The sequence below is a fragment of the Taudactylus pleione genome, unplaced genomic scaffold (assembly GCF_031769625.1).
Source record: "Taudactylus pleione unplaced genomic scaffold, aTauple2 ptg000396l, whole genome shotgun sequence".
Lineage (NCBI taxonomy): Eukaryota > Metazoa > Chordata > Amphibia > Anura > Myobatrachidae > Taudactylus > Taudactylus pleione.
The window spans coordinates 2,893,287-4,046,719 of record NW_028284797.1 but is presented as its reverse complement, the minus strand read 5'-3'; the positions used below and the strand labels follow the sequence as shown (position 1 = coordinate 4,046,719).

At 42.8% G+C, this 1,153,433-nt stretch overlaps 3 protein-coding genes and 1 long non-coding RNA gene across 8 annotated transcripts; 1 reads left to right on the top strand and 3 right to left on the bottom strand.

Moving 5' to 3' along the window:
• Window positions 1–296,502: 296,502 nt before the first annotated feature.
• On the bottom strand, window positions 296,503–311,265 carry LOC148506781 (uncharacterized). The gene is made up of 4 exons (XR_015869737.1): window positions 311,205–311,265; window positions 308,704–308,797; window positions 301,426–301,558; window positions 296,503–296,577 (listed from the first exon to the last, which is right to left on the bottom strand). It is a non-coding gene; the product is annotated as an uncharacterized LOC148506781 (long non-coding RNA).
• A 65,284-nt stretch (window positions 311,266–376,549) lies between these two features.
• On the top strand, window positions 376,550–426,112 carry LOC148506780 (uncharacterized). The gene is made up of 4 exons (XM_088446297.1): window positions 376,550–376,606; window positions 402,255–402,775; window positions 422,264–422,431; window positions 425,748–426,112. The coding sequence occupies exons 2-4, from the start codon at window positions 402,283–402,285 to the stop codon at window positions 425,963–425,965; spliced, it is 879 nt and encodes a 292-aa protein (XP_088302423.1). The 5' UTR covers window positions 376,550–376,606; window positions 402,255–402,282; the 3' UTR covers window positions 425,966–426,112.
• Window positions 426,113–465,382: 39,270 nt separating this feature from the next.
• On the bottom strand, window positions 465,383–936,359 carry SYCP1 (synaptonemal complex protein 1). Its single transcript, XM_088446296.1, has 34 exons — window positions 936,245–936,359; window positions 919,289–919,406; window positions 897,373–897,430; window positions 878,583–878,629; window positions 872,467–872,631; window positions 815,814–815,881; window positions 802,584–802,657; window positions 785,425–785,483; window positions 785,206–785,275; window positions 734,916–734,989; window positions 729,413–729,521; window positions 702,713–702,807; window positions 697,714–697,889; window positions 661,975–662,042; window positions 658,396–658,457; window positions 632,027–632,143; window positions 623,369–623,473; window positions 623,183–623,286; window positions 614,941–615,058; window positions 612,202–612,276; window positions 605,707–605,778; window positions 596,128–596,190; window positions 595,589–595,651; window positions 591,667–591,729; window positions 587,721–587,783; window positions 580,563–580,679; window positions 558,981–559,091; window positions 527,763–527,855; window positions 525,060–525,134; window positions 519,411–519,467; window positions 519,086–519,277; window positions 508,162–508,308; window positions 491,313–491,399; window positions 465,383–465,526 (listed from the first exon to the last, which is right to left on the bottom strand). Exons 2-34 carry the CDS (start codon window positions 919,394–919,396, stop codon window positions 465,383–465,385), a joined length of 3,099 nt encoding a protein of 1,032 aa, XP_088302422.1. The 5' UTR covers window positions 919,397–919,406; window positions 936,245–936,359.
• A 35,877-nt stretch (window positions 936,360–972,236) lies between these two features.
• LOC148506778 (bile acid receptor-like) lies at window positions 972,237–1,153,155 on the bottom strand. 5 transcript variants are annotated; one of them, XM_088446291.1, is made up of 11 exons: window positions 1,153,102–1,153,155; window positions 1,026,505–1,026,634; window positions 1,021,304–1,021,663; window positions 1,009,444–1,009,584; window positions 1,006,110–1,006,267; window positions 998,995–999,099; window positions 988,750–988,849; window positions 984,171–984,299; window positions 978,014–978,130; window positions 972,709–972,822; window positions 972,237–972,559 (listed from the first exon to the last, which is right to left on the bottom strand). In XM_088446291.1, the coding sequence occupies exons 2-11, from the start codon at window positions 1,026,596–1,026,598 to the stop codon at window positions 972,321–972,323; spliced, it is 1,557 nt and encodes a 518-aa protein (XP_088302417.1). In that variant the 5' UTR covers window positions 1,026,599–1,026,634; window positions 1,153,102–1,153,155; the 3' UTR covers window positions 972,237–972,320. The 5 variants fall into 5 exon arrangements, with proteins under 5 accessions (XP_088302417.1, XP_088302420.1, XP_088302418.1 ...); XM_088446294.1 differs by lacking the exon at window positions 1,153,102–1,153,155 and adding an exon at window positions 1,122,017–1,122,067 and having other exon boundaries at window positions 1,006,110–1,006,249; XM_088446292.1 differs by lacking the exon at window positions 1,153,102–1,153,155 and adding an exon at window positions 1,084,542–1,084,578.
• Between the last annotated feature and the right edge of the window lie 278 nt (window positions 1,153,156–1,153,433).

Sequence of the window (1,153,433 nt, the reverse complement as noted above, 5' to 3'; positions counted from 1 at the left end):
TTATTACACTGTACAACAAATTAATACTTTTAATTTGTAGATGGTGTATGACCACCGTGTTAGACCATACAGCGTTGTGTTTTTGATGTTCAAATCCAATGTAATATCAATATATCAGATCATAGCATTCATAAACAACATCAAAAAAGAAAAGGAATTATGTATCCATCAAATCAGTCAGTCAAAGAATGATTCTTGTATGCACGACACCCTATGGAGTCTTACAGTGCTAAATTAGTAATGCTTGAATACAATACGACTTCCATGTGTCACTCCATAACTGTCCTAAGTGATTTAAAAATCGCAAAAAAGAAGGGACTATGGGCCTGATTCAGACCCACTCGCGAGCGGCTGTCCGCTCGCAAGTGGGTCGATGTTCTGGACTGAGCATGCGCACGACGGAGGGAGCTCCGTCGTGCGCATGCGCCAGACGCGACGAGCGAAGGAAAGTCCTTCACTCGTTGTGTCTGATCAAAGGGGGCGTGCTGTCGATGTTGATTGACAGCACGCCCCCTTTGGTGGGCGTGCCGGGGGCGTGCCTCCCTGACGGGGGCGTTCCCACGGGAACGCCTCCTGTCAGAAGCCGGCCCACTGACATCACTAGTGATGTCAGTGGGAGTGATTTTGGCTCTGATAGAGCCAAAATCACTCCGGAGCTTGCGGTTGAAAACCTCAACCGCAGGCTCCGGCTCGCAATTTCGATGGTCGCGATGGTCACGACCATCGCGGCCATCACAATGCACGCTCGTATAGCCTGTGGGTGGTGACCCACAGCTATACGAGCGTCCAGGAGGACGCTCCATTTTCATGGAGCCCGGCCCTCATTCAGAGCGTGCGCTCTGCTCAGAGCGTACGGCTCTGAATGAGGTCCTATATTCCTCAAACCAATTGTTCAATGTAGATCCTAGAGCTTAGCAGTATCCAAGCCATTCATCATGAAGGAAGAGCTTGGTTTTTATATCCCTGCAGGATGTATTTTGTATAGGGTACCGGGAATCTGTTTACCGGATCTGTGAGAATATACAAGAAAGGGGATGTGTCCAAGTCAGCTATGCATTGAAAAAGACTCGTGCAGGGTAGAAACGTGTTGGCAGCTGACTTGGAAACAGAGATTCTGGCACCATTTGCCATCAGGGTTGCACAAGATAAAGAGAACTCAGCAGACAGGTGGCAGCTGTCTGCTGGATACCGGAGCAGCTGAGACCAATACAGTCAGATTGTCATACACAGCGCATGAGCTGTGGGTGAGAGCCGCAAGCTAAGATTCAGGAGCTCGTCGGAAAGTGTGGGGAGAGGCAGATAGGTCCCAGGTGAGAGCCGAGCCCTTAATATAATCTATTGCCCAGAAGATTTACCTACCTGGTACTATCAGGTCATATAGGATTTCTTCTGTGGACACACTCTCACCATCACAGACGGAGCTTATTACGCTGCTGATTGCTGGGTCCCTGCAGGTCCGGTAAGCTATTCCAATATTTTGTGCACGGAGCAAACATCATCGAATGGCATAAGTGTGAAGGAGATTTACCTTTTTTCAAGAAGATTGGTCTGGAACTTTGTTTTTGTTTTTTATTGTGTTTTTTTGCATGTTTATTAAAAGTATTTTTTTGGAGATTATCGAGACTTTCATCTTCATTCCTTGGTTGACTACAACATTATTGGAGATTATCAAGACTTTTATATTCATTGCTTGGTTAATTACAACAATCTAATATGCCCTTTAGGATCTACATTGAACAATTGGATTAAGGAATATAGGGCCTGATTCAGAGCCGGATGCTATCAGCCATTTGCTCGTACGCATTTGATTGTTTTAAACCATGCATGCGTCCAGTTCTCATTGCGCATGTGCGGCCGGAACATTGCGGTCATTTTTCGTTTGCTCTACACAGCGAACAGGAAGTGATCTATGTAATTTGATTGACAGAATGTTCCGTTTATGGGTGGTAACGGGGCTGGAGATGAGAAAACGCAGTCGTGTCCAGCCGTTTTTTTGGCATACATGTATTATTTTGTGCGAACGTCCTATTTGGACATTTTTTTGGATACGTCACTGTGTGATCCAGTTTCCATTATGACTGCTCATTCAGGTTGTGGTAGGGTATTGGATCTTGCAAAGATGATGGTCTCTTAGTAGCTCCCTTAGCGAATCAATGTTTTGCTATTCTCCTTTACAAGGCACAACACCAATCACCTAATAATTGGATCACTTGCAAGAAGGTGATTTGCAATGGCCATGATATATATATATATCATGGCCATTGCATATATATATAGCTAAATGTGGAACGCATGTTGTGTTCCTATTTGTTTGTTTTTAGAAATCACAGCAATCACAAAAATGTTTTAATAAAGGTAAAAATGTTAGATGTTTTTCCTGTATTCCGTACGCATGTTGTTGTCAGATATTTTTATGGTTTTAAAAAGCCCAACACCTTGGATTTTTTTTTTTTTTTTAAAAAGCCCAACACATTTCTATTTATTTTTTAAAAAGCCCAAAACCTTTTTTTTATTTTTTAAAAAGCCCAACACCTTTGTTTAAAAATTTTAAAAAGCCCAACACCTTGTTTTAAAATTTTTAAAAAGCCCAAAACCTTTTTTTTATTTTTTAAAAAGCCCAACACCTTTGTTTAAAAATTTTAAAAAGCCCAACACCTTGTTTTAAAATTTTTAAAAAGCCCAACACCTTTTTTTAATTTTTGTTTTTAACATTTTTGTTAAAATCCAGAAAGACAATCCGCTACTAATTGCTTGGCTTGTGTTATTGTTTACTTACCTGTTACCTTTTGTTTTTTTAACTGAAACATTTTTTTAAATATATGACCTTTGTTAAGTATTTAATTATGTTTGTTATAGTCCCTTTTAGCCATTTGAGAATGAATTAGACAATTTTTTGGGGGTTATTGTTTTTTATTTGTAAATAAATAAATGTTCACATTTTTGGCAAAGATTAGGGTAATTTTATCGTCCAAATATTTTTTATGGGACTTCAAATATATAAAGTAATGAAAAAAAAAAACAATTCACAAGAAAGGAGAGGGAGGTTTTGAGGTGCAAAAATATGGGGCAATCACAGAGATGGAATGTGGGGAAATTTGCCAGTGCTGTCAATGCCTTCTCCCCCGCTTGGCTTGATGTTGGAGGGAGCATGACTTTGTCCATCTGGTTGAACCCCTTGCCTGGCCAGAGGTAGCTGGTGTTTCCTCTGGCCTAGGCATAGGGCTAGGCACATTTGGAGGGTTGGCTGATGTGCCAGAGGTGGAGGGGACTGATGTTCCGGCAGGAAGGGAGGCTGGCTCCAACATGCGCAGGCAGACGAGCTGCTCCAGGGCATTAGCTATTCTGACATTGACCTGCAGCGTTTTCCTCCAGGGCGTCCGCCACCCATAGCAGATTGGCGTCCATCCTCATCAGAATCTCTGTGTTTTTATCCGTTTTCTCATTGAGATCTGAGAGAAGGGCCACTGCCTGTGAGGGGGAAGGCCCTGTACTGTCCGCCACAGGGTCCCCAGATGGAAAAACTGCTTCCTCCCCTGCGGAGCCAGCAGATCTACTGCAGCCAAAACTCAGTTCTGGAGCACACTCGTCCTCTTCTGTGCCTTTGTGAAAAAGAGAGATCATACAAATATTAGTACATTTTTAAGTTTTCCCAAAAAAAAAATGAAACAGTTTTATCTCAATGACCTGCGGGAACATGTGGAGCCGTAAAGTCTAGCATGTCTGTGTCCATGTTGGACACACCAAACACCTCCTCTTCCTGCACACACCCCTGTGCCAGCTCCTCCAAATCGGTCAGCTCCAGTGACACGGGTTGGCCCACCATCTGTCCCCCCTGCATGCCTAGCCCTATTGGCCAACTTTTGCTTTAGCCGATATTTGAAGTCACTCCATCTGTTGGTAAAAAAGTAATTATAGATTTGAAATGTTCCTCAACATTTTGGGACTTAGGTGAGAGCATTTACGTACCGGCGTTTGACCTCTTTGGTTGAACGTACAAAGTCACCAACCCCATTGACAGCACTGGCTATGTCCTCCCACAGTTTCCATCTCTGGCTTGCACCCATATTTCGTGGCACCTGTGCTAGGTTGTCAATACAGTTTTGCACCAAAACCTCCATCTCTTTCTTGTGAATTGCGGCTGCATTTTTCTTTTAGGCCTGGGCTGGGTACTAGGCCCCGCAGACTCCTCATTGTCAGTCTCCAGACCTTCAAAAAATATATATATTTTTTTTATTTTCTCCTTTTTTTATTTTTTTGGGTTGCTAACTTTCATTTTGGAGCTACTTACTTTGTTATCCAGGATTTTGGCTTTGCTGCTGTTCCGTGGACATGATTCAATCCTTGAATTGAGCAGACCCATTGTGTGCTCTCGTGACGTTTTTATAGATGCATGTGCATTATACGGGCGCATCTATTGAGCATCATTGATTTGAGTGGGAAAGTTAGGTCTATTTAAGGCTCTTTTGTGGCCTTGTTTCGGGGTGGGTTGATAGAAGTGGTTGGTGGATGTTCTAGGTGCTGAGTTGTTGTTTGTGAAGGTGTTTGGATTTGCTGAGAGGTGTTGAGTGGTTTTGGTTTTTTTCGCATTTTTGCGTTTTTGTAATAAGCCTTTTTTTTGTTTTGAGGTAAGTTTGGTGGTTAGTTTTTTTGCTTTTTTTATTTTTTAAATTTTTTTTTTTTTTTTTTTTTTTAATTTTTATTTTAGTGGGTTTTTTTTTACATTTTATCTCCTTTCGTCTTGTGGACTGCATTTCGAGTTTTGGGATCGTCTTTGTACGGTAAGTGTTTATTGAGATAGATTAGTCCCTGTTTTTAACATTTATCATGTTTTTTTAAGGGATCTCATTATGCATTTTTTTGTTTGTTTGCCCAAATGATTATTTTGCCATGAAAAATGCAAAATGTTTGGCGTATATTTTGCCATGAAAAATGCGAAATGTTTGGCGTATATTTTGCCATGAAAAATGCGAAATGTTTGGTTTATATTTTGCCATGAAAAATGCGAAATGTTTGGCGTATATTTTGCCCAGCTCCTGTCTGTGGCATTAGCGTACCATTTAGCGGTATTTTTTGTACTCTATAGCGTATATTTTGCACAGCTCCTGTCTGTGGCGTTAGCGTACATTGGATTAATCGAATAAAATCAGACACTAACAACATCTGTTTAGTGCATGCATTCTTTATATTTTTGCCTTAGGCTGTCTTTATTTTTTGGGGTTTTTTTGAGTTTTTATTTATGTTAAATCTAATTCATAGGTTTTCGTCAAGATGTCACTACCTAACCCTGTAAGATTCTTCTTAATGTGTCAAAAAGATAAGTATATTTTCTTATTTTAACATTTTTGAAAAATAACTACATTGTCTAACATTTCAGATTGATGTTGGGAGAATTATAGTGGCAATGGTCCACGACCCCGACCAACCTGAACATCCTCCTAGGCGTAGGCATCGTAGGCGTGCAAGGCCCCAGATATTTAGAACACGTGTCACCCTTTTTGGAATGCCTGATGATGTGGTTTTACGGCGGTATCACCTACCACCCCAAATCATCATAGACACTCTTTCATTAATAGATAGTGATCTTGAAAGGCAAATTAACAATCCAACAGCAATACCACCACTTACGCAGTTAATGTCGGAGTTACATTTTTGCACCTCAGGACCCTTCCAGACCACAGTTGGGATTGTTGCAGGCATTTTCCAATCCTCCTTTTCAAGGATCCTGAGGGAAGTCATGGATTTACTGTTTAAGCACCTACATCATTTTATTAATATGCCATTGGATATGGGTTCCCTTAATGTGGTGAAGCAGAATTTTTACCAAATTGCAGGCTTCCTACACATCATAGGGGTTGTGGATGGCGCTCAAATACCACTTCAGCCTCCAGCAGTGCTGGAGGCCATATTTAGGAACTGCAAGCATTTCCATTCGATGAATATAATAGTGGTATGTGATGCCTCACTCCAGATCCTGTCCCTGAATGCCAAATTTCCAGGAAGTGCACATGATTCATTTGTCATCTGGCAATCAGGGCTTTGGCACAAATTAAATAACCTACAAGCTGGTGACGCATGGCTTCTGGGTAAGTGGTACCCCTAAATTTTAAACCAAACACTGTTGACTTAGAAATGGTACTGAATGATTTTTTTTTCACAGGAGACAGTGGTTACCCTTGCACGCCCTGGCTGCTCACTACTTATTTGGTTCCCACACCAGGGCCACAAACTCAATATAATTCCACACTTACAACACTCCACCTCCTGCCTGGTGGCAGTATCGGCCTTTTAAAAGGCCGATTTCTATGCCTCCACCGCTCTGGTGGTGACCTCATGTATTTGCCTGTGTGGGATATTTCACAACATCGCCATAAGGAGTGGTGTCCAAATGCAGCCAGAGGATGCCTTGCCTGAGGATGGCCCCCCCAAGGTTGGTCGGAGGAGAGTGTCAGGGGGGCCATACGTGATGATGTCATTTCCCGCTTTTTCAGGTATTTGAATTTCCTTGGTTTTACATTTGTTGACATTGTGAAGACTGAAAATTATGTGTGTTTACTATACTATGTTTCGAATTTTAACCTTTTTTTTGCAAAATCCAAATAACAACCTCCTTACTTCCTGAAAATGCTCACCTGTGACATTAATGACTCCAAAATGACCATCTTCAAGCAGTTCTTGATTTTTTTTCCATTCTTTGTGTATATTTGCTTTTCATTGTGAAATATTGTATAATAAACTACTTTTAAAAAAAAAATAATTTAACCAGAAAAACCAGCAAATGGACAGTAACTTTTAACTTAATTTACAAGTGTGTTTTGAAAAAATTTAGCTTTTTTTGGCAAAACAATTTTAAATACAACATAACAATTAACAACATGTTTGCATAGTTGGGCCTACCTTTTTTATTATTTTTTAAATTATTATGGGAGTTGCAAGGATATTTTTGAATAACTTAAATAATTACATAAGGGATTTTTTTAAAAACATTATGGAGTTAATGTCAATTGGACCAATTCTTGGAATGTGCAAATATGTCTTTAAAGTCTGGGAAACCACTTTTTTTTTAAGTTTTACTTTTAAAGAATACTTACTCCAAAAATTTCGTATGCCACATTGTTTGCATTTTCATATGCAAAATCCATAAACCAAAATGTTTACAGCAAAACATTTTTTTAAAAATGACCTTGTGAGCTAATTTTGGAGTCAATAAATGAGATTGGTTTAAACAAACAGCTTTTATAAACAAAATAAAATAACATAATAAATTAATGTTGCAAAACTAAAATCAAATGGTCCATTGCGACCAGCAGCTGGACCAAATGTCCCCTCATTGCCATTATTTAGCCCAAATTGGCTTGATCCCGCATCCTTGGGTCTGTAGAAAGACAAATATGAGTTTCAACTAAATGTTAATTTTTTTAAAAATACATACAAGAAAAACAGGATTATTTACAGTTAAATAAAGTTTACATACCATGCTAATTTTCTGGCAAAACTATAATGGTAACATAAATTTGACTAAATTACCAATTGGCACCAAAACAAAACAAAAAAAACATGAACATGAGAATAGTGGTTTGAACAATCTCTTTTTTTGATCTTAATTAATCCTTACACCATTTGTATATTGATTTTAGCGTAGAAATTTATTCAAAAACAATGAAACTTGGATTTGGCTCTGGCATATGTGGTTATTGTAATGTTTATTTTGTTTAGAAACATAAATAAATTGGTCAAAATTTTAGGTTAAAAAAAAACCCCAAAATTGACAAAGAAATATAAAAGCATTTAAAAAAAAAGCAAATTTTTTAGAAAAATACCACCAAAAAGAAACAAAAAAAAATGGACTGCCCTTAGATTGTAAGCAGGGATACAACAGTGTATGCATATAAGGCACATTTTTATACAATAATTGCAAACAACCCCAAAAAATACCTGCAGGTTCAGGGCCAGGTTGGCCCAGATCCTCTTCCTCTGAAGTGGGCCAGTGGATGTGTGAAGACGGGGGCGAAATGTCCAGGGGGGATAAAGGGGAGGGGTTGGATTCAGGAATGGGTCCATCAGGGGAGGGTGTGGGAATGTGGATGGGTAGGACAGGGGAGGGAGGGGTGATTTGGATTTGGGGAGCAGGAGAGGGAGGGGAAATAGGGATGTCCAGGCTCAGGGGAGGGTGGAGAAACTTGGGAGGAGTGGGCAGGGGAGGAGATGGTGGGAGTTGGGGAGAGGGGTCGGGCAGGCCTCTGTCTATGTCTCTGGATCCGCTCCTGACCTAAATGATGTATAGTTTGTAATATTAGCAAATATGTATACCCAAAAACATTTTTAATGTAAAACTTTAACCAAAAAGAAAATATTAATCGTAAAAAAAACAATAACAAGGTCTCATTTAGCCCCCAAAAAATGCATACTGCACACATGCACACGCATTAATGCAAATTTACATTAGCAAAGACAAACAGTATCAACAGATTGTCATAGATATATAAACATTCAAATATCCACTTGCGCCGACGGATCCTCATCCGAAGATGGGCAAGCAGGTGTGGGGACCAGCGTCGTAAATCCGACCACCGGCGTTCTAATTGGCCAATGGTCCGACAAAATTCCATGGCCCGCAGCCTGCGCCGCACCTCCGCGTACGCCCGGCGCTTGCATAGGTTGGTGATGGGGGGCGGCATGTCAGTAATTTGCCGATCGATCACTTCAGTGAGCACCAGCAGCTCAACCCGTGTAAAAGCACTGGCTCTCATGATGGCAATGTTTGTTTTTTTTACACAAATCAGTTTTATTACAGGGACCCCTAAATTTTGATTGGCTAATGTACTTTCATAAATAACATGAAGAATTCTATTGGTTAATGTGTGAGTCATGTGAACAACCCCTAAAAATATATTGTGACATATGATTGGCTTGCTGCATTTGGATGCGTTAGCAACAAGCTGGTAAAAAAACACTTACAAAGTAATAAACCAAAATAAAAGCTATTAAAAAAGCAAACAAAATGCCTTTGGATTGAAAAAAAACAAGTTTGCCGTTAAAAGCGGACAGATTCTACGGTCCAAAATGAACACAAAACAAACAATAAAGTTTATTGACATTCAAAAAAAAACAAAATTGAAAGCTTTCGACCAATTAAGTAAATTAAGGTAATGATTGGCACCAATCGATTCACGGATGTTTGACGAAGGAAAAACAAGGCAATCGACAAATGACAGGCCTACTTCCGGTAGTACTTGTGCGAGCGAACAATTCTTCCAAAAACGAGTAGTGCGTTTGCTATTTCGGACGCTCGTTAGCTAGAGGAGGGGTTGTGGAAATATGGGGCGGAAGACTCGCTACGAGCGACCACACGTGTGAGCGCTTGGTTTGACATTTGGATGGACGTACCTCCTGCGGGCGAACGGCTTATAGCGTCCAGCTCTGAATCAGGCCCATAGTCCCTTCTTTTTTGCGATTTTTAAATCACTTAGGACAGTTATGGAGTGACACATGGAAGTCGTATTGTATTCAAGCATTACTAATTTAGCACTGTAAGACTCCATAGGGTGTCGTGCATACAAGAATCATTCTTTGACTGACTGATTTGATGGATACATAATTCCTTTTCTTTTTTAATGTTGTTTATGAATGCTATGATGTGATATATTGATATTACATTGGATTTGAACATCAAAAACACAGCGCTGTATGGTCTAACACGGTGGTCATACACCATCTACATATTGGTTATATTTGGCATCTAGCTGTTGGGTGCAAGTGTTGGGTGCGGCAGCAGTGTGAAGCGCTCTGTTAGAAACTCTTTGTATATTTTATATAATACTTTTAATTTGTTTCCTTTCTAAAAATAGTCATACATTACTAATTTGAGGTCAAGAAAAAACAAAATGATTTCAGAATGTTTTTACTAGCTCTATTTTTTGAGCTACACTACTTGCACTATACTGTATGTACATTAGTAATATAGTCATAGTGAAAAGCTATTTTAAAATAATCTGATATTTTCTTGATAGAAAATAGATAACAGTTGATTTAATTCAATCAATCACAAATAAGAAAACAAAACGAAACAAACATACAGCATGCGAAAGTACTATCTAATATAGTGGCCTATTGATGGGGGTGCTTTCTCTTTGCTTGTCGCTTGTACTCCTCCTCTGGGGCATCACTTGTCACTGTCCAACAGCAGTGATTAACCTACCCTGATATCTTTGTTCCATTGCTGAAATGTCTTGGTGGAATCGCTCACTATGCTTGTTACTCAGTGCACCACAATTATCTTGTGTGGGTAATCCCGTGAATCGCATATATTTGAATAGGGGAGGGGAGAAATTACAGATTCATTTAATTGGGTAATTCATTAGGCCCCGCCCACTCTGCGCAGAATGCAGATTGCTGGTAAGATTCACTCCATTCTGCCCACTTCATTAGGACTACCCCTATATCGTCATAAATGGGCTATATCTCGGAACTCAGAGCTAAATGAGAGCTTTAAATGTCATATTCATTCTTTGCATGCTGAAATCAATTAGAAGTAACTACTTTCACATTGGAAACATTTTCATTGTTGTGCAGTGTTATTTATTTATGATTCACTATTTTTTATCCATTCATTTTTCTTTTATCTATAATGTATTTTTGCAATGTATATATTTATATCCAATACAACCTTTTTATATGAATTATAGGTATAATATTCTCAGAAGTTTATATTTATTTCTACATTTTTATTTATCTATTTATCTGAATGATCTTCTTTGATACTTATATTCATATTTATTATATATGTATTTATTTATTTTCTGTGTTCTATGTTTTTAATGGATAATTAACCTTCCTAGAGATGTGTGTTTAATTGGTCTGAAGCTGGAGCCTGGAGTTTAACCTATGCCTATTAAGCCCAATTATACTATTAACTCTTTACCATTCGCCAGTCGGTGTCTTAAAAGAGAAACACCCATTACATACCATTATTGTTTTTGAGGAAATGGCATACTGCTGAGAAATGCGTCAAGTGACACACACTCCTTTGTTACTCACCACGTGTGGCAGCATTGACCCACCTTACCGCTTTACACTGCTTTCGGTCACTGTGTGTCCCATCTGGAGAAGACATGCCAATATGGCGTCTGACAGAGGTCCAGTGGACACCCAATTTATTCGGATCCATGTGCTTCGGACGCTCCCCACCAGAGAGATGGGGTCACTCCAGAGGAGATAGCCTGTCAGGAATCTCCCTCACAACCAGGTCCAGGCCACTCTCTGGTTGCAATGTACCAAGGGTCAGACTGGGGCATGAAGAGACAACTGGGAAAATGCAGTGATAGGGGCCCATACTTAGGGGTGTGGGCTGCCAGCACAGAGGAGGCCTCCACAGAGACTTGGCTAACCATTAGAGTGTGCGTAGTCAGGGCCCCTTTAAAATTGATAATGTACCAGATTAATAACAGCAATGCATTGTAGAAAATACACCATAGTCCTTTGCAGTATAGTACATGTATACCATATAATTCAAGTGCACAGTCTGAAACCTGATCTCTAGAGAAGGGGGTGGGGCCAGGCAGTGGGGCCCACCGGGGGTTTTCCCAGTATCCCTGTGGGCCAGTCCAACTCTGAAGGTACCTTACCCAGACGTGTCACACCACGGACATCAAGTGAGTTCATTCTGTATCCCTCATTACCATTACTATTATGACTTTACTGAGAGGATCTCGTCTGTTTATTAATGGTCTGGGAGTTGTAATTACAGGTGTGTCAGTGTAAAATGGATACATACATTTCATTTACTACACTCAGTGCCTTGGATCATACCTGGGTATAGCAAGTGGTTACACTTTCCAAAGTTCCATTTATGAGACTCCATGATACTTTGTATCCCCCTTTACCCAATTGTTTCTTAACAGGCTTTTAATGTGATTGCATATTTTTAATGTCATTTTTTATTACCTTCCTAAGGATTTGATCCCTGGCTTATGCGGCTGCTTGGTACTGGCTCATTTTCTGACCTCACATATCCATGTTTGTATATACTTTATTAATTTATTGTGTATTGTTTATTTCTGAAATTGACTCCTATGGTTTATTATTTATTTATTATCATTAAATAGTTTTTATTATTACATTATATCCTGCTAGTATTAAAGTACTGTGCTTCTTCTTTTCTTTTTCTTTCCACTAGGGTTACTATGTGAGGTTCAGCACCTCTTTAGAAGCAGCGGTCCTGCAGGAATTTCCCATGATTTATTTATTATTTATTTAATATCCTGGCACCCATACCACTTGGTGCCCTTCATCTTCTCTTTTTCTTCAATGTTTATGTCACACATATACATACATAGCATTTGGCTATACCTGTTAATTATTGAATTGAGGTGTTTCAATCAGACCTGTTGCCACAGGTGTATAAAATCAAGCACCTAGCCATGCAGTCTTCATTTGGAAACATTTGTGAAACAAAATGGGTTGTTCTGAAGAGCTCAGTAACTTCAAGTGTGGTACTGTAGTTGGATGCCACCTTTGCAATAAGATGGTTTGTGGAATTTCACCCCTGCAGGATATTCCACGGTCAACAGTAAGTGATATTACTAGAAAGTGGAAGCATTTAGGAGCAACAGCAACTCCGCCATGAATTGGAAGACCACATAAAATCACAGAGTGGGGTCAACAGCTGCTAAGGTGCATGATGCATAAAAGTAGGCAACACTCTGCTGATTCCATAGCTGAAGAGTTCCAAACTTCCACTGGTATTAATTTAAGCACAAAAACTGTGCAGCGGGAGATTAATGGAATAGGTTTCCATTGATAAGCAGCTGCATTCAAGCCTCACATCACCAAGTCCAATGCCAAGCATCGGATGGACTGGAGTAAAGCACACAGACTGGAGCAGTGGAAACGTGTTCTGTGGAGTGACGAATCATGCTTTTCTGTTTGGCAGTCAGATGGGGGAGTCTGGGTTTGGCAGATGCAAGGAGAACGTTACCTGCCTGACTGCATTATGCCAACTGTGAAGTTTGGTGGAGGAGGGATAATCATATGGGGCTGTTTGTCAGGGTTTGGGCTATACCCCTTATCTTCAGTGAAGGGCAATCTTTATTTTTTTTGCAAATTATTTTTATTGAATACCAAGACAATATACAGTCAGCACAGTGTATCCCTTCAGTAAAATGGATAGCATATACACTAAACCACAAATAGATCATCACAATCAATTGGTATTATTGGAAATACACAAAACCAAAATATAAAATAAAATAAACACAGGGAAAAGAAAAAAAAGGGGGGTAAAGAGAAAAAAACCCCTCTATACCAGGGAAATGAATAATAGGGAGAAAGAAGATTTCTACCATATACTAGTAGGGAGAAAAGCCTACAACTAAAACCGTTTCTCATACTAGCTGCCAACCATTCTGGTATCTCCACGAGCTCTACCCTCATTTCTACACAGTGACTTATAGTGGTCTGATTCCTTATGTCATCCATGGGTACCATATGGTTGTAAAGTCTTGGCAATAGTTTGATAAGGACAGTATAAGGTCATCCATAGACATACAGTGATCTGAACGAGCAAACCATTCAGTCATAGTGGGTATAGAAACCGATCTCCTGTGTACTGTGCCTTTAAGGCACTTAAGATATGTCTAAGTAGTGTCTTTTCATACTGTGCCTAAGGTCTCCGAAGGAGACTTAGCAACCAAAAACTTGGGCACGAGGGCAAATATTCCTGGAGAATAAGACTACCTGTTTCTATCACCCTGTTCCAGAAGAGCTAAAGCAGGGGCCAATCCCACCAAATATGCAAAGGTGTTCCCAACCCCCTGTTGCACCTCCAACACATGTTTGGGACTCCTGGGTACATTTTAGCGAGTAGGCTAGGGCATCGGTACCAGTGGGAGAGGACTTTATAATGTGTTTCCATCACCAGCATATTTGAGGAGCTAGAAAATGTATTTCTAAAAATCTCTGGTCAGTCATCATCTCCCAGCAGACCTTGCAGATCCCACTCCCAGTTATGAGTGAATTTAGGCCTAGTAGAAAAGGTATGGTCCACCAAGATCTTGTAGATAGAGGACAAAGGATGGGAGGGGTACGATTGAGAGGTACACATGTTTTCAAAAGGAGTAGCTCCCCGATGATAACCCGTGAGGGGGCCTAGGCTCTGTAAAAAGTGCTTGATCTGAAGAAATCTCCAAATCTCTTTATTTGGTAAGTCCCAATTAGCTTGAATCAAAGGGAAACTGAGCATGCTTGATGCATCCACTAGTTGGCTTACCTTAGAAATCCCAGACACCAGCCACGCCTGGAATGTGTTACTTGGTACTCCCAGAGGGAAACTATGATTTCCAAATAAAGGGGTGAGAGGTGAGGGGGTTGGTTAAAGAAGTGGTTGCGAACATAAGTGCTGCCAGCAAGAAACAGTAGGGCCTAAAATGGGGTGGGATAAGTATGGAAAGTGAGACCCAGGGCAGCTCTAGACCAGAAGCAGGTAGAGATGCAGTCTCAATAGCAATCCACTGTTTTCTATCCAAGGACCTGCTCCATTCCATGATTCTTGTAAGTAAAACTGCATGGTAATATGAGGGAAAGTGGGGCAATTGGTGGCCACCCCTGAGCTTATTTCTATACAATATGTCATGCTTAAAGCGAGGCCTATGACCTGCCAAGATAAAGTCTCTGGCTATACGATGAAGTGCAGTAAACCAAGAGTGGGGGATCGCAAAAGGGAGGGTTTGCAGGAGATATAGCACCTTAGGAAGTACATTAATTTTGATAACAGCTATCCTCCCCATCCAGGAAATCTTCTTATTACACCAGGTAAGAAGATTTGCTCGAAGTTTGGCTAGTAATGGGGAAAAATTAGAATGAAAAATCTGGGAAAGATCTCTATGCAACATTACTCTGAGGTATCTAATTTGTGTCGGATGCCACAAAAATTGGGAAGCAGATTTCATGTCTCGGAGGCCAGTTTGATCCATTGTGAGGTTAAGAGCCATTGACCTATATAAATTGACCTTAAAGTTTGATAGAGTTCCAAAATGCCCAAACTCAGCCAACAAACTGGGGACAGATGTCAGAAGATTTGTCAATATAGCGAGAAGGTTATCTGCTAACAGAGCTATTTTATGTTCCTTCACACCCACAGTCATCTCAGCAATCTGATTGTTCTGTCGAATGGCCCTTGCCAAGGCCTCCATACATAGCACAAATACCAATTGGGATAAAGCACAACCCTGACGAGTGGCATTCAAAATCTGGATAGGCACAGAGAGGTCCACATTAATCTTCACATGAGCTGAGGGGGTGGAATAGAGAGCCCAGATTCTCTGGAATGCTACCGGACCAATGCCCAAGTGTTCCATCATACCTAATATGAAGTCCCAGTCCACCCTGTCAAAAGCCTTCTCAGTGTCTGTTGAGAGAAGAATGGCAGGGATCTTCCAACAGGAGGCTTCGTGAATTAAATCTAAGACCTTTGTGGTATTTTCCCTGGATTTGCGGCCATGGACAAATCCCACCTGGTCTGAATGAATAGGTCCGGGAAGGAGCAACTTGAAACGATTGGCCATTAATTTAGCAAAAAGCTTCAAATCAACATTCAACAAGAAAATGGGCCTATAGCTGTAACATAAGGCCGGGACCTTCCCTTCTTTAGGGATTACCAAAATATGGGCCAGGAGAGACTGAAAAGAAAAAAACAAAATATCTGAAACTGCATTAAAGGCCCTAAGCAATAGGGGTGATAAAACTGCACGAAAATGTATTTAAAGTATACAACTGGGAGTAGTAGGACTGAAAGCCATGGCTATATCTTTCGCAGAACTACAAATGGATCCAGAAAGTGACTTCACTTGGGCAATATATGTAACAGCACCTTGGGTGCGCAATGCTTTAGCTAACATCCTGCCTGGTTTATTGCCCCAAAGAAAATAGCGTTTATGGGCATTTAGTTTGATAATGTCTGTCATGAGAGTATTTAGGGCCTGATTCAGACCCACTCGCAAGCGGCTGTCTGCTCGCAAGTGGGTCGATGGTGTGCACTGAGCATGCGCACGACGGAGGGAGCTCCGTCGTGCGCATGCGCCAGACGCGACGAGTGAAGGAAAGTCCTTCGCTCGTGTGTCTGATCAAAGGGGGCGTGCTGTCGATGTTGATTGACAGCATGCCCCCCTTGGTAGGCGTGCCGGGGGCGTGCCTCCCTGATGGGGGCGTTCCCACGGGAACGCCTCCCATCAGAAGCCGGCCCACTGACATCACTAGTGATGTCAGTGGGAGTGATTTTGGCTCTGATAGAGCCAAAATCACTCCGGAGCTTGCGGGTTGAAAACCTCAACCGCAGGCTCCGGCTCGCAGTTTCGATGGTCGCGATGGTCAAGACCATCGCGGCCATCAAACTGCACGCTCGTATAGCTTGTGGGTGGTGACCCACAGCTATACGAGCGTCCAGGAGGACGCTCCATTTTCATGGAGGGCGGCCCTCATTCAGAGCATGCGCTCTGCTCAGAGCGTACAGCTCTGAATGAGGGCCTTAGTTCCTTGTGAGCATCTATAGGAGATTGGAGAGTATTAGTGGAAAGTGATGACTTGTTTTAAAGTTCCAAGGTTTGTATCGTCTGTAATAAGGTACCCCTGGCCGCCAGACTCTGTTTTTCTAAACATGCACCTATTTGTATGTTTCCCCCTTATAACACACTTATGCGCCTCCCAGACTGTGACTGTAGGTGTGTCAGGGATATCATTTATATTAATATAATCATCAATTGCTTCCTTAATTTGTTGTCTGCAATATGGGTCTTGAAGTATCAGCTTGTTTAGCCTCCAAATATAAAATTTAGAATTAGTAGTCGGTATATCAATTTTAAGCGAAATGGGGCATGATCTGACCAAGAAATATGACCTATTGAGGAAGAAACAGCCAGCTGAAGAAATCTATGGGAAATAAAAAGATAGTCTAGTCTTGTATATACCTTGTGGGGGTGCGAGAAAAAGGAATAGTCTCATGTAGAGGGGTGTTGAATGCGCCAGACGTCAACCAATTGGTGTTCATGAAAAGATTTCTTAACCTTAGAGTGATATTTATCTGAGTATTTAGGCGCTGGGTTAGAGGAGTCAAAAAAGGCTTCTAGCAACCAGTTTAGATCACCGCCAAAGATAAATATACCTTCGGCATGCTCCTGGACCAAATTGAGCACCCTGTCAAAAAAGGCTGGTTGAGCAGTATTTGGGGCATATATTAATGAAAGTAAATACCTTGTTAGATATTTTACAATTGAGTAAGAGGGCCCAACCTGGAATCAGATGGTGACAAACAGCATCAGTTACAGAGAGATGCTTAGCTAGCAGAATTGCTACACCCAAAGTTTTACCAACCTGGTTATTAGCGAAATATCCACTAGGGAAGTCTCTGTTACGGAGAGACGGAGCTGCGCCTACCTTAAAATGCATTTGTGAACGGCAATCTTAATGTTCCGGTATACCAAGACATTTTGGACAATGCTATGCTTTCAACTTTGTGGCAACAGTTTGGGGAAGGCCCTTTTCTATTCCAACATGACTGTGCCCCAGTGCACAAAGCAAGGACTATAAAAATATATTCTGATCAGTTCGGTGTGGAATAACTTGACGGGCCTGCATGAGGCCCTGACCTCAACCCCATTACACACCTTTGGGACGAACTGGAACGGAAATTGCGAGCCAGGCCTTCTCGTTAAACATCAGTACCAGACCTCATAAATGCTCTACAGAATGAATGGGCACAAATTCTCACAGAAACACTCCAAAATCTTGTGGAAAGCATTCAAAAAAGAGTGGGACCAACTACATATTAAAGTATATGCATTTGAATACAATGTCATTCCAGTCCCTGTTGGTGTAATGGTCATGCAATATATATATACATGTATATATAATATATATATATATATATATATATATATATATATATACATACACACATTATAAATACACACAATGCCAAGTTAGTTAAGATCATAATCTTTATAGATCAATTTAACATATTATCATGTGAGGCAAAAAATCCCATTGGTGTTATACAGCAATTGAACAGAAATATGTTTTTTTACTACAGTAGTAGAATTTCTCTAATAAAAAATGTAGATTTATTTAACCAACATGTTCAATAATAGTCTTAAGCGCATCAAGCAATCCTCTCTCATCTCTTATTTCTTCATTGTCAGTGAGTTCCTGTTGTATCTCCCTTTCCTCAATCTCATCCTGGCTTTCAATGCCCCTATACCAAAGAAACAAAAGTCATTATCAGCAAGTACAGTTTTAGTAAAATCAAAATGTAAACCATGGCCAGTGATATACAGTATATTTAATTATGGGCAGCATGTCAGACTCATTTTTGGTGAATTGTTACTTGTATATTGGAAGTAACATTTGATTATTTGAAATGACAAATAATGTTTCATGGAACTTGAATTGATAACTGATGAATGAAGAAAAGCAGTTTAATTTGATAAACACAATTGATCTTTGCTAAACAATAATTGTTTTTTAGGGGGTGATTCTGAGTCACATGCAGGCCGATATTAGATGCAGAGGAAATGTTCAACAATGTGTCATTCTTGCAAAACATATTTTAAACAGATTCATTTGGTCACCCTTATTCCAGTTACCCTAATACTTATATAACAAATTAAAAATGATAATTTTGTGGGAATATCCTGAGGAAACTAAACGTATTGTTTTATTTTGCAATTGATTCATTTATACAGTACTAAGCATTGGACACCTGCCAATTAGTCAGCATTGGTGAAGCTAATACTGGTATAAACCCTACAGCCTCTGCAAACAACTGGTTCATCTATATAGCCAATCCCAAACAGATACTAGATGTAATCCTTGACAAGAGTGACCAATTTGGATCAATGTAAGTTTTTCTAATTACATAGACACTGCTATGGAATCAAGTAACATCACACAGACCACATGCAAAAAACAAAAACATTTTACAGTACCTGGATAAAACAAATCATAATATATCTGGGTATATGCTATCCTAAATAGGTAGTTAATTACAACATATCTCAATGTCTCCCTATGATTTATTAACAGTTTCTCAGAGAGAAATATCAGACATTTATACCCTTGCTACCTGCATTGCTAGTGAGAGAGAAGACACATCACACTCCACATGGCAGTACACCTACACTTACTGTTACTGATTACAAGTGAGGAACTAGTTGGCAGGATGGCCACCCACTGCATTCATCTTCTTAGCCACAAAGTCCTGACCTTTCAATGCTTTATCACCTGCAAGTTTGCAGATTTACACCATGCTGGGACATTTGTGATTTCTGAATGTTTTATGTTTCTATATTTTAATAAATTTAGTTGTTGCTATAGATATTAAACCTATTTTAATCTTATACCCCTTTTCCACCTAAATTCCGGGTCTGACCCGGAGTTGGTACAAAGTCCCTATCCGGATCAGACCAGCAATTTCGCCGGCGCCGACTCTGGATATTCCCGAGTCGGCGCCGCTCACACCGGAGTCGGGTTTGCATAGACCCAGCTTTTCCAGAGTGAAAGTGGTCAATTGGAGATGACGTCATCTCCAAGCGCCACTGAAGCCAGACCAATCGGCTGGTTAGCAGAGCACACCAGGTCATCGTGACCCGGAGTGCGCTGTTCTCACAGCAGGGTTTCACGGGCTAAGCCCGTGTTAAACCCTGCTAGTTTCCTTGTTTGGATTGCCGGATCACTCGACCCGGTGATCCAACCCTCTCCCCTTTTACACCAGGCACCTGCCCAGGTTGACCCTTCATTAACCCGGGTTTTAGCTCTGGTGTAAAAGGGGTATTATTGGTCTCCTGTAATCAATTAATTGTTACAAACCTAAATATGATTTTTTTTCCATTGATTATTTATTATTAGTTCTCTCAATTAGTTTTATTTGTGTAAATCATCTCAAATATCTAATTCAATAAGCCTTCAATTAAATCAATCCTTGGTGACACTTACAACTCTTATAAATCTGATAAAAATTATATTATTTACAGATATACTTCACATATTTAAATGACTTCCAAAACTTCTTTCTAACTAAAATGAAGATGATGGTCCTGCAAAACTCTAAGTTGGAAGGAAGTATTAACTTCCCTTATATTAAGCTTTAACTCCTGACCACTTTATGCAGATATATCCTAGATTGTCAAGGGATAAATATAAAGGGACCAAAGCTTGAGAATATACTGTATGAGACCAATATGCAGCAGATCTAATGGAGAATGGGTAAACTCCTTCAGGAACCAAACAAATGAAAAAGGGAAGAGCGCTGGCATACAGGGCTGGATATTGTGTGAAATATCAAAACCACAACGTAACCACTCTGCTACTGTAGCCAGGAGAGCTTTACCTGACCGGATTGCATTTCATGCATTAGTGCCACCCCTCTGTTTGTATAGAGGAATCCCATTCCTGATCTGGACCTCTGTTGAGTGATGTTGTGGCTTGTGATCACCATCATCACTCCCAAAATTGCACCCCTGACTGTCGTGCGAATAGAACTCTGGGGCATATGCGCCTATACTAAAAGTGCTAGCGGGGGAACATAGTCCCCCCCAGCACAAATATAGTTATTTCAGCATGTGCAGAGTTCAGCTACAACAGTGGGATTGGTTATCTCTTTATAGAAAAAACATAAAATGTACAGTATTCAAAAGAGACCATTTTTTGAGATGTGGGAGCGCTATACACATGAACTCCCCAATTATATTACATGCCAAGTTTGCTTCCAAAACACAAAAAATAGTATGAGACCAGATATTTACTTGATTTTCTATATTAAAGATTCACAAATATCATTTATTTTAGTAGCATCAGGAGCATCATTTTTTACCATAGTAACTCATCTGAAATCGTCTGTTAATCTGTGAGGTCATATTGAAAAATTTGTAAACTTGTTTTTACCTTTCACTCCTTGTTTTCTACCCCTTTCACCCTCTGTCCCCCTCACATATTTTATACTGCAAACACTTCTTAAAATGTAACCTAAAATCAGGCTTGATTGACACTTAGAGGGGTATTCAATACGAAAGGTTAACATCCCTGGCGAAGTTAACGTTTCATATCGGAGTTTTTTTCTGCGTAAAGGTATGGTGCGCGCTCAAGCTTATCCCCGTATTCAAAATAAAATTAACGAAAACGGGAAAGTCCGAAGTTGGATTTGTGTAAAGTTATGAATTTTTCCTTAAAATAATTGTAAGACCTCCTAAAGTTGTAAAAACATGGGGGAACAGTATGGGTATCCCCGTTTTAGCCTTTAATTGAAAGTCGGGGAATTAAATAGCCGCAGCAGGTGTTTTTTTTCCGACATTGAAGAAGTGATGCAGAAGAGCACTTAGGTTATTTTTTTCGTTTTTTAAGTGGTCCCATCAAATTTGGGGTACATGAAAATGGGTACTAGCATATCTTGGTGTCCCTAAAGTAATTTTTAAAAAATTCTGCATTTGTGCACCTGCCGCTATAATTCTATTCTAGAAAACACCTGCCGCATACTTGCAGAATAGCCCTGAACCTATTTTCCTATTGTTTAACAATTTTTTCCCACTTTTTTTTTTGCACCCCAATTTTTAAATTAATTTTTTGGCGTGTCCCTATTTTTAAAAAAAAAAATTTTTTACACAGTTTTTTTTGAAATGTCAATCTCAGGGGTGCAGGCTATTTTTTTTAAGCCTGCACCCCTAAACCATAATTCTGCACTTTTTTTTGACACCTATTCAATTGCGAAAAGTTATCACTGTTTTTTATCAAAGACTTTTCAAAACTGCGATGTCTTTCAAATTGAATTCGGTGTAAAACTAAAACAAGTGATATTAATGCAAAAATGTTAAAAAGTGCGATATTAACGCAAAAAACGATGTTATCGTACCCATGTTGAATACCCCTATTAGCTCTTTCAATGATTTTTACTCCATATATTAAATAAATGACATTCTGTTAATCCCAAATTATAAATGGACGTTTGTAAATTGTACTGTTACCCCATCACTTTTTTCTTTCTATATCCCAGATTCAAGTTAAATGAAAAAAAAGGTGATTGGCGGTTTTAGGGTTTGCATTCTTCAAGTGACACCTATAACAAACTAAACAATCACCTTACAGACACAGACACCTAAAAAGTGCAAATTAGTACATTAGTCACTATCTACTCTGTACCCACTAGCTAAACCTTTTAGTGGATTTCACCAAAAGTAGTTGTATCACATAATACCAAAGGATTTGACTAATGTAATAATAGTGCTGTAATAAAAAGTAACGTACTCAACAAAATTAACAGAGTTAAAATTAAAACAAGACCAATAAAAAACACAAATATGAAACTTTGTTCAAAAATATGACAACTTCTCTGCTTTACCAAAGTGCACAAGGCAGATGAGGGCCACAGCAGTCACCAGTATTACCAATTTGGGATTCATTTTGAGATTTGAAAAATCTGTTTAAGAAAATGTGTTACCATTACTTTGTACATGTAAACATAATTTACAAGTTATTTGATCATGTCTTACATTTATGAATCCACATTTGTGGACTTTTAAATTTGGAAAATAGGTATAGAAACCAATACTTGCATACACTATCTAGATAAACATTGTCTACATATATCATCTAACATGTACCTTTATCAGCAGATTTTCAAAATGTAGAAGGTGTGACTACACAATCCTCTATATCTATTTTCTACCATCAAATGACCTGGACAGTGTCAGTGGCACTTATTAATATGGAGTGATAGACACATCATTTAATTCAAACCTACAATCGGGATGCCGGGCGCCGGTTTCCCGGTGTCGGGGAAATGCGGGCGTCTACATCTAGACGCCCGGCATTTCACCCTTGCCGGGAAATGACAGTCTGGAAACCGGCTGCCGGTATTTAGGCAGTCGGCTTCCCGATTGCCTCCCCCGCCACTCAGACCACCATCCTGAAGAGGAGATTATTATTTGTTACAGTGCACCACTGTATGTGCCATGTTGTGGGGGGAAGAAATAATCATCCGAAGTCACTCATCAGGGTAGGTCCTGGCAGTGACAAGCCTGTGAGAGACAGCCAACCAGACCAGCTGTAACACTGCCTGTTCTGGTGGCAACAAACTTTAAATGTACATATATTATTAAAAAATTATGTTTGCATTTAGCAGAGTTGTGAGCTATGCTCTAACATGAAAGTTTATCAGGTCTCCTGCAAGAAGCATGTTCTTCAATCCACTTGTAAGGTTGCTATCAATTTATTTGTATATAGTACAGTCACCTACTGTACTTACCTGGCTACTCTAGTCATGCATGTATCAAATATTAAACTTCCATGTACTTAAGCTTTTGAGGCAGTGGCAGAAGTGCCTCATGTCACAGCATGCCAGAGACCAGAACTCATTTAGTGGGTCTGTTGGTGCTCGTCTCCTGAGGCATTGGAGGGCTAGTGCTGGCCAACAGCCACCATGGAGAAGGTCTCTCTAGCTGCTGCCCGACCACCAGAGTATCCTCCTTGCTGCTGCTGATCTGCTCCTGGCAGCACTTGCAGGTGGCTGTGGCTGCCATAGGAATGCACATACCACAGTGCCTCAGATTTAAAGGGCCAGACATGCCAAATATGATGTCATGTTTGGCTCCAGATTCAAACTTCCCTCCTTATAAGGAAGTCTGTGCGCACTGTCCAAGTAACTTCATACATCTACTCCAGCATCTGGTCAGTTCTGGATCCCAGTGTAATTTCCAGTGTACTGATCTGGTATGTCTGACAATTCTCTTCTCTGCTCCCTTGGTACTGTTTTTAGTAATCTCCTGGGTCTGGCTTCAGCTATTTCTCTGACCTGATTCTACACATTCTCTTGTGCTGCAATGCTCACCTGGTTCTGGCCCATTCCTGTTGACTAACCTCTAGTTTGCCCTACAGCGAACAGTCTCATAGCCTATCTCCGTTCCTTCACTCTGCCAGCCCATATATAGAAACCCAGTCAGAATGCTGCAAACTGCATATAGGGTGCAATAAAGCATAAACTCCCTTGTGGGGGTACCTGGTGAAGGCCACCAGTACATTAGACTCCATGCCTCTTGGTATTTACCAACAAGAAAGTTCTGAAACTTGATAGCCTCCCATTAATTGCATCAATTCTATACCCCTTTCTGTATTATTTTGTGTTCATTTACCCTTTGTATTCAGCAGACCTGTTTTCAATAGATTTTATTTGTCATTAATTGTGATTACAATACCCACCATCAGGTGCTAATCCAGTGGGACTCTAATCGAGAAAGGGGTACAAAGCTCCAGATTGATCTAGATAGATTGTCTATCAAATGATTCTGATAGAGCTTTTATCTTTCAAATGATTATACATATTACCAAGATCAGGGTCTTTACATTTATTAAGATCTTATTATTTAAATGGGATCAGTCACCAAAATTTTATAATATATATATATATATATATATATATATATATACACACACACATATATATAAGTTTTACTAAGGACTACATCGGTAATACTGGTGAACAATTCTGTCCCAAGGGTTTTGTGGGTGCTCTAAATATACTTTTTTTATGAATTATTAAAATAAGCCATTTAATTTTCTTATAAAGCATAGGGCTCTTTTCATCATCACTTCATTTCTACAAAAGCAGGAGAAATCTAACATTTTTATGGCCATTCATCAAAGGGGTAATGCAGGAGGTATCACAGATATCTCCTGTTTACCAGAATGGCCCATTGACCCCATACACTAGTATGGGGACAGAATTCATCTAGCTCCAATAAATACAATACTTTGGGAGCTTGATTGCGGGAGCATTTGCCATCTTCCCACTATGTGAAGGAGTACTAGGTAGTGAAAAGGGATCATTTTGGATCCCTCCGCCGCTGTCCGGCTCCTCATGCCAGACTCTTGTGCACATGCGTGACCTGTAGGACACGCATGCGCATTAGTTTCACTGCTTCAAAAGGAGCAGAGAAGCACCTCAGCGAGACTACTGATTTTCGGATCAGTTTTTACCGTGTCAGAGCAATGATGAATTGCGCCAGCACTCTCGTTGAGAAGAAACATAATTATCCAGGTTCGGCCCCCGATACTTGACATATTGAATAGACCCCTGTGTTCTTTTCTGTTCGTTTACTTTCCTTATTTAGAATAATCTTGGGATAAAAAAAATTTATATTACAGTATATCTAGAATTTATAGAACTGATAATGTTTTTAGTAAAGGTTTAGTATCAGAAATAAAAGTGAAATATCTGAGATCTTGCTAGGATTGTAGGTACTGTTGTTCTTTATTTGAGTGGGAAAGTAGGGATAAGAAAAATCAATATATTAAGAAGTGGAAAAAACTTACCTCACTTTTTCCAGGCAAGAAGAATGTTGTGAACAGTTCACTTGTTGACCCTGATAAACTTGGGGTCTGTATGCAGCGGACCCCCCTCTGCTGCACACCTTACCTTTTGTGACAGAAAGCAGGTCCCTCCTCCTACATGGCGCTATCTTCTCAGTGAAATTACCGAACATGGTGCATGCGCAAAAAAAAAAAGACCAAAGTCTCTGGCACAGTGCAAGAGTCTTTCCTTTCACTGTGCGGCACCATCTTCCTTAAGATGTTGCTCAGAAAATGGTGCTGCATAGGAAGAGGGACTTGCTTGCAGGCACAAGGTAAGTGTAAAGTAGCTGCAGGGTGTGCAGTGTAGGGGCTCATGTGCACTGCACACCCTGCACCCATTATAAAATATATTTATGACTTATGGGGGGCATCCACTAGACGATTTTATCCCTGTCCAACCTCTTAACGATTTTCCCTTGAAGTTTCCCTTGAAATATGATCTTCCACTCTGAACAATTTGCAAAAGATTTGCAAACGATTTGCAAAAGATCTAACAATAAACTATGTTGTTTTAATCTGTGATTGAGAGCTTTCAGCTATAGTGGGCAGATAGTGGTTCATCGTTTGATCGTTCAGCGTGAATGATGTGTAAACGATGTGTAAACGATTTGTAGGCAAACAAGTGAAATTGACCTGCATGTTCAGTCAATGGAGGAGACGATCAAACGACCAGCGGGAGCGCGCGCATCGTACATCGTTAGAAACAATTACTGCACGATTTGCAAACGATGTTCAAACGATGTTTGAACGATTATCGAACGATTATCGAACGATTTTATCATTATCGTTCAATCGTTCAACTTTATCGTCTAGTGGATACCCCCCTTTAGGCTCAGTTATTTTCATCCTTGGGAAACAATTTTTTTCCCCAAGTGTAATTTGAAACTATTTTCTCAACAACAACAAAAATATATTAAAAAATACAGTTTCAACTTACAGAGTAGATATCACATGATTTTTATTAAATCTAATTATTTACTAGCCAACTTTTCACAATAGTGCGGTCATCTTTGTGTAAGAAAAGAAAATAGAAGTAAATAAAAGTAAATATTTAATCAGAGTAATACTATAAAATGTATTGCATATGGAGCAGAACTTGAGCATAGCATACAGAGCACCAGCTGGTGATGTATGTGGGTAGCATTATGCTCTTGCAGGATGTTTATTGAAGCTAATTGCAGGGTCTCTCTGGATCTCTGTGGAACATGTCTGTTTTCCACAGTGGTGCTCTAACACAGCGAATAGATGGCACCTTGTATGTGCAGAAGACCAAACAGTGGCCATCTGCGGCTGTGCAATCAGAACAGCTCAATGGGTCTGGAATCTAGGCTATAAATGGAGAAGCCCACTCCTCCCTGGTCAAATAAGCCAGAAACCTATCAGTTTTATCAGATTCCAAGTAATGACTATGCTTTACAAACGTATATTTATCAAGAAGGAAGTAAGAAAACAAATTGGCAGCCTCCATATAGGAGATCCATGTACAGAGCCATAACTAGACTTTGGTGCCCTGTGCCAGAGAGAGAGCATTGGAGCCACCCCCCCATATTTAAATTAGGACATAAGATAGTTAACCTAAACAAGGGCCATGGCCTCATGGGGAAGGGCCAGGGAAGAGATAGGGAAGGCCAGGTGATGCTGGGGATAAAAGAAGAGGAAGCTACAAGTGATAATGATAATAAACAGGAAAATTGTCAGGCCCAAACAGTGCCCCCTGCCCTGTGGTGCCCTGTGCCATGGCACTGGTCGCACTACCCTAGTTACGGCCCAGTCCATGTATCTGGGAGCTTATCTGCTGAGCAAGCATTTTACAACAGGTTTCCAAGTCAACTTCCCTCTGCCTATGGAATTTTCTAATGCTTATCGGTTATGGCCCTCCCAATCAAGGAGCCCACACTGCAACCTTAACCCCATACCACAGAATATTAAGGACGACTGAAATAGTTATTAGGAAGAAATAATCATTCCATTGGGTCTATTCCTCTGCCAATGTGTGGAAATTGCACTACTTTGTGATTAACATTGCAATTACCCACCCCTCCATTTTAATTACTAACAATGGCCCTCATTCAGAGCCACTCGCTAGCGGCAGTACGCTCGTTCCGAGCGATGTTCGCACATCTGCGCATGCGTACGGTTTTTAGTACGCATGCGCGAACCAGTCAGTGCGGCCGAAAATCGTTGGTACGCAATATAGCGAGGGCCTGCTATTTTGAGTGACAGAATGAGGCGTATGTGGGTGGTAACAGGGGAAGGTGCTTGAAAACGGGGAGTGGAGATCCGAACGCAGGCGTGCTTAAAGGTTCTAACGGGCGTTTTAAGGGAGTGCATAATTAATACAGCAGCGTCATTGACCACGTCACTTGGTTTTTTTTAACTCAGAACTGCTCGCAAAATAGCGGTTGAAAACACCAACCACAAGAATAGCGAGCAGTTCATACGCTGTACGATGTACTCGATTAATCTAATAAATAGCGGACATGACGTATGGTGAGTGCGGCCAGGGGGCGTTTTTATCACTCGTTCAGACTCAGAGGTGGGAACAGACTGCAATTTGCGAACGGATCATTTGAATAGCCACCCCTTGTTTTTGAACGAACGACCACAAATAGCGAACGGCTCTGAATCAGGCCCAATGACACTGTCACTCAGTGTTACTCTGACCCCCCCTCCCCCTCCATATCATTTTTATTGTTAACAAAGATAAGTTCACTTCACTGTTATATTACCTCCTCTATAAGTAATTAACATAATGCTGATATGAGCGGATAAGAGAATAAGTGTCCCTTCTACTAACAATACAATGAACCCTATAGCCCTGTGACTCACACCCCTCCATGCACACACACATGCACACACTCTCATCTACCCTAAAACACCAGCTCTTGAAGCCAGTGAAGGATCATACTTATTATTATTAGTGTTAACTTCTTAACTTCAAACTCTCCTGTCCTATGTGCCCTGTATCTTCTTTACAGTGCTGGTGACTGCTCGCTTCCAGGTTCTCTACACTGACTTCTACAAATGCTGCAGTGCCACTACACTGTGTGGATCTCAAAGTTGCCCATGATTGGTCAGGCTATGCACCAATAGGGAGGGTTGGCACACATGCAAGTCCTGGCACACTAGGTTGAAGTCTCATTCTCTCCTTCATCACCCTACTCCTACTCTCGCACTTCAGCCTCTCCTCTTCTTCATTACCCTGCTCCATACTAGCCTAACTTTTTATTTCTCTTCCCAGGAGAAGCCCAGGTAAGAGAAGCAGGAGGGTGGTGATTGGGGCGGGACCTGGTAATTTGCATCATTAAGCCACGCCCCCACACACTAATTTGCTGCAATTGTCTTAAATTTAAATAGGGGGCTGGGCCAAATGACATGATTCATGAAGAATTGCGTAATTAAGCCCTGCCCCTTGCATGGACACCCGCAAAATTCTCCTCATTCTGCCTACTTCACTAGAAAGTGGGCAGAATGTGGGAGAAATCCCGGGATGCAATCGGGAAACCGGCTGACATGAGCCCGACAGCCGGCTTCCCGACTGCTTCAACCCGGCCTGAGTTAAATGACAGGCGTCTATGTCTAGACGCCTGTCATTTTCCCGATGCCGGGAGACAGGCGCCCCGCATGCCGATCGAAGGGATGCCAGGCACCGTGAGCTGACAGCCGCAGGGGGGGATTAGGTTTAGTGCACACAGGGGGGACTTAGAGTTAGGTACCCCCCCCAGGAGGGTTAGAGTCAGGCAGCAGGGAGTGGGGGGATTCGGGTTAGGCACTTACAGGGGGGATTAGGCTTAGGCACTTGGGGAGGAGGTTAGGGTTAGGCACCCCTAAGGAGGGTTAGGGTTAGTGGGGTTATGTTAGTTATTACTTACCTGAGGATGATCGAGATTTCCAGCGCTGTCGGGCTGCCGCTGCCAGGATCTGTTCATCTGTCGGGCTGCCGCTGCCGGAATCAAACCATGCGGCCGGTGGTATTTTATACCGATTCCAAAATCCCTACCTTTCTGGGGGTGCGGGGGGGTGCTCCTTCACTTACTCCAGCGCCTTTGCTCCTCTAACCTGCTCCTTCCCTCACTCTTCAGCCCTTCCTCTCCTCCATTACCCTGCTCCTTGCCTCACACTCCAGCACCTCTTCTCCTTTACCCTGCTCCTTCACTCACTCCAGCGCTCCTTCTCCTCATCTGTTAAAGGGTGGTGTAACCCCCAAAGTGCACTCCAAACAAAATAAAAAAATATTTTCTGTGTTTGTGAATTGTGTGCACTGTGGCTGCACGTGTATCAATAAAGGAGCAGCGCCAAGCGTGTGCCTGTGTCCCATAAGTAAATGGCTGGCTGGCTTGTCCATTAAAGGGTGCAATAACCCCCAAAGTGCACTCCAAACAAAATAAAAAATGATTTTTTGTGTTTGTGAATTGTGTGCACAGTAGCTGCACAAGCATCAACAAAGTAGCGCCAAGCGTGCGCCTGTGTCATAAGTAAAGGGCCGGCTGGCTTTGCTGTTAAAGGGTGGTGTAACCCCCAAAGTGCACTCCAACAAAAATAAAATATTTTCTTATGTGTTTGTGAATTGTGTGCACTGTACATGCATCCTCAAAGCAGCAGCACCAAGCGTGCGCCTGTCTGTTAAAGGGTGGTGTAACCCCCAAAGTGTACTTCAACAAAAAATAAAAAATTCTTCTTTTTTTTCTGACTTTGTGAATTGTGTGCACTGTAGCTGCACATGCATCAACAAAGGAGCAGTGCCAAGCGTGCGCCTGTGTCCCATAAGTAAAGAGCCGGCTGGCTCATTTCTTAAAGGGTGGTGTAACCCACAAAGTGCACTAGTCTCCAACAAAAATAAAAAAATATTTTCTGTGTTTGTGTGCGCCTTACCCGCATGTATATATCAATATAACATAAATGGAGGACCAAACTTTCTCCGATAAAAATAAAATAGGGAAAGATCAAGAATCAGTTCCTCCTAGTGCTGTTGCTGCTGCCACTAGTCATGACATAGACAATAACATGCCATCAACATCGTCTGCCAAGACCAATGCCCAATGTCACAGTAGAGGGCACATACAATCCCAAATGACAAAGTTCAGGAAAATGACCTTAAAAAAAAACATTTAAATCATCTGAGGAGAAATGCAAACTTGCCAATATGCCATTTACGACACGGAGTGCAAGGAATGGCTAAGGTTTCCCTATGTTCATGACTAGTGGTTCAGCTTCACATGACGATGGAAGCTCTCCTCCCACTAATTAAAATCAAACGAGTTAAGCTGGCAAAAGCACAGAGAAGAACTGTGCGTTCTAAGAAGATATCACAAATCCTCAAGGAGAGTCCAAGTGTGGTGGCGGTTGCAATGCCTGACCTTCCCAGCACTGGATGGAAAGAGGTGGCTCTTTCCACCATTTGCACGCCCCCTGCAAGTGCTGAAAGGAGCACCCACAGTCACTTGCTGAAATGCAAATTGAAGATGTCACTGTTGAAGTACAACAGGATGAGGATACTGGTGTAGCTGGCGCTGAGGAGGAAGTTGGCAAGGAGGATTCTGATGGTGATGTGGTTTGTTTAAATCAGGCTCCGGGGGAGACAGTTGTTGTCCGTAGGATGAAAAAGCCCATCACGGTCATGCCTGGGCAGAAGACCAAACATTCCACCTCTTTGGTCTGGCAATATTTCTATCCATATCCGGACAACAACTGTCTTGCCATATGTAAAGGTGAAATAAGTAGGGGTAGGGATGTTGACCACCTAGGAACATCCTCCCTTATACGGCACCTGCAGCGTGTTCATAAAAAGTTCCTGTCAAGTTCAGAAACTTTGGCTATGACCGTAAGCAGTCCAGGGACACCTAAATCCTGTTGTCCTGTTGTATCCAAGCGCCTGCAAACCACACCGTCAACTCCCTCCTCATCAATTTCCTCCTTAGTCAGGATTGGAATTAGTCCTGCAGGCCATGTCACTGGCATGACTGACTCTCCTATCCGGGATTCCTCCGGTGGATCCTGCATTGCTACGCCTACTGGTGCTGCTGTTGCTGCTTGGAGTCATTCATCATCCCAGAGAGGAAGCAGGAACACCACTACTTTTACTAAACAATTGACCCTCCAACAGTCCTTAGCAAGGAGGATGAAGTACGACAGCAGTCATCCTGATGCAAGACGTATAACTGAGGCCTTGACTGCTATGTTGGTGTTAGACGTGCGTCCGGTATCCGCCATTAGTGCAGTGGGATTTAGACAATTGATGAAGGTCTAGATTCCACTTCACCATGCAGGCGATACCGAGACTGTACAGAAACATCAGAAAAAGTGTCCTCAGTGTCCTGAAAAATGCGGTTGTACCCAATGTCCACTTAACCACGGACATGTGGACAAGTGGAACAGGGCAGACTAAGGACTATATGACTGACAGCCCACTACTGGGTAGATGTATCACCTTACGCAGCAACAACAGCAGTGTCACCAGTAGCAGCATCTCAGAAACGCCAGCTTGTTCCAAGGCAGGCTACGCTGTGTATCACCGGTTTCAGTAAGAGGCACACTGCCGACAACCTCTTAGAGAAACTGAGGGAAATCATCGCCCAGTGGCTTACCCCACTTAGACTCTCCTGGGTATTTGTGATATCTGACAATGCCACCAATATTGTGCGGGCATTACATCTGGGCAAATTCCAACACATCCCATGTTTTGCTCACACAATAAACTTGGTGGTGCAGAATTTTCTGAAAAGCGACAGGGGCGTGCAGGAGATGCTTTGGGTGGCGCAAAAAATTTCTGGCCACTTTTGCCATTCAGCGACTGTGTGCCAAAGACTGGAGTGCCAGCAAACACTCTTGAACCTGCCCCACCATCACCTGAAGCAAGAGGTTGTGACGCGGTGGAACTCAACCCTCTATATGCTTCAGAGGATGGAGGAGCAGCAAAAGGCCATTCAAGCCTATACATCCACCTATGACATAGGCAAAGGAGGGGGTATGCACCTGACTCAAGCGCAGTGGAGAATGATTTCTGTTTTGTGCAAGGTTCTCCAGCCCTTCGAACTTGCCACACATGAAGTCAGTTCAGACACTGCCAGCTTGAGTCAGGTCATTCCCCTCATCAGGCTTTTGCAGAAGCAGCTGGAGAAAGTGAAGGAGGAGCTAAGATGGAGCGATTCTGCTTGGCATGTGGAACTTGTGGATGAAGCACTTCACTTGCTTTGCCAGGATTCCAGGGTGGTCAATCTGTTGAAATCAGACCACTACATTTTGGCCACCGTGCACGATCCTAGGTTTAAAGCCTATGTGGTGTCTCTATTTCCGGCCGACACAAGCCTGCAGAGGTGCAAAGACCTGCTGGTGAAAACACTGTCAGCTGAAGCGGAATGTGACACGTCAACAGCTCCTTCTTAATTTTCTCCCGCAACTGGGGCTGCCAGGAAAAAACGTAGGTATCCTAAGCAACCCGCTGTAGGGTTGATGTAGGGCAGGCAGGACCAAGTTTGGACATCTGGTCTGGACTGAAGGACCTGGCAACAATTTCTGACATGTCTACTGTCACTGCATATGATACTGTCACCATTGACAGAATGGTGGAGGATTACATCGGTGACAGCATCCAAGTAGGCATGTCAGAGAAGTCCGTACCTGTACTGGCAGGAAAAAGAGGCAATTTGGAGGCCCCTGTACAAACTGGCTCTATTTTACCTGAGTTGCCCCCCCCTCCAGTGTGTACTCCAAAAGATTGTTTAGTGCAGCCGGGAACCTTGTCAGCGAAAGGCGTAGGAGGTTGCTTCCACAAAATGTGGAGAAGATGATGTTCATAAAAATGAATTATCAACTCTTCCAGGGAGGCCAGCCTCCAGAACGTACAGAGGGACCTGTGGTGGTGGATTCCAGCGGGGACGAGTTAATACTCTGTGAGGATGAGGATGTACACAACACTGAAGAGGGTGAGGAATCGGTGGATGAGGAGGATGAGGACGACATCTTGCCTCCGTAGAGCCAGTCTGTGCAGGGACAGATTAATTGCCAGCTTGTTTTGTGGGGGCCCAAACGAAGCAATCATTTCAGCCACAGTCATGTGGCAGACCCTGGCGCTGAAATGATTGGTTTGTTAAAGTGTGCATGTCCTGTTTATACAACATAAGGGTGGGTGGGAGGGCCCAAGGACAAATCCATCTTGCACCTCTTTTTTTTCTTTGAATTATGTACTGTTTGGGGCCTAGTTTTTCAAACTGCCATCCTGTCTGCCACTGCAGTGTCACTCCTAGATGGGCCACGTGTTTGTGCCGCCCACTCGTGTCGCTTAGCATAGTCATCCATCTACCTCGTTGCAACCTTTTGGACATAAAAACAATATTGTGAGGTGTGAGGTGTTCAGAATAGACTGGAAATGAGTGGAAATTAAGGTTTTTGAGGTTAATAATAGCATAGGAGCAGAAAAATCAACACATTCTGTGATTTTAGCTGTTTTTATGCTTTTTTAAAAAAAAATACAGATCCAAAACACAAAACCCAGAACCCAAAACACCGAAGGGTGGTTTTGGCAAAACCAATACAGATCCAAAACACGAAGAAAGATCCAGATCCAAAACCAAAACTCAAAACACGAAAAGTGGCCGGTGTACACCCCTAGAATGAACCCCCCGACCAACAACAGTAGGAGAACCCATCAGTGGGTCACATAATTAAACATGAATTTAAAATTACCAGAATCAGGTCAGCTCTGCCACCCAGAGGTAGGGGACCCACAGCATATCACAGAAAGTAAAAAAACTAAAAGTTTTCATTTAACCCCTTGGTTCCTAATGTCCCCAAGTGATAAATCCAGTGAGATTTGCATTGTAATAGTTTAAGAGAGTGATTGCCACCCCTTCATTTTGCAGGGACATGATCAATTATAATGTACCTTAATGCCAACAAGTTGTGGCCAGTCTGCACAAAGTGACGTGCCACAGGTTGATCTTCCATAAGTCATATAAAACCTTCTTTGGTACCTGACCATATCAGGAAAAGATAATCAATATATCCAGCATAAAATACAATCTAATCTGATACCACATCACTAGAGAAAAAAAAAATTATTTCTCCACCTTTAACATATATGCATTGGCGTAATGGACATAATTCTGTGTTAGAATCATGTTTAGCAAATATTAAATTAAATCAATATCAGGGCACTGATGGAAAGAGTTGTTAGTAATTAGTTTACGAACAGCCTCAATTCCATCATTGTTGGGAATATATAGGTTGGATACATCAACACTACATAACCAACAATTAGATGGAATCCTACCCAATGCCTCCAATCTATTCAAGAAAGTTGTGGTATCAAATAGAAACCTGGGGTGACCTAAAACACATGGTTGGATTAGTGAGTCTAGGTACACAGAGACGAGTTGAAACAATAACCCCTGGGTCAAAATAATTGGACAACAGGGAGGGTTGTCAAGATGCTTGTGCACCTTAGGTAATGTGTACAGAACTGGTATCACAGGATATTTAAAGACCAAGGCTGAACAAAAGTCATTAGAAGTTAACCCATTAGATGCAGCAGATTATAAGCATGCAGATAAATCTTACTGAAAATAGCAGTGGAATCAGAAGCAAGCAATTTGTACACTGAACATCACTAAGCTGTCGTTAAATCTCAGCCTTGTAGCATGATAAGTATTGGAGTACTATTCACCCACCCTTATCCACAGGCCGCATTATGATATCAGCATAGGACGACAAATACTTAAAAATTTTAAACTCTAAGGTAGATATATTATTATATATTGCAGTTAGATATGTTCTATTTTACCAAATTATTAGCCTCTTTCTCAAGCATATTGTTAAACATTTTAATTGATATATTAGTAGAGTTAGGTTCGAAAGTGGATCTTCCAAAAAGCTTCACGTGATGAGGAATTTCCAATGAAGATTGAGAAGTTGGCATCATCTTGGATTTATTGAAATTTTCTTGAAGTGTAAGTTGCCACTGCAGCCTAAATCTCTCAATCTCCCATTCCATACCCTTAAAATGTGTGGAAGTAATGAAGGATAGAACCCTTGGTAGAACCTTCATCTCTAATTTAGTTAATGAATGTGTAGAGAGATTGAACAATAGCATCTATCCTCTGGAGGGGTGGTCATCCTCTTCTTGCTTTCTATGGGTTTAATGGTATAGTACTGTCCTATTTGGGTGTGGCTGACTGGTCACTATCGGCTATATCACCTTTGGCAGCACACAACAGGAGTTGTAAGTCTGGTGCGGCGGTAGTGAGAGACATGTATATGCAAATTGCTTTTTTTCACTGCCCAATAACCTCACCCAAATAGGACAGCACTATATCATTAAATCCATAGAGAGCAAGCAGCGTGCTCAAAGTGCTTCCTAAATTGAGATCTATAGAAATCCCTGGACATGTCTGTGATTTAAGCACTGATTTATTTGACATATACATGACTATACATACAAACAAGTGCTTGCTTATCTTTACACTTCAGTGTTCTATACAGAACATTACTGTCTTTATGTACTGTGATAAAGTTAACTGAGAAAGGCTATTTCACTATGTGTCATGTATTTAATGGAAAACTGCTCCAGTAAGATGCCTCAAGTTTAAAAGGAAGATACACTTTGCACTGGATACAATTTTCTGCTGATTGGTACAGATCAACAAGCGTGGTGCTAATACTTTGGTTACAAATCTCCACTGGTCGATACAAATTATGTTCCTCTGGATATAACTATTAGACAACATGTTTTGAACTATCATTAATTCTTATTTTTATTGACACTGATATATATGTTTTTATATCTGGATCCAGAACTCTTTATTGGGAGAATGTTTTAGTATATTATGTATGCATTATATTGAAAATTATATATTTTTCTTTCTTTTGTTGAAATATATATGTATACCTCTTTTATGATTAAATATAATTAATTTGACAGTGACTCAAAATACTTTATTTTTCTATTATTTTGTGGGTTGATATAATTCCCACTATTATTTTCAGGGCATCAGTCTGAATATTTCCTGCTATTTTTCCTTACATCTTCATTCGAGGGTGGTGGCACCAGATTTTTTATTAATTCTCAAACTTTAGTCCACTGCTCTTTAACCACTTAACTGACAAATTTATATACAAATCACACAGTGTGTGAGTGTGTATATATATGTATATATATATATATAAATAATATATATAATATACATACACATACATCTAGGGCTTTGCGTTTATACGTGGGGTGGGGCTTGCAAACATGGAGGAGGGAGAGGAGGGGTTGGCTCTTTGGCCAGTGGCTGCTCCCTCTACTATTTGCATCTGCTGACAGGATGGTGGGGTGGGGGCAGAGAAAAGGTCAGCGCTGATAGCGCTACCTTCTGTTTGCCCGGCGGCTACTTTGACTAGTTTGCAGCCGCCAGGCTGATAGCGCTGTCCTTCTCTGCCCGGCGGCTGCTCTGCCATCAGCCGCCTAGCTGCTGCTAGCTCCGGAGGAGGGAGAGAAGGACAGCGCTATCAGCGCTGCCTTCTCTGCCCTGTCAGCAGCCGCCGGGCTGCTGTTGGGAGTGGGTGCGCTTTCGTTGGGCTGTCCGATCACTGCAAGCAATGATCGGCCGGCCCACGGGGAGGGACAGTGTGCAGAGGGACTAGGAGGTCCCTCTGTGATTGGCGGCTGCTAGAAAATTATTTTCCAGCAGCCGCCCACAGAGCTTTCCTGACTGGTCGTATCAGATACGACCATGTCAGGGAAAGCCCAGTCTGGTATGGTCGTGTCTGATACGACCATGCCAGGCAAGTGGTTAAACTTCACTTTATTATTTTGATCTACCACTTAATAAGGCACATGTAACTTAGATTTTCTTGAACATCCACTTTTTGGACCTTGAAATTATGATTAACAATTCCAACATGTTCCACTAGCACAGGTTGAAGTTCCCTCTCCACAGAGGTCTTTATTTTCAGATCCAGTTTAGCAGGTTTACTTGCTGTAAACTTTGTACTGTGAGACAACATCACTTGCTCACAGGAAAATTCAGCTGCATTGCATGTTCATCCTGGTTGCATGAAGGCCCTGTTTCACATACATGAATATTACACTTAACAAGACTGTCAGTATTAACATTTTTTAAGGTTCTGCTTTCCTCAGCAAAATGGTGTGATTGGGTCACATTCATATTACTTTGAACACATGGCAACAAAAGAGTCTCATCCTTTGAATCCATCACTATCTATGTATACTTCTGTACATCCTGTACCTTTGACTCACAGGTCATATAGTCACCTTCTGTATTTGTCAGTTCTTTAACATCAACTTTAGACACAGTTTAGTTATCTCGAACTGTAGCTCTTTGTGTGGACTTCACATCGTCAACTATCTCTGTAGACTGAAAGTTACTATAAGGTATCTCATCCACTTTTACATGACAGAATTTTAGGGAATTTCCCAACTTCGATATGTTTGTTTCTTCTTGTACACTGGTATTGTTAATGAAGACATCTTAATGGTCCCACTGCTGCTGGAAGACATCATTCTGGAACATCTTCCTTTGTTCTTGCAATTCACTGTTGGTCTGCTGTCCACCACACAAGACACTTGGCACTGGTTGCATATCACTCTTCATGCCAGCCTTTTTAGGATCAATCTGTAATACTTGCTGCTTGTGTTTATGTACTTCTGTCACACTAGGTACAGTGAAGACATCAAACACTATTTTGTGTCAAGAATCCAACTTCAGAATGTCATTCAACTTATTTTCCTCATATGATTTTCCCACTACCACATGGAACTTTTTCTGAGTTGCAGACAGCTGCTCTTCCAGCTGGGCATTTTCACTATGGCACTTTCCAATTTGCTCTCTGACTACAGAAGATTGCTCTCCACAATTCAAATGCAGCAAGTCTCAACTTTTGTACAGCTATTTCAGACTCTGCCACGTTTAATTCACATTGCAACGCCAGTTCTATAGTATTCCTTTCAATTTGGAATTTTTGCAACTGGTTATGTGTACTTAGCAGACATTTTTCAAGGTTCTCACTCTCTTCTTGCAATTTCCAAGCCACACCATGTGCCTGGTTACATTTATCCTCCTAAGATTCACTTTGCTATGCTGCTTAATGCAGACTTTCCTCCGTAAAGAAATTCCTATCTGTCAGACATTCTGAAACTGCTCTGGCTGCAGCCAAATTGGATTGGAGTGTCTGTATTTGCTCCATAAAGCTTGCCTCAAGACAGACAACCTCTGAGTCCTTTGTACCATGCTCTTTCTGCAGAATCTAAAGACATTTCTCCCTGTCTTCCAAACATTCATGGAGTTTCTCAGACAGAGAATTTCTTTCTAACTCATACTCTGCAAGTCTAACTTTTGTAGAGACTACTAAAAAGTATTTTTCTTCTAACAGCAAAGTTAGATCCTCCACTTTTTCTTGTGTGTGATCTGTGTCAATCAGGTGTCCTTTGACACATTATTTTAATTTTTCCACTTTCTGCTGAAGTACCACACAATTTTGATGCAATTCAGCCATGTCTTGCTCTAATACTTAATTATTTGCTAGCAGCACATCATTCTAATACTTTATCATAAACTTTATTGTTTCAGCCTCTGCAAAGGGCTCAGACATAACCACTAATTTGAGGTCTGTCTCTTTAAGAGCGTTAAGTATTTTTGTTTCCTCCTGTATAATGCTATTTTCAAAGGGGACAACTCACTCTGGAATGTCTTTTCAATTTGCACATGCAAAAGCTTCTCTTTTGTAGCGTAAAAGCATAACAATATTTCACGCCAAAATTCACAAAGTCGTCAAATTTTTCTATGCTGATAGTCTTCTCTTGATGGACCTTGCACCATAAACTGACCACACACACTAATATTTATACTCTGCTTTGCCAATTTAAATGTCTCTTTCTCTGGAACATTACTTGGAGCCCCAGTATTTTGAAAAGAGTTACCACAGAGGATTTTAAACAACATTAAATTACATAAGATACTAGCTTTACTTTCAGATTGGATACTCCAGTCCTGGATTTGCAAATCTCCATTTTGAATAACTGTAGATTACCTGCCTTTACTCTGAGCTTGATTCAGTTTCCCCAAATTCATCTCCACTCAGCATAAACACAGAAACAGCTTTTGTTTTCTATATATCACACTTGACTTTCCATTGTATTTACAGCACAAAATAACACAGCACCTGCTTTAAATTCTGTGGAACTATAATGTCCAGCAATCAACATAGCACTTGCTTTTTTTTTAAAAAGAATTGTCCAGACCACATAATTAGACATTCCAGGGGGAATTAATTGTTTCCATCAGGGCATCTTTTTTCTCTGCCCTGTATTCTTTGCTGCCATCATGGCTAATCATCCAGCTTGTCAGGTCCTGATTCAAATGTTTTGTTGTCAGTTTTATGTGGGTATGTATAATTGGGCGGGAAGAAGTGCACATCACCACCCACCAGACTGGATTTACCCCACCATGAGCCGCAATGTGGATGCACTGCTATGTTGCTGCTCTCCTCCCCTCCATGCCTATCCATGAGCGGAGCTTCCCCATTGTCCCAGGTGTCCTGTGCATGCTCCCCAATGACTGTCAGCTGTGCCGGCCAGTCCACCAGCTGGCTGTGATAGCAATGTGTCCAGTGAAAGCAGTGAATCACAGAAGGGGCGGGACCAAGGTGGCTGCTACTGTTGCTTAACACTTAGCAGCACCTTGTGGTACAGAGGATCCCAGAGGTAGAGAGATCCAGGCTTCAGCATGGTTAGGAGGTAGGCTGAGTGTGCTTGAGAGGTGTGGGGTGGATTTGTTTCCTCCTTTAGACCATGCATGGTGCACTGGAAGAGGGGCATCGTGATGCCTTCCAGAGTAATTGTGTGTGTGATGCACATGCTGTAAGTAATGGGACATGTATGCCTGTATAATATAGTGCAGATCTGCCTGTACCATCTGGAGGGATATACATATACACACACACGCATACACACATATATATATATATATAACAAGTAGTATATATCTGCACTCACATCATCATTAGATCAAGAAATGGTAAATAGGGGTGCTCCTTTTAAGGTCCCGACCAGAACATTCATATAATCCAATACCACACACAATAGGAAGTGGAATAAGGGCACTCACCACATGTAGAACGATCAGCTTGTTTAATAGAGCCAATAAGTCAATTTACAAGGTTGCTCCATAGGAAAAAGTTACCGATGTTTCAGTCTGCACAGAGACCATTATCAAGGTACAGCAATCCGGAAAAAGTACATCAGCATAGATCTAAACGGGTCACATTTCCATGATGTGCTGAATTGGTTCCTATTTGTGGTGACCCGTTTGGATCTATGCTGATGTACTTTTTCCGGATTGCTGTACCTTGATAATGGTCTCTGCAGACCGAAACGTTGGTAACTTTCTCCTATGGAGCAACCATGTAAAATTGATTTATTGGCTCTATTAAACAAGCTGATCGTTCTACATGTGGTGAGTGCCCTTATACCACTTCCTATTGTGTGTGGTATTGGATTATATATATATATATATATATATATATATATATATATATATTGTGACACAGTTAGGTTAGGGGGTCCCTCTCCTGGGTAGAGGACTCCTTCCTTACACACACACACAGCAGCAGGGAAGCAGCACACCAGTCGGGATGCAAGTACAAGCTGGTCGGCGCCAGTCTTTATTGTACAATGTCAGAAATAACACAAAGAAAACATAAACGTAAATCCTAGCCCTGTTGGGGCACTAACTTCACAGGTAGTTCCCTCACTACCAGAACCTGGCAGGGCCTAATGCCCTCGCCAGCAACAAAGCACAGCACAGTACTCACAGGTTTTCCAAGTGTCTCTGAGCAAACTCCCTGTCTGCTCTCCCAGGTGAGACAATCAGCCCTCAACACACTAGGCTTATATTGGCCACTCTCAGGTGGAAAACTAACAAGCCTGATACTAGGCTGCGAGAACCAAAACCTGGAGTGGCCGTGGGTGGAGCCCTCCCTCTCCTCTCACCCACAACCCCCAGGTCCCAAACCGGCTTTTCAAAAAGCCGAAACTCAAGCCTGCTACACTGCAGACTTTCTCCTGGGGGTTTAAAATACATAGGACAGGAATCAGGGATAAATGTCCTTGCCACAGACCACTTTACCAGTGATCCTATCACATATCCCCCCCCTTTGTTTCGACCTATGGGGTGGAACAACTGAAGCCCCCAAACAATGAACGCATGACAACGCGTCTGCTTTAAACAACAGGCCCCCTGGCCTGTGTTCCACCAAAAATGTAAAAGTTTGTAACGCCCACTTTATGGCCAATGCCTCCTTCTCCACTGTGGCACCGTGTAGGCATCGAATTTTGAAACACTGTTCAACTTTCGGAAGTCTTAGCAGAAATGCACACTCCCGTCGGGCTTTGGAATCAACACAATGGGACTTGACCATTCACTATGTGATACTTCAATAACCCCTAACTCTAGCATATTTTTAATTTCTTTCGACACCGATGCTCTTGGTGCTTCTGGTAACCTATAGGGCTTTAGATTAACTTTAACCCCTGGGTCAGTGATGATGTCATATTAACGACCAAGGTTTTCCCAGGTACGTCAGAGAACAACACCCTATTTCTAACCAGAAACTCCTTGACTTCTTGTTGTTGAATTGCCGACAGGGTTTTTGCCACTGTCACTTCGGGAACTAAGGGCCCTGGTTTTACTAAAGGGGCTCAGAGGGCTGACAGTACCGTTCTATCTTTCCAGGGCTTTAACTGATTTATATGGTATATCTGTTCCTTCTTTCTTTTCCCCAGCTGGTAAACTTTGTAATTGACCTGTCCCACTCTTTCTAAGATTTCAAAGGGGCCTTGCCATTTAGCCAAAAGTTTATTTTCCACAGTGGGAACCAACACTAACACTCTGTCCCCAGGAGCAAAGCTGCGTAACTGAGCATTGCGGTTGTATACCCTCTGCTGTGCTTGTTGAGCCTGTTTCAGGTGCTCTCTCACTATTGGCACCTCTACAATAGGCAATGGAACTAGTGGACCCTTAAAACGTTGTCTGGGAGCATGATACTGACACTCAGGGTAAGATAAATCTTGACACATTGCCATGTGGGGATAGGACAAAGGACTATCAGGGTCTACGGGTTTACCATCAACTACCTTTACATTCTTCCTGGCTTTTACCAAAGTAGGGTCTTTCAACTGCTCCACGGCAAAGACCTCTCTTCTGACCTCTAAATCAGGCAGACGATCAACTGGCCCAACAACACTTCCCACCTCAATGGGAGGCACATCAGTTGGCGGGCCACCATCACGCTCCGCATTCTCTAGTTCGCCAATCATAGTAGAAAAAGGGAATAACTCTGACTCAGAAGAAACTCCCTCCTCCACTATATCGACAACCTTCTCAAGTGGACCGGGGTTGTTCACTTCTGGAACAAAACAGCTTTCCCACAATTTCCAGAAGTGAGCAAAGTCTCTCCCCAATATTGCATCGTACATCAGACCAGGCACCAAACCCACAGAAACTATAGCAGAGCCACATGGTGTCTCGATGTACACCTCGGCAGTAACATAATATTGATTATCCCCATGTGTGCAGGTCACATCAACAGTTTTCCCCTTATGCCTCAAGGGGTTCACCAGCTCAGCTTTTATAAGTGTCACCAAGCTACCAGAGTCTAACAGTGCCTCTACTAGTTTGCCATCTACAGTGAGTACACACATGTGCTTATCAGTCTCAGCCTGCCGGTCAGCCGTACAGGCTGTCTGTGCAAAGAAAGACCCCCTGCGGTAGACATGAGCAGTATCACATTGCATAGGTTCAGTTGTAAGTGAACAATTAGCGGAAATATGGCCGAAGTCACCACACCGGAAACACTGAATCATATTAATGTCTAGTCGTTTACGGGGCAAGAACCTTCCTGGCCTGGCAGGCCTGTCTCCAGGGTCTACACCCTCAGTCTTAGGTACATCCCACCGCCCAGCACCCTTCTCCCCTGGAACAGTCTTACCAGTGTCTGTTCGCCGGTGCGCCATTGGGGCTTGGTGGGGCATACTCCTCAGCTCCTCAGCCACCACGTACCTCTCCACTAGCTCGACCAACTGGTCCGCGGTCTTAGGGTCTGCATGGCTCACCCACTTGCGCAGAGTCAGGGGTAATGATCGCAGGTACCGGTCCATCATGACCCTTTCCACGATCTGTGGTCCCGTCAGCGTCTTGGGCTGTAGCTATTTTGAGGACAGATGGACGAGGTCATGCATCTGTGAATGTGGAGGCTTGTCCATATGGAACTCCCAGCGGTGGACCCATTGGGCACGAACAAAGGTGGTGACTCCCAAGCGAGTTAGGATCTCCTGTTTTAGTTTTTTATAGTCCTTGGCATCAGCCAGGCATAAGTCGAAATAGGCCTTTTGTGGCTCCCCAGACAAAAAATGTGCCACCAGACTTGCCCTCTGCTCCTGGGGTCAACTCTCCCTTTCGGCCGTTCTTTCAAATGCGGCGAGATAGGCCTCCACATCATTGCCCAAAGTCATCTTTTGGAGGAAGTGACTGGCTCGTACGGAGTGAGTGGTGGTGGGAGGACCCGTATTAACATCTCTGGGCCGGGCGACCAGGTGCTGTACCACCTCTTTTATGGCCTGGCTGTTTTCCGCGATGGCGACCTGTTGCTGCCTCTGGGCTGTCTCCAAGGCCAACAGTTGCACCCTGGTGGATTCCTGCTGAGCCCTGGTAGATTCCTGCTGAGCCCAGGTAGCTTCCTGCTGAAGTTTGTTAGTCTCCTGCTGAGCTGCTGTAGCTTGGAGCAAGGCCTTAATAAGGTCCTCCATTTTGTCCTGGGGTGTAGGTTGGAAGCTGAACCTTGCCTCTCTGAGCATTGGCTGATGCCTCCTCTATGGGACTCCAAGGACACAGTGTTATTTCCACACTCACCAATTGGGTGTCTGTCCCTTTAATTTTTAAATGGAAAGTTTTCCTCTCGCTGCAACTTCAGTGTGTGTGGTTGCCCGCATTCTCCACCATATTGTGACACAGTTAGGTTAGGGGGTCCCTCTCCTGGGTAGAGGACTCCTTCCTTACACACACACACAGCAGCAGGGAAGCAGCACACCAGTCTGGATGCAAGTACAAGCTGGTCGGCGCCAGTCTTTATTGAACAATGTCAGAAATAACACAAAGAAAACATAAACGTAAATCCTAGCCCTGTCGGGGCACTAACTTCACAGGTAGTTCCCTCACTACCAGAACCTGGCAGGGCCTAATGCCCTCGCCAGCAACAAAGCACAGCACAGTACTCACAGGTTTTCCAAGTGTCTCTGAGCAACCTCCCTGTCTGCTCTCCCAGGTGAGACAATCAGCCCTCAACACACTAGGCTTATATTGGCCACTCTCAGGTGGAAAACTAACAAGCCTGATACCAGGCTGCGAGAACCAAAACCTGGAGTGGCCGTGGGTGGAGCCCTCCCTCTCCTCTCACCCACAACCCCCAGGTCCCAAACCGGCTTTTCAAAAAGCCGAAACTCAAGCCTGCTACACTGCTGACTTTCTCCTGGGGATTTTAAACACATAGGACAGGAATCTGGGATAAATGTCCCTGCCACAGACCACTTTACCAGTGATCCTATCACAATATATATATGTAAAGTGAAAGAGTCAGTATAATACCACATGAAGTAAATGTGGAATATCTGGATATCCCAGGTTTGGCAGAGCAAATGCATTAGAAATGTGATGAGAATGTCCAGTTCAGGTGTTGCCTCAATCAGAGTCTGGAAAGGCAGCTAGATATAGACACCTGTTTGAGGCTGGTTTATGAACTGCAGAAACATTGGGGAAACTGATCCTGGCAGTGAGATAGTCGCCCAGGTTATAGGCCCGGTGGTGACTAGTGTTAGGGATCCTGGACATGCGAGTCCACTGAAGAAAATCTTGCTGTTTGGAAGACTTTGTGTAACATCTTGCCTGTGTAGGCTGCCTGTGGTGAGCAATAAAGCTACTAATGGATTTCTCTCGGACTATGTGATTCTTGAACCTCTATACCTCTATACACTCCTGACTATACCTTCTAATATTCTGCCTATAAACCTCTAAGGTTGACGATATTTGCGTACGCAGTCATACATTAAATAAAGACTTTAGACCTTGAACCTGTGTTTCCAAAGCACAAAGTATTATTCAACTAAAAGTACAGTCAGTTACACGCTATGATCTAAGTACAATTTAGTGCAAAGAAATTATACAGACTCAAGTATAGTTATACATAAGCATGCGCTCTGGACCAGATACTGGCATCAGCAAGAAACCTCCGTCAATCAGCATTCAGCAAGAAGACTTCCGACTGGGGTCACAACACACACATTTATACCCTCACAGAAACAGACAACTAAAGAGGCTTGTCGCTGATGCCATTGGTTCCCAAGGAGGATGCATCTGTTACAGAGCATTTAACAGGTTGATTCAAATAGACAGTCCAGCCTCCGACAGCTGGTTGCCTCTGTTTGACACCTCATGCAAATCTAAACAGTTGGTCATATAATGTACATTTCGGTGCTTTAAGTCTCTGCGGTCCATAAGTTGCGAATGCATATTACGATCTTCACACCGATGATACCGGGAAGCTGTTGAGAGGGTGCAGATCAGTATAATACCAAGCACGGCATACTTATCATGTATTAAACCTGAGCTACTAAATAACCTTTATTTCACAGCAATTCTAATAAATGGACAAACTTGAATCTTATACTTTAAAGCTTATGGAACCTTTTATGTAAATATGTTATGTGTAAGTATGTGGGGTTTGATAGAAAGACGCTAGTTAACTTGGGGCAGATGCGTGCGCATGAGGCTAATAAACAGCATTTTCATAGAGGATCTTATGCATTCACTAATATGCGACTAGTTAACAGCACAATTGTGCGTTTTTATGTGTGTACAAGAGATGGTGAAAGATGCAATCCATGATGCTAATAGTAACATCGCCATATGTACTTAAGTGTGAGTTTAGCTAAAATGGCGCTGGGCGGCCATTCGCAAAATGGCATCTTGCGATCTAATTTTCAAGATGGCATCTAGTGGCCAGTCGCAAGATGGCATCGTTACGATCTAATTTTAAGCTGATCTTGTCTCAGCCAATTATCCAGCTTCGACAATATATAATTTATATATATCTGCACTATACTATACACACATATCATCCAGTGCGAGTAAAACTTGGAAGCCAGTTGTCTCACTAATTAACTGAGTGGCTTTATGCACATCACCAGGTATCATATTTCGTTTGCCTCTGTGTTCATACTGCGTGTGAAGATATGGTGATGGTGTGTTTTTATGGATACCAAGCATTTCAACATGTGTGAGGGTCATAACTTCTGGGACTACTCTTCCCAGGTAACACAAACCTTCGGAACTCGGGGTGAGCCTAAAATGTCTCCCACTAGATTTAATTGAGCGTAACAGATCATGGTTTATGGACTCATTATCAGCTCTCTGTGAGAAGGTCATCATCTGATTATTCCCCATCACACTCCAACTCCCGAGTTTATTGGGGTTGGTTACGTTTAAACACAAAAGTGATCTATCTACTTGGAATTGATAGAGTTTGAAATGAGGTGGTTTGGATGAGAGGAATTTTCCATCCAATGTTTTCCCTTTTTGTAATTCTAAAATTTCCGTGATATTCAGTGGAAATGGCACCAACCCTACGTTATGCTGTCCCTGTGGCACATGTGAACACACCCAGCAATCAGTTTGATTTAATACTTTGCCTACCATGCTATGATAATCCTCTAAAGGATACCCACCCCAGTACGGTTATATTTAGGCTGGCACCGTTGAATACAGTTCTCATCAACTAGGGACCCACAAAGCTCACAAATACAGGATTCTTCAGACGATAAACCTCCACACCGTCCCTGAGTATCTGGAATTACAGCTCTCTTAACAATAACAGTAGTAAAATTGGTCAGACACTCCCCTGATTGGCATTATGCTCCTCCTGACTCCACTCCATCAGCACTGCCATCAGCTCCCATCTCCTCAATTGGTCCCCCGTCACAAACCAGATATCCTCGAACCAACCAGAATGGTGAAAACTCTGGAAAAAAATATGAAAATGAACACATCAGTCCAGTCCATTGTCACAACAAAGACCTGCAAATTTCTTTTAGTTCAGGTATCTCTCTACGACTTTTTCAATCCTCCCGGAACAAGCTCGCGATAGACAGGTCCACGTTATCAGCCTTGTCTCTGACTTTTTTCTCCACCGGTTGATTGACCATTTTGCAGTGAGTGGAATGGACCCAGGTATCTCTCACAGCCACCTTCAAAAATGTAGTACTTATCAGCAGCACCTGGTATGGACCTTCCCACTGATCAGTCAAGAAACCTGAATGCAAGAAATTTCTGATCATCACATATTCTCCTGGTTCAACATCATGACAGTTAGTTTCAGATATATCATTGGACAACAATTTCAGTTTCTGCTGCTGTTGTTTTAACTGCTTACTTATTGATATAAGATACCTTACAGTTACCTCGTTGTTACCCTTCAAGTCTTCCTACAGAATTATAATAAAATAAGGTTGTCTACTGAACAGTATTTCAAAGGGGGACAGATTTAGAGGAGGTCTAGGAGTGGTCCTTATACTATGCAGAACCAATGGTAATGCTTCTGGCCATCCTAGTCCAGTCTCTGCCATGATTTTACTTAAATTATTTTTAATAGTCCCATTCATCCTCTCTACCTTGGCGCTGGCTTGCGGTCAGTAGGGGGTGTGAAGCAGGCTATTAATACCCATCTGGTTACACATATTTTGAAAAATATCACCTGTGAAATGAGTACCCCTGTCACTCTCGATGATTTTAGGGATACCGTACCTGCATACAAATTCCTGAACTATTTTCTTGGCAGTAAATGCAGCAGTATTAGTGGCTGCTGGGTAGGCCTCAACCCAGTTGGAAAATACATCAGTGCACACTAATACATACTTAAGATTCCTACAGGGTGGTAATTGGATTAAATCAATTTGTATTACCTGGAAAGGTCCATCAGTTGGTGGAATGTGGGATGGTTTAGTAGGGATCGCTTTCCCTATGTTCTTCCTCAACCAGGTCAGACAGGAAATAGCTCTCTTTTCTGCTTGGGAAGAAAAACCTGGTGCACACCAGTATGCCCTTACCACCTTGCTTTCCCAGATGAGTCAGACTGTGGGCTGCCTCCGCCAGGCTGGGGTAATATGCTTTGGGGGCTACTGGCTTACCTTGTCCATCCCTCCAGAGCCCAGAGGACTCTTGCCCACATCCCTTGAACTTCCAGATGGACTTTTCCTTGATTGAACACAAATTTTGCATCTCAATTACTTTCAGCATGTCAATTGTTTGAAAAGACAATTTGCTCAGTTGGAGAAAACATTTTTAACCCTGCTGCCCATTTTGCAGCTTCATCAGCTCTGTTGTTTCCCTGTGACTCTGGATCATCCTCAAATGTATGGGCTTTGCATTTAATTACTGCCACTGTTTTGGGCAGTTGAATTGCTTTTAATAATAGTTTTATGTGTCTGGAGTGTGCAACTGGTGTGCCTGCTGCTGTCATAAAATTTCTCAGATGCCATAGAGCCCCGAAATCATGCACCACCCCGAACGCATACCTAGAGTCAGTGTAAATGTTAGCAGACTTGCCTGCTGCCAGTTCACACGCTCTTGTTAGTGCTACTAACTCTGTCACCTGGGCTGAGTGAGGAGGACCAAGAGGTTCAGCTTCTATGATGTCTGTGTCATTTACAACAGCATAACCTGTACATAACTCCCCTGTGTCTGTTTGTCTATGACAACTCCCATCCATGTAAAAAGTCACATCTACATTCTCTAAAAGGTGTGTCACATATGTCAGGTCTAGCAGTAAAGGTCTGATTCAGATATTCCATACAATCATGTGCATCATTATGTCTGCTGAACTCACCTCCCACCAGCAACTCGTCTCCTTCCACCCTTTGTACATCATGTTGTACATATACCGTGTTTCCCCGATAATAAGACCTACCCCAAAAATAAGCCCTAACCTTACTTTTGTAACCCGTTCCAAATTAAGCCCTACCCCGAAAATAAGACCTACCAAAATCCCATTTTGAGCTGGGAATGCTTCAGAGGCCAGCGTTCCCAGTCATGCTGTGCGCGGGTGACGTCATGACGTCACCCGTGCGCTGAGGATCCTGTGCAACTGTGCCGGCTGGATCATGTTAGATCCAGTCAGCGTGCAAGTGAGAGGGACATCCCGGACAGCGGCGAGTCAGGTAAGTACTGTAGTGGTGGGTGGGGGATCAATTAGAGGTGGGCTTGCACTGCAATAAGGGAGGCTGCATAAGGGACAGGGGGGGCTACAGGGGGGGCCTGCATAAGCAACATTTCTAAAAGGGGGCCTGAAAGGGGGGGGCCTGCATAAAGGGCACTTCTGCAAGAGGGCCTGCATAAGGGGCACTGCAGTCACTGCTAATTAAAATAAGACCTACCCCAAAAATAAGCCCTATGGTGTTTTTTGGAACAAAAAAAAAAATAAGACTGTCTTATTATCGGGGAAACACGGTAGTAAATACATTGCTGGATTCAGCGTGCTGCAACATTTAACAGTGATGTTTGCAGGTGCAATTAGAGCTAGTTCCCATTTGGTAAAACTAGCTGAAGAAACATGTCTGGTTTGGGCAGAGTTCAGCAAAGCAGATACAGCGTGGGGAGTGTGGACAATCATATCATGGCCCAATACTACGTCCTCACTTTTACTCACCAATAGAGCAGTAGCTGCTACACTTCTCAAACAGGTGGGGAGTGACTTTGCCACAGTGTCCAATTGGGCACTGTAGTATGCTACGGGTCTACGGGCATCACCATGTTTTTGTGTGAGGACACCTGCAGGACAACCATCAGCTTCCGTACAATACAAATCAAAAGGTTTTTCATAGTCCCAATGCAGGTGCTTTTGTCAGACTATCCTTAAGATTAAGGAAAGCCTGCTCTGATTCCTCTGTGTGTATGACACGATCGGGCTTTGAGGAAGAGACTAAGGGCCTGATTCAGAGCCGCTCGTAATCGGCCGCTCGTTCACTCCAAGCGATGTTCGCACATCTGTGCATGCGTATGGGTTGTAATGCGCATGCGCCAGCAAGTCAGTGCAGTCAGAAATCGTGTGCTTGCAAAATAGCGAATGCCTGCTAATTTGAGTGACAGAATGAGGTGTTTGTGGGTGGTAACAGGGTGCTTGAAAATGGGGAGTGGAGATCCGAACGCAGGCATGCCAAACGGTCAAAATGGGCATTTTAAGGGTGTGCATAATTAACAAAGCAGCGTCATCAACCACGTCACTTGGTTGTCTTTTAGCCTGAACTGCTTGCATGATTGCGGTAGGAAAATGCTACCACAAGAATAGCGAGCAGTTCATATGCCTTTTGATCTACTCAATTAATCGAATAAATAGCGGAGATGATGTATGATGCGAGCGGCCAAGGGGCGTCTTTACAAAATAGTTAGCGCATGTTTCGGACGCTCGCTCAGACATAGAGGCGTCAACAGACCGCAAAGAGCAAGCGCTCAATTTAAATATCCGGCCCCTTTTTCTGAATGAGCGTCCACAAATAGCGTCCAGCTCTGAATCAGGCCCTAAGTCCTGTAAAGGCAAGGCCAAAACAGAAAAACCTGGGATCCACATTCTACAGTATCCACACATTCCCAAGAAGTTACAAATTTGCTGCTGGTTCTGTGGCAGTGTCATGTTCTGTATGGCCTGGATTCTGTCATTTGTGAGATGTCATAACCCCTGAGTTAGCAATGTCCCAAATATTTTACTCTGGCTTGACACGGCTGTAGTTTGTCCTTAGCAAGCTTGTGTCCTGTATGCGAGAGATGAAGCAACAAAAGTTTAGTATCATTCAAACATGACATAAATGAATCAGAACATAGCAATAAATTGTCCACATATTGAATTGGAACAGATCCATTGGCAGGTTGAAAAGATTGTAAACAGTCATGCAAGGCCTGGGAGAAGATACTGGGGCTGTCTATGAAACCTTGGGGAAACCGTGTCCATGTATATTGTACACCTCTGTATGTGAATGCGAATAAATACTGACAGAGGGTGGAGAGGCACAGAGAAGAAAGCAGAACAGAGGTCAATGACAGTGAAATGGGTTGCATTTGGTGGGATCTGCATTAGAATGACAGCTGGATTTCTCTACTACCTTATTAACACCTGTAAGGTCTTGTACCAGCCTATAACCCCTCCCACCACTCTTCTTCACTGGAAAGATGGGACTGTTGGCTACACTAGCTGTACGAACTAAAATTCCCTGTTGCAATAATCGCTCAATTATTGGAAAAATCCCTAATTCTACCTCCTGTTTTAGTGGGTACTGGGGAATTTTTGAAGCTTGCCTACTGCCTTTTAAATTTACCATTACGGGGCTTATGTTTGCCATTAATCCAGTGTCCTGTCCATCCTTAGTCCAAAGGGAATCTGGAATTTGGGACAAAATTTGATCTACCTGAGATGGATTTTCATTTAAACTGGTAGAGTGATACATTGTCCTTTGGGGAGTGTCCAACATATCCCACATCTCATTCGCAACTCTCTCTGGGATATCTAGAAATACACCATCAGGGTTGCAATATATGACACATCCCATCTTACATAACAGATCTCTACCCAGCAGGTTAGTAGGAGCCGCTGCAGCCAGAAGGAAAGAATGCCTGGTATGCAATGGCCCGATAGTAACCTCTGTGGACTTTGTTAAAGGATAATGTTGCACTTTACCTGTTACACCCATTGTTGGCACTGTCTCGTTGGTCACCTTTAAATTAACAGGAGATTTAATCACTGACCTGGTCGCCCCCATGTCTACAAGAAAAGGATATTTAGTACCAGCTACATCAACCATCATGACCGGTTCTTCCCTAGTACTTCCCGTTAACCTGACTATCTGTAGACTACCGGTATGACCTGACCCCTAGCATTGGCTACCATTCTCCAATAAAGCATTAATGGCCACAATTGGAGCTGGTGCCTGTTGGACATTTGCTGGTCTCTGTGCATATCCTTTATGGGGATATCCAGGTACTCTCTGGTTTGGGAGTCCTACCCTTTTTACCAGAGAGTTTCTATTTAAATGTCCTGTTTGTTTACAATTAAAACATGCTCGTGGATCAGATGAAGACATGGATTGTTGTGAGATTTGAGCAGGGGGGAAAGGTGGTGGATATGGGTAGGGATATGGAGGATATGGGTATTGTGGGGGGCATGAAGTTTGTGGGTAGTAGGGGACCTGTGGTTGTGTAGGGTATGTGGGATAGAGCTGTGTTTGCTGTTGCATGGGATTAGTGAGGGCGTATAACTGTTCAGGTGTAAGTGTGTGTGTGGGTGCAAGTGTGTCTGCTGGCTGTGATGTTACCGTCATTCCTTCCAGAGCTTGGATACTGACAGCCATTAGTTTTTTGCTCTGGGTCTCTCTCTTTGAGATGTTTTTATCATGCTCTATGAGGGTATCTATTGTGAGTCCCCTCCAGCCAGGCTGTGAGGTCTGGACCAGGGTCTTTAGGTTCTCTTTAAGACCATCCATAAGTATGGTGACTATCATTCCCCTGTGGTGAGTGCTCTCTTTAATATTCCCTAACCCAGTGTACTGGGTGATAGCCTGCAGAGCCCAGTTGCAATAATCTTCTGCAGATTCACTCTCCTTTGGTATTATGGTGAAAATTTTGTTCCAGTTAACTTCTACTGGAAAATATATACCCAATTGAGTTACAATGCGGGAAATGTTACCTTGGTTTACTTGGTCTGTTAATGGGACCGTCACCATCCAATACACAATCCGTGATAAATTTTGTCACATTGATATTGCGTGGTAGACAGGCCCTTAACACCACACGCCAATCTTTATTAGTTGGCTCATGAGAACTACCCAAATTCCTCAAAAATGTTTGACATTTGGCTAGTTCCTTTGGGATTGGGGAAATAATTTATGATGGAATTTAGTTCTGCTCTTGTCGAAGGACAATGCATTACCACTTCCCTCGTGGACACTATACCGTTCGCATCTGCATTTCCATTCGGAACCGTTATTGTCAGAATGGGATGCAGACTGGCAGCGCTGCTACCTTTGACCTTGTTACCTGGCTGGGGGTTTAATCTGTTGCTGCTAAGTATGGTATTAACAACTTCCTCTATGGGTGCAGGGGGTGTTAGCACTTCCCTTGCTGTTACCGATGGAGATGGCAGCACCACTCATGATTGTCGTGGTGCAGCATGGGAAATGGCAGACATTACAATAGTCTCATCATCCAGATCAAGAACATTTTCTTTATGGTTGCTTAAGAGAGGGTACAAATTGCTTGTTACATTTTTATAGGTTTTTTCGATAACTGTACTTGCACCCCTATCCACATAAGGTGGCGGTGGTGTGCGTGAACTACTGGCAATACCTTCCGCAATGCTACCTTGCTGCATGTGCACGCTATTTTGCGGCTCGCACGCATTACAGTCCAGCACTGCGGTGCATTTTCTGGCAAAGCGTTCGCGACGCTAGTTTGTGTCGCTTGCACATTTTTAAGCCACACATCCCCTTCATGCTGCCACAATTGTAAACATTCATAATATTTTACCTTCTTACCTCGAGACCGCATCAGACTGATATGGTCCCGGACATTATTCAATACATCTTTATCAAAACTATAAATTCTGGGAAATGGTCTAGCACTCTTCATCGTTATCTTAAACCATACATCACAATACCTTATTGCATAAATACCGTACTTTGTATGCATAATACGACGGGCCGATCCAAGCGGTACTTCCATTAGCAGCACATCATTGTCTAACATCTCTATTGTTTGCGTGGCTCCCATCTTGAGACAACTCTGTTTTTCAATAAAGTTTTAAGCTGGTTAAAGACAGTCAAGATACTTTCACTTACCTGTGTACGCCTTTGAAAAAGGGTGTATCCACCAAACCCTATGAAGGACCTCTAGATGCCTTCACTCACCTATGGAAGGAAGATGCTCCCATACAATAAATCCCTTTTTGACTACATTTCAACTGCTAGGGGGCAGCAAAGTACCCTTTTTGTTCCAGTTGTTTTTGTCCACCCGCTCACCAGCTCACAATCACAATCTAACCAAGATTATGCGGTTCAAATTTAATGGTCAAATAAGCCTAACAGATCACACACATTGATTACTGAACACTATAATCACGCTGGGAGCCGAACCCTAACAAAAATAACAAACCATACACCTGCTCTGTGTAAAAGTAAAGAGTATGCTGCTACCAAGTCACTAGGCCACCTTCCTGCGCCTAGCACTTAAGGATCCTATGACACCTTTAACATTTAGGTCCCGTGTTACGCCCTAAACAAAACACTCACAGTTACACACTTTTTTCCTGTGCAGAAAAATACACCTTAACCCAGTTATTGGCAACAATTGAAAAATTTAAACCTCAACGGCTTTGTTTAATCACATGGCAGCACAACCGGAAATATGTATACGCTATTGTGCAACTAGTTGCATACACAATAATGCGACTACTACACAACCGTATGACTTACCCTTAGCTGCGTACGCAAAAATGCATCTTTACCGTGCATGCAAAACTGGAACTCAGCCACGTGTGCAATACTGCGGCGCCCCCTTTTAACGTAAAATACTATCAACAAGGGAAAACAACTTTTTCCTCTCTTGTCCCTGGATTCTAGTCAGCGTACCTTGATTCACATGATAACGGATAGCAATCTCTCAGCACCGAGTGGTTGCAGGGAAAACTGCGTGTGGCCACTATCCACCCTTTGGTGAGATATCGATAACCATATTTTATCGTGTGAGCAGGTTGGTGACCTCACATTACGAGCCCCCAACTAACAATACTGACTTTGAACCTCTATACACTCCTGCCTATACCTTCTAATATCCTGCCTATAAACCTCTAAGGTTGACACTATTTGCGTACACAGTCATACATTAAATAAAGACTTTAGACCTTGAACCTTTGTTTCCAAAGCACAAAGTATTATTCAAGTAAAAGTACAGTCAGTTACACACTATGATCTAAGTACATTTTAGAGCAAAGAAATTATACAGACCCAAGTACAGTTATACAAAATTCTTTTGATGCAAGGAGCAAAAAAAGAAAAAGACAAATATGCCTTTGTGGGGGCACTCTTATGCAGAAGTTAAGAATCGTGATGTATACAATAGTAAAGTGAAAATAAAACTTAACATTTAATGATTTGCTTATTAAAAGGAATTCCCATCTGAGGGTGAAAATATATATCAATGAATAGATATCGATAAATAGAAGGTCAACACATATACATAAATCAATAAATATCACAGAACATTATGAATATATGAAATATCCTGCTGTATGTTACGGTGACCTTATGATTGATCTAAAATGATATTAGATGTACATAAATGGCAAAAAATATATCAATAATAGACCCCGAAGGAAGGAAAACATAATTTCATGTAGAAAACATTATATATAATATAATATATATCCTTCTGGGGTAAAAACCCAATCCAGATTAGAAATATTATATGAAATCATACAGCCTCCAATTTTATACACATGTAGATGACAACGATAATGGTTATTAGGAAAAAATCTCCTTATCGTTGTCATCTACATGTATATATAATTTAAGTCTCTGCGGTCCATAAGTTGCGAATGCAAGTTGCGATCTTCACACCGATGATACCGGGAAGCTGTTGAGAGGGTGCAGATCAGTATAATACCAAGCACGGCATACTTATCATGTATTAAACCTGCGCTACTAAATAACCTTTATTTCACAGCAATTCTCATAAATGGACAAACTTGAATCTTATACTTTAAAGCTTATGGAACCTTTTATGTAAATATGTTATGTGTAAGTATGCGGGGTTTGATAGAAAGACGCTAGTTAACTTGGGGCAGATGCGTGCGCATGAGGCTAATAAACAGCATTTTCATAGAGGATCTTATGCATTCACTAATATGCGACTAGTTAACAGCACAATTGTGCGTATTTATGTGTGTACAAGAGATGGTGAAAGATGCAATCCATGATGCTAATAGTAACATCGCCATATGTACTTAAGTGTGAGTTTAGCTAAAATGGCGCTGGGCGGCCATTCGCAAAATGGCATCTTGCGATCTAATTTTCAAGATGGCGTCTTGTGGCCAGTCGCAAGATGGCATCGTTACGATCTAATTTTAAGCTGATCTTGTCTCAGCCAATTATCCAGCTTTGACAATATATAATTTATATATATCTGCACTATACTATACACACATACATATATGTCCCATTACTGTTGACAGACCTACAGTATGTGCAATATTTAGTACAAAGTTGTCTACAATATGCACTATATATATATATATATATATATATACACACACACACATACTAATATATATATATATATATATAAATAGATAGATAGATAGATAGATAGATAGATAGATAAAGTCCAACCTGTTCGGCACTCTGGACAAATAGAGATATGAGGGGTGCCCTCCTTAAGATAAATAGGCCAAACTTTTCCTCTAGTGATGCGCGGCAGCACCACAAAATTAAGGAAAAAGAGGCAGCATGCCCAGGTTGAGTGCAATGTCATCAGTACAGATATGGTCAATATTTCAAGGTCCTGGACGATCGCTGGGTGCTATTCAATTGATGCCGATTATCATGCTGATCATGCCCATAGAGGTCAGATTTAGCCACAGAAAATGGCTTCCCCCGACCAAAGTGCTGGGCACGATCGTGAAAAGTGCCAATTGGGCACTTTTCACCCATTGCAGCTCACCCTTTTGTGTCTGGGCATCTTATTTCTACACCCTGCATTCTTCGACATCATCGCGGCTAATCATCCGGCTGGTCAGGTCCTGATTCAAATGTTTTGTTGTCACTTTTGTGTCTGCGGCGATGTGTGCTTCTTCCCGCATAGTGGTTCTTCCTGCCCTGAGCTGTGTGAGCGTCCAGCCCAGACTGCATGCCTGAGTGAGATGTCTGCATACAGGAGTCCAGTGAGGGAGTTTGTAAATAGCACATTTCAGCACATATTACTCACCACATATAATCAAACACCTCTACATTCACATGTCTACACTTGCACACACCCATTTCTTTAATTTTGCTTTGTTAAATAGATAATATAGCCATATCTTTGTTGAGCATTTGATTTTTTTCTTAGTGTATAGTTTTATTTCATAGTAAAGGTTAGATTGAGATTTGTTAGAATAGTAAATACTATACTTTCACATAGATTGTTATATAGCACATAAGTTAGTATAGTTTATTCGCTAGAAAATGGTAGTTTAGCATGGACTAGATTATTTAGTTAAGTAAAGTGGTAAATTTAATTCAGTTTTCTATTGTTTAGGATAAAGTTTTGGTTGTATTTCGGTTGAAATAAACTAAATATGTATTTAAAATCTAAAGGTTTTTTTTGGTCATACTGTACATCTAGCTTTTATAGTAGTTCTTGTTGATGTCATATTTTATTACATAGGAGTAAGTAGTAAATTCACATAGTTCATAGTAAATTTAGCGATATTTGATTATTATTGCATAGTGTATCTTTTGCTACTGTTAGGTTATAATTATCTATTTAACTAAAACACTATCTAAGCAGATTAGCCTGTAGTATAATAAAAAAAGAATGGAAGGGCAGCATAGGGAGGGTGTCTCAACAGGAATGAGTGATGAAGGTCAACAGTCAATGACTGACCAAGAATCTTGGCATCAGCAACTACTGGCTAAAGAACCCAGGCCATTTCAGCAACGGGAAAAGGAACTAATGACTCTTGGACCACCAAAACTAGACTGCAGGCCCCGCCAAGCTCCAAAAGAGTCTTATCAACAAGGTACAATGGAGAAAGACACAAAGGGACACAATAGAGTTGGTAAAGATCCCTCGGCTTGTGGATCAACCAATAGAGGGCCATATTCAATTAGACATAAAAAGCCGAGATTTGCAAAAACATATCGCTGATTGTGACTTTTCACCTGTTGGAAATTAATCTGCATATTAAATTCCAAATACTTTCGCGTACGCGGAAAGTCAATCAATGTAATAGGCAAAACAGATTCGTCTCTGAATAGCAGGAGAAAAGAAGTGCAACATTTTTATTTTGGAGTGCAAAGGTAAGGAAACTACTCAGAACCATTGGGACAGCCCCCCAAAGGACAACTACATCAAAAAATTCCATGAAAAACTTAACATCCCCCAAAAAAGTACTTTTATTTTGCCGGCAAAAAAGCACAAAGTGGGGGGACAAATTGATTGAAAAACTAGCAAAATAAAGTTCTCAGGGTGCTCTAAGAAGGGGCCAAGTGTTTTTGTGATTACAGGTGCTTTTATGATGGTGGAATTTCACTTTTATTAAAACTTTACTTTAGAGACATCAAAAGATGCTTGCACCCATTTTCAGGTACCCCAAATTTGCCAGGACTACTTTTTTTTTTCTCTGAAAAATACTGCTTTATGCCATTCTACACCACTTGTGCAAAGACTCTAATTAGAGGCAATTGTACCAACTTAAGTACCCCAAACAGTTTAATTAGGACTAATCGGGCACTACTACATTGATCCCCAATGCTTATGCATCTTTTTGGGGGATTCAGGCTGATTTCCCCAATTCTGACACCACTATCCGCCCATTTTGACTTCACTTGTCACTGTTTTCTTGTCTTTTGGAATTGACTATGGTGAATAGCGGGGACGCACATGATAAGTTTCCTTGGACAAAAGACATGATGTAGGCGAAAAGTCCGGCAGGCAGAACTTAATTGCGGTGCAAAACTAATTGAATACCACCCATAGACTATAAGAGGACAAAAGGAGGAGCAGCTGGAAAGTATCACCGGACTAGTAGACCTGCGGGTAAAGAATTCAGGACGCATCTACCACAAAAAACAAACCCAAGGACCTGTGTCCATGGGTACAAAGAGTCAAGACAATGAGGGCTGTTTAAGAGGGTTGCCATAATCCATTGGCCAGAGGTGTTGGTCCCGAGGGAAGTTGCACAGGTGGCTAAAAAACTTAAAGCATTGCCCTATGGCAATGAAAGATGGCAAAACACATTAGTTGACAGATCAAGAAGCAAGTCCTCATTGCCTGGTGGATAAAAACACCAGGCACCAAGTTCCATTTCAAAAAGAGCTTGGTACTTGCAAGAAAATAACCACTCAAAAAGGTTTGGAAGATAAAGAGCCCAGGACCTATGGATCAGCAGAGAAAGAGCCCCCACAATGAGGATCAGAGAAAGCCATGATCTATGGACCATCTGAATCCACGCCAGAAACATCACGGGAAATAGACTTTGGTATGGTCATGTCACACGACTCTCCTGTTCCATCGCCAGATTCAGACCCTATACAATTAATGTCTCCAAAAACACACCACAGACCCACCCCCAAACTGTGAGGGAGAAGCAAGTCCTTTACTATTAACATATTAATTTGAACATTATGAAAGAACAAGTAACTTTCGTCTTGTGGCTGGTAATTTTTTTACAATTATTTTTTTAATTACAGATTTTTTTCAGCTTATTGGTGACAATTAAAATGTTTGCCGCTCCATCTGAGCATGATAGGCACCGGCATTTCTGCTTGCACACAGAGGATGCGAGCAAAAATGAGTGAGAATACCATGGTTTGGCTGTGCTAACCTCAGTTAGGGCATCCTAACCAGAACTTTAGAGGGGTTTAGTCATTTTAAACATCTAAACCCAGTCTAATAGGGTGTGAAGAGGGCAATAATGAAGGAGTGGTCAGAACAATTGAAATGCAAAACTGAATGCTCATTAATTGTCGCTGCCCAGGGAACATTTTAATTGCATGCAAAATTAACTATAATTAATTTGTTTTGGTTGCATTTGTTTTTTTTTTATAGCATTATGAATCTAAAGGAACATCTCCAACTCCTGAGCATGGACAATGTAAGTAGATATTAGTAATTTCAACATCTTAACATAATTGTAAAAAACAGGATGCGCATCTGTTTTCTAGCTTGGTGTGGCTCTAGCAGTTGCTTGGCTGGCACTTTAGTCTGAAAATGTTGGTTTTAGTGAATAAACACCTAGCTTTAGTCCTGAGAACCAGCATTGTCTGATTTAATTGCTTCCAGACCAAGTAAACATCAAATTATATAGTTTTGGAAACTCCCTCTTGGGTTATGCACCATTGGGCTGAAACAACATCCTATAATATAATGTGTTCTGAGTCCTACTCCAATCTCCTAATAAATAAATTGTACATCTCTATTTGTAGATGAGATAATGATTAGTAAATTATATTTATTGGCAATAATATAATATGATCCTTTGAAATAGGTTTAACTAAAAAATATAGATTTATGTGTGGGAAAAATAATTGCACTTATTTTGTTTTGAAAGAAATATATTTCATAGCACTTTTTGAATTAATTTTAGTATGTGGTCTTTTTAAAAATACAAAAATGTATTATCTTTCACATGTATGATTTATTGCATTTTAATTAGTTAAGCCTAATTTTTTTTAAGCTACATCAAGAGATGATGCTTCTCACTCAAGTCTGCTTGGCAATGTTTTAGAAATAGCAGAACAATCTGGTAAATAGCGACAAAAAAAAATTTAATTTAATATAAAGTCTAAAATAATTACTATATCAGGTGTCAATAAAACCAATGTTATGTAAAAAAATTAAATCTAATAAATAAACATGATTAAAAAAATAAAAAAGACCTATTTTTTTAATTTACCAGGTTTCGAGGATGATCTTTCCAGGTTTGGGAATGCAGAAGCAGACAACATTGCAGGTTTGACAATTTTTCAGTATAAAAAAGTATTTATTAAATTAGGCACAAAATACATTTTAGTATGACAACTACCTGGGAGGCTTTATTGAAGTAAATAGTGGCATTATGGGGGCAGCTGGTAAACTCCAAGTTAAGCGCAAAATTTTTAAATATTTAAGTTGCAATAGTTTTACCAATTGTATGGCTTGTCTGTGGGGGATCTTAAAAAAAAAAACTTGTTTTAGAAAAATTAAAAAGGTTCAAGCCTCATTTGTAAAATAAATGTGGGATGTATAACAAAAGAAAATAGTTTCCTCTTTGTAACTTAAGGATGGTCATGTAGAAATCACCTTTTACATTACTTTGTGTTATTCAATTCTGTGGTAATTAAATAGTGCAGGAAGGTAGCTTCTGGCACTATTCAAATCAGAGATTAGTCTAACTAATGTTTTTTCCTCGCACTGTCCTCTTTTAAGTAGGACCGTGATTACTTAAAAAAAAATATCTGATCCAAACATTAATTTTGAAACACACAACTTCAATTCAGGAGAATTGTAACACAATGAAAATATTGAATAAAAAAATCTATATTTAGGACAGTAACTTGTTTCAGATTAAAGAAGAAGATTGAATATTACAGAAAGAATAACAGAAAACAAATACTACTAAAAAGGACATCTAATTCAACAACAATTTATTAAACAAAACATATGAAGATTAGGGATGTCCTATTCTATTAATTTGCTACGTCAACTTTTTTTACATAATATATATTAATGTTAAGATTGAGGTCCACATTAAATATTATGACTATGTTTTATAAAAATGTTATTGTTTTAAGTGACAAAAGGTTTTTCACAAATTGTACTGTAAAAAATATTTAACACAGCATTTGTTATAAATGTGAAATAGTAAAAAAAAATACATTTTTAAAATAATTCAACTTAGAGGCTTATATAGAAAGATTTTTTTAATATAAAATTATGCATAAACTGCAATGATTAATAAATTTGTTGATAGAGGCTATCCCCTAAATGAATTAATTCAAGCAAAGAACAAGGCCCTGTCTATTAATCGCAAAGATTTATTAAATCCATAATTTAAACCCTCTGACAAAAATGTAATCACTTGGGTTAACAAATATAGTACTAGTAGTAGGAGAAGTAACAAAAAAGCAAATCAACTATGGCCTTTGAGCCAATCTGACCCAGAATTATCATCATTGGCTAACACCAGAATTCATCTTTGCTATACAAGGGGCCGCAACCTTAGAGATCTTAGAAAAACCTGTGATGTCAGTTTTTACTAAGGTCACTCCTACTCATTTTCTGCACTGCAAAAATGGTTGTTTTAAATGTACAGGGTGTTTAACCTGTCAGGACATGATCATGGGCGACAGTTTTCTGCATCCATATTCTGGCAAGAAACTTAGGATTTATAATGCCCTTACCTGCAGTTCAAAGTTTGCTGTGTACCTTCTGTCTTACCCATGTGGGTTGCACTAAGTGGTCAAGACAGAGAGGCAATTCAAAGAGCGCATGGCCCAACACCGCTCTGCGATTAGGGCAGCTATTGCCACAGGTTCCAGTGAACAACCTGTGGCTCGCCACTTTTCTCAGGCAAAACTTTTGATGGCCACAATGCGCTATTGTATTATTGATCAGGTTCCTTTGTCACTATGGGGTGGCAACAGACCTAAGCGATTGTTACAACTTGAATCCAGATGGTTCTTTTTGCTATATTTGACAGCACCTAGAGGTTTGGAGTGAGCTGTTTTTTGTAGATCTAACTGTATGAGTCCGATTATTGATTTGTATCATTCTGTGCAGATTATTGTCTTCCTTTTCTGTTATTACATTCTTTTTTTGTATGTAGACTAAGATGAGCTTTGATTGTTTTATCTAATCACATGTTTCACATTATGGGCTGATCATTTCATGATTAACATTCAATTTATGCTGGTTTTTGATAGTCCTTGGGTGACATTTTTGCTATCACTCTTTCTATATGGTAGTGTTAGCAAGATTTAGCTAATTTAACATTTCAGGATATGCATTTCTTACAAGAGAGTGAGAGAGAGAGACATATTATATATATATATATATATATATATATATATATATATATATATATATATATGATCCGGCTCTCCACATAACAAATCACTGCTGCCAACGGTGCCTTCACTATAACATTAAATAGTCAGTAAAATGGTGTGGCACTTATCTGAAAAAAAATCACTCCACGCATTTGAAATGTCATCAATGTTTCAGTGCTTTATTTGCACTATCTTCAGGATGTAAAAGATAATAAGAAACACACCTTACCTTTAAAGACTTCACCCCTAAGTGTATTAATACTCACATAATTAGATAACGGCTCAAAATTACAGCGAGGGAGGATTCTTTTCAATTGTGGAGGAATTTCAGAAGGAGTTGATGGTTTAGCAGGTGGCTTATTATAAAAAAATTCCTAAGTAATCAAATTGCAATTTACAAACGTGATCTATTAAAATATAAAAAGGAAAAACGTGACAAGGTGGAGGCTGATTATGCTCACAGTGTTTATCAATGGCTATCTAGCGGTGGTTCAAACATCAAAAAACATTTTTTAGACGACATCATCCAAAATACACTGCAAACACTGAGTCTTCAGCAGAAGGTCCAAGTACCTCAAGTGACATGGTGCAATCAACCAGTAGGAGGCTCCCTTTAGGGACACGTACCCGGTCAAAAAATACCAGAGGGGAGTTGCATATACCAGACGAGGGGTCAGTCAAAGAGGAAGGGCACATGGAAGAAAGCCACCTCTCCCCAAGAGGAAATAGTTTTTTAATTTATCCTCTGTCGAACTGACCAAGGCGGAGCTGAGTGTACTCAATAAAGGACTTCTGTACCTAATGTACCCTTCCAGGAACTGCAGTGGCAGATTGAGAAGAACCAATTGAATCAACTTCTAAGACTGAAGGAATTTTTTTATAATAAGCCACCTGCTAAACCATCAACTCCTTCAATTCCTCCACAATTGAAAAAAATCCTCCATCGCTCTAATTTTGAGCCATTATCTAATAATGCGAGTATTAAAACATTTATTCGGATGCTTGAGGACGAGTCTAATGCCATCAGCAAATTGCCACCCCTTGTACATCCTAATTTGTCACCTGATCAAAGAAGGGCTATTAAGTCATTTGCCGATAACTCTAATTTAATTATAAGACCAGCTGATAAGGGGGGCGCAATTGTTTTGCAAGTTATTTGTGATTATAGAACAGAAGCCTTGCGTCAACTGAGCAACACTAGCACATATTGTGCATTACAGGGTGACCCTACTTCTACTTTTAAAAAGTTACTTTCCAATATGTTGACTTTAGCACTTGATGCAGAAACTATCGAGAGAGAACTGTTTGATGCATTAATTCCAGATTTCCCATTAATAACTCTTTTTTAAACACTCCCAAAAGTGCATAAAGGTATAAATCCCCCTCCAGGTCGCCCGATTATTGCAGATAGAGGCTCGCTTATCCAACCATGCTCAATTTTTTGGATGCTATTTTGCAGCCATTAGTTCAACAACAAAGGGACTTTCTGCTAGACACCACAATGTTCCTGGATAAATTAAGGGATGTGACAAATGCACCCATTCCGTCTGCAGTCTCATGTTTACATTGTCTCCATGGAGATGGGTCTCTTGCTGATCACATGGACGTCATCGACCTAGGATGCTGGATGGGTGTGTGTCCTGGCTCTGGCATGGTCTCACTTAGGGGTGAAGTCTTTAAAGGTAAATTTGTGTTTCTTATTATCTTTTACTTCCTGAAGATAGTGTGAATAAAGCACTGAAACGCTGATGACATTTTAGATGCGTGGAGTGATTTTTTTCATGAGTGCCACACCATTTTACTGACTAATATATAAATATATATAGGCAAATATATTTGACTAAATAAATAAGAGGCGGATCTCCACCTGGCACAAACTGGCCTGAGGTAGAACCATTCTCCCTTAATTGACAAAGCCCTATCCCCTCCCTAAGATGATGGCCCGGTCCCCCCCCAAGGGGAGTGCCCAACTCACCGCTATCAAAAGGCAAATGCTACCCAGGCACTCTTATGCTAAAATAGGCCGCCTAGGAGCACTGCTTCCCGCCATGCTGCACCTCCACCTGTTGGAAGGAAAAAATTTTAAATTGCACAGTCCAACAACATTTTCAATAATTGCATACAAAACACTTAGATGGGTGGGTGGGGTTTCAAAACAGGAAATAAGGAAGATGTCTCCTCTTCCAGACTATTTATAATGAATAGTAGTGGCCTTGCACCTTATTTCTGCCATAGGCTAATATTTTGATGAACACCTTCCTGGGTACACCCCCTCCTCTCCTTTAACCCCTGGTGAACTAGCAATATTCCATCACTAAAGGAGGATGCTTATCTTTCCTCAAACTTATCAAGTATTCGGATCTATTTAGGCACCCATTCTTTGAATCTTACATTATGCTAATTCACTCACTTAAATATTAACTAGAAATAACAACACAGACATCTATTTGGAATTATAGACGACACAGCTGAAATGTATTGATCAATTTGTAATTAGAAAGATGGTGGCAGTAAAAAAGCAGTGCTCCAAGGACACAGCCTGGCAAATATATTTGACTTAACAAATAAGAGGCGGATCCCTGCCCAGTGCAAACTGGCCTGAGGTAGAACCATTCTCCCTTAATTGGCATAGCCTGACCTCTCCCTAAGATGATGGCCCGGTCCACCCCAGGGGGAATGACCAACTCACTGCTATCAAAAGGCAAATGCTACCCAGGCACTCTTACACAATAATAGGCCGCCTAGGAGCACTGCTTCCCATCAAAGCTTGGCTCAAAGATCTGAGCCCCGCCACCCATCAGGAAATAACCACACTCCAAGGAAGACTGCAATGTTTTGAATAAAACACTCTAGACCTGTGCCCGTGAGGTGTACCTCATCAGGCCTATAAAAACTCTTATCCTTGTAAGACAAATCGAAGCTGCCTATATAACACGCCTGCATATTAGTGACCGGACTAGATATTACCGGCAGCCTACCCTACTGCTGGCCATCTCTAGTAGACTATTTTCAGGTCCTTCTTAATAGCAAGCATAAGTGCAATGCAATTGCAAGCACCCAGATCATTGTCCCCAAAAAATATCACCAATTGGGGTCTCAGATCCAACTTCTGCATTCGATAAACTTCTAATAAAGGCCACCCCAGGGAATGCCCCTAACACCGAATCACTGATTCTTATTAGTACCCAATAAATGTGCCACCTGAATTACTAAAGGATGCGCATTAGCCCAATAGATATATGAATGTCCCACGAACAACACCTGACAGAAGGAATTTCTAATAACCTGCAAAAAGGGGTTAATCACACCTGGATAGGGTAATACAATTCACAGAAAAAAGCCTAGCCAGGGGAAGGATACAACAGTTGGGTGACCCATCTAAGAGGTGAAAAACAGCAAACCTCATTGAGGATAAATCTGAAAAGCCCTTCAAAATCCATAGTGCAGTAGACATTATGTCCCTGGGTTTCCAAACAAACTCACAAGAAGCGCTGATAACTATGCAATTTATCGCCATGCAACTAATTCTTGTAGGCTGATGACTACTATCAACCTAAATATTTTAAGGAGTCAACGGAAGCAATTGCAATGCAGACTGCCACCCAAATCCTGAAAAATGTGTGCTAAACTGATCTAGCGGCAAATCTGAAGCAATCAAATAGTTGTGAAAGACCCTTGTAAAGTGAACCTAGATAATGTTGTCTGAGTGGCATGAAGGAGCCAGCATGCGCTGTCTGGGGGCCATACCCTATTAAAAGTACGGAGGTCCATCGCCCTTTAGCAATCAGTTTATCTATGAATACGACATGACTACAGGTTATACTGAAAACTTAATTCTCAAACAAACCACCCATTGATGTCTAACTCATCTTAGTTGATAACAACCCACCACTTTAGGATCCCTAAATAAGCTAACCAAAATGCCAAATTAAAGAGTTGCGCCTCTTAATTAACTGATGCGGAACCCAAACCTGTAATTATCGGCTCCTTTAAAATAGCTCAATAGGTCTTCACAAAATCACTTAGAATGGGGCACTCCACTCCTGACCGACATAACAGGAAACTTTGTGAAAGAAAAACGCTAGACCAAGCTGCCAATGTGGATGCTCCGAAATGACTTTGCTCATGCTATTTATAATGATTCCAACAGGTATGTATGGAATGGCGAACCTCCCCTTGCACTTGTAACCAAGAAAACTTTGCAAAAACATTACAAACCGTCAACTAAAATCCTCAGGGTACGCAAAGCCAATTACATCAAAACTACTTAAATTCCAGCATGACAGCCAGCCGATATTAATAGGACCAGGGTAAGCTGTGTATCTCAGCAAAAAAGGGGAGAAGGCCAGCACCCAAAACCCAATCCATGGACAACGAGACAAGGACATCTGCAATACCATACTCCACTCTCAGAACGTGACGTGCCTTAATGCTCTTGTGCAAACACCCAAAAAAAAGGTGAAAAATGCCTAAGCAAACTCATAATTGAAGTTTGTATTGATAGCAAGACCTACAACTAAAATTTCAATGCATAACATAATCTTCCTGCTGCCGAGTCTGGTAGCCCAGATTTCGACTGCAACCATGATTGTAAAAACTCAAAATAACAGCATACTGTCAGTTAACTCTTGCCGCATCCATGAAACTGGCCAAGTTCTCGCATACAGCTGCCCTTCAAGAACTCTCCTAAAACTCCAGAACTAGATGCATCCTTAAACAACTGAAACCCATAATTGTCCACCCGAGCAGGTAGCCAATTCTAACTCCGTTGAAATCCGGAAACCTTACCCACCAAACTTGCAGATCCTTCCACCAGTCCTGAGACAAGCGATAATGGCAAGATATTGTATGCTGGCTATGAAGAGGTCCAAGCAACGAAATTTCTTGCCTGTGGGTACTCCTCTACAATCAAAATTCATGGCCTATATGCGATGGCAAATGCTTTAGTGACCTTCCCCAATAATTCTGTAATTCACTAAATTTAACCGAATACAAACACTAAAGACCTAGCAAAGTGTCTATATCTTTCCCCAGATAGGACAAACATGTAACAGAGACCTCAGTTTAGTCGCGAGAAACTGGTATTCCTAGAATCGATAAACGCATGCAAAGAAAAAATAAATCCTTGCAAGATAAAACCACCAATTGGCCCCACTATCAATAAAGCAACCAAAAATGTGAGCCACCCCCCGTGACATGCAAAAGTGAGCTGCAAAAGATGACAAAAGGAAAAGTAAACAGAACAAGCTGTTGGAAAAAGTTTATCTACAGCCTAAGGGCCTGATTTAGACCCACTCGCAAGTGCACAGTGCTCGCAAGCGAGTCGATGGTCCCCCATTGCGCATGCGCTGCCTTCGGTGTGTGTGGCTGCTCCGTCGCTATGGGTCTCAGTACAAGACGGGGCAGTTGTCAATGTTGATTGACAGCTCACCCCGTTTTGTAGGCGGGGAGGCTGCACAAATGCATGCGTTCCCTTAGGAATGCCTGGCATTTGTCAGTAGTGGACTTCCTGCTCTATTTGAGCACGGAGTCCAGTCAGGCTAGCAAGAGCTGAAACCCTACCACAGGGTCTCCTCACAAGCCCGATGGTTGTGATAATCTTGACAGGCTCCAGGCCACTCACAAAAGCTGTGGGTTGTCACCCACAGTTTAGCGAGCGGCCTGAAGAAAATAAAAAAATGCCCTGATTCAGAGCAAGAGCTCGCTAGCAGCGAGCGGCTCTGAACAGGCCCTAAGTTCCAGCGACACAAATTCCATAACGCAGAAAAGATATGGAGTGAAAGCTGCAATAAATGAAAATGTATTTGAAATCCACTTTAGCCATGGGGAGCCCGCTCGCCAAAACTTTTCACCCTCTCCAATTTCTGCTTAAAAAATTGGTACAGCTCTTTGTAAACTGCCGAATCTAAACGTGTCATTGACAGATCACTGATCCGGGTAGGAAAGATGCTGGATAAATCTAAACTTGGCCATCACCCTCTTATGTACAAACCCCAAAGGTAAGGTACAAAACCCCTTCCCATGGAAAGATGAGAAATTGCCACACATGTGCCCTAATCTAAACTCCTGTTCCCATTTACTCCTAATGACTTCCAGGTGATTGCGAATAGATTGAAGGTTCAGTTTGGAAAACAACGCATATATTGTGCATTAAGAGCAAAGGAAAACCCAAATTAAAAACCCTCCAATACTATGTAATACCCCTTCTCTGCTCATTTTGATATCCCCTTGACCCGCTCCTGCACTGCCAATGCGGCTATATTACTGGCCCATGGCTGTCCGTCACCTCACAGCATGCAGTATTCAATGCACCTATGCCCGACTCCCTGCTGCACTGTGCATTATTGAACTCATAGCCCTCACCGCACCTGGCTCTTGAGGTACTTGTACAGGCTGGATATTGTTGCCTCCAGGCTATCACGGAACCCATAAGTATAACAGGACTGCCGAGTAACCTTCAACCAAATAACTCCACATCCTTGAATCACGAACTAAAACACTGCTTAACCTTACGGTTTCTTCCTGAAAAAACTGCATGTACTTCAGCACATTCATGATTTCCCCAGCCGGGTTCTCCAGTAAAACTCACCATAAATACAAACCAGCCAGTAAACCAAATCAGGTATGAAATTATGGTAACCGACCACAAAATGTTAATGAGGCATTCGCCCAAAACAAATGCTGAGAGAATATTTAAACTCCACATAGATAGGACCTTGTTGGGATTTGAACCCAAGCCCTCTGTACTGTGAGGTAGGAATGCTAACCACTATGCCAATCATGCGGCCAGTTTATGCCTTTTAGCATCTGCCATACTGGCAAACATGCCCACAAACTTGCCTTTCTTAATCCGTTCCCTGATACCAGAGAACATGGGAGCATACAAACTCCACACAGATGGGGCCAAGGATGGAAATTAACCCTCAAAGTCTGCCCTGAGAGGCAGTAACAGTAACCACTACACCTTCTGTGCTGCAATAACTTTACCTCACAACACCTAAGTATAGCTGCATTTGTACAATGGACCCCATCCACCACAGCAAACAGGACCCTAGTTGCTAATATAGTACCAGATCTCTTTGGGCATTTATGTTTTCCCTTAATAGTTTGTGCAAACACCCTCTGAACTGAATTGGGCCTACGGTGTATCTGGTAGAATTGCTATACACAGCGAAGAAAAGTAAAATGCTGCACAAAAAGAAAACATGCTCATGTGATCTAGTGGAGGAAGGCCCGACCTTGACAGACTGACAATTAATCCTTGTCCCTCGCTGCATGGTGTGCCCACCACGACTTGACTCACCTTCTGAATACCCTAGACAGCCAAAGACATGTCCTGCGGAACCCTGTAAGACCCAGAGACGGCAACGTGAGGACTTGAAATAAAACACGTAAGGTGGCAGTATGGGGCGTGACCTCTTCCAGATGATCAGGATGGTGAAAGGTTGAAGCTGGTTTGGAAGTAGTGGGGGGTGTATATGACAACACTGGAAAGTAGAGCAGCTGTAATTGATGAAAAACTGGAGGCTGAATGTAAAATAGGGACAGTCAGGGAAAAACCTAGTGACATGAAATGCAAGGAGGGGGGGCAAGTAAAAGGGGGGTGATGCTGCAAGGTTTCTGCAACACAGGGGAACAACCATTGTGCAGCAATGGGTGGGGCTGGCAATGGATGTGTGGGTGCATTCAGGGAGCAATGAATTACACAGATAAGAATCAGCTCCCGGCACACCACTGGTGCTGCATAACAATGGGGAGATAAAACCCTGGGGAGCTAACACTACCCTGCATGCTGAGTGGGTAGAGAACAGTGTTTGCCATTATGATTATGCCATATGCCTTGGTGCTGGCTGGGGGCTAAAATGGCCACCAGGGAATAGTGGGTGGGGTCAGCCGGTGGTGTGTAGCATGCGGGGCCTAAGCTGGAGGGAGATGCACAGCCCACTGGGGGGGTCAAGAGACTTGTGGAGCACCCCCATGAGCTGGGCTGAGGGTGGATGGAGGACTCTGTGCATGCTGGAAGGAGGGAGGAGAGGAATCGCAGGCCACCAGGTGCTGCATGGCACGCCTGGGGCAGTGCACCTGCCTGGCAGGAAGTGAAGGTGCAGACCATAGGTGAGGGAGGAGAGGAATCGTGGGCTGCCCCTTGTTTTTGCCAAAGGCTACTATTTTGATGGACACCTTCCTGGATATGCCCCTTCCTCTCCTTTAACCCCTGGTGAACTAGCAATATATCATCACTAAACAGGGTGCTTATCTTACCTCAAACTTATTCATGTATTTGGATCTATAAATATATAATATATATTTATACCAACACATCTGGAAATAGGGCCTGGGCCTGGATGAGTTATGCATTAGGCATAGCAGTCTGCTGCCTAATATTCAGAGGTACAGGGACAAATTCAATTAGCCACTGAACTTACCATGTGGCTGCAGCTCTTTCCTGAGTAAGTCTCAGAGAGTGGAATTAATGTTGATTTTTCCTTGCAGCCTCAGGAGCTGCGAGGAAAAAAAAATCTGTTAAGTGCACCCTCTGGGACTTACCACATGGAGTAATACCATAGCTGTGAGCACTTAACCCAAAGGTTACAGATAAGCACACATTTGCCACTGGATTACCAAGCATGGAAATTGCCAATGACTGAATAGCTCTCGGTGTTAAACACGAAGGTTGAGGGTGCTGGGGTTGAAGGTGGTAGTATCGGCAGGGCATAGGAGCCCCCAGACACATCAATGTACAGGGCACCAAGATTTATTTTTCCAATGCTGTGCACAGGCCTCCCCCAGAGATTACACTGCCCCCTCACAGATCAAACTGCCCCCAAACACAGCCTTCTCCTTCAGAGACCACACTGTCCCCAAGTCACAGATCAAACAGGATTCCTTATAGATCACACAGCCCCTAACGTCACAGATCATGCTCCTCCACACAAAGCCCCCCTCAGCAATAACACTGCCTCCACCCACAGGCCACCTCTCAGAGATCACACTGCCCACCCACCCCTCACAGATCACACTGCTCCCATGTCACAGATCAAACAAGCCCCCTCACAGTTCTCACTCCCTCACCTAACAGCCCCTCTGCCCCCTCAAAGATATCACACCCTCACCTCACAGATCAAATTGCCACACATTCCCACCTATCGAAAAGCAGTGCACTTAACTGCTTATCTTGGACAGACCTAATTTCATCCCAGCATCCTCCTCTGTCCGCAACATGCATGCTGGCTCCACCTTCTAGATCAGTCTGATCATGACATGATCAAAGACTGGCAGGGAAGGAAATGGCCAAGAGGGCAGACATACATGTTGGGCAGCAACCCCCCAGCTCCCCCCTTCCCCCGATCAGGGTCTACGAAGCCCAGCCCCCTGATGATGGTCCACAAAAGGGGCATGGCCTGAAACCAGTGGGGCACACCGGGGATTTACCCGGCTCCCCAGTGGCCCAGTCCGAGCCTGAGTCCCAATCCAGGATTTGGTTCTACTTAGTACCCCCAAATTCAGGTGTGTTTGGTTTTAGCTTAACTGAACTGCTCATCTCAACTTTAATATCAGTCTCACAATTAGGAGGACACAGCCTCCAAGATGCAGCTGCTTGGATAAATCTTTCTACTAATTTTAAATATAGTGTTATAACTTTCCAGCACCTGATGGGGATTTATCCATATTTTCATCTTGTGCCTACGTAAGTACCCATAAAGAAAAATGGGATTTGATAAATTAGATCATTTTTATAAGATATAAGGGTTAGAAAATGTGTAATTAGGGAGAGGTCCATACTTGGCTTACACACCCAGCAGTTATCTCACTGCAAATTAAAATTATTTTTTTCCATCTTTATGGTTTTAGATGTCACTTCTTATTTTAAATTATGTATTTAGTACTTTTGAAGTTACACTTTTGCAGAAAAGTTAAATTCTTGGTAGTAACCAAATGTACACCTTGGAAAGTAATATAAATCTACATTGTACAGTGTTTTAGAAGCACTGAGAAGTATAGTTATTGACTTGTGTTTTGCAAAAGTGGTTATAGGTTAGACTTATAAAATATATTTTACTCTTCTAGAAGCCTACACATCATAATTTTTATATGTCCAATTGTAGGAGAACTGGAGCTTCAGATACATTAAATCCTGTGCGAACAGTATGGAGCTCCTGTTCTCTCTATAAAATTATCATTCACATGTTTGTATCACATTGTTGCTGTCATGCCAGCTGCTTGTGACTTGTATGTCATGCATATGTCAAATGATTAATAGCTAGTAAAATATACAAAGCTGATGCAATTAATATTTAGCACCCTTGAAGAAAGAAGTTAGAGACAATGGCCCTCATTCAGAGCCGCTCGCTAGCGGCCGTACGCTCGTTCCGAGCGATGTTCGCACATCTGCGCATGCATACGGTTTTTAGTACGCATGTGCGAACCAGTCAGTGCGGCCGAAAATCGTTTGTACGCTATATAGCGAGTGCCTGCTATTTTGAGTGACAGAATGAGACGTATGTGGGTGGTAACTGGGGAAGGTGCTTGAAAACGGGGGAGTGGAATTCGAACGCAGGCGTGCTTAAAGGTCAAAACGGGCGTTTTAAGGGAGTGCATAATTAATACAGCAGCGTCATTGACCACGTCACTTGGTTTTTTTAAACTCAGAACTGCTCACAAAATAGCGGTTGAAAAAACCAACCACAAGAATAGCGAGCAGTTCATACGCTGGTCGATGTACTCGATTAATCTAATAAATAGCGGACATGACGTATGGTGCGAGCGGCCAGGGGGCGTTTTTAACAAATAAACGAGCGTATGTTTTGCACGCTCGTTCAGACTTAGAGGTGTGAACAGACTGCAATTTGCGAATGGATCATTTGAATAGCCACCCCTTGTTTTTGAACGAACGACCGCAAATAGCGAACGGCTCTGAATCAGGCCCAATGTCAACCAGAAAAAAGTTGAGTAAATTTAGCTCATGTTCTTGGTTTTCTTTATATTTTATGTAGTTACTACACTTTGGCTACTACAGTAGACTTGGCTATAGTCATAGAAGATTGTATTTTCTTGCTATACTGTATTTGACAGTTTTTGAATAAAAGAAGAGATACAGTATTACCATATTTTACCAAAATAATGTAATGTCATACACATATTCTTAAAAGAAAATTTTGCTTAACAACATCAAGTAATAAAAAGCTATCCAAGTGTAACTCACAACTTAGCAAACATCTTATCAATTGCTTCTTTCAGTTCCCTTTTATCTCTTATTTTTTCATTGTTAGTGAGGTCCTGTTGTATCTGCCTTTCCTCAATCTCATCCTGGCTTTCATCACCCCTACACCAAAGACAAAAGTTATTGTCAGCAAGTACAGTACTAGTAAAATAGTCTAGAAAAAAAAAAACATAATTCAAGATATTTTATAATCTAAAATAGTTTAATGCTAGATATTGGATATGGGTGAACCAAGATGGTCGCCGCTATAGATGGTGTATAAAGAAGGATGATTTAATGCAGGAGGCTTAAGATGGCCGATGCAATCAGTATTATGGGTGTATAAAGATGGCTACAGCAAACTCAAAATGAGGCTTGGAGGCAATCTAAAGATGGCCAACCAGAGTCTATTTATGGATGGCACCCAAAGTGAGGCTTGGAGCGCATAGTGTGGATGGTGCATGCACAACTGGCCAATAATGGTGGACCGACTCCTGCTATAAATACAAGGTCTGTGGGGATGGAGGTTATATCTGAGGAAGCCGCTGATGTTATATAGAGGTGAAGAAATGTGTTATCCATCACACCAATCACTCTGAGAAGGCTATACCTTCAGGTTGATAGCAAGTGACTGGACACAGATGAAAAGCTTACACATACTGCATTGTTTTCTCCAATTTTGGCTAGATACTTAGTAAAATACCAGCATCAGCAAGTACAAAGTGATTAGCTTACTTTCTGGGGACCAGGACTGGTACATGCAGCTATTATAAAGACCCTACCAGAGACTATTTAATTGAACACAGTGTTCATAAAATAACATATTATATGACTAACAAGTTGTGAAAATGACACTACTAGCATCGATACTAAGTGACTGTTTGCAAGGTATTTTTTTTACTAATAAGGCCTTATAAATGTTTTTTCTAACTAGCATGCTTTCAAATTCAAACTTTGGAAACAACAAACAATTGCTTAAGTGAGGAATTAATTGGCGGTTATATACTGAAACCAAAATCCATAACTAAGAAGTTGTGAAAATGAATTACCAATCAGCAGGTGGCTGCAGTGACTGCCAGAAAGTATCGGCTTCCAAAGTGTATGTTTTGAAATAAGCTCTTAAAAGTAGTATTTGTTGAAAAGGTCTTTCAAATTACAATTAAATGTATTGGATTTGGAATAGTGTACTATTAATGGAATGGGTATGAAGTCCCAGTGGCCGAATAGCCGCCGGTTCATATCCTGACACCAGCAGCTCGAAGAGAGAAGATCCCAACAGGGCAGGTTAGTACTCTATCCCTACTCCCCACCCCCCTAACCCTAGTCTCACAACCCCCATTAAGTAATTCTAATTACTAATTCTATTACTGCTAGTTATTAAGCATTGTGGTTTTTATGTTTTTTTATATAAAGGGTATTACATTTTAATAAATTGAATAATTCAAATGCCGACTAATTGAATAGCGCTTTCTTATATGAATGTTCTTCATTAAGATTTTTTGGACTAATACAAAAGGGACAATACGCTTTGGAAAGCTGCAATTTGATTAGTAAATATTGTCCCGAGTTAGACTAGTGCCCTAATATCTTTTTTCAGTGTTTGAGCTGTCATACTTGGTTCTTCTTGCAAATGTCTGTTTCATAGTCAATCATAGTCAATTGTAGTTTGAAAATATTCATCTCTTTGGTCCTCTTCATAATGAAGATTCACCCCCACCAGCAGTAGCCCTAATGCGCAAGAATTCTAATTAGAATTTGTGGATAGGGGACAAAAAAAAATCAGTTAACCTTTGCAAATCGGAAAAAGGAACACAACCTCTGATTATTAATGTAGAGGTGATAACTAAAGTGTTTGATGTGGAGATTTCAGGTGCCGAGATCTATCCAGACTGCTGCTAGCTGATGCTGGACTGCTTGGTATTTTACAAGATTTTTTAAATTTTAATAGATAACTTGCATGAACTCAAATGATGTAACAGGGAGGAGGTGCATAGATGGTTAATTTCACTTCTAATTACTTTGGCATCACAAATGGCGAAGATGCCTTGATAAATGTTGACAGAATTTTTGAAAAAAAATATTTCACAAGAATGAGGTGGCTTTTTTGGTCTCATGCCTAGGCATGACAATGTCCTTTGTATTACACGCAATGACTGCTGCCACTAGTGACTGACCTTGACAAAAACATTGTCCTCCTAAATTTGATCAAATTATTTTTATCCAACACATTCATCATCAACATCCTCATTAGCATCAGATACTGAAATATTCCCCTTATCCTATTGCACTTCCACAGTAGCATCCTGAATTTTTAGGTCATCATTACTTTTACTACTACTCATCCTTACATTTGCAGGTGTTTAGAAATGGAGGAAGGAGGCTTTTCTATGATTACAGTTTCAGAATTCTCAGAATCACACACACAGCACTCGTGGACACCCATAGACTCTCCCAGGGATCTATGAAGTTTGTGAACACAGTTTTATTTTCAGCCCTTCCACTCTGTGTACTGATTTGCCTGTACTAAAGGTGACATATCTAGATTTAGAACAAGGTGTTGCATGCAAGATTACATAATATGTCTAAGGCCCAGGCATTCACAATATGCATTCTAGTGCATGAAACAGTAGTAGCAGGACTCCAACTTACAAATAAAGACTGAGCTTTTGCTAGCCACTGCCTGTGGTGTATGGAATGTTGGGAATTTTACTTCATAGTTAGAGGTGATGTTCAATTGTGCTCTTTTCACCTTCTTTCCCACCTAGATGTTACAGAAGTACTATGACTGGCAGCACTAGAACTGAGTTGCTTCTGCTCTTCTACAGACTAATCCATGATTGATTTTATTTATTACATCAGGACAGGAGTAAAGCTACTGTAGTTGAACTTAACTGCCACCACACCAATCTTCCATATATAAGTATACTCATCACCCACACTATAGGCCTCTAGAGACCTTCCTCCATTTAGTACTTAGGGAATAAAATAAGTGTTAGCTATTATTTTGCCATGTTACTACTCTTCTTTAAACAAAATATAGAATCAAATTTCACCAGCAACAACCAGCTTATCTGCATGTGCCCTGCTGACCCTTTCTGGACAGGAAGTTTAGGAAGGATGATAAGGAAAAAGAAGACATAGCAAACTATGGGATGCCATTCATCAAGATCTGCTCCACCCCAATTGGTGTTTGGACGAGATTGGCTGCCATACTGGTAGTGGAAAAGCACAATTCTCCATGTTCTCAATAGTAATAATTCACTTTGTGTCTGATATATAAATAGAGAAAGCCATAGATCACATCATCAATGGAGGTTTAGGGACAGAAGGGGAGCAGGCAATAGTCCATGGCTCTGGTTGTGCTAAATACAGGAGACAAATAATGTAGGGGTCCCCCATATGAGGCAAAACCCACACAGAACTAGTCCTGGTTGCCAAAATACAGGGGACAAATGACATAGGGGTCCTATGTATTAAGCACAACTAGCACTAAGTTCTGCGCTGGTCGTGGTTCTGAAAATACAGGGTAAAAAATGTCTAGGGTCCCCCTGTATTAACCAGAACTGGACTTTTTCTAGTGGGGGAGTAATGCCACAGTCGGGATAGACATATCACCATGTCCCCCAGCTGATGCATCACCACTGACCACTAGTCAACCCAGGCTTGGAATCCCTGGGGAATTGGGTACCCTCCATAAAGAGATCCCCCTCTCTAGGGCACCCCAGGCCTGGACTGGTAGCTAGGGGCTATCCCCGACACCCCTGGCTGGTGGGTGCCGGATTGATAGTGTAGTGTTGTGCATATGAACATTAAAATATTGTCTTTTGTATTAGTACTACAGGTCCCAGCAAGCCTCCCCTGCATGCTGGTACTTTGATAACAAGTACCAAAAAGCAGGTAATTAAGGACCCACTGGTACCTATAGTACCCCTGTAAAAGAAAGATTAAAGTAAAACAAGAACACCGATTGTTTTAATAATTTATTTTCCTGCACCTTCACCTAGGGGGCAGCAGCCTGTAAGCTCTTTCATTACTGCTGCCTACCCCATTACTTCCACTGCATCTTCACCTGGAGGGCATCGCCCATCCAGAACTTCCCTGGCATCTTCTTTCTTTGGCAGGTCTTCTCTGCTGCCTCCCCACTGATGGACTTCCATTCTATGTCTTCACACTGGCTTATATAAGCCAAACAAGAGTGCAGGGCGATGACATGGCTGGTGGCTCCTGACTGTTACTGTTCAGTCAGGAGCCGGTTAGTGCTGTATGTGGTCCTGCACATTGAGTTCTAACATAAGTGTATGTAGCGGGTGACTGACTTCCCTCGATGCTGTGGAGAACAGCGCCAGGATGAAGGAGAGTATAGAATCTTTTTTGCAGGGCCAGTCATTATGGATTCTACATTGGAGAAGAGGACATATTGGCTGGTAAAGGTAAGCATGTGTAAGCGGGTAGGGGTATGAAATAGTTTTACTAGGCAACGTGTGCATGTTGTGTCTTTATTTAACTATCTATTACAGTGGGGATGTGGGTACCGGCCATCTGCTGGCACTTGTAGTTCCACAAGTGCCAAAGAGCAGGCATGCTGACCCGCTGTAAAATACAATAGTTTTATTCTATTTTTCACTTTATTACCACTGTACCCAATGTTCCAGGGGTGTGGGGAAAAGCCCCAGACTTCAGACCAATCCTGGGGTTTCAGGAGGGGACCCCATCTTGGGGGCATCCCCGCTTCCCCTGAGATCCCCAGCTTGGTTTGAGCAGCTTGGGATGATAATGCTTTTGCCACAGAGCCCCGGTAATAGGGTCTCTGGGCTGTGGCATTACAGCCTGGCCATTTTGGGTACAGTGCTGGTTTAAATTATAGGGGGACACCTACGCAATTTTTTTCCCCCTATAACTAAAACCAGGACTGGCTGGCAAGTCCGGGGCTGGTTAAGCTTTAGGGGGGGACCCTATCTCATCTTTTTAGCTAACATTTAACTCATTTTTGATCACCACAGAACACAAGCAGCCTTTACATATCCCACTGATATGTGTAGGCTGCATGCTCTGGAGAGTTTTGCAGAGAGAAGACACTTCAATCTTGGGTGAGTAATCTCCTGCAAAATGTGCCTCTCGGGGGAGATATCTCATTCTGCTTCACCATCGGACATCTCAATCTCAGCTAAACTTACTTCTTGGTAAATTTGAGAGTTTCAGTACACTCAAATCACTCGACTTGTGGCAAAGCTAATCTGGTTTAAAAAAAGTAAACTTGTCCAGATTCGATTCTTAGTAAATTTACCCCCTAGAGTAACTGAATAACCAATTAGTTGAATACAAAAAGATGATGAATGCCTACAATTAGAAGCCATTGCACTTACCAAACTTGCAAGGAATGAAAGCTCAATAGTTCACACTAAACAGTCCAAAATACTAAGAGAGACTAGGTCAGTGTTGGCTAACCTTGACACTCCTGCTGTTGTGGAACTATATATCCCAGCATGCCCTGCCACAGTTTTAGCATGCCCTAATAGCAAAACTGTAGCAGTGCATGCTGGGTTATGTAGTTCCATAACAGCTGGAGTGTCAAGGTTAGCCAACACTGGACTAGGTAAAAACAATAAAAACAAGATTAAAACATTTCGATTAACCACACCAGGATCCAAATATATATATATATATATATATATATATATATATTAAATAAAAACTACTCAAAAAAGAAAAAACCCTTGACCAATACGAAATAAAGACAGAAATAGAAAACCAGTCTAAAAAAAAAAAATACTCAATTTAACATCAACAATCAATAAAACAAGCATATAAAAAAACAAAAAAACAAAAACAAAGAAACAGAACCACCAACACAGGACCAGCAGCAACTCAACCTTTTCTACTAATAGGATAGAAGAAGACACTGATTGCGAACTACTAACTAGACTCTCAGTAGACACAGGTCTACAAACATTCAGAGATATTTCCAATTCCTCCAACTTAGAGAGGACTCACAACAAGAATGGGGTACAGTTTTTTAAAGGTATGGGTGCAGGCATGTTGGCCTGTCAAAAGACATACACCCCACAAAATGAAAACTGGAAAACACAGAAGGGGATGCAGAGGAGGAAAAGACTCCAATAATGAAAAAAAAGCCAACACAACACAGATACAATACAAAAAAAAAATGGGATCTTCAACCTGAGCACCAACACCAATTGAAAATATATTAATATATATATATATATATATATATATATAACCTCTTAAACACCTAGGCCCTGATTCAGAGCTGGATGCTCTGACCAGAGCGCTCGCTCTGAATCAGGGCCCACCTCCATAATTATGGAGCGTCCTCCTGGACGCTCATATAGCTGTGGGTCACCACCCACAGCATATACGAGTGTGCAGGTTGATGGTCGCGATGGTCTTGACCATCGTGACCATCGCCACTGTGTGCCGAAGCCTGCGGTTGAGTTTCTGATAGAGCCAAAATCACTCCCACTGACATCACTAGTGATGTCAGTGGGGCCGGCTTCTGACGGTAGGTGTTCCCTTGGGAACGCCCCCGTCTGGGAGGCACGACCCCGGCATGCCCACCAAAGGGGGCGTGCTGTCAATCAACATCGACAGCACGCCCCCTTTGATCAGACACAACGAGCGAAGGAAAGTCCTTCGCTCGTCGCGTCTCGCGCATGCGCACGACGGAGCCCCCTCTGTCGTGCGCATGCGCAGTGCACACCATCGACACACTTGCGAGCGGACAGCCGCTCGCGAGTGGGTCTGAATCAGGCCCCTTGTCCCCCCCTGCGGAAATCTCTATGGAGAATTTTTTTTTTGGTGCCCTTATAATATACTGTATATATAGTCCATAGACAAAAAAAAAAAAACCTTACAGTTTCACATGTCCCATTAAGGCTGCTTAGACATGATCTGAAAATTCACAAAACCTATTGATTTTCTGCCACTCAAACTTCAAAAAGCAATGAAATTATTATCATTAAAGCTGACGCATTAATGGACGTGTTCCTTGCACAATACAGATATGTATATTACACAACAACAAGGAATTGAATCCGCACTAGAAAAAATATATTGGTCTATATCTATACAGATGAGCCTATAATTGGCACATAAATATTTGTTACACAAAAACCAACTCAGAGTATTCCATATACAGAAAACCTGTATTAAATGAAGTGTTGGTGGCGCTTCCTCTGAGTCAGAATACACAAAATTTATACAAAGAGGAGAGAAAGCAGACTCTTTTTATTGGGCATTCTTATTGATTTGTATGATTCAGCTAAAATATAACCTTTATTAATGTTAATAATTATGCTCGGGGTATACACAGCAAAATTTTTTGTTAAAAAAACATCAGATCCACAAATATCACTTGACATGAGTTTAGTTTCTCTCATAAATAATGTGGCTACCCAATTCTGCCACTCCTACTAATCATCAAATATATACAGTAGGTAGGACATGCAAGCAACAGCGAATTTTGAGTTCCACATAAATGCAACCACATGTAATAAATTGCGTATTAATTGCAAAATATGAAAACTCAAAAGAAAAAATCTTTAGTGCAAAACCCTTCAGTTCAGCACTAAATCATATAGGCCAACAGAGCAGGTCTGATTTAGATCATATCCCAAAACCATGTAATGGACACATAGTTCCAACCCAGTTTATCACATTCATTAAATATACCCTGTGACTTTTTATACTTGTGACATGTACTACTTGTGCTGGTAACTGAATAACTAGTGTTCTCAGTATATTATAATAGGATTAAATCCTGTTTATAGTAACGCAATTGCCACATCCATATATCCATTATAAACATGAGCTGTGGTGTTAGATCTCTGATACTGGTGTCATATGTATCAATTTATACAGAGAAAGCATGTGTTTGTGCATCACTATCTTCCAACTACTGTCCATATATCAATTGCCACAATATTATTAGTAAGTGAATAAAGGAAAAAGGAAATAACCTCCACTCATGACATCTGATCTAATCTCAGCATGCCCGTAGATATAAACATGTCAGAATAGAACACATCAAACCACACATGCTAATGAGTGCTCTAGTTGAGATAGGACTCTCAGAGCTCTCAGTTCCTGTATCACATGAGATTAATGCTCGTTTAGTGAGTGTAGGTATTGGAACAAATGCATATCACCATCTAATAAGTCGCAGTGTCTGCAGGGCTGGTTACCATGTCATCTGGTCCCGGCTAAGGTAAGTGGAAGCTGATTGTTTCGCCTGAGCAGCTTGCTCGCTTCCTCACCAGTGAGTACCCAAAGCAAAGTACCCTCCTTATACAAGGGAATTTATCAAACAGGAATCCGACTAATAATTAGCATCAATTTAGGCACTTAAGTGTGGCTATTCTTTTTAATTATAGGGTCACTGTAACTTAATCATATTGTCCCATTCACTGTAAATATCCAAAATAGCCCAACATCAGACCCATAATATGGTGCATATTACTGAACATTAACCATATAACAACAAAAAATCTAATAGCAGTTGTCAAATCTCCTCACTAGCTATGGCCAGTGAATTAGTCCTTTATTGGTCACCCTCAGAGTCTTGTTTGCTAAAGGCTACATATAATCATGTGTGTAGAGAAGAAGACACGGGATACAACTGTATGCACCACAAGCATCTCCATATCTCTGCTTTATTTTAACAGAACAGCACACATTTATAAGTTTCGTCTAACACATCTGGCATTCACTATCTGCAGTGAGACTATAGTTATGTTTAAACATTGGAATCGCATACCTTACCATATATGTACATATGCTTTTCTGTGCACATATGACAGGGTCTGTACAATGAATTAACTCCATCCTGTCCTGTGCACCCACCCTCCATGCATACATGGCATACAAAATGGATTTTTATTCCAAAATGGCTTCTACACAGTCAATTACAGAATCAATCAATTACTCAGTACATCAGATAACATGGCCCTGCAAGGTCTATTAAAATGTGTAGGAGAGGGATACATATGTAAAAATGGCCAGTAATACAGCAATGTGTTATCATTAGAGCGCCTATGGGTCATAACTAGACAAAAACATATAAATTATACATTTCATGGAGATTTAGTACACTTGTGGGAAATCACATATAAATACAAATACCATGTCCTAAAGCACAAATTCAATGTTAAAGAAATTACAATTTCACTAATATGATGTGATTCATGATTACAGCGAGCACTAATCAGGTCTCCACCATGCTTCCTCATCTGGGTGCATTCACATGCCAGTGGTCAGGATTAGTCTTGGTTCAATATGGCATGTAGCATGGATTGTCTGATGTTTCGAAAAATTTGCTAACAGGCACTGAATAGTGCAGATTCTATAGAAGTCATATGGGTTATCTGGATAAATAGATATCAAATGCAAATTCCATATGTAATCAATCTTTATAAATCTATAGTGAAAAATAAACCACTTTTACATACATTTATTATAGAGCTTCCTAGTTTGTTATTGAAAGGGAGAACAGAAGGGAGAGATAGGGGTTTGAATTACCCAATGTATAGCTATTTTTAAGGAAACAGGGATATAAGATGTTAATATCCAAAATTATCCAAGCACCAGACCCATCATAGGGTGCATATTGCTGAACATTAACCATGTTAAAACAACAGAAGTTAGCTGCAAAATCTAATAGCAGTCAATTACAGGATCAATCAATTACTCAGTACATCGGATAACATGGCCATGCAAGGTCTAATAGAAATGTATGGGAGAGGAATACATATATCAAAAGTGGCCAGTCATGCAACACTGTTTTATCATCAGAGCATCCATGGGTCATAAATAGACAAAAACATAGATATTATAAATGTCATATTATGTTACCTGCAGTACTAGTACATTTGTAAAAAATCAAATATATATACCAATGCCATATCTTAGGACACAGGATTACAAAATCATGCTATAGCTGTTAAAGAGTTTACATTGCCACTAATATGATGTGATTTGTGATTACAGCGAACACTGACCAGGTCCCCATCTGGGTGCATTGGCATGCCAGTGGTCAGGATTAGTCATGGGACAATATAGCATGTAGCATGGGTTGTATAATGACCCAAAATCTGCTAACAGACACTGAATGGTGCAGACTCTATACCAGTCATGTGGGTTATCCAGATAAATAGCTAGACATCAAATACAAATTCCATATGTGAAGTCCATAGCGAAAATTAGCCACTCTACACACATTTGTTATAGAGCTTAATGGTTTATTATTAAAAAGATAAAATAAAGATAGGGTTATTGATTACCCACTATATAGCTATTTATTTAGGGAAACAGGGATATGAGATGTTATTTAGGGATAGAGCAAGTTCAGTGGACTAGAGGATACAATGGTAGTCATAAGAATATGCTATAATTGATATTCTCGTTAAGTCTTTTGGGTGCTAAAGCCCCAAGTCTGAATGTCCATTGACTTTCATGCCTGAGCAACTCTTTTGTTAGGTCACCACCTCTAATGCCCATCTTTATCTCCTGAAGACCACAGGCCATCATGCCTTTCAAGTCGCCTTGGTGTTGATAGTGGAAATGTTTGGCTACTACTGTTAGTTGTTTCATTTTTCTCAAGTCATTAGCAGCATTCCTGACATTCCTTGCATGTTCCAGGATCCATTGCTTCAGCATCCTGGTGGTCATGCCGACATATTTTACACCACAATCACAGAATATGCAAAAAATTACTCCTTTTGTTCTGCAGTTGATGTAATCTTTAATCTTGATTAGAGTGTCAAATCTGTCCAAAACTGCCTTCTTCGTCATGAATTGGCAACAGTGGCAGGATCCACATGGAAACGATCCCATAATCCATGGGGGTCTTAGTATAGTTCTTGTGTAGTGACTTTGTGTAAGTTGATCCCTTAGATTTGGGCTGCATCTTCAACTCATAAAGACTTTGCCCCCCAGAACATGAGAAATGTCTTCATCTAGGAGCAGTACATGCCAATGTTTCTGAATGATAGTCTGAATGGATATCTATTCTTGGCAAAAGTTGCCGGCAATCCTAATTGTTCCTGTATCTCTCTCCATTTTCTTCTTTGTATCCTGGAATACAAGTGATTCTCTTTGGGGCCTCATCACAGCTGTTTTTGCTTTCTTAATCGAATTGTGACTGCAGCCTCGTTCTCTTAATCTGTGCGTCAGTTTTTCACACTGTAGTTTGAAAAGGATGTCCTCCGAGCAATTACGTCTCAAGTGTAAGAATTCACCTTTTGGAATATTCTCCACGGTAGGAGGAAAGTGTGAGCTAGTTTGATAAAGCAAGGTGTTTGTTGCTTTACTTTTATGGAATAGTTCAGTTTCCTGCCAACTTCTACTACCTTTGTAAATCCTTAGGTTAAGGAATGAGATGCTGTTGTCACTGATCTCCTTGGTGAGTCTTAAATTCAGTGTATTATCATTCAATTGCTCAATGAATTTCAACAGGAGTTCTTTACTGTCTTCCCAGATGATCAAGATATCATCTATGTATCTATACCATCCAATTATGTGTTTAGTGAATTCATCATTTTCTTCACGTAACACATACTCCCGCTCCCAGCAGCCTAGATATAAATTGGCATAGGTGGGAGTGCAGGCTGCTCAAATAGCAGTTCCCCTCACCTGGCGGAAAAATTTGTCATCGAACGTCAACAGATTGTGGTTTAATATGAATTGTAGTAATTCCAGTAAAAAGTCCTGAAATTGGTTGTAATCCTCCATACTCAGAAAGTACTCTACAGCTCTTAACCCCCTTTCATGGTCAAAACTGGTGTATAGTGCCTCTATGTCAAGGCTGACTAGAACTTGTCCTTCTTCCAGTCTGACATCATGCAGTTTCTTTAGTATATCTGTTGTGTCCCGAACAAAGGAGGGTAACTCCAGCACAAAATGTCTCAGATGTAAATCAATGAATGTGCTGGCCTTGTCCATTAGACTTCCTATCCCAAAGATTATTGGTCTCCCTGGGGGAGAGAGTGGGTTCTTGTGTATCTTGGGTAGTAGGTAGAAAGTTGGGATCCTGGGATGTTCAGTCCATAGGTATTCCCACACTTGCTTAGTAGTAGTACTCTCAGATCTAGCTTGATCCAGAATCCTCTTGTAGATGCTTTTAAAGATAGAAGGATCTGTTGGTAACAATCTCATTTAGCAATTGTCGATTAGCTTCCTTGACATACATTGCCTTGGACCAGATTACCACGTATCCCCCTTTGTCGGAGGATTTATTCACTACATCTTGCCAACTCTGTATGTTCTGGAGGGCTTTTCTTTCTTCTTTGTCAAGTTGTAATTGATCTTATAGCTGTTTCTGTTCTCATGATATTTGTCCAGATCCTGTGATACTAAGTGTGTGAATACATTAATCTCTGGGCATATTTGTTCAGGTGGAAAGAAGGTTGACTTATTCTTCACCATGGGTATCTTCCTTATAATTGTTTCAGGGTAGTTAGATTCATCCCATACATTTCTATTAGACCTTGCATGGCCATGTTATCCGATGTACTGAGTAATTGATTGATCCTGTAATTGACTGCATTTAGATTTTTCAGCTAACTTCTGTTGTTTTAACATGGTTAATGTTCAGCAATATGCACCCTATGATGGGTCTGGTGCTGGGCTAATTTTGGATATTAATATATTATATCCCTGTTTCCTTAAAATAGCTATAAATTGGGTAATTCAAACCCCTGTCTTTCCCTTCTGTTCTCCCTTTCAATAACAAACTAGGAAGCTCTATAATAAATGTATGTAAAAGTGGTTTATTTTTTGCTATAGATTTATAAAGATTGATTACATATGGAATTTGCATTTGATATCAATTTATCCAGATAACCCATATGACTTCTATAGAATCTGCACTATTCAGTGCCTGTTAGCAGATTTTGGGTCATCAGACAATCCATGCTACATGCCATATTGAACCAAGACTAATCCTGACCACTGGCATGTGAATGCACCAACATGAGGAAGCATGGTGGAGACCTGATTAGTGCTCGCTGTAATCATGAATCACATCATATTAGTGAAATTGTAATTTCTTTAACATTGAATTTGTGCTTTAGGACATGGTATTTGTATTTATATGTGATTTCCCACAAGTACTAAATCTCCATGAAATGTATAATTTATATGTTTTTGTCTAGTTATGACCCATAGGCGCTCTAATGATAACACATTGCTGTATTACTGGCCATTTTTACATATGTATCCCTCTCCCAAACAATTTATTATACCTTGCAGGGCCATGTTATCTGATGTACTGAGTAATTGATTTATTCTGTAATTGACTGCTATTAGATTTTTGCAGCTAACTTCCTTTGTTGTTATATGGTTAATGTTCAGCAATATGCACTCTATTATGGGTCTGATGCTGAGCTATTTGGGATATTTACAGTCAATGGGTTGATATAATTAAGTTACAGTGACCCTATAATTATCAAGAATAGCCACACTTAACTGCCTAAATTGATGCTAATTATTAATCGGATTCCTGTTTGATAGATTCTCTTATATAAGGAGAATACTTTGCTTTGGCTACTCACTGGTGAGGAAGTGAGCAAGCTGCTCAGGTGAAACAATCATCTTCCATTTACCTTACCCGGGACCAGCTGACACAGGAACCAGCCCTGCAGACACTGCGACATAGATGGTGATATGCATCATTATCGTCCAGAAAGACGAAGGCCCACAAATAGATTTAGGGTTTTAAATTACCAGAATTTTTTAGACAGGAGTTGGAAAAGGAACAGGAAACCCTAAATAAAAGCAGAAATAAAAAGAAAAATAATCACAAAAGGGGATCCAGGGGTAAGGGGGTCAATAAAAAGAGTTTACAAAAGGGAGAATCAAACAGACTGTGAAAATCAAGTAGAGACTAAAATTTACAATCTCAGCACACATATTGTAGGATGAGAATTTTGCCCTACAAAAGGGATTAAAATTTGCTCTGGCCTCAAAGCTAAATAAATTTGAAACTTATGTTGACCTTCAAAAGTTTATAAGAAAAATCTCTCTAAAAATATATTTCCTCAATCAAAAAGGAGCAGAAAACAGTAAAAGGGAAATATTCAAACCCAAATCAAACTTCAATCCTACATACAATCGAAGATGCTTTATTGAAAGTTTCCACAAAGCCATTTGTGAGGAACTAGATGAAATTAAACCTGTACGGAATAAGATTAAGAACAATATGAATAAGAAAGCAAGGGAAGCAGTCAAAAACCTACAGAATAATGAGATGTTCATGATCAAACCAGCTGACAAAGGGGGGAGCAATGTCATTATGGACACTAATAAATATGAAAAAGAAATCCTACACCAATTAAATGACAGAACGACATATAAACCATTAAAAACGAACCCCAGTGATCGGATTGAGAAAGATTTGGTTAGGTTACTAGAAAGATATAAAGAAGACAATACTATTACGGAAAATGAAGTTAAGTATACTATAAAGGACAATCCTTCTTTTCCAGTCTTCTATGTGCTACCAAAAATCCACAAAAGTTTAGTTGACCCCCAGGAAGACCCATAGTTGCCGGCACAGAGTCAGTGACCTCTAACCTATCACACTTCATGGATTTTCATCTGCAACCTGAAGTTATTACATTAAAATCATATATTAAGGATACCACAGATATTCTGACCAAAATGAAGGATTTACAATGGCAAGATGACTACATTCTAGTGACAGCAGACGTAAGTAGTCTCTACAGCATTATTGAACACACAAAGGGTGTAGAAGCCACACGATTCTTTTTAAACCAAAGTGATTTTAGTGAGAGAAAAATTGATTTCATTTTAGATAGTATTTATTTTATTTTAAATAACAATTTTTTCTGGCACCTTTTAGGAACAGAAAAGGGGGACTGCTATGGGAACTTATTTCGCTCCTTCATACACAAATCTTTTCATGGCTCTATGGGAAGAAGAACACATATGGACTAATAATGAATATAAAGACAATATTAAATTATGGTATAGATTCATAGACGATATTATATTTATTTGGAAAGGGGAGGAAGAAGTTTTAAAAAGTTTTTGTGAGACCTTAAATCAAAATGATTTTAATATTCAGCTTTTATTCAATTACAGCAAAACAGACATTGTGTTTTTAGATCTTAATATTTATATCAAGGAAAATTGCTTACATACTAAAAATCATACTAAACCTATGGATAGCAATGCCTATATAAATATGAAGAGTAACCATCACCCAGTCTGGCTAAAGAATATACCAAGAGGCCAAATTAGAAGAATAAGATGAAACTGTACAGAAAACAAGTATTTTCAGAACAGGTGGAGGTCCTACAAAACAAATTTTTGGCTAAAGGGTACTCTAGAAAAGAATTAGATATTCCCATTAAAGAAATGGAACAGGTTAATAGAGCTTCACTGTTGATATGCAAAACTAAAAATAAGGATGGAAATAAATTAGATATACCATTAATCACTACCTTCAATGGACAATATAAATCAGTGGAAAAATTGATTAAGAAATACTAGTATCTTTTACAAAAAGACCCAATTTTAAAACCTTTTATGCCAGACAAACCCTCATTTGTATATAGAAAAGCTGACAACTTAAAAAATAGATTGGTAAAAAGTGCAGTTCCATTGAAAAGGACTAATAGAATTAACTCCAAAGAATTTTATCGATGCGGGTTGTGCCAGATGTGTAAAAATCATGCAAAACAACTGAATAAACTTGAAAAATATAATTCAAAAACCACAGGGGTATCATATGATATTATGCAGTTCATCACTTTTAACAGCACAAACTGTATATATTTGATTGAATACAAATGTGGTCTCCAATACATAGGACGCACCACTCGTTCCCTGAAGGAAAGATGGTCAGAGCACATGAGAAATATAAAGATGGGGTATGACAAACATTCAGTGTCCAATAATTTTAAAGAACACCACAACAGCTCCATTAAGGGATCAATAGAGTGACAGGGATAAAAATAGTGAAAAAAAACTGGAGAATTGAAATGAAATGAAGATAATTTTTGAAATAGGGACCCTTCACCCCAAAGGGATGAATATGGACTTTGAGCTAAAATGGTTTTTAGAAGAATACTGCAGAGAGGAGTTTCCACTTTGATTTTTACCAAATTATTGTTTTTATTATATTTCAGTAACAGAGGTTTTTTTTAGTATTTTAACCTGTTTCCGTATATATTCACTCTGTTTTACTTCATATGGTTTTAGTCAGCTCCTCTTATTTTAAGGTCATTTGTATGTTTATATACATCTATGCATTTTTTGCAATCTCCATTCTTTTAAGTTATTGATTTTATCCTATTTCAGTAACAAAAGGTGTTTTAATATTCCTATTTATTTATTCCATTTTATTTATATGATTTTATTGTCGTTTATATGTTTATATATGTCTATGCAATTTTTTGTAATTGTGATTCCCATCTGATCCAGTTTTTAACACAAAATCCATAAGAATGATGACAATATATGATATTATATACTAGTTGATGTCACAGTTGGGGCTAGTGAGTTACCTGTATCAGGCAATGAACTGGAATCACTGGAGGCCGGCTGGATTCATGGGTAACATGAATAGCTCTTTTATTAGAAGAAGTGGGTAGCAGTGAGAACTGCCTTTGGTGATGAGTGACTGGAACTGGAAACTTGAGATGTTGGAATGAGACCCGAAGGAACTTGGAGGGACTGGACTGGGACCAGCAGGTAGGCTGACTGAGCTGGTTGGGGTACCAGTAGATGAGCTTGCAGATGGATGGTAGCATGGAAGCTACTTGGTGCAGCGAATGAGCCGTGAGGAGAGTGGACTTGGAGGAACCGGACTGGGACCAGCAGGAAGGCTGACTGAGCTGGTCGGGTTACTAGAAGATGGGCTTGCAGATGGATGGTGGTGTAGAAGCTACTTGTGGCTTGGGAAGCCATGGGTAGATGTTGGTAGCTGGGTGGCTACGTGGAGCGGCTGGATAGCTGGATAGCCATGGGTAGACGTTGGTAGCTGGGTGGCTACATAGAGTGGCTTGGGAGCCGTTAGTGAGAGATGGTAGCATGGAAGCTACTTGGAGCATCCTGGGAGCCATAGGTGAGAGATGCTGATAGCTGGGTAGCTATGTGGAGTGGCTGGATAGCCGTGGGTAGGCGCTGCTGGCTGGGTGGCTACATGGAGCGGCTGGATAGCCGTGGGTAGATGCTGGTAGCTGGGTGGCTACTTGGAGAGGCTGGATAGCTGTGGGTAGACGCTGGTAGCTGGGTGGCTACGTGGAGTGGCTGAATTGCTGTGGGTAGATGCTGGTAGCTGGGTGGCTATGTGGAGTGGCTGGATAGCCGTGGGTAGATGCTGGTAGCTGGGTGGCTACGTGGAGTGGCTGGATAGCTGTGGGTAGATGCTGGTAGCTGGGTGGCTATGTGGAGTGGCTGGATAGCCGTGGGTAGATGCTGGTAGCTGGGTGGCTACGTGGAGCGGCTGGATAGCTGTGGGTAGATGCTGGTAACTGGGTGGCTACGTGGAGCGGCTAGATAGCAGTGGGCAGATGCTGGTAGCTGGGTGGCTACGTGGAGCATCTTGGGAGCTGTTGGTGAGAGATGGTAGCATAGAAGCTACTTGGAGTGGCCTGGGAGCCGTAGGTGAGAGATGGTAGCATGGAAGCTACTAGGTGCGGCCTGGGAGCTGTGTGGAGAAGCTGGTAGCATGGAAGCTACTTGGAGCGGCCTGGGAGCCATAGGTGAGAGATGGTAGCGTGGAAGCTACTTGTGCGGCCTGGGAGCCGTGGGTGAGAAATGGTAGCGTGGATAGCTGAACGCAGCAGGCTTACGGATAGCACTGGTCTAGGAACCAGCAGGAGCCTGGGACATACTGGTACACAGAGGTACAGCTATAGCACAAGTAGTACACCACGGAACATAACAAGATGTTCAAGCAGAGAGTGCTATTAGAGGAGGATCTATATACCTAGAGTCTGGCAGCGATTGGTGGACACAGACAGGTGGTCTGGCAGTGGCATTCTGAGTGGAGCAAGGCACAACATGCAGAGGGAGTAATCATCTCTGCAGCCCTTGAGAATCAGGACCACATCTGTGATTCCAATTAAGACTAGCAATGCTCACAGACAGAGCAGGGTCCAGGTGATAATCAGTTTGGGTAGGACAGCAGTCTGCACACACAGATATGTCACAGCCAGCATGATTCAGCCAGAGCAGATGTCCCAGGAGAATTACAAACACAGATCCATGGAGCAGCTGGCAGAGGTAAGTCACAAAAGGTAAAAACTAGCCAGGATTGTGACAGTTGATATGTCCCATTTGAGATTAAAGGACTGTGTTTCATGTGACTGTCATTGTGAAATGCAGAATTATTCATATTTCCAAAATAGTATGAACTTCCAGTGGAAATTACCAGAAGTCTCTGCGCTCCAAGCTATCAGCAGAGTGAAGCACAGCCCACAAGCAATTAAAACCAGAGGCCAGGGCAGTACAGCTACATCCGGAATTGTATGCACTCCACATGGACAAGCTGTGGAGTGCAGCTTGGCCATATTGATGATAACTTCTGGTGTCCGACGCCGGAAACGCATGCATTCCACACGGAGACTGCATTGGAACGCACGCTGATTTACCTATAAGGCAATGGATGGAAGTGTATGCGCTCCAAACAGATAAACAGATAGACTGTGGAGTGCAGCGGGCAACCTAGGATGACCACTTTTGGGATTCAATGCTGGAAATGTTTTGCGTTCCATGTGGAGATCGCGGTGGAACATAAGCTGGTTTTTTTATCAATATCTTAAAAACGGAGATCTTGGGATTCACAAAAAGCAGGCACTGACACTGTATAAAGTACCTGTCTGTATGATAATTAAGGAACAAGCATTATCCCCATTAACCCAATACTAAATGTTTAGACCAATCATATTGTGGGAGGGGGGATATAAAGAAGGATATCTGGTCTAGCTGAACACACCTTGAGAAAGGCTGAAACGTGTTGGTGGATATTGGAGGAACAGCTGTCCCAGACCCGAGCAGAGAGGGTGGATTCTTGAGCCCAGGAGGTAACCTGTAATTACTACTAATATGCTTTATGGTGTTATTAAACACCTGGATGTCTGGTACACAGCCTCTACATTATTTTAAACACATTGTCACTATAATAAAACGTTATTACACTATTGCGGTCCCTCTCTTGTCATCCATATCTGTTTTTGAGGAACAAGAGGCATGCCAGGGTGTTTTGAAGAAGTTAGCAAGTGACCAGTGTGTTGTGTGAAGCAGACCACTGTATTTTTTTAAGAAGAGGACACATATGTGTACTGTTTTAACCCAGATGAACCAATACAGTAATATTTAATATATGGATTTTTTTATGTTGACTTAATGGTAAATTCCAATATATCACTATTGGAGAGTAATTCCCCATTGAGGTTTATGCGCAAGGTTTACCTTTGTTTTTATTTGGTGATATGCATTTGTTCCAATGCCTACACCCACTAAACGAGCATTAACCTCATGTGATACAGGAAATGAGAGCTCTGAGAGTCCTATCTCAATTAGAGCACCCATTAGCATGTGTGGTTTGATGTGTTGTATTCTGACATTATGTTTATATCTACGGCCATGCTGAGACTAGATCAGATGTCATGAGAGTGGAGGTTGTTAATACCTTTCTCCTGTAGTCACTTACTAATGATATTGTGGCAATTGATATATGGACAGTAGTTGGAAGATTTAACAGTGATGCACAAACACATGCTTTCTCTGTATAAATTGATACATATGACACCGGTACTCAGAGATCTAACACCGCAGCTCATGTTTATAATGGATACATGGATGTGGTAATTGTGTTACTAAAAACAGGATTTAATCTTATGATAATATTCTGAGAACACTAGTTATTCAGTTACCAGCACAAGTGGTACATGTCACAAGTATAAAAAGTCACATGGTATATTTAATGAATGTGATAAACTGGGTTGGAACTACGTGTTCATTACATGGTTTTGGGATATGATATAAATCAGACCTGCTCTGTTGGCCTATATGATTTAGTGCTGAACTGAAGGGTTTTGCACTAAAGGTTTTTTCTTTTGAGTTTTTTTATTTTGCAATTAGTTTGCAATTTATTACATGTGGGTGCATTTATCTGGAACTCAAATTCGCTGTTGCTTGCATGTCCTACCTACTGTATATATTTGATGATTAGTAGGAGTGGCAGAATTGAGTAGCCACATTATATATGAGAGAAACTAAACTCATTTCAAGTGATATTTGCGGATCTGATATTTTTTTAACAAAAAAATTTGCTGTGTATACCCTGAGCATAATTATTAACATAGTTTGTCTAATTAATTTTTGACTTATTCATTTTAACTAATACATTACTAAAGGTTATATTTTAGCTGAATCATACAAATCAATAAGAGTGCCCCACAAAAAAGAGTCTGCTTTCTCTCCTCTTTGTACAATACAGAAATGGTATGCCATCACACCCTGTGGTTAACTGCAGATTCAGCACTTTCACAGAATGAGATTGCTGTCACTCACAAAATGGTGGAGCTGCTAATTCACAGAATTGTGTGCTCATTGGAATACACAAATGCAGTCTATGCAACTGAGGTCAAAGCAGAAAATAGAACTGTGCAGATGGGATAAAAGTGGTGTGGATGGGGGGATGTGACACAGCAGCATGGATAGGTGAGACACAAAGGCATGTAGAGGATGGAAGGTTAAGCAGTACAGAGGGTGGGGCAGCCAAAGTAATGCAGATGGGTGGAAAACAGTGGTGCAGATAGGGGGAAACAGAGTGGCATAGATTGGGGGGACAGCAATGTGGATGGGGAAAGAGAGTGGCATGGACATGGGAAGACATAGCATTGCAGATGGGTAAAGACAGATTGGTGCAGATAAGGCAATACAGACTAGCACAAATAGGAGAAAACACAACAGTAGGGATTGGGGAAGACAGATTAGTGTGGATGGGTAGGAAGACAGAGTAGTGTGGGTGGGGGAAGGAGACAGAGTTGCACAGTTGGGGGGGGACAGAGTGGTGCAGATGGAGGAAGAAACAGTACCACAGAGGAAAGGAAGACATCAGCATGGCTTAGGAGAAGGCAGTGGTGCAGAAGGAAACAGAGTGGCATGGATGCAGGGCAGTGCAGATGGAGAAAGACAGATTGGTGCAGATGAGAGAACAGACTACCATAGTTCAGAGAACACACAGCAGTAGGTATTGGGAAGACATATTGGTGTGGATGGGGAGGAAGCCAGAGTGGTGTGGGTGGTGGGGGGAGACATAGTTGCACGGTTGGGAGACCAGAGTAATGCAGATGGAGCAAGAAAGAGTGCCACAGATGAGAGAAAGACAGCAACGTGGCTGTGGAGAAGGCACAGAAGCAGGGCAGTGCGGCTGGGGAAAAACATTGGTCCGTATGAGGGAACACAGACTATCACAGTTGGGAGACCACACAGCAGTAGGGATTGGGGAATATATAGCAGCATGGAGACATATAGGGGAAGAAAGTGTAAATGCATAGACTGAGTATGATATTTTTAAAAATAAGGGAGCTGAATGTGTATTGTAAATTAGATAAATGTATGCAGTGAGAAGGATGTTGGAAGCCAGTGAGATTGTTTTGGTGATCAAATGGGAAAATTGTGGGCACTGAGTGGGATGTGGGAGCCACATAACTACTCAAACCTCAGTTGCATAGACTGCATGTGTGTAGTGTGTATTCCAAAGAGCACACAATTCTGTGAATTAGCAGCTCCACCATTTTGTGAGTGACAGCAATCTCATTCTGTGAGAGTGTTGAATCTGCAGTTAACCACAGGGTGTCATGGCATACCATATCTGTATTGCACAAGGAACACATCCATTAAGGCATCAGCCTTAATGATTGTAATTTCATTGCTTTTTGAAGTTTGAGTGCCAGAAAATCAGTAGGTTTTGTGAATTTTCAGATCATGTCTAAGCAGCCTCAATGGGACATGTGAAACTGTAAGGTTTTTTATCTATGGAATTTCATAGCTTTTTTCAAATGTGTTAACTATCAGGGTTTAGATGAGCAAACCAGGCCACCTGCAGGAGATAAGGACAACAAAATGGTACACTAACACAGGTGGAAGAGAGGAAGGTACACACGAGGTTGGTTCAGAGTGCAAGACAGCTGTAGGTGTGTGGGGTAGCGGCAGCAGCAGTGGTGCAGAGCAGTGGCAGCGGTGCAGTACAAAGGGGGCATCAGTGGGCGACAGAGCGCCCACTGGTAGTGCGTATGCACGTGAGAAAATCAAATCAATAAGTCACAGATGCATGAATGCAGCAGTGAGAACCATCTACACATCTGTTAAAAATTAAATGTGTAAAAACTTTGGAGCCCCAGTACTGGTTGTGCAACATACAGGAGACAAACGACATAGGGGTTCCCCATTTGAAGCACGACCAGCACCAAGCTTTTGAGAGCCAGTCCTGGTTGTCAAAATATGGGGGGCAAATGATGTAGGGGTCCCCCATATTCAGTGCAACCAGCACTGGGCGCTGAGCTGGTCCTGGTTCTGGAAATAAAGGGGGGTGAAAATGCATAGGGCCCCCCTGTATTTCCCAGAAGCAGCACTGTGTGGTGGCTGCTGGGTTGATTTGTGTTGTGTGGTGCATATGAATATATAAATATTGTCTTTTGCAGTAGTACTACAGGTCCCAGCAGGCATCCCCTGCATACTGGAACTTGGAGAACCACAACCATCTATAGTACCCCAGCAAAAGAAATATTAAAATAAAACAGATAAACACTGTTTTTTTAAATATTTTATTTAGAGGGACCTTCACCTGGAGGGCAGCAGCCTTAAGCTCTTTTACATGGCTTCCGCTCCCCCAGAACTTCTATGGCGTCTTCACCTGGAGGGCGATGGCCTTCAAGCTCTTTCTCCTGGCCGTCACCCATCCAGGGCTTCCGCGGCATCTTCTGTCTTCTGTCTTCAACAGCTCTTTTCTGCTGCCTCCCAGCTGCTGACTGAGTGCACTGCAACTCGCACTGGCAGTATTTAAGCCAGCCGAGGGGGTGGGGTGATGTCATTGAATTTCAAAAATGGTGCTGAGGTGCCATTTTTGAAAAGAGCATGCTCAGTTCTCACCTTTGAATTCAATGGTGAGAACCACTCATTGGCTGAGAGGTGGAAGGCTCGCCTCTCTCAGCCAATGAGCGCTCCGCACCAGGATTTCTGGACTGAAATCCTGCAGCAGAGCTGTCATTCGGGTAGTAGAGTCGTTAGAGGATACTACTAATGTCTGTGGGCTCGGGTAAACCAGCAGCATGCCCGTAATGCCCCGCATGCTGATACTTGTGGTTCTCCAAGTACCAGCATGTGGGGAGGCTTGCTGGGAACTGTAGTCCCACAGCAAAAGACAATATTTTTAATTTAATTGCACCACACTTTACATAATCAACCCAGCATCCAGGGGTGCCGGGGATAGCCCCGGACTATCAGCCTGGGCCTGGGGTACCCTGGAAAGGGGTACTTCTTTATTAGGGGGTCCCCAACTCCCCAGGGATCCCCAGTCTAGGCTGACTAGTGGTCAGGGGAGCCCGGTAAAAGGGCTCCCTTGGCTGTGGCATCACCCCCTGCTTGAAAGAGTCCAGTGCGGGTTCTGGGAAATACAGGGGGGGACCCTATGCATTTTTTGCCCCTGTATTTCCAGAAACAGGACCAACTCAGAGCCCAGTGTTGGTTGCGCTAAATATGGAGGACTACTACGTCCTTTGCCCCTCATATTTTGGCAAACAGGACTGATTTAAAAAAGCCTGGTGCTGGTTGTGCTTCATATATGGGACCCCTACATCGTTTGTCCCCTGGATTTAGCACAACCAGTACTGGGGCTCCATAGCCCGGGGCTGGTTGTTTTTTGGGGAGGGGGCCACACCATTTTTTTTTACACTGTTTTTATTTTTAAACAAAGAAGCACAGACGGGTCTCACTGACTACATCTGTGTGCTGCTACCTCACTCGGGTCCTAATGCCTACACCACCACTGCCGCACCACCACCGCTAACGCTCGCTACCATCCCCAGTTCCTGGCCACAGCTAATGCCCGCTAGCCCCTATCCCCTCTCCCCCACATCCCAGCCACAGCAAATGCCTGCTTCCTGCCCCCTGGTCCCGGCCCCTGCTACTGCCCACAAACAACGGCCATCTTGCTGCACCCAAGTGAAGCCACTATGACTACACCTGCTGGAGGCTCCAACTGAGGCTGCACAGCAAGTTGAAAAGTCCTTTCTCTACAATTGCACATTCGTGAGGTAATAGTTTAAAAACTGTAACTTTTGAATTTACCTGAACCCCAAAAGCATGTACCCTGGCACAATATCTACCTAATAAAGCAAACAAAGTCTAAATTCGCCACCTACCCTGAGTTTTGCCTTCCCAAAAAAAAACATAGACCAGTAATTCCCAACCTTGGTCCTCAAGGCACACCAATAGTCCTGGTTTTAGTGATATCCATGCTTAAGCACAGATGGTTAAATCAAAATAACTGAGGTACTAATTAAGTCACCTGTGCTTAAGTATGGCTATCTTTAAAACCTCGACTGTTAGTGTGCCTTGAGGACCGTGGTAGGAAACCCCTGCCATAGACTATAGCAGAAAAGTGATCCTAACTAAGAATGACAGAAAAATGTGACTGTTGGAGATTTAGATAACTCCCAAATATTCATTTGTTATGTTTATGCCCTGAAATTTGGCATGCAGCACCATGCAAAAGTTCAACCTGCCCCTACCAAATTTCAACTCGGTACCTCCTATAGCTTTTGAGGTGTAGCCCCTTAAACACCCTGACCCCCCCTTCGGAATTCTCTATGTAGAAATCCATTTTTTTAGATGCAGCTTTAATATTAGTGCACGACTGTGCCTGTATAAAATATATATATATATATATATATATATACACATACAGAAGTGCGCAGCTAGTTTGTTGCTCCATATGCTATGAAGCGCGCCACGCATGGTGCGCCACACACCACACAATGAGTCATGCCACACAGAAAGTTTAGTAATGTAGCATAGCATAACGCTGGAAAAAATTCATAACGTGTAATACAACTTTTTGCCCACCAGGTGTCACTTTTCCTAAACTACATAGTGCATGCGTCTGATTTCCAATGCATGTTCCGTATCACCGACCCGATGATTGGCTGACAGAAGTGGTGATTTGGTACACTATACAGTATTACAGCGTTTTCCACATGGAATCAGGAATGTATAATAAAGCGGTAGAAGAATGTCTAATAAAGTTTGAAATCATTAAGCTCTGTATTACACACTAACTGTGCAGTTGAAATTGCACACTTGCGCCAATGTAAGTACTGTCGGCACTGTCCCAGAGTAAGACATTGTAGTGATTTCATTACTTTACAAACTACAGAAATGTTATTATGGGTGAAGCATGTGGCCTAGTGGTCTAATGCTTAGTCTCACTGCTTTTCCCATCTTCTAGTCCCGTGGGTTTGAGACCTTTAAAATATAGTTTTTTTATTATTATTATTATTATTTTTAAAATCTTCACTTACAATATTCAGTATTCAATACAGTACATGTGGAGCACATGCCCAGTGCTTCGGGAGTCAAACACAGCGAAAGTGGGATTTTTGATACATACTGTACCTTAGAGTGCAAACTTGCGTCATTGTCGGCGCTGTCCCAGACTTGGACACTATAGTGATTTCTCATAACCAGCAACTGGTAGTGGACTCTGTTTGTATTACAAACTGACTGTGCATTTAAAATGCAGAATTGCGTCAATTGTGGCTCTGTACCAGCCTTGGACACTACAGTGATTTCTCATGAACAGTAACTGGTAGTGGGCTCTGTTTGAGAGAGATGTTTCTGCATTACAAACTGACTGTGCGATTAAAGCGCAAACTTGTATCAATGTCAGCAAGGTTGGCTGTCAGCCGCCTCTGAAGGGTTACAAATGGGATCTCTGGCACATGCCCAGTGGAGGGGTTACAATGACAATAGAATCTGTGGTGCATGCCCAGTGGAGCCAAGTTATACACCATGTAGCACTATGCCATGGTGTATGGAAGATCATCATGGCACATGCCCAGTTGTCTGCATTCCTACAGTATGCTGTTAAATTTTCCCACTTGCACCACTCTGTACTGTCCCAGACTTGTACACAATAGTCATTTCATGACTTCAGAAACTGCTACAGTAGTGGGCTCTGTTTGAGAGGGAAGTCTCTGTATTACAAAGTGACTGTGCGTTAAAAGTGCAAACTTGCATCAATGTCGATGCTGTCCCAGACTTGGACACTTTAGAGATTTTATGAGTTCAGTAACTGGTAATGGGCTCTGTTTGAGAGAGAGGTCTCTGCATTACAAACTGACTGTGCGTTTAAACCACAAACTTGCATCAATGTTGATTCTGTCCCAGACTTGGACACTTTAGTGATTTTATGAGTTCAATTAACTGGTAGTGGGCTCTGTTTGAGAGAGAGTTCTCTGCATTACAAACTGACTGTGCGATCAAAGTGCAAACTTGCATCAATGCCAGCAAGGTTGGCTGTCAGCCAGCTCCAAAGTGGGATCTCTGGTCCATGCACAGTGGAGGGGTTACAATGATAATGGAATCTGTGGCGCATGCCCAGTGGAGCCAAGGCATATGCCATGTAGCGCTATGCCATGGCGTATGGAAGATCATCACTGTGCATGCCCAGTTGTCTGCATTCCTACAGTATGCTGTTGAATTTTTATACTTGTGCCACACTGCGCTGTCCCAGACTTGTACACAATAGTCATTTCATGACTTCAGAAACTGCTACAGTAGTGGGCTCTGTTTGAGAGGGAAGTCTCTGTATTATAAACTGACTGTGCATTTAAAGTGCAAACTTGTGTCAATGTCGTTGCTGTTCCAGACATGGACACTTTAGTGATTTTATGAGTTCAGTAACTGGTAGTGGGTTCTGTTTGAGAGAGAGGTCTCTGTATATATTAAAAACTGATGGTGCGGTTGAATTTGCACTCTTGCGCCACTCTCTACACTGTCCCAGACTTGGACACAATAGTGATTTCATGACTGCAGAAACTGGTAGAGAGTGGGCTCTGTATAAGAGAGAGGTCTCTGTATTACAAACTGAAAAGTGGCACAAGAGTGCAATTTCAACCGCACCATCACTTTTTAATATACAGTACAGATACATTCATAGTGGCATACTATTTATCCTAACAGATGGGGATGGTGTCCTTGGCAATGGTCACTATTCGTATCCTTTTCAGGACACAAGAGCAAAGCTGACTGCTTATAGTAAATGGATTAACAAAGCATCCTTTATTATGGTAATGAGAGGCTCTTGCTTGCATTGTGGGAAGGGGCCTGATGCACTGTGTGTGACTCCCAATGCACTGGGCATGCGCCATAAATCCCATTTGTAACCCCTCAGAGCTGGCTGACAGCCATCACAGCACCAACCATGCTGACATTGATGCAAGTTTAAATGCACAGTAGGTTTGTAATGCAGAGACCTCTCTCTCATACAGAGCCCACTACTAGTTACTGGTTATGAGAAATCAATATAGTGTCCAAGGCTGGAACAGCATCGACATTGACGCAAGTTTGCAGATTAAATGCACAGTCAGTTTGTAATATAGAGAACTCTCTATCATATAGAGGCCATTAGCAGTTTCTGTACTCATGAAATCAGTATAGTGTCCAAGTCTAGGACAGCATCGATATTGATGCTATTTTGCGCTTTAAACACAGTCAGTTTGTAATGCAGAGACCTCTCTTTCAAACAGAACCACTACCAGTTAGTGAACTCTTAAAATCACTATAGTATCCAAGTCTAGAACAGCATCAAAACTGATGCTATTTTGCACTTTAAACACACAGTCAGTTTGTAATACAGAGACTTCTCTCTCAAACAGATCCCACTACCAGTTACTGGTCATGAGAAATCACTATAGACTCCAAGGCTGGAACAGCATCGACAATGATGCAAGTTTGCACTTTAAAAGCACAGTCAGTTTGTAATACAGAGACTTCCCTCTCAAACAGAGCCCACTACTGTAGCAGTTTCTGAAGTCATGAAATGACTTGTGTACAAGTCTGGACAGCGCAGAATAGCGCAAGTGTGAAGATTCAACAGCATACTATAGTAATACAGACAACTGGGTGTGCGCAGTTGGGTATCTTCCATATGCCATGGCATAGCACTACATGGCATATGGCTTGACTCCACTGGGCATGCGCCACAGATCCCATTGTAACTTCTCCACTGGGCATCTGCAAGAAATCCCATTGCAACCCCTCAGAGCTGACAGCCACCACAGCGCAGATATTGACGCAAGTTTGTACTTTTTAAATGCACAATCAGTTTGTAATGTCTTACTTTTAAGCAGACTTTTAAACAACAATACTACTACAGTAGTTTCACTATAGTGTCCAGAGCCGACAGTGCCAAAAAAAACCTATTCTTTTCAAGGGCTCGAACCCGGGACCAGCATTGTTGCAAAGCGATCACCTAACCACTAGCCCACAAGCTAGCTGTATATTAAGAACTGCACATAGCGGGCTCATCTTTGTGCACTCCACCCACCTTCTGCTGTTTTTAATAATAAAAAAAGTCTTCCTTTTGAAATATTGTACACAGTACCTCACCATTAGAGAATAATTCAACCCATCTCAGTGAAAGCTGTGCCTGCATCTTATTAATCTACAGTATTAGTTATACCATGATAACAACTTGGGCAAATTCACTACTGTACAGTTACTGTATTTACAATATGTGTACTGATTTGCATCCCGTTCTAAGAGCTTACTGTACAGTATGTACTGTATGTGATATTAAAAATATTGGTTGTGTGAATATGCAAATACTGTACAGTGCATGACTGTGATATCCATTCAACTTAACAGTATGGTATTCAGTACAAATTACAACAGTGGAGCGCTAGCCACCCATCGGTTAAGCGCTGTATTACATGCCATAGCGTATCCTTAGTTGAAGAATACCACGGTACATCACAAGTCCAGCCATCACATAACGTTCCATGGTTTGACTCAGAGGCCTGAACGCCACGGCATGAGCAACAAACTAGCTGGGCACATCTGTATACTGCAATTTCTGCATAATTTTATGTATAATTCCTATGTACTAATAGCATAATGAAAGAGATTTAACAGAAATCTCCGGCAAAGTGCTAATTAGTGCTACAGATTGCAGACCCCATATCAATGGGGGCTACAATCTGACCCCTATGTACTAAACTCCTAAAAACAAAGCTTTTCAGAGTTTAGCCTGGGTAGTTTAAACCAACTACTATTTGCCTATGGGGCAGGAGTGAGGAGATTTTTCAATCTCTCCACCACAAACCCCAGTCAGTTCCTGAAGCAGACACTGAGCATGTGCAGTGTCAGCTTCCCCTGGGGAAGTCTTTCACCTCAGTGAAAGACTTCTCCGAAATGATGGGGATATAACTCATGGGACTGCGGTTACAGCAACCACTCTCCATGCAAGTTCCCAGTGGTACATAGCTGGGATATATTCATTAAAATTTAAATATCACCAGCGAGTTGGACCGTTAATATCCGCTGTAGTAATGCAATTATTAATACATAGACCCCTTAGTCTTTAAAGTCGAGTTATAATGAGTTTGAATATTTTCAACATCATGGATAAAGGTATTAGGTCCACATATTTTGTAAACAGTGATTTCACAAAAACTTCTAATTACATTGGTTAAATTAAATGGATCCATGTATTTTCTATTGTCAATACCCAGGCCTTGACAGATGGGGTCATCCTTGCAGAGCAGTAACCTCACCTAAAAGGCAGTGAACAAAATAAAAAAAGAAAAAGGTATAAGAACAAAGCACATGACAGTTATTCATCTAGACCAGTGGTTCTCAAACTCACACAGGTCACGTGTTCTAGTTCACCTGCAAGTGTATTAATTTTCATTACTAGCTTGACACATTATGGGCAGAATGCAATTGTTTCGCCCACCCTACATGCTCAACAGGAGCTATTCAATTGTTGCTCCTGTTGGGCGGGATCAAGTGCCGGTGCAGGCACTGCATCTTGCACCCCCAGATGGGTGTGAGCTGAAATTAATTAAAAGTGACCTGTTTGGGTGCACAAACGGTACTTTTCATAATCGCACCCAGCAGTTTGGTTGGGTGTAGCCATTTTACCTGGCTAAACCTGACCTCATTGAGCGCGATTGACGTGAAGATCGGTAACAATTGAATATTGCCACATGATCTCCCGTCACTTTAGATGAGAGGTCCGGCACGATAAAACAATTGAATTCAACCCATTTTAAAAGATCCACAGGTGGTGCTAATTATGAGGAAACTTTATTTACAAGTCTATGCTTTTTTACAGTTTTACCATGGCCAAATAAAAAAACATGGAGCTCCGCTTTACTATTTGGGCATGATAAAACTGTAGGAAAGCATGGACTTTTAAATCAACAACAGAATGGAGTTCTGTTTACTAGCAAAGCACAATAGAGAGAGTGTAACTCATCCAAATGAAGAGAGGCTAATATGCTGCCTTGCAGCTGTTATGGAAATGCACATCCTAGCAGACCTAGCCACAGTTTGACTACTTGGCCATGTGAAAACTGTTTAAAGTAATGCTCTGATTTTGTAATTGAACAGCTGACGGTCCGCTTAATGCCCACCCATAAGTCAAAACTCTTTATAAATGTAAACTTACCGTGGTAAAATGGCTGAACTTTAAGGGGCTGTTTTCCACTAGAAACTGAAGTCCACCTCACTATGTTCCCCTTTGCTGAGGTGCCGGCCCAACCTCAAAAAGCCATCCATCCATCCATCCTGCATAGGATAACAAATAAGACAACAGGTGAAGGCATGGAGCATTCTGCAAAAGGGTTGGAAATGTAATGATGGCACTCAGGATGCTAGCCCTCAAAATCTCAATGCTGACATCCTGACAATTCAGATAACTTCACCTATAAGTAGGTATTCTAAACAACCTCCCCATCTCCCTAACCCTACATCCTTGGTGCAAAACCTCTCCACACCGCACCCCCATTGCCTAAACCTTGCCTGTCCATTCCTACACCCTAAACCTAACCGTCCTTCTAATGTCTAACACATAATCTTTCCCCGAACCCATATACTTTCCTTTGGTAATCCAGTGCAAGTATTCTAAGATCCAGGAATCCCTTTTATCTGAACATTATATGCAACCCCCCTCCCCCCAAAATTGTGTCCCTAAGCTGTTGGGGTCTCTCTGCAGCCCAAAATTTCCATACATAAGACTGGCTGGACATGCAGGGCTGTGTAATTGCCACTACAGATTGCAGAAAAGACCCGGTTACAATGTTACACACTCCAGAAAAAAAAAACATAATAAACTTACCCAAGTTTGTGGATTTGGCAGACCGTCCAATTGCGGTGTGTATAGGGGCAGGCCTTGACAGACCGAATCATGCTTGCAGAGTGGGCACCTCACTTAAAAGGCAGGGAATGAGAGAGAGACAAAATAAGCACCAAGGCCAAAATATGAGAAAATTAACTAGATGCAGGATGTCCACTAAGCGTCCCCCAGGTATTGTGGAACTACACATCTCATCTTTGCTATTTGCTCATGTGAAAACTTTTGTAAAGCATGCTTGCCCTTGCATTTCTACAACTTCGGAAGGATGGCTTATTAGCAATGCCCAATAGAGAGAGAGATTTAGATAGACCCTTTGTAAATTGCTACTCACTATGGTAAATAATCTTGTACATCTAAGGGATGTTTTCCAACATAAACCTCCAGGTCCAGTTCACTCTGGTTCCTTTTGCTGTGTCCCAAGCAAGACCTCACCAAGCTGGCTGTCCATCCATTCCCCTTGCATGGGGTTAAAACAGAAGGGAAGAGAACTGGACAAGGCATGGTGCACTCCTCAAATTTGTATCATCAAACTGTTGGGGTTCTCAGCCCCCTGCGTTTCCATCCTTAAGAATTTCTGGATATGCAGGGCTTCGAAATTACCACTAAAGATTGCAGACAGGGCCCGGTTACAATGTTACACACTCCCTTAAAAAAACAACATAATAAACTTACCAAAATTTGTGTATTTTGCAAATTTATTGCCCAGGTGCATACCGCCCTCCTGACTATCTGATTGCGATGTGTATAGGGGCTGGCCTTGACAGACGGGATTATACTTGTAGAGCGGGAACCTGTCGAAGCCAGATGGTTGGCTGAGACCTTAATTGTAAAATCAAAATCTGCACAACGCCATTTTGTGAATGGCTACACGACTCCATTTTGCGAATGGCTACACAGTGCTATTTTGCGTTTCTCACACAGTATCAATATATGCGACGCTAGGTTGTTATTTAGCATTGTGCATATCCCATGGAATAGAACACTGATAAAAGTCCTGATTAAAACAATATGTACATTTATTAATACACATAATATGAACAACCCCGCAAAGTACGTACCATGGTGTACTCCACAAACACGTAGACGCACAATGCATACTAGCGTCTTTTCTTAATATCTCCACAATGACACATTGCATACTTACACAAAAAGTTCCCTAGCATTAAGGTTAATATTAAAGGTTTTATTCATCATCAAGTCTATTGTGAAATACATATATTTGGTATCTAAGGTTTAGTACATGATAAGCAGACCATGTTTGGTGCTATCCTAAACCACAGTTTATTTGCAGATTTCCGGAAGGAGATCGCAACATGCATCTGCAAGTTATGGATCATAAGAGAGATAGGCATTGAAATGTACTCTGTAATGTAATGTTTATTAGACAGTTTAGACTTGTTCTTCAGCAGAAAAATGCACACAAAGAGCCGTTGGAGGGCTTAACTACTACAATTACAAACTGACCTATGAACTGTATCGTAACAGAAGAACCAGGAGGAAGAACCAATGGGATTATGCCAACTCATTCTATTGTATTGCCTATATCTGTGAGGGTATATATGCAAGCTCTCTATTTCTAGTAGCTAGTCATCATCTTCTGGCTGTTGGCAGAGGCTTCATCGTTGATTCCAGGAAATCTGGATCCAGAGTGCTTGCATATGTAACGACTGTACCTTAATGTATGTATAACCTTTTGCGCTAAATTGTGTTTAGATCAAGGTGTGTAACTGAATGCTTTTATGTGAATAATAACTTTTTGTGCTTTGGAACCACACTCAAAGTCTGGAAAGCAATTATTTCTTGTGCGACTTCCGACGCTAAATAGTGACTTTAGTGTATAAAGATTATTAGGAATTCATTGTTGGGGGCTCGTAGAGTGAATTCACCCTACCACAATTCACATGGTAACACACGTTTATCGGTCTCTCACCAAAGGGTGGACGGTGCCATACGCAGGAAAGAACACACTGCCTTCGAAAACCTGCTACCACTTGATGCTGAGAGACCGCTATCCATTATTGTGTGAGTTCAAGGAGCGCTGATTAGAATCCAGGGACAAGGAAGGAAAAGTTTGTTTTCTTTCATTGTTAAAGTTTTGTGTTAGGGATGTAAGTCGCACAATAGCATATGCATATTTCCTGTATTGCTGCCACGTGTTCAAATGGTCATTGTATGTATAGCGTGATTGCATGTTAAACCTCTGAATTGCACTGCTATATTAAGGAAAAAGGTTTTATTTGTTTTCTGTCAGAAAATGTGTGTGTAATTGAAATGTGTGATTGTAAAGTGGAGGCTACTGTCTGTTAAGCCTAGGTTGAAAGTCGGTAGGTGCCTGATGGGGCCATACAAACTACTGGGCCAGTGTACAAAGCAGGTACATTGTGGTTACTGAGAAACTAAGGGGTTTCTTGGTCCAACACCCATTAATCGCAAAGTCTATTGATCAGTTAGGGTCTTGAACCGATTGAACCGCATGGTTATATGAACCGTGATTGTGAAGTGGATTGTTGTGGGAGTGAAACTGCTGGCAAGATTAGGAGTTATTGGAACTCCTAGATGCTACCAGCTGGGAGTAAACTCAAAGTAGGAAGCAAGTGGTGAAGCTTGGAGATAAATTCACCACAAGTAAAATAATTCGCTAGGTGGTTATTTTACTCCTCGTTTATGCACACTGACCATATCGGCTAGCGGGAAAGTGGTGCATGGCGGGAAGAAGCGAGTGGCTGAAGCTTGGTTTGAATTCGCCGCAGGTAGAATCATTTACAATAGGTGGTTATTCTGCTCCTCATTGTGCAAGCCGACTGTAACGCCCATCGGGCCAACTATGCATAACGGGAGGGAGTGTGTGAACATAGCTCTTTTAAAATCGTTCACCAATCAAAATTCTCTAAAAATTGCTGTGTTTTCTCAGATGGGTGCAATGCAATCTCTAGTAATGGTCGATGATGTGCTGCTGGTGGAAGGGCCGCTTGGGTTTGCCAGGTATGTCATGTTTAAAAAGTATGGTGCATACGCTACAGCGTACTTTGACATATGGGTCAAGATGACCAAGGAATGTAGAAAACCTTTTCCTAAGATTGGTAGCTTTGATTTGGAGGTTCTGAATAATGTTAGAGAGAGTATATGCTTAGTGAAATCTCTAAAGAAAAGGATAAAGTTTAATGATTGCTTAAAGTTGTGGCAGCACGAGGGAAATATGTGGCTAAGTGGTGTGCACGTGACGCAAACTAGTGTTGCGCTCACGACACAAGGGAAAGCGCATGCAACACTAAATAGCATTGTGTGCGTGCCGCAAAGTAGCGTGCACGCACGGCAAAGTAGTGTTGCCGAAGGTAATGTTAGTAGAGCACGCGCACCACCACCGCCCTATGCGGATGGAGGTGAAGGTACAGTCGATCTCAAAAATCATAAAAATTTAATAAGTAACTTGTACCCTCTCCTAAGTAACTATAAGGAACATGTTTATGATGCAGATGATGAACCTGTTGTAATATCAGGTCTTTCCCATGTTGCACAAATGTTAAATTTGCCATCACAGCAAGCACAGGTAGCTGCCCCACTAGTACCAGAAATTGAGGTAGCCCTACCAGTGCAGGAAGTATTAACACCCATTATACCAGTAGCGGAGGTTGTTAATACAATACGTAGTAGTAGTAGGCTGAACCCTCCACCAGGTAATCTGGCCAAAGGAAGCAGTGAGGCAGGCATCCATCACGTCCAGACAATAACTGTTCCCAATGGGAATCCAGATCCGCATGGTGTAGTGGCCACAAGGAATGTAGCAATGCATTGTCCATGGACAAGAGCAGAGCTAAATTCCATAATGACAGATTTCCCTGAAACTAGGAAAAAACTAGCAAAGTGCCAGAGATTTGTAAAGGATTTAGGTAATGCTCATGAGCCAACCAACAAAGATTGGCGAGTGGTATTACGGGCATGTCTTCCACACAATACCGAAGTAAAAAAAGTTTATCACAGCCTGTGTGTTGGATGGAGATAGTCCCATCACTGATGAAGGTAATTATAGCCCACATTGTCACCCAGTTGACCGTATATATTTCCCAGTAGTATTTAACTGGAGTAAGGTTTTTACAATTAGCAGAAAGAGTGAGTCTGCAGCAGATTATTTCACCAGAGCACTGCAGACTATTACACAATACACAGGTATAGAGGATATAAAAGACAACACACACCACAGGGAAATGACAATCACGGTGCTTATGGATGGTCTTAAAGACGCTCTAAAGGCCAGGGTTCAGACCTCGCTTCCTGGTTGGAGGGGAGTTACGGTAGACACACTCAGGGAATCTACTATTGAACATGATAAAAACATCCTTAGGAAGAGAGAAATGCAGAGCGAGAAACTAATGGCTATTAGTATTCAAGCTTTGGAAGGAAAGCAAATATCACCGCAGCACTCTTATCACACACAGCCACAATATGCTCATCCCATACAACTTCCAAACCCTTATCCCCATACACAACCACAATCTTTTCACACTCCCCAACCCACACAACAACAACCTTTCAATACACATCAACCACGAAGGTATTAAAGATGTAACAAGGAGGGGCACATAAGTAGGTTTTGTAAAGCTAGACAGTGGGAACCCCCAAACCAGAGAAAACTGAGATACCCACAAAAGGGACACCCACCACAGTCAGGGCAATTCCAGCCATCACCTGCTCACATCGTAGCAGTGAATGCTTTGCTGGAAGAAGATAGTCAGCTCTAGGGGTGAGGTCACACCTGTAGTCTACAGCCAGTAAGGTTAACTGGGGATACTAGGGAAGAACCTGTAATGATAATTGATGTAGCTGGCACCAAACATTATTTTCTTGTAGACACAGGGGCGACCAGATCAGTGATAAAATCCTCATCCAATTTACAGGTGACCAGTAAAACAGTACCAGCAATGGGTGAAATGGGTAAAGTGCAACATTATTCTTTAACCAAATCTGCAGAGGTTACTATCGGTCCATTGCACACCAGACATTCCTTTTTCCTGGCAGCAGCAGCCCCTACTAACCTACTGGGAAGGGAATTGTTATGTAAAATGGGATGTGTCAATTATTGTACCCCTGATGGTATATTTTTAGATATCCCAGAGAGAGTTGCACACAAGGTGAGGGATATATTGGACACTCCCCAAAGGTTAATGTTTCACTCTACTGTTTCAGATAAAAATCCATCTCTGGTAGAGCAGATGTTATCTCAAATATCAGGTTCACTTTGGACCAAAGATGGACACTGGATTGATGGCAAATGTAGCTCACATAATGGTAAATCTAAAAAGTGCTAGGCAAGCTCCAAAAATTCCCCAGTACCAGTTAAAACCAGAAGTAGATATAGGGGTTTATCCCATAATTGAGCGGTTATTGCAACAGGGAATTTTAGTCCATACTGCAAGTGTAGCCAATAGTCAAATTTTTCCAGTAAAGAAGGCTGGGGGAGGGGCTACAGATTAGTACAGGACCTTAGAGGGGTTAATAAGGTAGTTGAGAGCCAATTTCCCGTAGAGCCAAATCCAGCTGTCATTCTCATGCAGATTCCACCATCTTACTGTCATTGACCTCTGTTCTGCCTCCTTCTGTGTCCCTCTTCATCCTGATTGTCAGTACCTATTTGCTTTTACATACAGGGGGTACAATACACATGGACACGATTGCCCCAGGGCTTTATAGACAGCCCCAGTATCTTCTTCCAATCCTTACATGACTGTTTGAAATCTTTTCAACCTGCCAATGCATCTGTTCTAATCCAATATGTAGACAATTTATTGTTGTGTTCTGATTCATTTATGTCATGTTTAAATGATACTAAACTTTTATTGCTTCATCTCTGGCAAACAGGGCACAAGGTTGCTAAGGACAAATTACAGCCATGCCAGGCTAAGGTTAAATACTTGGGACACTGCCTAACCCAGGGGCTATGACATTTGACTACTGCCCAAATCCAGGCCATACAGACCATGACTCTGCTGCGAAACCAACAGCAAATCTTTACCTTCTTGAGAATGTGTGGATACTGCAGAATGTGGATCCCAGGTTTTTCTATTTTGGCTTTGCCATTGCAGCATTTAGTCTCTTCCTCAAAGCCCGATCGTGTAGTACACACAGAGGAGACAGAGCAGGCTTTCCATAACCTTAAGGACAGTCTGACAAGAGCACCTGCATCGGGAATACCTGATTATGAAAAACCTTTTTGAATTATATTGTACGGAAGCTGATAGATGCACAGCAGGTGTCCTCACCCAAAAACATGGTGATTCTAGCAGACCTGTAGCATCCTACAGTGCACAACTGATCACTGTGGCAAGATCACTCTCAATTTGTTTAAGAAGTGTTGCTGCAACTGCTCATTTGGTAAACAAGAGCGAAGACATAGTGTTAGGGCATGATACAACTGTCTATACACCCCATGCAGTATCTGCCTTGTTGAATTCAGCCCAAACCAGACATGTCTCCTCAGCTATATTCACAAAATGGGAACTAGCTCTGATAGCACCTGCAAACATCACCATTAAGCGGTGCAGTACGTTAAATCCAGCACATATTTACCATATGTGCCTCGGGATGCACAAAGGGTGGAGAGAGGTGAGTTGCTGATTGAAGATGAGTTTTGCAGGGGTACTGACAAAAATTACTGTTTGGATTATTTGAATCAAACCTTTAAAGCTAGGCCTGACATACGTGATACACCTTTAGAACTTGGAGATTTGATGTTTTACACAGATGGGAGTTTCATAGACAAACTGTCACAGGAGAGTTATGCACAGGTTATGCTGTTGTAAATGATGAGGACATCATAGAAGCCAAACCCCTTGGCCCACCTCACTCGGCCCAAGTGGCGGAGTTAGTGGCTCTAAGAAGAGCATGTGAATTAGCAGAAGGCAAATCTGCTAATATCTATACTGACTCTAGGTATGCCTTCTGGGTAGTACATGATTTCAATGCTCTATGGTGTCTGAGAAATTTTATGACAGCAGCAGGTACACCAGTCGCACACTCAAAACATATAAAAGGACTATTGACAGCAATTCAAATGCCTAAGGCTGTGGCCATCATTAAGTGTAAAGCCCATACATGAGAAGATGATCACTGGGAAATTATAGAGAAGATGAAGCTGCCAAGTGGGCAGCAGGGTTGAAAATGAATATAAAAATTGATCAGATGATGGTTTTTCAAACTATTGATATGCAGAAGTTAATTGAGATGCAAAATTTGTGTTCCATTCAGGAAAAGGCAGTCTGGAGATCCAAGGGATGTAGGCAGGAGTCCTCTGGACTCTGGAGAGATGGATAAGGTAAGCCGGTGGCACCCAAGGCATACTACCCAAGCTTGGCTGAGGCAGCGCATGGTCTGACTCACCTGGGAAAGCAAGGTATGTGCAAGTTGGTCAGGGCATACTGGTGTGCACCAGGTTTCTCTTCCCAAGCCCAAAAGAGAGCAATGTCCTGTTTGACATGCTTGAGGAAGAACGTTGGAAAAACAATACCAACCAAGCCATCCCACATCCCTCTGACAGACGGACCTTTTCAGGTAATACAAATTGATTTAATCCAATTACCACCCTGCAGGAACCTCAAGTATGTATTAGTTTGTACAGATGTATTTTATAACTGGGTTGAGGCATACCCAGCTGCCACTAATACTGCTGTGTTCACTGCTAAAAATATTGTACAGGAGTTTGTATGCAGATACGGTATCCCTAGAATTATTGAAAGTGATAGGGGTACTCATTTCACAGGTGATGTCTTCCAGAACATGTGTAAGTTGATGGGTATTAATAGTAAACTTCACACCCCTTACCGACCACAGGCCAGTGCCGAGGTTTCTTACTATTAAGAATAAATTGAGTAAGATCATGGCAGAAAATGGATTGGGATGGCCAGAAGTATTACTGCGAGTCCTAAACAGCATCAGGACAACTCATAGGCCCCCTCTTTATCTATCCCCTTTGAAATACTGTTTGGTAGGCAACCTCATTTGATTGTAAGTCCACAGGAAGATTTGAACAGTAACAATGAGGTTGCTGTGAAGTATCTTTTAACAAATGAGTAAACAGTTGAAACAGCAGCAGCAGAAACTGAAATTGTTGTCACCTGGTATGCCAGAAACAAACTGTCATGATGTCAAACCTGGAGAATTTGTTATGATCAGAAATTTCTTATGTTAAGGTTGTCTGACAGATCAGTGGGAAGGTCTGTATCAAGTGTTGCTGACGAGTACAACTTCCTCGAAAGTAGCAGAGAGAGATACCTTGGTCCATTCCACTCACTGCAGAAAGGTCAACCAACCAGTGGAGATACAAGGCAGAGTCGAGGCAGATAACGTAGACCTGTCAATCGCGAGCTTGTTCTGAGAGCGTTAAAGACTGCAGTGAGATAATCTGAGCTAGGGCAATTTGCAGCCCACTGTTGCAACAATGGAGTCGCGGGCTGGGTTTGTGTTCTTATTTTCTTCCAGAGTTCTCATGATCTTTGTTTGGTTCAGGATGTCCTGTTTCTGTAATGGTGGGCAGATGATGGAGGGAAAGGTCGATGGTGATATTGATGGAGTGGAGTCAGAAAAAGGAGTGCTAAACCAATCGGGGGAGTATCTGACCAAACCCAGTACAGTAATTGCTAAGAGATCTGTTATTTCGGAAACTCGGAGACAGTGTGAAGGTCTATCATCTGAGGACTATTGTATTTGTCAGTTTTGTGGGTCCCTAGTCGATGAGAGATGCATCCAGCGGTGTCAGCCTAAGTATAACCCATATTGGGGTGGGTATCCTTTAGAGGATTATCATACCATGGTGGGCAAAGTTTTAAACCAAACTGATTGTTGGGTGTGCTCTCATGTGCCACAGGGACAGCATAATGTAGCGTTAGTGCCATTCCCATTGAATGTCTCTGAGGTTTTAGCATTGCAACGAGGGGATGCACTGGATGGAAAATTTCTTATGTCCAAACCACCCCATTTTAAGCTCCACCAGTACCAAGTAGATAGATCACTTTTATGTTTGAACATCACCAACTCCAACAAACCAGGAAGTTGGGAGGTGACTGGGAATAACCAGACGATTACCTTCTCACTAAGAGCTGATAATGAATCTATTAATTTTGAACTTTTGCGCTCCATTAGACTAGTTGGGAAACATTTCTGGTATAAATATACACTTAGTTTCACCAAGCAAATGGTTGGTAGGGTACCAGAAGGGTACTGTGCCAAGGTTATAAAACCAGAAACTTGTATGAGTCAAATGGGAGAACCTGAGATAGGATCACTTGCTGGGGAAATGTGTTTGACGATTATGATGCATTCTATTCCTTACGTTCTCCCTGATGATGTGTATTTATATGTGGAAGGAAGGTGTATAAGTGGCTCTCTCTGAGTTCAGAAGGTTTATGCTACTTAGGAAGAGTAGTTCCAGAAGTTATGACCATTACACATGGTGAAATGCTTGGTATCCATAAAGACACACCATCTCCATTATACACATTATGAACATCGTGACAAGAGAAACATGATACCTGGTGACATACATACAGCTACAAAGTTGATTAGTGAAACAACTGGTTTCCAAATTTTGGTAGCATTAGATCCTACCAGGATCGCTTGGGGTGCTTTAAATTTTAGATATATCCAAGGTCTTGCTAAATTAATAGATAATATCACCAAGATGTTTGATGACACATTCAGGTATACTGGTAGAGAATTGCAAGCTTATAAGAAAGAACTTGTGCAGCATAGGCTATTGTTAAATTATTTAACAGCTGTCACTGGAGGGTACTGTGTAACTTTGGCCACCCAATTTGGTGTCAAGTGCTGCACGTAAATCACAAATAACACTAGTGATCCCAGGGAGGTGATAGACCAGAAGATGGATGAAATTCTGCAGTTAAAATGAGAATTTTGGAAGAACCATAATGCTTCAGTGGCTGAAGTAGAGGAAAAGGTAGAAGAGAGGTTCACTTGGTTGAACCCTGTGAAATGGTTCTCCAGTCTCGGAGAATGGGTCCAGGAACTGGTTGCTTCTGTGAGTAAGCTCCTGATCCTTATACTGATTGTCATCTTAGTAATTGGCTTATATGTCAGGTGTGTTCCTAATGTATTGAAGTGTGGAAAATGTACAAGGGCGAACCAAGAAACCAAGATGATGGTGGTGAGCAATGATATTATGGATACCAAGGTCAAGGAAGAACTGTATTACAACCCTGAATTAGAATGTACCATCAGATGATGTATAGATTTAGCCATGCATGAAATGTATTATTAAATGTTATTTTAAACATCCTAAATAATGTAAGTCCCTATCCCCTTCAAGACTTCCTTTACAGGTTAAGTGCATCCCCACATCTTTCCAATGATCTTCCAAGATCTTGTGTGCATATAAGGGTAGTTTTATGTCCGTCCCAGAGACACATTATTGATGGTTTAATGACCACTTTGTTTTATCCCATAATATAACATTAAATAATATTTCATAGTGTAAGACTAAAAATAAATTTAAGACCAGAGTGTGATAGCGTGTTGTTTATTATCAAAGAGTGGACTGTCGAAGCCGGAAGGTTGGCTGAGACCTAAATTGTAAAATCAAAATTTGCGAATGACTACACGACTCCATTTTGTGACTGGCTACACAGCGCTATTTTGCGTTTCCCACACAGTATCAATATATGCGACGCTAGGTTGTTATTTAGTGTCGTGCGACTCCCACGCAATAGAACACTATAGTCCTGATTAAAACAATACGTACATTTATTAATACACATAATATGAACAGCCCCGCAAAGCACGTACCATGGTGTACTCCACAAACACGTAGACGCACAATGCATACTAGCATCTTTTCTTAATATCTCCACACTGACACATTGCATACTTACTCAAAAGGTTCCCTAACATTAAGGTTAATATTAAAGGTTTTATTCATCATCAAGTCTATTGTGAAATACATATATTTGGTATCTAAGGTTTAGTACATGATAAGCAGACCATGTTTGGTGCTATCCTAAACCACTGTTTATTTGCAGATTTCTGGTTCCATCAGCAAGGAGATTGCAATATGCGTCTGCAAGTTATGGATCATAAGAGAGATAGGCATTGAAATGTACTCTGTAATGTAATGTTTATTACCCAGTTTAGACTTGTTCTTCGGCGGGTAAATGCACACAAAGAGCCATTGGAGGGCTGAACTATTACAAATACAAACTGACCTATGAACTGTATCATAACAGAAGAACCAGGAGGAAGAACCAATGGGATTATGCCAACTCATTCTATTGTATTGCCTATCGCTGTAAGGGTATATATGCAAGCTCTCTGTTTCTGGTAGCTAGTCATCATCTTCTTGCTGTTGGCGGAGGCTTCATCATTGATGCTGTGAAATCTGGATCCAGAACGCTTGCGTATGTAACGACTGTACCTTAATGTATGTATAACCTTTTGCGCTTAATTGCGTTTAGATCAAGGCATGTAACTGAATGCTTTAATGTGAATAATAACTTTTTTGTGCTTTGGAACCACACTCAAAGTCTGGAAAGCAATTAGTTCTTGTGCGACTTGCGACGCTAAATAGCGACTTTAGGGTATAAAGATTATTAGGAATTCATAAACCTCACATACTGTATAAGGCATGGAACGAAAGTGAGACAGAATAAGCACAAAGCACAATAGAAAATCAGCTAGACCTTAGTAATTTGTCGCTCACCATACTAAAATTCCTATACTTCTAAGGTCTCTTTTCTTCCTGAATCCTCTAGGTCAAGTTCACTCGGGTCCCTAAGGCACCTAGATGTCTGTCCATCTATCTGACCTGCATATAATAAAAAAAAGAAGAAGAAAAACAACAGATCATGGCTTGCTCATCCTCCACATTGTTGTGTCCAGAATAAGCTGTGGTCAATCGCTGCAAAGTTAGTCGATCCATAAGAGAGGCTGAACAAAAAAAACCTTCACATTATAACACTATTAACCCCACAAATACTTAACTTTTCCATCTGCCAGGAAATGTTTATGAATTTTCCAAATGTACAGGATGCCAATGGAGCACTTTTTCTGTGCTAGCTAGGAAATGTAACTAAGTACTAGGTGAAAATAGTGATATTTAAAACATAAACCAATATATTCTACTGTACATCTACCATATCTAGATAAGAAGCAACCAAAGCAACATTCCTAAATACTGTAGGCTAGGGACTGAATCACCCTTAAATGACTAGTCAAAAAAAATGATCTACCATTCCCCCCCAAAAAATATGCAAAGAAATACAATAATAGGGCCAATTCCATTGGAGTTGATTAGTGCCAGGAGGGAGCTTGATAACAGGGCTTATCAGGTTTTGTGAAAATTAAAATAATATGAATAAAAAAAACACATAATAACATTGCAAAATACTTACTGAGGACTTATGTGAACATAAATATTTCTCTAAGATACGGGAAATACATCTTTAACATGATAACTTTAAACTTCTCAACGATATCAAACTGTAAACTGGAACTTTGAAGGAATGAAGACAGAACTTTTTTCCCAAAAAAGATAGGTGATGTCCTCAGAAAATGAATAAAAATAATAATTAAATATATGAAATATTGCTACTAAGTTGGCGCAATTCAAATGTTACCTAGCCAGAGATAATTAAAGAGTACACGTTTGAAATTAAATAGTTTTGGTTCTCATTATCATTGTCATCTTCACGACCTATTAGACTGGGTTTAGCTGTGTAAAATGGATAAAACCTTCTAAAGTTCTGTAACCACCAGCTTCTCACGCATTTTTGCTTGCACCTTCCTGTGTTTGCAAGCAGAAATGCAGGCAAAGGTGGCTATCATGCTCAGACAGAGTGACAATTGATTGGATACATTGGGCATCTTTAAAAAATATCTTCCGGCCAAACATTTGATTCACCCCAATTATGAGTGCATTCAATTAAAAAAAAAACAAGCAAAAAATTATGTGATGACATCCTGTCTTGCCTGAGGGCCATGCTCCAAAGGCTTATTCGCTGCAGAAAGGAGGTTATGATCCAGAGAAATCTCTAGATCTATTTCCATGTCCAAGTGACTTGCAAGACATATATTGTGCAATACACTACACGCAATTATGATGTCACAAACTTTGGAGACATAGTACAACAGGGCACCACCTTATCTATCTAGACATCTAAACCGGCTCTTCAAAAGACCAAAAGTTAATTCAATAACATCTCTGGTCCAAACATGTGCTGCCTGGTACCTCTTTTTTTGCAGCAGTAAGCGGTTCTGCGAGGGGAGTCAGTAGCCAAGGGAGTCAAGGACCAAGGTCCTTGTTTGTAATATTTTCCTATCATGAATATATGTTTTATTTCCTAAATAATTTTTTGTCTCATATACATATCATCCAATGGCTTTGAGATTGCAATTGGGTGTAGTTTAATCAGTAAGGTTGGTTCATATATATTTGTTATTGACTAGGTATGTGGAAGACAATTCTTTGTCTATAGGAGGCTAGGATCCATATGTATGCTTTATAAGTATGTTATAGTGAGCAATAGCAGTGACATGTATAGTTATGTTTATATTTATATATGTATATATTGCATCTGTTTGCAGGGCTGTATTAAGGCTTGTGGGGGCCCTGGGGCAACTAAGTTGTGAGGGCCCCATCGGTAAAATTGCTATGACCTCACGCGACTACTATGCCCCTTGTCTCCGGACTCTCCACTGACCTGGAAGGATAGCAGTATACTACTTCATGTCCGCAACACTGCTGGGAACCGACTCCCAGCAGCATAGCGTACATGACCTAGTACACTGCTAGTGGCAAATGTAGGATTTTGAGTGGGGATGTTAGAGAGAGAGAGAGGGGGCAGGCAGACAGAGAGGGAAGGGAGTGAGATATAGGGCAGAAGTTTCTAAGCATTGCATTCACGATGTAGTACATTCCAGCTGTCTTCAGGTACATACCGCAATTGATTACCACGATACATACCTAGAATATCGCAAATGACAGCTCTTCTGATAAGAACTGTCCTTTGCAATGGGTCTGAACAGAGGGACTTCTGGGTTTAACATGCAGAGGTCCCTCTGGCATCCTTCTGTGCATGCAGAGTGGCCCGGAATGTTTGTGGCAGTGTGGGGGACCACAATGTGTAAGGGCCCCTGTACAACCCCCCCGGTCTGCCCTGCCTATAATCCAGCCTGTCTGTTTGGATTTTGATGTGACATTTACTACATGCATTTATTTTCTGATATTTCATTGAGCTATATATTTAAGACCTATTATGGTAGTTATGTGGATATAGTAGCTTTTAATATGACATTATTGTGATTATGTGTTGATCTTTAGTTACCATACTGGCGTCATGCAGCATGCGCTGCCGGTCCAGGTGTGAGGTGGCGCTTCCGCTGTAGGCGTTCACAGTATGCACGGGTGATGCTCTATTTAAAATATGTATTTTTACTTTATCTTTTAACCAGAAGACAGCGTAGGTTGTAGAGGCACTGAAACGTTGTTACCTGTATGGAATACTATTAAAGATTGTGTTTGATGTTCTTGAGTGCCGCGTCCCCTGGTGTTTTATATATATATATATATAAATATAATTCCAGGAATGGACAGCACTCCCTAACGTCTATATCTCAATGCCAGGTGCCTTCCCAAGTAACCCGGTAACACAGGTACAACATAAGCAGTGAAATGGGCGGCACTCCAGTCAATAAATTCCTCCACACATGGCAGTAATGTTCAACGTTTCAAGGGTACTTTATTCCCTCGTCATCAGGATAAAAAAATCCTGACAAGAGAATAAATTACCCTCGAAACGTTGAACATCACTGCCGTGTGTGGAGGAATTTATTGACCGGAGTGCCGCCCATTTCACTGCTTATATATATATATATATATATATATATATATAGAACACTGATGGCCCGGCACTCTGTTAGCCCCAATCAGGGTAAATACCATGCTCCAGGTGCCCTCAAAGGTAGAGCTTACTCCCCTTGATATATAGCAATAGAATAGCGGCACTCAGGAGACTCCTTAATGCGGTGAAAAAGTGTCTTTAATTCGACATTTTGGGGTACGGTGACCCTGTCTTCAGGAACACACACAGAATAAACAGTTACTTAAATACCTTAGCAGGTGCTCAACGTGGTGTCATATATAGTTTTTTATTGTTATTATTTATTTAATTTTTTTTATTATAATTATTTATGTGTTTTTTATTTTATTTTCCTTCTAGCACCTTGAACCTGTCACAATTCTTTCCTGTCTGGGTGTCCCTTTCTGCTCTGCTGCTTCTACCACACAAATCTGCTTAATCTCTGCAGTTTTTTACATCATGCTGAGTGTGATAGAAGCACTAGAAGAGAGACACCACAGGCAGGATAGAGTACATTCATTGTGACAGGTGCATGGTGCAAAAATTTTATTATACTATATTTTATATATATATGTAACTATACATACTAAATTAAATAAGAAAAAAAGAACATTTACACAACAACCATCCGTGAGGAAAGAAAACGCATTCCTGAAACCTTCTGGAGATTGATGATTACTGAAGTACAAAGGAATCGTGAGTTTACCCAGGAAAGGAGACATTCACTTTCATTATGCGATTTTTGCCATCACATAGCATTTGTACATTACTGAAGTGGAAGTATTTCCAATTGCAAAATAATTCTTCTACTCTAGCAGGTGCTTTTAGTGCAATGTTGGTACAATTAATTGCTTCAAGCACATTGGAAAAATGCGCTACAGTAAAAAAAATCAGATTTTACTGTACGCCATTCCACTTCACTCTGGGGAAACTTAATAGAATTCCTTGAGCAAAGATGTATAGCCTTCAGAATTTTAAAGAGGGAACGGGAAAATGTGGGTTGGGACTAACATGCTATCAGAGCCAACATCGGCTGAAATGTGCCAGATGCCAGAAAATGTAAAACCCCATGTAACTTTGCAAGTCTAGGGACCGCTCTATGGCTGGGGTATGTTGGCTCCAAATCCTTTTTAATAAGACTATGCAGAGAATAAATGGCGGATGAGGACAGGTGATAAAATTTTATCCCAGAAAAAAAAGAGATTTTCCCCCCAGCACACTGCAGCAAAAACAATACTTAAATCTTACATGATAATAGCGATTCAGAGGTATTAGTTACATACATTTGCAAATATATGAATAAGCGCCAGGCCAATCGTCAAGGCTCCTCTATACTGGCGTCCCTAGCATTAAGGGGTTCACGTCCGAGGAGCAAGGCACCCCAAAAAAATTCCAACCAAGGGCCATCCCCAGGGCATCACATGAAAAAGGGTAAAAGGTGATAGTGAAGTATAAAGAAAAGATATGTAAGTATACATCAATAAGTGTTAATGAAATGAGAAAGAATTAAAATGACATAAATAATATACAAACAAATAGAAAAGTGATAAAAGTATTCTATGTGAATTAAGTGGTGATGCCATGAGAAAGGCCCAGTCAGAACCCCCCCCCCGGGGGCCCCACTCCCAAATGCTCACCCCAAAATAATTATTGCTACATAATAGTAGTACCCACTCTGGGTCATATAATTACAATTGATGTACTGCATGATAACAGTACATATAAAAGATGAGAGCTAACTTACCTTGGAGGTACCCCAAAAAACCTCCACATGGCACTATCAGCATCAGCACATCCTCCTAATGCTGACTGCCTTCATGCCTCTCCAAACTTGCAAAAAAAATGGTAGTTGCTCAGATCAGCTTAATTGCATAACACAGGTGCTTGTAAAGTGCGGGGTTTACTCTGAACTAGGGGTGTGCACCGGCCACTTTTCGTGTTTTGGTATTGGATCTGGATCTTTCTTCGTGTTTTGGATCTGGATTGGTTTTGCCAAAACCACCCTTCCGTGTTTTGGGTTCTGGGTTTTGTGTTTTGGATCTGTATTTTTTTGAAAAAAAGCATAAAAACAGCTAAAATCACAGAATTTGTAGGTTTTTCTGCTCCTATGCTATTATTAACCTCAATAACCTTAATTTCCACTCATTTCCAGTCTATTCTGAACACCTCACACCTCACAATAGTGTTTTTATGTCCAAAAGGTTGCACCGAGGTAGCTGGATGACTATGCTAAGCGACACGAGTGGGCGGCACAAACACGTGACCCATCTAGGCGTGAAACTGCAGTGGCAGACAGGATGGCAGTTTGAAAAACTAGGCCCCAAACTGTACATAATGCAAAGAAAAAAAAGAGGCGCAAGATGGAATTGTCCTCGGGCCCTCCCACCCACCCTTATGTTGTATAAACAGGACATGCACACTTTAACAAACCAATCATTTCAGCGCCAGGGTCTGCCACACAACTGTGGCTGAAATGATTGGTTCGTTTGGGCCCCCACAAAACAAGCTGGCAATTAATCTGTCCCTGCACAAACTGGCTCTACGGAGGCAAGATGTCATCCTCATCCTCCTCATCCACCGATTCCTCACCCTCTTCAGTGTGTACATCCTCATCCTCACAGAGTATTAATTCATCCCTGCTGGAACCACAGGTCCCTCTGTACGTTCTGGAGGCTGGTCTCCCTGGAAGAGTTGATAATTCATTTTATGAACATCATCTTCTCCACATTTTGTGGAAGCAACCTCCTACGCCTTTCGCTGACAAGGTTCCCGGCTGCACTAAACACTCTTTCAGAGTACACACTGGAGGGGGGGCAACTCAGGTAAAATAGAGCCAGTTTGTACAGGGACCTCCAAATTGCTTCTTTTTCCTGCCAGTACAGGTACGGACTGTCTAACATGCCTACTTGGATGCTGTCACCGATGTAATCCTTTAACAGACAGACGCACGCTTGTCGCTGCTGCTTTGAGGATGCAAGTGCGGCTACAGCCCACACAATTCACAAAGACAGAAAAAAAAAAAGAATATTTTTATTGTTCGTGTAGCACACTTTGAGGGTGTCACCACCCTTTAACAGACAGACGCATGCTTGTCGCTGCTGCTTTAAGGATGCAGGTGCGGCTACAGCCCACACATTTCACAAAGACCGAAAAAAAAAGAACAATATTTTAATTGCTTGTGTAGCACACTTTGAGGGTGTCACCACCCTTTAACAGACAGACGCATGCTTGTTGCTGCTGCTTTAAGGATGCAGGTGCGGCTACAGCCCACACAATTCACAAAGACAGAAAAAAGAAGAATATTTTTATTGTTTGTGTAGCACACTTTGAGGGTGTCACCAACCTTTAACAGACAGACGCACGCTTGTCGCTGCTGCTTTGAGGATGCAAGTGCGGCTACATCGCACACAAGTCACAAACACATTAAAAAATAGTTTTTTATTTTTTGGAGCACTTTGAGAGTTACACCACCCTTTAACAGACAGACGCACGCTTGTCGCTGCTGCTTTAAGGATGCAGGTGCGGCTACAGCCCACACATTTCACAAAGACCGAAAAAAAAGAACAATATTTTAATTGTTTGTGTAGCACACTTTGAGGGTGTCACCACCCTTTAACAGACAGACGCACGCTTGTCGCTGCTGCTTTAAGGATGCAGGTGCGGCTACAGCCCACACAATACACAAAGACAGAAAAAAGAAGAAGAATATTTTTATTGTTTGTGTAGCACACTTTGAGGGTGTCACCACCCTTTAACAGACAGACGCACGCTTGTCGCTGCTGCTTTGAGGATGCAAGTGGAATCTAGACGGGATTTGGAACCGAGGACACACTACCTCCATCAATTGTCTAAATCCCACTGCACTAATGGCGGATACCGGACGCACGTCTAACACCAACATAGCAGTCAAGGCCTCAGTTATACGTTTTGCTTCAGGATGACTGCTGTCGTACTTCATCCTCATCGCTAGGGACTGTTGGAAGGTCAATTGTTTAGTAAAAGTAGTGATGTTCCTACTTCCTCTCTGGGATGATGAACAACTCCCAGCAGCAGCAACAGCACTAGGAGGAAGTGATTCTTGATCTTTCCCTATTTTATTTTTATCGGAGAAAGATTGGTCCTCCATTTATGTTATATTGATATATACGTGTGGCTAAAGCGCACACAAACACAGAAAATATTTTTTTATTTTTGCTGGAGAGTAGTGCACTTTGTGGGTTACACCACCCTTTAAGAAATGAGCCAGCCGGCTCTTTACTTATGGGACACAGGCGCACGCTTGGCGCTGCTCCTTTGTTGATGCACGTGCAGCCACAGTGCACACAAGTCACAAACACAGAAAATATATATTTTTTTGTTTTGGAGTGTACTTTGGGGGTTACAGAACCCTTTAACGGTCAAGCCAGCCGGTCCTTTACTTATGACACAGGCGCACGTTTGGCACTACTTTGTTGATGCACGTGCGGCTACTGCGCACACAATTCACAAACACAGAAAATATTTTTTTTTTGGTTTGGACTGGAGTGTACTTTTGGGGGTTACAGCACCCTTAATGGTCAAGCCAGCTGGCCCTTTACTTATGACACAGGCGCACGCTTGGCACTACTTTGTTGATGCACGTGCGGCTACTGCGCACACAATTCACAAACACAGAAAATATTTTTTTTTTGGTTTGGACTGGAGTGTACTTTGGGGATTACAGCACCCTTTAACGGTCAAGCCAGCCGGCCCTTTACTTATGACACAGGCGCACGCTTGACACTACTTTGTTGATGCACGTGCGGCTACTGCGCACACAATTCACAAACTCAGAAAATAATTTTTTTTTTGGTTTGGACTGGAGTGTACTTTCGGGGGTTACAGCACCCATAATGGTCAAGCCAGCCGGCCCTTTACTTATGACACAGGCGCACACTTGGCACTACTTTGTTGATGCACGTGCGGCTACTGCGCACACAACTCACAAACACAGAAAATAATTTTTTTTTTGGTTTGGACTGGAGTGTACTTTCGGGGGTTACAGCACCCTTAACGGTCAAGCCAGCCGGCCCTTTACTTATGACACAGGCGCACGCTTGGGACTACTTTGTTGATGCACGTGCGGCTACTGCGCACACAATTCACAAACACAGAAAATAATAATTTTTTTGGTTTGGACTGGAGTGTACTTTGGGGGTTACAGCACCCTTTAACGGTCAAGCCAGCTGGCCCTTTACTTATGACACAGGCGCACGCTTGGCACTACTTTGTTGATGCACGTGCGGCTACTGCGCACACAATTCACAACCACAGAAAATAATTTTTTTTTTGGTTTGGACTGGAGTGTACTTTTGGGGGTTACAGCACCCTTAACGGTCAAGCCAGCCGGCCCTTTACTTATGACACAGGCGCACGCTTGGCACTACTTTGTTGATGCACGTGCGGCTACTGCGCACACAATTCACAAACACAGAAAATAATTTTTTTTTTTGGTTTGGACTGGAGTGTACTTTCGGGGGTTACTGCACCCTTTAACGGTCAAGCCAGCCGGCCCTTTACTTATGACACAGGCGCACGCTTGGCACTACTTTGTTGATGCACGTGCGGCTACTGCGCACACAATTCACAAACACAGAAAATAATTTTTTTGGGGGTTTGGACTGGAGTGTACTTTGGGGGTTACAGCACCCTTTAACGGTCAAGCCAGCCGGCCCTTTACTTATGACACAGGCGCACGCTTGGCACTTCTTTGTTGATGCACGTGCGGCTACTGCGCACACAATTCACAAACACAGAAAATAATTTTTTTTTGGTTTGGACTGGAGTGTACTTTGGGGGTTACAGCATCCTTTAACGGTCAAGCCAGCTGGCCCTTTACTTATGACACAGGCACACGCTTGGCACTACTTTGTTGATGCACGTGCGGCTACTGCGCACACAATTCACAAACACAGAAAATAATTATTTTTTTGGTTTGGACTGGAGTGTACTTTGGGGGTTACAGCATCCTTTAACGGTCAAGCCAGCTGGCCCTTTACTTATGACACAGGCACACGCTTGGCACTACTTTGTTGATGCACGTGCGGCTACTGCGCACACAATTCACAAACACAGAAAATATATTATTTTTTTAGCACTTGGGGGGAGCACCCCTGATGGACAGAGCACCCCCTGGACAACACTACAGCACCCCTTTAGGACTGGGACTCTGCACAGGACTTTGGAGTGGACACAGCCCCTATGAAGAACTGACTGCACAACATAGTCCAGCCAGCCCCTATGGACTTTGAAGTAGTGGACACAGCCCCTATTAACAACAGCAGCACAGCACAACACAGCCAGCCCCTATGGACTTTGAAGTAGTGGACAACAGCAGCACTACACTACACTACACTACACAGCCCTAACTCCCACCCTCCCTCTTCACTGTCCACAGCCGAGTGAGAAAATGGCACCGACGCGGGTACCTTATATAGCATCCAAAACCCGCGAGACTCGGAAGGCGGGATGATGACATTTTGCCTCGATTTCAGATCCGAGTCAGGCGGGAAAAGTCGAGCCTGACTCGGATCGGACTCGGATCGGGGGGGCCCGGGGGCTTCGGATTTCAGATATCCGAACCCGCTCACCCCTACTCTGAACACAGAAAAAAAGAGATTTTCCCCCCAGCACACTGCAGCAAAAACAATACTTAAATCCTACATGATAATAGTGATTCAGAGGTATTAGTTACATACATTTGCAAATATATGAATAAGCGCCAGGCCAATCGTCAAGGCTCCTCTATACTGGTGTCCCTAGCATTAAGGGTTCACATATGAAAACCAAGGTACCCAAAAAAAATTCCAACCAAGGGCCATCCCCAGGGCATCACATGAAAAAGGGAAAAAGGTGATAGTGAAGTATAAAGAAAAGATGTGTAAGTATAAATCAATAAGTGTTAATGAAATGAGAAAGAATTAAAATGACATAAATAATATACAAACAAATAGAAAAGTGATAAAAGTATTCTATGTGAATTAAGTGGTGATGCCATGAGAAAGGCCCAGTCAGAAACCCCCCCCCCCCGGGGGCCCCACTCCCAAACGCTCACCCCAAAATAATTATTGCTACATAATAGTAGTACCCACTCTGGGTCATATAATTACAATTGATGTACTGCATGATAACAGTATATATAAAAGCTGAGAGCTAACTTACCTTGGAGGTACCCCAAAAAACCTCCATATGGCACTATCAGCATCAGCACATCCTCCTAATGCTGACTGCCTTCATGCCTCTCCAAACTTGCAAAAAAAATGGTAGTTGCTCAGATCAGCTTAATTGCATAACACAGGTGCTTGTAAAGGGCGGGGTTTACTCTGAACACAGAAAAAAAAGAGATTTTCCCCCCAGCACACTGCAGCAAAAACAATACTTAAATCCTACATGATAATAGCGATTCAGAGGTATTAGTTACATACATTTGCAAATATATGAATAAGCGCCAGGCCAATCGTCAAGGCTCCTCTATACTGGCGTCCCTAGCATTAAGGGTTCACGTCCGAGAAGCAAGGCACCCCAAAAAATTCCAACCAAGGGCCATCCCCAGGGCATCACACGAAAAAGGGAAAAAGGTGATAGTGAAGTATAAAGAAAAGATGTGTAAGTATAAATCAATAAGTGTTAATGAAATGAGATAGTATGGATTGGGTCATTTCCAGGTTTAATTCACTCAAACCAGTTTAATCATCAGTTTGAACAGCAACATTTTATCTGGACATTTTTAGAAAATCATTTCTACTCTTCTCAAGACATGCTGCAAGCATGACACTCCATACTGTGTCTGGAAATGGCTTCAGTTTACAGAATGATTAGTGATGGCCAAGAAATATATAAGAAAAAAAATTAATAAGTATACACCTTTAGGACCAGTCTTGAATCCTGATATGATTTTATCAATCCTGTCTTCTTCAATCTCTTCTATAATCCAAAGGTGCAGAGAATAGCAGCTGTATCTCCCTCCACACACAAGCTACTGCACAAGCTCCCTCCTCACAGCTGCAGTTCCTTGTAAGAAGATTCAGGAGGATGAGTTTCTTGAACAAACAGGATTGAACCAACTCAAAAGAGGGGAATGAAGGAGCCCCAAAAAATCATTTTATTGAAATATTTGATAAAATAATTTACATTAAAGCTTAAAAATAAAATACCAGTTAATTATTAATAATATTCTAGTATTAAAATAATATTTATTCAAAATTCATCCCCCTAGGGGTGGTGAGAACTGAAAGGTGATAAAGTGAAAAATAGGTTGACCAATATTTTTTATCACGCCTAAATTACAACAATTGAATAACCCTGGCCATGTTACATATAGGTTGGAATTTAGGTGTGATAAATCACAATAATCACGACCAAAAATGTTCAATTGAATAGCGACTACATTTTTTCACTACTATACACATTTATCACAGGAAAAACATAGTGATAAAACAATTGAATTCTTGCAGTGCAGTCTTTTGGAACATTGATTTTTTTGTACTCAATAGGAGAATCCATTATCCCTTTTTATTTATTTCTGTCATCTCCTTATTTTTATTACAAATGTGCCTTTTTTCTATTAATGTGTTATTATTTATGATATTTTCCTTTGTTTATAATACATGTATTATATTCCAAGTAGGTAGCTTTACGAATTAGCTAAACCTTTATATGCACTAGGGCTACTTTATTTCCCATTGCATATATTCCTTGTATTCTATTGAATAATGATGCAAAATAACTTTCTTAGAAAGTATTACTTAATCTGGGAAGGTGTGTAATATATTTTAGATATTTTGAGTAAATATCATCACAATTAAGCCATGTTTCTTTACTTCTATGCAGCTATATCTATTATTTTTATTATTTTAATATGCTTCCCATATTATAATGAATAATTGCATTAAATATTTTCTTTACCAATAATCTTTCATTTATAGACTTGTTCAGGTTTTATGCTGACACCTTTATATAGGTCTCAATTACATGGGTATATAAATCTATGATTGACTATTATATATTGTTTAATACTAATTTACATTTTATATTTTGTATTTATTTATTAAGTTTTATATAAATAACTGTAGCTAACTCTGCCTTAGTACCAAGACTGGTGTTTTTATACATGGATTAACAAGACATATATCTATTTGTAACCCTGGTTAAGGGTTGCAGAGATATTTATTTTATATATATATATATATATATATATATATATATATATATATAATATGTCCAAAAATCAGCTGGCACTTCCACAAATAGTCACAATATGCCCAGGTGCCTTCTGTGTGTAACCATATACACCAAACATATGCTCCAACCAAGTCAGCGGCACTCACAGGACTTCAAACCACAGGCACAGAAACAGACAAATCTCAGGTGCACAACTCCAAATTATTGATAATATATAAATGCAATAAAATTTTGTAATCAATAGAGGTTTTTAGCATAATCATGGCCAAGGTTATGAGCCTACCCACCATATCTAGGTAACCTGTTTAGGGTAGGTCTATTGATTGCAAAATTTTATTGCATTTATATATTATCAATAAGTTGGAGTTGTGCACCTGAGATTTGTCTGTTTCTGTGCCTGCAATTAGTCTCATTAGGTAGCACCTACCATTATATATATTCAGTTTGTGCAGTCCAGGAATCTTTCCCATATCCTCATCATCCTTGTTGTTATCACCAACTACTTAAATATCCTCCTCATCCAATTCCACAGAGGCATCCTCAATTTCTATGTCAGCATGTTGACTTGTGCTGCTCATCACCACATTTGAGGAGGGCACACAAATGGTGGAAGGAGGACCCAAAAAGTCATGCTCACACATGGCAACCATGGATACACTTGGACTCTCCTCAGGGATTTGTGATTTATTGGAGCACACAGTTGGTACGGATGTCATACTCATCTTATCAATTTACATTTTTTTGGTACCTCTACTACAAGCAGAGGGGCTGAAATCATCACTAGAACCACTAGTTATAAAGAATAAAGGCCAAGGCCTTATCCTTCCTTGCCACTTAATGTAGTGAATGGCATATTGCCAATTTTTTGTTTCTCTAAAACTGACTTTGCTTTACTTTTTTATTCTTTAATAGGGTAAAAGTAGTTTTTTTTACCCTGACTTTTTGACCAGAATTAAGCCCTAGTACATCGGCCTTCATAGATGACGTTGACGGCCTTGCATCGTCATCATGACTGCTGCCAGCAGCTACAAGACTGGTATGTGGACCCTGCTCTCCTGTCATGTGACTGTCCTCCATACTCACTGTGGTCTTACAGCAGTGTCACCAAGCAATTATAGTGTAGCTAACTTGCGGCTAACGCACACAACCACACACACACAGAAAAACTTTTTATTTGAACACTGGTGTTGTGGCAGGCTAACATGTACACACAAAAAGTAGTTTTCATTTAAACAATGGTAGTGTGCGGCAGACTAACACGCACACAAAAAAATATTTTTATTTTAACACTGGTGGTGTGGCAGGCTAACACACACATACAAAAATTGTTTTTATTTGAACACTGGTGGTGTGGCAGGTTAACACGCACACACAAAAAAAAATTATTTTATTTTTTTCAAACTGGGGGATGAAGAGCACCTCTGAACGAGGCAGCAGCCCCTTGATAAATGACACACAGGCAGCACAGCACCCCAGAAACAGAAATAAAATCAACAATACTTTATTTTTTTTCACACTGGGGGTTAATAGCACCGCTGATGGACAGAGCACCCCCTCGACAACACAGTAGCACAGCCAGCCCCTATAGACAACAGCCAGCACCTATGGAGTGGACAGGACAGCAGCCAACCAGCCCCAGTATATAACTATATATGGATACTATTGACAACAGTCAGACCCTATGAAGTGGACAGGAGAACAGCAATCCAGCCCCAATATATAACTTACTATATATGGATTGGAAATTATGGACAACACCAGCCCCTATGGAATGGACAGGAGAACAGCACGCCAGCCCCAATATATAACTTACTATATATGGATTGGAAATTCTGAACAACAGCCAGCCCCTATGGAGTGGAAAGGACAAAAGCAAGCCAGCCCCAGTATATGGACAACAGCCAGCCCCGCCCCATATGGACATAAGCAGCCAGCCCCTGACACAACAGTAGCCTAGCCAGCCCCTATGCACATATCTACATAATAAGCAGCCAGTCCCTGACACAACAGTAGCCAGCCCCTATGCACAGCAGAACAGCATGCACAACTCCCAGCTTTCTCAGCACAGCTCCCAGCTCCCTCCCTCTTCAATCTCCACAGCCAGAATGAAAAATGGCGGTGAGCGCGGGACCTTTTATAGAATCCAAAACCCACAAGAATCTGACAGCGGGATGATGATCTTTTGTCTTGTTTTCAGATCCGAGTCAGTTGGGAAAACCTGAGCTGACTCGGATCCCCTAAATTTGGGTGGGTTCGGATCTCTGAAATCTGAACCCGCTTATCTCTAGAAGGAAAAAATAGTAGTGAATATGTTGTGAATTCTGTAGTACATATACAAGAGGAAGACCAATATTGAATCACATAACCTTTACTACACACATTGTATTATTTAGTTTGTCATAATAAGTCCTATGTTTTCTTCTTGGTACAGTAGTGCTATATTAAACAACTAAACTGCAATGCCATTAATAATCAAAGATAACATATGAGGAACATTGTTTAAACATTGGCCTGGCTTGGTTGCAACAGATGCAATTATGACAAGTCAGGTTTTCTTGTACACTGTTGCATCTGATGCAACCGTATCAGAAATTCTCACCAGTAATCTTTTGGCAGCTGCCAGGCTCACATTGCTTTGGTAACCTCTAAAGCTTTGCTCTCCTCCTCCTCCTCCTCACCCACAGATTCAGTGATAAGTGATCACATGCAGCAGCCTGAGCTAATGGATCTCAGAGCATCACTCTCTCCTCCAGCCACAGGTGTCGGTGATCATGACAACATCCTGAGAGTGTGTATACTATACACTTGCCGATGCCGGCACCCATGAGAGAAATAGAGAAACACAGTATATAAAAAAAAACCTTTTCTGTTCTATGTTCTGTCAGACATGACATAAATGTCTTCATCCTTCATGCTGATTGTCTGCATCTATTTCATTCTGTGAATGCTTTGTATTAATAAGGAATACAGGGCCTGATTCAGAGCCGCTCGTAAGCGGCCGCCCATTCGCTCCAAGCGATGTTCGCACATCTGCGCATGCATATGGGTCGTAATGTGCATGCGCCTACCAGTCAGTGCGGTCGGAAATCGTGTGCTCGCAAAATAGCGAATGCCTGCTAATTTGAGTGACAGGATGAGGCATTTGTGGGTGGTAACAGGGGAAGGTGCTTGAAAACGGGGAGTGGAGATCCGAACGCAGGCGTGCCAAACGGTCAAAACGGCCGTTTTAAGGGTGTTACATAATTAACAAAGCAGCGTCATCGACCACGTCAGTTGGTTGTCTTTTAGTCTGAACTGCTCGCATGGTTGCGGTAGGAAAATGCTACCACAAGAATAGCGAGCAGTTCATACGCCTTTCGATGTACTCGATTAATGTAACAAATAGTGGAGATGAAGTATGATGCGAGCGGCCATGGGGCGTCTTTACAAAATAGCGAGCTCATGTTTCAGATGCTCGCTCAGACATAGAGGCGTCAACAAACCGCAATGAGCGAGCGCTCAATTTAAATAGCCAGCCCCTTTTCTGAACGAGCATCCGCAAATAGCGTCCAGCTCTGAATCAGGCCCACAGCTAGCTACATAAAAATCTCTCACTCTTCATTACCAGTTAATAAAGTTTATTTTAGGTTTTAGAGGAATTATCAAGATATATATATATATATATATATATATATATACACTGTATGTATTTTTCAGCTTGCAGTAAATTGTTAGATTTTAATTACAGTAACTACCCACCAAAGAATCTTCTCTCTTAATTTCTTCATCAGCACTGTCATGGGCCTCATCATCATTATCATAGTTTTCATAACTTTCTAAATGAACATATTAAAGTTGAATGAAAATAAAACATGCTGGAGAGAGCACTCAGTTCTGTCTCTCCTGAACTAGGACCAGGAGCTGCCACCTGAGATGTGACCTGCAACTTGGTATCTGCGCATGTGCGGCTTCAGGTGCAGTTTCCTGCTCCTCAGCATCCTGTGTTTCAGATATGCCACAGAGTGTCCTCCCATTGCTGAATATTACTTATAACCTGCTTTCACCATTGTATAACTTCAGTATATGTGTACACCATTGGCACACTACAGATGCAAGCACAACTCTGTAAAGTCTAGGCCGCAACTAGATATCTGTGCATCTTGTTCTGCTGTATATTACTGTTAAACCTGTGTTATCCTGCTACCTTTTTTTACTGGTCAATAAACCATTCCCTGGCAAAGTTTATCTGACCTCCATGACCTCCGCTGGCACATACTGCCACCATAGGATCTGACAATAAAACACACATTCTTTTATCTAAACATTCTCTTATTCGCATTCTAACAAATTGTTTGTAATCTTTAAGACCTCTGGATTTCTATTATAATGTAGTATTTAGGGCCGGATTAAGAGGGAGGGCAGCAGAGATGGTCATACCTGGGCCCCCACATATGGAGGGGCCCCCACTAGCAGCGGTGCAGCCTGCACCCACCGCTAGAGTGGTGTAGACCGCAGTGAGCGCGGTCCACACTACACACACAGTGACAAACATACTGCCGCCGGCCGCAGTTGTGTGTTTGTTATAGCAGCCGATGAGAGTCTCACAGACTCTCATTGGCTGCTGTATCAACGGAGGGAGCCGGCAGGAGCTCACTCATGAACTCCACCTTCCAGCTCCCCCCGCAGCGTGTGATGATGGGAGAGACATCATGATGGTGACATCTCTCCCATAGTGCAGTGGAAGAGCCGGTACTCTTAGCGGACAGCAGTAGTCGTGTCAGGAGCGGGGATTCAGGTAAGTTGTGATTTTTTTTTGTGTGTGTAAGGGGCACTGCATAGGGGGGGCGATACAGGGGACACTGCATTGGGAGGACCGCTACAGGGGGCACTGCATTGGGAGGGCCGCTACAGGGGGTACTGCATAGGGGGGGGGCAGCTACAGGGGATACTGTATAGGGGGGCTGCTACAGGGGTCACTGTATTGGGGCTGCTTCATGGGGCTTTTTGATAACTCTAACCTTTGCATCAGAATCTGTCTTCTCTACTGAGGCCCATGTGACCACTACTCATGTAGTTTGTGTGAAATCTTTGCTTAGTGACAATGGTGAAAAAATTTTACTACCTGTGCTTTTAGAACACCCCAGATATTATACATTGTCAGGCCATTTTCCTACCTGCTCCTTGATTCCTGACAGTGGAATCCCAGCAAGAGATTTAACATAGGTGTTGAAATACTGGAATGCCGTGGATGCCAGCCTGAACAAAGGTAAGTCCGAAGCACCCTTAGCATTCACCGTGAAGGGAGGGTTGGAATAAGGGACTGTAGCGTGTTTAGGTTTGGGGGTAAGATAAGGGTTGGGCACAGGCACCACCAGGGGGAGGTTAGGTTTAGGCACCCTGCTGGGAGGGTTAGGTTTAGGGACCCCTGGGGGGAGTTTAGGGTTAGGTACTAGGTGGGAGGTTAGGTTTAGTCACAACTAAGGGAGGGTTAGGGGGGAAACAGGTGAGGGTTAGGATACTTACCTGCCCCAGTCGGGATCTCCTCCTGTTGGGCATCCGCCCCCGGCATGTCAATCAAATTCCCAATAGACAATTATTAAATTCAGCTGTTCATTACAGGTTCCAGTGCCTTTGGTGATATGGGTCCTAGCTACAAATGCAGACCCCACAATCTCAGATCTACTGAAGTTTACTCTGTAATATATTGTGGTTGCTGAATATTGTGAATATCCATTCACATTGACTCTACTTTGATCCATGAATTGTGGACTTAGCTAACATTCCAACTGCAACTGTTAACACCATGTTGTTTTGGCTTACTAGAAGGTAAACTTTTGTAGAGCTTGTTCTTTCTTTCTGAACTCTCGGTCAGGGCCACAGTAACAATGGGGTGGGTGGAGCTACAGCTCCACCCTCAGCAACTTTGCAAAGTGAGAGAGCTCTTCCTGTAGAGATGCAGACTAGGCAAAGCTGCCTGCATCAGGTAACATGCATCACCAAAGATCCTTCTCACAGGTCAGTGCATACTTGCTGACTACTGGGGGCAGCCAGGTCAGCAAGGCAGGCAGGGCTGGATTAAGAACTGTGGGGGCCCCTGGGCACCAAATGTGTGGGGGCCCATATATATATATATATGTATATATTAGGGGTGTGCACTGGCTACTTTTCGTGTTTTGTGTTTTGGTTTTGGATCTGGATCTTTCTTCGTGCTTTGGATCTGGATTGGTTTTGCCAAAACCACCCTTCCGTGTTTTGGGTTCTGGGTTTTGTGTTTTGGATCTGTATTTTTTTTTTTAAAAAAGCATAAAAACAGCTAAAATCACAGAATTTGTAGGTTTTTCTGCTCCTATGCTATTATTAACCTCAATAACCTTAATTTCCACTCATTTCCAGTCTATTCTAAACACCTCACAATAGTGTTTTTATGTCCAAAAGGTTGCACCGAGGTAGCTGGATGACTATACTAAGCGACACGAGTGGGCGGCACAAACACGTGACCCATCTAGGCATGAAACTGCAGTGGCAGACAGGATGGCAGTTTGAAAAACTAGGCCCCAAACTGTACATAATGCAAAGATAAAAAAGAGACGCAAGATGGAATTGTCCTTGGGCCCTCCCACCCACCCTTATGTTGTATAAACAGGACATGCACACTTTAACAAACCAATCATTTCAGCGCCAGGGTCTGCCACACAACTGTGGCTGAAATGATTGGTTCATTTGGGCCCCCACAAAACAAGCTGGCAATTAATCTGTCCCTGCACAAACTGGCACTACGGAGGCAAGATGTCATCCTCATCCTCCTCATCCACCGATTCCTCACCCTCTTCAGTGTGTACATCCTCATCCTCACAGAGTATTAATTCGTCCCCGCTGGAACCACAGGTCCCTCTGTACGTTCTGGAGGCTGGTCTCCCTGGAAGAGTTGATAATTCATTTTATGAACATCATCTTCTCCACATTTTGTGGAAGCAACCTCCTACGCCTTTCGCTGACAAGGTTCCCGGCTGCACTAAACACTCTTTCAGAGTACACACTGGAGGGGGGGCAACTCAGGTAAAATAGAGCCAGTTTGTACAGGGACCTCCAAATTGCTTCTTTTTCCTGCCAGTACAGGTACGGACTGTCTGACATGCCTACTTGGATGCTGTCACCGATGTAATCCTTTAACAGACAGACACATGCTTGTCGCTGCTGCTTTGAGGATGCAAGTGCGGCTACAGCCCACACAATTCACAAAGACAGAAAAAAAAAAAGAATATTTTTATTGTTGTGGAGCGCACTTTGAGGGTTACACCACCCTTTAACAGACAGACGCACGCTTGTCGCTGCTGCTTTGAGGATGCAAGTGCGGCTACAGCCCACACAATTCACAAAGACAGAAAAAAGAAGAAGAATATTTTTATTGTTTGTGTAGCACACTTTGAGGGTGTCACCACCCTTTAACAGACAGACGCACGCTTGTCGCTGCTGCTTTAAGGATGCAGGTGCGGCTACAGCCCACACATTTCACAAAGACCGAAAAAAAAAGAACAATATTTTTATTGTTTGTGTAGCACACTTTGAGGGTGTCACCACCCTTTAACAGACAGACGCACGCTTGTCGCTGCTGCTTTAAGGATGCAGGTGCGGCTACAGCCCACACAATTCACAAAGACAGAAAAAAGAAGAAGAATATTTTTATTGTTTGTGTAGCACACTTTAAGGGTGTCACCACCCTTTAACAGACAGATGCACGCTTGTCGCTGCTGCTTTGAGGATGCAGGTGGAATCTAGATGGGATTTGGAACCGGGGACACACTACCTCCATCAATTGTCTAAATCCCACTGCACTAATGGCGGATACCGGACGCATGTCTAACACCAACATAGCAGTCAAGGCCTCAGTTATACGTTTTGCTTCAGGATGACTGCTGTCATACTTCATCCTCATTGCTAGGGACTGTTGGAGGGTCAATTGTTTAGTAAAAGTAGTGATGTTCCTACTTCCTCTCTGGGATGATGAACAACTCCCAGCAGCAGCAATAGCACTAGGAGGAAGTGGTTCTTGATCTTTCCCTATTTTATTTTTATCGGAGAAAGTTTGGTCCTCCATTTATGTTATATTGATATATACGTGCGGCTAAAGCGCACACAAACACAGAAAATATTTTTTTATTTTTGCTGGAGAGTAGTGCACTTTGTGGGTTACACCACCCTTTAAGAAATGAGCCAGCCGGCTCTTTACTTATGGGACACAGGCGCACGCTTGGCGCTGCTCCTTTGTTGATGCACGTGCAGCCACAGTGCACACAAGTCACAAACACAGAAAATAAATTTTTTTTTGGTTTGGACTGGAGTGTACTTTCGGGGGTTACAGCACCCTTTAACGGTCAAGCCAGCTGGCCCTTTACTTATGACACAGGCGCACGCTTGGCACTACTTTGTTGATGCACGTGCGGCTACTGCGCACACAATTCACAAACACAGAAAATTATTTTTTTTTTAGCACTTGGGGGGAGCACCCCTGATGGACAGAGCACCCCCTGGACAACACTACAGCACCCCTTTAGGACTGGGACACTGCACAGGACTTTGGAGTGGACTTTGAAGTAGTGGACAACAGCAGCACAGCGCAGCACAGCACAACACTACTCTGCACTACACTACACTACACAGCCCAGCCAGCCCTAACTCCCTCCCTCCCTCTTCACTGTCCACAGCCGAGTGAGAAAATGGCGCTGACGCGGGTACCTTATATAGGTTCCAAAACCCGCGAGACTCGGAAGGCGGGATGATGACGTTTTGCCTCGATTTCAGATCCGAGTCAGGCGGGAAAAGTCGAGCCTGACTCGGATCTGCCTCGGATCGGGGGGGCTCGGGGGGGTACGGATTTCAGAAATCCGAACCCGCTCACCCCTAGTATATATATATATATATACACACACATATATAGACACACACACATATATATATATATATAGTCCTGCTGGCGGCACTCCGTTAAAAACTGAACACACAAGTCAGTGCATGGACAGTAACTTTTCAGCGCTTTATTCTGCGCTTTTGTCAAGCCAAAGGAGCATAAAAAACATGTAACACTTACCACATATAAATAGACAATGATCCACATACCCGTCGGCGGTGCTGGTTCCCGGCTCTGAAACCAGAAATGATGTCACCTCACACCGGTTACCATAGAAACCCGAAATGTGAGCAAAACAAAATTGTACACAACAAAATACATAAAAAATTCAATACACATACATATTATCTAATCTTCTTTTGTTCTTGGTTTCATATGCCCATAAGGAACCTTCTTGTAGGTAGATTATTACAACTACTTTGTTTCATTGTGACGAGTGTTAGCTTTCAGTGTTCATTGTTCATGCCTTTGTCTGTACCTTTAGTGTGTTAAGTCTTATCCAAATTAATATCCTCATTGGCCGAGGTAATTCCAGTATCATTATTATCAGTAGTATTGCTCATTCTTTATGTATGTACTATTAGCTTTGTTGTCAATTCAGTGACCTACAGCTCTACATATTTATACGGTTTAATGCAGTCACAATATATATGTGTATTGATGTTTTTATGTATTTTGTTGTGTATAATTTTGTTTTCCTCACATTTCTTGTTTCTATGGTAACCGGGTGAGGTGATGTCGTTTCCTGTCTCTGGGGCTTCCGGCTTTGTAGCCGGGAACCGGGCCGCAGACGGGTATGTGGATCATTGTCTATTTATATGTGGTAAGTGTTACATGTTTTTTATACTTTTTTGGCTTGACAAAAGCGCAAAATAAATCACTGAAATGTTGCTATCCATGCACTGACTTGTGTGTTCAATGTTTTACGGAGTGCCGCCCGCAGGACTATATTTACAGCTTACCTTTTATCCATGAGGCAAGACTGAGGAAGACACTTTGCAAGTATTCATGATATCTTTTGAGTGCCGGATTATGGATTTCTATATATAGTATATCTATGTAACACAGTCTGCCAGCACTCTCTAACTAATGTACAACTTGCTCCGATGCACCAAATAGTCATGCAATGTAGTCAAACCAAATGAAGGGCACTCAGAGTCGAGAAAGAAGTAATAATACGTATGTATTAAGAAAGTTCAAACGTTTTCAGGGACACAGTCCCGTCATCAGGAAATACACATACCATGTGTATTTCCTGATGACGGGGCTGTGTCCCTGAAAACGTTTGAACTTTCTTAATACATATGGATTATTACTTCTTTGTTGACTCTGAGTGCCCTTCATTTGGTTTGACTATATATATATATATATGTATATATATATCCCATGTCTCCTGCTCAATGGAACAAGAATAAGCGGCACTCATCCGGACTTGGTGAAAAAAATAGAAGGTTTTAATCCAGCATGAACCAACGTTTCAAGGTCCCAATGGCCTTTTTCTCAAGCACACCAAGTCCGGAAGAGTGCCGCTTATTCTTGCTCCATTGAGCAAAAGACATGGGATATACAGAATTTTAGCTGGCACCACGGCGTTTTATATCTATATTGAGTGCCCGTCTACATGTATCTATGTATATATATATATATATAAATATGCAATATACATATATATATATATATATATATACACACTGTGATAGAAGCACTGGTAAAGTGGTCAATGGCAGGTATGTTTGTCCTAGGTTTTTGGCCTATGTGTTCTAAAAAACCCCAGCAGAAGTCTGTTTTGTAAACAGACCAGAGTATCGGCTTTTGGAAAAGCTGGTTTGGGTCTTGGGGGTGTGGATGTGAGGAGAGGCAGGGCTCCATCCACAGGCCACTCCAGGTTTTGAGCCTTTCAGCCTGGTAGCAGGCTCATCAGGGCTTACACCTTGAACTTGCTGATTTAAGCTGTGTTCAGTTGTAGCTGAGTGTCTCATACCTGGGAGAGCAGGCCGTAGGTTAGCTTGCTCTGAGACACTGTTGGCTGTAAACCAGAAGGTACTGTGCATGGGGATTTTGTTTAGTGTTCTGTTAGATAGGGAACATGCTGTCTAGTTAGTGCCCAGCCATGTTAGGGTATATTTTATGTTTTGTTTATTTGATTGATGAAGTTGCACAATAAAAACTGGCACCGTCCAGCTTGCACGAAAATCCATGACTGGAGTTTCCTGGCTGCCGTGTGTAAGGTGGTGTCCATCTACCCCAGAAGAGGGACCCACTACCCCAACCTTATCACAATTGGTGGAGAATTCGTGCAATCACACACTGAAATTGCAGCAAGAAAAAAAAGTTTCCTTTAAAACTTAAAGGAACAGACATGAAGTTGTGGAATCCATGAGGGTGGCATCAGCAGATGCTCAGAGAGGCCAGGTTCTGCTTTCAGCCTACCCCAAAAGACAACATGGAGGACATTGTAATGGCCTTGCTCCAAGCTACGGCAGCTCAGCAGGAAATGAACAAAATTCAGAAAGAAGCTAACAGGGCTCAGCAGGAAGCTACCAGAGCAGGGATCTACCCAAGTGCAACTATTGGCCTTGGAGGCAGCCAAGAGGCAACAACAAGTCACCAATGAGGAAACCCACCAGGCCATAGCAGAAAACAGCCAGGCCATAAAAGAGGTGGTACAACAGCTTGTTGTCCGGTCTGGAGATGCTTCCCCTGCTCTTCTAACTAACACTCACACCAAACGGGCCAGTCACTTTCTGCAAAAGTTGACCCAGTGTGATGATGTGGAGGCATACCTTACGGCCTTTGAAATAACCTCTGAAAGAGAGAAGTGGCCTAAAGAGCAGTGGGCAAGTCTTGTGGCACCCTTCCTGTCTGGAGAACCACAAAAGGCCTACTATGATTTATGCACGTATGATGCCAAAGACTATGCAAAGATAAAACAGGAGATCCTAACCCACTGGGGAGTCACCTCATTTGTTCGAGCCCAAAGAGTCCACTGCTGGGAGTTCCAAATGGAAAAACCTCCACGCTAACAGATGCATGACCTCGTCCATCTAACCTCAAAATGGCTGCAGTCCGAGGCGCTGACAGGACCACAGATTGTGGAAAGGGTCATGATGGACCGTTATCTGTGGTCACTACCTGTGTCTCTGCGCAAGTGGGTGAGCCATGCAGACCCTAAGTCCACAGACCAGCTAGTTGAACTGGTGGAGAGGTATGTGGTGGCTGAGGAGCTGATGATTGTGCCCCTCCGAGCCTCGATGGTGCATCGGTGAACTCCCATTGGCACTGGTAAGACTGTTCCAGGGGAGAAGGGTGCTGGGCAATGGAATGTACCTAAGACTGAGGGTGAGGAATCTGGAGACAGGGCAGCCAGGCCAGGAAGGTTCCTTCTAAGTAAAAGATTATAATATGGTTTAGTGTTTCCAATGTGGTGGCTTCGGCCATATTGCAGTTAATTGTCCACTTACCTCTGTACCTATGCAATGGGATACTGCTCATGTATACCGCAGGGGGTCTTTCTTTGCACAGCCAGCCTGTACTGCCGACCAGCGGGCTGAGACTGATAAGCACATGTGTGTACTTACTGTAGAAGGCAACCGTGTAGAGGCTGTGTTAGATTCTGGTAGCCTGGTGACACTTGTGAAAGCAGAGCTGGTGAACCCCTTCAAACATAAGGGGAAAACTGTTAGTGTGACCTGCATACATGGGGACACTTGCTATTATGTTACTGCAGAAGTGAACATCGAGACATCATGTGGCTCCATGATAGTTTCTGTGGGTTTGGTACATGGCTTAATGTATGATGCAATATTGGGGAGAGACTTTGCTCACTTCTGGAAGTTGTGGGAAAGCCGATTTTGCACAGAGGTAAATATCAGCCTGACTCATTTGAGAATGTTACTGGCATAGTAGCAGAGTCAGAGATGTTCCCATTTCTAGTATGGTTGGCGAACTAGAGAATGCGGAGCGTGATGTGGCTCACCAAGTGATGTGCCTCCCACTGAGGTGGGTAGTGTTGTTGAGCCAGTTGATCATCTGCCTGATTTAGAGGTCAGAAGAGAGGTCTTTGCCGTGGATCAGTTAAATGACCCTACTCTGGTAAAAGCCAGGGAGAATGTCAAGGTGATCAATGAAAAACCCGTAGACCCCAATAGTCCTTTGTCATATCCTCACATGGCAATATGTCAGGATTTGTTGTATCAGATGACTAAAAAGGGGGAAGATTATGTGGAACAATTAATAATACCCAAAGTATACAGAAGAACAGTGTTAGATCTGGCCCATGGTCATATATAAAGGCCGGCCATCTAGGGGTAGAGTAAACCACTGAGCGATTTGTGCAGAGGTTTTTTTGGCCCGGGGTCCATAAAGAGGTATCTGAATATTGTGTATCCTGCCCTGAATGTCAGTATCATGTCCAAGGCCACATTTCAAAAGTTCCCTGGTTCCTTTACCCATTATTGAGGTTCCATTTGAAAGAATAGCTATGGATTTGGTTGGGCCCTTAATGAAATCTGCCTGGGGCTATCAATATATTCTGGTGATAATGGATTACGCTACAAGGTACCCAGAAGCGATACCATTACCCAACCAAGACCATTGCTAGAGAATTAGTTCATGTCTTTAGCAGGTTGGGTATACCTAAGCAGATCCTGACTGACCAAGGTACCCCATTTATGTAAAAGTCATGAAGGAGTTATGCCGCCTGTTTAAAATTGACCAATTAAGAACCTCTGTGTACCATCCCCAGACCGATTGGTTAGTGGAGAGGTTTAATAAAACTTTAAAACACATGCTAAGGAAAGTAGTGGACAAAAATGGTAGAGATTGGGATTACTTGTAACCTTATTTGTTGTTGGCCATAAGAGAGGTTCTCCAATCCGCCACAGGGTTTTCCCCTTTTGATTTATTGTACGGGAGATATCCAAGGGGGTTACTTGACATTGCCAAAGAGACATGGGAGGGGCAGTCCAGTCCGTATAAAACAGTTATTGAGCATGTCTCTCAAATGCAAGAAAGAATTGCTGCTGTGGTGCCGATAGTAAGAGAGCACTTGGAACAGGCCCAACAGGCATAGCAGAGGGTATACAACCACAATGCTTGCTAACGCAACTTTGCTCCTGGGGACAGAGTGTTGGTGTTGGTTCCCACAGTAGAAAGTAAACTTTTGGCTAAATGGCAAGGACCCTTTGAAATCTTAGAAAAAGTGGGGCAGGTCAATTATAGAGTTTACCAGCCAGGGAAAAGAAAGCCAGAACAGATATACCATGTAAATCTTATAAAACCCTGGAAGGATAGAGCAGCACTGTCAGCCGTCCAAGCCCCTCCAGTAAATCCTGGACCTATGGTACCCGAAGTGACAGTGGCAAAAACCCTGTCAGCCAGTCAACAGCAGGAAGTTAAGGAATTTCTGTTCATAAATAGGGTGCTGTTTTCTGACCTACCAGGGAAAACCACGGTCATTAAACATAACAATCACTGACCCAGGGGTTAAGGTTAACCTAAGGCCCTATAGATTCGAAGGAAAATAAAAAAATGTTAGAGTTGGGTGTAATTGAAGAATCGCATAGTGAGTGGTCAAGTCCCATTGTGCTCATTCCAAGACCCGACGGGAGTGTGCGATTCTGCAATGACTTCCGGAAATTGAACAGTGTGTCAAAGTTTGGGCGAACTAATTGAAAGGCTGGGGACAGCCAGATATTTAACTACTCTTGACTTAACCAAAGGGTATTGGCAAGAGCCATTAACTGAGAACGCCAAAGAAAAGACAGCTTTTCTGCACCAGAGGGGTTGTTTCAATACAATGTTGCCCATTGGGCTACATGGGGCACCTGCTACCTTTCAAAGAATGATGGATTGGAATCTAATGCCCCATAGACAGTATGCTGCTGCTTATCTGGATGATGTGGTCATTCAAAGTCCTGATTGGCAGTCTCACTTGCCCAGAGTACAAGCAGTGTTGGACTCCATCTATAAGGCAGGTTTGACAGCCAACCCAAAAAAGAGTTGTCTGCGGATGGAAGAAGTAAAGTATCTAGGGTACACCATTGGCAGAAGTTTGATAAAGCCACAGCTCAATAAGATTGAGGCAATACAAAACTGGCCACAACCCCTGAATAAGAAGCAGGTGAGAGCCTTCATAGGGATCACTGGGTATTATAGGAGGTTTTTACCCAATTTTGCCACCATTGCAGTCCCACTGACTGACCTTACCAAAGGCAAACAGAAAGTCATAGTGGAATGGGGTCCTGAAGCAGAGAAGGCTTTCCAGGAGTTAAAAATAGCATTATGTACCCAACCAGTTCTGATGACCCCTGATTTTGACAGAGAGTTTATTGCACAAACCATTGCGTCAGATGTAAGCATCGGAGCAGTCCTGTCCCAAAGCAAAGAGGGTGAAGAACACCTGATTTTCTTCTTAAGCCGGAAATTAAATGTACATGAAAGAAACTATGCTACAGTCGAGAAAGAAGCATTGGCCATAAAGTGGGCGTTAGAGACTCTCAGGTACTACTTGGTGGGAAGGAAGTTCAGATTGATCACTGACCATGCCCCTCTGAAGTGCATGTCAGAAAACAAGGACAGTAATGTGAAAATAACGAGATGGTTCTTGGCATTACAAACCTTTAAATTTACAGTATAACACAGGCCAGGATGCCAGTTGGCCAATGCAGATGCTTTGTCCATTGTTTGGGGGCTGCAGTTGTTCCACCCCACAGGTCAAAACATAGGGGGGGATATGTGATAAAAGCACTGGTAAGGTGGTCAATGGCAGGTATGTTTGTCCTAGGTTTTTGGCCTATGTGTTCTAAAAATCCCCAGGAGAAGTCTGTTTTGTAAACAGACCAGAGTATCAGCTTTTGGAAAAGCTAGTTTGGCTCCTGGGGGTGTGGATGTGAGGAGAGAGAGGGCTCCATCCACAGGCCACTCCAGTTTTTGGGCCTTTCAGCCTGGTAGCAGGCTCATCAGGGCTTACACCTGGAACTGACTGATTTAAGCTGTGTTCAGTTGTAGTTGAGTGTCTCATACCTGGGAGAGAAGGCCGCAGGTTAGCTTGCTCTGAGACACTGTTGGCTGTAAAAAAGAAGGTACTGTGGATGGGGATTTTGTTTAGTGTTCTGGTACATAGGGAACGTGCTGTCTAGTTAGTGCCCAGCCGGGCTAGGGTTTATTTTGTTTTGTTTATTTGATTGATGAAATTGCACAATAAAAAATGGCACCATCCAGCTTTCATGAAAATCCATGACTGGAGTGCTGTTTCCTGGCTGCTGTGTGTAAAGTGGTGTCCATCTACCCCAGGAGAGGGACCCGCTATCCAGACCTTATCACAACATACACACCTACTCATTACTTACTGATCAGAGGCAGCAAAAGGCATGTTGGCAAGCAGCAGCATCAGAAGGAGGAGGAGCCAAATACCAGGGGAAGTGCTTAATTGCGGGCTGCTGCAGTCAGCTCCGATGAAAACAAACAAACAGTGTTTTGGGGCCCCCTATGTGTGGGTGCCCTGGGACAACCACCCCTGTCACCCTCCCTTTATTCCGACACTGAAGGCAGGTGTCTTGGGGTGGCAGAAGTGGACAGTGGGGGCATGATGGAGTGATCATTTTATTATGTCCACACCCCCAGGTCCATCAACAGCTCTGCCGGGGCTCAGTACTGGGAGGGGGTATGGCCCACTCAGGGAGGTGTGGCCATACCTCCTTACGGAAAAATATAATATATGTGTGGCCACGTGCATCACACAAGGGGGCACCAGTTTAGCAGGCGAGTGTGTATATATACAGTATAGTGTATTCACAGTTATGCACAATATCTAGTCATTTACATGGTTTAGGCAGGTAGCAAATCAGTTCTTTAAAATGAGCCTGTCCTTTAGGATACAATGCAGCCAATTAGATCTTGCTGTGTCAGACCTCATCAAGATGCCAATGAGATGCCTCACTATGGTGCAGCCATCTCCTGTTGTGCCAGCAGGTCACTGGTGAGGAATGGTGCTGTGCTGCCAGGATGAACCCCAATACGTCCCACTAAAGCCGAGTGGAGGTAAGCCTGTTGGACCAATAGTTGTCTACCCTTGCCATATTCAGTGGGGATGGGAGACAATTGAATTCTCCCTGCTTGCCCCAGACTCTGTAAAGCAAGTCTACTTTGTCATTCCCCTTTGTAATTCTCATTAGCGCCAAGCGTGCACCTGTGTCATAAGTAAAGGGCCGGCTGGCTCATCTGTTGAAGGGTGGTGTAACCCCCAAAGTGCCGGAATAAAATAAAATAATTTTTTTTGGTGTGTTTGTGTGTGCCTTAGCCACACGCATATCAATATCACATAAATGGAGGGCAAAAATTTGTCCCATAAAAATAAAATAGGGAAAGATCAAGAACCACTTCCTCCTAGTGCTGAAGCTGCTGCCACTAGTCATGACATAGATGATGAAATGCCATCAACGTTGTCTGCCAAGGCCGATGCCCAAGACATAGTATAGGGCATATAAAATCCCATATGCCAAAGTTCAGGAAAATTACCATAAAAAAAAATTTTAAGTCATCTGAGGAGAAATGTAAACTTGCCAATATACCATTTATGACATGGAGTGGAAAGGAATGGCTAAGGTCCTTCCATATGTTCATGAGTAGTGGTTCAGCTTCACATGATGATGGAAGCCCTCCTCCTGCTAGAAATATTAAATGAGTTAAGCTGGCAAAAGCACAGCAAAGAGCTATGCGTTCTAAGAAGATATCGCAAATCCCCAAGGACAGTCCATGTGTGGCGGCAGTTGCAATGCCTGACCTTCCCAACACTGGACGGGAAGAGGTGGCTCCTTCCACCATTTGCACTCCCTCTGCAAGTGCTGGAAGGAGCACCCACAGCCAGTTGCTGATATTCAAATTGAAGATGTCACTGTTGAATTACATCAGGATGAGGATATTGGTGTAGCTGGTGCTGTCGAGGAAGTTGATGAGGAGGATTCTGATGGTGATATGGTTTGTTTAAATCAGCTCACTGGGGGTGACAGTTGTTGTCCGTGGGATGAAAAAGCCCATCGTCATGCCTGGGAAGAAGACCAAACATTCCACTTCTTTGGTCTGGAAATATTTAAGTTCAAATCCGGACAACAACTGTCTTGCCATATGTTGCATATGTAAAGGTGTAATAAGTAGGCGTGAGGATGTTAACCACCTAGGAACATCCTCCCTTATACGTCAACTGCAGCGTATTCATAAAGTGTTACTGACAAGTTCAGAAACTATGGCTAAGACCATAAGCTATCCAGGGACACCTAAATCCCTTTGTCCTGTTGTATACATGCGCCTGCAAACCACACCATCAACTCCCTGCTCATCAATTTCCTCCTCAGTCAGGATTGGAAGTAGTCCTGCAGGCCATGTCACTGGCATGACTGACTCCTCTCCTATCTGGGATTCCGAAAGAGTTTTTAGTGCAGCCGGGAACCTTGTCAGCAAAAGGTGTAGCAGGTGAACTATCAATTCTTCCAGGTAGACTAGCCTCCAGAAAGTACAGAGGGACTTGTGGTGGTGGATTCCAGCAGGGACGATTTAATACTCTGTGAGGATGTATACAACACTGAAGAGGGTGAGGAATCGGTGGATGAGGAGGATGAGGACAACATCTTGCCTCTGTAGAGCCAGTTTGTGCAGGGACAGATTAATTGCCATCTTGTTTTGTGGGGGCCCAAATGAACCAATCATTTCAGCCACAGTTGTGTGGCAGACCCTGGTGCTGAAATGATTGGTTTGTTAAATTGTGTATGTCCTGTTTATTCAACTTAAGGGTGGGTGGGGGGGCCCAAGAACAATTCCATCTTGCATCTCTTTTTTTTCTTTGCAGTATATTCTCTTTGGGGCCTAGTTTTTCAAACTGCCATCCTGTCTGCCACTGCAGTGCCACTCCTAGATGGGCCATGTGTTTGTGCTGCCCACTTGTGTATCTTAGCATAGTCATCCAGCTACCTCGGTGCAACCTTTTTGCCTAAAAACAATATTGTGAGGTGTGAGGTGTTCAAAATACACTGGAAATGAGTGGAAATTAATGTTATTGAGGTTAGTAATAGCGTTGGAACAAAAAAAAACTAATTCTGTGATTTTAGCTGTTTTTATGCTTTTTTCCAAAAAAATAGAGATCCAAAACACAAAACCCAGAACCCAAAACACGGAATGGTGGTTTTGGCAAAACCAATCCAGATCCAAAACACGCAGAAAGATCCAGATCCAAAACCAAAACAAAAAACACGAAAAGTGGCCGATGCACACTCCTAGTATGTATGTATGTATTTATAGATAGATAGATAATGTTTGTGTGTGTGTGTGTGTGTGTGTGTACTTCCTATAAGCGATGAGGGGACAGAGATTTAGGTGGTTGATGGTAGGCAGTAGCTATGCCCTCCATGGTGCTAGCCACACCCCACAGTACAGACCCCACCCCCTGTGTATACCACACCCCCATATCCGAATTCCCACCCCTTGCAGCATCACACAATAGGCCCTTCAGAAATTTCAGCTCCAGGCCCATCTGCACCTTAATCTGGCACTGCTCTCGGTTGTGACCTTGGTACTGTCTGGGCTGCTGCTATACATTAGATCAATCTTTACTTTTATTTTTTTTGGAAAAAAAAAATTGTGTCTGGTTCCAAAAGAATAATCCCAGAATTGCTGCCAAGGGGAAAAATGCAGCTTTTAAAGATATTTCCAGTTGGCAAATACAAATAAAATAATTCTCTGGCACTGACTAAGGATCAATGTGTGTAGTACATTTATTGAGAATAAAGATATCCAAACCTTATGTCTTATGGTTACATTTCTTTTACTCCCTATTTAATAATCTAAAGTTATAAACAAACAAATATCGAAATGCAGACTGCCATCTTCCCGACTGTCCAATCCCAGCATGGAACTAACGATAGGTGTCGAAATCCCAACACCTATCATTATCCACCTGCTGAAATCCCGATGCCCAGCATACCGAACGAAGATAAGCTGGGCATTGGGATCTCTTAGCAGTGGTAGGAGGGTAGGTTTAGGGACTCCCGGGGGGACTTAGGGTTAGGCTAGGGGAAGGGGGGGTTAGGGTTAGGCACCCCCAGGGGGAGGTTAGGGTTAGGCACCATGCTGGGATGGTTAGGTTTAGGGTGCGGGGAGGGGGGAGTTAGGTTTTGCACCCCTGGGGGGAGGTTAGGCACTAGGGGGAGGTTAGGGTTGGACACCCTTAAGAGAGTGTCAGGGTTAGGGGGGAAAGGGGTAGGGATAGCCTTCTTACTGTACTTCTGCAGTTGGGATCTTCACCCATCAGGCTGCCGGCATTGGGATTTCAACCACTAGCCTCATGTCCTGCGGACATACATACCGATTCCAGACTGTGATACAGTATATGCCACTGCAGTACTTTAACTTTTTTTGTAATCTCCTCACTGTCTGGACTCCTGCCATATAAAGGATCAAACTCTGCTTTTGATGCTTCTTTCAAAGTGCTTTTGATTACTGACATTTACCAGATATAGTACATTGTGAATACCTACCCTGAGTAGCATTGTTGTGACCATTTCCTATCAACCTACCAGGCATCTCTTCTGAAGGGATCTGTTAGTGAGCCACTTAATCCCAAGTCCATAACTGTTACTTAAGCTTTTCCTGTATTATTAAGAAATGGGATACTGGGACTCTTGGTGGAGAACATAGTTGTTATTAAGTTAAGATATAGCTGCTTTAGTGTAATTGGTTTTCTGGCGGTGAATTAGCATCAAAAGGAATTGCAAAGCTGCAGGCAGGCAGCTTTGCAATTCCTTCCTTGGAAATATGCAAATGCAGCAGGTGGTGTATGACATTTGTGATCCCTAGCACCCAAAGTGGCAGGCTGAGATCACCATCAGTAGTTGATGGTCGTGTTGGTGGATGGTGCCGGGCCACTGGCCAGCTAAGTAAGCCTCAGATTACTCAGGCAGACTGTCTTGGGAGGCCAGGAAACTCTATCCGTCGATGCAGTCCCTGGCCTTGCCACTCCCGATATATGGTGGACACGCTCCTGTTTATGGGAAAATCAGACGACCCCCACCACCGCTCTTCCCCTTAAATGACTCTGCCTGTAAGTCAGGAAAAGGCATCAGAGGGACTGCATGTAATTATGCAGGACCCCTTTCTGCACACTCAGATAATGTGTCTTGTGCATGTGCAGATTCCCTATAATCAGGATTCTGTATTCATCAGTGACTTGTGTGCAATGCTGAATCAGCCCCTGTTTCTCCTTTGAGGACTATCTGGCAGTGAGAATTTACCAGCTGAAATCCAATAAGAACTATTTGCTGCTGACACTTATAAGAGCTATTTCAGATTTATACTAACTCATACCTCAACTACATTTCAGGACATTATCAATTGGACATTTTTCTTGCTGCCACTGTCACATGGATGATCATTGCTGTGCTTTGGTCCTTGGTTTCTGGTACTCTCCTTAGGACTGGACCCTGCATACCAATGCTGTACACTCAACTGGATGTCAAGTGGCAATTCCACAGTGGGTCTTGTATGCTTCCTAGAGGTATATATGTGGTGCTGCAATTGCTAATAGTAGTGGTTTGACCATTTTCTTCCAGACTCAACTACTTATCACCTCCCTGTTTCTCCCTGACTTCCCTCCCACTCTTATGCCTTCCCTTACCCCTTTTTTTTCTTGATTCATTTATCCCTTATTCATTTAAACTTTTCAGTCTTTGTACTAAACTATAGCTCTGTTTAGTTAATTTCTGTTTTAAATTAATCTTGCATGAAAGATTATTTGTATTATCCACTGAGGATTATCAAGATTCACTTTTTTAAATAAAATGGATTTTGGGGATCCTTGAACATTGTCTCTCTTCCCAAGTCCAACGTATCTTGAATTACATCAAACAAAAATCCTACAGGTAGGAAAGTTTGGCAACTATGGGGCCTATGTATTAATAATCGCGGTACTGCTGCAATTATTTACGGTCCAACTTGCTCTGAATATTTTCAATTTGAATAAAAATATCCCGGCTATGTATTACCGGGAACTCGCATGGACAGCGACTGCTGTCCCCCCCAAGTTATAATCCCTGCATTTCGGAGAAGTCTTTCACTGAAGTGAAAGACTTCCCTGGGAGAAGCTGACATTCCGCATGTGCAAAGTGTCAGCTTCCGGGGTCGGACAGGGGCTGTGAGAGAGAGATTGAAAGATCTCTCTCCTGCCCCTGGAGACCCCGTAGACAAACAGCAGATGTGCTAAATGCTGAAAAGCTCCACATTTTGGAGTTTAGTAAATACTGTAGTGGTCAGATCATAGTTCTCATTGATAATAATGGGGATTGCGATCTGAAGTGCTAATTAGCACTTTGCATTAGATTTATGTGAAATCTCCTGCATTGTGCTATTAGTACACAGGATCGATACATAAAATGATGCAAAAACTGCAGTTTCTGCATAATTTTATGTAAAAAATGGCTTGATACATAGGGGTATATTTACAAAGGTGCAGGTTTTTAGAAGTGGTTTTGTTGCCCATAGCAACCAATCAGATTCTACTTAACATTTATCTAGTACCTTCTAGAAGGTAATTCTGATTGGTTGCTATGGGCAACAAAACCACTTCTAAAAACCTGCATCTTAGTAAATATACCCCCATAGGCCTCTATGTCTTAACCTTGGTCGAAAACATCCATAAATGGTAGATATTAAACATCACATTACTAATCATATATTAATTAAAACTCCTGATATACATGTCCAATCCCATGCATATTATTCAGATTAATACATTCTCAAACGCTATAAGAAGCCACCTTGCTCATATTACTCAAGCTAATTTAGATATTTTAAACCAGGAGATCACAATAGGGAAATTTCAGCCACAATATATATCATGTGAACTTGTATATCTCTTATTCCTGGTGGCCTTACTAGGAAATATTTGAAGTCCTATTGTTCCATTAATAACCTACTTTGTTATAATGTTTCTAGCAAATTCATAGGAAAAAATGCATACCCTTCTTTAAATGTGGCCTACACCACATTTATACTTATACAAAATAAAGATCAACAATTCATGGACTGTTATGATCCCATACCCACTGAATACAAAGTTGAAACTTTTGGCCAAAAACATGGTGGATCAATAGCAATCTATCCTTCCACAACTTCTCACTAAGCATCAACTGGGATTAAAGCATCTGTGAGTTCATATAACTATTTTCATCATAATAGCTTCCACATTCGTATAACCTAATAAGTCTGAGCACTCAAAAATCATGTGATGTGGTTCTGTAGCCACACCTGTTAGTGGCCTTAGAACATAGATGATTTGACCCAAATGTGTCCATCTTATTCAATATCTTTATACCAACCTGTCCACATTTCCTGTTATTAATGGTGCAAAGTGTATTAAAGTAGAAATTGTCACTTGAATGAGACAGTGTTGTTTAGGGCCACTCCCCTTGTTTTTAATCTTGTGATTGACCTCTTTGATCTTTTACAGTCCTGGCATACAGTTTAGTTTATTAGGGTGGGTATACAAAACTATCAACTTTTGCTGATGATGTCCTTCTGTGTATAGCTAATCCCCAGGACTCCCTTCAAGTGAGTCTGGAGAAAATTGCAGATTATTGTGAAATTTCTGGATTTTCTTTAGACATGTCCAAATCATAGGCATGGGACACTGGAGTGAGAAAGATGCTCAGCACAGCCAAGATGCTTAGCATGATGTCACGCCAAAAGGGGTTATTGACTTGAGCAACAGTGTATGAGGACACATCTGTATATGAGAGTTCAACTGAACATGGTGATGGTTCCCGCGGTCAAACTACGAAAATGTTGTATTTTCGGAGCTTGAGGAATTTAGGTCCCATACTATTGTATTGGGACAGAGGGCCAGATCGGATATAAAAGGTAAGCAGGAGATATCCATAGCATCTCCTGCTCTATCTTATTAACAAATGGCCCTGACACTTAATTTCAACAAATGTAGAGGAAATGTTAATTTTCACCTGCTTTTGTAGAAATTAAGTGATGATGAAAACACCCTTTTGTGAGATCATTTTAATTGAAAAGAGGAACATTCGTTTTTGATTTTTTCTTTAGTATTTTCAAACTCTTTAAATAATAATCACGCTTTGTAATGAATTTGCACTCACACTATTTATAGATTTATTTGATCATGGAAAATATTCATACCAGCGATAATGCTGGTGGTACTTGCTCAAAAGCCTTTGTCATTCTCTGGTGTGGAAATAAATTGTATTTTACATACAGAAAGTCTTGATACCAGTGATACCTTATCTAACAGACATCTAGAACAAGAAATTCTGAGACTTGAGAAAAGAGCAACAGACTTTTATTTGTATCTCACATTCTATCACAAAGCTAAAAGAATACAGAGAGATTTCAGAATCCATAAAATTATTGTTGGAAATGGATTTTGATTTGAAATAAATATTAATTTGAATTGTGTTAGTGCTAGAAGAAGCCACTTGTGAGGTTAATAAGATCAATGCGAAGATTGCTGCTTTGAAACAATAAATCAGTCACAAAGGGTCTGAATTTCTCTCAGTTTATTGTCTTGCTAAAATTGATATTCAGATCAAAAAAGACCGGTCTTCCAGTGCTGTATGTCTGGGTGATCTGGCAATATGTAGTCATGCATTGGGGAAGGGCCCCGAATGACCAGCAATGTGGTGTTTTCTTACTTCTGTCTGTCAGTATCACCGAGAAGTTGAGCATCACTTTGTTCTAATATGTAGTCTCTCCTTCATTCCCATCTAGAGATCTTCCAGCAACACTGGAGTCTGGACACTGTTTCACATCAGGCATGCATGTATCTGACTGCAGCCTTGCTAGCCAGCAGCAGCAGGTAATAATTTTTATTTTTATATAACAAAAGTCATTTATGTGAGGATCTGTGAGGTTGGCATTTTGGGGAGGAGGGGTGGTACAGTAGTTGGAAGTTTTGCCTAGACTGCTAAGACACCTTGCACTGGTCTAGAGTCTTGTGATAAAAGTGCCATAAGCTATCTTTATTATGAATGCAGCAGCGTTATTATTATTAGTATAATTAACAATTAATTATATAGCGTCAGCATACATTGCACTGCTTAACAAATGAGAATAAAACAAATAGAACATTAATTAAACAAGAGTGGAGAATAACAGACAGACAAAGAGGTAAGAGGTCCCTGCTCACAAAATTACCATCTATAGGGAAATAGCCATTTCATACACAAGGATAAGTGCTATATATTGAAGATTGGTCAAGCCAGATTGCATAGGTCCTTGCTATGGGATGTGTGAGCGTAAAAAGAGAACATATGTAAAGTTATACGTGGGTTGTGTAGAGTGGAGGTAATTAGTAGAATATGTTTAACTGCAGTAAACTGAATTTAATTAACAAATATGAAGTGACATTGTTTGATATTGTTTAATAAATAAGTTAACTTACTCTTCTTCTGCATTTCCAAGCTGTGCAAAGCAGAGAAGGGTCACAGCTGTCATCATAATTACCAATTTTGGATTCATCTTGGGCTTCTGAAAATCTACTAATAACACATGTTGCAATCACTTTGTACATGAGGATATAATTTACAAACTTTTTTATCAAGTCCTAATAGGACAATTCTGCCTTTGTGGACTTTTTTACTTTGATGTGAAAAACACTTATATACAGTACACTGTCTAACGTAACTTTTTCAGCAGATTACATAAGTTACTTGTAACATTATCTGGCCAATGTCAGAGGTTTGGCATGATTAAACCTATTTTGTATTTTGTATTTGGTATGTTAATACATTTTAATACATTTTAACTTATCCTGTAGTGGCCATGGGCAGAATCATTGAAAATGTTATTTTCTTCTTATATTTCACTGTTTTCTATAAAAGAAGAGATATCACACCAAAATAAAACCATATATATTGATATAAAACTTACTCAAGAACACCAAAAAGTAAAAAATATTCAAAGTGTAACACACACATTGTAAAATAAGAATACATCTAGTTGTAACAAGTTAACATTTAGTTTTTTGTATTTGTTCCTGTTTTCTATGTGCATTACATGTAACATAGAATTCACTCCAATGTTCTTCCAAAGTATAGTCACATAAAAAGTGTTAATGACCTTGTTCTGCTTCGCACATATAATAAATTGCCTAGGCATTTCAATATATAAATGACACTAAAAAGTTGCAATTAATACATTCTCAAATTTTGAAGCTTCATTCTCCATGAATAAATTTTGTCCTCCTGTTCACAATAAATTTCCAAATGGTACATTGTGTACCTCCACATTTATAGCACCCATCATGTCTACGGGGCAGCCAAACCCCTTATTTATTTTACTCATAACTCAAATTGTCGCTGAGTTTATTTTGGCACTTTTCAGATGGTTACATTCCAACAACAACAAAAGTAATTATTTATGTAGTACCATAAGACTTGCATTTCCTAAAAATAAAATGAATATGCTTATTTATCCTTACAAGACAAAAGTAGTCTAATCAAAATGGCCAAAAAGAGCTTTTGCTGAAATTGCATGAAAAGGAAATGTGTGCAGTTTTTAGAGATGTGTGTAGACCCTAATGTTTCACTTTGGTTTTAATTCAACATTGTGTTTTGATTTTGGTTTTGTGTTTTTGCAAAACCACCCTCAAATGTTTTGGTTCGGTTTTGAATTCCTTTAAAATCAATAAAAAATCAATAAGAATAGCTAAAATCATGTAATTTGGACCTGTCTACATGCAATTCAAAATCCGAGTTTGGTTTTCAAATCCGAGTTCTGAACTTACAGCAGACCCAAGTCAGGACTCAGTACCCCAAAGTTATTGTGAACTGGGACTCAATTTGACTTGTAACACCTAAATTTGAGTGTGTTCATATTTCAGGCAAACCAAACCACATATATCTAATGGTTTTAGAAATATGGTTTCTGCATTAATTTGCCTTTCCAAAATAGCAAAATTCTACATGCAGGTTTTTATAATAAAATCTGCGCTTGAAAATGATAATTTTTTATTTATTTCAATTAAATGCATACAATGTGTAGGAATAATATGCTAGCTCTACAAGGCATACCATTTTGAAAAAACTTATTACACCAAACAAGGGAACCCCTGAGTTTATTGATGAGAAGATGTGAGAGATCTGGGACACTTGGAAGAGTGTCTTAGGTTGTGGGCCAAGCACCAAATCAAATTATTTATGGTCAATGTAATGTAAATGAGTGGACAAACAGAAGAGTAAACCTGTCCACCACCACATAACTGAACCTAAGGATGACAGTCATGCACAATTTACTTCACTTTACTAGCACAACACATCAGTCACAACGTGTGCAGTTCCTCTCTCCTGTCTGGGGTATCGCTCTCTGCTCTGGTTTTTCTAGCACACTCTTCTAATGCAGCAAACTGCTGAGATACAGGCCAAAGTGTGCTAGAATCACAAGAGCATAGAGAGACACCCCAGGCATGAAAGAGGAACTGCACAGGTTGTGACAGGTGCAGGGTGCTAGAATGAAGACTACTCTACTAAAAAAAAAAAATTTCTCAGTAACAAACGTTTGGCTTAGGGGTGACATGAAAACAATTCTGATATTTTAGGGTGCCTAAAACATAAACTTTTAGGGTGCCTAAATCAGAACTTTCAAAAAAGTTTGGGAACCACTGGCATAGGGTCTTATGCATGGATATAACCAGAAAAAACTACTAAGAGTGCTCAATGTTTGAAATGAGAGTGCCCCTGAATGTGGAGGTGATAGATTTTGGGAAATCATAAATATTAAGTGACCTATCCCACCTGTCCTTCTAGGATTTCTGCAGTGCATGTTGGAATTGTCTAGTGATTATAGGTAATCTCCAGACAGTTACAACATATGGGTCACATCTTTTGAAAAAGAGATTCCCCTCTTTCTTTTAAGGGTGAATTTATTGAAGCCAGAATGGGAGATATATTTCTTGTTCCCAGGACTTCAAAATTATTTCTGCAGTACAGTGGTGTTTTATTGTAATCACACATGGGGCCAAATGTAATAGGGTGAGAGTTTAGAAAATGTGAGAGTTTTCTCACACTTTTTAAACTTGGCCAATGTAATAGAGTCCAAAAAAAAAACAACAGAGCAAACTCGCATGTTTTTTAGACTAAAAAAACTCTCAATTTAAAATCTCATTCAGATGTTTCCCATTTTGAAGATAAAACTCCACCACATTTTCTAAACTCCCACCCTATTACATTTAGCCCATGGTCATCAATGAATAACTTTTTTAATATAGTGGTATGCTTTATTATGTGAATACCATGATGGTGTAGACAAAGCACTTTTAATGCTGTATCCCTTATTTGTTAGATTTAAACAAATTCTGCAATATTTATACTAAGAGATGTGGGGCCAAATGTAATAGGGTGAGAGTTTAGAAAATGTGAGAGTTTAGCAGTAAACTCTCACATTGGTTGAGTTTTATCTTCAAAGTGGGAAAACATCTGAATGAGATTTTAAATTGTGAGAGTTTTTTAAGTCTAACAAAACCTGCAAGTTCACTCTGTTACTTTGTTTTTGGACTCTATTACATTGGCAAAGTTTAAAAAGTGTCAGAAACTCTCACTTTTCTAAACTCTCACCCTATTACATTTGGCCCCGTGGGGTTTGATGACATCTGTGTGGGTCTGATGTGATCTTGTCATTAAACCCCACCCCAACTGGCCACTAGAGACATCAACTGTAAGGGAGGACTTTTAGGTAAGTCTCCCCCCAACCTCTGTTTTAACATAAGTTGTGTTAAGTTGAGTTCTGCTCTTAGCAGTGTAGGGGTTAAATAACTGGTCACTTTTATATTTTTATTACAACCTCTCTAACTGATAAGTTTCAAAATATATTGTAAGACTATTTTTTAAAGTTGTATCTTGTTGAAGAAATAGTTTTCTAAAATGTTTAATTTCATGTGAACATCTGATATACTTTGACACAAATGTTAAATTAAAATCAGCTGTAGAATCTTTAGGTTATTCAACATTTTACCTGAGTAGTTGTGTCAACGTATAACAGATGCTCATGTGAATATAAAACTATTATATACTGTACACTTCTCTATTTTAAAGAAGGTGCTTCTCTAATATCAGTTTCACCATTAGGAGGACACAACCTCCAAGGTACAGCTGCTTGGGTAAATCATAATGTCTATTACTTAATTCTACTAATTATCAATTCATTGTTATAACTTCCCAGTTGGGGATTTATCTATATTTTCTACTTCTAATTGTGTCTACATAAGCACCCACATAGAAAAATGTGACTTGTTTTGGTGGATAAAATTATTTAAGTTTGATAAAGGGGTAGCAAAGCTGTAATTAGGAGGCATGTCATAATTGGTTTACACACCAGCAGTTATCTCCCTAAAAAATAACATTATTTTCTTCCATTTTTAAGGTTTTAGAGGTCACATCTCATTTTACACATTTTATTTGATGCATTTAGAATGTTAAAGTCACACTTTTGCAAAAAAGTGCATTTCTTGGTAATAACCTTATTTTAACCACTGTAATATAAATAATCTACATTGTGCAGCATTTTAGAAGAACTCAGAAAGTGTAATTAATGTCTTGTGTTGTCTTAAAGTGGTTGTAAGTTGGACTTAGAACTGATATTTCAATAACTCAGCATATATACTACCTGACCAATTACGTGAGAGCTGGAGCTTCAGAGATATTAAATCCTGTGAAAACAGGATGTAGCTCCTGTTCTCAATATAATATGATTATTCACAATGTTGGTGTCATGCCAGCTGCTTGTGATTTCTATGTCATGTTTATGCCAAATGGCCAATGGTTGATACAATATACAAAGCTGATGTAATGAATATTTAGCACTCTTGGAGGAAAAAAGTCAGAGACAATATCAACAAGGACAAATGTTGAGTACATTTGGCTCATGTTATTGCTACTCTTTTATTTGATGTAAAATGTAAAGAATCGGTGGAAAATCCAAAGTAATATACAGAACACCATGACTGGAGTAGAAATACTGAGCAGGCTGAACTGCGTAATTGCTACAATGCAGAATTTGCAGAGTTAACCCACAACAGGTCTCTTATACCCCTTTTACATCGGAGCTAAAACCCAGGTTTTTGAAGGGTTAACCCGGGGAGCTCCCTGGTGTAAAAGGGGAGAGAGTTGGATCGCCGGGTCGAGAGACCCGGTGATCCAATATTTTCACCACTATTTATATATATTTATATATATATATATTCTTTGTTTCTTTGCTGGCAAATATCTTGCCAGCAAAGCTCTCGAGGTAAAGCTGCCAAATCTTGCGTAGTTATTTAGTATCGAAAAAGTAAGCTATTAGACCACATAGTGACAAAGCTACAGAATGACAAATCTTATATATAAAACTCATTGATCTGCTTGTTTGTTCAGATATGCATTCAGGGTTGACACCTCTGCAAGGTGGTCCAATTGGATCCTGGCCAGGTTTTAGGGGGTTTAGTGTCCCATTTGGACCTCCCGTTAATGTATGCTGGGTAGAACTTTGACCTGTGGAGCCTGTTCCGAGCCTTTGTCTGGATGAATTTGGATGAAAATTTCACAGAGTGGTAACATTGGATCTCAGAAGACATACTAGGGGGTTGAGCTCCCGGTCAGTCTACCCGGGGATGCTGGGTATAACCTGGGGAGCCTGTTCTGGGCCTTCAACTGAATGGATTTGGATGAAAACTTCACATAGGGGTGGCAATTGGTCTGGGTTGGCTAATGGAGTGTTTGGGGCCCTGGTCAGACCTCACAGTGGAGTGCACCAGGCAGAATTTTGACCCAGGGAGCCTGTTCTTAGCCTTCAACTGGATGGATGTGGATGACATCACATAATAAAACTTAATATCTTGAAGATATACCCTTGCACCGATTGGGAAGAAACCAACATGAGTTGGTCCAGTTAGATCCTGGCCAGGTTTTAGGGGGGTTAAGGTCCTGGTCGGACCTGCCATTGGTGTACGCTGGGCAGAACTTTGACTCGGGGAGCCTGTTCTGAGCCTTCCACTGGATGGATTTGGTTGAAAACTTCACAGAGTGGTATCATTGGATCCCAGAAGATTTACTAGGGGGTTAAGGTCCTGGTTGGACCACACGTTGGTGTACGCTGGGCAGAACTTTGACCCGGGGAGCCTGTTCTGGGCATTCCACTGAATGAATTTGGATGAACTTTACAAAGGGATGGCAATTGGTCTGGGATACCTAATGGAGTGGTTGGGCTCCCAGTCAGACCTCACGGCGGAGTGCGCAAGATAGAATTTTAACCCAGGAAGCATGTTCTGGGCCTTCCACTGGATGGATTGGATGACATCACATTATCAAACTTAATTACTTGCCGATTTAAACCTGTGCAATGCCGGGTACTTCAACTAGTATCAAAATAAAGTTATACTATTATTCTAAGCAAAGGTAAAAAACCTTTGCTTAAGAACACAAAAAAATATTTACTCCAAAGCACTTCAAAGGGAGTTCCACACATACAAGTCTTAATAACCTTGTTGTTTTTCCCACATATAATAAATTCAATGCATTTCAATAAATAAATGACACATTTTTTAACATCAATGCCTTTTATTAGCAAATAGCAAAAAAGATTTTTGCGGTACTGAAAAAGAAAATGGGGAAGGAATATATGGGGAATAATAAATAAAAATGCATCAAAAATTATAACCACATATGTATATATGAAATGACAAAAACAATATAACTTTTAGGAGCATCGCTTTCATTCAGGCTAAAAGGACAAGGATCAGTTAAGCGAGGCTTGTGAAGATTCTGGGCACCCTCACCCTCTGTGAATAGTTCATGCTAGGAAAATTATTTCATAATTAGTGAGGAACCATGGCTAAATATGGTATGAAGACAGTCTCCAATTTGAAAGTGAAACTAAACCTTGAGGCACACTTTAAGCAGTGGAGTAGGAACTGGGTCTTTCCATTACTGGGCAATAGCTGCCTGTGCAGCTAAAAAAATGTGGCACATGTTTATGAATAGAGAGGACTTGAGTACAGTAAAGGTGAAATAGGGCAGATCAGGAGCAGGGGTCAAATCTACTGTAGTTGCAACACTTTATGAACCAATCCATACAACTCAGGCCAGAAACTATGGAGGAGGGGCAAGAACAAAAAACATGGAAGATATGCCCAACTTTCCCACAATTTCTCCAAGATTTCTTAGAATATGAGGGCCACATAGTATGCGAGTAACTTGGTGAAAAGTAAACCCTATAGAGCCATTTAATATACATTTCAGAGTGATTTAGGCATCTAGAAATATGGTAAGATATAGAGTAAATTAATTGTCACTGGGCATTAGAAATAACATGTTCCAAGCCAAGATTCCATTGGGACTGGGAAGGAGAATGGACCAGGAGACTCAACTGAAAGAAATAATGGTACCAGTAGGATAAATCACCCTTCCTACTACCCAATGTAAGACAGGTATATAAACCCTGGGGAGGTAAGCATATTGGACTGTGTGAGCAGGCAACAATTTAATCAAATGGCTAATTTGGTAAGAGGTAAACAAATCACAAAATGTTATTGAATAGCAGAGAAACTCAATGCAAAAAAGTTGCCAAGGGGAAAGATAAAGGTCAGGGATTAACCACTTAACTGACATAGTCGCATGGGATGCGAACTCAACCAATTGTGCTTCAGCTGACAAGGTGCAACCGCACCACCCTGCTGTGTTTTGAAGAGGAAATCCATTCTACACATGTGCAGAATGGATCTATTCTGACTCCCTGGACTCTCCTGTGGACCCGTCAATTTTGACCGGTTTCGTCAGTTAAGTAGTTAATTTGGACAGTGTCAATATAGAAATATTAGCAGTGGGAAGAGTAACGTCTCTGTTTTGAGAGATCAGTCTATCCCAAACCTATAATGAGGCTCTCATGGATGAGATTTTGGAAAGATTGCAAGGACACAGGTTTTAAGTATCCACAAGATGTCCACCAATGGAAATCCCAACACAAGCCGCTTCTGTCACGCCTGTGGGTTGGTTTGGGCTGGAACAGGCATGGGAGGCTGAAGAGGAGACTTGGGTGGTGTGAATAAACCTGGGTGGCTTGAGCCAGGATTTCCTCATGTATAGCTGTGAGGAGGTAGAGGAGCTGCAGAGGATGATGGGCCTGAAGGCGAGAACAAGAATGGAATATATGATTAAACAGTAGGTTGGAATAAAAACTTGAGATGATAATACTGAATGTATGAGCAGAATTGGATTGGAAGCAATGATGCTGGATTGAAAGCTGGATCGGTTTGAGACCGATATTGATGATTTGAAGAACTTGAGGGTTTTGAATCCCATGTTGAAGAATTGAACAAATTGATCAGCTTGAGACCAATGTTGAAGAATTGAAGAACTTAATTGATATGAGTCGATATTAATGAATTGATAAACTTGATTGGTTGGGATCAATGTTGATGAATTGAAGAACTTTATTGGTAAGAGTATGATGTTGATGAATTGATGGACTTGATAGGTTGAGTTAGGTGTAGATGAATTGAGAAACTTAATTGATAAGAGTCTGATATTGATGAATTGAATAACTTACTTAATATGAGTAAAATGTTGGAAGCATTAGATAAAACCGATGGTTGGAGGTAAACTGATGGCGGCTGTAAGAACAAGTTTTGGTGTTAAAAACCATCATCTCCATGCTCAGTAATGGGACACTGATTGGACGGGGCAGGAACAGCACAGACAGACCTCAGCACCAGCCAGGAATGACTTGCAGCATGAGCAGACCTCTGTGCCATCCTCGACAGCCATCGGAGCAGAAAGAAAGTGGTTTAAATAGTCCAGAGCATGACAGCTGCCTACAGAGCCACCCAGCATTAACCACAGGGGTTAAGCCCAGTCCCGAAACTGAGCAAGGAGGAAAGCTTCCTGGTATCTAGCAATTTCAGAAAGAGCTAAAACCCCTTTTTTCTTAGAGAAAACCATTCTAAAAAAAGCAATGATCGAGGACCTGTTCTTCCAAACATATTAAGACAGAAAAGCCTTTCACTTATCCATGTATTTCCTAGGTATATATATGGAATTGTGCAAAAAATATACATGAGTTGGGAAGTAACAACATTTTCACATTTTAGTGATGGATGCCAGTTGGGTCAGAAGGACCATGGGATTAATATCAAAAACCATAGTAAGAGATAGAGGGATCTAAATACCCAAGTAGAGGAGTGAGGATGACTGTCAGTTATAAATAAACTCAGCATGAAGATGGAGTATAGTGGCTTCTGAAATAATAATGTCTAAAGCCTCAGACTTGGAGGCATTCAATTTGTAATGAGAATTTTTACTATAAATTCCATGCTCATTCGTGATGCAGAAATGATGTCAATCAAGTTAAAGATCCTGCAAATATTATATGATGCTTGTCCATATGTTATGAACTGCACTTGGTTGAAATGCTCTACAGAGGGAAGGAGGGGGCTAAGACAGTGTCACAAGCTGTCATAGCATCTTGTTGGACTTCAGTGCACCAGGCAGCTCTCGTGCGCTTGTTGCTACAACCAGCCAAGTACACATCAGCCCTCAAGGCTGCAACCAGCCAAGTACACATCAGCCCTCAAGGCTGCAACCAGCCAAGTACACATCAGCCCTCAAGGTTGCAACCAGCCAGGTACACATCAGCCCTCAAAGCTGAAACCAGCCAAATAAACATCAGCCCTTAAGACTGCAATCAGCCAAGTATACTTCAGCTCTCAAGGCTGCAACCAGCCAAGTACACATCACCCCTCAAGGCTGCAACCAGCCAAGTACATCAGCTCTCAAGGCTGTCACCAGCCAAGGTCATATCAGCCATCCAGGCTACCATGTGGCCAAGGTCGCACAATTAGCCAGCTCTCATCCAGTGTCCTGGGGTTCTACTGCTGCTACTGTGTGAATCTTCCCAGGGATTCATAACAGACAGTTAATAATAAATTTAGCATAGATCTTGACATTACTATTCTAAAGTGCAATGGGGAGGTAATTCTTACAGTGTGCTGAATTTTTCCCAAGCTTAGGAATAGTTATAAGTTTAGTTGTGCCTCCATCATTTCAGGATGGAATGCACCAGAGCCAGCAACCTCATTAAACAGTGAAGTAACACAACTAACCACAGAATAAAATATAAGACAAAGCCTGTTGATAGCTTCCTGAGTATGAGCCATGAGTAACTTTTGTATTTGACACCTAATAGAGGAGAGTTCCTTACATAACAATTTAGAGTCTCTCTAAGTTGGGCCTCCAAATCTAATTGCAATTGAGTATTTTTATGTTTAAAGTGAGCTCCCATCTGAATAGCTGCACTCCTAATCATTACCTTAAGGGCACACCAAAAAATATAAATTAGAGATGAGCACCAACTCCTGTGTTTTGATTTTGGTTCTAGTTCTAATTCATTGTGGTGTTTTGGTTTTGCAGAATACCACCCTCACATGTTATTGGTTTTGATATTGGATCTGTATTTTTTTTTTAAATTATAAAAAGCTATAATCACATAATTTGGGGCTTCTTTTGTTCCTACAGTATTATTAACCTAAATAATAATTTCCAGTCATTAATGACCACCTCACAGCTCACAATATTGTTTTCATTTTTCACCTACAGTATATAGGCCAAAAGCTGCAGCGAGTTGGCTGGCTAAACTAAGCAACAGAGCAGTGGCACAAATGCACAGAATCTTAAAAGAATATGGGACATCTATGAAACATTTCCACATAGCAGTGTCAGACAGGTTGGCAGTTTAATAAACTATAAAAATGTTTGTCGTCTATGCAAAGAAACAGTCATCAATGTACCAAACAGCACATATTGCAAAGAAAAGAGGTGCAAGATGGATTTATCCTTGAGCCCTACCACCCACCTTTATGTTGTATATTAAAAAGGACATGCACCGTATAACAAACCAATCACTTCAGTGACAGGGACTGCCACTTTTGTGGTTAAAGTGATTGATTGTTTGCACCCTACAAAACAAGCAACCAACGGGAAGCTAATAGTGTTGTTAATGATGGGCTTAAGGCAGCTAATAGTGTTGTTGTTAATGATGGGCTCAATACAACTAAGCTAACAGTGCTGTCAATGATCTCTACAGTGGCAAGATGTCATCATCATTATCATCCTCCAAACCACCATTACAGAAGTCTCTGTACTTCGACTTAATAGCCAGTAAAAGTTCACATTCCTCATGGAATTTAAAGTAAATTTTGATGAACATCATCATTTCCACATTTGGAGGAAGTAGCCTCTTACACTGGCCACTGACAAGGTTCCTGGCTGTGCTGAAAACTCTTTCTGACTACACATTGGGGGGTGGACAGCTTAAGTAAAGCAAAGCCAGTTTGTAAAAGGGCCTCTAAATTGCCTTTTTTCCTCCCAGTAGTCCAATGTACTGTCTGACAAGTCTGTTTGTACACTGTCATTAAAATAATCATCCATCATTCCATGGATGGTGACCATATCAGATTGTGGTATGGCCGAAGTGTCACTAATTTTGGGCAACACTTTTAGATCTGACCAGATGTCAAAATGTTGTGTTGATTTATCTATATTACCAGTGGGTCTCTTGGGAAAGCTTAATTTTTTTCCTGGCAGCCACAGTTGCTAGAGAAACTGAAGGAGGAGATGTCATCATGTTACATGCCACTTGAGCTGACAACTTGCTCACCAGGAGCTGTTTGCAACTCTTAAGATTTGTGTCAGTTGGAAAGAAAGACATGACATACAAATTAAACCTAGGATCAAGAACGGTCAACAAAATGTAGTGATCCAATTTCAAGATTCTGATAACTCTTGGATCCTGGTGAAGTGAATAAAGGGCTTCATCTACAAGTCCATCATATATTTGGCAAAATCGCTTCATTTTATCTCCTCCTTTAGTTTCTCAAGCTGCTTTGTCAAAAGTCTAATTAGGGGAATCACCTGACTCACGCTAGCAGAGTCTTAACTCACTTCGCATGTGAGTATTTTCAATAGTTTCAGCACCTTGCACAACACAGAAAGTATTCTCCACTGTGCTGGACTAAGATACATTCCCCCACCTCTCCCTGTGTCATGGCTTGTCATATAGGTGTGGATGGCTTGTTGCTGTTCCTCCATTCGCTGAAGCATATAAAGAATTCCACCTTCTAACTACCTCTTGCATCATTTGGTGGCATGGTAAATTGAACTTTTCTTGCAACTGCTGCAATCTTCTATATGCAGTTACTGAATGGCGAAAATGTCCTGAAATTTTGCATGATACAGACAGCATCTCCTGCATGCCCCTGACATTTTAAAAAAAATTCTGCACCACCAAGTTGTGTGAGAAAAACATGGGATGTGTTGGAATTCACCGAGCTGTAATGCTCTCACAATATTTGTGGCATTATCAGAAATGATAAATCCTGAGGATAGTCCAAGCAGGGTAAGCCATTTTGATATGACATCCATAAATTTTTCAAACAGGTTGACACACGTATACCTCATAGTAAAGCCTGTGATACAGAGAGTACTGTAGCCTGCCTGGGAATGAGCTGGTGTTTTATGCTACCTACTGCTGCTACTAAAGGCGCTATACCTACCCAGTCTGCTGTCACAGTCATGTAATTTTTCATTTGCCCAATATTGCTTGCCTACATATTTGTGGTTAAGTAGACAGTGGGTACAATATCATTTTGTAGGCCAAGAATTAGATATTTTTAATGTCCTGGTACAGACGAGGTTCTGGTAAAACAGAACTGAGATGGAATTTGGTAGTGGGGATAGAGGACCTCAATTAACTGTCTAATACCAGATGCATTAATTGCAGACATTATTAGCATAGCCGTCATGGCTTCAGTAATCCGCTGTGCAACTGGATGACAGGAGTCATATTTGCTTCCTCTTGCAAAGGATTGTTTAACAGTCAATTGTTTCTTGAAACTATTGCCAGCAGCAGCAGAATGCCTAGCTCTCAAGGATTCTTCTAAGGAATCCTTAATAGGGGAGGACTCAGTTATCCTTAAAAAATTTGATGCAGGACTAGCTATGATCATTATTGAGATTAATGATGAAGATGTTGGCAGTGGAGATTGCAGCTGCTGGGATCTAGCTGAGAGATGAGAGCTAACTGATGCTGGATGACATGTTCTTATTACTTTAGCAGCATTTTCAGATTTTGCCAAAAACATTTCAAGAACGTGCTGCAAATGACATTACAGGGAGAATGTTTCTAGATGGTTAGCACCCATACCTCTACTTACTTTGGCTTTACAAGCGCTACAACAACTGTTGTCAGAATTTAGGTAAAAATAATTCCACACATAAGAGGTGCAATTTTTCATCTTATGCCCAGGCATGACAATGGGATTTTTCTTATTATGGGCAAAACCTGCTTCCAATGGTGCCTCACTTACATAAACAACATTCTCATCATCAACATCCTCATTAATCACATCAGGTACACAAATATCCTCCTCATTTTGTTGCACGTCCTCGGTAGCATCCTCAATTTCTATCACACTAAATGTAGAGTTTTACTGCGCTCCTTAGAATATGTGTAAATTACGTCAATGGCTGCATACCATAATAAGAGGATCAAATGTCACCCCAGTTTTCATTTCTTAACTAGTTGTGTTATAGCACATTAAATTATAACCTTTTCATGTGCTACAGTAGGTCTAGCTACTGCAACATGCTCTGCCTTTTGTTGGTGTAACTCCACCTACCATCACTTGTTGCTTTAGCCTGGCCTCTCACCAATGTCTCCAGGTATAGTGAAATTCTAATACCACCTACTTTGGTGTTGGCTCCACCTATAGTTGATTGGGTGCCACCCACATGGGGCCAATTCAATACATTTTTCCAGGGCCACTTTTAGTCCTCAATTTGCCGCTGGCTCTAGGGATATTGGGGCTATTGATGGAGAATATTGTTGCTATTAGGACAATATATAGCTGCTGTATTGTGATTTGTCTCTGGCTCTTTTGAGGACTATCTAAGTTTCATACTCCATGAGAATTTACCAGCTGAAACCCAATGAGAACTATTTGCTCCTGACACTTATGGAAGCTGTTTCAGCTTTACAGGATGCTTCCTCACACTTCAACTGCATTCCAGGATTTATCAATTTGAACTTTTCTTGTTGCCACTGTTACATAGATGCTGATTGCTGTGCTTTGGTCCTTGATTTTTGGAACACTCCCTAGAGCAGGACCCAGCATACCCACACTGTCCATTCATCTTGGTGTCAAGTGGAAATTCCACAGTGGATATTGTATGATTCTTCCAGGACACAGAGATCTGTCTGAGTAGACAGATCTTCGTGGTGCTGCAATGACTAATACTGTAACAGTGGTTTGATATCTTCATATATATCCAGACTCCTCTATTTTTCTCTCTCCTAATTTACCTAATCCTACTTCCCTAATTTTCCCCATTTCCTGTCCTCCCTCAAATTGTATCACTTCTCTATTTGTCCCTGACTTTCCTCCCACTCTTATGTCTTCCACTGCCCCTATTTTCTTGCTTTCCTTGCCTTAATTCAGTCATTGTACACAACTTTAGCTTAGTTTAATTAATATATTTAATTAATCACAAATGGAGTATTTTTCATATTATTCACTGAGGATCAGGGACGGACTGGGGCTGCTGAGCAGCACTGGCAGTACCCCACAAAAGGGGCATGACATCACCTCAAAAGGGGTGTGGCATCACCTCTTGGGGCATGCCGCGAGTCATGGGGGCCTGACCTTGCAGCACACCCTCATCTTTCAGTATCCCGGCTGAGCAGAGTGCCTGGAGGCAGAGCTGCTCAGCTATGGTTCAACGCTGGACCGGCCCACTTGACCATCGGCCCTTCTGGCATTTTCCCTGCTGAGGATTATTAAGATAGAAAAATTCTATTTTAAAAAAAAGAAAATGGTAAAGTGAGGATTTTAGAGAGTCTTTTATTTGGAAAAGTGCCAAAATGAAGATTTCATATTGTTCAGATCCCTCCAAATTTATGTACAAGCCAGATAACTCCATGAAAGCTTTCTCTTGTCATATGTACTGTAACTTGAATTATAGTTGGGGACATAAGACTTAGATATCTTTGGCAACTATGGGCCTGATTCACTGTTGAAACTCATCTTTGACCGTTCCCGATCTGCGCATGCACAGGATTTGTTGTACACAAATGCAGATCAGTGTCTGTGATGGTGATGGTGGTCGCAGTGCCCCCCAAGCCGCAGCCCGCAGCAGTGGCTCACAGAAGCTGGCAGGAGATGTCTATTTACACAAGATTCATCCTGCAGCATTAGCATATTATTGCACAGCTTCTGTGTACAAAATTGCAGCAGCTTGTCAATAACGTACAACTCTAGTTCAGGCTCTATGTTTCAGCCTTAGTCAAAAACATCCCAAAATGGTAATGATTAAACATCACATTAGTAATCAAATATTAACAAAAACTCCTAATATACATGTTCAATCCCATGCATATTACTCAGATTAACACATTTTAAAATGCTATTTGAGGCCATCTTCCTCTGATTAATCAAGATAAATTGGATATTTTAAACCAGGAGATCACACTACAGGAAATTGTCCCAACAATAGTTAGCCTGCGAACTGGTAGATCTCCTGTTCCTGTCAACCTTACTGAGAAATATTGTGCCTCTTCCACCATAAGGTTAATCTCATTAACTAGTGCAAGTGCCTTTCAAAAAGGAATATACCCTATAATGTCAAATCCTGGACATTGAAACTATTTATTACCATTCTCTTGTTGTTTTTTTATTGGGCCCTATTAGGATACAGTGTTCCTCTATTATAAAAATAATTCTGGTTTGTCTGCAGATATTTCTGTTATATAGATACAGTATTAATTGCAGATTAAGCTCTGCAGAATTAAATATCTTGGAATTTTATCAACAACACTGTAGTGTGTCTGCATATTCATTACAGTTTTAATATTTATTACAGTTTCTTTAAGCACTAAACCGACATCAATGTCCATCAATTTGCAATTAGCAGCAAATCAACATTTATTAAATCCATTGGAGTCTGCCATTAACTGTTTATGGCCTTTTCATGACTCTGTATCATATATCGAGCTCCGAGACCCTGCTACCTGACCCAGCGCTGCTGCTTTGCCTCTTGGAGGGTCTCCATTGGTCACAATGAGCTCCATGACATTTGTGTTTGCTTAGATTCTTAATGTTTGGTGCCTTATTCCTGGTCCCAGTGTTGCATGGGCGTTACCATTTTAGTTATAGTCAGCTGACTCCAGATTTTCCAATCAGAAACTGCTTTCCTTCCAGCTGACCATTGCAGTCAATATGGATCCTTGGTGTCCTATATAAACTCCTCAGGTGCAGCAGTACATTGTCAGAACAACTTTACTTTTAACCAGTTACTTGGCTCCAGTCTCAGCAGCTTCCTAGCTTTCTGAACTCCTTGTGCAAATTCAGTACTATTTAGCAGCTTTTAGCTACTTTACTCCTTGTATGAGTCCAGTGCTACTCAGTAGCCATCTGTAAAACCTCAGCATACCATTTTCTGAGCACTCCCTTTAGGGAACACCTGTGCAGCAATCAGTAAGCACCAGCACCTCATCCATAGTGTGCTCTCTCCAAAGAACACTAGAGCTTCTGTGCAGTATTTTGGAAGAGCCAGCATCTCTCCAGTCAAGCACTCTTTCCTAAATTATACCTGTGCAGCTATGCAGCATCCAGCTAACACTAGCGATTCACCTGTTGTGTGTTTCCACTATATGATCTACTCTACAGCATGTATACCAGCTCACCACCTCCTGTATACACTTCTCAGTTCCACAGTTCCAGCAGGTGTCAGCTTCCCTTCTGTGAATCCCCACCACAGCCTTATCACTGTATTTTTCAGAAAAATACAGTGACAAGGGTCCGCGCATGCACCGACAGGTTGCCGCGACACCCCACTCATGGCCGGCCCTTCCCCCCTGATGACCCCTGCGACACCCCCCATGAACCCCCCTTAATTTTACTTAAATACGGTCAGGTCATTGCTTGTCTGGTGATGTCCTCCCTCCGGAGCTTCGGTCAGCTGGCCTCCCATCCTGCACTGAGACCGAGTCAGCTGTTTAATGCAGCAGCTGACCAGGGTCACAGTGCAGGAGCTGGGAGACCAGCTGACCGGAGGGAGGACATCACTAGATGTCCTCCCTCCGGAGCTTCAGTCAGCTGGTCTCCCATCCTGCACTGAGACCGAGTCAGCTGTTTAATGCAGCAGCTGACCAGGGTCACAGTGCAGGAGCTGGGAGACCAGCTGACCGGCCCTTGACTTAGGTAAGTTTATTTGGGGATTTTTACAATTTTTTATTTTAGCAGTGATCAGCTTGTGGTCTGTTTAGACCAAACAGATGATCACTGGAGCCCAGCTCCTGGCTCTGCTCTGCCTGTCAGAGTGGAGCAGGAGTTGGGGAACTGGGTGAAACCCTGGATAACGCCATCTCCAGGTGGCATTATTATCACAGGGCTTCCCCAGTATTTTTTCACATTTTATTTTTAGTAAATCTCAGGCAGATAGCATTTCCCATAATTGTAATGGGAAATGCAATCTACTAATGCTATCTGCTTACTAAAAATATGGTATGATTAGGGCTTGGAGTAGAATTTTACAAATTCTACTTCAATTGCCCTGTAGTAAATGTAGGTGATACTAAAATAATGTGAAAAGGGTGCGAAAAGACCCTTTTTCACTTTGTTTTAGTAAAAATAATGTTAATAAATAGCCCTTAGTGTGATGTTTATTTCATGTAAGAGTACAGCCTATCTCAAAATATGATTTTTCTTTAATCACATATTCCTGTAATCATGTTTTATCTTAGGATGCAAGATCTTAACATTGTGGGCTAGGTTGCGGGTTCTTAAAAGGTGTGAGTATAGCGCTATACTTGCACTTTTTTAGAACTCACCCAATGTAATGGGATGAGAGAACATGCAAACTCACATGTTACTCGCATTTCCACAGCTCGCACTGCCGAAACTCGCATCTAGATGTTTTCCCATGGAAAACATACAACTTGGCCATTGTAATAGAGTGCACGTTTTCAACTTGCACAATACTAAACCTTACAGAAATAATAGACCTTCTTCAGGCTAGCAAGTACAGCAGAAGCCTTCACAGATCAGTGAAATAGTGAAGGCTTCCATGTGAAAAAAGCTTTAAAAGTGTTAAAATAAAAAATGTCCATGTCTATGGCACTACACCCACGCTAGAAAGAGTCCGGTGCTTGTTGTGGCTAGTATGGAGATCCTTACTCATTTTGTTTCCCATATTTCCACAACCAGGGCTGGCTCTCTGGGCCTGGTGCTGGTTGATGGAAATATGGGGGACCCCTACATCTTTTTCCCCCATATTTTCATAACTAGGCATGGCTGAAAAAGCCCAGTGCTGGTTGTGCTTTTACGGGGGACCCCACATAATTTTTTACAAAATGATACTTACCATTTTACTAGCTTTTTTCACACAGAAGCCTTCATGGAACTCACAGATCTGATTTCCATGCCAAGGTAATATCATCACATTCCAACATCAATACCAATGATTTATTATGCGTTAACCAAACAAATTATACCTTGGGTTTTTTCAAAAGACTGTATTTTCAGAAAATATTTTACTTATTCTAACACATCAAAATTTTGTTTTACCCAAATGGCCAAAAAAGTGTTTTTTTTTTTCATTTAATTTTTTAAAAAAAGGAGCCAAAAGTAAACAAGATTTTTTTTATCATCTTATAAACACCACAAATAAATACTTTGTGGTTTATGTTTCAGCAATAATCCACCTTTCCCAAATAGTAAAAAGCAGGATTCTATGTGTAGGTTTTGACAAGAAAATCTGCACTTGAAATGAAAATGCGTTTTTTTTTTCTAATTTTTGCTGCTTCAATTTAAAATATGTAGGAAGAATATGGTAGCCTAGTCTATAAAATAGACAATCTATCGGATCACTTGTTTTTTGACACAAGAATAGGGATATATGGGCTTTAGATCCCTGATTTGTGGAACATTTAATTTTTTTGTATAATGTTTGAGTTATTGTCTGGTGGTCATCAGACAATAACTACTAAGGGGGCACATTGTTTTAAAGAGGAGACTCCTCTATTTCAAGATGGAGTGCACAATGTGTGTGCAGGCCAGTATGGGGGAGATAAGGCACAATGGGCCTCATTCAGAGGTGGTCGTTAGATGCAAGCGGTCGCACTGAATCAGGGTGGCCGCTTGCATCCTGAACGGCTGCCTCCTTGTCGATCGTTAAGCTGTGGGTTAACACCCACATATTCCTGTAATCATGTTTTATCTTAGGATGCAAGAACTTAACATTGTGGGCTAGGTTGCGGGTTCTTAAAACGACCGACATGGGTGATGGTCGCGATGGTACAGACCATCGCAACCATCAGGGCTTACGATCAGACCCTAGGGTAGGGTTTGGGCACTCGTAACCCCCAGGGAGCTTCCTGCTCTGTTCGAGCAGGAAGTTCCCCACTGACATCAGCAATGATGTCAATGGGGCCGCCCCCAAACGACAAGCATTCTGACTGGAACGCCTCCGTTTGGCCGGGCACGCCCCCGGCCTGCCCAGCAAATGGAGTGAGCTGTCACTCAACATTGACAGCATGCCCCGTCTGCTACGAGACCCCTAATGATGGAGCACCTGTCGTTAGCTTGGTCTCGCGCATGCGCACAATGGAGCTGGCACCATTGTGCGCATGCGCTGTGTGGCAACATCGAGTCAGTTGTGAGTGTTCAGTGCTCACGACCGACTCTGAATGAGCTCCAATGTGTCACCCTCCTATCTATGGAAAACTATTTTTTTCTATAGAGCAGGATGATATTATCTGGTGATCACAGGTGCTCACCAGACAATAAATATGTAGTAGCTAGAGGCACTTAAAGGGAAGCCCTCTTATTCAATATTTCACTTCACACAGCTGTAAATTATGGTGGCAAACCAAAAAGAGAAAACAATTAATTATAAAATCAGCACTGTGAAAATGAAAAACATGTACTCACAAATTAATAAAAATGTATTTTAATAAAACATATCAGTAAACAATCCTATGACAAACAGAACATGCATAAAGTTATATCAATTATATATAAATAAATATATATAATTATATATAAATGTAGAGTGAAGACCAATTTTTATTCTGGGGGCTAAGCGAACATTCTGCTAATTTAGTGCGTTCCTTGCAAGGTGATCACATTTCTCTGTGTTTTATATATTACTAGCTGGAGTACCCGGTGTTGCCCGGGATTTTAAGAATGTTTGTTTCTCCTTCATCTACTAGGGGACACTGGAGTCTCAGTACAGTGGGTATAGATGTGGGATAACCGGGAGCTGGCACTTTAATACATTTGAATAGTAGCTAGCTCCTCCCCCTCTATACCCCCCTACAGGTCAGTCTTAATTTTGTGCCAAGGGAGCCAGTCACATACAAGAGCTCTCTACTAAAAAAATCAATGGATCCTCAATCAGCATGAGGATAAGACATGCAACTCACTGCCCCTGCCTGTCTGCTGCCGAGAGACCTCACTGCTGCTGCTTGCAGCTGGCACTGGGGTCTTCAGCTACAGAGACCACTGTCTCTGGGGGGTAGCCAGATGCAGCATTCGTCGTGCCCCCCATTAGGAAGCCTGTCACCAGCAGCATTTGGCAGCAGAAGATGATCTGGAGGAAATGACAGGCGGGCATTAAAAGCACTAAGCAGCAGCACTGAAAGGTGCCAGAACGGAGGGGTCAGAGATTAACACGCAGTTCTGCTCCTGCCTCTCAGTAGCCCCAGGGCTACCAGAAGGAGGCTGGTGGCGATTTTACAAACCCAAGGCTGCTGACACACTCAGAGAAAGAGACCTGTCTGCCAGATTGTGCCTGCACAGTGGGGATAGACTTGTGAAGACCAGGTCGGACTGTGTTTACACAGTGATTACATTATATTGTGTTAATAGCGCTGGTCTCTGAAGCAGTGCTGGTTGGGTGGGGTTGATAGCATAATCTCCCTCTATGCCCTTATCTCTTCTTCAAACAGTCTCTCTGTGTGTTTGTCTGTATTACTACTTTTCTCTGTGTGTCTGTGTACAGTGAAGTGGTAGAATGACATCTAAGGGATCTAAGGCTGCACAAAAAACTTTCTCCTTCTCCTGTAAGAAATGTGCAGAGAAGTTTACACAGGGACTATCATCCAGTTCCCTGTTGTGTGAGAAGTGTGTTTCAGAGACACAGACTGCAGCATCCTTACAAAATTCATGGACTGATCAAATTACATCAGTTATGTCTCAAATATCTTCAGTGCTAGAAGCTTCTATCAGGGAGAGAGAGGTTGAAAGATCTCAAAGGTCTGCCTTCTCTGAACCAGACTGGGTGTGGTCTTTACCCAAGTCTGTGGAAGTGCTCACAAGGGTTATGTCAGCCCAGGTTCCTCCCGTGGCATCGTCCTCTAGTGTCCCTGCCATGAGACTAATACTGAATTTTCTTATTTGGGATGATCTGGAAGAGGACAACATGCCTGATACGGAGGAAGTGGAGGTAAACAACCCTATAGGGGAACATGCACCAAGGAGGCAGAGCCTGTATATCAGGGGGTAGAGGCGCTGATTGCAACGATACACCAGGTGTTACATGTTGACAGGGATCCAGTAGAGGTTAGGCCGTCTATCTTTAAAAAAAAGCAAAGACTGACAGCCTCCTTTCCAGTGTCTGAGGAATTGTACAAGATCCTTACCTCAGTGTGGAAACACCATGATAAAAAGTTTCAGATTTCTAGAAAGCTTTTATCATACTATCCCTTTCCTGCAGAAAGCAAGTATTTATGCAAAACACCTCCTTCAGTGGAACCTTCAGTGTCACGTCTGTCAAAAAAGGCAGTGCTCCCTGTTCCAGGGGCAGTGTCTTTAAAGGAGCCTTCTGACAGGAAGTTAGAAACTACCTTGAAGTCAATGTACACTATAGCAGGGGTGTCTCTTCAACCCGCATTAGTCAGCTGTTGGGTCAAGAAGGTGGTGAAAGCATGGGTTACACAGCTCGCTGAGGGCCTTAAGACTGGGGCTCCAGCGTAGGATATGGTTCCTCTAGCGGAACAAATTGCAGAGTCTGCTGCTTTTCTTGGAGAGGCTTCTAAGGATATTTGTAGTCTTTCCTCTAGATCCTTGGCATTGGCTGTCTCGGCTCACAGAGCCCTGTGACTGCAACAATGGCAGGTGGATGCGGAATCCAAGAGAGCCGTGGAAGCGCTTCCATTCACAGGAGAAGCTCTGTTTGGAACAGAACTGGATTAGTGGATATCTCAAGCCACAGGTGGTAAGTCCAACTATGTCCCATCTGCTGCTCCTCCCCCCAGGAAGCCCTTTGCCGGACTTTCCTTTTGGTCCTTTAATATTCCAAGGAGATTCAGGGTCATGGCAGAGGTGCTCCTGCTATCTCCTCCCAGCAGGATAAGGCTTCAGTTAAGCCTCCAGCATGATGCGCTCCCTTCTATCCTTGGGGACCCCAGAGTGGGAGCTTGCCTTTGCAATTTCAAAGAAGTTTGGATCAAGTCTTGCCAGGATGCATGGGTCTGGGACATCAATATTCAGGGATTGAAGCTGGATTTTTAGATCCAACCTCCTCCTCATTTTTTGACAACTATTTTGTTGGCATCTGCAGATAAACGGGTTGTTATACAGGAGGCAATAGAAAAGCTACTGTCTTCTCGAGTAATAGTGCATGTCCCTATCCACCAGCAGGGTCAAGGCTTTTATTCCAGCTTTTGTGGTTCCCAAGCTGGATGGCTCGGTGAGACCCATTCTGAACTTGAAACATCTCGATCCTTATTTGCGGACTTTCAAGTTCAAGCTGGAGTCTCTGCAATCCATCATTGCAGAGCTAGAGAGGGGCGAGTTTCTCATATACTTAGACATAAAGGATGCTCATCTCCATATACCCATTTGACCTCCTCATCAGGCATTCCTTCGGTTCACAGTATGGGCCTCTAATTTTCAATTCCAGGCCTTACCTTTCAGTCTTTCATCAGCACCAAGAGTGTTCACAAAGGTCATGGCAGTAATGATGGCCCTTCTTTGGATACAAGGGGCTACTATCGTCCCTTACTTGGATGACCTACTCTTCAAGGCTCCGTCAGTCTCTCAATTACTGCAGGACCTCCGGGTAACACAGAGTCTGCTGTTGCAACACGGATGGATCCTGAACTACCAAAAATCTCATCTGCAGCCTACACATCAACTGCCTTTCCTATGGATGATTTTGGACACAGTAGAGCAGAAGGTATTTCTTCCACAGGAAAAAGTCACCTCCATCCAACACATGCTGCGATTGATACTGCGTCATTGCAGGGTGTTAGTGAACCTGTGTATTCACCTTCTGGGAAAGATGGTTGCATCCTTCAAGTCCATCCAATACGGGAGGTTCCATGCCCATCCATTCAAACTGTACCTCCTCTCTCAGTGGTCAGGGTCCCACCTCTTCCTTCTCCAGTGAGTTCAACTGTCACCCAGGACTTGGACATCTCTCCTTTGGTGGCTGCATCCCTCTCACCTATTGGCAGGCAAGAGGTTTGCATTGTGGGAATGGATTCTCCTCACTACAGATGCTAGTCTGAGAGGATGGGGGCAGTTACTCAGGGAAGCCACTTTCATGGTCGCTGGACTTGGCTGGAGGCAGTACTTCCCATAAACATTCTGGAACTAAGGGCCATGTTCTATGCTCTTCAGGTGGCACATCCTCTGTTGAAGGGTCAGGCCATCAGAGTGCAATATGACAATGCCATGGCTGTAGCTGGCATACATCAACAAACAAGGCAGTACCAAGAGGCTGTCCGCCATGAGGGAGGTAAGCCACATTCTTCTCTGGGCAGAGGAATATGCTGTAGCTATATAAGCAATTTTCATACCAGGGGTAGAAAATTGGGAGGCTGATTACCTCAGTCAACAGAACATTCATCCTGGAGAGTGGATGCTCAATCCACAGATCTTCCAACAACTGATTCAGCATTGGCGTCTCCCTCAGGTAGATCTAATAGCGTCGAGATGGAAACATCAACTGCCACGTTACTGCTCCAGGACAAGAGATCCACAGGCAGTGGCGGTGGATGCTTTAACAGCTCCTTGGTGGTTTCAGTTTGTCTACCTGTTTCCACCACTCCCACTCCTTCCTCATCTACTGCAAAGAAGCAACGAGAAAGGGTAAAGGTTCTGTTGGTGGCTCCAAGCGGATCACTATGAAGTGTCAGGTGAAAAATAGAGTTAATAAAGATCATTACCTTACCCCAGAACTTTGCGATCTTACGGCATGTCCAGAAATTATGAAAAAACGTAGCATTCGGGCGCCTACATTTTAAGCAATCACTGGTCTCTCCTTGCACCATAAAGATCCTGCAAGCTTGCGAGATATATGTTCTATTAATAGTTTTGATGTGAACCTCTTGTAGCCAGGAGCTGCACAAAAATTTAAGAGTAGCATCATAAGTATGCAACAAGCAGTCCATGGAAGTGACAGTAGTCAGGTCTCTGCTCAGGATAAAAATGTATGTTTCCATACATTGTCATGCGAACTCCCCACCAGATCTGTGGTGTTACTTAGTGGTCTATTTACTAAGCAGTGAGCAGTGTTAGGAGAAGTGAAAAGTGAAGAGTGAAAAATGATAAAGTGCCAGCCAATCAGCTCCCAACTGCCATTTTTCAAACACAGCCTGTGAGATGGCAGTTAGGAGCTGATTGGCTGGCATCTTATCACTTTTCACTCTTCACTTTTCACTTCTCCTAACACTGCTTAGTAAATAGACCCCTTAGTCTTATAAGGGTGTAGCACAATGAAGGATAGGAGACTGTGCAGAGGGTCAGGCGAATTGGAGGAATAGATGGGAAGTTAAGAGAACGAGCATAATGAGTGGCTTGAAGGTACATATAGAATTGTCTGTGAAGAATATGGGCATCAGTATGGAGGGTAGAGAAGATGGAATAACTCCTCCTGGGTCGAAAATGTTCTTAATTAAGGCAATACCATTTTGTTTCTGCAGGCAAAAGCCAGAGTTATCCAGTTCTGGTGGGAACATAGGATTACCAGTAAAAGGGATATACTTTGAGGTGGTATAGAGTCTAGATAGTTTGGAGCAAATAGCTTTCCAGGCCAAATAAGTCGCATGAAATAAGACATTTTGAAATATGTGAGTTGGGACAGATTTTCTAGGAGTATGCAACAAAGCAGCAGCTGAGTAAGGTAAAAACATAGCTACCTCAGTAGGTGCATGGGTATATGTTTCCTTGTTCAACAACGAATCACCAATATACCTGAAATGCACCACCTTAGTAAATGTGAGAATATCGGGGAGCCCCAGCCCTCCATGAGATCTATGAAGTAGTAACTTGGTCACTGCCAACCGGGGCCTGCCATCTCTCCACAGAAATTTTGTAAAGAGATTGGTGCAGGTTTTTATATCTGCTAGTGAAATGCTAATCGGGAGCATTTGTATAGAGTAAGATAATTTGGGAAAAGCTACACTTTTAAGTAATGTGATTCTACTAAGTGTGGACAGGGTAAGCATCTTCCATGCATCCAGCAATTTAGTCAGTCAGGCAATAATAGGAGTATAATTAAGACGATATAGGGAGGAGATAACCACAGGAATATTAATACCTAAGTATCTGAAATGGGAGAATGTAACACGAAAATATTGATAGGCAGGCTCCCTCAAATCTGCTGCTATGATATTCACAAGAGACATCAATTCTGATTTGTGTACATTGATTTTATACCCTGCAAATGATCCAAACTGGGCTAACAGAGAAATAATAATTGGTATACACAAAGCGGGGTTGGAAACAAACAGGATCATGTCATCTGCAAATAGTGACAATTTAAGCTCGCCGAACCAATACATATACCTGTAAAGCTATGCAACTGATGTAGCTCTACAGCCAATGGTTGCAGGGCTATCGCAAATAAAAGGGGAGACATAGTACAACCCTGATGAGTGCCTCTGTGTACATAGAAGGAAACCGATAGGAAGCCATTGCTGGATACCTGGGTGGAAGGGGCAGTGTATAAATCTTTCAATAAGGAAATAAATTTAGTAGGAAAACTACATTTCATTAAAGTATAGTACAGGTGATCCCAGATGACTAAGTCAAATGCTTTCTCCACATCCATGGAAATAATAACCTGTGGGCAAGACGAGACCATGGTGGACTTTAGCACAGAAACCACTTTGCAAATATTCACAGTGGAGTAGTGACCCCAGATAAATCCTGTAGGATCTGAACCAATAACATCAGGTAATAAAAGTTTCATCCTATTAGAGATAATTTTCATGAATAGTTTATAGTCCACATCTAGCAAGGATATAGGCCTATAGGAAGCAGGCAGTATGACATCTCTACCGTGCTTGGGCAGAGCCCTAAGTATAGCAGAGTTAAAATGTAAAGGTATACAGTTATCAGAAAGAGTAGCATTATAAAATGATACCAAGGGAGAGCATACATGGGAGGAAAGTATTTTAAAGAATTCCCCCGAGTATTCATCTGGACCGGGAGCTTTAAGTGCCTTTAAACCTTTAATACCATTGGAAACCTCATCCTGGATGTTGGGAACAGTAAGGAATTCTGCTTGCTCAAAGGAAAGGGTCTGCAAAACTAGTTTATCCCAGAAGTCCTGCTTCTGAGCTTGATCTATCACAGGATTGGAATATAAATGAGTATAAAATACCCCAAAGGAATTAACAATGTCCTTCCCCTTTCTGGACACAGCAGCCTCCCTGACTTATTGCCATGCTTATAAAAGTGGCAGCAGTTCCGAAAGGTCTGGCGAGCAGCAGCCTAATCCAGAACCGCACTGAAGTGCACCTTAGCCCGTGCATAAGCCTCACGAGTGGTGGGGTTAGAATCAAGTTTTAATACTCTGAATGATTCAGTCAGTTCTGCCTGGGCCTTTAAGTACAATTTGGAATGATCTTTCCTATATTTAGACATGTAGGTGATTATTTCTCCCCTAAGAACAGTTTTAGCGATTTGGCAGTATAAAGCCAGGTTATCTATATGATTGGCATTATTCGTTGCATATTCACACCATTTTGTTTCCAGCATATTACGAAACATAACTGAGTTGGCTAGGTAGGATAGAAATCTTCAAGGCTTATAGGAACCCGTATCTACCAAAGGAGTCAGCAAGAACCAAATCAGTGCATGATTGGATAATCCGATGGGCTCTATACCTGTAGTCTATACAGGACAGTGTGGCGTGGGCAGCGGACAAACAAGTAAATTCTCTATTGGTAGGGTGGAGTACTCGCCACACATCTATCAGGCATAATTCCGATGCCAGGGAAGGGAGGCCTAAGGATGGGGCAGTATAGTGTCTGGAAGGAGGCTGCTTTCTATCCATGTAAGGGGAGAAAACCATGTTAAAGTCTCCACTAAATAAAAGTGAGTAGTCCATATAATGACATAATTTACCCAATAGAACCTGAAAAAAACATCTGGAGTACTGATTGGGAGCGTACAAATTACATATGGCAAACCTCTCACCTGCTATACTAACATCAGTGATTGTATAGCTCCCCGGTGGGTGTGAGTAGGAAAAGTGAATTTGTGAGGCTAATTGTTTCCTAATCAGGGTAACCACACCACTTTTCTTAGAGTTATAAGAAGCTGAGGCTAATACAGAAAATCCCATGGTAAGTTTTATAATTTCAGGAGGTAGAAATTAGTTTCTTGTAACATGACCACATTAATATGCAATTTGCAAATATATGCCAAGAGACATTCACGTTTTATGGGGGAGTTAATACCCCCCATATTCCAGGAACAAAATTTGAGATGTCATAAAGCAACCTTAAGCATAGAAAAAAAAGAGGGACAATGCAATTAATAAACAATAATATGTAAATTGTAAACAGTAGCATAAGTTCATCCCAGATGACTGGAGGCAAGTTATAATTTGGTGCCCCTCCCATCACCAGGGCCATTTTAATGTATGGGCTCACTGGGCATCTGCCCAGGGCCCAATGATTCTAGGGGCCTTCGAGCAGGGATAGACTGGGCTGGGGGAGAATCTGCATAGAGTGTGCAGCCGCTTGCTCTGAGCATAGGGCAGTACTTTTGAGAGGTAAAGAAAAATGCTCTTAGGCCACTCTGCACCCAGCCCCCTTTCTCTAAGGGGGCCTCCATACTTTAATCACAGCTCCAGTGCAGAGCAGGAACTACATTGTGAGCTGGAGAAGAGAAGAGGGAGGTGGAGTCTATAATACTTGCTTTATATCATTTTTTATGTTTAAACATTGATATTGTTGAAAGTACCCATAAATCTAAATGTTTAATCAGTGCATTGCTTTGCCCAGGGCCTACAATGCTGTTATGACAGCCCTGCCCATCACAGCCATTTACACTGTAATGTAGCAATTTGCATGCAGACAGGATACAGATAGATGAAGGTGGCAGCTGATGGTCTGACATGGAGCTTACCACTAGTGTATGGTGACTTCTCAGGTGCCGGTAATGGGTGCCATGTATTGGGCAGCCGTGATGGTACACTCCTGGTACTTAGTAACAGCCCTAAGTGTATGTGAATATGTTGTGGACAATGGAGGAAATGCCCCTTCAGAGCTGGAGTTCAGCGGCAGGTGCCTCCATTGTCTCCCATAGTTCTTCCCCTGTATGTAAATATGTACCAATGGTTCATACAGCCACAGGCTATGAAACATGACATATTGCTGATAAGATAACCATTTGGAAATAATAAAAACTCTAGAGACTCTCCGACGATGTTGGGATAGGAAATGGAAGTACAAAGTATTAATGATAAAAAAAAATACATGGAAAAAAATAATTAATCAAACCAGGGCAAGGAACATGAGTCCTTGCAAGCCATCAGGCCGAAAATCAGAACTTCCCAGTGTACATAAGGAATATATCAGTAAACACTAATAGGAGAGCAGTGAATAAGGCTCCAGGAAGCCGTAACTAAATCTGAGCGGTCCACCCATATGCATAAACATAAACCAGCCATCAACATAAACAATGTGGGTGGAACAATGTGCAAACATATCAACAGGACAGTCACCACCACCAGCGACAATAATATAACATAACAAATTATAAGGCATAAATAATTCAAGTAATTGAAACAATTACATAAAAAAATAATCCCATACAAAGATCAATAAATCGGGAACAACCTATATAGAAAGAGGTCTAAACCTCCGTAATAATAGGCAATATAAAAAGGGAGAGGATAATGAAACTTATAGAACCTATATGTCAGCCCTGAGAGTCCATATGGGAGCAAGATGAGTCATCAGCCGCCGTTTGTCTCCTCATGAAGAAATGCAGCAGCGTCCTCTGGGGAGGAAAAGTCCATGGAGGAGTCCCCAGTAAATATATGTAGGTGAGCCGGGAACAGCATGGAAAAGCAGAGGTTGTCCTTAAGCAGGTTAGCACACACCTGATTAAAAGCTTTGTGGGCTCTCGTGTCCTCTGCCGAATAGTCCTGGACTATGAAGCTCTCGCGCCCATCCCAAGTAAGCACACGATGCATTCTGGAAGCTCACCATATTGTCTCACAGTGGAGAAAATTCAGACAGTGAAAGATGGTCACTCAGGGGCAGGCCTACGATTTGCCTCTCAGTGGGCCAATATGGTGAGTACGTTCTAACACAATGTAGCCACAGGAGTTCCATATATCAAGCAAATCCAGCAGGTGGTCGTGAGAAAACGAGTAAGTGTGTCACCTTTAAATGACTCCTGGAGGCTGACTATGTACAAATTATTTCTCCATGAGCAGTTTTCCAAATCATCAAACTTGTTAAGAATTTGATAATGTTCTTTCTGTAAGGCATCATGTTGTTGCTTTAGTATAAAATCATCATGGAAAACCTCCCCCACCTTAGTTTCATTAGATTGCACCGTCTGTGTAAGCTACAGTATATTGTGATTAGCTTTCTGGAATGCTTGCTTAAAAGACTCAGCTTGTTCCTGCATCAGTGGAGCCATGGTCATTTTAATAGCTTGAACTATGTCAGCATAAGTGGCTAAAGCATGAGGGGGGTTTCTATTACTTTAGCAGCAGTCTGTGAGGAAGAGGGAGAGGCAGAGGTGGCTGGGTATTGTGACTGGGTGTAAGTTGTGGCCATCTTGGACTCTTCCCTCACCTTTTCTTGCTACTGGTGCTGCTGTTTAGGGGTCATGAGAGGTGTAAAAATGTCTCCATGCACAGCCAAAATGTTCCTCACAATAGCGGTGGTGAAATCCTGACTTTTCAGACCCTCAGGAGGTCTGGGAGCAGTGTAAAAGCTGCAGCTGTAAGAGAGCTGTATCAGACTGCAGCCATCTCTCACAGGGGTGGAGCCGGAAGTCCTAAAATACATTTTTATTAATTTGCGGGTAAATTTTATTCATTTTCAAAGCGCTGACAATAGCCGAAAAGAAGGCCACATTATTTATAAGAGGGAACTCCCCTCTTTCATTTGTGAGCAAACCCCACATTTATAGGCGTGATAGGGCATGTGGTGCCAGGGGCATAATTATAATGGGTGCAGGGTGTGTGGTGCACACGGGCCCCTGGGTCAAGGGGGGGCCTGCACTGCACACCTTGTACCCAAATTATACTTACCCCTCCAGAGTCCCACGTTGGCGCCGGTGTCAGCACTGTAAAAATGCCTGGAAAATTGCTGCTGCGGACATTTTCCCAGTGACCTGCGCATGCACTATAGACTCTGGGCACACTCTAGTGCCCAGAGTCTATCATTGCGGCGCTGCGCCGAGTGCGCTGCTGGACATTTGACTGAGAAGAGGGGGCCCATGACGGAGACTGCACACGGGCCCCCTCCTCTCTGGAATCGCCCCTGCATGGTGCCCTTCCACCCATATATGCAAAATGTATTTTTTCCTAGTGCAAGGTAATATTGTCTGGTGGACACAGGTGATCATCAGACAATAGCTACAAGGGGCACCCTCCACTTTTCAAATATGGGTAATACCACACAAATGCAGCTGTCATTATGGAGTTATACAGCACACAGGGGCAGATGTATGAAGCTCTGGAAACTGATAAAGTAGACAGTGATAAATGATCAGCCACTCAGCTCCTAACTGTCAAGTTACAGGCTGTGTTTGAAAAATGACAGTTGGGAGTTTATTGGTTGGTCGTTTATCACTTTCTACTTTATCAGTTTCCAGAGCTTAATTTATCTGCCCCATAGTGTACTCCCCTCATATACAGAAAACATATTTTTTTTGTGGCAGGTAATATTGCCTAGAGATCACTTCATCACCAGACATTAAGTACTAAGAGGCCCCAATATTTTAAAGAGGGGACCCCTCTTCTAAAGTGGGTGCTCCAATGTAGATTACCAAAATATGGACTTACTTATACAATGTTGTAACCCATATTATTGATAAGAATGAACCAATCATTTACTACCTATAAACATACTGTATAACTGTTGTGATACTTGGGGTTAATTAGCTTGGTAGACTGGGGTCATTGGTGCAGTGAGTAGGTGCAGAATTAGAGTCCACACGTAGCATTCCAGTTAAATAAACATAAGTGATGCTTTACTTCCAGCATGTGAAATCAGGAAACAGAAAAATAATAAACAAACCTAGCCCTTGTTTAGGGCACTAGCTCACTTCTTGAACCCTCTCTACAGAAGCAGCTAATCTGCATGAAAGTCTCTCACAGTCTCTGAGATTTGTGGTCCTTCCTGCCACATGCAGGACTGGACACTAGCCTCCTGGCCTGGTATAGCTTTCTCAGCTTGTTGGCTGCCGCCTCTCACAAGGACAGTGTCAGAGGTATATGGATCTGCCTGCCTCTTTGCAGGTATGATCCTGACCACCTGGTCTGCTTCACTCACACTGCAGCCCCACCTGGACTGTCTGGCTGTGTCCACCAGCAGCCTCACCTGGGCTCTGGTCATACGGCAGCCATTATACATCTTCCCACAATGCTTTTCTAGTCTGTGCGGGCAGATCTCCACTGCCCCACACAGAATCTGCTGCTTACCAGTGCCACCTATGGTAAATACTAGAGACTCTAGTCGATATGTATTTTCCATGTGCATCTGGTAAAAATCAGAAGTACACTAGCACAGTAAGTATAATGTCAGAAGTGATATGTACCGTATATGCTACAGTATGTGCATCCAGTTAAACCAGAAGTACACTAGTGTGCTGTTTCAGTCCAGCGGCTAGAAGTCGCCCAGTGTTACAGACACTTCCAGCTTCATGAAGTTATCTCAATCATTAAGCAATTGATAGAGGTATAAATAAGAGACCCAATGAATCCCTAAGTCAATCCCTTGATGAAGTCCTAGGAATAAGACAAAAGGCATTGGGACTGTACATTTTATTATCAGGACATTACTTCTTGGATGTTATTTACCATTTTGTTAACCTTTTATAAGACTTGCTTTTAAAACTACTTATTCACCATTCTGGAGCCAGTGTTTTGTGTACACCTTTTTGTGGGCACACCTACGGTGATACATCTTTATATCACAAGAAACACTGTGTTGCTGGCCCACTTAACTTCTCTTAAGGGGGAATTGCCATTTTAAGAACAGCCCTCCACACTGTTGAACTTCATGTGGTAGTCTGCCTGCCTTCCTTCCCATCTACATTTCTATTTTATGACCACCTGCTGGATCAACATACCTTTCCAGTTTTGGAATATTCTGTTTTCCCTAATCTAAGTTAACTACAATATAATGTGAATCTTTGTGGACCTCAGGTCTCAAATGCTTTCTGTTATGATAATTAAGGATCTTCTGCAATAACTCTCACATACATAGCTCTCCTAGATCCTCCCCGCCATTATAATTTTTATTGACGTATTACATGTTATGGCTAAATTTGTGATGCCTCCTGCTCCTGCCAAGACGCAATGCACCAAGGCACAATGTAGAAAAGGCTAATGCACAGTACAAAAAGAGATGGCTCATACTTCTCATAATGATGCCCCTATGGACTGTAATGTAGGCACATCTGCCCTTCCTTTTAACGTGACATCAAGCTCCATTTTATGCTAATATGGTAGCAGCAATTCAACACATCATGGTCCCATTAATGCAGACTCAGGCATCATCTTTCACTACAGCAATTAAAAAACTGAAAGACCAACTCTTACAGAGTGAAAGTAAATGTACATAGGCTTGGAGAGCATATGCAGGACATCACTGCAGCAGCAAGTTTCATCTTTACAACGTCAGCATCTCTAGATGATCAACAAAATTGATGATTTAGAAAACTGCTCGAGGAAACTATCAGGTACCTGAATTTCATTAAAGAACCTTGCCTAGGACCTTCCTAACCTGCTTAACATTATCCAAGACTTATGTAACTGTGAATTTGAATGTCCCCTCCATGGACGTAGCAGTGTTTTTTAAGTGCATCAATTACTCCTACAAAGTCATTTTTTGGTCTGCAGCACATACATTTAGGGGGTATCCAATTAGCAGCGCTAAAGTAGCGCTGTTAATTGATCACAGCAGGGTTATCCTATTAGCCCTGAAGTGCCGCACGACGTCGGTACTTATCGTGGATATTTTTCGGGACCTGATGTGTTCCGAAAAATAATGCACGATAAGTGCCATTTTATTACCCAAAAAAAGGCCAAAACAAATAGGTCTGCGAGCTTATCGTGGACCCTGTGTGTTTTCTCTTGAGATATATCCTATTATTTAGTTAAAAAAATGGGGATAATCAGCAAAATAATCTGTTTTTTTACCGATCATGGGGATCCATTAGCACCCGAACAGTGGGCCTGATTCAGACCCGGTCGCAAGCGGTGAGCACTCGCAACCGGGTCAATGGTGGCCCACAGCACATGCGCACAACAGAGCCGGCTCCGTCGTGCACATGCATGAGACCTGGCTAGCGACAGCCAATCTTTCGCTCCGGGCCTCGCACCAAAGGGGGCGAGTTGTTGATGATGAGTGACAGCTTGCCCCGTTTTGTGTGCGGGCTGGGAGGGTGGCTGCCCAAATGGAGGCGTTCCCGAGGGAATGCTTGCCATTTGGGGGCGGCCCCACTGACATCAAGAGTCACTGTTAGAGCCGAAAGCTCTCTGGGGCTTGCGATGAACAAGACCCTACCACAAGGGTCTTGTTGCAAGCCCGGTGGTCACGATGGTCTTGACCATCATCATGGCCGCTCGCTATAGCTGTGGGTGGTCACAGCTATACGAGCGGCCAGGAGGCCGCTCCTAAAAAAAACAGCCCCCGCCCTGATTCAGAGCGAGCACTCACTTTTTGCGAGAACCTCTGAATCAGGCCATGTGTTCGGGGATCATTGGATACTGCCCTTAGAAAGATACCTTGTTTGGATGCCAAAAGGATGATCTTCTTTTAATCCAGGAATACTCTGTGGAGGTGACCGAAGCACTAAAGGAGTAGTTCCCACTTTGTACCTGTTTGATGCAGAATGGCCATTAGTTTGTCCTTTTTCATCCTGCTTGCCTTAGAGTGTATGCTAGAATTTGGGGATTTCACTACTGTAGCTGATCCTCATGATTTCCTGACCGAGGAGGCCAAGGCATGTACCATCTCATCTTTGGACTCATCAATGAGATGGAAGAGCACTTTTAGGGTCTGATTCTGAGTCACACAGTTCTCTGTTCATGGATACAAATGGTGAGTTTATGAATAGAGTGCATATATAGATGCGAATCTACATACTGTATGTCTTATTCTGAGTCATACATAACTTAGCCGGATCTGTCTTTCTGTGAAATAGGGCGTTTTGGGCATGAACTGGGCAGTGACAATATGATTTTATCAACAAATTGGAAAACAAATTGTGCTGTCAACAGAACAATCCTTTCTAAGTACCAAGTTGTAACGTGAAGCGAAATTAAACAAATCACATGTTAGTGTAATGCTGTTTAGATAGAAAACAGGTTCTTAAAGAAGTGTCACTCACATAGCAAAACTTATCTGCATGTCCATAGCGGTTGCTTTGTGTCAGGACTTGATGGATTTATGTTCCTTATGTTCTGTCAAAGCCGGATAATTGGCTGAGACAGGATCGGTTTAAAATTAGATCTGCACGACGCCATTTTTGCGAATGGCAATGAGACGCCATTTTGCGACTGGCCGCCCAGCACCATTTTAGTGAAACTCGCCATTATAAGTACATACGGCGATGCTATTATTAGCACCATGCAATCGCATATCTCATCATACCCCATATACACATTAAATATGCACAGTTGCACTGTTAACACAATGCACATTAGCGAATGCATAATACCCCACATGCGAATGCTGTTTATTAACTTCATGCATCTGCCCCAAGTTAAAAGTCCTCACTACATAAATACAGAAGCGCCCTTTTTCCCAAACCCTCATACTTACACACTGCACACTTACATAAAAGGTTCCATAGTTTCAAAGTGTAATATTTAAGGTTTATTCATTTATTACTAAAGTTGTGAAATAAAGACTATTTGGTATCTAAGGTTTAGTACATGATAAGCGGACCATGTTTGGTGGTGTACTGATCTACTTTGTCTCAACAGCTTTCCGGTGTCATCGGTGAGAAGATCGCAACATGCGCCCGCAACTTATGAACTGTAGAGAGTTAAAACACTAAAATATACTATGTAATGTTAGCAGCTTAGATTTGCATGCAGCGGGAAAAAGGAGACAAAAGGCAGTTGGAGGCTGACCTGTGTCCATTTGAAGTGACCTGTTAAATGTCCTGTTACAGAAGACCAAGAAACTGTTGAATGCTACTCCAATTAGATTGTGATTGCCTGTTTGCATTTTGTACAGAGGGTATATCAATATCACCATATAATATAGAATATATTAAGACTAAAATATATTAAAAACAAATCCTTATACAACTAGAACCAAATAAATAAATAGGTGTGTAATCACATCCCAGAGTCAGGTCCCAGAACAAGTTTACATAGAAACCAGCATATCAATAGATGGCTAACTGAAACTACAACCTAATTAGCATTTGTACACCAGTGGCCTGCTCTCACACTGTTGGGACAGGAGTTTCAAGGTGGGGGTTTGGGAGGCCCTTTTTATGGAAATGGCCTCACAGGTGAGGGGAGGAGTATGGCATTCACACTGGGGACACTCCCAGAGAAAATAGGCTGAGAACACACATGCTGGCAGACACACTTGAAGCAGTAAATTGAGAAAGAGAGGTCTTCCTCTCACAAGACAGCCAAAAATGGGACTTTGCACTCCTGGAATATGGCTCAGTATATTGTTGTTAAACTGTACAGAAGTTAGTCTATTTGGATCTCTGTAGCTAGTTGTGTGTTAATCTGTAATGTAGCTTATAAAGATTGCATGTAACAAGTTTGTAGTTAAAGGAATTCATAAGTCTGTGTTAGCATACAGTGGATGATATAGTGTGATCAAGCCTGTAAGATCAGCATGCAGGAAAGTGATTGTTTATGGAGTTTTTTGTAGTATGTGAAACAGAACTATGGTATTTGTAATGATTGGTGCTGGTTGATATAATTGTTTGAGATATGCTGGTGAGCTGTGTTAGTGCCTGTAACCAAGTACTTGATTCATTGGAATGGTGAATTACTAGTAGTGTGATCATGACTATAAGATTGGCATAGGTTTGGTGTTATTTCAGTGTTATGATAGAATTGTGTCCTGTGATTACTGGTATTTTGGCTACTATATGGTGTTTACTATCTGAAAAAGTTTGCATAGTATCATGAATGTAATCCTAGGCTGGTATCAGTGTTATATCATGGAAGTTTAGTTAATAACAGCTTTGAATGGTATAAGTAATAACCGTGTGTAAGGTAGTCTGCAATTTTGTTAAAGATGGCTGCCAGCAAGTGGGTTAGACAATGGCATTACATGTGATACTCCCCTCCCCCCACTGAAACATGTGCTACAACATAATGTGAGTTCTCTTACTTTCAAAATGGAGTGTATTATATGAGTTTTCAAAATGGAGTTTGTCTAAAGACCATGCGGTTTGGACAATAGAGCATGTCATTCCCAACCCCCCCTCACACACACACACACCCCCACAAACACCCTCATCAGCCAACTTGGACATGTGCTCTCAGCAGACATCTCTCTCTTTCTCTCTCTCTCTCTCTCATTGTATGGTTGTATTTTGAAGTTTAATCACTGTTTTATGCATATGTATATCAATTGTACCCAGTCATTGTATACATTTTTTTGCGCTTATTGTATTTAGATCACAGCATGTAACCTACTATTTTTATGTTGAATAATAACCTTTGTGCATTGGAAACACATTTCAAAGTCTGAAGGCATTTATTTACTGTATGACTGAATACACAAATAGCGAAAAGGTATAGGCAGGAGAGTATAGAGGTTTAAATCCAGTATCGTTAGTTCCCCTGATGTGTGCACAGAAAATAAGAGGAACTACAGTATTGGTGTAATAAAGCAGACAATTTTAACTAATATATATATATATATATATATATACATACAGTCAGGTCCATAAATATTGGGACATTGACAGAATTTTCATATTTTGTCCTCTATTCACCACCACAATGGCTTTGAAATGAAACAAACAAGATGTGATTTAACTGCAGACTTTCAGATTTAATTTGAGGGCAATTACATCCAAATCAGGTGAATGGTGTAGGAATTACAACGGTTTCTATATGTGCCTCCCACTTTTTAAGGGGCCAAAAGTAATGGGACAAATTAAACAATCCTAAATCTAACTTTCACTTTTTAATACTTTGTTGCAAATCCTTTGCAGGCAATTACAGCCTGAAGTCTGGAATGCATAGACATCACCAGAGGCTGGGTTTCATCCCTGGTGATGCTCTGCCAGACCTCTACTGCAAATGTATTCAGTTCCTGCTTGTTCTTGGGGCATTATCCCTTCAGTTTTGTCTTCATCAAGTGACATGCATGCTCAATCGGATTCAGGTCAGGGGATTGACTTGGCCATTGCATAACATTCCACTTTTTAGCCTTAAAAAACTCTTTGGTTGCTTTTGCAGTATGCTTCATGTCATTGTCCATCTGCACTGTGAAGCGCTGTCCAATGAGTTCTGAAGCATTTGACTGAATATGAGCATATAATATTGCCTGAAACACTTCAGAATTCATTCTGCTGCTTTTGTCAGCAGTCACATCATCAATAAATACAAGGGAACCAGTTCCATTGGCAGCCATACATGCCCATGCCATAACACTATCACCACCATGCTTCACTGATGAGGTGGCATGTTTTGGATCATGAGCAGTTCCTTCTCTTCTCTTCCCATCACTCTGGTACAAGTTGATCTTTGTCTCATCTGTCAATACGATGTTGTTCCAGAACTGTAATGGCTTTTTTAGATGTTGTTTGGCAAATTCTAATCTGGGCTTCCTGTTTTTGTGGCTCACCAATGGTTTGCATCTTGAGGTGAACCCTCTATATTCACTCTTGTGAAGTCTTCTCTTGATTGTTGACTTTGAGACATATACACCTACCTCCTGGAGAGTGTTCTTGATTTGGCCAACTGTTGTGAAGGGGTTTTTCTTCACCAGGGAAATAATTCTTCTGTCATCCACCACAGTTGCTTTCCATGGTCTTCCGGGTCTTTTGGTGTTGCTGAGCTCTCCGGTACGTTCTTTCTTTTTAAGCATGTTCCAAACAGTTGATTTGGCCACAACTAATGTTTTTGCTATCTCTCTGATGGGTTTGTTTTGATTTTTCAGCCTAATGATGGCTTGCTTCACTGACAGTGACAGCTCTGTGGATCTCATATTGAGAGTCAACAGCAACTGATTCCAAATGCAAATGTCACACCTAGAATCAACTCCAGACCTTTTACCTGCTTAAATGATAATGAAATAATGAGGGAATAGCCCACACCTGTCCATGAAATAGCTTTTGAGTTGATAGTCCCATTACTTTTGGCCCCTTAAAAAGTGGGAGGCACATATAGAAACCATTCACCTGATTTAGATGTAATTACCCTCAAATTAAATCTGAAAGTCTGCAGTTAAAGCACATCTTGTTTGTTTAATTTCAAAGCCATTGTGGTGGTGAATAGAGGCCAAAATATGAAAATTCTGTCAATGTCCCAATATTTATGCACCTGATTGTACATAGAAATGTGAACATCCTTGATTAAATTGTGAAGAGTGCTAAATTGTTTAAAATTTTAAATGTAAAAATAAGTGCATATAAAGGTTGCAAAATGTAGATTTCAGAAATGTGTTAAAATATTTCAGATTAATCCTACGTGTGGGGACACCCATACATTGTATTATTGTAGTTAAGTTTTAAAAAAAATTGGTTTTGAATCAGATTCTGACGTTTTGCTATTGTATGTCTGAAAATCTCCCTTTAAGACATTCTGAAGGGAGGGGGAGAGTTTTCAGCAGTTTGTGCAGAAAATAATGAGCTTGCAATGTAGAAGACCTTCAGAATGAAAATGTCTGATGATTTAAACATAAAATATACATAAATTAAGGTGTATATTCAAAGACATTTAAATATGATAATGAAATATTCAAAGTTTTGAAACTATGACATAATTGTTCACAAAAAAGGCTCAGTGCAAAATCTCCGTGTATGCTGAGTTTTATCATTCCACAAGCCAGGAAGCAAATCACAATTGTGTGTACTTTAATATGAGCATTTGTTTGGTTGCAAAAGGTGTTTTTTTTTATTTTTTTGCTATTGACCTATTGTTTTAGTGATACTACATAAATATGTATGAGTGTTGTATGGTTATGGTATTACGGGGACAATGTAAGTAATGCTGTCCACCTTCTCCTTAATCCTGTATAAGGATTTATTAAGCTATTGTTATTTACATATATGTTATCCACAATTAATAAGTTGGATTATAGCATTGAAGTGTTTACAACAAGTGTTGAAATGTAACAATTATTGAGAAGGTAACATTAATGACATAAGGATTGTCCTCATCTCAGTAAACCTATGTGTACGTGTATTAGAATAAAACGCGCATAGCCAAACAATCATAGGAAGATACTGTAGCCCTCAGAATCATCTACCTCTCAATATGACCAGTCATAGAGTCCTGCAATATATTGTACCCATCTAGGGCTGCTAAGAATGTTATTCAGTTCAAATTTATGACCAGCATTAAATGCTACAATAACATACAAAGATGGGGAAGCGATTTTAGCTTCCAAACCAAGACTTCTTAGAAGAATAGCCTTTGTTAAAAGTAACGCGCATCAAGAGATCTCATTAATGTTGTCAACACTGAAAATCTATACTGAAATGAGATGTTTGCTAAAGTCCCTGATATGTTATGGGCACAAAGTAAAATAAATATAAAGCTACTGCTTAAAGATCAGCTCAAGTAACCAAATAGGCAGAAGGTTACATGAAAGTAGGGGTACAGTATTTAGGGAATGCCGTTCCAGTTGAAACTTGCGTTTGTTCCTTTTTAAACGGAACACCCCAAATACAAACGGATTGCCCTCCTTTAAGATAATTCATGATTTAAGAGAGATTAATAAAAGCTTACAGTTGTAATAGATAATGATATCTAATCTGCACACCTTGTTGAATGACATACCACCCACCTCATAGTGTTTACTGCCTTTAGTCCCTAATAAAAGAAGCAGTATGTTTAGTCTAAATTGCTACAAGTCTTAATGTTGAAGGAATTGGCTGTTTGTCAATGCAATCATAATCGTTATACGATATGTGGATGATTTGGTGTTGATTCAGAGCAAAATTGTTTGCATGAAACAATAGTATTACTGAGTATTCTGCATAGGCAAAACAAAATTATAATGTATTTAAAGATAAAATTGCAATCCATACAGACAAAAAGTTTATTTTTTGGGACATCGTATATCAGTATTATTCAGAAAGCAGATGTCCTAACAGCTTAAAGCTTTTTTGGGCTTATTTGCATATTGTAAGGAATGAATACTTTGTGAACAAATTGTAACTTTTGTATAATGCAGATAAGGCATTGATACCACAGAATCGCCTTACACTAGCATATAAATATATTGAAGTAGAACAAGTTATTGTGAATGCATCAGCATTGGTTTTACCTGATTATAGTAAGCCATTTATACTATTTAGTCATGTGTCTAATGCACATGGTCAGGGGGTACTTGAATAATCACATGGAAACTCTTGTCAACTAGACATTGTTAAGTGCTGACAGTGTTAGGACACCACTTAACTCTTATAGTATCACAAGTGAGTTATAAAATCCTGAGTAGAGCTTAAAAAAAGCATTTATCTCTTGTTAAGCTTACAAAATATGAAGTAGCTTTGTTGTACAAGTTATATTACTCTTAAAGATACAATGTTGAAACCCTGCATCATCAATTTCTTTTGCATGTTTCAAAAGATGGGAGAGTATAGTGATAATATACAAGTAAATAGTGTCAGTGTCAAGGAGGACACTGCAAATATACAAACTTTTTATTTTCCTGATCATGATTGTATTGAACTAATGAAGTAGGAATCATTGCCCTTATTTAACTATTCAAATGTTTCTTTTAAAGATAGAGTTCCATACACAAGATATGATGGCTACGTCAGAGCACTATCTAACTGCATTCCAGTTATCCCAAAGGCTTTTAGTGATAAAAATGAGAGTACACTTGAGAGACTACACCTGAAGCTGAAGACAATAGACTGGTAGACCAGGCCACACGTGCTGCTGCCATACGTCACTGCTCCCAAGGGCAACCCTCTTATGTGGTAGATCCTGCCCCCAAGATTGACTTCAGTACCCTCACAAAGCTCCAGGTACAAGCTCCAGAGGCTGAGAAAAGCAAAGCTAGGAGCTAAAGATAAATGGTGAGTGGGGGGAAAGGCAACATTTAGGTCTACCAAAAACACTTTACCCAGTTATGACCCAGATAATACATGGTGAAGTGCACGTGGGGAAGGATACAATGGTGGCTATCACCAATCGTAATTGGATAGCTCCGGGTTTTACACAGACAGCACAGGCCTTTGAAATAAGGTGTCTAATATGTGCATTGGACAATCCGGATAATACTGTCCCAACCCCTTTGAAAAGTACTCCCCAGACTCAGTGTTCCTTACAAAGGATACAAATTAATTTTATACCACTGCCCAAATGTTCCGAATGTGATGTCCTCTTGTATGAGCCTCATCAGTCATTAGCCTGGAGGGTAGATGCAAAGACAATGGCCAAAGGTAATTAAGATAATTAAGAAAACTATTTTCTACAGTGTATTAAGAAAACCATAATTAAGGTCAACTGCAGATATGGTGTACTATGTATCAATCTTACAGAAACAATTAACTAAAATACATAGTCAGGTGTTTTCTTCTCTTCCAGTCCTTTATCTTGATACAGGTAACCACTGTTTACAACCAGGAGATTGGATAATAATTTGGAAATATACCAGGAAGGCTATTGAGCCCAGATTTGAAAGTTTATTCCAAATCCTGATGAGTACATTTGTTTCAGTGAAAATTCATGGGAGGGACACCTGAATATATGTCTCTGATTGCAGTCTTCTTCCAAGGGGAGTTGGAGTAATTTGATATTATGAATACATACATGGTCCTAGGCCCCAAGCCTGACAAAGGCTTGTGGAAATGTATATTTTGCTTTGCTTTGTTATAAGTTTTATTTTAGCATTAAAACTTTAAGTTGTTATCACGAGTGTTAAGCTGAATAACTGCATATATAGTTTTATACAAAGAGATAAAGCAGTAACAGTATCTAGACTCAATGTATAGTATGTTTACAATATAGAAGCTTTAAGCCAAATTGAGTGTTGCAAATGAACTGCAATTTAAAGTAAAGGTTATAGGACAGTCTAGACTGACCCTTGAGTACCTTACGGTTGCTTAATAAGATATGTGTCTTATAGTGAGACTAACCTGCTATAATGTATATAGTTGATAACTTTTCTGACCTGATACATGGACATGTGAAAAAAATCAAGAAACTGAAAGACCAGTCCAGGAAAATACATAATAATCTAGAGTATGATCTTGAAGATATTAAATGGTTTTCCTAATTAAACCCAGTTAGATGGTTTAATGAATTTACTAGATGGATATCAGGAACTCTTTAACTTATTGATAAAGGTTTAGCTTTGTTTGTAATCATTTAGATTGCTATAAAATTTGCTAGTTTTCTGATTAAGAAGTTATTTACACTTAACTGTTATTTCTCCAAGGAAAATACACTAAAGGCCTTGATGATGACTCAAGTCAATGATAACATTTGTGCCTAAGACAACATTCCAAGTTGTACCATTTGTGGAACCAGCCTCATTGAGGATGACAAGCAAACATGTGGACAATGCAAGACTATCATCTTTTCCCTGAATATTAATGACAGGATGGACTGAATAAGAGATAATTAGAGACTGAGGACCGTGGACTTGCTTTACGGGGAATGGAACAATGCATAATCCTATGTATAGGTTCCTGTAGATGGGAATTGTGCATAAATGTGCCTATACTTAGTATAGCAAGATCATATTCCTTTTAGGAAGATAGCATAGGGTAAAGTTATGAATAAAAGATGGGAAAATTATAAATCTGTTATTGGTTAGCATAGAAGGAATGGAATCTGGGGAAAGCTTCTGCACCAGTAAATATTTATTTAGAAATAAGTGTGAAACCCCAATATGAAGAGTAATAAATTCAATATTTATGCGATGTCTGGGGCATGCTGCCAAGGACAAGATACAACATGTAAGAAAAATAAAAAAGAAGACAGAAATGTCCCTTGGTTGGCGCACTGACAAAAAATTTAATAAAATTTAACTTTTATTAAACAATATTAAAATTGTATATATAATAATCTCTCCAGTGAAATATAAAAATGAAAAACGTCTCAGTGTGTTAATTATTGAAATGAATAGTGTTATTGGTACACCTGCACGTGTAATGGTGACACAAAAATGGATATTAATAAATAGAAAATCTCTCACAAATAAGTCATAGAATATATGCAAATCCAAAAATAGCAAATCAAAAAATGCATTTAATTGGGACCAATTATATGTGGCATGCTATAACATCCCTAAAAGTGGGATAATATTCTGCAATGTCCACTGCATGTCAGAATTGCCATGATATGCATGTGAGAAGTGGCCGCAATATACTCATATACCTAGATTGCCACCTGTAACTGAAATGCACATGGAATCTAATACATTTAAACAAGGGTTGACTTAACTGCTGCAAAGCCAACAAATAACTTTTAACATCTAAGGGGCTGGAATTATATTCCGTAAAGTCTGACTAATATACTTGTAATCAGTCAATTGGCTCAATTAATATAGATTTCATATCACAAATGTCATATAGGAATAGGAGATTGATATATTATCACCTTATCCCCTCATGTTATTCTACCATGTTTTTGGACATAATTGGCTATTCGTTAGGCTGCAGATAAACATGCACATGTGCTGTCTGCAGTGTATTCAGCAAATCTCTGGAAAGAAAGCCAAATCTTCAGATATACAATGTTGCAGTGTCACAGTGTCTTGTTATAATGTTAGCAGCACATGTAGCCATTTAAATCATAAGGGTATTTGCATTAGCTTTGACAATAAGAAAACCCATGCCCAAATTAGGGAGTATCTGGGAAAGAAGCTAAATTTGAACAGCACACATGGTGTGTATAAATGATTCTAAGCTTGCTGCTGTTCATGCAGCTATAAATAAACAGGATCTAACATGAATAGCTGGTAACTTAGTGAGTCTAGAAACAGCTCTAATCAGTCACATGGTATACACTATCTGAGCCTTACACTAGCTCACTAATGATGGTTGAATTCAGCAGTATAAGTTATATGAGTATTAGGTTTGACTTAATTGATATAATATATATGAGCATTACATCAGCTCAATAGAGATAAGTGTCTCATATACACAGCGCATATATCAGGTGAGTACTGAGTGAAGTATTATCTTCTTTTTATATCACATCACATCACTACAGAGGTTTGAGCAGTAACATATCTGCTCATGCAGCAGTAAAATCCCTGCTGCTGCCAACGTACGTTTCACAAATGAGAGTTTTTTCAAGGCAACCAGAGCATGTTCTGTAATTAATCTTTATTAGGAGAGGCAGCCTATCATAGCATCCCTCTGTGATCACATGTTATCCTGAGCCTATGATAAATGCAAGGGCACACAAGCCAATCATATCTTGCATAATAGGTCACATGTATTTAAACAGCCAATTAAATCATTTATAGTCCAAAAGTAAAGAAATACAGAGATAGATACAAGAAGAGAGAGAAAGAAGAGAGATGAAAATCATGGAACTGGAACCAGTATAAGATGAGAGATGCAATCTCCGTCATGGATTATAAAAACACAGTTAAAGATTGTAATTGTTACATATAATACAAATGCTTAGATGATAAATTCATATACCTATATATTATATAAGAAACTAAGGTAAGTAATATAAAAAGTGTGTATATATGCAAATTGCATAGAGCATCCATCCTATGTGTACACTATATATGAAAAATAAAAATAAAAATATATAAATAAAATAAGATATATTTAATAAAAAATATATAAAAAAGTGCTAATGCCAAATCATACTAGTATATATGTAATCCATGTGTATATTATTACAACACTGAATAATAATAAATACATATAATAAAGAGAGGGCAAAGAAACACTTATTTTATTTAGTGATATGTGAGCTAATAAGAAAAGTGTGTGCAAAATATTATAATAATAAAAAAGAAAAATGTGATAAAGTGCGAAAGTGCCGACAATGTGAAATGAAGATGAAGATGAAAAATCCTCAAATAAATCGTGCCAAAATAAAACACATGTGAGATGAAAAAATTATGAAATATAATGGTGAAAGTGCATAAATGTGTTAAAAATCATAGATATATGTGAATACTATGAAATGCATTTCAGTGAAAATATTAGGTGAAAAAGAAAAAAAGAATGTGTATCCTTGTCCTATAATATAAATTTCCCAAAATAATTAATAACCAAAAATTATTTATATAGCTATGTGATAATTAGAGAAATGGTAAATAACTATTCCATTCATTTAAACCATTGGGATGCATGCTTTTGTTTAAAAAAATCATTTTTGTCTCATATTTTAACAGTTCATTATCCAAATCTCCTCCTCTTCTTCCCAGTTGAATCTGTTTCATACCAAATGCTCGTAAGCCTTTCGGACTTCCTTCATGAAACTTCAAAAAATTATAGGCTACAGGAGATAATGTCTTGAACTTAAGTTTGTCACTGCTGGCATTTTTAATGCTATTAACATGTTCAAGAAGTCTAATTTTAAATGGTCTTATGGTCTTACCAATATATTTCTTGCCACATGGGCATATTAGTTGGTATACTAACCCGGAGGAATTGCAATTGATGTAATTATCAATTTTCCACTTGTATCCAAAATAGTCCAAAAATTGCTTGGTAGGTGCCAGGAACTCTTTAACTTATTGATAAAGGTTTAGCTTTGTTTGTAATCATTTAGATTGCTATAAAATTTGCTAGTTTTCTGATTAAGAAGTTATTTACACTTAACTGTTATTTCTCCAAGGAAAATACACTAAAGGCCTTGATGATGACTCAAGTCAATGATAACATTTGTGCCTAAGACAACATTCCAAGTTGTACCATTTGTGGAACCAGCCTCATTGAGGATGACAAGCAAACATGTGGACAATGCAAGACTATCATCTTTTCCGTGAATATTAATGACAGGATGGACTGAATAAGAGATAATTAGAGACTGAGGACCGTGGACTTGCTTTACGGGGAATGGAACAATGCATAATCCTATGTATAGGTTCCTGTAGATGGGAATTGTGCATAAATGTGCCTATACTTAGTATAGCAAGATCATATTCCTTTTAGGAAGATAGTATAGGGTAAAGTTATGAATAAAAGATGGGAAAATTATAAATCTGTTATTGGGCTGTCCACATAAGACTCCTTCTTGTCACAAGATGGTGTGTGCCTTTAAATGTGCATTCATAGCTTTAAATGTGTGATATTTCAAAGAATGATTTCTGCAGAGCTTTGAGCTAATAAACCTTGACTTCAGCAGATGTGTCCTACTTCTAAGATAACCATGAATAAGACTAGTATCCCTAACCCCCTAATACTTCCATGTATGTATTCTAAGACAAGGGATAATGAGGAACTGCCAATACTAGCCTTGTAGAATAAAGAATGCCTGCATTCTTTCCTGTAATTCAATCGCTTTGTAGATACGCCTATAAAGTGTATGCTTTTCTGTCACTAAAGTTAGATGAATCTTGAACACAAAATTGGTAGCATGTTGATTCCATCTCCGGAGTATACTCTGAAATTCAAGAGTCTGACATACACTAATGAACTTAGGCTGGTGATTAATTACTATAGATTGATTGAGATCTATCAATGATTAATTAAAAAAAATAATCAAATAAACAAAAAGCACTGGTCCACGGCACTCATCATTCCTAGATTTGGGGTGCATCATGGTATGTGACCACATTGTTTAAATGGAAATCACATGGGCTCTGCACTCACCATAATAACAACAATAATAATAATAATAATAATAATAATAATAATAAACAGTGGGGTTTTGGTTCATGAATTGATCAATGCATTTAAGTTAGCAGCCCCCGACAAAAAACCCATTATTTATATATTATTGTGAGTGATTTAATTAACAGAAAAGTCAGCACTCACCAATGTTAAATTACTCACAATAATACATAAATAATGTGGTTTTGGTTCATGGATTGATCAATGCATTTAAGCCTGAAGCCCACATCACGGGACCTGCGAGCTGCATCACTGGGAACGCTGGACTCTGAAGCGATCAGAGGCTTCTGATTACTTCAGAGACCACTGTTACCAGCCTGTGCTGCCCAATCAAAGCTGTGCACCGATCATGGCAGGGATGTGGGCCACCTATAGCTGCCCAATTGGAGCTTAGCGGGCCAACGTAGGGACCGGCCCAGCGGGGACTGGACCGGGGGGGCAGATGGCACCCTGCCCCCAGCCCAGATGCCACTGATGTTCTGTATTGTGCATTCCCTTCTCTGTATCCCAATCCCACTGTGCTCCACATCCCGCATTGTGATTTAACTTCATCACGCACTGTGCTCCCCCATCCCTCATCTCACCCACACTGTGCTTCCCCTTCTCTCATCTCACCCACACTGTGCTCCCCCTTCCCTCATCTCACTCACACTGTGCTCCAACTTCCCTAATCTCACCCACACTGTGCTACCCCTTCCCTCATCTCACCCACACTGTGCTACCCCTTCTCTCATCTCACCCACACTGTGCTCCCCATTCCTTCATCTCACCCACACTGTGATCCCCCTTCCTTCATCTCACCCACACTGTGCTTCCCCTTCCCTAATCTCACCCACACTGTGCTCCCACTTCCCTCATCTCACCCACACTGTGCTCCCCCTTCCCTCATCTCACCCACACTGTGCTCCCCCTTCCCTCATCTCACCCACACTGTGCTCCCACTTCCCTCATCTCACCCACACTGTGCTACCCCTTCCCTCATCTCATCCATACTGTGCTCCCCCTTCCTTCATCTCACCCACACTGTGCTCCCTCTTCCCTCAACTCACCCACAACGTGCTCCCCCTTCCCTAATCTCATGCACTGTGCTCCCTCTTCCCTCATCTCACCCACACTGTGCACCCCCTTCCCTCATCTCACCCACACTGTGCTCCCACTTCCCTCATCTCACCCACAATGTGCTCCCCAATCCCTCATCTCACCCACAATGTGCTCCCCAATCCCTCATCTCACCCACACTGTGCTCACCCTTCCCTCATCTCACCCACACTGTGCTCACCCTTCCCTCATCTCACCCACACTGTGCTCACCCTTCCCTCATCTTACCCACACTGTGCTCACCCTTCCCTCATCTCACCCACACTGTGCTTACCCTTCCCTCATCTCACCCACACTGTGCTTCCCTTCCCTCATCTCACCCACACTGTGCTTCCCTTCCCTCATCTCACCCACACTGTGCTCCCCCTTCCCTCATCTCACCCACACTGTGCCTACCCTTCCCTCATCTCACCCACACTATGCTCCCCCGTCCCTCATCTCACCCATACTGTGCTCCCCCTTCCCTCATCTCACCCACACTGTGCTCCCCCTTCCCTCATCTCACCCACACTGTGCTCCCACTTCCCTCATCTCACCCACACTGTGCTACCCCTTCCCTCATCTCATCCATACTGTGCTCCCCCTTCCTTCATCTCACCCACACTGTGCTCCCTCTTCCCTCAACTCACCCACAACGTGCTCCCCCTTCCCTAATCTCACCCACTGTGCTACACATCCCCTCATCTCACCCACACTGTGCTCCCTCTTCCCTCATCTCACCCACTGTGCTCACCCTTCCCTCATCTCACCAACAATGTGCTCCCCCTTCCCTCATCTCACCCACTGTGCTCCACCTCCCCTCATCCCAACCACTGTGCCTACCCTTCCCTCATCTCACCCACACTGTGCTCCCCCTTCCCTCATCTCACCCACAATGTGCTCCCCCTTCCCTCAACTTACCCACACTGTGCTCCCTCTTCCCTCATCTCACCCACACTGTGCTCCCCCTTCCCTCATCTCACCCACTGTGCTCCACCTCCCCTCATTCCACCCACTGTGCCTACCCTTCCCTCATCTCACCCACACTGTGCTCCCATTTCCCTCATCTCAACCACACAGTGCTCCCCCCTTCCCTCATCTCATCTACACTGTGCTTCCCCTTCCCTCAACTCACACACACTGTGCTTTCCCTTCCCTCATCTCACAAACACTGTGCTCCATTTCCCTCATCTCACCAAAACTGTGCTCCCCCTTCCCTCATTTCACCCACACTGTGCTCCCCTTCCCTCATCTCACCCACTGTGCCTACCCTTCCCTCATCTCACCCACACAATGCTCTCCCTTCCCTCATCTCACCCACTGTGCTCCCCCTTCCCTCATCTCACTCACACTGTGCCTTCCCTTCCCTCAGTGATCATAGAAGACTAAAGCTCAGCTTACTTCAGACTCCTCAGATCACTGGCTTAATTATCTGAGGAGTCATCAAGCCCCCACCCCAGTGCTGCAGGCATGCAGCTGCTCAGCTTCTCCAGGGCAATGGCAGCTGGTCTTGCAAGTATGTACTGCGTGCCACTGCAGACAGCTGACGGGCCCCCCAGAGCTAAATTGTACTGGCCCGAGGGCAGATGGCACTTGGCCCCCAGTCCACTCTGGTGGTAGTAGTGGGTAGCTGGAGGCAGAGTATGCTGGTAGGAGTGGGCCCCAGCTGGGCCTGTAACTTTTTTCATGGGGATAGTAGGGTAGCTAGCAAGTAGGCCCCCCAAGTATTGTCTGCGGCATAGGTAAATGGAGCGGGAGTGCGGCCCTAGGCTGGGTCTGTCACTACCTTATATTGTGCAGTGACAAGGAGGTAGTAGTCAGTGGGCCTCCCAAGTGTCCGGGCCCGGGACTCCAGTCCCATCAGTCCCTCCCTGATGGCGAACCTGGCACTGAGGACAAATGACAGACAAGAAGATGGAAACAGCATTATATAGAGTTGAACAGGTCATCAATCACATGTGGCGGCAGTGCAAAGCAAAACTGAGAAAAAGGACAGCTGCAGCCTGAACTGTAGAAAGCAAAATAATGACCATTATTATTAAAAATACTCAAACCACCAAGAAATTGTTTATATATAAACCTAGACAGCAACCATGATTTATTTATTGATTAACATATTTATATAGTGCATATAAGGCCTGATTCAGACACGCTCGCTAAGCCGCGGACCCACATTTTGGGCGATAGTACCGCCTGTTTGCGTATGCGTCAATATGCGCATGCGTGAGTCACTCAGTGCAATCGGGTATCGTGCGCTCGTAGTACACAGACTGGACGCTGTTTTGAGTGACAGATTGTGCCGTTTGTGGGTGGTAACAGGGGAAGGTGCTTGAGAATGGGGGAGTGGTGCTGTGAACGCAGGCTTGTCTGGTCGTCAAAACTGAGTTTTATGGGTGTGCATAATTAGCAAAGATGCTTCATTGAACACATCACTTGGTTGTTTTTCAGCCTGCAGTGATCGTAGTGCTTGCGGCGGGGTATTTTCTACCTCAAGCACTGCGTGCAGCTCCGATGGGTCTCGATGGTTCCGATTGTCCATACACTTCCTGGAGATGATGTGTGATAAAAGAGAAAAGTGGGCATCTTTATACCGTGCGTTCGCTCTGCCATCGCTCTCTAAGACATAGAGGGCGTCCATTCACTAGAGAGTGCGATCGCGGCATTTGCATACCTGGCCTCTTTTAGCTGCGTGAAAGCGCAGCTTAGCATCCGGGTCTGAATGAGCTCCATATTCCACAGTGCTGCACAGAAAAAATTCAATCATTCACATCAATCCTTGTCCCATTGGAGCTTATAGTCTATATTCCCTTAAATAGGAAAGAAGAAAGAAAACTCTCCTTTTTGGGGGGCACTCTAATATACAATGTGTGTATCAAAACTCCATAAAATCTAATAAATAACTTTTATTGGTTATGCATTAAATATATGTTTGCAGGTATAGACCCGCTGAAACCCAAACGATCTTACTGCCAAAAAGGCAGCAGTAATATAAGTAAATGAAAAAAAGCAGACAAACAAACACGCAAGTAGACAATACAAGGACACAAAACATAAAACTGATTGCAATATCACAAGTATTGTGAAGCCAAGTGAAATATTACAAAAATTCCAAAGAAAATTTTTTATATCAATGGTGATAAAATTATCACCCTTAGTGGTCAAGTGATCTGATAATATTGTAATAGCACAATAGCTAGTCTAAGAGACATGCAGCAAGCATCACTAACATCGGATAGGCTCTAGTCAATAAATGTACATACATATATAGACCTTTAAAAATAGATTTTTGCGGTATATGTACAAACCACGGTATATGTCCTATACAAAGGGACCAGTTTGAAATACCAACATCATCTGGAATGTATCCATATATAAATAAATAACTCAGGTCTTTGAGGGCCGATCCTTCATCAGCTGCCTCAAGGGTTACCCCAGGTACAAGTAGACAGAGCAGTATAGACAAATAGTATGTGAAGTTAGACTACTCCCTTATGTGGGTTTATCTAATCAGCAGCTGCTGCATGTCATTATAATTATAATATATCAGTGAATGACACTTGAGCATACTGTATAGCTATCCCAGAGGTGTGAATAAGTACAATGAGCATCTACTTTCAGACCTGACTCAAAAGACGGTCCTGGTGTATATATAGTGCAAGAGCCTCTTATGGCCAGACTCCAATGAGAGTGCCCATGGAAGTAAATAGACAATTGTATATAATAAGTTTAATGAAATAATAAAGCATGAAATCGGATTATATGCTGCTGCCAGTCACATACCATAGGGCAGTCACCACTTTTTACATGTTGTCATTATGGGGTATTGTGTGTAGAATTTTGAGGACAAAAATGAATTTATTCCATTTTGAAATAAGGCTGTAACATAACAAAATGTGGAAAAAGTGAAGCGTTGTGAATACTTTCCGGATGCACTGTACTAATTTTGGCCTCTGGGCCTTTCTGTCTGGGGGATTTCTGGTGTGAGGGTGTGTTTTAGTACAACCCAAAGAAAGGAATAGCCCTTGGAATATTGATTTACAGGCATCCTACTTCATATTGAGGAGTCCTGGTGATTATCCCATAAAAGGAAGACATCATCTGAATTTGTCCCATTAAAAGGAGGAATTTTATTCTATCCTAAAAAAACAAAAAAGAACTATTGTTTTCTCACAGTTTCGCATTTGGGTGTCTGTAGGATGGTCTAATTTGTAACTAAATAATTTTTTGGAGCACTCTTTCTATCTTCGTGTCTGTATTTATTTGTTGGGCATCAGAAAATGGGGTGTCCATTGGGAGGTGCTGCTCTTATATGATAGTATATTATTGCTGATATAATAACATTTGGTGTTTAGATTTAGTGCAATATAAGAGCATTGTTTTACAATTCTATTTCTCTTACTGCAGCTAGCTATAATGCCTGTCTCTAGAGAGCCATCCATGAGATTGCAGAAATGTAGGTCATTATTCTTAGATGAGGATCAGATTCTGGAGTTAGATGATAATTAAGACTATACTAATTATCTTTCCAGTATGGAAAAACTAGCCAATAAAGAGTTAAAAGGCTGGTATGATATTTTAACTCTAGAAAAGTATCTAGAAGTAGGTCGCATACTGAGAGGTTTGCGATTATCAAAGACTCCAACCTTTGGTACCCAAGATGAGACTTTTTTTTACCAGTTGGTAACATTCTCTAGATGAATATCCAGCCAAATTATTGAGCCTTATCATCTCAGAAAAAAAGAAGGCGTTGATAAGAATATAGGATGATATGAGTAAACTAGATAAGTTAGTAACCAGGTTGCAAAAAAATGAGGACTTTAAGAATGATGTAGATAATATCCATGACAAGTTAGACAGGCTGGAGAATGACATAATAGCCACAAAGCAAAGAAAGTTCATAAGAGATAAAAGAGATTATGCCAATAGGAAGGTATATAATTGGGCATCATCTAGTAAATATGAACATGGTAATCCTCCAGTTTCGTTCAATAGATCAAATGATATGGGTAATAATTGAGAACAGTACCCACAATGACATTCATGATATTGACATACTGTAGGTTAGAATGGCAACAAATCAAAATGAGACCTAGCCAAAATTCTTCAAATCAATCTCCGAGGTTTAGGCCGGGAGAGGGAATCAATCCCTAGATATAATAATAGATTTTAAGTTCTGAGGTCCCCATCCCCTAGAGAACTTCATCTGCATTTTTTAGAAGGGAGGAAGGAAGTTCAACTCCCACATACACAAAGGAGAGAGGAACTTTTCATGAGACTAGAATCCCCCAAGGTATCAAAAGGGGTTTAAAAATAGGAGCAGAGGAAAAAGGGGAAGGGGGAAATTCTCCCAAAAGAAGACGGCCAATCTTTAGCTACAGGAGAATGTTCAACAGGGGTTATCAAAATATACAAAAATGAACTTTCCTCCCCACAGTCTATGTTACTTGAGAAGGGACTTAAGTTTGCAGTGGACCTGCATATTAATAAGTTTAATCTATTTGTTGATCTAAATAAATTTGTGTGCAACTTGACTGTCCAAAGACATTTCCTAAAAAAACTTGTTCCCAAATTGGATCACAAACCGAAACCATTGGTTTCTGTTCCATCAAAATTTTTTCCAGTGGAGTCTAGGGTTATCTTGATATTTTATATGAAAATGTAAGAGATGATTTAAAAAAATTAGAGTACATAATGACAAATTTAAAGGAAATTTAAAACCTATGGAGAAACAGGCAGTTGGACAGCTTAAAAAAAATAGTAACCTAATTATAAAAATGTCTGATAAAGGGGGTGCAGTTGTCCTGCGAGACCGTGATGCTTATTTAAAGGAAGCTTACAACATTTTAAATGACAATTTGACTTACAAAAGATTGGCCAATAACCCTACAATAGAATATCAGGTAGAACTTTATTTGTTCCTAACAGCTGCCCTTAAAATAGGGCTCATTTGTAGGGAGGGATTCGATTACATGTATATTAAAAACCCCAGAACCCCACTATTTTATCATATCCCTAAGGTTCGTAACAATAAACAAACTCCCCCAGGACTGCCGATTATATCAGGCGTAGAATCCATCACTTCAAATCTATTCCACTTTTTAGATTTTAGATCTCAGACTGCAACCTTATGTAAAGAGTTTGAAATCTTATTTGAAGGACTCCACTAGCCTTTTAAGACTTACTAAGGATATAAAATGGTCATCTAACTATTTGTGGGTAGAGGCAGTTGAAAGAATCCTTTCCAACTCTTCTGATGTTCAGAATGATGAAAAGAGTTCATCATAAAGAGCATAAAGTTCATTTTAGAGCATAATTTTTTTTAATTCGAGGATGAATTATTTTTACAAAAGCAGGGTACTGCATTGGGCACCAAATTTGCCCCACCCATCATATGCCAATATATTAATGGGTCAGTGGGGGGAGCAATATATTCATAATTCTATTTTGGAATCTGAGAATATAATTTTATTCCATAGATATGTTGATTATCTGATATTTATTTTGGATGGAGATTTTGAAAGTGTGGAACGATTCATTTCCTACATAAATATAAGTGAATATAATTTAAAACTGACTTTTAAACAAAACACTAGAGTTACTTGACTATTTAGATGTGGTGCTTGAGGATGAACCAGATCAAATTATTAGAACTAAGACTCACTTTAAAGAAGTAGATGCAAACAGTTTTATCCCATCATCCAGCTGTCACTTCCCCCCCTGGATCAAGAATCTACCTTACGCACAGTTTTTGAGGTTAAGTGTAGTGAGGCTAACTGTAGTGAGGAGGAAGAGTTCTGGCAACAGTCAGGAATGTTAATAGATAGCTTTTCAGAAAGGAGGCTATGATAAGGATAAAACTAGAGAAGCATTCATCAGAGCATCGCAACATGATAGGAATTCCCTTTTGGAAGAGACAATTAGTGAACGTAGTGAAAAGAATTTTAGAAGCAGACCCTTTTTTACACAGTTTAATAGGGAGAAGAGGATGATCAACAACGTTTTGGAAGATCATTGGAATATCTTATTAAAAGATTCTAGGTCCTAGCCTTCTGCCTAAACCCCAATTGGTTTTCAGGAGAGCGACCAACATGAAAAGTATCTTGGCCCCAAGTAAACTTAAGTCCTTTAGGGACGTTAATAAAACCAATCAAGCCCATACAGGATTCTTAAGTAAAAGAAAAGGTTGCTTTCCATGTAGGAAATGTATTTGTTGCAAATACATTGATAAAACACTGTTCTCATGGACTAGTGAGGAAGGTAGAAAATATGACATTAAAGACATGATTACCTGTGATACAGAATTTGTAATTTATAGGATTCTCTGTAACTGTGGTAAGGCCTATGTAGGTAAAACCAAGAGAAGCTTAAAGATCAATTTTCAGGAACATCTGCGGAATATCAGAAATAAGGTGAATACACATAGCTTACCGCAACATTTTCAGGAAGTACATAAGTCAGATGTAAAAAATCGGACCTTTACAACATTAGAACATATCCGAGTTAATTTAAGAGGAGGGAGCCGTGAGTTAGAGTTGTCCAAAAAAAGAATCCTTTTGGATTTAAACTTTAGATAGTCTTCATCCAAGGGGTTTCAATGAAAATATTGATATACAGTAGTGTCCTTCCTCTAAACTATCTTCAGTATTAAATTTCACTTAGCATCTTTTCACTCTCATGGTTAGTTGTACTGACGTGTATTTTTGAAATGTTAAAAGAGCTTTCAATTTTGTTATTTAAAAAAATGTTTTTGTGTATTTTGTAAGGCAATTGGTCTGTGTAACAACCTTATTATGTAATTAGAATCAAAACATCTATATATTTTTTCTCACTATTTAAGAGCAAAATATTTACATGTATCCAAAGGGAATATACATTTGAACAGAAATAGGGTATTTATTTTGGTTTATGAAATATTAATATAGGTGGGGGTTGCAAATTAGCCCAATTGACATGTGTTTAATGAAGGTTAGGGAGTCATAAGTTAAAGTTATTATTTACAAATAGAATTTAGTTAATACAAAAATATTAGGGGAACACAGGTTTAAATTTACCATGTATTATTAAATTAGCGTTATTGGTTCTACATTGTGGTACTTATTGAACAGTAAAGGTTAATAGGAGTGGACAGTTAGGAGTTAAAGATTATAGAGCAATTTTATCTAGATGTACAGTACCTGGTGTAATGGGTACATCTGGATAAACCTGGATTAACAGGTATTAGTTAAAACACTATATTAGGTGAAAAGGTTTTGTCGAGGTAAACCTTGTTCAATGGTTATATCTGCTTAAACCTGATTGGGTAGGGGTTTAATGAAGTACGTTTTTAGAAAAGATAACAACATTATAGTCAATTGAGGTGGGTGGAGTGCACACTTTTGGAATGTTAATGTGTGCATACTATAATGCGGCACCAATTTTATTTTTTGTTAACTATGTTGAATACAAACCCATTTTTTATAGGAGCAAAGCGCGGACATGTGATCAGGCTTACTCTAAAAGTCTGTTGTGTCACATGACATGTGGGGTACAAACACATGCATAGCGTGGAACGCAAGTGCACACCCAAGTATTTATGGATGATTACATGAAACGTGGAATGCAGACACATGTACAGCATGGTATGCAAGCCCACACCCAGGCACACACAGGAGATGGTGAGATACACCAAGGGGATGTAAGTACTAACTACTGGTCTCTTAGGGTAATGAGGTGTGTAATGCATCCGTATGCAGACTTAAGAACTTTAGATGCCAGTTAGGACGGTGTCTTTAATCACTGTTCAACATCAGTTTTCTACAGTGGATCGCAAACATAGCCATTAGTTGCCATGGTGATCAGTGGGGTGTACTGGTGAGGGACACGACAAGGATTATGGGTACTCTATCGCGTACCTGGAAGTGCCATAAAAAAGGATTAATAAGACATTAAATAGCAAACTGTTAGTTTTTTAAAAAGGGCCTTGAAGTTAGAGTGCAGGAGAAAAAGTTTGGGACTACAGTTAATATACATAGGCAACATATGGGAGCTAATTGGAGATTGAGTTCCACTAATGACAGGAAATTATGTCATTGTCTAGGAGGGAATAAAAAGCAGCTCAGGTTAGAAGCACAGTATGCCCATTTCACTACTGAGGTTTCCATGCTACCAGCTCTACTGTGAAAGTAAGTTATCTGATGCTGAAACTTTTATATATGTCCTAATGAATTTATGATGGTTAAATTATTCATATAGACCATGGCAACTTAAAATATGGATTGTAAATTAGCTAGTATGTTATATAACCACTGTGATTTTTTTATCTATTTGGCTTATATATATGTCTGTATAACTATTGTAACATTTTGATATTGATAACACTATTGTGAAGATATTGGTCTGAATAATAGCAATTTTTTTAGGCATTGATTTGTATGCATTGATCTATGTATTTAAATAACTAATTGTGAACTGAAATTTTTATTGAAACAATCTCGTGACATTAAGTGGAAACTATTGCGAGTGTATATCAGTAAGCTCATTATGACCTTACATCTGTTCCCCTCCAATTGCAGTCATTGGTAGTGGACTAATAACACTATGGGCTAATTTATTGAATGAGAGTTTGTTTTGTTTTATATGGGAGAAATGATTGAAATTGATTGAAATATGAAACTTCATTCTTAATATTATTAATATATATTGGTAGTCTGTTCTTTCAAATCTGGTTTACTGAATGTTAATTTCATTATGAAATTAATATAGGTTTCAACTTGGGAAATTTTATGAAATTTTATGAGATTGGTGTTCAGGTGTGAACTTGAATATTATCATACTGTCCAACAAAGTGTGGTATGTATATTTACATCTATATATAATGATCCAATGGGACATTTTTTACATAATACTATGAAAACATTATTATGTATTTTACATCTTTTTACACAATAGTATGGAAACATTATTGTGTACCTTACATCATTAGTCACCCATTTATTTTATTTTAATTTAAAGATTTATCCCTGATGAAGTCCTTATAAGGATGAAACATGTTGAGTCACATGGTTGGTTGCATTGTCTCTAATCCCAAAAGGGAAGATATCAAGTATAAGATGATTTTGTATGTTTTAAAAAATGTATGTACAAATAAATACTTTTAATCTTACAAATTTTGGCATCTGGGCCTTTCTGTCTGGGTGATTTCTGGTGAGGGTGTGTTTTAGTACAACCCAAAGAAAGGAATAGTCCCTTGGAATATTGACTTACAGGCATCCTTCTTCATATTGAGGAGTCCTGGTGGTTATCCCATGAAAGGAAGACATCATCTGAATCTGTCCCATCTGTCCTAAAAAAATCAAAAAGAACTATTGTTTTCTCACAGTTGCCCATTTGGGTGTCTGTAGGATGGTCCAATTTGTAACTAAATAATTTTTTGGAGCGCCCTTTCTATCTTCATGTCTATATATATATATATATACTGTATATATATATATATATATATATATATACATACAGTGGGGGCAGCACAGACAGTGTAATGGTTAGTGTTACTGCCTCACAGCACTGAGGTCGTGGGTTCAATTCCCACCTCACCCCTAACTGTGCGGAGTTTGTATATTCTCCCTGTGCTTGCGTGGGTTTCCTCTGGGTACTCCGGTTTCCTCACACACTCTAAAAATATACAGGTATATATTGGCTCCAAACATAAAAAAAAAAAATAACCCTAGTGTGTCTGTGTGTGAGCATGTGATAGGGAACATAGATTGTAAGCTCCACTGGGGCAGGGACTGATGTGAATGGCAAACTATTCTCTGTTAAGCGCTGCAGAATATGTGTGCGCTATATAAATAACTGGTAATAAATAAAATAAATATATATATATATATACATATATATATATATATATATATATATATAATTATATAATTATATATATATATATATATATATATATATGAAACTACAACAATAATTGGCTTTGCTCACAGCACTCAAACATCTGCGTTGCCAGTGGTATGTGACCACGCCATTTAAATAACAAAATCTTAAATACTCTGCACTCACCATTATATTCCAAACTGTACCAGGGAATGTTAGTTACAAAGTACAAAGTATTGCAATAGTTTGTCAAGCTGGAATTGTAAGTACAGTTTGGAATATAATGGTGAGTGCTGAGTTTGTATGATTTTTTTATTTAAATGGTGTGGTCACATACCACTGGCACTGCAGATATGAGCCAGACAGGCCGGCACTCCAACTGTAAAACTGTACTTGCCCAGGTGCCCTCCAGGCTCCATGTTCCAAGCCCAATTTGTAGATGCAATGAACGGCGGCACTCACGGGTCATGCAATGCAGTAAATAAGAATCAAATATTCAACCTTTGGTATTCTTGAAAAAGGTTGAATAACCGAAACGTTGAATTTACATTTGATTCTTATTTACTGCATTGCATGACCCGTGAGTGCCGTGAGTGCCACCGTTCATTGCATTGTATTTATCCAGCAAACGCAGCCACAGCAATTTTCTTCTACTTGTACAGTTATGTTTAATTTCTTTTTAGTAGTGATATTTGTACAACTACTGTATACTGCACCAATGTTACTGAGAAATGATAACAAATAAATTACAAAGCTATTACCTGCGCCTTTGATTGTCATAATTGTATATTTTTGTTTAACCCTGAAATATTTCTCTTTCAATCTTCTGGTGTTGTCTAAATTTTCCCTGCTGTATTTTTACAATATTTTTTTAATCATCTGGCATATTCTAGAATCCTCTTCTGCCTGTATGCTGATTGATTGCATCTACAGTATTTCAGTGGTTCCCAAACTTTCATGAATAACAGCGCACTAGAGTATCAGCTTTTATTTTGTACAGCACCCCTAGGCCAAAAGTTTCTTATGGAGAAATTTTGCAAAACGTATTACATTAAATAAATTGTGCTTAACTGTCATCCCTAGGTTCAGTTATGTGGTGTTGGACAGGGTTGCACTTCTGTTTGTCTATATATTTTCTGATTGGTGGCCACCAGCACTGATTTTGCCTATAACATTGACCATAAATAATTTTATTTGGCCCTGGGCCACCAATCCGTGGTACCCCTGCAAGTTTCCAGGGTGCCACAGCACTCATTTTGTGAACCACTGATCTATTTAATTTGGTGGATGTGTTGGATAAAAATAAGAAATACATACAATCTAATGAAAAATAGATGCAGTCCCTCAAAGCCAATGAATAAAGTAGCTTTTAATAAGTGAGGAAATGGATATAATGAAGAACTGCATACATGGTGGTAGACATAAATTTAAAATTTTATTACAGTATAAATTAAAATCACATAATAACTACAGAACACATTATGCCAGTTTAGTAATGATCATGTAATTTTTTAATTGATAAATTTGCCATATAACATTGCACATCAATTATCAAGACAAATATATATTTCTATTAAAATGTTGAATGTCATGACTTATAACAGCAACGTCAGTGAGGTCATCATCAACATATTGTGTCTCCAATCCCGCGATGTCATTTAAATTTCATTTCCTCTACACCAATGAGAAAAAAAATATTGTTAGCAAATACAGTATTAGCCAATCTAAATGTAGACATTTGTCAGAAGGAGAATAGTATTCTGTGAAGTGTATCTAAAACTAGAAAGCAAAATTTGATCAGTGACGAGATCAGACTATAAAAAATAACTAACAACTGGTAAAGAAATCTGCTTCAATCACCCATTCTGAGGGGAAGATGTACTAAGCTCTGCAAAGTGATAATATGGAGAGTGATAAACTAGCAACCAATCACCTCCTAACTGTAATTTTTCAATCATTGGGCCCCATTTATTAACGAAAATTAATACCAGTGGCATTTTTCATTAGTATTTATCAATAATTACCCCTCCGGCGTGGTCCAGCTAAGTCCACCTCTAACACTGCCAGTGACGGTCTCCTGTGTAATGCGCATACATGACGGTCAGTACCAGGAAGGCTTCGCTGAAGCCAGAAGTGCACTGTTGGGCCATTACCATCAAAGGGGACTGCATCATTCTCACCATCTTAGAATGGTGAGAACGATGCTGTGACAGTGGTAATCTTAGATTGTTGAATCCAGAAAGGATGACATAACCCCTTTAGTGAGCCCCAAAGGGGTTATTCTTTGTTATTAAATGGGGCCCATAGTATGTAACATGACAGGAGCTGAGTGGCTGGTAGTTTATCACTCTCCAATTCATCACTTTTCAGAGCTTAGTACAGTACATCTCCCCCTTAATAGCTAAAGCAGCCCTCATAGGTTTCTATGGAGGCTACTATAAAGCAGAATTTACAAAAGCTTGGTCCTGGTAGCTAATGTTTTCTTTAGATAGTTGTCGAAGCTGGTTTAGTGGCGAATGGCAACCAGACTCCATCTTAAAAATAAGTACCTGCACGATGCCATCTTGCGAATGGCGACAAGACTCCATCTTAGAAATAGGTCACACAGCGCCATTTTGTCCAAACTACATAGTACACAAAGCACAACGCTAAATTGCTAATAAATAGCAACTTGTCAAAACTACATAGTACACTAAACACAATGCCAAATTGCTAATAAATAGCAATTTGTCAAAACTTCATTGTACACAAAACACAACGCTAAATTGTTAATAAGTAGCACGTCCAGCTTTTTAACAATCTTCCCCAAACACATACCGACGGTGTTTAACATACATAAAAATGACTTTCCAACACATTAAAATCACCATGAACTTAAATAATAATCAGTGCAAAATAGTAGCAAATTAGTGGTGTTTTTCCTGCATTCACATTAACACATACGCAATGTTAAACAGTGCACAACGCAAAATAGCTAATTATTAGCACGTTCAGCTTTTTAACGATCCCTACACAACCAATACCGATTTAGTCCCATACACTCAGATATACCTTTCCAGCTTAGTGCTGCTCGCTAAGTACCCCACAGACCCCCAGACACACAATGCTATTTAGTGTCGTTCTCCCTTGCATACATACACTTAAAGCAATAGTTCCATAGCGCAAAAGGGTTATTATTACATGATTCATTCACAATGCCAGCGTGTAAAGATATGACTGTTTACTGCATCTAAGGTTTAATACGTTATAAGTAAGCCGTGTTTGGTGTTATACTGATCTGCACTTTCTCAACAGCTTCCCGGTATCATCGATGTGAAGATCGCAACATGCATTCTCAACTTATGGACCATAGAGGCTTAAAGAACCAACAGCCTAGATTTGCATGAGGCGGGAAAACGGAGGCAACAAGCTGTTAGAGGCTGTTCTGTGTCCATTTGAATCAACCTGTTAAATGTCCTATAACAAACGCACCGTGATGGAGAACCAATGGTTCTATTGTGTTGTCTGTTTCTGTAAGGGTATAAATGTGTGTGTTGTGACCCCAGTCTGGAGTCTTCTTGCTGATTGCTGAGTGACAGAGGTTTCTTGCTGATGCCGGTATCTGGTCCAGAGAGCGTGCGTATGTATAACTGTATCTTGGGTCTGTATAATTGCTGTGCGCTAAATTGTACTTAGATCACAGCGTGTAACTGACTGTACTTTACTTGAACAATACTTTGTGCTTTGGAAACACATGTTGAAGGTCTAAAGTCTTTATTTTACTGTATGACTGCGTACGCAAATAGCGTCAATATCAGAAGGTATAGGCAGGCTTTTAGAAGGTATAGACAGGAGCGCATAGAGGTTTTAATTCAGTATCCTTATAGTGTAAGCCATTGTAGACTATGGGCTGCACCCTGCAACATTTACTGAGAAAGGGATCCGTAGGATGTCTCCCTAGCAATTGGCAATAAGCAATGACAAGTCCCAATAATACATCAATTTGTCCCTCAGTCTCAAGCACCAGAGTGCTGGTTACAAGTGCATTACAGATCACTAGGTTTTGGTGACAGCAGATAAGTCTCTAATGTCAAATACAAATATTTTACTGTGGCTTATGGAGGAATATACCAGATATATTTCTATATATTTACTCATAAAATGAAAGCACAAAACACACACATACCCTTTTTTCTAACCGTCCTCTAATGTACTCGCTAACAAAATGATTATCTACATAAATACAGTATTTGTATATTATTAGTAAAATATACTATACACTAAGTGTAAAATACTGTTATACCTAGAGAGCAGGTAGAGTTTTACATATATTTAAAAAAATTATTTAAATTCGCATTATTTAATATCTGTGAACCTAATGCTTGACCACAGCATTCTATTCCAAAGTCTCACAGATATCTATGTAACATAACACTCCTAACCTAAGTATAAGGGGAGACTAACACCATGGATACCCTGACACTTGATACTGTAAATTGAATAAAAAGTTACAGGATCAGCAAAACAAATAGAAGGTATTAACATTGTTAAAACACAGAATGACATAGTAGATCCAAGTCTTTATTAAGTATTGAGAACCTCTTAATAACTAATACTCAAAAGAATCCAATAAAGTATTTTTATTTAAGATCATGCACCCAAAAATTTGGTGTTTCCCTTTCTAATGATCAAAAAAAGGAAGTCTTTGAATCCTATATATGATGGACGGTAAAAATCAATATAAATTTAATAAACAAATAATAAAATGTATCTAACACATTGCACAATAAAAGTATATCACAAAGTGTATTATATTAAGAATAAATTCCGATAATATTCCACTTGGAAGCTCATATATTAGTCAATAATAGGATTGAGGGCTCCTTCCACATATTCCCAGATGAAAAACAATTTAGCAGCAAGAAAACTTTACCAATATTGGCTGAATTGAATACTCATCTCCCAGAGGAAGACCCCAAGGGGTAGAAACGCGCACAATCCTATCCAGATCCTATTCATCTCTACATCCATTTAACTTGCTATTCTACCCCTGAGTTGTTACATCACAGCGCTAATCTCCCACCAGCCTGCCTCAGACGGAAACAGTCACGTGTCAACATCACCTGATGCGGAAGTAACAGCACGAGGACGGAGACGCCAGCCATACAGCCAGAGAACATCCAGCAGGAACCGCGGACAAAGAGGACAGGTTCATGAGGATCCAGCCACGCCAGGTGGCAAGTGAGAGGTAAGGCGTTTGAAGTGGAGGGGTCGGCTTGGCCGGGACCGGCCTTCTCCTCCCCACAGACGGCAGCGACAGGCTACACACTGTGACTCCGGCATTTCCTCTCTCACCAGAGGACGCCTGGGTCCGGATCTAGCTCTGACCTACTGGTCCAGACGCCTAGCTCCATGACCCCAGTGGTCTCCCACCTGCACTGAAGACCACCCGGGCACCAACCCATCGAGCCACCAAGTGACTATATTTGACTTAGACAATAGCGGGATGCCGCATTGTCCACCCAAGACAGTCCCATCCACACCCACCTACCGTTTTCCTTGTGGTCAGTAAGCCCAGCCACAGGCCATGCACCCCATACCCACTCAGGGGGAGGTTAATAGTCAAGCTCCACATTTTCATGCATGCTATTTAGAAGTATCCAATACAATAAAGTATCTATCTATTTTTTACCTTTACATACACCTGATTCTCATTCATTCAACCGGGAGGTTTAGTGCGCTGGATATATTGTGTTTGTGTTTACCTATTACTGAGGGAGGATAGACACCCCCCTCATTCAGCAGCACATCCCACCTCACAGCTGTATCTCCAGTGTGCAGTGTTTCACTTGTTCTATAATGGCTGAATTGAGCTGTCAGGGCGTCCTCTGGCATCCAGCAATCCAGCAATGGCGCTGTATGGCTGGAGCACAAGTGCAAGGGAACAACCGAAGCTGCAGAAGAAATGATGTATGGGATGGTGGGAGTCCAAATATAAATCCAATAAGCAAGAGTCCAAGTGGTGAAGGATATCTCTCAACGCGTTTCAATGATCAATGGCCGCTCAGCTTCCTCATCAATCCTATTATTGACAAATATATGAGCTTCCAAGTGGAATATTATCGGAATTTATTCTTAATATAATACACTTTGTGATATACTTTTATTGTGGAGTGTGTTAGATACATTTTATTTTTTGTTTATTAAATTTATATTGATTTTTACCGTCCATCATATGTAATTTTTATTAGGGAAGCACTGGTTTTTTTCCGTTTGTGTTTTTTCCATATATATTGGGACTGACAATCCCCTAACCAGCAGCTCTCATTTCTAGCGCGTCCTAATTTTCTGCTTTGAATCCTATATAAAATATAATTTTTTTCTATCACACAGGGACCTTTTAAGAACAGAAAGAGGTTCCAATTTTCTGTAGTACATTCAACATACTTTACATTTTTACCAAAGTTAGGGCTTTTTATTGTAACCGCTTCAAATGACAAAATTTTTTGGGCCACACATGAAAAAGTTGTGGACCCTAATTTAGATCAATAGATGAGTATATTTGTCATACTAGTATATGCTAGGTAACCTGCACACAGAAGGAAGTATGAAAGTGGGCATGCTGCTTACTTGCAGAAGTGTCCAAACTCTGTAAGAGTCAATCTGTGAAAAAGGTAAGTAAGGGCTCTACCTGTACAATGACTATGTGTGTACCAATGATAAATAGTAATGAAGTAAGATTGAAATCTGTAGTAGATATACAAGAGGAAAATCAATGTTGAATCACATAACCTTTACTATACACCGTGTATTCAATTGTAGCACAGAAGCTATGAATTACCATATTTGTCATACAACATCTACTGAATTGTGTTACAGATTTATGTTTAGGGGTAAATTTACTAAAGTGAGAGTTTTTAGAAGAGTTTTAAAAGTGATGTTGCCCATAGCAACCAATCAGCTTCTAGCTATTATCTTCTAGAAGGTGCTAGTTAAATGTTAAGTAGAATCTGATTGGTTGCTATGGGCAACATCACTTTTAAAACTCACTTCTAAAAACTCTCACTTTAGTAAATGTACCCCTTAGTTTCTTCGTGGTACACTATTGCTACAGTATATTAAACACCTACAGTAAGCTGCACCACCATTACTGATCATTGAAAAAATAGGAGGGAAATGGTTTAACCATTTGCCTGGCTTGGTTGCAAAAGATGTGACCACGACAAGCCAGGTTTTCATTGGCACTTTTGCATAAGCATTAGAAATTCCCACCTGCAGCTGAAGGAAGGTAACCTTCTGGCAACTGCTTGGCTCGCATCACTTAGGAGACCCCTGCTGCTATGGAAACCCTTGTTAACCTCCGCCTCCTCACCCACATATACAGCGATCAGCAGGGCCATAACTAGGGTGGTGTGACATGTGCCACTGTATAGGGCACTGCAGGGTAGGGGTGCTGTTCGGTGCTGCCTGTCAATTCTCTGTTTATAAGCATTCCACTAAAAGCATACTCTCCTAGCCACCCCTATCTTCTCCCCGGCTGGTTGCCTCTTCATCTGGTCACCTCCCCCCAAGCACCTTCAGTCATAACCTCTTTTACTTAGCCTGCACATTTCAAAATAATGTCATATCCAGGACTTGAACAGATCATCTCTTATATGGCAGTCAGACACCTTACACATGGAGCTATCTGCTCCTGTAGTGGAATCCTGCGAATTCTAACTATATGAGACACAATATACTTTTGTAAAAAAATAATCAACATTGCAGCTGGGTAAATCTATGTAGTGTATGGCTTCAGGAGAATGGATGAGTTGCTCCACACTATATACATCAGTCTAGTTGCAATGGTTTTAAACTGAAAGGCTTCCATTGCATGACCATATAGCTCCATGTATAAGGCGTCTGACTGCAATGTGGGAGGTGATGACTTCAAGTCCCGGGTATGACAGTATTGAGAACTGTGTGTGTTAAATAAATGAATTTGTAACTAAAGGTGCACATATGTTTACAGGAGCCTTCCTGCCTGTCAATGTGAGAGTTCAAGTTCTGGGTATTACTGCAAAAAAATGTGTGATTTAAAATAAAGGATAATGTAACTGAATAAGAAGGAGCTCTCAAGTTAAGTGCATGAATGTAGTATTAGAGCATTTGTGTCCAAATCCATTTTCTTGTATGTTTTCACAAAACCTTGGTGGATCCTCCTGGCAGACCCATCATATCTGCCAGAAGCTCCATTCTACAACCCTTAGTTGTATTTGTTTAGAGTATTTTATAAAAGTTTTACCTTTAAAACCTGGTTATTTGAAGGACACAGGAGATTTTTGGATAAGACTTTTTTCTTGGTGATCTGCCAGATGATGCTTTATCAGTTTCTCTTGATGTGTCATCTCTTTACACTATTATACCACATGAGGCAGAAATAGCATCTGTACATAAATTCATGTCAGATATAGCTTGTACGGGGATTCCAGTTGAATTTTACTTGCATCTACTTGATCTGGTACTTAATCCCCATTGTACTTGAAGGGATTATTATTATTATTTACACTTAGTGGGAACCGCTATGGGGGGTCAAACCTTGCACCCACATATGCAAACATCTTCATGCAAGATTATGAAGCAACACAAACAATATCCTATTACCGTATATAGGAAGTAAATTACAAAGATTACATTGACAAAAAAAAATTATTTGGAGCAACACTTAGGGTAAACTTACTGAGATGGTAACTGAATGAAATGCTTTAGACTCTTCAGTAAGGTTCACTCACACATTTAGCTGTGTTTCTCTTAACTTTTTGGATCTTACGGTTTTCCATGATGGAACATGATTTGGTTAAAGTGCTGGTGATTGGTCCTTATTGATTAGACAGTATCCATTGATCATATCCAGGAGCAGAAATAGTGTACCTTGCCAGAATATGAATATATTGGAATACTGAGGTCCTGTACTGGAAGTGACCTGGTGACTCCTCCCTGGGATTTTATATGGATATACATGCCAATTCCTGCTTGTAGGTGGATAGTTTAATGCATTGGGTGGTGGATACATTGCTACAACCTAAGTGGGATTATGGGTGGCAGATTGCCTGTTATAAAAGCAAAGTGACGTCATAAGCGTTCCAGGTGGAACACAGAAGTGATTTTTTTGGAGCCGCATTCAGTGGCTGTCCCAGCTAGTTATGGAGCCAGAGGAGCATGGTAAGTTTATACTTATTTTTGGCTGCGCTCATAAACAAATCCTGCAGGTGCAGCTTCACCAGCGTTCTCCTAACTCTAGAGCTGGTGAGTATTGTGTATAATTATTGTGTATCATCACTGCAGCCATTTGATTCACACTGTATTTGGCAGTGACACCTGGATAACAGTGGTACAAAGGGATCAATATCGCTTCATCATTGTACGGGACAAATCAAATTCATCATGCCCTTTACAAATGAGGTCACACCCCTTTTTTGGATCACCTTATGTCTTATTTGAAAAATGGGGGGGACACAAATGCTCTTTCTGGCCCAGGGCAAAATGTCTATTTACTGCTGGGTTGACCCATGATCATCTACGGCAGATCTCACAGATCTCAGGACATCACTCTCTCCTCTGGCCACAGATGTCAGCAATCATGACAAAATCTTGACAGGATTGCCCACACATGGCTGCAGGAAGTAAATCTTCCTGCAGCCTGGGCTTACTGAAGCTGTGCCTCCCCCAGTCAGCAGTGATGGGCGAATTCACTATTGCCCACCCCCTGTGGCTTGTTGTTCTTCTTGCAGCTCTGTGAAGTCCTGTGAGGAGTGTAAGGAAAAAACACAGTATACTGTATAAAAAAAACTTTCCTGTGCTGTGTTCTGGTACCAGGACTGGTGCATTTGCACAAGTGGCAGTGGCATAACAACCAGTCTCTAGGGACTGCATGCCCCTAGAAGCAGTGTAGGGCTGCCTGAAAGGCAAAGCAGCGGCTTCCACTGGAAGCTGTTCTCTGCTAATCACAGCCCAGACTGGCAGTCCCAAGGGGAGAAACACCTCCCCCCTGGGGCTGCCTGTTCTGTGTGTGACTGGAAGGTAGCACTTCAAATGGGAAGCCACTGCCAGTCATAGTGTAGCCAGTGCAGGCATGATCTGCATTCTGCAACTGACTCACTGAAGTGGTGGATTTTATTGGGGGGCTGCAGCCCTGCAGACCCTGGGTAAAATCCGCCACTGCATATAACTGAAGAACATAATTTACCACTTTAGTAATGATCATATTTGTGATTTTTTTTTTAATGGAAACATTTACCATAAAATAAAATTAGGTTTTAAAGGAATTATCAAGATATACAGTATGTATTTCTCATCTTACAGTAAATTGTTATATTGTTATATTATAATTAACTACCCACCACAGGATATTCTTGACCCTCACTAGTGTCATCTGCCTCATCATCATCATCATTATCATCATCATCATCATCATAACTTTGTTCTGCATCCTCTTCTTCCTCCTCAGCCTCGCTTTTGTTTTGTTCATCCCTGAAAGGAAAATCATTTAGTCTCAGTATATACAGTATTAGCAAATCAAAATGTCAACCATCGCTTGTATTTGTAATTAACATTTGATCAGGTAAAATAACAAATTATGTTATGTGAATTGATGACTCATGGAAAAAAACTTAATTTGATACATGAAAAGAAAATGAATAAATTAATTCAAGTTATTGAAAAAGTTAAAGTTGAATGAAAAAACATGTTAGAGAAAGCACTCAGTGCTGTCTCTCCTCTCTGTTTAGCCACCAGGCACTAGGACCCAGAGCTGCTGCCAGAAATATGACCTCCGACTTGGTAGCTACGCATGTGCTGTTCCACATGAGGCTCCCCGCTCCTCAGCACCCTGTGTATCAGACATGCCCCTGATGAGACCTATACTATATCACCACTGCTGAGAATGACCTATATCCTGTTGCCACCACTGTATAACTGCAGTATAATGTATGTGTGTATACCATAGGCACACTACAGATTCAACTAAAGAAAATTACTTAAACCTCCAAGACTTAAGTAAGAACTGGAACTTATGAGCAGGGCCACTGCCCACAGCTGGTGGACCGGCAGATAGCCATGGAAAAGCAGCAGCGCCAGCGGCACTTCAAACTTGGTGTTGGCCGCGAGCTTACTGGAGCTCGCAGACCAGCTGCCAAACAGGAGCCACCTCTGTGGCCGCTCCTTATTGGCTGCTTGTCCATGAGCTCTGATTGGTTCACGGCTGGTGCCAGGTTTGAAGTGTCGCTCCTGCTTCTCCATGGCTGTCTGCTGGTCTGCCAGCTGCAATCAGCTGGTGGGTGGTAGTCTGGAACCAATCCACACCACTGCTACATAGGCCCCTCTCTGTCCTGGCCTGAGACTCCAGTCCCAGCAATCCCCCCCTGATGGCGGCCCTCTGTCCAGTCATATTAATGTTAAGAGGAATTTCCACAATGGATCTTTTATTCTTCCTCCAGGACCCTACAGTACATCTGTCTGTGTAGACAGTTCTGTGTGGTGCGGCAATGGCTAATAATAGTGGTTAGACTATCTACTTCCAGACTCTACTTCTTTTAACTCTCTCTCTTATAATGGTCAATTCAATTGTTTGCACCAGGAGCTGTCAGGGTAGGAAGCCCAACGGAACAATTCAATTGTTGCTGCATTTTGGCTAGAACTGCCACCAGCACTGGCATTTTTGTCACCCCCTCCTGAGGAGGTTAGCAGAAATGTGCAAACAATCCATGGTTTGGGTGCCCAATCAGATTCTACTTAACATTTATCTAGCACCTTCTAGAAGATAATAGCTAGAATCTGATTAGAAGCTATGGGCAACAACTCCACTTCTACAAACATGTACTTTAGTAAATATACTCCAAAACTCAAAACCACTTATTATATTGTAGCATGGATGATTCATTGATGCTATTATTTTAGCAGCATGAGGAGCCAGGCTCAAGCATCATACCTTATTGGCTCTTATCACATCCTCCTGCAAGGACCTATAAAGCTTGGCTAATCCACTCCTCTATTTTTCCCCATTTTTACTCTCTTTCAGGTTATATCATAACTCCATCCCTACTTGAAATGTTCCCCAAAATCACGCTTGAGATAAAGCAGGTTGTTTCAATCATGTTTATTCCATGTCAAACTGTTAAAATAAGCTTATAGATTGCATTGTTTTTGCCTATATGTCATTGTTATATTTAGTAGAAGTTCATAAGTACTTATAAAACCTTTTGGTCAATTTTACCAAAAATAGCTGTAATTATCACATTATACAAAGGAGCAGCATAAATTCAATATTATACTCTTGTTAGGGCCAGTGATACCATTAGGCAGCTGAATGTGGCATGGGCACCTGAGGGGGCATCACTATAGCTGCCAAGAACCATAATATCGAGTAGATCTTATAAGCCAAGACTGTAAACATGACACAAAAAAGCCCTCAATAGGTGCTAAAATAATCTATTAAATGTATATAAATTGCCTGCAGCTGTGAGAAGGTTTGTAAAGCCTCCTAACTGAATCTCCAAAGGTATTGTAAATCATTCTTTAATAAGACTGCATTCTTTAATAAGACTGTAAACATGTCTGGTACATTTAGCAGCCACAGCAGAGACAATTCCCTTCACTTTGTGCATGTTGGGCACTCCCTCCCCAGGACCCTGACACCAATGTACTACTGTCCTTAAGTCCATTTTCCTTCCCCTCTCCAAGTGCCTTTTTGACTCCCTTTTTCTTCCTACTTCTCTGCTCCTAAATATGACTGTCCTTCTCCCCTGCTTGTAGTTCTGTGGGGTGAATATGAGGAGACTACAGAGACCAGAGCCTCCTTCAAGCAGAGAAAAGTTTCTATGGAGAAATAGGTAATTGCCAATGTTATCTGGGGGTTGGGGTGTATTAATGTTAGCTGGGATGGTGGGTTGTGTAGTAATGTTATGTGCTGGTGGGGGTTATTAAGATTATTGAGCACTAATGTTCTCTAGAGGGGTCATTAAAGTATTTTAGAGGATGTGTAATGTTATGTGTGTTTTGTGGGAGCTGACAAATGGGATGTGTTCACATTTTCCATACCCAAACAGAGTACTTGAAACATTTATCAATGAATATGAGCAGTGATATTTTATAGATACTGCAGTTTGCACTCCTTTATCAAGCTACATCATTGTACCAGTAGGGGTTAATAACAGTGGTACATGTATCTTGCCACATATAGACCATCTGTGTAAGCCTCTGTGTGTTTTTATATTATCCATACTAAGGGCCTTGAAAAATGCTGTTGAACAGAATATTTTGTGTCAACATACTATAAAAACAAGTTAAACTGTCTGGTCATGTAGTGACATGCATAGAAAAGTTATTATTGAGCTTAAAGTGCTTAATATGCAGAATACTAGTTTTATCATGACAACGGGTGTCTGGCCTTGGCATTTGGTTTACAGTATATAGACAAGCAGAAGAGCAAATATATTATTCTTTCTCTATATTCATAATTGGGGAAAGACTGTCCTCTGCAGCTAAATAAAGTAGGAAACAAATTTATGTATTCTATAGCTTGTACTTATTAATTTTGAAAGTTACCACTTTCTTCACTGCCCCTAATAACTGTTAATTAAAACATTTTATGACAAGACATGGTAGCCCTAGTGCCTGGAGCCAAGCTGATGGCATCCACTCTCCATGTTCCTCAATCTGGGTGTCTAACTTATTTAGGTAAAAGGGGCTCCCGAAGAATCATTTAAGCTGATAGCTATGAACTGCATTGAAGCTGACTGTAGCTAAGTATATAAACTGGATCTGTTTATTATCTTATAACTTTGTGCTAATGTCTTGCTCAATTATGTGTTATTTTCATTGATATACTGTGTTATAAGAGTCACACTGGGGACATATCATGTTCCAGTATTCATTTGCCTCTAATTATTGAATATCAAAAATGAATATGCCAAATCCCAGTGATAGGATACCCACCAAAAACACACAAACAAATATACACACAAAACATTTATTAAAAATATAATAATTATATAAAAAATTTTGTAGATTTATAAAGGAAAGTGGTATCTCTGAAACATAACTGCTGAGCCCAATATATGTTTAAGAGATCTAAAAATAAGTCCCTAGAGTGCCTACTTTCTTGTATTTATATCCATCATTACAATGTTATTGATGTCTGAAACTGTGTTTGGAGTGCCGTTCTTTTCTCCATCTTTGTATTACAACTACACTGACAAATAGAGTGTGGATATTTGGATTGAGATTTTTTTTTGGCTTTTTACTTTAGTATTTTCCAACTGTTTATATAAAAAACAATTTTTTTTAATGAATTTGCACTGACACCATTTTTAGAATAACAGTATTTGATTATGGAAAATGTTGTTAACACAGATGGTGCTGGTGGTAATTACTCAGAAACCTTTGGGCTCTATTTATCAATATATTTTTTACTAAAATAATGTGAAAAGGGCTGTTTTCACACCCTTTCACATTATATTAGTTTCATTGAAATGTATTAAAGGGCAATTGGAGTTGTTTTTGTGAAATACTACCCCACACCCTTTATTTTGCATTTCTTTAGCAATATCTTTAGAACTTTACTAAGGGGGAATTGTGAAAAATTATCGGGTAGGACCCCTGCTATAACATCACCATCTGGAGATGGCAATAAGCAGGGTTCCCCCAGATTCCCGACTCCTGCTCCGCTCGACAGGCATAGTAGAGTCGGGAGCCGGCCCCCTGTGATCAACTTTGTTATCTAGACCACAAGCTAATTACTGTAAAACAAATATGGTTAAAAGAAAACCAAAGCAAACACTTACCTGCAGCTGGGGGTCCGCTGATTAGTGATCTCTCTCCTTCGATCAGCTTGTCGCTAGGGCCCATGCACTATGACCCCATTCAGCTGTGCTGTAAACCGGCATTTCAGTTTGCAGCACAGCTGACCAGGTTCACAGACCAGGAGCCCAAGCGACCAGCTGACCGGAGAAGAGAGCTCACCAATCACCAAGGTAAGGGGTCACAGGGCGATCATGGGGGGAAGGGGGTAGCACTAGCTGACATCGGCGCCTGCGGCACTCTCACTGCATTTTTTAGCAAAAAATACAGTGATAATTGTGCACTGAGGATTTGCAGAGACAGAGCTTTCTTGCAGGCTCTGTCCTTGCTTGAGAATATTGATACATTCTCATGATAATTCCTAAATTCGCAATGCAAATTTAGGTGAAGTTTTCTCACTACAATCCGCATTTGAAATGCGGATTGTAGTAATTAGGGGCCTTTGTCATTCTCTGATGTGGAAATAAATTGCATTTTATGTACTGAAGGTCTCAGTGATACCGGTGATACCTTATCAAACAAACATCTAGAACAAGAACTTCTGAGACTGAAGAAAAGAACAACAGACTTTTATTTGTATCTAACTTACTATCACAAAGCTAGAAGAATACAGAGAGGTTTCAGAATCCATAACACATCAACATGTGAGGTTAATAAGATTAATGAGAAGATTGCTGCTTTTAAACACTAAATCAGTCACATAGAGTCTGAATCTCTCTCAGTTTATTGTTTTGCTAAAATTGATATTCAGATCAATAAAGACCGGTCTTCCAGTGCTGTATGTCTGGGTGATCTGGCAATACCAATTCATGCATGTGGGGAAGGGCCCCGAATGACCAGCAATGTGGTGTTTTCTTACTTCTGTCTGTCAGTATCGCCAAGAAGTTGAGCATCACTTTGTCCTAATGTGTAGTCTCTCCCTCACTCCCATCTACAGATCTTCCAGCAACACTGGAATCTGGACAGTGTTTCACATTAGACATTCATGTATATGACTGCAGCCTTGCTAGCCAGCACTATGTAAGATTTATTACTTTATATAACAAAAGCCATGTATGTGAGGATCTGTGAGGCTGGTATTTGGGGGAGATGGGGCGATACAGTAGGTTGAAGTTTTTCCTCTAGTGCCGGGACACCTTGCACAGAGTCTTGTGATAAAAGTGCCATAAGCTATCTTTAGCATGATCACAGCTGTGCCATTATTATTATTATTATTATTATTATTATTATTTCCTTATACAGCACCAGCATATTTTTTCTGTGCTTTATTTTTGAGAGTGAAATATTAATAGAACAATAATTAAACAAGACTGGGGAATAACAGACAGACAAAGAGGCAAAAGGACCCTGCACACAACATTACCATCTATAGGGAAATACATATACAAGGATAAGTGCTACATATTGCATATTGGTCAAACCAGATTGCATAAGTTCTTGTTGGGCTTATGATCCAGTCACACGGCAGTGCTGGCCTGGGGTGAGACAGATGTGTGAGCGTAGAAAGAGAACATATGTAAAGTTATGTGTGGGCTGTATAGATGGGATGTAATTAGTAGGATATGTTAATTGAGTTTAACTGAAGTGAACTAAATTTAAATAACAGATATTAAATTCTATTGTTTAATAAATAAGTTAACTTACTCTTCTTCTGCATTCCCAAGCTGTGCAAAGCAGAGGAGGGCCACAGCTGTCATCAGAATTATCAGTTTTGGATTCATCTTGGGCTTCTGTAAATCTATTAATAACACATGTTGCAATTACTTTGTACAAGAGGATATCATTTATACACTTTTTTATCAAGTCCTAATAGGACAAATCTGCCTTTGTGAACTTTTTTTTACTGTGATGTGAAAAACACTTATATACTGTACAGTACACTGTCTAACGTAAGCTTTTCAGCAAATTACATGTTACATGTTACATTATCTGGCCAATGTCAGAGGTTTGTCATGATTCAAGCTATTTTATTCAAATCTACTGACCAGGGCTGGACTGCCCATCTGGCAGTACTGGCAAATGCCAGAAGGCCCGATAGCCAGATGGGCAGGTCCGGGGGCCCTGGTAGCAGCATTGTTGATTTTGATTGTTGATCTTGCACCAGGCCGCCAGCTGATTACAGTTTGTGCATCAGCATGAAACCACATCAGTGGCAGCGATGTGCTTTGTAAAGTGATGAAGGGAGACTACTGTACAGTGTAATGTGTCTAAGGGGCACTACTGTGTGGTATAATTCGAATTGGGGGTACTATTGTGTGGTCATGCCACTTTCCAGCATACCAAACCTGTTTTTTTGTCTCTCCATGCTTCATTTGTGGATGGGGGCACCAATGTTCTTTAAGTACACAGGGCACCAAAATGTGTAGTAATAGCTCTGCTTTGGAATGCACAGATTTGTCCTTCTCTGTGCTCAGCACCCCTGCCCTAAAAAATTCCTACAGTGATAACTATCTAATCCTCTACAATTGCTAAGCTAGGGCTTGGTCAATTGGGAAAATGTCTCCCCTTTTCTCTGTGTGTGATCTACACCAATGTAGTGCCAGGTTTTCCTAACCGAACCAACCAAATACCAAATGTCTGACTATGGCACATGTTTGAGTCACCTTCAGGATGTGCTCTGGTGTGTGTATTTTAATATAGAGAATGATTTATACTTGTATGTTCTTCTAATATGAATTATATTTGTAAGAGCATAGACTAAGAAGTGGGAGGTGTCAGGAATAGTAAGGGGAGGAGTCTATGCCAGGAGCCAGGTGCTGATGTGAGGTGAGGCCTATGTGCTCTAAATACCAGGGCCTATTTTTAGTCACAATTCATCCCTGCTACTGACAGCATGTTTGTAGGGGAAAAGGAGACAGAGAATTGCATACACCTTGCAAATATAAAATGTAGCATCTTGAACAAAAATAATATCTAGATACACTGTGCTAGAGAATAAATCTAAGGAGTGGATATAGGTCATTTTATTTAATCTGTTCAAAATATTTCTATTTAAAAGGAATCAGTCTCATATTGATAAACCTACACAGATAACTTGAAGCCATTTTTCCTCATACTTTACTACTAATTTCTGTGTAACAGAGGGGAGCCCCATGAGTACAGGTGTGCACTAGTAGACTAGAGAACGAGAGGCTAGGTGACTGTAAAGTAAAACTGTTGAGTGGGGAAGGAATTCTGTGAGATATGCTAAAATCTGCAGGCTCCCAGGGCATTCAGGGCTATGTGCACAGTGAAGTGACATCATACTGTATATGACAGAAATCCCACTGAGCTCACTGATCATTTCATCTGTCAAGAGATGGCAGCCAGTCCATGGATCCTTTGGGATTGCAAGTGGAAACCTGCAATCCTGACGGACCACACAGCTGCGTATCTTAGTGGCTCTTGCACGTAATCAAAAGTGTTCAATCATATTTATTGCAATTGGGGAAATGCAGTAATGTTGGGTTCCCTGATCTGCTGACTTTTAAAACCAATTATTAAATTCTTTATGTGAATTTGTAATAATTCAGTTCTTTCTGCATATCACCCACCCTACCTCATATTCCTGTCTTCTTTAGTGGATCACTAACACATTGTCTACGGATATTCTGTAACATTGCTGTGCTATGCATTAAATCACTAATTATTACAGCTCTATTTTTTTTATTACAGATCTGATTATTGTCTCAGATTAATGTTTAGACTTGTATTGTGCATGATTGTGTATTGCTCATTCATTGGGTGTCTTTCTTTTGTCTTTCCTTTCATTTCTTCCATGACTATAACTTATTTTCTTTCTATCCAATACAGAACTTTTATTCAGAGTTAATTGGTATTCTTATGAACATTATAATTTATTTTGTTTAGTGATCAATTGTTGCAGTAATTTTAGGAATATTTTGCTTTACAGCAATCACTCTAGTTTACAATAGTCTGCACAGTATTTCTACTCCTGTCATGGAGTTCAGTATATTGTATTGAAACGTTAACCAATCCTTACATTTATATGTATTTCAGAAACTAGGATAATGGTCAGTATTAAAAGTGATTGAGTCTAATCAGAAAAGGTGTTATCTCCAGAACTACAAGTACTTCATTATATTCAACATGTTCTAATAAAAATATAAAACATAACATTTATACTAGAATTAACTATTTTTCACTATATAAGTTACTTACACAGAGTACAGCAGCAAGAACATACTTACAAACTTACTCAACTTTTGTCCTTGTTGGTGTTAGCTCAAGCTTTTCTCTCCAGTAGTGCTGTATGCTTATTATTTGGGCTTTTTATATTGTTGAGGTAAGATAGAATATCAGGCATTGGCTTTTAACATACACATGACATGCAAGTCACAAGCAGCTGGCATGACACCAACAATATGACTCTAGCATGTGAGTAATCATGTTACAGAGAGAACAGGACCTGCATCCTGTTGTCACAGGATATCCTATTCTAAAGCTTCAGTTCTCCTGCAACTGGACAGACATATCATATGTAGTGAAGGTTTATTAAAAAGTTAAACATCACGTCAAAGTCCAGCCTACAACCTATTCATTTAAACTTTTTTTAGCTTTTCTTCAGAAAAACAGCTCCGTTTAGCTTCATTTTATTACACTGGTTGAAGTGTGTCTAAAAATAAATTTTTCATCAAAGTGCAACTTTGCCAATTACATATCTGATTTGTAAAGGACATCTCATTTTCCATACAGGGCTGTGTAAGATTGTCAGTGGGTGCCCTTGGCATTTCCAACTCTTCAAGTGCCCCACATCTCTTTTGGGCTGTCTGCCCCCATGCTTCTTGTCTTAGCAGATGTGATAGAGGATGTGGTGCATTTTCTACTCCCATCAGACTAGAAATACAGGTCTATGCAGTGACATCATTGGCCAGTGGTACAATCCCAGCCCAACACTAACATGGATGAGCAGCATATGGCAGGTCTACGGGTTAGAAGCTACCAGATGCTTCTCGTCTATGTTATTGTAACACCTGCTCACCTGTGATGGTTCTTGGTGAGTAGCTACTTTGTTCTACACAGAACTCTGTTCAGAAGTGTTCTTGTCTTAGTGCAGTGCCTCCATCCGAGCTATACTGTATGGTCTTCACAGGTCCCACCATGGGTAACCTGGGAGAAGCCCTTAAACTTAAAATAAGAGTTAGTTGGTGACACACAAATTAATTTAATAACTTAACTTAATACAATGGAGGGATAAATAGAAATGCCCACTTATGGGCAAATTGTTTACATTTTATTAAAATGGTATGGTGAAGGAAGCATTCTCTATACAATGTTTAATAAGAATACAATACCAGTTATATATGTAGTAAAAATAAACAATACATTTAATGTATCTATAGAAGTTCTTAGTAAAAACAACAAGATACCCTTTCTGTTGTATTATGTAATTTCTATATCTCTCATCCCCACTATACCATTACTTTATTACACACTTCCCAAACCCTAATTGTTTGCCCTTACAGCTCACTCCTAACACCTAATGCCAGTTATAATTCCCCAATCCTTTCATGCACTCCACAACCTCTTTTCAAAATCTTATTTATTATAAAAAAAATTGACCATGCTTAGGATCCTGAACCTATAGACAGTCAAACAAACAATTGACAATGTGTCTCTGATGATAAAAGACACATTTTGGGGCAGCTGACATTGGTGTGCAAGATGGCTACTATTTGTGATGGATATCCTCACCCATTCACAAAGATTACTTGGCTATTTGCTCCAATATAAGTGTTTTGCTATAAGTGACAGTTTATTGGGGATATTTTATATCACCCTTTTTGCATTAGTGTTAGCAGACCTTCCTGAATTACCTATGAAAGCCTATAGTGTGGATATAATAAGTCTCTTTCATGCAGAGGTGTAATATACTGTAAGCGGAATAGTGGACCATTGTGCTACATAAACTTCCAAAGCTGAAGATTCTTAATTTTCTCTGGAATATTACTGAACAGGAATACTGGATCAATGTTTCAGATAAATGTCTTTGAAATGGTCTTAGACTATATCATATGTTGTCCTTCTCTCTCTCTCACTGATACAGCAGTAGGAACACTGAGCCGCTGTATCAGTCTGGGTCTGGTGATCTGTTTGACTTAGCTAATAACTGTACCAGCTTATAAGTGCAGTCTCCTGTAGAAATATCTCTGCTGCTCTAAGGCCTCCAAAATTGTAGACAGCTTCCTCACTGCAGAGTATCAGTAACTTGTTGCTAGAAAGGAGATTCTATAACTGTTGTCACTCTGCCTGCTGCTTAGATTATATCCTAAAGTCCAAACTCTTTACCTACTCCTTGCAGGCTGACAACTTTCCATCCATGTCTCCATTAGGGATGGCCATTTGAGGGTTAACCATCGATGGTCTTCATCAACGGTATCATTGGTGCTTACTATCAATAGCATGAAATGGGTAACCATAGATGGTTTCACCCATTGATGGGCATCCCTGCTCTGTGACGTGGGCTAATCAAAGAAGGGGGCAGGGCTGGTTGTATGTTGCTGGGGTGTAAATTCCATGCTGCATGTGCTGGATAATAAAAAAAATTACTGCCCTCCCTATCTTTGATGGTGAAGAACCACTGAATCTTTACCATTTAAGGCAAGACTGACGTTACTTATAAAGGGTTTGTTGCTTATGTCCTTCAACCCAGGACTCCTTTCATTTATACTAATACAAATCTTCTCTAACCACGTCTGGGGCAATGATTACTGGTAATTGGAAATATTCTTCTACATTGTAAATGCTCTACATGGGCTTGTGATTTCTGTCATAACATTGGTCATTGAGAACCTCATGGCCACCATTCAAGAGATGATAATATTTATTACATAGCAACTGTGGTTGAATTGTATATCTGTATTGTGGCTTTAGAAAGCTTATATCTTTGCAACTGGTAGCCTGTCCCTTTTTATTTGCTATGTTAATACAGTTTAAATGACTTTTACTGTAGTAACTATAGTCAGAATCATTGAAAATTGTATTTTCTTCTTATATTTCATTGTTTTCTTTAAAAGAAGAGGTGCAATATCACATAATTACACCAAATTAAAGCCATGCATATCTTGAAATAAAACTTGCCCAAGCACACCAAGAAGTAATAAATATTCAAAATGCAACACAATCATTGTAAAATAAGAAAGCATCTAGTTGTAATAAGTTAACATTTAGTTTTTTTTTATTTTTTCCTGTTGTCTATCTGCATTACATGTAACATAGTATTCATTCCAATGTTTTTCCAAAGGATAGTCACATAAAAATCTTATACATTACCTATGCATTTCAATATATCAATTACACAATATAAGGTGCAATTAATGCATTCTCAAACCTTGAAGCTTCATTCTTCATACAAAAATTCTGCTCTTCTGTTCATATTAAATCTCCAACTGGTGCATTGTGTACCTCCACACTTATAGCACCCATCATGTCTACACGGCAGCCAAACCTATTATTTATTTTTCTCATACCTCAAATTGCTGCTGAGTGTATTTTGGCACTTATTGGCTGGTCACATTCCAACATAAAAGTCTGTAATTATTTACGTAGTACCCATAAGACAAAGATAGTGTACTCAAAATGGCCAAAAATGGCCTTTGCTTGAATCTGCAGGAAAAGAAATGTGTGTAGTTATACAAATAATATGGTTCTTGTTTCAGCATTTATCTTTCCAAAACTGCAAAGTTCTACATGTAGGTTTTCATAAGAAAATCTGCACTTGAAAATGATGATACTTTTTTTACTTGTTTCAATTAAATGCATACAATGGGCAAAATTTACCAAGCGGTGGGTTCTAAACCTTGGTGGTCTGGCAGTGGTGCGGTGGCGGTTTTGCTATCTGCAGATTTACTAAGGCCAAAACCACTGAAAAAATGCTGTCAAAGCATACTTTAGAATAGAATAGAACAGAATTGAATATCAAAGCACCATAAAAGTTTAGACCATAAAAAGAATTGAATAAAATAGATACCCTGGATTTATAAAGCAGGGGTTTTGAAAAGAACCATGAAACTGGCAGCAAATGTACCAAAAAAATGTACTATCCTTAGACAGGTGTAATTGCTGAAACAGCAGGTAAATTAATTTTCACAGGCAACAATTGATTGACAGGATTATCATACAATTGGACTATGGAGGATTATAATGATTTTGGACTGAAGTTTAGCTGAAATACACAAACAAATGAAAATATGAAACAAAAAAATAAAACACAAACATAAAAAAATCATACACAAGACTTAAAAAAACAGACTATATGGGAAACACAGCTCAAACAAACAAATACAGAACAAGAAAAAAGACAACTTCAAAAAAAATCACTACAATTACTGTAGCAATCACTTTATGCTATATCTTTCGCCTTATACTTTCCTACAACTCTCCTTCACCACTTACACTCCTAATAAACCCACAAAGTGAGAGTAGCTGGCTGTCTGTGTCTATGATGTCAGGTGAATGTTGTTTCTGCAAAGGCACCATTAAATGAATATGAATAGAATGACATCTAATCCACTGTGGTCTGTTTCTATGATATGACAAACAGGGGAAGTCAGCAGATGTAGCCACTGACCCAGAACCAGGAACTAGTGATGAGACAACTTATACTGGCAATGTGCTAGGGAATTTGAGAACCTTAAATAGGGTGCGCCAAATGTGGATTGACAGGAAAGGTCATGTGGAATGTCAGGTCTGGGAATTGAGCAACTATATGTGTTGAGACACAATATGGCAGCACCCCAGCCATGCTTTGTCTTAGGAAATGATGTTACCTGGAATCTGGACTGCAGGTGAATGCCATGAGGAATAGTGACAGCATTGGGTGAGGTAAGTGGGTTTGAAGAACAGCAACGTGACAGCACAGCCCCTTTTTGCCACTGAGCCCTGGACAGCTTTTAGGTTTGGAAGGAAAGACTTTATGGAATATCTTGATGAGAGCAGAAGCATGAACATCCATGGCATTTATCCAGGCACATTCCATACCTCTTCCAATCAATGAGATATTGCAGTTGACCTAGATGACAACTGGACTTCTTGATGTCATATTCCACACCACATTGAGTTTGAACTTTAGGTGCTTTGAATATACCAGAGTGGAATCTGTTGATAATGAGGGGTTTGAGCAGAGATATGTACAGTAAAAGGTGTTTGGAACCCTTAAATATGGTGGCAACTGAAACTTGTATGCCAATGGATTAATGGCTTGTAAAATGTTATATGATCTGAAAAAACAGGGCATAAATTTCATCGAAGGAACCTGTAGTATTACATTTTGAGTGGAGAGCCATACCTGATACGCTGATTTCAACAGAGGTATAGCCAGATGTTTTCTGTCTGAACATATTATGTACTGAACAGAATATTGTAAAAGGGCCAAATAAACCTTTTCCTAATTAGCAAACCCATGAAGGTCTGCTTCAGAAGTTGGATTGGCCACTGTAGAAAGTGAAGAGAAATCCAGAACCCTTGGATGTAGACTGTATACAGTATAAAATGGAGATGCTGTGGAGAAGTGTGATAATGATTATTGTGAGCAAACTCTGCCCAGACGAGCCATCTAGAGAACATAAAACATATAAACATAGGAATGTTTCCAAATCCTTATTTGCTCTTTCGGTCTGTCCATTAGTTTGAGCATGGTACACTGAAGAGAATTTGAGCTTGACTTGTAATGCAGTACAGAGGGATCACCAGAATTTTGACAAAAACTGAATTCCACAATTAGAGATGATCTCCTCCAGACAACTGTGTAACCAAAATATTTCCTTGATGAAAATTTGAGATAGACCAGAAGCTGACAGAAGACCAGTTAATGGTGTGAAATGTGCCACTTTAGAAAAACAGTCCACTACTACCCAAATAGTATTGTAGTTATTGGAGGAAGGTAATTCCTTACCAAAATGCATGGATATATGGGTCCATGGTACTGATGGAACAGGTAGTGCAGTCCAGCAGGAGCATTTCTTGAGACCATACTTGGGATAGGCTGAAACATATTCTTTCACATCTTTTTTTAAAGTTGGCCACCATTTTTTTTGCTAGATTAATTCTAGAGCCTTAGCTATCTCTTATGTCCAGTAAAGAGTGATGCGTGACACCAGTGAAGAAGCTTTTTATGAAGATTTTCAGAAGCAAAGGTCTTGCCCATAAAAGGAGTAGATAAAACGGATATGGAACATGGATTGATAATAAGACAATCCCCTGAAATTACTGGGTATTACTAGAGCATCAGCTTTATGATTAATACTCCCTAGATGGAAGTTCAAATGAAATTCAAATCTGGAGAAGAAAAGTGACTACCAGCCTTGTCAAGGAAAATAAACAAAGGAAAAGGGAAATGGGAAGAGAGGGACGCAGCACAGGGAGTGGAAATTATACTCTAAAATGCTGGAGAAGAAGTAATAGTATACACTAGTATTGACAAGGCCCTAAATCAAATGTTGGACAGAGGTGCTCCCAAGGAGTTTGGTATCGATGGACTAAAGAGAAGAAGAAAAACGTAACTCCCATAAAAGGGGCACACTCTGTCGCAAGAAATTAAAAAATAACTTTAGGGGCATATTCAATAGGCTGCGAGAAAAGCCAAAAACCCGCACCTGCGAGGTATTTCCTGCAGGTGCGGGTTTTTTGCTATTCTATTAGGTGCATGTTATTTTTAAAAACACACGCCGGGAGGTTTATTTTTGCGCACCTCCTGAGCAAGCGTGATTTTTCCAGAAATCAATGTTCTTAGGAAAAAATCATGTGTACTTGCTCTGACAACCCCCCCTCCCCAAAGTACTAATTAAGCAATTGGAATTATCCAATTAGCTTAATTAGTCCTTAATTACTCACCTTCCGAAGCGCTGTCTTCTCATCTTCTGCATCCAGCGTCGGGAGCCGGCTCTTTTGGTGCAGCGGTGAGTATGTCAGTGTGTGTGCTGTATGTAAGTGTGTATGAGTGACTGTGTGGTGTGTGTGTGTGAGTGAGTGCATGAGTGTGTGTGTGACCCCCTGTGCGGAGTGTGTGGCCCCCCCGGAATGGGCGCTGGGAGAACTACATCTCCCAGCAGCCCTTGCTCCTCCTATCAGCCCCCGGGACTCCCAGCAGCCCCCTCTCCAGTAAGAAGAGAGAGGGGAGGCCGCCGGGAGCCGCGGAGACCCGGACAGGTAAGTGAATTATTATTTTTTTTCTTAAATTTACACGGCGCGTGGTTTTCAGTGATGAAAACCCTGCGCCCACTGTTTTTTGAATTGAATCCCGCGGGTATCGGGAGCGCGCATACCCGCGGGATTTTGAAATTGGCCACGAGGGGCGCAAGGTTTTTTCCTCGCAAAACCTCGCGGCCAATTGAATATACCCCTTAATGTTTTAAATCTAAAAAAATATATGAAGTAGGGCAAAATTAAGCTAATAATACAAAATATATACAGGTCCTTGAAAAATATATGTCTGTCAAAATGAATTAAGTATCATAGAATCATTGGAATTATTTAACATATACTGTACATGGAAATAAGTAAAGGAAAATGACAATGTTGTCAAAGAGGTATGTCAAACAACAAGGGGTGTAAGAGTAACTGTGCTAATGCCCTATTGATAAAAAATGTGTGATTCATTCATCATAACCCCAAGGTTTGTCAATTCAATCTAAAGTGCTAAATGCAAACACACCAGTCAGAAAAATCTATCTATTCACAGTATAAAAGATTGTCAAATCCAATCTAAAGTGCTAAGTGCAAATATATGAATCAGAAAACATAAAGAGTTTGTCTATTCATGACATAAAAATTGACAGGTAATAAATTAATCACATGCAGTGTCCACTATTCACAGTATAAAGGATTGTCAAATCCAATCTAAAGTGCTGAGCGCAAATATATAAATCAGAAAATATGAAGAGCTTGTCTATTCATGACATAAAAAATTGACAGATAATAAATTGATCACATGCAGTGTCCAATGAATCTTATTGAAATTTTCAATTTTGTAAATGATATTGTGATAATACATCAAAGGCGAAAAAAAAATATATATATATATTATACTGACACAGTTGTCATAAATTCATAAATAAGTGAGTCATTGTATCAATCAGAATTTAGTACAATGTAGCAGCAGCACCACGAATCCCATAACTCATAAATTGCAGCAAGTAAATTGAGGCATCCCTCAGTAGGCAGTTAGTCCATTAATAATGTCCCCTTAGATAAATGCTAGACGATGGAAAATTAAGTGCCTGTGTACTTAACAGAACAAGGATCTACTTTTGCCAGTCTTACTGATGTATTGGACTGGAAATGAGAGTCCTTGTCCCGTGGCACAGTGAAAGAAAACAAGGTACTTTCTCTGCTGTCAGCACTGGCAGTGCATGCACCCTGTTACTGCAGCATTGCAGGGTGAAAAGCAAGGGCAGCAGCTGATGAGAGTCTAGTAGAAAGGAGAAAGTAGAAGATATCTGTCAGCAAGAAGTGGGGAAGAGGTATGCTGCCTGGATTGGAGATTGTGGTGCAGGGATTCACCAAGCGCTCAGGGACTCCTGTGTAGACATAGCCAGACGTGCGTTTCGCCTAGGAGGCTTTTTCAAGGAGGCTCACATGGTATAGAGAAAGCAGGAAGTAAATACACCTGGCTGTTCATTCATTGGACACAAACCCCTGATTTACAGGATAATACCTCAATGTGGTCCCAGTCCATTGCCAAGGTGTGACACCTATAGCAGGACCAATGAGGGGACAAAAAACTGGGGGTTTATGCAAATGAATAAATACAAATGATCGCAGACTGTCATAGCTCCCATTCATACTAAAAATATAATGGTACTGTTATTGAATTCAGAATTATAAATGACAGGGTAATTAATGACAGATATTAAATGCAGCTCAAAAGAAAGAATATGCATATTAGCTCATAAATATGATATGAACAAGGAATTAAAAAAATTCATATAATAGAGTCAAATTAATAAGATATATCAAAAAAATCTCCTCATACTACATATTAGGGTTAAGCATTCCAATACGTGCTCCATGTAAAAGCGATCGACTTAACAATCGTAACAACCGTGGAATGTTAATAGTGTTGGCACACATATAATTGATATTTGAGTAAGATACCAATGATAGAATAAATTGGTAAATGAAGGTACAATAGTCACACATATATAATAGATATTTGAGTAAGATACCAATGATAGAATAAATTGGTAAATGAAGGTACAATAGTCACCATATTTGTGTATATATAAATGCACACATGTGTATATGAACATCCAAACGTTCATACACACATATATTCATCATTGGTGTGTTAACTCATATGTGAATAGTCCCAAAGTGTGATAAAATGAAAATAATAATGTAATATATTGTAATGATGTAATGTGCCCTGTAGATAATAAAATGTGATATGTGATAGCTTATGTATAATAATTAATGCATGAAAATAAAATCAAAGTGAAAGAAACAGTGTAAAAGTATAAATGAATGAATCAAAGGGGCAAAAAAAAGATTATTACGGTGATTGTATGATTGTGTGATAATTATTAGTGTTAATTGAAAAAGTGATGAAAATAATTATACAAATAGTCTAATCAATGTCGAAGTTAGAAATATTAAATACATAATAAATCTTATGCATTGACTGGCATATTCTCACAGAATATGTGACAGCTAGTCTCAGGGGAGTTGTCTGTAGCCATAAAATCTGATAGCTCAACAAAGGTTTTTTCCTTTGCTTATGTGGAGTGTAAGCATCAACAATTGAGATTTGTTTAGTGGTTCAATATGTTGTAAGTTCCTTTGAACAATAGACTAGTTAACATACAATTGCTAAGAGACTTCTGACTCTGCATTTATCATCACCCCTCTTCTGACTCACACTGGACAATGGACATGTCAGTTTATGATTGCCAGGGGTACAATGCTTTGAACCTGATTAGAGCTGTAAGCATACACCTATGCTTACCATTATCTGTGTGCATTTTTAAGTGATCTAAGCAGTAAAAACCTGTTTCTTATACAATGATCTAAACCAGGGGTGGGGAACATTTTTTCTGCTGAGGGCCATTTTGATATATATATTATTTGTAGGCCTGATGCAGACCACGCCCCCTCTCCCCATGATGGTACAAGGGGCGGCACCAAAATCACTGGTGATTACAGCAATGCCCGGAGTATCCTGAGGATGCTCTGGGGAGCTGTAAGGGCAGCTGTGTGACTGAATCATTCTAAGGACACTATAGGCAGCATTGCTTCATAGATTCTGGGTGCAGTGTGCCATTATAGGCAAAGCTCCGAGGACCAGACCAAATGGCCCCCGGGCCTGAAGTTGCCCATCCCTGATCTAAACAGTCAACACACACAGTGTATTCAAACCTATTTGGTCTGTTCTCACTTTGAAATATATAGTATAGATCAGACATTTATGTTAGAATTCATAGTGACAAGTCCAAGGTATTATTACACACATAGTATACAACCAGCAATTTATGCCAAAATGCAAATATATATTGAAGAAAATAAAACCGGCTATACACATATTAACATAGTGTTTGGGGTCATAATGTGCATAATTGTGTTAGCAATAATCTGGTGTTTGTGACTAGATTGTTGCACATTGCAGCAAGCAGATATTAGCAATGCCGGAGTTATGTTTAAAAATAGCACATAACAATGGTTGAATTGAGCTAGCTTTTTGGAGGGGCCCTAGAGGGAAATTCCTGTCATAGCATCCTGAAGCCTAGGCATCCCCCACTGTTTGAACCAGCCAATAACCCCCAGTGAACTGGAGACGTCCCGCCACTGGACCAATGGAAGGAGACACAACTTGCCATTATACACACCCATAATTTAACTGTATAAGAATGGGCTCCACCTCATCCAGAGAGCAGTAGCTGTATTCTACCAGTCATCTGGTGATGACTGCACTCTGGATCCGGGGATGCACATGCGAACGTATGTATACTGGTTTGTAACTTTGACCTCTTTTCTTGAACTATATTGTACCACTGTATAACTTGTAATAATAATGTCATATATACTTTAGATACAATATTACTTTTGTGCATTGGACCACAGTATGTGTGTGTGTGTTCACTTGCTTTCACATAAAGTTATTCTGCTGTGATATATATTGCACTATAATTCACATTGTATTTTGATATGAAGATAGCAATTATTATGCATACTGTTCGTGTTACAATATAGGAAGGTATTGCATATGCATCACATGTTGTGTACACTGTTCATCCTCATTTGCGTATCGCCATACGCCAGGTGCGTCCTCTTGGTGCCAACAGCTGTAGAGAGATTTAAAATGGGATTTCACATCAGTGATAAGTGCTATTTATTCATTGTAATTAGTGTTATTCAAAAAACAAATAATACGAATGGAAAAAAGATATATCGCTTTAGCATAAGTGTATGAAGAAGATAATATATAAGATAAAGAAACGAGCAAGGAAGGTAATATGTAAAGTATATTTATTTATTCAAAAAAGGGCTATAGGTAATGATCTCATGTAGGCCATTGTGGGTTCACTGTACCCACCTTGAATGTCCACTCACATTCTTTCTTGAGTAATTCATTAGTGATGTCCCCACCTCTAATATCTAATTGTAACAATTCTAAACCAAACGCTCGGAAATCTTTCCACGAGCTATCATGCTGAGCCAAAAAGTGCCTCGCCACAGACATAATTTTCTTCTTTTTGACAAGATCTGATGCTGCGTGTTTAATATTCCCTATGTGTTCAAGTAACCATTGTTTTAATGGGTGAGTGGTCATGCCAATATACCTCTTAGGGCAAGTGCATTCTAGGCAATACACAACTTCTTGACTACTGCAGTTTATAAATTGATGTATTTTGTGATTTGTACCAAATCGTCAATGATTGTATGATTTTTTTATCATAGCAGGACATGCCTTGCAATGTTCACATGGGTATGAACCACAAATCACAGAATCTTTTTTTTGGTTTTGGAAAAGTGGCTATGTACCATCACATCCTTAAGGTTTTTAGCTCTCCTCCAACTCATTTGTACCTTTGCTTCCAAATGTTGTTGTAAATCATCATCCAATAGAAGCACATGCCAATGTCTCTGTATAATATTAGTTAAATATTCCCATTCCTGGCAAAAATTACCTATGAATCTCAATTTGTCTTGTTTGACCTGATCTTCAGAGACACTCTTTGTATTTTGGAGACCATATACTTAGCACTTTTGACCATTTTTTTTACTGTAGCCTTTCTGTATGAGTCTATTCATCAGATCATCACATTGAGTTTTGAAAGTTTTCTCATCTGAACAGTTTCTGCGTAATCACAAAAATTCGCCCTCAGGGATGTTGCAAATAGTTGGTTGGAAATGGTGACTCTTGTGATGTAGAAGACTGTTTGTTGCAGTAAGTTTTTTATGCAGGTCAGATATCAAATTACCAGAATCATCAATGGTAAACTTGAAAGGTCTAAAAATTTAATGGTCTTGGGATGTATCTCAAAAGTGAATTTGAGATTCAGCAAATTATCATTGAGCTTCATCATTAAGTCATGAAATTTTTCCATCGTGCTGGTCCATATCACAAAAATATCGTCAATATATCTGACCCACATGGGAGCATGCCTGGTGTATTCTTAGTTCTCTTCATTGAATACATGATGATGCTCCCGCCACCCTAAAAAAGATTAGCGTAGGTGGGAGCACAGGTAGCTCCCATGGCTGTTCCCCTTGTTTGAACAAAATTTGTTATTAAATACAAAATAGTTGTTATTCAAAACAATTGACAGGAGTTCCACAACAAAGTCATTAAAGTCAGAATAGCCTTCCGTATTTAGAAAAAAACTGATAGCCTGAATGTCTTGTGAATGATGGATGCTAGTGTACAATGATTCAATGTCAATACTAGCCAAAAAGTGATCTTTTTCTAGTGTAATAACATGTATCCATCTAAGGAAGTCAGAAGTGTCCTGGGCATAGGAGGTAAGAGTTGTCACATGAAGTTGCAAATGTGTGTCCACAAAAATGCTGGCTTGCTATGATAATCCTCCTATCCCATACACAATAGGTCTCCCAGGTGGTTGCACTCTGTTTTCGTGTATTTTTGGTAGAAGATAATAGTGGGAATTTTAGGGTGTACAACCTGGAGAAATTGATGCTCACTTTTTGTGATAATACCATTGGCCTTAGCTTCCTCAATTATTCTGTTGAATTGAGTCAGCAAATTCTGTGTTGGATTGCACATGATTTCACAATAACATCATTTGTCATCTAGTTGTCAGTGGGCCTCTTTGAGGAACATGTCTGTAGGCCAAATTACTATATTCCCACCCTTGTCTGATGCTTTGATCATTCCTCCTGGCCATGCATTGATTTCTATCAAGGCTATCAGTTCCTCCTGATTTAAGTTGCAATGTCCTTTTCAGTCAGATCTAGCAGCAGTTTTCTTAATCAATTTGTCCATGTCTTTTGATACCAGATCCATAAAGATGCAAACTGTAGGACAGATGTTCTCCTGTGGATAAAAGGAAGATTTCCTTTTGCAGGTTGGTCAGCTATATGTAATGGAATCTGTTGTTGTCTGGGATTGGGTATCCTCACACAGATCCTCTAAGATTCTTAATACTGCTTGTTCTTCTTCTGACCATATTGGGGAAGAGATAGAAGCATCCACCAGATGTCTGGTAGATTTTAATGGACTCTACCGCAGAAGGGTATCCCAAAACACTGGGCGATAACATAGTATCTATTTCATATGTGTGTGATAAATTATCCAAGACAGAATCAGTAATGGGTCTATCCTTTTTATTTATTGCAAAGAACTTTTTTAGAAGTAACTTTCTTCCAAAAATATTTAGGTCTTTTTCCCATTTAAACTTGTTGAAATTGGTAGTGGGAGAGTATGTAAGACCCTTTTGAAGTACAGAGATATGGTCATCTGATAGTTGAATGTTAGAGAGATTTGTGATCTGTAATTTGTTATCTGAGTTTATTTCCTTCGATTGGTCCATTGGGACTGTCACTGAGGCATTGGGGTTTCCCATAGTCATTCTTTCCCTGTTCTTCTTCCACTCATTGTGCGTTTCATTTTGGTGTTCTGTACCAAGTCCCTGGTCCTCGGAGGTTCTCTAAAAAAGAGGAGGTGCCAGGGCCAGTTGTGAGGGAGTCAATTTCTTCCATCCCAGATGATTCGGCCTCCAAGGATGTATACTGATACTTATAGGGTTTTTAGAGGGTTCTCTATTAATCTTATGACTCCACCTAAAAATGTGGCCACTTGCAAAATCCCATTTGTCACGAACAAATTTCATTTTTTTCCATTCAATGATTGTCTCCTCATATTCCTGTAATTTATCCTTTGCTTTAGCAAAGCATTTTTGGAAGCATAGATCCTTTAACCAGGTTTCTAATCTTTTCCCCAGAAGCTCAATCTCCTTATCACAGTTCTCCAGAATCAATGTATTATGTATAGTAAGAATGGCCATTAGGTCATGTGAACATTTAAATAGACATGCTTCCCAATCATTCTGTAAATTGCTATTCGCTAGCAGGAAGGCTGGGAAAACTTTCGGCCTTAGCCCTGTGGGAGTAATTTTTTGTTTAAGGTAATTTTCAATTGTTACCAAATCCCAGTGAACCCTTGTTCTTTTTTGTAAATTTTGTTTTAATAGATTGAAATCCTGTTCACATGAAATACTGGGTACTGTATCATTGACTCTATCAGGAAAACTATCATCCAATTCTTCCATTGTATGACATTTATTGATTAATTCACTCCTCAAATTGAAACTTGCCATAAATCAATAAGCTATAAAAATATAGTAGGTCTATCCTGTATAGAGTATTTCTCCCGTGCTAGCACGTGCCAGAAAAAAAATCACGTGAAAATAAACAAAGGAAAAGGGGAATGGGAAGAGAGAGACGCAGCACAGGGAGTGGAAATTATACTCTAAAATGGTGGAGAAAAAGTAATAGTATACACTAGTATTGACAATGCCCTAAATCAAATGTTGGACAGAGGTGATCCCAAGGAGTCTGGTATAAATGGACAAAAGAGAAGAAGAAAAAAGTAACTCCCATAAAAGGGGCACACTGTCACAAGAAATTAAAAATTAACTTTTAATATTTTAAATCTAAAAAAATATATGAAGTAGGGCAAAATTAAGTTAATACAAAATATGTACAGATCCTTGAAAAATATATGTCTATCAAAATGAATGAAGTATCATAGAATCATTGGAATTATTCAACGTATACACGGAAATAAGTAAAGGAAAATGACAATGTTGTCAAAAAGATATGTCAAACAAGGGGTGTAAGAGTAACTGTGCTAATGCCCTATTGATAAAAAATGTGTGATTCATTCATCATAACCCCAAGGTTTGTCAATTTAATCTAAAGTGCTAAATGCAAACTCAGCAGTCAGAAAAAAATATCTAATCACAGTATAAAGGATTGTCAAATCCAATCTAAAGTGCTAAGTGCAAATATATGAATCAGAAAACAAAGAGTTTGTCTATTCATGACATAAAAATTGACAGGTAATAAATTAATCACATGCAGTGTCCGCTATTTACAGTATAAAGGATAAAGGATTGTCAAGTCCAATCTAAAGTGTTGAGTGCAAATATATAATTCAGAAAACATGAAGAGTTTGTCTTATTGATATTTTCACTTTTATAAATGATATTGTGTTAATACATCAAAGGCGAGATATATATATATATATATATATATATACACATTTAGATAAATCCTCTTATTTAAAGGAGACTTATAGACAGTTGTCAGATAGTCATTGCTATCAAAAATTAACTCATGATCCTACCACTGGCTATAAGAATGAAATTGACAACATTATTCAATTGGGTTTAAATAAGTCTTGGATTGATGAGAATATAGCAGGTTTTTTGATCCAACAATATCCTATAGTTCCGTATATGTATATATTGCCAAACATACACAAGACTTTGCATAATCCCCCTGGACAACTGATTATATCATCCAGGGGGTCGCTATGTCAAACATTATCTCAATATGTTGATTTCCTGCTTCAACAAGTTGTGCAGAATACAGATTTTTATCTTAAAGATAAGATAGACTCAATAAGTTAAATAAATTGCCTCCTCCAACTTCGGATTACATATTAGTCACACTAGACATAGTATATTTATATACTAGCATACCCCATAATATGGGGTTAGTGGCTTTAAGACAATTGGTTACATCTAATCCACTTTATGTGGGTCCACCTGTTGATTTTTTACTTTTAATAATTGATGTGATCTTACATAAAAATTATTTTGTATTTAACAATACTTTTTTCTTACAATGCCATGGTACAGTGATGGGGTCGAATATGGCCCCTTCATATGTGAACATATTTATGCATTTGTTTGCAAAATAACATATCATGTTCCACCCATTATCACATTTTTTGTGAGATACATCGAGGATGTTTTCCTTGTTTGGACTGGTGGTCAAGAGCAGCTACTCAATTTTTTGATGAATTAAACAGTGTCAGTGATGATATTAATATTACATTGAACTTTAGTAACAAACAGATCAATTATTTAGATGTTACAGTTAAGATTTGTCTGGACAGTTTGTTACGATAGTCTATACTAAATCCACTGTTAAAAATACCCTGCTGGCAGCTGACAGTTTTCATCCAGCACCTTTAAAGAGGGGATTACCATACTCCCAGATGATCTGAGTAACGAGAATCATCTCAGATCGGTCCAAATTACCTCACGCCTTGACTGATATGGGGAATAAATTTTTACTATGTGGATATGATAAAACAGACATACAGAAGGCAATTACTAAATGTCTAAAATTGTACAGGCAAGAATTGTTAACAAAAGAACAAGCAAATGAGAAAATAGAGAGATTTATTTTTTCAAGTACTTTCTCAATCGGGTCACATATTATCAAACGTGCGTTCAAACAACATTGCATATCATCCAAGCGGATCCAGTTTTGGGAGTTTTGAGTCATGAACTGCCATTATTCTGCTTTAAATGCAGTAATAACATCAAGGATGAAATTACATCTTCCAACATTGGAATAATGACTCAACAGAACTGGCTATCCTTAAAATCTGGCTCTTTCCACTGTGGTGGATGTATAAATGCCGCTTTATGCTTATAGGGGACAAATTTTGTGACCCTTTATCTGGACATTCTTTTACCATCAAACACCGCCTGACTTGTGAAAGCAAATATGTTGTCTATGCAATCATTTGTCCATGTAAACAGATCTATATCAGCAAAACCATAAGAATGCTCTACATAGATCATCAATTAAAAAGGCCTTTACAGTCTGCGATGTCAATACCCCTCCAGTAGCAAGACATTTTGTGGAAAAAGGACACAGCATGCTTGATTTCAAAGTTATCCCCATCGATCATATTGCCCCTCTTAAATGTGGAGGCAACCAAGAAAAATTATTGCTTCAAACAGAAGCAAGCTGGATTTATGATCTCAACTGTCTGGCACCAGCAGGGTTAAATGAAGAACTTAATTTGACATGTTTCTTTAAATTATTGTCTGTGGTTTTTTGCTTTTTATTAATTTCCTTATACTACTTTTTCTTATGGTTTTGTGGTTCACTTTATATCTATTATGTTTCTTTTTTGTATATTTTTTGTTCTCTTTGTGTAGTTTCAATGGATCTTTAAACTCACATGATTTTAAGATTTTTCTACATTCACTCGCCTGTTCTTCATTCATTTAAATATAATGTTTTTTTACCTGGGTCTTGTTACCCAGTTCATTGGCTATTAGTGTTGTTGGTTAATGTACAATTTTCTTGCAAACCAGCAGCCACTATTTGACTTCTGGCTGCTGGAACACAAATTTTCCTATAAGCAATGTCCATGACACGCATGCATCACTTCCGGGACTTCCGGTTGGTGGGATGCTGTGGACACAAGGTAATATGGAAACTCGATGACAGGTGAGTACTGTTTCTAATCAAAGCTGCACATTGAGTGGGCTTTTTTGCCCTTTATATATGTTTTATAACATCTGCAAGTTGACATTTCCATGAGAAAAAGCCACATAGATGGAGTTGAGAGTCTTTTCCATACTGGTTTTAAAATTGTTCCTACACCTACTGATGAAACATCCACCACAAGGAAGAACTGTTTTGCAGTGTCTGGCTAACTCAGCACAAGTGCCGTGATGAAAGCCTGTTTGAGTAGCTGAAAGGCTATTTAAGCTCCTCTGACTAAAGGGTCTGGATTAGCCCCTTTATGAGTGAGGGTGGTAAGAGGTGTTACACAAGGTCTTAAATTAATTTCCTGTAATAACTGGCAAACCAAGAAAGCATTTAATACATTTCAGGGTAGCAGACTGTGCCCAATTTAGGATAACTTGGACTTTCAAAGGATCTATCTCTAGACCCAGATATGAAATAGCCGAGGAAAAGGTACTGAGGTGACCTAAAACCTACATTTCTCTAATTTGCAAAACAGCTTGTTTACTTGAAGATGCTCAAATAAATTTTTGACTTGAGTATGATGAGTTTGTCAATCTGGAGTGAAAATTAAAACAACAAAAAGAAATATAAGACCTGCGCATAGTAAATTTGCAATAAACAGAGTTATCTCATAAATAGAATTGATTTAATAAACAGAAGATAAAAGATAACCAAATAGATAACATACAATCTAGAATAAAATTATATAGACATCTCAGAAAGGTATGAAGCAATAGAAAATAAAAAAATAAAATCTACCAGCAGTCTGCTAAAGCAGAGATATCCTTTAAAAAAATTTCAAGTACTCAAGAGTCAAAAATTAGCAGGGTGTCAATGTCCCATCAGCGACATTGGTATAAATATATTCCAGTGAATCTGGACTGAAGTGTAATTGGATTAAATCTGTGAATATAAATGAAAAAGTCTCTCTATTAGCAGCAAATGGCAATAGGTATACAGGTCCTCTGTAAGATTCCAGTGTTAACAGGCAGGCTTGTCAAAGCCAGTAATTAGAGACTCACAGATTTTTCCCCTGTCCGTCTGTCTCTAGAGTCCTGCTCACCGAATTGAGCAATCCAGTGTTAATTGTAGCAGGGAGGGAGAGCCCGTTGATGTGAGCAAAGGTGTATAGCATGTCCATCCAAGCGTCCTCAGATACTGTGCTAGGCAATATCTCCACCGGTGGCTGTGGTGCAGTTAACGGGATCAGGCAAGAGATGAAAAGAAGGTTCCGTTCTCCAGTAGGTATAGTAATCAGGTAGTGGAGCCCTTAATGTGTTTCGTCGTGTTCACATGACTTTCTCAAAAGGTGTGGCTCCAGACCTGTACCCTTTATATATGCTCCAATGTGCCTTAGCAAGTGTTTAATTGATTACACCATAATGATGTAAATTAGTACAGTTTTGAACAGCAGTATGAGTTAGCTCTATGTTAATTCATGAATTGAAAAAATAAATAAATAAATAATCATATATTTGGTAGCTATAGCAAGCAGTGGTAATTATGAAATGAATATATGTATTGGATCTTCTTCTCAGCTTAGCATTCTGACTTATTAATACAGTGTATTGTAAGCATCGTAAGAGAGTCCTAATGAGATACCTTTAATAATATGCATTTGAAAGGGATATATAATAGAAAACCCTAAATAAGTGTGTGAATACATTCGTCAGTCTATTAATAAAGTTTATCTTGTTGATATAGAGAAACATAAAAAAATGAATAAACTATGCAAATTGCTTTTCAGAATTAATATGGGTGATTAGATTTTAATATAAGCAGATCTCTGGATAATCCCCGATTAACTCCTACAATAAAAATACAGATATCCCAAAAGACGTATGCAGAAAATGGACACACTTCAATTATGTAGTGAAAATGGGTCAAATAAAAAAGTAAAACTAAATATACAGACAAGTATTACTTTAATACCTACACAGGGAGGATATGTATAGGGAATAATACATATACATAATCTATTGTTACCACAATAACAATATCCAGAGAAGACAGATAAAAATAAATAAAAATAGTAAAAATAAAATAAAAGCAGAGTACCGGATGACCAAGTTATATGACCCTTAAAATAATGCGTATATAATTAAACCTGTATGTCTAATCGCATGGAAACCTTATTCACTTTAGGAGATAAGCTAATTAGGCAAAATAGAAATAACTGTCTCCATCAGCTACATAACCAACTGTATTCCCTTAAAGAAATATCTACAGATAAAGGGCCTGATTCTGACCCGGTCGCAAGCGCTGTGTGCTCGCAACCAGGTCGATGGTGGGCCAGTGAGCACACACATGACGGAGCCGGCTCCGTCATGCACATGCGCAAGACCCGGCTAGCAACAGGCAATCCGATGCTCCAGGTCTCGCACCAAAGGGAGCTAGCTGTCAATGTTGAGTGACAGCTCGCCCCCTTTGGTGGCGGGTCAGGGGAGTGGCTGCCCAAACGGAGGTGTTCCCATGTGAACGCCTACCCTTTGGGGGTGAACCCCACTGACATCACGAGTGATGTCAGTGGAGAGATTTCGGCTCTGTTAGAGCCTAAAATCTCTCTGGGGCTTGTGGCCATGAGACCCTACCAGAAGGGTCTCGTTGCTAGCCCAATGGTCATGATGGTCTTGACCATCACGACCATCATCATGGCCGCTTACAATAGCTGTGGGTGGTCACCCACAGCTATGCGAGTGGCCAGGAGGCCGTTCAAAAAAAACAAAAGCCCGGCCCTGATTCAGAGCGAGTGCTCTGTCAGAGCATCCGGCTCTGAATCAGGGCCAAAGTACACACATCTTATATGTAAGATATAAACTCACATATCCAAAGGCTACTATAGAGTCTGGAGATATAAATCGCATGTCAGCTAATTGTCAAACCGCATGGAGACCATTTAAAGGAAGCCTATGGTATAAAGGCTTCCCTATCATGAGGAACAACATGAATAAAAACATAAATAAAAACAGAAAAGACTGGACAGAAGTCGTAGACAAAACTTTCATTCTTATGTGGTGGAAAAGGTAAAGCTCCCTAAGCAAACCAAATCTTGTAAAGTTACAGGTTTGATAGACCTGTACTCTAAAATCTAATAATAGTACCCAAGAGACAGAGATCAAAAAGGGAAGGTAAAATGGGGGGGATGGAGCACAGGTCTGGATTATGGATCAAATTCTATACATTCATTGAGCCCCTCGGGAATGAGGGTCCTTAATTTGTGTGTCCAGAAATTCTCCCTAGTACATAATCTTCTGAACCTATCACCTCCTCGATGAGTGGGCTGGATCCATTCAATCCCTATAAGTGAGAGTTCATGTGGATTTTTTCCATGCTATACCACAATATGTTTAGAGAGGTCATGTGCACAGTATCCATTTATGATATTTCTTCTGTGTTCAAGGAATCTCACTTTTAAGCATCATGAAGTTCTACCTACTGTACATACATCAATTTGCCCTTGCAAATCAACACGTATTTAATGTATGTAGATTTGCAATTTATGAATGACTGTATCTCAAAAGACTCATCACCCCCAGATGTGTGGAAAGAGTGTATATTGTTCCTGATGAAGGAACAGGTGATGCAATTTGAAGAGCCACACACTCGCAAGCCCCAGGGAGCTTTCTACTCTGATGGAGCAGGAAGCTCCCCACTGACATCACTGATGATGTCAGTGCGACCACCCCCAAACGGTAGGCATTCCTTAAGGAATGCCTCAGTTTTGGAAACCACCCCCCTTGGCCCGCCTACAAAAAGGAGTGAGCTGTCGATCAACATCAACAGCCGCCCCTTTTGCAGCGAGCTCCAGAGTGAGAGAGTTTCTCTCTCGCTCCGGGGCTTGCGCACGCTCAGTGCGGCTGCTGCGCATGTGCAGGGCTACCCATCGACCCAGTTGTGAGCACATCGGTGCTTGCGACCGAGTCTGAATGACCCCCACTGTCTGTTTGATGATTGCTATGATTCCTCATTATGATGTTTTTAATTTTCCTGGATGCGACATTGTATTGGGAAATAAAAAAGGGCTGATCTAAATCAATATTAGGGATTTTCTGTTTGTAGGTTAGTAAGTCTTCCCTATTGAGATTTCTAGTTTCTTCAAGTGCTGATTCAAGTAGATGCTCAGGATATCCTTTAATCATGAAACTTTCTATTAATTCTTTAACCTGTTCTTAAAAAAAATCCTTATTGGAACAATTTATATGGATTCATTTTAGTTGGCCTTGAGGAATATTGTTTACCTACGGTTTATAGTGGGAACTGTCAAAATGTAGGAAACTGAAATTATCTACTTCCTTCCTAAATGTTTTGGAAACAGCTGTATTATTTTCAATGGACAAGGATATATCCAAAAAGGAGATACTATTGTTATGTATACAGCCAGTGAATTTCAAACTAAAATCATTTGTGTTAAGTGTATTAGTGAATTGTGAACAAAAATTGTGTGTATCCCATCAAAAATAAAAAACAAATCATCAATATATCGGCCATAGAGGATGAGGTCCGTGCCCAAGTCCTGCCCCCAAATGTGCGTGTCCTCTGATGCGCCCATATATATTTTGGCGAAACTAGATGTGAACCTCATCATCTTGGCCATCCCAAGGGTCTGTAAGTAATAAACGTGATTAAAAATAAAATAATTGTGTGATAAAATAAATGAAATAGAATCCAAAATAAAGCTACGCAGCCCCTCAAACATATTATCAGAATTTCTCAGGTGGTTCTCATTTGCTTTAATACCTTTGCCGTGTGGAATATTAGAGTAAAGAGCTTGCACATCGCTCGTAACAAAAAATATGTATCTTTCCACTCTATTTGGGATATAAAATTCAAAAAGGTGGTGGTATCTTTAATATGTGAACTATGAGAGCGTAGGGTTGTAGAAAGTGATCAACAAAATGTGATAAATTAGCAGTGAGGGACAGAACACCAGAAATAATGGGGTGCCCTGGAGGTGTAGTGAATGATTTATGAATTTTAGGGAGGTGATAATAGGTGGGAGTGACAGGGTGTTTAGGAATTAAGTATTGGAATGCACTAGAAGTAATTACACCATTAGTTTTGGCCTTTTCTACCAGATATTTTAATTTAAGAGAATTTTCTACAGTTGGATCCTTTCTAAGTATCTTATACATGGTTGAGTCATTTAATTGTCTCATAGCTTCTAGAATATACTCATGGGTGTCCCATGTCATGATACCTCCTCCCTTGTATGAAGGCTTTATGACAAGGGAGGGGTCAGGTGCCAGGCTCCTGAGTGCCTGTCTTTCACTCAGAGTCAAATTATTCTTATATTTGAAGCATTTTTGTTCTTTTTTACATAGGGAGTTAAACTCATCCAAGGTTTTTTAATAGAAAATATTTATTTGATTGCTTCTATATTGGGAAGGGAAAAAGTTAGATTTAACTTTAAACTTTGTCCTACTCTTCCGGGACCTATTGATATCAAATAGTCTCACATGGCTCATTGGGGCAGTGTCTTCTGACTGTAGGGATTCTAGAATATCTAAAGCTTCTATGTCATTGTCATCTAGGATGATATTACTCCCTTCTATACCTTTACTTTTTAATGCCTTCATGGCAAAATACATTTTCCTTGTATGGCTTCTTATATATTGATTCAATTCTACTAACAAGTGAAAGAAATTGGGAGAATGTGAAGGGGCAAATTTGAGTCCATTGTCTAATAGACTAATGTCATGTACAATGAGTTGTTTAGAAGAGAGATTATATATCAGTGTTGGCTAACCTTGACACTCCAGCTGTTATAGAACTACATAACCCAGCATGCACTGCTACAGTTTTGCTATTAGGGCATGCTAAAACTGTGGCAGGGCATGCTGGGATATATAGTTCCACAACAGCTGGAGTGTCAAGGTTAGCTAACACTGTTATATATGTTATTTCCTTTTAAATCCTTGCGTCTTTTCTTTTTCTGTACTCCAAAGCCTCCTCTACATCCTTTATACTTCGTTCTCTTCTTAGCTTTGGAGTTTCTACTTTTAGAGTTTTGTATTGATTTCTCTGTTAGGTATGGAGGATTGTATCTCATAGGTCCTTCCTATAAAAAAGGGGAATGTCCCTGTGTTTTGGGAAGATTGTTTCTTCAGCATATATCTTAGGTCTGACATTCTATTGTGGCAAGGGTCATTTTTTCTGAGTACCCAATATTTAAACAGAGAGATATAGAGATCAGTCAGAAAATAGAAGCCTTTGAAAAATAAATTATTGAGGGTTAGAATAGTAAATTTATTTGGGATCTGGATGATAACTGTAGGGATAAAGTAAGAACTTATAATAAAAAAACCCTTAGCAGGTCAGAATGGAAGAATAAGAGTGTTAATTATTACCATCAGCAATCCGACTATAATTATCAGCGCGCATATAAAAAGCGGACAGCAGGATTTGTTAAGTCCTCTTATAGATGGGACAGATACACAAATAATAGGGACTTTAACAATAAATCAGGAATGAGAACAGACAAGCAATCACCTGACAAGATAGAAATAATATATCGGAGACAAAATGAAGATCATATTAAAAGACCCTTGCCACAACAGGATGTCAGACCTAAGATATATGCTCAAGAAAGTCAAAACAATCCTCCCAAAACACAGGGACATTCCCCTTTTTTAGAGGAAGGACCTATGAGATCCAGTCCTCCATACCTAACACAGGAATCGATACGAAACTCTAAGAGTAGAAACTCCAAAGCAAAGAAGAGAACCAAGTATAGAGGATATAGAGGAGGCTTTGGAGTACAGAAAAAGAAAAGATGCAAGGATTTAAAAGAAAATAACATGTATAATCTCTCTTCTAAACAACTCAGTGTACATGACATTAGCCTATTAGACAAAGGACTCAAAATTGCCCCTTCACAATCTCCCAATTTCTTTCACTTGTTCTTAGAATTGAATCGATATATAAGAAGCCTTAAAAAGAAAAGGTATTTTGCCATGAAGGCATTAAAAAGTAAAGGTATAGAAGAGAGTAATATCATCCTAGATGACAATGATATAGAAGCTCTAGATATTCTAGAATCCCTACACTCAGAAGACACTCCCTCAATGAGCCATGTGAGATTATTTGATATTGATAGGTCCCGGGAAAGTAGGAAAAAGTTTAAAGTTAAATCTAACTTTTTCCCTTCCCAATATAGAAGCAATCAAATAAATATTTTCTATAATAAAACCTTGGATGAGTTTAACTCCCTATGTAGAAAAGAACAAAAACACTTCAAATATAAGAATAATTTGACTCTGAGTGAAAGACAGGCACTCAGGAGCCTGGCACATGACCCTTCCCTTGTCATAATGCCTGCATACAAGGGAGGAGGTGTCATGATATAGGACACCCATGAGTATATTCTAGAAGCTATGAGACAATTAAATGACTCAACCATGTATAAGATACTTAGAAAGGATCCAACTGTAGAAAATTCTCTTAAATTAAAATATCTGGTAGAAAAGGCCAAAACTAATGGTGTAATTACTTCTAGTGCATTCCAATACTTAATTCCTAAACACCCTGTCACTCCCACCTATTATCACCTCCCTAAAATTCATAAATCATTCACTACACCTCCAGGGCACCCCATTATTTCTGGTGTTCTGTCCCTCACTGCTAATTTATCACATTGTGTTAATCACTTTCTACAACCCTATGCCGCCTCTCAAAGTTCACATATTAAAGATACCACCACCATTTTGACTCTTATATCCCAAATAGAGTGGAAAGATGCATATTTTTTGTCATGAGCGATGTGCAAGCTCTTTACTCTAATATTCCACACAGTAAAGGTATTGAAGCAATTGAGAACTGCCTGAGAAATTCTGATAATATGTCCGAGGGTCTGCGTAGCTTTATTTTAGATTTTATTTCATTTATTTTGTCACACAATTATTTTATTTTTAATCATGTTTATTACTTACAGACCCTTAGGATGGCCATGAGGACGAGGTTCGCACCTAGTTTCGCCAACATATATATGGGTGCATTTGAGGACACGGACATTTGGGGGTGGGATTTGGGCATGGACCTTGTCCTCAATGGCCGATATGTAGATGATTTGTTTTTTATTTTTGATGGGGTACACACAATTTTTGGTCACAATTCACTAATACACTTAACACAAATGATTTTAGTTTGAAATTCACTAGCTGTATACATAACAAGAGAATCTCCTTTTTGGATAGATCCTTGTCCATTGAAAATCATACAATTGTCTCCAAAACGTTTAGGAAGGAAGTAGATAATTTCAGTTTCCTACATTTTGACAGTTCCCACTATAAACCATGGGTAAACAATATTTCCCGAGGCCAACTAAGACGAATCCATAGAAATTGTTCCAATAAGGATTTTTTTTAAGAACAGGCGAAAGAATTAATAGAAAGTTTCATGATTAAAGGATATCCTGAGCATCTACTTGAATCACCACTTGAAGAAACTAGAAATCTCAATAGGGAAGACTTACTAACCTATAAACAGAAAATCCCTAATATTGATTTAGATCAGCCTTTTTTTATTTCCCAATACAATGTCACATCCAGGAAAATTAAAAACATCATAACTAGGAATCATAGCAATCTTCAAACAGACAGTATCCTTAACACATGTGTTTCAAAGAAACATTTAGTCCTTTTTAAAAATCAGATAATCTTAAAGATCATTTAACACAGAGTATATTTATAGACAAAACTAAGATTAAATCTCCTTCTTTGGTTCCCCATTTGTCCTGGATGCCTAGTAAAGTCAAGGGATGCTATAAATGTGGCTCTTCAAATTGCATCACCTGTTCCTTCATCAGGAACAATGTACACTCTTTCCACACATCTGGGGTGATGAGTCTTTTGAGATACAGTCATTCATAAATTGCAAATCTTCAAACGTTATATACGTGTTGATTTACAAGTGCAAATTGATGTATGTACAGTAGGTAGAACTTCATGATGCTTAAAAGTGAGATTCCTTGAACACAGAAGAAATATCATAAAGAGATACTGTGCACATGGCCTCTCTAAACATATTGTGGAACAGCATGGAAAAAATCCACATGAACACTCACTTATAGGGATTGAATGGATCAAGCCCATTCATCGAGGAGGTGATAGGTTCAGAAGATTATGTACTAGGGAGAATTTCTGGATACACAAATTAAGGACCCTCATTCCCGAGGGGCTCAATGAATGTATAGAATTTGATCCATAATCCAGACCTGTGCTCCATCCCCCCATCTTACCTTCCCTTTTTGATCTCTGTCTCTTGGGTACTATTATTAGATTTTAGAGCACAGGTCTATCAGACCTGTAAATTTACAAGATTTGGTTTGCTTAGGGAGCTTTACCTTTTCCACCAGGTAAGCTTGAAAGTTTTGTCTACAACTTCTGTCCAGTCTTTTCTGTTTTTATTTATGTTTTTATTCATGTTGTTCCTCATGATAGGGAAGTGTTTATACCATAGGCTTCCTTTAAATGGTCTCCAAGCAGTTTAATAATTAACTGACATGCTGGTGAAGTGAATCAAGGGCTTGATCTACCAGTCCGACATACCTTGCTCAATTGCTCCGTTTCAGTTCCTCCTTCAGTTTCTCCAGCTGTTTTTGCAAAAGTATGATGAGTGGAATGACCTGACTCAAGCTGGCAGTGTCTGAACTAACTTCACATTTGGCAAGTTCAAAGGGTTTGAGAGCCTTGCATAAAACTGAAACTATTCTCCACTGTGCCTGAGTTAGGTGCATTCCCCCTCCACGGCCTGTGTCATAGGCCATTGTATAGCCCTGGATGGCCTTTTGCTGTTCCTCCATCTGCTGAAGCATACAGATGGTAGAATTCTACCGAGTTACTACCTCTTGCTTCAGCTGATGGCAGGGCATATTTAGCAGTACCTGCTGGTCATGCAATCTTCGACAAGCTTTTGCCGAATGTCGAAAATGTCTGGATATTTTGCGGGCAACCGAGAGCATCTCCTGCATGCCACTGTCATTTTTAAAAAATGTTGCACCACCAAATTAATTGTGTGAACAAAACATGGGATGTGTTGGAATATGCCCACATGTAATGCTCTCAAAATATTGGTGGTATTGTCCGAAATCACAAATCCCGAGGAGAGTCCAAGTGGGGTAAGCCATTTAGCATTGATTTCCCTGAGTTTTTCTAAGATGTTCTCAGCAGTATGCCTCTTAGTTAAACCAGTTATACAAAGAGTAGCCTGCGTCTGTATTAGCTGTCTTTTGGTAGATGTTGCTGCTGCTGTTGATGTTGTATGCAATACACCTACCCAGTGGGCTGTCACAGTCATGTAATCCTTAGTTTGCCCTGTCCCATTTGTCCACATATCAGTGGTCAAGTAGACAGTGGGTATAATGGCATTTCTGGGGACATTAATAAGGTTTTTTTTAATGTCCTTGTACAGAATTGGAATTGCTGTTCTAGCGAAGTGGAATCTAGAAGGGATCTGGTAGCAAAGACACAGGACCTCAATTAACTGTTGAAAACCCACTGCAGTAATGGCAGATACTGGACGCACATCTAATACCAGCATAGCTGTTATGGCGTCAGTAATCCGCTATGCAACTGGGTGATTGCTGTCATATTTGTTGCCCTTGCAAATGATTGTTTGACAGTTTATCGTTTTTTGGAGGATATACTACAAGTAGACTTCCTCCTGGTCCCCTTCTGGGATGAAGATCCACTCATAGCAACAGCAGCAGAAGCAACAGGTGTAGTCATCAAGGATTCTTCTGAGGAATCACGGATAGGAGAGGAGTCAATCATGCTTTGAATAACAACATTGGATGCAGCAGGACTACTTCCGATGACGAATGAGGATGTTGATAATGCAGGTGTTGGTGTTGGAGATTGAAGGCACTTGGATCCCACAGAGAGCGAGCAGGTAGTTCACTGGACTTGTTACATTTTGAGTTTTGGAACTTGGTGACATACACTATGATATTTGATGAATGTGCTCTAAGTGACATAAAAAGGAGGAGGTTCCTAGTTGGTTTAGGTCCCTCCCTCTACTCACTCTTGCTTGGCAATGGTTACATATGGCTTGACAACTGTTGTCCTGATTGGGGTTTGAAATAATTCCACACGTGAGAAGTGGATTTATTTGTCTTTTGCCCTGGCATGACAACAATGGGCTTTGGCTTTTTCAATCCATGGGCAACAGCTTTTGCCTTACTTACACAAAGGACATCCTCGGCATCAACATCCTCATCACCAACATCTTCATCATCAACATCCTCATCACCAACATCTTCATCATCAACATCCTCATCATCCTTAGCCCCTTCAGCTACCAAAATATCCTCCTCCTCCATGTGCAATTCCACAGAAGCATCCTCACTGACTACATCTGCAAGATGTTGACTGCCCTTCCCACAACTCATTGTCTTTTCCTCTTAAGTTTAAACTAACCTTTCCATAAATGTTATATTACTGTCACCCTTGTATCCAGGCAATCTGTGTCACCCCTGTCTGTCTGCCCCCTCCCCTTAGAATGTAAGCTCTCACGAGCAGGGCCCTCTTCCCTCATCTTAATTATTATTTAATATACAACAGTACCCTACCCTTGGTTGCCGACACCATGCTGCTTATCTAAGTGTTATGCAGATACATGTATTGATCATGTATCTGTCCTGCATTGTTTGTACTGTTAACAACTGTTGTGTACTCATTTGTCTATGTACATTGTAAGGCGCTGCGGAACCCTTGTGGCGCCATATAAATAAAGAATAAAAATAATAATAATTTAAAGAGGGCACACAAATGTTGTAACTTGGAGGATCCTCCAGTACATTAGTAGTTTGGTCTGACTCACACATGGCAACCGCGGACACACTTGCACTCTCCTCTGGGATATGTGATTTTGATTTCTCAGGGCACACAGTTGGTTTTTTCCAGAGCTGTCTTATTCTTCTTAACAATTTTCAATTTTTTAATGGTACCACTACTACTACAAGCAGAAGGGCTATTAGAACCAGCAGTCATCATAAATAAAGGCCAAGGCCTTATCCTATTCCTTGCCACTTTGTGTAGTGAATGGCATATTGTCAATATTTTGTTTATCTAAAGGCAACTTGCCTTTCGATTTTTTTTCTTTACTACAGTAAAAGTAGCTTTACTATATCCATGGCGTGACTTAAGCCCTGGGGCATGGGACTTCATAGAGGACAAGGAGGTTGATGGACTTGCATTATCATGATGACTGCTGGCGGCAGTTACGACATGTGGTTCTTGATCTTGCTTTCCTGTCATGTGACAGCCCTCCTTACTTTCTGTGGTCTTAAAGCTGTGTCACAAGCACCAAAAGTGTAGACAAGGTGCGGTTACAAAATTCACACACATGCAGTCATACGCACACAGAAAAAAAAAAAAAAAAGACACTATTTGTTTTATTTATTTTTTGGGTCCACAACTTGGGTCCAGAGCACCGACTGATGATGACTGGAGTCGGGCAGCACTAGGTTGCAAATTGCATAGCTGGCTGTATCTTGTGCGGCTAAGCCTAACATGCACACACACACAGAACAAAATTAGAGCAAAAGAAATACACTATTTGTTTTATCTTTTCTTCGGTTCCACAACTTGGGCCCAGAGCACCGATTGATGACGACTGGAGTCGGGCAGTACTACGTTGCTGCTGTATCATGTGCGGCTAAGCCTAACATACACACACACAGAGAAAACAAATTGACAAAAAAAGACACTATTTCTTTTTTTTTTTTTTCGGGTCCACAACTTGGGCCCACGGCACTGATTGATGACGTCTGGATTCGGGCAGCACTAGGTAGCAACTAGCATTGCTGGCTGTATCTTGTGTGGCTAAGCTTAACACGCACACACACACATAACAAAATTAGAGCAAAAAAACAATACACTATTTGTTTTATTTTATTTTTGGGTCCACAACTTGGGCCCTGAGCACAGATTGATGATGACTGGAGTTGGGCAGCACTAGGTTTCTGGCTGTATCTTGTGCGGTTAAGCCTAACACACAAAAAAATAAAAAGACAATATATTTTTTGGGGGGAGGTCCAGAACTTGGGCCCAGATGGACACAGCAAACAGCACAGCACCAGCCAAGATGGATCAACACCAGCCCAGATGGACACAGCAGACAACACAGCACCAGCCCAGATGGATCAGCAACAGCCCAGATGGACACGGCAGACAGCACAGCAGTGACAGCACCACATGGATCAGCAGTGCACCAGCCGAGGACACAGCAGACAGCACAGCACCAGCAGCAGCACCACTCACAGCCCTACACTACCCACCCTCCCTGTTCAGTCTCCACAGCCGGAGTGAAATCACTTCCACCGCGTGGTCCCTTATATACAACATAGATCATAGAGACGAAAGCTTGTGAGCCACAAGATTTACGACTCTAAGGTTTTGGCTCGGCTTGAGATCCAGCAGAGGAAATGAACGCAAGTTCGGTCTCGCCTCGGATCGCAAAATTCGGGTGGGTTCAGATTAGGGGTGAGCGGGTTCGGATTTCTGAAATCCGAACCCCCCCGAACCCCCCCGATCCGAGTCTGATCCGAGTCAGGCTCGACTTTTCCCGCCTGACTCGGATCTGAAATCGAGGCAAAACGTCATCATCCCGCCTTCCGAGTCTCGCGGGTTTTGGATCCTATATAAGGTACCCGCGTCGGCGCCATTTTCTCACTCGGCTGTGGACAGTGAAGAGGGAGGGTGGGAGTTAGGGCTGTGTAGTGTAGTGTAGTGTAGTGCTGCTGTTGTCCACTACTTCAAAGTCCATAGGGGCTGGCTGTGTTGTGCTGTGCTGCTGTTGTTAATAGGGGCTGTGTCCACTACTTCAAAGTCCATAGGGGCTGGCTGGACTGTGTTGTGCAGTCAGTTCTCCATAGGGGCTGTGTCCACTCCAAAGTCCTGTGCAGTGTCCCAGTCCTAAAGGAGTGCTGTAGTGTTGTCCAGGGGGTGCTCTGTCCATCAGGGGTGCTCCCCCCAAGTGCTAAAAAAATAATATATTTTCTGTGTTTGTGAATTGTGTGCGCAGTAGCCGCACGTGCATCAACAAAGTAGTGCCAAGCGTGCGCCTGTGTCATAAGTAAAGGGCCGGCTGGCTTGACCGTTAAGGGTGCTGTAACCCCCGAAAGTACACTCCAGTCCAAACCAAAAAAAAAATTATTTTCTGTGTTTGTGAATTGTGTGCGCAGTAGCCGCACGTGCATCAACAAAGTAGTGCCAAGCGTGCGCCTGTGTCATAAGTAAAGGGCCGGCTGGCTTGACCGTTAAGGGTGCTGTAACCCCCGAAAGTACACTCCAGTCCAAACAAAAAAAAAAATTATTTTCTGTGTTTGTGAATTGTGTGCGCAGTAGCCGCACGTGCATCAACAAAGTAGTGCCAAGCGTGCGCCTGTGTCATAAGTAAAGGGCCGGCTGGCTTGACCGTTAAGGGTGCTGTAACCCCCGAAAGTACACTCCAGTCCAAACCAAAAAAAAAATTATTTTCTGTGTTTGTGAATTGTGTGCGCAGTAGCCGCACGTGCATCAACAAAGTAGTGCCAAGCGTGCGCCTGTGTCATAAGTAAAGGGCCGGCTGGCTTGACCGTTAAAGGGTGCTGTAACCCCCAAAGTACACTCCAGTCCAAACCAAAAAAAAAATTATTTTCTGTGTTTGTGAATTGTGTGCGCAGTAGCCGCACGTGCATCAACAAAGTAGTGCCAAGCGTGCGCCTGTGTCATAAGTAAAGGGCCGGCTGGCTTGACCGTTAAAGGGTGCTGTAACCCCCAAAGTACACTCCAGTCCAAACCAAAAAAAAAATTATTTTCTGTTTGTGAATTGTGTGCGCAGTAGCCGCACGTGCATCAACAAAGTAGTGCCAAGCGTGCGCCTGTGTCATAAGTAAAGGGCCGACTGGCTTGACCGTTAAGGGTGCTGTAACCCCCGAAAGTACACTCCAGTCCAAACCAAAAAAAAAATTATTTTCTGTGTTTGTGAATTGTGTGCGCAGTAGCCGCACGTGCATCAACAAAGTAGTGCCAAGCGTGCGCCTGTGTCATAAGTAAAGGGCCGGCTGGCTTGACCATTAAAGGGTGCTGTAACCCCCGAAAGTACACTCCAGTCCAAACCAAAAAAAAAATTATTTTCTGTGTTTGTGAATTGTGTGCGCAGTAGCCGCACGTGCATCAACAAAGTAGTGCCAAGCGTGCGCCTGTGTCATAAGTAAAGGGCCGGCTGGCTTGACCGTTAAAGGGTGCTGTAACCCCCAAAGTACACTCCAGTCCAAACCAAAAAAAAAAATTATTTTCTGTGTTTGTGAATTGTGTGCGCAGTAGCCGCACGTGCATCAACAAAGTAGTGCCAAGCGTGCGCCTGTGTCATAAGTAAAGGGCCGGCTGGCTTGACCGTTAAGGGTGCTGTAACCCCCGAAAGTACACTCCAGTCCAAACCAAAAAAAAAATTATTTTCTGTGTTTGTGAATTGTGTGCGCAGTAGCCGCACGTGCATCAACAAAGTAGTGCCAAGCGTGCGCCTGTGTCATAAGTAAAGGGCCGGCTGCCTTGACCATTAAAGGGTGCTGTAACCCCCGAAAGTACACTCCAGTCCAAACCAAAAAAAAAATTATTTTCTGTGTTTGTGAATTGTGTGCGCAGTAGCCGCACGTGCATCAACAAAGTAGTGCCAAGCGTGCGCCTGTGTCATAAGTAAAGGGCCGGCTGGCTTGACCGTTAAGGGTGCTGTAACCCCCGAAAGTACACTCCAGTCCAAACCAAAAAAAAAATTATTTTCTGTGTTTGTGAATTGTGTGCGCAGTAGCCGCACGTGCATCAACAAAGTAGTGCCAAGCGTGCGCCTGTGTCATAAGTAAAGGGCCGGCTGGCTTGACCATTAAAGGGTGCTGTAACCCCCAAAGTACACTCCAGTCCAAACCAAAAAAAAAATTATTTTCTGTGTTTGTGAATTGTGTGCGCAGTAGCCGCACGTGCATCAACAAAGTAGTGCCAAGCGTGCGCCTGTGTCATAAGTAAAGGGCCGGCTGGCTTGACCGTTAAGGGTGCTGTAACCCCCAAAAGTACACTCCAGTCCAAACCAAAAAAAAAATTATTTTCTGTGTTTGTGAATTGTGTGCGCAGTAGCCGCACGTGCATCAACAAAGTAGTGCCAAGCGTGCGCCTGTGTCATAAGTAAAGGGCCGGCTGGCTTGACCGTTAAGGGTGCTGTAACCCCCGAAAGTACACTCCAGTCCAAACCAAAAAAAAAAATATTTTCTGTGTTTGTGAATTGTGTGCGCAGTAGCCGCACGTGCATCAACAAAGTAGTGCCAAGCGTGCGCCTGTGTCATAAGTAAAGGGCCGGCTGGCTTGACCGTTAAGGGTGCTGTAACCCCCGAAAGTACACTCCAGTCCAAACCAAAAAAAAAATTATTTTCTGTGTTTGTGAATTGTGTGCGCAGTAGCCGCACGTGCATCAACAAAGTAGTGCCAAGCGTGCGCCTGTGTCATAAGTAAAGGGCCGGCTGGCTTGACCGTTAAGGGTGCTGTAACCCCCGAAAGTACACTCCAGTCCAAACCAAAAAAAAAATTATTTTCTGTGTTTGTGAATTGTGTGCGCAGTAGCCGCACGTGCATCAACAAAGTAGTGCCAAGAGTGCGCCTGTGTCATAAGTAAAGGGCCGGCTGGCTTGACCGTTAAAGGGTGCTGTAACCCCCAAAGTACACTCCAGTCCAAACCAAAAAAAAAATTATTTTCTGTGTTTGTGAATTGTGTGCGCAGTAGCCGCACATGCATCAACAAAGTAGTGCCAAGAGTGCGCCTGTGTCATAAGTAAAGGGCCGGCTGGCTTGACCGTTAAAGGGTGCTGTAACCCCCGAAAGTACACTCCAGTCCAAACCAAAAAAAAAATTATTTTCTGTGTTTGTGAATTGTGTGCGCAGTAGCCGCACGTGCATCAACAAAGTAGTGCCAAGAGTGCGCCTGTGTCATAAGTAAAGGGCCGGCTGGCTTGACCGTTAAAGGGTGCTGTAACCCCCAAAGTACACTCCAGTCCAAAAAAAAAAAAAAAATATTTTCTGTGTTTGTGAATTGTGTGCGCAGTAGCCGCACGTGCATCAACAAAGTAGTGCCAAGAGTGCGCCTGTGTCATAAGTAAAGGGCCGGCTGGCTTGACCGTTAAAGGGTGCTGTAACCCCCAAAGTACACTCCAGTCCAAACCAAAAAAAAAATTATTTTCTGTGTTTGTGAATTGTGTGCGCAGTAGCCGCACGTGCATCAACAAAGTAGTGCCAAGCGTGCGCCTGTGTCATAAGTAAAGGGCCGGCTGGCTTGACCGTTAAAGGGTGCTGTAACCCCTGAAAGTACACTCCAGTCCAAACCAAAAAAAAAATTATTTTCTGTGTTTAGCCGCACGTATATATCAAATCGATATAACATAAATGGAGGACCAAACTTTCTCCGATAAAAATAAAATAGAGAAAGATCAAGAACCACTTCCTCCTAGTGCTGAAGCTGCTGCCACTAGTCATGACATAGACGATAACATGCCATCAACGTCGTCTGCCAAGGCCGATGCCCAATGTCATAGTAGAGGGCACATACAATCCCAAATGGCAAAGTTCAGGAAAATGACCTTGAAAAAGACATTTAAATCAGCTGAAGAGAAACGTAAACTTGCCAATATGCCATTTACGACACGGAGTGGCAAGGAACGGTTAAGGTCGATCCCTAGTATGTTCATGACTAGTGGTTCAGCTTCACATGACGATGGAAGCCCTCCTCCCACTAAAAAAATCAAAAGAGTTAAGCTGGCAAAAGCACAGCGAAGAACTGTGCTTTCAAGAAGATATCACAAATCCCCAAGGAGAGTCCAAGTGTGGTGGTGGTTGCGATGCCTGACCTTCCCAGCACTGGACGGGAAGAGGTGGCTCTTTCCACCATTTGCACGCCCCCTGCAAGTGCTGAAAGGAGCACCCACAGTCCACTTGCTGATATGCAAATTGAAGATGTCACTGTTGAAGTACAACAGGATGAGGATACTGGTGTAGCTGGCGCTGAGGAGGAAGTTGGCGAGGAGGATTCTGATGGTGATGTGGTTTGTTTAAATCAGGCTCCGGGGGAGACAGTTGTTGTCCGTGGGATGAAAAAGCCCATCACGGTCATGCCTGGGCAGAAGACCAAACATTCCACCTCTTTGGTCTGGCAATATTTCTATCCAAATCCGGACAACAACTGTCTTGCCATATGTACCATATGTAAAGGTGAAATAAGTAGGGGTAGGGACGTCAACCACCTAGGAACATCCTCCCTTATACGGCACCTGCAGCGCGTTCATAAAAAGTTACTGTCAAGTTCAGAAACTTTGGCTAAGACCGTAAGCAGTCCAGGGACACCTAAATCCCGTTGTCCTGTTGTATCCAAGCGCCTGCAAACCACACCGTCAACTCCCTCCTCGTCAATTTCCTCCTTAGTCAGGATCGGAAGTAGTCCTGCAGGCCATGTCACTGGCATGACTGACTCTCCTATCCGGGATTCCTCTGGAGGATCCTGCATTGCTACGCCTACTGCTGCCGCTGCTGCTGTTGCTGCTGCTGGGAGTCGTTCATCATCCCAGAGAGGAAGTAGGAACACCACTACTTTTACTAAACAATTGACCCTCCAACAGTCCTTAGCGAGGAGGATGAAGTACGACAGCAGTCATCCTGAAGCAAAACGTATAACTGAGGCCTTGACTGCTATGTTGGTGTTAGACGTGCGTCCGGTATCCGCCATTAGTGCAGTGGGATTTAGACAATTGATGGAGGTAGTGTGTCCCCGGTTCCAAATCCCGTCTAGATTCCACTTCACTAGGCAGGCGATACCGAGACTGTACAGAAACGTCAGAAAAAGTGTCCTCAGTGTCCTGAAAAATGCCGTTGTACACAATGTCCACTTAACCACGGACATGTGGACAAGTGGAACAGGGCAGACTAAGGACTATATGACTGTGACAGCCCACTGGGTAGATGTATCACCTTACGCAGCAACAGCAGCAGCGTCACCAGTAGCAGCATCTCAGAAACGCCAGCTCGTTACAAGGCAGGCTACGCTGTGTATCACCAGTTTCAGTAAGAGGCACACCGCCGACAACCTCTTAGAGAAACTGAGGGAAATCATCGCCCAGTGGCTTACCCCACTTAGACTCTCCTGGGGATTTGTGATATCTGACAACGCCACCAATATTGTGCGGGCATTACATCTGGGCAAATTCCAGCACGTCCCATGTTTTGCTCACACAATAAACTTGGTGGTGCAGAATTTTCTGAAAAGCGACAGGGGCGTGCAGGAGACGCTTTGGGTGGCCCGAAAAATTTCTGGCCACTTTCGCCATTCAGCGACTGCGTGCCGAAGACTGGAGCGGCAGCAAACACTCTTGAACCTACCCCGCCATCACCTGAAGCAAGAGGTTGTGACGCGGTGGAACTCAACCCTCTATATGCTTCAGAGGATGGAGGAGCAGCAAAAGGCCATACAAGCCTATACATCCACCTATGACATAGGCAAAGGAGGGGGTATGCACCTGACTCAAGCACAGTGGAGAATGATTTCCGTGTTGTGCAAGGTTCTCCAGCCCTTCGAACTTGCCACACGTGAAGTCAGTTCAGACACAGCCAGCTTGAGTCAGGTCATTCCCCTCATCAGGCTTTTGCAGAAGCAGCTGGAGAAAGTGAAGGAGGAGCTAAGATGGAGCGATTCCGCTCGGCATGTGGGACTTGTGGATGAAGCCCTTCATTCGCTTTGCCAGGATTCCAGGGTGGTCAATCTGTTGAAATCAGACCACTACATTTTGGCCACCATGCTTGATCCTAGGTTTAAAGCCTATGTGGTGTCTCTCTTTCCGGCCGACACAAGCCTGCAGAGGTGCAAAGACCTGCTGGTGAACACACTGTCAGCTGAAGCGGAACGTGACACGTCAACGGCTCCTTCTTCATTTTCTCCCGCAACTGGGGCTGCCAGGAAAAAACTTAGGTATCCTAAGCAACCCGCTGGCGGTGATGCAGGGCAGGCAGGACCAAGTTTGGACATCTGGTCCGGACTGAAGGACCTGGCAACAATTTCTGACATGTCTACTGTCACTGCATATGATACTGTCACCATTGACAGAATGGTGGAGGATTACATCGGTGACAGCATCCAAGTAGGCATGTCAGACAGTCCATACCTGTACTGGCAGGAAAAAGAGGCAATTTGGAGGCCCCTGTACAAGCTGGCTCTATTTTACCTGAGTTGCCCCCCCTCCAGTGTGTATTCCGAAAGAGTGTTTAGTGCAGCCGGGAACCTTGTCAGCGAAAGGCGTAGGAGGTTGCTTCCACAGAATGTGGAGAAGATGATGTTCATCAAAATGAATTATCAGCTCTTCCAGGGAGACCAGCCTCCAGAAGGTACAGAGGGACCTGTGGTGGTGGATTCAAGTGGGGACGAGTTAATACTTTGTGAGGATGAGGATGTACACACTGAAGAGGGTGAGGAATCGGTGGATGAGGAGGATGAGGATGACATCTTGCCTCCGTAGAGCCAGTTTGTGCAGGGACACATTAATTGCCAGCTTGTTTTGTGGGGGCCCAAACGAACCAATCATTTCAGCCACAGTTGTGTGGCAGACCCTGGCGCTGAAATGATTGATTTGTTAAAGTGTGCATGTCCTGTTTATACAACATAAGGGTGGGTGGGAGGGCCCAAGGACAATTCCATCTTGCACTTCTTTTTTTTCTTTGCATTATGTACAGTTTGGGGCCTAGTTTTTCTAACTGCCATCCTGTCTGCCACTGCAGTGTCACTCCTAGATGGGTCACGTGTTTGTGCCGCCCACTCGTGTCGCTTAGCATAGTCATCCAGCTACCTCGGTGCAACCTTTTGGACATGAAAACACTATTGTGAGGTGTGAGGTGTTCAGAATAGACTGGAAATGAGTGGAAATTAAGGTTATTGAGGTTAATAATAGCATAGGAGCAGAGAAACCAACAAATTCTGTGATTTTAGCTGTTTTTATGCTTTTTTTAAAAAAAATACAGATCCAAAACACAAAACCCAGAACCCAAAACACGGAAGGGTGGTTTTGGCAAAACCAATCCAGATCCAAAACACGAAGAAAGATCCAGATCCAAAACCAAAACACAAAACACAAAAAGTGGCCGGTGCACACCCCTAGTTCAGATCTCTGAGATCCAAACCCGCTCATCTCTAATAACAACAATAATAATAATAGTAATAAACAGTGAGGTTTTGGTTGATGAATTGATCAATGCATTTAAGCTTGCAGTCCCCAACAAGGTACCCCACTTTACTGCAAGTTCCTACTCTATTGCTCAGAATTATAACATGGAAATAGCTATCACATTAGTGTTAAACTCCGGGTATGCTATCAAGGTTTAAAGCTCACAGCAACTTTGCTTTTAAACATGAGACAGTCACCTAGCACACCTGCTGCAAAGCACCTAGGAGAACAGCTGACACAAGTTAGATTAAACAGGTTAAAAGGGGTGCATGAGAAAATGTGATCACAAAATGATTAATGAAAAAAATTAATCAAATAAACAAAAAGCACTGGTCCACGGCACTTACCATTCCTAGATTTGGGGTGCAACATGGTATGTGACCACATTGTTTAAAATAGAAATTACAGGGGCTCTGCCCTCACCATAATAACAACAACAACAACAATAATAATAATAATAATAATAATAATAAAAATAATAATAATAAACAGTGGTGTTTTGGTTCATGAATTGATCTGCATTTAAGCTTGCAACCCCCTACAAAAAAAACATTATTTATGTATAATTGTGAGTGATTTATTTAACAACAGAAAACTCAGCACTCATCTAGTTAAATCACTCACAATAATACATAAATCATGGGGTTTTGGTTCATGGATTCATCAATGCACTTAAGCCTGCAGCTCACATCACGGGACGCCATTTCTCTGCAGGTCCTACACTATCTGTCATACTTATGGAAACCTGGTAGCTGCTATCACAGAGTTTAAACTGAAAACATGTTAACTGGTTTAAAGCTCACCTGCCAACTAACTTATGGCTTATAAAGACAAGACAGTCACCAAACATAGCTTCTATCATACTACCAAAAAAGCAGCTGACACAGGTATAATATAAATGAGCTTGCACAGGGGTGCATGAGAAAGCTATGGTCACAAAAAGGCTAATTAAAAAATAACAAAAAGGCTAATTAAAAAAACAAATAAACAAAGTCAGAAATCCACTGCACTCACCACTCCCAGATTTGGGGTACAAACCTGCACTCGCCATTACCAGGACTGGGGTGCAATTGGCTTCTGACCCCATTGCTTAAATAAATAACAACAGAAAAGTTAGCACTCACCATTATTAAATCACTCACAATAATATATAAATAATGGGGTTTTGGTTCATGGATTGATCAATGTATTTAAGCCTGCAGCCCACATCACAGGACCTGCGCGCTGCATCACTGGGAATGCTGGCCTCTGAAGTGATCAGAGGCTTCTGATCACTTCAGAGACCACTGTTGCCAGCCTGTCCTGCCCAATCAAAGCTGTGCTCTGATCGTGGCAGGGATGTGGGCCGACTATAGCTGCCCAATCGGAGCTTAGCAGGCCAACGTAGGGACTGGGCGAGGGGGCAGATGGCATCCTGTGCCCTCTGTCAGTCCGCCACTGATATTTTGTATTGTGCATACCATTCTCTGTATCCCACTGTGCTCCACATCCCGCATTGTGCTTATTTTCCTTCATCCTGCACTGTGCTCACCCTTCCCTCATCTCACCCACATTGTGCTCCCCCTTCCCTCATCTCACCCACACTGTGCCCCCCCTTCCCTCATCTCACCCACACTGTGCTCCCACTTCCCTCATCTCACCCACACTGTGCTCACCCTTCCCTCATCTCACCCACACTGTGCTCACCCTTCCCTCATCTCACCCACACTGTGCTCACCCTTCCCTCATCTCACCCACACTGTGCTCACCCTTCCCTCATCTTACCCACACTGTGCTCACCCTTCCCTCATCTCACCCACACTGTGCTTACCCTTCCCTCATCTCACCCACACTGTGCTTCCCCTTCCCTCATCTCACCCACACTGTGCTTCCCTTCCCTCATCTCACCCACACTGTGCTTCCCTTCCCTCATCTCACCCACACTGTGCTCCCCCTTCCCTCATCTCACCCACACTGTGCCTACCCTTCCCTCATCTCACCCACACTGTGCTCCCCCTTCCCTCACCTCACCCACACTGTGCTCCCCCTTCCCTCATCTCACCCACACTGTGCTTCCCTTCCCTCATCTCACCCACACTGTGCTCCCCCTTCCCTCATCTCACCCACACTGTGCTCCCCTGTCCCTCATCTCACCAACACTGTGCTTCCCCTTCCCTCATCTCACCCACACTGTGCTCACCCTTCCCTCATCTCACCCACACTGTGCTTCCCCTTCCCTCATCTCACCCACACTGTGCTCACCCTTCCCTCATCTCACCCACACTGTGCCTACCATTCCCTCATCTCACCCACACTGTGCTTCCCCTTCCCTCATCTCACCCACACTGTGCTTCCCTTCCCTCATCTCACCCACACTGTGCTCACCCTTCCCTCATCTCACCCACACTGTGCTCCCCCTTCCCTCATCTCACCCACACTGTGCTCCCCCTTCCCTCATCTCACCCACACTGTGCCTACCCTTCCCTCTCACCCACACTGTGCTCCCCCTTCCCTCATCTCACCCACACTGTGCCTACCCTTCCCTCATCTCACCCACATTGTGCTTCCCTTCCCTCATCTCACCCACACTGTGCTCCCCATTCCCTCATCTCACCCACACTGTGCTTCCCTTCCCTCATCTCACCCACACTGTGCTCTCCCTTCCCTCATCTCACCCACACTGTGCCTCCCCTTCCCTCAGTGATCAGAGAAGACTAAAGCAGAAAGCTCAGCTTACTTCAGACTCCTAGGATCTGTGGCTTAATTATCCGAGGAGTCATCAGGCAGCTGAGCTCCGCTCCCACCCCAGTGCTGCAGGCATGCAGCTGCTCAGCTTCTCCAGGGCAATGGCAGCAGAAAATGCAGATGCCGGCCATTTGCCTATACTCCAGGCTGGTCCTGCAAGTATGTGCTGCATGCGGCTACAGACAGCTGGCAGGCCCCCCAGAGCTAAATCATACTGGCCCGAGTGCAGATGGACCCCGGCCCCCAGTCCACCCAACTTCTGGTGGTAGTAGTGGGTAGCTGGAGGCAGAGCATGCTGGTAGAAGTGGGACCCGGCTGGGCCTGTAACTTTTTTCATGGGGATAGTAGGGTAACTAGCAAGTAGGTCCCCCGAGTATTTGTCTGTGGCGTAGGTAAACAGAGTGGGAGGGCGGCCCTAGGCTGGGTCTGTCACTACCTTATATTGTGCAGTGGCAAGGAGGTAGTAGTCGGTGGGCCCCCCAAGTGTCCAGGCCAGGACTCCAGTCCCATTAGTCCCTCCCTGATGGCGAGCCTGGCACTGAGGACAAATGGCAGACAAGAAGATGGAAATAGCATTATATAGATTTGAACAGGTCATCAATCACATGTGGCAGCAGTGCAAAGCAAAACTGAGGAAAAGGACAACTGCAGCCTGAATTGTAGAAAGCAAAATAATGACCATTATTATTAAAAATACATCAAACCACCAAGAAATTGTATTTATATATAAACCTAGACAGCAACCATGATTTATTTATTGATTAACATATTTATATAGCACATATAGGGCCTGATTCAGACCCGCTCGCTAAGCCGCGGATGCACGCTTTGGGCAAAAGCCACACCCGTTTGCGCATGCGTATGCATCAATATGCGCATGCATGAGTCACTCAGTGCGATTGGGTATCGTGCGCTCATAGTACACAGACTGGACGCTATTTTGAGTGACAGATTGCGCCGTTTGTGGGTGGTAACAGGGGAAGGTGCTTGCGAACAGGGGAGTGGTGCTGTGAACGCAGGCGTGTCTGGGCGTTAAAATGGAGTTTTATGGGTGTGCATAATTAGCAAAGATGCTTCATTGAACACATCACTTAGTTGTTTTTCAGCCTGCAGTGATCGCAGTGCTTGCAGTGGGGTAAGATCTACCTCAGGCGCTGTGTGCAGCTCCGATGGCTCTCGATGGTTCCGATTGTCCATACACTTCCTGGAGATCAGGTGTGTTAAGAGAGAAAAGTAGGTATCTTTATACTGGCATGCGTTTGCTCTGCCATCGCTCTCTAAGACATAGAGGGTGTCCATTCACCGGAGTGCGGTCGCGGCATTTGCATACCCGGCACTTTTAGCTGCATGGAAGCGTAGCTTAGCATCCGGGTCTGAATGAGCTCCATATTCCACAGTGCTGCACAGAAAAAATTCAGTCATTCACATCAATCCTAGTCCCAGTGGAGCTTACATTCTATATTCCCTACCACATATGCACACATACACATTATGGCTATTTTTTTGTCAGACGTTCAGAATACTGACAGCAGCATCCCGACAGCCAGAATCCCGACACCCATAGTAAGTGACAGTAAGTAATTTTCTAACCCCTACCCTAAACCATCCTTCCTTAGTGCCTTACCCTTACCTTTACCCCCCTAGTGCCTAAACCTAACCTTTCCCTCCCCGCACCCTAATGCTAACCCCCCCAGTGCCTAAACCTAACCTTCCCCTCCCTGCACCCTAACCCTCCCTCCCCAGTGCCTAACCCTAACCCTCCCCCTAGTACCTAACACTAACCCCGCTAGCTAACGCTACCCTCCCCCTGTACCCCAATACTTACCATTGGGATGCCGACGGTCAGGATACTGGTGCCGGAATTCCGACCTGTCAGGATTTTGGTGCTGGTAGCCAGACCGTTGGCATCCCGCATGCCAGGATGCCAACTACATACCTAGTTTTTGTTGTTTTCTCTTGGTGCCTCAGTTCCACGCACAGACCAATGATAAAATTAATGATTGACCACCTTTTGTCACTGGTGTATTTGTGCATTGCCTGTGGTAGGGAAATTAGATTGTAAGCTCCAATGGAGCAGGGAGTGGCATGTCTGAATAAAGTTCTGTGATTGTACAGTACTGTGGAATATGTTGTTGATTTATGGATAAAGAAAAATAGTAGTAATAATAATAATGATAGTAATGTACAGTAGTACAATTTAATAGTTTTTTTTCTGATCTGCACAGTAAATCTATACTACATAGTAGAGCAAAGTATGCTTGTAAATATTCGTAAACAGAATTCAGTGGGCAACAGGGAATCATTTATCACACATTTGTCTCTTTAAGGACAGTTATTTAGTTTATAAATAGCACTTAGTGTCATCCACAAATTAGAGATGATAGTCCCACCTGTCATGCCTATTATTTCAAGGCCATTAGGATGACAATAAACCAAGCAAGACTTTCTTTACTTGGGGCCTGATTCACTAAGGATCGCAATATTGCATATGCATGCAGTTCATCTGCAAAAGCAAGCCACTCCACTGCGATCGCAATGCAAACTCAGCACTACATAAGGACGCCTACACCAGTGGCGTAACTAGGGCAGGGCAAGCAGGGTGCGTGCCCTGGGCGCCGTGGGACCGGCATCGCAGGGGGGCACCGCCGGCCCCGGTACCGGCCCACCCTAGTTAGCCAGTGTAGCGCCGACCGCAGTGAGTGCGGTCAGCACTACACATTTACACAGGACCAGCGCTAGGCTTCCAGCACCGTTCCTGTGCTGCATAGCTGAGCCCCTTCCCTCCCCCTGAGCGCTTTCCCAATAGCGCCAGGAGGAGGGTGGCAGGTGGGCTCAGACTGTGCACAACACACACATCGCCGCCAGCACTGGCATGATGTGTGTGTTAATCAGCAGCCAATGAGAGTCAGACAGACTCTCATTGGCTGCTGCTGCTGCACAAATATCACTGCCAAGCGGCAGCGATGTGTGTGTAAATCAGCAGCCAATGAGAGTCAGATAGACTCTCATTGACTGCTCCGCGCCCACTGCAAGAGCCGGGTTTCCGTCCGGCTCCTGCAGTGGTAATGGGAGAAACGTCATGATGTCATGACGTCTCTCCCATAATGCAGAGCGGCCCGGCCTGGGAGGATGGACGTGCAGATGGCGACGGGAGCAGGAGCATGGATACAGGTAAGTATTTTTCTTTTGTTTCATTTTAGTGTGTATTTCGGGAGGGCGCGCTCTATTACAAAGAAGGGGACTACTACTGGGGGCACTACTGGGGGGGATACTACTGTGGGCACTGCTTCAGGTGGGGGGGACCAGTACTGGGGACTACTACTGGGTGGGGGATACTACTGGGGGCACTGCTTCAGGGGGGAGACCACTACTGGGGACAACTACTGGGGGGATACTACTGGGGCACTGCCTCGGGGGGGGCACTACTAGGGGGATACTACTGGGGGGATACTACTGAGGGCACTGCTTCAGGGGGGGACCACTACTGGGGGGGATACTACTGTGGGCACTGCATCATGGGGGACCACTACTGGGGACTACCACTGGGGGGGATACTACTGTGGGCACTGCATCATGGGGGACCACTACTGGGGACTACCACTGGGGGGGGATACTACTGTGGGCACTGCATTGTGGGGGACCACTACTGGGGACTACTACAGGGGGCACTGCATCAAGGGGGACTCCTACTGGGGGAACTATATAAAGGGCACTGTATAGGAGGGACTACTACTGGGGGCACTATATAAGGGGCTCACTACTGGGGGCACTGCACAGGGGGGTCCTCTACAGGGGGCACTGAAAAGGGAGAACAACTACAGGGGGCACTGCATAAGGGGGACAACTACTGGGGGCACTGTATAAGGGGCCCTGTGTATGGGGGATCACTACTGGGGGCCTGCATATGAGGGATCACTACTGGGGGCACTGTATAAGGGGAACTAATGGGGGGGTGCATAAGGGGGACCACTACAGGGGGCACTGTGTAAGGGGCACTGCATATGGGGGACCTCTACTTGGGGCCTATATAAGGGGAACTAATCGGGGCCTGCATAAGGGGGACCACTACAAGGGGCACTGCATAGGGGGGACTGTATAAGTGGCACTGCATTAAGGTGCAAATGTTAAGAAATGTTCCCAGTGACAAGAAAGGGGTGTGTCATGTTGACATACCCCATTTTTCAGTGGCCACGCCCATTTTTCCACGCGTGTGCGCCTGTGGCACGTGCACATAGAGGGGGTGGCTCCATTTTCAAATTTGCCCTGGGCTCCAAATACCCAAATATCCTAGTTACGTCACTGACCCACACATCCATAATACTTAGCAGAATAGCAAAACCATCGGTACAATCGAGTACCATCATATCCATACGTACACTTGCACAAGCCCTGACCTTACTCAGCAATTGCTAACAGCCATGCACGATATGAGACCTCAGGCTCTGTAGGCTGTCGCAGTATATAATTTATGCACTCCCCTGAAATTGCATGTGAACGCACTGGCACGCCTGTGTTCGGCCAACCACCCCCATCACCACCCACAAATGGCACTTCCTGTCAATCACTCTGACATGGGTCTGCATAGCCTCTGCGATCTCAGTTCCGATCGCAGTGGCCGGCTCGCGCACTGTGATGCATACGCATGCGTAGAACGCAACAATCAGCCAACTGTGTGTGTTTCAGCAACGTGATCCAAGCTGAATCAGGTCCTTTGTCCTCTAATGCTATAATGTACTAGATGGGATAATCGTGGGAATAAAGAATTGAGTTATCTTTATTAAATGCTGACCTATATACGGTTGGAAAAAATTCTGAACAGAATAATGTGAGAATGCAACAATGGAAAACAAAATATGGGACATTGCTAAATATAAAAAGGAAAGAACAGTGGTTTCAATGCTTTATTAATGATCTTAGAAATCATTATCTAACTATTTTTAAATATCCAGGTGTATGCATGATACAGACAATGGGTTGATTGTAGACTGTCAATTCAGAAGGCAAAACTTGCACCCAAAACAAATTACTACAGAGAATTATATTGCACATGCTACTGTATCTACCACTCATATGCTAACCCACCAAACAACAGGTCCCAAATGTACTAAAAGAAACAGGACAATATGTACTTTGCCGAGTACATGGCTGATGAGCACAGAAGGTATGCAGCACATGTATTGCTGAGTACATGGCTGATGAGCACAGAAGGTATGCAGCACATGTATTGCCGAGTACATGGCTGTTGAGCACAGATGGTATGCAGCACATGTATTGCCGAGTACATGGCTGATGAGCACAGAAGGTATGCAGCACATGTATTGCCGAGTACATGGCTGATGAGCACAGAAGGTATGCAGCACATGTATTGCCGAGTACATGGCTGTTGAGCACAGAAGGTATGCAGCACATGTATTGCCGAGTACATGGCTGATGAGCACAGAAGGTATGCAGCACATGTATTGCCGAGTACATGGCTGATGAGCACAGAAGGTTAGCAGCACATGTATTGCCGAGTACATGGCTGATGAGCACAGAAGGTATGCAGCACATGTATTGCCGAGTACATGGCTGATGAGCACAGAAGGTATGCAGCACATGTATTGCCGAGTACATGGCTGTTGAGCACAGAAGGTATGCAGCACATGTATTGCCGAGTACATGGCTGATGAGCACAGAAGGTATGCAGCACATGTATTGCCGAGTACATGGCTGATGAGCACAGAAGGTTAGCAGCACATGTATTGCCGAGTACATGGCTGATGAGCACAGAAGGTATGCAGCACATGTATTGCCGAGTACATGGCTGATGAGCACAGATGGTATGCAGCACATGTATTGCCGAGTACATGGCTGATGAGCACAGAAGGTATGCAGCACAGGATCCAATGTTTCATTAGCATTGCTAGGTTTCTCCCCTGATATTTTCCCCTGCTTTTCCAATGTTTTTTTTTATTTATTTTTTGTGACAGTGTGTGGTGCTGTCACTGCTTTGGACTGCCATTGGCTCGCTCCTTGTTTTATAGTCAATCACAACTTGAGAAGAGAGTATAAAACACAATGACTGGGCTACTGCTGCTGTTGCGTGCATGATACTGCTAGGTGTGGTGGTGGCTGACAGAGTGAAAGACACTCTGATCAGCCAATCAGCTGCAGCACATAGGACAGTCCGACCCCTGGCTCACTGTCACTGGTGCTATTCTCAATTAACACTGGTTGGGTGCTGGGGTGTCTGGCTGCTGCAGCTCTTCTTGGTAAGCAACAGTGAGCTGTTTCAATTAAGTTTTATTAGTTAATGCATCACATCTTATGTCTTCAATAACAAGTTTGATTTACCACAAAACATGTTTTACTTCTAAAAATGCTTACATCCTTATAATTTTTGCACCATTTGTATGTAAGTATATATATGTACATGTGTATATATTTATATATATATATACAGTGCATCCGGAAAGTATTCACAATGCTTCACTTTTTCCACATTTTGTTATGTTACAGCCTTATGCCAAAATGGAATAAATAAATTTTTGTCCTCAAAATTCTACACACCATGGGCCTAATTCAGAGCCGCTCGCAAGTGGCTAGATGTTTGGGCCCTGCGCATGCGCCTCGTCCAATGTGTGCATGCGTGAGCCCCAATGAGTGACTGAGCTTCAGTCGCTGCAGGGCTCACTACAAGACTGGGCGGCTGTCGATGGTGAATGACAGCTCACCCCGTTGTGTAGGTGGGTAGAGGGGGTGGCTGCACAAACACAGGCATTCTATTAGAGCTGGGAGTCCACTCAGGCTTGCGGCAGCCGAGACCCTACCCCAGGGTCTCGTCGCAAGCACGATGGTCATGATAATTGTGATGGTCTCCAGCCCGCTCGCACAAGCTGTGCATGGACACCCACAGCTTTTCGAGCGACCTTGGGGGAAAAAAAACGTCCACAGACCCCGCGAGCTGCCTGCGGCAGCGAGCGGGTCTGAATCAGGGCCCATATCCCATAATGACAACGTGTAAAAAGTTTTTTAGAGATTTTTGCAAATTTAATAAAAAAAAACACTAAGAAATCACATGTATATAATTATTCACAGCCTTTACCTGTGGTAAATTCAGTTGATTGGACATGATTTTGAAAGGCATACACCTGTCTATATAAGGTCCCACACTTGACAGTGCATGTCAGAGCACAAACCAAGCATGAAGTCCAAGGAATTGTCTGTAGATCTCCGAGACAGGATTGTCTCAAGGCACAAATCTGGGGAAGGGTACAGAAAAATATATGCTGCTTTGAAGGTCCCAATGAGCATAGTGGCCTCCATAATCCATAAATGGAAAAAGTTTGGAACCACCAGGACTATTCCTACAGTTGGCCAGGCGTCTAAACTGAGCGATCGAGGGAGAAGGGCCCTAGTCAGGGAGGTGACCAAAAACCCAATGGTCACTCTGTCAGAGCTACAGCATTCCTCTGTGCTGAGGAAAACCTTCCAGAAGAACAACCATCTCTGCAGCAATCCATCAATCAGGCCTGTATGGTAGAGTGGCCAGACGGAAGCACATGGTAGCCCACCTGAAGTTTGCCTAAATGCACCTGAAGAACTCTCAGACCATGAGAGACAAAGATTGAACTCTTTGCAGTGAATGCTAGGCATTATAGAAGCAGACCCTTTACAACACAGTTCAATAGGGAGAAGAGGAGGATCAACAAAGTTTTGGAAGATAATTGGAATATCTTATTAAAAGATCCGATTCTAGGTCCTAACCTTCCTCCTTAACCCCAATTGGTTTTCAGGAGAGCGACCAACATGAAAAGTATCCTGGCCCCAAGTAAACTTAAGTCCTTTAGGGATGTTAATAAAACCAATCAAGCCCATACAGGATTCTTAAGTAAAAAGAAAAGGTTTCTTTCCATGTAGGAAATGTATTTGTTGCAAATACATGGATAAAACAGCGTTTTCATGGACTAGTGAGGAAGGTAGAAAATATGACATTAAAGACGTGATTACCTGTGATACAGAATTTGTAATTTATAGGATTCTCTGTAGCTGTGGTAAGGCCTATGTAGGTAAAACCAAGAGAAGCTTAAAGATCCATATTCAGCAACATCTGAGGAACATCAGAAATAAAGTAAATACACATAGCTTACCGCAACATTTTCAGGAAGTACATCAGTCAGATGTAAAAAATCGGACCTTTACAACATTAGAACATATCTGAGTTAATTTAAGAGGAGAGAGCCGTGAGTTACAGTTGTCCAAAAAAGAATCCTTTTGGATTTAAACTCAAAGGGGTTTGAATGAAAATATTGATATACAGTAGTGTCCTTCCTCTAAAATGTCTTCAGTATTAAATTTCACTTAGCATCTTTTCACTCTCATGGTTAGTTGTACTTACCTGTATTTTTTGTATTGTTAAAAGAGCTTTCAATTTTGTTATTTAAAAAAATGTTTTTGTGTATTTTGTAAGGCTATTGGTCTATGTAACGAATTAACAACCTTATTACATAATTAGTATCAAAACATCTATATATTATTTCTCACTATTTAAGAGCAAAATATTTATATGTATCCAAAGGGAATATACATTTCAACGGAATTAGGGTATTTATTTTGGTGCATGAAATATTAATATAGGTGGGAGTTGCAAATTAGCCCAATTGACATGTATTTAATGAAGGTTAGGGAGTCACAAGTTCAAATTATTATTTACAAATAGAATTTAGTTAATACATAAATATTAGGGGAACACAGGTTTACATTTACCACATATTATTAAATTAGCGTAATTGGTTCTACATTGTGGTACTTATTGAACAGTAAAGGTTAATAGGAGTGGACAGTCAGGAGTTAAAGATTATAGAGCAATTTTATCTAGATTTACCTTGTGTAATGGGTACATCTGGATAAACCTGGATTAACGGGTATTAGTTAAAACACTATATTAGGTTTTGTCGAGATAACCCTTGTTCAATGGTTATATCTGCTTAAACCTGATTAGGTAGGGGTTTAATGAAGTACGTTTTTAGAAAATATAACAACATTATAGTCAATTGAGGTGGGTGGAGTGCACACTTATGGAATGTTAATGTGTGCATACTATAATGGGGCACTAATTTTATTTTTTGTTAAATATATTGAATACAAACTAATTTTTCTGTTGTGTCACATGACATGTGGGGTACAAACACATGCATAGCGTGGAACGCAAGCGCACACTCAAGTATTTACGGATGATTACATGACACATGGAATGCAGACACGTGTACAGCATGGTATGCAAGCCCGCACCCAGGCACACACAGGAGATGATGAGATACACCGAGGGGATGTAAGTACTAACTACTGGTCTCTTAGGGTGATGAGGTGTGGAATGCATCCACATGCAGACTTAAGAACTTTAGATGCCAGTTAGGGTGGTGTCTTTAATCGCTGGTAAACATCGGTTTTCTATAGTGGAGCGCAAACATAGCCATTAGTTGCCATGGTGATCAGTGGGGTGTACTGGGGAGGGACATGACAAGGATTATGGGTACTCTATCCCGTACCTGGAAGTGCCATAAAAAAGATTTAATAAGACAATAAATAGCAAACTCAGGGGCAAATGCAGGATTTCTAGAGGGGGGTTTCCAAATGCCTGATTTTAGAGTGAGTGTGGCCTGTCCATGAAGATGGCAGAATTAGTACTTAACCAGCTTTAATAAGCATCATACGAAGTATATTGTGTGTCATAATTCCAGCATATACAGGACCAGAGATAACAGTAAGCCATTAGATGCGGCAGTAGGTCTATCATGTCTGAGCTGAATGTTTTTATTTTAGATGTAGGCACCATTCCAGAGCATGGGAGCAAGTCCGGGAGTCTAGGAGCAGCAGAAGAACCTACCACTGCCCTGGACATATATGTACATATCGGGCTCTATAGCAGCACATCCCTAACAGTGCATGTTCTCCAGATCTCCTAGTTGGTGCACAGGTCATTTATTACTGACTGATACATGTTAAAAGATCTACAGGTGGTGATAATTATTTCATTTGTGGTACTGAGAAGACCATGCAGCACTAGTAAAATTCTATTACATTACTATGTCTATTGTGGTCATGGTGTGGGCTGAGGAGGGGGTTTTCAGGGAGACGGAAATCCCCCCGCGTTTGCCTATGAAACTGTTAGTTTTTTTTAAAAAGGGCCTTGAAGTTATCTGATGCTAAAACTTTTATATATGTCCTAATGAATTTATGATGGTTAAATTCTTCATATAGACCATGGCTATTTAACATATGGATTGTAAATGAGCTAGTATGGTTATATAACCACTGTGATTTTTTTATCTATTTGGATTATATGTATAGCTGTATAACTATTGTAACATTCTGATTATATGTATGTCGGTATAACTATTGTAAAATTCTGATATTGATAATACTATTGTGAAGATATTGGTCTGAATAATAGCAATTTTTTAGGCATTGATTTGTATGCCTTGATGTGTGTATTTAAATTACTAATTGTGAACTGAAGTTTTTATTGAAGCAGTCCCGTGACATTAAGTGGAAACTATTGAGAGTGTTTATTAGTAAGCTCATTATGACCTTACATCTGTTCCCCTCCAATTGCAGTCATTGGTAGTGGACTAATATCACTATGGGTTAATTTATCGAATGAGAGTTTGTCTTGTTTTATATGGAAGAATTGATTGAAATTGATTGAAATATGAAGCTTCATTCTTAAGATTATTAATATATATTGGTAGTCTGTTCTTTCAAATCTGGTTTACTGAATGTTAATTTAGTTATGAAATTAATATAGGTTTCAACTTGGGAAATTTTATGAAATTTTACGAGATTGGTGTTCAGGTGTGAATTTGAATATTATCATACTGTCCAACAAAGTGTGGTATGTATATTTATGTTTATATATAAATTAATTGATCCAATGGGACATTTTTTACATAATACTATGAAAACATTATTATGTATTTTACATCTTTTTACACAATAGTATGGAAACATTATTGTGTACCTTATATCATTAGACACCCATTTATTTTATTTTAATTGAAAGATTTACCCCTGATGAATTCCTTATAAGGACAAAACATGTTGAGTCACATGGTTGGTTGAATTTTCTCTAAACCCTGTGGGTGAGCATTCACCAAAAGGGAAGAAGTGTAAGCTGATTTTATATGTTTTAAAACATTTATGTACAAATAAATACTTTAAATCCTATAAATTTTGGCCTCTGGGCCTTTCTGTCTGGGTGATTTCTGGTGTGAGGGTGTGTTTTAGTACAATCCAAAGAAAGGAATAGTCCCTTGGAATATTTATCTACAGGCATCCTTTATATTGAGGAGTCCTGGTGGTTATCCCACGAAAGGAAGACATCATCTGAATCTGTCCCATTAAAAGGAAAAATTTTATTCTATCCTAAAAAAAATCAAAAAGAACTATTGTTTTACCATAGTTGCCCATTTGGGTGTCTGTAGGATGGTCCAATTTGTAACTAAATAATTTTTTGGAGCACCCTTTCTATCTTCGTGTCTATATATATATATATATTTATATATATATATAGTAGAGGAGGAAGGTGCGGCACTCTGGCATATAAAGAAATGGCAACACGCAGTGGTTGTTTTTCAACGTTTCAGTTCACTTGGAACTTTTTTCAAGATAACTCCTTAAAAATAATTATTTTATTTATGATAAAAAAAAATTTCTTCAAACCAAGGGTTTCGCGATGGGCTCGAGCGCAGCACCGGTTTATGCGAACATAGTTATGGTTGAAGTGGAGAGAGAATTGTTTTTTGGTAACACACAGATGTCCAGTAAAATTCTCCTCTACTCACGATTTATCGATGACCTACTACTATTTTGGTGTGGAGAAGCGTCTGAGCTGCAATCGATGTTGGAGAATCACAACAAGAGCATTTCACCTATTAAATTCACATTTGATATGAGTCAACAGACCATAAATTTCCTAGATGTTAAAATCATTGTTGAAAACCAACTAATAACTACTACAGTTTACTCTAAACCCACAGATAGAAATACGCTTTTACAGGCTCAGAGCTGTCATCCTAAAAATCTTTTACGGGGTTTACCTTACTTCCAAATGATAAGGATAAGACGCATAAATAATGACCCAGAGAGAGCCCTAGTCCAATTAAATGAGCTTATAGAAAAATTCTCTTCCAGAGGATACTCACGTAAATCTCTAGAATTAACTAAAGATAGGGTTATGCAGTTGGATAGAGATCAGTTGCTAATTAGGAAAGAAAAAAATACGACCACTATAGAAAAATTTCCCTGGGTTAATAGGTTTAATGTAGCATCCCCAGTAATTAATAAAATTTCAAAAAAACATTGGCCTATCATAGAATCAGATAAGAATCTTTACCTTAAGAATAGCCAGCTGATGCCTTGTTACTCACGAGGGCGTAATTTACGTGACCTTTTGGTCAAAACGGATATTTCTAAAATAAATAAAATTCCCACTAACAGATCCTTTTTACAGAAAAAAGTGGGTTGCATTAAATGTACATGCACAACATGCCAATTCCTCATACCTGGAGATTCCTTTGCACACCCACATAGTGGCAAAGGAATTTCTATTAGATTTCTATTGAGTTGCAATACCAACTTTGTGGTATACCAAATTATCTGTCCTTGCGGTCTTACCTACATTGGTAAGACCGAAAGAAAATTTAAGGAGCGCATGGTGGTGCATCGGTCCGCCATCCGCCAAGCTCTTGAGGTGGGATCTAGTGAACAGCCGGTGGCACGGCATTTTGCCATGTGTAATCATCCGGTAGCCAGCATTCGCTACCGTAAGATTGATCACATCCCTCCTCTTCTACGTGGTGGTGATCAGGCCACCAAATTACTGCAGTGCGAGGCTCGTTGGATCGCTCGTTTGGATGTAGTACACCCCCGGGGGCTAAATGAAAATATTTCATATACATGCTTCTTGTGAGGTGGCCATCTTTATAGGAGAGCAGTAGTCCCCCCTTTTAGGAATATCGATTTGGGATCCCTATGGTAGGATATATATATACTAGACATTTGTGTGGTTTCTATAGCCCTGAATATGTATTTATTATAGTGATATAATCTAGGTCCACATCGGTTGCAGTTTTTTGCAACGATGATATTTAATGGTGGTCTTAGTAGTAACAAAGGGTTGTAACAAGATGTCCTTCTAACAACAGTGCTGAACATGAATTAATTGCGATGTATTTCGATCTATATGTTTTTTAAAATATTTATGTAATTGTTGTGATGGGTAACCATGGTTATGGGGTTACTGATGGGGTCGTCACTATCCCACGTAGCGCGATGACGTCATCTATTGGCGCCGCCGGGCGGGTGTGCAGTCCCAGTTCCGGCTGAGAGGCATTTCACGAGGTGTGGCTTCTTCTTTTTAAGGTATGTTTGTATCATTAAATTGTTATCTTGAAAAAAGTTCCAAGTGAACTGAAACGTTGAAAAACAACCACTGCGTGTTGCCATTTCTTTATATGCCAGAGTGCCGCACCTTCCCCCTCTACAATTGCCTTATCGTGAGGGCACCGGCAGCAGCTATCTACACGTTATTTGGAGTGCCAGTCCTTTCCACTTGTATATATATATATATATATATATATATATACTGTGTGTATATATATATATATATATATATATATATATATATATAAACAACAATAATTGGCTTTGCCCACAGCACTCAAACATCTGCGTTGCAGTGGTATGTGACCACGCCATTTAAATAAAAAATTCATACATACTCAGCATTCACCATTATATTCCAAACTGTACCAGGAAAAGTTTGTTACAAAGTATTGCAATAGTTTGTCAAGCTGGAATTATAAGTAAAGTTTGGAATATAATGGTGTGTGCTGAGTTTGTATGATTTTTTTATTTAAATGGTGTGGTCACATACCACTGGTACCGCAGATGTTTGAGTGCCATGAGCAAAGCCAATTGTTTATGTAACAGTTTTGTGGTCACACTTGCACTTGCACCTCATGCTCTTATATGTAAGTCCAATTTTGTCAGCATATACCACAGGTGTCATTAGTTAGTATGCTTGAGCGTGGTTCTGTCTATTTAAGCCAGTGAGCCAGCATCTAAACCTATTGGAAAAGCATAATGTGTATTTAAATCTATGTGATACCTAGAGCCAAGTGCTCATATTTTTGAAAGTCACCGTAGGGACTGACCAGAATGGGAAGACCATGATGTGGTTGGTCAGCTTGAAAAAGTATTGCAATACTTTGGAACTAACATGCCCTGGAATAATAAATACAGTTTGGAATATAATGGTGAGTGCCGAGTTTGTATGATTTTTTTATATTTTATATATATATATATATATATATATAAATATAAAAATTTGAAGAATACAGCACTCACATCCCTTAGTATAGTCATTCAGCAGGGTGCTCCACTAGGGAGAAAGGCCAAACAGGTACTCCAATAAATATCCAAGAAGGCTAAATAAATAGCCAAATGAGGGCACTCACCGCACTAAAGAATAATGATTCAATCGGATTTATTCAAATAATGATATTCGACGTTTCGACCCCTAAGGGTCATTATAAAGACACATCAGCAATGACAGATATCCAGCATGTTGACAAAAGGCATACTGGTTATACCACATGAGCTCACTTATAAAGCTAGGATGATCAGCATTAGTTCAATTACACTAATTATAATAAAATTCACATGAAGTACTGCATCACACTCTACAGCAATGTAGACACACACACGTTAGCTGAGAGGGCAGGAACACAGAACAGCTCCCCATTGGCTTAATGAACGCTGTCGCAATAGCAGCTAATGACACACCACGTGTAATACTACAAAGGTGCATCGTTAGATCAAACACCAAACCCGGAAGTGTCCGCCCATGTCAGACACTCATCATTATGGCTGTGTAACTAGGCAACAGTCAAGCTTGCGGGTCAAGCGGCTTGAATGTGTGTCACATCTCCGGAAGTGTCCGCACGCGCTGTAGCCACGCTCATATAGTACTACCACTTGGCAATACATCTTGGTAGCCAATCGGATAACAGCACATTCATGACAATCATCTTCATAGAGCTGTAGTTAAATAAACTGCAAGGCTAGCGAATCAGGCAACTTACATAGGTATCGCATTGCCAAAACTATCAGCGCACACTGAGGCTCAATCAGTGTAATACTGTTGCTAAGCAACATATCAAACTGGCCAAACAAGCGACTGCCAAACCTAAAAATATGGTGTCCTGCCATCTAGTTATTCAGGGAACATTGCGATAAACCATAATATATCATAAATATTTTTCTACACAGCAGCTGCATAATTAAACTATTGATCCATGAGACCAGACTTAAGGGGCTCATATAGTGTGTACCATAGTTTTCACAAACACAATATTATAAAATACAACATAATATTAAACACCAATATAGTGAACAAAAGAAAATATACACTGAAGTGAAAATAATAAAAAATAAAAAAAATAATAATAAAGAAATCCACACTATATAAGACATACAAGAAAGAAAATATCAAAACAAATATAGCTTAATAGCATAACCAAAATTAAAATTAATATCAGCATAACAAAAAAATGCCATAAATACATTGTGTTCCATATTAGTATTCAATATAGGTATACTGGCAAGAAGGCAATAAAGGCTTCAGGAAAAAACATCATTTTAGGAATATTTTCAATGGATTATTCTCATTTAAACCGCAGGGAACTGTCGTGTTCAGATTATAAATCCATCGTGCTTCCCGTTTTCGAAGTATTAATTCCCGATCACCACCTCTGATCAATTTTGGGACATGGGCAATTAGCATGCATCGCAAGGACGAGACCTGATGTCCAAGGTTCAAAACATGTATAGCAACTGGTTTATCACTTGTTCTAGACTCTAGGGCAACTCGAATGGAAGTCCAATGATTGGACATCCTTTCTCGAAAGGGCCTATATTCCAATATAATATAGACCACACGGACATGTGAGGAAGTACACTACATGGTCCATTGTACAAAGGAGTTTATGTCTAATTTTAATCTTTTTCCCACTGTGTGGATGGGGAAACGTATCACCACTTATCATTGCCCGACAAGTGATGCAAGAACCACAGTTAAAACATCCAGCCTTCGTGATGTTAAGCCAGGACCTGGTCATCATTTGTGGTTGCATCATAGGGCACATCAAAATTTGCCTTAGATTGGGCCCCCTTCTGTAGGCTTCCATTGGAGGTGGACATTTCATCATCTTTAGTGCTGGATCAGTAGTGACCAAAGGCCAGTATTTCCTATAAATCTGTCCAGAGGCTGACGATAGATGATCGAAAGTGGTAACATGTACCAATCGGTCAGGATTCTTCGTCACATGGCATTGAAAATCGTCAATAAGCCTTTTTAATACACCGATTGATCGTTTTTGGTGAGTACCCTCATTCGAGAAAACGCAGCCTCATTTCCTCAACTTGTTGTTTTGCTTTAGCATCTGAGGAGTTAATCTGCAATACTCGCAAAAACTGCAACACAGGAAGACTCTCTCATGGGATGTTGACTATTAGTCCTTAGAATTGTGTTTCGATCAGTCATTTTTCTAAACAGTGTAAAACCAAGTTGGTCATTGCCCTTGAATATCAATACGTCCAAAAAATCAATAGAATGCATGTCAATATTGGAAGTAAACTTGACTGGTTCTGCCAAAGAATTGAGATGTTCTATCATTAAATCAAATTCAGACCTAGTGCCAGACCAAATGATAAAGATATCATCGATAAATCATAAATATTTAACCAATTTATCACTAAAACAATTGATGATATATTTCTCTTCAAAAGCCGCCATGTATAAATTAGCGTAAGAAGGTGCTAAATTAGAACCCATGGCTGTGCCGGTTACTTGGGCGTAATAATCGGACCCATACATAAAGTAATTTTGTCCAAGAATCAGCTCAATCAATGAGATCAAAAATTCAATAGGTGGTTTAGTTTGTTTTGCTAATACCAAATAGTCACGGGCTATATTAATACTATGTCTGTGTGGAATTATAGTATATAGTGACTGTACATCTAAGGTTGCAAGCCACATATGGGGTGCAATCGATGTCACTGTTTTCACCTTTTCAAGAATTTCCGAGGTGTCTCGGATGTAGCTGCCAACATTTTTCACAAGAGGCTGGAAGAACTGATCAACAAATAATGCCAAGGGTTGTAATAATGAGCCCCTCACTGAGATAACAGGGTGACCCATGGGGTCCTCCAGCCTCTTGTGAATCTTTGGCAGTGTATATAAAATGGGTGTGATGGGGTGATCCACCCTCAGCAAATCAGCAGTCTTGTTATCAATCCACTCACCCGTGACACCCATCTCAATCAGAGCATCAATCTTGGATTTAATAAATTTAGTAGGATTAGAATCCAATTTGATGTAGGTCTTATTATCAGAAAGTTGACGCTGTATTTCATGATTATGTTGACACCAATCCAGTATAACCACTGCCCCACCTTTATTGGCAGGGCGTATTGTAATCAACTCATTGTTACGTAAAGACGTCAATGCCTTCTTTTGTGCAATAGTCAGATTATAATACTTAGGCTTTGAAGTATGTAATTTTTACATATCACACTCAGTCATTCTACCAAATGATTTAATACTATGATTATAAGAAAATGGGTCAAACGTACTCGATTTTATTCATTTATTCATAGCACCATCAAAACCACGTAAGCGCAGTTTTCGATTAAATCGGTAATTATCAATGACCCAATCAAAAGAATTATGAGTGGTAGTGGGAATAAATGATAAACCAAGGGCCAGGACAGATTTTTCGTCTTCAGTGATTTTATGTGTAGACAGATTAAATACTAACTCAGAATTTTGGGCTTTCTGCCCCTTTGTTTTGTACTGCCCCCACCCCTCCTCTGGTGATTCCTGATCCTCCTCCTCTTTGAAAAGGTGGGTATGTGGGGGGTCTGTGTTCTAAAAACACACATCTCGTATCATCAGATGTTTGACCCTCAGATGATTATGGTGCAGATGATAAATTGGTACGAAATGATCGATTATATCTACGCGATCTGAGTGGACGATGACCTCGATAATCACGCTGTCACCAACTAGCCAGCGGTACACAGTATGTTTTGTATAATCAGACTTAACAGTCTCTAGCTTCTTTCTTTTGAATTGTAATAATTCCTGATGGTAAGACTCAATTTGATGTTTGATCTTCTCAATCAATGTTTCAGTCTTATCACTTATTAGTTTTTTATAGTATTGGCCTCTGAAAGTTTCAATATCTATGCATAATTTTTTAAGTTCACTGCTTACCTCCTCAACTACTAAAAGGATGAGGTCAGCAGAGCACTTATTAAGGACCCCACACCACTTAGCACAAAAGGCTGGATTTGTCCTACCTATCGTTGGAACATTATGGATGAGAGTATTGCGGATTAACTCCTCAGATGTTAAAGCAAAACAACAAGTTGAGGAAATGAGGCTGCATTTTCTCGAACGAGGGTACTCGTCAAAAACTATCAATCGGTGTATTAAAAAGGCTTATTGACGATTTTCAATGTCATCGGTCTCTAATCGTGTGACGAAGAATCCAGACCGGTTGGTATATGTTACCACTTTCGATCATCTATCGTCAGCCTCTGGACAGATTTATAGGAAATACTGGCCTTTGGTCACTACTGATCCAGCACTAAAGATGATGAAATGTCCACCTCCAATGGAAGCCTACAGAAGGGGGCCCAATCTAAGGCAAATTTTGATGCGCCCTATGATGCAACCACAAATGATGACCAGGTCCTGGCTTAACATCATGAAGGCTGGATGTTTTAAATGTGGTTCTTGCATCACTTGTCGGGCAATGATAAGTGGTGATACGTTTCCCCATCCACACAGTGGGAAAAAGATTAAAATTAGACATAAACTCCTTTGTACAATGGACCATGTAGTGTACTTCCTCACATGTCCGTGTGGCCTATATTATATTGGAATGACCACCAGGCCCTTTCGAGAAAGGATGGCCAATCATCGGACTTCCATTCGAGTTGCCCTAGAGTCTAGAACAAGTGATAAACCAGTTACTATACATGTTTTGAACCTTGGACATCAGGTCTCGTCCTTGCGATGCATGCTAATTGACCATGTCCCAAAATTGATCAGAGGTGGTGATCGGGAATTAATACTTCGAAAATGGGAAGCACGATGGGTTTCTAATCTGAACATGACAGTTCCCTGCGGTTTAAATGAGAATAATCCATTGAAAATATTCCTAAAATGATGTTTTTTCCTGAAGCCTTTATTGCCTTCTTGCCAGTATACCTATATTGAATAATAATATGGAACACAAAGTATTTATGGCATTTTTTTGTTATGCTGATTTTAATTTTAATTTTGGTTATGCTATTAAGCTATATTTGTTTTGATATTTTCTTTCTTGTATGTCTTATATAGTGTGGATTTCTTTATTATTATTATTTTTTGTATTTTTTTTTTTATTATTTTCACTTCAGTGTATATTTTCTTTTGTTCACTATATTGGTGTTTAATATTATGTTGTATTTTATAATATTGTGTTGAAACGCAGGTTTGTGAAAACTATGGTACACACTATATGAGTCCCTTAAGTCTGGTCTCATGGATCAATAGTTTAATTATGCAGCTGCTGTGTAGAAAAATATTTATGATATATTATGGTTTATCGCAATGTTCCCTGAATAACTAGATGGCAGGACACCATATTTTTAGGTTTGGCAGTCGCTTGTTTGGCCAGTTTGATATGTCAACAGTATTACACTGATTGAGCCTCAGTGTGCGCTGATAGCTTTGGCAATGCGATACCTATGTAAGTTGTCTGATTCACTAGCCTTACAGTTTATTTAACTACAGCTCTATGAAGATGATTGTCATGGATGTGCTGTTATCCAATTGGCTACCAAGATGTATTGCCAAGTGGTAGTACTATATGAGCGTGGCTACAGCGCGTGCGGACACTTCCGGAGATGTGACACACATTCAAGCCGCTTGACCCGCAAGCTTGACTGTTGCCTAATTACACAGCCATAATGATGAGTGTCTGACATGGGCGGACACTTCCGGGTTTGGTGTTTGATCTAACGATGCAGCTTTGTAGTATTACACGTGGTGTGTCATTAGCTGCTATTGTGACAGCGTTCATTAAGCCAATGGGGAGGTGTTCTGTGTTCCTGCCCTCTCAGCTAACGTGTGTGTGTCTACATTGCTGTAGAGTGTGATGCAGTACTTCAGGTGAATTTAATTATAATTAGTGTAATTGAACTAATGCTGATCCTCCAGGCTTTATAAGTGAGCTCATGGGGTATAACCAGTATTCCTTTTGTCAACATGCTGGATATCTGTCATTGCTGATGTGTCTTGATAATGACCCTTAGGGGTCGAAACGTCGACTATATTGATGGTGGAGTATCATTATTTGAATAAATCCGATTGAATCATTATTCTTTAGTGCAGTGAGTGCCCCCATTTGGCTATTTATTTAGCCTTCTTGGATATATATATATATATATATGTATATATATGTTATATTCTTTTAAGATGGTTTTGGTGTATTTATCCAGCAAGCGCAGCAACAGCATTTTTCTTCTGCTTGTACAGTTATGTTTAATTTCTTTTTAGTAGTGATATTTGTACAAGTACTGTATACTGCACCAATGTTACTGAGCAGTGATAACTAATAAATAACAAAGCTATTACCTGCGCCTTTGATTGTCATAATTGTATATTTTTGTTTATCCCTGAAATATTTCTCTTTCAACCTTCTGGTGTTGTCTAAATTTTCCCTGCTGTATTTTTACAATATTTTTGTAATCATCTGGCATATTCTAGAATCCTCTTCTGCCTGTATGCTGATTTTCTGCATCTACAGTATTTCAGTGGTTCCCAAACTTTCATGAATAACAGCGCACTAGAGTATCAGCTTTTATTTTGTACAGCACCCCTAGGCCAAAAGTTTCTTATGGAGAAATGTAGCAAAACGTATTACATTAAGTAAATTGTGCTTAACTGTCATCCCTAGGTTCAGTTATGTGGTGTTGGTCAGGGTTGCACTTCTGCTTGTCTATATATTTTCTGATTGGCGGCCACCAGCACTGATTTTGCCTATAACATTGACCATAAATAATTTGATTTGGTCCTGAACCACCAATCCGTGGTACCCCTGCTAGTTCCAGGGTGCCACAGCACTCATTTTGTGAACCACTGATCTATTTAGTTTGGTGGATGTGTTGGATAAAAATAAGAAATACATACAATCTAATGAAAAATAGATGCAGTCCCTCAAAGCAAATAAATAAAGTAGCTTTTAATAAGTGAGGAAATGGATACATTGAAGAACTGCATACATGGTTGTAGACATAAAGTTAAAATTCAATTACAGGATAAATTAAAATAACATAACTACAGAACACATTATGCCAGTTTAGTAATGATCATGTAATTTTTTAATTGATAAATTTGCCATATAACATTGCACATCAATTATCAAGACAAATATGTATTAATATTAAAATGTTGAATGTCAGCAACGTCAGTGAGGTCATCATCAACATATTGTGTATCCCATCCCGCGATGTCATTTAGATTTCATTTCCTCTACACCAATGAGAAAAAAGTTATTGTTAGCAAATACAGTATTAGCCAATCTAAATGTAGACATTAGTCAAAAGTAGAATAGTATTCTGTGAAGTGTATCTTGTATTTAAAACTAGTAAGCAAATTTTGATCAGTGATGAGTTCAGACTATAAAAAATAACTAACAACTGGTAAAGAAATCTGCTTCAATCACCCATTCTGAGGGGAAGATGTACTAAGCTCTGCAAAGTGATAATTTGGAGAGTGATAGACTAGCAACCAATCAGCTAACTGTCATTTTTCAATCATTGGGCCCCATTTATTAATGAACATGAATAGCAGTTGCATTTTTCATTAGTATTTATCAATAATTACCCCTCCGGCGTGGTCCAGCTAAGTCCACCTCTAATACTGCCAGCGACGGTCTCCTGTGTAATGCGCATGCGTGATGGTAAGTACCAGGAAGGCTTCGCTGAAGCCAGAAGGGCAGCGCCGAGTCCCCATTACCATCGAAGGAGACCGCATCATTCTCGCCATCTTAAAATGGTGAGAACGATGCTGTGACAAACAGCGGTAATCTTAGATTACCGCTGTTTGTTGAATCCGGAAAGGATGACATAACCCCTTTAGCGAGCGCTAAAGGGGTTATTCATTGTTAATAAATGGGGCCCATAATATGCAACATGACAGTTAGGAGCTTTCCAGAGCTTAGTACAGTACATCTCCCCCTTAATAGCTAAAGCAGCCCTCATAGGTTACTATGGAGGCTACTATAATGTAGAATTTACCAAGCTTGGTCCTGGTAGCTAATGTTATCTTCAGATAGTGTTAGCCATTGTAGCCTATGGGCTCAGCTGCACTCTGCAACATTTACCGATATAGGGATCCATAGGATCTCTCCCCAGCAATGAGCAATAAGGAATAAGTCCCAATAATAAATCAATTTGTCCCTCAGTCTCATGCACCAGAGTGCTGGTTACAAGTGCATTACAGATCACTAGGTTTTGGTGACAGCAGATCAGTCTCTAATGTCAAATACAAGTCATTTCCTTTTCTTATGGAGGAATATACCAGATATATTTCTATATATTTATTCATAAAATGAAAGCACAAAACACACACATACCCTTTTATCTAACCTTCCTCTAATTTACTTGCTAACAAAATGATTGTCTACATACATACAGTATTTTTATATTCTTAGTAAAATATACTATACACTAAGTGTAAAATACTGTTATAACTAGAGGGCAGGTAGAGTCTTACATAAATTTCAATAAATTATTCAAATTTGCATTATTTAACATGTGAACCTATCCATGCAATATAACACACCTAACCTAAGTATAAAGGGAGACTAACACCATGGATACCCTGACACTTGATACTGTAAATTGAATAAAAAGTTACAGGATCAGCAAAACAAATAGAATGTATTAACATTGTTAAAACACAGCATAACATCATAGTAGATCCAAGTCTTTATTAAGTATTGAGAACCTCTTAATAACTAACACTCAAAAGAATCCAATAAAGTATTTTTATTTAAGATCATGCACCCAAAAATGTGGTGTTTCCCTTTCTAATGATCAAGAAAAGGAAATCTTTGAATCCTATACAAAATATAATTTTTTTTCTATCACACAGGGACCTTTTAAGAACAGAAAGAGGTTCCAATTTTCTGTAGTACATTCAACATATTTTACATTTTTACCAAAGTTAGGGCTTTTTATTGTAACCGCTTCAAAAGACAACTTTTTTTGGTCCACACATGAAAGGTTGTGGACCCTAATTTAGATCAATAGATGAGTATATTTGTCATACTAGTATATGCTAGGTAACCTGCACACAGAAGGAAGTATGAAAGTGGGCATGCTGCTTACTTGCAGAAGCGTCCAATCTCTGTAAGAGTCAATCTGTGAAGAAGGTAAGTAAGGGCTCTACCTGTATGGTGACTATATGTGTACCAATGATAAATAGTAATGAAGTAAGTGTGAACTCTGTAGTAGATATACAAGAGGAAAACCAATGTTGAATAACATAACCTTTACTATACACTATGTATTAAATTGTAGCACAGAAACTATGAATTACCATGTTTGTCATACGAAGTCTACTGAATTTTGTTACAGATTTATGTTTAGGGGTAAATTTACTAAAGTGAGAGTTTTTAGAAGTGAGTTTTAAAAGTGATGTTGCCCATAGCAACCAATCAGATTCTAGCTATTCTAGAAGGTGCTAGTTAAATGTTAAGTAGAATCTGATTGGTTGCTATGAGCAACATCACTTTTAAAACTCACATCTAAAAACTCTCACTTTAGTAAATGTACCCCTTAGTTTCTTATTGGTACACTATTGCTACAGTATATTAAACACCTACAGTAAGCTGCACCACCATTACTGATCATTGCTAACATAGGAGGGACATGGTTTAACCATTTGCCTGGCTTGGTTGCAAAAGATGTGACCACGACAAGCCAGGTTTCATTGGCACTTTTGCATAAGCATTAGAAATTCCCACCTGCAGCTGATGGAAGGTAACCTTCTGGCAGCTGTTTGGCTCACATCACTTCGGAGACTCCTGCTGCTATGGAAACCCTTGTTAACCTCCGCCTCATCACACACATATACAGCGATCGGCTGGGCCGTAACTAGGGTGGTGCGATAGTGTGCCACTGTACAGGGCATTGCAGGGCAGGGGTGCTGTTCGGTGCTGCCTGTCAATTCTCTGTTTATAAGCATTCCACTAAAAGCTTGCTCTCCTAGCCACCCCCATCTTCTCCCCGGCTCGTTGCCTCTTCATCTGGTCACCTCCCCCCAAGCACCTTCAGTCACAACCTATTTTATTTAGCCTGCACATTTCAAAATAATGTCACATCCAGGACTTGAACAGATCATCTCTTATATGGCAGTCAGACACCTTACACATGGAGCTATCTGCTCCTGTAGTGGAATCCTGCAAAATCTAACTATATGAGACACAATATACTTTTGTAAAAATTAATCAACATTGCAGCTGGGCAGATCTATGTAGTGTATGGCTTCAGGGGAATGGATGAGTTGCTGCACACTACATACATCAGTCTAGTTGCAATGGTTTTAAACTGAAAGGCTTCCATTGCATGATCATATAGCTCCATGTATAAGGTGTCTGACTGCAATGTGGGAGGTGATGACTTCAAGTCCCGGGTATGACAGTATTGAGAACTGTGTGTGTTAAATAAATGAATTTGTAACTAAAGGTGCACATATGTTTACAGGAGCCTTCCTGCCTGTCAATGTGAGAGTTCAAGTCCTGGGTATTACTGCAAAAAAATGTGTGATTTAAAATAAAGGATAATGTAACTGAATAACAAGGAGCTCTCATGTTAAGTGCATGAATGTAGTATTAGAGCATTGGTGTCCAAATCCATTTTCTTGTATGTGTACACAAAACCTTGGTGGATCCTCCTGGCAGACCCATCATATCTGCCAGAAGTTCCATTCTACAGCCCTTAGCTGTATTTGTTTATAGTATTTTACAAAAGTTGTGCCTTTAAAATTTGGTTATTTGAAGGACACGGGAGATTTTTTTGGATAAGATTTTTTTCTTGGTGATCTACCAGATGATGCTTTATCACATGGAACATGGAAGTTATTTTCTTGGCACCATTCAGCTGTCCCAGCTTTTTATGGAGCCAGAGGAGCATAGTAAGTTTATACTTATTTTTGGCTGTTCTGATAAACAAATCCTGCTGCAGATGCAGCTTCACCAGCGTTCTCCTAAATCTAGAGCTGGTGAGTATTGTGTATAATTATTGTGTATCATCACTGCAGCCATTGGATTCACTCTGTATTTGGCAGTGACACCTGGATAACAGTGGTACAACAGGATCAATATCGCTTCATCATCGTACGGCACAAATCAGATTCATCATGCCCTTTACAAATGAGGTCACACCCCTTTTTTGGATGCCCGCCTTATGATCTATTTGAAAAATGGGGGGGACACAAATGCTCTTTCTGGCCCAGGGCAAAATGTCTATTTACTGCTGGGTTGACCCATGATCATCTACGGCAGATCTCACAGATCTCAGGACATCACTCTCTCCTCTGGCCACAGATGTCAGCAATCATGACAAAGTCTTGACAGGATTGCCCACACATGGCTGCAGGAAGTAAATCTTCCTGCAGCCTGGGCTTACTGAAACTGTGACGCCCCCAGTCAGCAGTGATGGGCGAATTCACTATTGCCTACCCCCTGTGGCTTGTTGTTCTTCTTGAGGGTCTGTGAAGTCCTGTGAGGAGTGTAAGGAAAAAACATAGTATACTGTATAAAAAAAACTTTTCTGTGCTGTGTTCTGGTACCAGGACTGGTGCATTTGCACAAGTGGCAGTGGCATAACAACCGGTCTCTAGGGACTGCATGCCCCTAGAAGCAGTGTAGGGCTGCCTGAAAGGCAAAGCAGCGGCTTCCACTGGAAGCTGCTCTCTGCTAAACACAGCCCAGACTGGCAGTCCCAAGGGGAGAAAACACATCCCCCTGGGGCTGCCTGTTCTATGTGTGACTGGCAGGTAGCACTTCAAATAGGAAGCCACTGCCAGTCACAGCGTAGCCAGTGCAGGCATGATCTGCATTCTGCAACTGACTCACTGAAGTGGTGGATTTTATTGGGGGGCTGCAGCCCTGCAGACCTTGGGTAAAATCCACCACTGCATTTAACTGTAGAACATATTATACCAGTTTAGTAATGATCATATTTGTGATTATTTTTTTTTTTAATGGAAACATTTACCATAAAATAAAATTAGGTTTTAAAAGAATTATCAAACTATACAGTATGTATTTCTCATCTTACAGTAAATTGTTATATATAATTAACTACCCACCACAGAATATTCTTCACCCTCACTAGTGTCATTTGCCTCATAATCATCATCATTATCATCATCAGCATCATCATCATAACTTTCGCCTGCATCCTCATCCTCCTCCTCAGCATCGTTTTTGTTTTGTTCATACCTGCAAGGAAAATAATTTAGTCTCAGTATATACAGTATTAGCAAATCAAAATGTCAAACATCACTTGTATTTGTAATTAACATTTGATCAGGTAATATAACAAATTATGTTATGTGAATTGACGACTGATGGAAAAAAAAAAATTGATACATGAAAAGAAAGTGAATAAATTAATTTAAGTTATTGAAAAAGTTATAGTTGAATGAAAAAACATGTTAGAGAAAGCAATCAGTGCTGTCTCTCCTCTCTGTTTATCCACCAGGCACTAGGACCCAGAGCTGCTGCCGGAAATATGACCTCCGACTTGGTAACTGCGCATGTGCTGTTCAAAATGAGGCTTTCCGCACCTGAGCGCCCTGTGTATCAGACATGCCCCTGATGAGATGATACTATATTACCACTGCTGAGAATGACCTATATCCTGCTGTCACCACTGTATAACTGCAGTATAATGTATGTGTGTATACCATAGGCACACTACAGATTCAACTAGAGAAAATTACTTAAACCTCCAAGACTTAAGTTACAAATTTGATGTTATACAGTTGTCTACTCTAGATATCCAGGTACCATTAATCATATTAAAACTCAATAAAAGTGAGTGTAATCTAATCACTCATTGGGCTTATCATTGAGACAAATAACATTATCTTTTAAAACTATTTCCAGGCCTTATAAATTCTCAAGCCGCCGTCTCTTTAAATCAGAAAAAATACCTTGAAATAACAAACACATTTTCGACAACTTCCATGAAGCAATATATGAAAGCATTAATGTTATCCTCCAAGCTTCACAGCATAGGACTGTACGATGCACTACATTTAGTAACCACAACACATGCTGTAAGCGTTGCTTATGGGATTGCCCATATACAAAATCCATTAAAATATGTTATAGGATCAGCATTTCTTTGGGAACTCAAGTCCATCTCCATATATCAGACCTCAATCTATTTAGGAACACAATATTTTTGCCTGGATAGCTTTTACCTTTGCACCAGAATTTGCCTTCTCTATTGAGGCCCATGGGACCATCATCCTTGCAGAATATATGCAAAATCATTGCTTGGTGGCAACAACAAAAAAACTTTACTACCTGTGGTTTTAGAACACCCCAGATATTGAAAAGAGCCTATTTTATATTGTCAGGCCGGATTTCTACTGCTGACACTATGGGAGCTGCTTCAGCTTTATGCTCCCTCATACTTCAGCTGCATTCCAGGATGTTATCAACTTGAACCTTTACTTGCTGCCATTGTTATAAGAAATCTTGCTGCTGTGCATTGGAGCTTGATTTCTGGCACTTTCCCTAGGCTCATACTGTCCACTCAAGGCTGCCATCAGAAATTGTGGGGCCTGGGTCTGAAAAAATAGGCATGCCCCCCCCCCTCCGGTTAGCTCACGGTGTTGGCCGTGAGCTGACCGGAGCTCGCGGACCGGCTGCCAAACAGGAGCCACCTCTATGGCCGTGACTGATTAGCTGCTGGTCCATGAGCTCTGATTGGTTCATGGCTGGTGCCCAGTTTGAAGTGCCACTGCTGCTTCTCCATGGCTGTCTGCTGGTCTTCCAGCTGCAATCAGCTGGTGGGCGGTAGTCCAGAACCAATCCACACCACTGCCACACAGGCCCTTCTCTGTCCGGGCCTGGGACTCCAGTCCCGGCAATCCCCCCTGATGGGGGCCCTCTGTCCAGTCATATTAATGTTAAGAGGAATTTCCACAGTGGATCTTGTATCCTTCCTCCAAGACCCTTCAGTACAGCTGTCTGAGTAGACAGTTCTCTGTGGTGCAGCAAATGACTAATAGTAGTGGTTAGACTATCTACTTCCAGACTCTACTACTTTTCACTCTCTCTCTTATAGGGGTCAATTCAATTGTTTGCACCAGCAGATGTCGGTATCAGAAGCCCAACAGAACAATGAAATTGTTGCTCCATTTGGGCGAGAACTGCCACCAGCACTGCCATTTTTGCCACCCCCTCCTGAGGAGTGGAGCAGAAAAGTGCAAACAATCCAAGGTTTGGGTGCCCAATCAGATTCTACTTAACATTTATCTAGAAGATAATAGCTAGAATCTGACTGGTTGCTATGGGCAACAACTCCACTTCTACAAACACATACTTAAGTAAATATACCCCAAAACTCAAAATATTATGACACAATCACCACTTATTATATTGTAGCATGGATGATTCATTGATGCTATTATTTTAGCAGCATGAGGAGTCAGGCTAGAGCATCATACCTTATTGGTCTTATCACATCCTCCTGCAAGGACCTATAAAGCTTGGCTAATCCACTTCTCTGTTTCCCCATTTTTAGCCTCGTTCAGGTAATATCATATCTCCATCCCTACTTGAAATGTTCCCCAAAATCACGCTTGAGATAAAGCAGAGTATTTCAATCATGTTTATTCCATGTCAAACTGTTAAAAGAAGCTTATAGATTGCATTGTTTTTGCCTACATGTCATTGTTATATTTAATAGAAGTTCACAAGTACTTATAAAACCTTTTGGTCAATTTCACCAAAAATAGCTATAATTATCACATTATACCAAGGAGCAGCACCATAAAAATATTAGACTCTTGTTAGGGCCAGTGCTACCATTAGGCAGTTGAATGTGGCATGGGCACCTGAGGGGGCGTCACTGAAGCTGCCCAGAACCATAATATCGAGTAGATCTTATAAGCCAAGACTGTAAACATGACACAAAAAAGCCCTCAATAGGTGCTAAAAGAATCTATTAAATGTATATAACTTGCCTGCAGCTGTGAGAAGGTTTGTAAAGCCTCCTAACTGAATCTCCAAAGGTATTGTAAAAGTGCATTCTTTAATAAGACTGTAAACATGTGTGGTACATTTAGCAGCCACAGCAGAGACAATTCCCTTCACTTTGTGCATGTTGGGCACTCCCTCCCCAGGACCCTGACACCAATGTACTACTGTCCTTAAGTCCTTTTTCCTTCCCCTCTCCAAGTGCCTTTTTGAGTCCCTTTTTCTTCCTACTTCTCTGCTCCTAAAATATTGCTGTCCTTCTCCCCTGCTTGTAGTTCTGTGGGGTGAATATGAGGAGACTACAGAGACCAGAGCCTCCTTCAAGCATAGAAAAGTGTCTGTGGAGAAATAGGTAACTGTCAATGTTATCTGGGGGTTGGGGTGTATTAATGTTAGCTGGGATGGTGGGTTGTGTAGTAATGTTATGTGGGGGTGGGGGGTTTATTAACATCATTGAGCACTAATGTTCTCTAGAGGGGTCATTAAAGTATTTTTGAGGATGTGTAACGTTATGTGTGTTTTGTGAGAGCTGACAAAGGGGATGTGTCCACATTTTCCAAACCCATACAGAGTACTTGAAACATATATTAATGTATGTGAGCAGTGATATTTTATAGATACTGCAGTCTGCACTCCTTTATCAAGCTACATCATTGTACCAGTAGGGGTTAATAACAGTGGTACATGTATCTTGCCACATATAGACCATCTGTGTAAGCCTCTGTGTGTTTTCATATTATCTAAGCTAAGGACCTTGAAAAATGCTGTTGAACAGAATATTTTGTGCCAACATACTATAATAACAAGTTAAACTGTCTGGTCATGTAGTGACATGCATAGAAAAGTTATTATTGAGCTTAAAGTGCTTAATACACAGAATACTAGTTTTATCATGACAACAGTTGTCTGGCCTTTGTGTTTGGTTTACAGTATATACACAAGCAGGAGAGCAAATATATTATTCTTTCTCTATATTCATAATCAGGGAAAGACTGTCCTCTGCAGCTGTATAAAGTAGGAAACAAATGTATGTATTCTAAAGCTTGTACTTATTAATTTTGAAAGTTACCAATTTCTTCACTGCCCCTAATAACTGTTAATTAAAAAAAATTATGACAAGACATGGTAGCCCTTGTACCTGAAGCCAAGCTGATGGCATCCACTCTCCATGTTCCTCAATCTGGGTGTCTAACTTATTTAGGTAAAAGGAGCTCCCGAGGAATCATTTAAGCTGATGGCTATGAACTGCACTGGAAGTTGACTGTAGCTAAGTGTATATTTTAATAAACTAGATCTGTTTATTATCTTATATTTTTGTGCTAATGTCTTACTCAATTATGTGTTATTTTCATTGATATACTGTGTTATAAGAGTCACACTGGGGATATATCATGTCCCAGTATTAATTTGCCCCTAATTATTTAATATCAAAAACGAATGTGCCAAAACCCACTGATAGGATGCCCACCAAAAACACACAAACAAATATACACAGAAAACATTTATTAAAAATATAATAATTATATAAAATATAAAAAAGTGGGCGGTAGTCCAGAACCAATCCAACTGCTGAGCCCGATATATGTTTAAGAGATCTAAAAATAAGTCCCTAGAGTACCTACTTTCTTGTATTTATATCCATCATTACAATGTCATTGATGTCTGACACTGTTTATATGTGTTTGGAGTGCTGTTCTTTTCTCCATATTTGTATTACAACTACACTGACAAATAGGGGTATATTCAATTACCCGCAGGACTTCTCCCGCAAGTAATTTGTGCTCGAAAGTCCCGCGGCACAGGGTAAAGCTATTCAATAAAATAGCTTTTTCCCCGCGCCAGTAAATGTGCTCTCGCTCGCGGAAACACACTGTTTCCGCTAGAAGTGCGGAAACAGTGTGTTATTCTGTCGCGTGCGAGGCCGACAAGGGTGGCTTCGTGCAGCTGTTACCTCGCACCTACATGAGGTGCGAGGTAAAGCACTACAGCGGGGGACTCGTGCGCGGGGTCTCGTGGACACTCGCGCGTGGAATCCCCATTAATTGACTCACCACCAGCGCGACAATTAGTCGCGGGGTAAACCCCGTGGCTAATTGTATATAACCCATAGAGTGTGGTAATTTGGATTGAGATGTTTTTTTTTGGCTTTTTACTTTAGTATTTTCCAACTGTTTATATAAAAATCACGTATTTTTAATGAATTTGCACTGACACCATTTATAGATTTACAGTATTTGATTATGGAAAATGTTGTTAACACAGATGGTGCTGGTGGTAATTACTCAGAAACCTTTGGGCTCTATTTATCAATATATTTTTTACTAAAATAATGTGAAAAGGGCTGTTTTCACACCCTTTCACATTATTTTAGTTTCACTGAAATTAATTAAAGGGCAATTGGAGTTGTTTTCGTGAAATACTGCTCCACATCCTTTATTTTGCATTTCTTTAGCAATTTCCTTAGAAATTTACTAAGGGAGAATTGTGAAAAATTACCGTTTGGGAGCCATGCTATAAAATCACCATCTGGAGATGGCATTAAGCAGGGTTCCCCCCGATTCCCGACTTCTGCTCCGCTCTGACAGGCAGAGCAGAGTCGAGAGCCGGCCCCCTGTGATCAGCTTTGTTGTCTAGACCACAAGCTGATTACTGTAAAAAAATATGGTTAAAAGAAAAACCAAAGCAAACATTTACCTGCAGCTGGGGGTCTGCTGTTCAGTGATCGCTCTCCTCCGATCAGCTGGTCGCCAGGGCCCATGCACTATGACCCCAGTCAGCTGTGCTATAAACCGGCATTTCAGTTTACAGCACAGCTGACCAGGTTCACAGACCAGTAGCTCCAGCGACCAGCTGACTGCAGGAGAGAGCTCACCGATCACCGAGGTAAGTGTCAGCTGCAAGGAGTGGGGGGTGGCGGGGCAATCGTGGGGGGAAGGGGGTAGCACTAGCCGGCATCGGCGCCTGTGCGGAGGCACTCTCACTGCATTTTTTGGCAAAAAATACAGCGATAATTGTGCGGTGAGGATTTGCAGAGACAGAGCTTTCTTGCAAGCTTTGTCCCTGCTTGACAATATTGATACATTCTCATGATTATTCCTAAATTCGCAATGCAAATTTAGGTGAGGTTATCACACTACAATCCGCATTTGAAATGTGGATTGTAGTAATTAGGGGCCTTTGTCATTCTCTGATTTGGAAATAAATTGCATTTTATGTACTGAAGGTCTCAGTGATACCGTTGATACCTTATCTAACAGACATCTAGAACAAGAACTTGTGAGACTTAAGAAAAGAGCAACAGACTTTTATTTGTATCTAACTTACTATCGCAAAGCTAGAAGAATACAGAGAGGATTCAGAATCCATAACACATCAACAATTCGAATGTTGAATCTTTATTTTTGTTGGAAAATGGATTTGAATTTAAATAAATATTAATTTGAATTGTGTTAGTGATAGAATAATCCACTTGTGAGGTTAATGAGATCAATGAGAAGATTGCTGCTTTGAAACACTAAATCAGTCACACAGAGTCCGAATCTCTCTCAGTTTATTGTCTTGCTAAAATTGATATTCAGATCAATAAAGACGGTCTTCCAGTGCTGTATGTCTGGGTGATCTGGCAATAAGTAATAATACAGGTGCAGAAAGACCCCAAATGACCAGCAATGTGGTGTTTCCTTACTTATATCTGTCAGTATCGCAGAGAAATTAAGCATCACTTTGTTCTAATATGTAGTCTTTCCCTCACTCCCATCTAGAGATCTTCCAGAAACACTGGATTCTGGACAGTGTTTCACATCAGACATTCATGTATATGACTGCAGCCTTGCGAGCCAGCCATGTAAGATTTATTACTTTTATATAACAAAAGCCAATTTATGTGAGGATCTGTGAGTTTGGTATTTGGGGGAGGAGGGGCGATACAGTAGGTTGTAGTTTTTCCTCGAGTGGCGGGACACCTTGCACAGAGACTTGTGATAAAAGTGCTTTACATTTGAGAATGAAATATTAATAGAACAGTAATTAAACAAGACTGGGGGATAACAGACAGACAAAGAGGCAAAAGGACCCTGCACACAACATTACCATCTATAGGGAAATACATATACAAGGATAAGTGCTACATATTGCATATTGGTCAAACCAGATTGCATAAGTTCTTGTTGGGCTTATGATCCAGTCACATGGCAGTGCTGGCCTGGGGTCAGAGGGATGTGTGAGCGTACAAAGAGAACATATGTAAAGTTATGTGTGGGCTGTGTAGATGGGATGTAATTAGTAGAATATGTTATTTAAGTTTAACTGAAGTGAACTAAATTTAAATAACAGACATTAAATTCTATTGTTTAATAAATAAGTCCACTTACTCTTCTTCTGCATTCCCAAGCTGTGCAAAGCAGAGGAGGGCCACAGCTGTCATCAGAATTATCAGTTTTGGATTCATCTTGGGCTTCTCTAAATCTATTAATAACACATGTTGCAATCACTTTGTACAAGAGGATATCATTTATACACTTGTTTATCAAGTCCTAATAGGACAAATCTGCCTTTGTGGACTTTTTTTTTACAGTGATGTGAAACACACTTATATACAGTACACTGTCTAACGTAACTTTTTCAGCAGACTACATGCTACATGTTACATTATCTGGCCAATGTCAGAGGTTTGGCATGATTCAAGCTATTTTATTCAAATCTACTGACCAGAGCTGGACTGCCCATCTGGCAGTACTGGCAAATGCCAGAAGGGCCGATAGCCAGATGGGCAGGTCGGGGGCCCTGGTAGCAGCATTGTTGATTTTGTGCCAGGCCGCCAGCTGATTACAGTTTGCGCATCAGCATGAAACCACAGCAGCGGCAGCGATGTGCGGTGTAAAGTGATGAAGGGAGACTGCTGTACTGTGTAATGTGTCTAAGGGGCACTACTGTGTGGTATAATTTGAATTGGGGGTACTATTGTGTGGTCATGCCCCTTTCCAGCAAACAAAACCTGTTTTTTTCGTCTCTCCCTGCTTCATTTGTGGATGGGGGCATCAAAATGTGTAGTAACGACTCTGCTTTGGTATGTCCTTCTCTGTGCTCAGCACCCCCTGCCCTAAAAAATTCCTACAGTGAACACTATCTAATCCTCTACAATTGCTAAGCTAGGGCTTGGTCAATTAGAAAATGCCTTCCCTTATCCTTGTGTGTGACTTACACCAATGTAGTGCCAGGTTTACCTAACCGAACCAACCAAATACCAAATTTGTGACTATGGCACATGTTTGAGTCACCTGCAGGATGTGCTCTGGTGTGTGTATTTTAATACAGAGAATGATTTATACTTGTATGTTGTTCTAATATGAATTATATTTGTAAGAACATAGACTAAGAAGTGGGAGGAGTCAGGAATAGTAAGGGGAGGAGTCTATGCCAGGAGCCAGATGCTGATGTGAGGTGAGGCCTATGTGCTCTAAATACCAGGGCCTATTTTTAGTCACAATCCATCCCTGTTACTGACAGCATCTTTGTATGGGAAAAGGAGACAGAGAATTGCATACACCTTGCAAATAGAAAATGTAGCATCAGCAATGAAAATAATATCTAGATACACTGTGCTAGAGAGTAAATCTAAGGAGTGGATATAGGTCATTTTATTTAAATCTGTTCAAAAATCTTTCTATTTAAAAGGAATCAGTCTCCTATTGCTAAACCTACACAGATAACTTGAAGCCATTTTTCCTCATACTTTACTACTAATTTCTGTGTAACAGAGGTGAGCCCCATGAGTACAGGTGTGCACTAGTAGACTAGAGAACGAGAGGCTAGGTGACTGTAAAGTAAAACTGTTGAGTGGGGAAGGAATTCTGTGAGATATGCTAAAATCTGCAGGCTCCCAGGGCATTCAGGGCTATGTGCACAGTGAAGTGACATCATACTGTATATGACAGAAATCCCACTGAGCTCACTGATCATTTCATCTGACAAGAGATGGCAGCCAGTCCATGGATCCTTTGGGTCTGCAAGTGGAAACCTGCAATCCTGACGGACCACACAGCTGCGTATCTTAGTGGCTCTTGCACGTAATCAAAAGTGTTCAATCATATTTATTGCAATTGGGGAAATGCAGTAATGTTGGGTTCCCTGATCTGCAGACTTTTAAAACCAATTATTAAATTCTTTATGTGAATTTGTAATAATTCAGTTCTTTCTGCATATCACCCACCCTACCTTATATTCCTGTCTTCTTCAGTGGATCACTAACACATTGTCTACGGATATTCTGTAACATTGCTGTACTATGCATTAAATCACTAATTATTTCAGCTCTATTTTTTATTACAGATCTGATTATTGTCTCAGATTAATGTTTAGCCTTGTATTGTGCATGATTGTGTATTGCCCATTCATTGTGTGTCTTTCTTTTGTTTTTCCTTTCATTTCTTCCTTTTCTTCAATTACTATAACTTATTTTCTTTCTATCCAATACAGAACTTTTATTCAGAGTTAATTGGTATTCTTATGAACATTCTAATTTATTTTGTTTAGTGACCAATTGTTGCAGTAATTTTAGGAATATTTTGCTTTACAGCAATCACTCTAGTTTACAATAGTCTGCACAGTATTTCTACTCCTGTCATGGAGTTCAGTATATTGTATTGAGACATTAACCAATCCTTACATTTATATGTATTTCAGAAACTAGGATAATGGTCAGTATTAAAAGTGATTGAGTCTAATCAGAAAAGTAGTATCTCCAGAACTACAAGTACTTCATTATATTCAACATGTTCTAATAAAAATATAAAATATAACATTTATATAGTGAAAAATAGTTAATTCTAGTATAAGTTACTTACACAGAGTACAGTAGCAAGAACATACTTACAAACTTACTCAACTTTTGTCCTTGTTGGTGTTAGCTCAAGCTTTTCTCTCCAGTAGTGCTGTATGCTTATTATTTGGGCTTTTTATATTGTAGAGGTAAGATAGAATATCAGGCATTGGCATTTAACATACACATGACATGCAAGTCACAAGCAGCTGGCATGACACCAACAATATGACTCTAGCATGTGAGTAATCATGTTACAAAGAGAACAGGACCTGCATCCTGTTCTCACAGGATATACTATTCTAAAGCTTCAGTTCTCCTGCAACTGGAAAGACATATCATATGTAGTGAAGGTTTCTTAAAAAGTTAAACATCACGTCAAAGTCCAACCTACAACCTATTAATTTTAGCTTTTCTTCTGAAAACAGCTCCGTTTAGCTTAATTTTATTACACTGGTTGAAGTGTTTCTAAAAATAAATAAAGTACAACTTTGCCAATTACATATCTGTTTTGCAAAGGCCATAACATTTTCCATACAGGGCTGTGTAAGATTGTCAGTGGGTGCCCTTGGCATTTCCAACTCTTCATGTGCCCCACATCTCTTTTGGGCTGTCTGCCCCCATGCTTCTTGTCTTAGCAGATGTGATAGAGGTTGTGGTGTATTTTCTGCTCCCATCAGACTAGAAATACGGGTCTGTGCAGTGACATCATTGGCCAGTGGTACAAATCCAGGCCAACACTAACATGGATGAGCAACATAGACGAGAAGCAGATCTATGGGTTAGAAGCTACCAGATGCTTTTTGTCTATGTTATTGTAACACCTGCTCACCTGTGATGGTTCTTGGTGAGTAGCTACTTTGTTCTACACAGAACTCTGTTCAGAAGTTTTCTTGTCCTAGTGCAGTGCCTCCATCCGAGCCATACTGTATGGTCTTCACAGGTTCCACCATGGGTAACCTGGGAGAAGCCTTTAAACTAAAAATAAGAGTTAGTTGGTGACACACAAATTAATTTTATAACTAAACTCAATACAATGGAGGGATAAATAGAAATGCCCACTTATGGGCAAATTGTTTACATTTTATTAAAATGGTATGGTGAAGGAATCATTCTCTATACAATGTTTATATAAGAATACAATACCAGTTATATCTGTAGTAAAAATAAACAATACATTAAAATGTATCTATAGAAGTTCTTAGTAAAAACAACAAGATACCCTTTCTGTTGTATTATCTAATTTCTATATCTCTCATCCCCACTATACCACTACTTCATTACACACTTCCCAAACCCTAATTGTTTGCCCTTACAGCTCACTCCTGACACCTGATGCCAGTTAGAATTCCCCAATCCTCATTCCCCCTTTAATGCACTCCACAACCTCTTTTCAAAACCTTATTTACTATAAAAAATTGACCATGCTTAGGATCCTAAACCTATAGACAGTCAAACAAACAATTGACAATGTGTCTCTGATGATAAAAGACACATTTTGGGGCAGCTGACATTTGTGTGCAAGATGGCTGCTATTTGTGCTGGATATCCTCACCCATTCACAAAGATTATTTGGCTATTTGCTCCAATATAAGTGTTTTGCTATAAGTGGCAGTTTATAGGGGATATTTTATATCACCCTTTTTGCATTAGTGTTAGCAGACCTTCCTGAATAACCTATGAATGCCCACAGTGTGGATATAATAAGTATCTTTCATGCAGAGGTGTAATATACTGTAAGCGGAATAGTGGACCATTGTGCTACATAAACTTCCAAAGCTGAATATTCTAAAATAATTTTCTCTGGAATATTACTGAGCAGGAATACTGGATCAATGTTTCAGATAAATGTCTTTGAAATAGTCTTAGACTATATCATATGTTGTTCTTCTCTCTCTCACTGACACAGTAGGAACACTGAGCCACTGTATCAGTCTGGGTCTGGTGATCTGTTTGACTTAGCTAATAACTGTATCAGCGTATAAGTGCAGTCTCCTGTAGAAATATCTCTGCTGCTCTGAGGCCTCCAAAATTGTAGACAGCTTTCCTCACTGCAGAATATCAGCAACTTGCTGCTAGATATGAGATACTGTAACTGCTGTCACTCTGCCTGCTGCTTAGATTATATCCTAAAGTCCAAACTCTTTCACTACACCTTGCAGGCTGACAAACTTTCCATCCATGTCTCCATTAGGGGTGGCCATTTGAGGGTTAACCATCGATGGTCTTCATCAACGGTATCACTGGTGCTTACTATCAATAGCATGAAATGGGTAACCATAGATGGTTTCACCCATTGATGGGCATCCCTGCTCTGTGACGTGGGCTAATCAAAGAAGGGGGCAGGGCTTTGTTGTATGTCGGGGGGGTGTCAATTCCATGCTCCATGTGCTGGATAATAAAAAAAATTGCTGCCCTCCCTATCTTTGATGGTGAAGAACCATTGAATCTTTACCATTTAAGGAAAGACTGACGTTACTTATAAAGGGTTTGTTGCTTATGTCTTCTTCAGCCTTCAACCCAGGACTCCTTTCATTTATAGTAATACAATTCTTCTCTAACCACATCTGGGACAATGATTCCTGGTAATTGGAAATATTCTTCTACATTGTAAATGCTTTACATGGGCTTGTGATTCCTGTCATAACATTGTTCATTGAGGACCTCATGGCCACCATTCAAGAGATTATAATATTTATTACATAGCAACTGTGATTGAATTGTATATTTGTATTGTGGCTTTAGAAAGCTTATATCTTTGCAGCTGGTAGCCTGTCCCTTTCTATTTGCTATGTTAATACAGTTTAAATGACTTTTACTGTAGTAACCATGATCAGAATCATTGAAAATTGTATTTTCTTCTTATATTTCATTGTTTTCTATAAAAGAAGAGGTGCAACATCACATAATTACACCAAAATAAAGCCATGCATATCTTGAAATAAAACTTGCCCAAACACACCAAGCAGTAAAAATTATTCCAAATGCAACACAATCATTGTAAAAGAAGAATGCATCTAGTTGTAATAAGTTAACATTTAGTTTTTTTGATTTGTTCCTGTTTTCTATCTGCATTACATGTAACATAGTATTCATTCCAATGTTTTTCCAAAGGATAGTCACATAAAAATCTTATACATTACCTATGCATTTCAATATATCAATTACACAATATAAGGTGCAGTTAATACATTCTCAAACCTTGAAGCTTCATTCTTCATAAAAAAAATTATTCTCTTCTGTTCATAATAAATCTCCAACTGGTGCATTGTGTACCTCCACACTTATAGCACCCATCATGTCTACAGGGCAGCCAAACCCCTTATTTATTTTTCTCATACCTCAAATTGCTGCTGAGTTTATTTTGGCACTTAATGGCTGGTCACATTTCAACATAAAAATCTGTAATTATTTACGTAGTATCCATAAGACAAAGATAGTGTACTCAAAATGGCCAAAAATGGCTTTTGCTTGAAATTGCAGGAAAAGGAAATGTGTGTAGTTTTAGAAATAATATGGTTCTTGTTTCAGCATTTATCTTTCCAAAACTGCAAAGTTCTACATGTAGGTTTTCATAAGAAAATCTGCACTTGACAATGATGATACTTTTTTTTACTTGTTTCAATTAAATGCATACAATGGGAAAAATTTACCAAGCGGCGGGTCTGGCAGTGGTGTGGAGGTGGTTTTGCTATCTGCAGATTTACTAAGGCCAAAACCACTGAAAAAATGCTGTCAAGGCACACTTTAGAATAGAACAGAACAGAATTGAATATCAAAGCACCATCAAAGTTTTAGACCTTAAAAATAAAAAAATAAAATAGATACCCTGGATTTATACAGCAGGGGTTTTGAAAAGCACCATGAAATTGGCAGCAAACCTACCAAAAAAATGTACTATCCTTAGACAGGTGTAATTGCTGAAACAGCAGGTAAATGAATTCATTTTCACAGGCAACAATTGATTGACAGGATCATCATCCAATTGGACTATGGAGGATTATGATGATTTTGGACTGGAGTTTAGCAGAAATACACAAACAAATGAAAATATGAAACAAAAAAATAAAACAAACATAAAAAAATCATACACAAGACTTAAAAAAACAGACTATGTGGAAAAAAAAGCTCAAACAAATACAGAACAAGAAAAAAGACAACTTCTAAAAAAAATAACTACAGTTACTGTAGCAATCACTTTATATCATTCTCCTTATTCTTTCCTACAACTTTCTCCTTCACCACTTACACTCCTCATAAACCCACAAAGTGAGAGTAGCCGGCTTTCTGTGTGTATGATGTCAGGTGAATGTTGTTTCTGGAAAGCCACCATTAAATGAATATGAATAGAATGACATCTAATCCACTGTGGTCTGTTTCTATGATAATGACAAACAGGGGAAGTCAGCAGATGGAGCCACTGACCCAGAACCAGGAACTAGTGGTGAGACAAGTTATACTGGCAATGTGCTAGTGAACTTGAGAACCTTAAAAAGGGTGCTCCAAATGTGGATTGGCAGGAAAGGTCATGTGAAATGTTGGGTCTGGGAATGAATCAACTAGATGTGATGAGACACAATATGGCAGCACTCCAGCCACGCTTTGTCTTAGGAAATTATGTTACCCGGAATCTGGACTGCAGGTGAATGCCATGAGGAATAGTGACAGCATTGGGTACGGTAAGTGGGTTTGAAGAACAGCAACGTGACAGCACAGCCCCTTTTTGCCGTTGAGCCCTGGACAGCTTTTAGGTTTGGAAGGAAAGACTTTATGGAATATCTTGATGAGAGCAGAAAAACAGAAGAATGAACATCCCCGGCATTTATCCAGACACATTCCTCCAGTCCATACCTCTTCCAATCAATGAGATATTGCAGTTGACCTAGATGACAACTGGACTTCTTGATGTCATATTCCACACCACGTTGAGTTTGAACTTTAGGTGCTTTGAATATGCCAGAGTGGAACCTGTTGATAATGAGGTGGTTGAGCAGAGATATGTAAAATGTGTTTGGAACCCATAAATATGGTGGCAACTGAAGCTTGTATGCAAATGTATTAATGACTTGCTAAATGTTATATGGTCTGATAAAACAGGGTGCAAATTTCATCAAAAGAACCCGTAGTCTGAGTGGAGAGCCATACCCAATATCCTGATTTCAGTAGAGGTATAGCCAAAAGTTTTCTGTCTGTACATATTTTGTAATGAACAGAAGATTTTAAAAGGGCCAAGTGAACCTTTTTCTAATTAGCAAACCTATGAAGTGCTGCTTCAGAAGTTGGATTGGCCACTGTGGGAAGTGAAGAGAAATCCAGAACCCTTGGATGTAGACTGTATACAGTATAAAATGGAGATGCTGTTCAGAATTGTTATAATGATTATTCTGAGCAAACTCTGCCCATGGAAGTAATTCAGACCAGTCATCTTGAGAACATAAAACATATAAACATGGGAACATTTCCAAATCCTTATTTGCTCTTTCAGTCTGTCCATTAGTTTGATCATGGTACACTGAAGAGAATTTGAGCTTGACTTGTAATGCAGTACAGAGGGACCACCAGAATTTTGACACAAACTGAACTCCACGATTAGAGATGATCTCCTCCAGAAACCTGTGTAACCAAAATATTTCCTTGATGAAAATTTGAGATAGATCAGAAGCTGACAGAAGACCAGTTAATTGTGTGAAATGTGCCATTTTAGAAAAACAATCCACTACTATCCAGATAGTATTGTAGCTATTGGAGGAAGCTAGTTCCTTACCAAAATGCATGGATATATGGGTCCATGGTACTGATTGAACAGGTAATGAAAACAGCAGTCCAGCAGTAGCCTGTCTTGAGACCATAATTGGGATAGGCTGTTACATATTCTTTCACATCTTTATTTAAAATATGCCACCAATTATTTTGCTGCAGTAATTCTAGAGCCTTAGCTATCTCTTATGTCCTGTAAAGAGTGATGTGTGACACCAGTGAAGAAGCTTTTTATGAAGATTTTCTGAAGCAAAAGTGTTGCCCATGAAAGGAGTAGATAAAATGTATATGGAACATCGATTGATAATGTGACGATCCTCCGAAATGACTGGGCATTACGAGAGCATCAGCTTTTTGATCATTACTCCCTGGACAGAAGTTCTAATGAAATTCAAATCTGGAGAAGAAAAGTGACTAACAGGCTTGTCTAGAATTCGGACACTGAGCAAATTTTAGATACAGAAGATTTTTTGTGGTCGGTAAAGATGATATTTGGAAATTTGTCTCCTTCCAAGAGATGTCTCCATTCTTCAAGGGCTAATTTCATAGCCAAAAGTTGCTTTTTTGCCAATGGCATTATCAACCTCTGCAGGTTGAAATTTCCATGAGAAGAAGCCACATAGATGAAGCTGAGAATCTTTCCATACTGGGTTTAAAATTGTTCCTACACCTACTGATGAAACATCCATCACAAGGAAGAATTGTTTTGCAGTGTCTGGCTGACTAAGTATAGGTGCCATGATGAAATCCTGTTTGAGTAGCTGACAGGCTATTTAAGCTCCTCTGACCAGGGGGCTGGATTAGCCCCATTATGATTGAGGGTGGTTAGAGGTGTTACGCAAGGTCTCAAATTAATTTCCTGTAATAACTGGCAAACTAAGAAAGCATTGAATACCTTTAAGGGTAGCAGACTATGGCCAATTTAGGTATAGCTTGAACTTTCAAAGAATCTATCTCCAGACCCAGATATGAAAGCCCAGTAAAGGTACTGAGGTGACCGAAACCCTCAATTTCTCTAATTTGCAAAACAGCTTGTTTACACTGCCAAAACCTGTAACACTAGAAGGTGTGTGGTGCTTTATGTACCTTATGTTAATCTGGTGAAGAACAGGATACACTCTATTACATGTGTTCTCTTCAGGTAGTATCGGTAATGGAAGCTGGATGTCTGTATGTAGCACAGCTGAAATAGCAAGTTGGAGCTTAGCTGAAGTAACAGCACACAGTAGTGTAGTTAGGAAGTTGCGCTGAATTAGCAGACAATAGTAGCTGTTTGCAGGAATATACTGGTGAAGGGAACCAGTAAGTTTGCAGGTTGGTAGGTGCAAGAAATTCCAGGATGTTAGTACAAGCTATAATACATATGTAATGCGCCAAGGCTTCCAGTTGATCTAGATGGATGCAGGCAAGAGCACACTGGTGCATGGTAAGGCTGTGCACCATGGGAGAGCACTATCACAGTGTGAAGAGATATGTAGGGATGCTGGATACACTCAGAGAGTGACAGATAGGTGAGTCAGAAGATGGAGCCACTGACTTGGAACCAGGAGGTGGTGAGACAAGTTGTACTAGCAATGTTCTAGTGAACTTGGGGAACTTAAATAGGGCACTCCAAATGCAGATTGGCTGGAAAGGTCATGTGTATTGTTGGAGTCTGGGAATGGAGGTCATGTGGATGTTGGGGTCTGGGAATGGAGTAACAGGATCATGTTATGAGATACAATATGGCGGCACCCTAGCAGTATCGGACACCTGTCAGAATCCCGGTGCCAACATCCCTATCGCCAGTATTCTGATGGTAAGCACTGGGGTTAGGGAGAGGGTTAGAAGTTAGCTTTAGGCACTAGGGGGAGAGTTAGGGTTGGCCACTAAGGAGGAGGGTTAGGTTTAGGAACTATGGGGGGAGGGTTAGGTTTAGGCAGTTGGGAGGGAGGGTTAGGGGTAGGGAGAGGGAGAGGTTTAGGATACTGACTGAAAAGTGTCGGTTTCCTACCCCTCTCAGGATGCCAGCATCTGGATTCTGACTGCCGGGATCCTGAGCGCCGGCATCCTGTACCCAACCCACCTGGAGTCCATGTTTGGAAGGACAAGTGGAATCTGGACTGTGGGAGCATGCCATGAGTAATAATGACAACATCAGGTGAAGTAAGCGAGTCTGGAGAACAGCAAAGTAACAATAACAATAGTAATTGCAGAGATCTCAGTACATATATTTGCAAACATATGGTTAATCCACCAGACATGCCAAAGCATATCTACTTTTGGTGGTCCTAATGCTACATGATAATAGCACCCACTTTGGGTCATACTGTACATTTATGCATTTACACGCACCTTTAATGTAGTTGTGTATTGATTTGAACAACCACCATCTTGTGTATTACTGTTCTGAGAGGTCTTGTAGTGCCATATTGGAGGTGCCTGGGGTGCCCCAAGGTGAGTTAGCTCTCTAATTAGAAATATATCAATATATGTGCTATTATCATGTAGCATAATAAAATGCATAAATATATGTTTTGGTTTTGACTTTGAATCTGTATTTTAAAAAAAAATACATCTATTATGACGACATTTTGACCTGTTAGCATGCAATGCAAAACCCGAGTTCGGTTTTTAAATCCAAGTTCTGAACCGCAGGAAAATCCGAACTGAGGACTTGCTCAGACTCGGTACCCCAAAGTGATTCTGAACTCGGTTCAACACGGAACCCCTAAACTCAGTTGTTGTCAGTTCTCTGAGAACCGGTCCTGCACATCTCTAAAAATAACATTATTTTTCTTCCACTTTTAAAGTTTTAGAGATCAAAACTCATTCTGCACACTTCATATGATGCATTGGTACATTGAAGTTACTTTTGCAAAAAGTGCATTTTTTGTCTGTAACCAAGTGTTCGCCTTTACCAGTATAATAAAATGAATCTACATTGTACAGCATTTTAGAAGAACTAAGATGTTTAATTAATTACTTGTATTGTCCTAAAGTGGTTGTAGGTTGGACTTGGAAGTGATATTTCTCATTGCAAGAAGCCAACACAGCGTATGCCCTCTCTGTCCAATTGCAGGAGAACTGGAGCTGATGAAATCCTGTGAGAAAAGGATAGAGCTCCTGTTCTTTCTATAATATGATAACTCACATGCATGTGTCACATTGTTGGTGTCATACCAGCTGCTTGTGACTTGTATGTCATGTTTATGCCAAATGGCCAATGGCTGATAAACATCTACAATATACAAAGCTTTTGTATGTGTAATGAATATTTGGCACTCTTGGAGAAAGAAGTTAGAGACAATGGGGCTAAGGTATCAAAAAATGTGAAAAGATCCTGTTTCTTTTCGCCAGACATCATGTATTTATCATCATCTTTTCGCTTTTTTATCGTCATATGTATCATGTATTTTTGCCAAAAATGGAAACGTGATAAACCCCCTGAATTGTGATAATTTTCGCATTTTAGTTTTCGAATTAGATAATGGGAAAACAACTGCATAAATGATTTTTTTCATATTCCGATAAAAAAATTAACAACTGTACATGCTCTGTTTCAGTTTTGGACATGCACAGTGAATGGTGGGCGGCGTTCTGCATGAGTGACAAGCGGAATTCTACTGGTTCCCAAAATAAAGGAATCCCTTGATACTAGATTTCCCCTCCCCTTTAGTTTCTCCTGATTTTCCCTACAAAAACTTCTGCATTTCTTCTATGGGTCATTATATATATATATATATATATATATATATATATATATATATATATATTTTTTTTTAATATATATATACAAAATTGACCCTATAACGCACGTACACTGGTTCAGCTGCACCAATTAGGTGGACCTCTGCTAGTAGAGAACCTAAAAATAGAAATGGAAGAGAAGGGGTACCTTTGGTGTGCTTCAACTTTGAGTATTAATTGAATAGAAGAAATTCCCACCACCTAGGGGGATTTATTGCAATATTAGCTGTTGGTCAAACACAACTTTCTAGTTACTCTTCAAATCATCATAAGTTTATGTTTTGGATATTATTCATAAAATAAAAGCCCATAATTCTTATACCTGAATATTTTATTCTTGGTATATCGACAGAGGTATAAATATAAACAATTTACAATACAAATCACATAAATAGCATAAAACAACTTTTAGTAAACCTGCCCCAGTACAGAAGGATAGATGTTATCTGCCACCTACACCCTTACAGGTGTGAGCTCTTAGGTGGACCTCTTATGTGGTAGGTGCAGGTTTTTCAAGGGCCTACGCATTTCATCCACCTACGGGACTTCATCAGGGGTAAACACTAAAATGGAACTGGTCGGAATAAACACTTGATGATATGGAACTGGTTAGAACCCTCAGTGGTATAAGCTTATTTTCTGTCCCTTAATAGGGAGAAATTCCTAGAAAGGCTTTTAAAAGCCAAGTAGTTCTTATAATGATTTTACTGGAATGATTAGATGGATGTTTCTCAACCAATAAATGTAACCAGATTCCTTAATAGCAATTTAAATATGAAGATGCATCATATACTCCCAATGTGTAAAAACGATGAAACCCAGTGCCAAGCAAGTGGTAAAACTCTATTCAGTCCAATGACGTGTATGTCGCCCTCTGTTAGCAGTAAAATCTTTTACTGCTAACAGAGGGAGACATACACTTCTGTACAATGCAGAATTGACAGTGTTAACCAACAACAGGCATACCGTTTTAATAAAATAAATGATGTTGGTTATAAAAATACCAATTAAAACACAGTTAATTATCTAGAAGAAATGTGCAGGGTCAAGATGGATCTCACAAAAAGATAGATATAAATACAATGAATGTTGTATGGGGCAGGCTATAGTTAGGTATGGATATAATCTGGGCAAGCCTGAAACATGCACAATACAAGAGATAATTCAGAGCTGTAATATAGAACAGAAAATCAATTGGTTTAAGTGATGATGATAATACTAGTTTCAGAGCAATTAAGTTTCATTTTATTATCTGTATCAGTATGGCTTTAAAAAATAAATGTCTTAGCAGCTGGCAGCGTATACCATTTCTCTTTGGTGAGTTATTACACTTTTGCTACTACTGTAGCCATGGCTGGAATCATAGAGCATTGTATTTAAACTCCCTAATGGTTGATATGTACATTATACCTTAAAGATTATCACGACTAAAAGTTATCCACAGAGTTGGATTTAAAAGTAAAGGTCAAATTTTATTTGACATCAAATTATTAATATTAATTAAATATCTAAATATTTGAACAAGGAGAGCACACTCATCTAACTTGTATAACGAATAAAAACAAACTACCATTCTTTCCACCAAAGCGAGGCCACTCAAGTCGCAGCCCACCACCAAACAAACGAAACCAACTCCACAATCACAAACAAAGACTCTACAAACAGAAGCAAACCGGCTTCCAACAGATGTACACAGTCAGACCTAAACAAATGCACATCTTTAAACCTAATTGCACTATGAACCACAACTCTGCCACCCACTGGCAACAGAAAATGAGCCACCGCACTGTTCACTTTCTGCCGATCGTCCTCCATCACTATACCTGGTTTGCTGGATCACCAATCATGTTGAGGAATCATCGCAGACCAAACTAATGTACAAAGTGGGCACTCGATGCAACAGCTCCAAATCATGCACAATAGCCCACCTAAGATCTACAGACATACGTTTTCCGAGATCATTCCCACCCAAGTGTACAATCAACATCTTAGGCCAACCAAACATTCGCACTGCATACACCATGTGCCCTTTCAATTCATGCCTTAGCATTCCTCTAAAACCTAACCAGCTAACACTATGCGCCAAAGCAAAAGAGCTCACATCATGTGCAGTGACTGACTTGGCAGCCCAATAAATTAATGCATGGCCAATGATCCAGACTGGCCTGTCATCGTACAATCCTGTAAGAAACATAATAAAGTTTATTTAGAAAGATGTTAAAAAACCCACAACTCCCAAACCACACCATCAACATATGTAAACCTTATACATGACAACATAAACTACAATAACGATGTTAGTGACAAACACAATCACCAAGAACCAGGCTGGAGGTAAAAAACAAAAATCTACTAGGATTTTTTCTATACTTTTATGGGGAATCTATTTGTTGCCTCCGTAGAAAAAAATAAAAATCCCTCCAAAACCCTGAGAGCAAGTAGTCTAAACCTCTGGTTAGCATGCCAAAAAAGCGGTAGCAAGCATCTTGCCTGGATGCACATAATGGCGAAATGCCCCTGATTTCCACCTGCCCAAATCTCTGACTGTGAAAATCCAAAAGTCACAGCAGACATGGCAGCCCCAATTCAGAACGAATAAGTGAGTGCCATATTCGTGCAAAGGGAGACCGAGAGCTGCAATGCACCAGTGCAATACCTGCCCGAATTGATACTTAGTAACTGGTACCCCATCCTTGTGCACCAGCCATGCTCCCCCAAACCCGGGACGCTGACAAAAGTATGCATGCACCAAATACACTGGGCAGATATGGTTGTCCTGACACTTCTATAAAGAGAGCCAACGACCCTGCCCAACCTGGTCGGTCTTGGATCGACGTATCTTGCGTATAGGGTATCATTGTCACACAATACGTCCCGATGAAGCAGAGCTGATGCTGCAGCATATGCGGGCGCCACTAAATCACTAACCTGAAATGCGCCATGAAACGCCATTGCAAAATCCAATTTAAGCAGACAAACTTCAAATTGTGAGAAGCACACACCTTCAACTGTTGTCAGTAGATGTGGCAGCAAACTAATATTGATTGGCCGACGGCGATCCTCCCCCACCGGCCTAGTCCACACCCAACCCTTAAGCACCTTAGCTACTAAAAAAAGCTCTGAGTGGGGTCGGGCTGACCCAGCAGGCTAGAGAAAAATGCCACCCTCGCTAACCATTTATGCACGGATGACAATGAACGACGTGCCACAAAATACTACCAGATAAAAGAGGGCATCAACTGATACTGACTCTTACTTGTATTCCCAGGAGAAAGACAATATTGCTCCCACTCACGCCAAGAAGCTTCATATGAACGCAAAGTCCCTGGAGCCACAGATATCCTTGCTAGTTCCTTGAGTCCAGCATGATGACCTGCCAGACATAATCAGGACAATTATTACCAAGGAGAGCTGCCCACGGCGCCAGCTCCCAAAATTTGTTCCAATTAAACCTAGAAAGGGAATCTGCAACTGCTTTATCGACTCCAGGGACATGCTTACACAATGTTACACAGTAAACAATGCAACAATAATCTAGCAAGAAAATGTAAAACTGGAAGGGAGGATAACCGCTGAAGGTTGATAGCCTCGACTACCCTCAGGTTGTCGCACCAGAATACTATACTAGAGTTGCACAGGTGCTCCCCCAAAATTTCTACAGCCATTATGAATGGGAAAAGCTTGAACAGAAGCCAATTCCTGGTTAAACCTTCCCCAATCCAAGACAACTGCCATGGCACCATGCACCATGACCCATCTAGATAAGCCTCGAAAAACCGGACAACTCGGCAGCATCAGTAAATAACTGTAACTCCCAATTATTGCGCACTAGCTGAGGCCAAATGGTAACTCCATTAAAATCTGATAGAAAAATGGGACCAAAACCCACAGGTCCTGCTTTATCTCCGTGGATAGACACAAGAAATTATGCAGTTTATGCAAACCTGCTGTGGCCTTTTCTAAGTTTTGCCAAAAAACTTTACCCATAGGAATAACCCTACAGGTGAAGTTAAATAGCCCCAAGAGAGACTGCACTTGCTGCAGCATCACCTTCTCAGCCAGCAGCCCAGACGCAATAGCTGCTTGCAGTTTATGAACTTTATCATCCGAAAGCCGTCAGCAACCCATAGCGGGATCTATTTCTATACCCAGGAAGGAAAGGCATTTGAATGGGCCCTCTGTTTTGTCATGAGCAATGGGAACACCTAGCTCTGCAAATAAAGCCTGCACCAAAAAAAGCAAATGCACACACCGAGGGGAGTCTGCCGGACCGATACAGAGGAAATTGTCCAAGTAATGAACCAGACCCACTTCCCCCATGCCGGCAGAAACACACCAGTGTAGGAATGTGCTAAAATGTTCAAAATAGGTACAGGAGATGGAGCATCCCATAGGCAAACACTTGTCTATGAAATAATCCCCGTGCAACTGAAAACCCATAAAACAGAAAGAGTCAAGATGCAGAGGCAACAGGCGGAAAGCCGACTCAATATTGATTTTTGCAAGTAAAGCCGCGACACCGAAATATCGAACCGATGGCATCATCAAAAGACTGATACCTGACACTAGCCAGTTCCCCTGGGATGGCGTCAATGACCGAGCTTCCGCAAGGAAAAGAAAGATATTGAATCAACCAGTGTTTACCCTGCGCCTTCTTTGGAAGGACACTGATCGGAGAAAGCACAAGGTCCACAACAGGAGGCAAAGTGAAAGGGCAAGACATTGGGCCTGATTCAGAGCCGCTCGTAAGCGGCCGCTCGTTCGCTCCAAGCGATGTTTGCCCAACTGCGCATGTATACGGATCGTAATACGCATGCGCGAACCAGTCAGTGTGGTCGAAATTCATGTGCTCGCAAAATAGCGAATGCCTGAAAATTTGAGTGACAGAAAGAGGCGTATGTGGGTGGTAACAGGGGAAGGTGCTTGAAAACGGGGAGTGGAGATCCGAACGCAGGCGTGCTTAAAGGTCAAAACGGGCGTTTTATGGGTGTGCATAATTAAAACAGCAGCGTCATTGACCACGTTACTGGGTTATTTTTTAGCCAGAACTGCTCGCAAGATTGTGGTAGGAAAAACCAACCACAAGAATAGCGAGCAGCTCATACCCTGGTCGATGTACTCAATTAATCTAATAAATAGCGGACGTGACGTAGGATGCGAGCGGCCGGGGGGCGTATTTTTCCAAAAAACGACCGCAAGTTTGGTTCGCTCGTTCAGACCTAGAGGCGTGAACAGACCGCAAAGAGCGAACGGTTCATTTGAATAGCCACCTCTATTTTCTGGACGAGCAAGCGCTAATTGCGTCCGGCTCTGAATCAGGCCCTTTGTCCCCAACTCAACCTCCTTAAAAACTTTCTCCCAAACCACGTGAGGAAGTTCAAATGCAGACCGCAAATTTCGAGGGGTACCTGACAGTAAGTGACCTCTTATGGGGAGATGAAATCCTTCGAACAAACCAGAGCACAAAATGCTCTGGTTTTTCGGAAGGTTTTTTGTTTTTTGCCTCGCTGCTATTCGGGTATAATGCTAGCCACTTTAACAAAGTTGCAATGTGAATTGGGGACCGCGCCTTACATAGCTCTACACATGCTGGCTGGCTGGCCAGAAGGGGTGGCTTCAGATGCCCTATTACAATCTTTAGTTGGATGCTGTCCTCTGCAATGGAGGCAAGCATGACAAATTCGATACAGCGTACCAAGGCCCTGATGCAGACCCGCTCACTGCCGCAGGCAGCTCGCAGGGTCTGTGGGAGTTTTTTTTTTTCTCCAGGCCACTTGCAAGGCTGTGGGTGTCCACCCACAGCTTGTGTGGGCGGGCTGGAGACTGTCATGATTATCGCAACCATTGGGCTTGCGATGAGACCCTGGAGTAGGGTCTCGGCTGTCGCAAGCCTGAGTGGACTCCCTGCTCTAATAGAGCAGGAAGTCCACTACTGACATCATAGTGATGTCAGTAACACCAGGCGTTCCTATGGAATGCCTGCATTTGTTCAGCCACCCCCCCTACCCACCTACAAATTGGGGAGAGCTGTCACTCACCATCGACAACTGCCCTGTCTTGAAGCTCAGTCACTCATCGGGGCTCGCACAAGCACATGCCGGACGCAGAGCATGCACAGTTCTCAAACATCGATCCGGTGTGCGCTTGCGAGCGGCGGTGTGCGCTTGCGAGCGGCTCTGAATTAGGCGAGCGGTGTGCGCTTGCGAGCGGCTCTGAATTAGGCCCCAAGTCTGCAGAAAGACCCACTGAGGCACAACATCGACCCTGCCCCCCCACTTACATGCTGCTACCATCGGCGTGGATCCTGACAATGGCTGAGTAACCTCAAGCCAAACTGCAACATCCTTGCACCCAAAATCTATGATGGCAAATCCTGATTGTTTCTTTCAGAATTCTACATCATACATGTGCCACATGGGCCCTTTAGTAAGGCAAGACATGCCATGAATGATGTGCAAATATTTAAGCATGTTCGGGTGCTCTGCTGGCCTAGTGTCTAAATAGCAAGCAAAATACATATACATCCCTGCCAGTATAAGACCGGAAAGCTTCCTCCCTAATGCTCCCTTTTCTCTTGGTGGCTCTAAACTCCTTCTTGGACTTAGACGTGTGTGTGACTACATGCACGTATTTTCCTTTAGTAATACCTACGGTCACAGACACACCTGTGCAAGCCACGCAATATGGCTGTAGTGTCGCAATGTACAATACCACTTTTAGGCTGTGTATCGGCCTCTTACTCGCTAGACAAGTCGGAACTGAACCGATGCGACCTGCGAGACCTACGCCGAGACTTACATCTTGCTCGCTTAGCCCATTTAGGCGCCACCGCAGACAAAGAGGAATCATCGTCAGAAGATGTGGAGGAAGAGGAACTAGTTGCCTTTGCCGTGGCTGCCCCCACTGCTGACTTACTTGAATTTCCAGGTGGATCACAGCCCACCTGCAGCACCGCATCAGAAATCTGGCCAGTTGATGACATAGCAACCGGAACACCTGTATGGGAAAGAGGAATAACAGGAACAAAATCCATTGCCACATTCATTGTTGTAGAAGTAGAAACTAACGGTGCAGCACCAGGGCTTGAACCACCTTGCAAACCTAAAGCACACAGAAGCTGCCCCATCAGGGGGGCCAAAGCTTCCTGTAAATGTGCAGATGACTGCACCATCATGGAGGAACCCGGTGCTGACGTGGATTGCGCCGCCAACAAAGGTGTCAAAGCACCTGCCAAAGCTACTAATGCATTAGCAGCCACTAATGGATCCGTGGTTGCCGCAGGTAGGGGAGGTGGCAGCATAGGAGGGACCATCGTATGCGTGGCACCTTGGAGTACAGGGGGTGGTGGTAAACTGCTGCACTACAGATGCAGTATTACCTAGTGAAAGCCACCTAGTAAAAATGTGTGAATTATGCAAGTGCACCTGCCACACATGTAGCGCTAACGGAGGGGTGTAGGTATGTCCCAATGCCAAGTGCCCCTCACCAAACACAGCACCTCCCTCGCTATACAATGGGGCAGTGTTAGCCCTCCAGCTGTGAAGAGACATCGCCCCCCCCAGGTAAAGCAGCAGCAGGCTGCACCTGCAACACAGAGCCAGCCTGACCTGCAGGTTGCCCAACAGGAACCTAAAAAGTTGCCCTACTCCCCCTCTCTGTCCTGGAGCTCCTTGGAACCAGGATGGCTGTGCGCATAAGCAATGCCCCCTGGCCCAAAACGCTGCTGACCCCAGCCGGAGTAAGCAGTGACCAAAGCTCCAGCAACAAGCCCTGCACCATCAGCGGGGACAAACGGAAGTACCGCCGACCCCACCGCCACTACGATGTCATGTGCCCCTGGAGACATGCCCACTGCAGCCACATGGGCCACGTCTCTCAGCATTATGCGGCGTGACAGGGCCCGTCAATGCTGCATAACACCGCTCGGGAGAAAGGGCTGCTGAAGCAGCCTCTAACCCCAGGATTGGTAAATTCCCGATTTTAAAAGTGAAAAAAACGGCCATTTTTGATTGATCCTATCCGAGTTGAAAAACGGGACAAATAGGGACCAACAAAAATCTTAGTAAATTTACCCCTAAATGTTTAAATAAAGAAAAGGAAAAAAGTATTACAGAATGAAATAGTAGACTAGGAGACAAGAGGAGAGAGAAAAAAACTGACAGGAGTTAGAAAAGAGAAATAAAGAGCAAGAAAGGACAGTATTATGCAGTGATTTATACAATCAAAAATACACATATTCCTGGGCTGGAAATTTCCAGAATCAAAGAGGCTGACTCTTTGGTGATCAATCCTAATATATCAGCAAGGCCACACACCTCAAGATCACTATAGGCTAAATCTAAATGTCTGATACTAACATACCATAACTCTTAAAGGTATACTGCTACCATAAACCACAGGGTTTAAATTGGCTCAGTCAGATTGCAGCTAATTCTTCCTATATTTGAGTGTTTTTCCAATAAAAGAAGAGATGCAGTTTTACAATATTATACCTAAATAAAGTCATACACATATTAAGAAAATTAAAAAAAAATTTGCTTGAGAACACCAAGAACAAGTATTTTAAGTCTAACTCACACATTCCTTTAAGTACAGGTTGAGTCTCCCATATCCAAATATTCAGAAAAATGGAATATTCCGAAATATGGAATTATTTTGACATGACTGAGATAATGAAACCTTTGATTTTTGATGGTTCAATGTACAAAAACTTTGTCTAAGGCACAAAATTATTAAAAATATTGTATAAAATTACTTTCAGGCTGTATGTATAAGGTGTATATGAAACATAAATGAATTTCATTTCTGTACACAAACTTTGCTCAAGCCACAAAATTATTGAATATATTGTATAAAATAACCTGCAGGCTATGTGTATAAGGTGTATATAACACATAAATGCTCTCTATGTGTATATTTGGGTCCCATTCCCAAGATATCTCATTATGGTATGCAAATATTCCAAAATATGGAATATTCCTTTATCCAAAATACCCCTGGTCCAAAGCATTTTGGATTTGGGAGACCTGTACTTCTAAAAAATCTCCACATATAAATGTCATTATAGCCACTCTGTGTTTCCCACATACTATAGAATAAATGTAATGCATTTTAATATATAAATGACAATTTATTTTTTTACATCAATGGTTTTTATTAGCAATTAGTAAAAACAAAAATGCTTGGGATAAAGAAAGGAAAAAAGGAGTAAGGGACATATGGGAGATCCAATAAACATAAAACAATAATGAAAAAGAAAGAACAATAAAAATGCAGCAATAAAAAACATAAGCACATATATATGACATTATAATTTTAAGGAGCATCGCTTTCATTCAGGTTAAAAGGACCAGGATCGGTCAAATGCGGCTTGTGAATCTAATGGGCAGTGTACCCTATTCCCTCTATGACCAAATCATGCCAGACAAACTTCATAATTGGTGACATAGGTAGTCTCCATTTTGAAATGAAACTGAACTTTGAGACACACTTTAAGCAGTGGTCTAGGCACTGGGGGCCTGATCCAGCAAGGATTGCAGTAGCAAAGACGCACGCAATCGGTCGATTAATTACCATTACGCATGCGTATGATTTGCAGTGCATGTGTGCGAACTAGCAATTGCGATGGGAAATGTGTTTGCAGAGGCTATGCAGACTCAGAGCACACTGATTGACAGGAAGTGTCGTTTGTGAGTGGTGATGGGGGTGGTGGTCAGGCGAGTGGGCAGGTGTGCCAGTGCATTGCAATGCCATTGCATGTGCGTGCATAAATTATTCACTGCAATATCATACGCAGCATGAGGCCTCATAGCGTGTGCTGATGTTAGCATTTCCTGAGTGAGGTCTGATCTGCCTTACCTGTGCGTATGGGTCCTATGTTACCAATTATTTTGCTATATTGCCCAAGTATACAGATGTGTGTAAGGGGAAGTGGCCGTCCTTATGGTAAGCTGTGTTTGCAATGCGATTGCAAACATTTGCATTTCACAGCTAATATTAGCAACTGTGGTGCATGTGTTCTAGCAGAATAGCGATCCTTGCTGTATCAGGCCCTGGGTCTTTTCATTACTGGGCTATAGCTGACTGTGCAGCTATAAAGATGTGGCCAAACACATATATGTTATAGGAGAGAACTTGAAAATGGCAAAGTTAAAGTAGGGGAGATTCAGGAGCAGGAGTCAAATCTAGTTGTAACACTTTATGATTCAACCTATAAACCTCAGTCCCGAAACTTCAGGAGGTGGATGGAGAGGCAACATCAAAAAACATGAAAGATATGACCAACTTCCCCATAGTTTCTCAAACTCAAAGTTGCCAAGATGAAGATGCAGGTCAGGGATTAATCTTGAAAATTGCCAAAGAAGAAATATTAATTGTGGAAATGGTAATGTCTGAGAGATCAGCCTATCCTAGACCTGTAGTGAGGCTCTCATGGAAGAGAGGGTGGAAAGATGGCAAGGATGCAGAAAATTAGGTATCCAGAAGAGGTCCATCAGTGGGATGCCCACACAGGCTGCAGTATCCTGAGCCACCCAGCATTTAAACACAGGGGGGCGAGCCCAGGCAAAGAGACAGGCTTCCTGTTATCTAATAAGGTCAGAAAATACTAAAACCCTTTGTTTCTTGGGGACCTAGTTATCAAGATTTTTTTCATAAAATTATGTATAAACTGCAGTTTTTGCATAATGTTATGGTTTGTTGCTATGTACTAATAGCACAATGCAGGAAAATTCACAGAAATCTCAGGCAGATGCTAATTAGCACTGCAGATCACAGTCCCCATTATTATCAATAGGGACTACGATCTAACTCCTATGTACCAAACTCCGAAAAGGGAACTGCTTTAAGGCTATGGAGGCTTAGTTGCAGGTGAGAGATCTTATGATCTCTCCTGCAACCTCTGGCCAGTGGTGGATATTGACACTGTGCTTATGTGCAGTGTCAGATTCCCCCAAGGGAGACTTTCACAAGTGTGTCGGATTCTACAAAATGCCAGGGATGTAACCTGCAGGGACAGCGATTAATACAACCGCTGTCCCTGGGAGTTTCCCTTAGTACATAGCAGGTATATTTTCATTACAAAGGGAATCTGAATACCCAAGTGGAGGAGTGAGGATAACTGTCAATTGTAATTAAACTCAAAACGAAGATGGAGCATAGTGACTTCTGAAACATTAATGGCTAATTCATTAGACTTGGAGGCGTTCAATTTATAATAAGAAGCACTACTTTAACTATCCAATAAGTCATGTAAGTAGGATATTGAGGTCAGTGGCTCCATGACAAAGTGGAGAACATTATCAGCAAAGAGATAGAGTTTACGGGTAGTATCCCCATTTATCATTCCTAGGAACTCCGTTGTCCCGGGGAGTCTAGCCATCAGGGCTTCCATCACTAAAACAAATATAATGGAGTCCCATTAGTTATCGGGAATGCATTACACAGGAACTCATTACTAAATGTATGAGCAGAGGGAACAGTATACAAGGCCAATATAGAGCTAAGGATTTGGTCACAAAAGCCAAACCTGAAGAGTACAGCCCACATATACCGCCAGTGAAGTATTTAAAAAAAGTAACTTTTTCCACAAAGAAAACCATGCTCCTCATTAAAAATAATCTATCTCAATCAATTTAAAGACCCTGCACATATTATCTGATGCTTGTTTGGCTGATGTGAACCCCACTTTTTTGGAATGAACTGAAGAGGGGAGGAAGGGGCTAAGATGGTTAGCTATCAATTTAACATAGACCTTGACATCACCATTCAAAAGTTCAATGGAGAGGTAATTCTTACAGTGTGCTGGATCTTTTCCAGGCTTAGAAATAGTTATACTTTGTGCCTCCAGAATTTCAGGAGGGAATGCACTGTGACCTTATAACTGTAAATAATGAAATAAGGGTGCAGGGCCGGCTCCAAGTGTTGGCGCAACCTGTGCTGAGAGGGACTCTGACGCCCCCTCACCCTGTGCGGGTCTCTAACACGCATGTCCAAAAAGAGGTATGGCCTAATTACCATAGACCACACCTCCTAAGTGCTGCTAATTGGGGGCGTGCCTGTACTACATGCCTCCCATTTAACATCAGCCTGGGGGCGAGTCCAGCAGTCCTTCAGTAGCTGGGCTGCCCCCAGACATCTCACTGCACTGAATGGATGCAATGCGCATGTACCGTGGCACAACTGCAACTGTGGGAGTGCCCAATCTCCCAACCACCAGCGGGACACTTCAGCCCGCGGGTGGAACAGCGGGGCAGTGCCTGAAAATGGGACTGTCCCACTGAAAATCACGATCGTTGGGAGGGGTGTGCCCTCTATGTTCTGCACTGATCGGACGTGCCTCGAGCCGGCCCTGTAAGGGTGGGAACCAACCGATCCCTCTAGAAGATTGCAGAATGCAAGGATGGGTCCAGCCACTGAATTAGGAACTGAATCAGCAGACAATGGGATCTATTATAAGGTGACATAATCCAATATAAGTAGCTACCATGTAACTTTCTGAAGTTCCATGAACACTTTGATAAAAAAAGGAAACCTGATTAGTCACAATAGAGAGCCTCCAGAAGACCGGTCAATTTAAAATAATAGCCAGATTTATTCTCTAATATAGAATGTAATATGAAAGACAGATGAACACTATATAGAATAGCCACCTTGTTAGGTTTAAATGGGCCATTCGCAAAATAACCCTGCGGACTCCTATGATTATAAAAGTCTGGATGGCCCAAAGAGGAAAAATGCTAATCTACATTTATTAAGGTAGTTTAACCACTTAACATTCAGAAAAAAAATCCTAACTATCTAGATAGAAACAAAGAATTGCAGTAAACATGCTAATATTATCTCAGTACAATAAGAATAAAAACAAAAATCTGACAAAAAATACATCATTTCAAAACCCATATGAAGAACTTGGGGAAAGGAGGGAGAACAGGTAAAAAAAAAAAAAAAAAAAAGAGAAAGGGGTAAAAAAACAAAATGATTCGATACATTGGGCTAGAGTATTTATATCAGGGAACCGGAAAATGCAGTAAAGCATGAAAGAGCAGTGGTCTCTGGCATTGTCTCCTCTCTACTACAAATGCTGGGCTGGCCAGGCAACAGGGCATAAGGGCCGTAACTAGGGTGGTGCGACCTGTGCCATGGCACAGGGTACCGCAGGGCAGGGGCCGCTATTTGGGCCTTTCCATTTTCTGTTTATTATCATTCTTACCTCTTCTTTTATCCCCAGCATCTCCTATCTCTTTCCTGGCCCTTCCCCATGACACTATGGCCTTTTTTGGGTGCACATCTTATGTCCCTATTTAAAAAATAGGGGGGGCGCCAAAGCTTTTTCTGGCACAGGGCACCAAAAAGTCTAGTTACGGCTCTGCAGGGCATACAATGAGTACATCAGTCCAGTGTCCTGAGGTTTATAGGGGCAAAGAATCAAAATCATTAGGGGCTTCGGCACCAACCATGGCCACCTAAATTTGATTTACAGAGACCCCCAGTTACCTGTGCAGACATCATCTGGTGCTGCGCATACACTATAGCAATAAGTGATTCCACAGCATCATTACGCGTGATGCTGCTCCTGCACTCCTGTTCCTGCCTCCTGCTCCCTGTTGCCATGGCCAGCTAGGAGGACCAGGAGAAGAAGAGATGGGTGGGAGCAAGCAAAATTGCAGCACAACCTGCAAATACAAACAACAAGCTGTAGCAACCCCATATGCTCGGCTGCACAGCTGCTCCACTGACTGGGACTGCAGACAACTTCTTCATCTGTAAGGCAACTGCCTTTTTTTCATGCAGGGGAGGGAGCTGGGGTCAATGGTGAGGATTGAGTGGAGATCAAGGGGACGAGGCCAGAGTCATCAGTGTACCAGACCCCAAGATTTCTGTTGCCGTCCCTGATGCTGGGTACTAAGATTTAGTGTCAGAGGGAGGCACGACCTCCAACTTGATTATGTTGCCACTGGGCTGTTGCTCATGTGCACCTGACACTCCTCTTTACTGTGTAGAGTGAGTTTCACAGTATTGCGGGGATGAAAATTTCACTGTAGGTAGTAGAAAGACTTTAGAGTTCTTGGGAGGCATGCTGAAATGGAGGAGAAAAAATAAAATCAATACACCACCACTAATGCACAAAAAAACAGGACCACACAGTCAAACAAAAGTTCTTCGTCCACAACACTAAAAAAACAAGAGGCAGAGAGAATAGTAGAGTTCTGTATTGTTAGAGGAGACATCATATATCAGATTGTCATCTAGAGCAAACTTGGTCGGCAGTCAGAGAGAATAGGCAAACGAGTTGCAGCAGGAGGAAATGCAGAGAGGCAACCACTATGGAGCAGATACCCAAAACACATGGGGACAGAGGGCCTGATTCAGAGCCGCTCGTAAGTGACCGATCGTTCGCTCCGAGCAATGTTCGCACATCTGCGCATGCATATGGGTTGTAATGCGCATGCGCCAACCAGTCATTGCGGTCGGATAACGTGCGCTCGCAAAACAGCGAGGGCCTGCTAATTTGAGTGACAGAATGAGGCGTTTGTGGGTGGTAACAGGGGAAGGTGCTTGAAAACGGGGAGTGGAGATCTGAATGCAGTCGTGCCAAAAGGTCAAAACGGGCATTTAATGGGTGTGCATAATTAACAAAGCAGCGTCATTGACCACGTCACTTGGTTGTCTTTTAGTCTGAACTGCCCACAGTGATTGCGGGAAGTAAAACCTACCACAAGCACTGGGAGCAGTTCAGACGCCTTTCGATGTACTCGATTAATCTAATAAATAGCAGAGATGACGTATGATGCGAACGGCCAGGGGGCGTCTTTACAAAATAGCGAGCGCATGTTTCGTTTGCTCGCTCAGACATAGAGGCTTCAACAGACCACAAAGATCGAACGCTCAATTTAAATAGTCGGCCCCTTTTTCTGAACGACCATTCGCAAATAGCGTCCGGCTCTGAATCAGGCCCAGAATCCGCTGTTCAGAGACAAGAGGACAATAGAGGGCCATGACATCCAACTGCTCCAAACAACAGTGAATGGGCAAAACAACATCAGTGTAGCAGGAGCTCCTAAGCTACACGTCTGGTCAAGATGGCTTCTAGGCCACACTCACTATTGAATTCAAATTTACAAAGCTGCAATTAATACATCCTCAAACATTGTAGCTCCATTCTCAATAAATACTGCCTGTTCACAATAAATTTCCAAATGGTAAATTGTGCACCACCCCACTTATAACACCCATCAGGCCTACTGGGTACCTCCTCATTGTTTTTGTCCTCATATCTCAAATTGCTAATCTTTAAATATTTGTGCACAGTTTTTTTATTATTATTATTATTATTATTATTATTATTATTTTAACTACAATCTTGGGATTAGACAGAGAACTGATCTAAAAGGTGGACATTGTAGAAGAAAAGAGAAGTTTGTTTTTATAATTATTTCACATCAAAGTCAGTTATACTTAGATACAAATGCTAAATGAATAATCAGATTCTTTACAATATTCAGTTGTTTTCTAAAGCATTTGTATCTAAGTATAATGGATGTTCATGTGAAATTAAAAATATTATAAATATTATAATACAAATTTCACTATTCTTAAATAAAATCTAGCTTTAGGATCAGTTTAATCTTCCTAGATATACTTCTTGGATAAATCAATGTATCAATTTATTAATTCTAGTTGATTATATTTCCTAGTGCCAGTTGGAGATTTATATATATTTTCTTCATTCAATTTTGTTAATTTATGTAGCTACATACAAAATTAAGACATTGTTTCGAGCAATATGATTATTTAAGTAAGATGAAGGGGTGTCAAAGGTGTAATTAAGGAGAGTTCCATAATTGGTTTACACACCCAGCTGTTATCTTCCAGTAAAATAACATTAATTTTCTTCCACCTTTTAAGGTTTTAGATATCTAAGGTTTTCATATCTTTGAAACTTCAGTTCTCCTGCAATTGGGCAGAAAATGTTATTACACTGGTATAGGTGTACACGTGGCTATTACAGAAGAACTGAGAAGTGTAATTAATGGCTTGTGTTGTCCTAAAGTGGCTGTACTCTGTGTTGAACTTAGAAGTGATATTTCTCACTTCAAAAAGCCTACACAGAGTAACCTATATCTGACCAATTATAGGAGAGCAGGAGCTTCACTGATATGAAATCCTGTGAGAACAGGATGGAGCTCCTGTTCTTTCTATAATATGATTACTCACATGCTTGTGTCACATTGTTGGTGTCATACCAGCTCCTTGTGACTTGCATGACAAAGAGCCAATGGCTGAAAAACTCCCATCTCTTCAATATAAACAGCTGATATAATGAATATTTAGCACTCTTGGAGAAAGACGTTAGAATTATTGTCAACAAGGACAGAAGTTGAGTAACTTGCTTTGCATTTGTTATACTTTTCTGATTAAAGTCAATCAATTCTAAGTTCTAATGCTGTCCATAATTTAATTTCTACAATAGGTATAAAACATAAGGGAGAAAAGAAAGGAATGGGAAAGTAGAACGTGGCCAGGCAGAGGTGCCTGTGCCAGACTAATGAACAAAAAAAAGAGGGACCAGAGCCTATGGATTGGTGGAGAGAGAGCAGGGCTGGAAAATCAAAGGAAGAGTCAACTGCTGCAAGAGCCGCAAATCAAGACTACAGCTTGCAGCAGGGAGAAAGCCATAGTGCAGCTGAAGAAAAAAAAAGTGGTGAGTGGAGGCGGTGAAGGTTGGGACAGTGGACATACAGGGTAGATAGGCAACAAAGCAGGTACAGTAAGAGAAGGAAAAGGGGTAAGTAGTTGCAGAGAGCAGGGAGGAGGTGATAGAGGGTGAAAATAAATAAAAAGAAAAAAAACACACGAAATCACCACATGTAGAGACACAGCAGCCACAGTTGCAATTACAGTCCCTCTTTTATTGTACACAACATAATGTCCCTCTGCAAATTGGACCTTGTATCCCTTCTCCAATACACTGATGGCAATCAGATTGGTTCCTAGATCTAACACAAACAGTACATCTTCAATTTCAGTGACAACTGTTTTGCCCTTGACCCTCAAACGCACAGTAATTGTCCTGACTTCTGAGGCATTTAGGACTTTATCTCCTATTTCCTTGCTGTGTTCAAAAACACATAACTTTATGTGACTTAAACCAACTCTTATTACAGCTGATATTCCTTGTGGCTCCTGAGTCCATGTACCAGCAATATTTGCAGTGACTGTTAGCTACAGTTAATGCTGACTCATTCTTTCTATCATGCTTGCAAGGTGAAGTACAACTTGGTTCACTTGTGTTATTACTGTCTGATCTATCTTCTGTAAGCCCTTGTGTAAGCCCTTTAGAGTCACAATGACAAGCTTTTCATACCAATAACAGCCCCCTGTTGTTCCCTTAGAGCTGTACACGCTCACCGGTACTTAGGTCACTGCCTGGTCTTATGTTCTGAGGTGAAGTGGAGTGGCAAAGCTGCAGGCTGAGGTAGCTACTAAACTGAAACACTGGAACAAGAAGTCTGCAGGGTCTGGGCAGATATTATGGCTGGCAAAGATTCCTCATGAGCACGAACAAGAACCAGGGTCTACACACAAGGTATAAACCGTAACCAGTTGGGAGGAACTGGCCTGGCTGACTTATAACAGGCAGCATCACCAATCAGCAGCAGCCTGAGAATGAGAGCATCAAGATTACTAATAGAGAACAGCTGTAGTGCTGCACATGCCCCTGGCAGATTTAACAGAGGGCAGAGGCCCCAGCAGTCCCTGTGACCATCTGGCATCCTGGTCCCCCCAGCAACCACAAGCTCCATCCCAGCCTGGCATCCCCATTGCCTTTTGATCAGTGGGACTTGCAGCTGGAAGATGTGGAGTCCTGGTTGCTTGGCAACAACTGGGACACGAGAAGGAACAAGCCAGGGTGATGTACCCCCCCTTGAGTAGAGTTTATGGAACACCTAGAACCTGGATTATCTGGGAATTCCTTGAAGAAGGATCTTTTAAGTTCTGTTACATGCAGAAATCTTTCAGGAACCTATGCTCTCTCTTCTGGACCTTATCCATTTCAATGGAACAAAAAGTGTACTTTTCATACAAATTTAGGGCCTGATTCAGACTTGGGAATAGAGAGAGATATCTCTCTCAACTGATCATCTTGGTGAAACCATGCTGCACTGCAGGTGGGGAAGATTTAAAATGTGCTGAGAGATTTAGATTTGGGAGGAGTGTTTCCAAACTGACATCTAAATTGTAGAGTAATAATAAAGCTGTGCAGTATTTGTGGGCTACATGAAAAAGCAGCCAGTATTTATCCACATGTAAAAAATGTATGTATTTACACCCCTTGCATTGCAGTATGGTTTGTTCAGGTTCACAGTTGAGAGAGATATCTCACTTTATTCCCAAGTCTGAATCAGGCCCTTAGAGCCCAACATTTTCTCAACAACATATTCAGAATGGCCTTGGACTACAACTGGAGAAGATCTCCTAGGGCATCAGACTCAACTTCTGTGAGTGATAACCATACCTTATTGGCTACTTAAACTTTATAAGGTTTCCAATGCTTATCAGCAGTGCTTTAAGTGGTCCTAGAGAAGTGATGGAACTCACTGCCCCTTAGTGCTTTTCAATAAAGGGACAGCGCGCGCCTGAGGCGTGCGCTGGAAAAAAGGGATGTGGTCTCAAATGAAAAGGGTGTGGTCACACAATACTATTCCCAATTCAAATTACGCCACATAGTAGTGTCCCTTATTCATGTATGACACACACCAGTGCCCCTTTTACACAAAGCTCACATTTGTGCCCCTTTTACATAATGTCCACAGTAGTAGTGCCCCTTACACATAATGCCCACTAAAGTGGTTCCCCTTACGCAATGCCCACTGTAGTGGTGCCCTTATGCAGTTCCCCCAGTAGTGGTAGTGCCACTTATGTAATGTCCACTGTAGTGGTGCCCCTTATGCAATGCCCACTGTAGTGGTATCCCTTATGCAGTTCCCCCAGTAGTGGTAGTGTCCCTTATGCAGTGCCCACAGTGGTAGTGCCCCTTATGCAGAGCCCACCATAGTGGTGCTACTTATGCAGTGCACTCAGTAGTGGTGCCTCTTATGCAGTGCCCCTAGGAGTGGTGCCCCTAATGCAGTGCACTCTATGCAATGTCCCTTTAGTAATCCCCCTGTAATAGTAATGCCCCCAATAGTAGTGCTGCCTGAGTAATGCCCACAATAGTAATGTCCCCTGAGTAATGCCCCCAGTAGTAATGCCCCCAATAGTAGTGCCACCTGAGTTATGCCCCCAGTAGTAGTGCCCTCTGAGTTATGCCCCCAGTAGTAGTGCCCCCTGAGTAATGCCCCCAGTAGTAGTGCCCCCTGAGTAATGTCCCTAGGATTAGTGCCTCCTGTAGTAGTGCTCCCAGTAGTAATGCCCCCAATAGTGAAGCCACTTACATTAAAAAAAAAAAATACATCCCTTAAGCTCCACTGCCACGTCCACTGCAATCTGGTCTGCCTGGCTGCTCCTCTGAACTATGGGAGAGACATGATGATGCCTCTCCCATAGTGCACTGCACACTGTGGGAGCCGGAAGCCGAAGCTCAGATGTGAGCTCCAGCCTCCGGTTGCCATTGGCGCAGAGAGGAGGGAGCCAGGTGCCCACTGGTAACAAAATATCATCGGGTACCCGGCAAATGGACCCTTCCTGCGGCGCCGGGCTGAGGTGGGTCGGAGGAGGCAGAACTGGTTCCATCTCCAAATAGAAGTCACGGAACGCAGTTCCTCCCCATTCCGGCCAACTTTAACCCCTGCTTATCAGCAACAGGTTTGAGTTGAAAGAAGCTTTCTGAAGAGCATGACGACCCTTCTTGATGGCCTTGAAATGGGATACTGAGGTGGGTGTATCAAAAACTCCTAGTCTGGGCTTGAAAGAATTAGCCATGGGATGATATCCAGTCAAACACATGAAAGGAGACGTTGTAGAAGATAAATGACAAGAGTTGTTATATGCAAATTCTACCAGCAGTTGATGTTCAGCCCAGTCTGTCATGACCACACACAGGAAACTTCAGAAAGAGGACTGGAAGTCAGAGTTCTAGGCTGTGGAGTGACAGCAGATGAGGAGAAAGTAAGTAAGTCTTCCTCCTTAGCTAGATCCAGGTGTTGGCAAGGCCAGACAAGAGATACAGAGTCTAAATCACTGGTGGTTTTCACCAGTGGCCCCTCCAATTGGGATTTGGGCTTTGTGGCACCCAGTGAGCAGGTTGCAGCCCTCTAGTCAGGTACCCAGAAACTAGCAATGAAACAAGGTGGCAGGGTAGAGATAGATAACTACCCACACTGGAAAATAACTTGTAGAGAATACACTGGTGAAGATTGACTCATAGAGGGTACACTGGAGGATGGCACATAAAGTGTATCACTGGAGAATGTCATGTAGAAGATACAATGGAGACTAGTATGTACAGGGTTCACTGGAGAATTACACGTAGGGAATACATGGGAGAATTGCACATATAAGGTTCACTGGAGAATGGCACATGGAAACTTCACTAGAGAATAACTCATAGAGGATACAGTGATTAATGTCACATAGGCAATGCACTGGAGGATTATTTGTAGGGAATACACTGGAGATTTGCACATAAAGGGTTCACTGGAGAATGACACGTAGAAGATTCATGCAGAATAGGGTACTGAGTGTACTTGTATCCAGAAACAGGATAGGGTACTGGGGCACTTGGAATCCAGATGCAGGTACTGAGTTAGTTCACAGGAGACCAGCAAGAAGATAGTAAAAATATAACACTAGGGATTAGTGTGTGAGCTGAATAACAAGGGATCAGCATGTGAGCTGAAATAATATAACACTAGGAATCAGCATGTGAGCTGAGTAATATACACAAGGGTTCAGCATAAAGAGCTGAAATAATATAACACTAGGGATCAGCATGTGAGCTGAATAATATAACACAAGGGATCAGCGTGAGAGCTGAATAATATAGAACACGAGGAATCAGCATGAGAGCTGAAATATATAACACAAGGGATCAGGGTGATAGCTGAAATATATAACACTAGAAATCAGCATGAGATCTGAACACCAGAAATCAGCATGAGAGCTAAACGAGCACACTTGAGATCCTAAGGCAGAGAAGCACCAGAAAATATCTCAGCATGGAGCCTGGAACAATGATATGGCCACAATCACTGGAGAGTGAACAAAGATGAACATGCCCCTTACTGTTACCTGGAGTTCTGCTTTATACCCTTAAGTAGCCAACCATTAAAGGAGAGAATTAGCTGAGAGCTGACAAGGCTACCACTGGATGAGGGACTAGTCAGGTGATAGGGATCAACATGGCTGCACCCATGACCACCACACAGGACCAGGATGCACACATGGAAGTCCTAGCAGACCCCAGGGAGAATACTCAGCATGCCACTCACCACTGAACCCGGCGTCTGACCATCAGGAAGATCAGGGGGAGCCGGCAGAATTGTAAGTAGTGGCCTATCCCTGGCCGCATCCTGACACAGTCTTTGTGTTACTTAGAATTATAACAGTAGAGGTATTGCTCAAGAGACTGATTAACACATTCCATCTGCCCTTTAGACTGTGGGAGATATCCAGTAGAGAGGCTGATGTTGATGTACAAGGTGGAGCAGAATGACTTCCAGAAGCGGGTAATGAACTGGGTACCTCTATCTGAAATTATGTCTTGTGGTAAACCATGCAATCTAAAATTATGTTGGACAAACAGTGATGCCAGTTCCTTTGCATTGAGAAGTTTGGGTAATGAAACAAAAAAACTATTTGACTAAAATAGTCAATCACTGTCCAGATGGTGGTACATTTGGAGGATATTGAAAGGTCCACAATAAAATTCATGGAGATATGTGACTATGGTTTATTTACAGAAAGAGGCAAAAAATGACCAGCCGTTGATACACGAGGAGTCTTGCTCCTAGCACAAGTTTCACAGGTTTGTACAAATTTCTTGATATCTTGAGTAATTGAACACCATCAAACAGAACAAAACAACAACTCAAGGGTCTTGGAGATACCTGGATGTCCCAAAATCTTATTGGTATGCAAATTGGTCATTACCAAATTTTTCAGGAATTAATAGAAGTTTTGAAGGCATTTATGAGGGTGCTTGAGTCTGCAGGGATCGAATTTGTACAGCTAAATTCTGGGCAAGACTGGCATGAATGTACAAGGAATAATAGAAATTTTGGAGGATACAGACTGTTGACTGTTGTATAGTCAACAGTCTACTAGATAAGGCATCAGCCTTCACATTCTTAGATCCGTGTCTAAATAAATTAAGGAAATTAAAATGAGTGAAAAATAATGTCCAATGTCTTCAATTTAGCCTCTTTGTGGATTCAATGTAAGATAAGTGTTTGTGATCCATATATACAGTGATCGTATGCAACCAGTGTGTCCAGTCTTCGAAAGTCCACTTTATGGCCAGAAGTTCCAGATTTTCAATGTCATAGTTAATTTCAGCTGGAGAAAACTTCCAAGAGAAGAATGCGCATGGATGTAACTTATTATCCTTTAGATCCCTCTGAGACAGTAATGCCCAAACTCCTACCATCAGAGACATCCACTTTAAGCACAAATGGGAGATCCATATAAGGGTGGTGAAGGACTGGTGCCATCATAAAAGCTTTTATTAAGGCTTCAAAGACCTGGATAGCTTGAGCCGACCAGTGGGAAGTATCTGTTCCTTTCTCAGTTCAACTATAGGAGCTACTATAGTGAAGAAAGACTGAATGAACCTCTGGTAATAATTTGCAAATCCTAGAAAGCACTGTAAAGCTTTTAAGGTGAAAGGATGGATCCAATCAAGAACAGTTAGTACTTTACTAGGATCCATTGAGAACCCATTTGGGGTAATAATATATCCCATAAAAGAGATCCTGTCAACTTGGAATTCACATTTCTCCAGTTTTGCATAGAGCTGATATACTCGAAGCTTTGGAGTACCTGCTTGACACGATGGCAGTGCTGTGAATAAATCAAAATATTGTTCAGGTATATGATGGTAAACTTTCCAAGAAAATCCCAGAGGACATTGCTTATGAAGTCTTAAAAGATGACAGGGGCATTGGACAATCCAAAGGGCATGACAAGGTACTCATAGTGCCCTGATAGTGTATTAAACGCCATTCCACTTGTCTTCTTTAATTCATACCAAATTATAGACTCCTTGCAAAGTTGATTTTAGAAAAGAAATTTCCTCTCTTAATTGGTCAAACAACACAGAGATTAGGGACAGTGGGTATGAATTCTTGACTGTTACTTTATTAAGACCCCTATAATCAATGTACAGGCAAAGCGAGCCATCCTTCTTCTCGACAAAAAGAAACCTGCCCCCACAGGTGATTTGGAGGGCAACTAAATCCTTTGGAGAGGTTTTCCTGGATGTAGTTTTCCATAGCTTCAGTGTCTGGAATTGAGATATAATATTCCTTTAGGAAGTTTGGCACCAGGAAACAAGTTAATAGAAGAGTCTTATTGATGATGCAGAGGTAGAGATTCTGCCTTTTTTTAGAAAAAACATCATGGAAGGCATGATATGGAGCCGGTAGCTCAGCTGGAATGGATTGCAGAACACGAACGGGAAGAGAAAGACATTTGGCGATACATTTGGCTCCCCAACGGACTATCTCACTAGAACTCCAGAAAGGATTGTGACTCATTAAAAGGATAAATCCTCTGAATATAGGGCACCAATGGTTACAAGAAGAGGTGGCATTTGGAAATTCACTTGCCCATTTAAAAGGGGTCTCCCACCAAGACCGTAAATGCAAAACAGGACATGCTAATTCTTCATCTTGAATTCCTAAGGATTGGCAGAAGGCTATGTCCATGGAATTTTCAGCTGCTCCGCTGTCTAGAAAGCTGAAGTCCCAGTCTCCTGACCACACTGATTAGGATGGAAGTTAAAACTGAATTCTTGAGAGACATGGTTAATGTGCCTAAATTAGTTTCTCCTTTTTTTCTAGGCCTGGTCTTTTCCCACTTTCTGAGGGCAGGAGTATGCCAGGTGTCCTTTACTGCCCACTTCCAGAGCTTTTCCTCAGCAGACAATGGAAATGCCCCAATTTGATGGGCCCTACTGGCTCTATGATTAGTTCAGAAAATACCATTAGAGGGGGCAATTGTGGTAGATCCTTTTTCAACCTCTGCTCTCTAATGTGTCTGTTGATCATAATAGCCAACTGCATAAGGCTGTCTAACGCATCTGGCGCAGGGTAGTGTACAAGAAAATCTTTAATCTACTCGGTGAGACCCAGGCAAAATTGGCTCTGTTTAGTAGGGTCGTTCCAGCTGCTATCATTGGCCCATCTTCGTATCTCCATGCAGTGCTCTTCAGCGGAGTGCTGCCCCTGTTTGAGTGAGCATAGATGAGCTTCTGTTGAAGCTGCCCTGTCCGAATCATTGTACAATACTCCAAGAGTAGACAGACTGAAAAGCTGGGTATTCAGATTGCAAGCCAAAAGCCCAGGTCTTGTTGGTCACCTTGCAGGAGAGAGATAATAATCCCTGGAGCTCCAAACCTGATGACAAGAGTCTAAGCTTGAAGTATAGTTTGCAACTTCTCAGAAATCAAGGAACTTCCGATCCCTTGAAAACAAATTCACTCACAGCACCTTGAGCAATTGAGGCTGACCGAACATCCTCAACCCAAAGGGATAATTCTTGCAATTTCTTGGTCAGTCCTTGAATTCGGAGGGTTATGACTTGAGAAGGATTCAGAGATGATGGATACATCCAGAAACATTTTATCACTGGCCATGTGTGTATATAGAATATTGCACACAGCAGAGTGCCAAAATCAAAGCTCCTCAGTATGTAATATGATATAAAATATTTCCTTTTCACTTCTTTCTCAATTACTTCATTATCCTTTTCTAGCTCCTTTTGTTTTATTTCTTCACTTCCCCATCTGTTCATCTTCCTGCAGGTTTCTTCCAATCCTCCTCACAGCTCCATCTTTTCCTCATATGCAGCAAGAAAAACAGGGCAAGCTTGAACCTAATTTATGGGTAAGTGTATATAGATTATAGCACCCCTAAGTGGACCCCTATTTCAACTCCCTTATTGCCTCCCCTCCAAAAGCACACAGAGTCACTCACAGCACACAAACTGACCCAGTTACTTCCCACCTAACAGCACTCACTGACTCTGCTCACAGAACCACTTGCTGCCCCTTTCACAGCATCTTATATTGCGCCTTTCACTGCCCACCTCACAGTACCAAATACTGCCCCTTCATTACCCACCTCACAGCACCCCTCTTAATATAGCACAGCCCCCCTATCCTCTCACAGCACACCACACCCATCACAGGACATCACCCCTTACCCATCACAGTGCAGCACCCGTCTTGGTACAGCATCTCTATTCCTTCACAGCACCCCTCTCCCCTCACAGCATCCCTGTCCCCTCACAGCATAGCATCCATCACAGTACGGCACCCCCTCACATATCACAGTACAACACCCCTCTCAGTAAAGCACCCCTCTCAGCACAGCAACCCTCTCTCCTCTCAGCACAGCACCCCTCACAGCATAACACTCTTCACCCATCACATCACCCCTCTCAGCACAGAACTCGTCTCCACATAGTACCTTTCTCCCCTCACAGCACTGCACCACTTTCTCCACTCAGCACCCCTCTCCCCTCACAGTAGTCCTCTCAGCAAAGCACTTCTCACCAATAACAGCACAACACCCCTCTAAGCACTGTACACCTCTCCACATGGCACCCCTCTCAGCACAGCATCCCTCTCAGCACAGCACCTCTCTCCCCCAAAGCATATGGGAGCAAATGACAATCGAACATTTGCTTACAAACACTAAAAAACAGAAGAAAAAGCATGTTCAGCCAAAATGGTTAAATAAAACAAATTTAGCCAATTTGAAAAATCATTTTTGTCAGTTTTCCAGTGTTTAAAACCATATCATTGCTTGTCATTTGCTCCCATACATTACCAGATTTTCATTCCAACCAGCCAGATTGGACAGATATCTGACAGATAATTGTATGCCCAGTATTAGGTTCGGTCCAGGCTGATTGCTTCCAGCTGGGAAGTCTCTATGAACATGCAGTAAGCTGCTTATAGCGGTAATTCTCATAGGTTGGTCTCCTTTGCTCACACGGTATTGTCTCTGACTTCTGTTATAGGGCAGTCAGCCAATTTATGCCTTGCCGGGGATGGTTTCTTGTGGAAGTCGTGCCATCCAGTCCCTGTTCCTGTATCTGCTGTTTGGTATTCCTGGTTCCTGTCCTGGCTCTGCCTTGCATTACCTGTACCTGTTGCAAGTATACCTGGAACATTCATTGTGCTGCAAATCCACTCTGGAAGTCATTGGTATTGTGTACTTTTGTTATTCCATCCTCCAATATATGTACATATCTCTATTATACTCTGTAAAACACACGCTGGTTAATATATTGCTATTCCATTATACATCATATGTTATGCTGCAATTCCATACTGCCAGCTGCATGTGTATTTGACTTTATTGCTATACCATCTTGCAATATATCTATTGTTTGTGATTGCCACTAATTAATGTAGTTGTGTTTATATGCAATTGTTTCTCTTTCATCCACTAGGGGATACTGGAGGTGCTTACGCTGGGGTATAGAGGTGTGGATAACTGGAGCTGGCATTTTAAATAATTTAGAAGTGTGAAGTTCCTTTCCCCCTGCTGTGCTCCAGCAATACATTTATTTTATTTTATTAGTTTTATTATTTTATAGCATCTCTTATAACACCTTGTAGGTACCCTTCGCCACCTCTCTAAAGGTGGGGTCCAGGTACCTGGCGCCCTGTCCTTAATAGAAGGCAGGAAGGAGTGCACAGTGCTTATACTAAAAGCACTGACAGCTCCTTACCGCCACAGCACTTTTCTAACTTGAGAAGAGAGTGCTGAAGACTGCTGCAGAGAGACTTCTACGGTGACACGCAGTGAGTAACCAGCTGTGTATCCCCCGGCTCCCACCCCTGCCGCTGCCCAGCGTTATTACAGCACTTAGTGTATAAGTGCCTGTGCTGGGTGGCTAATGCAAAGCGCTACAGAGCAGCTTCCTGTTTCTCCCTCTCCCCGCTGTTACACGTGGTGTGGCGTGGGGGGGGGGGGTTATGGCCACAGATAGCAGCCATCTTTAGCAGCCCTTAGGGCATGAAGAAGGGGGCAGAGCTTAGGCAGCGCGGGTCTCTCTCCTCTATGTGGCAAGCGGCTGTGTATACAACGTGGCTGCTGTTTTTTGCTACACATGCACAGGAGGTTTGCAGTGCAGACACAGAAGGCTGGATTCCTCTGCTGCCATCCCTGTGCTGCAGTACATTTACATCACCTTACTACATGCCTGGTAAAGAGGCTGTAAGTAACTGGGGTGTAAGTGCAGAGGAATCTGATCTGTGGGAAGGGGGTATATCCTCCTCCTCTGTGTCTCAAACCAGCCTTCTTTGTAATTTCTTTGTAATTTCTGTGTCTTTTCTGTTTGTGCTGTGTTCCTCTGGGTGACTGTGTGTACCATGTCCAACAGAACCAAGGCTTCTCAAAAGCTGTTTGTCTTTTCCAAGTGTAACAACAAACAGACCAAGCCGCATGCCACTGGGTCAACGTTATGTGGTGCTTCTATAACAATGGATTCACATATGGCTATTACTGACTCACCTGCTCCTTCATGGGCCGCAGGCATGGTAGGAGTTATAGAAAAAAAGGGATTTTCCCTCCAGCACACTGCAGCAAAATCAACAAAAATACTTGAATCCTACATGATAATAGAAATTCAGAGGTGTTGGTTTACATACATTTGCAAATATATGAATAAGCGCTGGGCCAACGTCAAGGCTCCTCTATACCAGCGTCCCTAACATTATGGGGTTCACGTCCGAGATGCAGGGAACCCCAAAAGAATCCAGCCAAGGACTATCCCCAGGGCATCACACAAAAAATGGAAAAAAGGTGAAAGTGAAGTGTAAAGTATAGTTGTGTAACGATAAATCAATAAGTGTTAATGGTAAGGGGTTAAAATTACATAAATAATAGACAAACAAATAGAAAGGTTATAAAAAAATATCTATGTGAATTAAGTGGTGATGCCCTGAAAAAAGGCCCAGCCAGAGCAACTTCGGGGGCCCCACGCCCAAACGCTCACCCCAAAATAATAGTTGCTACCTAATAGTAGCACCCACTCTGGGTCATATAATTACAAATTAATGTACTGCATAATAATGGTAGGAGTTATGTCAGACTTAGCATCAGAGTTAGCTGAGGCATGCAAGTCTCAACCTCCTTGGGTGGCTGGGTTAACCAAGTCTCTAGACACCCTGGTACAGGTTATGGGTACAGTGATATCTTCACCCTCCACTTCCTACCAAAGGCCAACACAAAAGCGTACTCTAACCACTGTTCTCCAGTCAGAAGAGTCGGACGAAGAATTCCTTGCCACAGAGGATACCGAAGAGGGGGAATTGGAGGAAGTTTTACAGGACAGCACCCCTCAAGAGTTAGAGTCTGCCTCTCCTGGGGTGGAATCTCTAATGTTGGCGGTCATAAATGTCCTTAATTTACCTGAGGATATAGGACCTCATTCAGAGTCGGTCATTGCGGCCGCACGGTCATAAGGTAAAATGGGCCGGATATGCAAATGATGCACTCGCAAGTTGCGTCGTTAAGATGGGATCGTTAGCTGGATGAGCAAGGGGAGGATGCGGCCGGAAGACTAAAAAATACCCCCTTCTCATTCGCATTACACGTCATCTCCAGGCATATAAGGATTAATCGAGACCATCGGAAACCATCGGAGCTGGTCGTAGAGCTTAAGGTTGACCATACCCTCTCTTAAGTACTACGATCATGTCAGTGTAAAAACCTCCCATGTCACGTGTGCTATGCACTCCCATAAAATGCCGTTTGCATAGTCAGGCACGCCTGCGTTCGGATCTCCACTCTCCCATTCACAAGCACCTTCCCCTGTTACCACCCACAAATGCCTCATCCTGTCACTCAAACTAACGACCTGGCCAAGTTCAAGGAGAGAGATATTTTCGATCGTAACAGCTAGTTTTGCGCACGCGCATTGCGAGTTTTACGCATGTGCAGTTTAGCGAACATCGGTGGCGTACGACCGTGTGGCCGCAACGACCGACTCTGAATGAGGTCCATAGTTCCTGCATCCCAAGAGCGTGAATTATTTCAAGAACAACCTAAGAGCTCAACTGTTTTTCCATTCTCACAACAACTTCAACAGCAGCTCTCAGTGGCCTGGAAACAGCCAAAAATCAGTCAGTAATACTGTCAGCGGTATTCATCCCGGATGTGGACAACTGGGAAGCAGATTACCTAAGTCGCCAGGACATCCATCCCAGGGAATGGAAGCTTCATCCAGACTTGTTCAACGTGCTGATTCATCGATGGGGGTGTCCTTGGGTGGACCTCATGGCATCATGATTGAATCACCAGCTCCCAGTATACGTGTCAAGAACTCGGGATCCACAGGCAGAGGCAGTCGACGCTCTGATAATTCCGTAGATCTACGACTTAGTTTACCTTTTTCCTCTGATTCCTCCTCTTCCTCGTCTTCTCAAAAGAATAAAATGCGAGTCAGCCTCTGTCATTCTAGTGGCTCCAAACTGGCCTTGGAGAAGTTGGTTATTGGACCTTTGGTTCCTATTGGTAGATGACCCATGGCCCCTTCCTCTGCAGCCGGATCTTCTACAGCAGGGTCCTTTCATCCACCCCAACTTAGCGCAGCTGCATTTAACGGGTGGCTCTTGAAACCAATATCTTAAGACGTAGAGGTATCCCAGATTCGGTTATTCCCACCATGATGCAGGCCAGGAAGCCAGTTTCGGCTGCGCTTGATCATAATATAGGTCATTCTTATATCTCGCGGTGTTCCAGTTGGGGTCTTCCATCTAGGATTTTTCATTTGTCCCGGTTTTTGCTTTTACTCCAGATGGGATTGGATTCTTGCCTTCGCCTTGGAAGGTGCAGGTCTCTGTCCATTCCATTTTCTTTCAATGCAAATTGGCCCTCATTCCGGAGGTGCAGACATTTCTTCAGGGGGTCTTGCATGTGCAGCCTCCTTTAGTACCTCTGGTAGCTCCTTGGGACTTGAACTTAGTGCTTCTGTTCCTTCAGTCGGCTATGTTCGAACCTTTGAAAGAGGTTGATCTTAAGTACTTGTCTTGGAAGATGGTCATCCTTCTGGCTCTAGCTTCGGCTCGTAGAGTTTTTGAATTGGGTGCTCTGTCCTGTAAGCCACCTTATCTTGTGTTTCATGCTGATAGAGCGGAACTCTGGACGGTAGCCGCCTTCCTTCCCAAGGTTGTGTCGGCTTTCCATATCAACCAGCCTATTGTGGTTCCATCATTGGTGGAGGACTCGGGTGATTCTTCTACCTTGGATGTGGTTAGAGCTCTTCACATCTTTGTTGCCAGGACAGCGTCCCTCCGTAAGTCAGAGTCACTTTTTGTCCTCTATGATACTGTTCGGAGGGTTGGCTAGCATCTAAGCAGACGTTGGCACGTTGGATTAGGCTGACTATTCATCAGGCTTATGTTAGTGCTGACCATCGGCCTCCTTCGTCCATTTTGGCTCATTCCATACATTCTGTGGGTGCGTCATGGGCGGCCAGTAGGAGTGCCTCCATGTCACAATTGTGCCATGCAGCCACTTTCTCTTCTGTACACATGTTTGTAAAATTTTACAGATTTGACACGTTTGCTGCTTTGGCATCACTTTTGGCCGTCTTGTTCTATAGGTTCCGCAGAGCAATCCCGCCCATGGGGGAAACTTTGGGACGTCCCCAGCATAAGCAACCTCCAGTGTCCCCTAGTGGATGAATGAAAAAAATGGGATTTTGGTACCTACTGGTAAATGCTTTTCTCTGATTCCACAGGGGACACTGGACGGTCCAACTCAGCGCTCTCTGCCTGCCTGTTAGGTTTGTTCCGTATGTTGTATGTTTTGATTATTGTGTGTTCTTCTCTCCCTTTTAATCCACTTGTTCTCCATCTCCTCTCCGTCTTTTCTAAACTGAGGGCTGATGGGACATAGGGGGGAGGAGCTTCACACTTCTAAATTATTTAAAGTGCCAGCTCCAGTTATCCACACCCATACCCCAGCGTAAGCAACCTCCAGTATCCCCTGTGGAATCAGAGAAAAGGATTTACTGGTAGGTACCAAAATCCCATTTTCTGTTATTATCTGCAGTACATGCTGCTCTGTGGTAATTACCCTGCGATAAATTACCTTTGTACTACTACTCCAGTTTTATCTTGCAAACTCCCGCTGTTTGTACAGTATAAACACCTATTGTCCAGCGGTTAAGACCTGGTGGCCTCGTTGTACTCTATGGGAACAATAGGCAAATTTTATAGGCAAAAGCCCTTCCTAGAGTAGAGTAACTCTAGGGGACTTATGCAAATATAGAGGAGATTCATTACAGTTAGTAGAGAAGTTTGGTGAGTGTTTCTGTGATTTATAAAAGTTGTCTGGTAGTCTGGTCTTATTTAAAAGTGTGTTACCTTTTTTGTCTGTTATATGTTGATTTTGTTTTGTCAGTGTTTATTGGTGTGTGCCTGTGTAGTGTTAGTGTAGGATTTATTTTTCAGTGTTTTTTGTCTGTCTACTTTGTATTAAATATTCATTGTGTAGATGGAGGGTGAGCGGAGAAGGGCTCGAGAGGAGGACAGGGATGGTGAGAGACAGGAGCCTGCACAGGAGGAGGAGCAGGACTAGAGTTAGAGGAGGAGAGGGAGGCAGACAAAATTAAATCTGGGTATAATGTCCACTTCAGTTACGCCAAAAATGTTGTGCTGATCAATGCCATTCTCCCCAATTTTGATCAGTTGTTTAGGAGGCAGGCCGCATGCACCTACTCCATGCGCAAGCAGCAATTGTGGTGTGCAGCAGTCGAGGCAGTCAATGTCGTGGTGCATTTTAAGCATTCAGTGTGTCAAATGGTTTTTGGATATCAAAAGGAAAGTAAAGACAGCTCTGGAATGTTAGGCAGCAAATCAAACTGGAGGTGCCTCCTGAGGTAAATTAACTTTATTTTGAGGAGCCAATCTGGAGGATTATGTCAGAAGATATACAGTCAGGTGCATAAATATTGGGATATTGACAGAATTTTCATATTTTGGCCTCTATTCACCACCACAATGGCTTTGAAATGAAACAAACAAGATGTGCTTTAACTGCAGACTTTCAGATTTAATTTGAGGGTAATTACATCCAAATCAGGTGAACGGTGTAGGAATTACAACGGTTTCTATATGTGCCTCCCACTTTTTAAGGGGCCAAAAGTAATGGGACAAACTAAACAATCCTAAATCTAATTTTAAAGCACATCTTGTTTGTTTCATTTCAAAGCCATTGTGGTGGTGAATAGAGGCCAAAATATGAAAATTCTGTCAATGTCCCAATATTTATGGACCTGACTGTAGTCCCAGCCTGGTGGGTGTTTTTTTAAATGTTAACATACTACACTATGTTACTCCTACACTACGTCACTACTTAACTGTTTACTCATTTAGTAGGTGTCTTTGTAAATTCTTTAAAATGAACGTCTTGCCCAATGTTTGAATCTAAATTTTTTAAGAACACCCTAATGTTCAAATCCTGTTTGATTTGATTTCAGGTCAGCATAGGAGAGCAGTGCCAGCCAGGGACAAATTATCAGACAACGATGAAGTGCTAGGTATATTTTATTTTTTTAACAAAATGCACCAAAAATATCCCATATACTACATATCACATTTTTGTTTTCAAAAAAAGGTCCATCAGGGTTCAAGAGTATTCAGACCAGTAAGCCCACAGCACCAACAATAGCAGCAAGAGCGGCAGCGGGAGAGGCACCATTAAAGCCAGTAAACGCTTGTGATCCAGCTCCCCAACAGGTAAATTATTTGCATTTGTATTGAGTTAATCCACACTTACCTCCACACAAATGTGTTATAACAATACACATGCAAATTAACTTTGGCGCACTTTATAAATAATATATCAAGTGATTGTGTTGCTAAAATCTGACATTGAATTTTGTTGTTCTTTAACAAACATGAATACCTGTGTATTTAATCTGCAAAAACAGATATTCCTGTTGTGGATGAAGATGCCCCAGATATAGAAACTGCAATTGTTGGCGATGATCCAGATGAAATGGTGACTCTGGATTTAGTGGCTATCCTCCCAACACATCAATATGATACACACAAGTCTGCCGAGGTCCCCCGCCAACACCCACACCACCAACAGGAGATGCTGCTGTGGTTGTCCTTGAGGCCATCACAGGATTTGAACAAACTCAGGTGAATATAATGAGCACTCTGAAATTGCAAAATAGTCAAATGATCAGACAATTATGCAGAGTCAATAATCTTAACAGTGATTAGTACAAACTGCCTTGGCCTGACAACATCCTTAATTAGACAGCAAGAATTGGTTACATCACAATTTATCCATATGCAACAACTACAAATAACTGTAACACATACATTATATGAGGCCCAAACAAATGTAATTTGCAAATTAAGCACATATATTTTCTCCTCAGGTGCACAATTGTTGTTATGCTTATTATAAAGAGGAGGATTGTCCTCAGTAAGCAGCACAATTACTGTACACAAAGCAAGCCAATGTTGGCAAGGAGGAAACATGGGAGCTCATTCAGAGCCGCTCGCGAGCGCTGTGCGCTTGCAAGCGACCCGATGTTTGTGCACTGTGCATCCGCCACATTGTGCGTGCTCGAGCCCCGCTGAGCGACTGAAGTTCAGTCGCTATGGGGCTCGCAACAATATGGGGCGGCTGTCTATGGTGAGTGACAGCTCACCTCGTGGGCATGTAGGGGGGGTGACTGGACAAACGCAGGCGTTCCCTTAGGAATGCCTGGCGTTTGTTGGGCAGGCAAACTGACATCACTACTGATGTCAGCAGTGGACTTCCTGCTCTATTAGAGCAGGAAATCCACTCGGCCTTGCGGCAGCCTAGACCCTACTGCAGGGTCTCATCGCAAGGCCGATGGTTGCGATTATCGCGATGGTCTCCTGGCCACTCGCACAAGCTGTGGGTGGTCTCTCACAGAGTTGTGAGTGGCCAGAGAAAAAAAAAAAAACACCCACAGACCCAGAGAGCGGCCAGCGGCTGCAAGCGGGTCTGAATCAGGGCCATAGGTCCAAACCTTGACAACCCATCCCTTGCCACACTTCTTAAAATGATAAAATAATGGCCTATTAGTAGCTGTGCTAAAGTGGTTTTTTAAAGCATATGTTCTGTTTTTTGGAGGAAATATGTTGTTACTGGGGTATATTGATTTGGGACATAGGCCCTGATTCAGACCCACTCGCGAGCGGCTGTCCGCTCACAAGTGGGTCGATGTTCTGCACTGAGCATGCGCACGACGGAGGGAGCTCCGTCGTGCGCATGCGCCAGACGCGACGAGCGAAGGAAAGTCCTTCGCTCGTTGTGTCTGATCAAAGGGGGCGTGCTGTCGATGTTGTTTGACAGCACGCCCCCTTTGGTGGGCATGCCGGGGGCCGGCCCACTGACATCACTAGTGATGTCAGTGGAAGTGATTTTGACTCTGATAGAGCCGAAATCACTCCGGGGCTTGCGGTTGAAAACCTCAACCGCAGGCTCCGGCTCGCAGTTTCGATGGTCGCGATGGACAAGACCATCGCGGCCATCAAACTGCACGCTCGTATAGGCTGTGGGTGGTGACCCACAGCTATACGAGCGTCCAGGAGGACGCTCCATTTTTATGGAGGGCGGCCCTCATTCAGAGCGTGCGCTCTGCTCAGAGCGTACGGCTCTGAATGAGGGCCATTGTTTTACACAATAAGCTTAGAGTGGCAGAGAAAAACATTATTTTGCTAATTTTTCTGTGTGCTACATACTCTACCATATAAGGTGACATAATGTTTTAGTTATTTTTTCAACCCCCAAAAGAAAAGTATATTTTCATGTGAAAAAGTTAATAAGTTCTTACTACAGTAACCTTCCTTCCAGTGTCTGTCTTTACAGAGTCTCTTGATGATAACAAGCAGGGCTGTTAAGAGCCGGACTGGGCCCCATTACTATCGGGAGTGTGGCCTAATTGTGGGAGGTGTGGCCAAACCCCCTTTGAAACAAAAAATCTGTTTGCATTGCTGCCTGGGTAATTAATACCCGATCCACTTTCCTTGCACCCCTGGTAACAAGACCTACCTGCTCACTGTTCATCACATGATCTGAGGGGTGCATTGCTGAGGATATAGGCATTGTGGCACAAGCAAGAACAGCCAGTTACAACACTAGTTTTTTGTTTTGCATCACAGACCACCTGCACATTAATGAATTGGTGTATGTTTATATAAAGGTGTGCTCTATTCCTTGGTGGTCTCAACTCTATGTGTATGCAGTCTATAGCATATAGGATATTGGGCATGCCTTCAAATCTAGAAAATAACCCTATCTTCATGCCACTGTGAAATCTGGCTGGGAAAGCAGATGTAGGTATAGGAAATGGTGAATAGGGCTGCCATGATCTGGGAAAGATGACAGCTACAAATGTGCTGTGGTATGCTCAACACTCTACATTTGACTGACTGGAAGCCAGTGGCAAAAAAATGCAGAACACACATCAGCTTGTGCAGGCCTGAATTGGCATTTGACGGAGCTGAGGGCCTGATTCAGAGCCGGACGCTCTGACAGAGCGTTCACTCTGAATCAGGGCCAGCCTTCTGTTTTTTTAGAGCGCCTCCTGGCCGCTCGCATAGCTGTGGAAGACCACCCACAGCTATAGCGAGCGGCCAGGAGGATGGTCGCGATGGTCAAGACCATGACGACCATCGTGCTTGCGACAAGACCCTTGTGGTAGGGTCTCGTTGCCGCAAGCCCCAGAGTACTTTCGGGTCTAACAGAGCCGAAAGCACTCCCACTGACATCACTTGTGATGTCAGTGGGGTTGGCCCCAGATGGTAGGCATTCCCATGGGAACGCCTCTGTCTGGGCAGCCAAGCCCCCGGCCCGCCCACCAAAGGGGGCGTGCTGTCACTCAACATCGACAGCATGCCCCCTTTGGTACGAGACCCGGAGCGGCGAATTGCCCGTCGCTATCCGGGTCTCGCGCATGCGCACGATGGAGCCGGCTCCATCGTGCGCATGTGCAATGGGCCACCATCGACCCGCTTGCAAGCGCATAGCGCTCACGAGCGGGTCTGAATCAGGCCCAGAGTCTTAACGAGGCTAAATAAGGCTAAATAAGTTGGTACAGTTGAGGTAGAACATCTGTATGACCTCGCCATCAGACAGTGAGTTGAGATTCAACTATTTCCTTGCTCTGTCCCCTCTTCTAATTGATGTAGGTATATTATCAATTATCTTATATTTTAAGCTGGCTATGGTATGTCCAAATAATTTAAAAAGTTTTGCTACTTCCAGTGCTGAGCATATTGTTCAGCGGAAAAGCCATCTGCTACTTGAATGACCTTGTGGTCTATACCACATAATAGAGGACACAAGAGCACATTATGATGTATACAATGAATCTGTAAGAACATGTATGGAAAATGTTACCTGTGTTGGATATGGAAAATGTTACCTGTGTAAGGGTGTTTAAGAGTCAGCCCTTGGACAATATAATTACATGTAATGCAATTTAGTTATTTGTATAACATCGGCGATCTCTATAATTAATTGTCCTGTTGTTTTATACCAAACTGGGTAATGTCCATGTGGACTAATCTCTAGGATTGTGACCTCTTCTAAAGCACGCAATGGGCCTTTTCTTATTTAGGCCTGGTAAATCTTTGTCACTGCTTATTATTGGCCACAGGGCTTTGGTGGCATGTTGCACCACAGGGCTCCCTAAACTGTATATACAGTACTCATCCAGTGAATCACTTCTCCATGTTCTGATTTTATCTGGGATGCAAGTAATAGTTCTATTGAGATATTCATATCATCCTTTTTTTGTTGCCCCAATTATTTACCAGAATAATTTGTTTGTCTAAAATATTTTGCTACTTTATCTAATTGAGCAGACAGTTTAGAAGGCTCACTAGTAATATTAGCCATCCTAAGCATCTGAAACATAGGATGGCCTCTCTTCAGTGCCGAGGGATGATGGCTTTCCACTCGCAACAAAGTGTTGTGGTCTGTTGACTCTTGGAACACTGATGTCATAATGCGATTTTTTTTATCAATTTTATATTGACATCCAAGTAATTGATACTATACTTACTGTAAGAATAAGTGAATCTTAATGGTGGATTCATTCTGATTAACTTTTGCCATACAATTCACAAATGATGTTTTACTACCATGCCAAAAGATTAGCAGATCATCTACGTGTCTTAGTTAAATAAACAGGTTATCAGGACGAGCGTAGAGCATGAGCAGCAGCTTCAGCAGTCACGGAGAGCTGCTTCAGGACAACTAAGTCAAGCATCAGAGTGAGGAGTGTAATAAATGGTCTAACACAGCCCTGCATTACAGTTGTACACTTCAGCGACAGCCCAAATAAAGTGCTAGGCTCAGAAGAAAGTGAGCAGGATAACTAACCATTATAGTGGCATGGAGGGAGGATTAAGTTACATATTTTCATAAAAGAAGACTTCTGGAGGATCTACTAAAGAAAGCTTGATGAGCTTCTTGATTTTCTCCTGCCTCTAAGTAGGGTACGCACCCATTTGTTTTATACCATCTCTAATGGTTTCCATAAGATACACCAGGGAACGCTACATGGAGGGAGGATAAAAGATACACAGATAAGTATTCCCCCACTTACTTATATGTGAGTTGGGATACGTTGTCTATATGTGTGACGGATTACCTCTGTGATATTGGAAATTATCTCTTTAAGAATTATACCTAAAAGAGACTTTGGCCCTCATTCAGAGCCACTCGCTAGCGGCAGTACGCTCGTTCCGAGCGATGTTCGCACATCTGCGCATGCGTACGGTTTTTAGTACGCATGCGTGAACCAGTCAGTGCGGCCGAAAAACATTTGTACGCAATATAGCGAGTGCCTGCTATTTTGAGTGACAGAATGAGGCGTATGTGGGTGGTAACAGGGGAAGGTGCTTGAAAACGGGGAGTGGAGATCCGTTCGCAGGCGTGCTTAAAGGTCAAAACGGGCGTTTTATGGGTGTGCATAATTAATATAGCAGCGTCAATGACCACGTCACTTGGTTTTTTTTAACTCAGAACTGCTCGCAAAATAGCGGTTGAAAAAACCATCCCCAAGAATAGCGAGCAGTTCATATCCTGTTCGATGTACTCGATTAATCTAATAAATAGCGGACATGACGTATGGTGCGAGCGGCCAGGGGGGCGTTTTTAAGAAATAAAAGAGCGTATGTTTTGCTCGCTCGTTCAGACTTAGAGGTGTGAACAGACTGCAATGTGCGAACGGATCATTTGCATAGCCACCCCTTGTTTTTGAACGAACGAACGCAAATAGCGAACGGCTCTGAATGAGGGCCTTTGTTTCTTATTTTTCTTATGTCTTTTGGGGACACATAATACGGAGGAGCCTAGAGGAACTTAATTACCTATGAAGAAGGATATCTAATACCGAACTAAAAGGAGGAAATAAGTAGTTCTTATTTGACATTATCTTTTTATTTTATATCTAGCACCATCTCATGTTCAGAGTATTTTTGTTTTACAGGTTATCAGCAGCACTAGGCCTTCAAAAAGTACTGACGTCTCATATGCAAACATAAAAATATTTGTGTAAAATGGGACCAGATTGGACCCCATCACACATCCAGAGACCTGCAGAAAAAAAATTCTGTGATGGAGGAAACAATTTTTGGTTTTCAGCCAATAAAGATCTGGTGGCATTTAGTATGGCAGAATGTGGAATGGAAGTATATACATTTTTAACAATCATAGTACACAGTAATAAATCCGACAGCAAGTTCCCAAAATCTTTGAACATTTTTAGCAGGGAACTGGTGTTCATCAAATAGGCAACTAGTAATTGGGAGATCGGCTGATACAGTGATCTCCCTGGCTGATATAATAGGTCTGCCAGAAGGGTTTTCATTGCCTTCATGAAATTTTTACATACTGTATAATACAGGAACTATTACATTTTTGAATAAGTAATTCTACTACATTTTTCAGCAATATTCCCTCGATGCCTTATGGCATTCTGTAATATAGTATCAAGTTCTTTCTTGAATGATATTGTGGTGTAGCTACTCAATCTCTGATATGTGTTAGTATACATCACATTTGAAGTACAGCTTTGTGATAGAAATGTATGGAAAATATATTGATCTTGTTATGTATGTTGCTGCGTAACTTGAATAACTTCTTTTAATCTCAGTTTTCTGAGATGTGAATCTTTTTTGAATTGTAGAGAATTAAAAGTATTAATGATATGACATTCAATCATTTGTTCAAAATTTAAATTTCTATGGAGGAGAAACTTCAAAATGAGGGATTTAAAATTAGATTAACTTTTTTCCTCTTGCTCTTGTGGATCCTCTCTTCTTCGCCCCCTGGGTTAGGGCTGCAAAAACAAAAACAAAATATACAAATATATATATATATATATATATAGGGATGCAGTCAGGAAGCCGACGGTCGAAATGCCAGCTGCCGGCTTCCCGACTGTCAAATCCCGGCAGTGTACTAATGACAGGCTTGGAAATCCCGACACCTGTCATTATACCTATGCCAGGAGCCTGACATCTGGCATACTGAATGAAGGTAAACCGGGCGGCGGGCGCGGACAGCAGCGGGGGGAGGGTTAGGTTAGGGGCTCCCTGGGGGGACTTAGGGTTAGGCACCCCACTGGGAGGGTTAAGGTTAGGCTAGGGGAAGAGGTGGTTAGGGATAGGCACCCCCCTCGGGAGACTTAGGTTTAGGCAGTGGGGATGGGGGGGTTAGGTTTAGGCACTTACGGGGGGGTTGGGGTTAGGCACTGGGGGGGAGGTTAGGGTTAGGTACCCCTAATGGAGGGTTAGGGTTAGGAGGGGAGAAGATTAGGGTTAGGCAGTGTACTTACCCATCGGGATTTAGATGCCTGACGGTCTTCTGCTGTTGGGACTGTTGGGTCATCCATATAGATCTCTCTCTAATATATATATATATATATATATATATATATATATATATATATATATATTACAAATATATATATATATATATATATATTTGTAATATGTATAAATGTTATAAATGTCTAAATGTTATAAATGTCTCAGCTGCATGACATGTCGATATATAGAAGTAGGGAATTACATCTCACATCCGCATTCGGGTAAAAAGATTTTTATCAAATCTGTTCTTACATGTACCAGATCCTTTGTTATTTATACCATACACTGCCCATGCGGATTGATCTACAGATATATCGGTCTGTAGATCAATCTACAGACCATTTTGTGAACGCATGGCCCAACATCGCTCAGCTATTAGACTGGCATTAAATGGGAGAGAGATTGACCAACCGGTAGCTCAACACCTCTGTGAAAAAACGCATACCCTTAGTTATAAAGCGGTGGATCACATCCCTCCACTGTAAAGAGATGGAAATAGAGATAAACTATTATTACAATGGGAGGCAAAATGGATTCATCGGATGAACTGTGTTGCTCCTCATGGATTTAATTAAAATTTATCCTTATCTTGTTTTTTATGATTGTAGTCAAAATGACCACTTATGCTTTATTAAGTTTTTCTTGAGTTTTCTGTGTATCTTTTTTGCTTATTTTATTTATTCTTGTGTTTTTTTCCTTTTTTCACTGTTTTGTTTATTTAACCTGTGGCCACCTGATGTGTATGTTGCCCATGTACTTATGTACATTGTTTCTACTTTAACATTAGATCTTATACTCTTGCCTTTTAGCTACTTGATACTTAATTACTCATGCTGCCAGTCCTTCATTGATTTCCAGATTAGTAGGACAGAACATTTTTCCCGCAGTTGTGCATTGCATTGCCTTGATTTTCTATGATCTTTTTCTACCACTGCGAGGTTAGTATTGATATTTGGCAGGTTTGTTGATTCCAGTGGTAACAGTAGTATCTTGTTTTTATATTAGGTATTTTTTTGTGGTGTGGGTTTTGTCACTATGGCAACCAGTGTGCAGGCCGGGTCTGAGAGGACGAATCCTGCTGTGACACTGTGTGATGTAGGGATTGGTATGGAATGCCACCGGACGCATGTTATATTTACTAACCTAACCCTCCCTTAGGGGTGCCTAACCCTAATCTCCCCCCCCCAAGTGCCCAACCCAAACCCCCCTGTAAGTGGAAAGGGGGCCCTAGACTGCACACCCTGGATATGTATATATACTGGGAGGTGCTACCTGTGGAGAATATAGTTGCAAACATACAAAAAAGAATTACAGATGCACAACTCCAACATTACTCATTATACTGTATATAATAATACAGTTTGCAATAGAAGTGCCTAAACCTAACACCCCCTTCCCTGCAGCCTAACCCTAAGTCTCCCAGGGGGGTGCCTAACCCTAACCTCCCCCTGGGGGTACCTAACCCTAGCCTTCCCTTCCCTTAGCCTAACCGTAGCCCTCCCAGGAGGCAGCCTAACCCTAAGTCCCCCCCGGGAGCCCCTAACCTAACCCATCCCCCCCGTGGCTGTCCGCACCCGACTTACCTTTGATTGGTGTGTCGGGCTCCCACCATAGGTAAAATGACAGGCGTCGGGATCTCAACACCTGTCATTAAACCCCTGCCAGGATTAGACAGTCGGGATACCGACCATCGGCATTTGGACCATCGGCATGCCAACTGCCACCCATGATGATGTCACCCCCACCCATCCTGCTGTCCATGCCAGCTGCACAACGCGTAGCACTTGGGTGAGTGTTCATTTTTGTATATATGTGTATGTGTACTTTGTCTACTTGGTCCCTGTGGAAAATCTCTAATAAATGAGATTGAAACATCGGAATTAAGTTGACCTAGTGTTACAATTTACAATTTATTCAAGTCCTGTGAATGCCACCATTCCTATCTACATACATACATACATGTATAGTAATGATGAATGGCGGCACTCATGGGTCTTGTAAAGTAAGGATACACTGACAACTTTGTCACTCTTGCTCTTGATAAAAGTCTCTTTGACTGAAACATCGAACAAGAGTGACAAGGGCCCTCATTCAGAGCCACTCGCAAACAGCAATTCGCTCGTTGCGTTCCGATGTTGACTAACCGCGCATGCGTCGGTGTAACACTGCGCATGTGCGTACGGCAGATTGCGAGCTTTTTTGGTCTCGTTCGTCAAATAGCGTACAGGAAGTGACATGTCAAATGTGATTGACAGAACAGGGCGTTTTTGGGTGTTGACGGGGTGGAGATGGAAAAACGCAGGCGTGGCGAGGCGTTTTTGGGGCGTACATACATTAGCAGATGCGAGAGTAAAATGTGCTCGGACCGACTCATACGTCACTGGATGATCCTCTTTCCCTTCAAAATGCTCGCACAGCTTAGGGTCTGGATTACTCAACCACATTGGCGATGGCCTTCTCCTCCGTCCCGGGACTCCACGATGTTGTTGCGATTAATCGCGGGTGGTCTGAAAAGCAATTACCGGCTTGGTATGTGTTTTGAAATCAGTTTTTTGGGATAGCACAAAACCGTACGCAGGTGGAAATCAGAGCTGCTAATGTCAGGATGACACAATCAATTTGCGTACATTTGTGGGGGTTTATTTTGGCCTCAATTTGGTGGTTAGGGCCTATTGTAACAATAATGTCATCATGTTTTAATTTTCTCACCTTTTTATTTTTGCCTGTTGAATTTGCCTCGTTATGTGAATTTTTAAACGTTCCTTAAAGAGCCCTTTTTTAAAAAAAATTGTTTTGGTTTTTTAAACGTTCCTTAAAGAGCCCTTTTTTTAAAAAAATAGTTTTGGTTTTTTTTGCAAGTTTTTGCCTTTTGTCCAGGATTAAATGTAACCCATTTGTACAATAATGTCACAATACAATGTCAGATTTTTGGCGTCAATTTATTGGTCAAACCAAAACTAAAATAATAAAAAATTTGGGGACATCTTTTTTTGGCAAAGATCATTCCCAAAATCAAACAAATTGGCCCAACATAACTGTAGACATAAACGTACAACAAAAAATTAAAAACATTTCACAAGAAAGGAGAGGGAAGTTTTGACCAGAAAGGAATATGAGCCAAGCACAGAAGGAGTGTGGGAAAAGTCGCCATTGCTGTCACCATTTTTTCACCCGTTTGGATGGGGGAGGGAGGGCGCCAGACCGGGTCCGGGATGTCATCGGGCTGGCCTGTCCAGAGGCAGATGTTGTGGCCTCTGGACTAGGCACAGGGCTAGGCACATTTGGAGGATTGGCTGATGTTGTGCCAGAGGTGGAGGATCCTGATGTTCCGGCAGGAAGGGAGATCGGCTCCACCATGTGCTGGCAAACGAGCTGCTCCAGGGCATTGGCGATGCGGATGTTGGCCCTGGTATTTTCCGCCAGGGCCTGACCAATGGTCACGTTGGCCGCAGCATTTTGCTCCAGGGCCTCAGCCACCCGTTGCAGACTGGCGTCCATCCTCTGCAGAATCTCCGTATGGAAATCCGATTTGAAATTGAGTTCTGTGAGGAGGGACACTGCCTGCGAGGAGGATTGCCCTGGACTGGCTTCTGCAGGGTCCTCAGCCGGATGTACTGGTTCCTCCCCTGCCGAGCCAGCAGAAATTCGGCGGCCAAGGCTCCCCTCTGGAGCAGACTCATCCGCCTGTGTCTCTGTTAGGAAAAATGAGAAAAGACTCACATTAGAATCTACATATTGGCCCACTAACATTTCAGAGTTGGTGACATCAAAAGATTTACCTGGGACAACATGAGGAGCCGCAAAGTCTGGCATGTCCGTATCCATGTTGGACACGCCAAACACCTCCACAGACTGCACACACCCCTGTGCCAGCTCTTCTAAATCAGTCAACTCCAATGACACAGGGGTGGGACCCCCACCTGTCCCCCTTGCATGCCTAGCCCTGTCCGCGAGTTTTTACTTTAGGCGATATTTGAAGTCGGCCCATCTGTGGGAAAAAATGGAAGCCATTATCCTTTTGTTTAAAATGGTGTTTGTTTTTAGGGGGGGCAAGTGTTTACTTACCGCCGTTTGACATCCCGGGCTAGACGGACATAATCACCCACCCTATTGACAGCAATGGCTACCTCTTCCCACATTCTCCACTTCTGGCTTAGACTCATATTCCTGTCTGCCTGTGGCAGGATGTCCACACACTTCTGAATCAAAACCTCCATCTCCTTTCTTGTGAAATGTGGCTGCCTTTTTTTTTTGCAGCTTTGGCCGGAATACTGGGCCCAGCAGCCTCTTCCATGTCATCCTCCTCACCTATTTGTGTAAATATTCAGATTTCTCAAATTCACAACTTGCCCAATCTTATGTTTCAAATTAATCATTGATACAAAATGCATGAAAGACTTACCGCCTGACTCTTGGGCATTGTTTCCCTGGTCTGTCGCCATGTCTGAGGTCCAAACAAGAAATACACCAGAATTTAAATGTGTTTTCGTGACGTATTTATACATGCGTCCTTATTTTGCGGCCGCATCATTGATTGTGCGTTCCTATGATCCCTCCTTAATTTGTGCGGGAAACGAAACACTATTTATGGCTTGGTGTGTCTCGAGTCGAGGTGGCGTTTTTGGATTGTTGGAGGTTACCTTGGTTGGAGTTTCTTGTTTGCGGATAAAGGAGTTGGCGTTTGGAGTTTATTTTGTTTGCTAGATTTGCGTTTTTATTTTCCGTTCTCTTTTTTGGTATATTTTTTTTTGGCCTCGTTTCTTGATTTGGTAAGTTTTGTGAAGTCTAACTTTGGTTCAATTGGTGTCTCATTGTGTTTCTTCTTGTTTTTAATTTTTGGATCCATAATTTCATATCTTTTAGCTTTTTATTAATTTCGGACCCAAAGACCTTTTGATTTGGAATCTTATATATTTGCTCTTGGTAAGTCCATTTTTTATCTTGTATTTGTGAACTAATTAGCGCATTTTTCTCTGTTTTTATAGTGACTTGTATTTGCGAACTAATTAGCGCATTTTTACTACTTACTATTGTGACTTGTATTTCCAAACTAATTAGCGCATTTTTACTACTTACTATTGTGACTTGTATTTGCAAACTAATTAGCGCATTTTTACTACTTACTATTGTGACTTGTATTTGCGAACTAATTAGCGCATTTTTCTCAGTTTATTTATTAACTTGTATTTGCGAACTAATTAGCGCATTTTTAAATGCTTATTAATCCTGTAAAATCTTTTGTGGTTGCCCTTTCGCTTTTTTGGCTTACATGTCAACCCATTTTGATGTACTGTGTGCAATATCGTTTTGCTCTTTGGCCAAATGTGTGTTTCGCATATTTTAAGTTTTGTCTAGCACAAAATTTAGAAACATAAATGCACAGACTAAAATTTGTCAAATTATTTTTGTGATTAATTTCAGTTTGGACGTATCATGACAATACCCTGGCATGTAAGCAGCAATGGATGGTATCATCAAGCTAAGTTGTTCTTAATTTTCTTATGGGGTGGGTCCAAAGCCTTACATTCCAATCTTGCCATTTCAGGTTGATCTTGGGCGGATTGTTCTGGCCATGCTCCCGGAAGCCGACCAACCTCAATCTCGTCCCAGGCGTAGGCATCGTAGACATGCAAGGCCCCAGATATTTCGAACACGTGTCACCCTTTTTGGAATGCCCGATGATGAGGTTTTAAGACGCTACCGTCTTCCTCCCAAAATCATCATAGACACTCTCTCATTAATAGAGAGTGATCTTGAGCGGCAAATTGACAGTCCAACAGCAATACCACCACTTACGCAAATTATGGCGGTGTTACATTTCTGTGCCTCAGGATCGTTTCAAACAACGGTGGGAATAGTGGCGGGCATCTCACAATCCTCCTTTTCCCGGATCCTGAGGGTAGTGATGGAGGCACTTTTCAAGCACCTCCATCATTTTATTCAAATGCCTTTGGATATGGGTGCCCTTAGTGTGGCCAAGGCCAATTTTTACCAAATAGCTGGCTTCCCACACATCATAGGGGTTGTGGATGGTACTCACATACCACTTCAGCCTCCAGCACGGCTGGAGGCCATATTTCGAAACAGGAAACACTATCACTCCCTGAATGTAATGGTGGTATGTGATGCCTCCCTCCAGATCCTGTCCCTGAATGCAAAATTACCAGGAAGTGCACATGACTCCTTCGTCATCCGGCAATCAGGGATATGGCACAAATTAACCAACCTCCAAGCTGGTGATGCGTGGCTTCTGGGTAAGTGTAGACCTTTAGTACATAACAATGTTAAGCTTGATACACAGTGATCCTGATGTTGTCTATTCTTTTTCACAGGAGACAGTGGATACCCTTGCATGCCCTGGCTGCTCACTCCTTATTTGGCTCCCACACCAGGTCCACAAAGTGAGTTTAATACCGCACTTACAGCCACCAGGCAAGTGGTGGAGCGCTGTATCGGCCTTTTAAAAGGCCGATTCAGATGCCTCCACCGCTCTGGTGGCGAGCTCATGTATTTGCCGGATATGGTTTCGAAAATTGTGGTCCTGTGTGGGATCTTTCACAACATCGCCATAAGTAGTGGTGTTCCAATGCAGCCAGAGGATGCCTTACCTGAGGATGGCCCCCCCGAGGTTGGTCGGAGGTCAGTATGTGGGGGGGCCATACGCGATGATGTGGTGGCCCGATATTTTAGGTAATTATTGACCAAACAACAGTGTGTATACCCAATGTGTTACGGTTTTTTAGCGTTCATCTTTTTTGATATTAATTCTTGCACCATCTTCTGTTTGTTTGCATAATCTTTGGCACTCCCACGATGACTACTTCCTGCTACCCTTCAAAAACCTTTATGTGGAAACTTCGGGAATATATTCTGACACCAATATTGCAACGCCATATTTTTGAAATCATGTGGGCATGGACCTTCGTCAACCAGTTCTTGATTTGTTGTGTGTTTGTTTCGTGTTTTTGGTATGTGGTGTATTTCTGATTATCACTGTGTGTTTTGTTTGTGAGTGACCACTTTGTATTTTGATTTCTGTTGTGAATAAATATTTGGAGAGTGTAATTTGTTTCCTTTTTGGGCACGTTAGAAGCAAGTGTAAACAAACTCCCAAACGTTAATTTTACCTAAGGGGTAACCCAGTAATGAAGCAAGTGGAGCTAAAATGTAATATGTTTTCGGGGTACTAACCAACACAACAAGGAATCCTGTACAATCAGTTGCCTTCGTAAGATTGTCCTAAGCAGTTTGGCCACCAAATAAGAACCTGAAAATGGTGTAAACTATCATGTTGACCACCACAAAAAAGGAAAATGACATTGGTACTGGGAGGTGTTTCTTGTGCCTGTTTGCATTCAAAATACAACACACAATCTGTAGTGAGATTCTGTGGCAATCCTTGCTTGAAGAGTCTACTTATGTCAGTGTAAAGAATCTTGGATTTACTCCAAACGCATGAGACAGAGCTTGATTTAAAACTGATTTATTATGAAACAATTAGAAAATAAAAAAAAATAAAAACTAATTCCTAAGGAGGACCAACAGATGGTCAAGGCCCTGCATAAGCCCGGTGACCTGCTCCCGCATACGGCCCACACAATTAAATATTTCTTCCCGACGCCTCTGTTCCTCTGTGGGTGACAAAAGTTTGGGGATTAATAAATCGATAATGAAGCAACATTCTAAAAAAACACAAAACAAGCAAACCAAAACTTACAAGCTTGTGGGCCAAAAAAACATTACACGGATAAAACCCAGCACCCCAAAATGTCGTAGGCCAAAAATATAAGGGCCCTAAAAAAAGGCACACAGGTGTGATATGTGTATGGTGACATCAGCAGGAACAGGTAAAGACAACCCCCAAAAATACCCTAAGGCGACAGAAAGGCAAAAAAAATGGGGACGACACATGATTACATACAAACAGTTTGTGGTGTCCAAAATAAAATTTAAAAACATACCGTTCTCAAAAACGACAGAGCCAGAAGCCACTCCCTGGACCACCTCGGAGGTGGCTACATTCCCCAAACCTAGGGGCAAGGTGTTTGAGGAATCCTGGGAGGGGGTATTTGGAGGAGGGACGGATGGAGGAGAGGGGGAATTGGGCTGGAGGGGAAGTAGGCCTGAAATTTCGGCCACAGGGTCTGGGGAGGAGGGGGTAATTGACGAATTGGGGGTTGGAGAGAGGGGCCGGGACCGGCGTCTTGTCTGGCGATGCCGCCGTAGTGTTTGCTGTGCCCCTAAAAAATGAAAAAAATATTGTGGTTAGTTTCAACAGGAATCCAAAAAAAAAAAAAAAATGACTAAATAGGACAGATATGAAAACATGCACATGCAGATATGACTACAATGACTCAATAGGACAGACATGAAAACATGCACATGCAGATATGACTACAATGACTCAATAGGACAGACATGAAAACATGCACATGCAGATATGACTACAATGACTCAATAGGACAGACATGAAAACATGCACATGCAGATATGACTACAATGACTCAATAGGACAGACATGAAAACATGCACATGCAGATATGACTACAATGACTCAATAGGACAGACATGAAAACATGCACATGCAGATATGACTACAATGACTCAATAGGACAGACATGAAAACATGCACACGCAGTTAGGGCCCACAAGATAAACTTGAAAACCACAGTCCAGAACACTTACTTTCCGCAATCTGCATGCGAAAGCATGCCAGCAAGCGGGGCGTCCGCCGGTGCAGGTCCGACCACCTGCGCTCCAGCTGGCCAATATGTCGGCGTGAGCCGAAGGAGCGCAGGCATCGACGTCCCTCCGCATATGCGGAACGCTTTCGCCTATTGGAGATGGGTGGAGGCTGACTGGTGATCCGCCTGTCCATCACCTCCGTCAGCACCAGCAGTTCGCGCCTGGTGAATGCGGCGGATCTCATGATGGCAATGGTGTTTTTTTGGCAAAATATTTTTAATAAAGCACCCCAAAAAAATTTGATTGGCTAATGTATTTGGGAAATTAACAGGACAAATTCTATTGGTTAGTGTATGAGTCATGTGTTCGACAGGGCCACAAATCTCTTGAGAGTTATGATAGGCTTGATGCAGTGACATGCGTAAGCAAATTTAAATAAAGAAATGAACCACAGAAAAATTGTGGGGAGACAAACAAATAGAACAATTGTTTAATTGGGGCTAACATGTCTTTTGAACAATAAAAGCGAAGGTTTCAGCCGTACGTATTCTGCGAGCAAATACAAACACGGACAAGATTAAAGTTTATTGCATTGTGTTGAAAAAAAAAAAAACAATTAAGCTAATTGATACATTGATTGACATGATACGATTGAGGGAGGTAGGCAGAATAAAGGAGCAGGTAATCGACATCTGACAAGCCCACTTCCGGTTTGTACTTGTGCGTGCGTTCCCTTCAAGCCATTTCAGGGATGTACGCTCGCTATTTGGCACGCTCGTAAGTTAGAGGAGGGGTCGTCTGAGTTTGGGGCGGATTTTTATATGCGTTCGAAAATACGAGCGAGGCCTTGAATTTAAATATTTTTTTACGTACGCCGAACGTACGTACGCCCAATTGCGAGTGGGTCTGAATCAGGGCCAAAGTTGTCAGCGTATCCTTACTTTACAAGAACCGTGAGTGCCGCCATTCATCTTTGCCTTGCATGTGCTGTTCCTTAGGGAACATTGTGGAAGGCACCAGGGCCTTTCCTTTTGCTATATATGTGGAGTGCCAGCCTATATATTTGTTCTAAATACTGGTCCCACACATGACTCTCAGAACAGTAACAAAAAAAATTCTGAGAGGCATGGATGGGACCAGCATTTGGAGAATGTACTGGTTCCTGTAGTGCCATTTGGAGGATTCTGAGGTACCTCCAGGTGAGTTGGCTCTCACATTATTTATATTAATGTATGTGCTATTATCATGTGGCATAACAGTATGCAATTATATGAGCCATAGTGGGTGCTATAATCATGTAGCATTAGGGACCACTGGTACAGAGAAGCCTTGACGTGGCCTTGGGCTTAAACATATCTTTGCAAATATATGCAACAAAGATCTATGGATTTCTATTATCAAGTAGAATTAAAATCTTATTGCTGGTCTTTTGCAGGGTGCTGGGGGAACAGTATTTTTTTTTCTGGTCTATATTAAACCTTTCCCTTTTCATGCACCTGTGAAAGACCATTAAGTTAATATGAGCAGCCATTATGTATGTGCTATTATCATGTGGCACAACAGTATGCAATTATATGACCCAGAGTAAGGATATCCTTAAATTGTGGACTGTAATGGTGGAGTTTGGGAACGTCTGGCTTCTGGTTGGTTTGCAAACTGAACATTAGTAATATGCACCTCATTTACTTGTCTATGTAAAAATATAGATGGTTAGATGTTCTAAAGTCGGGTCTTTGGGTCATTTTGCTGTTGGTTTTGACTTCACTATATGGTCAGTTTACTAAACTGACAGGACAAAAAACAAAATCAAACTTTAGTAAATTTACCCCTGAATATTTTTTCATTTTTACTTTAATTCAGTATATTCACTGGTTCAAAAGTTTTATATAAAATTAATAAAAGTTATATTTTATTTACATTTCCTAGTGTACCACATCTAACAAAGCTTGCTTTTTCTCTCCTCTGTTTTTCTATATGAAATATTTTAATCTATGGCCCTCATTCAGAGGCACTCGCAAAATGCGAGCGCTCCTTCTGAATGTGGGCGGCCGCTTGTATTTTGAAGTGCGGCCTCCTGGTCGCTAGCTAAGCTGTGGGTTACTACCCACGGCTTTAGTGACCGACCAGGTTGATGGTCGAGATGGTCAAGACCATCGCGACCATCGGGGCTTGCGACGAGATCCTAAGGTTGGGTCTAGGCAACTGCAAGCCCCAGGGAGCTTCCTGCTCTGATCAAGCAGGAAGCTCCTATCGATTCCTGCCTGTCTATACCTTCTAGAATTGTCGCTATTTAGCATTTTGAGTCGCACAAGAAATAAATGCTTTCAGACTTTGAGTGTGGTTCCAAAGCACAAAAAGTTATTATTCAATATAAAAACAGATGGTTAAACGCTGTGATATAAATACAATTAGCGCAAATAAATCATACAGACCCAAGGTACAGTTGTTACATATGCACGCGCTCTGGACCCAGATACCGGCATCAAAGTAGAAACCTCCGTCAACAGCAAAGCATGCAGACTGGCATCCAGGTTTAGAGAGCCCACATAGATACTCTTACAGAGATAGGAAATACAATAGAACAGTTTGGCATGATTCCATTGGTTCTTCTTCCTGGTTCTTCTGTTACAGTATAGTTCATAGGTCAATTCGAATGGACACAATCCAGCCTCCAACAGCTCTTTGTGTCCTGTTTCCTGTTTCCCGCTGCATAATAAATCTAAGCTGGCTACATTATGGAGTACTGTGATCTAAATACAATTAGCACAAATAAATCATACAGACCCAAGGTACAGTTGTTACATACGCATGCGCTCTGGACCCAGATACTTTAGATATCAAATTACATTTATTTCACAACATTAATAATACTGAATAAACCTTGAATATTACACTTTAATGCTAGGGAACCTTTTATGTAAGTGTGCAGTGTGTAAGTATTGGGGAATTGAGAAAAGACGCTAGTTAGCGTTGTGCGAATACGTGTTTGTGGAGTACACCATGGTACGTGTTTTGCAGGGTTAATCATTTTATATGTTTTAGTGACTGTCTGCATTTATATGGTGAGTACTTTTAACTTCTTTCTATTGCATGGGAATCGCATGCCACTAAATAATAGCATCACCGTATGTACTTATAATGGGAGAGATTCATTAAAATGGCGCTGGACGGCCAGTCGCAAAATGGTGTCTCATTGCCATTCGCAAAATGGCGTTGTGCAGATTTAATTTTAAACCAATCCTGTCTCAGCCAATTATCACTGCTGATGTCAGTGCTGCCGCCCACAAAACGGCAGGCATTCCTCAAGGAACACCTCCATTTGTGAAACCACCCCACGCCTACAAAACAGGTCGAGCTGTCGATCACCATCGACAGCCGCCTCTTTTGTAGTGAGCTCCCATTTGCGAGCGCTCAGCACTTGCGAGCGGGTCTGAATGAGGTCCTATATGTGGTAGCTACCCCTAGTGTCCATTTGAGAGAATACCTGCTTTTCGATTTAATGGTTTTTTTGGGGGTATCTTTATAGATTAAATAAATTCCAATATAAATTGATCCTATGTAGGTATTTCGATGCCTATGTTAAATCCCTTGCTGGGATTCTGCTGCCAGCATTGAGACCGATACCCATGCGGCCACCGATCTAATAACTACATCCCGCAGTAGAGGCCTACCATGTAGTGTCACCACATGACTGTCTGGACTATGATGTAGTAAATATAGTACTCCTAAAAAGCCATGCTAGTATGCTACGGCAGTGGTTCTCAAACTCGGTCCTCAGGACCCCACACAATTCACATTTTGCAGGTCGCCCAGCAGGTGCACAAGTGTATTCATTACTCACTGACACATTTTAAAAAAATCTACAGGTGGAGCTAATTATTTCACTTGCAAAACTGTGAGGAGACCTGGAAAGCATGCACTGTTTGGGGTCCTGAGGACCGAGTTTGAGAACCTGTGTGCTAGGGTAATACAGGCAGGAATATGGCACTTAGTCAAGAACAATCACATCACACATGAGGAATTTGCCAACTACAGTAGCTACTGTAGGTCAACTCATGGTGAAAAAGGGTAGTTGGATCTGCCACCAGTGGAGGTTAAGAAATTTGTGCTGAACCAGGAAACCTCTATCTTGGAAGTAGCTGTCTGATTTGTGAAACATTTCAAAAACACTGGCAGTTCCTATATAATAACCCAGGGCTGGATTATAGGGGGGGCGACAGGGGCGATCGTCCCTGGGCCCCCACACCTGAAGGACCCCCACACCCAGATATTGGGGTTAAAGTGAACCGGAGGAGACGGAACCAGTTCCGCCTCCTCTGGACACCTAACCCCAGTGCCACACGGAGATACCAGGCACCCGCTGAGATTGTATCCAGCGGGCACCCGGCTCCCTCCCTGCAGCGGCAGCCAGAGCCAGAGACTAGAGTGAGCTCCGGCTTCCGGCTCAGACAGTGAACTATGGGAGAGATGTCATGCGTCTCTCCCATAGTGCAGAGGAGCAGCGCCAGCCGAGCGGATCAGAAGGCAGCGGGAGCGGGACTTAAGGTAAGTATGAATTTTTTTTCTCTTTAGCACAAGCGGCTTTTCCACTGCTTGGGGGGACATTACTCAGGGGGGACATTACTACTGGGGGCATTACTACAGGGAGCATTACTCGGGGGGGACATTACTACTGGGGCATTACTTGGGGGGGCATTACTACTGGGGGCATTACTCGGGGGGGGGGCATTTCTACTGGGGGCATTACTCGAGGGGGACATTACTACAGGGGACATTACTCGGATGGGACATTACTACAGGAGACATTACATGGGGGGGGCATTACTACTGGTGCCACTATCACAGGGGGCATTACCACTGGTGCCACTACCACAGGGGGCACAACTACAGGGGTATTACTACTGAGGGCATTACTATTGGGCACACACCGGGGGCATGACTACTGGGGGCACAACTACAGGGGTATTACTACTGGGGGTATTTATACAGGGGGCATTACTATTGGGAACACTTCTAGTGGGGGTATTACTACAGGGGGCATTGCATAGGGGGCACTGCATAAGGGGCAACACTCCTGGGGGCACTACTACTGGGTGCACTGCATAAAGGGCACATAATAGGGGCCCCCACATGTTTGTTGCCCAGGGGCCCCCACAGGCCTTAATCCGGCCCTGTAATAACCAGATAAAAGGGACTGTATAAACAGTGAATCACTACCATATTCACCATCCCCAAGCATATACCCACAGATCTGGCTATGTCAAGCAAGAAGGTGCTCTGCCCCAGTATCCAGGACCCCTAGGGAGAAAGTGTTAGGGTTTCAGGAAACTCCTTCACAAGAACTAACCACCTCACTACTTAAGCACCTTTTGGATTCAAAGAATATTATATGTACCATGTGTTTTAATTGTAATGTTGTATAATCAATTTATGATCCATTTTTTTTGCCCTGCTATAGTAAATGTTTCTAAATTTATTGAAAATCTATAGTTTATTGTAGCAGAGGTGCTTCACCCCATCGTTTTCATAATCTTACTAAACATGTGTCTCCAGCATGTGCAATGAGAGATAAGGAGTTGGGCACACCCTGCTCTCACAGGCACTGGCAACAGACAACACAAGGGAACCCAACCAACAAATAAATAACACAAGAGGGACCTCCTCACACAACTGCAATTGACCATACGGGGGTATCCAATGCTCGCCGCCAGGGCTGTATTAAGGGTCACATGGGCATGGGGCTGAAACTGTTCAAGAGCATATACTGAGGAGCTGGGGTTAGTACTGTGTGGGTGTAGCCAGTGCCATGTGGGTGTGTTCATCCTTTATACTATTCGCCCCACTGTCTCCATAAATAAATAAAAGCATATAGTATGCATAATTTTGTGAGGAAAATAGAAATACAATTTAATAATTGATTTATGGCAGACTGTGTGGCCAGCTAGGCCCTCTGGGTCATATGTCCAAGCTAACTTAAATATACAATTCTACATTCCACAGCAAGTCATCTCTGCTCTTGAGGTCCTAATGCTACATGATAACATGATAATAACACCTACTTTGGGTCATATGTTCATGTATTTCTAAATTGAGAGCCAACTTACCTGGATATCCCCCAAGGTCCTCCAGTATGGCACTACAAGGACCAGCATACCCTTCAACTTCTGATCCTATCCATGGTTCTTAGAACAGTGATAGACAATACGGCAGTTGCTCAGGACCATCAAAATCCTTTGTCACTGATTTGCTTAAACTTTTGACCATTCCTTTTAATTTTTCTGCTTGAGAAATAAGTGTAATAATCCCAGTGAAGTCCTGTTGCAGATACTGTACCAAGCAAATGCGCTCACCCTTTGTCACTGGGCAACCAATGTAACTACTTTATTGACTCACCAGTGGCCTGCAAGTAACGTGTATAACTGGTCACAAACAAACGGGTGCCAGTAAGTTGAGATAGAACTGTGAGGAATTGTCAATGTTTTACGTAATTAGCTTTAGGATCTATAGAACTGCATGCATGTAAACCAAGTAATTGAATGTTTTGCAGCCTCACAGGGAGCAAGGCCATGATTACGCAAATTATATAGCCCATCCCCCAGCACTTTTCACCTATATTTCTCCTGAAAAAACTCCCAGACGGAAGTTAAATAAAGTCAGCAAATATGCTGTACGTACAGTAATCTGAAATATGGAGGTTAATTCCCTTTAGTATGTGATATGGTCACTCTGCCCCTCCCTTTATTATGAGAAAAGATATTTCCTTTATCTTGCCAGGTCCCTTTTGCAGACAGGTGTGTCCAAGGCCTATTGTAAGAGCACCCTCTGTAATCTCTAACCACAGGTTAAACTTTCAGTCGTTTCCATAGAGATATTACCATGGCTCATTCAGCCCTCCAGAGAGATTATTACAAAGGATTTCAACAAATAGAAAACCTTCTATGAACCAGAACAGCTGCCTCCAGGTACAATATGTCATCTGTTTACTGGGTGCATTAAAACTTTTACACTGAATTGCACATTCAGAGGAACAGATACAGATAGTTTTAAACTTCAAGTCCATGAACAAATGAAATACAGTGTCAAAGTGCTGTAGAATTAGTGTCACACCCGGAAGAGAGAAGTATTTTTACTGCGTTACATAACAACACACCTGTTTCTTCCTGTACAGAGAACCTGTTTAGAGGGCAGCAAGTTCTGACAGGAAAACCTTTAGACGCTCTCCCAGGTAAGACATTTGTAAAGAACCTACTCACTCTACTTTTATTTGTGTAACCCCTCTCTCTGTGTGTACATTTTATTTACAAGATCTAGTTCAATTTCTCTGAATTCATTGTTATATGTACTTTTGCAGAGATTTTATTTACTTTTGTTGGTCGGTGCTTAAAAAAAACACGTATTATATCAGCAAAAGAATTACATTGTACTTTGCATATACTTGTATTTATGATATCTTAACCCATGAGTATATTTGTGTAATAATAGAAACTGATGTAAACTGGTAAGGGGCCTAGGAGCACAAAGGGCCCACACAGCACAGGAAAATGTGTCTCTATGGAACCTATGAACCTGGCGGAATATTGCTTTAATCATTTGTTGGTTGAGAGTAAAATGGCTATACTGTATATCTAATTTATGCACATAAATTAAATTGATGTATTGTAACATTTTCAGATGGGGATGTTGTCAGCGTGTGGACGTTTATAGCAGGCTTAATTAGAGTTAATATCTAAAATTTGCAATGTTCAAAAGTGTATCTTATTTTACCTTCCTCTCTTAACAACCCTTAAATGCGCTATAGTATTTATTAGAGAAGTGTATCTTATTTTACCTTCCTCTCTTAACAACCCTTAAATGCGCTATAGTATTTATTAGAGACTTGCGTGGGCCAATTTTGCTGGTTTTGGTTCTAATTCTTCATCCAGTTTTGGTTTTGTTTTGCCAAAACGCTGTGACTGGTTTTGGTTTTGGATTTTTTTCCAAAAATTGTCAAAAAAAAGCTAACATTGCGTAATTTGTTCTTTTTTTGTTCCTAGAGTATTATTAACCTCAATAACATTAATTTCCAGTAATTTCCACAAAATTTCGACCACCTCACAGCTCACAGTATTGTTTACCAATATAAGCCAAAGGCTGGCTGGCTAAACTTATGCTGGGCATACACTGCCAGATAAAATGTCTGTCAGACATTTTATATGGCAGTCTGCCAGCCGCAGATGTCGCCGGCATACACTGTGAGAGTGTATCAGCCCGACATCTGCGCTCCGCCCCTGGGGGAGGAGACATTTCCCTGTTCCTTCCGTAGGAAGGAACAAAGGAAATGTCTGTCTGTCAGCTGCGCTGGGCATACACTGCCCGATGCGGCCGACAGTTTACCAGGAAATATTGCATCGGACGGGCATGCTGGACAATCCAGCATGCCCGACCGAGCAATATTTAACCCTCGGTCGCCCCCCCCCCCACTCGCTACAATCATCGCGGCGATCCGCCGATATCGGGCGGATCGTCCCGATAATTGTAGCGTGAATGGCCAGCATAAGCAACAGAGCAGCAGCACAAATACACGGCAGTTATTTCTGTTTAAAAATGTTTTGCAAATTAGTAATGTGATCAATCAGCCTTTTTGTTGAGTAGTTCCCCAAAATCTCCCTAACAATAAAAACAATGTTCCGTACCTGCGGGTTGGATACAGTGCAGGTTACAGTGCAGGTCACATTTAGTGCATGTACAGTGGGGGTTGTATACAGTCGGGTCGAATTTAGTGCAGGATACAGTGCGGGTTGGATACAGTGTGGGTTGGATATAGTGCAGGATACAGTGTGGGTTGGAGACAGTGTGGGTTGGAGACAGTGCGGGTCGGATACAGTGCAAATCGCATACAGTGTGGATTGCATATAGTCCTAGTCGCATAAAGTGGGGGATACAGTCTGGGTTGGATACAAAGTGTGGGTCAGATACAGTGCAGGATACAGTGTGGGTTGGATACAGTGCAGGTTGGATACAGTGTGGGTCAGATACAGCGCAGGTGGCATACAGTGTGGGTTGCATACAGTCTGAGTGGCATACAGTGCGGGTTGCATACAGTGTGGGTCAGATACAGTGTGGGTCGGATACAGTGTGGGCCGGATACAGTGTGGGTTACAGTGCAGGTCAAATGCAGTGCGGGTTGGATACACAGCAGGTTGGATACACCAATGGTGCACTTATTGTGACAGAGGGTGCCAACATTGCCCTCAGTGTGGGGGTGCCGGTGGTGTCGGCCAAGCAGGGGTGCCAGTGGTGTCGGCCATGCGGGGATGGCGGCGGTGTCCTCAGTGCGGGAGTGCTGGTGGTGTAGGCATTTTGGGAGCGCTGGTGGTGTTAACAGTTCTAGGGTGGCAACAGTGTTCTCAGTGCGGAATTGCTGGCAGTGTCGGCATTGCAGGAGTGCTGGCAGTGTTCTCAGTGTGGGGGTGCCAGCAGTGTCCACAGTGCAGGAGTGCCGGCAGTGTTCTAAGTGCAGAGGTGTCGGCAGTGCAGGAATGCCGGCATTATCCTCAGTGTGGGGTTGCTGGAAGTGTCAGCAGTGCTGGAGTGCAGCGGTGTCGGCCCTGTGAGTTGCAGTGTCCTCTGTCCAGTGGGGACCGCCATCCTGCATCCGTTTGCCCCACTGAAGTCTATGGGGAAGCGCTGATTGGCCGAGAGCCGTCACAAATGGTCAGCCCATTGCTTTGGCGCCTGAGCCAATACTGCGAGATTCGACAGTGGGATCTCAAAGTTTTAGCTCGGGCAGGGATCCGAGGCAGACAGGGAGATCAGATCCTGGACGTCCGAGCGTGTTCTGATTCCAAGGAATCAGAACCGCTCATCTCTAGTATTTATTAATCCTCTCACCCTCAACAATCATGTGAAAACTGCAGAGTGTATTATAGTTTGATCAATTGCTCAGTCATTGCAGTCCTCAAACCAAGCTATAAGTATCCAGTACTGCAAAAAAGAAAATAGACATAAAATAAATTTGTCATTTCTCTGATGTAACCCTGCTAGTAAGTTCGGCAAAACTGTGAAAATTAATGAAAAATTAGTTACAGTATCACTGTTTCATAAGTAGACCCTTAACTGTGAGTTTTAAATGCAGTAATGTCATACTTGCCTTCTCTCCTGAAAACCAGATAGTGCTCCTGGCTGCCTAGAAAAGTGGACAAGTCTCTTGGCTGGCCTCATACCCTCAGACCTCCCTGCAACACCCCACATACACCCCTGCAGAGGGAAGGCCAATCATGCGTTTCACCCTGAATCCGCCCCCAATTCCACATCATGCTCCCTGCCTCACCGCACCTATGCCATGTCACCCCCACCCCCTTTGCTGTTCCTACCTGGCTATCCCTTGCCTGGAGGGGGCTGCCAGGATGTCATCAAGTATGAGTAATGTACAATATAGCACAAAGTCATAGGTCTAAATTTACTGTGGCAGTTATGAATCCACCTTACTTAGCTGACAATTGAACTTTAAGCCATCAGATTTACTATCCAGTGTTTTGAGGGGTGTAGATGTAACCACCACTGATAATTAACAATTTGCAGTAATTTTTAGACCCCTAAATAGCAAGTAGTTTAGGAGAATGTGCTATTACTAATTTTTTTAAAAAAGCAATTATATAAGCAATTAAATATTACCGGGGTACGATTATATAAAATATACTTAACATGATTTTATATGAAACAATATATAGGTGTAGTATTCTATATTTTATTGTATACAGGTGCACACATTTTATTGCCCCAATACCCACGACCAGGGGTACCAGAAGAGTGGACTATTCCTACTTTGCATTTGGTGTGGCATCCCTAGATGCAAGGGCACAAATATTTGTTCATAGCTTCTCCCTATAGGATCAGGATATATGCTAATTTGCTAAGTAACAATTACCAATATTTAAAGTGAGGGAGGGGTGAGGGGTATACAGTACCTTCTTTTGTTTTTTAAAACATGTTAACAGACAAGATAGCTTAAACAGCCTGTTGTTTGGGGTGTGGTATAAATGATCAACAGTAACAAGGTTGACAGTCTATAAGTCAACACCAGATAGTCAACATGCAATAGGTCAACATGGAGAAAAGGTCGACAGGTACAAAATGTTGACTGACAAAAGATCGATGGTGCAAAAGGTCGACAGGCTTAAATGTCACAAATAGTCTACACTTTTTTTATTTTAACCCTAATCCTAACCGTCCCCCTAGTGCCTAACTCTAACCTAACCCTCCCCCTACTGCCTAACCGGAACTGTCCCCTTCAGCAGCCTAACCCTGATCTTCCCCCAAGTGCCTAACCCTCAAAATGTTGAAAAAAATGTGTTGACCATTTGAACATGTTAACCTTTTAATCCTGTCATCCTTTTGTCAGTCAAGTTTTTGTCCATGTTGACCTATTGCATGTCGACCACCTGGTGTCGATCTGTTGCATGTCGACCTATTCATTGTTGACCTTTCTTCTGAATCCCATTGTTTGATCTATCTTACCAGTCATTACTGCCTGTTTTTTTCTGTCTGGCTTTACAATTGGTTCCTGCAGTTCCTTAGATTAATCTCATGCTTTGTATTTCTGGGGCACATTGGCCATAGGACTCACTAGAAATATTCCTGGTGGGACTATGGCTCAGGGGGCTGCTTGGAGCTAGTATGTAATATACCCACACCAGTATTGTAATATTTAATTTAGAGTGTGTCTTTAGTTTATGTGAGTGATCTTAGCATAGTGTGTACTATAATCCACTGCTTAATGGTAATACTTCTTTATTGCATAATTCCTTAGATTTTATTCAATAGCAGTGGTTCTCTAATCTCCTATATTTTGTTTCCTGAGGTGCTACCACTCACTCTACTCGAATGCATATACAAAAAAACAAAGAGCACAAGTAGAGTGTTACATGTGGTAAAGATCGTAGATCACACTTGTAGATATTACAAATAACGTAAGTTAAAATGATATAGCGCTTTACTAGTATCTCGAAATATGTAAAAAAATATAACAGATTAATAGAATAGTTGTGTAAGCAAAAAAAGTGCATCAAAATAGTTCCTTTGCCACAGGCAGGGCCGTAGCTAGGGTAGTGCGGCTGGTGCCATCGCACAGGGCACCACAGGTCAGGGGGCGCTGTTTGGGCCTATCAAATTTCTGTTTATTATCATTCTTCCTTGTAGCTTCCTCTTATTTCATCCCCAGCATCTCCTGGCCTCCCCTATCTCTTCCCTGGCCCTTCCCCATGAAGCCATGGCCCTTTTTTGGGTGCATTATGTCCCTTTGAAAAATGAGGGGGGCGCCAATGCTCTTTCTGGCACAGGGCACCAAAAAGTCTAGTTACGGCTCTGGCCACAGGTCTAGTATATATGCATAAAATGAATTATATTTATTATGTGTTCATATCCAATAATTATTTTGGTATCTGCTCATTCATCTTGTACTCTACATATAGGTAATTATCTCAAAATGTTACCAAAATCCGTGAGTTCCAGCAGTCAGGTTCACCAATAATTAGGCTGCCTAGTCACAAGTATTTGAGTTTCGTTGCAGAATATTGCGGGATAATTGTTGTGTGTTATAAAGGAAAAAATTATAATTACCCTTTCAAAAGAGCTTTTCTATTTTCTGCCAAGCATATATTTATGGCAAGTGCATTAATGTAATTATGCAATAAACTTCTTTTAAGCCATTTTTATTATTAAACAAAGGGGTCTATTTACTAAGCAGTGTTAGGAGACAGAGTGAAAAGTGATAAGAAAGTGATAAGGTGCCAGCCAATCAGCTCCCAACTGTCATTTCTCAAACACAGCCTGTGAGATGACAGTTGGGAGCTGATTGGCTGGCACCTTATCACTTTCTTATCACTTTTCACTCTGTCTCCTAACACTGCTTAGTAAATAGACCCCCTAGTATTTTCCTGCAGTCATTAATTATATCACCTGTAGTTGTTGTAGTAATGATCTCTAGACTTTCAACTCTAGTGTAATAAAGTTGCAGAATTGAATACTGTGTTGGATATGTAGCAGTGACTGTTTTCTGTTAACTATAATGTAACATCCGTCAATACATGAGGTCACACAAGCTCCTTATAATCTATGATTACAGTTATATCCTGATTCTTCTTTCCACAGCAGTGTTCAATTTGTATTTGTTTACAAAGCTTATATAATTGATGTAGAGTCATGTGTCTTATCCCCAGGATAAATTCCCCCACAGCAGTATAATACGCAGTTATGATCTATATCTCCGCGGCTACTGCTGTTGGTATGTCACTGAGGCAGACTATTGCACCTCCAGTACATTTAACATAAATCACATCAAGAACATAGAAATATTAGTCAGAGTGACTAACGGCTTTAGCAGAAACTCTGCTTTACCAAGTAACACTCAGGCGAAATGTGCATCAGCATTTTTGATATAGTGACAAATGTAGAGGGGGGGCACTAATGGATTGACACTGTGGGCTCAGACACTGGGATCTACTGTATTACCACTAGGGGGTGATACTGTTAGGGATATTTTGCCACTGGAGTGCTATTTCTACTAGAGGTGATTTACAATGTTGGCCTATGGTTTCGGGGTGGTCTAGGCTGCAAAACAATCTAGGTATGTTTTTTTAAGTACGATATTTAAATATACTTTAAAAATACAGTACATTCTAAAGTGAATTAGAACATTTTTAAAAATTGTCAGTTAATTAGTCTTGTGGTTTGGAAAACGACCACAAATATGCCAAAAATCATCCATTTTACCAAACCATCCTTTAGTAAATTTAGCTAATAATTCCGTGGTGTTTTAATAAAAGATTGCCACGAGTCTTCTAGGGATATAACTTTGGGCCAAATGTAATTGGACCAGAGTTTGAAAAATATGTTTCATCGATTTTTCTGTGGGATTTAAAGCAGTGTTTTTGCTTTTTAAAAGGCAAAGACAACCTGGATTTGCCTGTAAAGAAAATTCTGAAAAGTCTGCACAGTTTCAAATTTGGACGCTATTACATTTGGTTCATGGTCTGCACTAGCAAGCTATGCAATTCATGTAATTGTGTGCAATAAAAGTTTTAAAGCTATTATACTGTCAGCACCATTCTGCCATGTGTATGGTGCCAATTAGAGATTATGGGGTCTATATACTAATAATCGCAGACCACCCATGATTATTATATATCTAACTCGGCCGGGATATTTACATTTTTAATAAAAAAATGTATTACTATACAGCTATATACTATGGGGAACTTGCAGGGACAGCGGTTGCGGTAACCACTGTCCCCGCGAGTTATATCCCCGACATTTAGGAGAAGTCTTTCACTGGAGTGAAAGGCTTCCTAGGGGAAAGCTGACACTACGTGTGCGCACCGTGTCAGCTTCTGGAACTGGCCAGGGGCTGCGGGGGGAGAGATTGAAAGATCTCTCTCCTGCCCCTGGAGCTCCCATAGACTTACTGTAGTTTACACAATCTGATGGTGTAAACTGCCAGAGCTATACTCCAAAAAGCTTAGCTTTTTGGAGTTTAGTATATAGGGGTCAGATCAAAGTCCCCATTGATTATAATGGGGACTGCGATCCACAGCACTAATTAGCACTTTGCCAGAGATTTCTGTGAAATTTACTGCATTGTGCTTTTAGTACATAGCTTCACTACATTGTCATACTACTGCGACAATGGAGGGATCGCAGCAGGTATCGGAGATACCTGCTGCGGTCCCTTCGTCATACATCCGGGGGACACTTAGTATTTGAGGTAAACCCCCAAAAACAGGTGTTTTCGGGGAATTTACCTCAAATTCTCTTTGATAAATGGGCCCCTTAGTGACCTGACCATGTTGAACAGGTTTAACACTTTTTTTTCTCAAGAAATTGAAACTCAGAATGTTACATAGACAAGTGACATTTACAAAGGTCAGAAGCAAATACCTGTATGGTGTTTTGTTCCTATATCATAAAATCTGTATATTATTACTTACATAGGTGTGGCTCTACCTTGTTGCATGATTTGCAAAACAAATGAGTAACTACATTTAGCTATTCTAAAGTTTTCATCATAATCTATTCTTTCCTAGAAAGTCAGAGCAGAGTTTTTTCATCTTCCTAGAATTTTATTGCATCTACGCACATTTCACTTACTTGTCATTACAGCAGCTCTGCGTCAGTTGTCGTTGGACAGTGATGTTATTAAAGCTGTTCACCCTCAATTGTCATTAGTCAGTGATGTCATTATAGCAGCTCTTTCCCAGTTGTCAGTCAGTCATGTCATTATAGCAGCCCTTTCCCAGTTGTCAGTCAGTGATGTCATTATAGCAGCTCTTTCCCAGTTGTCAGTCAGTCATGTCATTATAGCAGCCCTTTCCCAGTTGTCAGTCAGTGATGTCATTATAGCAGCTCTTTCCCAGTTGTCAGTCAGTCATGTCATTATAGCAGCCCTTTCCCAGTTGTCAGTCAGTGATGTCATTATAGCAGCTCTTTCCCAGTTGTCAGTCAGTGATGTCATTATAGCAGCTCTTTCCCAGTTGTCAGTCAGTCATGTCATTATAGCAGCTCTAAATGAGTCCTCGATCAATGGTGCCATGTAGCAGGTCACCCAGAAAAGGAACATTCCTTATCACTGTTTATCCTGATAATATGTTATGTATGTGCTGTATTTATTATTGGGAGAGATACTGTGATACAGGCTTCTTTAATGCCCACGTGCTGCCATCAGACTGTGCAGGTGCAAGTTTTTCTCTGAAACAAATTGTGAAATGTAGCCCACAAACTATATTGGCTGCCAACATCTAAAGATGACATTAGCTGATGGGATCAAGCTCAGAAGCTAAGCTTTCCAGAACTTGGTAAATGGGGCTATATCACAGTCTACATAGAAAGCTACAGTACAGGGATACTGTACTTTTGCAAGTATGAAAAGGGGGACCTAACCTCTAATATCTGTTGCGGTACCTTGGTAAATGGCCCCAATTCTCTAATATGCAGATTGACCACATCTTTTCTCTTAATGAATAGCTCCCTTGAAGACATTAATAAAATTCCTCTTGCATTGTTTTTTTTCCACATAGTGATATTCATATGGTGATATTTTGTCCATTCCTTGTATTCAAGGGGGTATATGCAATGTTCGGTGAAATGTTGACAGCCATGAGATTACAATGATTTAGCTGCCATACTGCAGACTGGAAATTATTAAAATGTCAAAACTAGGTTGGTTTTGAGAATAAGGGTCCTATGTATCAAGCTGTTTTTTACATAAACTTACATAATTGTATGTTTCGATCCTATGTACTAATGGCACAATGCAGAAGACTTCATTAAAAAACCCAGCAAAGTGCTATTTAGCACTGCATATCGCAGTCCCCATTATTATCAATGGGGACTATGATCTGACCCCTATGTACTAAATTCCAAAAAGCTTTTCGGAGTTTAGCACTGGTAGTTTACAATATCTTCAGATGGTATAAACTACTGTTTGCCTATGGGGGCTTCAGGGGCAGGAGAGAGATGCTGGGGATATAACTCGCAGGGACAGCGGTTACCGCAACCACTGTCCCTGTAAGTTCCCTGTAGTACATAGCCGGGATATTTTCATTAAAAATTAAGATATCCCCGACAAGTTAGGTACATAATAACCGCAATTATAAGTACATAGACCTCTAAGTCTGGATTAAAATAGTCACTGACAATTGTAAATTTGGCACAAAGTGTCATTAATCCTTATTTTATTTGGTCATGCCCCCTCGGTATGCACATTGTGGGGGCTGATGAGTTGGGAGCAAAGAAAGCAGGTAACTTTCCACCTGGACAAAACCCTGTTGCACTGTAGGTGGGGAAGCTTGAAAATGTGCAGAGAGATTATATTTAAAAGGGTCTGTGTACAAACGTAAAACTACATTCAAGTATTTGTGCTTTGCTTGCCATTCAGAATCAGTCCTTCCGTCCTGATTTGAATTAGGACCAATGTTTCTAAATAAACATTTTACAGAAACATTAAAGATTGTAAACTGTTGTTTTGCAATGTAAAGTTTATCCTGATTTATCCTGGGCAGTCCTGATGCAAAGGGACTAGACCCAATAGGAAAAGTTGTAAGATATGACTTGCTCTATGCACTTGGGTAAAGGCACCTCTCCTCTCCTGTCCCCAGAGGTGGGAAGGGGTGTGGATCATTAGGTCTATATTGTCTAGACAGATAATGTTTAGGTACACAATGGAAGATAGATAGGCAATAGGTCGACAGGGACTGAAGGTCGAAACACTAAAGGTCGTCTAGTAACAAGGTCGACATGTACCGAAGGTCGACATGGTCATTAGGTCAACAGTCATATGGTCGACATGCAAATGGTCGACACATGTTTTGGGGGGGTTTGCCCTAATCTTTACCCTAATCCTAACCCTAACCCTCCCTCCTGGTGCCTAACCCTAACCCTCCCTCCTCGTGCCTAACCTAACCATCGGGGTAAGTGCCTAACCCTAACCCTCTCTCCTGGTGCCTAACCCTAACCCTCCCTACTGGTGCCTAACCCTAACCATCAGGGTAAGTGCCTAACCCTAACCCTCCGGTAAGTGCTTGACCCTAACTTTTAAAAAAAAAATGTCAACCATTTGCACGTTGACCATATGATTGTCGACCTAATGACCATGTCGATCTTCAGTACCTGTCGACCTTGTTACTAGTCGACCTTTAGTGCGTCGACCTTCAGACCCTGTCAACCTTCAGTCCCCGTCGACCAAATTGCCTGTCTATCTTCCATTGTCTACCCAAACATTGTCGATCTAGACAATGTAGACCTAATGACCAGATACCAGTGGAGGGAGGTATTGAGGACACATCACTCCAGAAGCATTAGAACCACCTTACAATACATGATAACACCTTATTTGATGTTACCACACCCCTAACATGACACCATCACACCAACCTTTTTGGAGAGGGCATGGTGGTTTCCCCATTCAGAGAAGTTAAATGTTGAGTGTTATGTATCATATAATATAGCCTAAATCAAAGCTCCTGTGAATTGTGAGGACCATGGCGGGGCACAGTGGTGCATCCATAATAAGTGCAGGGTCAGGGGGAGCCCATACTGCACATCTTGCCAGAGCCGGCCCTAGCTAAATTAGTGCCCTAGGCAAGGTTTTGGGTGGCGCCCCCCTCCCCGTGGGATCCTGAAAAGGGGTGTGGCCTCACAGAAGGGGCCCTCACCCTGCACAGGACCCCCTCCTATTCCAGCACAGTGTCTGCACCCACCCTCACCCATCACTCCTATCCCAGCAGAGCACCCCTCTCCCAGCAGTGAGCACCACAGCACCGTGGCCCTCTTCCGGTTCCAAACTTACTTTGCTTGCTTTGCTTGCTTTGCTTGCAGAGCCATCCGACTCAAGGTACAGCAAGTTGCGGGTGGTGGAACCGCTTTTTCAGTCTCAGGTTGACAAAATCTCACACTATTTTTCTCTTTCTTTCTGATTTTGTCAATAAACAGTGAGTAAGGTAGCACCATTCTCGTGTTATTGGTCTTAAATAAATCACAAAATGCATATCAAGGTTTGAATACAACATAATCCATAATATCACGGGCAAAAGGGGACAATCACAAATTCAAAAATCTAAGGAAATCTGGGCCTGATTCAGACCCACTCGCGAGCGCTGAGCGCTCGCAAGTGGGTCGATGTTGGCCCAGTGCACATGCGCACAAGGGAGCCGGCTCCGTCGTGCACATGCGCGAGACCCGGATAGCGATGGCCAAGCCGTCGCTATGGGTCTCGCTACAAAGGGGGTGTGTTGTCGATGGTGAGTGACAGCACGCCCCCTTTGGTGGGCGTGCCGGAGGCGTGGCTGGCCAGATGGAGGCGTTCCCATGGGAATGCCTACCATCTAGGGCCGGCCCCACTGACATCACAAGTGATGTCAGTGGGAGTGCTCTCGGCTCTGATAGAGCCGAAAACACACCAGGGCTTGCTGCAACGAGACCCCACCACAAGGGTCTCATCGCAAGACCATCTTTTTGGCTGCTCACTATAGCTGTGGGTGGTAACCCACAGCTATGCGAGCGGCCAGGAGGCCGCTCAAAAAAAACAGAGGGACGGCCCTGATTCAGAGCGAGTGCTCTGTCAGAGCGTCCAGGTCTGAATCAGGGCCTCTGTGCGGGACTCCCACAAATCTTACATATCAGTCTCAGGTTGGCAAGCCACAGCTATGTGTGATGATTGCTGGAGGTGGAACCCAAAGCTGTGAGGTGTGACTCACTACTCCGAATTCCACAAAGGCCCATGATGCAGCATCCCTCCCATGACTATTTACTTATAGTCCTGAATGAACCTCTGCCCATGCACAGTAGCTCATTCTGATTATGTGATGCCCCAGAGCCAACCCAGAGCTAACCACTAGCTGCCGTCCAGGTTCCCTGCTCCGCATATTGCCACCGGCTGTTCGCTGCAGCCAGCCCACTTTTGCTGCTGCCAGGCCCGATCGGAGCTGTCAGGTGAGCTCCTTTCATGGACACTGTGCAGCTGAAGTATCAGCTGCCAGAGTATCTGCCCAGACAGCAGTAGGTACCCCAGCCGTGCCTGCACCAAACCTCCACCGGCCCTAGGTGGGCTTGGATGTCCCTTTGCCTAGGGCCGACTCTGCATCTTGCAACCATTAAATGCACTGACCTTGCAACATTTTCCCACAGATATGTGCAGAAGTGCCAGAATATTGAGCACAAGGTGGGGTCCCGAAGGGAGAGTACATGATGATAGAATGCCACTGGACGGACATAATTTTTCAATCAAATAATATTCTGAGCTGCACAGGATTTCTAATCTGCATACTAATTAGGTGACAGAAACCAATATTGAAAAGTGATTATACAACAACAAAAGCAGGGACAAGACAGTGCATAGCAAAATTGGGTACGGGCCTTGCAATGCTGTATTGTCTCTGGAACCCTGCTCTGCTCTAAAAAGAGTAGAGACTGGTCTTCTTGTATGCAGGCTTAGCCTGGCGCACTTGCACATGAGCCACTCAGAATAGGACTAGGAGGGGGCTCAGGAAGTTCTAGGTGAGATGATGAGAGGGATGTGGAAGCCTTGGAAGTGCATTTCCGGGCACCCCCCACCCAGTTTAACATGCCCCCACCACTTCTGGGCCCAATAGCACAGAATTAGTTTCTGGCTCTGTGCAGTTGGTGACCTCAGACACTGGGCTAGTAGAAAATATTATACATAAAATAGTAAAATCTGTTCTATAAAATGTACTACATGAACTTTTGATACTGTATATCTTTTGCACAAATCAGTATTTACATTTCCACCTATCTTGAAAACATTACTTACAAAGCATCAGTTATGCCCATATACAAGATGGGTTTAATGTATGCCCCTGTAGATATTTAAGATAATGTGCATCATAAGACGCGTCTTATTCAAACTACAGATGTGCAAATACCTGTTTGTAGATACACATTTAATTATATACGCCACAGGGCATCTTTTACATCTACTGTAACTCTATGTCAGGCCCCATAGTTTCTAAAAGTCATGTGATATTCATGCAGCGTAAATCCTTTACAGATCAAGTTTACAAGTGTTTGCATTCCAGTCCTGTAAGCATCTCACATGAGCATAAAACACAGCTTACTATAAATTGTAGATTTTGCTGGGGGGGGGGGGGGCTTCAGTCCCTTGTTTATTTTAATCCTTGTGTTACAATCAGGTTGAACTGTAGTTTGCACAATACAGAATATTTATCATAACAGCAATCGTAATGTACATATTGATAATTTCCCCAACACCTTACACTCTCCGATCACCACAATGGTCGGTCTAGTAGTGTTCAGAAAATGTTCAAGATATATTTACATTGCAATTGCTGTAGAGATCTATTTCCTCTATTTTAACAGTAATTAACTAAGCAAAAATCACTGCTTAGACTGGCTGGAAAACAGGTGCCTCATATGCTAAACTAGGAAAATGCATGGGGTGAATTAAACAGTATTGGTTCTTTGGTAATTTGAAATAAATATAATCCGCAGAGAGGTTACAGAGAAGTGGAATGCTGGAGCATAACTACAGTGGGTGCCATTGTTATGGTGGCCGAACAGCCTTCAGGGCCCAACTCCTCTGCACCTAGCTTATGACTTTTAAATGCTGGTGAACTTTGCACTGAATAACAGTCACAGGGGCCTAGTTATAATTAATTATTTGGCTGGATACACACGTAAAGATTTTAAGTCCAACCATCCAACTAGTTGATTGGTTGGAATGAAAATCTGGTAACGTATGGGAGTAAATGATGATCAGCAATTTGCTCCGAAATGCCAGAAAACAGATGAAATTGGTCGTCAGACAAGATTGTTAAATGTTTGATCTAAACAATTTGTTCAAACAACAATTTTTGTCCATTTTCCGGTCTTTGGGAGCAAATTGATGATTGTCATTTGCTTTCATACCTTACCAGATTTTCATTCCAACCAATCACCTAGTTGGATGGTTGGACAGAAAATCTTTACGTGTGTATGCAGCTTTTGTAGTATATTCCCAAAAACACCTGTTTTCGGGGATTACCCACAAACAGCAGTGGCTCCTTACCCGTCTGTCCCGGGGGTCTGCACATCATCTCTCTCCTCCCTTGCCATCCCGATGATTGACAGCTGTCACCAGGAGGCGGGGCTTCATTCAGATGGTCATGAGGAATGGAGCCTAAATAATTGGCCGTGGCTTAAGCCCAGAGCTGCTGCTATCAGACAGGCTGGCTTTTAGGGGCTGCATCAGCTGCAACCCCTATGAGCCAATTAGGTTTGCCATAATAGCAGGGGAGTGGCCTCCCATGGGAAGCGCTTTCTCTGTTAGTGCAGTCTGGACTGGCAGTCCCAGGGGGAGTAAACCACTCCCTCTCAGACTGCCTGTCTGGCTGTGATCAGCAGGGAGTGCTTCCAATGTAAAATCACTATGATTGCTAGCCTAGGCAGCCCCTGCAGGTGGTGTATTTTACTGGGGGGGGCTTCAGTCCCACAGCCCCTAAGTAAGATCTGCCACTGCCAGCAATTATTTAATATCCCCCAGATGTATTATGGAGGGATCACAGCAGATATATACCTCTACCTGCTGTAGTCCCTCCATTTCCGAAAGCGGCCACAACCCCCATAGATTTCTATGAGGGATGCAATGCTGTCAGATTTACCAAGCTCTGGAAAGCAAAGCATTCTGGAGTTTGGTCCCCACAGCTTAGATAATCTGAAGATGGCATTGTTCTGCTGTAGACTGTGGGCTACACTTCATAAAATATACCAGGATACGGCTGCTCCGGAGCGCTCCGCAGCAATAGCCCCCACGCATGTGAGGTCAGTAGACCATGCACAGGAGTGAGAGACTGCTGTTGCATGCACAATTTCATACATCACGGTGATTTCATCGAATTCTGCAATGCGATCTTGGACGCTAGTATCGCATTCCCACAAGCAAACTCTGAAAACCCATCGGACCCCTAATAATGAAGAGTCCATTAACTGAAACATGCTGAAACAGGGAATAGTAAACATACATTAGAAAACAATGAATGCTTGGGGATGAGACTAATTCAATATTTCTTCCAGTAAATAAGGAATATCATTTAGGGGACAGTACATTTCTAATAATATATTGCAAATAGGCAATAGCCATCAATCATTATTACTTTCATCATTTCAAGATAAATTATACAGACTCACAATTAGAGGGATCTGACAAGTTTTAATTCACATTTTCTTTCATTACACTGTAGCTATCCATTTTATTCTATTATGTTGCTAGGAATATTTTTAATTACAAAATAAAAAGTATGTTTCATAAAAATTAGTGGAAGACAGTACAGGACATATAATATACTAATAATCAATATGTCTGCAAAGAACATGTATTTTGGATAGACTCAAACCTCTCTCTCTCTCTCTCTCTCTCTCTCTCTCTCTCTCTCTCTCTCTCGTGTATATGTATTATAAAATCACGGTCGGTCCTTTAAATAATTCAGTGAAGATTCTTCACCACTACACATGTTGTCCCACCTATACATAGCAGTAAAGGGGAAGTAGACTCTGCTGGAAAGGAGAGGAATGTGATCTGGGGACATTGCTGTGGGACATAAAATTAACTGTGTGGAGAAAGCTGCATAGGGTTAGGGGCCACTTAAACTGTTGCTATGGGGCGCAAAAGCTTCTAGATATGCCCCTGGCTATTTTTGATTTATTTTATTACTTATAGGCAGAGATATATATCACATACATGATGGTTGTCTCTCTTAGGTAATAATTACACTATTTGTTGTCTGTATATTTCGTATAGTATCACTGCACCTCATACTGATACTTATGACAATACCACTAGTATTTACCATTATTTACCTGTACAGCGAGGTGCAGCAGTACTCCCCTCCTCTGTGGCATCCTCTGCTGTTTTGCCTATTGCTGCTAGCGATGCTGCCAGCCCCACTTCCTCTGTGCGATATAATGACATCATGCACACAATGTCATGACATCAGATGCTCAGGGGGCTGGCTTGGCACATTTGAGCCCTGTTACGGCGCTGGTCCTCACATGTGCATACCTCCCAACTGTCCCGCATTCAGTGGGACAGTCCCGTTTTCTGGCACTGTCCCACTGTCCCACCCACGGGCCGCAGTGTCAAGCGGTGGGCGGAAGTTGGGGGAGCATAAGCTGCTGGTAAAGCATAGGTAGAATATATGATGTGCGCTTGCACACGACATTTGTTCACTAGTGTAGGGAGAACCCTGGGGGCTGCCCAGCATCTCGGAGAGTGCTTGGCACGCCACCACAGTAACGCAAACGGGTAGTGCAGTGAGGTTTCACCCTGTTTTGCCAAGGAACTGCCCATTTTACCTGATGCCCCATCCCCATTTCGAATCAACAAAACTATCCCTCTTCAGGGAAGTAAAAAATTGAGAGGTATGCATGTGTATACTGCTTCATCCTTGTAGTGATTCAATAAAGCCTGAAAGTCTGTACCACCAATGGATTCTACACAAACAGCATTTATACTGTATATTAAATTGGTGTCATAATACACATTTTAGCATCTGATCTAGTGCTAAAGTGGGTATGACTAATGGAGCCCTTAGCTAGCTACACTTGGTACATATGCAAATTGAAACATATGAAAAGTTAAAGCTCCATACACTTTAGACTGCAGATCATGTCATTTGATAACTAGGAACTACTATCAGTTTCTGGTGGCTTCAAGCTAAGGGCCTGATTCAGAGATGGACGCTAATGCAATCGCAGCTGCGAAAATAGGCTAATAGTTCCAAAGCTTCCATAGCATTTGGACGCCGACTGCTGCCTTCTCATATGCGTATGACATCGCTTGTCTGCGTAAATATTGGTAACATCTACGCACATGGACCACAATGCAGGCCTTGCTGCAGGTCAGACCTGTCTCAAACACAGCGGCTCTGACATGTAGAGAGCTCTCATGTTGCGTAGGAGATCACAATGGCTAATTTATGCATGCCAATGTAACGGTGTTTAAGCGGTAAGACACACCTGCGTTTCTCTAACCACCCACTGTTACCTACCCCAAACTACCTGTCACTCACTTTCCTCTGTGCGTGCATAATCGCAAACCAATCACTACGCATGCACAGTGCAGCTTATGCGCATGCATAGTGCGGCTTAAACGCATGCATAGTGCGGCTTATGCGCATGCATAGTGCGGCTTATACGCATGCATAGTGCGGCTTATACGCATGCATAGTGCGGCTTATACGCATACATAGTGCGGCTTATACGCATGCATAGTGCGGCTTATACGCATGCGGAATGGCAAATAATCGCTCAATCTGCGTAAAAATCACTATTGTGTCCATTTCTGAATCAGGCCTTAAGCTCAGAAGAAACAATCAAAATAATAAATGAACAAAGATGTGACTTCTCTGAATACACAGCTCTTATTTATTGGCTGCTCTCCCATATATTTGCACCAGAGCCAACATAAATACTGAACATCATCATGAGGAAGGAGCTCTATTTGCCATAATAAGAAAGAATTTCTTATTTTAAGGTTTCATGAATACATGGTTACATAACTAACTTTTTGTTATTATTTTCAATAAGTATTTTCTCAGTGAAACCTCCCAAAACATGTATATTTTAATGTGATACAATACAGTATATGTAAGACTATACAACATTGGTTCCTACTATCTCGAGATGACAGATTTTACAAAAGAAAAAAAATTACTTTCATTTACATTATGGTTGTTGAACGGCAATTAAATATAATGCACAGTAATCATTTAATGTACAGCAACACTACAACTTGCAGATACAGCAATCAGAGTGATATTTGGTAGGTGGAGCATTTTATGATCTTCTATTGGAAGTGGTCCTTTTATACAGGGGCATAGCATATGTGGGTCCCATAGCAACATTTTGAAGGGACCCCCACCACAATGATTCTAGAGAGGCACCTTTCTATGCATCAGTTGGTCATTTTACGCAGCATAGTAGTGCCCTAATCAATGTTATGCCCAATAGTAGTGACTTAGGGCCTGATGGACGCTAATGCCATCACAGCTGCAATTTGATATGCAACGCAGCAGCCAAAATATCCTAATGTTAGCAAAGGTCACCCGAGCATAAAGACGCCCACTGCTGCCTTCTTACGCATACCTGCATAAATATCGTTAACATCGACGCACATTGGCAGCCATCTTACGCTTGCAACAGGTCTGACCTGCCGCAGCCTTGGGAGCTCTTCTGACATGCAGAGCTGCACAGGCACTCGCAGTGGCTAATTTTTGCATGCCCATGTAATAGCGTTTAAAAGGACATACACGTCTGCTTATTTCTGACCACTCCCCATTACCACCCCCAAACGCTGACAACCTGTCAGTCACTTTGTGATGGGATCCTCTGTGTCCGTAATCACAATGCGATTGCTGCACACGCACGGTGCGGCTTATATGCATGTGCGGTGGCAAACAATTGCTCGATCTGCATGAAAATCGCATTAGCGTCCATCTCTGAATCAGGCCCTTAGTTCATTTTATGCCCAATAGTAGTGCCCTAGTTAGTGTTATTCCCCACTGTAGTGACTTAGTTCATTTTATGCCTCAACAGGAGTGCCCAATTTTACATTATACACATAGTGCCCCAGTTCATATTATACCACATTGTAGTGCCCCAGTTCACAATATGCCACATTGTAGTGCTGCCAATTCACATTATGCCATATAATGTCTCAAGTTCTCTTTATGTCACACAGTGTCCCTAGTAAATATTGTGGTACCCTCAGTTCATAATGTTCCTCATTACAGTGCCCCCACTTCATATTAATGCCACATTACAGTTTCTTCAAGTTAATATTATGGCACATTACAGTGTCCTCAGTTCATGTTATACCACATTACAGTGCCCACAGTTCATATTATCACATACTATAGTGTCTTCAGTTCATGTTATACCACAATTACAGTGCCCACAGTTCATATTATGACATACTATAGTGTCTTCAGTTCATGTTGTGCCACATTACAGTGCCCTTCAATTCATATTTTGCCATATTACAGTAGAGATGAACAGTTCAGTTCTACACTGTTCTTTTTGCCAAATGAATGCAAGTTTGGATTTATCTTCTTGGCTATCCAAAACATGTTAGTGCCGGATAAGCAATAAAATGCCATTTTCCAAATTCCAAAATAACCAAACCGCTCACCTCTACATTACAGTGCCACCAGTTGAAATTATGCCACATTACAATGCCCCTCAGTTCAGATTATACCACATTGAAGTATCCACTGTACATTATAACATTCACAACACACACCCCTTACCAGTATAACTTCATAAACACACACAACTCATGGAAAATGGAATGTCACAACATCAGGCAGCATTATCCTACTTAGAAGACTGTTAGGAGACTATGGGGGTCATTCAGACCTGGTCGCAAGAACCGATGTGCCCGCAACCAGGTCGATGGGTAGCCCTGTGCACGTGCAGCGGCCGCACTGCGCGTGCGCAAGCCCCGGAGTGAGAGAGAAACTCTCTTGCCCCGGGGCTCGCTACAGAAGGGGCGGCTGTCGATGTTGAAGGGGCGACCAGGAAGCACCAAAAAAAAAGAAGCGCCCGCCCTCATTCAGAGCGAGTGATCACCTCTTGCGACCGCCTCTGAATGAGGTCCTATATCCCATTGACATCTTATCTTATCTCACTTTGGGGTTGATGTATCAAGCAGTGAAAAGAGTGGAGAGGTGGACCAGTGGAGAAGTTGCCCTTAGCAACCAATCAGCTTTAAGGTAGCATTTATCAAGTACATTCTAGAAAATGATGGGTTGCTGTGGGCAACTTCTCCATTGGACCTCTTCTCCACTCTTTTGTTCAATCTTGGATTCAAAGAGAGAATTTGGGTCCCTTGATCCTTTGGGGGCCTTTTTCAAAGATTATGATATAAAGAATAAGAGCACAAGCAACATTGCTGGACAATGGCACCTATGGACCAGGCCCAATGTCTCACAAATTGGTCCAAATTGTTTCAAAACATTTTCTTTAAATTATTTTGAACAAACTGTATCAATCTCTATGGCGGTTTCAACAGGATGCGACAATCTGGTAGAGGGATTTGACTGCATCGAGCCAACTAACCTGGACTCGATTTGACTGTACACGGGATTTATGCTCATGTGCAGCTCATTTCTTCCTGAGCTTCTACAGTGCAGGTAGGAAAGTTTACAAAACAGAGGTTTAAATTTAACACCAATGTGCAGTGGTGTAAGTTCGTCCTAAACGCCCAAAGGCAAGTTATAATTTGGTGTGTGTGTCCCCCCCCATGCCTCCCCCTCGTTCACAGCCGCTGGCACTATAATGTAGCAATTCACATGCAGACAGGTTATAGATAGATGAAGGTGGCAGCTGATGGTCTGACATGGAGCTCTCAACTAGTTTATGGTGGTTTCTCAGGTGTCGGGAAGAGGGGCCATGTATTGGGCGACCATGACGGTACATAGTAACAGCCATAAGTGTGGTGAATATGTTGTGGACAATGGAGGAGGTGCCCCTTCAGAGCTGGAGCCCGGCGGCAGGTGCCTCCATTGTCACCCATGGTTCTGCCCCTGCCAATGTCTAAGTCTGGCTACATGGGGCTGTTCAGGAAAACATTCACACAAAACAATGTCCTGTCAGCTGACAGCACCCCCCTCTTTGTGGAGACAATGCACATTTTTTGTGTGTTTTTGAAATATGCTGCTTCAAAAACACAACCAAATATTCTGAATTCTGCACTATTTTATATTTACAGTCAGAGGCTGATCTACTGTGAAACTAATGCAGTTTAAGCTACATGTACCCTAACTGTGGAGGGGTTATGTGTGTGCCACATAACTGCTCAGACCTCAGTTGCATAGACTGCATGTGTGTATTCTAATGAGCACACAATTCTGTCAATTAGCAGTTCCACCATTTTGTGAGTGACAGCAATCTCACTTTGTGAGAGTGCTGAATCTGCAGTTAACCACAGGGTGTAATGACATACCATATCTGTATTGTGCAAGGAACATTAAGGCTTCAGCTTTAATAATCGGAACTTCATTGCTTTTTCTAGTTTGAGGTTTTGTGAAATTTCAGATCATGTCTAAGAAGCCTTAATGGGACATGTGAAACCATAAGGTTTTTTGTGGAATTTCATAGCTTTTTTTACATTTTATTAACCATTAAGGTTTGGAGGAGAAAACCAGGCCCCCCTACAGGGGAGAAGAGCAATAAAATGGTACACTAGTGTGGGTGGAGGAGGTGTGCGGGACAGTGACAGCAGTGGGGGTGCGGATAAGTGGCAGCAGTGGGGTAGTGCACAGGGGCATCATCAGGCAACAGAGGGGCTCACTGGCACAGGGCATGCATCTGAGAAAATAAAATCAATAAGACACATAAGCATGGATGTATCAGTGAGATCCATCCATGCATCTGTGTTAAAAATTTAATATGTGTAAAATAAAAAAAAGACATGCATCCCCCCAAAGCACCACCAGCCCTGGGCTTTTCACTGCCGGTCTTGGTTGTGAAAATAAAGGGGTCAAAATATGTAGGGGTCCCCTGTATTTAGCACAACTACCACTGGGCTCAGCCGAGCTTTTCCTGGTTTTGGAAATACATGTGACAAAAAGAGTAGGAGTCCCCTGTATTTTCCATAACCAGCACTGAGCTTCTTTCTAGCAGGGTAATAAAGCCACAGCCAGGGGAACCCTTTCACCTGGTCAACCAGCCAAATCATTACCTCATCCTAGGCTGGGGATTCCTGGGGACAGGTTGATTGTGTAATGTAAAAAATATATTGTCTTTTGCAGGTGAACCACAGGTCCCAGCAAGTACCATCATGCAGGGCATTACGGGCCCACTGGCACCTATAGTCCACCTGTAATAGATATATCAAAATAAACAAAATACACTTTAATATTTTAAAAGTGTATTTTACTGCATCTTCACCTGGGAGGCGATAGCCAATTAGCTCTTTTATGGGGGCAACCCCCAGGGCTTCTGTCAGCTTCACCTGGCGGGCATCAACCCAGCAGAGCTTCCGTTGCTTTAGCCTGGCGGGCACCAACCCACCAGGTCTTCTGGTGTTTTCACCTGGGGGTGGCAACCAATTAGATCTTTTGTGCGACTGCCACCTTCCCAGGGCTTCTGGTGTCCTCTTCACCTAGTGGGCTGCAGCCTTTGAGCTCTTTTGCATGGCCGCCGCCCACTACGACTTCGGCTGTATTCTTTCTTTGGGAGCACTTTACGCTCCCTCCTCACCGTCGGACTGCCATGCTGCTGCATCGTACTGTCTTATATAAGCCTGCTGAGGGGGCAGGGTGATGACATCATGAGCCATGATTGGCTCGCAGTGGCCATATTTGAATTTCAAAAATGGCTTGAGGTGCCATTTTTAAAATGGGCACCACTGCTGAACTCTATGATGACATCATGAGCCGTTATTGGCTTGCAGTGGCTGTTTTTGAATTTCAAAAATGTGCTGACGTGCCATTTTTTTAAATGGGCACTGCTGCTAAACTCAGAATGGCTGGCAGGGACTGGATCCTCTCCGGTCCAGGCCTACCACCAACACAGTACCACCACAGAGTCCCGCCGCCAATGCCCACACCACTGGCAAGTCCCATCGCTGGGTGACGCCGCTAATGCCTGCTCCGCTGCCGCTAATGCCAGCATCTAAGCCGGGTCGCTAGCCCGCTACTTTCCCCAGGTCCCATCAGCAGTTAATGCCCGCACCCATTTGAAGCCAGAGTATTCCCTCCTGCCGGAGACCACCTATTGAGGCTGCGCAACAAATTGAAGGTCCCTATCTATATAATGGGGCATATGTGAGGTAATAGTTTAAAAACTGTAACTTTCTCAATTACCTAAACCCCAAAAGGCCCTACACTGGAACAAGAGTTACAAAATAACACAAACCCCAAGTCTAAATTCGCCCTCTACCCTGACTTATGCCTTCTCAAAAATCCACCATAGACAACAGCATAAAAGTTCTCCTAACTGATAGTGACCGAAAAAACTGACAGTTTAAACTTTAGATTGTTCTCAAATCCTCATTTTTTTTTTCGCCCTGAAATAGCGACAGTTCTACCGGCCATGCCAATTTTCAGCTCGGTACGTCCCATAGCTTTTGAGGTGTAGCCCCTTAAACACCATGCCCACCTCTCCGGAATTCTCTATGGGAGAAAGTGTCTGTCTATCTGTCCGTCTTTTTGTCCTTTATGCACATCCAGAGTTCACACAAATCCTAAAAATGGGGGCACTCTTAAATTACACAGGTTTCAGGGCTGCTTTCAGTGGAAATTGGCAGTCTGCCAAAAACATGTAAGAAAGCAACAAACACATCCTTTTATCCTCAGTCTGCGCAAACTTGATGACTCATGCAAATTCATATTAAATCCAGGGCCTATGTGTTTGCATGCAAGGACATAACTAAAATAGTCCTATGCCTTGAGAAAGCTTGTTGAAGTGAAATGTGCATCGGCGTGTAGCTGTGTGCTGTCTAAACTACATATGTGATGATTATGTCTATTTAAGTGTGTTTAAAACTGCACTTCTCTGTGGGAATGCCATCCATAATATAGAGTTAATCTCTGAGAGATAAGTGCAGTTAATTGCAGTGAGACCGTGCAGGATCTATCACACTTAAGGTGCTTACACACAACGATTTTTTGAACGATTATCGTTAACGATATCATTTATCGTTCATTCGTTGAAAAAATCATTCACTTTCTGAGTGAAAACGATGAATGATTATCATTCATGTGAGTTCACGTTTGTAGTTTGTAGTTCAGTCAGACAGGCCAACTCAATGATTTTCATTAAGTTATTATGCCAAAATCGTTTGCAATTCAAAAAAATCATTCATTACACTTTCAAAAAATCTGACAGATAATTGTTCAGAAAATCGTTCAGAAAATCATTGGTAACAAAATCGTTGTGTGTGTATGCAGCTTTACATGTTGTAATTCAAAGATAACCAGCACGGAGACTACAGGGAGGGCTGCATAAGATTTGTGTGTATGCAAAGATGTACTAGCCAACATTTTGTAACCCCCAAAGAGATGTGCAATAAAACTGTGAAACTGTGAAAGATCAACAAATTATAAAGGAGAAACAGAGTTAGGAGTGTAACCTGTCACTTTACTTAGCATTAGATTGATTAGTGAGTATCGGCTCATAACTACTGAACCACGGTCACTTTAGACTAAGCTAATAAAAATAACATAGTGATCTCCAAGTGTGTGGATAAGGGGTTTTACTATATATTACTTTCCCCTGATAACAGGACAAGCGGCTACATTTATAATTGCTACGGAGAATTATTATTTTCGCTATATCTGCCATGGAGAAATTACTACCTTCTGTAGCCATAATCTGCCTGCACTAGAAGCATGAAACAGCCAGGCTTTGAATTAGCTACAACTTTGGCTGACAATAATTTATTCTTGGATACTTTTGTATCTTTAAAACCCGACAGTAAATATATCAATTTTTGAAAAAGGGATACATATTTTGAAACACACAGTGACTACTAAAATAGACTAATAAATAAAGACAGCAAACAGCTTCGGTTTTAAACAATTCTTTATTCACTTAAAATTATTTTCTTTATCACTCTATAGTTCTATAATTGAACAAATTATATTTTACTTGATGACATTAATTAAGGGTAGATAATTCTTATATAAAAATACCTCTTGTCACTTATAATAATAGAGTAGGACCCTGATACTCTTATTATATATAGACCAAAAGATATTGTCTTTTTAAAGCACACCTAATAAAAATAGTATATATATATATATATATATATATATATATAAAATATGTAAATGTTACCCGAGGATGTGAGTGCACCTGATAAAACTGATTATCTTTCTTTTTTGAAAATGTTGGTCTACATTTATTTTATTTATATATATATATATAATTTTACATATCTAAAATATATAAATAATAGCCAGGGTCATCACCATGTCATTACCCTGTGGCCCCCACTAACCTTAACCCAGCTATGGGCAAGATATCACAGACCGCTACATCACAGCCAGTGGGCCGGATGAGGTGAGGGAATCCATTCTGCACGCAGTTGGACAGCACACGCGGCATGCAGTTGGACAGCGCTTTTGCATGGGACGCAACCATGTCATGGAAAGCCCAGCTTACTCGGTCGCACCCCATGCTTCTATGCCAGTTGAGTGGTTAAGCCAGAATTATTCTTATCATTTGCATTTTGAAAACTACAGTAGGAAATATAATGCTTAATTAAGATAAATCAATATTATCTCTCTACATATATGTAATTTTGCTGATTGCGATGTACACTTTAAGCAAGTTTAAATTGAATGTTGTTATCGAAATTAACCCTTGGTTTAATTTCTTTATAGAAATTTAAGGGAAAAGAACTAAGTGGAAATGATGTCTGCGAGAGCTATCTCTGTGATTTTGTACATCTTTGTCTGCTCCTCAGTCATATTTGGGAATGCTATGGATAATGCAACTGAATTGACTCCAGCTACAGATAGTTCTAAAACTTTAATAAGTACAGAATATTTACCTCCGAACACCACTGGTTCCAATGTAGAAGGAACCACGCTGCATACAAACATGAACTCAAGTGTTAATTCAACTTCCAGTAATGAAAATGCAACAACATTGTATTCACCAAAGCTGCCACATGTGACTACATCTACATCCAATCAGAGTTCCTGGAATATGTCATCTGCACCTTCTACTGTTACAGTCACTGCAACGTTCTTCTCTTCTGTCACTGTGCCTGTGACCAGACAAACAAGCAGTACTGATAGCAAAGCAGATAACACAACTACAGCAAATGCAACTACAGGACATTCCCAAAACAATGTAACAGTGACTTACCCAATGGAAACAAACAGCACTTTACTGAAAGGTATGCAACATAATTCATTGTAATACAGTATGAGCCATATCGTTCAACTATTGTAATTATTGTTTACAGATTTGGAATCTGAACAACTGAGGAAGTGTTCTGCAGACAGCCCAGTAAATCCATTCACAAGTGCCCACTGTAGAGCTGAAAAATATATATTTTGCATAGCACACACTTACTTAAACAATGCACAAAAATCCACATTATGTAATTACATGGTTAATGAATGCAGGGGCTGGCTGGCAACATTTAGCCTGGGGGGCAAATGCATGCAGGCGGCCTTGGCAGAGGAGTGGTGTGTAGCCAGGATGCCCAAAGAACGTGCATGCTACGGCACCCCCCCACCCCCCTCCTCAAGTGCACCAGGGAGGAGGTGGGTCCATATGGGACTAATGTAAAGTAAAAATAAAGATATGGGGCAGCCCCATCGTGGTGCCCATATGCAGTGCCCCCCTGTGCCCCAGGAGAGGACCCCCTTATGCAGGCCTCCAGTAGTGCCCCCAGTAGTGATCCCCCCTATGCAGTGCCCCCAGTAATGGTCCCCCCTGTGCAGTGCCCCTTGTGCTCCCAGTAGTAAGCCCCTTATATAGTGCCCCCAGTAGTGGTACCCCCTATGTAGTGCCCCTTATATAGTGCCCCCAGTAGCAGTCCACCCCCCATGCAGTGCCCCCAATAGTGGTAATCCTTATGCAGGCCCCTTAAATAGTGGCCCCAGTTGTAGTCTCCCCCCTATGCAGTACCCCCAGTATTGCCCTTTTTATAGAGCCCCAGCAGTAGTCCCTCAATGCAGTGCCCCCAGTGGTAGTCCCCTCCCCCCTATGTAGTGCCCCTAGTAGTAGTCCCCTCCCCCTTTGCAGTACCCCAGTAGTTGTCCCCTCTCCTTGTAGTGCCCCTAGTAGTAGTAGTCCCCCTTTGTAGTGCCCCTAGTAGTAGTAGTCCCCCCCTTGTAGTGCCCCCAGTAGTAGTCCCCCCTTGTGGTAGTAGTCCCCCCCCTGTAGTGCCCCCAGTTGTAGTCTACCTGGTTGTAGTCCCCCTTTGAAGTGCCCCCAGTAATAATCCCCAGTAGTGGTCTCTACCTTGCAGTGCCGCCAGTAGTGGTCCCCCCTTGTAGTGCCCCCCTGTAGTTGCCCCCCCTTGTAGTGCCCCCAGTAGTGATCTCCCCCTTGTAGTGCCCCCAGTAGTGATCTCCCCCTTGTAGTGGCCCCAGTAGTGGTCTCCCTCTTGTAGTGCCCCCAGTAGTAGTTCCTCCCTCTTGTAGTGCCCCCAGTAGTGGTTCCCCCTTTGTAGGGCCCCCAGTAGTAGTAGACCCCCATGTATTGCCCCCAGTAGTAGCAGTCCCCCCCTTGTATTGCCTCCAGTAGTGGTTCCCCCCTTGTAGTGCCCCCAGTAGTAGTAGTCCCCCCCTTGTTTTGCCCCCAGTAGTAGTAGTCCCCCCTTGTATTGCCTCCAGTAGTGGTTCCCCCCTTGTAGTGCCCCCAGTAGTAGTAGTCTCCCCCCTTGTAGTGCCCCCAGTAGTGGTCTCCCCCTTGTAGTGCCCGCCCCTCCCTCAGTAGTAATACGTAATAAAAAAGAAAAAAAAAACACTTACCTCAATCCCCACGCCCACCGTCACCAACCGCTCCTCCGTCAGTCCTTCCCGGGCCGGGCCACTCTGCATTATGGGAGAGATGTCATATGACATCATGACATCTCTCCCATTACCCACTGCAGGAGCTGGAAGATGGAGCGGCTCCTGCAGTGGGCGCAGCAGCAGCTAATGAGAGTCCTTTGTATAGAAGTATTCCGGTGCTCTCAAGGATCAGTGTTATTTTGGGGGAAAAAAAGAGAATGGAAAAAAAAATTTAGTGTAAGTCTGTGATAAAAACCAAGAAAGAAAGTATATAGAAATATACTCACACTTTATAGGTGAGATCAGTACAATGGACACAAATCAACACTGTGGTCCTACGGTGGTTGCAATAGCAACAATGAATCGATCTGGATGGGTCTCAAATCCTGGCAGTAGTCGTTATGTGAAGAAAATAAAACATGCCTCCATAGTGCAAATCGGTTGTCATTAAGTCAGAATAATAGTAAATAATATCCTGCTCACCTTATTCCAATTGCATAAGCGCCTTAGACATTTATTTTAAATCCCGATGTCCGTCTGTAATGAAAAAATATATATCTCTTAAAAATAATTTTATTTAACTTCCATTAAAATAATTTCATATATGGCCATACAAAAGAGAAAATCAATAAAATATAAAATATAATATAATTATAAGTTATAAAATAACTATAAATAGTGCCAAACCGTAATGTAAAAAATGTGAAGAAGGCACCAATAGCAGCAACGCGTTTCACAGAGCCTGTGTCTGCTTCTTCAGGCTGACAACTTGGAAATGAACCTTCCAGCCCTTAAATAGGGGACTGAGGTTCAGACAAATGATGATTGACATATGGTCAATTAACTTAAAATATACATCAAAATACATAGAAGAAAATAATATAAGACATACTGCATATCAGAGAACAACATATAAGTGTTTTAAACAATGTTTAAAAGGAATCCCAAAAGTTCATAAGAAAATGGGAGGAGCTGAGCCAGCAAATTAGATAATTAACAGCAGAGAGAGCAATCAGCATGGTAACACTCATGCATAAACACATACAAAGATAACTGCATGGATAGCCCTCCTGATTGTGTGAAACTGAACCCATTTTAAACACTCCAATCAGCACTGTGGTCTGTAAACCATCAGCGCGATCAGTAGCCATGGAGACAATAGACAGGTGACCTCATACATATGTAAAAAAAATAATAATAATAATAATAATAATAATAAAAAATAAATAACACTACAAAAAAAAAAAATAATAATAATATAAGCACTATAGTCTATAAGCCGTCAGAGCTATCAGTATCCATAGAAACAATAAACAAGTGACTTCATGTGAATATAAAACACCCAATATTCCAATCAGAAAAAAGTGACCCTAGAGACTATGAAGCCACACCACACATTGTGATCCAAACTCCATAGACTTATCAGAAGGAAAGATCCTAATTAAATGTCACTTATGTGAATAATCTAAATAAATGATAGTACAATAATAATACTAATACATAAGGGATTTGAATATGTGTGACATTAATGTGAAGTATAAACTACGTGAATATAATAATATAATTAATATGTAATTACACTATTATAAAATAGTGACTCTATAATAGTGTCTTAAAATAAATGTACTAAACCCTACCTGTACATATAATTCTATATGCACATGACATGTATACTATGTGAATACAAAAAAAAGAAAGAGGAAAAGAAATTGAGAAAAGAATGGAAAAGAAAAAACATGAAAAACATAAAATGCATGAAAAAATTGTGTAATACAAAATGCAATAATGGTCCCACATAGATCAAATCAATATAGCATAATGAGGATCCAAAAAATAATCACATGATTTATCCATGAAATACAAGGCAAAAACTAAAAACCAGTAGAATGTAGTGTTCCTTACAGAAAGGCGGCCAAATCAATATCTATGTTTAAGCCCAACGGGAAAAGGGTCTTCAATTTATGAATCCAATAAGTTTCTTTTTTGGTGAGTTGGTTTGCTCTATCACCCCCTCTTATTCCTAAATGGACACGATCAATACCAATAACTCTAAGTCTGGCTGGATCACTTGAATGTTTCTCTAAAAAATGTTTTAAGACACTATGAGTGAGAAATCCTTTTTTAATATTCAGGATATGTTCCCGAATCCTATTCTTTAAAGATCTTACTGTTTTCCCGATGTACTGTAAATGGCATGGACACTCCAACAGATATATCACGTAGTCACTGTTACAGTTGATATTTTGCTTTTTTGAAAACTCCTGTTTCTTCACAATAGAGGTTAATGATGTGATCTTCTGTCCATACTTGCAAGAAATGCATGAAGTACATGGAAAAAATCCTTCCTGTTGGATATTGAGCCAATTTTCGGATTTCTTGCCTACTGAAAGTGGTACAGTTGGAGGCAACATATTCTTGATATTTGGTGCCTTTCTAAAAATCACTTTTGGTTTCTTTGGAAGGTGTATACCCAAAATAGGATCGCAACATAGTATAGGCCAGTGTTTATCAATAATGGATTTAATAGCATTTGATTGACCATTATAACCTGTGATGAAGGGTAAAATAATGTAATTTTAGCTATTGTCAGTAATATTCTTCTTTAACAATTCATCTTGGTTAAATGTTCCATATTCAGTATAACATTTTTCCAAAAGGGGAGCTGAATAATCTCTTTCTTTAAACCTCTGTGTTAAAAAGTGGCCTGTTCTTTATAAACAAGATCTGTGCAATTTTTCCTAATACGCCTAAATTGACCTTTAGGGATGTTGCGAACCCACTGGGGATTATGACAGCTTAAGGCATAAGATAATTGTTTGAATCCACTGGTTTAAAATGAGTTTTAGTTTTAAAAGAATCCTGGTCGTGATATATATCTAAATCTAAAAATGTAATTCTTTCTGTACTCATATTGGATTCAAATTTCAGATTAAGATCATTGGTATTAAGATAGATCAAAAATTGAGTCAGCGTGTCTTCATCCCCCTTCCAAATAAAAATTATATCATCAATATATCTTCGCCATAGGACCAGGTTTGCACCAAAAGGATTATTATTCCAAATGCGGTTATACTCCCAATATCCCATGAATAAATTAGCATAACTTGGTGCAAACCTGACCCCCATGGCTGTACCTTGTATTTGTAGGTAAAATTGTGTTAAAAGTTTAAAATAATTTAATAATAATTATGATTTAAAATAAATGAAATACTATCCAAAATAAAAATAATCTGATCCTCATGTAATCAATCATCTTTTTCCAAGAAGAATTTTGTGGATTCTATTCCTTGATGGTGTCTTATACAACTGTACAGTGATGATACATCTACTGTACACATAGTGAATCCATTCTCCCACTTTAAACTCTTCAGTAAACTAATAATTTCAGTGGAATCCCTAAGATATGAGGGGAGGGTACTGAATAAAGGTTGTAGAAACGTGTCCACATATTTGGACAGTCCTGAAGTGAGGGAATTTATCCCTGACACTATAGGTCAACCTGGCGGTTTAACTGGATTTTTGTGAACTTTGGGTAAAATGTAAAAGTAAGGGATCCTTGGATGGGTAATAAATAAGAAATCAAATTCTGATTTCAATAAGATCTCTTTATTTGAAGCCGTCTTTAAAATTTTATATAGTTCACTTTTCTAAATAATAGTAGGATCCCTATCCAATTTTTTATAAGTGGTGACATCACTCAACAGACGCTCGGTTTCTAAATAGTAATCTTTACTATTCATAATAACAGTACCCCCCCCTTTATCAGCCGGTTTTATAATGATTGACTCCTCCTCAGTTAGTTCTTTTAGGATTTCTCTTTCTTTCCTGCTCAAATTTTTGTCCTTATTCAACTGATAATTGTCACCTAGAGCCTCCAAATCATTTAAAACCATATTATTAAAAGTTTCAACAAAATTTCCTTTACAAAATGTGGGATGTTGACTTCAAATTACTGTGTAAAAAGGAATGATTAGAAGATATAGTTTGTTGAGCTTCAAAATTCCTGTCAGACTCTCATTGGCTGCTGATCAAAACAAACACACAGCTGCCGCTGCCGGCGGCTGGGTGCTTGTCACTTGTGTAGTGCTGACCGAACTCCATCCAGTCAGCGCTACACATGCTGTGCAGTCTGTGTCACAGCCTGCATGATGCTGCGGCCCAGGGGGCACATGGCACCCTGCCCCCTGGCCCAGCCCGCCACTGAATGAATGTGTGAGACAGACTTCTCTATTTGCCCCAACTCAGAATAGCCTACAATTTTGCCTACAAAACCACATAGGCCTTTAGACTACATATAAACACACAGTTACACTCATTCAGCCACAAGTGGAATTGCAACTCAGATGCTTACAACTCAGAATCACCAATAGATGTGTATGTTTGTTTTAGGGCCTTGTGCAGTGTGTAAAACTTTAATATGCATCCACAGATTATTGTATAAAAAATGTTCACTGCAGAAATATGTGTAACAATATGCAAGCAAGTATTTTTGTCAGCTGTGTAGATTTGAGGCTGCAAAGTTCCCATTTGCATCTTTACCTGTGCATGCACGCTAGGATCCATGGTTCACCCACACCAAAGTTTAAAGGCACTCTAGGCACTCTAGTCACAAAATTGTCATACCTGTAATGGTAGTCAGGATCTCTCCACAAACACACATGCAATAGCAGTTACACGTCATAAGTCACACAGTACATTTCTACATTCAGACATTGGGACAAAATAAGGCCCTCCTTGATATGACCAGAAAGACCCACTTTTGGGTGAAACTTCATCTACTTTCGTGTAAGCTCTGCTCCTTTTGAGGCCCATGAATCCACACTATGGGCCTCATTCAGTGATGTACACAAACCCGATAGTGGGAGGACTGCGCATGCGCAAGATGTGTACTGTGCATGTGCTGTCCTCCATCTGTGAATTTGCCTGCAGTGCCCCAAAAGCCGCAGCATGATTGACATGCTGCAGCTATTTTGGGGTGGGGAGGGAGAAGCGATGGGAACTTCTTTACAAAAATAGGGACATGTTACTCCTGTTTTGTAGGAATGCCAAGGCCAGGTGTGACCGGACGCCTTTCGTCTAGGCTGGCCCTGGTCACGGGTTAGCACTTTTGGACTCCCACTCACCGTCAGTGACCGCCTGTCACTTACCCCACCCACAGCGCCGTGGGCGTTTACGATGCTGCCACCACCAACTCTACCATCAGCGTTTGGAACCGCTTTTTACATTACCCTCAGGCTCCTACCTCAGCACCTGGAACTGCTTCTGCTGCATATGCATTTGCCTAGCTTTGGCCACACCCCCTGATTGGTGTCGGCTGATTCCTCCTGATCCCTCGCACTGGACCAGGTCTGCACAATAGCTGGCAGAGGGCTTGAACTTGGAGACACTGATCTCTTACCCAGAACAGCCGGAGAATGGAATAGCATTTTGCGCAATTCTGATGGTCCCAGGTTGGAGATACAATTGAAGTCAGGCAAGATGTTTATTGCTCAAAGTCTTGAAGAAGACTCGTCCTTCCGGATGAAGGGGTACATCGCATACACATAATTTTATCAAGCAAATCTTCTCCTCAAAGAAGTTACAGGGTTGTACAAAAAAACAGGCTCACAGGCCCTGTATATATAGTCAGAACACATAATACAGCATGGTGAAATCCACCCACAGTTGGTCTTGTAACCCAATCAGACCATCTATCCCAAAAGTAATTACAACTCACATTCCACAGGAACTGGTCATTTACTTTCATCCTGTGATACATTTATCACACAGTGACAAAATATCTATGTAGGATAACCAGCAATAATATTCGCTTTGGTCTTCCTGCAATAATCATGAAAAAACAAACACTTCTCTCCCCCAGAAGTTCACACACACAGGAGAGATAGTCTCAGGCCATTTCACCCTCTTCACACCACACAGAAAACTTCCAGCCAGGTCTAATCTGGAATGCACTTCAAAGAAAGCTTTGTTACACAATGGGTCTGTCCACTATCATAGGTCAGGACAATTAACATATCACTTCCTATGTCAGGAGGTGAGAGTGTCTCATTTGACATTTGACTTAAATGTTACAGCATTCTAAAACAAAATAACTTATACATTCCTTATAAGTGCATTTTCTCTACAAAATATACATTTAAACCATATAGTGCATAGCCTATTAAATATACGTTGCTTCATGCACTAATGCATTGCAGATCAGCTGCAGTGCATTACAGCAATACATATATACTTTAATACAGTTTATTATAAACCATGTGCAGTGTGCTTTTGCACTGTCCTTTTAAAAATGGCGCTATGGCATGAGGGTTAATCCCCTCAATGCCTTGACAGCCATTTTAATCATGTCAGCCATGTCCCAACAATTTGGCTCCTTGTCCCGCAGTCTCTTGGGGGTTTCAGGGAAGCTACCTGGGGGGTTTCGGCTCCAGCCTGGACAGTTCATCCATATTGCAGTGGGCCTTTCCTTGTCGGTGCACAATGTCCAAATAGCCACACTGAAGTCCAAGGCTCCACCACAACAGTCTGTCAGTTTCCCTTTTGGGGGGCCGGTCACATGCATAGTGCTGAAGGTGGTCCAATGCCCAAACAATTGCCAGCCACTGTGTTCCAATTGTGGCATACCCCACCTCCTACCGTAGCAGTATCCTGCTCAAACAAGCCAAAGGGTGCTCCTGCCCATATGGCCCCTCCTTGTTCCGTACTGCTCCCAGTCCGTGCAATGATGCATTAGTTCGTACCACAATGTCCTGGTCTTGAAATTGCACCATCTGCACTGGAGCTGGTATCAGAGCCTCCTTCAATGACTGGAATGCCAACTCACAAGTGGGTATCCAGTCCACTGACTTGGGAAGTCCCTCCCTGGTCAACTCTGTAAGGGTTGTAACTACAGTACTAAAGTCAGGGACAACTCATCCGTAGGGCCTTACTGTTTCTAAGGTCAGTACCTGTCTTGGGGTTGTGGGCCGGGGACAGTTTCTGGTTGCCTCTACCTCCACTGGTTTGGGCCTACCCCTGTCTCCCCCCACACTATACCCTGGGCACTGCACCTCAGTCATCTCCACCTGTCTTCTTTCTGTACTACCTGTCAGACCTGCCCTACCATCCTCCTCCAATGACCTATGACTATGGGAACCTTCCCTGTCACCTAGGCCTTCTCTCACCACCTTGTCCACTACCTTTTCCATAGTGATGGTGGACACATCACCAGCCTCTAAACTCCATGTGACATCCACCACGGGTAGGCTGCATGTCTTCCCCGATCTACTTGGCACAAGCAGGGGACCTTGCTCCCTATTTGGCCTATCCCCTTCTACCTTCCTGGCTACCCTGTATCTTAACCCTTCCCGCCAGATCAGACTCACTGCTGCTATCCCTGAAAGGCCGCTGCCAGCTTGGCCAGATATGCTTTCCAGATATGGGTCAGCAAGCTGAGCTTCCCTGAACTCCTGTCTGGGGCCCTCACTTCCTTCTAAGTAGGGACAGTCTAAAGGGGGACATGGGATGGGATCGCTAGGGTCAGTTTGGTTGAGGTCAGTCAAAGTGAAATCAGAGTGGTCACTCATACTCACCGCTGGAGTTGGCAAACCACTAGGGACAGGAGCATCACTGGGCACCCTCACAGGATCCAACGAGCCAGAACCAACATCCTCTACGTTGCTGGGGGACGTAGGCATACCAGAGGCAACAGGCATGCTGGGTAGATGTGCTGATCTAGCCACTGTAATCTTTTCCTCTGGGCTGGTTGATGCTGTGGTAAGCTGCACTGGAGGTTGCCTAACCACTGTGGTCTTTTCCTCTGGGCTGGGTTGTTCTGGTGCAGATGTAGACTGCGATCCGGAAACTTGACTCCGGGCTAGGGGTGTGCACCGGCCACTTTTCGTGGTTTGTGGTTTTGGTTTTGGATCTGGATCTTTCTTCGTGTTTTGGAGCTAGATTGGTTTTGCTAAAACCACCCTTCCGTGTTTTGGGTTCTGGGTTTTGTGTTTTAGATATGTATTTTTTTGAATAAAAGCATAAAAACAGCTAAAATCACAGAAATTTGTGGGTTTTTCTGCTCCTATGTTATTATTAACCTCAATAACCTTAATTTCCACTCATTTCCAGTCTATTCTGAACACATCACACCTCACAATAGTGTTTTTATGTCCAAAAGGTTGCACCGAGGTAGCTGGATGACTATGCTAAGCGACACGAGTGGGCAGCACAAACACGTGGCCCATCTAGGAGTGACACTGCAGTGGCAGACAGGATGGCAGTTTGAAAAACTAGGCAACAAACAGTACATAATGCAGTGAAAAAAAAGAGGTGCAGGATGGAATTGTCCTTGGGCCCTCCCACCCACCCTTATGTTGTATAAACAGGACATGCACACTTTAACAAACCAATCATTTCAGCGCCAGGGTCTGCCACACGACTGTGGCTGAAATGATTAGTTTGTTTGGGCCCCCACAAAACAAGCTGGCAATTAATCTGTCCCTGCACAAACTGGCTCTACAGAGGCAAGATGTCGTCCTCATCCTCCTCATCCACCAATTCCTCACCCTCTTCAGTGCTGTGTACATCCTCATCCTCAAAGAGTATTAATTTGTCCCTGCTGGAATCTACCACCACAGGTCCTCTATACGTTATGGAGGCTGGTCTCCCTGGAAGAGTTGATAATTCATTTTTATGAACATCATCTTCTCCACATTTTGTGGAAGCAACCTCCTACACCTTTTGCTGACAAGGTTCCCGGCTGCACTAAACACTCTTTCGGAGTACACACTGGAGGGGGGGCAACTCAGGTAAAATAGAGCCAGTTTGTACAGGGGTTTCCAAATTGCCTTTTTTTCCTGCCAGTACAGGTCTGACATGCCTACTTGGATGCTGTCACCGATGTAATCCTCCACCATTCTGTCAATGGTGACAGTACTGTCACTACATATGATAGACATGTCAGAAATTGTTGCCAGGTCCTTCAGTCCAAACCAGATGTCAAAACTTGGTACTGCCTGCCCTGCATCACCGCCAGCGGGTTGCTTAGGATACCTAAGTTTTTTCCTGGCAGCCCCAGTTGCGGGAGAAAATGAAGAAGGAGCTGTTGACGTGTCACGTTCCACTTCAGCTGACAGCGTTTTCACCAGCAGGTCTTTGCACCTCTGCAGGCATGTGTCAGCCAGAAAGAGAGACACCACATAGGCTTTAAACCTAGGATCGAGCACGGTGGCCAAAATGTAGTGGTCTGATTTCAACAGATTGACCACCCTGGAATCCTGGCAAAGTGAATGAAGGGCTTTATCCACAAGTCCCACATGCCGAGCAGAATCACTCCGTCTTAGCTCCTCCTTCACTTTCTCCAGCTGCTTCTGCAAAAGCCTGATGAGGGGAATGACCTGACTCAAGCTGGCAGTGTCTGAACTGACTTCATGTGTGGCAAGTTCGAAGGGCTGGAGAACCTTGCACAACACGGAAATCATTCTCCACTGCGCTTGAGTCAGGTGCATACCCCCTCCTTTGCCTATGTCATAGGTGGATGTATAGGCTTGAATGGCCTTTTGCTGCTCCTCCATCCTCTGAAGCATATAGAGGGTTGAGTTCCACCGCATCACAACCTCTTGCTTCAGGTGATGGCGGGGCAGGTTCATGAGTGTTTGCTGGTGCTCCAGTCTTTGGCACGCAGTTGCTGAATGGAGAAAGTGGCCAGAAATTTTTTGGGCCACCCAAAGCGTCTCCTGCACGCCCCTGTCGCTTTTCAGAAAATTCTGCACCACCAAGTTTATTTTGTCAGCAAAACATGGGACGTGCTGGAATTTGCCCAGATGTAATGCCCGCACAATATTGGTGGCATTGTCAGATATCACAAATCCCCAGGAGAGTCTAAGTGGGGTAAGCCACTGGGTGATGATTTCCCTCAGTTTCTCTAAGAGGTTGTCGGCGGTGTGCCTCTTACTGAAACCGGTGATACACAGCGTAGCCTGCCTTGGAACGAGCTGGTGTTTCTGAGATGCTGCTACTGGTGACGCTGCTGTTGTTGCTGCGTAAGGTGATACATCTACCCAGTGGGCTGTCACAGTCATATAGTCCTTAGTCTGCCCTGTTCCACTTGTCCACATGTCCACGGTTAAGTGGACATTGGGTACAACCTCATTTTTCAGGACACTGAGGACACTTTTTCTGATGTTTCTGTACAGTCTCGGTATCGCCTGCCTAGTGAAGTGGAATCTAGATGGGATTTGGAACCGGGGACACACTACCTCCATCAATTGTCTAAATCCCACTGCACTAATGGCGGATACCAGATGCACGTCTAACACCAACATAGCAGTCAAGGCCTCAGTTATCTGTTTTGCTTCAGGATGACTGCTGTCGTACTTCATCCTCCTCGCTAAGGACTGTTGGAGGGTCAATTGTTTAGTAAAAGTAGTGGTGTTCCTACTTCCTCTCTAGGATGATGAATGACTCCCAGCAGCAACAGCAGCAGCGGCATCAGTAGGCGTAGCAATGCAGGATCCTCCATAGGAATCCCGGATAGGAGAGTCAGCAGGGCCGGATTAAGGTCTGTGGGGGCCCCTGGGCAACAAACGTGTGGGGGCCCCTATCAATAAAAGTTTGTTTTTTTATAATTATATACAGTGTGTGTGTGTGTGTGTGTGTATATATATATATATATATATATATATAAATATGTGAAGATTAATACATATTATATTTGATATATAATATATCATATGTATGAGATATCCGAGTATATCAGAGTGTTTGTGTATAGAAAAAATAAAAAAATTTTATATCTATCTATTATATATATATATATATATATATATATCTCATCTCACCGGTGGACGCTGGCAGCCTTGCACTGTCTGTGCTGCATTTGCTGCCCAGTGTGACTCTGACGTCGGAGGAGGCTGCGGTGCCCAGGTTAAAGCTGCACTGAGTGGCATATTGTGGGTAATGCAAGTACAGGGCAGCCCTGGCATCTGCTGCTTCCAGTACCAGCTCCCCTGTTTGTGCCTTCATCAATGCCAACATAGTCTCTGGCGCTGTGTGATGCCAGCAGATGCCTTTGTGCTTTTATAGAACAGAAGCCTATTCATTGTCATAGCCAACCTCAAAATAAGTCTTGGGCATGCTGAGACTTGTTGTTGTTCCCCAGCATGGTGCCTAGGAAATGTGTAGACCCTGTTTGTTTACAGCTTTGGAGTACTGACCTCATAATGGTTCTGCAACCAGAGACCTTGCGTTGTTACCCAGGAAGTGCAGGTGCTCTGGGGCTGGCATTGAAGCAGCTGGGCAGTGGGTGCAGGGATCCCTGGTGTAGTGTGAGGGAATGAGATAGAACCCCTTCCGTCTGTGAAGCTTCTATGGCCGGGTGAAGGTGGAGCCATCAGGCTGGAGGCGGGCAGAGGAGGATCTGGAGACGGAGCCATCAGTGTGACTGACTGCTCTGTGCTCCGCAAAGGCTTATGGGAGGAGCTGCTGCGGCTTGGCATGCGCAGCAGCTCCCCTGTCAGCCATGTTTTTTTTTAACTGGCTGCCCGATCGGAGCTCAATCTCCGATCGCGGCAGCGGAAGCTCGGGGAGGGGAGGGTCAGTAAATGAAAGGCAGGCTGTGTGGATGCCGGCTACCAAAGGAGCATGCCTAGCGGGGACTGGCCTGGGGTCTTGGCAGCTCCATTAAGAAAAAAAAAGTTGATGTGGTCGGGGACATTGTGTGGGGGCCCCTTATGTGTGGGGGCCCCGGGACGATCGCCCCTGTCGCCCCGCCTATAATCCGGCCCTGAGAGTCAGTCATGCCAGTGACATGGCCTGCAGGACTACTTCCGATCCTGACTAAGGAGGAAATTGACGAGGAGGGAGTTGATGGTGTGGTTTGCAGGTGCTTGAATACAACAGGACAAAGGGATTTAGGTGTTCCTGGACTGCTTACGGTCTTAGCCAAAGTTTCTGAACTTGACAGTAACTTTTTATGAACGCGCTGCAGGTTATGTATAAGGGAGGATGTTCCTAGGTGGTTAACACCCCTACCCCTACTTATTTCACCTTTACATATGGTACATATGGCAAGACAGTTGTTGTACGGATTTGGATAGAAATATTGCCAGACCAAAGAGGTGGAATGTTTGGTCTTCTGCCCAGGCATGACCGTGATGGGGTTTTTCATCCCACAGACAACAACTGTCTCCCCCGGAGCCTGATTTAAACAAACCACATCTCCATCAGAATCCTCCTCACCAACTTCCTCCTCAGCGCCAGCTACACCAGTATCCTCATCCTGTTGTACTTCAACAGTGACATCTTCAATCTGCATATCAGCAAGTGGACTGTGGGTGCTCCTTTCAGCACTTGCAGGGGGTGTGCAAATGGTGGAAAGAGCCACCTCTTCCCGTCCAGTAATGGGAAGGTCAGGCATCGCAACCGCCACCACACTTGGACTCTCCTTGAGGATTTGTGATATCTTCTTAGAACGCACAGTTCTTCCCTGTGGTTTTGCCAGCTTTACGCGTTTGACTTTATAGTGGGAGGAGGGCTTCCATCGTCATGTGAAGCTGAACCATTAGTCGTGAACATAGCGATAGACCTTAGCCATTCCTTGCCACTCCGTGTGATATTGGCATATTGGCAAGTTTACGTTTCTCCTCAGATGATTTAAATGTTTTTTTTAAGAGCATTTTCCTGAACTTTGTCATTTGGGATTGTATATGCCCTCTACTATGACATTGGGCATCGGCCGTGGCAGACAACGTTGATGGCATGTTATCGTCTATGCCATGTCTAGCTTCAGCACTAGGAGGAAGTGGTTCTAGATCTTTACCTATTTTATTTTTATCTGAGAAATTTTGGTCCTCCATTTATGTTTTATATATATATATGCGGCTAAGGCGCACACAAACACAGAAAATATTTTTTTATTTTTGTTGGAGACTAGTGCACTTTGTGGGTTACACCACCCTTTAAGAAACGAGCCAGCCGGCTCTTTACTTAGGGGAAACAGGCGCACGCTTGGCGCTGCTCCTTTGTTGATGCACGTGCAGCTACAGTGCACACAATTCACAAAGACAGAAAAAAAAGAAAAAAATTTTATTTTAGTGGAGCGCACTTTGAGGGTTACACCACCCTTTAACAGACATATGCATGCTTGGCGCTGCTGCTTTGAGGATGCACGTACAGTGCACAGAATTCACAAACACAGAAGAAAATGTTTTTTTTTTTTGTTGGAGTGCACTTTGGGGGTTACAGACAGATGCACGCTTGGCGCTGCTGCATTGAGGATGCATGTACCAGTGCAGACAATTCACAAACACAGAAGAAAATGTTTTTATTTTTGTTGGAGTGCACTTTGGGGTTACACCACCCTTTAACAGACAGACGCATGCTTGGCGCTGCTGCTTTGAGGATGCACGTACAGTGCACACAATTCACAAACACAGAAAATATATATTTTTATTTGGAGTGCACTTTGGGGGTTACACCACCCTTTAACAGACGAGCCAGCTGGCTCTTTACTTATGACACAGGCACACGCTTGGCGTTACTTTGTTGATGCACATGCGGCCACAGTGTACACAATTCACAAACGCAGAAAATTATTTTTTATTTTGTTTGGAGTGCACTTTGGGGGTTACAGCACCCTTTAATGGTAAAGCCAGCCGGCCCTTTACTTATGACACAGGCGCACGCTTGGGCCTACTTTGTTGATGCACGTGCGGCCACATTGCACACAATTCACAAACACAGAAAATAATTTGTTATTTTGCTTGGAATGCACTTTGGGGGGTTACACCACCCTTTAACAGATGAGCCAGCCAGCCCTTTACTTATGACACAGGCGCACGGTTGGCGCTACTTTGTTGATGCGCGTGCGGCCACAGTGCACACAATTCACAAACACAGAAAATTATTTTTTATTTTGTTTGGAGTGCACTTTGGGGGTTACACCACCCTTTAACAGATGAGCCAGCTGGCCCTTTATTTATGACACAGGCGCACGCTTGGCACTACTTTGTTGATGCACGTGCGGACACAGTGCACACAATTCACTAACACAGAAAATATTTTTTTATTTTGGAGTGCACTTTGGGGGTTACAGCAAGCTTTAAAGGTCAAGCCAGCCAGCCCTTTTCTTATGACACATGCGCACGCTTGGCGCTACTTTGTTGATGCAGGTGCGGCCACAGTGCACACAATTCGTAAACACATTAAATATTTTTTTATTTTGGAGTGCACTTTGGGGGTCACAGCACCCTTTAAAGGTCAAGCCAGCCGGCACTTTACTTATGACACAAGCATACGCTTGGCGCTACTTTGTTGATGCATGTGCGGCCACGGTGCACACAATTCACAAACACAGAAATTTTTTTATTTTGTTTGTAGTGCACTTTGGGGGTTACACCACCCTTTAACAGACGAGCCAGCCGGCCCTTTACTTATGACACAGGCGCACGCTTGGCGCTACTTTGTTGATGCACGTGCAGCTACTGCGCACACAATTCACAAACACAGAAAAAAAAAATTTTTTGGGAGTGCACTTTGGGGGAGCATTCCTGATGCACAGATCACCCCTGGACAACACTACAGCACCCCTCTAGGACTACAGCCTTTATGGTACACTGCACAACACAGTCAAGCCAGCCCCTATAGACTTTGGAGTGGACACAGCCCCTATGGACAACTGACTGCACAACAGTGCTTGCTCTGAATCATGCCGTCCCTCATTTTTTTTTAGCGGCCTCCTGGCCGCTCGCATTGCTGTGGGTGACCACCCACAGCTATAGCGAGCAGCCAAAAAGATGGTTGCGATGGTCAAGTCCATCGCGACCATCAGGCTTGCGACAAGACCCTTGTCGTAGGGTGTCATCTGCCGCAAGCCCTAGAGTGCTTTCGGCTCTCTTGTGATGTCAGTGGGGCCGGCCCCAGACGGTAGGCGTTCCCATGGGAACACCTCCGTCTGGCCAGCCATGCCCCCGGCACGCCCACCAAATAGCCGTTGCTATCCGGGTCTCGCGCATGCGCACTGGGCCAACATCGACCCACTTGCGAGCGCTCAGCGCTCGCGAGCGGTTCTGAATCAGGCCCTGTGTTCCTATCTTTATAGGGACTTTTCAGAACCTTACACTGAGAAGAGATTTGACTTTTGAGCTCTATATTATTCAAAATAATATACTGTAGCTTTGTACTGCTTCAGCAGTATACAAGAGTATATGATGTTTATATATTAAGCAGGGTCGTAACTAGGGTTGTGCAAGCTGTGCCAACACCCAGGATGCAAGGCCCAGGGAGTGGTACTGTCACTGCCCCATGGCCCCTGCATCTGGCTACCAGGGTCCCTGAAACGGCACCTTGCAGCCAGTGTCGCTGCAGGGCTAGTTATTATTATTATTAAATTTTATTTATAGGGCGCCACAAGTGGTCTGCAGCGCCATACATACAGTAACGGGTACACAGAACATAACCAAAATATAAACAGAACACAAGTAACAATTAGCAACACAATTCTCCATACACAGTACAGCTCTGAAGGTGAAGGCTCATAGAAGTGCTAGAGAAGAAGGCTGTGAGACAGCCTTAAAACAGATTTACAGTAGATGAACTAAGGGCCTGATTCAGAGCTGAACGCTCTGACCAGAGCGCTCGCTCTGAATCAGGACCCTCCTCCATGAAAATGGAGCGGCCTCCCGGCCGCTCGCATAGCTGTGGGTTGTCACCCACAGCATATGCAAGCGGCCAAAAAGATGGTCGCGATGGTCTTGACCATCGCGACCATTGGACTTGCAATGGAGACACTGCGGTAGGGTCTCCCTGCCACAAGCCCTGGAGTGATTTTGGCTCTATCAGAGCCAAAATCACTCCCACTGACATCACTAGTGATGTCAGTGGGGCCGGCTTCAGACGGTAGGCGTTCCCATGGGAACGCCTCCATCTGGCAGGCACACCCCCGGCACGCCCACCAAAGGGGGCGTGCTGTCAATCAACATCAACAGCACGCCCCCTTTGGTGCGAGACCCGGAGTGATGGAAAGCCCGTCGCTCCCCGAGTCTCGCGCATGCGCACGACGGAGCTCCCTCCGTCATGCACATGTGCAGTGGGGAACATCGACCTGCTTGCGAGCGTACTGCCGCTCGCGAGCGGGTCTGAATGACCCCCTAAGTCATGGACATATAGGTTGAAAAAAAAATTTCCCTCAGTATTTGTTAGGATAAATTTAAATAAGTGTACTTAGAATGCTGCATTATTACAGTATGTCAGATCTCTGCTTGTATCGGAATTATGAGTATCAGGAAATGTATCTGATTGCCAATGCACATACTGTATTTGATTTTGATGCGGTCAGTATCCCGGCGTGCAGGATGCCGGTGCTTAGACTATTGGTGCAGAAATCCCAACACCTGTCAGAATTCCAGTGCCAGCATCTCGAAAGTAAGTAGCGTGGTTAGGGGGAGGGTTAGGGTTAAAGGTTAGGGTTAGGCATTGGGATAAGGTTAGACACTAAAAGGGGGAGGGTCAGGGTTAGGGTGCAGGTGGAGGTTGGGTTTAGGCAATAGGGGAGGTAAGGTTTAGGCACTGGGAAGGGAGAGTCAGGGGAGAGGGGTGGGTTAGAATACCGACCACAGGTGTAAGTATCCTAACCCTGTCAGGATGTCGGTGTTGGGATTTTGTCGCTGGGATCACGAGCTCTGGCATCCCGTACCCAACTCATTTGTTTTGTACGATGAAAATAAAGTATTTAATTCATTAATCAATTCAGTTAAGTTTTCTCAGGATCCAGGCACTGGTGAGATAAGTTTTATTAATCCACAGCACGTACCCAACAGTTGGCCAAGCATTATACGAGAAGTCTTGCATAATTCTACCCATATAATATCACAGCAGCGCACAAATGCCAATCTCTGATAGCTTACAATACAGAGACCAATCTATGGTGGCAAATGTGTAATTTAGAGGTTCTTTTCTGGAGGCTCATGTGCATAGGGTCAGAGCCAATTTCTTGGTTGCTCATGTACAGTATAGATAGACATTAGTTTGATAAGTGCACAGGTAGAGACCAATATATGACAATATTTACTTGTTAAAAAAAATATTTTCCAGCTGTGTAAAACATGGCTACATGGTCACAGGGGTTTCTATACATAAGCAAGCAATATATTTTCCAAATTGAAATGTTCTCTGGAGTATATAGTGTAGGAGCAGCATAAGTAATTGTATACATTTTACCATTGTTATCTCCTGGAAAAAATTATGATAATTTGGTCCATGGAAGATATGCTTAAATCATTTCATGATGTGATTACATTATCAAGCTGTCACTTGAGTATGCTATTATTACATGGGTACTCTGTTATCTCCCTAAAGTAAGCCTCTCTCTTTGTCCCTCAATATGCAGGCCATGTGACAGCATCCTGCACTTTGTGAAGAGTTCCAGCCAAGTAGAGATCACCACTACATTGATTGGTTAAAGGCCAGTGCCATCCACCAATCAATGTGCTACTAGTATCACACTGCATAGCTGCACTAAGTAGCTAAGAAGTAAGCAAAGGAAGCTGAATAGCCATTCTGATATGATATGATACAATAGCCATTCTGATTCTGATATGTGTATAAAACTGAATTGGTGGTACAAGGCATGGTCCTCTGCCTGCCTCTCGACTGACAGGAATATCAATGCAGGCTGTGACCACAGGATGGAAGAAAGCTTGAAAACATTAAAATTGCAATGCCACCATCTAAATAATCCATTTTCCCTATGGATTCACCTATGCCCTAGTCATGCATCTGAAATGACATTGCCCTAGGCAGTCACTGCAAATGGCAACAATGTGCACCTGGAATTTGTATTCAGGATTAGCATCTATTAACACATATTGCTTTTTTGTCACTTATAATTTTTCTGATTTTTCTAGGTACAAACAGTTACATTCTGAAGTATTCTGAAACAGTCTTGACTTCAGTCTTCAGCACTATGCTAGTTGTGGTTATTTTGACCATTCTTGCGTTCAGTTTGAAAAAGTATAAAAGGCGAAGATCCCAATACTCTCACCACCCTCTCCGTGAAAGTTCATATGAATCAGGTAAAGTCTAAAATTCTATACATATAAATACATTTGTAAGAAATAATTAATAGTTCTGTCATTGTTTTAATTTAATCTTTTCACTTAAATGTATCAGTGGAAGTACATAAAAAACATTAGAAAGTGCTTTGTCTACAAGTTTCTGCATTTTAGCTGCTAGGCGTTTTCAGAAAACCTGTGACATAATAGTCGCATCGCAGAGACAGCAAAACACAGTTGACAGTATACTAGAGACACTGTTTTGCGACTTTCACTGCATAGAAATCTGTTTTAGACACTTACAATGTCGTGGATGAAGCACAATGGAGCTTGGCGTAAGAAAAAGCTGCAGTCATAGCACAGATGTCGTGCATTAAATTAATCGGTGCCGTCTAGCAAAGTGGTTTTGTCACATCTAATTGTTTAATTTGTGCGACTAAGATGTAGGTCTGAGTGAAAAAAGATGTCCGGTGCGAGCTGAGTCACGCGGGATTTAGCGTGCCATGAAGAGCTGTTGGGCGCAACTGCGGCAATAGTGTTTGAGGGTACATGTATTTATATTCTCTTAATGCACATCTGTACAAAAAAGACTTGCACTTCCATCCATATGTAGATTTGGTTGTATCTTGTGCTTAGAACCCCATATGTACAGTATAGACAGCAAGATGTTGGAGGAAGGGGAAGTGCAAACATAAGCCACATACTTTAAGAAGGTTGTGGTATAATAGTTCAACAGTCAATAGGTCAACAGGCAATAGATCAACGTGGTCAAAAGGTCGACAGGGACAAAAGGTTGACTAGAAATGGTTGACAGTGCAGAAGGTTGACAGGGTTAAAAGTTTGACATATTGAAATGGATGACACATTTGAAATGGAATACATTTTTTTTGTAATTTAATTTTAATCCCAACCATCAAACTAATGTCTAACCCTAACACTCCCCCAGGTTCCTAAACCTAACCCTCCCACTAGTGTCCAAATCTAACCCTAGCCTAACCCTATCCCTCCCCATAGTGCCTAATTCTAACCCTAACCCTCACTGATGTGCCTAACCCCAATCTCAAAAATGTTGAAAAACCATGCAATAATATGTCGACCAATTGTGTGTTGACCATTTGAACATGTCAGCATTTATTCCCTGTCGACCTTCTGCACTGTCGATCATTTGTTAGTCGACCTCTTGTCCCTTTCGACCTTTTGACCATGTTGACCTATTGCCGGTCGACCCTCTGGTGTCGACCTATTGATTGTTGATCTTCCATCCGGATACCCTTTAAGGACATTTGTTATAAATGTAGCTTAAAAAGATCAGGTCACAGATGCATAAGCGCCTGTCAGGAGGCGTATACAGTATACTGCAGTCAACGATGCCTTGTGCAACATATCCACTGATTATGATTGGCTGATTGCGTTCTAATCCCTCCCAATGATAGTATATAAATTATTAGCATGGCAGGAAAAAATTCCATTTGATTTTAAAAGGGAAGACAACAAATGTTTGTACTTAATTAGTACTTTTATTTCTAACTGTATTTTACATGGTAAATATGACTTTAATATTTATATATAACATTGTTCAGACAATATTGTATGTGTCTCATGTCCAGACACTATTGCACAGTATGGGCCTGATGCAGAGCAGAATGCAATCCACACATAATGCCAGTGTTAACGTAGTTAAACAAGTTTTTGTAACTGCGCATGCAAGAAATGTTCTGAAAACTGATATGCACAAACGTGCTGTTGTGATTGAGATGGACGGTATTAGAAATGTTGTGGAAAAGTGATGGGCGTTCTTCCGCAGTGACTGGGAGATGGCTAGAAATTCAGTAGGTGTATTATAGGAGTGTCACAGGCATGTCAATGTAAGCAGCTGCATTACCAGCCACAGGCATAGGAGGCCATAGTCAGGGGTGCCGAGAGGAAGGGGAGCAGGTACAGATTACCGGGGCCCGGGCTTCCTGAGGGGCCCAGGTCCAGCCCCGCTCCCCCTCCCTCACAGCAGCCCAGCACACAGCGTGTGCTGAGCTGCAGTGGAGACTGCTGTGGCTGCTGAGCAGCAGCCACAGCAGTCTCCTTTTGCTGTGGGGGGGAGCGATCACACTGATCGCACCCCCCCTGGCTTTGAGCAGGGCTGAGGGGACCCAGAGCACCCCCCTCCCCAGCACGCAGCGCCGCTTCGCAGCGCTTCAAATCTTTTTTTTTCTGGAAGGGGGCGTGGCCACAACTCCCGTGATTAGGCCACGCCCCCTATTACCCGGGCCCGCCGAGGCTCTCAGCTGGCCTGGCCGTAGTCAACCAGAGAAACTGCATCTTCTATAGGGCAGGTGCAAGTTTACATTGAGTGATCAAAGGTGGCATACTGTATAAGGATGTAGCTATCAGTATTACAGCATGCACTCACACTAAAAGTGGGGGTCTCAGTCCTTGCACATTCGGCCACATGGATGTACACAAGGGACGGAGTTTTTAACGGCATTTGCAAAGAGTCATAGACAGGTGACTGCCAATAGAATCAGGCCATACAGTATGTATCTTATCTATGTGATGGATTATTACAGTATTATAGTGTGTGAACAAATTGGGTACTGTAACTTCAGCATTTACTAGTAACACAGTCGAACTATAACTCCTGGCATAAACCAAGTGCATACAGTATACTACTGTTTTATCCTTGCATAAAACTGGTGCACATGCTTCCCTGGCAGAGCTGCATCTTGACATGCATCTGACTCAGCATAGAACGCATGTTTTAACAGGTTCATATTATGAGACAGTTTTTTACATAAAACACATCCAACTCTAAGGGGACTATTTATAATTGGGGCCAACTAGCCCCCCGATAATTAAGTATCCAACTTCCCATGAGTTGTGGTGGTGAATACTTTTACAATTTAGTATTGCTCCAGTATGGGGCAGCTGCTATACAACAGACCTAACAAAATAGCGGTGTTACCTGCCAATCCAGGCCATTGCACATGCATGGCCTGAGGACATGCAGTGCAGGGGGCAGTGGAGGGATCTGATCAGATTCCTCTTTGCAAGTCAGCTTTCATTCCCATGGGAAGGTGCAGGGATCCAGTATTGGTTCCTGTAGGTAACCATTGGGCCCCATCTGGCTCTTGATAATGAATGGGCCCGTTATGGAATCATGACTAGGCCCCTAAAAGAGCCCCAATATGATTTATACTTTATGCCCGCCAATTGATCTGTCACATATTTGTAGTATTTGTTCTTTTATGGACTAAAAATTGCTTCTTTGAAGATTTGTTAACTTGTGTTAAACAAAACAGTGTTTCACAATGCTATGACTAACATGTTTGTGTTTTTTCTCCAGCCGATAGATATTCCCCACCTGATGATACATTAGTGATTTCTGGAGGACTGTATGATGCACCACAAATTTATAATCCTAACATGACAGTTTTAGAAGAGGATGAATCTCATCATGACTATGTGTCCTTTAGCTCAAGGCCAGGCCAATATAGACTAGAGTTCTTAACCGATGATAAGGACATTGATCCAGCTTTGAATTGTTCATTTAGAAATGTCTGATAAATGAGATATCCCACAACTGATGGGACCACATTTTTCAATATGAAAGATTCTATGAATTATTTGTATTAAATATTTATTTGAAAAATGTAGATTATTATCTACAGAAGAAGTAGTCTATCTTTCTTTAATTAAAAAATAAAGTAACTGCACTGTTATAACCTTATTTGGAGGAAACCTCTATAACATATTTTTTATTAAAAAACATATAAATGAAATGCAACAAGCATAGAAATAACAACCACATATACAGTAATATTAATATTAGCACTTGTAATTACTGGCTGCAGCATTTGCTGGCAGGCAGCAACTCAGTGGACACTCATTTAAGAATGTAGAATGGTAACTACGGCCATGGAATTTGGGGACATCTAATACAGTACCATATGTAACACTGCTAACTAATATTTTTAACATTAATAAGGACACCTAATGCTAATGACCTCATATGCTGCTGTGGGTTTTTTTTTATATAGATTCCAGCTGCTATTTCATTTTTATTCAAGTACCATTTATGCTGAACCTCTATGGTCATCTTATGGTTTTGCAAATCAATTGCTTGAACATTGATATTTGTGCCAACATCATTTGGATTTTGATTTAAATAATATAGAACTGATCTCAAATTCAGAATATACAGTAATTACAAATGCTAATACTAAAATTACTAATATTGCATATGATAATTTTATATGTGGTTAATGTTTCTACAATTGTTGCATTTAATATATATGGTTTTTAATAAAAAAATATATGTGATATTATAATTATACTGGTCTTTATAGAGGTTTCCTCCAAATAAGCTTAAATCAACGCAGTTACTTTGATTTTTATTATTATTTATGTGAGGTTGTCAATTAAATCTGTTTCCTACTGCAGGGGTGTTGTCAGTGAATGCAGGGGGAGGAAGGTGTGTGTCTAAGTGCGACTGGGTTGTTGTCAACGAATGCCTTTACTTTGGATCTTTGTTTATTTTTTTATGTTTAGTATACATCTAATGTGTACAGGGGTATAAGTTCATGCCAGGAGCCTTGATGTGAGATAGCTGTTGGTGCACCATCAGCTCGCATTCACTGCCAACACCCCAGTCCATGCAGCACTCACACACACTCCTCCTAACCCACATTTACTACCAACACCCCAGTCCATGCAGCACTCACACACACTCCTCCTAACCCACATTTACTACCAACACCTCAGTCCATGCAGCACTCACACACACTCCTCCTAACCCACATTTACTACCAACACCCCAGCAATACCCAGTCACACATTCTTCTAACTCTTGTATTCACTTTGAACACCCCAGCAGCCAGTGCCATAACAGGGTTCTATGCCACCCTGTGCTGGCACCACTCCCTCAACCCATGATGTCATGACATAATGTTATCCTCGGGGGTGGGGACACTGGCTCCGATAAGTAGAGCACTACCCTGAGCATCCTATGGCTGCAGGGTGTCTCTTGGATGCTCCGGTCGGTACTGCAGGAGCACTAGTGGCTGTAGGGTGCAGATCCAGGCACCCTACAAGTCACATACAGGTGCTGTGGGGCAACAATGGTACCGTTTACAACACTCTGTGTGGTGGCATCGCATGCACACCCCTAGCTACCTCCGTGCCAGCAGCACTCAGATACTCCCCTTCCCCCTCCCCTGCATTCACTGCCAACACCCAATAAGCATCCAGGCGCACACCCTCCTGTCCTGCATTCACTAATAATACACTAGAAGCATCCTGATACACACTCTCCTCCCCCTGCATTCACTAATAATACACTAGAAGCATCCTGATACACACCCTCCTCCCCCTGCATTCACTAATAATACACTAGAAGCATCCTGATACACACTCTCCTCCCCCTGCATTCACTAATAATACACTAGAAGCATCCTGATACACACTCTCCTCCCCCTGCATTCACTAATAATACACTAGAAGCATCCTGATACACACCCTCCTCCCCCTGCATTCACTAATAATACACTAGAAGCATCCTGATACACACTCTCCTCCCCCTGCATTCACTAATAATACACTAGAAGCATCCTGATACACACTCTCCTCCCCCTGCATTCACTAATAATACACTAGAAGCATCCTGATACACACTCTCCTCCCCCTGCATTCACTAATAATACACTAGAAGCATCCTGATACACATTCTCCTCCCCCTGCATTCACTAATAATACACTAGAAGCATCCTGATACACACTCTCCTCCCCCTGCATTCACTGATAACACCCCAGTTGCACCCAGACACACATTCCTCCCCCTGCATTCACTGGCAACAATCCAGCTACACTACTCCCCAAATTAACTACCAACACACAAACACTACCTGTTGCTGATCGGGGTCTTCCATTCCTGCTATTTGCTGCTCCAACAGCAACAGGCAGCAAATTATGCATGTGTGAGAGGATAGAACCAACAAAAGAGGGAGGGGCCATGCACTCCAGCATCTGCCCTGCCCCATGTATGTACATTGGTGTGGTTTCCTTGCAGGACATCCATTCCTAGAGACCGGACTCCAGGGTAGGGGCCCTGGGAAAAGAAGGGCCGCAGCACATGCCCGCTGGGGCATGGTGATTGGATGTGACCTCCCTCCATCGTTTCCTGTATTTTCCCCCTTGAATGTGTATATACTCTGTTTGCCTATATCCAAAGGTTTTTTTTAATGTTTGAGCAATACTGTTCTATTGAAATTGTTGTTTTATTTATTAATATGCCTTGTTTATCATTATTGTTTACTTTAAAAATGTTTAAAAAAATTCTACAGGGAAACTCATTACTATTTTATTTCCATAAAAATAATATTAATGCAGCCCTAAAGTGCCTAGTCTTCCATAACATATGTAAGGTAATCCAATAATGCTGTCCAATGTATTATCAATATATAATAGGGTATTTTGTTTTTTTTATGATTGCATTTTAATAACTTTTCTGCACTTATTCTGCAGTGTACAACACAAGTGCTAAAACATTAATAATGATAAAGAATTATCCTATAAAATACCACATTCCATTAATTAAAGTTTTCCTATTCAGAGCTGTCTGTAACTCTACCTAATCACTAAAATGCCACCAAATTAAGTAAGTATAATACTCTAAGTATTGGGAGAAGGATAGTATGGAAAAAAATGTTTTTCCAAAATCTGCCAGAAAATATGGTCCTGTATAAGGTAAAATATGTTAAACGGCACTAGTAAATGAATAATTAAGAGAAACCTACAATTAAATGTAATATTTTTACTTTATCTCTTTGCAAAAAACTGAAAAAGAAACTGACCTAACATGCAAGAGTAATTCACACTGTGCCTTTGTTGATGGAGAAAAATGAGCGATTTGACATTTATGCAAATTTTCTGCTCTCTTAATCACTTGAATGGCATGATCGCATGAGATGCGACCACACCAAACTAGGCTTTCCCTGACACGCCCACCACTGGCTGCTGGAAGGTAATAATCCAGCACCCGCCAGGCTTACACTGCCTGGACAGTCCCTTTTCACCCGCGAATCCATCGTCAGACTCCTCCTTATCTCCAAGGCTCTGGTTTCCTGAATTCTGATGGTTCACAGCAGCCATGGCTCCCCACAGCCACAGTGATTTGTGAACCACCCACGGCTGTAGGAAAAGAAACATTAGAGTATCTCTCCGTCCCCAGGCTGTAGGGATGGGTGATCCACAAGGATGTCCACATCTTGCTGCTTATGTGTACAGTACATCTATCTATCTATCTATCTATATATACACTATGTGGACAAAAGTAATTGGACACTGACAGCAAACAGATCAACAAGATTTTATTGACATCAGTACTTTGTAGGTCCACCATGTGCAGTCATTACTGCAGACAGCCTTCTTGGCAAATGTCCACAAGTATTGCCATTCCACCTTACGTACAGTGACCAACTGTGACAATGAAGAAGATTGATTCGGTCTAGAATGCACCCGTCACTCCAATTCATCCTAGTGGTTCTCAGTGGGGTTAAGATCTGGACTCTGAGCTGGCCAGTGCATCCGGGTTACCAAATTTTTTTGTACATCAGTCCAGTGTCGCCCTGGAAACATGACAGGTGGCATTGTCATCCTGATTAAAGCATTTATTGTTTCCGTAGAACTGCCACAATGTAGGGAGCACAGAGTTATCAAGAACATCTCTATACTTCTCAGAATTAATGTGACCATGCATTACAACTAGCCAAACCAGCTGAAACGTTGGTTGTCTAATCACTTTTGTCTACATAGTGTGTGTGTATATATATATATATATATATATGTATATATATATATATTATACACATATATAGATAGAGAGATATTCACCACAGGTATGCAAAACACATTGGAGTATATTTACTAAAGTGTGGGTTTACAAAAGTGGAGATGTTGCCCATGGCAACAAATCATATTCTAGCTATCATTTTCTAGAAGTTATTAGATAAATGATAAGTAGAATCTGATTGGTTGCTATGGGCAACATCTCCACTTTTGTAAACCTGCACTTTAGTAAATATGCCCCATTAAATCTGGTGACTTTAGGATATTTTTCTTCTCAATATACTGTATATCTAGTAACACCCAAATCTACGTAAAACAACTAAAGGATCCACAATATATTAGTGGCAAAATACAATAACTTTTAAAGATGGTCTCTAATGCTTATGATAAACACATTTACTGTACAACCACTTGACTGCCTAATACACAACATGTTAGGAGATATACAAGTCCACTTGCACTTAGGGGTATATTTACTAAAGTTAGAGTTTTCAGAACTTTGAGATGTTTCCCATAGCAAGTTCAACCAATCAGATTCTAGCTATTATCTTCTAGAAGGTGCTAGTTAACTGTTGAGAAGAATCTGATTGGTTGCTATGGGCAACATCTCCACTTGTAAAATTTCTCACTTTAGCAAATATACCCCTTAAGGCCCCCATACACGGGGCGACAGAGCACATGATCTGACTGATTGGTGCGATTTGCCTGCTATATCGCACCATGTATGGCCCTGATGTCGGGCCGAGTGCGCTCCCGTGGGGTCGTACATCACACCCCCTGATCTTTCTGCAGAACCATAAGATCAGGGGATGCGATGTGCGATCCCATGGATTGCTCTGCAGGTGAGAGAGAGGGGAGCCGACATATCGGGCTGTCGGTCACCCGCTCGCACTGTGTGTGCGGACCGCCTGATATGTCAGACAGCGGATCCCCTGTCGTCTCGCACGGTTCCATCGCACCGTGTATGGGGGCCTTTAGTCTCTTACTGCACAGACTAGCAGTAAACAGACTTCTCACTAACTGCTTGTCAATCTAAACATTGCAGTCCCAAAAGTGACACAGTAGAGAGGCCTCAAATCAGAACTGCACAACCGAAATTGGTTTAATTGTGAGATACAGTATGAGTAAACTCAACATGCAGACTTAACTTGTGTGTATAAATGTGATTCGTTTATTACCTGTAATTGAGTTTTAGAAAACAAAAGATCATACCTTTGGCTGTCTTTGTTATCAGAGATAGATTTGAGGTCTTGCAAACAGAATTTTTGTCTATATAAGAAAAATAAAGAATGTATAATCCAAAAACAATGCCATTCAAAATGGAGACTGCCGCAAAAGTGAGAGCGAACAATTGTTGATCCACATGGAATTATTAACTATTTTCGTATATTTTTCTTGCGCAGGCTTTTGTGCACAGATCAGTGTGTTACAAGCCACTTAGAACATATACTGTATTTCTTCTATATTCATATACTGGTGACAAGTATGTTAAGATTATGTATTCCTTTACAGAAACAATAAATAATATATGTTAGACTGATCAAAATAACTACAGTAGCTACTCTAATTTGTTTTCTTTAGATATTTTGAGCAGCTTCCAATAAAGTGTACTCCAATCTCATGATTTTCCTGCTTTCAGTGTCTATAAAACTACACTGTGATCATATGAATGATGTTGGTCTTCACTAATGTACTGTATACCCAAAATTTATGAATTTAAAATGAATTCATTTACACCCAAATCTTTATATGTTTAACATGTTTTGACAATTTTAGTTAAATGAAATAAGGAAAGTAAATGTACTTGATTCACGTAATAAATACCAAACCTGGAATACAGTAAAAGCAATAGGAAACTAACATTTTGTAGTTAGAATTTAAAAGAGATGTGGTTCTTCATTATGAATAGAAAAAACAGGTTTTGCTCATCCAAATTAAATATGTAATGTCCATTTTTCCAATAAACCTATTTAGTAAAATTAAATTTGTTTACCCTTTACTGCCTCTTGTGGTTATATATATATATATATATATAACCATTTCCTTTGGCCGGCACTCCCCAATACGGTATATAATTGCCAAGGTGCTCACTTCCAAAAGGCTATATATAGCAATAGCGCAGCACTCAGTGGGCTTTGCAAGCAATTATAAATAATTACTCTTAGTCTGCAGCTCCTGCAATGTATCAATGTTTATTCCTCGTCCTCAGGCAGTCAATACAAAATAAAATAACAAACAAGCTTACCTTTAATAGACACCTTGTGAATAAGACGCTATACTGCTCCTGGTCTCTCCGGTCGTGACTGTCGGACTTGCCTGACAGCACTCCCACCATAACCATGGCCACATAGCATCAACAAGTAGTGATAAGATGATGGGTAATTATATATCTATACCTGTATATAAAGAAATCCTCTGGTGTGAGTATGCACCCATGCACTAGTAAAGGAAGGCAGCACTCCGGTTCATGAAGAAGTAAATTTGTATTCAAACAAATGACATAATCATGGATACATGTGTCGATGTTTCAAGGCACATAGGCCTTTTCATCAGGACATAAACAGATGATGAAAAGGCCTATGTGCCTTGAAATGTTGACAAATGTATTTGCCATGATTATGTAGTTTGTTTGAATACAAATTCACTTCTTCATGAACCGCATACCCGTCTTCCTTTTCTAGTGTGCGTGGGTGCATATTCATGCCAGAGGATTTCTTTATACATCACCATTAGGAGGGCACCTGTCTTTTCATGTTGCATTGTCCTGAGTGCCGGACAAATTCTACTGTATACCTGTGTGTGTATATATATATATATATATATAATTGCTTGTAAAGCCAACTGAGTGCCGCGCTATTGCTATATACATATATATGTGTGTATATATATATATATAAAAATAAATACATATATACAGAAACTCTGCACTTGCACTCACCATAATACAGCATGGGTGTGAGGACTGGGGACTCTGGACTTTCTGGGAAATATCTAGGTACCTGCTCACTGATAGCTCAAGAGGTTTGGAGTAGGGAAGGACGTGTAGCTCTTCCTCACAGATGTGAAAGATAATGTTATGCAGCTGGACAGTACAGTACTGGGAGAGAGGTGCACTGGGATAAGACCCTGGGACTTGAAGCGGATACTTAGTAGCACAAGCTGGGACTGGATTGGAACTGGACTATACACAAACTGGAGCTGGATTGGAACCAGAACATACCACAGACTGGGACTGGACTGTAGCACCCACTGAAGCCAGACTGGGGCCCAACTGTAGCACACACTGGAGCCGGATTGGGACCAGAATGTAGCACACACTGGAGCCGGAGTGGGACCAGACTGTAGCACAAACTGTAGCCAGACTGGGACCAGACTGTAGCAAAAACTGAATCTGGACTGGGACGGAACTATAGCACAACTGGAGGTAGATTGGGACAGGACTATGGCACAAACTGGATCCGGAGTGGGACTGGACTATAGCACAAGATGGAGCCAGAGGGGGACTATCGCTGGAATAGTCAAGTGAACTGCAGACAGCTAGCCAGAGAAGGGGAGCCTTGGGCACCTAACAGTGACAAAGCTCAGGCACGGACTGCTGTCAGCAGAGGGTATTTATACCCTGGGTCACACGATGATTGGCCGGTGTGGTCAGGTGAACATTAGCCCAGCTGCCATTTGGGGGTATGTGATTAGTTGACTGGGACCAACATGCTGGCACCCAGTGTCCAAATCCATCAGGAATGCGGCCGGAGCTTCGTGCTCTTGAGACCACCACCACGCTTGGAGCCCGAAAACTGCACACTCTTCTGAGAGCCTCCAGGGTGGGACTGCCAGGACAGAGCAGCACAGTGCTGGCATCAAGGGTGAGAACAATTCCTGCCAATGGGGTTTTAGTTAATATTTTCATCAAAACATTTAAGCTTGCAGCCCCGTCAAGGAAGTATATATTTTTATATATATATAGAGAGAGAGTGAGAGAGACATACACACACACATACAAAGTACACCCCTTTAGCTATGATAAAAGTCTTGTACTGTACACCCTTAATGACTCAAAGACACAACATAATGATCAGAAGTACAAGGGGAACAAGGAAGGGAGAAAGCTCAGAGAGAAACTGTGTAGCAGACTGTAAAGAAAGGATGAAGAGAAGAAACAGAGACAGAAGATAAAAGAGAAGGAGGAAATACAAAATGGTGGAAACCATTCAAAAGGATGAGGTAACCTAACCTAACTCAAATGGGGAGGGAGCATTTTACAAAGCAAGCCAGGGGCCCCAAACCTTGTGAAAGCATTTGGAAGAGTTATTAAGTATACTAATCATATATTCTATATGATGGGTATACCAGATCCTAGAAATTATTTAGTTAATTGCCTCAATTTCTGCCCAAATTTTTTGCGCACCGGGATTGCACCATAAATCACATTGAGCGAGTTGCATGGCCATATAATAATTCTTGAAGTGTGGGATGCCAAGAATCCCACTGCATGAAGGATGCTGGAGAATCTTTAGATGCACACGAGGACACCTGTCCAAATTAAGCGGGAGCTGTGAGACTGTAGAAATGTAAAGATATATGAAGGGACAAAGATTGGAAGGGTTTGGAAAAGGTAAAGGAGCCAAGGGAGAATGTTCATTTTAACTGAATTCACTCTACCTATCCAAGATATAAAATGAGTAGGGCAGGAGTCTAAGTCAGAATGTTAGAGAGAACACTGGGATAATTAGCTTGGAAAAGTTGGTGATATCGACAGGTGATAAAAACACTGAGGAATTTTATTTTCTGTTTGTGCCAGCAAAGTGGATATGTCTCTTCCAAAGAAGACTTAACTTACTTGGGGATATAGAAGTCTAAGACCTCTGTTTTGGAAGTATTAATCTTATATGCAGAATATTGAGAATATAAATCAATCTCATAAAGGGACTGTAGGGACTGGGGTGGATTAGTCAGTGAAATGAAGACAGCATCTGTATACAATGAGATCTTATGTTCAGAAGAACCAACTTTTAAGCCAGTAATGTCATTATTACCACGAATCCTCACTGCCAAGGGTTCCATGATCAAAGCAAATATTAAGGGAGAAAAAGGGCAGCCCTGCCTCTTGCCATTGGCAATCCCAAAGGGCAGAGAAGTAATTTGGTTGATAGTGACCATGGCTGATGGTATGCGATATAATGCTTATGCCACCTAGAAACTTACCAGATAAGCCCATAGCTCTAAGTGCTTCAAATGCAAATGACCAGGAAATACATCCAAAAGTTTTTTCTGTGTCAAGCGCCAGAATGCTATGGGCTGCTTGTATTTCACTCACTCTCTCTGTTCCAGCTCAACTCATCGCCAGCAAACACAAGCACACCATCATACCTCATCCCCACTGTTGAAGGGAGTTACAGTTTTTCATGACTGAGATGGGAGTAAATGTGCATAAGGCAAACATAGCAGTCATGCATCATAAATCTTGGCTTTATGTGAAAGAGGTAGGAAGAAACCCTTTGTTGAAACAAACTCACATCAAAGCCATGGTTTTCTCAAAGACATGTGGGAGACAGGAGTATATGAAGGAAGATTCTATGGATGGTTGAGACCAAAATTTAACTCCTCCATCACAATGCTAGGCTATGCTTGATCTAACCCCAACCAAGCACATCAAAAAGGAAATACCATCCCTACAGTGAAATGTGTTTTTTTTTGTGGAAGGTACCGAAAAACTCATAAAAATAAAGGGGAAAATGAATGGAGCAAAGTACAGAGAAATCATCGAGTAAAACCAGCTGTATATTATAAGAGCATTTGGATGAAGATTTATCTTCCAACAAGCCACAAAAAACGGTGTAATGGTTAGCGTTACTGCCTCACAGCACTGAGGTCATGGGTTCGATTCCCACTACGGCCCTACCTGTGCGGAGTTTGTATATTCTCCCTGTGCTTGCGTGGGTTTCCTCCAGGTGATCCGGTTTCCTCCCACACTCCAAAAATATACCGGTAGGTTAATTGGCTCCCAACACAAATTAACCCTAGTGTGTGTGTGCGCATGTGATAGGGAATATAGAGTGTAAGCTCCACTGGGGCAGGGACTGATGTGAATGGCCAAATATTCTCTGTAAAACGCTGCAGAAAATGTATCTGCTATATAAATAACTGGTAATAAAATAAAATAAATAAAAAGGAATAACACCAAATTGTATACTGTATGTTCTAAAGAGGTTTAGTTATAGCCCATATCTGATGCTACAGTAATTGAGAATCTGTGGAAACATTTGAAAATTGTTCTTCACCAATGATAACCATCCAACCTATTTGCCAAGAAAATGTACTGAAATTCCAGTGTCTAGATGTGCTTTTTGTTCTTAATGAATTTCAACAAATTTTTGGTTTAAATACTATTCTGGTAACATTACTATGTTTTGAGTAAAGGGAATGAATTTCAATTAAATCCATCATGGTTTCATGCTGTAAAACAGCAACATGTATGTATATACAGTATGTATCCAGTGAATAATTAACCAGAAGGCCCAGCACACTCAGGTGTATGCAAAAAATTAAAGAAAATATATTCCATTGCTATTCCAGCATATAAATCCAACAACAAAAAAACATGAAATGCAAAAAGGCCAAATACTTTCAGTATCTCATGGTAAAGTGCTTGTAGCAAAACAGTATGAATGTTCAAAATGAGCAGAGTCTAAATAAAAAGAACTCTCTGTATCAAACATTTTTATCTTAAATAACATAAGTAATCAGAAAAAGCTTAAACATCCCATAATAATACACACACATAATATAACCAGTAGGAGATAGAACTTAACTTTCTCATGGCACATTCTCTATCCTCATGTTAAGGATCCTGTCTCTTCTTGCTGGCAGCTGGTCTATGGTCTACTCCTAACTGCCCAATTGGCACCTAAAGGCCCCCATACAAGGCACGATATACATGCCGATCCGACGGATCGGCACGATATAGGTGCTATATCGTGCCGTGTACGGGCACGATATTGTACCTGATATCGTGCTGCACACTTCCACAGTGTCGTACATTGCATCCCCAGATCTTCCTGCAAAACCATCAGATCTGGGATGCGATGTATGATCCCATTCAGATGAAGGAAGTGAAAGCCGGCATATCATGCAGTCTGCGGAGACTGCATGATTGCCGGTGGTGACACAATGATCTGTCTACCGACGGATCGCCAGTCACCCTACACGGTACATTGATGAGCAAATACACTACTTTGACTTTACCAGTCTCTACCCCTTTGTCAACAAAACCGAAACTTATCCTGTAAACCACAGCAGGATCATTTATAAAGAGTTTGATGATGTTACCATGTATTTTGGGATTGCTAAAGTAAAATTGTACCCACCATGGGGTCTTTTCTTTCCCGTTTTTCCTGTTAAAATGCATGGTAAACTAATGTTTCTTTTATATCGCACATGTGCAGAGTCTGGACAGACTGAGGTGTGCACTCATAACTATGACTCTCTGGCTCTTTTTGGCACGTGGTGCACCGTTGAGTTAAAACTTGCTGTAGACAAGGGGTACAAAGTGTGTCAGATTTATGAGGTGTGGCATTTTGATGAACGATCTGATGATTTGTTTTCAGGCTACATTAAATTACACCTCAGGGATAAACAAGAGGCTTCTGGTTATCCAGAATGGTGTACAGACTCTGGGAAATGTCAAGAATATATAGACGCCTATCAAAAAAAATGGCGTGTCTTTACAATCCAACCACATTGAAACCAACCCGGCTAAGCGCCATATCTCAAAAAAAAATTTGAACGCTTTATGGGGGAAGTTTGCCCTGTGTACTAACATGGCCAACACGTATCTGGTGTCTGACCCTGACCAGCTTTTTGAATACGCGTTTTTACTGCACTATGAGGTGACTCCTCTAGACTTCATAGATGATGACACGGTCATGGTGAATTGGAAGTATGCAAAAGACCATTACACCAGATCATCCAATAGCAATATTTTCATCGCTATTTTTACCACAACGTACACATGCATTGAATTGTACAACCTCTTGGATAGATTACAAGAACGATGCCTCTACCATGATACAGACTGTGATATTTATCAGCAGACCTGGTGATTGGAATCCTCCATTGGGTGAGTATCTAGGGGAGTTGACTAGCGAGCTGCCACTGGGGACCAATATAACTGAATTTGTCTCATCGGGTCTGAAATCATACGGCCATAGATTAAACAACGGGAAGACCAGTTAAAAAATTAAAGGTATAATCCTCAATGTTGATAATGCAAAACATGTTAACTTTGACAGCATGAAAGAACTGGTCTTAGATTATCCTGTAAATCCTGAAGGAGACGCTCAGAAAAAAATTATACTCCGGCAAGCAGACATGCACACTATGTCTGAATTGAATGTCCCATCCACCGTAGTTGGTAATGTGGGAAATAGACTGTACCTAGACTATTTAAAAGCAGAGACAACCGATACTGCTGATGGTATTGTAACACCACTAGGTCAGCTACAGCCCCTTAAAAAAAGACATAAATATTTTAAGTTCATCCAGTCTAACAACCCCCAATTGCTACCTGCTGCCTAGAAAAATATCTGTAGGCCTGTTTCAAGACACCCCTTGGTTGACTCTATAACATTTGCCTGTATTATGTTTTTATACATTAGAATTTGTGTGTTTATTTTGTAACCTATTTGATTTGTATTATGATAATGTTGAAATGTAAAGAAATGCTGTGTTATATTTCTGCTTCGGCCATGTATCTGGAATATACTTTTTATCATACAATAAAACATGACTATGATTTAGAAAGACGTGTTTTGTGATTGTGAGTTTCTTTCCAATGCACTGATTATAATTAAAAATTAAAACAGCATAAAGTTTAAAAACATTGATGGTTATTTTAAAATAATTATAGTTATGACGCATTGTACATAAAATGCATCAAGCACATCAGTTATTACAACAAGTTACACTTTTCTGTATATATTTAACCATATAATGACTCAAACAATGACTTCTTGGCATGCGGCTTACAAAGTTTGAAACTAAATGATCATTATGTTTTGTATCATTACTAAACTGGGCCAAGAATTCCTCATATTTGTAGTTTTCACACATAAAAAATAGAAAGTAAATACAATGTTGGCCCCACACACATCACTTGAAAAGTCTTGCAACTGACGACTTTGGTGACAAATACTTTATTAATTAAAATTGAAAACATTTTATATACTGTAGTCTCTGGGAAAATGCTACAGTCTGGCAAGACGCCATAAGTATCAAAAAAATAACAAACGCCCTGCTCATTAAAATAAACAGCCAGCCAGTGTTCACCAGGCTGTCCGCTAGTATGGGTGTTGATTACAAATGCACATGGGTAGTGTGTCAGTTTACCATCAGGCAGCATATCACAGGGGTAGGTTCCTTTAAAAACAGGCCGAGTGCTCGGTGCAACATGCAGAATGCAATTTATCTGTAGTGTGTTAATTTTTTCAACAGCGCATTGACTATTATTAAAATATGAGAAAAATATTAAAATAGATTATTTCACTTATAGCTAATCATACAACACATCGCGCCTTTGATTAATCTTGATGATATTATCAAATAGCACGTAAATTATCACATTGACCTTTTCGGTCCAACGCCTCTGCAAATCGGAATTCGGCACGTACAGTAGCTTGCTGGTTCTTATCAGCGAAAGGTGTTCCCCACACTACTGCTCTGGTGGCAGATCAAAAGCAAATAGCATGTAGCCATTGAGGTACTCCTCGTGGTCAGTCAGTATGACGGGATCTGTTTTCTGTTTATTTGTGATCTGTATGAGCGCCATGTACTCACACATCGCATTACCATGTTCAAAGTCAGGTTGAAATTACTGTGCTGTGTGTGGGTCCCGTCCAGATAAAGGGACACAAAGTTCATGTTTTTATGTTCAAAACATAGCGTGTTCTGGTCAATGCCTCCTGAAAATACTTCATTGTCCACAAACCCTGCTATGTATTTGGCACTTGGTATAAAAATCAATTTTCTAAATTAAACACTCTACTGCCGGCAGGGAGGCTGTATATTTTCATTCCAACGCGATCAATCGTGTATTTCGCATTGCCATTTAGCAGAGCCTGTGCGTGCCCAATCCGCACTACTGGTGAGACCTGCACTCTTTTCACAAACAGGGATGCTGCAATGATCTGTATTTTAAAGGGCTCATTTTCCACTGACATTAAGCATTATGAATCTTTGTTTTTGGTGAGTTTAATCTTCAAATCAACGGCATTTAAAATTAGTTTTGTGTGGACTTCCGGTGGGCGGGGCATCCAGCATGGCCGCACTTTTACCAAGCTCCCTACAGAGGCCTTTGTAATCCTCCTCCATCCACTGATTACAGTGCTTTATCTACTCCATTTCCAATACAATATCTGGAGGAAGTGTGGAGGAACAATTTAGTACCCTCTGCTTTTGTGGGGAGATCTTTAAAACACCGGAGTCCGGCCATTAATGAGTGGCCTGCGTGACCACCCCAATGTTGGCGCGAGGGGTAGCGAGATAGCTCCCTCTGCGCTTACCTTACATCAGCCTGCCAGATACTGCCTGTTTGGCAAATCTGCTCTCAGCGGTGGACCTTGAAGACATGATGCCCTCCCTTGTGTACCCCCGACGACTTTCAAGTGGGAGCTGGCACGCCTAATACCACCTGCACCTTGCTGCCGAGATAGGCAACCCGTCCTGAGGAGTCCCTGACTGCATACTCGCTTCACCTACCATCAGTACTGCCGGATGAGTCTTTGTGGAGCTGCGGATCCTGTATGCCTCTTTCTGGCTGCCGTCTGGTCTGCCGCCTAGTCACGAGCGGTGCTGCTGTCTCCTGCGCCTTCCGCTATTGTTTGGAGGCATTCCCTCGTGGAGTTCGTGCATTTGACCTTCTCCTTCTTGGACCCGTTCTGCTCAGCGCCCAGTGCTGAGATCCGCCTGCCCGACTGCTGTGCGGGGGCCCCTGGTGTGCAGGCTCCGTGGTGCACTACTGTCCGGACTTCATCCCCTTCGGGCGTCTTTGCTCTGCATCCTGTGCTGTGCTCATGGGACGCTTTCACTGCACGTCTAAACGCGGTGCCTTTTCTCACATCCTGTTCCCTCAAGGTCTGGACTGCAGTGTGGAGCTCCTTCCCTGGGAGGCAGCTGACTGATCTGGGCATTGCCGTGGAGCGGATCACTCCTGAACACATTGCTGATCCTTTCTCCTTCCTCACCCTCCACCCGCCTTCATTCCTGCTTGCTGTTTGAACCTGATTTATTTTATGTCTGGCTAGCCCCTTTCCCTGGTGATCTTCCCCGGCACTGAAGAAGTTAACCACACGCTGGAGAGTGTGCATCAACAGAGGAAGTTCCCGTGGACCTTATCCAATCCACTCATATTATACCATTGGAACTCTCATCACTTCTGCTGCGGTTCCTGGTGAAATATTTGTCTGTTATTAAGGGCTGTGCTTTATTCATTTGTTATATATTTATTTTTCTCTCTTTCCCCTCTAACCAAGTTATAATATTCTGTATGCTTCTGTTTAATGTGAGCTGATGTTTACCTGTAGAGTTGCGTTAGTTACTCTTATGTGCAATATAGCTTTATACATTTTGTTTTATCATTAAGCCATTTCCCACTGGGTTGATATAGTGGCAACAACTCCATCTTGTGGAGTATTCAGGGTAGTGCATGTAGTCTTTTGTGACATTTTACAGATCCCTGGAATGCAATCCTCAGGTCCGTGCCTGTTGCTCTGCTGATATACTGTAGTCAGTGGGTAATTTGTTGTATAAGATCACGTAGCATCTGAGCCACAGTATATTTACTGCAAATAGTCTTGCTACCTGCTGGTAGTTTACTATGTAGATTTTTGTAATAATTGTGGGGTGCTACTTTTAGGAGCTATTGAAATGTTATATTAATGATAATGCAAACCCCTTCCAGGTGATCATTTACCAATAATTTGCTTAGGTGACTAGAACTAGTTGTTATTCTCTTGCAGTCTGAAGGGTATGGACAGATTTGTTGATAAAATCATGCCTCCCAAACAACCTAACGCACCAAATAAGATTGGTAAGGCAAAAGATTCTTCCCAGAAATCAGGGCCACCTTCGCCATCTCTCTCTGAATCTGGGTCCTCAGAAGTCCCGCCCGATAAGACCACCCCTTTGACGGCACGGGAAATATCAGATTTTATGATGCCTCTTATGGACAAGCGGTTTGAGGATCTCCAAAAGCGCTTAGAATCTGGTCTAGCTAGAATCGATTCTCATGCATCGCGCATTGTAGCGTTGGAGACGAGAGTGAGCGATGCAGAAGATCATATGCAGGTCTGTCAGTCTGGAGTAGATTCTCATGATAGATTAATTAAACAAATGCAAGATAAAATTGATGACCTTGAGAATCGGTCCAGACGCAATAACTTGCATTTTATAGGCATTCCAGAGTCAGTATCTGGAGTAGATTTAATGTCCTTTTTAACAACCGATCTCCTAAACGCTCTGGAATTTGATGCTGATGTAGAAGTTCCGTATATTGAAAGAGCCCATAGACTAGGAATTGAACAGGAGGGAGCAAGAAGGAGATCCCGACCAGTTTTGGTGAGATATCTAGATTTTAGAACAAAAGAAAAAATTCTGCACGCCTATCGTAAAAAGAAGGAACTGCTAATAAATGACAACAAAATTTTTATATTTCAAGATTTTTCGACTACTGTCACCCAAAAGCGAAAGGAATTTTCAGAGATTTGCACTTTTCTTTTTAATAAAAAGGTGAGATTTGCTTTGCTTTATCCGGCAAGGTTGAGGGTGATGGAGGGTGGTACCACACTCTTTTTCACCGACCCAGAAAAGGCAAGGGTACATTTTATGGATCCAAGGTCACCTTCCAAATCCCCTCGCTGAGACATTTATTACTGGTTAATGTTAGCTCTATAAGTAGGGGTTACTACATTGGATGGGGAGTGTTATGTCCTATACTCCTGGGGTTTAGCGGCCCCATTTAAATTAAACTATATTAAGTTATGTTTATTGTTATATATGTGTGCGCACCTCTATTGATGGTGTCCACCTTCAGTTTAAGTTTAGTAGGAAAAGTTGAAAATGGTGAATTGAGATGTTGTGTATCAAATAAGTTATGTCTTCAACAATTGAGACTAAGAATAAGAGATAAACCTAATCAAGTTTTCAAAAATCTTTGTTATTTTATTGATGTATTTTGAATGTGATAATTTGAAGTCTGGAGAGAGAGAGAGAGAGGGCCAGTCTAGATGAGAGGGGAATTGTGTCGGATTCTTCGTGCGTGTGTTGGGTGAGTAGCCATGCCGTCAGTTTCAAGTGACCAAGTAGCCACACTTCCCCCTAAACCCATGCAGTTTATTCCTTGGAATGTAGGGGGTTTAAATACCCCCGTCAAGCGGAAAAGGGTCCTCACTCACCTTAAACGATTTAATCCAGATGTCATATTCTTACAAGAAACTCACTGGCTTACATCTGCAGAACATACCTTAAAAGCTAATTGGTTGGGCTCTTGTTATTCAGCTTCTTACAAAAATAAGTCTAGAGGAGTGGCCATACTTTTTTGAAAGGATTTACCAATCTCTATATTGTCCCAAACTGCTGACCCAGAAGGAAGATACCTAATCCTAGATGTTGAAATATACCAGACCGCATATACTCTAGTGAATGTTTATGCCCCAAATGTTAATACCCATCTGTACATCCAGAACTTAGGTCATGTGCTTCAAGGTAGGCTTACTCATCCGCTCATAATGGGGGGGGACTTCAATATGGTGGAAGACCCCTCACTTGACAAATCACCAGGGTCACAGAGATCTCAGACTTCGAATAATCGACTACTCACTACATTTAGACATAATCTTAAAATATCCGACCCATGGCGACTATTGAACCCCACTGACAAAACACATACTTATTTATCCATGGTTCATGGATCACTGTCAAGAATTGATAAAATATTGATCTCTGATGGCTTGATGTCTGAAATACAGGGTGTAGATATACATGATATACTTGTTTCAGATCATTCCCCTGTTACACTGGCTCTTTCCCATCCGCACATGAAACAGGTGGATTATGTTTGGCAATTTCCACATTATCTGGCCCAGTCTGATGAGTATAAAACATACCTTATTCACCACTGGACAAACTACGTGGATGATAATTTGTCATCTTGGGACGACCCTATTCTTTTTTGGCGGGCTACAAAGGCTGTAATGAGGGGTCATATTATAAACTATGTGGCATGCAAGCGTCGAGAGGCTAGGGTGGAATACAGGGCTTTGAGGGATGTGGTAAAGGACACCTTTCAACAATATACTAATGATCCTTCACCTGAAAAAATGAATCATTACAAACAGGCCAGGCAGATATTAGAAACCTATCTGCTAACACAGGCGAAACATTCAATAGAGTATATTAAAAACAAATATTACCATTGGGGGAACAAGGCAGGCAAACTGTTAGCAAATTTATCTAAACCCTACAGACAACGCCATACAATTACTACATTGACAAATCCTACTACAGGAGACATAATCACTGACTCCACAGAAATTGTTAATCAATTTCAATCTTATTTTGAAGAGATGTTCCGCTCTGCATCTATTGATGGGGCACTTCAGTCCACCCTGCTTACTGATGATGTCTTACCTAAGCTAACTGTGGAGCAGAGGGAGGCGTTAGTGGGGAGCATTACTATGGAAGAAATTAATAAAGCCATAACGTTGCTCCCTACTGGCAAATCCCCTGGGCCGGATGGTTTTTCAGGCGAATACTATCGAATATTACAAACACACATATCCCCAACATTGTTAGAATTATACAAAACAATACATGATAATAACACACCATATGATACATTTAATGAGGCGCACACAATTCTGCTGCCAAAGCCGGACAAGGACCCAAATTTGATGTAATCTTATAGGCCTATTAGTCTCTTGAATGTTGACGTTAAGCTTTTGGCTAAGATCATGGCGTTAAGACTCCAAACAATTTTACCTCACATAGTGACAGAACATCAAACAGGGTTCGTACAAGGGCGACATGCAGTGAAGGCTATAAGGACAGCAATTGCAGCAGTAGTGGCGTCAGCGGGAACGTTGGGAGTTGAGAATATGTTATTAAGTTTGGATATTCAGAGAGTCTTTGACATGGTCTTGTGGCCATACTTGTTTGAGGTGCTGGAGAGAAGAGCCTTTGGAACAAATTTTGTTGAGCTGGTACGGTATTTTTATTTTAATCCGTCAACATCATTACTAATTAATGGCATAGTAGGTCCCCGCTTTTATCTGGAAAGGGGCACCCGTCAGGGATGTCCTCTTTCACCGTTGTTATTTAATTTGGCATTAGATCCTCTTCTTAGAATTTTTCAGACTTGGCAAGAATTTAAGGGTATATCTGTGGGCAGACAAGAATTAAAAATGTCTGCGTTCGCGGATGATATTCTTCTTTATATAGGTAATCCTGAACAATCTTTGCCCCTTCTATTACATAAATTGGAATATTTTGGTCAAATATCTGGTCTATACATAAATATGACTAAGTCAATAGCTATGTTTTTTAACAATTCTGCTAGACCTCCTAGGTGGGCCTCTCAATATCCCCTACAATGGTCTAAACAATATATACCATACCTAGGAATATTATTACCACACAATATCTATGATCTCTATAGACTGAATATCACAAGAGCGATAAATAGATTGAGTGCAGATATTAGGGGGTGGGAACGTCTTCCTTTATCATTTTTGGGACGAGCTAATTTATTAAAGATGGTGGCTATCCCCCGTTTAATGTATCCTTTGCAGTCTCTCCCTGTTCTTTTAACAAAAGCTGACACACTTAAAATTAATAGGCTGATACGTCAATTTATTTGGAAGGGTGGCAGAGCTAGAGTAGCCTTACGGAAACTATGCCAACCTAGAAGTAATGGGGGAATAAATTTTCCAGATATCACTGTTTATAATCAGGCGGCACTTTTGCGACATTTACGTGATTGGTTGCATCAGTCCTCCATATATACTAATGTACAAGTGGAACAAAGCTTCCTATTAGAAAGTGATCTAATAAGTTTTCTTCATCAACATGAACAAGAGATATCTGACATATATAAATCAAATCCATTACTATGGACAACTCGAAAGATGTGGCACATTTTACGACATAAGGCTGGATTAAATGCTTACTACACTCTTCATCTTCCACTAATCCGTAATCCTAGTTTCCTTGGTGGCATGGCTGCTCACCCTTTCACATTATGGCGTCTGGCGGGTATAACCAATTTGAAATCGCTGGTTTCAGTTCAGGAAAAACGTATGCTCACATACACGGAGGTCTCAAATAATTTCCCAATGATAAACCCTTATCCATTGGCATTTCTGCAAGTGCGTTCCTATCTTACACACGTTCTGCAATATTTTTCCAATAAGGATTGGGACAATATACGTTAGACACATATCTGTCGAATCAGGTACCACACCGTAGAGCTATCTCAATCCATTATAATTTTTTAAGAGATATAATTGATCATGCTACAATTTCCTGAGGTGTGGCTAAATGGCTAACTTATTTCCCAAATTTGACGATTCCAAGGCTAGAAAAGGCATTGGAGTTCTCTAGAAGAACTTTGCCAGCCAGTATGTATACTGAACTCTTTATAAATGTTTATCATAATGTCTATCTGTCCCCCATTAGACGGTTAAAAATGGGTTAATCTAATAATCATCTATGTCCACGATGCCAACAGGAGGAAGCGGACAATTTTCATTGTCTATGGGCGTGCCCAATAGTTAAACATTTTTGGCATCAGATAAGAAGATATGCAGAAAAAAACTTTGTAAACTATGTTCCATTTACTCCTGAGTGGGCGATATTGGGGTTTTTTGATCCGGAACAGCGTATGACCTTAGATAGTAAGAAATTACTGTTGATTATGAGCGCGGCAGGTAGGAAAACCATACTGCAGGGTTGGTTGGATAGCTCTCCCCCCCAATGGTCCCTATTCATGACACAATTGTATTTTATTTTTAAAATGGATTGGGTAGAGACGTTGACACAAAAAGAAAAAAAGGTGGAACGTTTCTTTTCATTATGGGAAATATACATAGACACACTCCCAGTTACTACAAGGAAACAAATACACCACAGTTTGAAAAATACCACATGGTATCTCACAAGACTGGCGGTAGATGATCCTCCTATTAATATTATTTAGAAAAAAGATTTGGTTTGCTCTCTCTCTGGTTTAATAATTTTGTAATGGTTTGTCAAAATAGAAGTATAAATGTAAAGGATAAAATTGAAGACTTGTTTATAAATTTGAAAGATGTCTCCGCAAAATGATCAATGTGATTTTATGTTGGATGTTGTGATACATATTGTCTCAATAAAAATGTATTGAAAAAAAAAATTAGTTTTGTGTTTGTGAAAAAGGTCGCAGTGCAGCGGTCCAAGTAATTCAACCGAGTGGCTCTGTGCTGTTGCTTTTGCATGCTTTCTAAATCCGATACTTGCACCATCCATCACTCATGTATTATGTTCTCCTGGCTCATCTTTGTAAAATAATCCATTGGTGTGCTTTGTTAACATTGCGTCAGAGCTATAATTCAATACAGTCTCAAAGTATGCCCGATAGGCATAAAGAGTGTTGGATTGTGAAATGAGCCTTTTGACCAAAGTAATATCCACCTGGCTGAATAAAGTCGCTATGGGGTAGTTAATAAGGGTGATCTGAGCTCCTTGTGGTATCGGTGTGTTATTGGCTCGTACGATCTTACAGGTGACATTCAGCAGGGTATTGTTCAGATCGTAGTAGTGTTCGCCACTGGCCCCTATATAAAATTCAAATGGCGCTGTGTCGGATAATGCTGCTAAAGGTTGAACTTCGACATATAGACTTTTCTCCAAGCTAGTTTGCATCAGGGGTACATTGAAAAGATCCAGCTCTGATTTTGGGCATTCAACTGACTCTGCGTCTATGAAAGACATGATCGCCAACCCCTCATGTTGCTTTTCTTTTCTTATTTAAGTTGCGACATCTCTGGCTTTTGTTTAAAAGGGGCATACGCCATGGCGTAAGTGTTGTCGTCTGCTTCCATTTTCTTTTAGCCACTCCTTTCCTTGTATATATTAATCCCGAACCATCTTGTTTTGCTTGATTCGCATTGTGTATTTTATTCACAACAGCCATTGTGGCATGTCTGATAACATCTTTTGCAATATTATGCACTGCGGTCTTTTCATGCGGTTTAGCTAAAATGCCACCTACTCCACGGCCGTACATGTATGCGCTGCTGTTAAATCCGAGCGATCCATTACCGGCCTGCACTTTATAATATTGCGCGTAGAGTGCAGGATCACCATCATTTTTAACAACGACCATTCTGTTAGTTAATAAAAATCATTTTTGCGATGTCTAAAGTGTAGTTTCACGATCGCTTTCCCAAACTTAAATGCAATGTTCTCATTCTGGTCGTTCTTTATCTCTATGGCTATAGTGTCAAAATGATCTTTGCACAAAGGTACGTAATCGGGCTTCTCATATCGTATTGTGACCATATGTTGTTACAGCCCTTAATTTCAACTGTGTGTAGCAGCGAGACATAACTATCACCGACCCTTTGGTGTTCGATAATGTCTGTGTACACATACAACGTATATTGTCCTCCATTGAAGTCAGCCCAGGGCTTTAAAAACTTTGGCCCTCATTCAGAGTCGGTCGCAAGAAGCGATCGCTCTCTCTGAATGAGGGCGGCTGCTTCTTTTTTTTAGTGTGACCTCCTGGTCGCTAGCTAAGATGTGGGTTACCACCCACAGCTTAGCGACCAACCAGGGTGATTGTCGCGATGGTCAAGACCATCGCGACCATCGGGGCTTGTGACGAGACCTAGTATTCTTGTCAGCTTAGCGCCTGCTGTGAGCTGGTACAACGGCTTACTGTCGAAGGATATACTGCATTCAAGTGGATCGTACCATAGTTTTAGATCATCCCTCCAGTTTATGTCGCGCAATTTTAGCATTGATTACCACAAGTAGTGCATCAATTGTTTCATAAAAAACAGTTTTAATGCACACCAGTGTGATATCCATGTTCGGGCAATCCCACTTTGTTATTTGCAACACACAAATATCCAAAGTATTCCAGGTGTGCGGGTATTGTATTTCTGTAAGAGCTACCTCCCATTCGCCATTTAAGTGTATCAGTTTTGCAAGTTTTGTTGTATGGTTAGAAATCTTATTTTGCAGGAATGTGTCTGCCGAGGCATTGCTGGGTAAGGATATGCAGAATGATCTGTCATCCATCTCTCCTTGTTTAGAGTGTGTTGTGCTTTATAAATCTTTTATCTCCAATGCAGCAACCCAGCTGTTAAATTTTACGGGGTATCTGCGCCACATGACCAGCACATATTTCTGACCTCTGACTGTCTTATTTTTTAAATTCTTTTCCACTTTGTAAATTCTATTATAGTTTTTCGGTATGCTTTGAAGCTCTTTGGGGTAAAAACTACCCATTATAGTTTGCCTGTACAGATCCGTCAACGTATAACGTGGCTTAAGACCTTTAGTGTTCACTCCATGTATTACAAATATTTCCTCAGAATAATTCTGTTTGTAGCCTTTCTTAAATATATCCTTATATTTGGAGATGCGTACATGTTTACCACGCAGCAGGCATTTACTGGCTTTAAAGTAATCTCCGTACGTGGTTTTGAATATTCTCAAGGCGTTAGAGGGGTTCACTTCACACGGCGTACACTTAATCGTTCTGTGGTATGTATTATTATAGCTGATTATGAAATCCTGTAAAACGTCTATACATCTGTATGTATTCAGAGCTGTGAAATAGTGCCACATCTGTGTTTTTAAAGTCCTATTAAAGCACTCTATAACCGATGCTTTGACGTCGTTATTGGTAGTAAAATGATGTACACCGTATTTTTCTAACAGCCTTTTTAGGATTTTGTTTAGAAACTCTTTACCATGATCAGTTTGCAGCTTCTTTGGTATGCAATCCTGATGGAATATTTTTTCAAATACATTAGCGACCGATGTAGCGTTCTTACTCATTAGGCTTACAGCCCACGCTCTCTTACTGAAAATATCGATAATGGTTAGTATTTACTTAAAACCATTGTTGTACTTCGCAAGATCTATGAGCACGAGACCAAGTCGCATTGCCATTGCTGATTTATATCCGATACGCAGATCATGTTCCTTTTATAGTTTTTCCTGGCCGGCTTATGTAAAGTATAAGCATCTTGATCACGCAGCCATTTTTTAATTCGGTTCTTTTAAACTTGCCTTCATTTATAGCATAAAACTTATCAACGTCGCTATAACTACCCAGTTTTAATACTGTGTAATACACTTTTTTCATCCACATTTTACAGCTAGCCTTGCGGTGTCACAGGCCTAGGTGTTTGACATGGGCCCTGATTCAGAGCTGACCTCCTGGCCACTCGATAAGCTGTGGGTGACGACCCACAGCTTTTGCGAGCAGCCAGGTGATGGTCACGACCATCGGGCTTGCGACGAGACCCTTGTGGTAGGGTCTCGTCTGCCGCAAGCCCCAGTGAGCTTCCGGCTCTAATAGAGCCGGAAGCTCACTACTGACATCACTCGTGATGTCAGTAGGGCCGCCCCCAAATGGCAGGCGTTCCTTTGGCCAGTCACCCCCCAGACCCGCCTACCAAACGGGGCAAGCTGTCGATCAACATTGATAGCAGCCCCTTTTGGATGCGAGCTCCGGAGCGAGTGATTTCTCGCTTGCTCCGGGGCTCGCGCACATGCGCACTGCCCGGCCATCAACCTGCTTGCGCGCGCTAAGCACTCACGAGCGGGTCTGAATCAGGCCCATAATCTGCTTATTACTCTTATAAGGGTTAATAATATTCATTATACGTTGTCAATAACGCATTACAAATTACACATTTTATATAAATGCTATATAAATTTGATGGCCCGTTAATATCAACCGCATATAAAATTTATATACAGTTAATATTAATAGGATATAAAATGTATGACATTTATATAAAAAGGGGTGTAAAACAGGGAGTGCCAAGAGGAGTGATATGGGTGGGTTTAGGGCCAGTTAGGGCAGAGAGTAGGCATGGGGTGGGAGGAGAGTGGGTGTGGTAGGAGAGTGGGCAGGGCACCTGTCACTTTTGAGTTTGATGGAAAAGTGTGCTCTATACTGCTGGGGACAGAAACCTTTGCCTATAAAGGGGACAAGTTTACTCGCCCTTGTAGAGACATCTTAGAGCTAAGGAACAGGGAGGGAGCGCTCCAATGGTTGGGGAGAAGGCAGGTCATGGCAGCTCCCACAATGTCCATCTAGCGCCAAAGGGCATCGAATTATGAATGCAATACATCCTGCCACTGATTGCATACGTTTATTAATGCCATATGCATGAAGATTTGAGTTTAAAACCTTCTGTCAAGAGCAGTCTCTTGCGGTATGAGGACTTCCAAGTTTATGAGGAGAGAAACAAAGAGGTATAGATTTATAAGAGAAGGTCTAGCGTCCAAATTATTCAACAACTGTTGCTGCATATGTCTATATCTTTGTCTGTATGTGTGTATGTTTTAAAGCCTACATTGGCATGTACCCCCTTCTCAGGTATTGCCCACACCCTGGAGAGCTAGCCTAGGGCAAAGCAAGGTATACTGTATTAATTCAAAAGCACCACACTACACACTCAAGGGGTTTACAAAAGCATAGACAAAGCATAGGAATTTGCGTAGAAGGTGATTTTCAAGTTTTGTACATCATATTGATTGTTTTTGTTTCAATTATTATTACCAAATGTACAGCGTGTAAGCCTAGCTGGCTTAGGTGATCACATAATGTTTACATTGCATGTCACTCACCGTTCATGTTACTGTGATATATATGGACTTAAAATAAATTATTTGACATTATTCAGAGCAGGAGGGGGGGCAGATCAAGAGATTTGTTGTGATCAATGATTTTGGTGTACTTTTGGGTGATTTACTTTTGTACTTTATGATCTTGTAACACAATGGTGCTTACTGTATATCGAACACGTTACTAGAATACCAAACAGAGGCCCTGATTTTAGAGCCGGACGCTCTGACAGAGCGCTCACTCTGAATCAGGGCCGTCCCTCCTCCTTTTTGGAGTGGCCTCCTGGCTGCTCGCATAGCTGTGGGTGACCACCCACAACTATAGCGAGCGGCCAAAATGATGGTCGCGATGGTCAAGATCATCGCGACCATCGAGCTTGCGACGAGACCCTTGCGGTAGGGTCTCGCTGCCGCAAGCCCTGGAGTGCTTTTGGCTCTATCAGAGCCAAAAGCACTCCCACTGACATCACTAGTGATGTCAGTGGGGCCGGCCCCAGATGGTAGGCGTTCCCATGGGAACGCCTCCGTCTGGGCAGCCACACCCCCGGCACGCCCACCAAAGGGGGCGTGCTGTAAATCACCATCGACAGCACGCCCCCTTTTGGTGCAAGACCCATAACGACGGCTTGGCCAGCGTCATTTGGGTCTCGCGCATGCGCACGACGGAGCCGCCTCCGTCGTGCACATGCGCACTTGGGCAACATCGACCCGCTTGCGAGTGCTCAGCGCTCGCGAGCGGGTCTGAATCAGGCCCAGAGTGTAAAAAATAAAATAATGAATCCTTCACATAGAAACACACATACTAAACTGAAAGGTAATCACCCTTTAGTAAATTCAGAGTCCCAGTCAAGGTGAACTAGTTTTGGTTTGCAATGACTGATTAATCCCCATTGAAATCCATATATAAAGTGTAAGTCCACTTGCTCCTCCTATATTGTATAAAAAAAAGATGTGTGTTTTCCCTATTTCCCAATTTACTCAAAGTATAAGGATAAGCTGAATACATCATACACAATAATAGTGCAGAAACCTTTATGCAAAAGGACTATTTAATAACAACACATGCATTCTCAATTTTACAATGTTAAAAAGTATATCAATACTTTGCAGACTGGCTGTAATGGATATAGGCACACCTACCCAAAGTCCTTTGTGATGGAATAGGGACCAGGTAGCCACATAAGCCCGGGAATCGTGCTGTCCACAGGGAATTTGCCAAAGCCAATGATTGAAGTCCACTCTGATCGCTTAACATGTTTCAGACCAAATTTGGTCCTTCTTCAGAAGCGTGGGTGGAATACTCAACTAAAACCCTGCTAAATACCACTAGGGTAAGTGCCCACAGCTGTCCTTAATAATGTGTATCCACCGGTATTTCCCAAATATGCATGTGTGCAAGTGACATTTTCCATCAAGCGGAAACAAGATGGTCACCGGAGTTCTTTGCTTGCATTCCAGGATGTGTTCCAATATATACTACACTTCCTGGATGTCATTCTCACGCTATATTAAGTGGCTGTAACATCCACTACTCAGCGAATTACATCCAGAGGGTCCTCTAGTATATGAACGGTGAGTACACAGAGGGAATTTGATCTCCGCAAAGTGGATTTTAAGATTCCTAGTGATCTTACCAGACTTATAATACCATCAATGAACTCTTAACCTAATAATATTAGGAATTTTGAATTTGTTTTTGGTTTGTCTACATGTACGGTGATAAGGGTGAGCGCAGTAAGAGGTTATCATTTATTTTGGGGTTATTGTCTAAACTTGGTGGCTGATGACTCACCATTGATTACCTCTATTGCAGCTTCTGGAGTGCGCAGAGCCCCTAAAAATTTCTTTATTCATAGGAAACGAGATGGTAACCGGAGTTTGCTTGCATTCCAAGATGTGTTCCAATATATAGTACACTTCCTGGATGTCATTCTCACGCTATATTAAGATTGCTGTAACATCCACTACTCAGCGAATTACATCCAGAGGGTCCTCTAGTATATGAATGGTGAATACACAGAGGGAATTTGATTTTCCAGGATACAGTATATCCTGGAAGTCGGTTGTTTGGGATATAGTGGACTCCAGTCATCTAAAACATCTCTGTGAACAAGATAGGTCTACTCATTGGCATTTTCCATTTGTTTTTCTCATTATGACTTATATTATGGAGAACATTAAGAATCACTTGTGGGGGATTGAAGAGGCATAACCATGACTGTTATATACATCTATAGTGACATTCTATCAAGAATTCTTCAGTGAACATTCTTAAGGACTTATTCATAAGATAAGCGCTCTACTCTAAGTTCCAATTGTTTACCTTTTTTCCTCTAGTATATGATCCACATAATTAATGTCCATTGAGAAAATGTAACATCAAATAAAAGAATATATACAATCAGGCACAGTAATTGTGGACATAGGGCCTGATTCAGAGGCACTCGCAAAAAGCTAGCGCTCGCTCTGAATCGGGGCGGGCGCTTGGTTTTTAAGTTGCGGCCTCTTGGCCACTCGCATAGCTGTGGGTTACCACCCACAGCTTATGCGAGCGGCCATGATGATGGTCAAAACCATCGCGACCATCGGGCTTGCGACGAGACCCTTGTGATAGGGTCTTGTGGCTGCAAGCCCCAGAGAGATTTCGGCTCTAACAGAGCCGGAAGCTCTCTCACTGACATCACTGGTGATGTCAGTGAGGCCACCCACAAACAGCAGGCGTTCACTTGGGAACGCCCCTGGTTGTGAAGCCACCCCCCTGCCACGCCTACAAACAGCCGTCCCTTTTGTAGTGAGTCCCGGAGTGAGCGCTTTTTGCACTCGCTCCAGGGCTCGTGCACAAGCAGTGCGCACACCACGCGTGCGCACTAGCCAACCATCGACCCCGTTGCGAGCGCACAGCGCTTGCAACTGGGTTTGAATCGGGCCCATACTGACATAATTAGTTGCAAAAAAATTCAAATTGACAAAGTAAAAATATATATAGGGGGTAATAATCCATTTGAGGCATAAAATCTCACTAATTAAAAACATTAAAATCGCTTAAAAAAAACTTTGTACTCTCCATTTAAATCATTCAGAGTTAGAATTGATGTATCTACCTCATTTCTAATTTTGAAAGTCTAAGGTCCACCTCTCTAGTTCTCCACTTAGGGGAAATTTGTTGTAAATCCTAAAAACTCTATTCTTTCAAGTTATGGGAAGATTTAAAGTACACAGAAACTGTATGTGTAAGTAACCCCTTTCTAATAAATAAATGTGCTTCGCTAAGTGGACTTTAAGATTCCTAGTGATCTTACCGATATAAAATAAGCCACATGCACACTCCAAAATGTAAATACATTTTTTGGAGTGGCATGTTATAAATTCCTTGATCGAATGTGTCTCCATTAATACAGAAATCTTTCAGTACCTTTTTTATCGGATGATATAGTCCTGCACATAAAGCAGCACCCATATCTGTGAAAGCCTTTTGTTCAAATACTTTTAGGTTTTTCCTGCAGGTGCAGGTTTTTTGCTATTCTATTAGGTGCGTGTGTTTTTAATATCGCACCTCCCAAGCAAGCGTGATTTTTCCTAACATCGATGATTTTATGAGAAATCACCGGGACTTGCTCTGACACCCCTGCGGCACCCCCACTGAGGACTAATTAAACAATTGGAAGTATCCAATTAGCTTAATTACTTACCTCCTGCTGCGCTGTCTTCTTCATCCTGCATTGGGAGCCGGCTCTTCTGCAGCAGCAGTGAGTATGTCAGTGTGTGTGGTGTATGTAAGTGTGTATGAGTGTGTGTGTGTATAAGTGTGTGTGTCCCTCTGTCAGTGTGCCCCCGCAGTGTTAATGTGGCCCTCTGTAATGGGTGCTAGGAGAACTACATCTCCCAGCAGCCCTTGCACCTCCCACCAGCCCCTGGTACTCCCAGCAGCCCCCTCTCCAGTAAGAAGAGAGAGGGGAGGTCACTGGGAGACGTGGAGACATCTGGAGAGCCCCGGCCAGGTGTTTTGTTTATTTTAAATATGCGGTGGGAGGTTTTCACAGCTGAAAACCCCGCAACCAGTATTTTTCAAATTGAATACCGTGGGTATCGGGAGCGTGCATACCCACGGTATTTCTAAATTGAGCGTGAGGTTTTAACCTCGCTAAACCTCGCGCCCAATTGGATATGTCCTTTTGTCTAGGTTCTTCTTCAAGACTACTTCTGACTAAGGTGCTTTTCAGAGAGGGTGTTTTTTATATATAAAAATTGGTTTCTTAGGGATTGCATCACCTATAATTGGATCCTGTTTAAGTAATTTCCAATTATTTTTAAAGATTCTTTCAATTTTCTTATGATTGATATTATATTGACTGACAAAAGCCCATTAAAATTTCTCATGATTCCCTACATCCTTCTTCACTTTCAAAAGATCTTCTCTTTATACTTTATCTATTGTTTCTGTTGCTTTACTTAAAGATAATTTAGTATATCCTTTACTTAAAAATTTATTGATGGCTATAGTGTACATTAATATCACATTTGTAGACTAATTATTAATATTACATTGTTATACAGCTATAGACATAATATGAATTACTTATTCCATAGCTCAGAAACTGGCTTGGTTGGTAAATTAGCATTGGACACATAAAGCCAGCTCTCACTGCAAGCCAATTAACCTTTTAATACATGTGGTCAAGAACTTGCTGGCTTTTGTTGTAACTCAAGAAAGTTTGAAACACCCCTTTTATGACTGCACCTATCAGGTGAGACTAGGAGGGGGGTTGGATTCCAATACACAGAGAGAGACCAGAGAGGGCACATGACACAGTCACTCACACTGCAGCAGCCATAGCAGAAAGATGGAATCTCAACACTCCTCAATGGAGAAGCTGGTTCTCCCTGGTGGTTAAGTATATTTAACCCTCTCTCTCACAACCCTCACTTGGCTTACACGATAATGGCATGGCATGGTTAATAATTTGTATAATAATGTAGTGATCTGTACAGTAGACAGCCTAAATGCTTATAATGCTTATTTGTAGTGATTGCATTGTGTTAACTTGTGGTAGATTGTTTGTAGCAAGTCTGCAGTGATTTGGTAAAGGGATTGATAGTGGAGTTTTTGTCTATTCATAGAAGTTTTATATAACGCTGGCTGTGAGATATATATATATATATATATATATATATATATTGATGGTTAAATATGATGTTTTGTGGGCAGCATGCAGGAAAGGAATTTATAGTCTATATTGTCAAAATGGCTTCTCACATGTGGTTTAAACAATAGTTTCCATGTGCTGTTCTCTTTTGTGATAAGGCCTTGAACCATGTGCTTGATTCAATGGGGGTTGTAAATTACTAATGCTGTGATCATGTTTATAATCCTAGACTTTTATAGTTCAAATAGGTTTGTTATAGTTATTATAATTATGATCATTGATGGATATCAGTGTTGTAGGATGATTAAAGAGGTCTAGCCTCATGGGAGTTTAGGCCTGTAGACAAGTGGATTCCATGTGCTTCTCCCCCCCCCCCCCCCCCCCAAATATCACACAGTTGTGGTGTGTGAGAATGGTGTCCCTTTTACCAAAAATAGCTTCAAGGTGAGGTGAGCTCCACATTTCACTAATAGGTATTGTATTTGTGAAAGAGCATTGAAGTTTGTTTCCCCTAATGCCATGTTTTGTTAACAATCGGCATACAATATCCAGTTTGCATATTTATAATAGTATTGCAAGTAATGTCTGATGAAGTGGTGTAATGAAGGAGGTGGATGGACAGATACAGTATGTGAATTACTGGATGCATTACATTAGTATTACAGAGCTATAGTATCATGGAAGTTTCAAAATTCAGTTAATCTTTGTGCCAAGAGGTTTGGATACAGCACATGTGCCATTCCATCCCCCACACATCCCATTCCTCCATACTCTCTTTCTCTCATCTCAGTATATCTTATATTGTATTTGATTAATACTGTTTTATGAGATACTGTACTTTATGTGAACTATATGAACATCAATTTGATTTTATAAATACACCTTTACTTTCCTACATCTGGTGTGCCATATCTTGATGAAATGAAATTATCCTAATGATTCAAAGGTATATAATTCTGGATAACACTTTGTGAGTTCATATATTAATTATAATCTGTTAATAAAATAATAAAAATAGAATATTTGCATATACGAAATTAAAACAGACAACTGCTTGTACAAACAAACAAACAAAAGCAAAGTGGAAAAAAAAAAAAAAAAAACCTAACCGTGGTATCTACAATTTGTTACTCACATATATGTTGATCTGAACAATTTCTCTTTATTCTTGAAAACTGACCAAATGGGATCCCATCCAGCCAATTGGTGAGATGCTGGCTGGTTCTTTCAATATACCCATTTGAGTCTGTTACTTTCCGATGGGTCTTTGTTTTTATTTCTCTATCCTCTACATAAATAAAGAGGTCCAAAAAAACAATGTGGGTTTTACTTCTTGAGAAGGTGAAAATACCTAAATCATTCTGTAATGGGAGTACAGAAAATTGTTGCTGAAAGCCATATTGTTTGTAGTGATTTTATAAATGTATCAGGCAATAGATAATGGTCAGACATTGCAAAAGGTGTTTCTGACAGATAGAACCTAAGAAAAAGACAAAGTTCTCTGTGACCAGACATACTTAGTCCTGCGTCAACATGGTCTTACCTTCATCTTATCTGAGTACATACACCATAAACAGTTGTTGGTGAGATTTCCAACATTCATAATTGAGGCAACAGTGCCCCCTATTGTCTATTACTATTTATGTATATTTCCAAACATGACCTTTATACTTGTTAAAATGCTGATGTAGGGAATTTTCCTAATATATAAGACGTTATTTGTCAGTATACAATCAGCCTATTGCTCAATGTATGAGATTCCAGCTCCAAAGTGTTGGTGGGGTTCCTGGGAAGGAAACCATTTATGTTCTGAGTAGATGATCTGACAAGCAAGTTAAGTGTTCATAACTTACTTTTTATTTTACTTTGTAATAAATATATTTTAACTGATATTTGTTTGTATGGCTTGATTAACGTCTTTGTATCCAAAGAATCTTATCTCGTTCCACCGAGAACACATTCTTGTTAAGATCATCATAAAAGGTGCTCAAATTCTTCTCCTCTCCCCTCTAAACAAATAAAATATCAATCGATGAACCTTTGCCAGGATACCAGGTTAGCCACCAGATTGCCATCTGGTGTCCATATGACATTTTTCTCCGAGTAGGCCATAAATTAATTCGCATAACTGGGGGCAATCCATTCTTAGCAAGAATGATTTAGATATTGTTTTAAATTTTTGAAGGAGTAAAATCCAAAAAATTTTTTGGACCTCTTTATTTATGTAGAGTATAGGAGGATAATCTCCCATCTGCTGTTTGTCAATATTAAGCAGCTTGAAAGGAGGAATCCTGCTCAAATATTCCTTTCATGAAACACAGGTAATAAGGTTTACATTTACCCTAACAAATAGGCAGACATGTTGCACCTCTGGTGACAGTAAAAACATGTTTCTCCACCTCTCTATCAGTCCACAATCATCTGTAAAATCCATAATTTAGACTTGCTTCCAACTCAGAATCAGGTCCCAAATGTTTGCTTCATTATTGGTAATGAAGTATACTGGGTGAGCCATTATCTATGACATTTTCAAACAAATTGACAAATGTAATGTTTCTTAAAGACAGCGATACAGAGTTTTTTCTGGTGAATTACCTGAAATTTTGACCTAGCATTACAGTACTATGCTGACAGGATAAAGAGGATGATATAAGTTGTATGTAACTTTTTTTTAGGCCACAGTAAGTAATAACGTCATAATATATAAAGAACATTTAAAAAAAAATAGCTTTTTTTTAAATATTTTGTGCTCATTATAATATGGGCCTATATACCATGGAAAAAAAGCCCAGTAAGCTTCATTCTATAGCTTCTCCTTATTTTTTATGAAACCCCACATACCACACTTTTGAAACCAAAGGCAAAGATGACAAAATGCGATTTATTTATTTTAAAGAATAAAGCATTTTTATAATTAATATAAATTATACTTGCCTACTTTCTAATTACTGGGTAGTCCAATGGGAGCTTTGGGTAACTTGTCAACATGAATTGCAACATTGTCTCTCAATGAACAATGCTGCAATCTGTACCATGGGACAATTGCAGGTGAGGCCACAATAAAGCAATATGCTGTACATTGCATCAGAAATGGGTGGTATCCAGGGGCTGGTCTGCTTTTCCTAGGGACATACAAATTACTGTAGGTGGGAGTTTACCAAAAATCTCGCACCTGCAGATTTTTGGTATGCAATTGGGTGTGAGGTTTTTTTTTTTTGGGGGGGGGGGGGGGTTTAAGCGCTCAGTTTTTTTTGAGCGCCTCCAGAGCACAACCAATTCTTCCGTGAATTGATATTTTAAGGAAAAATTGTCAGGGCTTGAATCTGGAACCCTTGGACACCCCCACCCTCTCCTATTGACTAATTAAGCAACTGGAACTTTCCAAATAGCTTAATTATCCATAATTACTGTCATAGGGAATATAGATTGTAAAATCCAGTGGGGCAGGGACTGATGTGAATGGCCAAACATCCTCTGTAAAGCAATGTGGAATATGTGTGCGCTATATAAATAACTGGTAATAAATTAATAAATAAATTACTCACCTTCTGCAGCGCTGTCCTCCATTTCTCCCTGACAATCTGGTCTTTTTCTACAGTGAGTGTGTGAGACCTGGTGTGTGTGTGTGACCCCCGTATGTGTTTGTGTCAGCAACAGCCAGGAACTACATCTCCCATAAGCCCCATCCTCCTCCCAGCACCCTTCTTCGCAACTTGACAGACAGCAGGAGGCTGACCAAGAGTGGCTGGAACACCTTGGTGAGTGCCCGATGTTCCATGCTGCATTATGTTAATCTACCCCGCAGGATTTTCCATCCATAAAAAATTTTGACCATTTTTTATATTGGATACCACGGGTATCAGGAGTGCACATAACAAAGGTAATCTAAAATTGGGGGTGAGGTGTGCAAAATTATTTGTGGGCAAAATCCTGCAGTCAATTGGATATTAGAGTCCAGGAGAATGTTCCAAATTCAAGAGTCTCTCTGACATTCCAGAAGCAAGCAAGTATGATTGGCTTTGTTATTGCCATCCCAAGCTGGCAATAATATAACAAATATATAAATGATACTGCTGCAATACTTGCTAAATAATCTTCCCCATGCATAGGCTCAAATGCCATGGAACTGTTATGGTGGTAACAGATCAGGTATTACAGTGGAACAATCAGCCTTACCTATGATTCGGCTTGATGCAGTCTTTGCCAGCAAAAGCAGGTGAAAACTTTTGTTTTTACAGGTAGTCAGGCTTTTCATTGTTTGGTAAATCAACACCTTAGGTCCTTTAAATGCATACATGGGTTTGGGGAGGATTCTGCACAGAATTTATATTATAGGTTTGTTATTCTAGTAACAAACATCACAATTTATTAAGTCCACAGTAGTGATTACAATAACTCAAGTTGGTGGTGCTCCCTAGAGTCTAACAAGGGTATTCAATATGGGAGCGAAAACATTGTTTTTGCGTTAATATCGGAGGTATGACGTCATTAGGTTTTACTTTTACACCGTATTCAATTTCAAAGACTTATCGCAGTTTTGAAAAGTCTTTGATAAAAAACGGGGATAACTTTTCACCATTGAATAGGTGTCGAAAAAAAGTGCAGAATTGGGTTTAGGAGTGCAGGCTTAAAAAAAATAGCCTGCACCCCTGGGAATGACATTTAAAAAAAGAACTGTGCCAAAAAAAAGTTTTTTTAAAAAATAGGGACACCCCAAAAAATTTATTTAAAAATTGGGGTGAAAAAAAAAAATGGGAAAAAATTGTATAACAATAGGGAAATAGGCTCAGGGCTATTCTGCAAGTATGCGGCAGTTGTTTTGAAGAATAGAATTATAGCGGCAGATGCACAAATGCAGAATTTTTTAAAATTTACTTTAGGGACTTAAAAATATGCTAGTACCCATTTTCATGAACCCCAAATTTGATGGGACCACTTAAAAAAACGAAAAAAATAACCTAAGTGCTCTTCTGCAACACTTCTTCAATGTCGGGAAAAAAACACCTGCTGCGGCTATTTAAATCTCCGACTTTCATTTAAAGGCTAAAACGGGGGTACCCATAGTGTTCCCCCATGTTTTTACAACTTTATGGGGGTCTTACAATTTTTTAAAGGAAAAATTCGTAACTTTACGCAAATCCAACTTCGGAGTTTCCCGTTTTCGTTAATTTTATATTGAATACGGGGATAAGCGGGAGCGCGCCCGATACTTTAACGCAGGTAAAAACTCCAATATGAAACGTTAACTTCGACAGTGAAGTTAACGTTTCATATTGAATACCCCCGTAAATCTCTTTTGAAGAGAGTTTTTATAAAGATTGACTCTTTTTCTGGGGCACTCTTGACAAAAAATAATGTAGATATTAAAAGTAAATTTGTTTTCTCATTGTCTAAAAATATATTCATCTAACAATAATTATGATTGTTAGATGAGTATATTTTTAGACAATGAGAATAAAAGTTACATTTTAATATCTACACAATTTTTTGTCAAGAGTGCCCCAGAAAAAGAGTCCATCTTTATAAAAACTCTCTCTTCAAAACACATGCGTCCTTTAAATGCATATCAATATATCAAGCATATAAGTACTGCAAATAAATTTCCTTTACAAAAAAACTTCACACATACATTGCTCATCTAACCTCTTTCCATTGTATATGCTTTAGTTTGTCTCTTGTAAAGCTATGGCTGTAACATTGTGCCTGTTATTGAAATTAATACATATTGCATGTAATTTCCATTAAAAAAAAATCACAAGTAAAATTATCATGCATGATTGCATCCAGCTCTGCATCAGTAACATAGGCTTCAGGTTTATCTCGTAAGCACAAGAAAAGTTTTTTAAGATTAGTTTTGATATAAAAAAACACATTTGCTATTAAGTTTGTCTAATGGGAGTGCAGAAAATGGTTGCTGAAAGCCATATTGTGTGTAGTGATTTTATAAATGTAACAGGCAATAGATAATGGTCAGACATTAGAAGGTGGTCAGACATTGCATAAGGTGTTTTTGACAGAGAGAAGCAAAGGTCACTGTTTAGTTCTACCAGATATACTTAATCCTGAGTCAACATGGTTTTACCTTCATCTTATCTGAAAGCATACACCATAAAACAAGTTGTTGGTGAGATAACATTCATAATTGATGAAACAGTGCCCCCTACTGTCTGTTAATATTTATGTATATTTCCAAACATGACCTTTATACTTGTTAAAATGCTTATGTATGAGTTTTTCTCCTATATAAACTGTCATTTGTTAGTGTACAATCAGCCTATTGCTCGATGTACGATATTCCAGCTCCAAAGTGTTGGAAAGGTTCCTGGGAAGGAAACCATTTATATTCTGAGTAGATAATCTGGCAAGCAAGCTAAGCATTAATAAGTTGCTTTTTCTTTTACTTTGTAATAAATGTCTTTTTAACTGATATTTGTTTGTATGGCTTGATTAACATCTCTGTATCCAAAGAATCTTATCTCATTCCCCAGAGAACAATTTGATTTTCCTTAATAAATTTACTATTATATACATATATTATACTCCTCATGTATGACTGAAAGTAGAAAAAAAAATATTTTAAAATACACCCACAAAAATCATATAATATATCCACAATCAACAAAGAAAAACACCCATCAGATTTAGAGGTGAATTCAAAATCATCCAATAAGAACCCACTATGGAGCTGGTGACTGCCATCTGAGTGTATTTGCACCAGTTGTCAGACACCTGAAATAGATACGGCTACTGACTGGTGTATATGTCTCTGTGCATGTCTGCATTTGTTAAAAATTACATGAACTTAATGTTCTCAGCCTATGTACTCCACGACTCATTCTCAAGCAGGTGCAAGAGTGAGATGTAAGCAAATCTTATGCGCATATCCGTGGAGATTTATTTATTGCACCCATGAGTAGTACAGTATCTATTATGTAAACATTTTTGCAAAACAAAAGGAAAGAAGCCTTTCTGTGTTAAAGAGAACTACTGGGGGCCAAATGTAATAGGGTGAGAGTTTAGAAAATGTGAGAGTTTAGCAGTACTCTTAAACTAATACATTGGTCCAGTTGTATCTTCAAAAAAACATCTAGATGAGAGTTTAAATCGTGAGAGTTTTCTGAGTCTAAAAACAGGCGAGTTTGCATGTTCTCGGACTCTATTACATTGGCTAAATTTAAAACCAGTGAGAAAACTAACATTTTCTAACTCTTACCCTATTACATTTGGCCCTAGGAGTTTACTTTTCAATATAACATCCACAATGCAACAAAAGTTTGTAATAAGCTATATGAAAATATTAAATGCTCTGGATTTTAAAGATTTTATTACCATTAAAAGAAATATATGTAAAATAATTGCTTATGCTCATGAAAACTACTGTAAATGCACAACTAATAAAATAGCAATATATTGTAGTAACAATGACAGATGGTGATGTTATATCACAAATTAGCTAGTCCTCTACCATAAGAATAAATGATTCTATGACATTAAACCATGTATGAAAACTGGCACAGAGGAACACCAAGTTTCAAAAATGTTCTAAATAGAAAGCTCAAAAAAGAAAATAATAGAAAAAAGCAATAGAATATTAATAAATTGCTCTAGATTTCTAGTATGAAACTTAGATATGACTTTGGCACACTGCTAGGCCCTTTACCAAAAAGAATGAAAGGACCGCAGCTCATGCTCAGCTCTCCTGAGCAGTGACAGTGAATGCACAGTGGACCTCAATTTTGGGGTTCACTGCACAGACTTATAAATGACTGAGGGTGCACTGTGTTCGTATATATATATATATATATATATATATTTACTTACTTTTTGGAATAGTTAAATTTGAAAAATTGTAAAAAATAAAGACAGAGGAACCATTCAATATTCGGTGAATCTTATCTAATATCTAACCAACAGCAAATGTCAGGTAGAAAATTACTTTAGGTGGCCTAAATATGTATAACAAAATTATGCGCATAAGTGTCTCCTAATAAAATACTGTTATAATATTTGTAAAACCATAACACTTAAAGAAACAAATACAAATCCAAACTGACAAGTAACACATGCAAGTAATAAATTCATTACACATGTTTCATCTAAAAAACTTCTCAGCAGCTTTCATTTTTCTTTTTCTATCTACTTTGGAAATTGCAGCCCAGCCATCTTCTAGCATCTTTTTCATAGATGAGGTTTTGAGGACAGAACCAGGCGACTTTGATTGCGATTCGGCAAAATTCTAATGAAAAAGGTGAATAAATAAATTAACCATATGACAATGTAGCTTAAACTTTAGAAAATGATGAATATAAAATATGTTATTTATATAAAAAAAGTAGTTTCTGTTCGTTTTTTTATTTACCATTCTGTTGTTCTTCTGTTTGAGCATTTTGTGTCAAATCTCATAGATTCACTATTTAGTACACCTACAAAATAAACCTTTTATTCTATACAGTGTATGTTAACAGAAGCCTGGAGCAAGATTCTGTGCAAGTATGTGTCAGTTCTGTGAGTATTATGATAAAGTGGGCATTTACTGGTTCTAGTTAGATGAAACTTTGGAAATTTGTTTACATACATCTCTGATAGAGATCTGCAAATTCACAGGATCTGTACTGCACATGTTCAGGTCTCTTTCTGCGACTGCAGTTGCAGTGCCCCTAATCGGGGGCGCTGAGCTGCATTCCCTAATACAGGGGCGTGTCGGCTCCATTCTCTTGGAGTGCCAACAGACAATCCCATGTGGTTTAGTGGAGTCTTACCTTCTACCGGTGGCAGCGGCGGCCCCAGCATATTCTTTCAGATCCCGGTAGTCACGTGAGGAGCAGCTGAGACACAGGCATCTAAGGAGTGGCGTTCTGTAAGTATTTCTCCCATATTCCTAAACCTAATCCCTAGTGCCTAACCCTAACGTCCCCCCGCAGCCTAACCCTAACCCTCTTGGCGATGCCTAATCTTTGGCATTATTAGAATGTCAATATTTTGCTTGGCGAATTTTGAGATGTCAACATTGTGAATATGTAGACATTTTGAGGATGTCGACATGGTGCCTGTCGACAGTGTAAACCATGTTGATATTCTAATGTTGACATTGTGGTGTCTACATTATGAATGTCAACATGGTTACTGTAGACCTTCTGACAGGATACACCTAGACCCTGCCTTTGTCTTTGCTTTTATCTGCTACTGACATGCCTGATTGTGTACTAATCCTCACTCTGCTTTTACATAGACTTTAGGATGCTGTCTCTTGGAATGACTATTCGTGTATCATACCAGAATTAACTTCACCCACACTTCTCTATTAGCCCATGTCTGTTAATATGGTTGCCTGCTAGTTTGCTGAACTCATGACTGTCAAGACTCTGCATTCCTTAGCATTAATCCACAATTCACTCCTTCCTGTCGTACCTGCACCAGAGTCCACTCCTGAACCCCAGGCTGTGTGAGTTTATACCTAGTCACGTGACAGGAAACTGGCTGGAGTAGAGGGTGGGATGTCATGATTGTGTGACGTAACAGAAAAAGCTTGCATGGATTTTGATTAAATAGAATCATTGACTATCGACACTTTGAGCGAGAGATTCTTGACTAGTTTGGAGTCACGGGTGTTCCAGGATTGGTTATTTGAGAAATATAAATCAGTTAGACCACAGTTGTGTGGTTTGAGTATGACAAAACTACAACACCAACAGAGAGCTTCTAGCGATAGTTTACTTCACCCAAGATCTGGTACATGGCAGGCAAGTCACAAATGTTTATTAAAGTTACCTTGGTAGTGGAAAGATTTGGTGCTATAGAGCATCCATATAAAAAAATCAGTGTAGTTCAACCAAACACACGGGTGATCAAGAGCAGGGCCATAGAGAGCTGGGACAGGCCCGGGTACTGGAAGGAGCATGGCCAAATATTGGAAGTGTGGCCAAACAGGTAAGAAGCTTCATTGGGGTGGGAATGGGCGAGGGTAAACCCGGGTCCCCGCTGGGCCTCTTCAACAAGCCTGGGTTATTAGTACCCGCTCCACTCCCCCCCCTCTCAGCGCGCCCAACTGAGAGAGCTCAGATAGTAAAGGATTCATAAGGGAAGACGGTGGTGCAATATGCTTTCAATGCAGAGTGATGGCACAATATCTGTAATTAGAGAAGCCAAAAGCCCTTTAAACCTTGAGATCCTCCTTAGCTCTTTACTGACAGATGTCTAAAGCTGGCCAACCACAAGACCAACTTTCTTCCGACCATCCAGCTGACCAACTTGTCTGTCCAAATAATACGCTACCCTACACACCTAACCAACTTTTTTGTCAGACCAGCCAACCAGCCAACTTTTGCATCAGACCAGTAAACTTCTGCACAACGTGATGTCACAGAAGTAGGCGGACAGTGTGTCTGCCTACTTTTGAATGTTTTGAATAAATACATATTTTTGTTTTAAAAAAAACAAACAAAAAACTTTTGCATGTCTATTTATTTCAATAAAACTGGGCTATTTTTTTTCAAAAGTTTTTACAGTGATCTACAGGTCTATAACTGTGTTTTACTGAATATTTATTCAAATATAAAAATCATAACAGCCCCAACCTACAGTACTTCATTCTTTCGTGATGTTATGCACTTATTTGACACATTTGCTGCTGCTTAATAACTGATACTTCTACCTAAACTAGATGATTAGTGCATATGGGGCATTTTATCATTTAATATTTGCTAATTTTGGGGGATACCCGCAAATATTAAGGATCCACCAGATGTACCATGGAGGGATCACCCCAGATAATTTCCGACAAAAATACAGCTCCTATAGGTTTCTACAGGGGTTGTAATGCATTCCTGAGCTTGCCCTGATAGCTAACGCCAATTGTAGCAGTGGTGTAACTAGGGTATTTGGAGACCAGGGAAAATTGAAAAATGGTGCCTGCCCCCCTATGTGCGCGCGCGCCGAAGGAGCACATGGCGAAAAATTGGTGTGGTCACATGCCACAAGGGGTGTGGCCACTGATAAATGGGGAGTGTCAACATTACACACACACTTTTTTCCTCACTCTGGGAACATTCCATACCATTCCATATGCACCTTAATGCCCCAAGTAGTAGTGCCCCTTTTGCAATGCCCACTGTAGTAGTGCCCCTTATGCAATGTCTCCAGTAGCAGTGCCCCATGTAGTAGTGCCATTTATACAGTGCCCCCAGTAGTGCACCCTTATACTGTGCCCCCCTATGCAGTGCCCTCTGTAGTGGTCCCTCTTATGCAGTCCCCCAGTAATGCCCCTTATACAGTAACCCCAGTATGCAGTGCCCCCAGTAGTGATCCCCCTATGAGTTGCCCCTTATACAGTACCTTCCGTTGTGCAGAAAACACACAGACATACATACATATACACACACACATAACACTGACATGATTTACCTGAATACCCCGCTCCCGCCACTGTCTGCTCCTCTGTCCTCCCACTGGGTCCCGCTCGGTACTATGGGAGAGACGTCATGACGTCTCTCCCATCACCCACTGCAGGAGACGGAAGGCGGAGCTCATGAGTGACGGCAGTGGGCGCAGCAGCTAATGAGAGTCTGTTTGACTCTTATTGGCTGCTGAAACACACACACATCGCCGCCGGGTAGTACGACTGTACTACCCAGTGCCAGCGGAGATGTGTGTGTAACACTGTAGTATGGACTGCACTCACTGCGATCTGCACTACACTGGCTGACTAGGGCTAGCCTGTACCATGGCCGGCAGCACCCCCCCACATAGTCGGTCCCACGGCATCCAGGGCACGAGCCCTGGCGGCCCTGCCCTAGTTACGCCACTAATCTGCATATAGTAGCCGTCGGTCCCCGTTGACGCATGCACCGTGTGTGCCGAGGACCCAAACCAGATCTTCGCCAGTGAGATGGCCTCTTATCGATTCCCGTCACACCATGAAGAATAGAATGGAAAATTCTAATGAAAATATCCATTTTTATGTTGAAAAGTTTGACAAAAATATCACATCCTCATTAAATTGTGATAAATCCTGGGTAATGTGCTGAATCCCTGCGCTCAACTATTATTTGTTTCAAATGATCGTAACCAGTGAATAAATAGGACTAATTTGTTGAAAAATGCCTAATAAATGAAATAAGAATCAGCAAGGAGATGTATCTAATGTTCTTACTGTGTTCTATTTGTAACAATATAAGAGAAATGGTGTAATGTTACAATGGAGCTCTATACATGGTTGGGGGAGAGCTTGTATGCAAGAAAAGAGATCAGAAATACATAGTGGAGAAAAGCAAGTATATATGGGGTGTACCCATGGGTATGAGCTGGAATACATTGGAGAGAGGAAGATCTGGTATCCATGGTGTGTTGTGGGCAATATTAGATAGATGGTGCCCTTACAGAGCTGGCATTAGAGTGCATGCTACACCTCTGTCACTCCAGGGCATCTTAGGATATAGATTACATATATTTATACACAGTACTGTGCAAAAGTTTTACACAGGTGTAGAAACAATTCTGCAAAGTAAGAATGCTCTTTTAATAGTTAATTTTTATCAATTAACAAATGCAAAGTGAATGAACAGAAGAAAAATCTAAATCAAATCAATATTTGGTGTGACCACCCTTTACCCTCAAAACAGCATCAATTCTTCTAGACACATTTGCACAGTTTTTGAAGGAACTTCTGTGGATGGAGGCTTGTTCAAATCCTTCTGTCTCTTCATGTAGTACCAAACAGACTCTTCATCACTTCCAGGACTCCTTGTTCTTCTTTATGCTGAAGATAGTTCTTAATGACATTGGCTGTATGTTTGGGGTTGTTATCCTGCTGCAGAATAAATTTGGAGCAAATCAGACGCCTCCCTGATGGTATTGCATGATGGATAAGTACCTGCCCATATTTCTCATCATTGAAGACACCATTAATCGTGACCAAATCCCCACCTCCATTTGCTGAAATGCAACTCCAAACTTGCAAGGAACCTCCACCATGCTTCACTGTTGCCTGCAGACACTCGTTATTGTACCGCTCTACAGCCCTTCGGCAAACAAACTGCCTTCTGTTACAACCAAATATTAAAAATTTTGACTCATCAGTCCAAAGCACCTGCTGCCATTTTTATGCACCCCAGTTCCTATGTTTGTGTGCATAGTTGAGTTGCTTGGCCTTGTTTCCATGTCAAAGGGATGGCTTTTTGGCCGCAATTCTTCAATGAAGACCACTTCTGGCAAGACTTCTCCGAACAGTAGATGGGTGTACCTGGGTCCACTGGTTTCTGCCAGTTCTGAGCTGATAGCACTGCTGGACATCTCCCAATTTCGAAGGGAAGTAAGCATGATGTGTCTTTCATCTGATGCACTAAGTTTCCTTGGCTGACCACTGCATCTACGGTCCTCAAAGTTGCCCGTTTCTTTGTGCTTCTTTAAAAGAACTTGAACAGCACAACTTGAAACCCCTGTCTGCTTTGAAATCTTTGCCTGAGAGAGACCTTGCTGATGCAGTATAACTACCTTATGTCTTGTTACTGTACTCAGTCTTACCATGGTGTATGACCAGCTACATGAAACTGTCTTCCACAACCTCACCTTTATAGAAGAGTTTGTCTGTTCCTCATCCAGTTTTAAGAATCCTATACAGCTGTTTCTGTTTCAGTTAATGACTGTGTTTCATCCTACATATGAAAATGATCATTATCACCTGTTTGGTAATAATGGTTAATCATACACCTATTATCCTACAAAATCTTTAACTTTGTGCGAGTGTACCTAGAAGAATTGATGCTATTTTGAAGGCAAAGGGTGGTCACATCAAATATTGATTTGACTTAAAATGCAAAGCGAATGAACAGAAGATAAATCTGTTAATTGATAAAAATAAACTTTTAACACTTATATTTTTGAAAGCATTCTTACTTTGCACCATTTTTCCACACTTGCCTAAAACTTTTGCACAGATAACCAGAGTGCAGTGTGTCCTGGGGTGGAATCAGACACCTGTCCCAATTCTATTTGCCGGGCCGCATGCTGCTGTGTATGTCAGCAGCGGTGCACCTGGCTCCTTCACTGCAGTGCTGCCAGCTGCCTGTCTCAGCAGTCACTAACAGCTCTACCTCCCCCAGCTCTTTCTGTGTGGACAGTAGAAATGTTGTGATGCAGCTCCTCTCCAGTCTCCACACTCCCATGCTCAGAGCCAGCCCTAGGCATAGGCATTCTCGAATATCTAGGGGCATTCTACGGCTCTGCAGCTCCCACCCCCCCACTGCTGCGATCGGAGCTCAGCTCCAATCGGGCAGTGCAGCAGTCAGCCAGTCAGATGACTGTGGTGAGAGCCCGGTCAGAATGAGCACAGAAGCTCATTCTAGCTACATGAGACCCACTGCAGTGGAGACAGTGTCCGAAGCCCCACCTACCAAGTCAGACCCGCTTGAAACTCTGCCTCAGGGCAATCCTGATTCACGCTAAGCTCTGCCCCTAATTTGCACTAAGCTCCGCCCCCAAAGTTGTATTCCCCAGGATGCCCTTCTTTTTGAACAACAGCATTGAGGAAATAGATAACTACAAAAATATGTTTTTAAAAATACAATACTACAGTAATATGGCCACCGGAATCCCCTAGACAAATCCCTAAGGATTATAATTGTGAACATCTCTCCCAAAATGGCGACTTGAGCATTTTCTGTCACCAAAAAACTGAAGGGAGAAAGTATGTTCCACACCAAGATGGTTGCCCTTCCGGTTGCGGCAAATGAAATCGGTTTTGCAAGGAGAAATACTATCCACAGCCTCCGGAGTGCTTCCAATAAAGACAACCTCACATAATATCTTGCGGCACCACCACCGGCAGCACAGTGAAAGGCCAGAAGCCCTCGAAAGAAGATCCAGAGAACCGATGACATCTCTTCTGCCCACCGTCAGTCTGAAAACTGGAAGTGGGGCAAGGATAAACTTCCATCAAGTACACCTTAATCCAGAGACTGCTATAAAAGAGCCCAAGTAATACAGGTAAGCTACAGCCTTGAAGAGACCCAGCATCTCGAATTGCGTTGGCTAGTTACACCTGTATCATCTCCAAGACTCTGGACCGTTCCTACAGGACTCCATTCCTGCATGGGTAAAGTGACAGGAGCCACTGCAGGGCAACCCGGGTACCCTGCCATCTAACACCCGCTGGCTCCACATCACCCTCCGGCTAGGATTTCCTGTATTTTTTTGCCTAAAAGTGAATGTTCTATATACCACTTGTTTTGCACCTTATATATTTAGTGCATTATATTGGCGATGTTTAATCTATCTTCTTGTATAGAAATAACAATGGCAGATACAGTTTCCTGCTTTATCAATCAATTGATATCAAATCCACCACACCTGCAATAGAACCGGCAATATATGTCTTCAAGTGATTTAGACCAATTGTATTTATATGTTTATCTTCATTCAAACAGTTTTATTCACTTTTTGAACCCATAATTAAATGTACTTTTATGTCTACATCGACACAGTGTCATTCATATGATTGATTTCATCATAGCATTACTGTTGAGTAGCGCCTAGTCATATGGTTATATATATATATAATACATATAAATATACTACCAGTCAAAAGTTTTGACACACCTTCTCATTCAATGGTTTTTGTTTATTTAAATTATTTTCAACACAGTAGATTAATACTGAAGACATCAAAACTGTGAAAGAACACATGAAATTATGTTGTAAACAATAAAGTGTTAAACAAATCAAAATATGTTTTATATTTTAGATCCCTCAAAGTAGCCCCCTTTTGCTTGGATGACAGCATTGCACACTCTTGGCATTCTCTCAATCAGCTTCATGAGGTAGTCTCCTGGAATGGTTTTCCAACAGTCTTGAAGGAGTTCCCAGAGGTGCTGAGCACTTGTTGGCTGCTTTACCTTCACTCTGCAGTCCAACTCATCCCAAACCAGCTCAATGGGGTTTAGGTCGGGTGATTGTGGAGGCCAGGTCATCTGATGCAGCACTCCATTACTTTCCTTCTTGGTAAAGTAGCCCTTACATAGCCTGGAGGTGTGTTTAGGGTCATTGTCTTGTTGAAAAACAAATGATAGTCCCAATAAGCGCAAACCAGATGGGGTGGCATGGCAAGGCAGATTGCTGTGGTAGCCATGCTGGTTAAGTGTGCCTTGAATTATGAATAAATCACCAACAGTGTCACCAGCAAAGCACCTCCACACCATCACACCTCCTCCTCAATGCTTGATGTGGTCTCTAATCTGAGGTGCTGTCAAGTAGCGGTTTCTGAGGCTGGTAACTCTAATGAACTTATCCTCTGCAGCAGAGGTAACTCTTGGTCTTCCTTTCCAGGGGCGGTCCTCATGAGAGCCAGTTTCATCATAGCGTTTGATGGTTTTTGCAACTGCACTTGAGGATACATTCAAAGTTCTTGAAATTTTCCGTATCGACTGACCTTCATGTCTTAAAGTAATGATGGACTGTTGATTCTCTTTACTGAGTTGAGTGGTTGGTGCCATAATATGGATTACAACAGTAGTCAAATAGTGGTGTCCACTGTGTACTAACCCTACCACTGCACAACACAACTGATGGTCTCAAACACATTAAGAAGGCAAGTAATTCCACAGATTGACTCTTGACAAGGCACACCTGTTAATTCAAAACCATTCCAGGAGACCAACTCATGAAGCTGATTGAGAGAATGCCAAGAGTGTGCAAAGATGTCATCCAAGCAAAAGGGGGCTACTTTGAGGAATCTAAAATATAAAACATATTTTGATATGTTTACCACTTTTTTATTTACAACATAATTCCATGTGTGTTCTTTCATAGTTTTGATGTCTTCAGTATTAATCTACTATGTTGAAAATAATTTAAATAAACAAAAACCATTGAATAAGAAGATGTGTCCAAACTTTTGACTGGTACTGTGTATATATATATATATATATATATATATATATATTGTGACGCAGTCGGGATAGGGGTCCCTCTCCTGGAGTAGATGGACTCCCTCTTTACACACACAGCAGCCATAGAAACAGGACACAAGTCTGGGGTTCTTGTACAAACTGGTTGGCGCCAGTCTTTATTGTGCCAAATGAATATAACAAATCATAAACCAAATTCCTAGCCCGTCTGGGCAATAACTAAACAGTAGGTACCCTCACGACCAGGATGGTAGGGCCTACTGCCCACACTGTCAACAACAGCATGTGCACAGTACTTACAGGGTTGTCATAACAGTGTCTCTGGACATGCTAGCCTGCATGCCTACTTCCCCAGGTGTGAGACACTCAGCTACAACTGAACACAGCTTATATCAGCCAGTTCCAGCTGTAAGCCCTAATGAGTCTGCTACCAGGCTGAAAGGCCCAAAACCTGGAGTTGCCTGTGGATGGAGCCCTCCCTCTCCTCACATCCACACCCCCAGAACCCAAACCGACTTTTGCAAAAGCCGATACTCTGGTCTGCTTTCAAAACAGACTTCTCCTGGGGGGATTTAGAACACATAGGCCAAAAGCCTAGGACAAATGTACCTGCTATTGACCACTTTACCAGTGCTTCTATCACAATATATATAAACAACAAAGAAGCAGCGGCACTCGAAGGTAAATAAATCAAACTGACAGGGTCATAGACCCGTTAGATGCTTTAACGGGTCTATGACACTGTCAGTTTGACTTATTTACCTTTCAGTGCCGCTGCTTCTTTGTTGTTTACATTTATCTTTCTGTGGAAGGCACCGACTAGTTATTTAAAAAAAACAGCACAACCGGGCGCTCAGAGTGAAAAAACAAGTAAGAACAATAGATATATATCATACATCTCACAGCTGCTACCCAATATTAGCCTCTAATTAAGCCAATAGGTTACATAGAAATGGATAAGGTGAATCAACATATGGTTCACCTATAGGGAGCGCTTAAATGTGGATTACAAAATCAGGTATATTCAATATCACAATTTATTAAGATACATATAAAAGCAATTATGAGGCTAAATAAATTGTCTCACACAATACATTACATTTGTGACATGTAATAAACATAGTAAATCACTTCATTTGAATGTCAGCTCAGAGTGATATTGGATCCAGAAAAGGGGTTTAGAAACCTCAGAATCAGTATACCATTGCTGGCATAAATGAAGTCATAATAGCTCCTCCTGAGAATGAAGATAATAAATAAATGTTCCACTCCAGTGGTAGTAATTAGTACGAGCCACAGTCTATGCTGATGAAGCAATCAGTAGCAGCAAATAGAAAAGATGGTATTTATGTAGACAATAAATCCCGGTAAAAGTACCCAGCTCACTCTTGATTTAATAGATGTTTAGAAGAGAAGTGCTGGTCCGGAAATAGCGTGGATCCCGCTCGTGGGATGTTACCTTATGAGCGTATGTCATTCAGTGCAGTCTCACTGCGCGCTGAAGAAAGCTCTTGGTTAAAAGCTGGAAAGGTCTCACTGTCTGCTGCGGTGGCTCAACTTCAAAGCAGGAGGTGTAGCAATCAATAAGATAGTTGTGTAGACTGGATTCAAAGTATCAGTATTCCCTTGACGAGTTTCTCTGTCATGTGACAGTCCTCAAAAGGGCAGTATAACAGAGTCTCTGTTGTGGTGCCTTATATACCACTCCTTTCTGTTTAAGCCAATAATATTGCTAATCATTTAAATTAGAGCAGATGTGTCTTAAAGCCATATTTACCACATTTGTTTAACCAATTCAATCACATTTCATACATTTGTTAAAAGCAAAAAGTTTTCAATGAATTAAAAATATATTAAACATATAGCTAAATGTTCATTATAAAAATCTACATATACATATAATCATACTTATTGAGACAGAGATGTGTCACCACCATATTATATTATATTCAATAGTAACATGTAAGAGCCCTGTGGCTCAACAGGCTAGGGCATCATGCAGACATCCTGGGTTCAAATCCCAGTCTGGTGCAAAAAGAAAACATGTTATTTTATTTTAGATTAATTGAAAAAAAACACTTAATTCAGTATATCATATAGAGAGCATATGTACAGTGCTCACATATCCAGATATTATTTAAACAAATTTTCATATATTTATACCGCAATGGAACATACATATATGTATTATACAGAACAAATATAAAGGCCATTCAGTCATACGATCGTGACACCATCTACCATCTATGAATGACCCAATATATGGACTGTTTATATACAAAAATAGCACAGATCTATAGATACTAAATTCGATTAGATGTTATTCATCTCAATATTTTCATTTAGACCTCCTGGTGTAAGGGTCCCTAAAGTAAAGATCCAGAAGGCTTCTCTTTTTGATAGTTGGTTAAACCTATCCCCTCCCTTACGTGTGGGTTGGATATGTTCTATCCCTTGTAATGAAAGAACATTAATGTTACCATCATGTTCAGAAACGCTATGTAATACGTTTTTGTTCAGAACATTCCTTCTATGCTCTAAAAATCTGATATTCATTGTTCTAATGGTACGACCTACATATTGTTTGCCACATACCCAGGAGATAAGGTAAACTATATAGGTGGATTGACAGTACCAGTTTATAAAACTTTCAATTGTGAATTTAACCCTCAATAACAAGGAGCAAAATGAATTTCCTTTTTGCTTGACAAAGTTACAAGTTTTGCATGATGGTTTACCACATTTATAACAACCATTAGGTATTTTTGGTAGCCAACTCCCTATAATAGATTTGGTATTATCATTTTTATTCTTCTCTTTCTCTCAAAGAAGCTGGGAGATAGATGGTTTCTTAAATTTTAAGCCTTTTTAAAAATAACCAAAGGATCTTTATCCAAATGTGGAGCTAATATCTTGTCCATTTTGAGTATGGAATAGTTTTTCTTTATAATTTTCTTTATTTTATTAGAACAGACATTAAATTTAGAGACAAATGACAAACCGAACCGAAAATCTGAATCCCCCATTTCATTTTTTGTATTTTTAGACAGAATATCTGATCTGTTTATAACTTCTACTGATCTGAAAGCATTATTTTATATATTTTCTGGATAGCCTTGTTCTCGTAAGGCTATAGTAAGATCCGTAGATTGCTCAGAAAAATCGATATCGTCTGTACAGTTCCGTTTTATTCTTAAATATTGTCCCCTAGGGATGTTGCTTTTCCATTTTAAATGATGACAACTGTAAAAATGTAAATAATTGTTGCAATCCATATCCTTTCTATATGTCTTAGTACAAATATGATTGTCCCTGATCGAGAGGGCAATGTCCAGGTAGTTGATATGTGAAGGGTGAGCACTATGTGTAAAAGAAAGCCCAAAAGTGTTAGAATTAAGAAAAGATACAAAAGATTATGCAGATTCTAAATCCCCATCCCAAATAATAAATAAATCATCTATATATCTACCATATAGCACCAAGTTCGCCCGAATGGACCCCCCCACACATATTCCTCCTCAAGGAGCCCCATATATAAATTGGCAAAACTTGGAGCGAACTTGGTGCCCATGGCAGTACCATGTGTCTGTAAATAAAATTGTGAATCAAAAGAAAAATAATTGTGTCAAGATAAATTTAATGGACTCCAAAACAAACTCACAGCGTCTCTCCCCCAGGTCCAAATCAAGACTCATAAAGTGGCAGCTGCCTCTAATTCCACCTTCATGTGGAATATTTATGTATAACGACTCTACGTTGCATGTCATCAACACGTAGCCATCCCGCCACTCTATGTCACCCAGTAGTTGTAAAAAGTGAGTGGTGTCTCAGATATAGGACCTGAGGGAGAGAACATGTGCCTGTAAGAATGAACCCACAAAAGCAGACAAATTGGTAGTGAGGGGCCCTACACCAGATACAATGGGGCGACCAGGTGGTGAGGAAAGGGACTTGTGTATTTTGGGTAAGTGATAATAGTGGGGATAACCGGATAGGGAGAAAAAAGAAAATTCAATTCATCCCTGGAGATGGCCCCCTTGATCAGGGCCTCATTCAAGAGTGCTTTTAATTCCTCTAGATAGTGTGTGGTAGGATCTGAGGGGAGTTTTTTTAAAGAATTTCACATCATCCAAAAGTCTATATGCTTCTCTACAATAATCTATTGTGTCTTGGATGACCATCCCCCCCCTTATCAGCTGCTTTAATAATTATGGTATTATCATTTTTTAGAGCCTTCAGGGCCTTTCTTTCATTAATATTTAAATTATCCAATCTTAAATTCTTCTTCTTATCATTTTTTCCACACATTTTCCTTAGATCCTCAAGAGTAGATGTATAGAAAGTTTCTATACTAGCACTCTTAAATTGAGTAGGATAAAATTCAGATTTTTTTCTAAAGGTCTTTTTTATTGTTAGTGGATTGGTTATATCATAAATTTTCTCCAGCTCTCTATCTTCCATATTGCTTTCAGCTGATAATTCTTCCAAAATACGGAGGGCATTTTCATCCTCTATATTAAGTATCACTGGTGTTCCCATAATATCTTTCTTTTTAAGGGACTTATTAAGGAAATATCTTTTACGACATAGATCTCTGGAATATTTATTCAATGCTACAAAAAGATCAAAAAGATCTGGGTTTGAAGGAGGAGCATACTTAAGACCTTTGGCTAGTATAGATTTTTCGTGTTGTGTCAGTGACCGTGAGGACAAGTTAAAGATGCCTTTGTTTCTTATCTTACTTTTAAGTTTTTGGACCGATTTCTTTCGGCCTCCCCTACAACCCCTAAATCTTCCTCTCTTGCCCTTTTGGGCGAGTGGGTACTTAAGATCTCATATCTGTTTAGATATTTGTCTGTATCTCGGCCTCATCCTAAAAAACAACTACTTGGTAATGACTCTTTTTTCCTCATCCTCTCTATCATTTCTGAACTTTTGCTTCGGTCTAGCTCCTCTTGAATCGTATGGATCATCAAAGTTGCTAGACATTTTCCTATATGGACTTCTAGATCTCTTGGGGGGCAGAGATATATTTTCTCTACTGTCTCTAGAAGGTATACCATTAAGTGTGTTCAGTATACGTAAGTCTTTTTTATATTCCCTATGGGGACCTTTTATCTCTCTTTGTTCTTTCCATTGGGATTCAAATTTGTATGGTCTCCATTTAACTTCAGATAATTGAAACCTTCTATTATATGTTCTCACTTGATTATTATCATAATCCCTGCTATCTCTAGCGAGTTTCTTATTTTTATTAGAGACTAAGAATTTCTCATAATCTTCTATTTTCTTATTTAGTACTATATCTCTCGCCTTGAATTCTCTATCGTTTTCAAATGATTTAAGGAGTTCTGTATCTTATCAATCTCCTGTGCTAGATTCTCAATTTTTTGTTCTCTATATAAAATTAATAATTTAATTAATGAAAATGAACAATCATCTAAAATCTTATTCCATTTTTTTGTAATTTCAGGATCATTTTGAAATGAACACGCTTTAAATATGCCTAAACCCCTAGGAATCATTTCACTTTCTAAATATTTAGTTCCTTTGGCTATTTTTAAAAAGGCTAAAAATGTAAGAAACCATCTATCTCCCAGATTCTTTGGGAGAAAGAAAGAGGAGAATAAAAATGATAATACAAAATCTATTATAGGGAGTTGGCTACCAAAAATACCTAATGGTTGTTATACATGTGGTAAACCATCATGCAAAACTTGTAACTTTGTCAAGCAAAAAGGAAATTAATTTTGCTCCATGTTATTGAGGGTTAAATTCACAATTGAAAGTTTTATAAACTGGTACTGTCAATCCACCTATATAGTTTACCTTATTTCCTGTGTATGTGGCAAACAATATGTAGGTCGTACCATTAGAACAATGAATATCAGATTTTTAGAGCATAGAAGGAATGTTCTGAACAAAAACGTATTACATAGCGTTTCTGAACATGATGGTAACATTAATGTTCTTTCATTACAAGGGATAGAACATATCCCACCCACACATAGGTTTAACCAACTATCAAAAAGAGAAGCCTTCTGGATCTTTGCTTTAGGGACCCTTACACCAGGAGATCTAAATGAAAATATTGAGATGAATAACATCTAATCGAATTTAGTATCTATAGATCTGTGCTATTTTTGTATATAAACAGTCCATATATTGTGTCATTCATAGATGGTGCATTGTGTCACGATCGTATGACTGAATGGCCTTTATATTTGTTCTGTATAATACATATATGTATGTTCCATTGCGGTATAAATATAAGAAAATTTGTTTAAATAATATCTGGATATGTGAGCACTGTACATATGCTCTCTATATGATATACTGAATTAAGTGTTTTTTTTTCAATTAATCTAAAATAAAATAACATGTTTTCTTTTTGCACCAGACTGGGATTTGAACCCAGGATGTCTGCATGATGCCCTAGCCTGTTGAGCCACAGGGCTCTTACATGTTACTATTGAATATAATATAATATGGTGGTGACACATCTCTGTCTCAATAAGTATGATTATATGTATATGTAGATTTTTATAATGAACATTTAGCTATATGTTTAATATATTTTTAATTCATTGAAAACTTTTTGCTTTTAACAAATGTATGAAATGTGATTGAATTGGTTAAACAAATGTGGTAAATATGGCTTTAAGACACATCTGCTCTAATTTAAATGATTAGCAATATTATTGGCTTAAACAGAAAGGAGTGGTATATAAGGCACCACAACAGAGACTCTGTTATACTGCCCTTTTGAGGAAACTGTCACATGACAGAGAAACGTGTCAAGTGAATACTGATACTTTGAATCCTGTCTACACAACTATCTTATTGATTGCTACACCTCCTGCTTTGAAGTTGAGCCACCGCAGCAGACAGTGAGACCTTTCCAGCTTTTAACCAAGAGCTTTCTTCAGCGCGCAGTGAGACTGCACTGAATGACATATGCTCATAAGGTAACATCCCACGAGCGGAATCCACGCTATTTCCAGACCGGCACTTCTCTTCTAAATATCTTTTAAATCAAGAGTGAGCTGGGTAATTTTACCGGGATTTATTGTCTACATAAATACCATCTTTTCTATTTGCTGCTACTGATTGCTTCATCAGCATAGACTGTGGCTCGTACTAATTACTACCACTGGAGTGGAACATTTATTTATTATCTTCATTCTCAGGAGGAGCTATTATGACTTCATTTATGCCAGCAATGGTATACTGATTCTGAGGTTTCTAAACCCCTTTTCTGGATACAATATCACTCTGAGCTGACATTCAAATGAAGTGATTTACTATGTTTATTACATGTCACAAATGTAATGTATTGTGTGAGACAATTTATTTAGTCTCATAATTGATTTTTATATGTATCTTAATTGATCTTAATAAATTATGATATTGAATATACCTGATTTTGTAATCCACATTTAAGCGCTCCCTATAGGTGAACCATATGTTGATTCACCTTATCCATGACTAGTTATTTCATTCTGAGGAGGAGTGCCAAGCCAGTGTCTGTTATATAAATATAAATATATATAAATATATATATATGTGTAGTTTATTGTCCGGCACTCCTTTTAACACAATAGATCCAGGGTGCACTTTCTGACAGCCATATGGCTGTATATATATCCCATGTGATGTTTGAAAGGCACTCCTACGGTAAAGAAATAAATTCACACCACCCGGCGTCTGTAGTCAACGTTTCAGAGGACTTTAACCTCTTTTATCAAGACATCATCAAAGAAAATGAACAAACATAAAGAAATATATACCAACTCACCCGTGCAGCACCGACACGCTTCCACCGTCCGGTATCCATGACGTCATCGCCTGCGTCCAGGCTCCAGCGCCACGTCACCAGGCGGTGGGCGTGTCCTAGAACAGTGACCCATCACCATGACTACACATATACAAAAGCGCTAGTCAATAAATAACCGTAATATGTAAACATATACCAATACCGCGAAAGATATAAATGCATGTACATACATATGTCGATCATATACACAATATCATACTACTAAGTAGTCTACTTATAGGTACCCATAAGTCAAATAGATATAATTGAATATTAAAGCTGATACGTAATTAATAGTAATGTGTAATCAATTTTACTTATACGAACTGTAGACCCCGATATCTGTCAGCAAGTTCTACAGAAGCATGCATAATGAGGGAACAAGAACAAGAAGTGAGCCAGTCTATAAGAAACAAGTAAAAGACATTATCTCATTTAAACCATGAGGATGCATGGTATTTAATCCATGTATCCATCTGCATTCCTTCTGTAACAAAAGACGTCCTCTATCCCCACCTCTTACATGGGGTGGGACACAATCAATCATTTTGTATCGGATAGTACTAATGCCATGTTTGTGGTCCCTAAAATGCCTAGCCACTGGCTGTTCCGATGTTTTGCCTTCAATGGCTGCTCTAATGTTGGATCTATGAAGCGCCATGCGCTCTTTGAATTGTCTCGTAGTTTTCCCAATGTAGAGCAAGCCACAGGGGCACCGGATGTAATATATAACGTACCTGCTGGAGCAGGTTAAGGGATATTTAATTTTAATTTTTTTACCCGAATGGGGATGCACAAATGAATCTCCAGTTTCAAGAAAGCTGCAAGTGATGCAGCCTAAACATCGATAATTCCCTGCTTTGCGAGACAGGAAGTGACCCTTTTTATTATCTTTGAATGTCGTAATGTCATTATGGACTATCAAGTCTTTAATATTTTTACCCCGTCTATAAGATGGCAAAATAGCAGTTTTTTTGAAAGCTGGCAATAATGGGTCATCAGACACTATATGCCAAATATCCCTAGCTGCTTTAACTAGTTGATGGCTAATAGGGGAAAAGTTTTGAGTCCAAACAATTTTATTTTTGTCCTTCAATTTTGGTGTGGTGTGTTTCAAGACTTCATTTCTGGATAATGACAGTGCCTTTGTTCTCGCAGATTTTAGCGCTTTAGGATGATATCCTCTCGCCAAGAATTTATTGATCATCAGATCCATCTGAAGTGTAGCCTCTTGTCTGTCACTGCAGATTCTCAAAATACGCAAGAATTGCGAGTAAGGTAAACCTCTTGTAGTTGCAGGGGGGTGACAGCTATCTGCATACAAATAGGTGTTGCGATCTGTTTCCTTAGTGTAGATAGATGTTTAGATTTCCAAGTTTTCCTTAATTGTAATAGACACATCCAAATAATGTACTTGATGGAAACTGCACTCAAACGTAAATTTAACATCCGCATCCTTCAGGTTAATTTGTTCCATGCACATTTTGAAGCTTTTTTCTTCACCACTCCAGATTAGGAATATGTCGTCTATGTAGCGACAATAAAATAGAATATTTTGTGCTATCCCTGGATCGGCCAAAAATATATCCCTTTCGACTTGTACCATGAACAGATTGGCAAACGAGGGTGCCACGCAGGAACCCATAGCGCAGCCCGAGCGCTGGTTGTAGAATGTGCCATTGAATAGAAAGAAGTTGCGTGACAAGGTCAGGTTCAGCAAGGTTAGAAAAAACTCTATGTCTGGACCAACATATGATGGATTATTCACTCACAGATTTGTCAGGTTATCAAGACATCATAATACGCCCCGCGGATAAGGGGGGCGCAATTGTAGTTATGGACTTGGATGCATACAAGTCTGAAATATATGGACAATTAGCGGATCCACTGGTATATGAACTTTTAAACAAAGATCCAAGTAATGAATATAAAAAAGAGCTTGATTTAATTCTGAACACAGCAGAGAAAAATGGGATTGTCTCAAGAAAAATAGTGGAAACTCTTATGGTGGACTTTCCTAAGGTACCAGTCCTTTACACCATTCCCAAGCTCCACAAAAATCCATTATGTCCCCCTGGTCGACCAATAATATCAGCGAGAGATTCCTTATATTATTCCATATCAAAATTCTTAGACCATTTTCTACAACCGGTCGTATGGAATGAATCTACTTGCCGGAAAGATACTACAGCGTTTCTGCTTAAACTACAACAACTGTCACCACTGCCTAAGAAATATTTAATGTGCACAATTGATGTGGCCAGCCTCTATACATGCATTCCGCATGATAGAGGCTTGGAATCCATTAGAAGAATTCTGACCAATAATCCATCATATGTTGGTCCAGACATAGAGTTTTTTCTAACCTTGCTGAACCTGACCTTGTCACGCAACTTCTTTCTATTCAATGGCACATTCTACAACCAGCGCTCGGGCTGCGCTATGGGTTCCTGCGTGGCACCCTTGTTTGCCAATCTGTTCATGGTACAAGTCGAAAGGGATATATTTTTGGCCGATCCAGGGATAGCACAAAATATTCTATTTTATTGTCGCTACATAGACGACATATTCCTAATCTGGAGTGGTGAAGAAAAAAGCTTCAAAATGTGCATGGAACAAATTAACCTGAAGGATGCGGATGTTAAATTTACGTTTGAGTGCAGTTTCCATCAAGTACATTATTTGGATGTGTCTATTACAATTAAGGAAAACTTGGAAATCTAAACATCTATCTACACTAAGGAAACAGATCGCAACACCTATTTGTATGCAGATAGCTGTCACCCCCCTGCAACTACAAGAGGTTTACCTTACTCGCAATTCTTGCGTATTTTGAGAATCTGCAGTGACAGACAAGAGGCTACACTTCAGATGGATCTGATGATCAATAAATTCTTGGCGAGAGGATATCATCCTAAAGCGCTAAAATCTGCGAGAACAAAGGCACTGTCATTATCCAGAAATGAAGTCTTGAAACACACCACACCAAAATTGAAGGACAAAAATAAAATTGTTTGGACTCAAAACTTTTCCCCTATTAGACATCAACTAGTTAAAGCAGCTAGGGATATTTGGCATATAGTGTCTGATGACCCGTTATTGCCAGCTTTCAAAAAAACTGCTATTTTGCCATCTTATAGACGGGGTAAAAATATTAAAGACTTGATAGTCCATAATGACATTACGACATTCAAAGATAATAAAAAGGGTCACTTCCTGTCTCGCAAAGCAGGGAATTATCGATGTTTAGGCTGCATCACTTGCAGCTTTCTTGAAACTGGAGATTCATTTGTGCATCCCCATTCGGGTAAAAAAATTAAAATTAAATATCCCTTAACCTGCTCCAGCAGGTACGTTATATATTACATCAGGTGCCCCTGTGGCTTGCTCTACATTGGGAAAACTACGAGACAATTCAAAGAGCGCATGGCGCTTCATAGATCCAACATTAGAGCAGCCATTGAAGGCAAAACATCGGAACAGCCAGTGGCTAGGCATTTTAGGGACCACAAACATGGCATTAGTACTATCCGATACAAAATGATTGATTGTGTCCCACCCCATGTAAGAGGTGGGGATAGAGGACGTCTTTTGTTACAGAAGGAATGCAGATGGATACATGGATTAAATACCATGCATCCTCATGGTTTAAATGAGATAATGTCTTTTACTTGTTTCTTATAGACTGGCTCACTTCTTGTTCTTGTTCCCTCATTATGCATGCTTCTGTAGAACTTGCTGACAGATATCGGGGTCTACAGTTCGTATAAGTAAAATTGATTACACATTACTATTAATTACGTATCAGCTTTAATATTCAATTATATCTATTTGACTTATGGGTACCTATAAGTAGACTACTTAGTAGTATGATATTGTGTATATGATCGACATATGTATGTACATGCATTTATATCTTTCGCGGTATTGGTATATGTTTACATATTACGGTTATTTATTGACTAACGCTTTTGTATATGTGTAGTCATGGTGATGGGTCACTGTTCTAGGACACGCCCACCGCCTGGTGACGTGGCGCTGGAGCCTGGACGCAGGCGATGACGTCATGGATACCGGACGGTGGAAGCGTGTCGGTGCTGCACGGGTGAGTTGGTATATATTTCTTTATGTTTGTTCATTTTCTTTGATGATGTCTTGATAAAAGAGGTTAAAGTCCTCTGAAACGTTGACTACAGACGCCGGGTGGTGTGAATTTATTTCTTTACCGTAGGAGTGCCTTTCAAACATCACACGGGATAAATATATATATATATATATATATATACACACTGTATATACAGGTTGAGTTTCCCATATCCAAATATTCCGAAATATGGTATATTCCGAAATATGGAATATTTTTAGCATGACTAAGATAGTGAAAACTTTGCTTTCTGATGGTTCAATGTACACAAACTTTGTTTAAGGCAGAAAATTATATAAAATATGGTATATAATAATCTTCAGCCAGTGTGTATAAGGTGTATATGAAACATAAATGAATTTCATGTATGTACACAAACTTTATTTGATGCACAAAATTATTAAAAATGTTGTATAAAATTACCTGCAGACTGTATGTACGTATAAGGTCAAAAGGCCCACAGATAAAACCTATCTGTATTAGGCGCAAAAATATGATGAAACCGTTACACTGCTACAATGGAGAAATGCATTAAGGGACTACTGACAGGTTTTTCCACAAATTGCTACATGCTCCAGAGATTGATTCGGATCTTGGAATATAAAGCTTTATAATCAAGCACCAGCCTGCGTCTTTCTCTGTCCACCATTTGAAAACAGTGTTGCTCCCACAGGGCACCTATCTATCATTACCTCAGGTGGGCGTTTTTTATATCCACGGGGATCGTAATTCTTTGTGGCACAGACATTTCACCGCCATTAAACTGGAATTGGATGCAGTGTTGGTCCCAAGGACACTGCGCCACCATTACACCAGGTGGGTACGTATTATATCCACGGGGAGTGTAATTCACTGAGGAACTACCATCCTATAGCTGTTGCACCAGGCTTGGAATGTGTGATTGACTTTCTACACTGGCGTCAAGTTGACATTGATGGTGGGGAGGCCAAGTATAACATCCTACTAAAAGACGCATTTTTGCTACATTATTCTACTATTGGATTTTTTCTATTAGTTGATCTAAAGAGACTCTTTCTCTACAATTAAGTTACTAGAGCATAATGCTAGTACTCGGACTCATATATTGGTACTAGTGCTCAAATACAGGGACTTATCTATACTTAGAAGATACAAAGAGGATTATCTCTATCGTAATAGAGCACACTATCTTAAGTGAATACTAATTTACAATTAAGACATTTTATATATTCTATGCATTTGTTTTAATTATTTAGCCTGACTAAGTAGATTTTTCATTACAGTGTTATAAATTTATAAGTATGTTTAATTATACCATATTAAATGAATATGCAATGATTCTTATCAGCCTTATATGCACTTCTATTGAGTTTGTATGTATATGGTGTATATAAAACATAAAAGCATTCTGTGTTTAGATTTGGGTCCCTTCCCCAAGATATTTCATTATGGTATGCAAATATTCCTAAATTCGGAATATTCCGATATCAAAATACCCCTTGTGCTAAGCATTTCAGATATGGGAGACTTAACCTGTATATATACTGTATATATATTTTAACAACTATAGCAATATAGAATCTTCTGCTGAGACAGCGCTGCAGGGGAAAATGATAACTTTTCCAAAAAGTTGTCTTCGCAAAAGAGGCAGTCTTTCGGAAGTGATAATTTTAATATCAACAATATTATGTAAAAAAAAAAAAAGAGAATTGAAAACTAAATTATCACAGATGAGATTTATTTTATGATGGATATGGCCCATAATGTGTGTGTATATTTCTTGTCTGACACCTTGGCAATGAGACACCTTTTTATAGGCCATCAGTTGGGACTGAACCAGCTTTTATTAACTTGCACTGACAAGGGGCAGGATTGCTTTCTAATTACTGATAGATTTCAGCAAGTGACATTTTTTTTTTAAGCATATTGCACTATATATATTGTTTTATTTTCTATATCTGCACTTCTTGTGAAAGTCCCTGGGAAGACCGGTGGAGCAGGGATTTGATTCCAGGATTAATCACTATTACAAGCGCTTTTAGCCTAAAGGTACCCCTGAGCTTTATAAACGGTACGTATTGAGTCTATAGAATTTATATGATACTAGGAAATGTGCACACATTACTGTTAGCCATGCCCCCTGGGATGACCGTGACAACGGCTACACTATGCGCCTAATGACGTCATCAGATCTCGACAGGTACTGTCTAGCGTGGATCTTAGCACTGGTTAATCGGTATATAAGGTATGTCATTATATTTTTTTTTGTTGATGACTTGATAAAAGAGGTACAACTCTGAAACGTCGATTTCAACCGGGAACAGTATTGCTGTTTTAATTTATCTCTGTAAAGTCTTTGAGTGCCGTCTGTGGGGTGATAACTACACAGTGTTTGTGGAAAGGCACCGGGAGTTATATTCACGATTAAGGAATGCCGGGTCTTGTTGTACGCCCCATTTTCCGGGAGTGGCTAACCTAGGATCTGCGTTAATTAACACAGTGTAAAGCCCTGCTTAATCAGCCTTTTTGTTGAGCAGTTCCTCAAAATCTCCCCAACCATAAAAACAGTATTCCAGAAACAAAAACAGTGCGGATCATATACAGAGCAGGGTACAGAGCAACTCTGACATAGTGCAGGATACAGTGTGGGTTGGATACAGTGCAGGCAGGATACAGTACGGTATACAGTGTGGGTTGGATACAGTGCAGGTCGGATACAGTGCGGGTCTGATATAGTGCGTGATACAGTGAGGGTTAGATACAGTGCAGGTTGGATAAAGTGTGGGGTATTCGGTTACAGAGCGTGTCTGATACAGTGCAGTTTATAGTGCAGGTCGGATACAGTGTGGGTTGGATATAGTGCGAGATACATTGTGGGTTGGATACAGTGTGGGTTGGATACAGTGTGGGATACAGTGTGGGTTGTAAACAGTGCAAGTCGTATACAGGGCCTGATTCAGCAGTGAACGCAAGTTCACTGCCGATAGCAGAAACCAGATTATAGGGAATCTGCACGTGTGCAGGACCTATTCTGCGAGTGTATAGAATGGGTCCTGCGTAGTCACATGTAAACCCTTGAATGCTTCTGCCTGATTGACAGGCAGAGGCATTTAAAGGACGGTGCGGTGGCTGGGGCGGCCGCTGTTCCCGGCAACGGGGGTGTGTACGCCCCATTTTCCGGGAGTGGCTAGCCCAGGATCTGCGTCGACTAACACAGTGTCCTGGGCTCGCAAGTCTCGCAAGACTTAGCTGGCCCGGAGGCCGGGCGCCATCCACCATCACGACCATCGATGGTCGCGATGGTGTTCCCAGCCTGCAACCTCCGTCGCAGTACTTGGATAGCAAACGCAGGAGTGGGTGTCTTACACCTCCTGCTGCATTTGCATTATTGCAAGGATCGCAATTGCAAAGCTGCCTGCTTGCAGCTTTGCAATTGCTATCCTTGCTGAATCAGACCCTCAGTGTGGATCAGATAAAGTGCAGGTCGGACACAGTATGGGTTGGATACAGTGCAGGTCAGGTACAGTGCAGATTGGATACAGTGTGAGTTGGATATATCAATAGTGCACTTATTGTGACAGCGGAGTCGGCCGTGTGGGGGTGTAGGTGGTGCTCTCAGTGTGGGAGTGCCAGCAGTGTCGGCAGTGCAGGGCGGGGGGGGGGCTGATGGTGTCCTCAGTACTGGGGATGGCAGTGTGGGGGTATGGCGGTGTTCTCAGTGCAGGGTACCAGCAGTGTCCTCAGTGCGGGGGTGCTGGTGGTGTCAGCAGTGCAGGGGTGCCAGCAGTGTCCTCAGTGTGGGGGTGTTGGCAGTGTGGGTATGCCAGCGGTGTCTGCAGTGCGGGGGTGCTGCCAGTGTGAGGTGCTGACGGTGTCCTCAGTATGAGGGGCGGCAGTATCTTCATTGCAGGTTGCCAGCTGTGTCGGCAGAGTGGGAGTTCCAGCAGTATCCTCAATGCAGGGTGCCAGCAATGTTGGCAATGCGAGGGTGTCGGCAGTGGGGGGACAGCCGTGTCAGTGCGGGGGGATGGCTGGCATCTTCCTTTTCCTGTGCTCATTGAAGTCTATGGGGAAGCACTTTTTGGCTGAAAGCTCTCTTAGCCAATCAGCGGCAAGCCCATTGAATTCAATTGGACTTTGCAAAATGGCCGCTCGAGGCACAACCTCAAGATCCAACAACGGGATCTCAAGGTTTTGCCTCAAATAAGGATCCGGGGACGGCGGAGTGATCCGAGCTGTGTCATGGATCCCCGAAGTTTGGGTGGGCTCGGTTCTCCGAGAACCGGGTCTGCTCATCTCTAACATATATATATATATATATATATATATATATATATATATATCTTATAAATGAGAACATCTGTTTGTTTGTTTGTTAATTTGTTTGTCTGACTGTGATAAACTCTGGAACCACTGAACCGATTGTGATGCAGTTTGCACCATTGTATAAGTAATTTTCCCAGGCAGGTTTTAGACTGAGGATCATCAGGACCGGTCATCAGGAGGCTGGTGGCTGGGCTCCGCAGGAAAGGATCCCCTGCACTGCTCTCTGCAAGTCTAAATTATTTTCATCCCTATGCTCCGAAGAGGATCTTTTACTGTGAGCTGTAATAGGAATCCAGAGTCTGCAGTAAAGAGGGCAGCTGCCACCTGAGGATACCAATTACAAAAGTGCAAATGGACCCGTTATGTGCGGAGATCGTTGGAGCTCCTTGTCATCTGGGGAGGCTGCAGCACTGTCCTCACTGACGAGTATACTGGAGAGCAGAGAGGGGCCGGCTCAGTACAAGTCCCTAGAGGTGGTTCCTGCACAGGAGGTGCAGCTCAGTACAACGGATCTGGTGTCCAAAATGCAAAGATCATCAGAGTGCAGCCCATTGAGGGAGGGAGCTGGCTGCCTAGGAAGAGACAGATCACCAACTTCCACCAGAGTGGAAGCAGGTACTGTACACTGTATATACATACAATATGTACTGTGTATATATATATATATATATATATATACTGTCTAGATAGATAAAGTATATGCAGATACGCAATTGTTATACAGTCATGAAGTGAATAATTAGAAGTAATATAATATTTTAAAATATACAATACAACAATTTATTAATAGGATGTCAAGGTAAAAAATAAGAAGCAGTATAGTAGAATGTGTAAACATGTGAAAAACGTAATTACATACATTTTTTGGAGTCAACGTGGAATCATCAGGGGGCACATAAGACTTCTCATATAGAGTTTTGAACAATTCTTCATCTCCACATATTCCCTAGAATAATAGAATAAAGTAAAGTCCATGGAAACATGTATATACCCCAATAACAATGTAAGATCATTAAGCACCAGCATTACATTTTGCCTCTGGGACTCCCACTGAGACAATATTACCCTGTGTTGCACTACGTGCCCTATCACATCCATAAATACATCTGTAAATGTGGGGTTACCCACACATGAAGGAGAGGAGTCACCACTTTCAAATTATATGGTCTCTTAGCAGCTATTGTCTGGTGATCAACATACAATATCGCCAAGAGCTACAGAATTTTTTTTTATCATAGATAGGGTACAATGTGTCCCTTCCCCATCTCTCAACACTGGCCGGCACACGCATGGGGGCACCCTGTCTTGAAAGAGGGGAGTCTCCTCTTCAAATGATGTGTCCCCTTAGTAGTTATTGGCTGGTGATTAGACAATAATGTAAACCATACATGCCTACTCTCCCAGAAGTTGCGGGAGGCTCCCGATCTTTCAGGTAACCCTCCACACCCCCGGAGGAGTAGGCATGTCTCCCGCTAGTGAAGTGGGCAGGATTGGAGATTTTACAGGGAATTTTCGGATCTGCGAGTAGGGGGCAAGGGCAAATACAGTGAATCGTGTCATTTAGCCCCGCCCCCTGCTCGCAGACCCGTGAATCGCTGGCTTTTTCCAGTGGTGGGGCGGGGGATAATGATGTATACAGTCTGGACTCGCCCCCCCAAGATGTCACAGAATCTCCTGCCTAAAACTTCTCACGGGAGGGGATTTAGAATGTCAGTAAGTATGATGTAAACAGTGTTAAAAAGCAGTAAAAAGACTATGGTTACAGTAGTTTCTGAAAAAAAAAACAACGCATAATTTGTGTGGTTGCCTCATAAAAAAATAATTGATATTGATGTTGGAATGTCAAGAGTGCAAATGTGAAAAAATTACTTCAGCACAAGGGTGAGAAAACTCACAGTAGTAAAGGTGTTAAGGGAGCTCAATGAAATCTCAAATAAAATTGTTTTTATTCCTACATGTTACAGATGATATTTATTTATTATTATTATTATTAACAGTTTCTTATATAGCGCAGCATATTCCGTTGCGCTTTACAATTGTAAACATTAATAGAACAAAACTGGGTAATAACAGACAGATATATAGGTAAGAAGGCCCTGCTCGCAAGCTTACAATCTATAGGGAAATAGGCATTGAAACACAAGGATAGGTGCTATATATTGCATTTTGGTCCAGCCAGAATGCACAGTTTCTTGGTGGGCTGCATGATCCATTCACACCGGAATGTCGCCAAAATGCCATGAGGATGTGAGAGAAAGACTATGTGTGAGGTTGTGTGGACTGTGAAAGGGGATGTAATTACATATGGAGGCTATGAAGGTTATGTGGGTGGTTCTGGGATCTGATAAGATTGCCTGAAGAGGTGAGTTTTCAGGGATCGCTTGAAGGATTGGAGACTAGAGGAAAGTCGTATTGTGCGTGGTAAGGCATTCCATAGAGTGGGTGCAGCCCGAAGAAAGTCCTGTAACCATGAATGGGAACAAGTAATGCGTGGGGATGAGAGACGCAGATCTTGTGCTGAGCGGAGAGGTCGGGTAGGGAGATATTTTGAAATAAGTGAAGAGATGTATGTAGGTGTGGTTTGGTTAATAGCCTTATGTGTAAGTAAGAGTATTTTGTATTGAATACGGTAGAAAACCGGCAACCAATGGAGGGCCTGACAGAGCGGGGCAGCAGACGATGAGAGTTTGGCAAGGAAGATAAGCATGATATAGATATGCATGATATATAGTTATGTGACCGGAGGCCACAAGGCAGAAAGCCGGCTAGGAATTCAAGATAGGCGTCGAGATACCGACACCTATCGTAATCCCAACGGCGGAATCCAGGACAATGCGGGCCCGAACAAGGTAAGTCCGGGGAACCCGTCCTCTTAGCCATGGGAGGGGGGGGAGGGTTAGGGTTGCTTTGCTGTATGAGGTGTGCTGTGCTGGGAAAAGGGTGCTGGATGAGACATGGGGTGCTGTGTTGGGAGAGAGGTGCTGTGAGGCAGGCAGTGAAGAGGCAGTATGTGGTGCTGTGTGGAGGGTCTATGAGTGCTGTATGGGCAGTAGTTGGATCAGTATGTGTTCTGTATATATATATATATGTATATATACACATATACTTGTATACATATAGAGTTGCAGAGTCTGGCTCTCCTTCAAAAGCAGCTTACTTGGCTGGGTACCATCACATTACAACATAAACAGTCTTACATGCAGTGGTGCGGCACTCCTAGCACAAAAGACATCTCAATGCTGTGTAAAGTCAACGTTTCGATGCCTACCATATGATAGATTATGTACCACCTTCAATTAGGGGTGGCAGTGATTCTTTAAAACTTGTACAGTGTCAAACCAGGTGGATACACCATTTTCGAACCTTTGCTTCCAATGGGCTCAATGAACACCAATGGTTTAAATTGTTTCATTTAGAAGTACATTTAGTTACATAACATTATAGTTTTAGTTTCACTGTACATAGCAGTTTTGCCTTATTATTATTATCCTTTATTTATATGGCACCACAAGGGTTTCGCAGCGCCTCACAAAGTACATTAACAATTGAGTAAACTCGTAAAACATCGACTTACAGTACAAGACAATACAGAATAAGAACATGGTTTATAAACATTGCTGCAGCGATCATAACACTCAAAAAAGCAGTAGGGCTTCAGCTACCAAGTGTTAAGTGCCATTGTGGAGAGTTTTGAGTAGATGTTCGTATGAATGAGGGAAGGAAAAGCACATGAGGGAAGAGGGCCCTGCTCGTGAGAGCTTACATTCTATAGGGGAGGAGACAGACAGAATTTACACAGATAGGGTAGACAGTGAGGAAGAAGCATGTAAGCAGAAGGTTAGGATGAGAGCTGGAAGGCTTTGAAGTAGTGAGTCTTGAGAGCCCGTTTGAAGATTTGTAGAGTGGTGGAGAGTCTGATAGGGAGAAGGAGAGAGTTCCAGGGGTAGGGAGCAGCACAGGCGAGATCATGGAGGCAGGAGTGGAAGGAAGTGATCAATAGGCAAGAGAGGTGGGATGCATTTGTAGGAAAGGGAGTGAGATTAGAGTGATGTAGATGAAGGTGTGGTGAAGTTATAGGGAGAGGAGTGTGGGTGCTCGGCTTAGTGGTTGGATAGTAGGACCATTGTGGGAGAGAAAAGAATGAGAGGAGTAACGGGAGAGGAGAAGGAGGGAAACAGAGGGGAGGCATACAGACAGAGGAGGGGAGAGAAGGGGAGGAGACTAGTGAGGAAGGATAGAGGTGGGAACAGGGGGCAGAATAAAGGATTAAGTAGGCACTGAGTAAAGTGAGAATTTGAAGAAAACATGGTCACGGTGTGGATGAGGTAATAATAGTGTAAGTGTGAGAACGACAGTGTTGAAGGTTTTTCAAAAATGCTGGTGAAAGAACACTGTTGGTGAATGCGTGTGCTTGATGAACAAAGTAGTGGGTTTTTTTGTTTTATTGAGGGGAATATATGTGATTTAAAGTGTTTTGAAAATGAGTAATAAAAAAAAGTTCAAAGTTGTGAGGCTAGGCAAAAGTAATGGTAAATCAAACTGTATATGCAAGGTTTAGAAGTTACTTTGCATTGGTACAAATAAGAATAGGTTCCTGAATGTGGCAGATAGGTCCTCTGTAGTTGATTATTACTTGATTCTTACTTGCTGCTACAATACTTGGTTATGGTTGTCACTATAATGCATTTTATAAACTATACTTACAGTAATTTAATTAAAGTGTTATACATTCTCTAGTTATTGCTATTGCTAATCTGGTAATTTTTCATGCCTGACTGTGATGTAATTTTGATACATTTGGAGTTCATATATATTTACTAAGAACTATTGTTTGGTAGACATGGTTTCCATGGTGAAGGGGCGCACATGTATGTCATTGGTATGCGCTGCACATGTTACCACTGTGATGACATCATCGTTGAGCGATGTCGGCCGGGTGTATGGTCCAGCCTCTGATGCAGCACGCTTTCACTGGGTATTTGGCTGTTTATAAGGTAAAATGTTTCTTTGTTGTAACTATCTGGATGAAAATGCCACAATAGACATTGAAACATTGACTTTACACATGCTGCAGCATTGCAATGTGTTTTGTGCTAGGAGTGCCACACCAATGCATGTGAGACTGTGTTTGTGTGTGTAGCTATATATCTATTGTGGAAGACTAATTTACAAGAAACATATTTACATAATTCCATATTTATATTAGGGATGAGCGGGTTCGGTTCCCTGAGAACCGAACCCACCCGAACTTCGGGGATCCGGGGCGATCCGAGCCCAAGCTCGGATCTCCCTGTCTGCCCCGGATCCCTCTCCCGAGGCAAAACCTCGAGATCTGCTGTCGGATCTCGAGGTTTTGCCTCGAGCGGCCATTTAAAAAAAAATGCCTTTGCCTTTAATGGGCAAAGTGCTGATTGGCTGACAGAGCCGTCTGTCACGGCTCTCAGCCAATCAGCATTATGGTGCTCATTTGCATGTAGCACGGACTCGTGAGATCCGTGCTACATGCATCTGTGTGATTGACAGTGACACAGAGCACAGATGGGTCAGTGAGACCCGTCTGTGCTGCTGTGTATTTCAATGACACAGATGCACGCACGAACCCGGGAGATCCGTGCTACATGCATCTGTGTGATTGGCACAGAGCAATGACAGGTCCGTGAGACCCGTCTGTGCTGCTGTGGTAAATAATAAAAAAAAAACCTGTGTAAAAAGAGAAAAAAATGGCGTGCCCCCCCCCCAAAAAAAGAGCAACCAGCCCCGGGCATTAGTGACCCAGTGCTGGGTGTGCTTAAATACAGGGGACAAACGACATAGGGGTCCCCTGTACTTAAACACAACCAGCACCGGGCTAGTCAGAACCAGAGCTGGTTGCCAAAATACGGGGGACAAACGACGTAGGGGTCCCCCGTATTCTGCGCAACCAGCTCTGGGCTCTGATCCGGTCCTGGTTCTGGAAATACAGGGGAAAAAAATGAGTAGGGTTCCCCTGTATGTTCCAGAACCAGCACTGGACTTTTTCTAGCGGGGGGCTGATGCCACAGCCAGGGGAGCCCTTTCACCGGGCCCCCCAGCCGCAGCATCAGCCCTGACCGCTAGTCAGCCCAGGCCGGGGATCCCTGGAGAGCTGGGGACCCCCCCAATAAAGGGGTCACCCTCTCCAGGGCACCCCAGGCCCAGGCTGATAGCCCGGGGCTATCCCCGCCACCCCTGGTGGCGGTGGGTGGCGGGTTGATTGTGTGGTGTGGTGTAAATAAAGAATATCAAACATTGTCTTTACAAGTAGAACTGCAAGTCCCAGCAAGCCTGCCCCGCATGCTGGTACTTGGAGAACCACAAGTACCAGCATGCAGGGCATTAAGGGCCCACTAGTACCTGTAGTTCACCTGTAAAAAAATGTTTAAAAAAAACACAGGACACACACACCGTGACAGTATAAGTTTATTAAACATACATACACACACACACACACACACACACACATGTACACATACTCACCTATGTAACCCTGTAGCATCGGTCCACTTGTCCGGTAAAGTATCCATAGGGGACCTGTGAAAAAAAACATACTCACCATCTCCTATGCGAGGTTCTGTCCTCTTCGTTCCAAAGTAGGCATCCCCGGACTTGGCAAAAAAAAAAAACGAAAACGCGATCCACAAACTTAGTACCGTTCTATAGAACGGTACTTCCCGAATGAGAGCTTAGCGGCGGGGTATCACCATGGAAACCCCGCTGCTAAGCGTTCATTGGCTGAGAGAGGCCATCTCCCGTCTCTCAGCCAATGAACGGCTCCCTCCATTGTAGTCAATGCTGGGAGCCGCAAGGTTATTAAAGTTTACCCTGCGGTTCCCACCATTGACTACAATGGAGGGAGCCGTTCATTGGCTGAGAGACGGGAGATGACCTCTCTCAGCCAATGAACGCTTAGCAGCGGGGTTTCCATGGTGATACCCCGCCGCTAAGCTCTCATTCGGGAAGTACCGTTCTATAGAACGGTACTAAGTTCGTGGATCGCGTTTTCGTTTTTTTTTTTTGCCAAGTCCGGGGATGCCTACTTTGGAACGAAGAGGACAGAACCTCGCATAGGAGATGGTGAGTATGTTTTTTTTCACAGGTCCCCTAGGGATACTTTACCGGACAAGTGGACCGATGCTACAGGTTACATAGGTGAGTATGTGTACATGTGTGTGTGTGTATGTATGTTTAATAAACTTATACTGTCACGGTGTGTGTGTCCTGTGTTTTTTTAAACATTTTTTTTACAGGTGAACTACAGGTACTAGTGGGCCCTTAATGCCCTGCATGCTGGTACTTGTGGTTCTCCAAGTACCAGCATGCGGGGCAGGCTAGCTGGGACTTGCAGTTCTACTTGTAAAGACAATGTTTGATATTCTTTATTTACACCACACCACACAATCAACCCGCCACCCACCGCCACCAGGGGTGGCGGGGATAGCCCCGGGCTATCAGCCTGGGCCTGGGGTGCCCTGGAGAGGGTGACCCCTTTATTGGGGGGGTCCCCAGCTCTCCAGGGATCCCCGGCCTGGGCTGACTAGCGGTCAGGGTTGATGCTGCGGCTGGGGGGCCCGGTGAAAGGGCTCCCCTGGCTGTGGCATCAGCCCCCCGCTAGAAAAAGTCCAGTGCTGGTTCTGGAACATACAGGGGAACCCTACTCATTTTTTGTCCCCTATATTTCCAGAACCAGGACCGGATCAGAGCCCAGAGCTGGTTGCGCAGAATACAGGGGACCCCTACGTCGTTTGTCCCCCGTATTTTGGCAACCAGCGCTGGTTCTGACTAGCCCGGTGCTGGTTGTGCTTAAGTACAGGGGACCCCTACGTCGTTTGTCCCCTGTATTTAAGCACACCCAGCACTGGGTTACTAATGCCCGGGGCTGGTTGCTCTTTTTTGGGGGGGTGCACGCCATTTTTTTCTTTTTTTACGCAGGTTTTTTTTTTTTTTTTTACCACAGCAGCACAGACGGGTCTCACGGACCTGTCATTGCTCTGTGCCAATCACACAGATGCATGTAGCACGGATCTCCCGGGTTCGTGCTACATGCAAATGGGCACCATAACGCTGATTGGCTTCCTGTCTGCCACTGCAGTGCCACTCCTAGATGGGCCACGTGTTTGTGCCGCCCCCTTGTGTCGCTTAGCATAGTCATCCAGCTTCCTCGGTACAACCTTTTGGCCTAAAAACAATATTGTGAGGTGTGAGGTGTTCAGAATAGAGTGGAAATGAGTGGAAATTAATGTTATTGGGGTTATTAATAGCGTAGGAACAAAAAAAGGCCCATTTATGTGATTTTAGCGTTTTTTTTTTATTTTTTAAGAAAAAATCCAGATCCAAAACACAAAACCCAGAACCCAAAACACGGAAGGGTGGTTTTGGCAAAACCAATCCAGATCCAAAACACGAAGAAAGATCCAGATCCAAAACCAAAACACAAAACACGAAAAGTGTCCGGTGCACACCCCTAATTTATATATGCTGTATGCTTTATAATGAAACAGTTCATGAAATTCAATATGCCTATGCACATCCATTTTAAACTCACATTTAAATGGAGAAATTAGGTAAGGTGTCTTTAAGGCCACTCCCGAGGGAAACTGTTTATCTGAAAGTGTGTACAAGAGCTTGTCCATTTATGTATAATTGTGTGCGAGAGAAATTTAGTGAGTCGCACCAAATATAGAGATACTGAACCATGATCATATCATAAAGGAATCTTTTTCTCTTTAACTGCCAAGCACAGGAAGAAACCATAAGACCATAAGAGCAAACTTTGTCTATCTGATAATGTCAGTGGGTATACACAGGGGGCGTAGTACCTGAAAACTGTAATAGAGGGTATAAGTACTCTGTAACAATGTCAATGGGTGTTGATAGCTACATTAACCCTCAGAGACATGTTCTCCCAGTTAAAAGGGCTAGATCTATTTATTTAATTAATGAATAAAATGACAAATTCTTAAGTATACTGGATTGGAATCTATTACTTTATGCAACAATGGAACACCTGATAAAAGGTAGACTTCAACAGCTGGAGGCACTGCACTGAGATCAGCCCGCGCGCTTGCGTAATTCATGTCCTTAAACTCTACACTTTCTTAAACAAATGCATGTTGATGGGGGGAGCACAGCAGACTGCTGTTGCTATTCCTATGATTGTGTCTGTAATGTTTTACATTATTGTTGCCAAGAAAAAAAGTGCTTAGAAGTTCAGAATGTCCCAGACAAAAGACAGAGTTTACAAAAGCAAGAGAACAATAAAGGCTTATAGATTTGTTACATTATCATTGTTACATAAACCAATAGAGAAAGTTTGAAAACAGCTAATTTTTAGAAATGTGATTTTTTAGATAAATAGTGTTGATACTGTATTATTACTGACCATAAGCCAAATGTTTAATGCTATGTTATACCAGACTAAATAGGAAATGTTTGAGACAAAGATTACATAGGTTGCTTACATGCTTAAGGGACTTTTTAAGGATAGGTTGAATGATGCATAACGTAATAGGGTACTGTAACATTTTAATATCTAGAGTGGGAAGAACTATCCATTAACATAATTGTTAACTTTAAAAGGGACTGACAGAGAGGATTAGCAGACACTGAACATTTGGTGAGAAGGATTAACCTCGCAGCTGTATTCAAAATGGATTGTGGTAGGGAGAGCCTGTTTTTGGTAAGACCAATAAGCAGACTATTGCAATAGTCAATGCTGGAAATAATGACTGCATGTGTTAATTTGTTGCATTGTCTTGAGTAAGATATGGTCGACTTTTTGGCTGTTTTTTAGATGTATGTAACAGGATTTAGAGACAGATTGAATGTGAGGAACATGAGACAGTTTATAGTATTTTATAGGATGACAGCTAGGCAGCGAGATTGTGAAGTGGGGTTGATTGCCGAGTTGTCAATAGTTATAGAGATATCAGGTTGGTAAATACTATTGGCTGGTAGATATATCATTAATTCTGTTTTGGATACAGTCAGTTGCACAAACCAGCATATATGGTGACAAATCTGGGGAGGATAAGTAAATTTGAGTATCGTCCGCATACAGATGATACTGAAAACTAAAAGAGCTAATTAGTTTGCCTCGTAATGATAACTGTTTAACTTGTTCTTTCAATATTTTCAGAGTGAGAAACTGTCTGTCTGTGTACTTTGTACGTCAATGTGAGTTTATCACTCTCTCTGTATACCCCTCCCAGATCGAAAAGCTGCACCGAGAAGAAAAGGAAATGCTTTAACTATGTCAGAGCATGAGACTGTGTATTCTTGCATCATAGGTTTCTTTTGTACCTCAGCCAGGGTACTGATAAAAGAAGGTTATGAGACATATTTTTTAGTAGATACGCTGTATCTACTTAGTGTTTTAAAAAGACGGGTAATATTCCAAAAAAGTCACAAACAGTTTACAATATTTGATGAATAATCTGCAATTGTTTTTTTGTTCTTACAGATGACTCAGTCCTTATCTAACAGTGATCTGTGGTTATATTCAAAGTTATTTTAAAGTTCCATAAGAGATACTAATGAACAATTGTGTTTCTTTTGCAGAAGCAAATGAAAAGTTTAATGGGACAAAATCCAACTGTATACTGATAATTTTAAATATACAGGACATTGTTTTCCACCAGCTCGAAGACATTTATATCCTTAAAGGGTGGCATTAATTGTTAAGTTGAATTGCATCTATTTGTTTTACATACTGTTATTCAGATATTTAGTAATGCTAAACTTAAACTTGTTCCTACAGCCAGATTTTCTCGATGGGGGATAATATTTTAGACTCATATCAATCTTACATATGTCATATTTTGAATTGTGCTACATTGATCTTCTTTATCCTCAACAGGGGGGAATATGGTTGATAATAGTTAATGGTGAGGAAAAAGGAAGACAATGAATATGTTTGCAATAATGAAATATAAATTTTTTTTTAAGTAATGAAAAGTTTCATTAGATAATCATGACTTCGTTCTCTTTACTGATGATAGCTGCTTCATGTGACAGGGTATGCATTACAGTAACTACCACATTCAACATAGTTAGCTGAATGTAATGTACAGCATTGATTATAGCAATTGGAAGCATAGGGGTTACCGTATAGCTCCTGGGAACTACAATTTCACATGCATAAACAGTTAAAGAAGCAATATGTTTACCAAAAATAAGTTGCAGTAATAAAGTGTCGGGCACATACTAAAGAGATTGATATTATTTTCAGGGGCAACATATTAATGGACAGGGTAGTATGAAAGGTAATTTTAAGTACATATGATGAGCCAGTTATAGAAACTCAGTTGATGTTGTTTAAGGATATCACAATTTGACCAATTAAGACAATATCAGGAAAATACTTCTCACAATGAGGTCAATGTTTGGAAATTAAATCATTGTTAAAAAGAGAAGATGATAATGGGTATTTGAGTGGAATTAAAAATATTACCAGCATTTGTAGAAGGTGTTCATGGGTTAGTACATTTAAGAGCAGACAATATGAATCGCATTGTACAATCTTACTGGTATGCTCGAGTCAGAGATAAAGTGAAAATGTGAATGTTTATTTAATTTGGTTGATAAACAATGTAGAGAAAATGGTACCTACTAAAACATTTTTCAAAGTACTATTGATAATTGATTCTATTCAGTTACCAATGAAGAAAAAAGAATTGAAGTATGTTGATTAAGAAGGATTGAAGTATGTTTATTAAGAAGGATTGAAGTATGTTGGTTAAAAAGAGGATTAAAGTATGTTCTTGTTAAGGTTTCAGGATGTTTTAAAATATAGTGTAAGCATGTTTTTAGATACTGTGGAGTTTACTGAATTACAGCTCCGTAATGCTAAGAGGAAAGATTTTGGAGGAATTTGTATGTAAGGTATAGTTTAATTACTGTAAGTGTTAATGAAAGTGACAGGGGAACGCATTTTAAAGGTATAGAGTTTTTCAGATAAGTGAAATGATGGGAATAGAACCAAAGTTACACACAATGGTGTTATATAAAAAAAATAGATTAGTTAAACTTACAAAAGAGACAGGAATGGCATTGTTTGAAGGCCTATATTTGGTGCTTCATAGTAATAGAATCACACCTGAGCCTTATCTCAATTTCTCACCTTATTAATTGTTTTTTTGAACTACAATCAAGATGTGTTACTAAACCAAAGACTGATTTGAAATGACAACATGATTTGACTGTTCAATATTTATCCAATTGTCTAAGCAGCTACAACAAGAAGACTTTCGGGATAGCTCATCAGGATATTCAACCAACATCAGCATTTGGTCCAGCAGATGAAATGCAGTCTAGAGACTATGATGGTATGATGAGAAGTTTGTTACATTCTGGTTCCCTTACAGATCAATGGGATGGTCCTAGGCATGGCAAAGCTGACAAGAGATACAGCTATAAAGGTTGCTGAGAAGGACACCTGGATCCACAGCTCGCATTGAAAAAGGTCAGAGAAAGATCCGAGCTTAAAGGGGACTAAAGACTCAGATTCAAGTGCTGATATAGAGACTGAGCTATAAAGACTGAGATATAAAGACTAAGGCGCTGATTCAGACCCACTCGCAAGCGGCTGTCCGCTCGCAAGTGGGTCGATGGTCTGCACTGAGCATGCGCACGACGGAGGGAGCTCCGTAGTGCGCATGCGCCAGACGCGACGAGCGAAGGAAAGTCCTTCGCTCGTTGTGTCTGATCAAAGGGGGCATGCTGTCAATGTTGATTGACAGCACGCCCCCTTTGGTGGGCGTGCCGGGGGCGTGCCTCCCTGATGGGGGCGTTCCCAAGGGAACGCCTACCGTCAGAAGCCGGCCCACTGACATCACTAGTGATGTCAGTGGGAGTGATTTTGGCTCTGATAGAGCCAAAATCACTCCGGGCCTTGCGGTTGAAAACCTCAACCGCAGGCTCCGGCTCGCAGTTTCGATGGTCGCGATGGTCACGACCATCGCGGCCATCAAACTGCACGCTCGTATAGGCTGTGGGTGGTGACCCACAGCTATACGAGCGTCCAGGAGGACGCTCCATAGTTATGGAGGACGGCCCTCATTCAGAGCGTGCGCTCTGCTCAGAGCGTACGGCTCTGAATGAGGGCCTAAGTTGCATTTATGAGAACTCTTCAATCAAGATGGAGATTATTGCTTACAATAAACTATGATATAGACTGATGACAAAGAAAACCTTTAATTTTTCTTAGCTGCTTAATGGAAACAATCGTGTTTATTACAATATTGAGACTTATTTTTTTTTTTTTTTGGAGAGAGGGCGAGCGAGGGTTCATGGTGGTATAGTATGACTACACATCCAGTAGTGTGGATTATGGGGTTATTCTAATAAGTCCTTTCCTTCCTCTTTTCTAAGCAGGTTAAATTATCGGTGTCAGAAATCTGATTTATCATCTATTGAAAAGTGCATTTGCATTTACTGTACTAATCCAGAAGAAAGGAGTATACTATGGTGTATGTATATTATTCAAAAGAATATCCAAGGCTACAAAAAAATATTCATTGATGGGTAAAGTATTAAATGCTACTAATTGTTGAATTTGTGCCAGAACCATTCTTGAGTTGAAATATACTGACATTACTAAGATAATAAACATAAAAACATGTGAGAATTGTGTAATTAAAAGTTGTAAAGAAGAAAAGAGGTTACTGATAACTATAACTTGACAAAACCACTAGTAATTATGTTATTTTCATATGTAAGTGAACGGATTCTATTTTGTTTTAATAAGAAAGTATATGAAATGAAGCAGACTACACCTCAGATTGGAATGACAGCAGGAATGTTAACTAGTCCAATACAAGTAGAAAATGTTGAATCAGAATATTGTAATAAAATCTTTACTGTGTACAAACCTTAAATTCCTTGCTATACTGAACAATGTAAGGAAGATTTTAAAAGAACTAAATGCTTATTAATGTACAATGTATTTTTACAATAAGGCATTTGATTATACACTGCTAGGGATTAGTTCTAATAGTGAGTGTTCCAAATAATGATACAGATCATATAGTTCAGACATGTTAGGAATGTTAGTTACTACCATGATATTTGGGTTTGATGTTATTTTCTTGTTACCAAATGATCTTTATTACCTATGAGGAAAGTATGCTTACAAATTATTGCCAATTAATTCAGAAGATATTTCCTTTTTAGACAAACTGATACTACAATTTTATGATAGAACTCATAATAATGTGTGATAAGTTATTTTGCAGGATGCCAGACGTTTTACAAGAGATATTGATCCAGTGAATAAAAAATAAATTTCCCTGATTGATACTTCAGTGAGACATCATGTTGGTACAACCTTTGCTAACATCCTTACGTATGATAATTGGGGATATTTGTATAATCAACATAAAATTATTTAACTGGACAAATTTATTGACAATGATACTGGACTTTATATGATAAGACATTCATATATGTTGGACATTTATTAAAAACATTTATTAAATATATTCCTAAATGAACTATTACTACAACACCGCCCAAAATTGATTGCTTAATTGTACATACTGGGACTTTTTATACAAATCTTGAAATTCACTGTTGAATTTATTTGACCAATGATACTACAGATGAAGAAGCCATTATTATCAATTACATAAATGAGGCTTATACTATAAAAGAAGAATTTCTATGAATACATTATGATAAATACTCTAAAGTGATTTATGATGATCATGATTAGATACTAGTTTTTGATTTTCAGGTTTAGAAAAGTTTTTAACATATTTTATGTACAGACAAAGTTTCTTCTTGAAATCTTAATCCTGATTTTTTTTGCATTCTATAGAGTTGGCCTATGCTGTATTCAGGTGGCTACTTTAAGAATGAAAACATACAAAAGTTGGAGATGAGATATAGCACATGTATGCTTATCTAAGGGTGGACTGTGGAAGACTAATTTACAAGAAACATATTTACATAATTCCATATTTACATATGCATTATAATGAAACAGTTCATGAAATTCAATATGCCTATGCACATCCATTTTAAACTCACATTTAAATGGACAAATTAGGTAAGGTGTCTTTAAGGCCACTCCCGAGGGAAACTGTTTATCTGAAAGTGTGTACAAGAGCTTGTCCATTTATGTATAATTGTGTGCGAGAGAAATTTAGTGAAAGAGCCGCACCAAATATAGAGATACTGAACCATGATCATATCATAAAGGAATCTTTTTTTTCTTTAACTGCCAAGCAAAGGAAGAAACCATAAGACCATAAGAGCAAACTTTGTCTATCTGATAATGTCAGTGGGTGTACAGGGGGCGTAGTACCTGAAAACTGTAATAGAGGGTATAAGTACTCTGTAGCAATGTCAATGGGTGTTGACAGCTACATTAACCCTGAGAGACATGTTCTCACAGTTAAAAGGGATATATCTACTTATTTAATTAATTAATAAAATTACAAATTCTTAAGTATACTGGATCGGAATCTATTACTTTATGCAACAATGGAACACCTGATAAAAGGTAGACTTCAACACTATCTAGTGAGAAATGTAATAGATATGTTGAAATGGGGGCAAATGAATCACAATTTTGTGTCCTTTGCCAGATTCCTAAAGGAAGAATGAAGAGGAAGAAAGAAAAGGGAGAAACACCTAAGTGGCAAGTGAATATTGAGTATCATGTTTGAAGAGGTGGAGGAAAGTGTCTGTAGAGTGTAGTGTGGTGGGATTATCTGCTAGGGGGCACCAACCAAAGTCTTGCTTAGGGCACCAAATTGGTTAGGGCTGTCTCTGGACAAATGTTGTATTAATTAGCAACTTTATGTAAGTATCTGCACTTTTTTCCACAGAAAAAAAGCACTGTAAAAGGGGGAGTATTAAGAACTACAACATTCGTTCATTTCAACTTTCAGCTCTTTGTGAGCACCCCTTCATTCATTTATTTTTGACCTAGAGTGTTGCTTGGTATAACATAAATCATGAGAGTACAGGTAAACCAGGACTATCATTAGGACATTAGTTTCTTGTTTTAATATTTTTTCCATATAAGGTGCACCTGTAAGTTGCAATATTTGTCCCAAGTAAAGAACAACTACTGTACCTGATTTTCATTTTTCTACTGTGTGTGTGAAGTTCAATTTCTTTTTGGGGAGAAAACTACTCTGTGCAGAGCTGGAACAGGGCTTTGGGGGGCCTGGAGCTCTTAAGACTGGGGGCCCTATTCCTCGTATGCAAGCCTTGGGCATGCTAACGAAAAATGGGGCATGGACACATAGCACATTCCCATTTCATTCCACACTGGGGGATTGCACATAATTTTACTAGATACTGAGCTGCCCTCCCTATCTTTTCTCCAGCCCACGGGAGGGACAGCACCAAAAAATAGGACTGTCGCACCTCAGTCGTGATGGTTGGGATGTATGCATACATATGCTACATATGTACTGTTTTACACATTGAACACATAGACACATACATATATAGTCATTCACAAACATACTGTCACACACATATACAGTCACACACTCATACATACTGTCACACACAAGTACACATATATACAGTCACATTTATTCACATAAAAGTGCCACACATATACACATAAATATATATTGTATATACTCACCTACACATAGGCACACACATACATACTGTCATTACATAGTCACACACACATACATACTGTCATCACATAATCTCGCACACAGTCACACACTTAGTCACATATATACATACAGAAAATAGTGTCCCCCCTCCCACTTACCTTAAACTCTGGTACACTGTCTGCAGCTGCTGCTCCTACCTTCCATACTCCCAATTATGCTACTAGTGGGCCTGACTTAACACAGTGCCATATAACCCGCCCCCTACTCTGACTCCACCATTCCTCTCAATTTTCTGTGATCGCAGTGCTCTACTGCTGCACTGCAGCTGTGATGAAAGGCCGGGGGCGCCTTTTAAGAGATGGGGCACAAGAGCACTTACCCCTAGTGCTCCCCGCTTAATCAGGTTGTGACTGTGGTCCCTTTATACAGCAAACATCTTCACAAAAGGTACCTTCTCTATCCCCTTAAATCTCAATAGTAAAATATGGGCCTTCAAGAAAAAACCTTGCTATTGCATATGAGAACATAACTGAGCACATTCATTCTAAAAGCTCACACTGAGCAAGGATACCTGAAAATCTCTTCTACAGTATTGGAAGATAAAATATTTTGCAACACACGCCAATATTTCACATACAAAATCTAGGAGCATTGCTTACAAACATTTAACTTATTTCTCTATTTCAGTGAATAAAGTGCATTATCTTAAAAAAAATCAATAAAGTATACAGTTAAATTTCCTGTAACAATGCATATGCCAGGTGCCAGAAGAGTTAAAAACTGTTCACAGATATTTCAGTAAGTTTTGTAACATTTTTTATTACACTGTTTTGTAACTGTAGAAAGCAAAACATATATATGCCAAAATGTAATGAATATTTGCATTTAATTTTAAATATTTGTAGGAATTACTATGGTTTACTGCAGTAATCTATTAAATGTAAATTATGTGTATATATACATACTACATGTTGTTTTGCTACTACAGTATGTAATTTGTTCTTAAAAATGTTGTAAAAGATAAACCCAAGGTTGGCCCTTGATAAGGAATGTTTAAAAATGAATGTTTTAATTAATATTTGGAATGTTATGAAACTATTTTACCAGAATGTCTGTTTGATCAGAGCTATCAGAATGGAAGTCGAATTGTAAGGCAACTTTTCTTTTCTTCTTTGCTGAGTCTTGTTGATATATATTAACATTTTCATGTTGTAATGTTTCATACTTTGATGGTGTCTTCACAGAATATGTCTAACAATAGATCCAATGCAATGTATTAAAAACAATGTATTCAGAAAACTTTAAACACGAATGCATGAATTCTTACATAAAAACAAAAAACATAAGATACATGCTGTTAATTAGTGTGCAATTTAGTTCATGGCGGTTGCAGATCTGTATATTTAGATTTTTATTTTATGTAAACCATATACAAAACAAAATGTCAATATTAAATATTAATTTTAAAAAATTAAGAAAAAAGCACTATTACAAAGTAATTAGTCAAGGTACAAGCGACGCCGATTGTCAATAAAGCTCCGCCCACTCGCCGATGTCCTAAGCTCCGCCCGCTCATTGTATCCTGCTGAAAATGCTTATGCAATGAAATGTTGATACATATATTTGCAGATTCTTGTTTATTTATTTATTCAAGTCGTCTGGAGTGCCGCCTAATTGTACTAGCTGCTGTTATCCCCCTGCCCAGGGAGGTAACAGGAGGGCACCGGACGCTGCTTCATTGTTACAGCAATGAGTGCCGGCTCACGGAACATCAACCCCGACACTCCAGTACTCCACACAATATCCTGCTCCGGTGCCCCCACAATCCAATAAATAAGTAAATGGGCAGCACTCGGAGACTATACAACAGCAAGTAACAAACTCCTAAACGTTTCGGGGATCAAATCCCCTTCCTCAGGACAGAACATGTTCTGTCCTGAGGAAGGGGATTCGATCCCCGAAACGTAAAGTCTTGGATAAAGCCCCCCCGTTTAGGGGTTTGTTACTTGCCGTTGTATAGTCTCCGTTGACTTATCTATTATATATATATATATATATATATATGTATGTGTATATACTGTACACACATATATATATATATATATATATATATATACACACATACAGGGTCAGACGGGCACAGTTGGTGGCTGATGTGGGACCCGCTATTTCAGAGTCCAGGCCACCAACACTGAACACCCGTCCACTGCACACAAAGTATGAATTTGGGCTACAGCCAGCGCTGCCTCTGAAGTGCTGAAAGTTCATGACTTGTGTTTGACTACAGTGCATATTTTCAATAAATGATTCCATGCAACAGCATCATGGGACACTTGTGGGTAGAGGGCCTGAGTCATTACAGATCGCAAATGCGATTATGCACGCAGACGGACGATTGTTGTGTGCTGCACATGTGTAAGCATCACAGTGTGCATGTGCGAAAGAATTACGTGATCGAAGAGACCAAGCAGATCCATCGCAGAGTGATTGACAGGCAGTGAGGGTTTGGGGGCGTTGCCAGGGGGGTAATAGGTGAAACACAGGCTTGACAGTGCGTTTGAACGGCATGCATAAGTTAGTCATTGTGATGCCATACGCAGAATTGCAAGGTATTACGGATGTGTGTAAGGGGAAGTGGGCGTCCTTATGTTAAGCTGCGTATGGCATTGCAAGTGCAATCATTAACATATTTTCACAGTGGATCTGTGTGATCTTTTCGCAATAGCGATCCGTAATGAATCAGGCCCAGAGTCCAGAAGAAGACGGAAAAAAACAAGACAGATACAGGCGGCAAACCAGTATCTCAAGTTTAATTAGAGTTGGGGACTAAGGATATTTTTAAGATCTGCCTGGCACATACAAATATTCCACTATCAAACTTCCTCATTGTTATTATTATTAAAATAAGAATTGACAATACAATGTATAATTTGGGCTATTTTGCCATTTACTACGTATCTAAACTCTTTCTTTGTGATTCCAAGTTGTCAATTCAGAAGTCTATAGGGTTAATCCAATATACATGATGTACTCGCTGGTGCGAGTCATCGTGACAATTACCGCACTTGACGGCATCCCTGATTTGCATAAAGTGCTTGCAGCCCCATAGGGCTCCTATCAAATTTAGGCAAATTTGGGCTCGAGCGGGCTACCAGGGGTGAGGGATGCTTTACAGTTGCCAGCGTTTTAATTCCATGGTATGCAATTCTACTGTATTTATTATTATTATTATTATTATTATTATTATTATTATTATTATGTACATCTATTTGGAAAGTATGCTGAGAAATGCTGATTTGTATTAGATTCGTTTTAATATTGACAATAAATATTTTAATACAAATTGCTTTACGGTATTCAAATAACATCTTAACACCTACAAGAGCACTTTGAGAACATTTAGGGACATATTTAACAATTATTAGGTTTTAGACCTGATAATTGAAATTTATTATCATTGCTATTTGCGGTAATAAGAAATTATTTACCGCCTGGATGTATAAAAAAAACACAGGCAGGGACAGGTATTCCGAAAGGAGCGCAATACTTGGGACGGGAGGTAGTTATGAGACCGGCGGCCACGATGCCGCCGGTCTCAATGCCGACATATGACCCAATATGGTAAAATCATCCAACAATATATCATTTACAAATAGAATATTAAACGTACTGCATGCATAAAAAAAAAATTGCATATGAATAAATGAAGAAAAAAGTAACTTAATTTTATATTGAACACATATATATGTCCAAATTTAGGTACTTCAGCCTTTAATTAAGAGATGAATAAAAGGTATGACAATCATTCGAATGTTTTTTACAGGTAACTGTTCAATGTATATGTACAGGGAAGTGAAAGTGTGTAAAAAAATCTACATTAAAAGGTACTGGGTTTCTACTATCCCCCATGCACCCAAGGCAGTGAAAGGGGGATGAGAGCACCCTGTTGTACCTATATCAGCCGGATACAATAGGTACAGTAAAGCCTGCATCTGCTGTCAGCCAGGAGTCTGTAGCCGATGTTTACGGTAATCACCTGTCAATGCTGATGAGAGTTCAGTAAACTGAAAAAAAAAGTTATGGTAAAACTTACCTTTGTTAACTTCTTTCTTTGAAGTCAATAGGGTCCACAGGGATACCATGGGGTGTAGGTGGTAGATAAGGACCGGACACCAAACAGTTAAGCTTTCAACTGCAAGGATGCAATGGTCCCTCCCCCCTAAACCCCGCCCCTGAGACTGAGGCAAATCAGTTTGTTAACAAGCCCAAGGCAGGAGGAGGAAAGAAGGAAGACTGATACAAAGAAGAATCAAGCTCTCACATCAACGACATGGGAAACTGATGACCAGGAAACCCAACCCAGAGAAGCCAGAGGATTTAGAAGAAAGAGTGTTAACAAAGGTAAGTTTTACCATAACTCTCATTTTCTTCTTCAGGGTCCATAGGGATCTAGAAGGATACCATGGGGCTGTCCCATAGCAGTATTCAAGGGTGGGGACGCTCCTGAACTGAGAGGAGTATTCTTCATCCAAATGAAGCATCCTGAGAGGCAAAGGGATCGAAGGCATAAAACCTAAGAAAGTGTGGACAGAAGACCACGTGGCTGCCTTACAAAGCTGTTCAGCAGCTCGCCCACGAGGGTCCCACAGATCGAGTGGAATGTGCAGAAATAGTAGACGGCACAGGAAGGCCCGTCTGTGTGTAAGCCTATAAGATACTCATGCAAAGTCATCTGGCTAGAGTCTGTTTGTTAGCTGGCCAGCCCTTCTTCTGGAATCCATAGAGGACAAATAGCGAATCTGTTTTCCGAAGAGAACTTGTATGGTTCACGTAGATCCTGAGAGCACAGACCACATCCATGGAGGCCTCACCTGCCGAGAGGTCTGGTGATTGGTAGGCCGGGACTATGATTTCCTCATTATTATGGAAATGAGAAACAACCATGGGAAGGAAGTCAGGATGAGTTTGAAGAACAGCCATATCCCAATGAAAGATCAGAAATGGGGAGTGACAGGAAAGCGCCCCTAAATTTGACACCCTACGGCTGGTCGCAAGAGCCAGAAAAGAGAGAGTCTTTGCTGAGAGCCAATTGAGTTCCACAGATTCCAGGGGTTCAAATGGAGGGCCCTGAAGGGCCTGGAGAACCACTGACAAATCCGACGGTGCCACTGGAGGGATAAAGGGAGGTTGAATACAGAGGACACCCTGTAGGAAGGTGTGAACATCCAGTTTTGGAGCAATTTTGCACTGGAATCAGATGGACAGAGCAGAGACATGCTCTTTCAGCAAAGGCCAGGACAAGGCAATCCTGCTTGAAGAAAGGCCAGGACTCTAGAGACCCTAAAAACTTGAGGGCCAATATTTCTGGTTGCACATCACTGGAAGAGTGCCACAATCTGTGATAGATCCAGGGAGAGGTTGGCTTACATGCTCTGAGCATAGTCTGGAACACTGAGCTAGAAAATCCTTTGGACCTGAAGAGGGATGTCTCAAGAGCCATGTCGTTAAAGACAGAGGGGCCAGGTCCAGATGTAGACATGGACCTTGAGACAACAGGCCCGGACTGTGAGAAAGTAGGAGAGGAGCATCAAGGGAGAGGCTGTGAAGATCAGTGTACCAATGTTATCTGGGCCAGACTGGAACCACCAGCAGAACAGTGACTCCATCTTGCTTGAACTTCCGAAGGACTCCAGGAAGAAGGGAGACTGGAGCAATAGGTACGCCAGATGGAAGATCCACTTCACCGACAAGGCGTCTACGAAGGCTGCTTTGGCATCCCTTGTTCTGGACCTGTGCAATGGCAGCTTGTGATTTTGTCAGGAGGCCATGAGGTCCACCTCCGAGCAGGCCCCACTTGTCCACTAGGAGTTGAAAGACCTCTGGGTGGAGAGACCATTCCCCGGCCTGCACGTCATGATGGCCTGAGGAAGTTCGCTTCCCAGTTGAGAACTCCCGGAATGAACACCTTTCGGGCCCATGCGAGAATGCGTGACACTTCTGCCATTGCTGACCAACTTCGAGTGCCTCCTTGGTGATTGATGTAGGCCACTGCTGTGGCATTGTCGGACTGCCCTTGTACAGGCTTGCGCTAAAGAATGTCCCGAGTCAGAGTGAGGGCTCTGTAGATGGCTCGGAGTTCCAATACATTGATTGGCAAGATCGACTCGACCAATGTCAATGGCCCTGGAATGAGTGCTGACCAGTCACTGTGCTCCAGCCCTGGAGACCTGCAATCCGTTGTAATATCCCACTCTGGATCCAAAAGGCGTGACCCTTGGTTAGGTTCGATGTCTGTAACCTCCAGGAGAGGGACAGAAAAACCTCTGGAGAGAGAATCATTGTCTGGGATCTGATTTGATGGGGGCAATTGTTCCATCTGGAGAGGATTAGGTGTTGCAGAGGCCTGGAATGGAACTGAGCGTACTTCATCATGTTGAAGGTGGATACCATGGATCCCAAAATCTGCATTGCTGAGTGAACTGAGACTTGGCAACTGCGGAGTGATCTGCACACTCGTTGAAGTGTGGAGATCTTGTTTCATTGTCAAGAAGATTCTCTGAGCTTGAGAATCCAAAAGGGGCCCCCAGATGGACCATCCTTTGTGAAAGGTTCAGGGACGACTTTTTTTCAGTTGATTAACCAGCCGTGTCTCTGTAGGAAGGCAATGGTTATCTGAAGATGGCATTGAAGAACCTCTGCGGAGCGTGCTAAGAGCAAGAGGTCATCCAGGTATGGTAGCAGCCTGACTCCCTTACTGCCAAGACTGCCATAATTTTGGTAAAGATCTGTGGAGCTGTAGAATGTCCAAAAGGCAGACCCTGAAATTGGAAATGTCGCTGTAGTACAGCAAACCAGAGATATCGCTGATGAGAGGGCGTTATAGGTACATTTAGGTAAGCGTCCTGAATATTCAGAGAAAGTCCCCTGACTCCATAGCTAGTACAATAGAGCGCAGGGTTTCCATCCGAAATCTGGGCACCCTGTTGAATTTGTTCAGGGATTTGAGGTTGAGGATAGACCGATAAGACCCATTTGGTTTCTGCACCAGAAACAGGGTAGAATAATCACCATTCTCTCGCTTGCAATAGCAGAACTGGAACTATTACCCCCGCTTGCAGCAAGAACTGAATGGCTTTTCTGGATAAGCAGGGCCCTGCTCGGGTCTGGAGGGCCTGTGTAGAAAAAACTGGTGGGGTGGACATCTTAGGAATGAGAGTGCGTACCTGTGAGAGACCACTTCTTGTACCTAAGCATCTGTGGTGGTTTGACGCCAGCACTGGGCAAATTGAAGAGGTCGGCCTCAAACTCTGGGGTCCCCCAGGGGGAGGCCCGCCCCGTCAGGCTGAAGGGTTGTTCTCAGATTTGGAAGCAGGACGTCAGCTGGCCCAGGTCTGCTTGGTCCTCGGCTTGTGGCCCTTGTGTTAGCTGATTGAAGAGAAAAGGATTGGCCCTTAGGCTTTCCCTGGGGTCGAAAGGACCTGAAGGGCATTGTCCGAGGCATTGCTGTAGTTGCTGAGGGCTAGAAAAGGAGTTTCTGATGCTGCCAAAGTGTCTACAATCTTGTCTAGATCTGGGCCAAATAGGATCTCACCAGTGTAAGGTAATGATTCTACGGCCTTCTTAGAGTCTGAATCCGCCTACCATGACCGTAGTCTAAGAGTGCGCGGGCAGACACTGACATAGCCAATGCTCTAGAGGCCAGGAGACTAGCATCCAAGTTCGATTCTCCGATATAGGAAGCTGCATCTCTTATGTGAGCTATATAAAACATCTGGTCCCTAGATGCCTCTAAGGAGAAAGACTCTTCTAGGGCATCTGCCCAGCTCTCAATTGCTTTTGCCACCCAGGCAATAGCCATGGTTGGGTGAGTAAATGGCTCCTGAAAGGGGATACACATGATTTACTGCTGGGGGAGCCTCCCATTTTGCGCAATGAGCTGCAGGAAAGAGTAACAATAGGTCAGGCGTTTTTGGAGTTGAAACCTCTTACCAGGCATCTGCCAAGCTGCTGCCATGTTGTTCAGCTAGCTGATCAGATAGAGGAAACTCTGCTGAAGTCCCTTTTTGTCGTTTAAATAGTGGATGCTTTGATTTGGAGGTGGGCTCATCGTCTTTCTATTTGGAGGATAGATCTGACAGCTCACACCAATGCAGGTATATTAATTTTAGATTGATGCTCTCCTTCCCCTGAGGGAGATTCAGTATCAGAGAGATCGTCAGTGTCTTCTGCCTCTCAGATTCTGAAAGTTGCGTAGACTGTGAAGACAACACAGTACGCTTGGTAGGTTTACTGGATAGGGGCTTCTCACCTTGCAACATATTTTGAAAGGCTGTAGAGGAAGCTGCAAGACTATCTACCGAAGTAGAGAGGACATCTACCCATGGAAGTACTGGTACTGCCTGTACCTGTTGAGGCAACCCCAAGGCGGAATTAATGCCTAGACTGTCAGGCGGTCTGCAATAGCAACTAGCACTTGAGTCAGGGATGCCCAAGGAGGCTCCTGGGCAATGGCAGAAGAAATTCCTGGTGTAATATAACATGTTGCACATAGACCGCCCTGGACAACATTGTCCTCATTCAAGCTTGCTGCACAGGATTTGCATGAGCAATGTAGGTGCAGTCACTTGCATGTTACTTTTGCCTTTGTTAGACATACTGTAGTAGCAGAGTACTGTATATACTAATATGCAACAGAATACACCAAATACAAATGGGTATGCAACGTTATTATGCGACAGAATACACCAAATACAAATGGGTATGCAGATGCTGCAAGAGAGCACAGCACAGAATATGGTACTGTGTAAAGTGCAACCAAACAGTGGGCCTGATTCAGAGCCGGGACGCTCTGACCAGAGCGCTCGCTCTGAATCAGGGCCCTCCTCCATGAAAATGGAGCGTTCCTCCTGGACGCTCTTAATGCATGTGGGTGACCACCCACAGCTATAGCGAGCGTCCATGAAGATGGTCGCGATGGTCAAAGACCATCGCGACCATCGGGCTTGCGACGAGACCCTGCGGTAGGGTCTCGCTGCCGCAATCCCAGGAGTGATTTTGGCTGTATCAGTGCCAAAATCACTCCCACTGACATCATTACTGATGTCAGTGGGGCCGGCTTCAGACGGCAGGCGTTCCCATGGGAACGCCTCCGTCTGGCCGCCACGACCCCGGCACGCCCACAAAGGGGGCGTGCTGTCAATCAACATTGACAGCACGCCCCCTTTGGTGCGAGACCCGGAGTGACGGAGAGCCCGTCGCTCTCCGGGTCTTGAGCATGCGCACGACGGAGCTCCCTCCGTCGTGCGCATGCGCAGTGGGGCAACATCGACCCGTTTGCGAGCATCCTTTGCTCGCGAACGGGTCTGAATGACCCCCAGTATGTGACAGCCTTCACATTTATAAGTAAAAGTGAAGTATAGTAGACCCTGAATATACTGGTATGATAGGGTTATAGTGAGAGGAAAGGGAAAGGCATAGGCTGACAGATTAGAAAAATCATACAGACAGCGCTAGCAAAAGTCACATACTATGCAGAAAAACACTAACTGGAAAAGGTGCTACATTCAACTACTCAGACACAATGTCTGGTAGGCTATAGCGCTACATAACCTGATTCCTGGGAGAGGTATGTAGGGGGACCGGACCCACCATTTTCCAGAGAGAGCTGTGGCTGAGCCTGCAGAAAATGGCCTCTATGGGAGCGTGGTTCGAGAAGGAGAGCAGCTCTGAGCGTCCAGACCGAGGTGGAATAGTGCCTTGAGCTGAGGGACTGGCCGCTGTAATAGGGAAAGCTGACCTCCCCTGACTGATTTTTGACAACCGGGATGCTGGATTCCTGCAACATATGTAATCTGGTGAATCACGCGGTAGAGGCCGGTGTTGACTCTCAGCACCACCGGTCTGTCCCCTGAGACCGGTGGTAAGACTGACCAAGCGTTAACCCGCTTTACCTGTCCCCTGCATCCAAGTCAGGGCCGGCTCCAGGTATGTTCCTGGCTGTGCGGTTGTACAGGGGCGCCGGGGTCTGGCAGTAGGAAAGGCCCCACCCTCCGCCCTGACAGTTGCAGTGAATATGAACAAAGGGTAAGGGAGCAGTGACAGAAGGGGCGGGGGATACAAGGGACCTAATCCAAGTTGAAGTCTGGGGTCCTCCGCGGGGCCGGCTAGCAAGCTCCTAGGGAGCCATGACGAAAGTACCAAGCGATGCTATGGAGTTGCGGTGCCCGGAGGGGTAATGGAGTGGCAGCACAGACGTCCTAAGAATAGTCTGATGCTGCGCACTCAGTAATAAAGATAAATAAAATTATAAATCATAAAAATAAAGCTTTGGACTGCATAAGGCAGCCCACTGTTATAAAAGGTGATCCGAGCTCCTACCAGACACCAAGTAAACTGATTTGCCTCAGGTGCGAGATTAATCATCCTGGTAGTTGAAAGCTTAACTGTTTGGTGTCCGGTCCTTATCCACCACCTACACCCCATGGTATCTCTGTAGACCCTATGAACCCTGAAGAAAAAAGAGGTAGATACCTTTATCTATGTATAGTGGGCCTGATTCAGAGCCGCTCGCAAAAAGTGAGCGCTCGCTCTGAATCAGGGCGGCCATTTTTTAAAACTGGCCTCCTGGCCACTCGCATATCTGTGGGTGACCACCCACAGCTTTTGCGATCGGCCAGTTGATAGTCACGATGGTCACGACCATCAGGCTTGCGACGAGGTAGGGTCTCGTTCCCGCAAGCCCCAGTGAGCTTCCGGCTCTAATAGAGCCAGAAACTCACCACTGACATCACTCGTGATGTCAGTGGGGCCGCCCCCAAATGGCAGGCGTTCCTTCGGGAACGCCTTCGTTTGGCCAGCCACCCCCCGACCCGCCTACCAAACGGGGTGAGCTGTCGATCAACATTGACAGCCGCCCCTTTTGGATGCGAGTGATTTCTTGCTCGCTCCGGGGCTCGCGTGTGCGCACTGTCTGGCCATCGACCCGCTTGCGAGCGGGTCTGAATCAGGCCCAGAGTCCCATCTGCAGAGGCTGTGTTATGTGGGGGAGCCCAAAGTGCAAACAACGCATGTTGTGGTAGGCACAGTATGAGAGACAAGAACAGAAGGAGAGCCAGAAGGAGACAGAGGGGGAAGGAGAGAGAGAAATGGACACAGAACAGAAAGAGATAGAGGCAGACAGAAGGATTGATGGAAGCAGTAACTAATACAACGGAGAAACTGTGAGCTCTCAGGATGGGTAATATGAGAGAGACTGAAAAAATAAAATGAAATTCCAGGCAACTCTGGGAGTAAGTTCTAGTTATCAAATACAGTTACTACCAAGGACACAACATACCATAACTAGCATTCATAAATTTGGATAAAGTTGGTCCATCAACAAGAGGCCTCCATTTTGCTATAGTGAGCATTTATGGAAGCCAGCAGATGTAAAGTGAGCTACCTTTAATTTCTCAGTTCTTTAAATGGAAATTAAATGGGTCTTCATTGCACATGCCCCAGCCCACTGCACATGTTCAGAAGCGGAATGCAGGAGCCGCAGGAGTAGATGGATTGGTTGTTGTCAAGACCACCACATCTTCAGGTCCCATATCTACTGCACCCCTTCAAATGACTTAGCCTTGCCACTGATTATTACATGCAGCAATAACATACATCTCAACATTTTGTAAATGGGAATTTGAGACATGCTCATTCTCTAAATGTGCCACACATCACTCCCTCAGTAAGTGCCACATTGGAGGTGTGACTGCGCATCACGGCCCCGTTCCCATCATGCAGTTGGTGTGCCCAGCACTTTCCCAGCTGGTGGGCTGCCCCTAGCCACTCGATATGTCTATATGCCTAAACTGTGCTCTGCCCTTTCCCAACCACAGCACACATGCTGCCTGTGGGAGGAACAGCGCCCAAAAATGGGACTGCCCCAACAAAATCAGGATGATTGGGAGGTATGGCTATTGAAATACAATATACAACTTTGAATGGAACATAAACAAGTTCTAAATCAGTGTACAAGAAGTAAGAAATGTACCTTTGGAACTGTGAACTTGCTGCTTTTAGGCGAGATCCATTGAGATGTATCCTTTTTAGCTGACTTCCTGCTTGTTTCCAAACAGTAAGACAAGTCTATCGGCCGTGAATTTTTGGTGTAAGGAGATGAATCATTCAAATCTTGTACTTTAGTAGGCTGCTTTGGAGTGTCTGTGAAAATAGTCTGCACCTCCTAGAGAGGAAATAAAGTTACAAGATATATGAGGAAGAGGAAATAAAGTTACAAGATGTATGAACTGAAGCTTTCACTAATGACTACAGAATCATTTTTTTTTTTATTATTCAATTCTAAAAATATTGTTTACCTTGTGCTTCATACTTGTATTTCTTTTTAAATACATTATCTCCTTTACAATGTTTTCCTAGGAAGAATATATATGGATATACATTAAAGGAAAAATATAGTTAAAATGTTAGTAATATAAATTGAAACTTGAGCATCGTATGGGTCATGCCATGTCAAATTATCCCAATTAAATTAACTTATCATTTACTTTTATTCTATGTACACTTTGAATACTATAAGACAGAGGTTCTCAAACTCCGCATTACAGTCCAGGTTTTAAGGATATCCATGCTTGAGCACAGGCGACTTAATTAGTAATTTAATAATTAATAATTTGATTTAACCATCTGAACTCAAGCATGGATATCCTTAAAACCTGGACTGTAATTGCGGAGTTTGGGAAACTCTGCTATAACATGTAGGCTCTCACCAGGAGCCTGCGGTGCCTACCAGTGCGGACGCTGTGGCATGTTCCTTCCGGCGGGGAAGCTGGTACTTGGAGACTGGCGCTGGGTGTGTGCGGGGGTCTGATGTCGGTGGGTTATGCATGCTGGCAGCAGTATGGCTATTGGCATCACCGCGCCGCAGGTGTCTGGGCGTGGCCATCTTGCCTCAGGGCATGTGCAGGGGCTCAGAGAGGGGGGGGGAGCGGGTACTAATTACCCGAGCTTGCTGTAGGGGCCCGGCGGGGACCCGGGTCCTACACCGCTCCCCCCTCTTACATCACAGCAGCCCAGCACAAGCTGCTGTGTGCTGGGCTGCACTGAGAGACTGCTCGCGGCTGCTAAGAAGCAGCCACAGCAGTCTCCTATGCCTTTGGGGGGGGAGCGATCAAGCTGATCACGCCCCCTCTGGTTATGCACCGGGCTGAGGGGGCTCAGAGTGGCCACCTCACCAGCGCGCAGCGCCACTCCAAAACTTTTTTCTCTCGAAGGGGGCATGACAAAGCCTCCCGAGATTAGGCCGCACCCCCTTTTACTTGGGCTCGCTGCGGCTCTGGGGCTCATGGGCATGTGACATAGTGAGCCTATTCTGATGCATCAGGTGATCTCTCCCAGCCACTCACGCTCTTCTGCTGGGTACTTAAGGGGGTTTGGAGCTCCCTGTAGTTGACAATGCAACGTGTTTCACAGCTTGCTGTGAGAGAGTTCCCTGTGCTCCTAAGCCTTGTTCCTGCTCCGGTGCTTCCTCTGCCTCCTGTCAGCTAAATCAGCTACCACAGATATTCCAGCACCGCTCTGACCAGTCCCACAGCCTTCAGCCCGGTGGTCACTGCTCTGTAACCCACAAGTTACCCACTGCTGTCTTCTGAAATTGTCGTTAACCAATCGTCCAGCCATTCTACAGGATATCTGGATATCTCGTCCAGTCATTCTACAGGATATCAGGATATCTCATTCAGCCATATTTACTTCATTTCTGGATTTCACTTCAAACATCTCTGCTACTTTTCTGGACATTGACTTAGTTCTCTCCCACTACAGTTACCCTGGTCTAAGTTTATTTACATTGAGACTCTAGTTTCTATCTGTATATTTTCATGTCTACTAATATCCATATTAAACAACCAACTTCCAATTTAAACCTGTCCCTGCTTCCACTCCTGGTTCCACACTGGGTCCACAAAAATCCCAGTCCGTAACAGTTTTTGAGTTATAAGAATTTGGAAATGTAAAAAAAAATCTTGGCACTTAGGACCAGAGTCAGCAAGGATCGCAACTGTTAAAGCGTACACAGACGGCCGATTGTTGCGTACTGCTCATGAGTATGCACTGCGATCGGGCAGATCATGGAGAGCCATTGCAGAATGATTGACAGTGAGCATTTGTGGATGGTGACTGAGGGTTGTAGGTGAAACACAGGCGTGCCTGGACGTTTGGATGCCGTTGCATGGACTTGCATAAATCAGCCACTGCAACGGTATACGCAGCTTGTGTACTCACTGCGTACAACGAGGTTAGCAATTTCTGCATGAGGGGCCGATGTTACTCGATGTTACCGATGTATACGCAGGACCAATGGCGGATCTTACCTAGGGGCTGCGAGGCTGCAGGCCACCCCAGTAAAATCCGCCACTTCAGTGAGCCAGTGCAGTTCGTGACTGCACTGGCTTCACTGTGACTGGAGCTGGCTTTCCATTGGAAGTGCCACCTGCCAGTCACGCTTCCAGTGGAAGCCGCTGCTCTGCCTTACGGGCAGCCCTACAGGGCTTCTCGGGACTGCAAACAATGCAGCTCCGAGAAGCAGGTGTTAAGCGTGCACATGCGCACCGCCACTGCCGCTCATGCACCGGTCCCAACGCCTGACAGATTCATTGAGCAGGTGCCGGGACCCAAGCAAGCAGCAGCGGCAGCCCCCCTCAGATAAGAGAGCAAGAGCTGCTGCTGCACAGTACTGCAAGGTATTATGGATGTGAGATAGTGGCAGGGGGTGTCTCTATGCTGGCTGTGCGACAGCATTGTGATAGCATTCATTAGCATATTTTCGCAATGGGTCTGCAATTGCAATAGCGATCCGTAGTGAATCAGGCCCTTAGTTATGACACATGACTTGGTTTAATGAAGTCAAAGATTTATCAAATAAACATGGTTTAAAATTGTCCAAAACAAGTGAAATTATGCTTTGCTGATTAAAGAATATTCATATCAAATTGCATGTTAAAAGAAAAGTGTAAATTTTGGGGGGTTCTGACTTTCTTTATCTTGGCAGTGTTTTTTTTTCTTAAATTGGCTTTATATCTTGGAGACAGAAACATTGAAGAGTGCATTATATTTTCAATTGATAAATGTTTTCTCTGAAATTAAGAAAAATAAAAACCTGATAACTTATGAGGGTAATATTATAAAACAGAGTGAATTTAAAGGCAGGACAATCCAGAGTTCTGGTGTTGGCAAGGACTAGGCCTTGCATTGATAATCCATTGATTTGGAAAAATAGAGGTTTTTGTCCTTAACAACCCATCAGATTCTAAATATCGTGTTTCTAGTACATTTTAGAAAATGAAAAGAAAAAAAACAGATTGTTTGCTATGGGCAACAGTACTACCTTTTTGTAAATACTATTATTATTTTTTTTACTAGATTTAATAAGTTCTGGAGTACTGTATGTCAGTCATATTCAGAAGCTATTATATCTAGAAGCGACTAAGATTTAATAAGTTCTGGAGTGCTGTATGTCAGTTTTGTCAGTCATATTCAGAAGCTATTATATGTAGAAGCGACTAATTTGAGTTTTCAAAATTTACTGGACTATGGGCCTGATTCAGAGTTGTGAATAGAGAGAGAGATAGCACTTAACTGTGTACCTGGACAAACCATGTTGCAATGCAAGGGGTGTAAATACATATTTTTTTTGCATGTAGGGTAAATACTGGCTGCTTTTACATGTAGCCCACAAATACTGCACAGCTTTATTATTATTCTACAATTTAGATGTCAGTTTGGACACCTCCCTCACAAATCTAAATCTCTCTGCACATTTTAAATCTGCCCCACCTGCAGTGCAGCATGGTTTCACCAAGATGATCAGTTGAGAGAGATATCTCACTCTGGACCTCATTCAGACCCGTTCGCTAGATGCGATCACTCGCATCCAGCGTATGCAAATTTGTCAAAGTGACGGCATGGGAAGCGATCACTCGCTAAGGGATAAGCACACCCACTTTGGCTGTGCGAGCGATCAATCTGTGTATGCAGACACCCATTAGCGTATGTTGAGATGCTCACTAGCGCACGTCAACTCCAGGAAGTGTAATAAAACATTGGTACATCGAGCACCATCGGTAGCGATCGCAGCGCTTGTGGTTGCCATACCCTGCTGCTAGCACTGCGAGGACTTCTGTGTAAAAAACAGGCATGTGATGTGTACTATGACGCTGCCTGTTAATTATGCACGCCTTAAAAACGGCGTTGAAACACCGAGGCATGCCTGCGTTCGCACCTCCACACCCCCGTTATGTCCTGCCCCTGTTACACCCACAAACGGCCTCCCCTGTCACTCATTTCACTGGGCTGTCTTTGCTGGGCGAGCGAGCAGGCTACGATCGCACAGAGTAGTTCGTGCACGCGCAGAACAAAGCACGCGCATGCACGTTCGCAAACCATCGGGCCACTTGCGAGCGCAAAGCACTAGCGAGCGGGTCTTAATGAGGTCCTCTATTTCCAAAGCTGAATCAGGCCCTATGTCCTAAAAACCGTATCTTAGCAGGATATCAAAGTGAAATAATTATTTTTTTCAACCAAAGCATGTTCCAAAATATAAAAATAACAGTATATATACTTTTTTTTTACTTGAAATTTGGTATGGACGATCTTAAAACTGTAAAGAATAAACATAGTTTTTGACAATTTTAAACCATGTTTATTTTAGAAATAAAAATGTACTGTAGTATACAGAGTGCTATACAAATTTGGAAACCTAAGTTACAAATTAATGAAACATTGGATCAGTTAATGTGAAATGATCTCTATTAAGAACAAGTTAGAGGTTTCACATCATAAAACACACAAAAGAAAACCTGAAAGGTTTGTGGTGCTTTATTCTTTTCAGCTGTCTATGCTTGTGACATTTTAAATAGTTTGTCATGTGCAAGAGATGCCGAATTTATGTAGAAAAAGGCTTTTATTATTGTGCAGGCATAAAATGCTTTTTCCTCATGGATAGTGGATGCAAGGAGCATAGAAAATTTGCTAGTGTATGACATTTGCACAAGTTCAATTGAAAAAAAAATGTAAATAATTATACGTCAAATTCATATACTTAAAACCCTTAATTGGTTCCTTATGCTGCCCATCCATTACACGATGCGGGGACGATGGCACGATTATGACGCTGTCATCTCCAGCGGGGTGAAGTGCATACACTGAACGTTCAGACGTTCAGTGTATGCAGATCAATCATCCCAGAACATAGCAACCTGACGGCGGTCGTCAGGTTGACCGTCATGTTCGGGCGATGATTGAAAACGACCAGCGGGCACAAGCATCGCTGGTCATTATTAACCTTTTACTGCCCGATTTGCAGGCGATTACCAAGCGATGGAGAGATAACGAACGTCGTTATCGCTAGGTTTAATCGCCTAGTGGATGGGCAGCATTAGAGTACATTTTTAATACTGTGTATAATGTTGTCAAAAATAAGAAATGCAAATGCTGACATATATTGGGCCTGATTCACCGCTAAACGATATTCCGATGTTCACGCAGTTGAGCGATTTTCATTGATTTGCGCATGCGCCCCAGCCGCATTGCACACGCACTGCAAATTAATTGCGATTGCACACGTTGTGAGGATTCACTTACAATTGTTTTACAGGACGGGGAGTTCCGACCAAAACGCAGGCATGTCGGGGTCGTTTCCTGGGTGTGTACTAGCCAGCGTCTGCAATCGCGCACGCACAGAATGAATCGCCAGTGTCTTAATTACTACAGTTATTCTGAGTGACCATAGACTTACTCGAGCTGTCGAGGTTTAAGAAGATCTGCGTACAATGCTGCGTTTGTGTATGCAGTTGTGGGCAACTACAAGGGCTCCGGTGGGTGTCTCAATACAAAATCTACTGCCTGTCGCATTAACATATTTTAGCTACTGCGATCCATGAGAGTATGCAGTTGCGTATGCATTACCGTCTGTCCCTGAATCAGGCACATTGCTCATAATAATATTTTACCTTTTCTTCTTTTTCTTGCTGAAGTTGAATCCTAAGTGTTACTAATTCATTATTTTTGTTAGAAAGATCAGTTTCCTTAAGGTAGACAAAATAACATTGTTATTACATGAAGTATCTAAGGCCACTTATGAAAGGCAATAAACTATAAAAATACATACATTAGAATGTATCTTCATTATATAGTACTTATATGGGTAGGCAGAAAGACAGAAATGAGAAGGGAAAGAAGTTGGTGGGAAATACAACAAATCGCTCTGTGAGAGCATTAGAGACACAAGGAAGCTCACAGCTTGGAAATAAGGACTACAGAGGGGGTACTGTATATTGACTTTGTCAACCCAGACAGTCACAAGAACTGTAAATAAAATGAAGGTAGACATAAAGTCAGCAACATATAGACATGAACGAATGTAGAGAGGCAATAGTAAAGAGACACAACAATAGTAAACAATACATGAAGCGACAGCTCCTACAGGGCCATGACTAAAAGCTGTGGAAAACATGGGGAAAGTATAAAATGTAATGCTTATTGTGATCTGATGGTCTAGTTAGTAAAACTTATTGAAAACAATGATGACACAACAAACAGGCTATATATTCCAGGCAAAAAGGCTAGTGAGATGAACAACAATAGGCAACATTCAAGTAATGAACATAGTCTGTGAAGTCTCAGAGTTTGTGCTTTTATCCCTGGAGAGCTTGTCACATTTACTCCAAAACAATGGGAATCTATCCATTTGAGCTCTTTTGCCATGTCAAGGTGTACCACTCACGCTGAAATGCATATTAAACTTCAACTGAATTGACTCTACTTAACTCCCAGCAAACTTCATAGAATGTAGCCCTCATGTTTCAAGCTTTGCTGGCATCACTAACTCAGAAGGTACTATCCTACGTTTTCTGGGATTGTCCCATCCTGCACTCTTTCTGGGAGGAGGTGTACGCTCTCATTAAAGACATTTTGGATCTTCATCTCCCCCAGGACCCAGCTCTAGCTTTACTTCACTGGTATCCGCACGCAATATCCAAATCTGACCGTTATGTCCTTGGACATATTTTGATATCAGCCAGGGCAACTGTAGCACAGAATTGGAAGTTCCTGTCCCCTCCCATTATTGGTAAGGTCAGCTCAAAGACTCAAAATCATTTTGAAATGGAAACCTTGGAGATCTCATATTGTACTACTAACTCTTTCCCTATTATGAAGTGGTACCCATGGCACATATATGACACAAGATGTGAGAAGCTTTCCTGCCCCATTTAATTTAAATGAATCTCCAAATGTTGGGTCTGACACATAAACTACTATTGCTGTCTTCCATACACATTTACTTGTATTTTGTTTTGAAAGTACAAACCATTTTTTTAATCAGCTCAATTTCAAAAGAGCTACTGAATCCATGGGAGTAGAAGCTGGAGACCACCATAATTCTGGTGGGTTGCTGCACATGGAAATTTACTCTAGTGCATTCAATGAAATTTATACATGTGCGCAGAACCCATGATTTGCTTTTTGTTCTAAATCAAGTGTTTTGTTTGTTTTAGATTTCTTCATTTTTTTTTATAAATAACAGCTAAAATCATGTTACTTGGAACTGTTTGTGTTCCTACAGTATTATTAACATCATTAACATACATTTGCAGTCATTTCCAGTCAAGAATGAGTTGACCACCTCTCAGCACCTGAAGTCACGAGGGAGGGACTTAAATGCAATTCAAAATATGTGAGATCTGTTTTCTAGATTCGAGTTCCGAACTTGGCGAGAATATCCGAGTCGGTACTCGGTTCTACTTGGAAGCCCAAAGTGATCTTTGCTGGGACTCAGTTTGACTCGGAAACCCTAAAGTTCAGGTGGGTTCGGTTTTCAGCAAAACCAAACCGCTCATCTCTAGTGTAATTCTTCATTTGATAGGGCTTAGAAACTTTACAGAAAATAGAAGGCTTCTTAAATATATACCAAAAGGAATCAGGAAATACAGTTGAAAAATGTTGAAAATTTTGCCTGTGAAAATGTCTTTAGAAAAGTAAAGGCATTTGCTGGAAGGAACATTTATCTTCACTACATTTTTTATAGTTCCCAAGAATCTACAATATTTTCAAACAGCCAGGCTGTGATATTTAATAAAGACTGAGGGACAACTTGTATCACCATGGCATGATTGGTCAACTGGAAGCCAGTTGCTGTAAAAAGATGGAGTGTACAAGTGTATACATCAACTTACAATACTCAAATGGGATGTAGTCAGCATCCCGGTGCTCACAATGTCGGTGCTCAGAATCCCGGCACCAGAATCCCGACGCTGAGATCCTGATGGTGAGTATTAGAGTTAGGTTTAGGGGTTATAGTTAGGTGCTAGGGGAAGTGTTAGGGTTAGGCTGCAGGAGGATGGTTAGGCTGTGGAAAGGTAGGTTTAGGCTGCAGAAAAGTTGGGCTAAGAGGAGAGTTAGATTACTTACCTGCATGTGTCAGGATTTCCACTGTGTCAATTCTGGTGCCGGGATTCTGACCGCCGAGCATTGTGTGCGCTGGGATCGTGTACCCAACCCGCTCAAATTCTAGGCATTCAAATTACCATTGATTTATCTCTTAGATTTAGTATTGATAGAAACATACAAATATTCTGAAAAATAGTTTTCTCAAAGAGATTAGAGCTAAAGCTATCATTTTAATTGTCCTTTATGTGCCTTATATTTTTTCTCACCGTTAATTTTTTTTTAGAACATAAATCCTGTTCTCTTGCTCTGAATTTATCTAATTCTGCATCCTTTTCTTCAACTATTTTATCATACTGGTTCTAAAGGAAGAAAGCAAAACATGTTTTAGTGGCTGATAAACAATCTACTTTTCCCCATATCTTTTACATACCTGTTTGACCTAAACGCTTCTAACCATTCTGCAATTAACTATCTCCCAATTTCTGACTTCTGATATTTTCTTAGCACTCTGTTTATTTTCTGTTTTCCCCCACATTATATGCAAAATTATTGTTTTGTTTACTCATTTTGCCTATCTATGTGGAATGTATGTTTGACATCATCAATTTCTGAGATCCACAACCCTATATAAAACTTATACAGTCAGCTTGATATAATTTATGTACTTTGTCACAATTCAGGCTGTTTTTAGAAGATTCACGTATGTGAACCAGCAGGCAGAAGGAAAGTCAGGAACAGGCTAGGCCAGATACACAGGATGAAGCTCAAAATACAGAATACCGAAAACACTGGAATACAGGTAGTGAGCCTAATACTCTGGCACAGGCATATGTTCACAGCATATTTATATAGGCAGGATATTACAATTTAGAAAGTGTTGATTACTTTGCTATAAATTAAGTCTATTATGAAGTCCACGGATATGTGGTTACATTGCTTATATGGCATTGGAGGAGGAAGTAATAGATCAAGAGGTTGTTGATGATGAGTTTTGTATTGGACATAAGTGGGATAAGCCACCACAAATCCTTAGGCCACCAGTAATCCCTGGAAATAAAACATTGGATGATATTTATCAAACCTTCTAAAGAGAAAAAGAGGAGGTTGGCTATAGCAACCAATCAGCTTGTAGCTATCATTTTATAGAATGTATCAGTAAATGATAGGTAGAGCCTGACTGGTTGCTATAGGCAACATCTACACTTTTACTCTTTAGAACGTTTGATATTGTAAGTCTCCCCGTTTGTTATTATCCACATCATACCCAATATATCATGAGGTGTGAGCAGTGGCGTATCTATAATGGGTGCAGTGTGTGCGGCGCACACGGACCCTCGGGTCCAGGGGAGCCCCGCACCGCACACCCTGCACCCATAATATTTTAAACTCACCTGTCCATGGTCCCGCGTCGGGTGTCAGCGCTGCTCAGAACACCGGAAAATGGCCGCCGCAGCCATTTTCCGGTGTTCTGCGCATGCGCAGTAGCCTCCGGGCACTAGAGTGTCTACTAATGCTCCGGTGACTGGCCAGCTGCGTTAGGGAGTCCACACGGGCACCCTCCTCTCTTAAGACGCCCCTGGGTGTGAGCCCACTGCATAGCTCTGGAAACAAGCCCAGAGGCAACAAAAGAGGTATGTTTGCAAGACTTAAATTAGAAAATAAAGGTGAATGGATGATCCTCAGAACTGGCCATAATATAAGGATATGACCAGCAGGTGAAGAATTATATAATTTTGTTGGTGGTGCCCCCCAGAGTTAAATGCAAAAGGGAATGTAAAGAAAACATTGTGATTAAAATTTATGTGGTAGAGCAATGGGTATACAATCGGGAAACCGGCTGCCTTAATACCGACAGCCGGCTTCCCGACTTTCATATCCTGGCGACGGTGAAATGCCGGGCGTCTAGATGTAGATGCCTGACATTTCCCCGACGCCGGGAGGGATGCTGGGTGCCGCGAGCGGACAGCAGCGGGGGGGAAGGGTTAGGTTTAGGGCACCCGGGGGGGACTTAGGGTTAGGCACCCCCCTGGGGGACTTAGGTTTAGGCAGCGGGGAAGGGGGGGTTAGGGTTAGGCACTTAGAGCGGGGATTAGGGTTAGGCACTTGGGGGGGAGGTTAGGGTTAGGCACCCCTAAGGAGGGTTAGGGTTAGGGGGTTAGATTAGTTTCTACTTATCTTAGCGACGATCGGGATTTCCAGCGCTGTCGGGCTTCCGCTGCCGGGAACTCTGCTTTTGTCAGCCAGGCGCTGCCGGGAATCGAACCGGCCGGCGGTATTTCATACCGATTCCGAGCAATGTGCTTCTCAGTGATTAATACTAAGTAGAGTATTATTTAATCAGTATGATCTTAGGGGGTCATTCAGACCCACTCGCGAGCGGCAGTACGCTCGCAAGTGGGTCGATGTTCCCCACTGCGCATGCGCACGACGGAGGGAGCTCCGTCGTGCGCATGCGCGAGACCCGGCGAGCGAAGGACTTTCCATCGCTCCGGGTCTCGCACCAAAGGGGGCGTGCTGTCGATGTTGATTGACAGCACGGCCCCTTTGGTGGGCGTGCCTGCCAGACGGAGGCGTTCCTATGGGAACGCCTACCGTCTGAAGCCGGCCCCGCTGACATCACTAGTAATGTCAGTGGGAGTGATTTTGGCTCTGATAGAGCCAAAATCACTCCAGGGCTTGCGGTTGAGAAACCCGACCACAGGGTTTCACTCGCAAGTCCGATGGTCGCGATGGTCAAGACCATCGCGACCATCTTGTTGGACGCTCGTATATGCTGTGGGTGGTGACCCACAGCTATATGAGCATCAAGGAGGACGCTCCATTTTAATGGAGGTGGGCCCTGATTCAGAGCGAGCGCTCTGGTCAGAGCGTCCGGCTCTGAATCAGGGCCTTAGAGCCCAGAAAAGTCAATTAAGAAACATCACTTACTGTATATAATTTAGCAGTTAATTCATGCAGCTTCAATCACAGGAAGCAAAATATCTGTCTCTTAAGATCATTATTGTTATTAACATAAGTTATAGAGAACAGCACAGAGAAATGCAATGCAATCAAGCTTAATACATAAAGCTACATAATCCTTGTCTGACAGTGACAACCAAAATGAGAACTGTTCCAGCAACAGGTATTGCTTCTCATAAAAAATGACCATCAAAATAAAATAAACAATAATAGACACAAAACATTTGTGCAATTTATCCATGAACAATAAAGTTTTGGCTCAACTACTTTTGCTAAATGTGGTTTATGTTATATTTCTTATAAAATGATCAAAATATACACTGCATGCATGGTAACATACTGTATAGCATATAAAATCTCAGAGTTCACTGTTGGTAAATGGAAGTACCAGATGTCTTGGGAAGTGTAAATGAAAATATAGCAAAGAGGAAGAGAAGGTCCTGCTAATAAGGGTCCCCCTGCCTCTGCTGTCTGTCCATGTGCTGCGCATTGAATGGCTGATAGGAGGTTGCAATTTCTGCGAGAAAACCATGCAAGGATTGTTGAGACAGAACTGCTACTACTCCAGTGACAGACTGGTCTACTAAGATACATGGGCAAACATCAAGTTGCCTAAGAATAGGTTCAGAGATAAAAGCCTTTCTGAGAATGCAAAAGGCTTTAACGGCCTCTGATGATGATACCTTGGTATTGGAGTTCTTTAACATCAAAGTAGTCGCTTAGGCTAAAACTGAAGAATATCTCTTAATGAATTAGTGATTATGGGGCCTGATTCAGGGATATTTCTGGAAATAGCCCTAATGGGGGCATGTATGTTGAGGGGCAGGGTCTGTGGAGGGGGTGGGATACTCCCTCCTCATAGGGCCTGAATCTGAGTTGGAAGCAGCCTTGGCCTTTCCGTGTGTCTTTTGCTGCAGTTGTGTCTGTGACTGTGCTAATGCAGCTATATTACTGGCATATCAGGGGCAAACAAGCCTGTGAGTAGAAAGCCCTGTTCTCCATTTTCAAACAAGCTTCCGATATCCTCTGGAAATGCTTTTAACCACCAGGCATGTCTGACCTTGATATGCCAGCTTTTAACTTTTCTAATATTTGTGCGATTTATCCTAAGGCTGCGTACACATGTATAGATATATCTGTCCCATATGTCTAGTGGTCCAGTTTTGTTGGTCCAGACAGCGGGAACAGGACAGAGATGACAGGATCAGGACAGAGGTGACAGGGACAGGACAGTGGGGATAGGGCAGTACAGAGGTGACAGAGCAAGGCAGGACAGCGGTGACAGGACAAAGGTGACAGTATAGAGAGGACAGGGTCAGGACAGAGGTGACAGGATCAGGTCAGAGGGGACAGGGCAAGGACAGAACAGAGGTGACAGGAGAGAGGGGTGACAGGGACGTATAGAAGTGATAGGGCCAGGACAGAGGTGATAGGACCAGGACAGAGGTGCAAGACAGAGGTGACAGGTCCAGCACAGCATTGACAGGACCAGGACAGAGGTGACAGGTCCAGGACAGCATTGACAGGACCAGGACAGAGGTGACAGGTCCAGCACAGCATTGACAGAACAAGGACAGAGGTGTCAGGGTCAGGACAAGGACAGAGGTGACAGGGACAGGACAGCATTGACAGGACAAGGACAGAGATGACAGGTACAGGACAGCATTGACAGGACAAGGACAGAGGTGACAGGTCCAGGACAGCATTGACAGGACAAGGACAGAGGTGACAGGTCCAGGACAGCATTGACAGGACAAGGACAGAGGTGACAGGGACAGGACAGCATTGACAGGACAAGGACAGAGGTGACAGGTCCAGGACAGCATTGACAGGACAAGGACAGAGGTGACAGGGACAGAACAGCATTGATAGGACAAGGACAGAGGTGACAGGGGCAGGGCACAGTCCTGAATTCAGCTTTGGTGGAAGGAGGAAGTTGGCAGCCAAACTCACTATATATACTGTACTGTAGTTGATGCTGTAACCTGTCCCACCAGCCCCACTCACAACTTGTTCCTAAACAGAGTGAGTTAGAGGGCATGTCTGAGCCTTTGAAAGTCCTCCAGCGAGCACACACACTTCAGCCAAGCAGCACCCCATGCAGCAGCCTCACTGTTATCAGCGTCTTCCTGGTGCTCCTGCACCCTCCTATTCTGTCCGTGTCTCATCTCCGGCAGTCTCTGAGTCTCAGCAGTGCGGCGTGCGTGACGTCATGACGTCGCACGCTGCGTCAATATAATAAATAAACTTTATTGCAGCGGCTAACAGAGATTACTACAGACAGCCAGGGCTCCTCCAAATTGCCAATGCTGCCTGATTGCAGCCGAGCTCTGATCAAAGAAGCCGGCCCCGCAACATTGAGGGGCGGCCCGGCGACAAGCCGCAGGGGTCCGGACCAGCGGGGATTCTCCTGAGTTCCCGGTGGCCCAATCCGCCCCTGCTGAGCTATCAGATCCTTTGCGTTACCATCAGCCATCTGAGAAACTCTTCGGCTACTCAGGATGGCCATGAAATTCACTCTGCCAGGACCAGTGAAGCTGTGTTGGAAGATGCAGATACTGGCCTCGGCATGCCCAGAAAACGGGGCTGATACACTTCTGTTTTCTGGGACACTGACCATCACTGCCCCTTCCCCACCCCTAAACAGCTGCAGCATGTCAATCATACTGCAGCTTAGGGGGCACTGCAACCATCATTGCAGTCACAGTTCGTCACATATGCAGTGCAAATCCTGTGCGGAGTTGTACGTATCAGGTTTGCATACAGTACAACTCTGAATCCAACCCATAGTTTGCAAAATCTATAAAGCATTGTATGACTTTAAGTAGCTGTGGCCAATTTTGACCTTTTGAAGGTCTCTAGGAAAAAAGCACAATTAGGTAGAAATTAATCATTGCATTCCTAGAGGTGAGAAACATAGGTTACTTGACTGTAAATATAGATATAATGTAAGCCACCGTTGCAGTCTCTGAAGGAAAGTTCTCAGGTACTAGATCATACTGTATTACGCATTGGTTAAGGATGCTCTTATAGGCCATATGGAGCATACACACGGTCAGATTTGTCAGACTTGTCAGATTTGTCAGATGAACGATTGAACGATTAAACGATTTGAACGATTTGAACGATTTTACCAAAGTTTTGAACGATTTGAACGATTGAACGATTTTTGACTGCATTAAAATGAATGGAATCGTCCAAGTCTGACTGCAAACACATCAGATGTCAGAAATCGTTATCTGACCATCGGGAACGCGCATCGTTGATCGTCCATCGTTCAGGCATGTCAGATATGAACGATTTTCCTTCAGATATGAACGACTGAACGATTTTTAAATCGTTATCGTTCATATCTGAAGGAAAAATCTGACCGTGTGTATGCACCATTAGACTTGCCTTCATTCTTAGGCAGAGCAGGCATCCAAAGCTAAGATTGTGCAGCAGCAACAGCATGGATATGTACAGAAGTAACAGGTGGAGTTAGCTTGTCCAATGTGCCTTGCATTATAACCATACACCACCAGAGACCTTGAAGAAATTGCATTTCTTGCCCTTGCTGAATTCTTGCTTTTCCACACTACCAAAAAAATGCTGTCCTGAGGAAGGGAAATATCAGTCAAATCCATGGCTAGAGAAAATTGGGCTTGTGTCAGAGATGACACTATTGCACAGTATGCAGCAGATGTGCAATAATGTGCTAATGCTGCAGGAGGCGTCCTGTGTAAATAAACACCTCCTGCTGCCTTCTCTGATCCACTGCTAGGTCTGAAGATGCAACATCGGATCACCTGCATGAACATAAGCCACCTCAGTAACCCTCAGCTTAATCAGGATGGCCGGTGTTTTTTTACACTGCCGAAGCCAGTGAATCTTTGTCGGAAGACGCAGACCCTGGCCTCGGCACACCTTAAAAAGCTTGGGGGCACTGCGTGCGATCTCACAGCTGCACATGCACAGTTTGGCATCTGTGCATGTGCAGATCTCAGAGATCTGCACATCGGAGATGTACATAAACCCAGGGGTGTAGGGAGGGCGGCTCCAGGGGAGCGCAAGCTCCAGGCGCCGCAGCTGTCTGGAGGCACCGCATGCTGCTGTGTACCCGGCAGCTGTCTTAGCTGACAGCCTGCCGAGTGCCAGCATTGAACTGTTAGCGCTGGCCTCTGAAGTGATCGGAGGCTAAGGAAGCCTCCGATAGCTTCCGAGACAAGCGTTCCCAGTGATGTAGTGCGCGGGTGACATCATGACATCACCCGCACGCTGAGTAGCCGGTGCGGCCGCGCCTGCTGGATCTAGTTAGATCCAGTCTGGGCGCCAGCGGCAATGACAGCACTGACGACGGCCGCGATGGATCAGGTAAGTACTGGGGGAGAGGGAGGGGGCAGAACTACAGGGGGTGGGAGAACTACAGGGGCACTACTGGGGGCACTGCATATGGGCACCACTACAGGGGGCACTGCATATGGGCACCTATACAGGGGGGCACTGCATAAGGGCACCACTAAAGGGGGGAACTGCATATGGGCACTACTACAGGGGGCACAGTATGGGGGCCGAGCTACAGGGGCACAACTACTGGGGGCACTGCATAAGGGCACCACTACAGGGGGCACTGCATATGGGCACCACTACAGGGGGCACTGCATATGGGCACCACAGCAGGGGGCATTGCATATGGGCACCACTACAGGGGGGGACTGCATATGGGTACTACTACAGGGGGCACAGTATGGGGGGAAGAACTACAGGGGCACTACTTTAAGGGACACAAGTACTGGAGGCACTGCATATGGGCACCTATACAGGGGGCACTGCATAAGGGCACCACTACATGGGACACTGCATATGGGCACCACTACAGGGGGGAACTGCATATGGACACTACTACAGGGGGCACAGTATGGGGGGCAGAACTACAGGGGCACAACTACTGGGGACACTGCATATGGGCACTTATACAGGGGGCACTGCATATGGGCAGCACTACAGGGGGCACTGCATATGGGCACAACAGGGGTCATTGCAAATGGGCACCACTACAAGGGGCAATGCATATGGGCAGCACTACAGGAGGCACTGCATATGGGCACAACAGGGGTCATTGCAAATGGGCACCACTACAGGGGGCACTGCCTATGGGCACCACAAGAGGGGGCATTGCATATGGGCACCACTACAGGGGGAACTGCATATGGACACTACTACAGGGGGCACAGTATAGGGGGGCAGAACTACAGGGGCACAACTACTATGGGCACTGCATATGGGCACCTGTACAGGGGGCACTGCATATGGGCACAACAGGGGTCATTGCAAATGGGCACCACTACAAGGGGCAATGCATATGGGCAGCACTACAGCGAGCACTGCATATGGGCACCACAACAGGGGTCATTGCAAATGGGCACCACTACAGGAGGTACTGCCTATGGGCACCACAACAGAGGGCATTGCATATGGGCACCACTACAGGGGGAACTGAATATAGGCACTACTACTGGGGGCACAGTATGAGGGGCACTACTCTAAGGGGCACTGCATATGGGCACCTATACAGGGGGCACGGCATAAGAGCACCACTACAGGGGGCACTGCATATGGGCACTACAACAGGGGGCATTACATATGGGCACCACTACAGGGGGGAACTGCATATGGGCACTACTACAGGGTGCATAGTATGGGGGGGCAGAACTACAGGGGCACTTCTTTAAGGGGAACCACAACAGGGGGCACTGCATATGAGCACCACAACAGGGGGCATTGCATATGGGCACTACCACAGGGGGCAATGCATATGGGCACCACTACAGGGGCCACTGCATATGGGCACCACATCCAGGGGCATTGTATATGGCCACCACTACAGGGGGGAACTGAATATGGGCACTACTACAGGGGGCACAGTATGGGGGTCACTACTTTAAGGGACACACCTACAGGGGCACTGCATATGGGCACCACAACAGGGGGCATTGCATATGGGCACCGCTACAAGGGGCATTGCATATGGGCACTCCTACATATGGGCACCACCACAGGGGGCTGCCCCTAATCTTTATTTTTATTTCTCTTTACTTTAATCCCATATGGACCCATCTCCTCCCTGGAACACTTAAGGGGGGCGCCATAGCATGCAGGTGCTCCAGGCGCCCTGGCTACACGTTACTCCTCAGCATAAACCATTGTGTTCGCGTACATCTCTGAATCAGGACCACTGTCACAACTGAGACTGTGTGTAGAGTAATCACTAATCTCAACCTGGATATGTGCTAGCTGTAGCAGAGGCATGGAGTCTAATTAACATCTACTCTTCTCCAAGGACCCCCACAGGGAGGTTTGGGCTTCTCTACTAGTGGGTGCTTCTGCCAAGCTCGCTGCCTCTAGATATGATGCAGCAGTGACAGACTTTTAACGGATTGGTTGACAAGTCATGACTAGTACATTTGCAGACTAGCTACGGAGATCACCAGAAGGAAAAAGAAATCCAGCTGGGTCAGAATCAAAATGAACAAAATCAGAACCAGTTACAGCAGGAGAAATGTCAGGAACATGCCAATTCAGATAGACAGGATCAAGATAATGGATACCAGGAACACTGGAGCACAGTTAGTGAGTGACCACCCCTTTAAATTCCCTGCACAGCCCAGCCACACCTATATGTGAACAGACACCAAGCCACATCAGGTGCGAGAATAAATGAGTCCCAGAAGCTCCGGCCCCTGAAAACCAGTAAGTGATCAGAGGGCACCAGGTCCAGCAGTGCCTCACATGGTAATTATGATTTATTTTTTGTAGAGTTACTTACTTTTTACATTATTCCTACTGACTTCTGTCAACCTTCATAGGGGCGGATTCAATCCCTGCAAGGTTCCGGGCTAACCTCATGGTTATGTTTTTGCATGCAAATACCGTAATTACAATAATAAAAAGATCGGTCATTTTTGTAAGCATGTCCATAGGGTCTGCAACATTAGCTCTGGTACTTAATAATGCAGAAACTGTCATTTCCGCATGATTTTAGGGAAAAGAGGCTATACATATCTGTCTATCTATCTATCTATCTATCTATATACAGTATATATATATATATATATATATATATACACATATATATATATATAGATCCCAGCAAAAAGAGGCGGCACTCAGAGATTACATAGAAAAAAAGAGTATATTCAGGTGTACATGGAGGCGACGTTTCGAGGTGTAACCCTTTCTCAAGCCTACACCATTGCAACACAGACAAACGCAATGGTGTAGGCTTGAGAAAGAGGGTTACACCTCGAAACGTCGCCTCCATGTACACCTGAATATACTCTTTTTTTCTATGTAATAATAAACGAAGAACACGTGAGGACATGCTTGATATGGTATTTCTTGCCCGTATGTTGGTGATTGAAAGTAAGCCCAACTTCAAGTAAACCACAGGTGATACATGAGGCACATCTATAACACCCAGGTTTTTAATATATGGTATCAATGTTGTGAAGAAAAAAAAGGAGTAATATCCGTTTTTACAAGGATATCTTTTAGATTACGGCCTCTTTTATAACTGATAAGTGGTTTACAGTTGTGAATTTTAGGCAAATCTGGATCAGTGGCTGCTATGGGCCATAGGGCTTTAGTGGCTTTAGAGATGACTGGACTCGCTAAAGTGTATTCAGAGACAAATGGAATTTGTGATTGTAAGCCCTGTTTCTTGTGGGAATTGAGCAAGCGATCTCTGGGTATTTTCAATACTTTAGCCTTTTGTTTTAAAAGTGGAGTGAGGTCATAGTCTCTTTGTGTAAATTTATGAATAATTTTATCAATCTCAATCTCCACTTTACTAGTGTTGCTCGTTATATGGGCTACATGAATCATTTGAGATTTGGCTAAGCCTCTTTTAAGGGCAGGAGGGTGGAACTACTGGACACCAACAGAGTGTTTCTATCAGTGTCCTTAGTGTAGACCGAGGTTTCTATGTAATTATTTATTAAGGTAAGGTTGACATCTAGGAAATGCACATTAACATCACTGCATTGTATGTAAAGTTAATAGCAGAAGGTAGTGCATCGATCTTGTCAATAATGGATGTCAGTTTGTCTTTTCAGCATCCCGGGAGGTTAGGTTTAGGCGGCGGGGAAGGGGGCATTTGGTTTAGGCACTTAGAGGGGAGTTAGGGTTAGGCACTTGGGGGGAAGTTAGGGTTAGGCACCCCTAAGGGAGGGTTAGGGGGCAGAATTAGGTTAGTTAGTACTTACTTTAAGACGATCGGGATTTCCACCTGTGTCGGGCAGCTGCTGTCCGGATTTGAACTGATTCCGTCTTTTCCCCCTTTCCAAATCAGCTGCAAGTAATCTATGTGTCGAATATAGAGCAAAATATCTTGAGATATATCAGGATCTAAAAAAAAGAAGTTATGTTCCTGTGCAAACATATAGATGTTAGCGAACGCTGGCGATACATTAGATCCCATAGCGCATCCACTTGTTTGTAGATAGTACGTTCCATTATGTAAGAAATAATTCCTCTTGAGTGTTAGTTCCAACAATTTAAAAAATAGGTTTATATCCAATTTATCAAACGAACAATTTCGGAAAAAAGGTTCCACTGAATTTAGACATTCCTGGTATGGTATAACTGTATATAGACTATGGACGTCTAGAGTACATAAAATGATGTTGTCCGGTATTCTGTCCAATCCTTAATTAGCTTCAATAATGTGGTGGTGTCTTTTAGATAAGTGGGCTGCTTTACTACATAAGGTTGGATAAGTTTATCCAAAAATTGCGCAATCGCTGGTACAGAGATTCGTTGGCCGAAATAATTGACCTGCCCAGGGGCTGTTCTAAAGTTTTGTGATTTTTTTGGGACCGTATAGATCACCGGAATCCTAGGGAATGGTTGTCCCAGTTGTTTGACCAAATTTGAGCTTAAATGGCCATCGAGTACCGCCTTTTGTAGGATAGCTTCCAGTTCGTTTTGGAATGTTGGTGTAGGGTCCTGTGTTAGTTTCGCATATGTAGCAGCATCCTGTAGTTGTATATCCAATTCTGATTTATATTCTTTGATGTTTTGGATAACAATCCCTCCGCCCTTATCCGTGTGGAAGAAGCAGGTAGAGAACTTACCCTAACTAGTGTAGATCTATACTAGAAACTTTCACTCACCAGCACAAGGACACCCTACATGATTCCACCCACCAACAATTGTGGAACCGTATGTGACCAATATAACACCTCATTAAATAAAAAAATAAAAAATTACACATAGTCACCACTAACTATGAAGAACAACATGTCTATAGGTGGCTCAGTGGTACGGACCTGGGACAGAACACACAGAGGCGAACACAACGCCAAACTTGGTGCAATAGAAAATACCGCGGTCGCAGGGACTTTCCCTCTTCCAACAGCGATAGCGACTATCATGTACAGGAATCAGACGAACCCTCCACTCCTAGGTTGGCCCCTTTAGGCCCTGCAGCACACATGATCATAGACGTCCCTCCCTCAGGCGTACCTGTCGTGGTGGACAAAATAAAAGGTACCACCAGAGCCCAAAAGAAAAAAGTGTAATCTATCATTTATCTTCCAGAGTGTTCTGTGAAGTGGAACTTAGTGTATTAAACCGTGGCCTCTCGTTCATGCCCACCAACAAACACAGGGACATTGAGTGAAAATTGAAGACCATCGATTTGCCCGCACGTTACGACCAGCACAAAGAAATATCTATTACATCATCTGAAGGTTCAACTACTGCTTTTAGAAAAAATATTTCTAAGTTTGACCCTCCTTCCATTAGGACTTTTTCTCGCTTGATGGACGATTCTGTTCGTAGGTACAATTTAGCCCAACCTAAAATTACCTGTGGTTATCTTGAAGTTGGGCATACTTTCAATCACCCACATATGGGCAAGAAATACCATATCAAGCATGTCCTCATGTGTTCTTCCAAATATGTAGTTTATTTAATCACCTGCCCATGCGGCCTTAACTATGTTGATCAGATGACATGCATGTTCAAGGAACGTATAGCTATGCACCGCTATTCTATTAGAGAAGCCCTGTAGCTTGGCAAGGTAAGGAATCCGATCCGCCTTTAGCTTGGCATTTTAAAAATGCCAGTCACCCACTTGCATGTCTACGATATAAAGTCATAGATCATGTTCCATCTTTGCCTAGGGGAGGTGATCGGGCCAAAAGGATATTACAAGTTGAGGCTAGATGGAGCCACCTCTTGGATACTGTACATCCTAGAGGGCTAAATGACAAGATCTCTTGGAAAGCCTTTATATAATTTTTACCACCAAATGTTGTCTAGTTATGATGTCATGTAGGCGACCAAAGCTAACTTCTTAATTATGATATTGGTTAGAATATTACACAGCTTATATACCAACATGTCGTACAATATGAGATATGGTAAGAACTTACCCTTGTTATCTCTATTTCTACGAAGTCCATAGGGTTCCACAGGATACCTTGGGGTATAGGTGTGACGTCAGTCGCAGGGCACCAAAGAGTTAAGCTTTCAGCCTCCCAGGATGCACTAGGTCCCCCTCCTATACCCCGCCCCCGAGCCAAGGCATCTCAGTTAGTTACCAAGCCATAGGCCGGAGGAGGAGAAGGAAGAGAGAGTACAAAGATCTGGACACATACAAGAATCACATTCTCACCAGAGGGAGACGGAAAAACCGGTGACCAGAGCAAAGCCCATCTGCAGCACAGGTGCGACAGGGCGGGAGTCCTGTGGAACCCTATGGACTTCGTAGAAATAGAGATAACAAGGGTAAGTTCTTACCATATCTCATATTTTCTACTTCAGGGTCCATAGGGTATCCACAGGATACCTTGGGGATGTCCCAAAGCAGTATCCTTTAAGGGTGGGGACGCTCCTGTGCAGAAAGGAGAATCCGCCGCCCGAAGGAAGCATCCTGAGAGGCGAAGGTGTCAAACCTGTAATACCTCACGAAGGTATGGACAGAGGACCACGTAGCAGCCTTGCAGATCTGAACTGCAGAGGCACCACGTCGAGCTGCCCATGAAGGACCCACAGACCTAGTGGAATGAGCCTTCAGAGAAGGAGGAACCGGTAGGCCTTAATGAAGATAAGCTTCAGAAATAGCCATACGGATCCAGGCTGCCAAAGTTTGTTTTGAAGCAGGCCAACCCTTTTTACGGAAGCCATAGAGGACAAACAAAGCATCCGACTTCCTAAACGAAGAAGTGCGGTCAACATAAGTCCTTAAGGCCCGCACAACATCCAAAGAGGCCTCACCCACGGAAAGACCCGGTGAGTTAAAGGCCGGAACAACGATTTCCTCGTTAACATGAAACTGGGAAACAACTTTGGGAAGAAACTCGGGCCGAGTGCGGAGTACTGCCCTGTTCCCATGAAAAACCAAGAAAGAAGGTCTACAAGAAAGAGCCCCTAACTCAGAAACACGTCTGGCCGAAGCAATAGCCAGAAGGAAAACAGTCTTAGCTGTAAGCCATTTAAGATCCACTGATCCCAGTGGTTCAAACGGCGGTCCTTGGAGAGCCCTCAGGACCACAGCCAAATCCCAAGGCGCCACAGGTGGAACAAAGGGCGGCTGAATGCGGACAACACCTTGCATAAAGGTGCGCACATCCGGGATTGTAGCAATCCTACGGTGAAACCAGACAGACAGGGCCGAAACCTGTACCTTCAAAGAAGCAAGGCGAAGCCCATGATCTAGTCCCGCTTGCAGGAAGGCGAGAATCCGAGACAGACGAAACTCCCGCGGTGCATAACCTCTCGGTCGACACCACTGGAAGAACGTATGCCACACGCGATGGTATATCCTCGCGGAAGACGGTTTCCGAGCTCGCAACATGGTACGCACCACCGAGCTGGAAAACCTCCGGGACCTCAGCATGGCCGTCTCAACAGCCACGCCGTCAAAGACAGCAGAGTCAGGTCCAGGTGACGACAAGGACCCTGAGACAGAAGGTCCGGTCATAGCGGCAACCGCAGAGGACCGTCCACGGACAGACCCTGAAGGTCTGAGAACCAGTGCCGTCTGGGCCACGCGGTAGCTATCAACAGGAGCGTCCCTCCTTCCTGTTTGAATTTCCGGATTACCTGTGGAAGAAGGGAGACCGGAGGGAACAGGTATGCGAACCGGAACGTCCACCGGACGGACAGAGCATCCACCAGAGACGCCCCTTCGTCTCTTGTGTGAGACCCGTACACCGGCAACTTGTTGTTGTGCCGGGACGCCATGAGGTCGATCTCTGGAAGACCCCATCTGTCCACCAGTAGTTGAAAAACGTCCGGGTGCAGGGACCATTCCCCCGGATGAACGTCCTGGCGACTTAGAAAGTCCGCCTCCCAATTGAGCACTCCCGGGATGAAGACCGCTGATATGGCCGGAAGATTGCGCTCGGCCCAAACCAGGATCCGAGACACCTCTACGAGAGCCGCCCGGCTTCGGGTTCCTCCTTGCCTGTTTATGTAGGCCACGGTGGTAGCGTTGTCCGACTGGACCTGTACCGGGTGACCCTGGAGAAACCGATGTGCCTGCTGGAGAGCATTGAAGACCGCACGGAGTTCCAAGATATTGATTGGAAGCTCCGCTTCTGTCGGCGTCCACCTGCCCTGGAACAGATGTGGACCCGAAACTGCTCCCCAGCCCCGAAGACTGGCGTCCGTTGTCAACAGGACCCAATTTGGAACCCAGAACGGACGTCCCTCGCTGAGGTGGGTCGTCTGTAACCACCAAGCAAGGGACAGGCGAGCCTCCGGGGTGAACACAATCGTCTGGGACTTCAGAGACTGAGGCAGCCCGTTCCACTTTGACAGGATCAGGTGCTGCAGAGGTCTGGAGTGAAACTGGGCATATTCCACCATGTCGAACACCGACACCTTGGAGCCCAGTAACCTCATCGCCGAGTGCAGAGACACCCGGCGGCTGTGCAGACAACTGCGCACCCTTGACTGTAAAGCAGTGATCTTTTCCTCCGTCACGAAGATCTTTTGCTGTCCCGAGTCCAATAAGGCTCCAAGATGCAGAATCCTCCGAGACGGGATTAGAGTGGACTTCTGCCAGTTGATTAGCCAGCCGTGCCGTTGCAGCAGGGCAATGGTCAGGTCCAAGTGGCGTAACAGGAGCTCTGGAGATCCCGCCACCAATAACAGGTTGTCCAAGTACGGCAACATGCGGACTCCCTGCAGCCGCAGAGAAGCCGCCATGACCGCCATCACCTTGGTGAAAACACGCGGTGCTGTCGCCAGGCCAAAAGGTAACGCCCGAAACTGGAAGTGGTCGCTGCAGATTGCAAACCTGAGGAAATGTTGATGGCGCAAAAGAATAGGGGCATGCAGGTAAGCGTCCTGTATGTCCAATGACACCATGTAGTCCCCAGGTTCCAGCGCCAGAATGATGGACCGTAGGGTCTTCATCCGAAACTTCGGGACCAGCAAAGACTTGTTGAGTGCTTTGAGGTTGAGAATCGGATGATACGACCCATTGGGTTTCTGTACCAAAAAAAGATTTGAATAGAAACCCTGGCCCCTTTGGGAGAATGGAACAGGCACTATAACTCCAGCCTGGAGCATAGTGTGCAATACCTTCCGCAGCTCCGTAGCCTTGTTCCGGTCTGATGGTAGACCCATGGTGAAGAATCGAGCCGGGGGTCTGTGCCAGAAGGAGAGGGCGTACCCGTGGGAGACCACCTCCAGAACCCGTGTCTGTTGTAGTGACCGACCAACACTGGGCGAACTGCAGCAGACGGCCTCCCACCCTGGGATACCCCAAAGGGAGGCCCGGACCGTCAGGCCGCAGGCTTGTCATCTGGCTTGGGGGCCGGACGTCTGGTACTCCATGCCTGCTTCCGGGGCTTGACCGATTTCCTAGGGCCAGCCTGACGAGGAAACGACTGTGGTTTGGGCCTGCCCTGGGCCCTAGATGACCGAAAGGACGATGGTCCAGAACCAGAAGGAGCAGCGGCCGACGGGAGACAAGCCGATTTGGCTGCCGCCAGCGTGGCCACAATCTTATCCAGATCCGGACCGAAGAGAACTTCTCCGTTAAACGGCAACGCTTCCAGACCTTTCTTGGAATCTGCGTCCGCCTTCCAGGATCGCAGCCACAAGGTGCGACGAGCAGCTACCGCTGCTGAAAAAATTCTAGACACCAGAGTACTAATGTCTAGAGCCGCCTCGTTGATGTAGGTAGCCGAATCACGGAGATTGCCAATCAACTCCGCCTGTTCGGCCGGACAGTCGGAATCAAAAGAAGCCTCTAATGAATCCGCCCAGCGCTCCATCGCTCTGGCAACCCAGCAAATGGCCATAGCCGGCCGTGCTGCCCCCCCTGCAAGGGAATAAGCGGACTTCAGGCAGATTTCCACCTTGCGGTCCGTAGCATCCTTAAGGGAGGACATGGATGGCATCGGCAATGTGGTACTACGGACAAGATGGGTCACGTGAGAATCCACCTGTGGAGGGGATTCCCACTTAGCAAAATAATTATCCGCGAACGGATAAGCCACCGCCAGGCATCTCTGCGGCTGATATCTTTTGCCAGGCTGTTTCCACGCCTCCTCTAAATGGTCCACCAACTGACCCGAAAGAGGAAAAACTGTGGCATCGCCCTTCACGTCTTTGAAAAAGGCATACTTAGACTTAGCCGCTGGGGGAACTTCGTCCTCAATCACCAAGGCTGTGCGGACCGCCCGAATAAGTCCAGGAATATATACTTTGGACTTAGCATCAGCATCCTTAGTATTGAGAGGTTCCTGATCTTAAGGATCCAGAATCTCCCCATCATCAGACGTCCCTTCGTCATCCTCATAAGGAGCGGACAGAGACGCCACCGGCCGTTTATGAGGCCGCATCACAGACTCCCCTTGCAACACATCCGACAAGTGCTGTACAGAACTCGTAAGGGAGTTAACCCACGCTGGCTCCTGAGAAACCGGGAGCGGGGAAATAGGGAGAGTGGGGTACCACCAATTGTCGTGGGAAACCCTGCATGGGTGACGACACCACCGACTGCTGGGACAAACCCATCGGAGTAAACGCGGGCTGCGGAGCTAACTGGCCCACTAAAGCCGTTAGCGCCTGAGCGAAACAAGCCCAGGGCGGCTCCTGTACCGGTGCTGTAACCGTAAGAGGCCGCGCCATGGACAAACACTGCCGGCAAAGGCCCTCCGCGCTACCCTCCCCCTCCGCTAACGGTACTTTACACGTGGTACACTGTAGCCGGAGGGGAAAATCACTTTCAGACAAGATGGCACCACGTATGTGACCCCTCTCACCAATTATATATTAAATAAGCGAGAGACCACCCTGCAGCACCGCACCGCAAGGGCTTAGCAGAAAGAACAGGGACAGTAATAAAGCTGACAGTCTTGAGAAGAAAAGTTACAGGCAGCAGCGCTAGCAAAGTCACATACAATGCAAAGAAAATCAATTCCTGCACTAACAGCGCTGATCACTCAACTACACAGACACAGGGCCTGGTAGGACACAGCGCTGCATACACAGACCTGACCACAGCGGAGGAGAGGTATGCGGGGGGACCCAGACCACGATGCTTCCAATGCAGGCTTCCAGCAGCATTCACCATGCTTCAGAAAAGATGGCCGCCGAGGAGCAGAGAGAAGGCTGGCCTGGGGGAGGAGCGCTGACACAGGGCCAGTCAGCACAGTGCAGAGAGGGCTGTGTGCAGCGGGGGAGGCGCCAGCTGTGAGACAGGGAAGGCGCGCTCCCCTGGCATGCATTTAACCCCTGGGACGCCGCAGCGCAACCGCTCTGCTGCGGTCCGCTGTCCCAGGGGGTAGTGGAAGCGCAGGTTGGTCGCCTGGCTCCACGCTGCAGCCAGTCCCCAGGGAGCCCCCTGCCCGGGGACTTAGGACCATGTGATCAGCGGGGACCCACCGCGGGACCCCGCTGCTTATCTCTGTCCTCCTTGAATCCGGCCATGGTCCGGAACATCTGGGGTCACCACTAGCTGTGACCCCAGATGCCCACCAGCATCCCCGGATCAGTACCGGCGTTCTGGTACCGGCAGGGTGTAGGGAAGACAGCATGGACGTCAGGACTGACTGTCCATGCTGTTCATCCAGATGTGCAGCCACAGCTGCATGAAGAAAAAGCTTCAGGGGCTCTTCTAGCCCCCACTCCAACAGGTGCACCCGACTCCGGCCGGGCACCAAACTAAACTGAGATGCCTTGGCTCGGGGGCGGGGTATAGGAGGGGGACCTAGTGCATCCTGGGAGGCTGAAAGCTTAACTCTTTGGTGCCCTGCGACTGACGTCACACCTATACCCCAAGGTATCCTGTGGATACCCTATGGACCCTGAAGTAGAAATGCCTGTTATTAATTTATTCTTCTTTCTCTTTTTTCATTCAGTACATGTATTAGACCTGTATTATGTAGTCATTATCCATGTGTTGTGATTATGTATTTACCTTATCTATTGTTATTCCCTTTATGTTTTCCTTATAGATTACACTTGCACTTTTATTGATGTTTTATACACATATATATATATATATATATATATATATATTGATTCCTGGCTTGCACTGTTTATATGTGGTACTATTATATGTAATGCCTTACATTCTGACACTTACACTTATTAGTTTTTCCTCCCTCTCCCTCAGGGTGCCGCGATGTATATATTCTTCTTTCTGTATTAACTGAGCGTCTAGGGGTTTCCTTGGTTACTCCACCCAGCGCCATTGGTTCCCACATCGCGCCCCGTGACGTCATATACCTCCTGCATCCTGTCCGACAAGGTAGGAGTACGTGCACTGGTTCACTCTGATTGTATGTCCCTATTTAAGCACCTATCGCTGTTATATTTTTACACACTGAGGACAAGGCCTTAACGGTCTTGAAACTTTGGCAATAAAGTAATTTGTTCCTGTTTACCAAGTCCGCGGAGTGCCGCCTGTTCCTGTTTTATACGGACACTACATTGTTACATTATCCTAAGGAAGGCAGTACTTGTGGAATTGTGAGTGCCCCTCTACAGCCCTTCTAGTTGCATCATGCCGAGGCGTGACATGGTAGTACAGAGCTGCAGCTCGTGTGACTTTTTACTAGGGGTGTGCACCGGCCACTTTTCGTGTTTTGTGTTTTGGTTTTGGATCTGGATCTTTCTTCGTGTTTTGGATCTGGATTGGTTTTGCCAAAACCACCCTTCCGTGTTTTGGGTTCTGGGTTATGTGTTTTGGATCTGTATTTTTTTTTTAAAAAGTAGAAAAACAGCTAAAATCACAGAATGTGTTGGTTTTTCTGCTCCTATGCTATTATTAACCTCAAAAACCTTAATTTCCACTCGTTTCCAGTTTATTCTGAACACCTCACACCTCACAATAGTGTTTTTATGTCCAAAAGGTTGCACCGAGGTAGATGGATGACTATGCTAAGCGACACGAGTGGGCGGCACAAACACGTGGCCCATCTAGGAGTGACACTGCAGTGGCAGACAGGATGGCAGTTTGAAAAACTAGGCCCCAAACAGTACATAATGCAAAGAAAAAAAAGAGGTGCAAGATGGAATTGTCCTTGGGCCCTCCCACCCACCCTTATGTTGTATAAACAGGACATGCACACTTTAACAAACCAATCATTTCAGCGCCAGGGTCTGCCACACGACTGTGGCTGAAATGATTGGTTCGTTTGGGCCCCCACAAAACAAGCTGGCAATTAATCTGGCCCTGATGAGGAGGATGTCGTCCTCATCCTCCTCATCCACCGATTCCTCACCCTCTTCAGTGTTGTGTACATCCTCATCCTCACAGAGTATTAATTCGTCCCCGCTGGAATCCACCACCACAGGTCCCTCTGTACGTTCTGGAGGCTGGTCTCCCTGGAAAAGTTGATAATTCATTTTTATGAACATCATCTTCTCCACATTTTGTGGAAGCAACCTCCTACGCCTTTTGCTGACAAGGTTCCCGGCTGCACTAAACACTCTTTCGGAGTGCACACTGGAGGGGGGGCAACTCAGGTAAAATAGAGCCAGTTTGTACAGGGGCCTCCAAATTGCCTCTTTTTCCTGCCAGTACATGTACAGACATGCCTACTTGGATGCTGTCACCGATGTAATCCTTTAACAGACAGACGCACACTTGTCGCTGCTGCTTTGAGGATGCAGGTGCAGCTACAGCCCACACATTTCACAAAGACAGGAAAAAAAAGAAGAATTTTTTTATTGTTTGTGGAGCGCACTTTGAGGGTTACACCACCCTTTAACAGACAGACGCACGCTTGTCGCTGCTGCTTTAAGGATGCAGGTGCTGCTACAGCCCACACATTTCACAAATACAGAAAAAAAAAGAATTTTTTTATTGTTTGTGGAGCGCACTTTGAGGGTTACACCACCCTTTAACAGACAGACGCACGCTTGTCGCTGCTACTTTAAGGATGCAGGTGCAGCTACAGCCCACACATTTCACAAAGACAGAAAAAAAAAGATTTTTTTTATTGTTTGTGGAGCGCACTTTGAGGGTTACACCACCCTTTAACAGACAGACGCACGCTTTTCGCTGCTGCTTTGAGGATGCAAGTGCGGCTACAGCCCACACAATTCACAAGCACAGAAAATATTTTTTTATTTGGTTTGGAGTGTACTTTGGGGGTTACAGCACCCTTTAACGGTCAAGCCAGCAGGCCCTTTACTTATGACACAGGCGCACATTTGGCACTACTTTGTTGATGCACGTGCGGCTACTGCACACACAATTCACAAACACAGAAAATATTTTTTTATTTGGTTTGGAGTGTACTTTGGGGGTTACAGCGCCCTTTAACGGTCAAGCCAGCCGGCCCTTTACTTATGACACAGACGCACGCTTGGCACTACTTTGTTGATGCACGTGCGGCTACTGCGCACACAATTCACAAACACAGAAAATATTTTTTTATTTGGTTTGGAGTGTACTTTGGGGGTTACAGCACCCTTTAATGGTCAAGCCAGCCGGCCCTTTACTTATGACACAGGCGCACGCTTGGCACTACTTTGTTGATGCACGTGCGGCTACTGCGCACACAATTCACAAACACAGAAAAAATATATTTTTTTTTAGCACTTGGGGGGAGCACCCCTGATGGACAGAGCACCCCCTGGACAACACTACAGCAATCCTTTAGGACTGGGACACTGCACAGGACTTTGGAGTGGACACAGCCCCTATGGATAACTGACTGCACAACACAGTCCAGCCAGCCCTTATGGACTTTGAAGTAGTGGACACAGCCCCTATGGACAACAGCAGCACAGCACAACACAGCCAGCCCCTATGGACTTTGAAGTAGTGGACACAGCCCCTATGGACAACAGCAGCACAGCGCAGCACAGCACAGCACAACACTACTCTGCACTACACTACACTACACAGCCCAGCCAGCCCTAACTCCCACCCTCCCTCTTCACTGTCCACAGCCGAGTGAGAAAATGGCGCCGACGCGGGTACCTTATATAGGATCCGCGAGACCTGGAAGGCGGGATGATGACGTTTTGCCTCGATTTCAGATCCGAGTCAGGTGGGAAAAGTCGAGCCTGACTCGGAGCGGGGGGGCTCGGGGGGGTTCGGATTTCAGAAATCCGAACCCGCTCACCCCTACTTTTTTACCTTTTAATGCATCTTCACAGCCGCTGACACATACCTTCACAGCCGCTGACACATACCTTTACAGCCGCTGACACTGTGACGTAGTGTTTTGCATGCAGATACATCTGCAGTCACACACAGAATATAGGCACGCCGCATACCATTTTAATCAGCAGAAGCTGCTTGTGCATCCTGTTCGCTGTGCGAATAAAATGCATTTGAAAGTAAAAGTTGAGCGAAAATACGTTCAGTGCTACCGAGTCACACAGTCTCACGTGTTATATGTACAGAGGATACTGTAGATGTATGTGGACACATCTTTGTATATATAATAATAATAATAATTTTTGAGTAGTAATGAAATTGCAATTATCCTATATGCTGACAGAAGATTGGTATTATTTTCTTTAGCACAATAAACAATTTCCATTAAGTTGAATAATTAAATGAAATTAATGGCACAGAAACCTTTTTTACGCCAAGTCCGAGCCGGATACAATGCAGTCTGAAAGTGAGTATCATGGTTAAGTTTAAAAGCTTCTGATTGGCTGTGGATGCAGGGGAAACACGGTGCAATGTGAATGGGGATAACCATGGAATAACCCGGGTCCAAGGTGCAGTGTGAAAGGGGTCTGAGCAGTTGTGACACAGATTGAAACCGTGTTCAGTAACCTGGGTCGGACCTGGGATTTTGGTCTGGAAGTGGTATAATTCTCTAGAATGGCATTTGTGTTGCTTACTGTACATAGCAATTAGATTGTAAGCTTGCGAGCAGGGCCTTCCTACCAATGTATCTGTCTGTTATTACCCTGTTTTGTTCTATAAATGTTTCCAGTTGTAAAGCGCAACGGAATATGCTGCGCTATATAAGAAACTATTAATAAATAAAAATAAATAAATTAGGCTTTGCATGTTCAATCTTTTAAATCTGCATAACATGTACACTTTAATTTTACTGTACAATTTATGTTAAAATCCAGGTGTTGATATCAAGATTTATGATTTCATGTCTTTATTTTTTTAGAAAAAAAAGGGAAAAGGTATCTGCGCTGGTAATTATATATATATATATATATATATATGACACATTGTTAGTAGAACAAATGTAAATTGGATTTATTCATAAATATGAACTGCAGTTCAATAAAACATACACACATGTAACAAATAATTATTAAAAAACGCTACCATGAATGAAACAAATGAACAGATGTTTTAGGTGACTAATTGAGAAAAATTGTATCCAAATGTTCCCAGCAGCTAACTAGTATCCAATGAAGCAAAAATCTAAAATAGGCAATTGACAATACTGTTGGTTCAAAAAGGGCTGCCCGATAGTTAGTATATGGATATATGGCTGATCAGTGTCACAGGTCACTCTCACATCCCAAAATGTAAAGTCCGTAGACTAAAACTCCTTTCCCCGTAAAGGCTCACAGGAGATAATATACCGACAGTGGTGTTCAGCTGAGTCGCGCCACTCAAGCGACTTCTATCCGCACTGTTGGTGGATAGACAGAAATCCGTTGGTGAAGGGTGCAACGTGATGCACAGATAGTATTGATGTGAAGCTGGATGGTACCAGTAGAGCGGTTCCTGTCCACACCGTATGTGGAAGGGCAACGGCCCGTGCAAAGAGTACACCGCGGCACACAAGCTCCAAAGGAGAGACGGAGACCAGCAGTGATCAGTAAGCACGTGTCCATCCTGACAGGTGCAAGGGCCCAGCGGCTGATGGAGATAGAGTCAGATAGCCGCTAAGTGCTGTATTAACGGCTGCCGGGAGCTGTGCATCTCTACATTTTAATTTTTTATTTGCAAAGTATCTTTTGCGGCATAAACTGCGTACATATCTATTTAGCTCAACAAAAAGTTAAAGCTTCTATAGATTTTCATATATGCAAATATCTGAAGATGTTTATTTTATTTTATTCTATTTGATAGTATTTCGTTGTATATTTTATTTATTTTTCCATCTCATTATTTAATGGTTATCATTTTTAATTGTCTCCTTTTGTGTCTACACAATAAATAATTGTGTCTATGTAATAAAATGATAATATGAGATATGGTAAGAACTTACCCTTGTTATCTCTATTTCTACAAAGTCCATAGGGTTCCACAGGATACCTTGGGGTAGGTGATGACGTCAGGCATCGGGCACCATAGAGTTAAGCTTTCAGCCTCCCAGGATGCACTAGGGTCCTCCTCCTATACCCCGCCCCCGAGCCAAGGCATCTCAGTTAGGTACCAAGCCATAGGCCGGAGGAGGAGAAGGAAGAGAGAGAAGAAAGATCTGGACACACACAAGAATCACATTCTCACCAGAGGGAGACGGAAAAACCGGTGACCAGAGTAAAGCCCATCTGCAGCACAGGTGCGACAGGGCGGGAGTCCTGTGGAACCCTATGGACTTCGTAGAAATAGAGATAACAAGGGTAAGTTCTTACCATATCTCATATTTTCTACTTCAGGGTCCATAGGGTATCCACAGGATACCTTGGGGATGTCACAAAGCAGTATCCTTTAAGGGTGGGGACGCTCCTGAATCCGCCGCCCGAAGGAAGCATCCTGAGAGGCAAAGGTGTCAAACGCATAATACCTCACAAAGGTATGGACAGAGGACCACGTAGCAGCCTTCCAGATCTGGACTGCAGAGGCACCACGTCGAGCTGCCCACGAAGGACCCACAGACCTAGTGGAATGAGCCTTCACAGAAGGAGGAACCGGCAGGCCTTCATGAAGATAAGCTTCAGAAATAGCCATACGGATCCAGGCTGCCAAAGTTTGCTTTGAAGCAGGCCAACCCTTTTTACGGAAGCCATAGAGGACAAACAAGGCGTCCGACTTCCTAAACGAAGAAGTGCGGTCAACATAACATCCAAAGTGGCCTCACCCACTGAAAGGCTGGGTGAGTTAAAAGCTGGAACAACTATTTCCTCGTTAACATGAAACTGGGAAACAACTTTGGGAAGAAAATCAGGATGAGTGCGTAGCACTGCCCTGTTCCCATGAAAAATCAAGAAAGGGGGTCTACGAGCCCCTAAATCAGAAACACGTCTGGCCGAAGCTGTAAGCCATTTAAGATCCACTGAGCCCAGTGGTTCAAACGGCGGTCCTTGGAGAGTTCTCAGGACCACAGCCAACTCCCAAGGCACAACGGGTGTAACAAAAGGCGGCTGAATTCGCAGAACGCCCTGCATAAAGGTGCGTACATCAGGGATTGCAGCAATCCTACGGTGAAACCAGACAGACAGGGCAGAAACCTGCACCTTCAAAGAAGCAAGGCGAAGCCCGTGGTCTAGTCCCGCTTGTAGGAAGGCGAGTACACGAGACAGACAAAACTCCCGCGGTGCATAACCTCTCGGTCGACACCACTGGAAGAAAGTATGCCACACGCGATGGTATATTCTAGCGGAAGACGGTTTCCGAGCTCTTAGCATGGTTCGCACCACAGAGCTGGAAAACCCCCTGGACCTTAACATGGCCATCTCAACAGCCACGCCATTAAAGACAGCAGAGTCAGGTCCGGGTGAAGATAAGGACCCTGTGACAGAAGGTCCGGTCGTAGCGGCAACCGCAGAGGACTGTCCATGGACAGACCCTGAAGGTCTGAGAACCAGTGCCGTCTGGGCCATGCGGGAGCTATCAACAGGAGCGTCCCTCCTTCCTGTTTGAATTTCCGGATTACCTGTGGAAGAAGGGAAACCGGAGGAAAGAGGTAAGCAAACCGGAACGTCCACCGGACGGACAGAGCATCCACCAGAGACGCCTCTTCGTCTCTTGTGTGAGACCCGTATACCGGCAACTTGTTGTTGTGCGGGACGCCATGAGGTCGATCTCTGGAAGACCCCACCTGTCCACCAGTAGTTGAAAAACGTCCGGGTGCAGGGACCATTCCCCTGGATGAACGTTCTGGGGACTGAGAAAGTCCACCTCCCAGTTTAGCACTCCCAGGATGAAGACAGCTGATATGGCCGGAAGATTGCGCTCCGCCCATACCAGGATCCGAGACACCTCTACGAGAGCCGCCCGACTTTGGGTTCCTCCTTGCCAGTTTATGTAGGCCACGGAGGTAGCGTTGTCCGACTGGACCTGCACTCTGTGACCTTGGAGAACCCGATGTGCCTGCTGGAGAGCATTGAAAACCGCTCGGAGTTCCAAGATGTTTATTGGAAGCTCTGCTTCTGCCGGAGTCCACCTGCCCTGGAACAAGTGTGGATCCGAGACCGCTCCCCAGCCCCGAAGACTGGCGTCCATTATTAACAGGACCCAATTCGCCACCCAGAATGGACGACTCCTGTTGAGATGGGTCGTCTGCAACCACCAGGCTAGAGACAGGCGAACCTCCAGCGCCAGAATGATGGACCGAAGGGTCTTCATCCGAAAATTCGGCACCCGCAAAGACTTGTTGAGAGCTTTGAGGTTGAGAATCGGACGAAACGACCCATTGGGTTTCTGCACCAAAAAGAGATTGGAATAGAAACCCTGGCCCCTCTGGGAGAATGGACAGGCACTATAACTCCAGACTGGAGGATAGTGTGCAAGACCTTCCGCAGCTCCGTGGCTTTGTTCCGGTCTGATGGTAGACCCGTGGTAAAGAATCGAGCCGGGGGTCTGTGCCGGAAGGAGAGGGCATACCCGTGTGAGACCACCTCGAGAACCCAAGTGTCCGTCGTGGTGACTGACCAACACCGGGCGAACTGCAGCAGGCGGCCTCCCACTTTGGGATCCCCCAAAGGGAGGCCCGGACTGTCAGGCCGCAGGCTTGTCATCTGGCTTAGGAGCCGGACATCTGGTACTCCAGGCCTGCTTCCGGGGCTTTGCCGATTTCTTGAGGCCAGCCTGTCGGGGAAAGGACTGTGCTTTAGGCCTACCCTGGGCCCTATAAGGCCGCAAGGATGACTTACCTGAACCAGAAGAAACTGCAGCAGATGGGAGACATGCCGATTTGGCTGCCGCCAGCGTGGCTACAATTTTGTCCAGGTCCGGACCAAAGAGAACTTCTCCGTTAAAAGGCAACGCTTCCAAACCCTTTTTTGAATTCGCGTCCGCCTTCCAAGATCGCAACCACAATGTGCGACGAGCAGCTACAGCTGCCGAAGAAATTCGAGACGCCAGGGTACTAATATCCAAGGCCGCTTCGTTGATATAAGTGGCCGAATCCCGGAGATTGCCGATCAATTCCGTCTGCTCAGCCGAACAGTCGGAATCGAGGGACACCTCCAACGTATCAGCCCAGCGCTCCATAGCTCTGGCAACCCAGCAAATGGCCATAGCTGGCCGCGCTACCCCCCCTGCAAGGGAATAGACGGACTTCAGGCAGATCTCCACCTTGCGGTCCGTAGCATCCTTAAGGGAGGACATGGATGGCATGGGACATGTGGCACTACGGACAAGGCGTGTCACATGAGAATCCACCTGTGGAGAGGACTCCCACTTGGCAAAATAACAGTCCGCAAACGGATACGCCACTGCTAAACGCCTTTGAGGCTGATATCGTTTGCCTGGCTGTTTCCACGCTTCCTCTAGATGGTCAACTAATTGCCCCGAAAGAGGAAACACTGTGGTATCTCCTTTAACATCCTTGAAAAAGGCGTATTTGGACTTTGATACTGGAGGCTCCTCATCCTCAATAACTAAAGCAGTACGGACTGCACGAATAAGGCCAGGTATATACACCTTAGACTTAGCGTCTGACTCTTTAGGACGGGGAGGTTCCTGGTCAGAAAGATCCAGAATCTCCCCATCGTCGGACGTCCCGTCGTCATCCTCATAAGGAGCAGACAGAGACGCCACCGGCCGCTTGTGAGGCCGCATCACAGACTCCCCTTGCAACACTTCTGACAACAGTTGTACAGAGCTTGTTAACAAATTAACCCACGCAGGCTCATGAGAGACCTGAGGAGGGGAAATAGGGAGACTGTGGGGTACCATCAATTGTCTTGGGAAACCCTGCATGGGTGACGACACCACTGACTGCTGGGACAAACCCATCTGAGTGAAGGCAGGCTGCGGAGCTAACTGGCCCTCGAGGGTTGTAAGCGCTTTGGCAAAACAAGCCCAGGGCAGCTCCTGAACCGGAGCCGTGACCGCAATCGGTCGCGTCAACTAATAACACCGTCGACATAGTCCCTCCGCACTACCTTCCCCCTCCGCTATAGGTACCTTGCATGTAGTACATAAAAGCTGGAGAGGAAAATCACTTTCAGACATAATGGTAAGTATGTGATCCCTCTCACTGATACTCGTTAATATAGTGTGAGACCACCCTGCAAGCACCGCACCGCAAGGGCTTTAGCAGAAAGAACAGGGACAGTTAAAATGCTGACAGATAGAAAATGAAAGTACAGGCAGCAGACGCTAGCATAGGTCACATACATTGCAAAGAAATCAATTCCTGCACTATCAGAGCTGATCCTCAACTACACAGACTCAGAGCCTGGTAGGTCACAGCGCTGCATACACCTACCTTAATCCAACGGAGGAGACCACGATGCCACCGTTCATCAGCGTCCAGCAGCGCTCACCATGCTTCTTCCAAAGATGGCCACCGAGGAGCAAAGAGGAGGCCGGCCTGGGGGAGGAGCGCTGACACAGGACCAGTCAGCTAGAGCAGAGAGGGCTGTGTGCAGCGGGGGAGGCACCGGCTGTGAGACAGGGAAGGCGCGCTCCCCTGGCATGTATTTAACCCCTGGGACGCCGCAGCGCTACTGCTCTGCCGCGGTCCTGCTGTCCCAGGGGGGGAAGTGGAAGCGCAGGTTAGAACCTGGCTCCACGCTGCAGCCAGTCCCCAGGGAGCCCCCTGCCTGGGGACTCGGGACCATGTATCAGCGGGGACCCACCGCGGGACCCTGCTGCTTACCTGTTGTCCCCCTTGATTCCGGCCATGGTCCTAAACATCTGGGGTCACCGTTAGCTGTGACCCCAGATGCCTACCAGCATCCCCGGATCAGTACCGGTGTTCTGGTACCGGCGGGGGTGTAGGGAAGACAGCATGGACGTCAGGACTGACTGTCCATGCTGTACTTCCAGATGTGCAGCCACAGCTGCATTGAAGAAACTTCAGGGGCTCTTCATGGCCCCCCTCTAGCAGGTGCATCCGACTCCGGCCGGGCACCAAACTAAACTGAGATGCCTTGGCTCGGGGGGCGGGGTATAGGAGGGGGACCCTAGTGTATCCTGGGAGGCTGAAACTTAACTCTACGGTGCCCGATGCCTGATGTCATCACCTATACCCCAAGGTATCCTGTGGATACCCTATGGACCCTGAAGTAGAAATATTTTTTGTGGTGAGCGGAATGTGTCTATCAGTATTGGAGGGCTGTATCAAGTCAGCCACACAGATGGACACAATGATCACTAATTGCATAATTAGATTGAGTTTAAAAGGCCCTCCTTACAGAGGATTGACATGCCATTTGCCTTTTGAGAAAACCCCTGTATAGGGAAGAAACGCGTCAAGGATTCAGTGAACTGCCGACCAAATCATACACTCCTGCCTTATACTTTGCAAAAGTGTGCAAGCTACCTGGGTTCCCCGTATGCACAGCTCCCGGCAGCCGTTAATACAGCACTTAGCAGCTATCTGACTCTATCTCCATCAGCCGCTGGGCCCTTGCGCCTGTCAGGACAGACACGTGCTTACTGATCACTGCTGGTCTCCGTCTCTCCTTTGGAGCCCGTGTGCCGCGGTGTACTCTCTGCACGGGCCGTTGCCCTTCCACATACGGTGTGGACAGGCCGCTCTACTGGTACCATCCAGCTTCACATCAATACTATCTGTGCATCACGTTGCACCCTTCACCAACAGATTTCTGTCTATCCACCCGCAGTGCGGATAGGAGTCGCTTGAGTGGCGCGACTCAGCTGAATACCACTGTCGGTATATTATCTCCTGTGAGCCTTTACGGGGTAAGGAGTTTTAGTCTACGGACTTTACATTTTGGGATGTGAGAGTGACCTGTGACACTGATCAGCCATATATCCATATACTAACTATCGGGCAGCCCTTTTTGAACCAACAGTTTTGTCAATTGCCTATTTTAGACTTTTGCTTCATTGGATACTAGTTAGCTGCTGGGAACATTTAGATACAATTTTTCTCAATTAGCCACCTAAAACATCTGTTCATTTGTATCATTCATGGTAGCGTTTTTTAATAATTATTTGTTACATGTGTGTATGTTTTATTGAACTGCAGTTCATATTTATGAATAAATCCAATTTACATTTGTTCCACTATTAATGTGTCATATATATATATATATATATATATATATATATATATATATATATATATATATATATACAGGTTGAGTCTCCCATATCCAAAATGCTTGGGACCAGGGGTATTTTGGATAACGGAATATTCCGTATTTTGGAATAATTGCATACCATAATGAAATATCTTGAGAATAGGTCCCCAATATACACACACAATGCATTTATGTGTTATATACACCTTATACACACAGCCCGCAGGTCATTTTATACAATATTTTCAATAATTTTGTGGCTCAAACAAAGTTTGTGTACAGAAATGAAATTAATTTATGTTTCATATACAGCCTATACACACAGCCTGAAGGTAATTTTATACAATATTTTTAATAATTTATGCCTTAGACAAAGTTTGTGTACATTGAACCATCAAAACTCAAAAGTTTCATTATATCAGTCATGCCAAAATTATTCCGTATTTCGGAATATTCCGTATTTCGGAATATTTGTATATGGGAGACTCAACCTGTATATATATATATATATATATATATATATATATATAATTACCAGCGCAGATACCTTTTCCCTTTTTTTTCTACTCTATTTTGAGGGCATATTGCAGAAGCCCCTCTGGTGTCAGCTGCAGGTTTTTATATCAGACAGCAACTGAACAGTTAGCGCACCTTTCTGTTTTTTTCTTTATTTTTTTAGTTACCTTATGTTTTTCCATCAAGGCCACCATTTCTGCAATCTTGTGTTGACATCTGATATCAGTTTCTCTTTGTAACTTCATTGCTTCATCAGATGCTAACTTCAATCTTTCGACCTTAACAATAGAACCGTCAAATATAATAACATTTAGAAAGTATTTTATAGAATAACAATGTTGTTTGTGCATATATTAAACAATAATCTACTGTATTGGGAGCTAAGCCCCAGGTATTAGCACAGTTGGAGAATGTATGCTTATGTTTATTACTTTTGAGGTTACCAGTTTAGCTACTATACTGAAGGTTGATCAATATGCTGTGGATATTGTGTCAGATTTGTTCAACATACAAAAGTGTCCTCATACACTGTGGCTTCAGTCACACCAAACAGCCCCTCTAGGCATGACAGGTCCTGTGCTACTCGACCACGCCAACCATCTTTCTCGCTCAAAGTGTGCATCAATATCACACAAATAAAAGAATTGGAAGCGACAAAACTACTTTGCTAGATTGCACTGATCAATTTGATGTGCAACATTTGTACATCTGTGTGTGAATGATTCTGAATATGTATATGAAATTCTACGGTGCAGCGGCTGTGGCTTTCTCTCATGTCAAATTCCTTTTGTGCCTTATCTGTGACTTTCTATGTTTTTAAAATTAATTCCTGTGTGGTCCCAGCCTAGCATCTGTAGTACCCTTTGAGTGCTGTTTCGCTGTATCTGGGATGCGAATAAGATACAAAACGTAAATAATCTTCGAGTGTCTCAGTTACGTGGGCGTCTCACACCGTATTGCTAGGTATATCGTTAGTCATGAAAATTAAGCACACACTCTTTCAAATCTCTCACATCATTACGGATCGCTATTGTGATTACACACGTAGATGGTTGATTGTTGCGTACTGCGCATGCTTATGCATTGCAGTGCGTGAAGGCTCCACTGCGATCACAGTGACCATGCAGACCCATAGCAGAGTGATTGACAGGAAGTGACTATTTGGGGGTGTTGAACGGGGCGTGATCGGAGATACGCAAGTGCGTCAGTGAGTTTGAATGCCATTACAGTAGGGATGTGCAGGCTCGGATAGGTTCGAGTTTGCACGCCGAGTTAGGATTTTTCCCTCTAAAAAAACGGAACTCAGAAAGAGGCTAAACGTCATCTTGCATGGACAAACATCATCATTCCTGGACTTTTGTCAAGGAATGATGATGTTTGTCCATGCAAGATGACATTTAGCCTCTTTCTGAGTTCCGTTTTCTTGGAGGGAAAAATCCGAACTCGGCGTGCACACTCGAACCTGCACATCCCTACATTACAGGGCATGCATAACTTAGCCCCTGCGATGGCATACGCAGCTTGAGCTTTCACTGTGTGCAATAAGGTTATTAAATTCTGAGTAAGGTCAGACCTGTTGTAATTGTGCGTGAGGCTCCAATGGTACTTCATGTTACCGATGGTTTCGCAAACTTGCAAGGATATGAGTAAGGGGAAGTGGGTATCCTTATGTTGGGCTGCGACGGCATTGTGATTGCAAACATTAGCATATTGTCGCAGTGGGTCTGCGTGTGTAATCGCAGCTGCGATCACCATAGTGATCCGTAATGAATCAGGCCCATAATACACAATAATCTATTCTCACGAAGAGCCTTATGCTGAGTTCGTACATGTGATGTGAAAAAGAACAGGGTTAAAGGAAATGGAAACATAAATATTAGGATTTTTTGCCAACTCACCGTTGAATCCTTTTCTCTTAAGTAGGCTGGGGAACACTGGACAATGGGATTGTAGTTTGGGGCTGGAAATGGCACTTAAATTAAACTGTAACTTTAAAAAGTAAGCTCCTCTCCCTTGCATTCCCACAATTTCAGTACTTCTTTAAAAAAATTCTGGAGAGGAGTAGCAGGAACCCTGTGAAACTGTTAGAACAACAAGACAAACCAGTAGGGAAAAAGACAGTCAAGAACCAAAACTTTGCACGACCGAGCGTGAGGGAGGAATCGCAGTTCCCCAGCCTGCTTAACAGAAAAAGATTCCATGGTAAATTGACCAAAAATCCTAATTTCTCTTGCAGCAAGGCTGGGGAACACTGGACAATAGGATGTTCAACAGTTGCCCCCAAGGGAGGGAACGCTCAGGCTGCCTGACCAGAGACGAAAAATTTGAAACCATAAAAAATTAGCAAACGGGCGGAAAGGGGACCAGAGGGCCGCACGACAGACCTGTGCTGCTGAAGTCCCCCATTGCGCTGCCCATGAGATCGCCACCTCCCTAGCGGAAGGTGCTGACACCCGGTCTGGTGTCAGGTTGTCCCACACCAGAATAGGCTTGAGTGATAACCAAGCAAATCCAACGTGCAAGGGTCTGCTGAGTAGCTGGTCAACCAAGATCACGCGCATCATAAAGAACCCACAGTGAACAGTGCGGCGTACCAAAGAAGACATGTAAAAGGAAATCTGCAGAGTTCAGCACAGCTAGATAATCCCAGTCCCAGGAATTTGCAGAATGAAGAAGAACCGGAAAGAAAATATCTTGGTGTAAGTACAAGCCCGAAACAAATGTCGACTGGAATGTAAAAACCTATATGGAGAACTGCACAATCTTCATGAAAGACAAGAAAAGGTTGCTTGTAAACCGTAAACATGGAACTATGCTGAGGGAAGGCAATAGTCATAAAAAGACCAGTTTCCAAGCAACTAACTGAGGAACGCAACGATTCTCCATGGAGCCTGTATGAGAGCCGATTGGACTAGATTAAAATATCACAGCTCCACTTGCGGATGAAACGGTGGTTGAATACGCAGCACACCTTGTAAAAACTGTTTGGTCTCTTGGAAGAAAAGTCAAATGCTGCTGGAATGAAAATTACAGGGTCAGAACCTTTATAGTCACAAAATTAAGTCGTCAAACGGCCTCCAAACCCTTCAGAAGGAAGGCCCAGAAACATGAGAGGCAAAATGTGAAATGGTTACACCACAAGAGTTAGAGTTTCCAAATTCTGAGATGAGTGCGAGATGGAAATGGTGTCCAGGCTCACAGCCTGGTACGGACCACCAAAAGAGAAAAACCTGCAGCTTTCTCATGCTCAGTCACACAAGTCTGGTCATGAAAAACAACTGAGGAATGTGCCCTTCTAAAAACAGGCTTTGTTGCAGCAGGTCTGGACGAAGTGGAAGACACCACCCCAGACCTACCGACCTTAGGAGAATGGCCGTATACCATGACCAGTGTAGCCAGCCTGAAGCTACTAGGATTACCCTCACTTGGGAAACCTTGACGGGCCTGGAGATCTGAGGGAACAGTAAGGCCAGTAGAAGCAGATGCTCTAGGTGAAAAATTCCACAGAATAGTCAAGGCATCCACTACGGAAGTCAGCGGATAGCCGGATCACAAACAAAACTCAACTCTGGAGCCTCAAAAACTTTTCAAGAGGCCATGAGATCCCCCCACGTAGGGCCTCACATTTGAAAGAATGGTAGGAAGACCACTAAAAGGTGAGACCACTGCCCTGGGAGAAACATGGCTTTGCTGAGGGAGTCACTGTCCGATTTCCCACTACCGGTATAACTGGAGCTCAAAGAGTCATCTCTGCCCAGGAAAGCCTTCGGGCTGCTTAAATCATTGCGCTCTTGTTTGGGTGATGTACATATGCCACTGCCGGGTCATTGTCTGACCGACTGTGTCCAGGTGGCCGGTGAGGACGGACAGGGCTCCCGAGAGAGTCTGAAAGATGGTTTGGAGCTTGAGCCAATTGATCAGCCTAGCCATTGTGGATGGTGACCCAAGGCTCTGGAGCCAAAAAAGCAATTTCAGGGCACCTCACCCAAGGAGACTCAAGGCCGTGGTCACAATGAGCCAATCCAGAAGGACCAAGGAGAAGAACGGAAGCCAAACTCTGAGAGAAATGCAAGATGGAAATGGTGTCCGGGCATACATATGCCACTGCCGGCTCATTGTCCGACCGAATGCGTCCGGCCGGCCGATGAGGAGTGACAGGGCCCCCAAGAGAGCCTGAAAAATGCTCTGGAGCCAAAAAAGCTATTTCATGGCTCCTCAGCCCAGGAGACTCATGGCCATGGTCACAATGAGCCAATCTGGAAGAACCAAGGATTGGACCTGGAGAAGAATGGAGAGTGATGAGTAATGTGGACAAAACGAGAAACTGAGATGAGAGGGATGTCGAGCAACCTTTCCAAGTTTAGAAAATTACCCACTGGACCTCCTGCGAGTAGAACCTGGTCCACTGAATGGTCCTGAAGTGGAGACCCTCATGTTCAACAACTCAAAATTCCACAAGATCGATGGATGAGGCGCCGTTCCTGTGGCGGACATGGAGCAAAAACTGGGCTGAGGGGAATGGAATATTAGAACGGTCCAATGTCACAGTGTTCACCACTTGCAGGGGAAGAGCAATGTTGAAAAACAAAAAACAATTCCCTGGTGGCGGACCTCGGAATTCAAAGATGGAACCATAGCAAATTATGGGGAGCACTGAGGTGTCTGTAGACTTCTCTCAACAGTCTCTGAACAGGAGCAACTGCCTTACCACTTGCAAGTGAACTTGTTCGAGAGACAGAGGGCCTGATTCAGATCCGCTCGCGAGCGCTGAGCGCTCGCAAGCGGGTCGATGGTGGCCCAGTGCGCATGCGCACGACGGAGCCGGCTCCGTCATGCGCATGCGCGAGACCCGGATAGCGATGGGCAAACCGTCGCTCCGGGTCTCGTACCAAAGTGGGCGTGCTGTCAATGTTGAGTGACAGCACGCCCCCTTTGGTGGGCATGCCGGGGGCGTGGCTGCCCAGATGGAGGCGTTCCCATGGGAACGCCTACCATCTGGGGCCGGCCCCACTGACATCACAAGTGATGTCAGTGGGAGTGCTTTCAGCTCTGTTTGAGCCGAAAGCACTCCAGGGCTTGCGGCAACGAGACCCTACCACAAGGGTCTCGTCGCAAGCCTGATGGTCGCAATGGTCTTGACCATCGCGACCATCTTCCTGGCCACTCGCTATAGCTGTGGGTGGTCACCCACAGCTATATGAGCGGCCAGGAGGCCGCTCTAAAAATAGAGAAGGACGGCCCTGATTCAGAGCGAGCGCTCTGTCAGAGCGTCCGGCTCTGAATCAGGGCCAGAGATCCCTGGAAACCGAACCCCTGTTGGGGAAGAATCGGCTTGTGGCACACTGATCTTCCAAGGATACACCACCCTGAAAAGAGGAGCAAAAACTTGGAAATGCGACCCCACCAGGAGGGACTGCCACTGGAAGAAAAGTGCGTTCCCGTGGGGAATATGGTATCCAGTTCTGGCTAAATAAGAAAGTCCTTACCAAACAGAAGATATTGTAAGGTACAATTTGGTTATGAATGCGCATGTGAAGCACAGAGCCAAAGGGCACTTCAAGTCAAAACTGGCCATAAGCTACCCCATCACACAAAGGCAATCACGAAACTGACCTGCCAATCCAGCAGGGAATCCCATGGTGAATCTCCACAAGCCCCGTAACAAAAACATCAGCTGAAGTGACCATAGCACATGCCTCCCATGTCGAGGCTCACCAATGGCGAATAACGACCCCAGAACCAATTAAACAGGCCGGAGCCAACCCTCCAAGTTTTAGCTAGTGGATCCGTAAAAGACGCTGAGCCCAAACAGGAAGGGGCATGTGCTGCAGCAACAACCATTGGAGGTGCTTCCATCTACTGAAAGCAAATGTGGAAGCATCTTAAACTGTCATCTCCTAGGCCTCCCAGATGAGACCGTAGAGATTTACAGAAGGAAAAGTAATGACTTTCCATCGCCAATGCTTGGACAGAGCCACAGCCACCGCTTGGGAATCCATATCTAAACCTCCTAGAGAGTGGCGCACAGGACAGTAGGTCCTCACCCTTTGGCTTTGACAGCACAAATCTTCACAAGTTTCTTTGCATGCAAAATATCTAATGGGGCCCTGGAGGGAGGAAGATATCTCCAAGGCACCCTCCACTGTCACCTCGCACTGCAGATGATTCCTGAAAAAGTTCGTCAAAATAGAAGAACCTGACGTAAATTGAGACTCTGCACGCTGCAAAGCATGAAACCATGGCAAGACATACCTTGACTGGGAACTTAACCCTATAGAGGAAAAGAAGCCTGCACCACAGATGATGAAATACCCAAGCCTGACCTTAGTCTCCCTGTGAAACGTCACCAGCTCCACTAGGGCATACACTGACATGCTGATTGCCCCAGCCCATGTAGGTCTCACCCTGGTGGATGCAGCACCCCAGATGCCTGCTCATCACCGGGTCCTATACACACAAGGCCAGGTCCTATACACACAAGGCCCCCATAGGCAACTGCTCATTACTCTGTGCATGGGAGAAACATCGCCCAAAATACAGCAAAATCCCTGGATACAAACTCCACACAGTTAGGACTGTAGCTGGAATCAAACCCACGACCTCAGTGCGTTGAGGCAAAAATGGTAAACATTACACAATCTGTGTTATCAGAGCCATGCTCCAAGCCTGGACGGGTTTGGAATAGCCTGTCATAGTCCTCTTTGATGCGTCAGTAGAGCAATAGGAGGCAGAACCAATGTCCCGACTCTTGCAAATAATAACACAGGCAACACAGACAATAAAGGCAATAGAAAAGGAAATATACTTAGCCTTCCTGAGAGGCCAACTGCTGCAGAGGAGGGTGTCACAACTGGGCACTAGGGATACCTCTGTTGAGGTCCAGAATCGGGGGGTTTGGGTGGTAGAGCAACAACTGACAGAGGTGACAGTGATAATGTCTTCCTATTGTAGCCAAACCCAGGTTTGGCTAGACCTGCCCAGAGTCTAACCCACTTGGTGGTTTTCACCAGTGACCCCTCCTATTGGGATTTGGGTTTCGCCACACCAAGTGAGCGGGTTGCGGCCCCATGGACAGGTACCTGGGAATGGCATAAGACAGAGATACAATACTAGAAATGAAATAGCACTGAGAATTATTGGAAATGTAATAATACTGGAAATTGCTAAAAATGTTGTATCACTAGAGATTACTAGCAATGAGACAGTACTGGGAATAACTAGAAATAGGATGACACTGGAAAACACTGCAAATGGAGTGGCACTGGACATACTGGAAATGAACCAGACGCCGGCTTGCTCTGGGAAACACGGGAGATCCTGAGACTGACTTGCTGTAATGATGAATGTATAGTAAGTCCAAACACTGAATGCTGTAAGAAACACCAGAGCCTTGCTCTGAGTAATACTGGAGTTGCAAACGTGGAAGTGCTTTAAAATGCCCCGGAGATCCAGACGCGAATTAACTCTGGGAAAAACTGGAATCCAGTCGCAGACTTGCTCCAAGAACACTAGAGAACAATGTGAGAGTTGAATATGTAACTTAGGGAAATCAGCATGAGAGGTGAAACTTGGAACACTGGTAATTAGCTTAACAGCTGAAACATGTAACACAGGGAATAAGCATGAGATCTGAACATGTAACTGTTAGGATCCGCGACAGCGGATCATCTTGGTGGCAGGTCCCAGCTATAGTTGTCACTGGGATACTGCATCTTGTCCTGATCCATGTTGCAGGCAGCCAAATTCCTGTCTTGTCTGTACACAGCTCTAGCTGTTTGTCTGTGTGCTGGACTCAGCTGCACACTAATTAATCATGTCTTGTCTGTGTGCATAGTTCAGGTGCACAATAGCAGTCATTAGGATGGGCTCTCTGCAGGAAATGCCTTTGATTGGATCCTGCATTGCATAAGTTACAGCCAGCCCTTCACTTCATGCCGGCTATAGCGTTTGTTTGTGGCTTCCGGTTCTAGTGAGTAGTTCATCCTACTGTGTGTTCCAGCTCCTCATGTCCCAGCGTCTGTGTACTCCTTGCAAGTTACATCTAAGCTGTGGCTGCTGCTTCCCAGTGTGTGACAACAGAGCAGTGCCTGCCACACCACAGTGTCTGTGTGGATTCCCAGCAAGTAATTAAAGCAGTGTCAGCTGCACTCCAGTACTGTGAAATTTTCGTTTATTAATTCCAGCACTATCAGCAGCTTCTTTGTGTCTGCGTGGCCAATCAACTAAATAACACCCAGCTGTCTGCACTGCTATTCAGTGCTATGTGCACTATATCCAATTTACAACTCCTCAGTTTCAGTTGTAATTGTCTGTTTATTCAAGCAAGCAATTAACTTTTACAGCAATTCCTTATATCCCTCAGTACATACCAGCCATTCAGGCTGCAAATAGCTAAGTGCATACCAGTCCTCAAGACTGCAACTAGCCAAGTACATATCAGCTATTCAGGCTGCAACTAGCCAAGTGCATACCAGTCATCAAAACTACAACTAGCCAAGTGCATACCAGCTATTCAGGCTGCAACTAGCCAAGTGCATACCAGTCCTGAAGACTGCAACTAGCCAAGTGCATACCAGCTATTCAGGCTGCAACTAGCCAAGTGTATACCAGCTATTCAGGCTGCAACTAGCCAAATGCATACCAGTCATCAAGACTACAACTAGCCAAGTGCATACCAGCTATTCAGGCTGCAACTAGCCATGTGCATACCAGTCATCAAAACTGCAACTAGCCATGTGCATACCAGCTATTCAGGCTGCAACTAGCCAAGTGCATACCAGTCCTCAAAACTGCAACTAGCCAAGTACATATCAGCTATTCAGGCTGCAACTAACCAAGTGTATACCAGCTATTCAGGCTGCAACTAGCCAAGTGCATACCAGTCCTCAAGACTGCAACTAGCCAAATGCATTCCAGCTATTAAGGCGGCAGCTAGCCAAGTGCATACCAGTCCTTAAAACTGAAACTTGCCAAGTACATTTCAACCCTCTAGGTTATAGGAGCCATATTGTCCTCACAATTCCTTATCAATCGACTGTTTATCAATTGACTCTTTAAGTATCTATTAACAATTGACTCTTGTTCAACCAATTCACTATACTCTCCGGAGCTTCATGTTCCTGGTATGATTTAGTTGTGAGACTTCTCTGAGATTCATAACAGTAACTCAGGAAATCAGCATGAGAGGAACACTGGTAATCAGCTTAACAGCTGAAACATGTAACACAGGGAATCAGCATGAAAGCTGAACAGCACACCAGAAATCAGCATGACAGCTGATACTTATAATGCAGGGAATCAGCATGAAAGCTGAACTGCACAGTGGAAATCAGCATGAGAGCTGATACATATAACACAGGGAATCAGCATAAGAGCTGAACTGCACACTGGAGAATCGCTGGTAGTCACTGGAAGTTGAAGAGAACAGAGAGCCTGGAGTGAAGAAATAGTACTCAGTCACTGGAATGTTGAAGACATGATGGAAATGAAGAAATGAAGTTGATCAGGCAACTTCCTGTTCCTGGAGTCAGACCTAAATACCCCTAGACAGTTGGTAATTGGATAAGAAGATCAGCTGAGTGACTGCAAGACAGTCATTGGGAGAGACTAGTCAGGTGATATGGACCAACATGGCTGCACCCATGCCCACCACCACAGGAACCAGGACGCATGCACGGAAGCCCTTAGCAGACCCTGGGGAGAATACTCAGCCACCACTCACCTCCACTCTCAGCGGCTGATCACCTAAGGCCAAGGACGCCGGCGCGGAGGTGAGTAGCGGCCGATCCCAGGCCGCATCATGACAGAGAGGAGCTGAGAAGAGGACTGCAGCAGTCAATGATCCCAGTCTGCAGGATCCTTAAGAACTAAGCAGTTCAGCAGCCATCTTCTTGGACAGATCGTAACAGCAGCCAGGGCAGTATCACTGCTGCTGGAATGTGTAGGGGAGGCCAGCAGCTACAGGCTCCACTCCCCTGATCCGTGGCTGTTCTCCCTCCCTGTAACAAGTGCTACTCCCCTTCATGGGGAAAGCATTTGGTATGCTCTGCCAGAGCAGCCTGTAAGGTGCGCGATCCCGCTATGGAGCCATCCTCATCAAACCTGCAAGATGGCGCCACCATCCAGGAAAGCGCTGCTGCCCACCACCCTCTAAAAGGGTGCGTCCACGGGTCCAGGCGACCTATCCTGGAGAGTGGAGTGCTCTGTGGGGGTCCCACCGGCATGCAGCCCTCTGCCGCAGCTGCATATTGGCAAGCTATCCCTCAGCTCCGCAGCCGCCTACACTCACACTGTGTTCTGCGACAAACACAGCACAGTCCCCAAGTTAGAAATTATAAAAAAAGAGATTTAATAAAATCAAAATAAAAGCTACCTACCATCCAAAATGTGCCATACTCCTCAGGCACTTAAAAAAACACTGGAATTGTGGGATTGCAGGGGGAGGAGCTTACTTTTTAAAGCTACTGTTTAATTTAAGTGCCAGCTCCAGCCCCAACCTACAATCCCATTGTCCTGTGTTCTTCAGCCTTGCTGCAAGAGAAATATTGTTATGCAGCTTTAATAGCTTATAAAGACTGCTTCACTATAGTTATATTATCATATATTACAGTAGATTATCACAAATTGGGTTTACATGTAGCAATGCATTTCCAATAAGCTACTAACCACAGCTACACCCAATCCGCCTCTTAGTGGTTTACTTATAGCCACTAAGTGTTAGTATAAAGGAAGTACCTGGCATAAAGCCACGATGAACAGTTAAGATGTATGTTTTACTTATATGGCGTTGAGAATATAATCATGATACTTGTATACATCATTTGCAGTATAAACGTTTGTGTAACAGTCATAGGCTGTATCCGTCTTATTAAACTGCCATCCTTAAATGCATTATAATTGCAAATATTTTTAATAAATAATTTCATTTTTGCACTGAAGCTGTTTTTGTGGACATTTATGATTGGATCAACAGATATTTCCATATCACATTCTCCAGAACTAAACATATGCTACTACAAGTGATGCTCTCAGTTGCATCACTTGCAATTGAAGGTGCATAACTAGGCTGTAATGAGGCATTCTCACATCATTAATGTCATGTCTGCTGAAAATCAATCACAATGTACAGTACCACAAGAATCTTGCATCAACTGTAAAACATGGTTATTTACAGGTCATGATTTGGGGGGAGTTGAACAGCCACGGGTGCTCATCACTTCACAATTATAGGGGGGGAATTAATGCTGGCGATTTGTCTCAAAGTATCGCCGCTTGCTCGGATGTGCACATATATTGTATGCCAGTTATGGTAATACCAGTTAAGGGAAAGGGAAAACATGTGATGTCAGAGAACATGAGCAGAACAATGAAACTAAGTATAGTGCATGTATAAAATGAATGACTTGCACAGTCTACTACTGTCTGTAACTAAATCAAGCCATATCCTCTACTCTCACTTATTTATCACTAGCTGAAGTACCTGGCATTGCCTGGGTTTAGATCTTCAAGTTATTTAGTAATCAATGAGTTGGATGTAACAGTCAACATTTTAAAAATAATTAGCAGCTTTTCTAACACACTCATGAGGAAAGTTCTTTCCGGCGCTCTCTGCCGTGAAGTCCGACTGGGACCCCAACGACTCCATTGTGCATCCCAGACCAATTGCTACCCCTCTGTGAAGTATTCATCAAAATCCATCCAGTGGAAGGTCCAGAACAGGCTCCCTGGGTCAAAGTTCTGCCCAGCGTACACCAACAGGAGGTCTGTCTTCTGGGATCCAATGTTACTACTCTCTGAAGTTTTCATCTAAATCTATCCAGTGGAAGGCTGCCTGTGTCGAAGTTCTGTCCAGCGTACACCAATGGGAGTTAGTACGCCAGGAACCAAACCACCCTAAAACCTGCCAAGGATCCAACTGGACCACCTCGTGTTGGTTTCACCCTAATTGGTGCAGGGGTGTCCGAATCCATAACCGGACAGACAAACAAGCAGACCAATGAATATTATATATAAGATTTGTCTCAATGTAGCAGAATGTCTGGGGTTCCACTCTACCAGCACTGATTGCCACTTGTTCCAAATCACAGTGAGCGTGAATCAAAGAAGATTTAGGTTTCACCAATCAGGATACAGGGATTTAAAAATGGTGCAGCTGTTGAATCAAACCTCGCTTACCACAGATCTGCCTAACACAGATGACTTGCCTTTCCTCCTCGTGTCAGCTTATGTAACCTAGTGTGAGGCCATGTGGCCAGTTTGATAGCAGCGATAGATAAAAATAATGGGAGGACACTGGTTGGGACTAAAGAAGAAAGGAGGTAACTGAGCAGGAAAGAAGAGAAGAAGAAGCTGGAGACAAATCCCTGGGATAGCAATTGTCACTCATGCGCAAAAGTGCTAACACCAACCACTACCACCAAGATTGGGACAAAAGATCGTGGAAAACTTGAGGCAAGAGTAGTCATTTATACAAAAAAACAGATGCAAGCCACTGCTGTTCAGGTGTAGACTGATCCTAAAGTCTGCAGGAGGCAGACAGAAGACTCCAAGTTGAACAGAGGCCTGGTTTGTGGGCACAAGTTCCTCCTTTCTCTGCCCTATTAAGTTTCATCAATAAGGGACTAGTCTTAAGAAAGTACTGAAAAAAGGTCAGGTTTTCAGCAGGTGTTGGCTCCATAATCTAGCACACTCTGCTGGGCCACCAGGGACAAAGACACTTGGCCAGGGTCCAATAGAAGATTTTACAAAATGGTTAGTTGAGGTGAAGAATCCCCAATGTTATTGCAGAACCCCATTGCTTGTCAAAACTACTTCAAAGAGATGGAAACACATTCAATGGATCATTGAGAAATCTATCTGAGAGATGCCAGAGTAGAGGGCAGGTTGAAGAGGTGGCAAGAAGGGAGCAGGTGTCATAAGAGATAAAATGGAAAAGGTGCAGAGTAAAGGGGGTAAGTGGAAGGGGGAGAGAACAAAGGAAGGATAAGAACTTCCTCCCCAGTGAAAACAAAGACAGAGCAGCAAAGACTGGACAAGCTGGTGTAGGATAGTGTGGTGATAGGCGTCTAATAGATGGTGATATGCAGACGAATTGATTCAATTTTGGATTTTAAGTAGGAGATAAAATCAAGGGCAGAGATGGAGTAGAAAAGGGTAGTAAGGGGGAAGAAAGTGGAGGGAGTTGAAGGTACCAAAGAAGCAATGGTGTTTGGATGACTGGGCGCAGATGAGAAATCTTACATAGGATGGTATGGAGAGAGACGAAGCAGAGCTGTAGAAGAAGAGGATATTGAAATGGAGTCAGTGTGAGAGTGTCATTTCCTTCATTGTTACTTTTAAAGGTAACTGGTAAGTTTGTAATTCCATAGCAACCATATAGATTCTACTTAACATTCATCAAGCACCTTCTAGGAGATAATAGCTAAAAAAAGAGATATGGTAAGAACTTCCCCTTGTTTTCTCTATTTCTACGAAATCCATAGGGTTCCACAGGATACTTTGGGGTATAGGTGATGACGTCAGGCATCGGGCACCACAGAGTTAAGTTTTTCATCCTCCCAGGATGCACTGGGGTCCTTCTCCTATACCTCACCCCTGAGCCTCAGGCAAACAGTTACGTCACAAGCCATAGGCCGGAGGAGGAGAAAAGAGAGAAGCAAGTCTGGAACACACAAGAAATCACATTCTCACCAGAAGGAGACGGAAAAAACGGTGACCAGAGCAAAAAGCCCATCCGCAGTACAGGTGCGACAGGGCGGGAGCCCTGTGGAACCCTATGGACTACATAGAAATAGAGATAACAAGGGTAAGTTCTTACCATATCTCTTATTTTCTACTTCAGGGTCCATAGGGTATCCAAAGGATACCTTGGGGATATCCCAAAGCAGTATCCTTTAAGGGTGGTGACGCTCCTGTGCTGAAAGGAGAATCCGCCGCCCGAAGGCAGCATCCTGAGAGGCGTAGGTATCAAAGGCATAATACCGTACGAAAGTATGGACAGATGACCACGTGGCTGCCTTGCAAAGCTGGACCACTGAGGTGCCATATCGAACTGCCCATGAAGGACCCACAGACCTAGTGGAATGAGCCCTAACAGAAGATGGAACAGGAAGGCCTTCAGGAACATAAGCTTCAGAAATAACCAGGCGAATCCGTAAATGCTGGCAGATGAAGGCTTCCGAGCTCGTAACATGGTGATAACCACAGAGCTGGAAAACCCTCTGGACCCCGAGAGGGCAGTCTCAACAGCCACGCCGTCAAAGACAGCCAACCCAGGTCCGGATGATGACAAGGACCCTGAGATAACAGGTCCGGACGTTGAGGCAACAGCATCGAAGTGTCCACTAAGAGAATCCTAAGGTTTGAGTACCAGTGCCGTCTGGGCCACGCTGGAGCTATCAGTAGGAGCGTGCCACCTTCTTGCTTGAATTTACGTATCACTCGAGGAAGAAGGGAGAACGGAGAGAAGAGGTACGCATACTGGAAGGTCCAATTGACCGACAGGGTGTCCACTAGATAAACTTTTGTATCTCTTGTTCTTGACCCGAACCCCGGCAGTTTGTTGTTGTGTCGGGAGGCCATGAGATCTATCTCCGGTAGGCCCCACTTGTTCACCAGTAGCTGGAACACCTCCTGGTGAAGAGACCACTCTCCTGGATGCACGTCTTGATGGCTGAGAAAGTCTGCTTCCCAGTTGAGGACTCCTGGTATGAACACTGCCGATATTGCAGTGAGATGTCTTTCCGACCAAGCTAGAATGCGGGACACTTCTGTCAGAGCCACCTGACTGTGGGTCCCTCCTTGGTGGTTTATATAAGCCACCGTGGTGGCGTTGTCTGACTGAACCTGCACAGCCCTCCTGTGCAGGACCTGTCTTGCCTGCTGGAGAGCCTTGAACACTGCCCAAAGTTCCAATATGTTTATTGGAAGATCAGCTTCTGACAGCGTCCACCTTCCCTGGAAGAAGTGAGGACCAATCACTGCTCCCCAGCCTCGGAGACTGCGTCCGTCGTCAGAAGGACCCAGTCCGCAATTCAAAATGGGTGGCCCCTGTTCAGATGAGTAGTCTGCAGCCACCAGGCCAGAGACAGACGTACCTCCGGGGGAAGCACCATTGTCTGTGACTTTATCCACTGGGGCAACCCATTCCATCTGGAGAGGATCAACTTCTGCAAAGGTCTGGAGTGGAACTGGACAAACTCCACAATGTCGAACATCGACACCATGAAACCCGGTAACCTCATCGCCAAGTGAATAGACACCCGGCAACTCCGCAGGCAAATGCAAACTTTTGCCTGGAACGCAGAGATCTTGTCCTCCATCACAAATATTCTCTGATGTTGGGAGTCCAATAGAGCTCCGAGATGGAGCATCCTCTGTGAGGGCACCAAGGAGGACTTCTTCAAATTTATCAGCCATCCATGATTCTACAACACAGAGATAGTCAATTGCAGATGGTGCTGAAGTTTCTCTGGAGACTCTGCCAACAACAAGAGGTCGCCCAGATACGGCAACAAGCGAACCCCCTGCATCCGCAGGTGAGCTGCCATAACTTTGGTAAACACCAGAGGTGCTGTGGCCAGAGCAAAAGGCAAATGGTCATTGACCACTGCAAACCTGAGGAAAGGCTGGTGCGCTAAGACAATAGGGATATGCAGGTAAGCATCCTGAATATCCAGCGACACCATGAAGTCCCCAGGCTCCATTGCTAGGATGATGGTACACAGAGTCTCCATCCTGAACCGAGGAACCCTCAAAAATTTGTTGAGGGATTTGAGCTTGACTATTGGCCGGTAGGACCCATTGGGTTTCTGTACCAGAAAAAGATTGGAGTAATACCCCAATCCCCTCTGAGACATAGGAACCGGCACTATGAGACCCATCCTGGAGCATAGAGCGCAATACCTCCTTGAACTCCAGGGCCTTGTCCTGATTGGACTGATTACCCTTCGTGAAAAACCATCTGGGAGGCCTCCATTGGAAGAAAAGGGCGTACCCCTGCAAAACTACTTCTCTTACCCACGCATCTGAAGTGGTCAGACACCAGCTTTGGACGAATTGAAGAAGTCGGCCTCCCACTCTGGGGTCCCCCAAAGAGAGGCCTGTCCCGTCAGGCCGCAGGCTTGTCGTCAGACTTGTGAGCAGGTACTCCAAGCCTGCTTCTTTGGCTTTGGAGATTTCTTGGCAGCAGTCCGCCTCGGAAAGGACTGTACCCTGGGCTTACTCTGGGTTCTATAGGGCCGAAAGGACGAAGAGCCCGACCCTGATTGGACAGTAGCCGATGGCAGGCATGCAGACTTAGCTGCCGCCAGAGTAGCCACAATTTTGTCCAGATCAGGGACAAAAAGGACTCCTCCATTAAAGGGTAAACCCTTCAAACCCTTCTTGGAATCAGCATCCGCCTTCCAAGAACGCAACCACAAGGTGCGACGAGCTGCCACTACTGCCGAGGAGATCCTAGAAGTAAGACAGCCTATATCCAAGGCCGCCTTATTAATGTAGGTGAGATTACCCACCAACTCCACCTGTTCAGGTGCTGAGTCCGTGTCCAGAGACTACTCAAAGTATCAGCCAAGCGCTCCATGGCTCTAGCCACCCAGCACACGGCCATAGCCGGTCTGCACACCCCTCCTGCAAGGGAATACATGGATTTGAGACATATTTCAACCTTGTGATCCAAAGGATCTTTTAAGGAGGACATGGAGGGCATAGGTAATGTAGCACTCTTCACTAGACGTGTGACATGAGAATCCACTTGTGAAGGGGTTTCCCACTTGGGAGAAATAATTTTCCGCAAAGGGATATGCCACCGCCAAGCGCCTTTGAGGATGGTAACGTTTACCCAGAGTTTTCCATGCTTCCTCCAGGTGATCCACTAGCTGACCAGATAGGGGAAATACCGTGGCGTCACCTTTGATATCCTTGAAGAAGGCATATTTTGATTTGGTCACGGGGGGTTCGTCATCTTCAATAACCAAGGCTGTGCAGACCGCACGTATAAGGCCCGTTAGACATACCTTAGACTTAGACTCAGTCACCTTAGTACGGAAAGGCTCCTGGTCAAAAAGGTCAAACATTTCTCCGTCATTGGATGACACATCATCCTGATCATAGTGATCAGTTTGAGATTGCAGCAGTGGCTTATGCGACCGTAATGATGACTCTCCCTGTAATAAGTCCGACAGGTGTTGCACCGTAGTGGACAGGGAGCTAACCCACGCAGGCTCTTGAGTGACCTGGGGGGTGAAAGTGGAAGACTCTGGGGAACCACTAACTGTCTAGGAAAACCCTGTATGGGGGACGACACCATTGACTGCTGTGAAAACCCCATCTGGGGCAAAGCAGGGGGCGTCGCTAGTTGTCCCACCAGGGTTGTAAGTGCCTTAGTGAAACAAGCCCAGGGAGGTTTCTGCACAGATGCAGAGACAGTCATAGGGCGTGAGAGGAGAAAACACGCCTTACATTATCCCTCAGAGTGTCCATCACCCTCCACCAATTGTACATGACATACGGTACATTTTGGATACAGGGGAAAATCACGATCACTGTCAGACATGATGAGTGACACTTAAAAATGTATGTGACACACCTCACACACAACACAGTAGTAGTGAGGTATAACCCCCCTGCAACACCGCTCCGCAAGGGCTTTAGCAGAGAAGAACAGGGATAGGTAAAAAGGCTGACAGAAAGAAATACGGTACAGGCAGCAGCGCTAGCATAAAGTCACATACAATGCAGAATTCAAACCTGCACTATTAGCACTGAGCTCAACTACCCAGACACAGAGTCTGGTAGGAAACAGCGCTACATTGTATGACCTGCTACTGCGGAGGAGAGGTATACAGGGGGACCCAGACCACGATGCCAGCGTTCAGCTCCGGCAGCGTTTGCCACATGTAAAGAGATGGCCACCGAGGAGCAGAGAGGAGGCAGAGTCCAGGGGAGGAGTGGCTGCACTGGCACAGACCGCTGTGGAGAGACCGTGTGCAGCGGGGGAGGCGCCGGCTGCTGTGGAGGGAAGGCGTGCTCCCCTGGCCTGCATTTAACTCCCGGGATGCCAGAGCGTTTCTGCACCGCCGTGGCCCGCTGTCCCGGAGTGGTAGTGGAAGCGCAGGTGCAGTACCTGGCTCCACGCTGTGGCCAGTGCCCAGGGAGCCCCCTGCCTGGGGACTCAGGACTGTGCTATTCGGCGGGGACCCACCGTGGGACCCCGCCCGCTAACCTGTCCCCCGTAAATCCAGCCACAGTCCAGTTAACTGGGATCACCGCTAGGTGTGACCCCAGTTATCTACCAGAATCCCCGGATCAGTACCGGCATTCTGGTACCAGCGGGGTGGAGGAGTGACGGCATGGACGTCAGCACTGACCGTCCATGCTGTACACTCTAGATGTACAGCCACAGCTGTCTTGATATGCTTCAGGGGCCAAATTTTTAGCCCCCTCTGTAAAGGTGCTGCGACTCCGAGCCAGGCACCGACGAAACTGATTGCCTGTGGCTCGGGGGCGGGGTATAGGAGAGGGACCCCAGTGCATCCTGGGAGGATGAAAAACTTAACTCTGTGGTGCCCGATGCCTGACCTCATCACCTATACCCCAAGGTATCCTGTGGATACCCTATGGACCCTGAAGTAGAAATTTGATTGGTTGCTATGGGCAACATCTCCACTTCTAAAAACCCGAACTTAAGTATATATACCCCAAGGAGCGCTTAATTCCCCCAAATTTCCCATTACCAGCACTAGGTATTGCCAGCCAGGACTGGTAACACTATAGCGAGAGGGGCACAAAGTGTGAGGCCCCCTGCCATAGTGACACCCAATCCTAGGCCAGTCAGCACAGGGCAAGTATCAGTAGGGAAGTGGGGTCTGCAAAGAAAATGAAGCCCCTTCTCTTCTGAGGACGACCAGTTCTATGCTGATAGCACTATAACTTCTAATCACACCAAATGTGCAGTGGGTGTGGGGTTAATAAATATTTTTTTAATAAATAATTAATATTTTTCTTTAATGGTGCCCTACAGGTCCTAGCTAGCCCAGTGGTTCTTAATTCAAAGAGCATACTGGCACTTCAAGAACTACTTGCCCTTATAATACACCTGTAAAAAAAAAATTACAGGACTGTCATGACACATACACCATTGAAAAGTATTTTATTTAAAAAAAAATCTCCACACATTCCTTATTCACCACTTTATTACTCGTTTAGATCCACTGTGAAGGGTCCTCTTTTTTTCAAAGTGCTTGGCAAAGTAAAAACCCGTATGAGACTATGGGCATGTTTCAGAAGTGCAAGCTATTGCAGGCGCGACTGTGTCTTTCACCACAACGCAACTGTGGGCCTGATTCAGAGCAGGACGCTCTGACCAGAGCGCTCGCTCTGAATCAGGGCCCTCCTACATGAAAATGGAGCGGCCTATTGGACGCTCGCATAGCTCTGGGTGACCACCCACAGCTATAGCGAGCGTCCATGATGATGGTAGCGATGGTCAAGACCAATGCGACCATCGGGCTTGCGACGGAGACCCTGCGGTAGGGTCTCGCTGAACCGCAAGCCCTGGAGTGATTTTGGCTCTATCAGAGCCAAAATCACTCCCACTGACATCACTACTGATGTCAGTGGGGCTGGCTTCAGACAGTAGGCGTTCCCATGGGAACGCCTCCGTCTGGCAGCCACGCCCCCGGCACGCCCACCAAAGGGGGCGTGCTGTCAATCAACATCGACAGCACGCCCCCTTTGGTGCGAGACCCGGAGCGACGGCTATCCCGTCGCTAGCCGGGTCTCGCGCATGTGCACGACGGAGCTCCCTCCGTCGTGCGCATATGCAGTAGGGTACCATCGACCTGCTTGCGAGTGTCCTGCGCTCGCGAGCGGGTCTGAATGACCCCCTGTGTCTTTATGCTAATGCATAAAGAGACGTCCGCCGGCTGCGGTGCTAATTCACCACTGTGCGTATTAAGAAGCACCATTGGTTGAACCTTCTAAAACAGCCCAAACTCTATGGAGGTGCATATTATCCATCTGAATATGGTCATCAGTGTGCCAGTGCAACTGCGTCTTTAGAACAAGACATGCCAACGCCTTTTTAGCTACCCCCATTAATGCCCACTGAAATCCCCAGCTCTTGTTCTCATGCGCAGACTGAAACCATCGGCCGATTGTATGCGGTATCGACATTACATTCACCTATGAATCATGCCCTATGTGACTGCCTCAAACGAGGCCCTGACACTAATGGCAGGTCACTTGAAGGCATTGTCATAGGAATGAAAGGGAGCGTTCTTACTGGTCAGCGGGTGGGGGTTGCCATACTTTGACCAATCAAAGTGCTTCCTTTTATTCCTCTAGCAGTTCCAAAAAGCATTGGGATCTCGTAATAGACAGTAGCATCATCCCATATGCTTTTTTTTATTTAGTACATTGGATAGCTACTTTATTCTGCAAGTTTTTCTTGTGCATTTTCGGCTATTACAAGTGGTGATTTCTACCTTTAAAATAAAAAACTGGGACAGTGATTGAGATTGATTCTGGCAGGTTTATTGGAACTTTGAGGCTGATTCCGAGATGCGATAGCAGCGTCTTTTGCTGCAGTTGTGTCTGTGTCTTTAATGCTAATGCTGCTACAAAGTTCTCACCTGGTGAAGATCAGTGTGTCCGAATGGCCAAGGACTGAGATACCCACTCTCAGTATCCGTACATGCTTCGTACGCACCATCGAAACTTGCACCTATGGCATGGCTTCCTATGTGAGCGGTACAGCGTCTTTGAATGCAATGACTTTCAGTGACACGCCTGCAGCAAGCATGAAATACTCCCATAAGACGCAACACCTCCTCAACACCACCGTGCGTCTTTTTAGCCACCGCCATTAGTACCCAGTCACTGTTCAGAAACGCCCCATACATTTCTGCTACCGTTGGTCCAAATCTGTATTGCGACTCTGGGCCTGATTCAGACCCGGTTGCAAGAGCTGAGTGCTCGCAACCGGGTTGATGGTGGCCAAGAGTGCATGCGCACGACGGAGCAGTCGCCGTCGTGCGCATGCGCGAGACCCGGATAGTGATGGGCAATCCGTCGCTCCGGGTCTCGCACCAAAGAGGGCGTGCTGTCGATGTTGAGTGACAGCACGCCCCCTTTGGTGGGCGGGCCAGGGGGGTGGCTGCCCAGACGGAGGCATTCCCATGAGAACGCCTACCGTCTGGGGGCGGCCCCACTGACATCACAAGTGATGTCAGTGGGAGAGCTTTCGGCTCTGTTTGAGCCGAAAGCTCTCTGGGGCTTGCGGCCACGAGACCCTACCACAAGGGTCTCGTCAAAAGCCCGATGGTCGCGATGGTCTCCATAAAAAAAAAAAAGACGCCCTGATTCAGAGCGAGCGCTCTGTCAAGAGCGTCCGGCTCTGAAGCAGGGCCTCTGTACGCACAAAATTGGGACGCATGTGCAGAAGGAAACTATTGCTCTACTGCTTCCGACATTGCCCCTTTGTGTCTATTCGCATTCTATTACATACAACTTTGAACTAGCAGGAAAATTGCTGGAATCATGCCCGTTTTACGAAGTTGGAGGCAATTGCATATCTCCTATGGGAAAATATGAAAATCTCAATCCAGCAGACTTTTAGTTTAGAAACATAATAGCATTTTTATTTAGCTGTGCTTATATCATCAGTAATAATTTGTAATTTCACACATGCAAGCAACATATTTTTTTATACATTGCCACTGATTTAATTGTAACATACAGTAACATACTTCTTTATGCAGAGTTTCTTCTTTTGTCCTTGCATCTGTTATCTCCATTTCTTTGCTGCTGACCACTGCTTCATGTTGTACTGTAACATTTTCATTCTTGACAAGTAGTTCATTTACCTTTACATATATGAAAATAATTTACTAACAGCTTGGTATAGGGTCATAATTTTACAAACCTGTGTTGCTGCACTTAACAAACTAGTAATATAATGTCTAAATAATATGCAGGTCATATTTTCAGCAAATATTGTAACCAAAATCATGTCATATAGCGTTTTAGGATCATGTTAAAACTGCATTAACACATACCACTGAGCCCTGCTACATGCACCAGGGGTTTTGCTGGTTCTGTAAAACAAAACTGGCAAATCAATAAAGCTCACCATCTTTCAATGGAGGTGGAGGGTTGTGTGTGAGCCTGAGACCCAATTGCATTCTACAATCTCCTGATTGCATTTTGTGAGTGGTGCTCCCACTCTCCTCAGTTTTTTGGCTAAAGTTGTGATGGAAATAGAAGATCCACAGGAAAATCAGATTTAGGAAGCAGTCTTTGGGGCAGTGGCTATGGAAAGGGGCTACCCAGGGGCAGAACTATGGGAGACAATGGAGGTGCCTGCCACCGGGCGCCAGCACTGAAGGGGCACCTCCTCCATTGCCCACAATATATTCACCCCACTTAGGGCTGTAACTTGGCTTCGGGCGTCTGGAATGAATTTATGCTACTGGGGCTACCTAGCAAATTGACTGTTCTCACATGAGCTACAAATCTAACTCTATCACCAATGTATAATAATTATAAAAAAAATGTCCATATTAAAAATATCTCAGCTCAGATTTCAGTTCATATATTTTAAGGAAGCAAAATTTAGAAAAAAAATCAAGAAAATACACAAAGGGCACGATTCTATTCAGCGCGATGTAAATAGCGCCGGGAGATAGCTCCCGGAGCTATTCAATTCATCGCGATGTTAGGTCGGGGAAGGCTCGTTCTCGCGCCTTAAACAGGGTGTTTAGGCGCGATAACGGGCATTCCCCGACCTAACTTCCCGGCGCAAGGCTGTTTTCCAGGCGCGAAGGGCAGAAAACAGCCTCGCGCCGGGACTTTTGTCTGATTCATTCATCGGACTTGTCAGCGCGGTGTATTGAATAGCTCCGGGTGCTCACTCCCGGCGCTGTTTACATCGCGCTGAATAGAATCGTGCCCAAAGAGTTTAGGGATCAATAACATCAAATTATGTAAAATCCATTGCTGTATTTAAAATACAATCCATTTACAAATTTGTAAATTTTAAATACTATGATAAAAGCGCCAACCACCACACAACTTGATAAGGCACAAATAATGAGGAGCTGCACAGTATTAAGGCCCTGATTCAGAGCTCTGAATCAGGGCGGCTTTTTTTTTTGGAGCCGGCCCCAAATGGGAGGTGTTCCTTCGGGAACGCCTCAGTTTGGCCAGCCAACCCCCCCCCGATCCGCCCACCAAACGGGGCGAGCTGTCGATCAACATCGACAGCCGCCCTTTTGGATGCAAGCGCCGGAGCGAGTGATTTCTCGCTTGCTCCAGGGCTCGCGCGTGCGCACTGCCCGGCCATCGACCCGCTTGTGAGCGCTAAGCGCTCGTGAGCGGGTCTGAATCAGGCCCTAAGAGTTTTTGCTGAAGTGAAGTTGAGTTACAGTAGTAAGAGATGTAAAACTGTTTGATAAAAATTCTGGAAAGTCCTATGCTCAATATAATTACCAATGTCACATAGTAGGCAATTTAGTATGGACAGCTTACACAGTTCAGTTCTTTTACAAAGAACAAGATAGCTGTTGTTCATCTGTATTTGTTCAATTACACAAAATGTACAGGTCCACGCAGGGGAGATTTAGGAGAGGACTCTGGGGACGATTCAGACCCAGACGCTAAGCTTATCTCTCGCAGCCAAAAGGGGCCGGGTATGCAAATTCCGCGATTGCACTGTCTGGTGTAAGGCTGTCTTATGGTGCATACACACGGTCAGATTTGTTGTTAGATATGAACGATAACGATTGTAAAAATCGTTCAATCGTTCATATCTTTGACATGTCAGATAACGATATCTGACATTGTCTGTGTTTGCAGTCTGATTTTGATGATTTCATTAATTTTAATTCTGTCAGAAATCATTCATCGTTGGTAAAATAGTTCATCTGACAAATCTGACCGTGTGTATGCACCATTAGAGAGAGACGGCAGAGTGAGCGCACGCCGGTGTATTGACGCCCACTTTCTTTCTTAGCACACGTCATCTCCAGGAAGTGTATGATTAATCAGTAACATCAAGGCCATTGGAGTTGCTCGCAGCCCTTAAGGTAGACCCTACCCTGCAGCAAGCACTGCGATCAATGCAGGCTGAAATACAACAAGGTGATTTGTACAATGAGGCTTCCATGTTAATTATGCACGTTCAAAGTACGCTGTTTCGACGCTCAGACACGCCTGCGTTCACACATCCACTCCCCCGTTTTCCAGGACCTTCCCCTGTTACCACCAACAAACAACACTATCTGTCACTCAAAGTAGCGCTCAGTCTTTGAGCTACGAGTGCACGATTCCCGATCGCAGTGACTGGTTCCCGCACTCGCACTGCGATGCATATGCATGCGCAGATAGCCAACAATCGCCCATAGCGAGCGATCGTGGCTTAGCGTCCGGGTCTAAATCAGGCCCTCTGTGTGGGCCCTCTCCTCTCTGCGGTGCATGTGCAGGTCTCCAGGAACATGGTACCTACAACATGTTCCCAGTACCTTCTCTACAGCAGAATGTGCAGTGTGGGCTCATGTACCGTACACCCTGCATCCATTACAGATACGCCAATGAAATGAGGCATACAGTATATAACATTTCTGTTCTTTTTGCTAAATTAAATTTAAATTAAAGCGCAAGTTCGGATTAGCCCTGATCCCGCACTTTGGGAATTGTCTAGTGCTCCCGGTGGACCAAAACACCCCTGGATATTGATGTTTGTGAGGACAGCAAGGTGAAAAAATTATCTCAGCACAAGGGTGAGAAAACCCTCAGTAGCGACGGGGAGTATGCCATACTTGCATGTTTATTTAATATAGAGTTGATTTTATATTATAGAAAAAGTAATTAACTTTTGAAATATGATATAGATTAGCATAAATAAATAATCATATAGATTAACAAATAATCAGATCTGAACTTTGAAAAAGACCCCCCTTATAGGGGCGAAATGCGTCAGTGGATCCCCGTTTGCAAGCATCCTCGTTTGGGATATTAGCCACTTGGTGACCGATGATCCAGTCCTCATTGGAAAGACTGCAGTTACACATGGTGATCCTTTGCTACTGGTCCAGGATTGCATCTCCTACCTGTGAGTAGAGGAGACACAAGCTCTGCTGACAGCATACGCAATTGATCCAACTGTGACGAGACCTGCGTTGGAAGCAGGTCTCACATCAGTATGGGCTGTACATAACCTGCGGGCTGATAAGACACAGGCAGCACTTACAGCAACTTAATTGTGGTAGGACCCATCTTGGAAAATTATAATTCTTAATAGGATTGGGTAAATATCCTGGATTATCGTCAGACAATTGAAATTCTATATGCCCACTAATTTCTTTGCAGAATTAGCTGTGGCTGTAATATTCTAATTAAGTGGAAATAATTACATTACTAAAGCTAAAAAGCTTATATGAACAAATAGAAAGTCAGTATATATTGGTAAAACGGAACAGTCACAGAAGCTAAACAGAGACTGCAGACTAATGTTGTACTATCACTAAGTGATTGGACACTGGACTGAGTCACCATGCATATTTAAAATATTAGAAAGTATACTTGGTTTATGTCAAAAGCCGTGGCAGCGGCTTGAGCTCGGTCTGGTTGCTCCAGCTATCCGCCAGAATCGTCTACACTCCAGCCGCTGCTTCAGTCATCACTCTCCATCTCCCTCCACGCTGCCTTCAAGGCTTCAGCAGGTAGCTCAGCTATACAGAGTGTTGTTCCACTCTGCTCTGATTGCCGTTAGCTTGCTGTTTGTTTTCACCATCCACATGCTGTGCTCAGTGTATGCAGGCTACAGCCTTTGGGTCCGTGTTTCCTCTGTATAATCAGCAGCTACAGCTTTCTCAGCCGCACTGTGTGTAATTGAACTGTACCTTTGCACCTGTACTATTTCAGCCTGTTGTTTATCCTGTCCTCCTGGCAGGCTTCTCATCTAGCCAAGTTATCCTGCCCTCCTGGCAGGCAACTTATCTAGCCAAGTTAACCTGCCATCCTGGCAGGCAAATCATCTAGCCAAGTTAACCTGCCTTCCTGGCAGGCAACTCATCTAGCCAAGGTATCCTGCCCTCCTGGCAGACAACTCGTCTAGCCAAGTTATCCTGCCCTCCTGGCAGGCTTCTCATCTTGCCAAGTTATCCTGCCCTCCTGGCAGGTAACTCATCTAGCCAAGTTATCCTGCCCTACTGGCAGGCTTCTCTACAAGCCAAGTTTTCCTGCCTTTCTGGTGAGACACTTTTCATTCATTGAGACACTCTCATAACAGTTTATTTATGTGGATGTGCTTACATTTTCTTTTATAAATATTTAATGTATAACTTTTAAAATAATTATTATGTAATTAAAGGCATTATTTCCTTTTAAATACATTTGGAACTGAGTGCTGACTGATATATTTACTACTGTTTCACAATATTTTGGTTAATTAATTAGCGCAGATTCTTATATCTATTTTTTATTTAATATGGGGCCAACAAACCGGCAGTCCCTGCCCCTCACATGCCTCTGCCTGTCAACCAGCCCGAGGCATAGCAGGGGCTGAGTGCGATCATGCAGGACCCGTTTTGCACATGCGCAGAACGGATCCTGTGCACTCGCAGATTACCGATAATCACGAATCTGCATTCAGCATTGCACTAGCATGCAATGCTGAATTAGCCCCTCTGTCCTTAAAATATTCACCCTAGTAGAAAGGCCTCATTCCATCCAGCATATATTATAAATATAACCAGTGTACTTCTCTGTGCTGCCTCCACTAAAATCCTCCTGAATAATTTTGACACAAAATGCCAGGCCACTGCTCTCTCTTTCTGGGTCAGTGCCTCTCTCATCCTCCAAAAGAGTTACTCAGTTCTTGGCTCCCTCCTTCTGGGTCTGGGCTGCAGTAGTCACAGTGGCGTGACACGTGGTGTCAGCCAATCAATGCTCAGGACTTTTAGTAGGCTGAGCACTTCTGACCACTCAGAGCAGCACTTATTTTACAGGATATATAAACTACCTCTTGACAACCCCCATCATCTTACCCTCTGCTGTTGGCTCCTGGTGATTCTCCTGAGTTCCAGTCATTCCAGATCATCCTTTTGGTAATCATTGCTGATTTTCAATTTTGTCCTTTGTTGCCCATTTCCATCCAAAAAGACTATCATCCCAGTGCAAGTGCACCTCCATTCTGCTCCTGCAGAGCTCAGCATCCCAGTGCAAGTATACCTCCACACTGCCACTGCAGTGCTCAGCAATTACATCTCCACAATGACCCTGCAGAAGGGATGGCCATCTGTAAGTTAACCATCAGTGGATGTCGATGGTTTCATCCACTGATGTTCATCCCTGTTTTAATGCTTGCTGGGCAGAGGGCCAATCAGGAGTGGGGGCGGAGCTTCATGGGTCATGTTAAGGTGTAGGAGCTATGCTCCATGTCCCGGCACATGAGAAATAAAACAAAAAAACAATCTCTGTGCCATCGATGGCGGAGAACCATTGATGACAAAACCATTGCCCATTGGTGGTTAACCATTAATTGTCGATGGCCATCTCTACCCTGCGGTGCCCACCTCCACACGACCTCTGCCTGATTCCGCTGCAGACGCAGCTCAGCCTTTCAAGCAGATTCCTGATGTTTAGGAATCTGCTCATGTGCTGGACCCATACTGCACATGTGCAGTATGGGTCTGCGATATCGCTGGCAGCTTTGCTGCCATGTCTGGGCGGGGAGGGGGCAGTGACGTCTTTACCATTGTGAGGGAGTGATGAAGCCAGGATCTTCATCGGCTGAGAAAGATTTCTTGGCCTCTTTTCAGCATCTGTGGCAGCCGGTTTGCATGACCCCATGGGTCACTTGCTGGCCGATGGCATTGCAGATGATCCGATGTTGCGCTCTAGAATGCAACTCTGATCAGTAATGCATGCAGGTGGCATGATGCTTCCTGCTGCATTACCACATTGGAGCTGTCGCAGCTGCTACCATGTTTTAAAAAAAGTGCACAAGATTACTTCAGATGTATTGCAATTTAAATAAGCCCTTCTACTGCCATAGATAGTTCCTATTATTTGAGAACAATACAGCTGGAACACATCTGGGGTAATGGAGAAATTTAAATTGAGGGAAAAAAAAAACAGAAGCAGATAAATTCAGAAATCGGACCTATGGAGGAGTAGGGATAGTAGATATTTGCGCAGTTGAGTGTTGTTTTGCTATTGCGTATACTCAAAGTCTGAGAAACCCATACTGCGCACACGTGAACCTAACTGTACAGTTGCATACGGGATCTGTATCATTGGAAAAGGCCTCTGCGAATCATAGGTGTTTCTGGGAGGTGACCTGAAGTGAATGAAAAAAGAGACCATCTTATGGGAGTGTCAATAGCGTGTCATGGGTGTGTAAATGTATGAGGCTGCGTTCTCTTTCACAGCACCGCAGCTAGAGAGGCCATTTGTTGAGGGATTTGAGCTGGATACATTGCGCGAGCCATAGGCTGCTCAAGAGGGTCGATGGTGCATCGATGGTCGAATGTTCTTAATCACCAGTGGATTTACACTGTGCTCAGATAATAGAAGTGGGCGTCTCAGGGTTAACTCAGTCTGTCGCATGGTATTAGAGAAGGCAAATGCTGAAATTGGCATTTCCATATTTTCGCTCATGTGAATCCATAATAAATCGCAGCTGTGCATGAATTGTGTCCACCTTTGAATCAGGCCCTATGTCAGTATCTCTCCCCACATAAATAGACAAAAGTAAATAAATAAAAAGGAGTTAACAACTAGTGCCAAGGTACTAAACAACCCTGTTATAAAGCCAGCAAATTCACCACCATTAATTATGCTTCTAAAAACTCTCATTTTAGTAAACATACTCCTAGGTACTAGAAATAGATGAAAAATCATACCTTAGATTCTAGAACATTACACTGTTTGTATTCTTCTTTCATTTTCTTTTTTAGAGACTTGTTCTGTTAAATAAAAAATATTGACCATCATTTAGCGCAGTGAGTTTTACTGTTTGCTTTTCATTTTTAAACAAACTGATGAATATAATTAAAACAATTATTTCAAATAGTGTATATTTTTAATATTTACTCATTAATAGCTGACACTTTAATTCATGATGTGTTTTCTGTATATGAATGCACAGTAGATTTAACTGCCTGAAGGAGTGTGTCTGTATTTTTAACTTCATCATGGAAGTGATGGATGCCTGTATGTGTGGATTCTCTAGTCCTCTAGCAGTTGGTGCTGACTCTGCTGAGGAACAGTGACAAACTGTTATTCACCTACTCATACAAAGTGGCTTTGCTGCAGAGTACACAGGGCCTGATTCAGAGTCGGACGCTCTTTCAGAGCACTCGCTCAGAATCAGTGCCCTCCTTCTCTTTTTTAGAGCGGCCTCCTGGCCGCTCGCATAGCATTTGGCCGTCTTTGAGATTTATATTTACATGCTGCAATGGTAAGAAGTTTTGCACTGTCCAGCTAACCAGTAGCGTTTGTTTTTCCAAAGGAACGTATGTGATCACTGCAGTTACAATTTATTGGAGTCATGCTATTGGAATGAATGAAAGGTATTCAATTGTCTCCTAACCAAAGCAGACTTTTCATCTATCCACTTCTGCTACATTATTGGAAACTTTGTGACACTAACACTCTACAGTAGAGGATTCTGATCATTTAGGGGCATATTCAATATGGGGCGAAAAGTCCGTTATTGGCGATAATTTATTGCCGATGACCTCATTTTTGCCTATTTCAATTATACCCATATTCAATTTCAAAGACATTTCGCCGCTGCGAAAAGTCTTTGCTAAACAACGAGAATAACTTTTCTCCATGTAATACATGGTGAAAAAAAGTGCAGAATTGGGGTTATGGGGTGCAGGCTTAAAAAAAAAAGCCTACAGCCCTGGGAGTGTCCCCTAAAAGTAATCTGTGTCAAAAAAATGAACTTTAATTTTGAGGGTGAATAAAAAATATTGGGAACAAAGTTTTAAAGTAGCGAAATTGATTCAGGGGGGTTCCCATGTATGCGGCAGCTGTTTTCTAGAATGCGGGGAGTAGTGGCAGGTGCATTTTTGAAGAATTTAAAACAATTACTTTAGGGACTTAAAAATATGCTTGCACCCATTTTCATGTACCCCAAATTTGATGGCCATAGTTTTTGTTAAAAAAAAAAATAAGATAAATGCTATTCTTCAACTGTTCTTCACAGGCGCATTTATGCACCTGCAGCGGCTATTTAAAAAACCCAAATATCTTCAGCAGGCCAAATCGGGGGTACCCATAGTGATCCGCCATGTAAGACCATCTTTAGTAGGGTGCCAGGATGATTTCCCAAAAATTTATAGGACTTTTCCGTACTTACCTTTCCGCCGGGTCCAAATTGAATACGGGGATAAGCGGGCACGCGCCCGATACTTTATCCTTGCAGAAACCTCCGATGATGGCGAAAAGTCCAAGCTCAGACTTTTCGCCTCTAATTGAATATGGCCCTTAATCTGTGATTTACAGGACACTGGTACCTTTTTTCCAATATACTGGATCAAAAGAAAGGGTCCTGTCTATACAATATTGTTTTGATACTACTTATTTATATGCATATATATGGTACACAAGTATAATTTTTTATCAGGCTTTAATGACTATGCTGGGATGGTTAGGTTTAGGGGATAGGCACTAAGGGGAGGGTTGAGGTTAGGCACTAAGGGGAGAGGGTTAGGGTTAGGGTGCGGGGAGGAAGAGGTTAGGTTTAAGCACTAGGGGGAGAGGTTAGGTTCAGACACCAGGGAGGGAGGGTTAAGGTAGAGAGAGGGGCAGGGTTAGAATACCGACCACCAAGTGTCGGTATGTTAACCATGTCAGGATCCAGGCGTTGGGATTCTGACCACCTGGATTCCGTCTGTCAGTATTACATACCATTTCCCCCCCAGCAGCACTCCTCCACTTTCTCTTGTGTGCTCTGTTACCAGACACTGGGTCAGGAAGAGCTGCTGGCCACTTACTAACACCTCCTCCTCAATACTGTATAGATGCGGGTGTAACATGCACTGTACTCCCACACCACTGGTACTATGTCACTAACTACATGTGTTAAGCTCCTCCAATTGGACACCACTCTCTGATGCCTTGTGAGTAAGAAATAAGAATAGACCAGGAGTTGAGGTTTGGAGATAGATACAGCCAAGAAGCAGGCGAAGGAGAGGGGAGTAGACTGGATAATAATCAAGAAGGGCAAAGGGCCAGGAAAAAGAGATGGAAACAGAGACGAGAATAAAGAAGAATGATGGATTGAAAAGGAGAAGGATGAAAGAGGAAAAAGCATGAGTATAGAAGAGGATGAAGGAGGAGGAAACAGGTTAAAGCAGGATAGAGAAGAATGAAGGATTAAAAAGGAGAAGTAAAAAGGAGGAGTACACTATAAGAAAGCTAAGAAAAATGTTGAAAAATGTATCACATCAAAGGAAAATAAAGCAAAGCTCAGGAAAAAGTATGCAGTCTGTGTCAGACAGCAAAAGATAGGTCCCATAGGAGAGACCCTTACCATGCATTGTTATGCTTCATCTATGACTTTATACCAATTCCATTTCAATATATATTGTATGGCAGCCTGCATGATGCTTTATATAATTTGAGGCAGTCATTCAGGTGCTTACTGTCTTGTACTGAAGTCACATGGACGATGTCTGTAGTGTATTGCGGTCTCTAGAATACACTCAGATAATAATAATGAGACATAGCTCATGAAGAGGCCAGAAGTTTGCAAAAGTGAATTTATACAAACAATTTGACAAATTAACAATAAGCAAGTAATGAATCTGTAAACCATGCTGTGCAATTAGTTCAAACTACCAATGACAGCAACAGTAGCAGATAATACAGGGTGAATATTATCATAGAATAAAATAAACATAGAATAAACAACGAATAGAAGGAGAAAATGCTAACAAAGAGACATAAATGTGCAGTAGGGAGCCTGGTATAAAAACAAATATGACAAAGTAATAAGAAACAGGTAACTCAGAACTTGTAATTAGTGCAAGCTACCAGTAGATGGCAGCAACAGTGCAGGCAATTTAAAAGGCATGACCATGTTTCATAAACAAATGACAAGAGAGAAGTATTTAGAATACTGTACATAATAGCAGGGCAGGTGGAATATAGAAAAAATATAAGGTATATTATTTCCTGAGGACATTGAAAAAAGGAGGGGTGTGCGTTAGTAGAAACACATTACTGGCAGCAATAGTTTGTGGCAGAGCAAAACACACTGGCGCACATAAAATAGTCTATACATGTGCTTCCAGAGGTGGCGGAAGCCCGGCAGAGGTGAAGATCCCGACTGCGCTAAAGGTAAGTATAAACTAACCGAATCCCCCCCCCTTAACACTAACCCTTCCTTAGGGGTGCCTAACCCTAACGCCCCCCCCCCAAGTGCCTAACCCTAACCCCCCTCTAAGTGCCTAAACCTAACCCCCCCTTCCCCGCTGCCTAAACCTAAGTCTCCCAAGGGGGGGTGGTGCCTAACCCTAACCTCCACTTCCCCTAGCCTAAACATAACCCTGCCGGGGGGTTGCCTAACCCTAAATCCCCCCCGGGAGCCCCTAACTTAACCCTCCCCCCCACGACTGTCCACACCCGGCTTACCTTTGATCGGTAAGCCGGGTGTCGGGCTACCGGAGTGAGTAAAATGACAGGCGTCAGGATCTCGACGCCTGTCATTTAACCCTTGCCGGGATTTTCTGTCTGTCGGCTTTCCGACTGCTTCCCCCAGAGGTAGTGAGTACCTACAATGGAGAAACAAAGATAAGGGAAAACAATCATAATAACAGTAAATAAATTGCATACTTCTTGCTGTAGCTCTTCAATTGTCTTATTTTTATTTTCAACTTGTTTCTTCAGTGCTCCCAACTAAAAAGTGTGATAACAGAATTAAATGTGTTCGTAAATATAATTTACAAATCAATATCAGTAATTCAATGTATTCATCATGTACGGATTTTACAAATATTTTACTGTCTTTATTCAGAAACATTTTACGTTTGTATATTTTATTTGAATATCAAAGGTGTTTGTAATTAATTATACTAGTATAATTAGTATACTGTTTTAAAGACAATAAAGACATTGACTATGTCACACACTACTAAACATATTTCATACTTTCTTTCTACTGTCTAAACATTTTTAACCCAGGTGTTTAAAAAAAAAAAAAAAAACTAAGGCCCTGATTCAGAGCCGGATGCTCTGACCAGAGCGCTCGCTCTGAATCAGGGCCGTCCTATTTAAATTTGGAGCGGCCTTTTGGACGCTCGCATAGCTGTGGGTTACCACGCACAGCTTATACGAGCGTCCATGATGATGGGCTTGCGATGAGACCCTGCGGTAGGGTCTCGCTGCCGCAAGCCCTGGAGTGATTTTGGCTCTATCAGAGCCAAAATCACTCCCACTGACATCACTAGTGATGTCAGTGGGGCCGGCCCCAGACGGTAGGCGTTCCCATGGGAACGCCTCCGTCTGGCAGCCACGCCCCCGGCAAGCCCACCAAAGGGGGCGTGCTGTCAATCACCATCGACAGCACGCCCCCTTTGGTGCGAGACCCGGAGTGACAGCTTGGCTGTCGCTATCCGGGTCTCACGCATGTGCACAACGGAGCTCCCTCCGTCGTGCGCATGCGCATTTGGGTACCATCAACCCGCTTGCGAGCGTCCTGCGCTCGCGAGCGGGTCTGAATGAGACCCTAAGTAAGCGAAAGTAAAAATTTGCACAAACATCACAAGTTCTCTTTTACATATGTTTAGTGGAGACAAATCACTTAGCAAATGGGATATACTTTTTTATAGTAAAGGGATGTATTTTTCAAGATCTGCATGACATCACTATTTATTATATTAATGCTGCATCACCACTTAGGAAAATATTGTCCCCGGTATACACTAGACAGATTTATCAAACAATACTGACAACTAGACCAATTAGAACCGGCCAAAACAATCCCAAAAACAGCCGATATGGAGCATATACAAAATACTTGTTTCATTCCATACTATACTCTCAATTTCAAATTGTCTTCTGATAATTGGGCAGATTTATTAACATTATTTTAACTAAAATAATGTGAAAACTGGTGTTTTTACACACTTTTTAAATTATTTTAGTATCATATGAATTTATTAAAGAGCAATTGGAGTAGTTTTCTTGAAAAACTACTCCAATCCCTTCAATTCACATATGTTTAGTAAGCAGATCGCATTTCCCATACTTGTAATGGGTAATGTGATCTGCTCAGATCTACTAAAAATATATTGTGAAAAGATAATGATAATAACGCCACCATCAGATGGCATTATTAGGGTTTTGCCCTAATATTAGGTTTCCGGACTCCGGTTCCTGTGATCAGCTTTGTGATCTAAATAGACCACAAGCTGATCACTGTAAAAAGAAAACACTTACCTGCATCCAGGAACCGGAGATCAGTGCTCTGGTGATGTCCTCTTGGGCTCCAGTCAGCTGGTCTCCTGGCTCCTGCACTGTGACCCTGTTCAGCTGCTCTATGCCGGCATCTCAAGTTGCAGCATAAAGGGTCACAGTGCAGGAGCCCGGAGACCAGCTGATCGGAGTCCCAGAGAGAGGAGCACCCCATAACACTGAACACTGGGGTAAGTGGTAAGTGTAAGCCGAAGGAAAGGAGGGGAGTCGTGGGACCCGCCGTAGGAGGGTCGCAGGGGGGGGTGCGGGGGTATTGTAAGCCAATCGGCGCATGCGCAGGCACCTTCTCACTGCATTTTTTATGCGGAGGTAATTTGCAGGGACAGAGCTTTATCGCAAGCTCTGTCCCTGCAAGGGTTATTTGATAAATTCCTGTGATATTTCCTAAATTAGTAATGCGAATGTAGGCGAAAATATCACACTACAACCGCATTTAAAATTCAGATTGTAGTTAATAGGGGCTATAGTGCTTCCATAAACACTGTCAGATAATAGTGTATTCAGGGTGGAAAATGCTGATTAGTTATAATAATGAGCCGGACTGAACGGACATACAGGAAGAAAAACTAGAAGAATCGCCAATTTGGGGGTTTACAGTATTGTTCTTGTACTGTGTTGAAGTTCTGTATATACTCTGCTGCTGTACTCTACTATTGATACTGTTTATTAGACCTTCATTATTATACCTACGAGAATGGATCCTGTAAAAGATGTTGATGCCTATGTGGTCGCTACAGTGAGTTTCCTGAACACTGTCCGAGGCCATGGTAATGGACAGAGGTAAAGTCAAGGGGCATGATACAGGTGTCTGGTGAAGCCATGCCAGCAATACAAGTTAATGCACTCACATGGGGTGTAGAAGGCACATTGTTATCACTCCTGCCATTCAGTGTCGGACTGGAGCATGAGGGGCTCATCGGGATAATAAGTGGTAAGGGCCCATGCTTAAGGGGAGTGGTCATCCACCAGAGGGGGTGTGGCCTACCACCACAGACGGTTGGCTAACCATTAGGCAAATCTTGGTGTAGATTCTATAGAAGTGAACCAAGCCCCCTTGTTAATCAGTGGTCCTGCTCCACCAGGTAACTGACTGTCTAATAGTGTAACAATTTATAATTTGGGGTCTGAAACCTGACACCTAGAGGAGGGGGTGGGCCCACAGGCAGTGGGGCCCACCAGGGATTTCCCCTATACCCCTGTGGGCCAGTCCAACCCTGCTGCCATCAACAAGAACCAGATCTGAGGTTGAACACTGTGTGCAACTCCCAGCATGCCCTGCCACATGCTGCTGTTACAGGCATGCTAAGATGTGTAATTTCATGGCAGATGGAGTGTCACACGCTTCCTTTCCCTGGGCTACTGACAAAGTGTCTGTATGTATTATGATGAGCTGAGGGAAACCACATCGGAGCTGATTTAAATACAAATGTTCAGAGGTGAAGTTTTACATTGAACTATCGGCAGCCATCAGAGGCAGTTGCGTACACACTACAATTTCAGAATGATGCCTTTCCAATGGGACCGTTATAGCTTCCCTAGGGGGTAATGCACCTTCAAAGTGTATAATATCATAACTTCCAACATTCATTATCCTGGTATTAAGATGCAGAGGAGTGGCTGCAACATGTTTCGTCTCACTGCAAAATAGTGGATGTGACAACCCAGTGTGTGTGACCATGCCCATGGAAGCAGTATTAGAACTCTTAACGTGCTAGCCCTCTTTTCCCTGCTAAAGAAACACCATTATAACACATACTTGTTGAACATCCTCAGTAGCTTTTAAAGAAATTCTCGCTGGACTATTCCAAATCAGACAACGTCTTTAAAGGAAGAAATCACTGTTTATTTTTCTTCTTCTTTTGCTTACATTTGGCAAAATTGCAGAGCAGCCAAAAGGTCTAGTTTGTACATAAAACCCATATACTGTAGTATTTTTAACTGTTAGTTAAATACAGCAGGATCATCTAAAAGATTGTATTGTCATGTCTCCATCATTAAGCGACAGGGTACATGAAGAATGTCGCATACACCTGGCCCTAAAACTGCATCATATGCCCAAAACCAGAAGTCTGCTACTCACTATAATTATTTTAAACTGCTGATTTTGAGTATATACTGCTACAGTGGTGACCTGGCATCTGTAGAAGGTGCTAGACTTGAGCATGTACATAACCAACAAATATAGATATACAATAACTAGGTGTACATTTTACCACCCTACAATCCATATAACATCAAAGTGCTATAATTAATTATTTGCTGGAATATAGTATCATAGTACCTGGTTTTCCAATGTTTTTAGCTTTTTTTCTTTTTTGGAAGATTCACTTTCAATATTTCTTTTCTAACAAGAAAAAAATTAATTAATTCTATTATATCAACCATGACTCAAATTGTGTTTTTCAAATTGAATTACAAATATTTCCTCAACAGATCTTAAGGCCGGTACACACTAGCAACACTGGATTCATACAAGACCATGTGCCCGCTAAGCCTATGTCCTGTCTCGAGCAACATAGCCCGTCCATTAGCCAATCATAGCTAGTCCCTCCAGACATTTCACACAGCATTTCTTAAAAATTGCCAAATAACATAAGAAATTACCCTGGCAAAGCCAGGTACATCAGCTAGCATTACTTATTTTGTGATATGACTTTACCATAAATTCAGTATTGGATGAATATTGTTTATGTCTAAAGACCTTTCCTGACTCTTTTTATAAATTCATCAAAGTATTTGAAATGTCTCATGTCTGCTAAATGTCTGGAATAATTAAACTAACATACATATGTTTAAATACCCTTAAAAAATGATGCATACTTCCTGTTGCAGCTCTTCAATTGTCATATTTTTACTTTCAACCTGTTTCTTCAGTGCTCCTAACTAAAAAGTGTAAATAGAGAGTTAAATGTGTTCATAAATATAATTCACAAAAGCAATATCAATAATTCAATGTATTCATTATGTACGGATTTTACAAATATTTGACCGTCTTTATTCAGAAACATTTTACATTTGTATATTCTATTTGATTAGCAGAGGTGTCTACAATGGATTATACTAGTAATTGATGTTCTAAAGAAAACAAAAAATAAGAAATTTTTGGCATTATCACAAACTCCTTAACAATGTGTGTCATACTTTCTTTCTACTGTCTAAAAATTTTGAAGATTATTAAGGCAACCTTTTGTATGCAGACAATGTTGGTTGGATTGTGTAAGACACATTTCTTATTATTTTTAACCCATGTTACTTAAAAAAAAAAAACAACTTTAAGAAAGCAGAAATTCACAATAAAAAATCTAATGAATGTAAGATATTTGCACAAATGAACATCAAGTTTTCTTTTGCATAGCAAAAGGGATATACTTTTTTATAGTAAGGGATTTATTATTAGAGATCTGCATGACATCATTATTTATTATATTTATGATTCATCAACACCTAGAAAAATACTATCTATTCCCTAGCCAATGCGTCAGTCTGCTAGGGAAAGCGGACGATTTAGGAAAACAATTCATTAGGCCAGAGGTTCCCAAAGCTCCCCAACAGTTCAGGTTTTAGAGATTTCCATGGTTGAGCACAAGTAGTTAAATCAAATTGACTGAGGTACTAATTAAGCCACCTTTGCTCAACCATTGAAATCTCTAAAACCTGAACAATTGGGAAGGGATCGGTATGAATGACTGCCGGACCCATGTCCGATGGTTCAAATGCCGACAGCGCAGGACCGGAAGCCCTGAAAATGCCGATCGTAAATATTTAACTACTCCTAACCCTCTCTCCCCCCTAACCCTCCTTCAGGGGTGCCTAAACCTAGCCTCCCCCCCTAGTGCCTAACCCTAACCCCCCCTGTAAGTGTTTAAACCTAACCCCCCCTTCCCCGCACCCTAAACCTAAGACTCCCGGGGGGCATGCCTAACCCTAACCTCCCACCGGGGGTGCCTAACACTAACCCCCTCTTTCCCTACCCTAACCCTCCTGGGGGGGTGCCTAACCCTAAGTCCCCCTGAGCCCTGAAACCTAAACACCCCCCCCCCCGTGGCTGGCCATGCCCGGCTAATCTTTGTTCGGTATGCTGGGTGTCAGTCTCCCGGCGTAGGTCTAATAGCAGGTGTCGGGATTTTGGCACCTGTCATTAGTACCCTGCCAGGATTTGACAATCGGGAAGCCGGCGGTTGGCATTTCGACCGTCGGCATCCTGACTGTATACCGTTGGGAAGCCTTGAGGGCCGCGTTTGGAGACCTCTGCTTTAGGCAATAATGCAATTCAAAGTGTATAAATCATACCTTCCAACATTTGTAATCCAGGAATCAAGACATAAGGGAGTGGCTGCAACATGTACATTCTCACTGCATAATAGTAGATGTAACACCCCAGTGTGTGTGAACATGCCCCTGGGGGAAGTCTTACCATTCTAAAGTGCTAGCCCCACCTTCCCCTGATGCGAAAAAAAATAATAATTGTGCAGTAATACTGTGAAAAGAACATTAAGGGGGTGGGGAGTGCTGTGAGGTGGATATTGAAGAGGGAGTGTTGTGAGGTAGACATTAAAGGGGGGGGGTGCTGTGAAGTGGACTTTGGAGGATGGATGGGTGAGGTGGTTAATGAAGGGGGGAGTGCTTTGAGGTGGACGGTGAAGGGGATGGGGTGCTGTGAGATAAACAGTGAATGGGCCAGGGGGATTGCTGTGAGGTGGAGATTGAAGAGGCTGGAAGAGTGCTGTGAGGTCTACTTTGGAGGGATAAGGGGGGTGCTATGAGGTGGTTATTGAAGGGGGGAGTGCTTTTATGTAGACAGTGAAGAAGCTAGGGTAGTAGTGTGAGGTAGACAGTGCAGAGGCCAGGATGATTGCTGTGAGGCGAACAGTGAAGGAGAGAGGGGGAGTGCTTTGAAGTGGACAGTGAAGGGGCTGGGGTGGTGCTGTGAGGAGAACCCTGAAACGTCCAGGGTGGTGCTGTGAGGCAAACAGTGAAGTGGTCATGGTGGTACTGTGAGGTGAAAAGTGAAGGGGCCGGGGGAAGTGCTGTGAGGTGAACAGTGGTGCTTATTGATGGGGTCGGGGGGTGCAGTGAGGTAGACAGTGAAGAGGAGGAGAGTACTGTGAGGTGGACAGAGAAGGGGGGAGTGCTATAAGCTGGACAGTGAATGCTGTTAACAGGGCAGTGAGGGGGTCAGTGTGTGCTGTGGTGGTCAGTGAGTCAGCTATGAGGTCAATGAGTGCTGTGAAGTCAGTGTGTGCTTCGGGGGGCACAGTGTTATATCGAAGGACCTAACAGTGAGAGCTAAGGGTTATATGTATGGAGGACTCGAGACAGCTATGAAGGTGGCAATTAGAGCTTTATGCAGGGGGCAATGAGATGGCAATGAAGAGGGAATTCAGAAAGTTATGCAAGAGCAATGAGACACAATGGGAATGGGCAGTCAGATAAAGCACACCTGCAGTTTTTTGCCATAACCATCTTGTCATTGCTGTGCATTGGTAGAAAAGCCGGGGCTATGTGATTGCACTTGCCCCAGGCTAAAAGTTGCCAACCAGCCTCTGTCCCAAACAGTGGTGAATATAAAAGTGGAAGAAGTGGAGTGGGGAATGCTAATAGCCCCAGGGCCGTAACTAGGGTGGTGCGACCAGTGCCATGGCACAGGGCACCCGCATGGCAGGGGGCGCTGTTTGGGCCTTTCAATTTTCCAGTCTATTATAATTCTCACTTGCAGATTCTTCTTCTTTTATCCCCAGCATCTCCTGGCCTCCCCTATCTCTTCCATGGCCCTTTTTCAGGTGCACTATCTTATGTCCCTATTTAAAAAATGGGGGGTGGGGGGGAGTGCCAATGCTTTCTCTGGCACAGGGCACCAAAAAGTCGAGTTATGGCTCTGAATAGCCCAGATAAATAGCTGAGCCCCTGATTATCTCCTTATCTGCTTTAGTGATGGCCATTATATCAGTATTATAGTGACAACAGTGTATTAAAGATAACAGTAAATTAATATCACTATTTTATTATTGTGTTATTAATAGACTATGCAGAGACACAGCTTATTTCTTTTTAGCTTCATAGTCATCACCTGAAATTGCAACACTGCTTTAGAGAGGAGTTGCAGACTAGTGAAGTTGAGAAAGAACTGCAGATTGTTAGAGGAGAGAACACTACAAGAAAGAGGAGAAAGAGAACTAAGGTAAAGCGGTTAGGGACAGAAAACTACAGATAAGTGAGGGTGAGAGATCTGCAGAGTAGTGAGGGAGATAAAACTGCAGAGTACGTGGTGGAAGGTCTTCACAGACTGATTGGTGAACGGCTGTAAATATCCATCAATCAGAGTACAGGAAGTTGTCAGATGGTCCCTACAGTAAGTGAGAAACTGAAAGAGTGTATTACTTTTATTAAGAATACCACAGAGAGGTCTTATTTTTACCACTACAAAGATTAGTGTGGGAAGGCATATAAAATAATACAGATGAAGATGACTGAAGATGTTTTAATCACTAATTAAGGGCCGTATTCAATTAGCGGCGAAAAGCCGTAATCTGCGAAAAAGTATCGCAGATGACGCCATTTCGCCAGGCGGAAATTTTTTGCCGTATTCAATTGCTAAGACTTTTTACGTATGCAGAAAGTCAATGCAATGTAATAGGCGAAATAGTTTCGCCTAAGAATAGCAGGCAGAAAAAAGTGCAGAATTGCGGTTTTCGGGTGCAAAGGTGCGGAAACCACTCTGCACCCTTGGGACAGCCCCCCAAAGGATAACTGTGTCAAAAACAAAAGAAAAAGGAGGAACACCCCAAAAAATGACTTTGAAAATGGGGTGAAAAAGTACAAAGTTGGGGTACACGCATAAAAAGTAGACTTTTGGGAAATCTACAAGTATGGGGTAGGTGTTTTTTTGATCGCAGCTGCTTGCTGAAAGTGCGTTTTTGCCATCACTTAAAACTTAACTTTAGCAAATTTAAACTATGCTTGCACCCATTTTCAAGTACCCCAAATTTGACAGGACTACTTATTTTCAAGGAAAAATACTGCTTAATGCTATTCTTCACCACTTGTGCAAAAACACTATATAGATGCAATTGAAAACACTTAAGGACCCCAAATAGCTTCAAGGGGGCTATTCGGGGACATCTATACCGATCCTCAGTATTAGGGCATCTTTTGGGGGGGTGTTAGGCTGATTTGCCCATGTTTGACAGCACTGTTCGCCTGTTTGGGTTTCGCCAGGACGCGTTTTCGCGTTCTTTGGTATTGAATACGGTGAATAGCGGGGGCGTGTCCGAATATTTTACCGCAGCCAAAACAAGCGAAGTAGACGAAAAGTGCGGTAGGCTGAAAAGTATCACAGGTGCGAATCTAATTGGATACGGGCCTAAGTGAAAGCTACTTAAGTTATGTAATAGAATATTTAATGAAATTCAATGAAGTTTGTAATACAATTTTGGCGTATGGTTTTGCCAAAACATATTGTATCCACCAAAATTAACCAGATGGTTTACAAACTTAATAGTTTGCCTTTTATTTAACTGTTCATAAAATAAGAGCAGCTTTTGATTCAAATAGAGTAAATAACCATCCCAATTGCCGGGCTGTCCCGGTTTTGACACTATAGGTCCCAAATCCCAGGCAACCCTCCCTGAGATGACCAAAGTCACAGTTTTCTGCAAAATGTGTGAAAGAAAATGTAACATCCATGTAGTGGCTTTAAAAATAAAAAAACAGAGGCTTAGAACAACACTGTTTTTGGTATCAAATGGATAAATCATAAAGATTACATGAAATGGAATAATTCCCACAATCTGGCAACATAATTCCCAATAGTGAGTAATTCACAATTACACACTCTTCTTTGAAATTAAAAGTATTGCTATTGTGGGCCCGCGACCGTTAGGCAGTTTTGAGATCCATTCATCATTCAGTAATAGACACAGAAATCTTACTTTCTGTATCTTTTTACACAAATTAAATTAACGATCAAATGCACTGTCCTGGTTACTCAGAAGAAATTTCCTGCTTACAGGAATAGAGTAAGAATTTGTCCACTTGTCTTTCTTGAAAGTTGGATTCTGAGGCTTTGTCTGATGTATCTATCCCTAATTTAAATGGTGGGATATAGAATTGGTGAGCTAGGACTGGGTCACTGGTAAATTCTTTCTATAAATTTTCTGAAGTCATATTGAGCTTTCAATAAGATACAACCTTAGCTGGTCCAAGCAGTAATGGGAGCCACAATTTTAGAAAAATTTCAAATTAAACAAAGTTAATAATTGGCAAATCCATGGAAGCATTGAACCTACTCTAGTGAAGGTCCCGGCACCAGTGAAGATCCTGACTGTGCTTTAGGTAAGTACTAACTAACCTAACCCATCCTAACCCCCCTCTAAGTGCCTAAATCTAACCCTCCCAGGGGGGTGCCTAACCCTGACCTCCCCCAAGGGGCGCCTAACCATAACCCCCCCTTCCCCTAGTCTAACCCTCCAGAGAGGGTGCCTAACCCTAAGTCCCCCCCAGAAGCCCCTAACCTCTCCCGTGGCTGTTCGCACCTGGCTTACCTTCGATCGGGATGCCAGGCGTCGGGCTCCCCAGCATAGGTAAAATGACAGGCGTCGGGATTTCGACGCCTGTCATTAGACCCTTCCCGGGATTAGAGAATCGGGAGCCGGTGGTCGGTATTTAGACCGTCGGCATCCCGACTGCATACCACTCTATCACGCCTTGAGGTAGACCATTCATCAATACACATGATCTTGGCATAATACATCTGTAAACCCTGTGTAGATTTAATATAGTCAAAGAACAAAATGAATTATTTTGGCCCATATACTACAAGATAAAATTTTTGCAACATTGGAAAAACAATGTAGCAAAAATGTTATATTGTAGTATATGGGCCAAAATAATTCATACATGTTTTCTGTGCTCCAGGAGGAACTGAGAAAACACCACTACACTACTACAAACTGCTTCAGTAAATCTTTCAAACATCATTAACTGAAATGTAACAGAGGCAATCCACAGACAAAATGACTTCACACTATACATGGTTAAATGTGGTGTGAAATCTATATCTGGTCTGACTTCGGGATGAATTCAATAAGCTATGGTAACCCCTTATCACGTGTTAAAATAAACATGTGTTAAAATATAATTCAATCAGCTGGCCAGTTACCGCATATTCATTCTGTATTGGTGTTAACGCATCTTTTTTAATGGGACCCCTTGAGCAGGTGCTAAGTTTTGCAAAAACCCTATTTTAAATTAGAAATGTCAGGACCTGGTTCAGAACCACTGGGACACCCTTCCTTAATGAATTAGTCAAAAATATTTTTTTAATTACCTTCATTTGGCCAAGAATGGCATGTCAGTTTTGCAGTTTTGGAATGAAAAACTGCAAAGTGCAGAACAATTAACTTAAAGATGTGAGGCAGGTAAATGGGGGTGCTGTATGGACAGGGCAGGTGTTTTAAACATTGCAGCTGGCAGTGAGAGGTGTTTTTTGAAGATTTTTGAAAAGTGCCTTTAAATGACACAAAAGCCTACTTACACTCATTTGTATGTACCCTTAATTTTTCTAGAACATGTATTTTCCAAAAAATACTTGCTTTCTATCATTTTAAACTATTATTGAAAAATGCTTAGAACTCCCATTTGATACAATTTAAGAACCCCAAACCCTTTGATTTTGGCCACTAACAAACTTCTATATTTGTTAGCCAATATTATTTTAACTTCTTTGGGGTACAGGCTGATTTCCCTATTTTCACCTGTACTTAACTCCTGTCAAGAATTAATGGGTGAATGCCCGCAGACCACTTAACGAAATTAAACTGTCCGATAAACGGGAGCGCGCATACAGGCGATAAGTGTATTAAACAAGCGATAGGCTCATTAAGTTAACACTCTTTAACTTAACGATTTATCGCCTCTGATAGAAATTCTCCTTAAACGAGATTATAGGACACCCAAGATCAAACCCAGTGAAAGGTTTGACTGTTCATCATTCCAGTAGCTCAAGAATTAAATGACGAGGATAGCTGTTCTGCACTTCTTCATTTAGGGATGAAAAAACCTATACATTTTAAGAATAAAGAGAACAGTGGCCCTTTTTATGGATATATAATGTCATATGAATGCTGATGTTCACTCAGGAATTTTAGTAGAGGTCCCTAAATGGTACAAATTTGGCATTTGGGTCCCAGATAAGAGTTTGATGTCATAGTCATATGAACTGTTTTCCCTCATCTTTATTAAAACATCTACAAAGACATAAGAAGCTAAAAGAGCTCAAGCAGAATTGAGTTTATTGCAGCAGAATTAGATGCAGGCAAGATCTCAGGATGAAAATAAGACATGCAATGATGAAATGGAGACCTTATTGTTCTCCTTTTGCAACTGACACTGGGATAGTGGAGAGACAACCATTAAATGCTATGAATATAAGAGCATTCTGGTGCCTATACCAGGGATGCAACTGGGGGGGGGGAGCTAGGGCGGCGGATTTCAGTGGCCATCGCAGTGCAGGCTCCATCGTTGTGCAGAACTAGTGGCAGTGCAGCCAGTGCATTGCATCGGAGCCCGCCGCAATGAAGGGGCCCGCGGCCAGTGGCAATAACAGCAGGCAAGCCAGGTGCTATAATGAGCCAGTTTGACTCATAATGGTATGCTGGTGGCTACCACGGTAGAAGATAGGAGGTGGTCCAGCCAGAGGAAAGGAGGTGGAGGTGCCTCCCCTTCTCTCCCCTCATCACACTCCCTCTTCTCTAAGTTGGTGTGACTCCGCAATTCCTGCTTTTGCCAAGGGCACCATCTGGAGTCTGAAGTCCCCGGCGCAAAACCACACCAAGGTAGCCAGTAAATTCAATCCTTTTATTTTTGTGTATATATATGGTTTGTTTGATCGGCACTCCACAGAAGAATTCAAAATTCAGGGTGCAAACAGTCCCAAGAGGTAGAAAGATCCAATAATAGTCACTTATTTATAGGCAGCACACCACAGAAAAAAATACAACGAAGTCAGCGTTAACAGCTGTTAACGCTGACTTCGTTATCTTTTTTTCTGTGGAGTGCTGCCTATAAATAATTGACTATATATTGGAAAAAAACCTTTATATCGCACTAACATATATCACAAGCAGCACCTTACAGGTGGACCTTAGCTAGTAGAGACTATAAAATAGAGATACAAGGATTCAGGAACCTTAGGTTCGCTAATATTCATCTGTAGGAAGAATCTCCACTACAGGGGAGTTTTTATAACAAGATTTTAAAAATGTCAGCTGATAACTAAAGGTGCCCACACACATACCGATATACTTACGATCCGACAATGTGTCCGATTTCCCTTGAAACTCTCCCCGGCAGCTCAGCACACAATATGCTGTCCAATCTCCATCCGATCTCCTGCAGCCAGACTTTTTTATAGTGCATTGTGTCCTAGATTGTCAGATCTGCAGTACAGCACGGCAGATCTGACGATGCGATGTGCCACCTGCGGGGGCACGCATCGCATCGTGATCATGAGTGGGAACTCACGATTTGGGCATTTTTTACCCGATCTGTCATTTCGATGTGTCGGAATCGGCCAGATCGGGTAAAAAATCGCTATGTGTGTGTGCAGCTTAACTCATACGCCCTTTTGTTTTGTTGAAAACATCACCCAAAAGTAAAAGCCTTATGGCAACGAAAAATCTTATACCTGAATATTTTATTCTTGGTATATCAACATAGGTAAAATTGTTTACATAAAGTACAATATAGACAAATATATTAGTAGCATAAAATTACTTTATAACCTGCCCCAAGAGCTCACACTCGTAAGAGTGCAGGTGGTGAATAACATCATCGCTTCTGTATTGGGACAGGGGCAGACATCTGTTACTGTCAGATTGATATTTAAAGATAACCACACCACACAGGTGAAGGCTTGGTAATACCCAACCTACTATCAGATGCATTTAGCAAAATCGGGGAATGCCATCTCAAAATTTAAATTATGGCACTTTTCAAAATTGTTTGTATATGCTCTGGAAAACCATATCTTACAACAGGAGACAATATCTCCACATATGCCCAGCCAATCAACCATTCTCATTTAAATAAATATAACTTACCTAGAGATGCCTTTGACCAATTTTCAACCTAAATATGTGCAGCAAAAAGAATATTCGTATGGAAAACCCATTGGAATGATCATCAGTAGGGGTAATTATGTTAATGAAGAACAAAATGAAGAGTTGCACGTGCCAGTTGTTACGGTCTCTCAATTTTTCGCATCATAAGAAATCTTATGACCCATTCCCCTCCTCACTCATATTGTAAACGTTTTAGTGCTCAAAAGCTAGATGTGCCTCATTTTTACATTAGTCCAGCCGTCTTCAGTTCTTTAAACAAATGAAATTGGTCATTAGATACCTTATCTTCTTTATTCTGGTTTCTACATTCTTTATCCTTTTCATTCAGTTGCTCCTTTAAAGACTGATTTGCCTTTCTAACAGATTACAAGAGAAAAGGTAATTGTAATATAATTTAACCTCAGTATTTTATTCACCATTTATTTATTCAAGGTCATGATTTTAAATTAAGGTGTCCTGCTGTGAAATAACACTAAATACACTGTTGCATTGCTACTAAGCTACTAATCTTATAACAATTTTGCAAGTGACAGTTTACTAGAGAGTAATATAGTTAAAGCCAGGGCCAACCCTGGGCATAGGTGACCTAGGCACTTGAATAGGGTGAACTAGCTCCAAAGGGTGCACCTTGGTTTAATATCCATTCAGAAGGGTTTATTTCCTAGCACCGAAAGAGAAGTCATTGCAAATTTTAAAATTTATTGCTAGCCACAAGTCAATTGTGGCTTGCAAACTGGCAGCTAATCAGCAGCAGATGCAGCAAGCCAATTGTGGCTTGCCACATTATCACTCCGCTCACTCACTCCAGCTTTAAAAAGCCAGCGTAAACAGCATGAAGTTAGTACAACTGTGGAATGGGTGCATAAGAAATCCTGATTAGGCGTGGGACCTAGTGGTAAGATTAATGTCGGTGGAAGACAGAAGACTGGAAAAGGTGGCAGAGGATGCTGGGTCAAGCCAGAAGACTCCAGGATGCTGAAGCCTTGGTGGCAAGGGGCTCTTGCAAAAGAGCTTATACTGGCCCCCATGCTGGTCAGTTGAACTTCAGCAAAAGTCAAGTAGCCAGTGGAATCAAGCCTGCGCAGAGAGGAAACATAGATTCTGATGTTTGGCAAGCTGAGGAGTGGCATTGACCCCTGCCAGGGCCTTGGGACACCCTTCCTCATTATCACCCTAGACCACCAAGGTGCCTGGTATTAGACCAGTGGTATGCAGTTTGTTGGGGTGTTGCAGGCCTGTTGGGGTGGGGAGGCACCAGCTAACATCTTGCCTAGGGCCACCAAATTGGCAAGGGTCATCCCTGGTTAGAGCAGTGAGTGTGAAGAAGTTATTACATCAATACTAGAAACAGGCTCTTCCCAGTCCTGTGCAATGTATATTCAGAGGAATAACTTCCGAGTCAACGTCCTGGAACTGTGGGGTTCTGGAATTTCTTTTTACATTCTCCAGCATGTACTTATGAGCAGACAAAATATTTAAAAAATGTATGTGCTACTTTGCCAATTAGACAATGGAAATTAATGCCTCTCATATTTTCACCAGAAATTCTCATGGTGATACCCCCCTCCCTCTTTATATTGCCTTTAAATGCTGCTCCACCTTGTCTTGTGCTTTCCATACCGACCCCACTGTGTTTCCAATTTCTCTTTTTTTTTAATTATCGTAGTTGTTTTCATTTTCATTGCTATGATCAGCATTATTTTATTTCCTTTATTATTTGTATTACTGTTAATAACATTGTCAGTATTGTGATCATCATTCTGGTTACTTCAATCATATTCTATTTTATTTTAACTATCTTATTATATGCTCATTATGGATCCACTGCGTTCTTTCATTCATATACATTGTTTTTCCCTTTAATCGTTATGATTATTATATGTGCATTGTTCAAATTAATACTTATTTTCTATGCCATATTTTCTATGCTACAACCAAAAAAAGTGTTTTAAAAAATTCTATTTGTAGTTGATTTGTGAATTCAAGTTGCATATTATTCTTAGTAGTTACATAATTAACTAATAAATCAAATTTGATCTTACTAAAATAATTTGAACCATACCGACTGCGATATTTATTTAAGTGGAAAAGAGGGGTTTTTTAAAACAATTTCAGGCTTTGTTGCTATAAAATATGTTTAGAATATTGGCCGTGAGTACTGCACTGTAATTATTTGAGTAAAAAAGGTGTGCTTTTCTATAATAGTTTGAACAAAGCATAGTTCAATAAGATGGACCACACCTACAATGCTGTCTATTTAAATGAATAGGTCTTTAATTTTAGAATTAGAATATGTTAAATTAAAAGTTTTAACCAAGGCTACTGATTGTTTATAATACAAAATTATATGGGGCAATTACAATTAATTAAAATTATATAATGTATATTTAAAAAAATTCAACCAAACAAACTGCAACATTTATTTGAGTGAACAAAGACACTTGAAAGTATCAAAAACAAATTGATAATATTATTTTGTTCTTGGGTACAGTACAGTATGTTCATTACTATTGTCACTGTTTTGATAACCCCATCACATACTGTATAAGCATTATTATATATGTACCATTTATAATATCTTGAGATCCTAAGGAAAATGTTACAAATCCAGTAATGTAGTCTTGACAGGTAGAAGGGGTTCTTCTTAATATTATTTAATATTTCTCTACACTTTATTAACACTTTTTTCCTTTTTAACTTGGTATTTTTCCAAAAGGTTTAGAATACTTCTTTACATAATACAATTTTATTTTTAACAATTGCCAGTTGTAACATTGAGTATACTGCCCTTTGCCAACAACTTTAGGTAAATTTCGCATTAACAGGAATTTGACAATACCCTCTTAAACTAGCGAATTGTTGGGATCAACTATTACACCTCCCAGGGTATCTATTGTCACACTATTCTTTCTAAACTTGTCACATGCAAGGCCCTAGAATTAAATTAGTTTTAGCCTCTTGAATATCTTGAGGAAAACTTCAATAAATTGGGCAGAGCCGTAAGTAGAAGCATGGGCACCCATGGCAAAGTGAATGAGTTGGAAATACTGTATATTCCAACAATATGTAAACACTCCTAATTAGCAGCGGCTCCTGCCCTCTTACCCGAGGGGGGCTGCCGCTGCTGGTCTGGCCATGGCTGGATGGCTCCCAACGCCTGCACAATGAATCTGGCAGATGCCAGGACTGGCGCATGAGCAGCGGTGGCACCGCGCATGCGCATAACACCGGCTTCTCTGGACTGCATTAGTTGCAGCCCCGAGAAGCCCTGTAGGGCTTTCCCGAAAGGCAGAGCAGCGGCTTCTACTAGAAGCTGCACTCTGCTAATCACAGCTTGGACTGGCGGTCCCTGGGTGAGGAGACATCTCCCCCTGGGGCTGTCTGTCCTTTGCGTAACTGGCAGGTGGCGCTTCCAATGGGAAGCCACGGACTGCAACTGGCTCACTAAAGTAGTGGATTTTACTGGGGGGCTGCAGTCTCGCAGCCCCTAAGTAAAATCCGCCACTGCTCCTAATGCATTAGTGAAATAAAGATGTTTGAAAGTCTGGGTGAGCTGAAAAACAAATTCTAGCTACGTATTAAACAATGTACAGCATATTGTGAGTGTAACAATGACAATGTACAACATATTGTGAGTGTAGCAATGACATTTGTTAATAGGTAATGCTGTGCACTTGACAGATATTTCTCCATAATATAACAGGTAAGAAAGAGTGTGAAATGGGCTACATGCAACCTTTATAACATTATAGTCATGTGATAGTGATTTATGCTAGGATTTACTCCTTTCTATTTGCTTGGTCATGTTCTACAAGACCTATTTTGTATCTGCCAGACCGATTCCCAAAATGACTTGATTAACCAAATGTAAAAAATATAGCTGAACTTCAGTTTTCCATATCTCTAGTAATTAATGCCTCAAGACTTGACAAGACTGGAAGGCATGGAAAATCTGTGGTATAAAACTTGGGCTAGTTCAGGATGTAAATATAATATTGGTCTTAAAATATTTCAACTTTCCATTTCAGAGTTCAGTGAAAATACACGATGGCATAGTGTTAACCATTACTACCTCACAGCACTGTATGGAGTAAGGATGTTCTCTCTGTGGTTGCGTGGGGGTACACCAGTATCCTTCCAAAATCCAGTACCATACTAGTTAATTGGATTCTGACAACATTAACATGACTGTTTATATATGTTTGTGCAGTTGTATGTCAGTACTGAGTAAATTAGTAGCACTATTTCATTAATCTATAATAATAAATATCATTTATGGGAACTGTGGTTGGTAAACTTTCAAACTGGCAACTTTTATAACTCCATTAAGAACCAACTGCTCTAATTGTTGACTTCCCTGGAATCTTTATGTTACTTACTTTCCCAGCTAAAGGTTTATTATATACAAATGATTGCCTCATGCTTTCCCATGGTGTCCTGCTCATAAAAACTCAGGAATTGGCATTGCCCCATGACAATTTTGGACTAGCCAGGTAACATCTGCATCTTTAGTCCGAAATAGAGAAAACTGTGAAAATCTACCTACGATGGTATTTGGTTCCACAGCATTTACATATAATATTTCTTGTCTTCTATGAACTATGGGCCTGATTCAGAGCCGGACGCTATTTGCACTCGCTCGTTCAGAAAAAGGGGCCGGCTATTTAAATTGAGCGCTCGCTCTTTGCGGTCTGTTGACGCCTCTATGTCTGAGCGAGCGAACGAAACATGGGCTCGCTATTTTGTAAAGACGCCCCCTGGCCGTTCGCATCATACGTCATCTCCGCTATTTATTAGATTAATCGAGTACATCGAAAGGCGTCTGAACTGCTCGCAGTGCTTGTAGTTGGATTTTCCCAACCGCAATCATGCGAACAGTTCAGGCTAAGAAACAACCAAGTGACGTGGTCGATGACGCTGCTTTGTTAATTATGCACACCCTTAAAATGCCCGTTTTGACCGTTTGGCACGCCTGCGTTCGGATCTCCACTCCCCGTTTTCAAGCACCTTCCCCTGTTACCACCCACAAACGCCTCATCCTGTCACTCAAATTAGCAGGCACTCGCTATTTTGCGAGCACTCGATTTCCGACCGCAATTACTGTTTTGCGCATGCGCATTACGACCCATACGCATGCGCAGCTGTGTGAACATCGCTCGGAGCGAACGAGCGGCCGCTTACGAGCGGCTCTGAATCAGGCCCTATATTAGAGGAGATGCGTTCAGGAAGGCATTCTGTATAAAATATTTTAAACTTGTCCGAAATTGCTGCCATTGTGGCAAAGGTACAAATGATCTCCTAGATTGCTGACATTACATTCTCTACCTCACTACCTATTTCTTATTACTTAAACCTATCCCATGTGTCTCAATACAAAAGCAAAAACTCCTTTGGCATATACTGTACTTTATGGAGTGAAATGCCAGATCACAATCAATTGTAAGACTGCAGCCCCACCGTGTCTTTCCTACCTAAGTGAAGCAATCTGGTATGCCTACACAACAGAGCTTATTACTAATGGAATAGGCAATAAGCCACATAATTTCACCTCCATCTGTTCGCCCTGGCTGACTTATCAATGCTCGTTTCCCTTATGTATCGACCCAATTTGAATTAAACCTTCTTCTCTATACTCATGTGCAATTGTAGTTCGCTCACATTTGTTATTTTAACTGCTCAAACTTGATAATTGCTAATTGCTGTACTTTTTAATGGTTTATACCAATATCTTGGAAGTTGGTTGTGTTAATTTTTTCCGTTGACCCTCCCTCTTCCCTGCATCCCCTTACTCTGTTTGTATTCCTTAATCTCTTGATTAAAAAGATTGTTAAAGAAAAAGGAAATTATAGAGGTACTCTCACGAAGCAATGTTTTATATCCAGGAGTGGCGTCCCTCCCCACGGTGCTACCTGGTGCGGGGATGGACGACGCGCGCGCGCTGCCGAATTGAAAACACAGTAAAAGTGATTACAGAAAAGAGTTAAGTTGACAAGAATGTTAAGTGCTTCAGTGTGTCTATTGTGGTAATATCAAGCTACGACTATAGTGAGCCACGGATTCTGTGTGGGACTGGAGGTTTCAGCTCACACAGGAATGAAAAAGGAAATGTGACCACACCTAAGGGCTGCCTTGTGTACAGAACCCAGGTAGAGCTGATGACGAGGCAGACCAGTCAGGCTGCCAGAGGAGACAGTCTAAGTGGGACTGTGGCAGCCGAAGAGCCTAGTGAGCCAGGAGGCCATTGTCCAGACCTGCAAGAGGCAAAGAGGAGCATAATACTCTGAGACTGTATGTATGAAGCTGTAGCAGCCAAGCTGCAGGCCATCATCCATACCTGCAGCAGGCAGGGAGGACCACAAGAGAGAATTTGTGGTAGCCAAGTCAGGCCAGGAGGCCATATATACCTGTGAGAGACAGGACTATAAAGACTGAGACTATGTTAAATTTGCAGACTAGTTGCCCTGTTAGTCAGGGTTGAAGAAGTGAGATAGTGCCCTGCATGGGGGCTAGGTTGTTTATTATTTTCTATTTCATGAATGCTGACAGCAAAGCTCCATTTTGTTAACCTGCAAAGCTGCGTGTGGACCTTTATTGTGCACCTAGACACAGCACCACTGACCCCTCTAACGAGCTAAAATACCCCATTACATCACACTATATAAGATGTAAATTAAAAATATAATTTTTCATGTAATGTTTGTTTGTGGGATAGGTAAACTATGTGACACAATTGCATGTCATTTCTGTCGCAAAAGCAATAATACCTCTTTTCAACTTGCCTTAACTGATCATTTGTTTTTTCTAGTTTTTCAATCGTCTTCATTGTTTGATCATTGTTTTGTTTACTTGCCTAAAAAAGTGCAATAAACACAGTAAAAACAGTAAATTGAAAGAACTGATGATGACAAACTGGTGGGGGTTTTTTTAAACACATTTAGGTGGACATTGTTGCATCCATTATTGTGTCTGTTGCCGGAGTCATGGCTGTGATAATATGCAAATGCTAGTTTCTGCATACCCCTAGTGTAGTAGCCTGCGCTTGAAAGAACAAGCCATGAAACACCTCTTTTTTTTCGTTCACTTCTGGCAACCTCCCAGTCACCACTCAATACTTTTCTGCCCCATATCTGAACCGTCTGTCCCGATCACAACTGCAACATTCTGCATACACTCTGTGTAAAATAATTACTTGTACTGATTTTCAGGATGCAGTTGTATTCTGAACCAGGCTCCTAAAGTGCAGTGTGTAAACATTCATCTCTATGAGTTAAACCAAGAGTATATCAGTTGACTGTTGTAATTGTTACTCAGAATGGTGTTTAAAACTGATAGCAGTGTTTTAGACAAGTGTCCAAAGTACTATATAAAGTACTATATAATGGTACTATCTACTGCAGTACCAGTGTCCACAAGTAATGCTGCTCTACTTGCTGGACTCTGCTGCAGTACCACTGTCTCACCAATGGTGCTGCTTTATTTACTATACAGTGTTAATGATCTGCTGTTGCAGAATACCACACGTGTCTATAGTATTTAACCTGCTTCTCTACCCCTGACACTGCTAGATAATATTGTTAAATTCTGTGCCCCAGACCTGTGTGCTATACCTTGTTACCCAGTTGGAATCCCTGTGTATGACATTGGCTTGTTTAAAACAACTCTCATGCTCACCCATTGTGGCTTATTTTGGGCTTCCCAATATCCAGTTCTTTGGCTTTGTTTCAGATTAATTACTTGCTTTCTTAACTATCCAGCTTGTTTAACTATCCATTTCTGGTCCTTTATTTGCACCAGTGAGTTAAGGGGTCCCATACATCAGCAGTCACAAAAGAACGATTTACAGATGCTGTGATTTCCAATACACCAATCTGTGCCCATACATTACAGATATTTTTCAGTGATTTGTAGATCTTTTTCAAGAAAGACATCTGACAATCTTGAAAGGCTCATAATTTTTACTAGTAACGGTCGGCAAATCAGTTGATCACTATAATACACTAGCAATCTACAGCCCCGATTGGTTGGTGAAATCCAACATGTTGGACAACCTGATTTACCGATTCTGATAACTTTTTGGTCAGAATCAGTGATTGATGCACCACATACATTGCCTGCCCTTTTCACCTTTCTTCCTTATGAACCTAAAAGTAATGAAATATCTGCGTTGACAAATTTCACGGTGCATATTTCTACAGTTTTACTATGTTTCTCTTTTTGATTGCACGTCTATATTCAGTATATTTTGTATGATTGTATGACCCTGGAAAAATAAAATGTGTAAAATCCATTATATTTGCATTAACCCTGTATCACAGAGATGTTTAAGAGCTCATTATGATATAAACTGTGATGAAAACACTATAACAAATGTGCATGTGCATGTGAAACTGGAGAATGCTTGCTTGAAAACCATCCCTGTGACGCTACTCAATGAAATACACATTTGTTTCTAAAAAGTTTGACTCTTTCTGATACTTTATGTAGAAATAAATTAAGTTTTATTTTAGTCTGGGCATATAGAACATATTATATAGGTTTGCTGTTTCATATCTGGAACCACCGGCACTGAGCAATAAAGCAGTGTGTGTCATCAGTGTAAAAAGATGTGTTTACTGTTCATACTCATCAGTCTATAAGTATAATATAACCAGAGCCAGACTTGGCATAGAACATATAGGTGAATGCCTATGACACCATTGCTCAGCAGGCACAGTGATCTGCCCCTATGTTGCTGAAAACACATTGACAGGAGTAGCTACCAGCAGATGTTAATCTCTCAGGAGTTGCACTACAGTCTTCACAATGCCAAAAAAAAGTACTTACTGTAGGGCTGTTGCTGGGAGAAGTTACATGCTGGTGGCTCATCAGCACATCTTTCCACCATGTCAGCGCCAGTGAGAAGACAAACTAACGAAACATCTGCAGATCATGTGGCCTCTCCCAGCAGTGTATCTACATCTGCACCAACCGGGAGCATAAGCTGTATTTTACTATGTACCAGCATCAACAAGGACTATAGTTTGAGGCTGGAGAAGTGATCACAGCTCTGCAGTTGCTGGATGGAAGCTGGTGGGAAAGGTGAGGACTGAGTCAGAGGCTGATTCTATGCTAGATATGTTCTTGGAGGTAAGGATTCCCCAGATTCTCACATCTTGCATGGCTTGGACCTCAAGTTCAAATATCTTTACCATAAGCTGCATTGTGCATTTGTTATCTATGATTCAGTGACTGGATGATTATCTGCTTTACTGACATCTTTACTATTTAGCCTGGAAAAGTCAAGTCTAGCCTACTCTTGCTCGGAATTTGTATTTAAGGCTTCATGAGACTCACTATAATAAAGTGAGTGCTGTAATTTAAGTTGCAATTTAAGCAGCACCAGCTAAAATCTTGTCTCGGGCATTAATTTGGACAGGGCTGGTTCTGACTATAATGTAATGTTATGTTATTGATTTTCATGATAACCTGACTTTTAAAAATGTTTTACTTTAACAAAAACAAAACACAAATAAACCTTGAGATCTTTTTGAATATTTCTTAAGTCTTTTGTTGAAATATCCATTTTTCTAGCCATTTCTTCTTTTTCTAGAAAAACTTTTTCATATGCCATTTTCTGTTCTGAATACTGTGTTCTGTTAATTAGAAAACAATACAGTTATAAATACAAGTCATTTTATTCCATAACTTGAACAGAACATAAGATCAGTTCTGAAGTAATATATCTGAATTAACCCATTACAAATATATACAGTATATGTCGTTATCCACCCCAATAGTTACGATACAACATGTCATCAATACATTAGAATACTGGTTGATAACTATTTTATATTGGTACTTATGATATCACAACATTTATGAAATAAATAAAAAAAGAGCTACCAAAGTTTCATTCCCCTTTCACATTGACATTGTAAAACTTGGGTTATTGCGCATGAACGGGCAGCACCCCTGGTTACTGGGTAGTGTGAAAGGTCCAAAAACAAATATACCGGGGCCACCAACTGTGTACTTTAACTCTGTTTGTGAGCATGGTTGCACACATGTTCAACTAGGCTCGTAGTGCAGTGTGAATATACCCCGGGTCGAGGTGACCTGGGTCCCATTCACTGCATAGAAAGCGCCTGCGCTTGAAGATGATTTCATCTCCACGCGGCAGGCACAAGAGTAATGGTGGTGACGTCATGGACCCATCATTAGCTGCCTCTGGCTGCAAGTCTGAAAGGGGTCTCAGGCGGGTCACACCTGGAATCGAGTCTTGTACAAATCCCTAGTGAGACCCACCTTCTACCTTGTGAAAGGGGTATCAGTGTTGCTAGAGATAAAAATGCCCATGTCAGGAAAAACACATGGGCCCATTCCTATTATGTCCTTATATGGATATTAAAGTATTAGGGGGAGATGTACTATAGCGGCACTTATGGTGCCACTGTAACGCTTCCCGCTTTGCCTCATTACCGAGGCAAAGTAGGAAACAGTAACGATGAGATGTATTAACATAGGAGTGATAACTCCCCCCTCCGGCAATCCCTGCGAGAGATCACAGCGCTTTAGCCTAGTTCTGATCAGCAGTGTTTCTTTTCCTGCCATCTCCACTGAGCATGTGTGGAATTTTGCAAACATCACAAAGTGAACTGACCATTCATACATTGCACTTGTCCATCGGCTCTGCTATCTTGTACATAGTAGCAGCCCTAATGACAGGGGTACATAAAGCCCTTGTCATTTACCGCCCAGTTCCCCAATCATACATGGGAGTGAAGCGGTATCAGCGCACATAACGTTCACTGATGCCGCTTCGTCGTTAATACATCTCCACTTTGTATTAGGGCCACTATTTGACTACCCAGTTTAATAAAAAGTCCTTTAAAGTGATGTTATAAATTATAATAAACATTCTAGTGTGTAATCCATTTATTATAACTTTATTTATTTTTCTATTTGCAGTTTCCTTCTACTGTGGAAGATTTTACAGACCATCGCTACTGAATTTGAAAGAAAATGGAACTTTCCTAACTGTGGTGGGGCTATTTTAGTATAGTCCTTATGGCAATAGTTCTGGCCAATTACGAGTTTTTATTTGTAGACGTTGGGATGAACGGACGGGCCTCTGATGGTGGTTCTTTTAAAAACACAGTTTTTTATGAACGGATGGTAAACAACACCCTAAATCTCCCACCAGCAGATCAATGTAATGTACTCATGGGTTGAGTTTTGTTTTTGTAGCGGATGAGGCATTCGCTTTACATCAACACCTCTTAAAGCCTTATGCCAAAAGGACATTGATGACGGAAAGGCGGATTTTCAATTACAGGCTGTTCAGAGCACGACGGACAGTTGAAAATGCATTTGGGATCCTCAGCAACAGTTAGGGTGTTTCATACAGCAATAAACTTGAGGATCGTTTAAATTATTTGGGTCGTGCTTGCCTCGTGTGTTCTGCACAATTTACTGTTGGGGAACACCCAAAGGCAATTGACTGCTAATTTCCAGAACCTGTTGAACAAAACTGGCCCTCTGTGAATCAGCCGCCAGTACCACAGGCTAGCACAGCAGGAGCAAAAGAAGTCAGGGAGCGGTACCTGGCACATTTCAATGGTGAAGGGGCCATTTCCTGGCAGGCTGACCATATTGGCTAATTGTACAAATAAATTACTTCCGAAAAAGTTCTGTTTAAAACTAATAAAGAAAAAGTCAGTAATGCTTTCTAAAGAGTCTATAGGTATTTTAATGTAAATGAATACAAAAACTTAAGAAATATATAACCATTGAAGAGATTAATTCAGATTACATTATATATTCAATGTGTAAAATTTGGCGATAAATGGAGAAAGACTTCTTAAATTTGTCTACAGTAATGTACAGGTTAATTAACAAGGGCTTTGGTTTGTAATGCCTCAAGAACTAATTGTAGGCAGACAAGACAGCGATACAGGAGCGCCTGAACAATGCAGATCCTGACTTCAGGTGGTAGGTCCCAAAAACCTCCCTCTTCCTACCACACAACAACCCTCCTCCAGTGTTGTTAAAATACACATTCCGGGGGTGGTTTTTAACCCTAATCTCCACCCAGGCATAAACACCCCTCCCCCCAATAGACATATACTGTACATTCCCAACCCATATACCCAGGTGCGTATACACTACTAGATAAAGGAATGACTGTACGATTACAGCATTGTAATCGTACAGTTGTTCCTCAGCCCCTGGACTGCTACACTGAACGATATGTCGTTCAGTGCAGGCACCCTCCCTCATCCTTGAACATGCCCAATCTATCGGCAGATTGACTGGCATGTTCTGGTGATTGTTGTCGGAAACGACCAGCGGGAGCTTGCATCGCTGATCGATTCGGACATTAAACTGGCTGAATTATGCACGATTAATGAGCGATTGAACGATAACGATGTTGTTGTCGTTCAATTGCTCATTAATATCGGCAGCAAGTGGATACGTGTGCCCTGGTCTTACCTCTTTTGGTCACAAATCGGTTAATATCAAAAATAAACATTAAAACATTTTATCTTTATTAAAGATATGTGAAAATATACACCGCAAATAAGACAGGCAACCATTTTTTTTATTTTTGTTTATATATGTATTTTAAATAAAACTGGTGAATTCTGGACAGGATCTCCAGATTTTAATCAAGCAAATGAGTGCCTTCACAACACTCAGATCAGGACAACCAGGCACATGAACTTTTGCTGATGTATAGGAGTCACCCAAAGAAAAATGCAGACATAACTGGGTAAAGGTTAAAGATAACGATACTTCCGAACAGTGTCTGCGGAAGTCACAACCAAATATACGAAAGCCAAACATCCAGCAACAGGGGCAATTGAGGTGGAGAAGCTCAAAGTTTATGGTAGGATGAACTACTCAATATCATCCTAAAGAAAGAGCAGGAGAAATCGGACAGAACAATTTATAAAACATGCTAAAAGAAACGATAATAAAAAAATTACATATTAAAAAACTGTTCATCGGTATGAAGACTTGTGCACTCCACCAAGCAGAGAACTGAGAACTACTAAATTCCGTTGGAGCAAGCTTCTTGGGTTTATATGGGGTTAGCATTGTGGTTTCATCGATCATACCACTACGCAACACCTCATACATGCCCTTTCTACAATACAAATGAGAACCAGAACAAATGTAGGCGCTCCAAAGAGAACTGAAATGCAGCTCACCACTTGGGGGATAGGCAAACCCCAAAACACTAATTCAGAAGAGAAGAGAAATACAGATGTGGGAGCGCTAATGATCCGTGGAATAAATAAAAATCACACACATGTATACAGTGGTGGTAAATTGAGAATTAACTTCACATTTAATATGTATCGATAGACATTGGTTAATTTATAATATCGAAAAAGGATCATCATAAAAAACATCTAAAATACATGACACTAAAACAATCACAGATATAAGAATTCAATAATCCGGCAATGTCAAGGTTAGAATGTAAAAATAATCAATTCATCTGCTAGCCGATGAAAAACGTCTCATCTCAATAAGTAGTATCCATGAGAGTGTAAATAGTTAATATAGCAGATGGTATCGCTTAGACTACCAAGCAAAAGAGATGAAAGATATAACCATTATAGCTTTGGAGAAAATTCACCTTATGACAAGAGGTGGACACCTTATGACAAGAGGTGGAGATAGGTTTAAATTTTTATGCAAATGTGAAGCCTTTTGGATTTTTAACCTAGACACTCTTTCACCAAAAGGACTCAATGATACCATAGAGCTCAATAACTGTTGAATCTCATGTGACCTTGGAACCCCTCACCCTAGGTCCCTAGGGGTGGTCAACCTTCAATGTCACAGATATATACAAACCCTTATACATTACTAGTTACCAACTTCGATATCAGACATCTCAACACATATGCGTGGTGCACTACTGATGAATCCTTATACTTTAAGTCTAAATATATCTCACTGTTGGGACTGGTCACTACTGCAACATGTATATTAACATCCGTTCTTTCGATTTCTTCACTCTTTTCACTTCACTTCTTATTTATAAGATTCACATCATGTCTAACTATCTATACACATATCACAGATATTGGGTCTCCCGATTTGGGACAAACTTCCATAATAAAATGATAAACATAGAGATGTTCTATTTATACTATTGCATCATAATTTTCCCAATAATCTTGTCTAAAGAAATTTATTTCCAGCTCAGCTATAATAATATCTGAGGTCTTTGTAGTCATTAATTTATTATGGTTAATATAAATACGCTATCCATAACATCAATCTTCTTTTTTCCTGTTTTATCTATTTGTGTCCAGTGGATGCCCCTTATATATCTGATTAATAATATGGTGTCTATGATTAGATTTATGTAATTTTTTACATTGTGCAATTAACTAACGTTAATATTGTTTTAAATTATGCATTTTGTATTAACTTTATGCAAATTATTTAGTATTTTGTATTTTTTATTTATTTATATTTATTTTATTCTGCAATCAACAATATTCAATATCATTATTCATGCATATGCATTTTATTATTTTTATCCTTTATATACTTTTTCCATTATCATTATAATTCTTACTATTTATAATTTTTCTTATAATAATATTTTTTATTTCATTTTATTTCATCATTTTTTGATCATATCCACTGGAGAAATATTATTGTTTAACATGTTACTTTTATGAGTCTGTTCAATGTGAACATTCTATATCAGAGTCTGCTGCTACATAGTATTATTCACATAATCAATTTGCTACAAATGAGCATTTCACCTGCAATGGATCATCATAATTATCTGGGCATATAAGACTGATGCATCTGAGTGGGAACTTTTACCTCTGAGGAAACAGCCAGCTACGCGTTAGGTGTTCCCACTCTGACCTGCTACTGTTACAGAATCCGCTCATTGCAGCCACTCCGCCACTTCGAGTAGTAACATTAAGGAAAATCTTCCAGGGTTTCAGCCCAGCTCAGCGAGACCTTGCTTGACCAGTAGCGGCTTATGTTGATCCAAGCCGCATCACTACAAGAGCTTCACCGCTACTGACGCCCCTCCTGCTGTTACATTCATCTTTCCCGGCCAGGACTCACGAGTGTGCACACAGTGGAACTTACCTTGCTGCTCAGCTTACGAACTACATCCATTCACTCAGCGGGTAAGCTACTGTACCAGAGTTATTCATATTCCTTTGGCACAAACCATTTATTTACCAGCAGTCACTGGAACTTTTGTGAATACCTTTGCTCAATGAACTATAGTTTTCGCCATCCTTGAATATACAATGACTTTATCCGTCTAAGCGATACCATCTGCTTTATTAACTTTTACACTCTCATGGCTACTACTTATTGAGATGAGACGTTTTTCATCGGCTAGCAGCTGAATTGATTATTTTTACATTCTAACCTTTACATTGCCGGATTATTGAATTCTTATATCTGTGATTGTTTTAGTGTCATGTATCTTATATGTTTTTTATGATTACCCTTTTACTATATTATAAATTAATCCATGTCTATCGATACATATTAAATGTGAAGTTAATTCTCAATTTACCACCACTTTCAACAATACAGCTGGGACTGAGGCTTCATTTTCCTCATTTCATTACCGATATTCAGTCCAAAAATAGTGAAATCTTCTGTGTTTGTATGTAGCACCTTCTAAGCACTTTTTAAAAATTGTTCTGCCCGACCCGGTCCAAAACTTGAGGATGTTAACGCCTTGCCCGCCGACCTCCGCTTCTTGGCGGCAGGTTCAGTAGGTGGTGGTGGCACCTCAACGATGGTGTACTCAAGTTCCACCAGCTCACTGGCCGGAACGTCAGGATCCACTTCCATGTGAAGGAACTAGGAGAGAAACAAATGTTAATTATCAAATAAAATACATGACCAAATTGGTCCAATAATTATAATTTACATTATTAATATCATTACACTGGTAAAGTGGGTAAGGGTGAAAACAAGTAATTAATCACTTTCCACTGTTGGACAAGTTTTTAGTACAGTAATCTTTGCTATAACAAAAAAAAAGAAAAAAAAAGAAACTATATATTTGTTGATGTACTTACGGTATTCTGACTATCCGGTTCACCCTCTGGACAGACCTCCTCCACGTCTTCATCCAGTGAGCTGATTGACCGCTTCTCCGGCTCTTTCTCTAGGACGAAGGAGAGTAGTTCATAATACCATAAACTTGGTTTCTGCACCTCGTCAGCCCCTGCTCCGGAACGGTTGTCCTTCATATATTTGGTGTGCTCCCGCATGAACACTGTCCGGAAGTTGTTGATCTTCTGCTTTACCCAGGCTATGTCTGCATTCTTCTTCAGGCACCTGCTATACATCAGCAGCTTCTGGTATGCCTGGTTTTTAAGGTCCCGATCTGAGTACTCTTTCAGCTTGATATTCCACAAGCACTCATTGGCTTGGTATAAATCCAGGAACCCTGTCCAAAATTTGCGGTTTCCAGCCATGTTTGAAATAATAAAATATGAAAACACATTAAAATAAAACTGTAAACAGTTCTTTTGAGTTCACTATTACTGAGTCCGTTAAATAAGGGCCTCCAACTATGCAGTGCCCCCTTATGCAGTGCCCACCTGCAGAGTCACCTTATGCAGAGCCCGCCTGCAAAGCCCCCTTATGCTGGCCCCCACCTGCAGAGCCGTTATGCTGTGCCCTTATGCAGAGCCCCCTTATGCAGTGCCCCCTTATGATGTGCCCCTTTATGCAGTGCCCCTTATGCAGAGCCCCCCATTTGCAGTGTCCTATATTCAGTGCCCCCCGTTTGATGGAATTCATTGGTGGCCAGCGATAGCTGGAAAAAAATATATACTTACCTTTTTTTAGCTTGTAAACATGTGCACAGGATCTGTGTTGCCGTCTGTTTTCTTACAGCCAGCGTGTCTTGCAAAATTGAGACCGGGGAGTGCCTAGGGAGTGGCCCAAAACAACGATATCGACTATCGTTGATCGTTCAGTTTGGCCATCGATATTGAGCAAGTTGTACGGTCGATCCTAGATATTGTTATCATACATGTGGCCACGCGCATCGTTGTTCATTGACTGTAAAAAAGTCAACGATATGAACGATATAACGATAAACGATATCGTTCATATCGTCTTGCAAAGTTGGACCGTGTGTATGCACCATGACTCTAGTTATTATTATTAGAATTATTAAAACAGTGCTGCATCTTATTGTTTGTTTTGGATCTTGTCTATTTTGTAAAATCCACAGGTCACTGGAGAGAGACTATTTTACCCGATTTGTCCGATTCCGTCACATTGGAACGACAGATCGTGTAAAATATGGCCAAATCGTGAGTAAATCGTGAGTCCCCACTCACGATCACGATGCGCGTCCCCGCTGGTCGCACATCGCATTGGCAGATCTGACAATCTAGGAGGTGATGCACTGTGAAAGTCTGACTGCAGGAGAGATCGTTTGAAGATTGGACACCAAATCGTGTGGAGATCGTGTGCAGAGCTGCCGGGGAGAGTTTCAAGTGAAATCGTACACATTGGCTGATCGTGTGTACATCGCCATGTGTGTGGCCAGCTTATCAGCTGATCATTAATACATTAAACAACCCTCTATATTTATGTACAGTGGCAGTGGGTTCATTAATAATTTCTTGCATGAAAATTTGAGAACCACATTGTTGGAAGCTTTGTTGAAAACTTTTTAGCTTTAATATGTTTGTATAAGTGTTCATTTATGTATTTACAAGTATAATACAATGTGTACTGACTTTTCCTGGCTCAACTCAGTCTTCAGCTCTTCAGTTTTCCTGGAAAATTTTTCGACATCCAAAGATGAATCACTTATTTTTATTTTAAGATGATCTATTACTTCCTAAGAAAAAAAAAGGTGATTTATGTTCAAATTGTAGCCTATATTTTTATAAGGCTGTTTAAAGCTGATTATGTTTTCCTACCTCTTTGCTTTTTAATGTGTCTTGCAGCTGCATTTGAGCCTCTTGTAAATCACCAACCAACTTCTTTAGATCAGTATTTTCCATTACAATGTTATGAAACTGTTCCTATAAAAATATTTACATTTAGCTGAGTAAATTAGGGAGACTCATGAAACGGGTGAAACTTGTGTTAATTAGCATTGTGTGAATTAGCATTAGGAATACCAATAAAATCACTGTAGTTTAGATATTAATGTTAAATTGATTACTGAATTGTAATACTGTACTGTATATCAAATTATATAAGTTATTTTCTGAGTTATTTATGAGTTCAGCAGCCCCACTTCCCACTTCTTCTTAGGATTGCCCACCCCCTGCAGATGGATGCTCATCCTGCACAGACAGTAACTTATTTTAGCATCATTAATGTAATGCCATGTACACACGCCACAATATTTTGGACGACGGAACAATAACGATATTGTTATCGTTGAGCTGTCCAAAATATCGTTCAGCTTTTGCCCCAAAAAGATGAATGATAACGACCAATGCGCGCTCCCGTTTGTAGTTGGTTGTTACCGTTCATTGCCCGAACCTCCCGTCCAACCTGACGATATTGTTCGGGGATGAGGGAGGGTGGCCGGCACTGAACTAAATCGTTCTTGATGTCGCTTATGGAGCGAATAGCCCTGTGTGTATGCACCTTAAGACCTAATCACATGATTGAAATAACCTTGGGCCTAATTCAGCAGAAGTTCGGGAATCGGCGCAAGACCCATTCTGCGCATGTGCAGAACAGGTCTGCAAGCCCACACGTAAACTGGCAGCAGACTGTCAGTGATTGACAGTCTGCAGCGGGGGGAGGCGGCGATGGCCTCCGTTTCCTGAAATGGAAGGCACGTCGCCGCCGTTGGGGGGGAGGGAAGAGGCCAGGCTCTCCGTCAGCTGATGGAGATTTCCTGGCCTCTTACTCTAATCTGCGGTGGCTGACTGCAGGACCCCATGGGTCACGCTGCCGGCTGATGGTCCGCAGAGTATACGATGCAGTGTTGGACAACGCAGGTCGGATACGTAATGCAGCAGGAGGCGTGATGCCTCCTGCTGCATTACCATTATTCCAAGGATCGCAATTGCAAAGCTGCTAGGCCTCTTATACAGAGACATCATGTAACTTTGTTAAAACAAAAGTATGTACCTTGAATCTGATAACATCAAAACTATATAAACTGTATAAAGACTGTGATTTAAGACTATGATACACATTATTTAGAGGCAATCTTTAGGTGCCTCACATAGAAATTTTACTTTAAAGAGAACAGCAATTTCAGCAGGTTTCATTATTTTGTTCCTTGTATGACATTATTTGCTGGATATACACATTATTATTATTATCCTTTATTTATATGGCGCCACAAGTGTTCCAACGTGCCTTACAAAGTACATAAACAAATAATTTGACAACTGACTTACAGTACAAAATAGGACAAGGACATGGATAATATACATTGCTACATTAGTGACCATAACACCTAGATATGCAACAGAGTGTAAGCAAACAAGTGTTAGGTGCCCTGGTGGGGGGTAAGAAGTAGGTGAAAGTAAAGTAAGGAGAAGCACAAGAGGGTAGAGGCCCTGCTTGTAAGAGCTTACATTCTAAAGGGGAGGGGCAGACAAACAGGTGTGACACAGATGGGGCAAACAGGGAGGAAGGAGCATGTTGCAGCAAGTTAGGATGGGAGCTGGAACGCTCTGATGAAGTAGAGGGTATTAAGAGCCCATTTGAAGGATTGTAAAGAGGAGGAGAGTCTGATAGGGAGAGAGTTCCAAAGGTCGAGAGCAACACGGGCAAAATCTTGGAGGCGGGAGTGGGAGGAAGTAATCAGTTGGCATGAGAGGCGGCGTTCATTAGTTGAGCGAGGGGGGCGGACAGGTGAGTGGAGGGAGATGAGGTCAGAGATGTAAATGGGAAAGGAATGGGTGAGGGCTTTGTAAGCAAGTGTGAGAACCTTGAATTGTAGTGTGTATATCTTACCTATATGCCCATATTCAATTTGAGGCGAAAAGTCCATACTTTTCGCCTGCTCAACTTTTCGCCTCCTTCGAGTGTTTTCCAGGTGGAAAAGTATCGCGCGCGTGCCCGCTATTCCCCATATTCAATTCCAAAGTAGGCGAAATCAGGAACCAGCAAAACTTTGTTCGGCGAAAAAATACGTGAATTTTCGGGAAAATTAACCGCTGCAGGTGTTTTTTCCCAACATTGAAGAAGTGATGCAGAAGAGCACTTAGCTTTTTTTTTTCGTTTTTAAAAGTGGTCCCATCGAATTTGGGGTACATGAAAATGGGTACTAGCATATTTTTAAGTCTCTAAACTAATGTTTTTTAAAATTCTGCAAAAAAGCACCTGCCGCTAAAAGCCTATTCTAGAAAACACCTGCCGCATACTTCCAGAATACCCCTGAACCTATTTTGCTATTTTTAAAGACTGTTCCTTTTTTTTTCTGCCCAAAATTTTAAACAATTTTTTTGGGGTGTCCCGATTTTTTTTTTTTTTTACTTTTTTTTGCACATTTCGTTTTAAGGGGCATTTCCAAGGGTGCAGGCTAATTTTTTTAAGCCTGCACCCCTAAACCTCAATTCTGCATTTCTTTTCGCCTACTAAAGGCTGGCGAAAAATTATCCCCATTTTTTTACATTGACTTTTCGCACCGGCGAAAAGTCAATGTAATTGAATATGGGGATAATTGAAATAGGCGAAAATGATGTCATCGCCTCAAATTGAATATGGGCATTAGTCAGAGATGGATCTACTGTGAAACTAATGAAGCTCAAGCTTCAGGGCTCCTAACCCCGGAGGGGCCCTGAAGCAAATTTTTTATTGAGTGAATTTATCAACAAAATCAATGGAGTTTTTAAGTTTGTGTTATTAAAATAAGGTTATTTTAGTGACAGAAACATAAACCAATGGGTTGAAGTACTTAATATTGACCATAGAATATGCTCTACAGTAGTTAATGTAGGGAGGGTTTCTGAGTACCCACAAACCCCCCTGATCAGTAACGCTCAGCAGACACTCTATCTACAGCTCCGGCCAGAGGATGGCTCTTTTGAGCCAGCCGGACACAGAATAGAGAGCTGCTGTCTCGGTCACTGCTGAGTGCAGTACTGCCAGGTGCCACTAGGTGCTCCCATCTGAATTTTGTGCTGTCCCATCTGCCAGAAGTCGGCCCTGCAGTTCTGGCCACAAACTGAAAGCTGAGCTGACTGAGGGATGGCATGCAGCACAGAGGCAGGAGCATGCAGTGTGGGGGAGAGACCTGTCTCAGGGGGATTCCAGAGATCCCACTCAGGAGGATCAATAGCTGAGATCCTACAGAGGAAGTTTTGTATGTGATTTATCTTCAATCTCTCTGGGGGGGTTTCTACATCTATATCTATCTACATTCTCTCACTCTCTTGGGGGTTTCTACATCTATCTATCTACAGTCTCTCAATCTCTCTGGGGGGTTTCTACATCTCTGCCAGTTGGGCCTCAAGTCCTTGCAAAGGCAGCAATGACATTTGGACCTTAGGCCTGATTCAGCTTTGGGAGTAGAGTGAGAAAGAGTACAAAACTGAGAACCAGGATAAACTATGTTGCAATGTAAGGGGTGCAAATACATACATAGATTTTATTATGTAGAGTAAATACTAGAGATGAGCGGGTTTGGTTCTCAGAGAACAGAACCCACCCGAACTTTCAATTCCAACCCGAGATCTGAGTTGGCTATGGGTTTTCCCGCCTGACTCAGATCTCAAAACGAGGCAAAACATCATCATCCTGCTGTTGGATTCTCACGGGTTTTGGATTGTATAAAAGGTTCCCCACGATTGCCGCCATTTTCATTCTGGCTGTGGACAGTGAAGAGGAAGGAGGGGGCTGTGATCACTGTGCTGATAGGGGCTGGCTACTGCTGACAGTGAAGAGGAAGGAAGGGGCTGTGATCACTGTGCTGATAGGGTCTGGCTACTGTTGTCACTTGTGTCAGGGGCTGGCTGCTTAATGTCCATAGGGGCTGGCTGGCTGGTTGTGCTGCTGTGTTGTTTAGGGGGTGCTCACTGCTCTGTCCATCAGGGATGCTCTTCATCTTCACCCCTAGTGTGAAAAAAATAAAAATTCTCGTGTTAGCCGCACTTATCACCAGCAACGTAGCTGTACAGGGGTGCTGCCTGTGTCATTTATCAAGGGGCTGCTGTCTCGTTCAGGGGTGCTCTCCCTCCCAAGTGCCAAAAAAATATGAATCAATCAATCAATAAAAGTGTTTTTTTTCTGCCTGTGTGCGCGTTAGCCACACTTATCACCAGCAACGTAGCTGTGCAGGGGTGCTGCCTGTGTCATTTATCAAGGGGCTGCTGCTTCTTTCAGGGGTGCTCTCCCCCCCAAGTGCAAAAAAAAATTAATCAATCAATAAAAGTGGTTTATTTTCTGTATGTGTGTGCACGTTAGCCATGACATCACAAATGCCTCAGCTGAGATTCACATAAACATTTTCAAAAGGTGAAAATAGAGGATATGGTTTAAAAAATAGAATAAACCAGCTAAAACTGAGTTCTCTGATTATAGTGCCCCCACTCCCAGTCCCTACCCATGACCCCTCTACCTGAATTTCAGCGAGACAGAGGGACAACACCATGCAACTGTATTCCAGAGTGCAGCTGCTCCTCTTGTAGCCCAAGTCAGAAGATGTGTAGGGGGTGTGGTGATATGGACTAAAATGGAGCTCACATCCACTAAAGTGGACAAAGAATCCCCACTCTAACAGGGAACACAGCTGTAAGTTATACGATATAGGCTTGGTTGGTTGATGGTATAATCTGGGGTGATGTATACATCATCTTCTTCACACAATATTAATTTGTCCCCACTGGAATCCACCATTACAGGTGCCTCTGTAATTTTTGCACGTAATTGACGGTAAAGGTCTTTCTCGTAAAATTTTGATGGACATCATCTTTTCCACATTTTGGGGAAGTAGTCAGGCCAATCACTGACACTGACAAGGTTCCCGGCTGTGCTGAAAACTTTCTGAGTACGCACTGGAAGGTGGGCAGCTCAAGTAAAGCAAAGGCAGTTTGTGTAAGGGCCTCCAAATTGAATCTTTTTCCTGCCATCTCTTCAGATCTGTGTCCATTGGGAAGACGAAACAATGTTTCCTCCCTTCTGGGATGAAAATCCACTCCCAGCAGCAGGCATGGTGCTCAAGAATTCTCAAGAAAGACACAAAGTAAGACTTAAACCTTAAATCTGAAATGTTGCATTTGCTGCTCTGTTCCGCTTGTCCACATATCTGCTCTGGTTAAGTGGACAGTGGGTACAACTGCAGTTTGAAGGCCACTAACTAACTATATTTTTTAATGTCCCTGTACAGGTTGGGAAATGTTCATGTGAAAGCTTTGCAAAGGATTATTTTACAGTCAATTGTTTTGGAAAGCACTTTTCCTGGTCCCCTTCTGGGATGAAAATCCACTCCTAGTAGCAGAAACAGGCGCAGGATTCTCAAAAAACACACAATAAGACCTTAAATCGTAAATCTTGCACTTGTCCACATATCTGTGCAGGTTAAGTGGCAGTTTGGAGGCTACTAACAAACTATGTTTTTTTTAATGTCCCTTTACAGGTTGGGAAATTCTTTTGTAAGTGGAAGGTTTGCAAAGGATTATTTAACAGTCAATTGTTTTGGAAAGCACTACTAGAAGTCTTCCTGGTCCCCTTCTGAGGTGAAAAAATCCACTCCCAGCAGCAACAGCAGGCATGGTGCTCAGGTATTCTTCTGGGGCAAGGACTGATGTGAATGAGTCATTTTTTTTTTGTAAATGCCTCCCCTCCCTCATAAATTTACTTTGGAATTAAAAAATGAAATGAAATTTACTTCCAATCAACCCTTCCTGCCCCCCCTGCCTTCAACTACATACATGCGCTAACTCCCTCAGGCATCTCTTGAATAATAAAAACATTTGTTTCCTGATGTGCCATGTTGGTTGTTGAACTGCCACATCTTGTGCCGCCCACTGCTGCTGCTTAGCTTAGTCAGCCAGCTAGATTGGTATACATTTTGGGCCTAAACTGGATGAAAACAATATAGTGAGCTGTGAGGTGGTCAAAATTGACTGGAAACAAGTGGAAATAAATGTTATTGAGGTTAATAATACTGTAGGAACAAAAACAGGCCCAATTATGTGATTTTACCTGTTTTTTTTTTTTTTTAAATACAGATCCAAAACCAAAACCCCAAAACAAAACACGTAAGGGCGGTTTTGGCAAAACCAATCCAGATCCAAAACCAGGGGAGATACAGATCCAAAACCAAAACACAGGGTTCGTCGCACATCTCTAATAAATACTGGCTGGTTTTGCATGTAGCCTCCATATAATCTGCACAGCTTTATTTTTACACTGCAATTAAATGTCAGTTTGGACACACTCCTCCCAAATTTAAATCTCTCTGCACATTTTACATCTGCCCCACCTGCAATGCAGCATGTTTTCACCAAGATGATCAGTTACATGCTGTTTCTCACTCTATTCCCAAAGCTGAATCAGGCCCCTTGTCGGATATTGCCCTATTGTACTGGTTGAAAAGGGGCCACAATAACAGTTCAAGCTTCAGGGTCTCAAAAATGTATATCCAACACAGCATATAGTGTATAATTTTCTATACCTTGTGTTACAGTAAATAAAAACAATTATAAGACAAAAAACTAAGAAATCATTAAAAAACAAAAAAATAAAAATGTATTTAACAAGCACAATTCCTCTCTGTGAATGATGATGTTTAATAATATACTTGTAACTGAACATAAAATGCAGGATAATTCCTCCTGTGATTTATATTCCTATTGCTGTCATTTCATGTATTTGTCTATGCCCTACACCTTGCCTGGACTACATGTGGAATTCCCTGATTAGCCTACTAGCTCTTCTTTATCTGGTATAGCATACTGGGGCTTGTGGTTTCACAACACCTGGAGATCCACATTTATCTACACCTGCCCTACAGTTTTTGTTTATAAACAATCCCACTATAGGGGGGTATTCAATTTGGAGCGAAAAGTCCGGGCTTTCTGCATGCCGGACTTTTCGCATCACATCGGAGCTTTTGACGGGGATAAAGTATTCGGGCGCGTGCCCGCTTGTCCCTGTATTCAATTCCAGAAGCTGCGGAATCGGGACCCGGCGGAAAGGTAAGTATGGGAGGGAAAAATCAGGGAATTTTCGGGAAATCATCCAGGGACCCCCCTAATGATGTCTTGACATGGGGGATCACTATGAGTACCCTGTTTTGGCCTGCGGAAGGTAAGTAGGGTTTTTAAATAGCCACGGCAGGTGCATAAATGCGCCTGTGAAGAAGGGGTGAAGAATAGCACTTATTTTTTTTTTGCAAAAAAAAACTAGTTGCATCAAATTTGGGGTACATGAAAATGGGTGCAAGCATATTTTTAAGTCCCTAAAGTGCATTTTTAATATCCTTCAAAAATGCACCTGCCGCTACTACCCGCATTCTTCAAAACACCTGCCGCATACAAAGGGCCCCCCTCTGAATCAATTTTGCTGCTTTAAAACTTTGATCCTCTATTTTTTTTTTAAACCCCAAAATTAAACTACCTTTTATGGGGTGTCCTGAACGCTTTTTTAAAATATTTTTAAGGCAGAATACTTGTAGGGGTTTCTCCCAGGGGTGCAGGCTATTTTATTTAAGCCTGCACCCCTAAACCACTATTCTGCACTTTTTTCACCACCTATTCAGTGGTGAAAACTTATCCCCGGTTTTTTCCGAAGACTTTTAACACCGGCGAAAAGTCTTATGGGGATAATTAAAACAGGCGAAAATGACGTGTTTTGCCTCAAATTGAATACGGTTGAAAACGGGTTTTCGCCTCACACTGAATACGGCCCATAAATGTAAAATAATATAAAGTACTAGTAAATATATGGATACAGCTTCTCCGGGTCACCCCAGCTGCCTCAGCAGCTCCCCCCTATCCCCAACCCCTCCTGACCCTATATCCGTTCCCAGTCCTCTTCTCACTCATCGCTCGTGCACATCACACCTAACGTGCAAAGTCTCAATATTTAGCACCTTTAGCGCCTTCTAGTAGATAATAGCTAGAATCTGATTGGTTGCTATGGGCAACATCTCTACTTCTAAAAACCTGCACTTTAGAAATATAGCCATGTTTTTCTTTATCCCATTTGAGTCATCAAGAATACAAAATATCTTGAAAATTGGACCCTGATTTAAAGTAATTCATTATGCACAGTTGCGTGATGATCTAATTGAGACTGTTACCTTAATTGAGATTTGTACCCGCTCCCCCCTCTCAGCGCCCCTGTCCACAACTCTCGGAGTGACTCAGTCGCATCAGGTGTCATGCACCGTATGGCGTATAGACGCTAAGTGTATATTATAAGGACACATCTGTATCAGATATGTCCTGCATTAGGCAAGCTAACATAGGATACTGCAGTTAAAATTACATGCAATGGGTACTGAGGTCTGAAGCAATTTATCAAGTCTTTTCTGAGATTTGTTCCATTAGCTAACCCCTTCTTCAGATGGTTGCACAGGCGTAATAGTTAAGCTGGGTCCAAACCTAGAAGTAAAGAAATAATGTAATGCTTAAACCTACATTAAAAACATTTACCTGAAGATTTTCCTGATTATTTACAAGATCTTGCTCTTTCCTTAATAATATTTGGGTTTCTGACTTTTCCTTAGCTACTTGCTTCTCTAAGTCTTTTTGAACTTTTATAGCTTCTTCCTTATAAAATATATACAATAAAAGTAATGAGACACATGATTTACTTATTTGCTATACTGCTAAAAAGAACATATGGAGTCTGATTCAGAGGTGCAATCTATGTCGATTTTTTTTTTATAGGTACCCCTATAGATTACTTCAGATACTAGGTGAGTATGTATGTTAGAATAAAATGTAACTTTTACGGTGTATGTTGTTTTTTTTTCATATTGCTTTGGTTGTGGAACTACAAGTACCAGCGGCCCCTTAATGCCCCGCATGCGGGGTATTTGTGGTTCTCCTAATACCAGCATGCGTGAGAGGCTGCTGGTATGTGTAGTTCCACAACTAAAGATAATATTTAACCATTTATTTTACACTAAACACTAACCCGGGACCCACCGCCCTAGGGTGCCGGGGATAGCTCCGGGCTATCAGCCTAAGACAGGGGTGCCCTAGAGAGGGGGACCCCTTCATTGGAGCAGTCCCCAACTCCCCAGGGATCCCTGGCCTGGGCTGACTAGCGGTCTGGGCTGATGCTGCGGCTGGGGGGCCCGGACTGGCTGGCAAGTCTGGGGTTGGTTATGCTTTTGGGGGGGGGGGGGGCCCTATGTCATTTTTCATCAAACATGTAACACTTTTTTTACAGGTTCAATACACAAGCAGCCTTCACATATTTCACTGATATGGGCAGGCTGCTTTCTCAGGTGAGTTTTGCAGAGAGAAAACACGGCAATCTCGAGTAGGTAATCTCATCTAAACTCTCCTCTAAACTCGCAAATTGGGGGAAAAAAACTCAATCTGTTTCACCATCAAAAAGCTCACTTTTAGCTAAACTCACTTCATAGCAAATTTGCGAGTTTTAAAAGGGAAAACTCTCCAAAGTTTTGGTGAAGTAAAGTGAGTTTAAAAACTGAAGAACTCGACCAAACTCGATTATTAGTAAATGTACCCCTTAGTGTACATAAGAAGACTAAATGAAAAGCGTACTAAGAATGTTTATCCAAATATTTATTTTCTTTGCTTTATTCCTGAATAACAGAACATGTTTTGTGAGATTAACTAACAGATATTTAGCATTATTAGGTGCTCATTGTCTAAAGAATTGACAGTGTGTCATTACTCAACTGACAATCACTGCTCCCTACTACTCATGCTGCTGTATCTATAGTAAATAGTTGCTGCTTTTAAACAAAATTCTCCAAGCATTCAATGGTACTACTAGCCATGACATCTTCACCTTATTTAAAAGCTGTGCTGTGTTAGTTATGTTTTCAAGTGATTGTATTTCAATCTGCACATATAAATGAAGCAAAATTCAATTCTCAATTCAATATCAATAACACTATAATGGAAAGGTTCAGCGTCATAGGCAATCGAAGAGGGGTTTCCGGTTGCTTGGAAACCCCCTTCAGTAGCCCACACCATGATGACCACAATAGCATATAATACTAAAGTTGCATGTTATTAAGATTCCCTCAGTATCACAAATGAAATAATTAGCACCACCTATTGATCTTTTAAAATGTGTCAGACAGTAATGAATATACATGTGCACCAACTAGGAGATCTGGAAAAAATTTACTGTTAGGGGAGCACTGATATAGACCATCTATAGGGTCAATTATTAATACTGTATAATAATACACTATCCAGTAAATAAGGGGACCAATCTGTACATCTATCTCCACAGCAGTGCAAGGTTCTTTTTCTGCCCCCCCCCCCCCCCCCCTGATTCCCGAACTTGCTCAAATGATCTGGAATGGAGCACACATGTGAAATAAAAGCATCCAGCACAGACAAGATGGCCCTACTTCCGCATATAATGGTATACTGTGATTACTGGTCCTGTATATGTCAGAATTATTTCATACCTTTGTATGACATATATTATAGCTGGTTAAGTGTTGATTATGCCCTCTTCAAGGACTGGCCACACTTGCTTTAAAAGCAAGTATTTGGAAACCCCTCTATAGAAATCCTGCGTTTCCCACTGAGCGTGGGGTTCATCATGAAAATGCAGAGCCAGCCCTAGGTATAGGCATTATAGGCAAATGCCTAGGGCATCCCGATTCCCAAGCCTAAGGTCAGCGTCAGAGTGGGACAATGGCTACCATGATTGGAGCTTAGCTCCGATCAGGCAGAGGTCAACCACAGCCGCTCCTCCTACGAGCCTTTGCGGAGCACGTGAGTCACACCGCAACAATGTTGTGCAGAGAAAGGTGTTGGATGAGGCCAGGGCTGCTGTGCTGGGAGAGGGGTGCTGGATGAGGGGGAAGCAATTGGGAAGCCGACTGCCTATATACCGGCAGCCGGCTTCCCGACTGTCTTATCCCGGCAAGGGTGAAATGCCGGGCGTCTAGATGTAGATGCCCGCATTTCCCCGACGCCGGGCATCACGATCGTAGTGATGCCGGGCGCCGCGAGCGGACAGCCGCAGGGGGGGAGGGTTAGGTTTAGGGCTCCCGGGGGGGACTTAGGGTTAGGCACCCCCCGGGAGGGTTAGGCTAGGGGGAGGGAAGGTTAGGCACCCCCGGGGGGGACTTAGGGTTAGGCACCCCCGGGGGGGACTTAGGGTTAGGCACCCCCCGGGGGACTTAGGTTTAGTTAGCGGGGAAGGGGATGGTTAGGGTTAGGCACTTAGAGGGGGGATTAGGGTTAGGCACTTGGGGGGGAAGTTAGGGTTAGGCACCCCTAAGGAGGGTTAGGGGGGTTAGGATAGTGGATACTTACCTATCCACGATCGGGATTTCTAGCGCTGTCGGGCTTCTGCTGCATTGCACTCTGCTCCTGTCGGGCTGCCGCTGACGGGAATCGAACTGCCGGCCATGCAGCCGGCGGTATTTCATACCCATTCAGGATGAGGCCAGGGCTGCTGTGCTGGGAGAGGGATGCTGTGCAGGGATACGGGTGCTGGATGAGGCCAGGGGTGTGGCATTAGAATGCATACATAGTTCAAAAGCAATGTGATATATTATATTTGCCATCCGTGTATAAACACTAAAATTGGTGGCGGGATTATCTGCTAGGAGGTACCTGCCAAAATCTTGTCTAGGGTACCAAATTGGTTAGGGTAAGCTCTGTGAAAATGTCAACCAACCTAAATGGCCCAATACATCAGATGGACATGTCGCTGATTCCCCGATCCGACAGGAACTGCCGATCCGCCAGTTGGAAATACTGATCAGGAGCCATCGATAACAGCCGATCCGTCAGGGAATCGTTGAAATTCTTCTTAGAAATCCTGGATTTATTACTCAGTGCAGAGCCCATGTGATTTCTATTTAAACAATGTGGTCACATACCATGTTGCACCACAAATCTAGGAATGGTGAGTGCCGTGGATTGGGGCTTTTTGTTTATTATGATTATTTTTTATAATTAATCATTTTTGTGATCACATTTTCTCATGCACACCTTTTAACTAGTTATTTAACTTGTGTCAGCTGTTTTCCTAGGTGCTTTGCAACAGGTGTGCTTGGTAACTGTCTCACATTTAAAAGCAAAGTTGCTGTGAGCTTTAAACCTTGATAGCATACCCTGAGTTTAACACTAATGTGATGGCTATGTCCATGTTATAATTCTGAGCAATAGAGTAGGGACTTGCAGTAAAGTGGGGTCCCGTGACGGGGGCTGCAAGCTTAAATGCATTGATCAATTCATGAACCAAAACTCCACTGTTCATTATGTTTATTACTATTATTATTGTTAGCTATTATGGTGAGTGCAGAGCCCCTGTTATTTCTATTTAAACAATGTGGTCACATACCATGTTGCACCCCAAATCTAGGAACGGTGAGTGCCATGGATTGGTGCTTTTTATATATATATATAAAAAAGAAGAAATAAAAGGCGCACTCTGTGAGTAAAAATGATAACAAAAACCTTTACTCATATTTGCTCACATACATCAAAGCAGCATTTAATTAGCGGGACCGCACCTGCTCCCGGATCACGCTGGCTCCAAAAACAGTCAGTTTCACGGAGACCTCCGGGTCTCCGACCAGATTTAAACACGGCACTCGACGTCACCACGTCTGCATCCTGCTACAAACCATGCCCAACACGTTTTGTCCTAATGGACTTCAGTGTGGCTTAACCTCGGGCATCCGGGTTTTTATATCTGTTTGCCCATAGTTTAGAAAAATCAGTTGGAGTCTTTGTTCTGTAATAAGGATAAAGATCTGCTGTATGTGAAATTCTTGTCACTTGAATTCATTAGATGACACTTTTATTTCCATGTACTAATCTCTTGCATTACACACTTTAGTTTATTGCCGCGTCTGCGTCCATAACATTGAAATATTTTTTTTTGTTTATTAAGTCTTCAGGAGTTTCTGGATAAAAAATTTTGTACCTGTGTTCAAAGATCAGCAAATCTGAAGCAGGCTAAGCACTATAAGTTACTGTACTCTTTGAATTGCTACTATTGCAAGTGTCCCCTCAAGAATGACATTAAACTGTAGGGTCATTCCATGTCAGTTCAACCAGGGGTGTCCACCACCCATCTCAGATTTCTACGAAATTTTTTTACTTGAGAGGATGCCAAGACAACTATTTCTGCCAAATATCTTGACTGTCTGACAATTAGTTTAATAAATATAGATTTTTAAATTTATTAAATTATTTACTAATCGTGGCTTCTTTATCCAGTTTATTTGAAATATCACGGGTGTTTATTAAGGAATCACCATGAAATTTTAACCCCTAAGGTAACTTTTCCCCCCGAATCCAAAAATCAAAACCAAATTACTTTATTAGCCTCATCTTTTGCGTTTCGGCAAAAATGCACGTTTTTCGAATAGAATTAAAAACACTAGGTTCCATCAACATTAGGGATCCCATTTGTTTGGAGGTGCTTAAAAAGGTAAACATTACTACCACACAAAAAAATCAGCAGGGTACTCTGTTTAATAGTGGAGGAAAAAATAATGAAGTTAATGTTCGATTACTGTTGTACCGTATACATAATTAACACAAGAAATCGTGACATTTAAAACCTTTAACATAAGTTGAGTCCATAACTGAAGTTGAGTCAACAATCTAATTTTTCCCTTGTTTGGAACTTGTAACGATCTGTAATTTTCCTTAAAGTGTCAACAGAAAGTGTATACTGCCTTCCAGTACTTCCTTGGATAGTAGGCACTTCCGTTACACAGAGGACGTGAATAAAACAAAAAACACTTATAATCTCTTAAAGGCCAGGACAGCACATTTGTTGATGAGTTTTGTTTCATGAAGTTTACCAACACATCTTGTTCCTCATCATTACATTAAATGATATACCCAATGTACCAGATGTTATCATACACTGCTGCTATGTATATTCCAGGTTGCAGATCAGTTTTGTCTACATTTTCTGTGACTGTGGTCATAGTGACACTAACTCTGGTTCCTGCTATCCTCATGTCGTCTGATGACAATCGATATACTAACAGGCCGAAATCTGTGATGAGAATGTGTTCCTGTCACAGTCTTTGCTGTTTTTAGATGGCTATGCAGCTTGGCTTTGCAGTCTTGTATTTCGTTTTGTGACACGTAAAAAAACAATATGCCATGTACATTTTCATTTGCCCAGCTATACAGGTCCAAAAGGTGTCAAGATGTGATGGGTTTCCACTGCTCGCAGACTGGTGCGTGTGGCTAGACGTTTAACTGTCCCTCCAATGCCATCACACGGACTCTTACCATGAGATGTGTCAAAAAAATTCCATTCTGCTTGAATGTTGAAGTCATCCTTATGGAAGCATGAGTTCAAAAAGTTTTTGCAGTTCTTGTATTGTGCACTAGCACCATCACTAAAGTAGTAAACATACTCCAATTTTGGTAATAGTTTCGCTAAGTGTTTCATAACTAACTGTTTTTTGAGTAGCTAGTAATATGGCAGTCCGTATTTAAAAGACTACCAAATGTGCACTTTGAATGAGCAGCTGCCATGATTGACTATCTTTCTGTGTCTACCTCTCTCTCTCTGGAAAGTTTCAATTTTGGTTTCTCTAAAGAGAATACCCTTCCCATCAATTTTAGTTAAGTTTCATTTTCTGTATGCGAGTTTTATCAGATTGCCTCAGTTTAGTTGACTTTTTTGGTATGGTTTTTAACAATGTGTAAATTATGTATGCGGTACACAAGTAATCAAGCGTCAGCTTGATGATTTTTTCTCCACTATGAAACAGAGTACCCTGCTGATTTTTTTTGTAGTAGTAACATATACCTTTTTTAAGCACCCCCAAAAAAATAGGATCGAAGGAACCTAGCGTTTTTAATTCTTTTTGAAAAACGTGCGTTTTTGCTGTAACGTAAATTATTTAATAAATTGAAAAATCAATATTTAATCAACTAATTGATTTTATATGCTTATTAATATTATCACTGTGATGTACTATGCGGCTTTTAGATTGAATATATACATACAGTGCATCCGGAAAGTATTCACAGCACTCTTTTTCCACATTTTGTTATGCTACAGAATTATTCCAAAATGGAATAAATTAATTTTTGTCCTCAAAATTCTACACACAATACCCCATAATGACAACATGTAAAAAGTTTTTTTGAGATAATTGCTAATTTAATTTAAAAAAAAAACTAAGAAATCACATGTACAGTACATAAGTATTCACAGCCTTTGCCATGAAGCTCAAAATTGAGCTCAGGTGTATCCTGTTTCCACTGATCATCCTTGAGATGTTCCTACAGCTTAATTGGAGTCCACCTGTGGTAAATTCAGTTGGTTGGACATTATTTTGAAAGGCATACACCTGTCTATATAAGGTCCCACACTTGACAGTGCATGTCAGAGCACAAAACCAAGCATGAAGTCCAAGGAATTGTCTGTAGACCTCTGAGACAGGGTTGTCTCGAGGCACAAATCTGGGGAGGGGTACAGAAAAATGTCTGCTGCTTTGAAGGTCCAAATGAGCACAGTGGCCTCCATCATCTGTAAATGGAATTCAGAACCACCAGGACTCTTCCTAGAGTTGGCTGGCCATCTAAACTGAGTGATCGGGGGAGAAGGGAGGTGACCAAGAACCCGATTGTCACTCTGTCAGAGCTACAGCATTCCTCTGTGGAGAAAGGAGAGCCTTCCAGAAGGACAACAATCTATGCAGCAATCCACCAATCAGGCGTGTATGGTAGAGTGGCCAGACGGAAGCCACTCTTTAGTAAAAAGCGCATGGCAGCCCATCTGTAGTTTGCCAAAATGCCCCTGAAGGACTCCCAGACCATGAGAAACAAAATTCTCTGGTCTGATGGGACAAAGATTGAACTCTATGGCGTGAATGCCAGGCGTTATGTTTGGAGGAAACCAGGCACCGCTCATCACCAAGCCAATACCATCCCTACAGTGAAGCATGGTGGTGGCGTCATGCTGTGGGGAAGTTTATCAGAGGCACAAACTGGGAGACTAGTCAGGATAGAGGGAAAGATGAATGAAGCAATGTACAGGGACATCCTGGATGAAAACCTGCTCCAGAGCGCTCGACCACAGACTGGGGCGACGTTCATCTTTCAGCAGGACAATGACCCTAAGCACACAGCCAAGATATCAAAGGAGTGGCTTCAGGACAACTCTGTGAATGTCCTTGAGTGGCCCAGCCAGAGCCCAGACTTGAATCCAATTGAACATCTCTGAAGAGATCTGCAAATGGCTGTGCAGCAGCGCTTCCCATCCAACTTGATGGAGCTTCAAAGAGGAATGGGCGAAACTGCCCAAAGTTGGTGTGCCAAGCTTGTGGCATCATATTCAAAAAGACTTGAGGCTGTAATTGCTGCCAAAGGTGCATCAACAAAGTATTGAGCAAAGGCTGTGAATACTTATGTACATGTGATTTCTTAGTTTTTTCTTTTAATTACATTTGCAAAAATCTAAAAAAAAACTTTTTACACGTCATTATGGGGTATTGTGTGGAGAATTTTGAGGACAAAAATGAATTTATTCCATTTCTGAATAAGGCTGTTAACATAACAAAATGTGGAAAAAATGAAGCGCTGTGAATACTTTCCGGATGCACTATGTATGTATATATATATATATATATACACAGTATATATATATATTATATTGGTCAATGATGTTGTTAGCTCCACCTATAGCAACTGCAAAAGCAGGCCCAGGAAGTGTCTACAGGTCACATGTAAGCTGACGCCAGGTGCAGAGGTGATACTTTACATTCAGCTACCACATCATAACAATGTGGACAATTGCAGATTTAGCAGACTGAACTAGAAACTATTATTGGCATGCACATAGCTAAACAACCACTTCCTGGGTGGGTGAATGTTTCAGAGTGCTTTCAATCAGATTCTCAAGTGTGTACTGTCACAAATCACCTAGTTTATTCATCTGCCATGTGTAGGCTATGTGTGATGCATCTCCCTTCATATGCAGTATCAAAGTATACATCCTTAATTGCCCAACTGGTTCTGGTTGCTTAACCCATTATAAACATCAGCTCCTTAAGGATTTGTATAATACTTACTATGCATTAGAAATATAGTAAATCAATACAAATAAAAAAATAAAGATTAAAAAAATGCAGGTTCCTATAATGATTATTCATTATATATGAACTCTTGAGCATAATATAATTTCATTATGTTTTGCTAATTTCACTGACTACAATAGCAATATACTGATTTATTTATATGTTAGAGTCCAGTGTCAAGTGTTGTATTACTATCTATAAAGGTGCGTGTACACAAATAACGATTTTTTTGAACGATTTAACTATAACGACGTCGTTATCGTTAAAACGTTTGCAAATAATTCATATTTTTAAAGTGAACGATGAACGATAATCGTTCATGTGCGTTCACGTTTGTAGTTCATCGTCCATTCTGACAGTCCAACAAACGATTTTCGTTTAGAGAATCGTTCATGTTGTACAGAATGAACGATAAACGATGAACGATTTCCATTCACTGTATGCATGATTAAAAAATCGTTCATCGTTCACGAAAATCGTTCAGTAATTTAGTAACCAACGATTTTTAGCGAACGACTTTCGTTCACTTTTTCAAGGGAAAATCTGAACGAAAATCGCTCACTGCCTCCTAGCCATCCTAACCCCCCCCTGGCTCCCTGTCCTCCTCAGAGGAATTCCTAGCTTCGGATCGTGACATATATATTCTGTTTGCAATACCTTATTTTTTTCATGAGTATTAAGGATTATTAAAATATAAATAAATCAGTACCTTTGTATTATAGTAAGATCAGAGGGTTACTATTTAGATACGATCTTTGTAATCACTCAAGTGGAATTATTTTGTATTTGACACAACATAATATAGTGTACATGTATTACAAACGTTATAATTGTGCTATTCTGGCACATACAAGTATTGCAACCTTACGAATAATATTTATTACTTTTTCCTATGTTTTTAAAATTATATATATTTGTACCATTTCTCTCTTAAATATTTTACTTATTAGTGTATGCCACCAACAATTTAATATCGTATATATAAAGTTCTTTGGTCTGTTTGTTTGTCCAGTTATGCCTTCAGACACCCCTGCACCGATTGGGATGAAACCAATGCGAGGTGGTCCAGTTGGATCCTGGTCAGGCTTTAAGGGGGTAAGGGTCCCGGTCGGACCTCCCGTTGGAGTACCCTGGGCAGAATTTGACCCGGGGTGCCTGTTCTGGGCCTTCCACTAGATGGATTTGGATGAAAACTTCACATAGGGGTGGCAATTGGTCTAGGATGCCTAATGAAGTGGTTGGGGTCCCGGTCGGACCTCATGGCGGAGTGCGCTGGGAAGAACTTTGACCAAGGGAGCCTGTTCTGGGCATTCCATTTGAGGGATTAGGACGACATTACATAATTTGGACGAGTACATCACAGAGTGGTAACACTGGATCCCAGAAGGCATACTAGGGAGTTGACGTCCTGGTCTGATCTCCCGTTGGTGTACACTGAGCAGAACTTTGACTCGGGGCCAGAGCTATCACCTGGGGAGCCTTTACTGGACCTTCCACTGGATAGATTTGGACGAAAACTTCACAGAAGGGTGGCAATTGATCTGGGATGCCTAATGAAGTGGTTGGGGTCCCGGTCGGACCTCATGGCGGAGTGTGCTGGGAAGAACTTTGACCAAGGGAGCCTGTTCTGGGCATTCCATTTGAGGGATTAGGACGACATTACATAATTTGGATGAGTACATCACAGAGTGGTAACACTGGATCCCAGAAGGCGTACTAGGGAGTTGACGTCCTGGTCTGATCTCCCGTTGGTGTACACTGAGCAGAACTTTGACTCGGGGCCAGAGCTATCACCTGGGGAGCCTTTACTGGACCTTCCACTGGATAGATTTGGACGAAAACTTCACAGAAGGGTGGCAATTGATCTGGGATGCCTAATGAAGTGGTTGGGGTCCCGGTCGGACCTCATGGCGGAGTGCGCTGGGAGAGAACTTTGACCAAGCCTTTTCTGGGCATTCCATTTGAGGGATTTGGACGACATTACATAATTTGGACGAAAACGTCACAGAGTGGTAACACTGGATTCCAGAAGACGTACTAGGGAGTTGACGTCCTGGTCTGATCTCCCATTGGTGTACACTGAGCAGAACTTTGACTCGGGGATGCTGGCCAGAGCCATCACCTGGGGAGCATTTTCTGGACCTTCCACTGGATAGATTTGGACGAAAACTTCACAGAGGGGTGGCAATTGATCTGGGAAGTGGTTGAGGTCCCGGTCAGCCCTCACGACAGAGTGTACCGGGCAGAACTGTGACCCATGGATCCTGTTCTGGGCCTTCCACTGGATAGATTTTGATCCCATCACATAATAAAACTTTATAACTTGAAGATTTAAACCTGGGCAACACCAGGTACTTTCACTAGTATACCATTAAGAGTGATAAGTTTTAATATATTTGACAAGCTCTGTGCACCAAATCAAGGTAACCACCTTTCTTCTCTTGTTACTAATAATTCTGCCTTGGTTATCAAGGTAGCATCTCCAGATACAATCATACATTTCTGTACCTGGTGTGAAACTGGAATATAAACGTATTATGTATTACCAGTTATTTATATAGCACACATATATGACACAGCACATTTCACATCAGTCCCTGCCCCAGTGGAGCTTACAATCTATATTCCATAATACATTTACATGCACCCATTACACACTAGGGTTAAATTTTTTTCAAGAGCCAATTAACCAACCAGTACATTTTGGGAAGAAACAATGCAAGAACAAGTAGAATATACAAACTCCACACAGTTAGGGCCATAGTGGGATTAAACCCATGATCACAGTGCTGTGAGGCAGTGATGCTAACCATTACACCATCCGTGCTGCCCAATATGATATTATAGAAGTGGTGTGTATTAATTTCTAGGATATTTATAATTCTGATACAAAACAACATTTTATTAAATAAAGGATCCAATCACAGTACCCTGTAAATGTTAACTCTTGGTTACAAATTTGATTTTCAGCATTGTGGCTTTTTACATTCTCATAATGGTTGTGGAATTATTTTTATATTCCCAATAGGAAAAATAAAGATATTATATTTTACCTGGAAATTGACTCTAGATTAAACTTTACCATTGAACTGTTGATTTTATTTTGATAGCAATTATTGAAAATTCTAAAGATCGTCTATTTTATTATAAACTCAAAAAATAAGAAAATCATTTATAGACCCTGCATTTATATGATAACATACATACAAACTTTCTCTGCTAAAGCTGCAATTTGATTCTGTCAAAGTTCTCAATAGTCACATTGTTGGTCATTCATTTTCATGATTGTTTCAATCATCTCATCCAGGCCCTCATCACACCAACTTAATGTGAGTAAAACATTTCATTTATTAATTTTTTTAACAAATAGCAGTTGTAATTATTTTTAAAGCTTTTGTCTATAGGGCCAATGTAGCCCAAGCACTGAAGGCTGGATGGGCAGAGTCAGGTAATGATATCTCTGCTCCCTCAGACTTGGGGCCAGAATCATGGCCAGGCCCTTAATCCAAAGGGTCAGACAATGACAAATGGTATGTAATCCGACAGTCGGGATCCAGGGGGTCAGAATCCCGATGTTTGGATCCTAACAGGGTTAACATACCGACACTTGGTGGTCAGTATGCTAACCCTACCCCTCTCCCTACCCTAACCCTCCCTACCTGGTGCCTCAAACTATCCTCTCACCCTAGAGCCTAAACCTAACCTCACCCTTCCAGCCCCCTAAACCTAACCTTCCCCCCTTAGTGCCTAACCATCCCCCAAGTGCCTATCCCTCCCCCCAACCCCGTTACTTACCTTCAGCATCCCGGCGGTGGGATGCTGGCGCCAGTATCCTGACCGGCGTTGGTATTCTGGAGCTGGTATTGTAAGCGTCGGTATCCAGACCGCCGAGATAACAGTGTTGTACCAACTCCCTATGTTGCTAAGGTAATTTTATACCAGCTAGTACTTTTATCTCCGGGAGGCATTGTTGGTGGGTAGTTATCCAAATTTGGTAAACAATGTGAAAGGTGCTCATTAGTAGATACGAACAAACATCCCTGGATGTGCTTAGGGACCATAATACAGTGATGCAGTGAAGCTTAGAGCTGGATGATGTGGCTGTAAGTGGGTCTCTGCAGGTCCAGTTGTAACATGCAGCAAATACATATACATTTACTTTCAAACAGACAGGAGCAAAATAATGCTCTTCGATGAGGTTGTTAGACAGTGTTATTGTTGACAATCCGATGCGTTTTGCACATTCATGACTTCTTCGGGTATCAGCCCTATTATTTCCTGGATCATGATTCCTAAGCACACTAAAACAACTTTGGAGTTTTTTTTTATATACACCTGCTCATCATATCAATAACCTCATTCTGTACCACTTACAGTAGCAGTGTGATGATTATTTACTAGTCAATTACACATTTATATCACACAGAAAAAGAAAGTCTAATTAGCACCAATCTCTAGAAAATCAAACTTAGATATTAAAAATCTCCTTAGAATTAGTAACAACCAATATAATGCAATCAATAGCAAAAAGAGGCAGAAGGAGGAAAATGGGATTTTGGTACCTACCAGTAAATCCTTTTCTCTGATTCCACAGGGGACACTGGAGGTGCTTACGCTGGGGGGTATAGAGGCGTGGATAGCTGGAGCTGGCACTTTAAAATTTAGAAGTGTGAAGCTCCTCCCCCTCTATGCCCCACCAGCCCTCAGTTTAGAAATTGAAGACCGAGAGGAGGTGGAGAACAAGCGGAGTGAAAGGAGAGAAGAACACACAATAACTAAATCATATTAAATACAGAACAAAACCGAACAGGCAGGCATAGAGCGCAGAGGTGGGCGTCCAGTGTCCCCTGTGGAATCAGAGAAAAGGATTTACCGGTAGGTACCAAAATCCCATTTTCTCTTTCATCCACTAGGGGACACTGGAGATGCTTACGCTGGGGACGTCCCAAAGTTTTCCCCACGGGCGGGAGCGCTCTGCGGCGCCTGCAAAACAAGTCGGCCAAAACGGGATGCCGAAGTAGCAAACTATCAAATTTGTAAAACCTGACAAACGTGTGAACTGAAGACCAAGTAGCCGCAGGGCACAATTGTGACGTGGAGGCTCCTCTACCGGCCGCCCATGACGCACCCACAGAACGTGTGGAATGAGCCGAAATGGACGAAGGAGGACGACGGTCAGCACTATTATAAGCCTGATGAATAGTCAGCCGGATCCAACGTGCCAAAGTCTGCTTAGACGCCGGCCAACCCCTCCGTACAGCATCATAGAGGACAAAAAGCGACTCAGACTTACGGAGAGACGCCGTCCTGGCAACAGAGATGCGGAGAGCCCTAACCACATCCAAGGTAGAAGATCTAACCAGAGTCCTCCAGCAACGACGGTACCACAATAGGCTGATTGATATGAAAAGCCGACACAACCTTGGGAAGAAAGGTGGCTACCGTCCGGAGTTCCGCCCTATCAGCATGAAACACAAGGTAAGGTGGCTTACAGGACAGAGCACCCAATTCCGAAACTCTATGAACCGAAGCGAGAGCCAGGAGGAGGACAGTCTTCCAAGACAAGTACTTAAGATCGACCTCCTCCAAAGGTTCAAACAGGGGCGACTGAAGAAACAGAAGCACTAAGTTTAGGTCCCAGGGAGCTATCGGAGGTACAAAAGGAGGCTGCACGCGCAAGACCCCTTGAAGAAACGTCTGCACCTCAGGAATAAGGGCCAATTTTTGTTGAAAGAAAATGGAAAGGGCAGAAACCTGCACCTCTAGAGTTTCTAGCCGAAGACCAGAATCCAGACCTGTCTGAAGGAAAAGCAGAAACCGGGACAACCAAAAAATTCTAGACGGAAGACCCCGACTGGAACACCATGAGATATAAGCACGCCAGATGGGATGATAATGCGCAGCCGAAACTGGTTTCCTGGTGCGTAGCATGGTGGGAATAACTGCGTCTGGGATGCCCCTGCGCCTTAGGATATTGGTTTCAAGAGCCACCCCGTTAAACGCAGTTGCGCTAAGTTGGGGTGTATGAATGGACCCTGCTGTAGAAGATTCGGGCGTAGAGGAAGGGGCCACGGATCGTCTGACAATAGGGACCGAAGGTCCGAGAACCAACTTCTCCGAGGCCAGTTCTGAGCTACGAGAATTACAGAGGCTGATTCTTGTTTTATCCTTTTTAGAAGACGAGGAAGAAGCGGAATCGGAGGAAAAATGTAAACGAAGTCGTAGATCCACGGACTTGTCAGGGCATCTACCGCTTCCGCCTGCGGATCCCGAGTTCTTGAGATGTATACTGGGAGCTGATGATTCAATCGCGACGCCATGAGGTCCACCTGAGGACATCCCCATCGACGTATCAGCGCGTTGAACACCTCTGGATGAAGCTTCCATTCCCCGGGATGGATATCCTGTCGACTCAGGTAATCCGCTTCCCAGTTGTCCACACCCGGTATGAATACCGCCGACAGGATTACCGACTGTTTTTCGGCCCACCGAAGGATCTGAGTTACTTCCCGCATAGCCATGCGACTCCGAGTCCCTCCTTGGCGGTTGATGTAAGCGACGGCCGTCGCGTTGTCGGACTGAACTCTTACCGGACGAGCCTTTAGCAAGTCTGTTGCTTCTATCAGAGCATTGTAAATCGCTCTGAGTTCCAACACATTTATGGGCCACTTCTGTTCTAGAGGGGACCATTGACCCTGAAAGTGATAATCGAGGACTACTGCTCCCCATCCTCGAAGGCTGGCATCTGTTGTTACGATGATCCAGTCCCACACTCCGAATCTTTTGCCCGCTAACAGATTGTTGGATTGTGTCCACCAAAGAAGGGCCACTCTGGTAACCGGGCTCAGACGGATCTGTCGATGAAGAAGCAGATGAGACCCTGACCCCTGTGCTAGCAGGTCCAGCTGAAACACCCTGGAGTGGAACCGGCCGAACTGTAGTGCCTCGAAAGCTGCTACCATCTTCCCCAAGAGATGCAGACAAAGAAGCAGGGACACCTTCCTTGTTCGGAGGACCAGCTGAACTAACAACCGGATATCCCGGGCCTTGTCTATTGGAAGAAAAACCCGTTGTGAGGCCGTATCCAAGATCATGCCCAGAAACAGAAGTTTCTGGGACAGATTGAGATGTGATTTCTTGAAGTTGATTATCCAACCGTGTTGGATTAGGGTTTGATATGCCAGTAAGGCCTGATTTGATAGAAGAGATACCAATGGAGCCTTGATTAACAGGTCCTCAAAATAAGGGATTATGTTCACTCCTGATGATCGAAGGAGAACGATCATAACTGACATGAGTTTGGTGAAGACGCGGGGAGCCGAGGATAACCCGAACGGCAATGCCCGAAACTGATACTGATCCTTCAATATGGCGAAACGCAGAAAAGCCTGGTGAGGTTCCCAAATGGGGACATGGAGATAGGCATCCTTGATATCCAGGGATAATAGGAACTCCCCTGGTTCCAAGCTCGCTATGCCTGACTGCAGAGACTCCATTTTGAAGCGATAAATCTTCAGATACAGGTTCAAAGACTTGAGGTTTCAGATGGGCCTGACCGAGCCATCTGGTTTTGGTACTACAAACAGGTTCGAGTAAAGCCCCAAACCTCTCTGATGTTCCGGGACCGGAACTAGTACAGATGATACTACTAGAGACTGGATAGCCTCCTGTAAAACTTTGGCCTTGCTTGCAGGCATTGGCAGACTTGTGGTGAAGAACCGAGGTGGAGGGGGGACTTCAAAGTCTATTCGATACCCCAGGGAAATTAGTCTGCGGATCCACGGTTCTGTAGAGGTCTGGTTCCAAACCTGTTGAAAATTTTGCAGGCAGGCTCCCACTGCAGGAGGTCCCAGGTGGGACGGAAGACCGTCATGCCACTTGCTTTTCCGCTGGTTTAGGCTCTGGTCTACGTGCAACAGGGTGTGGACGACCTCTACCTCTGCCACCTCTATGTTGCGTGGGAGCACCTCTGGCTCTACCACGAAAGGAATGTGGCGCACGAAAGGAATGAAACGAAGGTCTATTATAAGATCGCCTGGGAGCTGGAGCATCCGACGGGAGGAAGGAAGACTTACCCCCCGTGGCCTGGGAAATCCATTTGTCCAGTTCCGGGCCAAACAGCATATCGCCAGTGAAAGGTAAACCCTCCACCGCACGCTTGGATTCTGCGTCCGCTTGCCAAGCACGCAACCAGAACGCTCTGCGGCCCGAAATAGCTGAAGCAGATATGCGAGAACTAATCTGACTGATATCTTTCGAAGCTTCTCCCAGGTAAACTGCAGACTCACGGATGTGTTCTGCTAGTAGACGTAACTCTGCTCTTGAGGTACCAGAGTCCAAACCCGTAATCAACTGGTCAGCCCAGCCGACCACTGCCTTGTTAACCAAAGCGGTAACAAGGGTGGGTCTAAGTTGAGCCCCCGCTGCAGTATAAATTGATTTTAGCGTTGTCTCCAACTTACGATCCGAAGGATCCTTTAGTACTGTAGCTCCCGTACTGGGAGTGCTGTTTTCTTAGAGAGACGGGAGACTGACGCATCTACTGGAGGAGGTGTTTCCCACTTTTCCATCATGGCTGATGGAAAGGGATAACTAGACGGAAACCGGCACGGAATTTGGAACCGTTTATCCGGTTGCTTCCAGGCCACTGAGAGCTGCTGTTGCAGTTGCTGTGAGAACGGAAAAACCGTAGAGCTCTTTGGTTGTTCATGAAATAATTCACACTCCTGGGATGCAGGTATTACATCCTCAGGTAGATTCAGAACTTTTCTGACCACCAAAATTAGAGATTCCACCCCTGGAGAGGTGGACTCTAATTCTTGAGGGGAAGCGTCCTGTAACGCTTCCTCCAATTCCCCTTCTTCTGTTTCCTCCGTAGCGAGGAATTCTTCGTCCGACTCTTCTGATTGGAGAACAGTCGCCAGAGTACACTTTTGTGTCGGTCTTTGGTAGGAGGTGGAGGGTGCAGGGACCACTGTACCCATCACCTGTACCAGGGTGTCTCGAGACTTGGTTAGCCCTGCCACCCAGGGAGGTTGAGACTTACGTGCCTCAGCTAACTCAGACGTTAAATCCGTCATTACTCCTACCATGTCAGCGGCCCATGGGGGAGCAGGTGCGGCCGTAATAGCCATAGGTGGATCTATTGCTATACAAGCATCACATAAAGTGGACCCAGCAGCATGCGGCTTGGATAGTTTGTTGTTACACTTAGAACAGACAAACATCTTTTGAGCCGCTTTTGTTCTGTTTGACATGGATACACACAGTCACCCAGACACAGAGGGACAGCAGTGAAAACAGAAATAACACAGAAGGCTGGTTTGGGACAAAGAGGAAGAGGCACTCCCCACTCTTTCCCACAGATTAGATTCCATGCCAAACACCCCAGTGTTACTCACAACCTCTTGCCAGGGATGTAGTCAGGAGAATCATCCTTCAGTAAATACTGCATACACCTGTAGTGGAGAGATGCAGTTTTTTTCCAGGTTAAACACGGCAGCCACGCTGTGCATGCAGCCGCTGCCGCGTTATCTAGACAGGGAGCCGCTCTAGAGACAGGGAGCCCGCGCTGTTAGGCTCCGCCCCCTTTCTTTATGCCCTAAATGCTTGAAAATGGCTGCCCCCGCCTGCAGGATCATCTCCCCCTGTGCAAGCCCCGCTGAGTAGGAGCCGCTAGCAGCGCTCATCAGCGGGGAGAGGGGAGATAGATGTACTTAGTGAGCAGCGCTATCGCGCTCTGTGAAGCCAGCGCTGGCCGCAGGACAGGAGACGGGGGATGTGCAGATGATTCCTACTCACTGCGCTCCCTTTCCGGACGGCTCCTCTGAACAGCACTCACAGGAAGGTCAGCTGTGGTGTGTGTGCTGTGTGCGGCAGTAAGGAGCTGTCAGATGCTTTTGGTGAAGCACTGCACACTCCTTCCTGTAACCCAGGATGTTAACAGGGTGCCAGTAACCCGGACACCACCTTTAGAGAGGTGGCGAAGGGTACTAAGAAAATTCTGTAAAAGATGTTATAAAATAATAAAACAAAAATAAATACATATATGTTAAATAAAAGAAATAAAATAGTTGACTTGCTGGAGCACAACAGGTTGTGACCAGCTCCAAGGGAACATTTTCTAAACTGAGGGCTGGTGGGGCATAGAGGGAGAGGAGCTTCACACTTCTAAATTTTAAAGTGCCAGCTCCAGCTATCCACGCCTCTATACCCCCCAGCGTAAGCACCCCCAGTGTCCCCTAGTGAATGAAAGAGAAAAAAGTATTAGGTCTGCAGCTCCTCTGATAAAAGCTTGTCTGTATCACCGTTGCTAAATTAAAAGGAAAACAAGGTGGGAGTAATCAAGGTGTGCTGACCATGTCTCTCTCAAAATAAAAATCAAGAGCATGTATAAATAACAATTTATGCAATCTTAAAATTCATAAAAGGCACAAAACATACAGTAAAAAAAACCATAAAAAAATAATAATATATATAAAAATCATGACATAAAAAAAACCATATAAAGGTTTTAAACACCACATAGAATCCTAGGTGTAATGTTGTAAAACTGGCCACACATCTAAAGATTATCTGTCCAACAAGCCAACTAGTTGATTGGTTGGAATGAAAATCTGGTAACGTATGGGAATAAATGACGATCAGCAATTTGCTCCTAAATGCCAGAAAACAGATGAAAATGGTAATTCAGACACGTTTGTTAAATGTTTGATCTAAACAATTTGTTCAAACAACAGTTTCTGTCCATTTTCCGGCGTTTAGGAGCAAATTGTAACAAACTTTAAGGCGGATAATCTAAGTATACCAAGATATAAAAATCCTGTTGTCATTATAGGCATAGATGATTATTAGGTCTACTGGTATACCTTCTTTCGCAATCTCTCTTAGGGACAGATATGTGTATGTCATACATATCTATGATCTCCCTATCATCTGGCACTGTCCCTTCTGCATTCAAACATGCCCTTGTCTCCCCCATTCTTAAAAAACCTACCCTGGATCCTAACATACTCTCCAACTACCGACCCATCTCTCTCCTCCCTTTTGCTTCCAAACTCCTTGAGCATATTGTTTACAACCGCCTTACCACCTTTCTTTATTCCCACTCCCTCCTTGACTCATTTCAATCTGGCTTCCATTCTCTCCATTCCACTGAAACTGCCCTCACGAAAGTCAGCAATGACCTCCTTGCTGCCAAATCCAAGGGTCACTACTCTCTGCTCACTCTCCTTGACCTCTCTGCTGCATTTGACTCTGTAGACCACCCTATTCTCTGGCAAATCCTTCACTCTCTTGGTTTCCATTGCCCTCTCCTGGCTGTCCTCCTACCTCTCTGATCGTTCCTTCTCTTTCTCCTCTCAGGACTCCTCTTCCCACCCATTTCCACTAACAGTAGGAGTTCCCCAAGGTTCTGTTCTTTGACCTCTCCTTATCTCCCTATATACATCCTCTCTAGGTGAACTCATTAACTCTTTTGACCTCCAATACCAGCTCTCTGCTGATGATACTCAAATTTACCTTTCCGCTCCTGATCTCTCCCCCTTGCTTCTTACCTGTATCTCCAACTGTCTCTTTGCTATCTCTTCATGGATGTCCCAGTGCTTTCTTAAACTTAACATGTCTAAGACTGAGCAGATCATCTTCCAACCCTCTTCCATTACCTCACTTCCCACAATTTCTTTATCTATTGATGGCACAACTATTTCCTCTATCCCCAAAGTGCGCTGCCTTGGAGTTATCCTAGACTCCTCCCTCTCATTTAAACCACACATTCAGCACCTCTCGCAGTCCTGCCCCTTCCACCTAAAAAAAAATTACAGGATTAGACCCTTCCTCACCCAGGATGCCACTAAAACCCACATCCACTCACTGGTCATCTCCAGATTGAACTGTTGTAACCTTCTCCTAGCTGGCCTCCCAGTCTCCCACCTCTATCCACTACAATCAGTCCTCAATGCTGCTGCTCGGCTCATCTTCCTCTCCAGACGTTCTACATCTGCTTCCCCTCTCCTTCAAGCCCTACACTGGCTACCCTTCCCTTCAGATGCCAATTCAAGGTTCTTACACTCGCCTACAAACCCCTCACTAAATCCTCCTCCACATACATATCTGACCTTCTCTCCCTTCACACTCCCGCCCGTTCACTTCGCTCAACAAATGCATGCTGCCTCTCTTGCCAACTGATTACTTCCTCCCACTCCCGCCTCCAAGATTTTACCTGTGCTGCTCCCTACCTTTGGAAATACCCTCTTCCTATCAGACTCTCCACCTCACTGCATATCTTCAAACGGGCTCTCAAGATCCACTACTTCATCAAGACCTTCCAGCTCTCATCCTAACCCACATAATACTCTCTCCTCCCTATCTTCCCCTTCTGTGTCACGCCAGTCTGTCTTCCCCTCCCCTTTAGAATGTAAGCTCTCACGAGCAGGGACCTCTTCCCTCATGTGCTTCTCCTTACACTTTCTTCTACTCCTTATTCCTCATAAGGGCACCTAACACGTCTCTGCCAAATCTCTGCTGCTTATTGTGAGTGTTTTAATCACTATTGCAGCAATGTATATAATGTCCTTCACTGTACTGTAAGTTACTTGTTTTTTTTTGTTCACTTATTAGTTTAAGTACTATGTAAGGAGCTGCGGAACACTTGTGGCGCCATATAAATAAAGGATAATAATAATAGACTATTGTCTGATCCTCGTATCCTTTAAGGCAGTCGATTTGCGTAGTTTCTCATATAGAAATCTTGTACTATCAACATTGACAAAGATTATAATTAGGTTGCTCTTATTTAGAAACCTTGTATTGTTAATATCAATCTAGATTATTATTAGTGTATATCCCTTTATGATCTCTCTTAGGAATTAAGGTAATATTAAGGATGGATCTTTAGACATTTGTATTATACAGATTTTTTTTTTAATATATATATAACTAAACAATAAAGAAAGAAAACCTTTTTACTATGAGGGTTACTACGAATAAACATTTGTGACTCATGATTCAAGAGCATGTACAAAACAATAAATAATCAAGAATTAATATAAAAATAGATTAAATTAAAAATGTATACGTTTTTTATATTAATTGGCATGAATATTGTTTATAGTTTTACATTTGGTTTTTAATTAATATTATTTATATAGGATTTTATATATTATTATTTATGTATAGTGTTTAAGGGGTCTATTTAGCAAGAGTGACGATGTTGCCCAGAATATTATCAGGCAACATTGTCACGAGTTTTTATCAATTATGATAATTTATTGCTGCTATTCAGCAATATTTTCTGCAGGGACAGCGGTTGCAGTAACACACTGTCCCTGCGATGTCACAGAAGGCATTGTTTTTGGGAATCCGAAAACAATACATTCTCTTTGTTCTTCTGCACATGCTCAGTCATGCGCTCTAGAATAGTCTCCGTCCCTGCTTGCGGTGACCACCGTTGGGGTAAGTACATCTCCAGCCTGTCCAAATTGATTGACATGTGTATACAGGCTTTATACTAGCCTGTATACATGTTGTGATAGAAGCACTGGTAAAGTGGTCAATGGCAGGTACATTTGTCCTAGGTTTTTGGTCTACATGTTCTAAAAAACCCCAGGAGAAGTCTGTTTTGTAAGCAGACCAGAGTGTCGGCTTTTAGAAAAGCCGGTTTGGGTCCTGGGGGTGTGGATGTGAGGAGAGTGAGGGCTCCATCCACAGGCCACTCCAGGTTTTGGGCCTATCAGCCTGGTAACAGGCTCATTAGGGCTTACAGCTGGAACTTGCTGAGTGTCTCACACCTGGTGAAGTAGGCATGCAGGCTAGCATGTCCAGAGACACTGTTATGACAACCCTGTAAGTACTGTGCACCTGCTGTTGTTGATGGTGTGGGCAGTAGGCCCTACCGTCCTGGTAGTGAAGGTACCTACTGTTTAGTTATTGCCCAGACGGGCTAGGATTTTGGTTTATGTTTTGTTATATTCATTTGGCACAATAAAGACTGGCGCCGACCAGTTTGTGCGAGAACCCCAGACTTGTATCCTGTTTCTACAGCTGCTATGTGTGTAAAAAGGGAGTCCATCTACCCAGGAGAGGGACTCCTATCCCGACTGTGTCACAAGTGGTGGAGAATGCGGGAAATCACACACTGAAATTGCAGCAAGGAAAAGTTTTCGTTTAAAATTTAAAGGGACAGACACCAATTCGTCGGTGTGGATATAAAGTTGTGTCCTTTGAAGTCCATAGAGGTGGCGTCCGCAGATGCTTAGGGAAGCCAGATTCTGCTTTCAACCTACACCCCAGGACAAAATGGAGGACATTGTTAAAGCCTTGCTCCAAGCTACGGCAGCTCAGCAGGAAACAAACAAACTGCAGCAGGAAGCTACCAGAGCTCTGCAGGAATCCACCAATGTGCAACTGTTGGCCATGGAGACAGCCCAGAGGCAACAACAAGTCGCCATCGAGGAAACCCGCCAGGCCTTAAAAGAGGTAGTACAACACTTGGTAGCCCGGACTGGAGATGCTTCCACTGACCCTCCAACCCACACTCGCTCTATACGAGCCAGACATTTTTTGCAGAAGATGACCCTGAGTGATGATGTGGAGGCGTATCTTACTGCCTTTGAGAGAACAACAGAAAGGGAGAGTTGGCCCAAGGAACAGTGGGCAAGTCTTGTGGCACCCTTCCTGTCTGGAGAACCACAAAAGGCCTACTATGATTTATGCCTGGATGATGCCAAGGACTATGAAAAGTTAAAACGGGAGATCCTAACCCGCTTGGGAGTCACCTCATTTGTTCGGGCCCAACAAGTCCACCGCTGGGAGTTCCAAATGGAAAAAACCTCCACGCTCAGATGCATGACCTCGTCCATCTAACCATAAAATGGATGCAGCCCGAGACGCTGACAGGACCACAGATTGTGGAAAGAGTCGTGATGTGCCGGTATCTACGATCGCTACCTGCATCTCGGCGCAAGTGGCTAAGCCATGCAGACCCTAAGTCCACAGACCAGTTAGTAGCTCTGGTGGCTGAGGAACTGTTGAATCTGCCCCACCGAGCCCCGATGGCGCAACGGCAAACTCCCATCAGCACTGGTAAGACTGTTCCAGGGGAGAAGGGTGCTGGGCGATGGAATGTACCTAAGACTGAGGGTGAGGAACCTGGAGACAAGATAGCCAAGCCAGGAAGGTTCCTTCCCCGTAAAAGATTATAATGTGATTCAGTGTTTCCGATGTGGTAGCTTCGGCCATATTGCCGATTTGGATTTGGATTTTTTCTTAAAAAAAGCTAAAATCATATAAAATGGGCCTGTTTTTGTTCCTATAGTATAATTAACCTCAATAACATTTATTTCCAGTAATTTCCAATCAATTTTGACCACCTCACAATATTATTTGCTTCATCTAGTTAAGGCCAAAAGGTTGCATCCAGCTAGCTGGCTGACTAAGCTAAATGACACAGTGGGTGGCACTAAAATGTGGCAGTTCAGTTTCTAATTTCCAACACGGATACAGTGGGTTATACAGTGCGGGCTGGATACACCAATAGTGCACTTACTGTGACAGCAGTGTCGGCAGAGCAGGGTTGCTGACGATGTCCTCCTCAGTACATGGAATGGCAGTGCTGCGGTGCTGGTAGTGTCCTCATCGAAGGGTACCAGTGATGTCGGCAGTGCGGGATGACTATGTCGGCAGTGCAGAGGTGCTGGTGGTGTCCTCAGTGTGGCAGTGTTGGAAGTGTGGGAGTCGCTGACGGTGTCCTCAGTACGTTGAGCAGGAGTGTCGGAAGCGGTGGTGTCGGCAGCGGGGGATGCTGCCAGTGGGGGTGCCGGCGGCGGGGGATGATGGGCGCCATCTTCTTTTCTTCTTGTTTGCTGTTTTCAATGGGCTTAACGCTGATTGTCTGAGAGCCGTGACAGATGGCTCTCTCAGCCAATCAACATTAAGCCCGCTGAAAACAAAACCTCGCGACTCGACAGAGGGGTCGCGAGGTTTTGCCTCGGGTCAGGGATCTGCGGCAGGCAGGGAGATCCGAGCTGCACTCGGATCGCCCCGACTACCCCAAATTCGGGTGGGTTCGGATCTCTTAGATCCAAACCTGCTCATCTCTACTAAGAACTAGTGGAGCCGGGAAATTAATCCCCTGAACTAATGGCGCATATCTACTAAGCGATTAAATTGAGCGAATGAATGATAACGACATCGTTATCGTTCAATGGCTCATTAAATGTTCACAAATCGGGCATGAAAATGTTGAAAACAACCAGCGATTCGCGCTCCCGCTGGTGGTTTTTCACATCAATCATCGCCTGAACATGCTGGTCGATCTGCCGATAACGACAGATTGGGCATGTTCGGGGATGAGGGAGGGTGCCTGCACTGAACGACATATCGTTCAGTGTAGGCACTACAGGGGATGAGGAACGACTGTACAATTACAATGTTGTAATCGTACTGTCGTACCACTATCTGCTAGTGGATAAACACATTAAGGCTGCTTACCCAAAGAGCTGAATCTGAAATTAACAAAGGGCATCGGTCAGTGTATCGGAGGTAAATTACTGACTATCATTCAACCTACTATAGGTCAGTTAAGCATACTGCACAGTAATCTGATAAAACAGTTCACTGGTCTATCAGAGAGATTATAATGCATGAATTTATATCTACTACCTCAAACACTCTCTCATTATTTGGAAGATCATATTATATTTGCAACTATGTGACTTATTTGCAACTGTTTTTGCTGCCACTTTGCCGGATATAATTTTGTTAATTGCAAGGAGGATTTCTCTATGCCAGGGATGGGGAACGTCAGGCCTGGGAGCCATATAAGACCCACGGAACCATTTGGTCTGGCCCTCTGAGCTTTTTTCTGCTAGCGTCATCTGGCTAGCAGAGTGCTTAGAATGGCACCCTACAGCCAGAATCTATGCAGCAGTGCCACCTGGAGTGTCCTTAGGACGCTTCAGACAGTCACACTGGTGCCTTACAGCTCCCCGGAGCATCCTCAAGATGCTCTGGGCATTGCTGTAATCACAGGCGATTGTGGCACGCCCCGTGATGTCACACTGAGGGGGCGTGGCCTTCACCAGGCCCGCAAGTAGTGTTATATATATATGAAAATGGTCCTCAGCAGAAAAAAGGTTCCCCACCCCTGCTCTATGCTATATTAAGAGACTCTGGTTACTAACAAAGTGCTACTTTGTCTCAGGGACAATATATTTTACAATTGTTTCTGGATGAGCAACTCATTATTAACATTGTTGCAGCCTAACAACATTACACCTAAGATTCTATGTGGTGTTTAAGACCTTTATATGAGTTTTTTTATGTCATAATTTTTATATGTATTATTTTTTATGTTTTTCTTTCTTTATATGTTTTGTACCATTTATGAATTTTAAGATTTAATAAATTGTTATTTGTACAGTACATACTGTACTCTTGATTATTTATTTTTAGAGAGACATGGTCAGTGCACCCTGATTACACATTTGTATCACACCTTTTCGAACATTTCTGTTTATATTTTTGTCTGATTGATCCACCATTTATTTTTTATTATTATCAGTTTTATTTTTACTTACCAACAAATAGGCATATTTATTACATAAATACTGTATGCTTTTGTAAAAAAAATAAAAATAACATAAAAAAATCTCCATAAATTTAATGCTGGAATAATCAAGTCATGTGCAGTTAAAGGAAAAAATGCTCAAAATTGAAAACAGGCAATGTTGTTTGTTGTTTCATTGTATTATTCAATGCTTGTGTAATTTATTTGTATTAACTTACCAAATCAAACTTCAGTTTTTTTATTTCATTGTTCTGATTCTCATTTGTTTTTCTAATTTCCTCTAAAAAAATACATGAGTGTTGTTAAATTATTAGAAAGCAAAGATGTTTTTTTTTAAACTAAAGTTTACAGTATTTACTATTGTGCAAATGTAAAACAAAATACTGCTAAAAAGAAATAACATACACAATGGGGTAATATAAAACAAATAATTAGTGCAACTTGCCATGTGTTATTTAATACAGGTGTGCATTATTAGAATTATCACTGATTTGTAAGATGCTACAGTGTTCCACAGTGCTGGGGATAACAGGGCATACATAAAAGGTAGACACAATTCATTCAGGCTGTGGTAGAGCCAGAATGAGCACAGTAGAAAACCCCATAATTTGGCAGCGATGCAGGAAAAGTATTGTAGCAATGAAAGGTGGTGGGAATTTACAGAGTGATTCAGTGGATGTGGAGTGGCAAGAGAGGAACACTAGTTTCACACACAATTTTGGTTGGAATGAATTAGGGATAGTTGATTGTCCATTACGTCAAACTGCAGAGGCAGTAACCAGGTACTAGGTATATAATGCAAGCACAATTATCAGCCACTGGTACTGTTGTTTTACAACCTTGTATACACCCGGGATGCAGGGCATTGATTGTAACCAGGATGTAAGAAGTGATCAGGTAAATACTTGATTAATTCTGAACAGGAACCTAGAAAAACAGCAGATACTGTGGGTCTATTGGTAGAATTGCTGATCCTAAGTACATAAGAACTGAGGGCCTGATTCAGATTTGGGAGTAATAGTGGGAACACACGACAGATATATCTGCAGATCGAGTGATCTGCAGATATATCTGCAGATGATGGTCGTTCATACACACTGAATCATCCCGGTGGACGGGATCCGGTGTCCTGCCCCCCTCCCCATGGCTGCCGCTGTGTGTACGGGCGGTGTGCAGGCTGAGGCTGCCTGTACACACTTGCCGATGGACAGGTATGTCTGCAGACATATCTGTTCATCGGCAGTGCAGCACAGCCAATGCGGTATGCCTGTGAACGACGCAGTTCACAGACATTTCGTGTGTACACACTGGCTGATGGGCAGCAGATATATTGGCCGATCAATTGATCAGCCAATATATCTGTCAGTGTGTACCCAGCTTCAGACAGAGCAATACCCCTTTCAGATATACGACCCGGGAAATTTCCTGCTCAGACCCGGGAATTTCTCCTGTGCGAATTCCCGGGTATTTGGTGGAGACCCCCTTTCACACTACAGCATCTACCAGGGAAATACCCAGGCAGACCCCTTTCAGACATAAACTGGGTTTTTTCGTTTTTAATATTACCTGCCTCTCCTCTGCCCTTTCTAGCCTATCCCCTCTCCGGCTGCCGCTGATGACGTCATCATCATGCAGCAGGCAGCCGATCAATCACTGCAGCCATTTAAGTTTATTATTATTCAATTATTTTTATCTGCCCTGGTGGTCCAGCGGGAGTGCGGCGGCCCACTGTGGCAGAGACCCGCCGGCGGGTATCCCCGGCAGGTCTGGGGTTCTCTGTACACAGCCACCGGAGCGGGGGGTGGTGAGCAGCAGTGATGAGCATCCTATAGGTTGCTCTGCGCTGCCAACCCAAAGCAGTAGCGCTGAGCGTCCTGTAGGATGCTCTGCGCCGCCAACTCAAAAGCTGCTTGGTGCAGCCCGGGAGTAAATTCCCGGGTAGCACCATTCAGACATAAGCAGGGTAATTTCCCTGGTCGTTTGAAGGGTCGGCTACCCTTTCAAACATACGCGGCAACCCGTGAATTTCGCAGAGGCAGGCCAAATTCCCGGGATTCTCGGTATGTCTGAAAGGGGTATAACTGTGTACATGGACAAACCATGTTGCAATGCAAGGGGTGCAAAAACATAAAGAAAATTGCATGTGGATTAAATACTGGTTGCTTTTGCATGTAGCCCACACATGCTGAACAGCTTTATTTGTACACTGCAATTTGGATGTCAGTTTGGACATGCCCATCCTAAATCTAAGGGGTAAATTTATTAAGATTCGTGTTGATATGAGATTGCTATCTCGGGTGAAAATATCACTTTTTTGCAAATCGGGAATTTACTATAATTAAAGTCGGGTGATTTGTTCATCTTTTGGGGTTGAAATTGAGTTAATGCCGCAAATTCTGCATTTATTTTTCAATAGAAATTAATTCACCATTGGCTCAAATCGGAAGTACTTTTCATTAATTTCTGCCAAAATCAAGAATTTCCCATTATTCGTTTTGCTATATTCGGCCGCTTTACAGCCAAATCGGGGAGTCAATAGAAGTTTCAAATGCACCACCTCCTCAGCTGCGAGTTGCCATCCAACATACACAAATCAGTGTGATTTGTGTATGGTTATTAATGATTCATGTGTTTTTAGGATTTATTATTCTGAATAAATTGAAGTGGGGTCCTCCCCCAAAAGGCTAACCAGCCCCGGACTAGTCAGCCAGGGCTGGTTTTAAATATAGGGGGGGGGGGGGGGAGTTTGTGTAGGGGTATATTTAAAACCAGCACCGGACCCAAACCGACCGGGGTGTAATGGCAAAGTACTGACGTGGGTTCCACACCCTAAAGGCTAACCAGCTCCCGGACTGCAGGGCCAGTGCTGGTTTTAAATATAGGGGGGAATATATTGCGTATGTGTCCCCCTATATTTAAAACCAGCAACGGAACCAAACCGACCGGTGTGTAATGCCACAGCCCGGAGACCCTATTACCGGGGCTCCGTGGCCAAAGCATTATCAGCCCAAGCCGCTCAGGCCAAGCCGGGGATCTCAGGGAAAGTGGGCATCCCCCAAGAAGGGGTCCCCCCCAAAAAAATTCAAGGCATGATCTGAAGCCCGGGGCTCTTCTCCGCACCCCTGAGTTGTGGGTACGGGGTTACTAAAGTGATAAATATAAGTAAACTATTGTATTTTACAGTGGGACTACAGGTGCCAGCATGCCTGCATACAGGTGCCAGCACTTGAGGAACTACAAGTGCCAGCAGGCGGCTGGCACCCGTACCCCCACTGTAAAATAGTTAAATAAAGACACCACAAACACCTTGCCTAGTAAAACTTTATTCCATACAGCTACCCACTCACACATACTTACCTGCTTCCAGATATTTCTGTCCCCTTCTCCAAGTAGAATCCACGGCAGGAGCTGAAAAAAAAGTCTATACTCACCTAGATCCTGATGCTGCTCACCGTAGCATCCAGGGTCTTGTTAAAATAATAAAACGACTTACCCGAACCAGGGAGGACATGTGTAAGTATATGCAGTTGCATATACTTACACGTCACAAAATGACAGATGACCGAAGTCAGATGTAATTTCTAACAGGTCGCGAGCCAATCAGCGGCCACTTTACATGTAGCGGCCGCTCATTGGCTGGTTCCAAGTGGGTCCCAGTGGGCAACTTCCCCACTGATCCACATCTCCACGCTTTTCACTGCTTGATATGTAAACCCCTTAATGTTGTCAATGAGGAAGCCCAGGTTTCAAAAGTATAAATGTATCCAGAAATGTTACAGTCTTACTGCAATTCTTACCAATTTCAAAAGACTTGTTCTGTAATTCCAGATTGGCCATTTTCAATTTAACATCATTTTCTTCTAATCTGGAAAAAAAGAATACTTCTTAAAGGAATGTAGCTGCAAAACTATAATTTTAAAACTGTAACGATTTATCCTACTGTATACTTCGTAAGATATATTGTTAAACTTTGATTTAACTTGTCTATCACCATCTTTCTACTTTTTGTAAGAGTTATCTTTCTTTATTTTTGATTCGGTTGACTTAATGTATCTCTAAGTATTATCTTTGTATTCTTGTCAGTGTGTCTAAATAAGTATGTTGTATGCTTTACAATACAGTAAAACTTGTTTCCCAAAACTGTATCTGATAGGCTGTTAAAGGTAAACAGCTCATGAAAAATGACACGTAATGCAATTTATACTCTCTTAATTTGGCTATAGATGAAGCAGTTTGTTGGTGAAGTTGCTAATATTTCAAAATAGCAATCGTGCAAGACTATCATTATACAAATAGAAAAAAACCTATACTCCCCATCAACACATGCATCCCAATTTAGGTACATATGTATTCCAATACAGTTGTCTGGAGCATTCAGGTGTGTTGCCATGTTTTATTTTGCTACAATGAAACGTTAAATTCACGTTAAAATTTTTTGTCTAATTGAGTATTCTAAACGGAGCATGAAGAACTATTGTTCATTGCGCTAGTGCAGTGGTTCTCAAACTCGGTCCTCAGGACCCCACACAGTTCACATTTTCCAGGTAACCCAGCAGGTGCACAGGTGTTTTCATTACTCACTGACACAGGTGGAGCTAATTATTTCACTTGTGATTCTGTCAGGATACCTGGAAAACATGCACTGTTGGGGGTCCTAAGGACCGAGTTTGAGAACCTGTGCGCTAGTGGAAAAACATAACTAATTGTCAAAGCAGACCTCTATGCTTACTGAAAGACAGAAGCTTTGGACTTTCAACATCAGTCAGGTAGAAAAGTGAAACGTTTAGTAAACAATGAAGAAGATTATCATGAATTTATCCTGCTAAATGTAAAGGTTTTACCATACTTAAAACACTCTGGAGCTCATTCAGACCCGCTCGCTAGAAGCGCTCTTTCGCACCCAGCGTATGCAAATTCGGCTAAGTGACGGCATGGCAGGTGATGGCACGGCTAGGCATAAGCACGCCCACTATGTCTTGGCGTGCAATCACGTTGTGTATGCAGACGCCCCCCAGACTGTCTTAAGACGCCCACTAATGTACGTCATCTCCAGGAAATGTATACAAGAAGCATCCGTACATCGGGTACCATCGGAAGCAAACACAACGCTTTGAGGTTGACTATACCCTACCTCAAGCAATGCGATCACTTGAGTGTAAAATACAGCCAGGTGATGTGTACAATGACACTTTCTTTTAATTATGCACACCTCTGAAACGGCGTTGAGACGCTCAGGCGCGCCTGTGTTTGCACCTCCACTCCCCGTTTCTAGTGGCCTGCCCGTTACCACCCACAAACAGCTTCTACTGTCACTCACTCGGCTGGGCAGTCTATGCAGTGAGCGAACGCTTCCCGAGCGTTCACACTGGTTCGCGCACTGCGAAGCATATGCATGCGCAGAATGCGAACATCAGCCAGCTGCGAGCGAACGCTTCTTAGCGTCCGGGTCTAAATGAGGTCCTCTATTGTGAATACTTTTCATTTAAAATATTCACATACTATCCTCCAATGTAGTACTCATATTTATGACCAAAGGAGAGTACCCTTGTTTACGTTGTTTATATTTTAACAATATCATAGGTGATACCTTTAGCCATTCACACTTTGGAAATATATATTATTTAAAGTGGCATTATTTTACATTATATGTATAGTACAAGCATGTATTCCATGTGACAAATGCAGGACATACACTGTCAGATACAATGTCTGTCAGACCAACAGACATTTTATCTGACAAGACCATCAGATATCGTGGCCATACACTGTGAGATATTTCACATTGTATGCAGTGGAGTTACTGGGGTTGGTGTCACCCAGTGCGCCACTGTGGACATCTTGCACATGCCGTAGGCACGCACACACGAAAGGGACCATGGTTTCGTGTCTGTGATGCAAAACCCCATTGCTTATGACTTTTTGGGGGCTTCATCACGTCACGCCCCGTTCTAATCATGCTGGGGGCTTGACTAGTGCTGCAGGATCTGCTGGACCTCCCCCAGCCTCTCCCGACTCAGTGTCACCGCTGCTTGATGATATCATCGGAGGGGTGACACCAAATAGCATTGTAGCTCCGCTATTTTCATGTCCTCGGATGTTGTCACCTGGTATGGTCAGGGTTTAAAGTAAGCCGTAACGGGGCGGAGCTGCATTCAGTCAGTTCTATTTGGAGACGGAACCTGTTCTGCCTCCTCCTGACCATCTCAGCCCGGCGCCGCAGGGAGATTCAATTTGCCGGGCGCCTGCTGAGATTGTTACCAGTGGGTGCCCAGCTCCTTCCCTACAGTGCCAGCCGGAGGCTGGAGTTCACTCCTGAGCTCCGGCTTCTGGCACCCGCAATGGACACTATGGGGGCGATTAAATTCAACGCAAATTGAATAGCACCAGGAGCGAGCTCCCGGAGCTATTAAATTCAGTGTGCTGTTTGGGCGGGCTAAGGATTTTTTCTCGCACCCCCCTTTTGTGTGGTCGGAGAAATCCGACCAAACTGCCGGGCGCGCAGCTGTTCTTCTGTTTTGCGTGGCGCAAACAGCACTCTGGTCAGAGAATGCCGGTTAACGCGCCTTAACACCCTTGTTAAGGCGCGATAACCAGCATTCTCCGACCACACAGTGCACTAAATTAAATAACTCCAGGAGCTCGCTCCCAGAGCTATTCAATAAGCATTTAATTGAATCGCCACCTATGGGAGGGACTGGACTAGAAGGACGTCTCTCCTATAGTCCGAGGAGCGGCAGACCACACGGTAGAAGACGCAGGAGCAGGGCTTAAAGTATTTTTTTGTGTAAGCGGCACTACTACTGGGGGCATTACTACTGGGGGTACTACTACAGGGTGCATTACTACTGGGGGAACTACTACAGGGGGCATTACTACAGGAGGCATTACTACAGAGGGCATTACCAATGTGGGCTTTACTACAGGGGTCATTACCACTGGGGGCACTACTACATGGAGCATTACTACAGGGGGCACTACTAAAGGGGGCATTACTACAGGGCACTACTACTGAGGGCACCACTCCTGGGGGCATTGCATAAGCAATGTGCAATGTAATTTGAGTAAAGCTGGCCACACATCTAAAGACTATCTTGGGCAGCACAGATGGTGTAATGGTTAGCGTTACTGCCTCACAGCACTGAGGTCATGGGTTCGTTTCTCATTACGGCCCTAACTGTGTGGAGTTTGTATATTCTCCCTGTGCTTGCGTGGGTTTCCTGTGGGTACTCCGGTTTCCTCCCACACTCCAAAAATATACTGGTAGGTTAATTGGCTCCCCACCAAAAATGTACCATAGTGTGAGCATGTGATAGAGAATATAGATTGTAAGCTCCACTGGGGCAGGGACAGATATGAATGGTAAGAAATTCTCTGTACAGCGCTGCGGGATATGTGTGCGCTATATAAATAACTGGTAATAAATAAATAAATAATTATCTGTCCAGCCAGCCAACTAGTTGATTGGTTGTAATGAAAATCTGGGAAGGTATTAAAGCAAATGACAATCAGCAATTTGCTCCCAAACGCCGGAAAATGGACAAAAACTGTTTGAACAAATTGTTTGGATCAAACTTGTCTGAACGACCATTTTCATCTGTTTTCTGGCATTTAGGAGCAAATTGCTGATCATCATTTATTCCCATACGTTACCAGATTTTCATTCCAACCAATCAACTAGTTGGACAGATAATCTTTAGATGTGTGGCCATCTTAAGATTGTGCTACTGTGTTGCGTAATATGAATTTGGGAATACTATTGTGTGATCACGCCCCTTTCTTTTGAGGCCACACCTGTCCCTTTATTAAAAAAGTTCAGGGGGGGGTGAGTTCCACCACATCTCTAGGGCCACGTTAAGGACTGGGTATGGTCCACACTCCACATACCCCCTTAGTGATGCCACTGAGTGTATGGCCAATTATCTGTGTTCCTTATCGGGGGAGTAAACATTTCCCTGTTCCTCCCCTGTGAAGGAGACATGTCGAATGGACGGCTGTGGCAATGCATACACTCCGAGATGCAGCTGACCAATTATCGCATCTGTCACACATGCTGGATGATTTTGCATGCCCGACAGACCAATAATTACTGTTCTTTTTCAGCAATAAACTGTTCAATTATGATGACTACTGGATGATGAGGCTGATAATTGGATAGTGTAAACCCAGCAAAACAGTCATCTTTTTTTTTAATGAAAACCTTAAACTCAGAAAGTTTTTTTTCCCCCATAATTCACTCTTGATGCACAAAGAGTAACACAAATATGTGAATATGTTCTATATCTGTTTTATTTTACTTGGCAGCAAAATATATTGTAGGATTGACTTCATACTTTATTCATGTCACATCAGTGTTCCATTTCTTAATTTGAAAATATTGAGACTCTTAAGTATACAGTATAGGTGGCTGAGTGCTTTAAAATAAGCATGAAAGGCACATAAGCACGTTGGGTTGTGGATAGTTTGGTGGACAAGGGGTTAAAAAGTAAGACAATCCTTGATTGACTGGATGTTATTACAAAACAGCCTGTCAATGTAATAGGGGAGGGATTAGAGAAGCTAGTATAACCAGAACAGTAGGTGGGATCTACCTGTTTCTTTCTATAGTTTCACGCCCTCCCTCATTTGTTTGGCTGTTTTCTTAGTGTTGCTTGTTTGTGTGTTGCTAGTTTTGTTTTTGCAGGAAAGCATTGCTTTTCAGTGTAAGTAGTATAATTCAAGGACTGTAAGGCTCTTTCCCATTGTAGTAAGGCAAGGGGCCCTGCTCTTGTGAGCAGGGCTACAGAAAGATAGGCCAGTGCACTGGGAAGGGACGTGGCCTAATGTTAGGATGCGTGGCTACGCATCCTAATAAAACAAAACAAAAAACAGTGTCTGTGGCATCACACCATTGTGCCCCTCAGACAAGGACAGATCCAGGGGGGCGCGATCAGAGCAATTGCTCTCCTCCCCTCCTATCAGGTGCAGAGGAGACTGCTGCTGTGTTCAACGTCAGTAGCCTCCAGTATTCACTGCAGCCCAGCACACAGCGTTGTGTGCTGGGAGCTGCTGCCACTGATAGGACTGAGAGGTGTGAGTGGCGGACCCAGGCCCCATAAGGAACATTCAACTGACCCAGTTGGGGAGGTGGTTATTCTAACAAACCATTATGTATGTAGCCATCTTCCAACTCTGCCACATGATGGTAAAGCAATGCTCTCTAGCCACCATTCATTCATTCAATAAATTCTAATGTAAAAGGTTAAATTACCTTTAATTGCCAACTGTTGTGTTATCGTTATATTAATGGGGGGGCAGGGTATTATTTGGTTTAGATCAAGGTACAGTGCATCCGGAAAGTATTCACAACGCTTCACTTTTTCCACATTTTGTTATGTTACAGCCTTATTCCAAAATGGAATAAATTCATTTTTGCCCACACAATGGGCCTCATTCAGAGGCGGTCGCAGGATGCAAGCAGTCGCTCAGAAACTGGGCGGCCGCTTGCATCCTGACCGCCCGCCTGTTTTGGTCGTTAGGCTGTGGATTTACACCCACAGCTCTAACGACTGCTAGGGTGATGGTCGCGATGGTCAGAGACCATCGCGGCTTACGACGAGACCCTAGGGTAGGGTCTCACTTGTCGTAAGCCCCGGAGAGCTTCTGGCTCTGTCAGAGCCGGAAGCTCTCCACTGACATCACTAGTGATGTCAGTGGGGCCTCCCACAAACGGTAGGCGTTCCCATGGGAATGCCTGTTTGGGCTGCCACCCCCCTGGCCCGCCTTCCAAACGGGGCGAGCTGTCAATCAACATCGACAGCTCGCCCCCTTTTGAAAGAGACCCGCTACGACCGGCGCTGTCGGTCGTAGCGGGTCTCAAGCATGCGCACGAAGGAGCCGGCTCCCTCGTGCGCATGCGCACTTGACAAAGATGGAGGCGGCCGTGCGGTCGTAGACCGTACGGCCGCCTCTGAATGAAGGCCAATATCCCATAATGATGTGTAAAAAGTTTTTTTGCGATTTTTGCAAATTTAATAAATAAAAAAAAACTAAGAAATCACATGTACATAAGTATTCACGGCCTTTGCCATGAAGCTCAAAATTTAGCTCAGGTGCATCCTGTTTCCACTGATCATCCTTGAGATGTTCCTACAGCTTAATTGGAGTCCACTTGTGGTAAATTTAGTTGATTGGACATGATTTTGAAAGGCATACACCTGTCTATATAAGGACTCCCACTTGACAGTGCATGTCAGAGCACAAACCAATCATGAACTCCAAGGAATTGTCTGTAGACCTCCAAGACAGGATTGTCTCAAGGCACAAATCTGGGGAAGGGTACAGAAAAATATCTGCTGCTTTGAAGGTCAAAATGAACTCCATCATCCATAAATGGAAGAAGTTCGGAACCACCAGGACTCTTTCTAGAGTTGGCCAGCCGTCTAAACTGAGTGACCAAGAACCCGATGATCACTCTGTCAGAGCTACAGCATTCCTCTGTGGAGAGAGCAGAACCTTCCAGAAGGACAACCATCTCTGCAGCAATCTACCAATCATGCCTGTATGGTAGAGTGGCCAGACGGAAGCTACTCCTTAGTAAAAAGCATATGGCAGCCCGCCTGGAGTTTGCCAAAATGCACCTGAAGGACTCCCTGACCATGTGAGACAAAGATTGAACTCTTTGGTGCGAATAGCAGGCTTTATGTTTGGAGGAAACGAGGTACCGCTCATCACCAAGCCAATACCATCCCTACAGTGAAGCATGGTGGTGGCAGCATCATGCTGTGGGGATGTTTTTCAGTGGCAGGAACTGGGAGACTAGTCAGGATAGAGGGAAAGATGAATGCAGCAATGTACAGAGACATCCTGGATGGAAACCTGCTCCAGAGCGCTCTTGACCTCAGACTGGGGCGACGGTTCATCTTTCAACAGGACAACGACCCTAAGCACACAGCCAAGATATCAAATGAGTGGCTTCAGGACAACTCTGTGACTGTCCTTGAGTGGCCCAGCCAGAACCCAGACTTGAATCCAATTGAACATCTCTGGAGAGATCTGAAAATGGCTATGCACCAACGCTTCCCATCCAACCTGATGGAGCTTGAGAGGTGCTTCAAAGAGGAATGGGCGAAACTGCCCAAAGAAAGGTGTGCCAAGCTTGTGGCATCATATTCAAAAAGACTTGAGGCTGTAATTGCTGCCAAAGGTGTATCAACAAAGTATTGAGCTAAGGTTGTGAATACTTATGTACATGTGATTTCTTAGTTCTTTTTATTAAATTTGCAAACATCTCAAAAAAAACGTTTTATATGTTGTCATTATGGGGTATTGTGTGTAGAATTTTGAGGACAAAAATTAATTTATTCCATTTTAGAACAAGGCGTTGTGAATACTTTCGGGATGCACTGTAGGTAGAAGTCATCAGCCCATATGTGGCTTATTGATTTAATGCACATGCTGACAATTGTTTATTACAAAACCCACCAAAAAGCCAACCACAATATATCCATAAGTGAGAGCCATAAGTGAGAGGTACAATTACAATGGAGAGGGAGGTGCGAGACATAACCAGGAATATATTTTTATATATATATATATATATATATATATATTTTATTTCTACAATATATATGTTATGAATCCCACTGCCTGCTCCATGTGAGACCCTTAGAACCTGGTTAGCAAGATCTTCACCAATAACAACCGCCCGTTGTTCCCTTAGAACTATGATACGTTCACCGGTACTTAGGCGGCCGCCTGGACTTACGCTCGGGGTAGTAGAGGCTCACACGGAGGTACAAGGGAATTCAAGAGATGAAGTGTACAGTTAGAGCTGATACAGGTAATGGTTCTGATGAGCTGGCAATTGCATCGATGATATAGCAATGATACCGATGGTGTGGCAATTGTGCCGATGTTGCGGCGATGGTGCCGATGTTGTGGCAATAGCCGTAGATAAATAGTCTAGAGTTTGGAAATGGTTTTGAAAGCCGATGGTGCGGCAAGTGTGCCGATGTTGCGGTGATGGTGCCGATGTTGCGGCAATTGCTGTAGATAAACAGTCTAGGGTATAAAATGGCTTTGAAAGCCAATGGTGCAACAACTGTGCCGATGGTGCAGCAATAGCCGTAGATAAACAGTCTAGGGTTAGCAAATGGCTTTGAGAGCCGATGGTGCGGCAAGTGTGCCGCTGTCGCAGCGATGGTGCCGATGTTGTGGCAATTGCCGTAGATAAACAGTCTAGGGTATGAAAAATGGTTTTGAAAGCCGATGGTGCGGCAAGTGTGCCGATGTTGCAGCACGGCAGCTGCTTGGAGCGGCTAAGAAGCCGCATGAAGAATGGTGGTAGCACGGGAGCTACTTGGTGTGGCTAGGAAGCCATATGGTGAACGTTGGCAGCACGGGAGCTGCTAGATGCGGCTAGGAAGCCGTTTGGAGATTGGTGGTAGCACGGGAGCTACTTGGAGCGGCTAGGAAGCCGTATGGTGAATGTTGGCAGCACGAGAGCTGCTAGATGCGGCTAGGAAGCCGTTTCGAGATTGGTGGCAGCCTGGGAGCTGCTTGGTGTCGGCTGGGAAGCCAAATGGAAGCAATATCATGGAGAACAAAAGCTGCCCATGCAGCTAAGCTGATGAAATTCACAGACACGCTATAGTCGGCACAGATGCAATAGTTCAGTGAGTATAAATAGGCTGCAGCACTTAATCAAGCTGCACCTGTGGTTGAGACATCACTTCCTGAGGCGTGTCGATCGCCTAGCAACAGGAGCAACCCCATCCTGCCTGGGAAAGCTGTCAGAAAGGGTCAAGTCATGACCGCGACTTGTAACAATTTAAGAACACAGGGAGCGCTCCATAGTGCATGTAAAAGTTAAAATAAATTTTTAATCAGCAATCACAGACAGAAAAAGGGTACCAATGGTGGCGGTCAGACCACCGCGAGTAATACAAGCTTCAATCAATACAGCGTGCACGGTTCCATTAGCATCAGCCACTGTCCAGTACACGCTTAAGCCGCGTAGCCACATGCCGATATTAATGAACGATAATGACATCATTATCATTCATTCATCCATTAATCGTGCATAAATCGTGCAGGTTAATGTTGGAAACGACCAGCGATGCGCGCTCCCGTGGGCGTTTCCGACATGAATTAGCGCCTGAACATGCCAGTCAATCTGCCGATAATGACAGATTGGCCATGTTCAGGGATGAGGGAGGGTGCCTGCACTGAATGACATATCGTTCAGTGTAGGCACTATAGGGGATGAAGAACAACTGTACGATTACGATGTCGTAATGTCCTTTCTAGACCTCCAATCAGATTTTTCTGTACTCACATCAGGATAATATAGGTACTGGAGGATTCCATTGACATCCTACATACATATTATTGCTTCCTTGCAGCAAATTTAAAATTTGCACATACCACCAACTGGGACTGGGGGATATATTTACTGAAGGTTGATTTTGTAGTTAATTTAAATCGACATCAAATTGACACAGTGTTTGACTGGCCAAATCCCACAGGGATAAATTTACTAAGATGGGAGTTCTATTAAGAAGTGATGTTGCCCATAGCAATCAATCAAATTCCAGGTATTATCTTCTAGAAGGTGCTAGATAAATGAGAAGTAGAATCTGATTGGTTGCTATGGGCAACATCACTTCTTAAATAGAACTCCCATCTTAGTAAATTTACCCCTTACTATCAGTCGTTTTTTTGGGTCGAATTCGACTTCGATGTGGGTCAATTATTAATAGTGTAAACTATGGGCCTGATTCAGACCCACTCGCAAGCGGCTGTCCGCTCACAAGTGGGTCGATGTTGTGCACTGCACATGCGCACGACGGCGGGAGCTCCGTTGTGCGCATGCGCCAGACGCGACGAGCGAAGGACTTTCCTTAGCTCGTTGTGTCTGATCAAAGGGGGCGTGCTGTCGATGTTGATTGACAGCACGCCCCCTTTGGTGGGCATGCTGGGGGCGTGCCTCCCTGACGGGGGCGTTCCCAAGGGAACGCCTACCGTCAGAAGCCGGCCCACTGACATCACTAGTGATGTCAGTGGGAGTGATTTTGGCTCTGATAGAGCCAAAATCACTCCGGGCCTTGCGGTTGAAAAACTCAACTGCAGGCTCCAGCTCGCAGTGGCAATGGTCGCGATGGTCAAGACCATCGCGGCCATCAAAATGCACACTCGTATAGGCTGTGGGTGGTGACCCACAGCTATACGAGCGTCCAGGAGGACACTCCATAATTATGGAGGGCAGCCCTCATTCAGAGCGTGCGTTCTGCTCAGAGCGTACGGCTCTGAATGAGGGCCTATGTCGGTTTTGGATGTCCACTTTAAAATTGAACAGAAAATCACCTATAAAACCAACTTCAAAACCAAATTAAAATTGACAAACACTTCCTTGTGAATTCATATTGGCCAAAACATAACACTTGCAAAGTAAGCATCATAAACTCATTCTAAAAATGCTGGATTACACCCAAGCATGAGGAGATAGAAATCCTCTCTCCTGCAAAGCTCTGAGTGATTTGTGAGTGTATGAGCCTGATTCAGAGATGGCCGATATTTACACAGATTGAGCATGTAAACCACACTGCATGCACGCTTGCATGCACAGCGATTGAATTGCGAAATATGTTTACAGAGAAGATTCACTTGCAAAGTGAGTGACAGGTAATCAGGGTTTGGGGAAGGTAACGGGAGGTTAGTTAGAATACTCACTGGCGTGCTGGACCGTTTAAACACTGTTTTCTGGGTATCCATAAATTAGCCACTGCATTCTTGTTCATAACAGGAGTGGCCTCTGTGTGTCTGGAGACCCGCTATGTCTGTAACAGATTAACTTTCTCAAATTGTTGATGACTTCCTGATCTGCCTTCGATGTTTCCTGTTTTGTGCATGAGGGGAGGATGTGAGATGCTTTCAGTGGGCACTGGACGGCGAGTGAGTCATTAGCATATTTTCTCAATTGCGATTGGTGACAGATTGCAACTGCGATGATATTTGCGTCCATCTCTCTAAATCAGACAAAGCAATTGCTGCAAGATGAGTCTCGTCTGTTTCTGTAGTGTGTTGTCAGTTTGAAGTTTGTCTAATTTTTGTTCAGTGTTTCTGTGTGTGTGTGTGCGTCTGTGGAGTGTTTGCTAGTATTTTAGTGTTCGTTTTTCTGCTATTTCTTATTTTGCATCAAAGACCTCCTGCACATTCATGCAATAGGCGTGATGTCAATTAATATAGAATTGCGCACTATTACTGGGTGGTCAATTAATATAGAATTGCGCACTATTCCTGGGTGGTCTCAGTCCTATGTTCAAGCAATCTATAGCTCCCAGAACACAAAGCATGCCAGAAAGACTATAGAAAGCTACTCTAACTCCACTGTGACTCCTGGCTGGGAAAGCAGATGTAGGTGTTGCTAAGAGGGATGATTGCTGCCATGACCTAGGTAAGGTGCATGCTAAATGTAGATCACACTATGCCCCTCACTTTCCCAGACACTGACTGAAAGGACCTAGTGGCAAAAATAAAATGTAGAGCATACAGCTTGTGCAGGACTGATACAGCACATGACGCAGTGTTTGTCTTGACAAGGCCATTCAGCATCATTATGTTTTAACAGCTGAGGTGGAAAATCTGAATGACCTCGCCAGCAGACAATGCATTGAGGTTTAACCGATCACGAGAGAACCTAGGCCTGCGTAGGCTCTGGGGTACCTTAAGAAGCAGCTATGAAGTCTACCACCTTGGTTTCTTTAGTCAGTTGGTCATTTGCATACTGCAGGAAAGTGGACAGCCTTGAGTAGTCATGATTCGTACAGCAACAGTCCACCACATAGTTGTGTCCCTTTTTATAGTCATCATAATTAAGTTCCAACCAATAGCATGGAATTTAGAATCTAAAAGCATTTGTCTGTTATTAGACTATCATTTTGGTGATATGTCTGTCGGTTTTGTGTTCGATATTTGCTCAATTTATAAACCGACTGTTAGTAAATTAGAGGATCCTGTAGTATCTAAAAGTATCGCTGTTTGGTCGATTTTCAGTTTTGTTCTGGATTCAGTTTTATAGTCAATTTCATAGTTGGTTTTGCCTTTAATAAAACTCCGATTTGCAAAAACAAATGAAAATCAAATGCAAATAGAACAAAAAACAAAATAGACTTCAGTAAATTTACCCCTGGGTGTGGGGCTCCTCAATTTCCACTGGACTTCTAGCTTTAGAAATTGAATTGTATTGGAAATACAAAAATATCGCTAATATGAGTTTAAAGGGTGGTAGTTCTCTGCCAAAAATGTTGACAGTCTTAAATAAATATTGAAAATATAAAACTCTGAAAGTTAGTTTCAGACCAATAAATCTATAGATATTAGTTATTTTTCCAATATGTACCTTGAACTTTTAGGGTGCATACACACCAGGACGATATCGGAACGATTTGGTGTATCCGCACAACAAATCGTGTATATCGCCTAGTGTGTCTGTGCAATTGCGAGCTCCCGCTGGTCGCATGCGTTATCGTGTGATTGGCTGTGCTGCACATTCAATCACACGATATCGCATATGGCGCCATACATATTAATGAAGGACGGAACAAGTAATCGTTCCGTCGTCCATTAAATTGTGCAGTGTGTACTGGCAATCATGCGAAGTGAAGGCAAATCACCCTGAACATCGGCATGATTTTCGGTCGTTTAGGTGTGTACCCAGCCTTAGTCACTAAAAATACCAGTAAAGAAAAAAATTTAATTGCAAAATATCCCAGCATTCCTTTTATGGCAAACCACCACCACTAGAAAGCCAAACTATTCTGTTGCCAGATATGCTTTTATTGGGTTCATAAAAATGCATTACTAAATAGTAGTTACCCCTGTTTCCCAAGATTGTGCCTTTAGTACAATTTTGATTTCCTAGGGAACAAAATATGTAGTAAGTTGATAGACTGGCTAGCTTTGGGGAAAATTATTGTCTAACTAATTGTATATTACATAAAAAAGATCAAATTCTTGCTCTTACTAAGCTATATAATGCATACACAGACAAAGGTTGGAAATTTACTAAGCATTGGTTTTGCAATCCCAGAGATTTTCCAATTCACAGATTAACTAAAGGCCAAACCGACGGGAAAACAAAGAGAAACAACACTTTAGAATAGCAATGACCTTTTCTAGAAAAGGAAGGTTTCATACTGGTCTATAGTTGGTCATGCAGTCGGGGTCTAAATTAGGTTTTTTAAGAAGTGGTCTAACAATTGCTTCCTTTAGTGGTTCTGGAAAAATGGCTGTTTGCAAAGAGCATTGAACTATTTTTGCAATTACAGGGCCAATAATGTCTATACACCCTATGAGAAGCTTGGTTGAGGAAGGGTCCAGATCACAGGTGGTGGGTCGCAACATTCTGCTAATTTTAGCAATGTCTTTTACATCCATTATGTCAAAGCTGTTCCAGGGAGACAGGTGGCTTACCTTGGCAGGCTTGGTAGTTTGGCACTCCTTTGATGGCACTGTGGGAATTCCAGCCTAGATGGAGGATACTTTATCTGCAAAGAATTTGGCAAACTCATTGCAACTTGACTGGGAGAGGGATTCATCATGCTGCAGGCATGCTGGTTTGCAAAGCATCTCCACTGTATGGAAAAGCTGAGCTGGCCTATTGTTTGCTGCCTTTATCTCATTTGAAAGGAACTCTGTTTTCGTACGGGTGATTGTTGATTGATATTCTCTAATATGTTTGATTAGTGTTAACTTATCCTCTACCAGGTTCGTCTTCCTCCATCGTCTTTCAAGTCTACGCCCCCTTTTCTTGAGTTCACTAACACTATTGTCAAACCAAGGGGCTTGACAGTGTGATATGAGGGGTCGTGTACACACAGGGGCAATAATATCCATTGCAGCTGTCACATCCCTGTTATAGTAATGGACAAGGGAACAAGGATCTTCACAGGCCCCCATTACCGCAGAAAGATCCAAGTTTGCTGCAAGAGCCTGGGGAGTCATGCCCCTCCTTGGACGATACCTTGTCAACTCCATGGGTAAAGTTCTATTTTGAGAGGTTGCGACTGAGAAGTGAATTGAGTGGTGGTCTAACGACGTGACTGGATTTATATTTAGGTCAGAGACATCTAATCCAATCTGGAAGACAAGATCAAGAGTGTGACCACTTATATGAGTAGCCGAAGGAATGACTTGTGTGATGCCCAGAGCATTCATTGTGCACAGGAGATCCTGGCCAAGGTGTGAGAGCTCATCATCAACCCATGCATTGAAATCCCCAAGGATCAGCCATCTTTGATGCTCCAGAAGTAGTCCTGCAACAATATCTGCACATTCTTGGAGAAATATCTTTCCATCACCAGGGGGGCGGTAAATGAGAAGTACTCTGAATCCTAATTCTGTAGAACTCCGAGCAGCGATGCACTCAAATGAGTGTGTAATTTCCATTGGGTGGACCCTAAGTTTAAGTACTTTTTTAAAGCAGATGGCCACTCCCCCTCCCTGCGGTTAAGTCTTGGGTTGTGAATGACAGAATAATTTGTTGGAACTGCAACTTCCAAGACAGGTGCTGCATTTTCATCTAGCCAAGTCTCTGTAATACAGGCAAGATCTGCAGATTCAGTAAGGTCAGCAATTGTGGCAGTCTTGTTTCTTATAGATCTGGCATTACAAAGACAGATCTGATTGGGCATACCAGAGGGCCTGTAGTTTTCTTTATAATGAGTGTAGGGGCCCTGGGGATGTCAGTCACAGAGCGAGCGTTTAATGATCTGTTCTTCCAAGCACAGGGCGGTTTTGATAGGTACCACTTCTATTTGTCTCCTATATGAAACTGGTGAACCTGAAGGCAAGGAACTTAGGTGGTTACAGCGGATAGGAGATATTCGTCCTCGCTTCCCACGACTGCCTTGTTGAGTTTTTTTGAAAATGCCAAGGGATTTAAGAATGGAAGCCTGTGCTGGATCAATAGGAACTGCTGCTCGTGGTGGGCAGAGTGAAAGCATAAAGCTGGAGGTGTAAAAATACATTGGGTCAGCAATGAGAGAGCATGAATTGCATTTGATGAGAGAAGATCAAGCGGTTTTTTATTTTTCTGTTTTCTCAACTCTGTGTGTGATCCAGAAGTTATAATGGAATTCATGAACAGTCTAATTTAATTTGGCAATTGCTATGTCCAGTTGCTTCTCTCTTGTACAAAAGGTATATTTTTAATAAGGAGTATCTAAATAAACTAACTTGTCTTTTCAGTTGATGATTTAGAGTCACACAAATTATTCCAGGGCAAAGCAGGCTTGCGGAAATGTGTTAGAAGCCATTCCTATTGTATAGGTGTGAAAATCCCAGTGTGAGGCTCCTTTTGAAGTGGATATTCTGTGCAAGGGTAAAGATAACATGTCTCCAGGGGGGGAAAAAAAAAATTGGATCCTGTGTTTTAAAATGACCAGACTTCCAGATTTCAGAGACTGGGGATACTATATTTTAGATTATTAATCCAAGAAATCAGAGTTATTTGCTGAGCAGAGAACAGAGGTGAATGATGTCTTAGGGGGGAGCTGGAGCCAAAGATAATTTGTATTCCACAGTTCCTTGCTCTGGGGTGTCCACTGCAGAGGTAATGCCAGTCTGAGTTCTAGTGGAGAGGGCAGAGGTTTCAACCCAATCCAATGTGAATCTCAGTGCATATTGTGCATTCGCTAATGAGGTGAGACAGTGACTTACTGTATCCAACTTCACTCATATGTCAGTGGGGCAGGGATAAGTCCAATGTCTGCTTTTGAAAGGTACCCAATGTAACAAGTTCCATGAAGAGCTAGAAATCCAATAACCATCACAATCCTGGACCAGCCCAACAGGAACCCTTTTCTGTTCTGTACCAATGTAGAACACCTTTGGAATCCTCTCCCTCTCTCAGATGCATCAGATGGAACTTGTTACATTGGGTACCTTTCAAAAGCAGACACTGGACTTATCCCTGCCCCACTGACATAGGAGTGAAGTTGGATACAGTAAGTCACTGTCTCATCGCCATTTGCGAATGTACAATATTGTTGAAGTTAATCTGTATATGGTTCCAACGATAGGAAGAGGAGTTGGTCCAGGTGGAAATTTGGATTTTTCCAACATCATCCTCCAGTACCCAAGAAGCAGCCAGAGTGCACTTCCACATGTCTTATCAAGTATTGAGATTCGGAAGACCCCACACCTGAGAACTGAGATTGTGGTAACCCATATCATATTGCTTTTTGCAAATGACACCATATTGACTTGATCCTTCTAACAAGGGGAGCGCTTATCCTGAACTTGTTTTTACTAATTGACAGTATGACAGAGGGTCTCCAAGCTGTGTGTCTCCCTGCTATAGTGTCACCAGGCTTGTTCAGCCTAATGCTAGTTAAAGAAAAATAGGTGGAGTTCATGTCATTTCTTCTCCAACATTTTCTAATACCAGACTAGGCTTAGAGGCATAGGGCTAGTTATCAATTTGGAGAGGGAAGGGGTGGGCACACCATCTTTTTAATTTTTGAGATTTTACACATACTTAAAACAATGAAGCTTACACATATGCTATTGATCTGTGCGGGCTTTTAAAACAAGGCTGGTTTGTGGCGGACTGTCATCAGGTTTGAGGCGGAATAGGCATTTTGAAACCAATGGTACCAACAGCTTGTTCTGTTTAGAAGGTCAAACCAATCATTGGTAAATGTTATATTTTAGCTTTAAAATCCACTGTTATTGTGCAACAGGTCCGGTTTCAAAACCGCTTGCAAACCGCCGATTAGTAAATCTTGCCCGAGGAATCCATGAAATACTAGTATACCTATACCAAGAAATGGACATAACCAGATTAATTAGGGCAGACAATCAACAAATAACATCCAGCATTTGATTAGATTTTTTCCTCTCAGGCTAAAATGCTTCTTTCAAACTTTCCCTCACCATCAAGAAAGGTGTATGGTTGCCTCCTTTGGTCCTTTATGGAGATGGTTTTATCCAGATTTGATTTCTGGGGGTCAATCCCTTGCTCAATTGTTCACCAATTACGGTATTAGATAGGATTCCCTGATTCAATTCATTTTTGCCTCATCTATGAAGCCTATAGCTGATACTATCAGGACAGCTGCAAACATTCTGAGCCTTACCTTACATGGTAAGTCACACAATAAGGCCTATTTGTTGATCACTAGCCCAGAAAACTCTGACAGCACTCTATTACTTAATTAACTGGTTTAGAAATCTGCTACTATAAGAAAAACACAACAAAAACTGAGGCCCTCTCAATCATGAATCCTCTATTAACCCTTTATAAATTGAAAAAATGTACTGTACCAATATACATGGGAAGAAACTTGTCAAATATCTACTGTAGGAATAGTGATCTCACCAAATATTAACCTATATGACATTGGTTTACCTAATTAATTTTATTGTAACATCTCATGACTAGCTAGAAATTGCTTGGTAAATATGATGGTATTCAAGAAAATTGTAAATTGCCCTAGGACTACAGCTATGGCCAAAAGTTTTGAGAATGACACATGTATTGGTTTTCACAATGGGGGTTATTCAGACCCACTCGCGAGCGGCAGTACGCTCGCAAGTGGGTCGATGTTCCCCACTGTGCATGCGCACGATGGAGGGAGCTCCGTCGTGCGCATGCGCGAGACCCGGGGAGCGACGGGCTTTCCATCGCTCCGGGTCTCGCACCAAAGGGGGCGTGCTGTCAATGTTGATTGACAGCACGCCCCCTTTGCTGGGCGTGCCGGGGGCGTGGCGGCCAGACGGAGGCGTTCCCATGGGAACACCTACCATCTGAAGCCGGCCCCATTGACATCACTAGTGATGTCAGTGGGAGTGATTTTGGCTCTGATAGAGCCAAAATCACTCCAGGGCTTGTAGCAGGGAGACCCTACCGCAGGGTCTCCGTCGCAAGTCCGATGGTCGCGATGGTCAAGACCATCGCGACCATCTTTTTGGCTGCTCGCATATGCTGTGGGTGGTCACCCACAGCTATACGAGCGGCCAGGAGGCCGCTCCATTTTCATGGAGGAGGGCCCTGATTCAGAGCGAGCGCTCTGGTCAGAGCGTTCGGCTCTGAATCAGGCCCAAAGTTTGCTGCTTCAGTGTTTTTAGACCTTTTTGAACGGAGAAACCACATGGCTTTAAAAATTTTGAATTCTATCATAAATCTTAGAACAAATTAGATACGGCTTGTTTTTTGCCAAACCATCATGTAGCCTTTGTAAACATGGAATAGGAAGGAAGCATTTAAAAATGCACTATACTGGTATATGATGGTTCCTTAAACAGCATTACTTCAAAATGTTGTTTTCTTCATCAAAGTATGTCTAAGGCACTATAAACGGTACAGTATACGCCTTTCCCTCATGAATACTCCATTTAACCATCTCGCTTACAGTAAAAGATATTTATTTAATATCAATTGAGCAGTGGATGGAATACACTCTAAAACATAAGAAATCTTTCCAAAGGTTCTGAGATGATTGATTTCCATTGACTCCAGGTAAAATTTCAGTAACCTAAATATGACTTTTACAAATACATTCAAATTCATCACTTAATTGACTTCTTCTATAAACAGGCTACAGTCATGCACACCACTTCTCTCTTGACAAAAACATCTATAGTATCTCCACCATACAAATGCAAAGTTAACAAATCATAAACTTTTCTTCTGGTACCTGTCCAACTTTCTTAACCTAAAGTTGCAATACAATGGGAGACATTCCAGGTGTCGAAGTCAAAGAGTATGATCGATGTACAATTATTATCTGATGATTCGGTCGTTTATAGTCTGATCAACGCTACTCTGCATCGGCGCAATCCAATGCGTACAAATGCGTATATATATATATATATATATATATATATTAATGCAGGTTTAGTCAGTGTGTGGGAAACAGGATTTATGTGTATGTCTGTATCTGTGTATGTTAAAAGGCACACAGATGCGCAGAGGAAGACCATGGTCAGAAACCTGCATATATTTAGCAATTGTATACCTTTTGTTCGATGCTGCTGTTGTTCAGAGGAACTGACATTTACATGCCAAATAAGCAGAGGAAAGCCTTTGATGATCTATCAGACTTCATGACTCCAACAAACATCTGCTTTTCTCCTCTGAGCAGAACAACCTTTTTGTTTATGACACCTTGGAATTTGGTTCAGGCAAGCTTAATGTTAAGTATGCCAGAAATGCATAAAGTTAGGGATATATATATATATTAATCCATTACACATACACTGATGCACATAACACACACACATAAACATATATGCATACACATAGACGCTCGTATGTGTATCCACATGTGTACACATAGACGCTCACATGCATACTCACATCCATACATATGACCATTACATGGACGCACATATGTGAACGCATATGTCTAGAATGGTGCCCATTCACTACAGTTAATAATCAGAGTTATTTAAGGAATCGTGAGATAATGATTAAGATGTAATATGTACCTAAATGAGATCTGAGGTTCGGAATACAGTGGACAGGTCGTGTTTGGTATTATACTAAATCCTTCTTTATTCGCAGATCTCTGGTTCTATCGGCAAGGAGATCACATCATACGTCCGCTAGTTATGGATCATAGGGAGTTATTGGTTAGCATGTTACCATTTTGTATGAAGTGTCTGTAGCCAGTTTAACTAGTTCTTCGGCGGGAAAAACTACACAAAGAAGCTGTTGGAGAACTGAGACATACCCCTAATGACACCTTATGAACTAACCAATGACCAGAGTGACCTGAAGCAAGAACCAATGAGAATCTGTTATTACGGGCCTTTGTTGTCTCTGTAATCTGTACCGAATAAAGGCTTGTGAGTTGGGTGCAGTATGCAGTCATTTCCCCATTTCTTTGGGTGACGGTGACCACAGGGTTCAGGATTGAAATACTGCATACTGGGACCAGTAGCGCAAAGCATATGTATCGGCCGTACTATTTTCATTGCTTTTTATTCTAATTGTTAAAGCTTTCCCTGTTTACATAAATAACTTTTTGTGCTTTGGAACCACACGTTTGAACTGGTAAGCAATTCCTTCTTAAGTGACTTGCAGCGCTAAATAGCGACTACTAGGAATCAATACAGGGGATATATAAAGACACCGTGGAATGGTTCAACATTTTCACCTCTATATGTAAGTGCTCTAATTGCTTGAACAATCTAGAAATGTGATTCATATTTGTATATAGAATTTACCTGTCTCCTAACTGCCTCACACATCATTTACCCTTGTTTCTAATCTATGACAAAGAGATCATGGTCAGATACAGTGGAATCATTTTTCAAATTTTCTTGAAATGCATTAGTTTGACAAGCGTCTAAAGGGAGATACAGAACTGAATACTAATATATGCTTATAATTTATTGTGCTTTCTCCTGATATGGCTCTAAAAAATTGCTACACACTAAAGATCACTCAAGAGGCCATATATCTAATAGGACATATCTTGAAAACCACTAGGGCATTCATAGCAAAAATTTGGCAGTCTCCAAGTGTCTCCCTAATATCCAAATTAATGGATTACATAAAATTCCAAAATGAAGATTATCCCAGATGCTTACACTCTACATTAAAATGAGAGTCAAATGGAAAACCTTTCTAGCCACAAATCCACTATGAAATATAGATGTTGTGTTAATCTTAGGGACAATCCCAATAACTCTGCTTTTTAGCAGTCTGCTGCTTCTGGGTTAGACAGCCATGAGCGTGGTTTCTGGCAGCTGGAACACAAATGCTGGGAGTCTGGCGCATGAGAAGGAGATTCCATTCTGTGCACCTCAGAAATCCTCCCCCTCTCTGGCTTTATAAGCAAATTTCACCTAACAACTCTTGAATTTGTCCTGCTTTGTTTGTGATCTTAAAATACGTCTGTTGGATACCTGGAACTTGACCTCAGATTGAACGTCATCTGCTCTGTTTGTGCTATTAAAATACCTCGGTTGAATACGTGGAACTTGACGGGCTGTACCCGTCACGAGCAAAACCTGATCTGAAGACATCTAACAGGTGATCAACTACCTATTTGATAAACTGTCTGCTTGATCTGTGCTTTTACTATATTGTGAGGAAATTCTGCCATGGGGTCATACTAGAGTGTATATAGTTACAATAACTCACATATGTTTGTAACACCATTGCTCATAAACCTACTGCCTTGCTTTTCACAGCCATATATATTTAGGACAAAATGACCTAACCTAAAATGGATCCTGCAGAAGGATACACAGGCTGCTCTTATTAAAGCAGTTTAGGCATTACAGATTAAACTTACTTCTGTGTAGGCTAGATTGGAGGATTCTCAGAGAATTCAGCCACAGCAGCCACCAGCAGCACCTGGTGGTGCTACTGTAGAACAAATTATCCAGTTGCCAGAAAATTTTTATTGGAATGGCATACCTCCCAACAAGGAGGGACAGGTCACGCGCCAGAGGCACGCCTGACCGAAATGCGGGGTGTGGCTTGAGGAAAAAGGGGCTGCACTTATGAAAAATGGGTGGAGCCTCGCGGCTTCCCCCATTTTCATCCCTTTGGGGGTGTGCCCAGCACTCTCCAAGACGCTGGGCAGCCCCCAGGCTCTCCCTACACAAGAGAACAGATGCCGTGCGCATGCACACAGCATCTGTTCTCCTCCTGCACACCAGCTGCTCTGCTATGCAGAGCAGCGGTTTGTGCTCTCCCAACTTCCCCCCCACTGCGGAACACTTCGGCCCGCGGGCGGGACAGAAAAACGGGACTGTCCCGCTGGGAGTGGGACAGTTGGGAGGTATGGAATCGGGGCCAGTACAGTTAGTGGCCTGTGTGTGAACCACTGTCCCCACAAGAGTGCCAAAGTCGCAGAGAGATGAACCTACTGTATATATGTGTTGCACTAGCTCAAAGCATTTTTAGCAGAAGAGGGAAAAAGTTTTTGGGAAACACCAGGGCCCCAACTCAATGAAGAGGAGTGGGGTCAATATGCTTATTTCCTTTTAATGTAAAGTATGTCAATTGTGCAACAATCTCTGACTCTGACTGCTATATCTCCTTAACAATTCCAGTCCATTTAAAAGGAATCTTTCTCCACTGTGCCCCTTATTGAATACAGGTCTATTGGCAAAGTTAATGATTAGTATGCAATACTAATAGTGAATAAAAAAAACAAACATTCTTCTGGAAACTATTGAAGACTGTCCAATAAACTAAGGGACAGTTAGCTATTAATGGACACTATTCATGGTCATTCAAAAGAAATGATCATAAATTTAGTGCATAACCCAAAATTTCTGATCACTCTTAGCATGCCCTGATTAAACAAGAACAGCCATACAATCAACTGGTGGTAGTCAATCTATCAGTCAAAGCTTAGTGGGAAATGCGCCAGAGTCTTTATTACCTGTGTGTGTAAAACGTCATTACCATCATTTTCACAAGATATATTTAGATATATTTTATAAAGCAAGTTGAAAAGTGTTCCATCACACAGAATTTGACTTTCCAAACGATATATAGTTCCTTTTGGTGAAATGTATTCCCTTGCTGAATCAGAGCTAAATACCATTTATGAAGCAGATAATTAAGCCCGGAGCTTCATTCGTTCTGCCAGGGTGTTATGATTCCTGGAGGGAATCGACGGTATAATGTAGAGCCAACTGATGATAGCCTTGAGGGCTGGAATGTATAGTACTAGTTGTGGCCAAGGGTTAAGGACTTGGTTGCAGCCGTTGGGCTGTCGATGCTGCCTTGGGGCTGGTTTGTTTTCACTAGTTGTGCCGAGGGCCAGAGATGTGATGCAACCTGTGGGCTGTAGGAGCAGCCTTGAGGGTGGGTTGTGGCTTTTATCACCGGCATGGATTTGCAGGGCTGGCTGGACTTTAACATGAACAAGGCCCAACCACTGCAAGTCTCCCTTAATGATAGACCAGTGTGCAGCTGTGCTGTGAACAGACAGGAGAATCAATCAGCATACACCTGACACTGCACACAGACAGGCAATAATCATTGCAGTGCCTCAGGCTGGAAGCTGCAGATCCTGACAGTACCACCCCACCCCTTCACGAGGAACCCCTAGCTCCAGGTTTTTCTGGAAAATCCTGAAAAAAAAACCTTACTAAGGTAGGAGCATTCAATGATCTCATAGGCACCCAGGAGAGTTCTTCTGGCCCATACCCCTTCCATTGGACCAGGAACTGAAGGGCTCCTCGTGAGAGTCTGGAGTCCAGAACTTTCTCCACCACAAACTCTCGATGTCCTTGGACAAGGACGGGTGGAGGTCTTGCTGGCTGTCTAGAGCTGTACCTGAGGGAAGAGGAGACCGGCTTGAGTAAGGAGCAATGAAACGTATTGTTAATCTTCAGGTTAGCAGGCAGCTTCAGACGGAAGGCCATAGGATTGATACGAGAGATAATCCTAAATGGTCCAATGAATCTGAGACCTAACTTCTGTGATTGTTACAAGACTAAAATGGTGTAGTAGATCGAGACAAGATCCTTATAATGTAATATAACAATGGGGCGTAACTTTTTCCCCCTAAATCCAAAAGCTATAGAGTGGTCGTACCGTACTCACGTAAAAGTGTTACGGTTTCCTCCTACAGTATAAAGGTATCTTTAACTAGATCTTCGCACCAGTGTACGGTTATCTAATAAGGGTGCTCACCATCATGAAACATGGGATCTAATGCAGAAAGATGGGCATACCCCAACTCACAATTAAAGGTGAATTCGTATGTTCATAAAGTTATTTTTCTGTTGTTGAAGTCTTATTCCTCTACAGTATATTGACCAATACTTCTTCCTCATATCCCAAATGGGCCGGGGGAGGGTAATATAAAGTGAAGTAGAAACTTGCCATCACAAGATGATCCAACAATTTCAGTAGTCACTTAAAATCCTAAACATTATTGACTGGGTGACCGATGAACAAGGAGCAGATGTAAACAAGTGGACAATAGGTCCAGACTAGTCCACAGCAAGTCACTGGTATCCAAGTCCAAAGGTAGCCCTGTGCCCTTCCACCACCAATGCGTTTCAACGCTTAAGTCTTTTTCAAGATGTGTGTCATAGGGCCAGAAAATGCAACTTTATATACCCCACTCAAGCCCTCTTCCTTCGAGGGGGTGGAGATATGCTGCAGTGTTATAATCATAAAAACATGAGACACCTGATACGGCATTGTTAATCATGCCTCATTTAAACTAAATCCCTATCCCAATGGTAAAAAAGATTACATAAAACCAATAACTGTACCTTTGCGTTAAACATTATGGAGAGCATCGTAGCCCGGAAATCGGAGAGGAGGATGACAAGTCCTACCCGCCAATAACTGTCGTGGCCCCGCCCAGCCAATCCAAGCAATAGAAAGTCCGCCACCCTTGGGACTCAGATGGAAGCCTGGCCGGCATTCCCCATGATGCAAGTCCATCTATGTCATCAGATGGATCCCGAGGGCGCGATGACGCTCCGTCTTAGCATAAGCGCTGGGGGATCGTGTGACCCACTGCATGGCTGTGCGTTTCAAACTCCCGGAAGCTAAATCAAATCTGAGTGACTATAGCTTATATAAAATCATCAAAAAAAATAAAGTCAAAGGGGAATTAACCCTTTAGGTAATTAACTCATAGTAGGATAAATCTGCATAACCTTCAGATACATTCCGAATTAAAATATAAAATTAATATGACATATCCTAAAACTCTATACATTACATAACATCTATTATAAGAACATCACATATAGTGGGTATTAAACAATAAAATGTACTTATAAAAATATCTAAATGGTCCAAATCTATTCTAATTTCCATAAAATAAATCATATAGTGTAACATTTAAAATGTATGCACATATTGTACAAACATCCAGAATGTTCATTTGTATTATCATACCTTATTATCTATACAAGATTATGCATATTTTAAAAAATATTTTTAAAATTCCTAGAAACCATTTAGTTTCAAATCTCTCTTCTATATTATTTTTCCTCCAGTAGGGAGGGACCAATTGTATGCCACTAAATGAATTAAGATCCCCTGTTATGCAATTGTGATTGTTACTAAAATGGGCAGATACGCCATGGCTAGCCAGACCCTTTCTGATATTCCGCAAGTGTTCGTCCATCCTATCTTTCAACTTGCGAGTGGTGCGTCCCACATATTGTTTGTTACATGCTCACTCCATTAGGTAGACCACATTCTTACTATGACAAGTTACAAAGTCTTTAATGTCAAATTCTTTATTCTTACTGTTCGACTTGTATCTAGTAATAACGGAATCTTTACTTTTGCAGATCGGTCTATTTATACTTTTTGTCTCTAAAGCGCTCTTAACAGATTTGTTTCAGCACGTTGTCTGCCTTTCGGTAAACAAATTTGGGTCTCTTATCAAGGTAATTGCATAGAACGGGATCCTTCAATAGTAGATCCCAGGGTTTCTTCACAATTTGTTCAAATTCTTTATGTTGGTTATTATATTTTGCAATAAAAGGGAATCTTGTTTTCAAGAATCTCTCCCCTATTACAAATGGCGTACTTCTGATAGGGTATCTCAATGCTTACAGGATCATATCCTTTTTTCGTAAATTGTTCCTTCAATACTGAGCCTTGTGTACAATAGTCATCCACTTTAGAACAATTCCTTCTTATTCTGTGGAACTGGCTTCTGGGAACAGAAGTCAACCAGTTACTGCGATGATTGCTATCAAATTGAAAAAAGGAGTTACAATCTGTCGGCTTAGTATATGTCTTGGTATGAATTTTAAAATCTTCAATAAAAATCGCTAAGTCCAAAAAATGTACAGTTTCTGGATGACTACAAAAGGAAAGCTGGATATTTCTATCGTTATTATTGAGGGATGTACAGAATTCATCCAGTGACTCCGCTGTTACTAAAATGTAATCCGATTCCCATTGGATAGATTTCTTCATGACTTCTGTAAAGTCCCTCAAGTATGATCTGGTTGCAATGGCCAATGGCTGTAAAGCGTGATCTGCATAGTGAGACAAATTGGAAGTGACAGACTCAGTTCCCGCAAGAATAGGTCTCCCTGGGGGACAGTCCATATTTTTGTGGATTTTGGGGAGGGTATAAAGAACTGGAATTGAATGTTGTGATATTAATATATATTTTGTTTCGATTTCAGCGATCACTTTTTTCTTCTCATATTTATCTAAATGACTAGCCAGTTTTTTTGTGATGCCCTCCATTGGATTCCCTCTAGGTTTTTTGTAGGTTTTTCTGTCATTCAATTGTCTCTCTATCTCTTTATTGTAATCTTCACTATTCTGAAAAAAACATGTTCCGCATAAAATACATTGCAGGCTACAGCATTTCTGGCAACAACCCTGTAAGTCAGTCCATGGATATTTTTCAGCATAAGTACTGTCTTTCCCCAATCACAGCTTTTTACATGTACTGTAATTTACTGTCTGTCAATCTACAATGTTCTGAACTAATGAGAAAACAGCTCTACAGGACAACAGAAAGCAAATGCTTCCATCAGACTACTGCTTCCTGTGTGTTGGGATTACTCACTGCACCATTCCATATTGTGCTAGCAGCGTCAACTCTCAGAGTAGTGGAGGAGTTGAGTTTGCAAATACGTGTGATTTATTACATGGCACATATGCCTGACAGCACCTCTGTATTACAGCTGAGGTTGGAGATGTTTGTAAAGGGTAGCAGAAATGGGTCATGTGATGTACAGATTGATGGGTTGGAGCAATGGGCACTGCTCTGCAGGATAGAAGTGGATTTGGGTACACTGTGTTCATGGGATGACAAATACCTGCTACATACTTCTCTGTTATCTCCCTGTAATTACGTATTGTATTCCAGCTTTTACATACATCATTCCAGGCTGTTCTATATAAGGTTTCACTGATAATTATATTGTAAAAGATAAAGAGGGTTTTAAGGGGGAGAGGGGGGGATAGGTTACTTGTAACTGACTGCATGCATCTGCATATTCTATGCATCACTTTCCTGCGATGTATAGTAACATTTTCCAGTATAAAATTTTTACTAATATATACAGTACACTACACAGTAATGAGGAAGGGAGGATCCGCGTGACAGAACCTGATTTGATAACAACGCAGGGCCCAACCTCAAACACATTATACATCAAATATCATCATCTCATATAAACATATACTCACACCACACATCATAAGTATATCATACACCACGGGTTGGGTACGGGATGCCGGCGATCAAAATCCCTATGCCAGGGTCAGACTGCCCATCCGGCACTTCTTGCAAATGCCAGGAGGGCTGGTGGCCAGACGGGCCGGTCCGGTTGCAAATCCTACTCGGCCGGGGATACTGGAAGGAGGTATACAGCGAGGCCAAACCCCTGTGACTTATGGCATGCCCCCTTGAGGCGAGGCCATGCCTCTTTTCCAGGTGTGCACACAGGAGTAGTGCAGGGGGACTGCTAGGGTTGCTTAGCAGCCGCAGTCCATCCCTGTCCTAGGCCGGCATCCCAACAGTGTTAGGATACCAACACCTGTCGGGAGGTGTCCTTACCCTCCCCCTCTCCCTACCCTAATCCTCTCTCCCTGGTGCATAAACCTAACCGCCCCCTAGTGCCTAAACCTAACAACCCCCTCCCCGCACCATAAACCTAACCCTCCCCCCTTAGTGCCCAACCCTAAAACCCACCTCTAGTCCCTAACCCTTAACCCTCCCCCTAACCCCGTTACTTACCTTTGGAATGCCGGCGGTCAGAATTTCGGCGCTGGGATTTTAACAGGTGTTGGGATACAGCGCCGGTATGCTAAGCACCAGCATCCCATGTGCCGGGATTCTGACCGTATTCCTACACCACACATTACAGACACATATCATACACACTAGACATACAAATACAATCACCACATCATACATACACATTACAATGCACTACACACATACACACCATCATACACCACAACACACCACACATATACATCACAGAGGCACATGCGCCCATCACATAGGCATATACACATATGCACACACAAATAAATATCACACATATACAGGGATTAATAACTGAAAATTTTGCTTACCTGGCATCCTTAGGTTCAATTATGTGGTGTTGAAAGTGGTCGGTCCTTTGTCAGTCATGTCTCATCTGATTGGCAGCCAGCAGCTATTGGGTGAAGGGGCAGAAGCACAAATGCGAAGAGGCACAAAGGGGAAAAGGGCAAAGATATAGAGGGGGACAGAGGCACAGATACGGAAGTGCAGAGACACAGTGAGAGAGAGGCACAAGTATGGGGAAGGTACAGATAGGGAGTGGTCAGAACAAATTAGTGGGGTAGTCTGAGCAAGACATAAATATTGGGAGGCATCAGAGGCACATATATGGGGAGGGGGCAGAGGAAAGATGCTAAAGAGCACAGCAACATAGAAGCAGGGGGCAGAGGCACAGATTTGGGGAGGGGGCAGAGGCACAGATATGGGGATGGGGCAGAGGCAGGAATGGTAAAGAGGATGATGGGAAAGACTGCATAGGAGGAAGGGCTGGGGCACCTCTATGTATGTCAGACAGTACTGTCTCGCATTGCAATCTTCTGTGCAGTGCATGCACAGTATGCTCGGCCACTCGGAGCAGGATAGGAGAGCTGGCAGTTGTAGAGGCAGAGATAAGAACATGAAAGCTTATACGGTGAAGGGCCAGAGAGGAGGGACAAGCATGTGAGAGGAGGACCCTAGGCTCCTAACTTCCCATTATCTGGCAGATACCAATGATCCCTGTGGGGGATGTGGAGGGCTGCAGTTTTGGGGCGGGGCCTCGGACAGCCCCTGGCAGGCTGCTGCTGTAGCATGAGTCTGCAGTACTGAGTTAGAATATCCAGGAGGGGAGGCGGAGCCACGGGCGGGACAGCCCTGGGGTCGGATGAAGCAGAGGAGAGCCATGCAGCTGCTGCAACATGGACCAGTCAAGGAGCAGAGGCGGAACTGCACGACGGACCAGGGGGCAGGATGGAGCAGCAGAGGATGGAGAGGCAGTAGCTGAGTGAGCAGGTGCACACACTGTATACTGACTAACCCTTGCCGATGGTTGATAGCGCGGCGCCCCCCTCTGCTGAACTGCCGCAGCGTCCAGGGCACATGCCCCACTTGCCCTATCCTACTTACACCACTGATAGATTGCGTGTATATACAGATATATATATATATATACATGCATACATACAAACAGTAATTATATACTCCCACTGCAAGCTCTGACAGTGCCTCACGATGGTCATATCTCCTCCCCCCCATACAGGTCACAGCTCTGATTGGTGGGGCAGCATGCATTAACCCCCACCCCCCTCACACACAGGGCATGGCTACTACTGGCTAGGGTTCCCACTGTCCCTCACATCATGGACAAATCATCCCCCTCCCCAGGTCACAGCTCTGGCACCCGCACACCTCCTCCCCCCTCCCCAAGTCACAACTCAGACTGACAGCGGCCTCCGGGTGATCATATCACCCGCACCCCACCTTCCTCCAAGTCACAGCTTCCGCTGGCAGGGCCCCCACTAGTGGCTCCCGAATATCACTCACTGCTCCTGCTGGTTGGGGTTCCAAATGTCAGCTTCCTCTGACCATGCCTCCCAATGATTATATTACCCCCATCACCACCCCATGTCACAGTTCACTTCTCCTGCAGGTCGAGGCTCCCACTGACGGCTTCCTCTTCCCGACATCTGCCTCACCTCCAACAGTGTCCTGGCCCCCCTGGATGTAAACTACTCACCTGTCAAAGCTCTGATGGCGGCTGGTTCCTGTCTGCATGGTGAAACTCAATTCCCGTCTCATGCTGACATACGCTGCACTGCACTGCAGAAGCTGCTGCTGCTCCCACGGGACTCCAGGAATATCATTTAAATAACCCGGCCTATCCAGGTGAGATGCTGAACGGCCAACAAATCGTTGGTCTGCTGGTTGGCCATAAACACAGCACGATGCATCAATACATCTGTAGATATATTGGGCATCGGCTGTGCAGCACAGCCAACGCTATATGTCTGTGAAAGACATCGTTCACAGACATTTCGTTTGTACACACCCGCCGTTCAGTTATCGATTTATTGACCATTCAATTGATCGGCAAAAATATCTGCCAGAGTGTACCCAGGTTTAGACTTGTCTGAAAGCATAGCATTCATCATCGTTCAACATTGCATGCAGTTTCATGAGGGGATATGTATGAACGGCAGATAACTGGCTTAGTGGTAACTGCGAAAAGTTATGTAATCAGTTACCGCTTCCCTACATGTGTGAAAGCAGGGAAATGGCAGGCATGACGGCACCACTACATCTTCATATAGCACCGATCGGGAATCACAAATTACACTTACTGTAGTCTGCACACTCCTTTAATTTCACCTGCCCCAGCTGGCACTACTGTATATCCATGACTGATGGAATATGCAGCCAGGGCTTGTGTACGTACAGTATATTAATAAAGGTTATATTACATTTTTAGTTGAGGGAACTGTATATTAAGCCTTCCCGCCTTTTGAACTTGGAGAGGAGGGTAAACAGGTCTACACTTCTAAGTTAAGTACACATGTAAGTTAGAATCGCATAGGTGTGGTTCCATAGGTGTGGTGCAAGTGTTTGAGTTGATAATGAGAATGACTGGCAACCTCCTTTTATCAAAGCTGCCCCTGTCTTCCCAGGTATAACTGTGCTTTTTGGAGTGCCATAACTCTATTGGTCTAAGCAAGTTAATTAGCTTACCTAGCAGTTCACCAACACAGTTCCTGCTTTGGTTTTATGACCTGTGCTGCTAAGATCTATCTCATTGTTGCTGAAACCAGCTCTGTATAATGTTTATTGTTACTGACTTTGGCTTTTCTTATGCCCACATATTGTTTGCTGCAAGCTGTCACCTAGAAATGTTTAAATCTCCAGCCCTGAGCCATGTTATATATTATAAGGTAGATAGGACAAGAACCAAGTCTTAATGGATGTTCTCAGATGTACAGTATGAGTCCAATATCAACAGAGACAGATAATATGACAATAACACTTCAATTTATGACATATATGAATAAATGTCAAGTTGTTATGAAGCAGACCGGTTGTAAACAATTAATGATTGAGGGCCTGATTCAGAGCCGGACGCTCTGACCAGAGCGCTCCCTCTGAATCAGTGCCCTCCTACCTTAAAATGGAGCGGCCTCCTGGCCGCTCGCATAGCTGTGGGTGACCACCCACAGCATATGCGAGCGGCCAAAAAGATGGTCGTGATGGTCAAGACCATCGCGACCATCGGGCTTGCGACGAGACCCTTGTGGTAGGGTCTCGTTGCCGCAAGCCCTGGAGTGATTTTGGCTCTATCAGAGCCAAAATCACTCCCACTGACATCACTAGTGATGTCAGTGGGGCCGGACTCAGACGTTAGGCGTTCCCATGGGAACGCCTCCGTCTGGCAACCACGCCCCCGGCACGCCCACTAAAGGGGGCGTGCTGTCAGTCACCATCGACAGCACGCCCCCTTTAGTGCGAGACCCATAATGACGGCTTGGCCGTCGTTATTCGGGTCTCGCGCATGCGCACAATGGAGCTCCCTCCGTCGTGCGCATGCGCATTGGGGGAACATCGACCCGCTTGCGAGCGTCCTGCGCTCGCGAGCGGGTCTGAATGACCCCCTGAATGCACAGCACTGGCCTGCTTATAAATATAATGCAAATGCACACCAGTATCCTGAATGTAGAAAATGTACAGATGTGTCCTCATACACCTAAAATTTTTGGGGAAGCAATCGGGAAGCCGACTGCCTAAATACCGGCATGGGTGAAATGCCGGGCGTCTAGATGTAGACGCCCGCATTTTCCCGACGCTGGGAGACCGGAGACCGGCGCCTGGCGCCTAGGGCTAGGCACCCCCCCGGGAGGGTTAGGCTAGGGGGAGGGAGGGTTAGGGTTAGGCACCCCCGGGGAGGACTTAGGGTTAGGCACCCCCCCGGGGGACTTAGGTTTAGGCAGCAGGGAAGGGGGTGGTTAGGCACTTAGAGGGGGGATTAGGGTTAGGCACTTGGGGGGGAAGTTAGGGTTAGGCACCGCTAAGGAGGGTTAGGGTTAGGTTAGCAGATACTTACCTAGCCACGATCAGGATTTCCAGCGCTGTCGGGCTTCCGCTGCTCCTGTCGGGCTGCCGCTGACGGGAATCGAACCGCCGGCCATGCGGCCGCCGGTATATCATACCCATTACAATTTTTGACCCATATGGCACAAGACACCTAGCGTGATTCCAGTGCTATGCACTTTTTCTTCAATTTTGCTACTTTCTCCTCAATTTTGTGTCTAAATTTGTATACAGTGGGCCTGATTCAGAGCCGAAAGCTCTGACCAGAGCGCTCGCTCTGAATCAGTGCCCTCCTCCATGAAAATGGAGCGGCCTCCTGGCCGCTCGCATAGCTGTGGGTGACCACCCACAGCATATGCGAGCGTCCATGATGATGGTCGCGATGGTCTTGACCATCGCGACCATCGGGCTTTGCGAAGGAGACCCCGCGGTAGGGTCTCGCTGCCGCAAGCCCTGGAGTGATTTTGGCTCTATCAGAGCCAAAATCACTCCCACTGACGTCACTAGTGATGTCAGTGGGGCCGGCTTCAGACGGTAGGCGTTCCCATGGGAACGCCTCCGTCTGGCAGGCACGCCCACCAAAGGGCTGTCGATGTTGATTGACAGCACGCCCCCTTTGGTGGAAGACCCGGAGCGATGGAGAGCCCGTCGCTCGCCGGGTCTCATGCATGCGCACGACGGAGCTCCCTCCGTCGTGCGCATGCGCAGTGGGGGAACATCGACCCGCTTGCGAGCGTCCTACGCTCGCGAGCGGTTCTGTATGACCCCCAGTGTACCAGGGGCCTGATTCACTATGGATCGCTATTCTGCTTATACGCACGCAACGCAGTTGCTAATATCATCGGTGATATTTAAATGTCTGCATTCGCATTGCGATCGCAGCCTGACATAAGGACGCACATTTCCCCTTATTCACATCCGTATACTTGGCCAACATAAAGAAACAATCGGTAACATCGGACCCATACGCAGTTAATGCAGGTCAGACCTCACTCAGGAATTGCTTACTTCTGGGCACGCTATGAGACCTCAGGCGGCATCTGGTATCGCAAAGGCTAATTTATGCACGCCCCTGCAACAGCGTTGAAACGCACTGGCACGCCTGTGTTCGACCGACCACCCCCCATTACAACCCTTTCTGTCAGTCACTCTGCCATGGGTCTGCGTAGCCTCTGCGATAGCAGTTCTGATTGCAGCATCTGGCTTGCATACGAATGCGCAGTGCGAATTAATCGAACGATTGCATGCGAGTAAGCAACTGCGTTCCTTGCTGAATCAGGCCCTAGGTGCTTAGGATTAGTTTTTGTGTCTCAAAGGAATTAGCATAACGTCGCAGATAAAGCCTGGTGCAGATCACTCGTATTGGACCTGTCTTTTTTCAGACTTGCTTTTTCATTTGAACGGCCTATATGTCGGCCACTGTGTACCCTGTATAAGTCTCAAGTCTGTGGAGTGCTAAACAGGCCTATTTGGCGCAATTTGAGGATATGTGACCGTGGACACATCTGTATAGGCTAAGACTTCTAACTCCATACAGAGAAAATGCAATAATACTGTACATGCTGTGGTACAATATATCGCTCACCATGTGCTTTGGCTGTTTGTGTGTGTGTGGTCTTTCCATCAGTGTCTGTCTTCTCTGCAGGGCCGTAGCTAGGGTAGTGCGGACGGTGCCATCGCACAGGGCACCACACGGCATGGGAGCTGTTGGGCCTGTCATATTTCTGTTTATTATCATTCTTGCTTGTAGCTTCCCCTTATTTCATCCCCAGCATCTCCTGGCCCTTTTTTGGGTGCATTATGTCCCTTTGAAAAATGAGGGGAGCACCAATGCTCTTTTTGGCACAGGGCACCAAAAAGTCTAGTTACGGCTCTGCTTCTCTGCTTTAACAAGCTCAGCTTTAATAAGTTCTCAGCAACTGCCAGGCATGTTATTTCACTGGAGGTTGCTGGACCATGTAATGGTTTTTCCCTCTGCTAAAACCTACCTTTTTTTTTTATTCAAACTTGGGAACTCATTCAGAGCCGCTCGCAAGCGGCCCGATGGTTTGTGAATGTGTATGCGCACGCTTCATTCTGCGCGTGCGTGAAACTACTCTGTGCGATCGCAGCCCGCTCGCTCGCCCAGCAAAGACAGCCCAATTAAATGAGTGACAGGAGAGGCTGTTTGTGGGTGGTAACAGAGGCAGGACATTAATAACGGGGGAGTGGAGGTGCGAACGCAGGCGTGCCTGAGTGTTTCAACGCCGTTTTTAAGGCATGCATAATTAACAGGCAGCGTCATAGTAAACGTCACATGCTTGTTTTTTACACTGAAGTCCTCGCAATGCTTACGCCAGGGTAAGGCAACCACAAGCGATGCGATCGCTACCGATCGTGCTCGATGTACCAATATTTTAATACACTTCCTGGAGATGACGTGCACTAGTTGGTGTCTCTACATAGGCTAATGGGTGTCAGCTTACACAGAGCGATCGCCCGCACAGCCAAAGTGGGTGTGCTTATGCCTTGGCGAGCGATCGCTTCCCATGGCGTCGCTTTGAAAAATTTGCATACGCTGGATGCGAGTGATCGCATCTAGCGAGCGGCTCTGAATGAGGTCCTTGGTGTGGTGTTGAGTTGCAGGGAAATCTGGCACTTTAGCTCCCTTAGTCAGGCAACAAGAAAAAATGTGTATATTTGCCCGTATGCAAAGCTGTACACATCTAGTGATACACTCACCCCCTATTCATACGCTTGCCTGATAATGATCCAATAAATTCTGTTAAGAGTCATTAAGAGCAGAACATTTGGCAAGTTTAATATCATTGTCAATTGGTTCATAGCTGAATAATGGATGAACAGAATTTTCTACCTAACATAGGAAAAACACTTGAAACAGTGGCCCTGATTCAGAGCCGGTCGCTCTGACAGAGCGCTCGCTCTGAATCAGGGGCAGTCTTTTTTTTTTTTTAGAACGGTCTCCTGGCCGCTCGCATAGCTGTGGGTGACCACCCACAGCTATAGCGAGCGGCCAGGAAGATGGTTGCGATGGTCAAGACCCTTGTGGTAGGGTCTCGTTGCCGCAACCCCAGAGAGATTTCGGCTCTAACAGAGCCAGAATCTCTCCACATGGGAACGCCTCCGTTTGGGCAGCCGCCCACCAAAGGGGGCGTGCTGTCACTCAACATCGACAGCACACCCCCTTTGGTGCGAGACCCGGAGCGACGCATTGCCCGTCGCTATCCGGGTCTTGCGCATGCGCACGACGGAGCCGGCTCCGTCGTGCGCATGCGCTCTGGGCCTCCATCGGCCCCGTTGCGAGCTCTTAGCGCTTGCGACCGGGTCTGAATCAGGCCCAGTATACAATGCAAAATCTAGCATACATATGACAATATAATATGTTTAGAGATATCATTAAATTGTATATTAATAACCAGAATACACCTTCATGCTTTATCTTAATTACTGTAGATGTTAAATTCTTACTTTTTCTGTTCAGATATGAGTGTTTCTTGCAGACTGTCAACTTTAGATTCAAGAGTTGAAAGTTTCAGGGCATTTGTTTCTTCAATTTCTTTCACTTGTATTTCTTTTTCTTTGATTACACCAGTTAATAATAGGTTTGCATTCTGTAATTCAGTCTCTCTGCTTCTTAGTGCATCCTTAGTGCATACATGGAAAAATGCAAAATCGAAACAAAGAGATCATAAAATGTTACATTTTTATCGTAGTATTGTGGAAAGTATCCTGATTTATGGGATTGTCGTATCGTATGAGAACTGTACTGAGGCTGGACATAGGGCGCTAGATCAGGTGGTTAGGACGGCTATTAGAATTATTGGGGTTGCGCTATGACGCACCCAGGAGATCTATGAAAAGAGGCTACTGAAGAAATCTAGATCCATTTTAGCAGATCCCAGCCATCCAAACCATGCGGTCTTTGAGAAATTGCCATCAAATAGGAGTTTTAGAGTTGTGCATTCTTGTACAAAACGGTTGCCCAACAGCTTTTTTCCTTCTGCAGTGCGTAAGTTAAATGGTTGCAATCCTGATCTGTTGTTATGATGATGTTTTTCCCTTATTATTTTAATAGTAGTGTAATTGCTGCCTGTCTTACTATGCGGTATAGTGCTGCTTGGTTTTTTCATTGACATCACTTGTATTGTTAAGTATACAATACAATACAAATTTATCAAATAAATCTTACCATGAGCGAAAACATACCCCCTACATTTTTGTTAGGATATTAGAATTTTCTAATTTAAAATCATACTGTATTAACTGGTACTTCTTTTTAGATTATGAAGTACCGTATATACTCGAGTATAAGCCGAGTTTTTCAGCACAAAAAATGTGCTGAAAAAGTACCCCCTCGGCTTATACTCGAGTCAAGTGTAGCGCTGACCGGACGGAGTTCGGTCAGCGCTACACACTGCCAAACACACAGCCGCCGGAGCCGGCAGCTGCGTGTTTGGTGTAATCAGCAGCCGCTGAGAGTCTGTCAGACTCTCAGCGGCTGCTGCTGCTCCCACTGCGGGAGCCATCTTCCGGCTCCCGCAGTGGGTGATGGGAGACACGTCGTCATGACGACGTCTCTCCCATGCAAATCGGCCGGAGGAGCGGACAGCGGCGGGACCAGGAGCGGTAGTTTAAGGTAAGTGTTTATTTATTTTTTATTCTTTTCACGTCTCTCTCTACTAGGGGGGGGACGGACTACAGGGGGCACTACCAGGGGGCGATGACTACAGGGGGCACTACCAGGGGGCATTATCAGGGGGCACTACCAGGGGGCGATTACTACAGGGGGCACTACCAAGGGGCATTATCAGGGGGCGATTACTACAGGGGGCACTAAAAGGGAGGATTACCACTGGGGGAACTACAAGGGGGGGATTACTACAGGGGGCACTAAAAGGGGGGATTACCACTGGGGGAACTACCTGGGGAGGATTACTACAGGGGGCACTACCAGTGGGGGATTACTACAGGGGGCACTAAAAGGGGGGATTACTACTGGGGGTACTACCAGGGGGGGATTACTACTGGAGGCACTGAAAGGGGGGATTACCACTGGGGGCACTACCAGGAGGGATTACTACTGGGGGCACAACCAGGGGGAATTACTACTGGGGGCACTACCAGCTGCTGCCATTTCCCACACTAGGCTTATACTCGAGTCAGTAAGTTTTCCCAGTTTTTTTGGGTAAAAGTAGGTACCTCGGCTTATATTCGGGTCGACTTATACTTGAGTATATACGGTACATTAACTGTAAGGTAAAAACGTTGCAGTTTAACATAGGCAGCAAAAGTTATTACCAAAGACAACTGCTTTTGAAAAAAAAATCCAATGGGTTAATTTTTTGTTACTTATACCACTTTCATACTGCCAGCAGAGGTGAAACTAAGGGGTGGTCTGGGTGTGCACTGGACCACCCAGGCCAGCCTGCAACATTTTTTCTCTCTTCTCTCCCCACCCCGGCGCGCCGCTGGCGCGTCCTGCCTGGTAAGGGCTCAGAGCTCTGCTTGTTTTTGTTGATATAGCCACAAATATACAATGATAAATGGGCCCCTTTGTCTCTAAGCTGACAGGTTCTGTCTTGCTGCAGTCTATGTGCAGTGCTGCTACTGAAGCTGGAGACTAAAGTGAATTCCTAGCAAACACAATACAGCAGTGATTCCTAAGCTGGGTGCCACAGAGTGTTTGCAGGGCTGCCTCGGGTTGGTTATCTAGTACCAAATAAAATTATTTTTAGTCAATGTGATTGGCAACCACTAGAACTGGTTTTGCCTATCATAATATATGTGGACAAAACCCTGTCCACCACCACATAAGTGACCATAAGGATAACATGTAAGCACAATTTATTATTTTTGCTGAGATTCTAAATAAGCCTACGAGTACAGTGGAAAAAAAATGCTGATACTCTAGGGTGCCTTGATTCATAAGTTTGGGAACCATTGCAATTCAGAGATTAGTCTTCACTTCATAGCAGGAAGTAAACACCCATCACACCCATTTTCTTTGGAAAAGAATTGTTACATTTTTAAAGGACAAAAATGAATGCAAAGATGATTGATGTTTGCATTGCTAAAAACAATGCATTAAGATTACTTGAACTTAGGGCATGATTCAGAAATGTACGTACATTTCTGATGGTGGAACGCCTATTCATGTGCAGGACCCATCACAATCTATCATAATTCTAAAGGACATGGGGGCCTAGGCGGCCCCCAGGCCCATGGCTATTGACCTCATCCAGGAGTCAGATAGGATGACCTGATAATGGGGATAAAGCTGGCCATACACGAGACCAACATCCAACTAGTTGGTTGGTTGGAATGAAAATCTGGTAAGGTATGGAAACAAATGACAATCAGTCATTTGCTCCCAAACGCCGGAAACCGGACAAAAAGTGTAGTTTAAACAAATTGTTTAAATCAAACATATAACTAACTTGTCTGATCGACCATTTTCGTCTCTTTCTGCATTTGGGAGCAAATTGCTGATTATCATTTGCTCGAATACCATACCAGATTTTCATTCCAACCAGCCAACTAGTTGGATGAAAGTTGGTCTAGTGTATGGCCAGCTATAGCCTAGAAAACTTTCCTGCCTAAATCATGGTCACAACTTCCAATGTAACATAAGTTCTGGAGAGGGGTTGGACCTGGGACCACCCATTACCAAATGTCTAGTTTCGCCTATGACTGCCAGCAATAACCTGTGTTATTTTACATGAATGCACAGCAACCAGGGATATTGCTCAGTGTGAAAGGGCCATGTTGAATAACCCGGGTCGAGTGACCCGGAAATTTAACCCGGGTAACGAGCAGGGTTGAACACGGCTCGTGGTGCAGTGTGAATGGGTAACTCGTTCACAGCAAGGTAAGAGCCGGCGCTTGGTGATGATCTAATCTCCAAGTGCTGGCCTGGCACGTGAAGGCTGTGACATCATCGACCCAGATGAAAAGTGTTTCAGTCGGGCCACACCCATGATGAACCCGTATCCCGGGTGCGACCCAGGTTTGCGGTGTGAAAGGGGTATTAGCTTTTTACAAAGACCGAGCTCTTATTTACTTATCATCAAAAAAAAGTTAACATTTTATATGTAACTTTCCACTACACATTTACATATTGATTTCCTTTGCTTAAGAAATATGTAATATGTATCAGAAATGAAGTTTTTGAAGATGAACATATGCAAAAACATAGGAACGTACCAAATATGCAGGTGCACTGAATCTTAAACAATGTACAACATATGTCACCATAAGAAATGAGCCTCACTAATAAAATCAAAGTAGCCATCTACAAAATGAATATCAAAACAAACAAAAACCTGCAAACTGTAAATCATGTTTTATATATAAATCCAGAAGCATGTAAAATGGCGTCTAGGCTTATGTGGTGATTGTCAAAAATAAAAAATAAATTATATGCATTTCATACCAAAAATTGGATGTCTAAGGTCGACAATCATAAGGTAAACAAAATGTCGAATGTCAACATGGTCGAAATGCCGACACCCAAAAGGAGACATTTGTTCGTGAGGTTTGTGAGCAAATCCAAAAAGGGCTACAGTATATTAGAATTGATTTTAACAGCCTCTGATCCCCGGTTATATAGGTCTGGTGCCTCTAGATCCGGTCTTTCCCCTCGGCATTTGGGTCCTGCTGTTGCTTTTAAAAAGTTTTTTCAGACACAGCTCTTGCTCTTTTGCATTGGTACCCGCTTTCTATTGCTAAGCCTGAACGTCATATAGTGGTTAAAATTCTATTGGCAGCTAAAGCTGCTTTCATTAACCTGAAAATGCTCTACCTCTCCTTCTTTGCTTTAGGTCACCTCTAAAATACAGTTTAACTTAGAAATAGAAACTTTTGACGTTCTGTATTCTACATCAGCATCATTCTGTCTAATGAAATGGTTTTCATGGCATTTATATGTCACAGAAGGTGAAGGAGCTATTGCTTTCAAATAACTTTGTGACTCTGCTTTTTCCGATGATAATTTAAGTAAATCCCCACAATAAGCTATTTTTGCTGGTTCTGGTGTTTGGCCATTTTATTCCTTTGATTGACTATCTGGTTAAACTGGTTGCTTGCTACTATGTTGTGTTTCCACTATTGCATCTGTATATTATATTATTTTGTTATGTAATTATCTCCTCGTATTTGTATTGTTCCCTTACCCACCTCATTTTGACCATGTCGACATTCTGACCATGTCTATTTTTTGTATGTGGACATTCTGAACATGTCCATATTTGTATTGTTTATGTTTTAAACCTGCCAACATTTTATCCTGTCTGTATATTAATTGTCTACATTATGTCCCTGTCAACAGTTTGACTATCTACTTATAGTCCATGTCGTCATTTTGGTTGTTGACATAAAGTACCTGTCGACAATATGGTGTCTATATGATGATTCCCTATATTTTTAATGTCGGCCTACAGTAACATACCACACCCCTGAAAACAATTACCTTTGCATTCTGTAAGAACAAATTTGTTTCTGACTGTTGCTGAATCGATTCTTCTGACTTCCTTTTGTATTCATCCAACTCCAAATGAGAGTTTTCTAACAAAATAATCACAGTTGAATGTAAATATTTTTGCATTAATGTCTCTATTAATGAAAAAATTCTATTTTTGTGCATCATAAATATTAAAATACATAAAATTACAAAGCATACTGTATGTATAACATTGTAGAGATATATGAAAACAAGTCATGAAATTTTAAATATACCTCCTGGAATCTCTTCTATATGTGATAAGAAAAACCGCAAACTGTTTTTTTAATATTCACTGAAATGTTTTACTGTAAAATGTTACATTTATAGCTTATTGCAATAAAGTACCATTGATTACAAACATATATTTTGCTTAAAATTGTAAGTTAACAGGATATCTAACTAGGGAGTTTATTCTACCTTACCTCCATGAACTTTTGATCATCTCTATTTAAGATAAGCATATTATAAACCATCCTTAAATAATTTTATCATAATTTTTTTATTTTAATTTTCTATATGCTCATTTTCTCCTTGTTGTTTATATTGTAATCTGATATTTGCTATTTTTAATTATTGTTATTAGTGTATATTAAATCTTTTTATCAAAGCATAAGCACTTTTTGGCACATTATTTCACCACTAAGCACTTTATTTGAGATAATAAGTAGTATTTTATTACCTGCCTTTTGTTTATATTTTTTACTAAGACACACATCACTTTAATAATCATTTATTTATTTGTCCATATTTATATTTGTTTACACTGTGTATAAGCACCTTGGTCCCGAATTTTCAATCTCTGTGTACACCGGATATCTAACCAATATTACATTTTAGAAACATATCTAGAACAGATAATATTGGAACTTAATTATCTGTACTATATTAATAAACACCATGTGTTACTGTATCCCTTGTAATGACTGTCTTAGATATAATAGTTCTATAATAAGTGCAGTTATTTTGGCCATGATTAATTGAAAACTTACAATTAAAATAACTTACATACCGTATGAGCTAGCCATGTAATTTACTAACAAAGCACAATCTTATAATCCACATATATATACTGTACATATAATTAAATATATATATAAAATATATATATGTATATAATTGACTTTACCACTGGCACTCAAACATCTGCGGTGCCAGTGGTATGTGACCACACCATTTAAATAAATAAATAAATAAATATATATATATATATATATATAGATATACCGTATATATATATATATATATATATATATATATAGAATGCTGTTGGACCGGCACTCCAATCCGCGTTGTGACGCTGCCTGTGTGCCTTTGCTCGGATTCCAATACACAAAGATGTGTTCTCCTGCCGTGCAGCGCTCTTCATCCCCGGAGGGAGAACACATCTTTGTGTGTGTATATATATATATATATATATATATATACACACACACACACACACACTCTACCGTTCAAAAGTTTAGGGTCACCCAGAAAACTTCGTGTTTTACATGAAAAAAGACTTTTATTTATCAAATGAGTTGCAAAATTAATAGAACATATAGTCGCGACATCAGCAAGGTTTGAAATACTGATTTTAATTTAAAATAATAAGTAATTGTGGTCCCGGCCTTTCAATCACCAGACCATTTGGCAGGTGAGGCCTCCTTGGATGTGGTCTGTGCCCTGTGTCACAACTCAGGTCTGTTTCCCCTGCCACCGGGTCACTTACTGATTCTGCCAGCGTTCTCTATCACATCCCAGATGCACAGGCTTCAGTGTTTCTCGGCCTGCTAGGCCAAAAGGAAGATCTAAGCCTGCTACAGAGTACTGCAGTGACAAGTCCCGATCACATGTGTGCAACAGCGAATCAAGTGATAGCCTGAGCCTCACCGTACCACCTGTCTCTGCTCAGCCTATCCCAGGTAACCCAGGCGTATTTATCCCAGCTGCTGACTCTACCTAATTGCCAGTACAATGTCTAACCTCAGTTCCTACTGAGTGAGCTATACTGAGCTCCTGTTGCATTACTACAATTAGGGCACGGAGAACTACTTACAAATCCCATGGAGCCACTGGGGGGACAAAGGGAGGTTGTATATGGAGGACACCCTGGAGGAAGGTGTGGACATCTGGTAGTGGAGCAAGTCTACGCTGGAACCAAATGGATAGAGTAGAGACATGCACTTTCAGCGGGGCAAGGCGGAGTCCAAAGTCTAATCCAGCTTGATGGAAGGCCAGGACTCTGGAAATCCTAAACACTCGAGAGTCGTAGATTCTGGTATGACACCATTGGAAATATGTATGCCACACTCTGTGGTAGATCCAAGCAGAGGCTGCCTTACGCGCTCTGAGTATAGTCTAGACCAAAGAGCTAGAGAATCCTTTGGACCTCAGGAGGGATGTCTCAAGAGCCACACTGTCAAAAACGGATTACCCAAGTCCGGGTAAAGGCAAGGACCCTAAGACAACAGGCCCGGACATTGAGGTAGCAGGAACAGAGGGTCGATGGAGAGACTCCGAAGATCTGAGTACCAATGACGTCTGAGGTAAGCTGGAGTCACCAACAGGACAGTGCCTCCGTCTTGTTTGAACTTCGTTAGAACTCGAGGAAGAAGAGAGACTGGAGGAAATAGGTATGCAAACTGTAAGGTCCACTTCTCTGACAATGCATCTACGAAGGATGCCTTGGCATACCTTGTTCTAGACCCGTACATTGGCAGTTTGTGATTGTGTCGGGAGGCCTTGAGGTCCACCTCTGGTAGGCCCCATTTGTTCACTAGGAGTTGAAAAACCTCTGGGTGAAGAGACCATTCCCCGGAATGCACTTCGTGATGGATGAGGAAGTCTGCTTCCCAATTGAGAACTCCCGGAATGAACACAGCAGAGATGCCCAGGAGGTGACCCTCGGCCCATCACAGCTGACTGACTTTGAGTGCCTCCTTAATGGTTGATGTAAGCCACTATTGTGGCATTGTCGGACTGTAATTGTACAGTTTTCCATGAAGTATGTCATGGGCCAGTATGAGGGCCCTGTAGACAGCTCGAAGTTCCAATATGTTGATCGGCAGGGTTGATTCGATCAATGTCCAACGTCCCTGGAAGAAGTGTTGACCAGTCACTGTGCCCCAGTCCGTTGTTGGGAGTACCCAGTCCGGGATCCAAAAGGGGTGACCCTTGGTTAAATTAGATGTCTGTAGCCACCAAAATAGGGACAGAGGAACCTCTGAAGAGAGCACCATCGTCTGAGCTCTGATCCGATGGGGCAACCCGTTCCACCTGGATAGGATTAGCCTTTGCAGAGGCCTGGAGTGGAACTGAGCGTACTCTACCATGTCAAAGGTGGATACCATGGAAACCAGAACCTGCATTGCAGAGTGGACTGACACTCGGTGACTGTGGAGGAATCTGCGTATGTGTAGTTGAAGTGTGGAGATCTTGTCTGATGTCAGAAAAATTCTCTGATTCTGAGAATCTAGCAGAGCTCCCAAATGAACCATTCTTTGTGAAGGATTCAGGGAGGACTTTTTCCAGTAGATTAACCATCCATGCTTTTGAAGGAAACTGGTGGTTAACTGCAGATGGCATTGAAGCACCTCCGGGGATCCTGCGAAAAGCAGGAGGTCGTCCAAATATGGTAGCAGTCGGACATCCCGACCACGCAGGTGGGCCGTCATTATAGCCATAATTTTGGTAAACACCTGTGGAGCTGTGGACACTACAAAGGGCAGAGCCTGAAATTGGAATTGTTGCTGTAGTATAGCAAACCAGAGATATCGCTGATGAGAGGGCACTATAGGTACATGTAGGTAAGTGTCTTAAATATCCAGAGATACAATAAAGTCCCCAGGCTCCATAGCTAGGATGATAGAGCGTATGGTTTCCATCCTGAACCTGGGTACGCTGAGGAATTTTTTCAGAGATTTGAGGTTGAAGACAGGCCAATGAGACCCATTCGGCTTCTGAATCATAATGAGAGTGGAATAACTGGTCCCTCGCTGAGATAGTGGAACTGGCACAATTACCCCTGCTTGCAGCAAGGACTCTATGGCTTTCTGGATTTGAAAGGCCTTATTTGGGTCTGAAAGAAGGCCTGTGCAGAAAAATTGGTGGGGTGGCTGCCTAGAAATGGGAGGGCATACCAGTGACAGACCACTTCTCTTACCCAAGCGTCCGTGATTTAATGACACCAGCACTGAGCAAACGGAAGAAGTCGGCCTCCTACTCTGGGGTCCCCCAGGGGGAGGCCTGTCCCATCAGGCTGAGGGCTTGTCCTCGGACTTTGAAGTAGGGTGTCTGGTGGTCCAGGCCTGCTTGGTCCTGGGCTTGGTGGCCTTAGTGGAAGCAAACTGCCTAGGAAAGAACTGACCTCTAGGCTTTCCTTGAGGATGAAAGGACCTAAAAGACGTAGACCGAGGCTTGTAGTAGCAGACGCTGAAGGCAGAAATGCAGTTTTTGATGCCATCAATGTGGTTACAATCTTGTCAAGGTCTGGGCCAAACAAGATTTCCCCGATGTAGGGCAATACTTCTAAGCCCTTCTTCGAATCAGCATCGGCTTTCCGTGAGCGTAGCCACAGGGTACGACGGGCAGACAACGCCGTGACTGAAATTTTAGAAGTTAGGAGACTGGCATCCAATGTCGCTTCCCCAATATATAAAGGTGCATCAGATATGTGACCTATGAAAGACATCTCATCCCTAGATGCGTCTAAGGGAAAAGAGTCTTCAAGTGCGTCAGACCAGTCTCTATTGCTTTGGCCAACCATGCAATAGCAATGGTCGGACAAGCAACCTTTCTATTTGTAGGGTCCTTCAGAGAGGATACTGTAGGGATAGGCAATGTAGCGCTCTTAATTAATCGTGTAACATGGGAATCCAATGCAGGGGGAGTCTCCCATTTTGAACAATGAGCCGCAGGAAATGGATAACAGAAGGTCAGCCATTTTTGGGGCTGAAACCTCTTACCAGGCGTCGGCCAGGCTGCTGCCATGTGTTCAGCTTGTTGATCAGATAGGGAGAATTCTGCTGAAGCCACTTTCTGTTTGTTTAAACAGTGGGTGCTTTGATTTAGGGACTGGTTCGTCATCTTCTATTAGTAAGATCGCACCAAAGCAGGAATATTCATTTTTGACTGACTCTCTTGCTCCCCTGGAGGGGAGTCAGTGTTTGTGAGATCCCCATCTTCTGCCTCCTCAGATGACACCTCAGAATCTGAGAGCTGCGTAGACTGTGAAGATAACACAGGACGCTTAGATGTTTTACTGGGTAGGGGCTTCTCACCTAAGTCTGCAGCACATAATTTGCATGAGAGCAACATGGGTGCAGATGCTTGCTTGCTACTCTTGCCCTTGCTATACATAGCTGCAGAGTAGTGCAGCACACAATATGGAACTGGGTATAATGCAACCAATAGGTATGTAACATACAAGTAGGAATACAAAATACTGATCCTGTCTTATGCTTGGGCAAGCAGCAGGAGCACACAGCACAAATATGGCACAGTGGAGTAACCAACTGTATGTGACAACCCTCACAAATACAAGAGATGTGAGGCACAGGAAAACCCTATACACATCTCTATGTTAGGGCCACGTAAGGAGAAAAAGGGAAAGGTATATGCTGACAGTATAAAGAAATAGATAGACAGGTAGCGCTAGCATAAGTCACATACAATGCAGAAATACAATAGAACTGCAGAATGGCACTACAATCAACTACACAGATTCTGTGGTCAGAGACTCAACATCTGGTAGGCTATAGCGCTACATAACCTGACTCCATGGTGAGGTATGTAGGGGGACCAGGCCCATCAGCTGTGGCTGAGCCCTAGAAAATGGCCACCACAGACCTCTGAGAGAAGCGAGATCTCAGAGGATTGGAGCCCTGAGCTGAGGGGAGCGGCCGCTTTAATGGGGAGAGCTGACCTTCCAATGCCGATTATTAACCACTGGGACGCTGAATTCCCGCTCCATATGTACCCTGGTGGTCTAGTGAATCACTGTGGGCAAAGCCTATGTTCACTCTCGGCACCTCCGGTCCATCCCCTGAGACCAGAGTTAAGACACACTAATAATCAAGTGATCTGCAGATATATTTGTAGATGAATGTTGTTTATATACACTAAAAAGTATATACTAAATGACCATCATCTTCCAGGCAACCGCGGGTCCTGCTGGCTGGGGGGGCGTGTCCGCATGTGTACGGATAATTGGCTGATCGCTCGTACTAACTTGCCGATGAACAGATATATCGACATATCGCTGGTACACAATGGCTGACGAGCACCAGATATATTGGCCGATCAATTGATCAGCCAATATATCTATCAATGTGTACCCAGCATTAGATGAGTTTAGGTTGGCCAATGTAAGTCACAGTGTGGATGTCACTTCACTGTGAAGTTGTTTGCATTAATTGCATTGTGTAATCTTATTTTTCACCATTTTTTTCTAAACTACCCCCTACCCACATACACAAACAAACTGTAGATGCTTACAGAAATAAGTCAAACATCATAAAGTGACCTTCAATGCTGTAAGAGCAAGTAGAAAAGTGCCAAAAAGCCATGCCCACCGTTCAGTAATCATTTAGTCAAATGATGTACAGGTTGAGTCTCCCATATCCAAAATGCTTGGGACCAGAGGTATTTTGGATATCGGAATATTCCGTATTTTGGAATAATTGCATACCATATTGAAATGTCTTAGGTATACGGCCCAAATCTAAACACAGAATGCATTTATGATTTATATCCACATTATACACACAGCCTGAAGGTAATTTTATACAATATTTTCAATAATTTTGTGGCTCAAACAAAGTTTGTGTAAATACATGAAATTCATTTATGTGTCATATACACCTTATACACACAGCCTATAGGTCATTTTATACTTTATTTTTAATAATTCTGTGCCTTAAACAAAGTTTGTGTGCATTGAACCATCAAAAATCAAAGTTTTCATTATCTCTGTCATGCAGAAAATATTCAGTATTTCGGAATATTCCGTATTTCGGAATATTTGGATATGGGAGACTCAACCTGTATGTAGTGTGTAATTATATGATGGGATTTAATAGTACAGTAGTTTATTAAAGATTTGTGTGGTGACAATTCATCACAGGGAAGACCTGAAAATATGAACATGTAAAAACCCTGGGCAACATCCCACAATATATTGATTTGATGGAGAGCAGCATTTTATTTTTTATTTAATAATGCGATAAAACATATTTATTTAAAAAATCTGAATACATAATACAAATAAACAAAAACACAAACACAATCGGGCCCTGTGGCTTTAAATAGGGTTGTAAATCTGTAATCCGTATGCAGCTCTCTGAGGGGTGGCTGACCCCTAGAATATAAAAAGAAATGGCTTTGAAGGTTGCGCAATAAGACTCAAATGCAGCTAAATGCCAGTACAAAGTAAGAAAATACTCAGATACTTAGGACAATGTGAAAATATAGGTACGTACTGTACCAGTAAAAAGCGCTTTCAAAGTGAAATGCGTGGCTCAATATTTTGTTGGACTCCCGATGTCTCCAGTGTCGGCTGTACCAGTGGTGTCATCCTTTTGGTGGACTTGGGTATCCGGAACCAGGACCACTATTCCATCTGGGACTGGGTATTGATTGCAGCTGGGACTTACTTGCCAGTTCAACCAGTGGAGATTTGTGAATGCTTATATTAATTTGTGAGCCTGTAAGTTTTACCTGTGGTTAAATTGTGTCAATTTTAAAAGGAATCTACACTATCGTTTTTCTATGTTTCATCCTATGCTCTAAATTGACTGCACTGAGCGATCAGGAGCCGGAAGGCATTTTTATCTCTACAGACATCCATTATTAAGGATTCAAAAGGAGGAAGATGGAGGCTGCTATGTAGCATACACAGTGGATATACAGGGTCCTCTGACTCACTCCTTGACGGAAAGATCAGTTAATGAACTATTACCAAGGGTGATGAATTGTGTATTTATTTATTAGATGTGACACACACTTTGGTGACTGTCTGCATGTTTCGTGTGACTTTGAAAGAACTTTTTACTGGTACAATACCTATATTTTCACATTTGACCCCCTAGAATAGAAAAGACCAAAACTGCAACAGAAGAGAGCGCAATCAAATAAACCAAATTATTTAATGAATATTAAGAAGTGTAGAAATATCTAATGACAATAAGAACATCTATACAATGAATCATAACTGAAACAAATGAAAACATTGCAACTAAATGCATGTATCCAAGACACTGATTAGATAAACTGAAGTTCAGACAGTATAAAAATAATATATTAGAGGGTATCACATTAGTCTTATTGACTAATCTGGGGGGAAAAAAAAAACCAAAAGGTAAAAAATAAAATAAAACGTCTGAATTGTTCTCCAATGTATGAATAATTAACATCCATGCACCGATGTGCAATAGCTTAAATATATATTATAGTTCCATGAGGATAATGAAGGAACAGTACCAATTTAACACAAAGTGTGAATGATTAAAGTCACTTGTGATAGCACTGTTATATAGTCTGTTAACACCAGTAATATTGTGCACAATATGAGCTATGAGCTGACCTGTTGATGAATCTCCCGGCTTACATCTAGCTGAAAACGAAGGGCAGTGTCCGGAATGACGCTCCAGTATTCGCCGTGTGGAGGAAAAATGTGATCTCCAGTATAGGAGTGAAACCTCCGGTCTGTAGGCACCAGGGAGATAGTCGTGCAGGTGGTTAGCTGGTTTGGGGCCGCTCTTAAGCTTCCTACTCCGTCCGAGTGGCAGCGGCAACTGGTGATGGACCAACGTACTTCGTGGTCAAAACTCCATCTGGTGAAAAAAGAGAAATAAGGTGTCCTAACTCGTTTCTCGGCCCTCGTCTGTCTGGCCGTTTCCTCATAGGCAATGATCCTTATTTCTTAGAGAACTGAAGCTGCACACACACATATCGATTTTTCAGCCAATTTGAACGATTTCGACGAATCGCGCAGATGAATCGTGCAAAAAAAGCCCAAATCGTGAATTTGTACTCACGATCATGATGCCGATGTGCGTCCCCGCTCGTCGCACCTCGTATCTTCTGATATAGCGTGCTGTAGGCCAGATTTGCCAATCCGAGACACGATGGGTGCCGATCGTGAGGTTTTTTTTTACTCACGATGAATTGTACAATTCATCATACAATGCGAAATTTGACTGACATGACCCTGGACACGCCCCTCCGCCATTTTGTGCAGCATCGTGTATGAAAAAGAAGGAAGCACAGTCGGGAGCCTGCACACTGAAGTATTTTTTTGGGAAATTTGGTGAGTATTTGTACTGGATAAATGCAACTACACTGACCACCAATGTGTGCCCCCCACTGCCCACCAATGTGTGCCACCCACCTAGAAATGCATGACCCAGCCACTGCCCGTCAGAATAAGGCGGGCAGTGGCTGGGTCATGCATTAAGCTCCCACTGCCCACCAATGTGTGCCACCCACCTAGAAATGCATGACCCAGCCACCGCCCACCGGAATGAGGTGGGCGGTGGCTGGGTCTAAGCTCCCACTGCCCACCAATCTGTGCCACCCACCTAGAAATGCATGACCCAGCCACCGCCCGCCGGAATGAGGTGGGCGGTGGCTGGGTCATGCATTAAGCTCCCAATGCCCACCAATGTGTGCCACCCACCTACCCACTAACTGCCCACCAATGTCATGGGGCCACCTAATAATTAATTAGAAAACACTTCAAAGTTTTGCAAATAATAATAAACAAGTATATTACAACAAGATAAACAAATACATTACAACAAGAGAAACAAATACAGTACATTACAACAAGATATTTGCAAAAACATGTATAAAAAAAAAACCAATACATTACATTTAAAAACACATAATTCCTTGTAAAACAGGGGTCTTCAAACTTTGGCCCTCCAGCTGCTGTGGAACTACACATCCCAGCATGCCCTGCCACCGTTTGGAAATAACAGCATGCTGAAACTGTGCCAGGGCATCCTGGGATCTGTAGTTCCACAACAGCTAGAGGGCCAAAGAGCGAAGACCCCTGCTGTAAAAGAAAGAAAAATATTAAAATACCAAAAAATAAACACATGACTTTCCTGTAAAAGAAAACACGATTACAATACCATACTATAAAACCCTGTAAAAAAGAAAATATTAAAACATTAAAAAATGTAACCATAACATAAAATATAACAAAACTATAAACACAGATATTTATATATCCTTCTTTTTTCTTCTTCCCAGAAATGTCCATGGATAGTGAGCGTGACTTCATCGCTGGATTCACAGAAATCCTGCAGTTTAAAGAGTGCCTGTGGCGCATAAGTTCTCGCCAATACCATAACAAGAACCACAAATTGGCCGCTTTACAGGTGTTGCTACAGTATACGAAAAGGTTCATTGCCGACGCAGACCTCAAAACTGTCCGGCACAAGATTCAAAACCTCAGGACAGTGTACATTAAAGAAAAGAAGAAAGTCGATGACTCCAAAAGATTCGGCGCAGGCACCGATGATGTGTATGAAACAACGCTGTAGTACTACAAACAGATGTCCTTCATAAGCGATCAGGAGCCACAACAGCAGTCTCTGGTGTTGATGGCTGAGCAAGAGGGAGAAGAGGAGATTGCAGAAGTGACTGGACCGTCTGCTGAAGTCTTGGTAAGTAGTGACACAGTTAGTAAACCAAAACCTTATTGTTTCTGTAGTTCAATCCCAAATGTCCAATATAGTCAGTTAGTTCACAGACATTCCTCCTGTCATGGCACCGCACCTGGTCCGTTGAAATAGGCCATGTACTCCTCCCTCACTTCTTTGGCACATGCGGTCGTTGTTGTTGCATTTGGTGGTGCAGACACAGATGTGAAATGGCCAATGTCCTCCGGAGGTCCTTCATCTTCTGGTCTAGCTGGGACCTCGTTGGGTCGATTTTCTTCACAGAAAGTTATGCAGCACACAGCACGCCATCACAACCCAGTCTATCTTCTCCACATGTAGGTTGATGGTGGTGTGGAAAATGCGGAAGTGGTTGCACAGTATTCCAAACGAATTTTCCACAATGCGCCGTGCCCGGGATAGACGGTAGTTGTAGATCCTCTTCTCTCTGGTCAGGCCCCTCTGTGCAAATGGCTTCATCACATGTTCATGTAATGCAAAAGCCTTGTCTGTGACAAAAACGTAATTTAGGCAGTGCTTTGTCTGATCCAGTGTTGGCAAGTTAAGGGTTTTGTTGGTGAGTCTCTGGTAGAAAGCAGTCTGTTTGTAGGACCTACCATCCGAAACACGGCCATTCTTGCCGACATCCACAAACAGAAATTCGTAGTTGGCTTTTACCACTGCCATGAGAACAATGCTGAAGAATCCTTTGTAGTTGTAGTCATATGATCCGGTGTTGGCAGGTGGGTTGATGCGGATTTGATTTCCATTGATGGCTCTTCCACATTTAGGAAAATTCCAACGTTGTTCAAATTCTTCAGCGATGCTCTTCCAGTGTTAGGAAACTGTTAAAATAGTTTAAAAAAAAGGGTTAAAAAACATGACTAAAATTTTTTTTATTTGTTTCCTATATAGACTCCCACACAAGACCCTCATTTGGCTTCCACACCGGACCTGAGTCTGCTCGGGGACAGTGATTTGGAGAATAACACCCAACTGGCAACACCCATTGCACCCAGACCCACATCCTCTTCCCTACCACACCAAAAAAACAGGGGAAAAAGGAGATTCATACTGAACGGGAGGACATATTTCTTATGAATGCAGAACGCCTCCTACAAAAACCTCCAGATGCTATAGACGACTTTACGGCACATGTGAACAGCAGTATGAGGAATATTGACGAGGATACAAAAAAAAATTTCCTCAGGCTAAATTATGACCTATTGAGTAGGTGTATGAGCGAAAACCTACACAACTCCACTTATATAGCTAATCCAATGCTATATTCCCCAGCCCCAAACAGCTATGTCAGCCCCCCCCCCAGCCCAGTTAGAGATTACTCCCCCACCCAGCACCCCAAGCACAAGCACTACCAGGTTTAATGCTCTGCTGGCTGCAGCGGATGAATTGCCCTGTTATACACAGATGTAATTTATTTAGTTTTTTTTTTTCTTGCTTTTACTATCACCAAATGTTATCCCTCCCAATAGGTGCTGCCTGTATGGTATAGGGTGGTGATGACGCTGTCTGGACAAGGTCACTACACACATGGCACAAGTACACATTGATGGAAGCCGGGGCCACAATGTATACTCGTGCCATGTGTGTATTGGCCTCTTCGAACTGACGTCTTACCCACCCCATAACATACAGCACGCTACCTATTGGGATTCATAAAATTTGGTGATAATGCTTTATTGTAAAAATGTTAATGCAATCTATATTGTATACAGTTCAGTGCACAGTTTGGGTTGCCTACAGGTCAGTGCACATTTTGGTTAATGCAGCCTATTATTTGTTGTCTAATAATAAAAACGAAAAAAAAAAATTTGTGAGGACATAGGGCCTCAGAGTCGGTCGTAGCGGCCGCACGGTCGTACGCATCCGATGTTTTTCTTTCTACACCTGCGCACAGCTAGCTGTGCGCATGTGCGTACGAGCTCTACCGATGCAAAATACTGTCGGTCGTAGGGCTTCCGAAACGGAAGTGGCTTGCGAAAGTTGATTGACAGGAACGTCCATTTGTGGGTGTATACGGGGGTGGTGGTCTGCAAACGGAGGTGTGCTTCAGCGTTTCCAGGCGTTTTAGGGGAGTGCATAAATTATCTGCTTCGTATGACCATGAATTGCGGATGCATGACAACGTCACTCTACGGACAGGATGATCGTCCAGGCTAAGGTAGGCTAGAAGCGTCCCTAAGCCACAACAGTACAATCGTTAATCCGATGTTACTTGTGATGTTTCTAATTGGAACTACACAAACCAAGCAGCTAAGATTGGTGCATTGTAACTATTAAAACTGCTAATTACCTTGTAAATGATTTCACTTGCTTGTGCATTAGGGAATTCGCAACACAACTGTTTATTTGTGCTTTTTAAACTTATTTGTTTCGGCCCTTTTTGAAAACATATAGCATTGTGCTTTGCGTAGCAGCCTTTTCAGATGCCATACTTTTTAAACCATGTAAACATTGATATAGTTAAATTTAGACATTTGGTTAATAAAAAATTTTATTTTTAGGAAATTAGCCTTTAATCACAATTTTAGTTACAATTGTTAGGGCAACATTTGCCTATAAATAAAAAATAAAAAATTCTAAAAATAAAATGAAAATAAAAAAAAAAGAGCTTGAGACATTGGTGACAAGAAATATGGGGACTGTACAAGAGGTGAGGGAGGAGATATCTAGGGCTACTTGTGTCGTTTGGGCCGGCTCGGAGGAAGAGGTAAGCTCCGGACAGCCGACTGGCGTGTAACCCGCCGACTGGCCTGGCCAGAGGTAGATGGTATTTCCTCAGGCCTAGGCATAGGGCTCTCCATACTTGCGGGGGTGGCTGTTGGGCTGCCAGAGGTGGTGGTCCTGGGAGGAAGGGAGTCTCGCTCCATCATGGCAGGTGGGTTTGCCTGCTCCTGGGTATTGGCCCAACGATCTATGGCCCCAGCAATGGTATCCAGGGCCACCGCCACCTTCACCAGAGTGGTCTCCATCCTCAGAAGAACACATCTGTTCTCCTGAGTTTGGGAGACCAACCTGGTGAGGAGAGGCACTGCTCGGTCCGATGGTTGCCCTGGAGTAGACTCCACAGGGTCCCCAGATGGAGTACTTGGATCCTCCCCTGCAGAGTCTCCATCTGTGCTGGACCCAGACCTGACCTCAGGAGCAGGCACTACCTCCTCTGAGTCTGGGAAAAAAAAAAAAAACATTTTTGAAAAAAAAAACGCATACACGTTTTAGCTTTATACTTTTTTGAGTCCAAAAAATATTTACATTCTTGCACATGTGGAGCGTTGAAGTCGGCCATGTCAGTGTCCATAGTGGACACGTCGACTATCTCCTCTTCCGTCATACATCCCTGAGCCAACGTCTCCAACCTCGTCAAGGTCAGCTCCTCAGGGATGGGACCACCACCTGTCCCCGCAGCATGGCCCACCCTACTCCGTAGCTTCTTCTTCAGCTGGTATTTGAAATCAGTCCATCTGACAATGCGATTTGGCATTTTTTAAGGGTTAGTTTATTTAATTAAGATCTCGCTTTTGACTTCAGTACACTCACAATATCATTTTTTTTACCTTTTTTGGACGACTTTCATGGTTCTGTGCGTTGTCCCCACAGCATTAACAGCCCTGAATATCTCCTCCCAAATCCTGTCTTTGGCTCCAGCCCACATATTTCTTGGGGCATGGACAAGGTTATCCATTGTAATGGTCACCAATGTCTCAAGCTCTAGCCTTGAAAACGGTGGATTTCTGGGCCTTGGCCAGCTTGGCCCCGCCTCCTCCTCCTCTGGTGGTGGTAGTGGATTCCCAGCACCTACAATATTTTTTCATTTTGTTAATTTAAAAAATGAATTTGTGGAAGATATGAACTGTTATTGTGTTCTTTTAAAAATGTGTTTAACACTTACCTACCTCATTTGTCCTCTGGCCACCATGCTCCTCGCTTGCCATTTTCAAAACTTGTGAGAGAGCATGAAGTATAGTGCTTTTGATTACTATTTTATAGATGTGAGCGCATCCCTGGATTGGTTACCCGTGCATCCCTATTTGTCTACGTACAAATCACACCTTGCCTACATTCCGTAATCACTGCGTGGGTTGGGCGAGATGTGAGCGCATCCCTGGATTGGTTACCCGTGCATCCCTATTTGCCTACGTACAATGTACACCTTGCCTGCATTCCGTAATTACTGTGCGGGTTGGGCGAGATGTGAGCGCATCCCTGGATTGGTTACCTGTGCATCCCTATTTGCTTACGTACGATGCACTCCTTGCATGCATTATTCAATCATTGGGGTTTTTTTGGCCTTATTTAAAGGCAAAGCCAAATGTTCCCTTACTTGTGGGTTGCAGTTGGAGTGATTTGTGGTGCAGGAAGGGATTGCTAGTGTTTACAGTGTTTGGAGTTGTTTGAGTGGTGCCTGTGTGTTGTTTGAGTGGTGCTTGTGTGTGTTGTTTGAGTGGTGCTTGTGTGTGTTTTTTGAGTGGTGCTTGTGTGTGTTTTTTGAGTGGTGCTTGTGTGTGTTTGGTGCTTTTTTTTTTATTGGGTTGTGGGTTTTTTATTAGTTTTGTTTTGGGTGTTCCTTTTGTTTGTTTGTTTTTTTTGGGGGTGGTGGGTTTTTTATTGGTTTTGTTTTGGGTGTTCCTTTTATTTGTTTTTTTTATTGGTTTTTTTTGGGTGGTGGGTTTTCTATTAGTTTTGTTTTGGGTGTTCCATTTGTTTATTTTTTTTATTGGTTTTTTTTGGGTGGTGAGTTTTTTATTGGTTTTGTTTTGGGTGTTCCTTTTGTTTGTTTTTTTATTGTGTTTTTTTCGGGTGGTGGGGTTTTTTTTTGGGTTGTGGGTTTTTTATTGTTTTTTTGGGGGGGGTTAAATTTTTTTTTGGGGGGGGTGGGTTATTTTTTAATTTTTAAAAAAAAAATTTCTTTTTAATGTTTGTCCATACATTTCACAAACCCAGTTACTTTGTGTGTTTGGTTGGCCGTGTTTTTTGAGGAACAAAATAACAACGTTCTTTGCAGACTCCAGTAAGTGTGCCAGCCTACTGCAAGTTTTTTGTTTTTTTTTTTTTAATTTAAAACCAAAAAAAGGACATTATTCAAACAATTATTGTCATGTTCTATTGTTTTGTTTTAGGTGTTTAACAGTCCACTTTGTACTTGATTCAGGTAAGTGTCTATTTTTACAAACCTAAAAGTTTGTTGTATTTAATAATGAAGTGTTTTATGCTGTCTTTTTTACATTTAATAATGCATTTGTGGTTTTTATTGATAAAACAATAATTATGTTTTCAATTTTTAATATTGCCCAATTTCAAAGTTAAGGATTGTTTTAACAATAATAGTAGTAATAGTGGTGTTTTTTTTTTTAATATTATATTCTTTTTCTTCCATAAAATAAAAAACTGTACACAAACAACACCTGTAGGGGTTCCCGAAGATGGCACAGCCCGACCCTGTAAGAATATGCACCATTATTACTAAGCTAAGTATTTTTGGAAAAATATTGAAAATTCTTTCTCAACAACACTTTTTTTTTAAATTCTAACTTTACAGAGCGATGTGGGCCAGCTAATAGTGGCCATGTTGCCCCCCACCAACCTTCCTCAGCCTCCTCCTTGGCGTAGGCATAGGAGGCGTGCAAGGGCCAAGATATAAAGAACACGTGTCACCCTTTTTGGAATGCCTGATGATGTGGTTGTAACCACTTATCGCTTGCCTCCAAATATTATCCTAGACACTCTTTCAATAATAAAGAATGATCTAGAAAGTCAGATTAACATTCCTACAGCAATCCCACCACTTACACAGTTGTTGGTGGTGTTACATTTCTGCGCCTCAGGGTCCTGCCAAACCACTGTTGGGCTGGTGGGTGGCCTCTCCCAGCCCTCATTTTCACGGATCCTGAGGCGTGTGCTAGATGCATTCTTCAATCATATAGCACATTTTATTAGTATGCCTTTGGATACGGAAGCCCTTGATGTGGTGAAGCAGAAGTTTTTGAGATTGCAGGCTTTCCACACGTCATAGGGGTAGTGGATAGCACTCACATAGCACTTCAGCCTCCTGCATGCAGGGAACAAATCTATAGAAACCGTAAACATTTCCATTCGCTAAATGTAATGGTGCTATGTGATGCCTCCCTCCAGATCCTCTCCCTGAATGCCAAATTTCCAGGCTGCAGTCATGATGCGTACGTGATCCAGCATTCAGGGATTTGGCCAAAATTAAGCACACTGCAAGCTGGTGACAAATGGCTTCTTGGCAAGTATAAATCCAGTATGTAGCTATAGTAATAGTGTAAACATGTTTTCATTGACAATTTATGGATCTTTTGGTGTCCCATTTCCATCAGGTGACAGTGGATATCCTTGCACGCCCTGGCTGCTGACTCCTTATTTGAATCCCACAACAGGGCCACAAACTCAATATAATGCCGCATTTCCTGCCACCAGGCAGGTGGTGGAGCGCTGTATCGGCCTTTTAAAGGGCCGGTTCCGGTGTCTCCATCACTCTGGTGCTGCACTCATGTACTCGCCGGATATGGTTTCTCGCATTGTGGTCCTGTGTAGGATTTTACACAACATTGCAATAAGGAGTTGAGTACCCATGCAGCCAGAGGATGCCCCCCCGGAAGAAGGTGTTGTGATGCTGTTGGGGGGGGCCAGACACGATTCTGTGGTTTCAAGATTTTTTAGGTAATAATTTTTAACTTTATTTTTAATTTTACAGTTAGAGCAAATGTATTTTAAGGTAACCCTAATTTATTTTATTTTTTTTGGCTCAAAAATCACAACACTTTCCAAAACAGAAAAACTAATGGAACCCATTGGCAATACCCTGTACTGTTTTTGCACAAATAATATAATTTTTCTGGATATATCACCACATGTTTAGTTAATTTTGATTTTTTTTAATTTTGTCTGTTAAAAAAAAAAATATTATGTTTGAGTTTTGCTTTTGTTGTTTATGTCTGACTAAGCAAGATATTTTATTTTTGAAAACTCTGAGGCCATTTTTTTGTGTGATTCTGTGATGAAATGCTTTTTACAATTAAAAGCATGTTGGCAACATGTTTATTATTTAATAAATGTTTTACAAAAAAAAAAAGGTTTGGTGTAAATGTATTTTGAAACCCATTTTGAGGAGGATAATGTAGGGCAACCCCCCCAAAAAAAACAAAAAACATTACTGCAAATGTTCTTAAGGTTTACATAAACATTTTTGTATTAGTTACACTATGGAAAGGCACCCAGCTTTGTTCACAAAGTATTTGAAATGCAGAATTACACCATTTAATTTTTATGAAAAAAGAGGACAAATGTTTTTCGAACAAAAACTTTACTGGAAATATTAAAATTTTAAAATGTACAAAGAGAAAAAAAACAACTAAAAACGCTCCAGACTCCCCACAATCTGCTGTAGGCAGCAGTAGGTCTCCAATAGATGGCCACTTGTTCTAGTTAGCTTCTCACGAATTCCCACAAGTATGTTGGTTAGATCTGTGGACAGAAAAATGTATTTGTAGGTTAAAAACATATAAAAAATGACCCACATTTTAACATTACACATTATTCAATGTCCCAAACAGTGGGTAGACACAATGATGTTAGGGTGTGTTCTAAAGTTTACTCCACACAACATTATTATTATGTAGAAAATTTTATGGTGTAAAAACACTTTGAAACCCTAACTATGTGGCATAACCAAAAATACCCTAGGATGATTTATAAACAACTGGGAGGTGTATTCTTAAGTCATGATGGCCATATCCTTAAAACACACTGCACGTATTCACTTCTAGAATGTTCTTGATAATCCAAAACTACAATGTGTTTGTTTGCTATGGCTAACATCACTTATCCTAATGAAGTTACATCTTAGTACATTTTAAACACAGTATACACAACATTAACAAGGTTAGTCTGGTTCCTATCACCTTCCCAAGTTCTGTGACATGTTTTATTTAAATCTAAAATACAAATACAAATGTAATCAATTTTTACACCAAATAAAAAGCATTTTGTAAACCCCAAAAGCATAAATTTTTGGGCACCCCAAAAAAAAAAAAGGGCCCAGGCACAAAACATAACCACAAAATATTGAGTAACAGGATTACTTCACAATGATTATGACACCCATACTGTAAAAATAAAAACAAACACACAGCCAAAATATTTAAAAAAAAACATGGATAACAACAACACTCCACAAGAAAAAAAAAACAAAAAAAACCCATAATATTAAAGAACACATACCATCAGAGCGTGGCAACGAAGCACCTGATGGAGATGGAGCTGGAGATGCAGATGGGGAGAAAGTTGGAGCTGGTGGAATGGTGGGAGGGGAAATGGAGTTGAAAAAATCCAAGGGAGGGGATATTTGGGTTGAAGACTCGGGCACGGGAGTGGTGATTTGGGATGAGTGGGCAGGGGAGGGAGGAATACTAGGGGAGTTTTGGAAGAGGCAGGGAGGGTTACTGGGGGAGTATGGTGGTGGGTAGGGAGGGCTAGGTTGAGCGGATGGGGAAGGTGAGGGGGAGGGCTGCAGGTTGGGACCTGCATTGCGGCCAAATCTGCGGGCCCTTCTCTGTCTCCGCTGTGGTTCTAAAATTTAAAGATATTTAAAAAATCTAAGTTTAGTTTTCACTTTCGGCTACACAATACAAGTACACTTTACACATTCAGGACAATAGGGACAACATACAGGAGGGTTTGTTTACATTTAAGAAAAGAATTGGAAAAGGAACAGCCATTTTTAACATTCCACTAATTTTAACATTTATACAAACGCATACTTACGTCTGCGTAACCGCGCCGGCAAATTTGCCAAAAGGACTGGCGACCGGCGGCGCAAATCAGACCAGGACCTCTCTAGTTGCGCTATATTGCGCCGAAATCCAGCACGGCGAAGGGCTCTCCTCACCTCCGCATAGGCCGCACGCTTTAAGCAGTTGGAAATGGGAGGCTGGGTGTTTGTAAGCCGCCTGTCCAAAATGTTGACCAGGATGCTCAATTCCCGACGGGTAAAGGCCGCGGCTCTCATGATGGCAATGGCCGATTTTACAGAAAACATGAAATATACATGGGGTAAAATAAAGATGATTGGCTAAAATATTTACTAATAAAAAAAACCACTATTGGACAATCCTTTAATCATGTGACCCGAAAAATAAGGTCAGATTTGATTGGTTAAAACACGCAGTGTGCAATTGCAAACATAAGAGTGCAAATGATCCTAACGCAAAATGCACATACATTTTTAAAGTTTACACAATTAGCAACAGTACATTCACAGATAATAAACATTACTTTGTTTTGGAATTTGAAAAAAAAAAAGAGAATGGGGAAAACACCCACAAAAAAAACAATAAAGTTTATTGACACATTAAAAAAAACTGAATAAAAACAGCAAGAGTTAAACACTCTTAATTAGATAATTGACAACAAGCTAATAACAAGCTGTTCGATAGTCCATGTAAACATGACATGTGACCATCAATACGACACATACGGCCGCAACCATCACAACATAATTTGCATTCAGCGACTCACAGCGCCTGACTACGACTGTCTCGTTCGTTCGATCAGATCAGTCGGTAGCTAGAGGAGGTGCAGTGCTAACGAATGGGCGTCACTTTATTTACAATCGACCAGCCGTACGATAGGATTTTGCGGCAGTAGCCCGTACGACCGTGCGGCCGCTACGACCGACTCTGAATGCGGTCCATAGTGTGCAAGTGTTTTTTGGCCACAGTGGCTCTGTATTGTTCCAATGTTGTTGTAGTGTTGTGTACACAAGATGGCTGCTATACAGCAGTTTTCTGCCTGATTGGCACTGTTATTATGTAGTGTAGTTTACACAAGATGGCTGCTATGCAGCACAGTTTTCTGCCTGTTTGGCACTGTTATTATGTAGTGTTGTTTACACAAGATGGCTGCTATGCAGCACCGTTTTCTGCCTTATTGGCACAGTTAAAAAGTAAAATTTAAAACAATATTTAAAAACAAATAAAAACATTTTTTTTTCATTAAACAAGAAACAAATGTGTTGTGTTTTTCTTCTTACCTTGTAATACTGGTACTGCAGCACTTTAACGATCGCTCTGCAGGTCTCCGGAATGATGAGTGTCCCAAACTTCAGGTCTTCAAATGACCTTCCTGTAGCCAGATACCTCAGGGTAGCCACCAGTCTCTCTTCAGCAGGGATTGCCCTCCGCCACCTTGTGTCCTGTCTCTGGATGTGGGGGGTCACCAGATGCAGCAATTCCAGGAAGGTGGCGTCAGCCATGCACAGGTAGTTCCGATAATTCTCCGGGTTGGTCTCCTTGATCTCCATCAGCAGGGACATGTGAGAGCGGGTATCCCTTTGTAGCAGCCACTCCTTAGTCCAGCATGCTCTCGTCCTTCTTCGCTAATCTCCCGGACCCCAGCTTCAGCGACCAACACTCTATACTGATGGGGACGCATCAGTACAGAATTCTGGAACATGATAGCATGCAGGTAGGTATCACACACTTGCAGGTAGAATAAACTTTGTAAAAGGCAAGCCAAATACAAAGAGCACAGTAGCAATGTACAGGATTCAGCAGGATTACACCTAGCCTCACTAGTAGCAGAGCAGAATGTGCACAGAGTTTAAAGGGCGCCTGCTTTTTATACTCCCTAGCTAGCTCCTCCCATTGTTATGACTATTTAATTTTCCCACCACTTGTCAAGTGCTTTTTTTTTTTTCTTTTTTAAACTCACGATTTATGTTGCCCGATCTCACGATGCGTACGATCCGAGCGATCGTAAGATCGTGAAACAGATTGGGTTAAAATTTTCAAAAATCGTTATCACGACGCCAAGCGAGCTCTCATGAGAGTTCACGGGGAAATCGTACACGATATCGGATCTTAAGCACATTGCTATATGTGTGGGCACCTTGAGATATACCCGAAGTCATTAGTTTGAACTAATGCAGGTGAAATCTCTGCTGATACTCATTCATGCGTAACAGAGCCAGGTCTCTGATTTAATATCATTCTTCTGTCTGAATCACTATATAAACTAACATATGTGTTTGTTTGTACATAAATAAGATAAATAACATAGATAAAATATAATATGAATAATATATACAATATATAACATTAATTAATAGAACTCCTAAGAATTTGTATATAAAACTCAATAAATTAGTTATGTTAATAAAACGCATAGTTTTATCATAACCACATATCGCTTTTTAAAAATGTAAATACCTATTCCATCAAGATGTAGTTTATATTTAATAAAAACACATAAATGCATATATAAACATATGTAATTACATATATAAACACATATGCTAATTGACCACTCTATACCAAAACCTATACGTGGTGGTGACAGTGACATGTTACTACGACGTTGTGAAGCAAGGTGGATATTTGAGCTGGACACTGTGGCCCCAAGAGGACTTAACGAGGCGAATCCCTTCAATATGTTTTTGTGCTGATTGGGCATTTTTTGTCACAGGATCGATCTAGAGTACTAATATATACTATTTTGTTCTTTGACAGCATTTAATTTTGTTGATATGTTGATTTTTTAGTTATTATATGTTTGTACAGGTGAATTTTAATAGCAATATTTTGATATGTGTCTTTCCATTTTTCCTTTACCTGATTTCCCCATCCTATGCTTCGTTCTTCCTTCCTATGTTTTGTCTATTTTGTCCATGATGACCTTGCGTTATAAAGCACCTATTGATTTATTGCAATACTACATTTAGGGCACTTGTGCTGTGTCCCCTCCTGTGAAATTACGAGCGCAACTTGTCCCTGTTGTGAACAACCAGCGACGTCTGTCGGTGGGTGGGTTTGTTTACACATTACCTTTATGCATGACCTAATTTCCGGGTTTGCTATGGACATTTTGCCTGTGGAATGCACAGGCTGTTCTTGTGAAACGCAAGGTAGCGGGCACCATCTTGTTTCTGATGTGTTCCCTGGTTTTACTAGTCAATTTAAGTCTGTTACTCTTTGTATACAGGGGTAAGATTCATGTATATATATTTAGTCGCTATGTTGCCTGTATGTGCTGGTTTTTTGGAGTTGCATCTCTTCATTCATATGTCCTTCTAGTGTTTTTAATAGGTTAATTGGTGGGTGGGGCTATAGGGTCAGACTCAGGTATATTAGAGGCATTAGGTAGTGGGTACACAGTACGTTCTGTCGTGTTGTCCTGTCTACACTTAATACAGTTGAACTGATGACGGTCCGTGAGAGGATCGAAAGGTCAACAATATGGTGATATTTTTAATGATGTTCTAAATAAAGATGTGAGTTTATCTTTATTTACTACCTGGTGAGTGCCTTTTTCCATTTTTTTTAAAACACACACATACATATATCACATCCACACACACAAAAGCACACACAATAAGAAATGAATGTGCTCAATGTATCAGTAATAGATAAAGATCCAGTTATTATAAATGAGCTCAAACCTATTAATGCCCCTATGTAGTAGGTTTCTCCCTTAAATGAATAAGAAAAAATCATATACAGTATATTTAACATTATTATCAGAAACAAATCAGAGGTATTCTGTACAATAGATATACAAGTATATACAAACAGACAACTGAAAAACGAAATGGAGTAAAACAAGATGTAATAGAACATAACATATCAAATGAGGAATGCAGTGAAAGCATGCTCCCATTCCTGAGATATATTTAAACTCAGGATGTTTGAGGGCATGCCGGCAGTGCATTCCCATAATTGGAAATCAAAAAAATCTTCTCACAATAACATCCCTTCTGTGGTGGACCTCATTAACCTCTAGGGACCTAAAGTGTCAAGGTGAAACACACAGGAAAGGTGATTGTTTATATTTTGTTTACTTCGACTGTATCATTTAAACCTAGTGGAGCCATTGAATTGAGCTTAAATTGATTTCCAATTATGTGGAATGCACTACCGGCATGCCCTCACACATCCTGAGTTTAAATATATCTCAGGAATGGGGGCATGCTTTCACTCCATTCCTCATTTAATACGTTACGTTCTAATACATCTTGTTTTACTCCATTTCGTTTTTCGGTTGTCTATTTGTACGTATATACTTGTATATCTATTGTACAGAATCCCTCTGATTTGTTTCTGATAATAATGTGAGATATGTATGATTTTCTCTTATTCATTTAAGGGAGGAACCTACTACATAGGGGCATTAATAGGTTTGAGTACATTTATAATAACTGGATTTTTATCTATTACTGATACATTGAGCACATTCATTTCTTATTGGGTGTGCTTTTGGATGGATATATATATATATATATATATATATATATATATATTGTGACAACTTGAAGTAATTAGCCTGGTAGATTGGTGTCAGTGGTGGAATGATTAGGTCCACACGTGGCATTCCAGTGAAATAAACAAAAATGGTGCTTTACTTCCAGCATGGAAACCAGTAAACAGAAATAAAATAATAAACAATCTAGCCCTTTCTTAGGGCACTGGCTCACTTCTTAAACCCTCTCTGTAGAAGCAGCTAATCTGCATAAAAGTCTTTCATAGTCTCTGAGATTTGTGGTCCTTCCTGCCATGGGCAGGACTGGACACTGGCCTCCTGGTCTGGTATAGCTTTCTCAGCTTGTTGGCTGCCGCCTATCACAAGGACAGTGTCAGAGGTATATGGATCTGCCTGCCTCCTTGCAGGTATGATCCTGACCACCTGGTCTGCCTCACTCACACTGCAGCCCCACCTGGACTGTCTGACTGTGTCCACCAGCAGCCTCATCTGAGCTCTGGTCATATGGCAGGCATTACACATCTTCCCACAATGCTTTAGTACTGTGTGGGCGGATCTATCCTGCCACACACAGAATCTGCTGCTCACCAGCACCATCTCTGATGATACTGCCACAATATAAATATATATATATATATGTGTGTGTTATATATGTGTTTATATACTGTATGTAATATGTTTATATATGCATGTATGTGTTTTTATTAAATATAAACTACATCTCAATGGAATAGGTATTTACATTTTTAAAAATCGATATGTGGTTATGATATCACTGTCTATGTGTTTTATTAACATAACTAATTTATTGAGTTTTATAAACAAATTCTTAGGAGTTCTATTAATTAATGTTATATATTGTATATATTATTTATATTATATTTTATCTATTTTATGTATCTTATTTATGTACAAACAAACACATGTTAGTTTATATAGTGATTCAGACAGAAGACTGATATTAAATCAGAGACCTGGCTCTGTTACACAAGAATGAGTATCAGCAGAGATTTCACCTGCATTTGTTTAAACTAATGACTGAGGGTATATCTCAGTTCTCTGAGAAATAAGATCATTGCCTCTGAGGAAACGGCCAGACAGACGAGGGACGAGAAACGCGTTAAGACACCTTATTTCTCTTTTTTCACCACACAGTTTTGACCACGAACTACGTTGGCCCATCACCAGTTGCCGCTGCCACTCAGATGGAGTAGGAAGCTTAAGAGCGGCCCCAAACCAGCTAACCACCTGCACGACTATCTCCCTGGTACCTACAGACCGGAGGTTTCATTCCAATATTGGAGATCACATTTTTCCTACACACAGCGAACACTTACCACCGGAGCGGCATTCCGGACACTGCCCTTCGTTTTCAGCTAGATGTAAGCCGGGAGATTCATCAAACAGGTCAGCTCATATTGTGCACAATATTATTGGTGTTAACAGCTTATATAACAGTGCTAGATTCTTATTCAATAAGACTAATGTGATACCCTCTAATATATTTTTATACGGTCTGAACTTCAGTTTATCTAATCAGTGTCTTGGATACATGCATTTAGTTGCAATGTTTTAATTTGTTTCAATTATGATTCATTGTATAGATGTTCTTATTGTCATTAGATATTTCTACACTTCTTAATATTCATTAAATTATTTGGTTTATCCGATTGCTCTCTCTTCTGTTGCAATTTTTACATAATACAAATAGGCTGTATATTTGTCTACATATGACTGTATATTTCCAAATAAGTATGTTTACTGAAAGCAAAGGAATTCTATACTTATTGTTGCAGAGAAAGCAGGGTATAAACATATCTATGAAGTTAATAGAATTAATGTAAGCAATATCGAATACACATATTCTATATAAAAAAAAAAAAAAAAACTGCTTTATTATCAGTGAAATTTCAAAACTGGCCTAAGCATATTTATTGCACAAATTCTACTAATGTAGTGTTCATGTAGAATAAGCTTAAAAATTGTGTGTTGTCTGCTAAGCAGAAGTATACAAAGGAAGAGAGGAAGAATTAGTAAAAGCAAAGTCATTTCTTACAAAGTATGGAGTAATTGCACTGGTGACCTAGTTTCATGAAGCATTACAGAAACAAGATTTCCCTTGGAAAAGTGAGATGCTGGAAATTAAATAGATGGGTAGAGACAGTTTATGTTACTGTGTTTTTACACTCTACAAAATGGCTTGTATTTTGCACCAGTTCCCAGTTGGCAGTCTTCATGCATCTACTTCTAATGGAATCTTTAATTTTGGGTCTCTAAGTTTCATGTCAGTTGAAAGAGAAAAGTTGATTATATTGAAACATGTTTAATAAAATCCAGTAGCAATTGTTATTAGGGAATAGGTGCTGGAAATATCACCATCTACTACTATTTTGCACAAAGCTTTACTGTGGGCTGTAATTTTTTTATTTATTGTCTGTTCGGTGAGTAAATTGAGCACACAGAAATTGCAAACAATTATCTCACTGATGCACACAAATAGTACAAGCGTACTGATGCATTTGTACTGTAGTTGCACAATTATAACATTTATTTCAGTATTTGTCAAACATAATCTCCATTACATTTGAATAGGAAAATAAACTCTAAATAGTACTGACATGAATACAATATAGTTTCCCTTGTTATTATTGTACTACTCTAAGCAATTCTGATTATATAGTGAATAATAAAAATGAATAAATAATAATTGGATAGGCTTTCCTACTTGTTGTTTCTTCAAGCTCCTTAACTCTGTTACTTGATTCATTCAGCTGAAACTTTAAATCAAATAGTTTGCGACCCTGATCGTCCTTGTCTTTTGTCAGCTCTAATATCTATTAAAAAGCAAGCATATACACAAGTACAGAATCATGTCATAATTTCTAGTAAACAATTAGATACATGAAGGTTAAAAAACAAAATAATTTTTTGTAAAAGCAAAAGGGTATAAATAGTGTTTGATAACACTGGCTTACCTCGTTAATTTATCTCGCAGGGAAAAGGGAGATAGCCTCAGAATTTTCCCCCTATAGGCTATTCAATTAAAAGCCCTTTCCTCGCATAGTAAATCTTCCGCTTACACATGTTAATCCATAGATACTGGAACTAGTACAGGGACACATTCGCGACTGCCATGATAAGTGCAGTAAGCCCTATTTAACGCGGAGCCTCAGGAGAAGGTGAACTGAAATATGCATTCAGTGGCTGCCGCGGGCTATAATTTAATAGACTCAGGCACTGCATTGTGGGTAATTAGCCCTTCAAGGCTAACTGAATTCAGCCCATAAGGAAAAAGGATGGCCAACTCACTATGCAATTTCATAAAAATAAAGTGTGACATTTTTCTGCCTGGATTACAGTCTTTCCTCGGAATAAAATATTTTTTTCCTTAGCATGAATTTCTTGTAAAACCAGTATTGATTAAAAAATTTTGAAATATAGGTTGAGTCTCCCATATCCAAATATTCCGAAATACGGAATATTTTTAGCATGACTGAGATAATGATACCTTTGATTTTTGATGGTTCAATGTACTCAAACTTTGTCTAAGGCACAAATTATTAAAAAATACTGTATAAAATTACCTTCAGGTTGTGTATGTATAAGGTGTATATGAAACATAAATGAATTTAATGTCTGTACACAAACTTTTCTTGAGCCACAAAATTATTGAAAATATTGTATAAAATTACCTGCAGGCTGTGTGTATAAGGTGTTTATAACCCATAAATGCATTCTGTGTGTATATTAGGGTCTCATTCCCAAGATATTTCATTATGGTATGCAATTATTCCAAAATACAGAATATTCCGTTATCCAAAATACCCCTGGTCCCAAGCATTTTGGATATGGGAGACTCAACCTGTAGTGTAATGTAAAGTAATAGCTCAGTTATACATAACGGTCCTCATCTTATCTAAGAAGGTGCTTTATTTCAGAATAATTGTCAGCAAAATGGACAGTTACACAATCATAAATACACTACATGGGCAAAAATGTGGACAACCAAACATCACACTCATATGAGTTTGTTGGACATCTCATTCCAAAATCATGGCCATTAATATTGTTAATATAGAAGCCTCCTTTCTTCTAGAAAGACTTTCCACTAGAATTTGGAACATGCCTGCAGGGATTTGCATTCATTCAGTTACAAGAACTTTAGTTAGTTACAATAGGGCACTGATGTTGGGTTATAAAGTCTATCTCACAGTTGGTGCTTTAGTTCAGTCCAAAGGTGTTGGAAAAGAAGCTCTGTGGAGGCCAGTCAAGTTCTTACAAACCAAACCTTTTTTTGGACCTTGTTTTCTGCACAAGGGTATAGTTAAATGCTAAAATAGGAAAGGTCCTTCCCTAAACTGTTGTCACAAAATTGGAAGCACTATATCATGTTACTGTAAGCTGTAGCATTAAGAATTCCTTTCACTTAAACTAAGGGGACCAGATCATGAAAAACAGCCATAGAACATTATTCCCTTCACCAAACTTTACAGCTGACAGTACGAGTTTGGGCAAAATGCATTCTCTTGGCATCTGTAAAATCCAGATTGTCTGTCAAACAGCCAGATGGTGAAGCGTAAATTTTCTCTCCAGAGAAAGGATTTACACTGCTCTAGAGTCCAATGGCAGGTTACTTCATACAATGGGGTAGATGTATTATAGTGGCACGTTAAGTGCCGCTATAACGCTTCCTGCTTTGCCTCTTTACCGAGGCGAAGCAGGAAGCACTACCGGTAACTCCCCCCTCCGGCGCTACCCGCTACAGACCACATCGCATCAGCCTAGTGCTGATGCGATGTGTGTCAGGCCCAGCCGGCTCCAATGAGCATGCGCGGGATCTCGCAAATATCGCGAGATCCCCGCGTGCAGCCTGGAGCTGGTAGCCACCACAGCAGTCACAGCGCTGTCCCTGCTGTGGGGATAGGCTATCGCCAGGCTGTAGCTGTCGATAACGACAGCTACAGCCGGCCGAACGGTCAGACGATATGACCATTCGTACATAGCCCAGGCTGTCGGCGCTGCTATCTTGTAGATAGCAGCGCCGATAATGACAGGGGCGCATAGCGCCCCTGTCATTTACCGCCCAGACTCCCGATCATACATCGGGGAGAAACGGTATCAGCGCACTTAACGTGCGCTGATACCGTTTCTGGGCTTCATACATCTTCCCCAATGTTTGATATTGCAAATGGTGATCTAAGGATGTTTGCAACTACTTGGTCATGAAAATTAGTCCATAAAACTCCCAACAAACAGTTTGTACACTGGCATTGCTTCCTGTTTGGGGTGCTACTACTAAACTTATGTAGAATAACTTCTTGTACACCAAAAAAAGAGCAAGTGATTTGTAGTGCACTGGGGACCACTGATTCAATTGAAGTTAAGATTTCATACAATATTAATGCTTTTTTAAAAAACGTATCATTTATCACAGCTGAAGTAGACTTATAGATAAACAAAATACCTGTATTTCTAAAAAAAAAATTTAAAGTGCAAGAAAAAAATATTTGGGAGTATTAAAAAATTATCCACTTGTACTTTTTTCCATTATTTAATACTAGGGGGTAAATTTACTAAAGTGAGAGTTTTTAGAAGAGAGTTTTAAAAGTAATGTTGCCCATAGCAACCAATCAGATTCTAGATATCTTCTAGAAGGTGCTAGTTAAATGTTAAGTAGAATCTGATTGGTTGCTATGGACAACATCACTTTTAAAACTCTCTTCTAAAAACTTTCACTTTAGTAAATTTACCCCTAGTAGTTTTGCATTCCAACACTCACTTGTCAGTAACATCCTTGATTATATCTAATATCTACTTTTTTATATAACGTAGTATAGTAATGGGAAGTATTCAAGTAAAGCAATTAGATTTATCCACAGCAGCAGAAACCCCAACATTCATTTCGCTACCAATGCTACATCAAGGCAAAAACACGAAAGTCACTGAGTCCTCGGTAAAACACATGTAGTGTAGATGTAATGTATATTTTGCATTGACTTAAATACATTTCACAGGCAAAAAGGAAGTTTAAAATAAGTATTTAGTATTTATAAATGGGTGAAAAAATTGGTAAAACCACTACAGGCTTTAAAAAAAATGCCTCATATTATTAATAATTATATTATATTTAGCAGAGGCAGAGAAGGTTGCAAGGCAGTGTAATGGATTTTTTTTTATCTATTACTGTCTAGACCCTGAAACTATTCTTACTGTGATGAAGTACTATTTAGAGTGACCGTCACAACTAAACAATATGGTCCTGATTCTGAGCAGGACACACTGCCGATGTTGGCAGTGTTACATTGCGCATGCGTATAGAGTCCATGAGCAGAGGTGCAATTGTGATTGAGATGCACAGCCTCGGAAATGACTTTAAAATAAATTAGGCATTCTGTGGCGGTGCCTGGGAGGTGAAATGGAGGTGGCTATATGGACACACAATGATGGTCTGTCTTATGAACAAGTAATGGAAGTTTTGCAGGCACGTCACTGAAGTGGTTGCAAACTCAGATACTTCATCACCCATATTGGAGGCCATTTTCTGAAGGATAATCTGCACCTAGCATGAGGCTGGTGCAAGTTTCAATGGCGCGACCGATGTTTAGATCTATAGATGTACTAAGTGATATCTTAGCATCTATAGATGCTCAAAGGGACATCTCTGTCCTTGCACATTCAGACGCATGATGGTGAAGTCACATAGATACTTGCAACGCAGCAGTATTAGCAGCCCATCAACTTCAAAATTTGACGTACTGTGCGTTCAGTGATACTCTTCGATATACCACTTTTCTAATGCATGAACATTTGAGTTTTTGTTACTGTTGCCTTTCTGTCAGCTTAGTAGTCTGGCCATTTCCCTTTGACCTCTCTCATGAACAATTGTGCTATATACGATGATATGAAACAACTAATCAGCGCCTTACATGTGACCAAAAAAAACTTTATTGTGTTGTTCTTTATACTGGCTGTTCTTGGTGGGGACAGTGGGTCACGTGTGGTGGCTGCTCCATATTAGATTGCGCCCGTGTCTTCTTCCATTAATTTTTGTTTAATATTTATACCCACAGAACTGATTTTGTTATTTCAACTATTCTCTGTAAACTTTACAAACAGTCATGTGATAAAGTTCTAGGTCAGCAGTTTCTGAGACACTCAAAACACCCCATCTAATAACAGCAATCATTGCACATTATCGCCTCCTGACCGAACCAAGCCCAAGGATAGGGGTTGGAGTGTTGTAATACAGAAACTACTCTATATGAACTCAACAGTCAGCAGCATAATGTTGGGAAAAGAATGGTGTGCTATACTGTATGTGTCACCTCTGAACACCCACAATAATATTCCACTGTTATAGTAAATGTGGTAAATCACTGATGAAACCTAGGGCCTCATTCAGACCCACTCGCAAGCGGCTGTCCGCTCGCAAGTGGGTCGATGGTGAGGACTGCACATGCGCATGACGGAGGGAGCTCCGTCGTGCGCATGCGCCAGACGCGACGAGCGAAGGACTTTCCTTCGCTCGTTGTGTCTGATCAAAGGGGGCGTGCTGTCGATGTTGATTGACAGCACGCCCCCTTTGGTGGGCGTGCCTGCCAGACGGAGGCGTTCCCAAGGGAGCGCCTACCGTCAGAAGCCGGCCCCACTGACATCACTAGTGATGTCAGTGGGAGTGATTTTGGCTCTGATAGAGCCAAAATCACTCCAGGGCTTGTGGTCGAAAACCCAGACCACAGGCTTCTGGTCGCACTGGCGATGGTCAAGACCATCGCGACCATCATCCTGCACGCTCGTATGTGCTGTGGGTGGTAATCCACAGCTATACGAGCGTACAGGAGGACGCTCCATTTTTATGGAGGACGGCCCTCATTCAGAGCGAGCGCTCTGCTCAGAGCGTCCGGCTCTGAATGAGGGCCCTTATTCTTCCAGGGTTCTGAACAACACATACAGGCATAGAAGATATCTTAAATTACTCAGAATCTTGACAAAAGTGAGAATGTCATGTTGTCAGCCAAGACTGCAAGTTTTTATGTTAATATTTATATATTAACTATTATTTATCTAGCGCTTATATACATTGCAGTGCTTTACAAAGAATATATGTTCATTCATATAATCCGAAAGCCAGCACAACTTACCTTCTATATTCCCTTATATTGATGGATGTATGTCTTTAGAGTATAGGAGGAAACCGTAGCACACAAAGGTGGTTACATAAGGCCTACCTGCTTTCTGCTTTTAGCCAATTCAAGGTTGTGTTCCTTTTGCATCACTTTTCTTTTTTCAGTTTCTTGTTTTACTAAAAATATAAAATAAAACACTAATTATAAATTAATAAAAGTGTTCATTGTATTAAACATTGTATGGCACTTATGTAATAAGCAGCAAACAATAATAAACCATACAGTCAGGTGCATAAATATTGGGACATTGACAGAATTTTCATATTTTGGCCTCTATTCACCACCACAAAGGCTTTGAAATGAAACAAACAAGATGTGCTTTAACTGCAGACTTTCAGATTTAATTTGAGGGTAATTATATCCAAATCAGGTGAACGGTGTAGGAATTACAACGGTTTCTATATGTGCCTCCCACTTTTTAAGGGGCCAAAAGTAATGGGACAAACTAAACAATCCTAAATCTAACTTTCACTTTTTAATACTTTGTTGCAAATCCATTGCAGGCAATTACAGCCTGAAGTCTGGAACGCATAGACATCACCAAACACTGGGTTTCATCCCTGGTGATGCTCTGCCAGGCCTCTACTGCAAATGTCTTCAGTTCCTGCTTGTTCTTGGGGCATTTTCCCTTCAGTTTTGTCTTCATCAAGTGAAATGCATGCTCAATCAGATTCAGGTCAGGGGATTGACTTGGCCATTGCATAACATTCCACTTTTTAGCCTTAAAAAACTCTTTGGTTGCTTTTGCAGTATGCTTCGGGTCATTATCCATCTGCACTGTGAAGCGCCGTCCAATGAGTTCTGAAGCATTTGACTGAATATGAGCATATAATATTGCCCGAAACACTTCAGAATTCATTCTGCTGCTTTTGTCAGCAGTCACATCATCAATAAATACAAGGGAACCAGTTCCATTGGCAGCCATACATGCCCACACCATGACACTACCACCACCATGCTTCACTGATGAGGTGGTATGTTTTGGATCATTAGCAGTTCCTTTCCTTCTCCATGCTTTTCTCTTCCCATCAATCTGGTACAAGTTGATCTTTGTCTCATCTGTCCATAGGATGTTCCAGAAATGTAATGGCTTTTTTAGATGTTGTTTGGCAAACTCTAATCTGGTCTTCCTGTTTTTGTGGCTCACCAATGGTTTACATCTTGTGGTGAACCCTCTGTATTCACTCTTGTGAAGTCTTCTCTTGATTGTTGAGTTTGACACATATACACCTACCTCCTGGAGAGTATTTTTGATTGGCCAACTGTTGTGAAGGGGTTTTTCTTCACCAGGGAAATAATTCTTCTGTCATCCACCACAGTTGTTTTCCGTGGTCTTCCGGGTCTTTTGGTGTTGCTGAGCTCTCCGGTGCATTCTTTCTTTTTAAGAATGTTCCAAATAGTTGATTTAGCCACACCTAATGTTTTTGCTATCTCTCTGATGGGTTTGTTTTGATTTTTCAGCCTAATGATGGCTTGCTTCACTGATAGTGACAGGTCTTTGGATCTCATATTGAGAGTCGACAGCAACTGATTCCAAATGCAAATGTCACACCTAGAATCAACTTCAGACCTTTTACCTCCTTAATTGATAATGAAATAATGATGGAATAGCCCACACCTGTCCATGAAATAGCTTTTCAGTTGATAGTCCCATTACTTTTGGCCCCTTAAAAAGTGGGAGGCACATATAGAAACCGTTGTAATTCCTACACCGTTCACCTTATTTGGATGTAATTACCCTCAAATTAAATCTGAAAGTCTGCAGTTAAAGCACATCTTGTTTGTTTCATTTCAAAGCCATTGTGGTGGTGAATAGAGGCCAAAATATGAAAATTCTGTCAATGTCCCAATATTTATGCACCTGACTGTATATATTTTATAGGGTTTTTATTTTTTATTTTGTTATATATTATTTTACCATATGCACTGTTGTTAGGCATATGACACAATTAACATCTAAAAAAAACTATATAACTGTTATATAAATATTTTAGTATGATTTTTTCCTAAATAACTATAAATAAAAAACACAGAATCCAATCAGTTGGATGCAAGTCTATTAGGGGTATTAAATATGGGAGCGATAACATCGTTTTTGCGTTAATATCGCACTTTTGACGTCATTATCACAGGTTTGACTTTTACACCGTATTCAATTTCAAAGACTTATCACAGTTTTGAAAAGTCTTTGATAAAAAACGGGGATAACTTTTCACCATTGAATAGGTGTCGAAAAAAAGTGCAGAATAGGGGTTTAGGGGTGCAGGCTTAAAAAAAATAGCCTGCACCCCTGGGAATGACATTTAAAAAAGAACTGTGTCAAAAAAAGTTTTTTAAAAAAATAGGGACACCCCAAAAAATGTATTTAAAAATTGGGGTGAAAAAAAAAATTGGGAAAAAAATGATTAACAATAGGGAAATAGGTTCAGGGCTATTCTGCAAGTATGCAGCAGCTGTTTTCTAGAATAGATTTATAGCGGCAGGTGCACAAATGCAGAATTTTTAAAAACTGACTTTAGGGACTTAAAAATATGCTAGTACCCATTTTCATGTACCCCAAATTTGATGGCACCACTTAAAAAAACGAAAAAAATAACTTAAGTGCTCTTCTGCAACACTTCTTCAATGTCGGGAAAAAACACCTGCTGCGGCTATGTAAATCCCCGACTTTCATTTAAAGGCAAAAACGGGGGTACCCATAGTGTTCCCACATGTTTTTGCTACTTTAGGGGGGTCTTACAATTTTTTTAAGGAAAAATTTGTAACTTTACGCAAATCCAACTTCGGAGTTTCCCGTTTTCGTTAATTTTATATTGAATACGGGTATAAGCGGGAGCTTGCCCGATACTTTAACGCAGGTAAAAACTCCAATATGAAACGTTAACTTTGACAGTGAAGTTAACGTTTCATATTGAATACCCCTCTATATGTATGTAATATGAAATTTGGAATGTACAGATTATATTAGTTTATGTATTAAGTTTTAGAAAAACAGCATAGGGCACCATACACATACACCTACAAATTACAACACTGTTCCTTACAATTATTATTGGAACCCTTTCCCCATGCCATAGCTACAGCTGACATTTATACAATTACTCAACAAACATAGGGCCTGATTCAGACCCACTCGCGAGCGGCTGTCCGCTCGCAAGTGGGTCAATGTTATGGACTGAGCATGCGCACGACGGAGGGAGCTCCGTCGTGCGCATGCGCCAGACGCGACGAGCGAAGGAAAGTCCTTCGCTCGTTGTGTCCGATCAAAGGGGGCGTGCTGTCAATGTTGATTGACAGCACGCCCCCTTTGGTGGGCGTGCCTCCCTGACGGGGGCGTTCCCACAGGAACGCCTCCCGTCAGAAGCCGGCCCACTGACATCACTAGTGATGTCAGTGGGAGTGATTTTGGCTCTGATAGAGCCAAAATCACTCCGGAGCTTGCGGTTGAAATCCTCAACCGCAGGCTCCGGCTCGCAATTTCGATGGTCGCGATGGTCTCGACCATCACAATGCACGCTCGTATAGCCTGTGGGTGGTGACCCACAGCTATACGAGCGTCCAGGAGGACGTTCCATGAAAATGGAGCCCGGCCCTCATTCAGAGCGTGCGCTCTGCTCAGAGCGTACGGCTCTGAATGAGGGCCATAATGTTTTTTTAGTAACATTCAGTGAATGGGTAAAGTATTGATGTATTTGACTCTAGGGGCCTAATTCAGAGTTATACGCAAACCTGATGGTTTACATACATCTCCAATGTATGTTGATCTAAGCATGCACAGGATCTCTACTGATATGTATATGCGATTGACATGCTGCGGACATTTTAGGCGGAGAAGAGCGACAAAGGCTAGCATTACAGAAAATGGGGCATTTTTCTGGCCATGCCAAGGCCAGTAGTTGCTTCCTTAAACATAGCTTCACAATCACCAGAAACGTGAAGTACACGGCCATCCTGAGTAACTTGAGTGTTACTCAGATGACCGTTTCATGCAGACGATCAGATTTTGTGTATTTGAATGCAGCAGCAGATCGCAAATTCCTGCAAGGGAGTTTATCTACAAAAGACACTTCCTGCCGCTTTTACATAATTTTGCACAGCAGCTGCGACCCAAAGATGCAGCTGCTGTGTCAACTGCATCCATCTATGAATCAGGCCCTAAATACATGCAACTTGCACTGTAAAGTCTCTACATTGTCTGTGGCAAAATGGTAGTATGCTAAGCGCTTCACTACTTGTGTTATATATCAAATGACAAATAGATTATGACAATAGTAGGATAGGTGACCTGTATCGAAGCTGGATTATTGGCTGAGACAAGATCAGTTTAAAATTGAATCGCAGCTACACTATCTTGCGACTAGCCGCAAGACGCCATTTTGCGAATGGCCGCCTAAGCACCATTTTAGATAAACTCACTCTTTAGTACATGTGGCGATATTACTATTAGCATCATGCGATTGCATCTGTGACCATCGCCATAAGTTACGGCGATTCACCAAAAGCCTATTTCATGACTTTACGTAGTTTGGGTGCTCTGGATAAAGTGTATATTATTATAATTCCCCTAAAGGATATTGCATTAGCTAAACAGAGCAAATGGCCACGTGACAACTAGCCTGTGTAGACAAGCTTCCTGGATATAACGTCTGCTCTCACTCCAGGTGGCCCTGCTCGAATACACACCTTACATTAGCAGGCTTCCTGAAATAAAACACGTTCAAAGCCAAGAGTGTTATCTTAGGTTTTGGGTCTTGTAGCTGTGCAAATTTGCATTTACACAAGAGCCAGGGAGAACAAAGGACTTTACTTTTGAGCCTGGGAAGGGTGGGGGCTGCTGAGAGAGGGGGGCGTGTGGAACTATAAGTCTCAGCATTCCACACTGCTAGGTGTTCACTTAGTTTAAGCGTGATGTAAGTGCACCATTTCTCATACACACATTAATGCGCACAATTGCGCTGGTAACTAATCGCATATTAGCGAATGCATAAGATCCTATATGAAAACGCTGTCTTTATATCAAACCCCGCATACTCACACATTACATATCCACATACAAGGTTCCATAAGCTTTAAGGGATAAGATTTAAGTTTGTTCATTTAGTATAAATGCTGTGAAATAAAGATTATTTGGTTACTAAGGTTTTATACATGCTAAGTAAGCAGTGTTTGGTTTTGTACTGATGCGTACTCTTTCAACAGAATTCCGGTATTATCGGTGTGGAGATCGCATCATGCATTCTCAACTTATGGACCACAGAGACTTCAAGCAACAAAATGTATATAATATGAACAACTGTTAGGATGTTGCATGGGGCGGGAAACCAGAGACCCTCAGTTGTTGGAGGCTGGATTGTGTCTATTTGAATCAGCCTGTTAAATGCTCTGTAACAGATGTATCCCCCTTGGGAACCAATGGCATCAGCAACAAACTTATCTATTGTGTTGTAAATTTCTGGGGGGTATAAATATGTGTGCTCTAACACTGGGTCTTAGTCTTCTTGCTGAATGCAGATTGACTAAGGGGTTTCTTGCTGATGCCCAACATCTGGTCCGGAAGCGCTGCGTATGTATACTGTACTTGGGTCTGTATAATTCCTTTGCGCCTAATTGTGTCTGGATCAATAGCGTGTAACTGACTGTACTTTTACTTAAATAATACTTGTGCTTTGGAACCACAGATTCCAGGTGTGAAGTCTTTATTTACTGTATGACTGCGTACGCAAATTAGCGTCATCCTTAGAAGGTATAGGCAGGATATTAGAATATATAGGAAGGAGTGTATAGAGGTTCAAATAAAGATTCATTACCTGATTGGTTACAGAATAATGCACTGAGAAGAGATGTCTGTTTAAAAGATATATTTCTACTGCAGGGAACATAGGGTTCCACATGAGACCTTGGGGGTATAGGTTGATGACGTCAGTCGTCGAGCACCTCAATAGTTAAATTTGTGCTCCCAGGATGCACCGGGCTCCTCTCCTATACCCCGCCACCAGGCCAAGGCACCTCAGTTTCGTAGGTGCTCGGCACGGAGTCGGGTCACTTCAGGAGGGGCTGTGTTGACAGCCCAGAAAATAGTTGTTTTTACTGCAGAGTGGTCAGCATGGGCTGTCCAGCGGATGCCCATGCTGCCACTTCGACACCCCGTCGGCGCCAAGACGCTGGCACTGCACTAGGGATCGCGGCGGGTGTCTGGGGTTTTGGCTAGCAAAAGCCCCCAGACGCCCAGGACTGTGGCCGGACGTCACGGGGGACATTCAGGTAAGTAGCGGGCATCTGCGTCAGGCGCCCGCTGATAACACAGTTCATTTACTTCTCAGGGCTGGGGGGTCCCTGGGAAGAGGCTGCGTGTGGCACCAGGCACAGCGCCTGCGCTGTCACTAGACCACCCCAGGGGTTAATAGCACGCCAGGGGAGCGGGCCATCCCTGTATGGCACAGCCCCTCTCCACAGCGGTTTGGCGGTTGCAGGCAGCTCTACTACCTCAGGCACGCCCCCTGTGAGTCCTCCGGCAGCCATTTTAATGTGCATAAAACGCTAGTCTCACAGGGAGCTGCGGAGCCTGGGCCTTCCTACATACCCCTCCTCCAAGCAGGTTGGTGTATGTAGCACTATTCCTACTAGACACAAGGTCTAGTTAGTTGATAATAGTGCAGTATAGTGCAGGTTTTCCTGGCATTGTATTTGTCTGTTGCTAGCGCTGTCTGACTGTAAAATGTAATATGGAGCGAAAACTCAGTTTCTGCGATGTTTTCGCTCGGATGACGTCATTTTCGCCGCTTTTACTTTTACACCGTATTCAATTTGAAAACTTTTCGCCATTGCAAAAAATATATTGCATTCAACCCTGCGAAAAATATCACCAAGGAATGGGTGGTGAAAAAAAAGTGCAGAATTGGGGTTTTGGAGTGCAACATTTCGGAAACCACCCTGCAACCTTCAGACAGTCCCCCAAAGGTAAACTGTGTCAAAAAATAAAAAAAAATACCTCAGAAGACCCAAAAAAAAAGCACTTTCATTTTGGGGGCGAAAAAAAAAATTGGGGGGTACAAAGTTAAAAACTAGCAAGCTACAATCTAGGGGGGTCCCCAAGTATGCCCCAGGTGTTTTTTTCATTGTAGGTGTTTGTGGCAGGTGGATTTTTCACGTTTTTTAAAAGTTCACTTTAGCAACTTTTGCTCACCCCCATTTTCAAGTACCCAAAATTTGCTGGGACTACTTATTTTCTACAAAATAACTTCTAAATACTATTCTTCACCACCTTCCCAAATCCCCAAAATAGCAGCTATCTAACCCGTTTAAAGTCCCCAAAAACGATCAGCAGGGCTAATCATGGGTATCCAGAGTGATCCCCCAATGTCAGACCATCTTTTTGGGTGTGTAAGGGTGATTTCCCCAAAGTTTTCGCTGATTTCACTTTCGCCGGGAGCCGTTTTTGACGATTTCCTGTTGAATACGGGTATGAGCGGGGGCGAGCGTGATACTATTTCGCCGGCAAAAGCTCTGATGTGCGGCAAAAACTTCGACATGCATAGACGGAGAAGTTTGTTTCATATTGAATACCCCTCTTTTTCTCTGTCAGCCATTTTAGCCATCCCTGTACTTTCTCTTTCACTAGCCCTTGCGGTGACAGTGCTGCTGAGGGATCAAATGACTTCACAGTTCAGTGGTGCAGGCGGAGCCTAAGTTGAGCTGAGGAGTTTGACACATACATTCATTATGTCTGGCAGTGATTCTGCTCAGGTTGATATCCCCCTTACATAGTACTGCAACAGGTGGTTTGCTGGACAAAAGGAGGGAGAGATTATTGTGGGAGGATTGTGTACCTTGTGTACCAGAAATGCAGGATTACCTGCTGGGCCCAGCTCTTCTCAAGGGCCACCCTGGGCTTGATTTGCACAAGCACTAACTACCCTGTTGGGTCGGCTTGCTGCACCTCCAGTGGCCCCTCAATTGGGGTATGCTCCGCAGGTTTCTATGCTATCTACGCCACAGGGGATTCCCAGACAGTTGGTTGTGGCTCATAATATGCCCTTACAACCTACTCCCTACCAGACTGAACCTGTTTGGGTTAGTACTCTCTCCAATACGGTGCAAAACCTGACAGAGATTTTACAGGGGGAGTCTTTCCAGCGCCCTGCTAGGAGGTACTGTCTTCCCAGTCCACGTATTATCAAGATAATGTGTCGACTGATGATGGGGAAATTCAGGACTTATCTGATACAGAGCTCCCTCAAAAGGAGGCGGAGCCTAAGTCCAAAATGTATGTATATGGCCTCATTTGTGCAGTCCGTGTGGCTATGGATATTGGGGATGAGGACACCCCAGCAGCCAAATCCAAACACGCTTTCTTTAAGGAAGTGAAAAGTTCAGCGATGGCTTTTTCCCTGTCGGATCAGCTAGTTGAACATCTGGAAGAAGCCTGGAAAACTCCAGGCAGGAGGTTTCAACCGCAGAAATGGTTGGAAGCCACTTATCCATTCGAGTTGTAGTTTTTCTCTACATGGGAAACTCCTCCTCAGGTGGATTCTCATATTACACGACTTGTCAAAAGTGCGACACTTCCTATGCCGTCTATGTCATCATTAAAGGATGTTACAGGTAGAAAAGTGGAGGTGTGCCTAAAGTCCATTTATTCCCTCTCTGGAGGGGGGGGTCGCTAGGCCAGCTATGGCTATATGCTGGGTAGCCAGGGCCATGGAATGTTGGGCAAATGCCTTGGAAGTGTCCTTGCCTGTGGAGGCTACCAGTGAACAAATTGAACTGGTAGGTTACCTCATAGACTCAGCTATATATGTGAATGAGGCTGCTTTGGATGTTTGTCTCCTAACATCTCGCATTTCATTGGCTGCAGTGTCAGCTAGACGCTCACTTTGGTTGCGATCTTGGAGAGCGGATGCTGATTCCAAGAAAGGGTTAGGTTTACCCTTTAATGGCCAAGTCTTATTTGGGCCAGATATGGACAAAATCGTGGACACTTTGAAAAGTTTGCCTGTTTACCTTCGGCCCCAATGACATCAGGTTCTGGAACACAGTCCTTTCGGATTTTCCGTCCTCAGGGTAAGGCCAAGTTTCAGTCCTTTCCCAGACCATCAGAAGCTAAGAAGGTCACAAAGTCCAAAAAGCAGGCTTGGAGTACCAGACGTCCAGCTGCCAATCAAGACGCTAAACCCTCAGCCTGACAGAGGGCCTCTCCTTGGGGGACCCCAAGGTGGGAGGCTGACTTCTTCAGTTTGCCCAGTGTTGGTGGCATTCCACAACAGACACTTGGGTAAGGGAAGTGGACTCTTAATGGTACGCCCTTTCCTTCCAAAACAGACCTCCTCATCAATTCTTCCCTACATGACTTCAGATGGATCAGGAAAAGGCATTGGAACTGCAGAAAGCTATACGATCTATGCTCCTACAGGGAGTTATATATCCGGTACCTACTCCCCAGAGGGGAATGGGCTATTATTTCACTCTCTTTTTGGTTCCAAAACCGAATGGTGCATACAGGCCTATCCTAAACCTCAAGTCCCAAAACAAGTTTCTCCGAGTGCCTCGGCTCAAAATGGAAACCCTGCAGTCAATTATACTGGCTATGGAAACTGGGGATTTTATGGTGTCTCTGGACATTCAGGATGCCTACCGGCATGTCCCAATAGCTTTGGCTCACCAGAGGTACCTCAGGTTCGCAGTGTTGACACAACACTTCCAGTTTCAGGCCCTGCCATTTGCACTGTCCATGCCACCCAGGCTGTTCACCAAACTTATGGCAGAGATGGTAGCCCAACTGCGGCAGCAGGGGCTACATCTGTTGCCCTACCTGGACAACCTACTATTGCTAGCCAGGTCTCCGGAATTACTTCTTCAGCATCTACAGCTGACAATAACAGAGCTACAACGCCACAATTGGTTGATCAACTGGAAGAAGTCGTCGCTGACGCCCTCACAGAGGATGCTACATCTTGGGGCATTGTTGGATTCTCAACAGAGGATTTTCTTGACCAGGGACAAGATAACCACAATGCAGCAGCGGGTTCGCAGCTGCCTGCACAGTCGCCGGGTGTCGATTCACTCGGCAATGCAGTTACTGGGCTCCATGGTGTCGACCTTCGACATGGTGGAGTATGGCCAGTTCCATTCCCGGCCTCTACAGACACTGATCCTTTCCAGATGGGACAGTTCTCCACGCCAGATATGAACCCAAACATTAGTACTGTCTCCAGAGGTATGTCTTTATCTGACTTGGTGGCTCCACACAAGTCACCTTACCAAGGGCCGCCCCTTTTGGATCCCGGAGTGGGTCCTTCTGACAACGGACACCTGTCCCTGAGGTTGGGGTGCAGTGACGGTTTCACACCTCTTCCAGGAAGGTGGACAATAGAGGAGTCCGTGCTTCCAATAAACATACTGGAACTCAGGGCGGTTCTAAGGGCTCTTCAGCAAGCAAGGCTCATACTTCACGGAAAACCCGTGCAAGTCCAGTCAGACGCCACCACAGTGGCCTACATAAACAGCCAAGGAGACACTCAAAGTCAGGTGGCACTAATGGAAGTGTCCCGCATCCTGACATGGGCAGAGGAAAATGTCCCAACCATATCGGCGGTGTTTATCCCGGGAGTCCTGAACTGGGAAGCGGACTTCCTAAGCCGTCACGATGTACACCCAGGGGAATGGTCACTTCACCAGGAAGTATTTCAGCTTTTGGTGAACAAGTGGGGACTTCCCGAAGTAGATCTAATGGCATCTCGGCACAACTACAAGTTGTTGAATCAAGGAAAGGGAATTGGGAGACATCTCTGCACAAGGCTTAATTCTTAAAAAAGAGAATTATTGCGTATATAGTGGCCCCAAATTGTATTGATTTAAATAAATATATTATCATTACGTGGGGGTGCTACCATGGACAGTAAATATAGATATATAGAGAAAAGGAACAGAAAAGTACTGTCTCTTTGCTGGTGCACAAAAAAAATAAAATATAACTTTTATTATATAATTATTAAAAAGATTATCCAAAATACCTGGTTAATGAAATATTAAATGCTTGACAATTGATATTAAATTGAATAAAATTATTTTCTTATATTCTTAATGTGTTGTGTATTTAATTAATTGATGATATCAGATATCAATAATATATCACTGGTTTTCTCAGAAATTATTATATATTAACAGTAACTCATTGTGTATTGTTAAGTTCACACTAATATTAATATTTTATCCTACTGACATATTACACGTGCTCATAATACCAAAATAGTATTCATTATGCGACTTATAAGTTAAATAACAAACATGATACCCTTTTGTCAAAGGAATCCAGCAATGAACACAGTTTCCCCTATGAATGGAAACATCTATAGCCTCGATATGTGATATATTATATTATAGGGTTCACAACGACCTGTATAGAAATAAATCTATGCAAATGGGCATGCAGTATGTGTTGTAATAAACATCATTCTATAATAAGGGAACTGTTGTCCATAACATCCTTAATGGGATTAAACACTGTTTATCAACTAGTATTGCCAAAAAAGCAACATGGGTGAATAAAAAGATCTTTTGGTAAGAGAATTCTCGTGCACTACAATATTGAACTGTATCTTCTATAGGCAAAATGCTATAATGTTGGGTCATATACAATGCAATACATGACACCCATTGGGGAATATACTATCTTGATATATGGTATTGATTCCCATATATTATATAAACATTAACATCCCTAATTGGAGTAAATTGGCTATATAATTCTGTTACATGGGAACATGTGTCCAGTTTAAACCAAAGTATTATTCTCCTATTGGGATGTACTGTGTTCAGATCTAATTGATGCCCCCTATAAAAGTAGATGAGCTTATGCTAGCAAAAAATTGAGCAAACATGGATGAGTGTATTACCTTAACAGGTATACTGCATATTGATCTATGTTAAATAATAGCACCCCCTATAGGAGTACATAAATAGTTGGTTGGGTGCAGCTGATAGTGAGTTTTCACATTAATTATTCAGATTGATACTGCCAAATTCGCAGTGTGATCAGTCAAACAGTACAGTGTTTCTCATTTATTTAATAGAATGGTAGATGTGTGAGTATTAGTTATTTAACTGAGTCACAAGATAAACAATATCAATGCGGCCGTGATCGTTGCATGTCAGTGAGTCGCAACAAGAAAAGTAATAATGTGGCCAAACACACCACACATCAACTTATTGGGTGCAGCTGATGATAAGTTTGCCCATTATTTATTCAGGCTGATACTGCTAGGTTCGCAGTGTAATCGGTCAAACAGTACAATATGTCTCATTTGTTTAATCACATAGTAATATATAAGTATTAATTATTTATCAAATGAGTCACGACATGGGCAATATCAATGCGGCCATACGCGCCGCATGCCAGTGAATCACAACATAAGAAGTAACAATGTGGCTAAACACGCTACACGCCGACGTACGTTTCACCAACACAATGGTTTTGTCAAGGCAACCCGATTGTGTTACCTCACGCGGCTTTATTGAAGTTCAGAAGACCAATCAGATCATAGCGGCGGTGTCACGTGACCCGCCGGACCTTTCAACAGGAGGCTATTACGTCTCTATGGATATGTCAATATCAACACGTGTGTAAAATAACGGCGATGTCACGTGACCCGCCGAACCTATCAGCAAACGGCTAATACATCTTCCCTGTGAGTATGTTAATATCATCACATGTGTCAGTATACCAATGAATGAATGGTTGACTGAGTATAGTGCCACCCTTCATTAAACCTCACTATCTAGGCTGACAAATAAAACAACAGTATTCCGAGCACACCTTCTCCCAATTACCATATATAAACAAACATTACGATCTAAGGGATTTATTGAGTCTATAGTAAAAAATAAATTAATACAATATTATAAAATCCTATTAGAATCAAGAAAAGCGGAAAATTTCTAAAAGTAAATAGATATTTTAATATAAGTGTATTCAATAGAAATGATTTATATCCTATAAGTGGAATATATTTCATAAATTATATATTCCCATATATTAACTAATAAAATCATAATAAATAAACTTAGTAAAATATAGATATATATATTGTGATTATGTTAGTGCTAAAAATGTGATATTAAAAAATGGTGAAAGTGATATGGTGCTAAGATTCATTATCCATTGTAGTGTAGTGATATGTAAATATATTAAGTGAAAAATATATATATATATATATATAAATTAATAAAAATACAGAAAATATATCTTAATTAATAGTGATATAATAAATAATTAATAAGTTAATAAATTATTAGTGTGTGAAATTTGAAAACTGAAAAGTATGTGAAAGTGTTAACAAAACAGAACTCAGGTGAAAAAGTGATATATGTATAAGTGTGTAGTGAATAACAATAATATTTATCAAAAAATGATCAATAATTGGTAATATAGTATTGTTATGTAAACATATAATTATAATAAACTTTAAACATACTATTAAAAAAGTTATTAAGTGTATATATATATATATATATATATATATATATATCAATAATACTGCACTAACAGGCATTATATATCCTCTCTGATATATCAGCCTATAGTCTCATTACTAATATGATACTATTTCTATTGATATATCAATTTCTTATTACTCATAAAAATATAGTATGAAGAAGAGTTCAAGTACTCATTAATAACCAGTCAGTCTTTGCCTAAAAAGGAGGCCCAGAAGAATGGAACTTAAAAAAAAAAAAAAAATTTTTTTTTTCTTCCTATTATTCACATACTGTAATAATAATTATAGAGAGGTTAAGCCGTTAATGCTTTCATTTAATCCAAAAAATTGCATGTTATTCATTAAGAAGAGCGTCCTAATGTTAAATTTGAGCAATTCCTTTGATGATTGATCAGTCTTTTCTTAAGAGTGAAGATAAGAGGACAAGAGGAGTGAAACTAAGAAGTTCTTCATATATCGTAATAATAGCTATAAAAAGGGTAAGTAGCTAATATTCTCATTTAGTCCAAAAGGATGCGTAGTGTTCATTACGAAGATCATCCTGGTTTCAAATTTAAGCAGTTCCCTATCAAGGTCTCCACCTCTAATGCCTAATTCTATTTGTTTCATGCCAAATGCTTTTAGGCCTTTAGAGTCACCATTGTGGCATTGTAAGAAATGACTTGCCACTGAAGTTAAGGTTTTAAATCTGGCTTTATCCCGTTTGGCATTTCTTATGCTCCCAACATGTTCTAATAATCTTACTTTAAATGCTCTTTTTGTCTTACCAATATAAAATAGTCCGCATGGACATTCCAAATGGTAAATCACGCCTGTCGTATTACAGTTGATATAACTGTCGATGATCCTTTTCTTATTATAATGATCAATGAAGTGTGTTTTGTTAATCATATATTGGCAGGCTTTGCATTGTTTGCAACTATAAGAGCCTTTTATGGGAAAACTTGATTTTCTCATGGTAGGTAGATGACTTTGAACTAAACGATCTTTCAAATTCTGTGATCGTCTCCACCTAGTTTGAACATTCCTAGGGAGGATACTCTTTAAATCATGATCTGTTTGTAACACTGGCCAATGTTTTTGAAGTATAGCATTTATTGACTGCCACTCATTGTTGAATGTTCCAATGAAACGTATAGGTTCTTCTTTATATGTTTTAATTTTGGGGACTAAGAGAATCTCTAGCTAAATTCTTGACATTGTATTTTGCATTTTTGATAATTCTGTTGCTATATCCCCTTTGTTTTAACCTTATACACTGTTGATGTTCTCTTGTGTAATAGGTCGTTTCATCTGAGCAATTGTGCTTAATTCGCAATAATTCTCCTTTGGGGATAGCCCTAATGGTAGATGGTAAATGAGCACTTGTGGAGTGTAAAATACTATTGGTGGCAGTTTTTTTCCTAAAGATATCGGTGGAGATTCGACCATCTGCTTCTATCATAATCTTCAGATCTAGAAAGTTCACTGATTCCTGACTCATTACCCCTGTTAATCTCAAATTAAGTTCATTATCATTCAAAATTGTTATGAATTCTTCCAGAAGATTTTGTTCACCTTCCCAAAGAATTAGTATATCATCTATATACCGTAAGTATAAGAGGATGCAGTCTGTATACCTTTCATTTTCCTCTTTGAAGACATGTTCTTTTTCCCACCATCCTAGGTAGAGGTTGGCATACGTGGGGGCACACGCTGTCCCCATTGCCGTTCCTCTAACCTGGAGGTAGAATGTCTCATCACATGTGAAATAATTTTTTGTTAGTATAAATTCCAACAATGAAAGCAAAAAAGAATTCATTGCATGTTGTCTGCCCATGTTAAGAAAATATTCGACTGCATGAATTCCTCTGGTATGGTTGATACTAGTATATAGGCTTTCCACAACGTATGTTGCAAGTACAGTACCTTCATTGACTATCAAGTCCTGTAACTTATTAAGGACATCCATTGTGTCTCTTACATACGAGGGCAGTGTCAGAACAAAGTGACGTAAGAATTGGTCCACAAAGATGCTTGCTTTCTCAGTTAAACTACCTACACCTGAGACAATAGGTCTTCCTGGTGGGATAGTCTCATTTTTGTGGACTTTGGGAAGAAGATATAACGTTGGTTCTTTAGGATTGTCCGTTTTAAGAAAATCTAGATCTTTTTTATTTATCACTCCCTCTATATGTGCTTTATTAATCATATCTGTATAGATTTTGAGAAAACCCATGGTTGGATTGAATGTCAGTGTTTTGTAACACTGTCGATCTCCTAGTTGTTTCTTTAATTCTGTTAAATACATGTTTCTAGGCCAAAGTACAATGTTCCCCCCTTTGTCTGAGGGTTTAATAATTATGTCCTTCCATTGGGATATCTGTTGTAAAGCAAGTCTTTCATTAGCAGCTAAATTATCTTCCTGAGGTTGGAATGATTTAGTAAATAAAACATCCAGATCTTTAGAAACTAGATCAGAAAAGACCTTAACTGGGGGACAAATTTTGTAGTCGGGGAAGAAAGAAGATTTAGGTTTAATTTTAGAGGCATCAAATGGTGATGGTTTTTGAGAATCATAGTCCTCGCTTTCTTTTTCTAGATCCTCAAGCATTTGTAAAATTAAATCATCTTCCGTTGACAGGGTAAGGTTAGGTGTATTAATTGCAGTTTGAGATGGATTGTTATGCTGCATGCAGAAGAATTTCTTTAAGAGAATTTTTCTAGTAAAAAGATGGAGGTCTTTTTTGCATTCAAACCTGTTTGGTTTCTGTGTAGGAGAAAAGGATAATCCCCTACTTAAAAGGGAAACTTGATCATTGGTGAGGGTCATATTTGTAAGGTTAATGACCCTCAACTGATCTTGATCTACTTCCTGTATCTTGCGAAACTCTCTCGGTTCCTCTCTCCATCCTCGTATATCTCTTTTCCTCCTTCCTTCTCCTCCCCTTGCCCCTTCTGATCTTGGGCTTTCTATCCCTATACCTGATCTGGTATCCTTCAGGTTGCTGTCTAATAAGCTCTGTTTTTTCCAGTTCTTATCAAATGCATTAGATTGTCCTTCACCTTCTGAGGAATCTGCTTCAGATGTTGTGTAATGCATTATGTTGGTTTTATTATAGCGTTGTGCATAATTCCTCCATCTGTACACGTTATCTTGTGCAAAATCCTGTTTGTCTCTTTGGAATTTACGACGCTTTCTCTCTATCACACCCTGCTCAAAGTCCTCAATCTCTTTCTTAAATTTATTGTATGTGACCTGAAATTTATCCAATGTTTCATATTTCTTAAATTTTTCACTTAAGATGGAAATATCATTGGCATATTGGCTTAATAAAATCTCATCATGTTTAATTAAGATTTTTATTAAGTCTTTGGAGCATTGAGTTAATGTATTTTCCCATTCCTTTTTAAGATCTCCATTGACCAATTCAAACGTAGGGAAAATTTTCGGTCTCAAGCCCCTCGGTGTAATATCATTCCTAACATAGTTGTTAAATGTGGGTCTATTCCACCATGTTTTACTCTGTTTTATAAGAATTTGTTTCAATTGATATAAATCGTTAATCCAATTGCCATTAAGTCCATCTTGTACATTTAGATCAATATCAAACATAAGATCTTGATCCTTCATAAGTTTTTCACGTCTGTCTTCCAGATCTTTGCTTAAGTTAAATGTAGCCATATTAAATAGGGTAACCAATTAGGTGATACAATCAAAATTATATTCAATTTATTGAAATAAATGTTGGTATTCCTGTGCAAAAAGATGTAGGAAAGACTGGATAACCAGTCAGACATAAACTATTGAATCAAGGAAAGGGAATTGGGAGACATCTCTGCACAAGGCTTAATTCTTAAAAAAGAGAATTATTGCGTATATAGTGGCCCCAAATTGTATTGATTTAAATAAATATATTATCATTACGTGGGGGTGCTACCATGGACAGTAAATACAGATATATAGAGAAAAGGAACAGAAAAGTACTGTCTCTTTGCTGGTGCACAAAAAAAATAAAATATAACTTTTATTATATAATTATTAAAAAGATTATCCAAAATACCTGGTTAATGAAATATTAAATGCTTGACAATTGATATTAAATTGAATAAAATTATTTTCTTATATTCTTAATGTGTTGTGTATTTAATTAATTGATGATATCAGATATCAATAATATATCACTGGTTTTCTCAGAAATTATTATATATTAACAGTAACTCATTGTGTATTGTTAAGTTCACACTAATATTAATATTTTATCCTACTGACATATTACACGTGCTCATAATACCAAAATAGTATTCATTATGCGACTTATAAGTTAAATAACAAACATGATACCCTTTTGTCAAAGGAATCCAGCAATGAACAGTTTCCCCTATGAATGGAAACATCTATAGCCTCAATATGTGATATATTATAGGGTTCACAACGACCTGTATAGAAATAAATCTATGCAAATGGGCATGCAGTATGTGTTGTAATAAACATCATTCTATAATAAGGGAACTGTTGTCCATAACATCCTTAATGGGATTAAATACTGTTTATCACTAGTATTGCCAAAAAAGCAACATGGGTGAATAAAAAGATCTTTTGGTAAGAGAATTCTCGTGCACTACAATATTGAACTGTATCCTCTATAGGCAAAATGCTATAATGTTGGGTCATATACAATGCAATACATGACACCCATTGGGGAATATACTATCTCTATATATGGTATTGATTCCCATATATTATATAAACATTAACATCCCTAATTGGAGTAAATTGGCTATATAATTCTGTTACATGGGAACATGTGTCCAGTTTAAACCAAAGTATTATTCTCCTATTGGGATGTACTGTGTTCAGATCTAATTGATGCCCCCTATAAAAGTAGATGAGCTTATGCTAGCAAAAAATTGAGCAAACATGGATGAGTGTATTACCTTAACAGGTATACTGCATATTGATCTATGTTAAATAATAGCACCCCCTATAGGAGTACATAAATAGTTGGTTGGGTGCAGCTGATAGTGAGTTTTCACATTAATTATTCAGATTGATACTGCCAAATTCACAGTGTGATCAGTCAAACAGTACAGTGTTTCTCATTTATTTAATAGAATGGTAGATGTGTGAGTATTAGTTATTTAACTGAGTCACAAGATAAACAATATCAATGCGGCCGTGATCGTTGCATGTCAGTGAGTCGCAACAAGAAAAGTAATAATGTGGCCAAACACACCACACATCAACTTATTGGGTGCAGCTGATGATAAGTTTGCCCATTATTTATTCAGGCTGATACTGCTACAAGTTGCCAAGGTACGGCTCAAGAACAATAGACGTGGGGGCTCTGCTGGTAGATGCACTGTCGGTCAAATGGACCTTCCAGTTCGCGTACCTGTTTCCTCCATTCTCCCTTCTGCCTCGGGTAATTCGGAAGTTCAAGCAAGGAGGTATGCTACTGCTGGTAGCTCCAGCATTGCCCAGACGTCACTGGTACGCAGATCTTCAGAGTCTATCCATAGATACTCCGATTATATTGCCTCAACGTCCTGAACTGTTGTTCCAAGGTCCTTGCCTCTACCTGGACCTGAGTCGTCTGTCTTTGATGGCGTGGCTCTTGAGTTCCAGGGGTTTTTCCAGCTCAGTGGTGAACAGCATGCTCAGAGCTCACAAGCCTGTTTCTGCGAAAAATTATCACAGAGTGTGGCACACCTTCTTTGAATGGTGTCGCCACAGAGGTTAATCCTCAGACATTTGGATTATCCAGGATTTTGACATTCCTACAGGTGGGCTTAGATCACAGTCTTCGCCTTGCTTCTCTGAAGGTGCAGGTTTCTGCCCTGTAAGTACTGTTTCACCGTAGGATTGCTACTCTTCTGGATGTACACACCAGGATGGCTCCTTGGGATTTGACTGTGGTCCTTAGGCTCTACAAGGACCACCATTTGAACCACTGGGCTTAGTGGATTTAAAATGGCTCGCAATTAAAACTGTTTCTTCTAGCCATTGCTTCGGCCAGAAGGGTAATAGATTTGGGGGCTCTTTCCTGTCGCCCTCCCTTTCTGATTTTTCATAGGGACATGGCGGTTCTCCATACTCGCCCTGGTTTCCTACCTAAGGTGGTATCCAGCTACCACATTAATGAGGAAATTGTAGTACCAGCTTTTAACTCACCAGACCTTTTAGCTGATGAGGCCTCTTTGGATGTGGTACGTGTTCTACAAACTTATGTGGTTCGTACCAACTCATTTCGGAAGTCGGATTCATTGTTTGTACTTTTTGATTTCCGAAAGAAAGGATGGCCTGCCACTAAGCAGACTTTGGCAGGCTGGATTTGCCTGGCAATTTCTGAGGCTTACCTACATGAAGGCCTTCCTGTACAGTCCTCTGTTAAGGCTCATTATACTCGGTCTGTGGGTCCTTCGTGGGCAACTCGTCGTGGCGCCTCTGTTCAGCTGTGCAAGGCGGCCATGTGGTCTACTGTCCATACATTCTTAAGGTGTTATGCATTTGATACCTTTGCCTCTCAGGATGCTTCCTTCGGGCAGCAGATTCTCCTTTCTGCAGAGGAGCATCCTCACCCTTAAGGAGACTGCTTTGGGACATCCCCAAGATCTTCTATGTAGCCCTTTGGACCCTGCAGTAGAAAATAAGAGATATTTTAAGACGTTCCCTTTGTTATCTCTATTTCTACGAAGTCCATAGGGATCCACGGGACTCCCGACCTGTCGCACCTGTGCTGCAGACGGGATGTGTTCTGGTCACCGGTTTTCCATCTCCTTCTGGCCTCCGGCCATTGGCTTGTTACGAAACTGAGGTGCCTTGGCCTTCGGGCAGGGTATAGTAGAGGAGCCCGATGCATCCGGGAGCAGACATTTAACTATTGAGGTGCTCGACTGACGTCATCAACCTATATCCCCAAGGTCTCCTGTGGATCCCTATGGACTTCGTAGAAATAGATATGACAAAGGTATATCTCTTATTTTGTTTATTGTTAAGGAACGTACTCACAGTGGTCCGGTTCGGGACTGTATAGATTGACAACACACAAGTGTCAGTCATAAAGTCCTGAGTCTATACAGTATGTGCAATCTGATACACGTATAAGTGAGTCCTGGGTGACAGTAATGTTGTGCTGCAGTAATAAATCACCTGCGTTATACTGTACATATCAGTAGGGGAATGCAGGATGTGACTGGTATATTAAAGAGTGGGCATATAGCAATGTGTTTGCTATTGGATCGAGTGTCTTTAAGTAGGTTGTAGGAAAGATGTGCTGTACGCAAGGTATGTAAGTTGTGTTCTGGTGGGGCGGCATCCCGTGACCCAGTTACACTAACTTACCCTCCGCGTCCTTTGTGCACCCCTCCTGGTGTGCTGCATCATCCTTCCGGTCCTGTGGTTCGGTGCCCGCTGTCCTGTAGATCTTCTGGTATCCGCGCCTATTCAGCCTTGCAGGCTGTGGTCAGGTACACTGCTGTTTGTGAGACTTCCAGGTGACGGGATCACGCAGCCAGAATCCCGACATCCATTGGAAGGCATGTATTTTCCCTACCCCTACTCTAACCCTCCCCGGTGACTAGCCCTAACCCCGCTAGCTAACGCTAACCTCCCCCTAACACTTACCTTCAGGATGTCGATGGTCGGGATACTGGTGCCGGGATCCTGACCTGTCGGGATTTTGGCGCCGGTATTTGGACCGTCGGCAACCCGTACGTTGGGATGCCGACTACATCCCGTTCTCTCCATCTTGCAGGAATTTCTTTTTAAAAATCTGCCTCCACAAGACATGAAATCCACTCATATCATATACAGTAATATGGTATTTGTTTTTCTTTACTTAATGTTGCATTACATTTAGGGCCTGATTCTGAGTCAGATACAATGTTGATGTTGCATGCAATTGATTTTTTTCTTATGCGCATGTATCTACAGTAAGTCTGTCATTTAGTCTGTGCACACAGATTTGCAGTTGAGATTGAGATGCAGTCTTACACATGTCAGTCTAAGAAATGTCTTCAAAATGTATTGTACGTTCAAGTGCGGTGGCTTATGGACATGTTCATTGAAGTGGTTGTGAATTCAGACGCATAACTGTTCATACTGGAGTTCATACTCTGACAGAGAATCTGCAGGTAGTGTAGGGCTGTTGATGGTTGCGTCTAAAGATACACCAAGAGATTAAGGTGGGCATCTCAGTCCTTGCACATTCAGATGGATGTTTAAAATATACCACTGTGTGCCCAAACTGAAATCTAAATTGTAGTGTAAAAATAAAGCTGTCCAGCATTTGTGAGTTACTTGCAAAAGCAGCCTGTATTTACCTCACATGCAAAAACAATGTATGTATTTGCACCCCTTGCATTGTAACATGGCTTGTCCAGGTGCATAGCTACAGTACTTGCTATTTCTTACTCTATTCCCAACTATGAATCAGACCAATAGTATAGAATATTGCACAAAGGTGTGAGCAAATTCATCTGTTCATATTTCTGGTAAAAAAAACATTAAAATGTACATTAATATGTTTAATTGGATTCGATCTACAGTATATGTGGATTGAGCAGCATTTTGACAAGAAAGACATAGGGCCTGATTCAGAGCCGAACGCTCTGACCAGAGCGCTCGCTCTGAATCAGGGCCCTCCTCCATGAAAATGGAGCGGCCTCCTGGCCGCTCGTATAGCTGCGGGTCACCACCCACAGCACATGCGAGCGGCCAAAAAGATGGTCGCGATGGTCTTGACCATCGCGATCATCGGACTTGCGATGGAGACCCTGCGGTAGGGTCTCCCTGCCACAAGCCCTGGAGTGATTTTGGCTCTATCAGAGCCAAAATCACTCCCACTGACATCACTAGTGATGTCAGACGGTAGGCGTTCCCATGGAAACGCCTCCGTCTGGCAGGCACGCCCACCAAAGGGGGCGTGCTATCAATCAACATCGACAGCACGCCCCCTTTGATCAGACACAACGAGCGACGGAAAGTCCTTTGCTCGTCGCGTCTCGCGCATGCGCACCTTCGACCCACTTGCGAGCGGACAGCCGCTCGCGAGTGGGTCTGAATCAGGCCCTTAGTGTATATAGAAGACAGTATAAAACAGGGTTAGTTTATTCAGTATAAAAATCACAGGTGGAGCACTGCAGAGAGGAGTCTTGGGGACCCTTTCAACATTTTGCTATAGGGCCCACAAAGTTCGAGTTACTCCCTTGCTGAACTGCCAACTGATCTGTGTAACATAAAATATAATTTTATGATCATGCATTTGTATTAAATTATTGTGTATTTTGTGCAACAGAAAATGAAAATACCATGAATATTTGTATTAGTTATTTTAAATATATTATTGGAAATAGTAAATAAAGTGCTTTGGCTGTTAACCTCTACTCCTTCTGTCCCTTTATTGCCTAGTTATGTTTGAAAGTATTTCTTTGTTGTAAACTTTTAATACCTCCAAGAGGAACAGATTGTGAAAGTGGAGGACTATCAGGAAGAGAGGAGGTTGGAATCGACTTCTTTGCAGTAGAGATTATTATTATCAGTACCTTACAGAGTACATAAACAAATAAATGACCAGTGACTTACAGTATAATACAATACAATGCAGGACAAGGACATGGAAAATATATATTGCTACATTAGCGACCATAACACCCAAATAAGCAACAGAGCATAAGCAACTAGGTGCCCTAGTGGGTAGTAAGGAGTAGATGAAAGTAAAGAGAAGCACAAAAGGGTACAGGACCCTGCTCGTAAAAGCTTACATTCTAAGGAATGGAGGTACAGTGAGATTTATACTGCACAGGGCATAGCCCTTTCCAATAAATCGAGTTTGTCTACTTTATCACGTAGACCAATGCATCTGGTACGAGCAAATTACCTTATGATACATAGATATTCTGGACATATTTTTTTACGGCTTTACAGTATAGGGCAGGGGTTCCCAACCACGGTCCTCAAGGCACACTGACAGTCCTGGTTTTAAGGCTAGCCATACTTGAGCACAGGTGACCTAATTAGTATCCCAGTTAATTTGATTTAACTATCTGTGCTGCAGCATGGCTATCACTAAAACCAGGACTGTTGGTGTGCCTTGAGGAACGAGGTTGGGAATGACTGGTATAGGGTTTCATTTCTTTTCTCGAGTGTTCAATAGAAGATTACTTCTAAAGGAGCCGAACATAAAAGACCCATACTAATCATTTGTGGATTCATTTTCATATTGATCGCATCATATACAGAAGTAGCGCATGTGGACCTGGTGGTGACTTTTTTTATTTTTGACTAATATATGTGGGTACTTTAAAAAGGACTAACGCTGGATTTAATATGAACTGGCAGGAGTCATAAAGTTTAACACTTGCTCAGACTGTGTGTGAAAAGGATATTTTTGTAGCTTTCACACAGGATTTGGAAGACTGCCAATTTCCACTTGCGCCAGCCCTAGAACCTGTGTAATTAAAACACGGTGCGATGTTATGTTCGTAAGATGTGTTGTACAATTGCCCTTGAAATTCTGCCTACAATGTGTACAATTGGTCATACGATCCGATGCGTTGTTTCCGATTTCCAATCGTTAACAATGCATTGTTTATTGCTAAAAAACGCATGATAAATCTTGTGGAATTTGAATAGGGGAGGGCTTAGCTAGGGGGTATAAAAGGCAGCATCCATTTTAGATCTGTGCATACTCTGGACCTGATTCTGACCCGCACGCAGCGCTGAGCACTCGCAAGGGGGTCGATGGTGCCCTAGTGCGCATGCAGACGACAGAGGGAGCTCCGTCGTCCGCATGTGCGAGACCCGAATAGCGAAGGCCAAGCCGTCGCTATGGGTCTCGCACCAAAGGGGGCGTGCTGTCGATGTTGATTGACAGCATGCCCCCTTTGGTAGGCGTGCCAGGGGCGTTGCTGCCCAGACGGAGGCGTTCCCATGGGAACGCCTACCATCTGGGGCCGGCGCCACTGACATCACTAGTGATGTCAGTGGGAGTGCTTTTGGCTCTGATAGAGCCAAAAGAACTCCTGGGCTTGCGGCAGCGAGACCCTACCGCAGGGTCTCGTCGCAAGCCCGATGGTCACGATGGTCTTGACCATCGCGACCATCTTTTTGGCAGCTCGCATAAGCTGTGGGTGGTCACCCACAGCTATGCGAGCGGCCAGGAGGCCGGTCCAATAAGAGGTAGGAAGGCCCTGATTCAGAGCGAGCCCTCTTGTCAGAGCGTCCGGCTCTGATTCAGGCCCCCTGTTCAGTGACTAGTGAGACTTGGTTTTATACCCTGCTGAACGCTGTACTATGAGACTCTAAACGCCATAGAGCGACTAGCAGGGCGCTACATGGGTACTGTATTGGAGCGCCGTACACCACTTCCTTGAGCAAACAGCAGTCGCATAAAGTAGCATAGAAATGCCAGGTGGTGGGAAGTTGTGGATAATGTTTTGAGTTCAGTAAGTGCTGGATAACAATAAAGAACTGTAATAGCTTGGTCTTTATGCAATGCTGGGAGAGTATCTTTTTGGTCAACACAGGTATCTGTATAAATGACAGAAGTCACACAACCACCAAGTGATTTATTTTTAATCCTGTAGTGTAGATTTAAAAATATATATACCTGTATATATATTTTCCAGGTCTTGAACTCGCGGGACAAGCACTGTAGCAAGGCGATCAACTAACCGCTAGCCCACACGCCAGCCATATCAAGAGATGCACCTGTCGTGTATGTAACGTGATGTCTCCGAATTACAGCATACAATGTGTAAAGTGAGCCTCCATACGCCACAGCATAGAGCAACTGGCGTATGGAGCTGCTCCATTGGGCTTGCGCCAGAGATCCCATTGCAACCTCCAGAGCTGGCAGCCACCACAGCGCCGACGTGCCGCAGGTGTGTGGATTAAAACCCCACTTTTAAACAGCTCAGTGTTTGTCTGGGGACAGCACCGACATTGACGCAAGTGTGATGTTTAAAACGCACAGTCAGTTTGTAACTAGAGACCCACTTTTAAATAGTCCACTAATAGTTTCTAAAGTCATGAAATCACTATAGTCGGGGATGCAGGGTGTGACTCCCGACACACTGGGCATGAGCAGTACTATGAGACTCTAAACGCAATATCGCGACAAGAAGGGCGCTACATGGGTACTGTATTGGAGCGCCATACACCACTTTCTTGAGCACACAATGGCATAAAGTAGCATAGAAATGCCAAGTGGTGGGAGGTTGAGGATAATGTATTGAGGGCCTGATTCAGAGCCAGACGCTATTTGCGGACGGTCGTTCCAAAAAAGGGGCCGGCTATTTAAATTGAGCGCTCGCTCATTGCGGTTTGTTGACGCCTCTATGTCTGAGCGAGCGAAGGAAAAATGCGCTCGCTATTTTGTAAAGACGCCCCTTTGCCGTTCGCATCACACGTCATCTCTGGTATTTATTTGATTAATCGGGTACATCGAAAGGCATCTGAACTGCTCGCAGTGCTTGTGGTAGGTTTTTCCTACCGCAATCACTGCGAGCAGATCAGGCTAAAAGACAACCAAGTGGCGTGGTCGATGACGCTCCTTTACTAAATATGCACTCCCATTAAATGCCCTTTCTACCGTTAGGCACGCCTGCGTTTGGATCTCCACTCCCCCGTTTTCAAGCACCTTCCCCTGTTACCACCCACAAATAGGATATTCTGCCAATCAAATTAATAGCCCCTCGCTGTTTGGCGAGCGCTCGATTTCCGACCGCAATGACTGGTTTGCACATGCGCATTAAGACCCATACGCATTCGCGCAGTTGTGCGAACATCGCTCATAGCGAACGAGCAGCCGGTTACGAGCGGCTCTGAATCAGGCCCTGAGTTTGGTAAGGGTTGAACTTTATGCAATGCTGGTAATGCGTCTTTTTGGTCAACACAGATATCTGTATAAATGACAGAAGTCACACATCATCAAGTGATTTCTTTTTAATCCTGTAATGAAGATTAAAAAAATATATATATGTTTTCCAGATCTTGAACCCGCGGGACAAGCACTGTAGCAAGGCGATCACCTAACCGCTAGCCCACACGCCACCCATATCAAGAACTGCAACTGTCGTGTGTGATGTGAAGTCTGTGAATTACAGCAGGCACTGTGTTCTATGAGCCCGATATGCCACAGCACAGCGCGACTGGCGTATGGGGTGGCTCCATTGGGCTTGGGCCAGAAATCCCATTGCAACGCAGAGCTGGCAGCCACCACAGCGCCGACATGGCAACAGTGCCGCAAGTGTGTGGATTAAAACCCCACATTTAAACAGTTGACTGCTAGTTTCTAAAGTAATTAAATCACTATAGTGTTTGTCTGGGGACAGCACCTACATTGACGCAAATGTGCAGATTAAAACGCAGTCAGTTTGTAATACAGAGACCCCTCTTTCAAACAGAGCCCGCTACAAACAGAGCCCGCTACTAGTTCCTAAAGTCATGAAATCACTGTAGTCTGGGATAGTGCCGACATTGATGCAAGTGTGCAGCTTCAAATGCATAGTCAGTGTATAATACAGAGCTGTGCATGTGAAATATTTTTATAAAAAAGTACAGGACTCACACTTAATGTAATGTTTTAAAACTTTATTAGACATTCTTCTACAGCTCTGATTCCATGAGGAAAATGCTGTACTATAGTGCACCGAATCACTGCTTCCGTCAATCATCGGGCGGTGATACAGAAAATGCATTGGAAATGTGACGCATGCGCTGTGTAGTTTAGGAAAAGTGACACCTGGTGGACAAAAATTTGTTTTACACTTAATGACTTTTTACCAGTGCTACGCTACGTTCCATTACGAAACATTCTGTGTGGCGCGTCTCAAGGCGTAGTGTGTGGTGCGAGATGCATGGCGCGCTATATGGCGTATTGAGCAAAAAACTAGCTGGGCACATCTGTATATCAAGCTGCTTTTTTACAGTCTTCTAAATTTGGAGAACTCTCTCTCTTCCAGATTCAAGCCACTAAAGGCTTGATTCAATTAGGTGCTTAGGAAGCAAATTGCCATGGCAACGACATAGAAACAACAGAAACGGCAAGGAAATTCACCCACCTTGCAGCCTGATCTCACCCCACACTCACACATTTTTGCTCACAGCCCTATTGGGCTGCAAACAAAAATGTATGAGTCCTGGAGGTACTGTAAGTATGGCATACAACCTCATTTACTCGCACTTAATTGGATCGAGATGTAAATGTTCCCTCAGCTAAAATAAAGTAATACAGTACGACTCATTATATCAGTCGCTACCTGTCAAATTGTAGCAAATTGGTTACAATATTCTGCTACATTCATACATACAGTACAGTCACTAACTAAATTGGCACAACAACCAAATGTATATAAGTATATGATAAGTATTCTTTATAATGCAACAAAAAATGTCACTTAAATATTGTAATAGAACTTGGGCCTCTCACTTTGGTGTCTGCATTTATTCCTCATGTAAATTCTCCATACTTTGAGGTCGGTTGTTCTGGCTACCGCGTCTCTTCATCTTTCATCTTGATCCTCTAATTTTCTTCCTTGCAGTCCGCCACCCTGCTACACACCACCCCTTCCTTACTTTCTACTTCTTGATTAAAACAAACATTTATTCAGCAGCTTACTATAATAATTTTCAATAAATTATTCTGCTCTTCAATCATTTCTGTTATGTACTGCTTGTCATGCCTGAGGGTTGAGGTTGGTCGGAACAGGTGTAGGAGTCTGAAGAGGAGACTAGCGAGGCGTGATTGAATCTGGGTGGCTTGAGCCAGGACTTCCTAATGCGTTGAGGTAAGAAAGGAGGCAGTGGAACTGCTGGAGGTGAAGGCAAGGACAGTAGGGAACAACTTTATTAGACTGGAAATTGAATTGGATCTATAGTGGTGAATCGGATAGGAACAAATGTAGTAGAATCGATGATATGGAATTGATGAAGCAGGATCGGATTGAAACCAATGTTGTAGAATCTATGAAATAGAATCGATGATATGGAATTGATGAAGCAGGATCGGATTGGAACCAATGTTGTAGAATCTATGAAATAGAATCGATGATATGGAATTGATGAAGCAAGATTGGATTGGAACCAATGTTTGGAGACAATCAGATTGGAACTGAAGTTTGGAAACAGGTTGGAATTGATGTTAATGAATTGTATAACTGGATCGGTTTGAGATCGATGTTGATAAATTGAAGAACTGGGCTGGTTTGAGACTGATAATGATGAATTGAAGTACTGGATCGGTTTGAGACCGATGATGATAAATTGAAGTACTGGATCATTGGTTCATTCATCATTGGTTAGAGACCAATGATGAATTGAAGTACTGGATCACTTTGAGACCGATGTTTGAATATATTGGATGGGACCGATGATTGAAGATATTGGCAGGAATCGATGATTGGAGATATCAGCTGGGACCGATGACTGGAGATATTGGCTGGGACCGATGATTGGAGATATCAAATGGAACCGATGACTGGAGATATCGGCTGGCACCGATGGTGGTAGGAATGAGCAAGTCTCTGTGGTAAAACTAGATGGGATACTTGATAACCAGACTTGGAATTGGAATGATACGGACTGGAACCATTCAGATACAGAGTACCTGGGAGCTCAGCACAGAGATGTAAGGCTGTGTACACACCTAAGGATATATCTGTCCAATCTGTCTAACAATAGAAATATGCTCCAAAACACTGGAAAATGGAACAGATTTTCCTTCCCAACAGACAGACTGGACACATATCTATATTTGTGTATGCAGCCTTACTTCAGCAGAAGCGACGTTGTGCTGGCAATGTGGGCCAGTCAGGAAATGGAAATTATAGGGGTGGAACCCGGGATTGGATGCTGTGATCAGCTGGTCTGGGAGCAGCACTCTGTGGTGAAGGAGAGTCAGGTGACTGAATCCAACATGGCTGCGCCCATACTGAGTTTTAGAGGGCTCTCTGGCATGCAGCCTAAGTGCTACCATGTTGAGTAAGAAGGAACAGACAGAACTCATAGGCAGCTGGATGCAATGTGCACTGCAGATGGACCTCTGCGTCATCCGGGAGTGAAGTGTGGTCACAGAGCGAGCGGACCTCAGTGCTCGTTGGAAAAAACACTGCAGAGGTAAAACATAGGAGAGACTAATAGAAAATGGGGAAAAAATAGTCAGGATCATGACACTGCTGTTCTCTTTTGCTGGGTACACACTGGCAGGTATATTAGCTGATCAATTCGGCCAATATATCGGGTGCCCGTCGGTCAGTGTGTACCAGCGATATGTCTGTGAATGACATTGTGTATGAACAACCATCATCTGCAGACATATCTGAAGATCACTTGATCTGCAGATATATCTGTTAAGTGTGTACCCAGCTTTAGAGTGACTTGTGTATTAAAGTACAGTTTATATGCCATTTCCTTATAATAAACATTTGAAAAAAACACTATTGCTTGCAAAATATAAGCACAACTGTTTTTATATAAATATGTGCTCCAAAAAAATCCATAGTCCCATATGCATTCTAGTATATAGTGACGTCGAGGTGTTAATGTCAGTAATCAATTTGTTCACAATTAGGGCTTGATTCAGAGCCGCTCGTAAGCGGCCGCTCGTTCGCTCCGAGCGATGTTCGCACATCTGCGCATGCTTATGGGTTGTAATGCGCATGCGCCAACCAGTCAGTGAGATCGGAAATCGAGCGCTCGTCAAATAGCGAGTGCCTGCTAATTTGAGTGACAGGATGAGGCGTTTGTGGGTGGTAACAGGGGAAGGTGCTTGAAAACGGGGAGTGGAGATCCGAACGCAGGCGTGCCAAACGGTCAAAACGGGCGTTTTAAGGGTGTGCATAATTAACAAAGCAGCGTCATCGACCACGTCACTTGGTTGTTTCTTAGCCTGAACTGTTCGCATGATTGCGGTAGGATAAACCTAGCACAAGCACTGTGAGCAGTTCAGACGCCTTTCGATGTACTCGATTAATCTAATAAATAGTGGAGATGACGTAGGATGCGAGCGGCCAGGGGGCGTCTTTACAAAATAGCGAGCGCATGTTTCGTTCGCATGCTCAGAAATAGAGGCGTCAACAGACCGCAAAGAGCGAGCGCTCAATTTAAATAGCCGGCCCCTTTTTCTGAACGAGCGAGCGCAAATAGCGTCCGGCTCTGAATCAGGCCCTTAGTTCATTGGCAGTCCAAAAGAGAAGCACATTGTCCATAAAATATGAGATATGGTAAGAACTTACCCTTGTTATCTCTATTTCTACGAAGTCCATAGGGTTCCACAGGATACCTTGGGGTATAGGTGTGACGTCAGTCGCAGGGCACCAAAGAGTTAAGCTTTCAGCCTCCCAGGATGCACTAGGTCCCCCTCCTATACCCCGCCCCCGAGCCAAGGCACCTCAGTTAGTTACCAAGCCATAGGCCGGAGGAGGAGAAGGAAGAGAGAGAACAAAGATCTGGACACATACAAGAATCACATTCTCACCAGAGGGAGACGGAAAACCGGTGACCAGAGCAAAGCCCATCTGCAGCACAGGTGCGACAGGGCGGGAGTCCTGTGGAACCCTATGGACTTCGTAGAAATAGAGATAACAAGGGTAAGTTCTTACCATATCTCATATTTTCTACTTCAGGGTCCATAGGGTATCCACAGGATACCTTGGGGATGTCCCAAAGCAGTATCCTTTAAGGGTGGGGACGCTCCTGTGCAGAAAGGAGAATCCGCCGCCCGAAGGAAGCATCCTGAGAGGCGAAGGTGTCAAACCTGTAATACCTCACGAAGGTATGGACAGAAGACCACGTAGCAGCCTTGCAGATCTGAACTGCCGAGGCACCACGTCGAGCTGCCCACGAAGGACCCACAGACCTAGTGGAATGAGCCTTCAGAGAAGGAGGGACCGGCAGGCCTTCATGAAGATAAGCTTCAGAAATAGCCATACGGATCCAGGCTGCCAAAGTTTGCTTTGAAGCAGGCCAACCCTTTTTACGGAAGCCAAAGAGGACAAACAAAGCGTCCGACTTCCTAAACGAAGAAGTGCGGTCAACATAAGTCCTTAAGGCCCGCACAACATCCAAAGAGGCCTCACCCACGGAAAGACCCGGTGAGTTAAAGGCCGGAACAACTATTTCCTCGTTAATATGAAACTGGGAAACAACTTTGGGAAGAAACTCGGGCCGAGTGCGGAGCACTGCCCTGTTCCCATAAAAAACCAAGAAAGGGGGTCTACAAGAAAGAGCCCCTAACTCAGAAACACGTCTGGCCGAAGCAATGGCCAGAAGGAAAACAGTCTTAGCTGTTAGCCATTTAAGATCCACTGAGCCCAGTGGTTCAAACGGCGGTCCTTGGAGAGCCCTCAGGACCACAGCCAAATCCCAAGGCGCCACAGGTGGAACAAAGGGCGGCTGAATACGGAGAACACCTTGCATAAAGGTGCGCACATCCGGGATTGTAGCAATCCTACGGTGAAACCAGACAGATAGGGCCGAAACCTGTACCTTCAAAGAAGCAAGGCGAAGCCCATGATCTAGTCCCGCTTGCAGGAAGGCGAGAATCCGAGACAGACGAAACTCCCGCGGTGCATAACCTCTCGGTCGACACCACTGGAAGAACGTATGCCACACGCGATGGTATATCCTCGCGGAAGACGGTTTCCGAGCTCACAACATGGTACGCACCACAGAGCTGGAAAACCCCCGGGACCTCAGCATGGCCGTCTCAACAGCCACGCCGTCAAAGACAGCCGAGTCAGGTCCGGGTGAAGGCAAGGACCCTGAGACAGAAGGTCCGGTCGTAGCGGCAACCGCAGAGGAATGTCCACGGACAGACCCTGAAGGTCTGAGAACCAGTGCCGTCTGGGCCACGCGGGAGCTATCAACAGGAGCGTCCCTCCTTCCTGTTTGAATTTCCGGATTACCCGTGGAAGAAGGGAGACCGGAGGGAACAGGTATGCGAACCGGAACGTCCACCGGACGGACAGAGCATCCACCAGAGACGCCCCTTCGTCTCTTGTGCGAGACCCGTACACCGGCAACTTGTTGTTGTGCCGGGACGCCATGAGGTCGATTTCTGGAAGACCCCACCTGTCCACCAGTAGTTGAAAAACGTCCGGGTGCAGGGACCATTCCCCCGGATGAACGTCCTGGCGACTTAGAAAGTCCGCCTCCCAATTGAGCACTCCCGGGATGAAGACCGCTGATATGGCCGGAAGATTGCGCTCCGCCCAAACCAGGATCCGAGAGACCTCTACGAGAGCCGCCCGACTGCGAGTTCCTCCTTGCCTGTTTATGTAGGCCACGGTGGTAGCGTTGTCCGACTGGACCTGCACCAGGCGACCCTGGAGAAACCGCTGTGCCTGCTGGAGAGCATTGAAGACCGCACGGAGTTCCAAGATATTTATTGGAAGCTCCGCTTCTGTCGGCGTCCACCTGCCCTGGAACAAGTGTGGACCCGAAACTGCTCCCCAGCCCCGAAGACTGGCGTCCGTTGTCAACAGGACCCAATTTGGAACCAGAACGGACGTCCCTTGTTGAGGTGGGTCGTCTGTAACCACCACGTAAGGGACAGGCGAACCTCCTGGGTGATCACAATCGTCTGGGACTTCAGAGACTGAGTCAGCCCGTTCCACTTGGACAGGATCAGGTGCTGCAGAGGTCTGGAGTGAAACTGGGCGTATTCCACCATGTCGAACACCGACACCATGGAGCCCAGTAACCTCATCGCCGAGTGTAAGGACACCCGGCGGCTGTGCAGACAACTGCGCACCCTTGACTGTAAAGCAGAGATCTTGTCCTCCGTCACGAAGATCCTTTGCTGTCCCGAGTCCAATAAGGCTCCAAGATGCAGAATCCTCCGAGACGGGATTTCAGTGGACTTCTGCCAGTTGATTAGCCAGCCGTGCCGTTGCAGCAGTGCAATGGTCAGGTCCAAGTGGCGTAACAGGAGCTCTGGAGATCCTGCCACCAATAACAGGTCGTCCAAATACGGTAACATGCGGACTCCCTGCAGCCGCAGAGAAGCCGCCATGACCGCCATCACCTTGGTGAAAACACGTGGTGCTGTTGCCAGGCCAAAAGGTAACGCCCGAAACTGGAAGTGGTCGCTGCTGATTGCAAACCTGAGGAACTGTTGATGGCGCCAAAGAATAGGGACATGCAGGTAAGCGTCCTGTATGTCCAATGACACCAAGTAGTCCCCAGGTTCCAGCGCCAGAATGATGGACCGTAGGGTCTCCATCCGAAACTTCGGGACCTGCAAAGACTTGTTGAGTGCTTTGAGGTTGAGAATCGGACGATATGACCCATTGGGTTTCTGTACCAAAAATAGATTTGAATAGAAACCCTGGCCCCTCTGGGAGAATGGAACCGCCACTATAACTCCAGCCTGGAGCATAGTGTGCAATACCTTCCGCAGCTCCGTAGCCTTGTTCCGGTCTGATGGGAGACCCGTGGTGAAGAAGCGAGCCGGGGGTCTGTGCCGGAAGGAGAGGGCGTATCCGTGGGAAACCACCTCCAGAACCCAAGTGTCTGTCGTAGTGGTCGACCAACACTGGGCGAACTGTAGCAGGCGGCCTCCCACCCTGGGATCCCCCAAAGGGAGGCCCGGACCGTCAGGCCGCAGGCTTGTCATCTGGCTTGGGGGCCGGACGTCTGGTACTCCATGCCTGCTTCCGGGGCTTGACCGATTTCTTAGGGCCAGCCTGTCGAGGAAACGACTGTGGTTTGGGCCTGCCCTGGGCCCTAGATGACCGAAAGGACGATGGTCCCGAACCAGAAGGAGCAGCGGCCGACGGGAGACAGGCAGATTTGGCTGCCGCCAGCGTGGCCACAATCTTATCCAGATCCGGACCGAAGAGAACTTCTCCGGTAAACGGCAACGCTTCCAGACCTTTCTTGGAATCTGCGTCCGCCTTCCAGGATCGCAGCCACAAGGTGCGACGAGCAGCTACCGCTGCTGAAGAAATTCTAGACACCAGAGTACTAATGTCTAGAGCCGCCTCGTTGATGTAGGTGGCCGAATCACGGAGATTGCCAATCAACTCCGCCTGATCGGCCGGACAGTCGGATTCAAAAGAAGCCTCTAATGAATCCGCCCAGCGCTCCATCGCTCTGGCAACCCAGCAAATGGCCATAGCCGGCCGTGCTGCCCCCCCTGCAAGGGAATAAGCGGACTTCAGGCAGATTTCTACCTTGCGGTCCGTAGCATCCTTAAGGGAGGACATGGATGGCATCGGCAATGTGGCACTACGGACAAGACGGGTCACGTGAGAATCCACCTGTGGAGGGGATTCCCACTTCGCAAAATAATTATCCGCGAACGGATAAGCCACCGCCAGGCGTCTCTGCGGCTGGTATCTTTTGCCAGGTTGTTTCCACGCCTCCTCTAAATGGTCCACCAACTGACCCGAAAGAGGAAAGACTGTGGCATCGCCCTTCACATCTTTGAAAAAGGCATACTTAGATTTAGCCGCTGGGGGAACTTCGTCCTCAATCACCAAGGCTGTGCGGACCGCCCGAATAAGTCCAGGAATATATACTTTGGACTTAGCATCAGCGTCCTTAGTATGGAGAGGTTCCTGATCGTAAGGATCTAGAATCTCCCCATCATCAGACGTCCCTTCGTCATCCTCATAAGGAGCGGACAGAGACGCCACCGGCCTTTTATGAGACCGCATCACAGACTCCCCTTGCAACACATCCGACAAGTGCTGTACAGAACTCGTCAGGGAGTTAACCCACGCTGGCTCCTGAGAACCCGGGAGCGGGGAAATAGGGAGACTGTGGGGTACCACCAATTGTCGTGGGAACCCCTGCATGGGTGACGACACCACAGACTGCTGGGACAAACCCATCGGAGTAAACGCGGGCTGCGGAGCTAACTGGCCCACTAAAGCTGTTAACGCCTGAGCGAAACAAGCCCAGGGCGGCTCCTGTACCGGTGCTGTAACCGTAATAGGCCGCGCCATGGACAAACACTGCCGGCAAAGGCCCTCCGCGCTACCCTCCCCCTCCGCTAACGGTACTTTGCACGTGGTACACTGTAGCCGGAGGGGAAAATCACTTTCAGACATGATGGCACCACGTATGTGACCTCTCTCACCAATTAGTATTAAATAGGCGAGAGACCACCCTGCAGCACCGCACCGCAAGGGCTTTAGCAGAAAGAACAGGGACAGTAATAAAGCTGACAGTTTAGAGAAGAAAAGATTACAGGCAGCAGCGCTAGCACAGTCACATACAATGCAGAAAAATAACAATTCCTGCACTAACAGCGCTGATCACTCAACTACACAGACACAGGGCCTGGTAGGACACAGCGCTGCATACACAGACCTGACCACAGCGGAGGAGAGGTATGCGGGGGGACTCAGACCACGATGCTTCCTTCCAGCGCTTCCAGCAGCGTTCACCATGCGTTCTGGAGAAGATGGCCGCCGAGGAGCAGAGAGGAGGCTGGCCTGGGGGAGGAGCGCTGCCACAGGACCAGTCGGCAGCATGCAGAGAGGGCTGTGTGCAGCGGGGGAGGCGCCGGCTGTGAGACAGGGAAGGCGCGCTCCCCTGGCATGCATTTAACCCCTGGGACGCCGCAGCGCTACCGCTCTGCTGCGGTCCGCTGTCCCAGGGGGTAGTGGAAGCGCAGGTTGGTCGCCTGGCTCCACGCTGCAGCCAGTCCCCAGGGAGCCCCCTGCCTGGGGACTTAGGACCATGTGATCAGCGGGGACCCACCGCGGGACCCCGCTGCTTACCTCTGTCCCCCTTGAATCCGGCCATGGTCCGGAGCATCTGGGGTCACCGCTAGCTGTGACCCCAGACGCCCACCAGCATCCCCGGATCAGTACCGGCGTTCTGGTACCGGCGGGGTGTAGGGAAGACAGCATGGACGTCAGGACTGACTGTCCATGCTGTTCATCCAGTTGTGCAGCCACAGCTGCATGAAGAATAAGCTTCAGGGGCTCTTCTAGCCCCCACTCCAACAGGTGCACCCGACTCCGGCTGGGCACCAAACTAAACTGAGGTGCCTTGGCTCGGGGGCGGGGTATAGGAGGGGGACCTAGTGCATCCTGGGAGGCTGAAAGCTTAACTCTTTGGTGCCCTGCGACTGACGTCACACCTATACCCCAAGGTATCCTGTGGATACCCTATGGACCCTGAAGTAGAAAGTATGTTTGTAGATAAAGATATATGGAAAGACCAGAGGCCAAATGTAATAGGGTGAGAGCTTAGAAAATGTGAGAGTTTAGCAGTAAAACTCTCACACTCATACATTGATCAAGTTGTATTTTCAATACAGGAAACACCTGGATGAGAGTTTAAATCTTGAGAGTTCTTTGAGTCTGAAAAAGATGTGAGTTTGCATGTTCTGTGACTTTACAATGGCTGAGTTTAATAATGTGAGTTTTTTCTCACATTATCTAAACTCTAACCCTATTACATATGGCCCCAGGTCATTATACAAAAGAGTGTTAATTTCAAGGAAGTAATTAGTAGCATATAAAGGAGCAATTGAAGACCCCCATTGTTGTACTGTTAAGTTGTACGTAAAACAAGTATTTAAGTACTAAATAGTTGTTGGTCAATGTGAAATATAACAAATTCTAGTTTTTCCATATAGTCTAACAATAATGGGTTCCCTATATTTTGTGACTTCCCTTCTTGACTATTGTCCTTTTTTATATTTTCTCTAGTGCTTCATTGGGCAATATTGTAATCTTACTATAGTCTTTATGACATAGCTGTAGATATATCATCAATACTTTGATCATTATAATAGTGTCTACAGTATGCCTGCATACTTTGTTTCTTTCATGCAGACTTTTCTGCTTTTATTATATTAGTTCATAGCACATTCCTGCAGTTTGTTACAAATGTGATGCCTATTTTTATACATAAATGTTTATATATCCACTGTTATTTTGTTAAGTACCATTTATATGTTTATTAGCACTGGAATACTGCTTACAATCTTATTTACTTTTAAAAAGTGCACATACTGCATTATATGCATGCAAAGATGCATTTGATGCTATTTTTGGTGTATTTAAGGAATATTTCTGGCAGTCACAGGTGTGGTGAGATTAATTAGTGTTGCACTAAGTTTTGGGCATGGTTTACGGAATAAAACAAGAGAATATTGGATCAATGATGTAGCTTGACACATGAGTTTGGATCTCCGAAAAAAACAAACAAGAATAATCATCAAGTTATAAATCCCAGCACAGAGGCATATTTAGAGAGGAGGGGGCCCATGCTCACTCACCATCCGGAGCCCCCTCCTCTCTCTCCGGCGGCCGCGGCATACTGACAGGTTCACTAGACTCCAGGCACTACTCTGTGCTCGGAGTCTACTGCGCATGTGCAGGACGCTGCGAATATGGCGCAGCAACCATTTTTTCAGCGATTTCCCTACTGTGCAGTCACGGGTGCACACGCGATGCGTGTGCACGTTTTTGGTGCGATCAGCCACAATGTAACAGGGCGCATCTGTACTGCATAAATAACTGTGACACATTGGATAAACTAATTCTGAAACAAAAAGATTGCTGACTAAATGGAGGGATCTATTCCCCTCTTTCTGGTTTGCCGCTCTTTAATATCGCTCTTTAATGTCCGGGACTATTCAATTAGCTTCCAGCATATGCTCGATAGCCTTGATAGCGCATGTTAAACACATGCATTAACATGGATTATCGGGCGTAAATGCACAGGATCTGTGAAAAGTTCACATACCTGTGCATTAACTGGAAGTTATCACCCAATAACTGCACAGCTAACGAGGTTTTTTTATTCGGGTCTCCTGAGAAATCCAAAAGTAATCCCCAATAAGCGGGGCTAATTGAATCCGGACCGGTGATCAATTAGCACCCGTTCAGTTAACAGGGCTAATTGAATTCGAGCTCTAAGTGGGTTTGTCATACAATTTGTTTTTGCTTGCTGAATTAAACCCTAGGTCTCATTAAGGTATCCTTCTCTTCCTTAAACACACGTAGATATAAATACAAGCCCTGACAGATGCGCCCTATCTACTGTGATATTTAAAATCCACATTCAAATACCCTCATACAGGTAAAGAATACTTAAATCAACACATTCTAACCTGCAGATTTGTTATTTAAATCATTAAATGGCGCACTGTAAGCACAGAACTAAATAGCTATTTTCACCCATATGCAGAGTTGCACGTATTTCTGCAACCAAACCACCACTATCCATATACTTGGTTTGATAACCGTCATCATTAGTGCTTAACTGACCCAGACCTATGCTATGTGCAAAGTATACATTTCAAAACAGGTATATGTCCAACACTAGATAGTATGCAATAATTCAACATGTATATAATGTCTACAAGAATATTGCCTACATGAAAACACCTTGTGACAATGACTTTTGCATTCGGTTATGAAGCATGTGCACAATAAAACATATAAGATACATTCTGCAAATGCCTGCAGCTCTGAATCAGCTCATACATTTGTGTATATGTTTGGCCACTTGTTTATGCCCTGGAATCCAAAATCCTCTCTTACAAGATTAAACGCATGTGTGATTAAACCTATGTGCAGCCCAGGATATGGCTTGGAGAGCTTAGAGAGGCGCTGAGTAAAGTGAGGCTATCATGCGAGAGTATATGTGCAGCATCAGACTGAGGAGAGACCCTCAGAGTTACAAGCAACTCTGTTTCATGAGTAGCCACAAAATAAAGTGGTGTTATGAACATGGGAGTAGTGTCATGGAAGAGCATAGGGTACAGTTACTATGTAAAGTTCAGGAATAGATAACAATTACTTGTAGGCAGGAAAGCAAAACAGGTATTCTGGAAATTTACAGTGCAGAAAGCTACAATGCAGGCTGAGATAGAGAGACAACTGAAGCTGATCACAGGTAGTAGAGCAAAACAAGTGGTAAACAACTCAGCTGTCAATTGGCTATATAGGGGTGAAGAAGTGAGGTAGTTCCCTAAATAAAGGCTAGAAACTTTGATATTTTTCATTGAGCTTTTAATTTATCAGCAGTACAATACTAATATTTAAGTAGACTAGTCTGTTTGTTGGTCAAAGTGCTTTTTTTCCAGAACATACATGCATCCGGAAAGTATTCACAACAACGCTTCACTTTTTCCACATTTTGTTATGTTACAGCCTTATTCTAAAATGGAATAAATTAATTTTTGTCATCAAAATTCTACACACAATACCCCATAATGACGCGTGTAAAAAGATTTTTTGAGATTTTGCTAATTTAATAATAAAAAAAAACACTAATAACTTAATTTATGGACATCTATGGTTTTATGTATAATAATGTGAAATCACGCATGAAAAAATTATTGAACAAAAAAGGCATGGAAAGCCAAGACACCAGCTGAGATCTATCAGTAATTAGAAAGCAATCCTGCCCCTTGTCAGTGCACATTAATATAAGCTGGTTCTGTCCCAACTGATGGCCTATAAAAAGGTGTCTCATTACCAAGGTGTCACACTAGAAACATCTCATGATGGGTAAAAGCAAAGAGCTCTCTCAAGACAATTGCAACATTATTGTTGAAAAACATACTGATGGCACTGGTTACAGAAGGATTTCTAAACTTCTGAATGTTCCAGTGGGCACTGTTGGGGTCATAACAAGGAGGTGGAAATAACATAATTTCAACATAAATCGGCCACGACCAGGTGCTCCTCACAAAATTTCTGACAGAGGAGTGAAAAGAATAATCAGAAGAGTTGTCCAAGAGCCAAGGACCACTTGTGGAGAGCTTCAGAAATACCTGGAATTAACAGGTACAATTGATTCAAAGAAAGCAAAATAAGTAATGTACTCAACCGCCATGGCCTGTATGCACGCTCACCAAGCAAGACTCCATTGCTCAAGAAAAAGCATGTTGAAGTTTGTTTAAAGTTTGCTGCACAACATTTGGACAAGCCTATGAAATACTGGGAGAATATAGTCTGGTCAGATGAGACCAAAATTTAACTCTTTGGATGCCATAATATACACCATGTTTGGAGGAGAAATAGCACTGCACATCACCCCAAAAACAACATAACAACAGTGAAAGTGAGAACATCATGGTATGGGGCTGTTACTCAGCATACAGTACTGGCATACTTCATGGAAAAATGTACCGAGACATTCTTTATAAAAATCTGCTGCCATTTACCAGGAGCTGAAGATGAAACAGGGGTGGACATTTCAGCAAGACATTGATCCCAAACACACAGCCAAGAACACTCTCAATTGGTTTCAGAGAAAAAAAATAAAGCTGCTAGAATGGCCCAGCCAATCACCTGACTTGAATCCAATTGAAAATTTATGGAAAGAACTAAAGATCAGAGTTCATAGAAGAGGCCCACGGAACCTTCAAGATTTGAAGACTGTGTGGAAGAATGGGCCAAAATCACACCTTAATAATACATGTGAATAGTTTCTCCATACAGGAGGTGTCTTGAAGCTGTCTTTACCAACAAAGGCTTTTGTACGAAGTATTAAATACATTTCAGTAAGCGTGTTCAATACTTCTTCCCTGTGTCAGTTCACATTATTACACATAACTTAATTTATGGACATCTATGGTTTGTTTTCTTTGCATGTATGGATTGCTGACATTTGAAAATTTCATTTCAATAGCCCCATTACAAACATATTTAGTGAGAAAAATTTTGATTTGTTCAATACTTACTTGCTATATATATACACATATACACAGTCAGGTCCATAAATATTGGGACATTGACAGAATTGTCATATTTTGGCCTCTATTCACCACAATGGCTTTGAAATGAAACAAACATGATGTGCTTTAACTGCAGACTTTCAGATTTAATTTGAGGGTAATTACATCCAAATCAGGTGAACGGTGTAGGAATTACAATGGTTTCTATATGTGCCTCCCACTTTTTAAGGGGCAAAAGTAATGGGACAAACTAAACAATCCTAAATCTAATGCTAGGCATACACGGCAAGATAAAATGTCTGTCAGACGACAGACATTTTATCTGGCCGGCTGCCAGCCGCAGATGTCCGCGGCATACACTGTGAGAGAAATCTCACAGTGTATAGCCCGACATCTGCGCTCCGCCCCCGGGGGAGGAGACACTTCCCTATTCTTCCGTAGGAAGGAACACAGGAAATGTGTGTCTGTCGGCCGCGCTGGGCATACACTGCCCGATGCAGCCGACAGTTACCGGGTAAATATCGCATCGGACGGGCATGCTGGACAATCCAGCATGCCCGACCGAGCAATATCTAACCCTCGGTCGCCCCCCCCACGCTACAATTATCGCGGCGATCCGCCGATATCGGGCGGATCGTCCCGATAATTGCAGCATGTATGGCCAGCATTACTTTCACTTATTAATACTTTGTTACAAATCCTTTGCAGGCAATTACAGCCTGAAGTCTGGAATGCATAGACATCACCAGACGCTGGGTTTCATCCCTGGTGATGCTCTGCCAGGCCTCTACTGCAAATGTCTTCAGTTCCTGCTTGTTCTTGGGGCATTTTCCCTTCAGTTTTGTCTTCATCAAGTGAAATGCATGCTCAATCGGATCTAGGTCAGGGGATTGACTTGGCCATTGCATAACATTCCACTTTTTAGCCTTAAAAAACTATTTGGTTGCTTTTGCAGTATGCTTCGGGTCATTGTCCATCTGCACTGTGAAGCGCCATCCAATGAGTTCTGAAGCATTTGACTGAATATGAGCATATAATATTGCCCGAAACACTTCAGAATTCATTCTGCTGCTTTTGTCAGCAGTCACATCAATACACCATGCTTCACTGATGAGGTGGTATGTTTTGGATCATGAGCAGTTCCTTTCCTTCTACATACTCTTCTCTTCCCATCACTCTGGTACAAGTTGATCTTTGCCTCATCTGTCCATAGGATGCTGTTCCAGAACTGTAATGGCTTTTTTAGATGTTGTTTGGCAAACTCTAATCTGGTCTTCCTGTTTTTGTGGCTCACCAATGGTTTACAGCTTGTAGTGAACACTCTATATTCACTGTTGTGAAGTCTTCTCTTGATTGTTGACATTTGACACATATACACCTACCTCCTGGACAGTGTTCTTGATTTGGCCAACTGTTGTGAACGGGTTTTTCTTCACCAGGGAAATAATTCTTTTGTCATCCACCACAGTTGTTTTCCGTGGTCTTCCGGGTCTTTTGGTGTTGCTGAGCTCTCTGGTTCTTTCTTTTTAAGAATGTTCCAAACAGTTGATTTGGCCACACCTAATGTTTTTGCTATCTCTCTGATGGGTTTGTTTTAATTTTTCAGCCTAATGATGGCTTGCTTCACCGATAATGACAGCTCTTTGGATCTCATATTGAGAGTCGACAGCAACTGATTTCAAATGCAAATGTCACACCTAGAATCAACTCCAGACCTTTTACCTGCTTAATTGATAATGAAATAACGAGGGAATAGCCCACACCTGTCCATGAAATAGCTTTTGAGTTGATAGTCCCATTACTTTTGGCTCCTTAAAAAGTGGGAGGCACATATAGAAACCGTTAGAATTCCTAAACCGTTCACCTGATTTGGATATAATTACCCTCAAATTAAATCTGAAAGTCTGCAGTTAAACCACATCTTGTTTGTTTCATTTCAAAGCCATTGTGGTGGTGAATAGAGGCCATTTTATGATTCATATACACCTTATACACACAGCCAGCAGGTCATTTTATACAATATTTTCAATAATTTTGTGGCTCAAACAAAGTTTGTGTAGTAGATACATGAAATTCATTTATATGTCATATACACCTTATACAAACAGCCAATAGGTAATTTTATACTTTATTTTTAATAATTTTGTGCCATAAACAAAGTTTGTGTACATTAAACCATCAAAAATCAAAGGTTTCACTATCTCAGTCATGCTAAAAATATTCCGTATTTCGGAATATTCCGTATTTCGGAATATTTGGATATGGGAGACTCAACCTGTATATATACAAACACACACACATATACATATATATATTGTTGTTTGACCAACCTTTGCCTGAAGAACAGCTGGTAGTCTTTGTGTCATGAATTCCACAAAGTGTTGGAAACAGTAAATAGAGATTGTGTTCTATGTTGACATGATAGCATTATGCAGTTGCTGTAGCTCTGTCAGCATAAAGCCGTGTACACACTATACGATATGTTGTCCATTGTCCACATCAGGGAATGTGTACTCGCCATGTAGCTGACGATGCGCGCTCCCGCGCGTCATTAGCAACATCTCCCTTTGTACCGACGGGCGATGTAGTCAAAGGAGGCCATTCTGCCGAATGCAGCATGGCTATCTCTGTTACGCCGTCACTCCTGGTATCGGCAAGTGTGTACACACTTGCCAATGCCGGCACCCATGCCTGGAACCGCCACATGACACATCGACTGGGTACACATCGTTAAGTGTGTACCCAGCATAACATTCATGCTACAAATCTCCTGTTCCACCACATTCAATAAACGCTCTATTGAATTGAGATCTGGTTACTGTGGAGGCCATTCAAGTACATTGTCATGGAACCAGTTTGAGCTGACAAGTGCTTTGCAACATTAAACCTGCTGAATAGATGATGGGTACTCTGTGGCCATAAAAGAAAGCAACAATAATCAGGCAGTATGTTGCAATTAAACAGTGCTAATTGGTATAAGGGGCCACATGTGTATCAATAAAACATTTCCCACACCACTACTCTACTACCACAGCCTGAACTGTAGTCCTGATTCAGACCCGCTCGCAAGAGGGTTGATGGTGGCCCAGTGCGCACTGCGCATACGCGAGCCCCGGAGCTCACTACAAAAGCACTTGCTCCGTAGCTCACTACAAAAGGGGCGGCTGTCGATGTTATTCGACAGCTCGCCCCGTTTTGTAGGCGTGGCCGGAGGGTGGCTTCACAAACGGAGGCGTTCCCAAGCGAACGCCTGCCGTTTGTGGGTGGCCCCACTGACATCACCAGTGATGTCAGTGAGAGAGCTTCCAGCTCTATTAGAGCCAGAAGCTCTCTGGGGCTTGCAGCCACGAGACCCTACCACAAGGGTCTCGTCGCAAGCCAGATGGTCGCGATGGTCTTGACCATCGCGACCATCATCCTGGCCGCTCGCAATAGCTGTGGGTGGTCACCCACAGCTATGCGAGCGGCCAGGTCGCAACTAAAAAAACCAGCACCTGCCCTGATTCAGAGCGAGCGCTCACTTTTTGCGAGCGCCTCTGAATCAGGCCCAGTGTACACAAAGTAGGATGAATGCATAGATTCATTGTAGTATGTAGAACTGGCCTTTTTTTATTCTTGTAACTAGTTTCAGAAACTGGAAGAAATCACATTCTTCCCCATTCTGGTATTTGGCCGGAATTACTGAACCTTTTGAAAATATCTGCAAGTTTTTATGGATTGAGTGGCTGCCACATGACTGGATAATTACAGCGATATAAAAGGTATTCTTCTCCCTTCATAGTGCTGTATTACAGAATAAAACCATGGTGGATTGAACTGAAATTTATTTTCACTAATCAACACAAAGTACCTAATAATTATTAGAAGGTTATAGTGACCGCTGGGAATTTCATATAGTTTGTGACTGTATTTGGCACAATGTTTCTAACAATAATACTATACCATTTATTCTCACCCCAATGTCGTCTCCTAGTGTATAGTATGTTTTATGTGCTATTTTCTAAACAACAAAACAATTGTATGTTTTTTTAGAAATACATTATTTTCACTTTTTTAATTATAAGTACATAATTTCTTTTTGAGCAAGCAGGTTTTTACTGTCTTGTATCAAAGCATGAAAAAATTTTTTTTCAGTTTGTCTTTTTCTTTAAATGCTAATTTACAAAATGAAGAATACAATGTAGATTGATGCCTCAGATGCAGCTAGCAAATAGATATAAACAGAGGGCCTGATTCAGAGGCGCACGCTATTTGCGTGCGCTCACTCTGAATCAGGGCGTTTCTTTTTTCCTAGTTTCGGCCTCCAGGCCGCTCGAAAAGCTGTGGGTGACCACCCACAGCTAGTGCAAGCGGCCAGGCGGTGGTCGTGATTATCGAGACAATCGGGCTTGCAATGAGACCTTACGGGAGGGTCTTGGCTCCTGCAAGCCCGAGTGGACATCCTGCTCTAATAGAGCAGGATGTCCACTACTGATATCACGAGTGATGTCAGTAGGGCCGCCCACAAACAGTAGGCATTCCTAAGGGAACGCCTGCGTTTGTGCAGCCTCCCCGCTCCTCCCCGCCTACAAAATGGGGCGAGCTATCAATCAACATCGACAGCCGCCCTGTCTTGTAGTGAGCCCGGGAGCGACAGAGCTGCCGTCTCTCGCTGGGGATCGCGCATGCTTAAGCCGGGGCATGCACAGGGGCAAAACATCGACCCGCTTGCGAGCGCTATGCGCACGCGAGCGGGTGTGAATCAGGCCCAGAGATAGAAATATGTTGTGTGCTGTTATAGAAACAAGGCTAAGAGCAGGAAGTACCTTTTGATAACCATGCCCAAAAAACTACAATTTGTGACCAGCACATAATATACTTTCAAGTAAACCGACATTAACTATTTTGTTTTTATTTTGCAACTACTGTAGAATGATGTTTGCAAATGTTTATATGCTAACATTGGTGGATACAAAACACTTTACAAATATGCAATGCAACTGTTCAAGGGTGATTTACAAAATACTAATTAGCACAGTCTCATTTTGTCTAAGGAACACAAACAGACAATGGGGTATATTTATCAAAATTCGTTTTTACTTTCGATTTGATGTTCGATTTAGCTCACCTCAAATCGAATCAAATCGAAAGTACAAATCCCTCATTTACTAAAATTGAATTTTAGAAGCATTTTCTAAATCGATTTCAATTTGGTTCGGTTTGAAACAGTGGCCCTTGCTCTGAATCAGGGCCGTCCCTCCTACTTTTTGGAGCGGCCTCCTGGCCGCTTGCATAGCTGTGGGTAACCACCCACAGCTATAGCGAGCGGCCAAAATGATGGTTGCGATGGTCAAGACCATCGCGACCATCGGGCTTGCGACGAGACCCTGGAGTGCTTTTGGCTCTAACAGAGCCAAAAGCACTCCCACTGACATCACTAGTGATGTCAGTGGGACTGGCCCCAGACGGTTGGTGTTCCCATGGGAACGCCTCCGTCTGGGCAGCCACGCCCCCGGCACGCCCACCAAAGGGGGCGTGCTGTCAATCACCATCGACAGCACGCCCCCTTTGGTGCGAGACCCTTAACGACGGCTTGGCCGTCGTTATTTGGGTCTCACGCATGCGCACGACGGAACCGCCTCCGTCGTGCGCACGCGCACTTGGGAAACATCGACCCACTTGCGAGCGCTCAGCGCTCGCGATCGGGTCTGAATCAGGCCCTGTGATTTGCTGTTCGATTTGGCATGTTCATGTACAAATCGATCAGCAAATCCCACTTCAAAACGAACTGCAAATCCCCGACTGAATCATACTGCTTCATGCTTTCATTTTGACACAGATACATGCATACATCTGTGAGATGCCTGCATGTATCTTACTGTAACAAGCTAAGGGCCATATTCAATTAGCCTGCGAAAAGCCGTTATCGGCGATAATTTTTCGTCTGTTTCAATTATCCTGGTATTCAATTACAACGACTTTTCGCTGGTGCGAAAAGTCTTTGTTAAAAAAGTCGTATACCCTGGTTGCGCAGATGGGCAGCCATGACAGCCATAACTTTGGTGAACACCCTTGGAGCCGTGGAAAGACCAAAGGGTAGAGCCTGAAACTGGAAGTGAAGCTGGCGTATAGCACACCTCAGATACCGCTGGTGTGAAGGGGCTAAAGGAAAATGTAGATAGGAGTCCTGGATGTCCAGGGAGACAATATAATCCCCCGGTTCCATAGCCAGAATGATGTAACGCAAAGTTTCCATCCTGAGAGTGGGCACTCTGAGGAACTTGTTCAGCGACTTCAGGTTGAGGATAGGTTGATGAGACCCATTGGGTTTCGGAACCAGAAACAGAGAAGAGTAGTAACCCATCCCACGTTGAGAAAGCGGAACGGGAACAATGACCCCTGCTTTCAGCAAGGACTGTATGGCTTCCTGGACCTGCAACGCCTTGGTCTTGTCCTGAGAAAGACTCATGCAGAAGAACTGTTGGGGGGGGGGCCTGTGACGAAAGGAAAGGGCGTACCCCCTGAGAGACCACTTCTCGTACCCAAGCACTCGTGGTGGTATTGCACCAGCACTGGGCAAATTGAAGAAGTCGGCCTCCCACTCTGGGAACTCCCAGAGAAAGGCCCTTCCCATCAGGCTGAAGGCTTATCCTCTGGCTTGGGAGCAGGGCGTCTAGCGCTCCATGCCTGCTTCTTTTGTTTAGGGGCAGTCTTGGTTGACGACTGCTGTCGGAAAGACTGACCCTTGGACTTACTCTGAATACGAAAGGACCGAAAGGTAGACGTAGTAGCTTTAGAAGGCCCAGCTGCTGATGGCAGAAACGCAGACTTAGACTTCGCTAGGGTAACAACGATTTTGTCCAGGTCCGGGCCGAACAAAATCTCCCCATTAAAGGGCAAGGCCTCCAGGCCCTTCTTGGAATCCGCATCCGCTCTCCAATAACAGAGCCACAAAGATCGGCGAGCAGAGACTGCTGCCGCTGAAACTCTGGAAGTCAGAAGACTGGCATCCAAAGACACTTCTCCAATATAGGAAGCGGCATCCCTAATCTGTCCCACTAAAGCTCTCTGAACCTCCGTAACTTCCTCAGGAAAAGTATCTTCCAGGACATTGGCCCAGCTCTCAATTGCTTTAGCCACCGGACGTACGTGCCACCTCCCCTGAGAGCGAATAAATTGACTCTAACCAAGTCTCCACCTTCCTGTCTGTGGGATCTTTCAGGGATGAAATGGAAGGCATAGGCAAGGTAGCACTCTTGATTAAGCGAGTAACATGAGAATCCACCGCAGGCGGAATTTCCCACTTTTTCCAATGACCTGCAGGAAACAGATAACTAGATGCTAAACGTTTCTGCGGCTGGAACCTCTTACTAGGCGACTGCCAGGCCTCTGCCATATGATCAGTCAGCTGGTCAGAAGGAGGAAAAACAGCCGACGTCACTTTTGCCTGCTTAAAATCGGATACTTCGACTTAGGGGCCGGTGTGTCATGCTTTACATCAAGAATGGACCGCACCGCCCTTACCAATGCCGGCACATTAATGGAAGATTCTGTTTCCACTTCCCGGACATGGGAATCAAGTGTCAGAATCCTGAGGCAATTCCCCCTCATCCGAGGACACATCTGAGTCTAATAGTTGCGCAGACTGGGATGACATAACAGGGCGTTTAGACGCCTTTTGAGGCTTATCATTCCGTAACAGAGTTTGAAAAGTGGAAGATGAGGCCGCCAATATCTGGACAGAACTAGACAATACATCCACCCATGGTGGTTGACCTGCCTGCGGGAGACCCTGGAATGGAATGACGGACTGCTGCGTCAACGGAGAAGACTGAAAATACAAAGGTAACCCCGTATATGGATTAACAGTCTGAGGCCCAGGGGGGGACTGCAATTATTGCAGTATACCTGGAGAAGGGGGATGGACGGCTGGGGTAACCCCCTATGGGGGAGAGCAGTCGGGACCGCCAGACGGTCCGCGATGGAAGCCAGCACCTGAGAAAACACCGCCCAAGGAGGATCCTGTCCCGAATTTGGGGGGTTAGAGGGACTAGGTAACAGACGGCACCTCCATCACAGCCCATCCTGTAATAAATCCTCCATATTACCCCTGCAGCACAGCGACTGCAGGAGATCAGAGTGGGAGCCGCAGAGCGCTCAACTTCCTCATCAGACATGATAAAATATATATACAGATATATACCAACACGACAGGAAAGCTAAGTGTTACTCTAGGCGTACCCACAAGCATGCAGCACACAAGCCCACAGAAATGGCACCGTGTAGTACACAACTGTATGTGACCGATCTCACAAATACATGAATTTATATAAGTGAGATCCAAGAAAAGCCCTTTCTACACACACACTTGTCAGGGCTGTAGGAGAAGAAAAGGGATAGGTATAGAGTGACAGTCAGTAGAAATAAAGCACTGACAGTCAGCACTAGCAAAAGTCACATACAATGCAGAAAACCAATACTCACTGCACCTTTACCACTATATTCAACCTGCCCAGAATCAGTGTCTGGGAGGGCTATAGTGCTGTGTATGCTGTCCTTTAGCAGGGGAGAGGTACACAGGGGGACCGGTCCACGCAATATACGAGTCGGACGTCCGCTGGACAGTCCGGCGCTGCCGCTCTGATGAGTTGAAAGTGAACTATTAAATCCAAAAATAAATATAAGCTTAGGGCCTGTGCAAACGGTGACCTGACTCCGGCCGGGCACCAACTCAAACTGAGGTACCTGTGGCTCGGGGGCAGGGTATATAGGAGGATGGACCCAGTGCATCCTGGGAGCTAAAGCTTTAACTGTGTGGTGACCGTGGATCCAGTAAAGTTATACCCCAAGGTCAACCCTGTGGACCCCCTATGGACCCTGAAGTAGAAAGACACTGTACTTGGTTCCCATTATATCTCTCTGACTATTCTTTGACCGTCTCTTTTGCAGATTCTATCTCCTCACCACTTCACACTCTAACTTTTGGTATCCCAAGGATCAATACTGGGATCCATTCTGTACTCTTTAAATGCAGTAGCCACAGTGGCTCTGAGGAGGCACAGAAGCAGGTTATTAAAATATAGTGTATACTTTAAGCCTAATTATTTTTCTAATTTTATAGCTAAGAAATTAGCATTTTAAGTTACTGTTAAGTGACAAAAACAAGGAAGTAAAAACAATATACTGTAACAATTCAAAAACAAAGAAATATGTACTTACTTTCGCTGCAGATATCTTGTCTGGAATTCTCTGCTTTTTCATGAAGTTCTTCAAAAGCCATTATCATTCGCTATATCACAAAATAATAAAATAACTAGAACATGTATTTTACAGTATTATTGTATGGGATTTTTTTATTCAGGAGCTATGATATAAATAGAATAAAATGATTTACACATGCCAAGAAGCATTGTCAGATTAATGCTAACAAACACTTGCCTCAATATTCATGTTTAGATCACCATACATTTGTCTCGTATCATCTATTTCATTTTCATCTGAAACACAAAAAACATTGAATATATAAAAAAATATATTACATTCAAAAAGACATAAATAAATAAAAGGAAATTACTGAACCTCCTGAATGAACCAATAGACAATCAATCAATTACTTCATATCAATGACTGCTGCTTCTGATTATTAAAGGAGTGATCTCAACAATCTCCAATATGTAAAACAAGCAATAAAAAAGTATAAGAAGCATAGTCATAAACTAAAATGTCTGAATACATATAACAAAATTCAAAACATTCATATCACACATATTATATATTTGGACAATTACATAAGAAAATGTATAACCACATAAAACTGCATCCAATCAATATTGCAATTGTGGTATCCATTCACGTTTCTCGGCCTCCAAATCAGCAGCTTCCTTAAAAGGCCTTGTGGGTATCAAAGAAGGTGTTTGAATGGACTCCCCATTGTCATTGTTTTGATATTCTGTATATTCGGCTCGGGACCCTTAGGTATGACGGATGTGCATAGGAAACGTGGAGGCATAATAATACTTTGGCCCATGAGTATTAACATAGTGTAGGCACACTAGCGACGATATAGGAACCACAGATTCGTGATATGCATGGATACTGAACAGGAACCGAAGTGAACAGACAAGGGCCCTCATTCAGAGCCGTACGCTCTGAGCAGAGCGCACGCTCTGAATGAGGGCCGTCCTCCATAATTATGGAGCGTCCTCCTGGACGCTCGTATAGCTGTGGGTCACCACCCACAGCCTATACGAGCGTGCAGTTTGATGGCCGCGATGGTCTTGACCATCGCAACCATCGCCACTGCGAGCCGGAGGTTGAGGTTTTCAACCGCAAGGCCCGGAGTGATTTTGGCTCTATCAGAGCCAAAATCACTCCCACTGACATCACTAGTGATGTCAGTGGGCCGGCTTCTGATGGTAGGCGTTCCCTTGGGAACGCCCCCGTCAGGGAGGCACGCCCCCGGCACGCCCACCAAAGGGGGTGTGCTGTCAATCAACATCGACAGCACGCCCCCTTTGATCAGACACAAAGAGCGAAGGAAAGTCCTTCTCTCGTCGCGTCTGGCGCATGCGCACGACGGAGCTCCCGCCGTCGTGCGCATGCGCAGTGCCCAACATCGACCCACTTGCGAGCGGACAGCCACTTGCGAGTGGGTCTGAATCAGGCCCTAGGTCCACTGGGCGACCCCTTGCCTAGTGACCTATTAAAGGCTAGCAAGACCAGGAATACACTCCAGAGACAAAGGAGAACTATAGGACTCAGTACAATATAGTACTGGTATATTGGAACTGAGAAATCAGGCTAGGAATCAGAGTCTAATGTAGTCAGAGTACAACTTGAGGAAGCTAAAATTCTGGTACTACTCTGACTCAAGACCTGGAACCCAGTTAGGAACTCAGAAACTGAGAGTCAGTATAAGTAATACAGCTTGCTGAACACCTCAGTGTACATACCGTATACTGCACACTGTGCTCTAGCCCTGGAACCAGCACTCCTCTCTGAACCAGTGCAAGACAATAGCACACAGCACAGGGAAACCAATACAAGGTCAGCACAAAAGTATAACCAACAGAGCACAGAGTAAGGTAATTTGCATGCACTATCCCAGCGGCACTGATGTAGAGTAGAGTCCGCAAAGATGTACTAGCGGCAGATGTAATAACTGCAGATGCACACACCAGCTAGCACTCAGGGAAGGCAAGTCTGCATGCAGTGTGGAAGCTGCAGCGCTAACAGGTAACGAACACAGTGGCAGATGGAAAGCTGGTAACGGTATACACTCTGGCTCAGTGAGGTAGCTGGAGAAGGTCTGTATGCAGCGTGGAAGAAGCTGCAGCGCTGACAGATAACAAACACAGCTGCAGATGGAATGCAGGTAACGGCTATAGAGAGTGGCACTGGAGGCTGTGATGGAAAACAGCAAGGAGTCCACAAAGTAGTAATGGGAGTCACAGAAGACACGGTATCAAGACACAAGTAATAAACCTGGAGCCTAGAACTATCCTGGGAAGGAACATGTTGTTCAGGCAATTGGTAACTTCCAGAGGCTAAGTTAAATAGGGAGTGGTGAATACCCATTGGTCTGGCTGACCAGATGAGCACACAGGTGCACTAGTTAATCAATGGTAGGCGTCCCTGAGATGTATTGAAGGTAGAAATTAATGAATGCCTGATTTTGTAAGGAATGCTAAGACCCCGATTTGTGACACCCATATGAGGAAAGCTACAATATAGTGCACAGGTTCTCAACCTCGGTCATCAGGACCCCAAACAGTGCTTTTTTTCCAGGTCTCCTCACAGAATCACAAGTGAAATAATTAGCTCCACCTGTGATTCAATCAAATTGTGTCAGCGAGTAATGAAAACATGTGTGCTCCTGCTAGGTGTCCTGGAAAACGTGAACTGTTTGGGGTCCTGAGGACAGAGTTTAAGAACCACTAAAATAGTGGTTCATCTGTCTTGCTCTTCCCTACTTTGAACAAACACTGATTATCTAAATACTGCAATATCAGTTGGATTGAAACTAATTTTTACAGCTCACGGATGGATAGATGATGCTAGCCCGTATTTCGGGATTGGCGAGGCGCGGAATCTAACATGCAGGCGGTGTTCACCAGGGACCCCCGCAAGGAGGTTTGGACTAATCCTCAGACTTGGCTCCCTAATACAGGTGCTGATGTACTCTGGATAGGAGCGGCATACGATGAAGGTATACAACGTAGTCGACAAGCCTGGTCAGAACCAAACAGGCAAGACGGTACCAAAGATCAGACGTAAACAGGTCAGGGAGAAAAGCCAAGGTTAAAACCGAATACAAAGCGCAGTACCAGGAAGGAGACAGAATAAGGACAGAAGCAAAGCAGAGGTCAGAAACGAGCAATAGTGATTACTAGGAACGCTGAAGTATGGTATGGGAGCATATATTATGGCACAGCAGTGCACCCAGGGAATTCCTTATTGTAATTAATCTCCCCTGTATTTGCATAAGTCCCCTAGAGTCACTCTAGGGAGGGCTTCTGCCTATAAAAACCGCCCGTTGTTCCCATAGAGTACGACGCACATACCGGTACTTATGATGCCGCCAGATCTTATCCTGTGGACAATATGGGCTTATACAAACAGCGGAAGTTCGCAAGGTAAAACTGGAGAAGTAGTACAAAGGTAATATTAACCACGGAGCACACCTCCTTGAAGAAGGCACCTGTGCCGAAACGCGTTGGAGAGCCCCAGACACCTACCCATCTTGAACCCACCTGCATCTACATCCGCCCCAATCCGGGCACTTGAACGGCAGCAGCGGCGCTTAACCGGACGCTGGTCCCCACTCACACCAGCCCCAGCCTCTGCCAAACGACAGCGCTGCACGCGCTCATCATACCACCGCATGCAGCACAGGTTTCACCTGCACTGCATCCACGGACGTGAGCCGCTGAAACAGTGCACATCCCCCACCGCGGCATCATACTGGACTTTGAGAAGAACTGATCCCACACCAACTGACCTGGGCACCTACCGGTAGGTCAGCACCCATTCTCCTCACCAGTGCGGGACGCCGCAAAGTGGGAGCACCCCTGATCACCTCCAACAGGGCATCCCAGTTCAGAAGTCTGTCGACCATAGGTCCAGCAGGGAAGCATGCAGTAGTCAGGACCGCATGTCAAGGAGCCCCCTGAAAGGGTTGACCCTACTCCCCACACTGTGGATACGCCCTGTCACCCCAAATCATTAACAACTGGGCAGTGTGTGCTGCCACGAACCATCTAAGAGACATTTATCCTCCAGGAGCACTGTGCCTCCTACTGAGCAACTACCACCCCCTATGTGCACACACAGATACAAATAAACATATTTGTTTCTTCCACCACTCATCCAGCCTCCAGTATTTCTGTTCTACAACAACACATCCACCACAACACACAGCCATCTGCTCCCCCCAACCTCCCCCCGTTTTATTCCCTCCTCCCTCTCCCCACCAATACACACACACAACCAAGGAGCGCACGTACCCTCCAATCTTACCATATCTTAACCACGGAGCAGCCTGCAGCCGTGGACACAAGCAAGATAGAATACACATGAATAACAGGTAGCGTGAATATCAGCAATACTAAGTAATAATATCGCAGGGTAATTACCCATAGAGCAGCATGCACTGCGGACAATAACAGAATACGACTGCATATAAACACAACTACATAAAATAGTAGCAATCACAAACAACACATATATTGCCAGATGGTATAGCAATAAACTCAGATATACATGCAGCTGGCAGTATGGAATTGCAGCATAACATAATGCAGAATGGAATAGCAATATATAAACCAGCATTTATTTTACAGAGTATAATAACAGCACAAGATATGTACATATATTGCAGGATGGAATGGCAAAAGTAAACAACACCAATGGGTTGCAGAATTGATATGCAGCACAATAATTTTTCCAGGTATACTTGCAAAAGGTACAGGTAACGCAAGGCAGAGCCAGGAGAGGAACGAGAAATACCAAAACAGCAGATACAGGACCAGGGACCAGACAGCATGACTTCCACAAGAAACTATCTCCGGCAAGCAGGAATGGGCTGGCTGCCCTATAACAGAAGTCAGAGCCAACCCCATGTTAGCAAAAGAGACAAGCCTCTTGGTAATATTACTCAGGTCGGCACACGAGACCTCAGGGAAGCAGCAGCCGTCTGCACCTTACCACTGGATGCCTGGAGAAAGAGCCGGACCACACAACAGGGCTCCCCGTCCACTGCTGATCAGCGCTGCTGGACCCGGTAAGTGCATGCCAGTGTCCGATGCGCTGTGATATTACCCCCTCCTCTAGGGGTGGGCACCGAACACCCTACAAATAGCTTGCCAAAGAACTTCTGGTGGAATTTCTGAAGAAGTTGAGGTGCGTGAATATCTGTGGCCTTAATCCAACAGCGTTCTTCAGGAACATATTCTTTGCCGTCCACCAGGAACTGAACTGTACCTTGAGAGTTTCTAGAATCCCAAATTTGTTTACCTCATATTCCTCTTGATGGTCCACTGATACAGCCAAAGGAGGATTGCAGGGTGTCGAATACCAATTGAAAACCAGCGATTCCAAAAGGGAGACATGGAACACATTTGGTATTTTACGTGTGCCGTGCAGCCTCAGACGGTCAGCCACTTGGAGGATCTGAAAGGGCCCGAGGAACATGGGAGCAAACTTCATTGTGGGCACCTTCAATCGCAGATGTTTGGTTGACAACCAGACTCTGTCACCCGGACTTAGTAAAGGACATTTCTTCCTCTTCCTGTCCAAAACAGTTTGTACCTAGAAGAGGCCTTGCACAAATTCCTCTTTAAATCTCTGCAAATCATGAGAAAATGTAGCCTGGACCACTGGAAGTGAAACTGACTGGAGGACTGGTAACTCCAGTAACACAGGATGCAGACCGTACTGGATGAAGAAGGGAGAATGACCCGATGCCTCATGAAACAGATTATGGTGGGCAAATTCGGTGTCCGGCGCGTTGTGACATTAATCACTCCATCTGCATGAGAGAAAGTGAATATTTACTAAAAAATTCATGCCGAGATTAAAAACTACTATTTTTTCTTCTCTGCTGGAATGTCATATGCATACAAGTTGCGGGAACTCTGCTTAATTAAGCTAATTAACAACTTTCTTGGGCTGCTGAAATCTAAGCTTAAGGGTCCCATACATCTACAGGGCAATCCACCGATCCCCCGATAGGACCTGAACCGCCAATCTGCTAACCGGCGGCCACCAATGGTCGCCTATCCGTCGGGAAATCTACATGTTAAAGAAGTCCAATTTCCTGATCACAATAATATTTTGATGGTGATCGGCAAATCAGTGAAATCCAACATGTTGGATTTCACAGATGCGCTGACCCCGACGTCTAGGAATCAGCTAATTGCCCCAATCGTAAATGTATGGGGCCCTTTACCTGTTACAATTATTGCTTTTAATTTTACGTAGTATTAAGTAAGTAGTATTGCTTGTGTTAATGCAGTGATAATAATATATCTCAGGTCCTTGACATTCTTATAAAAAATATTTTTTCTATTGCAATATTGATTGGATACAGTTTTATGTGGTCATACTGTACATTTTTTATGTAATTGTCCAGATATAAATGTTTTGTATTTTTCATATGCACTAATAAATTTTAGTATATGACAGCACTTCTGATGCTTTTTATTGCTTAAAAATACATAAATGTTTATGTCACGGCCAGGGTCTCTTGGCATGGTGGTCGGCGGGTATTACCTGTGAGGTCACTATGGCGGGGGGTGTCTGACGATGGCGCTGGTGTTTGGCGAGGGGCTTTGGCTGCGCGTGGTTCTGTGCGGGCAGATTGTCACTCGGGGCTGGTGAGGCCTGGCGGTGTTTCCATTTCGTTTGGCATGGGCGCCGCCATCTTGCCTTCTGACCATGTGATTCAACTGCCCAATACTGGTGAGTCATGTGTTCCCTTCAGCCAGTCATAGCACGGCATGGGGTATTTAGGAAGGTCCAGAGCCTTCCTTCATTGCCAGTGCAACGTGTATCTCAGCCTAGCTGAGAGGGAGTTCTCTGTGCTCACCTCTTGTTCCTGTGTATACGCTATCTGCCAGCCTGCTTGTCAGCTCCAAACAACCCACTGGACTACCCTGCATCCTCCACTGCCTTTTCCCCTGCTTGAGTGCCTGAGCCTGCTGAGACCCTACACCCTGCCTCCATTTCACTCCCAGCTGGACTCATCACCTCTGCCTGTGTTTATTTCAGTTCACTAACCTGCATATCTGGACTGTTCTTATCTGCCACTATCTGGACATTCTACAATTATCCTCACTACAGTAATCAAGTGCACTTTAGTGCTAAACCTGGACTTTTGCTTTTGCCATTCCCATGTCTTCTAAGCCACTCATTAAAAATTCTACCTTTTTATTTAAATCTGCTTCTGTGTTTACTCCTGACACCACCCTGGGTCCACAACTAAACCAGAACATTACAGCTTACTTTTAATGAGGTATAGTAGTAAACACTTGAGACAGAATCAGACTATCGTGACAAAAGCCAAAATATGGTACTTAAATCGAAGTGATTAAAGCATATTCACAAAACATCAAATCAAGTGATCTAAGAGCAGGTTGAGTTAGTGACTGCAGGCATCAAACTAAAGAAAAATAAAGGCAGAGGACGTTTTATTGGCACTCATTGGTTTGCCTGCTCACTGTGACACGCTTGTAAATTACCTCTCTCAGCCCTGTCTACAGTTTAAATGTGATCAGGAACGGCTCTAGATTTTGCAGAGCTCAGATTAGACCATTCTTGCCCACCCCTAGAACAGCCACTGCATGTGATTTAATGTTTTAAGTTTATTGCTAACATGACATGACTAGGGGGTCTATTTACTAAGCAGTGTTAGGAGACAGAGTGAACAGTGATAAGTCTGTGATAAGGTGCAGGCCAATCAGCTCCCAACTGCCATTTTACAGGCTGTATTTGAAAAATGCCAGTTGGGAGCTGATTGGCTGGAACCTTATCACAGACTTATCAATTTTCACTCTGTCTCCTAATACTGCTTAGTAAAAAGACCCCTAAATGATTTGCTGTAATTATGACTGATCTATCCTTGGTAAAAAAAAAATACTAAACTGCTATGGGGAAACAACCACTAATATTCCATTGGATGTAAGAGATGGTTACTTATAATTGGCTCACTCTCAAGACATATATATTTGCATTGGATGTTTGAGCATTCAAGAGTATTTGGTATACATTGATGAATGGGAGATCAAAGATAGTAGTCTGAACAGCAGGAAAGGAGAAAAGACTTGCAAATGAAGTTATGGATGAGTACCAGAGACAATTAAAAATTGAGTATTGTTTGTAGAATCATAAAACATAAATGAGGTGCGTACAGCATGTGTACTCTGTTCAAGTAAGAAGCTCTCCCCTTTTTTCCTTTTTTATAGGTTAAACTCAAGAAACTTTATAGGGGGATATTCAATTTGGAGCGAAAAGTCAGTGCTGGACGTTTCGCTCCACATCGGAAGTTTTCCGGGGATAAAGTATCGAGCGCGTGCCCGCTTTATCCCCGTATTCAATTAGGAATGTGCGAAAACAGGAGCCTGCTGAAAGGTAAGTTTTGCAAAAAAAATGGGAATTTTGGGGAGTTGTCCATGGGACCCACCCAAAGATGTTCAGACATGGGGGATCACTATGGGAACCCCCCTCTAGGCTGCTGAAGGGAAGTTGGGTTTTTAAATAGCCGCGGCAGGTGCTTTTTGCGCCTGTGAAGAATAGCACTTAGGAATAACTAATTTTACAAAAAAAATAAAAAATCTTATCAAATTTGGGGTACATGAAAATGGGGGTGAGCATATTTTTAAGTCCCTAACGTTAATTTTAAAAATTCTGCAAAAATGCACCTGCTGCTACTCTGCACAATGAAGAAAACACCTGCCGCAGACTTGGGGACCCCTCTGAATTTAATTTGGCTATTTTAGAAGTGTGTTCTCTAATTTTCTTTTTTAACCCCAAAATGAAAGTACATTTTTTGGGGTGTCCCGATTTTTTTAAAAAACTTTTTTTGACGCACTTTATTTTTAAATGACATTCCCAGGGGTGCAGGCTGTTTTATTTAAGCCTGCACCCTTAAACCCCAATTCTGCACTTTTTTTCGCCACCTATTTCAGTTTTTTTTCAAAGACTTTTCGAACCTGCGAAAAGTCTTTGAAATTGAATACAGGGATAATTGAAACATGCGAAAATTACATAATCGGCGATAATTTATCGCCGAATCCAACTTTTCGCAGCCTAATTCAATATGGCCCATAAAGTTATAGATACAACAAAGGTGTTGTAAGGGTAAAATGGAGTGAGACTGAAAGCTAAAATTTTATCCATGAAGCTGAAGTGGGAAGTTTAAATTGGAAGAAGTGGTAGATCTGCAGATATTGGTAAAAACTAGGGATGTGCAGGCTCGGATAGGTTCGAGTTTGCACGTGGAGTTCGGATTTTTCCCTCCAAAAAAACGGAACTCAGAACGAGGCAAAACGTCATCTTACATGGACGAACATCATCATTCCTGGACTTTTGTCCAGGAATGATGATGTTCGTCCATGTAAGATGACGTTTTGCCTCTTTCTGAGTTCCGTTTTTTTGGAGGGAAAAATCCGAACTCCACGTGCAAACTCGAACCTATCCGAGCCTGCACATCCCTAGTAAAAACCTGTTTGAAAGCTGTAACTTCATATGGAGAGCCATACAGTCTGGCAGATTTTCCAGGACAGCTGCGTAGTTAGTTAAGGAATATGTAGTTAGTTGAGAAATACAATATTATGTTGTACCGAAGGAGCAAAGGGCTCTTCGGGAATTAGGCCAGGATGCAATGTTAGCTGCAATGGAGCACTTTGTATACAAATGGTGCACATGAAATTGATCAGTGTAATCTAGCACAATAGTTTTGTCATTTGCAATTGTTTAATTTATCCAAATAAGATGCACATTTTGAGCTAGGAAGACACTCGGCATGGCCTAGTTGCCAGGGACCTGGTACACCGAGAGGGGCTGTTTGGTGTGACTGAAGCCACTGGGTATGATGACACATCTGTAATTTTTCAACTTAAGTTTGGAATAATTACCTCACTATGCGGGCATTCTGAGCACTAACACCTTCACCTAATATAGAGGTAAAAGCTCTATATACTATATAAGTAATCAATAAATTGTATATCATTACTCCATTCATGCATGTTTTGTCTCCGTATCTCAAAACTATCTTAGACCTAAACTTCACACAGGTGTTTATAGCCCAATAACCTTTTGTTACATGTAACCTTGGGACTGGATCCCCTGGTTCGAGAAGTTCACACCGCATAGGAGTAGAAATTTAGACCACTAATAGTGGACCCTCTATCCTAAAGTTTAGAATGGGCATGAAATAATGTAGTAATAACAAGTCGGCACACAGGTAAAAAAAAAGTCCATAAACTTGCTATGGATAGGTGTTCCAGAAATCCATAAAAATCACGAAAAGCCAAGAATCCAATTACCAGAAATGTGTAAAAACAAAAAGCCAAAGAAGATAAACATAGGCAAATATAACTATTCCTAGATGGAATGAATCCAGATGACAGGAAGATACAAACTAGCAAGATAGCTTTGAAATAGGCCTCATTAAAAGAGTAATTATAAGGGCTACAGCTGATAATCCTAGAGAAAAAACTCAGCTGTTTCCAAAATTGGAACATGACCCTCATGGTTCCCTTTAATGATGCCGTAGCAAAATAAAACAAGAAGCTTCAGAAAAATTACTTTTACAGCTGGACCATCACTTCAAGGAACACAGACATGACTGTCATCTCAGAAGTCTCAGACAAAAGTGCAGCAACTGGATCAGAGCAGGTGGCAATGACAGGACCCTCATAGCAGGAGGCAAGAGCAGTACACTCATAGCAAGAGGTAAGGACAGGACTCTTAAGCCGGCCATACATGGTGTGATTTGCACCTAGTGACGTGACAGGGGATCAGACAGCCGAAATATCGGGCGGTGCCCACACGCGGTGCGATCGGGTGGCCGACCACCTGATATGCCAGCAACCCCCTTCCCCACCCGTATAGTGCTGCATGGGATTGCACATCGCAAGCCCAGATCAACTGAAACTGCAGTAAGATCTGGAGGTGCGATGTACGACCCCATGGGTGGCGCACTATCCGATATCATGCCCATACATGGTATGATATAGCAGCAATATCGTACAAGTCCGTCGGATAGGCTGCTTTATCGCAATCTTTGTAGCATGACTATCAGGAATAGGGAAAAAATTTGCATCTCAGAACTGGTAATAAAGACTGGAATCTCATGATAGATGGCTGAAACTTTGTGGAGTGAACCTCAGCACTAGAGCTAACAATTGGACATGAGGCAAAGGACTACAATCTATGGTTTGGTAATGATGACTGCAACCTCAGTGTTACTATCTGCAAGAAACCACCGTGTAAGATACCTAGAGTCCAGCTGGCAAGGTCTTCTGCCAATAACAGCCATCCACTGTTCCCTTAGAGCTGGATACAGAAATAGTCGCTGTTTAGGGACCTGAATGACTAGATGCAACTTTGAGAGCTGAGATGATTTTAGGACGGCAAGAAGCGGCTATGTAAACCGAGGTGCAGCCTTGAGAGCCGAGGCCTGGCCTTGAGAGCAGAGTTTCGACTCCAAGGCAATGATGCGGCCATGAGGCCGAGACTTGGCTTAGAAGTTAGGATGTGGCCCTGAGGGCCAAGGTGAGGCTTTGAGGGCAGAGAACCAGCTCCAACAATATGATGCGGTCCAAATGCTAAGATGTGGCCTTGGGGGCATTGATGCGGCCTAGAGGACTGAGGTGCGACATTGACGGCAGCATTGTGACCTTGAGGGCCATGGTGCGGCCTTGAGGGCCGAGGTGCAACTAAGTAAGCACAGTGCAACCTTGAGAGCCGTGGTGTGGCCTTGAGGACCGACGAGCGACTTAGACAACACGGTGTGACCTTGAGGGCCATGATGCGGCTTTGAGGGCCGAGATGCCACCTTGGTAAAGGTAATTTAGTCCACAGGCAGGCGCTGCACGTGATGGAATCGTGAGTGGCAACAGTAGGTGGCTGTTAGCAAGGGATGGAAGTCACCACTCAGAGGTGAATGCCACGGGTGAGGATAACAGCAAAATGGTAAAGACAGCGAGGGATACTGACAAGGCAGTTTAGGACACGAACTGGCAGGATACCGGCAGACAGTGACACCGACAGACTGACAGGAACCAGGATTCAAACAGGAAGTGTAAACTATCACCGGAAACGCAGCACCGGTCCAGACAAACTAATGAAAGAGCCTCCACCAGTGAGCTGCGGGTGCAGATTGATTGACGGCTGACAACTGGGACACTGTACGTCTATCCGGCAGAACCAGCAGCACCCGCGGCCGTCCAGCGTCTTGGTCTCCATGGTAATCTCAGGGCCGTCCCAGTTCAGTGTCCACATTGCCTGATGACCGGAAAGGTTGTCACACCCTGCGGCTGGAGGATACGGCGTTAAGGTAACAAGCCAAGATGGAAGCTATTGACACTCAGAACAGTAGACCAGGGTTGGAACCTCAGGATATGAACTAGAGGCTGATAACTTACAACTAGAGGCACTGACTGGTATCTCCAATAAGAGAATCCTTGTGGATGGGAGTGCAGGACCAGAATCCTCTCTGAGGTATTATACTGTGTGAGGCATATTCAGAGTGATTTTCTTTATGGTGACATGACAGGCTATAGATTATTCAGTAGTACGCTTTTGTTTTTGGTGTGCGTATTGCTGTAGGAAGTGTTCAGCATTGGTACAATGTGAGACCAGACAATATAGGCATTTCTTTTGTAATTGTAGTTGGTATTGCAGTGACAGTGATAACTGGTGTGTGAGACAATAAAGAAACAATGTACAGTATGTTAGCTGAACTGTTGGTCAGTCATATAAAAAGACAGCAGTTTGGAATGCAACTATGCATTGTTTATAACTCCTCCCCCAAGATAGTTTAGGATCTGTGATGACTAGAGCCTGGGCTGGCAGTGAAATTGGTTATTAACATTTCAATTTTAGCAGCTAAGCAAATATGGAAGCCAGTCTGAGCTTTTTAGCTGCGATAGAATCCCTTTAATGTCTTAAACCATTGTCATGTAAAGTAAACAATGCATGGATAACTAGTGGAAATTTGTTCCGAAAACAATAAAAACCTTTGTGAACTGCAAAACAGGAATGACCCTGAGACATGTATAATTTAAAAGATCTCTTTTAAGTTAAATGGCATATTACACATCAAATGATTGCCATAGATTAAAAAAAAATTATTATTATTTTTTATTGCTACAGTAAGATAATGAAAAAGTAAAAGAAAATACTTAAAAAGTTTATGGAACGACAGTATCACATGATACATTAAATGGAAATTATATTAAAGAACCATAAAAATAAAGCATAAAATAAAAACAGAAGTCTCACTTAAAACTGGACGCATTTCACAGCATCTGGCAACTTCCTCATTCACTCTGCATGAAGAGTTTTGTAAAGTACGTAAAGTTGTGAAATTGTTTCAGTTTGAATTTATATAAAATGTTATTTGTTTTGTTCCTTTTATGTAGCGCTATGGAACAATTGTGATGCTTTTTCGATAAAGAAAGTAATGATGCGGATGATGAAACCACTGATGCTTTGCATATTTTTAGGTATATTATATATTTTATATTCTAAAAGCCATTGGATGACTAATTTGATATATGCTGCAAGTGTATAAAGCATTTTAACATTTTCTGTACACAATAATAACTAGCTCAAGACAGTCCTAAAATTTAAAGTGAATGAAATGTTGGGGCATTGCTGCTTTTTAAATATTAGCAATTCAGCACCAGCTACAATTGCAGAAGAGATTGAGATTTGAGTCTCAATTAAGACCAAATTGTTTTATATAGTCTATGAAGAAAAAATAAAAATACACTGCAGCGTGCACAAAGTTAAAATATTTAAGAGACAGCTAAATGCATTCAACTGAATCCAGTGAATTTTAGACTTTTAATGGGACTTATATTAATAATAATTGTGATGTATAGAATAGCAAAGGTGATCACTTACCCAACAACATTTTGAATATCAAATACGAAATCCTCACCAATTTTTTGTACCAAAAGATAAAGGGATCTATTTATTAAGTCTTGGTTGGAGATACAGTGAACAGACATAAGGTACCAGCCAATCAGCTCCTAACTGTAATTTTTCAAACACAGCCTGTGACATAGCAGTTAGGAGCTGATTAGCTGATACCTTATCTCCGTTCACTTTATCTCCTAACACAGCTTAGCAAATAGACCCCGCAATACTTTAACAATATAAAGTACTTAAAACCAATATAATGATATCAATAAAGCAATCACAGACACACTGCCAGCAAAGACTTTCGCCTACTAAGATGTGAGTCAAAGCATCATTCTAGTGCACCATAACAGTGCATTTGTCTATCACCCTTGATTAAATTTACATTTTCTACACCTATATTTTTGTTTTTACTTCACATTGAACAACTTGGGCTAATTTGGTGACAATTTCAAAGAAGGATCAGAAATTCATACCTACTCAGCTGGCCAATGGGTTTCCTGATGTTTTAAGTCTGTGGTGGAAAGATTCAGGAAACCATCCCACTTCCTAAAGACTGCTAAACAGGCAATTGATATTCCATAAAACAAGTTCCATTTTTGTGGGATGGCACTAGTTTCAGTATTACTCATTTTACTAAAAGGGTTTTATAGTGACATTCATGTGTTTTGAAAGCCTACAGGCTTACAACTTTGAATATGAATGTAGTCTCCCTATAAACTGAGAATAGAAAATACTGCGGCTTCTGGCTCCAAGATGAGTGCAGGAATGTATTCTATTGTAACTTTGTTCAGCCTTCTGTACTCAAAAAATGGTCTTCAAAAAATGGTCCTTTTTTTTCAAATAAGAAAATACTGATTCTGAAAAAGTATATATTTGTGAATGAATAACCTTTACATGTGCAGGCAAGTCCATGATTTCAAGCAAAGTCAGAAGGCAAACTCTGGGTGGATTGGTACCTGGAACTAAATTAATAGCTCATGACACTAGCTTACTCCTGCTTGCAAACAATGCCTTATGTACAGTAGACTTGTGATCGCTATGCTATACCGCCAGACATCAGCCCGGCAGATAAAATACCGACGCCGGAAGGCCGGCAGCTGAAGATCCCGACACAGGCGGTAAGCAAACTATCCCTAACCCTCACCACCCCATAACCCTAGCCCACCCTTAGGGTGCCTAACCCTAACTTCCCCCCTAGTGCCTAACCCTATCCTCCCCCACAGGGGTGCTTAAACCTAACCTCCCCTACCCGGACCCTAAACCTAACCCTCCTGGGTGGGGGTGCCTGACCCTAACCTCCCCCCCAGGGATGCCTGATCCTAACCCGCCCATTCACCTAGCCTAGCCCTGACCCTCCCGGAGGGTGCCTGACCCTCAGTCCCCCCTGGGAGACCCTAAACCCCCCACCCCCCCACGCGGCTATCTGCTTTCGAAGCCCGGCTTACCTACGAACGGTATGCCGGGCGTCGGGATTTCGGCATGGGGCTGATAATAGGCTTCGGTATTAGACGCCTATCATTAGTCCCATGCCGGGATTTCACAGTCGGGAAGCCTACACACCGTAGACTTGGACATACTTATTTTATGATATCACATTCAGCAAGAGCCATCACCATTGTTTTTAATATATTTAAAGGACCCATAAATGCCTGTTAGAAGATGTATCTGTTCTTGTCCTCTACTTCCTAATGCAAGGAATCTGCTAATCACAACATAATTTGTTTGTCCTCCAGAGATGTATTAAAAATAAATGATTTGTAGTAGTACAGCTAAGAAAAAAAAACGTGAGCCGTGGCCATGAATCCTCAAAAAGAAAAGAAAAAAAATCAGTGTATCAAAATTGAAGTATTACTGCACTTAAGTTACTGTGACAGGCAAAGTAACAGAGACCCTTATCCTGTCTTTAAAAGGCAGGGCGCAGTTTGGACAGCAGAAACATCACATACAGTGCAGACGTGGACTGTGTCTCAGCATGTAGAACTGTGTCTCACTGTGCATTGCTGGACACAATTATATCTGTGTACAAGCTGCAAGCGGGTGTACAGGCATCAATATTTGCAAGAGACCTTTAAATTATTTCTGTGTCCAGTCAGAATACACTGCCCCACCCAGCTACTTCTTAATGCCACCCAGCTGGCAAAATTTTCTGGAGAGAACACTGCCTTTTAGGTGGCTTACTGCTTTAAATGCTAATCATTTTTTTACATTTTATGATTATGTCTGGCATGATGATATGCTTTAAACGTATCTTTGTTCCGCACACATATTTAGCAATATCATAGACGTTTTCTGACCCACTCAGCAATATTCTGCTTGGAAAGTAGTGACTTCCTCCTTGCTCTCCAGAATTCTTATTAAGAATTTGTTTAATCATGGACTCATGAACACTTATATTAGCCAGTGAAACAAGATCTGCAGATCCTTTGGGCTAAATGTAATAGCCCCTGAGTTTGACGCTGCAGGGATTTGTGTGAGTCTCCCCATTTTTTTAAAGTGACAATTATAATAAAGGCTAAACCAAACTGGTTTAGGCACATCAATCATCTCTGAACATGGACAATCTGTCGTTATCGACAGATTGACCAGCATGTTCAGTAGATAATTGATGTCGGAAACGACCAGTGGGAGCGTGCATCGCTGCTCGTTTCCAACACAATAGTGCCCGATTTGTGCACGATAACTGCGCAATTGCACAATTACAATGCCAAATCGTGCAATCGCTCAGTAACATTGCGTAGTGGATACGCGGCATAACTCTTTGTATTTCTCTCTCTTTCTTCACTTGTCCATTTTCTTCACCTGTCTGGTGAGCGCCATTTTGAAAATGTGACAAATACTCACACTTACACCTGATGGTTAAGCCACTGATTGACTCTTCTGACTCCAGTTATCCCCTTAACTGAACCAATAATACTACATGTTTCCGAACATGACAAAATGAATGTATAATTTCCATCAATTAATTAATTAAAAATATATCCTTTTTGTGTTATTTATTTATTAGTTTCACTTTATTCATTTTTATGGCTTAGATGAAGATATGAACATATTTAAGGTCACATTTATGCAGAAATTCAAAAAATTCCAATGGGTTCAAAAACTTTCTAGAACCACTGTATAATAATGTACAGGTTGAGTTGGTATCTCCAAGATGCTTGATAATGAAACTATTGATTTTGGTCATTTTGAAATCATACATTCGCACCGGCCCGCTTCTTCGTTATCAACTATGATATTAATGAGTATGGACAGGATTAATTGGTCTTAAAAAAAATCCTAAAAAATAGCCAAACTTATCTTTTTGGTTACATTAAATATGTAATTGGCAACACATGTAACTGGCAACACATGACAATTTCCTACAATTGATAAATCATATACAATTTGTTAGACAATCACAAAATTATATGACTAAGAAAAAGACACTTTATTGTTATACGTACACATATCAGCTTTCTCTGCCACTCGGTCACATGTATCCTTAAGAAGATTACACACATGCCTTGTTGCATTGCTTCTACAAAAGGAGAAGTAGAAAAAGAATAAGCATATCATTTACATTTGAAGAATTATCTGCATAACGGAACTGCAAGACAGCATGAATAAGAAGGAGTAGCAGGCAGTAAACAAAAATATGTATATGGTGAGGATTTGGGCTATTTGAGAAAGAATTGTGCATCAGAGGGTGGTGAAAAGGTGAATCACAGTGAACATCAAAATAAAATAAGAAAAAAAAATAATGAGACAGGATTAAGATAGTAGATTTGTGGTACAGTAGAGTATATGCAGATGGTGTAAAATAAATGTAGAATAAGCAGGAATTGTAGGTTTGGTGAAGATTTAAAATTCAAGTGTGAACAGCCAGTATTGTATTGTATTGTATTTATTGTTGTCATCAGCAAAACAAGTTTGACAGACGAAATTACATTGCACTTTTTTAAAACAGTGAATAGCAATCCATGGTAAAGGTTATCACAAACAATTTCACAAAAATAATAAAATTAAAATTAACTAAAGAGATACAATCATAGCATTCAACATGCGCACAGCAGATGGAAGAAAACTAACCCTCAAGCGACTCGTACGTGCCCGAAGTACTCTAAACCGCTTTAAAGATGGGAGCTTATCAAAAAATTCATGAAATGGATGGCTTGGATCCGATATGATACCTTTGGTTCTCTTTAGAACCCTAAGCCCATAAACATCATGAATAGTTGGCAACTGCACGCCAATGATTTTGCTGGCGGTCCTAACAACCCGTTCCAGTGCACTTCTTTCACTCGCTGTGCAGTTGCCATACCAGATAATGATACCAAACGTCAGAATGCTCTCAATTGAGCATCTGTAAAAGTTTAGCATAGTTACTTTGCTAACTCCCGAGGCCCTCAAACGTCTTAGGAAAAACAAACGCTGTTGCGCCTTTTTAATTAGGGACAGTGTATTTAAAGACCATGTCAAATCTGCCGCAACCTGGATACCCAGAAATTTAAAAGACTCAACTATATCAACATCATGGTTGTTAATAGACACTGGCAATTTCTGCTCTAAACATCTCCTACGAAAATCAATTACCAGTTCTTTTGTCTTGTCACCATTTAGGAGCAAGTGATTATCACCACTCCAAGAAACCAAATTTTTGATCTCTTTCCTATAATGGGACTCATCATTCCTGCTAATTAACCCAACGACTGCAATATCATCAGCAAATTTGATGATTTTCACAGAATCAGAAGTCGACACGCAGTCGTGGGTAAATAGCGAGTATAATAGGGGGCTGAGAACACAACCCTGGGGAACACCAGTCTTAATCAACACTTCCCCCGACACAGCACCTCCAATTCTAACTACTTGTGGTCTATCAGTTAAAAAGTTTAAAACCCAGTTACAAATAGACCCACTTAACCCCAAGTCAAACAACTTAGATGTTAGTGAGATGGGAATAACCGTATTAAAAGCAGAACTAAAATCAACAAAGAGTATCCGAACATAAGAATCCCTCACTTCCAAATGAGCTAAAATAGAGTGAAGTGCTGTAAGTACCGCATCATCAGTGCAACGATTTTTCCTATATGCAAACTGAAAAGGATCAAAATCTACTGGGAAAAAAGATTGAATATGTCCTAATACCAGCCTTTCAAAGCATTTCATTATCAATGAAGTTAGTGCAATTGGGCGATAATCATTAAGGCAGTTTACTACCCCCTTTTTTGGAACTGGAACAATATTTGCCTTCTTAAAACATCTCGGCACTACACAATTAAAAAGGGACAAATTAAATAAGACCGTTAATATCCAACTTAACTGGTCTGCACACCCCAGTACATATAATGGTTGAGAGGCAGCAGAAGATGAACTAACACATTTCGTAATAAGACTAATAGCAGGACAAAATATGCAAATAATGAGATGTGCTGCCATTAGAACAGAGTTAAACACAAATGTATCATTGTAGTTTTTCAAAAGTAGTAAGGATATGAGAACTATGGTATATGGTTACAGGTAATAAAGACAATCAACATAGCATTTAAAAATAAATTGCAAAGTATATACAGTGATGGAAACAGCAAATATGACAGTGTGGGACTTATTGCAAGGAGGAAGCTGTGACAAGCTTAAAATCTTTTGATCAATATATAACTTTATATTATATAAAATCAAATGACCTGACGGACTAACTCACTGACTCACTGATTTATCAACACCCAGCCCACACCCTGTCAACATGAACACATGAAAATCAGGGAGTTTTATTAGTCTATTATTAGTTCCATAATATAGGTGCCCACTAAGAAGGGATTTTTCGAAATTCAACTCCTAAGGAGATGAAAAGGGCTAAAATGTTTCCTCCTCCTGTGCAATGTCCTACCTGACTGTCTCATCATGGCTGCAGCACAGTTCAGAAATCACATGCCAACTGTCACCTCAAGTTCTGCCAAATATCATTGGCAGTTGGTGTGGCTCCCCTATTTGAATAGTGGTAGAGGTGAGATAGGAAAATGTGTTATAACAGCAGTGAGAGGGGAATGTGTTACTATAGAGGCGAGGGAGGGGAATGTGTTAATGCACAGATGAGGGAGGGGAATGGGCTACAATAGAGGTGAGGGAAGGCAATGTGTTGCTACACAGGTATGGGAGAGGAATGTGTTACTACACTGGTGAGTGAGGGGAATGTGTTACTAAACAGGTGAGGGAGGGGAATGTGTTACTACACAGGTAAGGAAGGGGAATATTATGTTTTACTATGGGGTGAGGGAGGGAAATGTGTTACTACAGGGGTTAGCTGGGGTAATTTGTTACTATAGAGGTGTTACTAAAGGGATGTCCAGTAGCTGATAGCTGTAGTCTATCAGTGAGTGGTGGGTATATGATCCAATTATAATTACACAGTGCTGTCCCCACAGCGGAGTGAACAGCTAGCACCACTTGCTTAATCCAGCGGTTGAAGCATTGTATTGTCATATAATTCTTTGTGGACTATTTGTTCCATCCTTAGTGCAACTCATGTTTTTCATATGAGTATTTGAAATTATATTTTGCATACTAAGTCCCTTATAATTTTCTCATTATACTATGATACAAGCAACATTATTATATTTGTTACATTTTCTTTCTAATTATGTATGCAAACATCTGTAATGTCTCTCTAACTTGTACCGATGCATATGTTTCAATTAAAAAAAAAGGAGTGTTATGGTAAAACTTACCCTTGTTAACTCTCTTTCTTCGTAGTCCATAGGGTCCTCAGGGAGAAAATTGGGTGTAGGTGGTACTTGGAGGACCGGTCACCAACAGCAAAGCTTTTTTCTATCCCAAGATGCTCTGGTCTTTCCCTTATACCCCACCCACAGCCTGAAGGCAACTCAGTTTTGTTAATAAGCCCAAGGCAGAAGCAGGATAGGAGAGATGGTAAAGGAAACCAATTATGGCGCCCGTGCCCATAAGTAATCTTCTTACTATATAATATAGGGTTGCAGCAAACTAAACAAAATCTGTGTATGTTTGTATTGAAGGCACAAAAAAAAAAACTGATAGTTCGAACTATCTCTATATATGATCTCAATCTGAACCAAATAAGATGGAAACAAATAAATTGTGAGTATAATCAAAAAAATATTTATTAACCAGTAAAAAAAGGACCATGTTGAAATAAAAAATGTACCATAAGTTATATTAAAAACAATATAAACACCATCAGTTAAATATTATATCACACTGCTACACAATATCATGTAAATATAATGTTGTTGCTAATCACTGTGATCCCTTGGCAGATGAAAATAAAAATAGGAATAAAAGACTTAGGGCCTGATTCAGACCCGGTCAAGAGCGCATAGCGCTCGCAAGCGGGTCGATGGTATGCCATTGCGCACGTGTGGCGTGCGCACCGCACGTGCGCGAGCCCCGGAGCGAGTGAGAAATCTCTCGCTCCGGGGCTCGCTACAAGACAGAGTGGCTGTCGATGTTGATCGATAGCTCACTCCGTTTTGTAGGCATTTGTACAAACAGAGGCGTTCACGAAGGAACGCCTGCCGTTTGTGGGTGGCCCTACTGACATCACTAGTGATGTCAGTAGTGGACTTCCTGCTCTTTTACAGCAGGAAGTCCACTCGGGCTTGCGAGACCTGAGACCCTACCACAGGGTCTCCTCGCAAACCCGATGGTCGCGATAATCGCCAGGCCACACGCACACGCTGTGGGCGGTCACCCACAGTTGTGCGAGCGGCCTGGAGGCCGGTCAAAAAAAAGAATAGGGACGCCCTGATTCAGAATCAGGGCCTTAATGTCTTGTCTAAGTGTGCAGCTGTTCACACTTTAGCAGACATAAGTTGAAACTAGTTACTATGCAGCCTGGCAACAGTGTAGCTATTTACTAGAAGAAACAGGAAGATCATAATCCTCCACAGAATGAGAATAAAGTCACGCATTTATTCCGGCATTAGATCCTAGGCTTCAGGCATCTAAAACATTAATAGCAATATCCATGTATCAGATCACATGTAGTGGCTCGTTCGTAATGTTGCTAAATTAGCCTAAAGCTGTAATTAGACAGTTGTGCGGGCTGATCCATCAGTTGTGTGGGCTGATCCCTTGTTGAGAGCTCAATCCGTTATGGATAATTAAGGCACAGTCTCTGGGCAAATAAAGAGATTCAATAGTTCCACTCAGCCCGACAGAGAAATAGCGGCCATATACAGATAATTTCTCAGTTTCACCGGACCATATTCTTATATTGTAATTGTGAGTACTCACGAATGTTGATAGTGCAACGTGGGGACCCCCCTTATATTCTCTAGGGTCCGGAGTCCCCTGTGTTCAGCCGGGATGTTTAGATGCTGTGCCTGATATTTCAAGTATATTCGCCGTTCAGCGGAGGCCACAGTATGGACTTGGATATAGCAAGGATCCAGTGCTGCCGGGCAACAGTGTAGCTAGGTATTTCAAAGGAGCGTCCCGGCTAACGCGTTTCGTCATGTGACTTTTTCAAAGGATAGGAGAGACGGAAGACTGGTACACTGAGGAATCAAACTCTCACAGAGAAGGAAACAAGTGACCAAGAGAAGAAACCCATAGAAGCCAGGTGTATCAGGGTGAGTACCCTGTGGACCCTATGGACTTCGAAGAAAGAGTTAACAAGGGTAAGTTTTACCATAACTCTTCTTTTCTTCTTCAGGGTCCATATGGCTCCACAGGGAGACAATGGAGATGTCCCAAAGCAGTTGTTCAAGGATGGGGACACTCCTGAGATGAGAGGAGAACCTGGCGCCCGAAGGAAGCATCCTGAGAGACAAAAGTGTAACATACTGAGAGACAAAACATAGTTGTTCGGCAGACGTGCCACGACGGGCTGCCCTCGATGGACCCACAAAAGCGAGTAGAATGAGCGGATACTGTAGCTGGCACAAGAAGGCCAGCCTGCGTGTAAGCCAGTGAGATAGTTATGCGAAGCCTCTGTTTGTTAGCTGGCCATCCTTTCATGTGGAATCCATATAGGACAAAGAGGGAGTCCGTTTTCCCGATGGAACCAGTACAGTCCACGTAGATCTTCAGAGTATGGACCACATCCAAGGAGGCCTCACCTGCCGAGAGGTCTGGCGATTGAAAGGCCGGAACAACAATTTCCTAGTTAAGGTGGAAAACGAGAGATAACCCTGGGAAGGATGCCAGGGTGCGTTTGAAGAACAGCCCTATCCGGATGAAAGATCAGAAATGGAGAGCAACAGGAGAGTGCCCCTAAATCCGATACCCTACGGGCAGATGCTATAGCCAGAAGTAAAATAGTCTATGCAGTGAGTCCTTTGATGTCTACTGAATCCAGGGGTTCAAATGGAGGTTCCCAAAGTGCGCGGAGAACCACTGACAAATCCCATGGAGCCACAGGAAGGACAAAGGGAGGTTATATACGGAGAACACCCTGCAGGAAGATGTGAACCTCCAGCAGAGGAGCAATTCTGCGCTAGAACCAGATGGACAGAGCAGAGACATGCACTTTAAGAGAGGTTGGGCTGGGTCTGAGCTCCAATCCAGCTTGAAGAAAGGCAAGGATTCTAGAAACCCTAAAAACTGGAGGGGTATAGTTTCTAGTAGCACACCACTGGAAATATGTATACCACACCCTGTAAAAAATTCGGACAGAGACCGGTTTACGCGCTCTGAGCATGATCTGGACCACAGAGCTAAAAAACCCTTTAGACCTCAGGAGGGATGTCTCAAGAGCCAAGCCATCAAAGACAGACGGGCCAGGTCCGGATGTAGACAGGGACCCTAAGACTACAGGTCCGGTCATAGAGGAAGTTGGAGAGGAGCGTCTATGGAGAGACTTTGAAGATCGGAGTACCAATGACATCTGGGCCAAGCAGAAGCTACCAACAGGACCATGCCTCCTTCCTGCTTGAATTTCCAAAGAACTCGAGGAAGAAGGGAGACTGGAAGGAAGAGGTACGCCAAATGGAAAGTTCAACTCACAGAATGCATCCACAAAGGCTGCTTCGGGGTTCCTTGTCCTGGCCACATATACTGGAAGCTTGTGGTTGTGTCTGGAGGCCATGAGGTCCACGTCCGATAGACCCCATTTGTCAACCAGGAGCTTAAAGACTTCTGAATGTAGAGACCACTCCCCTGTATGCCCGTTGTGACGGATGAGGAAATCTGCTTCCCAATTGAGAATCCCCGGGATGAACACTGCAGAGATGGCTGGGAGATGTTGTTCGGCCTATGTGGGAATGCGGGACACATCTGCCAATGCAGAATGACTTTGAGTGCCTCTTTGGTGATTGAGGTAGGCCACTGTCGTGGCTTTGTCAGACTGTACTTGTACTGGCCTGCCCTGAAGAATATCCTGTGCAAGCGTGAGAGCTCTGTAGAAGGCTCGGAGTTCCTGGACGTTGACTGGTAAGATTGCCTCGGCTGAAGTCCAGCGTCCTTGGAAGGAGTGCAGGCTGGTCACTGCGCCCAACCCGCGGAGTCTTGAGTCCGTGGTGAGGAGTGCCCAGTCCGGGATCCAAGAGGGGCGACCCTTGTTTAAGTGGGACCTCTGTAGGCACCAGGATAGGGACAGGTGATCCTCCGTAGAGGCCCATCGTCTGGAATCTGGGCAGATGGGGCAGCCCATTCCACCTGGAGAGGATCAGGTGCTGTAGGGGCCTGGAGTGGAACTGAGGGAACTCCTCAATGTTGAAGGTGGATACCATGGATCTGCATTGCATAGTGAATTGACAGTCGGTGACTGTGGAGTAACCTGCACACTCAGTGCTGTAGTGCAGAGATTTGTCTGCTGTCAGGAAGATTCTCTGAGCCTGAGAGTCAAGGAAGGCTCCCACATGTACCATTCAAGAAGGGGTCAGGGAACACTTTTTCCAGTTGATCAGCCAACTATGCGTTTGTAGAAAGGCAATGGTTACTTGTAGATGGCGGTGAAGAATCTCTGGAGAGCTTGCTAAGAGCAAGAGATCATCCAAGTATGGGAGCTGTATTATCCCTTGACGAAGAAGATAGGCCGCCATAACTGCCATGATCTTGGTAACGACCAGAGGAGCTGTAGAAAGCCCAAAAGACAGTGCTTGAAATTGGCAATGTTGCTATAGGACAGCAAACCGGAGGTATCACTGATGAGAGGGCGCTATAGGTACATGTAAGTAAGCGTCCTGAATGTCCAGAGACACCATAAACTCCCCAGGCGCCATAGCCAGGACAATAGAGCGTAAGGTTTCCATATGAAACCTGGGCAGCCTGATAAACTTGTTCAGAGCCTGAGGTTGAGGATAGGCTGATGAGACCCGTTGGGCTTCTGAACAAAGAAACTGGGTCCCTCGCTGTGATTAGGGGAACTGATTAATTACCCCAGACAGCTGCAAGGACTGAATAACCTTCTGGAGGAGCAGGGCTTTGCCAGGGTCCGATGAAGGTCCTGTGCAAAAGAACTTTTGGGGGAGCCTCCTCAGGATTGAGAGGGCGTATCCGTCGGAGACCACGTCCTGTACCCAGGTGTCTGTGGTGGTCTGATGCCAGAACTGGGCAAACTGAAGAAGACAGGCTGAAGGCTTGTCCTCAGATTTGGAAGGTGGATGTCTAGTAGAACAGGCCTGTTTGGTCTTAGGCTTGAAGGCCTTTGTGGATGCCGACTGCCGTGGAAAGGACTGACCTTTAGCTTTACCCTGTGGACGAAAAGGACCAAAAGTATGACATCCGAGGCTTCATAGTAGATGCAGAGGGCAAGAACGCCACCTTAGAAGCTGTCAAGGTAGTCACAAACTTGTCCAATTCTGGGCCAAACAGGATCTCCCCAAAATAAAGCAGAGACTCCAAGCCTTTTTTGAGTCCATGAGCGAAACTGTCACGAGTCCTAAGCGGACTGAACAAAAGAGTCTATGAATTGTGCAGAGATTATGGTTGGGGTACCCCTTGTAGAAAGGTGCAGCCACTGGGCCGTGTAGCAGCCTTGAGGGCTGGTGGAAGATGCAGCCACTGGGCTCAGTAGCAAAGTTGAGGGCTGGTAGCAGATGCAGACACTGGATAGTGTAGTGGCCTTGAGGGCTGGTAAAAGATGCAGCCATTGGGCTGTGTAGCAGCCCTGAGGGCTGGTGGAAGATGCAGCCACTGGGCTCAGTAGCAACCTTGAGGGCTGGTGGAAGATGCAGACACTGCATAGGGTAGCAGACTTGAGAGCTGGTAGAAGATGCAGCCACTGGGCTGTGTAACAGCCCTGAGGGCTGGTGGAAGATTCAGCCACTGGGCTGAGTAGCAGCCTTGAGGGCTGAAAGTGATTACAGTCTTTAGTATAGCAGCCTTGAGGGCTGGTAGCAGATACAGCCTCTGGGCTGTGCAGCAGCCTTGAGGACTGATAGAGGATACATCGAATGGCTGTGTGGCAGCCTTGAGGACTGATGATGAACACAGTCTCTGGGTTGAATAGCAGTTGATGCTGTGGTACGACTTGTGTCGCCGAGTTGACACAAGTGACAGGACACTGGAGTGTGGCTAATGTCGCCGGGTTGACACTAGCAGCTGATGTCGCTGGAGTGCGACCTGTGCCACTGAGATGACAGAAGCGGCAGGATGCTGGAGTGCAGCTAATGTTGCCGGGTTGACACTAGCGGTTGATGTCGCTGGAGTGCAACCTGTGCCACCGAGATGACACAAGCGGAAGGACGCTGGAGTGCGGCTAAAGCCGCCGGGGTGACACTAGCTGTAGATGTCGCTGGAGTGCTACCTGTACCACCGAGATGACACAAACGGCAGGATGCTGAAGTACAGCTCGTGCCGCTCAGATGACACAAGCAGCTGGACGCTGAAGACAGACAAGCTAAGGTACAGGACACTTGACCAACATGATGCAGAAATCGGAAACACGTAAAACGCTTTCACCGGCACCTGGGCAACGCTCCAACAGGACAGAAAAAGGAGGAAACACCAATCCCAATCAAAGAAGGGATGACGCACCGCCTAAAGGGAGGACTTCAGGAGTAATCAGCGTGGCATCTCTGTCTCCTAGCAACCAGCCCGAGAGAACCACCATCCAACGGAATGCGGCTTGTGACAAATTCCAAACGATACAGCGGGCTACCACGGAAGTAGCAGGTTCCTTGGAAGCTAGAAGACCAGTATCCAAAGCCGCTTCTCCTAAATAGGAGGCTGCATACCTAATGTGAGAGATGTAGGACAGCTGTTCCCATGAAGCATCAGAGGGAAAAGTGTCTTCTTGGGCCTCTGCCCAACTGTCAATGGCTTTTGCCTCCCAGGCCGTAGCCCTGGCAGGACGAGAATAAGCTTCTGTAACAGAGTACATAGACTTCAGGCAAGCTTCAATCCTTCTATCAGTAGTCTCCTTTTAGGAGGTTTGCTGTATGGGTAGGTAAGGTAGTGTTCTTAACCAGGCGTGTCACGTGGGAATCTACTGCAGGGACAATTAGTAGCTGGAAGAGGGTAAAAAGAAATAAAGCATTTAGGCAGCTGAAACCTTTTATTTGGCATATTCCATGCTTCACTCATTAGATCAGATAGCTGATCAGTGAGGAAACTCTGGCAAAACTACCTTCTGTCGCTGATTGGCTCTTTTGGCATTGGAGTGGGTTCTACATCTGCTATTTGAAGAATTGATTTTACAGCTCTTAAAAGTGCAGGTATATTAAATTTAGAGGGGGGCTCCTCCTCTCCCGAGGGGGAGTCAGAGTGAGAGAGGGCCCGGTCCTCTGCCTCCCCAGATGATAACTGAGAATCTGATAGCTGAGTGGACTGCAAAGATAACACAGCACGCTTAGCAGGTTTACTATGTAAGGGTCTCTCCTTTTGTAATATTTGTTGAAAGGCTGTAGTTTTAGCCGTCAGACTTTGCACTGAGGTAGAAAGTATGTCTACCCATGGAGGAGGCAAAGGATTTGTAGGGAGTACCTGCTGTGGCCATCCCATAGGGGAAGCTACCACAGGGACCGCTAGGTGGTCCGCAATTTTATCCAACACCTGTGAAAAAGAAGCCAGGGGGGTCCTGAGTAGAGGTTGCAGGAGCCGATGGGCCAGGTGCTGTATAACAAGATGCACATAGACCATGAATGAGATCCTCTGAAGCTAAGCCTGCTAAAAAGGACTTAAAATAAACCATAGTGGGAGCAGTAACCTGCTTGTTATTCTTGCTTTTGCTAGACATAGCTGCAAGGATAATATAGCACACAATCTGGTACAGTGAAGTGAGCAACACAGATATACAGTATATGACAGCCCTCACAAATGCAGGAAGATGTGAGGTACAATGAACCCCCTATACCTCAGTATTCCAGGGTTATAATTGAAAGAATGGGAAAGGTATAAACTGACAGTTGAAAAAAAATAAACAGACACCAGCGCTAGCACAAGTCACATATAATGCAGAGCAAACAATTTAAATGCAGTGAGCGCTAAATTCAACTACACAAAACGCAGTGGCTGGTAGGAGCCAGGTTATACAGAGCTTTTTCCTAAGAGAGGTATACAGGGAGACCGGACCCAGCGACCTGTGGCTGATGCAGAAAATGGCTGCAGTGAGTCTCTGAGGGGGAGGAGGGTAAGGGAGGAGCAGCTCAAGGGCGGCAAGACTGCACTGGAATAGCGCCCGGAGCTGGAGGATGGGCCATAAGGAGAGGACAGTCTCCCCTATGCTGACATCAACCACCGGGTTCCTGGCTTAGCTGTCCCCTGCGCCAGCATCAGTTATGCCCTGGTTGTTAGTGGAGTTCCGGACGAACCGGTGACCACATCAGCAACTCTGGTCTGTCTCCTGAGACCGGAGGTAAGACTGCACATAGACACGGGTCCCCCGCAAACAGTGCGCCGTCTTACCTGTCTTCTTGAGTCCCGGCTGCACGGGGTGATGGAGCAGCAGTGCAGATGTCCAGAGGACTGTCTAGCACTGCTTGCTCTATAGTAAAAAATACAATTAATTCATAAAATACAGCTTGGGCTGCTTTATAGCAGCCCCACTGTCTAACGGTGATCCAGCTCCTGCCGGACACCAACAAAACTGAGTTGCCCTCAAGCTGTGGGCAGGGTGTAGGGGGAAGGACCGGAGCATCCTGGGATAGAAAAAAGCTTTGCTGTTGGTGTCTGGTCCTCCAAGTACCACCTATACCCCATTGTCTCCCTGTGGAGCCCTATGAACCCTGAAGTAGATAAAAAGGTTAGGTTAGTAAAAACTGAAAAATATTGTAAATTTCACAGTTAAAAAAAAGGCCTTTTTCAGATAATGGGTTGAGAACCTACAGATGTTCTGCATCAATGAAAAACAAGTTTGCCTGGGTCACTACTATACTATACTACTGAAGATTGCTACAAGGTATTATAGAGCAATGAATCTAAATGTTACATCTTTACTTTATCACAAGATGTGATACTTTGTAAAAGAGGAGAAGCTGTCCATAGCAACCACTCGGTTTGTACCTAGCATTTATCAAATACACAGCAGTCTATAAAATAATAGGTAGATGCTGACTGGTTGCTATCGGCAGATTCTTTACTCTTTAGAAGGTTTGATACATTTCCCTGTATGTACGGAAAGTGCGTCCAGCCCCACTAAGTTTGTATGTTGTTGGGTGCACAAGCATATAGATATGAAACTCCTTCTATGGGGCATATTCAATTAGACACGAAAAGTCGGTAAGGTTTCACCTGCAGTACTTTTCGCTGATTTGCATGTTTTGGAGGTGAAAACTTTGTGTGCACAGCCTTGCTTTTCACCCCAATCAATTCCAAAGGACGCGAAAACGGGACCCAGGCAAAACGCAAACGGGCGAAAAGTGCTGTCAGATTTGGGGAAATCAGTCTGACACCCCCCAAAAGATGCACTTACATTGGGGATCAATGTAGATGCCCCCGTATAGCCCTACTGAAGCTATTTGGGGTACTTAAATGCTCTCATTAGCTGCAAATTAGCGTATTTGCACAAGTGGTGAAGAATAGCATTTAGCAGGAAAATAACTAATCCCAGCAAATTTGGGGTACATGAAAATGGGTGCAAACATGGTTAAGAATCGCAAAAGTGAAGTTTTAAAAAAACTTGAAAATGTACCTTCTGCAAGCACTTGCAATTAACAAAATACCACCCCTATACTCGTAAACCCCCTAAAAGCTTATTTCGCCAGTTTTTAAGTTTGTACCCCAACGTTGTACTTTTTCGCCCTTTTTCAATGTAACTTTTTTGGGTGTTCTTCAATTTTTTTTTTTGGGGGGGGGGGGTTTTGACACAGTTAACCTTTGGGGGCCTGTCCCAAGGGTGCAGGGTGGTTTCCCTACCTTTGCACCCCAAAACCGCGATTCTGCACCTTTTTCCGCCTGCTTTCATAGGCGAATCTTTTTTGACTATACCAATGCATTGACTTTCTGCGTAGGCGAAAAGTTTTTGGAATTGAATACGGGGATAAGTTTTCGCCTGGCAAAATGACAAAATCAGTGAAACTTTTCCGCCGAAAACGGATTAACGCGGCTAATTGAATATGCCCCTTTGTCAGCTTACGTAGGCTCAGTGACACATATCGTTGTAAATACAGTATCAGCAGATGTGCAGAAATGTAAGTCGGAATCACTGAATAGTGCCTTCTGCACTATATGACATGTGAGGCAGGATAATGGCGGACAGAGTGTCAGGAGGTTACACACAACCCATGCTCACAGCAATTGTCTATAATTACAGACACATTTTAGGTGTAACTTACTGGTTTACTAAGTCTTCATTTTCGTGTATCACATCCTCCAGCTTTAATCTCAAGTTTTCATTTCCAAACTAGAAAAAAAATGAGTGAGAAAAGCAGTGCATAAAATAGACAGTGTTCAAAAAGGAAATCATTGTTCTTATTTAAAAAAAAAAATTCAAAAGCCTAATGGAAAGACATAAAATCTGCTTAGGATAAACACATTTATGATCTTACAATTAATATTTCACAACATTGTAATATTCATCTTCATATACTGAGATAGTGCCTGACATTTGCAACAAAATCTCAAGTGATTCCCAAAAACACATTGTAGATAACCCCTCTCACAAGTTAAACAGCATTGAATAATATAGTCATTATAAGTACAGTAGCGAGGCCAATTCTGGGATCATCAGGATCCAGGGATTTGAGGCCAAAAATGCCAGAACTTGAATCCCGGGATTGGCACTTCCAATCCCAGGATTGAATTGCGGGCAGAGGGTCTCATTCAGACCCGCTCGCGAGTGCTGGACGCCCGCAAGCGGGTCGATGGTACCCAAATGGGAGCTCCGTCGTGCACATGTGCGAGACCCGCATAGCGACAGCCAAGCTATCGCTCCGGGTCTCGCACCAAAGGGGGTGTGCTGTCGATGGTGACTGACAGCACGCCCCCTTTGGTGGGCGTGCCTGCCAGATGGAGGCGTTCCCATGGGAACACCTACCGCCTGGGGCCGGCCCCACTGACATCACTAGTGATGTCAGTGGGAGTGATTTTGGCTCTGATAGAGCCAAAATCACTCCAGGGTTTGGTGATTGTATTACACTATGTTTGGCCAATTTTGTGTTTTTCATATGTATGGAAGTACCACCACATCATATTGAAGATTATTTGCGGCATCTTGATTGGAGTCGGGGAAGTATTGTGATTACTATTCCTAATTTGATTTGGGAGCACTGTGCGCACTTAACTATACGTACCTTTTTATTATTCGTGTACACTTAGTACTAAAGGGTGGTACTCATCACGTATAGTTGTCTGCTGCCTGGGAAGGTGCTTGGCGCCTGTTACAACACCACTCACTATATACGATTTACTGGCAGGCTAGAGACACTAGGAACCATGGACCGCAGCAATGCAGGGATACTAGAATTGGAACAGGAAGCCACCAGGCAGCCTCTCACCTAATAGTCCAAAAACCAATCAGGTCAGAGAACTACTCCAGTGACAAGAAGAACCTGAACTCAAAACCGTATAGTACTGACAGTGTGGATCTGGGAACCAAGCCAGGAATTGGAGTCTTATGAAACCAGGGAAGAGCTAATGAAGCTATATCCCTAGTACAGCTCTGACGCAAGACCTGGACCATAATCCGGGAGGGGAACTCAGGACAGATAGACTCTTCAGGCACACACAAGGCCTGATTCAGAGCCGGACGCTCTAACAGAGCGCTTGCTCTGAATCAGGACCGGCCTTCTTGTTTTTTATAGTGGCCTCCTGACCACGCACAGCTATATCGAGTGGCCAGGAAGATGGTCGCGATGGTCAAGACCATCGCGACCATCGGGCTTGCGATGAGACCCTTGTGGTAGGGTCTCGTTGCCGCAAGTCACAGAGAGATTTCGGCTCTCGCGGAGCCGAAATCTCTCCCACTGACATCACTCGTGATGTCAGTGGGTCCGGAACTAAACAGAGGCGTTCACATGGGAACACCTCCGTTTGGGCAGTCACTCCGCCGGCACGCCCGCCAAAGGGGGCGTGCTGTCACTCAACATTGACAACACGCCCCCTTTGGTACGAGACCCGGAGCGACGGTTTGCCCGTCGCTATCCGTGTCTCGCGCATGACGGAGCCGGCTCCGTTGTGCACATGCGCACTGGGCCACCATCGACCCGCTTGCGAGCGGGTCTGAATCAGGCCCACAGTACTGAACACCTTCATGCAAGAATACTGTGATCCGATCATGCTCTCCAGACCTGGAACCCCAACGCTGACTGTCAGCCTAAGACAAGAGCACACAGTACAGGATAACCAAAATAATCAACCTACTGTAGATTTGCAGTAACCCACTATAGACACAGAGTGTAGTTTTACTTGCAATACAGTCCACATGATGCCCGCACAATGCAGAGTGGAATCCACGCAGGTGATATGTGTGGCAAAAGCAGATGGTATGCACCGCAGTTACACTGGTAGAACTGGAAGCGATCTCTGTGCAGCGTTGGAGCCGCAGTGCTGATAGATGGTACAAAGCGGTAGATGGAATGCAGACAACGATGATCAGTCTCTGTGCAGCGTGGAAGCAGCAGCGCTGAGAGATGATACACAGCGGTAGATGGAATGCAAACAATAGCAAGCGGTCTGTGTGCGGCGTGGAAGCCGCAGCGCTTAGATGGTATACAGCGCGATGGTAAACAGTCCTGGTGGTTATCTGTATGCTGCATGGAAGTCGCAGGGCTGAGAGGCAAACAGTGATGGTGTTTGGATAATGTTTGAGTCTCAGCAAGGAGAGTATCCACAGGAGAAAGCTCTGGAAACACAGGGGACACTGAGCCTGGAACGATCCTCAGGAAGGAACAGTGGGCCTGATTCACACCCGGTCGTGAGCACTGAGCGCTCGCAACCGGGTCCATGGTGGCCCAGAGCGCATGCGCACGACGGAGCCGGCTCCGTCGTGCGCATGCGCGAGACCAGGGTAGCGACGGGCAATCCGACGCTCCGGGTCTCGTACCAAAGGGGGCGCGCTGTCAATGTTGAGTGACAGCACGCCCCCTTTGGTGGGCGGGCCGGCTGCCCAAACGGAGGTGTTCCCATGAGAACGCCTCCGTTTGGGGGCGGCCCCACTGACATCACGAGTGATGTCAGTGAGAGAGATTTTGGCTCTGTTGGAGCCGAAATTTCTCTGGGGCTTGCGGCATCGAGACCCTACCACAAGGGTCTTGTCGCAAGCCCGATGGTTGCGATGGTCTTGAACATCGAGACCATCTTCCTACCCGCTCGCTATAGCTGTGGGTGGTCAACCACAGCTATGCGAGCGGCCGTTCTAAAAAAAAGACGGGCCCTGATTCAGAGCGAGCGCTCTGTCAGAGCGTCCGGCTCTGAATCAGGGCCACAGTTGTTCAGGCAATTAGTCTTTCACAGTTGTTCAGGCAATGAGTCTTTCCTAGGCCTGGAAATATATAGGGAGTGGTAAAAGATAATTGGTCAGGCTGACCAGGTGAGCAGCCAGGTGAGCGGTAATCACTGGGATAGTCTGTTGGAGGTTTTAGATACAGCAATGAATGAATGTTTAACCCTGTATGGGCAGCTAAGACCACGATTTGTGATAGGGAAAGAAATGTTGAAGGTTTTACAACACGGTTGAGAGAGGTAAAGGTGTTACTACTGAGGTGAGAGAGTGGAATGTGTTAGTACACAGGTGAGGGAAGGTAATGCTTTACTATAGCAGTGATGCATTACTACAGAGGTGAAGGATTAATGTGTTATTGGAGTGGTGAGATGGAAATGGAAACAGTAAATATCTAAGGTCTACCCGGGTGAAACCGGGTTTATCAGCTTGTATATATTTACAAGTTCAGGGGCCCTCAGGGTATATTCAAGAAGACAACAGAAACACCTCTGATGTGTCAGTGTTTCAATGTAAAATAAAATGATATTACAGGCATTTCTGTATTCTTCTTGAATATACCCTAAGTGACGCTGAACCTGTTTATGTACATATAGCACGCTTCAAAACAACGTTCTCTGCAAAGGGCAACGGGGTAAAGTATTTTATATGTAACATTGAGTGCCAGATACTTTCTATTATATATATACTAGCAGTTGCTTCTGCCAACATTTTTTTTATTTGAGGTGTTCTACGGGCTCTGTCGCGGGAATGGCACACATGACCTATACAGACTGGTGGAAGTAGCGCCTTCATTCATCACTCACACAAATGTCACTGTGTGCCATGTGCACAGACTGCTATGTAGCCTATCCTATTCAAGTAAACGTGGGCCAAAGTCACTACTCCTAATACCCCTTACCGGCCGTACGCATGGCGCCACACCTATCTCTTGGAATCACCGAAACTCGGGTGATTTGAGGATCTTGAAACTCACAAATGTACTAAGAAGTGAATTTAGCTGAAAGTGAGATGGCCGATGGTGAAGCAGATCAAGATTTCATCCCCGGAGTAGCAAGTTTGGAAGGAGATTACTCACCCAAGATTGCAGTGTCTTCTCTCTGCAAAACTCTCCCGAGCAAACAGCCTGCACATATCAATGAGATATGTGTAAGCTGCTTGTGTTTTGTACCTGTAAAAAAACGGCTTTATTGTTAAAAAATGATGTAGGCCCCCCCCCCCCCCCCCCAAATCATAGCCAGCCCCGGACTTGTCAGCCTGTTGTGGTTCCTAAAATTATGGGGAACAAAACGAGTAGGGTTCCACCATAATTCAGCTACCAGCACTAGGGCGCAGGGCCAGTCCTGGTTTTAAATATAGGGGGTGAAAAATTGCGTAGGGGTCCCCATATATTTAAAACCAGCACCGGATCCAAAACGACCGGGGTGTAATGCCGCAGACACTATTACTCTGTAGCCTGGTGCTGATACCTAAATTACAGTAGAACCCTACTCGTTTTGTTCCCCGTAATATTTCCCGTAGCAAAGGAGACTTCCCTCCCGAGTTTTACATTAGTAAATTTGCGAGTGGAAAAAAATGCCCAAACTCTCCAGAGATTGCTAACTCGACCAAACTCGATTGTTAGTAAATTTACCCCTTAGTATAGATAACGTTTGCCCACAGCTTCGCTAGTGTGGATGTCTGTTATTGACATCCACACTAGCGAAGACAGTAGTGGCATCTAATATTGTGATGTATATTTTATATTGTAGACATTGATCACAAAATGTCTTTGTAAATAAAATTTGCACTTTTTCCTTCAGGGATTAACACAAAAATATGCCTGGGGCTACTAACTTGTTAGAAATCCACTTAACCTACAGTAACACTGTACAGTAGGTTGCAAGTAACATGAGCAGCGACTCTGTGATATGTATTATTTGACTTGGTGCGCCATCTACTATGTTGATATGTATACTGCAACTTCATGAGTCAAGATAAACTGCCTGATTAGTGCTAAATATATACTTGTATTTTCCTGCAAAATAGATCTTCGGATACATTAATATATGTATTTATATATGAATACTTATATAACTGTCTGCGTTCAGGGTTTGCAATATATACATACATACACACACACAGCGGGTAAAGTAAGTATTGAAAACATCAACAGCTTTCTCAGTAAAATATTTGTAATGGGGTTATTGCAATGAAATTTACACCAAATGTCAGCAACAACCCATGCAATCCACATACAGTCAGGTCCATAAATATTTGGACACTGACAGAATTTTCATATTTTGGCCTCTATTCACCACCACAATGGCGTTGAAATGAAACGAACAAGATGTGCTTTAACCGCAGACTTTCAGATTTAATTTGAGGGTAATTACATTCAAATCAGGTGAACGGTGTAGGAATTACAACGGTTTCTATATGTCCCTCCCACTTTTTAAGGGGCCAAAAGTAATGGGACAAACTAAACAATCCTAAATCTAACTTTCACTTTTTAATACTTTGTTGCAAATCCTTTGCAGGCAATTACAGCCTGAAGTCTGGAACGCATAGACATCACCAGATGCTGGATTTCATCCCTGGTGATGCTCTGCCAGGCCTCTACTGCAAATGTCTTCAGTTCCTGCTTGTTCTTGGGGCATTTTCCCTTCAGTTTTGTCTTCATCAAGTGAAATGCATGCTCAGTCGGATTCAGGTCAGGGGATTGACTTGGCCATTGCATAACATTCCACTTTTTAGCCTTAAAAAACTCTTTGGTTGCTTTTGCAGTATGCTTCGGGTCATTGTCCATCTGCACTATGAAGCGCCGTCCAATGAGTTCTGAAGCATTTGACTGAATATGAGCATATAATATTGCCCGAAACACTTCAGAATTAATTCTGCTGCTTTTGTCAGCAGTCACATCATCAATAAATACAAGGGAACCAGTTCCATTGGCAGCCATAAATGCCCATGACATGACATTACCACCACCATGCTTCACTGATGAGGTGGTATGTTTTGGATCATGAGCAGTTCCTTTCCTTCTCCATACTCTTCTCTTCCCATCACTCTGGTACAAGTGTCTCATCTGTCCATAGGATGTTGTTCCAGAACTGTAATGGCTTTTTTAGATGTTGTTTGGCAAACTCTAATCTGGTCTTCCTGTTTTTGTGGCTCACCAATGGTTTACATCTTGTTGTGAACCCTCTATATTCACTCTTGTGAAGTCTTCTCTTGATTGTTGACTTTGACACATATACACCTACCTTCTGGAGAGTGTTCTTGATTTGGCCAACTGTTGTGAAGGGGTTTTTCTTCACCAGGGAAATAATTCTTCTGTCATCCACCACAGTTGTTTTCCGTGGTCTTCCGGGTCTTTTGGTGTTGCTGAGCTCTCCGGTGCGTTCTTTCTTTTTAAGAATGTTCCAAACAGTTGATTTGGCCACACCTAATGTGTTTGCTATTTCTCTGATGGGTTTGTTTTGATTTTTCAGCCTAATGATGGCTTGCTTCACTGATAGTGACAGCTCTTTGGATCTCATATTGAGAGTCGACACCAACTGATTCCAAATGCAAATGTCACGCCTAGAAACAAGTCCAGACCTTTTACCTGCTTAATTGATAATGAAATAACGAGGGAATAGCCCACACCTGTCCATGAAATAGCTTTTGAGTTGATAGTCCCATTACTTTTGGCCCCTTAAAAAGTGGGAGGCACATATAGAAACCGTTGTAATTCCTACACCGTTCACCTGATTTGGATGTAATTACCCTCAAATTAAATCTGAAAGTCTGCAGTTAAAGCACATCTTGTTTGTTTCATTTCAAAGCCATTGTGGTGGTGAATAGAGGCCAAAATATGAAAATTCTGTCAATGTCCCAATATTTATGGACCTGACTGTATGCAAAGAAATCAAACCATAGATGTCCATAAATTAAGTTATGTGTAATAATGTGAAATGACACAGGGAATAAGTATTGAACACGCCTACTGAAATCTATTTAATACTTCGTACAAAAGCCTTTGTTGGTAATGACAGCTTCAAGACGCCTCCTATATGGAGAAACTAGTCGCATGCGTTGCTCAGGTGTGATTTTGGCCCATTCTTCCACCCAACAGTCTTCAAATCTTGAAGGTTCCATGGGCCTCTTCTATGAACTCTGGGCCTGATTCAGACGCACTCGCGAGCGCTCGATGTTGCCCAAGTGCGCATGACGGAGGCGGCTCCGTCGTGTGCATGCGCGAGACCAGAATAACAACAGCCAAGCTGTCGTTAAGGGTCTCGCACCAAAGGGGGCGTGCTGTCGTTGGTGAGTGGGCGTGGCTGCCCAGACGGAGGCGTTCCCATGGGAACTAGTGATGTCAGCGGGAGTGCTTTTGGCTTTGATAGAGCCAAAAGCACTCCAGGGCTTGCGGCAGCGAGACCCTACCGCAAGGGTCTCGTCGCAAGCCCGATGGCCGCGATGGTCTTGACCATTCCAACCATCATTTTGGCCACACGCTATAGCTGTGGGTGGTCACCCAGAGCTGTGCGAGCGGCCAGGAGGCCACTCAAAAAAGTAAGAGGGCCGGCCCTGATTCAGAGTGAGCGCTCTGTCAGAGCGTCCGGCTCTGAATCAGGGCCACTGATCTTTAGATCTTTCCATAGATTTTCAATTGGATTCAAGTCAGGTGATTGGCTAGGCCATTCTAGCAGCTTTTTCTTTATCTGAAACCAATTGAAAGTGTCCTTGGCTGTATCATTGTCTCGCTGAAATGTCCACCCTCGTTTCATCTTCAGCATCCTAGTAGATGGCAGCAGATTTTTATCATGAATGTCTCGGTACATTTTTCCATTCATCCTTCCTTCAATCACATGAAGTATGCCAGTACCGTATGCTGAAAAACAGCCCCACACCATGGTGAATCCACCTTCAAACTTCACTGTGGGTATGGTGTTTTTGGAGTGATGTGCAGTGCCATTTCTCCTCCAAACATGGTATTATGGCATCCAAAGAGTTCAATTTTGATCTCATGTAACCAGACTATAGTCTCTCAATATTTCACAGGCTTGTCCAAAAGTTGTTCAGCAAATTTTAAAGAGCTTCAACATGCTTTTTCTTATTGCATTGCTTATTGTTTTCTTTGAAACAATTGTACCTGCTAATTCCAGGCCTTTCTGAAGCTCTCCACAAGTGATCCTTGGCTCTTGGACCGCTCTTCTGATAATTCTTTTCACTCCTCTGTCAGAAATCTTGCGAGGAGCACGTGGTCGTGGCTGTTTTATGGTGAAATGATGTTCTTTCCACTTCCAGATTATGGCCCAAACAGTGCTCACTGGAACATTCAGATGTTTAGAAATCCTTCTGTAACCAATGCCATCAGTATGTTTTGCAATAAGGTTGCGAAGGTCTTGAGAGAGCACTTTGCTTTTACCCATCATGAGATGTTTCTTGTGTGACACCTTGGTAATGAAACACCTTTTTATAGGCCATCAGTTGGGACTGAACCAGCTTCTATTAATTTGCACTTAAAAGGGGCAGGATTGCTTTCTAATTACCGAGAGATTTCAGCTGGTGTCTTGGCTTTCCATGCCTTTTTGCAACTCCCTTTCTTCATGTGTTCAATACTTTTTCCCTGTGCTATCTCACATTATTACACATAACTTAATTTATGGACATCCATGGTTTGATTTCTTTGCATGTGTGGATTGCATGTATTGCTGCTGACATTTGGTGAAAATTTCATTACAATAGCCACATTACAAATATATTTACTGAGAAAAATTTTGATGTGTATAATACTTTTACCCGCTGTGTATATATATGTATATATATATATAGTCAATAAGCAGTAACGGCGGCACTCTCTTAATAATAAATGTTAGAGTCGGGTTAAGAAACCTCTGTGGTTTACTTCAACGTTTCAATCGCTTAGGATTTTCGTCAGGAAGCAAATACAACGAGTAACAGCACTTACCTATATACAAAACAAAGACACCTCTCGTGCAGCCTGTTCCATCACTTGATGCGTGCGTCTGACGTCAACGCGTCGCACTACGTCGCGTGCGTGACGTCCGACCTTCACATCTCTATGGGAACGGAAACAACAATATCCGTGAAAATACTACCTCCACCAAACATATACACACAGGTCAAAATGGCTAAGGCGACAGTACATGATAAAGGAGTCCAACCAAGTGGACAAAAAAATTTACAAATAACGCAGCAACAGTACAGATCAGCAAATATGAAACACATAACACATATGACTATGACGAGATATCACATGAAAAAATGTGCAAGCTTAATCAAAACAAGACAGAGATAATGTCTCATTAAGACCATGTGGCTGCAGTGTATTAAGGCGATGGATCCAACGTGCCTCCATCTGTAACAGCAATCGAGCCCTGTCACCACCCCTCTGATTATCCTTCACATGATCGATCATCTTATAGCGTAAAGTCGATAAATTGTGTCTACAGGCTTTAAAATGTCTGGCTACAGGCTGGTCATTCTCCTTACCAGACAATGCCAGCCGTATGGCCGACCGATGTATCGCCATCCGTTCACAAAACTGTCTCATAGTCTTGCCTATATATAGTAGCCCACATGGGCAGCGTATATAATAGACGACAAACTGACTGGTGCAAGTGAGTACATGATTACGACATTGCAGTCTGCTGTGGATGAGCAATTAATCCCTAGACAAACCATGGATGCTTTGTTGCCTACTTCACCTAAGGTGCCTGTTTTTTATACTCTGCCCAAAATGCATAAGGACCCTGACAATCCCCCTGGCAGACCAATAATTGCTGCCAGGGATTCTTTGTATTACGAGATCTCAAGATACATCGATTTTTTCCTGCAGCCTGTTATTCAAACGGAGGCAACTTACCTCAAGGATACGTCTTCCTTTTTACAGAAACTGCTATCACTTGACACTCTACCTGCTAATTATTTTCTGGTTACCATCGACATAGTGAGTCTGTACACTAGTATACCTAACCAGAGAGGATTGGCGGCTGTAGAACAATTGCTGATCAATAACATACTGTATCAGGGTCCAGATTTAAAGTTTTTTCTGCAGTTATGTTTGACCTTGACTAGGAATTACTTTATTTTTGACGGTTGTTTTTATCTGCAGACCCTAGGATGTGCCATGGGTTCTTGTGCTGCCCCGGCCTATGCCAATGCGTTTATGTACCGTGTGGAGAGGCCAATCCTCTCGGAGAATACACTCCTGCTGAAGAAAAGGTCCCTCTCCACACGGTACATAAACGCATTGGCATAGGCCGGGGCAGCACAAGAACCCATGGCACATCCTAGGGTCTGCAGATAAAAACAACCGTCAAAAATAAAGTAATTCCTAGTCAAGGTCAAACATAACTGCAGAAAAAACTTTAAATCTGGACCCTGAGACAGTGTGTTATTGATCAGCAATTGCTACAGCCGCCAATCCTCTCTGGTTAGGTATACTAGTGTACAGACTCACTATGTCGATGGTAACCAGAAAATAATTAGCAGGTAGAGTGTCAAGTGATAGCAGTTTCTGTAAAAAGGAAGACGTATCCTTGAGGTAAGTTGCCTCCGTTTGAATAACAGGCTGCAGGAAAAAATCGATGTATCTTGAGATCTCGTAATACAAAGAATCCCTGGCAGCAATTATTGGTCTGCCAGGGGGATTGTCAGGGTCCTTATGCATTTTGGGCAGAGTATAAAAAACAGGCACCTTAGGTGAAGTAGGCAACAAAGCATCCATGGTTTGTCTAGGGATTAATTGCTCATCCACAGCAGACTGCAATGTCGTAATCATGTACTCACTTGCACCAGTCAGTTTGTCGTCTATTATATACGCTGCCCATGTGGGCTACTATATATAGGCAAGACTATGAGACAGTTTCGTGAACGGATGGCGATACATCGGTCGGCCATACGGCTGGCATTGTCTGGTAAGGAGAATGACCAGCCTGTAGCCAGACATTTTAAAGCCTGTAGACACAATTTATCGACTTTACGCTATAAGATGATCAATCATGTGAAGGATAATCAGAGGGGTGGTGACAGGGCTCGATTGCTGTTACAGATGGAGGCAGGTTGGATCCATCGCCTTAATACACTGCAGCCACATGGTCTTAATGAGACATTATCTCTGTCTTGTTTTGATTAAGCTTGCACATTTTTTCATGTGATATCTCGTCATAGTCATATGTGTTATGTGTTTCATATTTGCTGATCTGTACTGTTGCTGCGTTATTTGTACATTTTTTTGTCCACTTGGTTGGACTCCTTTATCATGTACTGTCGCCTTAGCCATTTTGACCTGTTTGTATATGTTTGGTGGAGGTAGTATTTTCACGGATATTGTTGTTTCCGTTCCCATAGAGATGTGAAGGTCGGACGTCACGCACGCGACGTAGTGCGACGCATTGACGTCAGACGCACGCATCAAGTGATGGAACAGGCTGCACGAGAGGTGTCTTTGTTTTGTATATAGGTAAGTGCTGTTACTTGTTGTATTTGCTTCCTGACGAAAATCCTAAGCGATTGAAACGTTGAAGTAAACCACAGAGGTTTCTTAACCCGACTCTAACATTTATTATTAAGAGAGTGCCGCCGTTACTGCTTATTGACTGTATCTGTTTTACTGCGGAGGGCACCCACTGTTGGTGATTGGAGGATGAGTGCCAAGCCTGCTGCATTTTTGTGTGTATATATATATATATATATATATATATATAAATATATATATATATATATATATATATACACACACATGTGCACGTTTGTTTGTTTTAGTTTCCATGGTGATGAGTGCACCATTTGGCTGTAGTGATGTCAAACAGCATGCGTCGCCAGACCGGGTGTATTGTCGTGGCGTCCACATGTAGCATGGGTGTCTGTATAAAAGGTATGATGTTGTGATTTAACTTCAGCCTGAAGACGGTGCCATTCTGACAGAGGTACTGAAACATTGCTGACTATTCATGTTACTTGATTAAAGCTCCTTACAAGTCCACGAGTACTGCACCTGTCTGATAAGTGTTTAGATATATATATATATATATATATATATACACATACACACAACCATGTAGGTGGCACTCAGATGTCTTGTAAAGAAAGCTTGGGACCCGGAAGTTATTGTCAACATTTCAGAACTTTCACATAGGTTCTTTCATCAGGATTAATGCATACAAAATGAACAACTACATTTATAGCCATCCACCTAGTGGACAATAATCAGAACACCTGTGAACACAGGGCAGCTGATTTCAATTAATAAAGTGCATCACCCACCACCAATAAAATTTTGTTATACAGACATTTGCAAAGAAAAATGTTACATGCAAAGTTACCATGAAAATATTCCTTACAAACAAATATATATATATATATATATATATATATATATATATATATATATATATACTGTATAGCATACAAAGCTTCTATATTTTGATATATTCAAAAATATTTATTACCTATAAGACATTGTTCCTGTGTGAACTTTACTAAAGTGAGAGTTTTTAGAAGTGGAGAAGTTGCCCATAGCAACCAATAAGCTTCTAGATATTATCTTCTAGAATGTGCTATTTAGATGTTAAGTAGAATCTGATTGGTTGCGATGGGCAACATCTACACTTCTACAAAACTCTCACTTTAGTAAAACTTTCTTAGGAACCAATCAACAAATTTCTATTACAAAACATTGGCAAATAAATTAACACTGATTACTCCATATAACCTAAAATTCTGCATGTATACTGACATATTACTTCGTGAATGTCAGTCTACAAAAAGCGATATTCATGGTTTATGTACCCAACCTCTATCTATATCTTCCTTTCTTCACTAGCAGCTGGTAAGGTATTATTTGCAGTGTCTTAAGTCACTGCACTTTCTCCCTAATAGACATACGATGTCCTAACAGGACCAAAACTATATTTGTAAAGATGATTAATGTTGTACAAACCTTTATATTGAATTATTCAGCTGTATACTTAATGCAGCTGTTAACAGATCAATTAAAATATTTTAGGCTAAATTGTTCAATAAGCCCCACCGGATACATTGTATTCAAGCGATGTATCCATTTACATTCAAGTTGGATAAGACTAGATCACCTGTCACCTTCTTGTATCAGGGGCGGATATGGTCAATAATGTTGTATCTTAGGGATGCTAGGCTATGTCCAGCTTGCAAAAAATATTTGGCAACAGGTTGATTACTGCTGCCCTTTTTCCAAAGCTCCCATAATTGCACTCCTATGTAAAGACATTCTCTCTTTAAACATCCTATCGGTTTTACCAATGTAATGTTTGCTGCAAGGGCAGCTTAACATATAAATAACAAATTCTGATGTGCAGGTTACAAAGTCTCGAATTTTATACGTTTTTCCTGTTAGTGGATGGTTAAACTTGTCACCACTTATCATGTAGCAGCAAGTTAAGCAATTTGCACATTTAAAGCATCCCGATTTTTTGGAGTGTGTTTTTTGGAGAAGTGTGTCTGTGGTATGTCTCTGTCACTTACAACTGATTTTACAGGCAAATCTCTTAGATAGGTAAGTCAGGATCTGAACTGACGATAAGCCAATATCTTTTCAGCTGTTTGTTAACTTGCCCACTTGTAGGTTTAAACCAGGTAACCAATGGAATTTGTGTGATTCTAGATGTATTGCTTTTTTATGGGGCGATTAAATTTAGCTCCCGGAGCTATTGAATTCACTGCGCTGTTTGCTTAGTCGGCAAGTGGTTAACTCAGACTATGAACCTGGTTGTTTAGTCGCGAAAATGGTCATTCTCTGACTAAAGTGCCGGCCGTACGGCTGTCATCGCCGCGCTATTAAGTAAAACAGCCGCGTGGCTGGTACTTTAGTCGGATTTCTCCTCACATCCCCAGGAGGGTGCGAGAAGAAATCCTTCAGTCCGACCAAACAGCGCAGTGAATTGAATAGCTACCTCCCGGGGCTATTTAGAATGGCGCTGAATTGAATCGCCTCCTTTGTTTATTTGATAGTAAGTCCTGCTGAGAAAGAGACAAAGCCGTGTCTCTCTGTTTGAGGAGATCCCTTTAAGGATAACCTCTTTGCACAAATTTTTGTACCATGGTGTCTAATTGTGGCAATACTGACTGTCTATCGCTTGTGATTCTGCACACTCTTAAAAACTGAGAATAGGGTAAACCTTGCTTCAAATTGGGAGGATGAAAAAATGTTTTGATGAAGTAGATTGTTACGATTTGTGTGCTTATGAAAAATGGATGTCACTAATTTATCACCCTCAATCCTAATAGTAACATCCAAATAATCGATGATTATGTTATACTGCTTTCACATCGCAAACTCGGCTTTTTGAACACGGGTCCAACCCAGCTGTGACCCAGGTCAGACCCCTTTGACACTGCACCTTCGACCAGGGTTATTCCCTGGTTGGCCCTGTTCACACGGCACCCGGGTCAGCCAAGTAAAACCCTATGGATGTCATTAAAATTTTACTTTTTCTCACAGAATTGCAGGAATCATGGCTGATGGATTATCACTGTGTAGCCCTGAGTTCAAGAGTGTTTGTGCTTTACTGCTGTTAGTTTCAGCCAGTGAGACCATGATGCAGCTTCTAACAGCATGTGTACAGTTCACTTCTTCTTCACTCCAATTAGCCTTCACGTTAATGACAGTAGTCGTATTAACCCCCAGGAGGCTGCCAGAATACTGCCTCTGCTGATGTCTGCAGTGTGCTGCCTGTGTGTTTGGCTGCTAATATCATCAAGTGAGACCCAGGAACATCCAATCAGTGGTGTTTGCTGAGGTTGGATAACCTAGGTTGGCCCGTTCACACTGCACATCAACCCGGCTTGTTCCCAAGTTCAACTCTGGTCGATTGCAGGGTTGAAATGCAGAATCGCCAGGCCTCGCAATTTTTTACACTGCACCTGGACCCGGCCCAACCCGGCAATATACCGGGTTACTTTTGCAATGTGAAAGTGGGTATTATATGTGATCCAAGTAAATTTGAAAGGATGAGATTTGCAATTCTGTGAATGAAAATGTCAGATAGAGCTTCTGCTGAACCTAACTAGCGTTCCCGCTAGGCTGTTTTAGCGGGGCGCTGCGCCCTGCCCTCTTTCTGGAAGGCAAAAAGCACCCTGCCCTCCAGAAGGAGGGCAAAAAGCGCCCTGCCCTAACAGCCTGCGGGAACTGTCTTCACCCGCGGGTCGCAGTGTCCCGCGGGTGAAGAAATGTGCGGTGACCCGGTCACCGCCGGAGAATAGACGCCGGGCTCATGCGCCCGGCATCTATTCTCCCTGTCTGCAGGGCTTGGGGGCTGCCCGGCGTGTCCGTAAGTGCCGGGCACGCCCCCAAGAGTGATGAAAAGGGGATGCGTCTTATAGACACGCCCCCTTTTCATTGACCACGCCCACTTCTCGGTCGCGCTCCGGCGCACTGCCTCGCGCCGGAGCTAGAGGGAACACTACCTAACCATATGATGAGCAGATCATCTATTTATCTTTTATATGTTAACAGAGAGTCAAATATACTAGCGTCATTGTAAAATATGTCACGTTCTACCCAAAACATATAACAGTTAGCAGAGCCGTAACCAGACTTTTTGGTGCCCTGTGCCAGAAAGACCATTGGCGCCCCTCTCATTTTTCAAAGGGACATAATGCACCCAAAAAAGGGCCATGGCCTCATGGGGAAGGGCCAGGGAAGAGATAGGAGAGGCCAAGAGATGCAGGGGATGAAATAAGTGGAAGCTACAAGCAAGAATGATAATAAACAGAAATTTGACAGGCCCAAACAGCGCCCCCTGACCTGTGGTGCCCCGGTGAGATGGCACCGGCCGCACTAGCCTAGCTACGGCCCTGACAGTTAGCAAACGCCGGGGTTACTGCTAAGCCCATTGGGCAACCGCCAATTTGTAAGTAAAAATGTCCATCAAAATAAAAATATGCGTTAGTTAATGTCAACTCCAACAACTGTATAAATAAATCTACATCCGGACCTGTGTGCTTGGGATTATTGCTAATAAAGTGTTTAACAGACATCAGGCCAGCTTGGTGTTGTATAGCAGTATATAAATTTTTTCAACCGCTGTAAATAATAATACATTGGAAGAAAAGGTGGTAAGCTATCTAACAAATTCAACAGTGTGGTTGTATCTTTCAGATATGAATGTTCCTGCTGAACAACCGGTTGTAACACATCATCTAAATACACTGCTATAGGGTGAAAAATAGATCCCCGGATAGAAATTATCGGTCTACTCGAGGGGCATACTGTAGACTTATGCACTTTAGGGACAGTGTTTAACAAATTCATTTTAGGGTGTATTATCGCCAATGCCTGCTTGAGTCGTAGGATAATAGTCCCTCCGCAGTCGATAGCAGTTCATCCACCACTTTTTTGAAAGTTGCTGTAGGAGCTCCTTGTAATTTTACATAGACATCACTATCTGATAGTTGTCTGTAGATCTCTGCTTTATTTTTTGTGTTTTGAAAAGTGATGGAGCCACACTTGTCCGATGGTCTATGACGATGGTATTGTCATTCCTGGGGGAATCGATGGCTAGTCTGTCTTGATGATTTCATTTGTATCAAGTGATGTTTTTAATAAACTCAATGGCTTAATACTTAAGTAACCTTGAAAAATTTTTTAAAGAGTGGTTGTTGGACTGAGGATCAAAATGGAAAGCTAGTTACAGTTGTTTAATTTTTCTGGTATTAGTTCTTTCTTCTGAATATTCAGAAATGTTTGTTTACTAAAGAATTCTATTATTTTTAATTTCCAATTTAATTGATAATTTTCCACCTGCCAAAAGAAAAAGTTGAACGTATTACTTAATGTTCAGTGTCCGATAGGACTCTGCTAGATAACTAAACCATGGTTGGGAAGGGAGGTTTCAAACCTCTTCCTCTGCCTCTCATTCGGTTTTGACCTCCGTGTGAGCGGTCTCTTAAATTTGCTGGTGTTTTGCGAGTAGACATGCCTAAAGGGATGTTGCGTGAATACGTTGTTGTGAGGAATGCATCAGAATCACTGTTAAGGTGCACACATACGGGATGATTTTTCTTCAGATCTGAACGATAACGATTTAAAAAAATCGTTCAATCTTTCATATCTGAAGGAAAATCTGACATATCTGTTTGAACGATGAACGATGCGCGTTCCCGATGGTCAGATAACGATATCTGATGTGTTTGCAGTCAGTTTTGGACAATTTCAGTCATTTTAATGCAGTCAAAAATAGTTCATAGTTCAAATCGTTCAAATCGTTGGTCAAATCGTTCATCAAATCGTTCATCTGACACATCTGACAAATCTGACCATGTGTATGCACCATTAGAATGTGATTCAGCAGGTGATCCGATTCTGTAGTAAAAGCAGTGCCGGCCGGCCCATTACACCAGATACACAGCAACGTTCGGCGCCAAGCTGTAAGGGCACCATCTACTGAGCAACCCACAGCAGCCGGCATTACAATAAGTCACACTAACTTATTAGACTGTATGCCGCTGGCCCGCAGCACTGCCCGCGACCAGTGCTACAACCGCGGCCTGAACACTGTCGGTGATTGACAGTACAAGCATGGCTCGAGGGGGAGGAGGGACCGCTCTTTTCTCCTCCACTATCCTCAGCTCCTCCTCTCAGAGTGACACAGCTCCTCACTGCAGTCTGTGTTCAGCTGGAGGAGGAGGAGTGGCCACGTTCTTCCGTCTCCTCAGCCCCTCCCCTTTCCACCTTATGGTCCCCCGCCTTCCTCCTCTCTCTGAAAGGTTGTGCTTGGGCACCGGGGATCTGACATCACCATCTCGTGACCATCCCTGGCGTTAAGTCCAACAAGAAGCAACTATCCATGTGCTGCACTGAAGTTCTGGGCCCAGGTAAGAACATTGAAATACAGTATTAGTCATCCACTGGCTGTCACCCTCTCCCTGCCACCCAGTGCTGTCACCCTCTCCCTATCACCCACTGCTGTCACCCTTTCCTGATGTCACCCTCTCCCTGCCACCCAGTGCTGTCACCCTCTCCCTATCACCCACTGCTGTCACCCTCTCCAGACGCCACTCTCTCCCTGCCACTCAGTGCTCGCCCTATCACGCACTGCTGTCAACCTCTCCTGACGTCACCCATTGCTGTAACCCTCTACCTATCACCCACTGCTGTAACCCTCTCCCTATCACCCACTGTTGTCACCCTCTCCCTGCCACCCAGTGCTGTCACCCTCTCCTTGACACCCAGTGCTGTCACCCTCTCCCTGTTGTCATCCTCTCCCTGTCACCCATTGCTGTCATCCTCTCCCTCTCACCCATTGCTGTCATTCTGTCCCTATCACTTCTACCTGTCGTCACCCTCTCCCTATTGTCACCCTCTCCCTGCCACCCAGTGCTGTCACCCTCTCCCTATCACCCACTGCTGTCACCCTCTCCTGACGTTACCCTCTCCCTGCCATCCAGTGATATCATCCTTGCCCTGTCACCACGTGCAGTCACCCCCTCTCCGTCGTCACCCTATTCGTATCACCCAGTGCTGTCACTATCTCCCTGTTATCGTTCTCTCCCTGTCACCCTTTGCTATCATTCTCTTCCTGTCACCCTCTCCCTGTCACCCATTGTTGTCACCCTCTCCCTATCAACCACTGCTGTCACCCTCATAATCATGAGTAACATGAGATGAAATTAACTTTTGTTTAGTATGGCAGTACATTTTTTTCATAAAGGAGTTATGGTAAGAACTTTCCTTTGTTAACTCTCTTTCTTCGAAGTTCATAGGGTTCACAGGGAGACCTTGGGGGTATAGATGATGGATACCAATCCCGGGCACAATGCAGTTAAAGCTTTCAGCTACCACGATGCATAGGGTCCACTCTCCCTATACCCCGCCCCCGAGGTACCTCAGTTGGTAAAAAGACAAAAGCTGGAGGAGAATAAAAGAGAAGGAAGACTGGAACACTCAAGAATCACACTCACAGAGAAGGAGACGGGAAACGGTGACCAGTACGATAGCCCATATGAAGAAAGAGAGTTAACAAAGGTAAGTTCTTACCAGCTGAGGCGCCACAGCAAACTGCCCACGAAGGACCTACAGACCGAGTAGAATGAGCCTTAACAGAAGATGGAACAGGCAGGCTTGCCTGCGTGTAAGCCTCTGAGATAGTCATATGAAGCCATCTAGCCAATGTTTGTTTATTGGCTGGCCATCCCTTCTTGTGAAATCCATAGAGAACAATCAAGGAGTCTGATTTCCGAAGAGAACTGGTACGGTCCACGTAAACCCTGAGGGTGCAGACCACATCTAATGAGGCCTCACCTGCCAAGAAGTCTGGTGAAAGAAAGGCCGATACCATAATTTCCTGATTAATATGGAAACTAGAAACAACCTTAGGAAAGAACTACTCTGTCCTGGTGAAATATCAGAAAAGGAGGATGACAGGAGAGTGCTCCCAATTCTAACACCCTCCTGGCAGATGCAATAGTCAGAAGAAAAATAGTCTTTACCGCCTACCACTTAAGAGCCACTGAATCTAGTGGTTCAAAAGGAGGACCCTGGAGGGCTCGAAGAACTACTGCCAAATCCCAAGGAGCCACTGGGGGGACGACAGGAGGGTGAATCCGGAGGAAACCCTGGTGGAAGGTGTGGATATCCGGAAGCTGAGCAATTCTACGTTGAAACCACACTGAGTGCGCTCTCAACGAGGCCAGGCATAGGCCAAGGTCAAATCCAGCTTGTATGCTAGGATTCTGGAAATTCTAAACACCTGAGGGTCGTAACCTTTTGTACTACACCACTGAAAATATGTTCGCCACACTCTGTAAGCATTGTGTTTATGACTCAACTAGAAAATCCATTGCATCTTAAGAGGGATGTCTCAAGAGCCACGCCGTCAAAGACAGACGATCCAGGTCCGGGTAAAGGCAATGACCCTGAGACATCAGGTTCCGGACATTGAGGCAGCAGGAACAGAGTGTCGATGGAGAGACTACGAAGATCTTAGTACCAATGACGTCTGGGCCAAGCTGGAGCCACCAGCAGGACCGTGCCTCCGTCCTGCTTGAACTTCCAAAGAACCAGAGAAAGCAGGGAGACTGTAGGAAACAGGTATGCAAACCGGAAGGTCCATTTTACTGATAGAACATCCACCAGGCTTGCTTCAGCATCTCTTGTTCTGGACACGTATACTGGTAACTTGTGATTGCGTCGGGAGGCCATGAGGTCCATCTCTGGGAGGCACCATTTGTCCACTAGGAGTTGAAATACCTCTTGGTGAACAGACCATTCCCCTGGATGCACGTCATGATGGTTGAGGAAGTCCGCTTCCCAATTGAGAGCTCCCGGAATGAACACTGCCGCAATTGGCCAGGAGATGAGATTCTGCCCATTATCAAAAAGCATGACACTTCTGTCTTGCTGCCCAACTTCGAGTGCATCCTTGATGGTTGTTGATAGCCACTGTGGTGGCGTTGTCGGTCTGAACCTGCACAGGCTTTCTGTGAAGAATGTGCTTTGCCATCATGAGGGCCTTGTACACAGCCCGAAATTCCAATCTGTTGATGGGCAGAGATGGCTCCACCATCATCCACCGGCCCTGAAAGGAATGTGGACTACATCCTCGTAGACTGGTGTCCGTTGTTAGGAGGATCCAGTCCGGGACCCAAAAGGGGCGACCCCTGGTGAGATGAGACGTTAATAGCCACCAAGACAGAGACAGGCGCACCTCCTGAGCGAGTACCATCATCTGAGCCATGATCCGGTGGGTAATCCGTTCCACTTGGAGAGAATTAGCCCCTGCAGGGGCCTGGAATGGAACTGAGCATATTCCACCATGTCAAATGTGGACACCATGGATCCCAGAACCTGCATCGCTGAGTGGACTGACACCGGCAACTGTGGAGACATCTGCGTACCCGAAGCTGCAGCGCTGAGATCTTTTAAGGAAGTTAGGAAGATTCTCTACTGGTGAGAATCTAGGAGGGCTCCCAAATGAACCATCCTCTGTGAAGGAATTAGGGAAGACTTCTTGATTAACCATCGGTGCGCCTGTAGACTAGCAACTGTCAGTTCAGGTGGTGGTGAAGCACTTCTGGAAGACTCGCCAACAAGAGGAGGTCGTCCAGATATGGTAGAAGCAGGATACCCTGACTCCGCAGATGGGCTGCCATGACAGCCATAATTTTTGTAAATACCCTTGGGGCCGCAGATAGGCCATAGGGCAGAGCCCAAAACTGGAAGTGTTGTTGCAGTATAGCAAAACCGCAGATAACGCTGGAGAGAAGGCATTATGGGATGTCCAGTCATACCTGTATGACTTTCTGGATCTGCAAGGCCTTGGTTTTGTCCGAAGGAGGGCCTGTGCAGAAAAACTGCTATGGAGGTCTTCGAAGGAATGAGGGCCACTCTTACACAAGCATCCTTGGTGGTTTGACACCAGTACTGGGCGAACTCAAGAAGTCGGCCTCCCACTCTGGGGTCCCCCAGAGAGAGGCCCGCTCTGTCAGGTTGCGGGTTTGTTCCCCAGGTTTGGAGGCCAGGCGTCTTGTGCTCCAGGCCTGTTTTTTAGGTTTGGCAGTCTTTTTGGCAGCGGACTGCCTAGGAAAGGACTGCCCTTTGGATTTTCCTTGGGGACGAAAGGACCAAATGGAGGAGCTTCGAGACTTTGCAGGAGCAGATGCTGAGGGCAGAAATGCAGATTTGTTTGGACAACGTGTCAACAATCTTGTCCTGGTCTGGCCCTAACAAAATTTCCCCATTATAGGGTAAGGTCTCCAGGCCTTTCTTAGAATCTGCATGCGCGCTCCAATAGCGTAGCCACAGGGAACTGCGAGCAGACACGGCCGTGGCCGAGGTCCTAGATGTCAGAAGACTAGCATCCAGAGTGGCCTCACCGATATATGCAGATACATCCCTAATATGGCCGACCAGTGACACCTGATCCTCTGGAACTTCCAAGGAGTCCTCAAGTGCATCGGCCCAACTCTCTATAGCCTTAGCTACCCAGGAGATAGCCATGGACGGACGGGCAACTGCTCCTGAAAGAGAGTATATAGACATTAGGCAAGTTTCCACCTTCCTATCCGTAGGATCCTTTAAGGAAGAAATGGAGGGCATTAAGTAACGTTGTACTTTTAATTAATCGTGTAACATGTGAATCTACTGCAGGGGGAGATTCCCACTTCTTACAATGAGCTTCCAGAAATGGGTAACAGAAGGCCAAATGTTTTTGAGGTTGATACCTCTTACCAGGCGATTGCCAGGCACCAGCCATGTGATCCACCAGCTGATCTGACAGAGGGAACACCTTCACCTGTTTAAAAAGGGGGTGCTTAGATTTAGGGGCTGTCTCGTCATCCTCTATCACCAGTACGGATCTAACCGCACGCAGCAAGGAAGGGATATTAATTCTTGACTTAGGCTCCGCCTCTTGACAAAGGGAGTCGGGATTAGAGGCACCTCTCCATCATCAGAAGACATCTCAGACTCGGATAGCTGTGTGGATTGAGATGAACACACAGGATGCTTAGCTGGCCTAATGGGCTTCTCACCCTGCAGCACGGTCTGAAGAGCAGTAGAGGTTGCTACCAGACTTGTACTGAGGTAGAGAAAACATCCACCCTGTGGTAATCCCACTGTCGGAATGACCACCTGCTGTGGTACAGAAGGGGTCTGCATAATTAGTGGTAGTCCCTGTGAGGGAGGGACGGGCTGCTGTGGTACTCCCATAGGAGAAGAAACAGACGGGACCGCCAGGCGACCGCAATGGAGGCCAGCAACTGAGAAAAGGCAGTCCACGGGGGCTCCTGTACTGATGGCGGGGGGTTCGAGGTACCTGACGGGTTATAACACCACTCACATAACCCATCTCGAACCACATCCATCTCACTGAAAACTGCAGTATATAATCTGCAAGATTTCATCATTAGTACAGGAATGTGTTCATTACCCTTGTAAAGACATTTCTGTAGGGAATATGACGCACAATATGGTACTGAGTACAAAGCAACCACGAGTGTGTAAAAATACTAACAGGGAGCAATATACTGGTCCTGCCTTGTGCTTAGATAAGCTGTATGAACCTGATGCCTAAATGTGGCACAGGGCAGTACCCAACAGTATGTGACAGACCTCACAAATATTGTATTATATATACAGTGTATCCAGAAAGTATTCACAACGCTTCACTTTTTCCAAATTTTATGTTACAGCCTTACTCCAAAATGGAATAAATTCATGTTTGTCCTCAAAATTCTACGCACAATACCCCATAATGCCCACGTGTAAAAAGTTTTTTGGAGATTTTTGCAAATTTAATAAAAAAAAAAAACTAAGAAATCACACGTACATAAGTATTCACAGCCTTTGCTCAATACTTTGTTGATGCACCTTTGGCAGCAATTACAGCCTCAAGTCTTTTTGAATATGATGCCACAAGCTTGGCACACCTTTCTTTGGGCAGTTTCGCCAATTCCTCTTTGCAGCACCTCTCAAGCTCCATCAGGTTGGATGGAAAGCGTCGGTGTACAGCCATTTTCAGATCTCTCCAGAGATGTTCAATTGGATTCATGTCTGGGCTGTGGCTGGACCACTCAGGGACATTCACAGAGTTGTCCTGGAGCCACTCCTTTGATATCTTGGCTGTGTGCTTAGGGTTGTTGTCCTGCTGAAAGATGAACTGTCGCCCCAGTCTGAGGTCAAGAGCCCTCTGGAGCAGGTTTTCATCCAGGATGTCTCTGTACATTGCTGCATTCATCTTTCCCTCTATATTGACTAGTCTCCCAGTTCCTGCCGCTGAAAAACATCCCCACAGCATGATGCTGCCAACACCATGCTTCACTGTAGGGATGGTATTGGCCTGGTGATGAGCAGTGCCTGGTTTGCTCCACATATAACGCCTGGCATTCACGCCAAATAGTTCAATCTTTGTCTCATCAGACCAGTGTCCTTCAGGAGCATTTTGGCAAACTTCAGGTGGGCTGCCATGTGCTTTTTACTAAGGAGTGGGTTCCGTCTGGCCACTCTAACATACAGGCCTGATTGGTGGATTGCTGCAGAGATGGTTGTCCTTATGAATGGTTCTCCTCTCTCCACAGAGGAATGCTGTAGCTCTGACAGAGTGACCATCGGGTTCTTGGTCACCTCCCTGACTAGGGCCATTCTCCCCTGATTGCTCAGATTAGACGGCCAGCCAACTCTAGGAAGAGTCCTGGTGGTTCCGAACTTCTTCCATTTATGAATGATGGAGGCCACTGTGCTCATTGGGACCTTCAAAGCAGCAGATATTTTTCTGTACCCTTCACCAGATTTGTGCCTCGAGACAATCCTGTCTCGGAGGTCTACAGACAATTCCTTGGACTTCATGCTTCGTTTGTGCTCTGACATGCATTGTCAAGTGTGGGACCTTAAATAGACAGGTGTATGCTTTTTAAAATCATGTCCAATCAACTGAATTTACCACAGATGGACTCCAATTAAGCTGTAGGAACATCTCAAGGATGATCAGTGGAAACAGGATGCACCTGAGCTCAATTTTGAGAATCATGGCAAAGGCCATGAATACTTATGTACATGTGATTTCTTAGTTGTTTTTTTTTTTATTATTATATTTGCAAAAATCTCAAAAAACTTTTTACATGTTGTCATATTGTGTGTAGAATTTTGAGGACAAAAATGAATTTATTCCATTTTGAATAAGGCTGTAACATAACAAAAATGTGGAAAAAGTGAAGCGTTATGAATACTTTCCGGATGCACTGTGTATATATAGATATATATATATATATATATATGTATGAGGTCAAGAATGAACCACTACCCTAACGTCATCTGTATTAGAGGAGAATTCGAGAAAGGGTATAGCCCAGTGGTTCCCAAACTGTGTGCCGTGGCACCCTGGGGTGCCTCAGGGCACTTGCAGGGGTGCCTTGGGTTGGTGGTCCAGTACCAAATAAAATAAATGTTGTTCAGTGTGATTGGCAGCCATTAGTACTGGTTTTGCCTATCAAAGAATGTGTGTACAAAAAGAAGTACAGCCCTCTCAACCACCACATAGCAGAACCTAAGGGTGACATAGAAGTACAATTTACTTCATTTAATTTTTTTATTTATTTCTCAATAAGAAACATTTTGCTCAGGGGTGCCATGGAAAAAATTCTAATACTCTAGGTCGCCGTGAGACAAAAAAGTTTGGGTACCACTCGTATAGCCGTAAGCTGACAGACAGAAAAAAGAGAAACAGAACGGCAGCGCTAGCACATGTCACATACAATGCAGGAAAGATGCTGCACAGCGGCACTATACGCAGACTCAGTGTCTGGTAGGCAATAGTGCTACATACGCTGACCCTGGGGAGAATTATGCAGGGGGACCGGACCACGCGTTGTCCTGTGTGAACTGCAACTGCACCAGGAGAAAATGGTCGCCGGGGACCTCAGAGGGGGTTTATCTGGAAGAGGAGAGCAGCTCAGGGAAGCCAGACAGCAGTGGAAAGGCGCGCTGACACTAGGGGAGGAGCCGCTTAAACCGGGAAGCTGTCTCCCCTGGCCGTTTATTAACCCCTGGGACACTGGTATCCCACACCAAATTGTCCCTGGTGGTCCAGTGTAGTGCGATGGCCGAACCTGCGTCCACACTCAGCCACCTCCGGTCTGTCCCCTGAGACCGGAGGTATAGACTGCCACACAACGCATTACCTGTCCCCTGATGTCCGGGTCCTCTCTGGGGGCCCTGGCTAGCGCTGACCCCCAGAACACCCGCCAAGATCCCCAGATCAGTACTGGCGTCGCGGCACCAGAGCGCAGACATCCCATGGACAGTCTGTTGCTGCATGCTCTATTCTTTGTAAAATAAAAATAAGGAAAATAAAGAAAATAAGTTTTAGGGGCTGTTTATACAGCCCCGCTGTGAAATGGTGACCCGACTCCGGCCAGGCACCAACGAAGCTGAGGTGCCTCTTGCTCGGGGCGGGATGTAGGGAGAGTGGACCCAATGCATCCTGGGAGCTGAAAGCTTTACCTGTGTGGTGCCTGGATTGGCTCCCATCACCTACACCCTCAAGGTTTCCCTGTGGAGTCTATGGACCCTGAAGAAGAAAGCCATATTATGTCGTCCAATGGTAGGTAAATTTTTCACCGGAAACCTTGGGGTATTTTTTTCTCCTGTAGTAGTCAGACAGCGTTATGGCATGGTATTTGAAATCTACTTCCCTCTTTTTTATTTTATACCAATCTCAAAAACATACTCAATATTGATACTTTGTTTAATGGTTCTTTGTAAAGGATACTGTCTGTTTGAGCCTCCAAACAGCTGTATACATCTCCTAATGGCAAATCCACACAAGCTGTAAAGTCGCCCATTTTATGTGAACAGCAATTTTATAAGTGGTCACTTGAGAATAGTTCATCAAAGGCAACATCAATAGTTCTTTACAATGCTAAATAACTTTTTGTGCAATTTTAAAACAACCGATCAAGTTGAATTTGTTCCTGGCACAGAAAGCTATTCAAAAGGTAGCAGGTGCCTGGCTCAAGGTGGACAGGTGGGGATTCTGTCCACCTTTGTAGATACATGCTCTTTTAGCCGACACTCCTGTATATTTTAAATACTGCGCCGGTGCCCTCCTGAATCCTTTTTTCACGGAATAAGGACCCAATATATACAACCACTGGATGTGGGTGTTGCACTTTATCAATTGAAATCAGCTGGCCTGTGTTTACAGGTGTTCTGATTACTGTTCACTGGGTAAATAGCTATAATTGTAGTTGTTCATTTTTGTATGCATTAATCCTGAAGAAAAAACCTAAGTAAAAGTTCTGAAACTTTGACAACAACTTTGGGATCTAGAGCTTTCTTTACAAGACGTCTGAGTGCCACATATAAGGTAATAATCCCAAGTACACAGGTCCAGATAACATTAACTAAAAAGTATTTTTATTTTGACGGAAATAATTATTTGCAAATTTCCAGTTGCGCACTGGGCTCAGCAGTAGCCCCGGCATTTACTAACTGTTGATGATCTGCTCATCATATGGTTAGGTGCAGCAGAAGCTCTTTCTGACATTTTTCATTCACAAAATTGCAAATCTCATCCTATCAAATTTACTTGGATCACAAATAACATAACCATCGACTATTTGGATGTTACTAATAGGATTGAGGGTGATAAATTAGTGACTTCAATTTTTCACAGATCGTAACAATCTACTTCATTACAAAAGTTTTCATCCTCCAAGTTTCAAACAAGGTTTACCCTATTCTCAATTTTTAAGAGTATGCAGAATCACAACCGATAGACACAATTGCCACAATTAGACACCATGGTACAAAAATTTGTGCAAAAAGGTTATCCTTTAAGGGATCTCCTCAAACAGAGAAACAAGGCTTTGTCTCTTTCTCGGCAGGCTTACTGTCAAACAAACACAAAGAAAGCAATACATCTAGTATCATGGTTCACTGGTTTAACCCTACAAGTGGGCAAGTTAACAAACAGCTAAGAAGATATTGGCCTATCGTCAGTTCAGATCCTGACTTAAGATGCGTATCCACTAAACGAGAGTGGAACAACCGTAAACGATTACAATATTGTAATCGTGCAATCGTTCTCCATCCTGTGCAGTGCATAATGTGCCCACACTGAACGATATGTCGCTCAGAGCAGGCACCCTCCTTCATCCCTGAACATGCACAATCTGTCGTTATCGGCAGGTTGGCTTGCATGTTTAGTCGATGATTGATGTCGAAAACGACCAGCGTGAGCGCGCATTGTTGGTCATTTTCAACATTTTGATGCACGATTTATGAACGAATAATGAGTGATTGAACAATAACGATGTCGTAATCGTTCAATCGCTTATTTTAATCGTCTAGTGCAGTGGTTCCCAAACTTTTTTGACTCACGGCACCCTAGAGTATTAGAATTGTTTCCAAGGCACCCCTGACCAAAAAGTTTCTTATTGAGAAATTAATAAAAAAATTAAATGAAGTAAATTGTACTTCTATGTCACCCTTAGGTTCTGTTATGTGGTGGTTGACAGGGCTGCACTTCTTTTTGTCCACACATTCTTTGATTGCCATTCTTTGACAGCCATTACTCCTGGTTTTGCCTATCACACTGAATAAAATTAATTTTATTTGGTACTGGACCACCAACCCAAGGCACCCCTGCAAGTGCCCTGAGGCACTCCAGGGTGCCACGGCACACAGTTTGGGAACCACTGGTGTTGTGGTATGTACCTTAACCTATCTTTCAGTCTAGTCGTATTATGCAAAGTTTCAAACGAGGTAAAAATGTAAAGGTGCCCATACACCGGACGATTTTTAACACGATTTTGGAAGTTTCTACAGGTTGGTCAGACCAATCGTTTGAAAACAGATGTAGTTTGAGTCTTCTGTGACCCAGATGCACGTCCCCGCCGTCATCTAGTTGGATCGTAGATCAAATGGTTTGGCAGAGAGATCACAGCCGATCGTGTACAATGTGACACACTTCTATGCATCTTATCCTTTGATCTTACAACATTTGACCACATCTTATGAAAAATTTCAAGAGAAGAATTTCAAGGACAATCGTCCAACTCATCTTACCAAATTTGAATCTTACCATGTATGGGGGCCTTTAGGGATTTGCTGGTAAAATCAGATGTAACTGATAGAGACATACCACAGACACGTTTTTTGAATCCAAAAAAATTTGGATGTTTTAAATGTGCAAATTGCTTAACTTGCCACTACATGATAAGTGGTGACAAGTTTAACCATCCACTAACAGGAAAAAAACTTTCGAGACTTTGTAACCTGCAAAACAAAATTTGTTGTTTATATGTTAAGCTGCCCTTGCAGCAAACATTACATCAGTAAAACAAATAGGATATTTAAAGAGAATGTCTTTACATACTGTAGGAGTACAATTAGGGGAGCTTTGGAAAAAGGCAGCAGTAATCAACCTGTTGCCAAACATTTTTTGCAAGCTGGACATAGCCTAGCGTCCTTAAGATACAGAATTATTGACCCCCCTGATACAAGGAGGTGACAGGTCACGTAGTCTTCACCAATTTGAATTTAAATGGATACATCGCTTAATACACTGTATCCAGTGGGGCTTATTGAACAATTTAGCCTACAATGTTTTCATTGATCTGTTAACAACTGTCACTAAATATACAGCTGAATAATTTAATATAAAAGTATGTACAACATTAATCATCTTTTGTAAATATTTACAAATACATTTTTGGTCCTGTTAGGACATCGTATGTCTATTAGGGAGAAAGTGCAGTGAGACACTGCAAATAATACCTCACCAGCTGCTAGTGAAGAAAGGAAGATATAGGGGTTGGATACATAAACCATGAATATCGCTTTTTGTAGACTGACTTTCACAAAGTAATATGTCAGTATATATGCATAATTTACGGTTAAATGGAGTAATCAGTACTAATTCGTATGCCAAAGTATTATAATAGAAATTTGTTTATTCTTCCTAATAAGTTTTACTTGAGATAGATCGCACAGGAACAATGGGGGTTATTCAGACCCGGTCGTTAGCGCCGATGCGTTCGGACCGGGTCGATGGCCCCCCACAGAGCATGCGCACGATGGCGCCATCGGGCGCATGCGTGAGACCCGCTACGACCGACAGCGCCGGTCGTAGCGGGTCTCGATTCAAAGGGGGCGAGCTGTCGATGTTGATTGACAGCTCGCCCCGATTGGAAGGCGGGCCGGGGGGGGGGGTGGCAGCCCAGACGGAGGTGTTCCCATAGGAACGCCTACCGTTTGGGGGAGGCCCCACTGACATCACTAGTGATGTCAGTGGAGAGCTTCCGGCTCAGACAGAGCCAGAAGCTCTCCGGGGCTTTACGACAAGGGAGACCCTACCCTAGGGTCTCGTCGTAAGCCCCGATGGTCGCGATGGTCTCTGACCATTGCGACCATCACCGGAGCGGTCGTTAGAGCTGTGGGAGTTAACCCACAGCCTAACGACCGCAACAGAGGCGGGCGGTCAGGATGCAAGCGGCTGCCCAGTTTCTGAGCGACCGCTTGCATCCTCCGACCGCCTCTGAATGAGGCCCAATGTCTTATAGGTAATAAATATTTTTGAATATGTACTAAATTATCAAAATATAGAAGCTTTGTATGCTTTATATATTTGAATGTAAAGATTTTCTTTGCAATTGTGTGTATAACAAAATTTCATTGGTGGTGGGTGTTGCACTTTATTAATTGAAATCAGCTGCCCTGTGTTCACAGGTGTTCTGTTTATTGTTCACAGGGTAGATGGCTATAAAGGTAGTTGTTAATTTTGTATGCATAATCCTGACGAAAGAACCTAAGTAAAAGTTCTTAAACGTTGACAACAACTTTTGGGGTCCCAAGCTTTCTTTACAAGACATCTGAGTGCCACCTACATGGTTGTATACATTGGGTCCTTACTCTGTGAAAAAAGGATTCAGGAGGGCCCCGGTGCAATATTTGAAATATACAGGAGTGCCAGTTAAAATTAGCATTTTTCTATATATACATATATATCTTTTCACGCCGTTTAAACGGCGTGCATAATTACCAAAGTAGCGTCATTGTACACGTCACCTGCATGTATTTCAGCCCGCACTGATCGCAGTGTTTGCGGCGAGGAAAGGCAACCCCAAGGGCTGCGAGCAGCTCCGATGGCTCACGATGGTCCCGATTAATCATAAATTTCCTGGATATGACGTGTGTTGCGAGAGGCAAGGGGGTGTCTTCAGACACTTGCGAGCGCACTTTGCCATAGCTCACTAACACACAGTGGGCATCCTTACTCAATGCAGTGGGAGCGCTTAATTTAAATATCCAGCCCCTTTTTGCCAGTGAGCAATCGCATCTTGCGAGCGGGTCTGAATGAGCTCCATATTGTATTGAAGAAACTGTATCACTGTTGACATTTTTGCATACCATGGACTGTAAGGTGCCCAAGGAAAAGACACAAATTGGTAGAAGGTATATTTTCTAGGACACTGCATTAGTCACCAAGCAAAACATTTGACTGAGGAAAGAAAACAAGCGATCTTAGGGCTTGATTCAGAGCCACTCGTAAGCGGCAGCTCGTTCGCTCTGAGCGATGTTTGCCCAACTTTGCATGCGTATGGATCGTTATACGCATGCGCGAAACAGTCAGTGCGGCCGAAATTCATGTGCTCGCAAAATAGCGAATGCCTGCTATTTTGAGTGACAGGATGAGGCGTATGTGGGTGGTAACAGGGGAAGGTGCTTGAAAACGGGGAGTGGAGATCCGATCGCAGGCGTGCTTAAAGGTGAAAACAGGCGTTTTATGGGTGTGCATATTTAAAACAGCAGCGTCATTGACCACGTCACTGGGTTTTTTTTTTAGCCAGAACTGCTCGCAAAATTGTGGTAGCAAAAACCAACCCCAAGAATAGCGAGCAGCTCATACCCTGTTCGATGTACTCAATTAATCTAATAAATAGCGGACATGACGTAGGATGCGAGCGGCCAGGGGGCGTAGTTTCCCAAAAAAGTTTTGTTCGCTCGTTCAGACCTAGAGGCGTGAACAGACCGCAAACAGCGAACGGTTCACTTGAATAGCCACCCCTATTTTCTGGACGAGCGAGCGCAAATAGCGACCGGCTCTGAATCAGGCCCTTAGAAGTTAACCCCCCCCCCCCGCACATACAAAGAACTTAGATCATTCCTATGATTGCTAACATATTGCAGAGAATAGATTTCTTGCGCCGCAAACAAGCTACAAATCTTGTATGACGCCCTTAAAGGGACAGTGCAACAAAGACTTCTCTGCCTGACTACAGAACAGGAACAAACATTCAATGTTTTAAAACAAGACATACTTAATGCTCCAACATTAACCCTCCCAAATTGCCAAAAACCTTTCATGTTGCTTTGTCATGAATCTTCCTCGCATGCAGGTGTCTTAACCCAGCTGCAGAGAGGAAAACAGAAGCCGCTAGCTTACTATTCAATACAGCTTGATCCTGTAGTACAGGCAGCCCCACCTGTATACGGTTAGTCACTGCAGCAGCCCTGATACTTGAGAAAAGTACTGATATTGTTCTGGGATACCCATTAACACTAATGGTCCCACATGAAGTCATTGAAATACTCAATCAAGCACAAACTAAACATCTCTCAGCGGCTAGACTAACTAAATATGAAGTAGCACTGTTAGCATCAATAAACCTGACACTTAAAAGGTGCACAATATTGAATCCTGCAACATTACTTCCGTAGGAGCCAAAAGAAGGGAGACATCACTATCACAGAAACACTGAGGGTGATAGTGAGGAAGCAGCAGACACTGAAAATACATACACTTTTTTGATTTTGAGCATGATTGCATAACTTATGAGGCAAGAAGCACCTCTTTCAAACATCACTGACATTCCACTACCTGATGCAGATTTAAATTTTTATGTTGATGGCTCTAGGTATTATGTGGATTGCATCCCGTACACAGGATGTGTTGTAGCCTCTAACACTGAGGTATTAATTCAACAACCATTAGCTAGTCACATGTCTGCACAAGAAGCTGAGCTGAAAGCTCTCACATTGGCCTGCATACACGCTGAAGGTCAAAAAGTAAATATTTACACAGATTCCAGATATGTCTACGGAATTGCCATCGATTTCGGGACGATCTGGAAGAGCAGAGATTTTCTGGGTAAACCAGTTATGCATGCAGATCACATCAGGGCTTTGTTCACAGCCTTTCAGCTACCCTCTAGACTAGTAGTGATCAAAATTAAGGCAGACACTCAACACTACCCGTGAAGCAGAGGGCAATAGACTGGTAGACAAGGCCGCCAAGCAGGCCGCCTTAATTCAACTGCCAAAGAGTTAGCCCACCTATGTGGTAACTCAATCCCCCAAGTTTGACAAAGCCACACTCCACCAGCTCCAGAAGCAGGCATCAGACAAGGAAAACAAGGCCTGGCTGAAACAGGGAGCACAGGAAATACAGGGAGAGTGGTGCAATTGTCAACATTTGTGTTACCAAAAGCACTTTAACCTATTATGGCCTATTCAACATGGGAAAGTGCACATATTAAAGGATGCCATGGTAATGGCAATGGATAAACATTGGATAGCACCAGGGTTTGCACAAGCAGCGCAGGCATTAATATCAGGCTGCATAATCTGTGCCTTGAATAACCCGGGTAAGACTGTTCCAACTTCTCAGAAAAGTACACCCCAGACCCAATATCCTTTTCAGAGTATTCAAATAGACTTTATACAACTGCCCAAATGCTCCGGAACGGGCCACGTGCTCCTTTGTACCAACATATTTAGTCATTGGCCGTAGGCTTGCAAATGCCAAAACGGAGGCAAAAAAAATTATGTCAGAAGTGATCTGCAGGTATGGTGTACCAGAAGCAAAAGAAAGTGACAAAGGGACACACTTTACAGGGGAAATATTCCAGGCTTTGTTACAAGACCTAAACATAGTTTCTGCTCTTCACACCCCCTACAGGCCGCAAAGTTCTGGGTGCGTGGAACGTCTGAACTACACTTTTCTGCATTCAGTCAGAAACACGCCCAGGAAGGATACAGAGTTAACCCCCTATGAAATACTGTTTGGATCTGCACACAGGCTGTGATATTCCACAGAAGTTGCAGCATTTGCATGGTGATTTATTAGGATATGTAAAACAGTTACAAAGACAACTAACTGAAATACATGGTCAAGTGCTCTCTTCTATTCCTGATCCTAATTTCAATACAGGTACTCACAGATTGCAACCAGGTGACTGGGTGGTCATCAGAAAGCATATGAGGAGATCTCTAGAACCACGCTTTGAGGGTCCATATGAAGTCCTGCTGACAACGCCCACCCCAGTGAAACTACAAGGAAACAACACCTGGATTCACGCTTCCCACTGCAAGATTTTCACACAAGGGGAGTTAGATTCTGAAACCTAATTAAGATATGTATAACTTTATGGGTCCTAGACCTGACGAACCATTATGGGGAGGCATACTGGTATCTTCATTTGTGTCTGTGGCAATCATATTTACAATCTATATGTTTGCTAATTGGGAAGAAAAATATGAGATATGGTAAGAACTTACCCTTGTTATCTCTATTTCTACGAAGTCCATAGGGTTCCACAGGATACCTTGGGGTATAGGTGTGACGTCAGTCGCAGGGCACCAAAGAGTTAAGCTTTCAGCCTCCCAGGATGCACTAGGTCCCCCTCCTATACCCCGCCCCCGAGCCAAGGCACCTCAGTTAGTTACCAAGCCATAGGCCGGAGGAGGAGAAGGATGAGAGAGAACAAAGATCTGGACACATACAAGAATCACATTCTCACCAGAGGGAGACGGAAAACCGGTGACCAGAGCAAAGCCCATCTGCAGCACAGGTGCGACAGGGCGGGAGTCCTGTGGAACCCTATGGACTTCGTAGAAATAGAGATAACAAGGGTAAGTTCTTACCATATCTCATATTTTCTACTTCAGGGTCCATAGGGTATCCACAGGATACCTTGGGGATGTCCCAAAGCAGTATCCTTTAAGGGTGGGGACGCTCCTGTGCAGAAAGGAGAATCCGCCGCCCGAAGGAAGCATCCTGAGAGGCGAAGGTGTCAAACCTGTAATACCTCACGAAGGTATGGACAGAAGACCACGTAGCAGCCTTGCAGATCTGAACTGCCGAGGCACCACGTCGAGCTGCCCACGAAGGACCCACAGACCTAGTGGAATGAGCCTTCAGAGAAGGAGGGACCGGTAGGCCTTCATAAAGATAAGCTTCAGAAATAGCCATACGGATCCAGGCTGCCAAAGTTTGCTTTGAAGCAGGCCAACCCTTTTTACGGAAGCCAAAGAGGACAAACAAAGCGTCCGACTTCCTAAACGAAGAAGTGCGGTCAACATAAGTCCTTAAGGCCCGCACAACATCCAAAGAGGCCTCACCCACGGAAAGACCCGGTGAGTTAAAGGCCGGAACAACTATTTCCTCGTTAATATGAAACTGGGAAACAACTTTGGGAAGAAACTCGGGCCGAGTGCGGAGCACTGCCCTGTTCCCATAAAAAACCAAGAAAGGGGGTCTACAAGAAAGAGCCCCTAACTCAGAAACACGTCTGGCCGAAGCAATGGCCAGAAGGAAAACAGTCTTAGCTGTTAGCCATTTAAGATCCACTGAGCCCAGTGGTTCAAACGGCGGTCCTTGGAGAGCCCTCAGGACCACAGCCAAATCCCAAGGCGCCACAGGTGGAACAAAGGGCGGCTGAATGCGGAGAACACCCTGCATAAAGGTGCGCACATCCGGGATTGTAGCAATCCTACGGTGAAACCAGACAGATAGGGCCGAAACCTGTACCTTCAAAGAAGCAAGGCGAAGCCCATGATCTAGTCCCGCTTGCAGGAAGGCGAGAATCCGAGACAGACGAAACTCCCGCGGTGCATAACCTCTCGGTCGACACCACTGGAAGAACGTATGCCACACGCGATGGTATATCCTCGCGGAAGACGGTTTCCGAGCTCGTAACATGGTCCGCACCACAGAGCTGGAAAACCCCCGGGACCTCAGCATGGCCGTCTCAACAGCCACGCCATCAAAGACAGCCGAGTCAGGTCCGGGTGAAGGCAAGGACCCTGAGACAGAAGGTCCGGTCGTAGCGGCAACCGCAGAGGAATGTCCACGGACAGACCCTGAAGGTCTGAGAACCAGTGCCGTCTGGGCCACGCGGGAGCTATCAACAGGAGCGTCCCTCCTTCCTGTTTGAATTTCCGGATTACCCGTGGAAGAAGGGAGACCGGAGGGAACAGGTATGCGAACCGGAACGTCCACCGGACGGACAGAGCATCCACCAGAGACGCCCCTTCGTCTCTTGTGCGAGACCCGTACACCGGCAACTTGTTGTTGTGCCGGGACGCCATGAGGTCGATTTCTGGAAGACCCCACCTGTCCACCAGTAGTTGAAAAACGTCCGGGTGCAGGGACCATTCCCCCGGATGAACGTCCTGGCGACTTAGAAAGTCCGCCTCCCAATTGAGCACTCCCGGGATGAAGACCGCTGATATGGCCGGAAGATTGCGCTCCGCCCAAACCAGGATCCGAGAGACCTCTACGAGAGCCGCCCGACTGCGAGTTCCTCCTTGCCTGTTTATGTAGGCCACGGTGGTAGCGTTGTCCGACTGGACCTGCACCGGGCGACCCTGGAGAAACCGCTGTGCCTGCTGGAGAGCATTGAAGACCGCACGGAGTTCCAAGATATTTATTGGAAGCTCCGCTTCTGTCGGCGTCCACCTGCCCTGGAACAAGTGTGGACCCGAAACTGCTCCCCAGCCCCGAAGACTGGCGTCCGTTGTCAACAGGACCCAATTTGGAACCCAGAACGGACGTTCCTTGTTGAGGTGGGTCGTCTGTAACCACCACGTAAGGGACAGGCGAACCTCCTGGGTGAACACAATCGTCTGGGACTTCAGAGACTGAGTCAGCCCGTTCCACTTGGACAGGATCAGGTGCTGCAGAGGTCTGGAGTGAAACTGGGCGTATTCCACCATGTCGAACACCGACACCATGGAGCCCAGTAACCTCATCGCCGAGTGTAAGGACACCCGGCGGCTGTGCAGACAACTGCGCACCCTTGACTGTAAAGCAGAGATCTTGTCCTCCGTCACGAAGATCCTTTGCTGTCCCAAGTCCAATAAGGCTCCAAGATGCAGAATCCTCCGAGACGGGATTAGAGTGGACTTCTGCCAGTTGATTAGCCAGCCGTGCCGTTGCAGCAGTGCAATGGTCAGGTCCAAGTGGCGTAACAGGAGCTCTGGAGATCCTGCCACCAATAACAGGTCGTCCAAATACGGCAACATGCGGACTCCCTGCAGCCGCAGAGAAGCCGCCATGACCGCCATCACCTTGGTGAAAACACGTGGTGCTGTTGCCAGGCCAAAAGGTAACGCCCGAAACTGGAAGTGGTCGCTGCTGATTGCAAACCTGAGGAACTGTTGATGGCGCCAAAGAATAGGGACATGCAGGTAAGCGTCCTGTATGTCCAATGACACCAAGTAGTCCCCAGGTTCCAGCGCCAGAATGATGGACCGTAGGGTCTCCATCCGAAACTTCGGGACCCGCAAAGACTTGTTGAGTGCTTTGAGGTTGAGAATCGGACGATATGACCCATTGGGTTTCTGTACCAAAAATAGATTTGAATAGAAACCCTGGCCCCTCTGGGAGAATGGAACCGCCACTATAACTCCAGCCTGGAGCATAGTGTGCAATACCTTCCGCAGCTCCGTAGCCTTGTTCCGGTCTGATGGGAGACCCGTGGTGAAGAAGCGAGCCGGGGGTCTGTGCCGGAAGGAGAGGGCGTATCCGTGGGAAACCACCTCCAGAACCCAAGTGTCTGTCGTAGTGGTCGACCAACACTGGGCGAACTGTAGCAGGCGGCCTCCCACCCTGGGATCCCCCAAAGGGAGGCCCGGACCGTCAGGCCGCAGGCTTGTCATCTGGCTTGGGGGCCGGACGTCTGGTACTCCATGCCTGCTTCCGGGGCTTGACCGATTTCTTAGGGCCAGCCTGTTGAGGAAACGACTGTGGTTTGGGCCTGCCCTGGGCCCTAGATGACCGAAAGGACGATGGACCCGAACCAGAAGGAGCAGCGGCCGACGGGAGACAGGCAGATTTGGCTGCCGCCAGCGTGGCCACAATCTTATCCAGATCCGGACCGAAGAGAACTTCTCCGGTAAACGGCAACGCTTCCAGACCTTTCTTGGAATCTGCGTCCGCCTTCCAGGATCGCAGCCACAAGGTGCGACGAGCAGCTACCGCTGCTGAAGAAATTCTAGACACCAGAGTACTAATGTCTAGAGCCGCCTCGTTGATGTAGGTGGCCGAATCACGGAGATTGCCAATCAACTCCGCCTGATCGGCCGGACAGTCGGATTCAAAAGAAGCCTCTAATGAATCCGCCCAGCGCTCCATCGCTCTGGCAACCCAGCAAATGGCCATAGCCGGCCGTGCTGCCCCCCCTGCAAGGGAATAAGCGGACTTCAGGCAGATTTCTACCTTGCGGTCCGTAGCATCCTTAAGGGAGGACATGGATGGCATCGGCAATGTGGCACTACGGACAAGACGGGTCACGTGAGAATCCACCTGTGGAGGGGATTCCCACTTCGCAAAATAATTATCCGCGAACGGATAAGCCACCGCCAGGCGTCTCTGCGGCTGGTATCTTTTGCCAGGTTGTTTCCACGCCTCCTCTAAATGGTCCACCAACTGACCCGAAAGAGGAAAGACTGTGGCATCGCCCTTCACATCTTTGAAAAAGGCATACTTAGATTTAGCCGCTGGGGGAACTTCGTCCTCAATCACCAAGGCTGTGCGGACCGCCCGAATAAGTCCAGGAATATATACTTTGGACTTAGCATCAGCGTCCTTAGTATGGAGAGGTTCCTGATCGTAAGGATCTAGAATCTCCCCATCATCAGACGTCCCTTCGTCATCCTCATAAGGAGCGGACAGAGACGCCACCGGCCTTTTATGAGACCGCATCACAGACTCCCCTTGCAACACATCCGACAAGTGCTGTACAGAACTCGTCAGGGAGTTAACCCACGCTGGCTCCTGAGAACCCGGGAGCGGGGAAATAGGGAGACTGTGGGGTACCACCAATTGTCGTGGGAACCCCTGCATGGGTGACGACACCACAGACTGCTGGGACAAACCCATCGGAGTAAACGCGGGCTGCGGAGCTAACTGGCCCACTAAAGCTGTTAACGCCTGAGCGAAACAAGCCCAGGGCGGCTCCTGTACCGGTGCTGTAACCGTAATAGGCCGCGCCATGGACAAACACTGCCGGCAAAGGCCCTCCGCGCTACCCTCCCCCTCCGCTAACGGTACTTTGCACGTGGTACACTGTAGCCGGAGGGGAAAATCACTTTCAGACATGATGGCACCACGTATGTGACCTCTCTCACCAATTAAGTATTAAATAGGCGAGAGACCACCCTGCAGCACCGCACCGCAAGGGCTTTAGCAGAAAGAACAGGGACAGTAATAAAGCTGACAGTTTAGAGAAGAAAAGATTACAGGCAGCAGCGCTAGCACAGTCACATACAATGCAGAAAAATAACAATTCCTGCACTAACAGCGCTGATCACTCAACTACACAGACACAGGGCCTGGTAGGACACAGCGCTGCATACACAGACCTGACCACAGCGGAGGAGAGGTATGCGGGGGGACCCAGACCACGATGCTTCCTTCCAGCGCTTCCAGCAGCGTTCACCATGCGTTCTGGAGAAGATGGCCGCCGAGGAGCAGAGAGGAGGCTGGCCTGGGGGAGGAGCGCTGCCACAGGACCAGTCGGCAGCATGCAGAGAGTGCTGTGTGCAGCGGGGGAGGCGCCGGCTGTGAGACAGGGAAGGCGCGCTCCCCTGGCATGCATTTAACCCCTGGGACGCCGCAGCGCTACCGCTCTGCTGCGGTCCGCTGTCCCAGGGGGTAGTGGAAGCGCAGGTTGGTCGCCTGGCTCCACGCTGCAGCCAGTCCCCAGGGAGCCCCCTGCCTGGGGACTTAGGACCATGTGATCAGCGGGGACCCACCGCGGGACCCCGCTGCTTACCTCTGTCCCCCTTGAATCCGGCCATGGTCCGGAGCATCTGGGGTCACCGCTAGCTGTGACCCCAGACGCCCACCAGCATCCCCGGATCAGTACCGGCGTTCTGGTACCGGCGGGGTGTAGGGAAGACAGCATGGACGTCAGGACTGACTGTCCATGCTGTTCATCCAGTTGTGCAGCCACAGCTGCATGAAGAATAAGCTTCAGGGGCTCTTCTAGCCCCCACTCCAACAGGTGCACCCGACTCCGGCCGGGCACCAAACTAAACTGAGGTGCCTTGGCTCGGGGGCGGGGTATAGGAGGGGGACCTAGTGCATCCTGGGAGGCTGAAAGCTTAACTCTTTGGTGCCCTGCGACTGACGTCACACCTATACCCCAAGGTATCCTGTGGATACCCTATGGACCCTGAAGTAGAAATTAGACTAATACACATGCTCCGTGCCATAATAAGTCCCACTGCTTAGATCATGCACAGATACATAAGGGACGCATGAACAGCAGTAGTGTAAAGCTGGGAACAATAAGGATGACAAGGGAATTGCATGAAACACTGACAGATACATGGGAAAAAAAGTTGGTGAAAATGTATCAACGTATGGCTTTTATAGGAAATCACAGTGACTGCTGGTTTTTTCCCACTGCCCCATTTCCTCCCAAACTATGCCCTATGTAGTCTCTCCGGTTACTTGGAAGGAAATGAAACAATTTAGTAGAAAATATTTTAAAGGCAGAACCAGCAAGGAGGCCACCCTTGACATGACAAGTGCTGGTCTAAATCTGGGCAACTTACATCTGACTATAGTTGGTTGGGTTAAAACACCATGGTGGAAAGCCATTATGGACCCCCAGATGGGATATGGACAAAGGTCCCTTCTGAAACCTCAGTGTCAGTAAATGGTACTGAGCAAAATGTTACTATATACAAGGGTCCCCTGGGGTCTATACTAGCAACGACAAATATTACCTTTTACGAGACTAACAGTCCCAGGATAAATATCACCTTAAACTACACAGGAATAATGGAATGCTGATGAACACTGGAGAGGTTATTTGGATGGTTCAGGCAATAAAACAGGATGTGATAGTAGTGGAAATTGTAATTGTATTAACAGTAGTCTCATCTATTATCACCACTACAACACCTGTATACCTGGGGACTCACGATTTCTCATGTACATTGCTACTCAGGTAGTGACCCTAGGCCAGCTGCTATTACCTCCAAATGTATATTTTGCTTGTGGATATAGTGTATATAAGTTTTTAGCCTTTGGAGGTTATGATTCTTGTTCCTTAGCCAGGATCACCCCTGCCACCTGGGTAACCAATAGTATTCCACATAAAGCTAATCCTCAACCTACCATGAATAGTCCCTGGGTAAGGAGGAGGAAAAGAGATAGAAAAGAGAAACAGGTGGGTGGATGGTATCGTACACGGACCATGAGAGGAGAAATCAGCAGAAAACCTGATACAGTTGGGTGGATGGTATTATAAGCTGACCATGAGCCCCACAGAATTGGTATACTGTATGTGATAGAAGATTTAGCAAAATGTTTTGATAATATCACTGACGAACTACACCAGGTGGTAAATATAGTTACAAAGGAAATGAAGTTCCACAAAAATATTTTGCAGCAGTTTAGGATGGCAATCGACTATCTGACAGCATCGGAAGGTGGTATGTGTCAGATTGTGGGGTCAGCATGTTGTAAGGTCCAGGACACTGCGGCGGTGCAAGCGGCTGTGTGTTTGTTTTAATTAGCAGCCAATGAGAGTCATATAGACTCTCATTGACTGCTGGGTCCACTGCCAGAGCCGGGCTGGAGCTCACTCATGAGCTCCATCTTTCGGCTCCCGCAGTGGGTGATGGATGGGAGAGATGTCATGATGTCTCTCCCATAATGCAGAGCAGGCTGGCAGAGGAGGATGGAGGAGCGGACGGCTGCGGGAGCGGGGAGTCAGGTAAGTGTTTGTTTTTTTACTCGTTTTTTTACGTGTGTGTCTTTGTCTGCACTACTGGTGGCACTGCATGGGGGGGACTACTACTGGGGGCACTGCATAGGGGGGATTACTACTGAGGGCACTGCATCGGGGGGATCACTACTGGGGGCACTACTAGGAGGAACTACTACTGGGGGCACTGCATCAGGGGACCACTACTACTGGGGGCACTGCATAGGGGGCGACTACTACAGAGGGCACTGTATAAAGGGCACTGCATAGGGAGGATCACTACTGGGGGCCTGCATAAGAGGGACCACTACGGGGGCACTGCATAAGGGGCACTACTGGGGCCCTGCATAAGAGGGGATCACTACAGGGGGCACTGTATAAGGGGCACTGCATAGGGGATCACTACTTGGGGCCTGCATAAGGGGGACCACTACTGGGGGCACTGTATAAGGGGAACTAATGGGGGGCTGCATAAGGGGGACCACTACTGGGGGTTCTGTATAAGGGGCACTACTGGGAGCCTGAATAAGGGGGACCACTACTGGGGGCACTCCTTAGGGGGGACTGTATAAGGGGCAATGCATTAAGGTGCATATGGAATGGAAAGGAATGTTCCCAGAGTGACGAGAAAGGGGGGGTGTCATGTTGACACGCCCAATTTTTTCAGTGGCCATGCCCATTGTAACCGTGCACATGGCGGGGAAGGGCTCCATTTTTCAATTTTCCCTGGGCTCCAAATACCCTAGTTACGCCACTGATATGTAATCATTTTCATGGATGTCTGAACAATAATTTATCATGCCGAAATTCCACATATAGATTATTTCAAGAGAATTATACTGTAGATAACAATTTTTTAATTTGCAAAGAGGAAGAATAGAAATAAAACTGTAGATGGTGGGATGTAAAGTCAGTTAATTCATTTAATTTGCTCTGGAACTAGAGAATTTGTAGTAAAAGAAATGTTACATTTCTGAACATGCTCAATCTTACTATTAGAATTGCAATAAAGAAATGTTGAAATCCTTTCCTTATTTTGATTTAAACTTGTGATTAATATTGTATATATTAATTCTTCTCTTCTTTGTGGCTCAGTTATCTGCAGCTTTTTCATAATCAACATCAACATTATCTGGTCCCTCAAGTGACATCAGCATCAGATTATTTAGGGACTAATTAAAATCAAAGTGGAGCGATTGTTAGCCACTGCGCATGTGCCACAGCCACAATGCGCACGTGTGGCGATTGATTAGCAATATCACATACATAGAGAAATCCATCACAAAGTGAGTGATAGGTAGTCAGCGTTTGGGGAAGGTAACAGGGGGTGGCTAGGCAAACGTAGGCGCGTCAGGACCGTTTAAACTCTGTTTCATGGGCATGCATAAATTAACCATTATGATCTCCCTCACAACATGAGAGCTCTCAGCTTGACAGGAGAGACGCAGTGTTTGAGGCAGGTCAGACGTGACTCAGAAGCTGCATGACTGCCCGATCTGAGTTAATGTTACCAATATTTATACTGTTGCACGTCGTCGAACGGATATGAGAAGGCAGCAGTAGGCATCCCTGTGCTTGGGGAGACATTGGAGACACTACAATATGCTGACCCCACAATCTGACACATATCGCCTTCCGATGCTGTCAAGATAGTCGATTACCATCCTAAACTGCTGCAAATTGATATTGTGGAACTGCATTTCCTTTGTAACTAGATTTACATATTTTTGCTATTGCGATTTATAAGAGCAGGCTGTGTTGGCATTTGTGTGCAGATCTGAATCCGGCCCTTAGTGTGCTTTGCTTCAAGTGAATCCTTAAACTGTATTTTAATTTGTTTTATGGAGCGTACACACGGTCAGACTTGTCAGATTTGTCAGATGAACGATTGAACGATTAAACGATCTGAACGATTTGAACGATTTTACCAAAGTTTTGAACGATTTGAACGGTTGAACGATTTTTGACTGCATTAAAATGAATGGAATCGTCCAAGTCTGACTGCAAACCCATCAGATGTCAGAAATCGTTATCTGACCATCGGGAACGCGCATCGTTGATCGTCCATCGTTCAGGCATGTCAGATATGAACGATTTTCCTTCAGATATGAACGACTGAACGATTTTTAAATCGTTATCGTTCATATCTGAAGGAAAAATCTGATCGTGTGTATGCACCATTAGAGTAGAAAATCCTTTTTCACATTCAACTGTGCTTACAGGTATAGTCAGTCCAAAAGCAGCTAATTTTGGCTCTGTTGTTGTTAAAAATGTATGCATTATGCTAGTGTTCCTCCATTCCCATAAACAAGAATTATCTGAGATTATAATTAATAATCCATTACTGATGGTTGCATGGCGAGTTTGGCACTTTACTAGGAAACAAAGGAATTTAAATTGTCATCATTCTCTATACCTCCCATTACTTTTAAACCCTGAGTTTCAAATGGGAAGGCTTCTGCACATTTCTCCTTATGACATAATAGAGGGATCTCTTGTGTCCAAGCATTGGTCGACACTTATAACTGTCGACCCTATCGTCAGTCCCACTCTCTGGCGCTATATCAGGCAAATTACTATGTGAGTTCCATGATACAGACTTTTTCCCAAGTAGATTGGTCCAAATCTTTGAATCTATTATTAGCTAGACCTATGGGTGGACGAGGGGCAATTTCTCTTCATTATAAAATTCTTCAAATCCCTTTAGACCATTCTAAAATATCTACAGAGTTATCTACCTCATGTACTGCCCCCATATTACCGTGGAAAGCCTGCTACGATCATTCCTCTATGCTCAATCAGTGCTTTCTTCCAGTATGCATAGAGAAATGTTCTACAACATTTATCATAATGGGTATCTCTTCCACCACCGCAGGTTCCTGATGGGATTATCAGATACTAGTGTTTGTGCTAAATGTGGGTCTCCTGATGCAACTTTTATACACTGTATGTGGGATTGCCCCCTTATACGCAGATTTTGGGCATCGGTCAGTAGAGTTGCATCCAGGTGTCTAGTCAATTATCTCCCGCTATCGGCGGAATGGGCGATTTTAGGTATCCTGCCGCCATCTGTTTCAGGTGGGGGTGACAGTAAAAAATTATTATTGATTATATCAGCGGTGGCACGTAAATCTATATTGCAAATGTGGATGCATGCAGATGATAACACAGAATTATTTGGATATACATGTTCCTTCAGCAAATCACGAATATTATGTATTTTATTATTATGTGCATTGCAATTAAGAGTGTATAGAAATGTTTGAGATTATATTCAGTACTAGAATTAGTTGTGTGAGTTGCCGAAGACCGCATTTGTCAAACGGCCTCAAACCTAGAGAGGATAAGGCCTTCCCTTTCCCTCTATAGTAAATAAGTGCGTGTCTGAGGCAGCAGCCATCTTGTTGTTAACCGTTGTTCTAGCAGTAGGAATTATGGGTTTAAAGTGTATTGGTTTTAACATGTACAGAAAAGCAGACAGCAAGTTTCCGTTTTTATAAACAAAAAGAGTTCAAATCAAGATAACTTTTGTCTGCCATAAGCAGCAGCTGAAGGCTATATTAGAATTCTACATGGGAACAAAAATATAACACAACATAAGTATCAATATTATGATTAAGACACCCATAACCAATTAAGGCTTAGCACATACGAATATTAAATAAATTAATATTCCCCATTGTGTTAATTGGAGGTATGGACAGATTATAGTATAAAGCATAGAGCAGAGACAGGGGGGGAGGGCAGCCGGTGAGCACTCGGAGGAAGGAGGAGAGAGCACACAACGAGGGGTCTGCTGGTGTTGTTGCTGTACGTATTTATGAAATTGGCTGACTGATGCTGCAGTGGGTGTCACAAATGTATTTTACAAGTATTCCCTACAGCTGCTAATATAACCTAAGTGTTTTTGTTGTAACTCTGCATTGGCAAAATATATATATGATTAAGCTGTCTTGAAGTAAAAGCATTGTCATTATTTTAGAATCTGTATTGGTGTGAATTATTTAATTTCTTCTTATAACAAGTAAGGTTTATAAATAAATCTAGAACATATCGCGTTATCACAGATCCCCCATCAATTTCATTATTTTGGGCTAAATTATTTTTTGCCTTTCAGATGGATTGGTTGGAAACTACATTATCTAAAGAGGCTAAGACAGCTGCTTTTTTTCAGCTATGGGAAGGTTTTATAGACTCTTTCACATTGGCTTTACGTCGCCAAATATATTTATGTTTCCGAAATACCTCCTGGTACGAATACCGGAATTTTTTGGATGATCCACTTATTTCTTTGCCTATTACAGGCTGAGATGGGATATATTTCTAAATAGGTCTTTTTTCCCCTGCTTCGTTTTATTGGAGAATTTTTGGGGGGTTGTGCCTGCCATGTTTGGACTGTTTTGAACAATATGTGCCATTTCTTGTTTCTGCTTGTTGATGGAAATATTTTTCCGGACTTATATTGTACTGCTTTTATACTGCTACCCTTAACAGGTCTTTGTTCCATGTATGGTCAGTCTTATTTTATAATGTATGTGCATTATGTTATTACTCTGATGAAAAAAAGAAATTTAAAAAAAAAAAAAAAAGTATGCATTATTTGTTTTCACAGTTTAGCATTGTAATACCTGTACTTCCATTTGTAGAACACTGCTCAAAAAGAATGTCACAAGTCTCATTTTGATCATGACTCGTATTGAAAACTCTTGAATAACAGGATATGATTGACATATATGGAAATTTTGCTTTTAGGTGGTTTATTGCTGCTGTCTATGTATTTTCCATAGCTATTTGTCTTATCCACTTGCCAGGATGTGTGTTCCCTGACATGGCTACAAACAATGGGCGCCTGCCAGAAAATAATCTTCCAGCAGCCGCCAATCGCAGAGGGACCTCCCGCCAACTTTGCATCCTCCCCCAGTCTCTATCATGCAGCCAATCACCCAGCGGCTGTAGAAGAGCAGCAGCAGAGTAAATGTAAAGGAAGCAGTCCTCGGCCTCAAAGTGGAGTAGCCATCAAGGAAATATAAAGTCGAGATGCCTTGATCATCGATCGACCGATATTATTAATTGCTGTTAGTGTTTAAAAAAAATACTTTAATAAAATCATGTTGGATAAGTTATAAGTATAATGTTCTTGACCTAATTAAATAAAAATTTAGACAAATGAAGCAGCACATATAAAAGTTCAAGCTCTTCACTGTAAGCCAGCAACTGTTCCCACCAGCAACAGCGTTTTTCCTTTTATTCTGGGGGAGGAGTCTTCTCTGCCCTCGAGTCTGACGCCGTCCAGCACTGTGATGCAGCCAATGATGTGCCCAATTCTATATTATACGTCAGTGCAGCGTGAATTTCAAACGCATCACAGTGCCGGCAAGCGGCAGGGAAATTTTGACGGGCATATCACCCGAAAAATAAAGTTTAGGGAGAATGCTAGTCTTGGTAACAAGCTATACAGGAAACCCACCTACCTTAATATATTTTACAGTTTAACAGTGATCATCTTTTTTCCTATAAAAGAGGATTTACCACTTTCACACTGTACTGTATAAGAGTTGTGAGAAATAATTCAGATTCACCAATTGATAATCCAAGTCTAGCAGATGAAGTTAATATTTCAGGAATGCGGCTAGAGTACTGACATTATATACTTGCCAAATAAAATATGATTCAGGCTTATTTTCATTTGTTTCAAATACTTGGTACATCTGAAATGGTACCTTGAATGTGCATTTCAGAAAACCAGAGAAACAATGTGAACTACATAGTTTAGTATAACAGATAATGAAATAAAAATGTCTAAAAAAGAATGCTTTTCGGAATGACGTTAGAGAGACCACCAGACTAGGAATCAGCCTATAGGTACTGGGATTTCTTAAAATGGTAATAAATATAACTAAGAGGCAAAATTTGAAGAGTGAAGAATGGAATTCCACTTTGGACTAATCAGTAATGTCCAATGACACAAATCTTACGTGTCTTTTTCCTGTCACTTTATACAATCTTAATCTGTGGTATTTATATAATGTGATTTAAAGCAAAGTCTAATGACCTCAAGATGGTCCTTGAAAGAGAATGCCCTTGAAGTAAAAACAGCCAACATAAACTTCGGAATTTAGAGGTGCATAGGATTCTCTAAGGCATTAATAGCCTGAAAGTTTAGTAATTCAAAACTAACTTTCAGTTAGACTGCATTTGAAGTCACAAACGCAACTGAAGTCAAATCATACTACAGAACCGACAAAACGTATAGTAACGGTACCATTGGACAATACAGTTTGCCCCAAAGTGGAACCCCGTTCTTTCTTCAAACTGCACCTCATGGGGCCTATACTAGAAGCAATGTCTGCTAAGCTTGTTACAGCCACATCCCCGTCACTTTACCTGCTGCCTTACGTGCAGGAAAACTGTATGGTAGTGCAAGCGCTGAGACATCCCGCTTTATCAATAAAGCAACATGAGCAAATTAAATGTGCAAGCAGAGCAAGATGTTCTATTTCTAGAGACTGAATAGCATATTAAAGTTATGGTTTCCCTGGTAACCTCAAGGTAGCTAAAGACACCACTCAGTGGCGTCACAATGGGGGTGGGGGGGTGCGGTCCGCACCAGGTTTCACCCTCCAAAGGGATGACACCAAAAGCAGAACACTCATGTGTGCACCCCACCCACGCCACCACACTCCTGCCCGCACCCTATTGCATGCGCAGCCGCCATAGGCGGATTCAGGGGGGAGCACCAAGGCTCGTCCCCCCCCCCCCCCCCGGGGATTTATTTATTTTTATTGTAATTGCTGCCAGGCAGCTCCTGTTTTAGCTGCTGCTACTGACAGCCAGATATGCAGCAGCAGCAGTGTGCTCGGAGGCTGACCTGAGCCTAAAAAGCTCCGCCTCCTTGAGCTCTGCTCTGTGAGATTCCCAGGCATGGCTGCTCGTTTTGTCACATTTATGGGAGGCTGAGTGAGCAGTACACACTACAGAGCCAACTCAGTTGGAAGACCAGCAATCACCAGCATCAGGTAAGGAAGTATTTTTTTTTAAAACAAGTGTACGGTTATATTCTTGGTGCTGCTGGTATTGGTAAGGGAGGAAGTTTGTAAGTGCTGCTGGTGATGGGGTGTTGGTATGGGGGGGTGTACTGTAACTGCTGCTGGTGTTGGGGATGGGAGGGGGTGTACTGTAACTGCTGCTGGTGTTGGGAGTATACTGTAACTGCTACTGGTGTTGGGGAGGTGGGAGTATACTTTAACTGCTGCTGGTGTTGGGAAGGGGGGGTGTATTGTAACTGCTACTGGTGTTAGGTAAGGGAGGGGGGTTTACAGTAATTGTTAGGTAAGGGAGAGGGGGAGTGTGTAACTGCTGCTGGTGTTAGGTGGGGGCAGGGCCGGCCCAAGCCTACATTTTTTGGTAAGCGAATACAGATTTTGGTGCCCCTTATATGTATGGCAATTGTGTGATTTAAATTTAGATTAAATATTGGTCCCGGACTCCAGGCTCACTTGATAATAATTGTATAGTTTGAAATAATCTAGCTCTATATGGACTAGAATTAGATTTATGGGTTTCATTTTCAGAAGACTTCCAATAAGGCCAGATGTAGCCTTAGGCATTATGGGTGGCAGACGGGTAAAGCTGAGAAAATTATACAATTTATAACTTCATGTAAATGAGAGGTGAGGATAAATGTTGTAGGGTCTGGCACTACATCCAGCTCTGTAACACATAGCTACAAAAGATGCAAGTAGTTGATAAAGGTGCCCCAGTTATGCCCCAGGTTCTGGATAATAATGTGACAATACACAAGGTGAATCTTTAGATCAGGGATTCCCAACCACGGTTCTCAATGCACACTAACAGTCCAGGTTTTAAGGATAGCCATACTTGAGCACAGGTGATTTAATCAGTACCTAATTATTTTGATTTAACAATTTGTGCTCAATCATGGATATCATTAAAACCAGGGCTGTTAGTGTGCCTTGAGGACCGCGTTTGGGAATCACTGCTTTAGATCAAAAGACCAGTTTTATATAAAAATAAAAAAATATGTCATGAACACTCATAACAATATGGAAATGTGCAACTGTTTAAAGTTACATAAATTAAAATCGAAATAGCCCGTCATATACAAGTAATGCATAACCCCACCCCCTATACACAAAATGTGACAGTACCCCCACCCCCTCTACACAAAGTGTGACTGCACCCCCTCCCTTAAACACACAAAGTGTGACAGCACACCCACTACACACATAGAAAAGTGTGACAACATACCCCTAAACACACAGGAACAGTGTGACAGCACCCACCACTTACACAGAAATTTAAAGTGTGACTGCACTCCCCCTACAAACACACAAAGTGTGCCAAACGTGCCTTCCTCCTGTCATGGAGGCATACTTCCACTCCCCGCTTTCTAGGGAACCATACCCGCCCGCCAGGAGCGGATTGTGAACTTAAAGTGGCCCTGGAAAAAAAACTCAAAGTGGCCTCATGTAGGTGGGACCAAATAAAATGTAGGAGGGGTCGAACACAAATATAGGCAGGATTGTAGTTAGCACTAGCCACAATACAGAGGGGGATAAGAGACACAGGGGTCTATTCATTTTGTTAATTATCGTGGTCTGGAGCAGTGAAGACTCGGCAGTGCTAAGGCAGCTGCGTGAACTAGAGTTCACGCAGACACACTAAGGACCTCATTCAGAGTTGGTTGTTACGGTCGTACGGCACCGATGTTCGCTGAACTGCGCATGCGTAAAGTTCGCAATGCGCATGCACAAACTTGCTGCTACGATCAGAAATTTCTCTTTTCTTGAACACAGCCAGGTCGGTAGTTTGAGTGACAGAATGAGGCGTTTGTGGGTGGTAACAGGGGAAGGTGCTTGAAAACGGGAGAGTGGAGATCCGTACGCAGGCGTGCCTAATTATGCGCATGGCGTTTTATGGGAGTGCATAATTAACAAAGTAGTGTCATGGCACACGTGACATGGGTGGCTTGTACACTGACCTGATCGTAGTGCTTAAGAGAGGGTATGGTTAACCTTAAGCTCTACGACCAGTTCCGATGGTTCCCGATGGTCTCGATTAATCCTTATATGGCTGGAGATGACGTGTAATGCGTACGAGAAGGGGGCGTATTTATTGTCTTCCGGCCGCTTCCTCCCCTTGGTCGGCCAGCTAACGATCCGATCTTAGGGACGCAACATGCGAGTGCATCATTTGCATATCCGGCCCCTTTCCCGTACGACCGTGCGGCCGCAACGACCGACTCTGAATGAGGTCCTAAGTCCAGCATCCGGCAGAAGGAGCCAGACAGGGGAGGAGGAATCTGAAAGGATCCCTGTTCACAACCGGGACTCCTTCCCATAGGGGTGTGCGGGAGCAAAGACCATTTGTAGATGGCAATTGCCAGACCCTCGAATATATTGTGTTTTCGGAGCATGATGAATTTAGGTCCCCATACTAGTTTATGGGGACAGTGGCCACATCGGTAGAGAGAGGTAAGTAGGAGATATCAGTGATATCTCCTCCATTACCTTTATGATGAATGGCTCCAATAATGTATTTCTCCAAAAGTAGGTGAAAATGTGCATGATCACCTGCTTTTGAAGAAATTATGTGATAATGAATAGACCCCAAAATCTACAACACATTGGGAGGGGAAGAAACAGCAGCTGTCACAATACTCAGAGGGAAGGGAAGAGACTAAAGGTGCGTACACACTAGACGATATGCTACCTGAGCGATATCGTCTAGTGTGTCCCCGACAGGGTGTGCTCAATGTCGTTCATGACATTGAGCACACCCGCTGAACGATATCATTAACGATATCGTTCAGCGCCGGGCTCTCCCCCATTCCCCAACATGCAACAACCCGACGACATCGTCAGGTTGGCTTGCATGTTAACCCGATGAACGATAATGATGAACGACCCGCGGGAACGCGCGTCGTCGTTATCGTTCATCGTTTTTATATAAAAAATGGACGATAAAAGTGGACGACTGAACGATAACGATATCGTTATCGTTCAGTCGTCCACTTTAATCGCCCAATGTGTACGCACCATAACTGTCAACACAGGGGAGAGGGGAGGAGGCAGACGCTGTCACAACGAAAGGGAAGGAGACATATGGGGGGACAGAGATAGAAAATATCAAATGCTGTCATACACTGGGGGAGAGGGTACATGATAACATGCAGGGAAGGTAGGGGGTGTCATGCTGTCATTAGCAGGGAAGAGGGGGGAGACAGACTGTTTCACAAAAGGGATGGCGGAGGGGGGGAGACAGGCTGTCACACACAGGGGTAGGAGAGAAGACAGGCTGTCACACACAGGGGTAGGAGAGAAGACAGGCTGTCACACACAGGGGTAGGAGAGAAGACAGGCTGTCACACACAGGGGTAGGAGAGGAGACAGGCTGTCACACACAGTGGTAGGAGAGGAGACAGGCTGTCACACACAGGGGTAGGAGAGAAGACAGGCTGTCACACACAGGGGTAGGAGAGAAGACAGGCTGTCACACACAGGGGTAGGAGAGGAGAGGCTGTCACACACAGGGGTAGGAGAGGAGACAGGCTGTCACACACAGGAGGAGGAGGCTGTTACTTACAGCGGAGAGGGAGACAGGCAGCAGGTCATCACACGGCCACGCAGGGGAGGGAGACGGGCTGTCACTGAATTATGAAAAGGGAAGAGAGGCTGGCTAATGTGAGAGAGAGGGGGAGGCAGGCTGTCACTTGCAGAAAGGGCTAGGATGTCACATGCAGGTGGAGGGTGGGGGCAAAGGATGTCATGCACAGGAAAGGATGGAGAGACATGTCATTTTTAGAAGTAGCACCCCTGAGTCCAGTGCCCACGAACCCCTAAGCCAGTTACCTGCCTCTAGCTGGGTGTGAGGGCTGTCCTGTAAGCGCTGCTCTGTGTGTGTAGGGAAGACTGCCAGCAGCCAATCCATTCCTTTTGCCTCCTCCACTCTCTGGAGCAGCTGACTCACCATCCGTCGGAGTGATGGGGCTGGGAAAGAGCTGCGTCTTGCTAGACATGGCCTGAAAGCCTCACGATGCTAAGAGCTCCTCCGCGGGCCGCTCTACCCAAGTGCAGGCAAGCTGCCTGTCATGCATTCGGGCGGGGCAAAAAAAATTGCCTTGGCTGGCAGTCGAGTCGGCTTCACAGGCTAGCCGGGAATATGCCCGCTAAATTCAATTTCCAATCCGCCCCTGCCGCCCGCTCCCATTCACAAAACGCCCGCCCCTTACCACAGGTGGACTCAACAGCCACTGCGTCCTTTGACGTGACGTCATGACGTCACGTCGCACCAATACAAGCCATCGGACGGCCACCCATTACAACCGCGGTGCAGCTGTGTCACAGTGTCACAGTCTGCCCGCGGTCTGCCTCAGCTGCTGGCTGTATTTAATTAAGTTATAAATCAGCATGGTCGCGTACCATGCGTATTATGGGCATGCCTCCAGTGTAAGAAAAATGGGGTTTGGATTGAGGGTATGGCTTTTCCAATGAGACCACTCCCCCTTAATTTTTATCAGTACACCTGGGGGGCAGAAATATATTTTCGCATAATAAAAAAATAGGTCTCAGGCCGGCCCTGGGTGAGGTAGAAAGACTAAGGGGCCTATGTATCAAGCTGTTTTTTACATAAAATTATGCAGAAACTGCAGTTTATGCATATTTTCATGTATTGCTCCCATGTACTAATGGCATAATGCAGGAGATTTCACAGAATTCTCCGGCAAAGTGTTATTAGCACTGCAGATCGCAGCCTCCATTATTATCAATGAGGACTACGATCTGACCCCTATGTACTAAATTCCAAATAGCTAAACATTTTGGAACTTAGCCCCGGTAGTTTACACCAACTTCAGATTTTTGATCTCTCTCTCCCAGCCCCCGGCCAACTTCGGAAGCTAACACTATTGGGCAGATTCATCCTGCGGCTAATTGCCACACTGGACCTGTTCAATTAGCGGGAATTCCTCGCGCGGGAGTCCCCAAGACTCCGCGCTCGAGTCCCCGCAGTTGGACTTTACCTCGTACCTCATAAAGGTGTGAGGTAAAATCCTTGTAAAAACGTCCAAATCGGAAAAATACACATTGATTCCGTAGTTTACGTGGAATCAGTGTTTCCGCGCATGAGTCACGATTTTACGGCAGCGGAAAAAGGCTATTTAATTGAATATCCTTTCCCCACACCGCGGGAATTTAGGCCGGCAATCAGTCGCGGGATAAATCCCACGGCTAATTGAATCTGCCCCTATCCGTTTGCGCAGTGTCAGCTTCCCCTGAATCTTTCAATTCTGTGAAAGACTTCTACAATTTGCCGGGGGCAACACAGCTGATCACTTGGGCCAGCTCCTGACTACCTACTGTTCTACCTACTCCAATTGCCCTTTAATAAATTTATGTGAAACTAAAATAATGTGAAAAGGGTGTGAAAAAAACCTTTTTCCCTTAATTTTTGTAAAAATAATTTTAAATAGAGCCCTTAGTCTATTAAAGAGTTGTGACAGACTAATAAAAGTAGGTAGCTATAATTCTATTTAAGTGGCCTAACATTTGTGTCTCAGCTGGTGGCATAAGTGCAGAGAATGCATTTAAATTTAATTTCTCACTGTCAAAATCCATAAAGCGTCTAGGGACCTAGGCGACCCCCGGCCATCTACTTTAAAATTTCATACCAGAACTTCTACTTACTAATATCAGTCACTGAGCTGCTCAGTGGGATGTTAATTTGCTAAACACACGGTGTAATGGTTAGCGTTACTGCCTCACATCAATGAGGTCATGGGTTCAATTCCCCTGTGCTTGCGTGGGTTTCCTCCGGGTACTCCGGTTTCCTCCCACACTCCAAAAATATACTGGTAGGTTAATTGGTTCCCCACAAAAATTAACCTGTGTGTGTGTGTGTGCGTATGTGGTGGGGAATAAAGATTGTAAGCTCCACTGGGGCAGGGACTGATGTGAATGGCCAAATATTCTATCTGTAAAAGCGCTGCGGAATATGTGTGCGCTATATAAATAACTGGTAATAATAAATAATAAACCATTTGGCACGACAAGGTGTACGCTATGTATTCACAGCAGACATGTGGGGTCACATCCCCATTCCCATATGCAACCACGTCCCCTCCCTAGTCATGGTGTTCCCCTTGTCATTTTTTTCTGGATCCGCCCCTGGCTGCCGCCACCACACTCCTGCCTGCATCCGCCAGTCTGCTACCCGCTAGTGTGCGGTATGGCCTGGCGGCGGCAGTATTTGGTCCAGTCCGTCGGACAGTCCTATCATCTACCCAGAGTGCCGGGAGGAGCACAGTGTGATTGCTGGACTGGTAAGGAGGGAGAGTTCACAGAGCTGTGCAGCTTGGTCCCGATTTTTTATTTTTTTTGGTGGAGGAGGATGCTACTTTATAGCACCGGGTGACACTAACCCTAGTGACGCCTCTGACACCACTCAGTAAAATTGTAGTTTAAAATAATGCGCTTAACCACTTAGCTGACTAATTCTTTTTCCAAAAATCGCTCCAAAATTGTCGAGGTTTTTGTAGGTTGAATTAAGTCAAGAACATCTTTTTAAAATTTTTCCAGCAGGATTTTATAAAAGAAAATATTTTTTAAACACTGTATACAGTACCATAAAAATAGTAATTATTATGATACAGTGTAGTACCATCGGTGGCCAATGATCTCAGCCATCAATATAAACTATCGATGGTTTGAGAGATATACATATATATATATATATATATATATATATATATATATATATATATATATATATATATATATATATATATACATACATATATGTATATATGTATATATCACAAAATACTGCCCGAGAACAGAGGCGGAGCTTGAATAAGAGGGAGGGGGTATGGATGTTGCCGGCTATAGACAATTGTCACACACAGCTGCAGCCGTGCCAGGGGGAGGTCTGTGTATACAGCCTGGATCAGCCGGACCGCCGCAGCGCAAGAAGGAGGGGGTTGGGGGAGGGTCCAGGGACACAGGAGCAGCTGCCTGGAGGAAAGGGGGAGCCGGGGACGAAGCAGTAGCGGCCGCCGAAACACAGGAAGAAGGCGTTTGGGGGAGGAGTCGGGGACACAGGAGCAGCCACCTGGAGGACAGGGAGGGCCGGGGTCAAAGCAGCGCAGAGTACGCCGAAGCTCAGGAAGAAGGGGGTTGGGGGAGGAGCCGGGGACACAGGAGCAGCCGCCTGGAGGACAGGAGGGGCCAGGGACGAAGCAGCAGCGGCCGCCGCAGCGCTGGTTTCAGGGGGTTATGGGAGTGTCCATGGACACAAGAGCAGGCACCTAGAGGAGAGGGGGGACTGGAGACAAAGCAGTACGGCCGCCACAGCGCTGGGAGGAGCGGGTGCGGGGGACGGCCAGGGACACAGGATCAGTCGCCCAGATGAGAGGGGCCGGGGAGGGGGGGGTTGGAGTAGGGTCCGAAAACACCAGAGCAGGCACCTTGAGAGGGGGGACCGGGGACAAAGCAGCACGGCCACCACAATGCTGGAAGGAGGGGGGTGGTACCAGGGACAACGGGCAGCTGCGCTGGGAAAAGATGCGGCGCTGGCTACACAGGGGGACAGCAGAAGCCGCGGCTAGCAGGAGCTAACTGTTGGCCACAGCTATCGGGACACAGCATATGGAACACACGGCTGCCCTTGCAGCCACACCAGGAGGGGGGTGACGCGGAGTGCCCGATCACTGTGGCCAGCAGTGATCGGGACAAGCTGGAGAGGAAGCCACAGTTGCCGAGGGACTGGAAGGTCCCTCTGATGTAGGCGGCTGCTGGAAGATTAGCTTCCCACAGCCACCTAGTGGGCACTTCTGACTGGTCGTATCAGATACGACCATGTCAGGGAAAACCCAGCCTGGTGTGGTCGTATCTGATACGACCATGCCAGGCAAGTGGTTAAAGAAATTTATAACAAAGTCGTCCTTTAAGTAGTGATGTTCTTTGCTTTAAATATGCTTAATTATAGATGATAAATTTTGTACTTTTACCATATTACATTACAGAAAATGAATGCCATTAATTGTACCATTTACTCACTTGTAACTCTTGTATGACTTTTCGTTGAGCATCTATCATTTTTCTTTTTTCATGAAGTTTTGTATCTTTATCCTTTACTTCAACCTCTACAACAGACTTCCATTTCTTAATTTTTTCTGCCTCTCTAAGGAGCTTGGAGTACAGCTGATTAATTGATTCTGAGCTCTATTCAACAATACAATACAAATTAGCTAAAATGTATATAGATTCACAAAAGTTCTAAATTGCACTTTGCTCACTGGAAGCTCGTATTATGTTAAAAAGAAAAAAGAGCTAAATCGTGTCAACCAACTTAAAAGATAAGCATTTTCATAGTAATTAATCAGATTGATCTTTTCACAACTTGTGGATTTGATTAGTCAACAATTTTTTTCTAGTTGTACATGTGTGTTGAATGTAAGCATAAAAATTTTATTATTTTAGGCGTAAATGTACTTTAAACTTAACTCCCACTCACATATTCAAAGGGTTCCAGTCAACTGCAGAGGAACCTGTCAAATTTGATGCCACCTCAGTTTCAGTAACAATAAATTATAGTTGTAAGTCCCACCTCCTTGTGTGGATTTAGCACAAAACATGATGGTAAATAAGGTTACCAATACAATCTTTTGAGGTATGTAGCCAGACAGCAGTTACTGTTACTTTGCTGTCTTTTCTATCTAACTTCAAAAAAACTATTTAAAAATAAGACACAAGAACTTTTGGGAATGTGTGCCAGTCCCAAAAATAAGTTGTCTGCTACTAAAAATTCTAAAATTTACGTACTGCTACTTTCACATTTATGATGCAGCTTTAAAATGTTGATCCTTTTGTAGACATCCTCTTCAACTAACAGGCAAAAACAATGACTTAAAGGAGATTAACAAATGTAGTAATATTCAGTATTAAAGTGAATATGTAAAATGATTTAACTATTCACAATGCAATATTTAAAACTTGCATCCAGGTTTCCCACCACTATATTAAATGCCACATGCATGCTGCTCTGTGGCCATTTTCATCAGAAACGCAGAAACAATTTGCTACTGCTCTTAACAATTTAAAGCACTGCGTAGGCCAGCATAAGAACTGTACTGTTCTGTACTGTTCTCTAGACAGCAAGACATCCCCAGGCAGCATAAAGAATATGTCACACACCGGATACCGGATTCCCATTACCTGATCCAGCAGTCTTACTGCCCTGAAAGGTTCTGTCAAACTTATCTGTCGGACGCCCATCAGCTGGAGAAGCCTGGTGTCCTGCCCGGCAGCTTCCCTAGAACCTGGTTCATGGATGGCACCATCTTAGAATGACGTCACTTGGACGTCCAGCCAATCCCAGAAAGGCAGGTTTCTGGTCAAATGATTGGCTGGGCCAATCACTGGTAAAGGTGCCCTAGTTAATCTAACAGGTGCTAACAAGCAGTTGCCAGTACAATTTCTCCCCTTAGAGGTCTCAGTACTTTGGATCCAGGTTCCAGTGCGATTCATTGAGTACCCAGATATTCTGCTGGACAATCCTGATATCCTGCTCTGGGCAATCCTGATATTCTACTGGGAAATCCTGCTAAACCTGCATCATGCAATACGGTTATCCGCTATTCTACATTTTGAAGTCCTGCTAACTGCACTGGGCGTTTCTGCAAATTCTTGCTGTCCGCACCTGCACAGCAATACACTGCTACTGCCATCTCCAGTCAGCCGTGATATCCCAATACTGGTCTACATGAAGACTACTATTATTTAGTCATCTAGCTTCACCCACATCCGAGTTCTCACAGCTAGTCCAAAGGGCACTGAACCGAATCACAATCCTACTTAGTGCCGTGATAGTTTGTACTGCCTCAATGGATCTGATAGGGAAACTAGCCCCAAAAGTGGATCCGGTCCAATATATGGCTAGAAAACTGGAGAAACAAGAAAACAATCAAGGCCAACTTATGCAGTAACTATAGGACCTATCTAATTGTATGGATGCTGTTCAGGTTTCGCTAGTGAGTAAATTTTCACCTCCATTACACGATCTGCCCGAGAGACAGCAGCAGCAGTTGCCCAAGAGACATCAGGGAAAGCAGACATTGGTGCTTCTTGCACCACTCTGGGACAGTTCAGAAAACAGATCATGTGTGATTGACTCTCAAGTCTCCAAGAAGGAAGAAGTCTAACTACCATCACTCTTTGATAAAGCCCTCCTATGCAAGGGCGAAATGCGCCAGGGGACTTCTGCAAAGTGAACACCCTAATCGTGATCCAGTCACTGGTGTGCCATTCTGGTCCATTTATCCATTAACGGAGGAGACGCGGAAAGCCGTCACGCCGCTTACAGCTACATGCATCGCTGGTCCTGGTCATGTACTATAGCCCGACCATTGGAAGATTACGAGAGCCAAGTGTTACTGCCATTGCAGGGCTACCTGATTCAGGCTGCCACCTGGAACTATTCAGCTGACCAGGTACATTTAACGTGGCCGATTGCTGTGACGCAGGAGACTGCACTTAACTCAAGTATTTAGTCTCTATCCTGTGGAGACGGACACCATTTAATGAGACATTTAATTTGTGTGCACACCATTCAACACGGATCTCTTTTTTTCTATCTCTTCAATTTAAGTTTTTTACATCAAATCAAGGAACTTTATGTACTTTAAGGAGATTTAACATCTGTCTTCTGAGTAGGATATGTTCTTGCGGGACAACATTTTATATTAATCTTTATATTGAATAACTGAATGATAGCCTGGATTGACATATAAAGGCTTATTGATTAGCAGTGCACTTATTAGTAACCTTATTAGCATGCTGTGTATTGTTATTTTATAAATGTATATGTATATAACTTTTTTATGTTATTAAAACCAAAGCTTTTTGGTAAACTCTGACTGCTATATATCAGTTCTGCCATCTCACAATTTGGATGTTATAGAACGCAGTCCTGTTTGTTTTGTTCTCTACTGACTTTCTATTTAGGTGTTCACACACCTAAAAGTGTGGACATGCAGCTTTAGAATTAGAAAGTCATCAAGAGACAATTAGGTTCTCTAGTGTTCCCTTTAGCTCCGGCGGGAGGCAGGGCGCCGGAGCTAGAGAGGGCACGCCCGAGAAGGGGGCGTGGCCATCGGAAAAGGGGGCGTGTCTATAAGACGCGTCCCCTTTTTGTCACTCTTGGGGGCGTGCCCGGCACTTACGGACACGCCAGGGAAAGCCCCCAAGCCCTGCAGACAGGGAGAATAGATGCCGGGCGCATGCGCCCGGCGTCTATTCTCCGGCGGTGACCGGGTCACCGCATGTTTCTCCACCCGCGGGCTCCCGCAGGCTGTGAGGGCAGGGCGCTGTTTGCCTCCTCCTGGAGGGCAGGGTGCTTTTTGCCCTCCAGAAGGAGGGCAGGGCGCCGCGCCCCGCTAAAACAGCCTAGCGGGAACGCTAGGTTCTCTACATTTTGATATATTAGTGATTATAGAGATTCTAAGAAGTATAACTAGCGCCGAGGTCAATTGTTGCTGTTTTTTGAACCCCCCACTAAGGGCTAATTTTTTTTTCCTCCACTAGGGGGCACAGGGATGATGGTGGGTATAGCCTGGAGCGGAGAGTCTGGGCACCGAACAGTTAATTTATTTACCAAGCAGCCCAAAACTCCCTCTCCCCTATAACCTACCCCCAGCAACCCCTGTGCCAGTGCAATTTGGTTCAACCGGTCATATGTAACTAGCAGGCCCATCGCAGAGTGACAGGAAGTACCATTTGTGGGAGGTGACGGGGGTGGTCAACGAAACGCATGCGTGCCAGTGCATTTGAATAGGCGTGCATACATTTTCCACTGCGAGGTCATTCACAGCTTGGGCTTTCACTTGGAGCAATGAGGTTAGCAATTCCTAAGGTTAAATCTTATGCAAGTGTGCATGAGGCTGCAATTGTACTCGATGTTACCAAGGGTTACGCAGTCTTACAAAATATTACAGATGTGTGTAAGATAAGGTGGGCATCCTTATGTTGTGCTGCGACGGCATAGCGATTGCAGTGGATTAGCATATCATCTCAATGAGACTGCGTATGTAGCCATGATCGCAGTTGTGATCCTTGCTGCATCAGGCACTTAATTTGCATGTTTCTTCTATACTACTAAACTGCACATGACTCTGAATGCTGTGCCCACTGTGACTATCGACATGGGTTAGGGCGATTTCTCAAGTCACGTGTCAGGACTGTGTGCATTTTGCATACCCTGGGTAAACTGTGCTCATGGTACTATGAGTAACAAACTGACCGAGTGATGTGTATTTTTATGTCTGCTTGCTAGGAATTAGTACAGTATTGCTGGGTACACATTGGCCGATATATTAGCCAATCAATTGATCAGCCAATATAGCTGCTGGCCATCGGCCAGAGTGTACAGATGATATGTTTGTGAACCGCATCGTTCACAGGCTTATCGCATTGGCTGTTCTGCAGACATATATGTCCATCAGCAAGTGTCTACGGGCAGTCTGTAGACCGCACGTACACACGGCAGCAGCCACAGGGAGGAGGTGGCCGTGCCCCCAACCCGTCTCCCTGCTAACAAGACCCGCATCTGCCGGAAAGATGATGGCCATTCAGTGTGTATGAACGACCATCATCTAAATATATATCTGCAGATCACTCGATCTGCAGATATGTCTTTCAGGTGTGTACCCACCTTATGTCAAAACTGGGTTGCATAAGCTAGTCAGAACCAAGTGGCCAGGTGCTATCTGGTCTTTGAAGACAGAAGCTTCATGGAAGTACAGTAGTGTTTGCTCTTCAACCTAGGGGGCCATTGTGCAAGCCGGTGCACAGACACACAGGCTGATAAGAGTGTAATTTTTCGACCTTAGATTATCAGTCTTCCTACTAACCTATCTTTTGAAGTCATGGATATATATGACACGTAGGTTCTTGTAGCCATGTTAATTTACATCTACACAGACCCTGGGAGAACAAAGGAAAGACCTTTTCAGCCTGTAAAGGGTGGGGGCTGCTGGAGGAGAGAGGAGTCGTGGAACTATAAGGCCCAGCAGCCAATACTCTGGGTTCATTCTACAAGGGAGTAGCTTCATACTAGGAGTGCTCCCCATCGTCTGTCTCCTGTGGTCTCCCTCCACACAGATCTTCTAAAACCTCAGAGTAAGATAACTTAGGGTTCTGATTTTTTATCCTTTTCTCTTATTAGAAATAAACCTGTGCATTTATATCTGTATGTCTTCTTTATTTACCTATTTCTTCCTTGTAACTTACCCTGGAGATATTTTCTCAATAAATCCTAAAAATGTATCAGCATTGTCCATGCTCTAATGAATTCACGTTCCTGGAGAGGTCCATGCTACATTTGTGTACTAATTGTGAATTGTTACGTGTGATTTAAGTGTCTAGCTAACACAAGAGCACTATTCTAATACTCTTCGTGGTGGCAGCTCAAGAAAAACCCACCTGCGTCAGCTTGGTGTATCTTAGCGCAGGCTGGGGCATGGTGCTGCGAAACACCAACTATTGCTGAAAATGAACACTCATATGACCAGAACATTGTCGACAATTTCTTTGCTAGCGAGATAATCAATGTCGACCCTGGTAAAATAATAATTAAAGCAATTGAATGGTTTCAGCAGTATAACTGTAAACATGTTGTTAAAGCAGCATGTTGAAAGTTATACTGCCAGCATTGTTAAAATGCTTTAATTAGCATTTTACTGGAATTACCATCATGGTGCCGGGATTATTGCGTCAACAAGAACATTGTAGTCAGGGTTCTTGTCAACATAATTTACCTAACCAGAATTTTAGATCTGAGCAATATAAGACAAGACATTAGAAGTTGATATTTGCTATCCAAGGAAATTTAGACATAGAAGGTCAAAAGAATGTTTGCCATTTCATCATGATGAAGTGATGAATTTTAGATAGAAGAAATTAGTAAATATTTGTAAATTAGTGATATTCTACTGTGGAGTCCCAATGAAAATAAATGCCCCAATAAGAATTAAAAACTTGCAATCTGAACAGTCCTAAAAGTATTACTGCATGATCTTACAAATAAACACAAATATAATATACACACTTCCTCTCCCTTTTTTCCCTTAATAGATACAAAACAAAATATCCTCTATTCCTCTAAAATGTACACATACCTCCTCCTCAATAACAGGCAAATTTGACACTTTTAGTGAGATGCAATCTAAAACAAAAAAATAAAATATTCATGAATTATGTATACACATTTTGTAAACTATAAATTGATTTTAAACTTTAATTGTTTGAGTAATGCTTAATTCAATTAAGGAACGGTCCATTGAACTTTCCTACTTTACCACAAACCTTTTGGCGGCCCTGCTTATTCTATGCCGGTATCCCATTGCAGTGTAATGTCTTGGTGTACATGTTTAGGGCTAGATGCACTTGAATTCAAAGAAAGTCTCTCATATAGAATATATTGTATTTGTAGTTCCTACATAGAGGTTTTCTCACTTATACCCCTCTTACACCGACATAAAAATCCCGGGTTGATGCGCATCAACCCAGGATTTTTGTCTGTGTAAATGGATCCACCCGGGTCCAGGGACACGTGGATCCAACTTGAGTATTTTGCAGGGTTGGCCACGGGTCGTTTCCGTGACATCCTTAAGTGTAAACGGAGTGATCCGAGTCACGATTGGCCGGCTTTAGTGGCGCTTGGAGATGACGTCATCTCCAAGCGTCCATTGCAATGCCGGAAGACCTGGGTCACTGCAGATTCAGAACTGTGCCAACTTGGGAATATCCTGGGTTGGCACTGCAATATGAAAGGGTTCTGTGCCGACTCTGGTCCGGATTGGAACAGTGTTCCAACTCCCAGATCAGACCCGGCACTTTGGTGTAAAAAAGAGGTATTAGTAACAAAGTGTTAGCAGTAGGTTGCAAATGGAGTCTGTCTCAAGCAACAATTTAATCATTATCCCATTAAGAACAATTGAATCTTTATGAAACAATATAAACTAGGGGTGAGCGGGTTCGGATTTCTGAAATCCGAACCCCCCCCGAGCCCCCCCGATCCGAGTCCGATCCGAATCAGGCTCGACTTTTCCCGCCTGACTCGGATCTGAAATCGAGGCAAAACGTCATCATCCCGCCTTCCGAGTCTCGCGGGTTTTGGATCCTATATAAGGTACCCACGTCGGCGCCATTTTCTCACTCGGCTGTGGACAGTGAAGAGGGAGGGTGGGAGTTAGGGCTGTGTAGTGTAGTGTAGTGCTGCTGTTGTCCACTACTTCAAAGTCCATAGGGGCTGGCTGTGTTGTGCTGTGCTGCTGTTGTTAATAGGGGCTGTGTCCACTACTTCAAAGTCCATAGGGGCTGGCTGGACTGTGTTGTGCAGTCAGTTCTCCATAGGGGCAGTGTCCACTCCAAAGTCCTGTGCAGTGTCCCAGTCCTAAAGAGGTGCTGTAGTGTTGTCCAGGGGGTGCTCTGTCCATCAGGGGTGCTCCCCCCAAGTGCTAAAAAAAATAATATATTTTCTGTGTTTGTGAATTGTGTGCGCAGTAGCCGCACGTGCATCAACAAAGTAGTGCCAAGCGTGCGCCTGTGTCATAAGTAAAGGGCCGGCTGGCTTGACCGTTAAAGGGTGCTGTAACCCCCGAAAGTACACTCCAGTCCAAACCAAAAAAAAATTATTTTCTGTGTTTGTGAATTGTGTGCGCAGTAGCCGCACGTGCATCAACAAAGTAGTGCCAAGCGTGCGCCTGTGTCATAAGTAAAGGGCCGGCTGGCTTGACCGTTAAGGGTGCTGTAACCCCCGAAAGTACAATCCAGTCCAAACCAAAAAAAAAATTATTTTCTGTGTTTGTGAATTGTGTGCGCAGTAGCCGCACGTGCATCAACAAAGTAGTGCCAAGCGTGCGCCTGTGTCATAAGTAAAGGGCCGGCTGGCTTGACCGTTAAAGGGTGCTGTAACCCCCAAAGTACACTCCAGTCCAAACCAAAAAAAAAATTATTTTCTGTGTTTTTGAATTGTGTGCGCAGTAGCCGCATGTGCATCAACAAAGTAGTGCCAAGCGTGCGCCTGTGTCATAAGTAAAGGGCCAGCTGGCTTGACCGTTAAAGGGTGCTGTAACCCCCAAAGTACACTCCAGTCCAAACCAAAAAAAAATTTATTTTCTGTGTTTGTGAATTGTGTGCGCAGTAGCCGCACGTGCATCAACAAAGTAGTGCCAAGCGTGCGCCTGTGTCATAAGTAAAGGGCCGGCTGGCTTGACCGTTAAAGGGTGCTGTAACCCCCGAAAGTACACTCCAGTCCAAACCAAAAAAAAAATTATTTTCTGTGTTTGTGAATTGTGTGCGCAGTAGCCGCACGTGCATCAACAAAGTAGTGCCAAGCGTGCGCCTGTGTCATAAGTAAAGGGCCGGCTGGCTTGACCGTTAAAGGGTGCTGTAACCCCCAAAGTACACTCCAGTCCAAACCGAAAAAATTTTTTTTTCTGTGTTTGTGAATTGTGTGCGCAGTAGCCGCACGTGCATCAACAAAGTAGTGCCAAGTGTGCGCCTGTGTCATAAGTAAAGGGCCGGCTGGCTTGACCGTTAAAGGGTGCTGTAACCCCCGAAAGTACACTCCAGTCCAAACCAAAAAAAAAATTATTTTCTGTGTTTGTGAATTGTGTGCGCAGTAGCCGCACGTGCATCAACAAAGTAGTGCCAAGCGTGCGCCTGTGTCATAAGTAAAGGGCCGGCTGGCTTGACCGTTAAAGGGTTCTGTAACCCCCAAAGTACACTCCAAACCAAAAAAATATATATTTTCTGTGTTTGTGACTTGTGTGCACTGTGGCTGCACGTGCATCAACAAAGGAGCAGCGCCAAGCGTGCGCCTGTGTCCCATAAGTAAAGAGCCGGCTGGCTCATTTCTTAAAGGGTGGTGTAACCCACAAAGTGCACTACTCTCCAGCAAAAATAAAAAAATATTTTCTGTGTTTGTGTGCGCTTTAGCCGCACGTATATATATCAATATAACATAAATGGAGGACCCAACTTTCTCTGATAAAAATAAAATAGGGAAAGATCAAGAACCACTTCCTACTAGTGCTGTTGCTGCTGCTGGGAGTTGTTCATCATCCCAGAGAGGAAGTAGGAACATCACTACTTTTACTAAACAATTGACCCTCCAACAGTCCCTAGCGATGAGGATGAAGTACGACAGCAGTCATCCTGAAGCAAAACGTATAACTGAGGCCTTGACTGCTATGTTGGTGTTAGACGTGCGTCCGGTATCCGACATTAGTGCAGTGGGATTTAGACAATTGATGGAGGTAGTGTGTCCTCGGTTCCAAATCCCGTCTAGATTCCACCTGCATCCTCAAAGCAGCAGCGACAAGCGTGCGTCTGTCTGTTAAAGGGTGGTGACACCCTCAAAGTGTGCTACACAAACAATTAAAATATTCTTCTTTTTTCGGTCTTTGTGAAATGTGTGGGCTGTAGCCGCACTTGCATCCTTAAAGCAGCAGCAACAAGCATGCGTCTGTCTGTTAAAGGGTGGTGTAACTCTCAAAGTGCTCCACAAAATAAAAAACTATTTTTTTAATGTGTTTGTGACTTGTGTGCGATGTAGCCGCACTTGCATCCTCAAAGCAGCAGCGACAAGCGTGCGTCTGTCTGTTAAAGGGTGGTGACACCCTCAAAGTGTGCTACACAAACAATAAAAATATTCTTCTTTTTTTTTCGGTCTTTGTGAAATGTGTGGGCTGTAGCCGCACCTGCATCCTTAAAGCAGCAGCGACAAGCGTGCGTCTGTCTGTTAAAGGGTGGTGTAACTCTCAAAGTGCTCCAAAAAATAAAAAACTATTTTTTTAATGTGTTTGTGACTTGTGTGCGATGTAGCCACACTTGCATCCTCAAAGCAGCAGCGACAAGCGTGCGTCTGTCTGTTAAAGGGTGGTGACACCCTCAAAGTGTGCTCCACAAACAATAAAAATATTCTTTTTTTTTTCTGTCTTTGTGAATTGTGTGGGCTGTAGCCGCACTTGAATCCTCAAAGCAGCAGCGACAAGCGTGCGTCTGTCTGTTAAAGGATTACATCGGTGACAGCATCCAAGTAGGCATGTCAGACAGTCCGTACCTGTACTGGCAGGAAAAAGAAGCAATTTGGAGGTCCCTGTACAAACTGGCTCTATTTTACCTGAGTTGCCCCCCCTCCAGTGTGTACTCCGAAAGAGTGTTTAGTGCAGCCGGGAACCTTGTTAGCGAAAGGCGTAGGAGGTTGCTTCCACAAAATGTGGAGAAGATGATGTTCATAAAATGAATGATCAACTCTTCCAGGGAGACCAGCCTCCAGAACGTACAGAGGGACCTGTGGTTCCAGCAGGGACGAATTAATACTCTGTGAGGATGAGGATGTACATAACACTGAAGAGGGTGAGGAATCTGTGGATGAGGAGGATGAGGACGACTTCTTGCCTCCGTAGAGCCAGTTTGTGCAGGGACAGATTAATTGCCAGCTTGTTTTGTGGGGGCCCAAACGAACCAATCATTTCAGCCACAGTTGTGTGGCAGACCCTGGCGCTGAAATGATTGGTTTGTTAAAGTGTGCATGTCCTGTTTATACAACATAAGGGTGGGTGGGAGGGCCCAAGGACAATTCCATCTTGCACCTCTTTTTTTTCTTTGCATTATGTACAGTTTGGGGCCTAGTTTTTCAATGCCATCCTGTCTGCCACTGCAGTTTCACGCCTAGATGGGTCACGTGTTTGTGCCGCCCACTCGTGTCGCTTAGCATAGTCATCCAGCTACCTCGGTGCAACCTTTTGGACATAAAAACACTATTGTGAGGTGTGAGGTATTCAGAATAGACTGGAAATGAGTGGAAATTAAGGTTATTGAGGTTAATAATAGCATAGGAGCAGAAAAACCTACAAATTCTGTGATTTTAGCTGTTTTTATGCTTTTTTTCAAAAAAATACAGATCCAAAACACAAAACCCAGAACCCAAAACACGGAAGGGTGGTTTTGGCAAAACCAATCCAGATCCAAAACACGAAGAAAGATCCAGATCCAAAACCAAAACACGAAAAGTGGCCGGTGCACACCCCTAATATAAACGAAACAGGACTCCGTTTTGCAACATAGCTCTTTATCCTCTGAAGAAGTCTAAATTCTTCAGCTGATCAGCAGAGAAACTACAAATTCAATTTATAAATACTCCATGGAAGCCTCATATATTATATTTCTCGGCAACTTACAGCAATTAGGGTAATGAAAAAAATTGCTTATTTTTGCATACATCGCTAGGTGGGAGCAAAAATTAGCGAATTTAAGTCTAATTTTCAGACACAATCCGAACCACAGGTTTTATAAACCATTTACTCTGGGTACAATACACTGAAATATAACATGTGAGGCAGTCCACAATTAATTTAATCGCCTCCTTTAATACACTGCTGTTATACCTAAATTCCGGGTCTGATCCGGAGGTTGGAACGGGGTTCCAAACCGGATCAGACCCGGTATTTAGCCGGCGCCGACCCAGAAAATTTCAGAGACAGCACCATTCACACCGGAGCTGGATCTGCAGTGACCCGGTTCTTCGGCGTGGAAGTGGATGCTTGGAGATGACGTCATCTCCAAGCGCCACTGAAGCATGACCCGGATCGCGCCGTTTACACTGCAGGGTTTCACGGGTCATTCCCGTGTTAAACCTTGCAAGTTACCTGGGTTGGATTGCCGGGTCACTCCACCCAGGAATCCAACCCAGTCACCTTTTACACCAAGGAGCTACCTGGATTAACCCTGCAATAACCCGGGTTTTAGCTCTGGTGTAAAAGGGGTATTCGAGACTTTGTTTGGATTCCAGGATATCTAGCCTGTACAATCATAATAACACATATTCTGTAAACAGTTACCAGCATAACAATTATCACATGATCGCAACAACATCAAACACTCTGGAAACAAGCAAAGCCACACTTCATAAAGGATTAAAGTTTTAGACCCTTTCAAGTAAAGCTTGTCTGACAGAAACTCACACCAATAATACCAGATGAGGGACATACAGACACAATGCACCTTTAAGATAGGAGACATATGTAATAAATTTATCAGAAGATTTGGGTACCGTATATACTCGAGTATAAGCCGAGTTTTTCAGCACATTTTTTGTGCTGAAAAAGCACCCCCTCGGCTTATACTCGAGTCATGCCCGCATGGTACGCTGCTGAGTAGCGTACCATGCGGGCCGCGGTGCAGACTGTGCCACTGTGACACAGCCTGCACCGCGTGTGTAGCGCTGACCGGACAGAGTTCGGTCAGCACTACACACTGCTAAACACACAGCCGCCGGAGCCGGCAGCTATGTGTTTGGTGAAATCAGCAGCCGCTGAGAGTCTGTCAGACTCTCAGCGGCTACTGCTGCTCCCACTGCGGGAGCCATGTTCCGGCTCCCGCAGTGGGTAATGGGAGAGACGTCGTCATGACGACGTCTCTCCCATTATGCAAAGCGGCAGAGGAGCCTGTAGCAGCGTCGGGACCAGGAGCGGGGTTACAGGTAAGTGTTTTGGTTTTTTTACATTTCTTTCTACTGGGGGGGCTACTACCAGGGGGGGATATCGCTACTGGGGGCACTACCAGAGGGGGGGGATTAATAATGGGGGAACTACCAGGGGGGTTGTTGCTACGGGGGGCACTACCAGGGAGGGGGGGAATACTGGGGGCACTACCAGGGGGGATGTTGCTACTGGGGGCACTACCAGGGGGGGATATTGCTACTGGGGGCACTACCAGGGGGGGGAATTAATATTGGGGGCACTACCAGGGGGAATGTTGCTACTGGGGGCACTACCAGGGGGGGGATTAATACTGGGTGCACTACCAGGGGGGGATATTGCTACTGGGGGCACTACCAGGGGGGGTATTACTACTGGGGGCACTACCAGGGGGGGATATTACTACTGGGGGCACTACCAGGGGGCGATATTACTACTGGGGACAGTACAGAGGGGGGATTACTACCAGTAGCTGCTGCATTTCCCACCCTAGGCTTATACTCGAGTCAATAAGTTTTCCCAGTTTTTTGTGGTAAAATTAGGTACCTTATATTCGGGTCGACTTATACTCGAGTATATACGGTATATTTACTAAAGTGTGGGTTTTTGGAAGTGGAGATGTTGCCCATAGCAATCAGATTCTATTTAACATTTATCTAGCACCTTCTCGAAGATAATAGCTAGAATGGGCAACATCTGCACTTCTAAAAACCCACACTTTAGAAAATATAACCCTTAAGGAGCCTATCCATTGGCAGATATATCGTTCAGTCATTCAATTTATCTGCTAATGGATAGGCCCTGAATGATAACAGATGCGCAGCCGATAAATTTTATCTTTCGTCTCTCCAACATGTTGCTCAATTATCGCATATCGCTGCCAGATATTAGAAATATCTGGCAGTTTATATGCGGTAAACTACGAACGACGAACGATATTAACAGCAGCTACAAAGCACTGGAGAGAAAAAAAGCCACTCCCTGAATGATGTCATGCAATATCGTTCATCGTTCGTCTTTTGCAAAATCAGTCATGTACATGACAGATATCTTTCAGCACAGCCACCGGAATTTTCAATAGATATCTTTTATCTTTCATCGTTCAGAAATACATCTGATAATGGAGAGGCCCCTTTACTAAGGCTGCAAAGATGAGCTGTATAAACACAGGTGGTATACAGTACTACTCGATTACAGTAGAATTTGGACAAAAACCTAGTATAACTCACTACATTTTTTAATGAATGCTAACCAGACCTCTGGACACATTTTTAATCGCCAATCAGTCAATATATTTTGTTTTTTGAATGCTGCAGCCAACATGTGTTTGTCATATGATTGAATTGTTAAATCAATTTTAAGATACTTTATGCACCATTTCAGTTCAGTCAGTAATTAAAAATCAGATGAATGACATCTTATCAAAGTTTTGTCTACAAGTTTTAATGCAGGGTCAATCCATGTCAGTTCAACCAGGGGTGTCCACCACCCATCTCAGATTTCTACGAATTGCGGCTTCTTTATCCAGTTTATTTGAAATATCACGGGTGTTTATTAAGGAATCACCATGAAATTTGGACCCCTAAGGTAACTTTTCCCCCCGAATCCAAAAAACTAAACCAAATTACTTTATCTGCCTCATGTTTTGAACACGCACATTTTTCGGAATTAAAAACGCCAGGTTCCGTCGACATTAGGGATCCCATTTTTTTTGGGGTGCTTAAAAAAGGTAAACATTACTACCACAAAAAAAACAGCAGGGTACTCTGTTTAATAGTGGAGAAAAAAAATCATCAAGCTAACGCTTGATTACTGGTGTACCGCATACATAATTTACACATATAATTATAATCAGTTGCTCCAGGGAGTACATAAATAATATCACATGTGATTCATAAAAACACAATGGTGTTTAAAAAGTAAATCGCTAGTGCACATAGAAATAGGGAAAAAGAAAAAGGAATGGGGTGACAGAAAATAAAAATCAAGAAAGTACTGATCCATACAGCTGAATACGGGATATCAGTCACAGATTGGCGATGAAATATCCAATGTTCATTTGGAGTATAGATAAATCTCCCAAATAATATGTATGTCCCGCAGTTGAACTGTAGAGTAATCCTTTAGTAAAGGGATTAAATGCTGGTGGAGGTATGTGAGCAGATTGCTCTGGGTACTCACTCCGCTGATGTCCTTTGTCAGACTCCAGTCTGAAGATGGAACGTGAAGGTTGCGGGATGATCCTCTATATCAGACTCCAATCTGGGGGTAAAGCATCGCGGATCCTGCGGCTGCTGTACGTGATAAAATTGCCTGGCTGTAAGTGGGTTACCATGGGAGACAGCTCCACTCGGTCGTGCTCACCTGACCGCTGGTTTCAGTTCGCACATAGGCTCTGTACGCCGGGTATCTCCGTGAGTAAATTGCTTGCTCCAGCATACATCCTGGCAAGATTGCTGGAGCAAGCAATTTACTCACGGAGATACCCGGCGTACAGAGCCTATGTGCAGACTGAGACCAGCGGTCAGGTGAGCACGACCGAGTGGAGGCGTCTCCAGCTGTAACCCACTTACAGCCAGGCAATTTTATCACGTACAGCAGCCGCAGGATCTGCGATGCTTTACCCCCAGATTGGAGTCTGATATAGAGGACATCAGTGGAGTGAGTACCCAGAGCAATCTGCTCACATACCTCCACCAGCATTTAATCCCTTTACTAAAGGATTACACTACAGTTCAACTGCGGGACATACATATTATTTGGGAGATTTATCTATACTCCAAATGAACATTGGATATTTCATCGCCAATCTGTGACTGATATCCCCTATTCAAGCTGTATGGATCAGTAATTTCTTGATTTTTATTTGTTGACACCCCATTCCTTTTCCTTTTTCCCTATTTCTATGTGCACTAGTGATCTACTTTTTAAACACCATTGTGTTTTTATGATTCACATGTGATATTATTTATGTACTCCCTGGAGCAACTGATTATAATTATATGTTTAATAAACACTGTTTAAATTATCTTTTGGTCTGATATTATACTCATGTTGTTTTAGCGCCTTTGCAGTATATCCTTGTTTTAGATAAAGTAATTTTGTTTGGATTTTTGGATTCGGGAGGAAAAGTTACCTTAGGGGTCCAAATTTTGTGGTGATTCCTTAGTAAACACCTGTGATACTTCAAATAAATTGGATTAAGCCGCGATTAGTAAATTATTTAATAAATTGAACAAATTCAACTAATTGTCAGACAGTCGAGATATCTGGCAGAAATAGTTGTCTTGACAGCCTCTCTTAACTAAAAAAAATTTCAAAAACATCTGAGATGGGTGGTGAACAATTCATTTTTTTGGGGGGTGATCTGATGTGGAATGACCCTGCAAAGTGTTTCCCAACTCCAGACCTCAGAGACCCCTAACATTGCATGTTTTACAGATCTGCTCTGTATCACAAGTGAAGTCATTAGCACCACCTGTGGATCTTTCAAAATGTGTCAACCGGTAATGAGTGCGTCTGTGCACCAACTAGGAGATGTGGAAAATGCACTGTTAGGTTCACTAGGGACTGGAGTTGAAAATAACTGAAATAGGGTTAAGCTGGCCATACATCAGAACAAAATCATTCCTACCAGCCAACTACTTGACTGGTTGGAACGTTAATAGGGCAATGTATCGAAGCAAACGATAAGAAACAATAAGAAAACTTAATGAAATTGTCAATTTCACTATAGTTTTCTATCCCATAAATTGGGAGAGGAGAAAAAAAATCTCTTCTCTCCAGCACCCAGCACAAATGCTAGAGAAAAAACTTCTCTATAATAAAACAAATATATATATATATATATATATATATATCCCAGTTTTATTGAAATAAAAAGATGAGAGTTATGGTAAAACTTACCCTTGTTAACTCTCTTTCTTTGAAGTCCATAGGGTCCACAAGGAGACAATGGGGTGTATGTGGGACCTGGAGGGCCGGCACCGACAGCAAAGCTTTTCAATCCCAGGATATTCCGGTCCCTCCCCCTATACCCCAGGGCAACTCAGTTTTGTTAACAAGCCCAAGGAAGGAGCTGGATAGGAGAAAAGGAAGACTGGTACGCTGAAGAATCATACTCTCACACAGAGAAGGAAACAAGTGACCAAGAGAAGAAACCCATAGAAGCCAGGTGCGCCATTGTGGGTGTCCTGTGGATCCTATGGACTTCGAAGAAAGAGAGTTAACAAGGGTAATGTTTACCATAACTCTCCTTTTCTTCTTCAGCATCCATAGGGCTTCACAGGGAGACAATGGGGATGTCCCAAAGCAGTTGTTTCTGAGCTGAGGAGAACACAGCGACCAAAGGAAGCATCCTGAGAGGCAAAAGTATCAAAGGCATAAAACCTAAGAAAAGTGTGGACAGAGGACAACGTAGCTGCCTTCCAGAGCTGTTCATCAGAAGCAACACGCCGGGCTGCCCACGAAGGACCCATAGAGCGAGTAGAACGAGCAGATACTGAAGCCGGCAGAGGAAGGCCAGTCTGCGTGTGAGCCTGTGAGATAGTCATGCAAATCCATCTGGCCAGAGTCTGTTTGTTAGGTGGCCATACCTATGAAATCCATAGAGGATGAAGAGGGAGTCAGATTTCCTGATGGAACTAGTATGGTCAACATAGGTCTTTAGCGTACAGACCACATCCAAAGAGGCCTCACCTGCCGAGAGGTCTGGTGATTGAAAGGCAGGAACCACAATTTCCTAATTTAGGTGGAAACGAGAAACCATCTTGGGAAGGAAGCCTGGGTGAGTTCTAAGAACAGCCCTGTCTTGATGAAAGATTAAAAAGGGAGAGCGACATGAAAGCACTCCTAAATCCGATACCCTATTGGCAAATACTATAGCCAGAAGAAAAGAGTCTTCGCCGTGAGCCACTTGACCTCCACCGATTCCAGGGTTTCGAATGGAGGTAGAGAAAAAAAAAAGGGGGAAAAGGATTGTCTCTTTGTTAGGCGCACTATAGAAGTTGATATATAAAATCTAACCTTTATTTCATTAATTAAAATTGTGTACTGTACCAGTGAAATATTAAAAGCAATAATTTATATTAAAGATAACATGAAGTAATACAATTTGCAAAGTTGTGAAGTAAACAAAAATTACATTTCTGATGTCATCTTGCGATCAGTTTTATAGGCTATAATATTGTAGGTAAATATTGCCTTATATTGTGGGATGCACTTGCACACAATTAAAATGGGATGTGTCAATTAATTGTTACCACAATTGTATCTCAATTCAGTAACGTACATATATTATTAGCAGTATACCTGAACAAATTATCAGGTTACCAACATATGAATATGATATTGAGAATAAAGTAACTGACCCTATTTATTATTGACCAAGGCAATTGGCACTCATTTATAGCCTTTAAATTATTCTAGTTTATCATGCAACCTTATTCTTAAATAATGTTGTTTTAGATATTAGAATTCCATTAATCTATTTATTAGCAGTATTAACGGCATTACACTGTTGTGCAGAGATTGGTATTTGAATACATTAAGTACTTATGTCTGCTCAGTACCACTGTGTTTTTTCAATAGCCTCAAAAGTCTGAGGAAAATTTTCAGAAAATCTGCACTATACTATAATAAATGAGCTGGGAGTTATAATTAGTACAGGTAATTTGAGCCGACAATAACTGCACATATCCCCTCAGTACTCATGTCCGCTCAGTTACTAATTATAGTAAAAGACAATTGTGGTTGATGTACTAAGTTAATTTAAGACATAAATATCCCTGTAGCAGTTAATCCTTTAAAATAGAAATTAATTGCATTCATCAATTGTCAAAGAGGCACAATGTATGTTTGTAGTGAATTAACTTGATTTCACAAATCCCCCACACTACAAACAGCATGTAGTTTGTAAGGTAAAAGTATACTACATGCCATGTTTTCAGGAAAGTGGATTGTGCAATTAAAGCTCATTAGCTTGTGTTCTCAATTAAACATCACCAACACAATCAGTATAATGTGGATATACATGAAAATTGCTGCAGGTTGTATTCACTAGGAATATGCACTTTCATATAGATTATACCGCTTTTATACCTAAATTCTGGGTCTGACCCAGAGGTTGGAACAGGGTTCCAATCCGGATCAGATCCGGAACTTCCCCAGCAACGAACCAGGATATTCCCGAATCGGCGCCGTTCACACTGGAGACAGGTCTGCAGTGACCCGGCTCTTCCGGCGTTGAAGTGGACGCTTGGCGGTGACATAATCTCCAAGCGTCCATGAAGCCGGCTAATCGGCAGGTATGCTGCAAGGTCCGGGTCATCGTGCCCCGGATCGCGCCGTTCACACTGCAGGGTTTCACAGGTCGTTCACGTGTTAAACCTGCAAGTTACCTGGGTTGGATTGCCGGGTCACTCGACCCGGGAATCCAACCCTGTTCCCTTTTGAAGCAACCCGGTATAACACAGGTTTTAGCTCTGGTGTAAAAGGGGTATTAGGCTCTGAGAACTAGTGAAATATGCAGCCAGACCTTGCTTGTTAGAATTTGGTGGAATAATTGTTAGCCTACAGCTTATTAAATAATATGCACTCAAACTGATTTTCTAACTTACCTATATGAAAGTGCATATTCCTAGTGCATACACCCTGCAGGACTTTTCATGTACATCCACATTATACTAATTGTGTTGGTGTAGTGTAAGGGAAAGCACAAGCTAAGCAGCTATAGTTGCACAAGCCACTTTCCAGAAAACATGGCATGTAGTATGCTTTTACCTAACAAACTACATGCTGTTTGTAGTGTTGAGAATTTGTGAATTCAAGCTAATTCACTACAAACATACATTGTGTCTCTTTGACAATTAATGCATGCAATTAATTTCTATTTTAAATGATTAACTGCTACAGGGATAGTAATGTCTTAAATTAATTTAGTACATAAGCCACAATTGTCTTTTACTATAATTGTAAATATAAAATATCTTTACATCTACCAATACCACATGAAAAATATTTGAGTACTGAGCGGACATGTGCATTTATTGTCTGCTCAATATACCTGTACTAATTATAACTCGCAGCTCGTTTATTATAGGATAGTGCAGATTTTCTGAAAATTTTCCTCAGACTTTTGAGGCTATTGAAAAACACAGTGGTACTAAGCGGACACAAGTACTTAACGTATTCAAATACCAATCTCTGCGCAACAGTGTAAGGCAATTAATACTGCTAATAAATAGATGAAGGGAATAGAAATATCTAAAAGAACATTATTTAAAAATAAGGCTGCATGATAAACCAGAATAATTTAAAGGATAGAAATGAGTGCCGATTGCCTTGGTCGATAATATACAGGGTCAGTTACTTTACTCTCAATATCATATTCATATGTTGGTAACCTGATCATTTGTTCATGTATACTGTTAATAATATATGCAGCTACTGAATTGAGATACAATTGTGGTAACAATTAAATGATACATACCCCCTGTAATTGTGTGCAAGTGCATTCATCAATAAGAGGGAATAGCCTCATCCCACAATATAAGGCAAAATTTACCTACAATATTATAGCATATAAAACTAAGAGCAAGATGACATCAGAAATTAAAATCTGTTTACTTCACAACTTTGTAAATTGTATTACTTCATGTTACCTTTAATATCAATTATTGCTTTTAATATTTCACTGGTATGGTACACAAATTTAATTAATGAAAAAAAGTTAATATTTTATATATCAACTTCTATAGTGTGCCTAACAAAGAGACAATCCTTTCCCCCTTTATTTTTTTCTCTGTATAACCACATTCATTATCTTTGGCAGCACCCCTGCATAAACAAGACACATTATGTCATAAGTAATAATTTGGGTTTACATATGATTTTTTACAGATACCTACTAGTACAGAAGTTCCCCCAATATCCCCTTCCCCCATTTCCATAAAGTTCGAATGGAAGTTCCTGAAGTGCTTGGAGCACCACTGACACATCTCATGAAGACACCGGAGGGAGGTTGTATACAGCATGTAGAACACATTGCAGGAAGGTGTGAACATCCAGTAAAGGAGCAATTCTGCGCTGGAACCAGAGAGACAAAGCAGAGACCTGCACTTTCAGATATGCAAGGCGGAGGACTAGATCCAATCTAGCCTGAAGAAAGGCAAGAATTCTAGAAACTTTAAAAACTTGAGGGTCACAGTTTCTTGGAGTACATCATTGGAAATATGTATGCCATATCCTGTGATAAATTCTGGCTGGTTTACCTTGCTGTGCGTGGTCTGGACCACAGAGTTGGAAAATCCCATAGCCGTTAGGAGGGATGTCTCAAGAGCCAAGCCATTAAAAACAGGCGGGCTAGTTCCGGATGTAGACATGGACCCTGAGACAACAGGCTACTCGTAGAGGAAGTTGAAAAGGAACATCTATGGAGAGACTAAAGATCGGAGTACCAATGGCGTCTGGGCCAAGCCAGAGCTATCAACAGGACTGTGCCCCATTCCTGCTTGAACTTTCGAAGAACTCGAGGAAGTAGGGATATTGGGGGGAAGAGACATGCTAAATGGAAGGTCCACTTTACTGACAATGCATCCACGAAGGCTGCATCGGGGTCCCTTGTCCTGTCTCATACACTGGAAGTTAGTTGTTGTGTCTTTAGGCCATGAGATCCACATCAGGTAGACATAATTTGTCCACCAGGAGCTGAAAGATTTCTGGATGTAATGACCACTCTTCTGCATGCACGTCGTGACGGCTGACGAAATCCGCTTCCCAATTGAGAACTCCTGGGATAAATACCACGGAGATGGCTGAGATATAGCGTTCGGTCTATGTGAGAATATGGGACACTTCTGCCATTGCTGTCTGACTTTGAGTGCCTCCTTGGTGAATGAGGTAAGCCACTACCGTGGCATTGTCGGATTGTACTGGCCTGCCCTGAAGAATATCCTGAGTCAGAGTGAGAGCTCTGTAGATGGATCAAAGCTCTAGAACTTTGATTGGTAACACTGCCTCAACCGGAGTCCAGCGGCCCTAGAAGGAGTGCTGGACGGTCGCTGCACCTCACCCGGCTTGCATCTGTGGTGAGGAAAGCCCAGTCCATAATATAAAAGGGGCGACCCTTGTCTAAATGGGATGTCTGTAGCCACCAGGCTAGGGGCAGGCAAACCTCTGGAGGAGGCCCATCGTCTGGGATCTGAGTAGATGAGGTAGCCCATTCCACTTGGAAATGATCAGGAGTTGTAAGGGCCTGGAGTGAAACTGAGCGAACTCCTCCATGTTGAAAGTGGATACCATTGATCCGAAGGTCTGCATTGCAGAGTGAATTGACACTCGGTGACTGCAGAGCAGTCTGCGCACTCTGTGCTGTATGACTGAGATCTGCTGTTAAGAAGATTCTCTGAACCCGAGAGTCCAGGAGGGCTCCCAAATGTATCATTCTTTTAGATGGTGTCAGGGGAGACTTTTTCCAGTTGATTAGCCAACTGTGCATTTGTAGAAAGGCAATGGTTACCTGCAGATGGCGGTGAAGAATCTCTGGGGAGCTGGCTAACAGCAAGAGATTGTCCAAGTACGGGAGTAGTCTGTTTCCTTGACGACGAAGAGAGGCCGCCATAATTGTCATGATTTTGGTAAAGACCCCACGGCAGAGCTTGAAAGTGGTAATGTTGCTGTAGTATATCAAACCGGAGATACTGTTGATTAGAGGGCGCTATAGGTACATGTAGGTAAGCATCTTGAATGTCCAGAGACACCATAAATCCCCAGGCTCCATAGCTAGGACAATACAGCGGAGGGTTTCCATACGAAACCTGGACACCCTGATAAATTTGTTCAGAGATTTGAGGATAGTCTAATGTGACCCATTGGGCTTCTGAACCAGAAAAAGGGTAGAATAATAGCCTTTGCCTCGTTAAGAGGAGGGGACCCGAATTATTACTCCTGAATTCAGTAAGGACTGAGTGACTTTTTGGAGCAGCAGGTTTACTAGGGAAAGGCTTCTCTTTTTGTAGGATTTGCTGAAAAACTGTAGAGGTAGTTGCCAAAGTTTGTACTGATGTGGACAGTACATCTACCCATGGGGGAGGCAAAGGATTTGCAGGGAGCACCGGTTGTGGCCATCCCATAGGGGGAGCTACCACAGGGACAGCTAGGTGGTCCGCAATTTTTGCCAGTACCTGTGAAAAGGCAGCGCAAGGTGGGTCCTGAAGAGGAGACATCGGTGCTGCGGGGCCCAGGGCAGTATAGAAATTAGTACGGAGACAATCCTGAATGAGGCCCTTTGGAGCTAAGCCCGCTGATCAGGACTTACAAGGTAACAGAGTAGGAGCAGCAGCATCAGCCTGCTTATTATTCTTTCCTCTGCCAGACATAGCCACTGGGATAATGAAATACAGAAACCGACTCAGGGCCTGATTCAGACCTGCTCTCTAGATGCGGCTGCTCGCTCCCAGCGTATGCAAATCCAGCGTACGCCCAGCAAGGCAGGCGATCGCATGGCAAGGCATTAGCACGCCCACTATGTCTTGGCAAGCGATCACTTTGTGTATGCAGACGCCCACCAGCCATTCGTAAGATGCCCACTTGCGCACGTCATCTCCTGGAAGAGCATGAAAACATTGGTAGATCGAGCACCATCGAATGTGCTCGCAGCGCTTTAGGTTGACTATACCTGGCATACGCATGCGCAGAATACAAATATCGCCCAGCAAGGGGCGATCACATCCTAGCGAGTAGGTCTGAATCAGGTCCTCAGTGCAGTGTGAAATATAGCAGTGTAGTAAGCAACCGCGCTATATAGTATGTGATGTGAGATACAATAAACCCCCTATACCATAGTATGTCAGGGTATAGTAGAATAAAGGGAAATGTACAAGCTCGACAGTAAAGAAAGTAGAGATCAGCGCTAGCACAAGTCACATACAAATGCAGAAAAATACTGTATATATTTGTAATGGGCACTAAATCAACTACACAGACCGCAGTGGCTGGAAGGATGTAGCGCTGTATAACCTGGCCCTTTGGAGAGGTATACAGGTAGACTGCACCCAGCGTTCCAGGAGATATGCTTGCCGAAAATGGCTGCCGTGAGTCTCTTAGGGGCGGATGGTGAGGGAGGAGCAGCTCAGGGCACAGGAGCAGCTCAGGGCACAGCAAGACCGTAGTGGAATGGCGCCCTGAGCTGGTAGAGGGGCTGCAAGGAGAGCACCTTTTCCCCTTGCTCACGTTAACCACCGGGTTCCCCGGCCTGTAGAATATGCTTCTGCTGCAGTATTATATATGACCCGGTGGTGTAGTGGAGTCGTAGGCGCACCAGTGTCCATATCAGTGACTCCATTCTGTCTCCTGAGACCGGAGGCCAGACTGCATAAATACATGGGTCACCGCAAGCGAGGATCCGCCTTACCTGTCCCCTGCAGTCTGGGGTCCGGGCAGCCTGCTAGCTAGTCCCCCTCAGAGCCCCGCTGGGAATACCTGGGCGCCGAGGAGTGGTGATGGAGCAGCAGTGCAAATGTCCAAGAAACGGTCTTGTGCTACTGCTCAATAGTAAAAATACTAGAAATATAAATCATAAAAATACGCTTGGGCTGCATAAAGGAGCCCCACAGTTAAAAATAGTGATCCAGCTCCTGCCGGACACGTTGCCCTCCAGGTCCCATTTACACCCCATTGTCTCCCTGTGGAGCCCTATGGTACCTGAAGAAAAATTTTTTTATTCAAAACATGCAGAATTAGGCAGGCACGGTCTGCTTACTTCTGTGACATCATAGGTTGAAGAGAAGTGGACTGGTCTGCTGTAAAGTTGGTTAGGTGCGTGGAGCACCATTTTAGCTGGACAGACAAGTTGGACAGTTGAATAGTTGGTTGGTTGGAGGAAAGTTGGTCAGGTGTATGGCCAGTTTAAGCCTTCCCCTATTTAGTGGTAGTGAAAACACCTACTAAAATCTCTCCCATTTCTATACGTTGTTGGAAGCAGAAAATCAGGGGCGTATTAAGAGAGGAGGGGGCCCGTGTTCACTCCCCGTCCAGGGCCCCCTCCTCTCTCCCCGGCTGCCGCCAGCGAACTGACAGCAGCAGTGGACTCCGGGCACCAGAGTGTTCCCAGTGTCTACTGTACATGCGCAAGTCACCGGGGAAATGGTGCGGCAACCATTGATTTCCTACTGCACAACCGCAAAACGCTGGGAAAATGGCCACGGCTGCATTTGTGTAACGCTACTCCGTGGGACTTCAGAAAGGCAAGTGTAAAAAAAGGTATGGGTGCAGGGTGTGCGCTGCCGTGCAGGGTGCACTTTTTATAAATGCGCCCCTGCGGAATATCCATTATTGTTTTCTGAGTGCACAGACAACACTTTCTACTAAGAATAGGTCATATACTTTATTTGTATTTAGAAAAATTAACAAGTATTATGTGTACCTGTATTGCTGTTGATGATGGTCTGTGCATTTTCAATTCCTAGTGAAGATTTTAAGTTCTAAATGTATACAAAATGGTAAAATATTGTATTAATTCAACATTTAATACCCTAAGAAAAAGTATTCTTTATGCACTCAAATTTAGTACATAGTAGGTGATTTTATGTTTTTAATCTACATCCAAATCATTAAACATTAAGCAGATACATTATTCATTCACTCACACCTTGTACTACACCCTATAGTTTATTGCCATTTTTAGCATCCACTCGCCACACCCATTTCTTGTCGACAAAGCTAAAAATAATACTGCATAGCACAGCAAGCAAAACAGAGAATAAACACAGCATGGGATCTATATACCTGTAAATGTTGGTTGATATGAAACTTACAAATTTGTCACCATCGCTATCTTACAGATAATATGAGATATGGTAAGAACTTACCCTTGTTATCTCTATTTCTACGAAGTCCATAGGGTTCCACAGGATACCTTGGGGTATAGGTGTGACGTCAGTCGCAGGGCACCAAAGAGTTAAGCTTTCAGCCTCCCAGGATGCACTAGGTCCCCCTCCTATACCCCGCCCCCGGGCCAAGGCACCTCAGTTAGTTACCAAGCCATAGGCCGGAGGAGGAGAAGGAAGAGAGAGAACAAAGATCTGGACACATACAAGAATCACATTCTCACCAGAGGGAGACGGAAAACCGGTGACCAGAGCAAAGCCCATCTGCAGCACAGGTGCGACAGGGCGGGAGTCCTGTGGAACCCTATGGACTTCGTAGAAATAGAGATAACAAGGGTAAGTTCTTACCATATCTCATATTTTCTACTTCAGGGTCCATAGGGTATCCACAGGATACCTTGGGGATGTCCCAAAGCAGTATCCTTTAAGGGTGGGGATGCTCCTGTGCAGAAAGGAGAATCCGCCGCCCGAAGGAAGCATCCTGAGAGGCGAAGGTGTCAAACCTGTAATACCTCACGAAGGTATGGACAGAAGACCACGTAGCAGCCTTGCAGATCTGAACTGCCGAGGCACCACGTCGAGCTGCCCACGAAGGACCCACAGACCTAGTGGAATGAGCCTTCAGAGAAGGAGAGACCGGTAGGCCTTCATGAAGATAAGCTTCAGAAATAGCCATACGGATCCAGGCTGCCAAAGTTTGCTTTGAAGCAGGCCAACCCTTTTTACGGAAGCCAAAGAGGACAAACAAAGCGTCCGACTTCCTAAACGAAGAAGTGCGGTCAACATAAGTCCTTAAGGCCCGCACAACATCCAAAGAGGCCTCACCCACGGAAAGACCCGGTGAGTTAAAGGCCGGAACAACTATTTCCTCGTTAATATGAAACTGGGAAACAACTTTGGGAAGAAACTCGGGCCGAGTGCGGAGCACTGCCCTGTTCCCATAAAAAACCAAGAAAGGGGGTCTACAAGAAAGAGCCCCTAACTCAGAAACACGTCTGGCCGAAGCAATGGCCAGAAGGAAAACAGTCTTAGCTGTTAGCCATTTAAGATCCACTGAGCCCAGTGGTTCAAACGGCGGTCCTTGGAGAGCCCTCAGGACCACAGCCAAATCCCAAGGCGCCACAGGTGGAACAAAGGGCGGCTGAATGCGGAGAACACCCTGCATAAAGGTGCGCACATCCGGGATTGTAGCAATCCTACGGTGAAACCAGACAGATAGGGCCGAAACCTGTACCTTCAAAGAAGCAAGGCGAAGCCCATGATCTAGTCCCGCTTGCAGGAAGGCGAGAATCCGAGACAGACGAAACTCCCGCGGTGCATAACCTCTCGGTCGACACCACTGGAAGAACGTATGCCACACGCGATGGTATATCCTCGCGGAAGACGGTTTCCGAGCTCGTAACATGGTACGCACCACAGAGCTGGAAAACCCCCGGGACCTCAGCATGGCCGTCTCAACAGCCACGCCGTCAAAGACAGCAGAGTCAGGTCCGGGTGAAGGCAAGGACCCTGAGACAGAAGGTCCGGTCGTAGCGGCAACCGCAGAGGAATGTCCACGGACAGACCCTGAAGGTCTGAGAACCAGTGCCGTCTGGGCCACGCGGGAGCTATCAACAGGAGCGTCCCTCCTTCCTGTTTGAATTTCCGGATTACCCGTGGAAGAAGGAAGACCGGAGGGAACAGGTATGCGAACCGGAACGTCCACCGGACGGACAGAGCATCCACCAGAGACGCCCCTTCGTCTCTTGTGCGAGACCCGTACACCGGCAACTTGTTGTTGTGCCGGGACGCCATGAGGTCGATTTCTGGAAGACCCCACCTGTCCACCAGTAGTTGAAAAACGTCCGGGTGCAGGGACCATTCCCCCGGATGAACGTCCTGGCGACTTAGAAAGTCCGCCTCCCAATTGAGCACTCCCGGGATGAAGACCGCTGATATGGCCGGAAGATTGCGCTCCGCCCAAACCAGGATCCGAGAGACCTCTACGAGAGCCGCCCGACTGCGAGTTCCTCCTTGCCTGTTTATGTAGGCCACGGTGGTAGCGTTGTCCGACTGGACCTGCACCGGGCGACCCTGGAGAAACCGCTGTGCCTGCTGGAGAGCATTGAAGACCGCACGGAGTTCCAAGATATTTATTGGAAGCTCCGCTTCTGTCGGCGTCCACCTGCCCTGGAACAAGTGTGGACCCGAAACTGCTCCCCAGCCCCGAAGACTGGCGTCCGTTGTCAACAGGACCCAATTTGGAACCCAGAACGGACGTCCCTTGTTGAGGTGGGTCGTCTGTAACCACCACGTAAGGGACAGGCGAACCTCCTGGGTGAGCACAATCGTCTGGGACTTCAGAGACTGAGGCAGCCCGTTCCACTTGGACAGGATCAGGTGCTGCAGAGGTCTGGAGTGAAACTGGGCGTATTCCACCACGTCGAACACCGACACCATGGAGCCCAGTAACCTCATCGCCGAGTGTAAGGACACCCGGCGGCTGTGCAGACAACTGCGCACCCTTGACTGTAAAGCAGAGATCTTGTCCTCCGTCACGAAGATCCTTTGCTGTCCCGAGTCCAATAAGGCTCCAACCAAGATGCAGAATCCTCCGAGACGGGATTAGAGTGGACTTCTGCCAGTTGATTAGCCAGCCGTGCCGTTGCAGCAGTGCAATGGTCAGGTCCAAGTGGCGTAACAGGAGCTCTGGAGATCCTGCCACCAATAACAGGTCGTCCAGATACGGCAACATGCGGACTCCCTGCAGCCGCAGAGAAGCCGCCATGACCGCCATCACCTTGGTGAAAACACGTGGTGCTGTTGCCAGGCCAAAAGGTAACGCCCGAAACTGGAAGTGGTCGCTGCTGATTGCAAACCTGAGGAACTGTTGATGGCGCCAAAGAATAGGGTCATGCAGGTAAGCGTCCTGTATGTCCAATGACACCAAGTAGTCCCCAGGTTCCAGCGCCAGAATGATGGACCGTAGGGTCTCCATCCGAAACTTCGGGACCCGCAAAGACTTGTTGAGTGCTTTGAGGTTGAGAATCGGACGATATGACCCATTGGGTTTCTGTACCAAAAATAGATTTGAATAGAAACCCTGGCCCCTCTGGGAGAATGGAACCGCCACTATAACTCCAGCCTGGAGCATAGTGTGCAATACCTTCCGCAGCTCCGTAGCCTTGTTCCGGTCTGATGGGAGACCCGTGGTGAAGAAGCGAGCCGGGGGTCTGTGCCGGAAGGATAGGGCGTATCCGTGGGAAACCACCTCCAGAACCCAAGTGTCTGTCGTAGTGGTCGACCAACACTGGGCGAACTGTAGCAGGCGGCCTCCCACCCTGGGATCCCCCAAAGGGAGGCCCGGACCGTCAGGCCGCAGGCTTGTCATCTGGCTTGGGGGCCGGACGTCTGGTACTCCATGCCTGCTTCCGGGGCTTGACCGATTTCTTAGGGCCAGCCTGTCGAGGAAACGACTGTGGTTTGGGCCTGCCCTGGGCCCTAGATGACCGAAAGGACGATGGTCCCGAACCAGAAGGAGCAGCGGCCGACGGGAGACAGGCAGATTTGGCTGCCGCCAGCGTGGCCACAATCTTATCCAGATCCGGACCGAAGAGAACTTCTCCGGTAAACGGCAACGCTTCCAGACCTTTCTTGGAATCTGCGTCCGCCTTCCAGGATCGCAGCCACAAGGTGCGACGAGCAGCTACCGCTGCTGAAGAAATTCTAGACACCAGAGTACTAATGTCTAGAGCCGCCTCGTTGATGTAGGTGGCCGAATCACGGAGATTGCCAATCAACTCCGCCTGATCGGCCGGACAGTCGGATTCAAAAGAAGCCTCTAATGAATCCGCCCAGCGCTCCATCGCTCTGGCAACCCAGCAAATGGCCATAGCCGGCCGTGCTGCCCCCCCTGCAAGGGAATAAGCGGACTTAAGGCAGATTTCTACCTTGCGGTCCGTAGCATCCTTAAGGGAGGACATGGATGGCATCGGCAATGTGGCACTACGGACAAGACGGGTCACGTGAGAATCCACCTGTGGAGGGGATTCCCACTTAGCAAAATAATTATCCGCGAACGGATAAGCCACCGCCAGGCGTCTCTGCGGCTGGTATCTTTTGCCAGGTTGTTTCCACGCCTCCTCTAAATGGTCCACCAACTGACCCGAAAGAAGAAAGACTGTGGCATCGCCCTTCACATCTTTGAAAAAGGCATACTTAGATTTAGCCGCTGGGGGAACTTCGTCCTCAATCACCAAGGCTGTGCGGACCGCCCGAATAAGTCCAGGAATATATACTTTGGACTTAGCATCAGCGTCCTTAGTATGGAGAGGTTCCTGATCGTAAGGATCTAGAATCTCCCCATCATCAGACGTCCCTTCGTCATCCTCATAAGGAGCGGACAGAGACGCCACCGGCCTTTTATGAGACCGCATCACAGACTCCCCTTGCAACACATCCGACAAGTGCTGTACAGAACTCGTCAGGGAGTTAACCCACGCTGGCTCCTGAGAACCCGGGAGCGGGGAAATAGGGAGACTGTGAGGTACCACCAATTGTCGTGGGAACCCCTGCATGGGTGACGACACCACAGACTGCTGGGACAAACCCATCGGAGTAAACGCGGGCTGCGGAGCTAACTGGCCCACTAAAGCTGTTAACGCCTGAGCGAAACAAGCCCAGGGCGGCTCCTGTACCGGTGCTGTAACCGTAATAGGCCGCGCCATGGACAAACACTGCCGGCAAAGGCCCTCCGCGCTACCCTCCCCCTCCGCTAACGGTACTTTGCACGTGGTACACTGTAGCCGGAGGGGAAAATCACTTTCAGACATGATGGCACCACGTATGTGACCTCTCTCATCAATTAAGTATTAAATAGGCGAGAGACCACCCTGCAGCACCACACCGCAAGGGCTTTAGCAGAAAGAACAGGGACAGTAATAAAGCTGACAGTTTAGAGAAGAAAAGATTACAGGCAGCAGCGCTAGCACAGTCACATACAATGCAGAAAAATAACAATTCCTGCACTAACAGCGCTGATCACTCAACTACACAGACACAGGGCCTGGTAGGACACAGCGCTGCATACACAGACCTGACCACAGCGGAGGAGAGGTATGCGGGGGGACCCAGACCACGATGCTTCCGTCCAGCGCTTCCAGCAGCGTTCACCATGCGTTCTGGAGAAGATGGCCGCCGAGGAGCAGAGAGGAGGCTGGCCTGGGGGAGGAGCGCTGCCACAGGACCAGTCGGCAGCATGCAGAGAGGGCTGTGTGCAGCGGGGGAGGCGCCGGCTGTGAGACAGGGAAGGCGCGCTCCCCTGGCATGCATTTAACCCCTGGGACGCCGCAGCGCTACCGCTCTGCTGCGGTCCGCTGTCCCAGGGGGTAGTGGAAGCGCAGGTTGGTCGCCTGGCTCCACGCTGCAGCCAGTCCCCAGGGAGCCCCCTGCCTGGGGACTTAGGACCATGTGATCAGCGGGGACCCACCGCGGGACCCCGCTGCTTACCTCTGTCCCCCTTGAATCCGGCCATGGTCCGGAGCATCTGGGGTCACCGCTAGCTGTGACCCCAGACGCCCACCAGCATCCCCGGATCAGTACCGGCGTTCTGGTACCGGCGGGGTGTAGGGAAGACAGCATGGACGTCAGGACTGACTGTCCATGCTGTTCATCCAGTTGTGCAGCCACAGCTGCATGAAGAATAAGCTTATGGGGCTCTTCTAGCCCCCACTCCAACAGGTGCACCCGACTCCGGCCGGGCACCAAACTAAACTGAGGTGCCTTGGCCCGGGGGCGGGGTATAGGAGGGGGACCTAGTGCATCCTGGGAGGCTGAAAGCTTAACTCTTTGGTGCCCTGCGACTGACGTCACACCTATACCCCAAGGTATCCTGTGGATACCCTATGGACCCTGAAGTAGAAATATCTAGTACCCTGTCAGATATCTGTAACCTAAATAATAAACAGTATACAGTAAAAACATATTTTTCAACAGTTTTACTTATTCTATCATATTTCAACAATACTACATAATACTCCAGCGATCGTGTCATGTTGAGTGCATGGAGATATCACATTGTGACATCACTGCATGCAGTCATCTAAAGAGCTAGACGGTATACTAGCTTCCCCTAAAACAAAAAAATCCCTGCATTGCAATACACATACGTAGCAGTTGCACATGACACCAGAATACATCTCCTAACAGTTTCTGCAATCAGGATAAAAGTCCTATCTACTGTTAATCATGATAGGTATACAAGACCAGGGACAGATTCAATTAAGTGTAATGTGACTATGTACATTTCAAGTTATTAAAGGATAAAACCTTCCTCGATTTTGTTTCCACCTCTACTCTTTTTCTTGATCGAATGGAAACCCTAAAACCGCATACACACTACACGATATGTGTATGCGGCAATATCGTCATCGGCGGGCCCAGAGGGGGTGCACACTTGCCGATGCCGTCCAGCGACGGATGACGCGGATGGGGGGCGGGGAGCAGCATGGCATCGCTCACGATATCCCCAGATTGGGCTGCGTGTACAGCCGACTGGGGTTAAACGACCAGCTGGAGCGCGCATCGCTGGTCGTTTTCCGCATACACACTAGCCTATATTTTGAATGATTGAACGATAATGATATCGTTATCGTTCAAAATATTGTCCAGTGTGTACACGACTTAAGATAGCTGAATAGGGCCCCTGGATTAGTTTAATTCATAACAGCAATTTAGCGTGCAACTATATTAATATAAACAAGACAAGCAGTTCCCTACTAGGAGCAACTAGGACCTCATTCAGAGTCGGTCGCAAGCGTAGATGTGCTCGTAACCGACTCGATGGTTAGTCCTGCGCACGCGCAGAGGCCGCACTGCGCGTGCACAAGCCCCAGAGCAACAGAGAAACTCTGTCGCTCCGGAGCTCTCTACAAAAGGGGAGGCTGTCGATGTTGATCGACAGATCGCCCTGTTTTGTAGGCGGGCTGGGGGGTGGTTTCCAAAACGAGACGTTCCTTAACGAATGCCTACCGTTTTGTGGGCGGCCGCACTGACATCATCAGTGATGTCAGTGGGGAGTTTCCTGCTCTTTCAGACCTGGAAGCTCCCTGGGGCTTACGAGTGTCCAGACCCAACCTTAGGGTCTGGTCGTAAGACCCGATGGTCGCGATGGTGTTCACCATCACGACCATCAACCTGGTCGGTCGTTAAGCTGTGGGTGTTAACCCACAGCTTAGCGATCGACAAGGAGGCGGTCGTTCAGGATGCAAGTGGCCGCCCTGATTCAGTGCGACCGCTTGCAACTAACGACCGCCTCTGAATGAGGTCCCTAGTCCCATGACACACTCAACAATCAAATCTAGTTTAATGTTGACATTTCTTAAGATATTTATTCAAAAGGACATTTTTATGTCTCGCTTCACCACTGAATGCAATTATTGATAAACCGAAAAATATGATATAAATTTCATTTGTAAGCTAACACTACTGGGAGGTGTACAATGTGTTTTTGCACCAATATCTACCCTATCACTATGCCACACTGCACATTGGAAAACAGCATTAACTGAAAATCAAGGCAAGTTTATACAAATTGATAGATTAAAAAAAGAGTAGCTAAATAATTTGGGCTGTTTAAGGATAACAGATAATTGTCTCATATAAAGGAAAATATAATATGCACGTTCTGTCTATTAAACAAAAACATGTATCCGAGAGGAGAGCAGTAGTTTGGGACAACTGCAAATTAGAGGCAGTAAATAATAAATGTGCAAACGTAATTTATATTCATTTACAACAATCGTAACATGGACCTGTCACCTACACACACACGCAGAGGCAGCCTTTTTGGGGGTTCAACCATACTTGCCTACTTTTGAAAAAGCATTTCAGGGAGATTGTGAAAGCAACACCTCTGAGTGCGTCGATAAAGTAGACGTGTGTAAATGAGCCCCAAAGCAATTAGTAAGATCTAAAACACACTTCTACTTTTCAAAAAATGCATGTAGCCATAGAGATCATTGTGCAGGTAAATTATACTAATGATCCCAATTGAATGTATATACAGTCAGGTCCATAAATATTGGGACATTGACAGAATTTTCATATTTTGTCCTCTATTCACCACCACAATGGCTTTGAAATGAAACAGACAAAATGTGATTTAACTGCAGACTTTCAGATTTAATTTGAGGGTAATTACATCCAAATCAGGTGAACGGTGTAGGAATTACAACGGTTTCTATATGTGCCTCCCACTTTTTAAGGGGCCAAAAATAATGGGACAAACTAAACAATCCTAAATCTAACTTTCACTTTTTAATACTTTGTTGCAAATCCTTTGCAGGCAATTACAGCCTGAAGTCTGGAACGCATAGACCTCACCAGACACTAGGTTTCATCCCTGGTGATGCTCTGCCAGGCCTCTACTGCAAATGTCTTCAGTTCCTGCTTGTTCTTGGGGCATTTTCCCTTCAGTTTTGTCTTCATCAAGTGAAATGCATGCTCAATCGGATTCAGGTCAGGGGATTGATTTGGCCATTGCATAACATTCCACTTTTTAGCCTTAAAAAACTCTTATGTTGCTTTTGCAGTATGCTTCGGGTCATTGTCCATCTGCACTGTGAAGCGCCGTCCAATGAGTTCTGAAGCATTTGACTGAATATGAGCATATAATATTGCCCGAAACACTTCAGAATTCATTCTGCTGCTTTTGTCAGCAGTCACATCATCAATAAATACAAGGGAACCAGTTCCATTGGCAGCCATACATGCCCACGCCATGACACTACCACCACCATGCTTCACTGATGAGGTGGTATGTTTTGGATCATGAGCAGTTCCTTTCCTTCTCTTCCCATCACTCTGGTACAAGTTGATCTTTGTCTCATCTGTCAATAGGATGTTGTTCTAGAACTGTAATGGCATTTTTAGATGTTGTTTGGCAAACTCTAATCTGATCTTCCTGTTTTTGTGGCTCACCAATGGTATGCATCTTGTGGTGAACCCTCTATATTCACTCTTGTGAAGTCTTCTCTTGATTGTTGACTTTGACACATATACATCTATCCCCTGGAGAGTGTTCTTAATTTGGCCAACTGTTGTGAAGGGGTTTTTCTTCACCAGGGAAATAATTATTTTGTCATCCACCACAGTTGTTTTCCGTGGTCTTCCGGGTCTTTTGGTGTTGCTGAGCTCTCCGGTGCATTCTTTCTTTTTAAGAATGTTCCAAACAGTTGATTTGGCCACACCTAATGTTTTTGCTATCTCTCTGATGGGTTTGTTTCGATTTTTCAGCCTAATGATGGCTTGCTTCACTGATAGTGACAGCTCTTTGGATCTCATATTGAGAGTTGACCGCAACTGATTCCAAATGCAAATGTCACACCTAGAATCAACTCCAGACCTTTTACCTGCTTAATTGATAATGAAATAACGAGGGAATAGCCCACACCTGTCCATGAAATAGCTATTGAGTTGATAGTCCCATTACTTTTGGCCCCTTAAAAAGTGGGAGGCACATATTTAAACGGTTGTAATTCCTACACCGTTCACCCGATTTGGATGTAATTACCCTAAAATTAAATCTGAAAGTCTGCAGTTAAAGCACATCTTGTTTGTTTCATTTCAAAACCATTGTGGTGGTGAATAGAGGCCAAAATATGAAAATTCTGTCAATGTCCCAATATTTATGGACCTGACTGTATCGATGTTTTTTTACTATATCTTACAGTTTCATAATGAGGGTAAGGTGCAATCAGGGATATTGTTATATTCTTCAAGAGATACTGCTACTATTTCAGGGAGTCTCCCTGACAATCAGGGAGAGTTGGCAAGTATGGGCTCAACCAATGTTCATGAGAAGGACATTACAATTCACCAGGAACTACTGTACCTATGTCACTCAGGTACAATCTTTGTTCATGATTGATATCACTAGTACCTAGTAAATTCAAAGACTGCATTTCCAAAAATATTAGTTCAGCCCAAAAACTCCCTGCAGCTTCATTGTATAGACAGCAGTTTCCCTTTGATTAACTCTGTATAATCTAATGCAGGCATGTCAAACTCGTGGCCTAAAGAATAATTTTATGTGGCCCAACCATGTGGGCCCAAATACATATATTATGCGGCCCAGTCACCCTTGCTCAGCTCCGATCGTGACAGGGGTGACTGGGGCACATAATATTTGTGTTTAAACTTGGAACGCTGGTCTCTGAAGTGATCAGAGAAGCCTCTGATCGCTTCAGAGGCCAGCGTTCCCAGTGATGCAGTTCGCAATGTGAGCGGCCTGCCCTGCTGAATCTAGTTAGATCCAGTGAGCGGCAGGCGTCTACACGGGAGCGGTGGCCAACATGGAGAGGTAAGTAAGAGAGGTAAGTGGTGCCTGTTCTATACTGGGAGGAGGCACAGCATAAGGGGCATTACTGGGGGCACTACTAGGGACATTACTGGGGGAACAACATAAGGGGCACTACTATGGGCATTAATGGGGGCACTGCATAAGGGGCACTACTGGGTGCACTGCATAATGGGCACTAATGGGGGCACTGCCTAAGGGGCTCTAATACTGGGGCATTGAATAAGGGGCACTGCATAAGGGGCATTACTGGGGGCACTGCATATGGGGCTCTAATACAGGGGGCATTGCATAAGGAGCTCTTATAAAAGGGGCATTGTCGAAGGGGCTCTTATACAGGGGGCACTGCATAATGGGCACAACTACAGTGGCATTGCATAAAGGGCTCTAATACAGGGGGCATTGCATAAGGAGCACTGCATTGGTTTGTATTAATAATAACCCTTTCCAAATTGCATAAAAGACTTTTTTTTATTCTTGCGGCCCACACACTCTTAGACCTTGAATATTCTGCCCGGTTGGTATTTTGAGTTTGACATGCCTGATCTAATGTATGTTATATATAGGCAATCCTACATATATTCTTTAGGTACTTCTTCTATTGTCACATTCACGTGCAGCAATTTAATACTGCTTTGATAGCTTTCACCCCTGCCCACACTAAAAACGTTTCTTTTTATCTATTCTGCTATTCCCAGCTCTCCACTTTACCTGTAGGGCAGTTTACTAAAAATAGCACAAGTCCAAGGGTGTGTTTACTGCACCAGCATCACACTGTAGGGAGCTTTGAGAGATGCCCTGCTTCCTGCTCCTGGCCAAACCATTGCAGCATATGCAACAGGATGATGTTATGTGTACTGGGGAGGAAAGGAGGGGTGCAGCATGGACTGCACTGTGAACAACCATACCTCTATTGCCATAAAATGTGTTTAGACTGTGTGTGATCAGTACATAGGAGCTCATTCAGATACGCTCAGAAGATGCGATCGCTCACTGGCAAAAAGGGGCCGGATATGTAAATTAAGCGCTCGCAGTGCATCGTGTAAGGATACCCTCTGTGTGTTAGCGAGCTACGGTAAAGTGCGCTCGCAAGTGTCTGAAAATGCCCCCTTGCCTCTCGCAACACAAGTGATCTCCGGGAAATGTATGATTAATCGGGACCATCGTGAGCCATCAGAGCAGCTCGCAGCCCTTGGGGTTGCCTTTCCCCACAGCAAGCACTGCGATCAGTGCGGGCTGAAATACATGCAGGTGACGTGTACAATGACGCTACTTTGCTAATTATGCATACACTTTAAACAGCGTTTTGGGGGATTGACACGCCTGCGTTCGTAACACCACTCCCCCGTTCACAAGCACCTTCCCGTTACCACCCACAAACAGCACTATCTGTCACTCAAAGCAGCCACCTGATAGTGGCTTACGACCTACCCAAATCAGATCGCAAAGAAATGGCTTGCACATGGACACTGCAAATTATATGCATGCGCAGATGGGCAAAAATCTCTCTCAGCGAGCGATCGCGCCTTAGGGAACGGGTCTGAATCAGGTCCATAGTGTTTGTGTGAGATAATCTGTCATATATAAATATTACAATTTCTGATTTGCAGATAGAAATCTAAAATTTGAAAACCACTTATGTCTGCTCTGGTGTGTAATATTTTGGAGAATACATGGACTGTAAATATTATATGGGAACCACATAAAAATGGATAGCTATTGATACACCTGGTACACACGAAGCGATCTGCCAGCGATACGATATCGCTGGCAGATACCCTCCCTGGTATGCTGGATGATCAATATCGATCATCCAGCACAACACCAATTTGCCGACGACTATAGCGACCCGCGATTGTCGATCGCGGGTCCCTATAGTAACTTGCTCGATATCGAGCAAGTTGACCAGCATGCACGGCCAATGGACGATATCGCTATCGCCCTTATGTGGCCGCGCATCGCTGGTTGATGGTAAGTTGGTAGGGTCCATTTAAAAGAACGATTTGAAAGATAACAGTAACGATATCGATATCGTTTAAATCGTTCTTTTAAATCGCTATGTGTGTAGTGTTCCTTCTAGCTCCGGCGGGAGGCAGGGCGCCGGAGCTAGAGAGGGCATGCCCTCCCACGCGCGCGACGAGGGGGCGCAGTCATCGGAAAAGGGGGCGTGTCTATAAGACGCGTCCCCTTTTCGTCACTCTTGGGGGCGTGCCCGGCACTTACGGACACGCCGGGCAGCCCCCAAGCCCTGCAGACAGGGAGAATAGATGCCGGGCGCATGCGCCCGGCGTCTATTCTCCGGCGGTGACCGGGTCACCGCATGTTTCTCCACCCACGGGACACTGCGTCCCGCGGGTGAGAACGGCTCCCGCAGGCTGTGAGGGCAGGGCGCTTTTTGCCCTCCTCCTGGAGGGCAGGGTGCTTTTTGCCCTCCAGAAGGAAGGCAGGGCGCCGCGCCCCGCTAAAACAGCCTAGCGAGAACGCTATGTGTGTACACACCATAATGCTAGCAACTTGATCTACTTTATTGCACATAATACATTTTAAATAATTTGTGATAAAATCTTTTAATTGCAGATATCGGGGAGGATTCCTGGTGTAGTCGGTGCCCACAAAGTCTTTTTAGACAGGCCTACATAAAGTGACCTGATTTTTGGAGAGGACTGGAGACAAAGTCTGTTTATTTCAATGGGATGTACATTTCATTAAAAGCACATAAGCTAAAAAGTAATTAAAATACTTTATGAATCTGATACAAGAAATAAAGAGAGGTACTGGTATCACCCTACTGCCATAGGTTAAGTAAAGTTAGGTAAAGTGGACATAGATAGATAGATAGATAGATAGATAGATAGATAGATAGATAGATAGATAGATAGATAGATAGATATATCCAGTACCAGTCAAAAGTTTGGACACACCTTCTCATTCAATTGATTTTGTTTCTTTAAATTATTTTAAACATAGTAGATTAATACTGAAGATATCAAAACTGTGAAAGAACACATATGGTATTATGTTGTAAACAAAAAAGTGTTAAACAAATCAAAATATGTTTTATATTTTAGAATCCTCAAAGTAGCCCCCTTTTGCTTGGATGACAGCTTTGCAAACTCTTGACATTCTCTCAATCAGCTTCATGAGGCAATCTCCTGGAATGGTTTTCCAACAGTCTTAAAGGAGTTCCCAGAAGTGCTGAGCACTTGTTGGCTGCTTTTCCTTCACTCTGTGGTCCAACTCATCCCAAACCAGCTCAATTAGATTTAGGTCGGATGATTGTGGAGGCGAGGTCATCTGACGCAGCACTCCATCATTTTCCTTCTTGGTCAAGTAGCCCTTACATAGCCTGGAGGTGTTTTTGGGGTCATTGTCTTGTTGAAAAACAAATGATGGTAACAGTAAGCGCAAACCAGATGGCCATGCTTCTTAAGTGTGCCTTGAATTTTGAATAAATCACCAACAGTGTCACCAGCAAATCACCCCCACACCATCAAACCTCCTCCTCCATGCTTCACAGTGGGAACCACACATGCAGAAACCATCCGCTAACCTTCTCTGCGTCTCACAAAGACACGGCAGTTGGAACCAAAAATCTAAAATTTGGACTCATCAGACCAAAGTACAGATTTCCAGTGGTCTAATGTCCATTCCTTGAGTTTCTTGGGCCAAACAATTCTCTTCTTCTTGTTGTTCATCCTCAGTTGAGGCTTCTTCGCAACAATACGACCATGAAGGCCAGATTCACGCAGTCTCCTCTGAACAGTTGATGTTGAGATTTGTCTGCTAATTGAACTATGTGAAGACTTTATGTGGTCTCTAATCTGAGGTGATGTTAAGTAGCGGTTTTGAGGCTGGTAACTCTAATGAACTTATCCTCTTCACCAGAGGTAACTCTTGGTCTTCCTTTCCTGGGGCGGTCCTCATGAGAGCCAGTTTCATCATAGCGTTTGATGGTTTTTGCAACTGCACTTGAAGATACATTCAAAGTTCTTGAAATTTTCCGTATCGACCGACCTTCATGTCTTAAAGTAATGATGGACTGTCGTTTCTCTTTACAGAGTTGAGTGGTTGGTGCCATAATATGGATTACAACAGTAGTCAAATAGTGGTGTCCACTGTGTACTAACCCTACATCTGCACAACACAACTGATGGTCTCAACTACATTAAGAAGGCAAGTAATTCCACAGATTGACTCTTGACAAGGCACACCTGTTAATTCAAAACCATTCCAGGAGACTACCTTATGAAGCTGATTGAGAGAATGCCAAGAGTGTGCAAAGCTGTCATCCAAGCAAAAGGGGGCTCCTTTGTAGAATCTAAAATATAAAACATAATTTGATTTGTTTACAACATAATTCCATATGTGTTCTTTCCTAGTTTTGTTGTCTTCAGTATTAATCTACTATGTTGAAAATAATTTAAATAAACAAAAACCATTGAATGAGAAGGTGTGTCCAAACTTTTGACTGGTACTGTATATATAAATATATATATATATATATATATACACATATACATACACACACACACACAGTATATATAGTAAGACATCCGCTTACAAAGAACAATTATGAGAGATGGCTTTTACTCTTCTTCACAAATGTTCTAACATCACCTTTGTACATCTGTTAGAGTGGCTCTCTAACACTATCTATGCAACACCAATCCTCTATATCGTTCGGCTGATAGTCAGCATTGGAAGCCCTGCCCACTGAATCCCACAATCATTTATACCTTCCACACACCACATCAGTCACACCCAGGTAAACGCAGCTGTGTGGGAAACCTTTCTTGTAGTAATCATTAGGATCCTTAACCCTATTTGCCCCTTTTCCTGGGGAAGGAGTTCTGTTCTGGATATCATAAAATATTTTTTTGCCACAAAAAGAAACAAAACAAAACAAAACAAAAAAAAAATATATATATATATATATATATATATATATAGTGCCTTGCTAAAGTATTCACCCCCCTTGGATTTTTACTTTTTTGTTACATTACAACCTGGAAATAGTCTAATTTGGTGAAGTGAAATGAGAAAAATATATATATAAAAAGAATTTTTATAAATAAAATTCTGAAAATTGGCATGTGCATATGTAATCACCCCCTCAATTAATGAGGCCCCTCAAAAGTTCAGGTGCAACCAATTAACTTCCTAAATCACATAATAAGTGAAATGAAGTCCACCTGTGTGAAATCTAAGTGTCACATGACCTGTCAGTATAAAAACACCTTTTCTGAAAGGCCCCAGAGGCTGCAACACCACTAAGCAAGAGGCATCACACCATGAAGACCAAGGAGCTCTCCAAACAAGTCAGGAACAAAGTTGTTGAGAAGTACAATTCTGGGTTGGGTTATAAAAAGAAATCCAAATCTTTGATGATCCCCCAGAGCACCATCAAATCCATCATCATCAATTGGAAAGAACATGGTACCACAACAAACCTGCCAAGAGAGGGACGCCCACCAGAACTCACAGACCGGGCAAGCAGGGCATTAATCAGAGAGGCAGCACAGAGACCAAAGGTAACCCTGAAGGAGCTGCAAAGTTCCACAGCAGAGACTGGTGTATCTGTGCATGTGACAACAATAAGCCGTACACTTCATAGAGTTGGGCTTTATGGTAGAGTGGCCAGAAAAAAGCCATGACTTAGTGATAAAAATAAGACATGATTTGAGTTTGCCAAAAGGCATGTGGGCGACTCCCCAAATGTATTGAGGAAGGTGCTCTGGTCAGATGAGACTAAAATTTAACTTTTAGGCCACCAAGGAAAACGCTATGTCTGGCGCAAACCCAACACATTTCATCACCCCAAGAACACCATCCCCACAGTGAAACACGGTGGTGGCAGCATCATGCTGTGGGGATTTTTTTCAGCAGCAGGGACTTGGAAACTGTCGAAGCCTGATGATTGGCTGAGACCAGATCTTAAAATTAATATCGAGTGACGCATTTTCGGTTGCCCCTGACGACGCCATCTTGCGTCGTCAGCATGATGCCATTGTGTCTGATGCTAATATGCTAATATTAGCATCATGCGATCGCATTGCCACCGCATACTGTTTAAAATCCTATCATACCCCATACGCACAAATACACATATAAATATATATATTTAAAGACTTCGTATACTCAGGGATGATAGACATGTCTTGTGGACATGTTTGTGACAAATACTTAAGAATACACAAAGATACTGTGAGTGTTTGCTCTGCATATAGATACAGTGTGTCTGTGACAATTGAAGTATGACAGACACTGATATGCTAAATGTGGATTTGAAAACAATGGTCAGACGTTTAGCTATCGTTTAACAATTGTAGGCCTTGTATCCAATGATGATGTGGTTAAGTAGAACTAACAGTTGTATTCTGGATAAACATAGGAGAGCTTTTTGTTAAAATGATCAGACTTGCTACACAAATGAACAGGACAAACCCCATTGTCTGTCATTCTTTTAGTTCAGACAGAAGTAATATTAATAATAACCAGTTTGAAGCCATATATATATATATATATATATATATATATATTTAAGTATACACTTAAACGATCACATGGGTATCCACAATGCGTGCACACATATATACAGTTATGATTATAAATAGAAACACACAGCGCACCTTTTACGCTGCATGGAAACACATAGCACACCTTTTACGCTGCATGAAGACACCACGCATACTTACATATGATCATAAATATACACGCATTCCTAAAAAGGTTCCTGCACATTATGGTTTATATTAAAATTATTAATTATGATGTAAAATGCATGTATTTGATATTAATGGTATACAACATGATAGACATGGCATCATTGGTACTAAAACCTATCAGCGAGGGAGTCGCATCTTGCGTTCGATGGTTATGGAATATAGGAAATTATTGGTTAGAATGCATTCTGTATGTAGTGTCTATTGATTAGTTAAAACACACACAAAGAGCCATTGGAGGGCTGAACTACCATTGTACAAACTGACCTATGACAGAAGAACCAAGAGAAAGAACCAATGGGATTATGCCAACTCGTTCATATTGTATTGCCTGCTCTCTGTAAGGGTATATATGCAGGCGCTCGATATTCAGTAGTTAGTCATCATATTCTTTCTTTTGACGGAGGCTTCACCTTTGATGCCGGAAATCTGAATCCAGAGCGCCTGTGTAATGTATCGACTGTATCTTATTTCTGTATAATCCTTTGCGCTAATTGTATTTAGATCACAGCGTGTAACTAAATGCTTTTTATGTGAATAATGTGCTTTGGAACCACACTCAAAGTCTGGAAAGCAATTATTTCTTGTGCGACTTACAACGCTAAATAGCGACATTTAGGGTGTATAGATTATTAGATATTAATAAAACAGATTCGAGTCGAGGGAAAGATAGATGGTACTAAATACAGGGATATTCTTGAGCAAAACCTGTTTCAGTCTGCCTATGATTTGAGACTGGGACGGAGGTTCACCTTCCAGAAGGACAATGACCCGAAGCATACTGCTAAAGCAACACTCGAGTGGTTTAAGGGGAAACATTTAAATGTGTTGGAATGGCCTAGTCAAAGCCCGGATCTCAATCCAATTGAGAATCTGTGGTCAGGCTTGAAGATTGCTGTTCACAAGCGGAAACCATCCAACATGAAGGAGCTGGAGTAGTTTTGCCTTGAGGAATGGGCAAAAATCCCAGGGGCAAGACGTGGCAAGCTCATAGAGACTTATCCAAAGCGACTTGCAGCTGTAATTGCCGCAAAATTTGGCTCGACAAAGTACTGACTTTAGGGGGGTGAATAGTTATGCATGCTGAAGTTTTCTGTTATGTCCTAAATGTTGTTTGATTCACAATATAACAAAAAAACACAACTTCACAGGCACGTTCTGTGAATGAAATGATGCACACCTTCAAACAATCCATTTTAATTCCAGGTTGTGAAGCAACAAAACATAAAAAAATGCAAAGGGGGTGAATAATTTTGCAAGGCACTGTATATATACTATCTACCTGCCCCGGCTTTGCACAGGAGCAATTTCATCTCGCCTAAGTCCCTTGCATCTTATAACAACTTACTCCATGTCACCTTAGTCCCCTGCATCTAGCCATAACCCTGTTTCTCACTTTTGTCCCCTGCACTTCACCAGTGTCACAACTCCCACTGCTGCTGCCCTTCAGCTGGCTGGCACCCGGCCACTGGGATGCCAGGATCATGGATGAGAGATTTGTATTTCAGGAATTATCACCAGCCGCCAAGGTCATCCCTCCCCAGCTGCCGAACATGACGATGAGCAATGTCCTCTTTACCCTGTATTTCTGCTGACTTCCATGGGAGGTGCCTCCTGTTCACCATGGGCAGGTGGCTGAGTGGGAACACGCTGGAGTGAGAGAATTTCACGGTGGAGGATTGGTGGTCGGAATCCTCTTGCAGGGATGGATATCGGAATCCAATGGTTACTTACATTGATGGTTTTGTTACAATGGTAGTGTTTTTATCATTTGATGGTGGCGGTCTGATGTTTGCCACCATCGAATGGAAATCATTTGACGGTGTTCCGATGCTTGTTTGTTTGTTTTATTGTAATTTCTGATAGCTATGCCTCCCCTGGCTCCTTCCAGGCTACTGTGTCTGCATCAGGGCATCTTCATGGGCTCATTGGAGGCTGTCTCTTACTCTCTGTCTGCCTCAGACTTGACTTCAGTCCCTGACTCCCACTCCTCTCTAGGCTGCTGCTAAGCAACAGGGCACATTGCTATCTCTGATTGTCTCTCACTGTTTCAGCACTCTGGCCAGCTCCTATACAATAGCTTGATGCAAGATTTTTTTTCTGTGACTTTGCTTCACAAAAATAGTCACTGCTCGGCTCCCTTTTATCACAAATGAATGGTTTATACACCTAAATCATGCTCGACCAATGTTGAATAGAATAGTAAAAACCCGATCAAAATCTGTCCAGTGGTTCAAGAGATTAGCCCTAATAGACAGACCCTAAATCGGGGACTTAATGTTGCAGATGTTGCTCAGTAAGATCTACTGAAACAGACTAAAACAGGGCTTTGTCATGTATTATTTTTTACTCACAAGTGGTTCCATAAAAGTGGCCATGACAACCCTTATTTAAAAATGCATGTAGCCATAGGGAGTATTATAACCAATGCAAGGAAATGACACTGATCCCATTTTCAGATAATTTCTTTTTTTCCAAGTATATAACAGCTACATAACAGGGTAAGGTGCAATCAGGGAGATTGCTAAACCCAGTCAGGGAGATTTCTACTATTTCAGGGAGAGCTGGAAAGTATAGCTTTAACATGCTTTGCGGTCTATTTACAAAGCAGTGATAATTTTTTTTTCTGCTGAAAAGTGGAAAAAGAAGTTATCACTGATTCTCCACATTTATCAAGACAGACCATAAAGTCTCTGCGTTTTTTAGCGACAATTCCTTTTTTGTTTCCTTTTCCTTTTTTGTTTCCGTAACACTATCCCCATAGCCTGCCATGGGAACGATGAAGACATTCAATTTATCATGCAACAAAAAGCTTGACTTTTGGTTGCTTGCTAAAAAAAAATAATAATCACACCATCTCAGGATGGCATTATGCTGACTTACAAGGGCAGATGACATCTGCATACAATATGCACAGTAGAGTAATAGTTACATACCTTACTTGGCATGAGCCGCCTTAAAGATTTGTGCATGTATAGTATTGAGAAACAGTGTTCTTACTCGATACCGCATGCAATCCCAATACTTAAAATAAAAAAAAAGCCTTTGGTATCAGTGATACACGGATGTTTGAGAGAAAAACTGAATCACCGAAGTATTAGGAATACGCAGGACCTATCTGATTGGTGAAATATTGATAAATTATCATATTCTGTATGAACACAAATAGAAAATCAGCAATACATGTATTTTAAGAGAAATAGGAAAAAAATTAAATAAATTAGGTCATGTGTAGTATTTTAAGTCATAAGTAGTAAATTATGTCATAAGTATGAGACAAAAGTACTAATTTTAACATGTTTTACTGTTGCTAAATGTATAAAAGCTGGCAGAGAAAAACACAAAGAAGCCACATGGACATATGCAACTGTATATGCACATTACACTCTCATAAATATGCATAAAAATGTTGCTAAGCCTCAAATTACTGGGTCAATTAAAAATACAAGAACAAAATAATTTTATGGCACTAATGATAAATAACCTGAGACTCAAGCTCCAAATATAAGCATCAGTCTTCATCTATAACATGCAGAAAAATGCATCCGGCATATTTGTGAACAAAGTAAATTGAAACTTTAGCTAAACCATGCTGCACTGGAGTATATATATATATATATATATATATATATATATATATATATATAATCTATACAGCCCGGCACTCCGCACAAAACATACTTTTCCTCACACCAGTGCCTTCAGTAATAATGGACACTAACAGACATCTGGGCTGCAGCACTTGGAGATTTTTGCAAAGGTTTATTAAATTAACAATCAAACATGTCACAAAGACAGACCAACGTTTTCGGGGCCCACTTGCCCCTCTGTCAAGGTGACGTTGGTCTATCTTTGTAACATTTGATTAAACCTATGCAAAAATTTCCAAGAATTACCGCAGTTCAGGGACCAAATGTAATAGGGTGAGAGTTTAGAAAATGTGAGTTAGCAGTAAAACTCTCTCTCATATTCTATTTATTTGTATTATAGTGCATTATTAATAATGCCTAAAACTCAGCCTTGAGAAAGATTCGCAATAGAATCAAAACATGAAAACATTGGCGGCTTGATTTCAAACAATCCGGAGAGTGTCTTCTTTATACAGGAGTCGAGTGGAATATACATATATAGATACAGTGCAACATGATTTATGATTTTTACAGGTGCTTTGCTTTCAACTCAGAATCAGGCCTATTGTGTGCTTTCAAGACTTAGGGGTTTATTTACTAAAGTGAGAGTTTTTAAAAGTGGAGATGTTACCCATAGCAACCAATCCGATTCAACTTAACATTAACTAGCAGATCTCCATTTCTAAAAACTCTCACTTTAGTAAATTTACCCCTTATTGCAGGTTATAATGTTTGAGGAAAAGAGTGTTTACAAAACTGAACCCACCTGAAAAACAGAATTATTACCCACAACTGTATGTGGCTTAACTGTAGACACATGACAACTGGTTAGTCTTTTTAATGGGAATATTTTAAACGGAATCTCCTGCTCCATCTTTGTTTAACTGTGATTGGATATAAAAAAAATACATCAATTAATGATTAGTACACTATAAACTGTATGTAACACTACAAATATAGTACATAGGAAATAAAGTTAAAATAAAGAGGAACAGTTAAAAATTGTTCTGCCTCAAAATGTCGGATGTTTAGGGGGGACTACAGCTAGCTGGGGGATTTACCCCAAAGCTAAATACTCGCGCCGGAGATCAATCTGCAGAGTGCCCTCACAGGATCCTGATGAAAATATGAATACAGATTGAAACATTGATGAAACAGTGACTGCTGTATCTTATGTTGTGGATCCTGAATGCCAAGCTATTTGCTTTTTATATATATATATATATATATATATATATATATATATATATATATATATATATATATATATATATATATATATACATACATACACACACATACAGGTTGAGTCTCCCATATCCAAAATGCTTGGGACCAGGGGTATTTTGGATAACGGAATATTCCGTATTTTGGAATAATTGCATATCATAATCAAAATATCTTGGGAATGGGACCCCAATATACACACAGAATGCATATATGTGTTATATGCACCTTATACACATAGCCTGCAGCTCATTTTATACAATATTTTCAATAATTTTGTGGCTCAAGCAAAGTGTGTGTACATACATGAAATAAATTTATGTTTCATTTACACCCTATACACACAGCCTGAAGGTAATTTTATACCATATTTTTAATAATTTGTGCCTTAGACAAAGTTTGTGTACATTGAACCATCAAAAAGCAAAGGTTTTATTATCTCAGTCATGCTAAAATTATTCCGTAATTCGGAATATTCCGTATTTCGGAATATTTGGATATGGGAGACTCAACCTGTACACACACACAGAGTCAGGTGCATAAATATTGGGACATTGACAGAATTTCATATTTTGGCCTCTATTCACAATGGCTTTAGCTGCATACACACACAACGATTTTTTTAATGAACTAAAATCGTTTACTAAAGTTGTTCATTTACTAAATGTCATGAACGATTTTTATGAACTACAAACGATTTTTGCATATTCCCTTAATGAAAATCGTTGAGTTGACAAGTCTGACTGAACGACAAACTACAAACGACAAACTACAAACGTGAACGCGCATGAACGATAATCATTCATCGTTTGACTCAGAAAGTGAACGATTTTTGCCATCAATTATCGTTAAACGATATCGTTTAACGATAATCATTAAAAAAATCGTTGTGTATGTACGCAGCTTCAGAAATGAAACAAACAAGATGTGGTTTAACTGCAGACTTTCAGATTTAATTTGAGGGTAATTACATCCAAATCAGATGAACGGTGTAGGAATTACAACGGTTTCTATATGTGCCTCCCACTTTTTAAGGGGCCAAAAGTAATGGGACTATCAACTCAAAAGCTATTTCATGGATAGGTGTGGGCTATTCCCTCGTTATTTCATTATCAATTAAGCAGGTAAAAGGTCTGGAGTTGATTCTAGGTGTGACATTTGCATTTGGAATCAGTTGCGGTCGACTCTCAATATGAGATCCAAAGAGCTGTCACTATCAGTGAAGCAAGCCATCATTAGGCTGAAAAATCAAAACAAACCCATCAGAGAGATAGCAAAAACATTAGATGTGGCCAGAACAAATGTTTGGAACATTCTTAAAAAGAAAGAACGCACCGGAAAACTCAGCAACACCAAAAGACCCGGAAGACCACGGAAAACAACTGTGGTGGATGACAGAAGAATTATTTCCCTGGTGAAGAAAAACCCCTTCACAACAGTTGGCCAAATCAAGAACACTCTCCAGGAGGTAGGTGTATATGTGTCAAAGTCAACAATCAAGAGAAGACTTCACAAGAGTGAATATAGAGGGTTCACCACAAGATGCAAACCATTGGTCAGCCACAAAAACAGGAAGACCAGATTAGAGTTTGCCAAACAACATCTAAAAAAGCCATTACAGTTCTGGAACAACATCCTATGGACAGATGAGACAAAGATCAACTTGTACCAGAGTGATGGGAAAAGAAGAGTATGGAAAAGGAAAGGAACTGCTCATGATCCAAAACATACCACCTCATCAGTGAAGCATGGTGGTGGTAGTGTCATGGCGTGGGCATGTATGGCTGCCAATGGAACTGGTTCCCTTGTATTTATTGATGATGTGACTGCTGACAAAAGCAGCAGAATGAATTCTGATGTGTTTCGGGCAATATTATATGCTCATATTCAGTCAAATACTTCAGAACTCATTGGACGGCGCTTCACAGTGCAGACGGACAATGACCCGAAGCATACTGCAAAAGCAACCAAAGAGTTTTTTAAGGCTAAAAAGTGGAATGTTATGCAATGGCCAAGTCAATCCCCTGACCTGAAGCCGATTGAGCATGCATTTCACTTGATGAAGACAAACTGAAGGGAAAATGCCCCAAGAACAAGCAGGAACTGAAGACATTTGCAGTAGAGGCCTGGCAGAGCATCACCAGGGATGAAACCCAGCATCTGGTGATGTCTATGCGTTGCAGACTTCAGGCTGTAATTGCCTGCAAAGGATTTGCAACAAAGTATTAAAAAGTGAAGTTAGATTTAGGATTGTTTAGTTTGTCCCATTACTTTTGGCCCCTTAAAAAGTTGGAGGCACTTATAGAAACCGTTGTAATTCCTACACCGTTCACCTGATTTGGATGCAATTACTCTCAAATTAAATCTGAAAGTCTGCAGTTAAAGCACATCTTGTTTGTTTCATTTTGAAGCCATCGTGGTGGTGAATAGAGGCCAAAATATGAAAATTCTGTCAATGTCCCAATATTTATGCACCTGACTGTGTGTGTGTGTATATATATATATATATATATATATATATATATATATATATAAAATTCAGCCTTAATATTAGGGCACGACCATGCCCTTATAATTATATATATATATATATATATATATATATATATATATATATATATATATAGTAACTTGCAAAAGTATTCAATAGAAACATGTATGTTACAAATGGCACTTATAATTTTCCAGACAGTATTTTTTGTTGTTGCAAAACAGTAGGTTCTTGTCTGCAAATTTAAAGTAAATTGTCAGCAGTTCCAGGCATTGCCTATTCTGCCCACTGTAATCCTATGTAGTTCATCTGAAGTGGCTGCCTCACCTGGATCCTTTGTAGGTAGGACGAATAATCCTTGGAATTGATGACCCAAAGTGGCACACACAACTATATTCATGGTTACAGTATTTCATGCAAATCAAATGGTGCATACACACGTAAAGATTTTCTGTCCAACCATCCAACTAGTTGATTGGTTGGAATGAAAATCTGGAAAGGTATGAAAGCAAATGACAGTCAGCAATTTGCTCCCAAAGACCGGAAAATGGACAAAAACTGTTGTTTGAACAAATTGTTTAGATCAAACATTTAACAAACTTGTCTGACGACCATTTTCATCTGTTTTCTGACATTTAGGAGCAAATTGCTGATCATCAGTTACTCCCATACGTTACCAGATTTTCATTCCAACCAATCAACTAGTTGGATGGTTGGACAGAAAATCTTTACGTATGTACCTAGCTTAAGCCTCTGTATTATGTACCTACTATCTGGTAAAAACCTTAAATCCTATTGGATTAAAGCGCTATATAAATAAAAAATATTATTATTACTTGTCCTCAGGAATCCTTCACAACTGAACATTTCTGATCAGGAGCATGATGTCAGTACATGAAAGCTGGCCAGTGCACTTACTTGGGTGTCCCCAGATTTTATGTTGTCCACACTTCATATTTGCTGACTGTGGGTAGTGTATGTCCATAAGGATTGTGGCGAGGAGGTAGATGGGTGGGATTGAGAGGAGCTATGTGAATCACATAATCACGGCCCTGCCAACTGTGATGTTTTGCCAGGATCTCCAGCTTTGCAATGCTGGGAGCGGGGCTGCAATGATGCAATTCATAGCAATTAGTGTCATAAAAACCGGTGTCCTGCCCTCTTCACAGGCTGGCCGTTGAGATGAGATTTGCCCACTTTCAGGGGAGCCAGGAGACTCTCCCCTAAACTCTTGAGTTTCTCGGTAGTTACAGGAGAAAGTATGCCGCACCTCATGTACAGATAGAGATGGCATGTGAATGTACTGTAAATCAGCAAGACTGTGATATGTCAATAAGAGGGCAAAATTAGACATCACAAATTAGCCACAATGGGCTCAATTCAATGAGGTGCAATTTTATCGACCCCTTTAGTAGGTTTGGCTATATGCACATTTACGGTATCTGCGGATCTGTGAATTTTTGTTCTGCTGCTGTTGCCGGTATTTACATGATTTTGCAACAGCAGAAGAATTTGCCCCGCACGAAACTCATAGTGGGGGCGAGTTTAATTGGATTTAGACCCATGAGTTCAGCCAGACTCAATGAACAAATATGTTTATCTTCTGTGATATGATCATAATAATGGTCTGTGTTTGCCACCTTTCGCATCCTTATTTGGCCATTATATAACTTCTCATTGTGATTTTATTTATGCTTACTTTATGAGTGATTGTTTGTATTCGACTGGGGATGCCAGTCCCTAATCCATGTCTATTCAGTTATCACCCCCTCAAGAATTATTTTGACTCACTGTAAAAATGCTATCGTCTATAGCAGTGATTCCCAACCTCGGTCCTCAAGGAACACTAACAATCCAGGTTTTAGTGATATCCATGATTGTGCACAGATGGTTAAATCAAAATAACTGAGGTACTAATTAAGTCACTTGTGCTCAAGTATGGCTATCCCTAAAACCTGGACTGTTAGTGTGCCTTGAGGACCGTGGTTGGGAATCCCTGGTCTATAGTCCATCATATTTAATTTGGTGATTTCTTCATTATATTTATTACTCGTCATGCCGTCAGCATATTTTTTTGTGAGCTCTATCTAGTTGTCATCCTCATTAACTCTGACAATTCTTAAAAAAGTTAGTTTCTCTAAGCTTTCACTAGAAGCACACAAGTGCATTCTGCGAACAAGGAGCACAATCTTGCAAAGTGCTAGGATCAGAAATCTGTATGTGTTCTCACACCTCCAGTGTGACAGCATCGCGGTTTCATCACACACAAATTCATCCTATTACTACAATACACTATTCCCTAGATATTTCCATCTAGTTTGGCATATTGAATAGCAGGAATAGTTAGCTGTCAGATGACGTACTGGCCACAGGATATGTGTAATGATGACAAGCCTAGTGTTTTTCTTCTATGAAATGTTTGTGGTTTTTCAATACTAGCGACCCGCCCTGGCTTCTTACAGAAGCAATTTTGAATTTATAGCGATAGCCTTTCTTTAACCAAGGTCTTATAAGATTGTCTTGTATTATTATTATTATTATCATTTATTTATACGGCACCACAAGTGTTCCGCAGAGCCTTACAAAGTACATAAACAAATAAGTAACCAGCTACATACAATACAATACACGGACAAGGTTAATAAACATTGCTATATTAGCGACCTTTACACCCGCATAATAAGCCAAGTGTTAGTTGCCCTAGTGGGGAGTAAGAGATAAATGAAAATACAGTAGAGAGAAGCACAAGAGGGTAGAGGGTCCTTCTAAAAAGAGCTTACATTCTAAAAGGGAGGGGCAGACAAACAGGAGTGACACAGATGGGGTGGGCAGGGAGGAAGGAAGATGTAGCAGCAAGTTAGGATGACAGCTGGAAGGCTTTAATGAAGTAGTGGGTCTTAAGAGCTTGTTTGAATGATTGTAGAGAGGTGGAGAGTCTGATGGGGAGAGGGAGGGAGTTCCAAAGGTGGGGAGAAGTGCGGGCAAAATCTTGGAGGCGGGAGTGGGAGGAAGTAATCAATTGGAGTGAAAGGCGGCGTGTATGAAGTGAACGAAGAGGGTAGACAGAAGAGTGAAGGGAGATGAGATCAGAGATGAGATCAGAGATGTAAATGGGAGAGGAATGGGTGAGGGCTTTGTGAGTGTGAGAACTTTGAATTGGATTCTGAAAAGGAAGGGGAGCCAGTGGAGGGCTTGTAGGAGAGGGGGAGGCAGATGTAGAGCATTTGGAGAGGAAGATGAGCCGAGCAGCAGCATTGAGCACAGACTGGAGAGGAGAGATATGGATTTGGGGAGTCCGAATAGGAGGAGGTTACAGTAGTCCAATCTGGAAATGAATAGTGAATGTATGAGGGTTTTGGTGGCATCCTGGTTCAGAAAGATTGTAGACGACATTAGTAATTTTTCCTCCTGACTAAAAGAGCCACGTAAAAGAGTCCCGTATAAAATAAAGTCCATCGTTTTGATATATCTTTAACGGTTTAGGCAGCATAAGCCAAGAAAGCTCTCAGACGTCCGTTTTTTCATTGACTTGCTTCACTAAGATCATCACTGCTCAACTCCCTTTTGTCATACATGTTTCATACACATAAACCTTTCTTGACAAATGCTCCATCCAGCGGTTCTCGAGATTAGCCCGAACAAACAGGCATATGCCTACCAGAGACTTTATATTATACTATGAATAAGTTACATTATGGCTAATTTTGATTGGTAAGAGTTTCTGAAGTTTAGTTTCTGACGTTTTTAAGCATTTCTGTAGTTTCATTACTATTTTATAAATGAAAACGATGAGAACAGTGATTGCAGAGCGAGAAAAAAAAAATGTGTCCCCCAGGGACCACACTATAAAAATGTGAGGTCCTACTCCACTGTTTCTGGGTCCCATCACATATTATGGGGGGGTGACGGTAGGCAGCAGTTGGGACAGTGCTGAGGGCAGGTAGCAGTTGGGGTAAAGGGGTTAAGGGCAAGCAGCAGTTGGGGTAGAGCTGAGGGTAAGGCAGGGAGACGTTGGTGAAGAGCTTGGGGTAGAGGGGCAGGTAGTGCTGGGGAAAGTGAGGGGGTTAGTGCAGACAGCAGTTCTGACAGTCCTGGGGGGAGAAAGGAGGAGGCTAGGTGCAGACAGTGCTGGGGGTAGGGCGATGGCAAGTGTAAATAGCAGTATATGTGCAGTGGGCATCTGTGTGGAATCGGTATGAAATACCGCCGGCCGCAAGGCCGGCGATTCGATTCCCGACAGCGCCTGGCAGACAACAGCAGAGTTTCCGGCAGTGGCAGACCGACAGTGCTGGAAATCCCGATCGTGTATAGGTAAGTACTAACTAACCTAACCCCCTAACCCTCCTTAGGGGTGCCTAACCCTAACCTCCCCCCTCTAAGTGCCTAACCCTAACCCCCCCCCTTCCCCGCTGCCTAAAACTAAGTCCCCTAATCCCCCCCGGGGGTGCCTAACCTTAACCCTCCCTCCCCCTAGCCTGACCCTAACCCTCCCGGGGGGGTGCCTAACCCTAAGTCCCCCTGGGTGCCCTAAACCTAACCCTCCTCCCCAGCGGCTGTCTGCTCGCGGCACCCGGCATCCCTTCGTATGGGATGCCAGGCGCCGGCCTCCCAGCGTCAGGGAAATGTCAGGCGCCTAGATGCCCGGCATTTCATCCCTCGCCGGGATATGACAGTCGGGAAGCCGGCTGCCGGTATTAAGGCAGCCGGCTTCCCGATTATATACCATCTGTGCAGTATGTATGTAAACAGTGGATATGTGTGTAATATCTATGTCTGCAGTTCAGTATGTACAGTATAGAAGGAGGAGGCAGAGGGTGACAGAGAGGCCAAGGGTGACAGCTGGTGGAGTCTGGTTTGCTGCTACACAACAAAACTATTTTAGTTTAAATGGACCTGGGCTCCTGCATAAAGTCTAAGGCCTACTAGGACACTTTCACTTCCCCTGGCAGGGCCCCTACACCCAGGGGCTGCAAAGTGCCCCCCACAGACACATACACAAACACCCCCCCAAAACAGGCACAGGGGTACATAGAATGCCAGTACAAAAGTACAATTGCAGCAATATCTGCACTGGATCTTATAGCAGATGCAGGAGTGCGGACTGTGACAGAGTTGTCAAACAGCCTGACCGTGAATCTAAATGAATCAGCTGCACTCCTATTCAATACCAGTCTGTCACTTTCCTGCACATCTCTCCAGCATGTAAGTGGAGTAATGATAATGCAGACAGCGGGCTTGGGACTTAAGGTGCCTACACACTTAGCATTTTTTTTACATGATCTGCCCGATTCCGACGCATTGGAACAACAGATCGTGTAAAATATGTCTCCACTCACGATCACGATGCGATGTACGACCAGCAGGGATGCGCATCGACATCTTCAGATCTGCTGTGCTGTAGGGCAGATCTGACAATCTCAGTCACGATGCACTGGAAAAAGAAGGATGCACGATAGATCGTCTGTCACATTTGACACATTTTTACATCAAATCGTGTGCAGGACTGCCAGGGAGAAGTTCAAGGGAAATCATACACGATGTCAGATTGTGAGCACATCGCCAAAGTGTGTGGGCACCTTCAGGCAAAGATGTGCTACAGGTGGGGGTTGGGAAAAATAGTGTTACTAAGATTAGAGAGAGGGAGAAGGGGCATTTGTGCTACAGAGTGAAAAAATGTGGACCTAATGCACTAAAGGGGAGGAGCATAGCATGCCCCACGTATGATGTGACACCCCCTACCCCCGGGGTCACAGTCACACCCAGGTCTTGTACTTGCCGAGAGCAGCCTGAGTAGTGTTCTGCATCCCGGTGACATAGTAGCAGAAGCGCTGCCCTCCTTGATCCGGCATTGGCGCTCAGCAGAGCAGTGGTAGCATGGGGAAAGAGAGGCAGGGGCAGTCCAGGCTTGGGGATGAATGGCATTGGCTGCTAAATGGCAGCCCCACCTTCCTAAGGTATGGGGCAGGTCCCTCAAGACAGGACAGTGGGGGCATACCATACTCCTTGCCCTTGGCTAAAACCGACGGCTGTTTCTCTCTAAAGGCGGGTATCCACTTGCTGAGTAAAATGAGCGATTGAACGATAATGATATCGCTCATTAATCGTACACAAATTGGCCATGAAAATGTTGGAAACGACCAGCGATGCGCGCTCCCGCTGGTCGTTTCCGACATCAATCGAATGAACATGTTGATCAATCTGCCGATAACGACAGATTGACCATGTTCAGGTATGAGAGAGGGTGCCTACACTGGACGACATATCGTTCAGAGGGCCTGATTCAGACCCGGTTGCAAGTGCTTGCAACCGGGTCGATGGTGGCCGAAGCGCATGCGCACGACGGAGCCGGCTCCATCATTCGCATGGGCGAGACTCGGATAGTGACGGGCAATCCGTCGCTCCGGGTCTCGTACCAAAGGGGGCGTGCTGTCGCTGTTGAGTGGCAGCACGCCCCCTTTAGTGGGCGGGCCAGAAGGGGGGGGGTGGCTGCCCAGACGGAGGCGTTCCCATGAGAACGCCTACCGTCTGGGGCCGGCCCCACTGACATCACAAGCTCTCTGGGGCTTGCGGCAACGAGACCCTACCACAAGGGTCTCGTCGCAAGCCCAATGGTCGCGATGGTCTTGACCATCGCGACCATCGGGCTTGCGATGACCATCGGGCTTGCGATGAGACCCTTGTGGTAGGGTCTCGTGGCCGCAAGCCCCAAAGAGCTTCTGGCTCAAATCGAGATGGAAGCTCTCCCACTGACATCACTGGTGATGTCAGTGGGGTCGCCCACAAACGGTAGGCGTTCGCATGGGAATGCCTCCTTTTGTGAAGCCACCCCCATGCCACACCTACAAAATGGGGCGAGCTGTCGATCAACATCGACAGCCGCCCCTTTTGTAGTGAGTCCCGGAGCGAGCGCGCGCGCAGTGCGCACACCGCGCATGAGCACGGGGCCATCGACCTGCTTACGAGCGCAAAGCGCTTGCGAGCGCGTCTGAATCAGGCCCTGTTTACGCACTACAGGGGATGAGGAACAACTGTACGATTACAATGTTGTAATTGTACTGTAATTCCACTATCTGCTAGTGGATACGCACCTTAAATGGTCGCCGCATTGATTATTTGGGGTCTTGGGTTAAAGCTGAGGAGGTTAATATTGACCCGGTTGCTACACAGCGTGTCCTGCAGAACCCTCTCATTTTAAAAAAGTGAGTCCCTTACTCTCTGTAGTGCGTAAATACGCATTATAGAGTGTATTTTGCAATCACTGGAGAATATTTAAATTCTATAGAGATTAATTGAAATTTTCACTTATCTTAGGGCCTGATTCAGAGCCGAACACTCTGACCAGAAGCCGGCCCCACTGACATCACTAGTGATGTCAGTGGGAGTGATTTTGGCTCTGATAGAGCCAAAACCACTCCGGGCCTTGCGGTTGAGAAACTCAACCGCAGGCTTCGGCTCGCAGTGGCGATGGTCGCGATGGTCAAGACCATCGCGACCATCATCCTGCACGCTCGTATATGCTGTGGGTGGTGACACACAGCTATACGAGCGTCCAGGAGGACGCTCCATAATTATGGAGGTGGGCCCTGATTCAGAGCGAGCGCTCTGGTCAGAGCGTCTGGCTCTGAATCAGGGCCATTGTTCAGGTATATCAGGTGTTCACACAAGCTGATGGTCGGGACAATAGATCGTTCATCGCATATACAAACGATGTATTGTCCAGTGTGTACCCAGCTTGTTTTTACATGTATGCATAACAGTTGCTGTTTTCTTGCAGTTATAAAGATTGAGGGCCTGATTCAGACACGCTAGCGAGTGCATCGCACTCACAAACCGGTCGATGGTGGGCCATTGCGCACGCGAGCCCCGGTGCCCGCTACAAGACAGGGCGGCTGTCGATGTTGATCGACAGCTCGTCCCGTTTTGTAGGCGGGTAGGGGGGGTGGCTGGACAAACGGAGGCGTTCCCGAAGGAACGCCTGCTGTTTGTGTGCAGCCCTACTGACATCACTCGTGATGTCAGTAGTGGACTTCCAGCTTTATTAGAGCTGGAAGTCCACTTGGCATTGCGAGGTGCTGAGACCCTACCACAAGGGTATCCTCACAATGCCGATGCTCGCGATAATCGCGACCATCGTCAGGCCGCTTGCACAAGCTGTGGGTGGTCACCCACAGCTGTGCGAGTGGCCTGGAGGTCGGAATTTTAAAAAATAGGGACGCCCTGATTCAGAGCGAGCGCACGCAAATAGCGTGCGCCTCTGAATCAGGCCCTGAGTGTGAAAATTCTATCTACTAAGTAGAGACAGAAGCAGGCTCACTGTGGGCCTGATTCAGACCCGGTCGCAAGTGCTGAGCGCTCGCAACCGGGTCGATGGTGGCCCACAGCGCATGCGCACGACGGAGACCAGGCTAGCGACGGGCAATCCGACGCTTCGGGTCTCGCACCAAATGGGGCAAGCTGTCGATGTTGGTGGGCGGGCCGGGGGAAGTGGCAGCCCAAACGGAGGCGTTCCCATGTGAACGCCTGCCGTTATGAGGCGGCCCCACTGACATCACGAGTGATGTCAGTGGACAGATTCGGCTCTGTTAGAGCCGAAATCTCTCTGGGGCTTGCGTCCACGAGACCCTACCACAAGGGTCTCGTCGCAAGCCCGATGGTCGCGATGGTCTTGACCATCGCGACCATCATGGCCGCTCGCAATAGCTGTGGATGGCCACCCACAGCTATGCGAGCGGCCAAGAGGCCGATCCAAAAAAAAAAAAAGCCCGGCCCTGATTCAGAGCGAGCGTTCTGTCAGAGCGAGCGGCTCTGAGTCAGGCCCTGTGTTCCTTGTAAACTGTCATAGAACAACCACTATCCTAACATATCAGTATATTGACAGTGGTACAGAGAATTTAAATAGGTAAGTTTTTGTGGGGACCAGTGACCAGTCCACTCATGCGAGTGAGGCCTCTATTACAGTATTTCTAGCAGTTCTCCTCCGTATTGCCAGTGGGGGGTGCTGTCATTACCAACTGTGTCTCCCTTTCCCTGTGTCCCTCAGTCTCATGTCCTTTATTGCCATCCAGTCTCTTGCTCTCCTGCGGCTTGTTTTGCTCCCCACGCTGTTTCTCTTTCACTTTTACCTCCAGTCCTCCTCTGTTAGCCAGTCATATGAACCACACGCAGGTGTCAGAAATGTGATCAGAGACAGCGGACAATGGGCCTGATTCAGCATGGATCGCTATTGCAACAGCATACGCATATCGGTCGATCGTGCATGCATATGCAGTGAGAGAGTTAACATTGCGATCACTTTGCGATTACTAGCAGAATGAAAGCCATTGCAGAGTGATTGACAGGCTGTGACCATTTGGGGGTGGTGACAGGGGAGTGGTCATTGAAACGCAGACGTGCCTGTCCATTTGAACGCGTTTCCTGGGCGTGTTTAAATTAGCCACTTAGACGGCATACACAACTTGAGTACTCACTGCGTTTAACAAGAGTTGCAGTTTCTGTGACAGGACAGACCTGTTGTATTTTTGCATGAGGGACCGATGTTACTTGATGTTCCCAATGTATACGAAGGACTGCAAGGTATTACGAATGTGAGATAGTGGTAGTGGGCATCTCTATGCTGGCTGTGCAACAGCTTTGCGTTTGCATTCATTAGCATATTTTCGCAGCAGACCCCCGTGCGTAATCGCTGAGATCGCAATAGCGATCAATGCTGAATCAGGCCCAATGTGTGTAGTGGTGGCTACTGTGCTGGAGAGTTGTGTTGCGGTGCAGAGCGTTTTATGGTATTGGTTTCTTGTTTTTAAATAAAGCTAAGATGAGCACGCATACACTTTATTACCTAATTTTCATCAGTAGTAGGTTTCATTATATAGATTTTAAACATTTTAACTGCAGTACTTAATATACTGGTTCGCAGCATATCTCTCCGAGGAATGGGATTGAAATGCCGGTTCAAATCCAGACAGCGGCAGCCTGACAGGATGAAAATCTTGACAGTGGCAGTAAGTATGCTAACCTCCCTTGCCCCCCCCCCCCCAACCCTCCCTTAGTGGTGCCTAACCCTAACCTCCCCCCAGGGCTGCCTAACCCTTACCCCCCCATACCGCTCTCTGAACCTAACCCCCCGTGGGTGCTGGCTAGCCCTAACCTCTCCCTAGGGGTGCCTAACCCTAACTCTCTCCCCTAACCCCGCCAAGTGCCCTAAACCTAACCCTCCCACTCCGCAGCTAACAGGATGGGTGTCCTGGATTCCGGCATCGAGATTATGATATTTCTACGCCTATCATAAATTTCTAGCCAGCACATCCCCTCTACGATACAGAGTAAATAAACGCAGCAATTTATCGTTTTACACTCGCTGAATAGGTGGTTCGGAAAACCACCTTTCCTGCAAGTATTGTTACCTATTGTAGTTAGCGTAACACTGACTGCGAACTCCTCTGGCCATTTCTTTTTATTAATGGCCGTTCTATGCATGCGCAAGCCAAAAAGGGACATTTAAAATTCAAGATTCATGGAGGAGAAATCCTCCAAGATCACTGCTGTACTTTGTTAATATAGCATATACACAGAAGAATCACTGAAGACATTGGACACTGAATCGTATGGGAAGTATACAAAATGCCATCCTTAGTTGGCATTTAGTTTTTTTCTCAAACTGCAATCAAAAGAGCTTACTGTAGTTTCACCGCAGGTCCGATAGAAGGTTATGGTGCTTCCAAGCAATGCACAATTTTAAGAAACTGGAATGTGTTATATTCCTGCGGTTTCCCCATTCTTAATTAGGGAGAAGCATTGATCACCCCTTTTCTCTGCAAATGCGCTTCAAAAAGGGATTATCAGTGCTTTCTAAATAGAGCAATAAAGGCCTGCTTCAGAGGTGGATGGAGGTCCTACTAAAACGCCCACAGCTTGCGGCACTAGTCCACTGCAGTGCATTGAAAGTCGCACCATTGAACGGACATCGGCCCCACAATCGGATATTAGAGCAAACCTATGGTTTGATGGTACATGGCCACTGGTGCCAGTAAAACTGCGTCCCTGACACCAGCACGCCCCCGACATGCCAGCCAATGAAAGCCCACCACCCAAGAACATCAGTCGAGATTACATGGGACACCATGCAATTCTGATATGAGTATGCATGCACTGATATGAAACATCGGGACACTTGCACTCGATGTTCTAAATGCGTCCACCTCTGAGAGAGATGGGGGGAAATAATTAGCCGGGCTTCCTGGAGGGGCCTGGTGCTGCCCCCTCTTACCTCACAGCAGCCGTGTGCTGGGCTGAGGTGGGAGACTACTTGCAGCTGCTGAGCAGCAGCCGCAGCAGTGACCTATGCCTATGGCTGTTTTAGCGGTGCACGGCGCCCTGCTCTCCTTCTGGAGGGCAAATAGCACCCTGCCCTCCAGAAGGAGGGCAAAAAGCGCCCTGCCCTCACAGCCTGCGGGTTCCATATTCACCCGCGGGTCGCAGTGTCCCGCGGGTGGAGAATTGTGTGGCCACCCGGTCACCGCCGGAAAATAGACACCGGGCGCATGCGCCCGGCATCTATTCTCACTGTCTGCAGCGCTTGGGGGCTGCCCGGCGTGTCCGTAAGTGCCGGGCACGCCCCCAAGGTTGACGAAAAAGGGGACACGTCTTATAGACACACCCCCTTATCATGGCCACGCCCCTTTTTCGGGCACACGCGCGCGGACAAAGTTGCCCTCTCTAGCTCCAGCGCCCTGCCTGCCACCGGAGCTAGAATGAACACTAGGATCACACTGATTGCGCCCCCCCTGGCTTTGCACAGGGCTGAGGGGCTCACAGCATCCCCCTCCCCAGAACCCAGCTCTACAAAAATGGGAGGGGGGGAATTACACTAAGGGGTCGTGGCCACACCGGTTGCGATTAAGCCCTACCCCCATGTTTTTATTGGCCCGCGGCCCGGCGTGTCCGCAGCAGTTGTGACCATCGAGGGGGTGCCTTTGATGATAATCACCCATGGGCCCATCAATGGTAACCATCGATGGCCACCCCATTGATATTGAATATCGATCTCCCAAAAATTTCGATTTGCATGCCCAAAACATCTAGATTTTTAAATTAATTCTAGAGGAATGATGTATTAATTGGATTGATCCAAAAATCACAATGGCTGGCAGTGATCTTCTTACCTGTTCCCCGGAATCTGAGCTACCACTGCGTATCAGTGGCTTTTTACTTTTAAACTGCGCTTCTGCAACCTGTTCCTTAATCCCTAACTACACACGCATATAATAATAATAATAATCCCAGAGAAGATTAATATTATTTTGGTTCTTATTCTCTGTATTAAATATAAAGGGGCTGATTCAGCAAGGAACGCAGATGAGAATTCGCACGCACCCGGCCAATGTTTTCACACTGCGTATGCCTGCACGCACTAGCCAGTGCGAGCAGGTAAGGGTACACAGACTACACGCAGTGTGTACGCAGACCCTACCGATATCGATTGACAGAAAGTGCCGTGGTCGTGCGAACGCAGGTGTGCCTGTGCGTTGGGACGCTGTTATAGGGGCGTACATAATTAAGGCAGTGTGGCGGCATACGCAGCCAGATGACTCGATGCACGCAGGAAGTGGCCGAAATCTTGCACGAGATCAGGTCAACCATTATTATGTGTATGGTTCCGATGGTTCTCGATGTTTCCGCTGTCTTGCGGACTACTCAGGCTTTGGGTAAAGGGAAGTGGGCGGCATTGTTTAGTTCTGGGCGTCTGCATCTTATGCATGCGTATGCATTGATTAGTAAATATTCGCAGCGGTCGAGTGCGTTCGTTGCTGAATCAGGCCCAAAGTTGCCTATTCCACATCGATCTAAAAGATCAATACAGAACTAACGATTAGCCATCCCTAATACAGACGCAGTTTGATTCTATATTATCTGTGTTTCTCATTGATATATCTGCATGTCACAGTATTAGCAAGATTGGATTTGTGGATAGACCATATGGGGTGGCAGTATGCAATATTCTCATATTCTATTTTTGTATATTAGAAATGTATTATTTACTTATAATTCACATCTATACTTAGTCCATTGACATTGCTGTTAAGAAGTTACAAGAGCATGTTTGCTACACAATCGTTTAGAGATGCAAGGCAATACAATGTTTTCACTTTTGGGTAATTTTTTTGAACTAGTGTCTGCAAAATTACGAAAAATGATGAAATTATCACTAAAACAAAACCTGTTGTTGTACTGTGAGTCTGACACTACAAGTTCTGGCATTCAGGGATTTCTAGTTCCCTGAAAGCTGAAGGTGTTAGTGTTTATTAGGGTAGATGTATGAAAGCGGCACGCGCTTCCTGCTTCGCCTCTTTACCGAGGCGAAGCAGGAAGCACTACCGATGAGATGTATAAACATCTTAACGGCCGGAGAGGGTGAGCATTAACTCCCCCCTCCGGCGCTACCCGCTAGAGACCACAGCGCATCAGCCTAGTGCTGATGCCCTGTCTCTGTCCCGGCCGGCTCCACTGAGCATGCGCAGGATCTCGCAAGTATCGCGAGATCCCTGTGTGCAGCCTGGAGCCAGCAGCAGCCCCAGCAGGGACCGCACTGTTCCTGCTGTGGGGATAGGCTAGCGCCAGGCTGTAGCTGTCGATAACGACAGCTACAGCCGTCCGAACGGTCATGCGATATGACCGTTAGTGCATGGCCCTGCCGCTCAGCGCTGCTATCTTGCGCCGATAATCACAGGGGCGCATAACTCCCCTGTCATTTACCGCCCAGACCCCCGATCACACATCGGGGAGAAGCGGTATCAGCGCACCTAACGTGCGCTGATACCGTTTCTGGGCTTCATACATCTCCCCCATTGTGTGATACTGTACACAGGGAGGGGGTTATATTGCTGTTTTCAATCCTGAGTTACTCACGGTGCTTACGTGCATCTATATAGCAGGATATGGCTAATGCGTTTCCACTAAATGCTCACATGGTTCAAACGTGCAATTAGGACAAGTGAGTGCTCCCCGCACCTGTCTATCGCGGCTATGAAGCTTCCATTCTCCGGCAAACCCAGAGGGCAAGTGTCCGAGGGACGAAAGCTGCCCAGCGGCGGCTCTAACACACGGCAGACTCGGGTAGAGCTCCGGCTCGTGGGCGGGAAAAACGCTGCAGCGTAGGAGGAGCACGCGGCACTTTAAATCCTTCAGCCAATCAGTGACCTCACTGTCGACAAGCGGCGGTTGTTCAACGTGTGCTGTTAACCAATAAGCATCAAGACGGTTGTTATACTGTTGCCCAATCAGTGCCATGCGCATCTTTACTACGCAGTTAATCTCTGTTTAATAATTACAGTGTGAGATTGTGCCGTTGCTTGTCTACAATATATATAAGTAATGGGTAACTTTATTATAGTATGGCTTGCCTAACAGGTGATGCTGCCACTAATATTACAATTCATATTATTAATCAGGATGTAGTGTGGATGTTGTCGTAAAACTGCAGCATGTGCCTGGAAGGGAAATGGCCACAAACAACTGGCGCATGGCTAGCGCTCTGAGGCACTACGGTGCCACTAAAGCTGGGTACACACTAAACGATTGTGTACCCAGCAATGTCGCTGACGGGGCCAGCTCCAGGGTTCGGAGCACCCTGTGCCGGCCCTCGAGATGGCGCCCTAACATGCCCCCTATGTGATGTTATTTGGAGGCATGCCTCCAAATAACGTCAGGCTGGGGGTAAAGCACAGCGCTCCGTCACTGGCTGGGCTTCCCCCAGCCTCTCCCGTCAGTGAATGGTTTGCGCGGCATCCATTCACTCTCCGGGGGTCAGGCACCGCCGCAAGTGCGGCGGTGGGGGTCCCCAGCCTTCCGATTTGGCCACCCGTGGGCCACTTCGGCCCGCGGGTGGAACAACGGACATTATTGTCCCACTGAAATTGGGATGCCCCTGTGCGACCGCACTGGTCGAACACCCCTAGAGCCGGCCCTGGTCGCTGACGATCCCAGTGCCAACATTGTGCACACTGGGTGATACGGTGCCCGATATGCCGTGCCCCCACCTCAGCATAGCGCTGCATGGGATCGTCAGCTACATCACCTGATCTTACTGCATGTACGAAGGGAACAAAAGAAAAAAGTAGAGTCCTTATTGCGGTGCACCATAATGTCAGTCAATATACCATTAAATTATTATGCTGTTAAAACATATTTATCTTAATTGATTTGTTATTTAAAATGATGTCGTTTAGCGGTAATGCGCGTTTCAGTCCTCATTGATCCCCTGGGTCGAATCCCGATTGGTTCATTCAAACTTGCTATAATTTTAAATAACAAATCAATAAAGATAAATATGTTTTAACAGCATAATCATTTTATGGTATATTGACTGACAATATGGTGCACCGCAATAAAGACTCTACTTTTTTCATATGTTCCTTGAAGTATGTATATGTAGAGTCTGTGGTAGCACATCAGGAATAAGGATCTATTCAGAAACTGTGGATAGGATTGTATTTCGCATTATTAAGAATCCTTTTACTGTGTCAGCATTATACAATAAAATATGAGTCAAAAATAATTATATTACTCGTGCGGGATCTCTAACCCCCTTTTTTTTGTACGATGCATGTATGAAAGATCAGGCGATGAGGCTGATGACCCCACGGGAGCGCGCACTACACAATGTAGTGCATACACACTACACATTTTAACAATGTCATTCCAATGTGTCGGAATCGGCCAAAATGTTAAAAATATTGTGTAGGGGCCTTTACCCTCCTCTCCTCCAATGAGATCTCACCAGGGTTTTAAAGAAATGCGTGCGACCGGAGCCACCATCCAGGGCACTGTCTCTGCCTTGACTCAGATGCATGTGATGTTATGACATCACACAACATCCCCCAGGGACCACCTGCCTAGTACACAGATGCACCATGCTACAACACTGTTACTCAAATGCAGTGCCACACACACTAGCAGAGGAAGGTTCATGCAGCATCTTATTTGCCAATATATCGCATGCCTCGTTATGTAAATTGCAACATCATGCCATTTAGGGCATGGTTCATTGACAAACTTCACTGCGAATTGCGTCGTCAAGCCTATGGACCTCCCACTTCACAGGGAAACTTGCCAAAAATGTGTGTGTGTTTTCCTGATATCGTGGAAGAGTAGGCAAGTACGTGTGGCTGGTGTAACTGGGTAGTACTTTCCAATGAGATGGGTACGGGATGCCGGTGCTTGGGATCCTGGCGGTCAGAATCCTGACGCCGACATCCCAACAGGGTTAGGATACTGACACCTGTCGGCCCCCATCCCTACCCTCCCTCCCCGGTGCCTAAACCTAATCTCCCCCCTGAGCACCATAAACCTAAACCTCCCTTAGTGCCTAACCCTCCCCCTAGTGCAGAGGTTCCCAAAGTCTACCATTACAGTCCACGTTTTAGGGATATCCAAGCTTGAGTCAGATGGTTAAATCCAGTGGTGTAACTAGGGTATTTGGAGCCCAGGGCAAATTTGAAAAGGGAGCCCCCCCCCTGATGTGCACGCGCCGTAGTACCCCTTATACAGTACCCCCAGTATGCAGTTGTGGTCCCTCTTATGCAGCCCCATAGTAGTGCCCCTTATACAGTATCCCCAGTAGTGGTCCCCCTTATACAGCCCTCAATTAGTTCCCCTTACTCAGTACCCCCAGTAGTGGCCCCCCAAATGCAGTGCCCCACGTAGTGTTCCCCCTTATGCAGTGCCCCCAGTAGCAGTCCCCACAATGCAGTGCGCCCAGTAGCGGTATCCCCTTATGCAGTGCCCTTTATATGGTGCCCCCAGTAGTAGTCCCCCCCCCTATGCAGTGACCTTTATATAGTGCCCCCAGCAGTAGTCCCCCCCATGCAGTTTTCCCAGTAGTGGTCCTCTTATGCAGGCACCCTGTAGTGATCCCCCCTATCCAGTGCCCCCTGTAGTGGCCCTTCCTATTATTGCCCCCAGTAGTGGTCCCCCGAGTGCAGTGCCTCTAGTAGTAGGCCCCTTTTATAATGCCCCAGTGGTAGTTCCCCCCCAAGTAGTAGTCCCCAGTAGAGTAGCCCCCCCCCCAGTAGAGGTCCTCCCAATGGCGCCCCCAGTAGTAGCCACCCCTCCCCCAGTAGAGGTCCCCCCAGTAGCACCGCTCCACCGTTGTGCAGATAGGTTAACAAAAATATATATATATATATAAAAATATACTTACCTGAATCTCTGCTCCTGGTCCTGCTCGCGACGCCGCTCCCGCCCGGGCTGGCGCGCTCAGCATTATGGGACAGACGTCATGACGTCAGTCCCATTACCCACTGCAGGAGCCGGACGGATCTTGCAGTGGGTGCTGCAGCAGTCAATGAGAGTCTATCTGACTCTCATTGGCTGCTGTTTAACACACGAATCGCCGCCAGTGCTGGCGGCGATGTGTGTGTTATGCACAGCCTGAGCCCGCCTCCTAGCGCTATTGGGCAAGCGCTCAGGGGGAGGGAACGGGCTCAGGTGTGAAGCACAGGACCGGCGCTGGAAGCCTAGCGCCGGTCCTGTGTAAATGTGTAGCGCTGACCGCACTCATTGCGGTCGGCACTACACTGGCTAACTAGGGCGGGCCGGTACCGTGGCCGGCGGCGGCCCCCCGCGCCGGCGGTCCAACGGCGCCCAGGGCACGCACCCCGCTCGCCCTGCCCTAGTTACGCCACTGGTTAAATCAAATGGATTGAGGTACTAATTAAGTCACCTGTGCTCAAGCATGGATATCCCTAAAACGTGGACTGAAATGGCGGACTTTGAGAACCTCTTCCCTAGTTAGTGCCTAACGCTAGCCCACCCCTTAACCCCGCTACTTACCTTCGGGATTCTGTAGGTCGGGATTGTGGCGCCGGGATTCCGACAGGTGTCAGGATTCTGACCCAGGCATTCTGACCGCCGGAATCTCCGCGGTCGGGATATTTTCCGCATCTCTCTTCCAACATTATGACCCCCGGAACTACCAATCAGTTGATCGTCCAAATATATCTTGTGCCCGTCAGCCAGTGTGTACAGAAGATATGTCTGTGAATGACGTTGTTCACAGACATATAGCGTCAGCTGTGCTGCACAGCCGATGCCTAATATATCTGCAGATACAGTCAGGTGCATAAATATTGGGACATTGACAGAATTTTCATATTTTGGCCTCTATTCACCACCACAATGGCTTTGAAATGAAACAAACAAGATGTGATTTAACTGCAGACTTTCAGATTTAATTTGAGGGTAATTGCATCCAAACCAGGTGAACGGTGTAGAAATTACAACGGTTTCTATATGTGCCTCCCACTTTTTAAGGGCCCAAAAGTAATGGGACAAACTAAACAATCCTAAATCTAACTTTCACTTTTTAATACTTTGTTGCAAATCCTTTCCAGGCAATTACAGCCTGAAGTCTGGAACCCTGGTGATGCTCTGCCAGGCCTCTACTGCAAATGTCTTCAGTTCCTGCTTGTTCTTGGGGCATTTTCCCTTCAGTTTTGTCTTCATCAAGTGAAATGCATGCTCAATCGGATTCAGGTCAGGAGATTGACTTGGCCATTGCATAACAGTCCACTTTTTTGCCTTAGAAAACTCTTTGGTTGCTTTTGCAGTATGCTTCGGGTCATTGTCCATGTGTACTGTGAAGCGCCGTAAAATGAGTTCTGAAGCATTTGACTGAATATGAGCATATAATATTGCCCGAAACACATCAGAATTCATTCTGCTGCTTTTGTCAGCAGTCACATCATCAATAAATACAAGGGAACCAGTTCCATTGGCAGCCACACATGCCCACGCCATGACACTACCACCACCATGCTTCACTGATGAGGTGGTATGTTTTGGATCATGAGCAGTTCCTTTCCTTCTCCGTACTCTTCTCTTCCCATCAATCTGGGACAAATTGATCTTTGTCTCATCTGTCCATAGAATGTTGTTATGTAATCTGGTCTTCCTGTTTTTGTAGCTCTTTGGATCTCATATTGAGAGTCAAAAGCAACTGATTCCAAATGCAAATGTCACACCTAGAATCAACTCCAGACCTTTTACCTGCTTAATTGATAATGAAATAACGAGGGAATAGCCCACACCTGTCCATGAAATAGCTTTTGAGTTGATAGTCCCATTACTTTTGGCCCCTTAAAAAGTGGGAGGCACATATAGAAACCGTTGTAAATCCTACACCATTCACCTGATTTGGATGTAGTTACCCTCAAATTAAATATGAAAGTCTTCAGTTCAAGCACATCTTGTTTGTTTCATTTCAAAGCCATTGTGGTGGTGAATAGAGGCCAAAATATGAGAATTCTGTCAATGTCCCAATATTTATTCACCTGACTGTATATTGGGGCATCGTGCTGTGTGTACGGGCACCAGACGACCGCCCGTACACTTGCAGCAGAGGCCACTTAATCTGCAGAAATATCTGTTAGGTGTGTACCTTGCTTAAGGTGACCATTACTACAAAGGTGCCAATGATTGGGACAAAGGTACCATCAAAATCAGGACAGTTGGGAGGTACGGAATTGTTATAAAATAAATAGTTTAATAAATGAAAATATTGTGGAATTAAAAAATTACATGAAATATCACTTGGTTTGCACAAAACTTTCTCTTGAAATTTTCAATGAACACCATGAAAAATTAACAACAAATATTCCCTTACAATAGTGCTTTTTTGTGAAGATTTACAAAAAAATAAATAATAATATTGGTAGTTGAAGTATATTTTAATAAAATAGTAACATTTTACAGCTATAATTTAGCAATGCATAAAAACAAGATGTTAAGAAAATTTAAGAAAATAACATTTCTATAAATGTACAAACAACACCCAAATTAGATGTATAGGCAGTGATTAAGATCTATGAGGGTGTTAGCGCAATTATTTATTTAGTTTGACTCATTAATCCTGGATTTTTACATACACATGTTTATTCTTTCTTAATTGTGTATGTATTTAATGATTGGTAAGCATGCTGGATTACTGATTGTAATGCACAATGAAAGACATTTACAAAAATATAAAGAACAAATAATGCAAGGGGGTCATAAAAAATGAACCTATGTTCTAAAAATAAAAATTAGTCAACTTCTATATGGGGCTGTGGCCGTAGGCCATAGGCCGGCCCCTCGTGTATAACGACGGCCGTGGCACTGAAGGGGTTAACCCCCGTGCTGCGGCGCCATTTTTAAAAGGACAAAAGACGCCAGGCGCCCATTGTAAATGTGTACTCTGCGCTAGGCGCTGAGTGTTAATAAGTGTGCTTTTAATGTTTTATATGCCGCGGCGTGGACCCGCTGCACTGGGGGAGTGTGAGTAGAGTGTGGCTGCACGCTGGGAGACGGGGAGAGCTAGCTCCCACTGCGACCAGCGCTGACACAGTTAATGTCCCAGTGAGGACACAGTTTAAAACCACACTGCACATGGTTTATAATAAACTGTATTAAAGTATATATATTTATATTGCTGTGATACACTGCAGCTGAACTGCAATGCATTAGTGCATGATGCAAAGTATATTTAATAGGCTATGCACTATATGGTTTAAGAGTATATTATTGTAATGGGGATTGCCCTACTGACATAGGAAGTGTTATGTTAATTATCCTGACCTATGGTAGTGGTCAAACCCTTTGTTTAACAAAGCTTTCTTTGAAGTGCATTCCAGGTGAGACCAGGATAGAAGCTTTCTGTGTGAAGGCGTGCAGAGAGTCAACTGGCCAAATCTTCTTTTGATATGTCTCTGAGATTGTCTCTTGTGTGTGTGCACTTCTGGGGAAAAAAATGTTTTTTTTTCATGATTTCCTGAATATTGCAGGAAGACGAAAGCGACTACTATTGCTGGTTATTCTACAAAGATATTTTGTCACTATGTGATAAATGTATCAAAGGATGAAAGTAAATTCCCAGTTCCTGTTGGATGTGAGTTGTAATTACATTTGGTATAGATGGTCTGATTGGTTTACAAGACCAACGGTGGGAGGATTGCACCATGCTGGATTATGTTTTCTGATTATATATACAGGGCCTGTGAGCCTGTGTATGAGTAAAACCCTGCAAATTCTTTGAGGAGAAGAACTGCTGATTGATAAGATTTCTGTATGCTGATGTACCCCTTCATCCGGAAGGACGGGTCTTTTTGAAGACCACTGAGCAATAAACGTCTTGCCTTTACTACGATTGTATCTCAATCCTGCGACCAAGAGAATAGCGCCAAATGCTATTCCATTCTCCATCTGTTCTGGGTGGAGCTCCGCGTCTACAAATTCAAGCCCTATGCCAAGCTACAGTGGAGAGCCTGGTCCATTGCGAGGGAACAGGAGGAATCAGCCGACACCAATCAGGGGGTTTGGCCGCAGCTAGTCAATGCATACGCCAGCAGAAGCGGTTCTAGGTGTTGACGTAGGAGCCTGGATGTTCGTAAGCGGTTCCAAGTGCCGATAGGAGGAGCTCAGTGGTGGCAGCATGGTTATACGCCCACGGCGCAGTGGGCGGAGTCAGTGACAGGCGGTCACTGACGGTAAGCGGGAATCCCTGATACCCCAAGTCAAGTGGAGTTCAAAACACCAACCGGTAATCGGGAATCGGAAAAAGGCCATCCGGTCACAGGGCTAATTAAGAGATGGACAGATTTGCACAGCTGCACACAAGCACTGTGCAATTCTGTCCATCTAAAATGCCAATACTGCAGGATGGGTCTGAAGAAAAGAGACACCTCCTGCCAGCATCTGCAATCCCAACACTGCGGCCGAGGTCGTAGCCTAGGATCACCTTTGCGTCCGATGGTCGCCGTGTTCACTGACATCGTCCAGCTTAGTAAGCCTTATCTTAAGCAGGCTGGCTGGCTCCTGGCTGCTTGCAAGGCCAGGAAGTGTGCGTCCATGGACACAGACCTTGGCCCTGATTCAGAGCCGTTCGTTCCGATGTTGAGTAACCGCGCATGCGTCGGTGTTACACTGCGCATGTGCGTACGGCAGATTGCGAGTTTTTTTGTCTCGTTCATCAAATAGCGAACAGGAAGTGACATGTCAAATGTGATTGACAGAACAGGGCGTTTTTGGGCGTTGACGGGGGTGGAGATGGAAAAACGCAGGCATGGCGAGGCGTTTTTGGGGCGTACATACATTAACAAATGCGAACGTCAAATGTGTTCGTACCAACTCATACGTCACTGGATGATCCTCTTTCCCTTCAAAATGCTTGCACAGCTTAGGGGCTGGATAACTCGACCACAGTGGCGATGGCCTTCTCCTCCGTCCCGGCACTCCACGATGTAGCATCGATTAATCACGGCTTGTCAGAAACTCAATTAGTGTTGGATTGAAAACCGGCTTGGTATGTGTTTGGAAAGCAGTTTTTTTGGCTAGCACAAAACCGAACGCAGGTGGAAATCAGAGCTGCTAATGTCTGGATTACACAATCAATTAGCGTACATTTGTGGGGGTGTATTTTGGCCGCAATGTGTTCGTTTTTGGACTATTGTAACAATAATGTCATCATGTTTAGGTTTGGTCCCTCATTTTGTGTTTGCAAGGTGATTTTTCCTCCTTAGGTAATGTTTTAAACGTTCCTTAACGAGCCCTTTTTTTACAATGTGTAATTTTTAAGTTTGAACGTTGTTGGCTTGTGTGCCCGTATTAAATGTAACCCATTTTTACAATAATGTCAGAATACAAAGTCGTACATTTGTGGTAAATTTATTGGTATCCCACAAAAAATAAAAAAACATATTTAACTCAAACATTTTTGGCAGTGTTCATTCCACAATATTTATTAATTGTGCAAACATTAATTTTTGGGTAAACGAAAATTCAAACATTAAAAACAATTCACAAGAAAGGAGAGGGAAGTTTTGGGCAGAAAGGAATATGAGGCAAGCACAGAAGGAGTGTGGGAAAAGTAGCCAATGGTGTCACCGTTTTTTCGGCCGTTTGGCTGGGGGAGGGAGGGCGCCAGACCGGGTCCGGGATGTCATCGGGCTGGCCTGTCCAGAGGCAGATGTTGTGGCCTCTGGACTAGGCACAGGGCTAGGCACATTTGGAGGATTGGCTGATGTTGTGCCAGAGGTGGAGGATCCTGATGTTCCGGCAGGAAGGGAGGTCGGCTCCACCATGTGCTGGCGAACGAGCTGCTCCAGGGCAGTGGCGATGCGGATGTTGGCCCTGGTATTTTCCGCCAGGGCCTGACCAATGGTCACGTTGGCCGCAGCATTTTGCTCCAGGGCCTCAGCCACCCGTACCAGACTGGCGTCCATCCTCTGCAGAATCTCCGTATGGAAATCCGATTTAAAATTGAGTTCTGTGAGGAGGGACATTGCCTGCGAGGGGGATTGCCCTGGACTGGCTTCTGCAGGGTCCTCAGCCAGATGTACTGGTTCCTCCCCTGCAGAGCCAGCAGAAATTCGGCGGCCAAGGCTCCCCTCTGGAGCAGACTCATCCGCCTGTGTCTCTGTTTGAAAAATGAGAAAAGACTCACATTAGAATCTACATATAGGCACAATAACATTTCACAGTTGGTGACATCACAACATTTACCTGGGACAACATGAGGAGCTGCAAAGTCTGGCATGTCCGTATCCATGTTGGACACGCCAAACACCTCCACAGCCTGCACACACCCCTGTGCCAGCTCTTCTAAATCAGTCAACTCCAATGACACAGGGGTGGGACCTCCACCTGTCCCCCTTGCATGCCTAGCCCTGTCGGCCATTTTTTGTTTCAGGCGATATTTGAAGTCTTGCCATCTGTGGGTTAAATTGGAAACATTACTTTTTATTTGATTTGGTTTTTGGTTTTAGGGTGGTCAAGTGTTTACTTACCGCCGTTTGACATCCCGGGCTAGACGGACATAATCACCCACCCTATTGACATCCACGGCTACCTCTTCCCACATTCTCCACTTCTGGCTAGCACTCATATTCCTGTCTGCCTGTGGCAGGATGTCCACACATTTCTGAATCAAAACCTCCATCTCCTTTCTTGTGAATTGTGGCTGCCTTTTCTTTTTGGCAGCTTTGCCCGGAATACTGGGCCCAGCAGCCTCTTCCATATCATCCTCCTCACCTATGTGTGTAATTTTGGAGAATTGTCAACTTCACAACTTGCACAATATTATGTTTCAAATTAATCATTGAGTCAAAATGCATGAAATACCGCCTGACTGTTGTCCATTGTTTCCCTGGTCTGTAGCCATGTGTGAGCTTCAAACAAGAAATACACCAGAATTGTGTTTTTGTCTCGTGACGTATTTATACATGCGTCCTTATTTTGCGGCCGCATCATTGATTGTGCGTTCCTATGATCCCTCCTTAATTTGTGCGGGAAACGAAACACTATTTATGGCTTGGTGCGTCTCGAATCGAGGTGGCGTTTATTGAATGTTGGAGGTTACGTTGGTTTGAGTTGATTGTTGGCTGGTGTAGGAGATTGCGTTTTTCGAATTATTTTTTTTGGATTCTTTCTTTTTTGGATTTCCTTTCGTTTATTTTCCCTTTTATTTTTTTTTGTTCGTTTCCAATTTTGGTACGTTTGGGGAAGTCTAACTTTGGGTCAATTTGTCTCTCATTCTGGTGTGGATTTTTCTCATAAGTTTTTCCCGTAATTTCATCTCTCTTAGGTTTTTTTTTGGCTCAGCCCCAAAGACATTTTGTTCCGGATTCTTAGATATTATCTCTTGGTAAGTTCATTTGTTAAACTGCTTTGGAAATGTTCTTGTTTGTCTTTACGCAACTTTGGTTGGCCTTACACATGTAACGTTTGTTTCTGCAAAATCGAACTCTGTGTTGTTTTAATTTTTATTTACGCGGCGTTGTTGTAACTTGTATTTGCGAATTAATTTACTACTTACTATTCTGACTTGTAATTGCGAATGAATTTACGCATTTTTACTACTTACTATTCTGACTTGTATTTGCGAATTAATTAACGCATTTTTACTACTTACTATTCTGACTTGTATTTGCAAACTAATTAACGCATTTTTACTACTTACTATTCTGACTTGTATTTGCGAACTAATTAAGACATTTTTACTACTTACTATTCTGACATGTAATTGCGAATTAATTTACGCATTTTTACTACTTACTATTCTGACTTGTAATTGCGAATTAATTTACGCATTTTTACTACTTACTATTCTGACTTGTAATTGCGAATTAATTTACGCATTTTTACTACTTACTATTCTGACTTGTAATTGCGAATTAATTTGCGCATTTTTACTACTTACTATTCTGACTTGTATTTGCGAACTAATTAGCGCTTTGTGAAATGTTTATTCATACCTTAAAATTGTTTGTGCTTTTTCAGGTGCATTGTTTGCTTACATTTTGCCTCAATTTGACGTAGTGTGCGCAATGTCGTTTTGCTATTTGCCCAAATGTGTGTGTGTCCCCTTTTTTTTTTTCTGGCTTCAATTTTTGAAAATAACATGGCCAGCATAAAATTATGTATATTTTTGTTGTGATTATTTGCAGTTACAACATATCATGACAATACCCTGGCATGTTAGCATCAATGGATGGTATTTTCAAGCTAAGTTATTTTTTAATTTAATGGGTGGTGTAAAAAGCCTGACATTCCAATGTTGCCATTTCAGGTTGATATGGGTCGGATTGTTCTGGCCCTGCTCCCGGAAGCCGACCAACCTCAATCTCCTCCCAGGCGTAGGCATCGTAGGCGTGCAAGGCCCCAGATATTTCGAACACATGTCACCCTTTTTGGAATGCCGGATGATGAGGTTTTAAGACGATACCGTCTTCCTCCAGAAATCATCATAGACACTCTCTCATTAATAGAGAGTGATCTTGAGCGGCAAATTGACAGTCCAACAGCAATTCCACCACTTACGCAATTTATGGCGGTGTTACATTTCTGTGCCTCAGGATCGTTCCAAACAACGGTGGGAATAGTGGCGGGCATCTCACAATCCTCCTTTTCCCGGATCCTGAGGGCAGTGATGGAGGCACTTTTCAAGCACCTCCATCATTTTATTCAAATGCCTTTGGATATGGGTGCCCTTAGTGTGGCTAAGGCCAATTTTTACCAAATAGCTGGCTTCCCACACATCATAGGGGTTGTGGATGGTACTCACATACCACTTCAGCCTCCAGCACGGCTGGAGGCAATATTTAGAAACCGGAAACACTATCACTCCCTCAATGTAATGGTGGTATGTGATGCCTCCCTCCAGATCCTGTCCCTGAATGCAAAATTACCAGGAAGTGCACATGACTCCTTCGTCATCCGGCAATCAGGGATATGGCACAAATTAACCAACCTACAAGCTGGTGATGCGTGGCTTCTGGGTAAGTGGAGACCTTTAGTACATAACAATGTTAAGCTTCATACAGAGTGAGTCTGATGTTGACTATTCTTTTTCACAGGAGACAGTGGCTACCCTTGCACGCCCTGGCTGCTCACTCCTTATGTGGCTCCCACACCAGGGCCAGAAAGTGAGTATAATTCCGCACTTACAGCCACCAGGCAAGTGGTGGAGTGCTGTATCGGCCTTTTAAAAGGCCGATTCAGATGCCTCCACCGCTCTGGTGGCGAACTCATGTATTTGCCGGATATGGTTTCGAAAATTGTGGTCCTGTGTGGGATATTTCACAACATCGCCATAAGGAGTGGTGTCCCAATGCAGCCAGAGGATGCCTTACCTGAGGATGGCCCCCCCGAGGTTGGTCGGAGGTCAGTATGTGGGGGGGCCATACGCGATGATGTGGTGGCCAGATTTTTTAGGTAATTATTGGAAACAAAATAGTGTTGATACCTAATGTGTTTGGTTTTGTTTGAGAACATCTAATTTTTGGTTAATTATTTTCTCCATCTTCTGTTTTTTCACATAATCTTTGGCACTCCAACGATGACTACTTCCTGCTACCCTTACAAAACCTGTATGTGGACATTTTGGGGATATATTCTAGAACCCTTATTGCAACGCCATATTTGTGGAATCATGTTGGCATGGTCCTTCGTCAACCAGTTCTTGATTTTTTGTTTTGTGATGTAGTTTTTTTGGTATGTGTTGTATTTGAGATTATCACTGTGTGTTTTGTTTGTGAGTGACCACTTTGATTTTTCAGTTATGTTGATAATAAATGTTTTGAGAGTGAAATGTTGTACCTTTTTTGTAACATTACCAGCAAGTGTAACCAGGTTCACACACGTTACATTTGACTAAGGGGTAATCCAGTACTGACGCCAGTTGAGCTAAAATGTAATTTTTTTTCAGGGTCCAAACCAACACCAAAAGGAAGCCTGTACAATCATTTTGCTTCATAAGATTGGCCTAAGCAGCTTGCACACCAACTAGTAACCTGTAAAATGTAGAAATATCTAATTGTGACTACACCAAAAAAGGGAAATCAGATTGTTACTGTTAGGTGTTTCTTGTGGCTGTTTGACATAAAAATCCAACACACACTCTTAGTGTAAAAAAATTGAAATCCTTGCAGGAACAGTCTACTTATGTCAGGGTAAACAATATGTGCTTTAGAAAAAATGAATGAGCCAGAACGTAACTTCAAAAATAACAATTTAATAACATAATGGGCCAAAAAAAAAAAACTACTCCCTATGGAGGACCGACATACGGTCAAGGACCACCAGCACCCCGTTGATATTGTTGTGCATCTGGGCCACACAGGCGGATAAATCGGCCCGACGCCTCTGTTCCTCTGTGGGTGAGAAAAGTGTGGGGATTAATACAACAATAGTGAAACCACATTAAAAAATAAACCAAAAACAAACTCCACAAAAAACATAAAAAAAAAACAGCATTAAAACTCATCAAACTAAAATGGTGTAGGGCTAAACAAGGCCTATGTACAAATTCCGACAGGTGTGCTATGTGTATGTTGAAAACAGCAGTAACAGGTAAAGGCAATCGCCAAAAACCCCAAAAGTGTAGCAAAAAAACCCAAAAAAAGGAACCACCCATGATTACATACAAACAGTTTGTGACGATAAAAAACCGCAAAGAAAAACATACCGGAAGACCCAACGCCAGCTACGGAAGGCCCTCCATCGTCCTCCTCGGAGGTGGGTCCATTCCCCAAAGATCGGGGAGGGGGTCATTCTAAGAGGGGTGGTTGGAGGAGAGGGGGAATTGGGACGGAGGGGAAGGAGGCCCGAAATTTCAGGCTGAGGGTCTATGAAGGCTGGGGAGGAGTGGGGAATAGGGGAAGGACTGGAGTTGGAGTGTTGGCTTAGGGTTGGGGAGAGTGGCCATGATCGTCATCTGGCCGGACGCTGCCGGCGTAGTCTTCGCTGGGCCCCTAAAAGATGTGAAACAAATTGTGGTTAGTTTCAACACAAATCCGCGCCCAAAAACAATTTCAAATGCACCCCAAAAAAAAAAAAAAAAACATATATGAGGAGAATGAATAAATATGAAATACAGGGAAAACATGGCCATGCAGATATGAGGAGAATGAATAAATATGAAATACAGGGAAAACATGGCCATGCAGATATGAGGAGAATGAATAAATATGAAATACAGGGAAAACATGGCCATGCAGATATGAGGAGAATGAATAAATATGAAATACAGGGAAAACATGGCCATGCAGATATGAGGAGAATGAATAAATATGAAATACAGGGAAAACATGGCCATGCAGATATGAGGAGAATGAATAAATATGAAATACAGGGAAAACATGGCCATGCAGATATGAGGAGAATGAATAAATATGAAATACAGGGAAAACATGCACACGCAGTTAGGGCCACAAAGACAAACATGAAAACCACAATCCATTACACTTACTTTCAGCGATCTGCATGCGAAAGCATGCCAGCAAGCGGGGCGTCCGCCGTTGCAGGTCCGACCACCTGCGCTCCAGCTGCCCGATATGGCGACGTGAGCCGAAGGAGCGCAGGCGGGCCCGAACCTCCGCATATGCGGAACGCTTCTTGCGGTTGGTGATGGGTGGAGGCTGGCTGGTGATCTGCCTATCCATCACCTCCGTAAGCACCAGCAGCTCGCGCCTGGTGAATGCGGAGGCTCTCATGATGGCAATGGAGTTTTTCATAAAAATCATTTTTGATAAAGTGCACCCAAATTTTATGATTGGCTAATGTATTTAGGAAATTAACAGGAGCAATTCTATTGGTTAGTGTATGAGTCATGTGTTCGACAGGGCCAGAAATCTGTTGAGACTTATGATAGGCTTGATGCAGTGACATGCGTAAGCAAATTTACATAAAGATTTGAACTCCAGGAAATATGCGGGTAGAAAAACAAATAAAACAATTATTTAATAGGGGCTAACATGTATTTTGACAATTAAAAGCGAATGTTTAAGCCGTACGTATTCTGCGGGTAAACACAAACACGGACATAAATAAAGTTTATTGCATTGTGTAAAAAAAAACAAAAAAAAAACAATTAAGCTAATTGATATATTGATTGGCATGTTACGATTGAGGGAGGTAGGCAGAATAAACGAGCAGTTAATCGAAATCTGACAGTCCAACTTCCGGGTAGTACTAGTGCGTGCGTTCCCTTCAAACCACTTCGGGGATGTACGCTCGCTATTTGGCACGCTCGTTAGTTAGAGGAGGGGTCGCCTGAGTTTGGGAAGGATGTTTGGCTGCGAGCGAAAATACGAGCGTGTGCTTGAATTTCAATATTTTTTTACGTACGCCGAACGTACGAACGGTCACTTGCGTCCGGGTCTGAATGAGGGCCCTTGTTCTCAGTACTGCCAGAAAACAGGAGCGTTTACTCAGCCACATACTGACTGACAGTGGTAAGAGGACCTGGTCCCCTCTGTACATGTATGACCCAGTTTAGCTGTTTCAAACATGCAAAGCGCACTAAAAGCTCAGGCTTAGAAACAAATTAGAACAATTAGTAATGAAAAAAATATAATATATTTGGCTATGGGAAAAATGCTGTATTTTAAGAATACTTGTTTTTTTCAGTGGGGCCGTCTGCTGTTGACATCTTGAGGTGGCTATAGGGAAAGACGGACATCCAGAGGCAGCAAAATCTATCACAGATTGGGGGGCTGGATTTAGTGCTTATCTCTGTTTAATAAATATACCCCAAAATCTGGTTTATTATCAATCTGTAGGAGATTAATTTACACAGTATATACTGTATAGAGCTTGCTTATCAGAAGATTCTAGAAAACAACTTATGCAGGTTATATTTTCAAAAGTGATCTCTACTTAAAAAATTTTTTTGCGTGAAATATAAACTTCCTTGAAAAGTGGGACCATAACTGTTCAGGACATACAATTCAAGATTGGAATTTGTAATCTATGGTGTGAATTTGATTAGCCAAGAGCTGCCACTGGATAAGTTTCCAGCGGCTTTGTGGGATATGTCTCACTACCTGATGTGATGTCGCAGTCTACGGATGTGTGAACAGAAATCAGGCTAATTGAATCTGCCCTTATATTGACCTGAACCTATGGAGAGTTGACCTGCACCTAACTGTCAACTTTAGTACTTAGGTTTATAAGATTGAATAAAGCTGAATGGAACACCTTTTATAGCTTGTGAAAACACTGTATTCAGAGAGAGAAACTATAATCCTTACAGTTTACTACAAAGGGAATGAAGGTTTGAGTGAAACAGTTTAAGTGGAAAGCTCATGTAAGGATTTCACTGTTTAACTGGAGATAGTCTTTAATGGATAAGTCAACTTTTTTGGATATTGTTTACAAAAAGACTACTTTGCTAATATATCGATGCCGAAATACTAAACTGTACGAACTCCAGCTGTTCATTTCTTGAACAACTGGAATAGTTGGAAAAAGACTCATGACACTTCTTTCCAAATACATTTTCCAACAGGACCAATAAAAAGTCCATAATTTTCATTATTGTGATTTTTTTTCAGAATGTGAGGCCATCATTAGGTCTGCCCTCCTGAAGAAGCCTAGTAAATGAATGTCTGTCATCAAGTAGGCTTGTTTTCAAGTAATCTAAACAAATAATGATGGGCATGATATGGTACTAAAGCATGGGTGTGCATACATGTATACCATTCATACTTGCCCACTTTTTTTTAATTGCTCCTTCGGGAGACTACCAGATGAGAAAAACATGATGGCCAGGGGGTATGGAGCCAAATTCTCGTCATTGTGGCCACGTCCCTGCTGTCTAAAGCTGCATTTGCATCTAGGCTTAGCCTCCCTCTGTTCAAAGCTGCTGTTCAAAGCCTCAGTTATCAGCATTTTACAGCTGGAGTGGGGCTAGTTGATGCATTTTCTTTGAATCGCGTCATCAATCCTCCTTGCCGCCAATTGCAGTCAACAGGTGGGCGAAACTGGGAGACTGGCCAACTCTTTCGGGAGGCCAGAAGAGCCCTCCCCAAATTCGGGAGTCTACCAGACCTTCCAGGAGAGTTGGTAAGTTTCAGTCAATTCAAATTATCTTATCAAGAAAACAGAAAGTTCAGAAAAACAGTGGGAAAAATATAGTATATAATGTATATATTTACTGTTGTTCAGTGAGCTTGTAATTCACACAGGCATATAACCTTTCTTTATACAATCACTGACTGTGAGGAGCACTTCTGAACAAGATATGAGAAGTAGAATACATGGGGCAATGTGAGGAGGCATGGTTAACTTTTAAATGTAATTTAGAATATTATATGTTCCTGTATGGTTCTCCAAATTGAAGTAACACCTCTTTATCCAGAAAGCATTTCGAATACATAGATTGTATATCTGAATATATAATTTAATAATAAAAGAGTGAACCTGTTAGCCCCATCCCACATAATGCTTGTCCATGCCTAATCATGTCCCCACCCTTTCATTCCCCGTTCTGCACTAAACTACGCAGAAGCTGTGGATGGTCTGAATTGAAAATCACATGAAATGTACCAACCTGTGGTACATAAATGCTACTTACTTATTAATTTAAAAAAGCTATCATGTTGCACGCCAGGTCTAACATGTTGGACATGTGGTTTTAACCAGCACTTGTGATTGGGGATGTTAAACAGTGAATACCTACAATCATCCCATTGTGTTCAGTAGCAGTGAACATTAGTAAATATATCATGCAGGTCTAAAAAGATGACATCATTCCAAATATAGATACAAGAACAAACGAGTATGGGGTCAGTGGAACCAGCAGCATGCTCTTACTAGCACGAAAATGGTAGAGCCAGTGTGTACATGGCTTACCTGTATGGGAACATCTAAAAAGGTTTGGGTTTTTTTTGTGCACTGGTAACTACTACCATACACATTTTGTAGATCAACAAGGCTATTACTATCAGATTTATAAACAGATCTGTGCTGAAATGTATGTACTATAATAGACTAAATCTAGCAGTAATATGCTTTTGAAGGCATTATATCTGAATGATTCATCTTTCACAGATACAGTACAATGCAGTGTTCCCTCTCAGTTGAGCAATTTGGAAATTATAGTGTTAAAACATGTGCTCAATGTACAAAATCCACTGTGCAGCACTGCACTTAACATGGAATTCTTACAGCAGCACCTTATGCTGGTGGTTCCTGTCGAAGCTGGATTATTGGCTGAGACAAGATCAGTTTAATATTGAATCGCAGCGATGCCATCTTGCGACTGGCCGCAAGACGCCATCTTGGAAATTAAATCGCAAGACGCCATTATGCGAATGGACGCCCAAGTGCCATTTTAGATAAACTCATACTTTAGTACATGTGGTGATATTACTATTAGCATCATTCGATTGCATCTTACACCATTTCTCATACACACATTAATACGCACAATTGTGCAGTTAACTAGTCGCATATTAGCGACTGCATAAGATCCTGTATGAAAATGCCGAATATTATCTCCATGCACACGCATCTGCCCCAAGTTAACTAGCGTCTTTACGTCAAACCCCACATACTCACACATTACATATTCACATACAAGGTTCCATAAGCTTTAAGGTATAAGATTCAAGTATGCACATTTACTATAATTGCTATGAAATAAAGATTATTTTGTAACTAAGGTTTTATACGTGATAAATAAGCCATGTTTGGTATTGTACAAAATGTACATTATATGACCAACTGTTAGGATTTGCATGAGGCGGGAAACCAGAGACCACCAGTTGTTAGAGGCTGGACTGTGTCTATTTGAACCAACTTGTTAGATGCCTTGTAACATATGCCCTCTCCTTTAGAACCAATGGTATTAGCAACAAACTTCTCTATTGTGTTGTCTATCTCTGGGGGGTATAAACATGTGTGCTCTGACCCTGGGTTTCTAGTCTTCATGCTGAATGCTGCTTGACGAGGGGTTTCTTGCTGATGCCTACATCTGGTCCAGAGCGCTGCGTATGTATAACTGTACTTAGGTATTTATAATTCCTTTGCGCTAATTGTACTTATAACTAGCATGTAACTGACTGTACTTTTACTTGAATAATACTTTGTGCTTTGGAACCACAGGTTCTAGATCTGGAGTCTTTATTTACTGTATAACTGTGTACGCAAAATAGCGTCATCCTTAGAGGTTTATAGGCAGGATATCAGAAGGTATAGGCAGGGGTGTATAGAGGTTCATAGGCAGTATCGTTAGTTGGGGGCTCGTAGTGAAGTCACTTACCCACTCACACGATACATACGGTTATCGATATCTCACCAAAGGGTGGAGTGGCCACATGCAAGGTTTACCTGCAACCGCTCGGTACTGAGAAATCGCTACCTGTTTTCGTGTGAGCCAGGGACACTGACTAGAATCCAGGGACAAGAGAGGAAAAAGTTTGTTTTCCTTTCTTGATAGAACCTAACATTTAAAGGGGTGCCGCAGTATAGAACACGCGGCTGAGTCGCAGTTTTGCGTACAGTAAAGATGCACTTTTGTGTACGCAGCTAAAGGTTGTCAAACGGTTGTGTGGTAGACACATTATTGTGTATGCGACTGGTCGCACAATAGCGTATACGTACTTCCGGTTGTGCTGCCACGTGTTTAAACAAAGACATTGAGTTTACATTATCAATTGTTGCTAAATATCTGGGGTAACGTGTATTTTTCTGCGCAGGAAAAAAGTGTGTAACTGTGAGTATTTGTTTAGGGTGTAACACGGGACCTAAATGTTAAGGGTATCGTAGGACCCTTAAGTGCTAGGCGCAGGAGTTGGCCTAGTGACCCGTTTACTTTACACAAAGCAGGTGTATGGTTTGTTATTTTTGTTAGGGTTCGGCCTCCAGCGTGATTATAGCATTCAGTAATCAATGTGTGTGATCTGTTAGGCTTATTTGAACACTATAATTGAACCGCATAATCTTGGCTAGATTGTGATTGTGAGCAGGTGAGAGTGGACGAAATCAACTGGAACACAAAGGGTCCTTTGCTGCCCCCTAGCAGTTGAAAGGTAGTCAAAAAGGGATTGCTGAGTGGAAGCGGCCTTTACTTCCGTAGGTGAGTGGAAGCGTCTAGAAGTCCTCCATAAGGTTTGCGAATGCGCCTTTTTTCCAAGACGTTCGCAGGTAATTGAAAGTATCTTGACTGTCTTTCACCAGTTTAAATATTTATTGAAAAACGTGGGAGTTGTCTCAGAATGGGAGCCACGCAAACAATAGAGATGTTAGACAATGATGTGCTGCTAATGAAAGCGCCGCTTGGATTGGCCCATCGTATTATGCATACTAAGGGACTGATTCAGAGCTACTCGTAAGCGGCAGCTCATTCGCTCCGAGCGATGCTTGCCCAACTGCGCATGCGTACGGATCGTTATACGCATGCGCGAACCAGTCAGTGCGGCCGAAATTCATGTGCTCGCAAAATAGCGAATGCCTGCTATTTTGAGTGACAGGATGAGGCGTATGTGGGTGGTAACAGGGGAAGGTGCTTGAAAACGGGGAGTGGAGATCCGATCGCAGGCGTGCTTAAAGGTCAAAACGGGTGTTTTATGGGTGTGCATAATTAAAACAGCAGCGTCATTGACCACGTCACTGGGTTATTTTTGAGCCAGAACTGCTCGCAAAATTGTGGTAGCAAAAACCAACCACAAGAATAGCGAGCAGCTCATACCCTGTTCGGTGTACTCGATTAATCTAATAAATAGCGGACATGACGTAGGATGCGAGCGGCCAGGGGGCGTAGTTTCCCAAAAAATTACCGCAAGTTTTGTTCGCTCATTCAGACCTAGAGGCGTGAACAGACCGCAAACAGCGAACGGTTCGTTTGAATAGCCACCCCTATTTTCTGGACGAGCGAGCGCAAACAGCGACCGGCTCTGAATCAGGCCCTAAGTACGGTACTTATGCAATAAGGTATTGTGATGTATGGTTTAAAATGACGATGAAGAGTGTTAGACCGTTTCCCAGAACTGTTAGTTTTGATAAAGATGTATTAGATAATGTCCGGGATCATATCAGTTTGATGCGCTCCCGAGAGAAAAAGGTCAAATATTATGAATGTTGAAAGTTGTGGCAGCATGAAGGGGATATGTGGCTTAAAAATGCGCAAGCGACGCAAACTAGCGTTGCGAGCGCATTGCCAGCGAATACATCCGTAACGCTGAATTGCAACGCGGGCGAGCTGCAAAATGGCGCGCGTGTCCAGCAAGGTAGCATTGCAGAAGGTATTGCCAGCAGTTCACGTGCATCACCCCCACCTTATGTGGATGGAGGTGCAAGTACAGTTATCAAAAATACCCATAAAAATGTAACAAGCAATTTGTACCCTCTCTTAAGCAACTATAAAGAAAATGTTCATGATGTGGATGATGAGCCTATTGTAATGTCTGCCATTTCCCATGCTGTACAAATGATAGATGCTACACCACGACAATCACGAGTGGTGCCGCCATCTCCATCGTTAACAGTAAGGGAAGTGCCAACACCCTCTGCACCCGTAGAGGAAGTTGTTAATACCATACGTAGCAGCAACAGATTAAACCCCCAGCCAGGTAACAAGGTCAAAGGTAGCAGCGCTACCGGTCTGCATCCCATTCAGACAATAACTGTTCCAAATGGAAATGCAGATGTGAACGGTGTAGTGCCCACGAAGGAAGTGGTAATGCATTGTCCTTGGACAAGAGCAGAACTAAATTCCATCATAAATGATTTCCCTGATCCCAAAAAGGAACTAGCCAAATGTCAGAGATTTTTGAGGAATTTGGGTAGTTCTCATGAGCCAACTAATAAAGATTGGTGTGTGGTGTTAAGGGCCTGTCTACCACGCAATACCGACGTGACAAAATTTATCATGGATTGTGTATTGGATGGTGACGTTCCCTTAACAGACCAAGTAAACCAAGGTAACATTTCTCGCATTGTAACTCAGTTGGGTACATATTTTCTGGTAGTAGTTAACTGGAACAAAATTTTCACCATAAAGCAAAAGGAGAGTGAATCTGCAGAAGAGTATTGCGACAGGGCTCTGCAGGCTATCACCCAGTATACTGGGATAGAAGATATTAAAGATAGCACTCACCACAGGGAAATGATAGTCATGGTACTCATGGACGGTCTTAAGGAAAACTTAAAGACTCGGGTTCAGACCTCGCAACCTGGCTGGAGGGGAGTCACAATAGATATACTCATAGAATCTGCCATAGAACATGATAAGAACATCTCAAAGAAGAGAGAGACCCAGAGCGAAAAATTAATGGCTGTCAGTATTCAAGCTCTGGAAGGAATGATGGTAACATCACAGCCAACAGACACACTTGCATCTACACACACACCTACACCTGAACAGTTATATGCCCTCACTAATCCCACGCAACAGCAAACACAGCTCTTTTGTACTAACCCTACACAACCACAGGTCCCACACTACTCACAAACTTCATATCCCCCACGATACCCTTATCCTCCATATCCACCACCTTTTCCCCCTGCTCAAACTTCACAACAACCCGTGTCTTCATCCGATCCACGAATATGTTTTAATTGTAACCAGCCAGGACATTTAATTAAAAACTGCAGAGTAAAAAGGGTAGGACCCCCAAACCAGAGAGTACCTGGATATCCCCATAAGGGATATGCACAGAGAACAGCAAATGTCCAGCAGGCACCAGCTCCAATTGTGCCGTTAATGCTTTATTGGAGAATGGTAGCCAACGCTAGGGGTCAGGTCATACCTGTAGTCTACAGATAGCCAGGTTAACGGGAAGTACTAGGGAAGAACCAGGTCATGATGGTTGATGTAGCTGGCACTGAATATCCTTTTCTTGTAGACACAGGGGCGACCAGGTCAGTGATAAAATCTCCCGTTAATTTACAGGTGACCAACGAGACAGTACCAACAATGGGTGTAACAGGTAAAGTGGTACATTATCCTTTAACAAAGTCCACAGAGGTTACTATTGGGCCGTTGCATACCAGGCATTCTTTTCTTTTGGCTGCTGCGGCTCCTACTAACCTGCTGGGTAGAGACTTGTTATGTAAGATGGGATGTGTTATATATTGCACCCCTGATGGTGTATTTTTAGATATCCCCAAGAGAGTTGCGCACGAGGTGCGGGATATGTTGGACACTCCCCAAAGGATAATGTATCACTCTACCACTTTAAATGAAAATCCATCCCAGATAGATCAAATGTTGTCCCAAATTCCAGATTCCCTTTGAACTAAGGATGGACAGGATACTGGATTAATGGCAAACGTAATCCCCGTAATGGTAAATTTAAAAAGCGGTAGGCAAGCTCCAAAAATTCCCCAGTACCCACTAAAACAGGAGGTAGAATTAGGGGTTTTTCCAATAATTGAACGATTATCGCAACAGGGAATTTTAGTCCGTACAGCTAGTGTAGCCAACAGTCCCATCTTTCCGGTGAAAAAGAGTGGTGGGAGGGGTTATAGGCTGGTACAAGACCTTAGAGGTGTTAATAAGGTTGTAGAGAGCCAATTCCCTGTAGTGCCAAATCCAGCTGTCATCCTGATGCAGATCCCACCAAATGCAACCCATTTCACTGTCATTGACCTCTGTTCTGCTTTCTTCTCTGTACCTCTCCACCCTGACTGTCAGTATTTATTTGCATTTACATACAGAGGTGTACAATATACATGGACACAATTGCCCCAAGGTTTCATAGACAGCCCCAGTATCTTTTCCCAGCCATTGCATGATTGTTTACAATCTTTTCAACCTGCCAATGGATCTGTTCTAATTAAATATGTGGACAATTTATTGCTGTGTTCTGATTCATTTATGTCATGTTTGAATGATACTAAACTTTTGTTGCTTCATCTCTTGCATACAGGACACAAGGTGGCTAAGGACAAACTACAGCCGTGCCAATCCAGAGTAAAATATTTAGGACACTGCATAACCCAGGGGTTAAGACATATCACAAATGATAGAATCCAGGCCATACAGAACATGACACTGCCACAGAATCAACAGCAAATTCATACCTTCTTGAGAATGTGTGTATACTGTAGAATGTGGATCCCAGGTTTTTCTATTTTGGCCTTGCCTTTACAGGACTTAGGCCCTCATTCAGAGCCGCTCGTTAGCGGCAGTACGCTCGTTCCGAGCGATGTTTGCACATCTGCGCATGCGTACGGTTTTTAGTACGCATGCGCGAACCAGTCAGTGCGGCCGAAAATCGTTGGTACGCAATATAGCGAGGGCCTGCTATTTTGAGTGACAGAATGAGGCGTATGTGGGTGGTAACAGGAGAAGGTGTTTGAAAATGGGGAGTGGAGATCCGAACGCAGGCGTGCTTAAAGGTCAAAACGGGCGTTTTATGGGTGTGCATATTTAAAACAGCAGCGTCATTGACCACGTCACTGGGTTATTTTATAGCCAGAACTGCTCGCAAATTTGTGGTAGCAAACACCAACCACAAGAATAGCGAGCAGTTCATACGCTGGTCGATGTACTCGATTAATCTAATAAATAGCGGACATGACGTAGGATGCGAGCGGCCAGGGGGCGTTTTTAACAAATAAACGAGCGTATGTTTTGCTCGCTCGTTCAGACTTAGAGGTGTGAACAGACTGCAATGTGCGTACGGATCATTTGAATAGCCACCCCTTGTTTTTAAACGAGCGACCACAAATAGCGAACGGCTCTGAATCAGGCCCTTAGTCTCATCCTCAAAGCCCGATCGTGTCATACACATAGAGGAATCAGAGCAGGCTTTCCTTAATCTTAAGGATAGTCTGACAAAAGCACCTGCATTGGGAATACCTGATTATGAAAAACCTTTTGATTTGTATTGTACGGAAGCCGATGGTTGTGCTGCAGGTGTCCTCACACAAAAACATGGTGATGCCAGTAGGCCCGTAACATACTACAGTGCCCAATTGGACACTGTGGCAAGATCACTCCCCACCTGTTTGAAAAGTGTAGCAGCTACCGCTCTATTGGTGAGTAAAAGTGAGGACGTAGTATTGGGTCATGATATGATTGTCTATACTCCCCACGCTGTATCTGCTCTGCTGAACTCTGCTCAAACCAGACACGTCTCTTCGGCTAGGTTTACCAAATGGGAATTAGCTCTAATCACACCTGCAAACATCACTGTTAAATGTTGCAGCATGCTGAATCCAGCAACATATTTACCATATGTACAACATGATGTACAAAGGGTGGAAGAAGACGAGTTGCTGGCGGGGGGGTGAGTTCAGCGGACATAATGATATACACGATTGTATGGAATATCTGAGTCAGATATGCTAGACCTGACATACACGACACACCTTTAGAGAATGTAGATGTGACTTTTTACATGGATGGGAGTTGTCATAGACAAACAGACACAGGTGAATTATGTACAGGTTATGCTGTTGTAAATGACACAGACATCATAGAAGCTAAACCTCTTGGTCCTCCTCACTCAGCCCAGGTGGCAGAGTTAGTAGCACTAACTAGAGCATGTGAACTGGCAGCAGGCAAATCTGCTAACATTTACACTGACTCGAGGTACGCATTCGGGGTGGTGCATGATTTCGGGGCTCTATGGCGTCTGAGAAATTTTATGACAGCAGCAGGCACACCAGTTGCACATTCCCGACACATAAAACATCTTTTAGAAGCAATCCAACTGCCCAAAGCGGTGGCAGTAATCAAGTGTAAAGCCCATACATGTGAGGATGACCCGGTGTCACTGGGCAACAACAGAGCCGATGAAGCTGCAAAATGGGCAGCAGGGTTAAAAATGTTTTCGCCCACTGAAAAAATTATGTCTTTCCAAACAATTGATATGCTGAAATTAATTGAGATGCAAAATTTGTGTTCAATTCAGGAAAAGTCCATTTGGAAGTCCAAGGGATGTGGGCAAGAGTCCTCCGGGCTCTGGAGGGACGGACAAGGTAAGCCAGTAGCCCCCAAGGCATATTACCCCAGCCTGGCTGAGGCAGCACACGGTCTGACTCATCTTGGAAAGCAAGGTATGTGCAAGTTTGTGAGAGCATACTGGTGCGCACCGGGTTTTTCTTCATAAGCAAAAAAGATAGCAATGTCCTGTCTGCCCTGCTTGAGGAAGGACATAGGGAAAGCGATCCCTACCGAACCGTCCCACATTCCACCGACTGATGGACCTTTCCAGGTGATACAAATTGATTTCATCCAATTGCCACCCTGCAGGAATCTTACGTATGTATTGGTGTGCACTGATGTATTTTCTAATTGGGTTGAGGCCTACCCAGCGGCCACTAATACTGCTGCGTTTACTGCCAAGAAAATAGTTCAGGAATTTGTATGCAGATACGGTATCCCTAAAATCATTGAGAGTGACAGGGGTACTCATTTCACAGGTGATGTTTTTCAAAATATGTGTAAGCTGATGGGTATTAATAGCCAACTTCACACCCCCTACCGACCGCAAGCCAGTGCCAAGGTAGAGAGGATGAACGGGACTATTGCAAATAAGTTAAGTAAAATCATGGCAGAGACTGGACTAGGTTGGCCAGAAGCATTACCGTTGAATAAGTAGTTAAAACAACAGCAGCAGAAACTGAAATTGTTGTCCAATGATATGCCTGAAACTAACTGTCATGATGTTGAACCAGGAGAATATGTAATGATCAGAAATTTCTTGCGTTCAGGTTGTTTGACTGATCGGTGGGAAGGCCCATACCAGGTGCTGCTGACAAGTACTGCATCTTTGAAGGCGGCTGAGAGAGATACCTGGGTCCATTCCACTCACTGCAAAAAGGTCAATAAACCGGTGGAGAAACAAGTCGGAGACAAGGCTGATAGCGTGGACCTGTCGCTTGCGAACTTGTTCTGGGAGGATTGAAAAGGTCGTAGTGAGATACCTGAACTAAAAGAAATCTGCAGGTCTTGTTGTGGCAATGGACGGGCCTGCTGTGTTCATTTTCATGTTCTCTTTTAGAGTGTTCACCATCCTGGTCGGTTCGGGAGTGTCCGTTTTCTGTGAAGGGGGACCGATTGTGGAGAGGGGAGTTGATGGCAGTGCTGATGGAGTGGAGTCAGAAGGAGTGCAATGCCAATCAGGGGAGTGTCTGACCAATCTTAGTACTGTTATTGTTAAGAGAGCTATTATTCCGGATACTCGGGGACGGTGTGGAGGTTTATCGTCTGAAGATTCCTGTATTTGTGAGCTTTTTGGGTCCCTAGTTGATGAGAACTGTATCCAACGGTGCCAGCCTAAATATAACCCGTACTGGGGTGGGTATCCTTTAGAGGATTCTCATAGCATGGTAGGCAAAGTGTTAAATCAAACTGATTGCTGGGTGTGTTCACATGTGCCACAGGGACAGCATAATGTAGGGTTGGTGCCATTTCCGCTGAATATCACGGAAATTTTAGAATTACAAAAAGGGAAAACATTGGATGGAAAATTCCTCTCATCCAAACCACCTCATTTCAAACTCTATCAATTCCAAGTAGATAGATCACTTTTGTGTTTAAACATAACCAACCCCAATAAACCCGGGAGTTGGGAAGTAGGGAATAATCAGACGATGACCTTCTCACAAAGAGCTGATAATGAGTCCATAAACCATGATCTGTTACACTCAATTAAATCTAGTGGGAGACATTTTAGGTACCGGTATGCATTGAGCTCCACCAAATAAATTATTGGTAAGGTGCCAGATGGTTATTGTGCTAAAATAATACAGCCAGAAACTTGCATGTACCAGATGGAAGACCCAGAAATAGGATTGTTTGCAAGGGAAATGTGCTTAATGATAATGATGCATACCATTCATTATGTTCTCCCTGATATATATTTTATATGTGGAAGAAAAGCGTATAAGTGGCTTTCCCCGAGTTCCGAAGTTTGTGTTACCTGGGAAGAGTAGTACCAGAAGTTATGACCCTCACACATGTTGAAATGCTTGGTATACATAAAAACACACCATCACCATATCTTCATATGCAAAATGAACACAGAGGCAAACGAAATATGATACCTGGTGACGTGCATAAAGCCACTCAGTTAATTAGTGAGACAACTGGCTTTCAAGTTTTAGTCGCATTGGATCCCACCAGGATCGCTCAGGGTACATTAAATTTTAGATATATTCAGGAACTTACTAAATTAATAGATAATATCACCAAGATGTACGATGACACATTCAGGTATACAGGGAGAGAATTGCAAGCGTACAAGAAAGAACTGGTGCAACACAGGCTAGTGTTAAATTATTTAACTGCTGTTACTGGAGGGTACTGCGTAACTTTGGCCACTCAATTTGGAGTAAAATGTTGCACCTATGTCACCAATGATACCAGCGACCCCAAGGAGGTGATAGACCGAAAGATGGATGAAATTCTGCAAATGGGATTTTCGTAAGAACCATAATGCTTCAGTGGCTGAAGTAGGGGAGAAGATAGAAGGATGGGTTTCATGGCTGAACCCAGTGAAATGTTTCTCAGGTCTAGGGGAATGGGTCCAGGAAGTGATCACCAGCATAGGCAAATTCTTAATCCTTATACTGATTGTCATCATAATAATTGGCATATGTGTCCGGTGTGTTCCTATTGTGTTGAAGTGTGGAAAATGTAAAAATAGAGTAAAACGAAAGAACGAAATTATGATGGTGGTCAGTATGAATACTGAGGTAAATACAGAACTGCATTACAACCCTGAACTAGGAAATACCATAATTTAATGTATTATATTTAGACATGCATAGAATGTATTATTGAAATGTTATTTTTTTTAAAAAACACCTCAGATAATGTAAAGTCTAAAAAATTTCCCCTTCAAGACTGCCTTTATAGGACTGGTGTATCCCCACACCTTTCACATGATCTTCCAAGATCTGCGGTGTGTGTATAATAGTAGTTTTATGTCCCCACTCAGAGACACATTATTGATGGATTAAGAACCACCTTGTGCCATCCCATAATAACACTAAATAGTATATAAATGTAAGCCTAAAAATTATATTTTAAAATCAGATTGTGATAGCATGTTGTTCGCTATCAAAGGGTGGACTGTCAAAGCTGGATTATTGGCTGAGACAAGATCAGTTTAAAATTGAATCGCAGCAACGCCATCTTGCTACTGGCCGCAAGACACCATCTTGGAAATGAAATCGCAAGATGCCATTTGCGAATATCCGCCCAAGTGCCATTTTAGATAAACTCATACTTTAGTACATGTGGTGATATTACTATTAGCATCATTCGATAGCATCTTACACCATTTCTCATACACACATTAATACGCACAATTGTGCAGTTAACTAGTCGCATATTAGCGAATGCATAAGATCCTGTATGAAAATGCCGAATATTATCTCCATGCACACGCATCTGCCCCAAGTTAACTAGCGTCTTTACGTCAAACCCCACATACTCACACATTACATATTCACATACAAGGTTCCATAAGCTTTAAGGTATAAGATTCAAGTATGCACATTTACTATAATTGCTATGAAATAAAGATTATTTTGTAACTAAGGTTTTATACGTGATAAATAAGCCATGTTTGGTATTGTATGATGCGTACTCTCTCAACAGTATTCCGGTAACATCGATGTAGAGATCGCAACATGCATTCTCAAATTATGGACCGCAGAGACTTCAAGCAACAAAATGTACATTATATGACCAACTGTTAGGATTTGCATGAGGCGGGAAACCAGAGACCACCAGTTGTTAGAGGCTGGACTCTGTCTATTTGAACCAACCTGTTAGATGCCTTGTAACATATGCCCTCTCCTTTAGGACCAATGGTATTAGTCTTCATGCTGAATGCTGATTGACGAGGGGTTTCTTGCTGATGCCTACATCTGGTCCAGAGCGCTGCGTATGTATAACTGTACTTGGGTCTGTATAATTCCTTTGCGCTAAATTGTACTTATAACTAGCGTGTAACTGACTGTACTTTTACTTGAATAATACTTTGTGCTTTGGAACCACAGGTTCTAGGTCTGGAGTCTTTATTTACTGTATAACTGCGTACGCAAAATAGCATCATCCTCAGGGCTTTATAGGCAGGATATCAGAAGGTATAGGCAGGGGTGTATAGAGGTTCATAGGCAGTATCGTTATTCCATTAGATTAGGCTTTCAACTTTCGTTTTCTAATCTCATTTTAGAAGGAACGTTGATATATATATATATATATATATATATATATAAAGCAATTAATGTGTTTTGAAAAACAATCCATGTAGGGACTAATTAAATATTTGGCATATTTTGGCATCTTCTGTATACATAGATTATATGGCAGATTGGAGTAGGGTACTCCAAGTATCCCACCAGCTACAGCTGCAGCCCCACATGTTGCATATCTCCGGCCGGAGGATCCGTACAGAAGCATGATTGTCTCTCCAGCCGCCAAGACTTTACGGTAGAGCGCGGCTGTTCCCTCTGGGCTCGAGACGTAGACTTGCTGCACTGCCCAGTACCATAGATAGTAGAACAGACGGAATACCGCTTTATCTGACCGGGACGCCCGCACAGAGTGTTACAACAAACAGGTGACAAGCAGCACTTAAACAGGATCATTGCTGTGTCTGCCTATACACATTTTTATCTGCTCATTTTGCCTACTATCTACTGCTTTAGTACACCATCTGACTGGTTAGATCGTGGAGAGTGTGCATGGTGCTTTTATTCGTGTTGACACACAGTCACACGGCAACATATACATTTGGCTGTATGTGGATTTTAAGTATAAGAGGCGCTTTCAGCTGACTGTGCTATTGCTATTACTAACACCAGCGACTTAAGGCCCCCATACACCAGAGATTGATTGCAGCAATCATGCAATTTGCAATCCATTGTGTATAAAAATCTTTCCCTTTTTCAATCGATTGCAGAATTGCCACAATCGATTGAAAAAGGTAAAGATTTTTATACACAATCGATTGCAAATTGCACGATTGCTGCAATCAATCTCTGATGTATGGGGGCCTTAATATATGCCTCTATGACTGCTTATTAACCACCTGCTGCTCGGATATGATAGACTAATTTCGGTGCTTCCAAACTACTATAGTACCAACTAACTAGCCTGATTTATCCTGAATTTATGTTTTTTTTATATACTCTAATCTTTGTTATGTGCATTTTATTATTCATTGTTATTATTTACCTTTAATTTATACCATTGTCCAGTGCTCTCCTTACATTTTTGACTCTGTGTCAGTTGCCATACAAAAGATCCTCATAAATGCTGTAAACTGAGGTTTTATATATTTTATTTTTGTCTGTAGTGGCTGCAATCTATCTAAATTTTAAAAATGCTCATACTAGCAAAATCATAATCTAGCTCATGAAATAATTGCTCTTTTTACTATCTGTAGTTGAATGGGTGTACATATTCACAATATTATTATATATATATTTTAATTATTATTTTTAAGTGCCCCTGTAAAACTTTTGTGAAGTTTATTGTTTTTTTCTGCTTTCAATCTATATTTACAATGGAATGGGTATGTAATGTCGGCTGTCGGGATGCCTCCTGTCAGAATACCGACAGTGGCATCCCGATGGTTGGTATCCCGACAGGGGTCGGGGAAGTATACTTTCCCTCCCCCCCTAACCCTCCCTTGTTGTAGCCTAACCCTAGCCCACCCTGCACCCTAACCCTCCCCGTTAGTGCTTAAACCTAACCCTCCCCTCTTATACCTAACACCCCTCTCCCCCCCACTGGTGCCTAACCCTAACCACCCCTCCCCAAAACCTAACCCTAACTCCACTACGTTCCCTAAACCTACCCCCCCTCACGCGGCTAACTCTAAGGGCGCCGCGGACTTACCTCATTCAGGCTGGCGTCCTTCGGCGTGTCGGCATCAGGGTTAAAATAGGTGTTGGTATTTCCACGCCTATCTTAAGTCCCTTGTCGGGATTTTTGATGTCGGTACTGAGACTGGCGGCATCACGGCCACCGGTCTTATAACTGCATCCCAAGACTTATTATAAAGCAGGCAGACTTTATTTTCTTTGCCCCTGGATCGCAGACACGCGGTGGCTTGGGGGCTGGATTAATGGGGGGATACGAGTGCAGGGTGTTGATTTGGAGTCACACTGTCAGCCAGCCGCCCGCAGCAACCATTGAGACTATATACATAGCACCACAGTCTTCTAATGTGACACCAGTCGCAAGCTGACTGTGTGCCATAATGTGTTATAAGGGCATTATGGTGTGGCATGCGTTATAAGGGCATTACGGTGTGGCATGTGTTATAAGGGCATTACAGTGTGGCACAATGTGTTATAAGGGGCATTACTTAATGTAGCATAATGTGTAAGGGGTATTACTGTATCACAAAACCACACACCTTTATTGGGAGTGTGTACGCAGAAAAACGTCTTCTTTGGGGGATTTTGGCGGGAGGGGACAGAAACTTTTTTGGCTGGGGGAGGAAAATGTATAGTTATGCCACTGCCCTGGATACAATATAAATCATTTTGTGGTGCGTTGTGAGTAATTTTATCATCAAAGCATTTCTGGTGATGATGTAGAGTTGGACATACAGTAAGAGAGGCGATTCAATTGTTTTGCACGCCCCCTGCTGGGCTTCTATACGAATAGGCAACTGATGGAGCAATTCAATAGTTTCTCCGTAAGGCACCTAAAAGCATCAAGTTTAGCCGTCCAAAGTGGCTAAACCACATTGTGTCAAATCCAAGAGCAATGCAATATACAGTTCTGCTGCTTGATATAAACGTCTGACAAACACAGGAAGAGAGAGAAAATAATAATTATTTACATACTAAAACCATTTTTGAATAGAAAATTGTATCCTGTTTTTATCATTATCAGTGTTGTTTTCTATTAAAGAGGTACTGGCACTCACCTAAACTACTGTAGGTGCTGTTGCCAGATTAGAGTCTCCCTTGCCTGTTAAGTAACTGGAATCGACTAGTCTGGTGATATACATTCCAGGAGGGAGTGGTAAAATATACTAGCAATGTCAGTAGATATTCCTGTCTCCAAAAAAAGTGGTGATATCATTGTGTACCGTCACAAAAAAAGCCCTGATTGGAATGTACTGGTTCGAGGGTCTATTCTACAACTTTCTAAATTTTCTTCTCACAATTTCTTTATTTTAATTTTTCACTAATTTTCAAGGAATTTACTATGCATAATTAAATTGGGACATGGTTTTATTATGTAATTAATAAAGCTTACGTTTTAAAAATGATTGTGCATATGAGATGCTCGTTCCTTCCCTTTTATTTATCATTTACAATAGGTAGTTGTTGCAACCCCTGAGAAAATGAGTTTATATTTAAGGGATTATCACATTATTTAGGGCGCATGACATATTATTGCTATTAAATTGAAAATTGCTTGATCTCAATGAAAATTGCAGGAGGGCATGTATTTCATTGAGATCAAGCAATTTTCATCAAAAGAAAAACTAATCTAAATTTGAAAAAATCTTTAAGTGCCTTTGCATTGAGAACATGTTTAAAAGAATAAGTGTACCATTTATTTTCTTGGTAATTAATTTTTTTTACTTAGATGGTTACCCAAAGTAACCATCTAAGTTTATAGTTTATAGTTAAACCTTTAATTTCAATAGACCATGTGCAGGTGGGTCCTCATACAACTAGGGCCGTATTCAATTAGTTTTGCCTCGGTTAAATAGTTCCACTACCCGACTTTTCACCTACATCGCGTGTTTTGGACGCAAAAACTTATCGTGCGCATCCCCGCTTTTCGCCATATTCAATTACTAACCAGGCAAAAATGGCAAGTGGCGAATGCAGAACAGGCGGAAAGTACTTTCAGAATAGGGGAAATCAGTCTGAAGCCCCCAAAAAGATGCACTAACATTGGGGATCAATGTAGAAGTGTTCCAATAGCCCTAAGAAAAACTATCTGGGGTACTGAATTTGTAAAAGTGGTGAAGAATGGCATAAAGCAATATTTTTTGTTGAAAATAAGTAGACTTGTCAAATTTGGCTGCTAGTATATTTTAAAGTCTCTAAAGTGAAGTTTTAAAAATGTGAAAAAAATGTGAAAACGCACCTGTTGCATGCACCTGCAATCCTAAAAACTCCTGGCCCATCCTTGCAGACCCCTAAGAGGGCTATTTCGCTAGTTTTTTTGCTTGTCCACCCACTTTGAACTTTTTCGTCCCCAAAATGAAAGTACTTTTTTGGGGTGTTCTTATGTTTTTCCCCCGGATTTTTTTAACACAGTTGTCCTTTGAGTGGCTGTCCCAAGGGTTTTGAGTGGTTACCCCCCCTTTGCACCCCTAATTAAAAATGTTGCACTTCTTTTCACCTGCTATTTTTAGGCAAATCTTTTTCTCCTATTACAATGCATTGACTTTCCGCTTAGGTGACAACCCCCTGGAATTGAATTTGGAGAGAAGTTCCGACCACGCGAAAAGCCGCAATCGGCGATACTTTTTCAAGGAAAACAGCTTTTCGCTTCTAATTGAGGGTCTCATTCAGACCCGCTCGCGAGCGCAGGACGCTCGCAAGCGGTTCGATGGTACACAAATGCGCATGCGCATGACGGAGGGAGCTCCGTCGTGCGCATGCGCGAGACCCGAATAACGACGACCAAGCCGTCATTATGGGTCTCGCACTAAAGGGGGCGTGCTGTCAATGGTGACTGACAGCACGCCTCCTTTATTGGGCGTGCCGGGGGCGTGGTTGCCAGACGGAGGCGTTCCCATGGGAACGCCTACCGTCTGGGTCCGGCCCCACTGACATCACTAGTGATGTCAGTGGGAGTGATTTTTTTCTCTGATATAGCCAAAATCACTCCTGGGCTTGCGGCAGCGAGACCCTACCGCAGGGTCTCGTTGCAAGTCCGATGGTCGCGATGGTCTTGACCATCGCGACCATCATCATGGACGCTCGCATAAGCTGGAGGTGGTCACCCACAGCTATGCGAGCATCCAAGAGGCCGCTCCATTTTCAGGTAAGAGGGCCCTGATTCAGAGCGAGCGCTCTGGTCAGAGCGTCCGGCTCTGAATGCGGCCCCTAGTGTCTATTCGCCATATGTCGGGAGACGCTTGATGTGCCCAAGATGCACTGAGAGCTTTAGTAGACCATCATTTTCATAACATTTTGTTTGCATCACAGATGCAGTGAAACACCACTCACAGTATACTGCAGATGCTAGGCTGCAACATTATCTGTACATGATTAGTTTTAACCTAGAATTGAGCGGTTCAGTTTTGCCTTGCATCTTACCACCAAGTTCGGATCTCAGAATGATGAAAAACATCATCTGTCACGGCATCTGAGGAAGAGGGACTGGGAGCTCTACTCTGCAGTACTGCCGACAGGTCAGGTAAGTCTTCTGTGGGGAGCTAATGTGAGTTTTATTTGTTCTACTGTGTCCTCAGTCCCCAATGTCAATGTGCTGTTTCCACGTCTGTATCTTACATTTTTATTGTCTACTGTTTATAAATAACAAAAGATTACAAAATAATTTAAAGGTTTAAAAAAGTAATCTATTATTTTGCGGTTTCTCTGTGGCTCATAATCTCCCTTGATAAACTAGATTTTATATTTTGTGAAATTAAACCAATTGGTAATTGGAGACCTAATTAACAACAGTTTGCTCAATATTGTGTTGAAGATTTCTGCTTAAGACAACTACAGTAATCAGTTAGATTTATTTTTGACATAACGTTTTAAAAAAATCTATTGGCTTGAAAAACAATATCCAACATCTTAAATGAGACATTTACATAAATTAGAAATAGTAGGTATTTAGGGAGATGCCATCTTCTCAGTTTAGAAGTCAGTGGAAGTCCCAGCCACCATAAAGCAATGAGGTAAGCTTGGTGTCTCTGGTTTTCCATGATATTAGCACTTCTGAGTGGTTGTGATTCAGGGTCCTTAGCTCCGTCAGACGTCCAGTCAGGCGTGCAAAATGTTGTGGGTCTTCTGGATGATAGAGTTTTGAATACTTGTGTAAAATTCCTAAAAGCGGTTCCTGCATTTTTTCAACACAGTTCTTGTTCTTTAAGAATGGGCGATCTGTAATTGCAGAAAATATTTTATTATCGTGGTACAATCAAAAGTAGTAGTAGTAAACAATCATCTTAGGAACAGTCTTCAAATTATTTTAAAAAATATATACTGATTTCTTCTTTTTAAGTTATTTTGATGATTGCTAATTTATGCACCTGAAAAGAACACGATAGTTGCAGAAAGTAAAGCATATTCTGTTTCAGTCACGTTAAGGGAGCCCATGCTTCTGTAGAAGTTGAACAGTGGCATAATAAAGTCTTCGGCAATATCTATAACAAAAACACAAATAAGTAGTGTATATGAATATATTTATATCACAAATATTAATTAGTCATAGAAAATCCTCCTAGGTTAAAACTGCACTTGTGTAGAATTAGGAAGTCATCACAAACTTGAGAAACACATAGAGGTGGCCAGGTGTAAGTTTATATATCACAGCTGCATAAGGCATCCACTCACTCTCATACATGGCCCCATACATAGAGTACACAGGCAAATGCAGGGGAGGTTTCTGGTTGCCTGGAAACCCCCCACCCCAGCCCACACCATGACTTCAATAGAAATAGTAATATAATAGAATTTTACTAGTGCTGCATGTTCTTCTCAGTATCACAAATTAAATAATTAGCACCATCTGTGGATATTTTAACATGTGTCAGCCAGTAATAAATACACCTGTGCACCAACTAGGAAATCTAGAAAACATGCACTGTTAGGGGTTGCTGCTATAGACCATCAGTATGGTTAATTATTAATACTGTATAATAATACACTATCCAGTTCACAAGGAGACCAATCTGTACATATATGTCCAGGGCAGGCTAAGTTCTTCTGCTGCTCCCCCAGACTCCCGGACTTGCTCCAATGCTCTGGAATGGAGCAAACATCTGAAATAAAAACATTTAGCTCAGGCAGGATAGCCCTACTGCCGCATTTAATAGCTTATTGTGATCACTGGTCCTGTATATGCTGGAATTATGACACACAATACACTTTGTATGACGCTTATTAAAGTTGGATAAGTGCTAAATCATGTGCTCTTCATGGACTGTCCACACTCACTATAAAATCAAGCATTTGGAAACCATCCTCTAAAAATCCTGCATTTGCCACTGGAGTACAGCTCGGGTTACATTAATATGGCCAGTAGCCACTGTATAGAATTTACAAATCACTGATTGTGGCTCCAACAAAATGTTAGAGAGGCTGTGGCTGCAGTACAGTTTACAGGAGTCTGAGACAACATAGATTAGTAAGTGTAACTAATATGTACAAATGTATACCTATTTTTTAAATAAATTACAATGTACGATTTTGATACTAATGACACATTTTGTTACTAATGCAAAAAGATGAAAACATACATACTTCTAACATGATACAATTATTCTAAACTACTGAAAATAAGCATTTTTCTAGCAAAGGACAAACACAAAAAACTGTGACTGAATTCAGCAAAAATGCTAAAACTACTTAAGTCGCTAGCATCTAGAGTACTAATTATCAAAGAGTTAACAATAAAGGGGATATTTATATAATTTTTTAAGAGTTTTCTCGCCCCCATGGCATCACTGACCCTGGCAGATAATAATTTTGTAAATTTTCATTGATTTCAGATAGATTTCAACACCCAGGAATATAGAACAAGTAGCAACATATATTGAATCGGGATGTAGTTTACATCCCAAAGGACGAGATGCCATCAGTCGATATACTCACGCCGGCATCCCGCCACCGGGCACGCCAGTATCCCCTTACGCAGCAGGATACCAGCGTCGAAATTATGTCAGCTTGCATACCAATCGTAAGACACCTGAGGCATGTAAGTATTAGCCGCAGGGTGGGGTTAGGCTCAGGCACCCCTGGGGGGGACTTAGGGTTAGGAACCCTCTTTCCCCCCCGGAGTGTTAGGGTTAGGCTGCTGGGAGGGTAGGTTAGGGTTAGGCACCAATAGGGGGGTTAGGGTTAGGCACTCCCCCTGGGATACTTAGTTTGAGGGTGTGGGGAAAGGAAGATAGGGTTATGCATCACCATTCCTATTGAATCACCTCCACACAGCTGCTCAGCCACCACCCTGTTACAGTAGCAGTGGGACAACCTAAATCCTATAAGACTCAGGGACTATCTTGTCTCACAGCCAGCAGGAATCTGACCATGTTGGACAAATCTGATCAGATTTGGCCAGACACTACCTATTTGTGGGTGTTGATTTGTAGAGAGGCAGGAGGAAGTTAACTACCATTTTTTTACTCCATCAGTGTTGGGTTTATATACTGTACAACTTCCATCTACAAGCTAAAAATTACTGAGCATAATATACAATAGCTACAGCCTGAAAAAGTATTTTTATGTTTTCCATCAGAACATCCACGATTCCCCTAGGCATAAACTCGGAGAGCAAAGGTTGACTTACCTCCTCCCAATCCTCCTCATATAAACTTCTAATTAAATTCCTGACTGGTGTGAATGAGATTTGACATCCTCACATCTGAAAAACTGGTTCTCCTTCTCCAAACTGCTAACTCGCAGCATGTTTTATTTAAAGGTATTTAAAACTTAACATATTTGGTACCGAAAATTCTCCTTTTACTGAATGAAATTGAGCACCCCCAATTTATCAGTATACTATACCCAATTCCATACTTAGCCCAAAGGTCTCCCTCTATTATTACAAATGTTTCTTTCTGCTTATGGTTAAACCATAAATATTACTAGGGGGAATATCAAGTTTTTCCCATGAAAACAGTTTCATGTCTTCCTTCAACACCTGTAAATCAGATCTACTTCCACTTTTGCAGGAACCATGCTGCACACCCCTGTAGTGTATTACCCAGAGCCTCATATTAGTAAGCAAATAAAGTAGTAAACAGAGTAAACCCCTTACCAATAATCAGTATTTCTGTAGTGACAGATAACGACCTTGGAGGACGCCTTCCATATGTGGGTAACCGGGGGGGTAGCATTTTGAAATGATCTAAGTCTGAATATATTTCTATTTTACCAACACAGAATGGACAAACAAATGAAAGTGCACCATAAACACTTTTTATCTATTTATATAGTATTGTAGCTGAAGAAATTCCTAGATCACACAGCACATATGCTCTCAGGGGATGTAGCCATGCGGCCGCCGGCCTCAATCCCGACACTACAATCCCGGCAGGGGATTTAGCATAGGCGCTGAAATACCGACGCCTATGTTAATCCCTACTCTCAGCCAGCAATCACTTCCAGCTTCCTATAAAAACAATGTTGCAGTTCTTGCACATGTCCCCTTGGTCATCTGTATAACTGTGCTTCTTCTGTTTCTCTCTACATGATCCCTTTACCTGGCCATATACCTGGTTTCAGTGTACAAGGATATGCCCCACTCTGCTGTACAGGGGTATGAAAGTAATAAAGAATATCTAAGAGAGAAAACAGATAGAGATAAAGGAAATGAAGAGAGAAAAAGAAAGAGAAGACAAAAAAGAGAGAGAGAGAGAAAAAGAAAGAGAGAGAGCTACAGAGACTGGGGGGGGGGGGGGGGGGGCAGAGAGAGAGAGACAGACAGACAGACAAGTGGCAAAGGTTGGAGAGAGAAACAAAAAAGCCAAACAACACTGGTCACAACAGCTAGCGACCCAGTGAATGATGGATCTGCTGGACTAGTATATATACTGTATAGCAATATAGTTGTGACACTGGTAATTAGCAGTCTGTGTTACTTACAACATATTTGTGCAATCACCAACGTTCAAAAGTGTACCCAATACCATTATTACCTTTGTAGTTATACCTGCAATGGACCAGGCATACAAGTTCAGACTACAGTATTTGTTTTGTACCATTTGACACTGTCACCTTGAACATTATCCTAGAAACTCCTATAGTTGTTCTATTAAATTTGAGACATTGTTTTGTACTCCATCATTATGGTATGTGGGCCAGACACAACATGAACTATCCTAAGCCAGTCAAATTCTGTGAGCACCATTTTACAGGCATATACACCATCTGCAATGTAATTACATCCACATTGAAATAGAGTTTTATCTAATATTCTCAATGTCTCATACATATGACTAAAATATATAAAATAGCAGGTCATACTGTTAGGCCAGAAACTTGTCAGATTATATATTCTCTTTTCTAGAAAGTCCCGCTTTTCTGAATTTCTTATATCTATAAATAAACTGTATACGTTACACCCGTGCACGCAGGGGGGGTTTCCGAGTACCTAGAAACCCCCCCTGCCCGTTGCTCCATCACCGCCGGGCGCCGGCGAGCAGCTGAACAACATATGTTTTCTTTGGTAAAGACACACTGCCTGGGCTGGCTGTAGGGGGAGCTGCAGCGTGCAAGCCCCTCCCAGTCAGTTCCCATAGGCCGGGGCACCATGATCTGATGAAAGCGCCTGCCACACACTGTCAACTGCAAGGCCAGCGCTGTGGCGTCCCGGAGCCGCAAGACGTAGGTGGGAGGTGCCTTCATAATACTGCTGTAGGGGCAGCCAGGTGCTGTGTGCGGGAACCCGCTCCCGGAGCCCCGGCTGTTAGATGATCATGTGACTGCTGGACGTGTTTACGGGAGCAGTCATCTCCAGGTCAGTGACTGTGCTCAGTGCTGGGGGGAATCTTCCTCCGTTCTCCCCAGTCCCAAGGGTCACTTACACAGGACTCCAGCGGAGGTAGGGAGCCGCTCCCAGCCGCCTATAATATCCTAGGGAAGGTGCGTGAGATGCAGGGGCCATGTGTGTACATGGCTGCTGCTGCCTGAGTAAATAAGTCAGGGATGGAAGAGGAGCAGAGGTAACATGTGAGACATTGAAGAAAAAGGAAATAAAACAGATATGGGGAACAGGTGGGTGGTATGAACACAGTTAGGATAACTTTCTATAATATAATATGGTTTCTTTTATCCCATATAGTGCTAAAAAGTATCTAAAATTGATTTTGCATTATAAAAATCCCTAAAGCTTTTAGTATTCCCCAGATTCCAGGCCATTCAAGTCAATATTCCATACGCCCACTCACTGATTTTATTGCCGGCGCTCTCCTGTAGCCGCATGTGTGTGTATCACATGTTGGGGGTGCCGGCTGGTGAAGGGGTGAAGGATCTCTAATAAATTATGGTGTACTTATTTACCTGCACTCATATTTTTAAGTGAAAGTGGTCTCTGTCAATGTGTGTGTCTGTGTGTGTAGTTTTGTCAGCATGTGCGTGCATGTCTGTGTCATTGTTTGTGTAATGCCGAACTGTCCATTAAATACATACAGTATATAGGGAATATTTATTGTGGTTAGAATTTTTTATTTGAATCCCTCCTTTCAAAATCCTGCGTTTGCCACTGCGTTATTGTGCTTGGTATTCCAAAAATGCATAATTTACTGATATATAGTGTGACCATACCCTGTATGTAAGTATACGTACTGTATACTATATAAACTTTTTTAAAACATAGAAGAAAAAACACCAAACCTGTATTAAATGCTTGAATAGATTGTCGAGGAGTAGTTTCTAGAGAATAGAGTGGGCATCTGTCAAAATCCTGAATGTGGTAATATTCGGTTGCATGACTTTGGTATCTTGCAAGTCCTAGAAAATACCATGACATTGTTATGTGTACATGTTTCTTGAATTTTGTAAATAGGTCATTTATGACAAATCAAAACTAACATTTCAACTCCTGTGACATAACATAAATTAGTGCAATAGTATTGTTGGGGAACATCTATCCCTCGCCAATGCTGCTGAGACATATGGCAGGCTCATGTGATAAAGGGGTCTGTGGCAAAATCCAGAAGGCATGGCCATACCTGCTCTGAAAAAAGTAAGTGAAAAATACTACTGTATGCGTCGAGGAGGGGGGCAATTCTTTTCCACAACTGGCCCAGGCCCCCGCCGGGCCCTTCAGATATGCCCATGAATGGGTAATTAGCCCCTAGATATGTTTTTCTATCCACATAAACAAAATAAATGCTACTTTTAAAGAGTGTATATGTTCATCTTTGTCATCACTCCATTGTACTGATGAAAAGCAAGATACAAATATGTATTGGCACTGAGCATGCCTTGATCCAGTAGCCATACATTTTTCCTGTAGTAAAAGACGGCACCATACTACAAAGCAGTCTGACCTGAATTAGCAGATGGAGATGGCTGTATTTTCATGTAATTAGCCCCTGCCCCCTCATGACATAATGCCACAAAACCTAGCCCTATGAAGAGGGTGTGAGGCCAAAATTATCATAGAACCCGCATCCCCTCCCCACCGACCCGCAATTTACAGTATTATTTTCCCATCCTGCCCACTTCACTTGGAATTACAGGAGCCAGGATACTAGACAACCACCCACTCTTCCAGGAACCCTGGGTACTCTCACAAATGTGGGAGCCTCCCGAGAGTAGGTAAATATTATTAAACTATAAGCAAATTAGATTTATATACAAAGCGCTGTGGCACAGCATTATGGCCATGGGTCCTTCAGTGTGTAGTTTATATGTTCTTCCCATGTTTATGTGGCTTTCCTTAGGATGCCCCAGCCTCTTCTCACCTTATAAAAGGCATTCTGGTAGGTAAATTGGCTAGTGAAAAAATTAACTCTAGTGTGAGTTTGTGTGTGAATGAGAATGTAACAAAACTCTTTATACATTCTGGGGGAGATGCAATAAGCCTTGGAGAGAGATAAAGTGGAGAGAACCAGTCAGTTCCTGTCATGTTACAGGCTGTGGGCCTGATTCAAAGATGGACGCTAAGGCAATCACACTGCTGCCTTGTCATATCCGTCTGATGTCAAGCCCCAGCGTAAACACCAGTAACCGACGCAGATCGGGCAGCCATGTAGCATATGCGGCAAGAGGGAGTGTTTATTATAATAGTTATAATAAGATTCGGGCGCTGCTGTGCGTTGTTTATCCAAAGCCGCAGTTATGGAGGAGATAGTCAGTCACCTTAATACAAATAGTAAAAACAGTGCTAAAAATCAGTGATTGTAGTAATATAAAATGTATACAATTTAATAGAAAAAAAAATACATAGTTAATAGAAAAAACTCAGATATATTAATTAAATGGAACCTAGGCACTGTTCAATGGGCAGTTCATGCGCAAGAAATAAATGTCCTGTGGGCAGCACACTGAGGAAGCGTTTAGCGAAACGACTGCGTGCAGCAGGTACCCGCTGTGCACGAGCAGGTTACCATGGGAGAGCGGCAACACGGCACAGTACCACCGAGCGGTACATAGAAACCGGAGCTACATCCAGGCACTTGCGGGCAAACTGCAATATAGTAGCAGGTATACTTTTTTTTTTTCAGTGGACTGCGTGTTTCCTCGATAGTTGAGGAGGGTGCGGACCCCGCAATGTCTGTTGATATCAGAGTCCTCCCACCACCTTAGGATTAACACACTCCACGATACTGAACTATATTCAAATGTCACCACCAGCATTATACTGCTCACTCCCCACTGAGGCTAATTAGCATATGGGGAGCAGCAGCTTATATTGCTGTGGTCAGGTGGACAAATTTTATTCTTGACCTTTACACTTTACTCTCCATTATTTACCTTTATATTCTTTCTAATATTCAGGGTACTCTCATTGTACCACTTGCATTGGAGGTCCTTGCACTGTATGAACAAGGTACACCTAATGGTGAGTCCATAAGCAGATACCCTTACACTTATTCACGTCCCGGAGCAGACTATGGGGTACGCTCACTCCTTGTACTAATGCTGGCGGCGATGCGTGTGTTAAACAGCAGCCAATGAGAGTCAGATAGACTCTCACTGACTGCTGCAGCACCCACTGCAAGAGCCGGACTTCCGTCCGGCTCCTGCAGTGGGTAATGGGACTGACGTCATGACGTCTGTCCCATAATGCTGAGCGCGCCAGCCCGGGCGGACTGGCGGACGGGAGCGGCATCGTGGACAGGAGCAGGAGCAGCGTGGAATCAGGTAAGTATTTTTTATATATATTTATTTATTTTTTATCATATCTGCACAACGGGGCAGGGGTTGGCTGCTACTGGGGGGACCTCTACTGTGGGAGGTGTGGCTACTACTGGGGGTGCCATTGGGAGGACCTCTACTGGGGGGGGGGTTACTCTACTGGGGACTACTACTTGGGGGGGGACTACCACTGGGGGCATTCTAAAAGGGGCCTATTACTAGAGGCACTGCACTCGGGGGACCACTACTGGGGGCAATAATAGGAAGGGCCACTACAGGGACCACTGAATAGGGGGGGGTCACTACTGGGAGCCTGCATCAGGGGGACCACTACTGGGGGCACTGCATGGGAGGGGGGGGACACTACTGCTGGGGGCACAATATAAGGGGCTTACTGCTAGGGGCACTGTGGGGACCACTACAGGGGGCACTAGATAGGGGGGATCACTACAGGGTGCCTGCATAAGGGGACCACTACTGGGAAAACTGCATGGGGGGGACTACTGCTGGGGGCACTATATAAAAGGGCACTGCATAGGGGGGGACTACTACTGGGGGCACCATATAAAGGGCACTGCATAAGGGGATACCGCTACTGGGCACACTGCATTGTGGGGACTGCTACTGGGGGCACTGCATAAGGGGGAGAACTACATGGGGCACTGCATTTGGGGGGGCACTACTGGGGGTACTGAGTAAGGGGAACTAATTGGGGGCTGTATAAGAGGGACCACTACATGGGATACTGTATAAGGGGCACTACTATGGGCCTGCATGAGAGGGACCACAACTGCATACTGGGGGTACTGTATAAGGGGTACTACTGGGGTTAAGGTGCATATGGATAGGAATGTTCGGTTTGAAAATAAAGGGGTGTGTCATGTTGACACGCCCTATTTTTAAGTGACCACGCCCATTTTTTTGCAGCACGCGCTTTCGGCGCGCACACATCGGAGGCAAAGGGGGGGAGCTCCCTTTTCAAATATGCCCTGGGCTCCAAATACCCTAGTTACACCACTGCACTCGTTGTACAGGATTTCCTGAACTGCATATTTATCGTGATTACAGATAAAAAAATATTTACATTTAAATCTTTATTTTTGACTGTGTTTGCTGCGACATTATTTGCACTTTTGAATTGAATGATACTGCTAAATAATATTTTCGCTGCTTCTCATTCAGCTTATATTGAGCTCTTTTGTTCTCTTTTAGTTTTGTAATGGCTTGGATATTTTACATTTATTTTTAAAAGTGAAGTTTTAATTTAATAACTAACGAGTGTGTCCCCCCAAAAAGACAATTCCTTTTCTCCATTTCTGCTCTGTGGGAAATATCAGTCCAGCTAATAAAGTCCTTTACCGGCCCTGTGGTGTTTGTTGAATGGGATTCTAATTAGCGATGGTCCTAAGTTGCAGAGGAGTCCAATGCAGAGGAACGGAATCCTTAACCACAGTCCTAAGAGTGATGTGCTAGTAATCCCAGTTATGGATAATGTCATCATTTGCATAGAGAAGCTTTTCACAAAAAAGGTGCTCTGTGCCAAAGTTCAGCCACCGACGTGTTTTGTTTTTCAAAGTAGCGAGAGATGTCAGAGGCTGAACCTTGGCACAGGGCACTAAGCATATGTGGCAAGCCTGACCTGTCTCAAACACAGTGTCTCTCCTGACACGCAGAGAGCTCTAATACGGAGAAGAAGATCGCAATGGCTAATTTATGCACGCCCATGGAAGAACATTTAAGTGGTCAGACACGCCTGCATTTGCCTAACCAACCCCCGTTACCTTCCCCAAATGCTGACTACCTGTCTCTGAATCATGCCCTGTGTATGAAAAATGGCAGTTATTAGCTGATTGGTTGGTACTTTATCTCTCTCCAAAGCTTAGTACATCTACCACTCTAGCTTAAACATATCAGAAGATAGTATTCCCTCCCCTGATTTGTTCCCTGAAGTTGCAGTTGTATACATTTTTATTCATATTGACAACTGGAAAGGCCTTGGGGCTTATGCAGAATTAGGAGCAGATCACAAAAATGAGCAATTTGCACCTTGGCAAAACCATGTTGCACTAAAAGGGGCATATTTAAAATGGGAGAGATTTAGGGGTATATTTAATAAAGAGCGGGTTTTTAGAAGTGGAGTTATTGCCCATAGCAACCAACCAATCTTGCTATTCTGTTCTAGAAGGTGTTAGATAAATGATACTCCATTTCTAAAAACCACACTTTAGTAAATATACCCCTTAGAGTTGGAAAGGGGCATGTCCTAGCTTAATTCTAATTTCAGTGCAAAAACAAAGCTGTCTAGAATTTGTATGTTACATGCAAAAGTAGCCAGAATTTTCCCTCCATACAAAAAAAATAAATAAATGCATTTTCACCCTTTTGTAAACAAAATAGTTTGATCCAGTAACTTATTTCTCCATTTTTGCTTGATTCTTTATTTGTACCTAAATCACTCCCTGTGTTTTCTTTGGACTATATATACAGGTTGAGTCTCCCATATCCAAATATTCCGAAATATGGAATATTCCGAAATACGGCATTTTTGGCATGACTGAAATAGTGAAACCTTTGATTTTTGATGGTTCAATGTAAGCAAACCTTGTCTAAGGCACAAATTATTACAAATATTGTATAAAATTACCTTCAGGCTGTGTGTATAAGGTGTATATGAAACATAAATTAATTTAATCTCTGTACACAAACATTGTTTGAGCCAAAAAAATATTGAATATATTGTATAAAATGATCTGCAGGCTGTGTGTATAAGGTGTATGTTACACATAAATGCATTATGTGTGTATATTTGGGTCCTATTCCCAAGATATCTCATTATGGTATGCAAATATTCCAAAATACGGAATATTTCTTTATCCAAAATACCCCTGGTCCCAAGCATTTTGGATATTGGAGACTCAACCTGTACTACATTTGCCCAACCCCCTTCCTTGCAGCACACCACAGTTTTGTCACCATGAAAAATAGCACATGCCAGCTGGATTTACAGATAATAAGGACCCTTCACTCTTCTTGCCAGTATGAGGGGCCAGACACAAAATACTGGCATTATAATGGCACTCCATAGAAACATTATTACATTGATAATTGATACTGAGAGCCTTTACATTTTTATTTGATTTTAAGTTTATCAGGCAGTTGGTGTGGTAGTTAAAATTACTGTTTCATAGCCCTCAGGTCATTGAGTTTAACTCTTCATCAAGGTCATTGAGTTCAATTCTTCATCAAGGTACTGTCTGTGTGGAGTTTGTATATTCTCCCCATGCAGCCGTGGGTTTCCTCCAGGTGCTCTGTTTTCCTCCCACGCTCCAAAAAATATTGCTTTATGGATTAAAATTTTGTTTTTGCATATGAAGACATTTGCAAAGTTTTTCTTGAAATATAAATGACACAAATCACAATGCTGCTATTCAGCTTGGAGGAGACTAATGGGGCCCATGCATCTGCGATGGATTGCCCCTATTCCACATTCTGCTGATGCCACGGTAGGGGAATTGGGGAAATTAATTAATTTTCCAACTTTATTCATAGGTACCAGCCACGTATTTTTTTATTCCATTGAGGTGAAGAGGTGTTATAGGACTAATCAGAAAGGTTATGAAACTTCTGACGATCTGTCTAGAATCCCTGTGTATACCCTAAATATGTTTCCTACATATGTACTTACCATCATTATCCGGGTGTGAACATCCTGTTGCTTGTTGATTGTATATTTGTGCTGAACGTAAGAACATAGCTTCAACTGTGGAACCCTTTAGAAGAGCAATCTGGTCATCATGATCCAGCATTTCAAATCCTGAAAGAGAGTATTTACAATAATATCAGACAAGATCGAAAAAAAAAAATGAATTCTGGCTTCTAGTGTTCAATAACTAGTCAATCTGAAATGAAATATGAGTATTACAGTGTATAATTGTTTTTCATTTGTTTTGTTTTTTTTCACAAATATAAATGTTTTTTTCCTGATAATTCCATTGTTTGCAAATAGTATAAAAGCAATCAGTCAACAACATTGTATCTTTATATGATCACATGACTACTTAATGACTTCTAGTATGCTTATTGTATATTAGTATGTCATTCTTTGTAATCTCTGATATACATTTATTACACACTTAAAATGTGCACTCAGATGTTGCCCCTAAAATAAACAGCTTTGCATTCAGTTTAAATGCATTAATGACTGGTTCACAGAGCAAATGTATCACCCTATCAAAAAGTCTGGAAAACTCCAAAGTAAAGCTGGCCACACATCTAAAGATTATCTGTCCAACCAGCCAACTAGTTGATTGGTTGGAATGAAAACCTGGTAAGGTATGAAAGTAAATGACAATCAGCAATTTGCTCCCAAAAGCCGGAAAATAGACAAAAACTGTTGTTTTAAAAAATTGTTTAGATCAAACATTTAACAAACTTGTCTGAACGACCATTTTCATCTGTTTTCTGGCATTTAGGAGCAAATTTGTTGATCATCATTTACTCCCATACATTACCAGATTTTCAATCCAACCAATCAACTAGTTGGATGGTTGGATGAAAGTTGGTCTAGTGTGTGGCCAGCTTAAGACTTGAGCTTCTGAAATCTTTATTTGACTGTGATCATACACTTATTACAAAGTGCTGTTTTTAACCAGAGATGTCTGGTTCGGTTTATATGGAAAATGAACACGCCCGAACTTAAGAGTTCCAAGTTGAACCGAGCCATGGCTCGGGTCGTGTTGCCAAGCTCGGATCCCAAAACTTCACAACTCATATGTTTTTGGTTGCATATTAAAGTTCCTCTCACGTGATCATGTGCCATTTCACACAGGAGACCAGAGGGAGAGGGTGTGGGAATGGGCAGCAGCACTATGAGGACCTAAAAAACGCCATTAGGTGGAGTGGACTGGAGCACTATGTTTAAAAAAAAAAAAAAGATTAGGAGTACTGTGTTAAAGGGGCACTGTATTAAGTGACACAGATACACATATATGAATATGTCATGTGCTGCAGATATTTTATGTATGCACAAAGGGAAAGAGTCCAGTAGTACCCCACTTGAACAATTATGGGTGTACTAATTTGGCTAAATTGTTGTATCTCAATCTTAAAAGGTATTGGGGTCTATTTACTAAGCAGTGTTAGGAGACAGAGTGAAAAGTGATAAGAAAGTGATAAGGTGCCAGCCAATCAGCTCCCAACTGTCATTTTTTCAAACACAGCCTGTGAGATGACAGTTGAGAGCTGATTGGCTGGCACCTTATCACTTTCTTATCACTTTTCACTCTTTCTCCTAACTCAGCTTAGTAAATAGACCCCATTGACTCTTGTTCTCCTAATTATCCCCACAAAAATTGGTTAGTTAGATATCAACACACCATGGTTAATATATATATACTGTATATATCATTTAGAGAGAAAGTCCCGTAATGCGCCACTTGGGAAATATATGGGTGGACTTATTTGAACCATAATTGTCCAACGTACCATTTCTGATTTAAACACTGTGGAACTTCTGTATAAAACAGGTAAACACCTAGTGGCTATTTTTACTAATGCCACACATTTATTAATAATAAGCACTGTTATTTAGTGAGCTTAAACGTGTGAGGATAAGCAAGTTAACAGGAAATAATACTCTATTTTATCAAGATATATAATTGTTTTAATAAGTCCACCCATATACTTTCTAAGTGGAATAATATGGGACTTTTTCTCTAGGTGAGACATCTAGTGGCTAATTATTGTATTGCAACAATAACTTCTACCAATTCGTACAGATACTTAATAAACCCAGATCTGTGGGGCTGAACATGACAGTAAGAGTTAATACTCACTATTATTAGGAAATACAATTGGTTCAAATTAGTCCACCCATATATTTCCCGAGTGGGGCACTACTGGACTCCCTTTGTGCATACATAAATATCTGCAGCACATGACATATTCTTCATATACGTGTATGTGTTTTACTCACAAACCAAGCTACAAGCGGGTAAAACATTTGATAAACCCATATATTAAATTAAATAATGATACTTATGCCCATCTGAGAAAAAGGAGGAGGTTCCTGTACTGAAATGGACACTTTTGTAATTCCTCAAAATAATATTTTTGTAAACCATTCTTTGTAATGGTATCTTTATAAATAAACACACAGAGAATAGAATAGTACAATAGCCAATAGCGCATGCACGACAAATTTTAAATCACATTCATTCTTTTTTTCACATAATCTATGTCTAAATTTTATTTAGCTGGTTTTAACATGTTTCTTATATTAATAAAGGTACATTAAAAGTTATGTTTTAGATTACGATGTGCACCATATATGATAGCTCCTTTCTTCTCCTTTGTGCATTAAAATCCCCTGAAAGAGGAAGCAAGTAAGAAAGGTGCCATCCAGTTGCACAGTGGATCACTGAGGCCATGACGGCTATGCTAGCATTAGAATTGCGTCCAATATTAGCATCAATGCACATAGTTTTAGACAGTTAAATGAGGTCCTGTGTCCCCGCTGCCAAATTCCATCTCGATTCTATTTTACCAGAAGAGCAACTCCGTGCCTATACCAGGACGTTAAAAAAACAAAACAGTTCTCGGCTTAGAAAATGCCATTGTACCTACTATCCACTTCTTACGATACACTAAGCATCAATAGAATACTGGAGGATTATTTTAATGACAATGTAAAATTAGCATGTCACACAGTCCTTTGATTATTGGGTGGAAAAAAGGCAATTTGGAGCCCCTTGTACAAACTAGCTATGGTGTACTTAAGCTGCCCACCCTCCAGTGTGTACTCAGAAAGAGTGTTTAGCACAGCCATGGACCTTGTGAGCGATTGGTGTAGGAAGCTACTTCCTCAAAATGTGGGGAAAATCATGTTCATAAAAATAAACTACAAATTCTATGAGGAAGACCTTTGCCACCAAATGCAACTAAGTTGCATGTAACGGCTGTAACGGTGTATTCCAGTGGGCATGAGCTAATATTGTGTGATGATGATGATGTTAACACTAATGAGGGTGAGGAGGATGAGGACGATAATTAAATTTTCCCAGTGTAGAGATGATTAACAATGCTGCTAGCCATCGTAAGCCCATTGGTAGGTTGTTTTGTGGAGGCCCAAACAAACCAAGCCCTTCAGCCACAAAAGTGGCAGTCCCTGTCGCTGACATGCTTGGTTTGTTAAACTGTGCATGTCTTTTTTAATATACAACATAATTCCAAGGAAAATTCCATTGTGCACCACTTTTCATGATGGGCTTTGCCAAGATTGTGTGTGTTTGAAATATAGATTGTATTATTGTACCTTACAGTTTTGTTTCTTGCAATGGCATCCATTTTGGATCCTTTTGTTTTTTAATAGTGTTATCCATTTCTCTGATTTGTTTTGTTTTATAGTTATAATAATAACACTGTAATCATTCATCAATGCTTTACCTGGTTTCCACTAAATACTTCTTTATTTACCTGTGCTGACCTCGGGCCACTGATCTAGTTCTTGATTATTGAAAACATTCTATAGCATCGTATATAGTTTATATTAAACTGTTATCCTGTCTGCTACTGCAGTGCCACTATGTTTCCTAGATGTGCTATATTCTTTTTTAAACTGACATGTTTTTATGCCACTGCTGTGTCACTTAGTTTAGCCAGTCAGCTCGCTGCAACCTTTGGCCAATATGAATGATATAATTTTGTAAGCTGTGATGTGGTCAAAAATTTACTGGAAATGAATGATATTGAGGGTAATAATAAAACCATAGGAACAAAATGGCCCCAAATTACATGATTTTAGCTGTTTTTATACATTTTCTTAAAGAAAGTCCATATCCAAAACCCCAAAAATTGATGATGGTTGTAGGGAAACCAAAATGCGTGAGCCAGCGCACATCTCTAGTTTTAACACATATTATTTCAGTAATTTATGCAAAACATTTGTGTACATGATTTTGTCATAGTAAACGAATGGTAAATCTCTGAGGGGCATTTATTGAAACTGTCACAAATAACAAAAAACTCAATAAGGAAATGAAAAAAAAAATAGCCAATTGCTTAAGGTGGAAAGACAACCTTATTTTAATTTTCAAGTACAAAGACCGTTAAAAGATCCTGGTGGTAATAGTAGGCAGTATAGTGACATGATATAAAAAATGAGCACAACTGCATCTTACAAATAGAAAAAATATAAACAGGCGCAAGAGGATATTCACGATGCAGGCTGAACAATCACGTCACACGGGTACACAGTAATCTAGTACCTGGGAGTCTCTTGGTAAATTCCACCAGCGTTTGCACATGCATGACAGCTGCTTCAGAGATATGGTAGAATATCTCTTCTGGATTTGCTGATTCTTCTAGCTAAGCAAAAATGGAAAAACATAGTTTACATTCATTACTGAAAAAAATGATTTTGTTACATTTAGTAAAACAAGCATCATTCTGTAACAGTATAACTCATAATTTTCTAGGTAATCTGAGGGTCATTCAGACTCGCTCGTGAGCGGCAGTACGCTCGCAAGCGGGTCGATGTTCTCCCACTGCGCATGTGCACGACGGAGGGAGCTCCGTCGTGCGCATGCGCGAGACCCGGCGAGCGACGGGCTCTCCATTGCTCCGGGTCTCGCACCAAAGAGGGCGTGCTGTCGATGTTGATTGACAGCACGCCCCATTTGGTGGGCGTGCCTGCCAGACGGAGGCGTTCCCATGGGAACGCCTACCGTCTCAAGCCGGCCCCACTGACATCACTAGTGATGTCAGTGGGAGTGATTTTGGCTCTGATAGAGCCAAAATAACTCCAGGGCTTGCGGCAGCAAGACCCTACCGCAGGGTCTCCATCGCAAGCCCGATGGTCGCGATGGTCAAGAGCATTGCGACCATCATCATGGATGCTCGCTATAGCTGTGGGTGGTAACCCACAGCTATGCGAGCGTCCATGAGGACGCTCCAAAAAAAGGTAGGAGGGCCCTGATTCAGAGCGAGCGCTCTGGTCAGAGCATTCAGCTCTGAATCAGGCCCTCTGATCACTGAGGGCACTGTTGGACTGTTGTATAGAAAATGTATAGGCAAGATGTTATTTTACCCAAGATATTTGGTTATTTTGCGATAATGATATAAAGATAATCAATCTCTATACTAGGATTTTGCAGTGAATGTGTCACATGATTTGGTGGCTAGTGTGAAACAACCGTATCGTATGGTACTAGTTATCCCTGCCCATTAACATACATTTTTATTTATATAGTACATGCATCTGTGTTGTTTATCGAAAATATCTGTACTCCGGACATGTTTATTATTAATGCACATTTAATAAATAATCTTTTAGGGATGTGATCCATTATCACACCTTATTGCTGGAACGTTTTGTGCCACAAAACATACAAATACAAAGATTCGTGTTTGCTTGCGATTTCTCATTCGGTGGTATTACTAGTCATGGAATAGTGTGTGCGAGATCAGTCAAATCGTGTGTTTTTCGCAACTGAAGTCGTAAATCTGGGACGGAACTTGTCATCGACATTTCGATGTGAAATCAGAGCAAATCTGTGAAATTTGCAAACATACAGAAGTCAACATATTGTACATCTTACTTCCTTGCGCGTTAAACAGCCCATGTATCTGTATGCAAAATAGTACAGTATGCAACCCATGTATATGCATGCGTACAGTACGTTACAGTGTCAGCGGCCGTGACACTGTAACACGGCATGGAGATACACCTGCAGTTGTACACAGAATATAGGCATGCCGCATATTATTTTAATCAGCAGAAGCTGCTTTGCAAATAAGATGCATTTGAAGGTAAAAAGTTGCACGAAAAGACGCTCTGTGCTACCGAGTCATGCCACGGCATGATGCGCCTACAAGGACTGTGGCGTTTGGTTTCTTGGAGTGTTACACACAGAATTGAGTATCCTGCCACAGCCATGCTTGTCAGCAAAAAGAGAGTGCTGCAGCTGACTTTGTTGGCTTTTATAAGCATCCTGATTGAGTTGGGGCTAATTAAAATGGTTTACACATGTCAACACAATTTTTACAACAAGTGCATTGATTTTGTGCATTAAGATGTGATTTGGCTGCATATCTCGTCGATTTGGTAAACACGATTCTTAGTAAATTCATCATTTGCATTGGTACCATGGTTATTTTGACAGTTTGGTACGATGGTGATGTGACGCTATTTGGTTTACAAAGTCGTGTTTCACATGCAATATCCATGTGATTTGACCATTAGTAAATTCACGATTTGCAAATTCATAGTTTTATCACGCAATTGGCCAATTCGAAAAACACGTATGTTAATAAATTTCCCCCTATGGGTCTGATACAGAGTTGTAAGCAAAATAGGTGTGTTTTACTAACAGCAAATGAACATGGGAAATTGTGCATTTTTGCACATAAAGTAAGCAGAGCTTTATGCATTTTATGAAACGTCTACACCTGGGTGGGTACCATATGCATCTAGTTTGCTACAAGTCATCACCAGTAACGTGTACTTGTACCCACCTGTACAAAGTATATATTCAGAACACATCCTTACTGAATCTAACTTATGCTCCTTCACACCCGCATTCAGCTTTTCCAGCCGTAAGTGTAGATGCAACCAAAATCCATATGCTAAGTAACAGGCATACATTCAACTCTGTACCAACCACATACTGTATATTAGAAGCCACTATGGAGGTCAGTGACCATATACTTTACAGTAATTGGGTGAAACTGTAGAGAAGTGCAATTAAATAGATTAATGATATCTTCAGCCATCCAAATGTGTCTAAAATATATCCAAAAAGACTTATAACAAGCTGCTCAACGGTCTTTGTAATGTAAACTGTACCTCACAGCATTTGCTTCAAAATAAAAAATGCACTATTTGACCTCACCCGTTGTTTAATTTAAATAAAAATGACATTGAAATAGAATAGCATTTTTTAAAAGTATTAGTATTTATTGAGCAGAAATATTATTTTTGCTTAGATTTACTTATATATGACTCAACTGGAGTTCATATAAAATATTGTTTAAAAATATATATATTTCAGTGCAATGATTCTTTAAATCCATTTATCCTCATCTGTAGCCGTGACACTAGCAAAACAGAGTCGACCTTTATGCAGGGCCGGCACTTGGGGTGTTCGACCAGTGTGGTCGAACAGGGGCGCCACCCCTCCCAACATCCCGATTTCAGTGGGACAGCACTGTCCCGCTGTTCCACCCGTGGGCTGCAGTGTCCCGCGGGGGTCAAATCCTGATTTTGGGCACCCCCACCACCTTAGCTGTGCGGCGGTGCCGGACCCCGGAGTAGCTGAATGGATGCTGCGCGCATGTGCGTGGCATCCATTCAGTACTGGAGAGGGCTGGGGAAAGCCCAGCTAGTGATGGAGGGCTCATCCCTAGCCTGACATTACATGGGAGGCGTGCCATGCTTGCACACCCCCAAATAACGTCACTTAGGGGCGTGGTCTATGGTAATTAGGCCACATCCCCATTTTTGGTCACACGACTAGAGGGCACCTTATTCACAACCGGCACAGGGCGTGGCTACCCCTGGAGCTGGCCCTGCCTCTATGCATGACAGTAGAAAAGAAGTAAAGTTGATCGACTGCTATAGTAGTGGTTTGCAGTGAATGTGTCACCTGGTTTGGTGGCCATGACCAGGGGCGCAGAGAGGGGGGGTAAGAGTACTACTTACCCAGCCCCCTCTGCACTGCCCCCTGCCGCTGACTAGTATAGCAGCAAAGTGGGACATTGGGCTGCAGGAGTCTCCTCTCATTACCCGATGTGCCACTGCAGTTGTGCTGTGTCACAATCCGGTGAAAGTGATCCTCTGTGGAGGACGGTGAGCCGGGGGGTTCAGGTGACTATCGGAGTGACTGAGGCTAGGTCTCCTATTTGCGGCCGAACCCAGGTTTGGCTAGACCTGCCCAGAGGCGCGGAGTCTAACTCACTTGGTGGTTTTCTCCAGTGACCCCTCCAATTGGGATTTGGTTTTCCGCTGCACCAAGTGAGCAGGTCGCGGCCCTCTGGACAGGTACCTGGGAATGGCAGAAGACTGGAAACTATATTAAGTTATTGCTAGAACACTGGAGATACACTGGAACACAATTAGAAATCCTGATCACCGGCTTGCATGAGGTTACTGAGAAAGTACTGAGAATCACTAAGAAATTCAGGAGCTGACTAGCTTAGCAGCTCAGGGAGATGTGGACACAGGCAGGTACTGGAGTTTGCTAAATATGCATGAAAGCACAAACATATACTGGGGATTGTACATACAAGAGTAGAGTGGACTCAAGGAATATATTGGGAATGCTAGAAATGTGTTACTGGACAAAGGCCAAAAACTGGGAGAGCTAGAAATGCTGGTACTGGGCAAAATACTGGGAATAATTATATATGCAGGTTAATACTAGCAGGTAATCTGACACTTCAGTGATACAGGGTAATAGCCACAGGAAAGCTGCAATAGAATTAGCAGCACATATACAAAGACACACAGGGAAGGGACATGAAACACTGAAGTACTAGTGAGAAAGCTAAAGTCTCAGAGTAAGGTTTAGCATGGAAGCTAATACAGGAAACTGGGAAACTGTGAGCAGGCTGAAGCAACAGTGGGAGTAACACAGGCACTTGGAATAACGAAGTTGAACAGCGTCTTCCTGGAGTTCTGGAGGCGGATTTTTACCCAGGGGTAGCAGATTACTGGAGCACAGCATCAGCTGACTGAAATCATGCTACCATAGGTTAGGGGTACTGTCACATGAGAGGAACTGTCATGGCGGCGCCCATGATGGGAACTCCGATCCCGAGCACACACAGCCGACCATGGAAGCTCGCAAAAAGCACCTAAGGCAGAATACTCAGCCCACATCCATCACTGCACCAGATGTCTGACCGCAAGGAAGTCAGGGGAAGCCGGCAAGGAGGTGAGAGAGGCCAATCCTAGGCTGAACCCAGACAGTACCCCCTCCTTTTAGGGTGGGCACCGAACACCCATAAAGGCTCAACTGGAACTCCTCGGAAAGACACAAAAAATATATTTGAAAAACACAGGAAACTTGAAAATCTTGATTGAAGATACAATAAGAACTGGAAATTTAGAAGAACAAGGTTCCCAATACCAGATGGATTCTGAGACTAATAATTGGACGAAATAGTCAACTTGGTCCAAGAAAGGTTGGTCACCAGGAAGTCATCGATTCTTCTTCTTTTTCCGAGACTTTTTCGAACCACTTGAAGAAGAAGAAGACTTAAGTTGCAAAGTGTCTTTCATGGGAACTACTGAAATTGTTTTTTCATCGTACTCAGGATCATAGTCAGAATCTGTGTTATAATTCATCATCCTTATGCCTCCTTGAGTCTTATCCTTCTGGACAGGTTGTTTTTGTACTGGATCTTTTTGAGAAGGACTCAAAGAAATGCATCTGAGCTTAATAGCAGAGGGTGGTACCCCAGAACTGGAGACTTTGTTGAGATGAGTATCCTCGAGAGAACTGTAAGGATAAATTGGACCAAATTCTTTAATGACTGCCGCAGTAAAGGCTACTAAATCTGACAGCATCGGATCCTTTGAATCATAAATAGGCTCAACCCAGTCCCAAGCTTTACCTCGGAAAGATGAAATTATAAATTTTACTACATTAGTAGGCTTGATTTCAGACCATGGCGAGGATTTCATAATAGCGATGAAATGATCCACCAAGGCATAATACTGCGTTATATCTCCATCAAAAAGAATGGGCATAGAAACATCAGATGGATCCTGAGGGATACCCATAGATATAGTGGTAGCATCATTTTGTGAACCTCTTAACTGATGGGGCACTAAAACATTTGACTTTGACACAACACTACAAGATTCTTCCTTGAGTAAAGAACCGGAGATCTTTCCTTGGGATACAGATTTTGAAATCCCTTTTTGAGATGTAAAACTTGAGACTTTCCCCTGGACTATGAGACTTGATACCCCCTGCCAGGGTACATAACTAGAAACCTCCTCTGGAGGTATGATGCTTAACCCCCCATCTTGGGGAGTAACACTTGGAAACCCTTGTTCTTGGGGTACAAGACTTGAGACCCCCTCCTGGGGTAAGACACTTGAACGCTTCTTCAGAAATGTAATACTCGAAATCCCCCCCTGGGGGATGGCACTAGGAATCCCATCCTGGGGTGAGACACTTGAAGTCCCCTCCAGGGGAATAGCACCACGAACCCCATCTTGGGGCATCACACTGGGAACCCCATCCTGGGGTAAGACACTTGAATTCCCCTCCTGGGGTATAACACTGGGAACCCCATCTTGGGATGAGGCACTTGAATTCCCCTCCTGGGGTATAACACTGGGAACCCCATCTTGGGATGAGGCACTTGAAATCCCCTCCTGGGGTTTAACACTGGGAATCCCATCTTGGGATGAGGCACTTGAAATCCCCTCCTGGGGTATAACACTGGGAATACCATCTTGAGGTATAACACTTGGAACCCCATCCTGGGGTGAGACACTTGAGGTCCCATCTTGGAGAATAACACTTGAAATTCCCCCTTGGGGCACAACACTGGGAACCCCATCCTGGGGTGAGACACTTGAAATCCCCTCCTGGGGTGAGGAAACTGAAACCCCCTCTTGGGGGTGCGAGGCTTGAAACCCCCTCCTGGGGTGAAGAACTTGAAATAAGGACTTTCTCTTGAAACGTATCACTTGAAATCCCCTCCTGGGGTATAACACTGGAAACCCCATCCTGGGGTAGGATACTTGGACCCTTGTCCTGGGGTGAAGAACTTGAAACAAGAACTTTCTCTTGAAACGTAACACTGAAAATCCCCTCCTGGGGTATTACACTGGGAACCCCATCCTGGGGTGAGACACTTGAAGTCCCCTCTAGGGGAAAGACACTAGGAACCCTCTCTCTGGGTAAGAGGCTTTAAACCCCCTCCTGGGGTAAAGAACTTGAAATGAGGATTTCCTCTTGGGGCGTGACACTTGAAATCCCTTCTTGGGGTATAACACTAGAAAGACCCTCCAGGGGGATAGTATTTGAAGCCCCTTCCAGGGAAACAAGATTTGAAACCTTCTTTTGGGGTGAGAGACTCAAGGCCCCCTCCTGGAGTAAAGAACTTGATACTCCCTGTTGGAGTATGGGACCTAAAACCCCCTTCTGGGGAAGCTGACTTGGCTTTTCCTTTTGGGGTACGCAATATGAAACCCCCTTTTGGGATGCAAGAACACAGACTTCCTCCTGGGGTGAGTGGCTCAGAACCCCCTCTTGAGGTATGGAACTTGAGACCCTTTCTTGGGGAGTAACCCTTGAAATTATGGTCCGCTCCTGGGGCATAACACTCGAAACGAAGGCCTCCCCTTGAGGCGTGTAACTCGAAACGAAGGCCCCCTCCTGGGGCATGAAACTCAAAACGAAGACCCCTCCCTGGGGCGTGAAACTTGAAATGAAAGCCCCCTCTTGGGGTACAACACTTGTAACCCCCTTGTGGGGTTAGAGATTTGAAAACCCCTCCTGGGGCATAAAACTTGAAACGAAGGCCACCTTCTGGGGCGTGAAACTTGAGACCCCCTCTTGGGGTGCGAGACTTGGGACCGCCTCCTGGGGTGCGAGACTTGGGACCCCCTCCTCGGGTGCGAGACTTGGGACCCCCTCCTGGGGTGCGAGACTTGGGACCTCCACTCGGGGTAAGGAAGTTGAGACCCCTCCTGGGGCTACTGACTGGAGTCCCGTATTGGGAAAAACAGAATCCGGACTGGGACCGATGGAAATGGAATCCGGGCCGTGACCAGTAGAAATGGAATGAGTAGTGTCCCTGACTTTAGAAGGTTGAAATATCCTCCCAATATTTCTTAGACGAGGGTTGAAGCATCTTGTAGCAGGGCCCCAATCGAAAACTTTAACTTTCTTTTGCTTAGTGGACATCACCTTCTTATCTGTAACTGAAGAAACGGGAATCACTGATGGATGATGGGGAGAACTGAAAACGCAGACATTAGGAGTCACACACTGCGCCCACTTCTCAGTGGGCGCAGAGTACAGTCCTTAAGAAAGTGATCGTCATAACCGCAATATAAACACAGATGCAGTTCCCGGTGTCGCTGACGTTCAACCTCAGTAAGTTTAGGGCGCAGGTAACTTTGATGCTTTACTTTAGTTTGCTTGGAAAAGCTGTTAGCCAAGTCAGGAGTAGCACTAGAAAGCTTGGAAATAACTTGAAAAATTTTGGGACGGAGATTTTGTAGTTGTTCTAGAAGCCAGTAGAAACTCTTGAAAGGTTCAGGGTCACGAATATCAGAAAATTGGGGAACCAGAAGACACTTGAGAGGTTCACTAGCTTGCACAGAAAATTTTTCATCTGTAGGGGTAATTGAAACTTCGGAACGGAACTGTGGAGAATTCACTGGCGGAACTTGTGGTGTGTCTGGGGACAAAGCAGCTAGAACTGAATGAATAACCGTCATTTGACTAGACAGTTGCAGCTGCTGTCTGACGTATTGCAAAGCTGTCTCCTGTGCAGACACACGAAAGAGTAAATCCTGAAAACCTGCTTCAACCTGGAACCCGGCGGCTTGCATATTAGGCTGTTCAAACTGTCACAATCCGGTGAAAGTGATCCTCTTTGGAGGACGGTGAGCCGGGGGATTCAGGTGACTATCGGAGTGACTGAGGCTAGGTCTCCTATTTGCGGCCGAACCCAGGTTTGGCTAGACCTGCCCAGAGGCACGGAGTCTAACTCACTTGGTGGTTTTCTCCAGTGACCCCTCCAATTGGGATTTGGTTTTCCGCTGCACCAAGTGAGCAGGTCGTGGCCCTCTGGACAGGTACCTGGGAATGGCAGAAGACCGGAAACTATATTAAGTTATTGCTAGAACACTGGAGATACACTGGAACACAATTAGAAATCCTGATCACCGGCTTGCAGGAGATTACTGAGAAAGTACAGAGAATCACTAAGAAATCAGGGAGCTGACTAGCTTAGCAGTTTAGGGAGATGTGGACACAGGCAGGTACTGGAGTTTGCTAAATATGCAGGAAAGCACAAACATATACTGGGGATTGCACATACAAGAGTAGAGTGGACTCAAGGAATATATTGGGAATGCTAGAAATGTGGTACTGGACAAAGGCCAAAAACTGGGAGAGCTAGAAATTCTAGTACTGGGCGAAATACTGGGAATAATTATATATGCAGGTGCAGATTGCACAGACAAGACATATAGAGAAGATAGGCATACACTGGGAGAGTGCTAACTGCAAGTGCAGATTTGCACTGACAAGACACAGAGCAGATTGACACAGACATGTGCTGGGAGGACCAGCTGTGAGCTAATTAATACCAGCAGGTAATCTGACACTTCAGTGATACAGGGTAATAGCCACAGGAAAGCTGCAATAGAATTAGCAGCACATATACAAAGACACACAGGGAAGGGACATGAAACACTGAAGTACTAGTGAGAAAGCTAAAGTCTCAGAGTAAGGTTTAGCATGGAAGCTAATACAGGAAACTGGGAAACTGTGAGCAGGCTGAAGTGGGAGTAACACAGGCACTTGGAATAACGAAGTTGAACAGTGTCTTCCTGGAGTTCTGGAGACGGATTTATACCCAGGGGTAGCAGATTACTGGAGCACAGCATCAGCTGACTGAAATCATGCTACCATAGGTTAGGAGTACTGTCACATGAGAGGAACTGTCATGGTGGCGCCCATAATGGGAACTCCGATCCCCTGCACACACAGCCGACCATGGAAGCTCGCAAAAAGCACCTAAGGCAGAATACTCAGCCCACATCCATCACTGCACCAGACGTCTGACCGCAAGGAAGTCAGGGGAAGCCGGCAAGGAGGTGAGAGAGGCCGATCCTAGGCTGAACCCTGACATGCTGCTATACTAGCACATCCAGTTGTAGTGGGCTGAGTGGAGGTTACTGGTGCCCCCGTCCCCCTGTGCCATCCCCCTGTGCTGAGCATGCACATAACTCTTTCTTAAGGTATTTATTTGTGGGAGGGGGCATGGCCACGCCACCCTGGATTAGGTCACGTCCCCCAGTACCTGGGTCCGTTAGAGCTTTTGACGCCCCTGGCCAAGACCCAGTCCAGTCATAAATCACTTTCATTACATATCTCAAATTTAAGCAGTTTGTATTTCCCAGTGCATTCCTCCTAATGTCAGCTCACTCAGGGAGGGTCATCACTGAAGTGCAATATAAGGGGTGTCTTACTTAATATGGATGGTTTGTCAACATTAACACCCTAATAATACATGTGGTTTTTCAGGTGCTTTTTGAGAAGTTAAAATCATTTGAATTACTGTAATGCTAAGCCTGGTGATGGACTTTTTGTGGTTTCTTTTCACATTGAGTGTACTTCAGTTTTTATTTCAGTATATACCACAAAGCACTGTCCTTAAATTCATAGAATTAAATATTTTTTTCTGTTTGTGTGATTTTAGTTTTATGGTACAATAAATATATATAATAAACCAACACAACAATAAGTACTTACAAACAATGTATGATCATCTAGTGGGATGCCATACTTTTGATAGGCAGTGACTATATGATCAATCAATTTACAGTCTTCAGCTGTCAACTCCACTCGAGATGCTACCTGTTAAGTCAGCATAAATGATATCTTAAATATCTGTACACAATTTGTAAACCTACACATTTAACTGTGGTAGCAAACAAACATTAATATTTATATTATAGTATGGTGTACATTTTCTTGTATCACCCTGGCAATTGCTGCTCTATTTTCAAAAAATTACTAAACCAAAAATATATTTTAGCCCATGCCATTTTTTCCTATGCAAAGACATAGGGGGCTTTGTACTAGCCTTGAAGAAAGATAAAGTATCAACCAATCAGCTCCTAACTGTCATTTTTCAAACACAGCCTGTAACGTGATAGTTAGGAGCTGAATGGTTGGTACTTTATCATTCTTCAAATTGTCTCTCAGCAAGGCTTGATACATCTCCCCCACATTCTAAAAATTCTTCATAAAAATCAACAGAACTCAGCTTGCAGCTATTCTCTATACTTATATGAAAAGTTGCTGTTTGTACAATAATATTACAGGAGATGTCAACCATACACAAGAATGATGTAAGGATATATATTTGCCTAACCCTAATGGCCCCCTGAGAGTCCATAAACCTAACCCCCCCTTCCCCAGAGAAATTCTAATACTTACTCGGATTCCTACGCCCAGCAAAAGTCAGACGCTGGTATCCTGATCTCATTCGGGATAGCGGCGTCAACATTTTGAAGGGTGTCGTTACATCGTTACATCAATGTCCGGGATCCCGTTCGTCGGCAATTTAAACTTATACTACTGTGATGGGCCTATGAATGAGAGAGACGACCTGCAAATGTGACCACTGACTGTGGCATTGGTATTGCCATTTCCACTACAGTCGGCTTTTCTATCAATTACACAGCATTAGAACTGTGGTTACATCATCTGAATTTGATTTGAAACAAACAAACAAAAATAAAAAATAATAATAAAAAAAAAACCCGCTAAGGTTGGCAATGCAGCACATTAGCCCTCCCAGCTCCTGCATGACTTCCATTCATAGTGTCTGCAACCCAGACACTCAGGACACTGATGCTTTCCAGATACCAACCTGAAACCTGCAGGCTCCATCAAGGTGTAAAACTTAATTTAGAGTGATAAAATAGCGTTAAAATAATTATGAAAGCATGTACTATATTTTTCTTATATTGTAATATGTTCAATTTGTTCTAATTTTGCATCATGTTTAAACTATCCTATTTGTAGCAAATGTATTTTAATTGTAGCTACACAAAATAATTTTTAACTAATAGCTGTTATATTAATTCCAGATGTTTTGCTTTGCAAATGCTGGGGATACAAATAATGCAAATGAGCTGCCAGAGGGTACCGAGGTACCCACTGTTCTATGGGATCTTATCGGAATCACTTCAGAGCTCTTCAGCTGTTACAGCTGAATGAATACATTTTGAAAGATGAAGGGTTAAATGTATTAGCCTACACCAGAGATTCCATGGTTGAGCACAGGTGACATAATTAGTGCCTCAGTCAATTTGATTTAACCAACTGTGCTCAACCATGGATATCTCTAAAACCTGAACTGTTGGGGAGCCTTGAGGACCGAGTTTGGGAAGCCTTTGCGATGCAGGCATTGGTGCGTTTTCTGGCCAGTCTGGCCAATGTTTTAAAGGAGCAATCATTTTAAAGGCAAAACCAGGGGTTACCCAGCAAGGTTTCGTGTGTGAAATATATATATATATATATATATATATATATATATATATTGTGATAGGATCACTGGTAAAGTGGTCTGTGACAGGGACATTTATCCCAGATTCCTGTCTTATGTGTTTTAAATCCCCAGGAGAAAGTCTGCAGTGTAGCAGGCTTGAGTCTCGGCTTTTTGAAAAGCCGGTTTGGGACCTGGGGGTTGTGGGTGAGAGGAGAGGGAGGGCTCCACCCACGGCCACTCCAGGTTTTGGTTCTCGCAGCCTGGTAACAGGCTTGTTAGGGTTTCCACCTGAGAGTGGCCAATATAAGCCTAGTGTGTTTAGGGCTGAGTGTCTCACCTGGGAGAGCAGGCAGGGAGTTTGCTCAGAGACACTTGAAAACCTAACTGTGAGTGTTGTGCTGTGCCTTTGTTGCTGGTGAGGGCATTAGGCCCTGCCAGGTTCTGGTAGTGAGGGAACCACTTGTGAAGTTAGTGCCCCGACAGGGCTAGGATTTATATTTGTTTTCTTTATGATTATTTCTGACATTGTACAATAAAGACTGGCGCCGACCAGCTTGTACTCGAATCCAGTCTGGCGTACTGTTTCCCAGCTGCTGTGTGTGTAAGGAAGGAGTCCTCTACCCAGGAGAGGGACCCCCTAACCGGACTGTGTCACAATATGGTGGAGAATGCGGGCACCCACACACACTGAAGTTGCAGCGAGAGGAAAACTTTCCGTTTAAAAATTAAAGGGACGGACACCCAATTGGTGAGTGTGGAAATAACACTGTGTCCTTGGAGTCCCATAGAGGAGGCGTCAGCCAATGCTCAGAGAGGCAAGGTTCAGCTTCCAACCTACACCCCAGGACAAAATTGAGGACATTATTAAGGCCTTGCTCCAAGCTACAGCAGCTCAGCAGGAGACAAACAAACTTCAGCAGGAATCTATCAGGCAACAACAGGTCACCATTGAGGAAACCCGCCAGGCCTTAGCGGAAAACAGCCAGGCCATAAGAGAGGTGGTACAGCACCTGGTTGCCCGGCCCAGAGATGTTACTACTGGTCCTCCCACCACCTTTGTTCGTGCCCAATGGGTCCACCGCTGGGAGTTCCATATGGACAAGCCTCCACGTTCACAGATGCATGACCTCGTCCATCTGTCCTCAAAATGGCTACAGCCCGAGACGCTGACGGGACCACAGATCGTGGAAAGGGTCGTGATGGACCGGTACCTGCGATCATTACCTGTGACTCTGCGCAAATGGGTGAGCCTTGCAGACCCTAAGTCCGCGGACCAGTTGGTCGAGCTGGTGGAGAGGTACGTGGTGGCTGAGGAGCTGATGAGTAAGCCCCACCGAGCCCCGATGGCGCACCGGCGAACTCCCACAGACACTGGTAAGACTGTTCCAGGGGAGAAGGGTGCTGGGCGGTGGAATGTACCTAAGACTGAGGGTGTAGAACCTGGAGACAGGCCTGCCAGGCCAGGAAGGTTCTTGCCCCGTAAACGACTAGACATTAATATGATTCAGTGTTTCCGGTGTGGTGACTTCGGCCATATTGCCGCTAATTGTTCACTTACAACTGAACCTATGCAATGTGATACTGCTCATGTCTACCGCAGGGCGTCTTTCTTTGCACAGACAGCCGGTACGGCTGACCGGCAGGCTGAGACTGATAAGCACATGTGTGTACTCACTGTAGATGGCAACCGAGTAGAGGCACTTAGACTCTGGTAGCTTGGTGACACTTATGAAAGCTGAGCTGGTGAACCCCTTGAGGCGTAAGGGGAAAACTGTTGGTGAGACCTGCATACATGGGGATACTCGATATTATGTTACTGCCGAGGTGAACATCGAGACACCATGTGGTTCTGCTATAGTTTCTGTGGGTTTGGTGCCTGGTCTGATGTACGATGCAATATTGGGGAAAGACTTTGCTCACTTCTGGAAGTTGTGGGAAAGCCGTTTTGTTCCAGAAGTGAACAACCCCGATCCATTTGAGAAGGTTGTCAATGTAGTGGAGGAGGGAGTTTCTTCTGAGTCAGAGTTATTCCCTTTTTCTACTATGATTGGCGAACTAGAGAATGCGGCGCGTGACGGTGGCCCGCCAACTGATGTGCCTCCCATTGAGGTGGGAAGTGTTGTTGGGCCAGTTGATCGTCTGCCTGATTTAGAGGTCAGAAGAGAGGTCTTTGCCGTGGAGCAGTTGAATTACCCTACTTTGGTAAAAGCCAGGGAGAATGTAAAAGTAGTTGATGATAAACCCGTAGACCCTGATAGTCCTTTGTCCTATCCCCACATGGCAATGTGTCAGGATTTGTTATAACAGGTGACTAAGAAGGGGGAAGATGTTGTGGAACAGGCTCAACAGGCACAGCAGAGGGTATACAACCGCAATGCTCGGTTACGCAGCTTCGCTCCTGGGGACAGAGTGTTAGTGTTGGTTCCCACTGTGGAAAATAAACTTTTGGCTAAATGGCAAGGCCCCTTTGAAATCTTAGAAAGAGTGGGACAGGTCAATTACAAAGTTTACCAGCCGGGGAAAAGAAAGCCAGAACAGATATACCATATAAATCTGTTAAAGCCCTGGAAAGATAGAACGGTACTGTCGGCAATTCAACAACAAGAGGTCAAGGAGTTTCTGATCAGAAATAGGGTGCTGTTCTCTGACGTACCTGGGAAAATCTCGGTCGTTAAACATGACATCGTCACTGACCCAGGGGTTAAAGTTAATCTAAAGCCCTATAGGTTACCAGTAGCACAAAGAGAATCTGTGTCGAAAGAAATTAAAAATATGCTAGAGTTAGGGGTTATTGAAGAATCACATAGTGAATGGTCAAGTCCCATTGTGTTGATTCCAAAGCGTGACGGGACTGTGCGTTTCTGCAATGACTTCCGAAAGTTGAACAGTGTTTCAAAATTCGATGCCTACCCGATGCCACAGTGGAGAAAGAGGCGTTGGCCATAAAGTGGGCGTTAGGGGCTCTCAGGTACTACTTGGGTGGAAGAAAGTTCAAATTGATCACTGACCATGCCCCTTTGAAGTGGATGTCCGAAAATAAGGACAGTAATGCGAGAATTACGAGATGGTTCTTGGCGTTACAAACTTTTACATTTTCAGTGGAACACAGGCCAGGGGGCCTGTTGTCTAAAGCAGACGCGTTGTCACGCGTTCATTGTTTGGGGGCTTCAGTTGTTCCGCCCCATAGGTCGAAACAAAGGGGGGGGATATGTGATAGGATCACTGGTAAAGTGGTCTGTGACAGGGACATTTATCCCAGATTCCTGTCTTATGTGCTTTAAATCCCCAGGAGAAAGTCTGCAGTGTAGCAGGCTTGAGTCTCGGCTTTTTGAAAAGCCGGTTTGGGACCTGGGGGTTGTGGGTGAGAGGAGAGGGAGGGCTCCACCCACGGCCACTCCAGGTTTTGGTTCTCGCAGCCTGGTAACAGGCTTGTTAGGGTTTCCACCTGAGAGTGGCCAATATAAGCCTAGTGTGTTTAGGGCTGAGTGTCTCACCTGGGAGAGCAGGCAGGGAGTTTGCTCAGAGACACTTGAAAACCTAACTGTGAGTGTTGTGCTGTGCCTTTGTTGCTGGTGAGGGCATTAGGCCCTGCCAGGTTCTGGTAGTGAGGGAACCACTTGTGAAGTTAGTGCCCCGACAGGGCTAGGATTTATGTTTGTTTTCTTTATGATTATTTCTGACATTGTACAATAAAGACTGGCGCCGACCAGCTTGTACTCGAATCCAGTCTGGCGTACTGTTTCACAGCTGCTGTGTGTGTAAGGAAGGAGTCCTCTACCCAGGAGAGGGACCCCCTAACCGGACTGTGTCACAATATATATATATATATATATATATATACACATATATTGTATGTGAAAGCACAGATTCCTACTAACCCCATACTAGGGATGAACGCTTGGAGAGCCAGTATTGAGCTTTTCGACACTTACTGGATCATTACTTGTAAATCAATATGGCGCAAATATTATCTGGGGGAATTTTGTTTTGGAGAAATCGCTGATTTTTACATGTAAACTAGAGACCCTCTTCATTGACAGTACGTTGCAGTGGAAACAGTGCAAACTGGTCTATTTTTGAACCAGACGATATATTGCATTGATTGGAAATTGGACAAAGATCGGAACCTATATATTGATAATTACACTATACGATAGCCCCCCCTCCCGGCGGGGCTAACATGTTGCGACGCCCGGCTAACCTACATTCGGTATCCTGGGCGTTGGGATTTCGACGTGGGGATAACGATAGGTGTCGGTATTTAGACGCCTATCTTTAGTCCCATGCCGGACTTTCAATGTTGGGATTCTAGCGGTTGGCATTTCGAACGCCAGCATCCTGACTACATCCCCCCTAAACAGTCAGTGGAAATCAGTCAATGGAAAAGGCACCAAACTTATTGAGTGTAGTTACACCTCATTCTGAACATCCTATGCTTCCAATTACTTGGTATACCTTTCTATTGTTCATTCTAGCACCCTGCACCTGTCACAATCCATGCAGTTCTTCTTTCCTACCTGGGGTGTCCCTTTCTTCTCTGGGGCTTTTAGCACACTCAACTGATGCAACAAACTGCTGAGATACAGACCATGCTAGAAGCACCAGAGCAGAGAGTGACACCCCAGGCAGTAAAAAGGAACTGCACGGGTTGTGACTGGTGCACAGTTCTAGAATGTACACTAAGGCTGGGTACACACGTAAAGATTTTCTGTCCAACCATCCAATTAGTTGATTGGTTGGAATGAAAATCTGGTAACGTATGGGAGTAACTCTATGGTCAGCAATTTGCTTCTAAATGCCAGAAAACAGATGTAAATGGTCGTTAGACAAGTTTGTTAATTGTTTGATCTACACAATTTGTTCAAACAACAGATTTTGTCCATTTTCCGGCGTTTGAGAGCAAATTGCTGATTGTCATTTGCTTTCATACCTTACCAGATTTCCATTCCAACCAATCAACTAGTTGGATGGTTAGACGGAAAATCTATACGTGTGTATGCAGCTTAACTATCTGTAGCTTTTGGAGCCTGCACACAAGGTATTTTGACCCAACATAATAATGTGCACTTCTTCCTCCATTTTTACAGTAGATTAATGTATGACGAGAAGGAACTGTTAGTCAATTACTGTCCGATCTTTATTATCTTACTGCTTTGACTGTGAATACAACATGTTGCTATTTTGAAAGGGTAATCACAAAGAAAAAATCTAAATCATAGCTGGTTGGAGGTGTATAATGTGATGTATGTCCATAATGCACTCAGAAAGAATTGCCATCAAATAACATGCCAGCTGGATAAAAGTGGAAAAATTACTATAAGCTAACTTTCAAACAGAATGGATATATAAAATGGAAAGCAGTTCTCACCTTGGCTGACTTTGTTGTGGATGACACTTGTCTGCTGTCACTTCCATCATCTTCCACTTTGACATTACAAAAAATTGAGCTGTTTTGCTTGCAGTTTTTCCGGAGCCTCTTTGACTTACATTGGACTTCAGTTAACAAACCTAGTATATACAGCAAAACTGGATCATTTACAATAAACATCAGAACAAGTAAAATAATGCATGGATTTTGCAAAAGTACACACAACTCTTTAACTCAAAATGTTCTGATATATTTTTATTTACATTAACAAAATAAGCCAGTGGTTCCCAAACTGTGCACCGTGAAACCCTGGGGTGCCTCAGGGCACTTGCAGGTGTGCCTCAGGTTGGTGGTCCAGCATCAAATCAAATTATTTATGGTCAATATAATGTAAATATGTGGACAAATGCTGTTACTCTAGGGCGCCATGATTCAAAAAAGTTTGGGAACCTCTGAAAAAGGCATAGCACGTCTTTTGCTTGTAAACCAGTTTATCTGAGCAAGATAAACTAGCTGGCAGTGCTAGTTTGCAGGAAGCTGATAGAATGTGGGTGCATGGTGCTTGATAATGTAGTAGAATACTGTAAGAAAGCACATACTATAACATGCACCCCTGCTGGTGAGTTCAGGAATAATTGTAGAACCACTGTGCTTGCATCATAGTGCAGGGGTTCTCTAATGCGGTTCTCAAGGCCCCCCAACAGTTCAGGTTTTAGAAATATCCATGGTTGAGCACAGGTGGTTAAATCAAATTGACTGAGGTACTAATTAAGTCACCTGTTCTCAACCATGGAAATCTCTAAAACCTGAACTGTTGGGGAGCCTTCAGGACCACGTTTGGGAACCTCTGGATAGTGACTTGCCATGATAATGTCCAGATAAATTGAGCACTCTGTAATGAAGGTGAGACTTTTACACGTAGCAAAATAAGTAACTTGCTTGCAGGAATATCAAGGGTTAACTGCAAGCAGGATATCAGGCCACAGCAGCACCAGTCTCTGGAGGCTGCAGATTAGTAGATGGAATCCCTGCAGTGCTGAGACACAGGTATATGGAGCTATTGCAGATAGTGAGGAAAGCTCTCAGCAGGACTGAGGGTTAGGAGCATAGATGTAGCTGTAGACTGGCAGGTGGAATCCCAGCAGTACTGAAACATAGGGAACATTTGCTACAACAGTAGACAGGGTCCAGTAACTGGTGAAGACAAGCTGATCTGGCAATATGCTGATGGGAGGAAAGGGTTTAAATAGGCAGGCCTGGAAAGGGATAGGCTGCAGTGGTCATGTGGAATAAATGTAGTACTGGAAAGGAACAAAAATGGGCATGTGATCAGAGGCAACATTGCGGCATCCATGCTGCGCTGGCGTTCAGGAATCGCAGTACTCAGAACCAATATTGGGAATGACATGTGGAGCAGAGCAACTGGAACAAGTCTTGAAGCAAAACTGACAGCGCTGGGTGAGATAAGCAGGTGACTGTCACATTAACTAAAGGCTGGATCCTTCTCTGATTTTGGAATCACTACTACTTGGGCTTCAAGGATTTCAGAAGGAAAAGAGCCAGACTGGCACTTGAACACCAAATATTCAAATCAGAGCCGTAGCATAGTCAGTGGAAGATTTATTGCACCTTTATTTGAGAGCTCAGCACAAATTAATCTTCAATACCGCCACCCCTGCCATTTGCTATCTACCTCCTGCCCGGGGTCAAAATCACTGTTCCCAGAGGGCTTTGAATGCTCACTGTCTGGCACTTTTACAAGGAGCGCTACATGCAGGCAGGCAGTCCAGTGTTTGGCCTACCTGAGCATGTTCTGGATTCATTTTTACATATAGCATGGACCTCTACATGTTCCCTCACACTGGGGCTCTCACAAATCTGAATCCAGGCCCTACTATGAGCATTCAATATATGAGGTATACATGGACAAGCAGGAGATGTAGAATGAACATAAGTTTCAGACCATTTTCAAACACATTTTATAAACTATACATCCTAAAATATCTTCAATTCCAGATTCTCGTGTAGTAGATTTATGGCCTGTAGGGGTTTTTTTTAAATTATTTTAATTCAAACCAGTTGCAACTTGTATTGTGTTTTTTCTGAAAAATTTCAACAAACTTGTTCTCTTTTTATCAAAAACTCATGAGTCCACGAGGGCCCCACGTTGCACACCCTGCACAGACCAATTTGCCACTGTAGGTGCCCGTGCGGCACCCCCTCACTATACTTGACCTGTCGCGCCATCTTTTCTGTGATATATTTAGAAAGATGGTTACGCACAGGAACAGGAAGACTTTGGTTCTGTGCATTCGCAGTTTTCCTTAATATATCACTGGAAAGATGGCGCCACCAGAACAGGTATATGGGGACCTGCTGAGTTTTGGTGGTGGTAGTGGTCGAGGGTGTGGGGGGCTCACAGCACACAGGCACACTTAGCTCTTAAAATAACCCTGGTCAGGTTGTGGGGAGTCACTTTAGTAAAATCTTGATGACTTAGGGCCTGATTCAGCAAGGAACGCAGACGCAAATTCGCACGCACCCGGCCAATGTTTGCATTCTGTACATGCCTATGCATCGCAGTATGCAAAACGGCTGCTGCAATCAGGAGGCGATCACAATGAGCACACGGTCCCCTCATAAAGTGATTGACAGGAAGTGGCCATATGTGGGTGGTGACAGGGGATGGTCAGAGAAACGCAGGCGTGCCTGCATGTTTGGACACCATTACAGGGGCGTGCATAATAAAGCACCTGCGACGGCATATGCAGCCTGAGTACTAGATATCGACAGAAAGTTTAGCAATTTCTGAGTGAGGTCAGGTCAACCACTATTGTGCTTATGGGTCCGATGGTTCTCGATGTTACCGATGTTTTTGCTGTCTTGAGAGGGATTGCGTGTGTGTAGGTAAAGGTAAGGGGACGGCATTATGTTGTGCTGGGCGCCTGCATTTTGTGTTGCTGCGGCATTGCGTTTGCATTCATTAGCAGCAGCCGGGTGCGTGTGAACACAGACTTGTGATCCATGCTGAATCAGGCCTTTAAGCCATTGTTCTATAAAGCAACCTTATGTGTAGTACAGCATTCTTTTTATAAATGAAAATATGCACAAGCTATGAAGGTTTATTTGGCAAGACTTTACAAAATCATATAAAAATCAGTCACACCAGTAATTACTTTATCAAACACATGACTATGAACTACATGCCGTATTACAGCGTGAATTGGTTCCAAATTGCGCATGGTAATTTTGGTTTACGAGTCTTGGTTCTAACTCTGGCTTGGTTATAACATTGATAATTAATGGAAAATATGGTGGATTATCTTAAACTTACATTCTGCAAGCATGCCAACTGCTTTACACTTTTTCAGACGACATTCTTGACACTTTCTCCGCATGTACATGTCCATCTCACAATGTCCTCCATTTTTACACCTGTACACGGCATTTTTGGTAATACTACGGCGGAAAAAACCTGAAACAATTACATGTGTGAGTGGTAAAATAATAGACAAATGCATTAAATGCAGGTTTATAAATCACGTTTTTTTTATACCTGACATTTGGAAAAACATGATGGCAGTTTAAAACTGTGTGGTTTAAAAACATTCTATTTTATGTGTTTTGCTTTCAATAAATCTTACATTTACAAAAATGCTCATAAAGGGGCTGATTCTGAATTGGTAGCAATGCAAAAAAAGAAGTAACTTTGCAGCTGGACAAATCATGTTACACTACAAGGGATGCAAATACATTTATTATTTTTGCATGTGGGGTAAATACTGGCTACTTTTATATGTAGCTCACAAATGCCTCCTCAAATCCACAGAGATATTAATGCTATTAATTTTCAACAACTAGCCACCTCTCTGCAACAATTACTCTTACCAATTTCTAAGTTCACTTCTCCTGAGACTGCTGTATCACACCTGAACCTACCGCAGAATTAGGCCTTGATGAATTAGCTCCAGTTACCCATCACACTCCACGTAGACTTAAACGTCAACCATGGCACTCCAACTTAACAATACCCCTACAAAAACTGTCAAGTAAAGTAGAACCTCAGTGGCGTAAATCTCGCACTGCAAGTGACTTCCTCACATATAAGACTATCTACCACTCTTATCGTAATGCACTGGATGCTGCCAAACAAACATATTTCCAATCTGTCCTCTCTGCCCAAGCCTCTAACCCCAAGTGACTTTTTAATACATTTAAGTCATTTCTTACCCCTTCCTCCCCCAACCCACCTGCTACTATCGGTGCACAAGATCTTGATTCCTATTTCAAGGACAAGATTGATAATATCTGAAATGAAATGGTGGGCTCTTCCTCAGCCAATTAGCCGCTCAATTCCCTACCTGAACCCACTGGCTCTTCATTTGATCCCACTAATGAGGATGAAGTATCTACACTCTTCTCATCCTCCTACTCTACTACCTCTCCTCTTGATCCTATACCCTCACAAATCAGTAAAGCTCTGTCTCCTGTGCTCATCCCACCCTTAACTAAAATCTGTAATCTCTCCTTCTCTACTGGTATATTGCCATCACTGATCAAGCATGCAGTGATCACTCCCATTTTGAAAAAACAAAATTCTAACCCTAACTCTCTCTCAAATTACTGTCCTATCTCTCAGGTCCCTTGCCCGTCCAAGCTACTGGAGAGTCTTGCCTACACTCACCTCACATACTTCCTTAAAACCCACAAATTAATTGGACCCACTTCAGTCAGGCTTTCGTTCCCAATGCTTCACAGAGACAGCACTGACTAAGGTAGTAAATGATCTGGTCACTGCCAAGGCTAAAGGCCATTACTCACTTCTAATTCTTCTAGATCTCTCTGCTGTCTTTGACACTGTTGACCACTATCTTCTCTTACAAACACTACAATCCCTAGGTCTTCAAGGCACAGCCCTTTCTTGGTTCTCATCCTACCTATCTAATCGCTCTTTCACTGTTCGCTTTTCTGATTCTACCTCTTCTTCGCTACCTCTATCAGTTGGAGTACCGCAAGGCTCAGTCCTCTGCTATTCTCAATCTACTGTATACCACCTCTCTTGGCAAACTAATCAGCTCTTTTGGTTTTCAGTATCATCTGTACGTGGACAATACTCAAATCTACCTATCCTCCCCAGATTTGTCACCATCTCTACTGGTCCATGTCACTGAATGTATCTCTGCCATTTCATATTGGATGGCATCTCGCCACCTCAAACTTAATATATCCAAAACAAAATTAATTATATTTCTACCATCCTGATATCTTTATCACTGTTGACAACTCAACAATCAACCCCACCCCACAAGCTAGCTGCCTAGGTGTCATCCTTGACTCTGAACTGAACTGTCCACTACTAAAACTCTAATGCACACACTCATTATTTCCTGCATTGACTATTGCAATAGTCTCCTTACTGGTCTTCCCAAAAACAGACTTTTGCCGCTACAATCCATTTTAAATGCAGCTGCGAGGCTGATCTTTCTCGCCAAAAGTTCATTGATGATCCACTCTGTCAGTCTATCCATTAGTTACTGGTCTTCTACTCTATTCAATATAAAATACTTACACTCACACATAAAGCTATTAACCAAACCACACCAACATACATCCCTTCACTTATCTCAAAATATCTTCCAACTCGACATCTCCGCTCTACACAAGATCTGTGTCTCTCATCCACACGCATTACTTGTTTCCATGCATGGTTACAGGACTTTTTTCGGGCTGCACACACCCTATGGAATGCCCTCCCACGCACAATTAGACTTGCCGCTAGTCTCCAAACATTCACGCGTTCTCTGAAAACTCACCTCTTCAGACAAGCTTATCAAATTCCAGAACCGCCCCCATAACCTTTATAGCTTCCCTATCTAACTCCCTTCTTATAGTATACACATATCACATTTTCTCTTTCTTCAATTTCACATCCTCCTAACCCTAGGCCAGCCTTCCAGTGTGACTGGATCATACAGCTCACCAAGAACATCTGTAGAACATCAGATTGTAAGCTTGCGAGCAGGGCCCTCTTACCTTTATGTCTGTCTCTTACAAGCCAGTTTTGTTCTATTAATGTTGTTTCAAATTGTAAAGTGCAATGGAATATGCTGCGCTATATAAGAAACTGTTAATAAATAAATGCTGGACAGCTTTATTTTTACACTGCTATTTATATATGAGATTGGACACGCCCCTCCCAAATCTAAATGTCTCTGCACATTTTAAATGTGCCCCATCTGCAGTGCAGCATGGTTTTATGAAGGTGTAAACATGAGGTTTTCAAAACCACACTTTCATCAATTTCTACCAATTTCCTACTACTGAAAAGCATTACGAGCCAAATAATGTTGCACATATTGGGCCTGATTCAGAGTTGGGAATAGAGTAAAGGCCCCCATACATCAGATATTGATTGTAGCAATTGTGCAAATTGCAATCGATTGAAAAAGGGAAAGATTTTTTATACACAATCGATTGTGTCAATTCTGCAATCGATTGAAAAAATAAGAGTTATGGCATGACATACCTTTGTTAACTCTTTTTCTTCGAGGTCCATGGGGTCCACAGCCATTACGTTGGGTATGAATCCCGGTCACCAAACAGTTAACACAAACTAGTTCTCTGCTCCCAGGATGCACCGGGGTTCCTCCTCATATACCCCACCCCCTGCCTCAGGTAGCCAGTTCGTTACCAAGCTCAAGCAGGCGGAGGCAAACAAAGGGTAAGAAGAAGAAACCCATACTCATGAGTTCAGACTCTCAAGAGAAGGAAATTACGGAAACCTCCCCCAGAACTACAGGTGCGTCAGGGTGGGTGTCCTGTGGACCACATGGACCTCAAAGAAAAAGAGTTAACAAAGGTATGTCATACCATAACTCTTATTTTCTTCTTTGGGGTCCATGGGGTCCACAGCCATTAAGTTGGGGATATCCCAAAGCACTAACCCTACGGGCGGGGACGCTCCTGACTCTCGGAAGAGAGGAGAATCCTACGCCCGAAGGAGGCATCCTGAGAGGCAAAAGTGTCAAAGGAATAAAATTTGACGAAGGTATGGATGAAAGACCATGTGGCTGCCTTGCATAATTGCTCAGCAGAAGCACCCCGGCAGGCTGTCCATGATGGACCTACCGCTCTAGTAGAATGTGCCATCACTGAATCCGGCACCCACATACCATCCTGTGTATAAGCCAATGAAAGTGCCATGCGAATCCACCTGGCCAGTGTCTGTTTATTGGCTGGCCAGTCATGCCTATGACAACCATAAAGCACAAAAAGTGAATCAGAATTCCTCCATTTGCTCGTGCGTCTCACATAAATTCTCAACGCACGGACCACATCCAGGGAAGCCTCACCTGGTGAGAGACTAGTGCCCTGAAATGCTGGAACTACTATTTCTTAATTAATATGAAATTTAGACACTACTTTCGGAAGGTAACCCTCCCTAGTACGTAGTACTGCTCTATCTTGATGAAATACCAAGAATGGCTCATGGAAGGAAAGTGCAGCTAAATCCGACACTCTACGTGCAGATGCCATAGCAAGGAGCAATACCGTCTTTGCTGTTAAACACTTGATGTCTATTGAATTTAAAGGCTCGAACAGAGGAGCCTGTAAAACCTTCAGAACTAGAGTCAAGCCCCACGGAACAACCAGGGAAACGAAGGGAGGCTGAATCCTCAACACCCCCTGAAAAAAGGTCTTTATATCCGGTCTCAGAGCAATTTTATGTTGGAACCAGACTGAAAGAGCAGACACCTGTACCCTCAAAGAGGCCAGGCGGAGCCCTTTTTCCAGACTGCTTTGAAGAAAATCAAGCACTCTGGATATCAGAAATTTCTGTGGATCATACCCTTTCAGTTCACACCACTGAAAGAAAGTATGCCAAATTCTATAGTATATACGGGCTGAGGATGGTTTCCGTGCCTTCAGCATCGTCCGTATAACAGACTCGGAAAACCCCTTCCTCAAGATGGAGGCCTTAAGAACCATGCCGTCAATGATAGCTGATGAAGATCCAGGTACCAGCAGGGACCCTGTAGCAACAGATCCAGTCTCAATGGCAGAGGCCATGGAGTGTCTATGGAGAGAGACTGTAGATCTGTGAACCAGTGCCGTCTCGGCCATGCCGGAGCTATTAATATCACGTTGCTGCCCTCTTGTTTGATCTTTCTGATGACTCTTGGAAGAAGATCAAACGGGGGAAAGAGATATACCAGCTTGTAATGCCACTTTACTGTCAGTGCGTCTACAAACTCGGCTCTCGGATCTCTTGTCCAGGAACCTTGTTGTTCCTTCTTGATGCCATCAGATCTATTTCTGGTAGACCCCACCTGTCCACAAGGTGTAGGGCCCACTCTCCTGCATTTATCTCCTGCCGACTGAGAAATTCGGCCTCCCAATTCAGGATCCCCGGAATGAACACCGCAGATATTGCGGGCAGATGAGTCTCTGCCCAGACCAGGATTTTTGATACCTCTGCCAGGGAAGCCCGACTCCTTGTGCCCCATTGATGATTTAGGTAGGCATCCGCGGTGCGATTGTCTGACTGTATCTGCACCAGCCTGCCCTTTAAGATTTCCTGAGCCTGTACTAAAGCTTTGAATATAGCTCTTAGTTCCAGGATGTTTATCGGTAGCCGGCTTTCTGCCACTGACCACTTTCCTTGGAAAGTGTGTGACCCCGTCATCGCCCCCCAATCTTGAAGACTGGCGTCGGTTTTGACCAATATCCAATCCAATACCCAAAAGGGGCAACCCTGCCTGAGATGCTTTGTCTGCAACCACCAGGACAGGGACAACCGCACCTCTGGAGAGAAATGCAGCAACTGAGACCTGATCGTGCGATGATCCTTGTCCCAGCGAGACAGAATTAATTGCTGCAGTGGTCTGGAGTGGAATTGAGCGGATTCCACCATCCTGAAGGTGGCCACCATCGACCCCAGGACTTGCATGGCCACTACAACGGATATCTGCCGGTTGCGAAGCAACCTGCGTATTTGTAATTGTAAGGCATGGATCTTCTCCTCCGGCAGATATATTTTCTGCACCACAGAGTCCAATCTTGCTCCCAAATGACACATCTGTTGTACTGGCAGGGTGACGACTTTTGCCAGTTTATGATCCAGCCGTGACTGTACAGACATGATACTGTCAGCCTCAAATGATCCTGTAACTGCTGCAGGGACTGCTCTAGCAACAGGAGGTCATCCAAGTAAGGCAAAATCCTGACACCTTGGCGTCTGAGGCATGCCATCATCACCGCCATCACCTTGGTGAATACCCGAGGGGCTGTGGACAGGCCAAAAGGTAGGGCCTGGAACTGAAAATGTTCCCCTCCTACCGCAAAACAAAGACATTTTTGATGAACCTGTGTGATTGGTATGTGGAGGTAGGCATCCTGTATATCTAAGGATACCATATAGTCCCCCTGCTCCATTGCCAACACAATTGATCGCAATGTTTCCATCCTGAACCCGGGGGCTCAAATAAATTTGTTGAGCTCTCTCAGATTCAGAATAGGCCGGTAAGACCCGTTCGGTTTTTGAACCAAGAACAGATTGGAGTAAAACCCCTCTCGGAACTGATTCTCTGGCACCGGAATCACTACCTCCAATGCTAGTAAGGCAAGAATTGCTTTCTGAAGGGCCAAAGCTCTTTCTGAACCCTCCTGTGGGTTTACACAAAAAAACCTTTGAGGAGGAGTCCTCCAAAACGTCAGGGCGTACCCTCGGGAGACAACTCCTCGAACCCAGGCATCCTCCGTCGTGAGGTGCCAGGGCTCCGAGAACCGAAGCAGTTGGCCCCCCACCCTGGGATCCCCCAGGGGGAGGCCCATCCCATCAGGCCACTGGTTTATCCTGGACCCTAGATCCTGGACGCTTGTTCTGCCAGGGCTTCCTGGGTCCTGCCTTTTTTGGTGGAAATCTCGCTGCGGGCTGACCCTTGACCTTGCCCTGCGGCCAAAACCCCCGAAAGGACACCCTTCTCAGTTTAGACGAGGTTGCTGATGGCAAACCTGCCGTCTTTGAAGCTGCCATGGAGGATACAATTTGTCCTATTCTGGACGAAAGGAAACACCCCCTGTGAATGGAAGGGATTCTAGGGCCTTTTTGGACCTGGCATCTGCCTTCCAATCCTTTAACCAGAGAATCCTACGTGCCACCACGGACTCCGTTGAAACCCTGGAGGAAAGGATCCCTGCAACCAAGGCGGCATCTCCCAAATAAGAGGCCCCTTCTCTAATAAAAGAGATCATATCTAGTTGCTCCTTAAAGACTCCATTAAAGTTTTGGCCCACTCCTCAATAGCTCTTGCTACCCAGGCAGTGGCCATAGCTGGACAGGTGGCCGTTCCTGCCAGCGAGAAAATTGATTTGAGACAAGTCTCCAGTCTCCTATCCGTGGCTTCCTTCAGTGAAGCTGCTGGGATTAGCAGAGTGGTACGTTTAATCAGCTGCACCACATGTGCATTAACTGACGGTGGATTCTCCCACCTGGCACAGTCCTCTGCTGGATAAGGATACAGAAGCGCTGTTCTTTTAGAAGAATGGTTTTTCTTAACCAGACAGACCCACGCTTCCTCCATAAGTTCTGACAAATGAATGGACCCTGGTGCTGGTAAGGGTATGGCATCATCCTCGGGGGTTTTTCAGCCTCAGGCTGTCAAACTAAAGCAATTTTCTCGCTGGCAGGAACGGCCACCTGTCCAGCTATGGCCACTGCCCTGGTAGCAAGAGCTATTGAGGAGTGGGCCAAAACTTTAATGGAGTCTTTAAGGAGCAACTAGATATGATCTTCTTTATTAGAGAAGGGGCCTCTTATTTGGGAGATGCCGCCTTGGATGCAGGGATCCTTTCCTCCAGGGTTTCAACGGAGTCCGTGGTGGCACGTAGGATTCTCTGGTTAAAGGATTGGAAGGCAGATGCCAGGTCCAAAAAGGCCCTAGAATCCCTTCCATTCACAGGGGGTGTTTCCTTTGGTCCAGAATTGGACAAATTGTATCCTCCATGGCAGCCTCAAAGACGGCAGGTTTGCCATCAGCAACCTCGTCTAAACTGAGAAGGGTGTCCTTTCGGGGGTTTCGGCTGCAGGGCAAGGTCAAGGGTCAGCCCTCAGCGAGATTTCCACCAAAAAAGGCAGGACCCGGGAAGCCCTGGCAGAACAAGCGTCCAGGATCTAGGGTCCAGGATAAACCAGTGGCCTGATGGGATGGGCCTCCCCCTGGGGGATCCCAGGGTGGGGGGCCAACTGCTTCGGTTCTCGGAGCCCTGGCACCTCACGACGGAGGATGCCTGGGTTCGAGGAGTTGTCTCCCGAGGGTATGCCCTGACGTTTTGGAGGACTCCTCCTCAAAGGTTTTTTTGTGTAAACCCACAGGAGGGTTCAGAAAGAGCTTTGGCCCTTCAGAAAGCAATTCTTGCCTTACTAGCATTGGAGGTAGTGATTCCGGTGCCAGAGAATCAGTTCCGAGAGGGGTTTTACTCCAATCTGTTCTTGGTTCAAAAACCGAACGGGTCTTACCGGCCTATTCTGAATCTGAGAGAGCTCAACAAATTTATTTGAGCCCCCGGGTTCAGGATGGAAACATTGCGATCAATTGTGTTGGCAATGGAACAGGGGACTATATGGTATCCTTAGATATACAGGATGCCTACCTCCACATACCAATCACACAGGTTCATCAAAAATGTCTTCGTTTTGCGGTAGGAGGGGAACATTTTCAGTTCCAGGCCCTACCTTTTGGCCTGTCCACAGCCCCTTGGGTATTCACCAAGGTGATGGCGGTGATGATGGCATCCTGGGGTCGATGGTGGCCACCTTCAGGATGGTGGAATCCGCTCAATTCCACTCCAGACCACTGCAGCAATTAATTCTGTCTCGCTGGGACAAGGATCATCGCACGATCAGGTCTCAGTTGCTGCATTTCTCTCCAGAGGTGCGGTTGTCCCTGTCCTGGTGGTTGCAGACAAAGCATCTCAGGCAGGGGTGCCCCTTTTGGGTGTTTGGATTGGATATTGGTCAAAACCGATGCCAGTCTTCAAGGTTGGGGGGCGATGACGGGGTCACACACTTTCCAAGGAAAGTGGTCAGTGGCAGAAAGCCGGCTACCGATAAACATCCTGGAACTAAGAGCTATATTCAAAGCTTTAGTGCAGGCTCAGGAAATCATAAAGGGCAGGCCGGTGCAGATACAGTCAGACAATCGCACCGCGGATGCCTACCTAAATCATCAAGGGGGCACAAGGAGTCGGGCTGCCTTGGCAGAGGTATCAAAAATCCTGGTCTGGGCAGAGACTCATCTGCCCGCGATATCTGCTGTGTTCATTCCGGGGATCCTGAATTGGGAGGCCGAATTTCTCAGTCGGCAGGAGATAAATGCAGGAGAGTGGGCCCTACACCTTGTGGACAGGTGGGGTCTACCAGAAATAGATCTGATGGCGTCAAGAAGGAACAACAAGGTTCCCAGGTACGGATCCTGAACAAGAGATCCGAGAGCCGAGTTTGTAGACGCACTGACAGTAAAGTGGCATTACAAGCTGGTATATCTCTTTCCCCGTTTGCTCTTCTTCCCAGAGTCGTCAGAAAGATCAAACAAGAGGGCAGCACCGTGATATTAATAGCTCCGGCATGGCCGAGACGGCACTGGTTCACAGATCTACAGTCTCTCTCCATAGACACTCCATGGCCTCTGCCATTGAGACTGGATCTGTTGCCACAGGGTCCCTGCTGGTACCTGGATCTTCATCAGCTATCATTGACGGCATGGTTCTTAAGGCCTCCATCTTGAGGAAGAAGGGGTTTTCCGAGTCTGTTATACGGACGATGCTGAAGGCACGGAAACCATCCTCAGCCCGTATATACTATAGAATTTGGCATACTTTCTTTCAGTGGTGTGAACTGAAAGGGTATGATCCACAGAAATTTCTGATATCCACAGTGCTTGATTTTCTTCAAAGCAGTCTGGAAAAAGGGCTCCGCCTGGCCTCTTTTAGGGTACAGGTGTCTGCTCTTTCAGTCTGGTTCCAACATAAAATTGCTCTGAGACCGGATATAAAGACCTTTTTTCAGGGGGTGTTGAGGATTCAGCCTCCCTTCGTTTCCCTGGTTGTTCCGTGGGGCTTGACTCTAGTTCTGAAGGTTTTACAGGCTCCTCTGTTCGAGCCTTTAAATTCAATAGACATCAAGTGGCTAACAGCAAAGACGGTATTGCTCCTTGCTATGGCATCTGCACGTAGAGTGTCGGATTTAGCTGCACTTTCCTTCCATGAGCCATTCTTGGTATTTCATCAAGATAGAGCAGTACTACGTACTAGGGAGGGCTACCTTCCGAAAGTAGTGTCTAAATTTCATATTAATGAAGAAATAGTAGTTCCAGCATTTCAGGGCACTAGTCTCTCACCAGGTGAGGCTTCCCTGGATGTGGTCCGTGCGTTGAGAATTTATGTGAGACGCACGAGCAAATGGAGGAAGTCTGATTCACTTTTTGTGCTTTATGGTTGTCATAGGCGTGACTGGCCAGCCAATAAACAGACACTGGCCAGGTGGATTCGCATGGCAATTTCATTGGCTTATACACAGGATGGTATGTGGGTGCCGGATTCAGTGATGGCACATTCTACTAGAGCGGTAGGTCCATCATGGGCGGCCTGCCAGGGTGCTTCTGCTGAGCAATTATGCAAGGCAGCCACATGGTCTTTCATCCATACCTTCGTCATATTTTATTCCTTTGACACTTTTGCCTCTCAGGATGCCTCCTTCGGGCGTAGGATTCTCCTCTCTTCCGAGAGTCAGGAGCGTCCCCGCCCGTAGGGTTAGTGCTTTGGGATATCCCCAACTTAATGGCTGTGGACCCCATGGACCCCAAAGAAGAAAATAAGAGTTATGGTATGACATACCTTTTGTTAACTCTTTTTCTTCGAGGTCCATGGGGTCCACAGGACACCCACCCAGACGCACCTGTAGTTCTGGGGGAGGTTTCCGTAATTTCCTTCTCTTGAGAGTCTGAACTCATGAGTATGGGTTTCTTCTTCTTACCCTTTGTTTGTCTCCGCCTGCTTGAGCTTGGTAACGAACTGGCTACCTGAGGCAGGGGGTGGGGTATATGAGGAGGAACCCCGGTGCATCCTGGGAGCAGAGAACTCGTTTGTGTTAACTGTTTGGTGACCGGGATTCATACCCAACATAATGGCTGTGGACCCCATGGACCCCGAAGAAGAAAGGGAAAGATTTTTATACACAATCGATTGCAAATTGCACGATTGCTGCAGTCAATCTCTGATGTATGGGGGCCTTAAGATAGAGCAAGTAATTGGGGACAAAATCATGCTGCACTGCAGGTGGGGAAGATTTAAAATGTGCTGAGAGATTTCAGGTTGGACACACCCTTCTCAAAATCTAAATCCCTCACAACATTTTTGCACTATGGACAATGGCACCAGCCATGCCACTCTAGGTACAACCCTGCCTCTCTGTGTCCCTGCTGGTGACCCCCTTACACATACACACATCTGGCATCCACTGCACATTCCTGGTCTGCCCAACTGCTATAGTTTTGCCTCTGGTTTAAGCCTTCCCACACATCTGAGACACTGAAGCAATTGTAAAATTTATAACTAAAACTATTTTTTCATGCTTTTAACATTTGGAAAAAAAATATTTTCCCGAAAGGGTGATGAACGTGGCCAGTGCCAGAGGTTGAGGCAACATAAATCACGTCATCATGACCCAGTCCCCTGCTGCATAATGCTATGAATCGCGGAATCACACAGACTGGGCAGGGTCATGATAATATGATTTGTGGAGAATTTTACTAAGGTGGGAGCGGACTATGAGAAGATGACTGTGGGGACTTTCTGAAATTCAGGCGATCCCCCAAACATTCCAGGAGAGTAGGTAAGTATGCTAGAACAGAACACAAACTATGTCACACATACTCGTTGCAATTGGAAAATGATTATCATACTACAACTTATATTGACAGAAGAGCATTGTGAATAGATAAAGACATTTAGGGTAAGCAAAATGGAAACTAGGTAAAGATATATAATAAGAATATTTTATTCTGTCATTTCTGCAAGTTAAAGTAGACCAATATAACAGGCACATTAAAATACAGGGTTAGAGTCCCTTTAAATATTGAATGTTTGTTTTATACTTAGTAGTGGATAGTTGAAAAATGTTATTTAGACTTGCTCACCTTTGCACCCTTCACAGGTAAGTGCATTATAGTGATACCCAGATGCTTTATCTCCACACACGACGCAAAGTTCCTCATGTCCTTTCATCCGGATGGTTGAACTAATCCTGGACCTCTTTATTGTAGGGTATATCTCCTCTACGCTATGCGTCATGGTATTGGTTTGTTTGCTCAAATCACACGTGCTCAGGACATACTGCCCATCACTATATGTACTTTCCAAACTGTATGCACTGTAGTGGCATTGTGGTGATGGAGATTGCATCACAGGGGAATAAGGCACATTTGTATACTGACAATATGGAGTCGCCTGAAAGTCTGAATCAGGGAGTTGATAATTAATGTGCTCTGGCAGGACATCTGTGAAAACAAACATAGATAAATTTGGCAATGCAATGCTTTAGCTGCTGGACAGGCAGGGCATGGCAACAGTTAAATTCCCACCCACAACATTCTATCAATCATTGCAAAAATGTGTTGCCAGCCTTCAGAATTTGTTCCAGAATTGATTGACTCCATCTAGAAAAGTAATGTAATAATTAACAGTGGAATTTGTTTATTTCAATTTGATGAAATCACATGAATATTAGCACAGTAAAGATCTGGTGCTAAAGTGTATGTTAATTTATATAAAGTACTAATGATAATATCCATAACTATTTCAGGAGCCTCTTAACACAGAATATATTTGTGATAATTATGGTAATTCTTAATGTTCAGCAGACTTCCTGTATGTAGACTACATACAGTCTTCCTGTAAGACTATTTAAAAATCATGACGTCACACACAATGATAAGTATCAGACCCTGGTTACAAATCATCATTATCTTCATTTATTTACTAAATGCCACAGATTCCGTAGCAGCAAACAATCATGTAAAAGAAATAACACACATTTTACATTGGATAGAACATACATGAATATAATAAGCATAATGAAATGGTCAGGGCATTGTAGAGATGAAAATATTTTCAATTAATAATTCAACTATTGCTCAAATGATAACTGTAGGTGTATATTTGCTTTTGTAAATGTAAGGTCATTGAGAGTCGCTAATCTGAATGGCCTTGTGTTAGATTTTGTCATCCTGTGGCATTAATCACCCACATAAGATCGGTCAAGGAATATCAAAGTTTATTGAATGTTGCTATTTGGGGTATGACAGGGATATTGCAAGTTATGTTCTTTTGATGTTCGATTATAATATGGCCCACACTGATCAATAGAAGTTTATCTCACTCAGGAATCCTGGGGGAGGACTTGTGTAGTTTCATTAGTATGTACATCTGTGAGGATATCCTGTGAGCAGGAAAAGCAGAAGGAGAAGGGGATTGGTAAACATAAGGCCTTTGTCTGCAGAGCCGGCCCTAGGCATTCTAAGCAAATGTCTTGGGCATCTAGGGCTTCCGATCGGGCAGCGCAGTAGTCAGACTGTCAGGTAACAGCCAGAGACAGGTCAGAATGAGCTTATGCACAGAAGCTCATTCTGGCTACAAGGGACAAGGAAGATGGCCGCAGGTCCTTTGCAGAGTAGAGCTGTGAATGACACCTCACGGCTCCACCTCCATATTTGCCACCCGCCGCCAAGAGCCCATCGGACCAGGGCACTGCAGCACAGGCAAGAAGTCTTTTTCCTTGCTTGGGATGTAGCTCTTTAAAGGAAAGTTCAACTTCGATGAGAACCAGACCAAACTAAGGGGTCTATTTACTAAGCAGTGTTAGGAGACAAAGTGAAATGAGAGAAGGTACCAGCCAATCAGCTCCTACCTGCCATGTCACAGGCTGTGTTTGAAAAATGGCAGTTAGGAGCTGATTGGCTGGCACCTTATCTCCTTTCACTTTGTCTCCTAACACTGCTTAGTAAATAAGACCCCTTAGTACTTTTGACACCTTCCCGCAGACATTGCTCACTGTGTTGCAGGTAAGGATCGGTGGCACCTGCCTTTTGTCACCTTGTGCACCTTTAAGTCTATTAAGTTTATGTTACTCTAGGCAGGGGCGTCGAGAGGGGGGGGAGAGCGGGCACAATTTACCCGGGCCCGGGCTTCCAGAGGGGCCCGGAGGGGGCCCGAGTCTGGCGCCACCCCCCCCCTCCCTCCTCTTTCCCTCGCAGCAGCGTGTGCTGGGCTGCAGTGGGAGATTTCTTGCAATCTCCTATGCCTGAGGGGGGGAGCGATCACACTGATCGTGCCTCCCCTGGCTTTGGCTCACAGCGCCCCCTCCCCAGCGTGCAGTGCTGCTATGCGATGCTGCAAAAGTGTTTTTTTTTTCTGAAGGGGGTGTGGCCATGCATCCCGCGATAAAGCCATGCCCCCTCTTTACCTGGGCCCGCTCTCTACGGCCCTGACTCTAGGCATAAGGTATTAGTTGTACCCTACACTGCTGTGGAACATAACATAGGGCCTGATTCAGAGCCGCTCGTAAGCGGCCGCTCGTTCGTTCGAAGCGATGTTCGCACATCTGCGCATGCGTATGGGTTTTAGTACGCATGCGCGAACCAGTCAGTGCGGTCAGAAATCGTGTGCTCGCAATATAGCGAATGCCTGGTGATTTTGAGTGACAGGATAAGGCGTTTGTGGGTGGTAACAGGGGAAGGTGCTTGAAAACGGGGAGTGGAGATCCGAACGCAGGCGTGCCAAACAGTCAAAACGGGCGTTTAATGGGTGTGCATAATTAACAAAGCAGCGTCATCGACCACGTCAGTTGGGTGTCTTTTAGCCAGAACTGCTCGCATGATTGCGGTAGGAAAATCCAACCACAAGAATAGCGAGCAGATCATTCGCCTTTCGATGTACTCTATTAATCTAATAAATAGCGGACATGACGTATGATGCGAGCGGCCAGGGGGCGTTTTTATCAAAAAAACGTCTGCATGTTTTGTTCGCTCGTTCAGACCTAGAGGCGTCAACAGACTGCAAAGAGCGAACAGTCAATTTAAATAGCCTGCCCCTTTTTTCTGGACGACAGAGCGCAAATAGCGTCCGGCTCTGAATCAGACCCATAGATCATGAAGGTTACACTATAACTATTATTTGTTAGAAGCAGGGGGAATCTAACTAGCTGAATAGTAGTTGGTGTCGCTGAGCCTGCACAATTGTTATAGAGTGTTAGGGGACCTGTGGCCCCTTTGTGTATTTTCCATGGGTGATGGCAGTAAAGAGAGGTGTATGGTATAACGGGCAGAGTGATAGAATATTCACTTTATGTTGTGTACCAAAAAGCTAAGTTACAGCACAATGTGAAGAAAAATATTTCTCGTGAAGCAGTAGCAATTTCTACTACACCATGAACTTTGTATGTAGAACATGATTTTTTCCAGACCACACAAGCCTGATTTATTTGTTATCTGTCTTAAAAATATGCATTTTCAGTATCAAATGGATAAAGCCTGTGTATGTGCATTCCACAAGCAGCAACAATTAATGATCCTCACAAAAAAGTATATGTACAGTATATGATTTGTTACATTAATTATGATCCTAAACATATAACGGGGTCTAGTTATTGAACCCCCTTTAAGCCTTTTCTCCTACAAAAACTTATTTTTCCCCCCTTTATTATGGCTTTTTACTATCTATTAGGGGCTGGATGGCAACGCTGTATTACTAAAATGAAGCATTTTTTTATCATTTCTTTTTCTGCTGTCTTTCTTTTGCTTTGCTTTTTATCGAATCTGCACGGAAATATCAAATTTGGCCTTCCTGCAGGGCCAGATAAAGATCCACATGGGCCTGGGATGAAAATGATCAAGGGCCTAATTTGAAAAGGAGGAGCTGTAACCAGTGCTATTACTATTCTCTGTGCCATGTAGGTGTGTATACCCTTCACACTATCACCCCCATGTAAAAGTACAAAACTTGCATTGTTTTGTAAGGAAATTAGAAATACAATTTTAATTCTTTATATTTCTGATGGCCATGTGGCACTAACATGCTGTCATGATGTTGGTGATATTTTTGTTGTCATGATGTTGGTGATATTTTTATGTGGATGCCTGGGGCTGTAGTCCTGTCCTCCCCAATGTTAATCTTGCCCTTTCTCCCTGTGCAGTGCGTTACTGTGACACAACAATACACATCTGCAGAAGGATCTGCTATGCATCAAGTCTATGCTGGCCAGTAGTATTAGGAAGCTGAGCATTGCTTAGCTATTGTTATCCCAGCAATCTGTTTTAATAAATTGACCTGAAAAACGTTTTCATTGCAATCAACAACGACAGAAAATTTGTCTTTCCGGGTCAACTTAATAAATAGGCTCCTAGGAGAATTAATATATATTGTTTATTTTGGTATTGCGATTTGTCATGTAATGTAAACTGTATAAGCCTTCACAGTCACTTGTGGATGCAAATAGTGCTATATACCAGTAACTGAGGAACGCATGGATGCAGAGGCACGCACCCGTCCATTGCGAGAATATACTAATCGATGCATACGCACGGAGACCGCAGCACAAGATGCAGACCCCCTAGCCCCATATTAAGCCGCCCATCTCCCTTTACTCACTGCCTAATCAGCACACAAGCGTAACATCGGTAACATTGAGAACCATCAGACCCTTTAGCATAATAGTGGTTGACCTGACCTGCTGCAGGATTTTGGCCGCTTCCTGTGTACAGCTTACGCTATGGCTGCGTATGCCACCTCACTACCTTAATTATGCACGCCCCTATAACGGTGCATTCGCCTGACCACCCCGTTACCACCCACAAACGGCACTTCCTGTCAATCAATATCGGAAGGGTCTGCGTACACACTGAGTGTAGTCTGCTGTGCTATGCATGCGCAGTGCAAAAACATTGGCCAAGTGCGTGCGTTCTCTCCTTTGCGTTCCTTGCTGAATCTGGCCCAAAGTTGGCTGTACTGTCACCCAGTATACATTCTATGGTAGCCTGCTATATGTCTTGGTTTACATAATGCGATCAGTGGAAATTTTGAAATGGCGGTATGGATGATGTAAGTGAATAGATTTTGATAGTCTTACAACCAAAGCAATAGGAAAATATACAAGCCCTCATCAACCACTGATTGTGATCCTAAACTTAATATCACAATGTGATTCTTTTAATCATGATCCTCACTGGCTATTGTTACGCCAACTCAAATAAACTGAATAAAAGTTAAATTAACCCATTCAATAATAATGTCTGTTTAAAGCTGTCTGAATTGATATGTTTGATATGTATCTCTTTATACTCACCATAATAAGGAAGAGGTTCTGCAAGACAGTATGTATCAGAAACTGTTACATAGCTGTTTGCCATAGTCTGTTCCAGTCCTCCCCACTGTCTCATTAACACCTATTGATTGCAGTATTCTGCGGAGAAGTCCTGAGAAGAAATAGAAAGATATTACAATACTTTGATAGGATAAGAGATCATTGTTTATAAGTTTTAGAACCAATGCCTAAACATGTTTATTTATATGGGTGGGCCTAAGGACTTAAGCAAAGGACAGCTGGCACGTACTATGGAGCCCTATTGGGAATTTCATTCTGCATGCACCAGCCCCCAAGCATGTTCAGAAGAGCAGTGTGGGGCCTCTATAAGCAGATGGAGGAGCATTTCAGAGCCATAGTTATCTCCGAGCCACATAGTAACCTCATGGCCTTTTCTGGTAGTTCCTTCATTGTGTGGGACCTTTTATCCAGAATTGTTTTGGTTTAGGGTTTCTTTAAATAAGGTACTGCAATTCTTTCAATATTTGATGCATAAATGTACTAAATACCTTTTAAATGACCCCTATCGTCCCTGCATTCCTCTCCTTATTACCTTAACATTACTCCACATAGTAACAGAGAAGGTGTTTTGACTATCATATCTGCGTATATGACAGTAACCGACCAGAAGAAGTTATTTACCTTTCTTTTATGTTGTATTTTGGAACTTTATGTTAACATAATTAAGAATAAACGATTACATGCATAAATAAAACTCTGTATGTGATAAATAAATTAACCAAATACACCTGACATGATAATATAAGAAAAAGGTTCAACATATAAACATGATTACTCTGGCATGTCCACAGATTAAGAAATGTTGGGTGTAAAATGCTGTCCAAGGGCTGTATATATGCCTGCTTGGCTACCAGCATGTGGAAACATGCTGAATAGGGGCGAAAAAGAGTGAGTCCCTCTACTAACATCTGTGTGTACTGTAGGGCCATTCCAGGAGGGACAAATGGTCTAATTCAGACCCGGTCGCAAGCGTTGAGCGCTCACAACCGGGTCGATGGTTAGGCCCTGCGCACACGCAGCGGCCGCACTGCACGTGCGCAAGCCCCGAAGCAAGAGAGAAACTCTCTCGCTCCGGAGCTCGCTACAAAAAGGGCCGGCTGTTGATGTTTATCGACAGCTCGGCCCATTTTGTAGGCGGGGCCGTTTTGTGGGTGACCACACTGACATCAGCAGTGATGTCAGTGGGGAGCTTCCTGCTCGATCAGAGCAGGAAGCTCCATGGGGCTTGCGGCTGCCGAGACCCAACCTTAGGGTCTTGTCGCAAGCCCCGATGGTCGCGATGGTCTTGACCATCGCGACCATGACCCTGGTCGGTCGCTAAGCTGTGGGTGGTAACCCACAGCTTAGCTAGCGAACAGGAGGCCGCACTTAAAAATAGAAGCGGCCGCCCTCATTCAGAACGAGCGCTCGTTTCTTGCGAGTGCCTCTGAATGAGGGCCAAAATGCTCTGTTCCTGGACTTCCCTCTCTCTTTATGATTGTCACCTGTGTTGAAACACTTTTTATTACTAATTAACTAGAGGGAAGTCCAGGAACAGAGTATTTGGGTCAGGCTGGGAGGCTTGCATTCCTCATTTACATTAATACTCTTAGTTTAGTGCTCTGTCCTTATGGCAGATAGAGCAGTGCCGTAAGTACCGCTTCCGGCGCCCGGTGCAGGCCACGCCCCCTCCGTATGTTGTAACGTGGAGGGGGCGTTGCATGCACCAGGCACCAGGAGCAGGTGATTACAGCAATGCCCGGAATATCCTCAGGATGCTCCGGGCTGCTGTAAGGGCAGCTTTGTGACCGTCTGGAGCATCCTGTCGGTGAGCGGCGGTTCTCTGTGCGGTCACACTGTGCACACACCTAGTTACGGCCCTAAGATGGAGCACAGACGAATCAGTGTGAAATCATGTATTTGCAGCCATAACATTTTATTTACATTTTTTACAGACATGCCAAAATTAACAATAAATGCATTGAATCCTATATACTGTACACCAATTATACCTGAATTCACCCAGAAAATAAACCAAATATGTATTTATTTGACATGATCAAAGGATGTATTGTTTAGGCCAACATTGTGTAGGTACGAATAATGATGCATACACACGGTCAGACTTTTCTTCAGATCTGAACGATAACGATTTTAAAAATCATTCAATCGTTCATATCTGAAGGAAAATCTGACGTATCTGACATGTTTGTCAGATGAACGATGAACGATGCGCGTTCCAGCTTGTCAGATAATGATATCTGACATCTGATGTGTTTGCAGTCAGATTTGGACAATTCCATTAATTTTAATGCAGTCAAAAATCTTCGTAGTTCAAATCATTCAAATCGTTGGTAAAATCGTTCATCAAATCGTTCAGATCGTTCAATCGTCCAATCGTTCATCTGACACATCTGACAAATCTGACCGTGTGTATGCACCTTAACATTACAGTGCTTTTAAAATACAACTAAACTCCCTGGTGAGTAGAGTTCCAGCAAAGCAAATCATAAAGTCAAAACAATGTAACACTATGAAGCATGACACACAGGGCCGTATTCAATTTGGAGCGAAAAGCCGTTCTCGGCGAAACTTTTTCACCAATGACATAATTTTCGCCGATTTCACTTATCCCCATATTCAATTTTAGCGTCTTTTTGCCGGTGCGATAACGCAATGCAATGTAATGGGCTAAAAAGTTTTGCCTATGAATACCCGGCGGAAAAAAGTGCAGAATTGGGGTTTTGGGGTGCAACCCTTTGTACATCCCCCTTGACGCACACTGCATCAAAAAACGCATAAAAAACCTCAAAGGACACCCCAAAAAAGCACTTTGAAAAAATGGGCAAAAACTTTAAAAATAGGGGTACAGCTTCAAAAACTAGCGAAATAGCCTTTGGGGGGGTCTGCAAGTATGGGGGAGGTTTTTTTTTATTTCAGGTGCTTGCTGAGGGTGCGTTTTTTGATGCACTTTAAAGCTTGACTTTAGTGATTTGGAACTATGTTTGCACCTATATTCATGTACCCCAAATTTGATGGGACTACTTATTTTTCTAAAAAAAAATTAGCAAAATGCTATTCTTCACCACTTGCTCAAAAACGCTAAATAGCACCTATTGAGACCATTTAAAAACCCCAAATACCTTTAGCAGGGCTATTCGGGGGTACCCATAGTGAACCCCCATGTCAGAGCATCTTTAGGGGGGTGTCAGGCTGATTTCCCAAAAAATGACAGGACTTTTCGCCAATTTGGAATTGAATACGGGGATACGCAGAGACGCGCGCGATAAGTTTTTGCCGGCAAAACTTCCGATGACGGCGAAAAGTCCGGCAACTGACTTTTCGCTCCAAATTGAATACTGCCCACAGTGTGACATATTGGTCCTCTTTATTTACATTATCTACTGCTGATTCCTAAGTCACTAGTTACTTTGATGAGGCAACTATTTTCTTCATGAAGCTCATGCACTAATTATTGTATCTTGAACAAGTAATAGATCTACAGTATATGACTCACTAAAAGTTATGAGCTGCAAAATATGTGGGCATGCAAGCAATACATTTCAACTTGCAGAAAATGCTATCTACTATCTTTATTGCATGGATCACAATCATGCAGTTGAATGTTTTTATGAATTTTGTAAAAATATTATTAAAAATAAATGTTTATAAAGTACACCTGGAAGATGTTCAGGCCAAGGCCTGGATTTGCCCAACTCTAAGATCAAAGGAAAAAAATAGTAAACCCTACCTAAATACTCCCCCTCTCTTGAATTTAACGACCTTCTCTCCTCCCATATAACAAATATCAAGCAAATATAGACACAAAATGTCACAATTTGGAATAGCAATGAGTTTTGCATTTTAATTAATGTATTTATTGTGATATATAATAAGTTAACACACTTTTACATACAAAGTGTAAAAAGATAAAGCAACTTCAAATATGTCTAACATGAATTGTATTTATTAAACTTAAATGTTGTAAGTAGCTATGGGTTACTGTACATTTGCAATTTGTAGAAAATAACTCATATTTAATAAGAGGTTTACTGGGGCATCTCCTAAATCGAAAATTATGTCACGGTATACGATTGCGATTGTTAAAATGTAATCTATTACATAGTGCCCAGAAAAGTAATACTTAGGTAACATGGCACAACTAGTGAATTACAATGCAAATAGAGAACAGCTAGGAACTTGAGGTGTGATATCATGATTTTTGTCCTCTACACACCGCTAATTTAGTTCACTGCCAAAAAGCTTGGTTTAGTGTTGGAAGATACATGTTTTTAGGACTATTAGCAATGATTAGTAGATTGCATGTTACTGTTTTGCTTACATGAAATGGGAAGGAAAGAGAGAAATGGCCAATGTAGTGCACAAAGGTGTTTATTAAAATATAACTTTTATTGGTAACAAATTTAATATTCTACAGCAGCGGGGACCAACCTGTGGCTCTTCCATTGTTCTGATGTGGCTCCTCTGCCAGCTCCCCTGACTGACAATGACTGCACCCTCTGATAGGTACGCAGCTGTTTAGAGGAGGCTTGTCCTTTGTTGCAGCCGTCTGCTCCGCTCCGGAGACATGTATGGACGACGTGGTGACGTCTTGCCACAAACAGGAGGCGGAACTCAACTTGTGACTAAACCTGCAGCCACAAGGAGGACGCGGTCACAGATGCCAGAGCCTACCTACATGACACAGACAGTCCGCAACAAAGTAAGAGATGTGTTTTTTTATTTTTCATTTTATTTGTGAAATGTAGCGTGCTGGAGTGGCCCGTGGAGTGGGAGGGAGTGTGAGCGAAGATTGCTGGGCTGGAGTGGCGCGGGGAGAGAGGGGGGCTGGAGTGGCAGATGGGGTCTGCTGTTGTGACACATCAGGGTCTGCTAGACTGACAAATGAGGTGCTGGAGTGACAAATGGGGGGTTGCTGGAGTGACACATAGGGGGTTGCTGGAGTGACACATGGGGGCTGAAGTGACACATGAGAGGCTGCTGCAGTAACAGATGAGGGGGCTGGATTGTATTATGCAAATCTGTTTTATTTAATTTTATCAATGTATTTTATGTGGATCTGGCTTGTTTCAGTGAATTTTATGTGCATCTGTTTTTTTCAATGTTTTTTATATTGTTCTGGCTTTTTCTTTCCCTTTACTAGTTCCCTCCACAATTGTGTGCATACGCTTTTACATGCTCCTAAAAAAAAAAATCACACCAGGGGCGTGGCCTAGCTGGCACAAGGCCACGCCTCTTTTTGCACATGCGTCTTTGGCGCGTGCATGCTCTCGGCTCTTTGACATACTTACAGATATTTCTGGTCTATTTGCCTCTGACTGGTTGGCTACCCCTGTTCTAAAGAGTAAAAAAAAAGAGACCAACAAAAATAGGATAAAAATAATAGATTGTGTCAAAGTAAGAAATTAGTGATTAAAAAGCAAGTGCACATATATCTCCACTAATCAGAGGCGTCACTAGGGCTAGTGTCACTCGGTGCTATAACTCATGGTGACACCCCCCCCTCCAAAAAAAAAAAATTGATATGCAGCTCCACGAACTCTCCCCAAATACCAGTCCAGCAATCACACTTACACAATGCCCCCAATAGTGGTGCCCCGTAGATTGCAGTGACCGCCAGATAATACAGAGAGCGTCGTAGTAACCGCCAGATAATGTAGAGAGTCACAGTGAATGCCAGATAATGCAGAGACCATCATTGACCCACATATAACACATAATATGAATACACCCCTTATACACACAGAAACACAATAATTATACCCACGCACATACATTAATCACCATCCCCAGCATAGACAGTATTACCTCCCCAAGTTAAAAACAAATACACCCTCCCCCATTGAATAAGTATATCATCCCCCTAGGTCTGATGGGCAATGTCGCTGACGAAACGTGGGAGCAACCCTCGTCAGTGACATAGCGGGTACACACTGGCCGATATGCCCGATATGTACATATCTTCTAGTGTGTACCTGGCATTAGGTTTAGGGAGTGGAGGTTAGGGTTTAGGCACCGGGGGGAGGGTTAGGCACTAGGTGGGGTGGGATAGGGTTATGCACTAGAGGTGAAAGGGTTAGGCACTAGACGAGAGGGTTAGGGTTAGGCACTAGGGGAGAGGATTAGGGATAGGCACTAGGGGAGAGTATTAAGGTGTGGGGAGGGGGAGGTTAGGGTTAGACACTAGGAGGGGAGGGTTAGGGTTATGCACTAGAGGTGAGAGGGTTAGGGTTAGGCGCTAGGAGAGAGTGTTAGGGGGTGCGGGGAGGGGGAGGTTAGGGTTAGGCACAAGGAGGGGAGGGTTAGGCACTAGGAGGGGAGGGTTAGGGTGCAGGGAGGAGGAGGTTAGGTTTAGGCACTGGGGAGGGAGGGTTAGGGGTTATGGTTAGGGGTATGGAGTAGGAAATAAAGGACAGGGACAACACAGCCCCTGCAGGCACAGGTCTAACATAACAAACACACACACACACACAATAACAGGTAATGCCCCCCCTCCTCCCTCATTGAATTATTTACATCCCATTACACCTACTGTATACGCTGTGCTGGCTGCTGCTGTCTCCCAGTTCCTTCTCATCCTTGCTGACTGAGAGGTCAGAGGGTCACGCTGGGAAGAAGCAGGGACCGTGTACAAACTACTTGTCAGTATTCAAGTGTAATCAACAGTGTCTGAATACACTTGAACACTGGAATAATGTTTTGTAGACTGTCCCTGCTTGTTCCCAGCGTGACGATCTATCAGACAGCAGCGAGGAGCAGAAGCTCAGCTGCCATCCATCCACCCCAGCGGCTTCAGCCAGGCTGATCAGTAATCAGCCCCCTGCCTCTAGCACTCGCACCCCCGCCCCACATGGAGGGGACTGCATGAGGAGCTCAGCCGCACATACTGTATAGCTGCCGCTGGCTGTCTCACTGTGACAGGCGCAGCGGCAGCCGGCAGGGACAAAAAAAAAGCTGTCTCAGCAGGCAGCTGCTGCAGGGAGAGCGCCTCTCCAGCCTGGCGTCTCCCTGCAGTGCAGGACCTGCTGAGCGGGGGGTGGGGATGAGTCGGATTTTGGTGTCACCCCCTTGGAGGGTGACACCCGGTGCGGCCCGCACCCACCGCACCCCCCTTGTGACGCCACTGCCACTAATCATCACAAATAAGGTTTCCTAAAGTTATTAGCATGTTTTTTATATGTCAAATCACTCTAAAAGAAATCCTGTATGTGTCAATACCATCCTGTGTATGTTGCTACTTAATCTATGGTTTATATATCAACAGGTCTCTCATATATGGCTCTTAGGGCCATATTCAATTAGGCTGCGAAACCCGTTATTGGCGATACTTTATCGCCGATGACATCATTTTCACAGGTTTGACTTATCCTCGTATTCAATTTTTCCGACTTTTTGCCAGAACGAAAAGTCTATGCATTGGGACCTGTTAAAAAGTATCACCATTGAACAGGTGGCGAGAACAAATGCAGAATTGGGGTTTTGGGGTGCAGACTTCCAAAAACCACCCTGTACCCCTTGGACAGTCCCCCAAAGTTATTCTTTGTAAAATAAAAAATTAAAAAAGGACCACAGAACACCCCAAAAGAAGGTACTTTCATTTTGGTGGCAAAAAATAATTTTCTAGCGAAATAGACTCAGAGGGGGTCCCCAAGTATGCGGCAGGTGGTTTTTGTTATTGCAGGTGGTTGCGGAAGGTGGATTTTTCACGATATTTAAAACTTCACATTAACCACTTTAAAATATGCTAGTACCCATTTTCATGTACCCCAAATTTGATGGGACACCTAATTATTCCCCCCAAAAGTTGCTAAATGCTATTCTTCACCACTTTCCCAAAGAAGCTATACAGCACCTATTGAGACTGTTTAAAGACCCCACATACTTTTAGCAGGGCTATTCGGGGGTACCCATAGTGATCCCCCATTTCAGAGCATCATTTGGGGGGTGGTAGGCTGATTTCCCCTAAAATGACAGGACTTTTCACTGGGTCCCGTTTTCGCCAAAATGAAATTGAATATGGGGAATCGCGGAGACGAGTGCAATAAGTTTTCACTTCCAAAACCTCCGATGACGGCGAAAAGTCTGGCAACTGACTTTTCGCCTCAAATTGAATATTCCTATAGCAAAATGACGCCTTATTCAGAACTTCAACAAAATAATATTATAAATATATATCTATCTCTCAGTGAAAGAATATATAATCTGACATTCTGAGACTCTAAGGGGTAAATTTAGAGATGGCTAGTGAGTGAGTGCCTCAACACAATGACTCGAATCATTCAGATGTTCGAATGATTCGAGTCACTCAAAGAATGGTGTGTCGAGACACCCACCTCTCTAGCTTCTCTGTCAGTGGGAGCTTGAGTCGCTGAGTCAGTGCAGAAGTGTGATCAGGTTGCATCAGCAGTGTAGGGGGCGGAGCTGTCATCGATTCACTCAGAGTCGCGCTGCTACTGCCAAGGCTCAGGGGAAGTGCACTGACTCAGGAGAGTCAGAGCAGAAGCAAGATCTCCAGTGCTGGGCTGCAGGGGGCGGAGCTGTCAGCAACTCTGAGTCGCCGGCACCCCTGCTTCCTACAGCTGTAAAGAGCCGAGTCCCGAGCCACTCCACATGTGGCTCAACTCAGTGCTGTGAATCGCTCTGCCCATCCCTATATCAGAATACCGGCACGGCATCCCGAAGGTACATACTGGGGTTAGGGGGAGGGTTAGCGTTAGGGATAGGCACTAAGGGTGGATGGTTAGGTTTAGGGTGCGGGGAGGGGGAGGCTAGATTTAGGCACTAGTGGGGGAGGTTAGGGTCAGGCACCAGGGAGGAAGGGATAGGGTAGGGAGAGGGGGAGGGGTACAATTCTGGATTCTGACCGTTGGGATCCCGAACACTGGTATCTCGTACCCAACCCGTTTTTATGATTTTGCCACAGCTAGCAGATGTGAGGAAGTACTGTGTAGTGTGTGTATGTAACCTGTGACCTTGGCCTATCCTGCACCTTCATTCCCCATTCTACAAGTGCCTCTAAAGGATAATTGAGCTCGGGGATTTTTTCCCTGTCAGGACTAATGTGTTTTTTTGTTATTGTATTGTAATATACTGGTAAGTTACTTGTCTCCCAACAAAAAATTAACCCTAGTGTGTATGTGTGTGTGTGTGCATGCAGTAGTGAATATAGATTGTAAGCTCCACTGGCGTAGGGACTGATGTGAATGGGCAAATATACTCTATGTGCTGTATATAAATAACTGGTAATAAATAAAATAAATAAACAAGTGTCCCTGTGCCGCCTCCTCACCCAGGTACAAATACTTAAGGGGATCTATACCACTCCCTGTGCAATGTGCATACTGCATAGTAACCTGCTGACAATGTCCTCCTCCCTCCCCATTACCTGATATTCGAGAAAGCCCCATCCTTCCTCTGAGGTAATGGGGTCCATGTAGGCAGCAGAGGGTCAGCGCCGGCAGCAGCAGGGAGGGAAGTGAGAGTCATTGGCCAAACAGACAGTCTGTGTGTGTCCCTGGGGGCAGGGGTTAAAGTGGGCTGGAACGGGGTGGATCTGCGTTCCGTCATTTCTATTTGGAGACGGAACCAGTTCCGCCTTCTCTGACCCACCTTAGACCGGCGCCGCAGGGAGTCTCCATTTCCTGGGCGTTGGCTGAGATTTTGTTACCAGCGGGCGCCCGGCTCCCTCCCTGCAGAGTTAGCAGCAGCCGGAGGCTGTAGCTCACTCTTGAGCTCAGGCTTCTGGCTCAGCTCCCCCCAAGGGCACTATGGGAGAGACGTCATGATGTCTCTCCCATAGTAACTTCAGGGGACTCGGAGTAGCCAGGCGGACCGGAGCCATGCTGAAGCGGGGCTTAAGGTAAGTATTGTTTTTTTTTGTTGTGTAAGTGGAGGGGGCACTACTACAGGGGGCATTACACGGGCCACTACTACTGGGGGCATTACAAAGGGGTCACTACTACTGGGGGCATTAAACAGGGGCATAACAACTGGGGGCATTAAACGGGGCATTACAACTGGGGGCATTACTACTGGGGGCATTACACAGGGGGCACTCCTACTGGGAGCATTACTACTGGGGGCATTACTACTGGGGGCATTACACAGGGGCACTACTACTAAGGGCATTACTACTGGGGGCATTACTACTGTGGGGCAGTAATACAGGGGACATTACTACTGGGGGCATTAATACTGGGGGCATTACACAGGGGGTACTACTACTACAGGGGGCATTACTACAGGGGCGTTACTATTGGGGGCATTACTATGGGAGCATTACTACAAGGGACACTACTTATGGGGGCACTGCATAAGGGGCACCACTCCTGGGGGCACTGAATAAGGGGCACTACCACTACCGTGGGCTCTGCATAAAGGACACCACTACTGGAGGCACTGAATAAAGGGCACCACTACTGGGGGCACTGCATAAGGGGCACCACTACTGGGGGCACTGCATAAGGGGCACCACTATTGGGGGCAGTGAATAAGGGGCACTGTCACTGTGGGCACTGCATAAGGGGCACTACCACTACTGAGGGCACTGTATAAGGGGCACTACTACTGAGGGCAATGCATAAGGGGCACTAACACTACTGGGGCCACTGCAAAAGGGGCACTACCACTACAGGGGGCACTGCATAAGGGGCGCCACTACTGTGGGCACTGCATAATGGGCACCACTACTGGGGGCACTGCATCAGGGGCACCACTTCAGTGGGCATTGCATTTGCATCAGGGACACTTCTGCTGTGGGCATTGTATAAGGGGCACTACTACTGTGGGCATTGTGTATAAGGGGCACAAATGTGGGCATTGTGTAAAAAGGGCACTGCTGTGTGTCATACATGAATAAGAGACACTACTGTGTGGTGTAATGTGAATCGGGTGAATCAAGATTGTGCTACTGTGTGGTATAATTTGAATTGGGAATAGTATTTTGTGACCACACCCATATATTTTGTGACCACACCCCTTTCTTTTGAGACCATGCCCCTTTTTGCCGTGCGCCTACAGCGCGCACTGTCATTTTTTTAGAGGGGGAAGGTTGGGTTCCCCCACTTCTCTAGGACCACTTTAAGCACTGCCTGGGGGGAGGTAATCCAGCCACGTCTATGTTACAGATGTAGTTTCAGCAGCAGCCACCAGGTGGCAGTGGTGTACAGACTATGATGTCACCGCAATATAACTTCAAGTGAAACAGAGTCGCAGTCTCCTATTGGTTGGCGCGGTGGCACGTGCCATAAGTCCTGCCGCTGGGACGGCCCAGGTTGCGGGCTCGATTCCCTCCCCTGCTTCAGATAATCCAGTGGACCTTGGTAGCAGCCTGCATTATTCACATGTAAATTAAATATGACATTTTGGGTAAAGTTTGTCTTAAGTTTCAGTGTAGATATAAGCATTTATTTTATTTTCTATAAATTGCTATCATAACCACGGTATGGGTATTAGCCGACATCAGTTATTTAGGCCTGAGGAATATTAATATTTAACATTAATAGTAATAATAATACTTCCTATGTATAAACCTTTCCTTAAAAATAATATGGTGACATTATTTATTGTTTCTCTAAAACTGTTATTTAAATCAGTTGATGACGGGCTCCAAACTAGAGGGGGCAGAGGAGGGTCATTTACAGAAGGGAAAAAAAGAATACATCCAGCGGTGCTTGAAATAAGATGTATAATGAGTGCCAAGGGGTCAATCTCTGACTACTTATTTGTTATATATGCAATTGGACTATTGCTGGAAACAAGATTCCCATTGGACTTTCAATGGGCAAACAACAGATTTTTAATTATGTTTTATATAAAAAATGTGACTTTCGCGCTTATTACTAAAGTTGTGTACTCACTAGACGATAAATTGAACGACAATGATATCATTATCGTTCATCGCGTTCAATATCGTCCAGTGTTTATGCAAGATATCGTTAATGATGCGCACTCACTCGGATCACTCTGTACTTGCAGGGCAAGCTGACGATATGGTCAGGTTCTGCAAGTTCGGGGATGATGGAGGGTGCTGTCATTTAATGATATCCTCTATGACAGGGATGGGGAACCTCAGGCCCGGGAGCGGTATAAGGCCCGCGGAATCATTTGGTCTGGCCCTCTGAGCTTTTTTTCTGCTAGCCTCATCTGGCTAGCAGGGTGCCTAGAATGGCACCCTGCAGGCAGAATCTATGCAGCAGCGCCGCCTGGAGCATCCTTAGGACGCTTCAGACGGTCACATGGCTGCCCTTACAGCTCCCCGAAGCATCCTCTGGATGCTCCAGGCAATGCTGTAATCACCAGCTATTGTGGCCGCGCCCCATGTGACATCACATGGAAGGGGTGTGACCTGCACCGGGCCCGTGAATAATGTTATATATATCAAAATGGCCCTCGGCAGATAAAAGGTTCCCCACCCCTGCCCTACGACATTAATGTTAACGACATTGAGCCCGGCAGTGAAGGGAAACACTTAACAATATTGCTCATGGAGCATATCTCTAAGTGTATATGAGCCTTAACACCTTTAAGACATTCTGCTGTGTGCTATATATGACATTCCGTTACATTATGCTATCTACGAATAGGGTAATGCTACATTTGCTAATTTACTAACACTGTGAAGCTGCATCTCTGTGGACTATGGATCTCATTCAGACCTGCTCGCAAGATGCAGCCTCTCGCTGGCAAATAGGGTCCGGATATTTAAATTAAATGCTCGCACTGCGTGGTGTAAGGACGCCCTCTTTGTCTTAGCGAGCTACGGCACTAAGCGCTCGCAAGTGTATTAAGACACCCCCTTTACCCGCACAACACACGTCATCTCCTGGGATTGTCTGATTAATCGGTAACATCGAGAGGCATCGGAGCTGCTCGCAGCCCTTGAGGTAGCCTTACCCCATCACAAGCATTGCGATCAGTGCTGGCTGAAATACATCCAGGTGACGTGTACAATGACGCTACTTTGCTAATTATGCACGCCCTTTAAAAGGGCGTTTTGTTGGCCTGACACGCCTGCGTTCGCAACAGTACACCACCGTTTACAAGCACCTTCTCCTGTTACCACCCACAAACGGCACTATCTGTCACTCAAAGTAGCGGGCAGTCTGTGTGCTACGCGCGCACTATTTCCCATCGCTGAGACTGGCTTGCGCACACGTACCGCAAATTATACGCATGCGCACTGAGCAACAATTGCCCGGTCCTAAATCAGGACCTATGGGCATAAGGAAGTCTATTTACATCTGACAAAAAATACCGCTGTTTTGGAATTGGACGTAAATTTTTCTATGTGCAATTCAACATACAGCATCATTTATATACCTACAGTTAGAACGCAAAACTCGTCAAACGCTAAATGAGGCTCTTGGTTCTAAAAGCACTAGTAATTCAATATTACTGTGGCTCGCCGCCTCAGCATGGTGCCAATTACAGCCATCTGGAGATTGCTTTGCTCGTGTTCAATGCCCTAAGCTGGGGACTGCAGAGACTATGGGCATATTCAATTAGAAGCGAAAAGTCAGTTGCCGGACTTTTCGCCATCATCGGAGGTTTTGGCTGCGATAAAGTATCGTGCTCGTCCCCAGGTATCCCTGTATTCATTTTCAAATCGGCAAAAACGGGACCCGGTGAAAAGGTATTCAGCGAAAGGTGCTGTCATTTTTGGAGAAATCAGCCTGACACCCCCCAGAAGATGCTCTGACATGGGGGTTCACTATGGGTACCCCCGAATAGCCCTGCTAAATGTATTTGGGGTCTTTAAATGGTCTCAATAGGTGATATTTAGCATCTTTAAAAAAGTGGTGAAGAATAGCATTTTTTAAATATTTTTTGGGAAAATAAGTAGTCCCATCAAATTTGGGGTACATGAAAATGGGTGCAAGCATATCTTGAAGTTGCTAATGTTATCTTTTAAAAAATGTGAAAATCCACCTGCCGCAACCACCTGCAATTAAAAAAATACCTGGGGCATACTTGTGGACCCCCCCTGAGTCTATTCAGCTAGTTTTTAAGTTTGTCCCCCAATTTTGTTTTTTTTTCGCCCCCCAAAACGAAAGTACTGTTTTGGGGTGTCCTTTAGTGTTTTAAAAAAATATTTTGACACAGATTACCTTAGGGGACCTGTTCCATGGGTGCTGGGTGGTTTTTTAAGGTTTGTACCCCAAAACCCCAATTCTGCACTTTTTTTCGCCACCTATTCATAAGTGATACTTTTTCACAGGGTCTGATGCATTGACTTTTCGCACCGGCGAAAAGTCGAAAAAATTGAATACGGGGATAACTTGAAATTGACGAAAAATGACGTCATCACCGAAAAAGTATTGCTGATAACGTTTTTTTGCCGCAAATTGAATATGGCCCTATGAAAACTAACAGGAAGAAAGAGGCTGACAAGAGCATTCACCACACCGTGTGTTCAACTATTCATGAACAAGGGCTCAGGGGGTGTGCTGTGCACTGACTCAGGAGAGTCAGTGCAGAAGCATGATCTGCACTGCTGGGCTGCAGGGGGCGGAGCCGTCAGCGACTCCCTCGTCAGCGGCACCTCTGCTTCCTACAGCTCTAAAGACCGTGTCCCGAGACACTCCACTGAGTTGATCCATGTACGGGGAATCGATCTGCCCATCCCTAGATACAATTAATAAAGTGAGGGTAATTAGAATTGGAGATGTTGCCCATAGCAATCAATCAGATTCTGGTTATTATCTTCTAGAAGGTGCTAGTTAATTGTTAAGTAGAATCTGATTGGTTGCTATGGACAACATCTCCACTTCTATAAACTCTCACTTTAGTAAATTATACACCTAATTCTCCCAAAAGGGAATTGGTATAGGTATACTAAGCATTTGTTTCATAATTTTAATCTTAGTTCACTACTTCACTTAGCACTATTCTTTCCTTCTGTGGTTCTCACCAATAATGGTGCATACACACGGTCAGATTTTTCCTTCAGATCTGAACGGTAACAATTTAAAAATCGTTCAGTCGTTCATATCTGAAGGAAAATCTGACATATCTGACATGCCTGAACGATGGACGATGAACGATGAGCGTTCCCGCTTGTCAGATGACGATATCTGACATCTGATGTGTTTGCAGTCAGACTTGGACGATTCCATTCATTTTAATGCAGTCAAAAATCGTTCTATCGTTCAAAACTTTGGTAAAATTGTTCAAATCGTTCAATCGTTCATCTGACAAATCTGACCGTGTGTATGCTCCATTAAGCTGCAAACACACACAACGATTTTGTTACCAACGATTTTATGAACGATTTTCTGTCAGATTATCTGTCAGATTTTTTAAAGTGTAATGAACGATTTTTTTGAACTACAAATGATTTTTGCATATTCCCTTAATGAAAATCGTTCAGTTGACAAGTCTGTCTGAACTACAAACTGCAAACGTGAACGCGCATGAACGATTTTCGTTAATCGTTTGACTCAGAAAGTGAACGATTTTTTCAAACGATTAACGATATCATTCAAAAAATCATTGTGTGTGTATGCACCTTTACTCATATCCTTGTAGTGAATGAATATTCTATGCTTTAAACCCAAAATCACCCTTCCGGGATAACTCATCTGCTCTATATTAATGAATGGGTAATCACACAAATTATCACATAGACGTAATATCTCATATCGATCGCAACAGGCTCACATTCCATACATTTAATACAAGTGTTCATGGGAAAATAGTCATGCAAATTGTCAGATCACTGTAGTATGATGTAGTTATTACTGGGGGGTACATATGTAAATTCTGATATGCAGCATGGGAGTTCCTGTATGAGGTGCTACTGTCCAGCGGGGGCCCCTCCGTACCGCGCACCACACTTCACTGCTACAATCAGCTGTTTGTTTATGATCAAACATCCACGGGCTGCGTTCACAAGGTAATTATTAACATGATAATATTCAATATCTCATTTTAGGACATAGTGGGAATATAGGGTGCGCTGCAGACCAACGCAGTGTTTCGCTTATAGCTTTTTCAAGGTTTTTTACTGTATTGCTGCAGCAATGTTTATTTTTGTATTTCAGTGTATTGCTTTACATGTCACTGAGGACATTTCCAACACATTAATACACAAATAAAAATGTATGCTAAATTTGGGCTACCCATAGCAACCAATCAGATTAAAAAAAAAATTTTCTTGTACAGTTTAGGAGATCATTGCACACACTGATTGGCTGTTATGGATTAGAGCACCAAATTTCTGTGCATCACTTTCAATAATTGTCCTTTAGCCTATCTGTGATTGGTTCATTGGGTGGGAAGTACGAAAGGAAAAACGCAGTAAAAATCCTGTTTTCGGGTGTTTACCGCATTTCCATATGTACTAAGGCCCGGCCGCCCTATTATCGATGCAGAGGGTAACGCCAGAAAAACCTGGCGTTACCCTATAGAAGCCTATGGGCTTCTTACCGCAACTTGCACCCGACGCTTTGCCGCTGCCCCGCAGTCGCCCAGCACTGGCCCCCACACACCTTAGTGTCCTGGTTGCCGGCCCGTACTCCTCCTGGGTCCCCCGCCGCCTCCTTCTCATAATCTTCCGGGTGCAGGGAGGAGGAGGAGCCCGGGACTTCCTGCAGAGGTCACCAGCAGGAAGATCCCGGGGCTCGGCGGGGGCGAGATTCCACGGAGACCCCCTCACCAGGTGTCGGCTGCTTCGCAAAGGGCATCTCTTATCGCAAGAGCTATCCTTTGCGATACTAACCGCATATATTAGTACATATGCGATTAATAAGATTGCGGTGACTGGTAGAATAGTCACTGCAACTTAGTACATCCCGCCAGCTAAATGTTTTATCTAGACAAATCAAACTTAAGGGGCCTATTCATTAGCAGATCTTTTCAAAAGATGAAAGACAAAAGATTTATCTTTTGAAAATTCCTGGGGCTGTGAAATATATCTGTCAGTACATGACAGATTTTGGCAAAAGACAAAAGATGAAGGATATTGCATGACATCATTCTGTGAGTGGATTTTTTTTTAATGATTGTTTGAATATTTATTGAAGAAGGAGTTTACATTAGGCTTTTTTTTATTTTTTAAGGGATGGGTGGTGCTCTCTGCAGCCCTCTAAATTCCTGATTACCTATTTAAAAGTCAGCATTTCTTCTTTGTCGCTAGTCCGGTTGGGTATACCTTTCTGAGCGTCATTTCAAAGAAAAAGCCCAAGACAATTGCTAAAATTTAACTGAACCCCTTTCATTAATGGTTAAAATAAAAACCAATCCCGTTTTTAGACCTAAATGCCGGGTCTGATCCGGGAGGCGGAACAGTGTTCCGGCCGGATCAGAAACTGTGCCGATCCTGGGGTGTGGCCAAGACGGACATGGAGTAGCTAGCATTTAGCTGAGCTCTCCAGCCGCGATATCCGCTGCCAACATCCTGACCTCTGCCCAGCGGTGCCCAATATACCTCCCTTGTGGGGGAAGGTGTGCTGCCTCTGGGGAAGCAGTTTGAGCCGTTTCCTGTCTCCTCCTGTCTGTCCGTGCGGCTCCGTGTGCTGTGTCCTCCTGCCTCTACACATGGCCCCGTCTCTTGCTGCGGCTTCCCGTCCTGCCGCTGAGCTCCCTGGGGTTGATACTTGCCGCGTGTGCTGCTGATGGACCCTGCAACCGCCGGAGCTATTTGCGGGACACGTTCCTCCTCCTCCTGCCTTTCCATTACCGGGTGCGACCTGGGACTGTCGCTGGCCACATCTGCCGTGGGGAGACCCTGCAGCCTGCCGGAGCTGGCTGTGAACATAGTGGCCACTACAAGTGAGTGCCTGACCACCCCCTCATCTTCCTCGGACCTCCAGAGCAGCGGTGCTGATTTACCCTTCCCCTTGCTGTGCAGCGCTGGTCATAGTGCTTTTCTGGGACTGTGAAGCTCTGTGCTGCTCAGTGCTGTTCTCTCTGGGGCTGTGAAACTGTATCCTGTGTGCCTGGTAGCGGCCATTTTCTTCCTCAGTTAACCCATTGACTCTCTGCCTGCAGTAGCTCTCTATGGGGTCTATTTACTAAGCAGTGTTAGGAGACAGAGTGAAAGGTGATAAGGTGCCAGCCAATCAGCTCCCAACTGCCATCTAACAGGCTGTGTTTGAAAAATGACAGTTGGGAGCTGATTGGCTGGTACCTTATCACTTTTCACTCTGTCTCCTAACACTGCTTAGTAAATAGACCCCTATATCCCTAGTTTGTGTTGCCCTTCAGCTATGGGGAAAACAAACCACACATCAGCTGCTGCTAAACTAGAGCGCTTCTCTCGTAACCCTGTGTCTAATACTCCACAGAAGGAAATTCCTGTGGAAACACCCGATCAATCACCCCCTTTAATTACAGCGCCTCCTGCTGCGCAGGCCCAGGAGATCACCTTACAGCAGGTATTGGATGCTGTAACTACCAGTGAGAAGCGCTTAGCGGATCAGATTGGCTCTGTACAGTCTGATCTGACTGCTATTCATCAAGATTTACAGTGTGTTCGCGAGAGGGTTGGAGAGACTGAGAAACGCATTTCCACCTTGGAAGATTCGTTCTCCCCACTTAAAGTACGAGTTAATACCTTGGATTCTCAAATGTCGGCCGTGCAACGTAAATTGTCAGATATGGAAGGGCGATTACGTCGGAACAATGTTCGCTTCGTAGGATTGCCAGAAAAGGAGGAGGGGAATAATCCTGAAGAATTTCTAGAAAAATGGCTCCTGGAAGTTTTTGGTCACGATGCTTTTACTTCTCACTTTGCAGTGGAACGGGCTCATTGCGTCCCTACTAGGGCACCGCCACCTGGGGCACCTGCCCGCACGTTCATAGCCAAATTCTTACATTATCAAGATCGTGATTCAGTCCTCAGATTAGCTCGTGTCAAAGGTCCTATGGAAAGGAATGGCTGTCGGGTCTCCGTATTTCCTGATTTTTCTATTGATGTGCAAAAGGAGAGAGCCCAATTTATGCCAATTAAGAGACACCTGCGTGAATTGAATCTCCCATATGCAATGTTATTCCCGTCCAAGGTAAGAGTTATTGCTGATGGGGAAACAAAGGCCCTGATTCAGACCCACTCGCAAGCGGCTGTCCGCTCGCAAGTGGGTCGATGGTCTGCACTGAGCATGCGCACTACGGAGGGAGCTCCGTCGTGCGCATGCGCCAGACGCGACGAGCGAAGGAAAGTCCTTCGCTCGTTGTGTCTGATCAAAGGGGGCGTGCTGTCGATGTTGATTGACAGCACGCCCCCTTTGGTGGGCGTGCCGGGGGCGTGCCTCCCTGACGGGGGCGTTCCCAAGGGAACGCCTACCGTCAGAAGCCGGCCCACTGACATCACTAGTGATGTCAGTGGGAGTGATTTTGGCTCTGATAGAGCCAAAATCACTCCGGGCCTTGCGGTTGAAAACCTCAACCGCAGGCTCCGGCTCGCAGTTTCGATGGTCGCGATGGTCACGACCATCGCGGCCATCAAACTGCACGCTCGTATAGGCTGTGGGTGGTGACCCACAGCTATACGAGCGTCCAGGAGGACGCTCCATTTTTATGGAGTGCGGCCCTCATTCAGTGCGTGCGCTCTGCTCAGAGCGTACGGCTCTGAATGAGGGCCAAAGTTCTTTATGTCTCCGAAAGAGGCTGCTCTATGGCTAGATCGCACCAGGCCCGGTCGCAGACAGGTGGCTGAAGACTAATTCAGATGGACCATAATTTGACTTGAACTCACATAACTATGTTTTGATTCTGATTACTGTCTGTTGCTCTCATATAGGCTGAGCGTTTATGACTTGCTGTGATCTCCAAGTTATTAATTATTTGTTGATAACAAGTCTGATAGTACTACAAGATCACTATATTCACATTTGTTACTGATTGCAAATAACGACTATTGTTTGTTTGTCGGTTTATTGCATTGTATTCCGATTGCGCTATACAAGCTTATGTCACCTTTCTACTGTATGTATCATGTTTGGGTTTCTGCACCTTTCCCTGCTATTGTATGTTTTTGTTTTGTTTTCTTGCAGGGGCACCGATGGTATTAATGGCTGGAGAGTTCCCTCATGTCTAGGGGTCATTTAAATTCTTTGCTCCATACTCTGTAGGGGGGATCTTATAACAGGATAGTTATTAGGAATTATAGTTAGGGATTTAGGTATGCCGAAGTTGGGGTTAGGTATACGGGGAGGTAATAAGGGTTGGGGTTTTTCTTTTGTTTTTTTTGTTTTTTTACGGGAAGTTTCCATAGTGATGCCATGTTAATTTTTTTTGTATCGCAATTTTTTTTTTTTTTTTCATGCATATACTAGTGTATATTTAAAATACTTATTTGATTGTCTCGCACATTCTAATGCTATTTTGCGGGTTATCCGCTGTTTCTTGTTGCTATTATCTGTTGTTAATCTGGGATGATGGCTACTCCATTGAGAATTGTATCTTGGAATGTCCGAGGGCTTAACGATAAAATTAAAAGATCCTTGGTCCTTCGGCAGCTCCGACAATATGGTTCTGACATTGCATGCCTCACTGAAACACATTTGCTGGGGGGTAGGTTAATGTCACTCAAAAAAACGTGGGTTGGCTGGGCTTACCATACCTCACACACTTCATCATCCAGGGGTGTTTCAATCCTTATACGCTGATCACTTGGTTTTCAGTTGGTTTCCCTACAAAGTGACCCTTTGGGACGGTATGTTTTTTTACAATGTCGAATAAATGCTGCCCCCATTCTTTTACTGGCTATATATATCCCACCTCCGTACTCATCTGAGGTAATAAAAAAAGCAGCTGAATTTATGGCTAGATTTCCAGATACACCTGTAATCTATGTGGGGGACTTTAACAATGTAATAGATCCTGTTCTTGACAGGCGGAGCAATGCCTCTGGTTCCTCTTTCTCCAATAGTGGTCGCTTCGGAGCCCTTGTGGCAGAGCTGGGTTTGGTGGATGCTTGGAGGATGAGACATCCAACTTTGAAACAATATTCCTGTTTCTCACATAGTTATTATTCGTTCTCCAGGATTGACCTTGCCCTGATCTCCCCCAATCTGTTGCCTAAACTTCAGTCAGTTTTATACGAAGCAAGAGGGATTTCAGACCACTGCCCATTAGTACTTGGGCTGGACCTGATTGGTCAATGCGGGCATTCCTTCTGGAAGCTCAACCCCTTTTGGTTAACCCGTATGGGAGCGGGGAACTAGAGGCTACCTGGGGTGAATTCTTCTCTAATAACCATGGCTCGGCTTCCGCTACGGTAGTTTGGGATGCCTTTAAATCCATCTTAAGGGGTACCCTGATTAGACGTGTGTCCGAATTAAAATCTTCCTACAAGCATCGGGAGAAAGAGCTAGAATCCTCCTGCAGGGATTTGGAGGCAGCGTATTTGTCTGATGGGCAGGACTCGCTTGGCTCGCCACGCAGAAGGAGTGGAGTGACTTAATGTTGGCTAAGACCCAGTATAGGCTGTTGTTTGCAGCACATTCCCACTATGCCTTGGCTGACAGGCCGGGTAGCTAGCTTGCTAATTTGGCACATGCAGAGAGGTCCCCTGTAGCTGTGGTTGAGGTTTTTGATTCTGCTGGGGTGGCCCAGATACAGACCCGATATTGCTGCAGTCTTTGTACAATTTTATAAGGCTTTGTATACTTCTAGACTGACCTGCACGTTAGACAATGTACAATACTATCTCGCAGGTATATTACTCCTCAATTTGACGGTAGAGGACAGGGATTACTTGGACTCTCCCCTGACTCGTGAGGAGGGAGATGAGGCTTTGCATTCATTCCCTGGCCGTAAGGCACCCGGGCTAGATGGAGTTCCGATTGAGCTGTCCAAGAAGCACAGTCAGTTCTATGTCCCACGTCTCCTTGACTTGTTTAACCAGTTATATGAGGGCACTGCTCTCCCACAATCTATGTCAGAGGCTCTTATTGTAGTCCTGCCTAAACCTGGGAAGGATCCGAGGCTTTCTGACTCTTACCGACTCATATCCTTTCTCCCTACAGATGTTAAAAGTTTAGCTAAATTATTGGCCATTTGATTAGGTAGGGTAATCTTATCTGTTGTCCACCCAGACCAGACAGGGTTTATGCTCGGCAAGTCCACATCCATTAATTTACGTTGTCTTTTCACTCATCTGCGGGTCTCTCGTGGGCAAGGATCCTCCTCAGTTGTTGTCTCGCTGGATGCAGCAAAGGCCTTCGATTCTGTGGTGTGGCCCTTCCTATGGGAGACCATGCACTGTTTTGGGAATGGTCCTAGGTTTATAAAAAGGGTTCAGCTCCGACCATGCGCTGTTTTGGGATTGGTCCTGGGTTTATAAAATGGGTTCAGCTCCTATATTCGGCCCCACCAGCTAGGGTGTCAATTAATGGCTTTATCTCCTCTTCTTTTCCTTTATCGCGTGGAACGAGACAGGGATGCCCTCTGTTTGCTATAGCAATTGAGCTTTTGGCTTGTCTCATTCGGGCACATAGGAATATCGGGGGATTGGAGCTGGGGGCCAGAACGGACAAAGTGGCGTTGTACGCTGATAATATGTTGCTCTTTATTTCTGACTATTCCAGCTCCATGCCTCATGTTCTTGATCTCATTACTCGATTTGGCAGTTTCTCGGGTCTTACAATAAACTGGGATAAATCTTGTATTCTCCCCCTTAGAGGACCGTGCCCTGTGAGTCCGAGTGTTTCACTCCCGCTGAAGTGGGTCAATACCTTTAAATATCTTGGTATTTGGATATCTAATGCTCCCCGAGATTATGTGACCTTAAATGTGGTGCTCCAGGTGGACTATTTACGGGCTCGGGTATAGACATGGAGTAAACTTCCGCTCTCACTCACCGGGCGTGTTAATTTAATTAAAATGGTGCTGCAACCTAAACTGTTATATGTACTCAACAACTCTCCAATTTATCTTCCCCAAAAACTTTTCCATCAAATAAACAGCTTGATCTCCTCTGTGGTCTGGGCGGATCGCCGAGCTCGCATAAAATTAGATGTGCTTACTAAGCCTCGTACACAAGGGGGTCTGGCACTTCCCCACTTTTGCATGTACTATTTTGCATCTCAACTAGAGCATTTGTGGAATTGGATAAATGACACTGACCCTCAGGCCCTACATGCTGTTATGATTTCCCAAGTTACTCCAGGCCATACTCCTCTGCAGGCACTACTTAGTGGTAATATATCTAACACTATGTTACCTATACTTAATCAAGCCATCAGAATATGGCACTCTGTCTCAAAACTTCTGAAGACACAGGGCTTAGATCCGGCTACTCCATTATGGTGCTCTCGAGCTTTGCCTGAACTTTTGATGTTACAGACCAGGGAGATTTGGGGCAGGTGGGGAGTGGTTTCCTTGGGACAGCTATATACTGCAGGAGTGCTTAAATCCTTTAGTCAGTTACAGGTTGAATTTGGCCTCCCACAGTCACATTTCTTTAGATACCTGCAAATTAGGCACGCGCTAGCAACCCAATTCCCCGACGTTCCCCCAAACATTCAAGATTCCCCTGTCAAAAAATTATTGTCGTTTTGTTTCTCGTGCCTACTCCTTTGTAATGCACGCTCACCACCATGATGATCTGCCAGCTCTCAGAGCTAAATGGGAGGTTGATCTGGGTGCAATACAGGAAGATTCATGGCAGGATGCATTGGGATGTCCAAGATTAGCTATCACCTCAATTCGTTTCCAACAAATCCAGTTATTCCTGTTGCACCGAGTTTATTTAACCCCTGATCATCTGTTCAGGTTTGGTGGACGCTCGGACTCAAATTGCCCTAAATGTATTGCTCCATCGGCCAACTTTTGGCATTTGCTTTGGGATTGTCCTCAGATTATGTCATTCTGGGAAAAAATACTCAGGGTAATCTCCTCTACAGGAGTTCCGCGGGCTGTTCTTACTCCTATTGTATGTACGCTTGGAATTATAAATGAACATTTGATTGATAGACACACTCGTCAATATGTACTGAACGTCTGCATGCTGGCCAAAGTTTGCATTGCCCGCTCCTGGATGGCCTCCACAGGGCCGGAGTATTATGATTGGCTATCCTTAGTCTCTACCACAATTGCACATGAAAAATATACCTATTTGGCTAGAAACGCTGAATCTAAATTTGAACATATATGGGCTAAATGGCTTACTTCTGCTTATACTCGGACCTCGCAAAGCCGGCTCCCTGTCTCCAATTCTACATCTGGATCTGTTATTCAATAGTACCAGTGGGGGAAATAATGCTACATAATCATTTATTGGTGTGTGAAAAGTAAGGGGGAGGGAAAAAAAGTAATTAAATAAAAATGAAAAAAAAAAAATAAAAAAAAAATAATTATATATATATATATATATATATATATATATATATATATATATATGTAGACAATTGTTATATTTACCTATTAATATGCCAGTCTGTCTGCCTATTGTAATGTGACATCAATGATATGCTCAATATCTTTTTATTTAGTTGTATATTTGGTTTATGTTTGTTATTTGTTGTTGTTTTTCTTTCTGAAAATCAATAAAAAAACACCTAATTAAAAAATAAAAAGAAACTGCGCCGATCCAGCATTATCCTGAGTTGGCACCATTTACACCAGAGCCGGGTCTCTACACACCCGGCTCTTCTGTCATGAAAGTGGACGCTTGGAGATGACATCAACTCCAAGCGCTACTTAAGCCAGCCAATTGTCTGGCCTGCGGCGCTACGCATTGCGCCATTTACACTGCAGGGTGGCACGGGAACAACCCGTGGCCAACCGTGCATTGTACGCGGGATAGATCACTGAGTCCATGGACCCGGCTGGATCAATTACACCGCCACAAATCCCGGGTTGATGCACATCAACCCTGGATTTTTGACACGGTGTAAAAGGGGTATAAGTACTTACCTTGTTGCTAATAATGTCCATCGTAGTTCTGCCGTTGTAGTTAACATAGGTGTCCAAGTAAAGACACCTATGTTAATTCAACGAGGCCAAATATTGTAGAATTGTGTATAAAAGAAAACTTGATTAACACAACACAATTTGCCAATACTAAACATGTTAAGAAACAAAATTTACCAATATTTAAAAAAATAAATAAAAACGCAACAACTGTTTTTCATTTAAATTTTTTTTACTTCACATGAAGTATGGATGGGATTCATCCCTTGTTACTAGGCCAATGAGTGTCGGACTACTGAAACAGAAAAAGAATCAGGGACATAACAATGTTGTGAAATACAGTTGAGGCCTTAGAAAAAAATACTGACGTCCATAGGATAAAGGGGAATAAACAAAACTCCTAAACAGTGTTCTTTGAGCACAATAAGTAACTAGATGACACAACATTCGGGCAGCAAGTTTGATGAAGTCCATTTGCTCAAGTCATTGCAACATGACTAAACTCACGGTCGTTCTTGAAAAAAACCCAAAGACAAAAGGACTGACCAATTAAAAAAACACTTTAAAAACCGAATATAAAAAAAATACAAAATAAAAAATTCCTCGTCAGCCTGGAGGGTAGCTTGTGCAGTCATCCATGATGAGTGCACACTACTCATCGATGTACTGGGATAGGGAGATGGTGGCGCTGGGCTACGCGACGCAGCATACGGGAGGGGATGTGACGGAGGAGGCATTGGATTTGTTGGATACACCGGTCTATAAGGTGGGATGGGGAGATTGCCAGAGGCCAATGGGTGGGCGGAGGTCTAATGTATGACCCTATATCCGTATGCTCATCCAATTTTTCTTGGTGAGCAAGGATAATAGTGTGTTACATTATCCTCTTAAAATGGATTTGCTGACTTGGAGTCATCTTATCCATTTCGTGGCTGACATTATTACCAAAAGACTGATTTGCACTCGGGGGATTCCTCAAAACTTCCTCCGTGTGTTCTAGAAATTGGGCAGTCCTTGATGGTTCAGAGGCTGGAGTCTTCATAGCTGGCCTTCGTCTCTTCCTCCCGGGAGGATTTGCAGAGGAAGATGCAGACTCGGCCGTCTCTCCACATCCGACTCCAAAACCTCTGTGGGCTCGCTGGAGGCAGGTTCAAGATGAACGTCGATAACTTCGACCTTGAAAAAAAAAAAAAATAATGATAATTAATATACATTTACTAAAACAATAATACTTACCATTAAGTGATCTGGAAATTAAGGAAGTCCTGGAAAAGGTAAAAATTCTGACGCACAATCAATAAAAAATTTTTTAAGATAAGCAATAAACTTTACCTAATTCAAATAACATTTTTAATAGCTTACCTCATCCTGACCCTCCAACTCTTCTTCGAGGTCCTCCTCCTCCTCGACCCTTGGCTCCAGCGAGCACCGCGACCGTGTCTTTGGGTCTTGATCAAGAACGAATAGGAGCAGGTCATAATACCACAGCTTGGGCTTCTGGACTTCATCAGCACCTGCTCCCGAACCTTGTGCATCTTTGTACTTATTGTGATCCTTTAAGAACACTGGGCCTGATTCAGAGCCGGACGCTATTTGCGGACGGTCGTTCCAAAAAAGGGGACGGCTATTTAAATTGAGTGCTCGCTCTTTGCGGTTTGTTGACGCCTCAATGTCTGAGCAAGCAAACGCAAAATGCGCTCGCTATTTTGTAGAGACGCCTCCTGGCCGCTCGCATCATACGTCATCTCCGGTATTTATTTGATTAATCGGGTACATCGAAAGGCATCAGAACTGCTCGCAGTGCTTGTGGTAGGTTTTTCTGACCGCTATCACTGCGAGCAGTTCAGGCTAAAAGACAACCAAGTGACGTGGTCGATGACGCTCCTTTACTAATTATGCACTCCCATTAAACGCCCTTTTGACTGTTAGGCACGCCTGCGTTCGGATCTCCACTCCCCCGTTTTCAAGCACCTTCCCCTGTTACCACCCACAAATGGTACATTTTGTCAATCAAATTAGCAGCCCCTCGCTGTTTTGCGAGTGCACAATTTCCGATTGCAATGACTGTTTTGCGAATGTGCATTACGACCCATACGCATGCGCAGTTGTGCGAACATCGCTCAGAGCGAACGAGCGGCCGCTTATGTGCGGCTCTGAATCAGGCCCACTGTTCTGAAGATTTGAATTTTCGCCTTTACCCAGTCGACGGCAGCATCTTTTTCTCGGCCTCGTAGATTGTAGATTACAAGCTTATTAAATGCCTGATTCTTTTTGTCTCTGTTTGAGTAGTCCTTGCTGGATAACTTCCACAGGCACTCATTGGCCTGGTACAATTCGATGAATCCCATCCAAAATTGTCGTGCATTGGATCTTGACATCTGCAAAATAATATAAAAAAAACATTGTTTAATAGACATTTCCAAACAGTAGTGCCCCTGTGCTCCCATTAGATTCAATTTGCTGTACTCTCATTTGTGCCCCTTTTCATCCCTTTATTGCCCCTTCACAACCACTTCAGTTCCCCTTATATGCCCCTTCACATTCCGTATAGTACCCCCTTCAGTTTCCCTTTTATACCCCTTCACATCCACCGGGAATGCCCCTGTAGTGCCCTCCTGGTAGAGCCACTTTAGAGCCCCCATAGTGCCCCCTGGTAGTGCCCCCTTTATAGCCCCTGTAGTGCCCCCTTTATAGCCCCTGTAGTGTCCTTGTAGTTCCCTTTATAAAGCCCCAATAGTGCCCTTTATAAAGCCCCCATAGTGTCCTTGTAGTGCCCTTTATAAAGCCCCCATAGTGCCCCTTATAAAGCCCCCATAATGCCCTTGTAGTGCCCTTTATAAAGCTCCCATAGTGCCCCTTATAAAGCCCCCATGGTGCCCTTTATAAAGCCCCCATAGTGACCTTGTAATGCCCTTTATAAAGTCCCCATAGTGCCCCTTATAAAGCCCCCATAGTGCCCTTGTAGTGTCCTTTATAAAGCCCCCATAGTGCCCCTTGTAGTGCCCCCTTTAGTGCCCCATTGTTGAGCCCCTGTAGTGCCCCCAATGCCTCTGAAGTGCCCCCATTACAGCCCCCATAGTGCCCCTTATAAAGCCCCCATAGTGCCCTTTTAGTGCCCCTTATAGAGCCCCCATAGTTCCCTTTATTAAGCCCCATAGTGCCCTTGTAGCTCCCCCATAGGGCCCTTGTAGTGCCCCTTATAGAGCCCCCATAGTGCCCCTTGCAGTGCCCCCTTTAGAGCCCCATTGTTGAGCCCCTGTAGTGCCCCTCTCATGTGGCTGGCTGTGGGAGGCAGGCAGAGAAGATGCTCCTGGCTGCTAGCAGCACAGAGCAGCTGGGAGCATCCACTCTGCCTGCCTCCCATCAGCCAGCCACATACACGACGGAGCAGCGACGGGCAGAGTGGAAGCGGGCGGCTGCGGACCCCCAGGCGAGCATGTCACTAAGGTAAGGAGGGGGGGATATAGTAGCCGGTTAACAGTCGGGCGGGCCCAGAACACCTGGTGGCGGCCCTGACAGCCGCACTACCTACCCCCCCACCGCACAATAAACCCCCCTGGCAAAATACCCTCCCCAACATAAACAACCCCCCGCTAGCCTACCCACACTGCACTACTTACCTTAGCAAAGCTACGTTGTCCCCCGGCGCTCTATGACTGCTGCTGCTACTTCTTCTGCTCTCCAGGGAAAGGCATATCCGGAGTGTCCTCCTGGGTGTGCAGTGAATAAATTATCTTCCATCGTTGGTCGTTTATTGCTTATACTGACAGATATTTCTAATGACGTCGTTATCGTTCAATCGTTTAAAAATCGTTTATAAATCGTGCAGTGTTTGGTCGTTAATTATCAACGATGCGCGCTCCCGCTGGTCGTTTGATCGTCTCTTCAGCCGACTGAACATGCAGGTCAATTTCACTTGATCTATTAAAGATAGTTTGCAAATCGTTTGCAAATCGTTTGCAAATCGTTCAGACTGAAAGATAAAATTTCAAGGGAAAAAATCAAGGGAAAATCGTTTAGAGGTTGGACAGGGAGTAGATCGTCTAGTAGATGTGCCCCTTAATATCTGTCAGCGATAAGCGATAATTGACCAACATATTGGATAGATAAAAGACAAAATTTGTCTGCCAGCAGGAGCGCGCATTTTGATCGTTCAGAGCCTATCCATTAGCAGATAAATTGAACGACTGAACGATAAATTGTTCATCGTTCAAATTTATCTGCTAATGGATAGGCCCCTTTAGAGGATCATCAATAAATTTAAGCAACATTTCTGAATTATTTCTAGTGTACAAAAGCACAAACATTTAGTAAACTCATTCAGATGATAACATACCAGTTAAGGGATGTAATTTAACAATAAGTATCACTTTACATTGCTATCTGTTGGTTAGAACTACTGTCCTTAGTATAAGTTAAGTCTAATTAGGACTCCTCACTGTGGTTTTGTATGCTACTGCCTTGGCGTGGGGGCTGTTGATGTTCATTAAAAACACAGTTTTGCAATTATATTAAAAGTCTGTAAAAATCTTCCAGATCATGAGCCAAACACATTTTTGTACATGTGCCAAGAAGAGTTGGAATTCTGGCTTGAGAAATAGGAGCAATGAGGAAGTGGTAATGTGCATTAAAAACAGCACACATTATCATGTTTTACATTTTTGTTAAACCCCTTTTCTTCCTGTCAACCTTTTTACAGAATGTAATAATAAGTTAATAGCAAATGTTTTCTCTTTTTAGCTATACAGATGACATATTATTTTATTCTGTATAAGGTAACAGAAGCCTACAGTGATAAGCAGAAGAATTTAGTGTGGAAGTTTGTTTATAGAAACACAAAAAAGTCATAATTCACTCACAATATACCCATAGCTTACATATCATTTAAAAATACATATAAAAATCAAAATCATAAGTGTAAAAATTGCATAGAAATATTTTATAAATATTATGTTATATACATATTTAATTATTCTAAAAATATAAAACATTCTATACAAATATATATTAAATAAACTCTCATAATGGTGTGAAAAAAAATGTCCATCTCCTCAAACTATATTATTCACCATTGAATCCATCCTCAACTGCCTATGGAGTACAAACCAGTTTACCAAAATTCCAGCTATAATGTCCCATACCGATCCTCTTTACACTTACTACTGCCTGTCTGTGCCACTCACCTGTTCTCCCTCATATGAATGGAAGTCTACAAAAGAGATGCACAGGCACCTGCTTAACTTGTAACTTCAAACAGTAAGAGCCATCTCAGGCTCCAGTGAATGCAGTGAAAGGTGCACTCAAGCTAAGTGAAATTATGTGTTTTAACTTAAAGCAGTAATTCCCAAACTTGTTGAGTCACGGCACCCTATAGCATTAGCATTTTTTTATGACACCCCATATTCCCGTGCATTCAGACCTAGCTTTACATTATCTCTCTGTGGCTGATTGGCATAATCCCCTTGACCTCCTCTTTGCACAGCCCCTCCCTCATAAACTAATAATTTCCCACCATTATTCCTTTCTCTGAGAGACATTGGATCACTCAGTGGTTAGCACTGGGATCGTCCACTGGTTGTCCCATATTTAATCATTTACTGTACCAGATATTATACAGAACTGTTCTCTTGGTGGACGCCCTTCTGTAACTTTATGCAACGTCTGCTACAAAGCCCTTCCCTTGTGTACATCGTGCATATGAATGTGCAAAGACTGAGACACCCACTTTGAACATCTATAGATGCTGTGATACAGCCTGGTGTGTCTTTAGATGCCGCAATTGGTCGCTCCATTGACATGTGGACCAGCCCTATGGCAGGGTGCTGGGAACTGGGGGGGACCCCTAAGTCTGCCTATCACAAAATTAAGTATGTCTCTACTTAATGCAAAGCGGCGGCTGTGGAACTTCTAATACGCCACCTCCACACTCTCACCTGATGAGCTAGAAAATGGGTATTGGGGGAGGGGGGTAGTAGGCTGAAGTTTTGCCTAGGGTGCTGAGAAACCTTGCACTTGCTGTGGATACCATGGTAGTAAACTGGTTTTTCTACTAATATTACGTAATCTGGTGGCCATAATAATAATTAACTTTGTGGCAGTAATATTATTAGGTTATCTGGTGGCTGTTTTAGTAATAATGATGATATTAATAATAATTATTATTATAATTTTTATTATAATTATTAATAATCTGTTGGTTGTATTAATAGTAACTAATCTGGTGCCCCTTAAAAATATAAATATATTGTTACCAAAATGAAATCCCAATAACTAGTAGCCATCATAAGAAAAAAAACTTGTAGTGCAGTGGGTTACCGAACATACTTAACTATACTTTTGTTTTCTTATTTTTTGACAGTCATTAGGGGGGACAAAAATAAACCGTCATTAGGTGGACTTCTCCTGATTTGCTGGACACAGTTCTGACTGTCCTTCACAAGAGATGGAGAACCACAAGTTGCCACCTAAGCTATACTGCATAATGGGAATTCCAATATGTAATTGCTTGCAATGAATAAGGAAGTATTACAAATGACACCGGAGAGATAGGGACACAAGGTGGGCCAAATGGCAATTATCTGCTTGTGTTGTTTATGTATGTACGCATTCATATCTTAGGCCCCCTGAGAATGTTTATACAGAACTCATCTTCAGTTTGCTAACTATGAGAAACATTCTTGTAGTGGACAGTTTCAATTAAATAATTAACTGCTGTCCATTTGTTCTAATTACCGCCATTTCTATGCAACAAAATATGCATCATTTTTAACCCCGTATTGTTTGTCTTTCTGTTTCGTCAGCTCCAGAATCATTCTGAAAAACAAGGAATGTTATGCTACCAGGAACATCTTCACTTATACAATGACCTGCTAATGAATTCTTCTAACCTCCCACTGGTTGGCTGTTTAATCTCCCTTTATTAGATTATCCCTAAGGAATATTGAAAGCAGTTGAAGTTGCGGTTATGATGTTTTTAGAAGGAGCAGAGTTGCAGGCACATGTCCTTTGAATATGGGAGTTATTTCATGGAATGTAGACCTACAGTACTGTATTGAAGGCGGATGGAGTTAAAAAAAAGATGTCAAAAAAGAAGGTTAAAGAAGATGAATAGAGGGGAAGAAATAAATGTGGGGGGTCTTAACAAGAAAATACAAGTCAGCATTGTTTCACATCCAATTTTATATTTTTGGTTCTGCATAAGCAAATTACTGATATTGTTGTTATAATGTTATCAACTCAAATTGCACTAAATTAGACACAGGGATGAGAATAGGCTCAGTAGTGTAGGGGTTAATGAGGTGTAAGACTGGCAGGTTCAACAGTATTTTCAAAGGTGAGAGTTAGTAATTGCCTAAATATAACCAGTTAGATCTTACCCTGGCACAGTCCCATCACATCTAAAAATGCCGCTTTCCAATAGTTACTAATGTAATAACGAATTGCATTTTTACAGTATATATCTCTGCCAGATTTCAGAGAACAGTAATCTCATTATAGCATCTTAGAGGACTGTTTGGTAGATGGTAAAGATTGTATGGACCATACCAAATGGCCTATGTTTATGTCTCTTGACTATTGATTAGTCATATATATAGGCTTTACTGTTTTCTATAGAAATATTGTGATTTATAAGATGGCTATTTATAAATCTATATTCTTTACTACGTATCAGTGCTTTAGTGATTCTGTTTGTGATAGTCCCTTTTCTTTGAGCTTTGTTTTTGTTGTAGAAAGGGTTATCACCTCTTCCTCCTATGCAGGGGTATCATAAAGAAATGTATGCAGTTTACAGCATCTCCATAGCCTGTTATGGGGACTGTGTTGTCTGCTAATTTTAACGAGCACTATATAACTTTATCTACAGATAGTGTTACCTATACACAGATATGGGGGACCTGCGAAGCCAGGATGGTTTGCTTGATACCCACCGGGTAAACCTACTGTGCACATGCACTCTCACTGGCTGCACATTCACAGTGACACTTTGCGTTTTTATGTTGTATTGTAGACTTGCTCATGAGACATTAGAAGCTATATATACACTGTGTGTTATTGCTTTTTAATTGTATTTATGCTGACTGTTTAACAATCATTTATAACCTTTATTTGAAGGTGCAATAAAAAAAAATATATATTTTATATGTTATCGCCTTATGTCCCAACATAAATATCAGAGCACACTTCTCATGTTTTTTTGTCAATACATCTAGAGTAAAATATTGTATTGTCATAGGAATAATTTACATTTGATGTCTTCTTAAGTCTGGTAGGAGGACACAAGATAGACCATTAACTCCTACACATGTAGGTAGTTATGTTTTAGGGGAGATTTATCAAAGCTTGGAGAAAGAGAAAGTTCCAACCAATCAGCTCCTGACATTTTTCAAACACAGGGGTCTATGTACTAAGCTGTGGATGGAGATAAAGTACCAACCAATCAGCTCATAACTGTAATTTTAGCTTGTAATGTGACATTTAGGAGCTGATTGGTTGGTACTTTATCTGCATCCACTTTATCTGTCTGTTATTTTTTTAGTGTTTGGCACATGATAAGAATATATTGTATAGTGCTTGATTAAACATAAAGGAAGCTCTATAAGTTTTAATATGTTCCAATTTTTATTTGCTGAAAAACATTGCAGGAAAAAGCACAAAGTGTACCTAAAAGAAACAGTTTAGTTGTCTGTATTCAATAAATAGACTTTTTGAACTCACAATGTTAAATTATGTTTTATCAGAAGCACAGTCTGTGCTGTGGGAAGGGATTGATAAGAAGAGTCATTTGCTTACATTTTATTGCCATGTAAATTATGTAGACAATTTGAAATAGATGGAAGACCAAGAGCAGGGCTGTATTGTACTGTTTTGCCATTAGAGGTGCCAGAATAATAAGAGAGTCACATAGGGTTATAGTAATCAAATATATTTATAATATCATAAGTTTATATTTAGTAGTATTCTTTAGATTAAAGTATATAAAATATCTTGTTATTTTTATGTAAATTTGCTGCTTAAATTCTCCTTCAACAAATCATGTTTCTGATACTTCTTCCCAGAGGTAAGTTCCCATACCTGATTTTTTTTCCTTGTTTCTGGTCCTGCGGCATTCATATACATACAAGTCTGGTCCAAGAAATGGAATTTTGGTTCAATGGGTTATTCTAATATTTACCTGGCTACCAAGTTTGTGTCATTCACTAGCAAAGCAAAAGGAGGTGCCAGAGGTATAGATTATATAGCACAGCATTTTCTCTCCTAAGACCTTTAACTGCTTGCCTGGCCTGGTCGCTTCTTTTGCAACCACACCAGGCTGTGCATTAACTGACATGGTCGCAATCAATAAACAAAGATAATCTTCCAGCAGCCACCAATAGCAGCAAAACCTCCCGACCCTTCGGCATACCTGCCCCAGTGACTACCCTGCTGCCCTTCACTGATGATTGGTAAGCACGGCAAGACCCCCTCCCCCACGGCAGTTGCAGAGAGGAGTAGCTGCAGAGGAAATGTAAATTAACACCCCTCAGCACTTCAGTGTATACTTGGCGGCTGCTCATAGGCGCCTTCCGATGGGGAAATTAAAGTTGTGATGGTCTCAATGTTCTGATCATCGATAGTCTGATATATTGATGATATAATAATTATCGATGTTAATCTAATCTGTTTCAAAAAATATATATTTTTTTTAATAAAATAGATAAGTTATAAATAGATGTTCATATTCAAATATAAAATAACAACAATTTTTGAGCAGTTTTTGGAAAAAAAATTGTCAATTAAGTGGTTGAGTACAGTACTTTCAGTGATTGTATTTTAGACACTTGGCTCAGGGCCTGACTCAGAAATGGACGCTGTAGCAGAGCGACTGCAACTTTGTACGCAGCAGCTGTGTTAGAATATGCAAAAGCCACAGGAGGCATCTCAAGTAATAAGACGCCCACTGCCAGCTTCTCTGATCCGATGCTGCGTCCAAAATTGCAGCCATTGTACCAACTGGGTGACCATCAGGCATCTAAGTAACCCTCAAGTTATTGAGGATGTCCAGGAAAATCACACTGCAGGGGCCAGTAAAACTGCATCCAAGGACGTAGTCACTGGCTCTGGCATGGCCAGAAAACAGGGCTGTCACGCACACCCGTTTTTTCTGATGCTCCGTTTCGCCAACCCAAAATGCCAGCAGTATATCAATGATGCTGCAGTGTTTGGGGCACTACAAGTGACATTGCAGCCCCAGATCTGCACAATGCGTACATCTATGAATTAGCCCCTCATATACTAGCATTACTTATCTTTCTGCTATGCTACAGAAGGCTCTGATGCCTACAGTAGGTGGTGACCAACATCAACTGCATTTATTTGCTGGAAGACCCAGAACAACTCACTCACATACCTCTAATGTTAGAGCACAGATTCTGAAATTCGGTCCTCAGGACCCCAAACAGTGCATGTTTTCTGGGTCACCTCACACGATCACATGTTAAATAATTATCTCCAATTGTGTCAGTGAGAAATGAATGCACCTGTGCACCTGCTGGGTGACCTGGAAAACATGGACTGTGTGGGGTCCTGAGCACCGAGTTTGAGAACGACTGTGTTTGAGCATTTGTAAAAATTGTCACCCAAGCCAATGTTATAGAATATGCACACATATTTATTTTAATAAAGAATAACATTTAATAATTTTACCCATATAGAGGGAAAAAATGGGGGAACAAACTTTATATGATGGTAAATATTAAAAATCACAGAATAAAATGTGTATTTCCTAAACAATTTCTATAGCTGAAAAATATAATTACTAGAGTAGAGAACTAAATGAAAGTTTTATTGTTTATATATGTTTTTGTGTGAGTTTAGTGCATAGTAAAAACAAAAAAAGACACTAAAAAAATTATGGAAATATTTTTTCAATGTATAGTCTTGTTGTGAGGCAAAAAACTTGCAATAAAAGAGATCAATGTTTAGCTTTAAATCAAACAAACACAAAAAACTTTATATTTGAAGTATAACTCCCTTATATCATAACAGTGGAAAAAGTTACAATGATAAGAGATATACTGTATGTATGCGATACATGTTGATTAAAAAAAAAAAGGTCAGCCTTATCTCCACAGTGAGGGGTGCATTGATAACTAAGCTCCTAGTTTTCCTTGAATGTGGTGGACTCAAATTTAGAGAACAGATATGTTACCCCTACTCTTGGAATTACAGCAACAAACTGGAGAATGTTCAAACATTTTCCATGTATAGATAGATATAGAACAGTAGATATAGATACGCATACATATAAACACTGTAATGTACTGCTGGTTTTTCTTAGCATCATTTGAGGACATTTCTCTTTCAATTTAACTATTGTTGAATAAACCACATCACAAGCATTTGAAAGCCATACAGTATGAATGTATTCATTGCAAAAGCTGGGAAATGTCATTTGTAACAAGACCAACCAACATAACAATAATAAAAATACTGTTAAACTTCAGAAACTCTTCATATTTAATGCAATAAAACATGAAATACTTATTAGCTCAATAAAATAAGTGTTTTTACTGCTTTATTATCATGGAAATCCAAGCTGCTGGAATTAGGAAGTCATAAATCCACAAGTAAAACATTTTATCTTCTGTTACTGTTTTGGGCTGTCACCAGGAACATGTTCACATACTAAAGCTTTGATTTGAGTATTGAATGTATCTAAATTCTTGCATGTTGACACACAGGCAAGCTTTTTATTATTGTATGTTATTATTGTATATGAAGAAAAGGCTAAACACAGATGTGACATATCTCATGCCAGAATTTACCCTTTACCAGCGTTCAGTAGAACAACATTTATAAGTGCATTACTTTATCCTAGATTTGTTGTTGCTGGAGATCTTCAACATGCTCTAATATTGGAGTAACTAGTAATGGGGCCCGAGTCACCACAGTCTGCCTCCCCCACCATTCAAGTCCACTCCCTCTCTGTCTGCAGGCCTGCCAACCCACCTATCCCCTCAGGCACCCCTCTCTGCCTTCTTCTCTGTCCCTCCTTGCTCCTCTCTGCTGCTCAGTCCCATCCTGAACCCCTCATTCCACCCTCACACTTACCCCATTCCCGGAGGCACAGCAGGCCTTCTACGTTTCTGGCTTTGTCTGTCTTATCTCCCTAGCAGTTGGAGCCTCTGGACAGAAGGCGTGCTTTCTGGGGGATGTAGTCTGGAAGCCGATGGTCTAAATGCTGACCACCAGCTTCCAGACTTTCTAATCCCGGCGTGGTACTAATGACAGGCGTCGAAAACTCGACGCCTGTCATTAACCATACGCCGGAAGACCGATGCCCGGCATACCGAATGAAGGTGCGCCGGGCACGGACAGCCGCGCGTGGGGGGAGGGTTAGGTTTAGGGCTCCCGGGAGGACTTAGGGCTAGGCGTTCCCCCGGGAGGGTTAGATTTAGGCTAGGGAAAGGGGGGGTTAGGGTTAGGCACCCCCCCGGGGGACTTAGGTTTAGGCTGCGGGGAAGGGGGGGTTAGGTTTAGCCACTTCAAGGGGAGATTAGGGTTAGGCTCTTGGGGGGGAGGTTAGGGTTAGGCACCCCTAAGAGAGGGTTAGGGTTAGGGGGGGGGGGAATTAGGTTAGTCAATACTTACCTTAGGGACGATCGGGATCTTCACCCTTATTGGGCTGCCGCTGTCGGCTGGCTCCCACTGCGGAAGCATGTTGAAGTCAGGCCAGACCATTAACGGATTATTATATGTATCTGCCTTATGTGACCTCTACCTATCTCCATTTTTATTTATATATTCTGTTCTGTTCCTGTACTATTAGCGTATGCTTACGTTAGTGACAAAATATCTTTAAGTGTCTGCAGGCACTTATCTCATCTACTTGTCATGATGATTATAGTGTAAATTTGCCAAAGAGACACTAAATTCAATGATCCTTAATAATGCACTATGCAGATAAGGCAGTCATTTATTAGCTTATCACATTATACTGTGCTTGAAATATTCTACGCACTCTAAAATCAACTACACACAATACTCCATCATTTATATGTCAAAATATAGAATGAATCAAAAAGTTACTAGTTTAAAACAAAAAGTGTTTGAATTTTTATGTTTTCGTGTCCACTGAGTCAGTTCCTGGTAAAAGCCAAGAACTATATCAGCACAATACAAGCTCAACGTCTCATAGGCTACAGTACGTAACTAGCAATCATGCAGTGTGGGAGGGAGCAGTTTTGGCCAATTATTCTTGGCAGACTTCTTCAGTCACTGTAAAGTTAGCTTGGAATGGTCTATGGTAGTGATGGACAGCAGGCTGCCCTAGGCCTCTGAGCACTCCTCTGCAAACGCCAAACTCCTTCCTGCCTTATGTCCCAACAGTCCCATTAGTCCTGTTCTCTGCTTATACCCCATCCTCCTCAGGTCTTATTCTCTGCTTTTTTCCATGCCAGATTCAACCATGCCCCCAGTTCTAAATGAATAAGTGCTGAGCCTGAGTGGGTCATAACATAGAGAACAAGACTTAACTGATTATCTGATCATTACACATGACTTGAGCTCCTTTGCACAATGCAAGGACGTTATACAGCAGCACTAGTAGTATCTATGAGATCAAAGGAAAAGGAATGTACAGTATACTTAGGGGCAAATGTATCAAAGCATGATGTGAGATAAAATTGTGAGATATATAGATCACCAACCAATCAGCTTCTAACTTACATTTTGCAGGCAAATGATAGTTTGGAGCTGATTGGTTGGTGATATACTGTATATCTCACAATTTTTCTCACATCAAGCTTTGATACATATGCCCCTTAATTCATTAAAGGTCACAATATTTTAGGCATGTCCCGTGAGATTAAGTGAAATGTGCCAGACTATGTTGCCCATCACTGGTCAAATGTCTTCAGTCTTTAAGTCCTGTCTCATTTTTTTTATTATTATTCTGGCCTACAGGTTTGAATTTATCTTTGATTTCTGTTATCTTTATATTTCACAGTTTAGCGCAACTTATTCCCCTTTATAACTAGTGAAGATTTTTTATTTTATATATACGTTCGCGAAGATGCACTATATGTCATCTTTGCGAGCGTGCATATAGTGCAGGCGGGACACCGTGTGTCAACTTTGTGTCCATTACTGACAGCAGAGGACTGCTGAGCTAACAGCTATACTAAACAGAGGACGGTGTTCTGAGGAAACCATAGCAGCGGACTTTTGCCTGCACTCTCATTTCACAGTTTGAGCACTCGTCTGTATACCTGAAAATGGACATCTACAGTATATCTTCTAATAGAAGGTAATAAGGTGAGATTGCTTTTGCATATGGCACAGCCAGACACGGCTGTTTGGAAACAATATTACTAACACACGATTTTACATTGGACTTTGGGATTTTCAGTGTGTACCCATAGAATTTATGTTTTTTGCAGCAGCGACTTAGTACTACATATTATTAGATAGCTGTTATTAATTTGTTTTTTAGAATGACTGTAACAAGGGCTGATACATTATTTCAATTTTAAATCTTGGCATTTTAATCATTTTATGGACTGGAATTGATGTATCCATTCTTAATATATATTACTAGATACAAGTTTTTTTCATAATGATGTTGTTATTTTTTATGATTTAAATTAAAATAAATATCTATATATTTTGTTGGCATGTATGCAATATATTCCTATATTTGGTTGGTACTGTACATTTGCAATATATTAATTGTTTGGACACACATCGGGCTTGATTCATTACCGATCGCAACTGCGATTATGCACGCAATCAGACTTTTGTTGTGTTCTGTGCATGAGTATACATCGCAGTGCGCGTGCGCGAAGACTCCACTGCGATCAGGATTGTGATTGCAGTGACTATGCATACCCATCGGAGAGTGTTTGACAGGAAGTACCGTTTGGTGGTGATGGGGGGGGGGGTCGGTGAAACGCAGATGTGCCAGTGTGTTTGGTTGCCATTGCAGGGGTGTGCATAAATTAGCCATTGCGATGCCTTATGCAGCCTGGGCTTTCACTGCGTGCGCTGAGATTAGCAATTCCTGAGTAAGATCAGACTTCGTGCAAGTGTGCGTGAGGCTGCGATTGTACTCGATGTTACAGATGGTTTTGCAGTCTTCCCAAGTATTACAATATTATTGATGTGTGTAAGGTAAAGTGGGCGTCCTTATGTTTGCTTCGCATGGCATTGCAATTGCAATCATTAGCATATCTTTGCAGTGTGACTGCGTGCGTAATTGCTATTGCGATTGCAATAGCGACCCTTCCTGAATCAGACCCATAGTGTGCTGTTATATATTTTTCTATGTCTGATGAGTGTCCTGTTTATCATATCTGTATGTCACGGCTGGATATTTGCTTCACACATTTCCTGCTGCCATAGGATGCACCCCTGCAGGTGGAATTTGAACTGTGATGTGTGTATATATATATATATATATATATATATATATATATATATATATATACTGTGTATGTGTGTGTATATATATTCACAATCACAGATCTATATAATAATTGTGTAAAAGTCTGTCCAGTCTCCTCAATGCTCGTGCAATGGAGAACATGCTGCTGGTATAAGTATGGTACAGTAGGTGGGTTGGAGATGTTGGATGAAGCAGTGGGGAAGGTGATTAAGCACAAAGCGATGAGATGGGGATTAGAAAGCAGGAAAAAGTGACGGGGTTGGGGCAGAGTGATGTAAAAGGGAATCAAGAAGGGGAGGAGCTGGCCAGAGAAAGGGTGGGCCGAGCAAGGGGGAGGGGATTGAGGTGACCCATCATATATCGGATCCATTATACTAATATATATATATATATATATATATACAGTATATATATATGGACCCACCAAATGTTGGGTCACCTCAGTCCCCGCGCCCCCTGCACTAGATCCAGCAGGATAAGGAAGGACCAGTACTCATGTCAGCTAAAGAAGCAAAGTATTAATGTAATAACATGTAACAGAACAAATACATTCCGTGCCCGACTGATGTTTCAATTGCCTCCTACTAGAGATTCTTCTCAAGGGCCTGCAGTGCCCGCTAACATGTTAGTCATATTAATAAAGGAAGATTGCTGGTTATGTTATATTTCATATGTCTTACTGGCATTTTTATGGAAGAGTATGCCATAAAGGTTGACCTTTGATATGAGACTCTATTTTGCAGCACTGATGATCAGTACAATTATGTTGTTATAGATATGTTATTTTGTGATTGTCACAATGTATTTTATGCTTTATGCTAGCTCTTGTGTCGTTCATGCATTAGTGACCTTTTTAAGAGACGTTGATAAACTTTGTATCACTACTGCTAATATGTGCTTTATCACCAAGTTTCGCTTTCCGGAGCGTGATGCATATGGACTCATCACAGCCCCATATAATCTATGGGGCTTGATGTAGCACAGGTCCGCAGCATATTTGAATACATATGGGCAGTTTTTGGAAGTTTTACCACATTTTTACTAATGATACATCCGCCCTTAATGTTCCGCCCTTAATGTTTTATTTAACAATTGTTTTTAATATTTTCAATTGTGCAGATTTTGGTGCTATGGACCATCAGAAAGGAAACCTGTCTCAACTGAAATGCGCCTCTAGTGGACAGACATGTTAACTAACTATACTGGCTCATACTCATGTTTAGGTGATCATTGTTAGTAAAAGTGGTGACACTACTTGATCCTGTCATTTCCCAAAGCACCAAATTGCCTCTTGCCATGACCAGCAACATACTACAGACTCCAGACCTATGAGAGGCCTATTTATAGAGCACTATAAATTTGACCCAGTAAAATCACTGTCTAAAGAACATGCTCTTTTACTAGACTTATGCACAAAGTACTTTGTACTGTGTAATATTTACAGTTCCTGTAGAGCAAAGTAAAGTGAAGGAGTGCGTGGAAAAGTGATGGATTTTTTGGCATTGTGTTATCTTTAACAGCAAATATTTGTTTGAAGCACAAGCAAGTTAGTGAATCACAGCAAATTTATCTCACTGATCAGTTCGGCAAACTAAGTACAAAGTCTACATTTTTTAGGAGACGAGTAAATGGAATCTTTCAATAGTAAAAAGTGTCTATAATTTCACATTCCACTTCCACATATTATGCTCCTTTATGACTTCACTAATTTTGGTCATTTAGACTATATTTAATATATGTGTTTTAATAATTCCCTTTAAAAGATAACACAAGCTTGTAGCATACCCAAAACTAGCAACTTACTGAGGTCGGCGACCTCCTTCTATTGTTGCAATAATTTGAGGGGAAGAGATCATGCTCACACACATTATTGAAGCACATGGGCTCTATTTACTACAATCCGCATTTGTAATGCAGATTGTAGTGTGATACTACCGACTGAATTCGCATTGCGAATTCAGGCAATATCACAGGGATTTACTTCAAATCCCTTGCAGGGACAGAGCTTGCGGGAAAGCTCTGTCCCTGTGAATCCCCTCCACACACTAGTCACGGTATTTTCGCAAAAAAATACCGTGACTAGTGCCCCGCGCATACGGCGACTTGTGACCCCCCCGGCGCTAAGCCCCCCCCCGCGACCCCCGCTCCACGACCCTCTCTCTCCCTTAATTACACTTACCTGCATGAACCGGGCTCCGGCGATGTCTTCCATGTCCTCTGGTCAGCTGACAGCCCATACTGCACTGGGACCCTGTCAGGTGACGACCGGCCGCAGTGCAGCATGGGAGACCAGCTGGACAGAGAGAGGACATCACCGGAGGGAGTCCCCGAACTCCAGTCCCTGGACTTAGGTACGTTTTTTTTTTTTTTACATTTTTCTTTTACTTCTTTTTACAGTGAATCATCGTGTGATCTGTTTAGACCACACAACTGATCACTGGGGCTGGCTCCGGGCTCTGCACTGCCCGTCAGAGTGGAGCAGGAGTCCGGTATCCGGGGGAGACCCTGGATAACGCCACCTCCAGGTGGCGTTATTGTCACAGGGCTTTCCCCGGTATTTTTTCACAATTTATTTTTAGTAACTTTGGCCAGATAACATTTCCCATTACAATGATGGGAAATGCGATCTGCTTTCTAAAAATAAGTGAATCTTAGGGGTTGGAGTAGAATTTTATGAATTTGACTCCAATTGCCCTTTAGTACCTGTAGGTGATACTAAAATAATGTGAAAAGGGTGTGAAAACACCCTTATTCACTTTATTTTAGTAAAAATAATGTTAATAAATAGAGCCCAATGGTGATGTAACTGAAAAATGGACTGACATCTGAACACAGCAAGTACCTACAAATCTAGCTAAGCACTGTGGTACTTATGCAGCGTAAAGAGCAAATCAAAAAAGGAAGAAATTTGCACTTTGAAGAAACCATGTTGCATGGGACAGATTTACAATGTGCAGAGAGATGTAGATTTGGAAAGGGGTGTGTCCTAACTTCATTCTAAATTTCAATGTAAAACCATGCTGCACTGCAGGTGGGGCAGATATAAAAGGTGCAGAGAGATTTAGATTTGGGAGGAGTGTGTCCAAACTGAAATTTAAATTGCAGTGTAAAAATAAAGCTGTCCAGTATTTGTTCGCTACATGCAAAAGCAGCCAGTATTTTCACTGCATGCAAAAAATTAAATGCATTTGCACCCCTTGCATTGCAACATGGTTTGTTTCAGGAGCAAAATGCTCCATTTTTTGTTTGTTCCTAGCTGTGCATAAGCCAGTGGAGTATCTATAATGGGTGCAGTGTGTGCGGGGCACACGGGCCCCCGGGTCCATGGGAGCGCCGTACCACACACCCTGCGCCCATATTATTTTAAACTTACCTGTCCATGATACTGCGGCTGGTGTCTGCGCTGCTCAGAACACCGGAAAATGGCCGCCGTGGCCATTTTTCCGGTGTTCTGCGCAAGCGCATTAGATTCCGGGCACACTCTAGTGCCCGGAGTCTACTAATGCTCCGGTGGCTGGCCAGCCGCGTCATTCGGGTGCCGGCCACCGCGGAGAGAGAAGGGGGCCCCGCACGGGGAGTGCACACAGGCCCTCTCCTCTCTTAAGACGCCCCTGGCATAAGCCCCTGTATAGCTGCACATCTTATTAAAATGTAGAAATGTTAATGATAACACAGTATTCTCCCGCATGCACTGTATTTATACTCATGTCAAACCAAAACTGAATTAACATACATTAAAATAATTAGTTTACTTTAAAAAAAAAATGTGAGTCTAAAGACACCAATCCGTATTTTAGTGTCTATGGGCACAGACAGTGAGCGTCTCAGACCTTGCGCAACCATATGCACTGCTGCCTCAACTCAGAGTCAGCCCCAATATGTACACATTCTCCGTGTGGTGTTTGGGCCCCTGCAAAATCTGTGGCTTTGGGGCCTATTTACCAATGGCCTAACTTTTGCTATGTTAAATGACATTTGTTATCTATGGTACTAAACAGATTTCTGGACTTGAACAGTAGGGATGGTTAAACAAAGTGCTTAAAGGTGGAACGGTCTGGTCTAGAGATTTATCTCCATTTCCTAACTTGGCTATAGAAAATACCAACGATATCACATCCCACAGAGGCCCAACTCTATTTGTTGGACAAAACTTCAGCAGGGGAAAAGTGTGTATTTTATCTCTTCCCTCTCACTGTAATAATCCAGACTTACTGTACCTAATATACTTCAGCCAGAAACGTTTGTCCTGCATGTCGGCCATCTGGTAGTCCATGGTAGACTATGTCCTTTTAAGGGATACAGGATAATTTCACACTCTTGGGCCATGAATGGTAGAGGCTTTCCCAACTGTGTCTCTTTGTGAGTACAAGGTCTGGTCCAAGGATATTTTGCGGAGGAAGTTATCCCAATTATAAATCATGTGTAAACATCAAACCCCCAAACACACAGATTACTTATACAATTTCAGGCATTTAGAAAACCGTCTTAAAATAGGTGCCATTCCATAGATTGGGACCAAGATTTCAGTCCAGGGCAACATCCCATGGACTAAAGTAAACCAAGTGACATATACTGTAGTACAGTAGTTCTTTGGCTGCCTCTGTGGATGGGAATCATTATAATCTCTGTTCCTGTAGGAATATTTGCCCCATGACAATTCACAAATATGCCCAGGCAATCATTTCTGATTGTTGGCACTGTAACAGCTCTAAAGTTACCCTGTATCATATATGGTGGGAATGTGCAGGGACACCTCTTTTTGGAATGGTGATTCAGTTTGGCCACTGTGTCATTGGATTCTGACTTCTCTCCCTTTCTAATATTCTTATAACTCCAAGAGACTTCTACAAAACACATAAATAATAATGCCAGGGCCACAATCACAGTTCATTGGTGCTCCCTCTCTAAGAATGCTGTAGCCATACTCAGATGGTGTTAGCTGAGGAGAGTAAAGCTAAGCTTTTTGTGACAAGATAAATTGCTCCTGGTTGCTGTCACCATTGAGAATTATGATTACTTGCTGACTTTTAGCTCCCTCCTCCCAGGAGGGAGCTGTCGTGCTTCCACGACGGGTGCGGGCGTGTCGCGGCAAAAGGGTGCATGGCACGGCAATGCCACATCATTGGGGTGGAGCATGGGCCCCACTTGCGATATCGTCCAACTGGACGATTTAGCATGCATCCACGGGAGCATGCATATTGACCATACAGACTGAGCGATGCAGCCAATGATATATAATTCCGATTCGGCTGGAAACAATTTATCGTGCCGACATCGTCTCAGTGTGTACTCAGCTTTACTCTATTCCAAATTCTGAATCAGGCCCTAAGCTCGGGGCGTTGCAGGTAATGCAGGATGGAACAAGGTATCATTCGTTGTTCATTACCTCGTTGTAATGTGTACCCAGTATCCGATATTTTGGCCCGTCGGGCTGACATATCGGCTGGGTACACATTGCTCAGTGTGTACCCAGCTTAAGAAAGAGCAAGTATCTTTGCACCTTGATAAAACCATACTGCACTGCAGGTGGGGCAGATGTAAAAGGTGCAGAGAGATTTAGATTTGGGAGGAGTGTGTCCAAACTGAAATTTAAATTGAAATGTAAAAATAAAGCTTTCCAGCATTTGTGGGCTATATGCAAAAGCAGTCAGTATTTACCCTGCATGCAAAAAAAGGTATGTATTTGCACCCCTTGCACTGCAATATGGTTTGTCCAGGTACAGTTACATGCTCTTTCTTAAGCTGGCCATACACGCTACAATTAGCAGGGCGATCTGCCCGATATCCGCGGATCGCCCCGATAATTGTAGCGTGTGTGCGGGCGACCAAGGGTTAAATATTGCTCGGTCGGGCAGGCCGGATTGTCCAGCATGCCCGTCTGATGCAATATTTATGAGTACAATGTCGGCCTCATAGGGTAGTGTATGCCCACCCGTGGCCGACAGACAGATATTTCCTGTGTTCCTTCAAAGGGGCTAATACATTGTGATAAATCTCACAGTGTATGCCGCGGACATCTGCGGCTGGCAGGCTGCCAGATAAAATGTTTGTCGGTCTGACAGGCATTTTATCTGGATGCATATGCCCAGTTTTACTCTATTCCCAACTATGAATCAGGCCCTTAGTCTGATTTGGTATGATACAATATACAGTACTAGCAAGAACGTTTCTAGATATGTTAACATTAATTATCAATAGGTTAATTTCTCCAGGTATGAGGTGATAAAAAGCACCATTACTGGCAAAAACACCCACCCTTTTAATACATTTTCCACTTAGAACAAAAGCAATCTAAAATATTTTTATTGTAGACTAAGGGGTCTAGTTACTAAGCAGTGTTAGGAGACAGAGTGAAAAGTGACAAGTCTGTGATAAGGTGCCAGCCAATCAGCTCCCAACTGTCATCTCAAAGGCTGTGTTTGAAAAATTACAGTTGGGAGCTGATTGGCTGGCACCTTATCACAGGCTTATCACTTTTCACTCTGTCTCCTAACACTGATTAGTAACTAGACCCCATAGGCATTTTAAGATGCACCCTGTTGGGCATCCCTTCATCCAGGGTAAAAGAGCCACATGGCAATGTCACATACTAGTTATAAAGCACAGATGGAGTTGGCAGCATGGATGGTGGAATGGTTAGCATTATTGCCTCACAGTACTGAGGTCTTGGTTCACTAAATATTCTCTGTAAAGCACTGCGGAATATGTGTGCACTACATAAATAACTGGTAATAAATAAAATAATTAACAAATAAATATAATATATTTAGCCAAATGCCCTGTCATTAAATATATACAATTAACTAGTATTGCTAATGAACCGGATGGGCCTGTGGCTGTGAGTCATGAGATCCAGTGGTACCTCTATGGCCACTTCATTCTCTAAAACAGTTTTCATCCACAGGGCTTCTGTAGGATCAATACTGTTATTGCAAAAAACAGCAGAACTAGCGGAATGTGTAAGTGGGGTGGTAGTGCCAACCTGAACTTGAAGAGACAGCAGCACAGTTAATGTAGATCCCTTTACTACATGTATTTTTTCTTGTCTATATTAGCCCCTTCCTTACAAGCACCTGTGATGGACCAATATTGACTTATTATTTATTACCAGTTATTTATATAGTGCACACATATTCCGCAGCGCTTTACACAGAATATTTGTCCATTCACATCAGTCCCTGCCCCAGTGGAGCCTACAATCTATATTCTCTACCACATGCACACACACATACACACTAAGGTTAATTTTGTTGGGAGCCAATTACCCTATCAGTATATTTTTGGAGTGTGGGAGGAAACCAGAGTACCTGGAGGAAACCCACGCAAGCACAAACTCCACACAGTTAGGGCCGTAGCTGGAATCGAACCCACGACCTTAGCGCTGTGAGGCAGTAATGCTAACCATTACACTGTCTGTGCTGCTCACAGCAATTCCCATTCTATGTATTACTAATCTGAGAGGCAGGTATGGGATCAGTAGTTGGAGGGTATGCTGATCCTTTTAGTGCAATGTTGGAGGATTATGGGGTGCCTCCAGGGGAGTTATCTCTCAATTTAGAAACATTTAAATGTGCTATTATCATGTAGCATAAGAAAATACACAAACGTATGACCCAAAGTGGGTGCTATTATCATGTAGCGTTAGGACTACCAAAAAAGAGAGATGCCTTGGTGTGGTCTGGTAGTTTACCATATGTTTGCAAATATATGTAACTGAATTCTCTGCATTGCTATTATTACTGTATGTAGCAACCACTCTGTGTTCTCTCCTGGCCACCTTGTCCCTCTCCCTGCCCACCGCCAGATTCCCCGCTGTCTGTAGGATGCAACTTTATTCCGTTTTCATCTTTCAGAAGCGGCCGTTTCCTACCGCTGGTCTCCCTGTGGTCAGTGAGTGCTGCGTGTACAGATGCCTCATCCCTCTCCCTCTCTGCCGCCCAGGTCCATCACCTCACCAGAGCCTGCTATTAACCCACACTTGCCATTGCTTGCAAAACAAACTTTCTTCCAACCCCCTGACGTCATAAGTAGTGCTGCATTGTGCTATCATCCACAAACTGTCGATAGCATGCTCATCACATCCCTTTCGTCAGCCCGACTGAAGCTACTTAGAATTACTGTCTTGTGGATAAATCTGGCCCTGCTTGGATGCCATGTTCCCAGAGATTGGCACAAGCACAGAGTCTACTTATGACTACATAGAAGGGATGTGCAGGCTCGGTTCTACTCGGTTCCGTTCGTTTTTTTTTACCGAATCTTATTGGGTATCAGCTGTCACGAGTTTTGGATAGCCAATAAGATTCGGTAAAAAAAAACGAACGGAACCGAGTAGAACCGAGCCTGCACATGTTTGCATAGAACATGTGCTGGCGAGAGAGGACAAGGACCTCCTTCTCTATTAAACTGCCCCAGGCTTATGTAGTATACATTTAATTAGCTAGTTAATTAGTTGCATGCAGAGTGTGTAATAAGATGCTTTTCACAACGCTTGTCTGATTACATTTGCATTAAGGATGCAGAATTGTGTTACTAATCTTAATAATTGAATTAACAGCATCTTATTTCCCTAAATCACCTATGATTTGTCTCTGTATGTGACAACTTTTCTGGCCTGTGCAGTAAGACATACATTTAGTTTAATTTAAAAATATGTAATAATTATTACCTAGTTGTACATGGACTATTTTCACGCAATTTACTAAGTTTCTCTTGGAAGGAGATTGGCTCCGATTAGAGCCCGTCCTGGAGAAGAGCTGGTAGCAGTGTGATAACATAACACTATCACACTGTTTCCTGGTTCAGGTCTGCGACAGCAAATGCGTACCCATGGCCAGCAGCCAGCTCATGCGTCACTGGGGGGTGATGGAGAGGGAGCTTTGAAAACATTTGACAGTTAGTACCCCATAGGCTACTATAGGATAGCGCCATCTGGAGGTGGTATTACCTATCTGGCCAAGTTCTGGAATAATTCGCATACCGGAGTTTGGTAAATCCAGCAGCACAGCAGCCACCATAGCAACCTATAATGGAGCATTTGCAGATGAAAATGGAGGAACCGCAGCAGATATCGGAGATATCTGCTGCAATCCCTCCATAGTATCTGGGAGATATTTATTATTTGCAGGTACCTCTGGAAACAGGAACATCCCGTAAATATTTAATGTAACTCTGAGAGGAATGTGAACACACTCCCCCTATGTTGCAAATTCACACCCTACAATAACTGTCCTTCATTTCATTATATGATCAACTAACATCCCTCTGTCTCTTCTTGGTGCAGAGGTTGCAACTCCTGTAAATCAGATATTTGGCAAACTGTAAGAAAAGTGCAAGCACAGTTGTAAACTTAAATGTACTTACTTGTGACCATGATTGCAATTTGTAAACATGTGAACCATGTTATTGTGATTGCTAATGGTCAATACCACCATTCATCAAAGAGTACTATACTTATTGTTTTAGAGTGTGAGTTGCCGTATACCTTATCTGTCACGTCCTTCCTCCCTTCTGCCAGACATCCCAGCTACCAGACTTCACTGACACATTTCCACTTCCTTCTACCATACTTGAGTCTAGAGCGTACTTGCCTACTCTGTCAGGCTTTCCGAGAGACTCTAAAATTTGGGCCAGTGCACCTGGGAAAGTAGATAACCCTTCAATGAAGAGGGCATGGGCGTGATAAAGCAATATGTGTCCCTCCCAGCTGGACCTCCCCAGATCTCCTGGAACACAGAAAGAAAAAGAAAACGGGCTCCATTTACTACAATCCGCAATTTTAATGCAGATTGTAGTGTGATATTACCAACTGAATTTGCATTGCGAATTCAGGCAATATCACAGGGTTTTACTAAAAATCCCTTGCAGGGACAAAGCTTGCGATAAAGCTCTGTCCCTGCGAATCCCCTCCGCACACTTATCACGGTATTTTTGCAAAAAATACAGTGACAAGTGCCGACGCAAGCACCGACCGGCCGATGCTAAGCCCCGCACCACAGTCGTGGACACCCCCCCGCAACCCTCCCTCCCTTAATTACACTTACCTGCAGTGATCGGTGCTCCGGTGATTTCCTCCATGGCTCTGGTCAGCTGGTATCCCATCCTTCACTGGGACCAGGTCAGATGACGACTGGGCACCACTGCAGGCTGGGAGACCGGCTGACCGGAGAGAGGACATCACGGGAAACCCGATCTCCGGTCCCTGGACTCAGGAAAGGTTTTTTATTTACTTTTTTTTACAGTGTATCAGCGTGTGGTCTGTTTAGACCACACAGCTGATCACTGGGGCCGGCTCCGGGCTCTGCTCTGCACGTTACAGTGGAGCAGGAGTCCAGTAACCGGGGAAGACCCTGGATAACACCACCTAGCGGCGTTATTATAACAGGGCTTTCTCCGGTATTTTTTCACAATTTATTTTTAGTAACTTTGGCCAGATCACATTTCCCATTACAATTATGGGAAATGCGATCTGCTTACTAAAAATAAGTGACAATTAGGGCTTGGAGTAGAATTTTACGAATTCTACTCCAATTGCCCTTTAGTAACTTTAGGTGATACTAAAATAATGTGAAAAGGGTGTGAAAACACCCTTTTTCACTTTATTTTAGTAAAAATAATGTTAATAAATAGAGCCCAAAGAGAGAGAGAGAGAGAGAGGGAGAGAGCAAGAGAGATTACATTAACTTTGATTAGATAAGTATTTATATTTTATTATTATAAAAAAATATTTTTTTATATTTATTACAATTAAAAATACCCTTTTAGATACAGAATATTGAAAATATAGATCATATGAAAATAATTTACTTAAATAAAACATTTGAATAAAAGTTTATTTTTTTACTTTTGGTAATTAATTATATACTTGAGAACTACTGGATGTGATGACTGATGCTGTCAGCAGCAGATTTGAAAACAGACGTTCCAGTGGAAGACACAGTGCAACATTAACTTTTCAAAATTTGTGTGTAACATCTTTGAGGCATATATATTGCGTCTATATAACTAATAAGTACTTTTTCTACAGTACTGCATTCTCAGAATAAATTATTATTTAATTTAAATGCTACTAATCTGGTAACACCATCTCAGGATTTATGTCAAATAAATCAAGCCTCTGTAATGGATGCATGTCAACCAGATCTAATACTTTGATTCATATTTATTGTATTTTTGCACAGTTTATTTTATCTTACTTTAATAAACATTTCTGGTGCTCGGGAAAATACTTGAAAACATTTTTTTGATTCTATACTAGAATCTATTAAAAAATAAAAAACAAAACAACTATTTACAAAAAAAATAAAAACCTACAATGCTACAATGAAAAACTACCATTAACTTTTCTGATTAGAATCAGATTGCATTCATTGTCCTATATTTACATATTTAAGTCATTCATATAATACATCCAAATAATTATAGCTTATAATTAAAATAAACATTCTTCCATCAAATAAGCAGCATGTTTATATGTAAAGTAGATAGATATTAGGGGTATTATTTATAAGAGACAAGAATAATCCAAAACAAAACTGTTTACATTTTAGTCTATTATCATGTATGTTATCATTTATAAAGCATATACATTATATCATCCATTTTGCATTTGGGAACATACCAGAAAAGAGTTTTCTACAAAATGAATGAAAGAGACTTCAAAGCTATTAAAAAAATATTAAAGATATTCATTAGTGAAGCATAGATCCTCTTCTGCACTGTCGATTGCCCCAGTCGCTTTTACTCTGTCTGTCTGGGATTCCCTTGCCACAGAATACAACCTCTTTACTTACCCCTCCCCCCCTAACGCCTCTATGGCACCACCCCTCATTTCTTCCGGGCCAATCCTGGCGTATGGCCTCTATCTGGACTGCAGCTGGAGTTACCCATTTTCGGCATATTGCAGATGGATTTGCTCCTCAATCTCGATTCCTCTACTCCCCCCAGTGTTCCCACACCAATGGAACGTTTATGTATCCTTTGGATAGAGGCACTATTTCTCAATTGTGTCACTCGATTTTAAGCCCAGCTCGCTCATCCCTGGCAGCCCACGAACTATCCTGGGATGAGGACCTTGGTTCCCCTTTAGGGGAGGACACCTGGGAGGAAGTTCGGTCTAGCATTGGGAAATGCTCCATTAGCATTGCTATTAAAGAGAACTCATATAAGGTGTACACACGTTGGTATCTGGGCCCGGACCATCTCCACCAACTATTCCCCAGTGTCTCACAGTTATGTTGGCGCCAGAGTGGTCAGGTGGGCACCTTTTTTTCACAATTGGTGGACATGCCCACAGATAGAACCCATTTGGTCTATGGTTAGATCGCTTATTACCTCAATAACACTCTACAGCCTCACTTCTCTTGTGTGCCCCAGTCTGCCAGCTATCTAAGCAAGTCAACAAATTGGTTGTGCATATCTCTTGTGCAGCTAAATACCAGATCGCTAGAGCTTGGAAACAATCTTCTCCACCCTCTCAAAAGGAGCTAATAAATAGGATATAGTACGTGTCTAAGATGGAATTTATAAATAGACTCCAGAACAACACAGTGGACGTGGTATGGAGACCTTGGTATGACCTTCATAATGCATCTCTCCCTGGTTTGGCATAGCTACTTAGCTTCTATTCCTGGTCTTCTTTACAATTTTCATTCTTTCTTTCTTTCTTTCTTTTTCTCTCTCTGCTCACCCATCTGTCCACCCCTATCTTTTTCTCCCAGTACAACTTTATCGTCTGTACTATCTATCACATATTGCTTATATTTCATCTAGATTAATTTCTACCATGTCTACACAGTTTTTGGTGTTTTATTGACTACAATGTCATTGATGTTTATGCAGACACGTTTGTAATTCTACTTGTTAACTTTTCAATAAAAAAAATTTGATTTTAAAAAAAGATATTCATTAGTGGTGCTTAGGAACAATGCTATACTTCAAAATGTTTTATCCATTTTTGGGTGAGTTAAGACAAAGCCACCTACACTGAGACTAATGCATCAGTAGAGATCCTCTCCAGTTACCACCACCATTTTTCTTAATCCAAATAACTATCCCTTGTGTTTATTTGTACTGATGGCCTCTGCAACAGGGCTTTAAAAGTGACATAGGAAAGTTGTAAAGAGATATAGAAAGTGCCACTTCATCAGGTGCTGGCTCTCCTGCAGTGATTGTTCAGCTGTCCAGCAAATGTCCCCAGTGTGTACACCCGCAGGCGACACAGCCACAATAAAAGTGCCCTGATGGCTACATTGTCTAAACTGTGAGGTTTCCTTGAGCACAATGTTCAGTGCAGATGTAGACTGACTATGTGGCAAGTGATTTGTGGTGACTAACCTGGGTCACAGAGTTTTCTGAAACCCGGCATTTGCTAGAGATCTCAAAGGGGACTAATGGGCTGGTAGCACAGTGCCAACCTCAGTAACTAGCCAAAGGACAGTGGTAGACAGCAAAGGTTTATAAATGATAAATAAAGCCGTGATCTAGAACACAGGTAAGCAAATCTAATCAGAGTGAGAAGGTGCTGAATGGCAAAGTTATACTTTGTTACATAGTAAGTGAGTATTGTTCAGTATATACAGAACACTGCTCAAACAAGGAATAGTATGGGACCAGATGCTAAAGCTTGGCCATGCTATTCTATGTCAGAAGATGTATCTAAGTAGTGGTGCAACTATCCAGGTGCATGTGCTTGAGCAGAGGTACTTGAATATTGGTGCAAAATACTGGGGTCACATCACAGTACATAAACTGACACAGCTTGAGAGACAGGTTAATATAGAAGTCTCATACTTAACACCTAATGCCCTTTGCTAGGTTTGCTAGGATAAGAATGGGATTTTTTTTTTAACAGAAGGGGATATCAGATGCCTGTATTCAGGATCATTCTTTAAAGGTGTAGCCCTACAAGTTGATTACATAAAAGTGTTTCCCATAACATATTTTGTGGTCTAAAATATTATTAATCTTAAATTTAATATTTGGAAGATTTTGGTGCAAAGGAAATTAGGTTGCTTTTACAGTATTTTAATAAGAAAATATACCAAGATAGCAGACGACTTCAGTTGGAAAGAAATTAAATTCACTAGTCTAATACTTTATATATTCCAATAAACTGAGGAGAACTTTTCAGGGCAGGAAGTTCCAACTCAATGTTCTTGGTGGAAAGTCATGCCATGTTTCCTGGTCCTAATATTGTACTTTTTCCTTCTGTTGATTGGCAAACCTTTTTGAATGGTTGAAGCCTTGAGAAATCCAGGAGAGTAGACAGACAGTGGATCAGGGAGTTACAGAATATGATGGTGAAGAACTGGTTTTGACAGTTGAGTCATTAATGTGTTTGCTGTAAGCAAACGCACAAAGAAGGATTAAATAGCATGCACACATAACACTAGCTCCAATGTCACAAGTTACTATTTGATCATGTGTACTGGAGAGATGGGCATACATGTATTAGTGGGAAGCACAGCAATAAGCACTCCATGAGTTTTCCTTTCACCCAAAATGAGAAAGAATTTCATATTTAATTTTTCATTATACCTTAACAGAGCCAGTATATAGGCAATTTCCATTAATACATAATTAATATAAAAACAAATATGCCGAGAAGGGTTTGACAGAATTTAAGTTTTTAAGGATGCACTACACAGAAATAAGGCAATATATACAATTATTGTAAACGATATATATTTTATCTTTTTTGTTAGTTATATAATTTTAACTAACACAACTTCTAATATAGAATTTCTATTTACTGGCATGATTACTCTCATGGCAGTATTTTTTTCATTGTAATACCTAAATTCAGATGTTTTTATGTTAGTATCTGAAACTCTTTATTCCACATTGTGCCAGTCTTCTATATATCTTTATTATTTATAGTTTTTATTTTACTAAATGAATAATTAATGCTTTCTTCGTATTCTCATTGATTAGAGTTAGGAACATCATTTGTTTGTCTTTATATAGCAAGTTAAGTATCTCATGAGCATGCATCTGCTATTTTTCTTAGGTATCCCACAAATCATTTTCTCCTTTAAAAACCTTTCTGGATATTAAACATGAAGGGCTGCCAGAGGCAGACACAAGCTTACATAGCTCTCAGTGTGTCAGGTGTTGCCAGAGAGATTTTGACCTAAAATCATCAGGATTTCGGGATTAGTCAGCGCACACGTTTTTTTTTTTTTTTTTTTTTAATGCTGAGCACCTGCAGCAGACAGCTCAGACACTGCCTGGCTGCACTTGCCCCCGGCTGTACGGCTGTGTGCAGCGTGACGTGATGTCAGAGAACATGCAGCGCAGCCCGACATGAACCGTGCCCGCCGGCACCACACTTTAGCTGCTTGGCGGGGCGGCTGCAGGTATCATCACAGAGGGAGCCAGCCTAGACAGCTGCGGAGAGAGAAGCAGATAAGCGGAGGCAGGTACTCAGGGTGATGGGGAAGAGGGCGAGGGAGATATAAGGACTGGAGGAAAGAGAGATATAAGGACTGAGGGATGGAGGGGGGAGAGATATGGACTGAGGGACAGATGGGGGGGGTGGAGAGAAAGGACTTAGGGACAGAAGGAGGATGGAGTGCAGCCACTGTGTTCTGCTGCTGCCTGCCAGTGCCACCACCAACTCGATCCCAGGAATCCCAGGATTGAAAAAACAGCCCAGAATTGGCCTCCCTACATGTGACTTTGGTTGCTATAGCATAGTATATGATTATAAATCATAGCGCCATTTATAGATTATGGCAGTCTGAAAAAGCAATCTAAAGAGAAATTGTAATATGAAGATTCATCTTACAGCTGCCATAGTGATTTATGGTAATTTTCATGGCATTGCTATTTTAAAAGTGGTGGATGGTGTACATATACTTGGCAATTTATTTCCTTGGATACACACTTTGATTTCTGTCATTTATTATGTCTTAAGGTGCCTATCCGGTAGACGATTAAAGCGAGCGATTGAACGACAACTATCATCGTGCAAACATGCTGGTCAACCTGACGATATCGTCAGGTTCAGCATGTTTGCAGATGATTGATTGTTCCTGCACTGAACAACATATCATTCAGGGTGGGCATCCTGCAATGTAGTGAACGACTGAACGATAACGATATCGTTATCGTTCAGTCTTTTCATTGTCTGGTAGTGGATATTGAAGCAAGTATAGGGGAAAACAATTGTTTGCTCAATTATAATTATCTGCTCCTTGCTAGTTGTACATTATACTAGTTAAAAATGGTTAAACAATTTTCCTTATTTATTGATCCGCTTGTATACAGTACATCCTTTAATTTGTTCACAGATGCTTAGCTCCTAAATGCAACATTCATATATATTATTTCAATTGCTGTGTAATACTTGTGCTCATTTTATTTGAGTTTGCCAATGTTGCTGTTTATGAAGAGTTTTAACCATAGGCAAAGCTAGAGATTTGGTAATGGTTGGTCCCACTTCTAACCCCCAGGATCGCCGATACATCTTGTGAGTTCTGTTGCTATAGAAGCGGCTTGACCAAGCACAGTAGTGTGGCCATTCCCACTTGACAAGAGATCGCCGCAATACAGCAGCGCTGAGGAGGGCGTTAATCTGCCTCCATGGCTGGCCTGGGTCCCTCCAAACAGTAAACCCACAATTCTCATTATGCCATATAGTAGTGCCCACAGTTCATATTATGTCAGAAAGTATTGCCCCTATTCATATTACACTGAACAGTGATCCACAAAATTCACATTATGCCAAAAAGTAGTGCTCACAGTTCATAGTATGCCAAAGAGCACTGACGTTTTTATATTATACCATACATTATATCACACAATAGTGCCCACGGTTCACATAACACAAATAGTAATATATATGCTCAGACAGCGAGACCTGCTGGTACATAGAGCAGGGAAGCATACCAGTTTTTCCTATCAAACCCGTTAGCCATATCATCTACATGTACCAATATTAGCCTATGCATAGCAAATGGCACAGCCAGCCGACCATGATGGTCTATCCTATATCAAGCCTTTTATGTATGATTTTGAGATTTTTTTCTACGTATAATTAACGGCATATACAGCCTTATCAAAATGCCAACATATTACATGCAGCTGTACATTTATTATTATTAAGTTGTTCTAAAAAAATATCTCAAAGTAAAATCTGATACATTACATGCATTACACACTTATAGCTGATATAAATGGAACATAGTAAACTTGGTGACGACGATTATTAAAAGTAATATAATATTGCAGGATGGCATACATCCACAGTGCCTCTAAAGCAGTATGTCTTATACCCTCAATCAGGGGCAGAACTACCAGTGGTGCAGCAAGTGCATTGCACCAGGGCCCCTGGGGACCGACCCCATTCACACCACACTGTATCATGTACCCTCATTATTGTACAGCCATACAGTACACAGCAGAATGAACCCACCCACTGATGTCACAGCCAGTCACACTGCAAAGCTTCTGATAGGGTGTACCAAACAGGGAGATCTTGTTGCATGCCATCAGAAGCATCGCTAAGTGACTGGTTGTGAGGTTGGTGGGCGGGTTCCCGCTTCTGTGTACTGCATGGCTGTACAATAATGAAGTTACATGATGCGACAAGTAATGTGTTGAGATTGGGGGCGCTCCTATTATCGCCCCATAATATCTTCTCTGTATTGCATTCTGTTATAATGTGTCTGTGAGGAAAGAAAAACCACCAGTAATATCCCCTGGATGGTGCCACCTGACAGTGTCTATCCCCGAAGCATGGTCTCCATCTACTCTGCCCACCAGTGTTCTCCATAGAAAATGCCAGCTGGGTGTCATCAAGATATAGCCGGGTGGCTTTGCAATAACGAAATGTTGAAATTCTGATGTTCTGATGTTAAACTCAGGTTTAACATTTTAAATGATAATTTCTCTAATTTAAAGGACAAATTGTCTGCAGCTTTTTCATACACAGGTTTAAATTTGATTTAGAGTCCAAAATCCTCTTTCAAATTCAGTGGTTCTTATAGGTATAGTCAGTCCAATAGCAGCTAGTTTTGTTAAATTTGGAAAAGATCCTTTGAGCTCAGTTGTTGTTTAAAATGTATGCAAATTTAATGCATCTGTCCCTTCTAGTTTACTATTTTGATAGTTTAAGAGTGCAGGACTTTCATTTTTAGAATAATGTTTGTTATTAATTATTTAAATTCTTACTCATAGGTAATAGCTGGCTGAACATAGATATCATTTTTAAGAGTGGCCCAGATATTGGGAACTTGCTTTTTGGACTTGAATATCTTTTTAACAGTGACCCAGGTACTGTACAGTTGCTTTTTAAACACAAATAACTTTTCTAAGAGTGGATTAGAAAATGCAAACTTGCTTTTTGGACACAAATACAAGAGTAGCCCAAGTATTGCACAGTTGCTTCTTTTCTCAGAGTGGCCCGGATACTGCCCCACTTCCTCCCTGGACACAAATTGTTAAAACTATTTCCCGGTGAATATAGGATATCGGCAAGACAATCAGAAATTATATTTTCAGATTAAAAATATGCTAATTTATCAAATTAAATAAAGCACAATGTAAATTTATATTTTATTTATTTTGAAGATAGTGTTTCCCTAAGTTATTCAGCAAATGGATATTTTTTTCAATAATTTCAAGACAGTCTGTATGCACATTATCACTGGACCCTGGCTGTCAAATAACAGTCTAAAGGTGCCTGTCCACTAGAAGACATTATGACATTGTAATCATGCAGTCGTTTGTCAGTCTGTGATGTGCCTACACTGAACGAGCAATCAATCATCTGCAAACATGCTGAACCTGACGTTATCGTCAGGTTGACCAGCATGTTTGCACGATGATAGATGTCTAAAAGACCAATTTTTTAAACAATCTGCAAACGATTTTCAAACGATTATTTATCGATTATCAAATGATTATCGAATGATATCGATATTGTTATCATTCAGTCAGTCATTTTAATCATCTAGTGGATAGGCACCTTAAGGGCCAAATATAATAGCCTATGAAATGTGTGCAGTGGCAAGATTTCGGTGATGCAGGTGTTAGATTTAAAGCCGTTTTTTTTTTTTATGTTAAGGCCGGTTTTGCCTAAGGTTGACAGCAATTGATTTGGTTCCTGTGCTATCAAAACTTGTAAGGGAAGGAAAATAAAGAGTGATGTTTTGATGACACAGAAGAGTGTTGAGAAGACCTAGGCTAGGGGGTATATTTACTAAAGTGAGAGTTTGTAGAAGTGGAGATGTTGCCCATAGCAACCAATCAGATTCTAGCTATTATATTCTAGAAGGTGCTAGTTAAATGTTAAGTAGAATCTGATTGGTTGCTATGGGCAACATCTCCACTTCTAAAAACTCTCACTTTAGTAAATACACCCCTAGGCCTCCAAGGCACATTAGCTCCAATATAATATAGAAATAATGGCAGCTGACGCACCAGTTCTGATTAAATCCAGTTTGCACTTAATAGTGAGACCAACAGTTGATCCTTTGATACTTACTGGTCTCCTCTGGTTAAAATAAAATAATAATAAAACAAAATAAAAAAATAATATATATATATATATATATATATGTATATATATATATACATACAGTATATTTATATATGTGTATAAAAATGGTAATATAAATAACATTTCAAATATTTGTTTGCATTAAATAAGCATTATTAAAACAAAATTTGTAAGAACAAACACTGAAATAATACTTTTTGTGTAGCACATTTTGCTTAAGTGTCACACATTCACACATGTGCATGTTACCAACCTTAGCCTCAAACACCCACAATGATGCCTGCCCACCCCTCACCTTGTGCTCCCATTTATACATTGTTGTACTGATTCCTCCTGTATTTCCATTCCTGGCCTATAACTATATTACACCTGTTCTCCAGGTCACATATTTAATATTCCTATCATTGGAAAACTTAGCCAATTACATTTTGAGGATAATTTTTTTATTACACTAATTATGTGGATGTAACTATGGAAAGAATGATAGTGTTTTCCTCTTGTTTTCTTGGTTGTACTCTGCTTATGTAATATACAATAAATAAAATGTTTGTTAGAAATATGCTATAGAAAAAAGAAACTCATTTGTCCATTTTATAAAACTTACCTGGGTACACAAGAATATAATCAGAGATGAGAGGGTTGGTTGAGGTTTGGTTCAGATCTGAAAATAGAATCTTATTGGCTACCGGCTCTCACATGTTTTGAATAACCAATAAGATAAATCCAAACTTGCGGTAATTTGGCAAAAAGAACCGAGTAGAACCGAACCACTCATCTCTAAATATAATACCTATTTCTTCCCAAACAAAGAGCATTTACTATCTAGGATAGATAGATAGATAGATAGATAGATAGATAGATAGATAGATAGATAGATAGATAGATAGATAGATAGATAGATAGATAGACAGACACACATACTGTACACATGTACATGTCTAGTTATGATATGGTAATGGACATATGTCAGTCACGTTTTGGTGGAAGTGCATTTGTCTTTGAGAAGGCAGTCTGGATATTAATTACATTTACGAACATTTTTATTGTCAGAGCACATTACTTGTAAAATAATCATGTGGTGTATTTATGAAAACACAACACTAAAATGCAGCCACCTTAATATAGAAACATGAGCCAAGCAAAATATCAAGTTCCTATACCAACTTTCTACTACATTTGTTATTTATTTTATTAATGAAGTTTAATAAAGTTGTACTTATTATAAAGAATTACAATACAATCAAACACAACTCAAACACTACTATTTTTAAAACTAAAGATTTTAAATATACTATTATTATAAATGAATGTAATATGATAAAGACATGTGTAAGTTCAACTGAATTTTCTATTTCATAAATGCAAGCTGTGAGAGCTGTCATAGACAGTAAATACACCACCTCACAAACCGTCATAGAAAATAAATGTTGTTTACCTTACATTGCTGCAGGCCTCCCAACTATAAATGCAATGTGAAATACAAGATAAAAGTGTTCTCATCAAACAAGCATAGGTTTCAATATCTGTGATTACCTTATTTATTCTCTTACTTAGAAATAAGTGCTTTAATAAGTCCCCAGGACATTTACTAAGTACAGTGGTATAAAACAGATTTGTTTTACTGTATTACTCATTGTAACAGCTTTGAGGCTACTTTATGAAAATGTCATACATTTATTCATTTAATCTAATATTTTGACTTTGGAAACAATACAAAAATAGATTCTATAGTTACATAAAACATCGCTGCAAATAATAACTACAAATAGTTTCTTAATGAGTCAATATACCGGTAGATATACTAGCAGCCAATATCTCATTGACGGGCTTTAAAGGCCTACAATAATCTTTAGGGCTTGTAAGTATACCAAATAAATAGTTTTGGTGTAAAGTACAATATATTTGAATTATCTAATACAATTTCAGAAAAATAATTATCAAAAAATATTTTTAATGCATATCATTTAATACATTTTTTTCGTTATTGAGAAAATTGACTTCCTTTATGTTAAATGCTAATTTCTTCCAGTTAATTGAATAGATATTGTGTACAAACTGTTACATTAAATAAATAACTTAAAAAAGGAATGTAGACTTTGTATGACATATAATATTCTAAAATATAGTTTATAAATATTAATCATCATAAATATTATTTTAAAATAAATACTATTATAATCAACATCAGTGACACAACTATAAATTTTGCAATTAATAGAAATACATTTTAATAGCAAATTTTATAATTTTTAAACTTTATAAATAAGAGGTATTGAACTTACATACAGTAAGGATGAGTACTGGTATCTCCAGCTGTAGGCACCACTGCAAGTTTGAAAGTCTAATTAAGCCTGATGTCTTTCTCCTGGCTATTTATCAGTCTCTGTGCATATACTCAGGCTCCAGACGTTCTGCAGAGCCCACAGCTACATCAGCCCTCTCTATAATCTCACACACCAACTTCCCACACAGCCCTCCCTCAGGGTCACTGTAAGGGCAGCGAAACAGACATAAATCAAATAATAAGTGGATCGTTGGGGACAGAGGCTACAGGGACCCAAGCGTCACACATTCCCATATTCCCTTTGCTTAGAATGAAGAAATAGCTATGGTCTTTTACCCAATTCTTGCAAAAGCTTAACCCACATACCAAAAAATGTTACAACTTTGATGGCAGCAAAGTGGTTAAAATAGTAGCAGTTGGCAGGTCTACAAAATTTCAGAGTGCGTGTGTATGTACAGTATATATATATATATATATATATATAGATACAATATGTACCGTATATTTTACTGTAACTACGTTTGATTCTGCTCATGTAACTCTTAAGGTATTGCTCTATATGCTAATGCTTTCACACTTGGACTGCAGAGTAGGCTGCCCTATCTTTTAATTTTAATCACTTAGTTTTTATGGCAACAGGTCGTGCCAGTGACATCATCTGTGAGCGTTTCATTGCCAGACCTGGAACAGGTTATTACGGGTTTTTTTTATTAAGTTTTCTCCAGCCAGTGAAACACATGCATGCATGTTCATGATTATCTATATTATGATTCTGCAAAGTTTGTCCTGTATCCAACATGCATGTGAGTATGAGCCGGGGTGCTCGTCCCAATGGCTCCCACTATCAGAGAGGCTGACAGACCTAGCCCAGGTGGAGGTGGAGGACCTGGCCAGCCTCCGGGAATGGGGTCAATTTGGATGTGGGGGTTGTTACCAAGCTTGGGGTTGGAGCAGCATATAAAGGGGGGCAGTGCCAGGTGGAGCAGGGATGGAGCAGAGCTGGGCAGACTGAGGTGACCCAGCATATACATGGTCCCTTTATTAGCCAAATCAATAAAGCAAGAGAGTAGACTAAAAGACTAGAATTTACTAAATCAAGGTTCTCTATTTCCAACAGGCAACACTACATTAGCTCCATGAAGCCAAAATAAATACCTTTTTTCTTAACTATGCAAATGTACTATGCGTTAACAAATACAAAAAGCAACTATTAGCTGGGACTCTAATGAAGAAAAGAATCCTTGAATAAATCCTTTGGATAAAGAATCCACAAGTCCAGTTACTCATTCTTTTAGAGGACCTCATTATAGCTTTCCTAAAATACTGTATAGCCATATACATTGTCCTACCTAGTGCGGGGCGAGCAGGGAACGTGCCCTGGGCACCGTGGCAGGCCAGCAGTGGGGAGGGGGGGGCGCTGCTGGCCAGGGCAGAGTATCCAGAAGTTTCCGTTATAGAAGAAACATCCATCGGCAATGTAGCTTCCTGGTCTGTGAGTCCTGGAATCTCCTCTCTGCGCCTGATCACATCTCCTCCCCTTTAGTCATATTCACATTTCAAAATACAGTCATAGTTGGGACTCAAACCTGTCACTTCATGTTTTGCAGTCAAACAGCTTACCAATGAAGCCATCTACTATTACAAGGGATGACTGCGAATTCTAACTATATGAAGCTACTTTCTTCACATTCTTATTAATCTAAAATGCTGACATACTGGGCCTGATTCAGAGCAGGACGCTATTTGCAGACGGTCGTTCTGAAAAAGGGGCCGGATATTTAAATTAAGCGCTCGCTCTTTGCGGTCTGTTGATGCCTCTATGTCTGAACGGGCGAACGAAACATGCGCTCGCTATTTTGAAAAAACGCCCCCTGGCCGCTCGCATCATACGTCATCTCCGCTATTTATTAGATTAATCGAGTACATCGAATGGTGTATGAACTGCTCGCTATTCTTGTGGTAGCATTTTCCTACCGCAATCATGCGAGCAGTTCAGGCTAAAAGACAACCAAGTGACGTGGTCGTTGACGCTGCTTTGTTGATTATGCACTCCCATTAAACGCCCGTTTTGACCGTTTGGCACGCCTGCGTTTGGATCTCCACTCCCCGTTTTCAAGCACCTTCCCCTGTTACCACCCACAAACGCCTCATTCTGTCACTCATATTAGCGGGCATTCGCTATTTTGCGAGTACACAATTTCCGACCGCACTGACTGGTTGGCGCATGCGCATTACAACCCATTCGTATGTGCAGATGTGCGAACATCGCTCAGAACGAACGAGCGGCCGCTTACGAGCGGCTCTGAATCAGGTCCTCTGTACCTAGGATTCAAACTTAGCACCTCATACTTTGCAGTCAGTCATCCTACCAATGGAACCATCTGCTACTACAGTGAAAACCTGTGAATTCTAACCACCAAGCTACTTCACATTATCCTTAATTTAAAATAAAGCCATACCTAGAATTCAAACTTAGCACCTCATACTTTGCAGTCAGCAGTGAAAGCTACTTCACATTCTCCTTAATTTAAAATACAGTTATACCTGGGATTCAAAATGGAATGGAAAGGAATGTTCCCAGATTAACGAGAAACGGTGGCGTTTTTTGGTGCACACAGTTGGGGGGGCGCCATTTTTCATCGTGCCCTAGGCGCTAAAGACCCTAGTGATGCCTTTGGCCATATATAATCTTAAAGATCCAGTTACAACTGATTTAACTTTTATCACTATTTCCCAATTAACAGCTGAATTGGAGAACTACATGCAAAACCCAAAATGCTTAATGAGACTGATTCAGAGTTGGGAGCAAAGCAAAAAAAAGGAGTAGCTTTGCACCTGGGCATCATGTTTTTGCTTTGCTCCCAATTCTGAAACGGCCCATTTGTATTTACAATATTTACTTCAAAATGTTTGCTGATCTGCTTGTTAGGAATGTAGGGAGGAAGGGTATGCCACTGCGAACGACTGTGGTTTGGCTCCACATGGATCATTCTGATTGGCTGTAGCTATTGCTGCCCATTATAGAAATACTGTGCACTGTTTGACAGTTTCCTTGTTCATTTGCACTGGATTTACCTGGCCTGTTTTGAACCATTTAGATTTCTGACCAACCTGACCTTTGCCTGGATTGTGGATCATGTCCTGACGTCTGCCTAGACCCTGACTATTCTGTTATTTGCCTCCCGACCTGATTTTTTCCTGGACTCAGACTATTCTTACTAGACACTTGCCCTGTGGGTTTGTCCTTTAGCCAGAGTTTGAATCTTCATTATTGTTCAGTGTGCAAATCCTTCAGTGCATGGTTTCTGTATCTACACTTAGACCAGGATCATATCAGTTACTGACATACTGTAGTGGACCTGATTCTGAATTTGACAAGTTTATGATAACTTATACTAGCCACATGCTGGGTGCAAAAAATCTGGCTCATAGACATGTCCCACCTTCATCCACATGCTATGATCAAGCAAGTAAGTTGGCCTTCGTGCCCATGACATTCCAATGACACTCCCACTAGACAGAAGAGTTCTGTTTAATCACATGGTCGCCACCCCGTCACCTCCCACACCGGATAGTGTGGTCTGTCCATAGACAGATTTCTCCATATGTACAAGTGATATCACATTCAGCCCCAGTGCCTCCAAAAATTATTTGCACTGGCACTTTCCTAAGAATAAGCCTCCAATGCAAAACCTTGGGGGCTAATAAATACCATTGAACACATTCAGCTCTCTGACAAAAGGAACTATTAATGAGGAGCATCACTATTAATCTGGTTCAAAAGGCTTATTCTAGGAGGCTAGTGTTTGGCATCACACTCCCTATTCCCTATTGTCCCTATTTTCATCAACACCTTTGATGAGGAACATACTTTATACACCTTGGCTCTTGCATACATTTTGGTGATTCTCAAGAGTGGTAAGGACACTGGGCCTGATTCAGACCCGCTCGCGAGCGCTGAGCGCTCGCAAGCGGGTCAATGTTGCCCAAGTGTGCATGCGCACGACGGAGACGGCTCCGTCGCGCGCATGCGCGAGACCCGAACAATGACGGCCAAGCCATTGTTATGGGTCTCGCACCAAAGGGGGCGTGCTGTCGATGGTAATTGACAGCACGCCCCCTTTGGTGGGCGTGCTGGGGGCGTGGCTGCCCAGACGGAGGCATTCCCATGGGAACGCCTACCGTCTGGGGCCGGCCCCACTGACATCACTAGTGATGTCAGTGGGAGTGCTTTTGGCTCTGATAGAGCCAGGGCTTGCGGCAGCGAGACCCTAAAGCAAGGGTCTCGTCACAAGCCCGATGGTCGCGATGGTCTTGACCATCGCGACCATCATTGTGGCTGCTCGCTATAGCTGTGGGTGGTCACCCACAGCTATGCGAGCGGCCAGGAGGCCACTCCAAAAAGTAGCAGGGACGGTCCTGATTCAGAGTGAGCGCTCTGTCAGAGCGTCCGGCTCTGAATCAGGGCCACTGTCTTATGCTAAAGCTACAATTTTATGAACATATTTATTAGTTATTGGGGTTTAGACTATTACAATTTGCGATGTGTAAAAGTAAAGTGATTGCTAATGCAATGGACAGTCATAAAACATAAGGGCCTGATTTAGGTTGGTTCGCAAGGCTACATTCGCACACTCCCGCTTGCTGCGAAAATATGCTAATGAATGCAATTGCATGGCAACCACAGCACTATACCAAGACGCCCACCACTGTATAAAGCCGCCCGCTTCCCATGACATGCATCCGCAAGTCAGCAAAAACATCGGTAACATCGAGTAACATCGAACCCATACACACAGTTGTGGTGACTATGACCTGCAGCACAAACTGCTAGACTTCCTGTCGCCAACTAGATCTCTGGCTACGTATACAATTGCAGGGGCTTAATTATGCAAGCCCCTGTAACAGAGTTCAAATGCACAGGCACGCCTGCGTTCGCCCGACTACCCCCCTCTCCACCCCCAAACGGTCACTTCCTGTCAATCACTGTGTAATGGTATTGTTTGCTTACTGAGATCGCAGCGGTAGGATCACGCAGGTGCAAACGCAGCCTTGCAAAATAACCTGAATCAGGCCCATAGTACATTATTTATCCATGTATACTCATTTATGTGTATTATTTACGTTGTTTTATTTTCTATACCTCACATTGTTTTATTAACTAAGATATACTATAAATAACATAACACCTGACGTTATCTAAATTCCTGATCTCTAAATTTATATGCGGGGGAATGGTGGCTAGTACTGGGAATAGAAGCAGCTGTTTACATGAGCATATATATATACTACTACTACAACTGCTGCTACTTCTACTACTAATACTTCTACTACTACTGCAATTACTTCTACTACTACTATTACTACTACTACTTTTGCTACTACTCCTGCAGCTGCTGCTTCTATTACTACTTTTACTACTACAACTGCTTCTACTACTATTACTACTACTACTTCTACTGCTGCTACTACTTCTACTACTTTTACTTCTACTACTGCTATTACTACTTGTACTACTACTATGACTACTACATATACTACTACTTCTAGTACTACTGCTATTACTACTACTACTACATCTACTACTATTCCTGCTACTTCTACTAATAATACTTCTACTACTACTACTACTACTGCTACTATTACAACAACTACTATTACTACTACTACTGCTACTACTTCTTACAGCTTTAATTGTGAACTATTAGGCACCTTATTGACCACTACTGGAACCTAATGAGAACCTTCAAATGGATTACTGGCAAATAATAAGTGTATTAATGGGTATTATTATGCCTGCTAATGGGTATATAGTTGTGAATTACTTTTACTGGTGAGAATCTTAGTTGCCATTCATTTTATTTATGAGCAGCTTATTGTGAAGTGCCCCTATTAATGGAAAACCTATTGGGAATACTGGAAATCATTTTAAGGATTAGTTGTATTAATGCTATAAGCATTATTTAGAATATTGCTGCTATTATTCATAGCCATCTTGTTGCTAGTGGGGTGCGCTACTGCACAGACTCCATCCTTAAAGTACCTCCAGGTAGGATTTATTCCCTGATTCAAGATGACCACTAAGGTCAGTACTGCGCATGTGTGGCACCATCTTGTTTCCCCATGAGAGAGTGGCACAGTGGGAGATGGACGTCTCCTACTTAGCTCTGAGAGATGTGTTAATCTGCAATTACTGCTGTTCCAGCATCCTACACTGCTACCCACAAGCTGTATACTGTCACCGGCTGGTGATCTGTATCACATCTGCTCCATCCAAACCAGTGTATCAGAGTGAGTATGTCTCCCTATATTTGAAAACTATCAAATATATGCCACAATCTTTCATGGCATGTTTCACTGGTTACAAGAAGTGAGTGGACATAGACACAGCATTAACTAGCGACATAGCAGTGCAATTCCTGCCCTGTGTGCCCTCTCTATCTCTACTGTACAATTTATGTTGGCCCTCCGGGACCAGATGGACAAAAGACTGTGGGCCTGATTCAGAGCCGGTCGCTATTTGCGCTCGCTCGTCCAGAAAATAGGGGTGGCTATTCAAATGAACCGTTCGCTTTTTGCGGTCTGTTCACGCCTCTAGGTCTGAACGAGCGAACAAAACTTGCGGTCGTTTTTTGGGAAACTACGCCCCCTGTCCGCTCGCATCCTACGTCATGTCCGCTATTTATTAGATTAATCGAGTACATCGAACAGGGTATGAGCTGCTCGCTATTCTTGTGGTTAGTTTTTGCTACCACAATTTTGCGAGCAGTTCTGGCTAAAAAATAACCCAGTGACGTGGTCAATGACGCTGCTGTTTTAATTATGCACACCCATAAAACGCCCGTTTTGACCTTTATGCACGCCTGCGATCGGATCCCCACTCCCCGTTTTCAAGCACCTTCCGCTGTTAACACCCACATACGCCTCATCCTGTCACTCAAATTATCAGGCATTCGCTATTTTGCGAGCACATGAATTTCGGCCGCACTGACTGGTTCACGCATGCGTATAACGATCCGTACGCATGCGCAGTTGGGCAAACATCGCTCGGAGCGAACGAGCTGCCGCTTACGAGTGGCTCTGAATCAGGCCCTGTATCCATCCCCCCTGATCCATCTTTGGCACCATCCACACTTTCCATTAGGGTTTAAGACTGCTTATGTCTATGGATTTTTCTTCAAGGTCCTTCCCAAACATATGTGAACATTTTAATACATCTCTTGCAATTCAATTCCATTATATCCAGTTGAAGCACTTTAGTCAAGCTCAATGTAAAATACCCAAATTGCGTCAACCTACCTCATGAAAGGAAAAGGTTATATAAACCGGGCAGCACCGATGATTTAATGGTTAGCATTACTGCCTTACAGCACTGAGGTCATGGGTTTGGTTCACACTCCTGCCCTGTGTGGATTTCTTTATTCTCCCAGTGCTTGCGTGACTTTTCCCCGGGTACTCCGGTTTCCTCCCACACTACAAATATATACTGGTAGGTTAATTGACTCCCAACAAAAGTTTACCGTAGTGTGTATGTGTGTGAGCATGTGGTAAGGAATATAGGGGTCTATTTAACAAGTGAAAAGTATGGAGAAGTGGAGCAGTTGCCAATAGCAACCAATCAGCTCCTACCTATTATTTTATAGACTGTACTTGATAAATGCTACTTCATATCTGATTGGTTGCTATGGGCAACTTCTTCACTGGTTCACTTCTCCACACTTTTGACTGTTTGATAAATAGACCCCATAGATTGTAAGCTCACTGGGACAGGGATTGATGTGAATGGCCAAATATTCTCTGTAAAGCACTGCAGAATATGTGTGTGCTATATAAATAACTGGTAATAATTAAATAGAATCATTGGGATAAATGATCCATCTCCATTCTATATGCTACAGTTGTGTCCCTAGCCTTCTCTTCTGTGGAATCATTTGAGATGGCTTGGGAGCAGGATTAGGTGTTAAATGTTAAGTAGAATCTGATTGGTTGCTATGGGCAACATCACTTTTAAAACTCACTTCTAAAAACTCTCACTTTAGTAACTTTATCCCTTAGTCCCTGCCAAGATACAGCCCATTTACCCACATGCATCTGACCTGTCCTGGAGAGGCTCTGGTTTGAGGGGCATTAACATTCATATCTAGGGGGAAATGCACTAAGCCTTGGAGAGAGATAAAGTGGAGAGTGATAAAGTACCAACTAATCAGCTCCTGACAGTTTACAGGCTGTGTTTGAAAAATTACAGTTGGGAGCTGATTCATTGGTACTTTATCACTCTCCACTTTATCACTCTCCAAGCTTTGTGCATCTCCCTCCTGGGGAGAATGCCCAATTATGTTGAAAATTTGGGACAATGTTATGGCCCATATTAACCAAATCCTGGTATTCAGATATCCAAGGATCTCCTGATGTTACTGTTGGGCAGACTTGTTAAATTGCTCACTAAACCAGCAGACAAGCTTGTTTGACATACCTACAATGCAGCAACATTGATGGAAGAACCCCAACCCATCCTCCATGACTGCTGTCCTCAATAAACTTTGGTATTTGCCATCCACGGAGGACTTTACTTGCCTCTTGCACAATACAGGTGAGGCCTTAAGAAGGGTATGGCATCCTTGGCATCTTTATAATGGTAGCTCTCCACAAAGTAACATTTAACCGTGTCTACACACTCTCAGCTCCTCTAATTACACCTCACATGTAACACGCTTTCATTTCTTGACAGTACTTACTTAGTATGTTTTCACTCAGAACCAGCTGCTGCCAGTGTTACCCTCCCTGTCTTTTCCTTTTCCATGTTCACCTATTTGTTAGTACTTCTTTTGTTTTTACTAGCTTAAGGCTAATTCACAGAGAGACTCTGGGCCTCATTCAGAGGCGGTCGGAGGATGCAAGCGGTCGCTCAGAAACTGGGCGGCCGCTTGCATCCTGACTGGCCGCCTCTGTTTCGGTTGTTAGGCTGTGGGTTAACACCCACAGCTCTAACGACCGCTCCGGTGATGGTCGCGATGGTCAGAGACCATCGCGACCATCGGGGCTTACGACGAGACCCTAGGGTAGGGTCTCCCTTGTCATAAGCCCCGGAGAGCTTCTGGCTCTGTCTGAGCCGGAAGCTCTCCACTGACATCACTAGTGATGTCAGTGGGCTGCCACCCCCCCGGCCCGCCATCCAAACGGGGCGAGCTGTCAATCAACATCGACAGCTCGCCCCCTTTGGATCGAGACCCGCTACGACCGGCGCTAATAGGTTACAGTCTGTGTTACCAGATTTATTAACAACTCATCAGATGGGCTTTGTACGAGGCAGACATTCGGTGAGGGCAATACGAATGGCTATAGTTGCAGTGATAGCACAATATCAAACACACAAGGCGTTTGACACAGTGTCGTGGTCACATCTTTTTTCAGTTCTAGAAAGACGTAATTTTGCTCCAACATTTATTCTTCTAATCCAATATTTTTATTCACAATTGATGACAACACTTCTGGTGAATGGGACTCGTGGCGACCCACTACAGATATATAGGGGGACACGTCAGGGATGCCTGATGTCCCCCCTCCTGTTCAATTTATCTATTGACCCGCTATTTTGTTTACTTCAGACATGACCTGAATTTAAAGGGATTAGGATAGGTGGGGCAGACGTACTGTTATACATTTCTAACCCCAGGGATACTCAGGAGTTGATTTTGGACAGGTTGGGGGATTTTGGAGCCATTTCAGGTTATACGGTCAATTTATCCAAATCCATTGGCCTTTATTTGAATCCACACATTCACACACCACATTGGAGTTATCATTTGCCTGTCACCTGGGCCAAATCTACTATTGAATATTTGGGAGTTCACCTTCCAAAAAGGCCGTCGGAGCTATACAGTCTTAATATATCTAAAGCTATTTCACAAATATCTAGAGAATTAGAGGGATGGGGTCATTTCTTGCTATCCTATAAGGGTCGAGCAAGCTTGATTAAAATGGGTTAGGTTCCCTAGGTTACTATACTTAATTCAATCACTTCCAATATTATTCTATCAGAGGGACATACAATTTTTAAATTCATTATTTCGTAAATTTATATGGGGGGCAAAAAGACCACGGATTAAGTTACAACAAACCAAACAAAACGGGGGGATTAATTTTCCAAATATACTGCACTATAACCACGCAGCCATACTGAGATACCTAAAGGATTGGCTACATGGACAGAATATGTATGTATGCGAATACTTCGCTTGAACAACACTTTGTTTGTTGATGGGATTTTTCCATCAACATGATGCAGAAGTTTTGTCACAAATTCGGGAAAATCCATTACTATGGTCTACACGTAAAGTATGGCACATTCTAAGACATAAATTAAATACAAACTCACACAAATCCATTTTTTCTTCCTTTTTGGGAAACCCAGATTTCCAACATGGTCAGGCATCCTTCCCTTTCACAAAATTATATAGAGCGGGTCTGACAACGATTAATGTTTAATTGGATACACAGGCCAAACATCCTTTATCCTATTCCCAAACAATAGAGAAATTCCCTACATTCCGATTTTACCCACTCGCTTATATGCAAACAAAATATTATATTTGCGCAAGCACTACGTGGTTTTCTTGTGTTTATTGGGACAACCCATTGGACCAGTTACTTCTATCTTCCCCAGTATCTAGTCATGCTCTATCCACTTATTACTCTCTACTGAGAACACAAATTGACCATGCCCAAATATGCACCGGTATGAGCAAATGGACAATAGATATCCCCTCTCTTGTGAGATTTTAAATAAAATGATAGTCACCTCTAGGAAAATACTTCCCGCAGCGCAATACCAAGAGATGTTTCTGAACTTATTTCACAGGGCATACTTTTCTCCCCACAGACAATTTAGGGCAGGAATGGTGACATCGCCCTCATGCCCTCGATTTCATACTCCATTAGCTGATTCATATAATTATTTTTGGAAATATCCTCTCCTCAGAATATTCTGGTTACAAGTGTGTAAATACGCTTTAGACCATTTGGTGAATTATCTGCCTTTTACTAATAAATGGGCATTGTTTGGGCTATTACCCGAGGGTCAAAGAGTCACTAAGGCTGCAAAAAATTATTACTAATAATTAGTGCGGTAGCACGTAAAGCTATTTTGCAAGCCTGGATAAGTATTTCCCCCCCTACCTTAAAATTATTAAAGGAGAAACTCTTCTATGTGTTTAATATGGAATGCATAGACACCACATTAGAGAGGGAATTCCGAGTCTCTAAATTCTTCGACACATGGGAGAGTTACATCTCAAGCCTGCCTATCACAATTCGAAAGCATATCCATGCATTATTTAGGAATACTCAATGGTATAATCTTCGTGAAATATCTAATGATCCTCCAATCAATTTGGAATCTCCATAACAATCTATAGTAGGGAATATCTGTACATTTTCCCATATAATATATGTTCATGGATATATAAATATCGGAATAGAGATATATTTCTATGTCTATTGTTTTATTTTTGAGGGGGGTGTGCTGGGTTCTCAGTCTCGTCTCACGACTTCTACCTCTCATTATCATCAAGATTAAAATTAGGAATATTACTTGGACCACTATCTCAGTTATACCCCTTTCAGACATACAGCAAAAACCTGGGTTTTTGGTCGTGAACGTGCATCAACCCGGGTTTATGCTATATGTGAGCAGAAATGACCCGGGTCGAAGTCCCGGGTCCATGACCCTGCTTTATACTGGGGTTTTTCCCAGGTGCAACCCAGGTAGCCTCTAGTGTGAATGCATCCAGCCCAGGTTTTTAGACCTGGGTTTTTATTATTTTTTGCTTAACTTTTTTATGTGAAAATCTTGTCTTTGCTTAGTCCGCAACTTTCTAGAGGCTATATTCATAATTTTATTATATTGTAATGTAAACATTTATTGGTTTTCAATAAAAAAAAACATTGGAAATAAACAAACTTTGTGGTATTTACTCTAAAAATGCTAATTTTTATATTAGGTCATTACTGTGAACAAAAAAAAATATGTATCCCCTTTAAATCCACATATCAAATTCCAAGGCAGACCCAGGTTTAGTGTGAACGTATATTTCTGCTGAAATTTGGATTAAACTACTGTACCTCAGATTTTCACACAAGTACTAAAAGTAGATAGAGAACCAAATCAAACAAATGAGACCAAAAAATTACACATGCTAATTTTTTTTGAGAAAAATTATCCAATATCACATATCTGTGAGTCGCAAAAGTATGTGAACCTTTAGGCTTAGCAGATATTTTGAAGGTAGAACGTAGAAAGTAGAACGTCAGTGGCGAAAGTCTCGCACTCCAAGTGACTTCCTCACATATAAGTCTATCTACAACTCTTATCGTACTGCTCTGGACACTGCCAAGCAAATATATTTCCAATCTCTAATCTCTGCTCAAGCCTCTAACCCCAAGCGACTTTTTAATACATTTAAACTGCTTCTTACCCCTCCCTCACCCAAGCCACCTGCTACTATCTGTGCACAAGATCTTGCTTCCTATTTCAAGGACAAGATTGATAATATCCGAAATGAAATGTTATTCTCTTCCTCAGCTAGTGACCTACTCAATTCCCTACCTGAACCCTCTGGCACATTCTCTTCATTTGACCCCACAAATGAAGATGAAGTATCTACACTCTTCTCATCCTCCTACTCTATTACCTCTCCTCTAGATCCTATACCCTCACAAATTAGTAAAGCTCTGTCTCCTGTGCTCATCCCAACCCTAACTAAAATCTGTAATCTCTCTCTTTCTACTGGCATCTTTCCATCACTGTTCAAGCATGCAGTGATTACTCCCATTCTGAAAAAACAAAATTCTGACCCTAACACTCTAATTACCGTCCTATCTCCCAGCTCCCATGCCCCTCCAAGCTACTGGAGAGACTTGTCTACACCCGCCTCACACACTTTCTTAACACCCACAACTTATTGGACCCACTTCAGTCTGGCTTCCGTTCCCAGCACTCCACAGAGACAGCACTGACTAAGGTAGTAAATGATTTGATCACTGCCAAGGCTAAAGGCCATTACTCACTTCTAATTCTTCTAGATCTCTCTGCTGCTTTTGACACTGTTGACCACTCTCTTCTCGTACAAACATTACAATCCCTAGGTCTTAAGGACACAGCCCTTTCTTGGTTCTCTTCCTACCTATCTGATCGCTCTTTTTCTGTTCGTTTTTCTGATTCTGCCTCCTCTTCGCTACCTCTATCAGTTGGAGTTCCGCAAGGCTCTGTCTTAGGTCCTTTGCTATTCTCAATCTATACCACCTCTCTTGGCAAACTAATCCGCTCTTTTGGATTTCAGTACCATCTGTATGCGGATGATACTCAAATCTACCTATCCTCTCCAGATTTATCACCATCTGTATTGGTCCGTGTCACTGAATGTATTTCTGCCATTTCATCTTGGATGTCATCTCGCTACCTGAAACTTAATATTTCTAAAACAGAATTAATTATATTTCCACCGGCCAATAACAGTTACCAATCTGATCTCTTTATCACTGTTGATAACTCAACAATCCACCCCACCCCACAAGCTCGCTGCCTTGGTGTCATCCTTGATTCTGAATTGTCCTTTGTTCCCCACATTCAATCTGTCTCAAAATCATGTTACATACATCTAAAAAACATATACAAAATTCGACCATATCTCACACAAGACACTGCAAAAACTCTAATCCATGCACTCATTATTTCCCGCATTGACTATTGCAATAGTCTCCTTACTGGTCTTCCCAAAAACAGGCTATCGCCATTACAATCCATTATGAATGCAGCTGCGAGGCTTATCTTCCTTGCCAAACGTTCATCGTCTGCTGCCCCGCTCTGTCAGTCCCTCCATTGGTTGCCAGTTTTCTACCGTATTCAATACAAAATACTGTTACTTACACATAAGGCCATTAACCGAATTACACCAACATACATCTCTTCACTCATCTCAAAATATCTCCCAACCCGACCTCTCCGCTCAGCACAAGAACTGCGTCTCTCATCCCCACGCATTACTTGCTCCCATTTACGGTTACAGGACTTTCTTCGGGCTGCACCCACTCTATGGAATGCCTTACCACACACAATAAGACTTACCTCTACTCTTCAATCCTTCAAGCGTTCCCTGAAAACTCACCTCTTCAGACAAGCTTATCAGATTCCAGAACCGACCACATAACCTTCATAGCTTCCATGTCTTATCACATCCCCTCTCACAGTCCACACATAACCTCACATATTGTCTTTCTTTCACATACTCCTGACATTTTGCCGACATTCCTGTGTGACTGGATCATGCAGCCCACCAAGAAACTCTGCATTCTGGCCAGACCAAATTGCAATATATATAGCACCTATCCTTGTGTATATCAATGCCTGTTTCCCTATAGATTGTAAGCTTGCAAGCAGGGCCCTCTTACCTCTATGTCTGTCTGTTATTACCCTGTTTTGTTCTATCAATGTTTCCAATTGTAAAGCGCAACGGAATATGCTGCGCTATATAAGAAACTGTTAATAAATAAATAAGGTGAATTAAAGTCAGCTATTTTCAATCTATGGGATGACAATCAGTCTGATGTTCACAACACATGTTTGTGGAAGTGTATCATGCCACGAACAAAGGAGATTTCTGAGGACCTCAGAAGAAGAGTTGTTGATGCTCATCAGGCTGGAAAAGGTTACAAAACCATCTCTAAAGAGTTTGGACTCCACCAATCAACAGTCAGACAGATTGTGTATAAATGGAGGAAATTCCAGACCATTATTATCCTCCCCAGGAGTGTCCGACAAACAAAGATCATGCCAAGACCAAGGCGTCTAATAGTTTGCAAGGTCACAAAGGAACCCAAGGTAACCTCTAAGCCACTGGGGGCTTTCTCACATTAGCTAATGTTAATGTTCATGAGTCCACCATCAGGAGGACACAGAGCAACAATGGTGTGCATGGCAGGATTGCAAGGAGAAAGCCACTGCTCTCCAAAAAGAACATTGCTACCCATCTGCAGTTTGCTAAAGATCACATGGACAAGCCATAAGCTGATTGGAACAATGTTTTATGAACAGATGAGTCCAAAATAGAGCTTTTAGGTTTAAATGAGAAGCGTTATGTTTGGAGAAAGGAGAACACTGCATTCCAGCATAAAAGCCTCATACTATCTGTGAAACACAGTGGTAGTATCATGGTTTGGGCCTGTTTAGCTGCATCTGGCCCAGGACGATTTGCCATCATTGATGGGACAATGAATTATACCAGAATTATAAACATCTGTCCATGAGCTGCATCTCAAAAGAACGTGGGTCATGTAGCAAGACAACGACCTAAAGCACACAAGTAATTTAACCAAAGAATGGTTAAAGAATAAATGTAAAGTTTTGGAATAGCCAAGTCAAAGTCCTGACCTTAATCCAATGGAAATGTTGTGGAAGGACCTGAAGCGAGCAGTTCATGGGAGGAAACCCACCAACATAACAGAGAGTTGAAGCTGGTTTGTATGGAGGAATAGGGTAAAATTCCTCCAAGACGATGTTCAGGAGTAATCAACAATTACCAGAAACGTTTAGAAGCAGTTATTGCTGCATAAGGGGGTCATACCAGATACTAAAAGCAAAGGTTCACACACTCACAGATATGTCATATTGGATCATCTTCTTCAATAAAAAAATTAGCATGTCTAATTTTCTTTGTCTCATTTGTTTGATTTGGTTCTTTATCTACTTTTAGTACTTGTGTGAAAATCTGAGGTAGTTTAGGCCAAATTTCAGCAAAATAAAGAACATTCAGGGTTCACAAACTTTCAAGCACCACTGTATATATACCCTGTATGAGCCCATTCTAAGCCTATATTGTTTATTCATGCATCATCTGCAGTTACTGAGGAAGTTTTAGGCGAAATTTCAGCAGTTGAAATTTTGAAAATTCTGAAGGGTTCACAAACTTTCAAGCACCACTATATGTATAGATATACCAGTCGTGAATCGCACACACCCTCTGCATGAAGAAAGGTTGCCAGGTCAAAACATTAGTACAATACCCACCTTGAAGTAGCTAATAAAAGCATACAGCAGGAGCCCAGCACACCACCATTTGCATGAAAAAGTATCAAAACACATTTATTTCCACATCAGTAAAAGGCCATCCATAAATCCAGATTCAGAATAAGGCAATACTTAACAACTTCATATATTGGAAATGTGTTTGTGAGGCTGTGGATGGTGCTTTTTTTCTTGGGTGGAGCTATGAACAAACAGTACAAAATCATTAAATGAATGTTGTTTCTCCCTATTTGAAAATGTGTATGTCTGTCTACCTACAGATGATTTCTCATACACTATTGCAGTCACACCAAACCCTTCTCGACACGCCAGGTCCTATGCGACTCTGCTCCGAGCGTCTTTTTGGCATCTTTTGTGCCTGAAAATTTAATCGGATGCTTCACGAGACTGTACTGATTAATTTGATATATGACACTTGTATATCTGTATGTGTCTGAGGGGTCTATTTACTAAGCTGTGTTAGGAGACAGAGTGAAAAGTGCCAGCCAATCAGCTTCTAACTGCCATGTCACAGGCTGTGTTTGAAAAATTACAGTTAGGAGCTGATTGGCTGGTACCTGATCACTGTTCACTTGATCTCCATCTGAGGCTTAGTAAATAGACCCCTGAATCTTTAAGTGCTACAATGCAGCTCGGTTGAGCCTTGTATCCAGACTCAGTTGCACACAGATATAAAAGTGTTGCATATCAAATCAGTGCAGTCTCATGAAGAGACTTTTCACCTCATATTGCGTCTAGATGCATTTTTGGGTGAAAAAGATGCTTGTGCAAGCCTAGTCACACAATACCAGGCGGCTCACTCACACCAGATGTTGCATGACGTATTGAGTCCAGGGGCGCTGAGAGGAGGGGGGAGCGGGTACTCTTTACCAGTGCCCACCCCTGATTTGCTACCGGTGCCAAGCAGCCAGAAACATTATATATTTTTTATTTTTTGTAAGGAGGGGGTCTGGCCACACCTCCTCTATTTGGCCACAGCCCCTACCAGTCCCGGTAGAGCTGTCAGCAGTCCTTATTGAGTCTAGGGGGTATATTTACTGAAGTTCAGGTTTTTAGAATTGGAGATGTTGCCCATAGCATCCAATAAGATTCTATTTATCACTTATCTAGTACTGTACCTACTAGATTCTTCTAGTGACTAGAAGATAATAGCTAGAATCTGATTGGTTGCTATGGACAACACCTCCATTTTTAAATACCTCCACTTTAGTAAATATACCACCTAGGTGTATCAGGATACATCTATATGTGAGTTAGGCATCTATTTACTAAGCAGTGTTAGGAGACAGAGTGAAAAGTGATAAGGTGTCAGCCAATCAGCTCCCAACTGTCATTTTTCAAACACAACCTGTGAGATGACAGTTGGGAGCTGATTGGCTGGCACCTTATCACTTTCTTATCACTTTTCACTCTGTCTCCTAACACTGCTTAGTAAAAGACCCCTGAATTATCTAGAAAAGTAACATGACTGTATAGCTGAATATGTTTACATCTATATGTAAAACATTATGCAGACAGTACAATCATGAAGAAAAAGTATCAGTATAAAAGTATTAACACACCCTAGGCTGTGTTGATGTTGTATCTGAACCATGGATAGGGCCGGTTCTAGACCTTGTGGAGCTCAGGGAGAGAGTTCCCTTTGGCACCCCCCCTCCATCCTAAAAAAAAAAAAAACATGCAGCAAAAAAAGAGGTGTTTTTCTGCGCGCATGCTCCCGAAAAGGGGGAGTGGCTTTGTGACTTAATCATTCTAGAGAACACGCCCAGCAGAAAGTGGATGCACTACTGCTCCATCTTCTCTTGCCCTACACCACCAGCATTCTGGGAGACTGGGAGGGATTGGGAACAACAACACAGTTTGTGAATATGGCACTGCCAGAGTTTGTATATCATGCCACAAAGTAGTACTCTGTATACACATTTTGTCACACTGTATTAGTGCCCCTTATAACACATTATGCCACGCAGTAATGCCCCTTACACATTATGCTGCATGTGGTAATGCCCCTTACACATTATGCTTGACGTGGTAATGCCCCTTACACATTATGCCGCACTGTATTAGTGCCCCATGCTGTAATATACATGGTAATGCCCCTTACACATTATGCTGCATACAGTAATGCCCTTTACACATTATGCCGCACATGGTAATGCCCCTTACACATTATGCTGCATACAATAATACCCTTTACACATTATGCCGCACATGGTAATGCCCCTTACACATTATGCCGCACACGGTAATTCCCCTTACACATTATGCTGCATACAGTAATGCCCTTTATAATACATTAATTAATATATAAGAAGCGTGCCATGCTTATTTGATTACATTTTTAAAGACATTACTATGGACATTAAACACTTGTCAAAATCTAGAAAAACAATTACAGGTAACTTATACTTGCTGGCCTCTATTATCACCCAAAACATATTTGCCCATTACCCAGAGGGACAGAGATGGGGCTGCGGGCAGTACTTTGATGCTACAAGTAGAAAACCGTCATCCTTCTCCCACTCTTACAGTAGAAGGACCTAATAGCAGTCATTGTGCATGGCAGCCCCAGCAGAACAAAGAATTAAAAATCCATTACCTGCTCAGCGCTCAGTAACACGCCCCAGTGTGAGCAATGGGACAACAAATGCATAGGAGCATACAGACAGCACTAACACTAGGTGCAAGGCCCTCCCCGTACATGCACTGCCGCCCGTTGTCTCACAGGTCTGCCCCTGCAGGTGGCTATCAGTGGTCCCAATTAGTCTTTGTCAGTGTTCGTACACCCAGCGCTCTGAGCCTCGCCCAGCTGGCCGCCACCTAGTGGAAGCCCGCACTGAGTGACCGAGTAAGGCCGACATGGTAGTGCCCGACGAGTGCAGTGGGATGTCGCTGTGATGTGGTCGAGGCTGCCGGCTGCACCTGGTATTCTGGGACTCCCAGAATGCTGCAGGGGGTGCTGCACTAAGGGAGTTAAGTGGGAGGGAAAGTGGCGGTGCCGTGGTGGTCTCAGGCGGCGGGCAAGCGCGGGCGGACGCCATCTTATTAGACAGCGCCGGCAGGGACACCTTGGCTGTGCCTTTAGACTGCAGCGCCCTGGGCAATAGCCCTCCTTGCCCGCCCCTAGAACCACCACTGATCGTGGACATTGATGTCATGGACCAGCTCACACGGTATTGATCTCGCACCTTCTCCTTGCACTCCTCGGCCATCTTGCACTTGACTTTGCATTGAATGTCAGAAAAACTCTTCCAACAATGGGCCTCAGAGAGCTTGAACTGGTCCACAGCTTTGACAGCCTGCATCTGGGCTTGAATCTGCACCTGGCTCAATGGTGACCTTCCACAATATTTCACACTTTAATTGCATCTCCATAGAAAATGTCCAGGTTGTATAATTTTCTGCACCTTTTAGTTATATAAACCCTATTATAAATGTAGTTCCTGTATGTATGTTTCTTGCAATCATAGCATTGCAGCTCCTGTATACTAATCAGTCTCTGTACTGATACACTTTGCACTGGAAACACTTTGTGCTGGGTCCTGTATGTGCCTAAGATTGCATCTGTGTGCTGCTATAGGTGTCTTAGTAGCTTGGGGCCTGTGTGCTTGAGCCATAACCTGTTCAAAATGCATGTGTACGGGTGTTGTGGTATGACAGAGTAATGTACACCCCAGCAGAATGCCATATCACTACAGACAGTCCAGTTGCTTAACCCGTAAGAAGGTTATTGGAAGATATGTGAAGTACAGTCCTCTATTAACAGCTGGCTTAGCTGTTGTTGACTTGTTCTGTAATTTCACGGTTTCTTACCTGGCCGAACAAATCTGCCACATATGGTCTGAAGCGCTCTTAGAATAGACAGTCAAACTTTCACTGGTAGGGTTTGGAATAAATACAAAACCTATGTAGGATATTAATTTTTACAGAATTAACCCTTCCAATCCAAGAAATAAAGTGGGGGCCCAAAAAGCTACATTGGATGTAATCTTGTGCATCAAAGGAGGCTAGTTAGCACAAAACAGTTGGTCATAGGTCTTAGTAATCTAGATGCCAAGGTACAGAATCACCATTGGTCACGTCATCCGCAAATAATAAGATTTTGTATTGAGAGTGTGTTATCTGAATGCCTTTAATATCTGGGTTATGCCGGATCAATCCAAAGAGCTTAAGCCAAAGGAGACAGGGGACACCTTTGGCGCATCCCATTGATATTAAACATAGGTGAGCTGAGTCCATTGTTAAAACAGAAGAGGTGGGAGTGGAGTATAGGGCCTGGATGGTGTGGAGAAAGCTACCAAAGAGGCCATACGTATATAGCCTATCAAAGGCCTTCTCCACACCCAGGGAAAAAACAACCAAAGGGATTTCTAATTTGTTAATATAGGGGATCAAAATAACAGTTTACACAAGAGCCTGCCATGTAGGTACAAAGCCCATTTGGTCAGGGTCAATGAGGGAAGGCAAATAGCCATTAATTCTAATCGTGAGGACTTTTGCAAACAATGTATTATCTCTGGAGAAGGGTTTGTAGCTGCTGCAATTAGATGGGTCCTTAATTGGGCAAGGGAATCAAATGAGTCAGCAGAACAGGGGTAAAGGCCTTATAATAAGACATGGGAAAACCATCAGGACCAGAAGCTTTAGAGGGCTTTTAAATATTGAGTGTCTCAGAGACTTCTTCCTCTGTAATATCGAGATTCAATTTACAAGTTGAGACCTTATCAAGTTTGGGGAGGCCACATTGATCGAGGTATTGCTGAGTAGCAGCTGATTTAGAGATGGTGGTATGTTCAACAGTATGGAGGTTATAAAGAGATCTGTAGAAATGGTGAAAAGATTTGTTGATAATATTTGGATCATAGCTTAATTGCCCCCGTTTGTCTCTATTAGCCGATAAGGCTTGTAATGGCTGTTTGACTCTTAAATATTTATCCAATAAGGTGTCTGGCTTCGTTTCTTTCTCAAAAAAACATCTGGTTAAGGTAGTGGAGGGATTTTTCAGGCTGTTCTGCTAGGATAGCCTAGATTTCCCCCCTGAGTTCCACAAGCTGCTTATAAATGCATTTAGAGCCTGTCCACTTGTGGCAGAGTTCCATCTGATCTAAACTAGCATAAAGGGAAGACAGTTTCTCAGAGTGTTGCATCTTACGACATGTGGTATGCTTGATAATCGCACTACAGATAACTGATTTTTGCACTTCTCACACTGTGGTAGTTTGAGTGTCAGGATGAAGATTTAAGACTAAGGCGCCTATTCATTAACACTAAATTAACGATTTTAAGGACATTTTCCTTAATTACCTTTTTTTAGTATTCATTAACACACTTAACGCAAGAGATATCACTGATATCGCCTGGTTAAGTCTGTCTGTGTTAATTTCCACACTCCCCATACATTAGTATGAGGATGTAGAAATTAGGCTATTCATCAAATTCTGAAAATGATGTATTTTCTATATTTGATGTTGTTACTATACGCCACTCTCAGGTGGCATACAGCCTCTGTAAGGCTGTAACAGAGGGATATACTTACCTGGTTTCAGCTGGGCAGGTCCTCCTCCGGCTCACTCCATCACTCCTTGGTCCCTTCTCAGGGTCCCTCCTCCGGCTCTGGCTGTCTGGTAACCCCGCTGCCGCATGCTGCTGCTGCCAGGTAGCGCCTCCCCTCTGTTCCCGGCGGTGACACTTGTAAGTGCTCCTTCAATTAACTGTTTATTTACTATAAACAGTTAATTGAAGAAGAACTTACAAGTGTCACTGCAGGGAACAGACAGAGGAGAGACGCTTCCCGGCAGCTGCAGTATGCGGTGGGGAGAACATAGAAAAGTAAAAAAAATAAAAATAAAATAATAATAAGCCTACAGCCCCCTCTGCCTAACCACCCTTGAGCCTCTGAAGCCAGGACAGACCGGGCAGGGGGTCGGGGGTCCGTGCCCACGACTACAGCCGGCTGGGAAGGTGGTGAGTGCGGGAGACATTTGATGGAGGGGGGGTCGGAGCCACCTCCACTGCCGCAGATCCTTCTTTGTATAGTGGAGCAGGCAGCGGGGGAGGGAGCGGGTCCTACAGTTTATGACAGCCTGGACCCGGCCAGGAAATTGGTGAGTGCGGGGGACATAGGATGGAGGGGGGGTCGGAGCCACCACCACTGCCAACAGATCCATCTTTGTACAGTGGAGCGGGCAGCGGGGGATGCAATCTATGGCAGCCGGGACCCGACAGGGAAGTTGATGAGTGCAGGGGACATAGAATGGAGGAGGGGTGCAGAGGACATAGGGTGTGGGGGGAGCCGGAGCAATCACCGCCGCCGCCGCCAGATCTTTGTACAGTGGAGAGGGCAGCGGAGGTGGGAGGGAGGGGGTCCAGCAGCTGCTACATTCAAGCCAGGCTGATCCGGGAGACAGCCAGAGGATGCAGGCAAGTAGGGAAAAGTATGCATTTCCCGAAAAGCTGTCATCGCAAAAATGACAGCTTTTCGGAATAGATACTTATGGAGAGGAGGAATGATGAATTCCTCTGGTAATTAGGTAGAACTCCATGCGAGTTCTAAACCTAAGTACCTCCAGAGAAAGTTAAGTAATAATTAATAGGCCCCTTAGTATTCCTTCATTTGAGAGGAAAACTGCAACCTGAAGTGTTGGGTTTTAAGCGGTCTCATTAAGTCACAAAAATGGTTTTCCCCGAAGCTGTTGCATAAAAGAGAAAGACGCCCAACTATCAAATGATCCAACCAAAGGTTGGAGACAGTACCAGTATCAGATAAAAGTTGAAAAGAAGTTCTATAAGCCAAGAGCAGGCCTATCAGAGAATCATAATTGTGGACAGGAGAATAAAAAGTAAAATCTTTAGAGGTGGGATTCTGAGCTCTCCATGAGTCGAATAGGCCAGCTCCAGCCATGTGGTTACAAAATACGTAGGAGTGACCCAGAGGATGTGAGGTGTGGCAATGAATGGATCTATCCAAGTCCTGAGATAGGGTAGTGTTAAAGTCCCTTCCCACTGCAAATACATTGAAGAGTTTAAAAAAAATATTAAAAAACCCAGTCTGGCCTGAATAGGGAGCATAGAGACGGTCTGGTGGCCTACTTTACCTACCAAAATAATATACCCTACATCAGAATAATTGCGGATTTGGAAAGTCGGAATGGGACTGAGTTACGGACCATGATAGAGCTACCATTTTTATTTGAGGAGTTATAGAAGTATTCCACCAAGTGGAATCTGCAGGAAACCACGGAGGCGTGGTCGTCCCTCTTTAAATGCATCTCTTGTCAAAATATAAAATCCCTGTGAAGTGACTGGATACTTTTGTGTAAGAGGGACCTTTTCTGAGGAGTGTTTAACCCTTTAGTGTTGTATGAAATAACTATAAAATACATAGTAAACTGGCAAAGTGTGAATCAGCACATTGAGGATGTGTAACAAAACCAGTGCTACCAATAATCTGAGGAATAAAAGTAGAGAAAAGAAAAGGTAGGGAAAGAGAGCGAGAAAAGAAATGGAGGTCGCTGTTACTACAGTACAGAAGCATACATCCCAACATTTTAGTATTGGTAGGAGGGACACGCACCCGAAATAGGGGGCATGGCCTCATGGGAAAACCGCGTCCGTGAGCCGCACCCTTGTTTTCGTCTTGATGGGGGCTTGCCCAGTGCTCCGGGAGCTGCTGGACAGGCTCCCGGCCTCTTCAAGAGCCGGCACTGTGTATATGGATAACACGTACAGACGCGCATCATCCATTCACCGCTGCTCAGCTATGCAGAGCAGCGATGTTAGTGGGTCCTCCCCAACTTCCCGCAGGGGACAGCGGGACAGTGCCTCTAAAATGGGACTGACCCACTGAAATAGGGTCAGTTGGGAGATATGCAGAAGACAGAGACCATAGAGTGTGAAACCAGATTGGGTAGAGGGGATAGTGGCAAAGATCCCCAGTGCTCAGGGAGGGGATGGCTAAGTAAGCAGACAAAAATGCCACCATGAGAGAGACACAGGTGGCTCTTCTCTCAAGAGTCCCTACTAAGAGGGATGTTGTCAGAGCGGGAGAAAGGTCTTCCTGTCCAGAGGATAACGACATACATATAAACATACAATAAGGACAGGGCCAAAATTATGATTTTTGTTTCACCCAGGGCTTGGCAGTAATTTGGCGTCCCCTTCCTTCTCTGAATTTGTAGCCCAAATTTAGTGTATATTACAGCATATTGCAAATGTACTGCATCCTGGCACCCAATTTAACTTTGATATTTGGAGATCCTTAAACAGACGGCACTTGTACAAATAAAATAAACATGAGGCAGGGTCAAGTGGGTTCATTTACCTAATGTTTGTTTTATATTTACAAGTGCCGCCTGTTTAAGGACTTTATTATGTCCTCTCACTATGTACAGTAGGAGCTATAAGACAGTACAGTGACATTTCAGTATTGAAGGAGAGTACCGCTGATGCAACGTTACTTGAATTTCAATGTTTTATTCAATTTGAATTCAGGGCCTGATTCAGAGCCGGACGCAAGCAGCCGTTCGCTCGTACGCATTCGATTTTTTTAAACCACGCATGCGTCCGGTTATCTTTGCGCATGTGCGGCAGTATCTTTGCGGTCATTTTTCTTTCGCTCGTATACACAGTGAACAGGAAGTGACCTATGTAATTTGATTGACAGAATGTTCCGTTTATGGGTGGTAACGGGGGTGGAGATGTGAAAACGCAGGCGTGTCAAGCCGTTTTTTGGGCGTACATGTATTATCTTGAACGAACGTCCAATTTGGACGGTCTTTTGGATACATCACTGTGTGATACAGTTTCCATTATGACTGCTCGTTCAGCTTGTGTTAGGGTATTGGATCTCGCAAAGACGATGGTCCCTTCGTAGCTCCCTTAGCGAATCGATGTTTTGCTATTCTCCTTTACAAGGCACAAGACCAATCACCTAATAATTGGTTCACTTGCGAGAAGGGGATTTGCAATGGCCATGATTTATTAGCTAAATTTGGAACGCATATTGTGTTCCTATTTGTTTGTGTTTTGAAATCATAGCAATCACAAAATAAATGTTTCAATAAGGTTAAAAATGTTTGTTGTTTTTGCTATATTCCGTACGCATGTTGTCAGATTTATTGAGTTTTTTAAAAGCCCAACACCTATCTATCTATCTATTATTTTTTTTTTTCCTTTTGGTTTCAATACAGAAAGACAATAAGCTACTAATTGCTTTGCTTGTGTTATTGTTTACTTACCTGTTACCTTATGTTTTTTTTAAAATAACATTTTTTTAAGTATATGACCTTTGTTATGTTTTTAAGTATGTTTGTTCCAGTCCCATTTAGCCATTTGCTAATGAATTTGACACACAATTTTTTTTTGGGGGGGGGGGTTATTTTTCAAATATTAAATGTAAACATTTTGTAATAAATTTGGCTTTTTTTTCCAGCCAAAATTTTTTTTTTTAAGCAAAAATATAAAGTAATGTAAAAAAATAAAAACAATTCACAAGAAAGGAGAGGGTGGTTTTGTGGTGCAAAAATATGGGGCAAACACAGAGATGGACTTTGGTGGAATTAGCCAGTGCTGTCAACGCCTTTTCCCCCGCTTAGCTTGATGTTGTAGGGAGCATGACTTTGTCCGTCTGGTCGTGCGCCGTGCCTGGCCAGAGGTAGCTGGTGTTTCCTCTGGCCTAGGCATAGGGCTAGGCACATTTGGAGGGATGGCTGATGTTGCGCCAGAGGTGGAGGGCCCTTATGTTCCAGCAGGAAGGGAGGCCGGCTCCAACATGTGCAGACGGACGAGCTGCTCCAGGGCATTAGCTATTCTGACATTGGCCGCAGCGTTTTCCTCCAGGGCTTCCTCCATCCGAAGCAGATTGGCGTCCATCCTCATCAGAATCTCGGTGTTCTTATCCGTTTTCTCATTGAGCTCTGAGAGAAGGGCCACTGCCTGCGAAGGGGAAGGCCCTGGACTGTCCGCCACAGGGTCCCCAGCCGGATATACTGCTTCCTCCCCTGCGGAGGCAGCAGATCTACTGCGGCCAAAACTCAGTTCTGGAGTAGACTCCTCCTCTTCTGTGCCTGTGTGAAAAAGATAGATAATACAAATATTAGTACATTTAAAATTTTTCAAAACAATCCTTTTTAAACAGTTTTAACTAAATTACCTGCGGGAACATGTGGAGCCGCAAAGTCTGGCATGACTGTGTCCATGTTGGACACTCCAAACACCTCCTCTTCCTGCACACACCCCTGTGCCAGCTCCTCCAAATCAGTCAGCTCCAGTGACACAGGGGTTGGCCCACCACCTGTCCCCCCTGCATGCCTAGCCCTATCAGCCAACTTTTGCTTTAGGCGATATTTGAAGTCACTCCATCTGTTGGTAAAAAACAGTAGTTTTAGATTTTAAATGTTCCTCCAAATTTTGGGAACTAGGTTAGAGCATTTACGTACCGCCGTTTGATCTCTTTGGTTGAACGGACAAAGTCACCAAACCCATTGACAGCACTGGCTATGTCCTACCACAGTTTCCATCTCTGTGTTGCACCCATATTTCTTGGTGCATGGGTCAAGTTATCCATGCACTTTTGCACCAAAACCTCCATCTCCTTTCTTGTGAATTGTGGCTGTCGTTTTTTTTTTTTTGATGTGGCTGGTTGCTGGGCCCCACAGCCTCCTCATTCTCTGTCTCCATGCCTTTAAAATTGTAATAAACATTAAAACAAAAAAATTGTTGTAATGTTTTTTGACATTCAATTTTTGAGGTACTTACTGTGAGTTTGTGGAATTGGTCTTTGCTGCTCCTCAGTGGACATTTTTGACAAAATGAGTAAAGCAGACCGATTTAGTGCTCTCGTGTCGTTTTTATAGATGCGTGTGCATTACGCGGCCGCATCATGCTTTGGGCGCACCTATTGGGCGTCATTGATTTGTGCGGGAAAGTTTAGCCTATTTAAGCCTTATTTCTGGCCTGTTTTCGGGGTGGGTTGTTTAGAGTTTGGAGTTGGAGTTTGGAGTTGGACTTGGAGTTGGATTTGGAGTCGTGGTCGTGGTCTTGGGCGTCGAGTTTCGAGTGGGTTTTTTTGGCTTTGGTTAGGTACGTAAGAATTTATGAAAAAATGTAAAAAAAAATGATGTTATATATTGGAAGTGTTTCGGATTATTAATATACTTTCTTTCGATTTTACATGTTAAATTTTTTTAAATTAAAAAATGTCAATTTGTGTTTACTTTTCTTTCATTTAGTTGTTTGAAAATTGTCTTTGGTTTTTTTGGATTTGGAAACTTTGGGTGTCTACATCTGTGTGGTAAGTGTTTTTTGATATCCTTATAAACTTGTATTTATCTACATTTGTGAAGGTTATTTTTAGTGGTCACGCTGTGCAGTGTTGTGCATAAAAACCTGTCTGATTTGCCAAGTTTTTATTTTTTAGTTTTTAAACATCAATTGTGGCGTACTATTTTGCGATCTTATGTTTGTGGTTTTGGCGTTAAGGTTAAATGTGGCATACTATTTTGCGATCTTTTGTTTGTGGTTTTGGCGTTAAGGTTAAATGTGGCGTACTATTTTGCGATAATGTTTGTGGTTTTGGCGTTAAGGTTAAATGTGGCGTACAGTTTGCCAAGGTCAATGTTAAGCGGGCAGTACATTTTTTGGAAATTTTTTGGTTTTAAGAAAACATGATCTGGGTAGTGCATGCATTCTGGTTCATTTTGCCTTAGTCTGTAATTTTTTGTCAACTTTTGAGTGTTTTTTTCTTCTCACTAACAAATTCGTAGGTTTACTACAAGATGTCACTGCCCAACCCTGTAAGATTCACCTTTTTATGCTGAAAAGATAAGTATTTTTTAACATTCGCAACAATCTAAATCTTAACTTCATTGCTTAACATTTCAGAATGCTGTTGGCCGAATTATATTGGCGACGGTCACAGACCCCGACCAACCGGGACATCCTCCTAGGCGTAGGCCTCGTAGGCGTGCAAGGCCCCAGGTATTTCGAACACGTGTCACCCTTTTTGGAATGCCTGCTGATGAGGTGTTAAGGCGTTACCGCCTACCACCAAAAATTATCCTAGAAACTCTTTCATTAATAGAGAGTGATCTTGAAAGGCAAATTACCAATCCAACAGCAATACCACCACTAACACAGTTTATGTCGGTGTTACATTTTTGTGCCTCAGGATCCTTCCAGACCACAGTTGGAATAGTGGCAGGAATTTCACAGTCCTCCTTTTCCCGGATCCTGAGGGGCGTGATGGATGCATTATTTAAGCACCTCCATCATTTTATTAATATGCCATTGGATATGGGTTCCCTTACTGTGGTGAAGCAAAAATTTTTCGAAATTGCAGGCTTCCCACACATCATAGGGGTTGTGGATGGCACTCACATACCACTTCAGCCTCCAGCAGTGCAGGAGGTTATATTTAGGAACCAAAAACATTTTCATTCAATGAATGTAATGGTGGTATGTGATGCCACCCTCCAGATCCTGTCCCTGAATGCCAAGTTCCCAGGAAGTGCACATGATTCTTTTGTCATCCGGCAATCAGGGCTTTGGCAGAAATTAAACAACCTACAAGCTGGTGATGCGTGGCTTCTGGGTAAGTGGGACCCTTAATGTCTTGACGTTACCTTTTTTTTAATATGTTTTTTTTAACATTTTATGTTTTTACATTTGCAGGAGACAGTGGTTACCCTTGCACACCCTGGCTGCTCACTCCTTATTTGGTCCCTACACCAGGGCCACAAAGTCAATTTAATTCCGCACTTACTGCCACCAGGCAGGTGGTGGAGCACTGTATCGGCCTTTTAAAAGGCCGATTTAGAAGCCTCCACCACTCTGGTGGCGACCTAATGTATTTGCCGGCTATGGTTTCCAAAATTGTGGTCCTGTGTGGGATTTTCCATAACATCGTCATAAGGAGTGGTGTTCTAATGCAGCCAGAGGATGCCTTGCCGGAGGATGGCCCCCCTGAGGTTGGTCCTAGGAGAGTGTCTGGGGGTTCCATACGTGATGACATAGTTTCTCGTTTTTTCAGGTATTTTATTTTCCTTTTTTTAACATTTGTTGACATTGGGAATAAGGTTAATTATGTGTGTTAACTATCCTATGCTTTGAATTGTAAACTTTTTCTTTTCTTGTTTTTCCAAAAACCAAACAACAACCTGCTTGGTTCCTGAAATTGCTCGACTGTGACAATAATGACTCACAAATGAACTTAACACCTGGACAAATGTGTTTTTAACCTGATTTTGGACAACATGTTGGCATGCACCATCTTCAACCAGTTCTTGATTTTGTGTTTTTAAAAGAGTATATTTTTTGTTTTGGGTGATAATGTGTATTAAAAATTTTTGAGTTTAGTTTGTTTTTTTTTAAAAAGAAAAAACACCAAAAGCCTTTAACAAATGGACAGTACCTTTGATATTTTTAACCCAGTGTTTAGATTTTTTTTAGTTTTGTATTTTTGACTTTTTCACCTAACAATTAACAACATGTTTGCATAGTTTAGCCAACCTTTTTTCCTTTTTATTTTCCTATTTTGGAAGTTGCATTTTTTAAATTTGGAAAAAACAATAACTACATACTGGTATTCTAGTGAACCATTATGGAGTTAATGTCAATTAACCAAATTTTTGGATTTTCAAAATATGTCTTCAATTTCTGGGAAACCACTAAGATTGTATGTAATGTAATTTTTTGTATGTTAAATTTAAATATTAGTCTGGAACATTGGGCCTGATTCAGAGCCGTTCGCTATTTGCGGTCGTTCGTTCAAAAACAAGGGGTGGCTATTCAAATGATCCGTTCGCAAATTGCAGTCTGTTCACACCTCTAAGTCTGAACGAGCGAGCAAAACATACGCTCGTTTATTTGTTAAAAACGCCCCCTGGCCGCTCGCACCATACGTCATGTCCGCTATTTATTAGATTAATCGAGTACATCGACCAGCGTATGAACTGCTCGCTATTCTTGTGGTTGGTGTTTGCTACCACAAATTTGCGAGCAGTTCTGGCTATAAAATAACCCAGTGACGTGGTCAATGACGCTGCTGTATTAATTATGCACACCCATAAAACGCCCGTTTTGACCTTTAAGCACGCCTGCGTTCGGTTCTCCACTCCCCATTTTCAAGCACCTTCCCCTGTTACCACCCACATACGCCTCATTCTGTCACTCAAAATAGCAGGCACTCGCTATATAGCGTACAAACGATTTTTGGCCGCACAGACTTGTTCGCGCATGCGTACTAAAAACCGTACGCATGCGCAGATGTGCGAACATCGCTCGGAACGAGCGTACTGCCGCTAACGAGCGGCTCTGAATGAGGGCCATTGTTTGCATTTTCATAAGCAAAATCTTAAAAAAAAAAACATTTAAAAAAAATAACACATACAAACACATGCAAACACATTGATTGACCTTGGTAGCTAATGTTTGAGTCAATAAATTAGAATTTTTGCATATAACAAATTTTAATTACAAAAACAAACATAAAAAACATTAATGGTGCAATAAAACAACAAGATGGTCCATGGCCACAAGCAGCTGCACCAAATGGCCCCTCATATTTAATTTTTGGGCCAAAATCTGCTGATCCCGCATCCTTGGGTCTGTGGAAAGAGAAATCTATGTATTAATATCTATTTTTTTATTTAAAAAAAAAAACAACAGTATGATTTACCATGAAAATTATTTAACATACCATGCTAATTTTTTGGCAAAAATATAGTGGTTACATGAACTTGCCTAAATTACCAAATGGCCCAAAAAAACAACTAAAAAAAACAAGACCATGAGAATAGTGGGTTGAACAATCACTTTGGCATCTGAAATAATCCTTACACAATTTGTATTTTAATTTTATACAACAAATAAAAAAAAAAACATGAAACTTGTATTTGGCTCTGGCATTTGTGGTAATGCAAAAATTTATTTAGTAAAGAAGAATGTAGAAAATCGCCAAAAATTTATTTTTCAAAAAAAAAAAATGTACAACCCAAAAACAAAAAATGGAAGACATTGTAAGGTAAAAAATTGGCCCTAAATTTTAAATTAAATAAAAAATAATAAAAAAAGGATGATTTAACATAAAATAATTATTAAAAATGTACAAATTTGGAATGGCCTTAGATTGTATTCAGGGATACCACAGTGTATGCATATAGGGCACCTTTTCTCAAATTATTTGCACACATATAAAACAAATTACCTGCAGCTTCAGGGCCAGGTTGGCCCAGATCCTCATCCTCCGATGAAGTGGGCCAGTGGACGGCAGAATAAGGTGGGGTAATTTCAGGTGGAGATAAAGGGGAGGGAGTAGAATATAGAGTGGGTGGATCAGGGGAGGGTGTGGGAATGTGGATGGGTAGGACAGGGGAGGGAGGGGTTATTTGGAATTGGGGAGCAGGAGAGGGAGGGGAAATAGGGATGTCCAGGTCAGGGGAGGGTGAAGAAATTTGGGAGGAGTGGGCAGGGGAGGAGATGGTGGGAGTTGGGGAGAGGGGTCGGGCAGGCCTCCGACTCCGTCTCTGGATCCGCTCCTGACCTAAATGATGTATAGTTTGGAATATTAGCAAATATGTATTCCCAAAAACATTTTAAATGTAAAACATTAACCCAAAAGAAAATAAAAAAAAAATAAAATAAACAACATTAACAAGGTCTCATTTAGCCAAATAAAAACACATACTGCATACATGCACACGCATTAATGAAAATTTACATTAGCAAAGACAAATTAAAAAAATTAAAAACAGATTGACATAGATAAACATTCAAATATCCACTTACTTTTGTCCAGGAATGATGATGTTCGTCCATGTAAGATGATGTTTTGCCTCTTTCTGAGTTCCGTTTTTTTGGAGGGAAATATCCGAACTCAACGTGCAAACTCGAACCTATCCGAGCCTGCACATCCCTAGAATATACACATTTATTTCTGTGAGCATATGCGTCAGATTTTCGGTCAGTGCTGCATCAGACTCACAATGTTTGCATACAAAATATGAAACATTTTGAGCTGACGCAGAGTTGAAAGTATGACCTTTTGTGTTGTGCAATTTGCATGAATTCGCACTATGTATTCTCAGAAAATGAGAGTGTACATATTTGGCTATACAGAGTCACATGCAATTTATATCATCCACCCAGAAGTTGGGTTCTCACATAGGCAGAGTTCAGTAATGAAAGCATCTTTGCAGACAAGCACGTACAGGAAAGTATGCCTGTTAGGAGATGCATCTTTTGCTCCTAGTAGTACAGTAGATCAGTACACACTGATGATACTGAGGGTTAAATTTACTAAGATTCGAGATAGGTCAAGCTGACGATCTCGGGTGATTTATTCATTTGTTTCCTGCCTGCAAATTTACTAAAGGCAAAAGTCGGGTGAGTTAAAGAGAGATTTCTCTCATCTCACTCGTAAAACTCGGGTGAGATAGCAATCTTGAATCAAATCACCATCGGGCCAAATCGGAAGTACTGTGCACCTAAAACAAACATCTCTCAAATTTACCAAGAATTGGGATGAGAATTGAGAAAACTCTCTGTCAAAATCACTTTTCAATCTCTCAACCCCCTGAGCTGCGAGATGGTCAGAAACATACACAAATCACTGTGATTTGTGTATGTTTATTTGTGTAAATGGTTAAAAATGGGTTAATGTTTAAAAAAAATGACGTAAGGTCCTCCCAAAAGACAAACCAGCCCCGGACTTGCCAGCCAGTCCTGGTTCTTAAAATTACAGGGAACAAAATGTGTAGGGTTCCACAGTAATTTAAGAACCAGCACCAGGCAGCAGGGCCAGACCTGGTTTTAAATATAGGGAGAAAAAAAATTGGATTGAGGTACCCCCTATATTTAAAATCAGCTCTGGACCCTTTCCAGCAGGGGCTGATGCCACAGCCAGGGAAGCCCTTTCACCGGGCCTCCCAGCCGCAGCATCAGTCCTGACCACTAGTCAGCCCAGGCCAGGGATCCCTGGGGAGTTGGGGACCCCCCAATAAAGGGGTTCCCCTCTCCAGGGCACCCCTGTCCTAGTCTGATAGCCCGGGGGCTATCCCCGCCGCTCCTGGGTAGTGGATGGCAGGTTGATAGTGTAGGTGTAGTGTTAAAAATAGAATTAACAACATTGTCTTTACAGTAGAACTGCAGGTCGGAGCAAGCCCCCCCTTCGCATGCTGGTACTTGGAGAACCACAAGTACCAGCATGCGGGACATTAAAGGGCCACTGGTACGTGTAGTTCACCTGTAAAGAAATGTGTAAAAAACAGAAGACATACACACCATGAAAATAAAGCTTTATTACATCCATACACACTCACACAGACTCACGTGCTCACAGATGTTCACGTCCTCTTCTCAACGTAAAGTATTCTATGGAAGTACCTGAAAAAAAATCCAATATTGGACCTGGACCTTTCACACTGCACAGAAACCCGGGTTGCTTCGCATTCAATAAAGGGTAATTGTAACTGCTAACATTCTATTTGGTTGTTTAATGTTCTGCACAAAGTTTCTATTTTCATCCTTTAATTTTGGAAGCTGCGACTGTTACCACTGTACCTTTTGTAGTCAGTCTCATTTTTTCAAATATGTTACATTGTCACTAATAATTATACCACATCTTAACCAAGCCCTATCAATAGCGTTATTGTTGATCTCAGCCATGACACACTAAAGTAACACAGCATCTTCAAAAACTTTCATGCAAAGTAGAACAGCATTGGGTTCAATTTTGTACTTCTATTGGCTTCCTCATATAACTGTACATACTGCTGTCTAACATCCTATCCAAATCCTCTGGATACTGCCAAACAAATACAGTAAACTTCTCCTTTTCTGCTCCGCCTTCTAATCCCAAACACCATTTGAACCGCTTCTCTGCTGAGGGTTTTCTAGGTTCTGTACTGAGCCCATTTTTTGACATTTGCACACAGGGCTGCCATCAGAAAATATGGGGCCCGGGACAAACAAAATAGGCAGGGCCCCAACCCCAAACACTTAACTTAGTTACCTCACTCCTTCTGTTCTGGCTGCTCCTCAGTCCTCTTCTCTCATTCTGCGGTGTAGCGTCCTGTCATAGAGATATTAGTCAGAGGCGTAACTAATGGCAGTCAGGGCAAATGGCGTCCTAAGAAAAATTATGCCCCTTGAACACTGCGCCCACCCGGCATGTAGTAGGACCACTAACTGTCTGTAGTTAGTCCTGTGGACCCAGACTTTTTACATGGCCTTGCTAGCATATAGGGGTAAAAATACATGTTATAGTATGTAAGTGCAACACTGACTGCCTTACTATACAGAGAATAAGAGCTCTGCAGCTCACGCTATGCAATGAACGATGGTTTAGCAGCAAACTAAAATGCAGCTGTCTCATATTTATATGCTCCTATGCTGCCTGTTGAATGCCCACTGGCAGCAGGGCTAAATACAGAATTTCTTGCCAGGGAATTTTTAAATGTTAGATTTCGTGATAAAGGAAAAAAATAAAACACCTTTTCACAGACAATATTAGTATATTTAATTATATATTTACAATTTTTTTATAATGCCCCCCCGTTTGTATTATTCTTCTGGTGCCCCCTGTCTGTATTTTCTTACAATGCCCCCTGACTGTATTTTTCTGTTAGTGTACCCCTGTCTGTATTTTTATTATAGTGCCCCCCTTTTTTATTGTTCCCTTCCCCCTATTTTTATTTTATTTACATACAGTAGCTCCTCACCCCATGTTGTTTATGTCAATAATGTGCTCTATCCTCACCCTTTTCTCCACACACAAACACACACTTACACACACACTTCCACACACACTTACACACACTTACACACACACACTTCCACATACTTACACACACATACACTTCCACATACACACTTCCACATACTTACACACACACACACACACACACACACACACACACACACACACACACACACACTTCCACATACTTCCATGCACTTACACATACTTACACGCACTTACACATGCACTTACACTTACATGCACTTACACACACATGCACTTACACACACACACTTCCACATACTTACACACACACACATGCACTTACACATACTTACACACACATGCACTTCCACATACTTACACACACACACATGCACTTACACATACTTACACACACACATGCACTTACACATACTTACATGCACTTACATATACTTACACGCACTTACACATGCACTTCCACATACTTACATGCACTTCCACACACATGCACTTCCACACACACACTTCCACATACTTACACACACATGCACTTACACATACTTACACACACATGCACTTCCACACACACACTTCTACACACACATGCACTTACACATACTTACACACACATGCACTTACACACACATATGCACTTACACAGGCACACTTACACACACCTCTCCCCTACTGCCACAATGTGTACTCTGCTCCCCTCCACCTGTATGTTCCTGATAGGGCTCTCTTTCGTATCATGCTTCCCCATGGTTCAGGACTATAGCCTACTTACCTGCCAAGTTTTCCTGTTCCTTCTGTATTCACCCGGGCGGCTCCTCTGAGGCGTTGTCGTCGCGCCATGATTAGATCATGAGCACAACACTGCCGAGAGCTAGGTGCAGCTGCCTGGTCTGGAGATCATCGGCGCCGGCTGTTTTTAGGAAGGAGCACTGGGCTCCTGTGCAGCTTTCATCCCGCCCTTGTTGTGCTACTGACAACAGTAGCGGACGGCGAACACTACTAGGAGTAAGCAGGCAGGCCCCCCCACCCCGAGTGTCCGGCAAAGGTATCGGTAGGAGGTGGAGCGGTAGGGTGTCCCTGTGCTGGGTCTGTCAGCTACTGTACTCACCGGAGTCACCGCTATTGTGCAGCAGCGGGGTAGCAGCGGGCGGGCCCCCAGATTGTCCGGGCCTGGGACTACAGTGACGGCAGTCCGACCCTGATGGCGGCTCTGTTTGCACATGTCACAATCCAAGATGAATATGAATAATTTTTTATGCAGTACCAATACAAATTATACCTTGTTTTTTTTCAGAAGTCATTGCACTAATACCATTCATTTATTTTATTTTAAACAGCTATCTACTCAAATAAAAAGCAACTAAATGTCTGACAAGGTGTGTTTTTATTGAAATTTCAATAATGTCAACCAAAATCAAATCAGTTTTAAAAAATAAATAAAAACCACAAAGAAATACAGAACTTCATTGCTGTAACTTTCGCATTAATCTACTGCACAGAATTCTGAGTGTAGGTTTTTAAAATCTGCACTTGAAAATAATAATAAACTTTTTTTTTTTCTTTACTACTTTTCACCATCTTGACTTAAACACTTAAGCTGGCCATACACGCTACAATTATCGGGGCGATGCGCCCGATATCCGTCCAGCATGCCTGTCCGATGCGATATTTACCGGTAAACTGTCGGCCGCATCGGGCAGTGTATGCCCAGCCGCTGCCGACAGACAGATATTTCCTGTGTTCCCTCCCATGGAAGGAACAGGGAAATGTCTCCTCCCCCGGGGAGCGGACCGCAGATGTCGGGCTAATACACTGTGAGAAATCTCACAGTGTATATCGCAGACATCTGCGGCTGGCAGGCTGACACACATTTTACCTGGCCGTGTATGCCCAGCTTCACAGACATCAACCTCTTAGAGGGCACATTGTATGAAAGAGGTGATTTCCTGTTTTCAACTGTGGGTGTCCAGGTGCAAAATATAAAGGTGATAGGGCACACCCATATCCAAAAATTGCATGCTTTCAGTAACACAGGTAATACTTTGATCACCCATAGTTGATCAGCAGACAATAGCTACTATGGGGTCACATCATATTAAAGAGGTGACTCCCCTTTTTCGAATGTTTGCTACAGAGGAATGTCTGTTGCACCAAGCATACGAGGTCTGTCTAAATAGTTTGGCGAATGGTCTGATATATCTGTATGCAACGCTTGCAACAAGGTCGCTCATGCGCGTTGACATGCATGGACATGTCTGAACCTGCCGCCAGTCGGGGTTTGCCCGAGGTCGCCACCGCACTGCCATTGCATTCATTTCAACAGTGTCCCGAGCAGTGTGCGTTGAACAGCATGGAGCTCGTCTGCCACCAATTCCTTGCCACTGCGAAAGCATACAAACCAATCGTACACACATTTTCTACTCACAGCATCCTGCCCATAGACTTTCACCAACATTTGGTGCGTCTCCATCGCCGATATACCCAATTTGAAGCAGAACTTAGGGGAATATTTACAAAGGTTCAATTTTGATTTTAGTGTGATTTCATATTCAATATTCATTCGATTTTGCATTTGGAGATTTACTAAAGGCAAAATTGAATGTAAAATGGAACATAAAACCGGATTTCACTCAAATCACACTCAAAATTGAACATCGGAAAAACTTTGGTACTTTTACATAGACCACCACACAAATCCCTTATTTACTATTATTCGATTTGAAATCGAACACAAATCGTACTTCAAATCGGACTTCAAATCCCCAAATGAACAGACCTGCTTTATTCTTTCGATTTTAGCATAAGCAGGTCGGATTGACACAGATACTTGCATACATCAGTGAGATGCATGCATGTATCTTACTGTAAAAAGCTTGGAAATAGTTAAAAAAAAAATTAAAATGACGTGGGGTCCCCCCTAAAACAGAACCAGCCCCGGACTTTTCATAGCTATTCCTGGTTGTGCAAGTACAGGGGAAACATTGCATAGGGTATCCCTGTACTTAGCACAACCAGTACTGGGCTCTGAGCCGATCCTGGTCCTGGAATTACAGGGAAAAAATGCTTAGGGTTCCCCTGTAATTTCCAAAACCAGCACCGGACCCTTTCTAGCGGGGTGGGGGGGGGGGTAATGTCACAGCCAGTGAAGCCCTATCACCTAGTTCCCCAGCCAAAACACATTACCCCTGACTGCTAGTCAGGCCAGGCCAATAAAGGGGTAGGTATCCATGGTCTTTGTAAAATAAAAAAAATTGGAAACGCGATCCATGAACTTAGTAACAACCACGATGGTTGTTACCTCCAAAATGAAGAGCTCAGATAGGGCTTCTCCCTTTGTAGAGCCATATCTGAGTGTTCATTGGCTGAGAGAGGTCAGCCCCTGCCTCTCTCCGCCAATGAACAGCTCCCTCCATTGAAGTCAATGGAGAGCCGCAGGGTTACTAAAGTTGATTCTGCGGTTCCTACCATTGACTTCAATGGAGGGAGCCGTTCATTGGCTGAGAGAGGCGGGGGCTGACCTCTTTCAGCTAATGAATGCTCAGATGCGGCTCTACAAAAGGGAGAAGCCGTGTCTGAGCTCTTCATTCGGGAGGTAAAACCATCGTGGTTGCTACTAAGTTCATGGATCGTGTTTCTCATTTTTTTATTTTACGAAGACCATGGATGCCTACAGGATGAAGGGGACCAGTCCAGATAATGTAGGTGAGTGAGTGTGTATGTATGTATTAAAGTTATACGGTCATGGTGTGTGTGTCTTGTGTTTATTTAAACATTTCTTTATAGGTGAATCAAGCATACCAGTACCAGTGGGCCCTGAATGCCCCGCATCCTGGTACTTGTGGTTCTCCAAGTACCAGCATGCAGGGGAGGCTTGCTGGGACCTGCAGTTCTACTGTAAAGATAATGTTTACACTTATCTTTTTTTACACTACACTTACACTATCATACTGCACCCACCACCCAGGGGTGGTGGGGATAGCCCCGGGCTATCAGCCTAGGCCTGAGGTGCCCTGGAGAGGGGGACCCCTTTATTGGGGAGGTCCCCAACTCCAGAGGGAATCCTGGCCTGGGCTGACTAGCGGTCAGAGGTAATGTAACCCCCGCCACTAGGAAGGGTCCGGTGCTGGTTGTTGCAATTACAGGGGAACCCTGCGCATTTTTTCCCCTATAATTCCAGAACCAGGACCGGATCAGAGCCTGGTGCTGGTTGTGCTTAGTACAGTGGAACCCCATGCAATTTTTTTCCTGTACTTACACAACCAAGATATGAAAAGTCCGGGGCTGGTTGTGCTTTTAGAGGGGGACCCCATGTAATTTTTTTTTTAATAAATTTAACAATTAACAAGCATTTTACAGTAAGATACATGCATGTATCTCACTGATGTATGCATGTATCTGTGTGAAAATGAACTGCTCATGCTGAAAACGAAAGCATAAAGCAGTTCTATTCATTGGGGCTTTGAAGTTCATTTTAAAGTGGGATTTGCTGTTCGATTTGTACGTGAACATGCAAAAACGAACAGCAAATCATTGTTCAAAATCGAACCAAATCAAATTCGATTTAGAAAAGGCTTCTAAAATCGATTTTAGTAAATGTGGGATTTGAAGAGGGATTTGTACTTACGTTTTGATTCGATATGAGGTAAGCTAAATCGAACATCAAAACGAAAGTAAAAACGAACTTTGATAAATATACACCTTAATGTTGTGTCGTTCCTCCATTGCTGTTTGACGCACACTGCTCGTGACACTGTTGAAATGAATGCAATGGCAGTGTGGTGGCTGCCTCGGGCAAACCCTGTCTGGGGGCAGGTCCAGATATGTCCATGCATGTCAGCGCGTATGAGCGACCTTGTTGCATACAGATATATGAGACCATTCACCAAACTTTTTAGACAGACCTCGTATATCAGGCATATGGGGCCTGATTCATCATGAATTGTAATTGCAACCGTGTACGCAGATCGGTCGATCGTGCATACAGCGCATGCATCGCAATGCGCGTGTTAGCATTGCGATCACATAGAGATCACCCACGCAGAAAGAAAGCCATTGCAGAGTGAATGACGGGAGGTCAGCATTTTGGGGGTGGTGACGGGGGAGTGGTCAGAGAAACACAGGCATGCATAGATTAGCCACTGTGATGGCATACGCAGCTTGAGTACTCACTGATTGCGACGAGGTTAGCAATTTCTAAGTAAGGTCAGACCTGCTGTAATTGTGCATGAGGGGCCGATGTTACTCGATGTTCCCGATGTATTCGCATGACTACAAGGTATTATGGATGTGAGATATCGGTAGTCGGCGGTAGTGGGCGAGTCTATGCTGGCTGTGCGATGGCTTTGCGATTGCATTCATTAGCATATTTTCGCAGCAGACCTGCATGTGTAATCGCAGCTGCGATCGCAATAGCGATCCGTGGTGAACTAGGCCCATGGATCTTTATATGGTCCCTGTATATGTGCATAGATGAATATATCAAATTATAATAGGGGGTGCTCCCACAAGTTAAGGAAAGTGGTACAACAAAATAGGGAAAGAGTCTGTATCTTGCGCACCTATGGTTTGTGTACTACTCTGATGTTAGAAACTTATGGGGGCTGAATTTGCAGAAGAAGATGAAGGTACCGCTGCAGTTATCATAGATATCTGCTGCAATCCCCCAGTGTGTATCTGGGGGTCCTCAATATTTGCAGGTACCCCATGAAAACATGTATTTTCAGGGAATATCCTGCATATATTTAGGGCAGGATGCATAATGCATCACCGCCACTCATCGCATGGATGCCAGCGTTAATAGCTCTGGTATGCATGAAGATTTGCAAGTTAAATCACAAAGGACTTATCTCCCGATAAGAGCTGTCATTGCAACAGAAGTATATCCGGGTTAATGTCCCAGAAGTCCCTCTGTGCATGTGTCGTATGATGTGGACACCGCAGGGGGTGCTGGTAGGGATCCAATGGATCCATCTGAGAGCACTTGACAAAAGAAGCCCATAGGCTTCTATTGGGCAATGCCATCTGAAAATAGTGTTGCCCTCTGGGTCCAAGCTGCAGAAAGCTTTGCTTTCCGAAGCTTGGTGCATATGAGGAATGTGGTCAAATCCCTGAAAACTGCATTTTTGAGGGTTTGACTGCATAATTGATGATAGTGCAGCCCGCCCATAATGTTTAATAGGCCCAGCAAACTCATCAGAAAATCCACAGATTTTTATAAATTCATACATATCATAGATGTCAAGGGTCATATATGTGAACACATATGAAATGGTCAAAATAGGCACTCATGCAATATCCTGTTGAATGAGTACTCACTTGGCAGAGGTCTCTCAGTCAGGTGGGTGGTATTGAATGCTATAGGGAGGAATCTGGCACTTGGATAGGTATCAAATGGAAGGACTGTGAGCTATGACTGGGCTGGACATCATGTTGTGAAGAGTGAAATTTGCCAACTGATAGCGTTACCTAATTAAGGGCCTCATTTATCAACGAGTTTTATCATTCACAAGTGATAAATCTCATTGCGTATGATAAATGGTGCTTCAGCTCCCAACTGTCATCTGTTTGAAAAATGACAGTTGGGAGCTGATTGGCTGGAGCATCATTTATCATACACAACAAGTTTTATCACTCGTTGTGAGGGAGCTGATAAGTTACCCCGCCAAATTTTATATATAAACATAGAATTTATTCATTTGTAAGCATTGGCTGCTGTTTCATGTTGCCCACAAATACTAGACAGCTTTATTTTTACATTTGAATTTTAGATTGGACAAGTCCACACAAATCTAAATCTCTCTGCACATTTTAAATCTGCTCCACTTGCAGTGCAGCAAAACTATGGTGAAAAGTTACTTGCTCTTTTTCCTTTTCTCCCAACTCAGAATCATCCCCAATAGCTGTTGAAGAGTAGTGTGCTACTGTGCAGACTCCATCTTCCTACCCCTCCAAGATGGCTTCATTCTCTGTACCAAGATGGCCACCGTAATTAGTACTGTGCATGCACCAACTTGCCACTGTGTGGAGTGACAGAGATGGACGTCTCCTGCTTAGCTCATAAGCGACCAGGCTAGTACCTGCATTAAAGGCTGTTTCATTGTCCTGTACCACTACCCGTAAGTGTCATACACTCACCGGTGAGCTATATGAAACTCATCACCAGTGTGTATGTAACAGTGAGTACAACTATATCTGCTATCCATCAATAAATCAACAATACTGATTAAGTAAATGGGCTGTTCATAGTTTGAGTCATTCGCTGGTGTTGGCCTAACTCAATGATTTTCAACCTTTTTCAATTCTCAGCACACCGAACAAGATTTAAAAATCTCTAAGGCACACCATCAATTCCTCATGGGAAAAAAACACACACATTGGTCCCCATGGGAAAAAACACTCACAAATTGGCCAAACAAACATGCATTGTCCCCCACAGAAAAAAAATAAAACACAATGGCCCCCACAGAACAAAAACAAACACATTGGCGCCCTCCAGAAAAAAAATAAAACACAATGGCCAAACAGAAAAAAATATAAAACAAAATGGTTCCCACAGAAAAAAAACAAACACATACACATCTTCCCCCACAGAAAAAACAAACAAATAATCATATTGCTCCCCACAGGAGAAAAAAAATCACATTGGCCCACCACAGAAAAAAATTAAATAACAAGCTGAGAAGGCTCACTGTTGTCCCTGTCCTGTCCCTCATTGGCTGGGGTTGCTCAATCACACTCAGTGAGCTGGGAGCAGTGTGTAGGCAGGCGTGCAACTCTACGTATGTGACCTATGTCACACTGCCGCGTCTCCATAGGTCATGGACCGGGTGCGCCTAAGCCTCCCTGGAGAGCCCAGAATTGCCCGGGCCAACAGTACAAGTAAAATCAACTCTGACTGCACTGACCTCGCGGCACTCTTGATAACCGCTCAGGGCACACTAGTGTGCCACAGCACAGTGGTTGAAAAACACTGGCCTAACTACTCTGCAAATAACACCCATACACACATCATTTACAACAATATCTATGTCATGAGTTTGGAGGAATGCATAAGTCAGTGTTTTTAATACTTTTTATTTGTACTTTTTGTCATTTTTTAATAGTTCACTGTTTGCCACCTGAGAGTTTAAGTTTATTTATCATATGGAAAATATATCAGAAGCCCTCAAGCTAGAAATAGCTAATACTGGGTACCACCTGCTGCTTCCAGCTGAGGTCCTATTTAAGAAAGACAGTAGTGGTACAGGTACCGGCATTCCTCATGTTGCTATTGCAGTGGCACAAGATAGGAAAAAATACTTTATTACTAAAATACATTGTTTAGTATGCTAATTATATTAAAATAATATATTTTTTAAATTATATTTTATACCACTTTCTAAGTTTAGGCTTTCAGTGCAGTGCACAGAGGCAGGGGTGTGGCTATAGTAAGTGCAGGGGGTGCGGCTGCTACAGGGGGCCCTGGCCGCCTCTGGGGCCTGGCCCTCCCCCTGCATGTATTTACACTGCCAACGGGTGGGCGTTCTCCTCCTGAGCCAAGTAGGCAGCTTTTCATTTCTTAGCAGAATGCTGCCACAGGGCAGCACAACTGTTGTCCCGACCAGCTCCATCTCTCGTCACTAATGCTGGGAGGAAGCATATCTGTGTTGAGTCTGCTTTGATATCCCCGAACCATGGCCATGCCTTCTCCCAGCGTCAGTGAGGAGACACGGAGCTGCACGGAACACCAGTTGTGCACACTGCTAAGAAATTAAAAGCTGCCCACTGTGCTCTGCAGGTGATCGTCAGGCCGCCAGCATTGGAGGGTGCTAGTGCCAATACTAATGATGACATCTGCAGCTGCGCCCAGGAAAACAAGGGTGTAGCATTGCAGGCGCATACAGTATACCTTCACGGATAATTGCATTAACATAAAGTAAATCTGGCATGCCAGCACTTTGTATCCATCTCACAATCAGGCCCATAGTGTTATCAAATAACTTATCTATTACAACACTAACTACTATTCTTCCATAAGTAGACAACTCTTTAGATGGGCTGCAGAACGCTCAATTTTTAGTATAGCAATATTACTGGATAAAAGATTTATAAAAGTCAAAGATCACTTGACTGACAAGAAAGACTCAGAATTAAAATCAATCACTCTAAAATCTATAATTATTCTGTAGACCTTTCTCTCATGTCTCACAAATGCCAATAAGATGCTCACCATTATCTAGAGTAATTGCAAAAATTGATGAATTTAATGTACTGCAAAAATGTATACAAATAAGACACATTGTTTTGCCTTTTTGACAAGATTAAGCGGAATTAGACCATCTCCACAAAACGCAGAACCCGTGGGTGTGTTTCTGGTTGATGGCAGCATTTCCTGAGAGTTCTTAAAGAGTCAAAGGGCTAAAAGGAATTTTGGTTTTCCAAAGTTAAAGGAAATCATTTTAGAGGCAGCTGGGTTATGTCTAAGGAACTGTCCCATCCCTGCTTGATCCTAGCTGGCTGTGTTTACTCCATCTCAGTAATTAGTTCTTATCATGTCTCATTAATGAAACACAAACCACCTCGTTAACTCGTTAATATTAATCTCTGACAAATGTTAAACATTGGGTATAACAATATTAACACGCTACTGGGCATTACAGAGCAAGTGAAGAGTTGCTACTGATATATACACAGAGAGAGAGAGAGAGATACATTTAAACATATATAGGCTTACACAGGTCCTGTGGCTGGTAAAATTTAAGACTGGATTTTTTTCCTGGTTTTAATCAGCCACAGAACCTGTGTAAATCATAGGTGTCCCGGATTATACCTCTTTTATACCAAAGTTCCGGGTCTGACCCTGGGGTTGGAACAGGGTTCCAATCTGGATCAGACCCGAAACTTACCCCTTTCATACTACGGTGCAGACCCAAGATATTCCCTAAGTCTGCAGTGACCCGGCTCTTCCGGCGTTGCAGTGGACACTTGGAGATTATGTCATCTTTTACTCCTATGCTATTATTAACCTAAATAACCTTAATTTCCACTCATTTCCAGTCTATTCTGAACACCTCACAATAGTGTTTTTATGTCCAAAATCTTGCACCAAGGTAGCTGGATGACTATGCTAAGCGATACGAGTGGGCGGCACAAACACGTGGCCCATCTAGGAGTGACACTGCAGTGGCAGACAGGATGGCGGTTTGAAAAACTAGGCCCCAAACAGTACATAATGCAAAGAAAAAAAAGAGGTGCAAGATGGAATTGTCCTTGGGCCCTCCCACCCACCCTTATGTTGTATAAACAGGACATGCACACTTTAACAAACCAATCATTTCGGCGCCAGGGTCTGCCACAAGACTGTGACTGAAATGATTGGTTCGTTTGTTACAAAACAAGCTGGCAATTAATCTGTCCCTGCACAAACTGGCTCTACGGAGGCAAGATGTCGTCCTCATCCTCCTCATCCACCGATTCCTCACCCTCTTCAGTGTTGTGTACATCCTCATCCTCACAGACTATTAACTCGTCTCCGCTGGAATCCACCACCACAGGTCCCTCTGTACGTTCTGGAGGCTGGTCTCCATGGAAGAGTTGATAATTAATTTTTATGAACATCATCTTCTCCACATTTTGTGGAAGCAACCTCCTACGCCTTTCGCTGACAAGGTTCCCGGCTGCACTAAACACTCTTTCGGAGTACACAATGGAGGGGGGGCAACTCAGGTAAAATAGAGCCAGTTTGTACAGGGGCCTCCAAATTGCCTCTTTTTCCTGCCAGTACAGGTACGGACTGTCTGACAAGCCTACTTGGATGCTGTCACTGATGTAATCCTCCACCATTCTGTCAATGGTGACAGTATTATATGCAGTGACAGTAGACATGTCAGAAATTGTAGCCAGGTCCTTCAGTCCAGACCAGATGTCCAAACTTGGTCCTGCCTGCCCTGCATCACCGCCAGCGGGTTGCTTAGGATACCTAAGTTTTTTCCTGGCAGCCCCAGTTGCGGGAGAAAATGAAGAAGGAGTGTTGACGTGTCACGTTCCGCTTCAGCTGACAGTGTTTTCACCAGCAGGTCTTTGCACCTCTGCAGGCTTGTGTCAGGCCGGAAAGAGACACACCACATAGGCTTTAAACCTAGGATCGAGCACGGTGGCCAAAATGTAGTGGTCTGATTTCAACAGATTGACCACCCTGGAATCCTGGCAAAGCGAATGAAGGGCTTCATCCACGAGTCCCACATGCCGAGCGGAATTGCTCTGTCTTAGCTCCTCCTTCACTTTCTCCAGCTGCTTCTGCAAAAGCCTGATGAGGGGAATGACCTGACTCAAGCTGGCAGTGTCTGAACTGACTTCACGTGTGGCAAGTTGGAAGGGCTGGAGAACCTTGCACAACACGGAAATCATTCTCCACTGCGCTTGAGTCAGGTGCATACCCCCACCTTTGCCTATGTCATAGGTGGATGTATAGGCTTGAATGGCCTTTTGCTGCACCTCCATCCTCTGAAGCATATAGAGGGTTGAGTTCCACCGCGTCACAATCTCTTGCTTCAGGTGATGGCGGGGCAGGTTCAAGAGTGTTTGCTGGCGCTCCAGTCTTCGGCACGCAGTCGCTGAATGGCGAAAGTGGCCAGAAATTTTTCGGGCCACCCAAAGCGTCTCCTGCTCGCCCCTGTCGCTTTTCAGAAAATTCTGCACCACCAAGTTTATTGTGTGAGCAAAACATGGGACGTGCTGGAATTTGCCCAGATGTAATGCCCGCACAATATTGGTGGCGTTGTCAGATATCACAAATCCCCAGGAGAGTCTAAGTGGGGTAAGCCACTGGGCGATGATTTCCCTCAGTTTCTCTAAGAGGTTGTCGGTGGTGTGCCTCTTACTGAAACCGGTGATACACAGCGTAGCCTGCCTTGGAATGAGCTGGCGTTTCTGAGATGCTGCTACTGGTGACGCTGCTGTTGTTGCTGCGTAAGGTGATTCATCCACCCAGTGGGCTGTCACAGTCATATAGTCCTTAGTCTGCCCTGTTCCACTTGTCCGTGGTTAAGTGGACATTGGGTACAACCGCATTTTTCAGGACACTGAGGACACTTTTTCTGACGTTTCTGTAAAGTCTCGGTATCGCCTGCCTCCATCAATTGTTTAAATCCCACTGCACTAATGGCGGATACCGGAGGCACGTCTAACACCAACATAGCAGTCAAGGCCTCAGTTATACGTTTTGCTTCAGGATGACTGCTGTTGTACTTCATCCTCCTCGCTAAGGACTGTTGGAGGGTCAATTGTTTAGTAAAAGTAGTGGTGTTCCTACTTCCTCTCTGGGATGATGAACGACTCCCAGCAGCAGCAACAGCAGCAGCGGCAGCAGGAGGCATAGCAATGCAGGATCCTCCGGAGGAATCCCGGATAGGAGAGTCAGTCATGCCAGTGACATGGCCTGCAGGACTACTTCCGATCCTGACTAAGGAGGAAATTGACGAGGAGGGAGTTGACGGTGTGGTTTGCAGGCGCTTGGATACAACAGGACAACGGGATTTAGTTGTCCCTGGACTGCTTACGGTCTTAGCCAAAGTTTCTGAACTTGACAGTAACTTTTTATGAACGCGCTGCAGGTGCCGTATAAGGGAGGATGTTCCTAGGTGGTTAACGTCCCTACCCCTACTTATTTCACCTTTACATATGGTACATATGGCAAGACAGTTGTTGTCCGGATTTGGATAGAAATATTGCCAGACCAAAGAGGTGGAATGTTTGGTCTTCTGCCCAGGCATGACCTTGATGGGCTTTTTCATCCCACGGACAACAACTGTCTCCCCCGGTGCCTGATTTAAACAAACCACATCACCATCAGAATCCTCACCGCCAACTTCCTCCTCAGCGCCAGCTACACCAGTAACCTCATCCTGTTGTACTTCAACAGTGACATCTTCAATTTGCATATCAGCAAGTGGACTGTAGGTGCTCCTTTCAGCACTTGCAGGGGGCGTGCAAATGGTGGAAAGAGCCACCTCTTCCCGTCCAGTGCTGGGAAGGTCAGGCATCGCAACCGCTACCACACTTGGACTCTCCTTGGGGATTTGTGATATCTTCTTAGAATGCACAGTTCTTCGCTGTGCTTTTGCCAGCTTAACTCGTTTGATTTTTTTAGCGGGGGAGGGCTTCCATCGTTATGTGAAGCTGAACCACTAGTCATGAACATAGGGAAAGACCTTAGCCGTTCCTTGCCACTCCGTGTCGTAAATGGCATATTGGCAAGTTTACGTTTCTCTTCAGATGATTTAAATGTTTTTTTCAAGGCCATTTTCCTGAACTTTGTCATTTGGGATTGTATGTGCCCTCTACTATGACATTGGGCATCGGCCTTGGCAGACGACGTTGATGGCATGTTATCGTCTATGTCATGACTAGTGGCAGCAGCTTCAGCACTAGGAGGAATTGGTTCTTGATCTTTCCCTATTTTATTTTTATCGGAGAAAGTTTGGTCCTCCATTTATGTTATATTGATATATACGTACGGCTAAGGCGCACACAAAAACAGAAAATTATTTTTTATTTTTGTTGGAGACTAGTGCACTTTGTGGGTTACACCACCCTTTAAGAAATGAGCCAGCCGGCTCTTTACTTATGGGACACAGGCACACGCTTGGCGCTGCTCCTTTGTTGATGCAGGTGCAGCTACAGCCCACACAATTCACAAAGACAGAAAAAAGAAGAATTTTTTATTCTTTGTGGAGCGCACTTTGGGGGTTACACCACCCTTTAACAGACAGACGCACGCTTGGCGCTGCTCCTTTGTTGATGCACGTGCAGCCACAGTGCACACAATTCACAAACACAGAAAATATTTTTTTAATTTGTTTGGAGTGCACTTTGGGGGTTACAGCACCCTTTAACGGTCAAGCCAGCCGGCCCTTTACTTATGACACAGGAGCACGCTTGGCACTACTTTGTTGATGCACGTGCGGCTACTGCGCACACAATTCACAAACACAAAAAAATATATATTTTTCTTTTTTTTGGAGTGCACTTTGGGGGTTACAGCACCCTTTAACGGTCAAGCCAGCTGGCCCTTTACCTATGACACAGGCGCACGCTTGGCGCTACTTTGTTGATGCACGTGTGGCTATTGCGCACACAATTCACAAACACAGAAATTTTTTTTATTTTTTTTGCACTTGGGGGGAGCACCCCTGATGGACAGAGCACCCCCTGGACAACACTACAGCACCCCTTTAGGACTGGGACACTGCACCGGACTTTGGAGTGGACACAGCCCCTATGGACAACTAACTGCACAACACAGTCCAGCCAGCCCCTATGGACTGGAGGCGTGGACACAGCCCCTATGGACAACAGCAGCACAGCACAACACAGCCAGCCCCTATGGACTTTGGAGGAGTGGACACAGCCCCTATGGACAACAGCAGCACAGCACAACACAGCCAGCCCCTATGGACTTTGGAGGAGTGGACACAGCCCCTATGGACAATAGCAGCACAGCACAACACTACACTACACAGCCCAGCCAGCCCTAACTCCCATCCTCCCTCTTCACTGTCTACAACCGAGTGAGAAAATGGCGACGACGCGGGTACCTTATATAGAATCCAAAACCCGCGAGACCCGGAAGGCGGGATGATGACGTTTTGCCTCGATTTCAGATCCGAGTCAGGCGGGAAAAGTCGAGCCTGACTCGGATCGGCCTCGGATCGCAGGGGCTCGGGGGGGGGGGTCGGATTTCAGAAATCCGAACCCGCTCACCCCTAATATATATATAGGTGTTATTTGCTATATTACTGACACAGCAGCCTGAGGACGAGGTCTGAAGGGATCCTGAAACATTACTGACATAGCTGTGCATCGAACACATATACTAATTTGTACTAATACAAGATTTTGCAGCAGTGGTGCCTTGTGTGGACTTGATTTATTCGGGATCTGCATAATTGTGTATATATACGGTATATATATATATATATATATATATATATACACACACAGGTTGAGTCTCCCATATCCAAAATGCTTGGGACCAAGGCTATTTTGGATATCGGAATATTCCGTATTTTGGAATATTTGTATACCATATTGAAATGTCTTAGGAATAGGGCCCAAATCTAAACACAGAATGCATTTATGATTTATATATACCTCTTACACACAGCCTGAAGGTAATTTTATACAATGCTTTCAATAATTTTGTGCATCAAACAATGTTTGTGTACATACATGAAATTCATTTATGTTTTGATATACACCTTATACACACAGCCTATAAGTCATTTTATACTTTATTTTTAATAATTTTGTGCCTTAAACAAAGTTTGTGTACATTGAACCATCAAAAATCAATGCTTTCACTATCTCAGTCATGCTAAAAATATTCCGTATTTCGGAATATTCCGTATTTCGGAATATTTGGATATGGGAGACTCAACCTGTACACATATATTATATACACACATAGAGACAGAGACATTTTGATTTATATATATTCTAAATCATCATTGTGATTTGGTTAGATTTTGCTTTTAGATTTGGATGTGAAAACAGATATCCACTTACAGGGCCATTTATCCACTCAGGACCTCACTGAGTCGCACGCAATGTTGATGTTCATGGAGTTGATCAATTTTATACTATGCACTAAAATTCATAGAAAAATCATCATGCACAGAGACGCAGTTCTGATTGGAATCCACAGTATCAGAAATGCGTTGGACTGGGAGCTGGCTATTAAGATGCACAGAGAAGGTCTATCTTATGGGCGTGTCATGGGTGTGTCGCAGGCGTTTTGATGAACTGGTTGCAAACTCGGATGCTTAATCGCTTACATTGGAGGCCATACTCTGACGTAGAGTCTGCACCTAGCCTAAAGGGGCTTTTACAAGTTTCAATGGTGCAACTGATGGTTGCCTCTAAAGATGCACAAAGAAGCATTACAATGTCTAAAGACGATCAAAGTGGGCGTCCCAGTCCTTGCATATTCAGACGCATACTTGTACACCAGAGCAAGGGCTGATACTAGCAATAGCATACAGTCACAGTCGCACACTTGTACACCAGGGCAACGGCTGATACTAGCAACAGCATACAGTCACAGACTCAGACTTTTACATCATGGGAAGGGCTGTTACTAGCAATAGCATACAGTCACGGATGCACACTTGTACACCAGGGCAAGGGCTGATAGTCACAGATGCACACTTGTACACCAGGGCAAGGGCTGATAGTCACAGATGCACACTTGTACACCAGGGCAAGGGCTGATACTAGCAATAGCATACAGTCACAGACTCAGACTTTTACATCATGGGAAGGGCTGTTACTAGCAATAGCATACAGTCACGGATGCACACTTGTACACCAGGGCAAGGGGTGATAGTCACAGATGCACACTTGTACACCAGGGCAAGGGCTGATACTAGCAATAGCATACAGTCACAGACGCACACTTGTACACCAGGGCAAGGGCTGATACTAGCAATAGCATACAGTCACAGACACACACTTGTACACCAATAGAAAAGGCTGATACTAGCAATAGCATACAGTCATAGATGCACACTTGTACACCTAACAAAGGCTGATACTAGCAATAACATACAGTCACAGACACACACTTGTACACCAGAGCAAGTGCTAATACTAGCAATAGCATACAGTCACAGACACACACTTGTACACCAGGGCAAGTGCTGATACTAGCAATAGCATACAGTCACAGACACACACTTGTACACCATAGAAACGGCTGATACTAGCAATAGCATACAGTCACAGATGCACACTTGTACACCTAACAAAGGCTGATACTAGCAATAGCATACAGTCACAGACACACACTTGTACACCAGGGCAAGGGCTGTTACTAGCAATTGCATACAGTCACAGACACACACTTGTACATCATGGGAAGGGCTGATACTAGCTATATCATACAGTCACAGACGCACACTTTTACATCATGGGAAGGGCTGATACTAGCAATAGCATACAGTTGCAGATGCAATTATGGCAAAAGATGCTAAAGCATTTGCAGCAGGGTCAGACACAGAATCAGGCACATAATGAGGGAAATCAAGTATTGAATCAGGAGTTAGATAACATTACTAATTCTAGGGGAAAAACTATCTTAGTAATATATTAGGGGAACATTATTGTTTCATTTTTTAATGAGAGCAAATTATTTATTAATTACAGAATATTAAAGAGGAGGGGTACTAATGAATTGTTAATTGGTGTTTAAAAATGTTTTTATGATGGGGTAACAATTATTATTTTCAGCTTATATAAATGGTGCAGACATCATACCCCTGTCATAAAAAAAACATTTTTAAACACTGTGACTAGATGACCTCATTACCCCAGACAGTCACAGATTTCTTGTACATATAGGTGATTTCTTGTCCTTGAGTGGGTTTACTTGACCACTCCAGGCTATCTGCTCTAACTGTGAATAACCACCTGTTACTGACTCCTCCCACCACATCATGGGCGGATGAAACTCTGTCACCACCAAGCTCCTACATTAGCACCTTGAACCGCTTGTTCCACCCAGGCTACTACACTAGCACCTACAACCACTTCTCCCAAACCCCTACCAGCTGCACCTGGAATCACGTTTAGGTAATTGTGGTCACAATGCTGCAACACTTCCTAACTGGTGTTGTCTAAATACCACTGGTCCTTCACTATGGACCAATATGCATTAGGTAACTGGCAAAAGGCTTGAGTTTAGAGACTCTGGGCTAAACCTAGATCAGCCAGACAACAGAATAGCATTTTATACTATTCTGGTAGTCACAGGATGCAAGCAGATGCAGGCATCTTGAAGCAAGAATATGTTTATTGCTCAAAGAATAGGTATTTACAAAGTTAGTTACTCTACAGCATGCAAGATGGTACAGAGAATCTGCATTTTCAGAGATCACATGCCCCCATTTTATGCAGCTCTAACACACAATAATGAAGCCCATCTTGGTTTGTTTCCAGCTGCAATGCTCTGCACAATACATTTTATTTCTTTAATACTTGTACATATATACATATATTTGGGGGCACAACATCTATTACATTTCTTATTTTTAAATATGCTAGTATACAATATATCTGTGGTACCCTGGGTGTTGTAGCTGCACAGATAATTTAGGTGTAGATGGTATCTTACAGCTGAGATGGCAGCTACAGTGGATCTTCCTCCTTTGGCAATGAATCCACAAGCTTTAACCAACTCAGGCCTTGGTAAATAGAATAATTAAGTAGATTTATTAAAGGTTGTAATTCACAATTGGTAATAGCAATAAGCTTAGCATTGAATACTGTTTTTTCCTGATTTCAGAGAGCGATAACTTTAGTTTTCCATTTATAAGGTACAATAAACACATTTCTACTTGCAATATATCCCAATTATGTTCAGCACTGCACAAACATAATAACTACCCCCCAAAACTGCTATTTTACTCAGCTCAGTAATCACACAAAATGGCTGCCACACTTTACACTGACAAACTCAGGCACTGTTTCTCTAGTAGCTCAAACAAGAATATTACGCTCTTTACTCAAGCTCAGTCTCTTGTACAAATCAGGATTACACAGTTCATGAAATATAGCAGATCTCAGTATCTCTTAGCAATTTTCAGTATCTATCAATGATTTTCAGTATCTCTCATACACTCTTGCAATAGCTCTGCAACAGATCAAATAGTTCTCAATAGCTCCTAATAAATTCTCAGTAGCGCTGCAGCTCAGTAGAGACATCTCCCTTTTACAACTATTTTCCTCACACACAGACTCCACAGATCTCAACTGCGGCTGCTAATGCTAACACCATGTCTCTGGCTCTCAGTCTCAGCTGGCGCTTCTGCAGAGGTCACTCAGTGCACCATCAGCTGGTATTCAGTGGCTTCTCTCACCTCACAACTTCAGCAATAATGCTTTGCCCAGTCTCTCGTCTCTCACGACAGACCCTCAGCAGCTCACTCGGCTCTGCAATCCGCTCCTCTGCATCTCCCAGTCTCCACTGTGCATGTACAAACACATAGGGGTAAATTTACTAAAGTGGCAGTTTTTAGAAGTGGAGAGGTTGCCCTTAGCAACCAACAGATTCTAGATATTATCGTCTACAAGGTGCTAGTTACATGATAAGTAGAATCTGATTGGTTGCTATGGGCAACATCTCCACTTGTAAAAACTCTCACTTTAGTAAATTTACCCCATACACCCTTGTTGCTGACTTCTCTTAGTTTTGGTGTGTAACGGCTCCACCTGGTGGCAACCACTTATACTGCAATGTCCATTGGTCCCTGTGAGAGCCTTGTACTGTATGTCACGCATATACATGTAGATGGCATCCAGTGCCGTTATTGTACTGCAGCATGGGGATTAACCCCTCAAGGCTGCAACTGCCATCTTGGTCATGTGGGCTGGGTCCCTAGCCAAAAAATTAAACAATTAATATTGCATCTTTATTATAATTAATAAATATTGCTCTCATAATAAATAAAATATTTCTCCCTAATATATTAATAAAATAATATTTCCTCCATAAGAGAATTATCAATGGTACAAAATGTGCCAACTTATCCAATACATAACGACTACCCTCATTATAAGTGTATTGTGATGTGGCAGCTTTACAATGGGTATTGTAATGCTTTTTTTCCAGGGATTTTGACCAAACCACTGATGGTTTGATAAAAACTGCAGAAAAAAAACACTACATAAAACTGTTGGACATTGAAGACATTTTATCATACCCATCAAAACAGCTGAATAGTAAATTTAGTGGTTTGGTGCATCAAACTACTCACAATATGCAGGGGTTTCAAACCTCCAGCAAACTCACTGCTTAGTAAATTCACCCCCATAGGCTCCTGCACTTCTAGGCTAACTGTTGACCATACAAATGAAGCAATGAGGGTTGTTCAAACTGGTTTTGTCCACTTGAACAAATCTTATCTTCCTCTGGACGCTCCAGACATAGACACCGCAGCCTATATAGCCCCCCGGAGCATGCTCCAGACACTGCTATTCTTCCAAACACTGGCACACCCCTTCCCCCCCTGCATGACGTCATGACGTCTCCAGCGCAGAGACTGCCCAAGCAGTGGCAAATGCAGGATTTCTAGAAGGGGGTTTCCAAATGCTTGATTTTATAGTGAGTGTGGCCAGTCCATGAAAAGGGCATAATTACCACTTATTCAGCTTTAATATGCGTCTTACAAAGTGTATTGTGTGTCATAATTCCAGCATATACAGGACCAGCAATCACAGAAACCAATTAAATGCGGCAGTAGGGCCATCCTGCCTGAGCTGAATGTTTTTATTTTAGATGTGAGCACCATTCCAGGGCATGGGAGCAAGTCCGGGAGTCTGGGGGAGCAGCAGAAGAACCTAGCACTGCCCTGGACATACAGTATATGTAAATATTGAGCTCTATAGCAGTACATCCCTAACAGTGCATGTTTTCTAAATCCCCTAATTGGTGCACAGGTTAATTATTACTGGTTGATACATGTTAAAAGATTCACAGGTGGTGCTATTTATTTTAGGGGTGAGCGGGTTCGGTTTTACTCGGATTTACTCGGATCTTTAAACGGCATTTTATTGGCTACCGCCTATCATGTGTTTTGGATAGCCAATATAATAAATCCGAATTTGCGGTAAAGTGGCGATAAGAACCGAGTAAATCCGAGTAAAACCGAGCCTGCACATCCCTAATTTATTTCATTTATGATACTGAGAAGAACATGCAGCACTAGTAAAATTCAATTATATTACTATTTCTATTGTGGTATGGTGTGGGCTGGGGCTTTCCAGGCAGACGGAAACCCCCCCCTGCGTTTGCCTATGCCAAGGGCCCCCTTTTTTCTTAAACTGCCCCTGGATATATGATATGGGATAAGACATCTCCCAGCACACAATCATATGTGGTATTATTACAGTATATAAAGGAGAAGGCAGGGGCATATCTATAATGGGTGCAAGGTGTGCGGGGAACACTGGCCCCTGGGTCCAGGGGGGACCCGCACCGCACACCCTGCACCCAAAATATTACTTACCTCTCCGGAGTCCCAGGTCGGCGCTGGCATCCGGCGCTGTAAAACGACTGGAAAATGGCTGCGGCGGCCATTTTCCCGTCGTTTGCGCATGCGTAGTACAAGGAAAATGGCCGTCGCGGCCATTTTCCCAGTGATCTGTGCATACACTATAGACTCTGGGCACACTCTAGTGCCCAGAGTCTATAACTCCAGAACTGGCCTCGCACAGCTCAGTGCGCTGCCGGGCGGAGAGGAGGGGACTCGTGTCGGAGACTGCACACGGGCCCCCTCCTCTCTAGAAATACCCCTGGGAGAAAGGACTGTACAGTGATATATGATGATAGGAATAAAATTGATCACACTCTCAGATCACACTTATATGGGGAATTCTTATATAGAGGAGAGGGGACTGTATAGTGATATATGAAAAGGAATAAACCTTTTCTGTATAGGAATATTCGATCACTATTATAAGACGAGTCCAGGATGCATTTGTAATGCTGCCAAAGACAGTTCAGTGGACTTTGAAAACAATTAGCTGTATTAGTTAGAGACTAAAACAGGGCTTATGATTATTAATTTAAAGTTTTAGGCTAATCTGTCCTTCTCCTTCCTGCCCATCACCTCCCTTTTCCCTTCCCTAGTGCTGTGATGTGGAGGGGCTGGGTGCTATTGCTGTAACCTCCCAGTTACATCCAGCTGCTTCACCATTGTACTCAACAGAAAATCTGTCTGCTGCCTAAAAATAGTACAATATAAGAAAAGGCTAAAAGTATAAAATTATTGTAAATTAATGATTTTATTTACATGCTGATATTTGAATTTCAGTTTTGAAACATCTGGGCCTGGGGTGCTTATTTTTCCATATTTGCTCCCCTTCATGTCAAAAGATGGCTATGCCACTGATCCATTAACTTTTGGTGGAAAAAAATACTTTTCTCAAGTAGTACATATTCTGTTTCATATGTTACTAGATAAATAGACACCTTCATTATGTTGCCAGGCTAAATACAGTCCATGCATATAATCTACACAGCTCGTATTCAGCCATTACACCATGAGTATTAAGGAATGGCTGAGGAGCTACAGTAGGTGAAAGCTACTTTATATAGACTTAATCTACTTGGGCTTACCACAGATTAATGTACAGCACTTCCTGAAGTGCTAGGCCATGTCCAGCTCCCTTGTCTATCTTTAAAAACACACATTCAATGCCTCGCACATCAGTGGCAGATGCACATAGCAGCCTTTCACCGTTGGTCTGATGGCTGGCAGAAGTAATGGAACAGTTTGATTAATGTACTGAGGGCCTGATTCACTAAGGACCGCAATTACGATCACGGTAGCAATCACGCACACAGTTCTGCTGCGAAAGTATGCTAATAATTGCAATCGCTAAGCCCTCTCACTGACGACAAGTAGACGCCCACTTCCCCTCTCGCATATCTGTAATACCTTGCAATCGAGCCAAAACGTCGGTAACATCGTAGTACATCAGAGCCACTCGCACATTTAAGGCAGGTCTGACCCTACAACTAAATTGCTAACTTTCCTGCATGCAGTGAGAGCTCAGGCTGCGTATGGCATCGCAGTGGATCATTTATGCACGCCCCTGCAACGGCGTTCAAACGCACTGGCAAGCCTGCGTTTCTTCGACCACCTGCCCATCACCACCCTCAAATGGTACCTGCAGTCAAACAGTCTGCGATGGGTCTGCGCAGACCCGATCGCAGTGGTGCATTTGCGACGCACACTGCGATGCATATGCATGCGCGGTTAGAAACAATCGGCCGTGGAGTCCACACAGCAGATTGGCGTAACCGGGGAGTTGGTTTATTAACCAAGTAAAAAAATTAGCGCATGACATAGAGTTAATTAGTACAGTAGGTAAAGACTGCAGAGCTATTGCTAGTTGCATCCTGGATCGTATGGTTTATGCTGGACGTTGCAGTGTGCCAAATGCAGTATGCACTGGGAGCGCTTGTAGCATATAGTAGTGCCAGCGGGGTGCTTGCTATGTTCAGTCTAGGCACATCACTAGATATACAGACAAGAGCACGACTGGAATGTCGTAATCGTGCTCTCGTTTGTATATCTATTAGTGGATACCCGCCTTTAGAAAACAGTATGTTAGTCAATGGAGTGCTGGGAGGAGGAGTGGCTTTGAATGAGAGATTCTATATTATGGACATCTAACATGACCTCTGCCTCTTCTACAAAACATCCCTTCCCTCCATTCCGATTTTTATTTTTTGGTTTTGAGACCTTCACTTCAGACATTATACCATGTTAATTGTGGTATACTCACCTTTTCAGAGAGGCACTAGCTGGCTTAGACCATGTGCGGTATCCAATTAGCCCCGGTATTATTTTGGTGGTGAAATACAGGGAATTTTCGCTGATAATCCCCATTTTTCGCCTATGTTTTTTTCCCCATATCCTATTATTTCAGACAAAAAAATGGGATATTGCAGGCTAAAACACATAGAACCCGTGATAAACACACAGACCTATGTGTTTTCGCCATTGAGAAAATTTGACTTATTCGTGAATTATTTTTCAGGACACATCAGTGCCGGCGACGGGCGGCACTTTGGGGCTAATTGGATAGCCCCACAAAGATATATTAGCAGTGCTATTTTAGCGCTGCTAATTGAATACCATCCTATATATGGAGGTCAGCAATATCACTTTATCGGGCTGGTTATCTATTAGGCATGATAAGAGGGAGTAGGCAGAAATCATTTGTTAGCACTGTGGCTGCTGCTTGATTGCAGGGTCTAGGCACACATCCACTAGACGATTAAATTGAGCGATTGAACGATAACAATATCGTTATCATGCGATCATTTGAGAATCGCTTGAACAGCATTTGAAAATCGTTTGCAGATTGTGTAAAAAAAGTCTAAAACAACCAGCGATGCTCGCTCCCGCTGGTCGTTAGACATTTATCATCGTACAAATATGTTGTGCAACCTGACGATATCCTCAGGTTCCACATGTTTGCAGATGATTGATTTGCCTTCTTATGATGCATACACACAGTCAGACTTGCTAGATGAACGATGAATGATTTTAACAATTTTACCAACGATTTCATGAATGATGAACGATTTCTGACAGCATTTAAATTAATGAAATCATGCAAATCTGTCTGCAAACACAGTTGATGTCAGATATCGTTATCTGACATGCGGGAACGTGTATCGTTGGTCGATGCATGCCATACATGTCAAAGATATGAACAACTGAATGATTTTTACAATCGTTATCATTCATATCTGATAAGAAATCTGACCGTATGTATGCAGCATATGAGTGGTAGTCTGATTTGCTCACTTTCTCCATGCCACCATGGTAATTATAGTTACATTGTTGTCAATAAATCAATGACCAACTTTAGCACCAGTTCTTGTTGTCTGTGTGATTTTTTAATTAGAGTTCAAGTTTGTATTGTTCTGTCGCAGACGCACGCACCCATCTTCTGCGAGAATATGCTAATTAAGGCATACGCACGGAGACCGTAGCACAAGTTGCAGATGCCCAGCCCCATACTAAGCCACCCATCTCCCTTTACTCACAGACTGATCATCACGCAAGATAGCATACAAATCGGTAATATCGAGAACCATTGGACCCATTAGCATAATAGTGGTTGACCAGACCTGCTGCAGGACTTTGCCTACTTGCTGTGTACAGCTTACGGTATGGCTGCGTATGCCGCCGCACTGCCTTAATTATGCACGGCCCTATAATGACATAATAACGCCTGACCACCCCGTCACCACACACAAACGGCACTTCCTGTCAATCAATTTCAGAAGAGTCTGTGTACATACTGCGTGTAGTCTGCATATCATAACCCGATCGCACTGGCTAGTTTGCACATGCACACTGCGTTACATACGCATTCACATCGGGCAAGTGCGTGTGCTCTCTCCTTTGCGTTTCTTGCTGAATCATGCCCAATGTATGCTATTAGGGGTTTAATGCAGAGGACAAGCAACAGGTCATACTTGCCATCCCTCCAGCCCATGGGACAAAGCTCTCAAATCATGTCCATCCTACGTAAATCAGGACAGGTGGGAGGTATGTGACCTATTCTTACCAGCAAGAAGACTTTTTATATTTTTTGTGCACTTGACAGTCTTCTATATCACAAACAATTGAATATACTATATACTATATTACTATACTTGAGGCACAAAAAAGGATTTATAGCAATACATTAAAAATTGATTTGAAGTAAGCTACACCAAAATATGGTACAACCTGTAAACCCTCCAAACAAAAACTGCATGGTCTGGTATTAATGATCTTAAGAGGTTCTGATAATACAGAAAACCCGTTTATCTACAATAAAAAAATCGACCAAACAGAAAAAGGGCACTAAAAAATATATGGAATATATTTAATACAGAAATATTTAAAAAAAATCATACACAAAGTATAAAATAGTACAAACAATAATGCATCAAGCTGCTGAGAAAACACAGTATATTTGTATAGAATAAAGAAATTAGTTGTTTGGATAATAGAGTAAGGGAATCACATCTGCAGTATGTTTCTGAATGTTGCCACAGGGAACCAGCTTGAATGGCAAATGGGTTACATTACAACTGCCATTCAAGCTGGTTCCCTGTTGCAACATTCGGAAGCCTTCACAAAAAGTCTCTGTACTGGGTGCTCCTTAAACACTGCTGGGCTTAGCATCAAGACGGACTCAAGCCGGCCGGCTGTAAGCCGTGTATTTCCACTTAAGTGTCTGTGATCAGACAGTTGCACCTCTTGCTCAGACTTATGGTGCCTACACACATAGCGATCTGCACACGATCACACGATGTGTGTGATTTCCCTTGAACTCTCCCCTGGGAGCTCCCTGGCAATCCTACACACGATATGGAGTTAAAAATTTCCAATCTGACTTAAGATCTATCGTGCAACCAGTGCATTGTGTACCAGATTGGCAAATCTGCCCTACAGCACGGCAGATTTGAAGATGCGAGATACGACGAGCAGGGACGTGATCATGAGTGGAAATTCACGATTTCGCCATCTTTTACACGATTTGTCCTCAAGATTCGTCGAAATCGGCCAAATCGGGTAAAAAATCGCTATGTGTGTAGGCACGTTTACAGTACAGCTTTGTTAGCTCTACACCTATAATACATGCTGCAGCTTTCTACTAATCCAGAGGTTCTAAAACTCGGTCCTCAGGACCCCACACAGGTCACGTTTTGCAGGTCACTGAGCAGGTGCACAGGTGTATTCATTACTCACTGACACATTTTAAAAGATCACAAACAAAAAAATGGCAGCTGCTCAATCAATCTGGTATTACTTTTTTCAGGTGCATGAAAGGGAGGAGTCATACCAAGTAGAAAAGAGAGGGGGGTTTAACCCCCTATTGTTCCTCAGCACACTGAATTATACTAGCAACTAATATCTCTGAAATTCTATTACCATATAGTGTTCATATATTGTTGCTAGTATAATTCAGTGTGCTGAGGAACAATAGGGGGTTAAACCCCCCTCTCTTTTCTACATTTTAAAAGATCCACAGATGGAGCTAATTATTTCACCTGTGATTCTGTGAGGAGACATGGAAAACATGCACTGTTTGGGGTCCTGAGGACCGAGTTTGAGAACCTGTGTACTAATCATTTCATGGACATATTTGCTAGATTACCAGCACCTTGAACACGGTGCATCTGCGGGATAATTAGCACCTTACACCAGTGAAAATAGATTGACTACAGCTATATATATTGCCTCTAGGCTCCGACATATATTATAGGAATGGGTTGATTGTGACCTTATAAAATAAGCCTTTACACTGCTCCAGGGACTGAGGGGCCTATTCATCAACACTAAATTAAAGTTTTTAAGGACATTTTCCTTAAATAACATTATTTTAGTATTCATGAAGCCACTTAGCACAGGAGATAACACTGATATCTCCTTCGTAAGTCGCCCTGCGTTAATTTCCACACTCCCCATACATTAGTATGGGGATGTGGAAATTATGGTATTCATCAAATTCCGAAAATTATGAATTTTTCGGAATTTGATGAAGGTACTAATCCGCCACTGTGAGGTGATGAATAGCAAGTGAAACTTACCTGCTTCCAGCTGGACAGGTCCCCCGATGTCTTCCTCCGGCGGTCTGGTGCATCCTCTGGCTCCGGAGGCTGGTCGGACACTGTGTTCTCCCAGCAGAACACAATAAAGATTAGAAAAAAAAAAACTTTTTTTTTTTCTAATCTGTACTGTGGTGTGCTGGGAGACCATGTGACAGAACAGCAGGAGGGAGCCGGAGGCTGCTGCGCGGACAGGTAAGTGCTGAAGGGGGGGGGGGAGCAGAAGGAGAGGGGGGGCAGGTAAGCGGAGGGGGGGACACAAACTTACCGCATGTGTAGGCAGTGCTGCGCATGCGCTGGGTTAACGAATTTAACAGCGCATGCGCAGCACTGTTTCCAGCTGCGGTAAGGTAGTGTAGACAGCAGGAGCAGATTGGGAAGCAGAACCAGCCCAGGAAATTTCTGAAGCAGCCCTTAATGAGGGCAAACCCATGGAAACCAATCAGCTTCTACCTATAACTTTATAGAAAGAATTTGATAAACGCAACCTCAAAGCTGATTGGTTGCCATGGGCAACTTCTCCACTGGCTCACTTTTCCACGCTTTTCACTGCTTTATACATCTACCCCATTATGCCAAATCCACCACTTCCCTCCAGAAGAGAGAAGGTTCCACGCTGGTACAACACTCACCCACAGCTATATGGGTGTTAATGCTACACAGCTATAAGCGCAGTGCACACAAAGGACCTCATTCAGAGTCGGTCGTTGCGGCCGCACGGTCGTACGCCACCGATGTTCGCTAAACTGTGCATGCGTAAAATTCGCAATGCGCGTGCGCAAACTAGCTATTACGATCAGAAATTGCTCTCTCCTTCAACTTGGCCAGGTCGTTAGTTTGAGTGACAGGATGAGGCGTTTGTGGGTGGTAACAGGGGAAGATGCTTGTGAACGGGGGAGTGGAGATCCGAACGCAGGCGTGCCTGACTATGCAAACAGCGTTTTATGGGAGTGCATAATTAACTAAGTAGTGTCATGGCACATGTGACATGGGAGGTTTTTACACTGACTTGATCGTAGTGCTTAAGAGAGGGTATGGTCAACCTTAAGGTCTACGAGCAGCTCCAATGGTTCCCGATGGTCTCGATTAATCCTTATATGCCCGTAGATGACGTGTAATGGGAACGAGAAGGGGGCGTATTTTTAGTCTTATGGCCGCATCCTCCCCTCGCTCGTCCAGCTAACGATCCCATCTTAACTACGCAACTTGCGAGCGCTTCATTTTCATATCCGGCCCCTTTTACCTGACGACCGACTCTGAATGAGGTCCAAAGTTCCTCCAATTAATTTACCACAATAGTCTTGATTTTCAATAACCTACACACAGTGCTGCTGTCACAATAGGATAGGAGTCTCCGGCATTTGCTCATTGCCCAATCAGAGACATAAAAGTGTCAGGGTACAAAAGACTGAAGGGGATCTATCCACTTCTGGGGGGGGGGGGGGGTTAGGCCGCCCGGTATTTAACCGGCTGTGAAACAAAGTACTGCAGGGAAAGGACAGGCTCCTTTCACACGGCATAGTCACGGCATGGTCGCCGTGATATAGCCGGAAAAAACTACTATGCAGGACGGTGTTTCCTTTCACACACGCTGGCTTCTGCCGGCCGGGCTTGTGCAGCAGCTGCTGCTGCGCATGCCCAATCGGAAAAAAAAAAACCCTCACATAAAAAACGACTCAAAGCCGCTGCTTATGAAAGGCACTGAGTGCCTGAAAAAAGCCGGCCGGCTACCGCCCAGTTCTTGCCTGGCCGGACAAAACCGGCATGTGTGAAATAGCCATTAGAGAGGAAAAAAACTGCAAAAGCTAGAGACCCAGCAGGTCCAGAATACTAGTATAATAAATCATAACCCAAAATATCAGTGTGTGCTGTGAGCTGTTATTTGTCATCATTTATCAAAGTGCAGTCCCCTCTCCTCTATATAATAATACCACATATCAGTGCTGAGGGCTGTGTTATTCCACTTCATACAGTATACTGTATCACCTCTACTCCATATAACACCACAAATCAGCAGAGGCATAACTAGAGTAGATATCGCCCATGGCAACTGAAAAAAAATGGTGCCCCTTGAAACTTGTGCTTTCAAATTCTTACATTTTTTACTCCAATAAACATGCTGTACACTGGAAAGGGAATAGGACAGGGAGGAATACCACATGCCTCTCAGACCTCCCACCCACTCACTTTTCTCATGTCTCTCTGTATATCACACGGAATGCCCCCACAGGCCTTCCCACAAGCATGTAACAGATCTCCCCACATGTAACAGAGGCATTTAACACATCATGTAACACAAATGCCACAGATTTCCCCACATGTAACAGAGGCATTTAACATATCATGCAACCCTAACATCATGTAACACAAATGCCACATGACTCTGCCCCCTCCCTCCCCATAGCAATATCAGCAGCCCCCTTAGCCCTCACTATCCATGTCTCTGCTCCCCCCTATCTGTGTCATCAGCCCCCTATCTTCAAATTTATCTGCCCCCCCCCCCCAAGTTCTTACCTGTATCCTGTGTGGCTGGGCTGGGGCAGGTCCTCCAACTCATGTAGCTCCATGCTCTGGCTGTCTGCCTCAGACAGGAAGTGAATGTAAACAACATACTCTCTGTCTGAGGCTGAGTGAGCACGGGGTCTCTGGTGTGCTGCGGCTTCACGATGTCTCCTACTGGCTGGTTCAGAGGAGCGCTAAGCACGAGGAGGAGCCAGCCAAGGAAGGTAGGGGATGTGCTGCTGTGGCCATACAGGCTGTGCCGCGACGCTGCACAGCCCAATTAAGACGGATCTTCATCCTTAGCCTGGCAAGCAGCTCCCACACGTGACCACGGCACACAGCTC

What these genes read in the sequence shown, in the direction of transcription:
- LOC148506780 (XM_088446297.1), top strand. Translation starts at nt 402,283, where the DNA reads ATGATGTCTGCGAGAGCTATCTCTGTGATTTTGTACATCTTTGTCTGC. An exon ending in AAACAGCACTTTACTGAAAG is followed by an intron (nt 402,776 to 422,263) that starts GTATGCAACATA and finishes TGATTTTTCTAG; the next exon opens with GTACAAACAGTTACATTCTG. An exon ending in TGAAAGTTCATATGAATCAG is followed by an intron (nt 422,432 to 425,747) that starts GTAAAGTCTAAA and finishes TTTTTTCTCCAG; the next exon opens with CCGATAGATATTCCCCACCT.
- SYCP1 (XM_088446296.1), bottom strand. Translation starts at nt 919,396, where the DNA reads ATGGAGCAGGAGATTCCGTTTAAAATATTCCCATTAAAAAGACTAACC. An exon ending in AAGTCATACAAGAGTTACAA is followed by an intron (nt 815,882 to 872,466) that starts GTGAGTAAATGG and finishes TTTTTTTTCTAG; the next exon opens with TTTGGAAATGAAAACTTGAG. An exon ending in GAACAAGTCTTTTGAAATTG is followed by an intron (nt 658,458 to 661,974) that starts GTAAGAATTGCA and finishes GTATTTTTTTAG; the next exon opens with AGGAAATTAGAAAAACAAAT.
- LOC148506778 (XM_088446291.1), bottom strand. Translation starts at nt 1,026,598, where the DNA reads ATGAGACAGTGGGGAGGACTGGAACAGACTATGGCAAACAGCTATGTA. An exon ending in ATTTACCAAGAGACTCCCAG is followed by an intron (nt 984,300 to 988,749) that starts GTACTAGATTAC and finishes ACTCTCTTTCAG; the next exon opens with GATTTGAAATGCTGGATCAT. An exon ending in AACTATCGTGTTCTTTTCAG is followed by an intron (nt 972,560 to 972,708) that starts GTGCATAAATTA and finishes CTGCAATTACAG; the next exon opens with ATCGCCCATTCTTAAAGAAC.